The sequence below is a fragment of the Pongo abelii genome, chromosome 9 (assembly GCF_028885655.2).
Source record: "Pongo abelii isolate AG06213 chromosome 9, NHGRI_mPonAbe1-v2.0_pri, whole genome shotgun sequence".
In the NCBI taxonomy this organism is placed as follows: Eukaryota; Metazoa; Chordata; class Mammalia; order Primates; family Hominidae; genus Pongo; species Pongo abelii.
Window position 1 is genome coordinate 42,132,238 of NC_071994.2, and position 1,153,433 is coordinate 43,285,670.

Consider the following 1,153,433-nt stretch of genomic DNA (forward strand, 5'->3'; position numbering starts at 1 on the left):
CATGCAGTAAACACAGGTAAATCACCACAACATAAATCTATACACCACTTACCTGAAATAGGTTAGAATTCCCCTGACCTTCTAAGATCCAACCATGATCTCAAGTTTAATAACCTTTTATATAAAGAGACATCTATTTGTTTCTTTTAGCAGAAGGCTACTCATCCAATTTATCCAAAAGAAGTAGCATACTATTGTATGTTGTTTTTTCCAGAATCTAACCATGAGATGGAGATTGGCTATAGGATGCTATTAGACATTGAATCTACAAATAGTGTGAAAACAGGATCAAACAAGAAGAAGCTGAGTTTTGAAACAGACTAAACCAAGCCTTCAAAAACCACTAAAGGATTTCTGGAGTGAATATTGTCTGTTAAGAGTTGTCCTGAGACAGGCTGAAATGGCAGGGCTTTATACCTCTGCCTCTCTAAATCACTGTCTGCAAGCTCCCCTGAGAAGTACATAACATTGAGGGAAGTGATTATCCCCTGAATAGAATGACCCTGGGGAGCACACACCTATATACTGTCTGCTTAATTCTCTCCCCACCTTTGGACAGCAACTACTTTCTTGAACATAGATATGGTCAGCATAAGAAAGTCTACTCAAATCCACTTTTCTCTATATATTTGAATATCTGATCCTCTAGGGTTTTTGGTCCTCTTCCTGAGAGAAAACATAAAAAAGAAAGGTTATAAAAAGGTGACTAGAGGTTTTCTCAGTGCTTCAATTGACACACACATTTCCCTCTTGTATTCTCCATTTTAGATCCCCCTTAGTCAGCAAACACCTTTTGAAGTTCTTTATCCCCAAGGTATTTGAAGCCCTGTCTACCATACACTTCTCAAGCTGGCATGACTGTACCTCTTCATTTACAGTCATGAATGAATATAAAGGTATAAAGAGACAGCAACGGGAATCATTTGAGTCTCACACACGCATTCCTCCTTGCCCCTACTATGAAATTGCAGCCCTGCTTCCTTCTGATTAATAAAATCCATTACCTTTACTAAGCAGTAGTTTCTTGTCTTGCTTGCTAATCCACTGATGCAAAATGTCCAAGCAGGAGCCATAGATTATAATCCAGATTAACACGTAGCCTCTAGCAAAATCTTTCTTTCATTAGGGAATGGCATTTCTAGTATTACACAACCAGAGTTGCAGGGATGGGAGTACAATGACCCCACATGGTTCACAGCAAATTATGGAGTGTGGGGCATTACTACAAACACCTGGTGGTTCCAGAATCCATATATTTTCTGCACTGGGGAGACAGCACCATATATCTTTCCTTTAATGTGTATATGCATCCTTGTAGTGTCAACCCATCCTTAAAAAGTACTGCCTCTGATATGGTGGTTGAGCTTTGACTTTAGCAGGTTGTTACAATGTTTTATCAGGTCATCTGGTTTTGGTTGACATGTGATATGACCAACAGATCCCATGATCATGGGCTGTCTCACAGACCCCCTTTGCTGTAAAATGCCTCCTTGATCTGGAGCAATATTATATCAGATCTCAAGCAGTGGATCAAAGACTAAATAAATCTTCAGACAGTGGTGCTACCTAGAAGCCCATGAGAAAGAAAGTTATAGTCATATATGGAATACATTTCTATTCCTGAGGAAAAAAAAAACTCTGGATTTATGAGAACTATTAAGAGACCCATATAATCAACTTGAAACCAAGTGGCTGATTAGTCATATCAAAGAGAAGTTCTGTATCAGAGGCTCAGCACTGGTGTCTACTAGCCAGTAGTTGTTAAACATGTGGAAGCAGTGGTAACTAAATTAGCCTTGATAATAGGAATTAATGCTTTTAGGCTCATGTATCTCTTCAGTCTCCACCATTTTGGTCAGTTGGTTCAGTTTCCTATTATGCTATTACTGGAGTGGCCATGGGCACTGTAGCTGATACCACCAGGACAGATCATTCCATCTATTTGGTTATTTAGTGCCTCTATCACAGTAGATGCTCTATTATGGGCATTCATATAGGATACAAAGATTTTTATACTTTGTGCCCAAGCCCGTATATCTATCCATATGCCAATTTCCTGCACCTACTTATTTATAATCTTCAAATACTTTTGTTTAGCCCCCTGACTAGCCAAGCAAGTCATTTTCCATGAATATGAGTGAGCATATATTCTAAATTTGGGTAAGTTTCTCTTTTCACACACGGTTGAAAGACAAATGCAATGTTTGAACCTCTGCCCATTGGAAAGAATTTTCCTTTCCACCATCTTTCAAGGCCATCTTTAGTGTGGATATGTGTTTTTCAGTTTGCACTCATGTATGGAATTGACTTATCTATAAAATCAGTTCAGGCTTATTTCCACCAGGGGGATACTTGAGATTACCTATAAGTTGTAAGTACAGATTGAGGAATGAACATTGGTAGGAGTGGTAAGTCCCATGGGGGTCTGGGTTACCTACTCATATAGTTTGCTGAAACCCTTTGGTCATGTGTGTGCACACAATCTCAGGTGTAATGCCTCCTTCTTACAACAGTTAGTGGCTCAGCCACAAAAGTTTATGAGTGGTTCTGGCCAAATAGCCATTTGGTGTTTCAGGAGTTAAGTCTCTGCCAGCTCTTTATAGCATAACAGGAACTGTTTTGCCAAAAAAAAAAAAAAAAAAAAAAAAAAAAGTATTATTCTTCTCACTCCAGATGGCATGGCTTTGTCTAGAACACCGCATGGGTCAGCATTATAATTTTCTCACGGGCATTTACCACAAACTCCACATGGAATATATTAAATCATATGTCATATGCCAGCTTGTATGGCATAACATTTAGGACTACTTGCATCACAGTCTGGAACTACTGAATATTATTTTATTTTTCCAAGCCACACCCAAAGTTGGAAGCCTTTTATTTCACCCAGTATATGGGCCAGAATAATATCCAAATATGTGGAATATATTTTCCACAAAACCTAAAAAACTCTAACAAGCATTGTGCTTTCTTCTTTGTAGTAGAAGGTATAAAATACTAAAATACAAATAACACAAATACGTGTTATACAAATAACACAAAAATGTCTGTCATTTATATGGGATGTTCTGACATGCCTCTGACCTTTTGGGGCTCCTAAATATATCAGTATGGTTCTCTCCTACACACCTGAGTATTTGAGTCATAACAAGACCTTCAGCTTGTTAGCTATATCTTGCTCATCAGGCCATATTAACATAATATTATCAATGCAATAAGTATGTGTGTTATTTTTCAGAATACCCACACTGTTTAGACTTTTTCAAAGTATACTGCAAAGGAAGGTAGGAGAGTTATCACGGCCAAGAGGAAAAATACTGTTGTCTTTTCTATGAAAGGTCACACTCATTCTGTTCCTCATTATTGATTAGAGTAGAAAATGATGAGTTTGCCATATTAGTGGCCACATGATATATACTTGAAGTCATAGTAATCTGTCCTAGCCATGTTAATATAAGGCTGCTGCAATCAAAGCTACTATTTTGGTGAACTTGAAGTGATCTGCATTCATCTTTTAGTAATACTCTGTTTTCTATACAAGCAGACTCAGGAATTAAGTGGGGACCACCATAGTTATATCTTTAAGAGTAATACCAACTCTGTCATGCTCTGAGAGATAAAATATTGCATTTGATTTGCTATCTTGGTTAGAGGAAGTAGATTCAGAGCCTTTTATTTGCCCTTCCCTGCTATGATAGGTCTTTTTCAAAAGAAAAAGAGAGAAATGTTTGGGTTGCACCACCTACCAAATATGTCAAAACCAATTGTATATTTATGGATGAGGAAAATGGCCAATAGGTGGGTTTACAAACCAAGTAAACCCTTTACAAAGCATACTTGTCTAGGATTCCATTTATTACCTGAATCTCATATGACTCCACTTTCAGAGAGATACCATGTTGACACTTTGAGTTTCTGAGTTTCAAATTCAACTCCATCCTCACGTCCAACATTAATTACGATGTCTAAATATTCCCTCTTCCCCTTTGTGCAATTAGCAGATAAATGATACTAAATTCCTTGGAGAAATAACTGAGGAATTCATTATAATGTATACTTAGTCTAACAAGTTTCTATCTCCTAGGGACATAGACATATTTCCATCATTGATCTTGGGTCCAATACTTACTCAGGATTGAGCTGGTTCTTTAGGCCCAAGATCCAATGACTATATTAAGATCATTCTTATTGAGTTAACTACTATCAAGCTATTGGTTATTAATACTTGATTATTTTTTACTGGCACAATAAGAGGAACACGCTTCATGCTACCAATCTATTTTCCCCTCAGGATGTCGTGTCCATTATATTTCTCTGTAATTCTCTGTGGTCCATGACCTCTTGACTCACACTCTCACCTTCCTGGGAATTGTAATAATTGTATTCACCTGAAGTGTGTGATTAAGTGATGCCCCCTTCCCTCTATTGAGAGGGAGCTTGATTCTATTACCTTCATTGCTCTCAGGGAGCCAATTTATCTAGTATCTAAGACCTTTGTAGGCTAAAAATTAGTCCACCCAATAGTCTTGACCTACAGAAGAGAAACATCAGTGAATTCCTAGTGATGCTTGTACCTTCTCACCGACATATTAAATGGTTTTGGTAAATAATGTATAACCTACGACTTGTCATGGAATACAACATCTATTAATTCTTCCAGAACATGCATGGTACATTTATTCTAATATAAGTAGCTCCATTAGCTTTCTGCTCCACTAATGGATATTCCAAAATTTCATCTTTTCTCAGTGTAAGCCACTTGTTCCATTCTAGAAGTGATCCTAATAATAGATTCACACCATTTTCTAGGTTTCTTGCCAGAGTCTAGGGAATCTTGGGACAGTGCAACCAAATTAATAATCTTCTCATCTAATGTTATGTTCCAACTCCGTTGATCAAGCATTTTGAGAATATATTATCATGTGTATTACAGTGGCTTTTTTGAGGTACAATTTTTAACTTTCCTATCAGAACCAGCCCACTCCATGCCAGGGCCTAATGCTACATAACATTATTTATTGACCTGACTTGTGACCAGGAATGGAGAGGGTATGGGTTCAGTTATTTCTTTGTGGAAGAAAAGGTTCTGTATTGTTAACTAAGAAGGAAAACGTGCTGGCTTTCACTAGAGAAGAATGAAGACTTTTGTAGGTTAAAAATTTAAGGAGTCAAAATTTTCAGGGCTGTTCTCTATATCTCTATGTCATATTCAATAGCCTAGCATTTCCCCGAGAGGGACATAAGTTTGGAATATTAAAGCTGACTTTGTTGGGCATTTAATTTTATTTCATGTTTATTTTTTCAGAATACAAATTCCTGTATTTGATTTTTGGCCTTCTATACTTTTTCTCTGCAGGAGATTAGGTTTCTTCATATGCAACTAAATGATGCTTTTTTTTTACACCTGGCTTTCAATTGCCTGTTTATTGCCCTCATATGTTTCATATCTTCTGTAGAGCATCATTGGTGCTTCACAGTAGCCACTTAATCAGTTAATTTATTGCTATTTTTGTTTATATAACTCTTCAATGCCTGAAGTATTACATTTATCTGAGCATTTTCTCCTACTGGGATAATTTCAATTCATCACAACATTATTTTAACAATTTGACTTCAACTTTGAACTACCTACCACCAGTGGTATGTTCCTTAATGCCATGCTAGTGGTGAATGATTCTACTCTCAAATTTCATCTTGAACTACTTCCTGTACCAACTCTTTTAGGTTTAGAAAGGAGAAGTAGTGTAAGTTATCTATTAGAGACCAATACTTGAGAATGAAATGAAGAGAAAATCAAAAAATGGCCAGGCATATTTAACGTCGCACCTTGATTACCAAATGTGGGCTGCCTTGAGAAGAGTATTGCCTTGGCTAGAGTGGCCCTCTACAAATGAGGACAGTTTTCAAAATACTGATAGCTAATCTTCCCTGCAGGAAGATATGAACAGGACATTTCTGTATCTTCCCAGCTCATAGAAATTTGTTTAAGTGGGAGCATTTTAAAAACAAAAATTCTATATTTACTTTTACTAAAATGATTAAAAAATCTGGAGATTTGGAGATGTGTCTAGTTTAATATTTTATTAAATAGTGCTAACTCATATTAAAAATAAAATAACTTGGTCAAACATTGAGAAGAATGTGTTGCAGATATAATCATGAAAGAAAAAAATCTGTCTTTCTTGCCATGACCTTTGAGCTCTGGTATTGATGGGAGGAAATATGTACTAAAAAGGAAATCAAATAAATGAACAGTTAACATACATTTTGATAATTATAAATGTTGTACACAAACTAGAGGAATTTGAAATGTCTTTGAAAGGGTTTAGTAGATCAAATGGTCAAGAAATGTGTTATTTTAGATGAGAAAGTGTTAGCCATGCAAAATTAGAGCAGAGGCTATTCCAGAAGGAAAAACAAACAAACAAACAAAAACAGGAACAGAGGAACTGAGGTGGGATAAGTCTGGAGGCAGTTTAGTACCAGAAAGTGAGCAATGTGATAGAATACAGTGACCCTGGGAGTACATAACTCAAAATGAGGCTATAGATGGAGGCAGCTGCCAGATCATAGAAAGTGTCACATAACATAAATGTCTACTGTCTTAAAAATATGAGCTAACTCAAAAAAACTGAATCCTTTAGCAATGGGAGTGGTACAAAACGAAGCTAAGAGACTATAAAAAGGTGTATATATAGAGAGAGCTGGTAAGCACAGGAAGGTGAATGTGTAAACATCATTGAGAATAAAACATATAGTGAAAGAGAAGGCATGCAATACAAGGGGGTGATGGCTTCAGCAGTGAGTCCTTAAATCTACTCTGTGTCCTGAAATAACAGTGGTGCCAATTCTGGTTATATGCATTTTTATCAGATAAATATTGGCTTTCCTGATGTAATGTAAATGAATATGTAGACATGTACAGATCTAGTACGGGTGGAAAAACTTCAACATTTAGAAGGCCAGTGCAGTAGGGGTCAGGAAAAAAAATAAAACCTGATAATAGAGATAGAAATAAAACTGGGAGAATGTGTATTATCATGAGATCAAAGAGGAAAAAAAGTTACTTTAAATTTTAAATAAAAAGTAAAATTATAAATATTTAAAGCATTCGAACAAGATGTGGAAAAAAGACTAAAATCACCCAGGGATGGCTTCTGTAGAAGAAGAGATAAAAATGTGATGAAAAATATTAAAGGAGGTGATTTATACCATAGCCAGAAAGCTAAACAGCTTTGGATTTTAATTAGCAAGAAGGGATCACAGATTATTAAAATTTGGTGACAGGAATTTTTAAATATGCATCCTAAAATTAATTTGTTGTCTAGTGTATGAACCAAGTCAGTGGAAGAGAGAGTTTTAAGTATTTAACGGTCATGAACTCTGTGCTAGGCAATCTGTATAGCATAGGGGTTAAAAGCACAGAATATAAAACCAGACGTCCCGTCTTCAAAGCCTAAGTCTCTGAATTAGCCACTGTGTGATCCTGGGCATTTTAAATATTCTCTCAATTTCCTTACTATAAACTGGAGATAAGAGTAATGCTTACCCAAATTAAGAGACTTACCACCATGGAATCATGCAATCTTGGCTGCAGGAAAACTGCTTGACCCTCCCAACCTCTGAAACTGAAATAGAACGCTGCCAGGAGATGGTGGGACAGAACTTCCCCAGGGAGGGAGCTTGTAATGGGCCCTACATCCATTCTGAGACCAGACCAAAACAGGTAAAGCAAAACATCATTTTCAAACCTGGCTATTAGCAAACTACATGCTGTCCTGGGATCCAGTGGCACTGGGACAGGGGCAATACGAAAAGTTGTGCTGTCAATTGTTGAGACAGAAGAACAAGCTTGGAATGAGCTCGGAGCATTCCGTAGCCAGGGCTACGAAGCAAGAGAGGCATGGGCAACACTGGCCAGTGCCAGGAAGCAAGTGCTGCTGGGATTTGAGATGAGGATGTGAGTTGCTGCTGGGACTTGGTTATGAGCTGGGCAGAGACTCCTGCAGCCTGATTTGGTGTAGAAGTTAAGTGCAGGCTACGATCACCATACGAGAGGCTGAAATATAAAGAAAAAATATGTTCCCCACCCATATCTCAGGCTGTGGAAAAGGTGAATGGTCCCACCTTCTCCAGTAATAGGGCTTCTTCATGGCTGCTACTGCCCCTCACCTGAGCCCTCTGCTGGGGCCTGAGAATCACCCATCTCCCGTCCAATGGGGCTGGAACCTACTCTTATCATTAGGGTGCCTGAGGCCTAGTCCACCCAGAGCGGCTTTTCCCTTCCCCGCAAAACAGAGCACATAGCCTGGGGTCCTGGGAATTGCCCAACCAAATCCATAATCATAGGCACATAAGCACTCCTCTGAGGGGCCTGAGGTTAAACCTAAACACCTGGCTGCTGCACCTCAGCTGACAACTACTTGTAAGTAGCAACTGCAGGCCTAAACACATTCCCACCCAGCTCATAGCAGTCATTGCAAATATCAATATACAACATTTGAAACCTATAGAATCATCCCACCACTGCTACTGCCATCACCCATGCCACACTGGGTGAGAAGGGCATGAGAACCCACTGGCCCAGTAGATCTGCTACTTTCACTATAAGCATCCAAGAAAGCCACCAGGAAGCCCAAGAATCAGCCGACTACTAACAGCCAATACCAGTGCCAGTGTATATTGTCCTGTGGCACAAAGATAGGCATACACAGCCCACCTCTGCCATAGCTGAGGCCTGAAGACTGGCCTACCTGACATCCCCATCCCCAGCACAACTTTAAAACAGCCTCCACTATTAAACAGACCCTAGCACACTGAGAAATTCACAGAGACCACTAATGCTATTTACAGCCAACAAAATGATACAGAGATTACACACACACAGAATCAAAGTCAAGTACCCCACCTAACCATCAGCACAGATAAATCTTCAAAGAAAAGTCTTCTTTTGAGAAGTATCTGATCATGTTCTTTGCCCACTTTTTGATGAGGTTGTTTTTGTTTTTTTTCTTATAAATTTGTTTAAGTTCCTTGTAAATTCTGGATATTAGACCAAACACTGCGTGTTCTCACCCATAAGTGGGAGGTGAACAATGAAAACACATAAACATAGGGAGGGGAACAACACACACTGGAGCCTGTCAGGTGGTAAGGGGAGGGAGAGCATCAGGACAAATAGCTAATGCATGTGGGGCTTAATACCTCGGTAACTGGTGATAGGTGAAGCAAACCACCATGGCACATCATGTTTACCTAGGTAACAAACCTGCACATTCTAAAAAAAAAAAAAAAAAGAGAGAGAGAGAAAAAGAAAGAAAAAGAAAAAGTCTTTCCCTATGAGGGAAAATTCAAAAATAAAAAATGACTATTACATCAGATGTGAAGATATCAATGTGAAGGAAGAGAAAACATTAAGAAGCAGAAGATTATGACACTTTCAAAGAAAGAAAATAATTCTCCAGCAATAGATCTTAAACAAAAACACATTTTCAAAATTCAGGATAAAGAATTCAAAATATTTATTTTTAAAAACTCAGTGAGATACAAGATAATTATGAGAAAAAATACAGAAAAATAGAAAACTTAGGATGTGACTGAGAAATCTAATAAAAAGACAGGTAGTTTAAAAAACAACCAGAGGACAGGGTGTGGTGGCTCACACCTGTAATCCCAGCACTTTGAGAGATGAAGGCAGACAGATCACTTGAGCTCATGAGTTCAAGACCAGCCTGACCTATATGGTGAAAACCCTCTCTACTAAAAAATATAAAAATTAGCTGGGTGTGATGGTACACACCTGTAATCACAGCTAATCGGGAAGGTGAGACATGAGAATCGCTTGAACCTGTGAGGCAGAGGTTGTAGTGAGCTGAGATGGCGCCACTGCACTCCACCCTGCATGACAGAGCAAGACTGTCAAAAGAAAAAAAAAAAGAGATTCTGATGAAATAACTCCGAGAACAGTTTTTATATTTTATTTTCACATTGAAAATCAGTTGGATTTGCTTCAGCCTCAAAGAGTATGTTTATGTAAAATTTAATGAGTACTGGTAGTGAGTTGTACTTTTTTTTCTAAATGGGAAAAGGCTTAAAATCTTCAACAATAGGCTGGATTAGATAGAAAAACAAATCTCAGAACTTGAAGACAGATATTCTGAAATAATTCAGTCAGAAAAAAATAAAGAGGCCTGGTGCGATGGCTCATATCTGTAATCCCAGCACTTTGGGAGGCCGAGGGGGGTGGATCACCTGAGCTCAGGAGTTTGAGACCAGCCTGGCCAACGTGGTGAAACCTCATCTCCACTAAAAATACAAAAATTAGCCAGTTATGGTGGCAGGTGCCTGTACTCCTAGCTACTCGGGAAGCTGAGGTAGGAAATCTGGGAGGCGGAGGTTTCAGTAAGCCGAGATTGCACCCTGGCACTCCAGCCTGGGCAACAAGAGTGAAACTCCTTCTAAAAAATAAAAAAAACAAAGAAAGAAAAAGAAAGAAAGAAAAAAGAATAAGCAAAACCTTTATGACATTTGAGATAACATAAAGTGACCAAATTTATCAATTATTGGTATCCTTAAGGAAGTGGAAACAAAGAAGTGATTAGAAAACCTACCTATTCAGTGAAATAATAGATGAGAACTTCCCAAGTCTAGCAAGAGATTTAGACATTCACACACAGAAGGCTCAATGACCCCCAGATAGATACAATGCAAAAATGTCTTCTGCAGAGCACATTATAATAAGACTGTGTAAAGTCAAAGATAAAGAGCAAATCCCAAAATCAACAAAAGAAGGGTGCCTAATTACCTATAAAAGAAATCTTATCAGTCTAACAGCAAATTTCTCAGCAGAAACCTCACAGTCCATAAGAGTGGGATAATATATTCAAAGTCCTAAAATAAAAGAACTATCCCCAATGTATACTATATCCAACGAAATTCTTCTTCATAAACAAAGAAAAAATAAAATAATTCCCAGATGATGAAATGTTGAGGGAATTCATTACCACTAGACTGGCCCTAAAATAAATGTTCAAGAGAGTCCTAAACCTAGCAGCAAAAGATGACATTTATCATCATGAAAACAAGTGTACAAACTACACTATGAAAGCAATCATACAAATGAGGAATAGAAGCTACTCAAATGATACCACTACAGGAATACACCAAACCACAATCATGAAACATTAGAAAAAAAGGATGGGAATAAAGAATATACAAAACAAACAAAACAATTAATAATGTAACAGAAACAAAGTCTTACATATCAATAATAATCTTGAATGTAAACAAGTTAAATTATGGACTTAAAAGATAGGGAATGGCAAAATGGATTAAAAAATGCTCCAACTATATGCTACTTATAAACAAAACAAAAAACCCTCACTTTACCAGTGAAGATACATACAGAGTGAAAGAAAGGGATGGAAGAAGATATTGCATGAAAATGGAAACCAAAAGTGAGCAGGAGTAGCTATCCTTGTATTAGATATATAGATTTTAACTTAAGAATAGGAAAAAAATGTAGTCATTATGTAATGATATTGAAATCAACTAGTAGGGGATTTCACCATCCCATTTTCAGCCTTAGACAGATCATATAGTCAGCAAATTAATAAAAAAATTGGATATAAACTGGACTTTAGATCAAATGGATCTAAGAAACATTATGAAACATTCTATCTAAAAACCACATGCATTCATACATATGCTAGTCCATATTACAGCCCATATGCCTAATACATGGGCTAGCCTGGAGAATGTTTCATGTTCTGATTTAAAGAATGTATATGAACATGAAACATTCTCCAGCATAGCCCATACGTTTGGCCACCAAACAACTCTAAGAGGATTTTTTAAAATTAAAATTTAATCAAGTATCTTCTCAGTCTATAATAAAACAAAAGTAAAAATTAATACTAGTAAAAACTTTGGAAACCATATATATGATTATATATACTATATATATGGTTTTTTATATATAGTTATATATATGTTTTTATATATATATGTTATACAACATGCTCCTGAATGACCATTGTGTCAATGAAAAAGCTGAGATGAAAATAAAAAAAATATTTGAAACAAATGACAATGAAAACACAACATACAAAAACACGTAGGATAAAGCAAAAACAGTGCTAGGAGGGACGTTTATAGCAATAAATGCTTACACAAAAAGGGGAAAGTTTACAAATTAACAATCCAACAAAATGTCTGAAGAGTCTAGAAAAGCAAGAGCAAACTTATCGCAAAATTAACAAAAGAAAAGAAATAATAAAGATCTGAGCATAACTATATAAAATATAAAGTAAATTCAAGACAAAAGATTAATAAAATAAAAAGCTGGTTTTGCAAAAAGATTAAACAAACTGATAAAGCACTCACTAGACTTAGCAAGCAAAGGAGATCCGAATTAAATCCGAAATGAAAGACGAGAAATTACAACTGATACCTCAGAAATGCAAAAGATTATGAGAGACTATTATTAACAATTATACAACTGGAAAATCTAGAAGAAATGGATCCATTCCTGGAACCATAGAACTTACCAAGATTAGATGAAGAATAAATAGAAAATATGAAAAAAACAGTAATGACTAGTGATTTGAAACAGCAATAAAAAGTCTCACAACAAAGAAAAGCCCAGGACCAGATTAATTCACAAATTATACCAAAAATACAACTAAGAATTAATAACAAGCCTCCTGAAATTATTTTCAAAAATAAAAGAGGAGGGAATTCTCCCTCACTTATTTGACAAAGTCAGCATTATCCTAGATACCAAACCCAGATGAGGACACAACAAAAAAGAAAACTACAGGCCAATATCCCTGATCAACAGAAACACAAAAATCCTAAACAAACTATTAGCAAACAAAATAAAACAGCACATCAGAAGATAATACATCATGATCAGGTAGGATTTGTATCATGGACTCAAGGAGAGTTCAACATATACAATCAAAAATATGATATATCACATAAACAGAATAAGGAAAAAATATTATTATCTCAATAGATACAGAAAAACCATTTGATACAATTCAGGCTCATGGAATAGAAAGATTGACATAATATAAAGGACAATGTTGTTCAAGACAATCTAAGGATTCAATTTAATCTTTATCGAAATACCAATGCCATTTTTCACAGAATTAGATAAACCTATTCTAAAATTCATAGGGAACCAAAAAAGATCTTGAACAGCCAAATAAATCCTGAGCAAAAGAACAAAGCTGGTTAGTTGTTTGAGGGTTTTTAACATCAACAGATGTTGAAATTTATCAAAAGGCTTTCTGCATCTACCAAGATAATTATGTGTTGTTTTTAATTCTGTTTATATAATAATCACATTTATTGATTTGTGTAAATGGAAACAACCTTGCATTCCAAGGGTAAATCCACTTGATTTGGTGGATGAGATTTTTGATGGGCATTGAAGGAACATACTTCAAAATAATACGAGACATCTATGAAAAACTCACAGCTAACATCATACAGAATGGGCAAAAGCTGGAAGCATTCCTCTTGAAAAATGGAACAAGACGAGGATGCCTTCTATCACCACTCCTATTCAACACAGTACTAGAAGTCCTGGCCAGAGCAATCAGACAAGAGAAAGAAATAAAAGGCATCCAAATTGGAAGGGAGAAAGTCAGACTATCCTTGTTTGCATATGACATCATCCTATATTTAGAACACCCCATAGTCTGCCTAAAATGTCCGTGATCTGATAAACAGCTAGAGAAAAGTTTCATTAAACAAAATAAAAGTATAAAAATCAGCAGCATTCCTATACACCAACAATGTCTAAGCTCAAAGCCAAATCAGGGATACAATCCCATTCACAACTGCCACAAAAAGTAAAAAAGTATCTAGGAATATAGCTAACCAATGAGGTAAAAGATCTCTACAAGGAGAATTAAAAATACTGCTCAAGGAAATCAGAGATGACAAAAATGGATGGAAAGGTATATCACACTCATGGATAGGAAGAATTAATATTGTTAAAACAAAGCTGGAGGCATCACATTACCTGACTGCAAATTATATTACAAGGATACAGTAACCAAAAGAGCATGTTAATGGTACACAAACAGACACATAGATCTATGGAACAGAATAGAGATCCCAGAAATCTGGGATAACTGGCTGGCTCTACGCAGAAGATTGAAGCTGGACTCCTTCCTTACAATATATACAAAAGACAACTTAAGATGTATTAATGACTTAAATGTAAGTAATAAAACTATAAAAAATGCTGCAAGAAAACCTAGGAAATACCATTCCAGACATAGGACTTGATAAAAGTTTATGACAAAGATGCCAAAAGTAATTGCAACAAAAACAAAAATTGAGAAGTAAAATTCATTTAAATTAAAGAGCTTCTGCACTGCACAAAAAAAACAAAAACTATCAACAGAGGACACAAACAAATGGAAAAACATTCCATGCTCATGGGTAGGAAGAATCAATATGATGAAACTGGCTATACTGCCCAAGGTAATTTATAGATTCAATGCCATCCCCATCAAGCTACCAATGACTTTCTTCACAGAATTGGAAAAAACTACTTTAAAGTTCATATGGAACACAAAACAGCCTGCATTGCCAAGTCAATCCTAAGCCAAAAGAACAAAGCTGGTGGCATCATGCTACCTGACTTCAAACTGTACTACAAGGCTACAGTAACCAAAACAGCATGGTACTGGTACCAAAACAGAGATATAGACCAATGGAATAGAACAGAGCCCTCAGAAATAATGCCGCATGTCTACAACCATCTGATCTTTGACAAACCTGACAAAAACAAGAAATGGGGAAAGGATTCCCTATTCAATAAATGGTGCTGGGAAAACTGGCTAGCCATATGTAGAGAGCTGAAACTGGATCCCTTCCTTACACCTTATACAAAAATTAATTCAAGATGGATTAAAAACTTAAATGTTAGACCTAAAACCGTAAAAACCCTAGAAGAAAACCTAGGCAATACCATTCAGGACATAGGCATGGGCAAGGACTTCATGTCTAAAACACCAAAAGCAATGGCAACAAAAGCCAAAATTGACAAATGGGATCTAATTAAACTAAAGAGCTTCTTCACAGCAAAAGAAACTACCATCAGAGTGAACAGGCAACCTACAGAATGGGAGAAAATTTTTACAATCTACTCATCTGACAAAGGGCTAATATCCAGAATCTACAATGAACTCAAACAAATTTACAAGAAAAAAACAAACAACCTCATCAACAAGCGGGTGAAGGATATGAATAGACACCTCTCAAAAGAAGACATTTATGCAGCCAACAGACACACAAAAAAATGCTCATCATCACTGGCCATCAGAGAAATGCAAATCAAAAGCACAATGAGATACCATCTCACACCAGTTAGAATGGCGATCATTAAAAAGTCAGGAAACAACAGGTGCTGGAGAGGATGTGGAGAAATAGGAACACTTGTACACTGTTGGTGGGACTGTAAACTAGTTCAACCACTGTGGTAGTCAGTGTGGCGATTCCTCAGGGATCTAGAACCAGAAATACCATTTGTCCCATTTGACCCAGCCATCCCATTACTGGGTATATACCCAAAGGATTATAAATCATGCTGCTATAAAGACACATGCACACATATGTTTATTGTGGCACTATTCACAATAGCAAAGACTTGGAACCAACCCAAATGTCCAACAATGATAGACTGGATTAAGAAAATGTCGCACATATACACCATGGAATACTATGCAGCCATAAAAAAGGATGAGTTCATGACCTTTGTAGGGTCATGGACGAAGCTGGAAACCATCATTCTCAGCAAACTATCGCAAGAACAAAAAACCAAACACCACATGTTCTTACTCATAGGTGGGAACTGAACTATGAGAACACATGGACACAGGAAGGGGAACATCACACACCAGGGCCTGTTGTGGGGTGGGGGGAGTGGGGAGGGCTAGCATTTGGAGATATACCTAATGTTAAATGAGGAGTTACTGGGTGCAGCACACCAACATGTATACATATGTAACTAACCTGCACATTGTACACATGTACCCTAAAACTTAAAGTATACTAAAAAAAAAAAACAGAGGCATCATACATCCTGCAGAATAGAAGAAAATGTTTGCAAACTATGCATGTGACAGAGATCTAATATCCAGAAACTACAAGGAGCTTAAACAAATTTACAAGCAGAGAACAAACAATTTCATTTAAAAAATGGGCAAAACCCATGAACAGACACTTTTTAAAAAGACATATATGTGGCCAACAAGTATATGAAAAATGTTTTACATCACTAATCTTTAGAGAAATGCAAATCAAAACCACAATTAGATACAATTTCACACTGGTCAGAATGGCTATTATTATTAAAAAGTCAAAAATAACAGATTCTGGTGAGGTTACACAGAAAAGGGAATGCTTTACACTGTTGGAGTGAGTGTAAATTAGTTCAACCATTATGGAAAGCAGTATGACAGTTCCTCAAATAGCTATAAGCATTACAACTCAGCAATCCCATTACTGGCTATATACCCAGAAGAATATAAATTACCATAAATATACATGCACATGAATATTCCTTGTCACACTATTCACAATAACAAGACATGAAATCATCCTAAATGCCCAGCAATGACAGACTGGATTTTAAAAAGTGGTACCTCTACACCATGGAGTACTACACAGCCATAAAATAGAACTAGATCATGTCCTTTGCAGCAACATGAATGGAGCTGGAGGCCATTATCCTAACCAAACACAAGAACAGAAAGCCAAATGCTACATGTTCTCACTTATGAATGGTAGCTAAACAATGAGCACATATGCACACAAAGAGGAGAACAAGAGACATCAGGGCATACTTGAGGGTGGAGGGTGGCAGGAGCAGAGATTTAAAAAAAATACCTATTAGGTACTGTGCTTATTACCTGAGTGACAAAATAATCTGTACACCAAACCTATATGACATGCGGTTTACCTATATAGCAGCCCTGCACATGTACCCCTGAACTTAAAATAAAAATTATAATAAAAATAGAAGAAAATAAAAATAAATTACACACCCACATAAAAAGAACAAAGCTGGAGGCATCACATTATCTGACTTCAAAATATAAAGCAATGCTATCATTACCACCATAGAATGGCACTGGTGCAAAAATAGACACATAGACCGATAGAACAGAATACAGAACCAAGAAATAAAGCCACAGCCAACTGATCTTCTACAAAGCTCACAAGAACTTACTTTAGAAAAAGAACTCCTTCTTTAATAAATGGTGCTAGGAAAATTGGATAGCCACATGCAGAAGAATGAAACTAAAGCCCTGTCACTCACCATATATAAAAATCAACCCAAAATGGATTAAAGACTTAAATGTATGACCTAAAATTTAAAATACTAGAAGAAAACCTAGGGAAAACTCTCATGGATATTGATGTAGGCAATCAACTTATGACTAAAACCTCAAAAGACAGGTAACAAAAACAAAAACAGACAAATGGGACTGAAACTGAAAAGCCACTGTGGACCAAAGAAATAATCAACAGTAAACAGAAAACCTGTTGAATGGGAGAACATAGTTGCAAACTATATATGCAACAGGGGACTAATATCCAGGATATAAGGAGCTCAAACAACTCAACAGGAAAAAAAAAATAAAGATCTCATTAAAAAGTGGCCAAGGGATGTGAATAGACATTTCTCAAAAGATGACATACAACAGCCATCAGGTATATAAAAAGTGCTCAACATCAGCAATCATAAGAGACATGCAAATCAAAATATCATTTTTGATATTTTGATATCATTTTCCTCCATCAGAATGACTTTAGTTAAAGAGGCCAAAAGTAACAGATGTTGATTATAATGCAGAGAAAGAGAACTTATACACACTGTTGTTGGGAATGTAGGGTATTACAGCCACTGTGGAAAACAGTATGGAGATTTCTCAAAAAACTAAACACAGAATTACTAATAGATCCAGGAGCCCAACACTAGGTATCTTCCCCAAGGAAAAGAAATCAACATATCACAGGGATACCTTCACTTGCATGTTTATTGCAGCACTATTCACAAGAGCAAAGACATGAAATCAGCCTAAGTGTTCATCAATGAATAAATAGATTTAAAAATGTAGTACCTATACACAGTGGAATACTAGTCTGCCATAAAATAGTGGAACAATTTCACTTGCAGCAACATGGATGGAACTGAAGGCCGCTATCTTCAGTGAAATAATTCAGGCATAAAAAAATAAATATTGAACGTTCTCACTTGTATGTGGGAGCCAAATATTTTGAACATGTGGAGGTAGAGAGTGGAAACAGACAACAGAGACTTGGAAGGATGAGTCTTGGGGAGAGAGTAGGATAAAGATAAGTGGGTTAAAGGGCACAAACACACAGAAAGATAGAAAAAAATGAGTTTAATGTTTCATAGCTGTGACGGTTGATACTGAGTATCAACTTGATTGGATTGAAGGGTGCAAAGTATTGATCCTGGGTGTGTCTATAAGGGTGTTGTCAAAGGAGATTAACATTTGGGTCAGTGGACTGGAAAAGCAGACCCACCCTTAATCTGTGTGGGCACAATTGAATCAGCTGCCAGTGCAGCCAGAATAAAAAGCAGGCAGAAGAATGTGAAAAGATTAGACTGGTTTAGCCTCCCAACCTACATCTTTCTCCCATGCTGGATGCTTCCTGCACTCAAACATTTGACTCCATGTCCTTCAGCTTTGACACTTGGACTGGCTTCCTTGCTCCTCAGCTTTTGGGACCTTGTGATCGTGTGAGTTAATATTTCTTAATAAACTTAACATAGGTATACTATTATTTATGTCCCTCTAGAGAACCCTAACACAATAGCAGTGTAGGATAACTATACTTAACAAAAATATATTGTACCTCATGATGGACATCCTAAATCTCCTTACTTAGTATGTGCTATATACATGTTATAAAAATTTTCTCGTACCTAATAAATTTGTACAAATAAAAAGCAAGTAATACTCATCCCATAGAGGTATTGTGAGATTTAAATGTGCTCCCTAAACACTTCAAGGTTGATATAATTTCTATATTATTTAATCTTCGCAGTAAGTATATGAAATGAGGAGTATAATATTGTTGGCATTATACTGATGAAGGAAAAAAGGCTCAGGAAAGTGACTTTTGAAAGGTGTACTACTGGCTTATCATAGAGCAAATATTTAAATCTAAGTCTTATAAAACTTAAGTCTCTCCAGTCTGTCTTGTAGTCTAAGGGAGAAGGACAGGCATTTCTGCAAGCCATACTAATACAGTATGCAATATCATTGATATTCATACATTAACATATTTTTCATATAAGAAAAGCTACTAAGAAATACTTAAAAAAAGCAGTTCCAAACATAACAAAACCAAGATTTCCAAGCAATTGCTATGTGCACAGCTGTATTAGAGTCTTCATGAAGATAATGCAAGCCAATAACTACAATGGGGTTCACACTGATTCAAAGTCAAAGCAAAACTTGGATGGAGAGGAAAATTGTTCTAATAACATTGCTGTGATTTTACTGCAATCTATAGTTTGTCTCACAGTCCTTCAAATTTAGAAATAAAATCTTTCTATCACATTAAGAGTATTTTGGTCCAGGCAGAATTGCTCATGCCTGTAATCCCAGATCTTTGAGATGCTGAGATGAGAGGATCACTTGAGGCCAGGAGTTTAAGAACAGCCTGGGCAACACAGCAAAAACCTGTCTCTACAAAAAGTTAAAACAAGTAAAATTAGCCATGGGTGATTGTACCTGTAATCCTAGCTACTCAAGAGGCTGAGGTGGGAGAATCACTTGAGCCCAGAAGTCTGACACTGCATTGAGCTATAATTATGCCACTGCACTCCAGCCTGACGACAGAGTGACAGCCTGTCTTTGAATGAATGAATCAATTAATGAATAGGATTGGTTCTGGCTTTCAGAGTCAGCGGCACTTGACCAAGGCCTGGAAACACACGTAAAGTATCCTAATTCTCAAGGATTATTTCTCTAAGACAGTAAGTATATTTTACTACACAAAACTATTGCTTCGGAGTTAAACAAAAATAAAGGGGAGAAAATGCTAGTGTTATATTATCTTCCAGCAATTCCCATTTTTTAAGAAAAAGAAATTACTGTCAAGCTTTACTGAAAATTTTCATAACTGGATAGAATGCTTACGTTTTTGTCTTTATTTATATTTTATGTGCCAAAGAGTTTTCAGAGAAACTCTCTTATTTTGAGAGTTGCTGAGCCGTAAGAAATAAAGAAATCCTTGCTTTATTTGGGTTTCAATCTCAGACAATAAAGAACTTGTAGGAAACTCTGTGTTGACTCTGGGTCTCAGTGCCCTCATTTCCAAACAAGAGGGACCATGCATGCAGACTGCCTCTCTGAAACGACAGTTTGAAGATCACTTAAGAATAATTTCCTTTATTAATTCAACAAGATATAAAACCTAAATTATCATTAAGAAATAGCAAAGGAGATGCCACTTTAGTGAAAAGGGAAGTCAAAGCAAAAACAAAAAAGCTTACTGTAGTAATTTTTCTTTCACAAAAGGTTAATGATTTTTTTGCTAAACGTAAAAACCACTTAAACAATTCTAATATGATTTAAAAATTAAGAACCTGGCATTCAAATCTTTCTAAGGAGACTGGCTGTTACTGGCCGGGCAACAAAAAAAAATGTGGCAGACTTTGACATACATTTATGCTTCATCAATTATTATTAAAATCAAACACGTACACACAAACACACACTTTTTTTTTGAAAGTCAGTCCCATTAAAGGATTCTTAACATATACATACATAGGAATTCAGAATTATAATATTATGAATTTAATTTTGAAAGCTAAAAAATCACAATGATGAGAATAAACTACAGCTTCAATTTAATATTTTTTCTGAAGTGCACCAAGAGCTACACTTAAAATGTTTGACTTTGTTTGATTTCCTTTTCTTATACTACTTTTTTTTCTTTTTCTTTTTTAAATTATTATTATACTTTAAGTTTTAGGGTACATGTGCACAATGTGCAGATTTGTTACATATGTATACATGTGCCATGTTGGTGTGCTGCACCCATTAACTCATCATTTAGCATTAGGTATTAGGTAATGCTATCCCTCCCCACTCCCCTCACCCCAGGACAGTCCCCGTTGTGTAATGTTCCCCTTCCTATGTCCATGTGTTCCCATTGTTCAATTCCCACCTATGAGTGAGAACATGTGGTGTTTGGTTTTTGGTCCTTGCGATAGTTTGCTGAGAATGATGGTTTCCAGCTTCATCCATGTCCCTACAAAGGATATGAACTCACCATTTTTTATGGCTGCATAGCATTCCATGGTGTATATGTGCCACATTTTCTTAATCCAGTCTATCATTGTTGGACATTTGGGTTGGTTCCAAGCCTTTGCTACTGTGAATAGTGCCACAATAAACATATGTGTGCATGTGTCTTTATAGCAGCATGATTTATAATCCTTTGGGTATATACCCAGTAATGGGATGGCTGGGTCAAATGGTATTTCTGGTTCTAGATCCCTGAGGAATCGCCACACTGACTTCCACAATGGTTGAACTAGTTTCCAGTCCCACCAACAGCGTAAAAGTGTTCCTATTTCTGCACATCCTCTCCAGCACCTGTTGTTTCCTGACTTTTTAATGATCGCCATTCTAACTGGTGTGAGATGGTATCTCATTGTGCTTTTGATTTGCATTTCTCTGATGGCTAGTGATGATGAGCATTTTTTCATGTGTTTTTTGGCTGCATAAATGTCTTCTTTTGAGAAGTGTCTGTTCATGTCCTTCGCCCACTTTTTGATGGGGTTGTTTGTTTTTTTCTGGTAAATTTGTTGGAGTTTATTGTAGATTCTGGATATTAGCCCTTTGTCAGATGAGTAGGTTGCAAAAATTTTCTCCCATTCTGTAGGTTGCCTGTTCACTCTGATGGTGGTTTCTTTTGCTGTGCAGAAGCTCTTTAGTTTAATTAGATCCCATTTGTCAATTTTGGCTTTTGTTGCCATTGCTTTTGGTGTTTTAGACATGAAGTCCTTGCCCATGCCTATGTCCTGAATGGTATTGCCTAGGTTTTCTTCTAGGGTTTTTATGGTTTTAGGTCTAACACGTAAGTCTTTAATCCATCTTGAATTAATTTTTGTATAAGGTGTAAGGAAGGGATCCAGTTTCAGCTTTCTACATATGGCTAGCCAGTTTTCCCAGCACCATTTATTAAATAGGGAATCCTTTCCTCATTTCTTGTTTTTGTCAGGTTTGTCAAAGATCAGATAGTTGTAGATATGCAGCATTATTTCTGAGGGCTCTGTTCTGTTCCATTGGTCTATATCTCTGTTTTGGTACCAGTACCATGCTGTTTTGATTACTGTAGCCTTGTAGTACAGTTTGAAGTCAGGTAGCATGATGCCACCAGCTTTGTTCTTTTGGCTTAGGATTGACTTGTCAATGTGGGCTCTTTTTTGGTTCCATATGAACTTTAAAGTAGTTTTTTCTAATTCTGTGAAGAAAGTCATTGGTAGCTTGATGGGGATGGCATTGAATCTATAAATTACCTTGGGCAGTATGGCCATTTTCATGATATTGATTCTTCCTATCCATGAGTATGGAATGTTCTTCCATTTGTTTGTATCCTCTTTTATTTCATTGAGCAGTGGTTTGTAGTTCTCCTTGAAGAGGTCCTTCACATCCCTTGTCATGGCCACAGATATTAAAGAGTTATTCAAGCCTAAACATTTGAATGTTAAGTGCATTTTGTATGAAGAGAAATACTTATAAGGGACTGAAATCTACCAAATACTAGGCAAAATTTGGGGTACTTAAAATCTTTTACTTCATTTTTCATATATAGAAATACAATAAGTTCTGTGGAGACAGACTCAAAATCAGACTCTTTCCTTTAGCATGATATTGTGTGAATTTCTGGTGGATATAAACCATAATTTAACATACCACACTGGAAAAAGCATATTTTAATCTGAAATGTCTGTAAACTGTTTTTAGATCTTAACTAAATAATAATTTCCTAGAGAGACCACATTTCTAACAGTGTCCAGAAAAAAAAAAATTGTTAGGTATATAAATAACAAAATTTTTGAAGGCTTATTTTAGATTGCATATAAATAATTATTTTTAGCATTTTCTTTAAATTAAATAGATTTCATAATATGAACATATTTTTTCAAACTACTTTCCTATTTTATTAGTTATCTTATTTGAAAAATATTTTTAATACACAAATGACATGTTTAAATCCTTATTTAAAGACCTGCTTGGCCAGGCGTGGTGGCTCACACTTGGAATCCCAGTACTTTGGGAGGCCGAGGGAGGCAGATCATGAGGTCAGGAGATCGAGACCATCCAGGCTAACAAGGTGAAACCCCGTCTCTACTAAAAATACACAAAATTAGCCGGGGGTGATGGCATGCGCCTGTAGTCCCAGCTATTCAGGAGGCTGAGGCAGGGGAATCACTTGAACCAAGGAGGCAGAGGTTTCAGTGAGCCGAGATTGTGCCACTGCACTCCAGCCTGGGCGACAGAGCGAGACTCTGTCTCAAAAAAAAAAAAAAAAAAAGCAAACAAAAAAACTGCTTATACAGGTGGAGCAAGATGGCAAAAATAGAAGGCCCCACTGATTGTCTCTTCACCACTCATAAAAAGCCACAAATTTAACAACAATCTACAAAGAAGAAACACCTCCATGAGAAACAAAAATCAGGTGAACCCTCATAGTATCTGGTTTTAACAAAGTGTCACTGAAAGAGGAAATGAAAAGATTAAAAAACACTAGTCTTTAATTGGCTACTCAGCCCATGGAGTACCCATTCTTTTATTCCTTTACTTTCTTAAAAAACTTGCTTTCACTTTTAAAAAAAATAGTGTTTAATTGCCAATGCCATCCCCCAGTCACCCCTATCATGGTGTGAAAAGCATCTGTGTGCTAGGGGAAGGAGAACATAGCAATTATGAGACATTGAACTCAATGTTGTCCTGTTAGCAGGAAACAAACAAACAAACAAACAAAAAACAAACAAACAGAGGAAACTCACCTGAGGCTCACCCAAAGAGGGAGCATTTAAACCAGCTACAGCCAAAGGTGAATTGCTAAAACCAGAAGTATGAACTTGAGTTCCTGCAAACCTCACTACCAAGGGCCAATCTGCTTTGGGTCTGGGTCTCTAAGTAAACTTGAAAGACAATCTAGGCCAGAAGGACTGAAAATCTTAGTGGAGTCCATGGTTGAATGGGGCAGAGAAAAAATATACTGGAAGGGGGTGGGGAGTACGGTGCATGTGACCCACTGAGACATCAGCTGGAGAAGCTAAGAAAGTGCTGGTATCACCCCTCTCCTAACCCCAGGTGGCACAGATTGTAGCTCCAAAAGAGACACCTTCTTTCTGCTTGAAGAGAGGAAAGGGAAGATTATGGAGGACTTTGTATTGCATCTTGGATATGAGCTCAGCCACAGGAGGATAGGGTACTGGTCAGAGTTGTGAGGCCTTATTCCAGACTGTAGCTCCCAGGCAACATTCCTAGACATACCCTGGTCCAGAAGAGAACCCACTGTCTTCAATGCCTTCAAAGAAAAGACCCACTCTCCTGGCGGCTTTCATTACCTACTACCTGAAGAACCCTTGATCCCTGAATAACCAACACTGATACCTGAGTACTATGTTGAGGGCCTTGTGTAAGCCTATGTAACTTGTTGGCTCAAGTGTGACTCAGCACATTAACAGTGTGGTGGCTATGGGGTAAAATTCCTTCTGCTTGAGAAAAGCAGAGGGAAAAGTAAAGGGGACATTGTCTTGTCTTCACTTTAGGTACTTTAGGATGTCCACAGGGTGGGGTAGAGCACCAAGCGGCTCTTGGAGTCACTGGTTTTGGGACTTCACTCTTGCGTAGAAACTCTAGACTTGCCTATTACATTGAAGGGTGAGATTTAGGCTAGGCAGCATTCATCACAAGCTAACTTAACAGACCTTGGGCAATGAAAGACGATCAGTGGTAGTCTGTCAGAATTCCATGTGGGTCTGTGGTGATGGTGGTTATGGAGTGAGGCTCCTCTGCCTTTGGAAAAGGGAGGAAAGATTGCGAAGGACTCCATCTTGTAATTTAAGTGCTAGTTCAGCTGCAGTACAACAAAACATCAGGGGTAATTTTAAGGATTTTTACTCTAGTCCCTAGTTCCTGGATGGCACTTAAGGACCCATGCAGGGGTGAGGGATCTCATCACCCTGAAGTGAAGGAAACAGCCTGGCTAGATTTGCCAGCTGCTGATTCTAGAGCCCAGGGAGCTTGAGTGATCATAGGCAGTAGCCAGGGAGTGGTTACAGCAGGCCCTGGGCAAGACCCAGGGCTGTGCTGGCTTTAGGCCTGACCCAATGCTGTCATAGTGGTGGTGGTCACAGGAGTGCTTGTGTCACTCCATCCCCAGATTTAGGTGACTCATAACAGAGAGAGAGACTGTTTTGAGGGGATAAAATAAGAGAAGAAAAAAAGAGTCTCCACTCGGTAATCCAGAGAATTCAACTCAATTTTGTCCAAGACAATCAAGAAGATACCTCTAAGAGTCTGCAACACCTGCAGCATTACTGAGCTTTCTAAAGCAGATACAGTTTACATAACAACCCCCAAATCCTTTCAAATATCTGGAAAGCCTTCCCAAGAAGAACAGGGACAAACAAGCTCAGAAAATAAATACTACAATAAATACTAAAATATTCAATGCCCAGACACTAAAGAACATCAAGTAGCATCAGCACCATCCAGGAAAACATGACCTCACCAAATGAACTAAATAAGAAACAAGGGATAAATCCTGCAGAAACAGTTATGTATCCTTCCAGAGAACTCAAAATAGCTGTGTTGAGGAAACACACACAGAAAATTAAGATAACACAGAGAAGAAATTCACAATTATATCAGATAAATTTGACAAAGAGATTGAAATAAAAAGTATCAAACAGGCATACTGGAGCTGAAAAAATGCAATTGGCAAATTGAAGAATGCATCAGAGTCCTTTAACAGAATTAATAAAGCAGAAGAAAGAATGAGTGGACTTGGACACAGGCTATTGGAAAATATACAGCTAAAGGAGACAAAACATAAAGAATAGAAAACAATGAAGCACACCAGTAGGATCTAGAAAATAGCCTCCAAAAGACAATCTGAGTTGTTGGCCTTAAAGAGGAGGTAGAGAAAAAGTTGAGGTAGAAATTTTATTCGAAAAGATAATAATGGATAACTTTCTAAACTTAGTGAAAGCTATCAATAACCAATACAAGGAGGTTACAGAACACCAAGCAGAGTTAACCCGAAGAAGGCTACTTCAAGGCATTTAATAATAAAACTCTCAAAGGTCAAGAATAAAGAAAAGATCCTAAAAGCAGCAAGAGAAAAGAAACAAATAACATACAATGGAGCTTCAGTACATCTGGCCGCAGACTTTTCAGTGGAAATCTTACAGGCCAGGAGACAGTGGCATGACATACTTAAGATGCCGAAGGAAAAAACTTTTACCCTAGAATAGCATATCTGGACAAAATATCCTTCAAACATGGAGAAAAAAAGACTTTACCAGACAAACAAAAGCCGAGGGATTTCATAAACACCAGACCTGTTCTACAAGATATGCTAAAAGAGAGTACTTCAGTGAGAAAGAAAAGATGTTAATGAGCAATAAGTAATCACACCAAAGGTACAAAACTCACTGGTAATAGTAAGTACACAGAAAAACACAGAATATTATAATACTATAACTGTGGTGTGTAAACTACTCTTATCCTAAGTAAAAAGAGTAATCAATGGACCATCAAAAATAGTAACTACAACAACTTTGCAAGATATACGCAATACAATAATACGTAAATAGAAACAACAAGAAGTAAAAAAGTGAGAGGGTGAAGTTAAGGTGTACAGTTTTCTTAGTTTTCGTTTTGTTTATTTGTTTATTCAGTGTTAAGTTTTTATTGGGTGAAAATAATGGGTTATTTTGCAAATAATAGTATTTGCAAGCCTCATGGTAACTTCAAACCAAAAAACATTACACTAGATAAACAAAAATTTAAAAAGCAAGTAACTAAATTATATCACAGGGTAAAATTACCTTCACTATGGGAAGACAGGAAAAAAAAAATAAAGAGGAGAACACCACAAAACAACAAGAAAACAAGTAACAAAATGGCAGGAGTAAGTCCTTACTTATTAATAACAACATTGAATGTAAGTGGACTAAACTCTCCAATCAAAAGACAGAGTGGCTAAATGAATAAACAAAAGAAGACCCATTGATCTGTCACCTGCAAGAAACACCCTTCACTTCTAAAACACACAGAGACTAAAATTAAAGCAATGGAAAAAGATACTTCATGCCATTGGAAACAAACAAACAAGAAAAAGCAAGAGTCACTGTACTTAGACAAAAGACAAAGACTATAAGAAGAGACAAAGAAGGTCACTATATAATGATAAAGGGGTCAATTTAGTAAAAAAAAATAACAATTTAAAATACAAAATGTTAAAAATCAGGAAAAATTAAAATAATTCCATTTATAATAGCCACACATAAAATTAAATAACTAGGAATTAACCAAAGAAGTGGAAGATCCCTATAATAAAATTATAAAACATTGATGAAAAAATTGAAGAGGACACCAAACAATGTAAAAATACTCTATAGGCATGGATAGGAAGAATCAATATTGTTAAAATGTCCATATTACCCAAAGCAATCTACAGATACAATTTAATCCCTAAAAAAATTCCAATGACATTCTTTACAAAAATAGTAAACAAAATCCTAAAATTTATATGGGACTACAAAAGACACAGAATAGTCAAAGATATCCTAAGCAAGAAGAACAGAACTAGAGGAATCACATTACCTGAGTTCAAATTATACTTCAGAGCTACAGTAACCAAAACAATATGGTACGGGCATAAAAACAGATACAATGCAACAGAATAGAGAACCTGGAAACAAATCTACATACCTATACTAAACTCATTTTCAACAAAGGTGCCAGAAACATATGCTGGGAAAATAAGAATCTCTTCAATAAATGGTGATGGGAAAATGGGATATTCATATGCAGAAGAACGATGAAACTAGACCCCTATCTCTCACCATATACAAAAATCAAATCAAAACTTATTAGAAACTTTAATCTAAGACCTCAGGCTATGAAACTACTACAAGAAAACATTGGGAAAAGTCTCCAGGACATTGATCTGGGCAAAAGTTTCTTGAGCAATACTCTACAAGCACAGGCAACCAAAGAAAAAATGGGAAAATGGGATTACATCAAGTTAAAAAGCTTCTGCACAGCCAAGGAAAACAATCAATGAAGTGAAGAGGCAACCCACAGGATGGGAGGAAATATATGCAAGCCAAACATGTGACAAGGGATTAATAACCAGAATGTATAAGGACCTCAAGCCACTCTATAAGAAAAAAATTAATAATCCGATTAAAAATGGGCAAAAGATTTGAATAGACATTTCTCAAAAGAAGACATACAAATGGCAAAAAGGCATATCAAAAGGTTCCCAACATCACTGATCGTCACATAAATCAGGCATATCAAAACTATAATGAGATACCATCACATCCCAGTTAAAATGGCTTATATCCAAAAGACAAGCAATAACAAAAGCTGGTAAGTTTGTGGAGAAAAATAGAACACTCATGTCCTGTCAGGGGGAATGTTAATTAGTACAAACACTATGGAGAACAGTTTGGTAGTCCCTCTAAAAACTAAAAATATAGCTACCATACGATCCAGCAATTCCACAGCAGTGTATATACCCAAAAGAAAGAAAATCAGTATAGTGAAAAAAATATCTGTACTCTTCTATTTTTTGCAGCACTGTTCACAATAGCTGAGATTTGGAAGCAATCTAAGTGTCCATAAACAGATAAATGAAAAAAGAAAATGTGGTACATACACACAAGGGAATACTATTCAGAAAAAAAAAACAAAAAAAACAAGATGCTGTTATTTGTAACAACATGCATGGAACTGGAGATCATTATGTTAAGTGAAATAAGCCAGGCACAGAAAGACAAACATCGCATGCTCTTACTTATTTGTGGGATCTAAATATCAAAATAATTGAACTCATGGGAATAGAGAGTAGAAGAATGGTTATCAGAGGCTAGGAAGAGTAGTAGGGGAATTAGGGGGAGGTGAGAATGGTTAATGGGTACAAAAAATAGAATGACTAAGACATACTACTTGATTGCACAACAGTGACTACAGTCAATAATAACTTAATTGTACACCTTCAAATAACTAAAATTGTGCTGTACAAAATCATTCAGGACATAGGCACAGGCAAAGATTGTATAATGAACTCACTGAAAGCAATTGCAACAAAAGCAAAAATTGACAAATGGGATCTAATTAAACTAAAGAGCTTTTGCACAGCAAAAGAAACCATCATCGGAGCCAACAGACAACCTACAATGGGAGAAAATTTTTGCAATCTATCCATCTGACAAAGGTCCAATATTTAGAGTGTACAAGGAACTTAAACAAATTTACAAAAAAAAAACCCCAATAAATAGTGGGCTAAAAACATGAACAGATACTTCTCAAAATAAGACACTCATGCAGCCAATAAATATATGAAAACAAGTTCAATGCACTGATCATTACAGAAATGCAAATAAAAACTACATTGAGATATCATATCATGCCAGTCAGAATGGCAATTATTAAAAAGTCAGGAAACAACTGATGCTGGGGAGGTTGTGAAGAAAAAGGAACATTTTTACACTATTGGTGGGAATGTAAATCAGTTCAACCATTGTGGAAGATAGTGTGGCAATTCTTCAAGTATCCAAGAAGCAGAAATACCATTTGGCCCAGGAATCTCGCTACTTGGTATATACCCAAAGGATTACAAATCATTCTATTATAAAAATACATGCACACATATGCTCATTGTAGCACCATTCACAATAGCAAAGATGTGGAATCAACACAAATGCTCATCAATGATAGAATGCCCATCAATGATAAAGAAAATGTGACATATATACTCATGAAATACTATGCAGTCATGAAAAGCAATAAGAGCATGTTTTTTTTTTTTGTTTTTTTTTTTGCAGTGACATGAATGGAACTGGACGCCAATATCCTCAGCAAACTAATGCAGGAGCAGAACACCAAACAATGCATTCTCTCACATGTAAGTGCAAGCTGAGCAGTGAGAAGATATGGACACAGCTGCAGGGAACAACACACATTGGGTCCTGTTTGGGAGGGCTGGGGTAGAGAGAGCATTAGGTACAATAGCTAATGCATGCTGGGCTTCATACCGAGGTGATGGGTTGATCTGTCTAGCAAACCACCATAGCACACGTTTACCTATGTAACAAACCTGCACATCCTGCACATGTACCCTGGAACTTAAAATAAAAGTTGAAGAATAAAAAATGATAACTAAAAGAATTTAATTGGATTGTTTGCTAACAGAAAGAATAAATACTTGAGGGAATGGATACCCAGTTCTTCATGATGTGATTATTTGACATTCCATGCTTATTTCAAAATATCTCAGGTATCCCACAAATCTATACATCTACTATGAACCTACAAAAATTTAAAATTTAAAAAATAAGAAAAAAAACCTGCTTATAAATTATTTTTCTGTTCTTCGAAAACTGATCAAATTAATCACTATCTTTATTTCTTGAATAGACATTGCTCTCTTTGCATCTACAGTGAATCATTCATAAAACATTTTGCAAACCCAGACATCCTCTAAAAAATGCAAAACATTCTACTAGACTGTTAGCCAAATTGATATCATTCTGGATATAACATTTTAAATTTTACTAACATTACATGTGGCTATGTATACCAACTTATCTAATTTATGTGACTCCTTAAAAATGAGTTATTGCTATCTAAATCAAGTGATATCTATTTTTTTCTCCCCTGATTTTGTTGTATAATGGATGACAGTGAGTTACATTTCTTTGGTTTGATGATTAACACTTAGTGGTTTAAAGATGCCCCTCACTTAATATACCACAGAGGATTTTCTTAAATGTCACCAGGACAAGTAGTAGGGCAGTTAATAGGAAAAGTCATTTATCATAGAGAATCATTTCAAAACATAGATAAATAAACATAGACACAGTTGTCTATTTCATATATAGATACATAGGGATCTATTTTAGCGATCTACAGAAGATATATGTATCCATAAATATATAACATTTTAACTTTTAATACACACAGGTACATTTATTTACACTTATTTGGTTTGATTTAGACAAAAGATATTTCAAGTAAGTATACTAACTGATATTTTATATCACAATAAATATACCTTTGAGTTCTTAAATGAATGAATAATTTAACATATTAAGAAAAAATCTGCCTGTACAACAGAAAAGCACAACATTACTAATCATCAGGGAAATGCAACTCAAAACTATAAGGAGATATCTCTTATCCCAGTTAGAATGGCTATTATCACAAAGACAAACAATAATAAATGTTGGTAAGGATGTGGCAAAAAGGAAACTCTTATATACTGTCAGTGAGCATGTAAATTAGTACAGCCATTATGAAAACTAGTATGAAGGTTTCTCAGAGAACTAAAAATAGAACTGCTATATGATCCAGCAATCCTAACAGGCATTTATCTAAAGGAGAGAAAATCAGTTTTATCAGAGGGATATCTGCAGCCCCATCTTTATTATAGCACTAGTCTCAATAGCCAAGATATGGAATCAACCTAAATGTTCATCAATGAATGTATGGATTTTTAAAACTGTTATCTATATACACAATAAAATACCATTCAGACAAAAATGATATAATTTTATCATTTGTAGAAACATGAATGAAACTGGAAGTCATTATGGTAAGTGAAATAAGCCAGGCACAGACAGAAAAATGTTGCATGTTCTCACTCATATGCAGCAGACAAAAATGTTGACATTATGGGGGTAGAAAGAAGAATGGTGGTTGTTCGAGGCTTTAAAGGATTTGGGATGGGATAGGCATGGAGAGAAGCTGGTTAATGGGTACAAACACATAGTTAGAAAGAAGGAATAAGTTCTAGTATTTGATAACCGATTATGGTGAATATAGTTCACAGTAATTTATTTTATATTTCAAAATAGCTAGAAGATTTAAAATGATCCAAACACAAAGAAACAGTAAATATTTAAGATGATGAATTCATAAATACCCTGATTTGATAATTATACAGTGTGTAATTGTATCAAAATATTACATGTATGCTATAAATATGTATACATATTATGGATTTGTACAGAAATCCACACAGAATCTATACAAAATCAAGTAAAATAATAAGTCAAATAATAAAACAAAATAGTCATATTTCTACAGAAAAAAATGTATACTTTCACGATTTTAAAATTATAAAATTGTCTTTTTCACAACTGAACAAAATTATTTTAGCATCTTATTTTTTCATATTATAGTAGAACTTTCTTTTCACAAAGATATTATATTTACATGAATTATATAATTACAATAAAAAACACGAATGGCATATACATTTTTGAAAACAACCAACTTAGTTCATTGGTGCAAAAGTGCAGGAACAGAGTAGCCATGCTAGCATTAGTGGCTCAGTGACCATAATGACTAGGTAACTAGCTTTACATACATAAAGAACTAATTAACTAAAATAATTAATATTTAAATGAATACTAATGTGGGGTGAAGTTGAATAAGGGTTTCTATTATAAAAATGACACCAGTAAGATGACAGAACAAGATGCCTGATACCCTCCACTCCCAATAGAGACACAAACTCTACATTAGTACAAGGACCAATTTTCTTTATACAAAATCCAGAAATCAGTTAAGAAGCTTATGTACCTCAGGTGAACATAAAATCAGCAACATCAGGCTGGGTGTGGTGGCTCATGCCTGTAAGTCTAGCACTTTGGGAGACCAAAGCAGGCAGATCGCTTGAGCCCAGGAGTTCAAGATCAGCCTGGGCAACACGGCAAAACCCCATCTCTATAGAGAAAAAAAATGCAAAGAAAAATAGCCGAGCATGGTGGTGTGTGCCTGTAGTCCCAGCTACTTGGGAGGCTGAGGTGGGAGGATCACCTGAGCTTGGGGATGTCCAGGCTACAGGCAGCTGAGATCACACCACTGCATTCCAGACTGAATGACAAAGTGAGATGCTGTCTCAAAAAACAAGTAAACAAACAAAAAAAATTAGCAACATCGAAGCCTGTAAAAAATCTGTGGCAATCACGTATCATAGTCCCTCCCTCCAAATAAGTGTACTGCAATTAGAGGAAAATTCCTAGCGCATGTCTTTTTCCCAGGAAGGAAAACAGGAGACTAAAATATATTTCCAACATTAAGACTTTTTGAAGCATTTCCCAATAAAATGATTTTTGTCTTGCCTGAATCTAAGCATTAACAGGAAGGGTACCAGGCTGATGGCCACTGAGAACAAAAGCCACAGTGTGGAGCACTCACTTTCCATAGTCCTTCTCTCTGGCTCATCATGAAACAAGTAGGAGATAACCCCCATCTCCTAACTTCTTCCTGGGAAAGGAAAGGGTTGGTCAAGTAATATTCAACATGGGTGCCAAGGCTACACAATAGGTAATAGATAGTTTCTTCAACAAATAATGTTTGGAAAACTAGATATTCACATGCAAAGGAATATAATTAGACCTATATCTTATACCATGCACAAAAATAAACTCAAAGTGAATTAAAGACTTTAATGAAAGATCTTCCTGATTTAAAAAAATGGGTAAAGAACTTGAAGAAATATTTCTCTAATATAAAACATACAAATTGCCAACATGTATATAAAATATTCTCGAAACACTAATCATTAGCAAAATGAAAATCAAAACTGCAACGAAATATCACCTCACATCTGTTAAGATGAACATTATTTTAAAAAAATATTTCTCCATTGCAATTAGGCCCAGGCACTATGGGTCAACAGCACCTCACCAATAGAGATGGTGCCAGAAGAGGGCCTCAAAAACAATAAATGGCCACGAGAGTTTACCTCCAGGTCTGTTCTACCAGTGGGAGGCTGACAAACTGTGGGTAGGTGTCTAAAAGGGCAAATCCCAGATGAGAGTTCAAATTTGTAATCACACAATGGGTTCTTCTTGCCCATTGCACAGGCAAAGCCAATTCACTGAGACCATGGTGTTGCAGTAAAGAAACAATTTAATTGCCGCAAGGCCATTCCACATGGGAGATTGAGTTTTCCCACAAATTAGTCTCCTCTCAACTTTCTAAATATTAAAAAGTTAGTGACATATTATAAAATAAAAAGGTTATGTTAATATAAGATAGACATGGTAGAAATAAGATGCTTAATCCTGATTTTATAACACATACTAGAGTTTTGCCTCTCATAATACCTATAGAAATAATCATACATATATTAGTTTTGGGTACATATCCTTTCATTTTTCCTGGAAGGTTTTGTCCTCCTCAATCTCCCTCTTCAACTGGAAGAGTTTAGCTTTTATTATATTATGTGATAGAATTTCAAGTAAGGTTCACATAAGATTACCTTTAAAGAAGAAAACTTATGTTTATATTTTTGAATGATGGAAACTTACTATATTCTGGTCTCTTTTTTTTTTTTTTTTTTTTAACAGATGAGTGATATAAAGTCCAGAGAGGCTTAGAACTCATTCAAAGTCCCTTAGTTGGCAAATTGAGATTGAACCTCAACTCAGAATCTTCAACTTTTCAAATGTTTTCTATATATGTGATTTCACTTTATCTGTTGAAACAAAGTTGAACAAAACATTTGGAAAAGTATTTATTGTGACCCTAATGTGTAATAGGGGTTATAAGAGGTAGTCAGAATGATAAGTGAGATCTGTACCCGGTCCTCAAAAACTTCCTACCAACATAGTCTAACGGAGTTTTCTTAGTGTTTCCAAAAACATGTGATATTCAAAATTTCTTACAACACAATATGAAATATTTATCCATATAGTTTCTGAAATATATATAAAGTGATCTGGGAATAAATAATCATTTCTGCTATAAAAGAAATATTCAGGGAATTATTTGAAAAAGAAAGGTGACATTTGAGTAGTACACAGATACTTAACAGGAAGATTAGGGAAGAAGACCATTCTGTGCAAAAGAAACATCAATATATGAAGGTGAAGAAAGCTCATAACACAGTGGTGAGAATACACACAGGGTACAAGAAGTGGCTGAAGATGAGGTTAGTTAGGTAAGCTGGGAACACACTGTGATAGGAGGAGCATGCCACTGGGAAGATGTTGAACATTCTTCTGTAAGGTAATAGCATTGTTTGCTTGTTAGTTTCCTTGTGTTTTACTCTGATAAGGATCAACTTATGGAAATAAAGATGCAAGACTTTAGAGAAGCTCCAGTGCAAATAGCTGCTATAACTAAAGATTAATCTTGAGCAACTTCAGCTTAGTTTTCAGACTTTAGACTTTAGAGTAACATAGAAGTAATGCAGATTGCTGGGCACTACACCAGGTTTAGTAAATTCAGTGCTTTAGGATTTATGCCCACAACTGTTGATTTCTTCTTAAAACTCCAGGTGTTTTCCATGGAAATAGAATTCTGAGATTCTCTGTTTAGAGGAGTGGTTTTCAAATATCACTATGCCTAAGGATTGTCTGGAAGATATTGGATGACCTCATTCACAAAGAGTGTGATTCTGTACATCTGAAGGGATGCTGGTAACTTGACTTTCTAGCAAATTTCTTGATGCTGATGCTGCTTGTGCCTGAGTTATTCACTCCCTATCAATACACAACAGATTGGTGCCAGGTTTAAATTTTGTATATGTATCACAATGATGAAAAATAGACCTCCCTAAAAGAAATATAGGACAGAAACAAAATGACCAGGTCTATCAATTTTGTTTTATTATACCATCTATCAAAGAAGAATCTGCAAATAAACTGTCCATTTGTTTAAAAATGAAAAAAGAAAATAGAAAAAAAAAACAGAATTTTTGTCAAGAAAAGACAGAAAGCTTTTTCTCAATAAGGATGAAAATGCAATAATTGGCAGGAATATTTGCTCAGGTCAAACTAGTACTTGACAATGACCTTTAAATTTACAAATTTTCATCATCTTTGAGTTACCTCCTTTCTATCTTCTCTCCCACTACCACACTCATCCTCATTAGCCATGATACTAATAATACTTTTTTCTTCTTTTGATAATTCAGTGATAGGAAAGATAAATATTCTGAACATCTGGCAGAGATGAGAAAATATGAAAATCTCTAACACAATACAAAAATGTACTACAAGATCAGAAACAAAGAAAATGTTATCAACAATTTTGGCTTACTATGTAAAGAGAAGTTTGACACTGCAGTGGTTAACTCTTGTTTCTTGTGCTTGGAAGCTCCCAAATACACAAAAAACCTTTATAAATATAAATACATTCACACAAATGAATTTTCAGACATCCCCATTGCAAGTAATGAATACAATGGATACAATGAATACAATGTTTTGCTTTCACTGTCTCCTCCCTCCCTCCTTTTCCTTCTTGTCATGCCCTTCCCTCCTCCCCTCCCTCCCCTCCCTCCCCTCTATCCCTCCCACTCCTTCCCTCCTTCCTTCCTTCCTTATTTTGCTGCTTTCTTTTTCCCTCCTTTCTTCCTTTCCTCCCTCACCTCTCTCCCTCCCTCCTTCCTTCTTTTCCTTTCTTTTCCTCCTTTCTTCCTTCCCTCCCAACTTCTTCCTCCCTCCCTCCCTTTCTTTCCTTCCTTCCTTTATTCCTGATAATAACAGGTTTATAAATAAATATATCTATACTTACTTATAATAAGTTTATAAATAAATATATCTCTACTTATTTATAAACCTGTTATTAATATCTATCTACTTTTCGGATGGATTATTGTACCAAAACTTTTTCTTATACGTGTTCACTTTTTACTAAATTTTCTAAGATAACGTTGGTGTCCTGGAGATGAACACTGGCAGTATTACTAAAATAATAAGTATTGAACATTCTAGATGGGTATAACCTCTAGCTATTTCTAAAGGAGGGGTTCACTTTCATTGGCTGTCATTTTAGTCTGGAGTTAGCAGAGAAAAAATGAACACAGCCATCGATTTTGCATGATACACAGGGGATTGTTTAAATGCAAGACACCCGAGAAAAGTTTTTTTTTCCTTCTTTCTAATGTAGTTTCTAGATCTACATTCCCATATAAATTAACTACCTGCCCCCACTTTTTTCTTCTTTTGGTTTGTTTTAGCATATGACAGGCAATCTGTTCAGATAAATATCATTGACTATATAGGGAAAGCTAGTGAGCAGAAGTCCTGTCAAAAGCTGTTACATTCATGTCTGCAGATTTTTCCAAGGTTCATTAGTCCTCCAGGTAAGAGCTAGCACTATTTCTCATCACCTTCTAATCATTAACATATGAGCAAAAACAATCAATTCAAATATGACTTCTAGTAAACAGAGAAAGAAGACAAAATCTAACACATTATTTATATAAGTTAGAAAAACTCTAACAACTGTTATAACTATTGGCAATGGTACTATTAAAAAGAAATAAGAAAAAAGAGATTACGAGCTTTGCTTAATAATCTTCAAAAATTTGTTCAATTGGGAATTGTGGACTGAAGAAAAATGTGTTCTAAGTCATATAAGCAGCTATAGTTAGGGTTTACGTGGGATTGGGAACTTCACACATACAAACATCCTATAAAGTAAGTGTTGTTTTTCTCAATCTATAAATGAGCAAACTGAAAAACAGTAAGTGCTGTTTTTCTCAATCTATAAACGAGCTCAGATGGGTTTAAGGAAAAAACAAGTTACACATTCATTCAGCCGGCAAACATTTTTGGCTGCTTGCAGAGTGCCACGGGGCAGTCTAAATTATGGGAATAACATGTGAAAAAACTCACTAGCGTGCATTTGACGGTATGGGGGTGGTGGTGGGGTGCATGCAATAAATGAAGAAAGTAAGTAAAGTTTAGTATTTAGATGAAGTTAAGAGATTTGAATAAATAAATAAATAAGAAGAAAATCGAGTTGGTAAGCATCTGGGTGGTCAGGGCAGCCGTTATTTATAAGACACCTTTCGAGTAAGGAGGATATGAGGGAACGTTAGAAAAATAGAAGAAAGTTAAAAGGTAATGAGGTCAGCTCATGTAGTGTTTTAGGCCTTTATAATGCTTTATATCTCAATTAAATAAGTTAGGTGATTGGAATGCAAGGTTGTTTGTTTGTTTGTTTTAAGTAAATTCAGGGGTCACAAGCCCGCCGCATGTGGTGTTAGGGGGCGAGCCAGAGAGGCGTGCTGAAGATGATAAAGCTCCTACAATCAAAATACTATTAAAAGGAAGAAGCTAACATCATCTGTGAGAAAGTTCAAGTTAAACTCAGCAAGGAATGGTTCATCCTTACAATACATGCATAACTGATCTAAGGACTTCACATTGGGAAAAAGCAATCCAGGAAACAAAAGGTGGTGCAGCCAGTAGAAAATTGGCTGAAGAATGCTACTTCCTTTGGAAATCTACACAATAACAGCATATGACACTAGCAGAAGATGTCAAAGCCATGTTCACTGAACTTTGAAAGGAGGTCCGCCTACTTCTATTAACGAATGGGGACAGACAGACCCAGAAGGAGAAGACTGAGGCTTGTGGCTGTCAGTCCTATTTCGACGCTGTTGTAGGTGGCGAGCAGAGAGAGAGAAGCCAGCACCATCCATGTTTTATTACTGCTGCAATCCTCTCGGAGTACAACCTGGAGATTGAAAGCAAGACTGAAAGCAACAGTCTGAATTGATAAAAATGGAATAGTGCCACTGAATTCCCACCCAGTTCCATGTTATATAGTTTCTTCTGTGCTAGAGTTACCTGCTCTCTTACAAAGTATAGACCAACAGTATCTCCACTTAAAGCACATAAAAGGGCATGATTATGAACGTTAGAGTCAATTTGCAGAGTTTGAACTAAGAAAAGTTAAGGCACTCCACTTACCACGGTCCAATTCTAAGAAAAATTTTATTTATGATTTAATGACAAATATTTTGAAGGTCTTCCCAATCTGATTGCTTTTAAGTTGTAACAACCAACCATTGACTGGTATTTATATCTGAAAATTTAGATTACATTAATACAAGTCAGTAGTATATTCCAGAAAATTTGAGGAAATATATTATTTGTTAGTTTGTGAATGGAGTTTTTACAAATTATTTTATTAATCTTTTAGTATCTTGGCTCCATGATACCAAGCAGGGTCGCTTACACATGGTGGATGCACAAATGTAAGGTTTATCTCCTGGCTTAAAAATAGATATTTATTAAAAATAAATTTTTCTAAAACACACAGATTTATCAGAGCAACTGGATCTGGTTAACATGAAATAAACACTAAGTCACATGCCAATCAAGAAATTTCATGGTGAAATTATTTTGCGTATTTTAGAAACAGAAACCATATTTTTTGCCTTAAAAAAGTAAATTTATATCCAACAAACATACACATGCACACAATGACATAAGAAAGTGAATCAGAATCTTTTTTTTTTTTTTTTTGAGATGGACTCTTGTTTTGTCACCCAGGCTGGAGTGCAGTGGCACAATCTCAGCTCACTGCAACCTCCGCCTCCCGGGTTCAAGTGATTCTCCCGCCTCAACCTCCTGAGTAACTGGAATTACTGGCAGTCCCCATCATGCCCAGCTAATTATTTTTGTACTTTTTGTAAAGACGGGTTTCACCATGTTGGCCAGGCTGGTTTTGAACTCCTGACCTCAGGTGATCCACCAGCCTCGGCCTTCCAAAGTGCTGGGATTACAGGCTTGAGCCACCGTGCCCAGCCCAGAATCTTAATACCTTAGATGTGCATGATAGTGGAGAATTCCATCTATTCTCAAAAGACATTACATCAAATAAATAATATATAACACAAAAATTATTATTTAAATTGAGATGAAATTCTCTAATATGGTAAGTTGATAGGAAAATTGCTTCAGATATGAAAAAAATGTGTGTAGCAATGCATGTTCAACTTTTTAGAGTTATGTTTTGGGCATCCAAGAATTGATGTGACATACATACATTGAATAAAAAGAGGAAAAAATAGAGACATGGCTCGGACAATTACAGACTCAGTATGAGTCCACCGCTTCATGTTATGTCCCCACTCTCTCAAGTATGGTAAATGCAATCTTTAGGCAGAATTAATAGAGAAAATGTGTGCAGAATGTGAGAGACAACAATGCCACTCAATTCTGCTTTCATTACTGGAATACTGCATTTCAAATTGAGAAATTGAGAAATTACACCTGATTCCCAATCATCAGGATGGAGTTTAGATAGAACATCCAACATAGGAGAATAATTACTTTATAAATTGAGGACTGACTAAAGGAATTGGAGGAAGAGAAGGGTAAGAATGTAGAACAAGTTTTGAAGTATGTAATAGACTATTCTGAAAAAGGAATGAAACTCACCTTGATCGGCCCTAGGACAAGAATTTTGTCTAATTGGATGTAAGAAGCAGATTTTTCACTTCTTATGAGGAAGATCATAAACATTGAAGTTATCCAGTATAAAGTAGGTTACCCTTATTAATTACCCAGAAACTGAAGATGTTGGACCTGGATTAGCATTTAGAGGAGATGTTGTTAGGACAGAATTTTCAGACTCCCATGTGTATATGCATCACCTGAAGATCTTGTTTAAATGAAGATTCTGAAAACTAATGTGAGAGTAGGTTTTATCATTTTACTTTTTTTTTTTTTTTTTTTTTTTTTTGAGATGGATCTTGCTCTGTTGCACAGGCTGGAGTGCAGTGGCATGATCTCGGCTCACTGCAACCTCTGCCTGCCGAGTTCAAGCGATTTTCCTGCCTCAGCCTCCTGAGCAGCTGGGATTACAGGTGCATGCCACCAAGTCTGGTTAATTTTCTTTCTTTTTTTTTTTTTTTGTATTTTTAGTAGAGACGGGGTTTCACCATGTTAGCCAGGCTGGTTTTGAACTCCTGACCTCAAGTGATTTACCCATCTCGGCCTCCCAAAATGCTAGGATTACAGGCGTGTGCCACCATGCTCGGCCAATTTTACACTTTTAACAAACTCCTAGATGATGTCCATGCTGCTGGTTCATTGCCCAAAGTTAGAATAGCAAGTTGGTAGAGCTATTTAATATACTTATTTGTATCTTGAATTAAGAAATATAAATTTTCTTTCAGCCCTGATACTGTATTGTCTAATGTAGGTCTAATATTGTCTAATAGCATCTGAGCATGCTATAAATAAAGCTCCTGCATGATTAAAGGATTATCTCACTTCCTTCTCACCCTGATTTTAAAATAAAAATAGAAAAAGAATAGCTTTTAAGGATTCAGCTAGTGAAAATGAATTATCTTGTTTAAAGAGGAGGAAATCTCCATCTCAGTATGTATTAGCACACATCCTACATAATTTCTGTCTTTTATATTGAGGTTTATGACTCCCAAAAAAGGTTAATATAAACCTCTTCCTAGTCATGTAGCAGTATTCTTTTATTTTCCATTAGTCCCTATTAAATTCCTTAATATTGTTGGAAGTGAAACCATGTACCAACAGATTTGCATTAGAGACATGCTGAATTTTCATATGGATTACAGAAAATTGCATGTGACAGCTGAAAGGTTCAATTTTTTTTAACACCCAATGTCTTTCACTGAGATTTTTATTTTTTACTTTTATGATCCAACTATTATAAGGACCAATGAAAGCTTCAAACACTTGGCTATAGATGGCAGCTGACTTGCATAAATCTCCAGGAAAAAATGTCTGGGCACAATATCTCCCTTTAAACATAGAAAATTTTAAACATTATTTAGTTTCATCATAATTACATATTTGAGTTCCCTCAAGAAAATTAATATTTGTTCTTTCCTCAATATGATTGATTTTAGTTGTTTATTTTACCTTTACAGAAGGAACATCAAGGAATAAAAAACAAACACTTAAAATAGTTTTCTAAACCTGACAGAGAATAGACATAACAACCAATTATTTTTTCTTTCTCAGTACTAAGGCTTCAAATAATACTTAATGGAAAAGCTTTTATTTCTATAGTGTAATTTTTGACTGTTGGTGCTAGTATAAAAGTTGACAATTCCAGTTAACTTCAAAGAAAAAATCTCTACCATTATTTCCAGAAAGTTAAAAGGAGAAAAATAATCTAAGAAAGATTTTAATTCTGACAGAAGTTTTCAGCATGTCTACTAATTAATAAGAGAAAAAAGAGAAAGTACATTAATTGGCTTCCTTTCAACTACATACAAATCATGATAAATTGAAGCAAGGAATTAAGCTTTAGGCTCTCTGCTCTAATTAATGAAAATCAATTTCCTACTTTTGATATGATAAAAAGGATATTTGACTTGGGAGAATGTAAGTGACAGACTTGACTCACCCTGTTGGGAGAAGATAAAACCATATTTCCTATAGGTTCAGATGTCAATCAGTGAAAATAGAATCTTAGTAAATAAATAGTGTTGCATAATCTCATCTATTTATTTGCGTGCTTTAGAAGGATACTACCACAAAACCACTTTAGGTCACCAATCAGGGACCAGGCCTGTGAATCAGAAGCACACAATAGTCTCTCAAAAACAGATTCTGAAGCAGAAGAGGTTTAAGACTTAATATAAAGCTTGGGAAAATAATTTTCAAAGAAACAAGTGAAAAAAACAGATATTCTGAAAAATGAATAAGACTACATTTCCATATATACATATGGTAATGTGCCACATAATGACATTTTGGCCAACAACGGACCACATATTCAACAGTGGTCCCATAGTATTATAATCTCCTATTTTTACTGTATCTTTTTCTATGATAGATATGTTTAGATACACAAATACTTACCATTGTGTTACAGTTACTTACAGTAGTCAGTACAGTAACATGCTACTCAAGGATAGCCTAGATGTGTAGTAGGCTATAGAATCAAGGGTTGTGTAAGTACACTCTAATGTTCACAAAATGGCAAAAATACCTCACAATACATTTCTCACAATACATCCCCTTCATTAAGTGATGCATGACTGTGTATGCATGTGTTTATATATATATAAACATGAACACAGACACATACATTCATCCATATATACATGTATACCTACATGTATACACACACAAACACACACACACACACCTGAAATTAAAATATTTGTTTCAAATGTTTACAATGGATAACACCCATCGCACAGCATGCCTGATGTCTGCTTTTATTGCTTAAGATGAACTAAAAGGTAGATACTGCTGTTAAAAAGACACACACACACACATACATGCACACAAATGTGTTTGTGAATAGATAGTAGGGATTATTAACTTGTATTTTTAATTAAAAAGTCAAAAAGCAGAATGTAGAGATTGGGCAAGTGTTGGTACTAGATGCCACTCAAAATATTAAATTATTCAGGGGCAACACAACTTATATTTTTGATCAAAATCCTGTGTTACTTGTGTTTGGATCAAAGACAATAATGACATATTTAAACATCAATTTATTGTTATGTCTCCACTTTATATTTAAAAAGCCTGTTATCTCAAAAATGTTTTAAATTCAGCATTAGTGTGTAATTAATTCATTTTATTCAACATAACATCCATTGCACAGCATGCCTGATCTCTGCTTTTATTGCTTAGGACTAACTAAAAGGTAGAGACTGTTGTTAAAAAGGTGACACTCAGAAGGCAGCATGGCTTATTTAGAACTATACCTAATGCTCAATGCAAATAGCAAAGCCTCCTCTGACCTGGCACTGGGGAACAACTATATATTGGTTGTTATATAACTGGTACCAAATACAAGTTGAATATCTACATTAAATAGCTTGAGAAATATGTAATTTTACATAGGATAAAATATAGGATGATATAAATTTTGTGGCTATTTTTTTCTGTTAGTTATTTACTCTTAAAAATTATAGAACTGAGTTCCTATTTTTACTTCTTCATGGAAACAGCTTGAATTTTGCCTCTTCATCCTTATAAAAAGTAAAAAGATGAACAAAGTAAATAAATCAATATGTTTTATAAAAATCCATAAGATAAGTGATGTCACAGGGCAAACTGGAAGCACAAAAATTTGAGATGCTCACCAGATAGATAACAGAGAATTACCACATAGCAGAGTAGAAACCTCCAGGAGAATCACTACCAGGATAGAAAAGCTTTAACTGTAATTGTCAAATTACTGGAGGAAAGGTTGGACAAGTTTGAGAGTTAAAAACTGTAGGAGGACAGAATCATATTCAAGATCTTGACCAAGTTCTCACAGTAAATATGGGAGAAAAATTCCCATCTCCTTCTAACAAATGGTAGGAGGAAGGAATCATTTTGATACATGCCAGAATTCCAGTTTCCAACAACTTTCTCATACCCATCTGAGACCACCTCAGTCTGTACTTCATTGTCCATATCATTATCAGCATTTTTGTCAAAGCTATTCAACCAGTCTCTAAGAAGTTCCAAACTTTCACCTATTTTTCTTTCTTCTTTGGAGCCCTCCAAACTGTTCCAAACACTCCCTGTTACCTAGTTCCAAAGTCACTTCCACATTTTTGGGTATCTTTACAGCAGCACTCCACTCCAAGTACCAGTTTACTGTATTAGTTCATTCTCATGCTGCTATAAGAACATACCTGAGATTGGGTAATTTATAAAGAAAAAGGTTTAATGGACTCACAGATTCATAAGGCTGGGGAGTCCTCACAATCATGGTGGAAGGCAAAGGAGGAGCAAAGGCATGTCTTACATGGCAGCAGGCAAAAGAATGTGTGCAGGGGAAATGCTCTTTATAAAACCATCAGATCTCATGAGAACTCACTGACTATCACGAGAACAGCATGGAGGTAACCTTCCCCATTATTCAATTACCTACCACCAGGTCTTTCTCCTGACATGTGAGGATTATGGGATCTACAATTCAAGGTAAGACTTCAGTGGGGACACAGCCAAACCAAATAAGCCAAGGATATTGGAAATATCAGACAAATGACTGAAAACAAGTATGATTAATATACTAAGTTCCCTAATAAATAAAAAGTATGAAAAAATAGATGTACAGTGTAAGAAGAGAGGTGGAAATACTAGAATACAATGAAAAGAAATACTAGAAATAAAAAACAAACTGAAAACAAAACCAGAAAATGCTGTAACAGAAATTAAAAATATATATATATTTGATGAGCTTATTAGTAACTGGACAGAGGTACATAAAAGCACTATATTCCACATAACACTATATTTATTATTTTCAAGTGTACAAGGAACATTTTCCAGGATGGACCATATGTTACATTATAAATTAAGTCTCAATAAATGTAAGAATATAGATATTAGGAAAAGTATCTTGTTCAACCACAATGAATAAGGTCAGAAAATAACAACAGAAGTGAAACTGCAAAAATCAATGATATGTGAAAATTAACCCATACACTCTTAAACAATCAATGAATTAAAATAGAAATCAAAGAAAAATGTAAAAGTACTTAGAGATGGCTGAGAACAAAAATACAACATAAAAGTTATGAGATGTAGCAAATCAGTGCTTAGCAGAAATTTATAACCATAAACACCTTAGAAAACAAGACAGATCCCAAATTAACAATTTAAATTTACAACTTAAAGAACTAGAAAAAGAATAACAAACTACACACAAAGCTAGAAGAAGAAATTAATAAAAACCAGAGCAGAGATTAATGAACACTAATGAAAACAAAAGTTGGTTATTTAAAAATACAAACAAAATTGGCAAATTTTTAGCTAGATAAACCAACAAAAAAGAAAAGTTTCAAATTTCTGAAATCAAAAATGAAATTAGTGACTAATCCCAATTCTACAGGGATAAAAAGGAACATACTGAAGTACTATAGAAGATCGTTGGCCAAAAACCTGGTTAACCTACATAAACAGATAAATTTCTAGAAGCAAGAAACCTACTTAGACGCAGTGGCTCACGCATGTAATCCCAGCACTTTGGGAGGCCAAGGCAAGGGAATCACCTCAGGGCAGGAGTTGGAGACGAGCCTGGCCAACATGGCGAAACCTAGTCTCTACTAAAAATACAAAAATTAGCTGAGTGTGGTGGCGTATGTCTGTAATCCCAGCTACTTGGTAGGCTGAGGCAGGAGAACCGCTTGAACTTGGGAGGTGGAGGTTGCAGTGAGCCAAGATCGTGCCATTGCACTCCAGCCTGGGTGACAGGAGTGAGACTCTGTCTCGAAGAAAAAAAATAAAAATAAAAAAGAAACCTACTTAGACTAAATTATGACGACATAAAATATAAGTATAGACCTGTAACTGGAAGGAGACTGATTCAATAACAAAAGATCTCACAATAAAGAAAAGCCCTGAATCTGATTACTTCACTGTTGAATTCTCCCAAACATTTAAAAAATACACATCAATCTTTCTCAAAGCCTTCGAAAAAATTGAAGAAAAAGAGAATTTTTTCAAATTTATTTGTAAGGTTAGTGTTGTCCTGATACCAAAGCCAAATAAAAGCACTACAAGAAAATAAAAACATAGTCCAATGCCCCTGGTTAATATAAATCAAAAATTATCAAAAAAAAACTAGCACTTTGTGCTTTCTACAATGTACGTATAGATAAAAACATCACATTGTACCCCGTAAATATACACAATAACTATTTGCCAATTAAAATAAATAAATAAAATAAAAACAAATTTAAAAATACTAGCAAACCAAATTCAACATCATATTAACAGGAATATACACCATGACAGTGTGAGATTTGTTCTTAGTATGCAAGAATGATTCAAGTTATAAAAATAAATTAATGTAATACACAATATTAACAAGATTTTAAGAAGTCTATTTTAATTAATGCAGAAAATGTACTTGGAAAAAATTGACATTCTTTCATAATCAAAACTCTCATCAAATTAGGAATAGAAGGAAACTACCTGAACAAAATAAAAATAATACATAAAAATCGCATGGTGAATATCGTACATGCTGGTGAATGATTCAAAGCTTTTTCTCTAAGATCAGAGATAAGGCAATAATGCTTATTTTGCTACTTCTATTTAACATAGTATTAGAAGTATTAGCTGAGCAATTTGACAAGAAAAAGAAATAAAAGCCAACCAAATTGAAAAGAATGGAATAAAATTATTTCTGATATTGTATGTAAAAAACTATTGAGTATACATACACACATGCAAAAATTATTATAACTAATAAGTGTATTCAGCAAAGTAGCAGGATTCAGTTGCATTTTATACAGTAACAACCAATAATGTTGAAAAGGAATTTATGATAACACTTCCATTTAAAATAGCATCCAAAAAATAAATTATTTGTAAATTATCTTAACCAATGAACTGAAGACTTGCACAATAAAAGCTATAAAACATTGCTGAAAGAAATTAATGAAGGCATAAATAATTGGAAACACATCCCACGTTCATGGATTGAGTGACAATAATAAGATGGCAATACTACTCAAAGAGATCTACAGTTTCAATGCAATATTTATAAAATTCCCAAAGACATATTCTGCAGAAATGGAAAAGGCATTTCTAAAATTTATGTGGAATCTCAAAGGGCCAAAACTATCTTGAAAAAAAGTAAAGCTGAAAGACTAACACTTCCTGAATTCAAAACTTACTGAAAGCTAGAGTAATCCAAAAAATGTGGTAACTGCATAAAGGCAGACATAGAGATCAATGAAATAGAATAGAAATCTCAAAAATAAAACCTTACATATATGATCAAATGATTTTGACAAGACTGAAAATAGCATTCAATAGAGAAGAAAAAGTATAACCTTTTCAACAAATCGTGCTGGGAAAATGGCATATCCATATGTAAAAGAACAACGTTGGATCCTGCCCTAACATCATATATAAAAATTAAAGTGGATCAAAGACCTAAATATAAGATCTAAAACTATAAAACTCTTAGAAGACAATATATGGCAAAAGCTACAGGACTTTGGATTTGGCAGTGATTTCTTAGATATGACACCACAGGTACAAGCAATGAAAGAAAGAATAGACAGATTGGACTTCTTGAAAATTTTTATAAAACTCGCATCTAAAGATATCAACAAAGTAAAAAGGGAACACAAAGAATGGGTGAAAATATTTTCAAATAATATATCTAGTAAAGGATTGACATCCAGAATATATGGAGAATTGAAACTCAACAGCAAAAAAACAAACAAGCCATATAAAACATTGGGTAAAAGACTTGAATAGACATTTCTTCAAAGAATATACACAAAAGACCAATAAACATGTGAAAAGATGCTCAATATTACCAATCAGTAGAGAAACGCAAATCAAAATTACAATGGTCTATAACCTCTCACTCACTAGGATTGCTAATATAAGAACAACCAAAAAATAACAAGAATTTTTAAGGATGTAGTGAAATTGGAACTTATGCATTGTTGGTGAAAATGTAAAATAGCGTAATTGCCAGAAAAACATGAAAATGTTCCTTAAAATATTAAAAATATAATTTCTATGTGACGCAGCAATTCCAATTCTAAATGTATACCTCTATGAATTGAAAACTGGGTCTTGAAGAGATTTCCATTCACCTGTGTTTATAACTGCATTATTCACAATAGCAAAAACGTGGAAGGAACTCAAGTGTCCATCAACAGATAAATGGATAAGCAAATTGTGATGTGTATGTACAATTAAATAATATTCATCTTTGAAAATGAAAAAAATTTTGACATATGCTACAAAATGAATGAATCTTGAGGACGTTACATTGAGTGAAATAAGCTAGCCAAAGAGGACAATTAATGTTATGATTGCATTTTTATGAGGTAATTAGAGTTGTCAAAATCCTAGAGACAAAAAGTCATATGGTAGTTACCAGGCTCTGGGTGAGAGAAAAATGGTGACCTTACTCTGTGCGATAAAATACACCTTAACACATTTTAAACAATAGAAATTATATGATATGTGCCCTCAGATCTCAGTGGAATTAAACTAGGTAACAACAACAAAAAGGTAATTGAAAAATCCAATGGAAGGCACTATCCTCAGCAAGCTAACACAGAACAGAAAACCAAACAACACATGTTCTCACTTATAAGTGGGAGCTGAACAGTGAGAACATGGACACAGGGAGGCGAACCACACACATGGTTGGGAGTGTGGTGGTGGGGAGGGAGAGCTTCAGGATAAATAGCTAATGCATTCAGAGCTTAATACCTAGGTGATGGGTTGATAGGTGCAGCAAACCACCATGGCACACGTTTACCTATGAAACAAACCTGCACATCCTGCACATGTATACCACAACTTAAAATTAAATTAAAAATAAAATAAAATTATAAGTATTTATATGCACTAAAAATAAAAAAGTCCAAAATATGTGGAGAGTAAACAATATATTTCTAAACAACATATGGAGGTGAAATAAGAAATATGAAGAGAAATGTAAAATATGTTTTAAACAAAATGAAAATGAAAACACAACTTATTAAAATTTGTTCAATGCAGTGAAGGCAATATTTACAAGAAATTTATAGCATCAAATACAGCTATTAAAAATAAGTAACTATGATCAGGAAACAGCTTTCACATTGGGAAATGACAAAAAGAAAAGCAAATTAAATCCAAAGTAATCAGAAGAATAAAAATTAAAGCAGAAATCAATAAAATTGAAAACAGGAAATTAATAAAGAAAATCAACAGAACCAAAAGCTGGTTCTTCAAGAAGATAAATAAATTGATAAAACTCTAGGCATGCTAACTAAGAAAAATCAGTGCAGACACAATTACTAATATTATAAATAAAAGAGGGAGCATCACTGCAGAATCTATGGATATTAAAATGACAATAAAAGAACACTCTAAACAATGCTATGCCTACAAATGTGTTACCTAGATAAAATTGACTAATTCCTTGAAAGACATGATCTGCCAAAACTAACATAAGAAGAAATAGACAATCTGAATAGACCTATGTCTATTAAATGATTAACCTTCCAAAATGGAAAATAGCAGGCCTAGTTGGGTCCACTGGTGAATTTACTAAGTAGTTGTAAGAAAGAAATTATACAAATTCTTTACAAACTTTTTCAGAAGTTAGAATCTGAGACAATACTTTCAGACTCATTCTGTGAGTCTGGCATTGCCTTTATATCGAAATCAGACAAAGACAGTATGTATAAAGAAAACTACAGACCAATATCACTCATGAACATAGATGCAAACCCTCTCAGCAAAATATTAGCAAATTAAATCTAACAATGCATAAAAAGAATTATATGCCATGACACACTGAAATGTACAACAAAGTATTAGTGCAGGTATTGGGAATTTAATATATAGATAGGAAAAATATTTAGAATAGCTAACACAATATTAAAAAGGAAGAACAAAGTTGGAGTACTGACATTACTCAACTTTAAGAATTTCTATAAAACAACAGTAGTCAAGACAGTGTGATATTGGTGAAAGTATAGACATATAGGTGAATAGAAAAGAATAAAGGGTCCATAAATAAACAAACATAAAATCGTCAACTAATTTTTGACAAAAAAAGCAAAGGCGAAAGAACAGAGAAAAGATAATCTTTTCAAAAAATGGCATTGGAACATACAAAAAAAAAAGAGTCTAAACATGGACTTTATATATTTCAATATACACACACACACACACACACACACACACACACACACAATGAACGGCAGACCTAAATTTAAAATGTAAACCTATAAAATACCTAGAAAATAACATAGGAGAAAATTTGATGACCTTGGGTTTGGTGATGACTTTTTGGATATGACACCAAAGACAGAATCCATGGAAGAAATATTTACAAGCTGTATTTCATTTAAATCGAAATTTTCTTCTCTTCAAAAGACAATGTCAAACGAATCAAAGACAAGTCACAAACTAAGAGAAAATATTTACAAAAGATATATAAACAACTGTTATCCAAAATATGAAAAAAAAACTCTAAAATTCAACAAGATAATCTGATTAAAAAATGGGCTGAAATCCTTAAAACACCTCGCCAGAGAAGGTATACAGATGGCAAATAAGCATGCGAAAAGATGTTCCTTGACATATGTCATCAGAGAAATGAAGATTAAAACAATGAGAGACCACTATGCACCATTTAGAAAGGCCGAAATTCAGACCAATGACAATGCCAAATGCTGCTAAGGATGTGGAGTAGCAGGAATTCTTATTTATTACTGGTCAGAATGAAAAGTAGTCCGGCCACTTCGGTAGTTAACTTGATAGTTTCTTACAAAAGTAAACATACTTTTACATATAAACCAGCAGTTATACTCCTTGCTATTTAATCAAAAGAGTTGAAAATATATGTCCACACAAAAATTAGCACATGGATGCTTATAGCAGCTTTATGCATAATTGCCATAACTTGGAATCAACCAACATGTTCTTCAGTTGATGACTGGATAAATGATAGTGTATCTACATCATTATATTATTCAGTGCTAAAAAGAAATGGGCTATGAAGACATAAAAAGACATGGAGATAACTTAAACAGATATTATTAAGTGAAAGAAGACAATATGAAATAGCTACATACTCTATTATTCCAACTATTGACACTCAGGGAAAAGTAAAACTATGGAGACAGTAAAAAGATCCGTGGTTGCCAGAGATTAGGGGGTAGTGAGGGATGAACAGGCAGAGTGCGGTAGATTTCAGGGAAATGAAAATACTGTGTGTGATACTGTAATTGTGGACACATATGATGCATTTGTCCAAATCCGTAGAATACATGACACCAAAACTGAATACTAATAAAATCACAGACTTCGAGTGATATAAAATAGTAAAAAAAAAAAAGAAAACGAAAAATAAAAATGTTGAAAAATATCAAAAAAATCATAAAATTGTAAAAAGGAATAAAATAAAACTCGATCTCTGGGGAAAAAAAACTTTAGATTTGTCAGATACAATTTTAATGAGGTCAGAGTACACAGTTTGTTCACTATATAGACTTTTCCTTTTTTACCCTGTAAATCCATTTATTTTTATTTTATAGGTTTTATATATCTTAGAAATAATCTCTTTGACTCAACTCTACACATTATATTTATAATTTTCAAAATATTTTAATTGATATATTTGATTAATGTACTTTATGTTTGCATGTTTTGATTTAAATAAGTAACTTAATTATAAATTCATTTAATATAATTTTTATTTTCTTGCATCTAGTTCCCATTCATTAGTCTCAGATCAAAGTTTAAATTCCTTTTCTCATCAGCTTCATTTTTCATTTTTAAAAATTATACTATGAGTTCTGGGATACATGTGCAGAACGTGCAGGTTTGTTACATAGGCATACACGTGCCATGGTGGTTTGCTGCACCCATTAACCCATTACCTACATTAGGTATTTCTCCTAATGCTATCCCTCCCCTAGCCCCCCACCCACCGACAGACCCCCAGTGTGGGATATTCCTCTCCTTGTGTCCATGTGTTCTCATTGTTCAACTCACACTTATGAGTTGAGAACATGTGGTGTTTGGTTTTGTGTTCCTGTGTTAGTTTGCTGAGAATGATGGTTTCCAGCTGCATCCATGTCCCTGCAAAGGACATGAACTCATCCTTTTTAATGGCTGCATAGTATTCCATGGTGTATATGTGCCATGTTTCATTCTAATGGTCATTTACATTTTGATTTAGTATTTAGGTTATCTCATGTTTATAGAGATACATACTTTGGAATCTCTAGATTTGGGTGGTGATTTTGTAAGTTTATATTTGTTCCCATCCAGCATCCATTTCCTCTATCCCAGGCCCCCAGTGACAGAATATTTAGTATTTTGATTTTGTATTAATAATCCTTGTTTTCTTATGTAACCCATTATTGCATTCATTTGTGTTGCTTTTCTCAGTGTCTCCAGCCATCCCTTCACTTAGACATAGATGTCTTTCATGTTCTATACAATCAGAATTTTTAACCTAGAAATTTGAATTTTGAATATATTGAAAATCTTGGGTCAGATCAATCCAACTTGTGGCATATTGAACTCATGAGAACTTGTTCTCAGTTATGTCTATCTACATTCCTAAACCTTCTCAGATATCATTCTCTGAGGCCAGAATCTTTCATTTTTCCTTTGCTTTTTTGATTTCCCTCATATACTCACAAGAAAATCCCTTTATTTTTCACAGTGCAATGTACTTGACCACTATATGATCACAACCCTTTATTTTCTAAATAAATTAGAGACGTTTTTCTTGCAACCAAGGTTCTCATAGGCATATAAGGTATGCAAGCTCTTTGTAGATTGGTGACCATACTCTTAGTTCTAATTGTGATTTTTTTCAGAATAAGTATGATTGAGATTTTTGTTCATACTTTAACAACTGTTTACTCTTTCTTTGAAATAGAAATCTGTATAGTTAGCCATATGGCTACATATGTATAGTCATGTGACTAAATTCTAATCAATAGAATGTAAGTATCACTACTATGTACAACAATGAAGAAATTTCCTTAAAGGAAGGTCATATTAGATTGCATTCTTCAAAATGTATACATTGAAGTTCTAACCCCTAGTACCTCAGAATGTAACCATATTTGAACATAGATTTTTAGGAGGTAAAGTTTAAATGAAGTTGCTAAAGTGGGTCGTAAGACAGCTATTGTCCTTATAAGAAAAGGAGATAAGAACAGAGATAAATATGGAGGAAAGAGCATCTGGAGCATCTGATAACAAAAAAAAAAAAAAAAAAAAAAGAAAGAAAAGAAAAGAAAAAGAAAAGGATGGCCAATCTATAAACCAAGGAGAGGTCTCTGATTGAAATAAACACTGTTAACAGCTTTATCCTGAACTTCTAGCCTTCAGCATTAAGCAGCCATGAGCTCATCAATTTAAATGAAAACTTATTAGCAGCATAACATCAATGAATATTTTTTTCTTTATCTTTCTAAATATACCATCACAAGTGAACAAATTTGGTTAATTATTGAGAAGGCAATAAAATGAAAAACAGTGACAATAGGGCACAGAATGGGAACTAGAAGCCTGGGGTTAGTCACAGCTTTCTGATTTGTGTTAAATTAGGTCCAAACTCCAGCCTCAGTTTTTTAATTCTAATGTAATCTCTAAAGCTCCTTCTACTTCTGGAAATTGACTCTAGGACCCATATGGGAGAGGAGTCTTGCAAAAGTGTATTGTGGAAATGAAAAGTGCATCATTGCTTTTAGAGTTTCTAGAAAACAATTGAAATATATAATTCTGAGCTAACCTGTTCTTTCCTTTCGTAACGACTCTCAGACTTTATCATTTCTAGAGGGAAGAGGGCTAAGTACTTAAATGGAGTTATTGACAAAGCCACAATAAAAATATGGGGTTTGTAGAAGCACATAGAAATGTAGAACTACAACAAATAACAAAAGCCTTTTGTTGAGTAAGTCGGTCTAACTTAGAAGTATTTACAGACATACGGCATACCTACATTACTAGCTTATGGGAAAACAGAGTTACGGAAAAATGATTGTGTATCATTGAATTTAGAAGCATCACTGGTTTCTAGACTACAGAGAATTAAAAACAAACTGTCAAATTACTTGAGATATAGTACAGATATTATTTGTACTATAATACAATGTAAATATCAAGCAATGTAAATATTATTTTTCAAGCAATGTAAATATAGTACAGATATTATTTTTCAAGCAAGGTAAATATTTACAAGCAATGTAAATAACTATATTGTCTTGAGTGAATATTTCATTGCTTCTGTTTATTCAGCATACATGTGACTTATATGTAACTACCCAAAGATCATACACTGCTTGAATATAATTCTCCTTTGACACCTACTATGACATGTCTTTGAAATAAACTGCTCTCTATTTTGTCCTTTTTAGGGTTAACTGCTAATCCTTCTACATTTCCCTCTGCTACTTGATAATATCAAAGATTTCAAGCATTATATCAATATAATATTGATAACAAAGAAACATGATCGGTCCAGTAAATAAACTGGAAAATGATTTTTTATATTCTCCTATCTTCAAATACTTTTGTATCAGCATAATTGGGACTTATGATCCAGGAAGGGATTTATGATTTTATCTTTGCAGGAAAATTACTGGCAACCAGCACAAGAAATATAAAAAAGTAGCTTTTGCCCAACTCAAGAAATGCCATCATCTCTTGTGAAATACTGAGCCTGAAACCGCATGTATATACAGTTTTCTACTAATGGTACTATATCAAAATTAATAAATTTATTCCACCAAATATGAAAAATACTCTCATATTGGGGGTACAAGTTTCTATAATTGATAGTAATAATACTATTTAACATATATTAAATATTAAAATATATATTTTATATATTACATATATTAACTCAAGCAATTAAAGCAACCACCCTATCATATTAGTGCTATTATCATCCTCATTTTACATATAAGAGAAATAAGAACCAAAGAGTAGTTGTCTAAGGTTTCATATGTCATAAGGAGGAATTAGGATGTGGACCAAACCCATCTGTCTCTAGAATGGGCTGTTTTAGCTACTACGTTACTTTGACTCAATGACATGGAATATTTTAATCCTTTTTTTTTGGTATTTAACATTTATCACCCATCTTTCTTCACGAATCTATCATACACAGGCAATCCTGGGAAATAGATATTGTTGTCCAACCCACTAGAAAAGAAATAAATTGATGAATTATTTCCTGGTTACTTCCTAGATTGTATTGCTATCTGGAGCAATTCAAATATGGGTCCAATATTAGGACATTTTTAATGTAAATAAATTCAAACTAGGCTTAAGCATATCAGGGGAGTTATTTGAGAAACAAACAAACAAATAAAAACAACAAAAATGGAGTTTTGCATGATGTCATAGCAGAAATAAACCTCAAAAAAGTGAAGTTAAAGAATAAGTGATGAAAAATATTTCTTTTTCTCTGGGCATTGCATCTCACAGCAAATCAGTTTTAGACCTGTTTTTCTCATACTCAGGCTAGATTGATTTATTTTGCTATTCTGGCCCACAGGACAAATCGTGATGTCTAACAGCTCTGGAGTTTTCAATTCACAGGGAAAATGACACATCCTCTCTTGGTCCTAATTGCAATCACCCAGAAGAGAGACTGCCATTGGCCTAACTTGACTAAGGGTACATATCTAATTCAATACGCTATAGTAAGAGAGTTTAAGAAAAAATATGGCTATAGGAGGTGATTTCAATAATCATGAGTTTGTAAAGTATTTTCAGACTAGTGGTATTCGTTTATTAGCCGGTGCCATTAGGGTGGCATAATTCTTCAACACAGAGACTGTGTATTGTCTCCCCCATCATAGCAGGGAGCAGAGAGCTGTGCCATATCAATGATCTTAAAGAAAAACCTGACCTGCTGTTTTTAGCACTGCACTCTCATGATCCTTCCTCAAATTCTATCACTACCATTAATTACTCATCCAAACTCTGGGACAGATATTGTTTCTGATACATTGTTGCTAATCTGAGAAGTATGTAATAAAATTGGGAAGTGTACTGTATTTTACCAATGTCAACTTGCTTAAGTTTGGAATTGTATGTTCCAGAATAACTTCCCTGTAGGTTCTCATTTTGGAGTTGGCCAAAATAGAAGCTACCATAAGATGTGGATGATATGGATAAAGCAGTGGTCATTAATCTCAGGTTTTCACTACCAGATGTCATGACAGTCAGATGCAAAGGGCTCTCACCAGGTCCTAGCCTGTGCTTTCACTTCTGTGCTCGTGTCCAGCTCATCTACCCATTTTTTGGCCTTGTTAATGAACAACGGCCCCAATTCCACAATCAGACATTTACATGCAGATCCACAGAGATGGAGTTAGCCAAAGTCAACAGCTTCTCATACACCTCTTCAAAGTCCACCCTATCCAGTCCCATTTCAGTAGCTGAATGAGCTTAGCTCATTAGATTTCCTGGGAAGTTCTGTCAATCCAAGCCTGTGCTTAAGGAGATCAGGTTAGTTACTCTTTCTCTGAATCTCCAACTTCTCCTACCAGAACTCTTTAAACAATTCTGTAAAAACTAATTCTTATAAATAAATGTGTCATTATGTAACACTCACAGTGACCCTGTGATCCTGGTTCCCTGACTGGAGTCTGACTAAAACAGTTATTATTATAGCAGAAGAAGTGGTCCCTAGAAAATAGAACTTTAATTATTGGAATCTGGAATTGGTTTCTTGATTTAACTAGATTCAAAGACATAATGGATTCTAAGCGTGCTGGATCAGGATTAATATAATCTTAGATCAAACTAAAGTTGTTGATATAATTGCACTAATCAGTGTCTGATTTCAGTGTCTTTGCTCAAGTAGCTGGGTGACCTATAGCGGTTCGCTTGGTTGGCTGCTTAAACACAGAAAAAAATATAATTGATGCCAAATGAAGTTGTGATGCCAGAACTTTCTTACTAACCTATATATCTGTGCTTTTCAATGTGATGGTATTGGATACATGTGGTTATTTGAATTAATTAGAATTAAGTTAAATTCATTTGTTTATTGTATTAGCCATATTATAAGGACTTACAAGTCTTTTCTAACTAGTGGTCACCACAGTAAATAACATAGATATAAAATAACTCCAGCATTGCAAGAAGTTTTTGGACAGTCTCATTTTAAAGGAAAGTATCCACAGGCATATTGAGATTGAGATCCTGAGGTGGATTGATATGGTTTGGCTTTGTGTCCCCCCCAAATCTCACCTTGAATTGTAATTCCCCTAACCCCACGTGTCAAAGGAGGGACAAGTTGGAGGTAATTGAATCATGGGGTGGTTTCCCCCATGCTGTTCTTGTGATAATGAGTGAGTCTCAGGAGATCTAATGGTTTCATAAGTGTCTGTCATTTCCCCTGCTTGCACTCTCCATTTTGCTGCCCTGCTTCTCCTTTGCCTTCCACCATGATTGTAAGTTTCCTGAAGCCTCCGCAGCAAGGCAGAACTGTGAGTCAATTAAACCTCTTTCTGTTATAAATTACCCAGTCTTGGGTACTTCTTTATAGCGGCATGAGAATGGATTAATAGATGAATATATTAGGAAACATCTGTTTACTCAACCCCTAACTTTGTGTCTTGGAGGAGGGCAATCTTTTCACTGAAGCTTTAAAGCATACAGTGGTAAGTGGAGCGCTAGCATTCTTAAAGAACTCCGCAATGGCTGTTCTTTACAGGCCAGGAGTGACAGTAGAAATGCTTGTCATCAAATGAATTCCTGGAGTTGAAGGAGGAAGGTAGCTTGCATTTAACTGCCAAATACAAATTTTGTAATGGTTACTGTAACTGGCAGCATAGAACTGCAGAGATTTTTGGTTCTGGCTAATTTATTATGGTGTCCTTGGGACTGAAATCAGTGGTCAGTCTATTAATTTTTTTTTAACTTGGAAACTCATGGTCTAGTGAACACAGGTCTTATTTTAATGGCCAGAGTAGAGACTTCTGGTCCCTTGATTATTTTCCAGGCTTGAATCAGTTTACACAGTCATACCATTACTTAAAAAGGGAGGATGAGTCCCTTTGAAAAAAGTGCAGGGAAATCCTGCCAAAAATATATTTTATAAATCTTCCTTCTAGTTTTTCTCCAGTGAATCTTCATTATATAGTAGAGTTATTTTGAGTTGGTAAAGGGCAAATAACCAGACTTTCAGAGATTATTTTACATATTGACCTGAACTAACACTAATTCCTGAAAATAAAATTGCCACTGTGGTCCAGCCTCAGTGCAGGGTGTAATGAGAGTTAAGTAATTAATGGAGTTGCCTCAGGTCCATCTCACAGTGGGAACAGTGAAACTCCAAACCCTTAGTATAATTATTTTCTCAATTCTTACATGCATAGTTGAAAGAGACAAACCCAGCAACTGGCAGAAACCCCACACTGGTTATCTGTCAGCAAAATATAAAACTGTATGTCAAAAAAGGACATGTTGTTTTCCTAGAAAGACTAGGAGATTAGTTCCACAATCACAAACTTGAATTATGTAGGGTTAATTATTTCAATCACACCCCAATTCCACTTGCTTATTTTCTTGTGCCAAAGATAAATGGATCTTAGAGAAAGTGGGTTATTGTAAACTTAATCTTGTGGTAACTTCAATTTAAACTGCTGCTCCAGATGTAATTTCTTTGATGGAGCAAATGAGCACACACCCTGGCACCTGATATTCAGGTATTGATCTGGGAATGTGTTGTTTATTTTCTGCATTTTAGTAAGGACACCAGAAACAGTTTGCATGTAGCTAGCAGATCCAGCAATACAGCTTCATTTTCTTACCACAGAGCTGTATCAACTACATCATAATCTATCCCACAGGGAAACTGATCCCTTCTCCATTCCTAATATTATATGTATTCATTAGATTGATCATTTCATATATATTGGAGCTGATAAACAGAAGTAATAACTAGCCTAGATATATTGATAAGACATATGTGTACCGAAGGGTGGAAAATAAATACAGAGAAAATTAATGGTTTTTCCACATTGATAAAATTTCTTAAAAAATATGTCTGTATATATATAATATATAAATATTATACATATATTTTATAGCTATATCATCTAAGGTGAAAAACAGCACCATGCTTAGTGAAACTTTTTGGATTTGAAAGGCTGTATATCCTTTATGGACATGCTATTCAAGCCCATTTACCAAGAGACCCAAAAGACTGTCACATTTAAGCAGGGCTCAAAGCAAGAAAATTCTTAGTAATAGGTCCTGGCTTCTGGGTAAGTTATTCCAATACGTGAACCATATTGACCCAGGAGGCAATAATGGCTTTTGAAGGGTCTATGATTAATAAGGGTGTTGTGTGGAGCCTTTTCCAGGGCTATATTGAGTAATAACAGCACAGGATTTTGGAGAAATTCTACATCATTCTTTACAGATAACTATTCTATGGAGCAGTAGTTTCTGGCTTATTTGGATTTAGACAATGATGGAAAGCTTTCCATGGTCTATTAAGTTACCATGTGACTTCAGATGTCTAATCAGGTGACATCTGATCTATCAAGATGTTATGTTGCACAACACCCAGCAATACTTGATCTAATGAAAGTGGTATAAATGAGATCATGCTTGATCAGGTCCAACATACATTAGCCACTGGCTGCATTTCTATGTTTGCTATTCATGCTGTATCATATATCCTCTTTGCACTTGATGCCTATAACACCTATGTCTCTAATCTGTTTTCAACTGTAGCTACTGCTGGTCTAATCTAGGTTGTCAATCATATCTAAATGATAACTGTGAAGAGAACTTATAGAAAGCTTGTGAGAGCATTATGAAGGAAGCACAAGGTACACACCTTGTTTATTCAACAGACTTAATTATAAATGAAGCATATGAAGAATATACAAATTAACCCATATTCCTTTACACTGAATGATTGTTTCACAATAGCCAATATATATCCTTGTTGTTCCACTTGTGGCAAAATACTCACAGAAATACAGTAGTCTTTTTTTCTTGTAGTATATATGTCACTCATTTTCCCCTCGAATTTTGCAGGTCTATATTTTCTTTTGTAATATGGGTTAGATCCTTATACTGTGGAACTGAGTACACACACACATGCACATGACACTAAATGTCCAAAACATAAGCAAGTTTGAAATACAAAATATGACAGATTACAACACATGACATTAAATAAGTTGTTTAACAAAGCTATTATTATATTCATTTGGTGAAAATACAACATCTAATATTTTTGTTCAAGATGGAGAACCGACAAAGATAAGCACTGTGCACCATCTTGTGGATGAAATTTCTGTTAACTCAGCAGTTTGTACTTTCATTCCCCACGTTTTGAACAATGGTTCAGGATATTGACTGAGAAGTAACCTTTGTCCTGGATTTTATTTCCAATCTCTCTCATCCAAATGTAAACTCACAGGCCCAATTTTCTAGAGTTCTGTGCAGTTATAGATGGAATCAATATGATAAAAGTAAATGGTATAAAGGAAATGGCTCAAGCATTTCTTTCATGGAAATCATGGCTAGGTCAGTAAGATATTGGATGTAGTCCAAACACTGAGAACTCCAAACTCATGCTATAAAGTGAATCAATGCAGGTATAGGTGTGATTACAATTTGGGATTGGAGATTTTGAGACCAGTGTTTAAAGTATGGCTACGGTATCAGAGAAGGTCAAAGTCAGGAAACTAAAGGAAGGGGAAGAATTTAGAAATCATATGAATCACCAAATGAATAAATTGTTATTCAGATAAATATGGAAAGCTCAAATTAGGTGGAAGATTTTAAAAACTTATGCTGCCAGTGATATAAAAATGCCTGAGATTATTACCTACCTCTTTGTATCTAATATTTTCTCATGAAAAGTTAACTAATTTCACCAAACCATCAAAACATGAAGTCTGATGCTATTCTTATTATCAACGCTGTACAAGCAAGGTTATTAAGGCTTAGAAAGTTCATCTAACTTATAAAGACCACAAACCTAATAAGCCTTGGAACCTAGATTCAAATGAAAAATACCAGCTTCATTGTACTTAACCACTCTGAAATTTCATGTTTTGCCACATTTTAGTGATTACTAGGTATGTCAAGTAACTCTTTTTTGTTTCTACTAGGCATTATATGGCTGACACAAGGTCCCTGGAAGATGAAAAAAGTAATAAATGATGTAAAGTAGAAAACTTAGGGGCAAATGAGGGAGATGGATGGGATGGGAGTTCTCCTAAAATCCAACTACAAATTACAGTCATAGTTTATAGAACATATTATCGACCCAATTTCTTAGGAGAATTTTTATGATACAATATATACATAACCTCCATACAGATCTGGGTTGAAGTTTATATATCTTCCAATACTTTGATATCAGGGACAACTAATAATTTTTACACTCTAGTAAAATAAATACAACCTAACAACTCTTGAAAATCATTTTCTTTCATTTTCAAGCTGAGAACAAAACCACCTACCTTGCTTAATTACAATATATATGAAATGTTTCATAAATTTGATTCTTGGAATTAATGATAATTCATTTTCTATTTTGCAAGAACATTTTCATTGAGAAAATTACATAAACAAAGCTAATAAAAAGAGTCTCCATATGAGCTCATATTTTTGTTAACATTCAAAAAAAGATGCTGATACAGACATCAAAAGGAAAATACAAAAAGCTGTTACAAATCTCTCTAAATTCCACTGTTGGAAAGTAAATGGGCTAGTGGATGAAGAACTTTATTCTTGAGCATCAGTTTCAACTGCAGTGAAACAGAGGTAATAATCACTTTGGCTCTGGCAGTCCTGGGAAGATTATTGACTCAAATCCTCTATTCACACAGATGAGGACATTGAATCCCAGCAAGGTTGAAAGAATTGACCAGTGTCTCACAGCTAGTCAGTAACAGAGGCAGGATTTGAATGACAATTCCAGAATGTATCTGATATGATTTTTCCCCAAAATGCTCAGAGTATATAAAGATGAAATAAAAGCTATATTTTAAAAAGTGGAGAACTAACAAAAAATCCTCTAAAAACATAAAGCAGGAACAAAACAAAAACCAACATTCTTCATAATATAGGATTATTTCAAGTGTGGAATTACCTACATAATCCCTATAGGGATTCATTTGTTTCATGGTGCCACAGCTTAATTAAGGTAATTTTTATCCATAAATATATTTCTTATGTGACAAATACTCTATCCTGATTAATAGCAACAACGATAATAATGGAGTTATCTTTAGAACATAAGCCAAATCCTCAGAAAATGTTTGGGGGATGAAATCATGAAATAGAACGATTTTTACTTCGAAATTTAAATAGTGTGAATGTCTCAGATTTTAAATATATTTTTATTCATTTGATTGTTTTTATAGCATTCAGTTTTCTTAGATGAACCAGATACCGCCTGATTAAAATATTTCATAGATGTGAATCCTTTTGGTAGCATAGACCATTTGTGACTGCCACGACATTTGCCATTAGCACTTACAAGTAGAGTTGACCATATTATTTCTTACTTTAGAATCCCCTAATAAATAAAGCAGAAATTCCAGGCCTGCTCATTCATTTTTACCTACCGTGCTTAAAAATCTTAGAATGTATCTATGTTACAGCTTTCCTAAAGATGCATATGCTGAAAAAATAAAGTCCTTTTACCACTTTCTGACAGCATTAAAAAGTTTTCTAATATGTTTTCAGGTGCATTGTCATTGATTGCCACAATAACCCTGTGCAATAGGGAGTATTGCCATTTTACAAAAGGAGACTCGGTCACCCAAAGAATTTAAGTAAGTAAGCTATCCAAAGGCAGTGAATGGTAGAGACGGTTCGTAAATCAACTCTGATTCCAAATTCAGTATTCTTTTCTCTGTATGACACTACCTCTATGTTGGATTGCAAATTGTAAATTTAAACACTATCTAAAAATGTAAATGTAAGTTATATTTCTTTCATGGTTGAGTCAGAAAATTGAAACCAAAATCTTAAATGCCTAGTTTTATTTTATTTCAATCGCCATTTGAAGGTTCAAGGACCTACAATTTATTTGGACACAGAAGGGCTTATTCAAAATTATTTTCAACTTGATGAAAACAATAATAAATTTAGAATACATTAGATGGACTATTGAAAAATATAAAGAGATACAAAAATGGTATCTGATGTGTTAAGGACTACATTACAATGTGTTTTACTAATTGTGTAATTGCAAATTCACTTACAAAATATATATTTTCCATATATTATCTGAAGTGTCTATTAACACTTTTTTTAAAGAATAAATAACCTCTTATGTGCCATTCAGTAAAATCAAAATCTACAGAATTTCATTTTTATTCAGTTATTAATATTTTTCTCTAAGCAAGTTCTTTAAGCTAATATAACCATCAGCAATTTTACGGGGGGAAAAAAAGGATTGTGGAGCAACCAGCAAATTCTCTGAAGGGTTTTGTGCTATTTGAATTTGTAACAAGAATCTGGAGGGTCCCAAAGACGCTCGAACAAGCCATCTCAAGGCCTTCCGGGAACAATTTAAGACGTCATTCAGCCCCGTTTTTCTTAGTCAAGGTAGCCCCCACAGGTTTCAACAAAAGAAAGACTCTTGAGGAGAGATCCCCTTCTTTACAGATAAAAGGGAAAACCTCCTTTTACCAAATATATGCCCGCATATTATCTTCCTTTACACCCTCCCAAGAAAACTCACAATTCACAACTCACACACACATGTGCGTGTGCGCACACACACATACAGCTTCCTTTCCAGTAGAGCGCTTTTAAGAAGAGTATGTTAACCTTCACTATACAAAGATCTATCTGCAGGGTCAATAAAAAACACACTTTATTTTGAGGTCCTTGGACTATACTCAGTTTACGCAGTAGTTGGACATTTCCATTGGCTTTGTCTTGCACCTCAAAATTCTGGCATGGAAAATATGAATACATTAACACTTTTTCCAGTTAATTATATTTTTACCTCTCCAAAGCATAATTAAGACAGCAAACTAAAATGGCCATAGCTAGTACCAGTAATTACTCTGTTTAAGTAAGAAATTAAAAAGGCAAGGAAAGAAAAACAAGCACAGGTGATTCAAACACCCCTATAACCAGAAACTGTCAACGATGCTTGACTGTAAGGAATCTGTGTTATTTCATGTTGAGAGGCGTTCCCTACGTAGTGCTAAGAACAAAGTGTTTCATAAAATAGTATTGTATTACTAGTCATCATTCATTCTAATGTTTGTTCCCACTCCTGTTTGACTCAGAATTTATAAAAAATGTTTTGCATAATTTACTCTGAATCCTTGAATTCAAAACCTTTTCTTCAATATTACTTCTTAAAATTAGAACCAACATGCCTACCTGTCAATGAGAGGAGAACCAGAATTTAGCATGAAAGATGAAGCAATTACAGGAGATCTGGACTCAACACATGATAGTTTACAACAAAGTTGTGATAGTGAATTTAACTCAGGGATTGAGTTGGTATAGGAGTAGGCACAAAGGAATACAAAAGCCGCACATCACTTACTTTTATGTTAAAAGCTTAGTAAAAAGTAGAACTTTACTTGATTGTTCACAGTTTTTTAAACAAGAGGAATTCAAGTGTATTAATGTGTTTGTTTATTTTAATTACTTGTTAGTTACCATCTAAAAGTTGATTATTTTCTCTTCCTGCCCTTCAATAGAATTATAATTTGATTTTCCTCAAGCATTTCAACCTATTATTCTAGATGCCTCAAATAATGTTTAGCCTCACATGTCTCATAAGTAAATAAATACCATAATTCAAAACATTGTTCGCTAAAAAGACATGCTTATGACAAGGAAAAGCATCAGGGAGTTAACTTCTACTCTGCTAATTATCTAGGTCTGAGGGTAGCAGAATAACATCACAAGTAACAGGAAGATCACTTGAAAAATTGATATTAAGGTGATGGTAATGAGTATGGAGGAAATGTGGACAAATACAAGATCTATTTTGTAGGTAGATTTTTTTTTTTCTATTTTGAGGGTGTTCCACTGGCTTTTCCCAGTTACAGACTGGCAATGTTCTTTCAGTGTTCATATTATTTCTACTTTAGGAATGTCTATAAGAGAAAGAAGCTGAAATAATTTGTAACTCCTCAAATAAAACAATGTATGTGATCTTAATGTCACTGTCACACTTCTACCTGTATTACTAGGAGATCCTGTCTCTACAGGACATATAATTTATTGAACTGCAAAAAGATTCACAAAGTCTATACTGACCGTTTGTCTGTTTCTGAAACTCACAAAGTTTCTCTCCACCTCATATTTTCCCCTTGCCTGGAACACTGTCTTCTTCTCTTTTCATATATTAACTATCTTACAGGTTTCATCTTAATTTTTTTTACAAGATAAGCTTTCTTTCATCGTGCAGAAGAGTATTTTGGCTATAAATTCTAAGGTATAAGAAAAAAACTATACAAATATTGTACTTTAGTTGGAAATTTGTTTATCACAGAGATATTGATCTTCAATTCTAAAACTAATATATGCTTATTCTAGAATTGAGCAAATTAAATATCATCAATAATAAAAGCCACATTTCTCACTATTGGAGAAGAGCTACAGATAGGAAAAGCAGGTTAGTAAGCTGTATAGTGTTGAATTTAAATTGGAGGTATCAGTATGAACACATGGTTTAAAATACACATACACATGCTGATATAGAAAAATATGTACATTTGTGTCTGTCTATTCACACGTATGTTCTCCTCTCTTCTGAGAGAGATTCAAAGTAAAGACAGACACAAGTATCAATGAGCAAGCACAGTTAGGACATAGATACTGTTTTCTAAATATCAGTCACACAAAAAAAATACTTTTTAAACAGACGATTTCCTTAAAGAAATTGTTGACCGCAAGACCTGAGAAGGAAAATTAAAAGTTTATCCTAGAAGCTCTTCTAGAACTAGAAATGTAAAAACATGCTTTAAAAAAAAAAAAAAGATATCAAAGGAGCATGTTAGCCAATGGGGAAGAGATCCAAATGCCTATCTGGAATAAACCGAGAAATAAAATTCATGTTAATTATAATAACAAATTATGAAATATAAAAAATAAATATCTACAAGTCCAGAATGATATAAATAAATAAATGAATAATAGATAAATGGGAGAGAAAAGATTGTTTTTCATAGAATTCTAACTAATCAAAGTAGGTGAAATGATCAATATAGAAATTCACAATTTAAAAAACACCTCCTTGAAAGATAGAAAAAAATTATAATATACAGGATAACCACATATTCTTCAAGTATATTCTCATAAAATACTTTTTGATCATAAATAGAAAATTTTTAAGTTTACAATTCAAAATCCTAGAGGCCATCAACTCAACCAAGTAATTGAAGGTGGTTTCCTCTGTAATGAGATATATCAGCACTATGTACCTCCAGATAAGATGCACTAAGAAGGCCTCAAAATATATTTAGTGACATCTTTGCCAAATACACATTTCAACATGAATAACTATCAGAAAAACTCAAACTGAGAGGCATTCTAAGACATGTTAGACCAGCAATTTTCAAAAGTTTCAAGGTTATGATAGATTTAAAATAATTACAAACTTTCCTAGATAGGAGGAAGCTAAAGAGACAAATAACTATACTTAAGGTGTGGGACCCTGAATAAAATCCTGGACCAGAAAAATGACATTAAGCAGGACAATTAGTAAAATTTGAATGAGGCATGTAGATGTGTGAATAGTATTGTGTCAACGTCAGTTATCTCCTTTTGATAATTATTCTATGCTTATGTAAAATGAATATTTAAACTATTTTTTGCACCTTTTTTGTAAGTTTGAATTATTTTAAAATAAAAAAAGTCATTTTGTGGTCTTTGCAGTTTTTAGATGCAAACAATAGTTAACCTAATAGAAACAAAGTCATAATACACAGTGATAAGTTATGAATTCAAACGTTAATTTGATAGATATATGCATGAGTATATTTATAGGTAAAGAAAGATAAAGGCAAAGTAGTACTGATGCATAATATTTAGATAAAATTTAAAAAGTATATTTTCAGAAAGGATTTGAATTTATAATGCATTTTGTACATTAAATTATTATTTGTCTGTCTAAAAAAATCATTAGCATATATATCACAGTAGTGCAAATTTTTGTTATCATCTCTATCTCCTTTTAGCTAAGATCACCTCAAAATGTAACCTCAGAAGTAGTTATATAGAGTTACATCAAATTATTTCTTCCTATTTAAGGCAGTTTCCAGGGATAATGTCATTTTTTGTATTCATTACAAAGTTAGAATAAAATATACCAAGGATCAAGAAAGTCAAACTGGAAATATATTGCTTATTTCAAGAATTCTACCACTAATATATTTATCAGACATATATTGATTAATTTAGATAACAAAAGGAGCCATTTTCTCAAACTTTTGATTAGAAAAAAATGCTATTTTGCAAGCAAGCAAAATCTCTGCTCAATTTTAGATTTGTAAAATACAAATATTGTGCTAGTGATATAATTTTTAATGGTGTGTGATATTTGAGAACTATAAGAGCACTGGGAAAACAGATTTTTCTTGATAAGATTTTCATATTCTTCTAGAACAATTGATGTGTTATAAATTTTATTTAGGAGGAATTACTTGACACCCACAATGGTTTCCTAAGGAATAATAAAATTAATTTAAAAATACTAGTATACCCAACATCCCCTCATGATAAAAACTCTCAGCAGACTGTTCGTCAAAGGAACACACCTCAAAATAAGTAAGAGCCATATGTGACAAACTCAAAACCAACATTATATTGAATGGGCAAAAAGCTTAAACCATTCCCCTTGAGAACTAGGACAACACAAGTGTGCCCACTTTCACCACTCCTATTAAACATAGTATGGGAATTCACAGCTACAGCAATCAGGGAAGAGAAAAAAATAAAAGGCCTCCAAATAGGAAAAAAAAAAAAAGTCAAACTATCGCTCTTTGCTGACAATATGATTCTTTACCTAAAACATCCTGGAGACTCTGCCAAAAGGCTCCTAGAATTGAAAAACAACTTTAGTAAAGTTTCAGGGTACAAAATCAATGTACAAAAATTAGTAGCACTTCTATATACCAACAATGTCCAGGCAGAGAGTAAAATCAAGAACATGATTACACTTACAGTAGCCCCCCAAAAAATGAAGTAGCTAGGAATACAGCTAACCAAGTAGGAGAAAGATCTCTACAACAAAAACTACGAAACACTGCTGATAGAAATCAGATATGACACAAATAAATTGAAAAACATTCAATGCTCCTGTATCAAAAGAATCAGCATTATAAAAATGGCCATATTTCCCAAGCAATTTACAGATTCAATATTATTTTTATCAAACTACTAATAGCATTTATCATAGAATTAGAAAAAAATGATTATAAAATTCATATGGAACCAAAAAAAGAGCCAAACCAAACAAAGCAATCCTAAGCAAAAAGAGCAAAGCTGGAGGCAGCACATTACCTGACCTCAAACTATACTATAAAGCCACAGCAATCAATACAGCTTGGTACTGGTCCAACAGCAGACACATAGACTAATGGAATAGAATAGAAGATTTGGAAATAAAGCCACACCTACAAAACTCTGATCTTTGACAAGGCCGACTCAAAGAAACAATGGGGAAGGGACTCCCGATTCAATAAATTATGCTGGGATTACTGGCTAGCCATATTCAGAAGATTGAAGCTGGACCACTATTTTTCACCATATACAAAAATTAACTCAAAATGGATTACAGATTAAATGTAAGACCTCAAACTTCAAAAGTCCTGGAAGACAACCTAGAAAATACTTTTCTCGACATCAGCCTTGGAAAAGAATGTTTGGCTAAGTCTCCAAAAGCAACAAAAAATAGATAAGTGGGACCTATTTAAACTAAAGAGCTTCTTCACAACCAGAGAAACTATCAACTGAGTAAAAAGTATTTTCTTCTTTAATGTTTATACCAGTATCTTGGGAGAAATATAAAATGGGAGAAGATATTCAAACTATGCATCTGTCAAAGGCCTAATTTCCAGAATCTATAGACAGGTTAAACACATCAAAATGTGGAAAACAGATAATCTCATTAAAAAATGGGAAAAGGACATGAACAGACACTTTTCAAGAGAAGATATACAAGTGTTCAACAAACATGAAAAAATATTCAGCGTTACTCATCATCAGAGAAATGCAAATCAAAACCGCAATGAGATATCATCTCACACCTCTCAGAATGACGATTACTAAAACGTCAGAAAACAGCCGATGCTGGTGAGGCTGTGGAGAAAAGGGAATGCTTATACACTCTTGGTAGAAATGTAAATTAGTCCAGCCACTATATAAAGCAGTCTGGAGATTCTGCAAAGGACTTAAAAATAGAGCTACCATTTGATACAACCATCCCATTACTGGATATCTACCCCAAAGGAAATAAATCATTCTACCAAAAAGACACACACACTTGCATGTTCATCACAGCACTATTCACAATAGCAAAGACATGGAATCAACCCCAGGTGTCCATCAGTGGTAGATTGGTTAAAGAAAATGTAGCACATATATACCGTGAAATATTATGCAGGCATAAAAATAATGAAATCATGTTCTGTGGAAACAGTAGACATTGTGGACTATTAGAGGGTGAAGGGAGAGGAAGGTGGGCTAAAAATCTACCTATCAGGTACTATGCTTACTAACCTGGTGATGGGATCCATATTCCAAACCTTAGTATTACGCAATACTCCTATGTAACAAATCTGCACGTTACCTCCTGTATCTAAAATAAAAGTTAAAATAAAAAAAACTAGTATAAACATTGAATTAGAAAATAATTTCTACTCCAAAGGGAGGCTGAATATGATCTTTATAAGGAAAAATGTTTAGGTCAAGTGCAAAAATTCTAACCTCAAGATATGTTCTAATAAGAATGAATTATTTAGCCAAAGGGTTAGATACTTGTTACTAGCAATAAATTAAACTGTCTTAATAGTCACAGCATTTTAGAGGTGAAAGAAACCTTGTATGTCATCTCAACCACTTTGAATTTACAGAAAAGAAACACACTCAGAAAGGTTTACTAACATACCTAGCTGGACATTAGAAATGTTGGCTTGTCACATCACGCAAAATAATATTTCTATTATAATAATGCTTTTCAAAGATTTTCATTGTGTCTTTTCCTTGTCCAAATTTCATAAGTCAATAGATACTCTCTCTGTCCAGCTTGGTTTAGAACTCATTTTACATCTTCAGAATAACTGATATAAAAGTAGAGATTTTATTTTAGAAACAGCAAGTGTTAAACATGCTGTTTTTGATTATGCAAATTTGAAACGGTCTAAGGCTGAGAGAGATAAATTCCTCTTGTTCATAAAGGAGAACAGTGAGGTTAACTGTCAGCACTGACCTCTTTTTCAATAATTTAATATTTAAAGCATTCTGTGCTATTATGGGAGATACAATTATAAGATTTTGGTTGCTACTCTTTGCCTAAACTGACAAAAATATTTTAGTTTCTCAATATTAAAACACATATTTTTAAGGATTTATTTTTGTGCCAATAAATGTGCTAATTGGTAGAGGTGTAATAGAGAGCAATTTAAACAGACTATCTGCCCGCTTAGAGTGTAAAGTCTAGTAGGGATCATAAAATAACAAAATAATTGGTTACAATGTAATTTAATTTATACTCTGGTACACAAAATATATTGTATTGTGATAGTACATAGGATGGGAACTGAAATTAGTTCACTCTTGCTAAAATAATACTGCATAACAAACCACCACAAAACCCTGTGCCTTAATTTATATTTCTGTCTGTGATGGAACAATTGATATTAGACGCTTAAAAATTGTATTTTAGTATTATTTTCACTTTTAATAGAGGCAGGGTCTCACCATGTTGCCTGAAGGCAAATGTTAATAGCCTGGTCTTGAACTCTTGGTTTCAACAGATCCTCCTGCCTTGGCTTCCCAAAATGCTAGGATTACAGGCATGAGTTACTGTGCTCAGCCTGCAACAGTCGATACTGAAGTAGCCCTCCCATTATAAGTGCTCACAAAACTGTATAAAATATGAGAAATGAGACAAAGATTTTAATAAATTGGACAATAATACCAAGCCCTTAAAAGGTCCAAGGAGAACTACAATTTGCATGTTGAATCTTCCCAAGATAGAGGGCCTTGGATAACAATCTAGGCTTCTAGTAATGTATCTTAACAAAACTTAAAACCAAGTATACACAAGCTCAAGGTGACCAACCAGTAAATGAACTGCATATCATCACAAAACTAACCCTCTTCAGAAGAAAGAAAAAAAATCTAGAGTTTCTCCAATATAAATAAACAAGGTCCTGTGCACAATTTCAAAACATCAATTATGAAGAAATGTCAAATGCAGAACATATACTCCCATCTTAAACAATTGAAATAAACAGGCAAAATATAGAAAATGTCCATTGTTTAGGCATTAGACAACAGAAAGTATTGAATGAAATTAAATTGTGTGATATTTATTATTACTGTCTTTCTGAATGTAGGCATTTTATTATTCAATGGGAGGTACATTAGTTTGGCAGTCTTGCTGAAGTAAGGTGACAAACATTAACATTCAAGGGCACTAGAATTTGTAGAGAAAAATACTAGAGAGGAGGAAGCTTCAGGGAGAAATAACTCCAAATATTTTCATGATATCTCTTGAGTTTTAGCTGAATTACACATTATACACTTACAGATTAAGATTACACAAGGCCAATCAAATATCAACTACTGGATTTCTCTAAAATGAGCAATTCTTAGAATATACAAGGCTAGAAGATGTTCACATCTCATGGAGCTGAAGTGGTGGTCCAAACCCCAGAATGGTCACATCCTGATTATAGGGCTCAACTAGTTCATATCCTTTAAATCATACCATAAATATGCTCAAGAATGCAACTAAATACATGAACATACAAAGAAGAGAAGTGTAATATGCAAAAAGGAAACAAATATAAAAAGAAATTCCTTTAAAAATGCATGTTTTTATTCACTGGATGTTCTTACCAATGAATAGAACTCTGCAGAACAAAGGATTAGTGAATTCAAAGATTAAAAAATTAAAAAAGCATTTGTCAGGTAATATTAGGCCCTATAAAACATATGTAACTGGAGTCACAGTAGGTTATGACTGAGAGCAAGAATAACAAAAAAATTGAAAAAATAACATTCATTTACTTTTTTTTCAAATTTGATAAAAACCGTAAAATCACAAATCTAAAAATATTCAATAAAATTGAAGCAGGGTGATATTGACTCTGTGTCCCCATCCAAATTGCATATTAAATTGTAAACCCCATTGTTGGAGGTGGGGTCTTGTGGGAGGTGATTGAATCAGAGCAGTGGACTTCCCCCTTTCTGTTCTCATGATACTGAGTAAATTATCATGAGATCTGTTTTTTTAAAAGTGTATAGCACTTTCCCCTTACCTGTTCCACCATACGAAGATGTGCCAGTTTCCCCTTCACCTTCCACCATGATTTTAAGTTTCCTGAGGCTTTACCAGCCATGATTCCTGTACAGCCTACATAACTATGAGTCAATTAAACTGTTTTTTGTTTTATAAATTATCCAGTCTCAGGTAGTTATTTATAGCAATGCGAGCAAGAGCTAATACAGAAAATAGTACTGGGAGAGGAGTATTGGTATAAACATACCTAAAAATATGGAAGCACCTTTGGAACTGGGTAATGGGCAGAGGTAGGAACAATTTGGATGGTTCAGAAGACAGCAAGACGAAGGAAAGTTTGAGACTTCCTAGAGACTTGTTAAATTGTTGTAATAACAATGTTGATAGTGATAAGGACAATGAAGCCCAGGCTGAGGTGGTCTCAGATGGAGAAGAGGAACTTATTGGGAACTGGAGTAAAGGTCACTCTTGCTATGCTTTAGCAAAGAGACTGGTGGCATGGTGCCTCTCCTGTAGGATCTGTGGAACTTTGAACTTGAGAGTGATAATTTAGAGTATCTGACGGAAGAAATTTCTATGCAGCAAAGCAGTCAAGAAGTTACCTGGATGCTTCTAACAGCATGTGGTCATATGCATGAGCAAAGATATGCTCTGAAACTGGAACTTAAATTAAAAGAGAAGCAGGGCATAAAAGGGTGGAAAGTTTGCAGCCTGGTCATTGAAGAAAAGAAAAACTCATTTTCAGAGGAGTAATTCATGCCAGCTGTAAAAAATGTGCAAAAGTGCAGAGAAGGCAAATGTTAATAGCCAAGACAGTGGGGAAAATGCCTCAAAGCCATTTCAGAGACCTTCAAGGCAGCCCCTCTCATCACAGGCCCAGTGGCCTAAGGGGAAAAATATTTTTTTTTTGTCTTTTTGCCAGACGCAGGGCCCTGCTGTCCTGTGAAACCTCAGGACACAGCTCCCTGTGTCCCTGCTGTTCCAGCTCCAGCCATGACTAAAAGGGCCCTAAATTCATATCAGGCTGCTGCCTGAGAAGGTGTAAGCCAGAAGTCTGGGCAGCTTTCATGTGGGGTTAAGCCTGCAGGTGTGTAGAGGGCAAGAATTGAGGCTTGGAAAACTCCACCTAGCTTTTAGAGGATGTAAGGAAATGCCTAGATGTCCAGGCAGCAGTCTTCTGCAGGGATGGAGCCCTCATGGAAAATCTCTGCTAGGGCAGTGTGGACAGCAAATGTGGAGTTGGAGCCTCCATGGAGTTCCCACTGGGGCACTTCATAGTGGAGCTTTGAGAAGAGTGCCACCATTCTCCAGACCCCAGAATCATATGTCCATCAATAGCTTGCACTATGCACCTGGAAAAGCCACAAGCACTTTTCCAGTCAGTGTAAGCAGACAAGGGAGCTATACCCTACAGAGCCATGAGGGCAGAGGTGCTCAAGGCCTTGAGGGCCCACCCTTTGCATCAGTGTGGCCTGAATGTGAAACATGGAGTCAAAGGAGATTATTTTGGAGTTTTAAGATTTAATGACTGCCCTGCTGGGTTTTATACTTGTGTGGTGTCTGTAGCCCTTCTGTTTTTGTTGACTTTTCCCTTGTAAAATTGGTGTATTTACCCAATACCTGTACCCCCATGGTATCTTGGAAGTAACTAAGTTATTTTTGACTTTATAGGCTCACAGGTAGGAGGAACTTGCCTTGTCTCAGATGAGACTGATCTTTGGACTTTTGAGTTAATGCTGGAATGAGTTAAGACTTTGGGGGACTGTTGGGAAGGCATGATTGTGTTTCAAAATGTGAAAAGGACATGGGATTTGGGAGGGGCCAGGGACAGAATAACATGGTTTGTCTCTGTGTCCTTCCACAAATTACATGTCAAATTGTAATCCCAAATGTTGGAGAAGGGACCTGGTGGGTGGTGATTGGATCATGGGAGTAAACTTCTCCCTTGCTGTTCTCATGATAGTGAGAGGGTTCTCACAATATCTGGTTGTTTAAAAGTGTGTAGCACTTCCCCCTTCAGAGTCTGTCTCCTGCTGTACAAGGTAAAGATGTGCCTGCTTCTCCTTTGCCTTCTACCATAATTATAAGTTCCCTGAGGCTTTCCTAGCCATGATTCCTATGCAGTCTGTGGAGCTGTAAGTCAATTAAACCAATTTTCTTTATAAATTATCCAGTCTCAGGTAGTTATTTACAGCAATGCAAGAACAGACTAATACATATGGTAAGCACAAAGAACCATACCAAGGCAGTTCATATGCAGTTTGATTGAATCCAATCATAAAAAGAATACCATAAGATCAAAAAAATAAATTATGTGCAAGGGGACAAATGTAAGAATTATTGCTCACATATGTAAAGCAATGCAAGAGGAAATGAAACAAAATTTCTTTAGATTGCTTAAAGAAAAAAAATCAGTATGGAATTTTTCTCCAATTAAAAATAGCATTCACAAATAAAATTGAAAAAATACCAATTCAAACACTGCTGAGGGAATATGTTGCTATTAGATTTGCACATTAACAGATATTAAAGAAAGAATCTCAGACTGAAAAATATAAATCAGTTGGAACCATTGATGTATGTAAAGGAATTAAGAAATTTAATACTGGAAATAAAAACGCATGTAACAATATAAATATATATTTTCTTTCATTAAAAAAGTATTCAAAATATAATGCAACCATTTCAAATTAATATAAAAATATTCGAGAATTTATGTCATACCAAATTTAGAAGTTTGATAAATCTTACTCAATGGATGAAAAGATAAAATAAATTAACTACATTATTAGGTTCTTACATCATATATTCAATGATGTAATGTAGTTTAAAAGTAGACTGTGTTAAGATAAAGGTGAATGTTTTATTTAAATCCTAGAGCAATAGCTGGAAAATAGTGTAAAATTTATAGCTAATAAGCTAATAGCGAGGGTAGAAGAAAGATAAAAATTCTCAATTGATGCAATTAAGTCAAAATTAGAAAAATGTGGAAAAAAGAAATTAGATGAATTTAAAAAACAAATAAAAGGACTAAGATTGAAGCAAAATCTTATCTATATTTATAGTACCTCTGAATTTTCTAAACATAACATATGTTTCTGTGCTGCTATAACAGAATACCTAAGACTGGACAATTTAAAAATAACAGAAATGTGTCTCACAGTTCTGATGCCTGAGAAGTACAAAGTCAAGGTGCCAGCAGATCCAGTTGTCTAGTGAGGGTAGCAATCTTCTTCTTACATGGTGCCTTGATGCTGCATCCTCTGACAAGAGGAACACTGTTTCCTCACATGGAAGAAGGCAGGAGAGCAAAAGAGACTATCTTCTTCAGTTAAGTGTTTTTCAAAGCACACCTAATCCCATTCACGACGGAGTCCTTATGGCTTGATCACTTCTTAAAGGCCTCACTTCTTAATACTACCATATTGTCAACACCTGAATTTTGGAAAGGACACACTAAAAACCTTAGCAACCTGTAACAACAAACTGAATAAAAATGTAACACAACTATATGTTGTCTAAAAGAGAGGCACTTGAATATAAATTCAAAGGTAAGTTAAGAGTAAAAAGAAAAACTATATGTATTATACAAGTAATTCTCATGAGAAAGTTTTAGTGTCTATAAATATCAAAATTAAAATTAAAATTTATGCTCAAAGGCAATATCAAGAAAATGAAAAGATAACCTACAGAACGGGAGAAAATATTGTAAAATGTATGATAGAGCACTTTTGTTCAGAATACATAAAGAATACTTACAACTGAATACTGAAAAGACAACCCAATTTTTAAACAATGGGCCAAGAATCTAAACATACATTTCTCAAAGAAGATATAAAATGAAAAAAAAAAAAAACCAACAACACACAGACACACATGAGAAAAGTTGCTTAACATCATTAGTATGGATAGAAATACAACTCACACCTCAATGAGATACCACTTTACACTCACTAGAGTGAGTGAGTGATAGTAAAACAAAACTAAACAGATTGATAATGATATGGGGCTATTAGAGCCGTTGATCACTGCTGGTGGGAATTCAAAATGCTAGACAGGTTGGAGAAGAGTCTCTCAGTTCCTCGAGCATGATAGAGCTATCATATGACCCAGCAATTCTACTCCTATATACATAGCCAAGGGAAAAGAAAACATTCTTTCACTATCACTTATATATAAAAGTTAAAACTGCATGATACATAAGAGCCAAAGATAGAAACAAATGACATGTCCATCAGCTGATTAATGGATAAATAAAATGTAGTATGGGCCCATACAATAGAATATTATTTGGCCATAAAAAGGAATGAAGTATGGATGCATTCTACAACATGGACAATCCTTGAAAATGTTATTAAGTCAAAGAAAACCAATCACAAAAGATTACATACTGTATGATTACCTTTATATAAAATATCTTCAATAGGAAAATCTAAGGAGACAGAAAATAGGTGTTTGGAGATGAAGTACGAGATGGGGGTGAAGGGGAAATGCTAATAGTTAAAGGAAATAAAGTTCTTTGTTTTGTTTTTTAAGGTGATTAAATGTTTTAAAATTGATGATGATGTTACTGCTACATTTATCTAGGAATATACCAAAAACCATTGAATTACACAGTTTAAATGGTGAATTGCATGTTATGTGAATTATATCTTGGTGAATCTGTTAAAAACACAAAATTTGACATTAGAAATTACTTCAGAAATGCAAACATACACAACTGAACAATAAGAAACACAACAATACTTTTCCTATTAAATCATGAGAGTAAAATGAATTATAGTTCAACCATACATATTATCTGCAATCCATTAATAGTAGATCATTAATTTTTATAAAGATATTAAATATCAACCTTATATCAATTATAATATTGAAAGCAAGGTATCATTTATACATTTAATAAAATATGATAGATTATAACTAGAAAAGAGAGTAAGCACTTTAAAAGTATATCTAGTAAAGAAAGTACCAACAAACAAAAATAACAGAAAAATGACTTTTATATCAACCCTTCTCACCAGTATTTTAAAGGTTTTAAAGAATGCAACAAAAAATAGAATAAAAAATTTATATAACTATTGGAAATGAGATATTGAGGTATAGAATGTATGTTTGCCCTAACTAGTCAAGAAAAACAATTGCAAAACTGTGAAGTTATGAATGCACAGTAAATATCTCAAATAACTATATCCAAAACATAAAAGGAGAATGCCTCAATTCTAAAAAACAAAATTATAAAATGTCTATGAATACTGTTGATAAAATTTGAAAGATCTATATAGAAATACGTCAGTTATATTCTTATTACAGAATGGGAATACTTTACAGTTTATTATTTATTTTATTTATTTTTTGAGATGGAGCTTTGCCATTTGCCAAGGCTGGTCTGGAACTCCTGTGCTCAAGAGATCCCCCTGACTTGGCCTCCAAAAGCACTGGGATTACAGGTGTGAGCTACTATGCCTGGCCTGTTCATTATTTATTTTTAAAATTAATTTGTTATTTTAGAGATAAGTTCTCACTCTGTTGCCCAGGCTGGAGTACATAGCTCACTGTAGCACCTGGGCTCAAGTGATCATTCTGCCTCTGCTTCCCCAGTAGCTAGGACTACAGGCAAGCTCCAGTATGCCTATTAATTTTTTTTTTTTTGGTAGAGATGATGTATCACTATGTTGGCCAGGCTGGTCTAGAACTCCTGGCCTTAAGAAATCCTCCTTCCTGGGCCTCCCAAAGAGCTGAGATTACAGGCATGAGTCACCACAGCCCACCTATGTTTTACGTACATCAGTACATTCCAATTAAAACTATGCGTGAAATGTAGTTGAGTGTCCTAATTCTTATAATTAGTTGTCTTAAGTTTTATTATTACTTTACATAAGTTGTTTCTATACTTTACATGGATGAGCATATTTAAAGATTACAAGAATCAAACTAAATGGCAAATTATATACTCAATGTTCAACAAGAAAGTCTTTAAATCAAAGAAGGAATATGTTTTCAAACTCTTCATGGCAAAAAATGAAAAAAATCACTGAATTATATTACTCACATAGGAGGAAGTATACAAGCAAGAAGCCCAATAAAATTATTTTAAAATTCTTAACTATTATAATTTACATATATAAATTCAAACAATCTAATATTTTTCATGAAATTATCAGTAGTTTTACTGATTCACATCCTGTTGGGATAACAGGACAGAAAATACATAAAATATATGGGAAATATAAATCAGTGCAAACTTATTAGTAGATAATTTGGTAAAATCTTTCAAAATTTTGAAAATATGTATGCTATGATTTGAAATCTCATTTCTAGAAATCTGTACAAAACAAATGAGTAGGCAAGATATGTGTATCGTAAGGTGTATTAGCATTTCAATTTTAGACCAAAAAAATGGAAATTAGAAGCAATCTAAAGCAGGAGTGTTCAATCTTTTGTCTTCCCTGGGCCATATTGGAAGAAGAATTGTCTTGGGCTACACACAAAATACACTAATGCTAATGATAGCTGATGAGCTAAAAAGAAAAAAATCACAAAAATCTCATAATGTTTTAAGAAAGTTTACAAATTTGTATTGGGCTGCATTCAAAGCAGTCCTGGGCGGTGGGTTGGACAAGCCTGATATAAAGTTCACAACAGGTAAACTTTACAATGGCATATTCATCAATCACTAAAGAAAAATAAGTACTAACCTGGAAATTTTCAAATATTTTTAAAACAAATATCAGACCTAAGGCACAAATACATTTTTAAAATATACCTCTGTATGAATGTATAAAATTTATCACACAATTACCAGGTTTCAAACTATATACATATAATTACACACGCACACAGGCTCACTCTTGCCGGCACACACAAACACTATGTTGTTGAAACAACTTATTTAGAGATTTGCAGATTAGAAAGAATGCATGATTGACTAAATTCTACCTGGCAAATCCAATAAACATATTTTACTTATTTTTTCTCACAATATTTTGTAAAAATATATATAATATTTAACATAGTTTTTATTGAATGCTCATTTGTTAACAAAAATTTATCTTACCCACTAATTTGCACTCGTTAGAGTGCATAATATTCAGTTATCTGAAATATTCACTATTTCCTGTTGAATTTAACCCTCATAAATTTACACATGTATTCTATCACTTTAGCAGCTGAAGTCATGTGAGTTTTTGAAACTTGTAAAGCTTTTCAGTATTACAATAACTATATTATTTTTTCCACATATCATAGGCAGCAGCAAAGCACGACCTCAGGAGGCTTTTACTTTTCCACCTCCATCAGGTTTCTTGTCAGTTTATCCTAATTAAAACGACTTAATCAAATGTAGTAAATTTATTCTGTAAAAGATAGACAAAATAATTCTCCTAAATAGATCCATGTCCCTGAGAACATCCCTTCTATAGAGATATTATGGAACTCACAATGATTCAAGGACTTCATAATAAAAATGTTTTTAATGGACATTATAAAACTTAACCACACCTTGCATTATACAGATTTTGGTTGCATCCAGCTTTTGTATAAGAATAATTAATGTCACTTTCCTATCACAATTACATTTTTGTTGGCATAGGTTGAACCTTCTTAATATTTGATCACTCATTGTCAAAGCAAAGAAAGCATAAAGCTACACAAAGAGTAGAATTGTTTTGTTCCTGATATATATTATGTATCTCTGAAAGCTTTAATTTATCAATCAGATTGTGATTTAATTAATATTGGCAGAGATATTGCAAATTGAATTCCCTAACTCATCCATTTAATTATAGCAAGTTCATATTATGAAAAACAGTAGGAAAAAGTGTTTTCTTATTTACATAAACATGGATAGAGCCAAGAAAAACTGCAACAAGTTCTAAGTGTCTACTTTGACAGCCAGGATTAAAAGTAGGTGCTCATATTTGTTTTCTACTAATATACTTCAAAGGGAAAAAAACGAACATACCACACACATGCACACAAACTAATTTGAGTCCTTTAAAGAAATATCCCCCCAAAATTACTCTGCTCCCTTCTTTTGAACGTCTTGTGGAAGCGACATTTTTAAAAATGCACTAGAGTAGTGGAACAGAATTAGAAGTGGATCTGTGCAAGAGGTGAGGAAACTAGGATGTGTTTTCAGTGGTACTGCTGAGAAATATGCCTCTGCATTCATTTAAATCTATTAAGAAATTGGGTGGTAAATGTTTTTGGTTGTATTTGCTGTCATAGAAAGTGTATGTTGTCCTCTAATCTTGGCAAATGTTTCCATTTTCTAGTACAGAATATGTATTTGTATGCGTATCATAAAGAAATATGTATTACACATTTGCTATGTGTTATACACACACACACACACACACATACACATTCTCTATATAAAGACAGAGAGAGAAACTGCCTTTCAAAGGCCCTACCTCTAAACACCATGAAGTTTGGGATTACATTTCAACATATGAATTTTGGAGGGACATAAACATTCAGTCCATAGACATAACTGAGATGTACTTACATTAGAAAGTACATTATTGTGATCAGAATTAATTTTAAGATCAACAACTATCATTATAAAGATATATTTCATATTTCAAGCAAATGTAGCAAAATTATATTCACAAATCTACTTTTTCAATCTTTTAAAATTATTTTCCAAATCGGTCTCTAAGAGATATGGGCACTGGCCAGGCATGGTGGCTCATACTTGTAACATCAGTACTTTGGGAGGCTAAGGAAGGAGGATCTCTTGAGGCCAGGAGTTCAAGACCAGAGTGGTCAACACAGGGAAATCCCATCTCAGCAACAAATATAAAATATTAGAATATTAGCTAAGTGTGGTGGTATACACCTATAGTCCTAGCTACTTTGGAGGCTGAGGTAGGAAGAGCTCCGGAATTTGAGGTTACAGTGAGCTGTGATCACACTATTGCACTCCAGCATGGATGACAAGAGTGAGACTCTGTTTCAGAAAAAAAGAAATATATATATATATATATGTATATATATGTACATATGTATGTATATGGGCTCTGTATTCATTAACTCATAGTAATTCATATTTCCCTATTTTATATTTTATTCAGCTTGATCATATATCTTAATATAGTTGTATCTGGATGACTTCTATTGTTTAAAAATATTCAACATGAACAAGTACACTTCTCAAAAAGTTTTATTATTGATTTTATATAAAGAACATATGCGTGTATACATTATAATATAATATATATATACATTTTTAAAGTAAAGAACAAAAGGTGTTGGCAGGTTTCACTACTGCCTAGATTAAGTTTCACTATAATCTACCACTTAGATTATTACAATAGCCTTCTCAAAAGACCAAATAGATAAATAGGACCAGATCCAACTTTAAAGCTTCTGCACATTGAAGAAAATAACAGAATGAGAAGGCAATCAAAGTAATGATTTTAAATGTGGTTATATCACGCAACTCTTTGCTCAAAAACATCTACAGTTTTCTATTTCACTCAGAATAAAAGACCAAAAGTCATAATAAACAGCCTACATGGCCATGCATTATTGCACTCATCATAACCTTGGACTCTTATCTTTAGGGCTCTCCAACTCACTCATTCTACTGTACCAGATTCCACCCCCATACTTCCTATCTGCATTTCCAACTTCAGTTTCCATATACTGCTTACCATTCTTTGAGCTGCTATTTTTAACTTATGTCTTGTTGACTGTGTGTTCCTCCCTATTTCTTAACATTCACCAAAGATTGTTAACTCCATGAAACCACTGAGATCAAAAGATTGCGACTATTATTTCCATAAGTGTATAGACAGTTAGAAGTGTTTTGTATCACTTGCATCTATCAAGTGTTAGGTAGATGTTGAATTAATCAATGGAAAGTATGTGAATAAATTAATTAACATTTTAAAGTATTTTTGTTGTGCTTCAGTATGCTGAATAATACGCGTATTTTGGCTATATTACATATTGCTATTTGAAATAAGTTAATGGAAAAAAATGAATTAGGTTAACTTGGAATTTAAAATTTTTAAATAACAATTTATAAGGGCAAGTAATAATAAGAACATATCATTTTGTACTATTCTAACCACTTTAGACCTCTGATACATATGCATCTTTATGAGATAGGAATCAGCTGCCTGTTTAATTTTAAAACGGTCTTTGACCAGTGATCCTTGGTGAGGCCTACATATAACATTAGGAAAAATATTTTTAAATTGAATTAAAAATTAGTATCTTAAAAGATATCATGGTATTAAAATATAGTAAGAAGGTGTTGGTACTCTGTGTTGTATAATAATACACTTTTTAAAGACATTGCCATTAAAATTGTGATTTCTTCTACACATTCCTGGTGTTTTATAATTAAGGTACTCACCTGATTCTGTAGCTTGATTTCTATGGGTCCTAGAAACAAGATGTTACATTAAGATTTCATTAGGTGCCAAAACTACTACTTATAAGATGTTCTAAGTTCTGGTTCTGTACCAGTTAAAGAGAAACCCTTGTGAAAAGTGCCTGCTGTCTTACAGAGACTAAATTGTAATTTATTGATATTTCTTTTACCTAGTTAACAATAATTAAAGTGTAAATCACAGAGAGCATGATCCTATCCCTCCTCCGTGACATGCAGGATGTAGCCTATGCTAGGTCACAAGCCAAGATGAACTTCTTATTTTATACTGAATTATTAATGCAGAACACAACAGATACCATTATTTGTATTGCTAAGCACAACATATAAGTTTACTCAAGCCAGTTGGCCAAACTTAAAGGCTATAATTATTCTTAAACCACATCCTATAAGTAATAATGATAGATTTTAATGAACAATTGAACCACTAATAAAATCCTTCACAGCACTCAAATCTACTGTTTCTGTGACAACTAACCAATCATTCAAAATCTGAAGATTAAGAGCTTTTGTTCTTTTTCATGCATAAATTAGATGTGAAGTTAATGGCCTCTGTTTTTAGAGAAATGAACCAATCTACAGATGGGATGAGGCTTGGGAACCTCCTCAGACATATTTCAGAAAAAAAACTTCTGTACAGTTATTGGAAATGAGAAATACTTTTCCACAATTACAGAACTTCTTTGAACCCAGTGTATTATTCCGTTCTCAAGCTGCTATGAAGAAATAACTGAAACTGGGTAATTTATAAAGGAAAGAGGATTAAATGACTCACAGTTCCGCAGGGCTTGGAAAGCCTCAGGAAACTTACAATCATAGTGGAAAAGGAAGCAAATACACCCGTCTTCACACGGTGGCAGAAGAGAGAAGAATGAGAGCTGATTGAAGGAGGAAGGTCCTTATAACACCATCAGATCTCATGAGAACTCACTCCTATCAGCAGAAAACCATTAGGGTAATCTAGCTCCTGATTCAATTATCTCCCACCAGGTCCCTCCCACAACACCTGGGGATTATGTGCAGTACAATTCAAGATTGCGATTTTGGTGGGGACATGGCCAAACCAGATCACCCAGTTTCTGTGACTTTAGAATGAATAACTTAAGGCTTAAATGGGATATACTACAGAACTGCAGATAGAATTATAATTCATATCAAAGTGAAAAAATAACATTAGGTATGTGATATGATTTGGATTTGTGTCCCTGTGCAAATATCATGTTGAGTTGGAGGAGGGGCCTGGTGGGAGGTAATTGGCTCATGGGGGTGGGATACTCCCTTGCTGTTCTCATTATAGTGAGTGAGTTCTCAGGACATCTGATGGTTTAAAAGTGTATGGCACTTCCCTGCTCACTCACTCTCTCTCCTGTTGCCCATAAAGAAGGTTCTTGCTTCCCCTTCACATTCCATCATGATTGTAAGTTTCCTGTAGGCCTTCCAGTCATGATTTCTGTTAAGCCCGTGGAACTGTGAGTCAATTAACCCTCTTATTTTTATAAATTACCCAGTGTCAGGTAGTTCTTTTTTTTTTTTTTTTTTTTTTTTGTATTTACCTAAAACTTTATACACTCAAATTGGCACCAAAACCTGCCCCCTCCCGGGACCCCATCTAGAATGCCCTGGAACAGCTGGAGGTGGCTGACGGATGTGTGACCACCCTCAGCACCCTGGGCCTCAAGCCTGCCAGGCTGTGCCAGGCTGTGCACCAGTGGCCCCCTGACCCTGACCCTAGCCCAGCTGATACCTGCTGCTCCGTCCCCCAGCCACGGGGCAGGTAACTAGTTGGTAGCCAGCCTGGCTGTGCCCAGTAGCGGTCTGGGCCCTGGGGATACCTGAGGTTGAGAGAGTGGCCCCCATCTGTGGCCACACTGCTGAATGCACACACAGAGTGGCGTGAGTGCTCTCATTGCTGCTGTTGAGTTCAGCTTTTACCAGCCTCAATCCGGAGGCTCCATCCCAGCACAGAGGCTGGGGGCTTGGCAGGGGCCCAGCTAGAGCTGGGCCCTGGGTTTCGAGGTAGTTCTTTATAACAGCATGAGAACAGATTAACATAGTATGTCAAAGACAAAAACAAACAAAAAAACCTAAGGGAATTGATTTTACTACGGCTATTGCAATAGGGTGAGGATCCAATGTCCGAAACAGTGTTCCTGGGGGTGGTTTTGCCTTATCCTTTTATAGAAATGAGTGTACAAGTTAAAGGAAGAGTGATTCGCAGGGGAAATTTCAGTCACTAAAGAGAAAACATTTATTGCTGTGTTCAGCTGGTTCAGCTGGCTCTATTTGTCAGATCAGGCAAAAGGAGAGAGGTCTATGTTTTGCCTTGTCACAGGTGGAGTCATTTGTGAATCTTATGAGAGTCATGAGAAAGTGTGTCCACCTATTATACAAATCATCTGGAGAGCTATTTCCTGAAACACAATGGTGGGGGATTTCATAACTATAATTTTTCAGAAGAATAGGGTTCAGGTAATGTTCAATATTGTCAGGTACACAGTGCCGTTATTTCCATTATATGTAAAATTTGGAAAACAATGCACCCCCGTCATGGAGATGTTATGATTGCACTGTGCCAAGTACACAATAGCATTTATATTATTTATTCATTATTATCATTGGGGCTATTTTTATGTCATTACTTTAGGAAATTAGCTGCTGAGCTAGCACTTCTTTTTCCTTCTGTTTGCTGATAGGGCAAGACATAAACTCTTCGCTTATTTTGCCTGTGTGGGCTGAGTAGTGTCTTTCTGATAGATTCACTCACAGAGCTTCTGTGACATGCAGTTGCCTGGTTGATGCTGACCTACCAAATATGAGGCACTAGACAGTTGCCAAAAATCTTTAGTTCTCTGAGTACCCAAAGCTACTGAGTATAAGGGAGTATCTACCCAGAACTTCATTTTATTGATCTGTGGCCTAGAAATTTATCCACATTTATTTCCCTAGGTGATCTGGTCTATGAATTTGAAGTGTGTATGTTATGAGAAATCCCGACTATGTAGAGTCAAGGAAATACATTAATAAGTAAATGAGGCTCACTTTATAAATATAAATCATTATGATTCTGTTTGCCTGCACCCTATTTGCCTATGGTTGTCCAATCCAGAAGTAACATTTTGTTTATAAACACCTATGAAATTCAGGCTGAAATTACTCTGAAGAACAATTTTCTTTTAATAACTTTCTTCCCAAATAATATTCGTCTTTAAAACTTCAATTTAAAAATGGACAATGCAATGTCACACACGTACCGTTTTCTCAGCTGCAATTTTCAAAAGAATGAGTTCCTTAAAAATAATTCTCAGAAAAAGTGACAATAATTTGCAACAAATTAGCTTAAGCATAGTTTTAAAAATACAGTGTTTAATCATTACCTGCCTTTTTATTGGCTCACATGTGAAATGACATTTACAGCATCTCCCACTTATTAGACCTTCAGTTTCAGGACATTCAGGCTACTCTTTGGGGAATTATCATGATTAAAGACCCTCATTCTAACATAACCCTTAATCACAACATAGCAATGTGTATCAGCCCCATGATTCCATACTAAATCATCAAATCACTTTCCAAGTAGAATTTAAGTATTTATTTAAAGTTTTTCTTAAGATATAAAATTTTATTATACAGATGAATTGGAAGAACAGCAGTCAATAATACATACACTGTTAAACTTTGAGTTGCATTAAAACTAAACTGAAAATTGGAATAAGATGTTCCGCATTCAAGTTACTGTCCTGTCATTTACAGGTATTGTGACATTGGACAAGTTAGTTACTCTCTATGCATTTCAAATATTTTTAAGGATATTAATGTTAGAATATAATATGTACAAATAATGTAAATAATAAAACATAATGATAATGTGAATAGTATCAATGATACTTGACCCATAAGAGTTGCTGCATAATAAATTTACCTTTCCATGATGTCAGTAGTCATATAACATATATTAATTCACTCTTTCATCAAGCATATGATTAATGAATATTACATGCCAAACAGTGCCCTTGCCTTCACTGGGTGAATTTATAAAAATATGCTTAAAAAAGAATTATTTCTATAAGCAGCTAATAAAATGTCACATATTCTTACATACCCTTAAAATTCTTAAGCTACTCTTGGGAATAAATATAAGAAAGGGAATTGTGTATTATAAAGACAATATAGAAGATAGGACAGATATATTGGATATGTACAGAGCTGAAAGGAAGTTGAAACAAAAACACTTTGGAATTCAAAGGAAGTTTGAGATGACTATCAGAATGTTAGAGGGTGTAATAAATCTACATTTGTCTAAGAGAAGGCTAATTTTATCAGGTTATAGCATTTTTGTAAGCACTAGTGAGCTCTGGCATGGCATTGCCGTGCAGTCAGGTTAGGTTTGTATCCCTCTGTGTTTTGGAAGGAAATAGGATTTCTAGCTGCTGCTTTTGAACAGGGAGAGAAGCTAATTTATTTGGTCATGGATACTGTGGTACATGTGGCTACAACTATGGATTTATAAATGAATTTGGAGAAAATTGGTATTTTTATTATATTGAGATTTACCATTGAACACAGTATGTTTCTCTGTGTACTTCAATGCTGTTTACTTTCTTTCACTGACATTACATTTTTCGGCATAGAAAACCTATACATACTTTCTTAGATTTTTGCCCAATTTATTTTGGTTTCATTGGAAATGTTTTTTTAAACATTCTATTTCCATTTACATATACAAAAATAAAATTAACTTTTCTGTGTTGACATTGTATTCTATAATTTTCACTTATTATTAGGAGATTTTTTTGTCGTTGTTTCATTTGGTTAGGATTGCCTACATAGACACTTATAATATGTGTAAATAGAGACACTATTATTTTTTCTTTCTAATCTGCTTAACTTTGTTGTTGTTGTTGCTGTTTTGTTTTATTTGACTGTTGAAGATTTCCAGTATAATGTTAAATGAGAGTGGTAAATGTGGACATTCTTCTCTTGCTACCAAATTTAGAATAAACAATTCATTTCCTAATTATTAAGTGTGATGTTCGTTGTAGCATTTTGTAGATGACATCTATAAAATAATTTCCTTGTATTCCTAGTTGCTGAGAGTTTTATCATAAATAGATATTGTATTTTGTGAAATGCCTTTTATGTATCAATTGATATAATTTTTTTTTTTTTTTTATTTTTTAGACGGAGTCTCGCTCTGTCACCCAGGCTGGAGGGCAGTGGCGCGATCTCGGCTCACTGAAAGCTCTGCCTCCCAGGTTCACGCCATTCTCCTGCCTCAGCCTCCCGAGCAGCTGGGACTACAGGCCCCCACTACCATGCCCGGCTAATTTTTTTTTTTTGTATTTTTAGTAGAGACGGGGTTTCACCGTATTAGCCAGGATGGTCTCGATTTCCTGACCTCGTGATCCACCCGCCTCGGCCTTCCAAAGTGCTGGGATTACAGCCGTGAGCCACCGCGCCCGGCCTCTTTTTTTTCTTTTTAAACTTTAGTATACAAGATTAAATTGGCTGCTTTTCTTATAGTCAATCATCACTGTATATCTGAGGTAAACTCCATTTGAACATGGTATGTTCTTGTCTGTATATATTGTTACATTTTATTTGTTCACATATTCTAGGGGGTTTGGGTTATAATAATTTGGGACATTTGTTTGTAGTTGTCTTTTTTGTATTGTTTTCATCTTGTTTTTGAATTAGTGTTGTAATGGCCTCATAAAATGACTTGGAAAATGGTTCTGCCCCTTTTCTGAAATTGTGCAGAATTGATGTTATTTACTTTTAAATATTTGTACCTGATATGCAGCTATTGAGCCAGAAGCCAGATCGTGTATGGCATTGTGAACCTTGGTGAGAAGTTTAGAGACTAAGTGATGGAAAAGTTGAGAATAAAGAGTGAAATATTCTGATTTGCATTTCGCTTCCTTAGTTCCTATCTCCTTATTACAAATTTAAGCTATTATCTTGACTTAGAGATTACTCAGAAAAAATAAATGAAAGTAAATGCTTGAATTCTTGCTGCTTGTTGAGGGATGCAAAATAGCAGCTTCACTGAATCAGGCCAACTTTCCTCTCTGATCTTTGAAAGCATGTAAGGGCCTGAGGCTAACACTATAATATAATCGAGATATGGGTAAGTTCAGGTTCCTTAATGACCTACTCAGGAGCAAACTCATTGAAAATTGTTACTTTATAACCTCTTCTAAAATCATTGATAATAACAAATTTGTTACTTCACATCATTTATTGGACGATGGTGGAGGCAAAGTTCTAGCTCCAATAGTTTCTAGCTCCTTTATCCCTCTTTTCCTAATTATAGCCATAGATTTGTTTCTCTACTAAAAGATGTATGAAGGTTCCAGTCACATCGAAAATCTATCACCAAACTCAAAAGCCGCTTATCCTGATAGGCAGGGAGATAAAATTACAGTTCAAAAGAAATGGAACAATGTCATAAAAATAATGAAACCAATAGCTTCCAAAAGAGGCTATTAGGTTTGGTACAAAAGTAATTGTGTTTTTTGCCATGACTTTTAATGGAAATTAAAATTATGGAGATCCTATTACCGTCAGTCTGCATGACAGTCAATTACATAATTCTTGTTAGAATAACTATTAGTACTATCAGCCATCAATTACCATGTTCATTATATTAATACATCCAGCGGAGAGGGAAGACAAAGCCATTACCTTGCCAATTTGGTGAGAGAGTCTGGTCTGGCATGCTGATTGCTGTATAGGAAGTAGTCAGAAATGGGGAAAAAAGCAACTTTGCTTCACTACAGGCTGAAATCCTTCAGTATTTGGGAGGTGGTAGAAAAATCTGTCATGATATCTCATGTGTACTATAATGAAAAACATTGGAACAGGTCAAATTTGCCTCACAAGGTAGATTTTATGTAAGAGAAAAATTGGACAGCTATAGATGTTAATAGTAGTTATATAAGCAGTAAGTCAGGCATACTTCAGTGCTTTTAAACCTAGTTTGTGTAGGTTCATCTTAATTCTTATAAAAAGTAGACTCCTTTGATCCAGTATGAGAAAATCTGTTTTAGTGATTCTAGGGCATGGCCCAGGAACTCTATTTTTGTTATCCTAACCCTGCTAAGATGAGGTTCAGGGTATACATTAAAAATTAGATGAGTAAGGCTACACTGTCTTCCAAATTTGTATCCCAGTTCTGGTATCATGTACCTTGGATAAGTCACCTAAAGTATTGGGGTGATTGCATTCTTAATCTGGTAAACCAATCTACTGTAAAAATGAATTTATTTTGCTAAAAGTTGCCATATCATTATATATGATATAATGCCACGAAGTAATTTTAAACAAAGTAAAGGCAGAGTGGTGGGGATATGGTACCATTTTAAGTAGAGTAATCAAGAATAATCCTTCTTATGCAGTGACATTTCAGTAGAGAACAGAGAAGGGTAAGCTGCATAAATAAAGAAACAGCATCCCAGTCAGAGAGCAAGTACTAAGACCCTGATATAAGAGCTTTTCAGCAAATGTAAGGGACAGCAAGGAGGCCAGTGTAATTAGAGGAAAATAAACCATTAGGAGAGTGGCGGAAAATTAGGCCAAGAGAGGGAGGCCAAGCACAGTAGGGCCTGGTAGGCCATGATGAGGATTTCATTTTTTTAAGTACAGTTCTCAGTGAGATTAGAAACAATTTGATAATTTTAAACAGTGGATTGTCATGACGTAACTTTTTTTTTTTTTTTTTTTTTTTAAGAATCAGTATGGACATTATGTGGTGAATAGACTGCGGGGGCAAAGGTGTCACAGAATGACAGTTGAGCAGACTATTAGGGTAGTTCAAAAGTGTAAAAACCTTGTATTTAAAAAGTATATTGGTTATATAAATCTCAAACTTTCTAGGAGCTTTCAGTTCCACAAAGACCTTATCTCATTTACACTCTCAAAAAGAATTTCAGGGCATATCAGGAAGGAGTCTTTTTTCACACACTTTTCTTTAATAAAAGAAAAAATGGGAAAGAGGGAAGGCATAAAGAGGTCCACGAAGCTTTGAAGTAGGGATGAAAAAAGATTGAAAAGGAAAATGGATGCTTCTATTTCTCTATTGAGAATCAAAATCTAATTTCAAAAAGTAATGAATGTGTGTAAAATTATTTCCACCATAAAATCTGAAATGAGGCTTGGTCTTCATTAATGTTTTATTGGTGTTTTAAAGGTCCCTGTAAAACTAGTACTAGACCAACACGTGTTTAAAACTTGGAAAGCAAAAAAAAACTAGAATAAATTTTTTTCTATTTAATAAAAATGTCATTGAATCTTATAACTTTTTATTTCTATATCTACTCAATTTCTAGAATGAACTGTTGCAAATCACTTTAGATTATAGCCTATACTACATCTTACTAAAATTATATCATTGCAAATAAGAATGAATCAATTTGTCATTTTTCCACAGATGTTATTTATTATCACTTAAGATTAGATAAGAAAACAAAATCTAGAAAATGATTTACGCCAGAAGGTAAAGGAAATGAAAACATTCTTATAAAATCTTGGGAAAGAAATAAACAGAATTCTGCTCTCCTAATTAGTATTTATGACTCACAACAGGAGACAAAAATTAGATGTTTTTAGAAGAAAAAAAAAGTGTGACAATATTGAGTATATAAATGGAGAGTCACTTCATGCTACTACTCAGGGCTTTTAAAAGGATGATCATCATATCTTAGCTCATTAATCTTAAGAAATATGAGTTCAACATAAGGGTAACTAGATAACTCCAGTCTTTTTCTTTAGATACAATATAGTTTATTTAGAAATAAGACACATCATATCTCCTGCTCACTACATATAGACACCATCCAACACACACCCACCCACCCCCCCACACACATACACACACACAGATTGAACACATATCCAATTCCAAATGCATGATAACTTTCTTATTAGGCATTTGCAAATGCATTTCTCTATGTGTAAATACCCTTAAAACAGAAATAACTATCATTTATTAAATGTTGACTGTGTGTCTTATTCATATAATCTTATTTAATATTTAAATGAAATAGTTATTATTATCTTGAGGTGTGCTATGTTATTATTCCCAATCTACTGATGGAAGCACTGAAACACACAGAGATTAGCTAATTGAGGACACAAACATAAAAAGCTGATTAAAAAATGTAATGCTAACAGGCTACCTCCAAAGCATCTGCTTATAAACATATTTTACCACTTCTACGGGCAGTTATGTGTACACTCCTCAAGGTTCAGACATATGTATGAAGCGAAGTAACCTTTAGAAAATCTGGCCTAAAATAGTGTATTTCAAGACACAAAATTGGGAGCCAAGTCAGGAAGTCTTCTGAGTATTTCATTTAAAAGTCTACCACCACAATGCCCATTCTAGCCTTTGGCTCAAGTAAAGTACTTGCATCAACCTTTAGAAAAAATGACTTGTGAGTTTGCATTGTTTACTCATATTTCATGGAATAGTAGGAGATATTAAATCCTATTATGTGTTGGAAAACAATAATTATGTACCAGGTCACCTGGTAAAGTTGGAGTTGATAGAAACTGGATAATTTGAATCAAACAGACATATCTAACTTCAGTTTATCCGGGAAAATAAAATTACATAAAGCACATCATATCTTAATTAAAAGCCCATTAACCTTAATAATTCTACCATGGATTAATTAGTATTTTATTCTGTACATTATAAACATGGATTTTATTAAGTAATTAACCCAAATTTCAAATAAAACACAGAGAGCAAAGTAACATTTTATTTTTTATAAAGAAAATAAGAGAAAACCTTAGCAATGTATTTCTTCATAAACAGACACTGACTTTCAAAAGTGTATTGATTTCAGGGTAAGCTAGGCCTGGAAACTTCTACAGCAAATACCTGTCATTAGAACATTCTTTTCTTATCAGTTAAGACAAATAAAATACCTCTCTTTCCTGGACTTTATGATTACATTCTTTTTTCTCTATCAGAATACCTTTGTTCCGGTACAGTCACAGTGGCTATTATCTAGTATAAATACTTGCAACATTTTCCTCAAATAAAAAATGTTTTGGTAACAATGAAGATAATCTACAAAATCCATTTGAGGTTCCATTCATGCAGAACCATGCCAAAAGGAATCCCCCGCCTTAGTGCATCCAGCAAATAGTTCCAAATATCACTGTCTGGTCTACGTCTAAATGTAAATGGATGAGAAAACATAAAGAGGTACATGAGCCAAGCCTGTGCACTTGACAACTGAGGATGGCTACCCTATCAAATAACTGAAGTGGTATGCTAATTTGGTGTGTTCACTTGCACAGCATGAATTAGCAGTGTGCTCACTGCAACGGTATTGGACTCTCACTTAACTATAAATATGCAGTTATCATCTACTATGCTCTTAGAATTCCTATGTTAAAATGCTATGAAACATGAAAATGGAATCAGGGTATAAAAAGGTATTCAACTGATATATGTGTCATGTATGTATAATGTAAGTATGTTTTGATGAATTACTATTGATGAACATCATGAAGGCATGTACATCCATGTGGAGAGATGTGAACATATGAGGTTATTCATACGCTAAATTTACCCATCCACAAATTAGAATGTGCACAGATGCCAGAGAGCACAAATGTGTATAGAATCCCTACAATAATGCCTACAATAGGCATATGCAAACAAGAATATGCACAAGCACATACAATGCACATATTTGTCCATAGGAACATACATGAAAAATTATTAGGTTTCAGCTAACAGATGCCATGTCAATGGGTAAAACAAATGCATCATAGGAATATCTAAAACTTATTTGGAGACTCCAAAACCAAAAAGCCTTTAGGGGCAAACTCCCTAAATGAAGTGATAATAAAAGAGGAAATGACAGACTGTTTTTTAATGTTACAGAGAAAGATCTGTCCTAATTCCTCATTCAAAAACCAGTCTATGTATTCATCATGGAAAAAATGAGGGTATCTCAGGGTTTATACCGCCCCAAACCTCAACCACCTTCTTATTCCCTTACTCATATTAAGTTGAATACTTACAAACAGCCTGTTTTTCCTCCAAGGAGAATAAAACATGAGAAGGCGTATTCTTTTTCAAGGGTACTAGAGTTAATTATGTCAACTTGATAATCTAATTTACTTTTTGGACACACCTAGCTGATCTCAAGTTCTGATGATCTGAAGAACATTTATCATCTATCTCACACTTTTTCAAACTTGTAGTTATTAATTGGGCTAATATTCATTAAAGTACCTCCATGGTCAATGAGTAATGACTGGAAACACATCTAGTAAATAATTCATTTTTATTTATAACCCATCTACTTCAGCAAGATCTGTTTCAGGGACTAAAATGCGGAATTTAAAATTTCCTCTTCATTATTTATTCCTCTTCCCAACCCCTTACCCATACTGTTACTACTTATCCTACACTTTCTCAAAATCACCCAGACTTGTCATTCTTAGTGGCTTTTATGTACAGAGTGTCAGCATCACATTTTACTCATGACCCACTACAGCATGCCTTCTCTTGTTCTCATCCTTGATAGAGATGTGGCCCAGGAAAGCAGGCTCATTCAGCAGTTAACAAATATCTAATTGTGCAAATTCAAGTTTGCACTTTCAAATATTGTTAGCTAGTATCTAATACCAGAAAATTTCCTTTTTGAAGGTTTGAACATCTATACAAATATCATATTTTTATTAATCTTAGCTTAGTATCATTTTCTCCATCAAGCCTTTGCACAGCTAAGACTTTCAGATACTCCTGCCTCTACCCTATGGTATGCTATAAAGAGAACCCACATTTGTATTTGTCACAGTAATGCATTTATCTGTATGCTTCCTTCATTAACCATTGTCTCTCTTTTTTTTCAGTGTTTTTCTGAGTCCTATTTTTATTTTTTATTTTATACATATATATATACATATATTTTTTTGAAACCATGATTCTTTTTTTAAACTTTAAGTTCCATCAGGGTAGGGCCCTGGCCTTTGCAGGAGAGGCTGCATGTTGAAGTTGTTAAGTGCATGGATTCCAGTAACTCATTTCCAGGTCCATATCTCACGTCTTCCTCTTACTAGCTGTATGATTTGGGGGTAATTTAATTACTACTTCTCTATCTCAATTTCCTAAACCGTGAAATAATGATAACTGTAATATCGATTTCAACGAATCCTGAGAATATTTAATAAATGTTAAAAAATCACCTAAAAGAATGAATGGTGTAACTGAAACATATTGGTATTCAAAACTATTACTTTTGCTTACATTTGGATCCTCTAACAAGTAGAATGCCAGGCACATATCAGAATCTCAAAGAATATTTATTGAATGATTGAATGGCTGACTGAATGAACAAATGGGAAGGAGGGATCATAGAGATCCTCTTGATCTGTGACTTTCAAATCACTTTAGACTTGGACTCTCTTTCTCCAATAAAAGTATATGCAGATTATATAAGCCCGACAAATAAATTATGTAAAATAATTATTTTAGTTGAAGGGATTACAGAATCCAGAGTCCTGGGCCGGTCGTGTTGGCTCACGCCTGTAATCCCAGCACTTTGGGAGGCCGAGACCGGCGGATCATGAGTTCAGGAGATCGAGACCATCCTGGTTAACACGATGAAACCCCGTCTCTATTAAAAATACAAAAAAAATTAGCCGGGCTTGGTGGTGGGCCCTGTAGTCCCAGCTACTCGGTTGGCTGAGGCAGGAGAATGGCGTGAACCCGGGAGGCGGAGCTTGCCGTGAACGGAGATCTCGCCACTGCACTCCAGCCTGGGCGACAGAGCGAGACTCCGTCTCAAAAAACAAACAAACAAACAAAAAGAATCCAGAGCCTATCCTTTTGATATTCATTTACCTCTCGGTAGCCCTAGAGTTATTTTTACTAAAGGGCTAGGTCTCTTCAGAATGTAGAAGAAAATCTCTGTTTTAAGCCAACTGCTTAAGACCCAATAGATTAGGAAACGAATGCTAAAAGAAGTGACCTGTGCATGTCCAAGTGTGTGTCAGAAGTGGGTATCAGTTAAAGACTCATAAAGTCCACGTGAAATATTTCTATTGCATTGACTTACATTTCAAAATTTACCCAGGAGTGCCTTATCTACTCTGCTTAGAAAATCCCAGCCACAGGCCTATTGTTAAAGCTTTTAGAAAAAAAGAAAGAAAAAGTAAAAAAAAAAAGATAGTCTAAGAACAAAACAAAACAACAAACAAAACAAAATGCTTATTTTTGGTTATGGTTCTCTGTTCTCATGCCAATACATGCTCCCTTGCTGCTCCCCTGCTTGTTCCCTTGCTCCTTCAGCATCTAAATTAATTTATTCAACAAATGTTTGAGCATCTTCTATGAGGCAGCTAGCTCTAAGCACTTGAGATTAATTTGTGAGGTGATGGATATGTTAATTAGCTTGATATAATCATTCCACTACATGTGTGTTCATATATAGAGATAGATCACATTATACCTATTACACATCACAATAATAATTCATAAATTAAAAATAAAAATTTAAATTAAAAAAAGACAAAATCCCTGTCACAGTGGAACTCTATTTTTTTTTTAAAGAAAGCACCTGCAAAATAAAAGATTTTGGGGGCATTGGCAAAGAAAGATTAAAGAAAATTTCAAGATGTTATTTAAGAAAAGTTCTTAGATTGTGATACACGGAGGCAAGTACCATTTTTAATGTTCATATCTGCTTTTTCAATTAGTTTATGTAAGATAGTATACATTGTATTCTTGTAACAATCTTTATTGAACAAAAATAGGCCATCTTTCAGCATTTTTTATTTTTCATCGTTCTACTGTTATTATATAACACAATCCAAATGAACACATAGTTTGGGGAAATTTAGGACTATACACACGACTAAGAAAATGTCTCCTAAGTAAACAGCATGTGTTTTCTTCACTCTCTAGGTCTGGCCAGTTCAACGTACTCTATGGTACTCTATGGTGTCAATAATTATTTCAGTCTCTGCTGCAATTAGTGCTAATTACAATACCTGAGCTATAAAAATAAAAGATTTCATTATAGCAAAGTTCACAAATATCGTTTTAGTTCAGCTATCCACATTGTTCATCTAAAATAGTACATTTTCTTTACATATAACTGTCTTAGACTTGTAATTGAGGATATTTTATGAAACAGATCTGTATCTGAAACAGCACTATGATGCTAAACATTTGCATAATGAATGAAAAAAAGTTAGCCACCTAGTTTTTTCAATATTCACATATTTGAGATTACACAGAAAACCACATCCGGATGAATGACTGAATTATTCACTTTTCTTCTGAGCATTTTGGCATTGGATAGACACAGCATTCATTTAAGTTTAATGCATTTTAGGAATGGGTTCAGTTTACATATTTAATGCACATAAAAGAAAACACAAAGCCAAAAGAAATTTCTAACTTAGAAACATATACATCAAATACATAGCATTGATTACTATTTTAAAATAACTATAGAGAAATACAATTATTGTTGGTTCTGGTTGTACCTCTATTAAAATAAGTTACTCTGTTGGAAAATATCTTTTTTCTTGATAAGAATCAATTCCATATTTTTCAAAATGTAAGTAATCTTTCACTGCTTATCATTACAGGTACATAATAGGATTATACTATCTATAGTCAACATTTAGGTTGATATTTTATTCTATATGAGGATGGTTGGGATTTAAGTGTTAATTCCCTTAAAACAATGTCTGTTTATTTAGTTGTTAATTAAAATATGTAAGAAATGGCCCCTCTCTCGTAGACAAATTCACAAATGTAAGAGAAACATTTTAAACTTATCTGATTCTATTTTAAAGCAAATAAAAATTGAGATAAATAAAATGCATTCATTAAGGTAGTCACAGAACTTACTAAAAAAGAGTCTCAAACTTAGCTATTAAAAAGAACTCCTAAAAATATTTTTAAAGGTCTCCTGCTACAAGTTTCTTTTTTTTTTAAACAAATGATGCAATGAATATAACACAGTAAACCTTGCTGGATGTGTACTGCCATATATATTTACAGGAAAAATATACACCGGCTGGGCACGGTGGCTCACACCTATAATCCCAGCACTTTGGGAGGAGGCTGAGGCAGGTGGATTGCCTGAGGTCAGGAGTTCGAGACCAGCTTGGCCAACATGGTGAAACCCTGTCTCTACTAAAAATATAAAAATTAGCCGGGCATGGTGGCAGGTACCTGTAATCCCAGCTACTTGGGAAGCTTAGGCAGGAGAATCACTTGAACCTGGGAGGCAGAGTTGCAGTGAGCCGAGATTGCGCCATTGTGCTCCAGACTGGGCAACAAGAGCGAGATTTCATCTCAGAAAAAAAATTTAAAAAAATAAAATAAAATAAAATAAAAATCATATGGATCCAAAGCCCACTTGATCAAGCCAGGAATTAATAAAAATAACTTAGAATATACAGAACACAAACAACTTTAAAATGAAGCTTGATAAAAACAGGATAAATATCAACCTGCGCTCTTACCTTTCAACATGTTATCTCTCATAACAATTTCAGAAAGTAACAGCCTGATTCTCCTTTTCTTTTCATTCCAAAGATGCTTCAAAACATGCTGTGCTAGATGACATGGTGAATAACTTTCCATAGGACCTGCAGGTCCTACGAGGGAAGTTGGACCCCAGGGTGGAGGTGGGAGACTGAACATAAATTAAAACTAAATGATCTGCTTCCCTGTCATGAACCTATGGAGATGGTTAGGGCCACTGAGTACAGTGGGAAAATAACAAGGAACAGGACTTGGGAGACTAGCAGTATTCTAGTTTGTATAATTAAATTATTTTTAGAAATATGAGGGAGTGAGCAGAAACCTCAGACCTTGATCTTTTATTTTATCCTGGTCACTTCATCTGAAAGCTCTATAGATCATCCATAAAGCTAATTATCTTTTTTCCTTGGGCAGCCGGTTTTATGAAAAATATAAATGCCCCTTGACTTACAATAGGGTTACATACAGATAAACAAATCAAAAGTTGAAAACATTGTAAGTCTAAAATGCATTTAAGATACCTAACCTATGGAAAATCATAGCCCACCCTAACTTAAACCTGCTTAAATGTGCTCAGAACATATACCTCATCCTACAGTTGGGCAAATTGTCTAACACAAACCCTATTTTATGATAAAATGTTGAATATCTCATGGACCATGTATCACTAGCCCTCCAAAAAATGACAAAATTCAAAATTCAAAGTATGTAGAAATTATGAAGATTTCACAGAATCATCCCAAAATCGTTAAGTTGAACCATTGTGATTGGGATCTGTCTGTGCTAATGAATGACACTTAACTTTTCTGAAAATAGAAGTGCTATATAAATATACTATAATATTACTTTTACAGCTAATGATATTTTCCAATTCTCCAAATCTTTACATTTCTTTAAATATGCCATTTTGATCAGAGGTATGCCATTAAATCTCAGAATTTAAAGTTCATCTATTGATTACAGATTTCCTTTAATATACATTTTTTAACTATCTCCTAAGATACACTGATCCAAATGTATATGTTGTGGCTTGACAGATCCATCCTGTAAAATCAATGGTTTAATATGCTTTCTACAGTTGCAAAAAGGTTCTAAACAAAAGAAATGACTTTTCAGTCCAGACAACTTAACTGTAGTCATTAACTGAGTCTGCAAGTTTGAATACCCTATGGAACCTATTAATCAGAGAATTATTCAAGGGTCAATTCCTCTTACTTGTGAGCTATGTTCCAATTATTCATGAGTGCATTTATTTGATTAGTGATATTCCTATAGAAAATCAGAACTCTTACGGATTAACACTGCCATTGATTTGTTTCAATAACACATTGGTTTTCAAAAAATATGTACCTGGGTTTATTGAATCAACATGGCTGTTGTACTTTCATCAAACCCCTGTTTTGTAATATATATTGCCTGCTTTCATATTTGTATTTTAGAACTCACTCTTCATTCCCTATTCCACTACCCAACTTCATACCAAAAATCCTGCCAAGTATTTCAGAAAACTTGGTTATTAACTTGGAGTAATTCCAGTAGACATACATCGGAGATGTGTCTATAGAATGCCAAAATATTTAACTGTGTCAGAAATTTAGTTATTCATCCAAATATTTTGTCCACATGATGCCAAACATACTTAATGAATTATGTTAGCTGACAAAATTCTTGACAGAATTGTCTTAGCATTATTTAGATGAAATAATTGTTATTAGTTCAAAATAATACCAATAGCAATAAACACCATCAAAGAAACAACGTATTTAGGTTGGCACAAATTCCAACCTTGAGGAAAATGACTTCAGGTTTTTTCCTGAATACTAAAACAACGTATTTAGGTTGGCTCATGTGGACCAAACCCTTACTGACATGGTTGTAATTTGGATTCTAAGAATGCTGAGAACCCACAATATTTTATTATCCTCCAGTTGATTTTGACAACTATATCATAGAAGTACTAGATATCCAAATGAACTGGGAGAATTACATGTTAGATAGCATTTGAGTTAAACCAGACCAATTTATATGGGGCAATTTACTGTTGACAACAAAATATTTCTGACTGTGGGTATTCAATTCAATGAGGTTATTGCTTAAGGATTATAATTGGTCTGGAATCTTTGAAAATGTGTAGGCTACTTTATAAAGTTACATAAAATTGTGAAAAAGTTGCATGCTTTAGAAACTTAGCATTTCCATCAAGCTTGTGGTCTAAAAAGAGTATGAAGACAATAGCAAATGGACATTTTTAACACAGTTTCTTAGTATTTACAATATTTTTTCTTCTCTAGCTGCCATCCCTTCAAAGCTGGTCAATGGTTTTTCTGGGGCTTTTTTCACCTCACATTCAGAGCAAGGAGGCATTTGCAATTTCTGTTAAACAATACAGAAAAGACAATTCGAAGAATCAAAATAAACACATTTTAAGGTAAAAATTGAAAAGTCTAACAGAATAAGAATGGAAATTCATAGATCTCAACAAATATCTTAGAGAAAATGAACACTGGACAGAAATGAAACAAATGTGAAGATGTTAATTATATTTCACAAAAGTACCTAACAATATTTTGTCTATAAACAGCAAAACATTTCAAAAACTATTTTGAAAAAACTTTGCCCAAACCATTCAATTCTGTTTAATCTAATTCAAAGTTTGAAAATAAGTTAAATCTAACTCCACATTTCAGTATTTAGTGAAATAAATATTAAGAATGTCAATGATACAATATTTTTGGTCAAGTATAATACAGTACAAATAAAAATTCAGAATTAAGCTCTTGACTTGTGTTTATTTTGTTTGTTCTTGTAAGCAATATGTACTTCTTTTCACCTCCTCTGCTTCCTCAAATCCTCTTTAGTCTCCTTTGTACAAAAAGAAATACATGCCTGTTTGATCATTCGTGTTTATTTTTGTTTTGTTTCCTGGTCTGTGAGAGGGAGGGTGCAAGTGAGGGAGAACTCCCCTCACCCTTGACCTTCTGAGGGCCTCATATAGTCAAGCCAAAAGCTTAGTAGAAAGCAGAGCAGCCTTGGAAAAGCCCAGGGGCACCATGGCTTTATATATAGTACTAGCAAGTACAACATCCTGCCCCAGCTAGAGCAAGAGAGAAGAGTGTTAAATACCATGGATCCGGCCAGGTGTGGTGGCTCACGCCTGTAATCCAGCGCTTTGGGAGGCTGAGGTGGGAGGATCACGAGGTCAGGAGATCGAGACCATCCTGGCTAACACGGTGAAACCCCGTCTCTACTAAAAATACAAAAAATTTGGGCATGGTGGCGGGCACCTGTAGTCCCAGCTACTCGGGAGGCTGAGGCAGGAGAATGACGTGAGCCCAGGAGGTGGAGTTTGCAGTGAGCCGAGATTGTGCCACTGCACTCCAGCCTGGGAGATAGAGCGAGACTCTGTCTCAAAAAAAAAAATAAAAATTAAAAATAATATAAATAAATAAAAATAAATAAATAAATACAATGGATCCAATAAGTGCTTTTTGACATAATCAAAATAAAACAAACACATACCTGTGGGATAGGCTTGGTTTCTGCAGTGGCATTACTTGGGGGACTTTCTTTGTGCTTGATTGAACAGGTTCTGCCCTCCTACAAAAGCAGCAATTGAAAATACATCAATGAAGTTAAATAAAGAAAGTGGGATGGGGGGGGTGGTTAGAAACACTCTCTTGAATTCTTCCTGTTGAGAAGATTCTATCACTTTGATCCACACTGAAAAGTCAAAAGCTAGGGACAAAAATCACCACCACAGCAGTGGGATTTCAAGGAAAGAGCAAACATTCGTGACTGGTTTGGGGATCACAACGGTGCTTATGGCAGTCAGCTACTACAAAGAAGTACAATTCCAATGGAAAATTATTTTCCTGTAAAACATTTAAAAAGAAATAAAAGATTATAAAACTATCAAGCTAGAAAGCAATGTAATATGACCACCAATCTGTCTTGCATAAAATCCTCAGTATCTTTTTTAAAAGATAATATTTCTGGAACTAAGATCTCAGTCATTTTACTGGCCAGAATATCTGATCTTACTTATAAGCTTCACCAGTTTAAAGGATGATGAAGTGTTAGCAATGGAAAAAAAATAAATTAAAAAAAAAAAAAAAAAAAAAGGATTCCACTTGGACTTCACTTCCATTTTAACCAGGGTTAAAATATTCAATCCTCCTTCCCTCCCTCCTTCTTCCCTCCCTCCCTTCCTTCCTTCCCTCCCTCTTTTTCCCTTCCTCCCTCCCTTCCTTCCTTCCTTCCTTCCCTCTTCTTTCTCTTCCTCCCTCCCTTCCTCCTTCCCTCCATCCCTCCTCTCTTCCTTCCTCCCTTTCTTTTTTTACTTACTGATACTTTTCCTCCTTCCTCTCTTCCTGTCTTTCTTCTTTATTATATACATACTTTTAAATTAACAGCAACATATGTAGTGTAAGAATCTGCATTTGTGTGTGCATTTGTTATATTTCTCATAATCTTTTCCACGTGCAAGACAGAGCCTAAGAGTTGAATAATTTGTGAACATTAGGCCAGGTGAAATGGCTCACACTTGTAATCACAGCACTTTGCAAGGCTGAAGTGGGTGGATTGCTTAAGCCCAGGAGTTTGAGACCAGCCTGGGCAACATGGTGACACATTCTCCTTACAAAAACAAAAACAAAAGCAGCTGGGTGTGGTGGCACATGCCTGTGGTCCCAGCTACCTGGGAGGCTGAAGTGGGAAGATCACCTTCTGAAGTGCCCAGGAGGTTGAGGCTGCAATGAGCTGTGATCATGCCACTGCACTCCAACCTAGGCTACAGAGTGAGATCCTGTCTCAAAAAAGGATATATATAATTATTATATTTATATATAATTATATATAAAATTCATGACCACTGACCCACTGACATCAAAAAAATAAGTTTATTTCCAAATGATGAACCAGGGGATAGAGAGCTAAGTTGACTTTAAACTCCAAAAATTCTGAGTAGAAGATAAATAAACAGGTTTATAGGAGATTAAACCTACTCTAATTCAGCTTTTAAAGGTTATTTTTTATGCTCCCTCTGTTCTCACACCTATTGCTCTTAAATGAACACAAACCATGTATCTGTATATTTCTCCGCCCATGTGTGTGCTACCCCACTTCCTTCACTGCAGGCCCCTGAAAACCAGCTACTCATTTCTGCCATATTTTATCTTTTCTACTACTAGACAGACTCAGTCACCCTTCCCTGCACTAAAGGTAATGCTTATAACAACTTTAACACTTACCATTGTTTTTATATGTGTAATCATGCCTGCCTCCCCAATATATTGTGAATAACTTTAAGACAGGGGCAACATTTATCTCCACTAGATCACAGCTAGATGCCTACCAAAAAGTGGTCAATATATAATCTCTAAATAAATAATAAATAATTTAAAAATATTGGCCATGAAATAGTTCAATACTTTAGAATTTTCATAAATGCCTGCTTTCTTTGTATGGCCACATTTAGGCACAATTTATACACAATTGGTTCTTCTAAATAAGCCTACGGTATACAGAAAAAGAGAGATTGTCACTATAAGACTAAAAATCAATAGCTGAATTCTTAACTACCTAATTCTAAATACTTTTTAAGTATTCTAAATACTAATACTATGTATTCCTTTATATACATAGAGGAATCTTCTACATTGCCTAAGGAAAAATTTCTTGTTGTATGATTTGTAATTGGAACCTCACATTTCTCTGGAAATATTATAATCACTCTGTTTTGCTCTAATAAACCAACTGGCTGTTGTTTTTATTATTCTTGCATTTACCCTTTGAAAAATTAACTAATTGTAAGAAATCAAGCTCAAAAAATGTGGTTCATACAGAAAGTAATTTGCATAGTGTAGGATTTCCCAAAATGCATTTGGTAAGAGTGGAGTTCATGTCATTTAAGTTTAGGGAAAAATTGATTTCAACGTTCAACAGTTGTATTTATTGTAGTTCTTCTCAGAAACCTTATACAATATCTTAAAGTTTTGATCTTGAATGATCTGATCACATAATTACAGGAGGTGACTGCTAAAAAAACACTCCAGGGTGATAATTCTGTCCTATAAATATGGGGTTTGCATTTTTAATCAGCATGCTAGCAATTCAAATGTACCTATGAAATTTGATATTCACTTCATAATGCACAATATGTTATAAATCTCTAAGAAGGAGATATAATGTACAGATATCTTGAATATCTTTGACCTAAAATTCTTTATGTGTAAAGCTTCACTTGAGGTCATTGTCATGAGGAAAACACTATGGGATTTGCTATGCAATATATTTCATTAATGCTAGCACAACCAACTATTTGAGATAAGCCTTTGATCATCTGAATAATGAAAACTTACTACATTTCAACATTAAAGAAAATGTTCTATGGCTAGAAGGCAGCTGTAGCTTTTTCTGATACTTTTATTTTACAATGAATAGTATCTTTAAATTTACTCTTTCTGTGCTTCACAGGCATTGTGGAAATTTCATAAGATGGTTCATAAAATTGTTAGTGAGTCTCAGAGAGGCACCAGAGATAAGGCCACATTACTATACTGAATAGGTTTTGTGCTTGAATAAAGCCTTTTACTAAACTTATAGCCTTTGCTGAAATAGAGCTCAATTTGATGAGACACAAAGGATGGGTTTCTCATAGAGTTCCCTCACTCTGTTGCAAACAGGACACAGACCATCAAAAATTCCAGAGAACTGTTGTGAAGGAAGGCAAGACAAATTTGACCCATTTCCAATACTGTAGTATAAAGGTAGTTTTGACTATTGGTTAAAAGTGCTTTGGAGTGAAATAGACTTTGTTTTATGTTTTAGCTCTGATACTTAGCCATTGATGACCTTGATCAAGTTATTTTTCTCTGGGCTTCGGGTTCTTTGGCTGTAAAATGGGTCTGCTTCTTTATGGAATTAATTTAAGGGTAAAATTAGAAAACATAAACAGTTATTCAGCATAGATTAACAAATAGTGATCATTCCTTTTTTCTTTCTCCTCCTTTGATTATTGTTATTACTATCATTAATGGTTACAAAACAGTATTTATGATCAGTTGACACTGACATTATTTTATGTCACAGAATCAACAGTGATGCAATTACCAAACATAGAAAAATAAGAGGAAAGGTAGAGAGAAGAGAAGGAAAGGAAATGAAGAAAGTGCTGAGTAGAGGGGCTGCAAAAATATTTCTTACTAATGCTCCTTTTTTAACAATAAAGGTAAAACATAACAAAAATTTTAGGCAGGAAATTAAAGAAAGAAAAAAATAAAATTAAAAAGAGAAATAAGCTTTCCTGTATTAGGCAAACTTGTCCCAGAGGCAGCAACGGGCACAGCCCAGACCCAGGGAACATCTTGATAATACTATCTAAGAAGCCAGGAAAACAAAGGAATGTGCTCCGGAGACTCTCCCAGCACTCCCTCCACATACGGAGAAGAAAACCAAATTTTCCTTTGTTTTATAATATGAGTTTATAGATTCTTGTTCTCTGTAACTAGTAACTTCAAGTATTCTGTTTTATCTAAAAAGTACAGTGAAGGTCATAAGAAGCCTGAGCGGGCCTGAACTACAGCTGTCTAGGCACCATAGTGAAGGTTATAAGATAAACCAGTGCAAGGCTCTTTAAAGCAAAACCTAGATAACAGACATCTGGGTTGCTTGGCAATGGTCAAGTGTAATCCTTAGTTATGAACCTGTAACAATTTAATTAATTGTTCTGCCTCTGTACCCTTGTTTTTGCACCACTGTAACTGTAAGCTTGCTTCAAGCTAGCCCACTCCCTTTTTAAAGTGTGTCTAAAAGTCAAGTACTGTCTTTGTTTTGAGCCCAGTGTTTGTATGTTAAGTCCTCTGGGTGTGAGTGAACTCAATAAAGATCCTGCTGTACCCCAAGGTCTCTCTGGTCCTCCTGATTCTGCAACAAATTGTCTATATTCATGTTTTGCTTTGGAAAGAAAAAATACTTGAGAAAATATAGGTTTCAAGATGACACCAAATTGTGTTTATATATTTAAAGATTTATCCAATAAAACATTGGGGTTATAATGGTAATCACTGAATATAGAATTAAACCAATGGGCTTAATTCTAGGGAAGCTCCCTTGGAAACAACATAATTTAATTCTTAAAGAAAACCTCTTCATTTAAAAAAGCTACACTACATTACAGGGTAAGAGGTGGGCTCACTGAGAGAAAACAGGCACTTACTGCAACTATGGCTAAGATCTAAAGAGAGTAACCAATGTTATCTAAAGAGTAAATATAATTTTATAGAAAACTATTGCAATAACTTTTGCTTCTGCAAATGTATTTTTGTTTTTCCCTTTTTGGCCACACAAATGAAATCTAGACAATCTAATAAATTACCTTTTTTATCCTTAAATTGCCTCAACACTAAAAGCCAAATTGTGCTTCAAAAATAGTTCCATACTTTAATCATTCATTTCACAAATATTTACTGATTGTCTATTATGAGCCAGGCACTGACTGAAAATAGAACAATAAAAAAAAGTCAAGGACTTTGATGTCAGTGGAGGTTATATGCTAGTGGAGAAAGCATAAATACATACATAAACAAGAACATATTAAAAAGAGTATCAGAGAGATTTAAGTGTAATGATGGAAAGTGCCTGCAGGTCACATCCAGTGGCAACCTCTGTAAGATGATAGCGCAGGCTTTGAGATCAGGCATATCTATGTTCAAGTCCCAGTTCTTTCACCTACTAATTATCTATCAGGGGAAGTTCCACAATATCCTTGGGCTTTAATTTCATCAACTAAAAATAAGGATATTAATATCCATCACAGACAATTTCTATACATTTTAAAACATAAAATAAATATGCTTACTGTATTTGCATGACATAGTTCAGATGCACAAGAATCATTTGTTTAATTATTTCAGGTGCCTAAAACCAGTTATATTTTTTTCTTTCCATTACTTTTAACTTTATATGCTTTTTCATCATGTGTGATTTAACACATAAAATAGACATATAAATATATGTGAAATAAATTAAGGATGGTAATTCTGTTTCAACTTAATTGCTGTTTACATGTTTATTATAGATTAGAACTGTGTTAAGTGATATCAAGATACAAAGAGGTATGTTTCATAAAACACATTGATCACACCTCAGTAGATTTATAATTTACAAAATTGCATGACATGGCCATTGTTAATTGTGCTGAAAGCGTAAGGTATACACATCTGCTTTACATGAATGGTTTCATGTCAGTTTACATGAATAGGGCTCTGTTTTTCATCTGTGGAATTTTTGGACCCTGCCACAAGAAAAAATTTCAAGGTCACAGCTAAAGGTGATTCAAAGAAGGAAAGCTTTCCAAGATGTGAACTGAAGGGCAATAGGAAAGTTTGAAGGGCAACAGGAAAGTTTTTTCTTTTTTGTTTTGTCATGCAATTTATAATTTTAGCCTTCAGTAACACACACACACACACACACACACACCATACATAGTCATTCACAATGCCATTTTATCAAACTTATATATGAACTTATTATGTATCTGAAGCATATGATCTTTAAATGTTTTAATCTATGGAAAAACAATTATTTTACAACACATATTCTAAAAATTTCAAATGCTAGTTAGGGACTTAACTGGGATATTTTGACAGGCAGGATTCTAAGATGGTCCCCAAGTTTCTCACCTACTGGTGTGCAAACCTTATATAACACCCTCCTCTTGATAGGTTCTCACAGGCAGACCCTATGAATGTGATGGAATATAACTCCTATGATCAGGTAGTTGGTTGGCTTTCAGTTAATAGAAATGGAGATTACCTAGATGGGCCTGGTTTGTCAGTTGAACCTGACAAGATAATAAATATCTTATCTTTGCTTTGCCTTTGCTTTGATTATTAAACTGTAGTCTATTTACTGGCTCCACATTTTTTGAAGGTGGACGCTAGATAATTTGTAAATAAATACAATTCTGGGGGATGGGTAATACTTAAATAATTTTGTGAACATAATATAAAGATAAATTTAGGTGAAAGGATAAGTAAATCTTTTCCCCATTTGTCTTTCTCCTTAACTTCTTTTTGCTATGTATACTGCTGACTCTTTCATTTCTTAAAATTCTGTGTTTCTTAGTGTCCCCAACTTAAGGTTTTATTATCTAATCTCTTTAGTCCTCACTCAGCTCAATCCCTAAATGAGTAGACTCCCATTTGGATGTTTGCATAGGTATGCAAACACATATTACAGGGATGACAGAAAGAAAATAATAGAACTGTTAATGCTCATGTATTTATTTAAATAAATAAGAAGTAAGCAATTAACACAAGATTTGACACCACTGCACTCATTCAGATGGCCACATGTCAAGAAACGTCCTTGATGTTTCACATAAGAGTTCCTAACAACAAATTAAAAAAAAAAAGAAATTCCTGCAAAAAATTATAAATTGAAGAAAAAATTTATAGTATAATCAACTAAAGAACTAATGTTTTATTTCATTCCAAGTATAATTGTTTGCCAGCTATATGATATAATAAGTGAATAAGTTGATAAAAATGAATTGAAACTACTGAATATTGAAATATAGACATGTATATCCTGTCACTTTTTATTTTCCTTTTGTTAATTTTTTTCAGAATATATATTTTCTGCTATTTTATGTATATATTAGTTTATACACCCACACACACATACAGTGTATTACTCACTGGGAAAACATGCTCAAATGATCAAAACTGTTATTATTTCCAGGTGTTGTATGTGTAGCTGGGGTTTGAAAATTGAAAATAAAGAAATGTTAATTTATGAATTAGTACACTATAACTTACCAGGTATCTGTTATGTACCAGATGCTGAAATTGATTTGATGTATATTTCATGTGATTCAATCCTCATAACAATACTCAGATATTTTTATCTTTTTTACAAATGAGGACAACAAGATCAACAGATCTACATAACATCCTCAAGGTCATAAAGTTATTGCTGTTGCAATTGAGGCAAAGTCTCTTGCTGCAAATTTGGGATCATTCAAAGATTTATATTTCTTTCTTCCATTTTATTATTTAACTATATAATATTTTAGATTTTGATAGCACCTCACATGTTGCAGTCTCAGGTAACAACACAATTTGTGACAAAACCAAAAAACGTTTCTCATAATATTAATGCTTTTTGCAATATACTACCAAGATCCCTAAGTAAATGGTTGGTACACATTTGGGCCTGATGAATCAGTGAGCTGTATTATCCAGAAAAGAAGAAGAATATCACTCATGGCTAATTAGGGCAATCGATTTCTTCATGAAGGTTGAACTGAGGTTTGAGCGATGAATAAAGCTTTTTGAGATACAGTCATGAGGACAAAAAAGCAGAAGTAAACATTCTGTAAGTGAGGGGGATGCATCAAAGGTAGCAGTTGTGAGGTAAGCTGAGATGGGAAATACTGAGATGATTAGAGTAGGTACAGTTCAAGAACTCTGAGGTAGCTCAAGCAGAGATGTTTATACTGAATCTGGCAGTTATTAAGTGACAATTACATTGTAAATATCCTGCAGTAACATGTCTACGTTTCTAAGAAGTCAATGCGTTCTCTATGTTGGAATCTAAAGAGATTTATGAACAGCACTCTACAGCGATCATTACATACAATACTTGTTCAAATATGTCATCAGTATGACTCTTCCTCCAGTGAAAGATTTGTAATCTATATGATTTTTATAAGAATCCCTCTCTCACTTCCAGAACTTGTCAAGGCAGCACCATTTTTCTTCTCTCATATGGCTGACAAGAAGTTGAAACTTGGCAACATTTGTTAGAAGTTAGGTTTCAATACTCAAATATTTGGAGTTATAGTTCCAAAGTTTATTTCATGACTCTATTACTAAATTAAATTATAAAACTGAAAGAAAAATACATAAAAGTCCCTTTTTATTTTATTTTATTATATTTTATTTTTTATCATACTTTAACTTCTGGGATACATGTACAGAATGTCCACGTTTGTTACATAGGTATACACGTGCCATTGTGGTTTGCTGCACCCATAAAGTCATCATCTACATTAAGTATTTCTCCTAATGCTATCCCTCCCCACTAGACCCCAGCCCCCAATAGGCCCCCAGTGTGTGATGTTCCCCTCCCTGTGTCCATGTGTTCTCATTGTTCAACTTCCACTTATGAGTGAGAACGTGGTGTTTGACTTTCTGTCCTTGTGATAGTTTGCTGAGAATGATGGTTTCCAGCTTCATCCATGTTCCTGCAAAGGACATGAACTCATCCTTTTTTATGACTGCATAGAATTCCATGGTGTATATGTGCCACATTTCCTTAATCCAGTCTATCATTGATGGACATTTGGGTTGGTTCTAAGACTTTGCTACTGAGAACAGTGCTGCAATAAGCATATGTGTGCATGTGTCTTTATAGCAGAATGATTTATAATCCTTTGGGTACATACTCAGTAATGGGATTACTGGGTCAAATGATATTTCTAGTTCTAGATCCTTGAGGAATCTCCACACTGTCTTTCACAATGGTTGAACTAATTTACACTCCCACCAACAGTGTAAATCTGTTCCTATTTCTCCATATCCTCTCCAGCCTCTGTTGTGTCCTGACTTTTTAAAGATTGCCATTCTAACTGGCATGAGGTGGTATCCCATTGTGGTTTTGATTCGCATTTCTCTAATGACCAATGATGATGAGCATTTTTGACATGTTTCTTGGCCACATAAATGTCTTCTTGGATTAAAAACTTAAATGTAAGACCTAAAACCATAAAAACCCTAGAAGAAAACAAAGGCCATACCATTCAGGACTTAGGCATGGCCAAAGACTTCATGACTAAAACACCAAAAACAATGACAACAAAAGCCAAAATTGACAAATGGGACCTAATGAAACTAAAGAGCTTCTGCACAGCAAAAAAAAACTATCATCAGAGTGAACAGGCAACCTATAGAATGGGAGAAAATTTTTGCAATCTATTCATCTGACAAAGGGCTAATATCCATAATCTAAAAAGAACTTAAACAAATTTACAGAAAAAAACAACTTCATCAAAAAGTGGCCAAAGGATATGAACAAACACTTCTCTAAAGTTCCTTTTTAAAATGCCTCCGTCTCTCTGTGCCTAAAACCTACACTACATGTAATCAGAGTATAATTAACTTCCCATCCCAAAAATATAATTTTATTACTTTAATGATAATGAATCTCAACCCAAGGGCTAATAAACCTTCAGAGTTTTCCCTTTACAGGTACTCACCACAAACAGCAACAAGGACGATACCTTTTGTAGTTTTAATTGCCATATGTAAGTTCAATGTCTCAACTCAGAGGATTTTGAGGATCATGCTATGTCAGCTTTGAAAATGAAACTTGCAGATGACAGAAACAGACAACCTTTTTGTGGGTAAGCTGTAAACAATTTTTCATGAAAACAATTCAGCACGTTATAGTCTTCCTTTCTCTCTCAGAGATAATGGCATTTACCCCTTTATTTCATCTCTGGATTGTTGAATTAAACTTTTAACTCTCTCTAACCTCACCTTTTCCCAACCCAAACAGATCAGCCTCCGGAAATGTCTTCCTAAAATGGATTTTATCATGCTAACTCACTGCATAAAAATCAATCTAAACAAAACAAGAAAATATATCTCCCCCACACAAATATGTGATTTCCCATTGCCTATAGAATAAAGCATGAATTTAGCTAAATAACACTTAAGATCACTCATCATATGGCTACATTTAGAGCCCCTTAGCGAATGTCATTGCCATAGGTTTTTACTTATTCTTCAAACTTGATGAGCAAGTGGACAACTTTAACTCTTTTTGCTCAGGCTTGTTTATGCTCCAAACGATCACAAAACATTATTTTGTAAACGCCCACGTATCATTTAATAAGCAGTTCAAGTTATAAATCTCCAAAGATCATAAATCTTGTGTTGAAAAGCTCTATGCAATCATTTTATACTACCAACTCTCATGCCTCCCCTTTCCACTGAGACCATCACTGGACAATGCCAGAGTGAATGAAAATTTGCCTCATCTTCAAATAGCCCTTTGGTAATGCATAACTAATAGGAAGAGTTGGGAGATTGTTCCAGTCACAAAATAGAAGAAATAAAATCCCCCGAGAAGACAAAATGTTGTTTAACACTCTGAACTAGCTTCCCTAGAAATCCTCCTTCCAACAAATGCTCATTTGGAAATCTGGAAGGTTTTTATGGTTAGCATGAAAAAGATTCTGCCAAATTTTCATTGTTGTTCCTCTTACCATTTGTGTGCTAAGCATGGTAAGTGCAGAGGCAGACAGAGAAGATGGATGAAATTAGAAGGTTGGAGACTGTTTTGTTAAACAAATAAGATGTGTCATAGAACTCAGTCATCAGATTAACTTTGATGAATCATAGTGAAGGTGTATGAGTGAGCATGAAAATAATGAATCTTTGCTGTCACCTTCTCTGACTCATAGATTATCTTTTGATTATGACTGTTAAATACATACACAAACACAAAAAGTTCTGTCACACTGATATATTCTTTACCTGATTCCTCTACCTGGAGTAATTATTGAAATTTCATTCTTTTAATTCTTCCTGGCAAAACCTGAAATGGAATTGTGACTCTTGGAAACGGACAAAAAGTGCTGTTTCACATAAGAGATTTCATGACAAAGAAGAATAAGGTTAAACCCCATAGGTGACAGAATCTATGTTTAGTCAATGTTTAAATTCTTAAATCTACTAGCTTTGTGGCCTTGGATGACTCAATTTTCCTCAATCTCAATTTTCATATTTTTAAAACGAGGAACAAGTTTGCTCATCAATATTTGTAAGGGATAAATAAGGACATATATTTAATGCACTTATTTCAGTGCCACTCAACCCACTGTGTTCTGTATTACATATTGTAGCAGCAATGATAATGATGAACATAAGGATTAATGTTATAGGCAATTATGACAACGGCAGGTAATGTTAATAAGGTTCATTCACTCGGCCCTTAATAAAGATGTACCAGGTGATGACTGTGTGCCAGGTGCTTTGTGGGACCCAGGTACATGGTAGAGGACAACCCAGAGACAATGCATGACCAAAATCATCATTGACAACAAGAACATTTGGCTCTTTCAAGCAGCTTTCCCATAGTTTAAGATGCATATTTTGTTCTCAAATATTTAAGAAAGAATTCACTAAGTGAATTATGTTTTGTAGGATGTCAGAACATGTTTCTCTTTTTTACTATGCCTGTCAATGTTATCTCCAAACAAAGCACTGATTTAGAGATTGGTCTGAGTAGTTGGTTATGATTATGGTTTTAAATGCTAACGTATTAAATCCCAATATCCCGAGATTTTGAGATTTTTATCTTTCAGATGAACATTAGAAATTCACAAAGTCACAAATGTCAACAAATGGAGAATTAAGACGTACTATCAAATGTTTCAAGGGCTATCATGCAGGGAGAAGGGCTAGGCATATTCTGTTCCTTGAGTGATGTGCCTAGGATAAGAGAGAGAGCAGATTGGGACAATGGAAAGAACAACATGTCTTAAATTGAGAGACAGTCCAAAATAAAATGAACTGGAAATGTTGATATTAAGCCAAAACAGCCACAATCTTAGGCTATTTTCATGAAATGGATGGGTTCGGTCACCTCTGAGACCTACACCAAATTTGAAATTCCATGAGATTTTATGAAATAGAGTAGGTACGCCAATTTAGTTTTCAAGTTTCACAAGTTAAGTATATCTTCTAATGCTTGACAATAATGCTTTATTTTTTTAAGTCTACATGAGAAGTTGTTGAAAATTTGAATAGTTAATAAAAGAAGTTTACATGCTGCTCATGTATTTTATGAGTCATCATTAACACATAAAGAAAGAGATAATGAAATTAATCATGCAGGAAATTTATATTTAACAAGCAAATATAAAGCAGTAGATACATAATTTAATATAAACCATCTATTTAAATGTCAACATAATTCTGTAGACTGCATATTAATGGTGTTTTAAATATGAATGCCAATATAGATATTATCAGAAAATAATAATTGTATAATATGTTTCTTTTTCATCAAGGAAATCAGTACAGGTGGAATGATAAGAAACAATAAAATAAACTATATGGTATGTGAATTGAAAATGTATAACCTAGTGGAAAGAATATGTGCTTTGTAAACAGGGAGACATGGGAATATATTTAGGCTACATTTCCTTCATGTTTAAAATGTATAAAGTTGAAGTAATAATGTTTATCTTACAAGATATTTGAAGATAAATTGAGTCCCTAGGCAGTGAGAAGTGCAGGATCTGCATTCAGAAAGTTTAATATTGAGTCTGGTTTTTTCACCTGTTCTGTGTCTGACTGTCCTATTCTTCATGTTTACCATTTATTTAATAGGGAAACTGAATTGTATTCATGGAGTTTTTGTGGGGTTAAATAAAGACAAAGAACCTGGAATAAAGCTCCTGATACACATTACATGTTCAATAAATCAAATGTATTTTTATCATTGTGGACCACTCTCTGAAATTATATATTTAACCAATGGTGGTTGTTTAATGATTAATGTGGTCCATTCAGTTTTGGAAGAAATGTGGTTCTACATTAACTTACTCAGATGCATTTGCATTAATGCTATGCCATCCACATGACACTGAATAAAATGGTATGATCTAATTACACAAAATATAAATAATAATTAAAATGATAAACTATTTTTCTTATAAAACATATCAATAAACAAAAACTATACATTTACTGTTGGCTATAACATGCTGAAGCAGACTCCTCTCTCTTCTCTTTCCCTTTCTCTCTTTTACAATGCTGGTGTGAAAATATATTCACACAGATATTTTGGAAAATATTGTATTAAGATGGATAAATGGCTTTAAATATTTTCACAATTCAGTGTACAGACATCCCTCAATATCAGCTGGAGATTTCTTCCATCATCCCACACAGATACCAAAATCCATGGATGCTCAAGTCCCTTAAATAAAATGATGTTATATTTATATATAATCTACACATGCTCTCCCATATACTTTAAATCATCTCTAGATTAATTATGGAACCTAATATAATAGGAATGTGATGTAAATAGTTGTTACACTAAATTTTGTTTTATTTTCTGTTGTATGTTTTTCCAAATATTTTTGATCCATGGTTGGTTAAATCCACAGATGTAAAACGCAGGGATACAGAAGGCCAATTTTATTTTAATTTGGGATATTTTTTCTCTGAAAAAAAATACAAAATTTAAAACAAAAGTAAATGAACAAACAAAAAAAGAAAAGAAACTGGGCATTAAGAGGTATTCATTATGGTGATTTGTATAACAGAAATAAAACAAGATATTGGTCAAACAAAAATATGCTGATTAACTAAATTATGATAAAATAAAATATTTTGTGGTAATTAAGACATTTTTAGAATGTTTATTAATATAAAAATGCTTAATCTGGTAGCATATAATATGAAATCATATAGATAATATTACACTAATACAAAGCAAGAAATGTATATAAAACTGACAAAAATAAAATATATTAAACTCAGTATTGTCAAATGTCATAGCACAATGATAAAGTTGTAGAGGGACACACAACTTTATTGGTGTGCTTTGACATTTTGTTGGTTTCCTTTCCTTCCTTTCTTTCTTCCTGTCTTTCTTTCTTCCTTTCTTCCTTCCTTCCTTCCTTCCTTCCTTCCTTCCTTCCTTCCTTCCTTCCTTCCTTTCTTTCTTTCTTTTTTTTCTGACAGGGTCTTGCTCTGTCACATAGGCTTGAGTGCACTGGCATGATGATAGCTCACTGTAGCCTCAACCTCCCTGGCTCCAGTGATCCTCCCACCTCAGCCCTTCAAGTATCTGGGAGTACTGGCAAATGCCACCACATGCAGATATTTTTTTCTTTTTTTGTATTCTTTATAGAGGCAGAGTTTCAACATGTTTTTCCAGGCTGTTCTCAAACTCCTGTACTCAAGTGATCTGCCTACCTAGGCCTCCCAGAGTGCTGGGATTACAATTACGAGCCACCGTGCTTGGCCCTGGAGGTTGGTTTCAAAATAACAAAGCCTACCTATCTGTTTGGCCATTGTTGTAACTATCTATTTCCGTCTTTATCATTTCTATATCCATTATTTCTACCTCTCTCTCTCTCTCCCTTCCTCCTCCTCTCCCTTCTTCCCCATCCCTTTTTCCCTTCCTTTCTCCTGTCTCCCTCCTTTTTCTTCTTCTCCCTTCCCTCTGTTTTTCATTTTTTGTTTTTCCTTTCTTCTTTTTCCCTTTTCTTGAGGGGTGTGACTGATACGTCACTTTCCAATGAATATTTCCATCTATATAATAACTGCTTATCTGTGTACAGCTGACATATAGGGCAATATACAGGTTCATAAAAATATAACATTTAAATGTGAAAAGTGCCTAAAAACTTAAGGTCTTCATTCCGTATCAATTTCAAACTCAAATTCTTTTTCTTGAACTAAAGCAAAAGTTCAGATATTATTTCTCTTTATGCATGTATAATTAAAGAATATAATTTTACTTGGGAAAGAATGGATAGAGATATAATAAGTTGCAGTGAATGATGGATTAATTATTCAAAAGAATCATTTTATGTCAAAAAAAGAAAAAATATCAAATATTAGTCTGGAGAATTATTTAAAACAATACAAAGAGTAGTACAAGTCTTCAAAATACCTTCATCATCTCAATTAAGTAAAATTCAACCTAATTAGTAAAGTACCCAAGATCTGGAAATTCATGTAATAAAATATGCAAATTAATCAGGAAAGCATGCACAAATTCAACCGCTTCAATATGCGGTTCACCCATTCAATTATACAGGAGACCTAGGGAGAAACACAGCTGGGTCTGTAAATTATAAAGTGGGATAAGCCACAAATACATCTATTAAAATGATTAAACACTGCCTCTCAGATACACATCTTCACCAACACCTCTAGAATAACCTATTTGTTTCTGTGATTTCTGGCAATAAACTGCCAACTGACACAATATTATCATATGACCACAAAAGCAATCATGGTAACAACGAAAGTATTTAGTTGAGACAAACCTTGGTAATTACATAATCTCTGTGTGTGCAAAAGAACACACAATCACAGCGTAGTGCAGGAGACTCTAATCCTGTGATGTCTCTAGTCATTATTAGGAGTCCCACAGTAAGGCAGGAAGAATAAGCTTTGGAGTCATGTACAAATGAATTTGAGTCCTAACTCTGTTTCCTATTATTTGTGATAATGTGAGTAAGTTCATAAACATTGAAGTTCCTGGCCTTTGATATCTTATTGGAAAATAAAATTAGACACCAATAACAATGAAATTGCCAATGTTAAATTTTGACATTGGAGAAAATAAATCAACAAAAAATAGATGTCTATATTTCAGCAATATTTCAGATAAAAATTTTAATTTGAAAAATAGACAAAGGATCCAATGACAACATAAATTATCCTGAGACAGAGAGAGGGAGAAATAGAAAAAAGAAGAGGAAGAAACGAGAAGAGGAATGGGAAAAAGAGGAGGATGAGGATAAGACAGAAGATAAAAGATTAATGGAAAATCCACTAATATGTTGTTATATGGCTTTTTATTCTATATCACTTTTCTTTTTATTTATACTGTTGAAAACTTAATCACAGAACAGCATTTGCCTATGGCAAAGTGGGAAATACCAATTTAACCTCATTTTATCTCATTTGTTAAATGATGATAATGATATTTACCTTCAAAATGTTTATATCACAGTGAAATGAGATAATAAAGGTAATCACAGCAATGTGAATAAGGAGATAGTCCATCTTAGGTTAGAATTTTGCTTCTATCTGAATATTTATGTCCCCCAAAATTTATACGTTGAAATCCTAACTCACAAGGTAATGGGATAAGGCGTTGTAGCCCTTGGGAGGTGATTAGGTCATGAGGGTAGAGCCTCATGAATGGTACTGGTGCCCTTATAAAAGAGGCTTCAGAGACATTATCTTACCTCTTCTGCCATGTGAAATTACAGTGAGAAGATGACTATCCCTAAGCAAGTGGGCCTCACTGAACGCCAAATCTGTCAGTGCCTTGAACGAGGATTCCCTAGCCTCTAGAACTGTGAAAAATAAATTTTCTGTTGTTTATAAACCACCCAGTCTATGGTATTTTGTTATAGCAACTCTAATGAATGAAGACAAATTCTTTTTACCTTCATTCGTTGTATTAACTTGGAAAGTTAGTTCAACTTACTGAGGTTCTGATTCTTTACCTGTAAGCTAGACAAAATAATACCTACCTCAATCAGATGCCAGAAGAGTTGATCACATTTTTTAAAAACATACAAAGGTTCCTAATAGAATATCTTGCATATATTAGGTGCTCAATTTAGGTTCTATCTTTCACCACCCTTTTTCAGCTTTCCTTTCCTTCAATCAAAATTTCTTTATATTGCCAATAGTTTGATTCCTATCATAATAGAAGCACTGATATTCATTTTAAGTTTACACTTCCGTGGTCAACATAATAATTCTGATCATTACAAAATCTTGACATTGCCATAGAATTTATTGCTGGAGTTTTTCCCCCCAGTTCTTTGTTTCTTTTCCTCTCCTCCTTTTGTGTTTATGATTTAACAGGGAAAGAAAATAGTCTCAGTAATCAAGCATTCATCCTGCCTTGAGTAACTTTTACCTTGAAGGACGCCTTTTATTCTTTTTTCCCCCTCAAGGCAGAAACATCAGATCAATCAGCCCATCTAATCTAACTAAGGCATTCAAATGCTTCAGAAGGTTTTCATTATGATACATGCATGTGTTTGACTTCAGTGCAGATAACCCATTTGGAAATTATTTATGGAAATAAAGTAGTATATTTAGAATGATTTTTTCAAAAGGGCATGATGACTAAATTTATAATCACTGAAATGATTACAAAAAGATAATGTCCTCTTTTGCTTTTTGTTTATTTTTAATTATACTCTATTCCTGCTCTCAGAAATAAAGAATAAAACTTTAAGAATTAAAGCAGATGGAAGAAGTTTTCAGAAATTCCTTGTCAAATTTTCATTTACTTTGTATCGCTGACCTTGCCAATTGCTATGACTTTGTTATTGTTATTAAACACTTCTTTAAACTTCACTGAAGAGATTAGTCATATCTCTTATGATCTTACTCTAAAGGATTAAAATAACTCAGAATAATTAATGCAAATACACAACTGGTAAACCTGAAATTCTACCAACAAAAACTATTTATGACAAATACAAAAATCCAGTTCATTCTGCATATTTAAATAAGAGATGGGACAAGCTATAGGCTAAAAACAAGCAAAATTTTTATAATATTACAAAAGAGAAAAAAAGTAAAATTGAGTACCATGCTACTTAGAACCACCAATACTTTTTGACTGAATTTTTCTGTGATGCCAATTTATGTAGTAAATTGATTTTTCACAGTTATTATAGAACAATGTTTTAGTGCTGGTTTAATATTTATAAGTTAAGAAACTGAAAAGCAAGAAGTTAAAAGATTGAGACTGTAATATTAAATCAAGACAATGACTCCAAATTCAGTTGATGGAGCCAACGGCAGGAGTGGTCGACTGGAAGGGAGGAAAGTTCTGACATCAATGTCCCCCAAGCAGGTTCCTCTGGGCAAGTCACCTTCCCTCTCTGAACCTTAATTTACAATACAAATGTTTTTATAGACTTTGCCCTCAAATTACTTATTATCTAATTCAAAATGAGAACCTTATACAAATAATCAAAATACAAGGTGTACTGTGATAACGGACAAAATACATTCATCCAGCAAGGACAATGGAAACCCAGAGAAGGAAGTCCTTATGTGTCTCACAGGTAAATGGGAGGGGTAAAATAATTATTTATCAGATTATGCTTTGTGTTTGCACGTTATTGTTTGGCCAATGATTTTTATAATAAATATTAACACAGTTACTGGGTTATTTTCATTTACCATGTTAATAGATTAACCATTTTTCTTAAGCTTTCCATACTATTTACGGAAATAAATCAAATTAGGTTAACATGTTTGAATGCTTAAGTTAAGGTGTTATAGAAAAGTAAACATGGAGATTTATATGAATAAAATATAACATTTTTCCAAAGACCATTGGAAACTACTTATCATTCCTACACTATTTGGAGGGATTCCTGCTGCTTCTTGAAAAAAACACCACAGTAGGACAATAAAAAATGCTTCTAATGAAGCCAACCTCTTTAGATGGTCTGATGGAATGTAGCCCAGAATGACAATGCTGTGTGGTCTCTCAGTCCAATTACAGCAGGGCATGACTTGCCTAGAAAATTATGTTAACCAAGCATTGGATCTACCAACAACTCATCCAAACCATCAAATGCCACAAAATGCATGTTAGATATAATAGCAAACTAGATTTCTTATATCTCAGCCAAAATTGTTTTAACATGAAAAAGCTGGCATAATTTTCCACTTGCAGCTCTAGAATTTATTTTCTGCACATTTTCTCTTCTCATTTCCCTAGGCAATATTTTTCTGTTGAATAGACTCCCTTTGGTAAGGGACTTGCAAGCAGATGTAATGGCAGGAAATTGAGCTAGTGCTCCCAGTGCTAAACATAAGCCATTCTTGTTTGTCATTTCCTCAGCACAGTAAGAAAAATTAAATGTTTGCTACTTATAGGAGTCAGAAACATTGCAAAACACATTTACATTGAGTATTAAATCTTAATTCCTAAATGAAAATTAAAATACAATGTTCAATGTCTTTAATTCTTGATATGCTATTAAACAATATGAGGCAGATTTGCAAGCTGCAGGAAAATGGGATGGAGTAGACACATCCTTTGCTTTCTCAATGTGACTCCAGTATCATCTTTTAAACAAAGCAGCTTTTAGAGTAACTTGTACATACCCCAAACTGATAGTCGAATGTGCTGCTAAGAATTTAGTGATCCACTTTAAGTTTCTTAAGTCTTCTTTAAAAAGGAACAAGGAATCCGAGGGCCATTTTCTAAGTGACCCTGCCTGGTTTACATAGGGCATAACACAGGCAGGAAGTGGAACAAAGCAACAAAGATATCTAAAAATAAGCATGTTTTATAATTCCAAGTTTGATTCTTTGGCCATAGACTATTTTGAGACTTTGAGTATTAAAACTTCACAGCTGCTTCTTAAAAGGAATAAGGATATCTATGATATGGTTGAACATGACATATTTAATATCTATATATTTATATAATAATCATAATAAACCTGCAATAAATGAACAACAAAATTTCTCAAAGTGCAGTGGCACGATCTCAGCTGACTGCAACCTCTGCCTCTCAGGTTCAAGTGATTGCCCTGCCTCAGCCTCCCAAGTAGCTGGGATTACAGGCGCCTGCCACCATGCCCAGCTAATTTTTTGTATTTTTAGTAGATACGGGGTTTCACCATGTTAGCCAAGATGGTCTCGATCTCCTGACCTCGTGATCCACCCGCCTTGGCCTCCCAAAGCGCCGGGATTACAGGCATGAGCCATGGCGCCTGGCAATTTCTCAAAGTGTTTAACATGAAATATTGACAGAAGAAAATCTACGTGAGATTATTACAATAATACACATTCCTGGGCTCTTTCCCTGACCAACTGATTAATAATACATGGGAATGGATCTTGAGCATAAGCAGTTTTACCAGTTGACTTGGTGATTCTTAGTATGCTAAAATTTGAAAAATCTTCATCTACCTTATATTAATAAAGGGATCTGAATACACAGTCCCTTCTCAGAGTGACAATGTTAGGAAACAGCAAAGTCAGTATACACATCTAGGTTTTATGTAGTTCCCATGCTTTCTCTTCTGTGTTACTCAGTCTCAGGTATGACCAACAGGAATCAAAATGAATAATCTTTCTTATCTATTTACTGAGAGACTGCATAGGGTCCTATCAGCTGTCAGGGAGGTAAGGTTGCTGATAATTATAGAATCCTGAAATTGAAAGAGATGCTAACGTGATCAGTCTATCCTCCATACGAATGCCTCAATTCCTGACTATGTTCCAGAATGGCTGTTTTTCATTATTCCATTATATATTATAGTACTTCCACCAACTGCTAATTCTAGTTTCAGATACTTTTCATTAAGAGTTCATTTTTATATTTGACTAAAATATTATTCTTCTTATAGCTGTTTCTACTAGCTGCATCTGGTTCTGCTGTGTAAAGTAGCAATGATTAAGGCTACTCACTACAAATACATTACAAATACAATTACAGTATTTAAGGTTGCTTTGCTCATATTTTAAGTTTTTTCATTTGATAAATTAATTAAAGTATATAATTCAAAATACTTATTGAGGTTTTTTTGTGAGAGGCATAGCTTTGCATAAGGGAATGGAAAGTAGTAATTATTGAGAGCTTGCTGTGCTAGTCATATGCTAACTGTTAAGCTGGGCTATCTCACTGGATCCTTTGGATTAGTTATATTAAGCAACAGATATTTATCTCTCTTTTTCAGAGGAGAGAAAACAGTCTTAAAAGGGTTAAATATTCATGATTACACAGCTGGAAACTGGTTGAAACATAAATTAGCATAAACCTTAAATTCTAACTTTTTTCTTCAGTCTTCTACCTCGAGCATTAGAAAATACTTTCCATTCGTCATTGTTGAACCTCAGAGTGTTATTTCTAAAATGAAGCAGAATTTATCAGTCTAGACTGATAAGCAAAATTAGATAAGAGATTTGTCTCCTCTATTCTGGATGTAGCATCATAACTGCTTAAAATCAACATTGCAACTACCTATAGGTGATGTGCAAATCTCATCACAGTTTTACTCAGAGCTCACAGTCACTTAAAACTCCTCAATCTGATAGATCGATATACAAAAATTACTTGCATTTATATATATAGCAATTAACAATCTGGAAATGCAATTAAAATACTACATTTGCAATACTATGAAAAACAGAAAAGTACTTAAGACAAAAGAAATGCATGACTTGTACCCTGAAAAACTATCAAACATTGCTGAAAGAAATTTTGAAAGATTAAAGTAGGCCAGGCACAGTGGCTTACGCCTGTAATCCCAGCACTTTGGAGGCTGAGGGTGGATCACAAGGTCAAGAGATCGAGACCATCCTGGCCAGCATGGTGAAAGCCCGTCTCTACTAAAAATACAAAAATTAGCTGGTCATGGTGGCAGGCACCTGTAGTCCCAGCTACTCAGGAGGCTGAGGCAGGAGAATCGCTTGAACCCAGGAGGCAGAGGTTGCAGTGAGCCGAGATCGCGCCAGGGCACTCCAGCCTGGTGACACAGCGAGACTCCGCCTCAAACAAAAAAGAAAAAAAGATTTAAGAAAATGGAGAGACATTCCATGTTTATGGATTGAAAAAAAAAAACAGTATTATTAAGATAATGTTTTGGTCTTATTATTTGCAAAGAAATGTAAGGGACTCAGAATAGCCAATACAATCTTGAAAAGGAACAACAAAGTCACAGTACTTTAAATTGTAGACTTCAAAACTTATTGTAAAGCTACAGTAACCAAGGATACCTGTATAAAAACATCTCATGTTTTTATCTCATCCCATAAATATACACACCTACTATGGTAACCACTAAAATTAAAAATTAAAATCAAAACAAGAAAATATGGTATTAGCATAAGGATAAATCAATAAAAAAATTGAAAGTTGAGAAATGAACTCATGTTTGTGGTCAGTTATTTTTTGACAAGGATACTAAAGAAGTGCAATTAAAAACAGATATTATTTAAAAATGTGTTATAAAGACTAGGACAACTGAATAACAACATGCAAATAATAAATGCAAAACCTTACCTAACACCATCCACAGACACACACAAAAAATTGAAGAATATTGATCTAAATGTAAGAAATAAAAGCACACACATTATATAAGAAACCATAAGAAAAAAAATTAGCGTGCTTAAACAGGTAAATAATTCTTTAGATATATCAAAAGCATGAAGAATAAAATGATGAGTTCAACTTTATTGAAAATAAAAGCTTGTGTGTTTCAGAAGACACAGATTAGGACTTCAGGTTCTGCTCTGACACATAAAGGTCTTGGAAGACTCCACTTCTACCTTCACAACAAGCAAAAGGCTGAACAGACTGATAATAATTTTTCTTAGATGTATCAAAGAATTAATGTTACAGAAAAACTACCACCCCAAAAACTGGTGAGACCGTGAATACAGAGAACACAGACAAGCTACCTAAGTGAAAGCTGCTGAAGCCAGTAGTTGATGGGAATATTTATGTAATATCTTTAATAAATTTCTGGAGGCCGAATATGGACTACCATGAAATATGAAAACTCCTAGAGGCTTAGTTTAAGGTGAGGTGAGCCCTCTCTACTGAGAATTTTACCTTTCTGAGAACCATGAGGTTTTAATGGTGAAGATGGGAGAATAGAGAAGCACCACTTATGTTTGTTCAAAGGGGGAAAGAATGTACCAATTTTTCAATATAAGCATAAACTTATCATCAAACTCAGCAATTCTACATCTAGGTGTCTACTCAACAGAGATTAAAACATTGCCATACAAAGTGGTTTATGCAAATGTTCATAGCATCATTTTTTCTTAATAGCTACAAATTAAAAATAATCCAAAAGACATCAACTGGTGAATGGATAAAGAAATGTGGTACACCACACAATAAAATGTTTTTCAGCAATAAAAAGGTACAAACAAATACAAAAATAAACCATGTTTGTGGTTGCCTGAGGCTTAGTGTGGGGATGGGGACTCATTGTATTAAAAAAAAAAAGAAAGGCATGTGGGATCAAATTAGGGAAATGAAAATGTTCTGAAACTGGATTACAGTCCTAGACTCGGCAAACGTGATGAATGATTGAAACATACACTTACATGGGTGAATTTTTATGGCATGTAAGTTACATCTCGATAAAGCTATTTTTAAAATTATATATTTCAAAAATAATTAGCTTCATTGTGCCTTTCACCCATTCTAATTTTTAACAGAGTACCAATCTCTTCTGTTCAGAAGTAAATAGAAAAAAGTTAACCAAAAATATCTCCTACTCTAGTTTTCTTTCTTGATAATGATGATGTAATTATTTTAGCCAATAAAACATACATTTGGGGCTCATGTTACACTTCATCTTTATACCTACATCTTCATTTGATCGCAGAATCCTGTGGCTCCCTCTTTGAAACAGACTTTTCATTGTTTGTTCCTAATTGTTCCTGTGATTGCCTAGATTCAGGTTCCTATTTAATCTCACTTTAATTATTTTTAAAATTTGCTAATTCAGTGGTTTTTGGATTTCTGAATTCATTACAACTGAAAATCAAGTTAAAACAAGAAATAGGAATAAAGTTACTATCAATTTTATTAAGTAAGGACGTTAAAAACAAAGTAAAACTACATTATATCCTAGTTTTTGTCCTTGTATAAAACTAAATAGCATTCATTCAATATCTGATTAAAGGAAAGTCATATAAAGGCATAGGTTAAGATTCTAAAACACACCCCAAAATAGACAAAATATAAAGGTAGAAATGTGATAATGAATTTTATTTTTTGATTTAAAAAAATGAAATTAAGTTCTGCCTTCTTATTCAGTTTGGACATTCAATAAAGCAACGCAGATTGGAGCTTAAGTCTCTAGGCTGGTAGAGTCAGTATTTTGATATTGCTACATTAAAATGGAAGCAATACATTTCACAATATTTAACGCAAATCAGAATATTATGGCTAAATTTAGACAAGGCAAAAAAGTCTCTCTAGTTTTATTTATTAAAAATTTCCAGATGAATTGCTCAGAATCTGACTTTCTAAAAGCTCCATAGATGGTTCTTATGAATGGGAAATCTATTATTAGTGAAAAATGACATATATATTTGAATCATCTGGAGAAATCAAAAAATAAACACAACAAATGTCTAGACCTTACCCACTGAGGTGCTGAAGTAATTTTTCTGCAATGGGTTGTGGGCATCAGTATTTTGTAAGTACTCTTCGGCTGACACTATTCTGGAGACAGAGCTAAGAAGTACTAGTCTAGAATTTGAAAACTGATGTTCATGCATGTCCCACTAATTCCTATTACTCACACCTGATTTATGTCACTCATTGTATTACTTTCTTCATTATTATCTATAATTGAATCTGCAGGCTCTGAATACTGAGCACTCTACGTACTAAAAGGTGTAGCTTCTTAGGAGTAGAGACTCCAATACAAAAGTCTAGAGGACAGAAGTCAGGTTAGTGAAATAACATTTATATTTGTTCTGGTGGAGGCAGCTTTTTGAAGAGCCCCAGGTCCAGATTGAGACCAGAACAAGATAGTATCTGCTTCTGGAACTTACTGAGGACAGAAGAGTTATCCCTGACAAAGGAGAACAACAAAAGTAGAAGAGAGAAACAAATAACATATGAATAAATCAATTTATGATTTGAAGGAGGCTTCAATAAGAAAAGTAGACCAGAATGTTGCTTTAAGGAATCCTAGGAAACCACAAATACATTTTCCATTTTGCCTCCAATGAGAAAATGTTTTTATGTAGTTTCAAATATAGATATCAAGAAATAAAAACACCACCCTTAAAATTAACACCATGGTCTTATCACTCGATTGAATACAAACATTTGAAAATCTGAACTAGCTCCCTTGTTCAAATTAAATTTCTTAGCTTGGAAATCCAGGGCCCCTCACTCTCTAGTCTTCAATGATTGTTGTAGGCACATATCCTACCATTTTGTATACTATGTATTTTAGCCATACTGCTGTGATAGCTTCCTGCCTCTGCCAATTTGCTTACTGTCAAAGACCTACCCATGCTTCAAACTATAGTAAAAATCTTCCTTTCTGCCCAAAGTCTTTTTGACTCTCTCCTCCTTTGGAAGTGAATTTCAAGCATTTTATTTATACTTCTTATTAACTTTATGTTCTAAATTGCACAGTTTGGATACATGTTTAAATAAACAAAGAGTTGAAGGCAAAACTGTTGAGTAATTCGTTTTTCTTTTCTTTTTTTTTTTTTTGAGACGGAGTCTCGCTCTGTCGCCCAGGCAGGAGTGCAGTGGCGCGATCTCGGCTCACTGCAAGCTCTGCCTCCTGGGTTCACGCCATTCTCCTGACTCAGCCTCCCGAGTAGCTGGGAGAGTAATTCATTTTTCTAAATCCACTTTGGCAACCAGAAGAGAAAAAAGAGATCACTTGTTTAACTTACTTTTCTATTCCTCCTTATCATTATTATATATTTTGTAGCTGCAGCCTGATTTCCTTTCAGCATAAATAGTTTCATCAGACACTTTTCAAGTTGGATTAAAGCCTAATTTTGAATCTATCCAACACAATTGTTGTCATTTGCTGTTCTCAAATCTAAATGTAATAGATCCATTAGCTTAATTTTGCCAAAGTTCAAAAAAATAAAATTCCATTGCACTTTTAATGAGTGAAAAGACTCATTGAACAAATTCCATATTTCCTATCATTTGAAGGAAATGAATCTCCCTTCCTCTACCATGATGTCTCTGTATGCTGGGTGTATTTGCTTTACATGGAGAAATACATCCTATAAGGTTTTTTGTTGGCTTTTTTTTTTTTACATTTTAACAGCTTTCTATCACGTAGCTGCGGGAATGATCACCTTGCTTAGCCTGTGGTCCTCCACTTACCTGTCTAAAAACTCATATTCATAGTTGTCCTAAGAATCTGGTTGCAATGCTTAATGGAACACTTACCTGATTCACAACAAAAGAACATTTACGGCCAGGCACAGTGGCTCATGCGTGTAATCCCAGCCCTTTGGGAGGCCGAGGCGGGAGGATCACGAGGTCAGGAGATCAAGACCATCCTGGCTAACATGGTGAAACCCTGTCTCTACCAAAAATACAAAAAATTAGCCCGACGTGGTGGCAGGCGCCTGTAGTCCAAGCTACTCGGGAGGCTGAGGCAGGAGAATGGCGTGAACCCGGGAGGTGGAGCTTGCAGTGAGCCGAGATTGCGCCACTGCACTCCAGCCTGGGCGACAAAGCAAGACTCTGCCTCAAAAAGAAAAAAAAAAAAAAAAAGAAAAGAAAGAACATAAAGAACATTTACTTTCTTATATTTAAAAGTACAATCCTTAGATAGTAGATATTACATATAAGTAGTAAGTTTCATGGTGGCATGAATTACAATTGTTAAAACACTTATGCTTTTTTCTCATGTCTAATACTGTAAAAAGCATCTTAAGTTTTTCTTACATCTTGAGAGTCACAGGCAGTGGTACTTGGACTTCCTTCCTTTGTTGACTCAACTTGAGAGCTCTCATTGTTTCCAGAAGCACTTTGTTGAGGCTTAAAAGAGACGAAGAGAGATAGAAAGAAAGAAATCACTAAATACAAGAGAAATAGTTTGAACAAAAAGATCCAAATCGTTATTGTAACACATGATATAATATTATAGCAACATTGCAATCAAAATAAAACAATAAAATGGAAATTTGTATATATCAGAGACCATAAAATATACCTTGAAAAATTCTTAACTTTGAAATTAAATAAATTATATTTAATTTTGCATTAGTGATGTCCATTGGGATTATTTTCTTACTGAAAATATTTATTTCTTCCATGGTAAGATTTTATTTGAAGGATTCTAGTCCCTCACAAAGTATATATCCTGTCCTTTCTTTTTATTTTAACCCCCAGTATATGGAGAAATAATACGTGAATAAGAAAATAACCTGATTTTCTCGATAGAAAGAAAATGATTTGTAACACTTCATAATATACATAGTGGATTATATTAACTCCGATGCTTTACTAACTAATCAAACTCTGCTTTATATTTCCAGAAACCCTAAATATTATTCTAGAATTCATCTCTCTAGAAACACAATTGAAAATAAAAGAAGAGAATAAAAAAAGAAAAGAAAAGAAAAAGCTGCTTCCTAGTTCTGGTCAGAGAAGGATATGCCCTAATTGTTGTATAGAAGTACCACTATAGGTAGGTTTAAGATTATCCATTCAAATGTGTATGTGTTTCTTGGGAAGAGCTGATTTGAATATTGGTGTTACACTCAGCTCCTCAATCCATGAGGGTACTGTTTTAGGGCAACAAAATAAACTAGTAAATGCTAATTTGCCTGAGTCTGAGACTTTGATCACACTGCATCACAGAAGAGGAAGAAATTAGGTTTCTATCCATTAGGGGTCGAGGAAAACTAAGACACGGTCTGGAGAGAGTACTCAAATCTCACCCAGGTTTTTTTTACCTGCACTACTTTCTACACAGCACTCTCCTGGTTTTTCACAGGCAAGTACCTTCTTTAGCAGGAGAACACTTTTACAAAAACAATATCTTTATAAAACTAAAATCCAAGAATAGTTAATAAAGCTGATAGAATATTAAATGTAAACAAGAAAATGAATAAAACAACTAGAATATTAGAAAAACAATAGAAAATAAAGTAACTAAGTTCACTAAAACTGATCCTATATAAAGTCACTCAAATGCCGGGCTCTGGGTATAATAATAAATAAATAAATAAATAGATAGATAAATAAATAAATAAAAAGTAAATACATTCTTCTTAATTTATACCTAAAGAAATTTAACTTCATTGGGTGGAATCCAGAAGGCATTTAGTGTTTTCCACCTCCCATACTCCCTTTTTCTTTCCTGTCTTTCCTTTGTTTAGGAATCCTACGTCTTACCTCCCCTCTAACTTCTCTAGGATTAAAAAATAATTAAACAGGAGAACAAAAGTTCTTCTTTCTAATCCTATTAAATTTATTCAATAAGCTTTGGGGTTGCCCTTTAAATCAAGCCAATGAACAAACCAGTGTTCTGTTTCAGATGCCTTTGGTAAATACAAAGATGACAAAGGTAACATTTGGGTCTTCATAGAGTTCACCTAATCTGATTGTTATTCACATAAGTAACTCTAATATAAAGCTTATTAAGTACAGGGAGGCAGAACAGACTTGTATATATTTTAAAAGAATGATGGTCAATTCCATTTGGGGTAATAAAAGTTCTACTGAAGAGAGTTATTTTTGAAGTAGGTCACTGAATAAATATGGCAAGAATGAGGGAGGCCATCCAGGTGAAGGAAAACATTTAAGCTAAGAAACAGAAGAATGAGACTCAGTTGTTGGCTTGTTGGTCTATAGGGTAGAAGGAGCAATAAGCATGATTAAAAATACTAAAAAGTAGAGAGGAGACCCCAAAATTGAGCTACAAAATTTATGCTTAATTTAGCTGTCAAAGGGGGGCTGGGTGCAGTGCCTCAGGCCTGTATTTCCAGCATGTTGGGAGACAGAGGCAGGAGGATCTCTTGAGGTCAGGAGTGCAAGACCAGCCTAGACAACATCATGAGTCTCCTGTCTCTACAATTTTTTTTTAATGTGGTAGTTTACACCTATAATCCTCGCTAAAGAGGAGGCTGAAACTGGAAGATGGCTTGAGTCCAGAAATTCTAGGCTGCAGTGAGCTGTGATTGTGTCACTGCACTCTTGCCCTGCATAGGCTCTAACTTAAAAAAAAAATACCCAAAGGGGGGGTCCCTTGGATATTTCAAATCAGAGTTATGATATGGCTAGAGCCCCTGTCAGCAAGATATGACAACAGTACATAGGCAAAAATGAAACAGTAGAAAATGAGAGTGGGGAAACTAATACAGAAGCAATTAAAATGACCAGGTATATGGCAACAACAGCTGAACTGAGATGTCAATCCTGGTGGTGGAAGAGATTGAATAGTAATTGTATGTTCTGAACAAGGGTTAAAATTTATGCCATTTGAAGAATTCTACGTAATACAGAATTCTGAAATATAGAAACTGAAGAAAAGCTATGTTTTTAGCAAGAAGGGCAATTTTATATTCCTAACTGAGAGTTTAAAGCACTTGCAACTCCTAATAGGTAAGTATTATTGGATATCAGTGTTAAAAAAATACCATTCTTAACAAGAGTCAAAACAGCTATTTATTCTAGGTAAGATCTACTGAACATCCACCACCTGTCTTCCCACAACCACCAACTTGCAGATGCTTTGAGGAAGCAGGTTAAAAAGAACAAGAGTAATAAATAAACAGTAATACTGGAAGTCTCCCCTGGTAGTCACAGCCAGAACCACAGCTGCAAAATCATGAAGAATGGATTGAATCACACTAACAGGCAAGGGACAATTTCAATGTATTTTGTTTCTAAACAATCAGATGACAGAATAAATAGTCCCAGAATTTCCTTGTAAATTTCTTTTCACATATAGTGGCATTAAAGGAAATTAAAAAATAAAACACATCCATTATTCTAGCAAATCTACTTTTATTTCTGCTACCCTCCCAGTCTTTGTTAATATCCACATGCATGAATATCTTACACAGTCACAATTATTGTATCCATGCCATTTTTATTCTGCTTTTACACATAACATGAAATGATGCTATATCTGGTTTGTATCTATACTTTACAGGTCTAACAAATTATAAGGTTTTTTAAAAATGTATATTATAGTTGATGATTTTTGAAATTTTCAATTTTGGGTTTTATAGATAATATTTTGGTGAACATTAACCTTCTTGGTACCAGTCTGCATAACTCATACCATTCTAATCACTGATCCAAACATCAGGCTATTATAGGCTCGGAGTTCCTTAAAGGAAGATATCATGCATTATTCATTGTTTCATCTTGGAAGCTAGTACATATTTTTCATTCATAATTTTTTGTTTCCTTCTTTTCCCTTTTCACCATTTATTTATGATTTTTTAGGATTAAGAGAAGGTAAAATTAGGGTCAGTACTGCAGCAAGGGTAGTGGACATGTTTACTGCTAGAGAAATCTTCCTAAAATGTAGCAATTTAAATTGTATTTCACAATATGAACAAACAAACATTTATTATGCATCCGCTCTACAACAGTATTATGTTTAGAATCAAATATCTGAAACAGATATGTATCTCAAAGAGCTCCCATTTGCTCCTCAGTAGCTGCTCATCTTTCCTTCTACTTTCCTAATAATCATTGACTCATTTTATTTTTTGGAGGATTACTTTTCTCTCATGGTATGGTATATCCCAAGCATTGTTTTGTGCATTTAATTTCCTGACCAGTTCAAGATATGTGCACATACATAATCCAAGTTAGGTCATTAGAAGCCTTGGAACTTAGCTGACCAGATTCAAGACAGTCTACCAATGGTTAGCTATGTTAATTTCAGCAGGGTGTCTTGTACAAGTTGTTTCTACAATAAAACCATTTTTGTGATTCATGTGTCCCACCCAATCTAATGAAGCAAAGTTTATTTCTGCCTGTGCCCAGGCTTGTTTCTCCCATCTTCTGGCTAATACTATGAGTTATAATGGTCAACCAAGAAATCTCCTTTACTAAAATTGGTAAAGATCAGTATTTTTTGCATGTAACCACAGAGGCCTGGATGATACAGGGAATCAAATCAATAAAGTGAAACTGACAACACAAGTTCTGAGATAGTGTTTTACCGTAAACACTACCAGAAGGAAAACATCAACCAGTTATGAAAGCTCAAAAGAGTAATAACAGGTTCAGCAATGATGGAAATTTGATTTTAGCATAGATATTCAGTAAATTCCTAAAAATAAAACTATGTAGCAGATGGATCCTTTTCATGCTCACTTAATTATGTTTTCTCATGCAAATATTGTGCATTTATTAAAATGTGCCCAGATTTTGAAAGTAAGGCTGAGGCAAAGAATATATTGAAAGTAAATTAATTATCATCTATCCATAATTTATTCTTGTGTGTCTTTGATATTTTAGATGGAAGATAAAAGGGGCTTCCTTCACTATGAAGTTCACACACAGCAAGGAGAAAAGAATGACAGTGTAACTTTCTTTCTTTTTTTTTTTTAGTTATTCTTTACGTCTTATTCTATGAATTAATGAAAGGCTGCCCTTGTGCTCATCTATCAGAACTGGGTTGTCTGGTTTACTACTGGTTTTTTAATCAATACTAATGCTATCCCACTTAATTTTGCTTTAATTCATGTACATATATTAATTACTTTTAACAATAGGAAGAAAATATACATTTCTTCACGAGTGTGAGCACCAAAGCATAAAAGTTAATTTTTTAAATACAAACACATAATATTTAATTAATGAACTGCTTGCTTTCAAAAATAATAAATGTCATCCTTCATACATGCCTTTGCCATCAGTGCGATGGCTCCTTGTGGAAAGAAACCTCATTGAAACTGGTTAATTAACACCAGAATGATAACTGAATTTAGGGAAAGATGATGTATTTTGGAGTGAAAGGAATACAGTCTCAAACTATATATATATATATCAGATATGTATAGACTATATAAATATATAGTCTGAGATCCATTTTATAAAAACGAACAATCAAATGACAGCAACAACAAAAGCAAAAAGCACACTGCAATTTATGTACTTTTTACATAATGTAACATATATATATACACACACTGTATATAATATATAGTCTGATATATATTATATATGTATATATTGTCTGATATATATGATATATATAATATCAAGGATTATGAAATATAATCAAGAGCTAGGAAAATGAGTCTTTAGTACATTAGAAATTACTGGAAGATGGAGTAATTTAATCAAGGATATATATATCCTTGCAGAGCCTCTGTTTTTTGCAGCTCTGTCACATGATGTAAAAAGTACCTAAATTGCAGTGTGCTTTTTGCTTTTGTTGTTGTTGTCATTTGCTTGTTTGTTTTTAGGAAGGGAGAAATTGAATATGAAGTAGTGTCAGGCATCTGTTACACAGCTATCACTTGAAGATGTATGATTGACTTGATTCTTACTCTAGGGAGGTGTGGATTAAAAAGAGATTGACCAGTGTACTGGGCTAAATCGTAGAATGTGGAGGTCCCCAAAAGATATGTCAATGTTCTACTTTATATGACAAAAGATTTGATGATATTAAGGCTATTAAGATGAGTAGATTACCCTGTGTATTAGTCAGCTTGGTCTACAACAGAAAAATCAGAATGAGTGGCTTAAAACAACAGAAATCTATTTTCTCCCAGTTCCAAAAGCTAGAAATCCCAAATCGAGGTCCAGCAGGATCAGTTTCTTATGAAGACTGTCCTCCGAGCTTGCAGCTGGCCATCTTAGAACTATCCCCACAGCACAGAGGAAACAAGTTCACTGGTTTAGTTTCTTACAAGAACACTAATTCTACCAGATCACGCTCCCACCATTATGACTTCATTTAACATTAATTACTTTCACAAAGGCCCTATACCTTTGTGGTGGTTATAGCTTCAACATATTACTTTTGGGAGGACAGATTTCACTCCATAGGATCTGGATTATTATGTTGGCCCTAAATGCTATCACAAGTGTCCTTATAAGGTAGAAGAAGAGGGAGATTTCACACAGAAACATGGAATAGAAGGCAAGGTGGTAATGGGGGCCGATATAGACAGCCACAAGCCCAGGTATCTCCAGACAACCACGAGAAGCTGTGAGAGGCATAGAATGGATTCTCCCCCAGAACCCCTAGATGAAGTATAGTCCTGGCAGATTTCAGATTTCTAGCCTTTAGATTTATGAGAGAAAATATTTATGTTGTTTTAAGTCAGCAAGTTTGTGGTATTTGTTACAATAGCAATAGGAAACAAAAACAACTACTTCTTCCAGTAATTTATAATGTACTAGAGACTCATTTTCCTAGCTCTTGATTATATTTCATATTCCTATGCAAGGCAAAATAATTTAATATTCCCTCATTAGAATACCCAAACTTTCTCTTAGCTTTTCTGATAAAAAGTTTGAAGCCTACATCTTTTAAATGGTACTCAAAATTCATGTTAAACATTATGAAAACTTCAATTAAATTAACTGTTTTGTAAATGGATAGAATAAAAATCCCTAAGAGGATAATTGTAAAATCAAGAATTCCAGAATAAATGAAATATGTTAGTCTTTTTCTTGTGCCATTAAAAAAATAGCAGGCATATTACATAAGTGGCTTTTTTTCTAATTTAACTTGATTTTTTCTATAGTCTGTGCATATTTTTAACATATAACATGAGGAAATTTTTAAAAAATTGATATATGACATTTTTTCCTTAGCAGTGCAAATATACTGAAGTGGTGGTCCCCAACCATTTGGCACCAGGGACTGGTTTTATGGAAGACAATTTTTCCATGAATGGGGAGACAATGATTTTGGGATGAAACTGTTCCACCTCACATCATCAGACATTAGATTTTCATAAACAGCACATAACCCAGATCCCTCACACACACAGTTCACAATAGGGGTTCCCCTCCTGTGAGAATCTAACGCTGCCGCTGATCTGACAGGAGGCAGAGCTCAGGCGGTAATGCTTGCTCACCTGCTGCTCACCTCTTGCTGTGTGGCCGGCTTCCTAACAGGCCACGGAACAGTATCAGTCCATGGCTGGGGACCCCTGCACTGAGGAATACTCAAGGAGAGTAAAAGTGGCTAACATAGAAAAATCCCTTTGATCCTGGACCCACAAGGGTCTTCAAAGTGATAATAAATTGTGTATGTCTGTGTATAAAATAATACATATTACATATATAAGATACATATCACTTTATATACATATATAATCAATTCATATATTTAAGCTGATTGGTGAGCACTTTAAATGCAACATTTTATTTAATTGTCTTAAAACAGAATGAGATGGATTTTATTTCTGACCAAGATGAAGTAACAATAATCACATTTACAGTAATACCCCTTATATATGGTTTCACTTTCTACGATTTCATTTACCTGAGGTCAACCAAGGTTTGAAAATATGATGATATTTTGAGAGAGAGAGAGAGAGAGAAAGAGAAAGACCACATTCACTTAACTTTTATTATGGTATATTGTTTTAATTGTTCTATTTTATTATTAATTATTGTTGTTAATATCTTACTGCGCCTAATTTATAAGTTAAACTTTATCATAAGTATGTATAGAAAAAATACAGCATATAGAGGATTCAATACTATCCAGTTTCAGGCATCCAGTCAAGGTCTTGGAAAATATCCCCTGCAGATAAGGAAAGACTACTGTTCTATGCCACCTGAAACCATGAAGAAAATGAACAAAATATAAACAATGGTATTAAGAAAACTGACAACAGGTAATGAGGGGCAGTGGTTCCAGAGAGAAAGGACACAAATGAAGGGCACATAGCCTGTAGCAACTAGATGCCAGAATGAGGCAGTCAAGAGCTAAAACACTGAGAAATGATGGGTACCAAAGACCAATTTTGGTAGCGATACAATTCTTCCAAACTCCACACGTGCAGTGGACTCTCCAGGAATCAAACCATGGGCTATAGTAAGGATCATGCAGATGAATGAAATGATTGGAATAGTCATTTTGTTTAACCGACTTCATTTAATTTCCTAGAATCCTGACAAAAATGAGATCATCAACTTCTTTAAAGGCAAAGACAATGCTCCTTTCATCTCTACAACTCATCACATTGAGCATTAAGGCTGTCAAAAAGAAGATGGTTAAAACATCACAGAACTCTTGGGATATTGCAACTGAAATCTATGAGACAGATATTATTAGCTCCATATGCTGGGTGAAAAAACAGACTGAGAGGTCCACTGAGTTAGGAGAATCAAATAGCATTTGGATTATACAGCTAATTATTTAACCTATGCTGTCAGATTCCGATCTATTTGTTCTTTGACTTCCACCTTAATAGGTATTGTGATTTTCTACTTGTGTGAAAGTGGTTGACAGAATTTGTTACTGTTCACCTTGAGTTCCCTCTTGAAATCAGATTTATGTAATGACTTCCCCAGGGGTATTCTGTGCTATTGGCAAAAAAAAAAAAAAAAAAAAAAAAATGGAAAGAAAGAAAAGTGGCTCTCTACAGAGAACTATGCATATACAGAGTTTGCTAACATATAAAAATCAAGTTCTGTTTGGAGAATACAAATGCTCATATGCATTTATTGAATTAAGTTTGCCAAATATTTTATTCTTCTATGATTTACTAATTTTGGTCTTCTAGAAATTTCTGTTGGTTTTATATATTTATAGGTTGTTAATAGATAAAATAATGTCATATAGAGGGGGTGTGACTGTGGTCCACCCATGATCCTTCCAAAATCATGCCTTCTTTGACTTTAATTCATGCATATAAAATGAGAAAAAGTGTGATCAGAGAAAGTGTCTGTAGTGATATCTAAAAACAATTTTTCAAAAAAGATGACCTACAGAGTTTGAAAAAAATTTTAAAGGACAATAGTTGTCCTTGCTCTACCTGCCTCTCTATTCTCAGGGAATAGAGATTTGCTACAATAAAAAATTTTAAAAATTACAAAATAAATAATAAACTGTTCCAACTCTGAATGGTGCCTGGGGAAGATACGAGTGAAGGGACTGGGGGACTACTCATCTCACTTTGGACCTCTAGGATCTTAGTTGCAGGACTCTCCATACCCCCATGGACATGTGAGCTGGCAGGGGGATCTCCCCAGGGATTAGACAGAGATGGAGCTGCAGCACACATGGATTTGGGGACCTTTGAGTATGGGTCAGCTCCAGCAGAGCTGGGCCATAAGTGCCCTCCCACCAGAGCTCCTATCTCCCTCTAAGAGGCTTTAGCCCCAGCTAACTGCCAGGGATAAAACAGGGCCTGATTCCCTGTAGGACTGGGGCCCATCAGTCCTACAGGCCTACCTGCCTACCAGGACCACCTAGGGCCTCTGCCTGGCCACCCCAAAGGTGCATGTACACAGCGTAGCCTCAATTGTGCAGCCTGGGTCCTTTGTTCCACCTGAGTGCATTTTGGCAGCCTGAAAGCCCTTTGCATCCCCCAGTGCACCCAAAACCCAACCCCAAGGATCCAGAGAAGGGAGCTGCAAACAGGTCCTAGAATCCCAGGGCTGTGGCCACCAGCTCAGGTCCAATCTCCAAGGGAGTCCCAAGGCCTGAAAGACCTAACAACAACAATAACAAAAATTGCAAGTACATTTCCGGTGACCAGAGATATCTTTCTCAAACCCCAAGACCAAGGAGCAGACCTGGTGAGGGGGTCACCTCTCTCTTATTTATACCACGGAAAACAGCTGCGAATGTGAGGATATGCAAAGACACTGTGCGGCTAAGAGCGTATGAACCACCCATTGCTCTCAAGTATCCTCTATTGGATTACAGTCCACATATAGCACCAAAAAACACTTTACTAATTCTACCCCCTGCAAAACCAAAAGAAAGAATTCAGGAACAATGACTCTGTACAGAGACATATCCCTATGAAAGCTTCCAGAAATAAAGCCAACTGACTATATTCAATTTACACCACAGTTAAAGAAATGCTAGCCCTTCCAGATGAGAAATAGTCAGTGCAAGAACTCTGGAAATTCAAAAAGCCAGTGTCCCCTTACCTACAAATGAGCTCACTAGCTCCACAGCAATGGTTCTTAATTAGTCTGAATTGTCTGAAATGATAGACTGGAATTCAGAATCTGGATGGCAAGGAAGTTCAGTGAGATCCAGGAGAAGGTTGAAACTCAGTTCAAGAAAGCCAACCAATTCAGTACAAAGATTTAAGAATACAAAGATGAAATTGCTATTTTTAGAAAGACCCAAACTGAGCTTCTTGAGCTGAAAGAAAATTGTGTGATTTTGTGATATGTGTGATTTTGCCTCTTTCATCCTGTTGTTGCTGGTTGTTATGTAGACTTGATTTCACAGTTGTTTTACAGTGCCTGTGGGCCATGAGCTTAAGTATATTTTTGTGGTAGCGGGTATGCCTGGTACAGGAATTTCATAATACAACTGTAAGTATTAACAGTAGAATAGACCAAGCTGAGGAAAGCATCTCAAAGCTCTACTAATGGTTCTTCAAATAAATTATGTCAGACAGAAAAAAATTTTAAATAATTTAAAAAATGGATAATACTTCTGAGAAATATGGGATTATGTAAAGGGACAAAATCTATGACTCATTGGCATTCCTGGGAGAGGAGAGAGAAAAAGCAACTTGTACAATATGTTTAATAATATTAATATAAAAATAATAAAATAGAAATCAATACCAAGAATATCTCTCTCAACACATGAAAATTTCCCTAATTTTGCTAGAGAGGTTGACATACATATCCAAGTAATATAGAGAACCTCAGCCAGAGACCATACAAGTTGACTATCCCCAAGGCATGTAGTTATCAGATTTCACCAAGGTGAAGGCAAAAGAAAAAATCTTAAAGGCAGCTAGAGAGAAGGGGCAGGTAACCTACAGAGGAAACTCCATTAGGCTAGCAGCAGACCTCTCAGCAGAAACTTCACAAGCCAGAAAACACTGGTGGCCTATATTCAGCATTCATGGAGAAAAAAAAAATCCAACAAGAATTTTATATCCTACCAAAATAAGCTTAATAGGTAAAGGAGAAAAAAAATCTTTCTCAGAGAAGCATATGATAGGAAATATGTTTTAACTAGAATAGCCTTATCAGAGGTCTTTAAGGGAATGCTAAACATAGATTTAAAAAAACTACACCTGCTACCACAAAAACACACTTAAGCTCACGGCCCCCTGGCACTACAAAGCAACTACACAATCAAATCTACATGACAACCAGCTAACAGCACAATGACAGAATCAAAAGTCACACATATCAGTATTAACTTTGAATGTAAATTGGCTAAACATTCAATTTAAAAGATACAGAGTGTCAGGCTAGATAAAAAGACAAGACCCAATCATTTGTTGTCTTCAGGAGACTCATTTCACGTGTAACAACACTCACAAACTCAAAATCAAAGGGTAGAATAAGAGCTACCAAGCAAATGGGAAACAAAAAAGAGCAGAAATAGCTATTCTTAGATCACATAAAACAGACTTTAAACCAATTAATAATTAACAAGGACAATTAAGGGCATTACATAATGCTAAAGGATACAATCCAACAAGAAGCCTTAACTATCCTAAATATATGCACACCCAACACTGAAGCACACAGATTTAGAAAAGAAATACTTCTTGGCCTAAAAAAAAAATGTAGACAAAACACAATAATCATGAGAGACTTCAACACTCCACTAACAGAGTTAGACAGATCATTGAGGCAGAAAGCTATAAAAGAGATTCTAGTCTAAAACTTGATGCTTGACTAATTAGACCTAATAGACATCTACACAATACTCCACTCAACAACTACAGGATATACATCCTCATCTGTATACAGAACATATTCTAAGAGAGACAACATGTTCAATAATAAAGCAAGCCTTGAAAATTTTTAAAAAAAATGAAATTATACCAAGCACACTCCTGGACCCCAGTGCAATAAAATAGAAATCAATAGCAAGAATATCTCTCTCAATGCATGAAAATTAAACAACTTACTCCTGATTAACACCTGACTGAATACTGATATTAGGGCAGGAAAAAAAAATATTTGAAATTAATGAAAATTGGGACACAACTTGCTCAGATCTCTGGGATGCAGACAAAGTAGTGTTGAGGAAAGTTTAGTCTTAAATGCCTCCATCAAGATGTTAGAAGAATCTCAAATTAACAATCTAACTTTGCACCTAAAGGAATTATGAAAAAAGAACAAACTAACCCCAAAGCTAGAAGAATAAAAGACATAACTAAAACTAGAGAAGAAGTGAATGAAATTTAGATGCAAGAATCCATATAAGAGATTAACGAAACCAAGAGTTGGTTCTTCAAAAAAATGAATATGATTGGTAGACCACTAGCTAGACTAACAAAGAAAAATAAAGAGAACATTGCAATAAGCACAATCAGAAATGTCAAAGGAGATATTACAACACATCCCACAGAAATATAAAACATCCTCAAGGACTATGAAAAGCTCTATACACACAAATTAGAAAATACAGAAGAAATTGATAAATTTCTAGAAGCATGAAATTTCCCAATAATTTAATCAGAAAGATATTGAAACTCTAAATAAATGAATAGCCAATATCAACTTATAAAATTGAATCAGCAATAAAGAATCTATCCGGCAAAAAAGTCCCAGATCAGATGTATTCACAGCTGAATTTTAGCAGACATACAAAGAAGAATGGATACCAATCTTACTGAAACTATTCCAAAAAGTTGGGGAGGAGGGCCTCCATCCTAATTCATCCTATGAAGCCAACATCCATCTGATATCAAAATCTGGCAAAGACACAATGACAACAAAAAATGTAGGCCAATATCCCTCATGAATATAGATGTAAAAAGACTCAACAAAATATTAGCAAACTGAGTGCAGCAGCAGATAAAAAAGTAAATATACCATCATCAAGTAGACTTTATTCCTAGGGTGCAAGGCTGGTTCAACATATGTAAACCAATAAATGTGACTCACCAGTACATCTTTTCCTTCATATTTTAGTATTCTTGACATGAAGATATAAAATTGATGTATATTTTACTGTAATACCCATTCTCCCAGAAATGTCCTTAGATGTTGATAGTTTGATAAGAATAGTGTTTAATCTGTGCATTGTTTTGGGCATTATGGTCAATTTTTGATATTGATTCTTTCAAACAATGAGCATGGAAGGTTTTTCAATTTATTTGTGTCATACCTGATTTTTTTCATCAGTGTTTTGTAGTTCTTCTTGTAGAGATATTTCACCTCCTTAGTTAGCTGTATTCCTTGGTATTTCATTTTCTTTCTGGCTTTTGTAAGTGGGATTGTATTCTTGATTTTACTCTCAGCCTTGACATTGTTGATGTGTAGAAATGCTACTGATTTTCGTACATTGATTTGTATCCTGAAACTTTGCTGAAGTTGTTTATCAGTTACAAAAGCCTTTTGGGAGATTTTTTTAATGATTTTCTAAGTACAGATTCATACTATCAGTAAAGAAAAATAGTTTGACATCTTCTCTTTCTATTTGGATATCTTTCATTTCTTCCTCTTGCCTGATTGCTCTGACTGGGGCTTCCAGTACTATGTTGCATATAAGCAGTGAGAATGAGCATCCTTGCGTTGTTCCAGTTTTCAGGGGCAATGTTTCAAGCTTTTTGATTTTCAGTATGATGATGTTTTGGATTTGTCAAGGATGGCTCCTATTATTTCAAAGTATCTTCCTTTGCTGCCTAAATTGTTGAGGGTTTTTATGATAAAAGAATGTTGGATTTTATCAGAAGCTTTATCTGTGTCGATTGAGATGATCATATGGTTTCTGCTTTTAATTCTATTTATGTAGTGAGCCCACACAGCCAAAGAAATCCTAAGCAAAAAGAACAAGACTGAAGGTAGCATACTACCTGACCTGAAAGTATACTACAAAGGCACAGTAGTCAAACAGCTTAGTATTAGTACAAAAACAGACATGTAGACCAAATAAATGGAATAGAAGGCTCAGAAATAAAGTCAGACACCTACAACCATTTCATCTTTGACAAGGCCAACACAAACTTTCAATGGGGGAAGGACTCCCAATTCAATAAATGAAGCTGGGATAACTGGCTAACCATATGTAGAAGATTGAAGCTGGACCCCTGCCTTTCACAATATACAAAAATTCACAATATACAAAATGGATCAAATATTTAAATGTAAGAACTAAAACTAAAAATCCAGGAACACAACTTGGGAAATACTCTTCTTGACATTGCCCTTGGAAAATAAATTTGGCTAAGTCCCAAAAAGCAATTGCAAAAACAACAAAAAAGACAAGTGAGATCTAATTTAACTAAAGAGCTTCTGCATAGAAAAAGAAACTATCAACAAAACAGACAATCTACAGAATGGAAGAAGATATTTGCAAACTGTGCATCCAATAAAGGCCTAATATCCAGAATCTATAGGGAAATTAAATCAACAGGCAAAATACAAATAACCCTGTTAAAAATGGGAAAAGGACATGAACATACACTTTTCAAAAGAAGATATGCAAGTAATCAACAAACATGTGAAAAAAATGCTCAGCATCATTAATCATCAGAGAAATGCAAATCAAAACTACAAAATTATTTCACACACCAATTAAAATGGCTAATTATTAAAAAGTCAAAAAACAAGAGATGGTGGTGAGGCTGTGAAGAAAAGGGAATCCTTATACACTGTTGGTGGGAATGTAAATTAGTCCAGCCGCTGTGGAAAGGAGTCTGGAGGTTTCTCAAAGAACTTACAATATAGCCACCATTTGACCCAGCAATCCCATTACTGGGGATGGATCCTAAAGGAAGACAAATCATTCTACCAAAAAGACACAGGTACTCCTATGTTCATTGCGGTACCATTCACAATAGCAAAGATCTCAATCGACCCAGGTGCCTGTTTTCCAATGGTGGATGGGATCAAGAAAATGTGTACATGAACACCATGTACACCACACTGCCATAGAAAAAGAAATAAAATTATGTCCTTTGTAGCAACATGGATGGAGTCAGAGGCCATAATTCTAAGTGAATTAACATGGGAACAGAAAACCAAATACTACTTGTTTTCACTTACAAGTAGGAGCTAACCACTGAGCACACATGGACATACAGATGGGAGTTATAGACACTGTGGATACTGGAAGTTGGAAGGAATGTGAGAAGGTTGTGTTCAAAAACTACCTATTGGGTACTGTGCTCTCTACCCAGGTGACAGGAACACTACCCCAAGCCTCAGCATCACACAATATTCCCATGTAACAAACCTACACATGTACATCATGATTCTAAAATAAAGGTTGACTTTTTTTATCCTTTGATTCTAACATGTTTATTTTTATGCATTCAATACAAATATTTAAAAAATCTAAATGCTCACTACTTGTACAACAAAATCCATGCTCTCCTTAGCATACTGGGCACATAGCTGGACTGCGAATAAATATTTCCGAAAAGAAAATCTGGTTAATATACGGTTTTCAAAGCTGAATTAATATCTTCCTATTTCTGTGTTCCTTATTCTGCTAAAGTTCTTCTTATATGTTTCTGGAGAAAACACATGCACCATTTGTCCTTAGTTACTGCTCTATTCCCCAGCCTTATGGTATTTCAGGACTAATGGCTTTAACCTGGAGTAGCTCAAATGTTCCTGGCATTTTGTTTCTTCCCAACTCTCCATCTTCAGAATGTTTGCCAAAGTTAGATGATTGTTAAGAGGGAAAAGCAAATCTTCTTATGGGATTCTGTATAATAAAGTTATTTCTAAATTAGAGCCAACAAATAATTCCCTAAAAGTTGAATAGCTGTCTTGATTCTTAACAAAATCTTGGATTTTTCTCAAATTTTTCTTTGATCTAACTTCAGGATATACAGTGGTATATAGTAAGATAAGCACCATCACAATTATCAAAAATGAATGTATTGTATAAGGCCCCCTTGCAACAAACTATGGAAATTCATTATTTCCTGAATAAACCCTACAGTATCCTTTCTGAGCTTTTATTCAACTTGATATTTCTCTACCAATTTGTTTTCTTTCCTGACTACAATCATGAATTTTATCAATGCTCTTTGCCCAGAGCAATCACCTTTTCCTTCACAAGAACTTCCTGAAGATTAAGGCAGGTATGAGAGCTTCTCCATGATTCTAAGGGCATGAAAATAAAATAAAATAAAAGACTCAACAACATCTACTGATATTGCTGAGTGAGGGAGTATCAGAGTAAAATCAGTATCAGAGTATTAGAGTAAAATTATATCTTCATGTCAATAATACTAAAATATGAATAAACAAGGGTGTATTAGAATCCCCATTTTTGCAGGAAAAAAAAAAAGGAAACTCATAGTGATTAAGTCACTTGTCCAAAATCATGGTGTTGCTAAATTTGGTGTCATACCAGCGTTATTAGTTTCCTACTGCTGCTGCAACTACTTATAACACAACTGTGAAAACACACAGGTGGTTTAAAACAACACAAATTCATTATCCTAAAGTTCTGTTGGTTGGACGTCTTACATGAATCTCAACGGGCTAAAATCAAGGTGGCCCAGAAACTATGTGTGTTTCTGGAGGCACTAGGGAGGAATACACTCCCTGGCCTTTCCAGCTGTTAGAGCCTAGTCACATCCTTTGGCTCATGGCTTCTTTCCTCTATTTGCAGACCCAGCATCATTGTAACTCTCTATGCTGTCCATAGTCATGATGCCCTCCTTTGGCCCTCCCTGTCCAATTTTAAGGTCCCTTGTCATTACTTTGGGTCCATTCAGAAAGTCTAGGGTATTATTTCTACTTTAAAATCAGTTGACTGGTAATTTTAGTTGTTCTTTGTCATATAACCTAAGAAAATCCACCATATATTTGTAAATTTAAAAATGTACTTATAAGTAATTCATACATCCAAGAGGAAATAATAAGGGATTTTAAAAATTTGTAAACTGAATTTCTAATAACAATGGTATATGTTAAATGTTAGGAATGTAGCTAAGGTAACCCTTTGTAGGAAGATGTATAATTTCTAAATGCTTATATCAAAGAAAAACAAAAGGCAAAAGAAATTTAAAAGCTGGGAAAATAACTCATATAAATTAGAAAATGCTGATAGTAAAGAGAGGGAGACAAATTGTGGGAATAGAAAACAAAATTAGAATGAAAAGTATAAACAGAAAAATTAACAATTTGAAAACAATATAATACACATCTTTCAAGCAATATTGATAGGCACAAATAAGCTATTTGGAATGAGAAATTTGGCATAAAATGTTTGCAGCTGAAGTTTAAAAGACGTAAAGACAATACCACAGAAACTTAAAATCCATTGGAAAACACATAAGCAACTGAGAAATTTCCAGAAAAATATAATTTTGCAATATTTACTGAAGAAATATTGGAAACCTATTTATCAAAAGGTATCAAAAATACAGTAGGCTGGGCACGGTGGCTCACACTTGTAATCCCAGCACTTTGGGATGTTGAGGCAGGCAGATCACGAGGTCAGGAGTTCAAGAGCAGCCTGGCCAATATGGTGACACCCCGTTTCTACTAAAAACACAAAAATTAGCCAGGCGTGGTGGCGCGTGCCTGTAGTCCCAGCTACTCAGGAGGCTGAGGCCAAAGAATCGCTTGAACTTGGGAGGTGGAGGTTGCAGTGAGCTGAGATCATACCACTGCACTCCAGCCTGGGTGACAGAGTGAGACTCCATCTCAAAAAAAAAAAAAAAAAATATATATATATATATATATATATATATATATACAGTAACACACATATACACAAACACACACCATATATACAAATTGTGAGTAGTTGTTGGCAAATCAAAAGATTAGTATTCAGAATTTGTAAATAATACTTATAAATCAATAGGTAAATGAAAAAATTTAAATAAGAAAATGGTAAATACATAAATAGTCATATCTCAAAATGAGAAAAACAAATTATGTATTAAATTAGGAAATGACAGCTTCATCTCTTATGTAATTAAGAAAATGCAACTTAAGACCCAGTGAGCTACAATGCTATAGCAGATCAGCAAAATTTAATGCTTAAAATAACAAGTATTGGTGAGTATGTGGAATGGAATAAGAGTGGTCATCCACAATATTTATATAAACAAATTTTAAATAACTATTTTTGGAAAAAAATTGTCAATATTCTTTAATGTTGATAGACACGTGGCCTTTGATCGTACAACTCACTTCTAGTTATATATTCTAGGCTATCGTTGTAGAGATATGAAACAGAATGGTTTTAGCTGCGTTGCTAATAAGAGCAAAAGCTGAATTATCCTTTCTATCAATAGGAGAATAGAGAAATAAATTACAGTATTATCTCATACTTTAATTTGTTAATGAGAATTAATTGAACTACGACACCAGTAACAAAGATATCCTTGAAATAAATATTCAGTGAAAAATGTGAGTTCCAAAAATTAGAGAATATTATTGATTCTATAACATTCAGAATAATCAAAACTAGCCATATTTCTTAAAGACAAATATATGTGGGAGAAAATGCACACAAATATGCAAACACACAAAGTTTGGGAATGATAACCACAAAATTTAGGACAAGCATTTTGCATGAATACCCATCTAATGTCAGTAATCTTGATAATGCCCCAAATCATGTGGTTATGTTGGTTGGTAAATCTATGTGTGCTTGTTTTATTATTATGTTATGTACACACCTTAGATAAAAACAAAAAATAATTAATTACTTGGTAGTTACAAAATATATCTATTGACATGGCAATTGTTTATACTTCTATAAAATAAAACATATCACAAAACAACATATACAATAGTATCCTGTAAAAATGTGTATATGTAAAGCAAATTTTATGAGAGAAAAAATAAAATGTAAGGTACTTTTTTCCTTCTTGAAATAATTATACTTTTTTTTTTTTTTTTAGGCAGAGTCTCTCTCTATCATCCAGGCTGGAGGGCCGTGGCTAAATCTTGGCTCACTGCAACCTCCGCCTCCTGGGTTCAAATGATTCTCCTGCCTCAGCCTCCCAAGTAGCTGGGATTACAGGTGCCCACCACCACGCAAGGCTAATTTTTGTAATTTTAGTAGAGATGGTGTTTCACCATGTTGGCCAGGCTGGTCTTGAGCTACTGATCTCAAGTAATCTGCCTGCCTCGCCTCCCACCGTGCTGGGATTACAGGTGTGAGCCACCGCACCCAGTCGATTATACATTCTTTATTTCTTTTTTTAAGAGTGTTCATATTTGAAGTATTGTTTTTTATTTCTTCTAAATTTAGTTTTAAAAATTGTGTGCGTACCTAGTAGATGTACATATTTATGCAGTACGTGAGACGTTTTGATTCAGGCATGCAGTGTGAACTAAGCACATCATGGAGAATACGGTTCCCATCTCCTCAAGCATTTATCCTTCGAGTAACAAACAATCCTCTTACACCCTTTAAGTTATTTAAAAATGTTGTTATTATTGAGTATAGTCACCCTCTTGTGCTATCAAATAGTAGGTCTTATTTATTCTTTCTATTTTCTTTTTGTATCCATTAACCGTCTCCTCCTAGCCCCCAGGTCCCCACTACCCTTCCCAGCCTCTGGTAACCATTTTTCTACTCTCTATGTCCATGAGTTCAATTGTTTGATTTTTAGATCCCACAAATATGTGAGAACATGTGATGTTTGTCTTTCCGTGCCTGGCTTATTTCACTTAAAGATCTTTTAAGTTCTTTGTTGCCTTTTGTTTAGTTTTTGCCTGATATAGTACAGTTTGTTTCCAAATAAGAAAAATGATTTAAAAAATATAAAATACTGTGCGTAAGAACAAGACTAATTATAGTCAAGAAAAATTTTAGGAATATGACAGAGGAATTGAGGCTAGAAACTAGACCCTAGGACTATCTTATGGATGAACTGGATTTTCTAATGACACAAATCGAACTTAATATAAAATGGAGAGAAAGTAAAAAAAAAAAAAAAAAGTCATGCAAATTAAAAATGGTACATAATTCTACTCTACTGAAATAAAAAATGGTACACGATTCTACTTTCTAATTAAAAATAGTACATAGAGTTCAATTGTTTTAATTTTTAGCTCCCAGAAATAAATGAGAATGTGCAAAGATGGTCTTTCCGCGCTCGGTTTATTTCACTTAATATAATGTTCTTCAGTTCTATGTTGTTACAGATGAAAAAAATCTCATTCTTTTTTATGGCTGAATAATCCTTCATTATTATATACACCACATTTTCTTCATCCATTTGTCTGTTGATGGACACTCAGAATGATGGTTCCCATAAGCTGGGAAGGGTAATGGACATGGGGAGTGGGGATGAGTAATGGGTACAAAAATATAGTTAAATATAATGAATAAGAGCTAGTATTTGATAGCACAACAGGGTGATTACAGTCAACAATAATTTATTGCACATTTAAAAATAAATGAAAGACAATAACTGGAACGTTTATAACACAAAGAAATGATAAATGCTTGAAATGATGAATACTCCATTTACCCTGATGTGACTATTATGCATTGCATGCTTGTATCAAAATGTCTCATATAACCTGTAAGTATACACACCTACTAGTACTCCAAAATTAAAAATTAATTAAAAATAAATAAATTAATTAAATTAGTTAAAACTAGGATATGAATATTCTCCACGTAGAAAGTTCCAACTGAGGGAAAGTATATTATATCAAATTCTAGTTGATAGATTTGACCTCCAAACTGAGGAACTTAGATTTTATCCACTAGCCAGTGGAAAACATTGATGGTATCTAAATCTAAACACTTTTTTATTTTTTTGAGACGGAATTTCGTTCTCTTGCCCAGGCTGGAGTGCAGTGGCGTGATCTCGGCTCACTGCAACCTCTGCCTCCCAGGTTCAAGCAATTCTCTGCCTCAGCCTCCCGAGTTGCTGGGATTACAGGCACCCACCACCATGCCTGGCTAAGTTTTTGTATTTTTAGTGGAGACGGGGTTTCACCATCTTGGCCAGGCTGATCTTGAACTCCTGACTTTGTGATCCACCTGCCTTGGCCTCCCAAAGTGCTGGGATTACAGGCATGAGCCACCGTGCCTGACCTAAATGCTAATTTTTAACATTGCGACAGCTGTAGAAATAATAACTTACAGAGTTCATACTGGTAACTTCAGCAATTGCCAGATGATTCAGGTAAAATTTTATATAGACTAAAAATAAAAACAACGAAGGCAGAGAAAAGAACAATGAAGAACTTTATGGGTGCTTCTAAACTTAATTTTTAACTAACAAAGTTGATAATAAAGTATAAATAATGTAAATGATGACACATATTATTATTCAAGAGGAGAATTATTCTAAATTAATCATAAGAAATAGAACATTAGCACTCCCAAAGTGATTTGAAGATAAATATCACTGTACTAAGCTGTATTATGAATTACCCCATTATTAATAAATGTGTATATTAATATTTCAAAATAACATAAATCCTTGCTTACATTAGAGGAGCTAATTTAGCAATAATTTATTTTCTTTTGCTAATAATTTCTGAGAAATGATCAGTAAATATATTGCTTGTATACAATGGTGTTGTTAAAAAATTTAAGATCCTGTAATAATTCAGGAACCCATTTGATATGATGTTTGTGGATGGTTGTGATCTGTATGCATAGGTGATTATTTGCAAATGGAAGAACACAGGCAAATGTTTAATTAAAATCTGGGACAGTTAATTTAATTTAGGAGAGGGTCAAGATTTTACTGGTTTAAAAAGGTGAAATAGTACAAAAAATCCTCTGAATTACTTTTTCTTCTTTTCTCGGGGGATAGGGTGGATAGCAATGATAGTTGTTATATACAGAACTCTTGTCATGTGTCACAAAAATATAAGTTCATTGTGAACACTGTATCACAGCAACCAATCGTGCTACCTTTTAAAAATGAGGGAACTACAACCCAGAGTTTAAGAAATGTGTCCAAATTTAACAAAGCAAGTAAATAGTAGAGGCCACACAAATAATCACCCCTTAATTAGTCAATGCTAATACTGGACATTTGTAAAAATTAATTAGAAAAAAATAATCACATTTTAAGGCAATAAGCTTAAGTTCTTTTAACCTACATTTCTTACACTCTACTTTCAAAACACAGCATCTCTGAAGCATATTAGAAAGAATAGTATTTACAATCTAATAATTTATCTCTAGAGGATAGTTTGTAAATACCAAATGTTAAGCATTCGATTTTCATATACATTCTAAAATTTTCTGCTATAACTTCAAATGATTGCTTCTAATCTTATTTTATTTTATTTTTATATTTTTTATTATACTTTAAGGTCTAGGGTACATGTGCACACAGTGCAGCTTTGTTACATATGTATACATGTGCCATGTTGGTGTGCCGCACCCATTAACTCATTATTTACATTAAGTATATCTCCTAATGCTATCCTTCCCCCTTCCCCTCACCCCATGACAGGCTCCAGTGTGTCATGTTTCCCATCCTGTGTCCAAGCATTCTCATTCTTCAATTCCCACCTATGACTAAGAACATGCAGTGTTTGGTTTTCCGCCTTTGCAATAGTTTGGTCAGAATGATGGCTTCCAGCTTCATCCATGTCCCTACAAAGGACATGAACTCATCATTTTTTATGGCTGCATAGAATTCCATCGTGTATATGTGCCACATTTTCTTAATGCAGTCTATCATTGTTGGACATTTGGGTTGGTTCCAAGTCTTTGCTATTGTGAATAGTGCTGCAATAAACATATGTGTGCATGTGTCTTTATAGCAGCATGATTTATAATCCTTTCAGTATATGCCCAGTAATGGGATGGTTGGGTCAAATGGTATTTCTAGTTCTAGATCCTTGAGGAATCGCCACACTGACTTCCACAAGGGTTTAACTAGTTTACAGTCCCATCAACAGTGTAAAAGTGTTCCTAGTTCTCCACATCTTCTCCAGCACCTATTGTTTCCTGACTTTTTAATGATTGCCATTCTAACTGGTGTGAGATGATATCTCATTGTGGTTTTGATTTGCATTTCTCTGATGGACAGTGATGAGCATTTTTTCATGTGTCTGTTGGCTGAATAAATTTCTTCTTTTGAGAAGTGTCTGTTCATATCCTTTGCTCAATTTTTGATGGGGTTGTTTGATTTTTTCTTGTAAATTTGTTTAAATTATTTGTAGATTCTGGATATTAGCCCTTTGTCAGATGGGTAGATTGTAAGAATTTTCTCCAATTCTGTAGGTTGCCTGTTCACTCTGATGGTAGTTTCTTTTGCTGTGCAGAAGCTCTTTAGTTTAACTGATCCCATTTGTCAATTTGGGCTTTTGTTGTCATTGCTTTTGGTGTTTTAGTCATGAAGTCCTTGCCTATGCCTATGTCCTGAATGGTATTGCCTAGGTTTTCTTCTAGGGTTTTTATGGTTTTAGGTCTAACATTTAAGTCTTTAATCCATCTTGAATTAATTTTTGTATAAGGTATAAGGAAGGGATCCAATTTCAGCTTTCTACATATGGCTAGCCAGTTTTCCCAGCACCATTTATTAAATAGGGAATCTTTTCCCCATTTTTTGTTTTTATCAGGTTTGTCAAAGATCAGATGGTTGTAGATGTGTGGTATTATTTCTGAGGGCTCTGTTCTGTTCCACTGCTCTATATCTCTGTTTTGGTACCAGTACCATGCTGTTTTGGTTACTGTAGCCTTGTAGTATAGTTTGAAATCAGGTAGCCTGATGCCTCCAGCTTTGTTCTTTTGGCTTAGGATTGACTTGGCAATGCGGGCTATTTTTGGTTCCATATGAACTTTAAAGTAGTTTTTTCCAATTCTGTGAAGAAAGTCATTGGTAGCTTGATGGGGATGGCATTGAATCTATAAATTACCTTGGGCAGTATGGCCATTTTCATGATATTGATTCTTCCTCTCCATGAGCATGGAATGTTCTTCCATTTGTTTGTGTCCTCTTATTTTGTTGAGCAGTGGTTTGTAGTTCTCCTTGAAGAGGTCCTTCACATCCTTTGTAAGTTAGATTCCTAGGTATTTTATTCTCTTTGAAGCAATTGTGAATGGGAGTTCATTCATGATTTGGCTCTCTGTTTGTCTGTTATTGGTGTATAGGAATGCTTGTGATTTTTGCACCTTGATTTAGTATCCTGAGGACTTTGCTGAAGTTGCTTATCAGCTTCAGGGGATTTTGGGCTGAGATGATGGGGTTTTCTAAATATACAATCATGTCATCTGCAAACAGGGACAATTTGACTTCCTCTTTTCCTAATTGAATATGCTTTATTTCTTTCTCTTTCCTGATTGCCCTGGCCAGAACTTCCAACACAATGTTGAATAGGAGTGGTGAGAGATGGCATCCCTGTCTTTTACTAGTTTTCAAAGGGAATGCAGATCAACGAGACAGAAAGTTAACAAGGATATCCAGGAATTGAACTCAGCTCTGCACCAAGCAGACCTAATAGACACCTACAGAACTCTCCACCACAAATCAACAGAATATACATTCTTCTCAGCGCCACATCGCACTTACTCCAAAACTGACCACATAGTTGGAAGTAAAGCACTCTTCAGCAGATGTAAAAGAACAGAAATTATAACAAACTGTCTCTCAGACCACAGTGCAATCAAACTAGAACTCAGGATTAAGAAACTCACTCAAAACAGCTCAACTACATGGAAACTGAACAACCTGCTCCTGAGTGACTACTGGGTACATAACGAAATGAAGGTAGAAATAAAGATATTCTTTGAAACCATTGAGAACAAAGACACAACATACCAGAATCTCTGGGACACATTTAAAGCAGTGTGTAGAGGGAAATTTATAGCAGTAAATGCCCACAAGAGAAAGCAGGAAAGATCTAAAATTGACACCCTAACATCACAATGAAAATAACTAGAGAAGCAAGAGCAAACACATTCAAAAGCTAGCAGAAGGCAAGAAATAACTAAGATCAGAGCAGAACCGAAGGAGATAGAAACACAAAAAACCCTTCAAAAAATCAATCAATCCAGGAGCTGGTTTTTTGAAAAGATCAACAAAATTGATATACCACTAGCAAGATTAATAAAGAAGAAAAGAGAGAAGAAACAAATAGATGCAAAAAAAAATGATAAAGGGGATATTAACACTGATCCCACAGAAATACAAACTACTATTAGAGAATACTATAAATATCTCTATGAAAATAAATTAGAAAATCTAGAAGAAATGGATAAATTCCTGGACACATACACCCTCCCAAGACTAAACCAGGAAGAAGCTGAATCCCTGAATAGACCAATAACAGGCTCTGAAATTGAGGCTATTAATTATTGCCCAAAAAAGTCCGGGCCTAGATGGATTCACAGCCAAATTCTACCAGAGGTACAAAAAGGAGCTGGTACCATTCCTTCTGAAACTATTCCAATCAATAGAAAAAGAAGGAATCCTCCCTAACTCATTTTATGAGGCCAGCATCATTCTGATACCAAAGCTTGGCAGAGATACAACAACAAAAAAGAGAATTTTAGACCAATATTCCTGATGAACATTGATGCAAAAATCCTCAATAAAATGCTGGCAAACCGAATCCAGCAGCACATCAAAAAGCTTATCCACCATGATCAAGTTGGCTTCATCCCTGGGATTCAAGGCTGTTTCAATATATGCAAATCAATAAATGTAATCCATCACATAAACAGAACCAAAGACAAAAATCACATGATTATCTCAATAGATGCAGAAAAGGCCTTCAACAAAATTCAACAGCCTTTCATGCCAGAAACTCTCAATAAACTAGGTATTGATAGGACATATCTCAAAATAATGAGAGCTATTTATGACACACCCACAGCCATTATCATACTGAATAAGCCTCTCATCTTATTTTAATAGAAATATAGAGAATCTGTAAGCCACTGTCCAGAACTATTTATTTAGGAACATACATTTCCTAGATAACTTTTATCTTCCCACACTCTAAGCTTGATTGTATAATTTTCTAATAATAATAGTCTTTAAAATGAGATTTCTTAAACTGATGTTCATTGATACTAAATTATAGATTTTTTTTGGTGAAGAGAGCCCATTGCTTTTATAAAATTATTAGTCTGCAAAATTCCAAATGATGAAGGACAACTGATATAAATCACATTCCCTAATTTCCACAACATAATGCCTTGGTATCTCCACAACCCTAATGCCTTATACATACGCTTCCATTTCAGGCTAGTAATAAATGTTTCATTTATTTGTTTATTTTTTCACAAACTACTTATTGGGTAAGCATGATATGGCCAGAACGTGGCATGTGACAAAACAGACATGGTCCATGTGTTCATGGAATACCCAGTCTGGTGGATGAACTACATGTAAAAGAGGTACTTTCATAAAGCTTTATTTAGATACAATTTGAATAATTATAATGAAAGAAAATTTTACAATACTTTGAGGACACAGCATATTAATACAGTTAGCTGATCTATCTGGGGTCAAGTTTCCCCCAAGCAAAGGCATTAAAAATGAGACCTAATAGATGAGCATTGGTTCCCCAGATAAAGAGTCCAGGGAGAGCGTTCCAGGATGAAAGAGTGCAATAGGTACTGGACTGAGGAGGGGGAAACATTTCTAACCTTAATGAACCAAAAGAAGGCAATATGCCTGGAGAAGGATGAAGAGTGGTGAAAAATACAGTTGGAGTGGAAGACATGAATGTCTCATTAATGCCTGCCTAATCATCTCTCCTCACTTTGAATTTTAGTCCTACCCCAGAGTCATTCACATTAGACAGCAGTAGCTTCATATCTGATCTCCATGGGCTCCAATTCCACCATTCTTCTTTGTCACTGCCCTTCACAGACTCTCTATATTCCCCTATATTGCATTCTTCAAATGCTGAGAACAACATAATAAAAGATACAACTAAAGCTGATCATGATACTCTTCCTATCCTAGCTGCCTTCCACATTCAGTTAACATGAAAATTCCTGGGTCTTGGAACAGAAGCTCCAAAAGACTCCTAGATTTGATCAATGAATTCAGAGAAGTCTCAAGTATCAATGTACACAGATCAGTAGCAATGCCATATACCAACAACCACCAAGCTGAACATCAAATCAAGAAGTCAAGAACTCAATCCCTTTTAAAATAGCTGCAAAAAAAAAAAAAACAAAAACGAAACAAAAACAAAAAAAAACCTACCTAGGGATATACTTAACCAAGAAGGTACAAAATCTCTACAAGAAGAACTACAAAACAATTCTGAAAGAAATTATAGATGACACAAGCAAATGGAAACACATTCAATCCTCATGGATTTGAAGAATCATTATAATGAAGATAAACATACTTTCAAAAACAATTTACGGATGCAGTGCAATTCCTACCAATCTACCACATCATTTTTCACACGATTAGGAAAAACAATCCTAAAATTCACATGGAACAAAAATGAGCCAGAATAGCCAGAGCAGTCCTAAGCAAAACACACACACAACAATAACAACAACAACTAGCAAAATTGGAGGTAACACAATACCTGACTTGAAATATGCGTTAAGGCTATAGTCACCAAAACAGCCTGGTGCTGGTATAAAAGATACATAAATGAAGGAAACAGAAAAGAAAACCCAGAAATAGAGACAAATATGTAAAACCAACTAATCTTCGACACAAAGCATATGAAAACAAACTGGGGAAACCACACCCTATTCAATAAATGGTGCAAAGAAAACTGGATAGCCACATGTAGAAGAATGAAATTGGCTCCCTATCTGTCACCAAATACAAAGTTCAACTCAAGATAAAGACTTAAACCTAAAACCACGAAAACACTAAAAGAAAATCTAGGAAAAACTCTTCTGGACAATTTATGACTAACACTCCAAAGGGAAATGCAACAAAAACAAAAATAAATAAATGGGATATAGGTAAACTAAAAAAGCTTGTTCATAGAAAAATAAATCATCATCAGAGTAAACACAAAACTCACAGAGTGGGAGAAATATTTGCAAAGTATGCCTCAGTCATAGGACTAAAATCCAGAATCTACAAGGAACTTAAATCAGCAAGAAAAAACAAATAATCCCATTGAAAAGTGGGCAAGTGGCATGAATAGATACTTCTCAAAATAAGATATACAAATGGCCAACAAACATATGTAAAAATGCTCAACATCACTGATCATTAGGGAAATGCAAATTAAAACCACAATGAGATACCACCTTACCACAGCCATAATGCCCATTATTAAAAAGTCAAAAAAAAAATGATGTTGGCAAGGATGTGATGAAAAGGGGATGCTTATACATTGCTGGTGGGAATAAAAATTAATATAACCTCTATGAAAAACAGTATGAAGATTTCTCAAAAAACTAAAAGTAGATCTACCATTCAATCCAGTAATCTCACTACTGTATATCTACCCACAGGAAAAAAAGTCATCATATGAAAAAGACACATGCATATGTATGTTTATAGCAGCACAATTTACAATTCCAAAGCTATGGAACCAAACTAAGTGAACACCAACTGATAAGTGGATAAAGAAAATGTGGTACACACACACACACACATATGTAACACGTGTGTTTGTATATATATATACACATACAGCACCATATATAGGTACACCCACACCATGATATGTATGTGTATATATATACATATATATGTATATATACCATGGAATACTACACAGCCTTAAAAAGAATGGAATAATATATTTTGCAGCAACTTGGGTGAAACTGGAGGTCATCACTCTAAGTGAAGTAACCCAGAAATGGAAAATCAAATACCTTAGGTTCTCAATTGTAGCTGAGAGCTAATCTATGAATACACAAAGGCATAGAGAGTGGTACAATGGGCATTAGAGACTCAGAAGGGGGAAGGTTGGAAGAAGGGTGAGGGATAAATAATTATATGTTGGGTAAAATATATACTACTTGGATGACAGGTGCATTAAAATTTCACACTTGACGGCCCGGCACGGTGGCTCACGCCTGTAATCCCAGCACTTTGGAAGGCCCAAGTGGGCAGATCATGAGGTCGGGAGATTGAGACCATCCTGGCTAATACGATGAAACCCCGTCTCTACTAAAAATGCAAAAAATTGGCCAGGCATGGTGGCGGGTGCCTGTAGTCCCAGCTACTCAGGAGGCTGAGGCAGGAGAATGGCGTGAACCCGGGAGGCAGAGCTTGCAGTGAGCAGAGATCGCGCCACTGCACTCCAGCCTGGGTGACAAAGAGAGACTCGGTATCAAAAAAAATAAAAATAAAAAATAAAAAATAAAAAAAAGAAATTCACACTTCACTACTATACAATTCATTCATGTAACCAAAACCCACTCATACTCCTAAAGCTATTGAAGTAAATACATACTAAATGAAAAATAATTGGACAAGAATCATAGTAACTTTGTGAATAAATTTTCAGTAGACACTATTTTAACCAAGAGATGAGGTTTAACAGCTCCATTTAGGAATACATGTAGATATCATGTATTCCTGGTGGGATGTTGGCAAATGTACCACACCTCTGTGGTGTTATTTACAAAAATCTATAACTCCAGTCCAAGCATGAAAATGCATTTGACAGATCTGTATTGGGAATGCTTTATAAAATATCTCACTACTACTGCTCAAATGTATCAGGCCATGAAAAACAAGGAAAAACTGAAAAACTGTCAAAGAACAGAGGGGACTAAGGAGACAGGATGACTTAACACAATGTGGAATCCTGGGTTAGATCCTAAAATAGGAAAAGGATATTGGTAAGAAAAACTGATGAAACCCAAATAGGGTGCGTAGTTTGGTAATAGTATTGTACAAATGCTAACTTCTTTGTTTTGATATAGGTAGCATGATTATATAAGATGTTAACATTAGGGGAAGCTGAGTGAACGTTATGCAGGAATTCTCTGTACTATCGTAACATTTTGTAAGTGTAGAAGTATTCCAAACTAAAAGTTTATTTTTAAAAATTAGGATAATAGTGTTTCTTTTAGTGTTTTGTGATAATTTATATGGCTATAGCATGACTAAATAGATCTCAACTACTCAATAAAATATTAATAACATTTTCTAAAATTATACACGACAAAAATATTTTATAATAAATACAATGCATATCTACAACTATCTGATCTTTGACAAACCTGAGAAAAACAAGCAATGGGGAAAGGATTCCCTATTTAATAAATGGTGCCCGGAAAACTGGCTAGCCATACGTAGAAATCTGAAACTGGATCCCTTCCTTACACCTTATACAAAAATTAATTCAAGATGGATTAAAGACTTACATGTTAGACCTAAAACCATAAAAACCCTAGAAGAAAATCTAGGCAATACCATTCAGGACATAGGCATGGGCAAGGACTTCATGTCTAAAACACCAAAAGCAATGGCAACAAAAGCCAAAATTGACAAATGGGATCTAATTAAACTAAAGAGCTTCTGCACAGCAAAAGAAACTACCATCAGAGTGAACAGGCAACCTACAGAATGGGAGAAAATTTTTGCAATCTACTCATCTGACAAAGGGCTAATATCCAGAATCTACAAAGAGCTCAAACAAATTTACAAGAAAAAAACAAACAACCCCATCAAAATTGGGCAAAGGATATGAACAGACACTTCTCAAAAGAAGACATTTATGCAGCCAACAAACACATGAAAAAATGCTCATCATCACTGGCCATCAGATAAATGCAAATCAAAACCACAATGAGATAGCATCTCACACCAGTTAGAATGGCAATCATTAAAAAGTCAGGAAACAACAGGTGCTGGAGAGGATGTGGAGAAACAGGAACACTTTTACACTGTTGGTGGGACCGTACAGTAGTTCAACCATTGTGGAAGTCAGTGTGGCGATTCCTCAACGATCTAGAACTAGAAATACCATTTGACCCAGCCATCCCATTACTGGGTGTATACCCAAAGGATTATAAATCATGCTGCTATAAAGACACATGCACACGTATGTTTATTGTGGCACTATTCACAATAGCAAAGACTTGGAACCAACCCAAATGTCCAACAATGATAGACTGGATTAAGAAAATGTGGCACATATACACCATGGAATACTATGCAGCCATAAAAAATTATGAGTTCATGTCCTTTGTAGGGACATGGATGAAATTGGAAATCATCATTCTCAGTAAACTATTGCAAGAACAAAAAACCAAACACCGCATATTTTCACTCATAGGTGGGAATTGAACAATGAGAACACATGGACATAGGAAGGGGAATATCACACTCCGGAGACTGTTGTGGGGTGGGGGGAGGGGGGAGGGATAGCTTTAGGAGATATACCTAATGCTAAATGATGAGTTAATGGGTGCAGCACACCAGCATGGCACATGTATACATATGTAACTAACCTGCACATTGTGCACATGTATCTTAAAACTGAAAGTATAATAATAATAAAATAAATTGTAAGGTGTGAATTTTTAGAAGTTGCACAGTGTGGGAAGACAATTACAATGGAAAATCCGAGTTCTAATCTGTGGCATTTTGTGGAAACCCCAGAAGGTTCGTAATTTAATAGAATGTAAGAATTATTCATGAAGCGAAGGCTACATTAGATCCATTCTAGAAAATTTAAAAACATTGCCTTGAGAGTTGAATCTGTTTTACAAGTAGTTAATTGGAGAGAGAGAGAGAAAGATAGAAGAAATATGAAGAGGGAGAGAGAGCGAAATGTATTATTTATTTAATAGAAAACAATGAAATCCAAGTTTAAATAAAATAATGACCAGTCAAAAAACATGTAACATGTCAAGAGAAGAAAAATATGATAGATAACCAGGAGAAATTCACTCAATAAAAAATGACCTGAAAAAAACTCAGATACACAATTTGTAGTTAAATATATTATAATAGATAATATTTTTATAATCAACATGCAGAGGAAACCAATAACAAAGAGAAAATAAAATATATAAAAAAGAATTAGAACCTATAGATAGAATATAACATTAAAAATAAAAATGAATTATAAAAAATTTTACTGGATTTTTAAATAATAAGTAACGTAGAAAAAAAAGATTGGTCATGTAGCACTAACACAGAACTTAGAATGACTTTTTTCTCCCTTATCAGAGTTGGAATTGACTTTCTAGAAAATTCTGGAAACAACTAAAAAGCAAGTGAAAACCAAGCCATTGACCTTTCAATTATGAATTGAATTTAGAGCATGCTGATAACCATTGAAAAAAGAAAACAAAATTTAAAGCATTCAGAGATAAAATACATATTAAATATAAGGCAAAAAGGAAAAGATAATCACATAATTTATTATCTGAGCTATGCCAGCTAGAAGGCAATGGGGTGACATTTTTAATCTACTAAATTTAAAAATCTGTCAACCTAGCTTACTAAATTCAGAAAAAAAAAAACTTTAAAAAGCAAAATGAAATAATTCCAAGTAGAAAAAAATGATTTAACGTGGAAAGTTAAATTTATACTGATGAAAGATGAGTCCAGAAATGATAAATATGAGTCCCTTTAAAAGAGCATTTTTTCTCAATTTCATATACATAAATATATGTTATTAGCTTTTTATTTTTATTTTTTGGGGACAAGGTCTTGTTCTGTCACCCAGTCTGGAGTGTAGTGGTGCAATCTGTGCTCACTGCAATCTCTGCCCTCCTTGATGAAGCCATCCTTCTCCCTGAGCCTCCTGAGTAGCTAGGACTACAGGTCTGTACCACCACACCCAGCTAATTTCTGTATTTTGTGTAGAGATGGGATTGAGCCATGTTGCCCAGGCTGGTCTCATACTATTGAGCTCAAGGACAAGGCTCAACTGCCTCGGCCTCCGAAAGTGTTGAGATTACAGGTGTGAGCCAAAACATCCAGCCTGTAATTCATTTTTCAAAGCAAAACCTATATCAATGTCTTTTGCGGTTATAACAGTTATACAACTGAAATGTATGACAATGAAAATAAAATGTTTTATGGTACTCTCATTTGTGTAATGTATAACAGTATAATATAATTTCAAAGTAGATTGTGCTAAGTCAAAGGTGCTTATTGGGAAATCCTAGAATGACACCTAGAATATAGAATATTACATACAGGACTGACAATGGCAGTGTAGGTGAAATGAAAAGCAATATATTCAATTTATTAAAAATGTGGTAAGAATTGTATTTTATACACTAGCAAGGACATTTTAAAGATTAAATTACCACCGTGAAAATAAGAGAATATTCAAAGATTTAATATTGTTAAGACGATAATAGTCCCTAAGTTATCTAAAGATTCAATGTCATCCCTTTAAAATCTGAGCTTTATTTGTTTTTCTAGAAATTGAGAAGGTAGTTCTCAAACTTATTTCAAAAATGCAATGACCAAGAATAGCCAAAGCAAACTTTAAATTCAAAGAACTAAGCTGGAGGAATCCACTTCCTCATTTTAAAATACACTACAAATCTACCACAGTCACTGCAAATACGGTCAGATAGATAGGCATATAGATTAATGGAACTGAATTGAGAGTCCAGTCCCTTGCATCATGATCAACTGTATTTAGACAGGGCATCGTGCCAATTCAGTGAAACAAAACAAGTCTTTTCAACAAATGATGTTTAAACAGCAAGATGCCACATGCAGACAAATGAAGTTTGATCACTACCAAATACAACATATAGAAGTGAACTCAAATTAAATCATATGCCTAGATGTAAGAGTTAAAATTAAGTCCCTGAATACAAAAATAGGAGATAATCTACGACCTCACACTAGGCAAAGTCTTATTAAACATAGCAATATCACAAGTGCCAAAAAAAAAAAAAAGGGCCAGGTGCAGTGGCTCAAGCCTGTAATCCCAGCACTTTGGGAGGCTGAGGCAGGCAGATTATGAGGTCAGCAGTTCGAGACCAGACTGACTAACATGGTGAAACCCTATATTTACTAAAAATACAAAAATTAGCCGGGCGTGTTGGCATGTGCCTGTAATCCCAGCTACTCAGGAGGCTGGGGCAGGAGAATCGCTTGAACCCAGGAGGCGGAGGCTGCAGTGAGCCAAAATCACTCCACTGTGCTCCAGCCTGGGCAACAGAGCGAGACTATTCCCCCCCACCCCGGCAAAAAAAGAAATGGAAAAATATATTGGACTTCATCAAATTTAAAAACTTGTGTCATCTGTGCTGCAAATGAAATCTTCAATAAAGTGAAAATACAACCCCCAGAATGGAAAAAAACATTTGCACAAAGACACAGCTTAAAAATAAAATATAATAATTTGAAAAGGATGTAGTATTATTGATGTAAAAACTGGTGTGGCTGTCGTAAAATTAGGCAAAATAGATACCAGGACAATAAACATTAAAAGGCACAAAAAAGGCATCGCATAATGGTAAAGGGTGAATTCATTAAGAATATATAATATTTCTAACTGTGTATACGATTAATCATACAGTTTTATCTACCCAATAATAACTGGGAGATACAGAAGCAAATGAGAGTATATTTTACTAAAAGATAAAACAAGACTGGGAATAACTATGATTTCCCTAATATACTTCCCAAGAGGCAGAATACCTAGAGGAAAGATGTAAATAACCCAAATAATGACATTGATAGGGTTTTGGTATTGACTGCTTTTACATTATGACATTTTAAACTTCTCTTTTTTTTATGTAATAGTTGTTAATTTCCTTATAATTGAAAACAAAGTAAAACAGATTTACTGGGATTGATTTTCTCCCATTATATATCACCTAAGTTTTCAGGCCAGATGAGTCAATGTAGTGTGGCATAGAGACAAGAACTGTAGTTTTCCAGACAGATAATGGTAATACCAAATTCTAACTTTACAATTTACCATGTTTCTAATTTTTAGCAAGAGTCCAATTTCTCTGAAAATTCAGATAATTTATATATCAATAGAATATTGAATTCAATTTGTTGTAAACATAAATAAAATATTGTTGTGAAGCAGAGAATTTTCTTTGAAACTTAAAAAGTAATTGTATATTTTGAATCTTTTCGCTTCAGGTAATTTTCAAATTCAAATAGTGAAAAGATTTCTGGATAAAGGAGCAAGAAGCTCCAGAATTGTGAACTGGCATTATGTATACTTAAATTAAATATGCTTAAATTTGTGCTTTACTTCACATAAAATGTAATAACACAGATATACAAGAAATTCAATAGGGAAGTCATCAAATAGATTGTACAACTTGTATGTCACAATGTCTTGGAAGCAATATTATACATCAAAATGAATTATAAATGCAGATGACAGGGAAAATAAATAAATATTTGTATTTCAATTGGAAAATTTTTAGGTATTGGGAGCAATGCCTCCTGGAAGTAACTCTGACATGTCCTTTTAAATAATTCATTTATTCATTCAACAAATATTAATTGAACAGTTTCTGTATATCACATTGTTTTGAAAGTTTGGTATATATTAGTGAGCAAAAGACACTTAGTTGCCTATTTTCATGGAGCTTATGCTTCAGGTAATTCAATTAATCTAATTCCATTAAAACAGCCAGCAGCCAATACCACCTTATTGTATTTTATCATATTTATAGTCCTAAGAAAATCATGGTAAAATGGTTCACACATCCCCCTTCACACATAGACACAGACACATACACAAACAATTATCTTTTCCAAAATAGAGTATAATAAATGTTTGCCTACTGTTTACTGAACTAGTTCACCAATTCTAGTAGTTCAATTTAAGTATTCAATCACACTAAGTGTGATTTTCTTACAGCCTGTTTTTGGAGTACTGATGATGCAATGGAAACTTGTCAATGTATGTATTTATGAGGAGCTCACAGGCTAGCCAGGGAATTTAGGGCAGAGTCTCAAGGTTAAATTTTTCACAAATGCCATATAAATACAATAAAAATGCTTAACCACAATAGATAAGAGCTTTTGCCTCACAAAAGGAACAGTCAGCAGAGTATACAGATAACTAACAAAGAGGGAGATAATCTTCACAATCTATAAATCTGACAAAGGACTAATATCCAGAATCTACAATGAACTCAAACAAATTAGGAAGGAAAAAACAAAGAATCCCATCAAAAAGTGGGCTAAGAACATAAATAGACAATTCTCAAAAGAAAATATACAAATGGCCAACAAATATGAAAAAATGCTCAATATCACTAATGATCAGGGATATGTGAATCAAAACCACAATGCAATACCTCCTTACTTCTGCAAGAATGGCCATAATCATAAAATCAAAAAATAATAGATGTTTGTGTGGTTGCAGTGAACAGGGAACACTACTACACTGCTGGCAGGAATGTAAACTAGTACAACCACTATGGAAAACAGTGTTGAAATTCCTTAAAGAACTAAAAGTATAACTATCACTTGATCCAGCAATTCCATTACTGGCTACCTACACAGAGGAAAAAAGTCATTAAATGAAAAAGATAGTTACACACGCATATTTATAGAAGAACAATTTGCAATTGCAAACTGTGGAACTAACCCAAATTCCCATCAATCAACAAATGGATAAAGAAACTGTGAGAGATATATGTATATATATGATGGAATATATATATATATACACACACACATATATATATATATACACACACACACATATATATATATATATGATGGAATACTACTCAGCCATAAAAAGGAATAAATTAATGGCATTCGCAGCAACCTGGATGAGAACGGAGACTATTATTCTAAGTGAAGTAACTCAGGAATGGAAAACCAAACATCGTATGTTCTCACTCGTAAGTGGGAGTTAAATTATGAGGATGTAAAGGCATACAAATGATACAAAGGACTTTGGGGACTCAGGTGGAAAGGTAGGAAGCAGGTAAAGGATAAAAGACTACAAATAGGGTGCAGTGTATACTGCTCTGTTGATGGGTGCACCAAAATCTCACAAATCACTGCTAAAGAACTTACTGATGTAACCAAACACCACCTGTTCCCCAATAACCTATGGAAATAAAAAATTAAAAAAGGAAAAATAAATAAAAATAAATGCTTAAACACAACAGAAACTCAAGAAAGTAGTCAAAAAGAGTTGACATTTGAGATGAACCCATGAAAGGGGAATAGAAGTTCACCAGCATTATGAGTGATGATTGGGTGGGGGTTAAAAATATACATAGAATAAAAAGGCTAGAATTATGCAAGGATCTGAAAAATATGTATTCTTGACTTTTATTTAGATTGTTTATATTTCTAACTCGAATGAGTCTTTTAAAATCTTGAACTCTCAGGTTGTCTAATAAGATCACCAAATATATGCCAACTGTATTTACTGTCTTTCAGCTTCTATGTTCTCACCAGTTGCTGTTTTAATTGGAAGTTTTGTAATTTTTCCTTAGGATTAACCAAGGAATCCCATATAAATGGTTTTCCAGTCTTCATCTTTGCATTTACCTTTCAATTCATCATTTTGCAGTATATACATTTGAACCATATATTACCAATGGTTAGTCATATATTTTCCCCATCAATAAGACAAGATTATGTTCAAAATCTAAACATTTGTTCTTGACTCAAATTGACCTTTGCTGAAAAACAAAATGGAGTAGTTAAATTTAAATTTTACATATAAAATTCATAAAACATATACAAAAATTATAAAGTTATATGTATATATAAATTTTAAAATACATGTTTGTATGTGTGTGTGCATGTTTAAACAGTTGGAAAACTTCAGGATAACCCATTCAATAGTCTTTTGAGACATGCTAGATATAAGCAACCTGACCTACCTCGGAAAAGGTAGCAAAATTTGAGTGCATTCATTTAGGTTTAGGGGAGATGAACAATCTGTAATTTCGCTAGCATTGTCAGATAATTACAAACTTGCCCAGATTGTAAGTAAGGGGGCATAGAACCCATATATTGATGGACGAATATCAGAGACTATGTGGCAATATTTTAAATGATCCCACCTAAAAGTAGGATTAAATGGAGACAGATGACAATTGCAATTTAGGTGCCCAGTGATTAGGAACTGATAGAAAAATAATGAATCAATTTAGTTTGTATATTTATAAAACTACTATGATTTGTTGAGTGGCTTTGACTAAAATGCTGATAGTGATGTAGACAATAAAATCCAGGCTGAGGTAGTCTCAGATGGGGATGAGAAACTTGTTGGGAAGTGGAGTAAAGGTCACTCTTGCTATGCAAAGAGACTGGTGGCATTTGCCCCTGCCCTAGATTGCTGTGGAAATTTGAACTTGAGAGAGGTGATTTGGGGTATCCGGTGGAGAAAATTTCTAAGCAGCAAAGCATTCAAGAGATGACAGAGCATAAAAGTTTGAAAAATTTGCAGCCTAACAATGCAATGGAAAAGAAAATCTCATTTTCTGGGGAGAAACTCAAGCCAGCTGTAGAAATTTGCATGAATAACAAAGTATCAAATGTTAATCACCAAGACAATAAGGAAAATGTCTCCAGGGCATGTCAGAGACTTTCATGGCAGGTCCTCCCATCACTGGCTTGGAGGTCTAGGAGGGAAAAATGGTTCTGTGGGCCAGGCCTAGTACCCCCTGCTCTATGCACCCTCTGAACATGGTGTCCTGCCTCCCAAATGTTTTAGCTCCAGCTGTGGCTAAAAGGGGCCAACATACATCTCAGGTCATTGCCTCAGATGGTGAAGCCCCAAACTTTGGTGGCTTCCATGTGGTGTTAGGCCTGTGGGTAAACAGAAGTCAAGAATTCAGTTTTGGGAACCTCTACCTAGATTTCAGGGGGTATTTGGAAATGCCTCAATGTCCAGGCAGAAGTTTGTTGCAGGGGTGGGCCCTCATGGAGAACCTCTGCCAGTGCAGTGTGGAAGGAAAATGTGGGTTGGATCTTTCATGCACGTCCGTTGTGAAGAGACCACCAAACAGGCTTTGTGTGAGCAAGGAGGCTGTTTATTTCACCTGGGTGCAGGGAGGCTGAGTCCTAAAAGAGAATCAGCAAAGGGTGGTGGGATTATCATTAGTTCTTATAGGTTTGAAGATAGGTGGTGGAATTAGGAGCAATGTTTTGCGGGCAGGGGGTGGATCTCACAAAGGACATTCTCAAGGGTGGGGAGAATTACAAAGAATCTTCTTAAGGGTGGGGGAGATTACAAAGAACCTTCTTAAGGGTGGGGGAGATTACAAAGTACAATGATCAGTTAGGGTGGGGCAGAAACAAATCACAATGGTGGAATGTCATCAGATAAGGCTATTTTCATTTCTTTTGTGGGTCTTCAGTTGCTTCAGGCCATCTGGATGTATACATGCAGGTCACAGGGGATATGATGGCTTAGCTTGGGCTCAGAGACTTCACAGGATCCCCCACACAGAGTCCCCACTGAGGCACTGCCTAGTAGGGCTGTGAGAAGAGTGCCACCATCCTCCAGACCCCAGAATGTTAGATCCACCGGCAGCTTCCACTATGCACATGGAAAAGTCACAGATGCTCAATGCCAGCTTGTTAAAGCAGCCAGGAGGCTGGCTATACCCTGCAAATCCACAGGGGCAGAGCTGCCCAAGGCCATGGGAGCCCACCTCTTGCATCAGTGTGACCTGAACTTGAGACATGGATTCAAAGGAGATCATTTTGGAGCTTTAAGATTTGACTGCCCTGGTGAATTTTGTACTTGCATGGGGCCTGTATCCCATTCATTTTGGCCAATCTTTCCCATTTGGAATAGGTGTATTTACCAAATGCCTGTACCCCTTTTGTATCTAGAAAGTATCTAACATGCTTTCAATTTTACAGGCATATAGGCGGAAGGGACTTGCTTTGTCTCAGGTGAGACTTTGGACTGTGGACTTTTGAGCTAATGCTGAAATGAGTTAAGACTTTGGGGGACTGTTGGGAAGGCATGATTTGTTTTGAAATGTGAGGATATGAGATTTGGGAGGAGTCAGGGGTGGAATGATATGGTTTGGTGGTGTCCCAAATCTCATCTTGAATTGTAGCTCCCATAATTCCCATGTGTCATGAGAGGGACCTGGTGAGAAGTAACTGAATCATGGGGGCAGGTCTTTCATGTGCTGTTCTGATGATAGTAAGTCTCAGGAGATCTGATGGTTTCATAAAAGGGAGCGCCCCCGCACATGCTCTCTTGCCTGCTGCTGTGTAAGACATCCCTTTGCTTTTCCTTCATCTTCCACCATGAATGTGAGGCCTCCCCAGCCACGTGAAACTGTGAGTCAATTAAACCTCTTTTCTTTATAAATTACCAAGTCTCAAGTATGTCTTTATTAGCAGCATGAGAACAGACTAATACAGAGACCGTTACAATATATTTCTAAGCAATTTTAATTAAGACTGTCACACTTTCTCTCTGTCTGCCTCATTATCTACTACAATTTTTTACTGATATAAAGATGTCAAAGTACATGCACCCCAGGGCAAAAGATAGTTATGTGAGATAAAAACTATGGGAAGAGAAGTCTATGTTCACATAAAAATATGAATATTCAGCAGAATTCTTTGCAGTCATTCATATGTCTCACATTTAAAAAAATACATTAAATTAAATGTATTTTTAATAAAATAGAAAATATTTCAGAATTTTATTAAAATATAAGTAATATATTTTTTCATATATAATAGATAAAATTATTGAAAGGATTTTATATATATATATATATATTATATGATGGATTACATATGATTTGTAACATTTTCTTCCCTTTTTTTTTCCTTGTGTCTTAACACAACGTGAGACCTGATAAATATTGGAAAAAGGGAAGAAAAGTGAAAGTGAGGGAGGAATGGAGAAAAGAAGAACACAATTCTGAAGCCTAACAATTATTCTTCCTTTTTATAAAGAACTGAAAGCCTGCATTTTCTAGAGAGCCAAACTCTTTACATTTTGAAAACATCAGAGTAACTAGGTTGAGTATCACCAAAGATAGTTTTGTATATATCACATATAATTAGCCATACTAGTATAGAAAAAAAAAAAACCTGATTTTAGAACTACCAGACCTTAGTTTAAATCTTGTTTTCTATTAGTTGGATGACATAAGTCAAATATCTTAACCTTACACTGTTTAGCTTAGTGACTTGAACAAATGGGCCAGCATATACTCTTTGAATATAACCCAAATGCTGGACATCTAGAAATTTGATAAGCTCAGTTTCACCACATCCCAGTTGTTCATATAATTCATTTTGCTTTGTTCCTGACTGAAAGATACAGGAAAAAAATGTCAGCATCAGGATGGCTTTCACAGAGTCCATATTTGTCTGTTCTATCTCTACATAGGAAGCAAGCTATACTGTCTGCAGTTAATGCTACACCTTTGAATTGATATCATGAGTGTCAGAGTTTTGCTATTCTGTAAGTCTCCCATAACATTAGCTTCTTTAGATATTAAACAAAATAAATAATGAAGATATCCTAAATTTTAAAGACATTATATTTCCCTGAGATGTAGAAGCCATAGTTTAGCAAGAAACTGACAGTCTTTAGGAATGTGAGATTTGTTCCAGCATAATGAGCAAAATACAGTCCACCAACATGGAACCTCTCAGATTTCCCACTGTGGGGAGCATAATTGACTGAAAGCCCCACTTGCTAAACTGTGACTTCCCCAGCATGTGATGCAACAGGGCTAGTAAGGTAGCCCATTCCCATAAAATATGGGGACTCTTCTGATGGGTGGGTTTTATGCAATGACTTCCCATTGACATTTGCCAAAGTTGTTTTTCTTTTCTTAACTGCACAGGAATCTAAGGCTTTTTATATCTAGATCCTCCTTCTTCCCTCACTGCTCCAGAATAATCAGATCTGCACTGGGGCCTGATGGCTCTTCCGGCCTCCTATGGCTGCCTCCCTATTTTCTCTCACAGGCATTTTTCCAAATAAACCTCTTGCAAATATAATTCTGTTTTGTGTCTTCTTGGAGGACACAACACAATACAAAAAGCCTAGAAGATAACCTTCTAAAACTCCGATATCCAGCTTCTTGAATGTAAAAAAGATATTATCCTTACAGATAGTCACAGTAACTAAAAGAAATATAGCACATATATCCCTAAGCAATGCTTTGTATACTCAAATTACTTAATACATTGTTATTAAATGTATGATTCAGGAAAAACATATTCAAGTTTAAGGTCATACTGATGCTTATCAGGGCTGTTAAGAGAATCTTATAATAAAATGCATAATCGTGTCTTCTTTAACACTATTTCATAAAGGACCACATTACATAGTCATATTTTATATAGTTAATTAAATTACTCTTTGCATATAGTCATGGGTATTTTACATCCATAGATTCTTCTATCATTCAGTAACATGTCTCATAATAAAGTAACAAGAACATTGGCTGTGATGCCTTTAGAAAGTTGTGAGGAAACATGATTTTATCTCTGAACTACAATTTCCTTTGCAGAAACCTAGGGAATAGAGTTTGATTAGGGATATCTAGACATAGACTCTCTTGTTTCCCATTGAAAAAAAATGTTACCTTCTAATGCTATTCATGTTCTTTCTTCCAGAATGGTATTATAAGCTTTGAATATTAAAAGGAGTTTGAAGAGGAAATATTGGCTTTAACGCATACTGTGAGATCTCACCTCCCTCATGCATCCTTTCACATGGAGGATTGTTCAGGGGATGTTGGAGATAACTAAATGGTTAGCGATTGACAGACAGCAGGTGGAAAAACAGAACTGTTTAAAATTGATCACCTCTGTATTATTTGGGAAATCTCTTCTAGAAGCAGAGAAGTAGAGAGATAGGGCAAGCTTACTTCTTAGAGTCCTTTCTCATTTCTAAAATCAGGATCTTACTCATGTTCAACCTTGGCTGTAAATTAGAATCATCTGAGATTTTTGAATAATCTCCAAAACTAGCCTAAACTCCTGCTAAATTGTATCAGAATCGGGAGTATTGACACCCAGGTGTGAGCATTTTTGAAGCCCATAATAATTTGAAGATGCAGCCTAGGCTCAGCACCTTGGCTTATGATGATTCCAGGTGCACTGTTTTGAGGTTTCTTAAAAAACTACTTTGTAACAGATTTTTGGCAGAAAAGAGGAAAAGAAAAATGTACCTTGATCTATCTAAACTTCCAGGCACTAAGAAATATGCAGTTTTCACTTGCATGTCTTTAAGCTCCTAAAGAGAACCACATGCGTTCCAGGGCCTCCTGCCCTGGAATGACTTTGGCATTTACAACACATTTAAACAAACATTAACAAATCATCCTTTTCCAATTAAGTAGATACCACAGTTGTGACCTTCAACAATATAAACTGCAACTAAGGCAGTGAGTCGAAAAGAAAAAGAAAAGAAACAGTAATAGCCTGGGATGGCGTGACATATGGGTTTTCATAGCATGGTTTCATTGCTGTTTATCTGCATTGTTTATCTGAATTGCTTTTCATTTCTAGTGTCTTTAAACACTCTCCTTTCTTTATGACATGTATTATTATGATCCCTGACACTAAATGGATTGTAAGGATTCTGCTATACTTTTATGATAAAAAACTGAAGTTTCACTTATTTGAATTAATGTATTCTAACACTTGAAAAATAATACAATGTAAATAGTGTAGCTTTATTCAAAGTTAAAGTAACATCCTACTAAAAATTTTCTTCAAGTGTTTTCATGTTATCCTGGCTTTAAGAGAGCCTAATACTTGTTTCACATATTTATTGACCGCTTTATGTGCATCAGGCACCACAATATATGCTAATGTTTTATGTGAACTTTCGTATTTGATCTGCTGAACAACTTTCTAAGGTTGGTGCTGTAATTATCTCCATTTAATAGCCATGAAAGATGAATCTCAGAAAAGTTAAGTAATTTGATCAAGGTATTAAAATTAAAAAATAGCAGAAAAGAGATTTTTACTTAGTCTGACTAATGAATCCTACCTCTTAAATGTTCTATTATGCAAATATAAACACTAAACACATTACTGTGTATTAATTCCTATTTTTTAAACTAAAAGTGGTAGAATTCTTGGTGATATGTTTTCTGTTCTTCCTCTTAATTTTTTCCAAATTCTATAAAGCATATATTTTATAAAAAATGAATGTAGTATTGCAATAGATATACAAAATGAGTTTTTCAGAATGCTATTAATTACATAAGCGTTTTTGTTTATTAATTTGCCTTTTCTGAGCACTACTATGCATCTAGCTCTACCACACAGCAGTAGAAAAAATGTTAGTCACTTTTTTTGTATATTATCTAATGCCAAGTAATCCTATTTTAAATGTCACACACACACACACACACACACACACACACACACACACACAGGCATGCTATTCACTAGCTCTGTGGGTTAGGAGGACACTGATTTATAGTGTTAGTCAATTTCTACAGTATAAATGTTACCAATTTCAATCTGCTAACATGATGTCATTGAACACAAATTGCAAAGAGATATGCAGTAGTACACTATTATATAGTATTTCCACTATACAGATCCAAAATATACAATATCCTGAACAGCATAGATTATAGCACTATATAGTAGCTTCGGTATTTACCACATTGCCATTGGTAGAATTTATGTAATTGTAAGTATATATAATATAATATTTAATAATGCCTGTATTTAACAGTTAAATAGTACAAATTCTGTAAATTTAACAGTCAACTTTTGCAAGCACATATGAACCAGCTCCAACAGACCACTGGAGTATTTATCATTCTGAATATACACAATGACATGCACACTGTATTTTTTGCAATAGCAAAATAGGCATAGAAAAGTCGTGGCTCTCAGCTTAAATATACATTAGAGAGTATCTCAGCAAAATAATGGGAATAAATGCACTTTTGTCATAAGCATTCCACCTGTTAGCTTACACACAAAACCATACTCACGTTACTTCTCATGTCTAGTGTCTTTGCAGACCTCATCTCTTTTCACTCCATACCGTCTCTTCAGGTAATTTTATTTATTTCCAATATTGAACCCTATTCATTTTGATGATATCTAATCTAATATCTCCCTCAGTTACAGATTTAAATACATAATCATCTACTGGATATGGGCACTTGGTTCTATGACGGAAACCCAAAACACAACAGGTTAAAAACAAACCAGTTTGGCTTCCCTTTTAAAACCTCCTCTTGCCCTTTACATCATAGTGAATGAATGCAAGGACTTTTATTCTTGATTTCCTCCCTTCATGCTTCCCATTTAGTTACTAGGTAGTGACAATTTTATGACTCAATAACATTTCGAATCCTATTTTCAGTGTTGGTGACATAAAGTAGGTCACCATCCTCTCTTACATAGGTCAGAAGATTGTCATACGGTTTATTTGTTTCTACTTTAGTTGGGGAGTTGGGGTCGTTTTATGCAAAATGCAGATCGGATCCACTGGTTTCTACCTTGGCTTTTTATATATTTGAAAGAATATCATTTTCTACATAACAAATATATAATATCATAACAAAGACATAAAAGATATATCATCTCCTGTGTATTTGTATCCAGGTATCTAGAAAACAAACAAGGAAACAAACAGAAGATGACCTGATCTACTACTAAGAACAAATCCTGCAGTTTTCTTTTTGTCTCTTACAGAAAAATAGGCTGCAATCTCCAAAAGTTGAGGGCTGTGTCACTTGAAGTTTGCTGTCTTAGTTACCAGCCAAGCACTGGTACATAGAAGAAAAACAATGTAGTTGAATACAAAACACTAAACAAACAATAATATATAATTTTCTAAATTCCAAATAAGTAAAATTTAGAAGAATTTATAAGAAAATTTATAAGAAGAAGAAGGGCATACAACAAGTGTCATTTCAAATTTAAAAGAAAATTTTTAAGAAGAAGAAGGGCATACCACAAGTATTTCAAATGAATTTTCTAGAAACATCATTCTGGACACTAAATAACATTAAACAGATCAATGAGCCAAGCACAGTCATGTCTCTGAAGAAGGAAGACATATGCAGACATAACATTCAAGGATGACCAAGGGCCAAGAGTAGTAAACACTCAGCTGTCAAAGCAAATACTGAGGAAAGAAAAAATAATTCTAACTGGAGGGTAAGAAATAATTCACTCAACTTAGAGAGAAACCAGCATCTCGATTTTACAAAGGGTAATGATGAAAGAGTATCTGATGGACTTCATTGAAGACTCTCAGCAGAAACTTAAGCTATAGTTCTAACAGTGAATGTAACAGGCAAGCACCATAATAAAAACAATAAATTTAAATGGTGGGGGTACTAATATATTAATTATTTTTAACCTTTTTCTAGTAAACCCTTGCAATTTTGTACTCCTCCCTTCGTGAACCTGTGGCTTTTAAAATTCACAATTTTATATATATATATATAATTCACATATAAAAACACAGACAATAATATAATATAGTTAAATACATTGTTTTGAATAATTTTTAAAAGCGAAACAATATTACATAAGAATCTCATACAGACTAAATCTTTGTAGTTCATAAATTGACTAGTTACACATAAAAACTACACTAGAAGATTTACTTCATTCTACTTAATTTTGACTCTCCATCCTGAAAATAGCATTTCCCTAATCTACCCACTTTAATTCAAAAACAGGAAATCTCAGAAATAAGCAGTAAGAAAGCCAGATGTAACACATCATTAGGTATTTGTATTAGTGATTCTTAAGTTTTTCTGCACTCAACCCTTGAGATTTGCATTTAGAAGTCAGGCTGGTATCCATAGCACTCATTTTAATAACAAGTGATGCTCAGACAAGTGACCAGAGAACCAGATCTTTCCAACATACTACCCAAAACAGAACTCCTTTCTCCAAAGATTATTTCTGGCTCTCAGGATTTATTTCAATGTATGCAGGGCCTACAAATTGAAGTTTTTGAAGATTGAAACAAAAGCACCATTAAATGTTCTTTGTTTCGTCTAAAGTAGGTTGGTGGAGGGAATTTGGAGGAAGATTTGCTCAAATGAGTTGTCCTTAAACTTGAACGCACCTTAAAATACCCTGGGACTTTGAAAAATTACTGATAACTGCAGTGTAACTCAAAAAAAAAAAAATCTAATTTAATAGGTCTGGGGAAAAAACCCCAGGAGTAAGGCTTTTTTAATGTAAATACACCTAAGCATACTTTTAAAAATATTTACACTAAGATTCTAATGTGCGGCCAGTGTTGAGAGTTGTGGACTTAAGAAAAAAAAAAATGATATACCTTTCTGAAGATACTTACGACCCAGAAGAAAATATTTCCCATATCAAACCTGTGATGTTTATTGCAATGTAATACAAGATATTCTCTTTTAACTTATTCTAACATTATTAGTTTTTGTGTTAAACAATTAGATGATTCTGCCTAAGAATCAGCTAGGTTCTCTACGAAAGAAAAGCTCCCTTCCAACATTCTTCTAGTGACTATGGAGGTTTTACAAGCTGGGTTACTACCCTCCATTTTCATCCTAATCTTTCAGTGGATTTGTTATCATACTTGAATCCACTCTGGTGATTATATACCCTGGGCTTTAAAGACAACACATTACTTGCTGTTACTTTACAAAGAGCAAATGAAAGGTAGGTACCTTGCTTTTGGCCGCTGCATCTGGAAGCTTAGAGGCACTATTCCTGGGTGGGAGTAACATCTGAGTTGGATTTGACGTGATTAAACTCAAAGCGGGAGGAGGCTGATCACGGAAAACGGATGTCAAGCAGAGCTGCACAGTCTCTTTCATTGCTTTCATCTGTGACTCCTACAAAAAAAGAGGCATTAACATATTTACATTTAGCTCTGCTCATCAATTATCTGCTTGCATTCTCCCTTTCCTCCTAGCCTATACTCCCCACAAAAATACATACACTTTTCAAATGTAATTGCCTAATTCATAAATTTCATTATGACACACTTTTTTATCCACACTCAGTCTGTTTCTAGGAGCTAATACATTTCATGATATATTTTGAACACTGAAATACAAAGGTATGTCTTATTACTTTCTCTTGAACTGACATGATTTCCACCATGATAGTTTGTAGGAAAGGAAATATACTCTAGGTTACTCTGATGTAGAAAATATCCTTTTTTGAAAGTTACCATCTTTATTTAACTTTTCTTTTAGGTTTGGGGGTACGTATGAAGGTTTGTTAAATAGGTAAATTTGTGTCATGAGGGTTTGTTGTACAGATTATTTCATCTCCCAGGTCTTAGGCCCAGTACCCAGCAGTTATCCTTTCTACTCCTCTCTACTCTTCTCCCTTCTCCCATCCTCCACCCTCAAGTACACCCCAGTATCTGTTGTTTCCTTCTTTATCTTCTTAAGTTCTCATCATTTAGCTCCCTTGTGGGAGTGGTGGGTATTTAGTTTTCTGTACCTGCATTAGCTTTCTAAAGATAATAGCCTCCAGCTCCATCCATGTTCCTGCAAAAGACATGACCTCATTCTTTTTTATGGCTGGATACTATTCCATGGTGTATATGTATCACATATTATTTATCCAATCTGTCATTGAAGGGCTTTTAGGTTGATTCTATGTCTTTGTTATTGTTAATAGTGCTGCAATGATCACTCACATGCATGTGTCTTTATGGAAGAAAAATGTATATTCCTCTTGGTGTATACCCAGTAACGGGATGGCTGGGTCAAATGATAGTTCTGCTTTTAGCTCTTTGAGGAATCGCCATACTGCTTTCCACAATGTTTGAACTAATTTACACTCCCACTAACTACATAAGTCTTCCCTTTTCTCTGCAACCTCACAACCATCTGTTATTTTTTAACTTTGTAATAACAGCCATTCTGACTGGTGTGAGATGGTATCTCACAGTGATTTTGATTTGCGTTTCTCTAACAATTAGTGATATTGAGCTTTTTTCATATGCTTGTTGGCCACATGTGTGTCTTCTTTTGAAAAGTGTCTGTTCATGTCCTTTGCCTATTTTTTAATGAGGTTGTTTGTTTTTCTCTTATAAATTTAAATTCCTTGTATATGCTGGACATTAGACCTTTGTCAGATGCACACTGCAAATATTTCCACCTGTGCTATAGGTTTTCTGTTTACTCTGTTGATGAAACTTGCCATCTTTCTTTCTGCATCAACTTTCTATATTTAGAATCATTGCCATAGCAATGTAGATTCTTGTGTTTCTCCGATTAGCCTATATCTCTACTCGATTTCCCCACATAATGGTAAAAACAAATTTGTCTCTGATAAAACTCTCATTTCTTCTGGGCCTTGTTAGGTAACAGCGTCAGGGGCGTTTGAACCAGAGCAACTCCATCTTGAATAGGGGCTGGGCTTAGACCTACTGGGCTGCATTCCCAGGGTAGGCATGCAAAATCACAGGGTGAGATAGGAGGTCATCACAAGATATAGGTCATAAAGACCTTGCTGATAAAACAGATTACGCTCAAAAAGCCAGCCAAAACGCCCAAAACCTAGATGGCAATGAGGGTGACTGCTGGTCATCCTCACTGCTCATTATATACTAATTACAATGCATTAGCATGCTAAAAGACACCCCTACCAGTACCATGACATTTTACAAATGCTATGACAAGGTCACAGAGTTACCCTATATGGTCTAAAAATGGAAGAAACCCTCAGGTCCGAATTGCCCACCTCTTATCTAATGCCCATTAAGTTCCTCTAACTTAACAGAGCCTATTACTCATACTACTCAGTTCCATGAGCAAAACCTAGAGGATGATTTTACACCATGATGGCATTACACTTTTATTTACACTGTTAGGTGTCATTGGTTTTCAACTGCAGGCTACTGTTTACTTTGAAGTTTGCTAAAACAAGCTGTCACCTAATGAAATATGATGTAAACCATGTACAGCCAGTCTTGTTTTTGCTCTGTCTTTCCGCTCCCTGCAGCACACCACTTTTCCCACTCGTTTTAAAATGTGATAGTAAAATGCAAGTTCCTTAATGAAAATGCCCTGTTTATCACAATATCCTTTGTGTATAGACCCTCAAGCATCCCAAACTCATTTCCATATTAGAGCCTTTACAAATGCTGCTTCCTCTGCTTGCAGAACCCTTCTTCCAAATACCCATATAGAAATTGCCACTTAAAATGTATGTCTCAGCTCACAAACTATTTTCATGGAAATAGCCCCTATCACCCTTTCCAGGAATGCTTCTTTCCTAAAATTGTTATTATATTTTCTAACTTTATATCTTATTTAGTCCTTACCATCATTTCAAATTATCTTGTTGTTTATATGTTTAATGTTCACTTTTAACAAACTTTTTTGAAGGCTGGTATCCTTTCTGTGGCATCATCAGTTTCTAACACAACACATGCTTGTTATATAAAAAATTAAGCAAACTCTCCAGAGAATATAGGTTAGTGCTTTGTTACAAGAGAAAATAATGAAATATTTATCATTTTATCTTGTATATTAGACAAGAAATTATTTCATATATTAAAAAATACTACCACTTACACTGTATAATATGAAAAGTTTATAAGAAAGTATTTCTCATATGTGATCTTAAGATGGTGGAAGATTTAGGAGGTAGATTTTTTTTGGTGTGTGTTAGTACTTTTCTCAGAAAAAAATGCATTCTGTCTGGGGACAACAAGATATACCTTGCAAAGACAACTGTGCCCCTAATATCTAATCTCTACACAAATGAAACTTTACAAGATGTTTTTCATGTTACCTTAACTCTTTTAAGTGAAGACACCAAGTCCTGAACTGCCAGCTTTGGAAAGACCATGAGAGACTGTGAGGCCAAACACTTTCTCCGTAACTTTATTTCTGCCATGAAATCAGCTCGGAGAGCCAGGGAAAGTCATTCAATATTTTGGGACCTCTGCCCCAGTGATATTCAGGTCCCATGTATGTAGGATGACTAGAATGTTTATTCATTTAGGCTAGGTCTTTATTTTTAATTAAGAAGTACTTATTATATTATATTCCTGCTATGTGCCAGACACTGTGTGGTCGCAAAAAGATTTCTCATTCTGTATTATTCAGTCATTGGAGTCTGTGTAGGTCACCTACCCTACCTATGTCATCTGTAATACGGATGTAATAATGTATGCTTTCCCAGGTGTGAGGGACAGATACTATACAAACATTTTTAGTGTAGAAGTTTGAGAGATTTTTCTTAGCATAAAGCTTCTTTTATATTCCAGTAGCTGAGGCCAACTATATATAATTCATAAGATACTGCCAAATAAATAATTGATTGGTAACTCAAGGCTGATTCTTAGCTCTTGATATTATTATTGTTTACACTGAGATACTAAACTGAGACTTCTTTCATTAAATATGTCATAAGAATCAAGTTGAAGTGTTACGAGTTTTTCGTAATATGTCTGAAGTACTTAAGGTTATTTGAATTCCAGATATTATATTCTTGGGAACTAGATACTCGAAAAGTATTTTAAAAGCCTCATATAAAGATGATGGTGAGAGGTGAAAATCCATTTCATTAAACCGTAGTTTTTATCCATTTTGAAGTCAGCTAGCATTTCTATCTAACTTTATGGCTACAGTTTATGAACCTCATATGTATCTTACATGAGATTTGTTAAAATCAGCCTCCAGTAACATGAAAGGCATTTATAGTTACTAAAAGGTGTGACGAGATCTGAAGGTTAAAGAGGAAATTGTTATCACAGAGAAGCAGTCCGTGATCTCATTCAGTAACAATAATAACTTCTAAGCTTACTTAATGAATGTTTTCCAGGCATTGTACCTAGTACTGTAATTTTTGGCTATGTGTAATTTTCTCATCACCATTATAAATAAAGTTTATTGTTATTTCCAATGAGACATAAAGATTTTGAGGAATTTGAACATGGTCATTCAGTCAAAGAGTCATGATTTGAACACAAGTAGACTATCTCTGGAGACCATTATTTAACCACTGCAACATCAGCCTCTCATCCTGAAATTTAGGGACATAATGACATGGGTTGGGAGGTGGAATTGGGAAGAGAAGAGCATTGAATGGGTAAGCATATGTACAACTAAAGATGGAAGAACAACTCTACACTAACCCTGAGCTCTGTGACTCAGGCCAAATTCCAGTTGCAAAATAGTGTTTTGTGACTATACCGTGCCCTATGACCCACAGGTACTTACAAAATACATATGCATTCTCTGTGCTTCTGTTGCCTCATGTCTCAGCATACAATTATTTCCTAATTGTTAGTGCTAAACAAAATTGTGAGAGATATGGGATCCAATACCTTCTCTCATGTATTTTATATTTTCTCTTATACCTAGCATAGGATGGCCACAAAAAAGGCATTTCAAAGCTATTTAGTCGTTGACTGAGTAAAAGGATTATGTGAAGTCAAATCGGAGAACATTTAATATATCGAAGGATATTCCAAGAGTCAGAGAGGGTAACAACTCAGAGAAGACCAGCCTGCTTCAGAATCATGGGAATCTAATGATTTTCTAGGATTTAAACCATATTGCAGCGATTGTACAGGAATGGCAGAGAAAGGACTAAAACAAAGGTGGCCTACTTGAGCTTTAGGATTATATATGCCTCTGATTCTCTGATTCCATCAATGTTATAATGAGTTATATATATTTTTTAAAAGTAATATGTGGCATAAGTTGGACATGCTCAGAGGTTAGCTTAAATTGGTATAAATTTGTTTTATATAATTTTTTTTAATCTTGTAATGCTGGGACCTTAATAAGACAAATTATATTTGACCTAATTCACAAAATAGGGGGCAAGTTCCCCTCTATTTTATACTAAAACAACTATGGTACAAACTGATGGTTAGAAGGTAAGCTCCTTTCCTTACAAAATTGCTAAATGTATACAGTGTACTATTTCAAAATAAATGAATTATTGCAAAATTAGTTTATACTTGCAATCATCTTACTTGCTTAATTTTCTCAAATAAATGGTTACTAAGCTGTGACCACAAAAATAGAAAGCCCTTGACATCAGAGTATTTTCTTTAATTAAAAAAAAATTAAAAACAATAGAAGCAGATAGAGAGCAACATAATAAATATCAAGTAAATATCTATCTGAATTAAGTGTTAAAAGCAAAATTTTGATAATAAAATACATAGATATCATTTTCTATAATGTTAAACATAGTATATATATACATACATATTATGGGCATATGTGCAACATACATATATTTATTACCTATATCTAATGTATGTATACATACATATGTAAAGCATATACGTAATGGAAGTATACATGTATACATATATAATGCATGTATGTAATGGATAAAATGTACATATATGTGGTATATGAATTAAAGATTGCTTGTATATGTACAATTATTGGAGGATAAAATATTTATGGCACAGTAGAAGTGCTCTTTGTAAACATCCCTGGTGTTATTTTACTGTTATTCCCCAAACACAATTGTATCCATGAATTTTATATGACTGTATCTTTCTATATATACATCAAATTTCTACATACACATTATCTCTTTGCATTGTATGTATTTTTAAAAATGTGTTTTGTGCATTTGAACAATTGTTAAATATTATACACATAATTCTGCTTTTCTCACTGAACATTATATGTTATACGTATATCAATATTGATAAAATACATTTATGTATATTTGTTAATATTATATTTTAATTATTTTTTCCAAATTTGAGTATAGAAATATATAAAAATCAGTGCATTAATTATCTTACAGTAAACAGTTAAATTACTTCCATTTATTATTAATATAAACATTGCTATATTCAGTGTTCTTGTGCATGTTTCCAAGTAAATATAGATAAGTATAAATTATAAGACACACATTCAAAAACTGGTTATAACAATTTGATGCCAATAATTACTTCCTTTTGCTTCATAACTCATTCACCCAGAGTTAATATATAGTGCCTTAGTTGATGCTTTAAAGCATGTTTATTCATGGTATTATGGAATAAATATACCAGTGAGGTGAAAAATGGAGCCATGAACTCACAAGACTGAACCTTCAATCAATTTACTGTAGCAGCAAAAACAAAGAAATAATTGAATTCCAAAGAAGGTATCAAACCTTCCCGAATTCTGTAACTATCTTATATACACAGCATCTGGAAACACATTAATAAATTAAGAAAAGCAATGAGCATACTTTAACTTTTTTTTTTTTTTTTTTGCTAAAACTAAAGTTGTAACAGTTCATGAATGTAGACTTACCCTGTCAAGAGCTGCTTTCTCCAGTTCATTTTTGGCTACAGCTAATTTTTGTTCCAGATCAGTAAGCTGCTGCGCCTGTAAAATAAGAGATAAATCTTTTAGATAAATTCTGCAATTTCCCTCTGTACCTTTAAGCGTCTGTCATATATTGCCAAAGAATTGTAAAAAGAGAGAAAAGAAAAAAAAAACAGTGTCCTGTAAGATTCATTTAGAATTCAGTTTAAAAATACTGTATATCATGATAATTTGATGTGCAGAATATTTAATATTCAGAGAATGGTAGTTCTGGATGAATATGCACTAAATGCTTCACTAGACCAAAACATCTAATTTCAAGGACCCAACTCAAGTCCCTAGGAATACTTGTGATTTAAATCCATCACTTATATTTCTAGTTGGTATAGACTGAATTTTATGCCCCCAAAATTTATACGTTGAAGCCTTAACTCATTATTGTCACTGTATTTGGAGACAGAGCACTTTGGGGGTAATTAAAATTAAATGAAGTCACAAGAGTGAGGCCCTAATTCCACAGGACACATGTTCATGTAAGGAGAGGAAAAAACAACAGAGTTTTTTATTTGTGTTCACAGGTGGATAGGCCAAATGAGGGCAGACAGAGAAGGCATGGTCTACAAGCCAGGAACAGCTTTTGCCAGAAACTAAATATATGGACACCTTACTCTGGGACTTCTAGCATCCAGAACTGAGAGATAATAGATTTTTATTTTTATATTAGTCGATGGTATTTTGTTATGGCAGCTCAAGCAGACAAATGTACTAATATGTACTCTATTTTTGTTGTTGTGTTTTAATCCCATACACTTCTCTATCGTACCATACCTCCATACCATTACAAGTATCATTATTGTGCTATTAGAATAAAAAAGCAGTACCTTCAGATTTGGAATTTATATATTCAAATCCCGCCTCCACCACTTCCCAGCTATGTGATCTTGGGCAAAGCCCTTGACTTTTCTAAACTAGAGATGGCAATACTTATTCTACACCATAATAGCCAGGTTCAAATTAGGAATGTGGAGTTGGAAGTTCCATTATCTGTATACGTATAGCATTTGCACCACTTTGCTTTATTCCCTTATTGTTCCATTTATCCATTCATCCTTTGATTAATCTCTGTGTTCTTCACTATGCCAGGCACTGTGCTGGGCCATGAGAATTGCCAAGATTACTTAAACAACAACCACAACAACAACAGCAACAACAAATACTTTCTCTAAATAATCTACAAACTTATATTCTTAAATTGTTTACATCTTCCAGTTGATTGTGGTATCCACTGAGAGCAAGAATAATAAAATGCATTTAATTTTCTATAGGAAAGCTGCCATTTTATTAGGTATCAACATTTATTCAATAATTTTATAATTCAGCAAATATTACTCATTTTTAATATAAATAAAAAACCAGTCTGTGAACTAATTGTAGAATAATGAAGAAAAAGACATCCTTCTCTTTAAAAAGAGACAGAATAGACATATATAAAATCAGATAGTGACAGTTGCTATCAAGAAAGTGAAGCTAGAAAACAGAACAGAGCATGTGAGAGGTTATATTAATCAACATATTAATATTGTAAATATTTACAATAAACCAAGCTTACAGTCAAACTGCTGGTGGATAAGCAAGCTGGTGGATCTCTAGAGTCATACTTCAGCCCAGCCAAGATCACTGACCCCCAGGCAACTCACATATGCACATTTTCCCTATTTATTCATTGATTTAAAAATATGTTTTACCATAACAAATAATGCACAACGTTATTTTCTCCTTCTCAATCTTTCTTTCCTACCACTTGCCCCTTGCTCAATATGCTTTGGATAAACTGGCCTTATTTTACCTCAAACATGGTAAGTTTATCTATATTGTAAGGTCTTAAAAATTCCAAGCATGATTTTCTTCTTATCTTTTAGATATCTGGTAAAATTTATTTAATCACAACAGTATTCCTGATAAACCATATCTATATGGGTTAATTAGCTTCTCTTGTGAAACAGAAACCCAAACTCACAGGCTGAAAGAAACAAGAATTTATAAATTATATTTAAATCACATGTATTTCATTTTATCAGTAGAAACATTATCCGTCATAAATACATAGAACTATGTATGCAAAAATTCCCTTTTTTAACGTGTATAAGAAAATGCTAGTTTCAGCATCATGACAGAATCAAATTCACATATAATAATATTAATCTTAAATGTAAATGGGCTAAATGCCCCAATTAAAAGAAACAGAATGGCAACGTTGATAAGGAGTCAAGACCCATCCATATGCTGTCTTCAAGAGACCCATCTCATGTGCAAAGACACACATAGGTTCAAAATAAATGGAAGGAGGAAAATTTACCAAGCAAATGAAAAACACAAAAAAGCAGAGGTCACAATCCTAGTTTCTGACAAAACAGACATTAAACCAACAAAGATCAAAAAAGATAAAGAAGGGCATTACATAATGGTAAAGGTTTCAATTCCACAAGAAGAGCTAACTATTCTAAATATACATGCACTTAATACAGGAGCACCCAGATTATTAAAGTAAGTTCTTAGAGACCTACAAAGAGACTTATACTCCCACACAATAATAGTGGGAGACATTAACACCTCACTGACAATATTAGACACATCACCAAGACAGAAAATTAACAAAGATAATTAGGAACTGAACTCAGCTCTGGATCAAGCAGACCTGGTAGATATCTACAGAACTCTCCATTAAAAAACAACAGAATATACATTGTTCTCATTGCTGCATGGCACTTACTCTAAAATTGATCACATAATTGGAAGTAAAATACTCCTCGGCAAATGCAAAAGAACTAAAATCATAACAAACAATCTCCCAGACCACAGCACAATCAAATCAGAACTCAAGACTAAGAAATTCACTCAAAACCACAAAACTACATAGAAATTGAACAACCTGCTGCTGAATGACTTCTGGCTAAATAATGAAATTAAGACAAAAATGAAGAAGTTATTTAAAACTAATGAGAACCATGAGACAATGTACCAAAATCTCTGAGATGCAGCTATAGTAATGTTAAGAAGGAAATTTATAGCACCAAAAGCCCATGTCAAAAAAACTAGAAGAATCTCAGATTAACAACCTAACAACACAACTTAAAGAACTAGAGAACCAAGAGCAAACAAACCCCAAAGCTAGCAAAAGATAAGAAATGACAAGATCAGAGCTGAACTGAAGGAGTTACAGACACAAAATAACCTTCAAAAAATCAATGAACCCAGGAGCTGTTTTTCTGAAAAAAAAAACAAACTAATAAATATATAGAATGATAGCTAGACTAATAAAGAAGAAAAGAGAGAAGACACAATCAGAAATGATCATGGAGATACCATTGCTGACTTCCACAGGAATACAAAAAAAAAAATCAGAGAATTTTTTTTTTTTTTACACCTCTATGCACGTAAACTAGAAAATTTAGAAGAAATGAATAAGTTCCTGGAAACAAACATCCTCCCAAGACTGAACCAGGAAGAAACTGAATCCTAAATGGTCCAATAATGAGTTCTAAAATTGAGGAAGTAATAAATGGCCTACCAACCAAAAATTAAAAAAAAACAAAAACCCAGGACCAGACGGATTTACAGGTGAATTCTACCAGAGGTACAAAGAAGAGCTGGTACCATTTCTACTAAAACTATCACAAACAGTTGAAAAGGAAGGACTCCTCCCCAGTGCATTTTATGAGGTCAGCATCATTCTGACACCAAAACCTGGCAGACATACAACAAAAAAAGAAAACTTCAGACAAATATCTCTGATGAACACCAATGAAAAAAACCCTCAATAAAATACTGGCAAACTGAATCCAGCAGCACATCAAAAAGGTTATCCACCACAATCAAGTTGGCTTTACACCCAGGATCCAAGGCTGGTTCAACATACACAAATCAGCAAATGTAATTCATCACATAAACAGAACTAAAGAAAAAAACCCCACATGATTATCTCAATAGACACAGAAAAAGGCCTTTGATATAACTCAGCATCCCTTCATGTTCAAAACTCTCAATAAATTAGGTATTGAAGGAACATACTTAAAAATAATAAGGACAACATTGTTGTCTTTCACTTTAGAAAGACAGCAAAACAAAGATGGTAGGAGATGAACATTGGAGTTCACATTGAAATTGGAGTACTAGTTTTTACAACTTATTAATTTTCAATACTTAAATATTTAATCTCCCCATGCTTCAGTTTCCTCTTCTTTAAAGATGAATAATAGTACTTAACTTATAGGCTTATTGGGACAATTAAATTAGTCAATATCTGTAAAACACTTAGAGTAGTACCAGTTCAATAGTAATACATGACTATATGGTAAGTAACATAGTTTATATTACTTGTCATAAATTCATCATAAAGGCAATCAATAACAATTCAGGAAGCTTGTATCAGGGCAGGAAGAATAAATTCCAACAAAAATAGCAAATTTGCCTTTCAAAGTTTTATTGCCATTCATGCCCAAGTTGTTGGGTTTTTTTTATTTTTTTATTTTTTGGAGTTGCACTCTGCTGTCACCCAGGCTGGCTGGAGTGCAGTGGCATGATCTCGGCTCACTGCAACTCCACCTCCTGGGTTCAAGTTATTCTTGTGCCTCAGCCTCTCAAGTAGTTGGGATTATAGGTGCATGCCACCACATCCAGCTACTTTTTGTATTGTTTTAGTAAAAACAGGGTCTTGCCATGGTGGCCAGGCTGGTCTAGATCTTCTGACCTCAGATGATCTGCCTGTCTCAGCCTCCCAAAGAGCTGGGATTACAAGCATTAGCCACCTCACATGGCCATGCCCAGGGTTTTAATGATTTACCTTTTCTAGGAACTCATTAAACCTGGTAAAAATCCAGCCAAGAGATCTTGGGAAACCAGACTTGACAAAAAGAAAAAGAAAAAGTAACTAAAGGACTTGTAGATACCATCCCATATTGTAATACTTTGATTCTAGTTTGGAAAGGATTAGGTACTGGATTAAATCATACAGAGTAGCCACAATTTTTTTTTCATAATACATATTTTTTTTAATTTCAACTCTTATTTTAGATACAGGGAGTGCATGTGCAGATTTGTTACATGCGGATATTGCATGATGCTGAGGTTTGCAATATAGAGCCCATCATTCTGATAGTGACTATCGTACCCAGTAGGTAGTTTTTCAACCCAACCTCCTCCCTCCACCCTCTAGTATGGTGGTCCCCAGTCCCTACGCCACAGACCGGTACTGCTCCGTAGTTGGTTAGGAACTGGGCAGCACAGAAGGTGGTAAGCAGCTGACAAGTGAGCAAAGCTGAACTCCACCTCCTGTCAGGTCAGCAGCAACATTAGATTTTCATAGGGGCATGAACCCTACTGTGAACTACGCATGAAAGGGATCTAGGCTGCATGCTCTTTATGAGAATCTAATGACAAATGTAATGCACTTGAATAATCATGAAACCCCTCCCCGACCCCATCTCAGGTACGTGGAAAAATGGTCTTCCATGAAACTGGTCACTGGTGCCACAAAGGTTGAGGATAATTGCTCTAGTAGACAACAGTGTCCATTGTTCCCATAGTTATGTCTATGTGCGCTCCATGCTTATCTCCTACTTATAAGTGAGAACATGTAGCATTTAGTTTTCTGTTCCTGTATTAATGTGCTTAGGATTATGGCCTCCATCTTCATCCATGTTGCTGCAAAGGACATAATTTCATTCTTTTTATGGTTGCTTACTATTCCGTGGTGTATATGTACCACATTCTTAATGTAAATTCTTAATATACTTTATTAACAATTACGAAAATGTAGAACCTCAAATTTTTACAGACCATAAAAAGCTGGAGCTTGGTTTCATTTCTGGCTCAGTTACTCTGAGTGTAGTGCTCCAAGGGGGTGTTACTTGTTATTTTTTCTCAGAATGGACCTTAAGTAGAGCTAGATTCTAAAGAATAGCACCAGTAGTGTGTTCTGTGCACAAACTCTGTTTTCTTCTAGGAAACATGAAGGTATAACTGAGTTGGATGAAGCAGAAAAGAAAAAGGATGTGAGGCTAGATGATTACATTTTATCGAAATTTCAGTGAATCATTTTATAAAATTTTGGCAACTAGCTAAATTTGCGAAGTTCTGACTCATCAGTCATACATTGGATTTGTAATTCAATGATTCTGAAATAACTGTTTGATACAATTTTTAAAAATTCTTCCTTCATCCTTCTCCCTCTAGGTAAAATTATCCAGTTGTCTTTATTTTAATTTCTCTGATAAATTTCACTGAGGTTTATAGAATATAAAACTATAACTTACTTTTCTCTGAAAAGGATGTGAGACAATTTCACATTAAAATAATAAAATCTTAAAGATATATCAGGTTTATGGAAAAAATATATGATAATATGCTGCATGAATGTGATATAAAGGTAGGGTAGGGGATGTAACAGCAGAAAAAAAGCACTGATAGTGGAGCCATAAAACTTATTTGTCTTGGCTGAGCTGAAAATTTTGTTCCAAGACCTCTGGCAGCTGCTTGTAAAAAGTAATGCTGTTGGCTCCAAAATTCTCATTATCAAAGATAGTAAACCTACCAGAGACACAGAAGATGCAGGAGTTTTCCAAGTAGTAGTTTCTAAAATAAAATTCGAACAGATTTTATAATTCAGCTCAGTAAGCCATTTTTAAGGCTCTAAGAACATAAAGTACAAATGCATCGTTCATCTTAATTCCTAAGATAATTCCTAGAATTCCTCAAGAAAGAGAAAGTGTGTGCGTGTGTGTGTGCATGCACACGTGTGTATTCCCACCAAAATGCAGAAAACCAGATGAACAAGTCATAAGATGGACTGGCCTCCTAAAATGTGAGTAATAACTCCACTCTTTCTCATCCATTCTGCCTCACATTCTTTTGTAGCCATACATGCTAGGTGAGATCTCAATGCTCAGTTGCAAAGATGGAGACGTAATTTCTTAAAGCAATCACTCTATCTCAACTCTTAACTCTCTAGTTAAATAATTGAAAATTGATTTAGGCACTTAAATGACTTTATGCAGAAACTAGAAGATATTTACTGATGTTTTCTGGAATAAAAGCTGTCTCTCTTCTTAATCTAAGGGAAGATACAGTATATTATTTCTCTTTGCAGAGTAATATGAAGATGTTTAGGCCTAAACTCAAATATACATTATTGCTGGGATAAAAGAGAACAGCATGAGACTATACTGTCCTATAGAATAAAACAAAACATAAAAAATAAGAAATAAATATACAGCACACTTTAGTGACATGAAAAACTCATTCAAACCATGCCTGAAATCGATGAACCCTGCATTTTCAGTTAATGTAAAGAAATATTTTTTTCTTAAATTCTAGTTAGATATTTATATTTCTTGATATTTAAAGAAGGATTAGGCTATTATCCTTAGCAAACTAACACAGGAACAGAAAACCAAATACTGCATGTTCTCACTTATAAGTGGGAGCTAAATGATAAGAACTTAGGAACACAAAGAAGGAAACAACAGACACTAGAGTCTACTTGAGTGGGGAGGAGGGATAGAAAGGAGGGAGAGAAGCAGAAGAGATAACTATTGGATACTGGGATTAATACCTGGGTGAGAAAATAATATGCACAACAAACCACCAGGACAAGGGTTTACCTATGCAACATACCTTCACATGTACTCTCAAACCTAAAATATAACTTAAAAAAAGGATTCAAATTATCTGCTTCTAGACATGACAGAGATGACAGGGTAATCAATATTGGACTAGCCCTCCTCCTATAAACAACTATGAACCAATTGTGCCAGGCTATGAACCTTGAAATATAGGAAACTGACCAGGTAAGACCCATGACTGCACCAGTTTTCTGCCTGATGGCAATTTCTTAACCAAGGTGCAAAGAACAATGGCCCAAGATGATCACTGTAGCTGCACTGAGCTATTGAGGCAGAAAGCAGAGTTTAGAACAGATTAAATGGCTACAATATGAGGAACAGGGCATCAGAGAAATATGAAGTGAGCAGGGGTGCGGCTCCCAAAAATCAGCTTGGGTAACAGGAGGAGTGTTCCTGTACATCCTTGGCTGAGAGTTGTCTACACATACCAGGGTAATAAATTATACAAGGGCAATAATAGAACAAATTCTACACGGCTGAGAGGAGAAGAGAAAAACTCAAGGTTAAGCACCGTAGAAGGATAGTAGAGCTCCAGAGACACCCATAAACTCTTAACACCACAGGCAATCAAAACAGCAGTCTTTAGATTAATAGCTAAGCACTAAAGAGTTGTTGGCAAACTACAGCCCACAGTCAAAATCTTGCTTACTGACTGATTTTGTATGCAAATTTTATTAAAAGACAACCACCTTTATTTGTTTAAGTATTGTCTAGTTGCTTTTGTGCTACAATGGTGGAATTCAGTAGTTAACCATATGGTCTGCTCAGACTAAAATATTTACTGTGTGTTCACTTACAGCAGATGTTTTTTGATCCCTGCCCTAGAATAAGGCCTATTTCGAACTTACCTTAAAAAAATCTAAAACAAACCTAGACAGAACTTGGGAGGGGTGGGGACACATCTTTGGAGGTTTAGCTCAATTAAATAAGAGGAGCTTGGGTACTACCTTGAAGTTTTTAAGTACTGGCAATAGGCAAAGAATAAAACAAACCATACACAAATCAAGTTGATTACCAGTATTTTAACAGCATTCTAGAACAACAATTAAAAATATTCAGAAGATAAAATCCAGAGTCTCTGTGATATATCAGCCACAATCTCCATCGCAACATAAAATCTCACCAGTTATTAATATATGTATATATGATCCAAAGTCACACTGAAGAGTAGATGATTATAACCAATATCTAGATAGTCTATATGTCAAATATAGCAGAAAAACACTTTAAGGCAGCTATTAAAATAGGATTAAGAACTTATAGGTAATGTGTTCTTGATAAAAGAGGAAATCTTAACATAAAAGTTGCACGATGTTATTTATAAAAGCAAATGAAAATTCTAAAAAGAAAAATGAAATTGGATGCACATTAAAAAATGAAGATGGCAGAAAAAGGGCCAGTAAATATGACATGATACTAATAGAAATGATTCATTCTGAAGAACAGTGAAGAGAAAAAAAGTTTGAAGAAACATCAACAGGGCCTCAAAAATGATTAGAATAATATTAAACACTTCAGCATATGTACATTGGAATACTAGAAAGAAAAGACTATGAAAAAAAGAGAAAAAATGCATTCAGATTTGTTAGGAAAAAATTTAATGAAGAATGTTAAAAACATTTGTATTGAAAATTACAAAACATTACTAAGACTAATAACAAAACTTTTAAATAAACAGAAAGATATACAATGTCTATGAATTAAAATATTTTTGCTATTGAATGAGAGATTTAATATTCTTATGATGTCTGGTCTCCCTAAATTAATGTACAGATAAAATACAAACAGACTGTAATTCCCACAGGATTACTTTGGTAAATTTGACAAGCTATTTTTAAAATGTGTATCCAACATCTTTAGAAAAGCACTAGCTGTAGGACTAATGCTATCTGATTTTAAGACTAACTCTAAAGCTATATTAATGGCAGTGTGTTGTTGGCATAAGCATAGACATATATGACAATGGATCAGGACAGAATCTAGAAATTGACCCAAATATATAGTCAGTTGAAAACATACATAGTTATTTGATTGTTGAGAAAGACAAACTGTAATTCAATGCATTAAAAATACTAAATTTAATAAATAGTGAGAAAGCAATTGGAGATTTTATCATATATTATATATAAAATATATATATTAGACATACTTTACACATGCACACACATTATATATGTATATATCCATTATATAATATAAATATATATTTTTACATTATATAATGGATATATCAATTGATATAATGAATATATTATATCCACTATATATAAAATATATAGTGTAAAATATATATTTTGCACATGCACACACATTATATATGTATATAATATAATACACATATAAAATATACATTTCACAATGTATAAAATATGTTATATAACTTATATATAATATATCATCCATTATATATATAAACATAATGTGTGTGTGCATGTATATAATCAACCTTGATCTTTTCCTCACACTATTCACAAACAAAAATTAGAAATGAATTATAGACCTAAATGTAAAAGCTCAAACATAAATCTTCTAGAAGAAAATTGCTGTGACTTTGAGATAGACAAATGTTTCTTAAATAGACAAAAACCCCAAACATTAGAAAAATGTAAATATAATTTTATTATATATAAAATGTTGTTCTTAAATAGACACTACAGAGAGAATGAAAAGCCAAGTCATAAACAAGAGAAAATGTACATCAGTGGAAGGACTTGAATCCAAAATATACAAATGAAACTTACAGCTCAACAATAAGAAGACAACCATTAAAAAAAGTTAAATAGACTTAGGGAGTAAATAAATTAAAAATACAAACAACCACATTTTTTAAAAATTGGTCAAATAATTGAATAAATGAAAAGTGGTTTATTTATATGTAAAATGGTTATATTCAAGATACAAAAATGCTCATGAGAATATGTTCAACATAATTATTTATCAGATAAAACAAGTAAAACTACAATAAAAAACCACTTCCCCTAGAAGACCTAAGTGTACTATCTTGATTTATCTTTAAGAATATCTAAAAATTACTCCAGGAGAGATTAATGATCCATGAGTCACAGTTATTGCACGATCTTTGCCACTTACTGTTTGATCTCAGATTCCCTGGTGCAACATAAGAATTTTTGAGTAGATGATTTTTAAATGTTCCCTCGATCTAAAGGAATTTATGATTCCTTGGGTGCTTTCTATAGTAATAGACACATCTAGTCAATGTACCAGAGTAGACAAAACAACATGTGATTTTATTTCCTAATATTTATTTTTTAAATGAGCCATTTAATATTCTACATATATTTCACATTGTTCCTTCTTTAAACTCTCTTCCTAAACCTCTCTTCAAAACAGTAGGTGTTAATTAAAAAATTTATATGTAAAATTATCATACTAGTTTATTAATCATTTTAATGACTAGACGGACACTTTCTAAATTTTGTTAACCTATAACTTTTACTCAAAATTGCTTTCAAAGTTTATAATCTCATGTTTTATATTTCACCCAGAGAATGTTTCAAAAACAAATAATTTATTCAGCCTTTTTGTGAGTTATTAAAGCACAAACATATTGATTTCAATGGCTATCAAATTTTGTTGATATTCTTTCTTTGTAGACAGAGATATTCCAGAGAAGCTTTGAATATGAATCAACGCCCTTGGCAGAGAGAGTTTTCTGTGGAGAAAACTGAAGAAATGGAGATTTCAGCAGAAAACTATCTCTTTAAAATTTACTTTTAGGCCAGGTGAATTTCATCAAACATTTAGTATGCAATTCATAAACTTGAATTACATGTCTAGAATTGATAACAAAGAAAAATGGTGAAAATTATGCAGAGAGGAAGAATGACAATTTTCACATGTCCACTCTTTATTATTAGAAATTAGATGATTGCTCTTTGAGAATTATTTGGTTTAGACATCTTCCTATATAGGCTTTTGTTCCTTATATTAATCTTGGGAATCTTAATGGGACTTCTCAGCTACTTTATTGATACTCTACATAGCTTTTAAATCTTAATTAATAGGTTCTAGACTCTGAACTACACATCTAGAAATTGTACTTTCTGAAAATGTCTGAAGCTTTTACTTTATCATTAAAAATAAAATATGTTTGTCTTTATGAAAATGAATATCAGGCATTTCCTTTCATACTGTGCATTGAGAACAAGAAATTTCTGTGATATATATGAACCTGGATTGACTATCTAGGTAAAGAAATACAATAAAAAAAAAGCTTTAAGATATAATCTAGAAGCATCTAATATTTCTTTACTATAGAATTTATTGATTTCATGAGGACAAAATTCTATCAAAAGTTACTATTAATCCATTTTGCCTTTGTCTACTTGAAGTGTTCTAGGAGGTAGTAATTGCTAGGAGGAATACCTCCATAGTATAATATACCCTGTAGTTATTAATTTTAAAGAGATTTCAAAGAAATGAAGATTATCTGATTGTTCCTTACTTAGGCAGATATTATCAGCTCAATACACATATACATCTTTTAAAATCCTGGATGAGATGTGGTCCTGTAAACTACATAGGTAGTTTGCTGATCAATTATGAAAATTAATACTACCTTAACTAATGTTGGGTTGGGTATAAAGTGAAAAAACTTGCTGTTTCTGTATTACTATATTTATGGTTTTCCCACATACATCCTGTTACCTAATAATGCTTTTAACTTGACTTTTATTCTCATTTTCTCTGCCTCTTTTTCTGAGATTATATAAAATAATCACCACCATTATGTAATTATCAGCATGTAGCAGGTAAATGTGCCAGTTACCATGAATTAACATCTAAATATTCTCATTAATCCTAAGAGATAAGTAATTATCCTCATCTAACAGATAACAAACATTGGCAGGAATGTGGTGAAAAGGGAATCCTGGCACACTGTTGGTGGCAGAGTAAATTAGTACAGCCATTGAAGAAAACCGTATGGAGGTTTCTCAAAACACTGAAAATAGAATTCCTGTGTGATCCAGCAATCCTGCTTCTGGGCATTTATCCAAGAGATTTGAAATCAGTATGTCAAACAGATATCTGCATTCCCATGTTTATTGCAGCACTATTTACAATAGTCAATTTAAGAAATCAACCTGTGTTCACCATCAAAGAAAATGTGTTATATATAAACAATGAAATATTATTCAGCCTTTAAAAAGAAATAAATTTTGTCATTTGTAACAACACGGATGGAATTGGAGAGCATTATGCTAAGTGAAATAAGCTGGGTAAGGAAGTCAAATACCACATGTTCTCACTTATATGTAGTCTCTGAAACAAACCCAAAGCAGAGAGTTGGACAGTGGTAAATAGAGGCTGGGACGCATCGAGGGGATGGAAAGATGAAGCCAAAGGGTACAAAGCCTCAGTTAGAAGGAATATAATTTTTTTTCTTGGAGGTCTGTTGCACAATATGATGAATATAGTAAATATTATGATACCTATCAAATTTGCTAAGAGTAATTTCAAATGTTCTCACTATAAAAAATTATAAATATTTAGAGAAATTGACATGTCAACTAACCTGATTTAATTAGTCTACATTGCATTCATAAATACTAACACGACTTTGTATCTCATACATATATACAAGTATAATTTGCCAATTTGCAATTTAAAAAAGAATTAGGATCAAAGAGAATAAGCGAAAGATAACAGCTAGGTTTTGGTACCACATTTATCTGACTCCAAACTTACTGTACTGGGCTACTTTCACTCCAACTGTTTAAAAGCCAAGCTGAACAAGACAACAAGACAGGCCCTTAGTATACCTACAAATTAAACAACTTCAGTCCGTGGCACACTTTTAACATCTTTACATTGTCTCCCATTGTAATGCTACCTTACCCCAAGGAACAATTATTTTTATGACTTCTGTGGAATATTACTTTAGCAAAAATGTTAGTGTTTGTATTCTAATTTTTTTTAATTCCATGAATTGGAAAGCACTTTAAACTAGAGATTCTTCAAATATGGAAAAACCACTGTCCTCACTGTCCTGGAAATTTGTGTAGCATGTGAAATAGCTGATCATCAACTCTTCTGGTAATTTTCCCATTAAGATTTCTCTACCAAATCCCACTTTCTTTCATTTTTCATCCCTGTTCATTTTTTTCTCACTACTTCCCAGCCTTCTCTTATTGTTCTTCCTTCTTGTTTTCTACCCAAACATAAGAAATCACCAAAATCTTTATTTCCTGTTACACCTATGACTCATTTATCAGTGCTATCTGCACGTTTTTCATGAACAGAACTCCATTATGTTTTATTTTTTGAAAAATATTTTCAGTCAGCACATGTTTCTGATTCCTCCAAAGCAGCATGTATAAAATTGAAGTCAGGACCTTCTCTCACTCTTTATATTATTTCCAATAGCAGATTATATTAGTTTCCTATGGCTGCCGTAACAAATCATCAAGCTTAGTGGCTTAAAACATGGAAAACGTGTTGCCTTGAAATTCTAGAAATAAGAAATCCAAAATATGTCTTACTGGACTAAAGTCAAGGTGTCAGCAATCCTGGTTCCTTCTGCAGGTTCCAGGGAAAAATCAATTCCTTGCCTTTCCCAGCCTACAGTGGCTGCCTGCATTCCTTGCTTGTGGCCATATTATCCCACCTCTGCTTGCACTGACCCAATCACATATTCACATGTTCTAGGAATTAGAATGTGGACAGCTCTCAGGGGTCATTCTTGTATGTCCCACACACATGATCTCTGTTCTAATGTCAAAAGTAGTTTTATGCTCATGTCCATTCTGTCATAAATTCCATTTGTTTATTCTTTGCTGTTTTTAAGACTAATAAAGTTAGGTATTTGTTTCCACCCTTGACTAGATTGCTGCAACTATCTCATTGAGTTTTGTGCATTTTCTCTCTCTCACTGTCTCTCCTTTCCCCTTCACAAAGTCATTCTGCATGATCCAACATATTCGTTTTTCATGAAAATTTATTTTAACCCATTTCCTCTTGACAAAACAACTTTAGTGGTTTCTTATTGTCTTTACAATAAAACACAAACTCCCTTATCTTCAGTTTGAGATTTTAAATAGTTTGTCACAATATTATCTTTAGAGGTCATTAAGTTTGTCTACACAATCCACACCACCCAAGGTACGCCAATAATAATGTTGCCTTATATCCCTGGTCATGAAATTAGTTTAGAATGCACCCACATTTTTTATTCAAATCCCCCTGAACAAGCCAACGAGAGGTGAATTATTCCAGGAGGATTGTATAAAGTCACATCACAAGTGTGTGTTGGTACTTTGGAATTTATATATTATCAGGGTTAATTATTTAAGACTATAAATTCTTTTTATTTCTTTATTATATTTTTCATTACATGTAATTTTTATTACATCTTTCTCCTCTCTCATTCAATCTTTTGAAAGGCATTTACTGCAGGCCTAATATATCCCAGCCATTTTATAAATTTACACTCCTCTAAAATAAAAGACCTCCTTCTCTCTCTTTTTCCTTTCCTCCCTCTCTTGGTTCCTTGTTTCCTTCTTTCCTTCTCTCACACCTTCATTTACCAGATATTTTTAACACTCAGTATAAGGTCAGTTACAAATACAACACAACATAAAGCAACATCCCTATCTTTATGAAATTTATAGACAAAAAAGTCTTCAAATTTTTTTTGTATTCCTCACTAAAACTATCAATATGTCTTTTAAATAGTGAGACAACAAAATTATATGGGCGTTCCTTTTGGGAAGTCTCAGAACTCCGTCTTTACGGGTGTAAGTACTAGTGCTTTGCTAGGCTGCCAGGGAGATATTTTGACCCAGTGTACAATATAATTTCTCTTTGGTCTTCTTTATAGTTCATTGAATGAGACATATTCTTACATACCTCACCATCTTCACATGTACCTGACCCTTCTTCCTAAAGTTGTGGAAAACTATTTGGTAACCTTTTCTTTCTGGTCCATTCCTACTCATTCCTCAGATCCTAGTTGAAATGCTAATTCCCACAGAAATTCATTTTGCACTACGAATATAATTTTAGCATCTATGTTATACTATCTTGTAGAATATCATATTTTTCTTCCTAGTACTTTCACTCTTGTGATATTCAAAATATAAAATGATTGGTATGGTGTGTATGTACACCAATAGAATGTTACTCTTCCCTGAATGCTGGAGCAGGGTCCTGTTAGTTTCCTGCTTTGACAGGTTTCAAGCAGTTAAGCAGTCCCCATGCAGCAGCATGGTGGAGGCTCCTAAGCTGACTTGACACAGTCTCATAGATTCAGCCAGAAAGGAGGCAATGAGTCCAAATATATTTGGACAGTTTATTACTCACAGTGATTGTATAAGGAAGATCAGCATGGTGTTGGCAACCCACACTCCCAGTCTCTGGATGACATCAGACCAGGGGTGCCAGATGACAGACAACACAAGTGGTAGGCCTCTCTGCCATTATGGATCAAACTCTAAATTACAGCCAAACAATTTTAGTCTATAGCTGTACCCAAAGAAGGGGAAGAGGTGCACTGTGGAAAGTCTCATGCTTCACTGACACAAGAGACAGATAAAATATTGCTTCATGGCAATCTCCTGCGAGATAGGGAGGTAGAAGAAAAACAGTTTTGTAACATCTCATAACAAAATACCTGTCCTCCTTTTTTTCCCTGGAGGAACACAGAACGCTGTACAAAGACTTGTGTTAAACTATAGGTTACCCTTGCTATTGTCCTATGTGGAGTCCTGCAAGGTTATCAGAGTGTTATGGCAAAGCCATTGTGCTGTAACAGGTGTTTGCCATTTATTACTGAGTGGCAGGGGAAAGTGAAGGGTTCCAGAAAATGGGCCAGGAAGAAAAAAAAAGATGATTATTTACCAGTTTGTACAGTAGTGCTTTAACAGTTGAACCATTTATTTGTATGGTTGTATTAATACACAATGTTTGAATTCCATCCCTACTTATTACAGTTGTCATTTATCCATTTACCTGACTGTTTAATATCTCATTCTCTCACTAGACAATAGGGATTTGCGTCTGTTTTGCTAATCATTGAATAAATAATTACCAGAATAGTGCCAGATATATAGTGGATTCTAAATCAATATTGGATGAACAAATTAGCAAGTGAATGAGTTTGATGTAGGTGCCACATACTGTACAAAGAAAACAGGATTCTTATATTCTTCCAAAGCACTTTAAGTTTTTGTTTCTGTATTTGTACTGAAAAGTCTCTGTATTTACAAGTACTCTATATCTACTTAAATGTTTTGAGGTTTCAAGTCCTCTCTTTTAAGTCCAAGAAGTGTTCCTTTAGGAGCCTTTTCAGTCCATCCTCTAAATCTCCTTTTTCTGACAGTTAATTGACATGGCAGACAATGGCTGCATTTCCTTCCAACAGGCACAGAAATTGGTGGTTTATTAACTTTAATGACAAGTGTGCTGAGGAGACAGTGGATACAATCCAGTATAAAATTTTGTAAATGTCAGGATTAAGTCAGTGGAAATATTTCCCACAGGTATTTTTTTTTTTTTTTCCTGTGTGAATCTGCTTGAATATCATGGTCCCCTTAGGGCCATTTGTGCCAATCTTTCTGCCATTTGAAGGCTGGATTAAGCCAATTGTTTAATTTTGCCACTGCCAAAGTACAGCAGCTGCACTAGATGCTTATTCCAAAAATCAAAGTGAATTTTGTTGAAAGCAGCAGATAGTGAAACATCTACATATCAGCTTGTTAATTCCTTACTACCCTAAATGTGTATTTTTTCTTAAATTTATTTTAATGCATTTTAGTAGAGATTTTTAATACATTTCTGTAGTCTATTTCTCAACAGACTTTTTTGTTATTTTCACTTGAATTCATAAGTGGAGCCAAATGACACAGAATTTGGCAAATTTGCTTACAGGAGAAAACATAACTCTAGGAAATATTGAAGCCCTAGAAATGTGAGGCCCACAGAGATGGGCCAAAGAGCTCTTCAACCCATGACAATATCTCATCTCTCATGCAATTGTACATAACATGAGGTACGTTTCTTAGCACATTTCTATTTTTAACATGCATTAAATAACAATTAGTGTTACACAGCAAGTTCTGATCAATTTATATAAGTCAAACAGTAGGACAAATAGTATTATTTTCCTTACTTTTTAGGTGTGCAAACAAAAGTCAAAGAAACATATATAAAGGCAACTAAAGGAAATAAAAATAAAACTCAGGTACTGATTATTTCAAGACCACATTTTGGAATCTCTCACTTCTCAAACTCCTCACCTCTTTCAATTCTTGACTCCTGTTGCTCATTTAAAGAGGTCCATTCTAGACTCTTAGCACTGTAAACTGCCTCACTTCCCACCTGGAAATCCCAATTACCCATTCCTTTCTACCTTTTCTTTTTCCTAAACATTTAAATTTCTAATATACTGCATATATTATTTTTCTATTTATTGAATATTGCTTATCCCATTCACTTCAATATAAATTCTACCAAAGTAGGGAACTTTTGTTTACTGATAAATCATATAGGCGCCAGCAAAAACACGTGGCAACATTATATTCTCTGAAAAATGTTGATTGAATGCATCTTTTTTATATTATAATATGATTTAGAAACACTTTTAAATGTGATCAAGATACGTAGATGGTGGAAAAATAACGATGGCGATGATAACAACAATAATTTATATTACAATTAAAGAAAGATGTTCTTTTTTTATAATAAAGCTGCTTCCACATTATTTAATATTTGTTCATCTTATTATCAAATCTATGATTCTCCTCAACCTCAGTTGCCAGTAAATACATCTGTTGAATTGTTAGCAAAATAATGACTTGTATTCAAATTAATTCAGGTTAGTTCCAAAAATCTGTATCAATTATCTACCATGTGCCAGTCAATATGCAAATTGTGATAGGGATAATGATACATAAAATAGAGACCTCATCCTCCAAGAATGTATGCTGCATTGGAGAATATAATGAACTAATCATTATTTCCCATTGTAAATAGAATATGTGCTATGATCAAGGATGGTGTAAAGTTTTTGTAAGGGTTTTCAACTTTGACATACTTTTATTACATTTAGAATGGCAAGAAGGATGTAGATCTTCTTCCTCTGCAACAAAAAGCTACCTCCCAAATTGTACAACTGGAAGGGAAAGGCTAATTGAAAACCTACTGATCTCTAGTAGCATAAATCTTTATATATATATGTTTAAATATATTTTACTTGAGCTAATTAGGGTAATGACTAAAGCCACAAGTGAGGATATAATATAGTTGGCTCCTAAGCACAAACATGGAACAATCACATAAACTTTGTTAATTCATTTACACAATCGTAAATGCTTATAATTAATTAAATTCTTATAATTAGGGGCATTAGAAAAATAATCCTAAAATATAACTTAAAAGCATTGTTCTTTTTCTATTTATTAGCTTTAAGCTAATGGTCAAGGCCCTTATTTTCTCAAATCTTCAGGTTTTCAACTGCAACAAAATAGGAATAATAGTATCATTGTAAGTTTATGAAATACTTATCATATGCCAAGAATTGTGCTGACATTTGAGTGTATTATTTGCAGTAATAAATAATATTTTTATAATCATTTAACAAGGAGGGCAAGAGAAACTTGAAAAGGCTAAAGAGCCTGTGTGGCCCAACGTTGCTTTAATAGTATTTGGCAGTTGGTACCCATACACCTGATACCCAGCACTCACTAATTAAGTCTATTCTTGCAAATGTACATAAGATAATGTACATTTTATTCCCAGTTATTATGTTGTTCAGGGCTTCATTGCCTCCCAAATGCGAGTAAACTGAAATGAGACATGAAACTTATATCTTCCCTCTCTTATTGAAGGAAGACAAAAATGGACAATAAAATGTTGAAAGACAAATTGGGGGTTTCCGCTGAGATATTTTATTAAGCTACCACTATAACACAAAAAGAAACTAAAAAACTTTCTTATCAATGTCTTGATTAATGGATCTTTCATGTGACAGATGTATCATCATCTTAGAAACCTTAGAAAGATAATTAACCTAATTCCTCACTGAGATTTCCTTCTCAAAAAAAAGTACTAAAATATTTCACTATGTCAAAGGGTTGTTCTCAAGCTTAAATGAGGCAATAAATGCAAAAGAATAAAAACAAAAGCAAAAAAACTGATGCATTTTTTTTTATTTGGGGTAATTATCGGGAAGTTTGAGCTATAACTTCGGTTTCAGCAAAAAATGGTCTTTATAATGCAATTCATTAGCTGTATTGCTTCTCTAAAGACAAAAAGAACTGCTAAATTTCTGTTGGTCTGTCTCATATGTCACTAGCTTATCCTTACAGTTAGAGAGGTTGCATGCCTTATAATTGTATCTGTCAAAATAGAGATCAAATATTTATTTCACCTGGCTTGGAGCTGTCACTTTGATTTTTCTACCTAGCCCCCACAGGGCTTAGTGGACATTCCTATGATCTAATTATGAAGAATTCACAACTGGATAATTAATAAATTAAATCTCTTCTAAACTACACATTTTTTACTGAACATAGGAAATCATTTTTGGGGGTTAATTTGGTAGATTAAACATTGCAAGAAGGTGTTAACATTTAGTTTTCCTCTTTCCTGTATGTCTTTTATACCTTCATCCATCCATCCATTTATTTGTCTCATCATTCATCAATTTAGCTCCTAGTCAACCCATCCATTCATAATTGATCTGTCTAGCCACTACCCTATATTCTATTATCCATACATTCCTCCACTTACTTACTCATACGTCTATCTACTTATGTAACTTTCCACCCATTCATCTCTCCCTCCATCTACCCATCCATCATGGGTTTCCACCCATTACTGCCCCTCCTAGTAATTTGGCCAAATAGCTTAAAGACTCCATCTAAAAAAAAAAAAAAAATGGGGGGGAACATTTGAGTTACAAAGAAGAGTTACATTAAGCTTATCTCAGGCAAGAAAGAAGAAAAGCCGATTTCTTCTTCGTCAGAGAATTCAAAAAAGTTCATAAACTAATTTCAAAGAGTTCTGATCATTTCTCACCTGTGTGTTCTACACATTTAAATCATTAATTCTTATATCAATGTCATTGTGTATCAAAATATCCACTCTCCAACTCGAACCTTCTGAGGCAGAATCTCAAGTGACTTAGACTGGCTTCAGTGTTTCGAAATATCCATATATAAAATTTCATTCAAATCCAGTATTACAAACCGCTGCCTCTGAGGAAGCACACAGTATAGTTTGTATTGAAGATAATGTTTACTCTGACATGACTCAATAGAACACACACGTTCACTTACGCATAGCAAAGAATACACACTCCATACATTCCAAGAACAAAAGAAACATCAACATCAGTTTACTCAAAATGTTTTACAAATTTTCTTGCTTAAATTACTTGCTTAAATTAAACTAATACAACCAATGGTGTTAGTGAAGAGAATAAAAATATAATTTGAAATTATGTTTGTCATAGAAATCATTTAGGTCTAAATCATTTAGATCATAGATAGATAGATAGATAGATGGGCAGATAGATAGATAGATAATAGATAGAAAGAAAGAAAGAGAGGATTTAGGTAGACATCATCCAATCCATTGAGCCCTAAACAAAACAGAGTGGAAAAGAGGAATTTACCCTTTTTGCATCTTGCCTGCCTTCTGAGCTAAAACATATATCTTTTCCTGACATTTCACTGGGATTTATACCACTAGCTCTCCTAGTTTTCAGATGTTTGGATTCACACTGGAAATACAGCACTGAGATTTCTTTGAGTTTTTTTTTTTTTTTAGTTTTAATTATTTTCATTTTTATGGGTACATAGTAGGTATATATATTTATGGGGTGGAATTACACCACTGGCTTTTATGTAAACATATATTTTCTATCGGCTCTGTTTATATGGTTCTGCTGATATATCTATCTAAATATATCTAGATAGATAGATATATAGATAGATAGATAGATAGATAGATAGAGTTTCAAGAGGAAGCTGCTACTTCATTCTCCAAGAGTCAACAATGTGGAAGAAATACTTCTGGATCTTCTCATCCCTGTTTTTCATTCAGAGAAGAAGAAATTTTATAAGCAGTGGATTCACAAGGTTCTAAAAACCCATAAGTTATACTGCCTATATTCAGCAGGATTAAGAAGTGTTTCTTATTGTCATATCATATACTTTAAAACAACAACAACAACAACAATAACTTTAGCCTGTGAAGAGCATGCTTTAGGGAATTTAGGGCCCAGGGCCTGCCTTTAAGAAACAATTCTGGTGCTAACCCCGCCCTGCTCTTCAGACTCTATACATATTTAAGATATAGATGGCATTGTAGCAGGGCATATAAATTACCTTTGAGAAAGCCCCATGGTGGATATTGCAAATAAATAATTTAAAAGAGTTATTATAAATATGTTCAAAATACTAAAGAAAATAATATTTAAGTAAATAAAAGGAGGTATGATGACAATGTCTTAGCAGATAGAGAACAGCAATAAAGAAGTTGTCATTACTGAAAAGGACAATATGAAAATTTTGGAGTTAAAAGTACAATAAACGAATGAAAAAAAATCACTCATGATGCTCAACACTATATTTGACCTGGAGGAAAAAATAATATGGAAAATTAATAATAGATGAATAGAGATAATACAATTGAGGAAACAGGAAAAAAAAGAATTAAGAAATGCCTCATTTCTTACGCATAGCAAAGAAGATAAGCAATGCCTCAAAGAAATGTGGGACACCATTAAGCACACTAACTTATGAATTACGGAATACCAAAAGAAAGGAGCAGAAAATATTTTAAGAAATAATAGTTGAAAAATTCACACATATCCAACAAGATCAACAATCTTCACATAAGAGAAACACAAAGAATTGATGCTTAGACATATCACAGTCAAAGTGTTGAAAGGCAATCATTAAAAGAACATTTAGAAAGCAGCAAGAGGAAAACAACTTAGCATGGACAAGAGACCACACCAAGAATAACAACAGCTGCTTTCTCATGATAAACAATGGAGAGCAGAAGTAGTGTGTTAAAATATTCAAAGTATTGAAGGATAAAACAGATGTCACCCAATGATTTTATATCCAGAAAATTTTTCAAAAATCAAGGCCAAAGAAAAGGTATACCCAGATGAACAAACACTGAGAATTTGTGGTGAGCAGGTCTGCCTGCTCTATTTTAGTGTTTCAGAAGAAACACTAAGACAATTTATTTAGACTAAACCAAGTGATGAAAGACAATAATTCAAATACACTTGGGGGGAAAAAAGAGCACCAGTGAGAGTAATAAAATAAGTAATATATAAAAGATTATATAGTTAACACTTGAACAACATTGGTTTGAACTTCACAGGTCCACTTCTATGTGGATATTTTTCTAATGTAAGCTATTCAGTGTGTCTGCCTCTACTGCCTCCCTTTCTACCTCTTCCTCCTCTTCCATCTCTGCCTCTCGGAGACAGAAAGACCAACCGCTCCTCATCCTCCACCTCCTTATAGTATTCAATGTGAAGAGGACAAGGAGAAAGACCTTTGTGATGATCCACTTCCACTTAGTGAATAAGGGTAAATATATTTTCTCTTCCCTATGACTTTCTTAATAATATGCTCATTTTTCAAAATTACTTTATTAGAAAAATACAGTCTTTAATACAAGTAATATACAAAATATATGTAAATTGACTGTTCATATTATTGGTAAGGCTTTCAGTCAATAGTAGGTTATTACTAGTAACTACTTAGGGAGTCAAAAGTTATATGTGGATTTTTGGCCATCCATGGGGTTGGTGCCCCTAACTTCCACATTGTTCGAGGGTTAACTGTAATTGTATATCTCTCCTGCTGTCTGCTTTAAAAATAACTGCATCACATTATACATGCCTATGTATGCGTATATGAATATATGGATATATATGTAATTGTGATATATAGAAATCTAGTATATTTGACAATAATAGCACACAGAAGACATGGAAAAATAGCTAAATTGGAGTAACAAAATGACAATAATTTGTAATTTGAATTCACAGGAAGAAATAAGGAGAAGTAGAAATTGTAAATGAGGTCAATACAGCACATTCTAAAATTATGCACTTACTCTACATTCTCTCAGCTTCATTACAAGACAAAAGATAACATACGTGGTCGTGATATGTATAAAATATTAGAAAAAAAGAAGAATTGGGGCAAAGGAGCTATATAGGTATAAGATTTCTATTCTTCACTAGAAATAAATTAGTACAAATCTGAAGTAGAATCTAATAATTTAAGAAGTATATTATAAGCCTTAGAGGAAGCATTAAGAACACAGCTCAAAACATATAATTAAAAAGAATTAAAAATTTTATACTACAAAGCATCACATTGTACAAAAAAGATAGTAAAATAGCATCGGGGGAACAAAATATTCACGAGACATATCAAAAACAAAAAGAAAAATGACACACAAATCTAATTATATCAATAATTGCATCAAATATGAATGGGCTAAACAATCAGGAAGCAGCAGGTATCAGACTGAATAAAACAAAAACCAAATATATTGTCTTGGCACTATTTATATATAAAAAATAGAGGCAACCTAATGTCCATATTCTAACAAACGGATGAACAAGATGTGTACATCCACCCAGTGGAATATTATATGACATTTAAACAAAATGAAGTATTAATATATAACATGAATGAACCTTGAAAATATTACCCTAAGTGAAAGAAGCTAGTCACAAAATACCAATATTGTATGTTTCTACTTATATATGAAAAGTCCAAAATATGAAAGTCATCAGGGCCAAAAATTAGACTATCTTTTCCCTGGGTCTAGGGAAAAAGGGGAACAGGTAGTGACTGCTAATGAATATGAACATCTTTTTGTGATGAAGACAATTTTCTAAAATTGAATTCTAGTGATGGTTGCACAAACCTGCGAATATAATTAAAACATAGAATTGTACATTTTAAATGGATTGATTTTATATTATATAAAGTATATCTCAATAAAACTTTTTTAAAAATTGTAAGAACTAGTAATGTGAAGAACACTTGTAAAGACATGGGAGGAAAAAAACACAAATATTAGGAAACAACAGATATAAGAAATGGAAAACTATGAGAAATGTGACACCTCTATTATCCAGTGTTCAGTGCTGATAAGACTGAAGATATAGATAGAGGTTGTTCATAGAGAACCTTGTAAGCTATACTAAGTAGGTTGAAACTATTTCTATAAAGACTGAAAAGATGATAAAGAAAGATAAAGGTAGGACTGGAAAAAAAAAACAGGCAAATTTGAAATTTAAACAGAAAACCCTTCTTTTGATAGTGTGGAATACAGCTTGGAGGAGAAGACTGAATTCAGGGAGCCCTGTCATGATTCAGAAGAGGTGAAGAGATCCTGAGTTAACACAACGAATGTAAGAATGTAGAAAATATTCAGAAGAAAAATGTTACAATCACTTTTCTGTGTGGTTATAAATAAATGTGCATTCCTGTTGGAAACATCTCTCTGTATCTTATTGTGGGCTTCTGAGTTCCAGAATAAGTAAGATCACCAACTTTATTTTTTTCAGGTTTTGCCATTATGAAAACAGCAGGGAGGAGCAGAGAAAGATGCGGAAAGGATGCATTTTGGCATCCAATTATATTGCTAATCTCTGGAACTGGCAAATAGGAGTCTATTCAGGGAAATGTGCTTCTTGCCAGTGGCATCTGGCAAGTAATGATGAAATGTGGTTTCCAGCTTGCAAAGAACTTACAATTTCGCTGCACAGATTTAAAGAGAATTGGCACTCACTACTCTACCTCAGTGTATTCAAACTCAAAACTATGCATAAATGTACGTATGAGTATATAATGTGCATTGGAGATAAATCTATTCATAATAATCTTTAATTAAATTCACCACAGCTTTTAAAAAATAGCACAGTTTAAAGCCTTTATCCTGCAACAGAAGGCATTCTAATACTTAACTTAGGCATATCTTTCAGCTCTGACTCCAGGTCTCAGCTTTCGCCAGGTCACCACTAGCTCCTTTCATTATTTTTCAAACTGAAACTCCCCATGCTCTCTCATGCCTTGAGTTGTTTGACCATGTTACTCCATCTGCTCCCAAAGAACCTTCCCCAATCCTTGCAACTGCATTGCTACTTCTCTTTCCAAACTTGAGTTCAAATCTCAACTTCTCTTCAAAATATTTCTTAAGTAACCCAACAATAACACCATGTCCCCAAACACCTCCAAAAGTGATATTAGGTTTTCCATTTTTTCTACTCTCTACTGGATACCAATTCTCACACATATTTCCAGTCTCTCTTTCTCTCTGCATATTTTATAAGTATGTTTTATGTGTAACTATATATTTGTGCATACAAAAGTTATATGCATATGTTTAGAATTTTCATTTAATTGAAAGTTTTATAATGTATTGTTTGGGAGCATGGGGTCCTAGAGTCAGAGTGCCTCAACCTCTCAGAGCCATGGTTACCTCATCTGAATACTGAGGTTGGTAATATTACAACTGACCTTAAAGTGGTGGTTCCCAAAATTGTTGCACATTAATTTAACTGAGGAGCTTCAAAAAATATTTATGCCTTTGACTCCTTCTCGGACATTTTTATCTAATGGTCTGGGGTATCGCCTGGGCTTCAAAAATTTTTAAAGATCTTCAGATGATTCTAAAATGCAGACAAATACAGATACCATTGCCTTAAATAGTTATTGTGAGTATTAAAGGTGATCATGTGTGTGTGAGTTAGTTGCACATTGCCTGGCTATGTACGTTTAAAATAATACTTGACATTATTATATGTGGACTTCTTGAAAGCAGAAACCATATCATATCTTACTTATATTTTGTCCACAGCACACAAGTGAGATACTTAATGGACTGTGGCACTTAATGATTTTTTTTTTTTTTTTTTTTGAGATGGAGTCTCCCTCTGTTGCCCAGGCTGGAGTGCAGTGGCCCAATCTCGGCTCGCTGCAACTTCTGCCTCCTGGGTTCAAGCGATTCTCATGCCTCAGCCTCCCAAGTAGCTGGGATTACAGGCATGCACCACGACACCCAACTAATTTTTATATTTTTAGCAGAGACAAGGTTTCACCATGTTGGCCAGGCTGGTCTCGAACTCCTGACCTCAAGTGATCTGTCCACCTTGGCCTCCCAAAGTGCTGGGATTACAGGCATGAGCCACCATGCCCAGCCATGAACATTTTACTGATAAAATAAGTTAGAATAAATTATTATTAGATGGACTTCCCCCAGAATAGCAGCTTATAGTCCTTTAGGAAAAGGTGACTGACACTCAAATAACCACAGTAGATCCCAGCATGGGACACTTCACTCAGAGTGCTATGGCAGTACAGAGGAGAATTAATTGGGCAAATACAGTTTTTTCCTAATTGAACCAAAGAGCTAATGAAGAAAACGAAAGAGAGTGAGAGAAAAAAAAATAAAAATAAAAAACAGACTGTAAAAAGGGCTTACATTTATAAAGCATTTGCTTCTCTGCTAGGTTTGCACAAAACTATGAATTACCCCAGTCTAACAGATGAAGAAGCTGAAACCCTGAAGTTGAAAAATTTGCTCAAAAATTACTCTATTCAGTGGCAAACCCAGAATTAATTTCTGATTTTTTACATGTCATATTCAGAGTGCTTAAATAATGTCCTGAACTGCAAGAACAAAGAATTACCATCCAACTCCAATCAAAGGAGCTTTATATGGACTTCTCATGCAGACATCCATGAAATAAGTGGCATAAGAAGTTGTACACAGTTCAGGGTATTTTACTATACCATCAGTTGGTCTTCTCAGCTCAATTATTACTATGTTAAAAATAAATTATGATGTAACTGACCTCATTAAATAATAAGAAAAATCTGAAACCATCAACTCACATTTTATATAAAATGTAAATTCAGGTAAATCATAGATGTAAACACAATAGCCAACACATATGAAACATCCAAAAGAAAACACAAGGACAAACTTTATGACCTTGTGTTGGAAGAAGACCTTTAAATAGACACAGAAAGTTCTAACATCAAAGAAACAGTTACCATTTTGACTTTATCAAAAATAAAAGTTTTTTTTTCCCTTTGAAAGCTACATTTAAGAAAATGAAAAGCCAAGCCACGTTGGCAAAAAAAGTTTGTGAAATATATACCTGATAAAGAGCCAGTATTTAGAATACATGAAGGATGATTATAACTTAGTTATTAGAAAACAAAAAATCCAATATAAAAATAAAACACATTTTCTCATTACGGAGCAAAACACGTGAACAGCCACTTAAAAAGAATATACAAATGAAAACTAAGCACATGAAAAGTATTCAACAACATCATTCTCAGGGAAATGTAGGTTATAACCATACGCTCGTCACTACTCATGCACTAGAAAGACTGAAACTCAGGACTGACCAAATCAAGTATTGCCAGGAAAGCAGGACATGTGGATTTTTCACACATTGCTGGTGGGAATGCAACGGTACATTCAATTAGAAGATAATTGGCAATTTTTTATACAATTTAAAAAATAACATATGCCCTAACTATTCTACTCCTAATTTTTCCCCAGAACCAAATAAAATTTTGTGTTTGTACAAAGATCTCTGTGTGAGCCCTCATAGCAGCAGTATTTATAATAGTCCCAAACCTAAAGCAAGAAAATGCCAATCAGTTAGCTAACAGGGAGACAAACTGTGCTGTATCTATTTATGAAATGAAATTAGCATTAAAAAGGGAAAAATGACTGACATATCAAACAACATATATGAACTCAAGCATATTATGCTAAGTGTTTTTATTTCATGATGTTCTAGAAGAGGCAAAACAATAGTAAAAGAAAGCAGGGCATGGAGAGGGAATTGACTGCAAATTGTTCCATGGTCATTTTTTTTTTAAATGACGGCACAGTTATATATCTTGATTGTGGTGACAGTAACACACTATATATATATATATATATATATACACACACACATATATGAATCAAAACTCAATAAATTGTCCAACTGAAATGATGGATTTTACTGAACATAAATTATACTTAAATATAGCTGACAATAAATACATTAAATTTTTAAATATGTTAAATTTAAATACATTGAATTTTTTCTTTCTGATGGTGATTCAGAGCATGTGAGGTGTTAGACTATGAAAACATAAAAGTACAAATGATGGTGCTTTGGAGAGTGGAATACCACCCAAACTACTCAAAGTTTCTGCCTATCTACATTAGACTATAAATGCCCTGTAGAAAGTATTGTTATATTTGAATTGCTTCCTGATATATGAATTGCATCCAACACAGTGTCTGACATGCTGAAGTTGCTTCATCTGTTGAATTCATCTGTATTACTTCATTCAGAAGTAATTTCTGCTTGACACAGCTGATAAACTCTAACTTGCAGACTAATTTTGCTTTTTTATATGTGTGTATTTAAAGTTTGTGATTTATATATTTTTCTCTAAATGGACACATTAAAGAGGTGAGACATAAATAAACAATGATGACATGATATATTTTATAAAACTTTCAACAAAACTCTACTAATGTTTTGGAAAAACATACTTAGTATTAAAAATAAGTAAAACCTAACTATGATATGAGTTAAAGTTTGTTAGAGTTATGAAGCACAAGGCATTGGTAGCCAAAACCTTTAGATGTCATAGCACTTTCATATTTACATTCTGAAAAGAAATTGACTTTCCACACTTTCCAGATAATGAGGGGACTCATGATGGCTATGCCCAGTGGGTTACCCTGAGAATTCTATTTACGCCCCTTCTATCTAAACACAACAGTAAATCTCAATTCTATTTCCAGCTTGCCTGAGAGCAAAATGAAAAAGAGGGAAAAATACTTTATTTTTTCTATTTCTGTCTGCATATACTAAACATGCGAAACAAAACAAAACAAAAGTGAAAGAGAAGTTGAAGGCAACTACATTTGCTGAGGGCCTATTAGGCTGTAGATTCACATACCTTATCTCTACACACACCACTTCTGTAGAGTAGTGATGATTTCTATTTTGCAATTGGGAAAATAGCTCAGAGATTATGCAATTCACTCAAGAATAGGAAAAGCTTAGATTGAATTCAAGATTCTATTAGAACCCAAAAGAATTGTTTAGCAATATTAAGATCAAAAGAAAGTAAAATTGTCTCTTTTGTTTGAACAATAATAGCTAATATTATTGTGCAATTAATATGTGCCAGAAGCTATTATAAGTTGATAATTTATTTGTATCAACTCATTAATTCGCAAAATGGCTGTATAACATAGAAGCTATCATTAATTTCATCTTACAGATGAGAAAAAAAGAGAAACATAAGGTTTACTTACCTTGCTCAAATTAATACTGTTATTGACAAAGTATTAAACACAGCAGGCTTGGATCCAGAATCTCTGCTTTTAAATGCTACACCTTCCTGCCTTTTATATGGGTTGAAGATAAAGAGAATGAGCCCACTTGTGAATAAAATACAGGCTTAATGAGTGTCTAAAATATTGAAGACCCATCAAAGTGCTCCTATTTTTTTTTCCTTACTACCCTGAATATATGAGTCTACTTTTCCTTTCACAGCCAAGTAGATAACTTTAAATTAGAAAAGTTTTATACTCCATTAAGCAGCAATATAGTTTCCATTCTCATTAAATTGCTTATTTAAGAGAAATATGAAAGTAGTAGATTTCAATGTGTGTGTTTTTTGTGGGGGCTCTGTTTTCCTGGGTAAAATATTTCTATATAATTATCCTCCCATCTTTTCTCCTTTTTTCCTGTATTCACCATACAGTCAAAAGACACTTAAGGTGGTAACTAGTAAAAGAAAAAAAAAAAAAAATAGAACCAGAACCAGTGGACTTGCTGATCAGTCAGAAGCACCTCCATGATGCCAAGTTGTCACTGGCCAGCCCTCATTGGCTGAAAGGATAAGTCATGCCCAGGAACCACAGGAAGAGAAGGGCAAATCTGAGAAGAAAGGTGATGTCCATATTTACGAGCTAACAGGAGCTTGAACATTTTTTCCTACCAACACAAAGAAGCACTATATATATAAAATTACTGACATTTTTTTCCAAACCTTGTTAATATCACCATCACTGACTCTTATGATTTGACATCAGCCTATCTCCCAAATCTCTTATCTTGCCTGTCTCTATATATACCACATATTTCAGCAAGTTTCTATGACAATTTATTAAATAGTGATTCGTGTCCAAATGGCAGTCCATTTTGTTAGATGATTTTCTTAATAAATACTGCATTCCTCACTTAATCACTGGATTTTTTCTTCCTTTTTTTCTTTCTTCCTTCCTATGAATATTTAGTAAATCCCTACCAAACATTGGTGCAATGCCTTCAAGGTCTAATACAACTCAGTCTTCCATAAAGCTAGTAGGGAGGTACTAATAGGTTTACTGAACTTTGATCCTCCCCTCAGTGATCCCTTCTCCCGAGAGTGGTAGAAATACTTATAAAACTTTTACCATGTTGTATTAAAATTGATTGCAAACTAGACCCTCTCCCTTACTAGACTGAGGATCTGAAAATTTGTCATTCAACTTTGTTTTTCCTGCACCTACCAGAAAATGTCAACTGTGCTGAGTGAACAAAAAAAGTTAAACAAGTATGAGTGCACTGTTCTAGAAGTCCATACACTTCTATATTTCTATTGGAAATACTAGGAAGCTAGTGAAATGAGTAAAAGAGAACAGAGATAATTTGATTTCCAAATGCTGGTTCTTCCTACCACACCAGTGTCTACAGAATTTTAAAATTAAAAAAAAAAGAGAGAGAGAGAGAAAAAAAAAACCTTTCAAATCTGATTAATCAGATTGCCAGGCCTTCGGATTTAAAGTGTGGCTAGACCATTAGACTCAGCACCTTGTTGGGGCTTGTTCGAAGTGTAGAATCTCAAGCCCTCTCCCAGACCTACTAAATCAGCATTTCCTTTCAGCAAGATATACAGGTGCTTTCCTACACGTGTTAAAATTGTCAAATACCAACAAAGCATCTTCATTCCATGTAGCTAAACCTAAGTATTGTTATTGAAACAGCCAGAATTGAACAGGCAACCCGTAAGACTGAGTTTGATTGCTACCGTACTCTTGCAGACTACCATTAAAATCCAAGCCACAAGCAAATAAAAGGGTCCAAATAAGTGAAAATATTAATATGGTATCATCATTTTCCTCAATCCATCTAAATTAAAAACAAATTTAATACATGAAGAAGGAGGAAGTGGTGTAACATTGAGTTAAGATAGTTTCTGCTCAATTAGAAAAAAAAATCCACAGAACTATTTTCAATATTATTTTAGTAGATTTTACATATTTTAATGAATAAATTTTCAGTATATCAGCATATCAAATTTGCCCAAGATAGAACAAAGTATAAAACCAAATTATTATAGCAAAGGTGTCTGATGCATCTAAGATTAAAGAATTTCTGACTATTTTTCCCACAAATGATATATATGTTAAAGGCAGTTGAAAAGGACAATGTACTCTTTCAGATCTCTGTTTCCAGACAAATGGTCAACTGCAATTGTGCTAAAAAAATCATATTTAGCTATTGGTGTCCGCATTTATTTCTTTTCTTTAATTAAAAAATAGATTTAAAAGCTTTATTAGAAAAAATATATATCCCAATAATTCATTTCTGAAAACAATACTATGCCTTTAGTACTTGATTTCCACAAAAATACTAAAACTTAGAACCTGTGTTTTCTCAAGAATGTTATTTGGGTTTTTTTGTTCTTATTAATAAATAAATTAAACAAATATATTTGTCTAAAATAAAAAAGATAAACTGATTCTTCCCTGGCTTCCAAGGTGGCTAGATATCTTGAAGAAGAAAAAAAGGTGTGCAATGTAGTTTTACATATTCCAGACGATGAAAAGTATGAGGTTCTGAGTTAAGAACATAACGACGTATTTCTTTTTTTGTTTGAGAGGGAATCTCGCTCTGTCGCCCAGGCTGGAGTGCAGTGGTGCGATCTCGGCTCACTGCAAGCTCCACCTCCCGGGTTCATGCTATCCTCCTGCCTCAGCCTCCCGTGTGGCTGGAACTACTGGTGCCAGCCACTACGACCGGCTAATTTTTTGTATTTTTAGTAGAGACGGGGTTTCACCGTGTTAGCCAGGATGGTCTCGATCTCCTGACCTCTTGATCCGCCCGCCTCGGCCTCCCAAAGTGCTGGGATTACAGGCGTGAGCCACAGCGCCCGGCCACATATGACGTATTTCTTGAATGAGACTAAGGCCAATAATTGTTTAGACTCTAAAAAAGTAAGCTGGTAATTTCTTGTGAAATAAATTTCCCCGAGGAAAAAATGAAACAATTCATTGATAATTCAGCATGTCTAAAGTATTTTGTACAATGTATTTGCATATACAATCTCATTTGATCCTGCTACCTAACTTGGAAGTGTGTGTTTTTTTCATCTCATTCATATTTTACTGACAGGAGTTGATATCCAACAAGTAAAGTGACTTTACTCAAGCTTAGTTTACAGGTAAGTGAAAGACTTAATAAAGAAATTAGATCCCCTCTTTTCGACTATATTTCATTTTGACCACATCAAGCTACATCTACTAAGCAAGAAGGAATGAACAAAATATTCAGTAGACAATGCTTCTGTTTAATATAAATAACTTTTATATGTCAATTAATCAAAGTTGTAAAATAGTTTTTCTTAGAATTGCTTTTCTTTGTCCCTTGAAGCACGTAATGCAGTCCTAGACCCCAAGGTAAGTGCTTCTTATTTTTACTCGTGTGTGTGTGTGTGTGTGTGTGTGTGTGTGTTTCTCATTGCAGGAGGCACTGACTGAACAAGAGGATTTACCAAAAATACGAAAGCAGTTTTCACACATGACATAATATATATACCATATAGGTATTTGCAACCTTAATGAAGTTTTATACTTCTATTTGTGGAGGAGTAGTAGCAATGATTGAAGCAGGGTGGGAAGATATGCTAATTGTGAGCTTGACAAGAGTCGAGATTGGAATGAAAAATTAAAACTATGTGTTGGTTATTGTGAATTTTGGCCTCTGACTAAACTGCACGAGTTCAGAGTACTGAAATGATTTCATTGCCCACTCAAATCCTGCACCACACAGATAGAAACAAAGACTATAGAAAAAGTGAATACAAGAGGACCATGGGGAAAAACACACATTATTTTATAGAGAGAGGGCTGGCATCTCCATGGGAAGCAGGTAGGTATATAAAACAGCTATGATCAGGAGTGAGAGGGGCTTCTCCAACAGTCATTATTGTATAAGGAAAAAAAAATTGCCTTACTCTTTTGTGAACCTTAAACACTGGATATTTACAATCAGAGGCAATGTTTTTGAGGAGATAAGCCTCTATTAAGTAAGAGACTGAAATTGCAGCTATTTGCTGGCCTTCCAATGTGAAGGTTCTAAGTCCTTGAAACTTTATATAATAAATTAATCTGACTTATTCCTCAAATGGGATTTGTTATGTCCAAATGACAATGGTAGGGGCTAAGGTACCATAAATCTTTTCTTCAAAAAATATGTACAAGTATAATGATTTAATTGGTAGTGTTATCACTAGTAAAAGGCTCCCAGTTTATATCACTTAGGGGTTCAGCCCTTGGTTCCATGAGCTCTACAATTTTTTTCATCAACTATAAAATTTGTGAACTTTTTAAAAAATTGTTCTGAACTGTGTCTATTGTAGCAACTTTCTATTCAATATCATAAAAGGTAAATGTCTTCTTCTCTTTTATTAGATTAACAAAATCCCTGGCAACTCAGGAACAGTAATGAAATAAAGTGAAATAAATCAAATAAATTCACAAATATGCTTTTGAAATGTCTCCATTCATGACAAAAAGAGAACATCTAAACATATTGCCCAAAGAAGAAGTATTCAAAGGAGAATAATAATTTGCTCTTTTCTTCTGAAATTATATTGGCATCACCATTAGGATAAAAGATATAAAAAGGCACTTTTAAAAATTATAAAATTTTATAACTTGGTAACCATTTTACCATTCTTTCCAAATTTTACCATTAATTTATGATTTCAAAAAAAAGTTATGACATGTTATATAACAAAACATTTAATATTATATACATCAGGACTTGTAAGTACATTAGTGAATTACTATTTTTTTCACTAATCATTCTTTTTTATTTTACTTTCTTAATGAAATTTTTTTAGAAGAACAATACTACTGTAACTGTTTTATATTTTAATAGAGATGAGAACTACTTGAAGATGCAGTAGATCTCTGAGAAGTAATTCCAGGGCACTCAAATGCAATTTTACAAAAATCCATAATTTTTAATCCATAATTTTAGAACCTAAAATGTCATCTGATCAGAAACATGTGTTGTACTTCCTATGTGCTCAGAAGAAACAAATGTCTCAAACTGAAAAAGTGATTTTTAAAAAGGTACTTAATATCAAAGCATTTAGTATTTAAAGAAACCAGTTCACTGAAATACCAGTAGCCCAGGCAATTTCACAAACGGAATGATTTTCCCCAAAGTACTCATGATTGTATCACTGTTCTATATTTACTTTAAGCAAGGAAATATGCAGATCAGCTCTACTCAGCATAAAGTTAAGGGCCCCTCTCACTATGAGGACAGCTTGCTAAGCCAAGACATACATACACAACATACGCAACATGATGCACAAGAAAAGAATATGTAAAGAAGGTCAGCAATTCATTGCTCAACACACCCTCTTAGAAACAAGGAGAAATGTTCTAGAATTACTCTTTGTTTTGATTTTCTGCACAAGCATCCTGACTTGTGCCTTATTCTTGTACATTATTTAGCTTACATATACTTCTCTACAAAGCTTTTTTTCAAAAATAACAAACAGTATTCACTGCCATAGTAAGACAATAGTAAACAAATCCTGGTAGAGTAGCTCTCTGGAGGCGGAAGACTGGCCACAGACTAAATATTTAAAAGCTCATTCAGAAGGCAAATAGGTTGTATCTTGAGTACCAACTGTGACAGACTTTTAGGAGCTACTTCAAATATGAGAATGAGAAAGAGTTTGAGGCTAGATACAAACAATGGAGAAGCGCATCATATAACCTATTAGCAAGGTCTGAAATAGGCACAGGGTGTCAGATTGGGGACACACAAATATATTCATAATTTTAAATGTATTTACAAATCCTGACATATAACATTTCAAATGTTTTGTTTTCTTGTGTAATATGTCACAACTTTTTTTTTCAAACCCTGATTTAATGGTAAAATTTGGTGAGAATGGAAAAATTTAAAATAAGAAAGGTAAAATTTAAGTATGTTATTAAAGTTATAAAAATATTTTCTTAAAATTAATACTAAACCACAAGCCTGGCAATTATGGAACACATTCAGTTTTCAAATAAATGAACAGAGTAAGAAAGGGAAATAATAGAAACTTGGAACAAGTGTGTTTTACGCCCAAAGATAGCCAGAGAAACCTCCTTTTATCAATACCTAAACGTGTTTAGAATGACAGAAGGTAAGGGGAAATATGTAAAGCAATGGTTTCTAAATTGTTAAACTTGGGATGTATGTGTCAGGCCTCTGAGCCCAAGCTAAGCCATCATATCCCTTGTGACCTGCACCTATACATCCAGATGGCCTGAAGCAACTGAAGATCCATATCTTCACAAAAGAAGTGAAAATAGCCAGTTCCTGCTTTAACTGATGACATTCCACCATTGTGATTTGTTCCTGCCCCACCCTAACTGATCAGTTGACTTTGTGACAATACACCCTCCCTGCCCTTGTGATAATGTACTTGGTGATAATCCCCCACTCTTGTGAATGTACTTTGTACAACACACCCTCCCCACCCTTGAGAAGGTATATTGTAATATCCTCCCCCCACCCCCTGCCCTTAAGAAGGTACTTTGTAATATTCTCCCTACCCTTGAAAACGTATTTTGTAAGACCCACCCCCTGCCCACAAAAAATTGCTCCTAACTCCACCACCTATCCCAAACCTATAAGAACTAATGATAATCCCACCACCCTTCGATGACTCTCTTTTCGGACTCAACCCCCCCTGCACCCAGGTAATTAAAAAGATTTATTGCTCACACAGACTGTTTGGTGGTCTCTTCACACGGATGCGCATGACAGTATGCAAGCCATTTAAGTATCTGAAACATTTTACAAACTCTTCTCAAAAAAAGGCCTTATGTAAACCTATAATTATTATGAACAAATTCTGCAGAATTAATATCTTCCTGAAATGCATCCATTGACTCTGAAGCCCTTACTAAAGCATGAAGGCATCATGGTCAAATAGAAAAAAACAATTTTCTCAGTGCCTGATAGATAATACATGCACAATAAATGCTTTTGAACAAATGAATAAACCTGAAGTCAGGAGACTTATATTGAAGTTTTGTAGTCATAAATAAGTTACTTTAAAACTCTGAGCTTAGTTTCTTTACCCAAATTCTCTTTAAAATTTCAATACTTTGAGATTCCAGCGAAAATGTTGGATAGGAGGCAGGACTAACTTGCAGCTCCCACTCAGATGAACAGAGCTATGTATGGAGACTCACATCATGAAAATTTCCTCCACAAACTACCACAGGAACTAACAGGAAAGCAAAGAGAATCCCCAGATGCTTCGAACGAAGCAGATCACTCCTGCAGGCTCCAGGAGACAGTCAAAAAACTCTGAGCGTCGAAAGTGTGAAAGTGTGAAAGGGGGATTGTGCACCCCTGAACACACATCCTCACTGGGGAAGCTGAACGTCCAGATCATGGGAGAATGATTTGACCTTACCTGGAGCTGAGACAAATTTAGTGAGCTGAGTGAAATATAGGGGTAGGGGAAGCAGCAGGAAGAGCCCTGTGGGCACACTCAGTCCCCAGGGAAGCCATTTCTGACATGGTCTTACAGGGGTCCTTGGGGAGGGCTGCCAGAGGAATTGGGAAAAGACCATAGGGAGAAGGAAATGTCCATCTGTACTTTGTAACAATTCTGACTGAATGCAGAGTTTCCTGGACAGAACCCGAAAGAGAGGCAAACAGCAAGTGCAGCCACTACACAGAGGCTGCGGCAGGCAGGGAGGCGTGAAACCTGAAAACCCTGATTGCCTTTTCAGTGGGGAGGCCAGTAGCCTGGGGCAAGTTCTCAGTCCTGCTTGCCTGCTGCCTGGATATAAATTTGATGATGTTGAGGGGGCGTGGTGGGAGTGAGAGCAGCCTTTTGAGCTGTGTGCGAGCTGGGTGAGGCCGGTTTCACTGCCAACTTTTCCCCACTTCCCTGGCAGCCTGCATGACAGCAGAGGCAGCTATAATTCTTCTGGGAACATAATTCAATTGGCCTGAGAACCACACCCCTATCCCTCATAGCAGCTGCAGCAAGAATCACCCAAGAAGAGCCAGAGCTCAAACATGCCTAACCCTGCCCCTGACCTGAAGGTCTTTCTCTACCCCCTGTGGTAGCCAAAGACAAAGTACATAACCTCATGGGAGCACTATGGCCCCACCCACTGCCTGAGACACCTGAATATTCTCCAGGAGACCCTAGGGCAAGCTTGTATCCTCCATATACTACTGCAGCTGATGCTCTCTTGAATGTGCCATCTCCTGGTCTCCTGGCTGGCTGCCAACCAACACAAAACCAGTGTAATAAACAAAACTATAACCAAGAACCCTCACAGAATCCACTTCTCTTCACTGCTACCTCCATTGGAGAAGGTGCTGCTATCCATGGCTGAGAGACCTGAAGATGGATCACATCACAGGACTCTTTACAGACACTCCCCAACAGCAGACAGGAGCCCAGTAGCTCTGGTGGGTGGCTAGACCAGAAAAGAAATAACAATCACTGCAGTTCAGCTCTCAGGAAGCCACATCCCTATGGGAAGAGGTGAACACCACATTAATGGAGCACCCCATGGGACAAAATAATCTGAACAGGAACCCCTGAGCCCCAGATCTTCCTTCTGATATAGTATATCCAAATGAAAGAAAAAACAAAAACAAAAACAAACACGAAAACAATTCCAGTGATATGACAAAACAAGGTTCTATAACACCCTCAAAAGACCACACTAGTTCACCAGCAATGGATCCCAACCAAGACAAAAATCTCTGAATTGCTCCAGAAAAAGAATTCAGAAGGTCAATTGTTAAGCTACTCAAGGAAGTACCAGAGAGGTGAATACCAACTTAAAGAAATTTAAAACAAACAAACAAACAAAAATCTAAGGATATGGACAAAGAAATCTCCAGAGAAAAAGATAGCACAAATATAAACAACCATGGCTTCTGCAAGTGAAGGACACACTTAGAGAAATGCAAAAGACACTAGAAAGTCTCAGGAATATGGGTCCTCTGTATGCTGAACGCCGGTCCCCTGGGCCTATTTTTCTTTCTCCATACTTTGTCTGTCTCTTTCTTTTCCAAGTCTCTCGTTCCACCTAACGAGAAACGCCCACAGGTGTGGAGGGGCAACCCATCCCTTCAGGAATAGAATCAAACAACAAGAAGAAAGAACTTCAGAGCTCAAAGTAAAAGCTTTTGAATTAACCCAATCCAACAAAGATAAATAAAAAAGAATTTTTTATTTTATTTTATTTTATTTTGAGACAGAGTCTCACTCTGTCATCAGGCTGTAGTGCAGTGGCATGATCTCGGTTCACTACAACCTCTGCCTCCTGTGTTCAAGCGATTCTCCTGCTTCAGCCTCCCAAGTAGCTGAGATTACAGGTACACACCACCATGCCCAGCTAATTTTTGTAGTTTTAGTAGAGACAGGTTTCACCATGTTGGCCAGGATGGTCTCTATCTTCTGACCTTGTGATCCACCCACCTTGGCTTCCCAAAGTGCTGGGATTACAGGCGTGAGCCACTGTGCCCAGCCATGAATTTCTAAAAAAATGAACAAAGCTTCCAAGAAGTTTGGGATTACATTAAATGACCAAACCTAAGAATAATTAGTGTTTCTGAGGAAGAAAAGAAATCTATAAGTTTAGAAAACATATTTAAGGTAATAATTGAGGAAAATTTCCCCAACCTTACTAGAGATCTAGATATCAAAATACAAGAACCTCAAAGAACACCTGGGAAACTCACTGCAAAAAGATTATCACCTAGGCACATAGTCATCAGGTTATCTAAAGTCGAGATGAAGGAAAGTATTTCAGGAGCTATGAGGCAAAAGCATCAGGTAACCTAGAAAAGAAAACCTATCAGATTAACAACAGATTTCTTAGCAGAAACCCTACAACCTAGAAAGGATTGGGGGTCCTATCTTTAGCCTCCTTAAACAAAACAATTATCAGCCAAGAATTTTGTATCCAGTAAAAACTAAGCTTCATAAATAAAGATGAACCTTTTTCAGACAAACAATACTGAGCGATTTTGCCAATGCCAAGCCAGTGCTATAAGAATTGCTAAAAGAAGCTCCAAACCTTGAAACAAATATTCAAAATACATCAAAATAGAACCTCCTTAAAGCATAAATTTCACAGGACTCATAAAACAATAAGACAATGAAAAAATGGTATTCAGGCAACAAATAGCATGATGACTAGAATAGTACCTCACATCTCAATAGTAACATTGAATGTAAATGGCCTAAATGCTTCACTTAAAAGGCATAGAATGGCAGAATACACAAACATTCACCAACCAAGTATCTACTATCTTCAAGAGACTTGCCCAACACAAAAAGACTCAAATAAACTTAAGGTAAGGGGGTGGAATAAGATATTTCATGCAAATGAACACCAAAAGTGAACAACAGTAGCTATTCTTATATCAGACAAAAAAACTTTAAAGTAGCAGCAATGAAAAAATCAAAGACAGACATTATCTCATGATAACAGGACTTGCCCTACAGGGAAATGTCACAATTCTAAATATATATGCACCTAACACTGGAGCTCCCAAGTTTATAAGATGATAACTACTGATAAGTACTATACCTCAGAAATGATATAGACAGCAGCACAATAATAGTAGAGCACTTCAGTACCCCACTGACAGCACTAGACAGGTCATCAGGAGAGAAAGTCAACAAATAACAAATGGACTTAAACTATACCCTAGAACAAATGGACTTAACAGATATTTACAGAACATTGTACCAAACTATTGCAGAATATATACTCTATTCATCAGCACGTGAGCATTCTCCAAGACAGACCATATGACAGGCCACAAAACAAGTGTCAGTCAATTTAAGAAAATCAAAATTATGTCAAGTACCCTCTCAGACAACAGTGGAATGAAACTGGAAATCAACTCCAGAAGGAACCCTCAATACCATACAATTGCAATGAAATTAAGTAACCTGCTCCTCAATGATCACTGGGTAAACAATGATATCAAGATAGAAATTTAAAAATTCTTTGAACTGAATGATAATAGTGATACAACCAACAAAAACCTCTGGGATACAGCAAAGGCAGTAATAAGAGGAAAGTTCATAGCATTAAATGCCTGCATAAAAAAGTTTGAAAAAGCACAAATAGACAATCTAAGGTCACACCTCAAGGAACTAGAGAAACAAGAACAAATCAAACTTGAACCCAGCAGAAGAAAAGAAATAACAAAGAACAAAACAGATTTAAATGAAATTAAAACAAGCAATACAAAAGATAAATAAAACAAAAAGCTGATTCTTTGAAAAGATAAACAAAATTGATAGACCATTAGCAAGGTTAACCAAGAAGAGAGACAATCCAAATAAGCTTAATTAGAAATGAAAGGGGATATATTATAACTGATACCACAGAAATACAAAAGATCATTCATTCAAGGCTACTATGAACACCTTTACATGCATAAACTGGAAAACCTAGAGGAAATATTTAAATTTCTGGAAATATAAAACCTTCTGAGATTAAACCAGGAAAAAATAGAAACTCTGAAGAGACCAATAACAAGCAGTGAAACGGAAATTGTAATAAAATATTGCAAACAACACAACAAAATCCAGGACCAGACAGATTCACAGCTGAATTCTGTAAGACATTCAAAGAAGAATTGGTACCAATCTTATTTGCACTATTCCAAAAGATTAAGAAAGAGGAAATCCACTCTAAATCATTCTATGAATCCAGTATCACAGTAATACCAAAACCAGAAAAGGACCTAAAATTTAAAAAACTACAGCAAAATCCTTGATGAACACAGATGCAAAAATCCTTAACAAAATACTAGCTAACCAAATCCAACAGCATTTCAAAAAGATAATCCACCATGACAAACTGGGCTTCATACCAGGGATGCAGGGATGGTTTAACATATGCAAGTTAATAAATGTGATACATTACACAGGGAGAATTTTTTTAAAAAATTACATGATCATCTTAGTAGACACAGAAAAAAAGTGACAAAATCCAGCATCCCTTTATGATTATAACCCTAAGCAAAATCAGCCTAGAAGGAACATACCTTAATGTAATAAAAGCCATCTATGACAACAAACACAGTACTACACAAGGAGAAGTAGAAAGCATTCCTCCTGAGAACTGGAACAAAACGAGGATGTCTACTTTCCCCATTTCTATTGAACATAGTACTGGAAGTTCTAGCTAGGGCAATCAGACAAGAGAAAGAAAGAAAGGGCATCCAAATTGGTAAAGAGGAAGTCAAACTGTTGCTGTTTGCTGATGATATGATTTTATAAAAAACCCTAAGGACTCCTGCAAAAAGCTCCTAGAACTGATAATTAAATTCAGCAAAGTTTCAGGATACAAAATCAATGTACACAAATCAGTAGCTCTGCCATACATCAACAGTGATCAAACTGATAAACAAATCAAGAACTCAACTTTTTTTACAGTAGCTGCAAGAAAAATAAAATACTTAGGAATATACCTAACCAAGGAGGTGAAAGGTCTCTACAAAGAAAACTACAAAGCAGTGCTGAAAGAAATCAAGACAAAACAAACAAATGAAAAGACATCCCTTGCTCATGGATGGGTAGAATCAATATTGTGAAAATGACCATACTGCCAAAAGCAACTGACAAATTCAGTGTAATTTCCATCAAAATACCACCATCATTCTTCACAAAAGTAGAAAAAAACATTTCTAAAATGTATATGGAACCAAAAGGAGCCCACATAGCCAAAGCAAGACTAAGCAAAAAGAAGAAATCTGGAGGCACCACATTACCTGACTTCAAACTATACTCTAAGGCCATAGTCACCAAAACAACATGGTACTGGCATAAAAATAGTTATATAGACCAATGGAACAGAATAGAAAACTAAGAAATAAAGCCAAATACTTACAGTCAACTGATCTTCGACAAAGCAAACAAAACATAAAGTGGGGAAAGGACACCCTCATATAAAAATAAGCCACATAATAGAAGAATGAAACTGGATACTCCTCTCACCGTATACAAAAATCAACTCAAGATGGATCAAATAGTTAAATCTAAGACTTGAAGCCATAAAAGTTCTAGAGGATAACATTGGAAAAACCCTTCTAGACATTGGCTTAGGCAAAGACTTCATGACCAAGAAACCAAAAGCAAATGCAACAAAAACAAAGATAAATAGATGGAACTTAATTCAAATAAAAAGCTTCAGCACAGCAAAAGAAACAATCAGCAAACAGATAACCCAAAGAGTAAGAAAATATCTTCACAATCTGTATTTTTGACAAAGGATTAATATCCAGAATCTATGAGGAATTCAAACAAATCAACAAGAAAAAGAAGAAAAAAAGATCCCATCAAAATTTGGCTAAGAACATGAATAGAAAATTCTCAAAAGGAGATACACAAATGGCCAACAAACATATAAGAAACACCGCATGTTCTCACTCATAGGTGGGAATTGAATAATGAGAACACATGGACACAGGAAGGGGAACATCACACTCTGGGGACTGTTGTGGGGTGGGGGGAGGGGGGAGGGATAGCATTAGGAGATATACCTAATGCTAGATGACGAGTTAATGGGTGCAGCACACCAGAATGGCACATGTATACATATGTAACTAACCTGCACATTGTGTACATGTACCCTAAAACTTAAAGTATAATAATAAAATAAAAAAACGAAAAAAAAAAAGAAAATGTGGCACATATACACCATGGAATACTATGCAGCCATAAAAAAGGATGAGTTCATGTCCTTCGTAGGGACATGAATGAAGCTGGAAACCATAATTCTCAGCAAACTATCGCGAGGACAAAAAACCAAACACCGCATGTTCTCACTCACAGGTAGGAATTGAACAATGAGAACACATGGACACAGGAAGGGGAACATTACACACCAGGGACTGTTGTGGGGTTGAGGGAGGGGGGAGGGATAGCATTAGGAGATATACCTAGTGCTAAATGATGAGTTAATGGGTGCAGCACACCAACATGGCACATGTATACATATGTAACAAACCTGCACATTGTGCACATGTACCCTAAAACTTAAAGTATAATAATAATAATAATAATAAAGAAAAAAAATAAAATACTCAACATTTCTAAAAATCAGAGAAACACAAATTAAAACCATAATATGATACTGTGATACTACCTTATTCCTGCAAGAATGGTCATAATCAAAAAATAAAAAAAAATAGTTGTTGGTGTGAATGTGGTGAAAAGGGAACACTTTTTACACTGCTGGTGTGAATGTAAATTACTACAACCACTATGAGAAACAGTGTGGAGATTCCTTAAAGGAACTAAATGTAGATCTACCATTTGATCCAGCAATCCCACCCCTGGGTATCTAACCACAGGAAAAGAAGTCATTATGCAAAAAAAGATACTTGCACACACATGTTTATAGTAGCAACACACACATATATGTGTATATATATATATATACACACATATATATCACATTGTCTTTATGCACTTATTGATTTATGGGCCTTTGGGCTGGTTCCATATGTGTGTATACACACACACACACACACATACACACCATGGGATACTCATCAGCCATAAAAAGGAACAAAATAATGGCATTTGCAGCAATCTGGATGGATTTGGAGAACATTATTCTAAGTGAAGTAACTCAGGAATGGAAACCAAACATCGTATATTCTCACTCATAAGTGGGAGCTAAGCTAGGAGGATGCAAATGCATAAGAATAATACAATGGACTTTGGGGACTCAAAAGAAAAAGTGGGAGGGAGGTGAGGGATAAATGACTACACATTGGGTACAGTGTACTCTGCTTGGGTGATGGGTGCACCAAAAATCTCAGAAATCACCACTAACAAACTAATTCATGTAACCAAACACCACCTGATCCTCAAAATCCTATTGAAATAAAAAAATTAAAATAAAAAAACTAATTTAAATAATTTAAAAAATAAATTTCGATGCTTTTAGTCATTCTATTTGAAGAATTCTCACATTTTGGAGAAAAAAATTCATGTTTATTAGAATTTCACTTGTCATTGTTTCTGATAAGAAATGTGTGATCTTTTAAAATCTGCATCTCCTCTCCATTAGCTAGTGAATAATGAAAAAAAAAAGTGAGGTTAGTAGGCTTTTGTGCTTTAAGCATACAAGGAATAAGCCTACAAAGTTGGGTTGATCTTGACAAGTCAATTTACTTTCTCTTGTTTCTTATGCACAGAATTTCCTTCTAAGCTGTTGGTTCTTTTAAACTGGTAGAGTATAGGAACCAAAAATAAAACTCTAAGCCCACTGACCAATTGAATGGACTTTTCCTTTTGGCCAAGGGCATTCCTAAATTAACCTGAAAAATTAGTTCAGGCCAAGATGAAAAGGTGGGGGTCAGACATGCCTCATTATCCTCTCTTCCTGTTGAAATCCAGGCACAGCTGTCCAGCATTTACCACTAAAATAGAAACCTTAAGAATGGCAAAGCAGACTCTTTGTAGCAATATGAGATACCAACATGATAAATAGTAGGCCCTGAAATAAATTAAAATATTTTACCACGAAATATATTTCTTTGACACATTTTGAAATGGCCATGCAAAGCTGTCTATTGTGGGAAAAAATCTATATTCTGTAAAGAATCCTTTTCCCTTTCCAGATTTTTTTTTCTGAGCCAGGAGAGAATTAACTAAGAGTTTGGCACCATAAGCCTGATAGACTTTTACAATCTATTCTCTCTGAATCCTGCTACATAGAGGCTTCATCTGCATATTAAAAAATTTAGTATCCACAACCCCTTATCTTAACATTGACACTGACTTCTGTTGATTCCAGGTCTTTAGATAAACTCTTTTAACCAATTTCCAAACAGGAAATCTTTAAATCCACCTATAATCTCCCTAGCCTAAGCTTCAAGTTGTTCCACCTTTCTGAACTGAACCAATTAACATCTTACATGTATGTATTATATCTCCCTAAAATGTATAAAACCAAGCTGTAGCCCAACCACCTTGAGCACGCATTCTCAGAATTTTCTGAGGCTGTGTCACAGGTATGTCCTTAACCTTGGCAAAATAAACTTCTAAATTAATTGAAACCAGTCTCATATACTTTTTGATTTACAGGTGGATTTTGCCAAGGTTGAGTAAATGTCCAGGAAAAAGGATCATAAAATCACAGGAACATCTGTGATCTGTGCTTCTTCCAAACAGCATTTGGGAGATTTCAATATTCTAAGGGCAGGAACGCGCAATAAAGAGGAAAGTGAAAAGGGGAGAGTAAATAAAAGGGGCAAGCGGGCTGGGTGCGGTGGCTCACGCCTGTAATCCCAGCACTTTGGGAGGCGGGGGCGGACAGATCACCTGAGGTCAGGAGACCGAGACCATCCTTGCCAACATGGTGAAACCTCATCTCTACTAAAAATACAAAAATCAGCTGGGCGTGGTGGCACGTGCCTGTAGTCCCAGCTACTTGGGAGGCTGAGGCAGGAGAATCACTTGAACGCGGGAGGTGGAGGTTGCAGTGAGCCGAGATCACGCCACTGCACTCCAGCCTGGCGACAAAATGAGACTCCGTCTCAATTAAAAGAAGAAAAAGCCGGGGAGTGGGGGCTGGGGGTGGGGGGCAAGCAGTTGCATTCTTTTGAGGCTTTGATCAGCCCTCACTGAATCCATATTTTACACGAAGAAAAAGACGGTAGAATAACAGTCAACGAGGTATTCACCTCCTTCTTAGTGAATCTGCATTTTTACTTAAGATAAAGTAAACACAGAGTAGAGGAAGCAGCAAAATATGAACTCATCTCAAGTGAGCTGAGAGATGACTCCTAGTCCTATTTTTGTCCCTTACGTGTGAAAATAAGCTGTTCATTTACATTGTCAGGGTGACTTTCAACCATTTTAGGATAAAGACCTTGGGGCCCACAAGGAATTATCTTGTGAGCACATTGAGAGGGAGCACCCTGGGGAAGTTTGTAGCCTGTCTTTTTTTTCTCTTCTGTGCCAGGCTGGAGTGCAGTGGTGCGATCTTGGCTCGCCGAAACCTCCGCCTCCCTGATTCAAGTGATTCTCCTGCCTCAGCCTCCCAAGTAGTTGGGACTACAGGCATGCGCCACCAAGCCCAACTAATTTTTGTATTTTTAATAGAGACGACGTTTCACCGTGTTGACCAGGATGGTCTCAATCTCCTGACCTCAGGTGATCCCCCCACCTCGGCCTCCCAAAGTGCCAGGATTACAGGCGTGAGCCACCGCGCCTGGCCGAAACCTGTCTTTGTAGCTATGGCTTCAAGACAAAATGGGAGGCAGTTTGGAGTGACTCAGTTTTCAAGCTTGACTTTTTCCTTTGGCAAATTGAGTTTGGGGACCGAAGATTTTGATTTTTCTTTCACAGATCTTTGAGTACATTAGAAGAAATGACTTCTAAAAGATATAATCTGTAAATCACCTTAAAATACAAAGTAGAAATTAAGCTAGGAAAAATACGATATCGTGGAATCAAAATACTTCGATTAAGATATAACTGTGCCGGCCGGGCGCAGTGGCTCACGCCTGTCATCCCAGAACTTTGGGAGGCCGAGGCGGGCGGATCACGAGGTCAGGAGATCGAGATCATCCTGGCTAAAACCGTGAAACCCTGTCTCTACCAAAAATACAAAAAATTAGTTGGGTGTGGTGGCGGGCGCCTGTAGTCCCAGCTACTTGGAGGCTGAGGCAGGAGAATGGCATGAACCCGGGAGGTGGAGCTTTCAGTGAGCCGAGATCGCGCCACTGCACTCCAGCCTGGGCAATGGAGCGAGACTCCCTCTTAAAAAAAAAAAAAAAAAAGATACAACTGTGCCACTTGCTAGTCCCATAATTTCAGAAAACTTTTATAACTTCTCTGGGTCTTGGTTTTCTAATCCATAAGATAACAATATTATCTTCCCTGTCTGACTCATATAATTAGTTTGATGCACAAATGAGTGTGATTTGACAAGCTTCTGGAATCATGTAAGAAAATAATATTGTTAACCCCTCACACCTCATTTGTAAGTTGCCTACATTTTGGCACCAAACCTCATTTAACTGGAAATAAATTCACACTTGTTAGAAGTAAATGGAACTGAAAAGCATTTTGCTCATTAAAAATTAGTTTAACATGTGGATGACATAAGTTTAAATTAATGAGACAGATGCACAAAAATTAAATTATTCAAGAGTTTAAAAATTAAGGAAAAACTACTTTACAAAATTCCCTTATAGATATCTGGAATCATCAGGAAATAATCTGACACTCTGTTATACATACACGGAAATTCAGGTTGCAATACCCCTCTCTTCAAGAGCAGATGACAATAGAGGTACTAAGTTAAATACCTCTAGATTTAGAGAAAATAACAATGATGACACATGCCACTGTGGTGTCTGAATTTCAGCAGGAATGAGTGCATCTAGTCTATCATCACACATTCCAGAACAATTAAGACAGCATTTTGATCCAATGATATAAACATATGCTATAGGGATAGTTATCAAAGGACTAACTATAAAACCCTGCAAATGTACTTAATTCATGATTACCAACAGGTCAGCTCTACTTAAAAAAAAATAATTAATAACCATGGCAATAGCTTCACTCTGCTAGTAAAAATGCTTTACGGGTAAACATGTTAGTGGCCACAAATGTCAAATTCCTCTAGACTTCAATTCTTTCACTGTGAAAGAGATCACATAAATTTTCCTGTCTCATAGGGGTTGTGGTGAGGATCAAATGAAGTGACACATTACAGACCTGAGTAAAGTAAAAACGCTAGATATATACAGTACTCCTTTGGTTACACAGGGAATTGATTCCAGGAACTCCACGGACACCAAAATCTGTAGACATTCAAATCTCGTATTTAAAATGACATATTATATACATTTAATATATGCATATCTTCCTGTATATGTTTTAATGTCTAGATTGCATATAATACTAATATAGGAGTTATTAAGAAATAATTTTTAGGGAGAAAGCAACGGTAAAGGTTCTCAGTGGAAATTTTCCTGTAATAAAAAGTAGCCCCCAAACCATTTCTTTTCTGACAAAAAGGCGGTTTAAAAGCCAGGCTGGCAAGCTGGTAATATGCAAATGCCAGTGATCAGAAACTAGGTCCACCCAACATGGAAAACATGGCAATTCCCGCCATCTTCTTGTCGCCACCTGTGCCAAGTGTAATGGCCACCTCCAGATAACACCAGGTGTTCAGAACATCATGGCGACCCTCATTTGCACATGAAAGGACTAAGGTGGGAAGGCCAGGTTGCTGGAAGCTACGTAAATGACACACCTGGTCAAACCCATCCCCTGGGCCCTGTGCAAACAAAACACCGCCTCCTCCAGCATCCCAATATAAGCAGCCACTTTTCTGCCGCACATGTGGTTCCTCTTTGTTCCGAGCCCCCCTCCCTCTGGCTCTGTATGGGGGAGCTGTTTTCTTCTTTCTTGCCTATTAAACTTTTCATTCCTAAAACAACTCCACCTGTGTCTTGTGTCCGTGTCGTTAATCCTATCAGTGGGAGACCAAGAACCCTGGTGTTCCTCCAGTCATCAAAGCCATATCAATACCTAATACAATGTAAGTGCTATGTAAATATTGTATTTTTACTGTATTATTTTTAATGGATATATTATTTTTATGGGTTTTTAAAAATTTTTTTTATTTGTATACATTTAAGGGGTGTAAGTGCAATTTTGTTACATGAATATATTGCATTGTGGTGATGTCTGCGCTTTCAGTGTATCTATCACTCATATAATGTACATGATACACATTAAATAATTTCTCATCTTCCAGTCCCTTCCTTCCCCACAACTCTTCTGAGTATTCATTATCCATCATTCCATACTTTATGTCCATGTGTACACATTATTTAGCTTCCATTTTTAAGTGAGAACATGCAGGGTTTTTTTTTTTTATTTCTGTGTCTGGGTTGTTTCACTTAATTAAGATAATGGCCTCCAGTTCCACCTGTATTGCTGCAAGAGACATGATTTCATTTTTTATAGTTGAATAGCATTCCGTATGTGTACATATGCCACATTTCTTTATCATTATCTGTTGATGAATATTACAATTGATTCTGTATATTTCCTACTGTGAATAGTACTGTGATAAACCTGTGAGTGCAGATAAGTTTTGATTTAATTATTTCTTTTTTGGGGAGTAGATACCCAATAGTGAGATTGCCGAATTAAATTTTGTTCAAATGTTTTTGATTCACAGTTGTATGGACATAGAAACTACCAATACACAGGGCCAAATCTATCACTATAGTATATTTTTAATAACTGGACTACCAATTCCCTGAAGCAGTAATTTAACTAAGCCACCATTTTATTTCAAACATTGAATGACACACGGTATTTTAAAATTGTTTTTATTCAATAAACAACAAACACAATCACAAAACTATCAAAATGTCTGCCATTATCTATCTCAACAGAGAAGTCAATAGATTGAATTTTTTGTGATTTGGGAGTATTGTAAACATTGTTTTTAATTTACCCCTACCTCCCCAAAAAAGTAAGCAAAGAAAATTATTAAAAATTTAAATCTTTAAACCATCCAATAATAAAATTTATAATCAAAATAATCATTTTACTTTATAATCTCTTAAAGCAACACAACTTGTCATGGTTGTGTACCACTTATTCATTCACAAAATTTCTTAGCTAACCAATTATTTATTTTTGTTTCTTCAATAAAACATCCAGTACAAAATACTTCTTAAATTCAACATTTTTCTTGTTATTATTGTACTGATGGGAGAGTAAACTATTATATTTCTTTTGAACATCACCTGTACTAGGTAGCAATAATTAATATTTTAAAATAATTTTCATGAACTACTTGATAGTTAGATACATGTTTCATAAAAACTATAACTCAAGTTAAAAATAAGAAAGTATTTTTCATCATAATGTAAATTTAAATCATTATATATATATATGTATGTGTGTATAAACATACCTACACATAAGTGAAAGGTTAAGTAAGCTTTGGTATATCTATATAAAATTAAAAGCTATCTTTGTGTATTTAAATGACAAATTATGAATATATATAAAGTGTATATATAAAGATATATAGATTATGAATATGTATAAAGAATATATATTATATATAAGTATATGAAATATATATTCTGAATATATATAAAGAACATATATATATATAGATGTATTGCAATGGAGATATATGTGTATATATATCAATCACCAGTCAGATATAATTCATACAAAGGGAACTAGACAGAAATATGAAATATGTCAAAATATTGTTTGCATTTGTTCTGGTGATGGGATTTTAAGTTCAGCTTTATATTTTTTGACACTTTTTTGAAATTTTTCTTCAATGAATAAATAATATTTAGGATTTTTTTTAAAAAGAAGTACATTTGTCAAATCTAAAAAGAGCATGATATTGGCTGTGGGTTTGTCATAAATAGCTCTTATTATTTTGAGATACGTCCCATCAATACATAATTTATTGAGAGTTTTTAGCATGAAGTGATGTTGAATTTTGTCAAAGGCTTTTTCTGCATCTATTGAGATAATCATGTGGCAAACCCACAGCCAATATCATACTGAATGGGCAAAAACTGGAAGCATTCCCTTTGAAAACTGGCACAAGACAGGGATGCCCTCTCTCACCGCTCCTATTCAACATAGTGTTGGAAGTTCTGGCCAGGGCAATTAGGCAGGAGAAAGAAATAAAGGGTATTCAATTAGGAAAAGAGGAAGTCAAATTATCCCTCTTTGCAGATGACATGATTGTATATCTAGAAAACCCCATCGTCTCACCCCAAAATCTCCTTAAGCTGATAAGCAACTTCAGCAAAGTCTCAGGATGCAAAATCAATGTCCAAAAATCACAAGCATTCTTATACACCAATAACGGACAAACAGAGAGACAAATCATGAGTGAACTCCCATTCACAATTGCTTCAAAGGGAATACAATACCTAGGAATCCAACTTACAAGGCATGTGAAGGACCTCTTCAAGGAGAACTACAAACCACTGCTCAACGAAATAAAAGAGGACACAAACAAATGGAAGAAAATTCCATGCTCATGGGTAGGAAGAATCAATATCATGAAAATGGCCATACTGCCCAAGGTAATTTATAGATTCAATGCCATCCCCAGCAAGCTACCAATGACTTTCTTCATAGAATTGGAAAAAACTACTTTAAAGTTCATATGGAACCAAAAAAGAGCCTGCATTGCCAAGACAATCCTAAGCCAAAAGAACAAAGCTGGAGGCATCACACTACCTGACTTCAAATTATACTACAAGGCTACAGTAACCAAAACAGCATGGTACTGGTACCAAAACAGAGATATAGACCAATGGAACAGAACAGAGGCCTCAGAAATAATACCACACATCTACAACCATCTGATCTTTGACAAACCTGACAAAAACAAGAAATGGGGAAAAGATTCCCTATTTAATAAATGGTGCTGGGAAAATTGCCTAGCCATATGTAGGAAGCTAAAACTGGATCCCTTCCTTACACCTTATACAAAAATTAATTCAAGATGGATTAAAGACTTAAGTGTTAGACCTAAAATCATAAAAATCCTAGAAAAAAACCTAGGCAATACCATTCAGGACATAGGCATGGGCAAGGACTTCATATCTAAAACACCAAAAGCATTGGCAACAAAAGTCACAATTGACAAATGGGATCTAATCAAACTAAAAAGCTTCTGCACAGCAAAAGAAACTACCATCAAAGTGAACAGGCAACCTACAGAATGGGAGAAAATTTTTGCAATCTACTCATCTGACAAAGGGCTAATATCCAGAATCTACAAAGAACTCAAACAAATTTACAAGAAAAAAGCAAACAACCCCATCAAAATTGGGCAAAGGATATGAACAGACACTTCTCAAAAGAAGACATTTATGCAGCCAACAGTCACATGAAAAAATGCTCATCATCACTGGCCATCAGAGAAATGCAAATCAAAACCACAATGAGATACCATGTCACACCAGTCAGAATGGCAATCATTAAAAAGTCAGGAAACAACAGGTGCTGAGAGGATGTGGAGAAATAGGAACACTTTAACACTGTTGGTGGGAATGTCAAGTAGTTCCACCATTGTGGAAGACAGTGTGGCGATTCCTCAACGATCTAGAACTAGAAATACCATTTGACCCAGCCATCCCATTACTGGGTATATGCCCAAAGGATCATAAATCATGCTGTTATAAAGACACATGCACACATATGTTTATGGCATCACTATTCACAATAGCAAAGACTTGGAACCAACCCAAATATCCATCGATGATAGACTGGATTAAGAAAATGTGGCACATATACACCATGTAATACTATGCAGCCATATAAAAGGATGAGTTCATGTCCTTTGTAGCGACATGGATGAAGCTTGAAACTATCATTCTCAGCAAACTATCTCAAAGACAAAAAACCAAACACCACATGTTCTCACTCATAGGTGGGAATTGAACAGTGAGAACACGCGGACACAGTAAGGGGAACATCACACACCACAGCCTGTTATGGGGTGGCGGGAGGGGGGAGGGATTGAATTAGGAAATATACCTAATGTAAATGACGAGTTAATGGGTGCAGCACACCAACAAGGCACATGTATACATATGTAACAAACCTGCACATTGTGAACATGTACCCTAGAACTTAAAGTATAATTTAAAAAAAAAAATAATAAATAAATAAAAAGAGCACTAAAATGGAGATTAGGTATTCTAGAGAATATATCAGCTCCAAATGGAATCAAGGAGGATATAAAGTAACTCAAGTCTCTGGGCAACTAACAGTCAGTTAGATCTCACCTCTATCTTTAGTGAAGGATTTGTACTTCAGCTGAAAGCCTCTTCCAAGCTAAAGGCAGCTCTCAAGCATTAATAAGGGCACCTAATTCATCATTATGCCTTGCAAGTGCCAGCATGTGTCATTATTTTTAGGATGAAATGTAAATGCTTTGACAGCAAGCATTACTTCTTCAAAGTCTACGTTTACTAAAAAAAAAAAAAAAAAAAAGAAAAACTAATAAAAAATAAACTAAACTAAAATAAAATGAAATAAAATCTATTCAAAATTGAACATATCCTAAGGGGAAAGTATGTGAAATAGAATCTACTATTCATCTCAAGGTTCACCAGTTTGTAGACTCATTTTCAAAGGTGCATGGCTGAATGTCTGTGGTAATAGATACTTTTGTGCTGTCAGGTTGGTGCAAGAGTAATTGTGGTTTTTGCCATTTTTTTTAATGGCAAGAACCTCAATTACTCTTGCACCAACCTAATATAGTTGAGTTTCTACTGTCTACTTCCTTGACACATCTATCTATCTATCTATCTATCTATCTATCTATCTCTCTATCATCAACATATGTTTATTCAAGACTTAAACTGTGCACTGCTGATATATTAGTAGGTAAGTCAGATAAGTGTGCTGCCATCAGGATGAGTGAATGAATACATTACAGTAGAAACTATTGGCTGCCTCCCACAGCAACTCCCTTTCTATTACTTATCTGTAAAAGAAACAGTCTTTCACAATAGAATCTGAAATTGCTAAAAATGCTGAGGTTTTACCTTTGCATGGATGCATAACCTAGTTTGGAGAATCTTCTCAAAAAACTCTCCTCCTTCATAAAAAATAATGACCTTAAAAGACAAATGCCTCCTTTTTTTGCTTTGATTGTGTACATAGTTTGATGAAGACACAATACGTATATCTTTAGCGACCATCATGATTCTATGAGGAACCAAGGTTTAGAATAAGTCAGTAAGTTGAGGGTTGTTATATGGAGTGATGTGGAGAACAATGAAAAACAAACCTGAGTCTTGTTGACACTGTTGAGCTATGAAATAAATCATAACATTGTCATGCTTCTGGCCCTTTTGTTATTTGAGTTAATAAAAGTCCTACAGTAGAATAGTTTTTGTGGGTATTGTATACATTAAAGGAATTCTAATTCATGCAACTTCACAGTCCCTTTGTATTCAGGTCTCTTGATTTCATAAAATGTAAAATAACATGAAATAACAAGGTTTACATATAATATGTCTCATATTTTGAGTCATAAAAATTTTCAACAAGTCCTGATCTTGGTAATATCTGAAAGTTGATGCATTACTAATCTATATTCAACTGGCATATTACATAGAAGTAAAACACTGAATATTACTGAACTGTCTCATTGTCTTCTAACATTTCTTTCTAAAATTCTGATTTAAAAAATAAATTTAAAAGATTCAAAAGTCCTTGTATGATCTACCTTTGCGTAAGTCTCTCAGCTTAATATCTGCACCTCATGAACTCTGGGGAACCAGGATTTGTTTTATACACTCCTAACCTGCTGGAATGAGGCGTGCTTTTGATTAAGAATGAATGTAGGAAATAATATTTCCACTTATCTCCATTAATTAAGTTGTCAAGAAAATGAAAGTATTTCTAATGCAGTCAAATGCAACTCCAATTCATGAGAAATTCCATAAAATAAATTTAAGTTAAATAATGTTTTTGATATTTTAGGTATTGGGCTAGCAAGTTTCAGGAAAAAGAGAGAAAAGAGACTCACCTTAAATAATAAATCCTTCTTCCCATAACGAAGCTCCTTCAGCTGGGCTTGGATTTTTTTTGACTGTAAGACAAAAACATGGATAAGTTGTGTAACTCATTTATATTTTCAAATTTGAAGATTAAAATACTTTCAGACTTCACAGGAATACATTTTGCAGCCAAGCAAAGCACAGTCCAACTAGTTTAGAAGTAAAACAGAAACGCTTAGCTCTGCTTTGAGAGTCAGACCTCTGGACATCCTAGGCAGAAAGAGAAAAACCAAAGCTTATTTAAAATATGTTATTTAAAGAAAGTTGATTATTGTTCTTCCTCCAATCCACAACTAAACACACAGAATTTCTGTCACCCAGGCATGGCCAACAATCTAATTTTAGACGCTAATTATATCTGTACATATGCATGCCTCGTTTTTTTACTACTTATTTTCAATTACTTTTTTTAATTAAATGGAAATAAATTTGAATTTGACATATGCCCAGGTAGAAGCAAATGTGATCAGAAGCAAGAAAAGCTGCTACAATACTAACACGCTGAGCTGAATGTTGTTTGTATTTTAGAGCAATACACTTTTAAAGAGGGCCATCGCTAATAGGAAAATACTTAAAAAGAAAATCTTTCTCAGCAGTTTGCTTTGACTACCACATTTAATTACGGTCCCTTAAGTCACAGAATTATGATCATGTATTTCGAATTTTTCAGGACAGTCCCAATTACTAACATTAAATATAAGGACTTCAGATTATTGTATTTCTGTACCTAAAATTATAGGTCCTGATTCTTTACTCAGGCAAAAAACAAACAGAAAAAGAAAACCACTACCACCAACAACCAATAACAACACACACACACACACACACGCACAGACAAATAAATAGATTAGCATGATCACATGAAGGAAAAATTGATACTTAAAATGCATTTGAGTGGAATTATAAATTAGTATCATCACTTGGGGAAACTTGCAGTTTCTGATAAAATTAAACATATGTACATTGCATTACACTGCAATATGTCCTAGGTAATTACCCAAGAGGAATTATAACATATACAAAAATGCTTATGGCATCTTTATTCATAATAGCCAAAAGCTAGATAAAGCATATATGTTTAATAAGAAATGAAGAGATAAATTGTAGTATATCCATGACATGGAGTACTAGACTACTGGTGAGCAATGAAAAAGAAATGAAGTACTGAATTATAGAACAACTGGACAAATTTCAAAAGCATTATACCATGTGAAAGAATCCAGTAACTAGAAGCTATATTTTGTACAATTCCATTTGGAAAACATTCTAAAAGGCAAACAAATAGGGACAGAAATCAGTTTAGTAGTTGACATGGGCTGAGGGTGGGGGTGAAGATTCAGTGTAATATAGCAAGAAGACATTTTGGAGGGTAATGAAAAAATTCTATGTTTTGAATCTATACATTGGTCAAATCCATCAGACTGTACACTTAAACTAGATAAATCTCAATAAAATTAAATTTTATCTCAATGAAATTAAATTTTAAAAGCAGCTGGCTACAGTAGGTAATAAACCCATGATCCTTATATCACTATTACATCCTAGTAAACTGTGTTGATATAAAAGCCCTTTTTAATAAAGAATGTCTGCCTGTATTGTAGAAATATAATTTTCCAAGCTTACAATGCATGTATATGTTTTCCACTGAACCAACTGCAAGTTTATTGTGATTCAGTTTTCTATAATATTCAGAATTTTTTTTTTTTTTTGAGATGGAGTCTTGCTCTGTTGCCCAGGCTGGAGTGCAGTGGCACATTCTCAGCTCACTGCAACCTCTGCCTCCTGGGTTCAAGCAATTCTCCTGCCTCAGCCTCCTGAGTAGCTGGGACTACAGGCACACACCAGCATACCAGACTAATTTTTTGTATTTTAGTAGAGACAGGGTTTCACTGTGTTTTCCAGCTTGTCTCGAACTCCTGAGCTCAGGCAATCTCCCACCTCAGCATCCCAAAGTGCTCGGATTACAGACTTGAGCCACCGTGCCCAGCCCCAGAATATTTCTAATTATGCAATGTACTCGATTTGTGAAGTGGGAGCTGTGTTATAATGGCACAATAATTTTTCAATCATTGTTCAATGCTATAAGTATGATTGATTCAAGTGGAAACTTGAATTTGAATTTGTTGTCAATGATACACCACTACAAGGTTCTAATACTGGAAACACAGTTTATTCACAGAAATTTCTATTATAAGTCACCTGCATTTCATGATCTATTGAATCAGGAAGTTAATAAGAAAGAACAAAAAGAAAACAAAATGAAATAAAATTTAAAAAAAGAAAAGGAGACAGGAAGAGAAGGAGAGGGAAAGGGCGAGGTAAAGAGGAAGTGGGAGAGAGGAAAAGAAGGAAGGAGGAGGAAAGAGAGGAAGGAAGAGAGGAAAAAGAGGAAAAAGGAAGGAAAGGAAAGGAAATGAAAGGAAACGAAAGGAAGGGTAAGTTAAGAGGGAGATATGTTAATAATTCTGTATCACTTAACTCTGTACAAAGCAGCAGTAAGAATTTATGGTTTCTCACAGGGTAATTGATTTGTTTCATTTCCATAGAAAGTCATCTTTCTTTTGATATGGATACTGAAGGTGAAATGCATGATGCATAAGAAGAACAAAAAGACACGATTGAGCGTACCTAGTTGCTAATGGCTTTTATGAATGAAAACTCACATTAAATCCTCAGTACCTTGACTTTATTCTTCTACTTCAGAATCACATTTATTACATCACTGTCTGTCCTCACACAGCTTCCCAAGTGACTCAAAATAATATTTCAAGTACAGCATCTATGTCTTATTATGTTAATTTACTCTCTGTATTAGTCTGTTCTCACACTGCTATAAGGACATACCTGAGACTTTGTAACTTATAAAGGAAAGAAGCTTAATTGACTCCGAGTTCTGCATGGCTGGGGAGGCCTCAGGACACTTACAATCATGGTGGAAGGCACCTCTTCACAGGGTGGCAGAAGAGAGAGTGAGTGACAGCAGGGGAAATGCCAGATGCTTATAAAACCATTGGATCTCCTGAGAACTCACTCACTATCAAGCGAACAGCATGGGAGAAACTGCCTCCAAAATTCAATTACTTCCCACCAGGTCCCTCCTATGAAATGTGGAGATTATGGGATTACAAATCAAGGTGAGATTTGGGTAGAAACAAAAAGCCAAACCATATCATTCTGTTCCAGCCCCTCCCAAACCTCATATTTCAAAACAGTCCTTCCAACAGTCCCCCAAAGTCTTAACTCATTCCAGCTTTAACCCAGAAGTCCAAGTCCAACATCTCATCTGAGAACACAATTCCCTTCTGCCTATGAGCCTGTAAAATAAAAGCAAGTTAGTTACTTCCTAGATACAATGGGGGAACAGGCATTGGGTAAATATACCCATTCCAAATGAAGAAATTGGCCAAAACAAAGGGGCCACAGGCTCCATGCAATTCAGAAAGCCAATAGGGCAGTCATTAAACCTTAAAGTTCCAAAATTATCTCCTTTGACTCCATGTCTCACATCCAGGTCATGCTGATGTACGAGGTGGACTTGCATAGCCTTGCGCAGCTGCACTCTGTGGATTTGCAAGGTACAGCCCCCCTCCTGGCTGCTTTCATGGGCTAGCATTGAGTGCCCATGCCTTTTCCAGGTGCACGGTGCAAGTTGTCGGTAGATCTACCATTCTGGAGTCTGGAGGACAGTGGCTCTCTTTTCTCACAGCTCCACTAGGCAGTGATGCGGTGGTGACTCTGTGTGGAGCTCCAAACCCACATTTCCCTTCTGCACTTCCCTAGAAGAGGTTATCCATGTGGCTTCCACCCCTGCAGGAAATTTCTGCCTGGACATCCACACATTTCCATACATCCTCTGAAATGTAGGCGGAGGTTCCCAAACCTCAATTCTTGACTTCTGTGTGCCCACAGGCTCAATACCACATGGAAGGCACCAAGGCTTGGAGCTTGCACCCTCTGAATTAATGGTCTGAGCTGTACCATGGCCCCTTTTAGCCACAGCTGGAGCTGAAGCAGGTGGGATGCAGGGCATCATGTCCAGAGGCTGCACAGAGCAGGGAGCCCCTGGACCCAGCCCATGACACCATTTTTCCCTCCTAGACCTCTGGGCATATGATGCGAAGGGCTGCCATAAGGTTTCCACGTCCCTTGGAGACATTTTCCCCATTGTCTTGGTGATTAACATTGGGCTCCTCATTACTTATGCAAATTTCTGCCTTTGGCTTGAATTGCTCTCCAGAAAATGTTTTCTTTCTTTTTTTTTTTATTGCATTGTCAGTATGCAAATTTTCCAAACTTTCATGCTCCACTTCCTCTTGAAAACTTTGCTGCTTAGGAATTTCTTCCACCAGATACTCTAAAGTATCTCTCACAAGTTCAAAGTTCCACAGAACTCTAGGGCAGGGGCAAAATGCTGACAGTCTCTTTGCTACAGCATAACAACAGTCATCTTTGCTCCAGTTCCCAACTTCTTCATCTCCATCTGAGACCACCTCAGCCTGGACTTCACTGTCCATATCATTATCAGCATTTTGGTCAAATCATTTCTCAAGTCTCTAGGAAGTTCCAAACTACCCCACGTCTTCTTGTTTTTTTCTAAGCTCTCCAAAGTGTTCTAACCTCTGCCTGTTAGCCAGTTCCGAAGTCGCTTCCACATTTTCAGGTATCATTACAGCAGCACCCCATTCCCTCTGGTGCCAATTTACTGTATTAGTCTGATCTCACACTGCTATAGAGAAATACCTGAGACTGCGCAATTTACAAAGGAAAGAGTTTAATTGACTCACAATTCCACATGTCTGGGGAGGCCCTCTAAGATAATTCTGCTTTACATGGTTATCATTATTTCGTGCTGCTGATTTTAGTAAACAATAACTTATTATATCTCTCACAATTTCAAATGCAATTGATTGGCATTTTCTCCCTGCTTTTCCAATCTGCTCTCCAGCACTCGTTTACAACCAGGTTTCTCAGGAAAACAGACTTTCTTCATTTTTTTTTTTTTTCGCCTCAAACTAATGTTGATGAATATCAATGGAGAGTGGGAGGTTACTACCACATATGGTGCACATGATTTGCCAAACTGCATGTCAATTCTTCCACATAATTGATGCTCTGTCTTTCAAGTGTCAGAATGGTTGCCTTTTAACTATTTGAGGTGTTCATTTTTAAAACATAATTAAAGTGCATATTCTGAATGTACAGAATATCATTTAAAATTTTCCACATAACTTGGAATTATTATCAAAACATCAATTATTCAATGATTCATTCAGGAACTACAATAAAACCTTCTGCATTTGATGGCCTTGAATGACTAGATTTTTTGAGTTTTGCTATCATTTTATATATATATATATATTTATATATATATATATATTTTAAAAATGTTTTAGGGGTTTTCCTCACAGTTACTTATCTCTTTGTTTCTAGCACTCTTATAATCTTCAGTTAAAAGCAGAATCCTGGCTGGGTGCGGTGGCTCATGCCTGTAATCCCAGCACTTTGGGAGGACGAGGCAGGTGGATCATGAGGTCAGGAGATCAAGACAATCCTGGCTAACACAGTGAAATCCCGTCTCTACTAAAAATACAAAAAATTAGCTGGGTGTGGTGGCTGGCTAATAGTCCGATAGTCCCAGCTACTCAGGAGGCTGACGCAGAAGAATGGCATGAACCCAGGAGGCGGAGCTTGCAGTGAGCCTAGATCGTGCCACTGCACTCCAGCCTGGGCAACAGAGCGAGACTCAGTCTCACCAAAAACAAACAAACAAACAAACAAACAAACCACAAAAAAGCAACTTCCTGTCTCAGGATTTCAGGAAAGATTATGCAAAAAATAAATGCATTCTGAGGGGGTACATCTCTTTTTTATAATATATATTAATTCAAAACCCAGCTAACACATAGATTGTTTTATTTAACTTGTTAGCAACATTTTGAAAAGCTAAAATTATCAAAAGGACAACCTTCAAACAATTAGTGATTTTAAATACAGTTCCAGATGTTGGTGACTGTGAGTCATAAAGTTTTCATAAGAAGATTTCACAGCAAAATTAAAGTTGCTAATAATGATAACATTGTCTATATAAAAAGACAAGGAAGATGAAAAAGTAGGCAGCCATGATAGGATATTTTAGCTCAACATTTTTATCCCATTCAGTAGATTATGTTTCAGTCTGAGATTTTTGCTTCCTATAATTTCATGTTCAAACAGCATTTCTTTGATAAAATAGGAGTGATGATTTTGGTAGATGGTGCTTATAGTAGCTTTCCTTGTGAATGTTATCCTCTGGCAAATTAAAACAATGGCAATCTTCTGGGTGTCAATGGGATTTAGATATTTTATTCTATGAATACTGACAGTTGAGGGTCACTGATCTAACAGTCAATCTCCATTTTAGCTCCTAACCAAGAAAATGTATTAGTATTTTGTTTTTGGTAGTGACGGTGAATCAAATAATTAAATTTGCCACCATATTGTTTTGAAATTGTTTTGTGACAGACAAAAACCCATGCCTGCCCCATTACCGAGAATGTTAAGCTCTAAATTTATTCCATAAATACATAATGACATACAGCAAATAAATTGCAATGAACCTATTACAATACATTTCAATAGTAGGCATAACAATACATTTCAGTATTAGGCAACACTAATACATGAAGTATCTAACAATTCAGGGATAATATATTCTCAAAGGCATTGAGATGAAGAAAAAATATGAATTATTCTTGAACTGACAGACTAAACAATAAAGGTAAGCCCATTTTTACTTCTGTGCACCACAGATATTTCTCATAGGAGCTTCCTCTCTTTCATATACATGAGTGTCATGTGAACTCTGAACACATATAAATCATATCAGAATATAACTTCAATCTAGATATTTCTTATTCAAAACATCATTCCACCTGGGTACCCTCTTGCGAGTAATACTCACAACCTGCACAAACCACATTTATACTATTTCCAAAACCTAGAAAATATAAACAATGTACAAGTCCATTTGTATTCAAATAGAAAAATACAAAGAAATGAAACACTCCACTAGATCAGATCTACAAACCATTTAGGCTAATTTTTCATCTTATGGAACATTATCTTTTAGTTTTTCTGTATTAAACATTTCTATTCATGCCATATATAATATTATAGGAAAGATATTATAAAATGGATTGTTACATTGCATGTTATTTTGTATTTGTGTTAATGATTTTTTTTTTTTTTTGTATTTGTGTTAATGATTTTTTTCTTGTTTTTCAAGGAGAGTTTTCACCTTCTTTAACAAATCTTAGTTTGGGCTGGACACAGGACCACTGACCTAGTGACATTTTCCAGACTCTCTTCAACTTAGCTCAGCATGTGAGCTAGTTTTAGCAAATAGGGTACAATGAGATAGAAGAGACTATTTCCTGTGTGGACTCCTGAAAAGCAATGCTTGTGCTTCACCAGGTTATCTTCCCTTTCCTTCCTGCTGGAAGAGGATAGTGGCAGAAAAAGATATTTTTGAACCAATGGTCATGCCATAATTTAAAGAAAATAGAGCTGTTTTAGAAACTCTTCACCTTATTTCTAGACCACTCTGAGACAAAGGGTAAACTTGTTTTAACTTGTGTAAGCAACTTTTCTCATTGCAGCTAAACTTCCTTCCTTCCCTCTACTTCTTAGGTATAAGACATTCATCATGATATGAAGCCACTCAAGACTGTCCCTTATCATTCATAAGCTATTTCTTGAATATATTTCTCACACATCTAATATATCTTAGTGTGTGCTTCTTGGAGGATGCAACTAAAACAGTGACTCTTGTCTCCTCTCTTTGAGTCATAAACAATCACTTATCATGACAGTATCATTCCTATTTCATTGCTATTACTAAGGCTTCTATGAGCTAGATTTTCACATTAAGAGTCATAAGAATAGATTTGGAGATGAGAAATATAGAAAAATGATTATTTTAGTTAAATCTATGTTAAGCAGAATGACATATTTCCCCCTGAGAAATATATGAGACAATTTTACTACACAGCAAATAGAACCAACGAATGTATTGATTTTGTGTGGTTTATGGTCAACTCCGGAATCTTCACTCTGACAGTCATTTGCCATTGCAAAACTTTGTAGACATCACATAGAAAGTACAAGAGAGGGAAAAAAAGGAAAATTTTATGGACTTCCAGTAATTTGCTATTAAGGAAGTTCTGATAGTCCAGATAAGGATGAAATCCAGAAAAAAAAAAATCTACAAATGTGACCATTACCTGCCTTTGTTAATTTTTTTTTTTCCTTTTGGCTATTGCAATGTTAAAACACAAAGATACCAAAAGGTTTAAAATATATTATATTTTTCAATTTAAAAACTGGCATTTGTATTAGGAGGAAAAAGAGTTACCAGATGTCTGAGTTGAACAAAAATCTGACAATAATACTGTTTTTATCTGGTTAAAGCTAGAAGAAGCAAAAATTTACTCACCTCTTCTGCGTGAATGCCACAGAGCTTGTTTCCTGACAAGAGTTTGTTTTTCAAGCTTTTATTCTGAGGAAGAAAACATAGTTTTATTGCAAAAAAGAGACAAAATATTAAGAATTTCTTCAACTATGTCAACATTACTGCTATATGTTCTGTTCAAAAATTAGACCTTCATAACGTAAAATGTAATGGATTGGTGTAAAACTGAATCAAATCTGTAATGTAAAAGATGGTTTTTTATTCAATTAAAATTTGGCATATTAGCATTAACACATTCATTTAAAAAGGTAATTTCTAGTTTTATTCTATTGTGGGGAGAAAAGATAATTGATATAATTTCGGTTTTGAAAAAAAATGTTAATTTAATTTTATTTTTTGTGTTTTTGTCCTAAAATACAGTCTATACTGGAGAACTTTCCATGTGTATGCTATAGCTGTTGGGCAAAATGTTCTGTCAATGTCTATGAGGTCCATTTGGTCTAGAGCGCAGTTTAACTCTGATGTTTCTTTTTTATTATTTATTTATTTTGAGCGAAGTCTCACTCCGTTTTCCTGGCTGGAGTGCAATGGTATGATCTCAGCTCCCTGCAACCTCCACCTCCCAGGTTGAAGCTATTCTCCTGCCTCAGCCTCTCAGGTAGCTGGGATTACAGATGTGCACCACCATGCCTGGCTAATTTTTTTTGTATTTTAAGTAGAGATGAGGTTTCACTATGTTGACCAGGCTGGTCTTGAACTCTGACCTCAGGTGATCTGCCTGCCTCGGCCTCCCAAAGTGCTGGGATTACAGGTATCAACCACGGCACCTGTCCTTACTCTGTTGTTTCTTTGTTCATTTTTTGTTTGGATAATACGTCTAGTTCTGAAAGTGGGGTATTAAAGTACCCTACTATTCTTACATCACAATAAATATCTCCATTTAGATCTGTTATTATATATATACATATAAAGGTGCTCCAGTGTAGGATGCATATGTAATTGCAATAGTTACATTCTCCTACTGTAATGACCCTGTTATCGTTATATAATGGACTTATTTGTCATTTTTTAAATCATTTTTTACTGAAAGTCTAATTCTTCTGATGTAAGCATAGCTACTTCTAATCTGTTTTGGTTTCCATTTTCATGGAATATCTTTTTCCATCCCTTCACTTTCAGTCTATGCATGTCTTTATAGGTGAAATAAGTTTCTTATAAGCAGCATATATTTGAGTCTTTTTTTAGTCCATTTAACCACTTTATATACTTTAATTAGATAATTTAGTTTATTTATAGTCAAGGTTATTATTGATGGGTAAGGATTTACTACTTCTGCACAGCAGAAGAAAACAATACAGTGAAGAGACAAGCTGAAGGATGGGAGAAAGTATTTGCAAACTACTCAGCTGACAGAGGTTACTATCTAGAACAAACCAAGAACACAAATCAAAAGCAAAAAGCAAATAATATGATTTATCAAAAATTGGCAAAATAGGTCGGGCGTGGTGGCTCATGCCTGTAATCCCAGCACCTTGGGAGGCCGAGGCGGGTGGATCACGAGGTCAGGAGATCAAGACCATCCTGGCTAACACAGTGAAATCCTGTCTCTACTAAAAATACAAAAAAATTAGCTGGGCGTGGTGGCAGGTGCCTGCAGTCCCAGCTACTCGGGAGGCTGAGGCAGGAGAATGGCGTGAACCCAGGAGGCAGAGCTTGCAGTGAGCCGAGATCACGGCACTGCACTCCAGCCTGGGTGGCAGAGCAAGACTCTGTCTAAAAAAAAAAAAAAAGCAAAATATCTGAATAAACATTTCTCAAAGGAAGACAAACAAATGCCAATAGATATACTAAAAATGTTAAACATTACTAATCATCAGGAAAATGCAATGAAATATTACCACACTCAGGTTAGGATGGTTATTATCAAAAGACAAAAAATACCAAGTACTGATGAGGATGTGGAGAAAGGGGAACTCTTATGCACAGTTGCTGGGAATGTAAATTAGTACAGCCATTATGGAAAACAGTATGGAAGTGTCTCAAAAAATTAAAAATTGATTACTATGTAATCCAGCAACCCCATTACTGGATATATATATAAAAAATAAACAAAATCAGTATGTTGAACTCCTTGATTCTCAGAAGCCCTTTCTTCTTCCAGGCCTGAGAGATATACTCTTTCTGTATGAGAAAGAGGTATACTCTTTCTGAACGAGTATACACAGATCTGTTACCCTTTAAATATCTCATAATTGACCTAGTTCAAAGGCAAATATTTATCCCTCTGACACTTATTAACCATCTGAGTCCAACCCCTCATGGCTACTTAATTATATCTGGCTTATTGCACTCCGGCTTTTCTTTCTTTTACCCCAATAGCTGAAGTACATAGACTGTCTTTAGACGGGCAGGCTAAAGGAGAGCAGATAACTAAAACACACAGGATTCAGACATCATACTGACTCTAGAGGAGTAGACAATGTCCTGGTACAAGTACATATTATACATAATGACTCTAAGGAGGGCCAATTGGATAAGCACCAGGAGCAAAATGAACATTTAACGCAGAGTGAATGAACAGATACATCAAGTTTAAGAGTTCCCCACTTAGAATTCCAAGCTAATTTTGAACAGTGTTTTTTATTTTGTTTTCCTATCATGGAGTGAGGGGGTACAGTTGTCCCAGTCTGAAAGAATACTTGGTTTTTTCCTCTTTAGCTAAAATTTGGAAATCTAAAAAGCTCAGTTAGAATTTCAATACCATGAAATGTTTTACACAAATGGGAGGAAGTTATTCTGATTTGTTCAAGTAACGTATTTTTGCAAATATTTGCACTGATCATACAAGTACAATATTAGGGTTCTTTTTTTAAAGAGAATCCAATATACATTAATTCCATATTTGAAGAGATGTGTATCCCCAATAAAGGGATGTACACTGACACGTTCTGGCTCTGCAATGTTGCTCAGGTTGTAGCAAAATAAAACTCTTCAAAATGGAGACAAAATAGGGGATGTACATTTGATAGGAGTATTTATGTCCTGCCAAAACCACTCACACCTAAGAAACATTATTAGAATTAAGAAATAACTATGAATTAATAAACAGCGTATTTAAAAGTTGGTGTCTGTAGTATATACTATTTCAAATTTGCATCTCCACTTAAAGCTATTTTTTCTTTCTTCTGTTCATTTATGTATCTATGTTTGTATTCATTTATTTCTGTTATTATTATTTGTTCACTTATTAATGCGCTAACACTAAGGGGAAATTTTGAATGTTGATCTGAATGATATAAATTATAGCAAATACTAACTTTTATCCTTCAAAAATGATAGTATTTTATTTTTTTTCTGAGGAGGAAACATAGATGATAATTAATAGACATAACAAAAGACTAATTTTTAGTACACTATTTATTTCATTGACCTGTTTTCTCTGCTTCTCACACTGATTTCCCAGAATAGATTATTCCTTAATTACTTGGAGTAGGCTTTTCAATGATCAGGATTTGTCTGCCAAGTTTATAGAGTAGCAAGCAGTGCTAAACATTCCACACCATTAGTGGAGCTAGAGTTTTGATAAAGATGTTCCATAGAACCATTTAACTTTCTTTAATAATATTTACTCTCCACTCCCCCAAAAAAGATTAATGCTATGATAATATGAGTGGAACAATGTTAAAAAAGATTTATTTTCTCCGGACTTCTCAGAGTCTCTATTAGAATATTGTGCTTCATGGACACAAAGAGGGGAACAACAGACACTGGGGTCTACCTGAGTGTAGAGGGTGGGAGGAGGGAGAGGATCAGAAAAAATCACTATTGGGTACAAGGCTTAGTACCTGGGTGCCAAAATAATCTGTACAACAAACCTCTATGACATGAGTTTACCAGTTTATTTTTATTAAAAACCTGCACATGTACCCCTGAACATGTACTCGTGAACCTAATTACTATTATTAGATGTTTTAATAATAATAAAATTGTGTTTAATATAAATGATTTTCCTAAATTTGATTGACAATAAAACACTTTGGACTAAATAACTTATCTCATTACTAGAATTTGATAAATAAAGCTGCAAGTATTAACCTAAGTTTGATTTATTAAGGGAGACCAAAATATTACACTACTATATTTTACTGAAGTTCTATTTATCATGTTTACTTGTAAAATGATAAGAAAGATTTGATTCAGGACTTTTGAAACAAATGTCAAAGCTATTGAAATAAGGGAGAGAGATGGGGCTCAACTCTAAATATAGCAAAAATATAGCAAAGACAGCTGGGGATTTATAGCCAATGAGCAGAATTATGGAGGTCAATGGATAGAAAATCACTAATAGGAGCTATCATGGGTAGAGGGATTCTTGCTAATCCTTTCTGAAAGCCACTTGATCAGGTTTAGATATCAAGGGTGAGGGGAGTCTCCCTAAACTGACTTAGCTACAACTGGACTAGGCAAGTCTAAGTAAGACAAGACCTGAGGAAAAGGCCCATTTGAAAAGCGAACTCAGAGGAATCTGTCTAAAGTTTGGTCAAGAAGTCTTTGGGAATAGTGCTTTCTGTGCCCTAAGAAATGTTTGCCTACTTCAAAGTCATGAAGAATTTTTTCTCAAATAGTTTTCTTAAAGTTTTATAGTTTTGGGTATACTCTTTTGTATAATCCTCTTCAAGTTACCTTTTTTTTTAATGAAGTGAGGTAAGGGTCAAGGTTCACTTTTAGTTTTCATTGCAAACATCCAGTTACTTGTGCACCAATTGTTGAAGAAATGCTCCTTTGTACATTGAAATATTTAAGAGCCTTTGTCAAAAATCAGTTGAGAAAATAACTCTTTTGGCCAATATGAAGCATCTGGCCTCAGACAAGCCCTCTTGCCATAAACAACTAGATAACTAGACAGAATATAATAAAACAAATGTTTAAGTCAGTAGACAACCACTACTGTCAGACTGTCTTACTAAAGAGAGGAGAAATAGGCAAGAAATCCCTGCAGTTGCTCTTTTTTGTTTGTTTTTGTTTTGTTTTGTTTTTATCTGGAGGCAATTTATGAAGTACCATACAGAAGAAAAACCCAAGCAGAACGCAGAAGTTTTGATTAGTTGAGAAAAAAGAGTTTAACATTAGAGAAAGGTGATCAGGTATAATTTATGTTACAAAACAGCAGAGGCTTCGAAGATGTTAAAAGGAAAATCTTAGACAAATTAAATTTAACAGTTTGAGCAAAGAATGATTTGCAAATCAGGCAGCCCCTTAACCAGACTAAGTTCAGAGACACTCCATTGCAGGTATGCGATCAAAGATTTATGGGCAGAAAAAGCAAAATGACATACAGAAAATGAAAGTGAGGTACAAAAACAGCTGCACTGGTTACAGATCGGTGTTTTCTGTGTTTGAACATGGTTTTAACAGTCGACTTCTCTTGACTGGCAAAAACTCAGTGGCTGGCACAAGTGTAGGATACAGTCTGCTTAACATATCAGTTAGGTTATACTTTACTATGTATAGCGAAACCTTTAGGCCAAACTTAGAATGTGTAAGGAGACAACTTTGGGCTAAACTTAATTTAAGAATGCAATGCAGAAAAAGAGTACAGAGGATTTTCAGGGATGTTTCCTTATGTCTTTAGACGAACGGAAATCTGCATATACATAAACTAACATACTGCAAGGCCAGCTAAAGAACAACCAGAAAAGAACTGCAAGGTGAAAAGTTACTAGAGCTCACCTAGACATTCAATTTCCAACAAGCCAGAATGGAAAGACTTAACCACCAAGATATTTAATAAAACCCTAGAAAGGCCTGTCTTACAAGCAAGGTCAAAACAGTCCTGTAAAGGCTCATTTAGACCAACTTTATAAAGCTTAAAAACAGAACTCAAAATAACCAAGCTAAACAATTATTATCTACTAGAACGTAATACTCTTAGAAGATAACAAAATCCAGGTGCCCAATAATGTAAAGCTACAATTCAGCATTCATTCGAAATCATTAAACACAAGAATCAGGAAAATGAGAGCCTTAAGACAAAGGAGGAGGAAATCAGTCAATAGAAATAGCTATCATTGGCAAAGATGGTGAAGTTCATTTAGAAATAACATTAAATATATATAATAAAAGAGACTTTCATTTTCAGCACTGACATATAAAGAACTTGAAAGTCGTTAGATTTCCAATTTCTACATCTTCTCTGAATTTTCTCTTTGTTCTATTAGCTCGAAAGGAATATTAAAATATCCCAAAGTCATTGTGGATTTGTCTATTCCTTTAAGTCTGTCAGTTATTGCTTCATGAAATTTGAAGCTTTTTTTAGGTGCTTACAAATTTAAGAATTGTTATGTCTTTTAGAATAAAGGATTGCCCCTTTTAACATTATAATATGCCTCTCTTTTTCTCTGGCAATTTATTTTGTCACGGCTAATTTATCTGATATTAGACATGCTAAAGCCTTTTCTCTTGCAGTTTGTATAGCATATATTTTCATATTTTACTTTCATCTTTCTTGTGACTTTGTATATAAAGTGCATTTTTAAATAATTGTCAAGTATAATTTGATTGTATATTTTTATATAGTCTGGCGATATTTTTCTCTCAATTAAAGTATTTACATGTAATTTAATATAATCAATATATAGTCAGGTTTTGTTTACAATCTCACAGTTCGTTTTTTTTTTTACCTTCTTGTTTCTCTAGAGTCTATTTAGTATATTTAGAAGTCTATTTAGAATTGATATTGTACCACTTCAAATTTAGGAAGTGGTACAATATCAACTCAAATATCCTACCTTTGAAACAAAAGATCACACTCTGCCATACATAATTACTATCTAGTTTAGATACAGTGAAAGAAAATTGCCAATATGCGTATATTATTTTCAGAGAAAAATAAGTTAGTAAAACTACCAATCTCTTAAACAGGTAGAAAAGACAATCTTTTGTTTGTTTGTTTGTTTGTATTGTCTCAGGAAATGATGTGATAAATGTCTCTTAACTCAGAGTTTAACATTGGTCCCATCTAATAGAAAACTGTACTATTCTGCCTTCATTTTCCACCTACTCTTTCCAGAATTCCAGTCCATTTCCAGGTACCTCACAAGGGTTTTTGACATTCACCCCAAAAACGCTAGCAAACAAAAATTTGTAGTATTCATATGAGACTAGAAATGTCTTTTAAAAAGCTTAATTTTTACACAAGAAATTGTCACGTTTTATATGTACATGTGCACCAACCACTCTGACCCATCCTAGTTTTAAACTCTTTTTTTTTTTTTTTTCTGAGAGGGAGTCTTGCTCTGTCGCCCAGGCAACAGACGCGATCTGGGCTCACTGCAAGCTCCGCTTCCCAAGTTCACGCCATTCTCCTGCCTCAGGCTCCCGAGTAGCTGGGACTACAAGCGCCCACCACCACGCCCAGCTAATATTTTGTATTTTTAGTAGAGACAGGGTTTCACCGTATTAGTCAGGATGGTCTTGATCTCCTGACCTCGTGATCTGCCCACCTCGGCCCAAAGTACTAGAATTATAGGCGTCAGCCACCGTGCCAAGCCTTAAACTCATTTTTTAAGGATGATGTTACTGCTATTTGGCCAGATTACCTGAAAACAGATATAAGGATCTGACACACCTGATTTTTTTTATAATTCTCACTCATAAGTAAACTGGATGTCTTAGATATGCTTGACTCTTCCAATTTATGTAAGCTCTTACGTTTCTCTTCATGGATATTTTCTCACAGATATACCAAATATAAAAGTGTATGAATAGGAGTTGTACAATTTTGAAAATACATTCCAGTTTTTTTTTTCTCAATAGCAGAATCTCCTAGATCCATTCAACTATATGTTACTAGGCATCTGTTAAAACTGAACATATTTATATATAAATGCATATTATAGAGTGTTATACAAATTTCAATTGTCAATGTATTTTTTTCTGAATTGCAAATTTCACTATGTCATTCTCTTCCAAAAACGGGACAAATCAATGTTAAAGGCAAGGCAAAAGGAAGGGGATAAAGATGAAAATCTGCTTGAGAATCTATAAGAAAAACAATTGAGCAAGCAAAAAATAAGTAACCCCATTAAAAAAAGGACAAAAACATAAACAATTTTCCAAAGAAGTCATACAGGCAACCAACAATTATATTGTGTCCGAAATTGGTGGGTTCTTCGTCTCACTGACTTCAAGAAGAAAGCCACGGTCGCTCACGGTTGAGTGTTACGGTTCTTAAACATGGTGTGTACGGAGTTTCTTCCTTCTGATGTTCGGATGTGGTCAGAGTTTCTTCCTTCTGGTGGGTTCGTGGTCTCGCTGGCTTCACGAGTGAAGCTGCAGACCTTTGCGGTGAGTGTTACAGCTCTTAAGGTGGTGCGTCTGGAGTTGTTTGTTCCTCCCTTCCAGAGTTGTTCATTCCTCCCGGTGGGTTCGTGGTCTCTCTGGCCTCAGGAGTGAAGCTGTGGACCTTCGCAGTGAGTGTTACAGCTCATAAAACCAATGCAGACCCAAAGAGTGAGCAGCAGCAAGATTTATTGCAAAGAGCAAAAGTACAAAGCTTCCACAGGAGCCGGTTGCTGCTACTGACCCAGGCAGCCTGCTTTTATTCCCTTATCTGACCCAACCTGCATCCTGCTGATTGGCCCATTTTACAGAGAGCTGATTGGTCCATTTTGACAGGGTGCTGATTGGTATGTTTACAATCCCTGAGCTAGACACAGAGTGCTGATTGGTGTATTTACAATCCTCTAGCCAGAGGTAAAAGTTCTCCAAGTCCCCACTAGGTTAACTAGACACAGAGCACTGATTGGTGTGTTTACAAACCTTGAGCTAGACACAGGGTGCTGATTGGTGCGTTTACACACCTTCAGCTAGACACAGAGTGCTGATTGGTGCATTTACAAACCTTGAGCTAGACAAAGAGTGCTGATTGGTGTATTTACAATCCTTTATCTAGACATAAAATTTCTCCAAGTCCCCACCAGATTAGCTAGATACAGAGTGTTGAGTGGTGCTTTTACAAACATTGAGCTAGACACAGAGTGCTGATTGGTGCATACACAATCCTCCAGCTAGACATAAAAGTTCTCCAAGTTCCCACCCAACTCAGGAGCCCAGCTGGCTTCCCCTAGTGGATCCCGTTCTGGGGCCACCAGCGGAGCTGGCCGCCAGTCCCGTAGCGTGCACCTGCACTTCTCAACCCTTGGGCGGTTGATGGGACCAGGCACGGCAGAGCAGGGGCAGCGCCTGTCAGGGCTGCTCTGGCCATGCGGTATCCCATGGGGTGGGGGGTGGAGGCAGGGTGGGTAGGCTGGGGCATGGTGGGCTGCAGGTCCCCAGCCCTGCCCCGTGGGGCAGTGGCTGAGGCCTGGCGAGAATTCGAGCGCAGCGTGGGTGGGCCGGTGGTGCTGGGGACCCGGCGCCCCCTCTGCAGCTGCTGGCCCAGGTGCTAAGCCCCTCATTGCCCAGAGCCAGCAGCACCAGCCGGCTGCTCCGAGCGTGGGGCCCGCTGAGGCCCCGCCCACCCAGAACTCGTGCTGGCCCGCAAGTGCAGTGCACAGCTCCGGTTCTGGGGGCGCCTCTCCCTCCACACCTCCCTGCAAGCAGAGGGAGCTGGCTCCAGCCTCGGCCAGCCCACAGAGGGGCCCCCACAGTGCAGTGGCGGACTGAAGGGCTCCTCGAGCATGGTCAGAGTGGACATCTAGGACGAAGAGGCACCGAAGGCCAGCGAGGGCTGCTAGCACGTTGTCATCTCTCAATATGGAGAAAATGTTCAACATCACTAATCTTCAGAGAAATGCAAATCAAAATCACAATGAGATCTCATTTCACACCAGTCAGAATTGCTGTAGTTAAATGGTCAAAAAACAACAGATGCTGATGAGGGTGTGGAGAAAAGGGCACACTCATACAGTATTGGTGGGAATGTAAATTGGTGAAGCCACTGTGGAAAGCAGTTTGAAGATTTCTCAAAGAACTTAAAAGAGAACTACCATTCAACTCAGCAATCCCATTACTGGCCAAAGATCCAAAAAAAAAAAACAAATCTTTCTGCCAAAAGACACATGCACTCACATGTTCATTGCAGCACATTAGCAAAGACATGGCATCATCTTAGGTGCCCAACAATGGTGGATTGAATAAAGAAAAAATGTGGTGCATATACACCATGGAATACTATGCAGCCCTAAAAAGAAGGAAATCTTGTCCTTTGCAGCAAAATAGATGCAACTGGATATTGTTATCCTAAACAAATTAACACAGGAACAGAAAATCAAATACCACATAGTCTCACTTATAAATGGGAGCTAAATATTGGGTACTCATGGATATACAGATGGCAACAATGGAAAATGAGGACTACAAGAGTGGGGAGTGAGGGAGGCAGGCAAGCATTTAAAAACTCTTAGGTACTATACTCAGTACCTGGGTGATAGCATTCATGCTCCAAACCTCAGAATCATGCAGTATATACAGGAAACAAACCTACACATGCATCCCCTGAATCTAAAATAAAAGATGAAAAAAAAGGATAAATTTAAAAAAAAAGTTCTGTTTGTTTTTCTTGCAGTTTATATATATATATATATATATATATATATATATATATATATATATATCCATTCCTAAAGTTTTTATCCTCTTGTTCTTCCTCCAGCTTGGCTCCCACTTGCTGGGTTCTTCGAAGAGCTAATTTTCTAGCTTACTCTAAGGTTCACTGTAACTCAACCTACTTAGCACATTTGTTTCAGAGTAAACTTCCTAAACTTCCTAAAATATGGTGAGAATCTTATGCCACCCCACTGAAAATCTGTCATGGAGTTTTATAAATTACAAACAGACTGACTTTCAAGGGATTAAAAATTTGAGAATCTCTCACCAGTCTTTTGCCTATATAAACACTTTGCTGTAACTAAGTTAGACTGGTTATTTTTTCGTAAGTCCCAAGAACTTGACTTGAACCAGCCATTATCCTAGTTTGTGTTTTCTCCTCCTCATTTTCTGTGTCTAATAACTATTTTGATTGTAGTGACTGTTTGCTTCTGAAAGTTTTTTGTGATCTTCCTATTGATTCTAATAGACATCCCGTTCTCAATTGCCCCCAGTTAACCTCTATCATACATAAAGTCTAGAAGGTATAATTTGTTTTAAATGGAAAGATTCATCCTTTAGAAAGCTCCAAACTGCTTTCCACAGTGGCTAAATGGAACAGGAAATCAAATGTCACATGTTGTCATGTATAAGAGGGAGTTAAACATTGAATACGCATAGACATAAAGATAAGGACAATAGATACCAAGGACTATTAGATAGGGGAGGGAAGGAGTTAGGCATGGGCTGAAAAAAAAAAAAAACTACTGGATACTAGGCTCACCTTCAGCATCACACAATATACCCATATAACAAATCTGCACATGTACCCTTTAATCTATAATAAAAGTTAAAATTATTTGGCTGGGCATGGTGGCTCACGCCTGTAATCCCAACATTTTGGGAGGCCGAGGTGGGTGAATCACTTGAGGTCAAGAATTCGATACCAGGCTGACTAACATGGTGAAACCCCATCTCTACTAAAAATACAAAAATTAGCCGGGCGTGGTGGCAGGCACCTGTAATCCCAGCTACTCGGGAGGCTGAGGCAGGGGAATTGCTTGAACCCGGGAGGCAGAGGTTGTAGTGAGTCAAGACCATGTCATTGCATTCCAGCCTGAGCAACAAGAATGAAACTCCCTCACAAAAAAAAAAAAAAATGAATTATTTTAAAAAAGATTCATTAAAAAGATTCATTTATTCATGCATATTCTATTCACTCATAGATATTCATTGACTTCTCTGTGCTAGGCTCAGTGTTAAATCTTGAGAATACAAATATAAAACAGGAGTTATCTGCTTTCAAAGAACACACCTTCTGAGTTAGAGTGGGCTACAGATAAGAGAATAAACAATTGAAACACAGAATGTACAATCAAAATTATATAGCTACCAAAAATCTCTACTAATTGTAAAGCAGATTTATAATTAGTCTCCTGGATGGATGCTTATATTAAATTGTTCTTAGAGGAAAACAATTTGCAGGGAAATGTCTAAAACTATGACCAAAAGTTTAAAAAGTAATAATCCGTGTGTGTGTGTGTGTGTATTTGTACATGTGTTTGTGTGTCAGCACGAAATTAGATGGAAGTGAAAAAAGTATATGCCAGGCCTTTAAAGAAATATAGTAATATTAACTGAAAATATGCAAAATAAAATGCTTTCCATATTGTGATTCTAAATGTGTAAAGTTTAAATGTGTATATTTAAAACTAGGAGACAAGATAAGCAGATAAAAACCTTCATGCTATTAGGTGATGTATTATGTGTAATCTTCTCCAAGGATCTCTGTTGTTATTTTAATAAAATTTAATATTCCTAAAGAGTTTTCTATACAAAATAGCATAATAAAAGTGGTATTATAGGGGGTGAATGTGTGTGTGTATGTGTGCCTGTGTATATAAATACTCTGCAGAATTTCTGAGTACTGAGTTTTGCTACTTTTGTTTTTTTCGGTGTGTTTTGAATTTTTTTTTTTGCTGTTTGTATTCTGTTCCTTCTTCTTCATCTAAACAAAAAATTGAATCTGTCTGATTTTTCTGTGTGTCCAGTGCTGAAAACATTATTCAACTTTTAGTTATTATTTAATGAATGTGAATGGATAGCACTCATGAACAAATAAATGAATAAATGCCTGATAATGAGTATTATGTTATTGCTGAGGATTAAGCTGGCAATCCATTGTCTCTGTGACATTATTGTGACCTATTGCTTCATTTGACAAAAGCTGAACATCTTAAACATGTATCTTCAAAAATATTTTTTCTACCTCTTGGTCTACATTGTGCTTCTTGGAAACAAAAAGGAAAAACAGCTATACATATGTGACAAAATTAGGTGATGTACATTTTCCTAATGTTTTGGGACTCTTGAAAACCAGTGGAAAGTTTACAAACATCATTCTGTTCAGTATTTGCAAAACATCATTTAATGCCAAGGAATTCTGTGATATTTCATATTGCTCCTTTATGCATTAACCTGTCATCTCTTTGAAGTTTAAAAACTATTATTCTTACGTTGTTATACACTCAGAAATGTCCTCAATTAACAACATAAGATAGATGTTCAAAAATGTTATTTAAAATAATGAATGTAATAGCCCTTGAAAAGATTGTGACCTCAGTCTATAGCTCTTATTTATAAAATAAATGAAATACCAGCTCTTTGGGAGGCTGAAGTGGGCAGATCACAAGGTCAGGAGATCAAGACCACCCTGGCTAACATGGTGAAACCCCATCTCTACCAAAAATACAAAAAATTAGCCGGGCGTGGTGGCGGGCGCCTGTTGTTCCAGCTACTTGGGAGGCTGAGGCAGGAGAATGGTGTGAACCCAGGGAGGCAGAGCTTGCAGTGAGCCGAGATTGCACCACTGCATTCCAGCCTAAGCGAAAGAGCAAGACTCCGTCTAAAAAAAAAAAAAATGAAATATACACATTACTTGTTTCTCAGGATACATCTCGTAGTTGACTACCTAATTCAGCTTCATTCAAGAGATTAGCACTTGACTAGAAATAGCATAGGGCTTGTCTATAAACAGAATGTTTTGGAGAATAGAAATATTAACAAATAGAGTTATATATATGCTTTATTGAAGAGAAATAGGCTATTCTTAATATATTTTAACTTTTTCTGGATGGTATTAACGTTGAATTATAAATTTTAATTTTTATAATAAGTGCTAATTGAGACATCACTGGGTATAACTGAGAGTTGTAAGAAATTTTACTACTCCTGTAAATGGCCCTAAAATGCTTTATATTTTTTCTATATGTGATTTTAGAAATTTCTGTTATCATATTCATATAAATATGTACATATATATTTTCTTATTTGCACAAATTTTCATTGTGCATTATTAAACATGTGAATCTCATCATCTATGAAATAATATATCTCAGGATAAGGATGAATAAATCCAGATTATGTGACTATCTCAAACAACCAGTTCATTTTTTGATGCCAGTAGGTAGAGTTACTAACACATTAGGAATTCATGTATGAGAACTTTTGATGATCCTCTTTAATGCTCCCCCACCTCCTTAACATCAGCTTTCACAGCCGCAAAATTCTTATTCATAAATCAAGCCTACAAGATTGATTATAATCAATGATTGCTAGTCAGTCATCCCAAGCAAATAACTAGTTTTAAATGGTGATTCCACTTGTTTAAGAGATTGCATCTGCATAGCTGAATACTGGTAGAATATCTGAAAACATCTATATTCTAGATTTTTTAAAGGTTCTGCTAGAATTTGCATTAATCATGTTATTATTGTCATGTGCTTCTTCTGTTTGTCATGTAATTAAGTTTAATAAACAGTAGAATAATTATTTTGATGACTACATATAATTGGTTTGTTATCACCTCTGTATTAACAGAATTTGTATCTTTTCTCCCTGTGTATATGCTTGGTTACATTTTTATAATATATTTGCTCATTTATTAATTCACAATTGTATGTTACAGATTATATACTTCTTAGAGGGAGATTCGTATATCATGTAATCTAATCTCCATCTGAATATACTGATTTCCATGGGGGTGGGAGAGAACAACTATTTCTTCATTATAGCAAATAAAATTTCACTTGAATTTCCTTTTGTTTATTCTGTCCAATTCTAAGGTGTTAAAGCAGAGAAATGAACATCATTTTACTTAAAGCATTTATGATATACTTGTACAATGCACCTGGATGAGCATAGGAAAGACTGTCACTCCACAACATAGATATCTTTGTGGCCATCCATAAATGGGCAGTGATTATAATGTGTGTCCATAATTTATTCTGGCAGTTGGTAATTCTGGGCAACTGTGTATAGAAATGTTTCCATAAAGCTAAATGTCATTGCCAGAGTTTAAAAATTAGAACATTTCAGTATTTTGAAATGTATCCAGAATTTGGGGATAATTAATTACAAGCGGCCTCAGCTGAGCCAACTGTGGGGCACAGGGGAAACTCTCCTCAAAGACCATACTGAGATTGTTCTCAGATGGCATGTGCTTCAAAAACATGGTGGCACAGGACACTGAAAAAGGAATTCTGGTCCTCAGACAATTACCAGTTTAACCTTTTCACTTATGATTAATGACCATTCTTTATTTCTGAAACAATTATCATTTGACATTACTTAGGCATTGAAACAGATCACATAGATTATCTGAGAATAGATTTTACTTAGAAAAAAAAGGCCTGAATATGGACAGAAAAATCTGGAACCTGGTAATGATGTTTGCATCACCTCCTCACCTTGATAAAGCCTTGTCTTAGTACTAGTATATCCTAGATTTTTTAGTTACATGCCTCCAGTACATGCTTGATGTCGTGCTTAAATATTTTTGCCCCCCACCCACATGTTACATAATCACATAGTTTTGTCACTTTCTTACGGTTAAGAACAGCAAGGAAGAACATTCAAGTAACCAAATTTATATTTTAGGCTAATGCCATATTTTACCAGGGTGAGTGAGAAAATATCCATCCCCTTTTGGCTTCTGTAAGTGGAAGGTAGACCCTGCATACCACCTATTTAGGGAATACCTCTCAATTGGATGGTGTATTAGTGTGTTTTCATAATGCTATAAAGAACTGTCTGAAACTGGGTAATTTATAAAGGAAAGAGTTTTAACTGACTCACAGTTCAGCATGGCTGGGGAGGCCGCAGGAAACTTACAATCATGGCTGAAGATGAAGGGGAAGCAAGGCACCTTCTTCACAAGGAGGCAGGAAGGAGCAGTGCCGAATGAGGTGGGAAGAGCCCCTTACAAAACCATCAGATCTCCTGAGAACTTACCATCATGAGAACAACATGGGGGGAACCATCCCCCATGATTCAGTTACCTCCACCTGGTGTCTCCCTTGACACATGGAGATTATGGGGATTACAATTCAAGATGAGATTTGTGGGGGGACACAAAGCCTAACAATATCAAATGGTGTTCAGGTGTTGGTTAGCTTAAAAACAAATATTTCTACAACTTCTTGGGAACTCAGCATGCATATGTGTCAGATCTGCCTAAAAATGTCGTCTAATATTTCCCACTGCATGTGTGATAAAACTCGAATTTCAGTCAGAGGATGACAAAATATTTAATATAATTATATCCTCTTAATCTCGTTTCGATTTTTGACCGGAAACTTAAAATATCATATTTGCAATATAGCTTACACATTAGCTCAAATCTAAAAACTTTTGGCTGTAAAACCAAAATGATCATAAATCCAGCATACTTTCATAATCTTACTATATATTAATTGGAATATAATCATACCCAATAATGACAAAATCATGCATAAACAAATTTATTGGAAGGACTTTGTACAGAATAAAGAGAAAGCCTATGAATAAGGCTCAGAAAATAGGCAAGAACCAAGTAGGGGGAGGCATCTGCAGTCATAAGACAGGAATACAGTTCTTGTGACAACTGAATGAAGGCTATAAATCACTGTGTTTAATTATAAAGTGGAATGATAAGGCCTCAATGAATTTTCAAGGTGAAAGTAATGATCTGGGACCATTTAAAATTTCCAAATATAATAAATTATGTAAATGTGTTTAATTACATTTTGTAGACTTAAATAAAATAAACCATTGTGGCCAGGCAGCTGAAAACATGCATTAATTTGTCCAAAGTGCAATTAAATTTAAACCAAGAGAAAATCACCTGCAGCAGTACCCAAAATAAAACCAGAGATCGCTGCATCTCACAGTGGAAAGCATCTACTATTTTAGAACTTCCTAAAACTGGCTGTGCACCACTTTATATGACGGCTTGAGATCCACATTTGTTTCAGTTTAAATGTGCTTTTCAAATGACTAGAAAATACATTTGCCCTTTGAAATATGTCATTTTACAATGGGAAATCTTATATCCTGTACTAAAGAGAGCAATAGGAGTTAGAAGATAGCGAATTTTTATAATTTTATGTTGCCTCTGCATCCATTTTGAATACAAATTTAACTTTCTCATATCAGAACTGGGGCTCAGTTACCTTTGGCACAGTTTCCAGTTGTATACAACACCCAAATGGTTCAAGTCAGTGGCCAGAGATAATAACTTATAGGCACCATTTCTTTCTAGCAGACTGGGCTGCCTTCTTTTCTGATACTTCCTTTAAAGAAATCATTCATTGCCAACAAACTTAAAATAACCCACACTTTATTCACTTACATATACATTAGTACCTGTTGCCACGTGCTTGTATATATATTAGTGCCATGCCATGTGCTTGCTGTCTCTCTGTCTGACCATTCATTCCTGTCTTGACCTAGAAACAGAAGATTGTCCTCCAGATTCATTGCACATCCCTGCCAAGGATATGTAAGTAGAAAACCTTTTGAATTGTTTAGGCTTTGGTGGTGTATTATATTTGTGCCTTCAATCTGAAAACAAAACAAAATCAAAAAAAGTAGGGGCTTCTCAGGCTGGGTTTTCCCCAGGATGCCAGGAAAACACAAGGTCCATAGCGTTCCCAGCAGCACAGTGAAAGAGGTCAGGCAGGCATAAACAGGTCGGACAAGAGCCAACAGGGCACCTGCTAGTATAACCAGCTCCCATGGGAGGAAATCCCTGGTCACAGATCAGGCAAATAGGCATTAGGACATTCACCAGGTAAAAGAAGTTTTCTGTTAAAGAGACACTAAATGCCCACGTTCAGCACCACTTCATTTTCCATTAGTGACCTAATCATCTCTCAAAGTTAGAAAACTAATCACCAGTGTGATGGTATTAGGAGGCAGGGAACTTTGAGAGATGAACACAAACTTTCAGGTTATAGCATCCCTTATTAAAGAAATCTTAGGAAAATGGATGGCATTCTAGACTAGATATAAACCATGTGTGTTTATTTCAGCAATTCTTAGATGCACAATTTTGCACTTTTTAATGTTTCAGGAATCAGGATGTGGTCTCCAGAGTTACATATATTTCCTTTAGTATTTATGGTTTCTTCCCCTTAAGAGGTTTAATAAATCAGACTAATGCATTTTAAAATTGATATCTCCTTACAATTTAAAGAATGTTCTTCTTATAAAATCAAAGGCAAAAAGGTAAAACAATGGAAATAAATTTTTCTCCCAACTAGAAAGGATTGGCAGTAGAGAAACTAGGGGAAAAATGAAAAAACACATATATGGCATTTGTATATTTTCTTAGCTACATGGAAATAAAAAGTAGACTTCCAACATGGAAGGAGCTGAAGTTATTTATAGAATTGTTTTGAGTTAATAATAGAGAAAAAGACCAAACTGAATCAGCCAGCTAGAATACATTCAGAGCTTCTGACAACTGAAATACCTTCGGTCAAAGACTAAACTATATTATCTTTAAAATTATACAAAAACATAATATGCAAGTCATGAGAAAGATAATTAGTTGAAACCAAATATTTTTACTAAAAAGTATTTTTCAAATCATTCCTTTGTTTAAATAAATTGTTTTTAATATACATACAGATTAATTTCTACTTTAATAGTCATATTTTTACAGAAAGATATAGAATTGAACACACATGAATAATAATTTAATTCTATAAATATTAACTAAAGCCGCCACCAGACAGCCATGGCATTATCCTACTGGTGGCAGATGTCCCAGTTGAGTGTAAACCTTGCCAATTTAAATTTTAAATTGGTCGCAGATGTAACAAAAATTTTACAGCTGCTCAAATATTTGTTGAAGTTGTCTCAGATAGGGAATAGAATATGAACTTGGTTCTCTTTTATAGAAAATTTTAAGCATGCTTTACGAAGTTTCTATTCTTCACTTAGAATCAAATCAGCTCAAATATCTAGTGTTAGTTCCTTATCTCCCATAGACACACAGCATCCACGTGTGTGAAAAAATGGAACACGTTTAGATAATCTCTTAGACTACTCGCAGCTTCATGACTATTGCACTACCATTTAGGGGCATGAGAAACATGAGATGATGACTTTTCCTGATGTCAGGTAATATAAAATTGCAACACATTTCAATACACTGAGTAAACTGATTAAATATTCTGTATGTGTTAATTAGCCTCATCTCACCCATACAATATCACTTTCCAAATAGTAGGCATATAATATGGCACAGTGGCTGGCTTCTTGGATCAGGACAACTAGACTTGGGTATGATTTCCTATCATCTCTATGACTTTCAACACATTTTGTAACATCTTGAGCCCTTGTTTTCTCTTTCATAAAATGAGGAAAATATCATGATCAACTTCAAGGGGTGGTTGTATTAAATAAGTAAAGCATGTATATCAGAAGCTGGCACAATGTAAGCACTCAATAAATTTTAGCTCTTATTATTACAATAAAATTCACTTCATTTTGTAAAAATAAAGAAGAGTCATATTTTTTGATGATTAGGACAACTTTCCAAGAAGGTTGAGGGCTTTGACATCACAATTTATAAGGCATTATTATTTTAGTAGACTGCAGGCAAGTTTCTAGTTAATAAGTCCTCTAATTTCTCTTATAGATAAAGAAGAGTTTATCATAAAGGTAATTTCACATGATGATACTTCTGTCTGATTTGCTCTTCCTCTGAAACAGGCACTTCTCTTCGAAAGAGAACCTGCTTCTTCCGTTATTAATAATCCCCCTCCCTTATCAGAGAGTTCTAATTCTGATAGGTTAAAAATGTAGCTAAAGATACAGAATAACAATCACCCTAAAATCAATTTTGTGAGAAAAAACTCATATTCCTGTCAACATTTATAAAGACCTTCTATGTTCTGGGAATGGGGCAAAAACAACCCATTTCTTCAAGGCATTCACAATCTATGAAGGAGCCTGACAGTAAAACTACAAGTCTCTGGAGAGACACCTATTCAGGAAGTGACACTGAGCTGTCTTCAGATGTATAAAGGAGTTGGGCAAATAATAGGAAATGGCAAGAGGGGGAAAAGTTTGTACTAGTTCTAGTAGTTCTAGTTCTTGTAGTTCTACAGGATATTCAGTGAAATCATGCATAAGGGACTGATGAACGATGAGAGATCAAACTCAAAAGGTGCATTGAGGCCAGCCATATAGGACCATAAGATGTGTTATGTAATTCACATGAATTATGAAAAGTTCACTCCAATATAGGGTAAGTGAGTTTAGTTTTAGGCAGTATTTCATAGGGAGAAAAAATGACTAGGTGTTGAATGTATGTCTGTGTTTCAACTAGCATTTACGGAGTGTTTACTTTGTGCCAGGTATTCTACAGTATGCTTTGTATAAGAATTCATTAAATCCTCAGTGCAGTTCCATAAGGTAAATTTCTTAATCAGCTCCATTTTAGAAATGACAGACTTGTAGCTTCCTTTATTTAATCTGTTTATGGTCCAAATTACATACACATAAAATTTGGCTGTGAGTGTCTAATCCCAGATACATGTAACTTTCAACAGCCAGTCCAATCCCACCAGGAACGAAAGTAATTTATGGTTTATAAAATAGCTTTTTCCTTAGAGTTCCAATTGTGTGGAATAAATTTGCTGTAAAATCATTAGGAAAGATCAGTTAATTCACCTGTAATTACTCCTGAAGATATTCTCACCCCAATCTTCCCAGTTAAGGCTTGAACACCTGCCACCCTCTCTTTGCAATTCTACTGGGAATTCTGGCATCAATAAAGCCACTTCATTCTAGAAACACAATTGAGGGACTACAGTAATTAAGAGCAGATCTCCCACTTTTTTCCACTTCGTGACAGAACCAAATTCTACTTACGGAGTTTTACCAACATGTGTGTTAACACTCTTTAGGCACAGGATATAAAGAGTTTTACATATTTCCAAATTCAACTATAAGTTCTACAGGTACATAAGACATAGCAAACTGTCATTTAAGACAAATGCCATTAACTTTAAAAACTGTTTCATTCAATATTTGCTAGTCAGTAAATAAAACATACATAATGACTGAAGGACACAAATGCTTGCTTACAAGAATATATTTAGACCTAATTTATTGTTTATGAATTAATTGAAGCTTGCCAAATATTGACTGTAGTGAGACATGTCTTCTTAAATTATTGCTAATGAAAATTTCATACTGCAGTTCAAGCCAAACAATAAAGTTTAGCTGCTATAAATTTCAAAGAAAGATGATTTATTTAATACTTAGGGGTTATTTTTTATCCCAGCATCATTGGAAAATTCCCATGGAGTGGCAGTAAGAAGAATATGCTCATCATTTGCTTTTTTGTTCCAAGTACAGGTAAGTTATCCCTGCTGATTGTCAGTTTGAGTTGATTGGGGCATTGATAGAATAAACATTTTGTTTTACTATTATCATAAATCTCACTCCACTAATAAGGGGCATGTCTTGTCATAGTGAAAAGAGAACGAATTTGCTTCCTACGCTCTTAGCGTACATTTAGTATGAGATTCTGCACATGTATGTATCCATTAAAAAATGTACTTTAAAAAAAGTTTGCTAACTTTGAATAATGACCTCATTGTTAAATCCATGGGAAATCCTTGGTTCTTGTCTTTCTTGTCTTATCATCAGCATTTGACACAGTTGATCCTCCTTGAGACATTTTCCCACTGGTCTTAGAAGACATATTTTCTCTTTCTTTTCTTTTTTCTCTTTTCTTTTCTTTTATTTTCTTTCCTTCCTTCCTTCTTTCCTTTTTCTTTCTTTTTCCTTCTTTCTTTTTCTTTGTTTCTTTCTCTTTCTTTTTCTTTCTTTTCTCTTTCTTTTCTTTCTTCCTTTTCTCTTTGTTTCTCTCTCTCTCCCTTCTCATTCCCTCCCTCCCTCCCTTCCTCCCTTCTTCCTTTCCTTCCTTTCTTCCTTTCTTCCTTCCTCCCATTGCACTAAAAAGCAATGAGTTACCTAGTCATGAGAAGACATGGATGGATTATAAATGCATATTACTAACTGAAAGAAGCCAATCTGAAAGGGTACATGCTTATTATAATCTAACTATACAACATTTTGAGAAAAGCAAAACTTACCAAAGGTTAAGAGGGAGGAAGGAATCGATATAGCAAGGAATTTTATGTTAGTGAGACTACTCTGTATAATACTACAATGATGGATACATGTCATTATACATTAATCCAATGATAGATACATGTCATTATACACTAATCCAAACACACAGGATGTACAGAATGTAGACCACCAAGAGCATATCCTAATGTAAACTATGGTTTGGGGGTGATAACGACGTTTCATTGTTGGTTTATTGATAGCAGCACGTGTACCTCTCTGGTGTGGGATGTTGAGTGAAGAAGATGTGAGTGTGTGAGAGAAAGGAGCATATCAGAACTCCGTACTTGATTTTTCTGTGAACCTAAAACTTCTCCAAAATTTTTTTAAAAAGATTACTAAAAATAAATATACAAACCTTGTGAACTTTAAAAAATTCTCATCTCAAAACCTACAGAACAATAGACAACATATTCACTATTTAAAGTATGTTGGACCTCTCATGTAAAATATGTATTCATTGAGAAGTGATATCACTATGGCTGAATATAGAGGTGGATATTAATAAAAATATTTTCACAAAATTATAATAAAACTGCCTTTAATTACATGAAGTGACCTCATACCAATGAGAGCTATCTGAAAGCTCCTAAAAGAGCAGATTCATAGCTAAGAATTTAAGATCTAATTAAATAATGAATTGAGTAACAGATAACAAATAAAACTATGAATATTCATTTTGTTGTTTGCTATAATAAAACAAATAAACACATTAAATAAATAGGTTATTAGAAATGATTTTATATGCACATATTTTTACAAGTATACATATTTTTAAAAAGTAAGATTTATAGAATTGTTTGTATTTTTCTTTTTTGGTCTTTATAAAAATTTTATAAAATCTATTCACAGCAATTTTAATATTACGCTTGTAAAAATATTTTGTTTTATTGAAAATATCATGACTATTAGCAAACACTTTATTCCATCTGAATTTGTATTTCTGTTGAAATTTTTGATGGTTATTTTCATTATATGATCCAACATTTGGACTTCTACTCCTAACATTGTGCTCCCAGCCAGAAGTGGTGAGTAAATGTTACTTTTCTCTGAATATTTGAGTAATCAGAATACTTTCAAGTTCCTCTGATTACTCAAGTGGCTCACTTACATCTCAGGTAGACAAAGTCACGAGCCTTAACTTTGAGCATAAAGATCTCATGCAAAGGTATACATCTATGGTCCCCGTTTAGACATGACTCATCCATCCTTGCAGATGCAGAGAAAAACTCAGACCTAACTTCATCTCTATTTCATTATCAAACTTCTCTTGCTAAGATGAATGTTCTGTCTCTTTTTTTTTTGTTGTTGGCAATTACTCAGTCTCTCCTTTTTATTAAAATATCTTTATCAAGCATGACTCTTACTTTCCTTCAGCTAAACCAAAGCTATCTCAGTTGAGTTAAAAATAACGTAATTTCACTTTAAATGCACTGACTTGTTAAAACTTGAAATAACCTCATAAGTTATGATTACTACAAATAATTAAATTCATATAACATAGACAGATTAAGTGAATCTCTTAAGCTTACATGGCAACCAAAAAACAAAGCCAAATTTCAAACCCTGTTCTTGACCCACATCAGATCTTCTGTCTCCAAGGCCCAGGTTCATACAAATTGAATTCTTGTCTTCTTCCCAAAATTGAATGTGTGCAGCAATTATTGCCACGCTATGAGTCCACAAAGTGCTTTCCATAGTACAGATAAATTTGAAAGGACATATTACTGCCTGCAATAGTGCCAGAGAGAAGAAGAAAAGAACAAAATAAATAAACAAGTAAATTTGAAGCAGCTAATAGGTGTCTAGCATCGGGTAAAACATCCGAGTTCCAAAACACAAACACACACGTACACACACACACACACACATTCTTCACCATCTAGGAATTTATAATCTAACACGTGTAGAGAATTGGAGACACCCTACAGCCTTAAGAGATCTCAACCCACAGCAAGTTTGCTTATCTAATAAATTCTACAGAGACTTTCTTCCTGTAAGCCAGTGGATCTCAAAATGTGTTATCTGGGCCAATAGCATGAGTATCACCTCAGTACTCAGAAATGCAAGTTCTAGAAAAGGGACAGAGCAAGATAGCCAAACAGGATGCTCCACCAACTGTCCCCCTAACAAAGATACCAATTTAGGAACTCTCTAGACAAAAATTCACTTTCTTACCAAAAATCAGGTGAGCATTCACAGTACCTAGTTTTAACTTCATATCACTGAAAGTGGCACCGAAAAAGTAGGAAAAACTGTTGAATTACAAATGCCACCCCTCTCCCATGCCCTGGCAGCAGCCTCATGGTGCGGAGAGAGTCTGTAAATTTGGGAGAGGGAGAGCGCAGCAATTGTGAGACAATGCACTGAACTCAGTGCCGCCCTGTCACAGCAGAAAGCAACACTGGGCTGAACTCAGCAGATGTTTACCCATGGGAGGAATATTAAACCAGTCCTAGCCAGAGGGGAATCGCCTATGCCAGCAGTCTAACCTTGAGTTTTGGCAGGCATCCCCACCATGGGCTAAAGTGCTTTGGGGCTCTAAATAAATTGGAAAGGAAGTCTAGGGCACAAGGACTAGAACTCCTAGGCAAGCCCTATTGCTGAGCTGGGCTCAGAGACGGTGGACATGGGGAGCATGTGACATACTGGAGACACCAGCTGGGGTAGCTGTGAAAGTGCTTGTGCCATTCCTCTCTCAACCACAGGTTGCACAGTTCAGGAGCTGAAAAGAGACCCTTCCTTCTGTATGAGGAGAAGAGAGGGTAGATTAAAGAGGACTTTGTCTTGCAACTTGGATACAAGCTCAGCCACAGAATAAGGCACCAGTAAAAATTGTGAGGCTCCCTTTCCAGCCCCATCAAAAAGAGGGCAAAGGATATGAACAGACACTCCTCAAAAGAAAACATATTAATGGCCAACAAACATATGGAAAAAAAGCTCAACATCACTTTTTATTAGAGAAATGCGAATCAAAACCAGAATGAGATATCATCTCAAGCCAGTCAGAATGGCAATTATTAAAAAGTCAGGAAACAGTAGATGCTGGTGAGGCTGTGGAGAAATAGGAATGCTTTTACATGGCTGGTGGGAATGTAAATTAGTTCAACTCTTGTGGAATTCAATGTGGCGATTCCTCAAGGATCCAGAACCAGAAATACCATTTGGCACAGCAATCCTATTATTGAGTATATAGCAAAATGAATATAAATCATTCTACTATAAAGACATATGTACATGCATACTTACTGCAGCACTGTTTACAATAGCAAAGTCATGGAACCAACTAAAATGCCAATTAATGATAGACTGGATAAAGAAAATGTGGTACATATACACCATGGAACACTACACAGCCATAAAAATAAATGAGATTGGCCGGGCATGGTGCCTCACACCTGTAATCCCAGTACTTTGGGAGGCCTAGGTGGGCGGATCACGAGGTCAGGAGATAAAGACCATCCTGGCTAACACAGTGAAACCCTGTCTCTACTAAAAATACAAAAAATTAGCCGGGCGTGGTGGTGGGCACCTGTAGTCCCAGCTAATGGAGTGAACCCAGGAGACAGAGCTTGCAGTGAGCTGAGATTGTGCCACTGTACTCCAGCCTGGGTGACAGAATGAGACTCCATCTCAAAAATAAATAAATAAATAAAAATATAAATAAATAAATTAGATCATGTCTTTTGCAGGGACATGGATGAAGCTGGAAGCTATCATCCTCAGCAAACTACCACAGGAACAGAAAACCAAACACCACACATTCTCACTCAAAATTGGGAGGTGAACAATGAGAACACATGGACAGATGGAGGGGAACAGCATACACCAGGGCCTGTTAGGGTGTGGGGGGCAAAAGGAGGGAACATAGAGGACGGGTCAATAAGTGCAGCAAAGCACCATGGCACAGGTATACCTATGTAACAAACCTGTACTTTCTGCACATGTGTCCCGGAACTGAAACTAAAATAAAACTTAAAAATTAAATAAAATAAAAAATAAAAGGGATAATAACAGAGAACTTCTCAAATTTAGGGAACGATATTAATAGCTAAGTACAAGAAGGTTATAGAACACTAAGTAAAGTTAACCCGAAGAAGACTATCACAATGTATTTAATAGTCAAACTCCCAAAGGTCAAGGAAAACAAAAGGATTCTAAAAGCAGCAAGAGAAAAGAAGCAAATAACATACAAAGGTGCTCCAATACATCTGGCAGCAGATTTTTCAGGGTAAACCTTACAGGATAGGAGAGAATGGTATGACATACTTAAAGAGCTGAGAGAATACAACTTTTTACCCTAGAAAATATACCCAGTGAAAAATATCTTTCAAATATGAAGGGGAAATAAAGACTTTCCCAGACAAATAAAAGCTGAGGGATTTCATCAACACCAGACCTGTCCTACAAGAAATGCTAAAGAGAGTTCTTCAATCTGAAAGAAAAGGGCATTAATGTACAATAATTACCTGAAGGTACAAAACTTACTGGTAATTGTAAGTTCACCAAAAAAACCCCACAGAATATTATAACACTGTAACTATCATGTGTAGGTTACTCTTACCAAGTAGGAAGACTAAAAGATAAATTACAACCTAAGTGTCCATCAACAGATGAAGAGATAACGAAAATGTGGTATATATACATAATGGAGTACTGTTTAGCCATAAAAAATATGAGATCCTGTTATTTGCAGCAACATGGATGGTACTGGAAGTCACTATATTAAGTAAAATAAGCCAGGCACTGAAAGACAAATATCACGTGTTCTCATTTATTTGTGAGAACTAAAAATTAAAACAATTGAACTCATGGAGATTGACAGTAGAAGGATGCTTACCACAGCCTGAGAAGAGTAGTTGGGGGTGGCGGAGTGATGTGAGAGGGAGGTGGGGATGGTTAATGAGTACAAAAATATAGTTAGAAAAATTGAATAAGACTTAGTATTTGATAATACAACAGGGTGAGAATAATCAATAATAAATTAATTGTACATTTTAAAATAACTGAGAGTATAATTGGTTTGTTTGTAACACAAAGGATAAATGTTTGAGGAGGTGGATACCCCATTTTCCATGATGTGATTACTTTACATTGCATGCCTCTGTTAAAACATCTCATGTACCCCACAAATATATATACCTACTATGTACCCATAAAAATTTAAAACATAAAATTAAAAGATACATATTTTTAAAAGAGTCTTAAAGCTTAGAGTTGAAGGTTGATTTTTTTCTCATCCAACTTTCTCTACGTACCTTAGGATATAGTAAGATCTTTATCAGACAGTTAATGACTTACTCTCATGAATAATGATTTATAAAATACTCACTAGTAGTATAAATAAATATAAGGCTGTTTACTTGAAAAGTTGCAGGAATTTTTATCAGACAATTTTCATGCATATTTATCCCTTGTACTTCTCCTAAAAATCTTATGAAAGAAATATTACAATGATCATTTTGCAAGTATGATAGCTAGGGCTCTGCACTTCACATTACAGTATTGCATATTTCTAATCCTGGATGTTTATTTGATGCTTTTATTAGTTAGAATAAATTGGATCTAGCTATGTGAGATAGAAACCCCAAATAGCAGAGTGTTACACTAAATAGGAATTTCTTTCTTTTTCTGAATTTCTGACATAAAAGTCAGGTGTTGTGACTCTGTTACTTGAAGGTGTTAAGAACCAGGCCCCTTCTCATTTGATGTGTTGCTACCTCTATGATGTTGTCCGTTCTTGTTTGGTCAATGATACCCTCATCTCTATGTCCATGTGCTACCATCAGGGAAGGATAGAAGAAAAAGAGGAGTGTAAATAATTTTCCTTTATGGATACAAACTGAAAGGGGCTAGCATCTCCTCTGTTTATATACCAGTAGCCAGAAGTTAGGATCATGGCCCCAGCAAGCTTCAAAGGATGCTGGGAAATATTTATCATGGATGATAATTTGCTCAGACGAAAGTAAAATATCTTTTTAGAATAGAGAGAAGAGCTATTTTGGGAAAAAACTATCAATCTTTGCCACAGTTTATCACTCTTTTCTCATCCCAATTGAGGACCTGGATCTTAACTCTTAAAATAGAAAATGAAAAGGGGTAAATAACACATTTTCAGTAATAACGTTAATTAGCAGAACGCATGAGAAGCATCTTTTTCAGCAGCTAACATTAGTTCAACAAGTGCCCCACACTCCATGAGTCTGCAAGGAATCAGTTAAGAACTCTTGTGTTGTTTCCAAGGCACTTACCCATGTGCTGAGAAAGTACTTGTATCACAGATGAAGGACTTAGTCAATATTTCTTACACTGGGGCTGTTAGGGAAATGGCTGTGCTGCGGTCAAGTATAGGCCGAGGTAAACATCCGGTGCAGCAGGGCACAGTGGGATTGGAGTGCAGGCATACAGTCCCGTGCATTATATAATCAGTTATGTAACCATGTTATGGGTGGGCTCATCACCTGACTCTGAGCCACTATTGCCTGTGAGGTCCATAAATGTATCACCCACACTGTGAGAGGTGGCATATAATAAAGCCATGTTTCACCTGCCTACAGCCCCCTGAGTGTTCTTTCAACTACCCGCCACCCATTTACCAACTCCCCTTGGACCCCAGCTCAGGTTGGAACCTGACAGGGGCCCTCAAATCACCTTCCCAGGAAGCAACTAGGGTACTTGTTAATAAAACAGAATCTTGGTCCCAGGCCATATTGGGCAAATGAGAATCTCTAGCCATGTGGCCCAAAAACCTTCATTTTAGCATTGTTCCCAGGTGAGTCTTATGCACACACAAGCTTTAAAACCACTGTAAAGCTGGAAGAATAAATGGAGAGAAATTAATTATCTCACAGTCTATCTTACCGTATTTCTTCCCATTAATAGTTATTCTACAGTATCTGCAGGTTGGTTGATCTTTTTTTTTCTATGGTTGCTAATCCCTGTCAGGTGTTAGAGCTCAAGAGGAAGATCTACGGAATCACTGAAACCAGTTAAGTTTCACAGTTACTATTTTATACAATTTTCTTAACAGCCCTGCGATAAAGCTAGCAAGATGTAGTTTTTCTATTTAACAAACAAGTTAACTAAACTGACACTCAGAGAAGTCAAGGGACTTGTTCAATGTCACACAGCTTTTCAAAGGCAGAGATACAATGTAGATCATTATCTAAACCCAGGCCCTGGGCTGTTTCTCATCTTCTTGTAATTGTCTCCCAAATAATAAGGAGTGTGAAAGCATGGCCTCAAGTATTCAGTTTAAGCTTGGCCATCTCTGACCATGAGGATGTTTATTTTGACACATCTCTCCTCAGTGCCTGCAATTTATCAGAGAAGGTTCACTAAGCTGTTTTTAATGAATCAAATAATATCTGAAGTCAAAGGGTTATCTGAAGGAAAAAGGGAGGAAAGTCATACTTAGCGAATGGCTGCTCCAAACACTGAGCAAGGCTTTTCATATAATGCCAATGCAACAATTCACACAGACTCCAAAGACCAACATTTTTGTCACCCTACCATTCTGACTTGTGCTGGGCTTATTATGTATAAATGATCTGTGATCCTGAATGTATTTTCTTCTAATTATTTCAAAAATTTGAAAAATATTTACTACATAAGAAATTCATGATAGATGTAGGATTTTGAAATTACTAAATACCATTTCACTTTCAAAATTCTGCAAGACTTACAACTTGCTCAATTTTTGTGACCACATTTGATTCTTCTTGTGTTGCCTGCTGTGATCTGTACTTTTAGACTAGCACTGGGGTTTGAAAGCATTAGAGTCTGTGAATGAATTGTTATCACATCTGTCTTAATTGCATTTCCAGCTGCTCCTGTGGTGTGCACCTGTACATTGCTGATTAGACAAGAACAAGAGAAATTTTTTTTCTAATAGAGTTTCTCCTTACAGTCAAAATCAAGGCATTTTCAATTTTTATTTGATAGAGCGTTATAGAGGGAACAATCTAAAACAGAATTCACAAGATGTATGTTCTAGTCTAAAGTCTCCCATTTACAAGCTGTCACCACGGGCATATCTGTACTGTGACATTTCTAAGCCTTGGTTTCTCCATCTGTAATATATGCTTCTTGACTATGTTGCTGTGGGAATAAGAGGAAACAAAGAATGTGCAAATGCTTTGTAAATAAAAAAAGCAAAATTTCGCATATGCCATATAGTCATCTGTCACTGATACTGGAATTTAAACTAAAACCCACAGGGTGTAGGATTTTCCTAAAATATTAGATTTGCTGTTTGATTAAAAAAAATCCATATGTGCTTCTACTCCTTCCATATGCCTACATTGCTCTCCATTTGTTGAGTTTAAAATGGTGGATGAAAACACACAGGAAGAGGGACTATTGAAGAAGTGATAGGTAAGTAACATTTTAAATACGCTCTTTAATCTTCCAAAATATTTTAATCCCCTTGAATGGTTTAATAGTTACACTACTGAGCTGCTACAACCAGGGCAGGGAACAAAGCTTTTAGATTAGGTAATACAGCTGAGACTGCAGCAAATAGAGCAAGCAAATACAGCGTGAAATCATTCCAGATGGATATAAGTACCCATAATTAGTAGCAAACATTGTGCAGAGCATATTAGAAGAACAAACCTCCTTCAGCACAATACTGAATTAGACTAGCACTGGTATATAAGGTGAATTTGCAGTAATTGTAAGTAAAGACTGAGAAAAATTCACCGATAAGAATAACTACTCTAATATAAGAAATTGATAGCCCAATGTAGAGAGATATTCAGAAGGATGGTGTCTGACACATACAAGGAAATCAGAACCTGGACAATATACATAACATGCAGGGAGAAGTCAGAGGATGGGGATAACAGGTGGTGTCGGGATGAAAATAGAGGGGAATGAGAGACAAGTAAAGGAATATACTTTACATATACAACCAGAGTCAAATGGAACTAATAGTTTACATTAGTTCCTTAGCAAGGTTAGATTACAATTGGAAAGATAATCTTACGCAGACATCATTGTATACTATTATAGTTTGGGGAAATTATTTCCTAAGGTAACTGCATGGCATGTTGTACGTATAGCTCATTCCAAATGTGGGTCAGTCATTCTTAGAGAAATGTTTTTCCATTGATTTTATCAAATTTTGTATTAAATATTTTCTCCAGATGCTAGTAAACATTTTTTTTTTTACTGTAGGTTATAGGGAATACTGGCTCTAAGAAAGATTCATAGAAATAACATCACAAACAATTCTGTGATTAAATACATTTGGAGAACCTTGCTCTTTGCTGAAGGATATCTCAGAATCTGACTTAAAGACAGCCTAAGGAGTCTTCAGAGGCAGACCAGAAGTTGCATAACTTATAATAGAACTCAGGGTCCCTGGAAAAGCCTTTTTCACAATTGAATCAAGACTGAAGTGGCCAGGGGGGATGAATTCAAGTTTACAGCAAAATGTACAGAAGAGTGATTTCTGGAATCAGGTAAACGTGATAACTGGATGATGGTAGCAAGTTGGTAGGAGAGATTACAAAATTACAAAAACTAGGATTGGAAAACCAGATGAAAGAAAACTATGTCAGTGGTTTAAGGTCATTAATTAACCATTTCCATAGAGGAAATTGTGATGGTTGACAACTTTATTAGTGATAAAAGTAATTCAAATTCAAAGAGATATAAATTTATATCAAATTCATTTTTAAAAATTTAAGTAAACATACAGGAAAAGTGATGGAATATTGAAAGAAATTTTTTAAACACTACTAAAAAATTATAAATCTGGATAAACATTTTGGAAAATAACTTTACAATATATTTGAAATATTTGAATATTTTAAATTGCATTCAGATACTTCAGAGATGCCACTTCTTAAGAATGGACCTAAATATAATGTAGAAAGTGAGAATTCCAGGAAAAAAGTTATCAAATATTTTATATTACTATAAAATATGTAAGCAAAAAAATGTTCTACCAAAAAAATGGTTAACTGAATATATAGAAATTCATCCAATGGACATTTTATATCCCCATTGTTCTCCTTACATTTAGCTTATGATCAGGGACATCAGTAGAGAACAACAGCTACTGGACTTCTTACAACGAAATGATCAGGATGAAGATCATAACACAATGAATCTTGTGTTTTCAATAAAATATTTAGCCGAGAGAAACCCCCTTAAGGCTTTTGTATAAGTAATAGTCTGTGGCAGAAATAAAAATAGACCAAATTTCTTCAGTAATTTTCAAGCTAGCAGCATCAAAAGCCCAGAGACTTTAGGATACTTTTGGAGGATTTATTGCAAGTTTCTTTACTCAAGTCCTTACTCTAAAACCTGAGAATTACACATTTAAGAGACAGATTTCTCAGTCACAAGTAATAGAAATAATGCTGTCAGTCTCACAAGAAAGTGTGTGTGTGTGTAGGAACTGGTGTGCTCATAGATTTCAATAGATACAGAATGACTGGAGAACTATGATTGGAAAACAGGTAGGACTCATGGGAACTCAGGAGGCTAAGCAGAGAAACAATACTTAGGATTACACTGAAGCTGCTATTAATGGTTTCTCCAAAACATTTCCTAAGCAGTCAGAATTCTGGCAAAAATTGTATGATTGAAAGGCTTAGGCAATGTGGTTGTGCAAGAGGTGAAAGAGGAGAAATATTGGGACTCTCTCAGCTTTCCTTAATAACCTCATGAACTCACCCCTGATAGGTCAAACTTTTCCTTTACAGTTTCATTATCTTTCTCAGCCTTTACAGAATTGAAGAGAGTTAGGGCCTTGATTTAGAGTAGGCTTTGGCTTAAGGGAATGTTTTGACAGGTTAGATCTTCTATACAGACCACTAAAAATTTCTCCCTATCAGCAATAAGGCTGTTTCACTTTCTTATCATTCATGCTGTAGTAGCACTTTTAATTTTCTGTAAGAGCTTTTCCTTTACATTCACAACTTGGCTACCTATTTAATGCAAGAAGTCTAGCTCTTAGCCTATCTCAGTTTTGTCTTCGTATTTCCCACTAATATGCGTCATGGTACAACAACAATCAATACACTCTAACATGTGTGTAGGTATAAATAATTTACATATTGGTTAAAGAAACTAGTTTCTGAAACAAATGAGTCTAACATGTGTAATGGAACAAATAAGACAGAATACTTTTCTCACTAATTTGGTGTCTCAAATGCATGTTCTTAGTCTGTAACTCATTCTCTTAAAGTTTGTTTATAAATCTCCCAGGAGCCAAGAGTATTTAGGCTAATATTTATGCATAAACCTTATCACTTTGCCACATAAAACACCCTACAATATAGTTTTTCTCCCACCTTCCTTCTTTATTAGTAAATATACGTTACAATAAATATAGATGGTTGTAGTAAATATATGTTTTTATATGTTATAGGCCTACAGATAAGCTTATATCTCTGATGAAATCAGAATTCTTTCTAAATCACTTTTCTTTTAACTACAGCTTTACTGTATTAAAGAGTGTCCTTAGGCTTCAATTTCTTCATGTTCTTTTGCAAAGAAAGTCAGTCCTTTGGGGAGGTGTTTGTGCTCTCTGTTCTATGACTTACTTAGGAAAAATCTATAAGCCATTATTCTGATGCTGAAAATGGAAAAATAACGTATTTCTCTCTATTTGACACCCTTTTATTTTTTATTCCTAGCTTTTGATTTAAAGTAAGAGACTTGCGACTCTTTCTTTCATTGTAGGGCATTACTATAATTAGCCTAATTTCAATATTGTTGTGTCTCTGGTAATAGGGACCCCTGATGAGAGGGAGCGAGATGGGGCAATGGCCATCACAGACAACATTATTTATTGTTTGCTATCTTCTCTGTGTACAATTCATGGCTCCCCAAAACATTTACAATAATATCATCAAAGTTCACTAAGCACAGATCAGTATGACAGATATAACAATAATGGAGCCTGTAATCCCAGCTACTTGGGAGGCTGAGGCAGGAGAATCACTTGAACCCCGAAGGCAGAGGTTACAGTGAGCTGAATTCACACCACTGCACTCCAGCCTCAGCAACACAGTGAGACTCCATCTAAATAATGATAATGATAATAATAATAATGATAATAATAATAATAATAATGGAAAAGTTTGAAATAATATGAGAATTCCCAAAATGTGACACAGGGATATAAAGTGAGCAAATGCTGTTGGAAAAGTGGTGATAAAAGACTTACCAGACAGAAGGTTTCCACAAACCTTCAATTTCTTAAAAATGCAGTATCTGTGAAGCTCAATGAAGCTAAGTGCAATAAAACGAGGCTATGTCTGTACTCTTCTGCTTCAAACACTCTGTCTAATTTATTTGTTCCTGTTCAGCATCAATACCACTTTTCTTTCTGTGATCTAAAATGTCCTCTCATTTGCTTTGATGGTATGTATCAAGCAGAGTGTTTTTAATTGTGTATCTGCTTAAGTCATCCCACTGGCTTTCAAAACTCCTGAAGGAAGACCTTGTCACAGAGTGCAAAATCTCTCCCTTCTTTGCAAAGTCTCTGGTAAGTCCCAAAAATCCCTGGCAAAGATGCAAAAGATACATAGCCAAAATATATTCATTACAATGAGAATATTCTTGGAAGTCTACTTGTTCTCTCTCTACAATTCTATTTTGTTGTTCTTCCATACTATTGGTTACATATAGGAAGAAGCTTTGATTAGGAAGTCCTGATTTTTAATACCTGATTGTCTTTGATATGGATTATGTAAATGTGCTTGAGATGAGTCTTTATATAGCAAGAGTTGGAGGCAGAGATGTTTAAATGTGGCTTGGAACTCCCTGTAGCAAGTAATACTAAAGCATAAAATCCTTTTGGGGGAGATTTTTAATTTATGTTAAAATTGCTACATGTGGCCCAAAGCAGGTACTTATGATGTCACAATATCTTTAGTATTCCACTATAGATTATTTTGTTTTGTTAAATTATGAGAATGGTGTCAGGGAGGAAATATAATTTCTTCTTAGCCCTCATAAGTTTGTAGTTTGGACAGACTCCTGCAACAAAAGACAGATTAGCAAGAGAAAAGCAAGCAAGTTTATTAACACATGCAGTGCACATCACACAGGAGAAAATTTAATGATGGATAACTCAAAAGTAGTGACTTAGGACTCAGGCTTATATAGCATCTTTAACAAAGAACAATATTATTTTAGAGAGGTGACAAGAATATGGAATGCAGTCTTATGCTTCCAGAGTCAGAAAATTGTAGAAAGATAAATACACAGGAATGAACTAATGAGGTAAAGTTTGTTTGTAGATTTCCTTTGTGCCATATCAAAGCTAAGAGTTGTCTCGAGTAAGGAAGAATTTATATCTCTGTCTTTACACAGGAAAGGAAGGAGAGGATAGAAACAGCCCTTCCTCTTCTGCTTCTTAATTGTCTTCACCTTAGCAATATTTACATCAACAAGCCATATTCTGAGGTGAAAAATGCTGGTTTTTTCTTCAGTGGTCTGAGAGGTGTAGGAGGGGTACAATAAGAAATGCTTTGTTCAAGAGATGGCTGAACAAGGTCTAATGAGAACTGTGAAGATGCTGGCCATGGATCAGAACAAGAAAACTTAGATTCTATATATGTATTTCTCAAAATACAACACCTTTAAAAAATCATCCAAGGTTTTTGTTAACACTGATATTCAACTAAATGTTTACATCAGTACTGATAAGTTGTAATATTAGGAAATATTGGACCAAATTTACATTTTAAAAAGAACTCTTAAGTTGATTCATTGGCACCATAGTTCGACAACTACTCATATAGGTAAGTAGAGAAACAAATGATGTCTTTCCTCCCTCTAAGTGTAAGTGTGAAAACAACTTCTGAGTATGAAAACATCAAATTGCCAGGAACTTTCTACTGTGAACTTGTCCCAAGTTCCTTGACAAGCAAACACAAGGAGAATTAGAAACAGTGAGACCCTGTTTCATAGGACATCTGAAAATAACAAAAGCATGTGTAAGTCTCCATGAGAGTTAAACAGTCCAGCCAAAGGAACTCCGAGGAGCTTGCAGCCTGAAGCCACACCTAAAATAAACATCAACGGCAAGGGTAGGTCAACTGCAGCAGTTTCTGAACAAGAAAACCAGAGGCAGAGTGTGATCAATAACAAAATGACTGGGAGAAAGAGAAGGGAGAGAAAGACAGCCAGAGAAACAACTTCAGAGGCAAAATAGACACTAAACCCAATGCCTTTTTGAAATGTTGCAAAAGGAACAACATGGCAAAATTTAAGAATAACTATTAACCCAGACCATCACGCAGGTAAAAATTATGTCTTGTATATCCCTGGGGGGCTCCAAACCTAAAATCCTACTCTGGAGTCTTGTCTTACCATAAGATGAGAATGCAAGAAGTTACTCTGGGATCATAAAAGGAATCCTTCCTCTTTCCTCTGGTGGAAGTACACCCTTTTATTAATTTATCTCTTGAAGAAAAAGACGAAAGACTCTGGTCCATAATTTATACTCTATCACTTGATTGGGTTGCCTGCTAATGCTTCAAAAGGCTTTTTGAAGTCAAGTTGAATTACTCAGCTTTTATCAGTGTCCTGATTTCCTGGGAAACAGCTTTGAAGGCTGGAATGGATGCCATTAGCAGCCCCTGCTTACCTCCACATGGCCTCAGTCTTATCTCCAGACTCATTTCCCACCGAACTCCTGTTATGGTGGCTATCTCATTTTCTGATTAATCTGAATATTTCTCAAGCCTGGTGATTACATTTTTGCCACTTCCTCCCATTCTACACTTCTGCACTAATTAAAATCCTACCACGTCTGCAAAGTCTAGCACAAATGTCACAATTTCTATGAAGTCTTTCTGAATTTTCAAAGTCCCAAACAACTTTCTTAAGTTTATCATGTTACCCACTATGTTGGCAGACAAATCTGCTATATATGTTAAAGAGGGAGAGTAGATTTTTTTGTGTTCTGTTCCTCTCTGCATGTAGCACAGTGCTTTGCACATTGTAATATTTGATCACCTTTTTCTACCACATTTCCTTTTTCAAATAGGATTGCTATTTTACAAAAGAAAGTGTTGTTTTATGTATGTTACTAAATGTGTCAGTAAATTTGCAGATGTCATTTTGTTTCTGAAAGAAACTTGAGCAGTTTCCCCTTAGAAAATCTTAATACAGGCTGGTTGTCATGGCCAATAGCATATTGAGATAGTCACTGTGGATTTCAACAAGAAATATGTCGTTTTCCTCCCTGATGGGATAGTTCTAGAAAATTATGCCCATGAGATTATTCAGTCTTTTTCTGTCAGCCATACTCATAGATACTATGTTGAACTCTTTAGGTATCATTTTATAGAGATATTAGTGGAGATAAGTGGACTAAGGAATGTTCATGAAGATTTGTAAAGAAGAATGTTAGAGACAATTAAAAAGAAATTAAATATATACGTGTGTGTATGTATATATATATGTATATACATGTACATATATATATATATATATGAAATGCAGGCCAGGAAAGGTAGCTCACGCCTGTAATCTCAGCACTTTGGGAGGCTGAGGTGGACGGATCACTCGAGGTCAAGAGTTCGAGACCAACCTGGCAAACATGGTGAAACCCCTCTCTAATAAAAATACAAAAATTAGCTGGGCATGGTGGTGCACATCTGTAGTCCTGGCTACTCCAGAGGCTGAGGCAGGAGAATTGCTTGAACCCGGGAGGGAGAGGTTGCAGTGAGCCAAGATCGTGCCACTGCACTCCAGCCTGGGCAACAGAGTGAGACTCCATCTCAAAAAAATAAAATAAAATAAATTATATATATATATACACACACACACACACATACATGCATATATATATACACATAGAAATATATATATACACACACATATATATATACAAACATATAACATATACACACAACACACACACAAATGTATTTGGTGAAGACATTTAAGGGGAATGCTGTCAAATAACCATCTGAGGGATAAATGAGAGAGGGAGTGAGACAGACACTAGCAGCAGGAGGTGACTTTAGTAATCCCATAATGTTAACCCATGCCACTCCTGCGTATAGCCTGTGCTGGATAGGCAAGGCAGCGATTTTTAAAAGGACTGAAAAGAAGCAGCAAAAAACTTGGCCTCTTTAAATTTCAATCTTAAGAAATCATTTACTAAATCTTTGCCATAGGCAAATTAACCAGGACAAGGATTTATTTATCTGTATGAGACTACTTGAACTTCTCAACAAATATTTAGATTATCTTACTTGTACATAAGAAAACTGAGGCAATAGTATTGACAAAAACAAAAATAGTGGTTAACAGTTACTAAGCACTTTCCAAATTCTACAAATTATGCTAATCATGAAACATCAGTTTTCAGCTGACATTACCGGACAGGGAATAAGCCACATTTTTGAAGCCACAAAAGTGGTACATGGCACAGCTGTTATTCAAACTCAACTTGTTCTGACTCTGAAAATTGACTTTTCCTCTCATGCTATAAACTAACCTTAGTGTGACATTTGCCTCAGCAGTCATCATGACCATATCTACCAGCACCAATACTTCACAGTAATAAACATAGAATAAAAGGAAGTAGACAAGACAGGGGTGAAAAGTTCTGTATTCAAGTTCTTGTTCTACCAATATGCAATTGTGAGATGCCAAACAAACCTACAATTCTGAGAACATCAACTTTTTAAATAAAGGAGAGTAAACATTTGTTGTTTATGGATCCTGTATTCAACTCCCTTTCTTGTGGAAGCAGCTCCAATTTTAGATTGTAATATCATATCTTCATGACTCTTAGTTCTCCCTACCTTGAGGAGTGGGACTTATGAAGCAGCATAAACCAATTCACATACCACATTGCCATGGATAGAATCAAATATTTATGAGCAAACTCATCCTTAGTGTGAATCTCCAGACTTTATTCATAATGGCCTTTGTTCTTTTTCACTAACATGGAATGTAAAAGAATCACCTAATGTATCTGACCAAACAACTTGCCACCATGCGGACGCAGCCTGTCTGAGAATGGAGTCACCACACAGAAAGCCAGGCCCAGCAATGGAAAGAGAGAAACAAGTTCAAATGTAATCATTGAGCTATATGCCTAGATTAACTTAAAAACAAATCTATTGCCTGAAGTTGATTATCACAGCCTTTATTTATTTATTTCTGAGTCTGTTTGAATATTTTGCCACAATTATAAACACTATAAATACTATAATTATAAAGGCACAAAAAATCCCTTATTTCTCTTTGAGCTCAAAATTCTATAATGCCTTTGTCATTGATTATTAATTTGGCTTTTCATTAAATATTGTTCTATGTCAATAATCCTCCTTCTTGATGAAGACATTATAGAGTCTACTTCATAGATACTTCAAACATGTGTATCAGGCTTAGTGTAATAACCAACACATAAGTACACTATAATTACACTTATTATTAGTAGCACTATTACCATTATTGGGGAACAAACATTTGAAAATTATTAGTTTTCTTAATTACAGTATAGAGAAATTAAAGTGAAATCATTATTTTGTGATATACCATTATTTCTTACCTCTAAGTTACCCATTGTACAGTAATTTTGATTATTTTTTCCACTAAAATATACTTTAAAAATTCAGAAAATAATTCTGTTATAATTACAATTTGTTCAATTGTCTTAAAAGAATATTCAACAATTCAGATGTGAGGTATCATTATGAACCTCAATTATGATATCTTAGATAAATAATCTTCAATGGACTCAGTCTTTTATGTGCAAAAAGGACTAGCAATATCAGGCTGCTGAGGTTGAATAAAGAATGAACATGAATGTTTTTCTCCAATTTTTCTGGGGACATGTTTTTTAACAGCTTTATTTAGACGCAATTTATATAATATCAAGTTTAACCATTTAAAGAGTACAATTCAGCAGGTTTTAGTACATTTTCAGTTAAATAATTTTCATCATTATTTACTTTTAGAATTGTTCTATCACCCCTTCCCCCCAAAAAATCTCTGTATTCATTAGCAGTCATTTCCTATTCCCCCTTTTCCCCCAGTATTTGGAAACTTCAAATATACTTTTTGTCTGTATGCATTTGCCTACTCTGGAGATTTCATATGGATGGAGTAATGAAAAATGTGGTCTTATATGAATGGATTCTTTCACTTGGATCATGTTTTCAAGGTTCATCCATATTGTAGCATGTCTACTTTTTTTCTTTTTTATTGTTGAATAGTATTTCATTTTATGGACAAACAACATTTTGCTTGCCTATTTATCAGTTGATGGACGTTTGGTTTGCTTCCACTTTTAGGCTATTTTGAAAAATGCCACCATGAATATTCATGTACACATTTTGGTATGAAAATGGGTTTTTATTTCTTTTGCATATATATTTAGGAATAGAGTTGTTGGGCCTTATGGTTATTCTATATTTAACATTTTGAGGAACAGATGAACTATTCTCCAAATCAGCCTCACCAGTTTAAATTTCCATCAGCAATAAATGAAGGTTCCTATTTCCTCACATCCTTACCTACAGCTAGTGTTGTTTGTCTTTCTAATCTCAGCTCTCCCTGTGAGTATAAAGTGATTTCTCAATGTGGTTTCAAACTGCATTTCTCTATTGAAAATTACATTAGCACCTTTCCTTGTGCTTATTAATTGTTTTCTTAAAAAAAAATCTTATTTGAAGAAATCTTTATTTATTGCCCATAGCTATTTTGGTTATTTGTATTTTTGAATTGGAAGATTTCTTTATATATTCTGAATTCAAGTTCTTTATTAGATACAATTTGAAATAGTTTATTCCACTTGGCAGGTTTTCTTCCTACTTTATGTTTCCTTTAAAGATAAAATGATTTAATTCTGATGAAGTCCAGTTTATTTTTTTCTTTATTACTTAAATTTTCCTCCATCCTATAATTTTGAGCCTATGTGCGTCTTTGCATTAAAGGTGGGTCTCCTGAATACAGCACACCGATGGATCTTGACTCTTTATCCAGTTTGCCAGTCTGTGTCTTTTAACTGGGACTTTTAGCCCATTTATATTTAAGGCTAGTATTGTTATGTGTGAATTTGATCCTTTCATCATAATGCCACACACTAGTTGATGCACTTTCTTCATAGTGTCATTGGTCTTTGTATTTTGGTGTGTTTTTGCAGTGGCTGATACCAGTTTTTTCTTTCCATATTAAGTGCTTCCTTCAGGAGCTCTTGCAGGGCACACCTGGTGATAATGAAATACCTCAGCACTTGCTTGTCTGGGTAGGATTTTATTTCTCCTTTGCTTATGAAGCTTATTTTGTCTGGATATAAAATTCTGGGTTGAAAATTCTTTTCTTTGAGAATGTTGAATTTTGGTGCCCAATCTCTTCTGGTTTGTAGAGTTTCTGCTGAAAGTTCTGCTGTTAGTCTGATGGGCTTCCCTTTGTAGGTGATGTGGCCTTTGTTTCTGGCTGACCTCACAGCTTTTCCTTCATTTTGACCTTGGACAATCTGATGATTATGTGTAGGAGATCAGTCAGAGTGGTGGGAGAAACTATAGGGAAAAGAGCAGGCCTTCTGAAAGGTCAGAAGCCACTGCATAGCTTTGGGGGAGAATAAGCTGAAGGCAGCTGTTCTCTGACCCTGAGGCAGAGGGCAAGGAGTAGGTACAAGGAAGTGTAGGGGAATTTATCATAAACAGGCTTGTTTACTTATGTTGACCAGAAGCTGACCTTTGATCATGGGTCCTGTTCCCTTTCACACCAAACTATGTGAGAACCTCCAACAGGGGTTGTCAGACAGCCTATACAGGAGCGATTCTACTGTGACTGCTCCCTGAAAAGGGAAACAATAATGTTAATTACCTGCAAGCTGTGTTTGCTCCAGGCTTGTGGCATTATGTCTGTACTGAATAAAAGCAAGCAGCTCCAGCTGTTTGGGACTGCTCATTCTTCGGCCACTAGTTGTGGGCAGTCCCCTAGCTGCTCTTACACTGCATACCTGTGTCTGAGTACTCCTTTCATCTGTTGCTCAGCCAGGCTATGTGGGACGGACCTGGCAATTATGTGCCTTGGGGTTGGTCATCTTGTGGAGTACCTTAATGGTGTTCTCTGTATTTTCTGAATTGGCATGTTGACCTGTCTTGCTAGGTTGGGGAAGTTCTCCTGAATAATATCCTGAAGTGTGTTTCCTAGCTTGTTTGCATTCTTACATTTCCTTACATTCTTACATCCTTACATTTCCTAGCTTGTTTACATTCTCCCCATCTTTTTCTGGTACTCTGATCAATTGTAGATTTGGTCCTTTTATGAAGTCCCATATTTCTTGAAGGCTTTGTTCATTCCTTTTCATTCTTTTTTCCCTATTCTTGTCTGCATGTCTTATTTCAGCAAGGTGGTCTTCAAACTCTGATATCCTTTCTTCCACTTGGTTGATTTGTCTGTTGATACTTGTATATGCTTCAAGAAGTTCTCATGCTGTGTTTTTCAGATCCATCAGGTCGTTTACATTCCTCTCTAGTTATTCTAGTTAGCAATTCCTCAAATCTTTTATCGAAGTTCTTAGCTTCTTTGCATTGGGTTAGAACATGCTCCTTTAGCTCAGCATAGTTTTGTTACCATCTTCTGAAGCCTACTTCTGTTAATTCATCCATCTGATCCTCCATCCAGTTCTGCACCCTTGATGGCAAAATGTTGCAATCATTTGGAGGAGAAAAGGCACTCTGGCCTTTTGGGTTTTCAGCATTTTTTAAATTGATTCTGTCTTATCTTTGTGAGTTTGTCCAGCTTCAGTCTTTGAGGCTGCTGACCCTTGGATAGGGTTTTTGGGGGGGCCTTTTGTTGTCGTTGATGCTGTTGTTGTTGTTTTCTGCCTGTTTGTCTTTCTTTCAATAGTCAGGTCCTTCTTTTGTATAGGCTGCTGCAATTTGCTGGGGGTTCACCTCAGGCCCTATTCATCTGATTCACTCCAGTGCCTAGAGAGGTCACTAAAAGAGGCTGGAGAATAGCAAAGATGGGTGTCTTCTCCTTCTTTTGAGACCTCTGATCTTGAGGCCCCATCCTGTGGCCAGTAGGATCACTCCTGTATAGGATGTCTGACAACCCCTGTTGGAGGGTCTCACATAGTTTGGTGCCACAGGGAACAGGACCCATTTAATGAAGCACTTTGTCCTTTGTTGGTGGGACTGTGCTTCACTGGGGGGAAAACCCACACATCTGGGCTGCCCAGATTCCTCAGAACTACCAGTAGAAGAGGCTAAGTCTGCAGGTCTGCAGAGGCTGCAGCCATCCCTCCCACTAGGGGCTCAGACCCAGGGAGATCAGATTCTGTCCCTGAGCCTCTGCCTGGAGTTACTGGAGTTCCTGCAGGGAAGCCCCACCCAGTGAGGAAGGATGGGACAGGGTCTGACCTGATGAGCACTCTGACCACAGATGACAGATGACAGCCAGTGTGTTGGACTGTGGGGACAAGTCTTGGGACTAAGCCTTTATGACTCCCTGGCTCCAGCAGGGGAAAAGCGTAGCCTGGAGCTATAGAGATGGGTGCTGCCCTTCCCCTGCATGGGAAGTTAGGCAGTTGTGAGTCCCAGTGCCGGTTGCTACCCCTCCCCCAGGAGCTTAAATGACTTAGGCAGCAGGTGGCTGCAGCTATTTCTTGTCACCCTTCCCTCTGGGAGTTGAGTAGGCTAAAGCAGTTTCCCGCTGAGAGGCTGTAAGACAGCGTGTTCTGGGGTTGGGACACTAGGCCCCATTGGCTTGGGTTCACGAGTGGGATCTTCCGATCCATGGGTTGCACAGTTCGGTGGAAAAAGCAGTTTCCCCTGCTGGATAGTGGGCTCACTCATTGCTTCCCTTGGCTGGGGGAAGGGGGTTCCCCTGTCCCTTGTGGCTCACAGGTGGGCTGCCGCACCACACTGCTCTTCCTTCTCTCCGTGGGTCATGCCAGCCTTCTAGTCCATTTTGATGACAGAATCTGGATACCTTGATTGCTGGTGAAGGAGTCACACATTTATTATGGTTTTTTCGATGGAAGCCTCCGAGCACCATGCTTCTAGTTGCCATTTTGGTCCCACCCATCCAGTTTGTCTATTTTTCTTTTGTCAACTGTGCTTTTGGTGATGTAACTAAGAAACCGTTGACTCAATAAAAATCACAAATATTTACTCCATTTTTTAAATTGTATAGTTTCATGTCTTACATTTACATCTGTGATTCATTTTGACTTAATATTTGTATATGGTTTAAACTGGGAGAAATGGGGTGGTTCTTTTCAGTGTAGAATGAATGACAAATTTGGGCTTCATGAATAATGATGAGCTACTACAATAAGTCGGGAAAAGCTCAATTTCTTACTCTTTCAATATTATTTTATGCTTAATGAACTTATTAAAATTTAAATTATAATTTGAATTAATAAAATGACGTAATATAAGTTATATGTGACAATATAACTATTGTTATACTATACTATTCTTATATTGTCACATAACTTATATTAAGTCATCTTCTTCTATTAATTTCTCTTTTGTTATGGGTGCCTCAGCCATGAACCTAGTAATGGGTGAGTAAACAAATCTTTCCTGCCCTATACTGGCTAATTTGTGGGCTTGGAGTGGAGGTAGATACAATATATCAATAATGATAACAAACTGCAGAAATGTGATTGAGTTCAGCTGTTATGATTGATTAAATGTGTTATATCTCTGAAGAACACTAGATTTCAAAATGGAGGTGGGATAAACTAAAGAATAATCCCCAAATATAAATATGCAGATTTTGACGGAGCCTATCTTGCAAGATTTTGTTTATATCTTGTATTTGTTGTTGCTGCTGTTGGTTGTTTGCACCCTTTCTTCAAATAGTGCCAGCTCAGCACCACTGAAACTACACCTTGTCCTGCTTTGCATATAAACGTTCTTCTTTACTAAAGAACTACATTGTTCACAGACTTATCATTCAGAAGGCAATGGTTTATATTTTATATTGTATAACTCTTTATGAATCATTAAGTTTCTTTGCATTTGGCAATAGCTCTTTTATTGTCCCAAATGCTCCTGCTGAGAGACTCAACGCCCGTAGAAATACAGAGAAACGTAACATTATTTTACATTCCATTTTCTCTAGGTGTGATGTTAGCAGCTGCTTAGAAACTTTCTCCCCCAGTGAGAAAGAAGAACAACTGTGTCCAAGTAAGTTACTTGGGTTGCCTTGGAAACCACTGTGCTGTTGGAATAGAATAGTTTTACCTTTAAAGAGGGGGAAATAGCATCTCTCAATATAGTGGCTATTAATTTATCAGGAAAGAAGAAGAAAAACAGAAAAATAATTATGTTTTCCATTCTGTGATGAGAACAAGGCTTAGATCACAAAATTCAGTTTCAGGAAGTCAAGAAAAAGATGCTTTATTAAGGAAAAGCTGTTAAAATATGCTCAACAATTACCCCTGAAGAATGAATCCTCAGAGGAGTTGCTGAAACTACTTTAGACACAGCATATGTGAAAGTTTGTGCTTTTTTTTCCCCCCTGGGGACAATTCTAGTCATTGGATGCCAAAGACACCCTAGTAAGTGTGATGATAGCTGTGAGAGTCCTCATCCCAGATTAAAAAATAAAAAAAAGAAAGAAACTGTACAAAAGAATGTGCATATAATTATAGGGGCTGAAGAAAGCACTTGAATTCCATGTGTGAATTCTGGATTCAAAATACATGAACTGGGTGCACCCCAATGAAGATAACTGTAATATTACTGCATCTAAGCAAGGTTACATGGAAACCAGTTAGGTATATTGAAAACCTTAGCTTAAAAAATGTCATACTTATAGCGAAGGGGTAGAAATCGGGGGTGGAGGTGGCTGGAAGCATGCTAAAATGGCTTTAAAAGATAAAAACCTGCCAAATGGAATTAAAGTAAGTTCACCCTCTGACTGCAGATCAAGATGGTGAATAACCATGGCTCACTTTTTCAAGTGTTCACACTGTACCAGGTACTACTCTAAGTGTTTTACATATATTAGCACTGATTTAACATTCACAGCCATCCTAAAAATAAAAAAAAAAAGACCTATTTTGGATATGCACCTGAAAAAGGGCTTTGCTAGGATTCCAAGCAACATAATTTGGGTTAAAGAGACTAAAATATTGTGGCACTGTGAATTTATACAGAATTAAATTAAATAGCAAATTAATGTTACTTGTTTATATAAAAATATTTAATAAATGTCTATAATATATCATACACTATACTCAGTATTTGACATAATTTTGTGAAAAACATATATATTTTATATATATATATGTGTGTGTGTGTGTATGTGTGTATATATATATATCCCCATGAATCTTATATTCTTGTGGGTAGGGGAATGGGGATACATGGACTGTAAACAATTAAGGAATATGAAAATTAATGTACAATCTTGTTACCTCCAATGAAGAAAACAAACAAATTACAGTGGTAACTAATTATGGTTTCAAAATGGGAATCTGCTTAGAATGGATGGTCCTTTTAATTATTCGTATAAACGAAAGAGGTACAAGGGCAGTTTGTTATATGGATATATTGCATAGTGGTGAGGTCTAGCTTTTGTGTAACCATCATCTGAATAACGAATGTTGTAACCACTAAGTAATTTCTCATCCCTCAACCCCTTCTCACCCTCCCACCCTTCTTAGTCTCTACTGATGTTCCACACTCTGTGTCCATGTATATGCTTTATTTAGCTCCCCCTTATAAGTGAGAACATGCAGTATTTGACTTTTTATTTCTGACTTATTTCAGGTAAGATAATGGCCTCTAGTTCCATTAATGTTGCTGCAAAATACATAATTTCGTTATATTTGTGGTTTAAGATAAGACATTAAGTTATGTATTCCATTGTGTGTACATAACACATTTTCTTTATCCAATTATCCATTGATGGACACTTCTATTGACCCATATCTTTGCTATTGTGAATAGTACTGCGATAAACATATGAGTACAAGTATCTTTTTGATATAATGATTTATTCCCTTTGGGTAGATATCCAACAGTTGTGTAGCTGGATCGAATGATAATTCTATTTTTAGTTCTTTGCAAAATATTTTAAGTTTTCTATAGAGTGTATACTAATTTACATTCTCAATAAAAGCATATAAGCATTATCTTTTCTCCACATCCCTGCCAATAACTTTTATTGACTTTTTAATAATAGCCATTCTGACTGGCATGAGATGGTATCTCATTTTGGTTTTAATTCACATTTCTTGATGTTTAGTAATGTTGAACATTTTTTCATATGCTTTTTGTCCATTTGTATGTCTACTTTGAAAAAAGTCTATTCATATCATTTGCTGCCTTTTAAATGGAGTTGTTTGTTGTTGTTAAGTTCCTTGTAAATTCTAGATATTAGTCCTTCTTAGATGCATAGTTTGAAAATATTTTCTTTCATTCTGCAGGTGTGTGTCACTGTTTATTTTTTCTTTTGCTGTGCAGAAGATTTTAGTAAAATTAACTTCCATTTGTCTATTTTTGTTTTACTTACTTGTGCTTTTGAGGTCTTAGTCATGAATTATTTGCCTACACCAATGTCCAAAAGAGTTTTCCTGGATTTCTTTCCTAGGATTTTAATAGTTACAAGTTTTATATTTAAGTCTTTAATCTATCTTGAGTCAATTTTTGTATATGGTAAGATACATAGTTTCATTATTCTGCATATGACAATCCAATTTTCCCAGCACCATTTATTGAAAGGTTGTCCTTTCTGCTGTGTATGATCTAATTGACTTTGTCAAAGATTAGTTTGCTGTAGATATGTAGCTTTATTTCTGAGTTTTCTCTTCTCCATTTTTCTATCTATTTTTACACCAGTACCATACTGTTTTAATTACTGTAGCCTGTGTTATAATTTGAGACCAGGTAATGTGGTGCCTTCCACTTTGTTCTTCTTGTTTAGGATTGCTTTGGTTGTTCCAACTCTTCTTTTTGGTTCCATATAAATGTTAAGATGGTATTTTCTAATTCTGTGAAGAATGATCTTGGTGGTTTGATAAAAATATTATTGAATTTGTAAATTGCTTTGGAAACTATTGCCATTTTAACAATTTGATTCTTCCTGTCCATGAGGTTGAAATACTTTTCCATTAGTTTGCATAATCTACAATTTCTCTCGTTAGAGTTTTAGTAGTTTCCTTACAGAGATATTTCACCTCCTGGGTTAAACATATGCCTAGATATTTTCTGTAGGTATTATAAATGGAATTGCTTTCTTGAGTTGTTTCTCAGCTTGTTTGTTATTGGTGTATAGAAATGTTACTGATTTTTATAGATTTATTTTGTATCCTGAAATTTTACTGAATTCATTGATTGCATCTAGGAGTCTTTTGGAAGAGTCTCTAGAGTTTTCTAGGTCTAATTTCACAGCAAACAGAGATAATTTGACTTCCTCTTTTCTAATTTAGATCCTTTTTCTTTCTTTCTCTTGTCTGATTGCTCTGGCTAGGACTTTCAGTAGTATGTTGAATAAAAGTGGCAAGAACGGAAGATGGCCAACTAGGAACAACTCTGGTCTATAGCTCCAAGCAAGATTAACACAAGAGGTGGGTGATTTCTCCATTTCCAACTGAGGTACCCAGCTCATCTCATTGGGACTGATTAGACAGTGGGTGTGGCTCACAGAGGGCAAGCCAAAGCAGGGTGAAGCGTCAACTCACCTGGGAAGTGAAAGGGGTCAAGAAACTCCCACCCCTAGCCAAGGGAAGCTGTGACGGATTGTGCCATGAGGAACAGTGCATTCCAGCCCAGATGTTACGTTTTTCCCATGGGCTTTGCAACCTGCAGACCTGGAGATTCCCTCGGGTGCCTACACCACCAGGGCACTGGGTTTCAAGCACAAAATGGGGCAGCTGTTTGGGCAGTTGACAAGCTAGCTGCAGGAGTTTTTTTTTTTCATATCTCAGTGATGCCTGGAATGCCAGCGAGGCAGAATCATCCACTGCCCTGGAAAGGGGGCTGAAGCCAGAGAGCCAAGTGGCCTAGCTCAGCGGATCCCACCCCTATGGAGCCCAGCAAGCTAAGATCCACTGGCTTGAAATTCTCACTGCCAGCACAGCAGTCTGAAGACAACCTGGTATGCTCAAGCTTGATGGAAGGGGCGTCCACCATTACCGAGGCTTGAGTAGGTGGTTTTCCCCTCATAGTGTAAACAAAGCTGCTGGGAAGTTTGAACTGGGTGGAGCCCACCGCAGCTCAGCAAAGCTGCTGTAGCCAGACTGCCTCTCTAGATTCCTCCTCTCTGGGCAGGGCATCACTGAAAGAAAGGCAGCAGCCTCAGTCAGGGACTTATAGATAAAACTTCCATTGCCCTGGGACAGAGCACCTGGATGAAGGGATGGCTGTGGGCGCAGCTTCAACAGACTTAAATATTCCTGCCTGTTGGCTCCGAAGAGAGCAGCAGATCTCCCAGCACAGTGCTCAAGCTCTGCTAAGGGACAGACTGCCTCCTCAAATGGGTCCCTGACACCCATGACTCCTGAGTAGGAGACATCTCCCAGCAGGGGTCAACAGACACCTCATACAGGAGAGCTCTGGCTGGCATCTGGCAGGTAGTCCTCTGAGACAAAGCTTCCAGAGGGAGGAACAGGCAGCAATCTTTGCTGTTCTACAGCCTCCACTGGTGATATCCAGGCAAAAAGGATCTGGAGTGTGCCTCCAGCAAACTCCAACAGACCTGTAGCTGAGGGGCCTGTTAGAAGGAAAACTAACAAACAGAAAGGAATAGCATCAACATCAACAAAAAGGATGTCCACACCAAAACCCCATCTGTGGGTCACCAACAGCAAAGACCAAAGGTAGATAAATCCATGAAGATGAGGAAAAAACAGAGTAAAAAGGCTGAAGATTCCAAAAACCAGAAAGCCTCTTCTCCTCCAAAGGATCACAACTCCTTGACAGCATGGGAACAAAACTGGATACATAATGAGTTTGACAAATTGAAAGAAGTAGGCTTCAGAAGGTGGGTAATAACAAACTCCTCCAAGCTAAAGGAGCATGTCCTAACCCAATGCAAGGAAGCTAAGCACTTTAAAAAAAGTTTAGAAGAATTGCAAACTAGAGTAACCAATTTATAGAAGAACATAAATAACCTGATGGAGCTGAAAAACACAGCACAAAAACTTCGTGAAGCATACACAAGTATCAATAGCTGAATCGATCAAGCAGAAGAAAAGATATCAGAGATTGAAGATCAACTTAATGAAGAATTTTATATCCAGCAAAACTAAGCTTCATAAGTGAAGGAGAAACTAAATCCTTTACAGACAAGCAACTGCTGAGAGATTTTGTCACCACTAGGCCCATGTTACAAGAGCTCCTGAAGGAAGCACTAAATATGGAAAGGAAAAACTGGTACCAGCCACTGCAGAAACATACCAAATTGTAAAGACCATCAACACTATGAAGAAACTGTATCAACTAATGGGCAAAATAATCAGCTAGCATCATAATGACAGGATAAAATTCACACATAACAATATCAACCTTCAATGTAAATGGGATAAATGCCCCAATTAAAAGACACAGACTGCCAAATTGGATAAAGAGTCAAGACCAATCGGTGTGCTGTATTCAGGAGACCCATCTCACATGCAAAGACACACATAGGTTCAAAATAAAGGGATGGAGGAATATTGTCCAAGCAAATGGAAAGAAAAAAAAAGTAGGGGTTTGCAATTCTAATATCTGATGAAACAGACTTTAAACCAATAAAGACCAAAAAAGACAAAGAAGGGCATTACATAATTGTAAAGGGATCAATGCAACAAGAGGAGATAACTATCCTAAATATATATATATACACCCAATACAGGAGCACCTAAATTCATAAAGCAAGTTCTTAGAGACCTAAAAAAAGACTTAGACTCCCACACAATAATAGAGAGACCAATAAAACAGAAAACTAACAAAGATATTCAGGACTTGAACTCAGCTCTGGACCAAGAAGACCTAATAGATATCTACAGAATTCTCCACCCCAACTCAACAGAATATACATTCTTCTCAGCACCACATCACTTATTATAAAAGTGACCACATAATTGGAAGTAAAACCCTCCTCAGCAAATGCAAAAGAAGGGAAATCATAACAAACAGTCTCTCAGACCACAGTGCAATAAAATTAGAACTCAAGATTAAGAAACTCACTCAAAACTTCACAAGTACATGGAAACTGAACAACCTGATCCTGAATGCTACTGGGTAAATAACAAAATGAAGGCAGAAATAAGTTATTTGAAACCAATGAGAACAAGGACACAATGTACCAGAATCTCTGGGACACAGCTAAAGCAGTGTTTAGAGGGAAATTTATATCACTAAATGCCCACAGGAGAAAGCGAGAAAGGGCTAAAATTGACACCCTAGCATCACAATGAAAAGAACTAGAGAAGCAAGGGCAAGCAAACTCAAAAGCTAGCAGAAGACAAGAAATAAGTAAGAGCAGTACTGAAGGAGATAGTGACATGAAAAATCTTTAAAAAAATCAATGAATCCAGAAGCTGGTTTTGAAAAGATTAACAAAATAGACATACTGCTAGCCAGACTAATAAGAAAAGAGAAGAATCAAATAGACACAATAAAAAATGATAAAGGAGATATCACCACTGATCCCACAGAAATATAAACTACCATCAGAGAATACTATAAACCCCTGTATGCAAATAAGCTAGAAAATCTAAAAGAAATGGATAAATTCCTGGACACTTACCCCCTCCCAAGACGAAATGAGGAAGAAGTCAAATCCCTGAATAGACCAATAAGAAGTTCTGAAATTGAGGCTGTAATTAATAGCCTACCAACCAAAAAAAAAAGCCCAGGATGAGACAGATTCACAGCCAAATTCTATCAGAGGTACAAAGAGGAGCTGGTACCATTTTTTTCTGAAACTATTCCACACAATAGAAAAAGAGGAACTACTCCCTAAATCATTTTATGAGGCCAGCATCATCCTGATACCAAAACCTATCAGAGTTACAACAACAACAAAAGAAAAACAAAGAAAATTTTAGGCCAGTATCCTTAATGAACATTAATGTGAAAATCCTCAATAAAATACTGGCAAACTGAATCCAGCAGCACATCAAAAAGCTTATCCACTATGATCAAGTCGGCTAAATCCCTGGGATGCAAGGCTGGTTTAATATACACAAATCAATAAATGTAATCCATCACATAAACAGAACCAATGACAGAAACCACATGATTATCTCAATAGATGCAGAAAGGGCCTTCAACAAAATTCAATGCTAAAAACCCTCAATAAACTAGGTATTGATGGAATGTATCTCAAAATAATAAGAGCTATTTATCACAAACCCACAGCCAATACCATAATGAATGGGCAAAAGCTGGAATCATTCCCTTTGAAAATGGACACAAGACATTTGCCTCTCTCACCACTTCTATTCAAGAGAATATTGGAAGTTCTGGGCAGGGCAATTAGGCAAGAGAAAGAAACAAAGGATATTCAAATAGGAGGAGAGGAAGTCAAATTGTCACTGTTTGCAGATGACATGATTGTATATTTAGAAAACCCCATTATCTCAGTCCAAAATGTCCTTAAGTTGATAAGCAACTTCAGCAAAGTCTAAGGATAAAAAGTCAATGTGCAAAAATCACAAGCGTTTCTATACACCAATAATAGAGAGCCAAATCATGAGTGAACTCCCATTCACAATTGCTACAAAGAGATTAAAATACCTAGGAATACAACTTACAAGGGATGTGAAGAACCTCTTCCAGGAGAACTACAAGCCACTGCCCAAGGAAATCAAAGAGGACACAAACAAATGGAAAAATATTCCATGCTCATGAATAGGAAGAATCAATATCATCAAAATGGACATATGACCCAAAGTAATTTATAGATTCAATGCTATCTCCATCAAGCTACCATTGACTTTCTTCACAGAATTAGAAAAAACTACTTTAAATTTCATATGGAATAAAAAAGAGCCCATATCGCCAAGACAATCCTAAGCAAAAAGAACAAAGCTGGAGGCATCACGCTACCTGACTTCTAACTGTACTACAAGCCTACAGTAACCAAAACAGCATGGTAATGGGACCAAAACAGATATATAGACCAATGGAACAGAACAGAGGCCTCAGAAATAATGCCACAAATCTACAACTGTCTGATCTTTGACAAATCTGACAAAAACAAGCAATGGGGAATGGATTTCCTATTTAATGAATAGTGCTGGAAAAACTGGCTAGCCATATGCAGAAAACTGAAACTGGGCCCCTTCCTTACACCTTATACAAAAATTAACTCAAAGTGGAATAAACACTTAAACATAAGACCTAAAACCATAAAACTCCTACTAGAAAACGTAGGCAATACCATTCAGGACATAGGCAAGGGCAACGACTTCATGAATTAAACACCAAAAGCAATGGCAGCAAAAGCCAAAATTGACAAATGGGATCTAATTAAACTAAAGAGCTTCTGCACAGCACAAGAAACTATCATCGAAGTGAACAGGCAACCTACAGAATGAGAGGAAAATTTTGCAATCTATCCATCTAACAAAGGGCTAATATCCAGAATCTACGAAGAACTTAAACAAATTTACAAGAAAAAAACAAAGAACCCCATCAAAAAGTGGGCAAAGCATATAAACAGACACTTTTCAAAAGAAGACACTTATGCAGCCAACAAATATATGAAGAAAACGCTCAGCATCACTGGTCATGAGAGAAATGCAAATGAAAACCACAATGAGATGCCAACTCATGCCAGTTAAAATGGCAGTCATCAAAATGTCAGGAAACAACAGATGCTGGAGAGGATGTGGAGAAATAGGATCGCTTTTATACAGTTGGTGGGAATGTAAATTAGTTCAAACATTGTGGAAGACAGCATGGTGATTCCTCAAGGATCTAGAACAAGAAATACCATTTTACCCAGCAATCCCATTTATAGGTACATACCCAAAGGATGATAAATCATTCTACTATAAAGACACATGCACACGAATGTTTATTGCAGCACTACTCACAATAGCAAAGACTTGGAACCAACCCAAATGCCCATGAATGATAGACTGTATAAAGAAAATGTGGCACATATACACCATGGAATACTATGCAGCCATACAAACAATGAGTTCATGTTCTTTGCAGGGACATGGATTAAGCTGGAAACCATAATTCTCAGCAAACTAACACAGGAACAGAAAACCAAACACCACATGTTTTCACTCATAAGTGAGAGCTGAACAATGAGAATACATGGACACAGGGAGGGGAACATCACACACCAGGGCCTGTTGATAGGTGGAGGGCTAGGGGAGGGATAGCATTAGGAGAAATACCTAATGTATTTGACAGGTTGATGGGTGCAGCAAACCACCATGGCAGGTGTATACCTATGTAATAAAGCTGTACGTTCTGCACGTATACACCAGAACTTAAAGTATAATAATAAAAAAGATATATCAAATGAGTATCCTGTCACAGAAACTAATTTTTAATAATATTTTTTTTTTTTAAAATAAAACTGTTATTTTATTTTTAAAATAAAATAAAACTGTTATTTTATTTTTAAAATAAAATAAAACTGTTATTTTATTTTTAAAATAAAACTGTTATTTTATTTTTAAAATAAAATAAAACTGTTATTTTATTTTTAAAATAAAATAAAACTGTTATTTTATTTTTAAAATAAAATAAAACTGTTATTTTCTTAAATGAAAAAATGCTAAGTAGCAAAAAAAAGTGTGGTGAGAATTGGCATCATTTTCTTGTTCATGTTTGTAGAGAGATGGCTTTATACCTTCCCCACTTAGGCTGTGGGGTTTGCTGTGGGTGTGTCATATATGGCCTTAATTATTTTGAGGTATGCTCTTTCTGTGCCTAGTTTTTGAGGTATGCTCCTATGCTCCTATATTAAATGCTTTTTCTGCACTTATTGAGATGATATTATGGTTTTTGTGTTTATTTCTTATAATTGTACTTTTCTGATTTCTCCTTGTCGAGTTTTGTGGTCAATTATGCTAGTCTCATAAAAAGAATTGAAATGTTTCTGCTTTCATTCATTCCCTTTCCATTGTCAGGGCTAAAATGATGGCAAACTCTAATAGGCAACTATAGGCTACAAGCCAAAGATGGAGAAGTAAGGCTGGATACCAAGAAGGCAGAGGACAAAGATGCAGAGGCTGTGATAGGGCAAAAATGCAGCCAAGCAAAAGAGAAACAGCATAACTAGACTAAGAAGGCAGCAGGGCCAAAGACAAGAAAGGCAGTAGGGCTCAAGGGTAAGTAGCAAACTGGCAGCTAAGAATGTATAGGGGCAAGAAGGCAGGAGTGGAAGGGTGGGAGCTGAAGATATTGAGACAAGAGCAGAGGTAATGAAGTGGCTATCCTGCACAGATAACAGGTCAAATATTAGCAAATTGAGCAAACAAATCAATGTAGTGAAGATAAAGGGAGATAAAATTTTTACTGTTAAGGATAGGATCTATAAATGTGAAAAGTGAAATTGCTAGAAATATCTCTAAGGAGTTGGATTAGATCTGTAGGTTTCAGTGTGAAAGTGTTATGTTTTAATATAGATAGATAAATTGATGGATAAATAAATGGTATATAACTGTAGCAGTAATAACATATCTATCATATCATATCATATCATATCAATCATATATTAGTCCTGTTTGCTGAGAAGGTCTAGAGCTAATGACACCCAGCAGCAATGAGCACTCTGAAACCCAAGATACTCTCTCCTACTGAAATTACCGACTTCAGGCTGAGTCAGATACAGGTCAAAGTGATCTTAAATTTTTCTGTGTACCAGAAATTAAGGGAGTACTCTAAACACAATGGCAACAAGAACAAATAAGACAGCTTAAATGAGTTCCCACTTACCATAACTGAGATAGCCTAAGTTTTGAAATTAATGGTGATAGTAACAAATAAAAATATTTGATTAAATATAAATCCACTAGGTAATAATATAAATAAATGAGGAAGGTAAAGCCCTTTTTATAATACAGTGCCAACTAATCTGTAGACAAAGCGTGATTAAAACAGAAAATCAATATTTGGCAAAAATTGTGGAAGTAGCAGGATCAGACAATATTCATCAATGAATGCTAAGGTTGGTGGATTGGGATACTTGTTTCCCCCTCCACCCTATATTTCTCAATTACAAAGATGAATAGTAAGTTTTTAATGGAGAAGGTAGGCACATACCAATATGAACAGGCAACAATGGTAAAGACCACTAGTGTTGAGAAAAATCTACATCATGTGCCTCCAGTAAAGAGCACAGCATTATTTCTGTGTTTTTCTCCCCAAGAAGGCATGGCCTGAGTATGGACATGATAAAACATTAGACAGATTCAGATGGAGAGGACTACCTCTAGAATGAAACGTCTGTGTACTGTAAATCTATGAAGATCACAAAAGACTGAAAAAACTGAGGAATCACTCAATACTGAAGAAAACTAAAGAGACATGCCAACTATATGCAATGTGTGATCTTAGATTGGATCCTGAAGCAGAAAGGAAAAAAAAAAAAAGATATTATTGGACTAAATAGTGAACTTTAAATGGGACCTATGAATTAAATGAACATATAAAATGTTGATTTCATGATCTGGATGATTACTGTAGCTATGTGTCCCAGTTTTAAGGAAATTCACAGGAATATTTAGAAAATAGCATATTATACCTGTAATGTGTTTTCAAGTAACTGAGAAAAAGAATAATATTAATAATTAGAAATGTATCTATGTATGTGTGTATACATGTATGTATGCATATATATGAAAGTGTTGTACATGTACTATGTATGAGTGTATGTATACATATATGTACATGTGTGCATATATATGTATGTATATATGTATATATGTATGCATACATATATGTACATATGTCTATACATGTATGTATACATATGTACATATGTCTATACATGTATGTATACATATACATACATATGTGTGTATACATGCATACATATATGTACATATGCATATACACGTATGCATACATATATGTATGTGTATACACGTATGCATACATATATGTATGTGTATACACGTATGCATACATATATGTATGTGTATACACGTATGCATACATATATGTATGTGTATACACGTATGCATACATATATGTATGTGTATACACGTATGCATACATATATGTATGTGTATACACGTATGCATACATATATGTATGTGTATACACGTATGTATACATATGTATGTGTATACACGTATGTATACATATGTATGTGTATACACGTATGTATACATATGTATGTGTATATATGTATATATATGGAGAGAGTGTATTAAATACTTCTATATGTATACACACACACATAGAGGGACAGGGAGAGAAAGAGAGAGAGACTAATGTGATGAACTGTTAAATAACAGGATTATTGTAGCTGCAATAGAAATAAAAGGTTATTTGTCTGCCCTTGATAATGTAGTAATTGTTTCATTGTTTTTCTGTTCTCTCATAGACTTTGGGTATGTGTGATGTATTCCCAGAAGCCATGAAAGCCTGGGATTTTGCTTGTAAGGTTTCAATTACAGATTCATTCTCTTTAATAGATACTAGACTTTAAAATATTTTACTTCGTTTTTTTTTCTTTGCGTCTATCAGTTTTGGTCAGCTGTCTTTTGAGAAATTGTTCTGTTTTATTTTAAAAGGTGAATGTATTTGCATATTTTTTCAAAATATTTTATTTAGTGAGGTCTTTTTCATTATTGTTCTTGAGAATTTAAGTTCTTTAATTTTTCTATTGCTCGTTTTCAAAATTTTTTAGTTCTCTGTTTCTTATTTTCTTCTTTTATTTGGCAGATTTGACTTGCTGTATATGTTTAGCTTCTGACAATGGAAACATATTATCAATATTCATGAAAGGCTATACATTTTCCTCTAAGCTTAATTTTAGCTGTATCTTATATTTGATTTTTTCTCTTGTTGGCTTTTGTAAACTGAGTTTTTGTGATCATCATATGATCAACAAAATTATAGTGATTTTTTTTTCTTTTGTATCCTTGGATTAATGTTTCTCTCTGTTCTGGTTAAGCCCTTCAGTTGACTGTTAAATAGAAGTGGTTATAATAGGGATCCTTGCCTGAATTGAATGGATACATCTAATAACTTACCATAAAAATATGATGTCTATTGAAAACTTTTAATAAATATATTATAGCATGTTAAGTAAATTCCTATCTAGTTCTATTTTGTTAATAGCTTTATTTTCCCTCTTTGTATTAGTCTGTTTCCAGACTGCTGATAAAAACATACCTGAGACTGGGAAGAAAAAGAGGCTTCATAGACTTATGGTTCCACATGTCTGGGGAGGACTCACAATCATGGTGAAGGCAAGGAAGAGCAGGTCATGTCTTACATGAATGGCGGCAGGCAAAGAGAGAGAGAGCTTGTGCAGGAAAACTCCTGGTTTTTAAAACCATTGGATTTCATGCATCTCATTCACCATCACAAGAACAGTGTAGGAAAGACCCGCCCCCATAATTCAATCACATCCAACTGAGTTCCTTCCTTGACACATGGGAACTGTGGGAGTTACAATTCAATATGAGATTTGGGTGGGGACACAGCCAAACCACGTCATTCTGCCTCTGGCCCCTCCCAAACCTCATGTCCTTATATTTCAAAACCAATCATGTGTTCCCAATAGTCCCCCAAAGTCTTAGCTCATTTCAGCATTAACTGAAAAGTCTACAGTCCAAAGTCTCATCTGAGACAAAGCAATTCCCTTTCACATATGAGCCAGTAAAATCAAAAGCAGATTAGTTACTTCCAAGATACAATAGGATAAATTGTCCAAGACAAAGAGGCTATAGGCCTCATGCAAGTCTGAAATCCAGCAGGGCAGTCAAATCTTAAAGCTCCAAAATGATCTCCTTTGACTTAATGTCTCATATCCAGATCATGCTGATGCAAGGGATGGGTTCCCATGTTCTTAGGCAGCTCCACACCTCTGCTTCACAGGGTGCAGCCTCCTCCTGGCTGCCTTCACAGGCTGGCATTGAGTGTCTGCTGCTTTTCCAGATGCATGGTGCAAGCTGTCGGTGGATCTACCAATCTGAGGTCTGGAGGATGGTGGCCCTCTTCTCACAGCTCCACTAGGTGGTGCTGCAATAGGGACTTTGTGTGGAGGCTCTGGCCCCACATTCCCCTTCCTCACTGCCCTAGCAGAGGTTCTCCATGAGGGCCCCACCCCTGCAGCAAACTTCTGCCTGGGCATACAGACATTTCCATACATCTGAAATCTAGACAGAGGTTCCCAAACCCCAATTCTTAACTTTTGTGCACTTGCAGGTTCAACATCACATGGAAGCTGCCAAGACTTGGGGCTTGCACCCTCTGAATCCATGGCCCAAGCTCTACAGTGGCCTCTTTCAGCCATGACTGGAGTGGCTGGAACACAGGGCACCAAGTCCCTAGGCTGCACACAGCACAGGGACCCTGGGCCTGGCACACAAAACCATGTTTATCTCCTAAGCCTCCAGGCCTGTGATGGGATGGGCTGCCTTTAAGACCTGTGACATGCCCTGGAGACATTTTTCCTATTGTCTTGGGGATTAACATTTGGTCCCTTTTTACTTATGCAAATTTCTGTGGGAAGCTTGAATTTCTCCTCAGAAAATGGAATTTTCTTTTCTATTGTATTGTCAGGGTGCAAATATTCTGAACTTTTACACTCTGCTTACCTTATAAAACTGATGCCATTAACAGCATCCAAGTCATCCCTTGAATGCTTTGCTGCTTACAAATTTCTTCTGCCAGATACCCTAAATCATCTCTCTCAAGTTCTAAGTTCTACAAATCTCTAGGGCAGGGGCAAAATGCTGCCAGTCTCTTTGTTAAAACATAACAAGAGCCACCTTTGCTCCAGTTCCCAACAAGTTCCTCATCTACATCTGAGACCACCTTAGCCTGGATTTCATTGTCCATATCATTATCTGCATTTTTGGGCAAAGCCATTCAACAAATCTATAGGGAGTTTCAAACTTTCCCACATTTTTCTGTCTTCTTCTGAGCCCTCCAAACTGTTCCAACCTTTGCCTCTTACCCAGTTCCAAAGTCACTTCCACATTTCTGGGTATGTTTTTAGCAATGCCCCACTCTATTGGTACCAATGTACTGTATTAGTTTATTTTCACACTGCTAATAAATACATACCAGAGATTGGGAAGAAAAAGAGACTTACAGTTTCACATGGCTGGGGAGGCCTCACAATCGTGGAGGACATAATGCAGAGCAAGTCACATCTTACATGGATGGTGGCAGGCAAAGAGAGAGAGAGCTTGTGCAGAGAAACTCTCTTTTTTTAAAACCATTAGATCTCTTGAGACTCATTCACTATCATGAGAACAGTGCAGGAAACACCCGACCCCATAATTCAGTCACCTCTCACCAGGCACCTCCCATGACATGTGGGAATTGTGTGAGTTACAATTCAAGATGAGATTTGGGTGGGGACACAGCCAAACCATATCACTCTTCTTTATTGTCCATAGATGTATAAGCTAGCAAATATTATTCTTTATCTTGTTTTACAATTGTGTGTCTACATTTTTAATATGCCACTGTGGTTAATATTATTTTATTTCAACATGCTTGATAGATGTTGTTTATAATCCATTATAACTTTAAAATGTTGCTAGATTTTGCTCACATTATTTTGTTTACAATTTTTACAACATTAATGGGAAAGATTGGCCTATCATTTTCATTTCTATTAGTGTCATATTTTTCATATTAACTTTAGGTTAAAATTGTTGCACCAAAAAATCACCCAATATTTATTTTCTGAGTAATTGTATAAAATTAAGAAAATTTGTTATAATAAGTTTTGGTAAAACATACTTCTAAAATCAAATGGTCCTGTTTTGTTTTGTTTTGTTTTTTATCTTGGGAGCATTCTAACTAATAACTCTGTTTGTTTGATGGCTCTGTTAAATCACTGTATTATTTAGTCAGTTTTGGTAATTATATGAATAGATACATATTTGTATAAATTGTAAGATACATTGCTATACAGTTTTTTCATAGTATTCTCTTGTTTTTTATTTTAAATTTATTTTGGCATTTGTACTTACATCCTCTTTTTCATTAATAATGTTACTTATTTTAGTCATTTTTCTTTTGTTCAGTAGCTTCAGAATATATTTTATTAGGCTTTTAAATTTATTGATATTTATACTCCTTGCTTTCTGTTTCAACAATTAATTTTTTTCTCTATTACTTCTTTGCTTGGGTTTAATTTGCTTTTCTTCCCTAACTTTTGAATTCAGATCTTTGGATCATTAATAATTTAGCTATTCTTTCTAATATAACAATGTAAATTTATTTTTCCACTGAATTGTTATTATAACTACATTATCTATAATAAGATTACATATAATCTTAAAGTAATATTTTCATTATAGTTAAGTTTAGGTAATTAAAATTTTTATTATTATTTCTTCCCTGACCAAAGAGTAATTTAGAAGTATTTGCATCTAGGCCACAAGAAAAAGAAATATTATTGATTTCTAGCTTAAGGGTCAGAGAACATTGTCAGCAGGCTATCAATTTTATTTTGTAGTTTAAAAGAGGGTGTATTGTATAATTGTTGAGTTCAGAGGTCAACATTTGCTTACTGAATTAACCTTATTGGTTGTGTAATTAATATAGTATACATTGCTAAAGACTTTTTTCCCTAACTGACCTGTTAAATACCTAGATTCATGCAATGCCTTTCAAGCTCCAACAGCTGTTCTGCTTCATAAATCTCAAAACTATTTTATTAATTCATATATGTATAGAACTATTACATCACCTTGGGAGGTAATATATTTAATTTACTATACGAATTATTTAATAAATTATATATTAGGTATTATATAACATATTGCTTATAATATAGAACATATTTAAATCATGAACTAATAATATAAATATAACTGAAAATTTTAATATTAAATAATGCACCTCTGTGTTAATAATAATTTTTGTCTTAAATATTATTTTGTCTAATATTAAAATATTGCCACAACTTTTAAAAATAAGTGTCAGTATATCTTTTTTTCTATTTTTACTTTCAATATCTTTGCATATTTATATATTGCTATTTTTAAACTTAATTAACAATACCTTAGATAATTAAAATGGATGTTTTGGTCTGTTTACACTCATTGTGATGTATGTGGGTTTCCTCATACTATGCTAATATTTATATGCTACAAAATCTTAGGGGAGATATTTTTATTATCATCATTATAACATTTGTTGTAATCGAGAGACACTGTAGAGGCAGAAAAAATGTCTTATCTGTCCCTTTGCTCATTGTCAGTCTACACTTGCACTGTGAGTACAGAGCCTTTTGGCAGGGAGTTAAATTTAGCAACTCTAACTTGCTAGGGCCCAAGGCCTAGAATATCTATGTGCCAGTTAATCTTGTATGTGGCATTTGCTCCTAGGATATTTTTGTTTACTTAATAATTTATTTCAATTATTTGTTTGCCCTTTGGAATTGATTTTCTTTCTTGAGAAATTGGAAGGCATTTAAAGTTATATGTGTATAATTTCTGAAAATTTAAATGTATTGAGACAGAAAAATTTTATTGCATATATAATTTGTCACTCAGCAGGAAGTAGAATCCTACCTGCTACCACTTTACCTTTCTTTGAATTCTTACCTACCATATCTGCTACATACAAAGACCCTTACCACCTGAACTAGTTTGGGCTGGTGTAACAAAAATACCATAGACCAGGTGTCGTAAGCAACAAACATTTATTTCTCAATGTTCTGGAGGCTGAAAAGTCCAAGATCAGAGTTCTCACAGATCACTGTCTAGAAAGCACCCATCTTTTTGCTTGTAGGCAGCCACCTTCTAGCTCTATCCTAACATAGCAGACAAAGCAAAAGAGCTTTTTAGTCTCTTTTTCTTCTTATAAGGGCACTAATTCCACCATGGAAGCTTCACTCTCACTACTCCACCTAGACCTAATTACCTCCCAAAGGCCTCACCTCCTAATACCATCCCATTGGACATTAGGGTTTTAACATATGAATTTTGGGGGACAGAAACATATAGTTCATAACACTACTCCAAAGTCATTTCATTACTGCATACTGCATGGTTAACAATGAGAACATACAATAGCATATTAAATTCAATGATTAATTTTAAATAATCCATATACTTCTATTTAATTCAACAATCATATTCAGGTTATATAACGCCTCTTATAAAGTTGGAGAAATGTTGAGCCTTTTTGCTAGCATTGAACATTTTGGATGGTAAATTTGTGGCTCTTCTTAGATAGAATGATGCTGACAACTCAATGCATTAAAAGAACATCAAATGAGGCTTGACCTAAATATCTAGTGCCCTAAATATGGAGACATGCTTTCTGTATTGTCATTTATGTAATACTTTGGTAACCTTGGAATATTACTTACCCCTATCGGTTTAACTTTACCCATTTGAATCACTTGTGGATCTTAAAAAATAATTCTTAAGCCCCATCTCCAGATATTCCAATTCACTTTTTCAGTAGAGCTGTAGATCAGAATCTCCAGGGTAGAGGGCTGAGTATACATATATTTTACAAGCTTCATAGATTATTCTTTTGTCAGACAGGACTGAAAACCACAGATTTAAGAAACTTATTTAGTGCTTTCTCACCTACAAAAGAGGACCATAAGCATGGTATATTAAGATTTTTTTTCCAATCCTTGCAGACGTTTTATAATCTGAACAAAGACAAAATAAGAGATTATCTGATGTCAAAGAACCATCTGGTATGTGTCAAATGTTTCCTATATAGGGCTATGCCTCTTTCTAGTGTATTTCTGTTGCAGAACCTGCTGACATTTGTCTTAGACTGGGATAAATGTTACTATGTTTTAAGCCTAAGAGTGGGAGGTATAGACATAAGAAGAAAGGGTTGAGGAGAGTAAGAAAGAAAGGTATTAATTGAGTTTAAAATAATCAGTAAGCATACAGTCTACAGATCCTGAGCTCTTAGACCTTGATGCTTAAAAATAAGATTGCCATTTAAATACAGAGAATTTTCCCCACACAAGGCGCTGTTAAATGAAATTTAAAAAAAAATTGTATTATGGTATTATTAAAGGGGTGCCACAAACCACTTTTCCTTTTCATGGCAAAATATGACCAGGGCTAGATGCCATGATATTTGAGAGAATAATCAATACAGAAATATTGGGGTGTTACTTATGTGCAGGAATATTCTAATTGCATTACCAGACTGCATATCAATATCAGAGTGAGAGTTAAGCTTTATTTCCACTTATATTCTAACTCACTATCATTTTGATTATTTCCTCTGGATTATGAAAGAGCAGACAAGAATAAACTGAGACAGCTATAATTTAACTTTGACAAATGCACCCCGAGAGTGTTCTGTATCTTAACTATTTTGCTATTTTCATGGTTATCTATATTCTTTGAAAGGAAATGTGTTTTAACAGTAAGATGCCCATAAAGAGATAAGTCATCAGGCTTTCTTCAGGAACATTTGCAATGATCATTTAGCAGTGACAAAGGATTCCATAAAGATAAAAGGCTAGGGATTTTTCTCCTCATCAATATTGAATTGTATTAAAGTACTAAATTCAGTAGCACATGCAATTTTGAATATTAATATGTGATAAATTGACTTGATTATATTTAGCACTATTTTTATGCTATCTCAGTCACTACGATCTAGAAGTTTTAACCTCTATACAAAATGGATTGTTTTCTAACAAAAATGATTTAAAAAATAGAACAAAAAGATTTAACCATTGGCATGGACCTAGTTCTAAAACTAGTATACTATCAGTGAAATCAGACTAATGATTGAAAACCATGCTTGCAATAAAGGAGAGTTTTCCATGGGTAGGGAAATACACATATGGGGTTCCTACAGAATCATTTCTATACTAATTGAGGTCAACTTTTTTAAAAGTTATTTGAAAGAATATGTACAAAACATGAAAAACTATTACAGGTAGAACTCAGATATTGTAATTTTGGGAACAAACGTTTATGAGTATACAACCTACAACTTTATTTCCTCATACATAAATTTGAATTGAAATTATAACCATCTCATATGGCTGTTATTATAATAAAATACCAAGTATAAAGTGCCTAGAATGTAAATGCTAACAGTTAGTGGCAGCAACGGTGATAAGGCTGTGAAAGGAAAGTGGTTCTTAACTTGGGAATGAAACTTGAGCTTCATAGAGAATTCAAAATGCCTGAATTAAGACTTCAAAATACCTGAGTATGTATAAAAAACATTTCTTTACATACATTTTTTTTCAAGGAGAGAGTCCAAATCTTTCATCATGCTCAAAGTGCCAGTGGTCCCAAAACATTAAAAATTCCCTGATATGCTATCTCATGATACTATGAGATATGAATGTAATTGAAAACATAAAATAAATACATACTTAAACTGCTTAATTTCATAACTTGGGGAAAATCTTTTTTAAAAACATCTGAAGGCCAAATAAAACTTAAAATTATTAGACACGAAAATGAACTTAAATGCTCTTAGCTTGTTCCCTAAAGGCAATAGTCAAATGCTACGTTATTACTCCCACAGCATACAATATATGAGGTTTTAGCAAGAAAAACATTAATAATCAATATATGCAGAGAGAAAAGTGCAATGTAAACAACTCTGTGTTTAGAGTCAGACGACATTTTCCATGTACCAGCTAATCTGTAATCATGGACAAGTGACTTATTTGAGTCTAAATGTATCTTTAGAAAACAAAATTAAGATAAACTGAGACACATCTCCTTCACAAGGTTATTAAGTACAGAAAGAGAATGTATATGAATATTTTATTAAAAGACTAGATGCCATAAAACAAATTATTGCTGACTATTAATGGCAAAGTATACCCATTTATTTACAGTAAAGCCAGTAGTGTGTAATATTTCCTTGATTTGTGGGTATCAGATAAAAGTAATTTTATCTTGGCTGTACTACATATCAGAAATGTGATATTGGGAAAATTACTTAAACTTTCTTCTAAGCCTTAGTTGGACCACATATTAAATGAGAAAAAATAGTAACATATAACAAATAGAGTTGTAGAATATGAAGGGCTAACAACAGTGCCTGATATATACATATTTAATACACGTTACCTGTATTAGATTGTCCTTATACAGAATAATCATGCAACCATTTGTGAAATCTAGTTTGTTTATCTGGGAGAAGTCAGGTTTCTATTCACAAGAGTATTGTGAAGATCCAACTCAGTACAGTGGTAACTAGCAAGTACAATACTAAGATGGGGGACAGTAAAGGGAATTATAGTATATCAAGCATGTAGAACTACAAATTCCAAAATGATTCCACACTCTAAGTCTTTTAGCCTTAAAGCAACCCCAAATATATATCCATTTTACAGAGAAGGACACCGTAATGATGACAATTGAAACAACTTCACAAATCGAAGTCTTCATAATTCTGTCTTTCTGTCCTCAAAGCCTGATTCTATCCAATGTGAAAGAAACCACTGTATGTTTTCCAGGTCAACTGGTTTTCCTGAATTCGATATTACTCTTCCACAAGTCATTTTAAAAATGCAGAACTGTTGTCATTCTGATACATTTCATCTATAGCCATAAACACTATCTCATAAAATTGTAGTGTTATCCATATTCTGAATCATTTTAGTTAAAGATCGCAGCATTCTGCAGCTTCTTGAGGGCTCAGACAATCAGTGAAAAGAAAAAAAAAGTTGAAGGCACACATTGGGTTCTATCTGTTCAGAGGTTTTAGACCACATCCTATTCATCTTAAGTAACTACCTCTTGTCCAAGTAAGCCTTGAAATCTGTTTTGTGTTTTTAGACATCAATCTCTTATTTAACGTAGTTTAACAAGTCAATGAATTGGAATTTTATATGTTTATTCCTGTAAAAGGAAAGTATAAAAAATATTGAATATGGCACATAATTACCATATATATTCTAATATATGTCAGAAATGTCAGAGAACTGGGGAAAGGGGGTAGGACACAGAGGAAATTACATGGGATGAACACTGAAGGATGTAAATTCTACCAACCATTCTTGAACAGTTCCAAGGTTGTCAATAGCTTGTGTTTTTTGTTGTTTTTGTTATTACCTACTGAAAGACTTTAAAGGGTAAGGAAAAGTAACAAGTATTAAAATAAATATGTATTTTTCTTGAGCCACTTGAGATTTGTTAACATGCTAACAAGCATCTCCTCAACTTTAATCCAAGCATCAAAATCAAGAAATCAACATTGATACAGTGCTACCAGCTAAACTTGGACCCTATTCAACTTTTCATGTGTCTCAACAATGTTTATTATTGTGAAATATTCCAGACTAGAACTATATTTTGCTTTTGGTTGTCGAGATTATTTAGTCTCCCTCAATCATTCTAGGCCCTTGTGTGTGTGTGGCTTTCATAACCTTGATATTTTTGAAGATTACAAATCAGTTCCTTTGTATAGTAGCTCTTATCTTTGGCTATTGTGATGTATCTTCTTGATAAGGTTCAAGTTATGCAATTTTGAGATAAATACCAGAGAGATCATTCTGTGTTTTTCTCACTGTATGCTATCAAATGGCACATGATTTTGATTTATCCTCTTATTGATTGTTATAAACTAAATGTGTCTCCTCCAATATTTATATGCTGAATTGATATAACCAGCCTCAACCTCCTTCATTTCTACCAAATTTGATATATTTCAATTTCACTAGTTGGAAAATCAGGGTTGTTTTTAATAACTACATTTTCATTCTATTTAATATTCCTTTAAATCCCATTTGGGATAAGCAAATTTTAAAGACTTGATAATTATTTATAATATTAAAAACAGTGATGACTTAATGAGTACTTGCTCTATTCTTGACAAAGAGCTAGACTCTTGCTATGAATTTTTTATCTATGAATTTTTCTCACTCGCTCAAATCAGATATTGTTGCTGTTATTGTTATCACCATCATTACTTTACATGTGCTAATGAGAAAATTCAGGTCAAGAGATTTATGCATGATCATTATAGCCCAAACTTTGAAAGTGAAACAGTCAGAATTTCTTCTGACTTTGACTCCATAGTCTATGCTATTAACCACTGAAATACTGGGTACCACATGGCATCTGCATTTGCATCAGGAAATCAGTATGACTTGATTAAATTTTTTAATCTTCCTTCAGAATTTTGCAGCAAATTTTTTACGAGTAGTTTCTTAATAACTCATGAAAATGCTTGACAAACAGAAAATGGTAAGATTTATGATAGCTTAAAAGAAATAAACATTAACAAATTAAACATTACTTTGTCAGTAAATACGTAAAAATATTATAAGAATTTACATTCTATATTAAGGAATTAAGGAGACTGAGATTGCTAATACCAAATTTCTTAATAATTACAACATTTCTCAGCCCCTTCTGTGCCAAGAATACAATGTGAAATGAAATAGCCATCAGGAAACTTGAAATTTCATCTAGCTCTGTCTATTTTTGTCTCTTACATTATTATACAAGCCATTTTTCCTCTCTAATTCTTAATTATCTTATCTGTAATCTGAAATATTTGAATTAGATTATGAAAGTATACTATAGCTTAAAAAATCCAAATTTTCTGTAGGTTGCCTATTCATTCTGATGCTAGTCTCTTCTGCTGTGCAGAAACTCTTTAATTTAATTGGATCCAATTTGTCAATTTTGGCTTTTGTTGCAATTTCTTTTGGTGTTTTAGTCATAAATTCTTTGCCCATGCCTATGTGCTGAATGGTATTGCCAAGGTTTTCTTTTAGGGTTTTTATGGTTTTGGGTTTTACATTTAAGTCTTTAATCTATCTTGAGTTCGTTTTTGTATAAGGTGTAAGGAAAGGATCCAGTTCCTGTTTTCTGCATATGGCTGGCTAGTTTTCTCAGTACCATTTATTAAATAGGGAATCCTTTCCCCATTCCTTGTTTTTGTCAGGTTTGTGGAAGATCAGATGGTTATAGATGTGTGGTGTTATTTCTGAGGTCTCCGTTCTATTCCATTGGTCTATATATCTGTTTTGGTACCAGTATCATGTTATTTTAGTTACTGTGGCCTTGTAGTATAGAGTGAACAGGCAACCTACAGAATGGGAGAAAATTTTTGCAATCTGACCATCTGACAGGGGTCTAATATCCAGAATCTACAAGGAACTTAGACAAATTTGTAAGAAAATAAACAAACAACCCTGTCAAAAAGTGGGCAAAGGATCTGAAAAGACACTTCTCAAAAGAAGACATTTATGCAGCCAACAAACATATGACAAAAAGTTCATCATCACTGGTCATTAGAGAAATACAAATCAAAACCACAATGAGATACCATCTCACACCAGTCAGAATGGCAATTATGAAAGTCAGAAAACAATAGATGCTGGCAAGGTTGTAGAGAAATAGGAATGCTTTTGCACTGTTGGTGGGAGTGCAAATTAGTTCAACCACTGTGGGAGATAGTATAGCAATTTCTCAAGGATCTAGAACCAGAAATACCATTTGACCCAGCAATCACATTGCTGGGTATATACCCAAAGGATTATAAATCATTCTACTATAAAGACACATGCACATGTATGCTTATTGTACCACTATTTACAATAGCAAAGACTTCGAACCAACACAAATGTGTATCAGTGATAGACTGGATAAAGAAAATGTGGCACATATACACCATGGAATACTATGCAGGCATAAAAAGAATGAGATCATGTCCTTTGCAGGGACACAGATGGAGCTGGAAGCCATCATTCTCATCAAACTAACACAGGAACAGAAAACCAAGCATTGCATGTTCTCACTCATAAGTGGGAATTGAACAATGAGAACACGTGGACACAGGGAAGGCAACAACACACCCTGGGGCTTGTTGGGGGGGGTGGGGGGGCAAGGGGAGAGAGAGCATTAGGACAAATACCTAATGCATGTGGTGCTTCAAACCTAGATGACAGGTTGATAGGTGCAGCAAACCACCATAGCACATGTATACCTATGTAAAAAACCTGCACATTCTGCACATATATACTGGAACTTAAAGAAAAAAAAATACCATATAGAGAAAAACAAAAAAAAATTCCAACTTTCAATAAAATTTAACACTTTAGTAATTATAAAACAGGTGGCACTTTTAAGAACTATAAATGAGCATTATTAATGCAAATAATGAGCTTTCCTTCTTTATGGGATAATAACCCAGACATTTTCCTATGTTTCTCACCACAAGGAAAATGCTAAGGTAGAACACAATAGCTGTCTCCACCTTCCTGTGTTTGGGGAAGGAAGTAAGCTGGGTCAATTTATACCTAAATTCAACCTTTTCCTCTGAATACACTAAATGCTTACATGAGGAGGAGGCAATCAGCTTGCAGGTTTTTCTATTTGTCTGCACAATGGAATCAAGTGTGTGTGTGTGTGTGTGTGTGTGCGTGTGTGGTGGCAGGGGTGGGGGACATGATGTGTATAAAACTATGGTCGTCTGAGCTCCACTACACTGAAATTCTGATTCAATTAATCTGAGTGGAGCTCAAGAATGAGCATTTTTTAATAAAATTTGACCTGATAATTCTGATTGACAGCTAAGGTTGAGAACCCACCTCTGGGATACGGCTAAAGATCTCTCCTTGGGTATGTTCAACTTGTAAACCTGACTGTGAGTCTCAGCCTGAGGGGAATTCTTACAATGTTGCAAAGTCCCAAGAGAGAAAATGCACAAATATTTTTCTCAACAAACAATAACAACACTTATGAGAAACCAATTTATTTCTCAGCAAAATTAATAGCAGTGATATTTTGATTTTAGCAATCTCAGTTGTTTTGGTGAATATTATCTTTCAGAGTTCTACCATTACTGAGTGTTTCCCAGTTCTCCAATTTGAAAAATTGTTACAGAGATAGAAATCAGTTTACAGCAGAGTTCAGTTGTTACCATTCTAGACAGCAGGTCTTTTATTGTTTTTCTATTTTAAGTAACTATAATTTGTTTCAGAGTATTCTATGCCATTGCATTCATTCATCTCTTGCTGACTATGGTTGTAAACACAAAATCAAAGTAGATTTTTACAGAATGTCATTCAGGAAACCCCTTCATCAACTGCTTAATTTTACATCATTTTGAAGTCAGGGAAGCCCAAAAAGATTAGGTGATTAGTTCAAAAGTACCCACAAAGTTTGTCAGACTAAATATGGAATTGAAATCCAGACCTCTGGCCTCTAAGTTACGTAATAAATCATACTCATTATACAGAGGACTAAAGTAAAAAGTATCCATTTTATCTATCTATCCATCCATTTATTATTTATTTAGAATAAAAACATCAAATAAAAGATATATTCCATTAAATGTTGTCTTCCTTCAGCTCTGACATTAATGTTATCGTGAACATTTGGAAAACTTCTCTTTTAGAACTTACAGTAAGGCATTTTTAAAGACACAAAGATATTCTAATTTTTTTATTTCTAACTACATTTATATATATGTATATATATAATTTTGTTAAAGTATGTCTCAAACTTTAGTTACTAAAGATACTATTGATTTTTGCATGATTTGTAATTTTTGCATATTTTCTAAGTTATATTTCATTGTTTCAGAATGACAAAAGAATGGATCATTAACAAGATATTATAGAAAGCTACATTCTGGTATGTAATAATATATTTTATATTTATAAAGCAACTTTTTTTGAAATAAAACGCACCCACTTGGAAAAATAAAACCTGTTATAGTTATAATAATATCTACTTTATTACCTTAAAACCATATCAGTCCCCTGTAAGCAGGTAAGACTATTATTTTATTTTATTTCTTACTTGCTTGATGATCAGGGCTGTTACAGGAGATAATGTAATCATTTAATAAATATAGGCCAAGTCAAGTGATAACATCAAAATTTTCCAGTATGAAATCTCTTCTCATATTTTGTTCTATTCATTTTTCAAGGTCCATTTTCTCAGTAATGGATTTCATTATTTTACAGATAGATTTGATTTCTCTTTTCTTCCATTATAGCAAGTATCCTGCTTTATTATATCCAATTCTATAGAAGTAAAAGTTTTGGGGGATAGGTACTTTCATATTTTACTCATGAATTCATTTATTAATTCTACACATATTTATTTTGTATCTAATATAAATCTGCCACTATTCTAGGTACTAGAGATATATCAAAAGGTATATTGACATGGTCCTCATGGAGACTATCTTCCACTGGAGATCTCTTGGTCTCTTCCTTGAATCCTACAGATCAGAATCACAAAATACACAAACATTTGTATGAGAGATTTATTTATTACAAATAGTCCTTTAGCAGACAGGAAAAAAAAGAAAACAGAAACTGTCTCTTTTACTTTGGCCTTTCCAACATTTTTAAAGATTTTCTCTTCTCACTACTGCTGGTGTGCTTTGCTTTCTTTGTTTAAAAGATAATATTTTAAGTCTACATAAATTAAACACTTTCTGATATTCACTAAATGGCATGCTGCAACGTTCATAGCAATCAAGTTTGTGTTTGACTCCTATTCTTAAGCTCTTCATTATATGTAATTTTAAGAGACAGTTAGTAACTTTGTAAGTTTCTGGAATAGTTAAGCTCATTCATAATATATTTAATACATTTTCTTTTCTTTCTTTTTTAAAGATTATTTGTACTATACTGCCTGTACCTTCTTTCAAAGCTCCTTTGAAAGCATCTCATTCTGATTTTCTAAAAAGAGCTTTTGCTTCCAAAATGTTAATGTCACTTAATACCCTAATCCTTTTCAAGAAGAAGGCCTACAGAAGTGACTACATACTGATTACATGAATTGCCTGTATCTCTCCGTATAAAACTTCCCTGGACAAAGTGTACAGTTGAATATCTCTACCCTTTGACATAAAGAGCTCAAATCATGAGCTAGACATTGTGCTCCAATGGAACAAGAGATATGAAAAAGACGTTGTTCTTGAAAAGTTTCTACTGCTAGAGATTATAAACAAACAAGGTCAACATAATACGATAACTGCTAGATAGTCAGCTGTTTGTGTTTTTCATTTGAGAGATGGTACAACTTAATCGTTAGGAACACTGATCTGGAAGTAGAGTTTGACTCTTAGCCTTGCTTCTTTTTTTTTTTTTTATTTTTATTTTTGAGAGGGAGTCTCGCTCTGTCTCCCAGACTGGAGTGCAGTGGTAGGATCTCGGCTCACTGCAAGCGCCGCCTCCCGGGTTCATGCCATTCTCCTGCCTCAGCCTCCCAAGTAGCTGGGACTACAGGCGCCCACCATCACGCCCGGCTAATTTTTTGTATTTTTAGTAGAGACGGGATTTCACCAGGTTAGCCAGGATGGTCTCAATCTCCTGACCTCATGATCCGCCTGCCTTGGCCTTCCAAAGTGCTGGGATTACAGGCGTGAGCCACCGCGCCCAGCTAGCCTTGCTTCTTACAAGCAGCAAGATTCTAAAAAAATCACTAAACTCCACTTTTTTGTCTCTAAAATTGGGGTAATAATAGTACCTATTTTATAGACTTATTGTATTAAGTAATTTAATATATCTAAATATCTCATAATAATATCTGACATTTAATAGGCTTTCTATCTATATTAGCTATTGCCATTCATTAAATATTTTCTGTGTGTCTTTTGTGTGTCACTCAAAGTGCCACTTTTTGGAGACAGACCAGTGAGGCCTACTTAGCTTTTGGCCTTCAGGCAAGTTGGCATTATAAGCAAATAAACAGCCACTTACAACCTGATATGGCATATTTTATATTAGGAGAATTATATGGACAATAAAGATATAAAAGAAGAAAACTTAGCTCAAAAATGGGGAGGAAAGTTGGCTACCAGGAAATTTTTGAGAAAGAAGTGACAACTGACATGAGACCTGAAGGATGAACCAAAGTGCTTTAAATGTGAAATATAATTTGAAAATTTATGTGATGGTAGTTTCGATACAGATACTAGTTCTGATAGTTTAGATAGTAGTTCAGAAACTAAAGTGATTATGAAGGCTTTAAGCATTTTTTTTCTCTGACAAAATTTGTATTTCAATTATTTAAGTAGTGTCAATAATCCTTGACAAATCAGATTTTCTTCTTTTGTGTTTAAGTTTTTAACTATTTCACTAAGTCTTTAAATCTACTTCACATTAAACATCACTGTTACCCTATCTCTCATGGATGGACCAACACAGACAGCAGGGAGTACTATGATGAAAAATACTTAAAACTAGATATAAATTTCTTTTATCCACAATCATGGTTTGCAAGAAGGCATTGTCAGCTGTTAACCCTCGACTTACCAAATCACAGTCACCTAGAAATCAGGAAATAATCTTTTCAAAGTCAACTTCCCAGTCAAGTAACACACATACTCTCTAGAACCTCACAACATACTCAAGTTTATCTCTGGAAAATTTAAAAAGACAACAATCTAACATTTTTCTTACATTTTATTTGTGCAATTTATCAACAGTTTGTCTTGATAGATACCCATTTATTCCAACACTCTTATCACAGCAATGCAGCAATGGCTGTAGCCAATCAATGTTAAGATTCCAGCTTTAACCCTCTTTTTGCAACAGAGTAACTATATATGTATATATGGGTATATACATATATAATCACATATATTTCTCCCACAATCTTTGAGCACTTGTTACATATCACTACAAGTTGAGCAATTTCAAAATACTAACTTTAAAAATTAAAGTTCTGTGTTTGTGTGTTTGCAGAAAGCTGTGCTTCCTCTTCTTTGTGTGTGTGGGCAGGGGGGGAAGTGTGGGCGCACATGCACTTTCCTACTCTGGAGTTTTTCATTTACTTCTCTTCTGACTTCATTTTGTAATGATCCCTGCCCACACCCAGAACTCTTTATTTTTGGCTAAGGTCTTGCTAAGCATTCTCTCTTCCCTTCATCTGTCTTATTTCAGTCCCCTCTCTCCTTTGTCATTCCTTCATTTCATTTTTGTTTGTTCTCTGAAGCCGGTTATTCAGGCATATCTGCCTCCTCCTGTTTATCTTTTCAGAGGGAATAAAATAGTTGGCAGCAGAGCTTTTCTTCTCTCAGCAGTTGGCTAGTTTTTCCTGAAGGAAACTAACAGGGTTTCATCATGCCAATGCCTCCATTTGAAAAAGGCACAGGAGGACACATCAACATCCTTGTCCTCCCTCTTTGATTTTAAGCTGGAACCCAGGGTTACTCCCTGGTATCTCTTACCTGCAGAGATCTCAGAGTTCCATTTCTCTCCTGCCTGTGGTTCTTTAGAAATCCTAAGTTAAAACTGCACACAGCCAGCTAAGAAGAAGCTAAAAGCAAATTGACTTTTCTTTGTGGCCCTCTTGACCTTGATGCCTGTCTACAGTTTTTCCAGCCCAGCTTGAAGGTCTCTGAGAAGCTGCCACTCCTCCACCTCCAGTTTACAGAATATAAGACTGGGCCAGCACTGAGACATCACAGTTTCGAATTTTGCCTTGTTATTCACCCAGGTTATGACACATCATTCAGAAGTTGATTTAAAAAAATCCACTGAGCAACACAGGTAATATTAGTAGATATGTTTTTTTGTTGTTGTTTTTTTTTTTTTTTTTTTTTTTTTCTGCCACAGGGATAGTAGCTGTGCAAGGTATCTGTAGTGCAGGAGATCAGTAACTGGGGTATCTGTGATTTTTCTCAATCACTAATCAGAATTTTATTATACTTTTTAAATTCTAAATCTCTCTGCACAGGAATTTTTGCACGTTCAATGGGTAGTAAACGTAGTGAATTTTTACAAATGCAATTTAAAATAGATTTAAACTATCTAAAGTAGGCTCTAAGTTGCTTGTGTCTGAACATTAATGAAATCAGTCATTCCAGTAATATTTATGTGTTATGACCCAAATACCCTATCATTGTGAGAGATTAAAAGGAAATGTGACCTCATAGAAAAGCCAAAGTGAAAAAGTGACTGTTTAGATTCTGGCCTTCTGGTAAGTTTTATCCTTTGACGTCTTCAAAAGAAGTCCCCAGAATATTGCTCACTTACCTATCTTTCATTGTTTTTTCTACACTTTTCTTCTTTAATTCATTTTCGTGTGTGTGTGTCTCCTAAAGTTTCTGGAGCTGGGATAAAATCTGTAAGTTGCAGACCTACAGCCAACTCTAAATGTCATTTAGCTTGGTCTAGTCTAATGCATGTATCTCTATGGAAATTTTCTGTTGTCTAGAGTGACATTCATTTCCATCCCTCTCTGGTTGTGCCTTATGATCATGGGTTATCCACAATGAAGCCTGGGCTTCTAAAGACAGTCACTAAGAGTTGTTCACAGGCCAGTGTTCTTGAACATTAATATGGTTAAGAACCACTGGAATGTTTTTATAAATGCAGAGCCCCAGGTCCCATCCTCAGAGATTACTGATTCGAAGACAGAGTTGAAGATATATACCACAAGTTGATAATATATACCACAAGCCCTTGCCTGGTCTGGTTTCCACCTACCTCTTCAGCCTCAACTTCCATCATGCCCCCACACCCCTTCTATTTTAGTCATATTGTCCTGCTATAATTCTTTTCACCTAAGATGTTCCCTCAAGTTTCAAGACCTTTGAATGGGCTGTTCCTTAAGAATAGCACCGTATGCTATTTTTTAGTTAACATCTGATTTCACTGCAAGATTGCAGTGACCTTTCAGGTAGAAATTTTGCCCTCCTCATTGTGTCATCAGTGTTCCATAAATGTTGGTAATAAATTAATAATAAAAAAGAATATTTCTTAAGATTCCTTAGTGATCTTTTGTAGTTTATCTACAAATAAAACTTTGAAAGGATATTGTAAGTTATCTTGGGCCTGAAGAAAGCAGAAATATGTCTTGTTCCTAGGGACAACCCCTGAATTCTGACCCATTCTGGTTTGACAAGTAACTGTAACTCCTAGCAAAGTTACATTAATTGGTAATTAAATGCCACAAATCCAAGGTCCCTCAACTGAATATGCCATACTGCATAGATTTAAAATTGGCCATTCAATCTTATACATAATTGGTTTTAGAAAGTAACATAACCCACACTATGTATTTCTTTTGCATAGCTGTATCCTTATTGGGAATTTGTATCTGTCTTATTTTTTAAATTGAAAACCCAATGCCATTATAATTTTATTGAGAAGGATTCTATGAGATGTTGATAGTTTTTTTTATGTCCGGATGTTTTTAATTGCTCTGTGTTTCATATTATGAACTCCTCATTTAAACACCAGCATGAGAAATCTTGGTGGCCTAGGACTGACAAAATGCAGCTTTCTGTAGTTCTACTTTAAATCATGCTGTAATCTTCTGCCTTTAATTTAAAAATAAACAAGGTAAACTTCTCAGAAAAGATTTTTCATTTACTGCCTTAGAATGATTTTTACTGTTCAATTATTTAAGAGTTGGGTCTATTCACTGCAGTATATCTTCGGTGAAACTCTAGACCTTTCCATTTGTGGGCAGGGACGTGTTTAGAGTGAATCAAAATAGTGAATATTGCAGTGGCAAATTGGTTTGTCTTGCTTTATTATATAAGTTGCTGCTGATATACCAGGCATCTGGTGAGGGTGCTGTTAACACTGTTTTGGAAGGGCAGTGAAATTAGGAAAAAAAAAAAGTGTAATACTCTCTAAGAAGAAAAGCTTTCTAGTGTTCTGTGAATTTACAGCTCTGAGGAAGGCTTGACATAGTGTGTGTCTTCTGTATGACAGTTGATAAAATAGGAGTAGTGTAATCTCCCAATTCACTGACAGTCAATTTGGTTTCATTTTCTTTTAAGCCACCCCTGAGTCTCAGAGACACAACTACCATATCACAGTCAAGATCTATAAGACAATAATTACAGAGCATCAGTTTAGTAACACAAGCAAGATGTAATGAAAGATCCAAACGTCCTAAACTGTTCCCTAAAATTAACTTTTATTATAATTTTTTTTTTTTTTTTTTGAGATGGAGTCTCGCTCTGTCACCCAGGCTGGAGTGCAGTGGCGCGATCTTGGCTCACTGCAAGCTCCGTCTCCCGGGTTCACGCCATTCTCCTGCCTCAGCCTCCCGAGTAGCTGGGACTACAGGCACCTGCCACCACGCCCAGCTAATTTTTTGTATTTTTAGTAGAGACGGGGTTTCACCGTGGTCTCCATCTCCTGACCTCGTGATCCGCCTGCCTTGGCCTCCCAAAGTGCTGGGATTACAGGCGTGAGCCACTGTGCCCGGCCAACTTTTATTATAATTTTTAAAAATTCACTTTACTAATAGTGGAGTTGCAAACTATTTTTCTAATCAATAAGGAAAATGGAATCTATTTGAAAATATGTAGCAGTCTTCCAAAATCTTGATCCCATTCAAGAGGGAGAAAAATCAGGGGGCGATGAGGGAAGCTTATGGGATTTCTGTGAAATAAGTAAGTAAAAAACTATCATATTTTAAAATTCTTGAGCATGGAAAAAGTCCTCACCCAAGACAAATTTATAGTTTTTCTTAAATGTTCTCCTTATTTTTTGAACAAAATAAAAGTCTACCTTCTTTCACCTTGAGACCCTACTCATACTTTATTTGCAATAGTTTTGACTAATGTTATTTCAAGACCAAGAACAGTGTCAAATCTAGTGTGTTTATAAAAAGATCATTGTGTACAAAGACACTGAAGACCAAATTAAATGCAGTTTTCTGAGAGACCAAGTGGGGAAAGCGGAGGAGAGAGGATCAGAAGAGGGGAAAATGGGGAATGGAGGAAAATGGAGTACAAAGTGATTGGGTTTTCAATTTGGGAGAGTTGATACCAATATTGGGATAATCTTGGGAAAGCTATATTGTAACAATAAAAGTTTTCTTACTAAATTGTTTCATTTAATTGAGTAAGAATACAGTAAGAATGTACACTCACACTGTTTTTAACAGTTCATGGAAACATAATTTTTTTAAAAACTGAGTATTTACATTAGAATTAAATAGACTGAAAAACTAGATGTCACCTTAGACTAAATATCTTGGATAAAATTAATAAACACAAACATTCTGCCTTGAAGTGGGTGTGTTTACACATAGTGTACACACATTTGTATACACAAATGTAGATCTGCATATATGTTTGTGTTTATGTTTTCCAAGCATCAGATCTAACATTGTTTCGCTAGATAAAGCTCATGTGAAATATAGAGCCTATAGTTTCATTAACAAATGGATAATATACAGTAAGCAAAAATTTTATTTGGCATAAAAATGTAAAATGGATTGTAATTTATTTTGTCAAAATTTTAGTTAATAATTGATAGTGATTTACTATTCAATAACATGGTACCATGCATGAACACAAAATGAGATTTTTGAAAGCACATAACTCACACATTAAAATATCAGAAAAAGCATATTTTTAATTTCTAAGAAACAGATGATTATATAAAATAAATATTTGTAGGGCTTTATTGGGGGAATTTGTAATTTATTCAATTTTTAACATTATAAGACTTTAGATTTGGAAGCAAATTCTACAACCATGTGAACAAGTTCACATAATGACTCTAAGATCAGTGTAATTTTGTGACTTACTTCTTAGCTCACTGTTTATTAAGATAGAATAAAAACCATAACTAATATCTTCCTAGTTGTCTTGACGGTTCCTTCTCAAATATTACATGTTTTCCCTAAGAAAAGTACCTCCAAGATTTTCCTATCATAGTAAATGGTAACACTATTTTTTTTTTTTTTTTTTTTTTTTTTTTTTTTTAATGAGATGGAGTTTTGCTCTTCTTGCCCAGGCTGGAGTGCAATGGCGTAATCTTGGCTCACCGCAACTTCCACCTCCTGGGTTCAAGCTATTCTCCTGCCTCAGCCTCCCGAGTAGCTGGGATTACAGGCACGTGCCACCATGCCCGACTAATTTTTTTGTATATTTAGTAGAGATGAGATTTCTCCATGTTGGTCAGGTTGGTCTCGAACTCCCGACCTCAGGTGATCCACCTGTCTCGGCCTCCCAAAGTGCTGGGATTACAGGCATGAGCCACCGCACCAAGCCCAGGTACCACTCTTTTTTTAGACAGTGTCTCGCTCTGTCGCCCAGGCTGGAGTGCAGTGGCGTGATCTCTGCTCACTGCAACCTCCGCCTCCTGGGTTCACGCCATTCTCCTGCCTCAGCCTCCCCAGTAGCTGGGACTACAGGTGCCTGCCACCACACCTGGCTAATTTTTTGCATTTTTAGTAGAGACGGGGTTTCACCATGTTAGCCAGGATGGTCTCGATCTCCTGACTTTCTGATCCACCCGTCTCGGCCTCCCAAAGTGCTGGGATTACAGGCGTGAGCCACCATGCCCGGCTGTACCACTCATTTTCTAAGCCTACAAACTTAGTGAAAATCATTAATTTATTTTATATATCCCTTCGATATCTGCTTTGTAACTATGGATTCGATCTCAATAATATTGTCAGTTTTCTTCATCTTCACTATTGCTGGCATAGCCTAAGGCACAGTCTTTCTCACCTGGAATATTGCTGAAGTCACCAACTTGGACCTATTGCTTCCCCTACTGCCCCCTCCATAATCCATTCTTCACAAATGAATAGAATCATTTTGTTCATGTAAATCTGATTATAATACAGGCCTGCTTACAATTCTTGAACATTTTGTATTACACTCAATATAAGTCAAAATTTATTTCTATGCCCTCCAAGGTCTTCTATGGCCCAAATCTGTCTTTTTTTTTTTTTTTCTGAATTCATTTATTTCCTATTCCCTTTTTGTCCACTACTGTTCAGTCACAAAGACATTCCTAAAACAAACCAAGACTTGAAACCTGAGTGCCTTTGGACTTGCTTTTAATTCTTCCTGAAACTCATTCCATAAATTTCAATATGTTTACCTACTTTTCATTATTTGGGATTCAGCTAAAATGTTGCTGCATTTTAGAGAAACCTGCTACAACAGCTGGTCCCACTGACTGTTGTGTATCACATAACTTTACCGTATTAGCTTCATTGTATTTATCAACACCTGAAATTCTTGTTATAATATAAGCCCCATGAGAACAGAGACATTGCCTGGCTAGTTCTTCATTGTATTTCCAGCTCCATAATAGTTCCTGATATGTATTGGAAATACATACAAATATTTGCTGAATATATGAATGATTATTACTACATTTGTGCAACAAATGAGTAATATTTAATTTCAAGTTTTCTTCACTTATAGAAAAAATGAAGAAAATGAATTTTGTGGTGTAAATTTTAAAGCTTGCATATAGGCAAACAATAATTAAGAATGTCATATTAACCACCATTAATGCTACTGAAAACATCATTCACCTAAATATAGGAATTTATTTTTTAAATTATGTTACAGAATTATACCTCAAAATGAATGAAAAGCAATATTGAGAAATACTACCCTAGATGGAAATCCAAACACTAGGTAAACAAGTCAGGGAGGCAGAAATGCTGAGACCCTGGACAAGAAAGGTCATCCACGAATAAACATCATTAAGGAAGTGAAGGGAGCACTGGATTCCTGCAATTTAGGACCCTAAAAGAACAATAACCATCACAAAGAATGAGGAAATGTGTAAATGACATACTTATTAAAAAAAACTAAAAGCTAACACTCTTAAAATGAATGTCATTTAAAGAGGGACTTTCACCTAATGTGCACACACAATGAACACACACCCACACCCACACACTAGTGATGAGAATACGTCACAAAAGGATATATACAAAATACGCAAAGAGGGAAATCTAAGAGTGGTTCACCTATGTATGGGATGTCTGGTGCTCAGAAGGCTAAAAGTAGCAACAAAAACTTCTTAGGATGCATTCAGCTCAGGATGGAAGAGAAAATGACAGTCAGTGATAAATATTAGCAGATCACAGAAATGAAAAATAAAATAAAAAAGACCATCATTTGACTTTAGACTTCTATAGTAGGGGAAATAATCTTTCAGTAGAGAAATATTATCCACTGAAGATTCACTCTATGCTACACTGCACAAGGCATCTGTACATGCTTTTACATTTAATTCTCATGACAATTTCACAAAGAACATATCCTAACCCAATTATTCAAAGGCCAAAAAAAAACCCTGTGTAATATTAAGTAAACTGTCAATAGTAACACAACGAAATCACCATTATACCAGGTTATGAACAGAAGTTAGTTTTACTACAGAATTTGTATTCTATTTTTCTATTATTAATAAATCAGAAGCTTTTAAATATACATATATAAATATTTCTGGCATATAACGTCATTTTTAATGTGTGTCATCCAGTGAAAAAGGTTTGGAAAGACTGCAGTTTACTATACCTTTTATACCTCATCTACAGTTCCCATCATTTTCTTGACTGTTTTTCAATTCTACATTCAAAGTATCTGAAAACATGTTATTTTTTTTAAACCTTTCATCATGCTTTTTAAAATGTGCAAGAAGAAAGTCTGCATTGAAAGTAATTTTACCCCCAAGGAGGCCAGTAACTGATAGAAGACAGAAATCAGCTAGTTCCACATAAAAACTACTCAAAGTTATGTTTACTAACATGAATCTTACTTAACAGCATGAGGCAAGATCTAGGGTCAAGATGGGTTAGAGAATAATGTGATAAGAAGGTAATATAAAGCTCAGTATCGGCTGAAACTATAATGAAGTGGGTAAAATAGTTAATAGATATATATCTTAAATTAATAAGGTGTTAATGTTTAGAACTCAAAACGCTATTGACTAACTGATTTGAAGATAGCATCTGGAGAACTGAATGTACTTATTCATCTATACATGCATCCATTCATTCTACAATTAGTAACTGCATATGCACTCTGTTCTAGGCACTACTTTAATGTTGAAGAATGTGTATTTGTGGGTACCACATATCAGAAAAATGCTAATTAATAGGACAATTAAACTAGCTAAACATTTGGTATATAGCCCCTTATCGCACAAGAAGACAGTTACATAAGGCAAACTATATGCTATCTGTGTTATGTTTGCTTTTTAAATTTTACTAATTTATAAGACTACATATTCTTAAAATATGAGACAGTGATTTTGATAAATCATTTTTCCTAATAACATTCTTGAAAAAGACATTCCAAAATATTCTACACTCCAATTTGTTGCTTTTCAGATCCACTGATTATCTGCAATGTGAAACATGATTCTGACTGTTCACATATGTTGCCCAGGCTCAAATCATCCACTGATGTCACCACTGACTGTTGAACATCAAAAAAGTCTCTCCATCATAGAATAGACTACAGCATCTGGAGAGGAGACTTGTCTAAGTGACTTCCAAGTCTTTTTCCTATATTATGCCTTCCATGTCATCAGGCTGGCTCATCTTAATACACGTCCTATGGTCTTGGATTGTGACATAACATCATAACACCCAAATCCAAAGATTTGAGCAATCTCTGAATCATATTTGCCCCCATTTTTCCATATTTCCTTTTTCAGTGAGTCATTAATCTTGGACATGACTTTCAAGTCCTTATATTTTCCCCTAATCCTACTGTCAGTTATCTACATTTATTATTTTTCAGATCTCGTCCCTAGTTTCTGTTCCCCTTAATCCATCTCCACATGAGTATCAAATTACCCTTTCTAAAACAAATCTGAACAAGGGCATCCTTTATGCTGAACTGTCTGGTGGATTTACATGAACTCTGGCTCAAAATTAACTCCGTGTTCTCATTTCTTATTTCTTTCCTGAGACTCCTTGAACCAGTGTCTTTCCCCACCATACACATCCACACAGATACATCCTCATTGCTTCCTTAAAAGTGACATGGATTTTCACTTGCCCATAGTGTCAACATGCTCTTCTCTGTTGTTTCCTTTCAGGCTCTGAACAATGAGCTCCTGTGAGTGCCTATGACGTGGCACCACTGCCACCTCCCTGATGAAATGGTATCTAAAGTCCACAGATTAAGTGCTCTTTTGTCACTGTATGCGTTCACCTATTACAACAATTTCCACACTTTATTTCAAAGATTTTTTTCTTTTGTCTCACTAGGCTAAAAATTCCTTGAGAGTACATGCAGACTGTTATTTTTCTTGTGTATATAAAACACTCAGTAAATGTCAAAGAGGGAATTAGATTCACTGTCACTCTCAACTGCCACGACTCCTTCATATAGCTTTCCTCTCCAATGAATAAAATGCATAAATAATTGAAATTTAATGCCTATAACATAAAGTAAGGAATTGTCACTTTCATTTTCTGTGCCTAGTGTCTTTTGCTCATAAAATGAAGAGCCTCATTGTGGGAAACATTATTACTATAGAAACATTTAAATGTACACAACTGTAAAACTTAACTCTCCAATGTATACTATTGCTTCCTAAGAAATAACTAGCCTATTATAAGTTATTGTGAGAAAAAAAATCTTTGATCAATGTGTGAATGGGAAATCCAGTCTTCAGGCAGGTGATACAAATTTGATTAACCAATGGAATCACACTGTGTACCATGAATGTTTTATGGTCTGTAAAATGTAAAACGTGAAAACTAATTCAAATTGTGAATTGATAAAGCAGTAAAAAATATATTTCAAAAAACAGAAAAGTTTTAAACTTCAGGCATAATTATAAATGTATATTCCCATAGAGATTTCTGGGCATATATGTCAACAGAAATGTCTAAATCACTAAGTCATCCAAATATCCCAGGAATATAATGTGGATATTTGAGGCTACAAGTAGCTGTTCACTCAAAGGTCTACTACTAGTGTTTTTTCTCATATGGAAATCAAGTCCTATCATTCTCTTGCTTACAATTCCTCAAAATCTTCCCATCAACAAAAACACAAATGAAAATCCCTTAGGTATTATGGAGGGCTTTTCAAAAGCTGGTTCCTACCACTTGTCTAAAATCATTTCCTGGCAAGCTATACCTCACTCTGCTACAGCTTGCAATTTTCCAAACATGCTGTGCTAGATGACTTTCTTTCACTTCCAATTATATTTGCCTCCCTTCCCTTTTCTTCTCAGTAACAAACAAATGTTTTCTCAGAGTCACCAAATCCATGAAGTGCTGATATTCTCAGGCACCCAGATTGTGTCTTCCCTGTATATCTATTATACTTTTAAACAAAATATCATTAACCATAAGATTAATAGTATTTCAAGTTTTTTAAAACTCATTTTCATGGATCCTATTTAATGTATTCAAAAAATATTGAGCTCCTTCTACAAACATTGTAGTTAAAGTAATTAGCAGAACAGATATGGCCTTTGGTCTGTGCACACTTACAGACAATTGGATAAGATGGACATTACGTAAATAATAACAATAAAATGTATGATTAGGAGTTAAAAATATATAAGAATATATGGCAGAGGATCAAGCCAAGTAAGGGGTCATGAAGGCTTCTCTGTGAAAGTGATGTTTAAGTTGAACCTGTATAGATAAGCAGAAGAAATGTCCTTTGCATAACACAGAACATGATATATAATAATCTCACAGTAAATATTTTTTGAATAAACAAATAAATGACAAAGTAAAACTTCCCATAATTTTTCATATAATTTCTGCAAACTTCTGACTTTTTTAAAGAAATTGAAAGTTTAAAGCCTCCTATTTTTGCTTGTAAAGATTCATACGCATGCTTTCAACATAGATAATTTATTAGAATTGCAGCCCCGCCGTGCTTCACATTCCACCTCTAGGACACTGCTTATTAATGTCAGAAGAGTAAGTGACATGTCAAGTTTCCAGGACCATGCCAATTTCTAAAAACCCATTTGTTAGCTATGGTACAGAAACAAAATGTGCCCAGCAGTTTTCAACTGGGCTAATAAATTTAATTAAACATTCTCATAAAAGGAAAGAAAATTTTTCATTTAAACTTTCTTACAGAGGAAACCACGTTTGTTGCCTTCCTTCTTGATGGAAGAAACCTAAACATTATCTGCCTAAAAGACAGATCATCCATCTTGTCATCCATCTGCAAAGATATTTTTTGAAAACATTTCTACTGACAGCTTACTTTATTTTGCCAATCTATTTAAAGAGACAGAGCCAAAGTTGTTTTAAAAAAAATCAAGTTGCTGCAACTCAAAGAGCTTGGAGAATTTTCTAGCCTAGTATCTAAATATTTTATTTGATTATAAGATGCCCCATGCTTGCTATATTTCTAAAGAACTAATTCATAAGCATATGTAATCTTCCAGTAGCAATAAAAATCTAATAAATTTTATTATCTACATACTTGCAAAAATCAGCTGGAAGATATGTTCATAATACACGAAAATACTACACAGTGTATGACAGGCTACCCCTGGGAAAGAGAAAAGTAACTGGTACAAGAAATTGTGATACACTTAGTAATTCCATTTCCTGAACAATTATTTTTACTGCATTTCACTGTGCAATTGGACATGACTGTCATGTCTTGTCTTTGCTGAGGACAGATCTGCATCTTGAACCATAGATTAGAAAAAAATACCAATCCCTCATTTCATTCATCTACTATGAGGAAAGTAAATTCTCACTATCAGAGAATTTGGAAAATTAATTTTGTTTTTCAAGAACTTGTATTCCTCATTTTTGTAGATTATTTGGAAAATATGTGGGCGTTGAAGACCAACAGATCTGTTGAAATTTGGATTTCAGATTCCAACTCTCTCATTCATCAACTGTATAATTTTCATTGGGCTCTTGTACCTCTCTGAGACTGCTCCTCATTTGTAAATTAGGGATGTTATACACCTTTATATAAGATACTTATCCAACTCAACCATGAGCCAACTAGAAATATTATATACTTTTGGTATAAGTTTCAAGAGTATTATACAAATTGGAGTTTTTGCATAAATCTCTCTAGCACCGGGTCTGAAATATCTTAGTTATTATTACACTTTGATGCATCTCTAGACACATACTTGTTGTTATTAATGATAGCATTCATTTATTGCTCATAATAAAGCAGGTGCAATTGGTATATTATTATTTCCATTTTACAGATGATGAAAACGATCCTCAGAGGAGCACTGTTAATAATCAAATTACCAAAGAATGATGCCTACTCTGAATCCAGATGTCTGACTTCACAGGACAAAACCACTGCATTTACTGTTCTCAAATTATTTATTTTAAGAATTTACCCTTCTAAATTTAATCCCTGAGGGTAATGGGTTATGTCTTAAAATATGTCATGGAACATTAAAAAATGAATCCTTTCTTGCTTAGGTTTGGCCAAAATGTAAATAAACTGAATATCAAATACTAAAAAAAGTTTCAAATATACCACCCAGAAAAAGAATGTGAAAATCATTCCAAAAACTGAGTTACCGATATGTCTTATATGTCACTTGTCATCAGCAAAGTGGAAACAATAATAGTACCTACCTCAGTGGCTGTCATGAGAATTAAGTGAAATAACTAATGTTTGTAAATCTATTAACATGGTGCTTATCAGATTACTGAATGACAAAGAAAATCCTGAATCCAGATATCTGACCTTATGGCATCAATTAAAATAAATATTTGGCTGGGTCAATATTATATATTAATATGTTAGTATATATAATTGGTATTATTAAATGAGATCAAAATATTTTTCCAACATTTCAATTCCATAAGTGCCCTAAATTTCACTTGAGCTCTTATCTTGGATAAGCATGACTATATTTTTTCACATCCTAATTGTGCTTTAAGCAGCTTAAAAACACTTTTTAACCACCTAATTTATCATGCATTGCTATAATCTAAACTTTTACTGTTGAGGTGACACTATCAGAGAGATACAGAATATTAAAGCTGAAAAAAAAGGTTTTAGAGATAAGATGGTCCAGTCACCATATTACAGAGGAAGAAAAGCCTCACAGAGGAAAATGACTTGTTCAGCTCATTCTAACTACCACGTGGGGTGTGCTTACTGCAGGCCAGGCATGGGACTAGGAGATTCACAAAATTATTTTTTATCATTATAAAAGCTAAATATAATGTCCTTCTTATATAAAGAAAACTAAGTCTTATAAAGTTTACATAAGTCACCAATCATGCAAAAATAGCAGGGTGATAGAAGTCATTTTTAAAAAAAAAAAAAAAAAAAAAAAAGAAGATAAGAGATGAAAGAGATGCACTAATACAAACCAAACCCACTCCTGAATTGAGACTTCAGCATTGCCACCTGACACATGCTCCATTGCACTTCCTTCAGTGATTAAACAGTTTAAGTACGTCTGAACATCATCCTATGGCTCTGATTGTTGCTCATTCTGGGATGGAGACTGAGATCACTACTCTCTTTTATAAGGGACATTTTGACAAGCTACTTTAATGACACTCAGAGCATTTTATACTTGAAAACCCACGATGAAGAGATATGTCAGCTTTCCAAGGAAGTTGATTCTCTGAGCAAAGTGGAGGCTGAGAGGTCTGGAGGCTGAAAACAAACCCAACCCATCTGTTCCTACTTCAAGAGAGATACTACTGCTTTAAGGGGCTAAAGGCTGGGCAGGAAAAAGCAAGTATCTTCTAGAATCAGTCTACTTTCAACTCTAATTTATATGACACCAGGGGCTTGGAGAGTTATATTATTAAGGTAAATGGTTTTTATTGGTAACTTCTTAAAATTCCTCACTAAAGACAAGTATTAGATATTAAAACATCCAATTCCATGGCCACTTTTCAAAACGCCTAAAGCTAAACTCCTTAAACTTTTGATTATCATCTGAGATATACTTTGTAATTTCTTTCCATATGCATCAAAGTCAATATAAAAACATTTTTAGAAAGAGCGCACATGTACCATAAAACCTAAAGTATAATAATAATAAATAAATAAATTAAAAATAAAAAAAAGAAAGAGTAAGATCAATATTGCATATAAGAATTAACATAGATGATTCATTCACAGTACTGTTATTTAAATTTGTAATAAACTTGCATTTGCAATTACATTACAAAAATAATGATATAGATTCATTTCTAGGAAAATTTGCGTATGAGGGTTTAATTATGAAGAATTGAACACCTTTCTACTTTAAATTAAAACCTATATTTTAACAACACAGATTCAGTTTCCCATTCTCAACCTAGCAAATCAATATAGTATAGGACATTCTACTTAATAGTAATATAATAATCAATTTTGCTTTCATATTGATTCTTTTTTTTTTTTTGGAGACGGAGTCTCACTCTGTCGCCCAGGCTGGAGTGCATTGGCGCGATCTCAGCTCACTGCAAGCTCCACCTCCCGGGTTCATGCCATTCTCCTGCCTCAGCCTCCCGAGTAGCTGGGACTACAGGCGCACACCGCCACGCCTGGCTAATTTTTTGTATTTTTAGTAGAGATGGGGTTTCACCGTGTTAGCTAGGATGGTCTCGATCTCCTGACCACGTGATCCACCCTCCTTGGCCTCCCAAAGTGCTGGGATTATAGGCCTGAGCCACCGCGCCTGGCACATATTAATTCTTTAATAACACTGAGAAACATCGAACACACTAGGATTTAAATATCTTCTTGTGAGCATACTAAGCTGTAACTACCATAAGCCATCTGGAACTTTAGCTCTGTGGGTCAATAAAGAAACCATTTGCAAGAAGGGGAGGACTTTCTCTAGAAGTAAAACTTAAAGACAAAGAGCTGTTCTCCATAGAAAATTCATTTCGCAGCACAAGGAAAAAAGCATTTACGTATATCAGAAGGAAGACTCTTCCATAAAGCCCTCAAGGACCAGACACATAGTCTCTAGGAATAAAGATGAAGACTTCTCTTTTATCTCTCTTTTTTTTAGTGGTAGAAACCACTTGATCTCACTTGTCATTCATCCCTTCAATACTCATTCATCCCTTCGATACATATTCATGAAGTACCTCTTATGTTCTAGGATCTACACAAGAAAAACAAGGATGAAGAAATAATTTTTCACAGTCCAGTGAAAAAGGCAGATACATACACAATTTCTACTATGTGTCAGAATTATTCTCTACAATGGAAAAGATAGGGCAAAGGAGGAAGTTATTAATTCTCCTGAAGATAAGAAGAGAAAGATGGTGGGAGAGTTTCTATAGAAAATAAATAAGAAAGTTTTAACTTACACAATGTATGAATTGGAAATGGGCAAATATAATAATAATAGCTAGCACTACCAATTGCTCCCTGTGTACAAGGCACTGTGTTAAGTGCTTTACAAACATTAATAATCTTACTTAATTCTCATGACAGCCACTGAAGAAGGTGTTTTTATTATTTCCAGTTTGCACATGACAAACTGAGGCACAGGGAAGTTCTGAACTTTGCTCATCATCATGTACTGGAAGGTTAGGATTTGAACGTAAGTTTGTGGGATCATTGACCACTATTCTATCCTGCCTCCAAGGTGGAGAAGAGAGGGGCATCTCAGAGAATAAACATTCAAAAGCTAGAGGTGCATCACCACATTGAGTAATTTAGCATGTCCAAAGCAAAGGCTCTGATACAGTTTGGATATTTGTTCTCACCCAAATCTCCTGTTGAAATGTCATCTCCAATTTTGGAGGTGTGACCTAGTGGGAGATGTTTGGATCATGGGGGTGGATCCCTTATGAATGACTTGGGCCATCCCCTTGTTGACAAGTGAGCTCTTGCTCTGAGTTCACACAAGATCTGGAAGTTTCAAAGTGTGTGGCACCATCCCCGACCCTCTCTCTCTCTCTGTCTCTCTCTCTTGCCCCATTCTTGCCATGTGATGTGCCTGCTCCCACTTTGCCTTCTGCCATGACTGGAAGCTTCTTGAGGCCTCCGCAGAAGCACTATACTTCCTGTATAGAAGTATGCCACTATACTTCCTGTACAGACTGCAGAACCATGAGCCAATTAAACCTCTTTTCTTTATAAATTACTTCATCTTAGGTAGTTCTTTACAGCAATGCAACAACAGCCTAATACAGGCTCTATTTAGGAAGTGGCAGGAATATAACTGAAGAGAAAAGTACCAGACAAGAAGGAATTTGTATTCTGTACATACTGAGGAAAGAATAGGGAATTATAAGACTCTTTCTCAGGAGATCAGATGGGAGACGATCACCTAATTAAACATGACAGAATGGTGTCAGTCTGAAATAAAACAGTATCAATGTGGACAAAAGTAATTATCAAGATTCTTAAGAGGAAGTGTGGATAAAATTTAGAGAAAGACTGAATATGGTGAGTAAAGAGGGAAAAGACTAGAGTGACCCCCATGCATATGGCACCAGTGGTGTGGTATTAAGTGCACCACAAACCAGGGCAAAAATGAAAGTTGTTTTCCAAGGAGCCAGATCCTCAGGTTTTCTGAACTTAATAATTCCATGTGCATCTTTAAGATGTGAATATGCCTAGCAAGCCTGTATGAAAGCATCATCTATTTACTAGAGTTTTCTGTGACAGTGGCTGCCACTTTCCTTAATTCCTTGGTTAGGCAACAATATATCATTTGGTTCTTTTGCAGTCCAAAAAATAAAACAAACAAAAAACACAGAGCAAAACACACATAATATCTCCCTTCATACCTAGTCCACCAAACTCACAGGAAGAATCTATTTTCATCTTTTTCTAAGACATTTAAATAGCTTTATTTATGTTGTCTTACCAATATTTACATTATGGCATGCGCTAAGGAATAATTTAGCCCTATTTTTAAACGGTAAAAAGAGGTTAAGTGGCTCTTCTGGGGAATCTGGAAATAAAAGCTCAGTCTAGAATCAGTTCTTTATGTGTACAACAACTGGCAAATTGTTATTGATATTTCAGGTGGCTTGAGTTGTTAGAATATGTATTTACTAGTAAACAATGAGCTGAGAAGCGGAAGGGGAATTGAAGAAGTTTTTTTTTTTTTTTTTTTTTTACAAGACAGGCCCATGTATCTCTTAATTCACTGTTAGCTTTTCGACTGACCTGTGTTTCCAATAAATAAGGATCTCAAGGTGATGTTGAACATCATTGAGGTATTCATAGAAATATGGATGAAAATGTTTGTTGTGTGAAATGTTATGTTTACATCAAACATCATTCTGCAATGCATCCTCATAACATAAAAAATACATATTTTATACATTTCTAACATCAAATGCCATAGGGAAAGGGTCTAATATACATTATTTTATATCCAGGTGAGAAACTCTGATGAAACACAACAGCCCATATTGTGGATGAAATAATTCTTCAATCACAGGATGAGATGGCAAATGATCACTTTCTCTTCCTTCAACCACCTTTTTTGTTTGTTTGTTTTACATAGTTTCTCAGGTTCCCATACTCACTTGAATTTCTCCCCACCCTCTGGCTATTCCTTCTCAGTTTCCTTGGCCCCATTCGCTGACCTTTGAAAACTAGGGTAGCCCTTGGATTTCTTCTCTGTTTTATCTATACTTACTTCCTACAGATAATCTTATCTAATCTAATCTAGGAATGACATGATACCTTATCTAATCTAGGCAGGACAAGATAGTTTGGGCTAGAGTGAAATGCCTTGGAAGGCTGCATACTGAATACATTTTAAAGGTAGAGCAGTAGAATTTCCAGAAAGATAGAATGTGGGATGTGCCTCAGAGAACCATCAAGATTGAAAAAAACTACCTATTAGATACTATGTTTATTACCTCAGTGACAAAATAATCTATACAGCAAACCTCTGCAACACATAATTTATCTATGTAACAAACCTGCACATGTACACCTGAAACTAAAATAAAAGTAAAAAAAAAGTATTACTCCATAATTTTGGCTGAACAAGAAGGAGGATAAAGTTGACATTAACTATGTCAGATAAGACAGCAACTAGCAAATCTGTGCTAGAAGCAATATCAGAAATTCAGTTTGGATATGTTACATTTCAGAGGCTATTAAGGATGGGGATTGTGTATTCATGTTGAATTTAAAAAGCAAAACCAGTAAAAGTGATATGGAATATGGAATGTATTGTGTGGATTAAGCCTTTCAGGATTCTGAGGGCTAGTGGAGAAATCTACGGAAGTCTATCACTTCTAAATTTGGTGGCTAGCCTCAAATCACAGTAGGGCAGAAGGGCTGGCAGTCAGTAAGAAAAACTGGAAGCAAAACAGAGTGAAGCAAGGATAAGATAGAATCTTCAATAACAACCTGAAGTCTATGAAAACAAACTGGAACACAGGTGGACAAACTGAGGCCCAAGTTTATTTCTTATTTTCTGTAACCTCAACAGTGAGTGTGACCTGCAGAAGACACTGATACTATTCGTCATGAACTCCCAGTTGAGGACTCAGAGAAGTTAAAGAGAAGACCTGATGGGAGCTGTAGGAGCTACAATCTTGCTACTGACCTATCTCCACAGGATAAAGGCAAATCAGTGACACTGAGCATACACAGAAACAGCAACACTTGGTACCTCTTTGGAGTATAATGAGGCTGTTTTTCTACAGATGGTCTCATGGCTTAGCCTTCACTTCCTTTATGACCTAATTATTCTTTTGAGGAATTCCCAGATTATCTTTCAAAATTGTTAACTCTGTTCTTGACAGTAAATCCTTGTTCCCCGCTTTATTTTTGTCCATACCACTTTTATCTTACAACACAGTATACACCTATCTTACTTGTGTATCTTCTATCTCACCCATGAGGAAGTAAGCTTTATGAGACCAGGTACATTAGCTGTGCTGTTAAATACTGTTTCACATGATAGACAATAATATTTGTCAGACTGAATGGACAAATTCTCGTTTTTCAATTAAATAAAATGGCCTAATATTTTAAATTTTATTAACCAGGTTATGTGGAATGCCCTCCAGAAAGAGTGGGTATTATCTTTTTACAGAACCTTGACAACAGATGTGTTTATTTCTTCAATTAGGTTAAGCCATATGTAATTGTTAATCTTTTATTCTTTCTAACCTACAAAAATGGCAATATTCTATGGCTCAACTTATATGCTAAATATGACAGGAAAAATGCACAGTAATCTGGGTAAATATATGTATAAAATTTACCTGCGTGTGCATATATATGTATATGTGTGTGTGTGTACTGATTTCATTTCTTCTTTGACTTCCTCAGGTTTACAACTATAGTTCTCAATTCTGAAATCTACAAATTAAATGGATACCAGTAACTTCAGTAAAACAAACAAAAAGAAGGCTGTTAACTACCTGGAACTCAGTCATTCGGTGGGGAAAACACACCTCTGGACTTCACTATGCTTTTGCAGCATTATGATAAGATAATTACTTAATAGCTATATTTCCCTATTATAAAACTATATAAAGAAAATTCTAGGTAATGTGCCAAGTATTTTTCAGTAGTGAGTAAAATTTTCATTTATACGTTCGTATCATCATAATTCGTTTATATAGTGGTCTCCTAAGCAAATCCAACCACTTCATGATGTAACACACACACACACGAAGGCACAAACACAAACACAAACACACAAATGCATAAAGAAAAAAATCTATTTTATCCTTTATTACAGGTGAAAATAGAGAAATAAATGTTATTTAAAAATATTTTTTAAATTAGGGTTTAAAAACTCCTTCATTTTCAGAAAGTTAATTCTCACACACTTTTCTTCCATTATTCACTCCTTCCCTATATACCTTAAGACTTGGCTATGCCATTCTTATGAAGCCTATTTCTCCATAAACTTAAAGTATGTTCACACTAAGGCAAAGTGAGACTTGCACTTATAGGAGGTATGAAGAAAGAGGAAACATGTCCTTGGAATCTGGGGTGGCAGATTTAGGTGAGATGCTGAAATAGGAATAGAATGGGATGCTGAAGGGGCATGCAGTAAAAAGGAAACTAACTCAATGATCATCTGTGACACTTCAACAAGTTTGTTTCTGCAGGAATTCTGCAAAATCAGGTTATCCCTTCCCACTCCACATGTGAATAACTTGAGATTAATAAAATTACCCAAGCTAATATACAGTTTATTTATTATTTATTCATTTGTTAATTTATACTATTTGTTTTGGCAAAGTGATATGAAACATTTTTAGAATCATACATTTAATCGATTATAGAGCTCACATTGGAATACAGATCTCTTTTGTTATATATTATACATTTCCACATTTCCAGGTGAGCCATGTCATATGTTTTTAATATGAAAATATGACAATGGCCACATATTAATAGCATATTAACAATTTGTGTTTTCCAAATGAACTGACTTCACCTATCTTCCAAAAGAAAATTAAATAACTATAAGTTATTTAAATGTTTAACTCTAATTTAAGCCACAGTAATTCTAAATTGATGTAAACTATTGGTTTTTATATTTTAATAGTATTTGATGAATTGGTTATATTATAGCTATTGTCATTTTATATAATGACTTACCTAATCTTGAAACACACACATGGAATTTAAACTAAAAATATTTTTCCTAATTTTAGAGTTGATAGCTGGGATTTGTTACATGTGACTCCAGTATACCAGGGGTTAAGGACTATAGATATTTAACTACATGTTGAGTAGTGCCGAAGGTGGAGACCAACTTGTACAGTAAGCACAATTAAATTTTACAATTAGCCTATGGGCCAGATAGGTTTATTCCTGCAATGTACACTATAAAATAATTCTATATAAGAACTTTAAATAAATCAAAGTATAAAACATTTAACTTTGATTCTTATAGTTTATCTATACTGGAGAATACAACATTGGGCTTTGGAATATGAAGTTGGAAAAACTGTTTCTTCAATTATACAGATTGGCAGAGAAAAGATTAAATTTTCTCAGCCTCATTTCATCAGATAACATCTACGGGAAAGGTTGTGTAAGTATTGGAATTTGCCAACCTTCAGAATCGAGTTCATCGCAAATCCAGTCAGAAGCTTAAATAAATAAAAGAAAACATGTTAGTGACCTTCACAAAAGCATGAGTTAAACTTTATTAGAATTTACACTGTCTAAAACCCAAAATATTATTGGAAGTTGTTGGGCTTAAGGACATGATGCTAGCACCTATATTGTTGCCATCTGCTTAAATTAATTATTTAAATTAACAACTAACTCAGCAATTTAAAATTGGAAGTAATCTTATAACTGAAAGTGCTGTATAAACTCTAAAATATACATTATTGTTCTTATTTCTATTACTATTATTTACATTTTATTTCCATTGTGATCACTGTTTCACAATTCCCAGCAATTCGACAACGCAGAATGTAAGCCTCCTACAGAATCACACCCCAAAATAATTAAGAAATGACTTGGATTCTATTGGATAGTGATGCTTTTAATTCTCTTTTGATCTCATTTCTATCACTGTACAGAGCACAAGACCCCCAAAATATGTTACTATGGCAACTGAGAAAGCCAAAGAGCAAGACGGTCACCCTGACCTTCCTCCACTTTTTTATGGGAAGCATGGCCATAAAAACATTCTCTGACCTTGCTTGCCTGAAAAGTAGGTCATAAGACGCTCATTCTAGAGGAGTTCTTTCCCTTACTTGGGAAGAATGAATGCTACACAGAGAGGCCAACATGAATCTGAATGAAAATGGGACTTGCTGAATCTCTCCACACACCCCCGATTCATTACCGTAAGCTACACTCTTTTCACTTTTTTGTCCGATCACATCTCTACACAACTATTCATTCTTTGTGGAACCTGAGCACAAAAATACAGCTGTCCCTGGGTCTTTATTTCTGTAGCCTCCTGTGCTATGTATAACTTTGTTAAATAATTTGTTTGACCTCACTTTTTTTTTTTTTGTTGGTGATGGAGTCTTACTCTGTCACCCAGGCTGGAGTGCAGTGGTGCGATCTCAGCTCACTGCAGCCTCAGCCTCCGGGTTCAAGTGATTCTCCTGCCTCAGCCTCCTGAGTAGCTGGGATTACAGGTGCTCACCACTACACCTGGCTAATTTGTATTTTTAGTAGAGACAGTGTTTCACCATGTTAGTCAGGTTGGTTTCAGAAATCCTGACCTCAGGTGATCTGCCCATTGCCCACCTTGCCCTCCCAAAGTGCTGGGATTACAGGCGTGAGCTACTGCACCCGGCCTTAACCTGTCTTTTAAAAATCAGCCGTGATCCATACAATGGTTAAGGAAGAGATATTACTTTTTCCTTCCTTCGTAATGACCTATAACCAGAGGGCACCATAATCTAAAGTACCTAGACCATATCTCTCCTTTTTTTTTTTTTGGTGGATTTTCCTTTAGGGATAGTAAATAAATTGGTTTGCCCGCTGATGTGATTAATAAAAATGTTAATGAACTAGCCCTTTCTACTTCATTTTCTAATTTTTTGATGTTGTTTTTGTTGTCAACCCCTATCCTCCAACCAACTTATATGTGATTCCATAGAAATCGGTAAAAGGAGATTATTTTATCAGAGTTATCCTTCTGAGGAGAGAACTAAGGCTTTTAATAGTTAAAGATTGTCTAAGGTAAACTCTTCTGTGTTCCAAAGTCTTGTTTCAGGAAACAAAAAGAATAAAAACTATTGAGAGAATTGACAGAAATAACAGGAGAACTTTATCAACAGGATTGTAAATAACTGGGAACTACCTATTTGAATCCACATTGCCTTACCTCATTTCACATACAAATTCCAAGTTTACCTTCCCAATCTCCTTTTTCTTTAGAGTGAGAATTTTATGTTTATAAATAAATTACTACCAACATGAACTTAATGCTCCTCACTTGTAAAAATAAGCAATTGGATTTTATTAGTGAATCCCACATACAGCACTGATCCTATACAATGTCTCAGTAACTTAAGGGTTGATGGTGAGTATAGTTTACAAAAATGTGCACAATGTTGGTGATGCACTAATAAACAAACTCTGGCAATAGTGGAGGCTGATTAGTAACACATACCAAATTCCGTGATGTAAATATTACTACGATGCCCAGTTTCAAGCTACCTCAACTTAACAACTGATTCACAAAATTCCTGAATATTTAACAATTAACATTTACCGAGTGGTAAGCTGCAACTTCAGAGCATCACTGTATGTTCCTACCCTGAAGCTACACATTTACCCATGATAAAATAAGAAAAGTCCTGGAGTGTAACCTGGCTTTTTATCCCCAAGATTTTTGACCATTAAATACTTTTTATAGGCTAACATCAATATAATATACTTTTACAAGTAATATTCCTGGTCTCTTTGTATCTTCCAACCCTAGTATTTCAAAGCAAGTCAGGCCAACATCTAGCTCCTGCATTTCTTTGCAACAGGCTTTCTGCCAAGACACACTTTTCTTGCTTATGTTGCAGGACAGAAATGTGGAATTAAAACCCCTGCAATAAGCCTCTAGCCAATATTTAAGAGAAGTCTTACAATGTCATCCAAAAATTTCTGTAGGATGATTAACCTACATCATCCTCAACTGGCTGCCTTCCCTTTCTTGTCTTACTTCTCCATTACTCTGCTGCCATGCATTCCTTTTCCCAAACTACTTAGTTTTTAATTTTTGTCTCAGGGGAAATCCAACCTAAAACGAACAGTTGAGAAAACGATGGGCTAGAAAATCTCAATGGCCACTCAGGGTTCTAATTTTCAAAGATTAACATGCTTCCAGGGATTATTTCTGACATTTTCAGGCTGAAAACCTCCAGTACCATTTATGATGCTTAGCTTATGTAAGTCAACAAGCAGATTTCTGCTGAACAAATCTTTAGGGCAAATCCAAGAGAATGTTGACAAAGGAAAGAGTATGAAGTAAAAGAAGTTGCTTCTGGCCAGGCACAATGGCTGAGGCAGGCAGATCACTTGATGTCAGGAGTTTGAGACCAGCCTGGCCAACATGGTGAAACCCTGTGATATGGTTTTGCTATGTCCCCACCCAAATCTCATATTGAGTTGTAACTCCCACAGTTCCCATTTGTTGTGGGAAGAACCTGGTGGGAGGTAATTGAATCATGGGGCTGGGTCTTTCCTGTGCTGTTCTCATGATAGTCAATAAGTCTCGCCAGATATCATGGCATTTAAAAATTGGAGTTTGCCTGCACAAGCTCTCTCTTTGCCTGCTGCCATCCATGTAAGATGTGACTTGCTCCTCCTTGCCTTCTGCCATGATTGTGAGGCCTCTCCAGTCATGTGGAACTGTAAGTTGATTAAACCTCTTTTTCTTCCCAGTATTGGGTGTGTCTTTATCAGAAGCATGAAAAGTCTAATACATCCTGTCTCTACTAAAAATATATATATATATATAAAAAGTTAGCTGGATGTGGTGGCACATGCCTCTACTTCCAGCTACTCAGGAGGGTAAAACAGGAGAATTGATTGAACCTGGGAGGCAGAGGTTGCAGTGAGCCAAGATTGAACCATTGCACTCCAGCCTGGGCAACAAAGTGAGACTCAATCTCAAAAATAAATAAATAGATAAAGAAGGTTCTTCTCATAAGATTCAGAATATGCTACACCAAAATATGTCACCTTGGCATCTGAAGAGAAAGCAGAAGCAAGAAGGTCCCTCTGACCTTCACCCTCCCTTCTCCCCTGAAGCAGGCTATAAAAGAATTTTCTGACCTTTCTCTAAAACAAGTCATGAGATTCATTTCAGAAGTAGCCCTCTTATACCTGGAGGAAATGAACATCTTTATTCTCTAAGATACAGAGATGCTAAAATGAATCTGAACAACAGGACTAAGTTTACCCCAGTTTGTTACCATTAGATCATCCTCATTTGTCTTCCAATCATACTTCTGCAGGGCTGTCCATACAAGTAAACAAACCTCTCTTTTTCTTTGGTTCTTTGTTTAGGAAGGCTCCTGTGTCAGTAATTATTAAATGAATTGATGTGTTTTTCTCTTGTTAATATGTCTTTTATTATAGGGGTACCTGCTATGAACTTTGGGATGGGTTAGGAAAAGATACGTTTTCTCCCCTAAAATTTCTATAACATTCCTACCTTTGGTGGAATAACTAGAAACATAGGATTTATCTAAATTTCCTAGACGGCTACTGCCTTCTCAATTTGCCAATACTTGGCCTGTCTTTTTGTCTTAGTGATTTTGTGATATAATAAGAAAAATGTATTTGGTCTTTGTGCCTCATTCCTGGCACAGAGCATCTAAGAGATAAATTACTGTGAAAATTGAAATAAATTGTAGACACTTAGTGTCCACAGAAAATTAGAGAATTGCTAGCAGAAAACCCATATATTTGGTTTCAGAAGGGTTAGGAGCAAAGTAACAATTATTCCTAGTTTTCTTTTTTTTTTTTTCCTTTATGGCACTTGCTTGTTTGTACTTCAATGTCTCACTGCCTTATTCTAATCTCCTGATGTTTCCAGTTTGAGCAATATCTAAGAAAAACTCACTTACCATAAGTTCTTCCAATTCATCTTCAACATTAGGCAGAAATACTTTCATATAAATCCAATTATTGTGCCACTTATTGATAAGTTACCATACACTATGCTAGTCTTTTATATATTGTTTAATTTAGTGCATATAAAAAACAGTATGGGATCATACCACATTTGTCTTTTCATAACTGGCTTATTTAACTTAGCATAATGTTCTCAAATTTCATCATGTCATACCATATGTCAGAATTTCTTTTCTTTTTAAGGCTGAATAATATTCCATTGTATGATACACCACATTTTGTTTATCTATTCATCGGTCAATGGACACTTGGGTTGTTTTCCCATTTTAGCTGCTGTGAATAATGCTGCTATAAACGTTGGTGCTATGAATATCTTTTTGAGACTCTGCTTGCAGAAAATTTGGATCATTTGGAAATTCTATTTTTAGAATATTTTCCACAGCAGCTGTACTACTTTAGAGTGTGCAAGGATTCCAATTTCTCCACATCCTGGCTAACGCTTGTTATTTTATGTGTTTTCTGTTGTTGTTTTTTGTTTTTTGGTAGTAGCCATCCTAAGGGATGGCTAATGGGTGTGAAGTAGTATCTCATAATAGTTTCGATTTGCATTCCCATAATGATAAGCATCTTCTCACCAGCTACTTAGCCATTATATATCTTATTTGGGGAAATATCAATTCATGTATTTTGTCCATTTTTATATCAGATTTTAGTTGTTGTTGAGTTTTAGAGAGTTCTTTACATTCTACACATTAATCCCTTGTCAAACATATAATTTGCAAATATTTTCTCCCATTCTGTGGGTTACTGTTTTACCCTGATGATATTGTCTCATATGAGATATGTCTTAGTCTGTTTTTGATGCTATAACAAATACCACAGACTGGGTAATTTATAAATGATAGAAAGTTATTTCTCACAGTTCTAAAAGCTGGGAGGTCTAAGGTAAAGGAGCCAGGAGATTCAGTGTCTGGTAGAAGAAAGAAAAAGGATGAGGATGCTCCCTTCAACCTTTTATATAAGAGAATTAATCCCATTAATGAAGGAGGAGTACTCATGACTTAATCACTGTCCAAAAAGCCCCAACTCTTAAAACTATCATACTGGGTATTAATTTTCAACATGTGAATTTTACAGAGACTCACACATTCAAACCACAGCAAGGTGCACAAAACAGTCAAAATCATAGAGACAAATAAAAGAGTGGTTGTTGCCAGGGCCCTGGGGGAGATGGGGAATGGTGAATAACTGTTCAATAGGCATAGAGTTTCAGTTTTACAAGATGTAAGAAATGATGAAAATGAATGATTGTGATGGGTTCACAACATTATGAATATACTTGATATTTATGAACTGTGCAATTAAAAATGGTATACAAGGTAAATTTTATCTTATGTGTATTTTAGCAAATTTTTTAAATTAAAAAAAAAAAAACAGTGGCAGTGATATCTGTTAAAACCGATGGTGGAAACCCAACATAAATGTGTCTATACAGTCACCAAAACTCATGTAGTAGAATGTTCTTCATGGCAGTATCTTTCATAGTCCCAAACCGGAAGAAGCTACCCAAATACCTATCAACAGAGGAATGGGTAAATATAGTATACACACAGGATAAAACGCTATGCAGCAATGAGAACAAGCAAACTATATCATAGCTAACCATATGGCTGGGTCACACAAATATAAATGCTGAGTGAAAAGAGTCAGATATAAAAGACTGCATATTGTATGAGTCTAATTAAATAAAATTCAAAACAGGCAAAATGAACCTATTCTGTTAGAAGTAAAGACAGTGGTTATCTTTGGTGGGTAATGACTGAAGGGAGGATTAGGGAGACTTCTGATTTTGGTAATGTAGTAATGTTTGGAATACATGCACATTACATGAGCGTCCTCAGTTTCAGAAAATCATTAAACATATGTACATATATGTACTCTTTGTACATACATATTTTATTCAAAAAACTTTAGTTAAAAAGACAATTTGGGATAGATGTTATTAAACCCATTTGCAAATGAGAGAACAAGCTCATAACTGTTCAGTAATTTTTCAAAATTGGGACAGCTATTAAGTGGTAGAGCCAGGTATGTCCCTAAAATCTAGGATGCTGTCATTAGATTATACTATTTCTTATATTAAGAAAAAACAATAAATAAAGTTAGGAAAGATTTGCCTACATCCCATACTAGACTATTATTGTCTAAATGATAATACTATTAGACCATTATTGTCCAAATCCTTAAAAGTTTATTTTAATAAACATTCAAGGTAGCATTTTCCAAATCTCCTTAGTGAAGCAATACGGAGTCGTGATAAGAATTTTCCTAGATCTCTTTTTCATTAACTGTGTTTCCTTGGATCAATATTAAGCCTCATTTATAAAATAATAATCACAATAAAGTAGTGGTAATGTCGTGTATTTCATAATATTATAGTATTCATATAAATAAATATCTTTCAAATGGTTAACACGATTTCCTCCAAACACAATACATCACCAAAATCTGGAAATTATTATTATTAGTGAACGTGTGACCACTGGAAAACCTGAATAAAATGTGTCTTTAATGGAACATTCAGAAAGCTTTGAGAATGAATTGAGGGTTGGGGTTGCAGAGGCAGGCAGATCGATTCCTGGAAAAGGGAGATGATACTCCCTCACCGACAATGATTTTAAAATTTACCCCTGCTGAGAATATTTGTAGAAATTCTTTTATCAGCACCTCTTTAAAGTGATGGGTTATATGTTGATTCAGCAGGATCCGCATTCCCTGATGATACTTGAACACTTAGAGAAAATTGTTTTAAAAATTAAGGTCATCTTAGCAAATTTCCACTTTTGAGCCAAGCACAATTAAGAATGAAACAAAAACAGGCTTCATGATGTAACATGAAATGGAAGAAGTTTAGGGAGGTTAATCTACTCTGCATTTTTGCTACAAATTACGATAGTTTGTTCTGGTGTCAAATGCAAATAGAATTCATAATAGCTTTTGGACACATATTTGCCACAAAAGTGTATAAATAAAATAGGTTACAATGAATAAAAAAAAATGCCATTTGCAGTGTTTTAGAAAAAATTCTAGGGAAAGAAAATGTGAAGGAGGAGTTTGTTATCTTTCTTATGTTTTCTTAACTTTCAACCTGGGCTTATAGTAAAATTTACATGATTTTTCTAGTGTGTTTTAAATAAAGTTCCAGAGAAAAAATTTTGTCCAGCGCTGCTCAGTCTCCCATTAGACACAACAAATTAGAGATGCATGAGGAAGATAAGTGAGGGTATGACCTGGAAAGCAAATCCACTTTCGCCCTCCCTGAGTTGTTTGTTTTTTTTTTTTTTTTTTTTTTTGAGTTAAATGATAGGCATGTAAATGTAATGTGGGAGGTTGACGTGGCATTCACTATGTCTCTGAACATGCTTATATAGAGAATTCAGTAACCTCTGCTCAGACTGTTGTCCTTCCTCTAATCTGTTTTGCAATTCTTGATAGTGACAATGTCATATACCCAGGTGGTTTTGTTGACTCTATCAAGTTGCAAGTGAATGCTAAGCCACATCACAGACACCACAGTCCTACACAATGTGACACACACTCTAGCGTGGCAAGGCAGGAGGAGGGGGCCACGGAGTCTTTCACAAGCATTTCCCAACTAAGTATCACCAAGAATTCTGCAAGAGAGAAAGCTTATCCGTTATCACCTTCAGATATTCACTTCCATGTATGGAGAGTGTGTAGGAGAAGGAAAATGAAATATTCTCTCTTCCCAGCATCAAACCCTAAAAAAAACAAGGGTGGGGGCAGGTGGATAGAAAATTATGGGGAGGAAGACAAAGGACCGAGAGAGCTGCTGAAATGCTCTAAAATGTAATTAAAGAGATCAAATCTACACTTTGCCTTGCTTTACTTCCAATGATGTTTAGGATTGTTTCGTCCTTTAGCTAAAAGAATTAAGCACTTTTATTAAAATTATCGTTTACTGCAGCAATCAATCAGGAAGATATGCTCAATGCCTAAACTTATGGGAACATTAATTGTGATTAATTCTTTCTGATAGAAAAAATACTACTACTACTAAAATATTACTTTTGTATTCTGATAGTAATTTCCACTGCCTGGAACTAAATCATTTCCCCATATTTGATTTAATATCTACAACATTACTAGGAGATAGCTATCATTATTTATCACCTTTTTTGGATGAGGAAACTGAGGCTCAAGATGCTAGGTGAGTTTAGTATAGTTATGAAGTTGGTGTTTAGCAGACCTAATACTTGAACTCACTTTTGCTGGTCCTGGTTTGCATTTTTCTTTTTTTTGTTTTTTGAAACGGAGTCTTGCTCTGTCACCCAGGCTGGAGTGCAATGGTGTGGTCTCGGCTCACTACAACCTCCGCCTCCCAAGTTCAATTCTCCAGCCTCAGCCTCTGAGTAGCTGGGATTACAGGCACCTGCCACCACACCTGGCTAATTTTTGTATTTTTAGTAGGGACGGGGTTTCACCATGTTGGCCAGGCTGGTCTTGAACTCCTGACCTCGTGATCCCCCTGCGTTGGCCTCTCAAAGGGCTAGGATTACTGGTGTGAGCCACCACACCCGGCCCCTTTGAATTTAATAGCTGTAGAAGTTGTACTGGTTTCTTCCTCCTATGTGTTACTCAGTTTTCTCTCTATATCAAGGTAATACTTTCCTACCTGTGGGAATCCTTTGATAACTGAATGAGCTCATGTCTATTCATCAGTACATAATGCATAATGTGCTAGAACATCAAAAGTTTTATTTAGCATTACTTTTTTTCAGATGATGACAATGATGATGGAAGAGCAGAAAGAGAAAATGACAGTGAGACACAGTGCTTCTGGTATAAAACAGCTTTCTCTACAGTGAGTGAAGCTTCCACCACCACAATAAAACTGAGCTTGTAAATTTCGTGTGCCTCAAAAACTCCTTTTCTCTTAGTAGCAATGTTGAACACATAGTAAGGAAGCTCACCCAGCCAAAATAAATCTAACTATGCCGTGAACTCCTTGCACTAGTGGCACTTCTTTGGCCACTACCGCCCACTGTACACAGCATTGTTTCTACAGGAAATATACCTTGAATCCACTCCAAAAGCCAGACCTGCAGCTGCTCCTTTCCCTTATGTCAACTCTCCCACAGGCTCTAGGGAATCCCTTCTCCTCTCTTAATGGCAAGCAGGGAGAAGCAGGAAGTTGAGCATGCAAGATACAGTCCTAGTCTCCCACAGCCTATACCCCCATTCTGCAGAGATAATTCTGCACTCTCCATCTGATATCTCTAGACTAAATGTCCCTTGTGTGCTCTGATTTGGTATTGCACACAAGGCAGATGGGAGCTTAGGGGACTCCTCCCCCTTGTGGCACAAATATATTGTTAGTTTTTCAAATTAAACTAACATAAAAGGATTGCAGTGGCTCACGCCTGTCATCCCAAAGACTTGGGAGGCTGAGGTGGAGGATGGCCTGAGGCCAGGAATTAGAGACCATGCTGAGCAACATAGTGTGCCTCTATCTCTAAAAGCAATAAAATATTAGCTTGGCATGGTAGTGTGTGCTTTTAGTCCCAACTACTTGGGAATGAGGTGGAAGAACCAAGGCTGTAGTGAGCTATGATCTTGCCACTGAACTCCAACCCGGGCAAAAGAGTGAGATTCCATCTTCCAATAGATAAATACATAAATAAAAAAGAAAAAGAAATATAAGATGCCCCTAGCTTCAAAGAAAGAAGCTAATTATATTTCAAATTTTAAATAAATAAATAAGCAAGCAAATAAACAAAACACAGTATTTGTGTATTTTACAGAGCATCAGAAGCAAAAAAAGGACTTCTTTTTAATAATATAAAACAAAAGAAAATTAAAACCAAACTCGATTATTATATATTTGGAAAATTTGCCCTGTTCTCAGCTCTTTTTACTTTGTATTTTTCTTAGTATCATGTCAGACACAGACTCTAATTATTTTTTCTCACAAATAGTGAAGGTTTTTAAATGTCTTGAAAACAGTAAATGAGGAAAAAATTGCAACTTGGTAAAGTGTACTCAACTTTTGTCCATAACCCATATTAGCATCTTGCCAGCAGATTTATAAAAGAACTTTGTCAATAAATAGAACTCCTAAACTATGTCAGCTGTTTCATGGATTTTTCTGCCATGAATCCTAAAAGTTGTTGTTATCTTAGCAATAGGAAATTGAGATGCTAGTGACAAAATACGTTTCCCCTAAGTTATCCTGTATGAATAGATGGGGAGCATCTCTACTGTAGACTGGCAGGTTTATCACCAGGAGGCAAGTTTTCTGTGGTTTGAATCTGGCTTTGATACTCATTTGCTCTCTGACCTTGTACACGATTTTTAAAGTCCTTGAGTTACAGTTTCTTCACATGTGAAATGGGAGGGATAATTATGTCCCTTGCAAAATTGTTTCTAGGAAAAAATGAGATTATTGACATAAAAGCAAATTCATACAGTGTTTGCCAAACATTAGGTATTCAAGAAAAGGTTATTGCCTTCATCATCTTCCTGGCATCACATCAATTGTGGTTTTCAGAATTTCTACGACCCTTGGATAATCAAACCTAATTATAAATCCTGAGTCAAATCACTCTCATTGCAGGATATCATGTGTTTGACTATTCAGAATGCTTCATTATTACATATCATAATGTGATAGTGATAAGGGCTAACAGTTATTCAGTTCTTATTATCTTACATGTTTGATACATATTAATTCATTTAATTCTGGCCACATCCCTACAGATTTAGTACTCTTACTTTCTCCCTGTTATTCATGCAGGATTGAGGCTGGCAGTATTTGAATTACTTGCACAAGGTCACACAGCTAGGGAATGATGAGCCGAAATTTAAACATAGATGTTCTGACTGGAAAGCCTGAACCCCTATCCACCATGCTTTGTTGTCTCCAAACCTAGCCCTCCTTCCTTCATGTAAGGATAGTTCACTGCACAAAATAAAACGTGAATAGGCAGAGAGTTTCTGCTGTTAATGAGGAGGATTTATTTTATCTGTGTATCTATATAATCCATTAAACTAAGCTTTTCTAGATCTGTACTTCAAAACCAAAAAAAAACTTGTGTACTATCTAAATCATGTCAAGTGTGAAGCAATACTTCACTTAAAAACTTATTATATGATCTGCATTTTTATTTTTTAAAGATGTTCGGTCCAATTAGACCACAAGAACACAGAATCTGACCAGAGTTCACCAGCAGTCTTATCACAAGCCAGCCCTGATATAAACCTTCTGAACCTCTTCTCTCACTTTACTTTTTTTTTTCTCTTTGGCTCTTTTTTTCCTCTATCCCTTGCTCTGGCACACACACACACACACACACACACATACACACACACACAGAGATTATTATTACAATACAAAATTATGGTTGTAGTTTATATGACTTTTTTATGAGCAACCTATATAAATTGAAAAAGGCAATTACAAGTTGTTTGTGGTTAATAAAAATGTTACGCCTCTTGCCAACAAAACCAAGAACACACTATAATTGGAAGAGTGGCAGAGAATAGAGTAAAGTAGAACATGCTAAACATAGAAAACTCTAATCGGGTTATTCAAAAAGACTAAACCATGTGATTTCAGAAGAATAGAACTTGCTCTGCATATGCCATTTGCTTAAGGTCTTGAAAGCCCCAGAGCAATTTTACCCCTAAAACGTATACCCCTGCTTGTTCAGAAGGTTATTCACCAAATTGTGCTTCAGATAAATTCTGGCTGGGTCCAAAATTCAAATTTGCACTCAAAAAACAAAGTTGTTTGTTTATTTATTTATTATTAATTTATGCTACATTTGAGAACACTCAAAATAAGTTTATACAGTATCTAAAGGTAAAACTGTCATCTGTGGAAGAGAACGGATCACCTGAGAAGTTCTTGGACAGTAGAGTAGGGAGTTTGGTTCATAACCACTTGCAGTCACTGAATCAAAATCACAGTTATTACACACCAGTGCTCTCTATAGACAGTCAGGATTAGGCAGGCACGTGCATATCTCAGTGAGGTGCATAACACTGAAGTACTTGGAGACAAGAGATTGATAGCAAGTCATATCCTCTTACTATAGACTAGGGTTCTGTGCTGTCCTTTAGCTCTCTAATCTCAAGACTAAACCCAAATTACATAAGCACACTGTAAAAACAGAGGAGAGGAACTGTGGGACACTGACATGCTGACAAAGCAACAGAGGAGAACCTTGTTAAAAGCTCAGGTTTGGGAGTTACATCTGGTTTAGTTGTGAGATTTGTACTAATTTCCATAAATTTTCAAGGACTTTGTTTCTTAATCATGAAATGAGCCCAGTACCTTAATTTTTGCATGGATATTAGGAGAATCATATGTAATAAAACTCTTGAAAATACTCTGTAAAATGCATTCCCTTCACAGTTGTTCATTATTATTGCTATTTTCCTTTTCTTCTTATTTCTCATACTGTTTTAATGCTGTAGGAATCAGATATAGTCAGTGAATAATTAGTGAACTTTCTGAACATAAACATAAATATTGCAATGCTGACCATTTGCCAATCTTTCTCTAGGTGGAGTAAAAAGTAAACAAACAAAAAGGAAAAAAGAGTGTTTCTGAAGATCTAAAATCATTGATATATAATACGAATAATGACAAATTGTACAAAATAAAAAAGGTCATTAATAATAATGTTTTAATCAATAAACCATGTATATTGTCCATATGCTTACTATGTTAGTGGTTATGAAACAAACATAAATAATTATGAGCCATCTTATCAGTAAAGCAGAAACATTTTGGAAAGTGAAATGGGTTAAGAAGTTAGGGAACTATGTTTGAATTCTACTTTGCAAGTGAGTTTTAACAGTATTTAACTTCCATCTGCCCTCTATCTTCAACACAAATAAATAACCAAATTAAGATGTTATTAATGGCCAAATGATCTCAAATTCACTTAAACATGAAAGCTTATAATTCTTAAAATTAACTACCTTGTTAACAAGTTTATTTTGAACGTCAAATTTATTCTTCTATTTGATTGATTATATGGTATCTTATATCTCTTATTTACATTTTTTAATACCACACTTCATTTCAGTCTTGGAAGAAACTTATGAGAAAATAAATTAGAAAATATTATTTGTATTATATTTAAAAGAAAGGCAAAACTGACACAATCAGCAAAAGGACACCTTTCATTTGTCCAATTATGGCACACAAAATCATTTTAATCCATAATCAATTTATACAGTCATAGCTTCTGTCTCATTCTAAAGTGTTAGATATCAAAATATATAAAACATTTAGTGTATGTGTTTTAATAAACTAAATATTTTCAATGGCTTAGGAGTCTGAGGCTGGGGTTTTAATTTTCCTTTTGTTTGCTATATCTCTTGATTCCACTTCAAGGAATGGCAATCACAGCCATTCTGAAAATACACACTATTGGACACCAACAGGATTAGGTGTAAAGATTAGCAGAGACTGCCTACATTCATTCTCCACTATTGGAATACAAACTTTAAACAGTAAGAAACTCATCTCTGTACGTAAAGAGTAGTATGCCATGTCAAAGTATGTAGAATATGTAGAATATCACAGTAGAATATGTGGAGTATTACATTGTGCAATGAACTCTTGGATTTTTGTTTTCTGCTTGGTCAAGGTTTAATGGCAATTCCTTCTAAAATCTGTATAAGTTAGATAAGGAGATCTGACAAGGCTAACAAGGCCAGGCTCGTTAGTTAGATCCTTAATGTTCGATTTAGGATCAGTTGGAGAATTTTACATTTTAAAGGCATTATATTTATATACCTGTTACTTGAAATGAGAAACACAAGGTCAGGTTAGGGAAAATAGATCCTTGCATCTTCTCAGACTCAATATTAGAAAGCTTACTTTTCTGATTTTCTATTAGTAATTGGTTAGTCAGAACATAATAATTAGGTAGTCAGAATATAAAAGATAAAAATGTATACAAATATAACTATTTTGTGAGTAGGTTTGAAAAAGATAAAACCTCTCAAGACAGCTAACAAAAGCATGTTAAAGCATCTGCTGTTGCCTAAGGGCTGTTTAATAGGTGAGACTGAGGGAATGATACAGAAAAAGACTTATGAGTAATTACTAGTCTCTTACAGACAAAGACATTGACCAAGACTGCCTTAATATTTCCCTCATGACTAACAAGCCGCCTATCTTTTGTTTCAGCAGAGTTGAGGTCAACTTTGTTCTGTCCTCTCTCCCTTATCATGGTAGTCTCAGATAAACAGCAGTTTAATTTTGTCTGGTGCAATTTTTCTTTTGCAAGATTTAGTCAGACTTTTCTTTATTCTTTTACAGCTGAGCATGAAGAGGATCCATAAAAGTCTTTTCACTGCAAACCCATCTGTGAGCAGAGTACATCCACAGATGTTTGCAGGTGGTGACATTAACAGAGTGTGTTTATTTGTGAAGGAAAGACCCATAGAATGCAGATTCAGGCCCATGGGATTACCCAGAATTGTTTAGAAATAAGTCACAACAAAAAACTGTACATCAAATAAACATATCATTTATGATGCGCCTACAAAGCTGAATAGTGCCATATTTTAAGACTGAACTTTGCCACAAGGAAAGGTTGGAATAACAAGAATTAGTTCATCAGCAATCATACAGGGAAATTCCAGAAAAGGTAACCTGACCTGTTCCAGCATGGAAATTAGATGAATATGGGACACTAAACTCTCTACTAAACAGCTAAGTACTACGAAGAAACGAATCCACAGTTAATAATTTACTCGGCTAAAATTAAAATGCAGATCTAACAGACATTCACCAGTTATGGTGAAGAGAGACAATGAATCTAGAAAATAAATCAGCTTTCCAGGAAGCTAGAAGATCTTTTGGTGAGAAAATGGGGGAAAAGGAATAAAAAGTACAAGTCATAGAAATTGCCTCAAGGGAAGCTCTCCATTCCAGCCCGTGTACATCTTTGGCTGAATCAGGAACAAATCCCAATCCTGACACCAAGTTCATGCAGGGAGAACCAGGGTGTGGATTGAATTGGAACAACAACAGCAGAGCTTTCATTGTGAATGGGAGGGAAGAAATTCTGGGCATAAGAAAAATTCACAAAAGAAGATTTTTGTTTAGTAGTATATCTGGATTTTAAATCCCAATGAACCTTGCCTCAAATCCAGTCTCTCCTTTTTACTACTTGGGTAAAATTAGGCATACAAACTTCAGTGAACTTCATTACATTTTCCTGTAGGTCAGAGATTATAACATTGCCGTACTAAGTTCTTATAAATATATGTGGTAATGTACGCAAAAAAAACTAACACAGCACTCCACATAGAGTACGTGTCCAATAAATGGTACAAAACAGTTTCATTATATTACATAAAGTTGTATTTCTTTTTGTTGTTGTTGTTGTTGTTGTTGTTTTGAGACAGAGTCTCGCTCTGTCACCAGGCTGGAGTGCAGTGGTGCAATCTTGGCTCATTGCAATCTCCGCCTCCCAGGTTCAAGAGATTCCCCCGCCTCAGCCTCCCAAGCAGCTGGGACTACAGGTGTGCACCACCATGCCCAGCTAATTTTTTTGTGTTTTAGTAGAGACAGGGTTTCACCATGCTGGCAGGATGGTCTCAATTTCCTGACCTCGTGACCCACCCGCCTCCACCTCCCAAAGTGCTGGGATTACAGACATGAGCTGCCGTGCCCGGCCATAAAGTTATATTTCTTTGAAAATAGAAATGCAAAGTAGGTAGGTCACAAGAGCTAAATGCATTTTTCTATACACAGAAGAAATGATTGGATAATTTTAAAATGAAGAATTCCATTTCAAAGCTTTCAAAGTTTAAAAAGAAAAGGAAGAAAGAAGCTGCTATTTGGATTGAATGGAAAAAAAAAAAAAAAAAGAAAAAAAAGACTGTCACTAAGAAAGGGGCCTGAGCAAATGGAGAAAACTCTTGACATTTACAGTATCAGAGTCTGCTCACTGTTTTTACTGCTTTCACTGTTTGAAATTTGGACCACAGAAAGAAAGTTCTAAGCTTCTATTCAAATGTTTCTGATAATTGCAAAACTCTGTAAATAACAGGTATACAATTTGGAAAGATCAAAATGTTGCTTCTTAAATAATTTCATTCTGTACTATAAAATAAAATAACTGGTAAGTTATTTATTCAAAATAATCAAAGAACTAATTTAACCCTTTTTGATAGCCAATAAAAAATTTAGTTTATAATTATATTAATCATACAACATGTTGAAGAGATGAAAATAAAATATACAAGCTGCTTTACATGCAAGTAGTGATATTCAAAAAAAGAAAAAAGCTTTTAAACTCTCACAAACCTTGAATAGAAGTTATATGGATTGAAACAAAACATTTAATATTGTTAACATATATTTATCACCTACTCCTACAAATTATCATGTACATGTACTAAATCCACTCCACTCCATCAGAGCTCCACTCAGAATGTTCTCCTATTCCATAAAAGGTATAACTTTAAAGCTAAATTTATAATGGGAAAAATTGTTGAAAATACGATATTCAAATACATACCTCAGATTTATCTGACTTTGAATAAGATTTGCTCATTCAACTAATATTAACAATAATGAAAATGGTAGATAGCACATAAAATCATCATGATAGCTTGCATCTGTAATATTTTATTATTTCTTTTGTAACATTAAGAAGAATTTCAAATGTGGGGTATGAGAAAAAGAAAGGTGTCAACAATGATTACGAAGTGTTTTGTCTCAGTAACTTCCACATATGAGATAATCAGAGACACTGATGTTGGATGTCATTAGTTTGAGATATCATTTAAACATACGAGTAGATATATTGAGTAAGCATTTGCACATACGTATCTGGAGTGGTCTGAGCAGAATATACACATAGGAAAAGTACACATTGGTCAATGACACTCACAAACTTAAGACAAAAAGGATCACTTTTACAGTATGCATAAATGGAAAAGTGAGAGGTTTGAAGACTGAGGTCTGGAACACTTGAACAACACACAGTTAAAAATTTAAGAAATATCTAACAAAGTCAATGAATAAAAGGATTGGCTGTGTGTGGTGGCTCACGTCTGTAATCCCAGCATTTTGGAAGTCGAGGCAGGTGGATCACCTGAGGTCAGGAGTACCAGACTAACCTAGCCAACATGGTGAAACCTCGACTCTACTAAAACTACAAAAATTAGCTGGGCGTGGTGGTACATGCCTGTAATTCCAGCTACTCAGGAGGCTGAGGCAGGAGAATTGCTTGAACCTCGGAGGCAGAGGTTGCAGTGAGCTGAGATTGTGCCACTGCACTCCAGGCTGGATGACAGAGCAATAATCTGTCTCAGAAAAAAAATAATAATAATAATAATAAAAGAAGAATGATCAGTGAGGTAGACAGAAAAATACCCTAGAAATATGGAGTTATGAAAGACAAGTAAAGCAAGCGTTTAAAAAATGTGAGCATAGCCAACTGTTTCAAATACTGCTAATAATTTAACATGAAAACTGGGAACTATCATTTTGACTTGGCAGTAGGGAATTACTGATCTTAAACAGAAAAAATATCTTTTTTTCAAATTCACATTCAATGCAAATATGAATTTGGAGAATAAAAATATACTGTATTTCAAAGCATTTTACTATAAACAGGAACACAGAAAAAGGCAGTAGCTGTGTGCAATGTAGGCTAGAGTGCTGATATTTCAAAGATGAGTGACACAACAGCATATATTTATGAAAGAGAGAGTGAAATTTATGATACATGAGAGAAGGAATGGTTATTAGATATTCTTGCATATGAGTGGAGTATAAATTCAAAGCACAAGTGGAGAGTGACTTCAGATAAGAGCATGGATAACTCATTCAGCATAAGTTGAGAAAGCAGAGTAAATGGGTAATGCTATGGTTGAAATGTTTATATCCCCTCGAAATTTATATGTTGAAATTCTAACCCCACAATGTCATGGTATTAAAAGGTGCAGCCTTTGAAAGATGATTAGATCCTGAGGATAGAGCCCTCATGAATGGGAATAGTGCCTTTATACAAGAAGCCCAAGGAAGCTCATTTGCTCCTTCCACCATGTGGGGACACAGCAAGAGGTGTCATCTTTGAGCCAGAAAGTGAGTCCTCATCAGACCTCACTGCTGGCATCTTGATCTTGGACTTCCCAGCTTCCGGAACTGTGAGAAATCAATTTCTGTTGTTTAAAAGCCACCCAGTTTATAACATTTTGTTATGGCAGCCTGAATAGACTAAGACAGGTAGCAATGCTGATAGATTGGTAGATGTGGCTAGAAGCATGTGAAAAATTACTTTGTATGATTTAATCAGGACTCCATCAGGAAACAGATGAAGCAATCAAAATAATACCAATTTGAGCAAATTTAATTGAAAAACTATTTGCTAACATGTAGGGAGTAAAGAGAAACTATAAGAGGTAATCCAGTAGCTTGGATTACTTAAGTAATGAAGGGAATAGACATGAATTCAAGAGAAGAAAGTTATACAAAGAGACACACCTTGAGAGAAGCTATGAACTTTGGCTGACAATCCTGGCATCCCTAGTTAACCACATATAGAGGATAAACATATATTGACCTCACTACCAGCCCTCTTCCATCTGTTGCCAAAGATTAGCATTTAGCAAACTCAAATGAAAGCCAAATGACGAAAGAACAAATCGATGTTGTCCATAGAGCGTACTAATTCCTGGGCACACAGCAGAGTAATAATGGGTGAAATGTACACCACCAAGGGTCCATGAACACTATGCAGCATGGAAGCCTTCTGTTTTCTTGATGAAATAAAAAGCAGGGTTTAATGGATAGGTTTATGCATCAATTTGGCTGACCACAGTGCCCAGATGTTTGATCAAACATTATTCTGGATGTTCCTATGAAGGCATTTTTTGACGAGATTTGCATTTGAATTGGTGGCTTGTAAGTAAAGAGATTGCACTTCATAATGCGGGTGGGCCTTGTCCAAGCACTCAAAGGCCTGAATAGAACAAAAGACAGACTTTCCTGGAGCAAGAGCAAGAGCAAGAGGGAATTCAGCAGCAGATGGACTTCAGAGCTGAACTGCAGTATTAGCTTTTCTCTGGGTCTCCAGCTTGCCTGCTTGCCATATAGATTATGGAATTGTCAGCCTCCATAATCAAGGAAGCAATTATTGAAAATAAATAGTATTTATATATATGTTATGAATATTATAATATATTTATATGAATATATATTTCCAGTTGTTTTGGCTTCTCTGGATAATTCTGATTAATACACAGGAATATCAACTGATAGTGTGGCTTTAGAAGGCAAGGCAGAATTTTCAGTTTGAGGACAAAGAAGAAGGTATGAAATAGGCATCTGGGCTGGGCATGGTGGCTCACGCCTGTAATTCCAGCACTTTGGGAGGCCGAGGCGGGTGGATCACGAGGTCAAGAGTTCAAGACTAGACAGGCCAATATGGTGAAACCCTGTCTCTACTAAAAATACAAAAATTAGCTGGGTGTGGTGGTGCACACCTGTAGTCCCAGCTACTCAGGAGGCTGAGGCAGGAGAGTCACTTGAACCTGGGAGGCAGAGGTTGCAGTGAACCGAGATTGTGCTACTGCACTCCAGCTTGGGCGACCGAGTGAGACTCAGTCTCAGAAAAAATAAAAAAATAAAAAAATAAAGAAATAGGCATCTGTTACAGTGAAAGAATTAAGGTACTGTTAAATTTACAAAATTTCAGAATTGCTTAGAAGTAGTAAGGGCCCACTTAAGATTATTGATCATGAATTTAAATAGAGATGGGTCAGCATGTTTATCTGAGTTTCACAAGCCAATGATGTTTTACAAAAAAGTTTATGGGGACAATGCCCCAAAGAAATTAGCAGTTTTCAAATGGAAAACTTGCTTTAAGAAAGGATAAGACAGCAAGGCTTGGTGACACACACCTGTAGTCCCAGTGACTCAAGATGCTGAGGCAGGATTCCTTGAACCCAGAAATTCAAGACTAGCATAGGTCAACATTGTGTAACTGATTTCAAAAAAGAAATAATAATCATGTGTATTGCATTGAGGACCTAGCTTTGTGAATTACAAGAACAACTATTATATATGAACCTGATGCTTCTGTTGGTTTTTAACATACCACAAAGAAAGTTAATGCGGGAGAATAAAAAATCTTGCATAGAAAATAAATAGAGGTGAGTGTTGGAGGTAGAATCATGAAAGTTGTGACTAAATGAAAACAAACATAGCAGAAATAGAAATTGAGTTTAACTCTACAGTCCATCACTGCCTCTGCTGGTTGCTTTACTAGGTATAAATGAAAAACAATCACCTGACAATAGGAAACAATTTTGTCCAGTTTACTATTAATTACCAATGATAATAATTATCATCATTATAGCTAACATTAATGAGATTCTAACATTGTGCCAGTGACTATTCTGACCTCTTAGTTTTCACAATAAATCTTTGTAGTAGATTTTATGATTATGTCTTTGCTATAGCTGAAGGAAATAAGAATATGCTGCCCCAAATTTTTGAACTTATAAAATCAGTCTACAATCAGCTCAATCTTTTTTAACATCATTAGCTTGAGTCATGGCACAACACAACTGATACTTCAATGTTCAGCTTCGGGCTCTAGATGATTTGAAACATTTAAATAAGCTTATTTTAAATTAAAGAAGTTAATTGTCCAGTGTTTCAGAAGGGTACCCAAATGTAGCTGTTGAAATAATAAGGTCTTTTTAAATCATTTCAGGAGATCAAGGAGCAGGGAACAGAGATTTTGTCACTTGACTAAACAGAAACATTCAATTAACTCAAACACTCATTCCTCAATTGAATTGGTAACTGGGCCTGAATTGGGCAAGAAAAGTTGTCAATCCTGCTGTTTTAGTGGCAGTTATTATTTTTCAAGTGTACAATATCTACTAAAGAATGCACAGATAGCATCATTCTATTTACTGATGTAGTACTTTCTTATTGAAAATTTGGCTTCCTATAAAAATGCCTGAAAGAAAACATAGGCAACTATTTAATTCATTCCTGCATAAAGACAGTCTTTCTAATCATTAAAGCAAAGGTGGGAAAATAAAACAACACAAAACAATGGCATATATATATATATATATACACACAAATACATAATATACATATTTATATATTATATATCTATAAGGTATATAATATATAAATGCATATATTATACTTTATTAATATTTAATATAATGCAAATACATATTTTATATATTATATAATTATATACACACGTTTATATATTATATATTTGTATATATACAAATATATACATATTTTGTTCTTCACATTAGGGGAAGGTGTTACAAATAGGCAGTTGTTAATATGATATTTACACAGAACTTTTGGTACCATGAAAAATTGCATATGTATACTAAGTGGAAAGAAAAACATCCCATATTATTTATATAGAAGGGTCAGGAATATATTTATTAGATATGCCCATAAATTCTGACTACCTTTTTCCCACAGTAAAATAATAAAACATACTATTTTCTATGTTCCTGTATTTTATAATTTTTATATCAAACATGCATGCATGCAATCATGGGAAATTAAGTTAGCCTAAAAATAATAAAATTTTTATTATGAGAATAATAAAATGGGAAATTAAGTTAGCCTAAAAATAATAAAATTATAAAATATATAACATGCTTCTTGGTTTTAGGTTTCCCTGAGACATATATTTTACAACGCCTTCGTAACTTTGAGGGATTTGTGAGAGCCTAAATTAAAAATGCAGTCATATACCAGGTGCCAGCCGATGACAAATGTGCCCACCAGCAAAGATGAGTTAATACATTGACGTACTCGGTGCCCCAACCCTGGGTACCACTTGAAGGGTCAAATGTAAAGCTTGTAAGTCCAAACTCAAATAATTACATTTGGTGACTGCTTGTAGGAATTCAGATCTATAGTTCCTGCTAGTTATAACTGGTGCCAATTTGGAACAAAGTATTTTTAGGGAGAAACAGAGCAATTTCCCAGAGTCAGCATAGCCTCTTGAAGCCTGGAACTTTTCATCTGTGAAAGAGAAGTGTGGGCTAAATGCTGTCTGAAATCTCTTCTGTCTCTAACAGTTTATATAATAACACATATGTAGCATCCTAGCCATAATTGTATTGTTTGATATAATGATTTATCTTAACTGAGTTTTCTGTTCTCCTTCATTTTAATCATATTATAATAACATCTTATTATTGAAATTGAATACCAGGGTCATCTTGTCAAGCTCATTAAACTTCCTAATGAAATGTCAGACTCTTCTATAAATATATTATTAATATTCCCAAGTAAATATCAATGTCTTTACAGGTCACAGGCTATTTAAATGACTCAGTTAAACATTTCCAAGCAAGGTCCATGCTTTATTTAATAATTCACATTTTGACACTTGCAATCGAAGATGGCATACCTTTCTAACACACCATTAATCATAAATCCACCTGCTATTTTGTATTTAAGCCTTAGATTGTTAGTTTCTTCTTTCCTCCTCTCCTTTTTCCTCTGAAGAACTTAGAGTGTAGTAATTCCTTAGTGTAGTAGATAAGACAGCCTCATTAGTAAAAACTAGCCAGCAATCTGGTGAAAGCCACAATATAGATATGTGTACTAAATGTGATGGAAGCAGATGATAAAGTCAATCAGCTTATGCATGAGAGGTCTGAAAAGGCATCACAGAAGAGATGTCTTTCAAAGAGGAATAAGCACAAATGGCGTAACTGCAGAGAAGAAGGTATGGATCCACAGAAATGCGGATGGGGCTTCACACTTCCACAGAGCTGTGGAATGAATATTGGGATCAAGTTTAATCAGTTTCCCAAAAGGCTAATCCCAAGTGAATTCTAATATCTGGATACTTATATATGCAAATGTATGTATTTATATGTACAGCATGTGATTAGGCATAGAACATATATGCATAAATGTATATCATACATATTATACGTCTAATCATAGACAATATATGTTCCCATCAATAATAATACATTAGAAAATAGAAGTGACACAAAATTAAACTTTCATGCAGATTCTACCTTGCTATAATTAGCAGCACGTAGGGCAAGAAGTATTCCTTTCATATTGTCACCAATTCACTATTGCCTTGTTTTACTGGAGGACTCACTCTTTGAGTGAACATGAATTGGATTCCATAGCATTTGGGAAAGACACTTCCCTTGCAAAACAAACAAAAATGAAAACAAAACAGATTAGAAATTCTGAGTAATTATTGCTAGACAATGAATACATCTTGTTTTTGAAAAGAAATAGGTAAGTGATTTACCTTTTTGTGACAGAATCAATAAGCAGCTTCCAAAGGATGGAAGAAAAGAGTATTTACAAAAATCTTCTAATAGAACCAACACCATTAAATAAACAGACTGATGACAATATACCCTTATAATTTATTGGGTATTGTCACCATTTTTTTTCAAAAAAAAATTTTAATGATTCTTAATTGTAAAATAAGTGTTGGTAGTATTTTTCAACATTAATGGTAATAAAAAATAATAAGACCTAAGCTTATTAGCTATATATAAAGAAAACAAAGTAGAATGAACAAGATAAATTTTATTTTCATTTAAGGGATTTAACTCTTAAAATGTTTGCCTCTGACATTACTGAAAAAAGGAAGTTCTGTATCTGTTTACATAACAGTTATGCTATAGTCTGTTAATTCACAAGATATTGAACATGAAGTGATGCATCAATAGTCCAAACTCAGTGTCTAGGGGTGTATTTAACGAAGCCACACAAGAAAGGCCCAGAAGCTGCACAAATGGCACTAGTTTCAATTGAAATTCTTAGTAATTCAGGAGGTCTACTTTCTACCCAAATAGGTGTCATCTTTCATTTCCCAACAACAACAACAAAGGTAGACCTTGAGAACTCAGATTAGGTATTCGTTTGGTTACTCAGTAAGAACTTACTATGTATCATGCACTACTGTTTAAAACTTGGAATAAACAGAACAAATAAGTACTCCTTCCCCTCCTCAACAGAGAAATGCATTGCAGTGTGATAACTTTTGTTATAAGAAGGGTAGTGCACTGCTGGAGCAAACAGAAGGATCAGTTCTCCAGCTCTGACAAGGAGTTTTCAGTTGCTACAAGAACAAATCAGAGTCCTCCACAAAAGTTGAAGGTTGCAGATTCATGTATGAAATAAAATAATTTAAAATCCATACCAGAGTAATCATTTTGATATAAAATCTTGTTCCTCTAATTTGGAAAATGTTAGAACCTTACTTGGAAGAAGCAATATTAATTGATAACTGAGATTTAAAAAAACTTTTATCTCTTAAAAATCAAAATAGGTTTATTTTTAAATTATAATTAGCAAATACATTTACCAGGTAAGCTTGAGTTGTGAGCAAATTTATAAAATTGTGTTGTCTTGGTTAGGAAAAAAAAAATGAAGTGTAATTATATTGAAAACCCCTAGTAGCAGTTTTCCGTCCTGTCAGCAAAGGCATAATCTTATCTAGAGAAGAAGAAATGCATGGAAATATGAGAGCTGTAACAACCAACTTAACAAAATGCTTTATAAAGAATACAAAGAGAAGTTTATTTTCTTGCAGCTCTGACAAGAATAGTGAACTTAAACAATGGACATGGGCTTGTGATAGTTACAAAGATTAAAAGAGGCAGTTATTTATGTGGTTGATGTCACATTTATTTCAAAGTCTATAGTTATGGGGGTTGAGAACAGTAGGTAATCAAAAAAGCACCTGAAAAGGAGAGGAAAATTTGAGTGCCTCATTTATTCTCTAGTTTCTTCTGGCCCTTTGCAAGTAAGCAACTTGGAGAGCCCCTAAGATTTCGTTTTCTTTATCTCTTCCTTCCATTTCATTTCAGAATGTGTTCTGACTGATTCACTGAATTGCACAAAGATAACTGAAATTATGTATATAAAAGGATTGTCATTAAGAAGTAAAATTACACAGGTAACATTCTAGGACAAGAGTGGCAGAGGCAGAGCTTTTATTTCCTTTTTGATGAGCTATTTTTATTGTAAAAATACATCAAGCTAGCAATTAGTCAACATGTACTTGCTGAGTACCTACTATTTGATAGGCACCGGGTTCCTCCAGGGTAGTGATAGTGGTGATAGAAAAGGAAAAATAGGGAAAGGAGGAGGAAGAGGAAGAGGAGAAAGTGAGAAAATATTAAAGCAAGACAGTTGTATAGCAGGGGACCAGGAGCTTATGTGTTTCAGAGCAGCACTTACCAATCTGAATTTTTTTTTTCAGATGTTCTATTTTCTGTGGTTATAAAATTAAATCTCTGTTATAGTGTACCACGACCATTGGTTGCTTTGCAATCCATCATTGAGTCCTGGCAGCACCTCCAAATTTAGTACTTCGGAAATTATCTCTTGCTCATAGTACAGAGTTTGGGCACACCATTTAATCAGTGGTTCTGCTCTTCCTTGTCTAATAAATGTGCGTGAGGCCCAATATAGACTGTGCTGTATCTTCACAGCTGCACTCTGACCATACTTCTAATGCTACAAAGGTTATTCTTGAAAACTTCCTTCCCCAGCACTTTAAAGTTATTCAGTCAACAGATTGCCAGGCTTTTCTGTGAACTCTTCAGTTGTATAATAAAATCTCTTTCACCTAAATTTAAGGAATACAGATTGCCACCCTCAAGTCACACCTGATTCTGAATCTCTAAACAGCTATTAGAAATCTACATATTAAAGAAGCTCTCTGAATGACTGTTAGTAGCCAGTCAGCACCTGCCCATTCAGCAGCATTTGACAAGCACTTACTTAGAGTCTTGTTATCCAAACTGTGGCATACGCATTGGTTTTATTGGCATCACTTGGGAACTTGTTAGACTCTCAGGCCCCATCCTTAATCAGAATATTCATTTTTTATAAGAACCCCAGGTGCTTCTCATACATATTAAAGTTTCAAAATCATGGGGGAAGACATCTAATTTTTTTAATGTATTGGGTAAGGAAGATATTATAAGTCAATGTGAAATGCTAAATTTAAATCATGTGGTTTTTAGAGGCAGAAGGGTTCCTAATGTATATTAAAAAAACTTCCCTTCTATAAAATAGCAGCTCGTTTGCAATTTCTTAATATCAGTTTTAGATTTCTAATATTACCATGATGTGTTATGAGGTCTATTTTTTAAAGAAAATGGAAAATGGTAATGGAAATGAAAGTTTCTCTTACCTGTGGCTATAAAAAATCATGAAACACAGGTCTTCATGACTGATGGAGAAAATTACTCCATCTAGTGTTGCCTTCTGCAACCTTCAAACATAAGGTTCCTAAGGTAGGAAAGGACCTAATATTGTTTTGAGGGGCCAATTACTGCAGAGTCAACATATTTCAACAATGGTAAATAGTTCAGTAAGAAATATCTCTGAGGTTAAACCAAAACTATGATTATATTATCATATATCATATTGTCAATTTATTTTGATGATGTCAATATGAATAGATTATTTACAGGAGAGAGGAGGAGGAAAAGGGGGACAAAAGGTGAAATGTTTCAGTTGATGGTTGAAATTACATTTGAAAGAGGTAGAAAGTAAACCACTATGGCACATGTATACCTATGTAACAAACCTGCACATTCTGCACATGTACCCTAGAACTTAAAGTATAATAAAATAAAAATAAAAAGAGGTAGTCAGTTTAAGTCTTCAATTAGGCTTAATGCAAAGTAATAAAGATTGAACATAGTAAGTTGAATCCACTTTCCAAGATTTGGTTAAAAGAGAATATTAGCTCTTGTGTTACACAGTCTGGCGTCACACTCCAACTGTATGATTGACTATATGACTTTTATTTCTCTTTCCTTCTATTTCTTCACATAAAAACTGTGAATGAGGATGCTGAAAAGGGATTTTTGGCAAGGCCTAGCTAGCTCACATTTAAGTTGGTGCCTTTACTAGTGTTCTTAAAAATAACTTTTCAAAAGATTAAAGACTGTGCAAAACCAATATTATATGATGAAGATGTGATATAAACCACAGAATCACAGATAATGACTGATTAAATTCTGTGCACCTGAAGACATTCCATTAAAAATGAACAGATAAACAAAACAGATAAATGAACAGATAAAAAATGTCAAATTGAGTGACATAATGCATGTAAAACTCTTGGTAATACGGAGTCTGAACCTGTCTGGTATCACAGAGTAAATACTGGTAAAGTGTTAGCTGTTGTTATTACGATCATCAACATCTTCAACCATCATTCTCACCTTCATCACGATTGGCATGTTGTTGTTATATATCCCAGTGCTAGCAAATCTCCTGCTCAATAGTTTTTGTGTGAAGTAAATGAATAAGATGCTTGGCTCCTTGTATACATTATACAACTATCATATAAGTTTATTACATGTTTAAGAGGTCTTTTCCACACAAAGCAAAGGTTGAAAACAAGGCGTGGAAGATCGAATTGATTTTATTTCCTCTCTGCTTAACATGGTGCTCAGGACTCAGAAGTAGTGTGATAAATAATGGTTGAAGATAAAACACAAGGGTGCTTTACAGTCATCTATAAATTCTATCCAATGGTCAAAAGGGAATGCTTGCCAGAGTTTCAGTTTAGTTTCAGAATTAATAGCTGGAAATGGAATCCACCATCATGAAACACACTTAAGTAATTAATATTAACGATAACCTGAATACCTGCCCTACTTCTTCCCCACCTGTGTTAGTTTCCTAATTAAATTACCACAAATTGAGTGATGCAAAACAATAGAAATTTATTATTTAATAATATTGAAAGCCAAATGTCAGAAGTAACCAGCCCAGAATCAGGAGCAAGAAGTGTTGAGCTCCCTCCGGAGGCCCTATGGGAGAATATGTCCCTTGCCTTTTCCACTTTCTTGTGGCTGTTGTAATTCCTTGGATTTCCGCCCACATTCACATCCCTCCCGTTATCAAAGTCAGCATCTTCAGATTTCTCTCACCCTGTCTTCATATCAATTCCTCCCCTATGTGTGTGTGTCAAATCTCTCTCTGCGTTTCTCTTATAAAGACAGTTGTGATTACATTTAGGGTCTACTGAAATTATCCAGGTTAATCTCATCACCTCAAGATCCTTAACTGTATCACATATACAAATATATTTTTGCCTTATAAGTTTGCATGGACATGTTTCAGGAATTAGGACATGATCTCTCTGGGCTACTTTTCAGCCTACTACATGTATTTTCCATGTAAGAGCTGATTAAAGAATATGCCACGAGTAATGTTTAACTTGTGGCCAGCCATTAACTAACACTTTACAGTTATTATGAAAAACAAGGAGAGGCACAATGATAGTTATTCTTGTAATTATTATCTCATTTTACCCTCCCAACTTTGGTGATCAGTATTGATGTTTCTATTTCAGTGATAGCATTTAAATATTTCAAATGTTAAGTGTGACATGTATGATGAAAAGCTGGTATAGATACACAGATTTTTGCAAACTATGTCAACTTTCTTACTACCCATGACATTTACTTTTTGTCTTCTAAGCACTGGCATTTTCTTATGTCTGAGGGAGAAAATAGTTGATAACTGCTTAAGTGATTGCTTCAAGAATATTTCCAACACTTTGTGAATGTGCACACTTGCTATAAATAACCCAGAAAATAATGTTTTATTTTCAAAAAATCAACTTCTTTTTTAAAGTTAACATAGTTAACATAAATATAGGTGCAATGATGAAACTTTCTTAAAATAATATTGGTTAATTGTTCGTGGTGTATTTTTCTATGGCATGTACTAGAGAATAGCATAGTTTGACATTTAAAAATACACACACACACACACACTTCTGAAATGCTCAGAAAATCTCTAGGCAAATCCAAACACATTTTAGAGTCACTTGTTTGAAATACTAATGACCACTCAGTTGGAATTTATATTGAGTTTAGTACTCAGGTATTACTGATGTTATCAGTTGGTGTGCTATTTTTTCTACAGACTAAGAATTTATAGTTTTTGAATTGTGAAGCTGAAATTAAAAAATCATGGGGATCATTTTATGCAAACTTCTTATTTTACCAGTGATATTCACAAAAGTTTTGACTTTTCCCAGATGATGCCGCAAATAAGTCTTAAATGCTAGCAAAAAATCTACTCTTCGTTCTCAAGTTTATTTTCTCATCTTTCCTTCCTTTCTTCCTTTTTATGTTCCTTCATTTAGTTTCTTTCTTCTTTATTGGTTGTTTGTTTCTTACATGCTTTTATCCTTTCTTTCAGTGCAGCATGTCACAGTAACCAGGAGTAAAATATCTTGCCTTTCAGCCCCTTATGTAATAATCTAAGAATTCAAGTTTTAGCTGGTTCTAATCAATATGAGATTTTCTAATTTCTATGATTTTTAAGGTTATTATAAATTTTATAAATTTTATTTGTTTGTTTGTTTGTTTATTCATTTTCCAGAAAGGATCTTGCTCTGTTGCCTAGGCTGGAATGCAGTGGTGTGACCACAACTCATTGTGGTCTCATCTCTTAGGCTCAAGAGATCCCTTCACCTCAGCCTCTGAATACCTAGGACTACAGGCATGCATCACGATGCCCAGCTGATTTTTTTTATTTTTATTTTTTTATTTTTATTTTTTTTGCAGAGACAAAGTCTCACTATGTTGCCCAGGCTAGTCTCAAATTCTTGGACTCAAGCATTCCTCTCACCTCAGCCTCCAAAACTGCTGGGATTCCAGGCATGAGCCACTGTGCCCAGCTTATTATACGTTTGATTTAGAAAAAAATTCTCACCATTTTGAGAACTCTCATTTCCATGAGCTATGGATAGTGGTCCATTTTATGATACTTATAGAAATATAACCTATTCAATGAATATTTATCATTCACTCAACAAATATTTATCAAGTGTCTACTACATTACAGAAAACATGGAGAAGATGTAATATTAAAAAAAGACTTTTTTCTTGTAACTTTAAGAAAACAGTGCTTGTATAGTGTATTATATACTTTAAAATGTATTAATGGGAGAGATTTCATGTTGTATACTCATCACCACACCAAAAAAAAAAAATAAAAACCACAGAAGAGAAGAATGAAAATGAACAAGTAAATCAATGAATTATGTACTATAATATCAAAGACTAGTAAGTGCTGTAAAGAAAATAAAATGAAGTGTCCAATTTTTCTATGACACATGGCTTTTAGAATAAGACTATAAGTTGTACAAAAATTGTATTAATTTTATATAGAAGTTAAATAAGAGTATAACTTTTATACTTGGGATTAGTACAAATATGTTTACTATTTTGTCATTGAAACAGTTACCAATTTTGATACATTAGATTTTCATTAGGAATCCACTAGGATAATATATGCATATCTGATTTTTATAGTTTTTATAGTAAGTCTTAAGTATATTATTTGAATTTGTTTCTTCTCTGTCCATCATGAAAGCAGCATTCTTTCTATTTTTCCAACTTGTTTAAATGGATCCCCCCATGAATTTACTTTTCCCGCACCTCTAACAAGTTGTAGCTCCTTACACTTCCCAAATCCAGTCTCTATACTTAAGTAAAGACTACTTACAGGCCGGGCGCGGTGGCTCACGCCTGTAATCCCAGCACTTTGGGAGGCCGAGGCGGGTGGATCACAAGGTCAGGAGATCAAGACCATCCTGGCTAACACAGCGAAACCCCGAATCTACTAAAAATACAAAAAATTACCTGGGCGTGGTGGTGGGTGCCTGTAGTCCCAGCTACTCGGGAGGCTGAGGCAGGAGAATGGCTTGAGCCTGGGAGGTGGAGCTTGCAGTGAGCTGAGATCACACCACTGCACTCCAGCCTGGGCGACAGAGTGAGACTCCGTCTCAAAAAAAAAAAAAGAAAGAAGAAAAAAAGACTACTTACAGTGTCACCAAGGGGATGGAACCCATGTCCTGTTGGGAATGAAGGCTGTATAGGCACATCAGTTCCAGTCATAATGCTGGATACATGAGGCACAAAGGTGGGTGTCAAGTACATACAATGAAATGATGAATCTCTGAGGACTGGAAAGAAAGCAGTTCTTCCATTTCCTTCCAGGTACAGAAATGGAGATGATCATTTACCTACTGTCATATGACTAGAGCTTCTTTAGTGCCATTTTATGGAGTATCTGAATGTAGTAAGTAAATATAAAAGATGAAGAATGAAGATCCTCAATATGTTTGGAGCAATGGTAAAATTATAGCCAAGGGGACATTGCTAACAAATATATGGCAATGTGAATACATCACATATGACTGGGGACCAGAAATGATTACATTATTACTGCATTCTATGATTTGAAGGATATTAAGAAAATAATCGAGGATGGCAGGGAGTAGTAAAAGCATCTGATAGTTTTCTGGATATATTTACCTATCAGTCCAGGTACTCTTCTATAATGAACTCTTCTTTCCTGTGGGAAATCTGTGTTTTGAGTAGGGTAAATTTCATCCAACATAAGAGCAGAAATGTGACTCAGGCTTAGCAATTAAACTGTCCATTTCCCTGAGCATGATGGTTGACTCAGGAATGTGATCAATTCAGTATCTTCTCTGGGATTTTTCTGTTAGTCCGATTTGAAAAGGTTTTCTCCATAGGCTATTGTTTCTAATTAAAATATAAATTGCACAGTTGTTAGTCTTCATGTCTGACATGTGGAAAGAAATGCTTTAAGAGATGAATTGAGACTGTGTAAAAGTGAGAAATAGAGTCCTGTCTTACCTTCGCACTTTTATTGATAAGTTTAACTTATGGTTCTAAGTTATGAACTTGTTGATCGGCTGATTTTTAGAACTTAAGAAGCTTTTGATTGGTTGTTTGATTTTTACAACCATTTCTAAGCAAATATTTATCTGTACGTAACACTGCTTATTGATAAACTAATTTTACCTCAGAACCCAATAACAATAATGGAGGATGATGATAGCTTCCATTTGGTGACAGCTTAATATGTACTAAATGTCTAACATGCATAGTTTTCTCTTGTACTAAATTAACCACATTTTGAGGTACATAAAATAATGTTTACCAAAGGCATAAGAGTAAAGAGCTAAACTTTCTCCTTTACTTGAAGCATGTTCAGGGAACACTAGCTATCTCTCTATCAGAGAACAGAAAAAGTGACCCAGATGCAACCAGGGTATAAGGAGCATGGTTTCAACTGAGTCACGTCTAAGATTGTATGCAATGGTGTTATCCTAGCCAACATTCTGCTGCAGGAAATTACTGAGTGAAATTGATTGATAAAAGCAGTAAATAAAATGAAAATTAAAGTAGGCTGCAAACTTCCATAAGACAGCCATCCTGCCTTACCTCTGGAATACTAAGTAAAAAGTCTACAACACCCTTGAGAAGTAGAAAGTTAGCTGATGTATCAGCCAAGAGAACTTTTCAGGTTTATGTTTCTTTATATTATGCTTTGGCTGTAACAATTTGATTGGCTGTCCCAATGTCTTTTTATAACAGATACTTACAGCATTGATTTGGGAACTGAAAATATTTTCTTCGCAAGTAAGCTGGCCTGAAATTGGATTCCACTACAACGCACTATCAAAATGAACTTTGTGCACATTAATAAACAAGTAATAATTTCTTCACCTACAAGAGGACTTGTGAGGTATCAACATTTTCATATTTACTTTCTTTGTAGTGAGCAAATAGTCATAAATTCAAATTATATTATACTTTTCAAAAGCTACCCCTTAGATGAAGCCTTCAGTAGACATTACACTTTTCTGGGTTATTGTCGTCATCTTCCCCCTTTCCACGTTATATTGTAAAATGCTCATTTCAATGATGTTTACTGTAGTTTTGAGCAATTTTAATAATTATTATTGTGTTTTATATTATATGGCAAATATGTCACCTGTTATGTAATATTCCTAGAGTAGGTAGATAGCCAGAAATGAGCAGCCAAGGGATCCCCCTGGGAAAAGAAGTTCTAGAGATGCTGTATTAGTCACAATTCTCTAGAGGGACAGAACTAAAAGAATATACACATATATATTCTTTGTATATATTCTACATATATATAGAATATATTCTATACATATTCTTTATATATATATTCTCTCTACAGATATATAAAGAATATATTCTTTATATATATATTCTCTCTACAGACATATAAAGAATATATTCTTTATATATATGTATATATATATATATATATATATAGAGAGAGAGAGAGAGAGAGAGAGAGAAGTTTACTAAGTATTAACTCATTAACTCACACAATCACAGGGCCCCATAATAGGCCATCTGCAGGCTGAGGAGCAAAGAGTCCGAGTTCCAGAACTGAAGAATCTGAAGTCTAATGTTCGAGGGCAGGAAGCATTCAGCACAGGAGAAAGATGTAGGTTGAGAGGCTAGGCCAGTCTCTCTTTTCACATTTTTCTACCTGCTTATATTCTGGCTGCACTGGCAGCTGATTAGATTGTGCCCACCCAGATTAAGGGTGGGTCTGCCTTTCCCGGCCCACTGACTCAAATGTTAACCTCCTTTGGCAACACCCTCACAGACACACCCAGGATCAATATTTTGTATCCTTCAATCCAATCTAGTTGACACTCAGTATTAACCATCACAGAGGCTGCCCACTGACAGAAAAAAGGACAATGGCTACATTGGCTACATGTGGCTTTGTGGTTAGGGTCCTCAGGCACTGAAGGGGGCTTAACAGGCCCTAGTGGGAGATAACCATGCTAGAGATTTTCCCTCGTGGCAAGCATGTGCACTCCTCCAAAACTCACTGGAGAGTAGCCTTTTGCTGATTATAATAGTAAAGAACAGACTCCTAGGTGGAGATTTTAACTGCTACTGAGACATGAGACATGTGTAATAGCATGTACAACCACAGAACATGTGCACCCTAAGGGACCTCTCAAGCCATGAATAATTCACACCCCTTTGTGAATAATTATGTAAGATTCCCATAATAAGTCTCACAACACTGGTTGCTGATGGCTCATTCTTTTGAACAGTCCACTCCGTCTCGTCCTTCAGAGTGTACTACCTCTAAGTAAACACTGTTATGACTATTTTTCCAGCTAGACCAGCCTGGAGCTATTTTCCACACCTCTCTAGGAATGTACTTTATCTTCTTCCAATAAACTCTGCTACTTAACGTTTGCTATTCATTGCTTGGCTGAATTCTTCCTTCCAAGTTAGACAAGAACCAAGGATATCTGTACTTCTCGGTAACAATATTAAATGTTCTTTACATTTCTCATGATTAGAGATTGTTTTACTTAATTTGATTTTAATAATACTTGCATGCCTCTGGAATGTAGCACAATGTTGGGACAATATTTGGAATTAAGTAATATTTTCCAGAAATAAATACACAGATAAATATTACATATGCATATAAATAAGCAATTTTAGGATACTTCCATTGATAGATTTATACCTAATAAAATGCTTTCTCCTTGCCTTTCAAAAAAAAAAAAACTACACGTTTATGAGGAATACACAGAATGCCAAAGATGGTGGAGCGGGTTAATAGTATCACCCCAAAATTCATGTCTACCTAGAACTTCAGAATATGAACTTATTTGGAAATAAGTTCTTTGCACATGAAATTGTTAAAACAAGGTCATACTGGATTAGAGTGGCTTCAAAATCTAATAACTGATATTGTTATAAGAAGAGGAGAAGACACACAAAGACATAGAGGCACATGAATAAGAGGCACATAGAGGCATACGAATACTGAAGCAGAGATTGGAGCGATACCACTACAAGCCAAAGAGCGACATGGATTGCCAGGAGACACTAGAAGCCAGGAAGAGGCCCTGTTGACACTGTGGATCCAGACTTGTAGCCTCCAGAATTGAGAGACAGGAAATTCCTGTTGTTTTAAGACACATACTTTTTAATACTTTTTAACAGTAGCCTTAGAACCTTATATGGATAGTTTAAAGGAAGCTTCACATGCTGGATACAAAATTAACCAGAAAAATCAGTTGACCAACATTTCACAGAAATCATCACTTAAGAGAGGCAAATAACCAGGAATAAAGTGAAAAAAAGAAAGTTATAATTAAATAACTTAAAAACCTCTTGGGTGTGTCCTGGACTCAGTAAATATTTGACTCAAACTTTTACACCTATTCATCTGTAGGCAGGCATAAGAACTCATTTTCAGAATGGTGACCCTGAAGCACTCTATCATGTTATGAAATATCCCATCATCTTCACTTCAGTGTGTTTATTGAGGCAAGAAGGTAGAATAATTTATTTTAGAAAGATTTACAGCCACGAGAGTTGAACCAAAGTGAGTTTTCTTCTTAAAATTTAGAGTTTTCTCTAGATCATTGGTTATTGACCTTTATTTTTTTTTTTGTTTTAGTCAAGGACTCCCTCTGAGAATCTAGGCCCTCTTCCTTGAAAAACACGACACATATACTGTTTTTCTGTATCATTTCAGGATGGCTAGTGATTCTCAGATATTAATCTTTATATATTGTAGGGTCTTTAAGCATTCCTATGAAGGAATATTGCTAATTAGGAATTGTATTGTCCTCTTCTCATGCTGCTAATAAAGACATAACAGAGACTGGATAATTTATAAAGGAAAGAGGCTTAATTGACTCACAGTTCCACATGGCTGGTGAGGTCTGTCAATCATGGAGGTAGGTGAATGAGGAGCAAAGTCATGTATTACACGGTGTCAGGTCAGGCAGGAAGAGCTTGTGCAGGGTAACTCTAATTTATAAAACCATCAGATCTCATGAGACTTACTAACTACTCGGAGAAGAGTATGGGGAAAACTGCCCCCATGATTCAATTATCTCCACCTGGCCCCCACGCTTTGACACATGGGGATTGTTACAAATTAAGGTGAGATTTCGGTAGGGACACAGCCAAACCATATCAGTAATTAAGCTTTTATCTCCAAATTTGGAGGTAGTATCTTTTTCTTAATTCATGTAATTCATTAGTACTAGTAAAAACAGACTTGAATGTGGTCTTAATATATTCTCAATATATGCAAATTCCTGGCCCTGTGTTGTCTTTGTGAAAAATGTGAATTATGATGTGCTATGGAAGGTAGGTTTCTAACTTCAAGGCATTTGCATCATGTTAAGAAAATAATTCTGAAAAATGCGAAGTTAAAAATCACATGAATAGATAAGATGCCATGTATATACATAAGACACTATAACATACATGCACACACTACTGAGTACTCCATCATCGGTACTCAGAACTTGTTTCTCACTTATTTGATAGCATTCAAAGATGACCTACTGTATACTAAAGCTGGTTATCATGGACTATAACTCTTTATTAAGAAAAGTTACCTTTAATACACAGGTTACTAACTTACGAGGACTAGGTTCTGCAATGTGAAAGCTTTCTATAGTATCAAATCTATATTTCCCGTGAAAAATTAAGGCAGACAAATAAAAATAAACAAAATCTGAAAATTCATTGCAGCTCTAGGGCAGATATGACTTAGGCTTTACTATTCAGACATGATCTGTGCAATATGTGGATACAGGAATTTGTTACTTGAGAAAATAGGCTAAATGTTATCCATCCTCTGTTGCAGAAGGCCCTGAGTGTGTGGTGCTGGAGCCTGCAGTGGCAGGGCAGCAGGCAGGCTGGCAACTTCCTGATTCAGGCAGAGGTAGTGCTTTCTCAAGAGAGCCAAAACAGTGGTATGTTTGTAGAGATTTTTCTAAGGTACAACCTAGAAGCTGTATTTTTAGCTCTTCCAACAATTTTGTAAGATATCTATAGGAACTAATAAATTCCTTTCTTAAAAGAACAAATTTTGCCATAACCAAGAATAGTAATTGCTTCATTGACCCTAAAAATCATGTTTTATTCATCATATTCCTGGATATGTGTCAATGGCTATCTGGGACTACTTGGGAATCCAGATATTGGCCAGTGATTGAATCGTGCAAGATTTTTCTCCCAGGCACTTAGAGCAATGACCTCAAAACAAAATATAAAAGGACATTAAATTAGTTGATAATAGGAGCTGAAGAAGACATATTAATAAGCCAGAATTGTAGTAAACTATATGGTCCATATAACAAACAGATGAGAAAGATAACTAAGAGACTTGAAAGAGAGGAAAACAGAGACATGAAATAATAAAAGGAAAAGGATGCCACCGAGATAGAGTAGCTGGATTAATTTCTGATTTCCACCACTGAGCAGAATCAAACCCACTTTTATGATTACTGACCTAATTTAAACTAATTAAAGATATTTGTCCCAGTTCCTGATTTGTCTAATAATTCCTAGACATATATTATCCTACTCATTCCCAAGCCTTTCTTATATCTCAGACCATTACAGACAAACTGATTTTATCCTAGAAGTAAAATAATTAAAATTCAAGAAAATTGCAAATGATAGTACTGAAAGGGTGCTTTGAAAGTGAAAGAATAAATTCTGAACTTTGAGAATTTAGAGTCTGGGTGCGGTCACTCATGCCTGTAATCCCAGCACTTTGGGAGCCTGAGGTGGGTAGATCACTTGAAGTCAGGAGTTCGAGACCAGCCTGGCCAATATGGCAAAACCCCATCTCTACTGAAAATACAAAAATTTAGCCGGGCGTGGTGGTGCATGTCTATAGTCCTAGCTACTCAGGAGGCTGAAGCAGGAGAATTGCTTGAACCCGGGAGGTGGAGGTTGCAGTGAGCCACGATGGTGCCACTGCACTCCAGCCTGGGTGACAGAGTGAGACTCTGTCTCAAAAAAAAAAAAAAAAAAAAAAAAGAGGATTTAGTGTGATTCCCTATTTCATCCCTACCTTGAGCTATCGAATGAGTCCCAGGAAACAAATCAATTATAATCAAAAAAAAAAAAAAAAACCCACAGACCACCATAGAAGAAAATAAGGAAAAAAATATCTGCCCCATCTCTTCCATCTTTCCCTTCTCTTCCATGTCTATCTACTGACTAATTCAAGACAGAATGTGTTTTTCATTATTTTATCAAAAATAAGTTTAAATTTTTTAAAGTTATTTTTGTTTTATTAGGTTTTTAATTGACACACAATTGTACATATTTATCAGGTGCAATGTGATGTTCAATACAAATACAGATTGTGTAATTATCAAATCAGAGTAATTAGCATATCTATCACCTCAAACAGTTGTTATTTCCTTGTGGTGAGAACATTCAAAATCCTCTTTTCTAACTATTTTGAAATACATAATACACTGCTGGTGACTACAGTGATCCTACTATTCAATAAGACACAGAACTTATTTCTCCTACCTAACTTTAACTTTGTACCTGTTGACCAATCTTTTTCCATCTCCTTCTGCTCCCTACTTTCTCCAGCTTCTGATAACCACTATTCTCTCTACTTCTTTGAGATCAACTTTTGTAGATTTCTCATATGAATGACATCATGCAGTATTTGTCCTTCTGTGTTTGGCTAATTTCACTTAACACAATGTCTTCTAGGTTCATCCATGTTTGCACAAATGACAGAATTTCATTCTTTTTAATAGCTGAATAGTATTTCATTGTTTATATATACCACATTTTTATCCATTCATCTATAAATACATTGATTCCACATCTTAGCTATCGTGATAGTGCTGCAATAAACATGAGTGTGCAGACATCTCTTCAATATATTGATTTCATTTCCTTCGGATATATACCAAGTAGTTATATTATTGGCTCATATGGTAGTTCTATTTTTAATTTTTTGAGAAACTTTCATATTGTTGTTCATAGTGGCTGTACTAACTGAAGTCCCACCACTAGTGTATAACAGTTCTTTCTCCACATCCTTGCCAGCGTTCCTTATTTCTCTTTTTGATACTAGCCTTTTTAACTGAGGTGAGTTGATATTTTATCACAGCTTCAATTGGCATTTTCCTGATGATTAGTGATGTTGAGCATATTTTTTTTATTTACCTGTTGGGCATTTGTAAATCTTCTTCTGATAAATGTCTATGCAGATATTTTGCCCATTTTATCAGATTATTTATTTGCTACTTAATTGCTTGAGTTTCTTACATATTTTAAATATTAACCCCTTGAACATAGACTGTTTAAATACTAGTGTCCATCAAGTATTTCCAACTATGTAATTCTTTAAAAAGCCCTGAACATTATCCAACTAACACCTTTATTTAAAAATTTTGACAGGGCGCAGTGGCTTATACCTGTAATCCCAGCACTTTGGGAGGCCAAAGCGGGTGGATCACCTGAGGTCAGGAATTCAAGATCAGCCTGGCCAACATGTCAAAACCCTGTCTCCACTAAAAATATAATGCCTGTAGTCCCAGCTACTTGGGAGGCTGAGGCAGGAGAATTGTTTGAACCCAGGAGGTGGAGGTTGCAGTGAGCTGAGATCGCACCACTGCACTCCAGCCAGGGCGACAGAGTGAGACCCTGTCTCAAAAAAAGAAAAAAAAAATTCAACTAATTAAAGATGCTTGTCCCAGTGCCTGATTTGCCTAATATTTCCTAGACTTACATATTATCCTACTCATTTTTGAGCCTGTCTTATATCTCAGACCATTACAGACAAATTGATTTTATCTTAGGGGTAAAATAAATAAAATTCAAAAAAAAATTAAATGATACTGTAGAAAGGGTGTTTTGAAAGTGAAAGTCAGAATAAATTCTGAACTTTGAAGCATGCGAGATTGACTACATGATGAGGCAGTTGCCATATATATGGAAGTTAGAGAAGGGAGGTTTAATTTTTCATTTGTTTCCTTGTTTTGATTTATTTTCTGGTGCAAAATTGTATATTTTTTGCAACCAAACAATATTCAAACACAAAACGCAAAATCAACATTGAAAGCACAAGGATGTGTTAAAGTAAATTAAAATGGAGATAAGCCCTGAAGAATCCTTGAGCAGACAAAACCAGTTGGGCTTTGTAAGCGACCTTATCGTTGCTTGATTTGCAAACATATGAAAAACTTAATGTGGGCCATTGTAAATAAATGCCTATATTAAAGAAAAACAGAACTTGAGTTTAACCACACAGAAGAAACAAACTTGTAATTTTATAACTAGAGATTTTCCAATGGGATAGACCAAATACAGCAACTGTCTAATGGTAACCAAGCAAATATTTTCTTTGCTTCACTTCTATTTCAGTCACGTAAAAACCTTCCACTGTATTTCCTTAGTGAAGCTCCTGAACCACTTCTAGTTCAGAACAGCCCAATTTATGCATTGTTGTTTGCTCAAATAAACTCTTCGAAAATGGCATTATATCTCAGTTAACCTTTTTAACAGAAGGATTACACAAGAGATCAGAACTAGAGACTTAGATTACAAAGTTACTGGAAAACTGGTGATATATGAATTGTGAGTCCAATTTTGCATATAGGAAATCTTATATTCTACAAATTACACACTAAAAATACAAATTTTGGAGGGAAAATGGGATTGGGGAAGACCACTTACTTTGTAACATTGTTACCAGAACATAAAAAATAAAAAATAAAAAAAAAATAACAAACTGGGTGTAGGGGTTCACACCTGTAATTCCAGCACTTTGGGAGGCTGATGTGGGTGTGGGTGGATCACACCTGAGGTCAGGAGTTAGAGACCAGCCTGGCCAACACGGTGATACCCCATCTCTACTAAAAATATAGAAATTAGCTGGGTTTGGTGGCACATGCCTGTAGTCCCAGCTACTCAGGAGGCTGAGCCAGGGGTATCACTTGAACCCGGGAGGTGGAGGTTGCAGTGAGCTGAGATCATGCCACTGCACTGTAGCCTGGGCAACAAAGCGAGACTAAGAAAAACAGTAAAGAAACTAATAAAAGTGTAAATAAAATTTTTTTTAGCATTTATCTCAAACATCATAGTCATTTGATTCTTTGAAGCTTTATATTCAGGATTTAGTGTTCTTCCTTTGGGATGTAGATCTTGGAGGGAATTGACTTCTAACAAAGCACACTAGTATCAAAATTAAAATTTGATGCAGATTTTTCTTAAATCTCTTGTTTCGATGCAGGGGTAAAGTCTTAACAGAAACTTGTGTATTCACATCTTACCCAGCGAAAAGCATAAGAGTTTTAATGCTATCACTACATTTTTAATAACTATCACTACAACCACTAAAAGGAAGCCCTTTCGTACGTTTTCAATCTTTTTCTTATGTCCTTGTATTGATAACAATTTCTTTAAAATTTGAAAAGTCTTCTGCCTGACTGCTTCAAAACTCAACATATTGGAAAGAAAAACAAAATGATTTTTAAAGCTTTGCTAAAATTATTTCACCCCTTGTTAATTGTTAATATGATCATCTGATGCAAGGAAATACACATTGTTGCAGAACAGATTTGACTTGAATGTTTCATAAAAAAGAATATAAAGAGAAAAGCAGAGGGCCCAAAACTGAAACTCAGAGACCACATCAATCACAATAGAGCTTTTGTAAGTCATAAGAGTACAATTCAGGGTTAAAAGTGGCACCCATGAGAAGATATAGGTAACTGGAAATAGATGAAATAAAGGTGCTTGAAATACCCTGATTGGTAGGGCATGGTGGTTTACACCTGTAATCCCAGCATTTTAGGAGGCTGAGGTGAGTGGATTTCTTGAGCCCAAGAATGCAAGACTCACCTGGGCAACATAGAGAAACCCCTTCTCTACAAAAAATGCAAAAATTGGCCGGGTGCGGTGGCTCACGCCTGTAATCCCAGCATTTTGGGAGGCCTAGGCAGGCGGATCACCAGGTCAGGAGATGGAGACAATCCTGGCTAATACAGTGAAACCCTGTCTCTACTAAAAATACAAAAAATTAGCCAGGAGTGGTGGCGGGCATCTGTAGTCCCAGCTACTCAGAGGCTGAGGCCAGAGAATGGCGTGAACCTGGGAGGCGGAGCTTGCAGTGAGCCGAGATCAAGCCACTGCACTCCAGCCTGGGCAACAGAGCGAGACTCCGTCTCAGAAAAAAAAAAAAAAAAGGAAAAAATTATTGTGTTGCTGTCTATCTCATTTGTTAACATATGTGGTCAATAAATGTGGTATATCACATAACCAGAATTAAAAACAAAACCCATATGGTTATCTCAATAGATGCAGAAAAAGCATTTGATAAAATCCACGATCCTTTTATGATAAAAAACCCTCAACAAAATAGGCACAGGATGGACTTAGCCTTCATCTTTTGGGACTTCCCTAATTCCCTCACTCAAAAGTAACCACTTAGTGGATTTCAAACTTCTTCCAGAAATTTATTTGTATCCCTCACCACTGTATTTTGTTTAATCAATTTACCTGTTTTTTTCTTATGCCCGAACTGAAAATATTCCATAAAGTGCCCATATAACTTCACTGTACAGTGTATACACCAGTTATTTCATTAAATAAACCTGCCTTAATATCTACATGTGTACTGATTATTTACTAAAAATTAAATAAATTGATATAAAGGAGTAAAATTGAAAACATTGAATTGCTATTATATGTTCACCATTAGGTTTTATAAAAAGACCAAAACTTTTTTGGTTATCAATTTTCATTTCATAAGTTCTTAATAGTATTAAAGTGAATAGTAGCAAATTTAATTATAAAACTCATATTTAGCAGATCTTATTTCTGTAGGGTTGTATTTCTTTCTGAATTATTCTAGCCTATGTAGTTACCAAAGTACAATTTCACTATAAAAATAACCTCCCAAGACAAAGTATTTTGTTACTTGTTATTAATAATTCATGGTTTTGCATTTATTAATTTATTTGATAGAGATGGAATCTCACTATGTTGCTTAGGCTGACTTGGAACTCTTGGCCTTAAGCAACCCTGCTGCCTTGGCCTCCCAAAGCACTGGGATTACAGGCATGAGCCAGCCTGGTAGGTTTTTGTTGTTGTTCTAATTTTTATTTTTTTTAATTTATTTTTAATAGAGACAGGGTCTTGCTCTGTCACCCAGGCTGAAATGCAGTGACATGATCACTGTTCACTGCAACCTCGACCTCTCAGGCTCAAGCAATCCTCCTGCCTTGGCCTCATAAGAAGCTGGGACTACAAGTGAGCCACCACTCCCAGCTAATTTTTTATTTATTTATTTATTTATTTATTTTTAGAGATGAGGTTTTACCATGTTGTCCAGAATGGTCTCAAACTCCTGGGCTCAAGCGATCCTCCCACCTCAGCCTCCCTAAGTGCTGGGATTATAGTTGTGAGCCACTGTGCCCAGCCTAGTGGTTTTTTGAAAGAACTTTCTCCCTAGTTGAATTCTAGATTTTAAGAAGTTATCTAAGATTAAAAGTGAACTGATGCTACTTATATAAAGATAAAAATAAAGTTGAAATTCTCTTATAATCATACAACTGGGTTCATATTGCTGATTGTGTGTGTATGCACGCACGCACATGTGCATGTGCATATATAAATGTACTCCCTATCCTATTTTAAAACTGACTTTAATCTTGTTTAAAATGTTTTCCTTGTTTTAAATCGTATGTGAGCATTTTTTGATTTGAGTAATCTGGCTTTCTCACTGAGCCCTAAATCACTCCAACAAAATAAATATTATCCATTATACCCAGTATTCTGATAACTCTGGTCTGTTGATATTTTCCATCAATATCGGGATTCAAAATAAAACATAATTAGTGAGATTGATCAAGGAAGACTTATCGTGAATTAGTCATGGCTCAATGGTCTTAATTAATTGCATTTAATTAAAAGGAAATGAAAGGGTAGAAATAGGTAATGGAGAAATTATAAAAAATCAAAGTAGTTGTATAACAAGATAAAGAATCAAAAGAGAAAAATGTATGCAGTATTTAATAGGATGCTTACATTTTAAAGGTTATCATGAAAATGATTACAACTTGTTTATGTTTACATTTACATTATTTTGAGATTATCCTTAAACACATTTTTCATTCTAGATTGGCCCTTTCTAGCACGCAGACAATTTCTAGCTAGCTTTCTTCTTCAGTGCCTGTAATGTCATTTATTAAACAAATAAGTAAATTTATTAAATGAAAATTGATTTTTAATATCATCCTAAGCAAAATATAATTAGAAAGAAAAATGAACTAGAGAAGTTTGGACTAATGAAATTATCAAATATATATAAATGTAAGGATTATCTACTTTTTGAAATTCTTAACCTTACAATTTCTCTACATTAGTTTATAACTGAAAATTAAATATGCATGTGTTTAATACTCCAAACTAGTGGCAAATTTGTATGTGCATTTATGTATATTATTTGATTTATATAAAATGTATCTAAGATGAAATAAATCTTACCTCATTCTGGAGGTCTCGGATCATTTTGCTCTTTCTTTCAACTTCAGTCTTTAAAAAGTTAATCTGAAAATGAATAGACTATTATGTAGACACATTCCAAACTCATTACCATGGCTTTCATTATTTTTTTCATTTATTTGAGAAATAATAAATTATTTATTAACAAATATTGAAAAAGAACAAAGAATTACACTGTTCCTTAATCAAAACCTTCATTACTAAATTCATACATACATTCATTGATTATATTAAAATATCTTTTTTCATTTAACAAACTATTTATTTATTTTTTTTTAATTGAGAAACCCTACACTTTATGACTGTGATTCTCTTACCTGGATAAACTTCATTTGCTTTTAAAAATGTGGTTCTTTAAAAAAAGAAAAAATAGATTCTAGAGTTGAACCTAGGAATCTCTATTTCTAAAACACTCCAGGTAATTATGACCTGTTGTCAAGTGTGAGAGCAATTACATAATAATATCCCTTACCTCAAAACTATGGGACATTAAGAATAGTCTACCAAAGACACCATGATGTTTCCTTCTGAACAAGATATCATCAGGATCTGTCACCTTATGCCACTTATTGGAACCGTATTTCCTAAAAATAGCATTACCTGCCCTGAGTACTTTGTAAAAAAAGGTAGCATAGTAAGTGGTCAAGACTTTTATAGAATTTATAATCTTTATAATCCCTGAGAGTACACTAGTCACTGAGACTTTATAGTCACTGAGAGTTCCCTATACTAAGAAAATAACTATGACAGTGGATGAAGCATTTAATTTATCCAATTTTCAATTTTCTTGTAGTCACATTTTTAATAAAGTAATGACACAGGGTAAATTTAATTTTTATGATACACTTAATTCAATATATTCAAAATATTATTTGGACATGGATTATTCATGACATGATTTACATTCTTTTTGTGTTATATGCCTTTAGATTCCAATGTGTGTTTTACACTTACAGTACATCTCAGTTTGGATTAGTCATATTTCTAATGCTCAGTAGCCTCATGCATTAAACAATGTATTCTTAGAAGTTTCCTGAAATGATAAAAGAGACTCATGATCCAGGTGATCTCTGAAGATTGACTGAGTCATTGGGTTGGAAATTAAATTTAGGAAGAAGGTTAATTTTTACCATATATAGAACTTCAAAAAATATTTAGTTCTGAAACATTTCAAAGATGAAGAAAAGAACAAGAAGTAATACGTGAAATGCCTGTGGGCTAACCCTACACGTTAACCAGATGTGAATGTTTTACCCAATTTTCCTCAGACCCTTTTATAAATAATATATTATTATTTATCATTATTTATTATTAAAGCTTCAGCTAACTTCTATTCCTTTCTTCCCCCACACCCTCCAGGTAACCACTATACTGAACTTACATATTTGTCTCATGCATATTTTTATACATTTTATTTATTGTGTATATGCTTATGAAAAATAAATACTATTACTTTATGTTAAAGTTCACCTAAATTATGAGAAAATCAACTTTATGAGATTTATTCATATGCATTTTATGTAATACCAGTTAATTTATTGTAGCTAGTGAATTTGTTATGGTAGTAACCACAGTTGAAGGTAAACAATTACTAAATTTATCAAGGTGAAGAATAAGTCACTGTAACTGACATATCCCTAAATACGGTGGTTTAAATGAGATAGATTTTTCTCTCATAGAGCAGTATATAGGTGTCTGCAGCCTGGAGCCCAGAGGTGAGTGGCCCACAGCCTGGATACAGTGCTGGCATTAGCAATCATCCTTTGAATGATTTTTCCCATTATCATCATTTCCCAGTTACTGGATGATGTGTCTTGGGTCTGCGTTCCCACCCTAATCTCATGTTGAAATGTAATCCTTAATGCTAGAGCTAGGGCCTAGTGGCAGATGATTGGATCATGGGGGTGGTTTCTAATGGTTTAGCACCATCCTACTGCTGTTTTTGTAAGAGTTATTATGAGATATGATTGTTTAAAAGTATGTAGCATCTCTCCCCCTTCTCTCTCTTCCTCCTGTTCTGCCCATGTGAAGCTGCCTACTCCAGCTTTGCCTTCTGCCATGAGTAAAAGCTCCCTGAGACCTCCCCAGCTATGCTTCCTGTATAGCCTGTGGAACTGTGAGCCAATTAAACCTTTTTTCTTTATAAATTACCCAGTATCAGGTATTTCTTTATAACAATGCAAGAACAGATTAATACACAGGATATGGAAAGTCCAGGGTAAAGAATAAGTATAACTAAATAATTCTGACTCTAAAATAAAATCTGGGCTGTTGGATTTTCCTTGGGAGATTTGAACTGGGAACCTCTAGAGAAAACTGGCTAGTTCTCAGCTGAGATAAGTTAAGGATGTCATAAGATACTATTAAGGCTGTGTTAAGTCAAGTGTTGCATAAGTAATATGCAGAGGAAGTCAATTGTTACAGAAATAGAAACAGTCAATGGAAAGCCAGCTGAGTCATTTATCTAGAGGACTATAAGAATGAAAATCCATGGATTCCTCTTTCTGACATCTTCAAGAGCTGCAATAGTTCCAGTACCACCTAACAGCCTCATCATATCTGACTCCTGGGCTTGGCTTTCCATAAAATCCATCAGAAGTTTTACAACACCTGTTAACACTTTTTTCTTTCAGGCCTGTATAAGTTTCCAGGCATTACCATTTCCTCAGTTGTTGCAGAAAACCCAAACCAAACACTTTTTATGGCAAAAGAACACATAATACAGAAAGAGAAGCTTGAGAATTAACATGTCTACTGTTTTAGCCATATTAATTTTCAAAGTAATCTTGAATTTTGAAAATACTGACAGTAACCCCAAAACACTAGTCCTCATTGTCCATTAGGTAGATAGTTCAAGTTGATAGAAAAACCAAGGTATCACCACTGTAACCCAAAAGTAAAATTCTAAGTCCTCCTAATCAACTGAATGGACTACTCCACTCAGCCAACGACATTCCAAAGTTAACCTGAAACACAAGTTCAGGCCATGACGGGAATTTAACATTAAAACGGAGACCTTAAGATAATTAATCTATTTGATCTAAAGCCTGCTACCTGGAGGCTTTATCGGCATAATAAAAACCTTGGTCTCCATAACAAAACCAGTTATCTTAACCCAGACACTCCCTACTATTGATTCTAACTCTTAGATAACCAATTACCCATCAGAATATCTTTGCCAATTGCCTATCAGAAAATCTTTGAAATCAACTATGACCTGGAAGCTGGATATTCTGCCACGTTACTGGCTCCCCACCACTTCAAGTTGTCCTGCCTTTCTGGACCAAACCAATGTACATCTTACATGTATTCACTGATGTCTTATGTCTCCCTAAAACATATAAAACCAAGCTGTAGCCCAACCACCAGGGGCACGTGTTCTCAGGCCTTCCTGAGGCTATGTCACAGGCATGTCCTTAACCTTGGTGAAATAAGCTTTGAAATTGATTGAGATCTGTCTCAGATACTTTTTGATTTACACCAAATAGAACTTAACCCCATTCAAAATTAAACACGTATGCAGAGTAACAGTGTATCCCACACAAAACAGCTTTTACATTCTTTTCTACACAAGCATTTTATTAGCCCCAGAAAATTTTGCTTTGTACAGATTTGTCTTTAGTTATGTCACGAACTACTTAAAGCCATATTACTTATATTAATAACCTGTTCTTTCACTGATACCATTATTTCCCCCAAATGCCCATATGTGGGTACTACACATGTTCTTCATACTTAACAATTAACTTTAATTAAAGTATAATGAAAATACACTACTATGTCAAGACAATAATTATTAAATGTTAAACAAGGACAGAAAAACTTGAGAATGCAATACTTAAATATTCAAGACATAAAATATATTTTGGACATTTAAAATGTATTAGCATTTTAGGCCATGGGTTTAGAATCCCAACAGAATTTTAACACCCCTGAAAGAATAAGCATTCTTATTGATAGTTATGAAACAATTCTCAGAAACAGAAAATACATTGTATTTACTGTGAATAAGATTGAAAGAACACAGCAATTCTTTATTTTTAATGAGATTCAAAGCTTGAAGCTAAAACTCTTGCTTTAGACTAATTATGTCTCAGGACAAGTTAAGCCATAAAAATTAACAAGAGTAGGGAAATGCATTCAATAATCATTAAAATCTTTAATTATCCTGGTCACACCTGAGAGCTCATTCTTCATTGCTGTCTGTTAGGGTTTTCCATTAGGGTCACAGGTTTGAAATATTTGCCATTTCATTATTTGCTTAGGAATAAACATAAATGTTTGTATTTCCATAAAGAGTGTTTTTAAACAGAATTAGATCAAGAAAGATATACTGTTTTTTAATTTATTTTTTCAGATATACATCTTTTTTCATATTTTTTTAAATTCAATGAAGAAGATCATCTTTTTTCAATCAATGAAAAAAATGATAAATAAATCAACGTTTCAAAGCATTTTACTATACGCTTACCAAATGTTGTGGGCATTTGCACCATATGTGCATAAATAAACAATCTCTTATCTTGATAGAAAAAAATCCATAGTAATTTGATGTTTAATCAAGGACAATACATAAGATTATCTTCTCTTAAATCTAAAATAGCACAACAATATTTCCCTAATCAAATCCAAAATTTGCCCCAATTTGAGAGAGAGCATCAGTGATCTTAATCTCCCTTACTTATCCAAACTTCAATTAAAACTATAGTCTTTCTTTCAGTGAAAATAATTAGTGGATGATTTATATAATCAAAAAGTTATAAATATGTGTTAATTTAATCCTTATTTAACCTAGAATCTTCAAATAGGGAGAAAAATTACAAAGGATTTTATTTGAATCTTTACCAAAATTTGTAAATGTTGACCCCAGTGATATTAATCTTTCCCTAGATTCCACCATCAACCAGATGCACATTATAAAATAAAATATTCATGATATACACACAAACACATGTACACACACATACGCATACACACATACACACACACACACACAAATCATTCCCACATTAGTTAAAGATTCTGTCATCTCTTTATGGTTTCTGAGTTAGACCATATCACTCTTTTAATTCAAAACATAGAACACATTTTCCTGAAGAGATAAGACATATTTGCATTCATTGATCATGATGTATATTTTGTTAATATACTCTTAGCTTCGTTTGTTCAGAATTTTTTCATCTACATTCATTAATGAAATGTCTATAAGTTTATTTAGTCATATTGTTATGAATTGATTTGCAATAATAAATGCATATACCCACATAACGAGATGAGAGTTATTTATTTTCCAGAAAATACTTGCATTTATTAGGAATTAATTGGTCATTGCAAATTAGGTAAAAGTCATCATTAAAATCCTTCTTTGGAATTTGGGGAAATAGATGCCTTTTAGTACAATAAAATTCCAAATGCTTTGGTCTATTCAAGTATTATATTTCTTATTGCAGAAATTTTGGAATTTTATATTAATATGACCTAAGACTTTTGTTTACAACTTAAAATTAATTAGTTGACAGTTGCTGATCATACTTTAAATTGTGAATATGGCCTTTTTCTTATTTGACATTTGACATATTAATATTTGAGTCTTTTATTCTTATTTAATTTTTATCGTAACCTTTTCTCTTTAGCATAATCTTTTCAAAGAACTAAGGATTTAGGGGATTTTTGTTTCTTTCACAGTTTATTGTTTTTTGTCTAGTCTTTATAATTCTCTTTCCTTAGTACATTGAGTTTGAGCTTCTGCTTTTTAACCAACTTCTTGAATTAATGTCATCTATCTTTCATTTACCTGAAAATGCATTTAAAGCTATTCATTATCCACTAAGTATTACTTTGACATGTATGATTTTCATTATTATTAAGTGCCAAGTACGACCATGTGTTTGATCAGTTCTCACTAATCCAATGGTTATTAGAACACATTTTTAAAAAAGAAATTATTTGACCGCTTATAAAAATTATTTTTACTTTTATTAAAATGGAGTTTAATAACATATGTGCTACTAATATTTTTGAATTTATAGAACTTCATTTATATTTCAATACATATTTAATTTTATATCATTTCTGTAAATCTACTGGGTGTGGTAAAGAAATATAGGCAGTTTGTTGGAGATTTCTCACTATATACTAATAGTTTAAAACTATCAATTGTAGAGCTTCATGATATACACACAAACACATGTTCTCAGGCCCTCCTGAGCTAAGCACGTAGATGTTCCTGGTGGGTCACATACCCAGGGATGGCATGGAAGCCCCATGCCCCTTCCCCTATATCTTGTCTTATCTATCTCTTCGTATACTTTTTAATTGCCTTTATAATAAACTAGTAAATGTAGATGTTTCCTCGAGTTCTGTAAGGCACTCCAGAAAACTAATCAAAGCAAAGGAGGTGGTTATGGGAACCTCAACTTGAAGCTGGTGGGTCAGAAGTTCTATAGGCCCCAACTTGAGACTGGTGTCTGAGCAGGGGAAGCAATCTTAGTGACTGAGCCTTCAACCTGTGGGATCTGACACTATCTTCAGCTAGGTAGTGTCAGAATTAAATTGGAGGAGACTCAGCTGGTGTCTGCTACTTCTTAGTGGAACAAATCCCCACACATTTGGTCACTGAAGTCTTCTGCGTTAATTGTTGCGGTATGGGAGCAGAAGAAAAACATGGTTTGACAGTTTTTCCCAAAACAATTGGTGTCAGGGGAATGAGATTTGCTAGCACTGCTTAGGCTCAGGGAAACATACGGTTCGGAAAGAGAAATAATAAAAGAGCAGGGGGTGAAGAACCTTTGATTCCTGGGTGGCCACATGGTCCCCCATGGTATAGAGCTGCAGTTGTGCTTCATTTGGTTACTCAAGGTAAAAGCTATCAGTGGAATTTAGATATGGATGCACAGGGAAATGCAAACTGTTGACGACAAAAGCTAACCTTCGTAAAATATTTGAGAAGATTTATTTGAAGACAGTTGTGAGGACAATGGTTCCTGACACAGTCTCAGGAGATCCTGAGAACGTGTGTGTAAGGTGGTTAGGTTACAGCTTGCTTTTATACATTTTAGGAAGACATATGGAATCAATCAATACATCGATACATGTGAGGTACACATTGGTTCTGTCTGAAAATGTAAGATATCTCAAAGGTGGGAGAAGATGTGGCTTTCAGGTCATAGGTAATTGGTTAAAACAGTTAAGCTTTGCCTACAGTTGAAGCCAGCAGAAAGAAATGCTTGGGGTTAACATAAGGGGGGTGGTGAAAGCCAAGGTTCTTATTATATAGATGAAGCCGCCACAGAAGTTGACTCTACAGAGAATAGACAGCAAATGTCTCTTATTAGGCCTTAAAATGTGTGAGGCTCGAAGTTAATCTCTTCAGAATTGGAGGTCTTGGAAGGGGAAAGATTGAGTTATATTAATAAAGACTCTTTACAGATAAAAAGAGTCATTTTGAAATATGGTAAGAAAACATATTTTGATGTAAAATAATTTGATTTCCTTCTTTATCTGTCATGCGATGTTGCACTAGAGTCAGGTTGGAATATTGCGTCTTAATTGCTACAAAGAGTCTGTTTTGTTGGTCTTAAGATCTCAGTTTTAATGTTAATGGTAGTCAGTTGTGTCTAAAATCCAAAAGAGTGTAATGAGGCATGTTTGTCATCCCCTTCCTGAACTAGTTTTTCAGGTTTCTTTGGAATCCTGTTGGCTGAGAGGGGAGTCCATTCAATCCATTCGGGGGCTTAGAATTTCATTTTTGGTTTATGAAACTAATAAGAGAAAAGCAACATGTTCAAATCCTTGGTTATTTTTATCTATAATAGCTAAAATAGAATTTAAATAGAGTGCTGAGTCAGGCCTTTAGGGTAAACCAAGCTCAGATATGAGTCTGTCTGAGCTCAGGCCACTAGCCTCAAAGCCACCCACAAAGGGGAAAATTACGTCAGGAAAACAGAAAGCACTTCTAAGACCTTTGGTCACCAAAAAGGTGGTCAATGTGGCAGAAGGGCAAAACCAGTAACTACTGAAACTTAGTATACTGTGAAGGAATTGTTCACTGTGTACATTGGTATCATCAGCTCTCTGAGGTACCTTTACTAAAATGAATAGTGAAAGTAAATAATTTGTGAGTAGTGTGCGTGTTTTTTTTGTTGTTGTTTTTGCTTTTGTTTCTATTTTTAGACAGAGTTTTGCCCTTGTCACCCAGACTGGAGTGCAGTGGCGTGATCTTGGCTCACTGCAACCTCCTCCTCCCAGGTTCAAGTGATTCTTCTGCTTCAGTCTCCCGAGTAGCTGGGATTAAAAGCCCCGCCACCTTGCCCAGCTAAATTTTGTATTTGTATTAGAGACGGGGTTTCACCATGTTGGTCAGGCTGGTCTTAAACTCCTGACCTCAGGCGACCCACCCACCTTGCCCCGGCAAAGTGCTGGGATTACAGATGTGAGCCACCAAGCCCAGCCAGTGTCTTTGGTTTTGAATGATGCAGAGTAGAAGAACATGTTTGCATTGATGCAGGACCTACAGCTCACTACTGAATAATTGCAGATGTGTATATATCATAGGAATTTATTCCTGAAGAAATGGCCAGTCTGGTGGGGTGGATAAAAGCCACTGTAAAGTTCTGAAGGGGGACTGTCTGACTCCACCTATAAATGTCAATTGGAGCACCCCAGATGAAGCAGTTGATATGCTTCATATGCAAGCCATATGGGATTGCTTTTATGATGTCAGGGATATTCACTGGCTAAATATGCCTGTTACTCAGGTCATGGTAAGTGCTGTGGTTAGGGGAGCCCCATTTTCATGAACACTCATATAACCCTGTTGATACAAAACAGAGACAGTCAGAGAAGCCTTATCAAATTTGTTGTCTCAACTTCTCCTCATGGGTCACTACAGATGGTAATAAAACATCAGGTAAATTAACCAGAGAACAGTGAAGAGTAGTGAGGAGAGTGAAAGAACTCATCCCAGAAAGTTAAAAAAATTTAAATAATTAACAAATAAGATGAATAAAGAAAACATTGGCAGAGCATGATGGCTCACACCTATAATCCTAGTACTTTGGCCAGCCAAGGTAGAAGGATTGCTTGAGGCCAGGAGTTCAAGACCAGTCTGGGCAACATAAGGAGACCTCATCTCTATGAAAAATTAAAAAAAAAAAACACACACACACTGATGAGGTGAAACCACAAAGAAAAAGAGAAGAGAGAGTCATGGGATTCATCTCACAAGGTGGAAATCCTTAGATGGTTATTAAAATATTGAATGAATAAAATGGAAATTAATGGGTTAAAACAAAAGTCTAAATACAACACGATCAAAGGCTGAGTAGATCAAAGGGAGACTTGGCTGGTCCCCCAACACTAAAGGGCCCCAAACCAGTTTGCTCTATTTTCCCCAGTCTGAATAAATCTAAAAAGTCAGAATATTTTTAAAGATTACAATGAGAAACCCATCCCTGGCATTGTGTGGGGTAATGGCTATACTGATTAATGAAGACAAAGATTGACAGAAAGGCCAGGGTCCCTTGGCTTAATCCCTGGTTGAGGGCCCAAAGTCTTTAGCACAAGAGAGGGTAAAATGGTCTGCAGGAGAAGAAGAGAAGTTCCTGGGACAAGAACTTAAAAATGTAAAAATGGATAGGATTATAAAAGTTGATACATTTGAAACACTTCATGTGAAGCAGTTTGGTCACTTTTATCTGCTTGTATTATGGGAATGAGCATTGTATCTGATTGGCAAATTCATCTACCTAGTACTGTAAAACAGAAGGCGTGTACATCTGCCCCTCAAGCAATTTTAATAACTCATACTAAATGGGACTCTAATCTTTCCCTGCCTTGTTTGTGGGTCATAAAACTCTCATTCTAAAGAGAATCTTGCCATATACCCTGGGGGACATAAAGCTGAAGTAATGAAGCTTCCATAAAAACCTAGGACTGGGTTCCTACATGGATGAACACTGGAAATTACTGGAGGGTGGCATGTCCAGGGAGCGCATGGAAGCTTCTTGCCCCTTCCCCTATTTCTTGCCTTTATCATCTCTTCCTCTGTATCCTTCATTATCTCTTTTATAACAAACTAGTGGATGTAAAATAAAATAAAATTATCAATTGTATTTTTAAGATATTCTATGTATCTGCTTATGTTCATGTTCTATTACATATAGCTTGATGAATACTGAAGCTACATTGTTAGGTATATATTCATTTATAATGGTTTTACTTTATTTTGTTTGCGAGTATATAGTGTCTTCCCTTATTATATCTGTTTCTTAAATTCTATGTGGCAGACATTAATGTTGTGGCCAATTCTTTCCTTTATATTCTTTTTCCTGTATTTTCCTATCTTGCTTATGTTACATATGCAATATTTTCGATTTTTTAACTTAGAATATTTGTATATATTTTCCTATTCTTTTAATTTTAGTTATTCTGTCTCATTTTAAAAATTAAATTATTAAATTTAACCCCTTTTAATTTCTCATGATTTCTAATACATTGGAACTTTGGCCATCTTGAATTTTTTGCCTTTTTTCCTTCCTATTATATGAATTAATTTAATTTTTTCCATCTTATTTTTTTAACGGAGTAAATCAAGTTTTTCTGCATGTGAGTTTCAATATTACACATTCTAATTTTTTTCTCACCATAATTGCTTCTAAGTTAAAATACAGAAAATTTATAATAGTCTTGGTTATTTACTATATGTCCCGTTGTTGCACTGCCTCACCCCAATCATATTTTTCTCTCTTCGGCTCTGTTTTCCAAAGGAAAAACTAAATTTGCCAAGGTATTTGTTCACTATTAGTCCTCACATCACTTGCAGTCTGCTGTTTATTCTGTTTTTGAGTACAGTATTTCCTCCAGGAGATTTTCAAAATGGAGCTTTCTCTGGCAACACTTCCGTGCTTTATATGCTTTAACATTTGAATGCCAGTTTATATGTATAGAACAATGTAGAAGCAGTGTACTAAAACATTGCTTTATTGTCTTCTTAAACTCATTAACACTCTTAAGAAGTCTGATACCTATCTGATTATTGCCCTTTTGTGGGTGATCTATTCTTTCCTTCAGAAAATTTTGTAATTGTATCTTTTATTTTGATATTTTACAATTTCACGATGGCATGATAAAGTTTCTATTTATTTATATGTGTGCTTTTATTTTGTGACTCAGATACTTGGCAATTTTACTCTGATTCTCCATAGCTTTTAATGCATATTTTACATTTTCTGTCTCAGTTTTTTGTCGTTTCCTGATGCTTTCTATAAATTTGTCATTATTACTATTTTCTTTCCTATACTTACACCATTTAGTGTATTCTTTATTTTACCTATTAACTACTGGCTATTGTCTACAGTTAACATTATCAAGTAGCTTTTTTATGATTTTTTGTTTTGTTTTTCTATGTGTTATTACTGTATGGGTTAACTCCTTGGGTATATTTAACATGCTTAACTAAATTGTTAGTTTACCTACTCCAGTAATTCTGCTTCAGAATATGTATGTAGTCCAATGTGTAGTCTTTATTTTTAGTAGCTCTGTACCTCAAATATCTTGTTATTTTAGCCCTTATCTGATTTTTTTTTTAAATTTTTAATTGCTCTGTGTGGCAATGGGTAAAGGAAAAGGGCCAATGATGGCTGCTGTCCTGGGGAGAAAGTGAAAAACCCAGGACAGAAAACTTTGAAAGCACAGAATGCTCTTAGGGGATCTAAGGGAGATGGGGTGGGTACTATGATTCCACCCTTCCTCACTCCCATTACTTCTCATTCTAGCAGGGCTTTTGTACTGCACTGATGTTACCATGACGACAGGAGAGGCCTGAGCTGTTGCTATTGATTTCTGAGGGGAAGGGACAGAAGGTGATACTCTCAAGGAAGAGTGCAGAAAAGGAGAGCAGAATCTATAGATAACCTTCAGCCTACTCTTGCATGCCTCCTACTGCAGCCCCCTGACTCAGCTAATCACAACGACCTCTTCCAAAGACATATATATTCATTTCTGTGAGTCATCTTTCTTTCCAGGAATCACTCATTATTTCGTTTGTTGGGTTTTTCACATGCTTCTTTTTTAATACTTCAGTTCATATTTTCCTTTAATTGCTATGATTTTTTAGAGTTGATTTTGGGGGAATGAGTTAGCAATGGCATCAGTTTCTTATCTTGGTATTAACTATATAAATATGCATTTAATGAATGATTCTGATGATGATAAGTCAAAAAATAAAATGGTTTATTCCATATTTTCTAGTTCTTAGTGAGAATTAATAAGTATTCATGGAATGAATGATAAGCTGTAAGTTTCTGGTAAAATCATAGCATCAGACATGGACACTTTCCATATATTTTGATTATAAAAGTATAGAGAGTAAAGAATATCATTTAAAAATAGATTAGAGGATTAGAGTAGAAAGTATGAATATATATCATGCACAAGATTAGTATATGTCACTTATCTTTTTCTCGGTTGATAGTATACGGAAACATTAATATACTTATATATGTATGTGTATATTGTACTGGATGTGATTAAAATGCATTTCTACAATACATGGTTCTAGTAGGTATGGAAGACTTAAGTAGAGAGAAGAGAAAGTTGAGGGATATTTTTAACTTCTACTCATAAAAAAAGTTGCCAAACAACTGAATATACAGTTTATTTAAATATCCTTCTCAAGGAATGACTCCAAAGTGAGCCTATTTAATATTTTGTCTTCATATTGGTTTTTGAATATGTTATTATAAGTTACCAACTGGTAGAATATTTGAGTAATTATAATGATGATTCTATTTTCTTAATTTGTTTAACATCAGCTGTGTTTTATAATATGAAGATGTACTATGGTCAAAAAACCTTGCTTTTACAACAGATTTTATAAATTGTGTTCATTCTTCTTTCTTTCCCCTATTGGAAGATATAAAGAGGCAAGTATAATACAAATGATGCAGTATTCATAGGGATGCCTGTGTTACTGCACCATATACAAAGGTCCTCCTAGGAAGACACTAAGTCTGTGGAAGTCAAGACGGAGACCCGAGAGATCTCTGTGGCGTCTTTAAGAAAAGTCTCATTAAATGCCCCAGTATTAAGTGAAAGAGTGGATGTTCATCTGGGTAAGAAAGGGATAACAATCTATTTTCTGGTTCTGATGTTCACTTCCCCAGGTTCTGAATAACAGCCAGAGTATTCTGACAAGTCAGATAAAGTTTTTATCAGCCTCTTGGTCTAGAAGACTCCAGGTAGATAATTCTTTTAAGGGACTGTATTAGGGTTCTCCAGAGGGACAGAACTAACAGGATACATGTATATATGAAAGGGAGTTTATTAGGGAGAATTGGCTTACAGGATCACAAGGCAAAGTCCCATGATAGGCCATCTGCAAACTGGGGAAGAGAGAAGCAGTAGCGGCTCAGTCAGAATCCAAAAGCCTCAAAAGCTGGGAAGCTGATAGTGCAGCCTTCAGTCTGTGGCTGATGGCCTGGCAAACCGCTGGTATAAGTCCAAGAGTCCAAAGGCCAAAGAACTTGGAGTCTGATGTCCAAGGGCAGGAGAAATGGGAGGAGGCATCCAGCCCAGGAGGAGATGAAAGTTAGAAGACTCAAGGGTCTGTCTATTCCTATTAACTTCTAAAAATAATTTTGAAATCACTTAACAGTCCATATCTGTGTATGCAGGTATCCGTAAGCCAGCTTATCCTACCTTCTTCTGCCTGCTTTGGTCCAGCTGTGCTGACAGCTCATTTGATGGTGCTGCCTACATTGAGGGTAGGTCTTTCTGTCCCAGTCCACTGACTAAAATGGCAGTCTCCTCTGGCAACACTCTCACAGACACACCCAGAAACAATACTTAAACCAGCTATCTATGTATCCTTCAATCCAGTCAAGTTGACACCTAATATTAGCCATCACAGGGGCCTATAACAAAATAACAAGAAGAGGCTCCTAGTGGGAAAACAAGGCTTTTGACTTCAAAGCTGTTTAAATGTACTCACTTCTGCTCTTCATTCTCCATTCTCTCATCTCCTTTTATCTTCTTATGGCAAAGACCAAAGACTACCAAAGTACTCTCTTCTGATTTGCACTTTGTGCCAGCCCAGGTCTGATTCCCTTTGAAGTTGGTTACTTGGAAATGTTGGCCTCTACTGTAAGCTGTTTCTATAGTAATACATACATTTTCTAACTACATCCTCAGAAGGGGGTATGGCTATGTACATTTGTCAACTTCAAGAAAGGAGTGAGATGTGCCCTCTGGTATTACTTTATATCAACTAACTATATCAAGATTTCCATTTCTAATTGAAGGGTTACAAATTATATGTAATTTAAAAAATGTTTTAGTTTTCTAAAAAGTATAATGGATAAAGAAGACTTTTTTGCTGAAATATATTATTCTTCTTTTCCTCTCTCATTTTCCTCACAAAAAAACACACACAAATATTCCCTTATGTGTGTGTATGTGTGTATATTTATAGATACCTACATATATAAATATATACTGATAAGTGAATTTTAAATTATTTTTAGAAGTCAGCTGGGTACAGTGGCTCATGCCTATAACCCCAGCACTTTGGGAGGCCAAGAGGGACAGGTCACGAGGTCAAGAGATCAAGACCATCTTGGCCAACATGGTGAAACCCCGTCTCTTCTGAAAATACAAAATTAGCTGGGCGTGGTGGCATGCACCAGTAGTCCCAGCTACTAGGGAGGCTGAGGCAGGAGAATTATTTGAACCTGGGAGGTGGAGGTTGCAGGGAGCCGAAATCGAAATCGTGCCACTGCCCTCCAGCCTGACCACAGAGCGAGACTCTGTCTCAAAAACAAACAAACAAACAAAAAAATTGCAGTTAACAAGAATAGACAGACCCTCTGAAGGAAGCAAACTGCTCCTGCAGAACCTAGGAGACACCCCAAATACTTTGAGTACCCAAACTGCAGAAGTGGGAAAGGGAGACCCTTGGCTCCTGAACACACACCCCAACTGGGGAAACTGAAGGAGCAGTTTGCAGGAAAGGTTTCCAACCTTACCTGGAGCTGAGTCAATTTAGAGAGCTGAGCCAAATATAGGGGTAGAGGAAGCAGTGGGAATGGCCCTGGGAGCTCACTGCATCCCCAAGCAGCCCATTCCTGCCTGGCATCACAGAGAACCTTCAGGAGGGGTGTCACGGGGAAACACCGCAGGAAGTCAGAAGTCTCCAGTTGAACTCTGTAATAATTAGAATTGGATAAGAAGCCTCCTGGCCAGAACTCGGGGAAGAGTGCAAATCCTGCTTGCAGACTCCACAGGAAGGGGAAGAACCAAGCCCTTTTCTTTCGAAGCTGGAAGGCAGGTAGCCTGGGGTAAGTTCTTAAGCTCTGCTCGCCTACCACCTGGAAATAGACTTAGGGCTGTTAGAGGGAACATGGTGGGAGTGACACCAGCCCTTCAGATTGTGTGGAAGCTGGGTGAGGCCTGTGACTACAGGCTTTTCTCCACTTCCCCGACAACCTGCATGACTCAGCAGAGGTAGCCATAATCCTCTTAGGTACACAACTCCAGTGACCTGGGAACCTCATCCCCATCCCCCACAGCAGCCACAGCAAGACCCATCCAAGGAGAGTCTGAGCTCAGACATGCCTAGCCCTGCAGCAACCTGATGGTCCTTCCCTATCCACACTGGTAGCCTGGTAGCAGAAGACAAAGGGCATATACTCTTGGGAGTTGTAGGGCCCTGCTCACCATTGGTTCGTCTCCATACTACCACAGCTGATGCTCTCTGGAAAGTGCCACATCCTGGCAGGAGGCCAACCAGTACAAAAATAGAACATGAAACCGCCAGAGCTAAGAACCCTCACAGAGTGCATTTCACCCCCAACTGCCACCTCCACCAGAACAGCTGCTGGTATCCACAGCTGAGAGACCCATAGATGGCTCACATCATAGGACTCTGTGCAGTCAGCCCCCAGTACCGGCCCAGAGCTGGGTAGACTTGCTGGGTGGCTAGACCCAGAAGAGACATCACAATCACTGCAGCTAGGCTCACAGGAATCCACATCCATAGGAAAACAAGAAGAATACCACATCAAGGGAACACCTCATTGGACAAAAGAATCTGAACAATAGCTTTCAGCCCTAGACCTTCTCTATGACAGAGCCTACCAAATGAGAAGGAACCAGAAGACCAACACTAGTAATATGACAAAGCAAGGCTCTTTAACGCCCCCAAAAATTCACACTAGCTCATCAGCAATGGATCCAAGAAGACATCCCTGATTTACCTGAAAAAGAATTCAGGCAGTTAGTTACTAAGCTAATCAGGGAGGCACCAGAGAAAGGCAAAGCTCAATGCAAGGAAATTCAAAAAGTGATACAAGAAGCGAAGGGAGAAATATTCAAGGAAATAGATAGCTTAAAGAAAAAACAATCAAAACTTCAGGAAACACTGGACATACTTATAGAAATGCAAATGCTCTGGAAAGTCTCACAATAGAATTGAACACACAGAAGAAAGAAATCCAGAGTTTGAAGACAAGGTCTTCCAATTAACTCAATCCAACAAAGACAAAGAAAAAAAGAATAAGAAAATATGAACCAAGCCTCCAAGAAGTCTGGGATTATGTTGAACAACCAAACCTAAGAATAATCAGTGTTCCTGTGAAAGAAGATAAATCTAAAAGTTTGGAAAACATATTTGGGGGAATAATTGAAGAAAACTTCCCCAGCCTTGCTAGAGACCTAGACATCCAAATACAAGAAGCACAAAGAACACGTGGGAAATTCATCACAAAAAGATCATTGACTATGCACGTTGTCATCAGGTTATCTAAAGTTAAGATGAAGGAAGGAATCTTAAGAGCTGTGAGACGAAAACACCAGAAAACCTACAAAGGAAAACCTATTACTTTAACAGCAGATTTCTCAGCAGAAACCCTACAAGCTAGAAGGATTGGGGCCCTATCTTCATCCTTCTCAAACAAAACAATTATCAGCTAAGAATTTTGTATCCAGTGAAACTAAGCATCATAAATGAAGGAAAGATACAGTCTTTTTTGGACAAACAAATACTGAGCGAATTCGCCACTACCAAGCCACCACTTCAAGAACTGCTAAAAGGAATGCTAAATCTTGAAACAAATCCTGGAAATGATCAAAACAGAACCTCTTTAAAGCATAAATCACACAGGACCTGTAAAACAAAAATGCAATTTAAAAAGCAAAAACATAAAACAAAAAACACCAAGTACATAATAGCACAACGACTGAAATGGTACCTCACATCTCAGTACGAACATTGATGGTAAATGGCCTAAATGCTCCACTTAAAAGATGCGGAACTGCAGAATGGATAAGAACTGGCCGGGCGTGGTGGCTCATGCCTGTAATCTCAGCACTTTGGGAAGCCAAGGCGGGTGGATCACCTGAGGTCAGGAGTTCAATACCATCCTGGCCAACATGGCGAAAACCTGTCTCTACTAAAAATACAAAAATTAGCCGGGTGTGGTGACATGTGCCTGTAATGCCAGCTACTCAGGAGGCTGAGATAGGAAAATCGCTTGAACCCAGGAGGTGGAGGTTGCAGTGAGCCAAGATTGTGCCACTGCACTTCAGCCTGGGTGACAGAGCAAGACTCCATCTCAAAACAAAACAAAACAAAACAAAACAAATCAAACAACAACAACAAAAAACACTTGCCAACTAACTAACTACCTGCTGCCTTCAGGAGACTCACCTAACACATGAGAACTCATATAAACTTAAAGTGGTAGAAAAAGGCATTTCATGCAAATGGACACGAAAAGCAAGCAAGGGTAGCTATTCTTATATCAGACAAAACAAACTTGAAAGCAACAGTGGTTAAAAGAGACAAAGTGGAACATTATATAATGGTAAAAGGCCTTGTCCAACAAGAAAATATCACAATCGTAAACATATATGCACCTAACACTGGAGTTCCTAAATTTATAAAATAATTACTGATAGACCTAACAAATGAGATAAACAGCAACACAATAATAGTAGAGGACTTCAATACTCCACTGACAGTACCAGAAAGGTCAAGACAGAATGTCAACAAAGAAACAATGAATTTAAACTATACCTTGGAACAAATGGACTTAACAGATATATACAGAACATTTCATCCAACAACCCTAGAATATGCATTCTATTCAACAGCGCATGCAAATTTCTCCAAGATAGACCATATGATAGGCCGTAAAACGAGTCTCAATAAGTTTAAACAAATTGAAATTATATCAAACACTCTCTCAGACCACAGTGGAAAAAAACTGGAAATCGACTCCAAAAGAAACCTTCAAAACCATGCAAATACATGGAAATTAAATAACCTGCTCCTGAAGGAGCATTGGGTCAAAAATGAAATCAAGATGGAAATTTAAAAAATCTTCAAAATGAAAGACAATAACGACACAACCTATCAAAACCTCTGGGATATGGGAAAGGTGGTGCTATGAGGAAAGTTCATAGCCCTAAATGCTTACATCAGAAAGACTGAAAGAGCACAAACTGACACTCTAAGGTCACACCTCAAGGAACTAGAGAAACAAGAACAAACCAAAACCAAACCCAGAAGAAGAAAGGAAATAACCAAGATCAGAGCAGGCTAAGTGAAACTGAAACAAAACACAACCAATACAAAAGATAAATGAAACAAAAAGCTGGTTCTTTGAAAAGATAAATAAAAATGATAGAATATTAGCAAGATTAACCAAGAAAAGAAGAGAGAAAATCCAAACAACCTCACTAAGAAATGAAACAGGAGATATTACAACTGACACCACTGAAATACAAAAGATCCCTCAAGGCTACTATGAACATCTTTATGCACATAAACTAGGAAACCTAGAAGAGATGGATAAATTCCTGGAAACATACAACCCTCCTAGCTTAAATCAGGAAGAACTAGAAACCCCAAACAGACCAATAACAAACAGCAAGATTGAAAACGTAATTAAAAAATTACTAACAAAAAAAGTCTAGGACCAGACGGATTCACAGCAGAATTCCACCAGACATTCAAAGAAGAATTGGTAACAATCCTTTTGGCACTATGCCACAAGATAGAAAAAGAAGGAACCCTCCCTAATTTATTCTATGAAGCCAGCATCACCCTAATAACAAAACCAGGAAAGGACATAGCCAAAAAGAAAACTACAGACCAATATCCTTCATGAACATAGACACTAAAATCCTAAACAAAATATGAACTAACCAAATCCAACATATCAAAAAGATAATCTACCATGATCAAGTGGGTTTTATACCAGGGATACAGGGATGGTTTAACATACACAAGTCAATAAATGGGTTACACCACATAAACAGAATTAAAAACAAAAATCACATGATCATCTCAACAGATGCAGAACAAGCATTCTCCAAAACCCAGCATCCCTTTGTGATAAAACTCTCAGCAAAATCGGCATACAAGGGACATACCTCAATGTAATAAAAGGCATCTATGACAAACCCACAGCCAACATAATACTAAATGGGGAAAAGTTAAAAGCATTCCCTCTAAGAACTGGAACAAGACGAGGATGTCCACTTTCACCACTCCTTTTCAATATAGTGCTGGAAGTCCTAGCCAGGGCAATCAGACAAGAGAAAGAAATAAATGGCATCCAAATTGGTAAAGAGGAAGTCAAACTGTCATTGTTTGCTGATGATATTATCGTTTACCTTGAAAACCCTAAAGATCCTCTGAAAAGCTCCTAGAACTGATAAAAGAATTCAGTAGTTTCTGGATAGAAGGTTACTGTAAACAAATCAGTAGCTCTTCTCTGCACCAACAGCGACCAAGTGGAGAATCAAATCAAGGATTCAACCCCTTTTACAATAGCTGCAAAAAAAGTAAAATACTCAGGAATATACCTAACCAAGGAGGCAAAAGACTTCTACAGGGAAAACTACAAAACACCTCTGAAAGAAATCACAGATGACACAAACAAACGGAAACATATCTCACGCTCCTCGATGGGTAGAATCAATATTGTGAAAATGACCATACTGCCAAAAGCAATCTACAAATTTGACACAATCCCCATTAAAATGCCACCATCATTCTTCTCAGAATTAGAAAAAAACAATTCTAAAATTTATATGGAAACAAAAAAGAGCCCTCATAGCCAAAGCAAGACTGAGCAAAAAGAACAAATCTGGAGGTATCGTACTACCTGATTTCAAACTATAAGCACATAGTCACCAAAACAGCATAGTACTGGTATACAAACAGGCATATAGACCGATGGAAATAATAGTGAACCCAGAAATAAACCCTAATACTTACAGTCAACTGATCTTTGACAAAGCAAACAAAAATATGAAGTGGGGAAAGGACACCCTTTTCAAAAAATGGTGCTGGGATAATTGGCTAGCCACATATAGGAGAATGAAACAATCTTCACCTCTCACCTTATACAAAAATCAACTCAAGATAGATTAAGGACTTAAATCTAAGACTTGAAACTATAAAAATTCTAGTGGATAACACTGGAAAAACCCTTCTTGACATTGGCTTAGGCAAGGCTCTCATGACAAAGAACTGAAAAGTAAATGCAATAAAAACAAAGATAAATAGTTGGGACTTAATTAGATTAAAGAGCTCTTGCACAGCAAAAGGAACAGTCAGCAGAGTAAACACACAACACACAGACTGGAAGAAAATCTTCATAATCTGCACATCTGGCAAAGGACTAATATCCCAAATCTACAACAAACTCAAACAAATCAGTTAAAAAAATCCCATCAAAAAGTGGGCTAAGGACGTAAATAGATAATTCTCAAAAGAAGATATACAAACTGCAAACAAACATATGAAAAAATGCTCAATATCATTAATGATCAGGGAAATGCAAATCAAAATCAAAATGCGATACCACCTTACTCCTGCAGGAATGGCCATAATCAAAAAATCAATAAAGTCTAGATGTTGGCATAAATGCAGTGATCAGGGAACACTTCTACACTGCTGGTGGGAATGTAAGCTAGTACGACACTGTGTAAAACAGCGTGGTGATTCCTTAAATAAGTAAAAGTAGAACTACCATTTGATCCATAATCCCACTACTGGGTATCTACCCAGAGGAAAATTAGTCATTATATGAAAAAGATACTTGTACACTTATATTTATAGTGCAAAATTCGCAATTGCAAAACTGTGGAACCAACCCAAATGCCCATCAATCAACAAGTGGATAAAGAAATGGTGGTATATATATATGAATTAACCATATATATATGAATTTATGAATTAACCATATATATGTAATGGAATACTACTCAGCCACAAAAAGGAATGAATTAACAGCATTTGCAGAGACCTGGATGAGATTGGAGACTATTATTCTAAGTGAAGTAACTCAGGAATGGAAAACCAAACATTGTATGTTCTCACTGATACGTGGGAACTAAGCTATGAGGACGCAAAGGTGTAAGAATGATACAATGGACTTTGGGGACTTGGGGGAAAGTGTGAGTGGGGGGGCAAGGGATAAAAGACTACAAATAGGGTGCAGTGTCTACTGCTTGGCTGATGGGTGCACCAAAATCTCACAAATCACCACTAAAGAATTTGCTCGTGTAACCAAATACCACCTGTACCCTAATGACCTATGGAAAATAAAAAAAGAAATTAACAAGAACACCAAATAAAAAAGAAATAGTCTGCAATTACGAAAATGCAAGCTTTTGGTGAAAAACCTCACCATCTAGTAGTTTTTAATAACAGTAAAAATATCACTGTGTTGCCCCGATCACTGATAGACAGGTAATATGTCTGATTCCCATAAAGACACCATTTGTAAGTCTCTGAGAACCTGAGGTCACTCTCAAACATTTCAATGCCAGCTTTTAAGAATAGCCATTGAAAATCTATGTGGCAGTATGCTGAAATTGCGAAACAAAATTATTTTGGATAGTAATGTAAATAGAGTTGAGGAAATAGAACATCCTAAAGTATGAACAATTGAATATATTATTTTAATATTCCTTTTATTAGGTATGCATTCTGTCATCCCTGATAATTCTTACCACAATATTATCATATAACAAAGGTTTTAAATGGTTAGGAAGAAAAAATACTAATAATGATGATGATCATGTGATACAATTTAGAAGTTGCTTACAATTGATTACATCTTCTGCTCCACAGTGCATGCATCATCTCATATAATCACCAAATAACCTGTTACATTAGTACCATTGACATACTTCTTACAATGAAAAAGCCTCAGAGAAATCAAATGACTTGCTTATATTCATTCAGCTAGCTGATGAAGATGAAATTAAAATGGGAAGTGCAGAAGGAAGGGGAATGACTTTAGTTTAATGTCTACTATCTACTACATGCCAGATATAATTTTAGAGAGATTATGTACATTAATGTAATGTGAGTAACCCCTTAAATGTGATAATGAGGAAAATTGCAGAAGTTAAAAAGCTTGATCAAGTCTGGTAATGAGCTAGTAAATTTACAGAATTAGTACATGGCCTACTAGAAATTTAAATCCCAAACACTCTTACTCTGAAGCACATAGTAAGTTACGAGTTCCTTTAGGAAGTTTCTGGTTTAGTGAAGAATTTTGGGGGAAAAGAGAAACCTTCCCTCAAGATCCAGTGTTCAGCCATTAGGAAGGCACTGCCAGCATGCTGAGATGAAGGCAAAGGTGACTCAGTCTACATTATTTGTCCATGACATTTGTCATACTTGGATATTCTAAATTTGGTTTGTGCTCTTTCAAAAGTTATAACTCTCTTCTTTTTGGATCTCAGACAGTTTGCATAATCTACTGGAATAATTATGAGTTCATGCCTTAGCTTATAGCTGTGCAAATGCAAGCTAGAAACACCTTATTTGAATTACTCTTTTTCAGTAAAGAAACAAACAATGTAGTTTTATTATGAGAACCAGAGAAAATAGTCTGTGTGAGCACTTCTATTCTGCTCTATCATTGTCTGTCATTAGGCTATGAAGAAACCCAGATTAAATATGATTAGTCACGGCAGAAATGTGATTGCAATTAGGACGATTCAGTAAGCTAGGTCCGGTGTTGGGAGGAGGGATCAACAAGCTGATACTAAAAATATGTCTATTCTTTTATGTAACATTTGGTATCCAGTGAGCCAGACTCTAGGCCACATTTCAGGTGAGCAGTGAGAGTTGCCGTGGCATAGCAATGAACCAACATGCCCGTCCTAACAGGTGAACAGAACAGATAACAGTGAATCCTAACATGAAACAGTTCTGTATATTGAAAAGTCAACAATCATTATTAGAAAGGCTGTTGCTGAAATCAGCTGTTGCAGATGACAGACTGGACTGAGTTTCAGAGGCGAAACTCTACATTTTAATCAAGGTTGTTAAAGGAAGTTTTGTAAAAGAAAGGCAGGCCGGCTGTGTTTAGAGAGCCTAGGATTCCAGGTAATTGACCTAAATGGAGATTTAGGCTTCACCACAGTTTTAGCTTTTGTAAATTTGATGCTTTAACACTTGTTCTTCATGGATGTGCTGGATCAGCCTTGCTCTGAACAACCCAATCATATGCTTGAGCCACCCTGCCTTAGTTCTGAACTCTCTCATTGCTGCTCCAACGTCTCAGAGGGGAGAAGTCCTCCTCCCAGAGACACACTTTTCAAATACAAACAACCAATCGAAAAACAACACTCCTAACTGCCCCGCTTTTATTATCCCAGGCCACTGTGGAGTTGCCCTAATCGCCTTAGGGATAGGTTATAAGTCAGGACAGCTGCTATGCCCCAGAGCCAACCAAAAATCACTCAAACTGGCCAATCCCAAGCCCATTTATCCAATCCCGACCCCACTTATCCTGCCTCACTTGTTCATTGCCTCAGAAACCACAATAAAGCCTCTTACCCACAGTTTCCTCCTCTCCCTCTGCCTCATGAACAGCCTGGGTGCCTCTCCGTGTGGCCCCTCTATGGTGTGCAGCTAGAACTGTGAGAAATAAGCTATGTTTTCAGTGGGAGTCTTTTCCTGATCTGTTGACCTTACCATACCTCACATGTTCAATTAACACACTATATTTTAAAACAGACTCAGATCTTGAAAACAAGATATAAGGTCCAATCCCTATACATGGTACGTAAGGTGGCTTTGGGGAATACAGTAGAAACCTAGTTTTCAGCATGGCTGTCAGGAACACCATCCCTCCTGCCTATGGTAAATATTCGTAGTAACAGCTGAAACGGTGGGGTCAAGGGAACATCATTTCGGGTGAGAAAGTTTGTTTCATAGTTTATTTCTCACAGTTCTTGCTGTCAGGAGAGGAGTTTGATTCATCAACTTTGGGGTGCATTAGAATAACCCATGGGATGGATTAAATAGATTCCATGGCCCTGCTCCTGAGAGATCCTTATTCAGTGGATGTGGGGTGCGACTTAACTATCACTTAGCTTAATTTACTTCACAGTCAGTGACATCCCACGATGTGAGAGCCACTGATGAAGCCCTAACACCAGAACTCTTGTCCCATTCTGTCCTTTAGTTTCTCATTCTTAAAAGTAGGCTGGGAATTAGATGACCCCCTAATAATGAAATAAAACATTAACCTTTTCCAGGAATGAGTGCTGACCAAGTACTATTCTGTTCACATTGACTGATGCTTCTTTTATTGTCTTTTCACTTTTATTTTTTATAGGTGTGTTTGTTCCATAGTGATTTTGGAAAAAGGAAGTAACAGTGTCCCAGCCCAAAAGCAAAGGGCACAAAGAAGAAACACACTTACAGTAGCCTGGTGTTTTTCTGCTTTCTCTGATGTCTCCTTAAGCTGATTTTGCAGGGCCTCCTGAAGAGACTTCATTTCTTCTCTATTTTAGTAGAAAACAGAGCATAAGTGAGAAAATAATATAATTCCATTATTTCCTATGTACATTATAAAAGGAAGCTTTGCTGTATACATTTAGGACATAGACACCTAGAACTGCATAAAGCCACAGTTAAGCACACAGGATGTGTCCAGATTCTGGTAATAAAAGGCTTTCTCTCCCATGCAAATACTAAAGCAAGTTGATTTTTTTTAAAATAACCTTACTATTATGCTTTATAAAAATTCCACTGTTTGAATCATCTGTGAGCTACATGATGTGTTAAATCAAAGCAATATATAATTCAAGTTGAAAAGATAATTTCACTAACAGCATACTGGGGTACGAACATGCTGGTTAGAAAAAGTCACCATAGACCTGCTGATAGGATAAAATTACTGTTCCCTTCTGATGCTCTTAATTAGTTAATTCCGAAGTATTGTGCTTTATACATCCTTTGTAAGGCCTGACATCTTTTGTAAAAACATGGAAAAGAAACCTATTTTAACTTAAGGCCTGCTTCATTTAATGAAGATAATTAAAAAATGCATGCCTATGCATATATACTCATTGTGTCTCAAGCTCAGTAGTACATAAGGATCCTGTCTCCCTTTTTAAAAAGAGTGATATTTCCCTAAATTTGCATTTCGCTTAAGGATTTAGGATTTATTTATTTATAACACATCATATTATCTTTCTGTGCCCTGATTTTTTTTTTTTTTTTTTTTTTTTTTTTACTCAAGCTATCACCTCAAATAGATCAGATATTAGATAAAGGCTAGTGTACTTGTTTGTGTTTGTATGTGTGGCAATTCCTGGCTACAGAAATTCTCTCAAGGCAATAGCAACAACAAAATAGAAACCTGTTTGAGTCTTACCAGCACCTAAACTAATTTAAAATTTCCAATCTAGTGCCAAAAGACTAGCTCTGGATATTTGGGCAAGTGACACACCCTCTCATACTCAATTTCTTCATCCCAAAAAAGGGCACAATGGTAGAATTAACTTACAGGTTTGTGCTCATATTAAGATGACAGAATGTAAGCAAAGCACTTAACAGAATGCCTATAAAAGAATTACTTAACAAATGTTAGGTCATGGCAATAACCACTGACACCACTCCACACCCTTATGTTCATTCTCTGACCACGATGTTCTACACAACCACAAGCTGCTCTTTCACCCAGCAGGACTTAATGGGGCTGCCAGATTAATTAGCCTTGAGACTGATGTCCCAGTCCCAATTTCAAGAATGAGAAAGAAAGTATGTCTGTTTTTTGTAATCATTTTGGACTTTGGTTGACAAATCAAAATATAGTGAGAACAAGTTATAGAATAATTACAGTCACTTTGGTTTTCAGATGATTTATGCCTTCCTGGGTGATGCTTTTAATGTGTTTGAAGTGGCTTCTAAGTGACAGCTTCCATCACTATCTCAAACTGGTTTCATTTATCAGACTTACTTCATATATGGACATATAAAATGTGGGCTTCCATTATTATTTCTGATATTTTCCATAGAGTGTTTGTAGTATAATATAATATATACCTACATATATTGTAGGCTTACAATGTGCAAGACACTTTTGTAAACCCCACACCAAACTATGACATCATGTTATGATAGATAACAAATGCACAGAGGGGTAGTGAAATTGTGTTTTAGTGTCTATATGCCCAAACTGTAAAGAGTTACTATACTATCTCTACTGAGAAGGAAGGAAGGAAGGAAGGAAGGAAGGACCTACATGTTATCCCAAACACTCAAATCTTCAACAAGCACTGAGTGAAACACAATAAAATTATATTTCTTACTGAAAATAAAGTTATAATATATCCGCTTTTCTAGGGCTCTGTTTAGTTTCAGAACTAAACTGAAACTTTAATTATAAAAATTCATGGCTTGAGTGACACCTGTGATAGCTCAAATACTGAAATATTTTAGCATAACATTTTGTGTTACAAGGAATTTTAAAGGGCCATTATTTCACACCTCTTTCATCCCAAATTATAGCTATAAAAACACCCTCACTCTAATCACTCTACAGAAAGGCATTTCTTTCTAGTGACTATCAGCTTATATTTTAATAACATCACAGATCGAGAACTTGTCACAATTCCAGGCTTTTTTTTAGTTTTTGAGAACATTATTGTAAACTGCCTTAGTATACTGAGTCCAAAAGTGCCTTCCGGGAACCTACCAACCAACCACCTTAAAGAATAAAAGGTTTTATTCTCTTTTGCTCAAGGACATTTTCAAATTTGCAGACATTTCGGGGGTCCTGTCCTATTCCTTATTCTCCTTGTTGTGGTTATATATTCTCAGTCCTGACATGGTATGGTTTAAAATCTCTCCATCCACCTGGGGACTCTCCTATGAATATTATCAAGGCTGTGTAAATATTCCTGAAACGTGACGCTCAAGCCAACACAACTCTCATTTTCTCACTCTTTCTCTCACATAAGTGCACACACACACACACACACACAAACACACCCCTTTCTCTGTCTGTCTTGCTAGAAAGACACTCTGCTTTCTCTCCACATAGTTGTATGTGGCCACAGCATAGCCCCTGAATTTACTTACATCCTAGCTCCAGCTACACAGAAAGACTTATTAGTTGCCTCTACGTTACAGTTCCAGAGGGAGACACTAATTGATTGGTTTTTGTTTTGGTGGCCACCTCTGAATCATTAGCTATGACCAGTGGTTTCAGGGTCACATAAAAGAAGCATGGCTTCTAGGGATAACTAATCCAGATGAAGCCAGATGACAAGGATCTGAGGACAAACAGAAAACAAGATAATAATTGAGAGCTGGGGATGTGACCAAATGGCAATGGCAAGCACACTGCACTCTTTCAAACTCAGAGAAGATGTTTAAATTTGCAATAAATTAGTATTTTTGATAACCAAAGGTGATATTTTTTCTCTTTTAATGTTTACTAATAAGTCAGATTTTGAAATGAGATACACAGTCTCTTTTACCATAATATACACACAATTTTTATCTCTTTTTAAGTAAACAGCAAAAAACGAATGCATCATATCTTATATCCTTTTGAGAAGTTACCTTTTATTATAATTTATTGAGTTTTCCATTCTAACTTTGATTGTATATATAATACAAGTTATGCATTTTAAACAAGTTTTTAATTTTAGATAAAACTATGATAAGACCAAAATATTCCCCATTTTACCCTTTCTTTGAAAGACTTGTTCTATCATCTGGTAGTTTATATACTTTACCACATGTATACTTGATGATTAAAATTCTTAAACTCCTATTCACATTTTTTTCCTGATTTTTGTGGTGTTTTTGGTGTCATGTGAATCAGCCATAGATATTTTAAGAAAATATCAGCAAACTAAGAGAATAGGTTTTCATTCACATCATGCAGAAGCCTGTCTCCTCATCTGTGTCCCTCCTGTAATAAAGAAAGGCTGACTTTATTTTCTTTTACTCCATTGTCTTAACTCTTGAGATCTCCCTGTCCTTGTCTCTAAGTAGTGTTTTCTCACCCTGGTCTACGTTTTTCTTTCTATCCTGAATGGGTTTGACAGAATAATTTCCCTAAAAGCCAGGAAAAACACAGTATTTCCCCTAAAAGATTTCTTTAATTATATTATTTCTTATGGAGCTACCTAAAAGGGATTCCCTATTTATTATCACTGAAACCCAGTATGTGCCATCCTTTAGCCATTTTTATTTTTGTCTTTACATACAGATTTATTTTCTAATCTTCTCAAACTCACTGTATCTTCCTCACTCTCTCACTGGGTGCTGCACATGTATTGTGCAGAAATCAATTTTTGTTTTTCTATTTTTGTATATTCTCCATTCCTAACCTGAGATACTCTATAAAAATAAAGTAATCATTTTCAGCATCTCTTGGTCTCTTTTGATGGGTTATTTTTTAATTTTATTTTTTTAAAGAATACAGTTTATTATTAACTCTAGTCATCACGTACTAGCTTCATCTAACTTATTTCTCTTATCCAACTGAAATTTAGTATTCATTAGCCAACATCTCACCACCAATACTCTCCCCAGCTACCTCTGACCCTGGTAATTGCCACTCTAGTCTCCAGTTCTTTTACGTCAACTTTTTAAGATTCCAAATAAGAGTGAGATTAGGTGGTATTTGTCCTTCTGTGCCTGGCGTATTTACCTTAAAATAATGTCCTCCAGGTTCATCCATGTTGTCACAAATGACAAGATTTTCTGTTTTCTGACTGAATAATATTCTACTGTTTCTATTCAAAATGTTGCTTATGTCCTCTATCATTACTTCACAGAGCCACAAATACTGGTGTAATATTGAGCATGATTTATTTCAAACCAATGCAATCACTAAAATAATATGGTTTTGGAAACATGTTCAGATTGCTTTTTTCAAGTTTTTCTTAATATTAGACTTTGAAGAGAATTTCACATTAAAGAAATAATAAACATGTCACTACAAATAAGAAGAGTCAATGTAAAACAATTGATTTTATATTTTTAATAGATATCATTGGCTCAATCCAAATGCATGTCAATAATAGAGTTTTGAATTAAGAACCAAGGTCAATGGAGGACATATAGGCTGATGAGAAGGGACTTAGAATCTACTCCACATGCTATCTTGTGTGTAAACTTTAAAACAGTTTTTTGCATTGCGATCAGTGAGCCAAACTGGAAAGGTGGGGCTGTAGGGTAAGACAGAGCAGATTTTAAATCTAAATTCCAATTAACATGATTCTCAGCAATTCCACTAAGCACTCTGAGCAACAATTTGCCATCTACAAAATGGGAATAATAGCCACTTCACAAGGTAGTTGTGAAGATGAAACAAGAAAATATGTACAAATCTACTAGAAGAGCTGCTAGTAAGTGCATAGCAGATGTAAAGTTATTTCTATATTAAAATACTTGTTTTTCTTTTTTGGCTTGGAAAAGCAATTTAAAAATCATATGGCTTTTCATAATTTACACAAGTATATTTCATAATATGCTTCCCTCAAAAATAAGCAAACCAATACTAATAATATTGTACTGATTCTACTTGTATTGTTAAGATAATTCCATTCCTTACCACCACGTCATTATTACCATAATCAAGTTTTGATTGTATTAAACATGGTCCATTTAGGTCAATATTATCAAATCTGTCTATTGATCGGCAGACTTACTAGGGTCCATCTTACTAACTGAGGAAAGTATTATAGCTCCCTAACATTCAAATTGTGATTTGCAGACAAAAAGCATCAGCACCACCATCACCAAAGAGCTTGTTAGAAATGCAGAATCTCAAGCCCACCCCAGTTGTGTAAGAATCTGCATTTGTACAAGATTTCCAAGTGAATCGCATGCACATTTAAGTATAAGTGAAAAGATAAATAGGTTCATGCATTTAGAATAAAACAATTTTGTGAAGCTTCTGAATGTTGCTTGACACTATGGCAGAAATAACTAAGAAAAAAATAAAAGAAAAGTCTTACCTTTGTTTCTGTCCTAATTCCAGAAGTTTCTGAACATCAATTTTGGCAGAATGCTCATCGTTTTTTAAGGACTGATAAGAAAAGTGGAAAAATGAAGTTTTATTCAAGTGAGAAATTGAGGCTCACTTTAACTTTGGTTCTAGAGTGCTAGATAGGACTGCACATATGTCCTGGAACAAGAATCAAAAATGAATCCATGATGGTCCTCACGGCTCTAAGGATGTAAACAGAAATTTATGACACCAGCTACACAGTGGGTGAAACGAATTGGGCAGTCTTGGCTTTTAGAGGTTTGATGGAGGAGAAATTACTTTCCAAATATCTAGGTCTCTTTATAAGTGAATATAAAACATATCTTCTATTCATTCTTTGCAGGTTTACTGTGTTCTCTGCAGGCATGTTAAACTAGGTCTGGCACAGCTTCTACAACTATTAGGGAACACAGCAAACCTCCTGCATAAGCCAGGAAATAGCACAATTCAAGATTAAAATAGTCAAAGGGCATGCACCTGTTAGATTTTGTTGATTTCTTGTTTATGAGTAATGCATTAAGACACACACAAAAAAACAGGGCCATGTAAAATTGTAACTGGTCTCTACAGACAGAATATTAACAATAAATTGTGTATACTACTTCAGTCCTTAGTGTTTATATACTCTGGCAAATTCAGAATTCAGAGACTATGAATTATAGCAGAAAAGTCTCCTGAGCTTTTTCTTGCAAGAGAATCTATCCTACTAAGCCTTCTCTAATAACTTTCTTATTAATATTCAATAAACTAATTAATATGGTAACCTGTCATTCTTGGCATTAAAAGTTGAAACTGAGAGGCAAGAATATTGTTTGCAAAAGAATAGTTGTGACTGGGAGGGAACTGACAATAGCAAAAAGGGCAAACACTTGTTTACTTAATATTTATTTAACAAATATCTATTACAAATCATGCAAAGACCTATGCAAAGTCATGGTACCTGCCTTCACACATTTTTTAATCTAATGTTGAAAATCAACAATTTTAATGTAGTATGATAAGTATTATAATAGGGATGAAGTGGGATGAACTTTACAAGACAAACGTCTTCCCTACTACAACTGGCTGAGGTTATCATTGGGAAGCAACCAATAAACAAGCTTATTTATATGAAACAGTAGCTTCACATAAATACAAGGAAAGCAAAAAGAAGAATTAAAATGTAAAAAAAAAAATCATTCACAGGAGTTAAAGTTCAAAGTGTGTCATGGTCTTATGACCTGGCGCAAGTCACAAAATCAGCCTTGCACAGTGGCAGCCAAAAAAATAAGCAAAAGGCATTTTAAGAACTGCAGTTATGTTTAGTGGTATGATTGTTATCCTTTCAGCAAATGCAGCTCTATAAAATTGTATATGGGCATCAAGCAACTTTCTAGACTGTAATGAGATGTCTTGACTTCGGCTACTGGCATAGAAAGGCTGAGTATTCTGGGAATATTGTAAATACTGATCACATCTGGGCCTTTCACGATATGTTTCAATATTCTCAATGTGTCAAGTGTTCTATGCCTCTGAGAAGGTACAGTTTTCTTTGTATTCTTCCCAGTCTTATTCACTTGGTGAATTTTCACTTAACCACAAATTCAGGCATTGGCTTCACCAGAAATCAATCTGTATTTCTTTTCATCCTTGTGAGTTTTCCCTAATGTTCTGTGCATGCTTCCATCATAACACGATGGTTCCTGCACTGTTATCATTCTGCTTCCATCTCTGTGTCCTACTGGGTTGTGTATAATTTTTTTTTTTTTGCTCTTGTTTCCATCTTCTCCATATGTAACACATCTTCTGGAAGAAGAGCTTAGATATTGACTTTAAATACTAGCTCTGTCCCTTAACTATCTGCATGCCCTTAGTTTATTAACTTTTCTCTAATTCTGTTTTCTCACCTATGAAATGTGACTAATAGTCTTCATGTGAAAATTAAATACAAATTGTAGAAAGAGTATCTAGCACTGGACCTTGACCATGTTCAATAAGCCTCAGTGGTTACTATTACCACCACCACCACCACCACCACCACCACCATCATCATCATCATCATTATCATTATTATCATCTTAATGGGACTAGAAAGCTAAGGAGAAGAGTGTGGACAGAAGCGACTCCACATGGTTTAAAAACATGGTTCAGTTCAGTAACTAATAGTCTCTGGAGCCAGATTGTCCACATGTAAACTCTGGCTTCTTTTGTAACATTCAAAAATAACATATCTTTCCTAAACATTATCTCTCATGTGTAACAAGGGATGTCACAATAGGATCTACCTCATAGATATGTTACAAGAATTAAACCATGTAATACATACAAAGCTTTTAGCATACAGGAGATAATAAATACAATGTTTATGTCAAATATTGCAAATATATTATCAAATATTTATGAAACTATTTTTACCCTATGTAGAATTTTTTAAAGATTTCAGTATGTTAAGATGTTTTTTACAGATGCCACTTGCCTTTTAAAGGCATTTACCTATTTCAGTAATGTGGTTTATTAAAGAATCTTTAGAATTATCCCATGGGGAATTTAAAATTCTCTTCTAGGAGTCATTCCTATATTTATTTAACTCTTGATCATAATTACTTTGTCATTGTATAATATGAAAAACACAGGGGTCAAACTGATCTTAGAAGCTTGAGGAATTGATGGCTCTGCCAAGAATACAATTTTCCCATTTCTGTATTTGTTAAACACAGATTCCTAGACTATATTTCAAATGACATTTCTGTTTAAGGCGCATATAATAGTAAGTAATAACTACCATGGTCAAGCCCAGAAACACATTAAAAACTATTTAAAAATGCATGTCAATCCACTCAGAAAATCAGATGACTGCTCCTCTTTTACTGCTCGGAAAATGAGTTTTCATCTCACCTGAAGATTGACTTTAATTCCATCAAGTTCTCTTGATGTCTTTGTCAGCTGACGAAGAATGGTGCTTCGCTCCTTAAAGACTTCTTTCAGCTGCTTTTCTAGCTCTTCATAGTCCTGTCTAACACAGAAAGAACAGGCATGAGAGCCCCCCAAATGGTTCCACTTGGCATCATTCATAATCACTAACACTCACAGTTTTAGTAAAATCTAGAGAAGTTATAACCTCAATAACTAAAACGGTTTTGTTGTCACGATTTCATATAAAAGGGGAAAATTGAAAACTCCATTTTATAACAAAAGTTTCATTTCCCAATGAGGACTATCTATGCTCCAGATATCTATGACATAGACCTAGACATCTATCTATGTCTTCCCCGCTGCATGTAAGACATGCCTTTCATCTTCTTCCATGATTGGGAGGCCTCCCCAGTCACATGGAACTGTGAATCCACTAAACCTCTTTTTCTATATAAATTACCCAGTCTCAGGTATGCTTTTATCAGCAGCGTGAAATGGACTCATACAGATACTAAAGAAAATAAATGTTGAATTTTTCAAAAAGTGAATAAATTTTAGAAGGTTTGGAGTTCTAACTGGGGAGTAGGAGATTTGCTGCTGAAATGTGAAATGACTACTCATTTCACAAGACTGTTAAGTGATGATTAGGAATTTGGGCATTATTTTGAGAACAAATGAAAGTAAATGAGAGGTTTTAGGCAGTAAATGATAAGATCAGATTTATGTTTTGAAAAATTTTCCCTAGTTGAAAACTCAGGAGTGAATTGGAGGAGGGGAAAAAACAGGAAAACAGGTGACTGTTAAGAAAGTTACCATTGCAATAGTCCAGACAGAAGATTATGCCGGCCTAACTAGAGCAGAAGCAGGGGAAGCAGGGAAACTTGGATTGATTTCAGCAAAACATACAAAATGGAATTAATAGTGTACTGTATCTGTATGTGTAACTGTGTGTGTGTGTGTGTGTGTGTGTGTGTTTGTGTTTAATTCTTTTGCCTGCATGTTGTGGAATAAGGGTGGGAGGGAGCTATTTAGTAATGATGCCAGGTTGCTGGCTTAGGCAATTTTTGCACACAGCCCTTCACTGAGAGGGAAGTCAGGAAGAACAGTGTTTTTAGTGAAAGATGGGTCGACAAGTTCAATTGTAAAATTGTGGGAAAATGGCTCAAATTCTCTCAGCTTTAGCTGAGAATCTGTAAAATGTAACAGTGAACTTACCCATATTTTCATGTGTTAAATAGAGTAATTTGTGTAAAGCATTGAACCCATGATAGGTAATTAATTGAAAATATATACATATATAATTTCTATTACTAAGAAATATGATGAATTTATAGTCATTCTGCAGAAATATAAAGGAACTAGATCTCCTAATGGCCTTACTGATGATTAACACATGCATCTCATCTAGAATAGACTTCTATTACAATTTTTTTCTTTTTCTCATTTGCTAAATGTAGGTCTCTAGCACTCTTCACATTCTTCTCATTAAAAGGAAATTGGAATGGCCCATTGCTAAGAACCACAATATTTCTCGCTGGCCTTGTGAATTTCACTGATGAACAGTAATCAGCCAGTAATCAGACAATTATTAATGCCCCAAATTTCCATTCAGTCTCACTGGCAAAGTTAAATAATAAACAGCAAGGCATGTTTTTATTTTCTTCCAATTTTATAACCTTACTTTATGCCCCAATTTGTTTCTCCTGAAACACATCTCCAAAATCATCTTAAGTGACCAAAATTCATAATAGTAGATTATACGTATTGACAGCTTATTATATATGCTGTCATATTATATATAGGGTTAATAATAGTGTTTTTCTCATGAATTTGTTCTGAAGAGTAAATGAAATGACGTGCATAACACATCCGTACCTATTTTATAGGCACGGAAATTGAATCACAAGAGTAGTAAATAACTTCTAAGGACACGCTATTAAGAAAGTGGTATATCAGTCAGTCTCCAAAGCCTAATATCTTAACCACAATTTTGAAAGAACATACTGATTTGGCTATGAGTTTATCGGTTAAATGTTCACTGCGTCCTTCAAGAACTTACTGTATATTACTTCTTTCTTCTCAATTACACAAATAAATGTTGACTTTATTTACTATAAATTTACTTTTAATTAAATTATAAATAACATTTCCCTTTTATAATATATAACATCATTTCATTTCATCTTCATATTTGATTTTCAAATAATGTTATGAGGAAAACAGAACCAATTTAAATCTCTCTATTTTCTGGTAAATACATTGGGAACCATGAAGAGGACACAAATTATCAGGAAAATGTTGGCAGAATTGTTAATTAACAGTACTACTTTAGATTCAAACATTTAAGGTCCTTACGTAAGAGGAAACCAAATTACACTGCAGAAGTAACCATAATGAAAGTGTCGGCTAACATTTTATTGGATTTTTCTTCCATTTACAAATGAGTGCATGTTCATCTTCTAATAATTTTCTCTTGCTTACATGAAAAGTAAATATGACCCTCCTACACTCAGGTTCTGTAACTGGCTTCATATGTCTTAGAGCACTTTCCATGTCTATATATGTTACTATCCATTTTGGTTGTACTTGAATATATTTTTACCACTGATAATTTATGGTGTTTCCAATTTTTTCTTTCTCTCTTAAAAATTAATAAAGCGTATATATGTGGGCACAAAAGAATTCCCTGAGTACTTCTGTGATATAAGTTTCTAAAAGTGTAAATATTTCTTTAAAAGTCAACATGTTAATTTTTTTTGGGGGGGAGCAGGGTGGGAGGTCTGGCTTCAGTGCCCGTATCTTGTATTTATTTTTTTAAATTTTTAATTTTTGTTGGTATTTAGTAGGTACATGTATTTATGGGGTATATGAGATATTTTGTGTTAGTTTCAATATGTGCTGGTAAATTGCCTATCAGCTATTCTAGCCTATAATTTTCTTAGTATATTCTGATGTTCTTCACACCTTCACCTAAACCAGACATTGTCTTATCTCCCTTTTTCTTAAAAGAAAATTTGCTAATGGCATGAGTGAAAAATGATACCCTCTTTCTGATGTAATTTGTATTTACTTTATTAGATATTGATTATATTTTCATAATATTACCACTTGTATTTCTTTCTCTGTGAATTATCTGTTTATATCTTTTGCCAATTTAAATTTTGAGTTAGTTACTTATTAGTTTTCTAGGGCTTCCATAACAAAGTAACTAAGACTGGATAGCTCAAACAATAGATATTTCGTCTCACAATTCTGGAGGCTAGAAATCCAAAATCAAGTTGTTGGTAGGGCTGTTTCCTGTGAGGGCTGTGAGAGAAGGATCTGTCTTAGGCCTCTCTCATCAGCTTACAAATGGCTGTTTTCTCCTTATGTCTCTTCACAGCATCTTCCTTCCCAGTGTATCTTTGTGTCTAAATTTCCCCTTTACATAAGAACACTAGTCATATTGATTTAGAGTCTGCCTTAAAGACCTTATTTTAACTTTATTACCTCTGCAAAAACTATCTCCAAGTGAAGTTAGATCTAATGTACTAGAGATTAGGATTTCAACACATAAATTTGGGGGCACATATTCCAACCTATTACATTTTCCTGACTTATTTGGAAGATCCTTGTCCACTATGGGTTTTAGTTCATTGTCATTTTATGGGTTTTTTTTCATACCTCTTATTGGTATTTACATTTACCCCTCTCCAATTTCTTTTAAATAATTTATTTAGATAAATCCTTTTTCTTTATGACATCTGGACTATTTTTAGGTTTCTCCAACCCATGTTATTTAAAAGTTTATGTACAGTTATAAAAATGTATCCATTTTTAATTTTTACTCAACTACCCAATTGATTTTTGTATCTACATATAAACATATATACAAATATATATGTATAGTAAGAAGAGGGACTATAATTTAAATATGCATAGCCAGTTGTCCTGACACGATTCGATACAATACTTCCCCTGCTGATTTTAATATGGCACTTTTTGATGTAACAAATTATTTTTTCTAAATGTTTTTAAATTCTGTATTCAGATTCATTTGCTGTCTTCATGACATATCATGATTTAATTATTAAAACTGTGTACAACATTTTGATACTTCTTAGATTCATCCCCCCATTGTTTTCGTTCACAGTTTCATTGGCAAATGTTCTCTTTTGTTTCTTCTGAATGAATTTTAGAATAAGCATGTCAATTTTCTGTAAATTCCTGCAGGGAATTCAATTGAAATTGCATTTGCATGATAATTATATTTAGGGAAATAGATAACAATCACACATCTTTCCATCCAGAAATATACTCTCATTTATTATGCCAGTACATTTTTATAATACGGAAATTCTTTACATTTACTCATTTTTTGTTAGACTTACTGCTACTGTTGTGGATGGGTTTCTCCATTTAATTGTCTAAACAGATATTGCTAGTCATCTTTAAAGTCACTGTCTGTAAGTTTATTTTGTTTCCAGATACCTCATTGAACATCTTTATTAGATGTCATAGTTATTCAGTTTATTCTGTTGACTTTTTAAAGTGGTAGCAATAACTTTTTTGAATTGATCAGTCATATCTTTTTCTAATAGCTATAATTTTATTTCTTTTTGTTTACTAATCATGTTGCCTAAGCCATTCAAAACAATGTCGAATAGAGGAGGTGATAGAATACCTTCTATCTTGTCCTTGACTTCATTTAATTTAATTAATTGATTGATTGATTTTTTGAGACAGGGTCTGGCTCTGCCACCCAGGCTGGAGTACAGTGGCATGATCTCAGCTCACTGCAACCTCTGCTTCTTGGCTCAAACCATCCTCCCACCTCAGCCTCCCAGTTAGCTGGGACAATAGACACACGCCACTACCCCCAGCTAAATTTTTTCTATTCTTAGCAGAGATGGGGTTTTGCCATGTTACCCAGGTTGATCTCGAACTCCTGAGCTCAATCGACCTGCCCTCCTCAGGCTCCCAAAATGCTGGGATTACAGGTGTGAGCCATGACCCCTGGCTTGTCTTTGACTTCAAAATAAAAAGTTATGCTTCATCACTGAGTACCATATTTGTAATTTTCAAGTGATACTCTTTCTTAGTCCATTGTTTTCAAATATAAACTGTATTAAGATACAGCATTCATGTAGAAAAACAAAAATCCCACGGACACACTTGAAGTATTGCAAACTAAACACCTCGGAAATTTAAGAGATAGAAAACTAACCTTAGAAGCTTTTCTTTGATGACACCCATTCATTACCTTTACCCTCCTCCCAACATATAACCAATATTCAGACTTCTGTGACTTAAAATTGTTTGCTTATGTTTGAAATTAATATATATATAAATCATATACATCAAATGTCTTTTGTTTGATTCATTTAATATGATATCAAGTTTGTAAAAATTTTTCACATTTTACCCAAAGTTTAATTTTATTTATTACTTTTTATTTTTCATTTTTCAGAGATAGGGTCTTGCTCTCTCACACAGGCTGGAGTGCAATGGTGTAATCATACCTCACTGCAGCCTCGAACTCCTGATCACAAGTCATCCTCCCACCTCAATCTCCTGAGTAGCTGGAACTATAGGCACACATCACCACACTCAGGGCTAAGTTTTTTAAATTTTTTGTAGAGATGGGGGTCTCATGATGTTTTCCAGCAGGGTCTTGAACTCTGGGCTTCAAATAATTCTCCTGCCTCAGCCTCCCAAAGTGCTGGGATTATAGGCATGGGTCGCCGTGTCCAGTCAGTTTATTAATTTTTAATACTGCATAGTGTAGTGGTGAATAACTGTACAGCAATTTTTTCTAGTGTTGATAGACACTTGTGTCTTTTTCCAGTTTTTGAATATTATGAGTAATGCTGCAATGAATATTTCATATGCTTTGTGGTTAACATATAAACACATTTATGCTGGGTATATATCTAAGAATGGAATTGCTGCATCATAAAGCACGCGTATGTTCTACTTTAGCAAATAACAGCCAAAAAATTTTTCAAATTAGTTTCAGGGTAGGAGAGGTAGAGAATTCCAGTTGCTTCATATTCTTATCCACATTGGTGTCATTAGTACTTGTTTTTAATTCAGTAACTCTAGTAGTGCTGTAATAGTGTCTCATTTTAGCTATAATTTGAATTTCCCTGGTTGGTGACTCATAAAGGGAGGATGTTACTAAAGGTGATTTTTATATATCCTTTATAAAATGCCCGCTCATGACTTTTGCCCTTTTTCCATTAGTTTGCCCATTGCTTGTTATTGATTTGTGGGAGGTATTTATACATTCCACACATAAGCCCTTTTATGATTAAATGTATTAAAATAATTTCCTATTCTGCTGCTTGAATTTTGAATCTCTCTCTCTCTCTTTCTTTTTTTTTTTAATATGAGGTCTCACTCTGTTGCCCAGGTTGTCATGCAGTGGCATGATATCGACTCACTGCAACCTCCACGTCCTGAGTTCAAGCAATTCTCCTGCCTCAGCCTCCCAAGTAGCTGAGATTACAGGCATGCACCCCCACGTCCAGCTAATTTTTGTATTTACAGTAGAGATGGGTTTCACCATGTTGGCCAGGCTGGTCTCGAACTCCTGACCTCAAATGATCCTCCTGCCTTGGCCTCCCAAAGTGCTGGGATTACAAGCATGAATCACTGTGCCTGGCCCTGAATTTTCAATCTCTTAATGGTATCTTTTAATGAAGAGTTGTTGATAATATAAGTATTGATATGGTTTGGCTGTGTCCCCTCCCAAATCTCATCTTGAATTGTAACTCCCATGATTCCTACATGTTGTGGGAGGAACTTGGTGGGATGTGGTTGGATTATGGGGGCAGGTTTTTCCCATGTTGTTCCCATGATAGTGAATGAGTCTCATGAGATCTGATGGATCTCTTTCTTTGCCTGCTGCCATCCATGTAAGATGTGACTTGCTGCCCCTTGCCTTCCACAATGATTGTGAGGCCTCCCCATCCAGTGGAACTGTAAGTTCACTAAACCCTTTTTCCTATATAAATTACCCAGTCTCAGGTATGTCTTTATCAGCAGCATGAAAACAAACTAATACAAATATAGACCAAATTAATATTTATATCAGGATTTGTCCTTTTTAGACCTAGTTTAAGAAATGTAAGCTGGCTTACTATATTTTCTGGAAGCCTGTGTATTAAGTAATTAGTTAATTTACTTATTTCGCTTTTCACATTTTAGACCTGCAAACAACCTGGAATTGTATTTTTCTGTATTGCACGGGTACATATAATTAAATCCCAATATTTTGCAGTGCCATTTTTTATAAATAAATTTTCTCAATAAAAAGATGTCTGTTTCTATATTATTTAATCCATCAAACTGAGATATTCGTTTAACATTTTGTTAGTGTCACTGTTTCTTATTTATTAAAGCTTTATAAAAGTATATAGATACCCAACAGTCTAAAAATTTAAATTTTGTTATTTTCTTCAAGATTGTCTTGCCTATTCACGGTCAAATGCATTTCCATATACATTTTAGAACTGGTTTGTCAGTTTCAACAAGAATAAAACCTTGTTTGGGTTTTGGGTGACTATATTGACATTTTAAAAATGTTGAGTTTTCTGCTCCATAAACATTTCATATACTACAATTTATTTAGAGATCGTAACATTTTATCTTAATAATATTGTATAGTTTTCAGTGCACAATCCTTTTGTGAATAACTTACATTTGTGCATCACTTACATTTAGAATCTTTTGAATTTTCTATACACACAATCATACGTTCTGCAAGAATGATAGTTTCTCTTTTATGTCCTAATTTATTATCAAGAGTTAAAAACCTATTCTACAGTGCTCAATAGAATTGATACTATAAACATCTTTGTCTTATTCCAGATTGTAGGAGAAAGAACTTTCAATATTTCACCCCAAATATGGTATTTCCTATTGGATTTTTGTAGTAAATATTCTTTTTCTTTTACATTATCAGATGTAAAATGTTCCCTTTCTAGTTTCTTAATCATTTAATCATGAATAAAATTTGAATGTTGTAAAACGTTGCTTGCTTCATTATGGCAGGTGTTATTATTTGCTAACAATTCCTTTCTCCCTTCCCACATTTACCATGCTGCAAATATAAGCAGAATAGAAATCCATATGTCATTCATTTGGTCATGTGACACTCCAAAGGCACGCTAGTGGACATGGCTTATCAGTGACATTAAACGTCGTTTATGTTATTTTTCTTAGCTTCTTGTTCTCCTGCTATTGGCCATGTGAAAAAATAACCGTAGGTAACCGCTTCAACTCAGGCTTCTTCAGTAAGAAAATAAAGAGAACAGGTCTGGCTCACGCTTGTAATCTCAGCACTTTGGGAGGCTGAGGCGGGCAGATCACGAGGTCAGGAGATTGAGACCCTCCTGGCTAACACGGTGAAACTCTGTCTCTACTAAAAATACAAAAAATTAGCCGGGCGTGGTGGCGGGCGCCTGTAGTCCCAGCTACTCGGAGAGGCTGAAGCAGGAGAATGGCGTGAACCCGGGAGGCAGAGCTTGTGGTGAGCCGAGATCCCGCCACTGCACTCCAGCCTGGGCGACAAAGACTCTGTCTCAAAACAAAACAAAACAAACAAACAAACAAAAGAGAACAGGTCTGAATTTGATCCATACTCTGAAGCAGAAACACTTGCAGTAAGCTCCCAACATGAGCTTGAAAAATAAGTGCTTGTTTTTGTAAGTCATTAGGCTTTGGAGTAATTTGTAATGTAATATCAGTATAGCAAAAATGTGTCTAATAAATGCATTAGTTCAAGTGATCACATACATTTTTCATTTATACTATTAATGTACTTCATTGCATTGATCCATCTCACATGTATGATTAATGATTACATTAAATTAATCTCACACTATCAAAATAATTTCAGTATACTTCTGCTAGATTCAGTTTCCTAATATTTTGCTTATAATTTTTACATTTATTTTCATAGAAAAAATCATTTGTAAATGTCTCTCTCATATTCTTGTAAAGCTTGGTATCTAAGTTATGCTTATCTCATGAAACAAATTGGATAGTATTTTTTTTTCTATTATCTGAAAGAATTTGTGTGAGACTGGTAACCTTTCTTCCTTGAATGAGGAGAATTCAGAACTAAAATAATGAGGCCTGTAAATCCTTTGTGGGAAATCATTTAGTTAGTCAATGCTTTAATAGATATGTAAATACTCAAATAATCTAATTGTACGCATTTCAATGCCAATAAATTACATAATATTTAATAATTTGTGTATTTTATTATCATTTATTTACTTCATGATTCTGTGTGTTAGTCTGAGCTTAACTGGGCCACTCACTTGGTTGGGCTTATTCTTGTATTTGTGATCTTTTGTTCGTCAGCCAATGACTCTACTTCTATGGTTGAATTGCTGTCAGTTTAGCAGTGAAAGCAACTGGATCTCGCTTTATCAGCAAGCTAGCCTAGAGAAGATCATCTACCAGTTGGTCAGGGATCTAAGAGAATTAGCAGAAGTCAGGGAGTATTTTTCAGGTTTAGGCTGAGATTTAGAATAACATCCTGTCAATCATACAGTATCAGTTACAAAGCAAGTCACAAGTTCAGGCCAGATTCAAGAATCAGGTAAATATACTTCACTTCTTGATGGGAAAAGCTTCAAAGTCATAAAGTAAGTGTATATGGATATAAGGAGAATAGTTATTGGCGTATTTGCAAACAATGAACTACATAGTGCCAAATGCTGTGTTAACTTCTCTATATTTTATTTCTCAGAGATTGGCCATTTGAGTACTTGTTACATCGTGCATTGATGGTTCTCCAATGCCTTAAAAGGAATTATTATTTTGAATTTTGTAAATTTTTTATGTTGCCTTCAGCAGGAAGATTGGTCAGCAGTAAGACTGACAAGTTTGCTCAATTTCACTAAAGATGGATATTTCGGGGCCATGATTTAACTAATTATTTTCTTTAGCTCTCAAAGATAAACATTTGCTCAATCAAATCCCATCTCTTCCCCAATTCTAATTATTTGAACATTTTTATTTGACTCTACCCAATCTTACTATCCTAGTTCAGGTTCTCACTATTTGAATGTTTATGTAATAGCATTATATGAATTTTATTTTTTTGCTTTTCTAATCCATTTAATTCAAATTATACTTTTTAACTTAAAATTCTAACTGGATCAACTTACAGTTCAAAATATCAGTGGCCCCTTCGGCCATGTCAAGGTCAAGGCCATCTTCCCTGGGGCTTGAATCTATCTCTGTTCTCCTTCATTTTCCTTTGTTCAGCTTTCCTCTATTTCCTCTTATATACCCTGTGCTCAGTTAATTAATTATCAAAGAGAATTTCTTGAAAATGTTTAAATGTGTTTTGTCTATTTTAATTCCTGTGAATAAACTAGATCTAAGATAAAAATGAATTCCCTGAGGAATCATTTGTTTAAATTCTTCCTAGTATTTAAGAACTTCCCACACACCGTTGCACACTGTATAGCCTTAACACTTGATTTCACAGCACAAAATCTCCAAATACTTCAAGTCAGTCTCTTCAATCCTTAGTCTTCTGTCAAGGTTTTCTGTATTCTCCATCTCTCTTTAGTATTATAGTATTTTATTATTTATGTATGTGTCTCACCACAAAATTGAATGCTTTGACTGCAGAAATGTTGTTTGATACTAGCACACTCTTTTGTACTTATAATGTTGAACTGTATCTGAGCCCCGTGCTTCCAGAAATCACCAATGGTTAAGAAATTCCCCAAACCTTTTGTCTCCAAAAATGCGATACTGCAAAATGCTGTCCTTGCCATATGAGCCAGATAAGATTCATGCATGACATCCTTATTTACCTGTTATGATGTCACTCACAGACACTCCAAATTCCCACTCTTTGTCTCATAATGATTAGCTAAACTTTTGCTTCACTGATTAATCTGCACAAAAGGACTGCTAGCTTCATTTGACCAGAGTGGTCAAGCTTTTTGGTCTAGCTTCTCGCCTTCTCTGAGGCCTGTGAACTCTGTCTCACCTTGGGTTTCAACAAGCATTATGAACTTAAGGAAGTATTGGAATATGGAACAGCACCTTAACAACCAGTCTGAGATTAGCTTTTACACCATTAATTAATTGGCGTATGGTGTAGAAACATTTGCTGTTCAATTGTTCGGCCACACAACCTGCTCACTCTTTTCCCCACAGCCAGTTTTTGATAGCCCTGTTTCCTTTATCTCTATAAAAGAAAGCCTTTACTCTAGGATGCTTAAAGATTGTATGGTTGAAGTGTTCTTTCTACTGCAATAGCTTTTTGAATAAATTATTTTCTTACTTAATACTACATTATGACAGATTGGATACCGAAAGTGTGGTACAAAAACACCGCAGAATACTATGCGATCATAAAAAAGAATGAGATCATATCTTTTATGGGAACTTGGATGGAGCTGGAGGCTATTATCCTTAGCAAACTAACACAGGAACAGAAAACCAAATATCACATGCTCTCATTTATAAGTGGAAGGTAAATGCGGAGAACTCATGAATACAAAGAAGGGAAAACAGACACTTGGGTCTACTGGAGGGTGAATGGAGGGAGGAGGGAGAGGAGTAGAAAAGATAACTATTGGGGGCCGGGGGCGGTGGCTCACACCTGTAATCTCAGCACTTTCGGAGTCTGGGGCAGGTGGATCACGAGGTCAGGAGATCAAGACCATCCTGGCTAACACGGTGAAACCCTGTCTCTACTAAAAAAAATACAAAAAAAATTAGCCGGGCGTGGTGGCAGGCAACTGTAGTCCCAGCTACTCAGAAGGCTGAGGCAGGAGAATGGCGTGAACTCGGGGGTCGGAGCTTGCAGTGAGCCGAGATGGCACCACTGATCTCCACCTGGGCCACAGGGCTATACTCCGTCTCAAAAAAAAAAAAAAAAAAAAAGACAACTATTGGATTCTAATACCTGGGTAATGAAATAATCTGTACAACAAACCCCCATGGCATGAGTTCACCTATGTAACAAAACTCCACATGTACTGCTGAACCTAAAAGTTTTTTAAAATAAGAAAAAAAAATTAAGACTACGTTGTTTTTATTTGATAGCACATTGTGAGATGCTTAATAAATGTAGGTTAGCTGAATAAATTTTTACCACTAACCTTTGCTTAAATGGTTACATCAGCCTAGAATTTCTTTACCTACTCTGTTTATCAATCTAGTTAGAGAAAGTACTTCATTTCACTTCTTCCATGAAATCTCCTCCTAGAACTATAAAGTTCATGCCTCTTCTTAACATGCATGTCATATATTCACTCCACTTCTTTATTTTATAATTAATCATTAGTTTTTTTTTCAAATGATTGCACAACAGCCTTTATAGAATAATGAGTTTTTGAAAGCATGTACTTCATTTTTTCTAGTAATCATTATTATTTTATATTTAAAAAAATTTTTTTTGAGATGTAGTCTCACTCTGTCACCCAGGCTGGAGTGCAGTGGCACAATGTCAGCTCACTGCAAACTCCGCCTCCTGAATTCAAGAGATTCTCCTGCCTCAGTCTCCCAAGTAGCTGGGATTACAAGTGCCCGCCATCATGCCCAGAACATTTTTGTATTTTTAGTACAGATAGAGTTTCACCATGTTGGCCAGTTGGTCTCGAACTCTTGACCTCAGGTGATCCGTCCGCCTTGGACTCCCAAAGTGCTGGGATTACAGACTTGAGCCACCGCCCCCAGCTTCTAGTAGTTACTATTTAATTTGATGTTTACATTGTCCTTGTTTGGACTAGCAGAAGTGTTGAAAAACAGGATTCTGTATCCTGTGATTTGTCCTCCTCATTCTTAGAACCCTTCCTGACTCTTTTCACTCCTGTGAGGTCTGTCCTGCCATAATTTATATTTCTAACTGTTTATTTTAAATGCAGATACAATAGACTCACTTATCATGGAATAGTCTTTCAACGTTTCAATTTCATTTGAATTGTTTTTGTTTTTTGTCTTTAATGAAAAGATCCTCCAAGAGTATTTTGAACGCCTTCTTTGGATAGAAATTGCATAAAATTCAAAGCTCTGGAGTAGTGCCATGACATCTCAAGATTTGGTTTTCCCAAAGAAATAGAATAAAAACAACAATAATTGTAGAAACACAAACTTCCATTCAGCCTGTCTTCAACATTTCTGCCTAATTTTAAATAATTATTTATTATAGCAAGCATAACTATAGCTTCATTTTATTTTTTATTTTTAAACAATATCTAATATTATATACTAGTATATATCAGACGTGTGGTAGACATTTTACAATATCATTTAATTCTCATAATCATTCAGAAATATAGGTGTAGTGGACATTCTACAAGCAAGAAAGTAGGTTCATAATTTAAGTAATTTTTACAAAGACAGATAGTAAATGATGAAAATAGTCTTCAACCCTAGATATCATTGATGAAAAAATACTAGATTATGCAGCCCCTCTATAAATAACGAAGTGGTATATATTTTATTGGATCCTTCTACATGGAGGGCTCATTGAAAAAAAATATATAAACGTTAGCAATGAATTATCCCTAATCAACTGGCTCAAAATTCTATTTCTGTAATATAGAACAAAGATTGAAATGAGGATAATATATGACAAAATGTGATAAGAGTAAGAAATTAGAAGAAATCACCATCAAGTTAAACAGTCACAGAAAACTTCATGGAAGAAAATATCTTTGTGTTGGGCCTTGAATGATGCATAGGATGATTATATATCATAAAGGGGAAAGAAGTCTAAGCAGAGGTGACAATATAAGTAATGAGCACGTAGATGTGAAAGTGCTGTGTTCATGCAAATTATAAATCAGCAAGCAATATAGTCTAAGTTGCATATAGGATACTCCCTGAGCTCATTTAAGTAAGGTAGAATCTGGAGAAGTTGGTGAGGTTCAAATCATCAAAACTCTTGAAGGACATGGTCAGAAATTTGAATTACTTTCTATAGAATATGGATTTCTCTACAAATTGCTCTTCACCGACCAAGATATATTTAGAAATACGCACACACACACAGACACACACATAGTTGTTCCTTGAATTGGATACCATAATCTGCAGATGCTCAAGTGCCTTATATAAAATGACTAGTATTTGCATATAATTTATGCATATGTCTTTTTTTTCAAACATTTACTTTTATTGATTACACATCATTTTTCATTGTTCATTCTGTCCACGTACGCCCAGATATACCAGCATTGTCAGCAGAGGTAAGTAAATGTCAGTTACCTAAGCAACTCCTCAGGTCCTGCTTGTGTCTCTCAGATGTTTAGAAGATAGGAGATATTCTGTTTCTCAAAAGGCTGATGGGCTGAGACTCTTTAGTTAAAGTGTGCAGAGGGGTCTGTAGACTCTCTAGGCTCTTCTGACAGTGTAAACTGTTGATGCTATGGCAAAGGCACAGCTTTCTGTGTCAGTCTTTCAGGTAGAGATCTAAACTTCATCAGGGCTGTGCACAGAAGGTGATGCCACCAAGGGCACTCCATCTCTAGTAGCCAGGCTATCAAGTTTCTCAGGCTGTCCCCTAGGTTGCATGTTTTTCTCTTAATGTTTGAATAATTGAATCATTTTGGCAGAAAATTGGAGGATTCTTGAGAATGTCAAAATTCTGCTACAAATATTTTAGATAAACTCCATGCACACACTTCTGCTGTTGTAGATGAATGTATGGGTTAGGGGTTGGGGGATGCATGCAGCCCATGCTGATGAAGATTTTTACTATCATTTATCTGAAAGCATTTCAGAAAACAAAGGTTTCTATTTCTAATTATGGGCAGAATAAACAGTTTAATATTACTCCATACCAAATCTTTGTTCTTGGCATACACTTTCCCACCAACCCCAAGCAGATCAATTGATTCAGATGTCTGGAGGTGTATTTTGTTATGTGGCTATGAGGAGGCAATGCAACTCAAAAATTATATATTTCTTCAAATAGAAAGAAAAGCATATTTTCTTTTTGTTTTTCTTTTTTAATTTTACTTTATTTAGTTTAAAATCTGGGATACAGAACATGCAGGTTTGTTACATAGGTATACATGTGCCATGGTGGTTTGCTGCACCCATCAACCCATCACTGAGGTTTTAAGCCCCGCATGCATTAGGTATTTGTCCTAATGCTCTTCCTCCTCTTGCCTCCTACCCCCTGACATATGTCTTATATACTTTAAATCATCATTATAATATAAAATACAATGTGTAAATGCTATGTAAGTAGTTTTTATGCTGTATTGACTTTTGTATTATTTTTATGGTTGTAATTTTTTTCTTCTTTTTTTTAAAAAGACAGATTTGGCCAGGCACGGTGGCTCATGCCTGTAATCCCAGCACTTTGGCAGGCCAAGGTGGGCAGATCACCTAAGGTCAGGAGTTCAAGACTAGCCTAGCCAACATGGTGAAACCCTGTCTCTACAAAAAAAAAAAAAAAAAAAAAAAAAAAAAATTGCCCAGGCATGGTGCTGCACGCCTATAATCCCAGCTACTCAGGAGGCTGAGGAAGGAGAATCGCTTGAACCCAAGAGATGGAGGTTGCAGTGAGCAGAGATCATGCCACTGCACTCCAGCCTGGGTGATAGAGCAAGACTCCATCTCAGAAAAAAAAAAAAAAAAAACCAGATTCTCACTCTGTCATCCAGGATAGAGTGTAGTGGTGTATATTAGTTCATTATAGCTCGAAATCCTGGCCTCAGGTAATCTTGCCACCTTGGCCTCTCAAAGTGCTGGGATTGCAGGGTGAGCCACCGTGTCTGGCCTGTATTAATTTTTATTTTCTATTTTTTGCCGTATTTCTGATCTTTGGATGGTTGGACCCATAGATATGAAGGACTCACTATATAAGCACATTTTCAATCCAAATACAAATCAAAAAGAAAGATTTAAATTGTTCTCCCCCTAGTTGACAAAGGCATTCCAAGGTGTAGATTCCTATTAATTCACAATCAAGGAGACTGAATAAGAGTGACTTCTATTCGGTTTCCCTAGGGTATTAAAATGATGACAGGTAGTTTTTTCCTGGGAAACATTTGCAATACCTGCCCACAAGAAAATCATAAAACTATAAAATTTCTGTGACTTGGAACAAAGCCATAAATAATTTTCTTAAGTGACTTCTGTGCTATCTGAAATCACTCTTTTTCAGACACATTTCTTTGTATCAGAGCCAACACTCAATGTGACCACCAGGACATTTGTATATTTTTCTTTCAAGGTCTGCTAATGCAAATTAAGAGAATCTCCCAGAGACATTGTAGATGTGTGGCAGAATTAGTTGTGTCCCTAGGTAAAGATGTCTAGAAAAGTCTCTTCTGGGGAAGTAAGGTCTCTAACATATGTACAATCAAAGATTATGGCATTAGAGGACTTTTGACAAGATGGTTTCAAGTTAAAAATATAACTCTTTCCCTACCAATCCCATACCTAGGAATCTATCTGTAGAAGCTCTAGCCCTTAATACAATAAGTTTAAAAAGCAGCGTTAATCATAGATAAAAATATTTGGAAAGAAAATAAGAGGTCTGAATAAATTATGTTGAATACATTGACAAAGACTGTCTTCTTGGCCAAATTTTAGTCAGGCTCCTCTAAGCCCCTTTCTCAATTATGCCCCAAATATTGTAATCCGTCCATGGCCTGCATTGCCTAGTCGTAAAAAAAATCTTGCTAAGTCATTAACCAAAATCTCCACCCTCAATATTTGATCACCCTCCATATCTGATCAAATTTCTTATCCCCCACATCACCCAGGGCATATCTAAGTGCCCTGGTAGGTTAGCCAGAATCCCTTTTAACCCTGATACTTTCTCCTAGTAGTTTTGTATCACAGATCCTCATCCTGTTCCTTAGCTGCAAATCCTCACTTGATGATGATGTGTTGGGAATTAATCTCAGTACTTTTTTTTTTTTTTTTTTTTTTTTAGGCAGGATCTCGCTCTGTCACTTAGGCTGAAGTGCAGTAGAGTAATATAGCCGCGACTTTCTGGGCTCAAGCTGTCCTCATGCCTTAGCCTCCTGAGTAGCTGAGTAGCTGAGACCACAGGTGCATGCCACCATGCCTGGCTAATTTTTTGTATTTTTTGTAGAGATGGGGTCTCATCATGTTGTCTAAGCTGGTCTTGAACTCCTGAGCTCAAGCAATCTGCCTGCCTCAGTCTCCCAAAGTGCTGAGATTACAGGTGTGAGCAACTGAGTCCAGCCAAATTAAGCATAGTTTATAACAAGGTCTCTTTCCTCCTATTTCAATAGTTCCTGAATACTATTTGTTTTTACCTTTTTAACTGCTATTCTGCTTTGATTTTCTTTGACAACATGGTATGGTATACTATGGTTAAATAATACATCAATCAGAGTACACGACATGACTTGGAGGAATTTCTATGTGGCACTTTTGAGAGAGAAGAAAAAGAATCAAAAGTTTGATGCATTTATAAAAACTAGTCATAATGAATAAGGTTCTATGAGTATATACGTATGTGTTTGTGCATGTTTATGCCTATATAGAATTATGTTAGTAAGGGGAGAAATTTGAAAGAGAATGATTTAACAGAGGGCAGAGAAGGGCTGTAAATAGACGGAATTTATGAGAGAGAAAGGCAAACAAATAAGGGACAAAACTATGCTGCCTTTATATAAAATTATGTGTTGTATGTGTGATGGTATGTGTATAAAGAAATGAAATTACGATTTTTAAATAGTAACTAAAAAGGGGATTTCTAGATTTTTAAAAGTAAACACGCTCAAGAAGAGATATGTTGAGTGAGACTACTCCATCCGCTTAATCATCTTTCACAGCCAGGCAGTCACTGCATGACTCCCCTGATGTCTATACCTAAAAAAGAAAATCTTTATTTTATTTATTTATTTATTTTGAGATGGAGTCTCACTCTGTCGCCCAGGCTGGAGTGCAGTGGCGCAGTCTCGGCTCACTGCAAGCTCCGCCTCCCGGGTTCATACCATTCTCCTGCCTCAGCTTCCCCAGCAGCTGGGACTACAGGCACACACCGCCACACCTGGCTAACGTTTTGTATTTTTAGTAGAGACGGGGTTTCACCATGTTAGCCAGGATGGTCTCGATCTCCTGACCTTGTGATTCGCCCACTTCGGCCTCCCAAAGTGCTGGGATTACAGGCGTGAGCCACCACGCCAGGCCCAGAAAACCCTTATTAAAGCAATGCTTTCTGTATTAAACATGGGAGAAAGGTGTGCTGATGCATGTTTTAGCATATTAATTAAATAAGATATTTAAAAATCAAAATTTGAGTTACAGATTTTGCCACTAATCAGCTAGTCAGATATCATGAACGTCATTGTAGCTCTCTAGGCCTCAGTTCTACAATCTGTGAACTAATAGATTAAATTTACAAATTGATAAAATTTATGAAAGTAGATTTTTTTTAGTGTAAAGTCAAATAGAAGTTAAAAGTAACAGGTGTCATTTTTTTCTGTTGAAAATAGGGAAGAGACCCTCTTACCTCTTGCTAAAAGTATTTACTTTAGAAAATTTTAAGCTCTTTCTCTGTCTTTTACAAATATATATAAGCTAAGTAAGTCTCTTGCCAACTTTAACACCCAAGAATTTCTTTCTCAGTGACCTTGGATCCATTTTTTAGAGACATAATCATCCTGGGGGATAGCACTCCCATCTCCCTATTTCTGAGGGATAGTAAAATCCTAACTTCAAGTGTACTTCATTTAATTTAACAAAATTGTCTCATCATAAAGACAGGAGAAGTTTATTTTTCCTTTGGATAAAGCCAAAGCTAAATAACAAACACGGTCACACCAAATACCAAATGAATTTATAATAAACTATGGTGTGTAATAAATGGTGCCTTCAAGTCCTCTTACTTGAGGACTAAGTTATTGTTTACATTGAGGAGATGCTGTGATAGATTGTATCTGCTTGGCTATATATATAAGATTTCTTTCTGTCTTTGCAAACTTACACCGGATTGGCTGTGATGCAGGTCACATTTTGGCTTAATATTCATTTAGTAATAAAATTGTCTTCTTACTCTTCCACCTTTGTACAGATATTTTCTGGGTTGAGAGATTTTGTTTTCAATTATATTTCCCCAATAGCGGTCATGTAACTTCTTTTTTTTTTTTGAGATGGAGTCTCATTTTGTCACCCAGGCTACAGTGCAGTGGTGCGATCTTGGCTCACTGCAACCTTCACCTCCCAGGCTCAAGTGATTCTCCTGCCTCAGCCTCCTGAGTAGCTGGGATTACAGGTACCAGCCACCACGCCTGGCTAATTTTTGTATTTTTTTTAGTAGAGACAGGGTTTCACCATGTCGGCCAGGCTGGTCTTGAACTCCTGACCTTGTGGTCTGCCTGCCTCGGCCTCCCAAAGTGCTAGGATTACAGGCATGAGCCACCAAGCCCAGTCATAACTATTTTTTTTAAAGCTATCTCTATTAGACTAATTAAAAGAGGCATTCTATTTGTATGAAAGATTCAGGAAAATTTAAGGGAGCAACTTGCCTAAATTTTGCCTTACGTCCTGACTTTAGAGTTTGAATGCTTCTCTCCACTGCAGTAGTTCACAGGTAGCAATTGTTCAACATTTGGGGGTAACAGCCACTATGATATTCTTATGAAATATAAGAATATATTTCTCTACCCGGAAAAATATCCACATATTTATATACTTAAAATATTTTATATAAAATTTCACAAGGCACAAGAACCCACTGCTGGAAATAGACCTCCTGATGACAATATGGACACTTACTAATAAGCTATAAGTCTCCTTGTAAAGAGCCTCTGCTCTAGAAGGAGAGCGTCATTTAGGATTTTTAGCTACTGTTTGTTTTCCAAGTTATCTTCAGATATAAAATGATTCTTGGAGTTTCTTAGAGTCAGTGATGATTTACCCTAGAAGGAACAAAAATGCTTACACTTGTTTTTTCCATGGTAGATTCAGAAACATAGCTGCGGAGAGTCTAGAAGTCTGTGATGTGCAGGTACAGTGTATCCAAGGAGAAGAGATACTGGTCCCAATTTGACCTAGATTGTTTAAATGCTCACCGAGTAGAAAGGCTGCCCTTGCTGGTGATCTCACTGGAATGTAATGAATGCTACTTAATGACCAAAGTGAAAGAAGTTAACAACTATCTAACTCTTTATTAAGAAAATAAAATACCACCAGTTATGTAAGTACAATTGGAATTCTGGCTTGCCCTTGAAGGATATGGAGCTCTTTTATTGCCAGTTCCCCCTTTAGATGCTAGCATTTCTTCTTCATTAAAGCTGATTAAGCACATCAGTATTTTCTTTTTTCTCCCTCCCTTCTTTCCTTCCTCCCCTCCCCTCCCCTCCCTCCCTCCTTTCCTTCCTTCCTCCCTTCCTTCCTTCCATCCTTCCTTCCTTCTTTCCTTCCTTTCTCTTTCTCTTATTTCTTCTTGCCAGCTTTTGAGCTATGCTTGAATACCAGAAATGACTAAAACATTGTGCCTGACTTCATAAGGTTTTTCATTTAAAGTATAATAGAAACAAATACATAATTGCAAAAAAAAAATGATAAATTTACACTGAAGACATGTATTAAGTTCACTGGTTACAAGATAGGGGTTGTGATATATAATACTCTTAATGGATAATTCAAGTAGTAGAAATTTGTTGTGATTAAAGAAATTCATGCCAGAGAAGTTGTGGCTAGGCTGCTTTCAGAAAGTGGTAGAAAAATTCAGAAGAGCTTGCTATTGTATTGGCACAGAATCTGAGACCATTAATCACAGAGAAAAATAGCCCTGTCAATATACGATCAATGTGTTAGGTTTTTTATTAACTTCATGTATCTATACAGAAACCCATTTCACTAGGAGTACAAGAATCCATGGCTTTGCATTCTGTTTGATGTGTGAAGTGAATCTTCTGCTTGGTGACTGATAGGAGCAATATTGATTTTGCAAGCCTTTTATGCTGAGTGGTTTCAGATTCTGCCATTCTGCAAACTGTATCTAGCCAGAGAAAAACTCTAAAACAAGGGGGAAAAGCTCTAAGACCTACATGATATCTCTGATTCTACAGAGGGCAACTCCAGAGGCACCTTTAGAATAATAAAATCACCACCTCTCATTTATGTCAATTTTTTTCCTTTGAGGATATCACTGTGGTTCAGAAATTCCACCCCACTGATTTTCACTTTCACTAATGAAGACACTGACAAGCCCTTATTAAAATGTTAAGTGGATATGGTTCCAGCAAATGATAATTATAGTTAAGTTGGGGGCAAATAAAAAGGATCTCATCAGAGGAGCACATTTCTATAACTTTCCAAAGTAGGAGGATATAACAGGAGGATTGAATCCTGGTTCATATTTATTTAAATTTCTCATGTTCTAAGGATCTGAAAAACAGCTGAGAAAGGCAGACACCAAAGTAACTTTTTCATCCATGAGCTCCTGTCTACTAACTCACTGCTGGTGAACAGAAAGAACCACCTGATTATATTATCTCTGCAATTCCTGGTTTCTCTTTTTTGATTGCTTTTGAGGCCCCAAATACAAAAACGATGACACTTGCAGAGAGAATAAAGGTGCAATGGAAGGCTATATGCATACCTCTTTATCAGTAGAGTTATGTGCTATATCAAATTATTATTATTTATTGAGATCCCATTAGCAAATAAAGTTTATATCCAAAAAGAGTTCTTCTAATTATTCCTGGAAAATTTGAAATGGAATTCCTCAATGATAGCCTTAAACAATAATTTTGCACTAAATATAGGCATATGATAACTACAAAATGTAAATACAATTGCCAGAAATTGTATTTGCCCTTTCTCTTTAGCTTGTCCTTGACAATTTCCTTCCATATACTCTGCAGTTCTATCAAATCCATGTATTTTAAAAATACCTTTTATTCCATTTCCTGAATACTCTGTACTCTTTTATAACCCCATGTCTTTGTATACACTCTCCTTGAGAATGATGTGTAGGCCCAATTTAAATAAATATATTCTCTTTTTATTTTTCTATAATATTCTGAATATAGTTGGTAACCTAATCATTAGCCTTATTCTTCTCCCTTACTGGTAGAAACTGTACACATTACTATTTGAAAATGCCACATATATAATTTCTCAGCTTCATGTCATGTGATAAATCCAGACCATAAAAGATAGGAAGAAGTCTCCCACATGTTCAGGAATGTTTTATTCTCTATCACAAATAGAGATAAAGATGGAAATATTTTGCTGACCTGAAAATCCTCTTCTTTGCTTAACTCTTTCTATTTCTAGATGTGACAATCATTTCAGAAACATGACACACCAATCCCTAAGATAGGTGACAGCTTGATGGAGCTGGTTAATTTAAAGTATGAAAACAGCTTTGGTAATTAATGATAGAGCTGGGCTGCGGACCAGCTCTAAAAGCTCCAACATGCAGACTTTTTGTTACGTGATCTTATACAGGGTTTTTAATTTTAATTCTCTGTCAGGCTTTTAGGTAATTACATCTGAACTCACCCTAATTATTGCAAAGAACATCCTCTAGGGCAGTGTCATTCATCATGCGTTCTGAGTTCCGGCAGTATCATCATTGTCTGGGAATTTGGCAGAAATATGAATTCTTGAATTATACTTTGGGCTTCTGAATAAGAATCTCTTGTGGTGGTGAAAAACCAAGAAATCCAGGTTTTCATAAGCATTTCAGGTGATTCTTATAGGCCTACAAGAAGTGGGTCGGTGAGAGCGTGTTTTACCTTTGCACTATGCTCGCTGTGCCTAGTATAACCCCAGCACAGACAGTCTGCCAGCATAAGTTGAATTGAACCAAAACTGAAGAGTCTGCTTTTCAGGGCAATATTGGCAATGATGATATACAAGAGGCATTTGTTAAAAATGTGGGGAGAAAAGACTATAAAAATTTTGATAAATGAGGGAATTTAATCAATCCAGATGACTCTTTCTAATGGTTGATTTTGTGTGTTGATTTGACTGAGCTAAGGGATGCCCAGATAGCTGATAAAACATTATCATTGAGTGTGACTATGAGGTTTATTTGTGGAAGAGATTAGTATTTTAATCATTAGGCTGAGTAAAGAATATTCACCCTGTTAGATATGAGTTCCAAATTTCTTTTCAAAGAATTAATGTCAGTATGTTCAATTTCTCGCCTTCTACTTTTAAACTTAACTTCCTCCTAAAGCAACTTTTTCGATTACCTGCTCCATCCTGATGTATTCTGATCACCTGCTCCTCCCTCATTCCAATTACCTGCTACCTGCTCTGCCCTGACTCCCGCCAAAGCACTCACCCTGTCATTCTCTTTAAATTAGCCAATCAGAATTAGTTTAGCCTGTGCGGTCTAACCCTAGCCAATAGGGGAATGACACAGCAGCAGGGGCCATGTGCGTCAGAGATAAGAACCAGTTCCCCTTCCTTGTCCAAGTTTGTACTCACCATTATTCCATCTGTAAGGGTGCACCCTTCTATACAGAAGTACCTTGCCTTGCTGAGAATTAAAAAGACAATTTTATATTCGAGTCCTATTTCTTTTGCGGTACCGAAACTTTATATATAACAACCCTTACCAATGTTGGTGAGTATCATCAAATTCACTGAGGGCTAATAAAACAAAAAGGCAGAAAGGCAAATTCACTCTCTTTTTTTGAGCTCAGAGATCCACCTTCTCCTGCCCTTGGACTCTGGTACTTGTGGTTGTCTTGCCTTTGGACTCAGACTAAATTACACCGCTGGATTTCTTGATTCTCCAGCTTGTACATGGCAGATTGTGAGACTTCTCAGACGCCAGAATCATGTGAGCCAATTCTCATCATATCTAAGAGTTCTAGTGTCTCTGGAGTACATTAATACTCCCTAATTTTTTTTTTTTAGTTGTCCATTTAACAACATTTTACAACTGTTAAGCTTTTCTGTGTTTTTCACACGATATCTTTAAGACTGGTAGTCTTCATGGTGCATTTGGCCTAAAATATTATAAAGACACACACACGCACACACATGCACACACACGCACACACATTCACACACACGCACACACACGCACACACACGCACACACAGAATGAGAGAGAGAGAGAGAAAGAGTGAGCTCTGGCTTTACAGAATAGATTGGAATATAAGCTTTGGAACTTAGTAGCTCTGTGACTTAGGCTGCATAATTAACATCTTAGAGGCTCATTTTTATATTTGAAATTTAGAGATATTTCTAAATTTCAAATATAAAAATCAAAGGACTGTTGTAAATACTTTAGTAAAATGGGACAAGGAAGAAGAATAAGTAAGTAGTTATATATATTTTTTCTTCTCTTTTCTTCATCTCTCTTTTTCTTTTTTTTTTAAGCAAATGCTTTGATTAACTATTTGGATGTGTAAAGATGAACCCCAGATCACAGTGCTATAGAAACAAATGGTGCTTTAATTGATTTACTTATTTCCAGAAATCAAGAAGGAGAAAAGAGAGGTTTCCTGAAGGAGCTATTATGGTGGGGATGAGAGACAAGGGAATAAAAAATAAAGAGATCTGAGGAGGGAAATATATTACTCAGCAAATGGTGAAAAACCAGATATTAATGAAAAGAAACTTGGAACATGGGAAATATCTACCAGTAGATTAAGACTGAAACGTTCAAAAATAAGGCTGGCTCCTAAAGTATTACATTTTAAACGAGATTTCAAGTTGCACCTTCGCGTCCCACCCTCATCATTATCCATCAGTTCCGACAGCCATTTTGTGGTAGTTTAGGCTGCACTTTAATCTGGGCTCTCTACACAGGAGATATTAGACAACTGAGAGAAGGCCGCACAGGGAGAGAATGGAAACAAGGGCAGAATGCAGAATTTGGTTGGAAAAACGAATTTTAACAACGTTATTAGCCGAGATGGAAGACCTTAAGGAATGCGGGTGCTACTAAAAGGAAATAGACACTGGATTTGCTTCTTCCTAGGGAGTGAGATAGAGACTAAAAAAGTTTTAAAAAATACATGTGAAAGACAAGATGTCACTTCCCACATAGCTGGCATTTCTGTTATAACAACATAAGTAACAAGCTCCTGGCATTCAATAAATGTTATACAGTTTTATCATTTTTATCCACCCCACACCTAGCCAATATATGAGAAAAAATGGTAATTATCATCTTCATTATTATCTTCTTCTTAAAAGCACATTATAAAACGGAGGCATCAGCTTCGAGGTAATTTTATGCGCCTTAGAATATGACTATTCCTTCCTTGATATGGGAAAGAAGCATCAAGTAGAAGTCACTGCACAGCTCACAGTGAAAATTTTTTCATCGCCCTCATAGGTAGTCTCAACCTGGGCGTTACAAACCCTAGTTTAAGCTGTCACTCAATGCTTTCTAAATAGGCAGGGAGAAGCTTCAGACACATCTTTTTTTTTTTTTCTTTTTTAGCACTATGAGCACATATTTTCCATTGCTGGAATTTTGAGTAGCCAGTTTGTCATATTTTCAATTTGCATGTCATTTTTATTTGAAATATGGTAATGTGTATCACAGATTATGAGTGATGTTTACATAGATTAAATTAATAGCCAATCTTGAAAATGTAAAATGTCACTTTTTAGCAGTCCAGGCACTGTAGGAAATGTTTATTAATCAAGGTGAGTTGTAGTGGCTGTGGGCAGCATTCCAACTAGCAGAGGTCATTTGCAATATGGTAATTGCAGTTGTTCAACTTCTGTCCCCAACTTTCTGTTCTGAAGCCTGGGAAATTCACATGTCATCTTCTGTCACCAAATTGCTACTTCAAATGGTGGTTTTCAACAGGCACAGCTGCTTTCTTTATTATCAATGTGCATCAATAAATGTACAGAGGAAAGTCTAATTTCAGCAGCATTGAAACCAAATCCCCCATTCTCACATCTTAGAACACTATATACTGTTCTGGAATTTCATAAGTCTTATTACTTGACTGTTAATCTTAAAATTTGGATTGATTTTGTTTTCTACCAAATAATAATGTTGGAGAAAAAATTAAAGGCAAATAAAAGGTGATTTTGAAATGTTTCCCTACACAACTTCTTACTTTCTCCTTCCATTTTTCTCTTTTCACTTCTCTTTCATGATTTCTTTTTAAAGAGGCAAGAACAACCTTTTAGAAATAAAAAATATAAAAAGAACAAAATAGTTGTAGGAAGACAGGTTTTAAAAAACTTTACTATCTTTGGTATTGGAGCTCAAGTGAAGATTTTCTTACTAAATCAACTGTTTTTCAAGACAAAAAGGAATGAAAAAAAAATACCCCAAAAGAGTCTTGGATGTATACTGAGAGCTTTTAGTTTCAAGATTTATTGTTCAAGTAAATGTGTGTATGTGTGTGTGTATGTGTGTGTGTTCATATTTGTAGACAGACATGGCTGCTCATTCTAAAGATGTATGAGCCCAAGGCATTTGTGGTAATCAAATAATGTAAGCAATAAATCTGCCTGAAGATTTTATTTCAAGTTTAATGTATTTGAAGAGAGCCTGGGACTACAGATAAGTCATATCTGTACTATGAGTACTACTTTAGAGTCAGCTTTAACTTTTTGTTTTCAGAAAGTTTACAGAATTAGATGATCCTTATGTCTCTCTATTCAACACAAAATTTGATAGATAGCAATTTTGCAAATATAGCTTTTTGAAATGTTAGTATATATATGAATTTGAACTTATGGTTCTGTAACAACAGTTGTAATATCACGGAGCACTTATTTAAGTTCTCTCATATATATATATTCTTGCATATATGTGTATATACATGAGAGAATTTAAATTCCACTCACTGACATATTCTTGACTCTAAGGTAATGTAAGTGCAAACTAATTAATGCCATGGCACATATACACACAAAAATATGTTGAAGCATGTTACTCCTCCATAATCCTGTTTTGTTTTTTTTTCTGATTTAGTATATTTAAGACCCTTGTCCAGATACACATGGAAATTATAATTTGGATAATGCTTTAATACATAAGAGAAAAAGTAGCTAAGGAAAGAAATATTTTTAATTTGTAGAAAAGAGAAAATTGTTCAATATTGCATTGATTATTAAGCTATTTTTTAGCAAAACATAGTTAACTATAAGTTTAACTCTGTGTTTGTCCAAAAATGACCATATCATGTTTGCTTCCTATGTTGTCCCTTTCTCCTCCAAAGACACTAAAGAAGAGAAATATCCCTGATAATCTAGTGTTCCTGTGTTAATATATGAGAGAGAGAGAGAGAACGAATGTGTATATGTGTGTTGCTGGTGGATTAGACAGACACTTATCTAGATTAAGACTTGTTTTTATTTTATTTTTATTTTGGTTCTAAAATGTCAGTTGGTTTAGAAAATGAAATCACTCTTTTTTCTATAATTCAAATTACATAAGCATACCTTACATCTATGTGGTCATTCCCATGGTTTTAGCTTTATAGTTAGACATGTTAAAATATTCTGTGAGTAATTCTGGGTTTTTTTTTGTTTTTTTTTGTTTTTTTTTTTTTTTTTTTTTAGTTGGAGTCTCACTCTGGCCCAGGCTGGAGTACAAAGGCATGATCTCGGCTCACTGCAACCTCCACCTCCCAGATTCAAGCGATTCTCCTGCCTCAGCCTCCCAAGTAGGTGGGATTACAGGCACACACCACAACACTCAACTAGTTTTTTTGTATTTTTAGTAGAGACAGAGTTTCACTATGTTGGCCAGGCTGGTCTTGAACTCCCGACCTCAGGTGATCCACCTGCCTCGGCCACCCAAAGTGCTGGGATTACAGGCATGAGCCACTGTGCTTGGCCATGTGAATCATACTTTACTCAAGCATAATGAATCCTGAAAACTCCCTGACTGTGTCTATTTTAGTAGTATTTTTCATCCTTGTTCTGAACGAAATCTAAAATCAGGCTATTCAGGCTTGATGTTTCCCTTCCAAACTCCACATCACTTTCTCTCTCATTCTGTATTAAACTGCTACATCTCTGCGAATAACCTTCAGAAGTAAGAGTCTACCCAGACCACCCATAATATATGCACAGACTTTTAAGATGTACTTTGCAACCATTGGTTGTTTTGCTTGGATATTCCCAGGTTAATTGGATACACTACAAGCTTATGAACTGATACAGAGGCCAATAGGAGGAATCTTCCTAGAAATGTGATAAAAAGAAATGATGAACAGTAAGATAATGGCCTGAGGATTGACTACATGAAAATAATGTATTTTGTCTTTTCACTGCCACAATTCTTTGACTTTATAGCAAGGTATCATTCTTCACATTCATAACTTTTTCCGTCTTTCAGTCGCCTCTGTCTTAACTTGCCTCCTTGCCCAACACAGATTCCATGTTTTAGTTTTACCATTATAATTACTTGTGAAGAAAGGATATATATGTACATGCTTTTAACATCCCTCTTAAGTTTTCCCCATTTAACTAGCAAAATCCATCTAGCTGAACAGGCATTACCTTCTCTTTGATTACACTCAAGCAACATAGCAAAATTAGTGATACTGATATAAACCGATTGGCTCTTCACACTTTAAATCTGAAATGACAACACTCACATAGAAAATCCACACTGCTTGGCCATTGGTATGATTTGAATGGTTGTGCCTTCCAAATCTCTTGTTAAAATGTAATCCCCATGTTGGAGGTGGGGCATGATGGGAGGTATTAGTTTGTAGGAGCACCATCCCCGTGGTGATAAGTGAGGCCTCACTCATTTAGTTCCTTCAAAATTTGGTTGTTTCAAAGAGTCTGGGGCCTCCCCCTTCTGTCTCTGGTTCCTGCTCTCACCATATGACAATGTCTGCTCCTGCTTTGCCTTCTGCCATGACTGTAAGCTCACTGAGGCCTCACCAGAAGATGAGCAGATGCCAGTGCCATGTCTCCTCTGCAGCCTGAAGAACCATGAGCTAATTAAACCTCTTTTCTTTTCTTTTCCTTTCCTTTCTTTTTATTTCTTCTTTCACAATTGAGATTTTATTGGTTATGTTGATGGTCAATCCACAGACATTTCAATTTGTACACAATTCTTAACACATATAGCAAAAGTCTAAAAAGCCACAAATTGTAATTATTTTTTAAAGTTATTCCAGTGATTTTCCAGGTTAAAATTTGGAGTCCAACTTTACTTAAGAGACTATCAATTTCCAGCATCTTCACATGTTGATAAGCTGTTACATGACTACCAACAATTCACAACTGAATAGTATATACACCACACAGTCAGATTTTCAATATTTCACAGCACGTTAACAATGTTATTAGGAAAACACAGCTACCAAAACCAAAGATGTTAGAGAGTGTGCGCAATTCTGACGGGGAGAGCCATGGTCAAGCAGTGGTTTTCTTTAGGAAACAATTCAACTGAAAAACAACATGGGAATAGAAATAATTTAAAATGTTCAAGACATTAAATGCAGAACTGTGACTCCATGTTGCCATTTAGTATGCTTTGTATTACAGGTTATAAAAACTAATCCCTTCTATGGAATGTTAAGGTGACACCTAAGACGGTCAAAGCCTCCCATAATTCAATATTCCACAGTATTTTCTGGTTGTACTGAAAAGTAAACAATCGACAAATAATTTCACCTCTTAAAAAAATCACTTGAAGAATGGGATGAGGTACGATTCCCTCCTTCCTAAAAATGACAGCTACTAACAAACTTGTGTTTACAAAATAGTTGATAAAAATATTCTTCTGGACTGTGCAAGAAGGAATACAGGAAACACTGTTGAGACACTATGTATAATATTAATCAGATTTGGTTTCTTTGTCTTGGGCTTCATCAGATGCTGGGTTCTCTGTGGTTTTACTCTCTTCGTTTTCTGCAGGTAAATCTTTTTTAGTTTCTTAGCCATTTTTGCCTATTTTCCCTTTGCTCTTCCCCTTTTCTCCTTTACACTCTTTTGTCTGAAGATTTATCCTTTCCTGCTGCCTTTTTGGCTTCATTTCCACTTTTGCAGGAGTAGATTAAGTGGACAATCATGAAGATCTCCTCTTGAGTTATTTCTTTACTGCCCTTTCAGCTGAACTGACGTTCCTCTTGGGCATCTGGGCAGCAGGGATGGTGACTGGCGGATGCCTGCCTGTCACAGCACACGAAGAGCCTTTGCAAAGCTGGACTGCCTGGTCTCTGCTGCTTCTTCTGCCAACCAAGCTCCTGAGATCCACGGAGGGATGATAACCAGGTGGAATAGGATTTAACCTCTGTTCTTTATAAATTACTCAGCCTTTGGTATTTCTTTGTAACAACACAAAAACAGACTAATACAGCCATACTACCACATTTTCCTTTTAAGTATTATTCACTGGATTGACTGGTAAATCGGATTTTTTTTCTTCTTTTTCTCCACAAACCTAACTCTTGCTTTACTCACACCAAGTTGAAGAGCTCATTGGGGAAATTAAAGATATGAAGAAAATTCCTCATCTTCCTCAAGTCAAATCTACGATCCTTACTTACATTCAGCATATATATATCTTCTAATTTTTATTATAAAGATATTTTCTTACTCCTGTCAAAGTTAGTGCCTCCACTGATTATAATGGCAGAATGAACCCCAACCAAATGATTGCACAGTCATTTCCCCAGCTCCCATTCTTTCATAAAACTATTTTAATATTGTATCAATATCCAATAGTCCAATAAAAGTGCTCCATTCAGCTTCACAAAAAACAAAATTACGGTACGTTGTCAATATATTTAGCACCAATTTTAAGTTTGGGGGATATAGCATTTAAAAAAAATACAATTTCTGCTTTCCTGGGTCATATATTCTTATGGCAGCAGAATATTTTATAAATAACTCAGTAAAATATGTATGTTAGATTTTGCTAAGTGCTAGAAACAGAAAGACATAGGAAGTGTCAGTATTAGGTGTGGTTGATTTGAAATTAAATGGTCTAGGAAAGTATCACTAAGATGCTAATGCTTGAACTATGACCTAAAAAGTTCAGGAAAATAAGCCGGGCATGGTGGCTTATGCCTGTAATCCCAGCACTTTGGGAGGCTAAGGCAGGTAGATCACCTGAGGTCAGGTGTTTGAGACCAGACTGGCCAACATGGTGAAACCCTGTCTCTACTAAAAATACAAAATAATCTGCCGGGAATGGTGGTGTGTGCCTGTAATCCCAGCTACTGGGGAGGCTGAGGCAAGAGACTTGCTTGAATCTGGGAGGCAGAGGTTGCAGCGAGCAGAGATTGCACCACTGCACTCCAGCCTAGGCTACAGAATGGGAGTCCATCTCAAAAAAAAAAAAAAAAAGTTGAGGAAAATAAGCACAGAGTAATCTGAAAAAGAGTTTTCTTGGGAGAGGGAGTGACAAGTACAAATTTGAAAAGTAAAATTTTTCCTGGCTCTATCCTTCCTCACTGACAGGTCCTACTCTCTTCTGTTGTTGTTTGTTGGCTCTTACTCCAAACAGACTCTGTATATTATAATTCCTTTGTGTTCAAAACTCTTCATTTCAACTACGCTTTCTCTCTTGGTGGCATCATACATTCCTATGAAATATCATCTCTATTCTATTAACTCCCAAATTATATATTTATATATGATATATATATATAAATTACATGTATAAATATATATATAGCACCTAAATATATTGTGATATGTATGTGTGTGTATGTGTGTGTGTGTATATATATATATATAGCCAAGGCTATTGTTCTCAGCTCCATGTCTATATATCCATCTACCATCACATTTCCATCTATATCTTAGGCTTACCATGTCCCCCTAAAAACTTCTGTGTGCTTTCCTTGTTTATCTCATCAGTAAAACAACCTTCCTAGTTCTCAAACAAGATACTCATATCTGATATATTCATTTTTCTACCTTTGTTATTCAATGCATCTGTAATTTCTGTCAATTTTAATTCCAAAATGTATTTCAAATATGAAGGAACTTCAAAAAGTTCATGAAAAATATGAATTATGAAAAAAAACTATGCAGGGAATTCAAAAGTTTTTGCACCAAAAATTTGTTGACCTCAGTTTGAAAAGGTCCCCTATCAAAGCAACATGAATTCTAGTAAAATTGAAGCAAGAACAAACATAAAATTTATGGTGAAGCTTGGGTGGAAGAATGGTTAAATCACTGATGCTTTATAGAAATCTTATGGGGACAATGCTTCAAAGAAATCAGCAGTTTGCAAATGAGTAGAGAGAGTTATTGTTTTGTGTGTGTGTGTGTGTATGTGTGTGTGTGTTTCTGTGGTTTGTTTTCATTTATTTATTTTCAGACACTGTCTTTCTCTGCCACCCAGGATAGAGTGCAATGGGGCAATCACTGCTCATTGCAGCCTGACCTCCCAGGCTCAATCGATCCTCTCATCTCAGCCTCTAAAATAACTGGGACTACAGGTGTGCACCACCACAATCAGCTAATTTTCATATTTGTTTTGTAGAGACTGGATCTCCAGTTGTTGCCCAGGCTGGTCTCAAAGTCCTGAGCTCAAGTAATTCACCTGCCTCAGCCTTCCAAAATGAGAGGATTACAGGTGTGAGCCTGGCCTGAATAACTAGTTTTAAGAAGGGATGAGATGATGTTGAGGATGAAGCTGGCAGCAGCAGACCACGGCATCAAGTTGCTAGAGAAAAAAATTCTCTATTTGTGTCCTAATTGAAGAAAATCAACAATTATACAGCAGAAACACTAGCCAACACTAGCTTACACAATTCTGACTAAAAATTTAAAGTTGAGCAAATTTTTATGCAATGGATGCCAAAACCATTGCAGACAAGAGCCAAGCTTTCAATGAACATTTTAAACAAGAGAGATTAAAATCTTGAAGCACTTTTTTGAAGAACTATAAAAGGAGATAAAACATGGCTTTGCCAGTATGATTCTGAAGACAAAGCACAATAATTGCAACGGCTACCAAAATGTTGAAGTGTTCAGGTCAAAGCAAAAGTGCATGAGTTAGGAACAAAGGTCCTGGCAACAGTTTTCTGGGATGCTCAAAGTATTTCATTTAATTAATAACGTAAAAATACTGCATTAATATGGATAAAATTTCAGCACCTTCATTTTTGGAGGGTCGGCTAAATTTCTGGTTTTATTAGTTACAAAAGTGGTTTTACAGCTCAGTGGTTCTTCTTGCCTACTGCACAGTTAAGCCAATACACTGAGACAGCAGTGTTGCACAAAAGAAAGAGTTTAATTATCACAAGACAGCCAAGTGGAAGGACAGGAGATATTTCTCAAATCCACCTCCATCCCCAGCCTTGGAGGCTAGGATTTTTTAAGGACAATTTGGCAGGAAGGGGTCTAGGGAATGAGTGTTCCTGATTGGTTGGAGATTAAATCATAGGAGCATCACAACGGTCTTTGTGCATTGAGTCAGCTTCTGGGTGGGGGGGTCACAGGACCAGCTGAGTCAGTTCCTTAGTATGAGTCACGGATCCAAGTGGTGTCATTCAGTTTATCAGAATGCAAAAGTCTGAAAAATATCTCAAGACCAATCTTAGGCTTTATAATGGTGATGTTATCTGTAGGAAAACCCAGAGAAGCTGCAAATCTTATCACCTCCAGCTACATGACTCTAGAGCAGTACGACAACTAAGAAACAATGGCTGGTTATTGCTTAACTGCATTAGCAGAATTCAGACCCCTCTCAGATTTCTAATCTTGTCATCTTTCGTTAGTTTTACCAAGGCAGTTTTGGTTCCCAAATGAAGAGGGAGGTAGTTTTGGAAAGGAGCTATTATCACCCTTGCTTTAAGATTAAACTACAAACTAAATTTCTTCCATGGTTAGCTTGGCCTAGGCCTAAAAATGGGCAAAGGTAGTTAGCTTGTGAGGTTAGAGGCAAGATAGAGTCTGCTGTGTCAGATTTTTTACACTGTAATAATTTTTTCAAAGGAAGTTTCAGTGTCTTGAACTTCATGGAGTATGTGTTAAAAAATGAAGTTTATACTTCTTATTTTTATCTTGTCATTCCATTTTTCTACAAACTTTGTAAAGCTCCCTCATATACATAGATCTCTTAACTTGCCTATTTACACTGTAATTCACTTTGGATAAAGCCATAACCTCCTAACTGGCTTTTCTGCTTACAATAATGACACTCCCTTCAATCAATTTTTCACAAGTAGCCTGGTTAATTTCTTTCAGAAATGTTAATTGTTAACTTGTTTCCTTTTGTTAATTTGTTAATAGTACATGATGGCATCACAATCCATGGAAAACAAAATCCAAAGTCTTTTCCTTGACTTTAACAGACCTTAATCATTTAGACCTTGCCTAATTTCATATTTAATCCATACATTTCTCCTAGTTTATGTAACTCTAGCCATGCTAATCTTTACCAAACCCAAGGTAACAGGTTTTTCTTTTATTTAAGTTCTTTACTGTTGTTTATATATCTGGAAATGATTTTCTTCATCCATGCACAGCTAGTTCTCTCATGTATTTTAGATAACAGTATGGGAATTATCTCATCAAAGAGATCATCTACAACTTACACAATCTCATGCTTTTTTTTTTCTCAAGATTCTTTTAATGTTGTTTATAAAAATTCTTATAATCTAAACTTTCTATTTTAGTTTTCTGTATTCAGATTGCTCAAAAAACATATCAAACCTGATTTGTTTTTTCATTGTCACATTTCATATCTTCCCAACTGAATTCCAAAATTATACCTTTTTTTTCTTTTTGTCATTTTATTCCAATCCCCTACCAGAGTCTAGAGTTCATAGCAGGTGCACAGTAATTTTTGTTAAATATATAATAGAAAAAATGGATGAGTATGTTATTATGAAGTAATGAGAAATAAAGTTATATGTGAGAGGGATGAAAGATACAATTTTTGAAAGCATTGGAGTTTGATTATGTATAGGTAATTGTGGCAACTCCCAATATTATGCTTTTTCACATTCTATTGTAAAGATAATTGAATTAACATTGCATGATAAGCTATAAAGGAAAAAAATAACAAATAAGCATAAATCTTTGTTTAATGAGTTTACAGTAACCCTTTCTGTTTGTCTGGTGACTCAATAACTTCAGAGACACATCCTTGTCAGAAGATTTTTTAGCAAATTCTAACCACATCTGGTTGAAATAGGTAAAAGGATTTAGTCTTGTCCTTCCCCAAATGGTCAATCTGATTTTCTTTAAACACCATATTTGGCAAGACACTGGCCTATTTAAATACCAAGACCACTGTCCCCATGGCTTTCCTTTAACACAAACTAAAGTATCAAATCCTAAGCCTTGTGTGCAAGGTCTATTACTGTCTTTCCCGGATATAAGCTCTTCACAGTCCTAAAAGAAGTTTCTGTTCCTCTTGAACCCACACATATACCGATCCCAAGTAATCTCTACTTCTGAACATATATTATATTCCAATATATCTTTCTATCTTAAATGCCATTTTCCCATTCTTTCCCCACCTCAAAGGCTTTTTTTTTAGAAAAGTGTATGCGTATTTTAAATTTTCACTCGAATGCTATCTCATCCCAAAGAAATTTGGCTCTCCTCTGAACCTGTCAAAATCACTCATCTTATTATTTATTTTAGCATTTAAAAATCATACATCATTGTATTCTTGTTGAAAATAACTCACACAATGTATAGATTCTCTTTCACATTTAGTTTGCCTCCTTTCCCAAAAGGTAATGACTATATTAATTTGGACCACATTTTTAGAAAGCATAAAGTTGAAAGGAAGATACTCCCATCTCGTCACACAAATTAAGAAAATGTGTAAAAAATTACAGTTAGATAGACAGATAAGTTCTGGTGTACTATAGTGTAGTAAGGTGACTATAGTCCACAGTATTATAGTGCATATTTCAAAATAATTAGAAGAGATATAGTGCATATTTCAAAATAATTAGAAGAGATAATTCTAAATGTTCTCATCACAAAGAAATAACCAATTTTTGAGGTAAATGATATGCTAAGTACCATAATTTTATCATTACACAATGTATACATGTATCAAAACATCACACTGTATCTCCTATATATCTATAATTATTATATGTCAATTAGGAACAAAATTTAAAGATCACATTTTACTAATTCTAAACTTGCTTTAGTCACTTAACTACATGTCTTTGGTATTATTTCATGTGAGAATGTATAAATGTTCCACATTTATTTAAATCTTGCATAATATTTCTTAGAATTGATATAACAATGGCTTGTACTGATAGACATATAGAATGTATCCATATATTTTTTATTGCTAGGCAATGTTGAAATAGAGAAAACTTTTTGGACATAGTTCTTCTTTTTTTAATTTTGGGATACATGTGCTGAACATGCAGATTTGTTACATATTTATACATGTACCATGGTGGTTTGCTGCACTTATCAACCTGTCATCTATGTTTTAATCCCCATATGCATTAGGTATTTGTCCTAATGCTCTCCCTCCCCTTGCCCCTACACCGCCCCCACTGAGAGGCCCCAGTGTGTGATGTTCCCCTCCCTGTGTCCATGTATTCTCATTGTTCAACTCCCACTATGAGTGAGAACCTGCGGTGTTCGGTTTTCTGTTCCTGTGTTAGTTTGCTGAGGATAATGGTTTCCAGCTTCATCCATGTCCCTGAAAAAGACACGAAGTCTTTCTTTTTTATGGCTGCATAGTATTCCATGGTGTATATATGCCACCTTTTCTTTATTCAGTTTATCACTGATGAGGATTTGGGTTGGTTCTAAGTCTTTGCTATTGTGAACAGTGCTGCAATAAACATATGTGCACATGTGTCTTTATGGCAGAATGATTTATAATCTTTTGGGTATATAGCTAGTGATGGGATTGCTGGGTCAAATGGTATTTCTGGTTCTAGATCCTTGAGGAATCACCACACTGTCTTCCAAGTACTTCTATTAATTCAGTAAGTATTTGCTAAAGTAAGCTCTAGACACCTGAGATAAATCATTGAAAACAACAAACACAAAAGACTGACGTTACAGTGTTGAGTAAGGTAGTCAGGTGAGTCTCTTTGAGACAGTAAGATTTAAGCAAAGGCCAAAGGAGGTGAAGAAGTTAGCTGAACAGATAGATATATGGGGAAATAACATTCTAAAGTGAGAAAACAAAATAAATCCTTGAACTGGAACAACGCATAATTTATTGGAAGAATATCAAAGAGATCTACATGGGCCAAGCAGTGAGCAATGGGCAAGTAGGAGGTGAAAATGTCAGAAGGTTTAAGAAGCTTAGAGCTTTTAGAATATTTAAAAACCATTGCCTTTTACTTAGAGTGAAATCTAAAGTTTTGAAAAGAAACAAAAATAATTGAGATTTCCTTATTTTATCGTCACTTTATTTTTTTCCAAATTGCTCTCTGAATTTTGCATTTTATATGTCTACCAATCATATGTATGAAAGCATCTCTTTTTCCTCATCCTAAATATATTTGGGTTATTGTTAATCCTTTTAATTTTTTTCTTTTTTTTCTTCAAATCTGTTTGCTCTACACTGACTTTTTCTGGAAACTGGAGAGGGTAGGCATGATTTCGTACCATTATTGGTCATTGTTATATCTTCTCCATCTGTACACCTCTTTTATATTTTTACTATTCAGCTTTTAAATGTATTCATATATCAACTCCCATTTTATAGGCATAATGTACAGTGATTGTGTCTTTTGTCTCTGCTTTTCTTTGATAAGTTCTATACTCCACTAAAGTCTAAGCTGCTTCTATGCAGTACAGAAAAAAATAAGTCTTTGTTCAAAGGATTAATAAATGAAGTGCATAGTTTCTTTTATGAAAAACAAAGACCTCTAGTTTTCCTTGTTTTATTGTTTAGTTTTAAACTTTCTTTGTGTGAAAATAAAACTTCCTGTTTGTGTCTTTTTAATAAACATAGATTTAATTTCCTTTTATTTGTAGCAATAATTATTTATTTTAATTAAGATAAAATATATGGAGAACAGTCACTCAGTCTCTTAAACCAAATATTGATTCTTCTTAAGTAATCATCTTTAAAACACTCTATCCTATCATTTATGAAGGTTTATTCCTTAGATAGTCCTGTGAAAAAGATCAGCTGCCTCTATGATCTATTATGTTAAATTTCACAGAAAATATTGCCATTCTAGTGGCATAGTAGTACAATAAATCACCCAATGCTGTATGAAAACTACGCTTAAAAACAACAACAACAAAATGATATTATTGAACAAAAATAAAAAATGCAGGAATACAGAAGAATGAAGAAAACCGGAAGAAAAATCAAACTGTAAAAAACAATATACTAAATAAGAGAAAGCCAAGACTGTGAATTCTTAATCAGTTATTTCAATGGTACCTGGTATGGTAGCAAAAATATATTTTTGCTCACTTTTAGTGAAGAACATATAATCTAGGCTCATTTTGTAAAATCTAGGGAGAAACATAAAAAAAAACTTGTCAGTCAAAAATGAGGTAATGTCAAAGAAAAAAATGAAATAGCAGCTGTGAAAATCAAATAGACTCCCATATGCAGTTATTTGAAGGGAAAATGCCATGTGTGTTTTTATCCTTAAATGTATTTTCTTTGTTTTATGAATTTTAAGGTAATTTAATATTCTCCTAAATTAGGAATTAAGAGTAACACTTAGTTTAATTTGTGTCAACTTCTACTTAATTATGTATAGTGTAAGAAAAAAATCATTTTTTTCTCAATACATAGCCAAATGGCACAATATGTGGCTGAAAAAACTTGTTGACTTTTTAGCTATGTACTTTTATGACGAAGAAACTGGGCTGAATGTAAAATAATGCCACTAAATATATTGCAGAGATATCACATTTATTTCAATTTTTTGGTACTACACTTAATGTTACAGTGTAACAAAAAAGTGTCCGCTTTTTTTTTTTTACAGTGAACAGAAAACTCATATTTTGGCTACTTTTCTTTCTTTGAAAACTTGGGTTTGAAAAGCTTAATTTCATGCTAAAAAGACCGTACATTCTTGGAATAGCGTTTACCACTTTCCTTGTTTTTACTTGTATCACCTGCTTGTGACTTATTTGTTTTGCCAGCACTTATTAGTAAGTTACAGGAAGGTAGAACCTGATACGGCCATTTTTCAGCACTTTTTGCTTCTGCATAGGATGAGTTGGGGCCATTTGGGTAAACTGTGAATCTCTGTAACAACAATTACTTCTTCACAACAAAACTCTTTTGATCTCTGTAAAATATTAGATTGCTTTAGAATTCTACCATCCCTGAAGAAGCTGATGCATAAGTGGGTGATAGCAAATATCAAGAAATAAGAGTAGAAAAAAACATAAAATGCCACATAAGCATGAATATAACCTACTCAGAAATAATCTATATGAGATCATTTTATCTGTGAAGTTTGGAAAACATATAATATTTTAGTTACTTTTCCTATATAAAAATAATTGTATAATTATTGCGGTAAGAATATTCCTATTCTGTCATGAATCTACTAAATGAATCTTTGAACTGTTTATTCTTGTGAATGCTGGCCTTATGAATCATGACCCCAAGTCACAAAAAATACATGAGTAAAAGAGTCCCATTTGGTAGCTCACAGGTTGCCACCCATAGAGTTAACATCAAAGAGTGTTCGGGCCAGACATCACACATATAAATATTTTTCCAAAGGTATACAAGTTCCCAAATAACAACTTGTTAAGTCTCCTTCCACCAGTACATCTTTCTAATACAATGGTACTCTTTGCTCTTTTTTCTTATTTGTTCATAACATTGTTCTCATAAAAAAATCTTATTCCATAAAATCCTTACATATTCCAAATTCTAGGCTTTATATACCTGAAGGAGACACTTACTTTACCTTCCTATCTGTATATTTTAGGAGCAAGTCCAGATTTGGTGGGTCTTGAAATACAGGGGTTACATTGAAAAAAAAAAAAAAAACAGAATAGGAGGGAAAAATGGGTATTTATTTGAAAGAGAAAAAAATGATTCACAAGTTTTACAAAACTAACCGCAAGCATTTTCAAATTTATAGAAGTAGATAATATTTTATTAGTAAATTACTTAATATACCACTATTTTTGCTATTAATATTAACTTAGAGATGAATATGTAAATTTTTTTAAGGGAACACTAATTTTGTGAGGTAATTTCTCTGCATTGTAGGTAACTTCTCTACAATTTTGACTGAGATTTCCAGATATCTTCAGGATAAAATGTATCAGGTACTGAACAACATGATCTGAAACAATGGAATGCTTAGAACATTTGGCAATACACATGTTATTTGTTGTATTGTTACAGATTTTTTGCTGTAAAAAACATAGAAATTCTGACAAATTCTAATTCCTGACATTCCCATTTAAAAAATTTAAGAAAATCTATGTTTATAATTATGAAAACTGTATTATTTTTAAACAGAAAACAACATCTATGTTGTTGTTGTTGTTGTTAAACAGAAAACAACATCTAAACATTGATGAAAACTGAATTATCATCTTAAAATTTGTGCTCTTAAATGAAGCAGTTTACAAATTACATTTTCTGGTTCTGTACCTTTCAAAAATTATTTCTCTCCCACTATGAGAAATTTTAGCTGTTGAGCATCTAGAACATGTTCAGTTCCTGGTTAGTCTACTAGCCTTGTACCTTCCAATCATACCCCAGAAGCTGGTACAGTTGGTGATAAGAGTATACTATTCTCACTACAGTTGGTAGAGAGTAACATAGTTGACTGTGAGCTGTATACACATACTCCGATATATAGCCTCAACTCAACTTCTTCTTTTAGATGGATCAACAAAATTCTATTACAAAATAATATTAGACACAAAAGGAAGCAACTTTGAAGGATATCAGAGTGCAAATAAATTGTAATCTTAACCAAATGAAGTTTAAATATTTTACTCTTGCAAATATTACAAAAATCCAAGAACATGTGAACACATTGATAGGATACTTCTCAGGACCATAAAATAAGTTTGTGCAACAGGAGGATCCAGATCTTAGGTCTCATTAATTTCCCTGGAAATCACCTTCTATGAGCTTTTGTAAAAGTGGAATTAAAACAAAATCTAGAAACAAAACAAATTGTTAAACAAACAAATAAACCCTGGTATGCAGAGTCTATTCATTAAAAGCCTTCTTACCTTGAAGACTTGTAGCAAGGCCTTGGAAAAGAGACTTTTTATTTTTTTTCCAAAAGTTTGAGGTATCTGACATTTTAATTAAAAATAATAATGTGATTATTAATTTAATTTAATATGATGATGCACTACAAAACTAAAATCTTATAAAAATTAAACATAGTTATTATAATGAGAGGAATCCTATATCACAGAGATAAGATAATTGATTTCTCATCCAATCTATTTCTCCCATTAGGCCAGTGTCTTAGCATCCTTGCTAAAAATAGAGAAATACATATATAAGAAAATAGCTAAACACCTTTTCCAGACCTTCTTAGATATTCTCTAAGAATCCTCACTACCCTTATTTTTACAGTTTATAAAATTCTGGAAAGAAAATTAGTAAAGGGGTTGAGAAGTAAGAATTGGTCTATGTAGGATACAGAGAGAAATATTTAAAAAAATCAGGTAGCAATGGAAAGCATTATGAAAAAGGAGTGAATGCTTAAGAAAGAACAATTTTGGGTCAGGAACATAACTCAGTTCTAAGTTGTCAAAGATAAAATAATGTATATCTATAGGTATATAACATGGGAGAAATTCAAAATAAAGTTAGATAAAGGTCTGTCAAAGTAGGTAAAATTCAGACATGAGCAAAACAAGAGAGGCCTCCCCCACCCCACCCAGTCTCAGGAATGTCAGGCCACTATCAAGTGATGGTCAAGCAATTGTTAAACTGGCTGTCTAAAATAGAAATTGGTCATAGCTGGTGCCAGGAGAAAACAGTCTCCCAATAGATAGAAAGCACCTGGAGTTGGCGATCAGCCGCTTCCCAATAAGCACTCAGGAGCTGGGTGAGCAGGCTCAAGCATACGCACTAAGAGACAAAATAACAGAGTTTAATGGGTATAGGACCCTTCTCTGAGAATGCTCAGTTGGTAAGAGAAAAGTGCTTCAGGTAAGGATGCATACAACTTCAGTAAATACACTGTGCATGCTTTCCCTTCCAAATGCTTGCAGGCCACTGCACATGTGGACAACCTGCTCCAAGGAAAGAATTAGGGGGAAAAAAAATGCAAACCTTGGAACCATGCCAATGTATGAAAAATTCCCAAGTCAAGAGTTGGACGGGGCTTGGATCTCTCAAGTCACACACTTGGCTCTCTTGCAAGTGTACTTTACTTCCTTTCATTTCTCCTCTAAAACGTTTTAATAAACTGTCACTCCTGCCCTAAAGCTTGCCTCAGTCTCTCCCTCTGCCTTATACCCCTTGGCTGAATTCCTTCTTCCAAGGAGACAAGAATTGAGTTGCTACAGACTCGTACAGATTCACCGCTGGTAGTATGTTGACTATAGTAAGACAATACAGGGAGGGAGGGAGGGCTGAGATCTTTAACTAGATCTTCTAGCTGGGAGATGGGTTAGATTTGAGAATGGGATAGCGGAGCCTACCTCAGATTGTATGAATGGCTACAAAGTGTGGTACCCAAGAGCTGTGATGACACATGAGAGATGAACTCCCAGTAATATAAATGATATTAAGGCTCTCATATGTGGCTACAGATTTCTCAGTAAATGAGCAAAGCAGGAAACCGGGTACTAATTATGTGCAGTGATCTATGAGACCATTGAGTCAATAGTGGTAAAAGTGTCAGCAAGTGGTAGGTTCCAGTTTCTGGGCCTGAAATAAGATTTTAAGACATCCATCAAAAAGTGAATGAAAAGGTCATAACCTGGGAGTTGGATAGTAGCCTCCTTATCATGATACTTATGACGGCGATCTACTTGTCAAAATCAATTATAATGCAAAGACAAAAATCTCAAATGTCTACTTGAACTCCAATTATCAGACTTTCAGGAGAGGCACAGAATAAATAACAGAATGCTATTCTGGACCTTCTCTCAGTAGTTGCCCAGTGCTTCCAAAACACTCTTCCTGAGGGTAAATCCTGACCATACAATTCTCTAGCTACATAGTATTGGGCAAGTGCTTAATTTCTCTGTATTTGTTTCTCTTATTAGTAAAATGACGATCACAATGGTAACTGGGTTCTCGTGAGGACTAAATGAGATTATGTATATAAAGCATTAAGACAGTGTAAGACAGTAGGTGACACTTTGTAAACATCATTGAATGCTTGTTTTTGTTGTTTCTCTTTAGAATGTTTCTCTTGTTATTATCATTATAAGCTTAATTTCCTGAAAAAGAGAGTATACCTGACCTTGACTAGCCCAAGGGGAGAATGACATTGTTTGGCAGAGACAGAGAGAGAGACACAGAGACAGAGAGAGAGAGAAAGAGAGACTTAGTGAAGCCAGGCTCCAAGCAGAAACTTGTCTCCAGGAGGAAAACTAAGTGGGTGCTATGCCCAGGAAGAGAGCTTAGAGAAGTGAGGCTTGGGTAAGCTCTTCTTTTGAAAAAATATGTTAATGCCTACCAGCTTTTTAGTGATTTCTTATCTCAAGCACTAATCTGATTGATTCAAATATATTTAGACCTTCAGACCAGCTCTGGGGAAAAGGCATTCAGATGTTACTGAGTCTCAGTTATGCCTGAGCATGAGTGGAGGAAGTCAATGATGCCGGGAAATAGAGTGGAGTAAATCAAGACTAAACTGGCTCAGTTACTCCAAGTAGGGGTGCCAAGTTTGCAAATAAGTTCTGCCTTTTGTAACATTTGAGCTTAAGAAAGATATCATGATCACAGTTAAACTCTACCAGTTCAAACTCTGTCTCTGCTTCTTAGCAGCTCTGTGACTTAGGACAAGTTATACAACCTCTCTAAACCTTAATGTGTAAAATAGACCTGATAAAGTTACCATTCTCACAGGTTTATTGCAAGGATTAAATTATTTACTCCTCATATTTAAAGCAGCATCCAGCACATAGTAAATTCTATGTAATTCTACCTTATCCATTGTTTCTCAAGAATGATTTTTGCCTATGACAATGATTTCCCTACTTTTGAAATTCAAAGACTGACAAAATTCCCAAAAAGTATATTTAGTCATCGGTGTAAGTTTCAAATTTTTTTTATTTTGTCACACAAGGGCATTTAAAAATCAATGATCATTTTATACATATGCCGTTTTATAGAATAAGGACATTTTAAATCAAAATGTTAGGAACCTAAAACTACAGTAAGAACAGAGATCTCTATATAAAGATTTTTGTTTAAAACAGACCAAATTTAGCTGCATGGACAACTCTGTAGTGTAATGTTTTTCTTTTCTTTCCTAATACTATCTCAGACACTTAAAATCTTAATCATAATTCATTTTATGTGGCACAACAATGCTGGTCGCCTTGAGGCACCAGTGACCAAGTTGTCTTTGGGTGACCAGTGGTCAAATGATTGCTAAAAGTCTGCTGGGAAGTTTCAAATATAAATTTTCATGTTAACAAGCAACTCTCGGGGAAGCTGCATGAGCAGGGTCAAATCTTTAACATAAAATGTTGAAGGGCAGTCATGAGGTGAGAAAGTTAAAGCATAGGTAAGTTAATAAGAATTATATAGTATTCACCTAAAAGTGGCTGAATTTTGGAAATCGCTGTTCTCATTAGCACTGGACAATTTCTACTGCCAACAGAAACAGACGCAAGCATGAGAGAAAACAAACTCCTAAGAATTAGTAGGTATTCCCTTTATAAATAACAAATGTGAAGCTATTTAGGTGGGCTGCATAGAAGAGATTGAATGGTGTGGCAAATGCAGATGAAATTTGAACAGATATACTTACACATTTAGAATAAAAACACAGTAAGAGAGTGATCTTAAAAGATGGATTTGCTGGGATGTTTAAGTGTACGAATGGGGGACAGGGTCTTCTGAGGACATATTTAAAGTGGCTTTTTTATTGTATTCTATTACTGGCATGGAAGTATCCCAAAGATAGCTATGAATTGCTTATGTCATGGCACTGCCTTGTGAGCAATATGCTCCAAGCACTAGTTGTCACTACAGTGACATGGAGAATATGACCTAGAGAAGAAAACGTTAGAAACTGCCACAATACACTACAAATGATAAAGTAAGCAACTTAGCCAAATTTTTTTTTGCAGAGTTCACTTTTTCCTTCAAATTCTATCAAAAGCATGACTACAAATGCGTTATAAGATGTCCATTCACAGTATTTTACTGCATACTGAAAATATACCTTAAGATAGAATTTCCCCATCTCAGTAATTGCCAGCATGTTTGGCTTACTTAGTCCTTCAAGAAAGAAGAGTGAAATGATTTCGTAAATTTGGGAGGAGTGATCACAACACTATATAAGAGTGTCAATCAAGTATGATACTCTTCATTTCTAGTTCAACTAAATATAGGATAATCTAATAATGATTTGATGCTTCTTCAAAAATATCTGGGAGTAGGTAAGGAAGGACAATAGGTGGCCAAGACTCACAATTAAATTTCTTAGGAAACAATTTATTTATTCATTCAACAAGCATATATTATCTCTACCATAAATAACATAAACAATTGTTGTTGTAGCAATAATGACACATTAGTGAACACAGCATAATCTCTGTCCTGAAATATTTCTTAGTTTATGATATTTCATGGGAAAACCATGACAAGAAGTCATTTATCATGATCAATGAAATGAGTGAGGCATAACCCGGATGCTGCAGGAGTGGAATGAGTAGATTCCCAAATAGGCTTTGTTGGGTGGGCAGTTACAGAGATTTCTAGGAGGAGAATGTTTGATATTAGTAACAGTGTGGAAGAGGAGTAAATGTTCACCTTGTCATAGCCAGAAGACATAGCACGTGCAGAGGAACAATGGGAAGAACATGTGGTATCTGCAGGTTTGCAGGGTCATGCTAACATTTCAGTATGCTGTGTGAGGAGGGTGTATGTGGGGTAGAGGTAAGAGATGAGAAGAGATAATAATTAGGCAGGTGCAAGATCATGAAGAGCTAAGGACTTTAACGTTTGTTTTTAGTTGCAGGTAGTCACTTGCCATGCCCCTAGAATTCATCTCAGCATCAATCTGTAATGTGCAAAGTGCTTTTCAAAAGAAAGTCAGAGAAATTTGGTTTTCTCAATGGCAGCTTTGGTAAGAAAGTTGGCTTTGGATGATATGTAAGGTTAAGTTAAGGATAGGCCCTAGAAACTCTGACAAGAGGCCAGGATCCTAGGAGAAAAGGCAGCCAATTAGTGACCCAACAATTAGACAACTGTCTCCCATAGAGAAAACTTGGATAGATATGGAAAACACACACACACACACACACACACACACACACACACAGAGCAAAATACAGTAAGTGGTGACACTTTAAGAGAAGCACATAAGCACATAAGCATCCACTTTAAGAGAAGCACACAAGCATCCTAAATGAGCGAAAACACTCCCGGCTACCAAAATCCAGGAAGGCTGCATGGAGGTGACTTTTAAGAATAACTGTTGCTTTATGTTAGCCCTGATACAGGATCTGATATGAATCATTTGAGTGGTGATCCCATAAATTCCTAGTTGGGGAGCTGGGACGTGAGACAGGAAGAAAAAGGAAACCAATTAAGTTGACTTAAGGAGAAGATTGACATTGTGAGCAAATGGAGAGCAAGACAGCTGGAGACCTCAACTGGGTGGCAAAGCAGGCACTTCAGAGTTGTCCTCCCATAAGGGCAAGAAAACCAGTATACTTTTCCCTCCAATTTCTATCTGTTATTGTTTGAGCACCGTTCCTATGGACTCAGCTCCCTGAAGCTTACAGCAGACCATCAGCGTGCATTTGAATCACGAGTGCTCAGGGCACAGAAGAAACATTATCTGCCACAGCCATAAAAATTGGATTAGGCCTAAGGAAACTGGAGGCAGAAATCTGTAGGACAGAAGGAACACTACAAGCAAATGCACATCCATGAAAGAGCTTGGGAGAAACCAAGGAAATATGCAAATTAGTTGTTGTGAAGGCTAAAGGAAGTAAAGGGAAATTCAGATGAAATAAGATTGAAAAATGATCATCTAGAGGCCTAGGTTAAAAAGTTTATTTTTTTTCCTATGGGCAATTAGGATCAAAAAATAGTTTTGAGCAGTAAAGTGATGCAAACAAATTAAATATTCATAAAGCTCAGATTGATGATCAGGTGATGAATTTAATACAAGGAAAAGGGGTCTGATTGGGAGGCCTATTAGAAGGCTATTGAAAACATTATAAAGAGAAGTTTTGAAGATTGGACTTGAGATTGAAGCAGTAGAAATTGAGGAGAGGAGAATAAAGGAGAGGTATTATACAGGTATATTTCACAAGGTTTGACTAATATTTTGATATAGAACATAAGGCAAAATTAATGATTGCTATGTGAGGCTGTCCCTTGAGATCAAGAGCTCAGTATGGGATCTTACATATTTATTGGAGGTAACAATAAAGGGATGGTGGGTTCTGTTTTGGTTTTCTGTGTTTGCAATGCCAGTTGAACCTTCAGACAAACAGCATGAACTGAGATTTATCATAATAGACCTACCTATTAAAGGAAGTGAGCTGAGTCAGCTTAGGGGCAGTGGTAAGTACAAGAGGCACTTGTGCTGAGTAGGTGATGTGTAGGTGCCATTGAGGAGAAATATAAATTATGTGCATGAGGACAAATAAACCAAATCTCCTTAGTTAAAGGTAAATGTCTCTAATGAATGAATTGATGGATTAATGAGTATCATGATTACATATGCTATGTAAAGTATGGTATGGAAGCTATCATCTAATTTTGAAGACTGATGTAAAAAGAGAAGAAATTATGCAAATTTAAGAATCTATATTAATGACATCTTAAAATTATTACCATTAAAAGAGAGTAGAAATGAATGTTGAAATATAAAGTGAAATTAGATGAACATGTTTTCAGTAAATTGTCAGATTATCAGAGGAGTTTTAGGAAATCAATATTCCTAAATAAACAAGCCCCCTAAATCAGTCAAGCTGAGCTTCTGTACTACCTACTGATGTATGAGAAGAATTGTGTCATTAATTCAACTCCAAAATAATCCTTTAAGTACTCACAGTCTTTAATTTAGTCTGTGCTCAAGAAGTTTAGAAATGACTAAAAAATGTAGTGAAATGAAGCAGCATAAGGTTCAACACTTCTCTTTGTCTAGCCTGCTGGCCTGTCTTCCAATAAGTGAAGACAATTCTGTAAATATTGGTTACAAAACCAAAAAAGGAAAACTGAAAAGCTTGGAAAGATCTTTAATCTGCCATCTCCTGAGTAGTTACGAGCTGGTATGATGTTCAATGAGAGCACATACTTGGCTTTCCCACAATCACTAACATTCTCTTATTTTTTCTTTGAGACAGCCTCACTCGGTCGCCCAAGCTGATCTCGGCTCACTGCAACCTCTGCCTCTTGAGTTCAAGTGATTCTCCTGCCTCAGCCTCCCGAGTAGCGGGAACTAGAGGCACGCACCATCAAGCCCAGCTAATTTTTGTATTTTTAGTAGAGACGGGGTTTCACCATGTTGGCCAGGATGGTCTCGATGTCTTGATCTCGTGATCCACCTGCCTCGGCCTCCCAGCGTGCTGGGATTACAGGCATGAGTCACTGCACCTGGCCACTAACATTCTTATTCTTAGTTCTTAGTCATCATACACCTTCCTTAATATGGATTTTTAAATATATATATATATATATACACACACATACACATATATATGTGTGTATATATATACATACACATATATATACACACACACATATATATATAAATTCAGTAGGGTTCAGTGTATCTATATATACACATACTGAACCCTACTGAATTTGCATTTTTGCTTCTTTTTTTTTTTTTTTTTTTTTTTTTTCCCAAGGTGGAGTCTTGCTCTGTAACCCAGGCTGGAGTGCAGTGGCATGATCTCAGCTCACTGCAACCTTTGCCTCCCAGGTCCAAGCCATTCTCCTGCCTCAGCCTCCCGGGTAGCTAGGATTACAGACACCTGCCACCATACCCAGCTAATTTTCGCATTTTTAGTAGAGACACTGTTTCAGCATGTTGGCCAGGCTGGTCTCACACCCCTGTCCTCAAGTGATTTGCCCACCTAGGTCTCCCAAAGTGCTGGGATTACAGGTGTGAGCCATGGCACCCAGCCTTGCTCTACTCTTTTAACATATAATGTATTAGTTGCACAGTCTTTACCACGTTTACAGTAAAAGTTGTTGGAGGTGGAATATCTTAGAACTATTTTCAATCATCATTAACTCAAGACTGTTTTTCAGATGTGCTGAGATAGACACCTTTGTTTATTCTGAGATAAACTTCTTAAAATGTTATGTAGATAAGGAAAATCAATGGAAATAATTTGTGATAGTACAATAACTCTTCTTTCTGGCTAAAGAAAACCTACAAATGTTTCTGCATGAATGTAGATGTTTTGCATTTTAACCAAAGTACCTGTTAGCTTGGGGTGATTTTTTTTATTTCAAAAATGCAATTTATTCCTGGAAAATGCCATAAAATCTAATTAAATTAGATTTGTGATGCTTGCTGAACTAATGTAAATAGTGTATAGTACAAAATAAATTGAATTTTGAAGAGAGAAAAGTGAAGTTTATAACATTTCATATTAAGCATTAAAAATATCCAGTCTATTAATTCAAGATGTGTTAAAAATGAAGCTAATTATCCTTATTGTAAACTAGATAGCTCATTTCTTTACGATGAAGGAAAGGCATCGATGAATCCAAAATACATTTAAGACTACAATTAGAACAGATATGTTAGATAATTTACCAATATGTTATACTGAAAATCTAGTATCTATTTTGTTCCTACGACTATCTGCTATGCATGAGGAAAGAAAGGTAAGGACATTATAAATAGAAACTACAGGAGCCATAAGACAGTGAGAATTCCTAAGATTTGAAAAGCTCAAAAGAAATATTTCCTCTTACACTTCTAACGTGTAATTATTAACCTCCTACGTCTTTCTTAGAATGTCTCTATGAATGAATGTTTGAGAAGTCTCCCAAGATCACAGAACGTTAGAAACATGGTCTTGGAGAAGTAAGGAAATTAAAGACTCATAAAGAATGTTCAAGTTCAGCTCCTTTATTTTTCATGACAGTTGTTGTTACAGGAGTCCAAAGTTTGAGAAGCATTTTTACAAGTGGGAAATGTATGGACTTTGAAGTCAGGTAGGTTACCCGTTGACCTTGAGCAAGTCAATTGCGTTTAGATTCTGAGCCTTGATTCCCTACGTATAAAATGAAGATAATAATATATTTCATAAGGAATTTGTTAGTAGTATTTGGGATCAGGTGTATGAATTATCTGGCCAGTCATTATAATTGTGTTGAATATTAAGGACTGTTATTACTGGCCCCACACCAAAATTTTTCCAGCTAATGATCTCCAATCACAATGAAGAAATCTAACTTATCTCTGCAGACAGAAAATAGAGGACCTGAAGATCTTTTTCCTATTCCCTGTATGACATTTAGACACCTACCTTCAGTCCATTGATCATTTCTTTCCTCTTGTAGGAAATGAAGTGGTTAAAGGAACGCTGGGACACTGAGAAGTCTGGGTTGGATTAGACACAGCCTTCCCACTGAGGAGGCACATTCAGGGTACTGTTAATCATGCTTTGTGGAGAGGACCTTGGGCAATCTTTTTTAAAAAATGTAAAAACCTTCTGACATGTTTGCCATCTAAGCAAGTCTAGTGCTGCTACAGAAGCAGCCCAGGGAAGCTGGGAGCAACTTTAGAAAGTGTGAAAGTAATGAGCCTTGCTCCTTTTCTGCCAGAAGGACATCAGCAACTCTGTGCCTTTCTTTTTGTATGCCTGAAGGGGATACGCTTCTCCTTTTATTTTCTTTTATAGTTTTTATTTTTTTCTCTCCCTTAGCTTTTGTCCTTTTCTCCTTGCTCCTCCACTACCAGTCAAGTGATATGAATTGATCACCTACTGTTTGTAAATGCCAATGCCTACGAAGAATGTGGATGTTAATTTCGCTTTTCTCCTGTCAGCATCTTCTGGTAGAAGGCAGGGTATCCAAGGAATAGCACTTCATCACTCAGCACAGTGAACAGCAATCCATTCATTCAATAGTTATCCAGTGAGAGTATATTACGAGTATGTAACAGCAAATAAGGCAGACACAATTCCTATAGCTAGGAGTTTATATTCTAGTGACAGATACAACTGAACTAAGGATTGAAGTCTTAGTAGGTAAGGATCATAGTGAGTAATTACAGGTCCCAACAGGAACACATTGGAGAGAAACCTATATTTCGCACTTTTCCTACAAGTCCCATGATTTTCTTAAAGGTAGGGGACAAATACTAACTATTGTATCACTTGAAAAGGAATGAGAATGATAATATTGGAAAAGTTAAATATTAATCTTACCATATCTTTTAAAAATCAAGGATTTTTAAAATAGTTAATTTAAAAAATCTTAAAATGGAAGCAATAGAAAGTAAAGTGTAACTCCAAAAAGGAAAACATTGCTGTGGTTTTATTCAACAATTTGTACCTAGCTTAGTGTCTGTCATACAGTAAGGTCTAGTTAATATTTTTTAAATAAACAATAAATAAAATAAAAAATAATTAAGAAAATATACTGAAATTTTTACATTTTCATATCTCAGTTCTATGGTGTTTTGTGAAATGTAACTTCTTTACATTATTATTGTTTTTGTCACTTGAAGTAACCATTTGTTGAATACCTAACATGACATGAAAAATTTTAACACATTATGAGAAAGGTATGCTCTAATATATGAGTAAATAAAGCAACAAAGATCAGAGCTGAGATATGAGCTCTTATCTACTTGACACTGATGAGGCTCACTGTATTCCTATGACATTAAGTTTCTTTAAGGAACTACCTGAATTCTTTCTACACATATCTTACTTTATGACCCAGTGAAAATAAACCTGCTTAGTAGTGGCTGTCTCCATATAAGCTTACTGACAATGTTATTATAATCAGAAGTTAGAAATGACAAATACCTCTCACAACTCATTTCCTAGCTAGAGGACATAACACTTAGTCTAAATGCCAAGGATTGTTCTCTTGCGGTGCAGGCTTGGATGCCTGGATGCAGCACTATATCTTACTTTGCAGAAAATAACCTTTCAAGGAAGAATAAATGCTTCTCAATGACGATATGAACTCTCATACAAATAAATTCACCTCTCATTTGTCAAGCTTAAATTAACATTGGGCGACGTGCTGTGCTTTCCAGAGGGACTGAAAGTCATGCCTTTGAGACAACCTTGTTCTCTTCTGATACATTCCAAAGTTAATAGGCATGTATTAAAGTGAGAATCTACCTAAGGACCTGCTTTAATGTCAGATACCTGGGATATTTTTCTTAAAAGTAAATTATGTCTAAAATTGAAGGCTGCTATTAAGTAGCTTAGAAGTAGTTGGGAACATAAAACACAAGACACAATCTCAGTTTTTTTTTTTTTTTAATCTTTTTTTCCTTCTTTTCACAGGTGTTTAATTCAGAGTGTCTAATTAAATATTTGATGTAGGACACATATAACAAGCACACTGGGAATACAGCAAAAGGGAGAGACTAAGGAAATGCTATACAAGGATGTGGAAATTCTGCTGGGGTTTGTAGCCCATCCTTGCATAGCAGTAAGGTTTGGATTGAAATTCCCAAGGGTTGATTTATCATCGCTTAATGGTGTAAATCAGATATGCATTCTTTTATTCATTCCTTTCATTCATTCATCCACAGATAATACAAAAAAATGTATTGAATGGTTACTATTGGCCATTGATTGTCCTGGACACTGGATACAGTTTAGTGATTAAAATATCCAGTATGGTCCTTGCCTTTATGGAGTTAGCAATGGTCAAATAAAAAAAGTCAACAACAACAAAAAATAATACACATAGCTACGTAGTAATCACCTCCCCCCCCTTTCTCCTTTCCTCCCTTTTCTCTTTCTTTCTTTTTTTTTGATGGAGTCTCACTCTGTCACCCAGTCTGGAGTGCAGTGGCACTATCTTGGCTCACTGCAAGCTCCACCTCCCAGGTTCACGCCATTCTCTTGCCTCAGCCTCCCGAGTAGCTGGGACTACAGGCACCCGCCACCATGCCCGACTAATTTTTTGTATTTTTAGTAGAGACGGGGTTTCATCATGGTATCGATCTCCTGACCTCGTGATCGGCCTGCCTCGGCCTCCCAAAGTGCTGGGATTACAGGCGCGAGCCACCACACCCCGCCCTCTCTCTTTCTTTCTCTATTTCTCTCTTTAGGTAGAAACAAAGATATACACACATATGTATGAATGCGTGTAACATGTACATGTTTATATATATTTACAAATTGTGATAAATAATCTAAAGAAAATGAATAAAGAACAATGAGAAAAAGATAGATATAGACAGACCTACCTAGAATGGTCAGGGAAGACGTTGCAGAAAAGTGACATAAGGAATCTTAAAGAATATAGAAATGCCTAATTTGCAAAGAGCAGGGGCTTTGGAATTCCTGATAGACAAGAATATGTGAAAAGCTCTGAGATCAGAACAATCTTGAGTGTTCAAGGACATTAAAAGGTCTACCATACCTACAGGAAAAGAGAAGTAGCACAAGATGAGTTGGAAGGTCAGACAAGAACAGGGTCATGCAGGGCTTTATAAGAACAGGAAAATTATTGGTACTTTATTATTGTTTCATAATTATTCTGTTATTATAAGGACAAAAATGTTAATGTAGAGAGAAATTTATGATTTCAAAGATTTTGATGGATTATAAGTGAAGAATAATTCCGAGAAAATAGAGTGGAAGCATGAGGGAGGCTGTTACAATAGTGCCAGGCAGCTACAGGTGGAGATTTTCATAACAATTGTCAAAGTGGAAATAGACAAAAAATGATATATATATTTGATATATACATTAGGAGGCAGAAAAGGTAAAGCTACACATTTTATTAGTCTATTGCTTGTATTCACTGTGAAATTTTTAAATGTTATTATTTAGAATTTTTTGTGGAGTTGTAAGTTCTGCAAAAGCTATGAGAGGCTTGGCTGGGCATGGTGGCTCACACCTGTAATTCTAGAACTTTGGGAGGCCTAGGAGGGCTGATCACCTGAGTTCAGGAGTTTGAAACCAGCCTAGCCAACATGGAGAAACCCCGTCTATACTAAAAATATAAAAACATTAGCCAGACATGATGGTGAGTGACTATAGTCTCAGCTACTTGGGAGGCTGAGGCAGGAGATTCACTTGTACCTGGGAGGAGGAGGCTGTGGTGAGCTGAGATCACACCACTGCACTCCAGCTTGGGTGACAGAGCAAGACTCTGTCTCAAACACAAACAAACAAACAAAAGCAAACAAAAATAAACTATGAGAGGCTTAATCAAGGATATTAGTATATTACATACCACTAAGAAAAGTTTAGTGCCATTTCTGCATTAAGTAAAAATTATCTGATCCTATTTATAACAGCCAGTTTTATTCACTTTTTTCTCACTTTTCTCATTTTAATTTATGTTACAATCTCTGGATTGCTACACTTTAATGATAGTGTTAAACAGCTTTTATTGGAGGCATTTGGATTATATTCTAACTAATGCTTTGAGATTTGGAGAAGAAATTTGTAAAAATACCCGTTGAAGGAGGGTATCTTCAATTAACCCTGTATACATTATTTATTTGATTTTTCAGAAGCTACATCAATGGAGTCATTTGGGCTTTATAGAAAGAATTTCAGCCTATAAAAATTACCTGTCTTTTAAAGCTCTTTCATGATCTAATATTATTTCATGGATTTCTAATCTTCTCTTTCAATTATGCCACATAAGGAAGAGTAAAATCTGAAATTAGCATTGTGTTGATTTTTCTATGCTTTAAGAAATGTGAGGCTGGTCATGGTGGCTCACTCCTGTAATCCCAGCACTTTGGGAGGCTGAGGTGGGCGGATCACTTGAGGTTAGGAGTTCGAGACTAGCCTGACCAACATGGTGAAACTCCGTCTCTACTAAAAATACAAAAATTAGCCAGGTGTCGTGGCACACACCTGTAATCCCAGATGCTCAGGAAGCTGAGGCATGAGAATCACTTCAATACGGGAAGGGGAGATTGCGGTGAGCTGAGATCGCACCACTGTACTCCAGCCTGGGCAACAGAGCAAGAGTCTGTCTCAAAAAAAACAATAATAAATAAATAAAAATAAAAAAATAAGAAATATGAAAAATGATTAGGAGATTTGTAGGGCAGAAATATTAATAGTAATAATAAGGACCAATCAGGTTTTTCTTGAATGTATCATTCAAATAGCGAAATTGTTTTTTCTTATTGTTACCACTGATGTTCACTAGAGAGCATTAATACAGCAATTTTTATTCAAATGTAGAGCTTACTTTATTCAAATGTACAGCAAATTTTATTCAAATATAGAGGTTGAGCAAAGAAATAATATTCCATTTTTAACCATGACAGTTCTATTTTGAAAGTACTCTATGGCAAGCTAATTTTCTGCTGAGCAGTTCTGCACTTACAAACACGCATAATGTGAAACCTCTAAAATTTAACAAATAAGCAAAAATTTGATCATCTAATTTGTACCAATAACCCAACATCATCTATGTTCTCTAAAATTTCCATAAAAATTCTCAAGGAAATTAAGATTTTTCTGTTCCCTTAATAGCAAACAGATTTTTAAAGCATCCTACTACAAAGTTTAGAAATGCCAAATGTGTTTGATTCTGTATGTCTGTTAGGAAAATGGGGTCTAATTTTCCCCTAGATATTGGTCCATGGCTTAAAATTAGTGTTCAAACAACCCAATTCCACTGCAAGGGGTTCATTGATTTATCTCATACCTGAACCCACTCTAATTTTCTAAACTTCAATGTCACATCTACTGTAAAGATAGGACTGTATCACAATTTCTAACTTTAAGGAGGCAGGTTTCAAAAGATTGGCTAACTGCCTAGAAACTAGTTTAAAAATGCAGTCAGGCTGTGATATATGTGCTACAAAACAACATTTCTAGGTAAAAACTGAGTTTAGATTTTTAAGTTAAAATTGCAACATTATAGTTTCCTTGCACATTGGGAAAAAGGGAAGACTATCTAAAATTTCTGAAATTCCTCTTACCCAACTCCATCTGTGGGGAAAAGGCATAAGACGAAATGCCATTTCATATTACATATGGAATTGTTAAATGCGCAGGGAGCAGCCAGGAGAGGAAGAAAAGGGGAAGAAGTAGAAACAAAGATGCAGATAGGAAATCTCACAGATTTTTTTTTCCTCTGTGTCCATGGGCAGTAACATTTTGTTGTTTAGGAATATGGGGGAATAAAGTTTGGGACAAAGGTTGCATATAAGCATGTGACCTTCTTTAAATATGCACTAAATAAGATAATAGAGGGGAAGAAATGTCACTGTCCATATCTTAAATTAGTGGGAAAACAAAGATCATAGCAATCGCCATGACTTCCCATTTACTTTAGAGTTTTTTCCTTCACCTTATTTTTGTGTCGTTGGTTGTTGTTATTCTCCCGGTGATGCCCAGTAAAGTGACAAAATGAAAAGTTGGGACACTTGTCTGGAAAAGCTTCATAGAAGGAGAAAGTCAAGTTACTGTATTTCATCTTGTAACCAGAACATAAAAGTACCCAAAGGATGAAAGAGATGTCGGGGCTAGCAGAAGGTCACAGGCTGTCTCCTGAAAGTGGCAAAAGGAAATGAAAGTGGAACCAGAGAGCATGGACCCATGACAGGCATTTGAACCGAGAAAAGGTCAAGTAGATTTCAAGAGGCCCATGGTAAAATTAGTCTACTAATTCCTACTCTACAGTTATTATAAAGCTTAAAAATATGTAGAAAACAATGTCCAGGACAGTAACCAATACATAGTAAATTAATGATAAATGGCAGTTCTCATCCCTAAATTATCTTATAAACTGTGGCTGTATAAAAAATTTCATTAATTGAAAGATGATTAGCAATGTTAAATACTTCAGAATTCAAAAGACAGAGGCATTCAAGGGATTTATCAGTTCGAAGTTCAATGGCAATGTTGATGAGAAATGTCAGTACTAACATAGTCATAGAAACCAAATTTAGATGGTTTAGGAAATGAATATGTGTTAAGAAAGTGAGAACAATAAAATAATCCTAGATTTCAAGAACCTTTGCTTTAAAAAGAAAGAGCTAATGCCTTGCCCTCAACTGTGGGCAATTTTGCCCTACAGGGGACATTTGGTAATGTCTAAATCATTTTTGATACAGCTGACCATGTGTACATGTCATATATGTTAAACATCCAACAATGCACTGGACAGGCTCCCCCAACAAATAATTATCTGGCCCAATGTCAATATTGCTGAGTTTGGAAACCCTGAGCTAAAACATTCAAGACAGGGTTTCTCAGTCTTAGGAAGAAAAGAAAATGAAGGTGTCTTCTAAATTACAAATACAGAAGAGAGAAAGTTTAGCTGAAGAAATAAATCAAAGTATAAATCTCCTAACACCCATGACCACCCCTGCACCCTGCAAGGACCATCTAGGGCCCTTCTAGAACCAGATGTAAGGACTAAAGCTGGTGTAGAGAAGGGATATGGACTGGTTTCTGAAGCCACATTGGACTTCATGAAATCAAAAATAGGATATATAGTCATGTACCACAAGACATTTTGGTCAACAAGAGACCAGATATAACCAGATATATGACAATGGTTCCATAATATTATAATACTGTATTTCTACTCTACCTTCTCTATGCTTATATTCACAAATACTTATCATCATGTTACAATTGCCTAAAGCGGTGGTCCCCAACCTTTTTGGCACCAGGTATTGATTTCATGGAAGGCAATTTTTCCATGGATGGAGGAAGGGTGGGGGTGGTGTTATGTTGGGAGGATGGTTTTGGTATTAAACTGTATCACCTTAGATCAGCAGGTGTGAGATTCTCATAGGGAGCACACAACTTAGATCCCTTGCATGTGCCATTCACAATAGCGTTCAGGCTCTTATGAGAATCTAATGCCACGGCTGATCTGAAGGAAGACAGAGCTCAGGCAATAATTCTCACTCGCCCACTGATCACCTCCTGCTTTGCAGCCTGGTTCCTAACAGGCCACGGATTGGTACTGGTCTGCGGTCCAGGGATTGGGGACCCCTGGTGTAAAGTATTCAATAAAGCAATGGCTGTACAGGTTTGTAGCCTAGGAGGCATAGGATATACCATATAGCTTAGGTGTGTAGTTGACTATACCTTCTAGGTGTGTGTAAGTACAGTCTATGATTTTTGCACAAGGACAAAATCCCATGACAATGCATTTCTCAGAATATATCCTTGTAGCTAAAGATGCACGACCATATTTCAATGAACGCAGAAAGCAAAGACAGTAGGTTTTTTTTTTAATGGTATCTAGTGGGGTTTTCAATGGAATCTTGGAGAACGTGCTTCATCTTAAGGAGCCTTATCTCAAAAACGTTTTCTGAGCAATTGAATTTACACAGTTAAATACAATGAATTAAATATAATAGCAAATGTTAATGTATACAGTAACTTTGTAATAAATATAAATTATCTTGTCCAAAGATGAAAGTTAATTTATTGTGGCTTTCCCAAAATAATAGCAAATAAACTAATACACAAAAATTACAATTTTAAGTATCTTTTGATGTTTAGTACTATATTGTACTCAGGGAGACTAATTTTACAATACTGGTGAATTTGTAACTACTTCCAAAGAAACTAAATGTTTCAGTAGAAAATTTACTTCAGTAAGCAAACAAAAGTTGAGATCATAGCACAATTCCAAATATATAATAAGTCTTTCCTAGCACTGTGTAAGTGGGTTCAATACTTGTGTAGAACTAAATTGTACAGCATGTAATAAATCATACACTACGAGAGACATCTCTCAGTTACAAATGCAGCTGTTCTGGAATGTAATTTTGCCAAAAAGCCCATTCCTTCACTACATTTATTGTCAGTCTATTAATAAGCTCTATGCATGGCAAATTGAGTGGTTTTTTTTTTCCTACTGAGAGCAAGCAAAAAGAAAAAGGAAATAAATGTCCCTGAATATTACTTTGAAAACTAAATTAAAATATTTATCCCATACTCATTTAGCCTATTGATTACATGGGCTACCTTTATGTTTTACAGTCATTGGTAAGGCCATACTGTTTTGGAAGATTTAGTACACGTTTCAATTAGGTTCATGTAATCTTCAAGGAATGGGACTCTTCATAGATTCTCTTGCATAAAAATGCCATCTCTCTTGTGTGTCTGTTAAAGTTATCCCACTTTGAATAAGACATTCATGAGGGGAACATCAGAGTCTACTTGTAATCAGTATCAAATATCTGAAATATTTGTGAAAGTGTGTGTGTGTGTGTGTGTGACAGAGAGAAAAATAATTAGGTGAAAGATTATTTGGCCAAGAAAGAGAGAGAAATCCTTCAGACTTTAACACCTAGCATTTTGTTATAGCTATTTGAATACCAACTATTTTAAAATCAAGTTTTCATTAGCAAATATGTTCAAGGCAGTGTTACTTACAAGAACAAAATTTAGATGTTAATATATCAATAAAATGGCAGCTATGACAATTAAAAAGTTGTGGGAGGGGAATATTTTCAGTTCAAGGAGAAAAACTTCAGATAAAATTTACAAAAAATTGCTAAAACTGCTGTAAATAAGTAAAACAATAATAAGATCTATAGGAAGAAAAATATCTACACAGATATAGAAGAGTTCTTAATGTATGCAAATACAAATTTTTTCTTGGAATGAGGCTCAAAAATATGTCATTTCTATCAAACCTAAATTAATAATATAAATTGAATTGACATTAATTACCATTTGATAATTCAAAAATTAACAAAATTTTTGAAAATAATTCAAAAAATTATTCTAATGCTCATTAGGATAAAAATATACACAATACTCAGGACATCTTTGAGAAAGAATAATAATGAGAGAGAATTAGCTTTAAAAGAAAATAAAAATGCATTACGAAACTACATTCATTCACATTATTATCGGATTAATTACAGATAGCTACATAGAAACAAATTAAAAATCAGTAGGAGAAATTTGGATTATTTTGTCAGGAATTCTAGAAAAGGTTTCTCTTTTTGAGGAAAATATAAATCTAAATACCAACTTTACATAAACTAAAATGAATACTTAATTGGGTTTTCTGATGAAATAAAAGAAAATCTAAAATTTGGGGATTAAAAATAACATATATGTTAATAGAGTTTCTTGTAAATTAATTAAAAACTCTGGAAGTCAAAACTGGTTAGAAATTTATCAATATAGATATTTAAAAATCTGCCCCGAGACAAATATGTGTGTGTCTATGTGTTTTCAAAAAACAGCCTATTAGAAAGAACTCCAAGGCAATTTGGCAGGTGATATAAATGCAACTAAAAGAACTGCCATTTGATGTGATAAATAAGACAGGTTCAAAACTCACATTCTGAAGTCAACCGGGCCTAAGTTTATATACTTATATAACTAATCTTTAATATTTAACTATTTGAAGCTTTATTTCATCCATAAAATGGGAAATACAACATTATAGGGTTAACTTGTAGCGGCTGTGACTGTTATTACGACCATAATCATCCTTACACAAGAAAAGATAAAATAATTGCCATTTAAAAAAATACTTAATGCTAATGAGAATGAAGTGACTTATCCATGGTCACAGAGCCGTCAATACCAGAGCTTCAACTTGAGTCTTGTTTTCACTCCAAGTTCAGGTGTTGCTTCTATGAACACTATATTTTTAACTAAAAATTAGACTACATTAAGCAGCTTATCTAAGAAGCATTAACTAGACTACATTATACTCCTTCAACGTAAACTTATTACATGGTTTTTACCTGAAGTTATTCATTGGAAATATATTGCCATAGTGAAATATGTTTTAGTTTTTTTTAAATTCAGAACGTAGCCAGATAAACATACAATTTATTGTCATCTCTAAATGCCTAGAGTCCTACCATTAGCTATTTGAAGTGAAATGTTCATAGCCAAAGATAGTTAAAGGAAATTTGATCATAATCAATAGAAATTCTATTTCTCCTCTCTTTGCTTCAGGACAGGATTTTTAAAGATTCATGACCTAAGCCAAAAGAATGCACCTTCGAAAAGTCTAGAAAGAGACCAGGTGCCTATTTTGCGTCACAGTACAAAAGCACAATTCTTCAAATACTGCACGTGAACATCCTATCAAGAAAACCAATAAGGTTTAGCTACTGTAAGTTTCTATAAATTGTGCCTGTGTAAAATAATCCAAACAATGTGCTCTCTTCTCCTGCACAAATCTAAATATGTTTAAATATCTGAGAGTGACCATTTTCACAGCCCAGAACACAAAGAAGAAAAAAAAAATAGAAAAGATTCATTGGCAGTTTCCTCTAATGGTTTAAAATAATTGTAGCATTAATTGTAATCCCCAAAGGTTAGTTCTATAAAAATGCACAACTAATTTAAAAGCAAATCATTAATACCAATTAGGAAAGCATTCAGCAGGCCCAGACAGAATTTATTTTTTATTCCAGGAATAAGATAGAAAAGTACTGGGTGATGAAGTATGCTTGAGTAACACTGAATACAACTAGGCACAAGAATAATAAATAATTAATTTGGAAGACAAAAAATAATTTATTTGTAGGAAGGAACAAACTACTCATTTCACTTCCGGATAAACCTGGGAGCACACACATTGCTTTTGCTAATTTTCTAATTTTACTGATGAGAAAGCTAAAGTAAAAAGAACATTTTTCCAATGTCACAAAGGTAGTTACTGTCAAAGCTGAGTCTTTAACTTGGTTCTTTTGATTTCCTTTTTTGGTGTTGCACCTTGCTGCCTGCCTAGTAGCAGGTTAGTAAGATTTCATTTCACTATGTGCTTAAACCCAAACTTTCTGGTTGAAGGAAAAAGCCGTTTAATGAAAAATATAGAAATTCTAGTGCAAGTTTGACATTTTCCGCAACATTTTCAAACCTATGTTTGGAAAATGGTACGTAAGCAACATTTAAATGTCCAGGAAAATCTAGTACTTACTCAGATTTTACTTGGGTAAAGCCACACTTTGATCCTTGCCTCCATTTTCTTCTAATGTACTTTTTGTACATTTCATTTCTTATGAGAGAAGTTGAGTTTCAGAATTAAATTATTTATAAATAATAGAAAGCGAGAGATGTGCAGTGTAATAGACATTTGTTTTATCTATTCCCCTTCTAGGAAAAAAGCACGTTCCTTTGTTTAGGGAAGTCACTCTTGTATGACTCTTTGCCATGTGGAAAGCTGATCATTTGGAGGATTTCATACTTTTGGCCACAATGATTCATTCCGTGATGGATACATGGTCCCAATTTGCTCATTGTCCCAAAGTTTTTCAAGTGATAGTAGAGTAAAATGGTATTCTCTTTACATGGGTTGCTAGTTTCTGAATATATGTTTCTAGACCTTTCAGCATGTCATTTGTCTCCACAGAGAGAAAACCACTTTGAGAATAAAACTATATGGGGAACTATCATACATAAAGAAACATGTATCAAATTCCAAGGACATTCTTTGACCTCCTGCATCTAGCCATTCCTGAAATGCAGACATTTACCCTGGAATCTTCAATGAAACTCGTAAGTTCCCTTTATGCTTCAGTGTTGGAGATTAGTTTGTTTTATTTCCAAACAAAGATTCCAGATAAGTACCAGCATGTGAAACCAGATTAAAGAAGCAAGAAAACCACACTTTTTCTGTAATAATTCAATCAAACTTTCACAAGCACTATGTAATCACTTTCACTTTGCACTATGCAATAATGCAATCAAACTGGCACTGTGAACTTTTGAGGACAAGATTTTCTTTCCAGTCTGCTATAGTCTTTATTACAGCACTTACCATCCTGTCAATGATATTAGTTACTGCCAGTTTTACTGCTCTATAGTTCTCATTTTTATAAAAGTGAATTAATAAACTCCAAGAGGAAAATATCTATCATGTGAATTACCCTCATTCTTTCAGTTTTTGCATTAGATAATTTATTTCTCTGAAAGGAGTCAGAAGACTTAAGTTTTGGAGGACTCGCGTTGCTGAGGGGTCAATTCTGCCATGGCAATGCAAATAGAAGCATTCTCCAAGTTGTTGCTGAATTCCAAGAGTCCATAAAATTCTGTTTACCCAGATGGTATATTTTATATTTTTGACTAAGCCTATTTATCACTTGCTATATTTGCTCATGTCCTTGGATTTTTGGGAGTTAAATGTTCTTAGAAATCTGAATTCCAAGTCAGAAATCTCAAGAATAAACATCAGCTCTTTGAATGTACAAACTCTGCTTTCTCCTCACTCAGCTCCCGATTACACAGAGTGCATAGTTTAATCCCTTTAACATATTTGCATTCAAATTGCATGTTTAAATCTATACACTTAAGAACATGTGGCCGGACGCGGTAGCTCATGCCTGTAATCCCAGCAGTTTGGGAGGCTGAGAATGGTGGATCACGAGGTCAGGAGTTCGAGACCAGCCTGACCAACATGGTGAAACTCTGTCTGTACTACAAATACAAAAAAAATTAGCCAAGCATGGTGGCACATGTCTGTAGTCCCAGCTACTCAAGAAACTGAGGCAGGAGAATAGCTTCAATCCAGGAGGTGGAGGTTGCAATGATCCGAGATTGTGCCACTGCACTCCAGCCTGGGTGACATAGTGAGACTCTGTCTCAAAAAAATAAAGAAAAAAAAAAGAAAATGTATATTTGGGCTGTTGAAGTACTGTGTATTTTGAATATAAGACGAAAAGTCAGGAGGTTTTCATGGGCAATATTAGTAATGCTTAACAGGTATATATCACTGTACTGTTATTAAGGAATGTTTCTCTAAGTTATTATATTTTCACAAACTATTTCACATGAAAACTGATGATGGGATGAAAGGGTTAGCTGACATATACAATGCAAAAGAATAAGAATAACGGAGAGAGACTAGAAAAATAAAAACAGAATTATAAGTCAGTTGATATATTCTGTCCACCATGCTTTGCTTCTTTTCCAGATTTTTCAGCAAGATCCTGGTTTTTCTTTAGTTTTGGGTTTTGGGCTAAAACAGTCCTTCATCCCCTGTTTGGTAATAACACTAAAAATCATCTTAACTTCCAAACTTTGAAGATAAAAACTTCTTTTAATAATGAACTCTCTTTCTGTGGGTACTGCCCTTCCCATGATTAAACTCTGAATCTATCTCTGGAGGAACCTCTCTTCCAGGTGAGAAAAAAAGATCCAATTATATAACTTTCTCTTAATTTCACAGCTTTTATAGATAATGCTAGAAAATGAAATCGTCTGAGAATAGCTCCTGCATTCATTTTGACTTCACGTTTGAATCTCAGGAGCTATTTTCAATGGAGGTCTCATCTATTTGTTTCTTCCTATCTTTTCCAATGATTAAATGTTTCTTTAGAAACTTTCACTTCTCTAATATAAAGGATATAGTATAATTTTCTCCTCAATGATTGTCTGTATTTTTCAGGTAATTTTCATTTTTTTCCTTATAAAATCAATGACTAAAAGCTGGTGAGAAAGGAGTTAACTACAGGCACCCATGTATTTCTTCTGTGCTCTGTCACTAGTTAAGAGGATTTTCCTTCCCTGCAAATCCCCATCTCTATCTCTAGTTCTCAGCCTTTGATAGTTCCCCTTGATTGATTTTCCTTATTAATAACATATTTCCCCAGCTCCTGAGTTCAGCTTCTACCTCATTTTCTAAGCAGACCTTCCCCCATTTCTAGCTCCTCCTGTTTGTGAACTGTGGAGACTTCATACTTTCTCTGAATGTAAGTTAGTAAAATTCTTCTGGAAAATAATTTTCTGAGTTTCAAATGTTTGATAAATGATCAGACTACTTGCATCTGTAAAATTACACTCAGAGATCTGTCTAAAAATAACTTGAAAAAATATGTATAATGATAATTACACACATGTAGTAGTAAAAAAAAATGGAAGCAAACGAGCTAACAAATGATAAGACTATAATGAATTACTATTGTATTAGTTCACTTTCACACTGCTATAAAGAAATACCTGAGATTAGGTAATTTATAAAGGGAAGAGGTTTAATTGACTCACAGTCCCACATGGTGTCAGGGGAGGTGGTACTCAGCAAATTTACAATCATGGCAGCAGGCGAAGCAATCATGTCCTTCTTCACAAATTGGCAGGAGAGAGAAGAATGAGAGCCAAGCAAAGAGGGAAACTTTGTGTAAAACCATCAGAGTGCATGACAAATTTTTTACTATCATGAGAATAGCATGGGGGGAAATGCCCCCATGATTCAATTACCAGGTCCCTCCCATGACATTTGGGGATTATGAGAACTACAATTCAAGATGAGATTTGGATGGGGACATAGCCAAAGTATATTATTCTGCCCCTGACCCCTCCCAAATCTCATGTCCTCACATTTCAAAATACAATTCTGTCCTTCCAACACTCTCCCAAAGTCTTAACTCATTCCAGCATTAACTCAAAAGTCCAAGTCCAAAGTTTCGTCTGAGACAAGGCAATCCTTTCCACCTATGAGCCTGTAAAATGAAAAGCAAGTTAGTTACTGTCTAGGTACAATGGAGTACATGCAATGGGTAAATACACCCGTTCCAAATTGGAGAAATTGGCCAAAACAAAGGGGCTACAGGCTCCATGCAAGTCCAAAATCCAATAAGGCAGTCATTAAAGTTTCAAAATGATCTCCTTTGACTCCATGTTTCATATCCAGATCATGCTGACGCAAGAAGTGGGCTCTCACTGTCTTGAGCAGCTCTGCCCTGTGGCTTTTCGGGGTACAGCCATGCTCCTGGCTACTTTCTCAGGTTGACGTTGAGTGTCTTTGGCTTTTCCAGGTACACGGTGCAAGCTATCAGTGGATGTACCATTCTGGGGTCTGGAGGATGGAGGACCTCTTTTCATAGCTCCACCAGGCAGTGCCCCCATGGGGACTCTGTGTGAAGTTCCAACCCCATGTTTCCCTTCTGCATTGCCCTAGTAGATGTTCTCCTTGAGGGCTCTGCCCCTGCAGCAAACTCCTGCCTGGACATCCAGGCATTTCCATACATCCTCTGAAATCTAGGTGGAGGTTCCCAAACCTCAATTTTGTACTTCTGTGCACCCACAGGCCCAACACCACATATAAGTGCCAAGGCTTAGGGCTTTTATCATCTGAAGCAATGAGGTAAGCTGGATGTTGGTCCCCGTTTGCATGGCTGGAAATGAAGTAGTTGGGATTCAGGACACCATGTCCAGAGGCTGCACAGAGCAGGGGTCCCTGGGACTGGCCCAGGAAGCCGTTTTGCCCTCCTAGGCCTTAGACCTGTGATGGAGTAGGGGAGGAGGGTGCTGCCATGAAGGTCTCTGACATGCCCTGGAGACATATTCCCCCTTGTCATAGTGATTAACATTTGGCTCCTCAAATTTCTCCAGCTGGCTTGAATTTCTCTCCAGAAAATGGGTTTTTGTTCTTCATCTCATTGTCAGGCTGCAAATTTTCCAAACTTGTATACTCTGTTTCCTCTTGAATGCTTTGCTGCTTAGAAATTTCTTACACATGATACCCTAAATCATCTCTTTCAGATTCAAAGTTCTACAGATCTCTAGGGCAGGGGCAAAGTGCTGCCACTCTCTTTGCTAAAGCCATTTAACAAGTCTCTAGGAAGTTCCAAACTTTCCCACATCTTCCTGTCTTCTGAGTCCTCCAAGTCTCTAGGAAGTTCCAAACTTCCCCACATTTTCCTGTGTTCTTCTGAGTTCTCCAAGCTGTTCCAATCTCTGCCTGTTACTCAGTTCCAAAATCACTTCCACATTTTTTTAGTATCCTTATAGCAACACCGTGCTACCTGATACCAATTTACTGTATTACTTCACTTTTATGTTGCAGTGAAGACGTACCCAAGACTGGGTAATTTATAAAGAAAAGAGGTTTAATATCCTCACAGTTCCACTTGGCTGGGGAAGCCTTTGGGAACTTACAATCATGGTGGAAAGGAAAACAAACATGTCCTTCTTCACAAAGCATCAGGAAAGACAAGAATGAGAGCCGAGTGAAGGGGGGAGCCTCATGTAAAACCATCAGATCTCCTAAGAACTTACTATCAGGAGAATAGCATAGGAGAAACTGCCCCCATATTCAATTACCTCCAACTGGGTCCCTTCCAGGACACATGGGGATTATGGGAACTACAATTTAAGATGAGATTTGGGTGGGGACACGGCCAAATCATATCCACTACATAGCTACTCAGAGAAATGAGAGTTAGATATTACAAAGATTTGAAAGATAAAAGATTTTTAAAAATTGTAAAATGCATTTACTATGGGAAAAAATATAATCTCGAGAAGAAAGTCATATTACGCAATTATTGTATTAGTCATTCTCACACTGCTATAAAGAACTTCCTCAGACTGGGTAATTTATGAAGAAAAAAGGTTTAATTGACTCATAGTTCCACAGGCTATACAGGAAGCATTGTTGGGATGCCTCAGGAAACTTGCAGTCATGGTGGAAAGCAAAAGGGAAGAAAAAATGTCTTACAATGATGGAACAGGAGAAAGAGAGAACAAAGGAGAAGCGCCACAAACTTTTAAACTATCAGATCTCATGAGCACTCACTCACTATCATGAGAACATCAAGGGGAAAATTTGCCCCCATGATCTAATGCCCTCCCACCAGAGCCCTCCTCCAATTTAACATGAGATTTTGGCAGGGACACAGATCCAAACCATATCCATTACCTATAAAATATAATTACTAATATCATAAATATATGCATAGGTAGATGGCTAGATAAAATACATCAAAATGTTAAAAGTGATTATCTTTGGAACGCAAAACTAAAACTTTATTATTTATATTATTATTATTTAGTTAGTTTAGATGATTTTTCCCTTTCCTATTTTTCTAAACAACTTAATCATTTTAATGATTTTTTTGTATTTATTTAAAGGATTATCTGTCCCACACTTGTATCTTGATGTGGATTTAGAATTTCAGGTAAAAATAATTTTTTCTTGCCACTGCATATACTTCAGCATTATCTTCTGCCAAGGATTACCATTTTGACAAATAATTGTAATTAAATATTTTTTCCTGAAGCCACTTTCTTTTTATTTTCCCAGAAATGTTTAAGATTTTGTATAATTTTATTTTTCAGAAATGTTTCCTGTTATCTACAAATGTGTCATAATCATCATCTTGCTTAGCTATGTATGAATTCTTAATTTATGAAGATTAAGGTTTTTCTTCATTATTGGAAATTTTAAAAACATTATTTTTGGAATATTTTATGTCCTCATTATCTGTTTTTCTCTGTTTTTCTTTAGAAAACTTTATAGGATGATGTTTCCATTTCAATATCCATCACTTATCTCAAACATTTTTCATTTTTGTTAATTAATGGGAGAGATATTAGTCAGGACATTATTTTGTAAATTATATTATATTTTAATTCCTTTAGGTATTTAGATGTTTTTATACAGTCTATTTATTTTGAAATCTATACATTTAAGTGTAGGCCTTTTAATATTTCTTTATATATTTTTCAAATAATTATTTAAGAAATTTTCATGGTCTACAATTCTTGATTTTTTTTTCACAGAAAACTGTGTTGTTTTACGGATGTGATGTTTTCTCATGCCTCTGAAGCTAAGAATAGTGCTTGTTTTAAAGTCTCTTATTTGCTTACTAACTGCTTGTTTAAGTATTTATATTTTGGTTTATCATGATGATGCTTCTCATATATTGTTCTAATTTTTATTTTCATTTCCCAGAAATTGTTGGCGATGGTTGGTTTTCTGCTTGCTTTAGGATTTGAAATTCCCTGTTTGCCTGTCGGTGGCATTGTCTCACTTTACTATCAAATGCATCTGGTGATTGTGGAAAATCTGCCTAAATTACTGTGGAGAATTAAAAAGCAGGTATTCCATAAATTAAGGTTTTCTCTTAGAAATAGGCTGCCTCCCCTCTCCTTTGTGGTATATGTCTACTTCAGTCATTACTCTTTCTCTCAAGAGCATTAACATTATTTTTTAATTTATTAACCAACTTCAAAGAAAAGTTAACAGAACAGTATAATGAATCTGCAAATGCCCTCTACCTAGGTTCATGAATAGTTACTATTTCACCATATTTATAAAAGCTTTATTTTAAAATGTTATGGCTAAAACCCAAATCATAGGGAAATCTGAACCTATATTTCATCGACCAAGGAATAGAATATCTAGAATACATTGGATTTCAATACAAAGAAAAACTGAGCTCAGTGGTCCTAGAAACACTCAAATCCAATGTACTGAAAATTACAGCTGTGCTGACAAGCAGACAAGAATGGAGCAGAAAGGTTCATGCTGACTCTGCAGCCCCAGCTGTGCAAGTGCAACATCTGATCCAAGCATCTGTCTGCAGCCCGTTGAACAGATCCCACAGAATCTAATAAAGATGATAATTGTTTTAAAAAGGCAGCAGGTGCTGAGTGCATTTCTAAGTTGGCACAATCCTCACCAAGTTTTGTTCTACCTTGTATGCCAACATTGGATTCATTTTCCAATTAGCAATCACATAGCAATGAGGCAGAAGAGCTCAAGTTGCATTTCTCCTGGTATTTAACATTTTATTATTGAATGTATTAATAGATAGAAAAGAACACTTCTGAAGAAATAAGGTAAGAATACATGTTGTATTTAAGTATTAGAGTATTAGAGCATGAAGTTTCAAAAAAAACGTAAAAAGAACAATGTCAAATATTTCTGGTTTAAAACCCACCTGCATATATGAATTGGTAGCTAAAGTCAATGTTATCTCTAAAGGTCATATACTTCTTTCATAATGATATGGCTTCAATTCTTTTGAGAGAGTAAAATTACTGAGCAATTTACGGCTCTCACCCATGCAGAAAATACATTTCTCCAAGAAACAAGAATATAGATTTTAAGTGTCAATATTTCTGATAAAACTATGACCCACATCTCCCGAACATATGAATTTGCAATTTAAGTCATTATATAAGCAGTATTATTTCATATCTTTTATCATAAGAAGCCCATTGTTTTATGAAAGTGGTCTAAGTAAAAAAACAATAAGGTTTGGAAAAATCACCTAACTGTTTCACTATTTGCATCCAGCAGGCACACTTTTACTGGCTCCTATGTTTACAAGATTGCCATCAAACCAGGTTCCTCTGGATCCTCTTCCAAGTTCATAAGGTATTGGCGCGATTCACCTTCTTGCAGTTGTAGAATGCATGGTCGCTTCCTTCTTTAAGGCTGGCAGGAGAGTGTCTGCTGCTTCCAGTCTCTGAACTTTAGATCCTCTTTCAAAGGGTGTGATTAGACCCGGTCCACCTAGGATCTTTTTGATTACTCAAAGTGAACTGATTATGGACCTAATTACAACTGCAAAACTCCCTCTCACCTTTGCCATCTAATCTAATCTAATGTAATGTAATCTAATCTAATCTAATCACATCACAGGAATGACATTCATCATATTCCATAGATTCTGCTCATATTCAAGGAGAAGAGGTTTATATCAGGGGGCAGTACTCTTGGGACCATGTTACAATCCTTCCTACCATATTATATGAAATACACTAATAAAGAAGCACACATATTACAACATCACAATTTTAAAAATATTTCAATAATTTTATTTCAATAATTTTTTTTCATCTTATGCATATTTTATGTATTTAAAAATATATTGTCAGTTCCATAGGCTTGAATGGGCTGCCAAAATTATGTTTAGAATATGAAAAGATTTAAATCCTAGTTCTTTTTTTTTTTTAATTATACTTTAAGTTTTAGGGTACATGTGCACAACATGCAGGTTAGTTACATATGTATACATGTGCCATGCTGGTGTGCTGCACCTATTAACTTGTCATTTAGCATTAGGTATATCTCCTAATGCTATCCCTCCCCCCTCCCCCCACCCCACAACAGTCCCCACAGTGTGATGTTCCCCTTCCTGTGTCCATGTGTTCTCATTGTTCAATTCCCACCTATGAGTGAGAACATGTGGTGTTTGGTTTTTTGTCCTTGAGACAGCTTTCTGAGAATGATGGTTTCCAGTTTCATCCATGTCCCTACAAAGGATATTAACTCATCATTTTTTATGGCTGCATAGTATTCCATGGTGTATATGTGCCAAATTTTCTTAATCCAGTCTATCATTGATGGACATTTGGGTTGGTTCCAAGGCTTTGCTATTGTGAATAGTGCCACAATAAACATACGTGTGCATGTGTCTTTATAGCAGCATGATTTATAGTCCTTTCGGTATATACCCAGTAATGGGATGGCTGGGTTAAATGGTAATTCTAGTTCTAGATCCCTGAGGAATCGCCACACTGACTTCCACAACGGTTGAACTAGTTTACAGTCCCACCAACAGTGTAAAAGTGTTCCTATTTCTCCACATCCTCTCCAGCACCTGTTGTTTCCTGAAAATTTTAATGATTGCCATTCTAACTGGTGTGAGATGGTATCTCATTGTGGTTTTCATCTGCATTTCTCTGATGGCCAGTGATGATGAGCATTTTTTCATGTGTCTTTTGGCTGCATAAATGTCTTCTTTTGAGAAGTGTCTGTTCATATCGTTCTCTGACTTTTTGATGCGGTTATTTTTTTCCTGTAAATTTGTTTGAGTCCATTGTAGATTCTGGATATTAGCCCTTTGTCAGATGAGTAGATTGCAAAAATTTTCTCCCATTCTGTAGGTTGCCTGTTCACTCTGATGGTAGTTTCTTTTGCTGTGCAGAAGCTCTTTAGTTTAATTAGATCCCATTTGTCAATTTTGGCTTTTGTTGCCATTGCTTTGTGTTTTAGACATGAAGTCCTTGCCCATGCCTATGTCCTGAATGGTATAGCCCAGGTTTTCTTCTAGGGTTTTTATGGTTTCAGGTCTAACATTTAAGTCTTTAATCCATCTTGAATTAATTTTTGTATAAGGTGTAAGGAAGGGATCCAGTTTCAGCTTTCTCCATATGGCTAGCCAGTTTTCCCCGCACCATTTATTAAATAGGGAATCCTTTCCCCATTGTTTGTTTTTGTCAGGTTTGTCAAAGATCAGATAATTGTAGATATGCAGCATTATTTCTGAGGGCTCTGTTCTGTTCCATTGGTCTATATCTCTGTTTTGGTACCAGTACCATGCTGTTTTGGTTACTGTAGGCTTGTAGTATAGTTTGAAGTCAGGTGGCATGATGCCTCCAGCTTTGTTCTTTTGGCTTAGGATTGGCTTGGCAATGTGGGCTCTTTTTTGGTTCCATATGAACTTTACAGTAGTTTTTTTCCAATTCTGTGAAGAAATTCATTGGTAGCTTGATGGAGATGGCATTGAATCTGTAAATTACCTTTGGCAGTATGGCCATTTTCATGATATTGATTCTTCCTACCCATGAGCATGGAATAGTCTTCCATTTGTTTGTGTCCTCTTTTATTTCATTGAGCAGTGGTTTGTAGTTCTCCTTGAAGAGGTCCTTCACATCCCTTGTAAGTTGGATTCCTAGGTATTTTATTCTCTTTGAAGCATTTGTGAATGGGAGTTCACTCATGATTTGGCTCTCTGTTTTTCTGTTATTGGTGTATAAGAATGCTTGTGATTTTTGCACATTGATTTTGTATCCTGAGACTTTGCTGAAGTTTCTTATCAGCTTAAGGAGATTTTGGGCGGAGATGATGGGGTTTTCTAGATATACAATCATGTCATCTGCAAACAGGGACAATTTGACTTCCTGTTTTCCTAACCGAATACCCTTTATTTCCTTCTCCTGCCTGATTGCTCTGGCCAGAACTTCCAACACTATGTTGAATAGGAGTGGTGAGAGAGGGCATCCCTGTCTTGTGCCAGTTTTCAAAGGGAATTCTTCCAGTTTTTGCCCATTCGGTATGATATTGGCTGTGGCTTTGTCATAGCTAGCTCTTATTATTTTGAGATATGTCCCATCAATACTTAATTTATTGAGAGTTTTTAGCATGAAGGGTTGTTGAATCCTAGTTCTAAAAGTACACCATTTACTCAATTTCTCAGTCCAAATTTAGAAGTCATTTGGCCTCTACTTTTTCTGATAATCCACATTTAATATATCAGTTTGTCCTGTCAGTTCTCCCTTCAAAATATGTCTTAAATTCAAGCACTGCTATAACTTCTAACATCTATTCCAAATTATGCCTCCATTATCTCTCAACATGACTATTAGAATAGCCTTGTAAGTAGGTTTCTTGCTTTTATTCTTGTTTTTTCTCCACATATTAATATCTTTCTAAATAATGTAAATCAAGTCAGGTCCCAGGATATCATATCTGAGGAGCAAAGACTTTTATTATCAGAATATTATCTCCATCCTGCCCCCCAGCTCTTAGTTTCCACGCCTTAATCCTCAGACTCTGTGAATAGTTACATGGCAAAAGGGACTTTACAAACACAATAAAGTTACAGACATTAAGATAAAGAGATTATCCTGAATTATCCAGGTGAACTCAATCTAATCATATGAGCATTTACTGGCAGAAAACTTTCTCCGGCTGAGGAGAGATGAGGGAGATATGCAGAGGAGGAGACCAGAGGGGCTCGGAGTGCAAAGAGGACCTGGCCTGCTGTTGCTGGCTTTAAAGTTGGAGAAAAGGAGCCTTAAGCTGAGGAATACAGGTGCCCTTTAAAATGGCACTCAGCCAACTTCCATCAAGGAAACAAGGACCACAGTTCTACAATAGCATAAAACTTAATATACCTAAACCCTAAAGGAGCTTGGAAGAAGATTCTTTCCCAGAGCCTCCTGGAAGGAATAAGGCCCTGCCGACACCTTGATTTTAGCTCAGTGACACATGTGCCAGGCTTCTCACCTACACAACTGTAAGAAAACAAATTTGTGTTCTTTTAAGACACTAAGTTTGTGGTAATTTGTTACAGAAGCAATAGAAAACTGATACAATAATTCATATGGGCTTAGGTAACAAAGCCTCTATCTACCTATCTAAACTGATTACCAACTCATTTATTCCTCACTTACTCTGCTTAGCCACATGGGTCTTTTTTCCTCTTAAGCATATAAATTTGTGATAATTTATTACATAGCAATAGAAAATTGATACAATGGAGATATTTGTTTTGACATTATCTAGTAGCCAATAAATACTTGACAATGTATTTGTCCTAGACAGTTAAGACACTCCTAAGCAGCATTGAGAATCTAATACTAATAGATTTAACTTCATTTTGAGTTACCTATTTCTGTTTCACGAATGATAGAAACTTTTAAACAATTATATTAAGTTCTTAGATATTTGCCTTCATCCCTCAGAGAAATGAACAAAGACTTTGAAGTCCAACAGAACTTTGTTCAAATCTCAATTTTGTAACAGTGGGCAAACCCTTTAATATTCCAGAGTGTCACTAACCTCATTTGTAAAACAAGGATAATCTTTAATGAGGGAAATAGTTAGGGAAAAACAGAGCTATCATACTCATATCTCACTTACCAAATGCCCAACATCTAGGAGGCACTCACAGAGTGTTAGTTTTTCTGTTCTTATCCCAGAGGTTGGTAAGAAACACAGTAAAGGGTTGTAAAAAGTCACAGGATGAAAATATCACTTAGATACAGCAAACTCCAGTGGACAAGCAGGCTGGTCACTAAATTCCAAACACTGACAATTTCCTCCTGCTTTTCAGACCACACATTTGTTTTCTTTTGAGATGTCCTATGTAATCTATGAACTCAACAAGGTATTAATCCACTCTGCATGCATTTCTTTATGATCTGAACTGTACAATATTTTACCTACTATTTTACCAATTTTCATGTTATTACCTTTTATAATACCCTCTTAAATACCTACAATCTAAAGAGATTATGATCTCTAGCCTCTGAATGTTCAAAATCACCATGCAATCAATCCCTCAATTGCAGTTTATTTCCCAAATGATCCAAAATATTCCCTGCACCTCTAGTTATTTTTTAAAAAAAACTCTATTTTTAAAAAGCTGAAATCTTGATATCACTACATCAGGATATAAACAGACAGCTGTTTCTAAACCTTCTGGGTTTTACGGTGCTTGAAGTAATAAAATCGTGTATAATTCTAATTCTAATCATTTTCATATCTTTAACAAATGACCAATTTTTGTCTTGTAACAAAAGTCTCTGTTGGCACAAATAAGCCCAAAGTCTTAATTACACCAGTGTAAAATAGAAACAAAGATGTTTCAATGAAAGCATCTTTTCTTTTGCATGGTTAATTGCCACTTCACAATAAAACAACTAATGTCCAAATGAATCATAAACCTTATTTTTTCTGCAACACACTATGCTTTCAATGCAATAAGATTATGTACGGCCTAGATTTTTAAAATTTATTTTTTTTGGCTCATTTTATGTTTATTATAGGAACTTAGTCTAAGAATCCAAACAAAATGAGAAAAAATAGGGTAAATGCCAAGGAACATCTTTATTTTTTTGGAAAAAATCTTTCCACTAAATTCTCAACTCATATGACATTCAAAAAGTTACGAAAAAAAAGTAGGCCGGGCGCGGTGGCTCATGCCTGTAATCCCAGCACTTTTGGAGGCCGAAGCGGGTGGATCACCTAAGGCCAGGAGCTCAAGACCAGCCTGGCCAAGATGGTGAAACCCCGCCTCTACTAAAAATACAAAAATTAGCCAGGCCTCATGTTGCACGCCTGTAATCCCAGCTACTCAGGGGTGGGTGGGGTTGGGTTGGGGGTGCTGAGGCAGGAGAATGGCTTGAATTCAGGAGGCGGAGGTTGCAGTGAGCCGAGATCGCGCCACTGTGCTCCAGCCTGGGAAACAGAGGCTGAGGCAGGAGAAACACTTGAGCCCAGGGGTGGAAGTTGCAGTGAGCCGAGCGCGCGCAACTGCATTCGAGTTTGGGCAGAGAGTGAGACCCTGTCTGAAAAACAAAATGAACAAACAAACAAAACAAAATAAAAAAGAAAAAAATATTTGTTTAATTAGTTAAATCATCACTTCTAGGAAATTACTAAGGGTGAGGACAAAGTTTCAGCTAACAGAATATTTAACAGAACATTTTATAATAGTGCAAAATATGAAATTATTTATGTAAATAAAATATTAGGGATATTTTATTGACTATTAAGTAGACACTGAAATTAAGGGAATTCTCATAAGTTCTTACCGACTGGCTTCTGTATCTGTATATTGTCATCCTTCCAGTTACGATGTGTGAATTGTCTGGCTTCTATCTTGGCGCTGACCTCTTTGTATGTATATCTTTCTACATTTTGCTCAACGACACATAATTACTAAGTAATAGAGATAAGATTATATCCAGAAATTACTATAATTGTTTAAAAGTCTTTATTCAAACTCCAATTAACATAGTTAAATTTCTATAGTCCAGTAACATTTTTCCTATTCTTTTAGACTTACATAATTTGCACTTTTATCCACACTGCTCTTTTGAAATAAATGTTGTTAAAGTTGCTAGTGAACTCTTGACTACTAAAACCAATGGTCAGTTTTCAGTTTATATCTTACTGTAACCCATGGGCAGTATCCTACACATTTGTAGACTCTCTTCTTGAAACTCTTCACTTGCCTTCTGGGAACCGATCACTTTTGTGCCTCTTTCTGTCTCAGTGTGCTTTCCTTTTGAACCTCTATTGTATTTTCTTCTCACATCCTCAACCCCAGCGGTAGGTGCAGTAGGAATGCCCCAGGTATCAGCTAGAGGAATTCATCCCTATTCTGTTCACTCTTATGCTCTAGACTATCTCAACTAATCTCATGGGCTATAAATGCCATAGCTAAGCTAAAGACATGCAAATTAGTATAAATAGGATCTCTTCACTGAATTCAGACTTACGTAGGGAAGTGCCTACATAACACTGGGATGTACTATAGACATACAAAACATTCATATCCAAAATCAAATCCCTGAATGTTCTGCCTTCCCCCAACCTGCCTGCTTTTCCCTCAACAGTTGTTTTTTTGGGGGTATAATGAAAACTTCTTTTAACTACCCAGACCGAAAGAGAAATCTTATGGTTTCCTGTGACTTATCTGTCTCACTCCCAACATTCAATTCGGTAAAAAATAGTATTAAAGCCACTTAAAAAATATATCCAGAACATGATGACAAATATCCCCTACTACCACCAAGGACCAAGCCAACACCATCTATTCTTGCCTGCCATATTGCTCTAGCCTCCTAACTGGCCTCTGCTCCTTCACTTGTCCCACTGCGAGTCTATTCTCAGATAAGTGCTTATCATCTTAGAGTAAAAACCAGCTCCTTATTTGTCACTAAGTCCCCACATATTTTGTTCCCCACCACTGCTACTACCATTCTGACTTAGCACCTTAATTCTAACCTTTGACACAATTCTAAATTTTCCATATTAAACATTATTTCTATTGTAGCAAAAATAATCCAATAAAAGTTACTTAAATTTTTGATATTTTTGCTCTTTTCCCACCAACTAGCTTGAACCCTATTACTTATTAAAGTTTCTGATACTAGATTATTTGCTACCTATCAAATAATGTAGCAGGCATAAAAACTGTCAAAATGCATACTGCATCATTCAAAACATAAATATTTAATACTATTTATTATATAGGAATAAATGTGAAGGTATTGTTGACATCTGAATTATTTTTCATGAAAAATCAATCACTGCAACTCTTTCTTATGAGATTATTATGAATCTCTTAGTTTAGGTATCAATTAACATTCATCTAGAATACTGAATATTATTCTAGCATTATTTCCTACTTAAGTAAATGTTTTTTCATTTGTCTTTTACTTTGCATGAGGACATATACATAGTTTCTTAAATATTATCTATAGATTTTCACATTTAATCTTTTCTCACTGTTTTCCTACAAATGAAATATTATTTCTCTCTACATATATGTGAACCTAAGCATTCTTCATAGTCCATCTAAGATTGAGGCTTCTCTACTGAACTGAATTCTCCTATTTTGAATAACCTTTCTTCTTATGACCCCTTTGTTAAAATTGATAAGTATTTTAACATGTATCTTCTTAAATTATAGCTGTGTGTAGTCATAGCTCCCACAAAAAAATGAGATGTTTTAAAGGAATCTCTATGACAGAAGGTGTAATTCAAAGAGCTTGAACTTTGGTTTCAAAAAACACTTCAGTTCAAATCTCTTCTTTGCAGGTAAAGAAGAGATTAGCTTTCTCTGGAAGAATAGAACCAACAGGAGATATACATATGCACACACACACACAAACATATACACACATGCACAACATGTGTACACACATATATCTATATATACACTCGTACACACACATATACACAAACACACAGAAAGAGAGAGAGAGAAAGAGAGAGAGAAAGAAAGAGAGAAGAGAAAAATATTAAAGAACTGGCCGAGGAAATTGCAAAGGCTTTGCACATCTAAAATTCACAAGGTAGACTGCAGGCTGAAGACATAGGGAAGAGTTCTCATTCAAGTCCAAAGGCAGTCTGCTGGCAGAATTTCCTCTTCCTCAGGAGACCTCAGTCTTTTTCTATTAAAGCCTTCAACTGATTGGAGGAGGCCTACTCACATTATGGAGAATAATCTGCTTTTTTCAAAGTCTACTGATTTAAATGTTTATCTCAACTAAAAATATCTTTACAGAAACATAGAAAAATGTTTGACCAAATATCTGGCCTAGTCAAGTTGATATTTAAAATTAATCATCACAAATACTATACGACTTTAGTTACCAGCTAATTAAAATTTTTAATTTTCTGCTTCTTCAAATCTTATTTTCCCTTGTTACTGGGAATATTTGAATATGTAGCATATGCAAATTATCCGGCTCAGTAATAGAACAGGCACTCAACAAAAATCACCTGCCCCTTCTCCCTTTAGGCACATGGAATTGAATATAACTAATAAGTATTTTGGTTTCTGTGTGTGTGTATTTGTATTTGTGTCCATATGTGTTTAAGCTCTTTGCTAAATGTTCATCTCTGTGCTGGGCACTTTAGCAGAAGATAAAATTCCTACTGTCAATTAGCTAATGAGCTCTCAAGGAATGAACTAATATGCTGCATATAGAAAGCAATCTATAAAAAGATGCCAGGTTGAACATAAATGCCTATTTTTCAAGAGTATAGTTTATGGTCCCATTGGTTAGTATCAGCTGAGTAATGTTACTGAAGCACAGTTTACAAAATAAATGAAGCAAAATCCACCTGGGTTTATAAACTTGGAATTGTTGGAAAGCAGAACAGGAAAGGAAAATATTAATACAAAGGAAAAAAGCCGAGGCCAAAGCCTGAAGGTGTAATGGCCCTGGTGTATGACAAGAAGAAGCAGGGGAAGGCACTAACAGTTATTAAGTACCTGTAGAAACTGTGCTGGGAACTTCACAAGTTATTTTTATTTTTGTAAGAAATGAAGAAATTGAGACTTAGAAAAGTTCAGAAATTTGCCTAAGGTAATACATTTAAGAAGTCCAGGAACACCTTATGATGCATATTAATGCAAAAGTTTCCAGAACTCCAACTTACAAAGAAACAAGCTCTCACTTTAACAGCCTCCTCAAGAGCAGAGATATGAGTCAAAAATATCAGGTTATTTTACTTCAACAGTTAAACACAAATTTTGTTAGCTCTAAATCTCACGAGATTATGTAGGAATTCCAGCCCTTTACAAAGAAATTTTGAGTATTTCTTAAACCACTAAGAGATAATTGGTGAGTGTTCATTATCATTCTGGGATGCATTGCTTCTGGCCTCATGAATCTGGATTCTGCCACAGCTGGCTTCTGCCATTTCAATTTTGTACCACAGAAGATCTCCCTCCAATTACTGGTATGATGGCTCTTTGGAATCTTTGAAAATGTAAATGAAATAGTTGCCCACTTTACTATGATCAGTTGTCTGTTATTAGTATGTGTGTGTGTCTGTGTGTGTGTGTGCATGTATGTTGGTATAGTGCTAAGACACCCAAAGGTATAAGAAATGTAACTTGATGTTTTAGAAAATCATTAGAATTTTGCTAGTTTTTGATGGGATATGGTTCTAGAGGTAGATTTTAGGTAATTTAAATAAAATAACAATATAGATATTTTTGGATCACCAGATATTTTTGACTCACATTTCTGTTCATGAGGAAGCTGTCTGGGATGGCTAAAAATCTGTGTACAGCATGTATCTGTATATGGAAACATTACCACATCTACAACACTACAATTTGGGGAATAGCAAAGTATTTTGAATGGATGGAATTTCACATTGTTTCAAGAAGGCCTTAATAGCTTGGAACAGATATAGGATGATCAGCAGAAGTAAGAAAACATCAAAATGTTATCTGTGTGTGTGTGTGTGTGTGTGCGTCTGTGTGTATGTGTGTGTCTGTGTCTGTGTCTGTATAAAGCTTAGAGGTGATTTTAATAATTCATTAACTCTATAAATTTCTAAAAATAAATGAACTTAATTCTGAAGAAGGACAGACAGTGGCCCAAGCTTTCAGCAAGCCAGAAATTAATAATAATCCTATTATCCCATCTTGAAAAATCATCAGCAACTTGAGATTATATGTGAGGATGCCCTTTTGCCTATGATAGAAATGGTCTCTTATTGGAATTGCAGTCCCACCACGTCGCCCCCAGAAATTAAACTGCTGACTCAGGTTATAACACCTATCGCTATTACTGAAGGCACAGTACCAAAAGGGAATTGATGGAAATTACCTAAAGCAAAAATATATTAGTGACTCTTTGAACACCAGAAAAGTTCAGACTTCAATGTCATTAATGCTCCTAAATAGTGCTTCAGTGACAACTTTGTTAGAAAGAGAAAATGACTTAAAATTCACACTGGGGGGTCCTACACATCTGACCAATTTAAATTACAAATTTAAAACTCAAGTGGACTTCATTGATTAAAAGCCTCCCTCACTCCCTAACCATTCAGGAGGCTTGTACAGACTGAAAATATGTTCCAAGTTTGAATGAGCAGCATAAATAAAAATCACCCTCTTCAAAGAAGGTGAAAGAGTTACTTCTTTGGGATCCCTGGAAAACCATTACCCACTTAGTTAGGTTCTTCAACATTTATGGGACAAATTCTACTGAGGAGCCTCCCTCCGGCCATCCACCAACACCACTATTTCTCAATAGGGAGGGTAAGGCCCAAAAAATGGAAGTCTATTGCCTTTACTTTTTAAAAAAGGCAAAGTATTAAATTGTGCATGTTTTCTCCATGTTTTGTCTTTCCCTAATTTAAGCAGAAGTTTAGGCTTTATGTTTGTTTTTTGTAGGGAAGATTAGTTACAGGACAGGAAGCACATGCACTAGAATACCCTTATTGGAAAAAGGAAATCCCGATAGGGACTGAAAATTAATTCCTTACTGGCTTGATAGAAAATATTTAGAGGGGTCCATTAAAGAAAATATTAGGTTAGTTCAAAAGTAATTATGGGTTTTGCCATTGCTTTTAATAGCAAAAACCACAATTACTTTTGCACCAATCTAATAAATTGTGGAATATTTCCTGCTCACCTGAGTTTGTAGAGTAGAACAATTTAGTAACATAGTCATTTAAATGTATGCATATAGCCGTTATCGTTTCCTTTCTAGTATCCACACAGTTCTCAAGATCATTGCTCCATTCTGATTCACAGCCTCCACTGTGGACTCCTACTCTTGAATCTGATTCCTTTGCCATGATTCATTCATGTGCAGTGGCTTATGGTTCCACTTGTACTTTGGCTCCTGGAAGAAATCCTCCATCTCAGATTAAGCCTATAAATCAGAATGTGTGTGTTAAATAGCTCATGTATCAGTTTCACAAGATGTTAAATATGTTTACACAACTTATTGGATGGGTAGTAGGAAAAGAGGGCATTGGCTAGACACACCCGAGCAGCTGAATTTTACAACAAATTCCCTAAATACGTAGTATATATTAGAGAGGGTAGACAGGGGTAAGAGATAGGTTAGGGGAAAGGAGAGTAAGAACTAGAAGTCTGAGAAACTAGAAACAATTTGCAGTCAAGGTAGACAGAAGAGATGAGATACTTATAATTACCAGGTTGTATGCATGGATACCTACATGAAGAGATGTGCCGATAGTAGAAATTTAAGAGCCAGGGAGGTCTCTAAGTTTATAAAGATAAGGCAAGACCAGCTTTAGGAATGTCGAAATAAAGACAATGTGCATCTAAACAGCATTTTTTTGCATCAGTGGTGAACATGAATCTAACACTTAGAAAGAGATCAAAATTTTACAGAATTAAAGTCATGCTAAAGGAAAACAGGGCTAGCACAGCAGGTGAAGAAAGAAAGTTCAAAGGTAAGACTACAGTGAGTAATGATAGAAAAGAATACAGGTGGCTTGGTAAAATCATTAGTTTCATCCAGGCACCTTATTTCATTAAAATAATTGGTGGTAGGGATGGTAGGTACTATATAGCTCTTGAATACCAGGGTATTCAAAAAGAGAGAGGGTGATATTAAAATATAATTATTTGATAATATGCTATAATAAAAACAAAAGAATAAAATAACTGAAGCAGGTAAAAATTTTTAAATTGAGTATTTCAGAAATGAAAGGCAATCTTGATAAAGGCTATCAACCTTGAGATAAACTAAACAAATCAAAAAAGAAGCCGATCAATAATTCTATTTGAGAAAGTTAGCTAAGAGTATAAACCATATACCCAAAGTGGTGTTGATTTGTTTCTCTATGTGTGAGTGATTTCCAATTAGTAAAATGTTTCATATATCATTACATTTCACTTTATTTCATCAAGTTGAACAGATTATTTCTCATGAAAGAAAATAATTTCCAGCACTTCCTTGGGATTTTAATTTATTGTCTAGATAAACACTTTTTGAAAAACCAGTGCTATTCATCTTTGTGGTTTGTATTCAGCATGAAGTTTCTTTTCTTTTTCTTTTTTTGTTTTTGTTGTTATTTATTTAAATACTGGCTACATTCACAGTCTTGATAATTTTCTTTCTGTATAACTTTTGTTAATACATTCTGTACCAATTTAAAAAAAAACAGCAATGATTGAAGGTAGAAAAATACAGAAAGGTGTTTTGAATTAAGTAGGTGCTAAATTAATTGAATAATGTAAGAGGATGGAAGGAAACTTCTTAGACTGAAGAAACAGCTTCAAATGCCATGTGATGAGGATGAGCTTGACATATTTGAGAAAGAGAAGTAAAGTCACAATGAGTGTGTGGAAAGAGTGGAACAAAATAAGATGTTGCACAAGAGAAACATCCAAATAAAGACTCATGCAAATCCCAACTTCTTAATAAATAATCCTTCTACTGGAGCTGAATTTAAAATTCAAGGTCTCCAAGCAATGAAAAGTCAATAGTGCTTCTTCCTCATGTGTAATTCAATATTAAAACAATAAATTATACATTATAACATTAGTGTATGGAAGTCTAATAAAATACTTTCATTTCCCATGATGACTGGCATGCACTAAAAGTAGCTCATCTGATGCTCATTCCTTCACACTTCTTTTCTGCTGACACAAACCAGTGACGTGGGAAGCATGTTATCCAGAGAAACATTTGCATTTCAAGTTACCTTGCAGTTTGGAGAAACTACTGGACACAGTTATGGACAATGAGACATCAGCAACAGTCTTTTGGGGAGTTGTGGGAAATAATTTGCTTTCTTGATTAAAGAGGAATGAATGAAAATCATTGATACCTGCCAAACTCAACCAGTCTTTCTTCCTTGAATATGGATATGGAGGTTCCAGCAGAAGCAGTCATCTTGCAATCAAGAGACTATTAATTAGGAAAGCAGGGCAGTAAATTCCAATATGGTAAAGCATTAATATAGGAAACTCTGAGTCTCTGATAGTGTCACTAAGCAACTAAACCAATGTCAATAATAGTATTTCTCCTGACTTCTTGTTTAGGTAAGTAAACTAAACCATATGTGTTAAACTTTGTTGTCTGGAATTTCTTCGATATTAAATTTAAAACTCTCTTATATTTTGAACAATAATATAACTCTTATAAGCATTTGTAGAAAATAAAGAATTTGGTTTTTTGAAAATCAAATATCTAATATCAGTATTACTTTCTCATTTTTACATGCACACTGTGCCTGTGCTCAGTGTACATAAACACAGAAAGCAACATTCATCATTCATTGAGTTCTTATGAGAAGTTAGGCTAAGCCCTTAAATCTGGTCAAATAATCACGTTAGCAACACTTTGAAGCTGGTGTTATCAACATTCAAATTTTATAAAGAATCTGAAATTCAGAACTGTAACCAACCTAAGACCACACAACTCATGAGAGTCAGAGTGAGGTTTGAACAGAGGTTTGCCATCCTCCAGGACCCCTATTTCTGTCATTGTTCAGAAGACTTCAATTCCTAAAATGAATGACCTATTTGATTACACGAGGGTTAATGAAACAAGTGAATGAGATTTTATGTACATTTTATTTTAAGGATACACACACACACACACACACACACACACACACACACACTTAACGTATATGTCCAAGTTAAGTATTTTAGTTTACTTTTTGTAGCTGTGTACATAATAATTACTCACTCAGGATGTAACTATAACACCATAATAACAAGCTAGATATTACTGCAATTGAAACTGAAAATGAACAAGTACGACATATATTTAATTTTTTGTGAAAGCTATTTTAAGAGAAAAATTACTGGCAGATTGTTAACAGCAAACTAGCAGGTACTCTGCTAATTAGATAAATTGGACACAGCATGCTTCTGTTTGTTTTGGATCCAAAATTTGTAGAAACATTTGAACATGAGGATGACAGCTGTCAAGTGCTCTTCTTGAGTTAGAGGTTTCCCCATTGCTATGGTATAATTCTAGTGTCTTTTATATTCAAGAAACTGATGACAATCTATATTTTAAAGGAACATGAGTGGCTATAAGACTGCATGTTCAATACCACATAATTCAATACCATATAATTATGCAAAGCTCTAATTTGATAGAAAAGGGCCTTCAAACAAATGAGTTAGTTGGACTACAATATGTTCAAAATAAAACTCTCTTTCTCTCCCTCTTTCTCTTTTTCTCTTTGTCTTCAATGGAAAGGGAGGTGGGGATTGTTAAAGACCTGACTGTATTGTCTGTGGTCTCTCTCTTTAAAAACATATTTCCTTTCTTTCTCAAATTTGCAATAGGCAAAACAGTCTGATAGTAAACTGATAATTCACGTCATTATTAGACACAATGCCAGAAGGCTGCACAATAACTAATATTTTACACAAACAGGATAGGAATGTAAAAGAAACATTTAAATTAAGTTAGACAAAAAGACACAAAGAAAAATAACAAAAAGGGCATTGGAATCAGGATCTATAAAGTGATTTACATTAGTCACTGCTGAAACTTCAGCCTAGTAAATATGAATACGTGCTGTACTTTTTCCCCACTTGTTTTTTATCTGAAACGCTTGGCCAAAAATTATGGCCTTCAATTTTGTGGTTCTCTTTGTACTTAGTTCTAGCAAAATTCCATTCAAATAACAAACAAATAAAATTAAGAACCCCAGACAAACTAATTTTAAAAATAAAGAAATGTATATGCTAACATAGTTAAGAAGTCCGTTGTCTTCATTTCTGATTGAGTTTCCTGTGATCTGCAACTTGTTAACTTAGCTGCCTCCAACACTGGCATCAGTGTTGATGTTGCATACCCGCCCCTGCTTGAGTCCTCCATTTGATTGCACTTTCATTTGCTTTGTGATCTACATGGAGGGTAAACATGTGCATAAAACAAATGATCCACAGCAAATAAACTTGTTATCATTTTAGGCATCTATTCTAGCTACGGTTGGGTAGCTGCGAAAAAAAAAAAAAGAGAGGTTGGAAAGGAGGAGAGTGTGTGTATCATTCTGCTTGATGCAGCATGAACAGGAGGAAAGCAGATGAGGATGTGCTCTTCATTGCGCAGTTGTAAACAGCATCAGAGTGGGCTGTACTGATTTCTAGGGAAAGCAGACTTTGAAGGACTCTCCCTCATGCTGTTCTTGTAGGCCATTACTGAAAGCTCCAACACAGTAGTGTTCATGCAGATCCAGCTGCCAGCAATTGACATTATAAGAAACATAAGAAAGAGTCAAGCATCATTTCCATTCAAACAGGATAATGAGAGTGCTGGCTAAAGAGTGTGAATTTCTAGAAGTGTGATAGACTGACTGTAGCACGTTCAATGGAAAACAGCAGAGAGAAAAATTAGTCTCCTTAATACTCAGTCCTAGGATGGGGATTATTCAACCTACAGAAGCAATTAATAGTCATGGAGGATAAATGTGAAAACTTCCTGAATATTTGGAAGCGGTATCATGTGAAAGAGAGAATATAATTTGTTCTGTGTGGCTCTCAAGTTTAGGCTGATCTGGCATCAACTGTATTAACATCATTACATTACGAATAAAGGAAGAATACTCTATTAATTAGAATTATCCCAGGATGAAATGCATAGTCATGTAGTCATGGAAAACAGAGAATTTCCCAATACTGGAAGTCTTTATGAAGAAACTCTTATAAAGATAGTGTACAAACTATTTCATATTTGGTGTATCTTTTTTTTCAATAGGCAGTGACTAATTTGTGTATTAAATATGAATTAAAGATGATGCAACTAACCCACCATCTCCTACTAGCCTTACAAAGCAAGTGCTTGGGGTTGTTTGGGATAATGTAACACAACTTATTATTGATTAATCACTGTAATTCAAATTCAATTAAATGATGCGTAGGCCTTATGCAGTTGGCATGAAGCAGGAAGAAGTTTTAAAGGGGAAACAAAATCTGTACCGCACATTGGCAAGGAAATTAACATTTCCCTAACAGTAGTTACATGGGGTAAGTAGCCTTATTTTGTGATCTTCTGGAAAGAATTGACTCCTAGGTCTTGTTCTACAAATAATTCTTATTTTATTTTGCTTTCTCCAGTCTCAATCAGCCATGAAATCATCCTGGTTTAACTTTTGAAGTATTTCTTAATTCTTCCACTCCTTAGTTTCTTCTCTACCCCCCAACCCCCCAGACAGATGCACTACCACGCCCAGCTAATTTTTTTTTTTTTTGTACTTTTAGTACAGACAGGGTTTCACCATGTTGGCCAGGCTGGTCTTGAACTCCTGACCTCAAGTGATCTGCCTCCCTCTGCCTCCTACAGTGCTGGGATTACAAGTATGAGCCGCCACACCCAGCCTTAATCTCGTCTTAATCTCTATTTTCAACTCTGATAATTGAGGCTCTCATCACGTTTTGCCTAGATTTTAACCTTCACAATTTTTTCTGCCTCTTGAAAGAGACCCTCTTCTTCACTCTACTTTATTCAGGCTCCTCTACATCCTTTCTCAAATAGCCTCTCTCTTTAGGTCTTATCTTCCAGGGCAACAATCCTGCTAATTCAGTTTAGCAACAATCTCCCACTCAGATCATCCTGACCTGCCTCCAGCAAGAATCTTGTCAAGTTGATTTATCCAGAATCCTCCCTTACCCCTGATATTTCCTCTTAGTAGTTTTCCATTCAATAACTTCCACCCTGCTACTTGGCAAAAAAATCCCACTTTCTCTTACATGCAGAGTTGAGCCCAGTCTGTCTCCCCTATTGCAAAATTTCATTGCAGTAGTCCCTATAATAAAGTCTTCCTTACATTCTCTTTAATAAATGGCAGAATAATTTTTCTTTGACACTCCCCACTGTGTCAACCAAATAAACTATTTAAATTCAAGTCTGTGCATATTATGCTTTCACATAAAATTATTTAAGTTTCCCCACTTCCCATGATAGTTTCTAAACCTTTCTAGATGTGAAATGAGTTATTCAAATAAAAATGTATTGGGAAGTTTAGTGGGTTGGAGGAGGACTGAACATGTAGAACAAATGATAATTTTGGGGGACATGATATTAAGTATGATACTATAATGGTATACACATGATACAATGAATTTGTCAAAACTCATAGAGTTTTACAATGTAAAGAGTTAACCTTAATACAGACAACTTTAGAAAAAAAAAATCAGGAGATCCCAGGACGAAATGCAGAATGTGACAAAACAGTCTAATTGTTGTGTAACTCTGCTAAAGATGAACGTTTATTAGCTAAAAATCCTATGTCTTAAAATATTAACTTCTGGCTGGACGAGGTAGCTCACACCTGTAATCCCAGTACTTTTGGAGGCCAAGGCTGGTGGATCATGAGGTCAAGAGATCGAGACCATCCTGACCAACATAGTGAAACCCCGTCTCTACTAAAAATACAAAAATCAGCTAGGTGTGATGGCACGCACCTGTAGTCCCAGCTACTCAGGAAGCTGAGGCGGAAGAATCGCTTGAGGGAGGCGGAGGTTACAGTGAGCCAAAATCGTGCCACTGCACTCCAGCATGGTGACCGATTGAAACCCGATCTCAAAAAATTATAATAATAATAATAAACTTCTATTTGATTATAAAACTACTGAATAATTCATTTGAGAACTATTTGATTTTGACATTTTGAAATGTGTTATCCCAGATAACAATTGCAATTTTTTGCCAATTTATTTATTCACTGCATTAGTATGTATCTTCAAGAAAACCCAGATTTTCAAAGATAAATCATTGTGAATGATACTACTTATGGCATTTGTAAGCTAGAAGTAGTAAGATGGCCTTTAATTAGACTAATCCGGAAGTTTGAAAAATATGTCTTTTTATATGTCAATGTTGCTTTACTAGTTTTCTCTAATTAGTAAATATTCAATTTGAAGGGAGTTGAAGAATGAATTCTTCAACCAATTTAGATGAGGTACTTTTCTAAATGTATCTTATCACCTGTTGATGTCCAACAGTAATATTTTAAAAATCTCAGATACTACATTTCTTGTCTTTTTCATAAATTAACACACAATTTTAAAAGTCAAATTGTTCGTTGAGACTACACATTATTTTAATGCCCTTAAGGGATTGTGTGTCCCTATGCAAAGATGGTAACGTTGCAAATTAAGGTGATTCAGATTGTTAAAAATATCAACTGCAAGTGGTTGATATCATATTATATTTTAGAATTATTTAAGTAGTGATTTTTTTCCCTAAGAAAAACATGGTGACATTAGAAAAAAATCTAATTAGAAAATGTTGGCAGGGTAAGGTGGCTCATGTCTGTAATCTTAGCACTGTGGGAGGCTGAGGTGGGAGGATCTCTTGAGGCCAGAAATTTGAGACTAACCTGGGCAAAACAGTAAGATCCTCATCTCCACAAAAAATAAAAAAATTGGCTGGCATGGTGGCACATACCTGTACTCCTAGCTACTTGGGAGGCTGAGGCAAGTGAAATATATATATATATATATATATACACACACACACATATATACACACATATATACATACACATACATACATACATATGTATACATCTATGTATATAAATACATACACATATGTATACATAGATGTATATGTATACATCTATGTATATAAATACATACACATATATGTATACATAGATGTATATGTATACATCTATGTATATAAATACATACACATATGTATACATCTATGTATATAAATACATACACATATGTATACATCTATGTATATAAATACATACACATATATGTATACATCTATGTATATAAATACATACACATATATGTATACATCTATGTATATATACACATACATGTATACATCTATGTATATATACACATACACATATATGTATACATCTATGTATATATACACATACACATATATGTATACATCTATGTATATATACACATACACATATATGTATACATCTATGTATATACACACATACACATATGTATACATCTATGTATATACACACATACACATATGTATACATCTATGTATATACACACATACACATATGTATACATCTATGTATATATACATACACATATGTATACATCTATGTATATATACATACACATATGTATACATCTATGTATATACATACACATACGTGTATACATCTATGTATATATACATACACATACGTGTATACATCTATGTATATATACATACACATACGTGTATACATCTATGTATATATACATACACATACGTGTATACATCTATGTATATATACATACACATACGTGTATACATCTATGTATATATACTTACACATACGTGTATACATCTATGTATATATACATACACATACGTGTATACATCTATGTATATATACATACACATACGTGTATACATATATGTATATATACATACACATACATGCATACATATATGTATATATACATACACATACATGCATACATATATGTATATATACATACACGTATATGTATACATATATGTATATATACATACACATACATACATATATGTATACATATATGTATATATACATACACATACATATACATACATACATACATATATATATTAAAACTTTATAGCACCACCTTTCCTTAGGACAAGCAGTACACTTTTATATAAAAAAGGAAATTCTGTAAACTATGTTTCATTTTGCTAGAAATAAATTTAGGAAAGTCAGCAATTTAAAAACAGTAAAATTCACAATGTGCTATTATTTAATAGTTTATTACAGTCATCTTCATAACTCATAATGCTTATCTACGCAACATCCTATGAATCCTCAAGCAAATTTCAATAAGAATTTTAATATGAACTGGCAATCCTACCATTTTCTAACATGCTTTTACACCACTGATACAAACAACACGATATTTTTCACAATTTAGTTTATGTGCCACACATTTATCTAAATAAATACAAGTATTTTATCTTTTGTATACATGCCATGTTTTTATAGACAGAAAGAAGTCATGTAAATCCTGATTTAACCAGATAAATCTCACAAAAATATAAGGGCTCAAACCAAACCATCAGATTTGTTAGACGCACAACTGCATCTATTTAATGTTTGCTCATTGTCTTTCTCTTGGGACAGAGGTCCTTATATAAATTCACAGCTTCCCATAATTAGCCATCTGCTTGGTACCAGTCATCTCTTGTACTGTATAATATTGCATATTTATTTGTTTACATAGTTAGTAACGACCAGGATGCCCTTAACTTTCCACTCAGCTTGACTAAACATACACAGGAGTCTTTTTGACTCCTTTTAGAACATTTACTTTCGAAAAACGCCAGTTGTAAATTCTTTCTTTAGCTCTTTGAGGTTTACACTTACAACCCAGAGTTGTTTTTCTCAAGGACTTGGGAATTATCTCTTTGAAATACAGATGTCAAAAAGATAACTTTCTTATGCCTCTTCTCTATGGGAGGATAGGAACCTGTCTTCAATAAGCAACATTAGCAAAAACAATGGATAACTTTTTAATAAGACATTTAACAGAATGTCAGAACAAAAAGCAGATCTATTCCTTTAAATAAAGTCTTCACAGAGCTGGAAGTGAACTCTTGCACTCCCTGATTGCATTGAGGTGTAAAAGAAAGGACACACAAGGTAGTGAGGAGAGGAAGGTAGAGAGGATTCAAGAAAGTGGAACTGCAGTGAGAGAGAATGTACACATATCACAGTAGAGGAAAGAGATGGTTTGTGCAGAACCACTCATATAAAACAAAACATTAAGGCCGGGCACAGTGGCTCACTCCTATAATCCCAGCACTTTGAGAGGCTGAGGCGGGCGGATCAGATGAGGTTGTGAGTTGGAGACCAGCCTGACCAACGTGGCGAAACCCTGTCTCTACTAAAAATACAAAATTAGCCAGGTGTGGTGGCGGGCGCCTGTAATTCCATCTACTCAGGAGGCTGAGGCAGGAGAATTGCTTGAACCCAGGAGGCGGAGGTTGTGGTGAGCTGAGATCTCACCACTGCACTACAGCCTGGGCAACAAGAGCGAAACTCCGTCTCAAAACAAACAAACAAAACACAATATAAACAGACAAGTAAAGGGTAAATAAAATATAAGGGAAGACATAAAATAGAGAGAACTACATATCTATGAGCTGAAAAAAATTGAAGCTGGAAAATACACAACACAATAGAAGAATATAATGTATTACAAAATGTTGCTATAAAAATTTAATGAGAAAATCACTATGACCCATCACAGAAATGCAGAGGTAAAAACAGGAAAGAAATATGAAAATGTAGAATGCAAAATTAAGAAAACAAATAGAGAAACAAAATGATTCTACTTTAGTGAAAAATATATATTAACTAAAATAAGCAACTAGTGACATGACTGAAAATTAATTTCTTGCTATAGAGAAAAAGTTTCATATTTCAATAAATGAAGAAATGTCCAAAAAGACTGAAGATTTGTAGAGAAGATAAGAGTCTAGAGCTTTTAGTATAACAGGTCTTTGACAAGTTTTTGAAAATTTTCTCTCTTTTTCCTTGTGGCATTTGGTGTGTTTAGATTTTTAAAATCTTTTTTTAACTATTAAAAATTTTTTTTCTGGGAAAATTATCTGTTTTTCATAAATTTATTAGAATTAATTGTCTTTTCTTTGTTAATATTTATTTGATTCAGTATCTGTGATTGATTTCCCATTCTCATCCCTAATACTATATTAAGATTTGTTTTATCTATTAATTTTATTTTTTAAACAATCAGTTCCTATTTTTAAATTATTTTTAATTATTTCTACTTTATATCTCATTAATTTCCACTTTCGTTATCATAAATTATTTGTTTCTTTTCACAATATGCCCTAATTTCTTAACAAAATGAATAATTTTAAAAAAATTCCAAGTTAATCCTTCTTTTAAGGCTATAAATGATCAACTAAGCCCTGCTTTAGCCATGTAGTAAATACTGTATACTTTGAATTTTTATTTTTTTCTAGCTTGCAATTACAGCTTGGATGATTTTGTCAAACAACTTTTTCCCTATATAGTTTTTTAAATACTTTCTTAATTAAAGTGTCCTAGAATTTGGATTTTTGCATTTTGATTTTTTTTAAAAACTATATTTTTAGTCAATATATAATGTTATTCTTCTGTAGCTAGAAATTTAATTTTTATTAAATTTCTAGTATAATTTCTATTTGGGGAAATTAATTTTTTGTAGCTAAATGTATAATCTATTTTATAACTCTTTTATTGACAATTTTAAAGGAAGTCTATATTTGATTGTAGGTTCCAGAAGTTAATACATTACATATTAGAGATCTATCTTTTAAAATGTTACTTTCATATAGTTTTGTTTTGTCATGGGCTAAGTTAAATAAAATGATTTTATATCAGGGGAACCAGCCCCCAACATTTCAGTGTAGGTTCTTTTCTATTTTCCCTAAGTGTCGGCCAGTTGGAAAAATACAGAGAAAGAGTACAAAGAGAGAAATTTTACAGCTGGGCCTCCAGGGGTGTCATCACATATTGGTAGGACCACGATGGCAACCCTGAGCGGCAACACCAGTAAGTTTTCATTAGGTATTTTAGAAGGGGAGGGGATGTACAAACAGGGAGTAGGTCACAGGGCTCACGTGCTTCAAAGGGCAATAAAAGATCACAAGGCAAAAGGCAAAATTAGAATTATTGATGAGGGTCTGTGTCTCGCTGTGCACTGTCTTGATAAACATCTTCGGGAAACAGGGTGCAAGAGCAGAGAACTGGTCTGACTAGAATTCACCAGGCTGGAATTTCCCAATCCTAGTAAGCCTGAGGGCACTGCAGGAGACCAGGGCATATTTCAGTCCTTATCTCAATCGCCTAAGAAGACACTCCTAGAGCGGCCGTTCATAAACCTCCCCCCAGGAATGCATTCCTTCCCCAGGGTTATTCCTTGATGGGAAAAGAATTCAGCGATATTTCTCCTACTCGCTTTCTGCAAGAAGAAAAATATGGCTCTATTCTGCCCTACCCCACAGGCAGTCAGACCTTATGGTTATCTTTCCTTGTTCTCTGAAAATTGCTGTTATTCTGTTCTTTTTCAGGGTGCACTGATTTCATATTGTTCAACCACACGTTTTATAAACAATTTGTACAGTTAACTCAATCATCACAGGGTCCTGAGGTGACATACATCCTCAGCTTACAAAGATGACAGGATTAAGAGATTAAAGACAGGCATAAGAAATAATAAAAGTATTAATTTTGGGAACTGATAAATGTCCATGAAATCTTCACAATTTATGTTCTTCTTCCTCGGCTCCAGCTGGTCTCTGTTCGGGGTCCCTGACTTCCTGCAACAATTTTATAATACTTTTATATTTCTAACACTCTGCTCATCCTCTACAATTTTGTTTTATAGATTTTTAAGATTTTGCATTTTATACAAAAGATTACATATTAATGTAATATCAAGATTTTCCCTTTTTAAACTATTAATCAATATTTTTAGCTTTCTATTTTATCACCTTAACACTTTGAGAGTTTTTAATATATATTCTATAATTTTTATATTTAAAATTCAATTGAAGCATCTTTTTTTACATGCAAAAATTGGCTTATATCATTTTTATTTGTTGAAATTTCATGTCTGTTTACCCTCCGTTCTTTCATATTACCTCATGTAAAAAATTTTATTTTTAATCTTGCTTTATTTTCTATATTTTCTTATGTCTCTGGTTATGTGTGTGTGAGCTGAGCTCTGATGAATTATTTGAAGGGTGATAGGAAAGAAGTGTAGAGACCATTTTAATAGTTTTTAAAGTATGCCAGGCAAGTGAAGATTGTGGGCTGGATTCATGTTACTTGTGGACAATGTTAGTTGTGCCAATGTAGAAAATATGATATGCATTTACGTGTGTAAATCAACTAAGGATGAATAACACCCTGTGGTGGTCATTGTTTGAAGTACTTAACATATATTATCACATTTTATACTCCCACAATGATATGAGCTAATATTTGCCCCCACTTTATCAATGGGAAAAACTGATGTGCAGAGAAATCACTCATTTTATAACAGAGTGCTCTGGATTTGAGCCCAAGCAGTCTAGGTTCAGAATCCACCCTCTTAACCCCTGTATTATAAGTAGCATGCTATTTATGCCTTAGCTCCAGGTTGATTCTATTTAATTACTTATTGTTTTGAATAGGGAATGTTTTTACCAGTGTAGGTATTTGTTGAAAAGTAGTATTGATAAAGAACTGATAAATATGCTGTGGCTGAAACTGTCTCCAATTTGGGATGATGATATGACTCAGAATGCCATCATACCATAAATGAGGCAGATAATGATCAGTGTTCTCTTACAGTGTGTAGTGCCATTGGACAAATAAAAAAAATCTTCCTGGTTCCCAGACAAACCCTACTTATTTTAGGTTATTTAGTTTTTACAGGTAATTGAGTCAATTTATTTTTTCTCGACTGACAATAATCAGAAGTTCCAGAGTAGATTGCCACCCAGTGTGATTTCTTCAAGCCACCACAACGACAATATGTAAGGATAGCATGTCTCTGCAGTATTTTTCCCCACTTCCACTTTTGCTGTTATTCCGCAGAGTCACCTTGTGCTTAGATCAGCTTGCAAAGTCTACCTGCACCACAGGCCTTGTATTTCAAGTAAAGTATTGCTGTGGGGCCTCTTAAGGCATTGAGATCCACTTTTAGTCAACGCTGTCTGTGGGCCTCAAATGTTTTCCCCTGCACTCTGCGTTGATTTGTTTCAAGTTTCACAGGGTCTGACAGCTTCTTTTCTCTCCAAATTTCATTAAAGATGAGGTTTTAAAATATATAACTTTGTTTTCAGTTGTTTTATAGAAGACAGTGAGATAGAAATGCCTGTATTCTGACATCTTTAACGAAGTTATCATTAGTTTAATTTAATTTAAATTGATTACTTAAGGAGAAACAGCATACTTTGCATAGAAATGTACTGAAAATGACATTTGACTGTCTTTAGTTTGGTGGCAAAATATATTTTAATGTAGATTGAAATGTGTTTATTTCTTATGACTTGTGAATACACACACACACACTCTTTTCTGATTTGAGGTTTAAAATCTTACACGTTTCTTATAACATATTGTTCAAAAATCAATTTTTAATGCCAATTATGTTTATCATTTTAATGTCAAGATAAGATCAAGTGTTTGCATTTTTTTGGTAATGCTCCTATACAAATTATAAATAGTGTCATATTCCTTTTTATTTACAAAAATAAAAAGTGAAATTGGTAGAATTATTTCATTATCTTTTAGAATTTTTTTTTATTTGTATTTATTTAAGGGGTACAAAAGTGCAGTTTTGTTACATGGGTATGTTGACCAGTGGTGAAATCTGGACTTTTAGTGTAACCATCTCATTAATATTGTACATTGTACCCATTAAATAATTTCTCATCCCTCACCCCCATCCCACACTTCCTGGTAAAAGGTAACAAGGATATCTTTAGGTTATGTTTAACGTTATTATTATGACTAACAGAGATCAAATGACAGACTGATTTATTTTGAGCTGAGTAACAAGTGTGTTCATCTCATCTCCAGTAGAGATCATCCATGCTTACTAGGTTCATACTGAGAAGCCTGTATCTGTTCCAAGTCACAGAAAATAAATAAAGCAATTATTCTATTTGATGTTGTGTTTTTAAAAAATGATAACAAAATCCAGTACCGCCTTTAATTTTGTGAATTCAAGCCCTTTCACCTTGCACTTGCAAACTCAAATGCCTTGACCAGGCTCATAATGCAAACGAGTAAACAGAATCAGCTGCGAAACAAACAGCTCTATCGTCAGTTTATTGCTCATTTACTTTTTTTTTTTTGAAGTTATAAATCCCGAAAAAAATTAACTTTAAAAAAGCAGTAATGCAAAACACTAGGAGAACTTGAAGATGATACTTAGTTACAGTATGGGGGAAATAATAGGGAATGAGATCTTGAAAAACCAGAAAGAAAATTCTTGATCTTTCTGTGTTATTGATAGCTGGCATATCTTGGCTTATCTTCTGATATGTAATTATTAGCCACTACATCAATGAAAATAAACTATGTGGACCAATTCTGTGATAGCCAAACAAAGCAAATCTAGATGGGAGCTACCAGTTTAGGACCTCTACCATAATGTTTGTATCTGATTATGGTATACATTACCACCCTTGTAATATGGAATACTACTTCCAGGGTATCTGTGCCACATTTTGAAAATTATGCTGTTTTTATTGCCCTGTTTCATCAATATTTTGCCTTTAAGTTCTTAGATTTATTTTTTCTAAGTCATACATGAACTCATATAATTATCACAAAAATTCATTTACATATAAGATGACTGAAGTAGAGGGTTAAGTAATTTGCCCAAGATCATACTTCTAGTAAGTTTGATTGCTATAGAAAACCCAATAATTCTGTCTCCAGAGTCTGAGCTCTTCATTTATTTGCTTTAATAGTTAAACAGGTTTAGACTTTATTGTCCTTTAATAGACAGACTATACACACACACACACACACGTGTGTTAGAATAAAATAAAAATATATATTTTAATAATTTTTTTCAAATTTGAAGGATGTCAAAAGTGATGATTCCAAAGCATAAGATTGTATTAATGTATATCTTTTATAGAAAGTTAATGATTCATTTTGTGAGCAGAAAATAAATTCATGTAGTTGCTATATATTCGTATAAATATAAGCAGCCACCTCTTGAGATATTAATTCATTCATTTTGAGATAGAAAACATCATACTTAAATATATAAAAGGTCAACATTAACAATATATATTTTCTCTATAAAACTTTTTATAAAAGTAAATTGTGATTATTTTAAATATATTTTATTCTGAATTGTATTACTTGCCTAAAATTTTCAGCTTATATCTTCAAGAATTTCTTTGCAATGATAAAATATACTAAAATACAACTAAGAAGAACACATCATTTTTTCAACTGCTTTTTCTTCTCAATTATTGTAAAGTTTTAAAGATTATGATTGATTTTCATGGAGTAGCTAGGTAACTCACATGAGAACGTGACCTTTTAGAAAATTATTTAAAAATGTTTCAATGGCCTAACTTGTGTATCTTTTGCTAAGAACAAAGTGGCAGCTAAAATCAACCTTTATATATTTGGATTTGGTTCAAAATAACCTATATATCCTCATTTTATTTTTAAATATTTGAAAGCATTGTGGCAGATCTGTTTGTTTCATTGTTTTTGGGTGGAATGGTTTTATGTGTCCTCTACTCCTGAATGCCTTTGCATATGAGTGCAAGATAAGTGTAAATAAATGTGGAAAAATGCCACATACATATGAAGGTAATTTTACATATGGTCATCATCAAGGGAACAAGAAAATCTCCCAGACTAGAAAAGGCAATTCATGTCAAAACAAGATAATCTTTTACTCCTGTTGCTCAGATTTCCTTCCTATATCCTATCATTCTTCAAGGCCCCATCTTTCCTTAACAAACAGAAACTCAACATGTTTTACTCCTTTGAGATCCATTGGTTGCAGTACATATCATTTCTTAATACATTACTTGGTTAAAGGAGTTTGAAATGGTGTTCTCTCAAACAAGATTGGGTGAGTACTAATATCCCCATAATGCCTGCAAGATACATATATCTGACAACTTCAGGCTATCTCATCAGCTTCGTTTATATTCTGTGTGATATTTTGCATTTCCTTATATGTTGGAACAATCCAGTCTCCTTTTGAGATTAAGTTCAGTCCACTGTAATTGTTTATGTTTTTCACATATGCTAGGGAGGACTTGCGATTTTGGAGCACATCTATTTTAAATGTTTGTTGGGGATGCTGTTAGGGTTGCCCTGATGAGCAGACAGGAATTTTCATGTGCTGATTAATGGACATTTACATAAGAAAAATTCTGTGGTTGCCACGTGGGATTCCTAAGGCCATACATTAAAAAGCATACTTGTAATACCTGTGCTGATAATAGAACTCACTTCTTGCAGTGCACCGATTGTAATGATATGGGGGAAGCTAGTTAAAAATTAATAACCTTTTCATCTGTATGCAAACTTTATTAGACTTCTGTTCAATTTTCTAGGTGACATTTGCTCTAGATTATTTCAAATTATTTGTGTAAAAAATACGTATTGGATCAGAAAATAGCAAGCTCTTTCACAATGCTATCAGATGCCTAGGTTTTATGTCCCTCATTATACCCAAATATATGAATAAATATTCTATTTTGAGTTTACACAAGGGCGTCCTGATACCCACACAAGTTCCTCTAATTTTATGTAAAAATTCAGTAGTGAAATGCCTATCTTTCAGGTGTTTAGTGAGTTGGTAAGTATTAACATATTCTCAAATGTGAAATGATGTTACACAGTTATTCTGAAAACTAATATAAAATCCTAAATACCTATAAATGCCCCACTTCCATAGTAAAAAGCAAAAGCCTATCCATCTTACATTTTTATTGCGGGTCACTTCCAATGCCAGAAATTGGCAGCAGCAGCAGGCTGTTTGATCAGGTTTGGTAATTAGTACATTATATTCATATGCCCTCTTTCCGTATTAATTTGCATTCTCCAAATCTGAACAGATCACTAATGACTAGAAGGATTGAATCAGTAATAAAATATCTCTCAAAAAAGAAAAGCCAGGACTAGATAGATTCACAGCTGCATTCTACAAAACATACAAAGAAGAACTAATTCCAAGCATCGTAAAGCTCCCAAAAATCAAGAAAAAGAAAATTATCTCTAGCTTATTCCACGAGGCTAGTACCACCCTGAGACCCAACCAGACAAGGACACACACACACACACAACTACAGACCGATATCCCTGATAAACACAGGTGTGAAAATCCTCAATAAAATACCAGCAAACTGAACTAATAGCACAACAAAAATGTAACATTACAATGAAGGGATACAAGGATATTTCAACATACGTAAATCAATAAATGTTATGTATCACATAAACAGATTAAGGATAAAAACTATCTGATCTCTCTATAGACACAGAAAAAGCATTTGATAAAATTCAGCACCACCTCGTGATACAAAAAGAAAAAAAAAAAACAATAAAAAAACACCTGAACCTACTCGGCATTGAAGGAAAGTACCTCAAAATGATAATGGCCATATACAACAAACCTATAGCCAACATCATAGTAATGGAGAAAAGCTGAAAACACTTTTTCTAAGATCTAGAACAAGACAAGAATGCCCACTTTCACCTCTCATTTTCAACATAGTACTGGAAATCCTAGCCACAACAATCAGGAAAGAGGAAAAAAAAAAAAAGCTTCCAAATCAGAAGAGAAAGTCAAATTATCAATGTTTCCTGATGATGTGACATCATATTTAGAAAAACCTAAAGAGGGCACCAGAAAACTTTTTAGATTTAATAAATGAATTTGATAAAATTGCAGGATATAAAATCAATGTACAAAAATCAGTAGTACTTCTATACACCAACAATGATCTAGCTGAGAATGAAATCAAGAAGGCAATTCCATTTACAATAGCTACAAAAAGATATCTAGACATATATTTAACCAAGTAGAGGAAAGATCTCTGCAAAAGGAAACTTATAAAACACTAATGAAAAAAAATTGTAGGTGACACCAACAAATGAAAAACACCCTATGCTCATAGATCAGAAGAAATAATCTTATTAAAATAACCACACTACTCAAAGCGATCTACAGTTTCAGTGCAACCTCTATCAAAATAACATCATTTTCATGGAATTTTAAAAAATTTTAAAGTTAGTATGGAACAAAAAAATAGTCTGAATAGCCAAAGCCATTATAAGTAAAAAGAACAAAGCTGGAGGCATCATATTACCTGACTTCAAATTATGTTACAAGGCTATAGTAACCTAAACAGTATGATACTGGGCATTAACGGAGACACACAGATTAATAAAACAGAATATAGCACCCAGAAATAAAGCAATATATTTAAAGCCAACTAATCTTTGACAAGGTCCACAAGAACATACATTGTTGAAAAGACATCCTTTATAATAAATGATGCTAGGAAAATTGAAATGCTTTATGCAGAAGAATAAAACTGGACCCTTGTTTCTCACCAAAAACAAAAATCAATTTAAAATGAATTAAAGACAAATGGAAGTCCTGAAAATATAAAAGTCCAAGAAGAAAACATAGGAACAACTTTTCTGGACCTTGGCCTAGGCAAAGAATTAATGACTAAGACCTGAAAACACAAAAAACAAAAATAAAAACAGATACGTGGGACTTAATTCAACTAAAAAGCTTCTGTACAGTAAAAAAATAATTAACAGAGTGAACAGACAACTTACAGGATGCAAGAAAATATTTACAATCTATACCCAACAAGGAACTAATATATGGAATATATAAGAAACTTCAACAACTCAGTAAAAACAAAAAAAGTAATCCCATTAAACAGTTGGCAAAAAAAAAAATAGACATTTTTCAAAAGAAGACATACAAATGACCAACAGGTATATGAAAACATACTTAACATCACTAATCATCAGAGAAATGCAAATTAAAATCACAATGGTACATTACCTTACCCAACTCAGAAAGGTTATTATTAAAAAGACAAAAGATAACAGATGTTAGTGAGGATGTGAAGAAAAGGGAACACTTATATGCTATTTTGGGAAAATAAATTAATACAGCCTCTCTGACAAACAGTATGAAGATTGCTCAAGGAACTAAAAATAGAACTACCATTCAATCCAGCAATCCCACTACTGGGTATGTATCCAAAGGAAAATAAATCATTTTATCAAAAAGACACTTGCACTTTTATGTTTATTGCAGCACTCTTCACAATAGCAAAGATATGGAATCAATCTCAGTGTTCATCAATGGATGATTAGATAAAGAAAATATGGTATATATATATGCAATGGAATATATATATGCAATGGAATACATATATTACATATGGAATATATATATTACATATGGAATATATATATTATATATGGAATACATATGGAATATATATATAATATATGGAATATATATGGAATACATATGGAATATATATACTGTATATGGAATACATATGGAATATATATACTATATATGGAATACATATGGAATATATATACTATATATGGAATACATATGGAATATATATATTATATATGGAATATATATGGAATATATATCTGTATATATATTGTATATGGAATATATATGGAATATATATTATATCTGGAATATTATATATGGAATATATCTTATATATGGAATATTATATATGGAATATATATTATCTATGGAATATATATTATCTATGGAATATATACATAATATATGGAATATATATTATATATGGAATATATATGGAATATATATATTACACATGGAATATATATATTATATATGGAATATATATATTATATATTATATATATGGAATATATATATTATATATAATATATATGGAATATATATATTATATATAATATATGGAATATATATATTATATATATAATATATATGGAATATATATTATATATGGAATATATTCCATATATAATATATATGGAATATATATGGAATATATATGGAATATATATGGAATATATAATATATATGGAATATATATGGAATATATATGGAATATATATGGAATATATATAATATATATAATATATATGGAATATATATGGAATATATATGGAATATATATAATATATATAATATATATGGAATATATATGGAATATATATGGAATATATATAATATATATGGAATATATATGGAATATATATAATATATATGGAATACATATGGAATATATATGGAATATATATGGAATACATATATTATATATGGAATATATATATTATATATGGAATATATATGGAATATATATGTTATATATGGAATATATGTGGAATATATATGTTATATATGGAATATATGTGGAATATATATGTTATGTATGGAATATATGTGGAATATATATGTTATATATGGAATATATATTATATATGGAATATATATGGAATATATATGGAATATATATTATATATGGAATATATATGGAATATATATGGAATATATATTATATATGGAATATATATGGAATATATATGGAATATATATGTATTATATATGGAATATATATGGAATATATATATTATATATGGAATATATATGGAATATATGTATTATATATGGAATATATATGGAATATATGTATTATACATGGAATATATATGGAATATATGTATTATATATGGAATATATATGGAATATATGTATTATATATGGAATATATATATGGAATATATATAATATATCTGGAATAGATATATGGAATATATATAATATATATGGAATAGATATATGGAATATATATAATATATATGGAATAGATATATGGAATATATATAGTATATATGGAATATACATGGAATATATATAGTATATATGGAATATACATGGAATATATATAGTATATATGGAATATACATGGAATATATATAGTATATATGGAATATATATGGAATATATATATGGAATATATATGAATATATATAATATATGGAATATATATGAATATATATATTATATATGGAATATATATGAATATATATATTATATATGGAATATATATGAATATACATATTTTATATGGAATATATATGGAATATATATGGAATACATATATTATATGTGGAATATATATATGGAATACATATATCATATATAGAATATATATATGGAATATATATTATATATGGAATATATATATGGAATATATATTATATACGGAATATATATATGATATATGGAATATATATACGGAATATATATATGATATATGGAATATATATACGGAATATATATGATATATGGAATATATATACGGAATATATATATGATATATGGAATATATATACGGAATATATATATGATATATGGAATATATATATGGAATATATATATGATATATGGAATATATATACGGAATATATATATGATATATGGAATATATATATGATATATGGAATATATATGATATATGGAATATATATATGATATATGGAATATATATACGGAATATATATATGATATATGGAATATATATACGGAATATATATATGATATATGGAATATATATATGGAATATATATACGGAATATATATATGATATATGGAATATATATACGGAATATATAATATGATATATGGAATATATATACGGAATATATATATGATATATGGAATATATATGGAATATATATATGGAATATGTATATGATATATGGAATATATATGGAATATATATATGGAATATGTATATGATATATGGAATATATATATGGAATATATATATGACATATGGAATATATATATGGAATATATATATGACATATGGAATATATGTATGGAATATATATACGGAATATATATATGGAATATATATGATATATGGAATATATATGTGATATATGGAATTATATATGGAATATATATGTGATATATGGAATTATATATGGAATATATATGATATATGGAATATATATATGGAATATATATATATGCAATGGAATATGTATATATACAATGTATAATATATAATGCATATATATATATATATATGCAATGGAATACTGTTTAGCCATAAAAAAGAATAAATGTATTTTACAGCAATATAAATGGTGCTGGAGGCCAGAATTATAAGTGAAACAATTCAGACACAGAAAGACAAATATGGCATGTTCTCATTCATAATTTGGAGCTAAATAATGTGTACATATGAACGTAGAGTATGTAATAATAGACAATAGAAACTCAGAAGTGTAACAAAGTGGTGAAGTGGGCAATAACAAATATTTAATGGGTACACTGTATGTTATTTGTATGATGGATACCGTTAAAGCTCTGACTTGACCACTATAAATCTTTGTATGTAATAAAATTGCACTTGTATCCCATAAATTTATAGAAATAAAAATAACTAATTTGTATTATCAGCTGATAAGATAAATTTATCACAGAAAGTTTACATTAACTACCTTGTTTATTACATTGCTTTTTAATATATATTATACTATATATTATGCACATTTTATAGATATAATCTTTTATGTTAATTCTGCTACATTCATATCTATATGTGTATACGTATGTATTCACACACACAGATTCTCTTATCTTTATTCACCTGTATAAAGGACCAAGCAGGCCGGGCACGAGACCTCATGCCTGTAATCCCAGCATTTTGGGAGGGCAAAATGAGCAGATCACTTGAGGTCAGGAGTTCCAGATCAGCCTGGCCAACACGGTGAAACCCTGACTCTACTAAAAATACAAAAATGAGCTAGGCATGGTGTCATGCAGCTTTAATCCCAGCTACTCAGGGGGCTGAGGCAAAAGAATCGCCTGAACCTGGGAGGCAGAGATTGCAGTGAGCCAAAAGGGCGCCACTGCACTCCAGCCTGGGAGACAGAGTGAGAATCCATCTCAAAAAATAAAAAATAAAAATAAAATAAAGGACCAAGCAGTATGAGGTAATTACTTAGAAAATGCTTTTGAAACTAATAAATCAGGACTCAATTGCACCTAACTTGGGAAAAGAAAAAAAGCACCTTAAGGATTAAAGCTGTGATCTCATTTGAAGTCTTAGATCTGTGAGTGGGCCTCTATAAATAACAGAGAAGGAACAAATTCTCATTTCAATGGCAATCCATAGTACATTGTTACATTTTTGCAATGTTTTGAACAAAGCAAAACAGCATAAATAGTCAAAGACCAGCATGTTTTTTAATGATAAACATCAGCTACAGGCATAGATAGACATGTTTCCCAGGTGTGTGTGTATGTGTCATAATTTTCCAAGAATTATCTGTGTTCCAAAATTTAAAAGCATGCATTTAAAAAAAGTGTGCCATGCAACACTGCTCCTTCCAGAGAATATTTTACTTTATAACCGCTTCATCATGGATGAATTGTCACCAGCTCAACATGGAGTCAAAGACTAAAAATGCCCCAGACAGTAAATATTTCAGGGTCTAATTTGTCTGACTAGTTCTGATTATAATCAGCCTATTTAAAATATGTGATAATAATTAGTAAATGTCAGTTAAATATATGCACACATTGAAGGGGGGGGTGTCATTGTCTGTATTACATTTGGAGAAGAGTAAGCTGGAGAGAATGCTCTGAATAGTGACAAGAAACACTGCCTGTCATCCAATGGGTGTCATATGTGGCATTACCCTGTAAGGCTACCTTATTCTAAAGTCTGTCTCTCAGGCCTGCAGCTTCAAACACTGGAATTGTCAGTACTTCAGAGAGGTTCCATTTTGCAGAGAAAATTCAAGTTGAGAATCCTTTCAGAGGTGGGTTTTGCAAACAGAACACTAGTTATTCACATACTGCAAGCGAATATCTGGATTTCATGTTCTGCCTCTACATGGTAAAGCAAATTGCTATCTGAATGTTCTTGGCCATCCTGGGATCACAGAAAGAAAGTCGGTTATAATAGTTAAATATCTGATTTCTTTAAAAATGAATTTGGATCTCCATTTTTGGTATACCAATAGACTTGCCATTCTGGGGAGACAAGCTAATACTAAAGAAAAAGCCTTGTCCCCCACAACAGTGCCTGAATGAGCACTGACATTTCTGGCCATCAATAAGCTTTCTTCTTATAGCTGAAAAACCTTCTCCTTTTTCTGGGCACATTTTCCCAATATTCAATTATCTGATTATGGTCAAATCTTGTTAGGATATATTTAACAAACCTTTGCCTATGTCTGCTCTGAGGTATTAAATATTAATTCCAAAGTGTATTTCTCATAAAGAAACATCTTACATATTTTTGTACTATAGGAGCATCTCCCTGTGTTATCTGTGTACTCACATCTTGTATTAGAAGAGTTTTAAACAGGCTGATTTATTATTGTCTTTCTACTCAATCAAAAGTGTTTATTAACTTTTTCTCTTTGTTTTAGTTTAATAACATAAAGACCAAAAGCATCCCAAAGCATACAGACTTGCCCTGTCGATTAGAGTTGGCAGATCCCTAATATAATGAACACCAGAACATGTCATTTCAAATGTCACATGGAGTAGCATGGTACTTTCTGTAGTATTTTGTGACATACCATTTTGGACTATGAAGCAAGACTTGATTTTTTTCAGCCATTATAAAGTGAAGCAGATTCTCAATTTCATGATGTCTATTAATTAGTTTAATGTTGATCAGGTTCAGAAAAAAAATACTATCTTCTCAATATTTATTTTAAGTCATTTTGATATTGATTAGCCTTCATCGTTATGTTAGCCCTCAGAGTTGATTCACAATAGTATTTTCCTTACAAATAATTGGCTGAAGTTCAGTAACAGTTAGATGGAGATCATCAAATTGGCTATGTCATTTACAAAGTCTGTGTGTTTCATTGATTTCTGGTCTCCCATCTCATCCTTACAACTGACGGAAAGGCTACCTTGTCATTGATGAAAGTCAACCAGCAGAAGAGGCAATAGGAACTATTGACGGAATATCTAGAGGAGGAAAATGTAATTGTGATTCATTGTGAAATTATACTTGGGAATGTATTTTAAGACTTCACAGTTGAGCAGTTTAATTTATTTCCTCCTGATTGTAAGCAGGTGTTTTAAAGCCTGCTGCTTGCTAAGGATGCTGCAATGATAGTTTCTGCATTTTTGTTTTGCAGGTGATAGGATGGCACAATTGAGACAATATAGGCTCTTCCCTGATACTCCTTGCCTTGGCTGAAACCGGATTCTCCCCCAGGACCATTTTCATTCTCACCTTTTCTCACTGGAAGAAGATAGTTGAGATGGCTGCCATTTGTTGACGAATCACCAGTATTCACTTCTCTGTTTGGCATTTCATGGAAATTGACTCATTTATCAGGAAAATAACCCTCTGAGGTTGACACTTTATACTAGAAAACACGGAGACTCAGAAAACCTTAAGTAAATTATTTAAGGTTAAAAAGTTAGTAAATGGCAGCCCTTACATTACAAATCTCTAGTTGGTAACTATTTATGTTCCTGCTCCCCATACACTCTAAGACCAATGGACTAGAAATATTGATTTTTTCCAAGATGTTTTCTGGAAACATGCTGGACTCCTGCTGGTCCACATTTCCACTGTCCTGTACAAATATATTCTTTGAATATCATGCCATTCAGCTAATCTACTCTCTCTATTTCTTTATCAATGTCTTTTGTGGGTCTAGTTATTCCCTACTTCAATTGAAGGCTGTGATTCTGGTTTCTGGAGTTGGAAAACTTCGATTTTTTTTTCTTTTTTTTTAGATAATACAGTCATTTTTCAAACTAATATTTCTTAAACTTTTCCTCAAGGACTTTCTTCTTCACCTCAGCAAACAGAGAATGCATTTGAACTTTGTAATTTCCTGAAAACATTCCATTTATTAAATATGTTCTAAATTTATTTTTCAGCTTTATTGGAGATATAATTGAAAATAAGTAGAATTATATTTAAGGTGTACAAATTGATTTTTTTATATGTATACATAGTAATAAATCACCACAATGAAGCTAATTAACATATGTTTCACCTTATATAGTTAGCATTTATTTTTCTTTTCTGCTTTTCTTTTTTTCCTTCCTTCCATCCTTCCTCCCTTCCTTCCTTCCTTTCCTTTCCTTTCCCTTCCTTTCCTTTTTTTGAAATGAGAACACATAAAATCTCTCCTCTTATCGAATTTCAAGTATACAATACATACTGAAACTATGGCAACCATTCTGTACATTAGCTCTTCAGAATTTATTCATTTTGCATATGTGACATTTTGTGCCCTTTAACCAACATAATCTCATTTCCCCTTCCCCAACCCACCCCTGGAAATCACTATACTACTCTATTTTCACAAGTTTAATTATTTTAATTTTCATGTATAAGTGAGGTTATGCAGTATTTGTCTTTCTGCGTCTGGCTTAATTCACTTAGCATTACATCATCCAGTTTCATCCATGTCAATGTCATTTGGGAATGACAGGATTTCCTTCTGTGCTCACCATGCATACCAATTGCTCCTTCTCTCTCATTCCTTCTTCATATTTATTCTCTTTCTCCTATCCTATCCTTGATCTTTTCATTTTACTATGGTCTGTCATCTTCCTTATCAATTTTACTTCTCAAATACAGCCTAATAATAACAATAATAAAAATAAGCACAATTATAATAATACTATCCTTTTTGAAAAGCTAGGTATGAGGTACTTCATAAAGCACTTTATATTATCACATATGGAGCTCAGAGAGAAGTTAGCCATCCATGACTACACAACCAATAACATACTAGGATAAAAGTGCAGGTATGCCTTTCCTATTCCAAAAGTCCGGACACGTTTCTTTAACTATACATTTACACCTCCATAACTTAGAACCATATAATCCACACCTATAATAACCTCTCGCCATTACCAAGAGCTTTCTTATCTCCCTATCCTTCCTCATTCCTTACAATCATTTCGGGGAAATAATTATGGAAATCTCAGTTCTTATATATGACTTTATATATGTTTTATACTTCAACTTTCAATTTAATATGCTCTTGAAATAATAGACATAAACAAATGTTTAACCTGCTATTTTTGAATAAGAGTTTTATTTCATTTTGTTGTAATAATGGACTTATTTTTCTGTCTCTGCCTCTAAAATATCAGTTCTGAGGACAAAAAAAAATCATTACTATTTTTATTACCAGCACCAAATACACACGGGACACTCGTAATGCCGGGATTACAAACGTGAGCCACTGTGCCTGGCATGTTTGGCAATTTTCTAAGTGATGGGGACATAGCTGTGATAAAACATTTCCAGCTCACAAGGAGTGGACCATCTACACAAAGTAGATCCTTGTGTTCTTTTCACAAAAGCCTGCAAAATTCCATTCAACTTCTATATGAATCTGTGTCATATCAAAAAAATGACAAAAAGAAAACTTAAAAAAGATAACATACTTTTACTATGAGTAGGTAAGCATACTGACATTCTTCCTCAAGTAATCCTGATTTTATTATTTTAAGCCACCACTGGCTTAAGAGTTTTGCAAGCCTCTTTAAGTCTTGTAAATTTTTTTTTTCCTTTTCCCATGAGTTTTTATGAGTACAGCCTATTCTGAGAATGTGGTTGGACTTTTCATTAATAAAAGGAATAGACTTTATGTTGTTTTTGGGGAGTTCAGTAAATGCCTGCTTCTCTCTCTCAATCTGTGTGTGTGTGTGTGTGTGTGTGTGTGTGTCCTTTTCTCTCTCTCTCTCTCTTTAAAGCACATTTACAGTATGAAGCCTGGACATTCTTTCCTCCATACCATCGGGGTGGAATGGAAATTGATGAAATGTAACATTTGCATCACCAAAACTTTGCAAAACAGTTTTGCTTCTATTTTCTTCTAAAGTGCAATACTGATTTTAAAACAGTTCCACATATATTTAGAAAGTAAAAAAGACAGTTTGCCTAAAAATTATTTGAGGACAGAGATGGGCAGTTTTGTAAAGTGAAAGGTGTGTGTGGAGAGGATAACAACTATTTTCTCAAAAACTTGGTCAAGTAAATTACATATATTTCCAAACCCTGTCTTCAAAATAATCCTAGGAAGTGGGATGTATTATTATTCCTAGTTTTTATTACCAGATGACTAAATGGAGGCTCAGCTGGATAAAATTATTATCCAAAGTTAAACTGTTAATAAGCACTTTAGTCAGATTTTAAACTGAGAACTAAGTTTAGTTAGTTTTTAACTTGGAGCTAAAACCCCGAGATTATCATTGTGATAAGACCATGTTGTTTCCCAACCTAAAAAATCTACCTGACTAAAGTTTGTGAGGAGGCCTGGTGTGGTGTCTCAGGCCTGTAAATCCCGCACTTTGGGAAGCCACGGCCGAGGCAAACAGACTGCTTGAGCTCTGAAATTCGAGATCAGCCTAGGAAACATGGTGATCGCAAGGACAAAAAACCAAACACCGCATGTTCTCACTCATAGGTGGGAATCGAACAATGAGAACACATGGACATAGGAAGGGGAACATCACACACCGGGGACTGTTGTGGGGTCGGGAGAGGGGGGAGGGATAGCATTAGGAGATATACCTAATGTAAATGACATGACGAGTTAATGGGCACAGCACACCAACATGGCACATGTATACATATGTAACAAACCTGCACGTTGTGCACATCTACCCTAAAACTTAAAGTATAGCTTATAATAATAAAATTAAAAAAAAAAGAAATACAAAAATTATCTGGGCCTGGTGGCACATGCCTATAGTCCCAGCTGCTTGGGATGCTGAGGTGGAAGGATGGCTTGAGCCCAGGAAGCAGAGGCTGCAGTGAGCTGAGACTGTGCCTCAGCCTGGGTGACAGAGTGATACTGTGTTTTTTTGTTTGTTTGTTTTTTTAAAAAAAGATGTATGTGGAAAGGAGTGTTTTGCAGTGTTAACAAGAAACTGTATGTAAAGAGAAAAAGAAGAGAAATTATAAAAAATAAGAAAAGGAGACTACAAGGCATACCAGAATGAATTCACATGTATTTTTCTTTTTGCAAACTTAAGCAAGATTGAGGCAGTTAAGAACAAGAGTTTTGAAGACAATGTTCTATTAAGAGGAAGAGAAAGCAGATACCGCATCACTCTATTTGTAATTCTTCTATGAGAATAATGAGAATCATAAAATGTTTGAAATAGTAAAACCTTACGGAAAAATATAATACAGATACAGAAAATAGCTAAAGTGAAGACAGAATCATAAAGCTTTCACAAGTAAGAATCTCAGGCTTTTCAATTAATGACAGAGAGAATTTAGGAATTCAGTGACATTTGAATTTGATTGCTAGGTCCACAAGAGAATCTTTGTTGCTAGTGTTCTCATGGGATGAGCTCTTCAATGGAAAAAACCAAGTCAGAGATTAATAGGACCTGCTCAGTGAGTCATTAAAATTCACTGACTTCATAAAAAGAATAGATTTACCTGTCTCTACAAATGCAATGTGATATTGCTGCAAGCATAGGGCTTTAAAGTCAGACTACAGGCAGTACTGGTATGTGACCTTGGCAGGTTAGTGTCTTTTTCTGAATCTCAAACCTTTTGTCTTCTAAAAACAAGGAATTAACCAAGATAAAATGTTAAGAGTCAAACACAGAAACTGTCATAAATTAAACTTCAATGCACTAATTTTGCTTATGCATTCATTTGTGACACTGTGTAATAAGCTCAAGAGACATTTTCTATTCTAAGGATGATAAAATTTAGAGGGAGAACAAAGCACCAGTATCAGATTAGTAGCTACCTTAGCATGGGAGCAGGCTCATGGAAGCTTCTCATGACATATGTGTTAACCCATGGGAGTTTTAAGGGGAAGAGCTCCAGGGAAGGGGTAAAGGTGCCCAGGGAGGATCAACATGTAGAAGGCTATTTTCAACTGGTAAGGACATTTTTAACATTTAGGAGCATGTATGTTCTCACTGAACATTAAATCTGGATTTATGTGAACTGACTAGTAAATCAAGTCATGACTTAATTGCTTTGACTTACATTGTAGCAATTCAACATCCCCACTCCCACTGTGAGTGTATGTGTGTGAGAGTGTGTGCATATGTCCATTTCGGAGCATGTACTTATGAGCGTTTCTCACAGGACTTACTTTGCAGCTGTCCACAGATAGATCAAATGTTCAAACAGTGTATGTTACCTGATGAAATTAAATGCACAAGAATTTAGTGACTTTGACATTTAGGATTTGAATTTAGGATTTTGACATTTTCCAAGTACTTTTGCAGTATTTGACCTACAGAACGACATTAAAAAGTAAGCCGTGTAGGAAGCTAGTAACTTACTAATTATCTTCAGGTGATTTTCCTCAGGTGCAAATATTACCACTGAGCAAAAAGGAGCAGGTATGAGAATTGCCTCTTCTTTAAATATTAGAAAATTCAGAAGTAGAAAGATATAATACCTTGACAAAACTTAAAATGAGTCTCAATACCCGGTACTGAAAAAAAAAGTTTATTTGAACATAACATTTTAAAATGAAAGATCTTTCATTTGTTGAGTTAAAAATTCTTATTGCAATTTTTATGGCAAAAATCTGTAAAATATTATTCCCTAACAGTGGGAAAGCACACAAATAACGGATGAAATTCTCATCTTAAAAATTTTATTTCAGTTGACTGTTTTCTGTGGAATTACAGATAATTAGATTTTGGCTTTAGACTCACTGACTAAAATATATCTATTTAATTAAGCTTGAAACTGGAATCCACAAAGTACATCTGGCATTAGAGAAAACAATGGCAAGCCTTCCAAATGAGAAACAGAGAAGAATAGAAATAGAAATAATGCTTATGTTAGCATGCACAGATCCAAAACGCTTAAACAATTTTTAAGAATTACTACCTATTTTGAATGTACAGTTGGCCTTCCTTATCTGCAGGTTCTATACCCATGGATACAACTAGAAGAGGATTAAAGAAATACATTTAAAAAAATTGCATCTGTACTGAGCACGTATAGACTTTTTTCTTATCATTATTCCCTAAACAATGCAGTTTAACAAATATTTACACTGTATTAGGTATTAGGTAATCTAGGGATGATTTAAAGTATAGAAGATAATATACACAGATATATGCAAATACTACATGATTTTATATCAGGGACTTGAGCATCCTCTGATATTGGTTTCTGTGGAAGGTACTGGAATCAATCACACATAAATACTGAGGGATAACTGTACTAACTATAATTTTTATACTACTACTTTTTCCTATAATGTGGTCTAAAAAGCACTAGCATTCTTTTCATGAGATTAAATGTCAGGAAGCCCAAATAACTTAGTTATTCAAAAAATGTGCCAGTGTCTTTCAAGTATAAGGCACTGGGATAGGTATTTTAAGGATAAGAAAATTCTGGTCTCCTTTCTAAAGGAGCTGGGAGTCTAGTAGAACAGATGCTACAAATGTATGTAAAAGAAATCTCATTTAAAATGCTAAGTTGGCCTTCGGCAGGGTGACATACACCCATAATCCCAGTATTTTGGGAGGCTGAGGCAGGAGGATTGCATGAAGCCGGGAGTTTGAGACCAGCTTGGGCAACATAGCAAGATACTGTCTCTACAAGAAATAAAAAAAATAATTAGCCAGGCATGGTGGTGCACATCTGTAGTCTCAGCTACTCAGGAAGCTGAGGCAGGGGGATAGCCTGAGCCCAGGAGTTTGAGGTTACAGTGAGCTATGATCATGCCATTGCACTGCAACTTGGGTAAAAAGGCAAGACCTACCTCAAATAATAATAATAATAATAATAATGCTAAGTGGTTAGAATTACAAAAATAAATAAATAAGAATTTTTCAGTAATATAATGAAAACTTCTAGCTGAAGCATTATGGCAAGTTTCACAGAGAAATTTTTATTTTATAAAATGAAAAATTGCTTAAATAACCCAAGGATGCTCAATAATCAATGGTATAAAATTAGATGTATTCCGTTTCCAAAACATTGGAATAGATGTCCTTGTCCCTGTTTCTCCCAGTAAATACAGCTAAAAGCCCTGGCCATTATATATAAAATGAACACAAAACTCTGAAAGGTGAAGGGAGGGAAGCAGACCGACTGATGAATCTAGAATTCAAGGAAGTAAATGCTACGTAATTGTTTAAGCTTTCTTTTTGTCTCATGTGTCTCAGACTTGGAATTGAAGAAGATACAACTTAGAAACTTGTAATATATAGACAAATAGAAGCTCCAACAGAAGCATGTTGTCTCTTATCAAAGGATTAGAAACAGGAGGAAAGCCTAGCAATGTCAAACACATAGGCAACCACCTCTCAATTCTACTCAAGCATAGCAAATAAAAAATGGTGGCTCCACTCCAACTCATGCCAACAAAGGCCCAGTAGACGGTCTGACCTCCACTCTCATGAGGCACCCTAGACTGGAAATATGCTGATATAAGAGAAGGCTAAGTAGGGAGTTGGGACTTTCACCCCATGGGTGCTGATAACCTCTCCTCAAGGTGTTAGTGAAGACCTTCTGGGGAGCCTGGACTTACATCATATCCAGCAGTAATGAAACATTTCTCCTATTCTTGGCGGTGTTGCTTCCATATGTGGCCTAGTGGAGATTCGGGACTTTCATCACTGCCCAGAGGTTAAAAGGCTACATTCCCCCATCCCCTGAGTGGTATCAGTGTAGGCCACATTGATAGTGAAAACCCTCACACATGCCCAGCAATAATGAGGAGTTCTATTTTTCCATAGGGTGTCAATGGAGGTCTGCTGGGAAACTGGTACCTCTTCCACCATCTGGCAGTAGTAATAAGGCATTTTCTCTTACCATGCCAGAGTAGCATCAGAGGAAGGCAGTTAAAACAGATGGTTTAAATAAGACAAGAGTTTCATAACATAATACCCCAAATATCCAGGATCCAGGTGTTTTATTTTATTTATTTATTTATTTATTTATTTATTTATTTATTTATTATTGTTATTATTATTATTTTTTTTTGGAGGCAGAGTCTTACTCTGTCACCCAGGCTGGAGTGCAGTGGCTCAATCTCTGCTCACTGCACTGCAACCTCCACCTCCCAGGTTCAAGAGATTACCCTGCCTCAGCCTCCCAAGTAGCTAGGACTTGGGAGGTGCCCGCCACTATGCCCAGCTAATTTTTTGTATTTTAATAGAGATGAGGTTTCACTGTGTTGCCCAGGCTGGTCTCAAACTCCTGAGCTCAGGCAATCCGCCCGCCTTGGCTTCACAAAATGCTAGGATTACAGGCGTGAGCCATGGCCCCCGGCCCAACTATCCAAGTTTTAATACCAAATCACTATCATACTAAGAATCACTGAAATCTCAACTGAATCAAAAAAAGAATTAATGCCAACATGAAGATAACTGATGTTAGAAATATCTCACAAAGATTTTAAAGAAGTCATCACTAAAATGCTTCAATGAATAATGATGAACACACCCTAAAAAAATGAAAAGAGAGGAGGTAACCGCAAATTAGGATATGGAAAAATTGGATTTTTATAAATAAAAATACAGAAAAAACAAAGTTTAAAACTCAACAAATAGGCTCATGCAGAATAGAAAGTACAGAGGGAAAAAATCAATGAACATGAAGATTGATAGAAATTATCTCAAAGAAAATAGAATGAAAAAATAGCATAGCCTCACCATGAACATCAGGAACACCTGAGCATATGATAAAATATCTACTACCTCTGTTTTAACAAGTGATAGAATTAGTACACAGAAAATTTACAAGAATATAAAATAGTTCAATGCCATTAGCCAACAGGAACTAATCAATATTTATATGACATTTTACCTAACAAAAGCAGAATACATTCTTTTCAAGTGCCCATGGAATATATACCAAGATTTACCATGCTGTTTGCCATAAAACAAACCTCAACCAAAGATTGCAGTTCTCTCCAAATTGATATATAGATTTAGCAAAATTCCTATCAAAATCTTAGGAACATTTTTATAGATGTAGACCTGCATATGGAAAGGCAGGAGATGTAAACCAGAACAAATGATATTGAAAATAAGAATAAGGTCAGAGGTATCAGTCTACCAGATTTCCAGACTTAATATACAGCTATGTAATAAATAATGTGTGGTATTAGTGGAAGTACAGACACATCGATCTGTGTAACACCATAGACAACTCAGAAATAGACACAGACAAATATGTCCAACCGCATTTTGACAAAGGTGAAAGTGAATTTCTATGGTGGAAAGGTAGTCTTTTCAAGAAATGGTGTTGAGGGAATTGAACATCCATGGTCAAAACATTAACATACACATGCACACACACACACACACACACATACACACACCAAATACCACACACACACAATACCACCAAACAACAACAAAAACATTAAAAATTGTTGACTTAAAGCCCATACTTTACTCAAACATTAATTCACAATGGGTCACAGACTTAACTGTAACATGTAAAACAATACAGCTTCTGGGATAAACAATCAAAAACATAGGGAAAAAGTGGGGTGAAATCTTCTGCATCTATGGCTACGCAGAGAATTGGCACCAAAACTATTATCCATAAAAGAAAAAAATGGTAAGTTCTCTTTCATACATATTGAAAATTTTGCCTCTGTGAAAGACCCTGCTAAAGGGGTGAAGACAGGTGAAAACTATATACTGGTATATAGGGGTGAAACTATATACTGGTATAAAATATTTGCCAACCACATATGCCGCAAAGGACTTGTACCAAGAGTATATAAAGAGCTCTCAAAACACCACAATAAAAGAAAAAAAAAAGGCAATCAAACTAGGAAATGCACAGAAGAAAGACCCAAAAAGACACTTCACTAGTGAAGATATACAGATGGCAGTTAAGCACATGACAAAATGTTCATCATTATCCATCAGGGAAATGCAAATTCAAAGCATAATGAGGTATCACTATACATCAGAATGGCTGAATTATATATATAATAAATATATATATATATATGAGACATGTATAAATCCAAAATGGCAAGGATGTGCAGAAGCTGTGTCACAAATACATTGTTGATGGAAAGGTAAAATATTACAACTGCTCTGGAAACTGTTTGAAAATTCTGCTGAAACTGAACATGCTACTACTACTGTACAACCAACAATTACATATTCCTGGGCATCTATCCCAAATAAGTGAAAAATTATATTCACATAGAAACTTGTTCAGAATTATTCAAAGCATTTGTATTGGTAATAACTCCAAAACTGGGTAAGAAAACATATATCTTTCAACAGATGAACAGTTAAACAAACTGGTTTATCCAAATTCTCAGCAATAAAAAGAAAAATCTATGATTCAAGCAACAATTTGGATGAGTCTCCAGAGAATTACACTGGATAAAATAAAAGGCCAAATTCAAAAGCTTACATACTATATTATTGTATTTATAAAGCATTATTTAAATGACCAAAATGTAGGCATTGAGAAGAGATTAGAGATTGCCAGGGATCAAGAACTGGCATGCGTAGGTAAGGTAAGTGGGTATGGCTATAAAAAAGTAAAAAAGGATCATTGTGATGATGAAACTGTTCTGTATCTTGATGGTCTCAGTGTTAACATCCTTGTGATACCACAGTTTTATGAAATGTCATTATTAGAGAAACTGGGTGAAGGTACATGGAATTTCTCTGTATTACTTCTGCATATATGTATATTTACAATTACCTCAAAATTAAAAATAAGATTTAATTAAATAACTAAATCCATAAAATATGTTTTAAAATAAATAACAAAATTACCTGTGATTTCAAAATTGAAATTTCAACCTTTTTTCTTAATGTCAGGCTGTAAATTTTAATTCTTGAACCTGGAAGAGGTTTAACATATAAATCTCTAGTAAGATTATATTCCATAAACACTGTTCTGGATGCTTGTGATAGAAATATGCATGAGGCAGATAAAGTCTATGAGGTTGAGATAGAAATTATAAAGAAGTAATCAAATTAACAAGGTGATTTTAAATAATAATGTGTACAAAGGTAAAGAAAGCAAAAGATAGTAATGGACAGGAACAGGAAGATAATCTACTTTAAGGTGGGTCAGGTAATGGCTTTCTGAAAACACAGAAGATTGAGCTATGTGTCCTTCTCGAGGAAGAGTTTTCCCAAGAGAGGGAAAATGCAGTACAAAGATCTAAATCGGGAATAATTTTTACGCATTTGAGACATAGAAAGGTCACTGTGGCTACAATAGAGAGAACACAGAAGAAATTGGTAAAAGGCAACATCTGAGCGATAAGCCGTACTGAATATGCAGAGCCCTATTTTCCAGATGTAGAAATTTAAATTTTACTACTAGTGATAATAAAAGCCTTTTCAAATTCTTTTTAGGGGGTTAAATGAAATGATATAAATTGAATATTTCAAAATGTATGCAGATTATATGTGGCTCAAGAGTGAAAGTAGGAGCATCAGTTAAAGTAATACAGAAGTTCAGAAAAAGATGGTTATAGTTTGAATCACAGTAGGAGGGAGAGCAGAGATGGAAAGAAGTTGATTAACAATATGTTTTCTAGAACAGAGAAGACTTACCAAAAATGGAATGGACTGGATGGTAGGAAGAATGAGGATTCAAATATAATTCCTTCATTTTTGTTTTTAGACAGCTATATAGTAGCTATTTTTAAAGAAAGGTTTTAAAGGTAGAATCCATTCAAAAATCTATTCACCAAGCATCTATTATGATTTATTAAGTCAATCATATGACAGGTGCTATGGTACTGGACAATGAATGAGTTTAGAGTAGCAAGAGAAACAAGCTCATCAACACAGCTGATGGAAACCTACCACAAATGTAAATAGAACACACACCAAAGAGTTGGCAGTTAACTGTGCCTAGTAGATTAGGATCACCTCTAAATTCACTGATAAAATGTTTTCATTGGATATTTAAGATGCACAGATATTTCGCATATGCAGAGAGGGCATTTTTGAAAGATTTAATAAACAGCTAATTATTCTGGCAGAATAAGAAAGATTTTCTGAATGATAGTCCAGTGACTGAGCATTATCCTCTTTTAATGTCTCTTTCATTCCTTCGTTTTTAAAAAATAATAACTTCATGTTATCTCTCAAATTTGAAGTCACTAATACTTATTGTTCATCATCACATTTTCTATATTTGGATTTTTTTCAAGGAAATGTAGATTCAGCTAATTCCAGGCTTTTGTTGCTTCCTCCCACATACCTTTCCAATTCAACATGCCTAGGTCTTATTTCTTCCAGAAGAATCTGAACTGGGACTTATTAATTACAAAATTTTCCTACATTCCAAGCTGAAATTAAAAAAAAGTTAAATGTAGTGACTTTTAAAATTTAACTACATATGCTCATTATTTTGTTTTACCCTATGTCATTTTTTATTTTATGGTTTTAAAATTACCTATGATAGTTTTAAATAGATTAGGAAAAGAAAGAGAGAAAGAAGTGTGTTTGTGCATGAGAGTGCGTGTGTGCACCCATGCACATTCACACACACCTGTATTCACAAGTACAATCTATGTATGTTTTAACATCCTTTCCTGGTCAAATATAAAAGCATCACCTCTGTGTCAGATAGAATTCACCCCTTTACCAAGTATCTGAAATTTCATTTGTTCTTAGAGTCTGTAGGACAGGAAAACACTACCAACAATGCAAGTAGATTCACTATCCAGTAGCTGTTTTGGTGTTGAGATACAGGAAAGGGTCTCCAGGTAACAAAAGGAAGTTAGAGAGGGAGAAATAGCTACTGAAGAAGATTTTGTCTCTCAATGTTTATTGTGAAGTTCTACATAAGAGGTGGCATGCACATTTGTTTCCTGTGGATTCTTCACAAAGATGCTGTAACTGCTTGTTTGCTAAACATTTGTTAGTACCACTAGGGTTCCCTAAGAGCAGGAAGCAAAGACCAAGTGAAAGAACTTCAAAAATGGGTAGATGTCTATTGGAGAAAGGAAAAGATGCACCTCCCTGAAGAAAATTAAAGAAACATGTCCAATGGACACTTTATCTATCTTTACAAGAATATGACTTAAAATGTCTCCTATAATCTGTCTGCACAGAGAAAATTAGACACAACTAATCATGTAAAGAAAATGGATTAGATTATGAACAATGTTATTATCCACTTTATACCCAGCAGAAAACATATGAATCAAATGTTCATCTACTTATATTCTGCTAATCATGAATTATCTTTAAAAGTAGGGTGAGGCTAGCCCTATTCACAAAATTGTAAGAGTGTGTGAGCTAAGTTGAGATCTAAATCCAAACCATACTTCAGAAAGAAAAAAACTGGTACTTGACAGCTTACTTTCAATATAAACATAATTTTAATAGAAACTAAAGGTAAATCACATTTAATGGGAGCATATCATGGCAAAATGATTCTTCATTCCAAAGAGTATCAATTTATAAAGTCATGATTTGTCCTAATTTTTCAAATAAAGAAACCTTTGGTCAACTCTAGAATTTTGTTTTATTCCTATACCACAAATATTTAAAATGCAACATTTTCAAAACTAAAATTAACTTCCATCAAACCTATTCCTCCACTGCATTTTCTCTCTCTGATAATGACCCCATCACTGATTTGTCCAAGTGTAAAACTGTGTAATCCACATTAATTTCTCTTTCTTTCCCTTTAACCCTGTGCCATCCAAATGATCATTACATCTGTCAATTCTATGCTAAATTTAATTGGAATTTAATTTATTTTTTTCTAGCTTCATAACTACTCACTATTTCAACTCCCTTTCTTCCTTAGAATTTCATAATTTTCTCCTAATTGGTCTCTCTTGCTCACATTTTTTCAGTACATGATCTTTTGAAAACATAAATCCTAAAATGCTTCTTCCTGAAGTTATCAATGACATGTTTAATGACATGTTTTTCAAAGTTTAAGCTTCTTGGCATAACACATATTGTCTGACTTAATACTACATTTATATTATCTCCTGTGATTATTTTAATATTCCAACCACTTCCTAGATATGTCATGCTCCTGTGAGAGTCAGTTTATATAAATTACAGTTATGTCTCTTTGTATCCCTTTTCTTATTTGTATAATGGTGATAAATGAGATAGCTATATCTTGGCTTAGTGTGAGGAGTGAAAGAGTTAATATCTGGCACTTAATAACATGCAGGACATGTGTTAAAGGAGAGCTCAATAAATGCCAGGGATGTTGATGATGATGATGATGATGAACGATTATGATGAAGAGAACCATCTCCATAGTCTCATAAGTTCCATTTTTACTTTCCAGTAACTGCCTCCCTTTCCACCCTAGTTCCATAATTGCCAAACTCTGACTCAATGTATCTTTCACACAATCTAACAAGCCCTATCTGAGATCACCTATATCTATTAGAGTGTATATCACATTGCGACATGAATATTTACGCTTTTATTAGTGTGCAAAATATTTATATCTTATATAGCTGTATGTATGTATATATAATGGGGTAAATGGTACTTATCTCAGTTAATTTTATGAAGATCAAATGAATTAGATATATACATTCCTTTGAATAGTGGACTGTAGAAGCATTTTTGTTATTATTTTGCTCCCCTAAGCTTTGAGTTGCTTGAGGGTGAATATAGGCATCATTACAGTCTTAGTAGCTAGCACAACCTCGGCACAAAGTAAAAGTTGAATATTTTTGAATGAATAATATAAACATTTTAACTTCACAAGATTTAGAAATGTAATATAAATAAAAGTCACTTATATGTTACTGCAGATAGCCAAAACAAAACAAAAACAAAACAAACAAAAAACAAAAAAAACAAAGCTATGTCATGTAAGGGACATTATAACAATTTAAGACCTAAAACATATCATGTAGGTATAACTCTGGTTTAATCATATTAAAAAGGAGTCTTAAATCCCCAAAATATCATTAAAAGTTATTCTTCCTGGCCCAGGCTGGAGTGCAATGGTGCAACTTCGACTCACTGCAACCTTCGCCTCCTGGGTTCAAATGATTCTTGTGCCTCAGTCTCTTGAGTAGATGGGACTACAGGCACCTGCCCCCATGCCCAGCTCATTTTGTGTTTTCAGTAGAGACAGGGTTTCACCTTGTTGGACAGGCTGGTCTGGAACTCCTGGCCTCAAGTGTACTGCCTGCCTTACCTTCCCAAAGTGCTGGGATTATAGACAAAGACCTGAGCCACTGTGGCACGCCCGCAAATTCTTGAAAACTATGAAAATAGAGAAGTTTACTCTTTAAGTGGAACCACTCATAGAGCATAATTAGAACCACTGGATTCTGTGGGGTGTTATTTTCTTGAATATTCTCTTTGAGCCACCATAAACAAGGATCTTGTAGGGCCAAAATGCATGGTTGGATGACTTCATTCACTTGTTCATTCAATCATTCATCAAATGTTTACTTATTCAGCAATGTTTTCTAATCACAGTTTCTTAATGGAAAATGTCTTTGTTTGTTAAATCTGACATCTGGGCCCTCTCAAAAGGCAGTTTCTGCTGCCTACAGTTTTTTTCTGTGTAAGTTACCCTTTTCTGTTTCTTTGCATGTGTCATAATGTTTTGTTCAGTCCTAGATGTTTAAAATAATTTACTATAGCAACTTTGGATACTGATTTTCCCCCACAACCTCCAGAACTGATGAATGTCATTATTTGTGTCTCTATTCGTTTAGCAACTTTGCTGGACTATTCCAGCAAAGTTTATTTTTCCCCACCACGTTCCTCTTCTAACGCCATTCTTCAGTCAGTGCAGACTTGGGTATTTACACAGTTATGTTGGAATGACAGTGAGTTTATTTGAGTGATTGTTTTTTTGACTGTCTCTTGATTTTTCTGTTAAGTTGTCTGCCTCAGTTGTTGTTACTCCCAGGTGTTAGCCTTGGCTAATTGCCAGCTGATTGCATTATATATTTTTAGTTCCCTGGGGCATAAATGGCTCTACAGTCTGATCCAGTGAAATCTGGGCCCCTTTAAAAGGATAATCTTTAATGCCAGTCTTTTTGGTTTGCTGTGACCTCCAGCAGGCTCTTTGCCATGCATTTTCCTTAGTTCGCTGATGAATTTCTAGCTGGTTTACAATTTAACTTGCTGCTCAAATTATGCTACCATCTTTTTTTTTTTTTTTTTTTTTTTTTTTTTTTTGAGATGGAGTCTTGCTCTATCTTCCAGTCTGGAGTGCAGTGGCGTGATCTCAGCTCATTGTAACCTCCGCCCCCAGGGTTAAAGTGATTCTTGTGCCTCAGCCTTCCGAGTAGCTGGGATTACAGGCACGTGCCACCATGTCCCACTAATTGTTTGTATTTTTAGTAGAGACAGGGTTTTTCGGTATGTTGGCCAGGCTGGTCTTGAATTCCTGACCTCAGGTGATCCATCTGCTTCAGCTTCCCAAAGTGCTGGGATTATGGAAGTGAGCCACCACCCCAGCCTTTTATTAATTGCCACAATTTATGTTTCCTAGAACACTCAGTTGTAGCCTTCCTCCTACACTATTCCAAATGAAAGCAGCTGCTTCTTCTCCAATTGTGGAGAGTTTCAGAGTTCTTTGCTTTCACAATCTGTCAACTTGGCAAACACACTACACCACTGCTACAGAGCTAGGATTGGGGTTCATCTCTCAAAATGACTCCTTCTTTACAAGTAGGCACTAGGCTAGTAAGGTAGCACTATTTTTTTTTAAAGCTTGCTTGTATCATACAACTCTGCCTTATGCATTAAGTGAGGCTATGGTGGTCAGTGCCTCGGTAGTCTACTAAGCCTATCACAAATGGGATAGTTTCCAACCTACAAGTCGAGGCTGGGTAGAATGGTAGGGAGCCCTCCTAGATGATGTTATCTGGATATTATGCTACCATTTCAGAAGTCATCTCCACTTTGTATTTTTAATAATCTCTTCTATCACCTATGAAAGTCCTCCATCTATGGCAGCAAATACCACTAGATATCTAAACCCAAAGTATTTGGTTGGAGAACTCCTGTATATATATATATTTGAAAAATGAAAATCTGAAAGAAGTTTGACCACTTTCCCTCCTCAAAATTTTTGCTGTTCTATAATCTAATTATTTGGAAGATAACTGTATCATACTGAAATACTTTTTAAAAAAATTTAAGTCTATAGTTTGTATTAGTTTTATCACTATAATATTTGTTGATCAAGGTTCACAAAAGTATACAAAAAATCAATTTGTGTGCACGTGCATATGTATAAACTAAACATTCTCAATTCAGGTTATTTCTCCTTGACTAAACTTACAATCACAACTCTTTCTTGGAGAAGCAGTTCATGCCCTAACTCTAAAAATCTTAACTTTTTCTTCTTACTTCGCTTATGTCTTTCAAAATGTATTCACAGGATTGTCTACATTTAAAGAGAGTTTGTTATTGTTTTAGTTCCTGTCATTGATTTTTACCAGAAGAAATAAAAGTCTACCCAAAATAATTTTCTAAACCATTACAATTCATGGTTCGTTAAATTATTACTTTAAACATAACAGAAATCAAAAGTTTTATTAAAACCACTATTTCTATGCCATATAATTGTACAGTGTCTGATGACCTTCTGTGTCTGCCTTGTAGAGTTGTACTCACTTTGTGTTAAATTGGTAGTCAATGCTGTGAATTCTCTAAGTGGATGTTGCAGTTGGGTTGGAAGGTGAATACAGGACAGAGATTATTAAACTTTTTCTTTGCTGGCTGTACCTTAATACCTCTATTAAATAAAATAGAGGCCAGGCACAGTGGCTCACGCCTGTAATCCCAGCACTTTGGGAGTCCGAAGTGGGCGGATCATGAGGTCAGGAGATCGAGACCTTCCTGGCTAGCATGGTGAAACCCCGTCTCTACTAAAAATACAAAAAATTAGCTGGGTGTGGTGGCGGGCATCTGTAGTCCCAGCTACTCGGGAGGCTGAGGCAGGAGAATGGCATAAACCCGGGAGGCGGAGCTTGCAGTGAGCCTAGATCGCGCCACTGCACTCCAGCCTGGGTGACAGAGTGAGACTCCGTCTCAAAACAAAAAAAAAACTAAAATAAAAAATGAAAAAAAAATAGAGATAGATGTACCAACAGATGTACCACAATGAATTAAGTATATATATTTTAATTAAAAGAGAAATTTGAAAAAACAGAATCAATGCTATGAAAAAGTCCATACTACCCCGACAGAACCAATGCGATCCTTATCAGGCTCCAATGGTATTTTTCACACATGCACAAAAATCCTAAACTTTGTATGGAATCACAACATACCTGAACCCTTAAAGAAATTTTTAACAAGAATAACAAAGTTGAAGGCATTATACTTTCTGATTTCAAATTATATATAAATGTGATAGAAGTCAAAACAGTATCACACTGGCATAAAAGCAGACACATACATCAATGGAATATTAAAAAAAGTCCAGAGTAAAGCCATGCATATATGTTTAATTTTTGACAAAGGTGCCAGGACTACATAATGGATAAAAGATAGTCTCTTCGATAAATGGTGCTGGAAAAACTATATCCACATGCAAAAAAAAAAAAAAAAAAAAAAGAAATAATATCCCCATCTTATACCACACACAAAATCATCTGAAAATGGATTAAAGGTTGAAACGTAAGACATGGAGCTATAAAATAATTAGAAGAAAACATAGGAGAAAAGCTACTTAACATTGTTTTTGGCAATGTTTTTTTGGATTTGACATCAAAAGCCTAGGCAAGAAAATAAAAAATAAATGATTGGAAGTACATTAAACTAAAATGTTTCTGTACAGTAAAGGAAACATTCAACAAAATAAAATGGAAGCCTATAGAATACAAAAAAATAATTTAACTGGTAAGGGATTAACATCCAAAATATATAAGGAAGTCATACAATTCAGGAGCAAAACAACTACAAAACCAAATAAAGAATGATTAAAGAACCTGAACTCAAATTTTTCGTAGGAAAACATACAAATGGCCAATAGATACACAAAAATCTACTCAATATCAGTCATCATTAGGGAAAAGCAAAACAAAACATCAATGAGCTATTACCTCACATCCCTTAGGTTATTAATAAAAAGTCAAAATATAATGAGTTTTGGCAAGTATGTGGAGAAAAAAGAACCTTTACATTGTTGATGGAAGTATAAACTGGTATAACCAATATGAAAAACAGTATGAAGTTTCCTCAAAAATTTAAAATACAACTATTACATGATGTAGCATCTCCACTTCTGGGCATATATACAAAGGAAATAAAATCACTAACTCAGAGAAATATCAGAGATATCCTCACCCCCACCCATGTTCACTGCAGCACTATTCATAATAGCCAAGATATGAAAACACCTAAGCATCTTTGGAAAGACTGATGAATAAAGAATTGTCACTCATATGATAGTGAGTGTCTGTGTTTGTATAGACACACACACCTATATGTTCCTCAACTTACAATGGGGATAAACCCATCTTAAGCTGAAAATAATCCAAGACAAAAATTCATTTTTACAAAACTTCATAGCTTAGCATAGCCTACTTTAAATGTGCTCAGAACACTTACATTATCCTACAGCTGGGCAAGATCATTTAACCCAAAGACTGTTTTATAGTAATATATAATAATACTATACTGAAGTATAGTTTCTACTGAATGTGCATTGCTTTTGCAGTACCATAAAGTCCAAAAATTGTAAGTTGAACCACTATAAGTCAGGGATCATCTTTATGTGTGTGTGTATGTGTGTGTACCCACATACACATACACATAAACGTGTGGTATATATATGTATACATATGCATATATACATATAAATATATACAAATATACCTATATGTACACAGTAGAGTATTATTCAGCTATAAAAATATGAAGATTCTGTCATTTGTGACAATATAAATGCAACTGGAAGACATTATGCTAAGTGGAATAAGTCAGACATATAAAGACTAATACAGCATGACCTCACTTAATATGTAATCTAAAACACTTGAATTAACAGAAAAAGAGAGTAGAAATGTGGTTATCAGGGGTCAAGGGTGAAAAAAATGGGGAGATGCTGGTCAAAGGGTACACAATTGAAGTTATAAGACAAGTTCTGAGAGCTAACATATTGCATGATAATAAAAATGTAATGTACACTTGAAATTTCCTAAGAGAGTATATCTTAGGTATACAAATGTTTTAATTATCTTGATTGTGGAAATCATTTTACAATGAATTCAAAATTCAAAATTTCACTTTAAATACCTTGAATATAGACAGTAGTATTTTGTCAATTTTATTTCAATAAAGTTGAAAAAAAACTGTAAGAAAACTATCAATGTCTGTTCAATAAAATAATTATTTTTATTTTATGTCATAATTCTTAAGAGAAATAAACATAAGAAAAGAAAATATTGAGATAGCTTCATTGTTTTATATAACTTTATTGTCACTTTTTTAAAAAGGAAACAAATTTGAGGGTTTTTGTTTTGTTTTTAAAGAGCTCAGATTCAAGGCATTGTAATACCCCAAATAACATATCCTCAAAAGTTTTGAGTAATAAAGTTAATATTTTCAGAATCTTTATCATTCTTTTATTTGTATTTAATTTCTTGAGTTTAATTAGAGAACATGTTTACTTTTAAAAAGGAGCTCTTTCTGTAAAATAGCTCAAATTAATATCTCCATCAGAAATCTCTAAAACTCAGCATGGTCCTAAAACCCTGATGCCACTCTGTGAAATATAATTTCAAAGTCACTATTAATAATCAGAACTCATTGGGAAACTTTTACAAAGAAGAGGCCTACTTTCTTCTTTGCAAAGATGACAAATTTAAAGGTTTTGGGGGTGATTAATAATAATAATTATTATTACACATATGATGTTACCTATATCCAGCCATGTTTGGAAGATCTTGATCTTTCTAGCTTGATCATGATGGAATGTCTATAAGCAAACCACTCCCCCCAAAAGAGATAACTATGAATTTTTTTAAATCTTGTAAAATAGTTCTTTTGCATATTAGACATAGCACACCAACTGGGTGCTGCTTCCACCAAATCATAGTGGGTATTTGGAGAAGATCTATCTAAATCTTAGTGCATAGAATTCTTGAAGAAAAAAGTCAAACAAGTGAACATTCTCATGACTGAAAATCTGAGAAGTATGTAAGGTTACTCCTTGTTTGCTTCATTTCATTACTTTGAGATAACTAAAAGACTGTGAATTTAAATACACCAGACAAAGTCAAACAAATGGTAAATGACAGAGCTAAAATTGGAACCCAGTCAATCAGTGTCAGAGACCATACTGTTGTCCCTATGCTTTTACTCTATGCCACCGTTTTTTTTCTAGTGTCTTCACTTTCTCAATAGAATAATAGGTAATTTATATTTTATATTTTCCACAGAAGAAAAAATTACATACTAGGAAAGAAAGCTAAATGGTGTTTTAATATTATTATTAATTTATTTTTGTTTCATTATATCTTGAAGCTCTCAACTCAGGAGTAGAAAGAATGACTTCTGCATTGCTTAACCTTGTATTATTAGCACATATCACAACTTGGATCGTATTATATCTTCAAGAAATATCTGCTGAATGAATACATTTATGCATCTCATAGTAATGTGCTTGCAGGATTATATGCAGTGGGCAATGAAGGATAAAAATATGAATCAAATAATTTATGCTTTTTACTCACATTTCAGTAAAAAAGCAGACTACACTGTTAAGATATGGCAGAAAATACAATAACACAGAATATAGTATGCTGGGGGTTGTCAGAGTGATAGTTGTAATTTTATTTGATCCTAAAAGAGGGAAAGCTAAACTAACATTCAATTATTGCATTGTAATTTACACAGAATTTTGCAAATACAGATCTAAATTTATGCCCACAATTGAATGTGTTGTAGATAATATCTTTTGAATCTTACCCTAAAATTTTTAAAACTCAGGCCTGAAGAGGTTATATAATATAGTAATGTGGATAATATCACAATAATAAAAATAAATGACAATAACAGGATATGACTTTTTTACACGATTATAAACCCTATATTCCTGTATCTTTTTCTTTTACTGCCTCACAAGAAGGTTTTGTACAAATCATGTAAGCTGGACAAGAACATAAATTCTTTACTTAGATATTTGAAGCAATACTTATCCACATGTTCTGCTAATAAATTATTTTGTAAATTAGATCACACCTTCATTTTATTAGGCTAATGTAGACACAGAACAACAATGCATATTTACATACAGGATTGTATACTTATATTTATATGTATCTAGATATTTGAATTTTTCCCTTTTATATCTCTACCATTTTATAAAATATTTTTTTGGAAAAGTACGGTTATGAGAAAAATGGTGTTCTATATTTTCAGAAACATAAAATTTCTCCTGAATTTACTGTTGTCATTTCTGTGTCAAATTTCTGGTTCTCACTTGGATGATATTCAAATATTTCAAAAGAACATTAACATCTGGAAGGCTTACATAAAGATTCCTTTGACATGGAAGTTAATGAATTAAACCTTCTCCTAGAAAATTGTCTTCTCTTCAAAAAATGAGTCAAGCTGAGCCTTTTTGGGTCACTCAGAAATAAGTTTTGAAATAATACATTGTGGAGTCGGATGCAATGGCAGGATGGAAAATCTTACCTCTTGAAAGCTTGATAGCCTCTCCACTTTATCCTCGTCTTGGGGTTTCACATTAATTCTCAGGACATTGTTTATCCTAAAAGAAACTACCTCTCATACCATTTGAAACCAAATATACTGCTTTTTATAGACTGTTGGGACCTGAATGTGCCATAGCCATATAGAAGCTATACGAAAATAGATAATAACTACATTTTACTTTAGAAATTTGGAAATCACAGTAACATGTGTACATTATGAAACTTAGATATTCTGCCAATGTTAAAGATTTTAATATGAACACTTACATTGTTCTACCCTAGATAGTTATTCTTCCATACAATAGTAATTTTCATTCTTTGTGAAATAACAGTAATAGACTTCTACCTTCCCTTAATCTCACTCTACTTCTTCCCTCCAGGAATAAAGAAAAAAGTTATCAAATGGGAAGCCATATTGGTGAGCAAGCTTGAAAACAGAGGAAATGAAAAAGAACCTGATTGTGCCCATACATCCAAGGTTCTTTTCAGTTTGGCATTTTCAATCATAATACTATAATAATAACAGAAATAAGTTGATATTTGCATTTTCTGCTTATATTTTTTACTTGGTTATAGGTTAGGGGAATGAAATTGTCACTCTCAAAATTCAACACATGGTATCTGAAATAAAGCATTTGTGAGACAAAAATTCCCTTTCAAAATTCTGAGTCTAAATCTTCTAATAGGAAAATGCTCACTTAGCATTTTAATTTATTCAGATTAGGTCCAATTTTAACTTTATTAAAGATCACATGTGCCCATAATGCATTTCTTTCTTTTCCCCATATTTATAGGGATGCGTATATATATATATACACTTTAAAAGAAAGAGATTTATACATATATATGTATATGTGTATATATATGTGTGTGTGTATATATATGTGTACATATATATGTGTGTTTGTATATATATATATATATACCTGTTTATTTGTGATAAACTATATCTAAATAGTCTTGTATTGCTGTCATGAATGAGAATTAATATACTTGGTTAAGTCAGAGAAATTCTAAGAGATTCTGAGGTGTTGTGTCTTGGTTGCTGGTAAATGCTAGCAGTAAATGGAATTAATTTAATTTTTTCTCATATTATGCATTGAAACAATTTAAAATTTAAAATAGTGTTTCCATAAAATACATTGGGCAGAGAAAATTCAAATTAATTTGAATAGGCTACCTGATAAAATAATACATGACTTTTCAGATTCAACTTCATTAGAAATGTATTTGTTTAAATCAACTCAAAATGTGGATTTAATCTATTAAGAAAGCTGGTAAAGTAAAAAGAAACCAATACAGAGAATCAGAACTACCATCTTTATTCTATCTTTACATAGTTATATGCGTTAGTTTTCTACTTCTGCCTAAAAAAATTATTAACTCCACCAATTTAGTGGCTTAAAACAACATACATTTGTTATCTACAATTCTATAGATCAGAAATTGAGTACCACGCAGCTGACATTTCTGTATAGGGCCTCAAAATATAAACAATAAGAAATTAATAAGAGTAGTTTGAGAAGGATATATTTCCAAATTCATTCCATTTGTGGGTAGAATTTGGTGTCTCAAATTTGTAGGACTGAGATCTCCATGTCTTTGATATTTGTACCTCTCCATCTTCAAGTCAGGAATGACATATTCACTTTTTCTCCCACTTTAAGTCTTTCTGACTTCCCTTTATGTCTTCACCTAAGGAAAAGCTCTGCTATTCACCAAAGAGAAAGGTTTATTTGATCAGACTGGGTTCAATCGGATCATCTAAATAATATCTTTCTTTTAAAGTGAACTGATTAGTACTCTTAATTACATTTGTGAAGTCTGTTTTGCTATTTTCAGGTAGCATATTCATATGAGTAACACCATGGTGAAAATCCTGCCAACGGCATTGTATAACCACAGTAATTTTACTTTTTGGATTTTTTGTTTTTCATTGAGTCTAGAGTGTCTACCTTCTTTTTAAACAGGTACAATAGGTAATGCAAATGCATACCATGAGCACATCCTTCTCTTTGTTCCTGTGCTTACATTTATACGACCTTTCCTTAGGCCTAGCTAAAGCACTAGGCCTTTAAGACACATAATCTTACTTAATATTAAAAATGGTAGGAAGCAACCATGATCTTTATGAACAGAAGTGAGCTAATTTTTAGTTAGAGTTTGATAATTTGCTGAAAAATACAAATCTTCCAAGTGAAATTACTAGAATTTGCATTAGGGTGTCTCTGAGTTCTGAGCTTTCCTCTCTATGGAATAACCAGAAATGGCAGCGAAACTTCTTTAACCTGTAAATTTCCATGCCCCCTCTGTTAGTTTCCTATTGCTCCATAATAAAGTACAACAAATTAGGTGGCTTAAAACAACAGAAATGTATTCTCTCAAAGTTCTGGAGGCTAGAAATCTGAAATCAAGCTCTCTCTCCTAACTTGTGTTGGTGGCCAGCATTCCTTGGTGTTTCTCATCTTGCAGCTGCATAATCCTGATCTCAGCCTATGCTGCAACAGGGCTTTTTTCCTTCTGTGTGTCTGTGACTTCACATGATGTTACCCCATTGTGTGTGTGTGTGTGTGTGTGTGTGTGTGTGTGTGTGTGTTGTAATCTACATTATATATCCTCTCATTTAATAAAGACACCAGTCATTGGATTAAGAGCCTACTTTACTTCAGTAGAACCCATCTTAATTTACATGAAGACCCTATTTTCAAGTAAGGTCACATTCACAGGTACCAGGTGTTAGAAATTTAACATATCTTTTATGGGAAATATTTTATAGCTGCTGTTTTTAATAATATGAGTTTACTTGAAAACAAAGAAGAGCACTGAAATGTGTTCCCCATCAGCAAAATGTAACCCATGCTTATGTGTGAAAATGAGATGCAAAGAACTTTGAGTCGTGAAAAATTGCAATGTTACACAAGCCTTATGAATGAGGAAAATCTTGTTTTTTTATGTACTTTTCAAATTTAGTAGTTTCACCAAAATAGTAAGAATATATTGACAAATATCTCAGTATATCTCAGCTATTCGATGAGACTCTCAGATGTTTCTGTATTTTAAAGGCAACACAGAAAAAACTGTGAAATATAGTAACTGAGGAGAAAGAAAAGACAATAAACAAAATGGCAACCAAAATACTACAGACATGAATAAGGTCAATTGATCATTAGTTGCTTAGTTTGGACAGGTGTGATTGATTATCTATGCTTGCTATATTTGAATTGAGGAAGATACTGTGGCAGAAAAATGACTAGGAAATAGGTGGAGATGTGGAGGATACATACAAGGGTTGTCAATTGCAAATAAAGTAAGAATTTTCTGACAATTGAATTGGCCCAAATGTGAAGGAATTCTACTTGAGTATGAGTGGAGAGTAAACTATCAAGAATGATGGTCAGATGATCTCGGGGCAGTGATGGTATGGTGGGAATTCACTTATAAATTGAATCAGAACTGGGATGTTGATACATTTCACACTTGAGGATCTATAACTTATATAACAAATCATCTTCCTGGTTTGACTCTAGAAAAGTAGTTTCTCTTTAGAATCTCTTTGTCAGCATCTTTTCTTAAACCCAAGTGCCTCAAGACCTAAAGCGTGACTATCTTCATGTCTTCATCACTTTGTTGATGAAGAAAACATTTTCTAGCTCCAAGGGAGGTTCAGCATTTGACAGTTAAGCACACAGTACATAATCCAATTAGTACAGCACCAAGGAAATTTTGCCCTCTGTTATCTACCTACATTACTGACTTAAAAAAAAGGTTCCCACATGTACTGAATGGCTTAGAGAATGAAAACAACAACAACAACAAAACATTTGGCCATTTGAATAGACCCAGAGATTTCACCATAATTACTACACCAACCTCTCATTTGTCCCTGACTTTCCGGTGTCAGCAGGCTTATAGTGTTGGCAACAAGCCTATCTTTGGAATTGTTTTTCTGGAAGCAAAGACATCCCATTGTGCTGTCAACAGCTGCAGCCTTTCCATTTGCCATAAGGATTTGCTTTAGATAGACACAAAACTAGACTGATTCCTGACTATTGCAAGCCTTTATTTTTGAAAATGGCATAATAATAGGCCTTGGAGTCATCTTTATTAATAATATTTCTTTTCTCTGGATATGATTAGCTTATTTTCAGGGACCATGTGAAAGCATCACTTTTGTTTTTTCTGAACACAGTGAGATATAGATATTTGCACATTAGTCCCTCCTCATCTTCACTTGCACCTAACCTGCTGATGCACTTATATTTTTTAATCCATCTGATTTTGCTTAAAAATCTAAATCATGCAGCAGCTTCTATAGAAGCCCTCTATTACACCTTCTGCCTTTTCTTCCCCTAGTTTTAGGAAACTCTCCTACATTTAGGGAGTTTCAACAGATAAAAGTTTCTGACACAATAAGGCTCTTATTTTTCTTTATATGCTTATTGTACAGAAGCTTGTACAAAAAACATTTTGATTGCTTATATCTTACTAATGAGTCTTATTTATGTAATTGTCTCTCACTTCTTGAGGGAAATAACTCTCACTTTCCTTTTCTCATTTCCAGGGGATGGTCCAACAATTCTGTCATCTACAGGGAACAATCCAACAATTTTGTTATCTACAGGGCACAAAGCAGGTGCTTGAAAAATCTCTCTCTTTTCTTTTTTTTTTTTTTTTTTTTTTTTGTGAGATGGAGTCTCACTATGTCACCCAGGCTGGAGTGCAATGGCGCAATCTCTGCTCACCACAACCTCTGCCTCCCAGGTTCAAGGGATTCTCCTGCCTCAGCCTCTCAAGCAACTGGGATTACAGACGCCTGCCATCACACCTGGCTAATTTTTGTATTTTTAGTAGAGACTGGGTTCACCATGTTGGCAAGGCTGGTATTGAGCTCCTGACCTCAAGTGTTCCACCCGCCTCAGCCTCCAAAAATGCTAGGAGTACAGGCATAAGCCATGGTGGCTGGTGATGAGTATCTTTTATGTGACTAAAGAATAAGTGAGTATAAATCCTTACACTCTAAACTGATTTCTAATATGATACCATATAAGGCCGATGGGAGACAGACGCAGGAGTTTAACAAAAATAACACTGCAAGAAAAATGCACTTTTATTGCTTTATTTATCATAGGATCTAACCATGAGCTACAAGGGCAATCCTATCACTTATCTAGAGTCTGAGGCTTAGCTAATTTTTGTCACAAAAAGTAATTATTATCTTTTGGAAGCATATCATGTCTTATTCTTTTCAAAAATCTGATTACATTTGCATGCACAACTTTATCTGCACTCAACAATCTTTAAAACCACAGCATGCAACATACTTTGGGAAACACTGAACCTTTGAATATATAGGCTATACGCTGACTACGAGTTTGGATTAGAGAAAATTAAAATGTGTTTTATCCCATATGGAACTACTTTGAGGGAAACTTACTGTATAGCAATAGAGTGTATTACCGTGCCGGAGATTCCTGTATGCATTGAAAAATAAAGTCAAATGCACATATGAACAGTTTACTGTATAAACTGTTAAGGCAAATGCTAATAACTAAAATTTTAAAAAGATAGATTTATGTATATGTCTATACACATTCTTGTACATATAGTATACCTATTTAATATTTTTACACTTCACTTTATGTCTGCCCTTAATAACTCCCTGGTAATGTACAAGTGTTGTTTTTGACTCTAACCATTTTATCTTTCTAATAGCACTCATAATGGCACTCTTTTATTGAAATTACTACTTCATCCCTAAAACAAGCTATAAACCATGGTCCCATTTCTCCTTAATCACAGCATAGCATGATCACATAGACCAACTGGACGTAACCTCTTCATATTTTGACATTTTAGCGAAAAACAGAGATTAAAAATTGCTGGAGTTCCACTTATTCAGAAAAGGTGTACCTTAAATGTTTGCAGCATATCATAGCAATCAGTAGCAGATCATTCCTGTAACTGTATATAGTTTTGGTTCCTACATTCCACTCCTTGAAGATCACCTGGTTCTTGATGATTCCTGAGCCAAGAACTGTAGTATTTTTTAGACTCTCTGAGGCACTAAAATCCTACCAAAAAATTCTGTTTTTCATTAACACGGAATTAGAACCTATTGCTTACAGCCACTGTCTTTATGGATTCCTGACTAAATATCTAGATGTCTTTTTAGGCACTCTGTTATAAGGCACCAGTCTACTTTAACCAAACTCCACTAACTTGCTAATAAACCACTTGGTCTCAGTAATAATCAGTATTTTTGTCTATATATTCACTTTATTCTATTATCATTGTTTACAGTGCTGCTGTTCCCTAAACTGGAAATACCCTCCTTAGATCCTATTATTGCATAAAAGTCCTACAAATCTCTCATTAAGTTTAGTTCAAATGAAACACCCTCTATGAATTTTACCTATTCTTCAGGAGCATTTATCTTTTCTTAATTTACTCACAAAACTTGAACGCTGATTTTACATCTTATTCTTTCTTATCTATGAGTATTTGTAGAAACATAGGAGATAGTTTTAAAAGTACTATATTGTTTGATATAGAGAGGAAAAGTAAAGTGCGAGATAGGTGGGAGGTTACTGAATTGACGCTTCGAGAAATATAAAGCTGGTGCCTTGGGATTATATTCCTATGTGTTGTAACATTTGAAGCTGCAACAGATAAAAGGGAGATATTTCCCAGTATCCCATAAGGTTCTACTACTGCAGTTTAAAAATTCTCCATGAGATGGATAAAGCTGAGTCACTTTGGCATGTAGAGGAGGAGGTATGAGTAACACTTCCATATGCACGTGGAACTTGCTGTCCTAGATAAACTGAGATAAACTGAGATAAATATGTTACTAAAAATTTCTCAACATTCTTAACAATCAAACTTCTCAAATTGACTCCATGTCTCAGTCTGGAGCCAGGGTGCCGCAGGAGCAGAGCCTTGTCCTATGTTGACTGTAAGCTTCTTCAAAGCAAAAGCAATAAATACTGACTGGCTTACATTTCAGTGTCAGTCTCACTTGCCATCTCTTCATTGAATAGGCAAAGCAGTAAGCTGTTTTACAGTCCTGCATCATCTCTACAGAGGTCTCTGGAATCTTCTGATCCTAGCTTTATTTATTTATAAATAGCCATGATCTTGCTTTTGTAACTGGCTATGGGGAGGCATAAACTCATTTCCTAAAATGCAATATTTGAACATTGAAGTTAAATATCTCAATGATGAATAACCTCTAATGTAAAAAAGTTGACAGTTGCACTTTGGTTTTGATGTGCACATACCATCCAGAAGAACCCGGACTGCATCCAGTCCTGATTTCTCATAGAGCGCTTTGCCCCTGAAGAAAATGAATTTGAGTTACTACTGACCTGAGACTAAAGTAAACTGCTAACCTAGAAAAGCTTCATGTCCCAATACCAATTAGTTCCCCAGTGCCTGTGCTCCTTTGCTCCTTCTTGGAAGACCTGACATTTTAAAGCAATTAGAGGGTATCCGGATCTGTAAAATATACTTAATGTCGATAGTCAACAGAGCTGAACTTCTGTGCTTTGGCCCATGTAATAAAAACCATCAGAGCTGCTTGCAAACTGTGACCTCCACTTTTTTTTTTTTTCAGAATCTAATAGAGTTGGACTTATATATTGACAAAGATTAAAATTGCCTCTGTGTAAGAATTTGAGAAGCACAGCAATTCTCAGGCCTGAAAAATATCTTCTAAGGATCTGTAAGAGTGGTCAGTGGGCATGGTGGCTCCCGCCTGTAATCCCAGCACTTTGGGAGGCCGAGATGGGCGGATCACATGGTCAGGAGTTCAAGACCAGCCTGACCAATATGGTGAAACCCTGTCTCTACTAAAAATACAAAAAAATTAGCCGGGCATGGTAGCACATGCCTGTAATCCCAGCTACGCAGGAGGCTGAGGAAGGAAAATTGCTTGAACCTGGGAAGCGGAGGTTGCAGTAAGCCAAGATCACACCAGCGTACTCCAGCCTGAGCAACAGAGCAAGACTCCGCCTCAAAAAAAAAGTGTCCAAAACCACTATATTGAATGCCAATTTTCTATGTTAAAATATCAAGGCCTATGTTTCCATATGAATATTTACTTAGGAGATATTAACACATGACATAATTGTGAATCATTGACAACTAAATATTATTTTGTTTATAGAATTTGGCCTTGGATTTATTACAGTTCATTTGGAAAAATAACCTCCAAGGTATGTTAAGTAAGAAAGCCTGTTTATCTACAGGGATGACATGTCTCACTGGGTCATCAAAGTATCGATCCCTGAATAACTTGAGAGTATGCTTTTTCACAGGGCATCAAAAGAGTGAAACAAAATTCTGAAATTCTGAAACAAAAATTGTAGCTCCCTGTTAGTCTAATTTTTATTGATTCCTGTAGTTGTAGATGCATAGATAGTATACTGCCTGAGTTTCTTAAGAGCACTATTAGTTACTGTCCTTCCAAATACTACCTATGATTCTGTCAAAACACTGCCCAAGATCTGAAGTCATTAACAGATTCCAGAATGCTCAGCATTAATCTTGGAATAACAAATATGGATTTTATCTAGGATATTTTCCCTTTAACCTTCTCTCTGTCTTGATTGAAATTTTTCACTTTCAATCACATAAATTAGGCAGTAATCCTTCACAAATCAAGTAAAACGTATTTTTTTAATCCAAGTAAGAAATGATAGCGCGTTTAGGATAATTTTGTTGTCTTTATTTTTTAGCACTTATCCAGTGCTTACTAAGTGCAAGGCACTCTGGCAGGTATATACAACAGCAATGTAATGCTATTTAAATCCTGCCCTCCGGAAGATTATGTAATACATGGTTTGGCAGGCTGTGTCTTCCAAAGGTGGCCGCAACAATATCTCTCATTCCAATTACTCTCCTGAAATGTGACCTTGTCACTCCCTCAAGGTGGACTCTAGTTCTCCTCTTGAGTTGAAGCTGGCCTTAGGAATTTGTCTGACTAATAAAATACAGCAGAAGAGATGTCATGTCATGTCTAAATTTAGGTAATAAAAAGCCTTGGAGCTTCTGTAAGAGCCTCTTGGAACATCCTCACTGTGGGTACTGTTCTAAGGAACTTAAACTCTAAGCTGTGGGAAGCCTAAGCTGCGGGAAGCCTAAGCTGCAGTGGGTGACTAACCAGCAAATTGTGTCCCAAACTGTGAGGGTTGCCAGGACATGTGATTTTGAGTGCTAAATTTGAGATGTTCTGGGCAAGCCAAGACAAATCGGTCACCCCAAAGGAAAAGCCAATTGTAGTACTGCGGACACCAGGCTTAGCTGAGTTCTCAGCCAACTGACAGCTATGTGAGTAAGGTCGAGCTCTCTTGAACAGCCTTCAGTGGACATCTGATAGAAATCTCATGAGAGGCCTTAGAGAAGTACTATGCAGCTTAATCATCAAGAGTAATATTAATAATAAATTATTGTTGGGAAAATGTGCCACTCAGCTAAAGACAACAGGAATAATAATACACAATGACAAAAATTAGTGATCAAAATTTACATTTATAATGTAAGACATTTACAATATATGATAGAGAGTAATAAAATGCCATATCAAAGATGGGAATACAGTGCTAAGGAGTTCGGAGCAGAGGAAAGTTGATTTTTACTTATGGGCCAAAAATGGACTGTCTAAGCTTTCGAGAGAAGTAGCACTCTCCTAAAGGCCTAACGTGTGGAAATTGAGAACAGATAAATAATGTAAACTATTGCAGGTATAGTGTACAGGGAAAGAAAGAATCAAGGTGTCAAAATAAACAAGAACATGGTAGGAATAAGGGAGTTGCAAAATAAGTCTGTAAATTAATTTGAGAATCATACAATGAAAGACCTTGAATGCCCTTATTTAGAAAGCAACTGGGAGGCAGGCAAGTTTTAGAAAGTTTAATCTAACAGCAGTGTATAGTGCAGAAAGTCTTACTGGCAGAGCATCGCCACCGTCTCCCTGACACTTACTGAGTATGAGCTGTCCTTTAGAACTCTGCACAGGCCTGCTGTCCCAAAGAGAATTCCATATCTATTCTATCTTTTCCATTACATTTTGAAACTACGAAAACTAGCCTATTAAAGCAATTGCATATTCATTAAGTCTTACAGGATAAAAGTGGAAGTTTATTTAAGGAATAAACTAAACCATTTTGTGTCTGTTCAGGAGGACATTAAGGAATGATTATTGTTTGACTTATGTGCATCACCAATAGATGTCTGTAATGGATTCTGTTCTTACAGTTATAGAGCACTGTACTTAAAGACTGGTCTTTTTTCTTTGTAATTTTAGTTTTCATTGCCTATCCCTGTTATTATATGGCTATGATTTTAAATAAAATATTTTACTATCTCTCCTAACATTAAGTAATACCTTCATTGCCAATAAATTTATGTCATTTCAATCAAGAGAGTGATGCCCAGACATTCAGACAAGTTTGTTTTTTTTTTTCTTTTCTCCAACACACAACCATTACATCAGTAGGATCACATAGGCTGTGCTGCATAATGGATCTCACGTTAGGGTTCAGCATTCAGAAGACTATTCAGGGAAAATAAATAAGGCTGAGGAAAGTCTTCCAGTTATATATTAGGTCATTCATAATGTAAACAACTATATTGAGACAATGAGAACTGAGGAAAATGTAACTAGAAAAATATCATGTAACAGGCAACTTCCCTTAATCAGCATGGCACATGCTTTTGCTCATATCATTTTTATTCTATCTTTTAAATAAACAATTGCATAAAGTATTACAAATACTTTAATGCTGACAGTACTCCTGCTACCAGGTTGCTGAAAAAATCAAAATCTCAAATCAAATGTGAAATGTTCCTCAAATTCTAATCACCAAGATTCATGAAAAGAGTAGCTGTAATTGAATGAAACATCAAGAAAATTATAGCATGGCATATTAGGAATGCCTGTTGTCAGGCAGATAAATCTAAAGATTCTGGAACAATATCCCAGTTAAGGTAGCTAGTGTTTGCTTAGAGTAAAACCAATACAACTCACAGTGAAAAGTGCTGTCATCTGAAAGGCACCCACACACAGAATGTGCCCTGGTGGGTTTTTCCATTTCCTGCCAACACCCTCACTGCACAGTTCATTTTCCCCAATGGCTCTTTGTTAATCTGCACAAAATATAACAGGTCTATTACAGGAAAGTCATCCTTGGCTGAGATGGACTGTAATAAAACCTGGCTGGCATTTGTTTTTAATTAAAGGACAATATACCTTGGACAATAATTGCTCCAAACATTTTTAGTGAATATCTTAGAAATGCATATTTTAAGAAGTTATTATTACTTTTTATTTTATTGAATGCCGTAACTCTGTTTCCCAGAGCACAGCCTGCCTTGTGGAGGTGACTGTATTCAACTTCATAGAGTGGTGTTCAGATGTTATCTATTATTATCACAGTTTTTCAGATGGCAAAACAGTAGTTCTGCTAGGTTACATGATTTGCTCAAGGTAATAAAACTGATCTGAAACTGTGGCCAGGCTCTAGGTTTTAAAGATTTCACATTTATTCTGCTTCAATAAGCAAATTAACAGGCAAAGTCAGACTTTGAGCAAAGTTGACTCTAAAGGCCATTCTTACTGCCGTTTTCTGCTACCATATTTGTATTTGTCTTTGTCTGCCCAAAGGAATATTTGCATTTGTCTGCCCAAAGGAATACAGAGAAAAAGCAATTATAACTGTGATATCATAACTTCAGAAGTTAGAGAAGTAGAAGGTAATTGAATCCACTGTTATCCAAAACTATGAATACATAATCCTTGACTTCAGGAAGTCTTCTGTGGTGGGATATGGGAAGAACTTGAGCTTTGGTCTTGGGTGGACCAGAGTCTCACTGTAACCTCAACTTCCTGGGCTCAAGTGCTCTCCCACCCAAGGGCATGTCTCTGCCCTTCAACTGGTGTGTGACATTCCTAATGAACTTGCTTTTTACCCACTTGGATGTTTCCACATGAAAATATTGCAACACTGACAATTATGAAGAACTAAGGATATTGTTTTTGTGTTTTAAAAACATTTTATTATTACTATTTTTTAAGGGATTGGTGCTTGCTCTGTCACTCACACTGTAGTGCAGTGGCACAATTATAGCTCACTGTAACCTCAACCTCCTGGGCTCAAGTGATCTCCCTCCTCAGCCTCCAAAGCACTGGGAGTACAGGTGTGAGCCACCTTGCTCGGCCAGGATTTTGTAAAGCTATTTGCTAGTGCAAATAGCATCAGTGTTCAGAAAATAGTTACGTTTAATATTTCTTACATGTCAGATCTGTACATAAATCAAAGGAGGGATGTTACTACAAAACTCCACATGTGCAATCTATGATGAAAATAAGGGAAGGTAGGGACAAGATATTCATGGGGGGAAAAAACACATATATCCTGGTTGATTTTAGAAGGCATGGAAATGATTAATGTACTTCCTATTCTGGATTTGCTACCTTTTTGAAGTGCTGCCTTAATGATAGCTACGTTTAGTATTAAGGCAACACACTTAATTTTTTAACACCATGGATATATTTTAAGTGGCATTTTACAAAGCAAAAGAGGACAAATCTTTACAGATTAGTAAAAAATTATTAGTCATTATACTTTATCTGTATCTCTAAAAGTGATAATAGTGTCATTATTATAAAGTTCAATTAAAACCACTAATAAAAATGAGCAATCCCATTTCTAATTGAGGATATGCAACAAAATTGCTAGCAGAGAGGCTTTTGAATGTTCTCATTGCAGAGAAATGATAAATGTATCAGGTAATAGATAAACTAACTACCCTGATTAGATTATTATACAACACAGATATACACAAAGACATCAAATTGTACTCCATAAACATGTACAACTGTAATGTATAAATTTAAAAAGTAAATAATTTAAAAACACTATACTTGGTGAAGAAATAGAAATGTTTGTATAGGCATTATTTATATTTTCATATTAAGAATGACAAGTCACAATTTAGAAACTGCGACAGTTATGCACCTTTAAGTGTTGATTCGAAGGTGTGAGGAGATGATTCTACTGTAATAATATTATATAAAACATTCACATGTCTTGAAGAAAGGTTGAATACCAAGTACACATACCAGAAGTGTTAAGTTTTTATACTTGCGAATCAAAAGAGAAAATAGAACAATTTTAAATGCACACACATTACACAAAAAATAGTCCATATATATTGAAACCATAACTGTAATATCAGACTGAGGATAAAGCACTCAACTGTTTTTTTCAAACCCCAATTACTTCGGTTGTGAACATAGCTGCTGTCACTTCATGCCTAAGATTCAGTGTTAGAATTGAAAATGTTCCGATTGGGATCAGATGAGCTGAAAAGGTCCTTGTTCAACATCCAATTATAAGCCAAATTGAAGAAAAAGAAATGAGGCAACAGGTCAAGGTCAGAATCAGAAGAGAGAATTTCTCCGTTATATATGATTTCAAGCAGTGGCCTGACTTCTTTAATGCTAACCTATAATTATGTATCTACTGCACATGGCTTGAAGAAAATTAAAAGAATTCCTTAAAAAAATTGTAACCTAAGCACCAGTTTGGGAGTAAGTTAGAATCTTTTCAATTCCTTTGAGTGTATTCTATGCTCCATTCAGTTTATACAACGCCTGCTAGAATCTGCCTTAGCAATAAACTAAGATATTAGAAGTCTGATATCAGAAATAATTTGCACTTAAATTGAAAGTTAATAAATCACAGATAATGAAGTCATGGAGCCACAGGAACTTTAAAGAATATCTAATTCAACCCTCTTTCAGTGAGGAGGAAATTAAGGGTGTTAAATTTCTAAAGCACTTTTATACACATCATTTCACTTATTCTCACAGCCACTTTGTGAGGTGGGAACAAGGTAGCTAGGGAAACCACACAGAAGAGGTATTTTGTGATAGGTCACTGGAGGAAGCAGAAGACCTGGTGCGACTGAGATCTCAAAGACAGGAACAGAAAATGCAGGGGTCTTTGGTGATCAATTAGAGATCTAGGGATGATTAGAAAGCTAGAGAACATTCCCAGAAAGCAGCCAGAGGGGATGTCCAATAGCTATGACATTGTGAGCTCTGAGATTGCTGGGGGTATAAATTCATTCACACGAAGTGGAAGAGCAGAATGAGATGGATAAATTACCAAACTGATAATTGACGTCCAGGTTAGCCTGGAAATACACCCCACCAGCAAGAAGAGAAACAGAGTTGTTTGCTACTTGAACCTTAGCTGAGACCCAAGGTGGCTATGAAACAGTCATTACATGCATTTTGAAGCAAGAATAACATGGAATATGAAGTGAGGATCTTCTTTTTTTTTAAATTATTGAGACTTTAGGAAAGTTAATCTCTCTAGGCCTCAGTTTTTCATCTATAAGAGTAGTCCCCTCACAGAATGGTGAAACTTCAATAAGAAAAGTAAAATTGTTATTAAGGAGGGCCTAGACTCCCATAAATGCTCAACACAAAGAAGCTATTATTCATATTAGTATTACTATTATTATTTTAAAATATAATCTTTTTTTGAAAAAAATTATTCCTTTGTTTCTAAATGAGCCTAAGCTTGGAATTTAGAGATGGGTAATAGGCTGAGTTATTTCCCTGCTGGCTTAAATGTCTTATCCAAGGTCATTAGAGACAGACAAGGAAGTCAGGTTCTTTCTTCCAAACCTGTACTTTTGCCTTTATCTACATTTCTTTGCAATCATTTTTTAATTAAAAAAAATCCATTGCTCTTGACGCTTTCAAAGGGCTAGTTTAATGAAGACACAAGTGACCACTCAGCCCATGCATTGTGGTCAATCTCAGTTTCAGAGAAACTGTCATTGCCCATGGCAAGATTTATAATGCACTGACAACAAGAGCCTCTCATTTACTTCTTTAATGCCTGACTTTCTCTTCTGTGTAAACTGCACGATCTATGAGTCAAGGATGACTCAGAAAACTAAGGGATAAATGTTGAGTCATCTAATAAGGTGATTTTTCTTCCTTCAAGGTAAAGTAAGTGACTAGAATAAAAATATAATTAAGACAAGAAAGAACAAAGATGTAAATAGATTTATTAAAAAATACCAAAATAATAAAATGGCTAAAAATTAAAATAAAAAGATATCCTCTATCCTCCCATATTCAAGTTTTCTCTACATATCAGACCTTGAACTAATAGGGGTGGTCAAGGGTGAACATCTCTACTGGATGATCTCTCCCCATTTTCTAAAAGGAAAATAAAATGAATCTATAATGTCTAGCATCCATGGAACATTTTGAAACCCACCCCTCTCTGACACATCTGTATAATATGCCTTGTTTTTTCCCTCTCTCCCCACAGCTGTTTGCCTTAAACACATATATTTCACTTACTTTTTTAAAAAAACTGTCTAGACTGAAAAACTCTTAAAGGCAGAGATTGTGCCATAGTTGTTTCTATGTCTCCAATATTAATCCCAGTGCTAGGCACCTACTAGGCACTCAAAAAATAGTTATTGAATATGTAGTCATCACAAGATGTTTTAAGTTTTCAAAACAACTCTAAAAAATTTCCAGTAACCTTCATATTGTATTTCACAGCTAGCTTCATGAAACTGAAGGAGACTATCGCCACCAGTGCTAGGATTTATAGATGGAAAAGCCCATGGCATGGGCTGATCACAAACTTTCTCTAAAAATCAGAAGGCTAAGAAGAAAATTTTCCATTCAGACATTGTGCTCATGCCCTCTCGGGCTCCTTGAACCCTCCCCCATCTCTCACTTTGGAAGAGTGATTGTTCCTAGCAAAAATAATAAAAATAATTCCAGATAGGGAATTCTGAATTGAGATATTTGGGTGAAACCATCACTGTATTCTCCTTTGTACAATCCCAAATTAATACCTCCCACTGAATCTCTCTCCAAGGCTTTCTGGGTCCTTTCACTGGGAAAATATTTTGTGCATATTGTTAATGACAGGGCTATGATAAAATACATTTTATTCTGAGTAGAGATCCTGCGTACATCTATGTTTATGCTAATTGGATTACAAGGTACAAATTAAAGAATTAGACTGTATATTTGTTGCCCATTTAGTCAATTTTCTGCAAGGAAAGTAGTCGTAATAAAAATTGTTTGTCTTACATCAGAGGAAAACCTCCCTAGTAATTTTTAAAAAAATTATTTGGGACAGTTAATAAAACTGTGTTCTTATTTCTATTTATACTACCTACCTAAGAGTAGAAACTGCTGATATTACAAACCTAACATATAATTTGCCTTTAAATTAATATAATGAGTTAAATAATGAAGAATCTGTTCTGGCATTAATAATATTCTAGAAAATAAATACAAAAATCATAGACCCCAAAAACATTTTTGTAATTTAGTCTTTCTATGTAGATAATACAGAATTGGGTTTCCTAGTGACGATTAATTATTGTCTGTAAATTTCATGCATTTGAATTTTAACACTAAAGGCATCTTGCTTGTCCCATTCACAGTTTTCCATCTAATTCAAAATGGAGTACTAAACTTAATAATCCAAAATAAGGTCACTTGTATTTTATTAAGCATGGGAAAAATCAACATTCAAGGTTTATTTTATTAAAATGTATGACTTTTTAATGGTCATTACTTCTTTGAAATTTAGGTAACAAAAACTAAGATAATAAGTTGATTGGGAGGTGATCTGAATGCATCTGAAAAAGAGTCTTGTTATTTCTGAGAAAATGATATATTTTTCTTAGAATTTATTTAGAAAATTAAACTCTTCAGGTGTCTTAGTAGAAAGAAAATATGTATGTGAATTTTCTAAAGATAAAAAATACAACTCTAATAAACACAACAAAATGAAAAACTAAACAGAAGCATAATGGCTTCAAGAGCAGATAGCAAAGGTGAGAGAGATGGGGTAATGTGATATGTAATTTTGTGTTTGAAATTGAATAGGAAAAATTTAGATTCTTTGTTTCTACAGACTATGATTGAACATACACGCTTCTGTTGACTTGCTATTCTATTTAAAGTACAGAGAACTGCTTTAAAACTTTGTCTCCTTTCTCACATCAATTCTCTGTGGTTTGGCCTCTCTTTTACATCTCCACAAATGGTAATCGAGAAAGAAAAGTGATTGGAGCTAATATTGTTGGATTGGAGGCATATTTTAAAAAATGAAAGGAAAATTTAGTATACATGGTAAAGGTATAGGTGCATTTATAAATTTCTTGTGGTTCATTTCTCTGCCCCTGAACAAGACTAATTATAAATTGGCTAATTTTTGTCTTCATTAACTATCTAACATGCAGTGTTAGAGTCATCATTCTGAAATCATATTACATTGGTTTAATTTCTTGTAAGAGTAAGACAAAACCTTAAATAAAATAGGCATAGGTTTGTCTGAGAGTGGCTCATTCAGAGTTTTGATCTCCCCTTACCTGTATGTCACTGCTATGTTCATCAGTCTCTTAAGAAATGTTTTTTCTTCAGCAGACCCAGGGAACACAAAAGAACAGAAGTGGTTGTTGTTGTTCTTGTTGTGGGTTGGTTTGTTTTTTAACATTCTAAATTTTAAAGTAGAAAAATATATATCATTTATTTAAAACAGAGTGTGATAAGTAAAACAGCATATGAAGTGCAAACATGAGAGTAAACAAAAAAAAAGCTAAGCTGGAAAAATATTTTCTGTTGGTTTAAGCAAGTCAGTGAAACATAAAGTGATGACTCACAAAACTAAAAGATATAAAATTCACTTCAGACTTGACACTGGCTATTGATTTACAAGCAAGTCTCAGTTCTGAATTCTGGCTGATGGCAGCTGGACAGGTCCAGTCAAATACAGCTTCATTGGATGTATGCTTGAGAACTTTTTCATTAAAAACAATAATGAGGTCCTCTTACTGTGTTTAAAAACATGCAAGTCAGTTAAATAAACACTGAATAGAAGACGAGGTGAGGAAAGAGTCACATATTTTCTCAATTTTTCAGTAAATTTACCTATGTTTATGCTGTCCTTGTAATTTTTTGGCATTGAGGGTACCCAGAGAGAACATCTAAGTGTTCCATGTAGGTGCTGAACACAGAAAGTAGGAGTCATCGACCTCCACACCCAGGCCCTACCACTTCCTGGGCTGTGAGAAAATAATTCCTCATTGATAAACAGGAATGATAGCATCTACTTCACAGAGCTTTCAGAAGAATGAAGTTAGATTATGTAAGTGGAAGGCACACAAGTGCTTAGCTCATTTTAGTTTTCTGTTAGTGGTAGCTATTTTTCTATCTGGAACTCTAAATGTGGTTGCGAAGTTACTGGCCAGTTAGGATCAAGTATTTATGTACTTTCTTGGTCTTCTCAATCATACTTTTGAATTCTCTAAATTTTCCTTAAAAGTTGTACTTGTTTTAAAGCCATTTTCACCTTTGTGTAATTGCAGGCTGGAGGGTAGGTGCCATGGATACTAATGTCACCACCAACCTTGTCATCAAGGAGCTCACATACACACACATGCCAGAGCACAGTAAATTACCAATATAAAGATAGTTTCATTTAGTAACTTATCTTAGGAGATCTAAACAACTGGGAAAAACCCAATACTGCAACAAAACTTTACTGAGAGCTCTCTGATTGTGAGGTATGAAGTCATTTATCTATATTTAACCACTTTGGGAAACAATAGATCAGATATATAATTACAGAATGGAAAGTATCCAGCTGTTTACTTCTTTGGTGAACAGAAATAAATGGTTGACAATTTCAGCACAAGAACTGGTAATTAAATAAAAAGAACAACTTTCAAACATCACAAATACTGGAGGATAATTAGAAGTTATGCCAGAATTTAGGCTACTAAGTGATTGAGGTGGAGTGGAGGTGGGGTTGAAGAGAAGACCACAGAAGACATGAGGTTTATGTGTGGTGGTAGAACAGATACAAAGAAGCTGGCAGGCTTCATTTGGTCAGTCCATACAAGTCCAGAGGTTGGTATCTCGATAAGGCTACCGCAATGATGGCAGGATTTTTGTTTTTTCACTAACTCATCTTTAATTGTTAATGTCTAGAATATGATAGGCATTCTCTCTATACAGATATGTATTTGAATTAATGAAAGAATAAAATAACAAAATTAAAAACAATTTAAAAGCCAGTTAGGTCAGGCGCGGTGGATCACGCCTGTAATCCCAGCACTTTGGGAGGCCAAGACCGGCGGATCACGAGGTCAGGAGATCGAGACCATCCTGGCCAACATGGTGAAACCCCGTCTCTACCAAAAAAAATACAAAAAATTAGCTGGGCGTGGTGGTGGGCTCCTGTAGTCCCAGCTACTCGGGAGGCTGAGGCAGGAGAATGGCGTGAACCCGGGAGGCGGAGTTTGCAGTGAGCCGAGATCGCGCCACTGGGCTCCAGCCTGGGCGACAGAGCGAGACTCCATCTCAAAAAAAAAAAAAAAATAAGCAAGGTATACATCGACTTCCCCTGGTTACTTCACTTAAAATTACAATCTGCTTTATTTTTCTTCTAAACAAGACTGAATATGAGAAAGATGAAAAGTGTCTACTTTCTCTTGTGAGGGAAACAAAATTTAGAATTAGAGTTTGGGTGTGTTGGGCATGGGGTGCCAAATAGTCTGGTTATTTGGAATATTAAAAGTTGCGTTATGACAACAAATGATAGCATTTACTTACTGATAGTTTCCTCACACAACCCAGGTACCTCCCAGTGTCCCTGCTCTTAACCAATATGCTACACTGTCTCTTAAAGTTGACCTTCTTTTCAGAATCCAGATCCCTGTGTAAAAAGAACAGAGCCCATTGGCCTAGCAGAGAATAAAGGGACAGAGTGTAAGTCGGTTCCTGGCAAACTGGCTAAGAAATCACATTGTATGCTGGCTTGTTTGAACACTACAGTAAGTTAAAATAGACCCAGGAGAATGAATGCATATATATGAATATATATATGAACATAATATTCATGTACATTACATATAATGATATGTGATATTATGTGTACATATATATGTTAGAATGATTATATGTAAATCATTACAAAAACCATATGTAATTCATTACTAAAACGCTATGAAAGACCAAGAAAAGGGCTGAATGATAATGAAGAGTTGACTACAAAAAAATCCACGAAAGCACCTTGTTACTATCTAGTCTAAGAAATGGCTGCGTATCGTTTGCTGCATAGAATTTGTCCTATTCTCTCTTCTAGACCCTTGTTCCAAATGTAAATCCACTTGGTGTATCTACCCTAGTTGTGTATATTCCTTTTTATTCTCTCATTATAAGAGACATAATTAGGGTGATTTTCGTACTTATAACTCTTCATACAAGATGAGACACATGTTCAAAAAATTTTTAAATGACCAATTACCAATGTAGCAAAAAAAAAAAAAGAAAAAAAAAAACCTGCCGGAACCAGGCACACATTTCTTCTAGACCTATGTGATGAGTGATAGTTGCACATTTCATAGAAAAAACATAACTCTAACTGTATACACTGCTGCTGGGTACCACTTATAAGGTTTTAAATGAGGGCAGGAGGAAATATTTATTGAGCTCCCATTGTATGAAAAAACTTGAGATATATTCTTAAAGTTATTTCATTTTTACTTTACATAAATACAAAGTTGAGAAAGTAGAAGACATTTTGGTTAGTCTAATTCATTTTTGAAAATCTTAAGTTTAAATTTTATAGTAAAATGTGTGACATACATCCTATGTGCTGTGGCTTTAATAGGTTTTTTATTTCTATTCATCTCTCAAACGTCTCCCTCAGCAAAAAAAAATCAGCTAGGGATTACAGAGAGCCACACTCCTTTTAAAAAATGTGAGAACCGTCTGTCTCAGACACATCTGGAAAAGATTCTTGCAAAAAGAATATTTTTATTACATACAAATAAACTATAACCAAATTATGTTAGATAACCACATAATTCTCACTGTTGTAGTTAGAAGAAATCAGAACTTGCTTATTCTTTATGACCCATTTCACTAACATTAGGTGGTAGAAGAGCACAAAGTTTGTATAGCCCAAAATGAAATGATTCAAAATAGAATCATGGCTGCAGCGCAGAAGGAAGCATGTCCAGCGTGGTTTAGAGCGGGTAGCGGTGCTTAGGAGGACCACCGTGGGCTTTGGAGTCAAGCTGAACAAAGCCCAAGTGTTTGCTCCATCAGTGACCTGATGACTATTAGGGAACGTGAATCAATTCTCTGAGCCTCTGTTTCCTCTTAATGAGGTGATTCGATAGCACATAACTGCTAACTTTGTTGTGAGAGTTAAATAAGAAATGTGCATTAAGCATATAAATAAAATCAAGTATATAATAAATTCTCAATGAAGGTTAGCACATTTATATTTATTATTTATATTTATATTTTAGACAGAGTCTCACTGTCACCCAGGCTGGAGTGCAGTGGCATGTCTTCGGCTCATTGATGCCTCCACCTCCCGAGTTGAAGCGATCCTCTCACCTCAGCCTCCTGAGTATCTGGGATTACAGGACAGCGACACCACACCCGGGTAATTTTTGTATTTTTAGTCGAGATGGGGTTTCACCATGTTGGACAGCCTGATCTCAAACTCCTGACCTCAAGTGATCCTCTTGCCTCGGCCTCCCAAGGTGCTGGGATTACAGGCGTAAGCCACCGCACCCAGCCAGCAAATATTTGCATATTCCCATTGACGTTAGATTATTAGTGTACCTGTTGCCATTTAAATGAAATGTAGAGTCTTGGAGATGCACAAACTAAGATCACTGTTTTTGTTTGTTTTGTTGTTGTTTGTTTGTTCTTTTTATGACAGACTTGTATTCAATAGTAAGTGGGGAGAGTTTTTTTTTTTTTGGCCAGTGAAAGGGTATACATCCAAGGATTGAGAAATTCTTTCTTTACTTTTGAAGAAATATAATGGTGCTAGGCTTTCTATATACAGGGATCTAACTTGCTAGAACTTTAGATTATGCTGTACAAGACTGAGGTGGACTAAAACTGCCTCAGAGCTTTGAGAAATATGTATAACTGGATTCTATGAGATGGTTCAACAAATGCAATCTAGGAAAAAATCCCAAATCATTATAACAAAATAGTTTTTCTTATATTTGGTTCATAATATATATGGCAGTAAAATGAATAATAGAGATAAAACTATTTTTATAGTGGAAGAAATTCTGTTTGTAATGCTAGAACAAAATTTCCTGCTAAATTAAAAAAGAGCTTTCCTTATTAATGACATACAGTATATTGATGAATGCCTTTTGGTAATGAACACTTTTCTATTCATAAACATGGAATAAAATTTATAATGTGGTATGGAAGTCAAATTAGGGAGGCTCATTAAGTCTACAGAATGAACATTAAGTATTGAATAATTCATCAACTGTTTAACACATTTGCAAAAAAATGCAAATTACTTTATTACTGAGCTCATTTTAATTTTTTTTTGTTTTGTGAAAGGATTATACTTTTTTCAATGTGAGACTCCAAAAGTTTAATTGCAAAGTGATTAACATGGAGCTTTTGCTAATTAAATCAGCAGAATATTTAGGTTGACACTATGCTAGGTGCTCAAATTAAGGGACTGTCCCATTGTATTAAATACAGTGCATTTATCACAGATAAACTCTCAGCCTATTTATTTGATATGACAGCAACAGAGAAGGAAAAGGAAGCTTTTCAGTATTGTAGGCAACTGATACACAGCTGTTTTACTTCTAATTGCCTGATCTACAACTTTTGAAACAATTAGAAAGGATTTAAACAATGTTGTCCTTAAACAGCACCAGAATGTAATAAAATCTGAAGTTCCTTTTCAGTAAGTTAACTGGTCCCTGAGAACTAAATTAAAAAAAGACTTGCAGATGTGTGCATAAACATCTGTGGATTACATTGTAACATCATTAAACATCAAGGAACTAGGGATATCTTAATCCTATTAAACAGAAAATAACAGCTAGACTATCCTGTACTTCTTTTAAGAATCATAAAAAAACCTGGATATTTAAATAGTCTTTAACCAATTCATTTTACTAAATTTGTTTACTAATTCATTCACACTTATTTTATCCCTGTTTCATACTGACCACTAAGGTAAATTCCATGAACATAGTATAATTACCATAGTTCTTGCTTAGATATACTTTGCAGCAAATATTTTCAGCAGTTTCTGGGAAAAAGACAGTCTTTATCAGGTTAAAAGACTACTGCCTAGTATAAAATATGTCATCAGTTAGTATTGGACATGAATAAATATAATGTATGATTTGATAATTTTTTAAGGTTTTTAATGTATATATCTTTGTATTCTGTGTAAATTACCAACTCATTTCCAGATGATTCTTAACTACTGCTCAATATACCTAATCAATGTATTATCTGAACCACTTGACTTTGAGACATGGATTAAGAACTACAATTCATATGATCATGATCACAGAATTATTTTATTTCTACTATAAATCAGTAGTCAAGTAAATTGGTTTATAGAATAGGTATTTGTATAGCAAAGAATCGAAAGTCGAAACCATAAGCAATTTGAGTAGTTACAACAATTTTGTCCTTTGCAATTGTGCAGAGGTAGGCTTCTATGCTCTATAAAATTAGAAGAATGGAAATCATCAGAAATAAAAATTGCTATAGTAGTATTTAACATTATTCAAAACCTGAAGTCAACAGTCTCATATCTATAGTGCATATATCTCCTAGTCTTGAAGTTTCAAAATAGGTTCTATTTATAATAAATTGCAATTCACTCAAGAAAAATTAATAACTTTTTAAAACTAATAGTTTAAATTAATTGCAAATACATCGTGGGTTTTAGTTATAAAGGAAAATAAAAATAAAGAAATTAAAATATTCCTATATGCTCTGTGTGCCAACACATTTATATATTTTTTCAAGATTTTTCTAATTCTTATTGATTTAATGAATATGCATCTTTTTCAAACTTATGTAATCAAACATTTAATATAGCATTAATAAAGCACTCTATGGTATTAATTATATTTAAGGTTTTAAATGGTGCTATATACCAAGAAAATGAAAATTTTTTCTATAAAATAGAGATTAAGATTTCTGGACTAGAAATCAGACAAATCAAGTTTCTTTCTTTTTTAAATAATGTCAACTTTTATTTTAGATTCAGGGGTATATGTGCAGGTTTGTTACCTGGGTATATTGCATGATGCTGAGGTTTGAGGTGTGATTGATCCAGTCACCAAAGCACTGAGCATAGTACCCAATAGTTAGTTTTTAAAACTTTGTCCCCCTGCCTCCTTCAGCCTTCTAGTAGTCTATTGTTTCTTTCTCTATGTCAGTGAGTACCCGATATTTAGCTTCCACTTATCAGTGAGAACATACAGTATTTGGTTTTCTGTTTCTGCATTAATTTTTTTTAGGATAAGGCCTCCAGCTGCATCCATGTTGCTGCAAAGGAAAACTTGGATGATTTTCTTTCTTTTTCATGGGTGTGTAGTATTCCATTTTTTTTTAATCCAGCCCACCATCAGTGGGCATCTAGGGTGACTCCATATCTTTGCTATTGTGGATGATGCTGCAATAAATATATGCATGCATGTGGAATTAGACAAACCAAGTTTCAAATCCTACCTTTGCCTCTTAATGACTATGGATAAGATTTCTGGTTATCTGAATAATATGCTTTCACATTTTTCTTTATCATAAAAGTATTATGATACTGTTGCTAATAGCAAATTATGAAAACAAAAAGTATATTATGAACCATATGAAATATTTTTGGACAGTAAGATGTAAAAGGAAGTTATTGCCTAGGATTTCTGAGAAAGCTTCTTAAAATTAAGAAGAAGCTCCTTAATTTTAAGAAGTTTCTTACTCCTCAAGAAATAAGTAATTTTAAAAAGCTTCCTAAAATTAAAAAGTAAGCTGAAAAAGCTTTTTAAAATGAAGGAGTAAAATAACAGCATTCACGTTTGAGTTTTTTCATTTTCTTTCTCCCAGTCTAGAAAGAAAACATTGTATGAAAGATTTTATTCTGAGCATAAAAACACATGCTGAGCGATGGCTGAGCTCTTAGAAACAAAGAAGTACAGAACGCTGATGGCATCATGAAGCCATCATTGTGGGCCTGAAATGACTTTCTCCAGACTTTTCATCATTTGAGCAAAATAAAACCCCATTTGTTAAAGCCATGATTTTTTAAGTTTCTTACTTGTAACTGCAATTTCTGATACACTAACTGTATCATCACAGCACGACCATGAATTAAAATACCTCTGAATTTCAGTTCCATTATCTATAAAGTACGTGTAATAGCAATTACTAGTTCATAAATCTGGGGGGGGGGGGTAAATTAGGATAAACATGTATATACATATAAGTAAATTACTTATTATAATACCTGTCACAGAATTTACATTTATTTTTTCTTATGTGTTACTTAAAAGTGAGGGTCTTTCTTTTCTTTCTTTTTCCTCTTTTTATTTTACATCTGACACAACAAAGTAAACATTCAGATACTTGATAATTTAATTCAAATATAGCATTAATCCTGTATTGTTGCATCTTTCTTCTATTTTTAACTCTAGTAATACAACTAATCATGAAATACAGAATTTACAAGGCATGTTATGCCTCTAGTATATTGGGAGTAACACAGAATGCATTTGCTTGAAAGGACTGTTTTTTCTAGAAATTGCTCTGATTCCACAGCCTTGAAAAACTCCAACTTAACATATCTGTTCATTTTAAAATATATAAAATAATGTTTGCCTTTGAATAAGGTATACTACAGTTTTCATGAAGTCATAATTTTAAAAAATGAGTAATATAAGAATTCGTACTTACAAATGAATAACACTTTAATTTGTATAAAACTCTGAAAAAGAGCAGAAGTGTTATCATTTTAGGCAGCAGCTGATTTTTTTTTTCAGATAAGCAATTAATTATACCATTCACCATAGTAAAATTATTAATGATTTCAAGAGCCAAATTTAAGTAAAAACGACTTAAGCAAATAAATAGCAAAAGCATGGATGCTTAAATGTTCTGTGAAAAGATAAAGCATCTATTCATTGCTTATAGGTTGTTTTTCTTTAACCAGTCCCATCAATTTCTTCTGATTGAATATATGATTCTTTTAAAAAATACTATATTTATTTCAATTATATTTATAAATAGCCATGGAAGTTAAAAATAAGTTTATTGCAATACTCATATCTAATATGTCAAACTGTTTCATATATATAACAAGTAATTTGGTTAAGTGCATTTACCACATTTTCCTTTTATATCAACTGTTCTATCCATTCCTCTATTTTTACATATACACTCTAAAAATTATCTACAATTCATTATAAAAGGAGATTACTATCCTTGGTCTATTTGGACAACTATTTTTTAATTTTCACTTTGTCAATTACCTCCAAAAATAGAATGTTTGGCATTGGCAGTTAGGCACTGTCTGTATGCGTGTTTTTTCTTTAACAAATCTTTATGAAAACCTCAAATTTGTTGATTACTCATTCCCTACCTCTCCTAACTATATAAGTTAACTTTTGTAATATCAACTAAATATTTTAGATTATAGAAAAAAATTGACCTGTGTCAAATATGGCTTGATAAGTTAGACAGTATTTTTTCCTTTTTTTTTTTTTTGAGATGGAGTCTCGCCCTGTCGCCCAGGCTGGAGTGCAATGGCATGATTTCCGTTCACTGCAACCTTCACTTCCTGGGTTCAAGTGATTCTCCTACCTCAGCCTCCTGAGTAGCTGGAGTTACAGGCACGTGCCATCACGCCCAGCTAATTTTTTTGTTATCTTTAGTAGAGATGGGGTTTCACCATGTTGGCCAGGTTGCTCTCGAACTCCTGACTTCGCGATCCACCCGCCTCTGCATCCCAAAGTGCTGGGATTACAGGCGTGAGCCACTGTGCCAGATGTCCATTTTTTAAATTATAAAAATGTAATAGAGGAATTAAACTCCTTTTAGGTTAAGTATAGGTTCGTTTACTTCATTCATTGATTCACTTTGTTACATACATATGTAACAAATTACATATATGACATTGTGCTAAAATAAAGATGAAGATTTTCAATTATTTGAATGCAGGCTATCTGTCCAAATGAACTTTAAATCTCCAACTTCTAGAGTATTACAGGGAAAGAGAAAAAGGTTACAGAGAAAAAAATGGAGGAAAATAGAAGGAAATAAAAAGGGATGCAGCACTGCAGAGAAGAGAGAAAGGCAAAAATGGTGGGAAGCAAAGATGTGGTTGTTGTATCGTGATTAGAAGCATGGAATATGGTTAAAAGAAACCTGATCTGGAATGCAGCCTCTCATGTTAAAAAACTATGTGATCTTTTTATCTCAGTATCTCATTTTCTCATGTGTATGAGTAATAAGAGAATGTGCTTCATTGAAGACTTCAGGGATTAAATAGATTATCAAGCTAAAGTGCTTAATATAGTGTTTGAAAAAGAAAAAACACATAGCAATTGCTAATATTTGGCAGAATATATCATAGGAATCATGAATCTTGATGCACATTCCATTCTAAATCTATGCTGATAACATGAATAAATACATCAAGACCAAGCCAGTGAAATATGGCAATAATGTCACATTAAGTGAGCTTGTTGTTATAAATGCCAGATAATTTCACCTAAAATATGTAGATCAAATAATGTTCTCTAACATGGGAAGCAACCAGGCAAATATAGGGAAAGAAACAACAACTGACCAAAGATATCTAGAAGGAAACACACAGAGTCTTCATGGACAATAAGAAAAACAGAATTAGAAAGGACTAAGAAAACACCCTGAAAATTTACTCTTCCTTCCTTTCTTCTGTCCTTTTTCTTTCTTTCTTTTTAAATATAGCCATCCTTTAATAAAATCTGGTTTCCTATTTGGTCAACTGAATTTTAAAATGAAGTGAAATTTGAAATGGTCAAAGCTTAAAAAGGTAAGAGAGAATAATGGGAAGAAAAGTTTATGAGGAAATGACAGAAATGTTTCAAGTTGTTTTACTTTGCAAAGAGTAATCTATAAAGTAGTGACCAAGACAACCTCAACTCTCCCCTCAAATTGACTAAACATTACATCAGCTTCTTTCTGACTATATTCATTTGATCTCCCTTTTTTCAGAGGATTACTTTACAAACTTGCAATTTTAAATTATTTCTCTTCCCTTTTAAGATATAAATTTTCTATCAGTATCTAGTCAATGTTACAACTCAGCAAGGTCTTTGCCAAAGAATTGGAAGCCGTTGTTTTGAAATGCAATGATCAAGAAAGACAAAATCCCCAACTCCAAGTCTCTGTGAGAGGATAGTATAACTTTAACAAACACATATTATCTAACTACATTGACCAATCTCCCTGCTAACACTCTCCAGTACTTTTTCACTTACTCACCCCAGTGCTTAAGAAATGCCTGTCTTTTGTTTTAGAGGGAGTTCAGTTCAATCTCTCCTCTATTGCAATAGTTTTAATTAAAGTCTCCCTTGCATGTTTAACTTGAATAGTGCAATTTTTCTTTGCATTATTCTTAGCATTATTGATTTTCCTGGATAGCAAAGTGTTTGTTTAGTTTCTAAGTCGCATACATAGTCACACAAATATACTAACAAACACACAAATACATACACACCAGAGAGAGAGAGAGAGAGAGATGAAAGAAGAAAAGAAGGAAGGAAGGAGGGAGGGAGGGAAGGAAGGAAGGAAGGAGGGAAGGGAGGGAGGGAAAAGAAAAAGAAAGAAAGAAAGAAAGAAAGAAAGAAAGAAAGAAAGAAAGAAAGAAAGAAAGAAAGAAAGAAAATTGAAAGAAGGAAGGAGAAAAGGAAGGAAAGAAAGAGAAAGGAAAGGAAGAAGGAAGGGATTAAACAAAGGAGAGAGGAAGGAAAGAAAGGAGAGATAAGCAAAAGAGAGAAGGAAAGAAAAATAAAAGAGCTCAAGCACAAATTAAAACATAGCATTAGGAGATATACCTAATGCTAAACGACGAGTTAATGGGTGCAGCACACCAACATGGCACATGTATACATATGCAACAAACCTGCACGTTGTGCACATGTACCCTAAAACTTAAAGTATAATAATAATAAAATTAAAAAAATAAAAACATTTAAAAAATAAAACCAGAATTCAGTTAGATTTTTAAAAAAGATTCTCTTGTGTAATAAAAGATTGAAACAGGTAATCTGTGTGCTTTTTAAAGTTTCTAGGCCTGGAGAATATGTATCCTTGGGAATATTCATAAGGAAGCAAAAATTATTTTGTCTTAGATGGTTTGTACCATGTGTCTTTTATTTTATGCTGAATTATTTAATGAAAATTCTCAACACTTTCAAATTCCTAATCCTAACAGAGCACACTAATGGGGCACTGCGTATGTAAAGTACCAGAATTTAACTACTCTAAATATGGAGGAAACCTAGAATTCCTATTAGTATAATAATATGCAACTGCCAGATAATAATAATAAAGCTGCTGAGGACCATTTGCAGTATTCTTTCTATAGTAAGTGCTTTAAATGCATTTTTAAAAGGTACTCCTCATGAAAACTTTGAGAAGCCCTGATTATTGTTGACATTTTAAAACTTAAAATAAAAGTTTAGAAATGGGCAAAGAACTAGTAATTTGCAAAGCTGGAATGAAAATCCAGGTGACAGTGATGTACAAGCTCTGAGTTAATATACTGGCTTTGCAATCCTTGTAAGAACCATGAAGAAGCATATTTGAGACTCTTAGGTGCTGGAGGAGTGTGAAAGAATGAGCATTTACAAAACATGAGGTGTTGATTTGAATGCATACCAGTGCTTGTTACTCTGGTATCTTCCTGCTTTAAATGCTATACTTGAAAAAAACGATTTCTCTTTTCTTTACAATAATTTCCTCCATTTATCTGTTTATTTTTTACCCACCTATCATGGTCTCATGCTGTTTTCTGCTTACATATCAGCTGGAAGTCAAATAAAGAATATTACAGCCTTTCATTTGGAATTAACTACTTATGAAAATTGTGCGTGATATCTAAGCTTGAATTTCTCAAGATCAGTTGCATCTCTGGGACTGAATCACTCAGAATCCAGAATGAAAAAACAGATTTTTCTTCTTTTCTCAGAAAAATAAAATAAAATTTTCTTCACATTACAAGTTTCAGAAAAACAATATTTTGTCTTTAGATAATGTAAAATTATTGTGCAGATGAGCAATGAGACCTTTTTAAGAACTACCCAGTCTAAATTATGAATGTTTAGGCACTGAGGATATTATAATCCAAAATCCCTGATGCAGAGAGACATCAAGCTGTCTCACAGTCTCCAGGCTTCACCCCTCAGTTTTGTTTCCAGCTTTTGTACGCCACTATCCTTGCACAGAGTAGTTTTACATATGTGGTGATAAACTGTGAAAAGAAAATTGGCTGTCCATGGTTTGTGCATTGTCACATTAGAAATAGAATTCTCCCTTTCCATTCTACTTTGAGTAGTACTATATTTACACAAAGAATAATGAACTCCATATTTAGACATGGCAAAAACAAACTCTAATGAGTCTTTGGAGTAAAATGTCTTCTGTGTTCAAAAAAAAGTATATAAACTGAATTGCTTGAGACCTGTATTACTATCACAGTTTATATAATATGATTGAAATAGTAAGAAGGTTGGTAAATTCTAAACTAACAAACTGAATCTGCAGATTATATCTTAAATAAATCAATAAGGATAAAATAAATTTTTACAGTGTTCTAAAAACTGAAATAATTCAGTTTATTTAAAATGGTTGGAATTTGACAATAAATCTTACTATATGCTTATTCTAAGCAGAGTAAGCATGATGGCCTGACATCATTACATCACTATTTATTGGGTTTCCATCCCATGTATCTGCTCTTGGTTATGGTTTTTTATTTCATCCAATGATTATTTTACGCTTCACATACACATAAATCTCGAGAATCCAGAGTGAAAATGTACATAATTTTTCCTGCTTATTAACATAAAATTATAAGACAATCTTGCACAATTTCACAGAGAAATATAGAAAGAGTAACACAAATAGAGGACATAGAAGTACATTATCTTACTAGGAAAGTTTGGGGTTATGTAATATTATAGTAATCACAAGCTATAATTTTCCTATATAAGTAAATAGGTGGATAAAGCCAACCTAAACCTGGTAAAAATCAGAAGATACAAATAGACCTAGCAGTAGTTTCTTCTCAAGAAATTAAAAAGAGAATTTTCAACTTCAAAAATCACAAAGTTAAATACATTTCTAAGGCAATTTTAGATATTCTTAAGCGATTAAGTCATTTGACCATGTTGCTTTTTCCACACACCAAATTACCTATTAATTTCTTTATTGATTTACATCAGTGACACTTAATAACTGGATTAAGGGATTTTACTCTTCTTTTTGAACTCAAATGACATATGAGAATTGTTAATAATACAACCTTCAAGGCATCCACTAACTCTAATTTGGAAATGGCATTCGAGTTAAATTTAGTTGCTATGAGAAACACAAGATTTAGGCAGGGAAAATATAAAGATACTAATATTTATATGTACATCCTTTTCCTAGGACATTGTGGGAGGGTAAAATGTATTCACCAGAGGAAAACATGAAAGAACTGTCTGGACAAGGAGCACAAGGACACATTCTAATTTGCTTTTAGCAACATCTTCCACAGCCAGGAAAGCAAAAACTAAAGGAGGTCACTTACTTATACCTAATAAATTACAACCTCTTAGAGCTGGAATGTTCTTAAGAGACACTCCATTTTTCCTTTGATCAAGTGCTTTCATCTCCTCTGCATCACCAGCAACACTGCCTTTCTGGATTTGTTCTCAATATCCCTATAGCTGGAGAAATCGCTGCTTCTTGTGGCAACCCATCTGATCTTCAGGCAGCTTAAGTTGCAAGATTATTTTTATGGAATAGTAGTCTATTTTTCTATAACATTCATCTTCCATCTACATAGTATTGCTGTCTTAGGATATTTCGTTGAATAACTTCTATTACTTTCACATTAACTTTTTCAATATTTGAAAATAGGTATTTGCTTTCCATATTACCCTTCATTTCTCTGCTAGCTGTATGATTTCAGATAAATCATTTCCTCTCTGGCCTTAAGTTTTCTAATTTATGAAAAGAAAAGTTTAAAAGCATTTATTCATAGAATATTTTATATATGAAAAGTAGGTGGAAAATTTAGAACTCCACCTCTTGGTGTCCCCATTAGCTGTCTTAGACACATGACATCTATGGAAGTTAAAGCGCCATAGAAAAGAGACTGCAAATCATAAGAATATGTGAATGCTGCATACTCTTCCATCTGTAAATTTCTGTACTATTTCTTAAATTGAAATATTTATTTATTAAAGCCGTTGCTGAAGATGACTGTAATTCTGCTCACTCTCTTCTGGACATGCCCCAGTGTGTTGAAATGGAGGATTAGTCTTCAATAAATTTCTCAATTTAAAAAGTGAGTCAGCTTCAAAATTGGAATCAAGATGTACAAGCTATTTTACCATGAAGGCCATTTTTCTACTTTTGTTACAGGAAATAAATAAATAAATCTACGATAAATGGTTAATGCCTTAATAATACAGTAAACACTACATGTTAAATTGCCTGAGCCATGACTGATGCAAATATCAGGCCCATCAAAAAATTTGTTTTTGCATATAAAAGATAACTTTTAAGAAAATAACTTCCCCCCTCAAATCTCAGAAAATTCTCTGAAATATCAACACATCTCTTTCTGGATCCTTCAGTGTTATTGAATGAACCATGTACTATCACCGTCTTCTCATCTATGAGTCAATAAGAAAAGTATATACATGGAATTTTGCCCTAGTTTGTTTTTCCTTAGCTGATATGTTTCAAAATATCTGAATAAAGAGTAATTTGGATACAAAAAGAAGTTATGTTCTTCTCATTGTTAAGAAGTGTAGTAGTCTCCAGATAGAGTTGTATCAGGGTGGTAACTTTAGTTATGCTTTAGTAATTTGTCAGTATGTAAATGATGTGAGAAAATTTTGAAACACTGAGTGAAAATTTGTGTAAAATATCATATTTGTGGATAGGGTAAAACATTTATTTTGATGTCTTCCAAAACCATAAAATAATTACTTATAAATATTTCAAATTTGTTTTAAAAAGTCATTATTTATACTGACTCCCTATACTATTCTATTTTTCTTTTTCCAAGTGAAGTAGTTATGTCAGCAGTTTAGATGCTCATTCAGCATCTATTGTTTGTTTATAAGCTACATTCTAATATTTTTTCAACATATGTATGCAATTAATAGTCTGGATATAGAATGTGAAATTAGAAAAAGAAAATAAGTAAACATGTCTATGATCAGCATTACAAACAACTATTTTCTTCTGCTACATTTTATTTAATATACTAGTTTGCATATTTTCCTATTTTCATTGGCATGTAGAGAAGTGAGTTATCTGATGAAAGAGAATTGTATATAAGTTTGCTATTCAACATGTGGTGTCAGAGTAGCAGCATGAACATTACCTAGCGGCTTCCTGAAAACACAGGATCTCAGGCTCCTTCCTAGACCTACTGAATAGAAGTCTACATTTTAAAAGGTATTTGTGTGATTTATATCAACAATAACATTTCAGAAATAACCATTAGATTACTTATCAATTATAAAAAGGATTTAATATATCATTTTTATTTTGAGTTTCTTCTTGAAAATACTATATGCTGAATTAATTTTTGCATTTGTGTTTTGTTTTGTATAACAGGGTATTTATATAGATAGATTAAATGTAGATATAGATACGAATGCAGATTTCCTTTTTGCATTTAACCTTAATCATGCTTTAACAGGCTCCCTTAAAGAAAGCATAAGGTTGAATATTTTAACCCAAAGGTCTTTTCATATGACATTTAACTATTTTATTTTTATTATAATAGTTAATACTTTTATTTCATTTTGTTTATTGATTTTAGAAATTTTAACTTCTGTTTTGTTTTGTCTTTTTAAAACCTCCACTGCTATGCACGTTATATTTGATTTTATTTATTTTTCCCTTAAGGTTTACACATTGCTTTTCATTCTAATTATGGCTGTCATTAAATTTAAAAGAAAACATATGTATTACTATTTCTCTTAGGTCAAAATTTCAAAGAAGCAATGGCTATTTACCATCTCCATCGAATAAAGAAAATTAACAACTTTAAAGTCATCCTACCCCTCCAGCTGAATTTATATAGGTTTAAATTTTGGACACAGAAAATATTACAAATCTCTCTTTTTAATAATTTAAGAAACATTTGCATAATAACTTAGAATAAAACCTATTTGTAAATGCTTGAGTAATACTTTTCATCCTGGTGAAATAATTATATTATAGTAATTTTCCTATTATTATTTTATGCTTATTTTCTTTTGCCCATTAGAGCATATTTCTAAACTGCAAAGTTCTCCCTTCAATTCTGTCAATTTTTACCTCATAAATTTTAGGGCTCTGTTTTTAGGTGCATAAATATTTTTCATTGTTATAGCTGCCTAATAGATTAATTTTTTATCATTATTAAATATTCTTCATCTCATGTTACAGTGATTCTCCTAAAAAAGTCTATTTTGTCTCATGTTAATATAATAATCTAGTCCTTTTTTTTTTTTTTTTTCTGAGACAGAGTCTCACTCTGTCAGCCTAGTGCAGTGGCACAATCTTGACTTACTGCAACCTTCGCCTCCTGGGTTCAAACAATTCTCATGTCTCAGCCTCTCGAGTAGCTGGGATTATAGGCATGCACCGTCACACTCAGCTAATTTTTGTGTTTTTAGTAGAGACGGGGTTTCGCCATCTTGGCCAGGCTTGTCTCGAACTCCTAGTGCTTTTTTGCAATTGCAATTTGCAACATATTCCATCTTTTTAATTCCAAACTATTCGCATTTTGGAATCTAAAATGTCTACTGTAGAAAGCATATAGTTGAATTTTTCAAAATCCAGTCCAACAATCTGTGCCTTTTGATTAGATTGTTTAGACGTTTTATTTTATGCAATTTTATTAAGTTGGTGAGAAGAAAGAAGAAAATATGTAAATATTCAGTCTTTTATATTTACCTTCTTACCAGTGTTCTTTTGTGTTTGTGTGGATTATAATTCCTATATTGTATCACTTCCTTTCATGCTGAGGAACTTCCTTTAGGATCTCTTTTTCAGGCAGATCTGCTAGCAACACATTTTCTCAGTTTTTGTTTATATAAAGTCTCATTTATTTTATCTTCATTTTGGAAATGAAGCTTTGTTGAATACAAGATTCTTATTTGAGAGTACTATATTTTTTCATTCTACAGTTTGAAAGTATTTTCATACTGCTTCCTGGCCACCATTGCTTCTGATAAGAAGTATTCTTCTGTTAATCTTATTGGGGTTACCTTATACATGATGAGTCATTTTTCTCTCTCTGTTTCAATTTCTCTTTAACTTTGGCTTTCAGTATTTTGACTATGGTGTATCTGAGTTTGGATCTATTTGAGTTCATCCTACTTGAAATTCATTGAACTTAGTTAATGTATACACTAATGGTTACATCACATTTGGGAGGTTTCTATTAATTATTAAAAAAATCTGTTCATTTATTTTACTTTTTGGCACTTTCATCATGTGCATGTTGGTGTACTTACTGATGCTCCAAATTTCATTAAGCCTCTGTTTATTTTTCTCTATGTTTTTTTCTTCTCTATTATTAAGATTGTATTATCTCTGTTTATATTTAACTTTTACTTTACTGATTTTTTTTTCAAATCTACTCTTTAGCCTCTCTAATCAATTTTATTTCATTTAGGTAATTGTACCTTTCAACTACAAAATTGCCATTTGTCTTAAAAAATAATTTTTTGGCTGGACATAGTGGCTCACGCCTGTAATCCCAGCACTTTGGGAGACCGAGGCAGGCAGACAGGCAGATCACAAGGTCAAGAGATCAAGACCATCCTGGCCAACATGTTGAAACCCTGTCTCTACTAAAAAAAAAATATATATATATATATATTCATTTATATATACATTATATATGTAAATATGTATATATACATTATATATAAATATGTATATATACATTATATATAACTATGTGTGTGTGTATATATATATATATATATACACACATTACCTAGCGAATTCCTGAAAACACAGGATCTCAGGCTAAAGCCCAGCTAATTTGTGTGTGTGTGTATATATATGTATACACATATATATGTATGTGTATATATATATATGTATACACATATATATGTATGTGTATATATATATATGTATGTGTATATATATATATATGTATATATATACACACACACACACAAATTAGCTGGGCGTGGTGGCATGTGCCTGTAGTCCCAGCTACTAGGGAGGCTGAGGCAGGAAAGTCGCTTGAACCTGGGAGGTGGAGGTTGCAGTAAGCCGGATCACGCCACTGCACTCCAGCCTGGCGACAGAGTGAGACTCCGTCTCAAAAAATAAATAAATAAATAAATAAATAATAAAATGAATAAATAAATAAATAATAAATAAATAATGTTTTCATCTTTATCGCTAGTCATTAGTTAATGAATTATGGTCATCATACTATTCTTTAATTTTTTAATACAGTTACTTTTGGTTATATTAACATATTTCTAATAGCTTTTCATGAAGTCTTTGTCTTCTATGCACAATATTTAGGCCCCTTGAAAAACAGTTTCTGTTGCCTGTTTTATTTTCGTGTGCATGGGCCGCATTTTTTCTATATGTACATGCCTTGTAATTTTTTTATTATTGTTGCTAAAAACTGGATATTTTCTATCGTTTACATTACAATTATTTTGTATTATATTTCTGGATACTGATAGTTGAATTGTACTATTAATACAATTTTTAAAATATTATTGAACAATTTCACTAGCTATAGAATTATTGCTTTAAAAACTCTTTACCTTAAAAACCATAATTTACAAATATTCTGTGTTTTAATGCTATAAAGAAACCACCTAATATTAGATTGTTGCTTTTCAGTTATAAGAAGATAAAGTCTTTACTTTTTTGTTTACTTTTGTTTTGTGATAAAGCACTTTTTAGTATTATCTTGCTGTTGGCATTTTCTTTTCTATGTATTTGTAATCTTGTGTATTCTTGATATTAAAACTTCTTCTAGCTATATTATCAGTTTGGTCATTTAAAAATATTTATGTGGCAAACAGTGAAACCTTTGGAACCACACCTTTAACTCAGTAAAGCTAGATTTTATTACCTATGTGATAATGCTTTGTATTTCCTTTATTTTAATGCTCTCATCAAGAATAAATGGTCATAACAGATGCTTTTTTGGTATTGAACACAAGTGTTCCTTCTAGCCCATCATAAATTTTCTCAGACTAGACTTTGTTTTGTCCCTGCCAGGCAAATATTTACCTTCACGTCCCTTATATGCTCATAGGATGTTGAGTAGAATTTTCTCATTTGCACTCACTGTCTGCAAGGTGTGTTTTGGTTCTCTTTTGGGTCTTATTAAATATAAAGGACAATTCAAAAATAGTTCCTGTCTTGAGGCCATTTCTTCTATTTAATGCACCTGCTTTTCTGGGGGCCAGCATATACAGCAAGCCTTCATTACAGCCAGTCCTAGACACAAAGTTCAGAGGGTGACTACATCCAGCCTTCCTCATGTTCATCTGCCTGGTACATCAGTGACAATCCCAATTTTTTGGTACGAGTGGAATTCCTTGTTATTTAAAGAATTGATCTTACTAATTCACTAGGAATAGAGCACACTACAAACAAAAATAGTATTTTGTGGATACAATGTCCCCATTAATTACTCCATGCCTGTGTCTATCCCAGATCTGGGATCACTGAAGTAGACGGTTTTAGTACAGTTTTTCCAGGGTTCTTTAAGGGATCCATTCCTTTTTGGATTACTCGACCTAATTTATCTCAAATATATACTTTCTCAAACTCGTAAGAATCAACTAACAAGGTTTATCTGTGGTAACAAAAATTTTAAAGTGACTCTTATTTACTCAGTCTCAGAGGATATTATTAGCTGACTAGGTCAAATGTTATTTTTTAAAAAACTGTGAGAGACTTTCTGCTGATTACAAATATAATTGTTGATCTGCTTGTTACCTAAAAGCAAAGCTCTTGTTCCCCTCAAACATTTTATCAACAGTAGCTTCTAGATAAATGAGACTGACCAGCTATGGAAAATTGTCCCCATTTCACTTGGCTTTCTGGCTTGGGGCATGCAAATGTGCTGTTCTTTTTGATGGTTTACATAAAACTATAGTGAAAGGTTTCACATCAAACTGTGCCTGAAAATATCACCTTGAAAAATGAATAATCTGTATGCTCCATTAAGATTATTTTTGCATTATCTTAATAGTTCAAGAGGAACAACATTATTTTTGTGATAGTAATTTGTCTTATTTCTATAAGCCTAAATTAAAATTTCAGTTACATTAAAAACAAATTTAACTATATTAGTGATATATTTTGAGCTTACATCCTAAAACCAGATCACCAGAGGTCATACAATACTGGTTTTACTCTTTAAAAGAGATAGAAGAAAAACTTTCAGAACTGGGATGTTTGTATTTTAAAGCCTTTAGAGGGCATGCAAAGAGTTCACAGCTAGAATACAAAGCTTGGTTTTTACTTGAATACATGTGTTTGAGAAGGAGGATTATATATTCAAACAACATCAAGCCCACACACTTTAAAATCTTGCAGTAAAATCATAGGCGTGTCAAGCAGGTAATGGGGCAGTTCAGTGAACTAAGAGACAAGTGAACTGAAATATTTCTTGGGTTTAACTATAACTCTGATCTTGGGCAGCTAACTTACTTTTCCTAGGCTTTGATTTTCACTTCTAAGAAAAAAGTGGAGTTGACTTGAGACTAAGATATATTTCATTTAATTATTACTCTGCTTCAAAAATCCCTGTAATTACAGTGTAGTTATAAAACACATAATTAATAAAGTGATAAAAATAAAATAAAATGAAGACATAAAGATCAAAATTATATAGCAGGAGCGATTTGTCTTAATTGCTATGCTAGTTTTTTTTAATGTTTCTATGTTCACATACTATATTTTTTTTCCTCATCTTCTCCCAATTTCCTATGCTAAGAAAGATGAATTAGTTTCTCTAAAATTGAGGTTGACATAAAATAGCAACTGGGAATCCATGTTAACATATGACTGCATCGACAATCAAAAGGATAGAAGGGACTGCAAAATAAAGAAAGCATGACGTAACTAAACTATACAAAATTTGACAGAATCGTACTTACTATACCAATAACATAGTAATTTTATTCTTAATTTACAGTGGAAGAAATGAAAACATACTAACATGTAAGATCTATGAAAGCAGGGTCTCTTAAGTTTGCTTTTGTATTAAATTTTGAATTTAAAAACCCTTGCAAATAGTAATAATCAATTAACATATATTTAATAAATTGATTTTACATGAAAATTCTCAATGTCATAAAACATAAGCCAATATTTTGTCCTCTTTCATGGAAAGAAACTGCTTGGTTCTTAATATAAACGTGTTTTATAAATTGTGTTTTGCTAGTCTCCATACATTCTTCACTTACTATTCTGACTTCCTAATGATTTCCAGTTTCAAATAGAAAGAGGAAATTGTCAGACCCATTCTTGTTCATAGCTTCCGAATGCCTTGTCCTCTGCGTGGGTGAAGCTAGTCAATTTGCATATGTAGTTTCATCACATTTCACTTTTCCAAACACAAGTGTTTTATTCAAAGCTGATTCGTCAGCTACAGTCAACATGTCAGCTTTCTTCTGTTCAAGCCATTTTTGCAAGTAATTTGCAGGAATGCAAGAAGCCTAGTTGCTTATCTACTTCCTAGGCCCTACAATCTTAAACTTTCATCATTGCTTATCTCATGATCCAGTTATCAATTATAACCTTTCTTTTTTTTTTGAGAGAGATGGAGTCTGACTCTGTCGCCCAGGCTGGAGTGCAGTGGCGTGATCTCGGCTCAGCTCGCTGTAAGCTCTGCCTCCCAGGTTCACACCATTCTCCTGCCTCAGCCTCCTGAGTAGCTGGGTTTACAGGCACCCGCCACCAAGCCCGGATAATTTTTTTTTTTTTTTGTATTTTTTAGTAGAGATAGGGTTTCACCATTTTAGCCAGGATAGTCTCATTCTCCTGACCTTGTGATCTGCTCACCTCAGCCTCCCAAATTGCTGGGATTACAGACATGAGCCACCACGCCCGGCCTATAACTTTTCTTTATTGCCCCTTTTTAATGGGTCCTTGCCCTGATAGACTTATATCTATCTCAAAATTCTCTTATACCTGGGTTTCTTTTCTTTCTTTTTTTTTTTTTTTTGCCCTGGGACTCATTTTTGGGAACAGAATCTACTATTGAAATAAAAATTAGAGTGAACTATATCCCTTGGGGTGCCTTTCTTATCAAACAAGTAACACTTTCATTCAGAAATTATCATTAAGTTACAGTCTAGAATCTTGACCCATAAGATAAGATGTTATAGTTTCAATTCTCTGGTCTTTACCACATTTTATATTGTGGTATAAGGGAAGCCCTTCCAACTTACATATATAAGGGCAATGACTCTTTGCGTTTCAAAAGGCTTACAAGAAAATATTTATTTTCCATATTTTTAATTTTTTCTGGTACCCACTCTGTTACTCTTTGTGTTTTTAAAACTTTTTCCATTATTCAGTTTCACAAACTAATGTAGATACCTCACATAAAGTCCTCATCGCCTAACATTCCCTTACATCTCCACTCAACATTTTTGAGCATTGTCCCACTTACATTGCTTTCCAGCCACACATAATTCAAATTGTTTCATATAAAAAAATCTACTTTCTTGCATCTTTCTAGGCTGCCTTTCCTGTCTTCATTTGGCAAATTTTATGCATCTTCCAAAACAAAATTAAGACTTCTATTTTTAAGTGCTTTTATCTGCATCTAAGTGCTTTCCTTAGCGTAATTCTTTATTATTATTATTATTGTTATACTTTAAGTTCTGGGGTGCATGTGCAGAACGTGCAGGTTTGTTACGTATCTATACGCGTGCCATGGTGGTTTGCTGCACCCATCAACCCATGATCTACATTAGGCGTTTCTCCTAATGCCATCCCTCCCCTATCCTGCCACCCTCTGACGGCCCCAGTGTGTGATGTTCCTCTCCCTGTGTCCATGTGTTCTCACTGTTCAACTACCACTTACGAGTGAGAACATGAGAACATGCAGTGTTTGGTTTTCTGTTCTTGTGTTAGTTTGCTGAGAATGATGGTTTCCAGCTTTATCCATGTCCCTGCAAAGGACCTGAACTCGTAATTCTTAAGAACAGTGAAAAGAAGCAGAGTTTGAATTCTAGTTCTTGTACTGAGATGCTAGGCTTCATTTTCCTTATTTGTGAAATGAGATTCTAATACCAATTTCCTAAAAATTTTATCAAATAATTAATAAAATATTTCTCATAAGTTATTAGGACACTGTGGAAAACAAAGTAAACTTGTCAACCTGTGGCTGTAATACAGTTTTTAAAATATCTTTGATATGATACCTGCAATTATTATTGTCAATTAACATGACATATTAAAACGACCTAATTAAATGTCTGCTTTCCCAATAATGTTATAAGCTTTTCAAGACAGGGAATGTGTGCTATCCATCTGAATATCTCCAGAGTCTAGCAAAGTACCTGAAATATATAATAGGCTTTCAACAAAAGGTTTTAGAATTTTTCTTTTTTTAATTTTATTTTATTATTATTATACTTTAAGTTTTAGGGTACATGTGCACAATGTGCAGGTAAGTTACATATGTATACATGTGCCATGCTGGTGTGCTGCACCCATTAACTCGCCATTTAGCATTAGGTATATCTCCTAATGCTATCCCTCCCCCCTCCCCCCACCCCACAACAGTCCCCAGAGTGTGATGTTCCCCTGCCTGTGTCCATGTGTTCTCATTGTTCAATTCCCACCTATGAGTGAGAACATGCAGTGTTTGGTTTTTTGTCCTTGCGATAGTTTACTGAGAATGATGATTTCCAGTTTCATCCATGTCCCTACAAAGGACATGAACTCATCATTTTTTATAGCTGCATAGTATTCCATGGTGTATATGTGCCACATTTTCTTAATCCAGTCTATCATTGATGGACATTTGGGTTGGTTCCAAGTCTTTGCTATTGTGAATAGTGCCACAATAAACATACGTGTGCATGTGTCTTTATAGCAGCATGATTTATAGTCCTTTGGGTATATACCCAGTAATGGGATGGCTGGGTCAAATGGTATTTCTAGTTCTAGATCCCTGAGGAATCGCCACACTGACTTCCACAATGGTTGGACTAGTTTACAGTCCCACCAACAGTGTAAAAGTGTTCCTATTTCTCCACATCCTCTCCAACACCTGTTGTTTCCTGACTTTTTAATGATTGCCATTCTAACTGGTGTGAGATGGTATCTCATTGTTGTTTTGATTTGCATTTCTCTGATGGCCAGTGATGGTGAGCATTTTTTCATGTTTTTTTTGGCTGCCTAAATGTCTTCTTTTGATAAGTGTCTGTTCATGTCCTTCTCCCACTTGTTGATGGGGTTGTTTGTTTTTTTCTTGTAAATTTGTTTGAGTTCATTGTAGATTCTGGATATTAGCCGTTTGCCAGATGAGTAGGTTGCAAAAATTTTCTCCCATTTTGTAGGTTGCCTGTTCACTCTGATGGTAGTTTCTTTTGCTGTGCAGAAGCTCTTTAGTTTAATTAGATCCCATTTGTCAATTTTGGCTTTTGTTGCCATTGCTTTTGGTGTTTTAGACATGAAGTCCTTGCCCGTGCCTATGTCCTGAATGGTAATGCCTAGGTTTTCTTCTAGGGTTTTTATGGTTTTAGGTCTAATGTTGAAGTCTTTAATCCATCTTGAATTAATTTTTGTATAAGGTGTAAGGAAGGGATCCAGTTTCAGCTTTCTCCATATGGCTAGCCAGTTTTCCCAGCACCATTTATTAAACAGGGAATCCTTTCCCCATTGCTTGTTTTTCTCAGGTTTGTCAAAGATCAGATAGTTGTAGATACGTGGCGTTATTTCTGAGGGCTCTGTTCTGTTCCATTGATCTATATCTCTGTTTTGGTACCAGTACCATGCTGTTTTGGTTACTGTAGCCTTGTAGTATAGTTGGAAGTCATTGTTTGTCAAATTTGAAGTGAGTGTGTTTCCTTTAGAGCTGTGCAGTTCATTTTTTCCTTTTGAAAAATGTCTCTACTCCAGATAGTTCTAATAAGCTCATAGCCCAACTCTACACTCTTCCTATTTTCTGTGATTCAGGGAATACTCTTGCCAGTTATAGATGTGCCCAAGGTAGCATCCTGGACTCCATTCCTATGCTATCCTCAATAACCAATTAATCTGCAAACTATGTCTTAATGGGTCCTGATCTCTCCAGCTTAACTAGTTATCTTAGTTCAGGGCATCATCAGTTTTTCAACAGGACTGTTGTAATACGCCCTTAAATTAATATTTTTCAGCTGTGGCTATGCTTGAGAAGTGCATGGGAGAGCCTTTAATTATACCTATTCCAGAATCCTACACCAAACTATTTAAAAGAGAACCCTATACCAAATGATTTAAAATAGTCTTTGGGGATGGGGCAAAGAACTCTATATTTTTCAAACTACCTACGTGTTCTTTAGTGTACCTAGAGTTGAAGCTGACTTGTCATGCTGCCTGTTTTTCTTGTCTCTCATGTTTTCTTTACACAACCATAGTGAGTTTTTCATAATATAAAGCTCAACTTGTCACCTTCTTTATTCTTTTAATGGGGTTCTTTGCTCTCAGAATAAATCATGATATGTCACATATTTAATTGTTTGGCCCCAACTTAACCCTTCACATCAAGCGTCATTTGTATTTGCTTTATACAATATGTTTAAAAAGTAGAATCATAATCAGAAATTTTGCTTATTTTATTGGATCACTTCTCTGGACCTCCACACAACCTTTTCATCTATTGTAACTCAACACAGAAACTGTTTCTTGACTAACTGCTTTACCATCCTTCACTGTGGCCTGTCATCCCATACCAGGTTAAGAGTTTCTCTTATGTAGTCCAGCAGGACTGTCTGCATAGCCTTAATCATACCACTCATCACACTGGGGTGCATGTGCAGAACGTGCAGGTTTGTTACACAGGTATACACATGCCATGGTGGTTTGCTGCACCCATCAACTCATGATCTACGTTAGGTATTTCTCTTAATGCTATCCCTCCCCTATCCTGCCACCTCCCGACAGGTACGTGATTTATCTACCTCCCTGAAGAGTCAGCCTAAGGGGTCTACCTCCCTAAAAAAAACACCGGTCTTGGAGACAACTACTGTGTCTCATTCTTCACTGTTTCCCAAGCATTTTGTTGTGACTTACATGGTAAAATCCAAATGTTTATCCCTTCCCATAAGTTTAGAGATATAACATTACTCACACTAAATTCAACTATCATCTAACACACTGTAACTCTGATTTTTTATTTATTCTGCTCTAAGGAGAAAATTTTGACTTTCCATATTCATTTTTCAGAAAAGTCACAAGATAATTGCTTAGTTTCTGTCACTTATTTAAACTTATTTTATGTACTTTAGGTTATCACAGCAGTTTGTCATAAAAAATTTAATCGCTTGTAGGTAACTTGGCATAGAAATATGTGAGAATATATTCTGATTATGCTTCCTGTCTACCTATAATGTCTGTTTATAAACTCGCTCTCTTTATTGGTAGTCATAAAAGGGAGAATATTTATGAGCAAGGTTAATGCTTTCAAAACTCCCTAGATCTACGGTTGTCTTTTAGCAACTGAAGTGGGTAGAAGGTCCAGTCTGATAACTAAATTTATGATAACCATCTTCACTTCACTTTCTATTGTGAATGAACATTATTTTTACCAGTTAGGTTTTAGTTTGAGGTGATTTTTTCCTTCTCTCTCTTTTATTTTTAATATGTTTCCAGGATTTTGTAATTTAACACAAAATTTTTACAAATCTACTTAAGTGTTTTTTATTTTTTATTTTTATTTAGAAAAATATTTTTTCAAAGAAGGTCTGATTAAAGTGTTGTAATACATTTCAATTCTATACATTATGATGCAAATAGTGGTCAAATGTAATCTACAGGAGTGTCCTAATATATGCTCAGCCAGTTATTTACATGCTATAGTTGAACTGCTTGTTCTGAAGTCTACTATTATGACCATGTTCCTTCCAAAATTTATTCCAGATAGAAACTGTCTCAGTCCATTTGTGCTGCTAAAAAATATCAGAGCCTGGGTATTTTATAAACAACAAAAATTTATTTCTTACACTCTGGGGATTGGAAATTCCAAGATCAAGCCATCATCAGATTCAATGTCTGGTGAGGGCTGTTCTCTGATCCAACGGGGTGTCTGCTCTTACATGGCAAAAGGACAAAAGTGACAAACACTGTCCTCATGTGGCAGAAGAATCAGAGCAAAAAAGAGCAAAGCTGCTTCCTCAATTACTTTTGTAAGGACTCTAATGACATCCAGCAGTGCTCTGCTCTCATGACTTAATCACTTCCTAAAGGGCCCACCTCCTAGTACTATTGAACTAGAGACAAAGTTTCAACAAGAATTTTGGGAGAAACAAAATTTTCAAATCCTACCAGTGACTAATTTTCTAATTTGCAAGACTGTCTTGACATTTTTGCCTGTGTTTCAGGATATCAGTAAGCATATCTAATTTAATACTATCTACAAATGTGATGAACATATTTTTTTTCACAAATGTTTAAAAACTGTTTGAGTCAGAGTTCTCCAGAGAGACAGAACCAATAGGCCATGTATAGAGATATATGAAAAAAAAGATTAGGAGAATTGGCTCACTTTATTATAAAGTCCGAAAAATCCCACCTGTAGACTGTCTGCAGGCTGGAGAACCAGGAAAGCCAGTAGCATGGCTCAGCTCAAGTTGAAAGGCCTCAGAACCAAGACAGTTGACAGTGTTAGGCTCAGTCTAAAGCTGAAATCCCTAGAATCCTGGGGACAAGTGGTGTGAGCAACAGAGTCTAAAAGCTGGTGAACCTGGAGTTTTGACATCCAAGAGCAGGAGAAGAAGGATGGCCCTGTTCCAGAAGAGAGAGCAAGAATTCACCCTTCCTCTACTTTTTTGTTCTCGACTCCCAGCTGTTTGAATGTTGCCTGTCCATATTGAGGGCAAATTTTCCCCCACTAAGTTTACCAACTCACACACCAATCTCCTCTGCAAACACCCTCACAGACACACATGGGGCAGCTTAATTATTTGAATGAAATGCCAACCCCCCTGAGTTTTCCTTTCAGCAGAAGAGAAACAGACTCAGCACATACTGAATAATCAAGCATAATAGTGTTTTATTAGCTATCTGAATATCCCTGATCCCATAAGGTTGACATTCAGATTCACCCATTGCACTATCTAAATATGCAGTACAAACTACCATGAAAAATGCAACAGATTTATTTGAAAATTTACTTATAAATGTTAGATGTAACTTAGACATAGACATGATAATTTGATATATCCCCTAATGGAATAAAATAAAGTGACAACCTTGTTTTCTTCTCAGGTTTTGATTTTGACTTTTTCTGATCAAGATTTGGAATTTTATTATGTCTTTGTTGAGTATTTAATACAAAATAACTCTTTCCCTTCCATTTGCATTCCTTACTGATAGTTTGTCCACTCATGTATGCCTTCTATTTGCTTCTATTTCACTGATATTCATAAGAGATCTCTATTCAGTCAAATTCTAAGTATAATCATAACCAAGCAACTGCTTTACATATGGCAATAATTTTACTTAAAACCATAATCATCTTGCTCCTATGCCACTGGTCTTAAATAGGATATTTTTACATTCTATTAATTCATATTTTGGCAAGATGCTGACATCTCTATTACATATTAACTCTTCTATTCATTGATTCAATAATGTATATTATTATTTATTTTTTAGCAACCATAATGCTTAATTCTGGAGGCAAGAGAGATGGGACTCAGGTTGTCACATCACCTGCAGTATGAAGGCAAATAAAGATAAGTCATCAGCTGTAACACAATGGAGTCAATGTGCTATTGTGGAAATTCAGGATAGTATGGAAATACCTGGAAGCTTCATTAGATGTGACATGAGAGAAGGCTTTCTGAGAGAAGTGGTAGCTAGAATAAGACATGGAAAGAGAGGAATTAATTAATAATGGTAGAGTGCATGGCCTGGATGAAATACTGAACATCGCAGGGTGACAGATTAACCAATCGAAAAGCCCAGAGGCCAAAATGATCTTGGAAGATTTAGGGAAGTGAAATTAGTACCATATGGCCAAAGAGCTTATGTGTGTGTCATGTATGCTTGAGTGTTTCTGGGTAAGTTAGTGTTGAGGGTGCAAGAAAGAAAGAGGCAAAAAATAGGGTTGGAGAAAAACCCTTCTGGGCTTTGGAAAATATGTATAGGACAGAGATCATCATGGCCTAAATATTATTGAAGAAATCTGATAATTGCCACTATGCTATTAGTTTTCCAGGCAAATAAATGACCTGTAGTCTACTCAGGGAAGAACATTTGGTGAGAATATCATATACTCTTCTACCTTTCTGGAATGACCTCTCATGCTCTGCCTTACTCTACACATTCCTTGATTTCTTTTCTTCATATATACCACATCCTTCATGAAGTCTTTCTTTTCATCATTAAGTAAATACAGTTTCTCCTTTTTCTAAATCTCTATAATGTTATTTTTCTCTGATATGATATGTCAGAATCTTCCTTGACATACAGATATTTGTAAACCTACCTTCTCTCACTGGACCAGATCTCTGAGGAAAACTATTAGATAATAATTTTCGCATCCTTTATGACACAGTTTCACTAAGTTGTTAAATATAAGAGTATTATATGCCACAATGGGAAATTAAGAAAGTGAATGGTGTGGTTCTTCACAAAACTTTCAACATAATAAAAACATATATACAATGAAGCATTATTTCCCCAATTTTCAATCCTGTGTGAGATGGCAGGGGTGGAAGTATATCCACAAAACTTTTAGTATTTAGCTGATACCACTGAAACTACAATTCAGGTGTTTTTCAGTTGAAAAAGCATCATCAGTCACTCATGCAGAGACTGCAAAACATTATACAAACTGGTAGGTGAATCAACCATAAAAACAGGATCAAAAGGGGGAAAGGAAGCTAATTTCAGATAGCATTTTTTTTTTTTTTTTTTGAGACAGGATCTTGCTCTGTTGCCCATGCTGGAGTGCAGTGGCACGATCATGGCTCACTAAAGTCTTGACCTCCTGTGCTCAAGCAGTCCTCCCAGTTAGCCTCCTGAGTAGCTGGGACTACAGGCGCACACCATTATGCAGAGCTAATTTTTTTATTCTTTATTTGTAGAGACAGGGTCTCACTATGTTGCCCAAGCTGATCTTGAACTCCTGTACTCAACCGATCGTCCCACCTGGCCTCCCAACACGCTGGGATTACAGGCATAAGCCACCACGCCCAGCCTTGGATAGCATTTATTTCTTAGAACAATGATTGAAGCCAGTTATTTGAATGAATATCTTTGGACTCACTGCATTTATTTCATGTAATGTCTCTGAGTTTGATCCTTCTGTGTAATTAGGTGCTAAGAACTAAACTAGTCCGTGACAGATAGTGGAGGTACCAGAGAGAGGTTGAATCCAGTTCTCTAAAACTTCTGCTTATTACTTCATCTGCAATGTGAACACAGCGTATTTGTATAATAAAGATGGCTGATAGGTGTTGCAGAAATTTGCTAGAGATTTTTCCTTCGTGCAGTTGTAAGTTTGTTATAAAAGCACAGAAACAACAAGCATATTTATTGAGGATTTACTCCATGATAACTCTTTAAGTGTTTTATGTCATCATTTTTTCATACAAAAGTCCTGAGTTACGTATCTTTACTATTCCACTTCTACAGATGAGGAAAATCCACTTCTACATACTAGCTTCTAATACTTGTGGCTTTCTTCCATATCACTTCTAAATCTTCCATATTCTAGGCTAAACATGCTCAGCTTTTTCATCAAATATTTCTCGAAATAAGCTGTTTAAAATTGCCTCGTGGTCTTGACTGGGCTCGGTTTTGGGTTATTAGCCTTACAAACAAGCAATCAGATCTACACAGTGCATCAATGATAGTTTGGCCAGGCAAGTAGGAGCTTTATTTCCTTTGACATGAATGCAGTACTTCATGTCTTCATGCCTCAAGACACCATAGTAGCTTTTTGGGGAACCAAATTGTATTGATAGCTTACTACATTTATGACTAAGATTATAAGGATGGTTCCCCTAATCTTCCACTTGCAAAGTTGCATCTTCCCAATTTTCTAATTGGGCTACTGTTCACACCACCATTACAGGACTTGAATGAAATAAATTTTAGCGATAACTTTAGAATTGACCCATTTTCAATATAGTCTGTTGTACACTTTCTAGATTTTTAATGTGGTAGTCCTTACCAAAAAAATAAAAATTAAATAACCAAGGATAAGTCTACTGCCTTATACCACACAAACACATACGTCTTAGTGGGGTTTCACAAAATTAAACAATAATGACTATTCACTCATGAAACATTTTAACAAAAATGCTGAGAATTTTCTCAGTAGATAGAAAGGACATCTAGAGATTATGTATTATTTTCAAAGGATTTTACAAGCTGCATTGAAAGTGGCAAAAAAATAATTTTCTTATAATTATGTTATAAAATGTAAATTGAAGTTTTAAAATTATATGTGCAACTCATAGTATATTTCAGAAAATCATGTTAAATACTAGCATGTATAAATATGAAAACTAATACTTTATTACTTTCATGCTAAATACATTTAATAAAATTACATATTTTATTATGAACATATAAGACAATATTCTCTTTAGTTCAGCAATGTGCCCTACAGGTTTAAAATCATATCATACATGTATTCTTAGAACAATGAGGGAAGAAAGCAGCTCCTTAGAAAATTGGACTGTGTCTACCTAGGAGATTTCAGTTTTCTGAAGTTGCAGTTTTCAAATTATGCTTTTCACATCTTCTCTGTTAGCACCGTAGACGGGATATGGGAGCTAAAACTCAGCCATCAGCTTTTCAGCTTCACATTTACAAAGAAAAGCAAATATCAAACTCCCAGTCTTCTGTGCAGCAGAGAGAAAATGTGCCAGGAGGAAAATCCGTTTCCCAGCCCTCACGTAGGCTGCACAAAGGCATTCATTCTTTCGCGGAACTTTAAGAGAGAAATACTTTCAAAGTCTTTTTAGCCCCAAGAGAGCTCAAGGAAACTCATGAAAATGGCAGTTTTAGTCATCTTTTCTCACAAATAGGAAAGTTGCCTCTAAAAAGATTTTCCTGCCCATGTAAAGCATGTATGAAAATAAACTTTTAATTACAAAAATATAAAGGAGAAACACAGGCCAAAGATAATGTGGGCACAGATACGTACCATAGCTTGGCTCAAGAGTGAGCTTTTTCTCCTCTGTCACTAGTCTATAACAAAACTCACTCTAAGGGAAAATTGAACCCCTAAGAAGGAAGAGAGAAGGGTCCTATTTTAAACATCAGCTTATCATTTGAGAAGTGGCTTTATATGGATTCTTGCTCATAGGTCCTGTGGCTATGATTTATCTGATTTGCCAATGTGTATTATATATGTACCCTTCTATTCTAGACATAAATTTCTAATTGATTTTAAACATTCAAAATACCTTTTTCCATTCTATCAGCTGTCAAATACTCATAATTGCTTTAGCCTTTTTTCAGCTTTTCTTAAAGAAATATTTTACGCCCTTACATTACAAAATATTCCTCTACATTTACTTTTTACCCATTAGTTTTTAATCTATGTAGGTTCTAAATTATTATGCTGTATTAGAAAGGAATTCAGTGTTATTCATCTTCATATAAGCTACTTTTTCTAACAAACTTATAAATAATATCACTTTCACATTGTTTTTGGTCCCTTCTTTCTTGTGTTTTGAATTATTCAACACACACAGAAATGTGTGTGTATATATACACGTATATACATATAATTATATATACAGACATACTGTCTAAATTCTCTATTTTTCCCATTGACTCAATTGTCTTTGCAAAAATAACATAACAGTTATTATTGTGACCTCAAGGTCTACAGTACGTGTATGTCTTAACATCTGGTAAGGCACATTTCTTTAATGTAGCTAGATATCTTAATTAGGTATTTTTCTTTTATATATAATTTAAATTTTTTTCTTCATTTTCATATTTATTTATAATTTAAAATAAAGCATTAATTTTCAAAATCCAATGAAATTTTTATCGGTATTTCATATAATTTATAGATTATTAGTATAAAAGACATTTTTATCTGTCATATTATCTAACAGCATATATATCATTTATAGTCCTTGTCAGGATTTAAATGTTTACCCAGAGGGCTTTGTTTTCTTGTTTTATTTGATTATTTCCTAGATATTATTATTTATGTTGCCATTGAGAGCGGTTTATTATTTCTATTGCATTTTATGTTTGCTGTTATAGAGAATTGCTCTTATATCCAGCTGATCTTGTATCTATCAACTTTGCTGAATACATTTAGTAGGTTTTATAGTTTATTGTTTTAGAATTTGTAGGTAGATGATCTTTTCAGCTGCAAATAATGACAGCTTTACTTCTTCTCTTAAAGTACTGAAAGTCTAGATAATATTGTTTATTTATAGCTTTGGAAGACTGTGTCTTCTAAAACTATATAAAACAGTAGCCATCATGGTGGGCTTATATATTTGCTTATTTAATGTTTGTTATAATGTTTTGACAAAGTTTTATCAAGTTAAGGAAGTGTTCCTCTATTCTTAATTTTGTGAGAATTTTTATCATTAAAACATTTTTGAAATGTATCAAATTATGTTTCTGCAGATGACATATACTTACATGACAAAATAACTTCACATATCTAGGTTAAACACTAATTTGACTGTGATAATTTGACAGTTTTTGTAAGTTTAGCTGATATATTATTTAAGATACTGAATCTACATTTGGAAGAAAAGAGGCCACAGTTTTTCTTTCTTCATGTCTCTATATCATGTTTTGTCCACCATATCACACTAGCCTCATAAATTAAACTGATTAGTTTTTGTGTTTTTTCTATTCTCTGGAGGGGCATATATAAGAATTACTTTTGTACAGTATTATAGAATTTATGTGTAGAGCCAGTTGGGCCTGTTGCCTGAGTTTTGTTTATGTCGTAGTTGTTCTGTTTGTGTGTGTGTTTAATGGGTATAGGGAGGTGACATACGTGATTCCTATTTTTAAAATTATAGATGTATTTATTCAAGACTTTTATTTCTCCTTGAGCTAATTCTAGTATTGCATGTTTTTGTAGGAACTTAGCAATTTTAAAAAATAGCCTATTTTGTTGTTACTATTGCCTACTTTATTCTTCCATACCTTTACTATATTTTAGGTTTGTTTGTTTGATTTTCCTATATATTTCCAATTATGAATTACTAGGACTGTGTCAAATTTTGATATATTTTGCTTTTGTTGCTTTTGTCATTTGGGTTTTTAAAAAGATTTCTGAAATACATTTCACATACCATCATATTCACTCATTTAAAGTATAATGGTATTATTTAGCATAATCAGAATTGCACAATCATTACCATAATCTAATTATATAAAATTTTCAACACCACTAAAAGAAACCCTGTACCCTTAAACAGTTATTCACCATTCTCCTTCCCCCACTGAAGCCACTGCTGCTGAACAAATAATCATTTTATATTTTTATGGACTTGGCTATTGTAGATATTTTCAAAAATGAATAATACAATATATTGTCTTCTATTACTGGCTTCTTTCACTTAGCATAATGCGTTCAAGGTTCATCCATGTTGTAACATATATCAGTACTTTATTCTTTAAACTAACAAATAATATTTTGTGGTGTGTATATATTACATTTGGTCATTTAGTTTTAAAATTTCAAATTTTTATGACTTTTATTTTGTCTAAAAGTTATTTAACATATGTTATAGTTTCAAAACATAGGCTTAAAAAACTATTTTCTTAGGAATAAATGTATACTCGTATGTAATATTTGAGTGTACATGAAGATATTTTTCCTCTCTTCTAAATGTATAAATTTTATTGACCTCCAAATTTAGATACAAGCATACCTGTTATTCTGTAATTAAAGTATAAAAAACATACATTTTTTGTGTGTGTGTGTTTGTTTTTGAGACAGGATCTTGCTCTCTTGCCCAGGATGGAATGCAGTGGCCCCATCTATCATAGCTCACTGCAGCCTTGAACTCCTGGGCTCAAGTGATTCTCCCACCTCGGCCTCCCAAAATGGTGGGATTACAGGTATAAACCACTGTTCCTGGACAAGTATTATGCATTTTTGGTGGAGAGTTAAACCATTTGGAAGGTCAATGTTCCTTTCAATTGCAAACATTTAGACAACAAGAAAAAGAATGTTACACGGAGAATAAGGTACATTCATTCTTGTTCCAAGAGACACAAATAGATCCATTGAGGAAGGACCTCTACAGTGGTGATCTGTTTTAACCCATTAGAAAGATTCAAGTTGCTAATATCTGGAAGTTTTCAATAATGGAATATATTTCCTGCCTCTATAAGTGATTGGGCTGCCTGGCCATCTGGTATACATTCAAATACTTCAAAAAACAGGTAGAAATTTGAACTCCAAGATATTTAATTACTCTTTCAGTTGTAGAATATAATATTTTGTTAAGCAGTTCTAACAACCAATCCAGCTAATAGAATAAGTCTTTCTTTAGTCAAACTTGAATTAATGTGTGTAATTGATTTCTTACCTAAACCATGATACAATGTTAAAAGTAAGACAAAAATGAAACTTCAAAATTATTCTTTAAATTATGCCTTAGTTTTATGTTTTTAATGCATAAATGTGGCAGGTTCTATTTTAAAATATTTCTAACACACTGTCATTTATAGCAATTAGTATCAGAAGAGCTAGCATATTTGAGTCATTATAGTGAGATTGATGTGTTACTGTATACAACAGTAAAACAGATTCATACATGTTCTCAAATCCCAAGCCATGTAAAGATTTCACATAATTGTAGGAATATTTCTAAGAATAGTCACTCACGACATATTTTTAGAATTCCATTTCAGAAGAGGGTGGTGGGTTTTCTCCTGTTTATATGTACTAACAAGGTTTTTCTAGCCTAGGATATGATGGCCGGGTCTTATTCCTGCATTCTAAAGAGCAGTAATTTTCTTTCTTTATATTTTACTGAATCTTCCAATTCATGTCCATAAATGACCATAGAAAGCAACATGAACATTTTGGTGGTTTTAGTTAATGCTGGGGGTATTTAAATTTATACAATTTGTCTCATTCAAAATTATCTATAGTCATTCACAACAAAATGACATTTTAGCCAATAACAGATGGAATATACGATGCCGGTCTCATAAGATTACAATGGAGCTGAATAATTCCTATCATCTAGTGAAAATGTAGCCTTTGTAACTTCATGGTGTAACACATTACTTACACGTTTGTGGTGATGCTGATGTAAACACACCTACTTGCTTCTGCTTGTATAAAAGTATTGCATATACGGTTATGTATAGTATATAACACTTGATAATAAATGACTATGCTACTAGTTTATGTATTTGCTGTATTATACTTGTTAGTGTTATTTTATATTGTACTCCATAGACTTACTTTTAAAAAAAAGTTAAAAGTAAAATGACCTCAGGCAGGCCCTTCAGTAGGTATTCCAGAAGAAGGCAATGTTATCATAGGAGAGGACAGCTCCGTGTGTGCTGATGCCCATGGAGACCTTCCAGTAGGACAAGACATAAAGATGCGAGACAGTGATATTGAGAATCCTCACCCAGTGAGGGCCTAGGCCAATGTTGTGTTAGTGTCTTTGTATTTAATTTAAAAATTTAAAATGTAAATAATACATAATAAACTGAAAAATAGGAAAAGGTTATAAAATAAGGGATATAAAAAATTTCTGTACAGCTGTACAATATACTTGCATTTTAAACTAAATTTTGTAACAAAAGAATCAAAAAATTAAAATTAAAAGTGCGTAGAGTAAAAAAAGTTACAGTAAGCCAAGGTTAATTTCTTATTGAAGAACAAATTTTGTAATAAATTTAACATAGGCTAAGTATACAGTATTTGTAGTCTATAGCAGTATACATTAATGTTTTAGGCCTTTAAAATTGAGAAGAAAATTATTTACCATGAAATATATACAATAAATTAACCAATTAGCAAACATCTACTTCTAGAATATGAAATACCTCTCATATCATTTGATATTTAATTTTGGGCATTTTCCATGTTTCTATAGTTTACAAAATTTTAACAGACATTTTAGTATATTTTAAAAACTCCTTTCATGCTATTTTCTTATTTTTATTTTATTTATTTCTTTGCAACTTTTATTTTTGGTTCAGGGGATAGCTGGGCAAGTTTGTTACATGAATAAATTGTGTGTCGCTGGAGTTTTGCACTAGGATAATTTTGTCACCCAGATAATAAGCATAGTACCTGACAGGTAGTTTTTCAATTCTCATCATCTTCACACCCTCCACCCTCAAGTAGTCACTGGTGTCTATTGTTCCCTTCTTTGTGTTCCTGTGTACTCAATGTTTAGCTCCCACTTATAAGTGAGAACATGTGTTATTTGGTTTTCTCTTCCTGCATTAATTCTCTTCATCCATTAATTCCAGCGCCATCCATGTTGCTGCAAAGGACACGATCTCATTTTTTGTTGCTGGCTGCATAGTATTCCATGGTATGTATGTACCACATTTTCTTTATCCAGCCCACCATTGAGAGGCACTTAGGTTGATTCCATGTATTTGTTATTATGAACAGTACTACAATGAACATATGCATGTGTGTGTCTTTATGGTAGAATGATTTATAATCCTCTGGGGATATACTCAGTAATGAAATTGCTGGGTCAAATGGTAGTTCTATTTTAAGTTCCTTGTGAAATCTCCAGGCTGCTTTTCACAGTAGCTGAACTAATTTACATTTCCACCAGCAGTGTATATGCATTCCCTTTTCTCTGCAACCTTGCCAGCATGTATTATTTTTTGACCTTTTAATAATTGTCCTTCTGACTTGTATGAGATGATATCTCATTGTGGTATTAATGTGCACTTCTCCAATGATCAGTGGTGTTGAGAATCTTTTAATATGCTTATTGGCCACATAGATGTCTTATACTGAGAAGTGTCTGTCTATTTTTTAATGAGGTAGATTCTTTTTTCGGCTTATTGATCTAAGTTACTTTCGATTCTGAATATTAGACCTTTATCAGATGCATAGTTTGCAAATATTTACGCCCACTTTGTAGGTTGTCAGTTTACTCTGTTGATAGTTTCTTTGGCTGTGCAGTGGTCTTTAGTTTAATTAGGCCTCACATGTAAATGTTTGCTTTTGTTGCAATTGCTTTTGAAATTGTCATGAAAGTTTCACCAGGGCCTGTGTCCAGAATGATATTTCCTATGTTTTCTTCTAGGGTTTTTATTAGTTTTAAGTTCTACATTTAAGTCTTTAATTCACCTTAAGTAGATTTTTGTATTACATATGGTAAAAGGAAGTGGTCCTATTTCAATCTTTTGCGTATGACTAACTAGTTATCTCATCATCATTTATTGAATAAATAGTCCTTTACCCATTGCTTGTTATTGTTGGCTTTGTCAAAGATCAGTTGGTTGCAGGTGTGAAGCTTTACTTTTGGGTTCCCTAACCTGTTCAGTTGGTCTATGTGTCTGTTTTTGCACCAGTACCATGCTGATTTAGTTACTGCTGCCTTGTAATACAGTTTGAAGTCAGGTAGTGTAATGCCTCCAGCTTGTTCTTTTTGTTTAGGATTGCTTTGGCAATTTGGACTCTTTTTTAGTTCCACGTGAATTTTAGGATAGTTTTTTCTTTTCTAATTCTGTAAAGAATGTTTTTGGACAGAAATACAAATAGCCATCAGAGAATCTTATGAACACCTTTATGATACACAGTAGGGAATCTAGAATAAACTGATAAATTCCTGGGCACATACACCCTCTGAAGACTGAACAAGAAAGAAAGAAACTGAAGAATCCCTGAACAGAGCAATGATGAGTTCTGGAATTGAATCAGCAATAAATAGCCTACCAACCACCACCACCAACAACAACAACACCAACAATGACAACAACAACAACAACAAAAACACACACAAAAAAAAACCCAAAAAAAACAAACAAAAAAAACAGGACCAGACAGATTCACAGCTGAATCGTATACCAGACGTACAAAGAAGAGCTGGTACCATTCCTACTGAAACTATTTTAAAAAACTGAGGAGGAAGGACTCCTCCCTAACTCATTCTATGAGGCCAGCATCATTCTGATACAAAAACCTGGCAAAGACACAAAAATAAAAGAAAACTTCTGGCCAATATCTTTGATGAACATTGACGCAAAAATCCTCAACAAAATACTGGCAAACTGAATCCAGCAACATGTCGAAAGCTTATTCACCACAGTAAAGTAGGCTTTATCCCTGGGATGCAAAGTTGGTTCAACACAAGCAAATCAATAAATGTGATTCACACCACATAAACAGAATTAAAAACAATACTCACATGATCATGTTAATAGGTGCAAAAAAAAAGCTTTTGATAAAATTCAATTTTTTATGTTAAAAACCCTCAAGAAACTAGTCATCAAAGGAACACATTTCAAAATAATAGGAGCCATTTATGGCAAACCCACAGTCATCCTCATACTAAACAGGGAGGAGCTGGAAGCATTTCCCTTGAAAACTGGCACCAGACAGGGATTCCTTCTCTCACCATTCTTATTCAACATTGTCTTGGAAGTTTTGGCCAGAGCAATCAGGCAGGATAAAGAAATAAAGGGCATCCAAATAGGAAGAAAAGAAGTCAAACTATCCTTATTTGTAGACAATATAATCCTGTATCAAAGAAACCCCATAGTCTTGGCCCAAAAGGTCCTTAAGCTGATAAACAACTTCAAAAAGTATCAACATAAAAAATTAATGTACAAAAATCATAACATTCCTATACACCAACAACAGGCAAGCCAACAGCCAAATCATGAATGCAGTCCCATTTCACAATTGCCAAAAAAAGCATAAAATACCTTGATATACAGCTAACCAGGGATGTGAAAAATCTCTACAAGGAGATCTGCAAAACACTGCTCAAAGAAATCAGAAATAACACAAACAAATAAAAAAGCTATGCTCATGGATAGAAAGAATCAATATTGTTAATATGACCATACTGCCTAAAGCAATTTACAAATTCACTGCTATTCCTATCAAACTACCAATGACATTCTTCATAGAATTAGAAATAACTATTTTAAAATTCATAAGAAACCAAACAAGAGCCCTAATAACAAAGGCAATCCTAAGCAAAAACAACAAAGCTGGAGGCATCACACTACCCAACTTCAAACTGTACTATGGTGCTACAGCAACCAAAACAGCATGGTACTGGTACAAAAACAGACACACAGACCAATGGAACAGAAGAGAGAACCCAGAAATAAGACTGCACACCTATCTGATCTTTCACAAAGCTGTCAAAAAAGAAAAAAAAACAAGCAACAAGGAAAGCACTCCCCATTCAGCAAATAATGCTGGGACTGCTGGCTAGCCATATGCAGAAGATTGAAGCTGGACCCCTTTCTTACACCACATATTATACAAGAATCAACTCAAGATAGATTAAATATTTAAATGTAAAACCAAAAACCATAAAAACCCTGGAAGACAACCTAGGCAATACCATTCTGGAAATAAAAATGAGCAAAGAATTCATGACAAAGTCTTCAAAATTAATTGCAACAAAAGCAAAAATTGACAAATGGTGTCTAATTAAAGAGCTTCTGCAAAGCAAAAGAAACTATCAGGAGAGTAAACAGACAACCTACAAAATGTGAGAAAATATTTGCAAAGTATGCATCTGGCAAAGACCTAATCTAGTATCCAACTTCTCTTAAGAACTTAAATCAGCAACAACAAAAAAAAAAACATTGAAGAGTGGGCAAAGGACATGAACAGACATTTTTCAAAAGAAGACATACATGTGTCCAAAAGTCACATTAAAAAATTCAGCATCACTGATCATTAGAGAAATGCAAATCAAAACCACAATGAGATATCATCTCACACCAGTCAGAATGACTACTATTAAAAAGTCCAAAAATAACAGGTGCTGTTTGGTTTGCAGAGAAAAAGGGATGCGTATACACTGTTAGTGGGAGTATAAATTAGTTCAGCCATTGTGGAAAACAGTGTGGTGATTCCTTAAAGACCTAAAAAGCAGAACTACCACTTGACCTAGCAATCCCATTACTGAGTATATATCCAAAGGAATAGAAATTGTTCTACCACAAAGACACATGCAGGCAAATAGTGCTTATTGCAGCACTATTCACAATAGTAAAGACATGGAATTAACCTTAATGCTTATCAGAGGTAGACAAAATAAAGGAAATATGGTATGTATACACCATCGAATACTACACAGCCATAAAAAATGAGATCGTGTCCTTTGCATGGACATGGATGGAACTGGAGGCCATTTTCCTTAGCAAATTAACATAAGAACAGAAAACCAAATTCCACGTATTCTTACTTATACTAGGGAGCTAAATGATGAGAACTCATGGACACATAGTAGGGTACGACAGATGCTGGGACCTACTGGAAGGTGGAGTGTGGGAGAAGCGAGTGGATCAGGAAAATTAACTAATGGGCACTAGGCTTAATTATATCTGAGTGATGAAATAATCTGTACAACATATCCCCATGACACAAGTTTACCTATATAACAAACCTGCACATGTACCTCTGAACTTAGCATAAAAGGTTTATTTTTATTTAGAATGTTAGCCCACCACTACTAGGCTGAAATCAGGATGACACAAACCGGACCACCGGACAGGCAATTACTGAAGATGATCATCGGAACAAGACACACAGACCTGTACACTCCCGCATCACTCCCAGTTGTTTCTCACACCAAGTTTTCCTTCTTAGATCCCTTCCCTCAGCACCAAAAGTTGGAATGATCTTTTAAAGGCATGAGCCTGGCCATATCTCAACTGCTACCAGTTGAATAAGGCTGCTTTTTTTCCCATCACACCTCACTTCTTGGGTTTTCAGCTTCTGAGCGGCAAGCAGCCAGACTTGAGCCAGTTATACAATGACCGAACTGCTTAATGATGCACTTCTCAGGACATATCTTCATCTTTATGTGAAACACTGTAACAATACCTAAATATAGCTACCTAGAAATATTTCAGTCCCTTGAGCCATCTTTTTTTTTTTTTTTTTTTTTGAGACAGAGTCTTACTCTGTCACCCAGGCTGGAGTGCAATGGTGCAATCTCGGCTCACTGCAAACTTCCACCTCCTTAGTTCAAGAGATTCTCCTGCCTCAGCCTCCTGAGTAGCTGAGATTACAGTCACTCACCACTGTGCCTGGCTAATTTCTGTATTTTTAGTAGAGACGGAATTTCACTATGTTGGCCAGGCTGGCCTTGAATTCCTGACCTCAGGTGATCTGCCTGCCTTGGCCTCCCAAAGTGCTGGGCATTGATTCCATTTGTCTCTATTTCCTCGCTCATAGCAATACAAACTATCTTTATGTCTCAAGGCCATATTTCAAATGGAATGTTGAGAAGCCCTGCATCTTTTGGGAAGCCATCATGAAGTTTTGGGATAATGCACATAGTCTGAGATAGCTTTTTTCAGAGACGTGGTCACATAGACACAATCATACCAATCTGAGAATAAAATAAAATTGCATTCAGTTTTAAAAATGGTACAGTATTCTTTCAAGGGACCTACGTTCTGTAGTTGTTCTCCCATAGAAATATCACAGGGTTGCTAAGTTATCTGGAGTAAGTCAAGGTATACCTTTCGCAGATGTATTATTTATATTTCAAATAAACCAAACACATTTTCTGGTTCTTAAAAAATCAGTTCTCTTATATACAAATTGAAACCACCTACTATAGTTATCTGTCCTACAATTAAACATATGCACATCTGAAAATAAATAAACAAAATCTCCCCCAATATTTAATATAACATTTTCCCCAAAGTGTTATGAACACACCGGTAATAAAGAATCCTTCTTTTATTTATTTTAATTTACTTGTAGTAAACCTTGGTGTTTCACATGTCCTCATTTCACCTTCAATTCCATTCTAAATATTTCTAGTTTTCTTTTTCTGTGTGTGTGTGTGCTGTTCTTTTTGTTCATTATTTCAAGGAAAGAAACCCCATAATACTTTGGAAAACATAGCTACAGATTTATTTTCTGAAGTGTCACTAATAAATAAATGTAGTCTTTTGCATTGATTGTCACCAAAAAAGTGACACAGTCATTCAAAAGCATGAAAGAACATCTATTTTTTTGAATAAAAGTGATTATCATTTATTGTTAAACTAGCAAACTAGCATACTGCCAAAATCATCTGTATAATTATGGCTAGCACTCAAATAAAGACTTTTTCCCCAGTTTTCACCCATATTATTTTGTTTCATTGATTATGAAAATTAAAGATCTATCCCACTGTCTCTTCCCCAATACACTCCTCATAATAGGAAGAAGTAGCTTTTTTTTTCACACACTGGAAAATTCCCCAAATTGATTTAATATTCAGTTATAACTAAGTTGAGTATATGTTATATAAAAAAATAAGAATTCCTGAAGACATACTTTCCCTTTTTCTTGTGTCTTAAGGGCTGATCTTGTCTAAAGAATCAGGTGTGGGTATAACCTCATGACTTCTGAAATCCAGCAGTGACTGTCATACATGTTCTATTCTCTGATGTGTGCTGGGCTCCTCCATGATTCTGAAATTTAACTCAGAACCTTTCTCTTCTACCAAAGAGAACACGTGGTTTGTGTATGGGGGGGGTGGGGATAGTAATACTGTAGTTCCTTTGCTGTATCTCATCTTTAATTTTCTCTGTCCTCACTCTTTCCCTTATTAATTTTATGTTCAGGTTATCTCTTGCTTCCTAGCAGACTCTCTTTCCAATATGCATCACTGTTAGGGAAACATTTTTTGGCATGGACATCTGACATGTTTATGACACTAAGTTCAATAAGAATTAATCTTTTTGATACACCATTAATTCCGTAAAAACATAAATCCATTCTGTCTCAGAATGTGATTATAAATAACAAAACTTCCTATTATGGCAACAAACTAACAGGCATTTGTTTTCTTATATAAATAGAAGTAAACAGTTATGCCGAGGGTGGTAAAGTTGCTTAATTTTAGAATTTTTGGAATTTTAGGCTGTACTTATCTTCATGCTTTGTCTTCCTGAAAGCTTAAGTTCTTATCATTATTCTTGTCAGTGTATTATCAGTAATCACTTGACATCTGAGATTACGTGGCATAAGGCAGCATTTGAATAATAAATGTTTTGCTTTTAGTCTTAATGTTCTTCCTCCAACCTGCATCCAAAGCATACTTTCCATGTCTTCAGTAATCAACATAATCAATTGTTTTGTGAACAAATATACATGCATGTGGAAATCTCAAGCTGAAAATTCGACAAAACATCCATACACATTAAACCTAAAGTTTAGGCTGAAAATGAAGATGGTAAAAGTGAGAAAGTGACTACTTCTTTTTCTCAGCCCCAAGAATGTTCTGGCAGTGGATCTAAATTAAGTTTATAAATAGAATATAGGATGCCAACAGTCACTAGGTAAACTGTCAGGGACACAGTGCCAAATTATGTTTAAGATGTACTTACTTAATATTTCTCCTTCAAGCAGCCAGCAATGATACGATATCTAATCCTTCGGGCTGAAGAAGCTGTAGGTGAATGCCATCACCTCTTTTTTTTTTTTTTTTTTTTTGCTTGAGACAAAGTCTCTCTCTTGTCCCCCAGGCTGGAGTGCAATGGCGCGATCTCGGCTCACTGCAACCTCTGTCTCCCGTGTTTAAGCAATTCTCCTGCCTCAGCCTCCCGAGCAGCTGGGATTACAGGCACCCACCGCCACGCCTGGCTAATTTTTGTATTTTTAGTAGAGACGGGGTTTCACCATATTGGCCAGGCTGGTCTTGAACTCCTGACCTCAGGTGATCCACCCGCCTCGGCCTCCCCAAGTGCTGGGATTACAGAGGTGAACCACTGCGCCCAGCCGGCCATCACCTCATTTCTTAAAGTGTCATGTTTACATCTTTGGAATAGCTAAGCAATTTAAATTATGTTTTGTCTATTTTGTTTCAAATTCTTTTTTGTTTTGTGTTATTTAGGGATATGATTCTATTAAAAGTCTGTCATAACTGCATCCATTATCCATAACAATTATTCCATAAGTATCAGCATATAAAAGATACTGCTGGTGGCTGAATAATTTTAATCTGCAAGTACCTCCTCCCCCATTTTCCATCTTTCCAGAGTTAACTTAGTACCAAGGTAAAAATTATTTTAGGATCCTTCTAAAGGACAGTTGGTATGCTATATTAGTCAGCTTAAGCTACCATAATAAAATACCACACACTGAGTGGTTCAAACAACAGAAATTTATTTTCTCACAATTCTGGATTCTGGGTGGTCCAGGATCAAGCTGCAGGCTGACTTGGTTCCAGGTGAGAGGGCACTTCCTTGTTTGTAGGTGCCTTAGTTTTGGTTCTTGCTGCATCCGCACAGAGAGAGAACAAGCACTGTCTCCAAAGTCTATTCTTATTAGGGTATTAATCCTATCATGAGGGATCCCCTCTAATGACCTTATCTAACCCTAATTGCCTCCCAAAAGCCCCATCTCCAAATACCATCATATTGGAGGGATAGAGTTTCAATAAGTAAATTTGGGAGAGACATAACAAACATTCAATCTATAACACTTCACCCGCCTACTTGTGGGCTTCTAACGTATTTGAAGAGTCGTAATTGTAAAGAGAGACATGGTTTAATTAGTTTTGTGACTTGATATGCTTTTATGTTTCCTTTAAAAATATGAAAATCCAAAATGGTATATTTTTCCCCACAATGCAAGTTTCATATGGTAATATTAATAACACTTTCAAATTTATGGTAGGTTTCTATTAAATTTTTCATGCACATCACCCTAACTTGGGAAATGTTAAGGAATTCATGTAATGAGAATACATATATATATACACACACACACACACGTATGTATGTATATATATATGTTGTCTTTGTACACATATGTATATATACATATCATACTAATGGTGATGAAGATGAGACAATGAAAGAAAATGACAGAAGCTAGTATTTATTGATTCATTTAATATGTGTCAGATACAGCTCTAAACATATTTATATGAATGAACCTGAATTGAGCAATTTTCAGAAGCTAGTTTCTAAATGTTTAGGTATTTAGCTGGTGACTAAGGTAATAATTTCTCCCACAAAATGGTGGCTTAAGTAACAGCTAAAAGGCATTGTAGGCTAATAAATGTATTGACTTGCTTCCTATATATATGTACTTTTGTCACTATTGATTACTTGTTTTTCCCCTTATGTCCATAGATAGCTTAAATAATATTCAATGAGTTTTTGAGAGTGATACAGGAATATTTACTTCCTGGCATATTTTCCTCAAAATTGGTAAGGGGAGGAGGAGAGTATTTACAAAAGCAAAGTGTATGCTTGATTTGATACTGCTTAAACTATCTGATCCTCCTGCCTTACACATCTGTACTTAGAGAAGATCAGACAGGATGTGGATTTTAGTTATTATAATTAGCATTACCATACAATTTATTACCATAACTAAAATAATTTTGAGAGTGGAGAGTTATTCATAATTATAACAGATAGCACACATACATTCAAATTATCTGTGGCAACAAGGACTTATTAGCACCATTAAAGCTCTATTCTATTATCACAAATAATTGGAATACAAGACTTACAGGTAGATATGAATAATCAATTCTAGAACAACAAAGACTTGTGTTCTAACAAAAGAAGAACATTTTTTGTTCCAGATCCAATGTTTTAAATTATACGAAAGCAGATATGTGCAAATTTTAAAAATAAAGGTATAGAACAGATGACATAAAAAGTGAAATATTTTCTCCTCACAAAACCAATACTGTACTGAGATAAACGCCATAAACGGACTACGGCATATACTTCCGGATATTGTGGGTAAATGCGTGTCTATATGTCTACTGTATACATTCATTTTTTAATGAAAAATTATATATAATCTTCAAATTGTTTTCTTTCTTTAATATGTATCATGGACACCATCTAGGTGAGAACCTTTAGAGTTATTGATTTTTTGAAGTTGTTATGTCCTTTGAATGTGAAGAACACAATGTATTTAATCAATTTCCACTAACAAATATTTGATCTATTTATTTTCATTTGCTAAAAGTGCTGTGAAATATTGTACTTATGTGAGTCTGCTTTCTCACAATTATTTTTACAAAATAAATTACCAGAAATGGACTTACTTTTTTGAAAGTTTTATATATATATATATATACACACACACACACACACACATATAAAACACATAAATACACATATATATGTGTGTATTTTGTAGAATAGTTTTGTAGAAATTTTGTAGAATACTTCATTTTAGCCTAACAACTTTATTAAAATAAAATATACATACCAAAAAGTAACATTTTTAAAGTGTACAATTTAGTATATTAATATTTAGAAAATTTTATCACCCCAGGAAGAAAGTATGTGCCCAACAGCCGTCACTCTCACTTATGCTTTTTATGTCCTAAGAAACCAGTACCTAATCCAAGGTCATGAAGATTTATTTCCATGTTTTCTTCTTATAATTTTATAGTTTTATCACTTATATTTATGCCTATTAACATTTGGAGCTAATTTTTAATATAGTGTGACGTAGTCCAAATCCATTCTTTTACAGGTGTATATCTAGTAGTTCATTATTACTATTTTAATTTTCTCATCTTAATAGTTGAAAAATTATGACCTTATTCCTTTCATTTGGGCAATATAGATTGAATAAGTTTATGTATATATTTATAAGTTTAATTTCAGCTTTAATATCTTCATCTATGAATTGCCTATTCACATCTTGCGGTGTGTGCATGTGTGTTTGTGTAATGTTTGAGCTCATGGAGGAAATGTACTAGTTCCTTCTCTTTGAAGAAGTGGCCCTATAAAAACCTCATTGATTATAAGTAATTAGTCTTAAGAAAAACAAGCAACACAAATAGCTCAATACTGTGTCTCTGCCAGCTAACAAAGCTTAGCCTATTTATTTATTTTTTACGAAAGCAAGACGGTAAAATATAGCATATGTACATAAAAAGGTAAAACATTTATTTAAACATAAAGCTCTATTTTTGTTAGTTTTTATCATAGCAAATATCCAGATTCTTGCATTAAAATGTCATGATAATTAATATATGCAAAAGGTATCCGTAAAAAATTGTAAAAGCCTTTTCATTTTAGTTTCACAGACTAGACTGAAACTAATTTCTAAAATTACCTGTACAAAATTTAACACACGTTTTGCTTCAGAAGTGGTAAAAAGCTATAAAAAAGGGGCCTCTATTAGTAGTCCCTGTTCTATAGTTCTACAAAATAAAAGAACCTTTGATTTGAATACGTATGTGTTTTATTTAAATATAGCACATACATTTTAGTATAGAAATCTTGAATTCAGTTCATTATATAGTTTCAAGATTGTTTAGAAAACACTACAAGAATTTCTAAACATTCTTATGTGATTCAAGAGTTTTATTGTATTTAGATCAGTCGGCTTGTATATGTCAACATATTAACTTGTTTGAAGAAGCTTAGTACAAAGTTACCAGTTTTATTCTCAAATACAATAATACCTCATTTTATTTCATTTTGATTTATTGCACTTCACAAGTGTTGCATTTTTAAAAAATTGAAAGTTTGTAGCAACTATGCATCAAGCAAGACTATCAGTGCCATTTTACCAACAGTATATGCTCACTTCTGTTTGTGTCACACTTTGGTTAATTCTCATAATATTTCAAACTTATTCATGATTATTATATCCATTATAGTGATCTGTAGTCAGTGGTCTTTGATGTTACTATTGTAATTATTTTGGGTTGCCGCAAACCACACCATGGAAGACTGAATGCAAAATTAACCAACAAATGTGGGTTTCTGACTGCTCGACCAACTAGCTGTTCCCTTGTGTTTCTCCCCCTCCTTGGGCCTTCCTCTTCCTCAGAAGCAATAATATTGAAATTAGACCAATTAGTAACCCAACAAAGGCATCTAAATATTCAAATGAAAGGAAGTGTCCCATGCGTCTCACTTTAAATTGAAACTTAAAAATAAGCAAGCTTAGTAAGGAAGGCATGTCAAAAGCCTAGTTAGACTGAAAGGCTACTTGTGTCAAAGAGATAGCAAAGTTGTGAATGCAAAAGAAATGTTCTTGAAGGAAATTAAAAATGCTACTCCGGTGAATACACAAATGATAAGAAAGTGAAACAACCTTATTGCTGAAATGGAGAGTTTTAATGATCTGGATAGAAGATCAAACCAGCCACAATGTTCTATTAACATTAAATCAAAATTAACATTAAATCAAATTTAAATTAACATTAAATCAAAATCTAATCCATAGCAAGGCCCTCACTCTCTTCAATACTATGAAGGCTGAGAGAGGTGCTGAAGCTTCAGACGAAAGCTAGCAGAGTTTGGTTCATTAGATTTAAGGAAAGAAGCCATCTCCATATCATAAAAGTGCAAGGTGAAGCAGCAAGTGCTGATTGAGAAGGTGCAGGAAGTTATCCAGAAGATCTAAGCAAGACCATTGATGAATGTGGCTACACTAAACAACAGATTTTCAATACAGATTCTTCTGTTAGAAGAAAATGCTTCTGAGGACTTTCATAGCTAGAGAAGAGAAATCAATGCTTGGCTTCAAAGCTTCAAAAGGCTGGCTGACTCTCCTGTTAGAAATTAAAGCAGCTTGTGACTTTAAGTTGAAGCCAGTGTTCACTGACCATTTCAAAAATCTCATGGCCCTTAAGAGGTATGCTAAATCTACTCTGCCTGCATGTTAAAAATACAAAAATAAAGCCCAAATGACAGCACATCTGTTTACAGAATGGTTTCCTGAATATGTTAAGACTTGTGTAGAGAACTACTGTTCAGAACAAAAGATTTCTTGCAAAATATTACTGCCTGGTCACCCAAGAACTCAGATGGAGATGTACAAGGAGATTAACATTGCTTTTATGTCTGCTAACACAACGTTCATTCTATAGCCCAGGGATCAAGGAGTAATTTTGACTTTTGAGTCTTATTATTTAATAAATACTTTTTATAAGACTATAATTGCCATAGACAGTGATTCCTCTGATAGACATGAGCAAAGGAAATTTTAAACCTTGAAAGGATTCACTATTCTGGATGCCATTAAGAACATTTGTAATTTACAGTGGGGAGGTCAAATTATCAGGAATCCTGTAAACTACAAAATTTACAGGAGTTTGGGAAAAGTTTATTCCAACCCTCATGGATGTCTTTGAAGAATTCAAGACTTTAATGGAGGAAGGTGTGTCAGAGGTGGTGGAAACTGCAAGAAAACTAAAATTAGGAGTGGAATCTAAAGATGCAACTGAATTTGCACCTTTATGATAAAATTTGAATGAATGAATGAAGTTGCTTCTGATACGTAAGCAAAGCAAGTCATTTCTTGAGATGGAATCTACTCCTGGTAAAGATACTATGAATATTGTTGAGATGATGGCAAAGGATTTAGAATATTACATAAACTTGGTTGTTAAAGAAGTGGCAGGGTTTGAGATTGTTAACTCCAATTTTGAAAGAGGTTTTACTATGGGTAAAATGCTATAAAATAGTATTTCATGTTAAAGAGAAGTCTTTTGTTACAGCAATGGTAAACTGACAAAACAAACTTTATTGTTGTTTTATTTTAAGAAATTGCCACAGCTACCCCAACATTGAGGCAAAACTTTCCACTAGCAAAACAGGATTTAGGAATTGCTAAAATCTAGATGATCACTACTTTTTTTTTTTTTAAGCAATGAAGTATTTTTTAATTAAGCCTAGATATTTTAGACATAATGATATTGCACACTTAATAGACTATAGTAGAGCATTAATATAACTTCTATATGTACTGGGAAAGCAAAACGTTCATGTGCTTTACTTTATGTCAATATTCATTTTATTGAAGTGGTCTGGAACCCGACCCACAATATCTCCAAGATAGGCCTCTATGTTTATGGCGGAAAATCTCTAAATGGGCTCTTAGACGTTCAAGTTTTAAAAGTTTCAGCCAAGGACCTGCATTGCCAAGGACCACAAAATAGTCACATTATCGTTATAAATATTTTATTAAGGACATTATGCACGGCATCATTCAAAACAACTAAAGAAGGTCTTATATGACAATTGTTTTTCTAACTAAATGCTGTAGAAAATTCTCTTCCTCTTCAGAAATAATGTGTTTCTCCTTTTGATAAGTCTGCTAAGGAATTTATAGGTGGAATCTCTATTTTTCCTACATGCAAGAAAGTTTAGAAGCATATTCAATACTAAATTATCTTCTTACTGAAGACTATTTACTTTATCCTTTTCAATGTGTTTACTCTCTCTATATATGCTTTCTATATATTTACATACATCTCTCTATATATATGCTTTCTATATATGCTTTCTATATATTTACATACCTACAAAATAGCTTGTGCTCTTTCTAGATAGAGAAATGTATATGTAATATTTCTATATGTAGATATCTTTCCATATGTAGAGAAATGTATGTCATCTTTCTATATGTAAATATATAGAAAGAGCTTGTTGCTTTCTCTATATGGAAATATACACGTATTTATGTGTTCTCTATATATGCACATATATGCATATATATCTCTCTTTATATGCATGTATATGTATACATATTTTAATTTGTTTTTTCTTATCTCAGAAGTGTTCAAGAAAGTGGTGGAATAACAGGAACATATCTATTCTAAACTTCAACTTGATGAAACAACTGAAAACTCCAACATTTGCCTGGCATTAAGACACTGAAAAGATTTGGAGACCTGGATTCAACAAATTGTAAATACAAAGGGAAACAATTTATTTATCATTTCTACAAAGCTTATTTATTTAGACTTAGAGAAGGTTTATTGCTGTATTTTATCTGAATAAGAGCCTATTTTTAAAGGAGACTAAGGAGTGATTACTGTCCTTGTGGCTTTCATAACACAGTGCAGCAGAAAGATACGGGGCTCATGTTAGGGAGATAGAGAAGGGAGCACAGATATGTTAAGTGACTGGGTTATACATCTATTATTTAACATATCCTAATATTCAGCAGAGAAGATACTATGCTGGATTTTCTATATGTGCACACGGAGAATGAGACAAATAATTTAAAATAAACTGTCTCAAATAGCTGGTAAGTAGCAGCACAAGAATTCATACAAAAGCAAATTATTACCTTTTTATAAGGTATTAAAAGAGACTCTTGTAAAGGCCCCTAAGAGAATAAAGGAGAGAAAAGATAAATAGGATATATAACAGAAGTAGCAAGGATAAGTTTTATTTTCACATGCTTTATATCAGGAGAACAAAATATTTTCAATTCCAAGCATATTCTTTTGAAAGTACATCAGAAGAAAAATTTAAGAAAGCAGTTTGAAAGACAAATAAAATGATTTAGGACCTTGGAGGTTTCACGTTTAAGTGAAACCAAGGAAAAGACAACCATGCAAGTATTATTTTGGTAAATAAATACATGAATATGAAAATATCAATTTCACAGCAACATAAAGGAGTTCAATGGGTAGGATATAACTCTTTAGTACAAAGTTAAAAAAAGATCCAATACTTTTAGAATGGCTGATCAATGTCTGAGAAGACAAAAGAAAATGCGTGGAACTTCCCACACGCAGAATTGAATCAAGCTTCTTAAAAGATAATTAACAACCTGGCAAGGCCATAGGGAAAGATCTTGCTTTTGGTGTTTGTGAGGGAGGGGGTATCCAATGGAAATCCACAGACAGGAGAAAATCATTGAGTATACATATTCTACACATACAGGCAATATGAACTCTGGAATTTAAAATGGAAAGCTCTGATTATACAGCACTGTCTTTTCTGTCTGGTGATGTTAGTATTTTTCAAGTTAGATATAAAGAACAAATTGACTATAGAAGATGTAGCCCTCAGGAAATCTAATTTTATTAAGAAAGTAAAATGTCAGCATAATTAAGACTGTATTAAGATTTACATTTATCAAAATTTGTCTGATGTTATTTCTTGATGAAAGGTTTTATTATATAATTTACCTGGTAATATAATTATAGTTAAAAACTCAAAGGCATGACTAAATAATCTGAAGTATTTATGTAATTAGGAAACCTTAATATTTTAACTTCTAGAACAGAGTCAGGTCCTCTATTATTCATCTTGAAACTATAGGAGATCAGTTATTACATTTGAACTGCCTGTTATGCCAGCACCACCCCACCTTAATTGCCTTCTAAGCAATTTATACTATATTACAGAAATTACTATGTAAGCAAAGAAGTTATAATAAAACATTAAGTACAGCAATAGAAGTATATACTAGTTTAGTGAGTTTTTTGTGTTTTGATGAAGGATGGAAGTGGGAGAGAAAAAGTGTTCATGGTGCATATAATTGAGATGGTTCTTAGGATCTTAGCATCTCACTGGCAGTTATTTCTTCAATAATTTATCTTGATGAAAACCTAAGAGCTGTGGTGGAACTCTTACAATTTAAAGAATAAATAACAAATGTCAAATAATTTTAATGTTTAGACTTTGATTTAAATAAATCAATAATCATATTTCTCAGATAATCAAAGAACTTAAACACAGCTCATATATTAAATTATATAAATGATTTATTCTTATTTTTTAAATTTGTAATTGCATTATGCTTTGTTTGAAGTTCTAAAGTGTTAATGAATAGAATCATAGTATGTCTAGTAATCGGTATAAAATATTCCAGTGGAGAAAAAGGGGTGGTACACAAATAATGGTGGAAAAATAAAAAAAATAGTGGCAAAATATTGATAATGATTAAAGTGAACGTGGTTATAATGAAGTTAATTTTACTATGTTCTTTCCTGCTCTGGTTGTTTGATAGTGTTCATAATCAATGTTAAAAACAGAATTCTTCATTTAACAAAATTGCAGCAGCTTGGATTATGGTGGTAGCAGTTGGAATTAAGAGAACTATATGTATTGGAGCGATTTGGGGAAGTTAGGTTAAAGAGATTTACTTATGGATTAAATATAAGGGTAAGGATGAGGCAAAGAGAGTTACCAAGGATGACTTCTAAGTTTCTGTCTTAAGCTCGTGTGTATATGTCACTTTAATTTACTGAAATGGCCACATATTTTGGCCATGATAATTTTGAAATTTCTCTTGGGCATCCAAGTTGAGATGTTAAGAATTTGTGGTATGTTTAAAAAAAAAATAAGCCAGCATAGAAAGATAAATACTACATGTTCTCACTCATATGTGAAAGCTAAAAAAGTTCTGCTCACAGAAGTAGAGAGTAGGATGGTGGTTACTAGAAGTTTGAAAGGAAGGGGAAAGGGAGGTTAGCCAGAGGTGGGCTAATAGATATGCAAGTACAGCTGAATAGGAGAAATGCATTCTCATTTTCTATAGCACTATAGGGTGACTACGATAAACAACAATTTATTATATATCTTCAAAACTAGGAGAATGAATTTTGAATGTTGTCAACACAAAGAAATGATAAATGTTTGACATGATATATTTGCTAATTATCTTGATTTGATATTTACATATTATATTCACATATTGAAATATCACACTGTACTCAAATATGTAGAATGTTTATGTGGCAATTAAAATTATTATAATTAAACATCTTAAAAATTAAAATAAAAGTGACATACTTTTGACCAACTATAAAATTCGACTTCAATTACCGGAATATACATTGTTTAGTCCTCACTACCAGGTTCTCATATTTTAAAACTGTTAATGTTGCCCTTCATTTTAAGGACAGAGAAGCAAAGGTAATGTGAAACATACTGCATTATGAAGTTGCTTTTTTATGGTAATATTAAAGTTAATTCTACTGACAAAAATAATAATAATAATAATAAAAGAGGCTAAGGTAATAAGCCATCTGTGGCTAAGGGAAAGGTTCAGGTAAAATTAAATTTGGAAATAATTAGAACACAGATGTTATAGGGAGCCATGTAATTGGATTCATTGGATTAATTCAACTAAGAAAAATGACGAGACCTGAAAGACCAAACGGAAAAGGAGGAACCAGCAGTGAAACGAGAGAAGCCAGCCATTTAGGGACAAAACCAGGAGAGTATGGAGTCATGAAAGTCAACCCTAAACCCCACCAAAAAAAAAAAAAAAGTAAAAAGAAGGAATCAAATAGGTTAACTGCTGCTGAGATACATGTCAATGTGAAGATCAAAAAATGAAAATAAAAAGGCAAAATGTAAACAACTGACAAACTTGAAAAACTGAAAGTTGTGTATAATGAAATTGAGACAAGCCATATTGGAGTTGGTAGAAAAGAAAGGAGAGAGACAGTTTATAAGATCGAATACAGATTCTTCTTTTTAACAATAATTTTTAGTGCTGTAAAATGGTGACAGTAGCTACACAGAATGTGAGATCAAAGCAGGGTGTTTATGTTTACTATAGAAAATATAACATTTATATTTCATATATGTATGTGTGTATATACATATATATGTGTGTGGGTATATGTATATATGATGATCAGTTTGGAGCTTAGCATATTTCTGATAATTTAATCAAAAATCAAATGTAGACTTAACAACTATTACAGATGTCAAGCAGAAAAACTGTCAAGTCAAATATGCTAATACTGAAAATATGCATTTAACTTTCCCTGAATCCCCAAATTAATGAGAATAGTGTAAATCTCCTCAGTGAATTCATAATCATGTACATTTCATTTAAAATTTTTGGATATTTTAATGTTAGGATCCGAATGCTTTTGAATGAATTAAATAAAGGTTAACTAGTATGTAAATTTGCAATCAGAAAATGGAAAGAAAAAACACAAAAATTAAAGAAGGTTAATACCCAAGTTTTATAGGACATTTCCACCAAAGCTTCCACAATAACTAAAGTCTAATCTAAAAACGAAGTGTTTATTTTCTTTTCAAGGCAAACTTTAAAACCCCAAATTTGTCTTCTCTGCTCTGAATACTTTGGGGATTCCTAATCATAAAATAGAGATATCTATTAACAACCCGTATAACCTATTAGATCAAATATTGTTAATTATTAAAAAGAAGATAAAATTTCCAAAATTTTAAAATGTTTGATAGATTTTGTTTATACAGTTTTTGACAGGATATCTATACTTAGTGATTGACATCTAATTTTGTATTATAGGCTAACTTAATAAAACAATCATATTCTTTTGCTCTATTAAATTGGGGAAATTTCACTGCTTGTAGAGAAATGCTAGAGTGTCACCAATGATCTTAAACAAAATATTTTTATTTACTTATAATTTAATATTAGGTATTTAAATGTCTTATTCTTATTGATTCCTAACCCTGATCATGGACATATTAGCATTTGTTTGAAGAAAGCAATTTATTGTCAGAAATAATGTATCTTCCTAATGATAAATGCTAAATATTTGTATTTATACTCTAATGTGATTCCTTCTCAGAAATCCCTACTTACAGATTTTTTTCTCTATAGCATACACTTTCAGGAGGACCATGATTAGTACTCATGATTAGTACTTATGTTTTCCCCTTGGAAAGCTAATATCTCATGGGTTTGTTGCTACATGGTTGATCTCATGAGTGAAATAACCAGATGAAGACAATATATACATGGATATATGTATTTATTCATTAATTTTCATTATTTGATAGCTACAATGCACCTGTTACTATGCCAGGTTTTTTTGTATAAAGACAAAATGATCAAAACAGACATAGATCCTGTCTTATGCAACTTACTGTCCAGTAGAGGGTGGGGGAAAGCATATCAATAAACAAATACACACTTACAAACTGGAATAAGTTCTATGATGTGGAGGATGACTCTGTTATTATTAAAGGACAGCAAGTGCCTGATTTGCATTGCGAGTTTGAAGGGGTGAGACAGAGGATAGGTTTTGCGCTAAATCCAAGAAGACTGGTTAGGATGTTTTGAAGCTTAATTTGGATTTAACCCAGCATTCTACCATCTGATCACCTACTATGTATATAACACTGAACTCAATAAAGAGAATATTAGTAATATGAGATAACACTTCTATCTTTCAGGATTTTATACCGATAGCAATTATGAATTATTTAATGATTTTCAGCAGCTAGAGAAGCATAACCAGAAAAGATAGTTTGTCAGCATTTAGGAGCTTGAATAAGTGGGTGATGTCCTCAACACATTTTAGTTCATCTCTGTAGAAAGCAGAATCTCCAAGTTGCTTTGTTATGGCCACTCCATAGAAAATGATCAGAGGGTAAAGGCAAATGAATTGGAATATTTTGATGAGGATTAATGAAGAATGAGCATGTCCTCAGACAAGTCACTACCTATGTCCGGCACATGTATATATATGTAACAAACCTGTACCTTGTGCACATGTACCCTAAAACTTAAAGTATAATAATAATAAAATAATAAAAAAGAGATGCTTCTCCTGGTGAGAATCACCATTTTAAAAAGTATGTGCCATCAGCATTTACAACAACACTTTCTAAAATATAATCCAAATAATCCTGCTCCCCTGAGGTGTTCTTTGGTGACTAATTTGGTAATTTCTGTAAATTTATCCACTCTTTAGAGGTTTTTGTACATGAGTATATCCAAGATTATAGAAATTCCTGCAGTAAGGAAACTTGTTTAACTTTTTTTTTTAAAGCCAGTGCTTCTCTCAAGAGGATCATTTTGTTTGTTGATTGCCTATTAATGTCTACTGAAACTAGTAACCCTTGAAACATGCTGAGAAATCTGCTTTTGACTATAAAGAATTATTTACTTCCTTTTATATTTTCAATTATTCATGAAATTTTATAAAAGGGAACGCTTATACTTCATCAAAAAAATGCCTACATCTACTATGAATAGAGGATTGAACCATATTCTCAATAATAGTCATTTAGAAAGACCTCTGCGAAGACATCTAACCAGGAACGGATGTCCAGCTCCGTGAATTTGCAGTTCCCTCCTTGTTAAGATGCTGATGTCTATGGTCACAAAACCAAATGCTTTAGTACTACCAATTATAAATCGCACTCTATTCAGCTCCATTTGTATCCTGAGCTTTGGGTCTGAAAGATTTTTAGGACTCTTCTCTGGGAAATTTTTAAGCTTTAAAGGAGAGTAAAGCATTTGCAAAGAAAATGAGGCGATAGCCCAGAAGCTGACTGTTGAGTGACCCAATTTATAAGACAGAACATGCTCAATGTAAAGTTTGATTTTCTCAAGGCTGGATTAAGTGGGGTTTATGTGTGGGAGGCAGGGGTGGAACTAAAGAATAAAGAAACTGAAAGAACACAAATTTCTAGAAGGTGCCAACAAATAGACTGTGTGTGTGTGTGAGAGAGAGAGATTCTTATTTAACAATACTAAAAGGAGATTCTCACACTTTAGTTAGCATTAACCTACTATGGCCTGAAATATTTAAAAACATATCCAGATGCACAACTACTTGTCAGAGAGAAACTGATTGTATGTCTTTACTCTTGACTCTTAGAACTGCAATATTTTAATAAATAAAATTACTTTCGAACTATTTATAACAAACAAAATCAGTGCCATTTTGACTTCCCTTATAGGAATTCGTTACAATCTGTATATTTATGGAGACAATCAGAAAAGTTCCCACTATTGTCTGTTCTGTTTCATCAAAGTATATCAACATATGTGCCTCTTTTTAGAAGATAAACCATATTGAGAGAGGAACAAAAAAGAAATATCTTCAAAATATGTTGCTAAAAGCCTATCTGAATGGCAATTATGCTAGTTCTTCCCAATGTAAAAGGAAAGAAAGTTGGCTAAGAGAATCCCAAATGTTTTTGAGTTATAATGGAGGGTCACCACTGACTCACTGTTTGGATTGGAATAAAGATAATACAAAGCATCAAAATTGGATTCCTCAGAGTTTAACAATGGGCAAAAATCTCTGGGATTACCTCTCTCTTCTTCAAGTAAGCTAGGATAGTTCATGTTTAAGACCCCTTAGAGCGCCACCTTCAAATAGAGAGTATGAACTCTAAGTATTTTCTGAATATTGCTGCTTTGTGATGAGAACAACGGGACAGAGTAAACTGTAGACTGGTCCGACTCCATCGTGGAAATGAAACTTCTGTATCAATAGGACCAAAAAAAGATCAAAGAAAGGTCTAGCACAGAGAAAAGGAAAAGTATACTTAACTTTGACAGGTTCTTAAATAGAAATAAAACTCAGGTTAATCGTGAGCATTTAATATATTATAGTAACTGTCAAGCACTAGCACATATTACAATAATCTGGCTGAATGCTCTTTAAACATCAGATGTTTTAACAACGTCCCATGGAACATAGTTAAATGAAAAGAAACATAATTTTGTGATCATAGATCCCAACTAAATAAACATTGATAATTATAATTGATATCTCAGTTGCCTTTCCACATTACACTGCATTGTAAAAAAAAAAAAAAAGAGTAGAGTAGGATTAACAATTGCATCCCAAATCCAAAGTTTAATCCTGTACTTTAATCATTAACTGTGCCAAAATCATAACATTTGGTCAATGAATCACAACTGAATAAAATTTGAATGAATTAGGTTTTAGTTAGATATGCTTTGTCAGTACCAGAAGTAATATGCACTCTTGAGCTTTTTATTTTTTGCCCGCTAGTGTCATGAGTTATATAAATGATTAATTGGTGCTAATTGATTTATTAACTTTGGAGCCCCACAGATAGTGGAGCACTTCATAGCAGAATGATTGCTTTAGAAAACAGAAAGAGAAACAGAAAGCTTAGTAACAGACGGATATTTATCTTAAAATGTCATTCATACTCTGCAGAGAGAAAGAATGAATGAACATAGAAAGCAAATTTTAAGTAAAAAATATTGAAATTACCTCAGTATTTGGTAATGTATGCTATTTTGGTCTGGTGTCTTCACTAAAATCATGGATTATAAGAATATCCTATAGATGTATCACAAAAGCAAAATTAAAGAGTAAGTGAGACTGTCTTTCATAGTTTCAAAGCACCTCCCTTACTTGCTTGTATTCTAACCACTTCCTTCCTGTTTAAATCCAAGTTTTTACTTTATACATATTCAACTAACATATGTCACAAAAAAAGATAACATAAATAGGATTTCCGAAAGGCCCTTCTTAAATACATATCTTATGCTTAGGAGGACTGTGTGTGTGTATATCTGTGTGTATATATATATATAGAACATATTAGAGAATTTGCAGATGAAAATCTTATTCTAATTGTGTGAAAATCATAAAAAAGCAGTATATTAAAAATCTATTGTTATTATCTTTCCCTGGTTTTACTAATATCAACCTAAATTCCAATTTCTCTGCCTCACATTAAAGGACCTTTAATCTGATCCTACCTATGACAACATACATTTTCTTCATGTTACAGCAATTTAACTTAACTTTGCTCCCAGACCTGAAAGCCAATATTTTCACAAACTGATTCCTCTCCCTGGAAGTTAGCTCAGAGTTAAAGTCATGGCTGCAAAAAAGCATTATAACAAAACTATTATGAAAATAGAGTTATCAAGTAAGCCTGCTACATACCTTCTAGGATTATGTGAAGCAGGCAATTTCTCTACATTTGTAAACAAAATGTGGCATCATTTTCACATGTGCCTAACGTTCTTCCTCATGAAGGATTTAACCAATTAGCACTATTTAAAAAAATAAATATACGGAAAAATATGTATATGGAAAATGAGTGTTTCAGACAGAGTAGGAAATAATGAGAAATGATAAATAAAGCAAAATGCTCAATATTGGTGAGGAAAAATATTCAACAGGCAGAGCTGGCCCTGAGAGAGGAAAACATCTAAAAAATTGGAGAATCATAGTCCTGAACATCAATGAAAGAGAAATCCATTAGTGGCAAATATGTTTGTTTACTTTCTTTAATGTTTCTCTAATTCTTTTCCCAGTTCCCTCCCTGCATTTCCCACTCCTAGCCTGTCTTAGGTAGTGATTGTGAGAGAGAGGTTGACCAAGTCCCACTGTTCTGTCATTTCATCTGTAGTATATTCCCCTTAAGCCACATTCATAACTTACGGAGAGGAAGTGGAAGTAGTAATGATGGGATTTTGGTCCTATAAATTGATTTGGAATGAATTTAAATAAGGTGACATTCAAGCACAGAACATTCAAATATGCCTCAGTGTCCTAGCACACTACTCTCATTTTTAAAAACTGCTATTCAATATCTCATAATTAAGTGAATCACTTCACCTTGTTAGAACTGTGCTATTGGTTGCTTCTGCCACAGACGCTGTGTCAAGGGATCTAAAAGAGTTAATGGACTAAATTATAAACAACGGTGCTCTTGCTTGGTAAAAATTTCTATGGTTTTCAAAAGACTTCAGGGAAAGGTTTGTCATTACCTAAACTTCCTTTAAGAAATGTGAGCTGTGAATTAGAAGAAAAATAACTTTTACAACTAGATGCCTCAGAGTCAATATAATGGAATCTTTGTAAAGAAGAGCACTTATCTATAAAGGAAAGCTCTTGCAGTCAGCATGTTTTACCAAAACTTGCGTTCTCATGAGGATATGTCATTCCTATAATTAGACTATTCATTTTTACCTTAGTCACATTTTACCAGCTTTAGATGACCAGTGCAAGAGACTAGCAGCTGATTATGTCTTGAATTACAATGTGTAGGCAATAAAAACTGTTTTATTAAAAATATTTTAATACATTATTTTATTATTTTATGTAATGAAATATAACATTTAACATCTTTGTCATCTAACAGAAAGTGATAAAACTGGCCAGCTCAATTTCTGAAACACTTCCAGTATCCACAAAAATTAATTTGAGGACTAGACTCTTATTCCATATCAAGCATCCGTTCAACATCTTTGTTTAAGGTAAATTAAATTCAGACTCATTCAGGAGATAAATGAATGGGAAGATCAATTCAACTTTTCACTGCCCTTAGGCCTCACCTGACCTCAGGTTTTTCAAAGAGGCTGGACACAGAGAGAATATAATAAGAAATCCTTATTTTTTCTTTACTTAAATATAAAAATAACATTTCGCTTTTATCTAAGGTTTCATTGCCCCACTGCCTCTAAGGCCTAAGATTAAAGATATTTTGTTGGGATCAAAATTAATATATTACAACATAATGATGTGGGCTTGTAATAAAAGCCAAGATCATTGAGTCTTTACCTATCCAGAGAGATCAGGTAAGACCTCAATTAAAATAAGATTGTTATCTCCTATGGCTCATTTACCTTTGATTACTGTTACCAGGATCGTGATTTAGAGCTAAATAGTCAATCTAAATGTACTACCTGACAAAATGAGAACCACTACCAATGTATATATTTATCTAATATATATATAATAGAGTCTTATTTGTGAATTAAGAAAATCAACTAAGTATTCTTTTTTGTAAAAAAAGAAGCTTGATATTTTAAGTGAATTAACATGGATTGGTTTATTCACTAAACATAATTAAAAGTCACTATACATGATCTCTGGTATATAAAGAATTTACCAAAAATGATAAAGGTATAATTGAGTTGAGGATTTTTATTTGCATTTTTTTACATTTTCTACATTGCCTATAAATATTTTTCTTTTAACATTAAACTTTAAATAAAAATAAGCTACTTCTTTGTGCCCCAAATTTGAGCCGACTGGGAAAAATTAAGCATCGTATATAAAGACAAAGAATGTGAAGAACATTTAGATTTCTTACACGGAAAAGCAATTAAATGATAGGATATAATAAAAGCACATTCCAGAAGAATTCTCACTGTAGAACCAGATGCTGACAGAAAGCAAGTCAGGGAAGGTTTATCTCGGGATAACTTGTCAAGGATTATTTTTTTGAGACCATGAGATAAAATAATCATTGAAACAACAAATATGAATTCATGGAGAGAAATTTAAGGGAAGATTTTCACATTAATATTACCATATGGGTTAGTGAATGAGGTAAGGCACAGAAGTTTGGGGTAGTTTGTGTTAGAACAGTGTTTTTCTGAATGTAGATATTGGAAGTAGGAAGATTAAACATTTTAAAGGGTCTTTACTGACTACTTCAAATCATAATTATAGAATATATTAACTATGTAAATCTTTTTTATTCATAGTCATTCTGAGTATCATCAATACCCCAAATCGGATTTAAAATAACAAGTTTCTTATTGTCAAAAAGACGATTGTATATTTAATTTCACACCCTTTCCGAGTGGATTATATAAAAGCCAATATAGAGCGCTTTAGGATTGGTAATAAGATTTAAAGGTCACCTCAAATGCAGAAAACCTGACAATTTATCAAACTACATACTGATTCAGCACATGGCCTGAGCTTTGAACAATGAGCTATGCAGGATACTAAGAAGCCTAAGACTCACACCCTGTCCTCAAAGGACTTTCAGACTAACTGAGAAGCCTCTATTGGTTCATACATGCAAGACTTGCTTACAGATGCACTTAGACTCCAAAGCGATATTCCTATCTTTGCATTGCATAATTAGATGAATGAAACAGATTTTGCTTCTTTCAGGAAAATATGCCCAAAAAAGCAAAAAACAAAAAGAAAAAAAAAACAGCAATCTAAGACAGCAACTTAAAAAAGAGGTGGTTTTTAGAATTAGTTTCAGAAATTATGTGACTATTTATGCCAAATGCCTGTCTTCTGACACAAGGTGCTAAATATTGTTATGAATTTAAAGAAAAAGACACAGAGAAGATAAGTCCTACTGTGAAAGCATCAGGGACAACAAGTTGCTTCTATAGCTTTCTACCATAGCACTTTATTTAAGTTTCTCTCCATATGTTCTCTCTCAATATATCCTCCTACGAAAGGTAGCCATTTTTATTTGTAGAGAATCTCCTGGTAAGTTATTGCCAAATGTTAAGCTATTCAAAACAGGTTTCCCTATAGTTTCTAATTCTTTCCACTGATTCGAAAAATATATATATATATATTTCCAGGATTTCACTTGGTGATGGTTACAAATCAGTGGTCAAAGAAAAAAATGCATGCTCGCTATGAAACGTTTCTAACATCATTCCTCCATAAACATGTTTTATGACTTAGAAGTCTTAACTTCTATGTCATAAACATTGCTGGTATTCAATGGATATGCCTTTTTTTCGAAACAGGAAATCTGAATGGAAAAAGAAAGGCACCATCTGTTTTGAATTGCAAAGGAGCTGCCCCTTCACTGTTATCTGCTTCACTGGATCTAGTTATTAAACTTCTAATCCTAAATATATTTCCTCTTAATTAAGCTAAATGTGGTAACTTCTGCGAAAGTTGTCTCATTACCCGGTGAAAAGTAAGGTGAGCAATGACATACTGATTGATGCAGTAGGTATATTACAAGTATACAAAGCTTGTAACCAAGTTTTTCTTCCTTAACTTTTAAATGCTAGGCCTTTAAAATTTTTCTCCGTAAGAAACCTTGCTTTAGGGACAGAGTCCTGCTTCTTTTAATTCCTCTGGGGTCATCAGATACAATTATATTACTCTAAAACAATCTGTTGTCTTCCCCCACCCCACCCACACTTTTTTTTTTTTTTTTTTTGAGATGGAGTCTCGCTCTGTCACCCAGGCTGAAGTGCAATGGCATGATCTCAGCTCACTGCAATCTCCACCTTCCAAGTTCAAGCAATTCTCCTGCTTCAGTCTCCTGAGCAGCTGGGATTACAGGCCCATGCCACCATGACTGGCTAATTTTTGCATTTCTAGTAGAGAAGGGGTTTTACCATGTTGGCCAGGCTGGTCTCGAACTTCTGACCTCAGGTGATCCTCCCACCTTGGCCTCCCAAAGTGCTGGGATTACAGGCATGAGCCACCACGCCCAGCCACATAATCTGTTTTCCTAAAAGATTATACCAAATGGCAACGCCCATTCACAGAAATATTAAAGTACAGAAACACATATCTAGGGAACTAAAAACATGCATTGTCCTATTTCCCTCTGGAGCTAATGATGGTACAGACTGAGGCATCATATCCACTCTCTTGACTTGTCTGCAACCCTGGAAAACCCTTGGTTGAGTTTTTGGTGGTTGGCCTAAGGATGATCTTTGCTATTCCCCAGGCAATGGGAGTACTCTCTTGGGACTGGTAATTAGTAAACCTGCTTTGCACTGACAAAAAATAAGTTTCTACTGTTTCGCTACTATGGCAATTATCTATCTAAATGTACCATTAAGGTTTCCTAAGCCTAGTCTGGCTCTGCTATTGGTTCCTGTATAAGTAGCATTTATGCTGGCCTATGCTTCATTGTACTTCTCCTGCCCCCAAAAAGGATAATTAACATAGTAACACAAACATGTGAATGAAAGACAAGACCACGTTTTGCAATTTCCTTTCCCTTGCTAAAGTTTAATCCAGCAACTTATTGAAATTTAAATTTACATGAGGAGATTCTTCTGTACAAGTGCAATAATTATACAACCTTTTCATTATATGTGTGCTTTCTCCAGACAGAAAAACAGAAATCACATCTGGTTTCTGTGGAAGTGATTCCTTCAAAATGGTGTCCAAATGCAACTACAGACATAAGTATTTATTCCAGTCATTTTTTAAATCCTTCACTTTTTTTCCTGTTGATAACAGTTCCATTTCCAAATACTGCTTTTTGGTCATACACTAGTGCGTTTTAGAGTAGATATTAACTTTTTTGTAAAATGTGTTTTATTCAATTCTGTTGGTAATAATTCCATTGCATCTTCTTGACAGCTGTCTTTCTACCTGACTTCCCCTTTTAAGAGTACACAGGTCAATCTTCAAAATTCTCCCATTCAAAATTCTCCAAAATTAAAGATCTTGTGGATTTTAAGCTTTATTATGCCATTTTAAAAATCACGTAACTATATAGCTTCTGAAATCAGACAAAAACCGAAGGAAATTAATGAAATAAAAGAAATCAGATTATGAAAATAAATAATTTATAATAATAACTCATATCAATATTTGCTGATGTTGTTATATTGAGTTACTAGAGAGGAACGAAGGTACTGTGCTGTCAACAAGTATCTTCATGTCTAAAGATTGTCTGAACTAAAATTAAGAAAATTATGTGTAATCACAAATTAATCATGAACCAAAATTATTTTGAAAAAAGCCTTTTTTAAAAAAGATGCATATTATCATTAGAATGCAACTATATTGACAGGCAATAATTTACTAAAATCTGAAGTGCAATTTTTCGCATCAAAATAGTAAATAAAATAAATTCCAAATTAACCAAGACATGAGAAGACAGCAAATTCCAGTACATGTGTAGAACTGCCTCACTGAAGCTGTATCCTGGATGAAAGGTGAAACTCTTTACCAAGGACTTTTCACTAAGATCGTTTTGGAGGAAGATATAGTAGACCTGCTCTTCTAATGTGTTCACCATACAATTTCATTTCTGGAGATCTCATACTTATTTTCTTCAATTGTTTAATTGACTTAAGCACAAAATATTATAAATATAACTAAACAATAAAATCTCAAGGAATGAATCTTAAATTCAAAACTTTGTCTTTCTCCCTAAAACTACATCCGATTTCCTAGACAGTTCCAGATGGCCTGCTGTATTCTCCATTCAAGTACTGGAGTCTCCAAAGTTCAAGACTCATTCTAGATAAAGCTGGGTTGAGGTGTACTATTAACAGTCCTTATATACAATCCTAATGGTCTGAAGCCAAAGTAGAAAATAAGGTTTGTAGTCAAAATATAAAGAGGATGGTATGACTGTGAGAGCGAACTGGGTAATGAAACTGTAAACGTGAAAGAGCCAATCCCTCAACATGAATCCTGAGTGGATAACAGTGTCTAAGTTTAAAATAGAGCCCAAAGGCCATTTGCTACCTAGAGCTCACACATGTACTCAGTTCTAGAAAACCCACATGTCTACCTAACTTGGGACTTTCATAGCTGACTGTCCTTGTTCACGTCACCTGAACCAACGAATAGAGTAGGATATGCATCAAAATAATCAGAACTCAGCTATGTGAATCAATCAGCACTATGCAAGTTTGAATCCTTCATTTGCATAAATAGACTTGATTGGGAACTTGAATAGAAACTTTCTCTATAAAAGCTGAACTCTCTCTTTGCTCTCTGGAATGCCCCTTTGTTTTATGCAGTCTTCCCAGTTTGCAAACTCTTCACTGGAATAAAGTCTCTTCCCTCCAAATTCTTTTTCAGAGAATTTTTGGTCACAAAGCCATGTTCTGTTTATTGACTAACTTTTAACTAGGCACAGTGAAAAGATCAAGAAGAAAACAACCGTAATAAATGTGCATAAAAACCCACTATCATCTTCTGATATGTCAGTCATCATCTTAACATTCTAAAAACTATTTATAGACTAAGGACACTAAGTAACTATACTATTTAATAATTTTTAACAGTTTCTCTTCCATTTGTTTTAAGAAGGAGAAAGAAATTTCTCATTTAACACTTATAGAAATGATAAAACACCCTCAAATAGCTCGTTATCTTGTTAGCCCAGACTGTAAATATACAATGTTACAAGGGGAAAATAGGCATATCAGATTTTAAAAAAAAATAATCAAAGATCTTTAACAAACATGGCTAAAGTTATAAAAACCTAGATGTTAGATTCATGCAGCTCTGAGCTTAAATTCTGATTTCACCATTGACTCATAGATTAGATGAAGAAAGTCTCTTAACTTGGCTAAGCTTTAAGTAAGTTAAATTATCTCATTTATATAAATTATCTAACTTAATTAAATGAGGTCATACCTAACACATAAGAACTAATTTTTTATTTGTTTGAATTCAATGTTATCTTATTCATTAATAACAGCTGATTAATTATAGGCCTTTTATCCCCTCCCTCTAAAAAAATAATTTCTCCTACATTTCCACTTCATTTTCCACATGAATAGAAACTTAATGGATAGTGTTAGATAAGCATCCAATATTTCAAAAATAATCCCTGGAATATGTCATTTTAAAAACCAAATGATGAAAAAATGTATTATTTTATGGGAGGAAAATTGTTTTCTCAGTGATTAAAAGACAGGAATTTTCTATAATTAAAAAGAGCCTGTTATACACCATAAACACTAGAAACATAAAAGGATTTTTCTTTCTTCAGACACAACATAAAAATAACCATGGGAAGCAAAATGATGTCATTTTTCAATAAGTCAAGATTAAACTCTCATTTAACACTTCAGACTATCTGATAAATTCAACCTTCCAAAAAGGATTTTTAAGAAAGCAAACTATGGATATTGGCTCCACAATTTACCATGATCAGTGATGTGACTGATGCCCTCATTGAAGTGATTAATGTTTTTGGAGTCATTATTTAGATATATGAAAAAAATAAATAGAACATTTTTTAAATATAAAAAACTTACACAAAATTTAATATGTACCAACAATATATATATATATATTTTTTGTGATGGAGTCTCGCTCTGTCGCCCAGGCTGGAGTGCAGTGGCGGGATCTCGGCTCACTGCAACCTCCGCCTCCTGGGTTCACGCCATTCTCCTGCCTCAGCCTCCCGAGTAGCTGGGACTACAGGAGCCTGCCACCACGCTTGGCTAATTTTTTTGTATTTTTAGTAGAGACGGGGTTTCACTGTGTTAGCCAGGATGGTCTCCATCTCCTGACCTCGTGATCCGCCCACCTCGGCCTCCCAAAGTGCTGGTATTACAGGCGTCAGCCACCATGCCCGGCCTGTACCTACAATATTTTTAACCTTTAGTAATAGGTTTTTGGACAGGTGATATAAGATTATCTTATTCATGTTTCAATTAAGATTTCAAATAAGATTTCATGCATATGTTTCAACTTAGAACACAAAGAATATGATAAAGAAAAATCTTTGTATTTTGTATTAGGAAAGATTCAAAGACAAAAATAACAGATGGTAATAAGAAATTATCAAACCTGGAAATAAAGCCACATAGAGAGCTTGGCACATAGATTGTATCACAGAGTTTATTTCTTGAGTATGTAAAAATAAGTAACTCACAATCTAAGCTGTTGAAACTAAATTTTATAGCCTTAAGGGAATGTGATTATGGGACATAAGTCACATAAACAGGCAGCTGTTACCTAGGCAGCTGTAACCTAGGAAGCTGTAATTTTTGTTTCTCTAATTATAGATTTGCCTTCTTCTTTACCTACATTGTTTTGTAAAATATTGCAAATGACTAAACAGCACCAGGAAAGACCTCTTCCCTCTTCAGGGTTGATCTTCATTTTAGATTAACTTCTCTCTTACCTTTCTCACACAAAAACTTCATGCTGTCATATTGTCTTAAGATGGAATGTTAAATATACACTTTTAAATTTTAAAGAAAACCAGCCACACAAAAAAGAAAACAAACTTTAACCAATTAAAATGTTGTCACTCATAAATCAGCCTTGTGTAGAAAATGCTGTAATCCTGTTATATGTCTTTGTTTTCTTCCTGTGTAAGCACAACTTTAACTTTTAGCTTTGGAGCACTTATCCCATTTCTCTGGAGTCCCTGTAACCTGGGTGGCTATTCCCAGATTTTTACTTGAATAAACTCATTAAAACTGGATTCTGATTATTTCAATTATTTCAGATTGACAAGTGCTCATATAATTTCATATTCATGTAAGTCCTACCCAAATTCCATACAAATAATTTTAGGTTTTACATTCATTTCCATAAATTAACAGTAAAGAAAAGTAGCATATATTAATCAAGTATAAGTGTCAGGTCTTTAAAGTCTGTTAAGCTGTTAATCTTCAAAAGAGGACTTCAAGATTGATTATTTTCCCAATTAAACTGAAAAAAAAAATCTACTATGAGAAATTTTCAACAGCCCATCCAAGATCACATAACTAGTCACGTGGAAGAGTGGGATTCAAGTGCAGGTGGATCAGCCTCTGTCTCAGGTCAGTTTTCACAGAAACAGAGCATAATCACGGCCTCCTTTGGAAAGTTGATTTATCAGGGATAAATGAGAACTTTCATAAGAAAGAAAAAAACATGATAGGACAAAAAACTTCAGCAAGGAAGTGGTCCCAGCAGAAGAACAGCTTTACCCGGTCCCTACGGGAGCTCTGGAGCACAGGTTGTACCACAGAGGTAAACCCACCCTGACGCACAGAGCCTGCTGTTTTTACATACATATTAGTCAGTGCTTGTTCACTACTGGGGAGCCTATGATTAGTTCTGTCATTATTATTATTTTATTTTAGCACCTTTCACATTGCTATTCTCTTCCTGGAATTTGTTTTCCCAAGCAAAAATTTTTGGCTAAAAAGTTCCCTCTACGTTTTGAAACCCATAGGAAAGTCATTACTTCTGTGACACCTTACACAGCTATTCCCAGAGCTGGGAAACTTTACTCTTTGCACTTGTTGTCTCCCTCTCCTTCTATGCAGGATATATTTTTTTAATGCATCTGGGCTCCCAATCACTTAACATTATTTCCTGGCATATTCCCTGATAGATATCAAGTTCTTTGTGAATATTAATTGAATTAATTTATGTATCCTTAATTGCTATAAACCAACCAATTGCCAAGTTATCCCTCTTGCTCGTTGTAAAAAGTGTCATTTACAGATGCGGTCTTTCAGCTCAGGAGACTAAACTTCTGTAGAAAAAGAGTAAGTTACAGAGGATGTGTAGTCTCCCTAGAATACCACTTCCCTCCTCTTACCTCACACATGCTAGGCACGGTATATGGTTTTATAATCTGCCTCAGGAAAAAAATAAAAATAACATTCTAGATGAATGTGTAACTCCTACAACAGAGGACTTGGTTAATTTCCAAGAAGTTATTACGAACTTTCCGGTTCTAAACTCTGCCCTGAAATCGGGGAAATGGTAAATAATAGACCTTCTAGCGTCCTTCACTTGCAAGCACTAAGAGCTCAAATCAGCAGAGGTTTTAATGACAACAATTGTTCAGCACACCCTTTGGTCTTACTAACAATAATTCATTTACTCTCCTCTTTAGGACCTCTGACCTAAAGTCATGTAAAAAGTCGCCTACCCTAAAGAGCTTGATCCTGCACCAACCGGCAGTTTTGTGAATTTAGCTTTCCTTGAGCCAGGCCGCTTTTACAGAACAGCCTTCACCTCAAGGACTAAGTCTTACTATATTTCTTTCTTCAACACCAGTGGGGAGAATTCTTTTAACAATTGCCCTGATAAATAGATTCACGTAATCTTATTGCTGTGTTGTCGTAACCTTCTTTTCTCACACTTGGGAATATCAAAAGGAAAAAAAACTAATAAATTAAGAAAATTATGTTAATAAAGTTTATTTACATAAACAAAGAACATACATTCAGTTGGTTCTGTATGACGATGGTACCCTGCAATTCTCCACAAAGTGAAATTTATAATCATTCCATTGACAAGCGGGCTTGATAGAAGGAGAGGCACGATCTTGTTATGTGTTTTCCCTTAATACTACAATATACCTTCTTCCTTCTGTGCTGTAATGCCTCAGGGCTACTCTCCTTCTCAGCTGCTCTGAGATGTGGATACAGTTTATTTGTTCACCGTCACTGAATTGTAAAGCAAATTACTTATTCCGAAACCATTCTTATGCTAGAATGCTCTCAGTTTCACCATGGATGAGGAACCAAAGACTGATCATCACCATCTATTTCTCTCTCTCTCTCTTTTTCTCTGCCACTTTGTCTTGAAATTTTTAGTTGCCAGAAAAGAAAACACACACACACACACACACACACACACACACACACATACAACCAACTAGTTACTCTCTGTATTCAGTGGAGGATTTCTCTCCTACCAATCAAGACTCCTCTTCCACAGCCCCTTGCTGAATGGCAGAGATATGCCACATGCTTCTGTTTGTGGGCACTGTTTAGGCGCACCACTCATCTTTAAAACATTTTAATTTCCAAAGGTCTGCTTGTGTCCCCAGCCAGATCAGCTTCTTATTATAGAACATAGCCAGGTAATCCTAACTATGCTTGCAGAATGCACTACACTTGGACACTTCAAAACATTAAATCTGTTCCATGCTTACGTGGTCCTCCACTTAGCATTCTGTTTGGCAACTCTTATTTTCCCAGCCTGTCAACTTTTCATCACTTCTTTGAGATAAACACTGTCTACACTCAGACTCTGAAAGGTCAAAGAGAGACAAAAGGTGGTGATCTTCCAAAGAGAAATTTATTCATTTCTACCAGCATTTAGTGATTGCTTGGTATTAATGGAATTCATTGACTGATCTTCCATGGCACACCCCAGGCTTTAGAATCAGAGTATAGTGCCCAAAGCATGGCCCTGCAACTTACTGTAGCTATAAGTAATGACAGTCAGAAAGTAGACACAGGAAAAACCATATGAGTCATGTATTATATAGATCCTAAGAATATTCAGAAAGAATATTTACCCTTCTAATTATTTAAAGAGACAGTCAAAACGGCAACACAATTTTAAAGTGGCTATTGATATTTTAATGTTTTCATAATATCTGAAAATAGTTTAAGACATAGTCATTATCCCAGGACAAATCTCATCTATATCATTCTCTTGCTAGGCTGATCATAAAAATGAAATAAAACCTTACCAATGACTGCTAAAGGATGAAGGCTAACCATCATATGACTCTGTAGCTTTTCTTTCAAATATAGATGTTTTTAGCTAAGATATGATCAAGTCTTTTGTGAATCCAAAAACAGGCAAGGAGGACTTAATTTTTAACTATTTTGCATATCAGCAAATACAATTTTAATTATTTTATTTTTAGGAGAAATTTGTGATATTAGCTTGTTTCCATGATTTGAAAGAAAACATGATTAGAAAACATCAATACCATCTATTTTCTTAAAATAATAGTAATGAAAAAACAGAGACTGAAAGTAAAACTATGTCATATAGAAAAAAATCATTTGCTGGGCGCGGTGGCTCACGCCTGTGATCCCAACACTGGGAGGCCGAGGCGGGTGGATCACCTGAGGTCAGGAGTTCGAGACCAGCCTGGGCAACATGGTGAAACCTGGTCTCTAATAAAAGTACAACAACAACAAAATTAGCTGGGCATGGCGGCGTGTGCCTGTAGTCCCAGCTACTTGAGGGGCTGAGGCAGGAGAATTGCTTGTACCCAGGAGGCGGAGGTTGCAGTGAGCTGAGATCGTGCCACTGCACTCCAGCCTGGGCAACAGAGTGAGACTCCGTCTCCAAAAAAAAAAGAAAGAAAAAAATAACCATTAAATTCAGGAATTAAAAGACCTATTTCAACAAGCCAAGCTATATTTAGTATACAAAAAGTAATGTTGAACTTTGTATTAAGTGTTAGAGATCAAATAACAATGTAAAATCATTCCTTTAACATTTAAATTTGTGTTAAGAATGATTTAGATATTTGAAACAAAAAGCACCATAATTATTCATTTGTAATTTTTCCAAAAAACTTTATATACTTAGGTAACCTCATGATTATGATGAAGTTCTCTCAATTTTTATGAAAGACTGATGCTACTTCAGCAATAAAATATGTAACGTATTATTCTATTTGCTTTTTTCCCGTGTCTTACTTGTACTATTAAATATTTGTATCACTTTGATGAGTTATTTGACATCTGTGAGCCTCAATTTATAATAAATGAAGGTTTGGAGTAGATATTAAGGACTCACTGAGATCTGAAATGTTAGAATTCTAATATGGTTCTTAAGGTTTATACTACCGATATTCTACCACCGCCGCTATTTGTTTTTTCAGCCTGTGACCACCACCACATTCTTCAGCACTTTCACTTTTTCCTTTGCCTCCAGCACCATCTTGGTTTCACTTCTTCCCCTGTTCAGCCTAATATACATCATCTAGTAATCACTGTGTTATCGTAATCATGGCATCCCTCTCCCAGTTAGACAAAAGAATACAGAGAAATTCCTTCAACTTTCTTTATTCACTATCCCCCTGACAGATGTTTTCTTCTAAGGAAGAGAATTTTGGAAAATGCTAGTCTCTGAAAATATAAGATCCAAACATAAATATATGTGGATACTAGTGCATATTATCACAGTGTAATTCTGAGGTTAGCCTAAATAAGAGATACACTTCGCTAAGACTTAGCATAATTCACTAAAATTTTTAAAAATCATCTATATCATATTATTTAAGTGTTTTCTTTCCACTCATCAGAAAAAGTTCAAGAAAGAGCAATAAAGCAAAGGAAGGAATTAATCATTTAGTAAATATTTAAGCACATAGTTAAGTACTTCATATGTCTAAACCACAATATAAATCATACAATACATATGAACTTTGCCTTTAAAGTAGTCCCCTCCAGAAAGCATACCCTAAGTTCAACGTTTAACCATTTACTGATATTATTTCATCATTGGCAAATATCTAGTAACATAAAGATTATTACTTATAAATACTCCTATTTTAGTGCTATTCCCTAGTTCTGTCCCTATCTGTCCCTATCTCCTAGCAAACATCCAACTGATGTGAACTTTTACCATCCCTGTAAGCTGAAATAGTGATTCTAATCCAAAAAACTTGCCATTGTACTTTGTTTTTTTATTTTTTAATTAATTAAAAAAATTCTAGTGACAGACACCAGCTTTCACATCACCATAAATTGTCACGTATAACAAAATGATATTTTTTGTCACCAACATCAGAAAGGACTTTGAAGGAAACCTGCTACACATCATTTCACATAAGTTGTGGTTTCCAAAAATCTGTGAATGACATTAAATAAGGACTTACTATACACAAAAAAGACAACTTCCTTTGTAGCAACTGAATCGATTTACATAGCAGCGAATTACATAAACAGTCAGAAGGGAAGGCACAGACACTATGACAGAGCTTCCAATATATTCTTACCTGAATATATGGCAGAGGTAAGAAGGCTACAAGTCCCAGGCTCCCTTTTATATGGGACTAGCTACTCTACTAAGACCAGCAAATGGGGAGTATTCATAAAAGGAAAACAGTGTGTCTTTCCTCCATGCTGCTATTTAGAAGGATGATTTGAGCTCTCGTGGCCACCTTGGATCATGAGGGCAAAGACCTCAACAGAGCAACAAGCTGGCAGGAGCTGGGGTCCTTGCTGACATGGCTAACTTATCCACTTGGCACAGCAGCACAGAGTCAATGGCCAATGGTCCACAATACTTTTTTGGCCCACAAATATTTTAAATTTTTTTTAAAATTAGAATTTTTAAAAATGAATTTTTAGCTTGAAGTGTATAAGTAATATTAATATTTTAATCTTTATATCAACACAGTCACAAAACAATATGTTATATAATATAGATGTGGTATATGTATATATATTTAACACAGTAAGTGTTGATGAAGTTTAAAGTACTTGAAGCCCATGAAAGTTAGAATGCAGCTCTGTTTGCCCACTTGCTGGCCATGGAGAACCAGCCAGCCCTGGATTTCCTACCTGTTATATACCTTGTGTGTGAGAGAAATAAATTTATATCTTGTTTAAGGTATTGTAATTTGGGATTTTCTGACGCATTCCAAAAAACCTGAATCTCAACTGATTAAGGTAGCAAGGGTTACAGGTAGGTACTTACAGGAACTTATGAAATGCACCCAAGCCAATATAGAACCAAAGCCAGTATGGCAAAACATGCCAAACATTGCACAGGCACCATCTTCTTTAGTCCTGCCAGGCTGGTACCTGTGGCTTCATCTTCCAAATATAAAAATGGGTAGCATCACAATTTAAATCCTCAGTACACTCTGCTCTTTCGTTTTCTTTCTTTAAGACATAAGAGCTAGCCATTCGGTAAATCTGCCTCCTTTGCACCCCAACTTTCAAGGTTCCAAAGCAACTTTGGTATTGTGAATGTGGAATTCAGAGCCCTGGGTTTAAGCTACCTGGCTGCCATTACTAAAATTCTCTTCATCTATAAAATGAGGTTATTACGAATTGCTACATAAGATGTTGTGAGGAGTTATGAGCGCGTATAACAATTAAAATTAAAACACTATAAAAATGCCAGGTATTATGTCTCCCTCACATATTGCCCATTACCTGTCAAAGCTGTCTTTGAGAATTGACTTAACGTTACGTCACTTGAGTAAAAGAATATATAGGGGAAATGTATACATTATTAAATTTGTAAGTCTATGCTCCTTCGAGAGAAAGGTAGACATAGAGGAAACGCTGTGGTGATCACTGGAATCAAGCTAATAATAGTGTGTTACCAAATGAGCCTACTTTCAAGGATAAGTATTCAGAAAAATGCAAGGTATCTATGAGTAATATATTTAAAATATTTATTAAAATATGCATATAATATATACTACGGAATATATTTATATATTATGTATATATAACATATAATATATGTTATATATAACCGTATTTTTAAGGATAAGTATTCAGAAAAATGCAAGATGTCTATGAGTGATATATTTATTAAAATATGCATATAATATATGCTACATAATACATATATACATTATATATTACATATATACAATATACACTACATCATATATACTATACCATATATAATATATACCATATATTATATATACTATATATATATCATGTAGTACATATTATATACTGTTTTTAGACACAAATTTCGAGGCAAATGTATCAGTCTATGAATGAGTTAATTCTAGAGCAGTTGTGACTGTACTACACTTCACAGTGCCATCTTCTGATTACCAGTGGAAGAACAGTTCCAGCCAAATGACTTTCTAAGAAAATCTGGCTGCTATTATTATATGGTAAGGCTCTCAAGACAGACCAAATATGAATGTTGAGTTTGTTGCTTTTCACACCTTTAAAACCAAAGGTGATACTATTTCCTACATGGAATGTCTTGAGGGTCAGCATGCAAACAGCGGGCAAGAACCTACCGTGCACTGAACCCTCACTCATCGCACATGTCACGTGTGTATGACACAAGTTCTTTGTCCCATCAGTCTACATGTAGTCCCAACAGCTCCTTAGTTTCTGAGTTACTTCCCAAATGTCTGGCCATCAAAAATTTTATTGCTAACTTTTATTGTCTCAGGATTCTGACCTTGAATTAGAATCCTGAGTCTTATGTCTATTAAATCATGGGCTCAAGTCTCATCTCTACCCCTTTTTAATTTTGTGACCTTAGATGTGTTAACTTCTGTAATCCTTAATGTCTCATTTTGTAAAGCAAGCACTTCATAAGGCACTGAAAAGCATTAAATAAAGTAACCTTAGACAAATTTGTAGTACAATTCTTACACGTAGAAAACAAGCAGTAACCTTTAGCTACTGTTATAAATTATTTTTAAAAATTAAATTATTAGTCCGAGGAATGGAGACAGCTACCTAGAATCACACAAGTAGAAGATACCAAGCTATAATTAGAACACAGGTCAGCCTGATCGTACACATTTGTTCCTAAGCCCCACAATTAACACTTGGAAGACATCTGGAGTCAGGCAGTAGAAAACTGTAGTTCACTGGTATTTTTTAAAAAACAACCTCCACACATAAAGATATTACCATGCTAATATATGATTATTTTTCTTTTACCATAAAAACAAAATAAATATTTTAGTTAGAACTTTAAAGAAAGGATCTTCTGTCACTTTTGTGAGCTTACCTGAGAAAAAGTAACATTTTGCCTTCCTTCTTTAACTGTATATAAAATTTTGGCTACTTATTTATTTGTGGAAGGGCATGCAATTAGAACCCACAAATGAAGCCAACACAAAAATTTAAGGCCATTCCAGAGCTTCACTTTACATCCTAGGAGGCACTGTAGTACAGTGATTAAGAATGTATGTTCTAGTGCCACTTGGCCTTTGAATTTAGACTCCACTGCTTACCAGTTATAATGTTAGTCAAGTAATCTAATCTCATGTGCCTTAGTTTCTACATCTATAAAATTAGGGCAACATCAGCAATCACCTCAAGGTTTATTGTAAAGATTAACCTGGTTGATAGTATTATATAATTGCTAAGTATTATTCATTTATATTATTATAAATATTATATTATTATTTATATTATCTTTTGAGTTTCTTTTTTCACTCTAGGAGAATTAACTAATGATACAGAGGTTAGGCACTAGGGCAATATGACTGGCATAGTTGCACATTCTATTTAATTCACACATTTCTTAGAAAAAAAATGTTTAACATCATGCAAAACCAACCAACATTTAAGGGGAGTAGAGAGATGATCAAAACTTTAATTTTTACCACATAAATATTACTTCTCCTCATTTTGAAAATTCAGATTTCCTGCCCCAAGTAGCCTAGAACAAGCGTTTATATGGCTTCGTGTGTAGGTCTTGGTTTTTTTGCCTCTTTATTATATAACTTGCAGTGATGAAAGCTAGGGAGGGAGAAAAAGTTAAGTTTGAATTCTTTGTAGTTTATCTCAGACATTTCACCTTTTGTCACATATTTTCTAAATACACTACGCCCCCTGATTAATCCATGTAAATATTTTACACAATTTATTTGAGCATTTTCTCAGCCCTTTAAAGAAAGGTATGTGAGGCAGATAATTATTTTCGTTTAAATTGACTGATAAAAGCCGTCTGGTGCACAATGAGATCCTCATTTACTAAATGTATTTATACACATGTGTAAAGGTGTGATTTTTGCCAAAACATCAATATCTTCCCATTCTCCTGACTTCAGCTACAATTTGCATGTTGAGTAAATGGCAAAGAGATGAAAGTATACTAGACTTTATAGTTCTGAAATACTAGAGCTGTGGTTTCTAAGCTTTCATATATATAGGAAGTTCCATATTAAAGTGAAAATTCAATGTCTAGGGTGGGAACTGAAACCTGTCTTTTTAAGGACCATCACAGGTAATTCTCATTCAATTAGAATGAGGAGCATACTTGGAGAAACTCTAAATTGAGAACATGTATTACCTGGCAAACTTTTGTATTTATAATAAAGGCTTTATTTTGCTGGTTTTCAAACTAATTAATATGTTAGCTGATTTATTTTAAGATTATTTTTAATGTACTCTGTCTCGCCTATTGAAAACATGCAGTCCTTTGCCAGTATGGTTTAGCTTCTGCTTTCTTATTTGTAGTACTGATTATTACTTTTCTTCACTGTACATTTATACAGAGATTAGATTCTATATAGGCAGCCCAATAGTTTCATTCATAAAGCCATTCTCAGAATAATGACCTAGGATCTGACCAATTTTTAGCTGGGGGAATATGGGACAGTCATTTAATGAGTGCAAAACTTAGGTGTCCCTAGTGATGAATCATATATGAATATAATGTGTTGTCATAGGTAAGGATTAAGTGACAAAGAGTAAGTAGCTAGCACTTCTAGAGACATGATTAGTCCTCAGAAATCTTGGTCTAACCTGTATGTTATCATTCTATAAAATGGCCAACTGAAATAAAGATATATAGAGAACACACAAAAGGGATTTGATATACTTCAATATCTTTCTAAACTGTCATGTCAGAAAAAGAAAAAATTGCCCCTCACTTTTTTATGTGAACGTACATGCAGAAGGAGCTCACATTTTTTCTCTGTGGCATCTGAAGGAAAAAGCTACAACAATATAAAGCTTCTTCAGCCCATATCTGTGTCTTCCTAAGATGTTACTCCAATTTTTCATGCATTTTCTTGTTTCTTTTATAATTCAGAGACTTTCCCACCCTTTCCTGCCCAATGCTTAGTTTACTTCAAAGGCCGGAAATAAGTGACCACAAGCATTAGAAAACAGAAAATTATATATAAAGAAAAAGCCAGTGATCGGGGCTTTCCCTTCCACTCTTATAGTCTCTTTCCATGCACACTACATTCCAATAGCTCAAGTGTGCTAAGTTTCTCCTTTCCTTCTACCATCCTAGTCCCTCTTCTGGACCATTCTCTGCAGGTCATAACCAAACTTATCCCATTATAGGATTACTTAATTTTAGAAGTCCAGGACCTTCAACTTGTCAATTGTCTTGTTAATGTTATGCTGTCCTTGTTTTATGATTTACACATTTAGTCCTGCCACCTGTAGGTAAACTTGAACAATGAACCCTCTTTAAAATAATATGGAAATATAATTGTAATAATTATTTTATACCTGTATTTAATATTTAACCATATTATAGCAACATAATTTGGAGCTTCAGGCACCAGATAGAAATGAGGTCAGGTAATACTGACTTTCCTTATTTTTTTTCTCTTAAAAGCCTTATAGGTATTTAAATTAGTGTTCCCAACTGGAATTGGCTAAGAAAATAGAGAATTGGCTTCCACATTGGCCCCAAATTATCTGTGTTCTTGAAGGAAAAATACCATTTTATTTGGTTTTTTAGTTTGTAATAAAGGAGGTTAGGCATGAGCTCCACAATCTCTTCATCAACAATTCCAACTTGCCTATGCCCCATGAGCTTTTCTCAATGATCTCTCTTGCTGAAATGCATGTACAATCTGGTAGGGTAAAATTTTAATTAGATAATGTAAGACTGTCGATATAGTGAGCTGTATTTCTCTGTGCTGGATGCTATTCTTTATACATTAGCTTATTCAATCCTCTTGACATATCTATGAGAGAGGCACTGTTAAATATGGCTAAGAGATGTCCATTGACATTTCTAAATTCATATAACAAGTAAGTCTGATTCAGAGTCTCTGTTTGAGCTCACATTCTTTTGGATTTAACCCCATGCAACACGACAAACACCTCTTGTCATCTCCATTCCTCCCCTAAACTCCCCGACTCCATTTATCAGCACTCATGGAGTAAGTGATTCTAGATGGTAGCAGTATGTTTTGAATCAGAATCTGAAGGTCAGAAACCATCATAACCCTCTGGAGGACAGGCAGGAGGAAGTCAGAAGAAGTCACATCCTCCACAGGTGTCATGAGATGAATGTCCCAGAATCTGATTTAGCCCTTACCAATACCTTAACTCAGCTCTGAGAACTAGTTTGGAAGACAGCGAGTCACTGCACACTTTCAGTCTTATTCGTTTTCAAGCAAGAAAGGAAAAAATAAAAAGAGGAAACTGAAGAAGAGATGCCAAATGCTTGTGACTTTCAGTTATTAAATTATCGGCGAGAATTAGAAATTAGAGTAAAGCATTTTCTCTTCAGGTACTCTCTAAAATGCATTCTGTCACAGAAATGGGTAATGTTTCACATCTTCATGAAAGCCATTCATTGGGTTAGTTCCCTACTTGCCCTGGCCCCAAGAGAATCTTATTAGAAAATAAATTATAATTTTATAATTTTGGCTGTACTAGTCTAGAACTATGAAATTAATTTAAGGACTTCATTTATTTTGAATTTAAAAATATTATTAAATTACATGTTGATTGCTTGAGGTGTTCTATATAGAATAAACATATTAAATCGTCATATCTATGTGTAGTAATAATGAGCACGTCTTAGCATTTTCTGAGGGACTACAAGGCACAGCTCTGTGCCCTGAGACACACTTAAATACATTTTATTTAATCTTAATGGCCCTAAATGTTAGATATTGTTATTTTACTTTTTACAGAGGAAAATTAAGTTTCAGAATGGTTAAAGAACATATGCAAAGGCAAAGAGCTTATAACATGTGCAGGTGGAATAATCTACAACCATCTGAACCTAAAAATGTTATATATCTATAACTACATCACCACATAAGCTGTGACGAAAGTGTAGAGAAATGTAAACCAAAGAAGATGTAATGTAATCTTATATTAAAGCCAGGTATGAACATATTTAGGAACACATCTTTGCAAGATAGTTAGCATGCTGCCCATTGGGAAATACCACAATTTCAGCATAGATTTATCAAGTGAGATTTATATGAGCAAATGTCTGAGAACTATAGTTATAGGAAATACTTTCAATAGAAAGATCTCAAAGACACTAAAAATATCACCTTACAATAGAACTTAAAGGTCAGCAGGAACCATTATAGATGTATCTTATGGGAGGTAAATGGTGTGCAATGATGAGAACTCATTAATGACTACGCTTTGAGTTTTGAAAATGACCTAGTATCTTATTTAGGCCACTCATTCTTCAAAAATCTACTGAATACAGAATGTTCAACTTCTTATTACTGTAATTCCCTTTGTCTTATGGCCTGTCGTTCTATGATTATTACATGTGGTGCAATAATTTGTTTTTAAGTTATTTTATACTCCATAATAACTAGAATAGTTCTGGATTCTTCATAGGTACCAACTAGTCACATGTTGCTTAATTACAGAATAGCTATGTCACAGTGAACATTCACATAACAGAACATAATGAATATAGTGGAAAGTTCTGGGTTCTAGTTTGTTTCCCTTTACAACCTTGGGCAAGTCTCAGTCACCCTGGGTTTCAGTTTTCTCACCTCTAAATTGTAGGGCTTTGGACTAGAACACATTCTTGTGTTCACAGTATGTTTCCCAATAGTAGGCTTTTTAAAGTACACTTAAAGAGATTAAAAAACTGGAAAACAACACCAAACAATTCAGACATAATTGCAATGCAATCACTACCTACAGTATAATTATGTCTCCTAGGGTTTATGAAAGAATCCTCAGAGAACACTGTTTACTTGGGTGACCTTCACCTTGTGTCTTCTTACTCATGAAGCAAAGTTCTTAGACGTCTTAGTAAATATTTGCACTTTCTCTGATGCAAGCTTGACATGATCTGTACCTTTCATCTACTCTTAGTGGTAAATTACACCCTTTTCTATGATCCACTCAGTTCATAGATGTCATTGTCAACACATTCACATTCATACAGTAATCTATAGCAAAACAAAGAGAAATATATTTTTCATGTAATAGCAGAATGTTATTACATAACTAGGAAAGTTTATGATAATGTATGTGCAAACTAGTTGACGCTCAACAACCACTAAAGCTATTTAAAAACTGACTTAGTATAAGATCCCTTTCATATGATCATTTTTAAAACTATAATAGTCGGGCTTCCTCTATATCAGTGGTTCTTAATTTGTTCTCCATAGTAGAAAAAAAAAGTCAATACTATCTTTTATTCCTTTAATTTTTCTAAACATTTGTACCTTTTAAATGTTGCTGGTAAATGATGAAATCAATGAAGAAGTAGAAAATAAAGTCATACAAACTTTCAAGTCTACCCTACCTATATAGTTTGAAAACTTCCACTTTTATTCATTGACACTTGTACTCACAGCTTTGATTTCATATCAGAATTTAGAGCAATTACATTTTAATTAGGTATACAAACAGACAAATATTCACTTTTGTGCTAAATCTCATTCTAAGTCATTAAGTTAAATATTCCAGATTTTCATGGTGTTCACCAAAGTGCACACAGCACCATCAAAAACACTTTGGAGGGGCTGGGCATGGTGGCTCATGCCTGTAATCCCAGCACTTTGGGAGGTCGAGGCGGGTGGATCATGAGGTCATGGGTTCAAGACCAGTCTGGCCAAGACAGTGAAACCCCATCTTTACTAAAAATACAAAAAAATAAGCCGGGCATGGTGGCAGGTGCCTGTAATGTCAGCTACTCAGGAGGCTGAGGCACAGAATTGCTTGAACCCAGGAGGTGGAGATGGCAGTGTGCCGAGCTCCAGCCTGGCGACAGAGCAAGACTCCATCTCAAAAACAAACAAACAAACAAAACACTTTGGAAAAAAACTAGCCTAATAACTAAATAACCCCCGTTATACCTCTGACTTCCCCTCTTCTCTACCAATCATTCTTTTCTTTTGGATGATGACTATGCTTCTTGTTAATTTCATGTCACCTAATTGATTTGTATCTATATTTTTTCTTTTTTCTGCTATGACCAAATCAATCACAAAGATTTCATAAAAATAATATTAATAATACCATAATAACTGTACAGGCTAAACTCTGTTGAGTACTTAGGGAATATGCTAAATTCTTTCCATGGATGAACTCATTCAGTCCTTACAATTGAAGGCTGTTACTTTCTCAAGTAGGTGTTATGAGAAGGTCTGTGTTCTACATCAGAAAACTGGATAGAGAGGATAAGAAGTTTACCTAATAACATATAGTAAGTGCGGCAGGATATTGAGGTTGATTACAAAATATTTTTCTTCTCAATATCCTTGGAAAGTAGAAGTTGCCCCAGATACCACTTAATTGGCATTATTAACTCTTTGCTTCATTCACGCTTCCCCCATGAGTACCTTGTCATTCATTTTGATACCCCCAAACCTGCAAAGGCTCGGTATCAAGTAGTAATCTCAAAAACAATTCAAATATACACTAGTCACCATCTTTCTTTACCTTGGGGGATACATTTGAAGACCACCAGTGGATGCCTGAAGCCACAGATAGTTCAGAACATTATACATACTATGTTTCTATGCATACATGCCTATGATAAAGTTTAATTTGTAAATTAGATACAGTAAGAGATTAACAACAGTAACTACTAATGAAATCAAACAATTAATATATTGTAATAAAAGTTATATGAGTGTGGTCAAAAAAAAAAAAAAGAAATGTGTGTAAAATTTTGTTGTTATTTACCCAATTTTGTTTTATATATCATTATTGGTATATATGACTAGATTATGGATATATGTAACTAATCTGTTGTTTTATTGCCCTGATGGTTCATGTAATAACTGACTGATAGCAGGCCCATTCTTAATGCATGATAATGAAACATCAAAGACGTGTCTACAGGGATGAAGACAAGTTCAGAGAGTCTTTTTGGATTTCTCAGAAAAGGAACCATAATTTTAAACAGTACCTGTTTAATCAGGTTACTTAAATGATTTAGCACCATTTGTAAAAGGGATTTTAGCAAATCTTCTAGAAGGCACTGAGAAACAGCCGCACACATAGTTTCTTATAACACACACAACAAAACATTATTTCATTAGAACCACGCATACCTCAGTGGTTTCAGTGATCTTTGCTTCCTGGTTAGAAGGTCAAGTTCTTCCTTTCAATTACATGGAGTTTGGTTAAGGACAACTGTACAGACAAATCAAATATTTGAGATGTCCCTATCATTAATCACAGAGAAAATTTAATCCACAAAGATAATCACCAGTTAAGTCATTTTAAAAACTGCTATTGGAAATAGGTGAGTAAGGTGCAAAACTGCAATTTGAGAAGTCAAAATATTTGTGTGTTAATATCTTTTTAAGAAAGCCATTCCTCTATCTCATTTACATGGAAGGTACAATTTTTATCGCAAATAAAGGAATGTAGGTAGCATCCTGTAAAATGTCATGTGTGGCAGACACTGTGCACAGGACTTAGGAAGAAAACCCATGTTGCCTCAAAATATTTCAGGAGAGTTAAGGTGAGACTGCTTCTTGCATCAAATTTATGTGGGTAAAAATATTTGTTGTGTGTTCTCATTGTGTTTATTGTGATTCTTGTCCTTTATTCTACAAATCAAGTTGATCTTGAGGTTAGTTTAATTCACGTAACAAATAGCCCGGGACATCTTCAATATATAGTATCATCTAAAAATAGATTCCAAAATAAACATGTAGTGTGACTGCTGATCAGAGGGTCCAGGAGAGACCTCTAAGGTGACTCCTGTTGGGAGGACTATAACCGATCATCTGCTCAAAGTTCTTGCTTCATGGAAAACCACCAGAAGTCAGTAGACCTTCACTCCTCCCCTGCCATGTCTCTCTCCTTATTAAGTCATTTAAAAGTTAACAATCCAAAGGCATCAAGAGTATAACCACAGCATAAAGGAACAGAGGTTCAGCAGAATAAAGCACAAGCCTTCTCCAGCACTCCATGGGTCCCTTTTCACCAAGAACTTCTAAAGAATTTTTCACCCTACCATTACTTTCAATACCTATACTGCTTCTTTCTGAAGTGAATTACTGCCTACCTTGGAATAGCAATTTAATACTATACAACAAGGCTATCTTAAAAGTATAGTCATTCTACTCCAAAGCTATTAAACCAACATGTTTGCTTTCTTTGACCACATTTATTTGTGTACAGTTTAAATGAGTTTCTGTATTAGTTACATTATTCATATCATTAACTTGATTTTTTTTTGGTAATTTATATGCATTTTCTATGCAGGAGAGACCATATGCCAGGAAATTAAACAGCTCTTTTTCTTTGTTTGTTTTTTAAAACTCTATGGGGTTCGCCAGTAAAACAGAGAAAAATGCTTGGCTTTTGTGTAAAGTGAACATTTAGCTTTCTTTCAGGACAAATACATTAACTCTGATTGGGGGCCATTGATGTTCGCTGTGATTAAATTATGGGATTTTATGCTTCAGCATCTAAAGTTGCTTCAGAAAAGGTGAAGAGGAGGAACAAACAAAAAGAGAAAGCTATTCAAAAACGTCTATTTAAAAGGCAGGATTGTTTTCTATTCAAAAATTTCGATTTAAAAGACAGGATAGTCGTTGTGGGCTAGATACCATTAGACCTGTTCACAACACAGTCAAAAGACTACCTTTTCACCTGCAGCATTTGTTTCACTGAACAGATTACTTTAAAATACAACTGAACTTCAGAACTATTGGAAATAAAATAGCAAAGTATTAAGGCAATGCACTCAGAGAAAGATATAATGAAACAAATATATATATATATATATATATATATATTTGTATTAAGAGTCTCCGTTCTGCATTCCCTACACTTTGAAAGAGTTTGACAATAAAAGACAGGTGAGATTACCCAAAGGCTATAGGAAAAACTAGCAATTACCACCACCTGCTAATGCATCCCGCGTTATCTAAACATGTGAAATACCATTTGCTTCACGTACAGGACTACTGACTAAGAAACTAAGTTAACAGAAGTCTTTGGCCAGAAAACCCACTGTCACAGGTGGCCATGGCTGAGCCACTCAGCTTTTCCCAGCAGGATAATAAGCTCATCCCTACTAACACAACTGTCCTTGCAAAGCTGCTCAGTTTAGGTTCTAATCTGCACATTAACCATGTGCCTATAAGAACAGATAAATATTATACACGGAATGGCCTTCTATTAGAGATCTTTAAAACACATTCTCTTCTTGGCAAAATGACACTGATAGTACCGCATTCCTTTTCATATTTGTTCAATATCACAGGGTATTCTGGGTATCCAGTAAAATGAATTCCTACAGAGTAATCACATTAATAAGATATGCTACTTATTATGAACATTTCATTTTTTTCAAGCCCAGCATTCTCTTCTGGTAAAATTTAATAACCATAGTTTTCACATACCACAAGCATTGCAGAAGTTTCAAAGCTAAAGTGAACTAGATGATTATTCCAGTTTTTGTTGTAATAAGTGTGTTAACTATTTTTAAAGAAATTTATCCCTATCAAAATCAACACTTTCATGAAAGGAAAAGATAATGGCTTTTGGACCCTGTATTAGATATTGAACATTAAAACTTTCGAAGCTAGAAAATATAGAGCTTTTTCATTCAATTTAATTACAGTATCCTTAAAAAGCAAATGAACTTTTGGAACTCTAGAGATGTTCACAGTCTAAAATCACTGTGGGCTGGATTTCTATTGTTTAAATATTTGCTATTTTATACATATGTTGACTGGCATCTACTTAAGTGTCCAAAGTTAGAAAATTTCCTTTCTCTAGAGGACTAAATCACAACATAAGAGTGAATGGCAAGAATTTAAAGAATAACTGTGATGCATAATTTGTATTGAATGGTTGAGAGCTAACCACAAATATTAAAATGGGCTCTGTATTTAGAGCAACTAATTATAACACTGGGAAGCAAACTGGTTTTCTTTAAAACCATCTGCACTTTATGAGCTGAAGTGACAAGCAAACCTTAGAGAAAATGAAGAATCAAACTCACATTTCATTTTAATCTGGAAAAGTCACCTGGGCTTTGTTTGCAAGGAAAGACTAAATTTATCAATTATTGAGGGTAAATGAAATAGTCTCTACACTAAAAGGAAAGTTTGGTTACACAGGCCTGAAAGGTGTGTAGATTAGGAATGGAATCAAGAATTTTACAGCCTTGATTTGTAAGAGAGAGTAAGTTTTCTTCATCCTTTTCCATTTCAGAATTAGAAACAACCCTATATCCCCACTTTATTTGCCATCAGATGCACAATCAAATAATGTTTCTATTCATGTAGACTTGAAAGGATCTTCATCCTGTGTGGGTCATTTTATTTTATAGTAGCCAAGGGAAAGAGGTTGCTGCCAATATGATGCTAAGGGCATGCAGAATAAAAACTCAGTCCTGGGCAACTAAACAGTCCACCTTTGTGCTGTGCTTGAGGAAGAAAAAAGCAAACCCATCACAACTTTGGGACTTGATCAACAGTGGGGAGTCACAAAACTCTTCTCAATCTCTGCATTTTAAATCTCCACTAAAAATAGCTCCTCTGTAATGGGGCTTAAAGTCCCATCCATGGCCAGTGATGGAGTACAGTACTTAATTGTTTCTGACTAGGGTCTCTGCATCGGCACTCTGAGAGTGTCTTCTAACTTTTAATCGCCTTCTGTGCTCTTTAATTAGACCTGTTCACAAGACAGTCAAAAGAAAACGCCTATCACTAAGCTTATCCAAGACGTTGAAACAGGCCATTTCAGGAGTCCAGGAACTTTTATACAAGTCTTAGCATCTTCCAGGATTAATCTGTTTTCTCTGGTTTCCTCTTCCTTAAATCAGGCACACTTGGGGGAAGGGAGAAGCTCTATGGTTATTAAGACAACTCCAATGTAAAGACACTGCCTGGTGGCAATTCCCTCCTTGTCTATTTCCGTTCTTTATTTTGTTCTTTTGCCGCGTGTTACCTTTTGGATACTAATAGGACCGGAGGGTAAAATGTCTTTTCTCTCCTTCGGAAGAGAAAGCTTTTGATCCCTCACTGAGAGCAATCCTAAGACTTTCTCCAGGGGGCTGGGATAACTAGGAAAGGGCTCTGCTGTCTCAGAAGGATTTCAGAGCCCAAACCATACAGCGTCCCTCTTGCTTAGGCGGGAGATGCAAACAGCTGAAGTGCCTTGGCCCCCACTGGTGACCCACAATAGGACCAGCCTCGCCCCGGCAGCGCCCCTGGGCTCAGGTCACTCACGCTCCTGGACTCACCTGGTGCTGAGGACCAGCGCGGGCAGGAGAGGCAGCAGGTAGTGCGCTGGGCTGAATTTCATGCTGCTGCCTGCCGGGGTCCTCCTTCCCTCGCTGCCTTCTCTCTCTCTCCTCGGGATCCTGTCGCTCCTTGGTGCCCGGCTCTGTCTCCAGCCAGTGATGAGCGCTCTTCGGAGGCGGAAAGGCGGAGACGGGCACACGGACGGACGCCTGGGGAAGGCAGGCGCTGGGAGCGAGGAGTATCTTCAGGAGTGATGTCACCGGCTAGGCGAGCCCTGCCCGGGATTGTTCGGCGCCGCCGCTCCGGAGCCCGGAGGGCGCGCTGTCACTCGCGCTGGAGGCGGCGCGGGGAGAGGGAGGGGGTGCCTCGCGATCGCCCCGCGCGCTTCGGTCACCGGGCTGCGCTCTGGCCAGTCGGGTGAGCACCGGCCAGGGGCGGATCATTTATTCCCGCTGCTCCCCAGGATGGCGCGGGGCGGGGCACGGAGAGTAGAAACCTAATCTGCCAGTAATTGAACTTGCGTACTCGGCAGGAGATGAGACCCAATTCACTGGGAGAGACTTCTAGACGCGTAGGGTCCTAGGCAGGTGTCTCTCGCCTGCTTAAACCGTGTTTGGAAGAACGTCGCTCTGGAGAGAGTGTTTAGAAGATTGTTCTAATTAGAACTGCATAATGATTTGCCTGAAACAGATGGAAGGAAGCGGGAGTAAGCAGCGTCCAGAAATGCAACCTCAACCCGTCATGGCATTGCAAGCTTCTTAACCCGTGAATGTTGACTGCAAAGAACCAAAGAACGTTTCGGGACCGTTAAGACATCTGCTGCTCTGGGTTTTGAAGATTTCTGATCTTCCTCCGATTTCAGTCGTCTGTACCAGCACCTGCCAAAGGGGTTGGACCTAGTGGCTCAAGTTCACACACCTGAAGGAGTCCTTTTCCTCAGGTGAAACTCATCAAGGAGACCGAGCGGACAAAAATCATTAAAACGTTAACAGTAATCAGCTCGGAATGATGGTACTGGAAGGTAGAGGTTTTGTAGGTCATTTTGTTTTCTATATTTTTAAATGTTCTATCATAAACGTCCAATATTTAATAGGCTCTATTTAGAAAATTTAATTAGAAAAATTAAATAGCACAATTCTAATCCAAAACACCATTTTGCAAAAGCAATTCTGAGAAACAGAACAACTATCTCTGCTACTGAGATATTCAATTCTAGGATATTTATAAGATGATATTTCATGTGTGTGTATTTGTGTGTGTGTGTGTGTGTGTGTGAGAGAGAGAGAGAGAGAGAGAGAGAGAGAATGAGAATTCCATCTGGATATTATCCTGGTTATATAACTGTGTATAAAGCACTTCTTCATACAGTATTTAATTTAATCTTCACAAGAGCCATCCTAGTGAAATAGACGTTAATATCACTATTATAGATATGAGCAGACTGAATATCATCAAAATCTGACTATACATATTAAAAAAAAAAAAAACTGGTTCTACTAAGTCCTAAGAAAAATTCCACTGTTGCCTCAAACATCACACCTAGCACTCCTAGCCCAGTGTTTGACACAAAGTTGTGTTCAGTAAAGGGTGAGGTGCACCAAAGTCCCAAAAGATAATGGACAGCTGTGTCCAGGAATTCCTATCTAGAGGTTTCAGTCCATGTTCCAATTATTTCGGGGGCAAGCTCTTTACAGAAAAATTTAGATGATACATCCTCTTCAATCTCATTTTCGAAGACATTTGTAGGAAAAATGCATTTGCTGTAAAGATTTATTTTAAAGAGGATGCAAATCTAAAAGGTTAACCATCTAATTTACTATTTTTTTAAATGGGATTGAAGGTTAAGACATGCATGTAAAACAGATTTGCTTCAAAATCTTGAGCTGCTAAACTAGATGATTAATAAGTTTTGAAAAGTGAATATTAGCCCCTTGGGCAATAATAATAAGATCCACAACATTATCGATCTTGTATATGCCTAATAAGTAGCATATACAAATAAACTAACATGTGAATTGCATATCATTTAAAAGGAAAAAAATGACACCACGCTTTTCTAAAACAGAACTCTGATTCCAAGTAAAATATAAACTCTAGTTTTCTCCTGCCAGGGTTTTCTAACAATAGATTCCCTGCTCACTTTGAAGGAGATTACTTGAGTTGTATACTCAACAAAGACATAAGGCTACTTGGCAATTTTTTTAAATGTGTGCACCAGGAAATAACACTCATATTTGTAGAACACATTTTTTATATAACAACTTTGCATCCATTATCTCATGTCCTAATCATAGAAACCAAATGTGGTAGTTATTTCTATTATTTTTCTCTTTTCCAGTTAAGGTGACAGTTTCAGAGTAGTTAAGTAACTTGCTCAAGGTCACTCAGAGACTTATATAGTGGCGATGGCATTCAAATTCGGTCTGCATTACTTCAAAATGTATGCTTATTTGAGAGAAAAACATTATACACATGTAAGAAAAAACTTTCCCCAACCTAAGTTTTTTTACTTTCTTTTTTTTTTTTATGGGTAAGAAAGTTCTTTGTAACACTTTAATAGGGAAAATGTTGGAAACAAATATACCTTGATATATTTGAAAATCAATTGGGAATAGATACATTCTGGCATATTTATACAGTGGCATAATAAAGAACATTTAAAATGGATTGACGACATCTATGTACATTTACATGGCTAGGTCTCCAAAACATGACGACAGAGAGGGATAAAACAACAATCAAATTATCTAATATCGATGAATAAAAAAATCAGAATGAACTTTCTTTACACTGTATCTATATTGGGTATCTATAAAGGACCACAAAGTTTGTTGGCCTTTGTGCATTTACTGCAAGCCAAAAAGAAAGAAAAAATCTCCCCAAAAGACATCTAACTTGGAAGGGCATGAGAGCAACATAGTAGGGAAGTACATCTTGAAAGGTGTAAGTGAGATTCTGGAAACTCCCACAGATTTAGAGAATTGAAGTATTATTTTGAATTCAAGTACAGATGTGTCTCTCAGCAGAAGTCTTTTCTTCTAGGAAAATTACAAAACCAGGAATCTCCATCACCCATGACATTCTGTCCACATTGTCACATAAAAAATTAAATTCAGAATAAATTTTGTGGCTTTGGAGAATTGGTAAATGAATTTTAAAGATACATTAGTACAGATAGCAATTCACTTATCTTAAACTACTTATCCTATGCTGAGTCCTAACACTGGAGTCAGCAAGCATTGTTTGTGGTAACTGTACCCTACCCAATTCTGATAAAGAACATCAAGAAAACCCAGGCAGTCGTGCTGAGTCTCTATAAAGTGCTAGGATTAGGAGATATAGAAGCTATTTTAAAAACAGCTTTATTGAGATTTAATTCAGGTACTAAGAACTTCGCCATTTTAAAGTGTGTAATTTAGTGCTTTTAAACACATCCACAAGATTATGAAATCATCATCATTATATAATTCCAGAACATTTTCATCATGCCCAGAAGAAACCTTGTACCTCCGAGTAATCACTCACTGGTCCCCACTTTATCCCTTCTCCTGAATCCCCCGAAGACACCAATCTAATTTCTCTCTTTATGGATTGATCCAAATCTTGACACTTCATATAAATTAAATCATACTGTATCTGGTTTCATATGACTACTCTCTTTCACATTCATGTTTTAAAGTTCATCTGTATTATAGCATATATCATTACTTAATTTGTTTTTATTGCTGAATAATATTCCATCGTAAGGGTATACCACATTTTGTTTATCCATCCATCAGTTAATGGATATTATGGTTGTTTTCATACTTTCACTATTATGAAAAACTCTGCTATGATCATTCACATAAAAGTTTCTGTGTGAACATCTGTTTTCAGTTCTCTTGGATATATACCTAGAAGTGGAATTCCTGGATCATATGGTAACTCTACATTTAACATTTTGAGAAACTGCCAAACTCTTGTTCAAGATAGCTGCACCATTTTACATTTTCATTAGTAATATATGAAGGTATCAATTTCTTTACAACCTTAAACTTGTTAGTTGCAATTATTTATCTATCATTTTATTATTGTAGCCATCTTAGCTGATGTGAAGTCTTATCTCATTTTTTATTGGCATTTATCTGATAATCACGATTAACATATTTTCATGTGCGTACTAGCTATTCATACACATTTTTGAAGATACATTTATTAAATTATTTTTTCAATTAATTTTTGAGTTTTATTTTTGCCTAGTAAGAGTTCTGTCTATATAATGGGTACAAATGCCCCTTAGATATGTGATTTGCAAATGTTTCCTAATCCATGGATTGTCTTTTCACTTTCCTGTTAGTGTCATTTGCAGCACAAATATTTTTAATTTTGATAAAGTTCAATTCACCAACTTTGAATCTTATGATTATGCTCCTGAGATCGTATCTAAGACAGCTTTGCCTAACACTAGGTTATGAATATGTATGCTTTTGTTTTCTTCTAAGATTTTTATTGTTTTAGATCTTAAAGATAGGTCTGTGATCCAACTTTTGTGTATTTGTGAAGGAGGGGCTCAGCTCCATTGTTTGCATGTGGATATCAAGTTCTTCTAGCAATATTTGTTAGAAAGGTTATGTTTCCACAATTTAATGGCCCTCTTATTTCATTTCTCACACAGTAATACATTTTTTCTTATTTCTGTTCTCTTTTCTGCCCTCATAGTCTAAACTCCCATGTCCCCTAGTGTTTCATCCTTGATCGTCCTCTTTTAAAATTCTATATTTTCTTCTCAAGTTGAACTTATTATTTTTTATGGTTTTTACAATCTTCACTATGGTATGGATCTTAAAATTTACCCCAGGCTAGACTTCCTCACTGAGACTTTACCTGGGTTCTATATGAGTACCTCAAAGTCAAATTCAATCACATTGAACACTTCCTCATTCTTCCTCTGTCTGACCCTTCTTCGGTATATCTCCTTATACTGCCATCAACTCAGTCACCCAAGTTTAAACCTGAGAGTTGTCTATTACTTTTACCTCCACCTTCTCCCACATATAGTCAATCACCAAGCCCTAGAGATTTCACTTCCTAAGTATTTATTTATAACAATTGTCCCACCTCTATATGACACCTGTCATCTGGGCTTTAATTAGAGGTAACCATCTCTTGATTCGGAGTGTACTTTTTACTTTAAGATGGATTTTCCTCAAAATTATTCCCCTTGTATAATCTATCTAAACTGCAAATATCTTTATAATCTTAAATCTCCTAGAAAATTACTTTCAAATAAGAAAACCGATACATGCCTCCTTTTTTTCTCTGTTTAACTTTCATGTTGCACTGTAAACACATTAATGGAAGTTTCCCTTAATGAGTCTTTATAATTTTTCATGTTATTCCTTCTTTATGAAGTGTTGTCTTACTCAGTGTACTCAGGTATTTACTTTAATCATTTAAGACTCATCAAGGACATCACTTCTTTCTAGAATGATTTCTTGAGTCCATCTGCCACCGCAAACTTGGTGAGATCTTTCTTTTCTGAATTTCATGACCTGTGGTAGATTGCCTTGAGTTACACTGATAATATTATATTGCAAGTAAATTTTTATGTTTTCCACCACTCTATAAATATTTCTTACTTTTCTTTGCACTAAAGATAGTAAGGGTAGTATATAAAATTATACTCTTATTTATATATTTCCTAGGATAATTATTAATTTTATTCAGATACCTGTAGATCTGGGCATTAAAGAATAAGAACAGAAAAAAATGATAATTTACATGGTTTATTAAAAATTTGTTTCCTTTTTTCATATTCACTGTTTGCTCATTGCTAGTTTAAACTATTTACAAGGAAGTTTCTTCTCATAAGGCCAATTATTCATTATTTAAAAGCCAGTTGCCTCCTAAAAGAAAAAAAAAAGAAATATAGGCTAATACTAGTAACTGTGCTTCATACAAAAATAGAAAAAGTTAAACACAATACCTTCCAAGTTTTTAAATTTTTTATTTTTTATTAATACATAATAGCTGTACATATTTATGGGATAAATGTGATATTTTGATATAAGCATGTAATGTGTAGTAATTAAATCAGGATGATTAGGATATCCATCACCTCAAACATTTATCATTTCTTTGTGTTGGGAAGATTCCAGATCTTCTCTTCTAGCTATTTTGAAACATGAAATAAATTATTGTTAACTATAGTTTCTCTATTGTACTGTTGAATACTTCAACTTATCCCTTCCATTTAACTGTATTTTTATATATGTTAATCAACCCCTTTTCCATTCATATCTTCCCAATGAAGGGACATCTGCAACTCCATTTTACTGCGGCACTGTTCACAATAGCCAAGATATGGAATCAAACTAAAGGTCAATCAAAAGATGAATGCATAAAATAAATGTGATACACACATTCAGCAATAAAAATGAATACAATCTTTTCATTTTCTGTAACATAGATGAAACTGGAGAACACTATGTTAAGTAAAATAAGCCAGGCACAGAAGGACAAATATAACATGTTCTTACTCATATATGAAATCTAAAAATGTGATCTCATGGAGGTAGCTAATAACAGGGCAATCACTAATTGTTTTGAGCTCAGCCATCTCCATTGAATGACTTTGACCCATTAAATTCCCTACCACCTTCTTTGTAAGTAATGCTGCTGGTTTACATGATGGTTAGAAGTTTATGTAGGAGCTCTGGAATGGGAATTTTTTAGGAAGAAATATGGGCTAAAGGATCTCTTTTTTTAAATACATATTGCTGGGGAAAGAGTTCCATGTTCTTTCTTTGCTAACATCACCATGTGTCAGGTATCCTGGGACTCGGTCTATTCACTTGGAAAAAGAAAGAGACAAACATAGTAATATCTGTATGGCTTTGCCTTATTCTTGATATTTCACATAAATTGTTCTTTTTATCCAGAGGCAGGAGATACATTGTAAATCTGCTTTCAGAGAACAATCATACTGGGACTCCACCAGGGTATTGAAATTTCAGTGAATCCTTTTATACCTGTGTTTTCAAGCCTTTCTTTTTCCATTTTTAGTATTTTCATATTTTCCAGTATATTTACAAAGGAATCTGATCTGTCCAACTGATTCATTCACTGGATCACTTAAATTCCACCTAACTTCTAAAATTAATAACATCCCTTTTTTTCTGGGATTAAGTGTAGGCTTCCCTTTGCCACATATGTTTGTCTGTATCTCAGTGAATCTCTTGGCACAAAAATTTAAGACCCAATTTAGTCCTTCTTCTATAATTATTTATCATTATAGGACTACAACTAAACCAAAATTTTTAGTGCATAGCTTCTTCTTGCTCACTATACCTGACATTAGATATGATTTTCAAAGACCACCTCTTATCCACCATTATATTCAGTTCCAAATATAATTAATCATATAATTTCTGTTTCTGAGCATGAATAAAAACAATTAGTGCCAGATTTTCCCTCTTTCTATAAACAAAAATTTTGAAAAAAAATGGTGACTTTTCAAATATTGGGGAATAAAAATAACAGGGTCGCGGGGGAAAAAGAAAGAAAAAAAGCTCATGCTCATCCCAGCTTTCTAAAGAGGACCATTATTGACTACCATGGTACTAGAAGGTAAAGTCCAAAGCAAACAATAGTCCTCCTGAGCTGAGGAGGCAGAAGTCTGAAGTTTGAATTGCTAGAGTACCCAGGATTTGTGGGAAAAGGTAACAGAGAAGAAGAAACTTTCCAGAAACCCCACAAACACATGCACGGGGGTTCACTATGAGTCTCTGGCCAAAGACTGCACTGTACAAACAGAGAGAAAGACACTGAAAGGCTTAGTTTGGTCAACCTGTGGTTGCAGTGAGGCTGAGAGTAGAGTAGCGGTACCAGAGTTTTTCCACTACTATGAAATACTGTAATTCTCATTTAGCCAGAGTACAGTAGCCTCAAGAACACTTTGCAAACACCTCAAGCATTTGGCTGAGACTAAAAAGAGATAACACAGGCTTTTAGAATAAGAGCTATGCTTTAGTGTAACAGCCGTATCTTAGAACTAAGCTCACAAATGATATAGACTTACCATAAAAAGATTTATTTTTAAAGTCTGACAACACAAAAAAAGTTTCAGTATTTTAACTGCCTACAGAAGAGAATTTAACATTCATTAAAAGACAGCGGTATATTCAAATCTCCAGAGTGTAGCCAGCACAATGTCAAGCATGCAATCAAAGTATTAGACACATGAAGTATGGATTGTACTCATAATCAACAAAAAAATAGTTAATGACAATAGAACCCAGAGTAACACAGAGTTTTAAATTAGCAGACAAAGACCATTGAGAAATTGAAACTAGAAAAAAAGAAACAAATGAAAATTCTGGAAATGGAGAGTACAATATATGAAATTAAAAATGCACAGCTTGAATACTGAAGAATGAATACTGAAGAATGAAGTTAAAGACACACAAATATAAATAATCCTATCTTAAGGAAAAAGAAAATAATTGAGGAAATATATGGATAGGGATTTAATCAATTATGATATCAACTTGTCTAATAAGCACATGTCTGAATTTCCAGGGGCATAAGAAGAAAAGATTAGGACTTACAAATTATACAAAGAAATATTGACAAAAACACCAAATACGCTTAAAACACATAAATTTTCATTTTCAAGAAGTTTCACCAAACTTAAGCAGGAATGAGCACAACAGATTCAAAGTTAAACGTATCATAATCAAACTGCTGAAAATACAAGATAAAGTGAAAATCTTTTTTTTATTTAATTATTAGGGTACATGTGCACAACATGCAGCTTAGTTACATATGTATACATGTGCCTTTTTGGTGTGCTGCACCCATTAACTCATCATTTAACATGTTAATGCTATCCCTCCCCCCTCCCCCCACCCCACAACAGGTCCCAGTGTGTGATGTTCCCCTTCCTGTGTCCATGTGTTCTCATTGTTCAATTCCCACCTATGAGTGAGAACATGCGGTGTTTGGTTTTTTGTCCTTGCGATAGTTTGCTGAGAATGATGGTTTCCAGCTTCATCCATGTCCTTACAAAGGACATGAACTCATCATTTTTTATGGCTGCATAGTATTCCATGGTGTATATGTGCCACATTTTCTTAATCCAGTCTATCATTGATGGACATTTGGGTTGGTTCCAAGTCTTTGCTATTGTGAATAGTGCCGCAATAAACATACGTGTGCATGTGTCTTTATAGCAGCATGATTTATAATCCTTTGGGTATATACCCAGTAATGGGATTGCTGGGTCAAACAGTATTTCTAGTTCAAGATCCCTAAGGAATCGCCACACTGACTTCCACAATGGTTGAACTAGTTTCCAGTCCCACCAACAGTGTAAAAGTGTTCCTATTTCTCCACATCCTCTCCAGCACCTGTTGTTTCCTGATTTTGTAATGATCACCATTCTAACTGGTGTGAGATGATATCTCATTGTGGATTTGATTTGCATTTCTCTGATGGCCAGTGATGATGAGCATTTTTTTATGTGTCTTTTGGCTGCATAAATGTCTTCTTTTGAGAAGTGTCTGTTCATATCCTTCGCCCACTTTTTGATGGGACTGTTTGTTTTTTTCTTGTGAATTTATTTGAGTTCTTTGTAGATTCTGGATTATTAGCCCTTTGTCAGATGAGTAGATTGCAAAAATTTTCTCCCATTCTGTAGGTTGCCTGTTCACTCTGATGGTAGTTTCTTTTGCTGTGCAGAAGCTCTTTAGTTTAATTAGATCCCATTTGTCAACTTTGGCTTTTGTTGCCATTGCTTTTGGTGTTTTAGACAGGAAGTCCTTGTCCATGCCTATGTCCTGAATGGTATTGCCTAGGTTTTCTTCTAGGGTTTTTATGGTTTTAGGTCTAACATTTAAGTCTTTAATCCATCTTGAATTAATTTTTGTATAAGGTATAAGGAAGGGATCCAGTTTCAGCTTTCTACATATGGCTAGCCAGTTTTCCCAGCACCATTTATTAAAGAGGGAATCGTTTCCCCATTTCTTGTTTTTGTCAGGTTTGTGAAAAATCAGATGGTTGTACGTACGCAGCATTATTTCTGAGGGCTCTGTTCTGTTCCATTGATCTATATTTTCTGTTTTGGTACCAGTACCATGATGTTTTGGTTACCGTAGCCTTGCAGTATAGTTTGAAGTCAGGTAGCGTGATGCCTCCAACTTTGTTCTTTTGGCTTAGGATTGACTTGGCAATGTGGGCTCTTTTTTGGTTCCATATGAACTTTAAAGTAGTTTTTTCCAATTCTGTGAAGAAAGTCATTGGTAGCTTGATGGAGATGGCATTGAATCTATAAATTACCTTGGGCAGTATGGCCATTTTTACAATATTGATTCTTCCTACCCATGAGCATGGAATGGTCTTCCATTTGTTTGTATCCTTTTATTTCATTGAGCAGTGGTTTGTAGTTCTCCTTGAAGAGGTCCTTCACGTCCCTTGTAAATTGGATTCCTAGGTATTTCATCCTCTTTGAAGCAATTGTGAATGCGAGTTCACTCATAATTTGGCTCTCTGTTTTTCTGTTATTGGTGTATAAGAATGCTTGTGATTTTTGCACATTGATTTTGTATCCTGAGACTTTGCTGAAGTTGTCTATCAGCATTCCCTTTGAAAACTGGCACAAGACTGGGATGACCTCTCTCACCACTCCTATTCAACATAGTGTTGGAAGTTCTGGCCAGGGCAATCAGGCAGGAGAAGGACATAAAGGGTATTCAATTAGGAAAAGAGGAAGTCAAATTGTTCCTGTTTGCAGATGACATGATTGTATTTCTAGAAAACCCCATCGTCTCAGGGAAAATCTTAAATAAGGATATTATATACAAGGGACTTGCAATTTTCATGACAACTACATTCTCAACAGAAACAATGAAGTACAAAAGACAATAAAATAGAATCTTTAAAGTAATGTGAAACTGTTAATCCAGAAGTTTATATTGATCAAAAATATTCTCCAAGAACAAGGATAAAATAAAGATATTTTCCAATAAATAAAACCTGAAAGAGTTTATTAACAGCAAAATTTGCCCTTGCACAGATGATAATTAATATTCAGGCTAAAGGTGAGTGATACATGACAATGCAAATTTCTAGAATAAAATAAGGAGTTCAAAAAGTAGTACATATTGGCCATCTTTTTCCTTTTTTTAAAAGACAAAAATAAAAAAGAAACATTATATTATTGGTATTAAATATGTAGAACTAATATAAGACAGCAGTAACACAAAGGATAGGGATAAATTGAATTACACTTGAAAGAATCTTTGTTATGTTACAGTTGTAAAACATGAACCTTAGGCAGAATATGAAAAATGTGAATGTATAATATACTCACTAGAGTAAACACTAAAACAAATTGCAAAAATGTGCAGCAAATATTCCAAAGTAGAGGGAGAAAAAAGAACAACAACAAAAAAAAAAACACATTGATCCAAACTGATAAAAGAGGAACAGCAGAGCAACAGAATAAAGAAAATAGAAGGTGAATGGTAAAATAGTAGATATAAATGAACCCATATCAATAATTAAATTAAATTAACATAAAGAGTGCCAATTAAAAATGAGAGACTGTCAGATTAGATAAATGTGCAACTAAAGTCTATCTACACAAGATATGTTTTACACATGAAAACAAGCAATGCAGCTTTCCATAAGAAAGATTGAATGGATAAATTACAACTGGAAAAAAGATTTCATGACACAATGTTTCTTGTGATAAAAAGGGACATTTATAATGATAAAAATATTAAATTATCAGAAAGCCATACAATCTTAACTGTCTATACACTTAAAAACAAAATTTTAAAAGAAAATCCTCAGAGAATTCAATGAAAAGGAAATCAGTATATCGAAGAGATATCTGCACTCCTATGTTTGTTTCAGCACTGTTTACAAAAGCTAAGATTTGGAAGCCACCTAAGTGTCCATCAACAGACGATGGGATAAAGAAAATGTGGTAGATATACATAATAGAGTTACACTCAGTCATACAAAAGAATATCTAGTCATTTGCAACAGCATGTATGGAACTGGAGATCATTGTGTTAAGTGAAATAAGCCAGCCGGAAAGACAAATACTGCACGTTCTCACTTATTTGTTGTATCTAAAAATCAAAACAATTAAACTCATGGAAATACAGAGTAGAAGGATGGTTATCAGAGACTGGGTAGGGTAGTGGGAAAGTTGGTGGGGAAAGGTGAGAATGATTAATGGGTGAAAAAAGAAAAGGCAGAAAGAATGAATAAGACCTACTATCTGACAGAACAACAAGGTGACTACAGTCAATAATAATTGTACATTTTTAAATAACTTAAAGAGAGTAATTAGATTGTTTGTAACTCAAAGGACAAATGCTTGAGGGGATGGATATCTCATTCTCCATGATGTGCTTATTTCATATTGCATGCCTGTATCAAGACATCTCATGTACCCCGTAAATATATACACCTACTATATACCCACAAAAATTCAAAATACATAATAAATAATTTGGGGCCGTTAAAATAACAAAAACAAATGCAGTTGTAGATGGATATTTCAAAATGCTATTTTCATAATTAATATATAATTATACAAAATATCAGTTAGAATATAGAATATTTGAAAAATACTATTAACTAATCTGATATAATTAACATTTATAGACTAACTCGCCCAAAATTCAGTAAACACATTTTTCTAGGTGCAAGTGGAACATTAACAACAGAAAAAATGTTTATAATATAACTCTCTATGCATTTAAAAAAATTGCAACTTCCAAAATAGTTACTCTGTCCCAAGCAGAATTATATTAAAAACTTAATGTCTTAATTTCCTGATATTTTAAATAACCAATGAATCAAAGAAGAAATCATAATGAAATTGGAAAAGATTTCTAATTGGATGATAATGACAATATAATAGGTAAATAACTATGATGCAATTAGAGTGATGATTAAAAGACAAATGCTTGTATCCGAAATAATAGATATTTAAAAAGAGTTGTCTAATATTTATCATAAGAAGCTGGAAAACAAGAGCAAAATGGACTGAAAGTAATTGCAGGAAAGGAAATAATAAGAGTAAGAGCAAAAATCAATGACATAGAAAATAGAATCAAAGAAAGAAAATAAACACAGCCAAAAATGACTGTTTGGAAAATTTAATAGTATCGATAAATCCATAGCAAGTTTAAGGATACAAAATAGAAAATATGTGATACCAATGTCATGAATAATAGACAGTAATATAGCTCTCACAGATATTAAATACATGGTGGGGTATATTACACTAATATATTTGACAACTTGGATTAAATTGAATAATTCATGAAAAAATAAAAATAAAGCTTACCAAAAACCACCCAAGAGGAACTAGAAAATGCGTATAGTCCTACCAAAGTAATTTAATTAATAATTCAGATAATTTCATTGATTTTCTTTCATTTTAGACACAAGGTCTTGTTCTGTTTTCCATCAATCACTGATGATAAAAGGATTCCAGTGAAGCTATAATTAATGTAAACAGGAAATTACAAAATAATTGTATATTTACTATGAAAGGGTAAGTGAAAGATACTATTCCACTTTTGGATTTAAGGAACTTTCTTGGCGAAAGTAACACATGTATACATCAAATAACACAAGAGGGCGTTTACTAGGCTAAACAGACTGTCAGCGTTGATTCATAGACAAAATAGAGCTCTGGTTCTAGAAACAAATTGCTTCTGTTTGAATAGCACATTTCCTCTCATTAGTTCTAAGACTTTGGGAAGTAACCCGATTTTCTGGAAGATAATAATATCTATACTATTTAATTACTAGTAGGATTAAATATTGTTTTGGTGGTTCATTCTATGACTATTTTCAAGTTCACTGACTTGCCAGGACTCACAGACCTCCACAGTAAATTATGTATTCATGGCTAAGATTTATCACAGCAAAGAACAAAAAGTAAGAGCCACAGGAAAAAGATATTTATTGATGAAAGTTAAAATGGGTAAGGTGAAGGCTTTCAATTCCTTCCCTCTCCAGAGTCTCGTAAGACCCACTTTCTGTCTAGTAGAGAACTACAAAATACAAGTGAGAAATCTCTGCCTATTGAAGGGCCGAGCCTCAAGGGTTAAGGCTTTTATGGTAGACTGGTCATATAGGCACTTTTTCATTATGCAGTCAGCCATGATTACTGAAACTCAGGATCTTAGCATAGATGCCAGATGTACATCATAAGTCTTGCTAAGCACTCCTGACAAGCAGGTACATCGGGTCCCATTGTTACCCAGGCATACAATATAACATCATCAATCACCAACATAAAGAAAATTTGAGGACCACATTCACAGGCATCAACCAAGTGTATATCATGATTCTAGTTTGCCTTCAAAGCAGGCAAGGATTGAGTAACCATAAATGCTGTTTATTCTTCTTCCATCTTAAGACCTTAAACACTAACATGATTCTCTAAAAAATAATAGTACCTGTATCATAGAATTACCATGAGGATTAAATTTCTTCACACAAAAGGACATAGGAAGTGCTCAATAAATATTAGATGTGATAATAATGCAACGATTTTGTCTTTATTATACTATTATAATTCAGAAACTACAACGACCTTATGTTCTAAAGTGAAGAATACTGCAGTAGTGGTTAGAAGGACATGTTTAAGTGGGTGATAGGATGTGAGAAATAAGACTGGAAAGGTAGGAAGAATCAGTATCATAAATGCTTTGATTGTTATAAATTAAACTTGTCTAACTTAAAATTTTTGCAGTGAAAAACCTTCACACAGCATTTTCCCCACTCGGTCTGTTATCAATTTTAATAAAATCGACTATTTTGGATGATTCTGGGGAAAAATATAGTAGTGAAAAACCCAAAGCATTGAAATTGTATGCTATTTTATCTTCCCATTGCTAGGAAGTTCCCAATTTCCCATTTCCCACTTGTCTCAGTCTTTCTTGTTTCTTTTCCATAAGACCCTTTTAGCCGTGCACTTTACCATTGTTTATGGCATTTTTTTCCAAAAAGCTAGACCAAGAAATTTAACAGTTCTCAGTCGTATTGGCTAAATGACATCTTATCAAATGAGACAGACAATAGGCCTCATTATATACTACTGAAATCAAATATGAAATTTCATATTAAAAGCTCACTGGTAGGGTACAGTGGCACGTGTCTCAGCTACTCTGGAGGTAAAGATGGGGAGGATTACTTGAGGCAAGCAGTTTGAGGCTGCAGTGAGCTATGATTGCTATTTTGACTAGCCCCTGCACTCCAGCCTGGGCAACATAGTGACACTTCATCTCAAAACAAAAATTAAAAAACAAAAATTCTGAACTGAACATGATTTTGAGTAGAGTTAATGACCATCAAATATTTGTTGCTCCAATACTTTTTCTGAGTAGGAAATAAGTGACTGTAGATATTACATTCATTAAAGAAAGTATACAATATATACAGTGTACAATACATATATGTTTATATGTAAATTCATATGTAAAGACAAACATAAATCCGTATGTGAAGACACATATGTGTGTATATATATGTGTCTCTATATATGTTTATATATTTATATATATGTTTGTATTATATACTCATATGTAAATCTTGGAATCATTTTCATTCTTAGTGGACATTTGCTGTTTTGCCTGCCTGCTCTACCTCCATTTTCCTACTGCTGTAAATTCACATTGATTTTCCTTTGGAGAAACACCTCGTCTTTTCTCAGTTTTGGTATAAATTGGGCTGATACTAAGTCCTAGTTTGAGAAGTGAGTGTGCACCTCAAGGCTGCTAACTAGCATATTCTTTACTCTGGTCACAATATTGGCTTAAGGATGGGCTACAATGAGTACAAAGAGACCACGTATATAAATGTATAACAGACCAGCCTATTTCAAACATCAGTTTGTTAGTCTTTCCAGATTACATTTTAACGTTGATTTTACTTTATTTTTCTGCCTTCTGTGACATTCAAAAGTAATGGTTATTGCCAATTTTATTGTGCCTCCCCTCTGCTGTTAGCAAATGGTTTGATGCATCTTTTATGGAAGATCTTGTTTACATTCACTTTCAACAGCTCTTCAAATTTATTTCCCATACTGGCTCCCTAAACTTTCACTTATGTTTTCTTGCTTTTTAAGGTTAGAAAAATTGAGATTTCTATGCTACGCATTGCCTCATTGGAATTATCTGAGGCACGTTTTCCTTCACTGTATTTTAGCACTTCAGCTTCTGAAGGGGAAGGTAACTTGTAAAATCCACGTAACATTTAAGGCTGTATTTGGTTCAGGTCTCTCTTTTTTCATTTAATAATTTCTCTTAAGCTCACATCCACTGTACTTCATTCTCCTGTTGCCTATGAAAATCAGGCTGCCCACTAAACAGCTACATGGATTTATGCTGAGATCTCAGCCATTCACTGCAAAATCAATCAGATTCAAATGGAGAATGTACCTTTTTGAAAGGAACTGATCGCATAAGTTTTTGGTTACAATTGTATAAAAATGTAATTGAATAATAAAACTTGGTCGTTGCAGCACTCCGAAACTCTCAAAGCACGTAGGAAATAAAAACAAGTAGTAGTATTATAGTGAATAAAAAAATGAAGCACAGGGAGGTAGGTGACATCCAAGGTCACCCTGGATGCTGATAAGCTATCTGGAACTTTTGATACAGGACATAGAATACCAGTTTATTATTCTAATTTTTATTACCATCCCCCTTTATTTGTAATTGAGAACTAGCTCTGCTAGGCATTTTGTTAGGTAAGGTGAAGAATCCAGGGATTGATAAGATGTAGCATCTCACATGCTAGATGGAGCCTAGAATCTCTTGCTAGTTTTCTTCCTTTGCTAATTTTAATGTGTATTGAGTACCATTTAAAAAAACAGCTGAAAAATAAAGTTGCCTAATTAATTGAAAGATCTCTCATCCTCTATTTCAATTTGAGAAATAGCACATTCTTTTAAGCAATGGATTTCAGAAACTTCTGATAATGACAGAAAAAAATCCTTTTCGCAAAGTGACATTGAAAGTTCTTAATGCAGGATAAGGGGTGGCTACATAATTTGAGTTTATGTTATTTGCTCATACAGGCTAAGATAATTTCAGTTTTATATAGGAGAGAAACAGTAGGAAAGGAAAAATGGCTATTTACTGTTCATAAGCCCTCTTCCAGAATTATATCTCAGGCATGAAAGGTGATCTTGTAGTTTTAGACAACATGAAGTATGCACGAAGTCACTGATTTAATAGAGTATCACTTTTTTGTTTTAAATTGATTGGAGATTTTCATTTTACAATTTTTAGATAGAAAATACTATGTCTTAAGGAGGCACAACTAGAAACAATCTCTTTGAGTTAGACAGGTATAAAAATAAACTGCATTCAATGTGTCAGGCAGTATATAAAATTCTCTATATTTAATGTTGCAGTTAATTTCCTGTATTCTGTCCAACAACCAATTTTAAGATGAGGATACATCTGTAAAGTTTCAGAGAAATTAAGGTACTTGTCAAATTTTACTCATCTTTTGAATAGGAACTTGAGTGTAGGGAGGCAACATACTTCGGTGATTGAGTGCAAGTCACACTTGTGTAGTCATGGGCAAATATTCTCAAATTTATCAATTACAAAATGAGGACAATATTGATATTCACCTCTTAAAGTTTCAACAGCTGAATGGGAGGATACATGTAATGTTCCAAGTGTAGTTCCTGATACAGGGTACATGCCTAATGAATGTTATTGATGGTAATGGACGCTACTGTGCTTTGCTGAGAACCCTTCATCAAGGCCCATGTATTCTCCATCTCTGCTGGAAATATCAGTTGCCATTGTCTAACGATGATTTCTTTCAGGGGAACTCTCCTCTACTGCAGAGAACTGCCTTGTGCAAAGTTATTCCCACTTCTAGGGGTTGTCTTGTTCCAAGAGGCTCATGTGCAGATACAAAGGCTCAACCTTCTTACTTAATTGGAAAACTCTGAAGGGCCATCTCTTAACAACAAAACCCACCAAAATGACCTTCTGAGGTTTCAGCTACAGCTGCATTGCAGGTCACCTTCTCTTCCTGTCCTATCTGTCTTCCTCAATTCTTTCAGATATACCTCCTGAGAGCTCTTTCCAATAAACCTACACACAACACTTTCTCTCAGGGTCTGATTTCAGGAATTCTAAGACACTGATAATGACGATAATAGTGATGTGTGTGTGATGTGGTGATGAAACACACTCTAAAGTTACCTCCACTAATTCCTATCAGGGACCCCAGGTCACACAGCATGGGGATTAAATGCACAGTATTGGAAAATACAGGCTGCCTGTAATTGCAGCAAACTACTAGAGCCACAGTTTCCTGATCTGTAGAATGGGGATACTATTAGTTCCTAATATCTGAATGTTTTTTGCCTTATTTTTATAAATAAAGAGATATAAATTTTAAAAATACCTGTATTAAATACTAAATTAAGCTAGAAATCATTATTTGAAGTCTCAGTACATGTACTTGAAAGATGAGAATAATTATACTACCTTCTAGACTTCTGGGAGATCAGATGATGCAATATAAATGACCAAATTGTGACTAACTACAGCACAATTATAAAGCATTTTTCCTGTTATTACTGTAACACACAGAGAGGTACCAAACTAGGACCTAACTTTTTGTCTTAGGACCTGTTTAAATGAGAGTACAACTCTGGTTCAAGGACAGTAATTGAGAAGGGATCTTGTCTGATTTAAAATCATACAGCAAGAGAACTGAAAATAAATTAACTCAAATCTTTGTGTGTGTGTGTGTGTGTGTGTGTGTGTGTATGATCTATGATGGTCTGGGTCTGCGACCTTGCATAAATCACCTAATACTGCTGAGCTTCAATTATTTGCCATCTACTGCAGTCCCAGATTGTATGATAAAGAGGTGCTGAGATAGTGATATAACACTTGGGGAACTCTTTGAGAGTCTTTGATAAAAGATGTCACATGAACAAAAGGCAGGATCTCACTGTTATTTATTTAAGGAAAAATAGTATAAGGTGACTGTTCAGTCAAAACACCTAACTTTGGAAAATAAAATCAAGGTATTATATTAATTTTCTTGACTTTTCTGTATAGTCAGGTAACACTATCCCTAGCCCTTTCTAAAAGCTCACAGAGCAGTTTTGACTAAGCACCCATGTAAGCTGCAAGTACATAAAGAGAAACTATACTGATCATAAAGACTTTGTATTTGTAGCTTATTTTATAGTTTAAATATAAACATAGAGTTATAGCTAAAAGCTCACAATCTGGTGCCAACTGCTATCAAACTCTGGCTCTAAAATATGTTTGTCATGTAACCTTGAGTAAATTACTCACCCCTTTCTCTTTGCCTTTCTTTCTTTATTGGTAAAATAGGAACAATAATATCATAAACTTTATAAAGTGGTGGGGGTTAAATAAAATAAGTAAAGCTCTTGCACATATAAAAATTACTCACTATAGATTAGCCATTCTTATTACATGTAGCCTCATGGGGTCTGAAAGTTGACAAAGGTCAAACAGCCTTGGACAAATAGCATAATATTTTCAAGACAGAAGAGGGTTGCACAATACAGCAACAGAGTCAAGATTCAGTATTATGAAAGGAAATATCAGTTTCTCTCATTAAGAGCCTGCCCAAATGATTTCTAGAAGTCATAGTCAAAGCAGGGACCCACAATTTAAATACAACTAGTGCAATCAGATGGTTAGGGCACGGTCATGGCTTAGATCTACTGGGCCTTCTCTGTCACCTGAAGCAGTATTTAATGTACCTCATATAATTATGTAAACCTCTGCCAAAAGTGACTTAAAGATACCACTTAGTTTCTCACAAAACTAGGCATTTTTCAAGACGAGATCCATACTCTTTCTGATCTATAACAGCTATCTCTTTCAAAGGAAATAAATAAATTCCACACAGAAAATTGTACTAGAAAACTATGGTGATGCCAGAAGCAAATGAGAACGACTGCCTAAATCCTTCAGCAATTAAGTTCTGTCTCTAGGGGAAGTAATCCTAGTGAGCAATTATCCTAAGCCTTAGCATTAATCTAATTTATCTTAAATCACTCATATATATATATATATATATATATATATAATATTAACACTCAAATACACTAAAAAAGCAAAGATTGCTTGAGTCTATTTATACAGCATTTTCCCTAAGAGCTAACATAATGGCACTGCTAGTTCAGTTCTCCATAGTACATAGGTGAGAACAGCATACTATACTTCATAGGAATTCATTAGATGCCATCAGTGATTGAAAAATCTAAGAGAACCAACATGTCCTTACCCAGTAGGGTGTTAGACACAGATGTCATTCTAGATCCTTAGTGACAGTTTTTTAATAAACTCTTTATTTCTGGCTTTACTTCAGTATCACTTGACTAATTCTTTATTTTTCTTTAGGGCTTAAGCTTCCTAAACTCAAAGTTTGGATTTATATGAGGTACATGCTAAGTTACTGTAGCAAAATGACCACCAAATACAAACGTTGAGACTGAAGTTAGGGTGCAACAGATTGATTAAAAAGTATGTTCAGAATTAAAATTATGAAAGGAAAGGGGGAGAGCACGGTTCAGCAGGGGGAGAAGTAGAGCTGTGATGCAGTTTAATGGAACCCTGTGGGGAGTTCTGAAGATACTGATATGTTTTGAATGTTTTGTCTCCTCCAAATCTCATGTTGAAATATGACCTCTGGTGCTGGGAGTGTGCCTACTGGGAGGTGTTTGGATCATGGGGGTGGATCTCTCATGAATGACTTGGTACAGTCCTCATGGAAGTGAGTAAATTCTCAATCTGTGAGTTCACACTAGATCTGCTGTTTTTTTTTCTGTTTTGTTTGTTTGTTTGTTTGTTTTTGTTTTGAGACAGAGTTTCCCTCTTGATTGCAGTGGTGTGATCCCGGCTCACCACAACCTCCGCCCCCTGGGTTCAGGCAATTCTCCTGCCTCAGCCCCCAGAGTAGCTGGGATTACAGGCATGTACCACCACACCAAGCTAATTTTTGTACTTTTAGTAGAGAGGGGTTTCACCATGTTGGCTAGATTGGTCTCAAACTCCTGACCTCAGGTGGTCTGCCTGCTTTGGCCTGCTAAAATGCTGGGATTACAGGCATAAGCCACCTGCCTGGCCTAGATCTGGTTGTTTAAAAGAGCCTGGCACCTCCTCCCTTGCTCTCTTACTCCCTCTTACAGTGTGACATACCAGCTTCCCTTCACCTTCTGCCATGATTGTAAGCTTCCTGAGGCCCTCACCAGAGGCAGATGCTGGCAGTATGTTTCATGTACAATCTGCATAACTGTGAGCCAAATAAACCTCTTTTTTTTAAATTTTAATAAATTACCCACCCTCAGGTATTTCTTTATAACAACACAAACTAACATAGAAAATTGGTACTAAGGGGTGAAGTGTTGCTATAAAGATATTTGAAAATATGGGAGCAGCTTTGGAACTAGGTAACAGTCAGATGTTGAAAGAACTTGGGGGTCTCAGAAGATGACATCGGAAGATAAGAGAAAGTTTGGAAATTCTTAGAGACTTATAAAGTGGTTGTGACCAAAATACTGATTGAAATATGAATAGTGAAGGACAGGCTGATGAAATCTTAGATGGAAATGATGAATTTATTCAGAACTAGAGTAAATGTCATCCTTATTATGCCCTAGCAAAGAGTTTGGCTGCATTGTGTCCATATCCCAGCACTTTGTGGAACAGTGAACTGAAGAATTATTACTTAGAGTATATGTCAGAGGAAATTTCTAAGCAGCAAACCATTCAAGATATGGCATGGCTGCTTCTAACAACAGCTTATGATCAAATGTGGGCAAAAAGAAATGACTTAAAGTTGGAACTTATATAAACAAGAAAAGCAGAGTGTAAATATCTGAAAAATTTGCAGGCTGGACATGTGGTAGTTCTCTTTCTAGAACTTCTAGAAGTTTTCTTTCTAGAAAAAAACATTTTCAGGAGATAAATTCAAGAGGGATGTGGAGTAATCACTTGCTAGAGAGATTTGTGTGACTAAAAGGAGCCAAGTGCTAACATCCAAGACAACCGGAATAATGCTTCGAAATCATTTCAGAAGTCTTCAGAACAGCACTTCTCATCACATGCCCAGAGGCCTAGGAGGAAGAAATGGTTTGAGGAACAGGCCTTGGGCCTCTCTGCCCTACACAGCATCAAGACACTTCTCCCTGCATCCCTGCTGCTTCAACTCTAACCATGGCTCAAAGGGCCATGGGTACAGCCTGGGCTACTGCTCTTGAGGGTACAAGCTATAAGCTTTGGTGACTTCTATGTGCTGTTAAGTCTGCAGGTGTGCACAATGCAAGAGTAAAGGAGGTTCTTGGCAGCTTTCACCTAGATTTAAGTGGATGTATCAGAAAGCCTGGGCACCCAGGCAGAAACCTGCTACAAGGGTGGCTCCCCTGTGGTGAGATTCTCCTAGGACAGTACCAAGAGGGAATGTGTAATTGGAGCCTCCACACAGAATCCCAACAGGGCACTGCCTAGTGGAGTTGTGGGAATGGGGCCATTGCCCTCCAGATTTGAGAATAGGAGACAGCTTGTACTCTGCACCTGGAAAAGCTGCAGGCACTCAACTTAAACCTGTGAGAGTAGCTATGGTGGCTGTACCCTATAAAGCCACAGTGAAGACCTGCCCAATGCCTTGGAAGCTCACCCCTTGCCCCAGTGTGCCCTGGATATGGGACATGGAGTCAAACGAGATTACTATGGAGCTTTAAAATTTAATGACTTCCCTCCTGGGTTTCGGACTTGTACGAGGTCTGTTGACTCTCTCTTTTGGTTGATTTCTCTATTTGGAAAGGGAATGTCTACCCAGTGCCTCTACTACCACTATATCTTGGAAGTAAATAGCTTGCTTTGATTTCACAGGCTCATGGGTGGAAGAAAATTGCCTTGAATGTCAGATGAGACTTTGGACTTTAGACTTTTGAGTGATGCTGGAATGAGTTAAGACTTTTGGGAAATATTAGGAAAGGATAATTGTATCCTGCAAAGTGAGAAAAGTGTGAGATTTGGGAGGGGGGCAAGGATGAAATAATATGGTTTGGATGTTTTCTTTCCTCCAAATCTCATGTTGAAATTTGACTTCAGTGTTGGAGGTGGACCTAGTAGGAGGTGTTTTTGTCATGGGGTCTAATTCCTTTTGAATGGTTTTGTGCTATCCTGTGATAATAAGTGAGTTCTTACTCTATGAATTCACATGAGATCTAGTTGTTTAAAAGGGCCTGCCACCTCCCCTCTTGCTGTCTTACTCCCTCTCTCACCATGTGACACACTGGCTCCCCTTCAGCTTCTACCGTGATTGTAAGTTTCCTAGGACCCTCACTAGAAGCAGATGCTGTCACTATGCTTTGTGTACAGTTTGCAGAACAATGAGCCAAATAACCCTTTTTTCTTTATAAATTACCAAGCCTCAGGTACTTCTTTATACCAATACAAACAGATGAACACAGATGGTATGACCCTTCATAGGTTTTCAGGGTTTTTTCCAATATTGAGTTAGGAGGGTCCTTTATACTCTACCTATCAATCAGTCTTTGCATGCGGGACACATAGGATAGGAAACTTGACCTTAGCCAAGGTAGCAGCTTACTTCAGAACTAGAAGAAATCCCCAAGGGGGTTGACAACTGAGAGTTGTCAGCCATCAGTGCTCCAAATAGCTGTCATGACCCATCTTCATTCTGGAAGGTGGATCTTGGCAACATATTACATCATTTACCATGTTTTATATTGTACTTCCAAGATGGAGTCTTTGAAATTTTTATGTTCAATTCTAAATGCTATTTCAACTGTGGTTTTTGTTTCTGAATCTACTTGTTCTTTCAAAATCTAGCTCAGTAACTACTTGGCTTTCCCTTCTTCATTCTATCCCCTATACTGTTTTATCATATTATCACCTACATGTCCTCAGCCTGAAATATAAACTTGGAGTTCAGTCTGGCACCTTGTAGGCTTTAAACTGCTAATCTTGTCCTCCTTTATAGCTTCATGACCTGTCCTCTCAGGATGAAACATCTCTCAGGTCTACAGAACTACTTGTGGATCATGAAACAACATGTGTACTCATACTTTTCTGTCTTCACATATTCAGGTTTCTCTGACTGACCACTGCACTTTTTTGTAGCCTAATTAAATCTCATATATTTGTTAAGATTAAGCTCATGTATTACATAATCCATTAAGCCTTTACTGATAAATGCACCCTTTATTCTGCCTCCTTATTATTTTGTATGTATATTTTTATTGTTTATATTAGACTGTATAATAATTGCTAGTTCACTTATTTGGTGCCTCCTCCAGACTGTGAGCTCTTTCTCTATGTTTCAAACATATATCATGATATCTGGTCCCAAAGAGACTTTTAACCACACAATGAATGCATGTTAAATGAATGTTTAAGTATATCTGTCATAATACTGCAAACTGAAAGAGGACAAAAAGGAGGCAGTCTTTCTATGATAAGCTTCGTTTAACTAGATGTAAGTGCTCAATCAAGAAATGAATCTTCAGCAGTATTGATAAAAATAGTAATGGCTTGAAGATTTCCTGGTTCCTACCAGTTATAAAATGCAACAGTTCATTAATTTTATATATTGGTACAGTTACAGAGGAAAACCATTGGAAAACTGGAAAAAAGCCTTGTTCCTCCAAATTTCTATTTTTAATTTTAGTTTGATTTTTCTCTGCATTGCAACTCTAAAACTGGCCTACACTTTAAAACACCAGTGAGTATGGGATGCTTGTAGTTCAAGAACTAGCAGTGCCTTTTTCTGATCCTCGTTATTTTTGTGTGTTTATTTTATGTATGTAGGTCAGCATAAACTCTAACATCTAGATATTTTCTGTAATAATCTTGATAAATTATAACTGCAATACAAATACATATCATGCTTTCCCTTAAAACATGTACATTTAGATCATACTTTGCTCTATTCACTGTCCTCAATGCTAGAATGTTATCAATGAACAAGATATATCTATGTTCCTGGAAACTCAATGAAAGAATCTGACAAGTGAAAGTAAACAAATATATATGTCATATATATTTACCTCATGTATAAAATAATTGATAGTGAGAAAAAGTGAAATATGGCAAGGGGCATTGGACTGAAAGAACTAATGTGCAACTTCATATTTTTGATCACATACAAAATACACCAAGAAATCTAGGTAATAACGATTTTATTAAATTTTACAAAAAAAGTAAATTTTAAAAATATTTTTCTCATATGATCTTTGCAATTCATAAATGTTAAGAAACTGTCTAATCACACAGGAAGTTACTGATGGAGATTGCAGTAAATACTAGATATTCCTAGGCCAAAACCCAAGACCATTGCAAAAACAACAACAACAACAACAAAACCCTTTCACTTCTCCAGTTCGGCTTCTACATGAATTTTTAGTCCATTTTATTATTCCCTGTAAGTACAACTCAGGGGCTCCAATAGCACTAATCAACTGAAACCAAGAGTGTAGATGTAAAGGAAGAGAGATAGAAAACTTTTCAAGAGCAGCGATAAAGTGAGTGTCTAGACAATAGGAAGGCTTGTACAACAAAGTAAAAAGCATGTCTTATGTTTCCACAAGACTTTAGTAGGGCAGCAGGAAATCAAAGAGGCAAATGAAAATAAATAAGTTTAAAAGAAGAACAACATAGCATCAGCTTTTTATTTACATTTTAAAAGTCTTTATTTCCAGGAAAAGTGAACAAATGTTTTGGACCTGTTCTAGGAAACACATGCTCATAAACCAAGTTCTTTAAAAAAAAATAGTATATACGTATAAGGCAAAAAGATAACACTCAAATGTTGTAGTGGTTTTATGAAAGTTAACAGCAAAGCACTAAACATTATCTAAACCTGCCTGTAACTGCTTTGCATTTATATAACACTCACTATATTTGAAAAACATATTTTTACCATCACTGAAGTATGCCACCCTTGCAAACCTTCTCATTTTACAAATTAATAATATCAGAAAGAAGCTTTCTGAATTTTAGATGAAGAAGAGACTTAAAGCTTTTATTCAACTCAATGTTCCTATTTTATGGATAAGACAAGTGGGTTTCTGAGTGGACAGCTGATTCGCTCAAGGTCACAGAACTATTCATTGGCAGAAATTCACCTCATAGCAGTGCCTTTTTATCACTACTCCAGTGCTTTTGTAGCTGCCACTACCATTAGACAAATGCAATACAGACATTAAATATCTGTTGGATTCCAGACTCACAAAAGTCTGGCAAATAAGATGACCTCTAAAAAAAAATGTTGCATGAATCAGTTTCGATCTTTCTTTCTCGTCTCCATATCTCCTTCTTAGTTCCCTCTATGGCTTCAGAAGGGGACAGCTTATATATTAGAATACTTGGAGCTGCACCCTTAAATCCTCTTCCTCATAGTTAACTGCAATGGGGTGGACCCCACCCAAATATATTGTTCACATTGGTTATTCTAAATTTTAACACAGAGAGATAATATTTTATGTTAGACATGGCTGAAAGAGAATGATTGATCAGGATGGGCCACTTATATTTGGTGCCTGGCAAATAGAGCAATAGATATAACTATGGGGAAGGTTAAAAATTTAGCAGAAACCATAATCCCAGCATGTTGGGAGGCTGAAGCAGGAGGCAGAAGGACTGACTGAGGACAGGAGTTTGGGACCAGCCTGTCAACATAGCAAGACCCTGTCTCAAAAAAACAAAAACAAAAAACTAGGCAGAGACATTGAAGCATATTCACAAGTGAATAGTTTATCCAGACAGAAAAGAAAAATTAAAACAGCAGACTTGTAGAATGCCAAAGACCAAATGTACCTAACAGATGTACAGAAAATTTCTTTCAACAGCAGCAGACTCACATTTTTCTCAAGTGCACACAGAACATTCTTCAGAATAAATCACATGTTGGGCCACAAAACAAGTATTAACAAATTTAAGAAAATAGAAATCATCTCAAGTATCTTTTCTGACCATAATGGTATAAAACTAGAAATCAATAACAAGAGGAAGATTGGGAAATTTCCAATTGTGTGGAAATTAAATAGCACACTCTTGAAAAACCTATGGTTAAAAGTTTAAATAGAAAATGAAAAATGTATTTTGAGGCAAACAAACACAACATGCCAAAATTTATGAAATGTAGCAAAGGCTGTTCTAGGAGGGAAGTTTATAGCAATGAATGCTACATTAAAATAAAAAGAAGAAAAAAACAAAAATCTCAAATAAACAACCTAAAATCACATCTCAAGGAACAAAGAAAAGAGAAACAAATTAACCTCAAAGTCAGCAGAATAAAGAAAGTAATGAAGATCAGAAATAAATGAACTAGAAATTAGAAAGATAATGGAAAATATAAAAACAACTCAAAGTTGTTTTTATAAAAATATAATCAAAATGGACAGACAGACCTTTACCTAGACTAATCATGAATAAAAAAGAGAGCATTCAAATAAATAAAATGGGAAAAGAGACATTACAACTAATCCTACAGAAATACAAAGGCTCATTCAAGAATACTATAAAAATTATATGCCAACAAATATTATAATATAAAAGAAATGTATAGAGTCCTAGAAACATACAACTTGAAAGATTACATCACATGAAAGAATCATTTACCATGATCAACTAGGATTTATCCTTGGGATGCAAAAATGTTTCAACAAGCGCAAATCAATAAATAAGATACACAACACAACGTTAACAGAATGAAAGATTTAAATAATATGATCATTTCAATGGATTCAGAAAAGCATTTAATAAAATTCAAACTTTTTTCCTGATAAAAATTCTTAACAAATTACATATAGCATGACTGTATTTCAATATAATAAAAATTATATTTGAAAAGTCCACAGCTGATATCACACTCAACAGTGAAAAGCTGCAACCTTTTTCTCAAAGTTCAAGAACAAAACTAGAGTCTCCACTCTCACCATTTCTACTCTCTCTCTATAGGATTGGAAGTCCTGGCCTGAGTAATTAGACAAGGAAAGAATAAGAAAAGGCATCCAAATTGGAAAGGAAGAATTTAAATTGGCTCTGTTTGCAGATAACATAATCTTGTCTATGGAAAACCCTAAAGACCTCACTAAAAAACTGTTAGAATAAAAAAAAAAAAGATTCAGTAAGCTTGCAGGATACAAAATCAGTATACAGAACTCAGTTTTATTTCTATTTACCGACAACACACTTTCCAAGAGATGAATTAAGAAAGCAATCTAATTTACAATAACAAAAGAATAAAAAATTGGGAATACAGATAGCCAATAAGGTGAAAGATTTGTACACTGAAAGCTGTCAAAAATTGATGAAAAAAGATAAAGAAGAGACATAAATGGAAGGATATCCCATGTTCATAGATTGGAAAATTAATATTGTTAAAATGTCCATATAACACAGAGCAATTCATGGAATCAGTGCAATCCCTATTAAAATTCCAATAATGGTTTCTACTGAAATAATTTTAAAAATAATAAAAGTTGAATGAAACCCAATATCTAAAGCAATCTTAAGAAAGAAAAACAAAGCTAGAGATATTACACTTTCTAATTTCAAAGTATGTTACAAAGTTACAGTAATCAAAACCGTATTGTATTTGCACAAAAATGATACACATTCAATGGAACTGAGTAGAGAGCTAAGAAATATATACACACATATATGGTCAGCTAATCTTTCACAAGGGCACAAACAGTACACACAAGAAAAGGATAATCTTCTCAATAAATGATGCCAGGGAAACTGAATATCCACATGCACAAGAATAAAATTGAATCCTTGTCTAATATTATATACAATAATTAACTTCAAAGACTTAAATATAAGATCTGAAAACATAAAAACTCCTAACAGAAAACAGAGAAAAACACCTTGATATTGGTCTTGGCAATATTTTATTGGATATAACAACAAAAGTACAGGCAACAAAAGCAAAAATATGCAAGTGATACTGCATCAAACTAAAAAACAAACAAACAAACAAAAACTTCTGCACAGCAAATAAACAAAATAAACATTAAACAAAATAACTCAAAAAGTGCTCCAAAGGCCTGAAAAGATATGTTTCCGAAGAAAATATTAAAATGGCCAATAGGTATGTGAAAAGGGCTTAACATCACAAATCATCAGGGAAATGCAAATTAAAACCACAAGGAGATATCACCTCACACTAGTTACAATAGCTATTATCCAAAAGAAAATAGATTGTACATTGTACATTAAACATGATGTATAAACCCTTATACATTGATGTATGAACCTTTGTACATTGAAAAGGTGTTAGTAAAGGTATGGAGAAATGGAACCTTTGTACAATGTTAGTGGAAATGTAAATTGATACAAGCATGATTGAAAATAGTATGGAAGTTCCTCAAAAATTAAAAATAGAACAACCATGCAACCCAGCAACCGCATTTCCAGGTATACATCCAAAGAAAATGAAGTAAGTATCTTGAAGACACATCTGTACTCTCATGTTTATTGCAGCATTATTCACAATAGACAATATACGGAAACATCTAGCTGTCCAAGCATTAAAGAAAATATGGTGAAGTGGTATACTTGTGTGTGTGTGTGTGTGTGTGTGCACAAAAGAATATGATTCAGTGATTAAAAAAGGAAGTCTTGCCCTTTGTGACAATGTAAATGAATGTGGAGGACATTATGCTAAGAGAAATAAGCCAAACACAGAAAGGCAAATACTCTGCATGAAACAGAAATACTATTTAATTAGGAGAATCTGGTTGTGATGCACGGAGTATTGTCTGCTAGCTCATTACCTTAAATCCAACTTCCATGACATAAGACTAAGAATCCAAACTTATTTGTAGATGCAATATTAAAAAGTCAAACTAATAAAAGCAGAGAGTAGAATGGTGGTTACCAGAGGCTGGGGTAATGGAAATGAGGAGACGTAGGTTAAAAGGTGCAAGCATTAGTTACGAGATATGTTCTAGAGATCTAATGTACAGCATGGTGACTTTAGTTAACAGTACTGTATTGTTTGCTTGACATTTGATAAGTGAGATTTTAAGTGTCTTCACCACACACAGACTCACACACAAACACATATGCACAACCAAATAGCAACTGTGAATGGTGATGGTGTGTTAATTAACTTGATTATGGTAGTCATTATACAATGTATATGTATATCACATCGTCACATTGCACACTTTGAAGATATACAATTTTTTTTTGTCAATTATACCTCAAAACCTGAGAGGACTAATGAAACAGAGATAATATTTAATTAGGAGAATCTGGTTGTGATGCACAGAGCATTGTCCGCTAGTTCATTACCTTAAATCCAACTTCCATGACACAAGAGTAAGAATCCAATAAATCACTGGCAAGTTGGAGAATGGTTGAGTCTTATTAATGGCAATCAAAAGAAGTCAGGCATCAGAAAACACAGTAAACAATTATACTGTAAGAATTGGTATGTTGAGATAGTTTTAGGTAAAATACATTCATCTACCTGACCCAGCAGTGTCTATTCACAGAATATTATGTGAAAGCAATTTAAACTGTACCATGTTTGGATGAAATCAAATTTGTTTACTTTGTACACATACACAAAGCTACAAAGGTGATGAAATAGCATTTTTGGATACTTCAATCTATTGTGTAAATAATTAATTAGTATGGGTATAATTGTTCTTAGCCTTTGTTTTTTCCTGAAATTTTTTTCTATGCAATGACTATTTTTAAATGTAGTCTGAATGCATGAGAATCTTTAGTTCTAACAAGTTTAAAAAACAGGTAAAGAAAATTGTTCATTAAAAAAATGCACATTCCATAGATTATCCCTCAATTCTGCTTCTACCACCAACCACACATTCTCCTCTTCCTCCTTGAGCAATAAAATATTTATACCCCATTATACTGCAGCTTCTTTACAAATGTCCATATTGTTAAAGCAATATTATTCCCTATGTAAACTGGTTTTCATTGTGTGTTTGTTATATTATTCTATTTACAAAAGAAGTGTTTGAATTTCTTAGGCTGAGATGTAATGCATCCTATTTCTTGTCAAACGTACTGAAAATAATTTTTCCATTCATTGGAATTTTAATTACAGGCATAGGTTTCAGCAGCAACTGAGAAGGCCTGGAGGAAGAGGCATTAACATGAGGCAAAGAAGGCGCTGTTTGTTTGTTTCTAGGTGAAGGTAATTGTCTAAACAACTGGAGTGAAACAAATGATTGTGAACCCCAGAGAAAAGTTCTGCTATAGATCCTGAGTTGGAAGACAAAGTATCAGCTGTAGATTTTAATCATCAAATATATAGGCTTAAGCTATATATAGGCTTAAGCTATATTTAAGCAAAGCCTATGCTTTGCCACTCTTGATTTCTTTCTTCACATCTGACGAATAGAACTTGGAAATATGCTAGATTAATATTTTCAAATCCCTATTTTCTTCTTCATACTCCTCTACTTAAAAATCTTCAGTAGCTTCCTATGGCTTTACCAGACATGTAAAGACTTCTATAAACCAATCTGAGCCATTTTTCTAGTCATGCCTTTTATTCTTAGTATAATTTCTCTCCAAATCAGATAGATTTTTCCTCCTTCAAAAAGCATACCCTGTTATTTTCACCAACATATATTTGCTTATGTTCTTCTCCCTGCTCACCTCTCCTCCGTCCACTTATCTCTTGAAATTCTACTTCTCCTTCAAAGCTCATTTCAAATTCTCCTTTCTATTATAACATAATCTCTGCTGCCTTTGACTCTTTAATATATAGCTTAAGAATAAGCTATTTGTTAAGCTATATATTAGGAGCTTATTTTGTCTGCCTTTTCTTGTTAGTCCTTTTGACTTACGTTTCTAGTTTGAAGCCCTGATTTAATAGTTTGAAGCCCTGATTTAAATTTTTTATTAAATTTTCTATATCACTCAGCACAGTGCCTTCCACAAACTAGATGATTAATAACATATTTACTAATTGTAAAATTTAAAATAAGTATTAATGAAGAGTTTAGATGTGGAGGTCAGATTCCTACATTTTTGTTATTTAATATGTCCCACTTTTAGCAGAAGATTCAAAAGATTGAAAAGCCTTATTACATCTAGAATTGTTGCTAACACACAGTCAGTGCTTAATTAATATTTGTCAAATGAATGAATGGATGAAAAAGTAAAGTAATTATCTTCAGAATACTTCTGATTTTTTATGCCACTGTCACTCCTCCGCTTAAAAACATCATTTGCACTAGACAGTATTCCCAGTGTATGGAAGTGCCTGCTCTAGATTAAGAAAAATGTAAATCATACAAAGTTTACAATAAGAGAGATAAGAATACTGAGAAGAAATTAACATACCAACAAGTCAAATTCAGCGAAGTAAAGAAGTAGAGCTTTGAAAACAAGAGTTTGGGTAGAATTTGGATTAACTAATTAAGATGAGGAATTCCCATGCTGAGTTATTCATTTGATAGATGTAAACCTAAACATAAGCACAAAGGAGTTGCCATTTATGGTAACCATTGGACACTCTTACTGTAGTGAATAGTTTGTGTTCAGAAAGAGTAGAAGTTTGGAAGACACAATGAATATGTACACTGTGTGTGTTTGTGTGTGTGTAACATAAAATCTGTGTGACATTTATATCAAAAAGATAAATTCCAAACAAAAATCCTCAAGTGTAAATCTGCCAGGATATTCTGAAATTCCTTCCAAGTGCTCCTGTGTCTTTCTGGGTGTAGCCTAATGCACTCAGCCAACTCATTTGTTGCAGATGATGTTTCCAAGTTTTGACATAGTCCAAGAGAATCTTATGGGAGAGGATGGTACCTCCCCACTCTAGAATGCCTTATTAGCCTCTCTGACAGGAGTTCCTAGATAAGAAATAAACAAATGGCTTCGTAATTCTTCTCTAGGAAACTCATTTTCCTTGTTAGCTCATTTGAAGCCACAGATGAGCTATGATTTTGACCCTTATCACATTATTTTTGAAGTGGAAATGTGCATTGGAAAGCAACAAGGCTAAAACCCTCTGACTAAATACCATTTGCCATTTTTAAGTAAATGTGGGGTCCTTGTTAAAGATGATTTCAGGGGTGAAAGTGCAGGAAAAGCCTATGGCTAGAATAAAAGTGTGAATAATTCTGTGCCTACACATATCATAGTAGGCCATCTGTCCCCTTTGGGAAATAGTCTATGATTGCAAAATCTCCAAGTTTCTATTATAATATTTATTACAGCCTAGTTTGCAGTAATTTTATTTGGCCTGCAGAAACAGTACTATGGGCAGTTGTGCCTCACCATCAGTAAAATCTTAATGAGCACAAAATTGATCTCATCAATTTACTGTCACTACTCAGCTCACTATATCCGAAAGCTGCTCTTTAAAAATGTTCTGTCCTGGGAGGACCAATCATGATGCCTGTTTTGCTTGCAGTTTTTGTCAGAGGAAAACTGCCAGGCCATATCCCTAGGTGAGGGAAGAGCATATACACATCTTTTGCCGGCTTACCTCTTAACAACAAATATAACAGCTTGGACCAGTGTAGGACATGTAACACAATGATAACCAAGCTATTATAAAATTTAGCCAGAATGTACAATTTGCCTCCCAATATCTGTTATGTTTCTTCCTTAGTAAATAAATAAATAAATAAATAAACCTCAATTTTTAATTAGGAACCTTGCTACCCCACTAAATGATTACATTTCTTTTGCAGCTTAGCATCACTACTAAGTTCTGGCTAACAAAAAGAAGAAACAAAAATTCATAAAACTTCTAAACATTTTTGTATTTCTTCCTTCTGACGCCTGGAATTTAAACACAATAGCTGAAGTATTATAACCATGATGTGACCCTGGGAAAAGAAGCCACACTGAGAGAAGTATCGCTTCCTTAGAACATCTTCTTGACTGTTTTACCCCCAATGTCTTTAACAGGAAATAAATAAGTTTCTACCTCAAGTCCTCATTTTTTGAGACTCCACTATTCTCAGTCTAAAATTATTCTAACAAGTATTACTGGCTAGTCGCCTGGGAGGCAGAAGTGACAGCAAAGATGGTGAAGTACAAAATGATTCCCTCATTTTCTGATGTAATTTTGGGCCGAGGATCATTGGCTTGCAGTGGCAACTGTAATAAAAGCTGCACCAAGACATGCAATAGCATAATGTCTGTGTCATGTTAAATCAGAGTCCTAAAATGAATATCAACAACCTCCTGATGCATCAGGTCAAGATATTTTGACCTCTTGCACAGCATTGGATCATGAATGTTCCAGTTTTGATAAAACCTGAAAGTATAAAAATCCCTGGAGTCTCGTTAGATGTTAGTTCCTGGGCCGGACAAGGTGGCATACATCTGTAGTCCCAGAATGTTGGGAGGCTGAGGAGGGAGGATCATGTGAGGCCAGGAGGTTAAGAGTAGCTGGGCAACATGGGAAGACTCTGCCTCTAAAAAAAATAAAAATAGAAATAAAAAACAAGTTAGCTGGGTAGTAGAATCACTTGAGCCCAGGAGTTTGAGTTTCTTGTGAGCTGTGATAGCACCACTGCGCTCCAGCCTGATCAAAAAAGATTTGTTAGATTGCAAACTTTCTTATTATCATGTATATTATCATGATAAACCTTCACTTGCAGGAGCAAATCTAAGAACAACAGGTTCTTTACACATATTGTTTTCTTTTCATGGCTTTTTTAGAGTGCTCATGAATGCACCTAGTTACTCCGTCTTCTCCATATAATCATTTGTCAAGACTGAAGACTCTAACGTCTTAGTATTTCTAGAACATATCCCTTTTTACCACTTCTGTTGAGATAAACTCTACTCAGATACTCACTTTCTGCTGCCTAAACATTTGACATTGACTCTTCCTAATACCTTACCCCTCTACATCAATGTCAAGGTCATGCTAGTACATGACATGAAAAGAAATTATTTAGGCAGATAATGAGGGCAAAAGAGTCCTCGGCAGAACTTCCCTTCTGACAAAAATGCGGCCCGAGAAAACATCTCTTTTCTAACAAAGAGCAGCCTGAGAGATTGAGCAGCAAACATAGATAAGGAAGTTGGAAGCTTACACGGGGAGATCCTGGCAGCTGCGCCAATAGAAAATGGCTACCTGGGGGCCAGGCATGTCCACCATGAGGGATTCTCATTCCTTTATTTTTTGTTAGCATGTGTACAGTAAGAAAGAAATAAGCAACATGGAGTAGCTAACTGCCTGCATAATAAAAGATCGGGGTGGGGACTGACAGAGATTTGTGCCCTATGCAGATGGCACTTCTGGTCCTAACCAGTTTTTTGCACCCTATGTAGATCAGACATTGCCTCCCCACTAGCTCATCTATAAAAACCCCTGCATTTCACCTCAGATCAGCAACCCATTTTTCTGGGACCTCTCTCTGCAGCAGAGAGCTATTCTCTTTCTTTCACTTATTAATTCTCTGCTCTTAACCTCACCCTTTGTGTGTCTGCATACTTGATCTCCATGGCCGTGAGAAAAAGAACCTCGTGTGTCACCCCAGACAACAAATCTGCTTTGAGTCTTTATGGGCCTAGAAAATGCTGCATTATTCCCACTTGGTTGAGTCTTGTTTATTCTATAGAAGTGACTCTGTACTTTTTTAATGTTGAGCTACTCCATCTCCAAACTAACAAAACGCCAAAGACATTCCTCAACACTTCCTGAAAAATTATACCCAAAAGCTTCAGTCTCACATTCACCACAGTCTTACTTTACACTAGTCATCGTGTTCACCTGCTCTAGACCTATAGTCAACAATGCCTCATTTTGGAGCCTCTCCTATGTCTCTGTCTTTGCTTGTGTTTATCCCACTGCCAAGAATGTCCTCTATTATCCCATGAACCCTTGTACTTTTGCTAAAACCACAACCATTGTTTTGAACGGAATATTTGTGTCACCCCCAAATTCACACGCTGAAGCCGTTACACACAATATGATGGTATTTGGAAGTGCATCTTTTGAGAGGAAACTAGATTTAGATTAGATCATGAAGACAAGACACTCAAAATGGGTTTGATACCCTTATTAGAGGAGGAAGAGCAATCTCTTTCTTTCTCTTTTTCCATGCACACACACAGAGGAAAGTCCACGTGAGGATACAATGAGAAATTGGCAGTCTACAATTCTAAAAAAAGTCCTTACCCTGGCATCCTAATCTTGGACTTCCAGCCTCCAGAATTGTGAGAAAATAAATGTCTGTAGTTTAAACCACCCAGTATATAGTATTTTGCTACGACAGCTCAAACAGACTAAAACAGTCATTTTTCAAGTCTCACATCAGATATCTCCTAAACGGAGCCTTCTTGCTTCCTCCTCAATCTTCCCACCAGATGTGAGCTTACTCAGATATGAAATCTGGTAGTTTCTTATTTGTAACACTTGGTATAACAGCATGTAATCCCAATTTACTATATGAGTTTTTTCTTGTGGAAGACTAGGCCTGGGTTATATGGTTTGGATCTGTGTCCCCACCAGATCTCATGTCAAACTGTAATACCCAGTGTTGGAGGTGGGACTTGGTGGGAGGCGATTGGATCATGGGGGTGGAGTTCTCATGAATGGTTTAGCACTATCCCCCTTTGTTACTATATAGTAAGCAAGTTCTTATAAGATCTGGTTGTTTAAAAAGAGTAGTACCTCCCTGCTCTCTTCTTCCTCCTGTTCTGGCCATGTAAGAAGTGCCTGCTTTCCCTTCACTTTCCACCATGACTGTGAGTTTCCTGAGGCTTCCGAAGGAGCAGAAGCAGCTATGCTTCCTGTACAGCCTGCAGAACTGTGAGTCAATTGAATCTCTTTTCTTTATAAATTACCCAGTATTAGGTATTTCTTTATAGCAGTGTGAGAACAAATATTATTTGCAAATTTAATATCTGTTCAATTGAATTGAGTGTGTTTCTATTGACTTTGTTAAAATTATTGCCCTGGAACAAGGTGGCAAAACCACACTGTTTAGTTTCCAATCAACTGGACTAACTTCATCACTATATCTTATATAGCCAAGCAAAATACAAGGCTTGTAAAGAATACATCTTTTAAAGCTCAACTTGTTTGATTAAAAATTATAGTTTGGGTGAAGAAGAAGTATATAGATTCAGTTATTTAAATTGCATGGTGGCTTAAATTTTATGGATAAATTCAGCTCCTTATTCTTGATCAACACTTAAGATCAACTATCCTTTGTTGATTCTTCAATTTTTTTTTCTAAAAGGTGATTAGGGAATTTCAGAATACTGGAATTAAAGAGAAACAAAAGAACAAGTGACCCACCTATTAACTCCTAAATCTCTCTTTGTTGAGAATGAAAAATTAAGAATGGGCGGAAAGGGGGAGACACAATATAGCACTTTGATTAATAAAACAGATTTCACAGTTGGATACGAGTTCAGATCCTGATTGTGCTGCTTGCTGAATATGGAACTGGACAAGTCACCAAATCTCTTTCAAACACCTAGATTCTCTGTAAATGAACTGACTAGCACTTTCTACTGGTGTCTGTGGGATTAGGAGATACAAAGAATATGGAGAACTCGTTTTCTGATATGGTCACATAGTTGCCGTTCTATAAATTATTTTTTGATCAGTTATATCTGCTTGTTAACTTAATTATTTAAAATAAACGAGATCTATTACATGTATTGTTGTTAGGATTAAAATTTTAAGTGCCCCTCAATTTTATTTCTAGATAAGGGCATTTTTTCTAATCCTTTTTCAAATATTCTGCCAATCCCACTATACCCTACAGTATAAGTGATTTTCATAAGGAAATCAAATCACAGTAAACAAAGTATAGAGAGCCAATGAAGTTATGTTCCATAAATGTTTTGCCCTAAGTTTTGTGTTATTCTTTTTACCTCTCAGCTTTTATTTTCTGAATGTTTTCAGGGCAGTAATACTATCACTATTGCTTTTAGTAAGTTAGTCATGTAGCTGTAAGTGTTAAGGAGGTGTTAAAAACTGAGAAAAACAATAAAAAGAAGCAGAGATAATTTTCTAAACAGGCTTTAAAAGCACCTCTGGTCAATTAACTTTCTTATTTTAAGAAACAACTTAGGTTCACATTAACTAAGAATCTTATCTTACATAGGACTTCCAGGATCTTGATATCTATATTCTTCCCAAATGTTTTGTCAGAAGAGCAATTTCTCATCTTCCAGAGCCATCACACTTGCAGGAATAAGCACCCTTTCTTGCAAATTCCAAAAGGCACCTTTAACCTCTCTTCTCTGAATGAAGTAAATAATGATAAAAGTCTAAATGTCAAAGTCCTTCAAAAAATATCTGGTGCAGCTATTTAAAATTATGAGTTAGAAACCTTTTTGTGTAAATATTTTATAGCTCTAAAGGATCTACACTATTACTGCACTCTTAAGTGAACAACAAATACTGTTGTCAGACTGAATAAACAGCAATCTTCTTCTATTGCTTTTAAGTAATGGATATCTTTAAATGTACTGTTTTCTGTTAGCCATTCCCAGAGGTGGTCCAGGTTTATAAGTATATTCTGAGTAGAGAGTCAAAGTTGTGGGAAAAATATACTAAAATATTCTCCTTCTAGTACTCCACCTATAACTCTGCTACTCTTCTGTTGTCAGTACAAAGTAAGAGACAAGAGAGAACCAGAAAAAAGATAAGGAGCCACTCTCTTCAGCCTACATGGGAGAATATAGCCACACTCAGTTCTAAATAGCTCTTATTATGCAAGGAGATCAGAACAATCTTTTTACATTTTTTAAATCCCTCTATGTAAATCTTTACCCTCATCCTGTTTACATACCCCTGTCTTTTATTTAAATCTCTCAGGGAGTGGACTTCAAATGGCCCAGCTTGAGTTAGATGTTTACTCATCATTAGACAAACAGTATCTGGCAGCAAAGGTGTGACTGTAGAGCGACACCTTTGTCAACAGTCCTCAAGGGGCAAGGGAAGATCATCAAAACCAATAAGATCTCCACAACCATTAACTCAGGGGCTGTGGAGTAACCATTAGCTTTCAAAAACATACACATATACATAATTTGAAGTACCATTCACATATCCTGAAAAAATTGGTAAAATATACTTTTTTTCCTATTTCTCTAAGTACAACTAAAAATTGCAGAGATTAGATATAAAACAAATATAAGAAGGATCTGAAAAATGGAGAGAGGAAGGCAAACTAAATAGGGACCTGGGGATCCAAGGAACAATGGACTGGTGAGTGCACTGGGTTTTCTTTTTGCCCAGTTTATTCTACACTTGGAGCAGGAGAGGTTGGTAACACACAAATGCCAATAACCACAGGGGGAAGAAGCCTAACAAGACTAGGAAGGGGCAGCCTCACAAGAGAAAAAAGTATTAGACTTTGCTAATATTAAGAGGAACAGTCAGGAAGAAAACTGATCCTCAGAGGAGTCACACTGAGGACTATCTCTCCATACATATATATAATAATTTTCTTAAATATTTTCTATATATACATTTTGAAACATGAAAAGTGATATAATTTTGTTTCACCTGTCAAATATAAATTAGAAAACACAAGAGGAGAAGGGAGTTTATTTTTTTATTCATATTATTGTTTAGCATGTTTTGTTTTGTTGTTCTAAGATTTCAGGACCTTTTCTTTTTTGTTTCCTTTATATTTAAATAACCTATTTTAGTCATCGCACCAGCAAAGGAAATTTTCATTTTTCTTCATTTCAGAATGTCCTTATTTCCTCTTTGATTCTGAAGGATATTTTCTCTAGATACAAGTTTCTGGTTTTGCATTGATATTATTTCAGCCCTTGAAAAATATTGTTCTACTTCTTTCAGGTCCCTATAACTTCTCATGAGAAATTCACTGTCATTTAAATTGTTTTTCCCTTTTAAGTAAAGTGTTTCTCTTTTGTGAATTTCTGGATTTTTTTCTTTGTTTTCCTGTTTTAAATTATATATACGTATAGGTACTTGAGAACTGATGGTTGCACCACAGCACCCGAGTTCAGATCTGAACTACAAAACTAAAATTTACAAAACAGAAATGAAACAAATCGAAGAAGATACAAGTAAATAGAAAGATATATTGTGTTCAGGAACTAGAAGACACAATCTAGTGAAGATGTAAGTTATTTACAAACTAATACCCAAGTTTAACACAATGGCTTTTAGAATCTCAGCAACCTTTCTATAGATATAGAAAAAATTATTATAAAATTTAATTTAAAAAGCAAAGAAACTAGAAGAACTAAAAAGTTTTTGAAAGACAACAACAAAGGGCGGACGGGAACTACCTGATGTCAAATTTCATTATACAGCAATAGTAATAAAGACTGTGTGGTGTTGGTGAAGAGTTAGAGGTATAGCTCAAAAAAGCAGAATGGATTAAACAGACATAGATATATACAAATATGCCCAACTTATTTTTGACAAAATTAAATAATTATTGAAAAGATACCCTTTTCAGCAAATGATGCTGGTGTAATTAGGCATCTATTGACACAAAATAAACCTTGTCAAAGTCTCAAAACTCACAAAAATTAACTAAAAATTGACGACGAACTTCAGTATAAAACATAACCTATGGAAGTTTTTGAAAAAAATAGGAAATCTTTAGGATTTAAGATTAAGCCAAGAGCTCTTCGACTTGAAATCAATAACATCATATATACAAAGAAAAAATGGCTAAGTTGACTTTGTAAAAATTTTGTTCCAAGTTTTGTTTTATGAAATTTTTGTCAAGAAAATGAAAAGACAAGATGCCGACTGCAAGAAAATATTTGCAGACCAAGTACCACAACAAACTAGTATCTAGTATATTTAAAGGACTCTCAAAAGTCAACAATAAAAAAAATTCAATTAGAAAATTGACCAAAGACAGGAAAAAACCTTTGTCCCCTAGAATATATGGATAGCAAATAAGCACATAAAAATGCTCAACATTATTGGCTATTACAGAAATGCAAATGAAAACGTAATGAAATATTACTACATACGTATCAGAATTGCCAAAATTTTTAAGTACAAAAATCTAATCCTAGCAGGATATATTTACTTGTATTTGTAATTTTACTTTAAGGCTAGTCAGATGAAGCAGTGGGAGTGGAGAAAGGCAAAGAAGTCTGTAACTGGTTGTGATCAGTTAGTTGTAAACACCACTGCACTTGGACTACCCCTTAGCAGGATCGAAAGAATATGAATCACTCATGAACTGCTGGTGAAAATGTGAAATGGTATAGCGAGTCTAGAAAACAGTTGTCATGTTGTTAAAAAAACTCAATGTTCAACTACTGTATGGCCCAGAAATTGCATTTATTCTAGACATTTATTCCAGGTAAATGAAGACTTAGGTTCACATAAAAACTTGTGCACAAACTTTTAAGAAAGGGTTTTCTGCTTAATAGACTTAACTGGCAACAACCCAGACATTTTTCAAGAGATAAATGTTTAAACTGTGGAAGATCTACACCATAGAATACTACTCAGTAAAAAAAAAAAAAATAAAAATATTAAAAAAAACTATTCATACACACAATATCTTGAATATCTTGAATAAACCTGCAAAAAAGTACAGAGTGAAAAAAGCAAATTGCAAAAGGTTGTATGATTCCATTTATATAACATCATTGAAATGACAAGATTATCAAAATGGAGAACAGATTTATGGTTGCCAAGGGCTTTCCAGGGGTAACAGGTGGGAGGAAAGTGAGTGTGGCTATCAAAGAGCAATGTGAGGGATTTTTCTGGGGATGGAAATGTTCTGAATCTTCACTGTATTCATACCAATATTTTAGTCTTTATATTGTACTTTTTCATGTTGTAGTTTCTCAAGAAGTTGCCTTTTGGAAGAAACTAGGATAATGGTACACACAATTTCGTTGTATTATTTATTAAAATTTCCTGTGAATGTACAGTAATCTCAAAATAAAAATTTTAATTAAAAACAAATACCATGTAAAAGTACTACAAACAACATAAATAAGAAAGTTATCAAATAAATGAAATAGAAATGCAAAGAATGAATTTATTACCAATTTTGGACAGACATTCTGTCCTTTAGTGATCCACAGAAAGGGGAAATAAAATCTTGAAGAATAAGTCACTTTAATACGAAAAGCAGGGGTGAAATGCATTCCCGGTAGAGGGACACACCTGGCTAACACATGGAAACAGTGATGTGCTTGGCATGTGGGGTGAGGTATTGGGTCACTGTGCAGCAACGACTGGCTTGGAGGAATACATCATAAAATCAAATCATCCAAACTAGAGTATGCACCTTATTTTTCTGCCACGGTTTACCAAATTCGGTCATAAAATTTTGTGCAAAGTATCATTTGCTTTCTAAAGTCTCATCATTCATCCAATAAGAACTTCAGCATCTCATTCACCTTCCAGAATATTCTCAAAATCCCAAATCTTCTCTGAAGGTCTCATTCAGTAACACTTCATCATGACATGTGATCTTAAACATTTTACCTTAAGAATCTCATTAACTAGGCCGGATGTGGTGTGTTCACACCTGTAATCCCAGCTTTTTGGAAGGCTGAGGCGGACGGATCACCCGAGGTCAGGAGTTCAAGACCAGCCTGGCCAACATGGCAAAACCTTATCTCTACGAAAAATATAAAAATCAGCTGGGCATGGTGGCACACGTCTGTAGTCCCAGCTACTGAGGAGGCTGAGGCAGGAGAATTGCTTGAACCCGGAAGGAGGAGGTTGCAGGGAGCCGAGATCACATAACTGCACTCTAGCCTGGGTGACAAGAGCAAGACTCTATCTCAAAAAAAAAAAAGGAATGTCATAGACTAGAAGTATTAGTTCCTGGGAGTTTTAGTGGGTGTAATTGGATCTTCTTTCTGACAAAATGTCTTAACTTCTCCCATCCCACCTCACCCCAAGTACTGTTCAATTAATCTGTCTCTAGACCTCCCCTTATTGTGGCAGCTGGGATTTTTTTTTTTTTTTTTTTATGAAAAGGGTTTTTTTTTTTCTTTTAGCCTAAGTAAAGAATAATTATTCAAAGTTGCATGAATACAAATATAAAAAGAAACATATTAAGAATCTACCATGTGAATAGAAACATTAAAGGGGATGAAGGGCTTGATTATACTCAAAAACCTACTAACACATCTCACTTTGAGGAGACAGATTTTCCTGAGTCCAGCAGAAGTAGCAACAGTTGACTTTCTTTAAGATATACTTACTTCTAGTTACTTTTATTCTTCACCGAGTAGCTATCATCCTGATAACCACTGGCTTATGCAACATAAGTAATTTATATAATAACATTAAAATGTGTTATCAATTGCAAATATAATCAGATAATAGTTGTATGACATTAGGATGCTTTTTTTTAGTTTGTTTTTTTCCAGGCAATAGGTGAGTTATTGTTAACTTTTAAAATGTCGCAATTTTAAAAAATTCAGCCTAATAATCCCCTATTTCTAAATATTAAATATAACTTCTCAGAGTTTTATCATTTATAGTGCTTTATTTCTCCTCCAAACAACAGTTTTACCAGAAAGGAATTAGTCATCACCTTTGGCAGGTTATGAATGGGGGAACTGAGCTAGAAAGAGGATTCCTTTATCTCTAAGGTCTAACAGCCGATGTCAGAATTTCACAGAAAACTACAGTCTTATGAAGAAGACAGGGGAGGAAACAGGCATTTTTTTACTATCTACCATAAGTCAGGCACTATGGTAAATACTAGATCCAAATTTTATCTCATTTTACCAAAGCAAAAGCCCAGGGGGCTAGTGTTGTTATCCATGCTTAGCTCATACATAAAGAATTTGTGACTCAGAGGGACAAATCAGTTTACCAGAAGACATTTTTCATATTTATTTATTTTTTTATTATACTTCAAGTTCTAAGGTACATGTGCACAACATGCAGGTTGTTACATATGTATACATGTGCCATGTTGGTGTGCTGCACCCATTAACTCATCACTTACATTAAGCATATCTCCTAACACTTTCCCTCTCCCTTTCCCCCACCCCACAACAGGCCCCGGTGTGTAATGTTCCCCTTCCTGTGTCCAAGTGTTCTCGTTGTTCAATTCACGCCTGTGAGTGAGAACATGCGGTGTTTGGTTTTTTGTTCTTGCGATAGTTTGCTGAGAATGATGGTCTCCAGCTTCATCCATGTCCCTACAAACGATATGAACTCATCCTTTTTTATGGCTGTATAGTATTCCATGGTGTATATGTGCCACATATTCTTAATCCAGTCTATCATTGTTGGACATTTGGGTTGGTTCCAAGTCTTTGCTATTGTGAATAATGCTGCAATAAACATATGTGTGCATGTGCCTTTATAGCAGCATGATTTATAATCTTTTGGGTATATACCCAGCAATGGGATGGCTGGGTCAAATGGTATTTCTAGTTCTAGATCCTTGAGGAATTGCCACACTGTCTTCCACAATGGTTGAACTAGTTTATAGTCCACCAACAGTGTAAAAGTGTTCCTATTTCTCCACATCCTCTCCAGCACCTGTTGTTTCCTGACTTTTTAATGATTGCCATTCTAACTGGTGTGAGATGGTATCTCATTGTGGTTTTGATTTGCATTTCTCTGATGGCCAGTGATGATGAGCATTTTTTCATGAGTCTGTTTGCTGCATAAATGTCTTCTTTTGAGAAGTGTCTATTCATATACTTTGCCCACTTTTTGATGGGGTTGTTTGTTTCTTTCTTGTAAATTTGTTTGAGTTCTTTGTAGATTCTGAGTATTAGCCCTTTGTCAGATGAGTAGGTTGCAAAAATTTTCTCCCATTCTGTAGGTTGCCTGTTCATCTGATGGTAGTGTCTTTTGCTGTGCAGAAGCTCTTTAGCTTAATTAGATCCCATTTGTCAATTTTGGCTTTTGTTGCCATTGCTTTTGGCGTTTTAGACATGAAGTTCTTGCCCATGCCTATGGCCTGAATGGTATTGCCTAAGTTTTCTTCTAGGGCTTTTATGGTTTTAGGTCTAACATTTAAGTCTCTAATCCATCTTGAATTAATTTTTGTATAAGGTGTAATGAAGGGATCCAGTTTCAGCTTTCTATATATGGCTACCCAGTTTTCCTAGCACCATTTATTAAATAGGGAATCCTTTCCCCATTTCTTGTTTTTGCCAGGTTTGTCAAAGATCAGATGGTTGTAGATGTGTGATATTATTTCTGAGGGCTTTGTTCTGTTCCATTGGTCTATATCTCTGTTTTGGTACCAGTACCATACTGCTTTGGTTACTGTAGCCTTCTGGTATAGATTGAAGTCAGGTAGCATGATGCCTCCAGCTTTCTTTTTTTGGCTTAGGATTATCTTGGCAATGCAGGCTCTTTTTGGTTCCATATGAACTTTAAAGTAGTTTTTTCCAATTCTATGAAGAAAGTCATTGGTAGCTTGATGGGGATGGCATTGAATCTATAAATTATCTTGGACAATATGGCCATTTTCACAAAATTGATTCTTCCTATCCATGAGCATGGAATGTTCTTCCATTTGTTTGTGTCCTTTTTTATTTCGTTGAGCAGTGGTTTGTAGTTCTCCTTGAAGAGGTCCTTCACATCCCTTGTAAGTGTGTAGAAGGAAACTTATAGCATTAAATACCCACAAGAGAAAGCAGAAAAGACCTAAAATTGACACCCTAATATCACAATTAAAAGAACTAGAGAAGCAAGAGCAAACACTTTCAAAAGCTAGCAGAAGGCAAGAAATAACTAAGATCAGAGCAGAACTGAAGGAGATGGAGATACAAAAAACCCTTCAAAAAAATCAATGAATCCCGGATCTGGTTTTTTGAAAAGATCAACAAAATTGATTGACCTCTAGCAAGACTAATAAAGAAGAAAAGAGAGAAGAATCAAATACACACAATAAAAAATGATAAAGGGGATATCACCACCGATCCCACAGAAATACAAACTACCATCAGAGAATACTATAAACACCTCTACACAAATAAACTAGAAAATCTAGAAGAAATGGACAAATTCCTCGACACATACACCCTCCCAAGATTAAACCAGGAAGAAGTTGAATCCTTGAATAGACCAATAACAGGCTCTGAAATTGAGGCAATAATTAATAGACTACCAACCAAAAAAAGTCCAGGACCAGACAGATTCATAGCCGAATTCTACCAGAGGTACAACGAGGAGCTGGTACCATTCCTTCTGAAACTATTCCAATCAATAGAAAAAGAGGGAATCCTCCCTAACTCATTTTATGAGGCCAGCATCATCCTGATACCAAAGCCGGGCAGAGACACAACCAAAAAAGGGAATTTTAGACCAATATCCCTGAAGAACATAGATGCAAAAATCCTCAATAAAATACTGGCAAACCGAATCCAGCAGCACATCAAAAAGCTTATCCACCATGATCAAGTGGGCTTCATCCCTGGGATGCAAGGCTGGTTCAACATACGCAAACCAATAAATGTAATCCAGCATATAAACATAACAAAACAAAAGCCCCATGATTATCTCAATAGATGCAGAAAAGGCCTCTGACAAAATTCAACAGCGCTTCATGCTAAAAACTCTCAGTAAATTAGGTATTGATGGGACATATCTCAAAATAATAAGAGCTATTTATGACAAACCCACAGCCAATATCATACTGAATGGGCAAAAACTGGAAGCATTCCCTTTGAAAACTGGCACAAGACAGGGATGCCCTCTCTCACCACTCCTATTCAACATAGTGTTGGAAGTTCTGGCCAGGGCAATCAAGCAGGAGAAAGAAATAAAGGGCATTCAATTAGGGAAAGAGGAAGTCAAATTGTCCCTGTTTGCAGATGACATGATTGTATATTTAGAAAACCCCATTGTCTCAGTCCAAAATCTCCTTAAGCTGATAAGCAACTTCAGCAGTCTCAGGATACAAATCAATGTGCAAAAATCACAAGCATTCTTATACACCAATAACACACAAACAGAGAGCCAAATCATGAGTGAACTCCCATTCACAATTGCTCCAGAGGACATTTTTCTACCATGAGAGCTGGAATTTAAATTTATACTTTCTGACTACCAGTTCCAAAAACTTGTATTGTTCCCACTGCTAACTGTAAACAATGGCAATATAATATAATATATGTTGAATATTTGATATGTGTCAAGCATTGCTTTAAGGGTGTTTTTTGGCTAATATTTTATTGTTTGTTTTTTTGCAGAAAAATCTTTGCCCTTCTTAAGATAATAAAAAACATATGCCTTCATTCCAATCAGAATACTTTTCCAACATTTTTTAAAATTTCATTTCTTATTGGAGCTGACAGAAAAAACCTTTTCCCTCTCTGATCATGCAGCTATCTATGTCTGGGATTAGGCAGCCAGCTCTCTTACATAATGGAGAATTCTGTCTGATAGAACTAAGACAACTTTCAGAGAAAACAGATTTAGAAAAGGAATTTTTTATTTAAAATTCCTGTTTCAAAGACTCCTGCCATCCCACATCCAGATTTACTGCTGTTGTTCAAACTGTGGTTTTTACATATTCACTAATTGTAAGGCTTCTTACTTGTTTTCCATGTTTTTACAGTTGCCTTATTCTTTTACTTAAATATACCTTTACTGAATGAAGACAACTTTATACACATTGCTTCATTCAATCCTTGAATCAACCATGTTAGATCATTCATTCATCCATTCAATATTATTGGTCTTATACAACATATACTGTCCTACTTGTTGAAGCTACCACAGTGAACAAATCAAACCAAGTGTCCTGCCTTCATCTTTATTATAAGGTGAAGCAATTGAAGCACAAATAATTTAAATGCCTTACATAAGGTTTCAGCATTAGTAAATAGCAAAGGAAAAAACTAAAACAAAGTTGATGCGAAGTTCATATTTCAAATTCTCATTATTTGAGAATCATGTTAATGAGAGCCTGTTTCTCCCTTTCATTTGCTCTCTTAGGAGATCCAGGAAATTGAATTTATGTATTAAGTTTTATTTATGATTGCTTAAGAGATGAATATTACATGGCTTGGGGAAATGTCTAGAGTCAGGAAATTATTTCTTATCAATTGAATGTTTCTTTTGTTTAGTCAACTTATAATTTGCTAAGTTTACTAAGACAGATAGAGTTAAGAGAAAAATTGATCCTCAGAGGAGTCACACCAAGGACACTTTCCATATAAAACCTAACATCTTGTTAAAGGAATTCTTACTCACAGAGTGATATATGTCTAAGAAACCCCTTACTTTTTCTAGAATTTAGAAACTCATGAATCTAGTGAAATGGTTAAAAGCCTTGCTGAGAAATCAAAGAGTTTTGCAGTCAAACTTCTGGATCTTTCACGAATTTATTTAATAAAAACTAATTTATGCAAGAACTATTTTGAATATTTTTCATCCCTGCCATTTTATAATAAAAGCCAGGTGAAAATCTCAAACCCGTCTGCCGTTCTACCACTGTGCGCCCTACATTTCAGCCATCTGAATCTCAGCTGTCGTCTGAATGCTTCTTGTGCTCATGTGTCTCCACATCCTTGCTCATATTTCTCTGCCTAGAGACTTTCCCTTTCTGTCTGTATTTTCCTTTGTTCCATTTCACACATCCCTCTTGCCACTATCAGCTCACATTTTTAACTAAAGAACTTCTTTTCATTATTCAAGGCCTAGCTCAAAGTTTGTCTCTACTAAGCATTCTCTCTTATTTTCCTCTCTTTTCTCAATTTACATAAAACGTTCCCTCCTCTCATTATTGTTCCATTCACATGTTTATTCTAGTGCATTGTGCCACCAATAGTCTTTTTCTATTATGCTTTTGTTTCTAATTTGAGCTCTGTGAAAAACAGAGCTAGATTCTTTTCTACAGTTATTCTTCCAGTGCCTAGTTTAGTGCTTAGTTAATATTAAAAATCAGATAATTATTGAGTTAAAGTTGTTTTGCTCAATAGTAACAGAATTAATGTTTTATTATCAGAAAGATAACAACTAAAAAGATGGATTGATAGATACCTGAAATTCCTGGATTTATATAAGTGGAAATATTATATTAATAGCTTTCACCAGAATTTCTCTTTGGGAATGAGGAAAGGTTAAGAAGACAACTTAGAAGTGTTTTGCGGGTACAAGGTGGGATAAGAAGGCTTGAGTCAGTCAGCATCAGAAAGCATGAAGCCAGTGAAACAACAAGGTGCATCACCAAAGGTAATATAATTAACAAAAGAGAGACCAGAAGAAAGGTATTCTTGAAAACAATGAACAGATAGTACTGGTTGTGAGAATCACTACCAGAGGGGTGGCTGAAAGCTTATTATGCATTGGTAGTACCTAGCAATCCAGTTGAAATGTAGTGCACGCGCTGGACTGTAAATCTCTTTTCAGAGACTTCTATTTCTAGAAGTAAAAGATTGCTCTGTACTATCTTTTAAAACAAAATTCTAAAAATTCTGTTTAATGTAAAGTAAACAGATCTCTAAGTTTATACTTTTGTTTTCAAAATAGTAAGGAAAATTCCCAGGGGATAAAATGTAAAAAATAGACTAAAACTTAGAGCAAAAATGCATTGGGTGGCCTAAATCCATGTCGCAGTCTTAGTGATCAGACGGCTTCAGTTTTACTGGCTAAGCATGTGGATAGAATAAATCATAGCCTTGTAGTTACATAAAGGAAATTTGGAACTGACATTTCCTCATATAGCCTCCTCCTTGAAGGTCTCAATGAAAAGGGTGAACTAATAAAATACTTGCACCTCTATAGAGGGAGAAAAAGATAGATTGTCTGTGCCCTGAGGCTGAGTAGGAAAAAAAAGTCTCCCCTAAGAAATATTTTTAAATACCTCCCCTAATTAGTCATCAAAGTTTAATTTATATTCTGTGTAAATTCAGTAAAAATTGCTGGGGTGGATTTAAAATAGGCCCTAAAATATTGGATATTGCTTCTTTTTAGAAGCTGAAGTTAATTCTCTTCATTTGCTTGTGGTCTAGGCTTAGTGACTCATTCATAATGAATAGGATATATCAGAAGTGCAATGCATGCCTTTTGAGGCTAGGTCACAAAATTCATTTCAGCTTCCTTCTTGTTCTCTCTCTTCTTAGTCATTCATCATGGGGGAATCTCCTGCTATGTTGTGAGGACACATCAAACAGTCCTATGGAAAGGTCCATGTGAAGACAAACTGAAGCATCCTGCCAACAGCTAGCAAGGATTCAAGGTCTTCTCCTTATAGCCATTTGAGGGAAGCAGATCATCCACCCCGACTAAGGCCTTTGGAAGACTACATCTTTGACCAATGGCTTATCCATAACCTCATGAGAGATCCTGAGCCAGAACCACCTAGCTAAGGGGCTCCTAAATTTATGACACACAACCAAGAAACAAACTTCAACATTTATAAATGTTATAATAATAAATTATAATAAATATTTTTTGCTTAGAATTGCTAAGATTGATGGTAATTTGATACAGAGCAAAATATAAAAAATGCAATCTTATATTAATAATTTAATCAGAAATCTAAGACCAGATTGATAGTAACACTTTGAATTCTGACAGAAGCCAGTCCACACCCTGTGTGGAAAGACAAATCCTCAGATAAGACCTTATATTTACAAAATTCTCACAGTGAAAGCTCAGATGAACACTATATTCATCCATTTTCCCATTTCTATAAAAAACTGCCAGAGATTGGGTAATTTATAAAGAAAAGGAGTTTAATTGATTAACAGCTCCACATAGCTGGAGAGTCCTCAGAAATCTTACAATCATGGCAGAAAGCAAAGGGGAAGCAAGGCATGTCTTACCTGGCAGCAGGAGACAGAGAGAGTGAGGTGGGAAGTGCCACACTTTAACACCATCAGATCTCATGAGAACTTACTCACTATTACAAGAACAGCAAGGGGGAAATCTGCTCCCACAATCCAATCACCTCCCATCAGACCCCTCCTAAGACACATGGGGATTATAATTTAAAATGGGATTTGATTGGGCACACACTGCCAAATCATATCATCCTCCCCCTTACCCTTCTCAAATCTCATGTCATTTGAACATTTCAAAATTAATCATGCCTTTCCCACAGTCTCCCAAAGTATTAACTCATTCTAGCATTAACTTAAAAACTCCAACTCCAAAGTCTCATCTGATACAAGACAAGCCCCTTCCATCCATGAAACCTGTAAAATCAAAAAACAAGTTAGTTTCTTCCAAAATACAATGGGAGTACAGGCAGTGGGTAAATATTCCCATTCCAAATGGAATAAATTGGCCAAAACAAAAAGGCTACAGAAACCACGCAAGTCTGAAACCCAACAAGGCAGTCATTAAATCTTAAAGCTCCAAATTAATCTCATTTGACTCCATGTCTCACATCCAGGGAAAGCTGATGCAAGGGGTAACCTCCTACGACCTTGGGCAGCCCTACCACTGTGGCTCTGCAGGGTACAGCCCCTGTGGCTGCTTTCACAGGCTGATGTTGAGTGATTGTGGCTTTTCCAGGTGCATGGTGCAAGCTGTCAGTGGATCTACCATTCTAGAGTTGGGAGGATGCTGGCCCTCTTCTCACACCTCCACTAGGCAGTGTCCCAGTAGGGACTTTGTATGGGTGCTCCAATACCATGTTTTTCCTCTGCTCTGCTCTAACAGAGGTTCTCCATAAGGGCTCCATCCCTGCAGCAGAATTCTGTCTGGACATCCAGGCATTTCCATGCATCTCTGAAATCTAGGCAGAGGTTCCCAAACTCTTGCCTTCTGTGCACCTGAAGGCTCAACACCTCATGGAAGCCACCAAGGCTTGGGGATTGCATTCTATGAAGCAATGGCCTGAGCTGTACCTTGGCCCCTTTTAGCCATGGCTAAAGTTGGAGAACTGGGACACAGGGTGCCATGTCCCAAGGCTGCACAGAGTAGCAGGGTCCTGGGCACAGCCCAGGAAACCACTTTTCCCTCCTAGGTCTCTGGGTCTGTGATGGGAGAGGTTGCTGTGAAGATCTCTGAAATGCCCTAGAGTAATTTTCCCCCATTGCCATGAATATTAACATTTGGCTCCTCTTCACTTATACGAATTTCTGTGACCAGCTTTAATTTCTCCACAGAAAATGGGGTTTTCTTTTCTACCGCATGGTCAGGCTGCAAATTTTCCAAACTTTTATGCTCTGCCTCCCTTTTAAACATAAATTCCAATTTCAGATCATTTCTTTCAAATGCATATGGCTGTACACTGTTAGGAGCAGCCAGGCAATAACTTGAATGCTTTGCTGCTTAGAAATTTCTTCCACCAGATACCCTAAATCATCTCTGTCAAGGTAAACTTCCACAGATCCTAAAAGGAGGTACACAATGTCACCAGTCTTGGCCAAAGCATAGCAACAGTGACCTTTGCTCCAGTTTCCAATAAGTTCCTCATCTCCATCTGAGACTCCATCAGCCTGGACTTCATTGTCAAAACCATTCAACAAGTCTCTAGGAAGTTCCAAACTTTCCCTTATCTTCCTGTCTTCTTCTGATCCCTACAAACTGTTCCAACCTCTGTCCGTTACCCAGTTCCAAAGTTGCTTTCACATTTTCAGGTATCTTTATAGCAGTGCCATACTCCCAGCACCAATATTATGTATTAGTTCATTCTCACACTGCTATAAAGAACTACCTAAGACTGGGTGATTTATGAAGAAAATAAGTTTAAATGATTCAAAGTTCTGCATGACTGGGGAGGCCTCAGGAAACTTACAATCATGGTGAAAGCAAATGGTAAGCAAGGCACATCTTATATGGTGGCAAGAGAGACAGAGAGTGAAGCAGGAAGTGGTACACTTTAAAACCATCAGATTTTGTAAGAATTCACTCACTATCATGAGCACAAGCAAGGGGGAAATCCACCCTCATGATCCAATCACTTCCTACCAGGCCCCTCCTCCGACACATGGGGATTACAATTCCTGATGGGATTCGGGTGGGGACACAGAGACAAACAATAACAAACACAAACTCACAAAGCAAATTTTAAAAACAATCAGCCTTCAGGAGTAACAAATAATAAGGTGTGGAAGACTTAAATAATACCACTATTTGCAAAGCAGAAAATATATAGAAATTCATATCCAAAATATAGAGTACATATTCTTCTCAAGCACATAAGAAATATTTTTAAACAATGAACCAAATATTAGATCAAAAACAAACTTCAGAAGAATTCACACAAGTTGTGTTATAAAGATCTTGTTTTTAAGCATGATTCAACTATGTTTGAATTCAGTAATGTCATACACAAAACTCCCCATATATTTTTGAAATTATAAGCACAAATCTAAATATTGTGAGTTGAAAAAATTATTCACAATAGATATTCAATATATATTAAAATATTAACATTTCAGTTAATTCAAATACTCAATTTTAATACTTTGAGATACATGGATGGTGATTATAGCTAAACTTGTATATATAAATATTTACATTTGAAACAAAGAAAAGCTATATATTAGCAAACCAAAATTCTAAGTTAAACAAGTAATTAAAGCAATAAACCCAACAAATTGTAGAAGAAATAAAATAAAGATAAATTTTATTAAAAATTAATGATAGGCCTGCTGCAGTGGCTCACACCTGTAATCCCAGCACTTTGGGAAACCAATGCAGGTGGATCACAAGGTCAGGAGATTGAGACCATCCTGGCCAACATGGTGAAACCGCATCTCTACTAAAAATACAAAAATTAGCTGCACGTGGTGGCACGTGCCTGTAATCCCAGCTGCTCAGGAGGCTGAGACAGTGAGACAGGAGTATTGCTTGAACCAGGGAGTTGGAGGTTGCAGTGAGCCAAGATCACACCACTACACTCCGGCCTGATGACAGAGCAAGACTCCACCTCAAAAAAAAATTAATAATAATCAAAACGGGTTTATTGAGGTAATAAAAATATATTTTAGCATTAGAAACTCTAGATTAAGGAAGAAAAATCACATGTTCTTTTTAATGTATTTACATAAGTAATTGAATAAAATCCAACATGCCATATCCACTTTCACACAGAATGGAGAGCAGACAACTACAAAAGCCAGATAAAATACTAAACTCTTCTAACAGAATCAGAAAGCTGTTGAATGTCTAAGTTTAAATACTAAGAGCTACAGTCTAGAGAGAGTTGTACCACAGAAATCAACTGATCATCTGAACTCACTTTTCCCCTGGAAGCATTACTTAGGCATAAGGAATCTTCAGTAAATGTCATAACTGGGCGGACGTAGATACTAACTTTTGTGAAAATATGTAGCAATCTTTACTCTCATAGAGAGCTGATGGATGAGTAAGTTGGTGCAAACATTTGGGAAAATTATTTGGCAATATCTACTGAAGCTGAGCATATGCATACTTTATGTTTCAACATTTTCATTCTTAGGACTGTATTGATCATTGGGGCATGGTGGCACTCATCTGTATTCCTGGCTACTTGGGAGGCTGAGGCAGCAGAATCACTTGAGTCCAGGAGGTTGAGGCTAAAGTGAGCCACGATCACACCATTGCACTACAGGCTGGGTTACAACAGCAAGACTCCATCTCAAAACCAAAGAAAAAAAATGAAAAAAGAAATGTGTCCAATGTAAGTGTACACATGTTCTCAACAATATAAGTACATGAATATTCAGAGGAATATTATTCATGATATACAAAATCAGAAAATCACAAACATCCATCAGCACTAGAATGGATAAATTTATAGTATTTAAAACACTGAATATTATTTATCAATGAAATTAGAATAATTACAACTACACATAACAATGTAGCTATCATAAATATATTCTGAGCACTAGATATCTAAAACAAAAGAGTACCTCTGGCATGTGTCTATTTATATATTATATATTAATTAATTATATATTTAATATATTATTAAATATATTTAATAGTAATATTTATATAATAAACATTTACTATATTATTACCATTTATATAAAGATTAAAAACAGGCATTATTGATTTATGATTTTAGAAAATTACAATAGTCATCTTTTATTTTATAGGAGGGAAAGGAAAGATAAAGTGACTGAAAGAGTATGAGGGGTTCTTTTGTGGGTATGGTTAAATGTTCTGTTTCTTGATCTAGGTGATGATTGCATGAATGTGGTTATATGCATTTTGTAATTCAATAAAAAATTAGTAAAATAAATACTTAAAAACTTTAAATCAATTCAGACTGATAATAAATACCTTTAGAAAAAGGAAACTACCTTAACTTGATAAGAATTGTCTTAAAAAAATGCAAACTACAGAGTCAAAACTTTCACTTTTGGATCAGGAACAAAAAGAGAAAGCCCAATATCACCTATTCAATACGACAATGAATCAAAGATGTAACCAGGGTCAGTAATACAAGAAAAGAACCAAAATATCTAAAGACTGGAAAACAAGCAAAACTGTATGTGAAGAAGCTATGATAGCATAGCATAAGAAAATCCATAGAAAAGTGATTAGATTTCATTATTTAGTTTTTAAAGTTTCTATGTGTGAAATTAACATACAGATCAACTACATACTTTATATCAGTAAAAACCAAAAAAAAAAGAAATATAAAATGTATTGTTTATAATAACAATGAAAAATAATGCAATCCTTAGAAATAAATTTAACATATGGGTGAATATTTTGGAGAAATATATAAATATCAATCAGAGGCATTATAGAAGATGCAATTATTGATTTTCCTAGTTCTTGGGGACAGTTTTGAAGAAGGTGAGTCACTTTGGTTTGTCAATATTGAGATTTATTGTAAAGCTACATGAATTGAAAAATTACCATCTCTGAGATGGAGAAATCAATACAACAGGGAGTTCTTAAAAATACTGTTTTAGATATGGGTATACTATATGATATGGCTAGCATTATATACTGTGGAGAAATAATACATATCAAAGGAAAACAAATAAAGTTATTAAAATTTAATAAATAGTTCGAGAAAATCAGTCATAAAAATAATGTAACTCTTATATTTACTATCCACAAATAACAATTCCAGATGGATTAACAACCAACTAACATGGATAAAATGTATTAAGATAATTAAACTGAGAAAATTATTTAAGAAAAGAGCAGACTACAAAAACATACATCATATAATAGTTCATCTGGAAAAAAGATAAATATATAAAGTAATTATATATAACACATTCAGATGAATACACATATAGCAAACTAATAAAGACAAGGTATGGGTAAGAAAGGTATGGGAAAGAAAAGTATGTCATTGTTGAGGAGGGGTGCTGTATTATTCTTGTAATATTTTATGTACACATACATACACACGAGTGGATTTCAAGGAAAATTGGAATGAAAACAATTAAGTAAAATAAATATTTTAAATAAAATAAAAATAATTTTCAACATAATCTCCATAAGATCAAGACACATTTGTAAGTGATGATAACAGCCATTTAGTCTGGCCCTAAAGAGCTGAGGGCCCTGGGAATTTAAACATGTTAATACTATATTTTTTACATTACTAACTGAAGAGAAATGGAAGCCCTTTAAAGACTTTTTTAAGATTAGGAAATGAAAAGGAGTCACAGCCAAATCAGAACTTAAGGCAGAAGCTTAATGATTTCCCATCAAAAATCTCTCCAAGTTGCCTCTGTTTGATGAGAGATTAATGAGTAGGAACATTGTTGTACTGCAGAAAGACTAAAGCTTTCCTGGATGTTTTTCTGCTAAAGCTTTCACTTTCTCAAAAACTCTCATAAACAGATGTTATTGTTCTTTGGCCCTCCAGAAAGTCAATAAGCACAATGCCTTGAGCATTCTCCCAAAACTGTTGCCATTACCTTTGTTCTTGACTCACCTGCTCTTGCTTTTACTGGATTATTTTCATCTCTTGGTAGCCATTGCTTTGACTGTGCTTTGTCTTCAGGATCATACTGTTAAGAGTCATGTTCTATCTCCTATTACATTATTTGAAGAAGTACTTCAGGAGCTTGATCCCACTCACTGAAATTTGCCATTGAAACTTCCCTTGTCTGAAACTGATTTGTGCCATTAGTCATTGGTCCTCTACAATTAGGGCATAAACAAGATTTTTTTGTCCTTGAAAATTGATGTGGATGATCTGATGCTATGGGCTTCATCTTCGACATGGTCTTCTCCCTTCTTAAAATGAGTTATTCATTTGTAAACTGCTGATTTAACTGGGCCATTATCCTTATACGCTTTTTGTAAAGCATCAGTGATTTCACCATTCTTCCATCCAAGCTTCACCATGAATTTTATGCATGCTCTTGCTTCTATTTTAAAGGATTTGTGTGAGCAACACAAACATGTGATATGGTTTTGCTGTGTGTCCCCACCCAAATCTCGTCTTGAAGTGTACCTCCCATAATTCCCATGTGTTGTGGGAGGAACGTGGTGGGAGATAATTGAATAATGACGGCAGTTTCCCCCATACTGTTTTCCTGGTAGTGGATTAATCTCACGAGATCTGATGTTTTTATAAGGGATTTCTGCTTTTAGATCTCTCTGATTCTCTCTTGTCCACCACTTTGTAAGATGTGCCTTTCACCTTGTACCATGATTGTGAGGACTCCCCATGTGGAACTGTGAGTCCATTAAACCTCGTTTTCTTTATAAATTACCCAGTCTCAGGTATGTCTTTATCAGCAGTGCGAAAATGGACTAATACACTCTGATAAAGTCTCTTTTCAAACTAATGTCTAAACCTTCTTTGTGCCTCAAACTAGATCCTCTTCAGATAGAGCAAATTAGTGTGAGTTTATATCAAAGTAAAAAAATTAAAATTCATGCAGTTTTTTCATAAGGCACATATTCCATGAACTTGTTGAAGACCCCTTGTATTGATTTTTGCATGTAGTTCTTGCAAGCAGTTTCTTGCCTGCAACAAGGGCAGTTTCCCACAGCCCTTGTTGCAGTCTTTTGTTATAATATTAAGGTACTTCAGACCTGAGAAGCAGGCCTCAGAAAACAAAATGTTTCTCTCTGACCTTCTCCTGCCTGCCTTTTACCAGTTCCTTTTTGTCCTCAAGGCAGGACTCTTTTTATACCTTTCTGTCTTGGAGCTGGTCATAAACAAATTCCCTGACTGTCTGATTGTATGTCATAAGACTTCCATTGCAGAAGAAGTTCTTTCCCAAACCCTGGAGAATGATATGCTATACCAAGTGGCAAAGAAGTATCTGAACAGACAGCTCTTGCCAGGTTTCCTCCATTCAATCTATTAGTATTACACCATACCCTTTTTGTCCAGTCACATTTCTACATGGTTGTCAATCATACCTCAGTAATAAAACCTTCATATTCCCCCAAAATGACAGGGTGGGGAGAGCTTCCAGATAGCTGAACATGTCTGCGAAGGCTCCTGGAGAGTAGCACACCCAGGGAGGATATGGAAACTCCCCACTATTTTCCATATCCAGTCCCATATATCTCTTTATGTATATCCTTTGTAACATCCTTTGCAATAAACTAGAAAACATAAGTACGTGTTTCCCTGAGTTTCGTGATCTACTCTTGCAAATTAATCAAACCTGAACAGGGGTTCATGTGATTCTAGATTTATATCCAATAGGTCAGAAGCACATATAAACCAACTTGGGACTTGGGATTGGAATCAGAAATGAGTGATGGTCTTGTAGGACAGAGCCCTCAGCCTGTGGGATATGATATTGCCATCTCCAGGTAGATAGTGTCAGAATTGAGTTGAAGGATACCTAGCTGCTGTGTTCACTGCAGAATTGATTGCTTGCTTTTTGATGAGGAGAAACCTTCACATATTTGGTTCCAGAAGTCTTCTGTGTTTATTGCCATTGAGTGAGGAGAGAGAAAAAAGCACTTTTTGAGTATGATTTTTCCACTCAGATTCCTAACTGCTTAGTCTCTCTTCACTAAATGTAGAAACTAGATTATTATTGGACATATATTTTGAAGATTCATAAATTTAGGAAGAATATATATTTTAACGTGCTTATAGAACTTATTATTTGAATTATTCTAATCAATTATTTGATGATACTAAAATGTTGAATATTACGATAAAAAGTTTTATCCCTTAGCAGCTCTTTTTTAGTGTTCTCCCTAACATTGTTGATTGTATTCTCAATAATTACTTTTATTTTTTTCTTGCAAAAAAATACCCAGTTTTTCCTCAAGGAACTCAGGTATAAATCCTGTTAATGTTAAGCTAACCAAAAGATTCTGATTCATCACTGTAGGTACAGACTAAAAAGGAGCGTATGATAGAATTCTAGCCAATGAAAAGTGAGAGGATTTTTTAAAAATTGATGATTAATAGACTCAGTTTGCTGGCATATATTGTTATTTTTGTAAGAAGTACCTGAAAATATAGTTCCAATTTTGCAACCTTGAGGACAAGTGTAAAGCAAATGGCAAAATAGTACATTGGAAATAAGCAGTTTTAAATGGTTTATTGAGCTGCTCAGTTAAACAACCATGAAATGACACTGCCTGGAATATTCTGTTTAAATAATAAAATGTCCTTATAATAAGCCATTTTAACATGTTTTCTATTACTTGCAATCATACATGATACATCATACATGATACAGTATCACAGTAAATATAATATACTAGATGGGGATTAAATAGCCTTAATATTCCCATCAGATTGATTCAACTTTAGTCAGCATTCTTTCTGACTGTAGGCTCCAGATGTTTAGGTTTTTAGAGAATTCAATTTGTTGTTGTTGTTTGAGACAGAGTCTCACTCCGTCACCCAGGCTGGATTACATATTAGATACAATATAGACTATCAAAGTTAAGTAAAATAATTTTCTGCTCTCAAAAAAACTTGTGGCATAATGAAGGTAGAAAAAAAAGGGTTAAGGCAAGCACATACATAACAATAAGAAAAGTGAATCTATTTTAGATCCTGAAGGTTAGATAACAATGGGTTATGGGGATACAGAGCAAGGAAAGATTATATCCTTTTGGTATTAGAGTAGAGCTAGGAAAAATTTCCTTTAAAAGGACGTTTGAAAGCAATGGTGAAAGGGACATGGTGAGCTCTAGGTATAAGGAACTGCATGGCACAGTTACAGAGGAAATTCAAAGGCCTGCACTGCAGTATCAGAAAACAGGATGCAGCAAAACATGGCAGGCTTGTAGAGTCTCAGTTGTTTGACAACGGGCAAGTGCCTTTCTATCTCTCAGCCTCATTTTCTATTTCTTTAAAGCAAAGGGTTTGGATTCAATGATTATCAAGATATCTTTCTGTTCAATAGAAATTACATAAATTGATGCTATTTGCATAGCTTAATCAAGAAACTCTGAGCCAGTATTAACACTTGCTTTTACTTACGTAAACAGTTATTTACAAACATATATTAATCAAATCTTTTAAAAGGAAGACAAATTTGAAAGTCTATTTTTTTCCCTTGTAATATAATAGCAAAGTGGCACCACATTTGGTTTCATGGCTCCGTGGATCTGAATACACTGACATTTTCACTCATTCTGGACTAGCCAATTCTGTTAAAAGCCAATGAAGTGGTCTCCCTTGGTACTGAAATTGGAGCCAAATCGGAGCCAAATGGCTCCTTTCACTTGTGACATTCGAAAAAAAAAATCTTTGTGCTAATGGAAATGAAGAAAAAGAAAATATTATTATAATTCCTACTTATCCCCCTTATTAAAATAAAAATAATGTCATTTTCAGTGCAGGAGGTCCTAGGAGAAATTTATGAGGACTCATTTGCAGGGGTGCTTTCTTGTTTGGGTATGCTACTATAATTTCATTGGCTGAGTAATAATGGGTGCAATTAACCAGTTTGGGTATTAAGTACTTGACCCCTAAATTGAGCCTGTAAACAGCCCTTGAAATTTGGCATCTGAAAACAACTGCAAACAAAAAAATGTTCTCATAAAGACAACATTTTGTGCCCAAACTATTTTGAAACTTAGCTTTTAAAATCAAACTAAGTAAACCTGACTGGCACTGGTATAGCACTTTTCTTTTTAAAAAATTCCCACACTAGCAATGCATTCATTAATGATCTCTGGAATTGTTACATAATTAATCCACTGTTTAACCACACATTAAGTCCATTTAAATTCCAAAAGAAGGCCAATGTTTGCTTTTTATATCTTACTAAATTCACACTGTCTAGGGAAAATAACTTGAGGATCAAAGAATAAATAAACTATGACATGTCACATTAAATATAAATTTGTATCTATTAACTTTCCACAAATATAGTGTCATGCTCTGGAAAGAGTCTTGAGAAAAAGGTATTCAAATACAAAGCTTAATTATATCTGATGTATTCTCGCTATCATTTTGACTGGTCTTGGTGTGCAGAGGTAATATTCATGATAGAACTGTCAGAAAAGAGAACATTTTTCGCAGCTGATGTTTGATTATGAATGCAGCTAAGCACCCTGTTTTCTGACATGTGGGAAAAAGCTCAATAATGCCAATGGAACTGTGGTGTACTCAGAAGAATATCTGCTACGGTGGTCAAAAAGTGCACAGTCTTTAAGTGGTATCATTGTAAACACTTTGGAGCCTCATATTATTATCTGCAGAAAGTTAAATAAAAATTAAAAGAACAAATAATTTATATCCCTCTGGTTATCACACTATAATAGATATCAATAGTGCAAGTACAGGCATTTTAAAATTATTATTTAAGAGATTTTTTGTGGCAATTCCTGAAACTTTCTTGTTTTGGTCTAGTGTAAAATATTTTGAAAGCTCTGTGACAGCTTTATTGGGTTAAAGCTATTGCTATGTCAATGCACCTGTATCAAAGAGAAGGCTAACTTAAGACAGGGAACAAAGTGTTACATGAAGGATAACATCAGTCATTCCTGCTGTCAGTCATCTGCAGAAAGGGCTTTTTTCCTCATATATTAACAAAATTTAGGACTCAAGTTTAAAAACAAAAAAGAACGGAGGTAAAGAATACACTCCATGCAGGTGCTTGTTGCTCCTCTTGAGCCCTGATGAAATGGAAAAAGGTCTGTAACCAAAGCAAACTAGGGAGGGATTATAAACGTTATCTTTCTATATTAAGAGGAGTATGCCTTCCCTGCACTTTGGGAGGCCAAGGTGGGCAGATCACCTGAGGTCAGAAATTCAAGACCAGCCTGGCCAACATGGCAAAACCCCATCTCTACTAAAAATACAAAAATTAACTGGGCTTGGTGGCAGCTGCCTGTAGTTCCAGCTACTACTCGGGAGGCTGAGGCAGGAGAATTGCTTGAACCCGGGAAGCGGAGGTTGAAGTGAGCTGAGATCTCACCACTGCACTCCAGCCTGGGCGACAGCAAGACTCCGTCTCAAAAACAAAACAACCAACAAGAAGAAAAAAAAAAAAGTAAAAAAAAGAATATGCTTACTTGTAATGTTGTGTTCTTTGATATCTTGTAGATATTTCTGACAGACTGAGGCTACGCCAGTTGTGTCATCTATCTCCCAAAGACCAATAAATTATTGGGAAAAAAATTGAAAGAGTACACCAAGGAAAATATGCTTAGGGGGTCAAAGTTAATGCCACGAGTATATTTGCAATGCCAAAATCTTCTTCATTTTCTGTGTAAAAAACTACGAGATTGTAGGTTTGTTTGTTAAAGCAATTATACTCTATTTCTAATTGGGAACTCATTTCTGTAATTTAAACATCTTTGTTAAAAATCATGAATACAATGAATTGGCTGCTTAGATAATTCTAAACTTTTAATTTCAACATCATTAAAACTTTTGTAAAGTCACACTACAAGTAGAATTCTATAGATAAAAATTAGAGGTGAGGTCTATGAATCCTAACTTGTACATTTAAGAAAAAAGCCACAAAAAATTTTAAGTCAAATTCTATGACATATTCAAGAAACAAATAATTCATATTATATATTCCAAAAAATGTAAAAGACAGAACATTCCAAAAAGTATTTTAGGAAATGATTAGAATATTGATATCAAAACCATAAAAGGAAACTATGATAAAGAGACATTATAGAAAATATTTTGATAATAATTACAAAAATTCTAAATAAAATATCCAAGAAATAACTCTCACTATATCAATATATGCATATGTGTTCTGTATATATGAATACATACACACACAAAAAGACTTTGATAAATACTTTTTAGGGACTCTGATAGTGAGAGAAACTGGCATTCTCAAACTTCCTAGGAGTATAAATTGGAGCAATCTTATGGAGGACAGTTTGTCAATATATATCATTATTCCAAATGCATCACCCTTTCAATAAGCATTTTTATTTCTTTTCCAATAAAGACTTATACATGTGTTAATTACATGAAATAAACAAAAAATAAATAAAGCAGGATTATTTATGATAATAAAATATTTAAATAAACTATATGTTCTTCAGCCAAAATCATGGTCAAGAAAATTGTAATACAGCAATCTAATGGAATTCTGAAGAACTAGTAAAATGAATAAGTTAATTTAGATTCACCAATATTTCAAAAATCTCAATATATATTGTTTACTAAAAGGCAAAATGCATTATTATGTACAGTATGCAATTGTGCAAATGAATGTACAGTTACATATATTTAAAAACATATAGATTATTTCTGAAAATAAAATTATTAATTTTTTACCTCTTGAGAACTGTGTGGTTAGAGAACGGAGATAGAATATTAATTGTGCCTTTATATTTTCTGTATTTCTAATGCTTTGTCATGTAGGGTTTTGCAGACTCTGGAAAGACAGCCCCTCCCAAGGCTAGCTAATTCCTAGAGCCAGTAAATAACTTTCCTGTGAGCCCACCTTTCATATGCAAACCAACCAATCCAGAGCCTATACCCCAACTACCTACTTTATCTTAGGGGCTTTTATACTCTTGGCCACTATTCCCCTACCCTAAGTAGTCCAAGGTTAAGTACTAGACAACTCGGGGCAATTTTTATTCACAAAAGTCCCCTGAAATTATTCAAACTAGCCTATCCTAAACCTGCTTACCCCATCTCCTTCCCATGGAAATCACAATAAAGGCTCTTGCCTATGCATTACTCCTGTTCCCTCTGCCTCTTGACCTACCTTGGAGTTTCCCTGTGTGACTTTCTCTGGTGTGGTGTGCCCTCTCCTCTTGAGAACTGTGAGAAACAAACTAGACTTTTAATATCAGTCCTCTCCTGTTCTGTAGACTCACCATAACTGAATAATAATAAAACCAACCTTGTAAAACAGAATCAGAGGAAAACTTATTTTCTATGGCTTGTCTTTAATCAGTTTTATGGCTATTTTACTCTTTGTAAATATTATCTGTTTAAAATAAATACATTATAAAAGAAGAAGCTAAATGCCATGATATAATCTCAGTAATTTCTGACATATACTAATAGAAGCCAAAGTCTCAAAATAAATATGGTTACTGAAAAGTGAAGAACATAATATGTTCTGGAAAAATCCAGAATAAATTGTTGAACTACATGTTATTACATATTCAAGAAGCAAATATATCACTGTCAATAGCAATACAAGAGAACTTTGCGGTGGAAAAATACAAAATATGAGTAGAGAAAATAAAAGATCTGAACAAATGGAAAGATATACAATGTTCATATGTGTGATAACAATGTAGCAAAGAAACTGATTTTCCCCAAATTCATCAATAATTCCATGCAATTCTAATTAAAAATTTTACCTAGTTGCTTCTAGAATTCATAGAAACATTTAAAAGACCAAAAAGCCACACCAGTTTTAATGAAGATTAAAAAAAAAGACTCAGCACTTAACATTAAGAATAATTATAAAACCAGAAGAGTTAAAAGGGTATGAGGGTAGTCACAAAGACAGAGTAATTTAATGATGAAACTGAAGAGGGAGCCTAGAAAAAACCTAGTATATAAGGAATCTTGTATAGGAAAGTGGTAGCCTTACAAATTAGCAGAAGATAATGCACTTTAATAAACAGTGCTAATAAAATTATTTGTCAATAGAAAACATGACAGAAAATTACATCTCTATCACACATCATTCATAAATAAATCCCAGAACTTATATAAGGTAAACATAATAAACAAAACTTCTAAACTTTTACAAGAAAATGTTTTTGAAAATTTTTATCATATTGAGGTGGCACAAAAAAGTAAAGAAAAATAATAATAAAATTCTGGCTTAATAGGCTCCATTTTCACCCATCTCCTTGGACAACTTTCTTCAGGACTTCAGGACTCAAAAGAGGACAATCATTGTAGGAGACAACCTTGATTTAATGCCAAAATCTCTTCTGATTTTTATAAAACTTCCACAAGGGAGGAAGACAGGACAAAATTTTCCTCATTTTATAAGTGAATCACTGAGACATAAAAAGAAGACTGGTATTTGTCCAAGGCCATACATGGCTGAAAATGAATGACTTGAATAATTCAATGATTTTAATTCTTGTAAATGAAATTCATATTAAAAAAATATAAAACATGTCAACCTCTATACATTCTGGTATTGTAAAGTACTACAATTATTATCTAGTCTTCCAAGATCTGTTTGCTGTCATTTTAAAGCATGTACTTATTTCAAAAATCATAATATTTCGCTTCTGAAATCAGCATCATGTAGATTTGGAATAAAATGTGAGTGTTGCAACTTCTCTGAACATCAAATAGTATTTTCAAATTTGTGTTAGCACCAGCAGATGATGCATCGTAACAACATTGGTAAGAACTACATCGCCACATGGGAAATCTTCAAAGCATAATTAGATCGAAATTTTTAAATAATATGGATGAGACTAAGATTCTGCCTGGATATACTGGAGTTATAAACTGTCTTCTATGTTTCTGTACTTTCCCCCTGTTGAATAGAAAATGCAGTCAAAGCTATCACAAATATTTCTCATTAAAGAATATGATGACTGAAGCTTTTATAATGGTTTAAAAGAACAGACTTGCCTTCTTATATTGATTTTTCTTGTAAATAAAACACAGCGCTCAGTACAGGAGTGGTTCAATCACAAATACCCTTCAGCCAGTTGCTTAAGTGCTTTGAAAAGCATTTATATACCAAATTGTCCAATCAGAATTAATCTTTCCATACCAAATGCTTCAATTATTATGAATTAGAGTATTCACACTTACAAATCTAGTTTATAGATTACATTGAGTTCTTTGAGGGAGGAGGTTTTTTGCTACCACTTTTCAAATCGCCCGTTACTGTCTATAGCCTTGATGCATAATAGAAGTTCAAAAAGCATGAAATTTTTATGTGCTAAGGAAACGTAGCTTACGGTATAGATATTGCAAGATCTTTTTTCTTTTTGTCTTTTTCTTAAAAATTTTCTGAATTTTTAGCAAAAAGATACTTTGTTATTTGTATTTATTAATGTAACATTAAAATTTTAACAACTACTTGTGTAAGCACCCAGGATATTCCAGGGTCTGTGTTACAAAATTATTTATAGATGCTATATAATTTTCCTGCTAAAGTTATCATGCAGGTATGATTTTTTTTTTAATTTTTAGGTGAGAAGACAGAAATGCAGGTAGGTTAAGTAGTACATTTCCCTAGTTCACATAGCTAGTAAGAGTTAGTGCTGAGATGCAAACCTTTTCCTTATAATTTAATTTGACAATCATCATGCTAAATAGAAGAGTTCTCAGTTATACAGTTGTTTGCTGATATTTTTAACACCTTTAATTTTTTAAAAAGCCAAAATACTGGATTTTCAAGTTACGAGCTGCTATATACTTGCTATCTTAAGTTTCATACACCATTTTTTCTTGGATTCTTCTTTTTTTTTTTGAAATGCAGTCTCTCTGTCACTCAGGATGGAGTGCAATGGTGCCATCTCTGCTCACTGCAACCTCCGCCTCCTGGGCTCAAGCAATTCTCCTCCTCAGCTTCTGCCTCAGGCACCCAAGCAGCTGAGATTATAGGCGCCTGCCACCATGACCGGCTAATTTTTGTATTTTTAATAGAGACTGGGATTCACCTTGTTGGACAGGCTGGTTTCAAACTCCTGACCTCAAATGATCCGCCAGCCTCGGCCTCCCAGAGTATTTTTTTCTTGGACTCTCAAAGCATGTTTTATTTTTTTCTATCCAGTGGTTCAAGTATCTCAGACATCATCACAGAAAAAAAAAACAACAAACTTTCATATTTGTTAATTAATCAGGCTTCCTGAACTGCCTGTTCTCATCAAGTTTATTCTCAAAGCCGTTGGTAATCAGCGCTGTTGTGAAATTAAAGTTAGAATTCTAATTATGAGAAATGAACATCAGCATGCTTTTAATTCTTGTATATTCAGTGCACTCTTATTTGTTTGGTTGGTTGGTTGAAGGAAAACGTATCTGAATAAGCAAACTAATAAACTGCCTATTCATTCTGAAATATCATGATTTATATGCAGTGTAACTTTTCTTTTAGAAATTGATTTTGTAGCGGAAAAAAAATCTTTTTTTCAATCCTCATATGTTCTAAGTTGTAACAGACCCCTGAAACAAAAGACAGATCAACAAGAGAAAAACAGAAGTTTATTAACATGTTTCTTTCATGCATAAATGGGAAACAGGAAATGAGTAGTTCTCAAAAAGGTGGCTTTGAATTCCAGTTTATATAGTAACAAAGAAAAGTACATTTTTAGAAAAGTGACAAGACAAAGGAAATGGACTTTAAGTCTCTAGGGGCAGCAAGTTGTGGGAAGGTAAATAAATGGCAGATAAATGGGAGTTAGTAAAGACTGTTAAGGTAGATTGCTCTGGTACCATTCCCCAGGCCAATAAGAGTCTAACGGTTGTCTTCAGTGGTTAACCTTTGTTCTCCCTGGTAGAGAGTGAAGGCAGAGTACTTTCTGTCCTTGTAAAAATATGTACAAAAGCCAAAGAGCTTTTCTGCGTCTGCTGCTTCTTCTAAATTGCCTTTAGCTCAACTTCATATTTTGAGGTGGTACATTGTGCTCTCTCACAATTCTAAAAGAGCAGATGAATTAAGATGTATACTTTTTAAAAGATGAGATTAAAGAAATACTTACTAAAGATTGATTAAATCTCTATATATGTATATGGATATACACAAATACAAAACTAAAATATGTTGTATATAACAAATCTATATAACTTATGTATTTATAACTGAAATATATATAACTCATTTGTATTTATGTATATTAACATATAATTTATATATGTTAACTCATATATATGTGTGTATGTATATATATATGTATACACACATACACACACACAGAGTGTATGTGGAAGTAAATCTTACTTCATCTATTTTTAGTAGTATAGTAGTCAGTTAAAGATTATTTAAACTGGTAAAAAATATAAATGGCCGTTGCAATAATGATTTGCCTGTGATCTGAGATAACCATTTTTTTTCTAGGATTTTATTTTTGCACTTTGCAACTTTTAGTCGAGATCTAGATTTAGAAATTAAAGAAAAGTTAGCTAGAAGAACAAAGAGAGTCAATAAAAATACTTAAAACAATAAGTGGACTAATTTTATACAAGTTTCAATACTTTTTTAAAAAAACAACAACTTATTTGTTCTTGATGTGTTTGCCCAGAACTATTTATTTCTAACCAAAAAAAAAAAAAAATACAGAGCTTGCCATAAATTTCTTGAATTTTTGGTGCATCAAGTACTTAAGTAGAAAATCTCTAAAAATTAATTTGATATTTTGTTCTGTTTTATAGCATTTGGCTTTCAAGTACTAAGATTTAAAAGTTTTGTCATTAAAAAGTAAAATCTGTTGAATGAAAATATTTCAATTTTAACAAAATTTGAAGCTGTGTTATAGTGCAAATTATTTTTTAAATGGTATCTTGATACTTAAAACATTTGATACTTAAAAAAATACTTTCAAAAATTGTATGGCGTGTGCCTGTAATTTCTGTAATTCAAGAATTATAGGAGTTAATTCTTGAGCTGAGACAAAAGGATGACTTGAGCCCAGGAGTTTGAAGCCAGAACCTAGGCATCATAGCAAGCCCTATCTCTTAAAGAAAAAAAAAAAAGAAAAAAAGTACTTTTTAATTGGCTAAGGACTTTTGCATGTATTAACTCTTCCAATTCTCATAGCAACTCTATATGGAAGTTAATATGTTCGCATTAAAGATGAGGAAATAGAAGTTGAGTAGTGAGTTTTGCCCATAATGTTACTCACGGGCAAGCCTAGAATTGTCTTTAATTTATAATTAATAATTTATTCATCTAACAAAAAAATTTGCCTAACACCTACTATATGCACTTTGCACATGGTAAACAATTAGTTGTCAATTCATCTACCCATCTTCTTTTTGTAGCAAACATAAGTGGTGGCACTGAACCTATCCCTAGCTCCAGTAATTGCATTGATTGGCCTTTCCAATCAGCAAAATCCCTTACCCCTTTTGATTGTTCGTGCTTTAGGGAAGGGCTTCTAACTCTGGCTCCAGTCAATCAACTGCCATAGTGACTGACTTAAGAGTTGTCACCTACGTTGTCCAATGAGGGTTGGAGTCAGGAATTTTCATTTAATGTTTAAGAAAGAGATTCTTGCAATTTCTCAGAATATGAACAGAGAACAACGTCCTGCCCCAGCTGATGTGAGCCGTCAATGGAAGCAAAGGGGAGAAAGCTGACAATGAAGAAAGCAGAGCAGTAGAAAGAATGAAACTGGGTTCTTGGACGTCACCAGTTCTGGATCATACTGATGCTGCAGTAATCATACTTCTAAATATGCAAGTCACATGGACTAGTTAGTTCCCTCTACTATTTAAGCCTCTTTCGGTTGTGTTTTCTTTTACTCACAACTTAAAGACACAGTTAAATTCTAATATTATGTTACCTTCTCTGCTTAAAAAATTCGCTTTCCTTGTATACAAAGACAAGAAAAACATTGTCTAATTTATAGTCAGAAGGTATTTAATTTATAAAAATGGAGTGTTTTCTATTGTTTTATTGACTTTATTTAACCATGTATCTTGTTACTGATTTTTTTCTTCAGACTCTGCATTGCAAGACATGCTAAGCAGCAGTTTTTCTCAAATAAGATTGTTGCAGATGGTGATGACATTCCCAAGTGCACCTTGTGCTGTGATTAAGGAACAGAGATATGCAAGACTTCAGTTCCTGCCAATCACTCTCATAGATCACAGCTGAAAATACCTTTGTCCCAAGGCAGTTGTCAGCCTGAAAATGATCACCCAAAGCAGAGGACAGTAGTTTGGATTAATGACAAAATGATTGATCGAGGCTAGTGAAATGCATACTTGTTCACATTTAAAAGAAAATACACGAATAAACTTTACTCGGCTGGACAAAATGAGTAAGTGAAGCAGACAGCTAAGGCCATAACCCATCACAAACAGGTTAAAGATAAACAAAAGCAGAAGTGACTTGTGTTTCGAATGGAGCTCTTGGACCTATCAACATAAACTTGGGACCAGAAAATTTCAGAATGTCAGATTACAGGAGAGAAATTTGGATCTTTAAAATTGAAATGTAATAAGCTTTCAATAATCAAGTAAACAGATGTCAAATCTAAGCAGTGATGCACATATGAGTCAGAATGCAATCTGCATATACGAGAAGCATAGTAACTTGAAAAGGCAAGGTTTGAGAAACTTTGGAAGATATATATGTAAGCCTTAGATAACTTTATCATTTAAGAAAGACTTGAATCTCATCCTTCCCAGTTTGTTTCTTATGGCCAATTCTAATACATGGAACCATAATTTCAGTATCTGATACCCAGGTCTATTCATTCTCCTCCTTTGTCATTCTTTACCTAGAGTAGGCATTCCCGCTTTGCCCCTTAAGTTTTAGACTGTGATTGCAATGGATCAGGTAAGGATAGAAGTGATTGAGTGAATGTGGGTTGCAGTATCATGTTATTACCTCCAAAGATACCTACATAGTATTTTTTTCAGTTAAAAAAATTGCATGCAGTATAATTTACTTTTTTTAGTGTATAGTTTTTTGCTTAGAAAAAAAAAAAACACCTATTGGTATCCAAAAACAACCAAAAAGATATTTCATCACCTTCCAAAAACAGTCTCTAATGCTACCCCTTTTTAGTCAACTACTCCCCTCCACATCTAACAAAGCAGCCACTGATTATTTTCTGTTTTTTGATTCTGCCTCTCCACAATTTCATTTTTTTCTCCAAAATTTCATATAAATGAAAGCATATAGCATGCATCCCACTGAATTTGGCTTATTTTACTTAGCAAAATATAATTGAGATCCACCTATGCCATTGCATACATCAATGGTTTATTCTTTTTGATTGCTATGTAATAGATCAAACAGTTCAAATGTATTTTATTTTATTGATATAACTCATTTTGTTTATTCCCTGGTGAGTGACATTTGGCTTATTTCCAGTTTGGGGTAATTTTGAATAGAATATCTATACACATATAAACTTTCATGTCCATGTTTTTGGGTGAACATAACTTTTCAATTCTATTAAGTAAATACCTCTAAATAGGATTGCTTGGAAGTGTGGTAAGCATATGGTTAACTGCATAAGAAACTACCAAACTGTTTTTCAGGATACCTGTATGGTTTTTTAATTCCCCGCATCAACATACATATCCTTGTCAACACTTGTTTATACAGTTTTTTTCTTTTGTTTTGTTTTATTAACCACTCTATTAGGTATGTAGTGATATATATTCACATGCTTATTTGCTATCTGTATGGTCATATGGTCAAATCTTTGGCTCATTTTTACTAGATTGTTTGTTTTCTTGTTGAGCTTTGTGGGTTCCTTATATATTCTGGATACAAATATCTGTTGAGATTTTTGACTTGCCAATATTTTCCAAAGTCTGTTACATGTCTTTGTCTTTTACTTTTCTTAACGGTGTCTCTTAAAAATTAGAAGCTTTTGATTTTGATAAAGTTCAATGTCTCAAATTTTTTTTAATTTAGTGGATTTTGATGTTTTATCTAAGAACTCTTTGCCTAAGTCAAGGTCACAAAGATTTTTTCTATGTATTCTCCCAGGTGTTTTTTAGTTGTTTGTTGTTCACTTATGTCTATGATCTATTTTGAGTTAATATTTCATTATAAGGTACAATATTTATGTTGGGGTTCATTGTTTTTTGAATAAACATATTCAAATGTTTCAACATCATTTAATTGTTGAAAAAATTGTCCTTTATCCATTGAACTGCCTTTGCATCTTTGTCAAAAATTAATTAAATCTATTGTGTTCTTCTATTTGTAGATTCTATAGTGTGTTCCATTTATCTTCCAAATTAGTTTTTTGTTTTTTTCTTTTCGAAGTTGTCTATTGTGACTTTATGGCTCTTCCACAGGGAGTTTTGAATTAGGTTGTTAATGTCTACTTAACATATATACATATAACATAACTTACATGTAATTTTCTTACGGGAATTTGGTTAGATACTGTGAATTTGGCTATTTCTCCATCTAAGTCTATGAATTTTTGTCATCTATTTTGAATCACTGCTGTTAGATGCATTCATATTTAAGATTATAATGTCCTCTGTGAATTGTCTGTTTCATCATTGTATTATGGCCTTCTTTATTCCTTGTAATATTTCTTCTTTTGAAGCTTATTTTGTCTGATGTTAATATAGACACTCCAGCTTTCCTCTGATTAGTAATTGCATGGTATATCATTTTCCTATTCTCTTGCTTTTGATTCATTTATCATTTTTTATTCCTCATGATAACCACAAAGCAAACAATCTACAAGAGATATATAAATGTTAAATAAAAAGAAACAAAAGCAGCAGTATGGAAAATAACAAAATCACAAAGATGAAAAAGAGGAAGAAAGGAATGAAGGATACAAACAAAAAACAGAAATAATTAACAGAATGGCGTTAGTCAATCCTTATATATCAATAGTTACTTGAATGTAAATTAATTACATTAGTTACATAAACAAAATAGGGTGGCTGAATGAAATAAGAAAATACAAAATCCAATTCCATGTTGCCTATAAGACCTTCTGATATTATTTTCCTTTGCTTGAGTAAGTACCTTTAGTATTTCTTTTACAACAGGTCTGGCAATGAAGAATTCTTTTACTTTCCATTCATCAAAAAAAAATTTTTCAGCTTAATTTCTGAAGTATATTTTTGTTACATTTAGAGTTCTGAATTGCAAGTTATATTCTTTAAGTACTTTAAAGATGACATAACACCGTTGTCTGCATCCAACCATCTCTGGTGAGAAATTAACAGTCATTTCAATCATTGCTTTCCTACATGTAATATGTTATTTTCCCTAAATATTTATATGATTTGTTTTCTTTTCCTTCCTTTTTTGTTTTCAGTAGTTTATTATGATGTATCTAGGAATTTTTTTGTGCATTTATCCTATTTGAGACTCCCTGAGCTTCTGGAATTCCTAAGTTTATAGGAATTTACAGATTTGGGGAAATTTTTTTTCTACTTCAAACATTTTTTCTGCACCAATCTCTTTATTCTCTCCATCTGGGATATAGCCATACCACAAATACCAGACCTGTTGATAATGTCTCACTTATCCCGGAGGCTGTCTGTGCACGTTCTTTTCAATCTTTGCTGTTTTCTCTTTATAAGATTGAATAATTTTTATTTATCTATATTTTATTTCATTCTTACTTTTTGATCTTTATTCTGCTATTGAGTACATGCAGTGATTTTTTCCCTAGATATTGTAATTTTATTACTTTTACAGTTACATTTGGTTCTTTCTTATATTTCACTTTTTAACACTTCTATATTTTCACTCATTTAAAGTGTGTTTACTATCTTACTATATTTAATAATAATAATGATTGAATTAAAATAACAATAAATACTTATTTTTAAGTTACCTTATTTTTACATCATAATAGCTGTTTTAAAATTTGGCCTAATAATCTTATCATTCAGATAGTCTAAGGATAGTGATATGTTTATTTCCTATTCCTTAGAGAATTGGTCACAATGTTTAAATGTCTATCAATTTTTAATTTGGTCTTAGACGCATTGTCATGAGACACTGAGTGTTTGAAGTATGCTAATATTTTTGGAATATGCTATGTTTTCTTCTTTGTTCTGCTTGTTCAGCAGGTAACAAAACAGCACATATGTGACTCAGGATTTACTTTGACTCATGGGAAATGTTTTGCATCGACAAGTCCTGGATTACTTGCTATGCTGCTCAGGGACTCTCTGTCCCCTACCCCCGACATAACTAAGGGTAAGCCAGGTTTTTGTGCTGGCTGATACTCAGAACTGAGGGTTTCTTTATTCAGTCTTTTTTCTATTAGAATTTCTCCCACAACCTCCAGCTTTACAGAACTCCTTTTCCTGTCCACTGCTGAGAAAAGCAAGGTTTGTCTTAGAGATTTCACTGCCCACACAGCTGCGCGACTATGAAATTTGGGCCTGCCTTCAGAAAAAGACAGTAAGAAAAGAGGAAGAAAAAATAACCACTGTAACCACTCATGCCTGAGTTCTTTTTTTAAAGTCTTAATCCCTTTAAAATGATTCAAGAGCACTGCATCTTGACTGGGGTTCTGCTCACACCCAAAACTTCCCGATCTCTACCTCTTACATTCTAATACATCATTGGGCTGGTTCTTGGTTGTTTTACTAAAATTCACTGAGGACATCTTTTGATTCATCTTAAAACACAAATATATCTGAGAAATGTAAATTTAAGCTCTTGGATTTATTCACACTTTAGGGTGCAGAGGACTCTGAAGAAAATTGATGCAGAATGGCAAGACAGTAGTGCAGATTAAAAAAAACTGCCTAAATTATCATTTTGCCTTAATTGAAACACGTATTCAATCTGTGTAGATGTAGAGTAATCAGATACACAGCAATTTCAAGTAGGGTACAGACAAGTTCATAGACAATGATCTAGAATGAACTATATTAATAATTCTATAAAGATCTTTCTAGGGACAGACAGTGCAGTAGCTCCCTTCTTATCAGTGGTTTTGTTTTTTGTGGTTTCAGTTACCTCAAGTCAACTATGATTTAAAAAATATTAAATGGAAAATTTCAGATATAGACAATTCATAAGCTGTAAGTTGCATGTTATTCTGAGTAACATGATGAAATCTCACACTGTCCAATCTGTTCTGCTGGCAATGTAATCACCCCTTGGTTCAGCCTATCCACACTATAGATGCTACCTGCCTGTTAGTCATTTAGGAGACCTCTTGGTTATCAGGTTGACAAATCACAAGAAAGGTGAGTAAACTACAATAAGATATTTTGAAATAAAGAGAGGAAGAACACAATCATATAACTTTTTGAGAGAGAGAGGGAATCCATGTTCACCTAACTTTTGTTACAGCATATTGGCACAATTGTTCTGGTTTATTATTAATTTGTATTAATTTCTTGCTGTGTCTAATTTATAAATCAACCTTTATCATAGGTATGTATGCATTGGAGAAGAAATAGTAATTATAGAGTTTGGTATCAACTGGAGATCTTAGAATTTCTTTGAAAAACATTTGAATACAAATACCTGAAGATCAAATAAAAGCCATATTTGCTTCCCGTAAGGTGAATTAATAAATGAAGGAAATATCACATTATGATTTTTGCCAAAACTTTCTTTTAGTAACAGACAAGCTGGTAATAAAATTAAAAATTAAAATGTTTAGAATTGTGACTGCCTATACATGTTTGAGCATTTGTTGGCTTATGAAAGAAATGTCATTAAAAGGAGTTTATTTGTGAGAGTTTTACTGAGCAACTAAAACATAAAATTTCAATATAATCAAAATTTTGAATAATAAAAAATAGACCCAAACATCTTCTATAGCATTGGCTTATGTTTGAACATTTTTCATATTTTGGTTAAAATAATAAATGAGTTAATCTTATTTAGTATTTCGTGTGTTTTGTCACTGATTTGATAAAGTATCCCAAAGTTGAGATATTTTATGTGTGTTATCCTTTCCCTTCAGGCTTTTGTTGTAAATGCTTCTCAACCATAAAAAAATTAGAAGTTTATATATAAAAAATTTAAGACTAAATGAAACATAATCTTTGTTTTCTACTTTTAATATCAGTGTTTGATATGCTAAAATAATTTTTATCTGATTGCTTTAATGACTTGTTTTGGGCAAAACATTATGCTAGACTGTATAATTAACCTCCCCACCCCAACAGAATGTCCATATTTTGACCCCAAATCCTTTCACTATACTAACTTATATGGCAAATTGGAGTTTGCAGATCTGATTCAGTTGAAGACCTTGGCATGGGGGATTCTACTGAGGGAATTAATGTAATCATAAGAGTCTTTTTAAGAGAAAACACGAGGGTCAAAGTAAAAAAGGACGGGAGATGATAGAAGCAGGGGTCATAGTCAGAGAGAGAGCGTCAAAAAGAGAATGGAAGTTGCTACATTTCTGCCTTGTAGTAGGCAGGGAATGTAGGCAACCTCTAGGAGCTGCAAAAGTATGGAAGCAGATTCTTTCTCAAATTCATTGAAAAGGAGGGTGGCTCTCCTGATAACTTAATTTTAGCTCAATGAGATTGATTTTGACTTCTGGCCTTCAGAGCTCTAAAATATGAAACCTTGCATTGTTTTCAGCAATAAGAAACTAACAGAGTCATCCTGATGTAAATTTGCCAAATTATTATTACAAAATTTATTGTTATTTTGTTGAATACAACAGCAGGCTTTATTTTTCTTCTTATATTCAACGAATAGCCCCAAATAGATTAATTTTAAAACACTCTAAGAATAAGAAGTATTAAGATTTATATAATATTTAAAAACTAATGCAGTGGATAGTCATGATGAACTTAGTGAGTAAATGAATGAGTCATGTGGTAGCATTACACTATGGCCCCCAAATTCTTTGAGATTGCTCTTATTGTGAGATGGGTCTATATCTTCTCCCCTAGTACCTTGGCTGTATGATTACTTGATCAATAGAATATGATTAAACTGATTCTAGGGCAGTTTCTGGGCCAAGGTCTTATGAAACTGGTAGTTTCTCTTTCCTGTATTTGGGGACAATCTCTCTTGGAACTTGTCTATAATACTATGAGAAATCCAATCTAGGGTGGTACTTAGATGGAAAGAAATCAACACTCAGCACCAATTTACCAGTCGTGCAAGTAAGTGATCTTAGAACCAGATCTTCTAGGCTAGTTGGGCCACCCCAAATAACATAGCATAGAGCACTGATAAACTATGTCCATTGAATCCAGCTCAAAACTAAGACTCATAAGCAAAACACAAATGATGGTTTATGAAGCCACTACATTTGAGGTAGGTTTTGAATGCAGCAATAGTTAACTAAAATAAATAATCCATACTCCGATCTGATCTCTATATTATAAACATTTGGGGTCTTCGAAGAGTTTCTATTTTCAACAAAACATGCTTAAATGACTAGATTATGAATCGTTACAAAAACATGTCTTGTAAAAATACCATTACTTTTTTAATAACTTAAACACAAAAATATTTCATGACTTTTGGAAGTAATCAGAAGCCAGTATTTAGAAAATGGTGTCACAGCATGTCACAGCATGTGTTAGTTACTTCAGGGAAAGGAAAAGTGCAGGCTGGGAACAAAAATGCATATCCCATCTGCCACATAGCTCAATAAATACCAAACCAAATATGTTGCTCTGTATTATCATAATAAAATATATTCTGATAATATTTCCAGGGTAATATGTAAATAATCAATTCTGTAAATTTGTTATTGCTCTCTACTATCAGTCACAGTCATTGATGTCTCTCAGTTGTCTCCAAAAAATAAGCCCTTCAGACCTATTATATGATGGGATATAAAAGCCATGAACTTAAGATTCTTTTCTCTGTTCTATTAATGAATGCCCAGTGTTTTTACATTGTACACAAGGGAGTCCAAGTTGCTCTGCCCACTCCACACCGTGTCCAACCCTTGCACCTTTAGCCACTGGAGAGGTAACTGTCACAAGACAAATACCACTTTAAAGTGGTAAATAATGTTTTGTATTATCTGAGAAATACACTTCCCGTATGTATTTCAAAACATTAAAGTAGTTACAACTTTTTGTTTAAAATGTTATGAAATAAATATAAAATCATAATGATTATGGGATTTTGATATCTCACGACAACACTCTTTCTAAGCTTACTACAGTCATATATCTTTAACTCTGTGGTAAATCTCCCATCTTAAATAGCTGTCCTATTTCTCCATGAATCCTGAAAGTATCCTAGAAATTCTGTAAGTTTGGAACTCAAAAATACATGTCTTACGCTTTTTATTTTACTCAGAATCAGAATAAAATAAAAATAATCTGATATCACATTATCACCTCTTATTTTGGCATAAGAGATAAATTATTTCTGAAATCAGTAGCTTCAGGCCATTTGCATACAGAAGGCCTTTCTTTCAGTGAAAATTGTCTGAATTTAAAATAAAGAATTAAAAAGTAATCCAACATTTAGCACTTAGTTGGCATCTCATATAAAGTTTAAGTTATACTCAGATTGATGATATTTTGGTGACCATCATAACCCTTATGTTACAAATAATCATATCAACTCTATTACCTCATGTAGGAACATATAATTTTAGAAATATACAAATTAAAGTTTAATTTTTTTCTATAACATTGCACCTATAATCGACATAAAATCAAGAGAATACAGAACTTTACTACACTGTTGTATAAAATCTGTTTGTATAAAAAATGTTATCAAATCTCATGTTTCTTAATAAAAGGCAGATTTCTCAGGACTAACATAAATTGAAATGCTCTAATTATGTGTGCCTTTAGAATTCCCTTGGTCCTTGACTATAAAACTGTCAAAGTGTCAAGACAATCATCTTCGCTAGATGTGGACAGTAAGCTGTTACCCTTTCTCATCTCTTTTCCTTCAAATACTAGGTTCTTGATAGTAACTCCATCCCACTTTGTTTTTGCCACTTTGAGTCATGTTGATACATTCAATGCCTAATGCCAGCACTTTCTTCTCTCAGTAGAGAAGAAATCAGTTGTTGATATGCTGGTGTAGATTCCTGCATATGGTACAATCCTGCCCACATTTGGCATTCAAAATCACTCTTGATGAGCCGTTCTCATCCAATGTTCCTGAAGCAGAACAACCTTGCCAAGGAAATTATGTCTGTAAGGACATAGTTTTGGAATAGACTCTTCCAGCATCAAAATCAGTCCTTCTGATAGCTACCAAGATGGCCATAAATAATCCTTGTCTCCTAGTGTGTTAGTCAATTCTCACACTGCTTGAGACTGGGTAATTTATAAAGAAAAGAGATTTAATTGACTCAAAGTTCCACATAGCTGAAGAGGCCTCAGGAAACTCACAATCATGGCAGAAGGCAAAGAGTTGAAGCAACGACCTCTTCACATGGCAGCAGGAGAGAGACGTGCAAGCAGGGGAAATGCTAGATGTTCACAAAACCATCAGATCTGGTGAAAACTCACTCAGTATCATGAGAACAGCATGGGGGAAACCACCCTCATGATCCAATTGAGAGGTGACAGCGTGCTGGCAGTCCTCACAGCCCTCGCTCGCTCTGGGCGCCTCCTCTGCCTGGGCTCCCACTTTGGCGGCACGTGAGGAGCCCTTCAGCCCACCGCTGCACTGTGGGAGCTCCTTTCTGGACTGTCCAAGGCTGGAGCCCGCTCCCTCAGCTTGCAGGGAGGTGTGGAGGGAGAGGCGCGAGCAAGAACCGGGGCTGCGCGCGGTGCTTGCGGGCCAGCTGGAGTTCCGGGTGGGCGTGGGCTTGGCGGGCCCTGCAGTCGCAGCTGGCAGGCCCTGCACTCGCAGCCGACCGGCCCTGCCGGCCCCGGGCAATGAGGGGCTTAGCACCCAGGCCAGCGGCTGTGGAGGGTGTACTGGGTCCCCCAGCAGTGCCAGCCCGCCAGTGCTGCACTAGATTTCTCGCCAGGCCTTAGCTGCCTTCCTGTGGGACTGGGCTCCGGACCTGCAGCCCGCCATGCCTGAACCTCCCACCCCCTCCGTAGGCTCCTGTGCGGCCCGAACCTCCCTCGATGAACGCCACCCCCTGCTCCACGGAGCCCAGGCCCATCAACCACCCAAGTGCTGAGGAGTGCGGGCACAAGGGCGGTACTGGCAGGCAGCTCCATCTGCAGCCCCAGCGCGGGATCCACTGGGTGAAGCCAGCAGGGCTGCAGAGTCTGGTGGGGAGGTGGAGAACCTTTGTGTCTAGCTCAGGGATTGTAAATACACCAATCGGCACTCTATCTAGCTCAAGGTTTGTAAACACACCAATCGGCACCCTGTGTCTAGCTCAGGGTTTGTGAATGCACCAGTCGACACTCTGTATCTAGCTACTCTGGTGGGGCCTTGGAGAACCTTTACGTCTAGCTCAGGGATTGTAAATACACCAATCGACACTCTGTATCTAGCTACTCTGGTGGGGCCTTGGAGAACCTTTGTGTCCACACTCTGTATCTAGCTAATCTGGTGGGGAGGTGGAGAACTTTTGTGTCTAGCTCAGGGATTGTAAACGCACCAATCAGCGCCCTGTCAAAACAGACCACTCGGCTCTACCAATCAGCAGGATGTGAGTGGGGCCAGATAAGAGAATAAAAGCAGACTGCTGGAGTCAGCAGTGGCAACCCGCTCGGGTCCCTTTCCACAGTGTGGAAGGTTTGTTCTTTCGCTCTTTGCAGTAAATCTTGCTACTGCTCACTCTTCGGGTCCACACTGCTTTTATGAGCTGTAACACTCACTACCAAGGTCTGCAGCTTCACTCCTGAAGCCAGCGAGGCCACGAGCCCACCAGGAGGAAGGAACAACTCCAGACGCGCCGCCCTAAGAGCTGTTAACACTCACTGCGAAGGTCTGCAGCTTCACTCCTGAGCCAGCAAGACCACGTACCCACCAGAAGGAGGAAACTCTGAACACATCCAAACATCAGAAGGAACAGACTCCAGACGTGCCACCTTAAGAGCTGTAACACTCACCACGAGGGTCCGCGGCTTCATTCTTGAAGTCAGTGAGACCAAGAACCCACCAATTCCAGACACACAATCACTTCCGTGCCTCTACACATAGAGATTACAGGTCCCTCCCTTGACACATAGAGATTACAATTTGAGATGAGATTTGGGTGAGGGCTCAGAGTTGAACCATATCACCTAGTATTCAGACTCTCCAACATTAAATCAGAAGCAGCATGTGTTACCATTATAATACAGCAGAAATGATGCTGTGTGACTTCGGAGGCCATAAAACAAATAGCACTTTCTGTCTTGGTCTTTTGGACAGCTTGTTTTGGGAGAAGCTAGCTACTCTTCCATGAGGACGCTTAGCAGCCCTTAAAAGATGATCAAATGGAGAGGAACTGAGAGTCAAGAAGTCTCAAGACAAATATTAAATTAAGGGTGTAACTGTTCAACGGATGTCGGACAGTCTTAAAGCATCCCTCTAATAAATAAAAGAAGGGGAGAGAATTACAAGGCAAAAAGGCAAGGAAAAAAGTAAAAACAAAAAAACAAAATCACTTAGTTGTGTGTAAAGAAAAAATAATAAGTCCATAATAAGAACTCTGGGAACTCACTTAGACAAAACACACTCTTCAGTCCCAAATTTTCTTTAAGCAAGAAAGAGAAGCTGAGAAGATTGCACCGCTTCTCAGGAACAGTTTTTTTATGTTTTTTTTTTTTTTTTTGTATGTCTACTTTATAGGTGGGCAAGGTAGAGAAAGGTGATAGGAAAAACTCCCACAAATATTAGTAAAAGGTCATGGAGGGAAATGAACAAAGAGATTGTAGAATTTTACAATCATGAATTTTACTCACCACAAGAGTAGAAAAGCCTGGCAAATGTCTTTTGAGTAACCTGATTTTCCATTTGTGCTACAGTCCATGTATCAAGTCAATCACTGATAAATATGGGACTTGGATTTAAGTTGTGAGATATTTTATGTTAAACATAAGTAGTATTGTTCAAAGAAATTATTTACTGCAAACTCAAATTGTCTTAAGAATGATTGCATTTAAGAATATTGGTATTTCAATTAATGTAACCACTGATTGCTTTGAAATTCTGGCAGACTGGCAAAATAACATTTTTAAACAATCAATATATTCAAAAATTTAAAGTTTATTTAGTGTGTCTAAAGTAATAGCAAATCAGGATATAGTTTCTCTCATGGTTATGGCAAATCTTGAATAATTAGTCTAGAATAATTCAGTCAGGAGTAAGTTAGTTTAGCAGATCTGCCTTAATTCAAGCCACATTTTTAATTTGAGGATCATTGGGGGTAGGAATAAAAAGGTTGAAAAATAATAATTTCACATTTTACAATTTTTTTGTCATTTCCTTTTTAAATGTCTCAAAAGTGCAATCCTTTAGCTTCACTTTTCCTTTAAAAATAAAAAGCAGAGGTCATGTTTCCCCAAAGCTGTTTTCTCTTTATCTTTAATTTTAAAAGTTGATTTTTAAAGATATCTTTAAAGTCCTTTACCCTCAACATTCATAAGTGATCAACTGGACTTTCCTTTGGAATCTGGAATTGAGTAAGTGCATCATACAGATGAGTTGTAAAAATGGTCATCTTAATGTGTCCATTCACATACAATTCTTCTCATTTGATTCAAAGACTTTTTCAGAGAGCTTGCCTAATATTAGCAGATGATCTCATTTTCTGACCATGGTTTGTAATAAAAAGATAAGAGATTTAATATTTTGTAAAATCAACAAATGCCATGATTTTAAATATTTTATACCATATAAAACCCTCTCTGTAATTCAAGGGATCTTAGGTATTATGATTCCAGCTTATAGAGGTAGAAACTAAGGCCCAAACAAATTAAATGAGTTGCCCAAGGTTACATAAGAATTATATTCCCACTGCTTAAACTTAAAACCTTTGCTCTGTTGCCTATTTCATGCTGCTCCTCTCAATATAAACTTTGATACACAGAGAGATTAATCTGTCAAAGCTATGTGCAATGGCTTCTGATAAAAGACTAAGTTCAGAGCAGACCATTGGAGTGCCCTGATGCCTTTTCATTAAACAGGGGGATTTGTCCATCTACAGGCCTATAGACTGTAGGGTGGATGGGAGTGTCTTTCTTAGATATTGCAGTGCACTCTTGATGTGGGAAACAATAAAATATAATTAAATTTCTATTGTCATGCATTTAACTGTGTATTATTATATCTTTGGATATGATACCCAGAACTTTGTACTACCAGAACTGATTACCTTCTGGAAACTGTTCCCAAAATAGACTGAGGATAGTGTCCATGCTCCTAGTCTACAGTGCACAATATTGACATACAATTGGTGTATCCACTGAAGGCATTGTTACTCTAAAGTCTGCAGATATTTGCAATAGCAACTTCTTTCTGGATCTTTTTGCAACACCTTTCTAGTCTCTTATCTAAAGGGGCTTGGACACAGTGCTTTGACCTTCATACTGATAATTTTCACTATAGTTTCCTGCAAGGGTTGAGACACTTCACAAGCAAAGTTTAAGTCAAGTTTGTTCTTTTTTATCTTATTTTCCCCCAAAGTTTTTTTTTTAAGAGAAAATGTGTTGTGTAAGAAAAATTGGGATTATAAATAAAAGCTAAAAGTAGAGTGGCTAATTTGAGAAACTGAAAAGCTGAACTACTTTAATTTTTCTGGACTTTTTAATCTTGGATTGATAAAATGTGGCTTGCCATGAAGTGAGGGATTGTAACTTTGTTTGAGTTTGTTGCAAATAAAACAGGTATACACCATTACTAAAAAAAAAAAAAAAAAAAAAAAAAAAAAAAAAAAAAAACACACACACAGTAATGGGTAGTATAAAGCATTCTTTTCCTGTGATTTAGGGGTACAGAGTACAATGCAGTAAAGGCTATTGCTAAGCAAAGAAAAGTAACAAATATGTAACAATTACTTTAGTGGTTGTTTATCCAATTCCAGAGAGTTGCTTGATATACTTTGTAAAAATCTTCATGGATAGTGAAAAGTATCTTCCAGCTAATGTGTGGATAATTCAATTTATCATTGTATTTTTGGTCCCCACTTACAGATTACAAAATCTCACTGAGTTAGTACTTTAGTGAATGGCAGACATGGGACACACTGTGATCATATTAAAATATTTGATCCAAAAGCTCTCCAATGTTTACAACTTAGCTGTCTAAACTGATGCTGGCTCCATTTTCTCCCACATAGATTGACAAAATAGAGTCATCTGTCACAAAGAACATTAAAAACATTTCTGCCAAGCCGAGGACTAAAAGAATGATCATGATCTGTCTTTCAGATGGGTGATATTCAGTGTCTTGACATTTATAAGGCAGATGCCACAAGTGACTGCTTTTTCCATAGGCCAAAACAAAAGTTTCTTTTCTCACACTATTAACTAAGTGGAAAAGAATCACTTAGAAGTGTTGGCTTTAGTAATGAGCATAAACCTGTTCACAAACCTGACTAGAGGGACATTACCTGACATAGCACATGTTCATCTGGTATTACTGATGAGTGTCTTAAGATCAAGGGCCATAAATATATCTTATTCATCACTCTTTCCCTTGTTTCTAGTGTCATGGCTAGCATGTAGAAGGTGTTCATTTAAAAAAAGTAATATGTGGAAACTAATGAAAAATAAAGATTATTATCTTAATGAAACTTTAAAATAAATGTAATAGAAAAGTCTTCATGTGGAATAGAAGACCAATATGAGATTTGATTTGCTGGAAGTCAAGCAAGGCCAAGTAGGTATAATAGCATGTACCAAGGAATGAAGGTCTGAAATAATAGTGAATTGTGTCACTACATGCAGTGGAACATGGCTGATGCATAACATGTGAGTTGTAGATGGCCAGGACATGACTTTAGACAGGTGATAGGAATTCGTTTTTTGAAAGGCTTCCTATATCACCTTAAGGAGTTTTCATTTATGTCTGTGTGCTGATGAGTAGGCATTGAGCAGCTATAATCAGGAGAGTGACAGGATCAAATGTTGTGTGAAGAAAAGCATGTTTATAGTTAAGGATGGGCAAGAGTAGCTACTGCCTCTAGCCTCAAATGCCAAACACCATTTACCTGAAGTATGTGGACAGCATAATCAAACCAATTTTATCTCTTTGGTGAAATATATGGATAGAAATGGAGTCACGTAAATTTATAATTTGCCTGGAGTTCCAAATTGTTCCAAACTTTTTTGGAACTTTATCTAGAGTGCTTTATCAATTCACAATTTTATACTACTTTTCACAGTTTAAATGTAAATTTAAGCCTATAAAATTCTAGGGCATATAGTATGTTTCTGTTCATTGATTTGATTAATTTAACTTCATGGAGATAGATAGCTTTTCTTCATATATTTATCACAAAGATTTTGAAAACAAATCTTGTTTTGGATATAATCATACAGTAAGCACTTATTTTTTATTAAGCAACAAGATACGTACAAAAGTAAAGTTTTATTGGTAAACATAGATATTTCTGTGGTGAAAACATTTCCCAAAATAAAATATCTGTTCTGGCTGCCAATATAAAACAAGACAAAGATGGTATGTTAAGAAAATTAAATCATTTACTCTTTGATGTTTGTGATAGCTGTTAAGTTAAAATTCATTTCACATTTAATTCCTTGAAAACAATGTGTAGTTGAAAGAATTCCAGCATCCTTGTGTTAAAATCTAATTCACTCCTGTGACATTTCTTGTCAGATACATACGAGTCTGTCTTCTAAGTATTATAGAGTTACAATGAGAAAAAAACACATTGTATCATTAAAAAAGGCAAAGGAAAAATAGACTATAATTATAATAAACTTGATAACTTTTGTAATAGACAAATGCACAGATTGCCACAAGAATACTTAGTTTAGAAAAAGTCCCTTCAATGTGGAAACATCTGTGCCAAGCTTGAGGCATGAATAGGAGATCATTAGACAGGCCTAAGCAAGCAGAATGGCAATGAAGTTAAGGAGATATAAAAATGAATGACATGTTAAGGGAGGCACAAACTGTGTGTGTTTGTGTATGTGTGCCCATGCACATGTATGCTTGGGTGAGGGTTGTGGGGCTAATTATAGAGTGTCACAATAAAGCATCAAAAGAAGGAACTGAAAAGTTACGTTGGAGCCAGGTTGTGAAGGGTCTTGGGTGCCTTGCTTCAGGTCAATTCTAGAAATACTAATTTAATACTCATGAGAGAAATAAAGGACAGGATTTGAGTTGATTTTGATAATGGATATTTTTTATACATGGGGATAATGGGAGGGAATAGAAGTAAAGACAGTGTCGAGGTCACGCCCAAATTGTTGGTGACATTGTAATTCTGGACCTCAGGTATTATATTTACAAAGCAGATGAGATAGGTTAATAAGACAGATCTTAGAGATAAGTGAGTCCAGACTAACTTTTTCCAGATTCCTTAGTCCATTCTACTGGAAAATTGTTATTGAAGTTGAAAAAGGAGATTTAAATGGAAAACTCCAAGCCTAGAAAACAGATATGGGTAGCTAGACTTAAGTTACACTTTGTAACTAAATGAAAAATATGCAAACCAGCAAATCAGGGTGGAATAAATTTTGGTCAGTCTTTCAAATAGTGTCATGGATAAATGACTGCACAAAATTAGACACAAACAATACAATTTTTGAAGAATTATTAAAATGCACAATGCAAGTACTTTGTTAATATGGACTGTTTGGTGATTCTTATAATTCTATGTGGGACAGAAAATTAAAACAAATCTTTCGTATTTATTAATTAACATTCCCTCTAATATGTGGTCCTTGTAACTGTACATAGTTCACAGTGTTATAAAAATACACAGTATTTGCTCAATAAATATTTGTGAAATAAAAGAATACATGACTGAATGAGTCTAGTGGCCCAGATGTTTTCTGCAAACTGTAGTAAATTCTAAACGTTCTGAAGTGTACAGTTTTTTTAATGCAACTTACAATTATGTTAGCCACTTTAATAACTACATTATCCTTTCAGTTATATTAAACTTGTAATTAATTACAGCACAACATTAATGACTTTAAAATTTCTGTTTAAGGTGTTACTTCCCAATCACTGATCAGCTCCAATCCTAGGTGTTCAAGAATTATGGCACTGAAAGTGTCAACGGAGAGACTGGTGTCTTCGCTGTGTTTCCAGCACTGTCTAATCTGGGCTACAAACTCATAGATTTCAAAGAGGTCATAAGTTCCCTGCTTGCCAAGAATAAAATTCACCTAAATGATGTGACTGCACCTTCAACATAAAAGCTAGAAGCTAGTAGCAATTCTCTCACAGCTGGAGGCCTGGGTTTGTTACAGTCAGACAAGTCTTTGCAGTAATTGGGGAATTGGATGCCATGGTGTGTACAACCTGATAACTTTGATATAAGAGGTTATGAAATGTAGTAGAAATAACATGTAAGCGTGGGCTGCTGAAAACCTGGGTTTGCTTATATCCTGGTTCTGCCACTTACCAGATTATCATTAGATATTCACTTGTTCATTCACTCACCAAATATTTCCTGAAGGCCAACTAAGTGCCAAGCGCCACTCTATTCTCTAGACATGCAGCAACAAACAAAACTGACATACTCTCTGCCTTAAAGGAGCTTATATTCTTATGTAAAAACAATAATGAGCAGTTTAAAAAATAATTTCAGAAAATAATAATTTTAAATATAAATGATAATGTGATAGACATTGATGCATGTGGTAGATGGAAGCAATATATAGAAAATTGGGCAGGCAGTATATGAGGCAATATGATGCAACTGCACATAAAATATGTGTCTTTGAGTAAAGGCAGATTTCTTCTGAGATAATATCTGAATGATGTGAAGTCAGTCCCCTCTCCCCTCTCCCCTCTCCCCTCTCCCCTCTCCCTTCTCCCCTCTGCACTCTCCCCTCTCCCCTGTCCCCTCTCCCCTCTCCCCTCTCCCCTCTCCCCTCTCCCCTCTCCCCTCTCCCCTCTCCTGCTTCTTAATTTGGAATAATATCTACTTTGTGAACTAGTTACATGGATTAGAAAAAAACAGCATGTGGGAGGTGAGCATTGTGGATTGGTACATATTAGGACCTTAAAAAATGCAGGTGGTAAGGTATTGTTTGTAATAGTGGTTGATAATAGCAATAATATTAATCATATTTTTAAATGTTAGCTCTTAAAAATGGTATTTGTTACTTGGAGAAGTAACTCAGGGAGAAGTTTATTTGGAATCTTTTCTCATAACTGCTATCCTCTTTTTTAGAGTTTCTCTGCATGTTTGGAACCTCACAAACACTTTCTGGTCTCAGATGAAACCTGTTTTATTGTTTTCACACCCTGTGCTAATCTAATCAGCTACAGATGTGATGACTTTGTCCTGGCACATTGTGCATTATCCTGGCTCTGAAGAGAATTCATGTTACAGAACCACACTTATTATTGAAGCCTAGATTATTAGTCCCTCAAACCATTTACTGATCTCTTAATAGCAAGCTTTAAATACAGAGTATCTCCATTTTTATCTGCAGTTCATTCTGTTTGTTGTCTGTACCACACTTTTTAGGCTCAAAGTGTACTCTAGGGCAATAGAGATGGCCCATCCTTGCGATTACATGAATGCCCAATAAAAAAGAAAAATAAAGGGACATTATAGACACTCCAAGCGGAAATTGCAAAGTAAAGTATAGTGCAGTAGGTCTAAATGCATGTTTGCCTTGCACAGTGCACTTAATAATAATATTAGGTTGGTGCAAATGTAACTACGGTTTCAGGTTATGAATTTTAAATCATCATAAATAGGCTCAAATATTTATTAATGAAAATAAAAATCATTACAATCATTGCATTTTTGCCAACAAGAAATGTTTGTTTATTCCTGTAGCGTAAAAATCCTTGCTTCGGGACTGGACAAACTCTTGGAAAGCACTCTGCATCCATTGGTTGTGGAAGCGTTTTCTCTGCAAAAAAAAAAAAGTTGCAGAGATACTTGAAGAAGTAGTAGTAGGTTGGTGAGAAGTCAGGTGAATATGGCAATGAGGAAAAACTTCATAGCCCAATTTGTTCAAGTTTTGAAGCACTGGTTGTGCGATGTGCAGTCGGGCACTGTGGTGGAGAATTGGGCCCTTTCTGTTGACCAGTGCCAGCTGCAGGCATTGCAGATTTCGGTGCATCTCATGGATGTGCTGAGCACACTTCTCAGATGTAACGGTTTTGCTGGAATTCAGAAAGCTGTAGTGGATGAGACCAGCAGCTGACCACCAAAAAGTGACCACATTTTTTGGTGTGATTTTGGCTTTGGGAAGTGCTTTGGAGCTTCTTGTCGGTCCAATCGCTGTGCTGGCTGTCGCTGGTTGTTGTATAGAATCCACTTTAAGTCACACAATACAATCTGATAGAGAAATGGTTTGTTGTTGTTGCATAGAATAAGAGAAGTTGACACTTCAAAAGGACAATGTTTTGGATTTTCTCTCAGCTTATGAGCCACCCACTTATTAGGCATTTTCACCTTACCAATTTGCCTCAAATGCTGAATGACCATAGAATTGTCAACGTTGAGTTCTTCGCAGTAAGAGGATCAACTTCCATGATTGCTCTCCATTGTGAAACAGGAAAATTTCCCTTATCCCCCTCACAGCTCATGCAGTGGGGGTGTGTCTTGCTTCTTAGGTACTCTGCTGCTAAAACCTCTAGTGGGAGCATGCAGACAGGCAGGTTGTGGTCATGGGCTCTAACCCCAGGACAGTGTCTAGGGGTGAATGTTTACAGCCCCAGAGGGCGTTTGTTACAGTGTGCTCTTTTACTTTTGCTGTCTGTACGCAGCTTGCATTCATCAGTTCAATTAGACCCTCTCCTTTATAGCAAGGACAAAGGGTTTCCTGTATCCCTGGTTCTTCCACTAGTGTGCTGGAAAATCTGGATAACACGTGGGCTTGGAGAACGAGTGTGAAGTTTTATTGAATGGTGGAAGGAGCTCTCAGCAGATGGATGAAGAGCCAGAGGGGGATGAAGGGGGAAGATGGTTTTTCCCTGGAGTTGGGCCATTCAGTGGCCGGGCTCTTCTCTGACTGTCCTGGCCAGTTCCCCTCGGGCGTCCACATCATTCCGCTGGTAGATGGCCTGCTGGTGTCTGCTGGGGCCTGTCAGTGTGCTCTTCCACTCCTCCATTCCTCTCGATGTCCAGCTGCCTGTATGCTCTTCTGCCGGTGTGTTCCTCTCGACGTCCAGCCCTTTGTGTCTGTACCCTCTAGGGTCTTGGGGTTTTTATAGGCACAGGACAGAGGCATGCAGCTCCAGGGTGGTCTTGGAAAATGCAACATTTGAGCACGATAACAGGAGCACCTGTCCTCACTTAGGTCTGTGGGCACAGGCCCAACGGTGGAGCCTCATCAGGGACCCCACATTTTTCTACCCAGCACTTCCCTGTCTCCCTCCCATATCCGTTGGTCCTTGTCAACTTCCAGTGGCCAGGAAGATGCTCCTCATCTTCAAGGCTCTCATCTCCTTTGCAAAACTTCTTGACTCACCATTGCACTGTATGTTCATTAGCAGTTCCTGAGCCAAATGTGTTGTTGATGTTGCGAATTGACTCCGGTACTTTACGATCCATTTTGAATTTGAATAAGAAAATCACTTCAATTTGCTTTTTGTCTAATATCATTTCCATAGTCTAAAATAAACATAAAATAAACAGCAAAAAGTAATTCCCAAAAACATAAAGCTAGAAATGCCCACTAAAATGAATAACATAACCATATTTATTTAAGAATGTATTCCAATATCAAATGGCAAATTTCAACAATGCATAAACCACAATTAGTTTGAACCAACCTCATACAATGATAATTAAACAAGATGTATAAAGAGGTTTACATTATTAAGAACAGCAAGAGGGCCAGCCTAGTTAATTGAAACTTTTTGAAAAAATAATAAGTTCTTGGCCTTCAATTTTGAAGTCTGAGGTGAATTACTCAGGACAAGAGAAGAGTAGCTTAAGTTCTGCCCACAATGGGATTCCACTGGAGCATATGCCCTCTACCATCCCAACATAGTAGGCCCTTTGCTTATAAACCATATAGACATTTTCAAAAACATAATTTTAAGGAAGGCCAAATTAGTGGCTTGCCTATTAGGCTTATATTTCAAGCTTAAAATCTAACTATAAATTATCCTTTATTAATGTTTAGGTAAACTGAGGATAAAACTTTCTAGTTCCAGTGAAACACAGGTAAGGCAGTATCTCCTTGGTTTTGGGCAATGGCAATTGATGATTCTGTCTTCTTCATCATTGCTTATTCCTTACTCCAATAATGGTGCCTGACACCTAAAAGGCAATCAGAATGTAGTGTGTGTTATTGTGAAGTAGTTACAGTGAAAGTGAGAATGGAATTTAGTTAGTGTACCATCACACAAATAAAAAGTGAAGTTTGTAAATGACTATTCATCCGTAACAATCTCTGAAATGCCTAATTGTTTTCAGGAAAAAACTTTTTTGGATCAATCATTTGGAAATTGCTTCAATTCTTGTCTTCACTTTCTATGCATGTACAGTATGCATGTGATAAAATAAAATTATTCTAATGTTTAGGAGAAATATAATTTCTGACCCAAATCACATGAAACTAAAGAGAACATTTCCAAATTTGGAAAGCATTTACAAAATCTTCTCCCTGGATCTTATCCCTGCTTGCTGCCAGCAGATATACATACTTTTGTGTTTCAATTTCAAATTCTTTCGTATCACTCATCTTTTTTGTTTTGTTGCTGTTATTGTTGTTATTGTTTTCTGGTTACTTATTTTTCAGCTTTATTGAGGCATAACTGACAAATAAATATTGTATATTTCAAAGGTATACATGTGATAATTTGATACATGTGTACATTGTGAAATGATCACTAAAATCAAGTTGATTAACACACCCAGCACTTCACATAGTCCGTGTGTGTGTGTGTGGCGAGAACACTTATGAGCTACTCTCTTAGCAAACTTCAAGTAGGCAATATAGTACTATTTGTTATAATCACCATGCTGCAAGTTAAATCCCTAGAACTCATTCCTCTTACAACTGAATGTTTGTACTCTTTGTTCAATATCACCCCATTTCCTCCACTTCCAGTTCCTGGCAATCATCATTCTACTCTCTGTTTCTTTGAACTGAACTTTTTAAGATTCCTTATATCAGTCAGAGTATACAGTATTTGTCTTTCTGTGTTTGTTTTGTTTCATTTAATATAACATGTTATGTCCTCCAGGCTCATTCATCTTGTCACAAGTGACAGAATTCCCTTTACTATTTAAGACAAAATAATATTTATTTGTGTAAGAATAAGCATTCCTTTCCTTTATTCATTTGTCTGTCAACAGGTGCTTAACATTGTTTTCATATCTTGGGCATTGTAAATAATGCCAGATTGAACAAGGGAGTTCAGACATATCTTGAGATAATGATTTCTTTCTTTGTCTATATACCAAGTAATGGGATTCCTGGATCACACAATAGTTCTATTTTTAGTTTTTTAAAGAAACCTGTCAACTATTTTCCGTAAAGGCTGTAACATTTTACATTCCCACCAAAACATACCAGGGATCTCTCTTCTCCATACCCTCAACAGTATTTGTTATCTGTTATCTTTTTGATAACAGCTATAATAACAGGTGTGAGTGATATCTATGCATGTCATGGTTTTGATTTTCATGTTCCTGATGTTTGGTGATGTTGAGTACCTTTAAATATATCTATTGCCCATTTTAAAGTCTTCTTTGGAAAAATGTCTACTGAGATCCTTTGCTCATTTTTTATTCTGGTTATTGGCTTTGTTTGCTATTAAGTTTTATGAATTCCCTATATATTTGGGATTTAACCCTTTAACAGATATAGAATATATGCTTTGCAAATAGCTTCTCTCATTTCATAGGTAGCCCTTTCATCTTGTTAACTCTTTCCTTTGTGGTATGAAAATTTTTAATTTGATGTAGTCTCACTTTTTTCTGGTTTTGTTTTTAATTTTGTTGTTGTTGTTGTCATTTTTACTTTTCCTGCCCACACATTTGGTGTCATCATAAAAATAATTTTGCCTCTGACAAAGGAATAATATACCAAATCTGCAAAGAACTCAAACAACCCAACAAGAAAAAAAATCCCATTAAAAACCAGACAAAGGACATAAACAGATATTTCTCAAAAGAAGAAATACAAGTGGCCAAGAAGCACATGAAAAATGCTCAACATCACTAATAATCAGATAAATGCATATTAAAGCCACAATGAGATATTGTCTTGCTCCAGTCAGAATGACTATTACTAAAAAGTCAAAAAACAACAGATGCTGGTATGGATATGGAGAAAAGGAAATACTTATACATTGTTGATTGGAATGTAAACTAGTTCAACCTCTATGGAAAAGAGTATGGAAATTTCTCAAAGAACTAAAAATATAACCACCATTTAACTCAGCAACCTTCCTACTAGGTATCTACTCAAAGAAAAAGAAATCATTATATTAAAAAGTCACCTGCAAAAAAAAAAAAAAAAGACACCTGCAATTGTGCATTCATTGCAGCACTACTCACAATAGCAAAGTCATGGAATCGAGTTAAGTGTTCGTGAATATTTGACTGGATAAAAAATATGGTATATATACACCATGAAATACTATACAGCCATAAAAGAGAATGAAATCATGTCTTTTGCAGCAGTATGAATGGAGCTGAGTTAGTTAGTGAACTAACTCAGAAGCAGAAAACCAAATACTGCATATATTTACTTATAAGTGCAAACTAAACAATGAGTAAACATGGACACAAAGATGGAAATAGTAGACACTAGAGACTTTAGCTTCCATAGAGAAAATATTACTCATAAAATGTTTTTCTTCTGGCTGGCAAATATACCATGAGTGTTGCTGTTACCAAGTTACATTTTAGTATCGTGTAACATATCCCTGCAGAGGAATCTTAAAAACATACTGCTGGGTAATGTTGAGTAAAAATGGCAAGGCACAACTACTCATCTATACAATAAAGAACAATTTCTGTACAGACTTAAAAATAAGAAAAAATGATTTTTAATTTTAATGGATATATAGGTATAGTAAATCTGTTTTAAAGAGAAAAAAGATTGATTAAAAAAGTAAAAAGCAAATTCAGGATAATGACTACTTTCTGGATGAAGAAGTCAGTAGGAAAAGATGGGATCAGGGCGCTTATTGGAAGTATATTATTTCTTAAATTAAGTAGTGGCTCACAAATGCCTTTTTAATTATAACATATCAATTATGTATAACTATGCATATTTATATATATAAGTGGCACTGATGCGATTTGTTTTCTTAATATATTGAATATATTATTTTGATAACAATATTTTATAATTAAAGGTAACAAATTATACACATAAAATTAAAACATGATCAAAAATTATCTGTGCATCAATACACACTACAATAATGAAAAGATACGTTAACAATATATACATTTGCTCGAGAAATTTCCAATCTGGAGGCTCAAAAAGTGCATCTAATTTAACCTTTTATTTATCAACATTACTAATGTTTCTGTGTCATAAAATTAAAGAGAAGCTTAATTCCTACATATTGGAGATTTTTGTCCATGTAACAACAAAAAGAGTAAGAAATCACAAAAATGTACTGTACATATGAAAAAACATGCTTCCTTTTTACATTTTTCAGTTTCTACTTCTGAAACAGCTTATCTTTACATTTCTTCTAAAAGCTAAGTTGTAATTTCATTATTAATAGTTAATAAAATGGACAGCAGATTTAAAGACACAGGATTAAGCTTTGAGCTCTGAAAACAGTTTGATTTTAGAAATAACTCAAATTCTCTGACTTTCAGTTATTGTATTTTTAAGAAAAGAAAGTTGGGTAATAAAGCTTTTTCATTTCTAAAGTTTTAAGTTGTATGCTGGAAAAGTCCCCAGTTTGATATTTGGTCTTTCACTCTCTCTGCATGTTTATACAGTGTTTTATGGAAATGTTTATCAATGTTTAAGCCCTGCTTTCCAGAAGGAACCAAATACCATCATTGCACAGCTTCAGGTGACATAATGTTCTCCAATTACATCTCGTACTGATGTAAATGTCTTCTTTAGTTCATTAGCTGGAGAAATTGAATAGCTAGAGAGTGACTAGAACAAAGGTGAGGCTCACAATTCATGTCTATTTTTGTTCTCTTCATCTTCTTAGTCTGGTATTTTCAATAGCATCTTTTTTTTTAACATAGGCCTACTAGTTATTCCTGTACAAAGCAGTGTATTTCAATCATACTTTTCCTTTTGCATAATGTGAGACAACTTACAGCTAGAAAAAGATATCACTGTAGGCATCTCTAACCATGATCATGTCTTTCTTTTTTTTTTCCTTCTTTTTTTCTTTTTCTTTTTTGAGACAGAGTCTTGTTCTGTCCCCCAGGCTGGAGTGCAGTGGCATGATCTCGGCTCACTACAACCTCTGCCTCCCAGGTTCAACTGATTCTCATGACTCAACCTCCCAAGTAGCTGGGATTACAGGCTTGCGCCATCATGCCCAGCCAATTTTTTGTATTTTTAGTAGAGACGGGGTTTCACCATGTTGGCAAGGCTAGTCTCAAACTCCTGACCTCAGGTGACCCACCCACCTCAGCCTCCCAAAGTGCTGGGATTACAGGCATGAGCCACCGAGCCCAGATGATAATTTCATAATGTAGAATTGCATGCCATATTTTACTGGGAGGGATGTATGTGAGTGTATACGCACATGCATGTGCCTGTGTCTCTGTGTATCAGCAGCAATTATGCAGATGGAGAGTAAAAACAATATTATTTCACATTAGAAATTTATATACAAAAATAATTGATATGAGTGATGCAAAATACAACAGAGAGTCTCATAAAATCATAAGGTAATGTTATCATAAGTTTTGAATCTAATACAAATAAGGAAATAAATAGTCCTTAAAGAGAGGCTACTCTCAGGTGCTGCTTGGAACTTCCAAATGTGTGACCGCATTTAATCTTTATAAATCTAAAAAACAATTAATATTATTACCAAGAAAAACAAAGTAAGGCTCTGCAGTGTGAGTACCTTTCCTGAGGTCACAATTGGTAGTGACAACAGATTCTCGAACTCAGGTCTGAAACACAAGTACCTGCTTTCCCACTGACCATAGAAACAGCCAACCAACTTTAATTCACTACACAGGGCCCTGTTCATATTCTCTTTAGTAGTACCTAAGTGAAATTTTAATATTAAAAAGTTTAATGTAAATCCTTAATTAGTATAATAACTTCCATTGAAACTATTTCTTAAATCAGTGCATTATATAGTTCCTTTATACCTAATGTGCATGCACTGCAATTCCAACAAGTTGTCATTTTTTATCTGAAAACTTTGATAATATTCCTATTTGTGCTAAAAAATTATCTGTGACCAGAAGACATATTCTTGGAAGTGTAATGCTTACCTTTATCAACATATCAGACAAGGCTGACTTTCCCATAAAATGTCAATGAAAGATTTTCTTGTGTTTTATTAATACTGCTACAGATATACTCTCTAAAAATCGATTGCTGCTAACATTCCTGGTTCATTTTACATTGACATTTTTAAAATGTATTTATTAAAGATAAAATAAGGTTGGTAACTCAATTTTAAGATTATTTCTTGGAACAGATAATATGCCAGAAGAGTAAAAGATCACAAAGAAGTTTCCACTGGGTAGGAATTTCTTCTGTCCAACCAATCCCATTTGCACAGGTAATTAATTACAAATTATGTTATGGGCATTAGTATTGACTGAGGACTTCCAGCACTGTGGTAAATTCCATTTTAGATGTTATCCTGAAGCCATCTATTTTAGCAGATATCCCAACAAGTCAGTAGCACTTTCCATGTTTCCGTCAGAATAGTTTTCAGCAGAATCCCTCTGTCTTCTTTAACACTTATTACTGTGGGCCACATCTCCACAGGCTCATCAAGGTTTATATTTACCTTTGGCTCATTCGTCTCCACATGTGTGCCCACCCCCTTCACCCGCCATGATCCAAGAGCCTGAAGAAAAATGCACTGGTATGATTCATCTCCTTCATGTGGATGTCTCAGCTCTGCTGCTGCTGTGATAACCCCTGCCTCATATTATGGAATGAATATGATGAAAAGAAGCAGGAACAAACACATTTATCCCAGATGTTAAAGAGCTCTACTTTCAAGATTGAATCATTACAATTTACGTCATTAGTCACAATAAATACAACCTATTTTCTGAAATTTGAATTATGTTCCTAAACTTTTATCATTATTTCTGGCACTGTTTTGGCAAGAATTTGTTTCTCTCAACCTTAAGGAAGTCATGCCACCTATCCAAAAGATAATCAGTACTGTCTTTTTCTTTTCTTTTTTTTTTTTTTAAATCAGCATTGTCTTTCTTGCTAAATGAATACAGATCTCATTTGAGTCCCAAGAGGTCAGTCCCATGGCATTTACTAGTGATTTTTCTAGAGGGGGTAGGACACAAAGTGAGATGAAGGAATGTCTTTTTAAGAGATCTAAGAAAGATTTCCTTTCCTGTTTGCAATGGAGAGTCATACAAAGAGAAGTCCATTTAATCCCTGTTCTCTTATTTCCTATTTGAGATCCTGTCCTTGTGAGTCTGTAATGCCTAGAGATGGGACAGAAATATTGGAAATATGAGAAGAGATATTGCCAACCTTCTTTCCACACTGTGGATAGATATGATGTGATATATCTAGTTTATTCCTGATACTGTTAGTTGAGTGCACAAAGTCTGAAACATTCTGCATACAGATTTCATATTCAATAATATAGCATCTATTTTTCAGGCCTATTTTAGTTGGAGATTGTATTCCTTGCAGCTGAATGCTTTTTACTGCTAAGTATGGGATCTGGTTCCCTCCCTCCTAGTACTTTGCAAAGGAAAGGGGAATTGGCTGTGGATTGATAAGTAGCTTAGTCAGAAAGTGCTGAGTGAGGACTAAGTGAAAATCTAAAGTGCAAAAGTCAGAAAAACATGATTGGAAAGTAAGTGTCATTTTAAATCATAGAAATTTCAAAATTGTAAGCAGAGGGAAAGCTATGTCTTACTTAAAGTGCAAAGGGTACACTTGAGTCTATGAAGAAGAGGCAAACCAAAGAATCTCAGAGAATCTGCTCCTCCCAAAAGAGGAGCAGAACCAGAACAAGGATCAAGAAAGAAGGTTAAACAAATGTCATGAAATGGCTAGGGTGCTCACAGCTAGTGTTTTTAGAATCAATCTGCCTTAAAAGCCCAGATTAAGAGCTATGGGTGGGCTCATTTTTAAAATCCCACAATCCTTTCTTTTCCTTTTTGCCCAAGTTTCATGCTACACACATCATCTTGTGTTAGGAAGGGACTTATAAGCACTGATAGCTCCGAATATGTCATTTTATGACTTATTTTCTAAGATAATCAGCCAAATCAGCCTTATTGTTTTGCAAAATGTGATACCAAGAATATGCCAAGGATATTTTCATATACTCTGTGGTATAATCTGAATGACTGTGTCCCCTCCACAACTGATGTTGAAACTTCATCCCAATTGTGGTACAATTAAGAGGTGGAACCTTTAGGAGGTAATTAAGTCATGAGGGTGAATTGGGTCATAAATGAGATTGGTGCTCTTATAAATGGGGCTTCAGGAAGCCTTTTTGCCTTTGCCACAGAAGGTGCCACCCATGAGGAATGGGCTCTCATCAGACACCCACTATGCTGGGGACTTCATTTTAGACTTCCCAGCCTTCAGAATTATGAGCAATAAAATCCTGTTTTTATACATTACCAAGACTAAAGTATTTTGTTATAACAGCTCAAGCCAACTAATACTCTGAGACCAAAAAATCTCAGGAAATATCCTGAAAGAAGAGGAAATGCCAGAGCAGGAGGCACGAAAGGTGGTTACATAAATTCCATGCAATGGCTAGGATGTTCAGGCCTGGTATTGTTAGAGTAAATCTGCTTTAGATGCACAGATTAAGAGATATGGGTGAATTCATATTCTAAAATCCCACCATCCTTTTAATTCCTCTCAGCTTTAGAGAGTTGAGTTTAAAAAATCTTTCCTAAGACTCTTCTGTGAGCTTGGCCCTAGATTTGTTATTATCTTTAAGGAATAACAATGCCATACTTTATGTTGATTTTTATATAATCCATACGGATGTAAAGCAAAGGACGCTCTTTCCCTTAGGCTCCTTACCCCTTTAAAGATGATTTTGCACATTCAGACTCAGTAGTTATATCTTCTACTTGATATAAAATAAACTATCTTTTTTTTCCAGAGTGTAGTCATCAGTAAAGTTTCGTTGGCCTTTCCAAAGTAGAGCATTAAAGTCTTCTGTCAGAAATATATTAATAATCATCTCTACATTTTTGTCAAGACCCCCTGGAATAGCTGAACATATACATTAACTGCTGCATCAGCCAGGGTTATTAGTTTAAGCAACAGGAAACAAATCTAGCTAACACAAGTAGAACATTTATTCAAAGGGTATCAGGCAGCTCTCAGAATCTCTATGAAGGACTTAGAACCAAGGTAGGAACATATGCAGCAGAGGAACAAAGCTCCAAATTATGGTTCAGTGTGGCCCCATTGTAGACCCCACTATTGTTGCCACTGGGCATGCACACTGGCACTTACTCTACTGATGTAGACCATGATGCCACCTTTGGAATGGTCACAACTTTTGCTTCTGAAACCTGATAAAGCTAGGGCTGCTGATGCCAGGCTCAGCAGAAAAGATTCTGGATAGTTCCTAATTATTTTCATCAACAGCATGTTATTCAAATTTTGAGGTGGATACATGTGGTTGGGAGACCCTGGGTTATGTTAATTGGTCTTATTCTCAGGAATACCAGGAGAGTGAATATCCGATGTTTTATGTTTTAGTAGAGGGCTTTGTGTTAGATGATTTCCTAGATGTCACAAAGAAATTCAAATTCTGGATTGAAACTCAGATTGGATGGCCAAAAGAATGGCAAATATCCACACAGCAGTTGATTATCTTTTCTACTTACTTTTATTGTCATTGTTCCATCACTGTTGATCATTTGTTTCAATTCAAATTTTCTGTCTTTTTTAAGAAAAGTAACATGAATATATAAATTTGATATAACTGAGTATTAATAAGGAAACATATTCAGAGGGTGGTTAATTTATCCAATAAGCAGTAGAATCTTGATTCCAATTGATGGGAGACCTCCAAACTCATGTTATTTCCACATTGCCTTTTACGACATTTGAGATTTAAGAAACACATTTAAGACGACTGATTATGATTATGGATAAGGCCTAGATATAATATACAACAAATGGGCAATGAACCTATATCCTAAGTTTTTTAACCTCACCCTGATAACAGGATGAGAGCTAAGTGGATACTAAATCTAGATTCCTTTCTTCCAGCTAATTTCTCAGCCCTCTTCCAGAAGAACCCCAGCCAGAGATTCACATGCAACTGATAGTAATGGGTTGAGTAGAAGGAATAGCTTATAATTGTAGGGTAGGCAGTGTTTCTCCAGACCAGGGACTGAAGCAGCAATGACATTCAGAATGGGATATTGCAGTAGGATATGGAAATCCATTAAGCCAATCAATGTCAGTGAGAGGTAGAAGACATTATGAGATAGTCCGGAAGACTGCATTTGAGAACCCATATGTAAGAGTAGCCAGGGACTTTCTAAACCAGGGTGTAATAAGAAAGCCTTTCTCACAGTGTTTTTGGTTATAGCATAGTACTCCCTTTCTCTCTTTGCTGATGTAAGAAAAATGCCCTCTCTCTTCTCTCTTCTTTACATTTTACATTAACTCTGTACAGGGTTAGCTACATAACTTGTAGGAGGCAGTGCAAAATGAAAATGCAGGGCTCTGAGTTCGCAAACAAGGAAAATGTGTGGTTAATGATATTAAAATATGGAATGATTTTTCTTTCTCTATCGTCTCTCTTCCCCCTCACTTTTAAATTTCTATTTAGCTGTATTCTAATTAAAGAAAAACTAAATTTTTAAATTATAGTACTGAAATTTACCATTAACTTTTATATTGTACATCAGTTTAAAGTGCCTTACATTTAATTTTAGATTTTTTAATGTTAAAAATTCAAATACTAGTTCTAAATAAGAACAATTACCTTATATGCAGAATCAGTGAAATTACATAACTGATATTTCATAGCTCCTGCATGAATATGTATTTTTTTCTTACCAGAACAGCAGAAATGCACACATTTAAATAAGCTGTTTTTATTTTAATTCTCGATAAAGTCACATTTGCCAATACTGTCTACCTTCAGCTTACTAATGAATAAAGAAGTACTGAAAAGAAAATAAACTACATTTTGCCCAATCTTTCTCTTTTCTTTCTATGTCATCATTTCTCCACCACTAATTGTCTAATGCAGGAGAAGAAGGTAAGTAAGAATAGCTATGACGGGGTTATTTGGTCATTCTTGTTTCTTTGAATGACATTGCTTTCTTCCTGGGTTTGAAGCAAGTTTCCCCACTCCTTACATAAGTATAACATAACACATTTACTTTGAACTGGCTTTGGGTATCGCACAAAGACTTGTGGGTCTTGTATAATTCTGGGCTTATGAGCATCATGAATTACATAGGCAAAGGAAAGCAGCAGGAAAGCGGGGTAGGGGGTCACACATACTGTGCATATCTCCTCTGCGCATGTGCATGTCCTATTGCTTCATCCGACTTCAGGGAAAAAATGCAAATTCAAAGATAATTGTATTAAAAATTTCAAGATGGCAATGATAGAGCAATAAATCAAGTTGCGGGTCCTTCTGAGTGTGGAACATATGCTCTTCTACACAAAGCTGGCTGTGACACCTCTGAAGGAGACTCCCAAGGCAGAAGGTTTTGTGTTCACATTATTGTACTGATATATTAGTAATTTATTTAACGCTCCCTCTCCCTCTGTCTCTCTTCCTCATATAGATCACACTGACATAAGTTCTTGGATGGGAAAAATAGTGGGGAGGAAAATCAGAAAGAACTAGAAAATAGTAAAAACAACAGATTCTCTTGAGTCCACAAAAATCATGCTCTTCTCTCACATCAACTCCAGTTTTGGCCAAAGCTTATATGATATAGAAGATTAAAAGCATATTTTTAAACTCTCAGTATCTCCTTGGTATCTCTTACTAAGAAACTCTCAGGAGACTCAGCCAGCCAGAATTCTAAAAATTCCCTGATATACTGCGAATCTGCAGAAGACAGGGAGCTGTCTTCACTCTGGTTCTCTTGGCTCCCTCCCTCATCAGGCCCACAGTCACAGTCAAGATTATATATGTGTACCATATATATACATATACACAAACACACACACAAAAAAACACACACACAGACACACGCATATATAAAATGACAAATAGATGTGTGCGTATACATATATAAATAACATATATGTGTGTATGTGTATATATATATGTCGTTTACATGGCTACTTGTTCGCCTAGATTTCACTTATCTCATAGACATTTTCTGTACAATTTTCATTACATAAAATAACCAATTTTTCCAAAACACAGAAATTTTTAGACTAGAAGATAACTTTTAATTTATGGGTTTATAGCACATACTAATTTTGGTATCTTGAAAAGACACATATGATGTGTGCTCTGGCAAAGTTCCACACAAAGCAAAAGTTTAAAATCAGGTTTTAATTGAATTCAAGAAATGTGCTCACACCTGTAATCCCAGCACTTTTGGAGGCTGAGGCGGGTGGATCACGAGGTCAGGAGTTCAAGACCAGCCTGGCCAATATGGTGAAATCCCATCTCTACTAAAAATACAAAAATTAGCTGGGCGTGGTGGCAGGTGCCTGTAATCCCAGCTACTCGGGAGGCTGAGGCAGGAGAATTGCTTGAACCCAGGAGGCGGATGTTGCAGTGAGCCGAGATCACAACACTGCACTCCAACCTGGATGATAGAGCAAGACTTTGTCTCAAAAAAAAAAAAAATTCTTTAGTGTATTTCTTTGTAAAGTGATATTGATCATTTTCTAATGCACTCTCCTTGGGCATTTGCAATTTAAATTTATAGAGATTTTTATGTACATAATTTTTAAAATAAGCAAAACATATAATTTATACTATGTGTATCTTTTACTACTCTTTTCATATTTATAATAAAGGCTTGTAGTTACAAGTTGTTGAGTTTTAACAGGTGCCATACACGACATATTGCATAGATTATTAATTAAACACTTTCAATATCTGATGAAGTAGATATTATCTCCAGTTTTGAGATAAAAAACCAAGGCTTACATGGTTTAAGTGATTTTGTAAAGTCACACAAATAAGTGAGTCATCCTACTCAGCTCTCTTAATGCCACACCTAAAGTCTCAGGCTGCACTACATTGATTTGTTGTACTTCTGTAAATAGATCTAATGCATTTTGCATATTATGTACATTGAATGAGTTATTCTGATAGAAAACTGAGCATCATTCATAAGCATTTTTAATATCACACATGTGAATATGATAGAAATAATAGATATATTGTAAAGGAAAATGCTTCTACTGATAAAGTTTTTTCTGATAGATGTAACAGATTTGAAAATGTACGGATAAATTTATTGCATCTATTTCAGAGAATCACTGCAAATTTCTAAAACTATGCATGCATTTGAAAATGGATATTTGAAACCACAACAGAAGACTACAGTTTGCACAGTTCAGAGCTGCCTGATTGAAAGCAAGTCCAGATGCCAGCCTTTGTTCACAAATGACAGTGTTTCTCAGACAGTATCATTCATTTTTTGCTATCGTTTTTTAGGTATATGTAGGCTTATTTGTAAAGCTATTGCTTTTTTTTAAAGTTGGTTTTTCTCACCTTCTCAGTCTAAACAAATATACAGACTTTTATTTTTCATTTTCAGTCCTGCAATTAAAATTTCAAAATTAAGTTTTGAAACTTCACACGTTAGTGACACTTATTTATTTGTATCAAGAAACAGACATTCTAGTTGAAAAGTACAGAGGCAAGTTTTATATTTTCTTAACATGCTTAATGTTGTATTTTAGAATTTATGAGGATTTTGCTGGTATTTATTGTCATATTCCTATTTCAAAATACTTAAAAGATTATTCTATGTTTATTAACAATGCTTTTGAAAGAGATTGGTTCTTAGAGATGAAAAATAGACACCACACACATTAAAACACTTTAAGACCCATAGTTATGAATGGTAACAGTGCTGGTGGTGGTATCAGTAGTAATGGTGGTGGTATTGGGTATGCTTAAAAATATGCATGTTTGTATGTGTGTGTGTGTTTGAGCGGGAGTAAGTATGTACATTTTTAATTCTCAAGATTTATATTATTCAAAATTATCTTCCATTAGATACATAATCTAAAAATATCCAACCAGACCTTTACATAAGCCCTCATATTGCATGAGAAATTCTGTCTTTGTTTTGATTCCAATATGCCACAAGTTGTAAACACAGCACTGATTTATTAACAGGTTTTGCTTTCAGAGAAAATAAACATTACTACACTGAAAACCTCATTTAGATTTTAGAAATATTCAAATGTGGAAAAGAATGGCTATCCTTAAATTCAAAAACATTTAATATGTGTTTATCTCCTCAGTGAGCACCTTGAGGCAAAAAAATGATGATTTTAATTTCCTTTCATTATTTTCAGACAGTGAGAAAGTGGATAAATCATTACTAATGAAAGATATATGCACTGATTTTTTAAAAAGTGATTTTATCTTGGTTTGGTTTCTGGTGGCTTTTAGTTTTGGATTTTACTGAATGGCTGTTTTGGTTCATTATCCCATGAATCTGAAATGTATTGGCTGAATGCATCTAAAGAGTTGCACGCTGTGGACATAGGCCCATCTTGCTGATATATAGCTGTGACGGAACACAGCACTGAGAGGAAAGTGGTTTTAATCTCAAATCTCAATGACCCTTACAGCCTGGGGCAGGCACCTGCATTTATGAAAGCAGCAGATCCCAAGACACGGGACTCAGTTCTAACTACATACTTCAGACATTTCTGCAGCAGTAGAATAGAATCCCTTGGAATATCGTGGTGGCAGCTGTTTCATGCAACCTTTGCTTCTGTCACTAGTCAGGGTCTATGTAGCACAGTGGCTTATTTCGGAAAAAACAAATTCAGGTGGCAGGAGAAGTTTTAGAAACCTGCATAGTAAAGGGGCATATTTGAGTCCTGAGTCAATCAATATTGGTTCTTTTTCGTGAATAAGCACTTATCTTTGGATAATCTAGGGAAAGATGCATTAGGTGAAAGGGCTAATAATGTGGGTGTGAGTTTGAGTGGTTTCAAGTGTTGCACTTCAGAATGTTAAATAGAAGACTGCTATTCACATCCTAAATTATAAGTCAAATGTTTCGGTCTTCATGTATAATGTACTTAATTTTCACCAAAATTTTATATGATGCATAAAGTACTATTAATATATTGCTTTACAGATGATGAAGCTTTAAATTAGAGAAGTTCAGCAACAGGCCCAGCATTATACGCAGAAGTGGTAGCTTTGAACCCAGGTTCATCTGTCTTTAAGATCTGGCCTCTTAACCATCATGTTTTACTGCTACCCAACCATCATTGTTCTTTGTCCTAAGGGACGTGGAGGGAATGTCTCAAATTTGAGTGTTATATTTACTGCCTTTATCTCTCAGTGGTATTTTGGGAGCATTGTCTTGCAAACTTTTACCTTAGATTTCCACAAAGGGGGCATCCTTAGAACTCTCAGGAAGGATCTAATAAAATTAACTCTTAGTGGGAGGAAATCCAAGCTTTTCCATTTAGACCGGTGGTTCCCAAAGGGTATCCCTAGAACCAGCAGCATTGGCATTACCCGAAAACTTGTTTAAAATAAAAATTATTGAGTTGCTCAGCAGATATGCTGAATCAAATCTCTGGAGGTAGAGTCCAGTAATCCAGGTTTTAAGCCTTCCAGGTGATTCTAATGCATAACAAAGTTTTAGAACCAGTGAATTCTTGGTTTTATTACAGTAAATATGTTTCTTTTTAAGTTCAGGAATATTCTATTATTAATAAAAATTCCCACACTGTGAGAGCCACAACCCTAGAATAGATCATTGTCTCAAATTGAGGGCAAAGACTTATTCGTGAATCACAAAATCAACTCAATGGACCCATAGAAATCCTACAGATGAGAATGCCAGAACCCATTACTTTTAGTAAGAGAAAAAGTTTCTTTGTGAAAGTTTGTTTTAAATGGGTCATGAGGTACAATGTATATGGTACTGTGGGCCATGGTCAAAAAGCCATTGCATAGTCTGAAAGCTAGTGAGATATATTCTCAACAACATACAATATCCGCACGGCATTGCTTCAGCTGAGAAGGGTGAGGGGAACATAGAGGGAGTGGTCATCTTAGGACAGCAGTGTAGAAAGAATAAACTTTGTCACGGAAGCCAATACTCTAGTAAGGAGAATACAGTTTTTGGAAAAACAAAACAAAGAATCAAAACTAATAAATATACAAACAAACAAATAACCCTCAGCATTCTGTAAGCTAGCAAGGAATTCTGTGCCAGTCTACTAGAAGATCACTGGTTCTCTTTGACCTTAAGAGAAATATTATTCCCAAACTATTATAACTTGGGGTTACTAAATACATGTCTGGTAGAAAATCTGCCCACTTAAGTATCTCCCTGATGATAAGGTATGGCCTGCATCAGGGCCTCAGATTTTATGGTTATTGAGAAGGAATAATTCCCATTACAGTTAGCAAAAAGTGGAATCCTGGCTTATTTGTTTCTCTGATGAGTTTACCTTGGGGAATTCTACTACTAGAAGATAACGTATTGTATGTAGAGAATAAGAACATCATAGTTCCTGAGCAGGAAAAGTTCATTCAGGTTGTATTTCCCATTAATGAGCTGAGATGCTACTCTTCAGGCTTTTTTTTTTCTCTCTTCCTCAGCACTGACTGTTATTCTGTAAGATCCCCAAACAAAATATTACAAGACAGGCTACATGACACAAGTTTAGACATGCTTTTCAGAAAGAGGCTAAAAGGATCAGGATAAAGGTGGTTTCATACAGATATATATATGTATACATTTCAATAAAAATCATAAGAACACAAGTCAGAGCCATAGAAAAATCATGAAAATCAACTTACAGCTGTCTAATGTTTAGCAGTCCCCTGCCAGCATGGAATAAATTCACCTGATGCTGTCAGATCAACATGCATGGTGATGTCATCTAACAACAAACAAACACCCAGAATGCTTTTCTTCTTATATGTGAAGTCTGTGACATTAAGATACCATATAACTGAATACTGACTCCAATATTGGGTGATTGCAGGATTAAAAAAAAATCACTTCACCTTTTAATTCTCAACTTTTGCTTCTACAAAATGCAGATGGGGAGCAGTTGGGAATAACAATTTATGAATGCAAAGAATTCATGTGACGATTAAGTGAGATCCATGCAAAGACCTAGGACCATGCTTGAAATATAGTAAGTCCTCAGTAGAAGATTTCTACCATTATTATTTCATTCTATAGTAATTACAATGAGAACATAGTCACAGCTGTAAACTCCAATGCTCCGGAACTTTTAAATTCATTTTTTGTTTGCTTATTTATTTTTGTACATCTGTTGTGTGCCAACTCTAGGTATTGGGGTGAAAGTATGAATCAAACAACCTTCCTACCTTTCAGGAGCTCGCTTTCTACCAAAGGAGAAAGACATGCAAATGAATAACTGTAATCAGTGTGACAGAAACTCCCATATGCCATGTAAAACACTGTGCAAACACAGATGGAAAACTTAAAGCTCGAGAGAGCAGCAATATCTTGGTTCCACTTCCACAAGCACACATGGAATTGAAGACATACAATGAAAACCTTGGGCAAACAAGGTGGAAGACCAGAACATAAGGATTATGGTTCTACTTTTACTTTCCTCAACTAGTAACTTCTTAAGTTTTGTTAGAAACCACCCATGATTTCGCAGACAGTAGGAAGCAGCTTGAAGAATCAAATATCTGTTTAGCTTTTATAGCAGGGTTATATTCTTTGGTCAATCAACCCCTGAGAATCTTGCAAGGGGGGTCTCTAAGTTGGTAATATTAAGATATTATTGCCTTTTTCTCCATGCTTATATTTCCACTGATGATATAAAAATAATAATGGGGAAACTGTTGGTGCTTCAGCTTTAGTCACGATAATGGCACCAGATTATACTAATAGTCATGGTATACTTCACTTATGCTTTGCTTAAGAAGCAGTAAAAATATTAATCTTCTTAATTCTTGACTCTTTTATATACACTTGTGTATTAAAACAGAAAGTATGCATAAAACACTTATATTACAAACTGGCTATGATGGAAACACATCCAGGTGGACTAGCCACATTTTCTTGTGAAAAATTCACAACGTTTTTACTTGAAAGAACCATTAACAGATAACTATGGTTATTAAGAATTGAATGTGACTGGGCACGATGGCTCACATCTGTAACCCCAGGACTTTGGAAGGCCGAGGCGGGTGGATCACGAGGTCAGCAGATCGAGACAAGCCTGGCTAACATAGGGAAACCCTGTCTCTACAAAAAATACAAAAACTTAGCAGGGCATGGTGACATGCGCCTGTAGTCTCAGCTACTCGGGAGGCTGAGCCAGGAGAACTGCTTGGACCTAGGAGGCAGATAGTGCAGTGAACCGCAATCACACCACTGCACTCCAGCCTGGGCAACAGAGCAAGACTCCCTCTCAAAAAAAAAGAATTGAATGTTCAGTGGACATTTCTCAAGGTGTTATAAACTGTGTTTGTCATGTCTAATGTGGATAGACTATATTTATAAAGACACATGTATGTGTCAGACAAAGAAGGGAAGTTTGAGGTCAGATTACACAAAACCTTGCTGATCAAATTGAGGAGATTAGGCAGTACTCAGTAGGAAAATGTGAAAAAAAAATATTTTTATCAGGGAAGATAAATAATCCACTAGATGTTTTAAAATAGCAACTTACTGCTGAATATGATAGTATGGAAATGTTGAAGATTGGATTGTGAATTAGAAGGCTACTGCTATTCCAGATGCAGGCTGTGAAAGGACTGAAGGAGACATATGTCAAGTATATGATAGGACAAAAGGGCAATATGATATAGCAGAGCCGAATTTTACCACAAGCAGATATTCATAGTTTGTGTTTAATTTTAGTTTTCTAACTTGAAAAAATATTGCCAATGCTTACATGTTAACAGAACAAAGATAATTGAGACTTGCATTACAAGAGTTATATAACTGATTGCATGCACTGTTATCTTTCTTGCTCTATTGTGTTTGAACTGTTGTTTGTATTTTTATTTTCATTTTTTTCTCTTTGGGACTACTTCTTGTGGTTATGTTAGAACATTTTGATGGGCATAATATAAAGGAAAAGCTATGCACTGTATACACACAGACACACAGATACTCAAAATCTGAATTACTCTGACCTCTATCAGGAAAGAGATGAGACACTCAAAGTAATGTGATTCAAGGTTTACTTTACACAGAAGGAGTTGGGAAAGAAATGCATTAACCTTACTCCTCTTTCTCCTTACAGACTGCATTTTGGGATCCCATTGGTGAAATTCCAAGAAAACCTGAATGCAATTGATACAAATCAGCACAACAGGGCAGAGAGGGAGGTAGCACAAGGTGGAGGCAGATCCAAATCGGCAAGCAGAAGTTACTGGCATGCACACACACACATACACACAGAAACATGTTCAAAACCCACCCAGGCCGAGTTGCAATTCCTTAAATGCAACAAGTACATTTTCTGTCAACAACAAAAAGCTGAATTAGGCAAAGTATTGGTTTATTTGGATTTTAGCTCCATGGCAATGACTACAGTTGTGAGCCAATGAGATATAAAACAAAACAAAATGAAAATCAAAAACAGAAAACTAAGCTAATTTATTTCTGTAATGTTTGGCTCTGAAAAAGACAGTATCAGAAGAGATGTTAGAACAAAAGCCTTAACAAAGTCACTTTCTGTAAAAGCCTGCTTAGAGCCAGCAGTCGCAGGTGCTAAGATACTGAATCGAATGACCAAAATCAAAATATCCTTCTAGAGCAGTTTCTTAACTTCCACACTGTTGATATTTTGGGTAGGTTAGTTCTTGGTTGTTGAAACTTTCCTGCACATTGTGCAATGGGAGCAGAAGCCCTGGCCTCTACCCTTTGGACGTCAGTGGTGCCTCACCCCTGCTCAGTTGTGATGACCAGTGTGTCTCCAGACATCAGCAAATGTCTCCAGTTGTTGGAGGGCTTCATTGTGCCTTATGGAGAACTACGAACTAAACTTTCAGTCTAGGCTTCCAGAGATGCCTGTTTTTTTTTTGTTGTTGTTGTTTTGTTTTGTTTTTTGCTGTTGTTTTTAACATAGGGTATATTCCTTTCAACACATTTACATGAGTATATGCATTAGTCCGTTTTCACACTGCTATAAAGATACTACTGGGGACTGAGTAATTTATAAAGGAAAGAGGTTTAATTGAGTCACGGTTCTGCATGGCTGGGGAGGCCTCAGGAAATTTACAATCGTGGTGGAAGGCAAAGAAGAAGCAAGCATTTTCTTCACAATGCAGCAGAAGAGCAACAGAGTGCGGGGGAAACTGCTGCTTTTAAAATCATCAGACCGCATGATAACTCCCTCACTATCATAAGAACAGCATGGGAATAACCATCCCCATGATCTAATCACATCCCACTGGGTCCCTCACTTGGCATGTGGGGATTACAATTCGAGATGAGATTTGAGTGGGGACACAGAGCCAAACAGTATCAGTATACTAAAATGAGTTTATTTGTATAACAATTGTATTGAATGTTATGCAGAACAATTAGCCTGGTTAATTTCAATATACTTCCAAGCGTGTTCAATTACATAATCCCTATGTCTAAAACAACAATAACGACATTAATTTTATTCTAGATGTCACATAGAGGTGTGTGTGCGTGTGTGTGTGTGTGCATGTGTGTGTGTGTGCATGTGTGTGTGTGCATGTATGTCTGTGTTGTGTATACATGAATATTCATATTTATGTGTATATATGTATGTCTATTTGTTTTGGAGTTGAAAATATAAGGTTTTGGTCAAGGGAGCCATTATATCAAAAGTCATCATTAAAAATAAATTCTAGGCCAGGTGCAGTGGCTCACGCCTATAATCCCAGCACTTTGGGAGGCTGAGGCAGGCAGATCATGTGAGGCCAGGAGTTCGAGACCAGCATGGCAAACATGGTGAAACCCCACCTTTACTAAAAATACAAAAATTAGCCGGGTGTGGTTGTGCATGCCTATCATCCCAGCCACGTGGGAGGCTGAGGTATGAGAATTGCTTTAACCCCAGGAGGTAGAGGCTGCAGTGAGCTGAGATTGTGCCACTGCACTCCAGCCTGGGTGACAGAGTAAGTCTCTGTCTCAAAAATAAAATAAAATAAAATAAAATAAAATAAAACAAAATAAAATAAACTGTCATTGAAGTTTTTGACATTATCAAGTGGATTATTAGAAGAGTCTAATATCCAGTTTTGCACTATATTTGAAGACGTCAGGAACAACATGGTAGTTTGTTTGAAGTGGCTATAGCATGTAGGGTATTGATGCTCCTGAAACCATGCTCCAGGATGCTTTTGAAGGGAGAAATAACTTTCAGCTCTGCCTCCCAGACCAAACTCCAAGCTCCCAGGTAATATGGACATCTCTGCTGATTCTGGTCCTAAGAGAACATGATCCTGCTTTTAAAACCAATAGCACAATACCTAGTCAGAGACAAGAAAGAAATCCTTTGACCACAGATGGACTGATCTTTCAAAAAAGTGCAAAAAGAAGGAAGCAGAGGATTTTTGGGGAGGGCAGAGGGGACCCTACTTAAGCTTTAGCCTGGATCCCATGAACAGTTATGTAGCTTACATCTTCTTTGCTGAATTCTCAGACCACTTTCTTCAGTTCCATATTTCTGCCATATTCCTCTGTGAACCCTTTTGTGGATCTGCAAGACCTGGTCTTTCCTACCTGGTAATGGCCGGGGCGCCTCTGAGGTTGCACCCTTGTGACTCCAGGGAGTTCTAGAATGGCCTAATATGGCCTAATCTAATGTTCCTCAGATTTAGCCATTCTCATGTTAACTTTATAGTTTAAACGTTACAAAATACCACCCAAACTATTATTTACTAACTAGTCCTTGAAATGAATGGTTTTCTATAGCTTAGGCTTAAGCAGTCATATTCATAGCATAATTATTTGATATGTCAGCTATGGTCTTCAACTAAAAGGCACAGAGCAGCAAGTTGGATAAAAAAGCAAAACCATCTTTTTTTATGCCCAGTTATACATCCAACACACCTTAGTAAACATTGGTCTAATCTGCAGCCTCATGTAATCTGCTCTGGTAATAGATTTAGGAAAATCTGTTATTAAAGAAAAGGAAAAAAAGAAATCTACTTACAAGAATGTTCTTTCAGGCAGGGATTTTCTTAAAAGATGCAAAATTAAAACTAGATAGGAGGAGTAAGTTCTGGTGTTCTATACCACCATAGGATGACTACAGTTAGCAATAATAAGATTATATATTTTCAGAGGAGAATATTGTATGTTGCCAACACAAAGAAATGATAAATGTTTGAGATGATGAATATGCTAATTATCCTGATCTAATCACTATACATTATACATATCAAAATATTACTATGTACCCATAAATATGTACGCACAATTATCATATGTCAAATAAAAATAAACAGTAAAAAACATACTAAATTCAGCTGACAGGCTCATTTTTTCCTTTTTTTCCTCTGCTTTCTCCTGTCTGCGTAATATCTGGTCTGGAGGCACAGCAGTCATTTTGTGATTACGAGGTAAAAATCTTGAGAACAAATACCTCCATGATAAAGCTAAAGTCTAGTGTGCTTTTGTTTGCTTCCCTATGTCATGACTGCACTTCTTTACTGGGCTAGAATCCTTACCCTTGATTTTCTCGCAAAGAGAGTTAAACATTTTTTTTTTAATGTTAAGACATTATTTGTTGGATTTTAAAGTATTTGCAGCTGAACACATCCATACTTGATACAGAGAATGACTATCCATAGGATGAACTGATCAAGAGACAGCTAAATATTCAGACCAGTGGTAACTCTGAAAATGTGAACTCATGGAAATTTATAGAAATTCCTCAGCGGTCACTGGACTTTCCAAGAACCAAGCTATGGAAGATAAGTTGATTAAGTTGATGTCTTAAAGTGTAGAGTAAATGTACCTCTTATCTGGATTATACGAATTTGCATTTTATTCCATATTCATTTTATGAAATATACATAATAGAAAAGATATTTATTTCACTGGAATATAGTAGGAGGACAGAAAGGAAAGGAAAATAGCTAACATGTTTTTAGCACTATGTGCCAGAAGTTTTAAGACATACTTTGTAAGCACTATATCATTTAATCTTCACAGAAATTGTTTTAACATATGAATAACTATCTCATATTATGGAGGAGGAAGCTGACATTTATAGAGGTTAAAAAATGTGTCCATGGTTTTAAAATTAGCAAAGAGCTGCTCACACCCACTCTCATCAGATTTTTTTTTTTCCCTAACATTTCACTGGAATTACCGTTGCCGAGATCCCATTGACCTACACACTGCTAAAACCAATAGTTAATTCTCAGTCCCCACGTTGACTTCTCATGAACATTCTATGCACTTGTTCACTTTTGCTCTCTGAGATCCTTCACCAGGCTTGGCAGCACAGTTACCTGTTTCATTAGTCTTAGCTCCTGTGTTGCTGCTTCTTAGTTTACTTTGCCAATTCATTGCTACTTTTACGATATCCAAAAGCTGGAATGACCCACAGCTCAGGTTTTGGATCTCGTTTCTATCTGCACTTACTCCATTTGATGGTTTTCTTCACTGTCCCGGCCTTAAATGCTATTTAAAAGTGGTTACCAATTTATCTGTCGAGCCCAGATTTTATCCCTGCAATCAGATTTGAATGGTTATTTGACATACTCACTTGGATGACATACTCACTTGGAGTATTTGACATATTCACTTCAATGTGCAAGAAGCATGTCCTCCACCTGCTTCTTGCACATTTTCTCCATTTTAATAATTGGCAACAACTTATTTCCCATATCTTACTCAGTGTCATCATTGACCTTCATCTTTCTCATACAGCTAACATGCAATTCATTTGTAAATCATTTTGATCCTTCATTCAAATTACCAGAGAGTATCTACAATTCAATAATTTTGTACCAATTTTTTGTTATTATGTTAAGTCAATCCTTTATTATTTTGTGAATTAATGCAATAACCTCCCAACTTATCTTCCATGTTAATGTCTTTACTTCCTGCACCACTTTCCTGTGGCTGCCGTAGCAAAGTGTCACACGCTTCATGGTTTACACAAACACAAATTTTTAATCCTGCATTTCTGAAGGCCAGAAGTCAAAATAGGTCTAAGTGGGCTAAAAGCATGGCATCAGCAGGGCTCACGCTCTCTCCTGGTGCTTTACGGAAGAATCTTTTTTCTTGCCTTTTGAAACTTCCAAATGTCACCTTCATTTTTTGGCTGTGGCTCCCTCCTCCATTCTCAAAGCCAACAGCATAGCATCTTCAGATCTCTATTTGATTCCTACCCTCCTGCCTCCATCATTCACTTATAAGTACCCTTATGATTACATTGGACACACCTGGGTAATCCAGGATAATCTCCACATCTCCAGATCCTTAACTTCATCGCATCTTTAAAATTCTCTTTGCTATTTAAGGTGACACATGGGGGGACATTATTCTGCTTACACAGTCCCTACAGTTTATTCTTCACACAGCAATCTGAGGTTCCTTTGTATCCTTACCACTTCTTTACCATTTTATTTCTTGAATGTGTCAAACTCCATATTAGCTGTTTTCTCACCTGGGATCTTATTTGCTCTAGGTATTTCTATGACGTTTGTTTCTCTCACCTTCTTCAGGTCTTTGCCAGAATGACAATTTACTAAGATCTCCCTCCCCAGCCTCATCCCCAGCAGTTCCTTTTACATTTCTTTGATTTCTTCTACTCCAGAGCACTCATCGAACTGACATTCTATATATTTTACTTAATTTCTTTAAATCTATTTATATCAATTCACATGTAAGTGACATGAGAGTAGAGATTTTGTTTGGATTTGTTCACTGCTCAACACTTACAAGAGTAGCTGAAACACAATATTTAGGTATTCAATGGGCTCGAATTACAGTTTTACTTAAAGAGTAAACCATTAAATCTAAATTTGTCTGACTTTAAAACCTATGTTCTTTCTATTCTGTGTGTAGTCTTCAAATTGCAGTTTATGATCCAGCTGCATCAGGATCACCAGGGAGTGCTTAAAATGCCAATATCTGTGATCTGCGTAATATATAACACATTTGAAATTTCTTGGGATATAATTTAGAAATCCATATTTTAATAAAAATTCCAGATGATTCCTTTGCGTTCAGAAGTGTGACAAACAATGGACTATGCAGAAATTATGGGTGTCACATTTTTATAACATTTTATTGAGCATTTGTGGACATAACAGATTCAAGAAGGAATAACATATAAAAGTATTTATTCTCACTACTCATGGTCTAACTGCAGTATCAGTAGAACTTGAGGATATGGATTATGTTCTGCTACTAAAGAGTGTTTTATGCTCTGCTTTCTTATGGTGAAAGAAATTTTGGTGGAAGAAATTTTTAAAGAGACCTGAATCATATCTGAATTATAGAACCAGCCTCAAAACATGCTCTCTATGAAGGCCAGATATCCAATACTTTAGGCTTTCAAAGCCATATACAGTCCTGTCCCAGACCCTGTATTGAGTTTCTTCTTTCACAACCTTTTGAAATGTAAAAAATTATTCTTATCTCACATGTTGTTAAAAGAAAAAAAAAAACAAAAACAAACCAGGTCATGAGCTGAACTTAACCTATGATTGTAACTTGCTGACTCCTATAGTAGAGCATTAAACTTTTTGGCAACTATGGGCATGTAGTCTATGTGGATAATTCTATCTAATATTTCATTTTACATTCAATGATTAACTCAGCACTGTTATGTTTTGAAATATCCGTTTTATGCGAGAATGCCTCAAAGATGTACTGGGAATTTATCTATGTGGTTTTCCTTGTACTTCTGTTTATTTGTTGGAGATCTGGCATAGAACTCTCAGAAAGAGCTAATAAAGTTTAAGATGGCCTATTAAATTGTCTGATCCAGTCTTCTTGACAGTCAATCACTGCGAGGGCAGGATAAGGTCAAATTTGTACTTGCTTCAAACCTTATCCTTGTGTCTTTCTCTATATCACTTTCAGAACTTGTCTCCTAGACACTTCAAAATTTAATACCACTAAGTTGGTATCTCAGTGAGTTCTTGTAATTTTATTTATATTTTATTTGTTACTGCCTAAAGAATAGCTGGCTCTTATTCAAAACAAGAAGCAAGTCTGTGGGTGTGTGTGTGCGTGGTTTTTATAAAAGGGTAGGGTAGAGATAGAGAGAGAGAGACAGAAAGAGACAGAGGTTCTGCCCGTGTATACCCTGTGCTAAAACTTCCAATAGTTCCTTTCCTGGCTGGCATGCCCATTCCCCAGCTGCTGTCAGTTTCTGATGGCCCACAGTGTACTTCCTTCTCTAGACGATTGCCCTTCACTGACTAGAGCTTTTTCTAACCCTGGAAGTTACACTGACCTCCTTCCTTTGAATGACCTACAGCCAGTGATTGATTGCTATAGGTACATAAAGGGGACTTCCACGCCTTCAGAGAGAACAATACTGGTGGTTAATTTATTTACAGATATCTCCCCCTGTGAATTAAGACAAAGGTAAGCATTTCCTGACATTGTACTGTTTCTCAGCATTTTTTTCTTTTTTGTTGTTGTTGTTTGTTTGTTTGTTTTACTTTCTTATTTTGTTTTATTCTCTAACTTATGGTTTTGTTTTTCAGTTGTCCCACCCCCGAGGAACCTCTGTTTATAAAGAACTTAAAAAAAAATCTTATCTTTACCTCTGTCTCTAGGAACTTTATTATAAAAGAGTTGATGCCATTTGTGGCCCTATGAAACAGACTCTAAGGATAAGATTAAAGAAGTAAATCATTCAACAAACAGTGGTAATGAGGGTATTATTATTGGTAGTAAATGGAGTTTTGTAAGTCCCTGGAAAGCTGTAGCAATGTATTTGCCAGGATGTTTACCTGTAGTGAGCTTAGATCAGATAAAGTGTAAAGGGAATGCCTGGTTAGCTTATGTCCCTGGAAACTGAAAAGCATGGGAGGATTAGTAACTATCATGTAGTCTGGAATTTAGTGATTTTTAATAAGTGCAATTAATTCACCGAAGAGCAAAATGAGAGTCTCAGCCCTACTGATTCACAATTTAAAGCAAAGTGTGAGAATTGGAGAGCCTCATCCGTAACATTTAAAGACAGACTCATCTTCTGCAGCTTCACATAAGATAGATCTAAAAACCCAGAAACACAACCTAATGGAAGATTGTTAAGGTATCAGAGATGGATTCTTAGTTGGGGCATATACAAAATGGCAAAATCAGAAAAGTAGTAGGGAAATAGTGGGACCTTGAAACTTCAGATGGTAGAGAATGTGTATAGAGAAACTTGAGAATCTTCAACTCTTAGGTAGTTTTATATCCTGTAAGCTACTGCATTATTTGGGGTGTAATTAATGCAATATTCAGCAAGATCAGAATGGCAGCCAAGTATCCTCAGCCACAGAGTTTTCTGGAGATTGTTAATAAAATATGGAGAAAATGATGGATCTAGGAAAAAGATAGGTAGAAAAAAAGGATTTTTGCTCTTGTATGAGACTGTACTTTGATAGAGATGGAGTGCCTGACCTAAGACCTCAAATGACTATGTAGTCTGAATAGGCCATTGTGAGCTGGGTTGTGTTACCACCAACTCATAAGGTCTGATGAGCCCTACTGCAATAGATTGTAAAATAAAAGTGGCACATATGAAATTGAGCTTGAACACGTCTGGAAGTCATAAGGAAGTTCCATGAACAAGTTGCTCCGTTCCCTATGTCACCTATCACCCTGGGGTCAATGTCTCTTCCTCAGCTCATACCTATTTTATAATAAGATGTCTCTTATAATTCTCTTTCAGAAGAAGTAAATCTCAAAGTTGGTTCAGACATGAATTATCTACCATATGCAGGTACAAGCCACAAATGAACTGCTGTATCACAAAACTCTTACTGTGGATGATACTAAAGAAGATAGTAAGGAAAAAGTCTTCCTATAGACGTACTTGGTTACCATAATTTATTGTACATCTCATGTATAAAAAAAGTAGCTAAAATTCATGATATATATGAATTCATGAATGGGAAAGAATGATTTAGTTGATTGTTCTAGAGCCAAAGAGAAGGAAAGTTAGATTAGGGACAAAAAAGTTGGTGAAAGAGGCATGTGAATGGATCTATGAAAGTTGGCCAAAAGGATATGCATCTTTGGATCATAACTCTTCCTAGTAGAGAACATTCATTGTGGCAAAGTTACTACATAATTAAGTGGAAAGGATTACTCCTCCAGTTGACATCAGCCAATTTAGTCTGGGAGATTCTGTAACTGTGAAATGGGATAATGAATGAGGCAGCCCTGGTGGCAAATATGGAAGTGATACATTATCTCAACTGCATGGAACTCTTCTCTTCCAAACTGATCTATCTATTGTCACTGCTGAATGCCCAACTTGTCAGCATCAGCTGTTAATTTTGGCTTTCCTAACTGTATTCTCATCCCATAATGAAGCTTTGGTCCAGTTTAAAACAAAATAAAACAAAAAACAAACAAACAAAATCCAAGCAGGATTTTGTGCCCCTTCAGTGATTGCTGTTTCCCTCTGTTGCAGGGGGATATGTGCTTAGGATTCTTGCCACTCATTTTTCTGTGAGCACGTTTTGGGGAAGAAATATGTATATATTTAATAAAATACATAAATCTCTCCTATATCTTCGGCCCAAGAACTCTGCATTAAACAGCTCACATCTTGTCTTATAGTGATTAATTAACTATGCTAGTTGACTTATTCTCTTTGGTGTCTGGCCACATGTGCTCCAGATAAACAATTACTTCTCATCTCTCCCTGAAGTAATCTCTCTCTCCCTCATTCCCTCATTTAAAAAGATAATTTAAACTGATCTGGTATTAGGATGTCTCACGCCAAAACATAATTAACTAGGAGACAGTGGTTTACTTTTATCTGTGGACTACATTATTTAAGTTCTAGAAATTGTGGTTTTTATGGCTAGTACAACCTCTGGGGATACAAATTTCTAAAATATGTTAAGTACATCCATAGCAATAAACCTTTTTTTAGCAACTGCAGAAATAATACAGGAAGAAACGTTGAGTATGATTAGACATCCAGATAAGATTTTGAGTTTCGCTGAGACTGTAGGGTTTTACTTAACGAGTCTCCAAATACATTCTTCTATTTTAGGGATTTCTTTGTTTTTTTCACAAATGTTAGATAATCTCTGAGCATTATTTTGTGCTTCTGCATACATAAGTGTTGCTTCACAAAGTTTTGTGACAGGATTATAGTTAATCTCTCAATGAGTTTACAGAATGTTAGAGTTTAGGCAAAAGTAGTTAAATAGTACTTTGCTCTTTATTTCTTTGACTGGATAAGATTTCATTCACTATTTTGTTTGGCTATAAAATACACTCTTGACCAGATAATGTTATAGGGTTTTAAAAGATGTTATAATTCTCGTTGATGAGAAAGACTCTATTCATGTTTCTGCCTTTGAAGAAAGAAGAAGAGACAATGAAACAAGGAATGTGGGTAGCTTCTGGAGATTGGAAACAATCTCCAGAAAACAGCCTTCAAGGAAATGAAGACCTTAGTCCTACAACCATGTGGAACTGTTTTCAGCCAACAATTTGAATGAGCTTAAATGCTGATGCTCTCTAGAGATGTCAGTAAGGAAAACAATCCTGTGGTTACCATGCTTTTAAACCAGTGAGACTGGTGTAGAAATTCTGATCTTCAGAACTGGGAAGTAATAAATTTATATTGTTTTAGATGACTTATGTTGTGGTAATGTTTTACAACAGCAATGGAAAACAGACTCACACATGCATATGCATATGCTATTTACATATTTGCAGCCACCTTGTATATTTCTGTTTTATAAAATGAATAAGACTTTCCTCTGTGTCTGCGAAACTGTAATTTTTAATATTGTATTTTTCTTTATTGATACTCCATAATTCACTATGCCATTATCTTATATATTTATGTTGTTTCCTATTAATATGTACAGGTTTATCATTGTTTTGAGTTGAAAAATAAGCTTATAATAAATGTGCAGCACATTTCATATGCATACACAAAAATACAAAATACAGAACCAATAATAATATGTGTCCATATGGCTTAGCTGAGTATTTTCTCATTTTTTTTCTGAAGAGATTATATTAATTTAAATAGTGTCTTTAAAAACGTATATAATGCTGGAGATATCAAGAGCATATAAAAATCATTTTTTTGGTATATGTAATCTTAGACTGTGTGTCACTGTTAGCATATTAGAAAGCTACAGAAATGTTTGTTAAAATTTTGCACTTATATCGTTTCTCTTTTTAGAATTAAATTTACAAATCTCAATCTTTGAACATGGGTTCAAAGCTTTTAGTTTTCCACTTTTTAAATTATATGTAAAACATATATTACAAAAGAACTAGTGAAGGGATTGAATTTAATTTCAAACTCTCAGATAATACGTTAGAACAGTATTCTGGCCACCATTTTGAATTTTTTATGAATATAAAAGTGAAAGTAAAACAATGAATCTCTGACTCCATATATATTTCATAAAGAGAATGAAGGGGTATCTATTTTGTACCACTTGAATTCGAATTCTTTGATCGACTTCTGCAATATTAATGGATTAAGACAGAAGAGAAGGATAGTAGTAAGAGATTTATTTAGAAATCTGCTTTTGTGCTGTAAGTCTCTAAAGAGAAAGAGTCATAAAGGAGCTGCCTTCTGGCCCCAAGTTTAGTGACAATGCTGAAAGGATAAGGAGTTCATACGATCAGATATGTAAAATGTGTTTCCTACAATGAGACTCACAAGAACTGATGACTGACACACATCTGAAAAAAATTAAAACAGGAACTGAGACTACCTTCAACCCTGATAAATCAAGAAGGCAAACATTTTGGTAATAGTTCCTAGAAAGCAAGGCTGTGTTAGGATTACCTGCATTGCCTGAATTAGAGAAGGCAAGGTTCGTCTGCCTCCAGATTTAGCACTCTAAATACTATGCTACCTTGCCTATTTGAAGTGTTGGGTGTGAAACAATGTTTAGATAATGGACGGATTAAACTATAAAAATAAATTATGTAAACTTATAATCAAAACAACGTGTTCTGTCTGTTAAACTGCAGCAGCATATTTGTAACAATTTTAGTAGCAAGAGACATTTGGGGGAATTGACATACATGTACACAGAACTAGATTAAGCTGCAAAATTAACAGTTTAGAGAACAATCAACATGGGAATTTGCAAGACCTTTTTGATAGAGACATTTTACAGTGTTTCCAGCTTTCTTTAGGATCTAATTCCCTTTCTCCCCTCAAAAATTAAATATTATAATTATATACTTACACTAAAGTTTAATTATATCTTTTTTTTAAATAAGCAGACACAATTTTTATCATATCATGAAATTTGCTGTGAATTAAACAGGAAATAAAATCTTTTTAATTTGGCTGCTGGTCATTTACCTCGGCTGTCTCTTTGTTTTTTTGTTTGTTTGTTTTTTTCAAGATTTCAGGTCAATCTAATTGTATCATAGACAATTGAGAGCAGCTGCCCTAGTTATAGAAACACAGTCTCCTCCTGTATAAGTTAAAGTAGTCGGATCTAAGGCTACAATTGTTAATCACTTACTGTCTTCTCCAGGACCTGTGCTAAGTTTGTTGCTTTTATTATTTCGTTACGATCTTGAAACCACTCTTCAAGCATGGTGTCTCATTGTTTAAAGATCCACTCCTTCTACCATCTTTAGAGCATATGATTAAAATGCCTAACTCATCAAAAATTCAAATTATGGTTGGACTTGGCCAGGATGGCTGACCAGAAAGAGCTATGGTCAGAGGCTCCCACTAAGAAGAATGAAAACAGTGAGAGAATCCTGCACTGGCAACTGAGGTATCCAGGTTCTTTCACTGGGACTGGCTAGGCCATTGGTGCGATCCCCAGAGAGAGAGGAAAAGCAGGGTGGCACAAAAGCCCACCCTGGAGCTGGGTGGGGCAAGAGGAGCTCCCACCCAGCCAAGGGAGGCAGTGAGTGATTGTGCTACCCCGCTTGGGAAACCATGCCTTTTCCTTGGATCTGTGCAACCCACAGATCAGGAGATCCCCTCGTGAACCCACGCCACCAAGGCCTTGGGTCCTAAACACAATGCTGTGCAGATTCTCAGTGGATGCTATGCTGGAGACAGCTTAAGACTACTGAGTTCTCAGCGCGAGAGGTGGCTGCCATCACTGCAGCTGCCTGCTGCGTAAGATGACTGAGCTCCCTAGGGAATGGGTGGTAGCCATCACTGTGGCTGCCTGATGCCTAAGACGACTGAGCTCCTGGGGAGAGTACTGGCTGCCATCACTGCAGCTTCAGTCTGCCATTTTCCCCTGCTGGTGCCAGGGAGATTTAGAAGTTTGGACCCAGGAGGAATTCCCCACAGCACAGCACAGCAGCTGTGGCAGATCATGGCCAGACTGCCTCTTTAGGCCAGACCTAGACCCATCTCTACTCACTGCATGGGGCCTCACTACAGGAATTTCAGCAACTCCCTAGAGCTAGGGGTTTATGAACAGAACTCTGATTTCCCCGGGACAGAGCTCCTGCAGGGAGGAACAGCTGTGGTCTCTGCAGATCGGCAGACTTAGTCTTTCCCCCTGCTGGCTCTGAGGAATCTGGACAGTCCTGACCAGTGGCATTCCCCCCCACCCAGCACAGCACACCCCTTCTGTCAAGGAGCAGCCAGAGTGCTTCATTAAGTGGGTCCCTGATCCAGTGCCTCCTGAATGGGTAAGATCCCCAACAGGGGTCTCCAGACGCTTTATACAGGAGCATTCCCACGGGCATCAGGTCGGTGCCCCTTGGGGATAGAGCTCCCAGAGGAAGGGGCAAGCAGCCATATTTACTATTCTGCAGCCTCCAATGGTGACATCCGCAGGTGTGGGAGGGACCAAGGTGAATAGGGTCTTGAGTGGACCCCCAGCAAACTGCAGCAGCTCTACAGAAGAGGGAGTGACTATTAAAAGAGAAACAAACAGAAAGCAACAACAACAGCATCAACAAAAAAGTCCCCATAAAACCCCATTCAAAGTCAACATCCTCAAAGATTAAGGCTAGATAAATTCACAAAAATCAGAAAAAGTCAACGAAAAGATGCTGAAAACTCAAAAAGCCAGAGTGCCTCTTCTCTTCCAAATTATTGCAACACCTCTCTATCAAGGGCACAGAACTGGGCTGAGGCTGAGATGGATGAACTGACAGAAATAGATTTCAAAGTTGGGTAATAATGAACTTCACTGAGCTAAAGGGGCATCTTCTAACCAAATGTAAAGAAACTAAGAACTAAGATAAAACATTACTGGAATTGTTAACCTGAAAATCCAGTTCAGGAACATAAATGAGACAATGGAGATGAAAAACACTACATGAGAACTTTACAATTCAACCACAAGTATCAATAGCTGAATAGACAAAGTAGAGAACAGAATTTGAAAACTTGAAGACTATCGTGCTGAAATTAGACAGGCCAAGAAGATCAGAGGAAAAGAAATGCAAAGGAACAAACAAAACCTCTGAGAACTTGAGATTACGTAAAAAGACTGAACCTATGACTGATTAGGATAACTGAAAGAGATGGGGAAAATGGAATCAAATGGGAAAACATACTTCAGGATATCATCCAGAACTCCCCAACCTAGCAAGACAGGCCAACATTCAAATTCAGAAAATCCAGAGAATGCCAGTAAGATATTCCATAGGAAGATTAACCCCAAGACACATAATCATCAGATTCCCCAAGGTTGAAATGAAGGAAAAAATGTTAAATGCAGCCAAAAAGAAAGGCAGGGTTACCTACAAAGTGAAGCCCATCAGGCTAAGAGTAGACCACTCAGCAGAAACTCTATAAGACAGAAAAGATTGGGGCCAATATTCAACATTCATGAAGAAAATAATTTCCAACCCAGAATTTCATATTCAGCCAAACTAAGATTCATAAGCAAGGGAGAAATAAAATCCTTTTCAGATAAGCAAATGCTAAGGGAATTTATCACCACCAGGTCTTCCTTGAAAGAGCTCCCGAAGGAAGCACTAAATATTAGGAAAAACCATTACCAGCTACTACAGAAACATACTGAAGTATAGAGACCAATGCCAATAGAAAGCAACTACATCAACAAGTCTGCAAAATAGCCAGCTAGCATCATGATGACAGGATTAAATTCACACATAACAATATAACCTTAAAAGTAAATGGGCTAAATGCCCCAATTAAAATACACAGACTCAGAAATTGAATAAAGAGTCAAGATCCACCCGTGTGTGTATTCAAGAGACCCATCTCACATGCAAAGACACACATAGGCTCAAAATAAAGGGATGGAGGAATATTTACCAAGCAAATGAAAAGCAGAAAAAAGGCAGGGGTTACAATCTTAGTTTCTGACAAAACAGACTTTAAACCCACAGAGATCAAAAAAGACAAAGAAGGGCATTACCTAATGGGAAAGGGTTCAATTCAACAAGAAGAGCTAACTCTCCTAAATATATATGCCTCCAATACAGGAAAACACAGATTCATAAAACAAATTCTTAGAGACCTGCAAAGAGACTTAGACTCCCACAGTGTAATGGTGGGAGACTTTAATACCTTACATTAAATATTAGACAGATCATCAAGACAGAAAATTAACAAAGATATATAGGACTTGAACTCAGCTCTGGACCAAGTGGACCTGATCAATATCTACAGAACTCTTCAGTGCCACATGGCACTTATTCCACAATTGATCACATAATTGGAAGTTAAACACTCCTCAGCATTGCAAAGTAACTGAAATTATAACAGTCTCTCAGACCACAGCATAATCAAATTAGAATTCGAGATTAAGAAAATCACTCAAAACAACAAAACTACATGAAAATTGAACAACCTGCTCCTGAATGACTCCTGGGTAAATAATGAAATTAAGGCAGAAATTAAGGCAAAAAACTTCAAAAAAAGAAGTTTTTTGAAACCAATGAGAACAAAGAGACAAAAGAGACAATGTACTAGAATCTCCAGGGTGCAGCTAAAGCAGTGTTAAGAGGGAAATTTGTACCACTGAATGCTCACACCAAAAAGCCAGAAAGATCTGAAACTGACACCCTAACATCACAACTAAAAGAACTAGAAAACCAAGGGCATGCAAATGCCAAAGCTAGCAGAAGACAAGAAATAACTAAGATCAGAGTGGAACTGAAGGAGATAGGCATTAAAAAAATTCAATAAATCCATGAGCTGTTTTTTTCAATTAATAAAGTAGACTGCAAGCTAGACTAATAAAGAAGAAAACAGAGAAGAATCAAATAGATACAAAAAAAATGATAAAGGGGATATCACCACTGACTCCAGAGAAATAAAAACAACCATCAAAGAATACTATTAATACCTTTATGCAAACAAACTAGAAAATCTAGAAGAAATGAATAAATTCCTGGACACTACACCTTTCCTTGACTGAACCAGGAAGAAGTCGAATCCCTGAATAAATGAATAACAAGTTCTGAAATTGAGGCAGTAATAAATAGCCTACCAACTAAAAAAAGCCCAGAACCAGACAAATTTACAGTTGAATTCTACCAGAGTTTCAAGAAACAGCTAGTACCATTTCTTCTAAAACGATTTCAAATGATTGAAACAGAGGTACTCCCCTGTAACTCATTTTATGAAGCCAGCATTATCCTGATACCAAAACTTGGCAGAGATACAACAACAACAACAACAAGAAACTTTAGGCCAATATCTCTGATGAACGTTGATGCAAAATCCTCAATAAAATACTGGCAAACTGAATCCAGCAGCACATCAAAAAGCTTATCCATCACAATCAAGTTGGCTTCATCCCTGGGATGCAAGCCTGGTTCAACATACCCAAATCAATAAATGTAATTAATTGCATAAACAGAACTAAAGACAAAAACCACATGATTATCTCAGTAGAGGCAGAAAACGCCTTCAATAAAATTTAACATCCCTTCATATTAAAAACTCAATAAACTAGGTATTGATGGAACATACCTCAAAATAATAAGAGCCATTTATGACAAACCCATAGCCAATATCACACTGAACAAGCAAAAGCTGGAAGCATTCCCCTTAAAGACCAACACAAGACAAAGATGCCCTCTCCACTCCTATTCAATATAATATTGGAAGTTCTGGCCAGAACAATTAAGCAAGAGAAAGAAATCAGGGGAATTCAACTAGAAGGAGAAGAAGTCAAACTAACTGTTTGCAGATGACATAATTCTACATCTAGAAAACCTCATCATCTTAGCCCAAAAGCTTCTTAAGCTGATAAGCAACTTCAGCAAGGTCTCAGGATACAAAATCAATGTGCAAGAATCAGAAGCATTTCTATACACCAACAATAGACAAGCAGAGAGCCAAATCATAAATAAACTCCCATTCACAATTGCTACAAAGAAAATAAAATATCTAGGAATACAGCTAAAGGGAGAAGCAAAGGACATTTTTAAGGAGAACTATAAACCACTGCTCATAGAAATCAGAGTGGAAACAAACAATTGGAAAAACATTCCATGCTTATGGATAGGAAGAATCAATATCGTGGAAATGGCCATACTTCCCAAAGTAATTTAAATATTCAATGCTATTCCCATTAAGCTACCATTTACGTTCTTCACAGAATTAGAAAAAGACTGTTTCCAGCCTGGCCAACATGGTGTAACCTCATCTCTACTAAAATACAAAAATTAGTTGCTACTAAAATACAAAAATTAGCTGGGCATGGTGGCACACATCTGTAATCCCTGATACTCAGGAGGCTGAGGTGGGAGGATCGCTTGAGCCTGGAGGGCAGAGGTTGCAGTGTGCTGAGAACGCACCACTGCACTACAGCCTGGGTGACAAGAGTGACACCTTGTCTCAAAAACAAACAATAACAACAACAACAACAACAACAAAACTACTTTAAAATCTATGTGAAAGCAAAAAAGAGCCTGTATAGCCAAGACAATCCTAAGCAAAAAGAACAAAGCTGGAGGCATCATGCTACCTGACTTCAAACTATACTACAAGGCTACAGTAAAAAACAGCTTAGTACTGGTACAATAAAAGACACAGATTAACAGAACAGAATAGAAAACTCAGAAATAAGACAGTCCATCTACTACCATCTAATCTTCAATTAACTTGACAAAAACAAGCAATGGGGAAAAGATTCCTTATTTAATACACGGCACTGGGAAAACTGACTAGCTATATGCAGAAAATTGAAACTGTACCCCTTCCTTACACTTTTTACAAAAATTAACTCAAGATGGATTAAAGACTTAAATGTAAAACCCAAAACTGTAAAATTTCTAGAAGAAAATCTAGGCAATACCATTCAGGACATAGACAGAGGATAAGATTTCATAATGAAAACATCAAAAGCAATTCCAACAAAAGTAAAATTGACAAATGGGTTCTAATTAATCTAAAGAGCTTCTGCACAACAAAAGAAACTATCATCCCAGTGAACAGACAACATACAGAATTGGAGAAAATTTTGGCAATCTATCCATCTGACAAAAGTCTAATATCCAGAATCTATAGGGAACTTAAGCAAATTTACAAGAATAAAACAAAGAATCCCATTAAAAATTGTGCAAAGGACAAAAACAGACACTTCTTAAAAGAAGACATTCATGCGGCCAACAAATGTGAAAAAAAAAGCTCATTACTGATTATTAGAGAAATGCAAATCAAAACCACAATGAGGTAACATCTCACATCAGTCAAAATGGTGATAATTAAAAAGTCAAGAGTCAACAGATGCTGGCGAGGCTGTGGAGAAATGGGAACGCTTTTACTGTTGGTAGGAATATAAATTAGTTCAACCATTGTGGAAGACAGTGTGGCAATTCCTCAAAGACCTAGAATCAAAAATACTATTTGACCAAGCAATCCCATTACTGGGTATATCCCAAAGGAATATAAGTTATTCTATTATAAAGATACATGCACACATATGTTCATTGCAGCATTATTCACAATAGCAAAGACATGCAATCAACCCAAATGCCCAACAGTGATAGACTGAATAAAGAAAATGTCATATATATACTCCGTGGAATAATATGCAGCCATAAAAAGGAATGAGATTATTTCCTTTACAGCCACATGGATGGATCTGGAAGCCATTATCCTCAGCAAACTAACACAGAAACAGAAAACCAAACACTGTATGTTCTCTCTTATAAGTGGGAGCTGAATAATGAGAACACATTGACACAGGGAGGGGAACAACACACACTGGAGCCTGTGGGTGAGGGCAGGGTGAGGGAGCATATCAGGATAAACAGCTAATGTATGCTGGGCTTAATACCTATTTGATGGGTTGATATGTGCTGTAAACCATCATGGCACACATTTACTTATGTAACAAACCTGCACATCCTGCACATATGTTCTAGTACTTAAAACAAAATAAAATGATAAAAAATTCAAATGGCTACATACAAAGACTGCTTGCAAATAATCAAATTATGTTCATAGACAGTATTCCTTTTGCCTGGAATGACTTTTGATGCCCAAATAAACCCTTTTCAACATAGCTATTACTTCATTGAGGAGATATGTATATATCTTTTTTTTTTTTTTTTTTTTTTTTTTTTTTTTATCTTTTTTTTATTATTATTATTATTATTATTATACTTTAGGTTTTATGGTACATGTGCGCAATGTGCAGGTAAGTTACATATGTATACATGTGCCATGCTAGTGCGCTGCACCCACCAACTCGTCATCTAGCATTAGGTATATCTCTCAATGCTATCCCTCCCCCCTCCCCCCACCCCACAACAGTCCCCGAAGTGTGATGTTCCCCTTCCTGTGTCCATGTGTTCTCATTGTTCAATTCCCACCTATGAGTGAGAATATGCGGTGTTTGGTTTTTTGTTCTTGCGATAGTTTACTGAGAATGATGATTTCCAATTTCATCCATGTCCCTACAAAGGACATGAACTCATCCTTTTTTATGGCTGCATAGTATTCCATGGTGTATATGTGCCACATTTTCTTAATCCAGTCTATCATTGTTGGACATTTGGGTTGGTTCCAAGTCTTTGCTATTGTGAATAATGCGGCAATAAACATACGTGTGCATGTGTCTTTATAGCAGCATGATTTATAGTCCTTTGGGTATATACCCAGTAATGGGATGGCTGGGTCGAATGGAATTTCTAGTTCTAGATCCCTGAGGAATCGCCACACTGACTTCCACAAGGGTTGAACTAGTTTACAATCCCACCAACAGTGTAAAAGTGTTCCTATTTCTCCACATCCTCTCCAGCACCTGTTGTTTCCTGACTTTTTAATGATTGCCATTCTAACTGGTGTGAGATGGTATCTCATTGTGGTTTTGATTTGCATTTCTCTGATGGCCAGTGATGGTGAGCATTTTTTCATGTGTTTTTTGGCTGCATAAATGTCTTCTTTTGAGAAGTGTCTGTTCATGTCCTTCGCCCACTTTTTGATGGGGTTGTTTGTTTTTTTCTTGTAAATTTGTTTGAGTTCATTGTAGATTCTGGATATTAGCCCTTTGTCAGATGAGTAGGTTGCAAAAATTTTCTCCCATTTTGTAGGTTGCCTGTTCACTCTGATGGTAGTTTCTTTTGCTGTGCAGAAGCTCTTGAGTTTAATTAGATCCCATTTGTCAATTTTGGCTTTTGTTGCCATTGCTTTTGGTGTTTTAGACATGAAGTCCTTGCCCATGCCTATGTCCTGAATGGTAATGCCTAGGTTTTCTTCTAGGGTTTTTATGGTTTCAGGTCTAACATTTAAGTCTTTAATCCATCTTGAATTGATTTTTGTATAAGGTGTAAGGAAGGGATCCAGTTTCAGCTTTCTACATATGGCTAGCCAGTTTTCCCAGCACCATTTATTAAATAGGGAATCCTTTCCCCATTTCTTGTTTTTGTCAGGTTTGTCAAAGATCAGATACTTGTAGATATGTGGCGTTATTTCTGACGGCTCTGTTCTGTTCCATTGATCTATATCTCTGTTTTGGTACCAGTACCATGCTGTTTTGGTTACTGTAGCCTTGTAGTATAGTTTGAAGTCAGGTAGTGTGATGCCTCCAGCTTTGTTCTTTTGGCTTAGGATTGACTTGGCGATGCGGGCTCTTTTTTGGTTCCATATGAACTTTAAAGTAGTTTTTTCCAATTCTGTGAAGAAAGTCATTGGTAGCTTGATGGGGATGGCATTGAATCTGTAAATTACCTTGGGAAGGATGGCCATTTTCATGATATTGATTCTTCCTACCCATGAGCATGGAATGTTCTTCCATTTGTTTGTATCCTCTTTTATTTCCTTGAGCAGTGGTGTGTAGTTCTCCTTGAAGAGGTCTTTCACATCCCTTGTAAGTTGGATTCCTAGGTATTTTATTCTCTTTGAAGCAATTGTGAATGGGAGGTCACTCATGATTTGGCTCTCTGTCTGTCTGTTATTGATGTATAAGAATGCTTGTGATTTTTGCACATTGATTTTGTATCCTGAGACTTTGCTGAAGTTGCTTATCAGCTTAAGGAGATTTTGGGCTGAGACAATGGGGTTTTCTAGATATACTATCATGTCATCTGCAAACAGGGACAATTTGACTTCCTCTTTTCCTAATTGAATACCCTTGATTTCCTTATTTTATATATAAAGATTTAATTATGAGAAATTGGCTCACATAATTAAAAAGGACAAAAAGTCCCACAGTCTGCAATCTGCTAGCTGGAGATGTAGGAAAGCCTGTGGTGTAATTCAGTCTGAGTCTGAAGGCCTGAGAACCAGGTGAGTGAACAGTGTAAATTACAGTCCAAGGGCAGAAAACTGATGTCTCAGCTCAAGCAGGCAGGCAGAAAGAAGAGTCAAATTCCTGCTTTCTTGGCCTTTCAATTCTATTACTGGCCTCCACAGATTGGATGGTGTCTACTCACATTGGGGAAGGCAATCTACTGAATCCACTGATTCCAATGCTGATCTAATTTGGAAACATTCTCACAGACACATGCAGAAATAATACTTAAACTGAGAATCTCATGATGAAATGAAGTTGACACATACAATCAACCACCAGAGGTTCATACACTAGAAAGTGTTTCAAGACCATCACTGTCATCTTAGATGGGCCCTTTTGGTGACCGTAAAGTAGTCTGTATATACACTTATTAGAACTAACTATATTGTAGTTGTTGGTTAATTTCACTGCTCCATTACTGGACTATAAGCTCTGTGAAAAGAGAGAATGGTTTATTGGGGGTTGTGCCCTCTTGTCCATTTTAATGCCTAGAACATAATAGATATTAAACAATTGTAGATAAGGAAATGATTCAATCAATTAATTAAGTGGGGATTTATTACTCCAATAATAAAGACCACACCTGTAAATTGGTGCATAATTATACTACTTGCCTCATATAATATAAAATCTTACAAGGATTTAATAAGTTAATATGTGACAAATTTTGAGAGCAGTATGTTATACAGAATAAACCTTGTATAAATGCTATTTTTGAAAATTAGTATTAAAATTAAGAATATGGAACATTAAGAATTATTGTAGAATATACATTTAGATTTAGAAATTCTGGAACTCGAGGTGAAGATACCATATGATGTAAATTGATGAATTAGAAACATACAGATATGAACAAAATCTGCTTTCCACTTCTGTAACCTTGATACTAAAATCAAACTAACTCAAAACAACTGTTGATCTTATTAGTTGGTACACTTATAAGGGAAACTATGAGAAAATTGTTAACTTTACTGAGTGTGATTATGTAAAATCACTGAAATCCATGGGCCTCGTACAGAGATGACTCTCTAACCCATAATCTGAATTTTTCCTACACAACAGAGTCCATATCTTTTAATGGTGATATCCTGTGCCCCATACTTGTTTCTCTATCAAAACAACATCATTATACAGATAAAATTGTTAATTTCTGGAAAGAAATGTTATGCTATACTTATTGTTTTATCTCAGTAGCCAGCACCGTCAATTCTCATATCCATTTGCATTCACACAGAAAGTTTACCCTGATATCACTTGTTGAATGGTGTAGACATAAATAAGACATTAATATTCATAAATATGCTGTCTAGCAAGAATAGGCCAAAAGGCTAAATAGCCACAGAAAAAAAACAATGTACAGATTCTTTTTTTTCTGTTTTTTTTTATTATTACTTTACTTTAAGTTTTAGAGTACATGTGCACAATGTGCAGGTTAGTTATATATGTATACATGTGCCATGCTGGTGTGCTGCACCCATTAACTCATCATTTAGCATTAGGTATAACTCCTAATGCTATCCCTCTCCCCTCCTCCCACCCCACAACAGTCCCCAGAGACACATGAAAAAATGCTCATCATCACTGGCCGTCAGAGAAATGCAAATCAAAACCACAATGAGATACCATCTCACACCAGTTAGAATGGCAATCATTAAAAAGTCAGGAAACAACAGGTGCTGGAGAGGATGTGGAGAAATAGGAACACTTTTACACTGTTGGTGGGACTGTAAACTAGTTCAGCCATTGTGGAAGTCAGTGTGGCAATTCCTCAGGGATCTAGAACTAGAAATACCATTTGACCCAGCCATCCCATTACTGGATATATACCCAAAGGGCTATAAATCATGCTGCTATAAAGACACATGCACACGTATGTTTATTGCGGCACTATTCACAATAGCAAACACTTGGAACCAACCCAAATGTCCAAAAATGATAGACTGGATTAAGAAAATGTGGCATATATACACCATGGAATACTATGCAGCCATAAAAAAGGATGAGTTCATGTCCTTTGTAGGGACATGGATGAAATTAGAAATCATCATTCTCAGTAAACTATCGCAAGGACAAATGTACAGATTCTTGAAATGTGTTGCTTTGTACATTTATTTCTATTTTTTTTCCATTTTTTCCTTGATAAATTGCTCTTTGAAGCTCGTCTAAATTTCATTCTTATTGCATTTTCTCTCGAGTTAGATTTAGCAAATCCCAATATGGGATCAAAGTTTTGTTTGAAGCTAAAAAAAAAAATCTTTAAATGAATTTTTGACAAAATTATAGAAACAAATTTGATACTGTTAACTATTCTTTTCTCTCCAAGCATATAAATAGACCTTCTAAGTGTTGCCATCAAGGTGTGTTCATGCTACTATGAAGTGTAATATCTCACACTGGAAGAAAAATCTATTTTGACCACTGAAAACAAATGTTTCAAAAATCATCTTTTGATTAGCATTTAGCCACATCAGTTTTGAGGTTGCTGTGATGAGACTAGTCAGTTTCCAAATTTATTCATTCGGTGGGTAATGGTGGTGGTGAAATGTTAGTCATATTGTTACATACAACAAATCAAATATTTGTTGAAATTTTTTACTTTTTAATTGTTTCTTGCATTATTTAATCACAGCTTACACAATAAAACAATGTAAATAAGAAATTCAGAAATTGATGTTAAAATTCTACAACCCTCTGTTTTCCTAAATGTTTCTTTGAATAACCAAATATGGCCCACATAAGTTGTTCTCTTTTGTCTTTTACTTGACATAAAACTGAAACATGCAGATCATCTTCTGTTTGCCTAAACATCCTCATTCTGGGGACTGTATGCACATGCCATGAAGTGATACACTGTGTTTCCCCTTTCCCCTACAGAAATTTATTGTTATTTAGGCAGTTTTGTTGGTTTTCTACTTCTTTTTTTGTTTGCAGTGCCAAATGGCAATAAATATTCATTGCCTGTTTTTGATAAAAAACAGAGAGTTTTTTGAGGAGGTATATCATAAATTAAATATCTTCTGACCTACTGGAAAGGATGAGCTGCAAAGATTGAGATTTAAGAAGACAGGTGTCCTTGTATGTCAGTGCGGTGGTCTCTAACTAGACAGCTGAACTGAACCTTGTAATAGCAACCTGCTGAAAAGCACACTTAAAAGGCACAAAAAGTTGAATTCTAATTAAGCATTCCAGTTTGGCTTCTCCCTATATGATTGGGATGTTTTTAAGAGACTTAGCTAGATATGACAAGTGCTTCCATTTCACTGTTATAAAATAATGATTTTCAAATAAAAAAGCTATCAGAAATCATCACATAGCAAAGCTTTTAATGGAATATAAAAGGCTGCTAATTTTTTTCTGTATTAGCTTTTCCTCTTCCCGTGGCATACAGCTCTCATCTTCTGGTTGGATCTGTAGAGTAGTACGTTGTTTATACTCATGCATGACTAGGATTTTTGAAACTCAATTTTTAAAATGGAAGTATTTTGACTTTTAATTAAAAAATAACTATTTTTGTATTGGAAGTTCTTCTTTTGGTAAGAAATTATGATATTTTATGATTGCATCTTCCTTCTTAGTTTTTCAGGTTAGTCTTAGTATATTTGTTTTCTAGTCTTCATATCTGTCTGCTAACATAGAAACTAATATAATATTGATTTTTTAACACTTATGCTTATTTTGAAGTTGGAAGCATTTTTGGACCAATCGTTATATTATTTCTTCACTGTGAGACATAGTATAAGAGAAATTTCTAACCTGGTGGCATCACTAGAAAAACTTTTGCTTCCTTTTATAAAAATATAATGAAACCCAAAAATATATAGAAGGTATTTCAGAAGGAAAAGTTTCAAAATCAATAATTAAAAACTTCCAAAGAAACTTGTATCAATGCGTTTCCTTACACTTAACAAAAGGTTTGAGACAATGGTAGTAGCTGAAGAAAGGCTGAGAAAGCTGAAGTCGATTACAGTTAGGTGTACTGTTTTTAGATGCACTACCAGCTAAATGACTCAAGGGTTACCTCATTATTTTTTGATCATGAGCTTGCATCTCCATTCTCAGCTTTGAGACTCTCCTGCGTGACATTAACTCATGAAATACCTGTCCAATAGAATATAGTTGAGGGGATAAGGTAAAGCATTTATTTCCTCAACTATATTAACACTAAAATTGGGTGTTCTGTTATTTTCATCCATATACTTTTATACTATATTTATAGAAATAGTATATCATAAGGGATAGGAATGTATTTTTCAAAAATGATGAACCCCCAATGTTTCCAAGTACAGGGCAAGAAAAGACAATAAATAAAATGTTGTCTCCCTTCTACCATGACAAATGTCTTCATAATGACCTGGGTTGTAATTTTGAGTCTTGGAAACCATAGTGTTCTTCCCAGGGACATGGTAAAAAACATAAGACTTGATTGCAGGCCTCTAAGCCATGGCCCATCCATTTCTTCCTAGTTGTCTGGTCCATACTGACCAGGAATGGCCTAAAGAGGACATTTGTAAGTCTTTCAGCTTGCATATCCAACCTCAATTTGCATACCCTCAAAAGCCAGCTTTGGTAATTCCTTGGGCCTAAGGTTTTGCACACTGTAGGTGTGATCAACTTTTGGGAGCTGGGGAAGAGGCTTGAGCAGACTATATAAGCAGGTATGAACCTTGTGTGCAGAACCGTGTAGGTTTGAGTACCGGTGTGGGGGCTCCCGGAGGTTTGGGAACAGCTCGTAGGTGAAATGTGCCCTTTACTCTATGGATTTATTTCTCCATGGAGAAGAATACAACAGAAGCAGGGCCATAAGAGAATCCTGTGAAATTTGGAAGTCAGGACACGGGACTTTCTTGACTGAGTCTGAGGGCAATATTACAAATAGACCTCATATTAATATTTCTTTCTTTTAAATTATTAACTGCTTGTCCTTAGTTAATATCTTAACCACGCTGATACCTACTTTAAAGCCAGGATGACTAGATTTGAATTCTTGCTCCACCACTTAAAATGGTGAAAGCTTGAGCAGATTTTTTTCTCTTTGCTTCAGATTCCATCTGCAAGAAGTGGGTGACAATCATATCTACATAGAAGGTTGCAGTAAGATTAAATTCATATTTATGAAGTGCATAAATAGTGCCTTGTACATGATAGCATTATAACTATTTGTTTTAAAAAATAAAAAGTTTTGTACCTGAACATAATCTTATATTCCTGTTGAGATAGTTGCAAAGATTAAAAGTAAATAAAACATTGTACCCAAAATATACATCATAAGAATAAAAATCATAGGGTTTTTTTTTTTACATTTTTACTGTTGTGTAGCTTAATTGTATATTGATTTATTACTTTAATAGTCAACGATACTGCATTTTACCCTGGGCTTGCTGGTAAGTTACAAGATGTGATACCTTCCTTATACTTAATTTCCATTGTTTTTCATGAACATTAATCTGAGTGAATGGGAAGCCCTTATTAATCTTTTTATTGGAATCTAATCACTTATTCAGTGTGAGCATTTAGCATATACTCAAATTAGTGCAAAGGTATGATGAAGTTTAGAATAGCACAAGTTAAATATATAAGTCAGATTTTTAATTGATTTTAATTATTATTTTTAATGCAAACATAATAATTGTACATATTTTGAGGTATGGTGTGATATATATCAATAAAAAGATATATATTAATAGAGAAATAGTTCTTAGAAACAAGGTTTCATGCTGTTGCCCAGGCTGAGTGCAGTGATGTGATCATAGTTCATTGCAGCCTCGAACTTCTGGGCTCAAGCAATTCTCTCACCTCAGTCTCCCAAGTAGCTGGTACTACAGGCACATGCCAAAGATCCCAGCTATTTTTATTTTTTTTTATATAAATGGGCTTTCTTTATGTTGAACAGTCTGGTCTTGAACTCCTGAGCTCAAGTGATCCTCCTGCCTCAGGCTCCCAATGTGCTGGGATTAAAGGCATGAATCACTGTACCTGGCCTTTCAGTGTGGTATTTTGACTCCTGTACAACATGTAACGATAAAATAAAGGTAATTAGCAAATTCCTCACTTCAAGCATTTATCATTTCTTTGTGTTGGGGACATTCAAGATACTCACTTCTAGCTATTTGAAAATATACAATAAATTGTTAATCATAGTCACCCTACAGTGCTTTGGAACACTAGAACTTATTCCTTCTGTCTAGCTGTAATTTTATTTCCATGAATCAACCTCTTTCTATCCCCTTCCCCATATTTTTCCCAGCCTTTAGTAACCACTATTCTACTCTCTACTTCTATAAGATCAACTGTTTTAACTTCCACATACATATGAGTGAGAACATGTGCTTTTTATATTTCCGTGCCTGGATTATTTCACTTAACATCCTCCAGAATCATTCATGTTTACATGAATGACAGGATTTCATTATTTCCATGGCTAATAGTTTGGTATTATGTATATATGTCACAGTTTCTTTGCCCTCCATCTATTGATGAACATTAGGTTGATTCCATATCTTGGATATTGTGAATAGTGCTACAATAAACATGATAGTGCAAATATCTCTTCAATATACTGATTTCCTTTGGATATGCACTCAGTAGTGGGATTTCTGAATCATATGACAGTTCTATCTTTAGTTTTGTGAGGAACCTGCATACCATAATGACTGTACTGATTTACAGTTCCACTAATGGTGTATAAGAATTCCCCTTTCTCTGCATTCTAACCTGCATTTGTAACTTTCTGTCCTTTTAATAATGGCCATTCTAACTGTGTTAAGATGATATCTCATTGTTATTTTGATTTGCATTTCTCTGATGATTAGTGATGCTGAACATTTTTTCATATAACTGTGGCCATGTCTTCTTTTGAGAGTTGTCTATTCAGAACATGTGTCCATTTTCAATTAGGTTATTTTATTTTTTGCTGTCGAGTTGTTTGAGTTTCTTGTCTATTCAGATGAATGGTTTGGAAATGTTTTCTCCCAGGTTTCAGTCTGTTTCCTTTTTTGTGAAAAGTTGTTTTGGCTGTTCACAGTCTTTTGTAGTTTCAAATACATTTTAGATTCTTTTTGTCTATTCTTGTGAGAAATACCATTGTTACTTTAATAGAGATTGCATTGAATCCATAGATCACTTAGGTTAGCATGGTCATTTTTACAATATTAATTCATCCAATTTATGAACAAGAGATGTCTTTCCATCTTTCTTGTCTGCTTCAATTTATTTCACCAGTGTTTTATAGTTTTCCTTGTAGAGATATTTTATCCTCTTTGTTAAATTTATTCTTAGATATTTTATATTTTTGTAGTCAGTGGAGAAGGAATTGCTGTTCTGATTTCTTTTTCAGCTAGCTCATTATTATTATGACTGAGTTTTGAATGTGATTTTGTATTTTGTAACTTTAGTAAATGTTCCATTTCTATGAGTATTTTTGGGGAGTCTAGGTTTTGTTAATATAAAAATCATGTCATCTGCAAACAGAGAAAATTTCACTTTCTCCTTTTCTATTTGAAGACATTTATTTCTTTTTCTTGCCTAATTGCTCTGGCTACAACATCCAGTATTATGTTGCATAAGAATAATTAGATTAGGCATACTTGTGTTCTTCTAGTTCTTAGTAAAAGATTTTAGCTTTTCCCTACCCAGTATCATGTTAGCTGTGGGTTTGTGATCTATGGTTTTTATTGTGTTGAGGTATGTTTCTTCTATATATGCTTAACCAAAAATTGTATTTATAAAAGGATGTTGAATTTTGTCAAATGCTTTTTCTGCATCTATTGAAATGATCATATATTTTTCCTTCATTCTATTGATATGATGCATCATGTTTATTGCTCTGCATATGTTAAACCATCCTTGTATCCCTGGGATAAATGCCACTTGATTATGGTTTATAATACTTTTGATGTGCTGTTGGAAGTGGTTTGCTAGTATTTTGTTAATTTTTTCACCTATGTTCATCAGCATATTGGCTGTATTTTGTTGTTGTTATTACATCCTTATCTACTGTGGCTATTAGGGCAATGCTGTCCTCATAGAATGAGCTTGGAAGAATCCCTTCACTTTCAATTTTGTGGTAAGGTTTGAGAAGAACTGGTGCTAGTACTTCTTTGAAAGCTGAGTAGAATTTAGCAATGAATTCATCCAGTCTTGTGGATCCAATGGGTCCATCCTGGACTTTTTGTGGGGATTGGGAAGAGACTTTTATTACTGATTCAATCTCATTACTAACTATTGGTCCGTTCAGGTTTTTTATGTCTCCTTGGTTCAATTTTGGTAGATTGTGTATATTCTGTAATTTATTCAGTTTCTTTAGATTTTTCCATTTTTTTGCATAAAGTTGTTCACTGGGCCTTGTATTTTTGTCTGAAGCAACATTCTAGCCAGAGTGACAAATATGTAATGAATTAATGTTATCTTCATAAAATAAGTGTAAGTTATGTTAAAATAATATATTAAAGTACATATCCACTATATTTTTCTGAAAGTTACTTTAGATTAGAACTTGAGAATGAATAAGTTTCTTGTTTTTTATACTTATTTATTGTATTAAAACTGAAGATAAATTATTCCAGATTTAATATTAGATTGGTGTATTAGTCTGTTTTCATGCTGCTGATAAAGACATACATGAGACTGGGCAATTTACAAAGAAAGAGATTTGAGGTTTATTGGACTTACAGTTCCATATGACTGGAAAGCCCTCACAATCATGAAGTAAGGCAAGGAGGAGCAAGTCACATCTTACATGAATGGCAGCAGGCAAAGAGAGAGCTTGTGCAGGGAAACTCCCATTTTTAAAACCATTATATCTTGACAGACTCATTCACCCTCATGAGAACAGCTCAGGAAAGACATGCCCCCATAATTCAATCACCCCCACTGGGTTGTTCCTACAGCAAGTAGGAATTGTGGGAGTTAAAATTCAAGATGAGATTTGGGTGGGGACACAGCCAAACCATATCAGTTGCTGCAAAAGTAATGCAATTGTGGTTTTCACCTTTAAAAGTAAAGACAAAAAACAAAATTATTTTTGCACCAATCTAATGCAACATAAGATGGCAATCAGTCACCTGAAAATTTTTGACATTTTCTGTTTAAAATGAATATTCATAATATAATTTGTAAAGATACATGTGATTTTGGAAATATACTCACATTATTGAAAATCTTAGGATTAAATTATAATAAATAATTTATTTGACAGAGATAGAGGTATTACATTCCCACTTAAAAGCTATTTTTTGACTGGGCATGGTGGCTCATGCCTGTAATCCCAGCACTTTGGGAGGCTGAGGCGGGTGGATCATGAGGTCAGGAGATCGAGACCATCCTGGCTAACCCAGTGAAACACTGTCTCTACTAAAAATACTAAAAAATTAGCTGGGCGTGGTGGCGGGCACCTGTAGTCCCAGCTACTCTGGAGGCTGAGGCAGGAGAATGACGTGAACTCGGGAGGCAGAGCTTGCAGTGAGCCGAGATCGCGCCACTGCACTCCAGCCTGGGTGACAGAGCAAGACTCTGTCTCAAAAAAAAAAAAAAAAAAAAAAGGCTATTTTTTAAACAAAGCATAACCATAAAAATGAATTATGCATATGTCCAATGGTTGCTGATGTGTTTAAATGATTCAGCTCTGTAAATTATTAGTAAGCTTGTTTAAATTATTCATTGGAGATCTATACAGATATGACTGTGCTTTTACACTTAAAGTATTTTCTAACTATTCATAGTCTAGTAGTCTTGATGCCAAATGCTTTCTTAAGACCCTTATAACCTTGTCCCTGATATGAAACCTGTACATAGAGCAAACTCCAGCTTCCTTTGAATGTCATTAGTCAAAAAGCACATGAACAACAATTGAAATATAAAGATCTCTAAAGCGACAAAGATAAATTTGAGACGAAAGATCTGTGTCTGACAAATAAGGATTTGTTTGAATCTCAATATAGTACTTTATAAAAAATTAATCTTCAAGAGTTTCAGGAAAATATTTAAACAATTTCAGGAAAATATTTAAACAATCTTTTTAATTTTCATTTACCTTGAGACTTAAACAGCTTTCTAATTTCTAATTGCATAATGTTTCTAAATATAATTTAATCAATAAAATGTGGTATCGCACAGGTAAGAAAATACGTTGTTTTGCATTTCTCATTGGCAAAATATGACTGCAATATTGTAATATATCTTGTACCAATTAAACATAAAAGTTTAAAACACCCAAACCTAATACATGCCTTAAAAAATGCTAATTCCATCTACTCCTTCTGTTCTGTCCACTTTGTAGTAGAAACCACCTTTTCTCAATGTTTAAGTACTCATATGCTTGTGCTTTCTCTCTCTCTTTCTCTCTTCTCTCTCTTAATGAAAAAAATTTAATTGCATATAGATATATACACATATAAGATCTAGTAAAATATATGCAAAACAAATAGATACCCACATATCATATACATTATATAAAATAATATATGATGCAGAATGTAATATATTACCATATTACATATTCTGCATCATATTATTTTAGATACGTTCTACATATAATATATATCATAAATATTCAGAATACATAATTTATATATGTACACAAACATATGAAATAGAAATAGTTGCCCAATTAAACCTTGATTAGTATAAAACTTGGACGCTATCATTATTTAGGAAATGTCTGCTCATTTTCAAAGAAAGATGCTTGCTTTATTTTCTAATGTAAAATAATAGTTGTCTATTAAGATAATGCCAGTATCTGTAGAAACAACCCTCAGATATATAATAGCTCAAATGTAATGAATGTGTATTTTTTACTCACAGCAAGGAGAAATGATTCTTCAGCTGGCAATTCTCCTCCAATTTGTCATGTTGCCATCTTTAAGTGGCTTGTACTTTCAAAGTGTAAGTTTGTATTGAATCAGTGATTGGGAAGAATATTAAAATTTTAGAAGTTTTCACCAGCCAGGGCTGTAAGTGGCTCAATCAATTTTCTCATAGTCTACTATTTAGAATTCAATCACATTGCCATACCCAACTGCAGAAGAGGATGCATAATGGAATTTAGCTGTGTGTCCAGGAAAAAGAAAGGCATTGAGTTTTATTGGCATTGAAAAAAAAAACCCTCAGGATATTTTATTTTATTTATTTATGCTTATTTTTTGAGATGGAGTTTCACTCTGTCGCCCAAGCAGGAGTGCAATGGCACAATCTCTGCTCACTACAACCTCCACTTCCCAGGCTCAAGCGATTCTTCTGCCTTAGCCTCCCGAGTAGCTGGGATTACAGGCATGCACCACCACACCTAGCTAATTTTATATTTTTAGTAGAGACGAGGTTTCACCATGTTGGCCAGGATGGTTTTGAACTCTTGATCTCAAATGATCTGCCCCCCCTGGCCTCCCAAGAGGATATTTTAAAGTAAAAACCTACTGTTAAATGAAAATGATTGTTAGTGAGCTATATAAAGATGGCCTAATAGTTTTCCTGAGTACAGGTCAATACCTGTAAAAATAAAAATAAAGAGTAATAACAAAGTTATATCCATGATTTAGGGGCAGTGATTTGAAAAGTAATGACATTTTTATAGACAGATAAAAACACATAATAGAAAGATAATCACAGTGATTGGAAAAGACTAATTATAAGATTATAGTGTAAGGGACAATCATTTTTCTGGGGAAGATTCTACTATTGATAGAAATGCAATAGAAATGCAAGTAGATAATTGAGTTGATCACACAAAACTTAAAAAAAAAAAAAAAAGAAAGCTAAGAAAGAAAAACCTTTACATATAGTGTGGTTAAAACAAAGGGCAGAGTTTTGGTTTGTTTCGTTGGTTGGTTGGTTGGTTGTTTTTTTCCAAGATAGTGGATTGGAGACATTGTGAGTATGCCTTTCCCAGTTAGAAGGTCAAAATAGTGTGTACAGATTCATGCTGTGAATATTTTTCTAAGAAGTGACATAGAAAATTAACAGGAAAACCGAAGGCAACCACAGACTTTTTGAAAGAAGTGATAGGCTGAAGCCTACGCTGTGAACCAGACAGAAAACTTTAAGACTCCAGAATGTGAGAAGGGAATAAACTGCCTCCAGGGTATACACTGCCACTGGGGAACCCGGCAATCTAGGCCTTAACCCTACCTAGTGCTGGATCTGATTTAGTTAGCGGTAGGAAGTATATAAGAAGCGGTGTCACTGGGGCATGCTTTGTATGCAAACCCAATTTCCAGCAGGTATAGAAGGAAGTCATTCCTGATCTTACCTCACAGGGGGCTCGCAGAAATCTGCCAACTAACTCAGGCAGTTGTCAAAGGTTGAGAAAAGCTTCCAACTGACATTTGCAATGTAATTTTGAGTAGGGACCACCCCCCTTGGCCAGAATCCAAAGGCAAGTAAGAAGTGTGCTGTAGCCATGGGCACAGGAGCTGGGTGCCCCTGCTTCACTGGTAGACTGAGAGGGGCATGGCCTGAAAGCCATGGTTTCTGTCTCTGAAAGAAAAGCTATGACCTGTGGGAGTTTTGAGTTCTGACTACAGACTTCCTGGAACTTAGCTAGGTGCTGCTAGTGAAACACGGTGGATGTGACACCTGCCTTACCAAGTGTATGGAAGCTGGCTGAGGCTAATTGCCCCCTGCTATTCCCTATTACCCATGCAGACTCTTCTGCTTCAACAGAGGCAGCTCTGCTCCTCTCTGAAACATTACCTCAGTGGGCAGAGAACTGCCCACCCATCCCCACTGGAGCCACTGCTTGTGCCACGCATGAAGAGCCAGAGAAAAGTCTTGCCTGGCTCAGGCCCCACCTGCTCTTGCCCCTCTACTCACCCTGGTAGCTACACACAAAGGACAAAAGCTTTTGGGAACTCTATGGCCCCACTCATTGCCTGAGACACCACAGCACCTTCCTTGGCTAACACAAAGCAAACAGAAATCCCATTACTACCACCACAGCTGGTGCTTTATTGCAAGCATCACCTCCTAGATGGAGGCCAACTGATAAGGTCTATTACATCAGAGATCCCCAACCCCCAGGACATGGACTGGTACAGGTCCCTGGCCTGTTAGGAACCAGACTTCACAGAAGGAGGTGAAGTATTATTGCCTGAGCTCCACCTCCTATTAGATCAGTGGTGGCATTAGATTCTCACAGAAGCACGAACACTATTGTGAGCTGTGCATGTGAGGGATCTAAGTTGCACACTCCTATGAGAATCGAATGCCTCATGATCTGAGGTAGAATAGTTTCATCCTGAAACCATTCACGTCCCCCGGTCTGTGGAAAAATTGTGTTCCACAAAACAGGTCCCTGGTGCCAAAAAAGTTGGGACCACTGCATTACAACATCTTCAGGCAGAATAGCACAGTGCTCAGGAAGGAGAAAACTTTTTCATCATCTCAGCTATCACCATTGCCTGAATCACCCTGCCTAACCAGGAGGTCCTGAGTCTGTCCACATGAATAGTTCATTATTACTATAACTGGCATTTAAGAAAGCCCACACACTAAGGCTGTTTATACCAAGGAATCTCACAGAGTCAATTTCACTCCTCTGCTACCCCCTTCACAGCTGGTGCTGTATCCACTGCTGGGAGTCTTGATGACAGGTCACGTAACTGGACCCCTTAGAGACATTCTTCAGCAGCAGCCTGGAGTGTGGCAGTTCCACTGGCTGGCTAGACATAGAGGAGGAGCAGGATTCACAGTACTCTGTCCCTCAGGGACTCCTACTCCTAAGGGAAGATGGAGTACACCACATCAAAGGAGCACCCTGTGGGACAAAATAATGCAGGTGTGTGGTCTCGAGTCCCAAAACTTTCTGCTTGTGGGAGGTTTCTTTCAGCAGAGGCACAGTGCCAGTGCCAGGCTCAGCAAGGAAAACCTACTGCTCTACTCCAAAAGTCAGGCAACCCTGGTGCTTGTAAAGGGTCTTGGAGATGGGGATTTCTTCTTCCCCTCACCCACCAGTGCAGACAGAGCTGGGACTTCTCCCACAGGAACTTGGCATGGGTGCACCTATAGACAGCCTTACTGGAACACTTCAGTGTGACTGAATCCCCACAGCGGGAGGGCCCTCCTGATTCAGGCTTGTACAAGAGGTAGAGTTTCAATGCTACATTAAACATCAGCATTCCTGCGGAGGAAAAGAGATGCCTGTCTAATCTGAATGGCTGGAAAACTGGGTCAAGAGAGGGACTGGAAGGTGGATCACTTTTCTGCTGGCCTGGCAGGTGAGCTGTGGTGGCTGTCTCCTTTCTCCCTGAAAAGACTTCAGTGTATTTCACTGAGAGCTTCCAAGCCACATCTGTCAGGGATGAGACCCCTGCCTAGCATTTACCTTCCTTTTTTATTTTTGAGATGGAGTCTTGCTCTGTCACCCAGGCTGGAGTGCAGTGGCACGATCTCAGCTCACTGCAACCTCTGCCTCCCGGATTCAAGCAATTCTCCTGCCTCAGCCTACTGAGTAGCTGGAATTATAGGCACCCACAACCATGCCCAGCTAAATATTTTGTAGTTTTAGTAGTGATGGGGTTTCACCATGTTGGCCAGGCTGGTCTCGAACTCTTTACGTCAGGTGATCTGCCTGCTTTGGCCTCCCAAAATTCTGGGATTACAAGCGTGAGCCACTGCATCTGGCCACCTACTTGCTTTAGCTACAGATGGCCTTTACCTACGGACACCTTCCTTACTGGCCTAAAGCCTGAACTGTTCAACCTAGTAAATTAAACACTGGAGGAAAAATGAGTAAATAAAAATGTGCACAGCACTGAGGAATGAGATAAGCTTCAGGACACTTCTGCCACTCAAACTCCACAGGAGACAGTGAACCTGCTCACACACTGAGCACATTGCCACTACAATTATCATCTGAGAAAGCCATCATACAAAGACTGTCTATAACCAAGGAACTCATACAGAGTCTTCACCCATGAAAGTATCCAGAGCCAAATCAGGTACAATAAACAGTAAACATTAAAGTTATATCCTCAAGGGAAAAAAAATGAAAATAAAGAAACACAGTTGAATCACAAATACATTCAAAAATAATTAAAATAGCCTATCCAAACGAGAATAAACCAGAAAATTAATTTGAAAAATATGATAAAACAAGGTTTTGTAACACCCCCCAAAAATCACACCAGCTCTAGAGCAATGGATCCAAATCAAAATGGAGTCTTTGTAATACCACATAAAGAATTTAAAAAGTTGATTAGTAAGATATTCAAAGGATGCAAGAGAAACATCAAAACCAACATTTAAAAAGTTTAAAACCAATTTAGGATATGAATAAAAAATTTTCTAAAGAGACAAATATATTAAAGGAAAACTAATCATAACTCTTGACAGTGGAAGGCACATTTAGAAAGTTACAAAATGCAGTGGAAAGTTTGAGCAACGCACTACACAAAGTAGAAGAAAGAATATCTGAGCTCAAAGACAAGGCTTTTGAATTAACCCACTCAAATAAAAATAAAAAAAGAATTAATTAAAATAAATGAACAATGCCTCCAAGAAACATGGGATTATGTTACATGGCCAAACCAAAGAACCATTGCTGTTCCTAAGAGAAAAAAGTTTGGAAAACTTATTTGAGAGAATAATGGAGGAAAACTTCCCTGGTCTTGCAAGATTTAGACATCCAAATACAATAAGCTCAAAGAAGTCCTGGGAAATTCATTGCAAAAAGACATCTACAAGGACATCACAATATATTATATTGGACTATCTAAAGTCAACCTGAAGAAAATAATTCTAAGAGTAGTGACACAAAAATATCTGGTAACATGTAAAGGAAAACCTATCAGATTAACAGAAGATTTCTCAGTAGAAACCTTACAAACTTTACAACCTCAGAAGGGATTGGGATTCTATCTTTGGCCTTCTTAAGGAGAATAACAGTCAACCAACAATTTTGTATCCAGCAATACTAAGTTTCATAAATGAAGAAAATATAAAGTATTTTTCAGAAAAGCAAATGCTGAAGGTTATTGTTACTACCAGACCAGCATTATAAGAAATGGTTTTAAAAGTCCTAAATCTTAAAATAAAAGGTTGATATGCACAGAATAGAACATCTTGAAATAATAAAACTTACAGGAATTATAAAACTATAACACAATGAAGAAAACAAATTTTTAGGTAACAATCAACGTAACAGCTATAACAGTACCTCACATCTCAATACTAATGTTGAATATAAATGATCTAAACGCTTCAATTAAAAGATACAGATTTACAGAAATGATTAAAACAATCACAAAATTAAATCTGCTGTCTTCAACATACTTACCTAACATTTAGGGATTCGTACAGACTCAAGGTACAGAAGTAGAAAATGATGTCCCGTGCAAATGGATACTAAACGCAAGCAGTAGTAACTATTCTTCTTTATTTTTTTGACAAGAGTCTCGATCTGTCGCCCAGGTTGGAGTGCCGTGGTGCAATCTCGACTCACTGCAACCTCCACCTCCCGGGTTCACTCCATTCTCCTGCCTCAGCCTCCTGAGCAGCTAGGACTACAGGCGCCTGCCACAACGCCCGGCTAATTTTTTGTATTTTTGGTAGAGACAGGGTTTCACCATGTTAGCCAGGATGGTCTCAATCTCCTGACTTCGTGATCCGCCCACCTCGGCCTCCCAAAGTGCTGGGATTACAGGCGTGAGCCACCGTGCCCGGCCATAACTATTCTTATGTCAGATAAACCAGACCTTAAAGCAAGAACATTAAAAAGTAAAAGGACATAGAAGGTCATTATATAATAAAAAGATCAATCCAATAAGAATATATTACAGTCCTAAATATATATGCACCTAACTCTGGAGCTTCCAGATTCAGTAAACAATAAATACTAGTCCTAAGAAAGGAATAGGCGGCAACACAATAATAGTAAGAGACTTCAACACTTTTCACTGATAGCACTAGACAGATCATTGAGGCAGAAAGTCAACAAAAAAACAATGGATATAAACTGCATTCTAGAACAATTTGAACTTAACAGATATTTACAAAATTCCCTACCCAAGAATATACTCTACTACAGAATATACATTCTTCAGATCAGCACATGAAATGTTGTTTAAGATAGGCCATATGATAGGCCACAAAACGAGTCTCAATGCATTTAAAAAAATAAAAATCATATCACATATCTTCTCAGATCATAGTGAAATAAAACTAGAAATCAATTGCAAAAGGAATCATCAAAACTACAGAAATACATGCAAATTAAACAACTTGTTTCTGAAATATTTTTGATTTAACAATAGAATCAATAAATGGTGCTGGGAAAACTGGATAGCCACATGTAGAAAAATGAACCTGGATCCCTACATGTCACCATATGCAAAAATCATCTCAATAAATGAAAGACTTAAATCTATGACATGAAACCATATAAATTCTAGAAGAAAACTTAGGAAAAGCTCTATGGATAATGGTCTAGGCAAAAAATTTATGACTAAGACCCCAAAAGCAATTGCGATGGAAACAAAAATCAATGGGACCTAATTAAACTAAAAAACTCCTGCATAGCAAAAGAAATAATCATCAGCATAAACAAACAAATCACAGAAGAGGAGAAAATATTTGCAAGCTATAAATCTGACACAGAACTAATATCCGGAATCTATAAAAAACTCAAGTCAGCAAGAAAAAAAAAATCCCATTGAAAAGTGGGCAAATGACATGAATAGACGTTTCACAAAGAAGATACACAAATGGCCAACAAACACACGAAAAAATGTTCAACAGCACTCATCATCAGGGAAATGCAAATTAAAACCACAGTGAGATACCACCTTACTCCTGCCAGAATTGTAATTATTAAATAGTCAAAATACAATAGATGTTGGTTTGGATGCGGTGAAAAGAGAATGCTTATACACTGCTGGTGGGAACGTTAATTGGTACAGCCTCTATGTTATGATAGGAAGGAGAACCATTAATTTCAGCCCACCAAATTATCACTTTATCATATATGTATGTATATTAACTCCCACTTATTTAATATGAGATTATATATTGAAAACTTTATATCTTCAAAATTTTTAATAACCTTTGCCAATATTCTTTCTCAAACTTGACTATTATCTTTCCTATTTTTTTACATTAAGTTTTGGTAGTAAAAGGTATCTTGTAGCATGATATTAGAGTAAAATATGGGCTTTAGAGATAGACCGATATGAGCTTCAATCCTGCTACTCCAGATGTATTTCTTATTAAAAAATGGCCCAATTATCCAAACTCTAAAAGCCTGTTTCTTTATCTGTGACAGGGAAATTGTGTGCCTCAAAGAGCTGCTGTAGGTATTAAGTAAAACAATAAATGCAAAATGTTTTCTTTAATGCCATGTAGATGATAGATGTGTAACAGATGTCAGCGTTCTCAATTCTGAATTTCTTTAGGGGAAATGTACCCTCTTTTTATTCAGAACCAAAATAATGGAGTTATTTTCATACTTTTTTATTTTATATTTAGTCACATAACAAAACTAGTGGTATTTTCTTAAACCTATGTATTTTCATAATATCCTATTTTTTCTTTTTTTATTGCTCCCAGCTTGATTAAATTCTTCACACCTGGCGTATCTAACCTTCCTATCTGTATGCCTTGTTTCTCTAAATCCCCATTTTCTTCAACTTATTGTGTTTCTGCTGGGTATTACCATCAATTAATCTTCATTAAACATTGCTTTTATAATTTTACTTCCCTGATCAATGACCCTTAGTAGCACTGTGTTTCCTAATGACTCAATGTCTAGTTATATTATCTGTTAGTAATTATGAATTTGTGGACCTGGATAAAGATATTTCAGTTAATTCACATGTATACTCTTCCCTTGTGGAAGGCAATCCTTTTGTGGAATACTTTTTCCAATGCTAATTCCATTCCCAAATCGTTGTCTGAATTTTCATGGCCCAGAACATCTTTGTAGACTTTCCTGCAGCACACAAGTAACAGAGAAAAGGAGAGAAGCTATGAGACAGCCTTCTTTTGCTCTAGTTACAGTTTCTTACAAATTATCAAGCTTATCCTGGCTTTTGTCTTCACTCAGGCTTCTGTTAATTATAAAATGATCAGAACCTTTTTTTCTTCGCTTCTATCCATCCAAACTCTAACCAAAATCTTAGGCCTTTTCTGGATTCTGATAAAGTTTGAAATTTGTACTATTCAAATTAACATATAACAATGACAAATAATGTCGGTTTAACCACTTTGAATCCTATGTGACTTTTACTTTATCCAACAGTAACCTATTTTGGATGAACAGTCAGTGCTCTTGTTATGTATCTCCTAAGTTCTGCTCTGGGGATCCAACATTCTTACTCATTCCCATAAGGATTATATCTCTAGCAGTGGCTCTGTTCCTTTCGTTTTGGGGACTCCTGAATAGTCCTACTGGCCTTGGTTTTATAAGTTGCATACCCAAACTGCAAACATATTATGGTTGCAAACAATATTCTATGGTGTGATCTTTACTTCTAAAATCTGCCCAAGATGATAAACAGGGATTCTCTTAAACATCAGCTAACACTTTTATCCATTCCTTTAAGAGATAATAATACTATGTGTCAAGTTCTTGGTTCTTTTCAGTGAACAAAATAGACAAAGATTCCTGACCTCCTGTAACTTACACAATAGCTGGGGAGCTGGGGAAGGCAAGGAAGCCAAACAGTAATGTAGTTGAGCTTGCTACTTATATTGATAAAGGTTTGAATTTTCATCCCTACAACAGTTATACTTCCTAAACAGAGGACATGGTAGAAGTTCATACTGCCATAAATGGAGTATTTTTGTCTCTCTGAGCCCTAGAGATCTTCTCTCATCTACTTTGCTCAACAGGAATGCTTGATAGACATTTGTGGACATGGTAGTATTATCTACTTAACATACAAGAGAGGAAACTGATCATGAGACAGTCTATAGAACGTGTCTGAGTTTACATTGTTACTGCTAATAATATGAGGTTCAAACCTAGATTGTCTAACTCTAAGTTATCTCATCTTTCCATTAGAGCCCTTTGCCCTAAAGCACTCTTCATCATCTGTTTATTATTGTTATAAATACACATTTCCCTTTCTAATAATGTTACTTTCTTAGGGTGGGCAATATATATAAAAATATATACATACCATCCATGTATGCTTCAGGTACATTCCTGTGAAATAAGAATATAGTAGATGCTCAATAATACATGTCCTTGGCCATTCTTACTTAGATTTAAATGTAGGGGACATTTTTAGGACATAGAAAATATGCTTAGGTTGCAGTGGAAAGTTTTAAAAGGCTTATTCTGTATTAATTCTGGGAGCTAAATCTTCAATGACAGATGTTACCATTTCTCTGCAATTTTATTTTCCATTAACTAGAACATTTTCTTCTGCAAGCATATGCTCATTGGTACAGAATAGCTACTTGTATGTGCAATTACCAATTCTGAATGCACCAATGGATGCAATGACTTCAACTTATACAAGTTTTAAAATTTGTTTGGCTTTGCTCAACTGTATTTTCCGTAAGTCCTGATTTTAAAACTGTGAACCAAGTAGCTAGAATTGCTTTGAATATCCTCCTAATTGGCCTGCACTGTGAACTATTTGATTAAATGGCAGCTGGATCTTTTGTGCACACTCTGTCTCATAGATACCATTTTACTCCATATGGTACAAAAGAAAACAAAATCACAGCCAGAATAATTTTCATCTGCCTATCTGACCTACTGTGGTATTTTACTCAGGAAACAGAAAGTTATTGTAGAGGAAGAGATGAAGAAATTGCAAAACATTTCTCCAAGTTTTCAAGGTCTCCAACCCTATCCAAAGAGTCTATAGAAACAAACTGGTGTTTTAAACATTTATGGTTAAAACCTCAAGTTTTAATACTAAAACTAACCTTATTTTCAAATTTTTCACTTTAATAATTACAGTAAATATGATAATACAATAATAAACAAAAGGGTGCTCTGGGGAAGAATTAAGACTAAACATTTTGGCTTTAGAAAATATTTGTAGTCCATGTCTTGAATTAACATGTAATTATCAATCTTATGAAATACCTTATATAAAAGCTCATTTCTGAAAAGATAATCACTACAGGCAGTTGCCAGAAAATTATCAAGTACAAAGAAAATTATGAATTTCTATATAATAGAACTCAGATAATTTTTAGAGTAAGTTTTGATATTGATGTGATGTTTTTTTACCTACTTTTCTCATAAAGGTGGATTTGTTAAAAATGTGCTTTTGTGCCAGGATATTTTTTACCTTTTAGAGAGGAAAATAAACATTTGACTTCATGTTTTTCGGTTGAGCTAATTAATTGTGTAACAGCTGTCATTGCAAATTGATTACCTATCAGTGGCCAATTAGTGTAGCCTCTATGTTTTCTGTGAGTATTGAGCTCCTGTTATTTTTTTATTTTGACACAAAACAATATCCTTTCCATGTGGCAATTGAAAATTTCTGGAGAAAAATCTGGTAGAATATGTTGAGCAACACATTCATCTAGCTGCTATAAATGGAGCCAGTGGGAAATATTTCTCTTTATTCTACAGAAAGGTTAATTTTAAGAAAATGAATTCAAATATGGGAATATTGAGTGAAAATGTTCAATTTACAAAACTTTCAATAAAACCTAAAGAAAAGTATTTTTTAAAGTTTCCTTCAACCATTGAGACATATAAACTGAAGAATGAGTATTTCAACATCGTCTTTTTAAAACGAAAAATAATTTACTGATAAAACACAGGTAAAACAGGTTTCTATGTTTGATAGTGATTTCTATAGTTGAAATCGTATATATATATATACACACACATACATATATATATACACATACATATATATATGTGAAAGCTTTCCTAATAGATACAATAAAGGTAAACATAAAATAAATTTTTGTGAAATGATTTCCACATTTAACCTTTAAGTACCAATGTCTTCGGACTTTAAAAAACAGTCTCTTTTGTATTTGCAACAAATTCATCATAGATAAAATTCCCATTTAAATTATCATTTGGATTCCCAAAATTCTGTAGTGAATAACATATGTCATCTATACATTTATATATATATATAGTTATTATATATGGCAAAATTGCCAAAAAAGTGAATTTCAAATGTTCTTACCACAAAAAGATAAGTATTTGACATGATGAATATGCTAATTAACTTGACTTAATAATTCCACACTGTATGCATATATCATAATATCACTTTGTGCCCTCTGTGTGTGTGTGTGTGTGTGGAGAGAGAGAGAGAGAGAGAGAGAATTAGGTTCTTATTTTCCAGCTTTCTCTTCACATATCACAAAATGTAAAGGTTGAAGGTTTTTCCTTGATAAATTCTGGTGGACCAAAGTATAGGAGTTCTATACTCAGTTCTGAAATGACACCTAGATGAGTTCATTTCCTTTGCTTTTACATGCTGTTTCTAGATCATACTTTGTGTTCAAACTTGATTATCTGGGATCAAAATCAGCAATCATAATGTAACTGCATAGTAGATACACTCGTTGAAAATCTTACTCATTGTAAAAGTACCTATTGGTATTTACTGATCCATAAAACTATATGCTTCCTCCTTTCTGAGATTTAAAATCTACACTTTGCTGAAAGCATGACCAAAATATATTACATAATTCCCATGTATCACCAATATTGTTTTACACATTGTAGAATTTTACTTTTCACATATTCATAAAACTAGCATATGTAACAATGCTATGTAGGAAAAGAGTAAGAAAGGACAGCAGAGATTACATTCTAGAAATATGTGCAAACTTCTAGAAATGCTGGATAACTATAACAGTCTCTTTAAATCTAGAGCTGTTTGTACAAAAGGGGAAGGGGCAAAGAATATGACAATAAAGAGACTCAATTGGTCAATAGGCAAATAAGAGAATATTCAACCTGTAACAATAGAAATGTACATTACAGTCACACTGAGATATGATTTTACAGAAAACAGATTGAAAAATATCAATAAGATTGCTAACACTATGTGTTTATGTAAATGTGAAAAATGAAAATCTTTGATATATCTAGGGAGAAACAAAGTTGGTACAACCACTTTTGGCAAACAATGGCAAAATATGAGGGAAAGCTAAGTTGTACCTACTTTCTGGATATTCTCTGCATACTATGAAACAATAGACAACTAGAAAATGTAACTTAAATCTAGTACTATTTTTAATCGCAATTCTTACTAATATGTGAAAGAAGACATGGACAATATGTTCACTACAGAACAGTTCATAATTAAAAAAACTGAAAACCTTCTAATTCTGCCTATATAGGAGAATGAATTAATAAACTGGTTTATTTATGCAACAAAATTATACATTAAAATGCAGAAATTGCATCGACATACATATATTTGTCTATATCTCAAAAGCATAAAGTTAAGGAAAACATATGCAATTGAGAAAAAGCAGAGATATCATGATATTATTCATAAAACATCATAAAACTCACAAAACTTATAGAATATTCTGTGTTTCAACAATATTAAGATATATATTTTTATATCAATATCTGGGTAAATTTTACAATCAATAGCATGTCAAGTTAATTTAGCATAGTTTCTTCCTCATTGATACTTAACTAGAACTAAGTTTAATTAGAAATTAAAATGTCTTAGAATTGATGATGCCTTGGTAAATAGGACCTTGAAACCTGCAGAACTCAGAGTTGCAGAAACAGAAAGCACAAATTCCCTGAGCCACTATGATTAAGGTAAGTGGAGCCATGCCTGCTTCCACTTTTGTTCCTGTACATAGCACTATATAAAAATTATCGATTTAACATTTTTTTCTAAGTTCTTGAGTAGAGCAAAGTATTCTAGCCCACTATTAATCCAAACAGGTGCTTTATCTTTAGCTTCAAAAGGCAGTTCCATAGATTTATGAAGTTGGCTGGCTCTAGGTTGTGGGATTTGTGATATGCCCACTCTTATATATTGTTTGGTATGAAATGTACCTCTTGGTTTTATACGGTGCTTTATGGGCTCTCATGCCAATGGATCAAATACTCTCTAATTCCTCAACTAGTGGTCCTGATTGATACCAAATGGGCAACAAGATTGTGTATCTATTTCTGTAGGAATGAATTGTTGCCTTTTCTTGGGTACGAGGGAGGTCAACTTTCCACCAAGTCACCAGTTGATTTTCTTGAGGGATGGCACAATTTTAGGGACTCAGATTTGATACTGTTGATGACAGTAAGCCAGCATGCAGTAGCTAGAGCCACCTTCCTATGTAGAATTCCATGCAATTTGGCCTATGCCGATCCCCCACACTTGACAACAGAGCTACTTTATTAATGTGCTAATTGTGCCAACGCTGAGTGTTTGACAAGAGAAGGTGATTGACTTCAACTGACCAAGTCATATAGTCTACTTGATTTTTGTGTGCCCTTTCTATAGTGGTTGCTTCTGATTAGACATTACTATATGATATAAAGATCTACACAATTAACATGAACATTTATAGAAAGGTTACCAGAAATGTATAAAAATAACATGCTCACATAAAACTACATAATACAATTCTTTCCTGCATAATGCCATTATTCAAAAGAATAGACAAGTGTAGGAAGAATGAGACTCTCTTCTACGAGATTATATGCTATAGTTTTCTGTGTGCTAATTTTTTCCATAGATGTATCCATTTATATTTTCATGTATGTACAAGTCAAAAGCTTAGCAATGAGCACTAATTTTAATTGATTTGACATTTACTAGGTAGAGTTTGAGTTTTTTCTAACAGTCTTAAATTAATGAGGTTTTATACCTTTGAACAGGATCTGAGGATGTCAGGAGGCCGATAATTTAAAGCTAATAGGATTTAACTTCATCCGTTTTTAAAAAGCTGAAAGCTAGAAAGGTAAATAATAATTGTTGCTACCGTATGAAGAAAAAATGTGTTGTGAAGGTTAAATGCTAAACAATCTAAAAATATTTTGAAATGTCATTTTCACTTGTAAAAATCAATTGAAAATATAATATGTACGCGTGATAAACTTTTCTGTAAGTATTGCTAATATAAGCTGTCATTTTCTGATAGATGTGTTTCGGCAGTCAAATCTTATTTTTTTATAGCATTCAAGGAAAATCTGAATAGCCACTTACTGTTTAAAAAATTTTGTCAATTAAATTACTGAGACAACCAGGTGGGAGGGGGTCCCTGGAGAAACTCCGAGCAACCTGCACATTGGGTTGGAGCCACAGAAGTACGTGCCCTTTTGCAGTGGGCAGGAGCAGGGCTCCTCCTCCTCCTGGGTGAAACCTGGGATTCAAGCTGCAGGAGGGAAGCGCTCTAGCAGGGGATCCTGGCCTAGCGAGAGTCCTTGTTTCCCCTTTTTCTTCCTTTTCACCCGATAAAACCCTATCTTACCGTTCAAATTGTCTGTGAGCCTGAATTTTTGTGGCCGTGGGATAAAGAACCCTGTCTTTAGCTGAACTAAGGAAAAGTCCTGCAACATTATGTTAGAGGCTGTTTTCTACATGTTTTTTACATAGTCTCGAAGTTGTAACAGTTGCTGTTAACTTACATTAAATTGTTACATGAATTAAGGCTATGATTGTAGCACTTTAAAAAAATATTAAATATACTAAAAACCTGGCAAATGACAAATAAAGGGCACAAATAAAAGTTATAATATAATATACTAGTGATTTCACTTCAGATTATATTTAATAGCTCTGGAGTGTTTAATGTGTGTGTGTGTGTGTGTGTGTGTGTGTGTGTGTGTGTGATTGTATTTCACACAGAACAGTAAAACACACAGACTCTGTTCTCTAAAAGGTTATAGTGAAGTGGCAGAGAAAATATATTTTCTTTCTTCATTTCTTTCCTTTCTTCCGTCCCTGTTTCCATTTCTTCTTCTTCCTAATATTTAATGGTTACTGGAGGGTTAAAAAAAAGTTTATATTGAGAAATTACTTTGGATTTGGACAGAGGCCCCCATTTGTCTGGTCAGTGGATCAGTCAGGCCTTTAGCCTGAGGTCTGAGCTCTTTTGTCGTGGCAGCAAAAGCCTGGTATTCATACAGTTCTTGAGCACTCATGGTGGCTTCTTCATTAAAAAGAGATGACACAGAAAGACATGTATTTAGAAAGAGTCAGAAGTGAGAATGCAGTGGTGAGAAAAAGTGAAAAAGACCTAGATAAACAGAAGGATATCCATGTTCATGAATAAGAAATTTCAGTATTTTTAAGATATCAATTTTCTCCAAATTGGTTTTAGGTTTAACATAATCCCATTCAATATATCAGCAGAATTTTTACTAGATAATGATATGTATGGAAATGCAAAATAGCTTGCCTACCTAAGACTATATTATAAGGCAAACATGTAGGGCTTATAATTACTGGTATAAAAGTAGATTATCCTATAATAATTAAGACAGTGTGAGCTGAAGACAGAAAAAAAATATATCAATAAAAAATGAAGCCAACTGACAGCATTTATAGTCAATTATTTTTCAAAGTTATAAATAAGTGTTTTACAGTTTGGGTGGATCCCAAGTCTGCCTTCAGATGTAATAATTTTCTACACGGACCCATAGAAGCTAGCAAAACTGTTATACGCTGGGTTATGGTTTATGACAATGAAAGGACACAGATATAAATCAGCAATGGGAAAAGGTACATAGGGCAGGGTCCAAGAGAGTTCCACGTGGAAGCTTTCAATGGTCTTCTTCCAGTGGAGACATAGAGACTGTGCTTACTTCTATCAGCATGAAGTTTTGTCAAACAGAAAAGCTCAGCCAAGCCTTCATGTCCACAAATTTTATTACAGGTCATTTTACGCATACATGACTGACCATCTGCAGGAGTAATTTTAGTCTTTAACTACTTTAAAGGTCTACATGATACCATATGTCCCAAGGCTTCCACAATAAATCGCATTGTATGGACTATCTGGCATGGTCTAAGTTCATCAGGTAAACAAAGGTAGTATCCCTAGGTAAGCAAAGATACTATCATTGGTACTATGTATCAAGGGCTTAGTGGTTACCCTTGAGTCTTTGGGCAAGACCAAACCTTTTCTCTGATATACTTAATTCTCTACTTACAATGCCAAAGTAATTAAGTGGAAAAAGAAAAGTCTGTTTAACAAATAGTACTAGGATTATTAAATATCCATGTGAATGGAATAAATCTTGACTCATACCATAAAAAAATTCTAAATCTACTGTAAACACAATATAAAGGTAACATTTTACAATTTCTAGAAAAACAACAGAAAAAAATTTGTGACTTTGGGGTAGGCAAACAAAAATCAATAAGCATATAATTAAAATGATCGAGAACTTTATTTATTTATTTATTTATTTATTTATTTAGAGACAGAGTCTCACTCTGTTGCCCAGACTGGAGTGCAGTGGCGCAGTCTCAGCTCACTGCCACCTCCACCTCCCGGGTTCAAGTGATTCTTCTGCCTCAGCCTCTCGAGTAGCTGGGATTACAGGCGCACACCACCAGGGGTGGGCCTGGCTAATTTTTGTATTTTTAGTAGAGATGGGGTTTCACCATATTGGCCAGGCTGGTTTTGACTCCTGACCTCGTGATCCACCTGCCTTGGCCTCCCAAAGTGCTGAGATTACAGGTGTGAGCCACCACACCTAGCCGAGAACTTTTTTTAAAATTTCATCTTCAAAGTAATTGCAAATAAAATGAAAATCACAAAGTGATAAATACTTGCAGCATATATATTTTAAAAGCTATTTGTATCCAGAATACATGTAAAAATTACAACTCAAATAATCTAAGAAGATAAACATACCAATCAAAAACTAAAAATAATTTTAAAAACTTGAACAGGTATTTTTAAAAAGAATATATAAAAATGGATAATAAGACAGTTATTAAGGAAATACAGAATAAAACCACAATTAAGAAGCAACAGGAATGTCTAATAAATTGTTTATCAGAGTTAAAATGGTACGAATACTGTGGATAAAATTTGTTTCTTTTGGATTTAAACATACACTGACCATATGACTTAGTAAGTCTTATTCATCTACAAAAAAAAAAAAAAACATATTTGCATCAAAATATTTCACAAAAATATTTATGGCAGTTTAACTTGTAAAAATCTAATATTAGAAACAAACTACATTATCATCATCAAATGAATAAATACACAAGTTTAAGTACTGTGATGGTTAATATTGAGTGTCAACTTGATTGGATATAAGGATGCAAAGTTTTGTTCCTGGGTGTGTCTGTGAGGGTGTTACAGAAGGAGATTAACATTTGAGTCAGTGGACTGGGAGAGGCAGACTCACCCTCAATCTCGGTGGGCACCATCTAATCAGCTGCCAGCACAGCTAGAATAAAGCAGGCAGAAGAAAGTGGGAGGACTGGACTTGCTGAGTCTTCCAGCCTTCATCTTTCTCCCATGCTGGACGCTTTCTGCCCTTGAACATCAGACTCCAAGTTCTTAAGCTTTTGGACTCTTGGACCTACACCAGTGGTTTTCCAGGGACGCTTGGCTATTTGGCCACAGACTGAAGGCAGCACTGTGGGGATCCCTACTTTTGAGGTTTCGGAACTAGGGCTGGCTTTCCTGCTCCTCAGCTTGCAGATGGCCCATTTTGGGACTTTGCCTTGTGATCATGTGAGTCAATACTCCTTAATAAACTCCCCTTCATATATACATCAATCCTATTAGTTCTGTCCCTTTAGAGAATTCCGACTAATATGGGTACATTCAAAACAATGGAATATGGCATGACAAATAAAAGAATAAGATATTTTAATGCAACAAAATGTTTGCATCTCAAAATATTTTGTTTAATAAAAATAATATTCTGCACCAAGGAAGATGAATTCAAAAAGTATATATTGTATGATATTTTCACATGATATTCTACAACAGGAGATATTAATAATAGAAATAAGGGCAGTCATTTTTTTATTTAGTGGGTGAGGAAAAGCAGCAAAGGGCTATGACAGAACATTTTAGAGTGATGAGAATGTGTTGTATCTTGATTAGTATGATGATTGCTTGAGTGTATTCACCTTTCAAAACTTGCTGAATTCTATACTTTAAATGTGTACATTATATTGAGTCTAACTTTTACTCAAATACATTTTAAAAATAAAGAATGAACAAATGAACAGGTGATGATAAATATGGGACAGATACAAATGAATTTAATAGTTCTATTCTCTTAGGAATTTGTTAAATTCTTCCTCCCTGATATCTGAATCTCTCTCCAGAGTCCCTACTTTTACTGGAGGGTTCTGGTTCCAAAATGTGCAGAGTCCAGAATCAGAATAGGAAATTTTCCACAAAAACTATTATTAAAAAAATTCCCAAATCCAGTTTAATACATAGCAATGCTACTTCCTGTTTCTAATTGTAGGAAAAAAATGAACTTCATAAGGGGATTTTGAGAGCAAATAATTTGATGGATGCCTGAAGAACAAAAGAATTTGAGTATCTGCAGTCAGGAATCTGGCTTTGAGAAGGTTGAGTTTCATGGTGATGATCAGGCATGAACTAGAAAGATAATTTACAAATTGCCAGGAATCAATAATGGCTGTTTTATGAAGTAGTGGGGAAGCTAATCAAGCTTAATGATCTGAGAACAGAAATGATGCTTGATAAATGTTTATAACTTTTCCAAGGTTCCTAACTGATACATGGTGTTCTCAGATGCAGCAGTCATTTGAAGTAAGTAGAACAGATATTCCACAATTACTATTAATAATACATAAAAAATATATAGAGCCAAAACGAAATAAATTGTTTTCAGGATTTAAGTATAATATAGGCAGATAAAAACTGATTAGGAAAACAGATATGCTAACTAATCTCTCTATCCTACCCTATCTGCTACTCTTCTCAGTCTCCAATACCCACAGTTCTGCTCTCTACTTCCATGAACTCCAAACTTTTTTTGAGTTCCCACATAAGAGTGACAATATGTAATATTTATCTTTCTGTGCCTGACTTATTTTGCTGAACATAATGTCCTTAGGCTTGTTCGTGTTGCCATGAATGGCAGGATATCATTCTTTTTTATGGATGAATAGTATTTCAGTGTGTGTTTATGCCATATTTTTTAATCCATTCATTGATTGATGGATATTTAAGTTGATTTCATATCTTCACTATTGTGAATAGTGCTGCACTAAACATGGGGGTGCAGGTATCCTTTTGATATACAGATTTTCTTTCCTTTGCTTAAATACCTATTTGTGGAGTTGCTGGATTGTATGGTAGTTCTACATTTAGTTTTTTCTAAAACCTCCATACTGTCTTCCATAATGACAGTACTAATTGACATTTCCACCAACAGTTACACACATCTCCACATCTTCACCAGCATTTGTTATTCTTTGTCTTTATTTATTTATTTTTATAGGCTAGTGTTACAGGTGCGTCTTTGTTCTTAGGGCTCCCAAGATGGGGCGGGCCTCTCCCAAGATGGGGCGGGCCTCTCCCAAGATGGCGGCAAGCCTTTTGTTCTCTGACCTGGGGTTCTTGGCCTCACGGATTCCAAGGAATGGAATCTTGGGCCATTCAGTGAGTGTTATAGCTCTATTAGAAGCACTGGGTCACGAAAGAGAACCGTGGAACACAGTGACTAGTGTTCAGCGCAATTAGGATGAACCCAGGCACTTAGCTGCGCAGGAACAATGGCGAGCCTCTAGCCCGATCAGGAGCGGCAATGGGTGCCTCCCTGGATTAGGAGCGCAGCGGACACCCTGCTGAATCCATATGGGTGGAAGTCAGCGGCCGGTCTGCAATGGCAGCAATCAGCAGTGGTGGACAGAGCGATAGCTCAGCTCCAGCCAGAACAAACCAGACCAGAAGAGTGTGCGGTTGCAAGATTTAATAGAGTGAAAACAGAGCTCCCATACAATGGGAGGGGACCCAAAGGGGTTTCCACTGCTGGCTCAAATTCCTGGGTTTATATCCCAATCACTGTCCCTCCCCCTGTGCTTTCAGGTAATAGATGATTTGACTATTTCTTTACCACCTGCTTTTAGCCTAATTGGTATTTTAGTGAGCCCTCTTTACTACCTGATCGGTTGGGTGTGAGCTGAGTTACAAGCCCCGTGTTTAAAGGTGGGTGTGGTCACCTTCCCGAGCTAGGCTTAGGAATTCTTAGTCGGCCTAGGAAATCCAGCTAGTCCTGTCTCTCACTAGGATCGGGTGGCTCATGCCTGTAATCCTAGTACTTTAGGAGGCCGAGGCAGGTAGATCACTTCAGGTCTGGAGTTTGAGACCAGCCTTGCCAATATGATGAAACCCCATCTCTCTCCCCACAAAAATACAAAAATTAACTGGGTGTGGTAGTGCATGCCTGTGGTCCCAGCTACTTGGGAGGCTGAGGTGCATGAATTGCTTGGACCCGGGAGGAGGAGGTTGCAGTGAGCTGAGATCGCGCTACTGCACTCCAGCCTGGGTGACAGCTAGACCTTGTCTCACAGAAAAAAGAAAAAAAAAAAAAAAAAAAAAAAGAAGGGCTAGACAGGAAGAATGAAGTCTGGTGTTTTGCAGAACTGTAGGATGAATATGGTTAACTATAATTTATTGTATACTTTCAAAGAGGTAGAAGACAGGATTTTGGGTGTTCACAACACAAAAAAGTGATAAATGTTTGAGGTGATGGTTATACCAATTACGCTAATTTGATCATTATACATTGTATACACGCATTGAAATACCACTCTCTATCCCATAAACATGTGCAATTACTACTGTCACCTAAAAATAAAAGAGCAAGGGAGGTGAGAAGAAAGCATGAATCCTCCACAGATTGTTTTTATGATGTATGAGTGACCACTATAGGCACATTCCTAATTATAGTGAGAAGATATTTCAATAGTAACTATTTCTAGATGAAAATAATCTTTAGCAAATATCTTTCATTTTGGTTATTGGTTCCATCCAGTGTCAACCATTCTTATGTCTATTATCCCCTAATTCATGCAGAAGCTAATTTGGTTAGTGCTGTCACTGGCTCTGAGGTGAGGGACTCCACAGAGGTGGCTTCACTTTGCAAGTAAAATCTAGAAGGAAAATGCCTTTGCCTTGGCACTACTAACCTTGTACTTAACCACTAACCCCCATATTACAAACAAAATTTCTGTATTCATACTAGTTCATTGTCATCTGCTTTCCATTTTACTAAATTTTAGAGTAGGTATTTTGCACATAATATAAACTTTTACAAAACACTACCATTTTATATTATGTTATTTCAGTTTTCTTGAAAGCAAATCATTCTGTGATTTCAGTGTTTTGTTTCCTAAGAAATAATTCGAAAAATTTTAAAAAAAGGAAAAACAGACATGCAATTTGGAGAAATCTGTATATTAATTTTACATTGCCATACTATCTTTTGAACATTCTGTAACTTCTACTGTCATCTGAAGAAGAGAATATACAGACCTACATTACTGACAACAGAAACATTGCTTTCTAAAAATCAGAATTTTTTTTATATCATGGTGATATTTGTGTTGGAGATTCCAACTTTTTATGAAGACTTGTTTTTATTTTTATCTCTGACCAGGTATACCCTTTAAAAACTGTTGATGAAGCGCATACTTAGTTGCATGACTTTAGGAAAAGCAATGTGTGGAATTCTGCCTCAATTAAAAAATAACTTGAAATGATTTGTTTGTTTGTATCTAATACAACAGTAGTAAAAGTGAAATTTTAAAAAATTAATGCAAAAAAGGATGAACTCATAACATATATATGTGAGATACATGCTATTGTGTAATTCTTGTATAAGAGCTTGTATGAGTCTTGAAGAAGGCAAGAAATGCAGGTGTTTTTTGTTTTTGCTTTTTTCTAAAGCAAAAGAAATGCAGGTTGTTGCTTTGTTTTGCTTTTGCTTTTGCTTTTGTATTTTTTCTTGCCAGAGCAAAAGGGAATTGTTATCAATAACTTTAGTGTTAGATAAAGAGGATGACAAATATTCTTGATATTGAAACCTGAGGAATCTTAGTTGTTATTAAAATCATGAATTGTTTTGGAATCTATCCTTAATAAATACAGTAAAGACATTAGTAAATTTCCTAGTTTTTCTTAAGAGAAAACAATTCAGGTGGTTCAGCTAAGTCAATTTTATTATATAAAAGAGCAAAACAATGCATGTTTTAATGTATAACTCTCAGATGGTTTTATTATTTCATAGATAAACTTTAGACCAATGAAAAGTATGTTTCCCAAGGTTGGTTGAAAAAGACACTCAAGAAAATGGTGTGCAAATTTGAAATCTTGTCTTTTAAAATAGCAATTCTTCATTAAAATAAACATCAATATTGATATTATGGAATTATAAGAGTGTTAAAATTAAAGTGTAAAATTATGAGTGTTGAGAGAGAGAAAGAAAGGAGGGAGACAGTGAGAATGACAGGAGAGAGGAAGACAGGAAGGGAGAATGAAAATCAAAATTAATTAAGATACTGGCCAGGCACGGTGGCTCCTCCCTATAATTTTCAGCAATTTGCGAGGCTGAGGCAGGCGGATCACTTGAGTTCAGAAGTTCGAGACCAGCCTGGCCAACATGGTGAATCCCTACTAAAAATACAGAAGTTAGCTGGGGGTGGTGGAACACTCCTGTTATCCCAGCTACTTGAGAAGCTGAGGCAGGAGAAAGGAAGGAAGGAAGGAAAGAGGGAGGGAGGGAGGGAGGGAGGGAGGGAGGGAGGGGGGAAAGAGAAAGAAAGAAAGGAGGGGAGGGGAGGGAAGGGAAGGGACTCCTCCCCAATGCTCCTCATTGCATCATACCTCTTTGGGCTTTATTTATAGACCCACTGAGTACTAATTTACTCTCCTCTCATTCCCTTAATGTTACTTTAGTGAAATGTTTGGAAATTACAACTCTAGAAATGAAATGAGATTCTACAATGGTGCGTGGTAGAACTGGCTCATACTGGCCCACAGGAGGAAATTGTTCAATTTTTAGGGATTTTGTGAGACAATTTTTAAAAACAGGTTATTATTCTTTTACAAAAAAAAGGGATAACTTGAGTTATCCCTTTCTAATTATTTTAATCTATGATTCCATCATATATGCTCTCAAGATTGTTTATGTCTTTTGTATCTGTATCTGAAAACAGCTTAAAATGATGTGCTACTGCATGTTTCTTCCCAAACCCACATTCACTGATGTCACATTGGTAGCTGAAATTAGTCCTGGTTGCTGCATTTATACTACAGGCATTTGTGAGTACTACAAACCAGAATTTGATGATAGTGGTGGTTGCTTCAAAGATGAGTTTTTAATCTCTTTAGAACACATTCTATGTGGCTCCAAAAATTAGGCTCCATGACAACCTACATATCTCTCCTAAAGCCACTACTGACCCCAACATCTGTTCCAATATCAGCAGAGTTCCCATAAACATGATGATAATGAGGCTAGAGATAGGTAAAACAAGTATAAAATAAAACAAAATTCCCTAAACCATTATCTGTAGTGATGAGAAATGTGGCCTCAGATTCCGTAGGAACCAGCATAAACTCCCAAGTCTTCCCCAGTTCATTCATTTGGAAAAACTTACTTCTTCCAGCAACAAATCATGACAACACTTGGTAAATGTTTTGTACTAGGAAATTTCATGGTAGTTGTTTTTAGGCTTGTAGGTACATAGCACTAAAACAGTTGCTCAAGCTCCAGACTCTAATAAGGAAAGAAGATTTTCACCATAAATTGCAAGATATGAACTATTCGGACAAGATTGGTTGCATTCAGTGTGAAATGGCTGTAGAACATATGAACTATTCAGACAAACTAGTACAGAATGTTCAAGATCTTCAGTATGCAAACCACTATTATTACAATATTCCAAGAGCTTAGTTCCAAGTTCCAGCCAAAAGCCAGTCATGAAAACAAGCCCTTCATGAAAATTGAACAACACAGTCCTACTGAGTAACTGTTTCCGACATACACTATCATGTTCAGAGAACATGCTCTGTATGATTTTTATTCTTTTCATTTTGTTAAGGTTTTCTGCTCTATTTTGGTGAATGTTCTGTGAGTGCTTCAAATGCACATGTATTCCATTGTTGTTAGTTGGGAGTGTTCTATAAGTGACAGTTGGCACCTGTTTGTTATTTAATTTTTTTATAACATTGTGGCATTTCTGTCAGGTAGTTCTGTCAATTGCTAAAAGTAATTTTGAAGTAGCCAAATATAAATGTGGATCTATTTCTCCTTTGATTTCTATACATTTGTTGCTTTATTTTGAAGCTGTTGTTTGCTGCATAGACATTTAAAACTAATGAGATTTTTGGTGCATTGATCCTTTTATCATTATGTAATTACCTTTTTGTCTCTTGAAATTTTCTTTGCCTGAAGCCTACATTATATAACATAAATACAGCTTCTCATGATTGTTTTGATAATGTTTGTCATTTTTCTATTTCCTTTTCCTTTCAACCCACCTATATTTTTATGTTTGAATTTAGTTTATGTAGACATGATAGAATTAGGTTCTGTTTTTATCCACTCTATGAAATCTCTACTTTGTAGTTGGTGTTGTTAGACTATTTAATGTAATCATATATTTATATATAATTGTATATAAATATATATCATGTAATCATAAATTACAGATTAAGACTGGCATTTTATTATCTATTTTATCTTTCATTCTCTATTGCTTATTGCACTGTTTATTTTTCTTTGCCTTCTTGTGGATTACTTGAACATTTTTTAGAGTTCCATTTTAATTTATGCATATATCCCTTGTATAAATTTCTTAGTGATTACTCTCTATGTGTGTGTGTACATCGTAAACTATACAGATGTCATAATCTACAGGTATCACTATTTTACTACTTAAAAGTAGTAAAATTACTTACTTAAAATAAATAAAATGTATCCAGCTTATCTTCCTTTTAAGTCTCTTCACTTTCCCAACTTTTAGAGTATACTTGTGTAATATATGATTGTCTATTTCCTCACTCTTGCTTCAGTAAAATGAATAAAAACTTATAGGTAACAATATATTTAGTGAGCTTCTGGATTGAAACTGCATTCCTTTCTTTCTATAAAGTTGAGAATAAATTTATACAATACACCATTTAGAGAGGATTAAATTTTGTATGCATTGTTATGTCAATTAAAAATTAGGTATTAGATGCTTGTATCTTTATATAAGGGACAAACTGATATTTGTGTTAAGGTAATTTTTTAGAGCAGTTTAGTTTCACACCAAAATTTAGAGGAAGGTACATAGATTTTCCATATACTCCCTAATTTCAACACATGCCCAAGAGAACGGCACATTTGTTATAATACAAATGATAAACCTACATTGACACACCATAATCACTCAAAGTCTATAGTTTAATATTTGAGTTCACTGTTGGTGTTGTAGATTCTATTGTCTTGGACAAGTGTATAATGACATGTACCCATTATTATAGTATCATACAGTGTATTTTCACTACACTAAAAATCCTCTGGTTCAGCCTATATATCCCTCCTTTTCTCTCTCATCTACTGGCAACCACTAATTTTTTTTTTTTGTCTCCACAGTTTTGCCTTCTCCAGAGTGCCATATAGTTGGAATCATACAGTATGGCAGCTTTTCAGATTTTTTTTTCATTTAGTAGTACATATTTAAGGTCTCTCCATGTCTTTCCATGACATGGTAGGTAGCTCATTTCTTTCTAGCACTGACTAATATTCCATTATCTAGATGTAATACAGTTTACTTATCCATTCACCTACAATAATACCTTTTTATTTGCTGCATTATTTGTTTCAGTAATGTCATATCTAGTTAAATGTGTAGTTTATCTGTATTGGTCTGTCTCAGCATGCTTATGCTGTAATGGCTGAGTATGAAGGAATAAACTTGTAGATTTTCTAAAGAGAACATACAGCTTTCTAGAATGAATATAGACAACACCTTCTACATTAATGTATTTTTAAACATTACCTTTAGTAGCCATAAAATAAATATTACTTTGTTTAATTTAGATCATATATTATATATATATATATATATATATATATATATATATATATATATATATGTTAACCCCCATGTATTGGTTTCTTTTGTGGTTTATCCCTTGCATTATGATAAGGAATATAAAATATGTTTTTTAAATGCATCAATGTAAGACTCAAATAAGTATAGCAAGAACTTATTTGGCACTGGACTTGGTTCACAGGCTTTAACACTAAACCTTTCCTTGACTCACTGCTTTCCTTTCCCCCTCAATGGATGTTGTTATTTCAATTCTCTGTGTCCTAACAGTTACTAATGCGTACGTGTTTAGTACATAAAGCTGAAATACTTATCAACCTAGGAATGTCAAGCAAGAGTGAGACTGAAATGTTATAAAAGATATCTCAGAAAAAATAAAAGGTAGCTATTTTTATTAATTAACAAGAGGAATAGAGTCTCAAAGGTGAAGATATAGTGCAAGTGGAATCACAAAGGAAGGATCACCTGGGAGAGTGAGAGTGGGAGGACAGGGACAGAAGAAAGCTGGCCCCTTGGTCTGCCGCTCCTCTTTTGCCACACCTAGCTCAGCCTTGCACAATAAAAAACCTGTCACTGACACCTGTGGCCACCCTGGCCCACAAGCCAAATCATACCTCCCTAAAACAGGTGCCCCATAAATATTCCTAAACTGTAGCCCCTTTACCACACAGATTTCTCATCACTTGGGTAAGGATATAACCAGAGGAGAGCTGGAATGATGCCCTCCAAAGCACTAGACCCATGGCCTTATATTCTAATTATAATAATTTGAACATTATCTTGCAAACTAAAATGAGTTATTGAAGAAGTGAATATTATATATGCATTTTTACTTTTCACATCGCCAGAAATTAGGGCAAAACATAAATAGGAATACTTTTTCTTACAAGGAAAACAACGTAATGCTTATATTGTCAACCTTCAAAAGACTTCATTTATTAAAGTACTGTATAATAGAATTGTCAAACAACTAAATAAAGTATACACAACCATTTGTCATGTGTAATACTCCATGTACTTCAAGTACCTGAAATAATTCTGCTAAACTGTGAATTTAATGCTGCTAATGAGACATTTCAAACAATAGGAGTAATAGGCTTCCTTTAAATAAGATTTGCATATCTTTAAGCTAAAGCATACACCACCACTGCTCTGGAAATCCTTTGATCACCACGACATAAAAAGAGCAGGAGGAAGGAAATGGGAAGAGCACTTGAACATGGACCTGGAAGTGGAATGTAGGAAGTCAGGTTTTCAAATAGCATTATCCTTTTGTTTTTCATCTACCCATGAAGAATGCAGGCTGAAACTCCAGAATTTTTTTTTTCTGAACACTTGTTCATTCACACTGTGAATCACAGACTAAATAAACATGAGAATGGTGACAAATGAAGGAATATCTTAAAGAGAATGCCAAACACATTAACATTGTTTTGTCTTAAAACTTCTGTACCTAAGGTTGTGAGGGGGAGGGAAGAGAAACTCATTTAATGAATTAAAAATGAGAGGCCCAAAACTCCAATTTTTCATTAACTTTTCATCCAATAGGAATTATTTTGACCACAAGAAGAATCTTTTTTTTTTTTGAGATGGCGTCTCACTCTGTCACCAGGCTGGAGTGCAGTGACATGATCTTGGCTTACTGCAATCTCTGCCTCCCGGGTTCAAGCGATTCTCCTGCCTCAACCTCCCAAGTAGCTGGGACTACAGACTCGTGCCACCACGCCCAGCTAATTTTTTTTTTTTAATAGAGAAGGAAGAATCTTTATCACAAGGTTCAGGGAGGCTAGCTACCATCAGTGCTAATTGTGTTGATGCCAGTGGTTTTCCTGTCACCCTATGATTCCTGGTCAAGTAGTTGTTGGGTTAGTTGAGTCTTTAAAGTGGAAAGAGTTAAAGAGGTGGTTATACCCAGGTTCTAGAATACTGATTCATATTACAGAGACTATGGGAAAACTTGTTATTTGCAACACAATAGAAATTGAAAGTTCCATTCCTGTGTGAACCATAGGTCTTAGTGAGTACTTTGGGTATGTTTGGAGGATTTCTCTTGACTATACTGGGCATCTTAAGTGGCCTAGTTCAAAAGTAGAACCCCTTAGTCCATTTCCTTCAGAACAGTGGTGATTAATTTTGGTTGTCACTGGCTCTTTGAAAATGTGATAAAAGCCTGAACTCACAACTTAGAAAAGCACATGTAGCCACTCAAAACTTTTCATGCAATTTCAGGGAGTTCCTAACCCACTTTGGGCCTACACATGGGGCCTCTTAAGTGTTCTGGGTCTATTTCCTCCAGAAATCATGGGATCCAAGGTTTCCTAATACAAAATTATCTGCATTTAGTTGGCATTTAGTAAGTACCAATTGATTAAATACTATTGTTTTTGCTTTTTTGGAGATAAAATATTTCCTAAAAACTTGAAAAATTATTTTTCTACAAGGAACTGATTTTCCAGTACAAATGTTCAATATACTTAAATAATTCAATTTAATGAACATATGCTGTGCAACAAATATCTTCATATATACGTGATGTCAACGAACATATTCATGTACATAATAGTATATAAAAATAATAATGTTTAAGAGCATAAGCTCTCATGTCAAATGGACTGGGTTTGAATTGTTAAGACTCCTTGTACTTCAGTTTAATAAAACATAGAACAAATTAACATGTGGTACATATGGTTGTTATTTCAATTAAACAAATTAAAGCATATAAAATGTAGCAAAACATCTGACATAGCAAGTGTAGCTAGTACTTGGTTGTAATTATTATAAGAAAAAAGTTTATTATGCAAGAAAAGCTCTTTCCAGATATACACTTAATAAAAAGCAACTGTTAAGGAAGTTTACATCATATGAAGGGCTAAAATTTACTGTTGTAGCTGAAGTAAACACTTTAAATGGGTTATTTGACAGAAATGTATTGCTTTATGGTTTATCCTTTGAATTATTGTAAAGAACACAGAATAATTTTTTTAACACATCAACATAAAATTGAAGTGCAGCCATATCAGTCCTGTTGATCAGTTCTTCTTTCTCTAGACAATGTAGTCAGAGTAAGAAGAGTATAGGAGAGAGAAACTGTAGGTTGATTGACTTAGGTTAATTTGGGTTGAGTAGCAATTCCATATTTAAATTTTCAGTCCTCAGGGAGAAGATGTTGGACTATTAAAAGAGCCTGCACAGATTCTTTCCCTTTGAGATAGATTACATTTCTGACTTAAGCATACACTTAAAATGAATGGGGAAGGAATATAAAACTTGCTAGTAAAGTTGTGGATGATATGATAAAGTGTTTATAGAATAAATCTCGTGCTGGAACTTACTCTGCTATTTATTTTCCAAAAAAAGTTCTTAATTTTGTTTTGCTTACTACTGGAGAATTATGTTTTGAGAGAACATAGTCACTGTATATTTGAATAGCTAACTATTATTCCTGTTTCAATACAATTGCATTGAATGTACAGACTTACCATAATTCAACCTACCATTTGTGAACAGCTTGAAAATACAGATAAGGGAGTGAATACAGCTCTGGATTTTATTTTATAATCTAGCTAGGCATCCAGGAAGCAAAACATTATTTTTTTTCTACTTCATTATCATGCAAAGTCCCACAAGGGATGTGCAGAATTGTCTCTATGTTGCAGAATGTCCTAGGGGATGAAGATTACAAATCCTGTCCACTACGAAAAAGTGCTAACTTTCACTGCCAACATAGTCCAGGCAGATTTACTAGAGGGAAGCTTGACTTTGTACTTATTTCTTCTGATTCTGTAAATTATAGTGTCTGCAGAATAGATCACCAGGGAAAAGGAATCCTTCTCTTTGTTTCTACTTGTCTTGGAGATAAAAGTTTAACAGATTCTGCTTCCTGTACAACTTTAGTCTAGAAGACAATTTTCTCGTAAACACTGACTACATCCAATAGCCAATTTTTTAATAGTCCCTTGGAATAATGGTACTAGATTCAAAATTTCACATCTTTGCTCACATTCTTGCACACTTGACGTGATTTTTCACTCCCTACATTTACACAAATTCTATTTGTGATTTAAGATGTTAGTAAAACCTCATCTACTCCATAAAGTCTTTCTTGACCACTACATATAAAATGATATCTTGCTCCTTTCTATAGCATATGCTCTCTGTGACTTTCTTTTAAAAAGTATAACTTCCTGCCTGAGCAAATGTACATTTGGCTATTGTATGTAATACTCCCAATGAGCTTGTCAACTCTTCTAAAACAGAATCATATCTTATACATGGAAAGTAGTCATCCCTATTCTTAGATCCAGAGTCCACTAGAAGACCTTGTTCTTGCTTGGGCCTCTGCCAAGTCTTCAAGCTCCAATCACAGGCTAAAACGGGGGCTGGCAAATCACATTTCATGGGCCAAATCTTGTTGAATGCTTCTTTTTTTTTCATAAATAAAGTTTTATTGGAACACAGTCACATCTATCTGTTTACCGATTCTATGGCTGCTTTCTCCCTGGCAGAGTTCAGTTGTTACAACAAAGTACATACATCCACCAAAACAAATTACATTTACTATTTGGTTCTTTATGTGAAAAAAAAAAAAATAGACGAACCCCATGCTAGAGACATACAGTGCTAGAGACCTTCTCTCTCTTTACCCTGATTTTGCAGCTGTGGTAAGGTTAATGAGCTGGCAGCATTATCTTTGTTATAACCTTCCTCATCCAGTCACCTCCTTGCTCCAGTAAAAACCTGCCTTGTTCCATCTCATCAAACTTCTGGATCCTACATTTGAACTCACAGAAAAGGCTTATGTAAGACACTGTTCTACTCCCTGTTTGAAAGCCACTAAACCCAGCATCATGACCCCCTTTTCTACCCTCCCCATGCTCTAGGAGCTCAGGAAATAGAAGAAAAGCAGGGGAGTTCTGGCTTAGCCAAATGGGAATGAGAATCATTCCAAGTGCATTGAAAAGGCTAGAATGGGCTGGGCGTGGTGGCTCACACCTGTAATCCCAGCACTTTGGGAGGCCGAGACAGGTGGATCATGAGGTCCGGAGATCGAGATCATCCTGGCCAACATGGTGAAACCCTGTCTCTACTGAAAATACAAAAATTGGCTGGGCATGGTGGCATGCACCTGTAGTCCCAGCTACTCAGGAGGCTGAGGCAGGAGAATCACTTAAACCCAGGAGGCGGAGGTTGAAGTGAGCCGAGATCACACCACTGCACTCCAGCCTGGGCCACAGAGCGAGATTCCTTCTCAAAGAAAAAAAAAAAATCAGTATACTGAAGAGAATGCTGCACTTCTGTGTTTATTGCAGCACTATTCATAATAGCAAGAATTCATTATAAGATTTGGAAGCAACCTAAGTGTCCATAAACAGATGAATGGATAAAGAAAATGTGGTACACATACACAATGGATTACTATTCAGCAATAAAACAGAATGCAATTCTGTCAATTGCAACAATATGGATGTAACTGGAGACCATTATGTTAAGTGAAATAAGCCAGGTACTGAAACACAAATTTCACATTTTCTCACTTATTTGTGGGAGCTAAAAATTAAAACAATTGAACTCATGGAGTTAGAGAGTAGAATGATGGCTGCCAGAGGCTGTGAAGAGTACTGGGGGGTGAGAGTAGGTATAAGTGGGAGATGGTTAATGGGTATGAAAATATCATTAGATAGATAGAATAAATAAAATCTAGTATTTGATAGCACAACAAGGTGACTACAGTGAGCAATACTTTAATTGTGGATTTAAAAATAACTAAAAGAGCATAATTGAACTGTTTATAACACAAAGAAAGGGTAAATGCTTGAGGTGCTGGATACCTCATTTCCTTTTACGTGATTATTATGCATTTATGCTTGTAAGAAAATGTCTCATAAATATATACACCTACTATGTCCAATAAAAATTAAATATATTTTTTTAGAAAGCCTGAGAATAGCTACTGTTTTTTGTTGCATTCTGTTGTGCAGTGATTGGACAGGTCCCAGGTCACAGGTCATGCTAAAAGATGTCTCAGAGAGGCAGAGCTGCTACCTGTGTGTATTTGTCCTGCTCCGCAACTTTTATCATTGAACACGGAATTTTGAGATTAAATGAGTCACTTGAAGTAATCAGTTCTTTGAAAGGCTTAGTGCCGAGAAAAGAGATGAGTAGAGGGGATTCTAGGAGAAAGGGATAAAATTTAAAGAGCAACAACTCTAAGATGTCAAGGAGTTCAAGAGACTATTGCCTTGCCCCCAAGAAGGTGTTCAGTAAACTTTTACTGAATGTAGATATGAATACTGGATTGTGAGAATGAAACTATAGAGCTCATTTTCCCGAAGGGCTAGAATTCAAATCACTTCATAACTAGGCTGAAATGGAAAGACTATATTTCATATTAATCTTAACAATTCAGGATTCTGCAACTCAGTGATGCACCTGAAACTTGACTTATTCCATGTAGATTGTTTACCTGAGTAAAAGCTATTTGATGCATATATGTCTTTTAAAAAATTGAATCCTGTGATACTCAAGTATTGTTTTTAAACCAGGTAGATCAGATCGCTTAAAAAGTTTATTACCAATACATATGCGTGGAAACTGCACCCTACATATTTGTATTCATCAGATCTGAGTTGAAAGACATATTTATTTGTTAGATGCTTACCAGATAACTCTAATGTATTGCCAGCATTGGAAACCATCTCAGGAACACAATCTGCCAACCCATTCATCATTACAGTGCCTCAGAGAAGTCATTTGCTACTGTGTTTTTGATTTCTTACGATAGGATCTCACTATTTTTTCAACAGATATTTTTACAAAATACTTTAATAGTTCTAGAAAATTGTTTTCAATATAAATTTACAGAGAATAAGAATATCTGTATGTTAAGCAGTGTCATAAATGCTATTAAACATAAAATGCATTGAAACAAAGTGTTTTGGGAGGGTGTTAAATATAAATTTGCATAATTTAGAAAATATCATAGATTGATCAACTAATCTATACTTACTTAAATATAATAACAATAATGAATACTTTAAAATGTGTTTAAAATTAAAAATATTTCATTTTTCAAAAACATTAATGTTTTTTAAAATTCAAGTTTATGCTCCTTATTCTCGTATTATATACTATCATTTTGGAAGGATCAGATCAAATTAACTTCAGATAAGTATGTCCAATTGTGGACAGACAGGTTTCCTTTGGAAATTTTTTGGGTACACTGGATAAAAGTATCCTATTAACAAATATTTGGCTGAGTGCTGTGGCTCACGCCTATAATCCCAGCACACTGGGAGGACGAAGGGGGTGGATCACCTGAGGTCAGAAGTCCGAGAACAGCCTGGTCAACGTGGCCCAATCCCATCCGTACTAAAATTACAAAAATTATCCAGGCATAGTGGTGGGCGCCTGTAGTGCCAGCTACTCGCTAGGCGACTCCCAGCTACTCAAGTAATCCCAGCTACTCCAGTAGGTAGCTACTCGGTAGGTCAGGATAATCACTTGAACACAGGAGGTGGAGATTGTAGTGAGCCAAGATCGTGCCACTGCACTCTAGCCTAGGCAACAGAGTAAGACTTTGTCTCAAAAAAAAACCCTATGGAATCTAAGAAGTAAATTACCTTTCAAAATTACTATACAGTCTTAGCCCATTTTCAGAAGTCATTTAATATTGTGTTATCCTGGGAATAGAACATAGGACTTCTTTATATTTCTTAAATGAGATTTTCTTTCCCAGTAGTAACTTAATTGTTTTCAAAAATAATTTCACAGTATATTTCTTAGAATCATCAACATCCCTGTTCTAATCATTGGAAATCTCAGTCTTAATGGATATAGAGAAATAGAAGGAAACAAAATATATTTTGGTTCAATTCATAATTTCTAGATAGGCTGACATCTCGAAGTGTGGCTCTTGCCTTAATATACATTTTTGGTTATTTAATACTACTTATCATTTTCATAACCCCATAACCCCATTAAAAAAAGCATTTCAAGAAAATAATAGATGTGATCAATGAATAAATTCCCAAGTCAGACATATTCACTGATTTCCTTATGTCTAGGATGGTATTTATATTTTGGGCTTATATGATTAAATGAATTCTAGTTGTCTAGGTACTTGGATATATAAAGGAGAGTCTAATAGGGTATGTTCTTTCCCCATCCCCATCGGTCTTATGCTGGGAATAGAACATGTTTTTCTTAAGCTTTAAATAAATGATATTTTCTAAATTGCTATTTTCTAATATGAAGATAGAGCAATTTTAGATGTTTACCTCCATGACTCCAATATTTTAAAGTTCCTATACCCATGGAACAATTTATTTCTCACATCTCTTTACTTGTAAATTAGTTCCATTAACTGTCAGAGCTTATTTGCCAGAACAACTTTTATCAGCTCCTTTAGAAGTAAACTTACTGTTCCTTTGAAGTATATAGAAGTAATTAGATGTCTACCTTTTTTCACGTTCCAGACCTGGTTTTTACCCCCAAAAGGTAAGGAGAAAATAATAGAAAGCTTCACAACATTAAGTGCATCACATTAAAGAGAGAAAAGGATCTACTGAATTGGATTTTCCTACACAAAGCATATTATTTTATAAAAGCTCTTTCAAAGTTAAAAATGAATCAGAATAACCTTTGCTAGAAATGGGTTAAAAACACATCCCTTAGAATAAAGATAATAATAGTAACAACTAATAATATAATAGCAGATAACAAATGCTTTAAGTAAATAATGAAACCTGGGAACTGCCTATTAGTACCATCAAAAGTCCTGTCTCACTTAAGAAATAGCTAGAAGAAAAACATTTACTTCAATGAAATTAATATATCATGTTCTATTATTTGAAAATGACTTTTTGAAGATTTGGGGGGGAAATGTGACAGTTCTTCACTTTGTCTATCCTGGTACAAATGTCTTTTATTGAGACGTTATATAAATAATTTGATAAGGCCTTAGTTAATTGTATCCTACTCCTTGAATGAATGTTTTATCATATGAGCTGGGCAAGTGTTGGTAGATAATTGAAAATAAGGAAGCAAGTATGAGAAGGAAAATGGCAGGAGATAGTGATGTTAAAACACAATTTTTTTCTTCTTTTTTTCAATGTAGCCGTTATAGAGGTGACATAAATTCAAAGAAAAGTACAATTGCCACCTCTTGGAGGACAGAACTGTTGAGGAATTGATGGAGAGTCTAGAAAGTAGTTAGGTTTTGTGGTCCTGGTATGAAGTCATGGTGGGTGGTGTTACATTTATATAATTTTGTCTAGTGTGGAGAGAGATTAAGTCCCACCTCAGAATGCATTAAGGAAGTATTTCTCAGTTGATAAAGCCCACTGAATAAATAAAAATATTGTTAAACGTTTCTTTCTCTAGACTTGAAGCTTCTTCTTATAAGTGGCAACTAACACACTATATTTTGCCACTTTTCTTGTCTTCTATATCAGTCAGAGTACAATCAGGAAAACAAAAGCCTTCTAGTATGTTTAAACTATGAGAGATTTCACACAGGAAATGAGCTACTTGCAAAACAACTGAAAATGCTGGAGGAGTGATCAAGGTATCTCACTACTAGCTCAGACTTGGTAATAGAATCAGGAAGTTGCTTCTGTTATAGGTCAGGAGGCTGTCTACAATGATCATAGTGATCTGAAACACTCAGAAAGTGAAATTCACATGGAAGGCCCAGCAGCTGGTACACAATCACATCCTTGATACAGCCCATGGCTGCCTGCTGTTGCTAAAGGAAATACTTCCGCCTCCCACGTTTCCTTGTGAAACAGCCTATCATTGGTGCACTCTAACTTGAAACTCCGCTGCAGAGAGATTTTGAAAACTATAGTTCTTAGACTTCCAGACTCTGTGATAGAATGGAGAAAACTAAAGGGGATGGAATTGATTCTGAGTATAGATAATCTGACAGAGTTTATTTTCCTTAGTTGTCATTAAGGACATAAATTCTTATGCACCTTTGTGACAATTATCTCTTCTCTAGAATTTCTTAAAAAAAAGCATTTATTCTGGAGTTAGCACATACAATGTACTGTACAATACATGGCAGAATAACATATGATTAATTAATAGCCACTGTTCTCTGCTGAGTATGCAAATTATTGGCTGTGATATGAAGAAGATTTTAGTAGGGCAGAGTTTGAATAGCAAATGGTTATTAATAACATGATATTTTCAACTGTGGCACAATCCCATGGGGGAATCCAGGACCTTTAGAAATACAAATTTGAATTATAGATCCATCACTTATTAATTTGCATAAAGTGCACTTAGCATTTTCTGAGCTTCAGTTTTCTCCTACATCTAAAAATGGGGATTTATAACACACTTTCAAAACTGCATGAACATTAAATAAAAATATAAATAAGAACATATCTTTATAATACCTGTCACATAGTATATGCCAACTAATTAAAGGAAAGTGGCAACAGAGCTAGGACAAGGCTTAAATATTAATCAATTGATAAAAAAGAAATGGGAGAGGAAGAAAATAGACTCCAAGCCACTTTAGTTTAAAATTTGAGTTAAAAGATAGATTAGTTTCTACTCTCTTAACCAAGGTGTAGAGGCTTAAGAAGCATCTTGCTATATGAAAAATTGATTGCATTAATTTATTTTAGAAATTTAGTGTTATTTTTCTTTAGCAAGAATCTCAGTTGTGAAGAAATGCAAGTTTTGAACAGTAAATTAAGAACATAATATCATAATTTATGTTCCTGATTTATGATTAAATACAGCTGATTAAATCTAGGTTTCTTTCCTTAGTAACAGTCTGACTGCGGAGAAATTTGCACACATGCCAGGAAGTAATAATAGAACTCAGTTCTATTATTGAATTCTATTATTGAATTATAATTGAATCACAGTTCCACATGGCTGCAGAGGCCTCAGGAAACTTACAATCATGGCGGAAGATGAAGGGGAGGCAAACAACTTCTTCACAATGGGCCAAGAGAGACAGACAGTGCAGGGGAAACTGCCACTTTTAAAACCATCAGATCTCCTGAGCTCTCCCTCACTATCACCAGAACAGCATGGGGGAAACTGCTCCCATGATCCAATGACCTCCCTCCTGGTCCTTCCCTTGACACATGGGGAATAAAATGTAAGATGAGATTTGGGTGGGAACACAGACAAAACCATATCATTCTGTCCCTTGCCCCTCCAAAATCTCATGTCCTTTTTCCACTTCAAAACCAATCATGCCTTCTCAACAGTCCCCCAGTGTCTTTACTCATTCCAGTATTAACCCAAAAGTCCAAGTCCCAAGCATCATCTGAGACAAGGCAAGTTTCTTCTGCCTATGAGTCTGAAGAATCAAAACCAAATGAGTTACTTCCAATATACAATTGGTGTATAGGTATTAGGTAAATGTTCCCATTCCAAATGGGATAAATTGGCCAAAGCAAAGGGGCTACAGGCCCCACGCAAGTCTGAAATCTGGCTGGGCAGTCATTAAAATTTCAAGCTCCCAAATTTGCTTTGACTCCCTGTTTTACAGGTCATGCTGTTGCAAGTGGTGGGCTCCCATGGCCTTGGGCAGCTTTGCTTCTGTGGCTCTGCAGGGTACAGCCCCTGAGGCTGCTTTCAAGGGCTGGTGTTGAGTGCCTGTGGCTTTTCTAGGTATATGTTGCAAGCTGTCAGTGGGTCTACCTTTCTGCAGTCTGGAGGGTGGTGGCCCTCTTCTCACAGCTCCACCAGGCAGTGCCCCAGTGGGGACTCTGTGTGTGGGTTTCAACTGCACATTTCCTCTCTGCACTGCACTAGCAGAGGTTGTCCATGAGGGCCCCACCCCTGCAACTGACTTCTGCCTGGACATCCAGGTGTTTCCATATGTCCTCTGAAATCTGGGTGGAGTTTCCAAAAGCTCAACTCTCATCTTCTGCGCACCCACAGAACCAATACCACATAGAAACCACCAAAGCTTGGGGCTTGCATCCTCTAAAGCAATGGCCCAAGCTGTACCTTGACCCCTTTTAGCTGTGGCTGGAGCAGCTAGGATGCAGGACACCATGTCCTAGGGGTGCACAGAGCAGTGAGGTCCTGGGCCCTCCTCACAAAGCCATTTTTTCTCCTAGACCTCTGGGCCTGTGATGGGAGGAGCTGCTACAAATATCACAGATATTTGCAAATATCGCAAATTTCCCCATTGTCTTGGCTATTAACATCCAGCTCCTCATTACTTATGCAAATTTCTGTAGGCTGCTTGAATTCCTCCCCAGAAAATAGGGTTTTCTTTTCTACCACATGACCAGGCTGCAAATTTTCCAAACTTCTGTGCTCTGCTTCCCTTTCAAACCTAAGTTCTGATTTTAAACCATATATTTGTGTATGTATATATCCGAATGTCTTCAGAAAAATCAACTTACTCTTGAATGCTTGGTTGCTTGGAAATTTTTTTCTGCCAGATATCCTAAATCATCTCTCTCAAGTTCAAAGTTCCACAGATTTTTAGGCCAGTGGCAAAATGCCATCAGTCTCTTTGCTAAAGCATAGCAAGAGTGACCTTTGCTCCAGTGCCCAATAAGCTCCCTCATTTCCATCTGAGGCCACCTCAGCCTGGACTTCATTGTCCATATCACCATCAGAATTTTGTTCAAAACCATTTAGCAAAACTCTAGGAAGTTCCAAACTTTCTCACATCTTTCTATGCTCTTATAAGCCCTCCAAACTGTTCCAACCTCTGCCTGTTACCCAGTTCCAAAATTGATTCCATATTTTTGGTTTGTCTTCATAGCAGTACCTTACTCCAGCTACCAATTCTCTGTATTAGTTCATTTTCACACTGCTATAAAGATACTACCTGGGACCGGATAATTTATAACAAAGGAGGCTTAATTGACTCACAGAACTACATGGCTGGAGAGAAGGAAACTTACAATCATCGCAAAAGGTGAAGGAGGAGCAAGCACCTTCTTCACAAGGTGCCAGGAGGAAGAGTGCACAGGATAAACTGCCACTTTTAAAACCATCAGATGTTGTGAGAATTCCCTCACTACCACAAGAACAGCATGAGGGAAACCACCCTTATGATGCAATCACCTGCCTCCAGGTCCTTCGCTTGACATGTGGGGATTAGAATTAAAGAGTGGAGTGCAGTGGCAAGGTCATAGCTCACTGCAGCTTCAAACTTCTGAGCTCATGTGATCCTCTACATTAGCCTTCCAAGAAGCTGGGGCTACAGGTATATACCACTATGCCTGGTTAATATTTTAATTATTTTTTTGTAAAGTCAAGGTCTTGTTATGTTGCCCAAGCTGGTCCAGATGGAACTCATGGTCTCAATGTGATCCTCCTGCCTCAGCCTTCCAAAGTGCTGGGATTATAGGTGTGAGCCACTGCGCTCAGCAATTATCATCCCTTTGGATGATTAAACAATAGCATGAATTTTAACAAGTTTATAGAATAATAACACAGATGAGAGTATAGAGTGTTTTGGTGACTATATGTGAATTCTGGCTAGAATAAGTTGGAGACAGAATAGAAAGAGCCTTCAAAATAATTATTGAAAAAGATATTATAGGAATCACAGGAAACTAAAGTACTGTGTCTATATGTCTTGATTCAATAGTTCTTGACTAACGACAATGGAGCAAGAAAAGTAAAAAAATTTCAAATTTACATCCTTGAATGTTTTTGAAAATTATATACTATTTAGCTTATCAGTATTATGAACACTCAGAAGATTAAAAATATATTTTACAATATATTTTTACATCTTGTCAAATGTATTTTACAAGAAAAATACATTTAAAGGGACTTCCTAAGACTATTGACAACTGGTTGGGAAATCATTTGAATTTCATTTCTATTAGTTTTTAAATATTAGATATAGGAAACCATTTTATTTTTCCAAATATATTTGCCCAGAAAACAAAATGAAAAGAGCACAAATCCCGTCTCTGAAAACATTATTTAGAAAAGACAATAGATAAATATTGGCCTTATAAATTTTCATTTTGAATATTATGAATAATGTTTTACATTATCTTCCAGTGCTTTGGATTTATGGACTTATTTAATGTAAACATTATTTCTTGAAGTTTAATTAGAAATGTAGTCGGTTCTGATGTGCCTGGGCTAAAAATCAAAAGTGGGTATATGGATTTTTTCCCATAATGCCTGTTGCATTTCTTACTTTACCTGAAAAATCCCTAATTCTATACCTTTATATGAGGTACTTTGAAAAAAAAAAGATGAAAAAAGCACTTGTGATACATGAAAAAAAAAACAACAACAACAAAACAAAAAACAATAAGCATTCTTCTTAGTACCACTAAGGTACTGTAGCACTGTCAGTCATTCTGCTCAGAAATGCACAGACACACACACTTTATGTAATTGTCACATAAACCCCAAGAGGTAGATCTTATTTTTACTTTGTAGGTAAGAAAACCATGGTTCAAAATGGTGAAGGGACACATTTAATGTCACACAACCAATAAATTACAGAACTGTGATTTGTTCTTCCTGGTACCATCTCCTATCTTTCTTTTTATACCAGACTTGGCCCAGAATATACATGATGAATTGGAGGCACCTCAAGAGGTAACAAAAGAGGGAGTATGCTGCTTAGAGAGGCTCACAGTTTCTTTCTGTGTACCAGCAATACAAGAACAGATATCTGGGAACTAAAAAAAAAAATACAATAAGATAAAATAAATGTAGTCCTCAACTTTCTTATTGCCAGATTTGTTCTCTGTGTTATTAGGGACTAAAGAATAAATAGGTATATTCACAATAGCTAAAGAGAACCAGTAAGTACTAAGTCAATTGTATATTCCGGAGGAATAGAACATAGAACCTCTGGTTGCAGTCTTTAAAATACTTGGGGTATTTATAACAAGAATGGGCTATTGCAAGAAGAATAAAACAAATGTGGAAAGATTCTCCTCATCATCAAATTTTTAATCATGGTATTCACTGTGAAAGATGACTATATGGCCATAAACGGAAGTAATTTGCCAGCTTAATCTAGTAATCACTAAATTAATGTAATGAAATAATGATTTTATACCACGTGAAACATTTGACTCTATGCAAAGGATACTCTAAAATATTCTAAATGGATGAACATTACATGTTACATATATTTTTGAGTGGAGTGGTACATTTAAATTATCCAAGAATAGTCCCCTAAAGATTGGCTTCCCAGAAAAAAAAAGAAATTGGCTTATTAAAAAAGTTAATTAAAAAAGGCTCCATGCCTAAGGCAATCAATTTTGGTCAAACACAAGGCTTGGTTTTCTGTCTCCTAATTATTCCAGAGAGAATCTGACTCTGTTTTCAATTGTAAATGCTGAGGTAACAGCTAAGGCTGTAGCCAATATTCTGTCATGTTACATTGCTGTCTTATCATAGCTATTATCACATCATGGCACATGCTGGTGCTTCCCCAATTACGTTCTACAAATAGAGAGTCAGGGCCCCTCTCTGGTCTGTCTCTACCAATCACTACACACTGCTCCCAAATGATGGGTCAATGGGGAAAACACCTGAATTTTCTCCAACAAACAGGGCTCCATGGGGCCAATATACATGCTTCCTGGTATGCATATTGTTCTATGCAACACAGACAATTCATCTATCACAGGAAAATAGTCATAGAACTTAATGTCAACACTCAATATCAGGCATTAGTCAAAATTATGGTAATATTTGTGTTACTAAATAATGAAGAAAATCAGAATTACGAGCTTCAGATAGTACATCAAGGTTCTAGAAGAAGAAAAGTCTTTCCTAATTTTTTCCTGAAGTTTTCAACTAGGAATGTTGTTTTAATAACTCAAGTGTATTTATCATAATTTTGACTTGGAAATACTAAATGAAACAGTTATTTATCAAATATAATTTATATTCTCAAATAATTATATTTTCAGTTTTAGGTAATGAATAAATAATTATAAAATGCTTGGATTGTAGATTGAAAGACAGATATTTATTGATAATTTATATCTTGGATAGATCTAGGATATGGTATACACACTCGCATAACAAGATGATCTATCTGCATAACTGTAGAACTTGAGAAATATATGAAGAATACAAAACAACTAATGCAGAAAAATATGATATTCATAGGTTTCTTGATGAGATTTTTAATTAATTAGGAAGAAGTTTAATAGATATATAATATGAAAATATTTTATTATAAATATTTTTGGTAATGCTGCAATTTGTTCAGATATACTACTAAATATAATATATAATATATATAATAAGGCAATATAGAAAAACATTTGTAAGTCCTAGATATATCCATTTTTAGCCTAATGAATCTCAACAAATTAACTTAGAGTTTTACGCAGAAACTGAGAATTACAAGCTAATTTTATCTACTATCAAATATCTAATTTTATATATAATATATAAACATATACAACACATAAACATGTTATATCTGTATATTACATATATAACATAAATTATATATTATATATGTTTATATATTAATATATGCTATATAAAAATTTATATTTGATATAAAATTTATACATTGATATAATTCGATAAATATATAGATACAATCATATTTATAATTATATAAAAATTATATATAATATTAGATATACAAATATATAGGCATTGAATATACATATAAATATTAGTTATAGATACATTATATAATTTATGTTATATTTGTATATGATATAATTTATATAATTTTATATAATTATATATTGTATTTTAGTTATATATTTTGTATATAATTTATCTATGTATGTATTATTGGCAAACTTTTTGTTATTTACCTGCTAGTATAGGCAAGTTCTAATACTTTCCATAATCCACATTATTTGACACATATAATTTAAAACCATGTCTCCCTCGACTCTAAGAACCCCTCCCACCCGCAGCCAACACAAAATATATTTTAAAAGTTTTTATCTCTGCAAAGTCCGGTGCTCCATCACATTCTCTTTCTCTCTGTGTGTGTGTGTGTGTGTGTGTGTGTGTGTGTGTGTGTGTAGTGGCTATATTCTGGGGAGAGGGAATTATGATGTATAATTGCATTTAATATACAATAGCCTTATTAGTATTACATAATCAGAAATAGCTTCTATTCATCTACGTATTTCTTAGGCTGAAATGCTTTCCTGTATTAAAAAAAAATCCACTGTTATTCCTAGTGTTTTGGCAAGTACGTGTTTTCAAGCAAATAACTAACCCATGTAACTTCTCAGAACATCAATCCTCTCCGTGTTCTTTGGGTAAGAGTACATGTTTTCCTCTTCATGTGTGCCTTTTTTAAAAATTAAATTTCTAGCCTGCTATGCACACAGTCTGGCTTCTTTTTGAGAGTTCTCTTGTGAACAGATTCAGAGTGTATATTTTCATATTGATGATCTACAGATACCACGGTCCCTGAGGCAAATGTTAATGTAAACACTTTGATTTCCAGTATGAAAGATTCATATTTATCACTGCCTACTCCTCTAAACCAATAATTGCATGTACACAGGCATATTGTTTAATAATGAGTATGCATTAAATCAATATTTACAGTCCACTGTTATTTTCAGTTCAGCTCTTGTAATGAGCAGGCCACATTTCTCTGGATCATTTTCTCCTGCTGATATTTGTGGCTTTTCTGAGACATGCAATAATTGGGTGCATGATTCCTGGTGAAGAATCACAATATGTGTTTCTGAAGAGGCAATAAGAGTTTGAGTTTTGCAATCTCTTTTGTCAATATATTTGTACGTCTGTGGCTTAATGGAGGTCATCTGCCATCTCATATGCCTTATCACCACTTATTTAACTCCACTTCCTCTTTCACCTTGTATGTGTAAATTTTAAATTTATATTTTCAATGTGTAAGATTATGTTTTCATGCAGATCTTTTCTCCAAGGATTGCTTCTGGCAGGTTTGGTTTCATCTTTATGTTATAGAATTCCTCAAAAATTGTAGGCTCTGCTTATTTATTAAATCATTTTTCTTTATTCTTTCTACCCATGATAAAAATTAAAAGAAACAAAAACATAACAGGCATTGTAAACTTGGACATTTAATCACTACGTATTGTGTATATGATTTTGTCTTCTCATGTAACTTTTTATCAGAATTTTAAGGGGTTTTAAGATTATGTTGTGGAACTAATGCCTTTGTGCAGAGAGACACAGGTATTATTGGAAAAATCAGTCCTAGGGATTAACATAAAATCTTCCTTGGTAAATTAATTAATCCCTCCTTACAACTAAACAAATGCAATTGTTTGCTTTAAATGGCAGCAACAATATGGGTGGAATAGAGGTTACACTTGAAATATTGAAATAAATGATACAAAAGTAATGTAATAAGGCAATTAAATTATGTGTGGTTTATTTTAAAAATAACTAACGTATTGAGCTATACACACACACATGCCTCTGAAGTAATTTTTAGCTTCATTAGCCATTGAGATTTCAATCTCTACTCTTAATAATATAAAACATAGAGGATGCTGTTATTGCAATAAAAGCACATATCTGGGAAAACACAGAATATATATTTATTAAAATTTAAATAGTAATGTATAAAGCCAAGAAACAACATTGAAAATAGCATATTGAACAGTTAACCAAAATGCATAACAAGAAAGAAAAAAACAGGGCTTTAACTAAGGTAAAAACTTACAGGGATCAACAGCCACTTGCCAGGCAACACCCTCCCCATCTGCCCAGGGCTATTATGACAATTTGACCACCAGAAGCTCCCCATAAGCCCCACTTCAGGATATGGTTCCTAGATACGGTCAGCCAGAGAAAACTTTCTGCCTTTACCAATGAACATGACTTTTCTTTGGAAATGTTTCCAAACTTGTCACTTCCCCTGTTGATGCCAACCAAGGACTTCCAATGTAACTGAACACCAAGTAGAAGGTCTCCCACTTCCAAAATTCCCCCTTAATAGAAGTGCTTATTAATCAGAGACTTTCAGTCTTTCTCTTTTTTACTCTGAAAAACTTATTCTTTTCTATATCACTTTTGAAACCCTACTAAAATAAAGGTGATGGCAGATGGAACTCTTTGCCATGATTTACACATAAACAGTCTGTATTAGTTAGTTCTCACACTGCTATAAAGAAATATCTGAGATTAGGTAATTTATAAAGAAAAGAGATTATTTATATATGTATTTATTTATTCTTTTTGAGATGGAGTTTCGCTCTTGTTGCCCAAGCTGGAGTGCAATAGCATGATCTTGGCTTACTGCAACCTCCGCCTCCCAGGTTCAAGCGATTCTCCTGCCTCAGCCCTCCAAGTAGCTGGGATTACAGGCATGTGCCACCACGGCTGGCTAATTTTGTATTTTTAGTAGAGATGGAGTTTCTCCATGTTGGTCAGGCTGGTCTCCAACTCCCCACCTCAGGTGATTCTCCCCCTCGGCCTCAGAAAGTGCTGGGATTACACGCGTGAACCACCGCACCCAGCCAGGAAAAGAGTTTTAATTGGCTCATGGTTCCATAGACTGTACAGTAGTGGTTCCCAACCTTTTTGGCATCAGGGACCAGTTTTATGGAAGACAATTTTTCCACAAACGCGGGGCCTGCGGGGAAGGCAGAGATGCAGGGGCAGATGGTTTCAGGATGAAACTGTTTCACCTCAGATCATTAAGCATTAATTAGATTCTCATAGGGAGTGTGCAACCTAGATCCCTCGCATGCACAGTTCACAATAGGGTTCCTACTCCTATGAGATTCTAATGCTACTACTCAAATTACCACAGGCGGAGCTCAGGTGGCAATGCTCACTCAGGTGGCAGCTCACCTCCTGCTGTGCTGCTCAATTACTAATAGGCCATGGACTAGAACCTGTCTGTAGCCTGGGGCTTTGGTACCCCTGCCCTACAGGAAGCATGATGCTGGCCATCTGCTTGACCTCTGAGGAGGCCTCAGGAAACTTGCAATCACAGCCGAAGACTAAGGGAAAGCAAGCTCATCTTATGAGGTCAGAGCAGGAGGAAGGAAGACAGGGAGGCACCACGCTCTTTCAAACAACCAGATCTCTCAATAACTCACTCACTGTCATGAGAAAAGCACCCAGGGGGATGGTGTTAAACCATTAGAAACCATCCTCATGATCCAATCATCTCCCACCATGCTCCACCTCCAACATTGAGGATTACAATTGAACATGAGACTTGAGTGGGGTTACAGATCTAAACTATATCACAGTCTTTGTTAATTTTGTTTTGGAATTGGTTTTTTTCTTCAGCAAAAATATTGGGGAACATAATCATTTAAGCTGACTGCTTAATGCTGTCCATGACAAACAATGTTGGATTACATTAAGTTATAAATATTATATATTTCAGTACATGTTATTATAATTTATATTTTGAGTTTGTAAAAACAAAATATCTGATTAATTTTAAATAGTCATCAAGATCCTGTAGAAACTCTGCATCTGTAGGTTTGTTGCTTATTATGTGTAGCTATAACATGCCATTGAATAACCTACTTATCCCATTTCACAAGTCTTTTTGAATAAAATATACCAGAAAATAAAAAAAAATAAAAAAAAAAGAATGAAACTTCTTTGAACAGTTATCTGTCCTGGTAGAAGCAGTCTGATCATTTTTGATACTTATGCCTTAAAAATACAATTTTTTAATTGCAATTTTTAAATGACTGTATAATTTTAGAATTTTTATTTTTTTCTTAAAATGATCTGGTAATAAAAGAAAAAAATCAAATGATTCCTTAGATACACTAACTTTAAAAATAATTTTGTTAAAGGATAATTTTCACACACACAAAATCATGACTAATGCAGATATAAAATAAATTTGTATTAAAAATATATTTAAGTCATAAATCGAGACAACTTGCAAATGTTAGAAATAATTCAAAGTAAAATCCAAACAACAGGCATATTTATAGATAAATATAAATATTTATCTTTAAATATTAAATTTATTTTAATATTAAAATGAATTTGCAAATGGGCATGTAACTGGCTTTTTCTTGGGTTGGGGTATCAAAAAACTTCTAATGGGCAGAATTTAAATGTCTATCTATAGAAGAGAATTTGTTTGCTTTACTTTCAGTTTTATTCAGTTATAATTTCTAGAGCATTGTAAAATAACCTAAGGCAACAATACACATACATTTCATGTTATTTGTTAATTTTGAAGGTTATATATTCAATCTGCAAACCTCGCTCTAGTATTCCAGTGTAGAGATATTCAAAATATCTTTTACTTATTCCAAAGTCTTAAAATTTTTCTTACAGTCTTCAAAAGGAATAAAAGCACCCAGGAAAAATATATAAATATAAAATGCCAATAATTAGGTAGTAGTTAACCTATTTCCATGTAATACACAAATGTGTTTAATTGTTAACATTGCTAAAGTAATCATGATGGAGTTGGCAAGAATTCACAAGAAAGGAAAAGGGCATTTTAGGGAGAAACACTTGACTTAGAAATGTAGTAGAAGAAATAAAAGTCATCTCAGGTAGTCTGTGTTAACAATTTGATGTGTATTTTTTGACATTGCACACCTCTTAATGGAGACAAAGACATTAGTAATGCACCTTTAATGGTCAAAATTAAACAGATAAAATTACAAAAGGCAAATAATAATAGGTAACACTAATAAAACATTTACATTGTATATGAGGATCTATTCTAAATGACTCACATATTTTTATTCGTATAAGCCTCTCAAGAGTACTGTAAGATTCCCCCATTATACAGATTAGAAAATGTATGAAGTAAAATTGATAAAATCTGTATTACAAAAGTAATTTGTTCCTGAATCAAGCCTGCCCTTCAGGTCAGAGTCAGATCTGCCCCTCTTCCTTTACATTGGAAAAATATTTATAATTCATGTAAATATGAGTGAAAGGAATACTGTTTTGAGTTTAGTACTCACATTGCTCTTCCTTGAAGAAACTCTTCACTTTTCTGTGATAGTGAAGTTTACTATGTTACTACGAAATTACAAAAAATCTTTCCTTTTTTGGTTTTCTCAGCTGTCCCATGATACTTAATAGAAAGATCTCAGAATGATAATAATTATCATCATTGTACACTTACGAAGCATAAAATTGTTTAATGCACATTTTTGATAATGTGATATGCTAGTCATTAGATATGTATTTTAACAGCTGAAAAGGAAGATAATATCTAAATATAGATACAGATATATAGATTGAGAACAGTATCTCGCAAAGCTTTGACAATACTTCTCATGGAGAGAGAAAAGAAAACTGTAAGGTCAAAAGTTAGCTGCAAATTGGAAGTAAAAAAGTTTCATTTAATGTGGATCTTTTTTATTATTATTATTATTATACTTTAAGTTTTAGGGTACATGTGCACAATGTGCAGGTTAGTTACATATTTATACATGTGCCATGCTGGTGTGCTGCACCCATTAACTCGCCATTTAGCATTAGGTATATCTCCTAATGCTATCCCTCCCCCCTCCCCCCACCCCACAACAGTCCCCAGAGTGTGATGTTCCCCTTCCTGTGTCCATGTGTTCTCATTGTTCAATTCCCATCTATGAGTGAGAACATGTGGTGTTTGGTTTTTTGTCCTTGCGATAGTTTACTGAGAATGATGATTTCCAATTTCATCCATGTCCCTACAAAGGACATGAACTCATCATTTTTTATGGCTGCATAGTATTCCATGGTGTATATGTGCCACATTTTCTTAATCCAGTCTACCATTGTTGGACATTTGGGTTTGTTCCAAGTCTTTGCTATTGTGAATAGTGCCGCAATAAACATACATGTTCATGTGTCTTTATAGCAGCATTATTTATATTCCTTTGGGTATATACCCAGTAATGGGATGGCTGGGTCAAATGGTATTTCTAGTTCTAGATCCCTGAGGAATCGCCACACTGACTTTCACAATGGTTGAACTAGTTGACAGTCCCACCAACAGTATAAAAGTGTTCCTATTTCTCCACATCCTCTCCAGCACCTGTTGTTTCCTGACTTTTTAATGATCGCCATTCTAACTGGTGTGAGATGGTATCTCATTTTGGTTTTGATTTGCATTTCTCTGATGGCCAGTGATGATGAGCATTTTTTCATGTGTCTTTTGGCTGCATAAATGTCTTCTTTTGAGAAGTGTCTGTTCATATCCTTTGCCTACTTTTTGATTGGGATGTTTGTTTTTTTCTTGTAAATTTGTTGGAGTTCATTGTAGATTCTGGATATTAGCCCTTTGTCGGATGAGTAGGTTGCAAAAATTTTTTTGGGAGTCCAGGACCAGATGGATTCACAGCCGAATTCTACCAGAGGTACAAGGAGGAGCTGGTACCATTCCTTCTGAAACTATTCCAATCAATAGAAAAAGAGGAAATCCTCCCTAACTCATTTTATGAGGCCAGCATCATCCTGATACCAAAGCCGGACAGAGACACAACCAAAAAAGAGAATTTTAGACCAATATCCTTGATGAACATTGAGGCAAAAATCCTCAATAAAATACTGGCAAACTGAATCCAGCAGCACATTAAAAAGCTTATCCAGCATGATCAAGTGGGCTTCATCCCTGGGATGCAAGGCTGGTTCAATATACGCAAATCAATAAATGTAATCCAGCATATAAACAGAACCAAAGACAAAAACCACATGATGATCTCAATAGATGCAGAAAAGGCCTTTGACAAAATTCAACAACCCTTCATGCTGAAAACTCTCAATAAATTAGGTATTGATGGCACATAACTCAAAATAATAAGCGCTATCTATGACAAACCCACAGCCAATATCATACTGAATGGGCAAAAACTGGAAGCATTCCCTTTGAAAAGTGGCACAAGACAGGGATGCCCTCTCTCACCACTCCTATTCAACATGGTGTTGAAAGTTCTGGCCAGGGCAATTAGGCAGGAGAAGGAAATAAAGGGTATTCAATTAGGAAAAGAGGAAGTCAAATTGTCCCTGTTTGCAGATGACATGATTGTATATCTAGAAAACCCCACTGTCTCAGCCCAAAATCTCCTTAAGCTGATAATGTGGATCTTTCAAAGTAAAGGCTTGATTGGGATTGATTCAGAATTATGATACAACAGTCCAGGAATAATGGAAACCACAAAGTAAGGATCTTGAGGCAATTCAAAGAACTGTGGAAAACAAACTGTTTATTAATGTTTTCCATTGAAGAGATGGCAGCCCTTTCATGAAGTTCCCATAATAAACCACCAAACTACTTGCTTTACCAGGACAGTCCAGAAAGAGCAAAGACATGTCAGTGGAGATGGTGGCATAGCAAGGTCATGTTAATGTACAGTATGGTGTGGTTTTGGTTCTCAGTATCCAGAGTGTAGAGGTAGGTAGATTTTGGCTTTCACTACTTTAGAATCATGTAGAAGAGACAGTTACAGGAATAAATAATTCCAATAAATAATAGTGGACAGTGCTGCATAGTTCAGGAGAAAACTTCCTAGAAAGTAGATTATGGAAGGTAAGAATGTAGATTATAGATCATCTAGGTAAAATGCCCTTAAGAATGTAATATGTTGAATCTCCATCTGAAGTTTCAACTGATTGTGTAGTCTTCTTACTGACTTATATTAGAATGTAATATGTTGAATCTCCATCTGAAGTTTCAACTGATTGTGTAGTCTTCTTACTGACTTATTTTAGAATGTATTTATAGCTAAGGGTCCTACGAATATATCTATCAGAATTATTTGTTTCTTAAGAATTTCTGAGGACTTGCTATACTACCCCAACTTTAAGTTCAATTTTTTTTTTTTTTTTTTGAGATGGAGTTTTGCTATTGTTGCCCAGGCTGGAGTGCAATGGTGCCATCTCGACTCACCGCAACCTCCACCTCCTGGGTTCAGGCGATTCTCCTGCCTCAGCCTCCCAAGTAGCTGAGATTACAGGCATGTGCCACCACGTCCAGCTAATTTTTTTGGTATTTGTAGTAGAGACGGGGTTTCTCCATGTTGGTCAGGCTGGTCTCGAACTCCTGACCTCAGGTGATCAGCCCTCTTCAGCCTCCCAAAGTGCTAGGATTACAGGTGTGAGCCACCGCGCCTGGCCAAGTTCAACTTTTAAAATTAACTGATGTGGAATTCTGTGAGTCATGTCACCTTTGGCTTTGCAGAGGAAATAAAACAGTCTTGTCAACAGACACACACAGACACACACACACACACACACACACACACACACAAAACCTCTCTGTACCAATATAGAAGAGAGAAAGAACAAAAACTATTATCAAGTAAGCATTAACAGATTTATATGCATGTAAGTTAGCATGAGAAACTGATAATGAAATTCAGACAAAACTGGACATGTTTTATAAAGCAAAGCACAAGAAGGAACAACTTTTCTTATCTTCTTCAGACAAAGAACTGCACCTTGTTCACAGTCACCTGTATATCTCATGAGTTAATTCCAGAGGTTCATTTTTACATTTTTAGAAGTCATCTGGCCTGGACCTTGGTGATATCTCTACATTGTAAAAACTGATGATGGACCTAATCCCTAGAGAGGTGTATCTCTATTCCAAATGTTAAAATATGGGCTCGGATTCATTATGCCTCCAAGAAAACCCTTGTGAGAGGAGAGAAGAGAAAATGGTCTCCTTGCCTTCTGTAAACATAGAATGCCATTTTAATTTAACTTTTTACATATGATTCATTTATAAGTAACTCTCAGATATCAACACAAGCTTGCAAAAGCTTTTAAGTATAGTTATGAAAATGTGACTAGATACATGGGCTTTGTACACAGAAGAGCAATCAGAATAAATTTAACATGCTTTGTGTTTTTTCCCTGTGTCTTGCTTGCTTTGTTATGGATTTCCCATATATATGCTCTAGGTAGAAATTATTTTTGATAGGGGAGCAAGATAAAGAGGAAATGATAGAATAATAAATTGGAAGAATGAATAGCAAGCATGGGGCTATTCAGAGCAAATCCCTGCTGGGAAGAGATTTGATGATTTGATGACTTAACAATTTTGAGCAATTCTTTGCCAGGCTAATTTAATTTTCAGTTTGTCAGCAATGTATGGCTGTACAGTGATTTGATTATGTTGTGCTCCTTTAAGTCCTAGCTGAAATTTCTCAACAGTTGACAAATAATTTGAGCTGTTTACAAATGCTTATGTCACTCTTATGCTTATATAAAAGCATGCATCATTGAAATGATCAATTTATGTTACTGTGCTAGCCAACGACCAGTAGGATTTATTTGTCTTTTGTTTAAATTTATCTCAGCACAGTGGGTGGCAATTGCTAGGCTTTCCAGAATTGCACCTATTTATCAGTATCTGCATTTCACACCTCTGAAATCTAGATACTCTTTGTCAGGTGTATGATTTCTGAACCCCAAAATAATAGCAAAACTTAAGTATAGTGCCTTTAGAGATACTTAAAATTCAAGGCCTGCTCTCCATTGATGGTAATGCTTAAATTGCCGGGCTACACTTACATTTTAAGAAATTATGATAAGTAGAAATTCAAGTTATATATTTCAAATAACTCAAATAAAATTTAATACATTTCCCCTTTGCTTTATTAAAGCAAAAGCAAATAGGCCACATGTAGAATATAATTTCTTCAAAATCAAATAGGCCACATATCATCAATTATTCAACTTGGGGATCCAGAGCATGATGGATACCAGCTGTGGGCTGTGGGGATCCAGGAAAATATATGCTGCCTTTTCAATTTTCTATTACACAAAACAATATTAGCAAGAAAATAATCACTTGACAGTAAAAAGAAGGTTGATATATGTCGTGGAAAGAATTTGTCCCAAATATGTAGGACTGAAAAAATCAGAATATCTTAAGAAGCAAACGTTTCTAAAAGAAGGGAATTATTCTAGTTCTGATAAAATATTTTGAATTTTAAAATATTAAGAAGTATCTAGAATTTTACAGAGGGTAGTAAAATATTTTGTTATATTTCTTAATTTTATAAATTGAACAATAGAAATTTATGTATTGATCATAACATCTTTCTTTTCCATTTTCCCTGTTTCTCCTTTATCTACCTGCCTTTCCCTCTTTATTGTATCATTTATCTATTTTTTTCTCCTTTCTTTCAAGTAAAAGTAAGCACTGGCTGAATAAAAAAGTCCAATGTACTACTCTCCAAAGTAATTGGGGAGGATAGGATAAAAAAACAAATTTTATCATAAAATAAAGCATAGAAACACCATATTATAAATATAGAAAACATAAAATATATGTGCTATAGCATATGTATATAAATATGGAATCTAACATATTTTTAAAATGCCACATCACACATTAAACAGTTAATATCAATCCATACATTATAGTTAACTGCAATGCATTGTTAATAAATTTGAATAAACAAGACTTCATTAAAACGGAATAATAATAACCACATATTCATACCAAAAGACCATAAGCAACCAAAAGAGAAATAAAGTTTCAGAGGATAAAAATGAAAACTAAAAAATAAGAATTTTAATAAATGACTTTCCCTCATGCCAAAGCCTAATCCAGAGTAAGGCCCTAACTCTCTTCAATTCTATGAAGACTGAAAGAGGCAAGGAAGCTGCAGATGTTTGAAGGTGGCAATGAAAAACAAGTTGAAAATTGGGTCAAATAAGTTAGTCAATTCCTCACCTTTCAAATTCTCTGGTTTTAGTGATATATGTACTGCTGCTATTATTCAGGATTGGTTTGACTGAGTGTATTTACAGGGGATGGGAAAATATTGTTTCATCCTGATTTCATGTAATAGATATTAGGCTCTAAATTAGTTATATTAGTTAATGGTACTAATAACATTTATTCTATAGAGCTTTTTAAATATATTATTTTAATTGGAAGATATATATTTTTAGAAGTCTTGGGAAAATCATTTAATGCCTTTCCCTAAGCATGACACTTTTCTAAACAATTAAACTAAAATAATTTGTTTGGCACTATCAATAACATCCTTGCCCAAAACATTTGTCGTAATGTTTCAAGGCCAGGAAAATATGTGTTTAAAAAACAATTAAACAGTTGACAAAATTTGGGCTTCACTGAGTGAGTCAAAGTAACCTCTTGATGATTCTCCCTTAGTTATATTGCCTCTACTGAGTTTAATATAATAAGCCCACTGCTTGCTCTGGGCAAAAATGTCAAGTTTAGATCATCAGTCTGTCACTCAAAGTCCTTTACATTTTGTTCTTCCCTTTTCTTTCCATTCTTGTCCTGCATATATTCATCAAGCACCTTGGCTTTTGTTTTCTTTTGATTTGTTTTTAGCCTTATTGACTTACAAGCAGTCCTCCAAAATCACAGATTCCTCTTTCTTGCCCCTAGTCCATGGCATAAGTTGTTCAATTTCCCTTGCCCTTGTATAAACCTAAAGAAAAATCAGGATTTTCAGGGTCATTTCAAATTCCACATTAAAATACTAATGTTTGGGTTACATAGTCTCCTCTGTACTTCTTTTCTTTAATAATACTTTCTTTTTCATATTCTACTATTTCCAATACTATCACAAAAGAGTAGGAAAATAAATATGTAAAAATAATTATAAAGTATAGGTGTTTACCTGAGCTATAGTCCCTGAAGATAGCCATACACAGTTATCTTCTTCTCTACATGTAATCACTGCCCCTTTCATTGAGTTGAAAAGTTCATTTTCCCTTCCATGGGATCTGGACTGGCTTTGCCTGCAGTCCAGACTGACCTTGTGACACGGTTCTTCCAATAGACACTTCAGGTCCGTGCTCAGCTCTTACAAGGACTGGCAGCTTTCACTTTCAGTCTTTTTTTGAAACCAGCTGCCACATAAGAACTTCAACTTTCCTGAGACCTTCAGGCTGTAAAGAAGCAAGCGCCCATGTGGAAAGACCTGGTGGAATAGCTCTGTAAGTGAAGCCTTCTTGGACCTTTCAGTCTAGTCCAGCTATCACCTTAATGCAGCTGAATTAACAACTCCATCTGATGAAGCAAGGAACTGAGAACCACTCAGCTATCCACAGTCACTGCACCAAATCATGAGAAAGTATTGTTTTATGCCATTAAGTTTTGGAAGGTCTGTTATTCAGCAGTAGATACTGAAACAGTGTCTTAAACTGCTTAGCAGAAAAATAAATATGCAGTGAGGAGATTAGAAATAGAACATAAACCATTTGAGAATCTTCTTTAGATTTTTCTATGCTGTTTATTATTATTATTATTTTCAATTTTATTAACTGGAAGATTAAACATTCTGCCTTCTCTACTTGTTAGCTGTAGGAAGTTGGCCACATTAATTTCTATGTACCTTCATATCATTATCATTAAAGTGAAAATAATATACTTGTCCCTTGAGGTAAGTAAAGAGTTTATAATATATGTGAAGTGCATAGAACAATATCAGACATCAAGTAGGATTCATAAGTGTTGCAATTATGATTATTGTCCTGATTTCCAAGGGATATTAATTCCAAAAGAGTAATAAGAAAAGGAAAATTTCAAGAAAATTGTAACTCATTAAGTACCAAATAGAAATATTTATTTTACATCTAAGTACTATAATATAAAGTTCACTTTGGTTAGTCTAAAGAACTAATTTTTTTTTCAAGCTTCTTTTTTTATTAAGAAACTTCAAAATTAAATTTATGTTTAGTAATTGCAAATGTTTATAATATTCAATATAATATTAAAACATCTATTTCTTCTAACTTTTCTTCAAATATTAATTTATATTTTCAGTAGTCATAATATTTTAATTCTTATTTTGTGTTTATTTTAAGTATTTATTATAATTTATTCATCAAATATACTGATTGCTAGTATATTCAGTGTTTGTACTAAGTACTAGAGATGTAAAGAAATTAAAATGGCCCGGCGCAGTGGCTCACTCCTGTAATCCCAGGACTTTGGGAGGCTGAGTTGGGCAGAACACCTGAGGTCAGGAATTTGAGATCAGCCTGGCCAACATGGTGAAAACCTGTCTGTACCAAAAATACAAAAATTAGCTGGGTGTGGTGGTGCACGCCTGTAGTCCCATCTACTCAGGAGGTTGTAGCATGAGAATCGCTTGAACCCAAGAAGGGGAGGTTGCAGTGAGCTGAGATCACACCACTGCACTCCAGCCTGGATGACAGAGTGAGACTTTGTCTCAAAAAAAATAATAATAATAAAATAAATAAATAAATAAAACAAAAAGCAAAAAAAGAAGTTAAATATAAAACTAAAAGAAAAAGATTCCTGGATTTGTGAAAATTACAGTTTAATCAAGAAGGCTGACAATGACAAAAACCACAAGTTAATGTAACATTACATTAATAATAAGTAATAATAATTGCAATACTCTGATGCTTGGTGCTCTGGGGGACATTTAACTAGATAAGATCTTATTTAGAAAAATGAAACAAAAGATCCCTTGATATGTAACAAAAAGCTCAATTCTTTAAGAAGACAAAGTGAGACCAAGTGAAGTGTGTGTAGGCATGTGTATGTCTGTATGTGTGTGTAACTCAAAGTGTACAAAGGTGTATAGGAGTCAATGAGGCTTCAGAGGTAGGTAGAGGTAAAACACACAGGGCTTGTGTTTCTCTGTGTAAGATTTTTGGGGGTCAGAGGTTGAGTTCAGGTAGATATAATTGAATTCAGGTTTGAAAAAAATCACAATGTAGAAAATAAGTAGAAAAACATGAAGATGTAGAAAATAAGTAGAAAAACATGAAGGTGTGTCAATAATAAAAAACCTGAATAAATTCCTGCTCACTTAACCCAGGAAATGTTTTGTAGTCATGGAGAATAACGAGTTAGAGATGTATGAATTATTTGTAGCAATACTTACATGTTATTTAGGAAACTGCAAAAATGTAAAAAATAATTAAATATGGCAAATTTTAAAAGAACACTAAAATTAAATATAAATACTTATAAAGTATGCATGAATGTTTATGTGTATAGATATTTAGAGAACAATATGGAAGGGTACAATATGTACTAGTTTTTTAACACAGGCTACATGAGTAGAGTGGAATGATGTGGGTTTAGATGGAATAAGAAAGGGAGTATGGAGAAAAGCAAAAAAGAAAGAAAAATAGACTGTCAAACAAATCATATGGTATAATTACACATTTAAATAAAATTACATATATGTTCACACATTTTTTTAAAACAGCATTTATTAAGTGAAAAGAAAAAAATTGCTGGCAATGCTGTGGAGACTGTGGTGATTAGGCTGTAGAGTAAACGAGCGAGACTTTTTTAATATGATAGTACCATGATCCAGGTGAGAGGTGACAAGTTCTTGGATTAAAGTAGTGGAGTATTCTGTGAAGTCAGTAAGGCTGATGAAAAAAATGAAAAAAATAATGAAGTAGTGGAGTAAAAATTCAGATAGATGTTTAATAATTAAAGTATCTAATACTTTATGGTACATTAGATATGGAGATTTCAAAGTTGACTCCTGGCTTTTTAATTTGTACAGTGGCATTGAGTCATACAGAAAACAGTGAAAGAGAACCAGGTTTTCAGGGAGGTGGTTTAGTTAAACAACATTTCATTTATATGCCTTTGAAGTGGAAATATTTGATGCTGGAGTGGAAATATCAATAGAATGGTTGGATGGTTGGTTTTGGAACTCAGAGGTAAATTCTGGAAATCAAATTTATGAGCAATTAGTATATAGATGACAATCAAAGCCACAAAAAAGGTTGAGATTACCACTGAGTTAGGAAATAAAATGAACACTCTTTCTGCCTGTGAAAAGGAGAGAGATCGAGCAGAAACCAGATTCAACAGAAAGATTTCTGTGCCTGCATTTGCATATATATGGGGTATGTTTAATTTAGTAGAGATTTTAGTATATTTAAATGTTTAATGGATGAAATTTTGGGTTAAAAAAATGAGTTCATGTCCTTTGTAAGGGACATGGATGAAACTGGAAATCATCATTCTCGGTAAACTATCGCAAGGACAAAAAAACAAACACCGCATGTTCTCACTCATAGATAGGAATTGAACAATGAGAACACATGGACACAGGAAGGGAAACATCACACTCTGGGGACTGCTGTGGGGTGGGGAGAGGAGGGAGGGATAGCATTAGGAGATATACCTAATGCTAAATGGCAAGTTAATGGGTGCAGCACACCAGCATGGCACATGTATACATATGTAACTAACCCGCACATTGTGCACATGTACCCTAAAACTTAAAGTATAATAATAATAATAAAATGAATCTCAATATTGTGCCAGAAGATACAAAAGCAAATGAAATTCTAGATTCCCAAATCATTTTGACCCACAATGCAGATGAGAAATTCATTCATAAATTACCTAGCTCTACCTAAACTTTCAATGATAATGTGTTTCTATTCCAGAAATGATTCCAATTTATATAATTCAACTGTTGTTTATTTTTCTTCGTTGAATGAGACATTTACAATGCTATTGTAAATTTTAGTTTTTCATTCATGTGCAAGTAAAAGGAAGTAGTGTGCATGCCATAATTAAAGGCTATTTTTAATTTGATTGGTTAGGAATTTGTTCAGTTTATGTCTTTTGCATACCACGTGCAAATACAAAGTAAGATTTCAAGTTTGTTTGCATACCACATGCAAATAAAGGTTATTAGTTTTTTTGATCACATAAATTGGCATAGAGAAATATTCTACAAGATTTTCTTATTAAAACACTGTTGACAATTATGTACCTAAAAGCTTCTATAAATATGTTTTTACTATGTTAAATATAGCTCTTTGAATATATGTGAGGCACCTTTGCAATAAAGTTGTATATAAAGGCAGTAGTGTTATTATTAGCCAAACATTATTAATTTCTTAAACAGTCATATTCAACTCCAGTATTTTACTCATTTTATTTTATGAATGTTAGATGGCTATTCCTATGATAGCAACTTTCTCCAAAGCTTTTGTTCTTCCAAACGTAGTATATTATTCAAAAGGAAAGGCCTCACCTGAAGTCATGGATTTCAGTTTCTTTCTTGCCATGCCCCTAATTCACTGTTGCATCTTGGATATATCACTTACTGTTTCTGAACTTCTGTTTTTTCATATACAATATAAGAGGAGAAACGGTTGTATACTAAATGCTTTCTAAACTCTCTTCAGTCCTATTAGTCAATGCATAATTTTTTCTAAGTCTGTAGTCCTCATTGTTAGTGTCTTGGCAAGTATTAAGGAAATAATCTCCAGAGTTAATGCTGACCATTAGTAAGAATGTTAGTGCCATTTGTTTTCAAAAGTAAAAGTATGTGTATGCTCCTTTAGTTAATCCATTTTGTGGAGATTGCTTAAAGTTTTCTACAGTGAAAATTTTGTTGCATAATTTGTTCTACTTTCTTGCATTAATATGCAAAAATCACAAGCATTCCTATACACCAATAACAGACAAACAGAGAGCCAAATCATGAGTGAACACACATTCACAATTGCTTCAAAGAGAATAAAATATCTAGGAATCCAACTTACAAGGGATGTGAAGGATCTCTTCAAGGAGAACTACAAACCACTGCTCAACAAAATAAAAGAGGACACAAACAAATGGAAGAACATTGCATGCTCATGGATAGGAAGAATCAAGATCGTGAAAATGGCCATACTGCCCAAGGTAATTTATAGATTCAATGCCATCCCCATCAAGCTACCAATGACTTTCTTCACAGAATTGGAAAAAACTACTTCAAAGTTCATATGGAACCAAAAAAGAGGCCCCATTGCCAAGACAATCCTAAGCCAAAAGAACAAAGCTGGAGGCATCACGCTACCTGACTTCAAACTATACTACAAAGCTACAGTAACCAAAATAGCATAGTACTGGTACCAATACAGAGATATAGACCAATGGAACAGAACAGAGCCCTCAGAAATAATACCACACATCTACAACCATCTGATCTTTGACAAACCTGACAAAAACAAGAAATGGGGAAAGGATTCCCTATTTGATAAATGGTGCTGGGAAAACTGGCTAGTCATATGTAGAAAGCTGAAACTAGATCCTTTCCTTACACCTTGAACAAAAAATAATTCAAGATGGATTAAAGACTTAAATGTTAGGGACTAAGTCTGAAAGAAAGTTGTAACAGGATTATGCTCTCCCTGAAGGTTCCAGGCATTCTCTGTAGAGTATGCTTTAACATCTTTTGTAATGTGGATAGGCTGGTGATTTTTCAAATCATCAAATTCTTGTTTCTTTTTATTTAATAAGGTATTCCTCAATTTAACTCCTTCTGCTCACATTTTACTAATAGCAGCAAAGAGATAACAGAACATATTTTTTACAGATTGGTTGGAAATCTTGTCAACTAAATATCCAATTTTAATTTTTACCCAATGCTGGATATTAATTCCACCAAGTTTTCTGAAAGTTTTTTTTAACAAGGATTGCCTCTTCTCCAATGTCCGATAACATGCTACTCATTTCTTTCTGAGAACTCACCAGAAGCACCCTTAATGTTTGTATTTCTACAAACATACTGTTCATGATGATGTATGTAGTCCCCAAGAAAATAGGAGCTTTCCCTACTATCTTCAGTTCCAACTGAGGCCTCACCAAAATTTCTGGTTATATTATTCATATAAATTATATTATTCATACATATATTATTCATATAAATTAATGGCTGTATTTCTGACAATAATTTCTTCAAGGCAATATATACTTTTTCCAGCATGCATCTCAAAATTCTTTCAGTCTTTGCCAATACCAAATGCCAGAACCAATTAAGCATCTTTAGGTATTTGTTACAATAGTACCCATGACTGATACCAAAATCTGTATTTGTTTCTTGGGGCTTCCATAACAAAGTACCACAAAGTAGGTGGTTTAAGACAATAAAAGTGTATTCTGTCACATTAGGGTAGACTAGAAGTCTTAAGTCAAGGTGTCAGCATGGGCAGGCTCCTTCTGTAAGTCCTGTAAGTCCTATGGAAGAATCCTCTGTTTCCTCTTCAGCTACTCATGGCTCTTAGCAGTCTTTGGCTTTTCATAATTTCAAGATTTAAAAACTTCATGGTGACAGTTCAGTTGAATTTACTTTGTTTATATTTCTGTATTAAAATATCATCTTATTTACATGAATGAACTTGGATATAAACTTACAAAAATAAAGCCGTAATGCAGAAGTTTCTTCACTTAGACTTTCTGAAATAAATCAAAACTAAGAATAGCATTCCCACATTCCATAGTGAAAACTTTACCATTTACTACCCATGTTTTTGTGTTATGATACACAGGAAATATGCAATTTATTTTGAAGACAGTTTTGAAACACATTCACTAAAAACAAAACAATGAACAAACTGATAAGCCTTAAACTGTGTGATTAAAAGAATAATATCTGGTTGATGCTTCATCTCTTCCTTGAATAAAATTTGCACTTTTTTGGTTATCTTTTTGTTATTATATTTTCTTCTAGTCTTAGGAACCTTCTTCTTAATTGTAGGATATTCTCAGTTTTTGCTTATGTATTTGCTTCTAGTGAAAGCTTTTAAGAGCCCAGTCCCTTTCTACAGGGGACTTTTCTCCTCTGCTAGTTGTTACTGTCTGATTTGCTTGTTAATAAGGTTGAATTAATATTACTAGCACATTTCCTTCCTTCTTTCCCTCAATTCTAGTTCTGAGATAGTACTCTTAGTATAAGTCCTTCTACTGGACCTAGCAATTGGGTGTCCCACTGATTCTGGGGATAGACTGCACACTTGCTTTAATATTCCTTTTGTTTAAACAGTGAGAAGAGACTCGATCTTCTGTTGAGGAGCACTGAGAACCTGTGTTGCCTTATAGGTGATAAGATTCATTGTTTTTCAACTTGTTTGTTCTCATTCTTGTCTCAGATGCTAGGTCTTTTTTTTTCTACCCCAATATTGCTGAGTAAAATTACATTGCCTGTTGCCAAAGTCCTAAATATAATAACTGATTATCTGAATTATTCCGTATAATTCTTTCTTATGCAAGAGAATACTTGAGACAGTTTTTTTAACCTGCTGTGAATACAATACGTTGGAATTTTGGTCTGCATCATTAGCAGATTTTATGAATTAAATAACTTTTCTTTCCCCAAGCATAATCTCACTCCAATCCATGGTTCCTGTATGCATTTTGAATTTTCAATGTATTGCTTCAATATACAGGATGTTAACTATTAAAATGTAACAAAGAAAACTTGGGTTTTCTTTGCTGAGAAGTAAGACAAAGCCAGAAAGAAGTCCCAGCTTTTTTCTTTTGCACCAGACAAATGCTATTAAAGCAGTCTCATCTCAGCAGAATTTATGCATTTTACTAAACTAACATTCACACTCATTGAACTATTCAATATTTTGCTGAGGTCAAGCTCCACAGAAACTTTTTGTACAAAAAGAGTTTATTTTAGCACATATATTTAAGTCTCAACCTCAAGCTATCATAAGAAGTTACCAAATGAATTTTTTTTATAATCATTTCTCATAATATGGTCTCTGGATCTGCAGTATATGCAATTTGTTAAAAATGCAAATCCCAAGGCCCACCTCCAGACTTGCTAAATCAGGAACACTTCAGAGTGGAGCCCAGAAATGTGTGTTTTGACAAGCTGTGTTGGCCAAGGAAATGTTCCACTCGGATCTCCTGCTGCAGGAGCAAGGTTAAATGATGGCCTCAACTGTTCTGCTTTTGCATCTGGACTCACTTTTGCATGAAGACTACTCCTACCCAATGACTGAGTAGAGCAGGTGTACTAAAGGAGGCAGATTTCTGCAAGATGCAAGACCTTTAACAGGCAATTTTGGCCCACTGTAATACTTTTGCAAAAGCATTTTTAGAACTGTGCTGCAATCTGAGACTCTTTATATCAAATACTTCCTCACCTCTCCCCCTCACTGGGGTCACTCTTACATCTTAGTCTGAATGCTTCCTATCCCTCTTTGACTCTCTGTTCTTAATCTGTACAGCCATTTCCTTCAATGTCTATCTTGTACGTATACCTATAATTTCATTTTAACATCAGTTCACTAGAAGACCCTAACTAACCCAAGTAATGCCAGGAATGGTGCAAGAAAACAGGAGGTATGGATGGATATGCTGGAGAACTAAAACTAACATTCAATCTTCTTAGGCACTCTGATATACATTAAAGTCTCAAAACCAGTGCTACAGGTCTTTTCCATTTTCACTATAGCTATCAGTATTTAGCAGACCACAGTTCTTAGATAGAGGAAATTATCAAGTGCTTTATCCTTGTGTGTATCACTTCTTAGACGCTAGCTGAATTCAGGGGAAAATTGGCAAAAACGATATTTAACTATCTCAATGAAATTTCTAATGAAACTTAAGAACAAAGAAAACTGAAACTATTATCCAGCAAAAAGACACATACTGCTGCAGAAACTTGTAGGTGGCAAACAGAATAAACGAAGATAGAAAATATCTCATTGAGAATAAATAAATTCTGTGGAATGATGAAAACAAGTGTATTCTTGTTTTAGTTTTTTAGTTGAACCATTTTAACTATACTTTCATATGATCCTCCAAAATTTTATTATTCTGGATCTTTATTTAGTATATTACTCAAGTTATTGCATCCACTATAAGGCAACTGCCATAATTATGTAACATTCTAAGTGTGAACACATTCTATTGACAAGCCCCAGAACAATTGATCATTGACTAAAAGTGAACACTTGGAATGGGTAGATTGTGTGATGCTGAGGAGTGAGCACAGTACCAGATGGGAAGGTTTTAAGCCCTTGTCCTCTCCCTCTCTCCCTACTCTAGTGCTCTCTCGTGGCTATTGTTAACATCTTCAAGTCCACAAGAACCCAGTGTTCAGCTCCCACTTGTAAGTGAGCATATGTGGTATTTGGTTTTCTGCTCCTGTGTTAATACACTTAGGATAATGGCCTGCAGCTGCATCCATGTTGCTGCAAAGAACATGATTTCATTCTCTTTATGGCTGCATAGTGTTCCATGGTGTTATGAAACACATTTTCTTCATTGAATCCACCATTGATGCATACCAAAGTTGTTTATATGTCTTTGCTATTGTGAATAGAGCTGTAAGAGACATATGGGTGCAGGTGTCCTTTTGGTAGAATAATTTATTTTCTTTTATATATATACTCAATAATGGGATTGTTGGTTTCAATGGTAGCTCTATAAGAATCTCCAAATTGCTTTCCACAGTGGCTAATTTATGTTCTCATCAGAAATTTATCAGCATTTAATTTCTTCTGTAGCCTTGCCAGAATCTGGTGTTTTTTGACTTCTTGGTCGTTCTGATGGGTATGAGATGCTATTTCTTTGTGGTTTTGATTTGCATTTCTCTAGTGATTAGTGATGTGGAGAATTTCTTCATATGTTTGTTAGTCACTTGTATGTCTTCTTTTGAAAAGTGTCTGCTGCTGTCTTTTGCCCACAAATTAATGAGATTAATTTTTTTCTTATTTAATTAAGTTCGTTATAAATTCTGGATATTAGACATTTGTCATATGCATAGTTTGTGAATATTTTCTCCCATTGTATAAATTGTCTATTTGCTCTATTTATTCTGATGTGCAGAAGCTCTTTAGTTTAACTAGGTTTCACTGGTCAATTCTTGTTTTGTAGCAGTTGCTTTTAAAGACTTAGCCATAAATTATTTCCCAAGGCCAATACCCAGAATGGTGTTTCCTAGGTTTTCTTCTAGGATTCTTATAGTTTAAGATCTTACATTTAAATCTTTACTCCATCTTGAGTTATTTTTTGTATATGGTAAAATGTAAGGATCCAGCTTCATTTTTCTGCATACAGCTGGGCCAGCTCTCCCAGTATCATTTTTTGAATAGAAAATTCTTTCCCCATAGATTATTTTTGTTGACTTTCTGGAAGATCAGATAGCTGTAGGTGTGCAACTTGATTTCTAGATTCTCTATTTTATTTCATTGGTTGATGTGTTTTTGGACCGGTACCATGCTGTTTTGGATATTATAGCCTGATAGTACTAGTTTGGGTTCCAGTAATGTGATGCCTCCAGTTTTGTTCGTTTTGCTTGGGCTTTGGTTATTCGATCTCTTTTTGATTCCACATACAGTTTAGAAGAGTTTTTTTTTCTAATTCTATAAAAATGACATTGGTAATTTTATATGAATAGCGTTGAATCTGTAGATTGCTTTGGGAAGTGTGACCATTTTAATGATATTGATTCTCCCAATCCATGAACATGAAATCTTTTTCCATTTATTTGTGTAATTTATGAACTCTTTCAGCAGTGTTTTGTAGCTCTTCTTGTAGATCCTTGGTTAGATGTATTTCTAGGTTGTGTGTGTGTGTGTGTGTGTGTGGCTTTCTTTATTTGACTCCTAGCTTGAAAGTTATTGCTGTAGAGAACTGGTTTTTTTGCATTGATTTTTGTATCCAGAAACTTTACTGAAGTCTTTTATCAGTTCCAGGAGCCTTTGGTGGAGATTGTAGGGTTTTCCATGTATAAAATCATATCATCAGTGAAGAACATGGTTTGAATTCTTTTCATATTTGGTTGCCTTTTATTTCTTTCTCTTGACTGATTGCTGTGGCTAGGACTTCTAGTAGTACGTTGAATAGAAGTGGTGAAGATGAGCATACTTGTCTTGTTCCAGTGAATGAGGGGAACGCTTCCAGGTATTGCCCATTCAGTATGATATTGGCTATGGGTTTGTCATAAATGGCTTTTATTATTTTGGAGTATTTCCTTCAATGCCTAGTTTGTTGAGGGTTTTTAACATGAAGAAATGTTGGATTCAATCAAAAGCTTTTTCCACATGTATTGAGATGATAATATGGTTCGTGTTTTTAATTCTGTTTATGTGGTGAGTCATATTTATTGATTTGAGTATGTTGAACTAAGCTTACATCCCAGGAATAAAGTCTATTTGTTATAAAATAATTTTTGATGTGCTACTGGATTTGATTTGGTAGTATTTTGTTGAGGACTTTTGTGTCCATGTTCATCAGAGATATTGACCTGTAGTTTTTTTCTTTTTTTGTTATTTCTCTTCAGGTTTTCATGTCAGAGTGATGCTGGTTTCATAGAACGAGTTTGGTAGGAATCCCTCCTCCTTAATTTTTTGAAATAGTTTCACTAGAATTGGTACCAGCTCTTTTTTTGTATATCTTGTAAAATTTGGATGCGAATCCATCTTAGAAATTTATTTCCTATTCTCTAGATTTTCTAGTTTGTGTAAATAGAGGTGTTGTTAATAGTATATGAAGATCTTTTATATTTCTGTGGGATTGGTTGTAATGTCACCTTTGTTGTTCCTGATTGTGCTTATTTGGATCTTCTTTATTTTATTTGTTAATATAGCTAATGATCTATCAATTTATCCTTTTCAAAAAAGAAATTTTTGATTTCATTGATACTTTTTATGGATTTTTTGGTCTCAATTACATTATCTTATTCTCTAATTTTAGTTTTTTATTTCCTTTGCTAACGTTGGGGTTGGTTTCTTTTTGATTTTTAGTTTCTCTACATAACAATCTTAGATAAGAACATCTTTTTTTCTGCCTTCTTTTCACTACGTACCCAATAGTCCTTCAGGAACAGGTTGTTCAGTTTCCATGTAGTTGAGCAGTTTTGAGTGAGTTTCTTAATCCTGAATTCTAGCTTGATTGCACTGTGGTCTGAGACACAGTTTGTTATAGTTTCTGTTCTTTTACCTTTGCTGAGGAGTGCTTTACTTCCAACCATGTGGTCAATTTTGGAATAAGTGCAATGTGGTGCTGAGAAGAATGTATATTCTGTTGATTTGAAGTGGAGAGTTCTGTAGATGTCTATTAGGTCTGCTTGGTGCAGAGCTGAGTTCAATTCCTCGATATCCTTGTTAACTTTTTGTCTCATTGATCTGTCTAATGTTGACAGTGGGGTGTTAAAGTCTCCCATTATTATTGTGTGGGAGTCTAAGTCTCTTTGTAGGTCTCTAAGGACTTGCTTTATGAATCTGGGTGCTCCTGTATTGGGTGCATATATATTTAGGATAGTTAGCTTTTCTTGTTGAACTGATCTCTTTACCATTATGTAATGGCCTTCTTTGTCTTTTTTGATCTTTGTTGGTTTAAAGACTGCTTTATCAGAGACTAGGATTGCAACCCCTGCTTTTTTTTTGTTTTGTTTTCCATTTGCTTGGTAGATCTTCTTCCATCCTTTTATTTTGAGCCTATGTGTGTCTCTGCACGTGAGATGGGTCTCCTGATTACAGCACACTGATGGGTCTTGACTCTTTATCCAATTTTCCAGTCTATGTCTTTTAATTGGAGCATTAGCCCATTTACATTTCAGGTTAATATTGTTATGTGTGAATTTGATCCTGTCATTATGATGTTAGCTGGTTATTTTGCCCAGTAGTTGATGCATTTTCTTCCTACCATCAATGGTCTTTACAATTTGGCATATTTTTGCAGTGGCTGGTACCGGTTGTTCCTTTCCATGTTTAGTGCTTCCTTCAGGAGCTCTTGTAGGGCAGGCCTGGTGGTGACAAAATCTCTCACATTTGCTTGTCTGTAAAGTATTTTATTTCTCCTTCACTTATGAAGCTTAGTTTGGCTGGATATGAATTCTGGGTTGAAAATTCTTTTCTTTAAGAATGTTGAATATTGACCCCCACTCTCTTCTGGCTTGTAGAGTTTCTGCTGAGAGATCCGCTGTTAGTCTGATGGGTTTCCCTCTGTGGGTAACTCAACCTTCCTCTCTCGCTGCCCTTAACATTTTTTTCTTCATTTCAACTTTGGTGAATCTGATAATTATGTGTCTTGGAGTTGCTCTTCTTGAGGATATCTTTGTGGTGTTCTCCATATTTCCTGAATTTGAATGTTGGCCTGAGTTGCTAGGTTGGGGAATTTCTTCTGGATAATATCCTTCAGAGTGTATTCCAACTTGGTTCCATTCTCCCCGTCACTTTCAGGTACACCAATCAGATATAGATTTGGTCTTGTCACTTAGTCCTATGTTTCTTGGAGGCTTTGTTCACTTCATTTTACTCTTTTTTTCTCTAAACTTCTCTTCTCACTTCATTTCATTCATTTGATCTTCAATCACTGATATCCGTTCTTCCAGTTGATCAAATCACCTACTGAAGCTTGTGCATTCATTACGTAGTACTCGTGCCATGGTATTCAGCTCCATTGTTCATTTAAGGTCATATTAACTGGAATAACTACACTAGTTATTCTAGTTAGCCATTCATCTAATCTTTTTTCAAGGTTTTTAGCTTCTTTGTGATGGGTTCAAACTTCCTCCTTTAGCTCAGAGAAGTTTGATCATCTGAAACCTTCTTCTCTCAACTCGTCAGAGTCATTCTCTGTCCAACTTTGTTCCGTTGCTGGTGAGGAGCTGTGCTTATTGCAGCGGGAGAGGCCCTCTGATTTTTAGAATTTTCAGGTTTTCTGCTCTGCTTTTCCCCATCTTTATGAGAACAAAGACACAACATACTAGAATCTCTGGGACACATTTAAAGCAGTGTGTAGAGAGAAATTTATAGCACTAAATGCCTACAAGAGAAAGCAGGAAAGATCTAAAATTGACACCCTAACATCACAATTAAAAGAAGTGAGAAGCAAGAGCAAATACATTCAAAAGCTAGCAGAAGGCAAGAAATAACTAAGATCAGAGCAGAACTGAAGAAGACAGAGACACAAAGAATCCTTCAAAAAATCAATGAATCCAGGAGGTGTTTTTTTGAAAAGATTAAGAAAATTGATAGACTGCTAGCAAGATTAATAAAGAAGAAAAGAGAGAAGAATCAAACAGACACAATAAAAAAGATAAAGGGGATATCACCACTGATTCCACAGAAATACAAACTACCATCAGAGAATACTATAAACACCTCTATGCAAATAAACTAGAAAATCTAGAAGAAATGGATAAATTCCTGGACACATACACCCTCTCAAGACTAAACCAGGAAGAAGTTGAATCTCCGAATAGACCAATAACAGGCTCTGAAATTCAGGAAATAATTAATAGCTTACCAAACAAAAAAAGTCCAGGACCAGACGGATTCACAGCTGAATTCTACCAGAGGTACAAAGAGGAGCAGGTACCATTCCTTCTGAAACTATTCCAATCAATAGAAAAAGAGGGAATCCTCCCTAACTCATTTTATGAGGCCAGCATCATCCTGATACCAAAGCCTGGCAGAAACACAACAAAAAAAGAGAATTTTAGACCAATATCCCTGATGAACATCGATGCAAAAATCCTCAATAAAATACTGGCAAACTGAATCCAGCAGCACATCAAAAAGCTTATCCACCATGATCAAGTGGGCTTCAACCCTGGGATGCAAGGCTGGTTCAACATATGTGAATCAATAAACATAATCCAGCATATAAACAGAACCAATGACAAAAACCACATGATTATCTCAATAGATGCAGAAAAGGCCTTTGACAAAACTCAACAACATTCATGCTAAAAACTCTCAATAAATTAGGTATTGATGGGATATATCTCAAAATAATAAGAGCTATTTATGACAAATCCACAGCCAATATCATACTGAGTGGGCAAAAACTGGAAGCATTCCCTTTGAAAACTGGCACAAGACAGGGATGCCCTCTCTCACCACTCCTATTCAACGTAGTGTTGGAAGTTCTGGCTAGGGCAATCAGGCAGGAAAAAGAAATAAAGAGTATTCAATTAGGAAAAGAGGAAGTCAAATTGTCCTGTTTGCAGATGACATGATTGTATATTTAGAAAACCCCATCGTCTCAGCCCAAAATCTCCTTAAGCTGATAAGCAACTTCAGCAAAGTCTCAGGATATAAAATCAATATGCAAAAATCACAAGCATTCTTTTACACCAATAACAGACAGAGAGCCAAATTATGAGTGAACACACATTCACAGTTGCTTCAAAGAGAATAAAATACCTAGGAATCCAACTTACAAGGGATGTGAAGGACCTCTTCAAGGAGAACTACAAACCACTGCTCAAGGAAATAAAAGAGGACACAAACAAATGGAAGAACATTCCATGCTCATGGATAGGAAGAATCAATATCATGAAAATGGCCATACTGCCCAAGGTAACTTATAGATTCAATGCCAACCTTATCAAGCTACCAATGACTTTCTTCATAGAATTGGGGAAAACTACTGTAAAGTTCATACGGAACCAAAAAAGAGCCCGCATTGCCAAGTCAATCCTAGGCCAAAAGAACAAAGCTGGAGGCATCACGCTACCTGATTTCAAAGTATACTACAAGGCTACAGTAACCAAAACAGCATGGTACTTGTACCAAAACAGAGATATAGATCAATGGAACAGAACAGAGCCCTCAGAGATAATACCACGCATCTACAACCATCTGATCTTTGGCAAACCTGAGAAAAACAAGATATGGGGAAATGATTCCCTGTTTAATAAATGCTGCCGTGAACACTGGCTAGCCATATGTAGAAAGCTGAAACTGGATCCCTTCCTTACACCTTATACAAAAATTAATTCAAGATGGATTAAAGACTTAAATGTCAGACCTAAAACCATAAAAACCCGAGAAGAAAACCTAGGCAATACCATTCAGGACATAGGCATGGGCAAGGACTTCATGTCTAAAACTCCAAAAGCAATGGCAACAGAAGCCAAAATTGACAAATGGGATCTAATTAAACTAAAGAGCTTCTGCACAGCAAAAGAAACTACCATCAGAGTGAACAGGCAACCTACAGAATGGGAGAAAATTTTTGCTATCTGTTCATCTGACAAAGAGCTCATATCCAGAATCTACAATGAACTCAATCAAATTTACAAGAAAAAAACAACCCCATCAAGAAGTGGGTGAAGGATATGAACAGACACTTCTCAAAAGAAGACATTTATGCAGCCAAAAGGCATATGAAAAAATGCTTATCATCACTGGCCATCAGAGAAATGCAAATCAAAACCACAATGAGATACCATCTCACACCAGTTAGAATGGCGATCATTACAAAGTCAGGAAACAACAGGTGTTGGAGAGGATGTGGAGAAATAGGAACACTTTTTATTTATTTATTTATTTATTTTATTTTACACTATTGGTGGGACTGTAAACTAGTTCAACCACTGTGGAAGTCAGTGTGGTGATTCCTCAAAGATCTAGAACTAGAAATACCATTTGATCCAGCCATCCAATTACTGCATATATACCCAAAGGATTATAAATCATGCTGCTCTAAAGACACATGCACACGTATGTTTACTGCAGCACTGTTCACAATAGCAAAGACTTGGAACCAACCCAAATGTCTGTCAATGATAGACTGGATTAAGAGAATGTGGCACATATACACCATGGAATACTATGCAGCCATAAAAAAAGGATGAGTTCATGTCCTTTGTAGCAACATGGATGAAGCTGGAAACAATCATTCTCAGCAAACTATTGCAGGGACAAAAAACCAAACACCGCATGTTCTCACTCATAGGTGGGAATTGAAAAATGAGAACACTTGGACACAAGAAGGGGAACATCACACACCAGGACCTGTTGTGGGGTGGAGGAGAGGGGAGGGATAGCATTAGGAGATATACCTAATGTAAACGACTAGTTAATGGGTACAGCACACCAACATGGCACATGTACGCGTATGTAACAAACCTGCACTTTGTGCACATGTACCCTGGAACTTAAATTATAATAAAACAAACAAACAAACAATCTTAGATAATTAATTTGAGATCTATTTTTTTTGTGACAGATATTTAGTACTATAAACTTTCTTCTTAACACTGCTATGATTACTACCCAGAGATGTTGGTATGTTGTTTCTCTGTTTTCATTAATTTCAAAATCTTTTTCATTTCTTCCTTACTTGTGTTGTTTACCCAAAAGTCACTCTGGAGCAAGTTGCTTAATTTTCATATAATTGTGTGATTTTGAGACATCTTCTTGGCATTGATTTCTAGTTAAATTCCATTATGGTCTTTGAGTAAAGTGGTATAATTTCAATTTTTTTAAAATTTATTGAGATTCATTTTATGTTCCATGTGGTCGACCTTGGAGTATGTTCCATGTGCAGATGAGATATATATTCTGCAATTGACGGGTTAAGTATTGTGTAGATGTTTATTACGTGCAATTGGCCATGTGTCAAGTTTAAGTCTAGAATTTCTTCATTAGTTTTCCTCCTCAGTAATATGTTTTACACTACCAGTGTATTGAAATCCCTCACTATTATTGTGTGGCTTTGTAAGTTTTTTGGGGTCTAGAAGTACTTGTTTTATGAATCTAGGTGCTCCAGTTTTTGGTAAGTATATATTTAATATAGTTAAGTCTTCCTGTTTAATTGAATATTTTATTATTATGTAATACCTTTCTCTGTCCCTTTTTACTATTGTTGGTTTAAAGTTTGCATCATCCGATATATGCCTTTAAACTTTTTTCTTCAATGTTGATCTTGGACAGTCTGGTGACAATATTCCTTGGTGATGTTCATTATATATAATATCTCAAAGGTGTTCTCTAGATTTTTTTTTTTTGTATATGGATGTATGGTTTTGTAACAAGATCAGGGAAATTTTCTTGAATTATTCCCTCAAATATGTTTTCTAAATTGTTTACTTTTTCCTCCTTCTGTCAAAAATGCCAATAATACATAGATTTGTCATTTTACATAATCCCATATTTCTCAATGACTTTGTTAATTTTTTAAAATTCATTTTTCTTTATGTTTGCCTAACTAGATGAGTTTGAAAGATTAATCTTTAAGCTCTGCAATTCTTTCCTCTGCCTGTTCTAGTCTATTGATAAAGCTTTAATTTGTATTTTGAAATTTCTTAAGTGAGTTTAGAAAACTCTGACTTTTTAATTCCAGAAGCTCATCTTTTCTGTTAAGATATTTATTTCTTCTGTCATTTCCTGAATTGCTTTAGAAATCTCTTTGTGTTGATTTTTAACCTTTTGTTGGATCTCTTTGTGCTTCCCTGCAACAATTCTGGTGGATTCCCTTTTTTCTTTTCACAGAAATGATCTTTATGCACTATCTTGCTATTTCCAAGTGGCTGATGCAAGCTAAAGCCCTCTTATTCATCATCTTGGAATTAAAAAAATTTATTTTTTTCCACATAGAATTTATTGCATCATCTTAGTTAACCGTTACCATTTTTGTCTTAACAGCTTTATATTTACACTTTTTAAATTTTTAAATTAATTTCTTATTTAAAAATTTTACTGAATAACTCACTTAACAAGTAACTTTTTTTTTTATAAAGCCGGGTTTACTTTATTAAACATATTTGAATAAATGTTAGGTTTTCAAAATATATTTAATAGAATTGGCCAGTTTTATCCTATATCTCAATCCTGACCTCCCTTGAATAGATAAAGTTATCAGATCAATTTTAAAAAGGAATAAAGCATAGGAACTAAGAGTTAAGGATCTAACTTTATATTTACATCCTCACTATCACTTATTGCAAATGCTGTCAGACTTTTTAAGTGATTTTTTTCTCATACATATTAATGGAATAATGTTAGTATATAGACTGAAAACTTTCTCATTTTAATACTATCACTGCAGAAAGTTTGTGGGTTAATGAAAAATCATCTAAGTGAGAAATAATTTTTTAAACTGACATAGATGTCTGAAATAAAATATATTAACTTAAAATAGATAAATATGTGTTCCAATATCAGTAAATGGCACTTGAACTAGGTTCTAATAAATGATGTTCTGAGATTATCATTTAATAAACCATAGACATAATGTTTTCTCTGCTGGAAATAAAGGCTTTCTGACGCAATATGAAGAATAATTTTTCTAGAGTATGACTTTCTACCAATCATTTACACTTGCTTCTCCTCTGTTTGCTTGATAAATTTTTATGCATCTCTTATTTATTGAGTCTGCTGAATGCATTGAGAAAAGTTTTCATATTGAAAATTTATACTTTTAAAAATTTATTTATTACTTCAAATTACTTTCTTTCTTTCTTTTCCTTTCTTTTTTTTCCTTTTCTTTTCTTTTTTTTGACAGGGTCTGGCTCTGTCACCCAGTATGAAGTTCAGTGGCATGATTTCAGCTCACTGCAAAACACCACCGTCAGGGATAAGTCATCCTCCCCCTTCAGTCTCCTGAGTATCTGGGACTACAGGCATGTGCCACCATACCTGGCTATTTTTCTTTTTTTTATTGTTGGAGACACAGTTTTTCCATATTGCTGAGGCTGATCTTGAACTCCTAGGCACAAGGTATCTGCCTGTCATGGCCTCCCAAAGTGCTGGGATTGCAGACGTGAACCCCTGTGCCTGGCTGACTTATTTCTAAATAACTTCTGAAAATGCACAAAGCTTAATTATGTAGCTTGGTATATTTTTACAAATGTACACACTTCTGTAACTATTACCCAACTCAAAATAAAAAAAAAAACATTTCCTTCACTTCTGAAGTCTCCCTTATATTTCTTATCATTTCCATTTTAGGCCTTGTCCCAAAGAAGTAACCACTCTTCTGACTTCTATCAGTACAGGTTAGTATTTTTAGCTTTGAACTTTATATAAATGGAATTATATGGCATATACTCTTTGTGTTTAGTGTATTATCCCACCGGACATAAATCACCAAAAATCTATTTTTGCACTCTTTTTATTAATTATTGACAATTTAACTTATATAGTTATAATAACAATGACCAGTAACAAAAATAGTTATATCATTAAGTGCAGACGAAATTGGGCAAGCACACATGACTTAGATTTATTTAGTTAATGAGATTTGGAACATTTTGAGTTGACGATATTTAGGTGAGATTTTGGAATTAGCTAAAAAATTAGGGATGTTAGGATTAGAATAAATTTGGCACATAAGCAGATATAAATTTTGGGAGAGACATAGGGACAACTACAGTAGGTTGAATAGCAAACTCCTCCCAATATTATGTCCACCCAGAACTTTAGACTATAACCATATGTAGAAATAAGGTTTTTGCAGATGTAATCAAGTTAAGATTGAGTTGTACTGGACTAAATTAGGCTCTACATCCAATATGTTAAGTGTTCTTACAAAAAAAGAGAAGAGACACAGACATAATAAACCCAGGGGAGAAGGCCATGTGAAGACTGACACAGAGATTGGAGTAATGCCAATGGGTGCCAGGTATTGCTGTGAACCAGCATAAGTGAGAACGAAACAGGGAAGAATTCATCCCCAGAACCTTCATTGGGAGCATGGTCCATGGACACCTTTATTTCAGACAGCTAGCTTCCAACACTGTGAGAGAATAGATTTCTGTTGTTTTTAGCCACTATTTGTGGCAATTTGCTAGGGTAATCCTAATAACTAATACATTTTTTTTAACGCTGTTTTTAATTTTTGTTGCCTTTACTACTCATGATGCTTTATATCCCAATACAATTTAAACACTGTCAGAAAAGTTAGTGTCTTTCTAAAACACCTGTTTTGAGAATAACTTTATCTAGCTTAAAAGCATTTCATTTCTTAAAGCAAAGTTCATTGTTCTGGAGCAAAGTCTTTTAAAATCAGGAATCGATCTACTGTGTTATTCTCATTCCATCATTTACTTACTTCTCACTATATCTATGTCTTTCGCTCACCTGCTCTCTCTTTCCTCATTGCTACCTGTGCACATGCTGATTATCTGCCCTGCTACCCATCCTACTTTTCTATACCAAGGCCCAGCTTCAAAGCATCTATACCATAAAAGTTTCTCTATCACCTGCAATTGGTTTTAATCTCTTTGGTATTTCTGTTGTGATTTACGCATGTTATTTCAGCAGCTGCTATATCGCATTTTAATTCTTTATGTAGCAAATTAGGCTTCTTTATCCTTTATTTGTGCCAGACATGGTATCTGCTGAGATTAAAGCAACCTAGCAGGCTTTGTTATTTAACTAAATACACACTCTCTCTCTCTGCTTTTTAAAAATCATATGAACTTTCAATTTACTAGCTATGCTAGTAGTGAGAGGTGACAGCGTGCTGGCAGCCCTCGCAGCCTTTGCTCGTTCTCCTGGCGCTTCCTCGGCTTTGGCACCCACTCTGGCCACGCTTGAGGAGCCCTTCAGCCCGCTGCTGCACTGTGGGAGCACCTGTCTGGGCTGGCCAAGGCCGGAGCCGGCTCCCTCAGCTTGCAGGGAGGTGTGGAGGGAGAGGCGCCGGTGGGAACGGGAGCTGCGCGTGGCGCTTGAGGGCCAGCGCAAATTCTGGGTGGGCATGGGGTCTGCGGCCCCACACTCAGAGCAGCCGGCCAGCCCGCAAGCCCTGGGCAGTGAGGGGCTTAGCACCTGGGCCAGCAGCTGCTGTGCTCCACTTCTTGCTGGGCCTTAGCTGCCTCCCCGTGGGGCAGGGCTCTGGACCTGCAGCCCGCCATGCCTGAGCTTCCCCCACCCACCGTGGGCTCCTGCGTGGCTGGAGCCTCCCCGCCGAGCACCACCCCCTGCTGCAGGGCTCCCAGTCCCATCAGACCACCCAAGGGCTGAGGAGTGTGGGCGCAGGGCAAGGGACTGGCAGGCAGCTCCACCGGCAGCCTGGTGTGGGATTCACTGGGTGAAGCCAGCTGGGCCCCTGAGTCTGGTGGGGACTTGGAGAATCTGTATGTCTAGCTAAGGGATTATAAATACACCAATCAGCACTCTGTATCTGGCTCAAGGTTTGTAAACACAGCAATCAGCACCCTGTGTCTACCTCAGTGTTTGTGAATGCACCAATTGGCACTCTGTATCTAGTTAGTCTGGTGGGGACTTGGAGAATCTTTATGTCTAGCTAAGGGATTGTGAATGCACCAATCGACACTCTGTATCTAGCTAATCTAGTGGGGACATGGAGAACTTTTGTGTCTAGCTCAGGGATTGTAAACGCACCAATCAGCACCCTGTCAAAGTGGACCAGTCAGCTCTCTGTAAAACAGACCAATCGGCTCTCTGTAAAATGGACCAATCCACAGGATGTCGGTGGGGGCCAGATAAGAGAATAAAAGCAGGCTGCTGAGCCCCAGTGGCAACCCGGGTCCCCTTCCACACTGTGGAAGCTTTGTTCTTTTGCTCTTTGCAATAAATCTTGCTACTGCTCACTCTTTGGGTCCGCACTGCCTTTATGAGCTGTAACACTCATGGCAAAGGTCTGCAGCTTCACTCCTGAAGCCAGCGACACCACGAACCCACCAGGAGGAACGAACAACTCCAGACGCACCGCCTTGAGAGCTGTAACACTCATCACGAAGGTCTGCAGCTTCATTCCTGAGCCAGGGAGACCACTGAACCCACCAGAAGGAAGAAACTCCGAACACATCTGAACATCAGAAGGAACAAACTCTGGACACGCTGCCTTTAAGAACTGTAACACTCACTGCGAGGGTCCACGGCTTCATTCTTGAAGTCAGTGAGACAAAGAACCCACCAATTCCGGACACAGTAGGAGCAAAAGTTCTGGGTTAATTTTTATATAGCTTCCCCCAAGCAAGCCCACTGGCGTCACACAACCTTCCTTCAAGCTGTACATCTGAAAGATTGTTCTGCTTTCCTTTCTCCCCCATCCCTACCCAAGATCAGAATATGACTATCACCTTCACTTCCCATTCTCCTACATTTTTATATGTGCATTATTCAGCATCCCCAGACTCTCCCTCAGAACTGTAAACAACATAGAAATATTTTCATAACTATCAGTTATTCTACCAATGACGTTCTCATGAAGACCTCACCCAGGCTTCTGGCCTACTCCCAACTGGAAGAGTGGCTGACAATAACCTCCTCAGAGCTGATGTTCTCGGATTTTCTTCCTACATCATCCTAGAATTTATCCTTCATGTCTCCCTGTCTTGAATTCCCTGTTTCTTGGGCCTCTGCACATCCTAGGAGCTTATTAAGTTCCTGGACAAAAACTTTTTGTGTATTTTTCTCATTTAATTCACACAGTGCAATCTTATGTAGTAAACTGTCCTATTATCACAATTTTACAGATGAAGAAAATAAGGTTCATGGAATCTTAATACTTTGCCCAACGCCAAACAGCTGGTACACTTGGAGTTAAATATACATCCATTTCACTTCAATGTAATGCTCTTAGTCACTATAATGGTATCAACAATAAAAACACTCTCTAGAAAGATTTTTGTTTGTCTAATTTTTAAAATTCATATTGTCATTGCAACTTAGTGAACTATGCCAAAAAATGGTTCAGGTACAAAGAAATAATGATCTAGACTCAAACATATCATGAATATAGCTTCAGTTCTTTTCTAGAAGATCTATTGCAGAATGCTTATAAGAATATGAAAATAATGAGAAGTTGCTAATTTTATAGCAGTTTTGACAGCAAAAAATGAAGAGAATACATTTTTTATAATTTGCTAAAATTTTTTGAATGTTTATTTTTATGTTAAAAATATTAATGTTAAAATACCATTTCTAAAGCATTAAATTACTTGAAAGCTTGAGTAATAAGTAAAACATATTTAAGATTGAATTTACTGCTGACATTGTCTAAAAATTTGAAACATTTTGCTTATATGAAGCAACGTTATTTTTACTAATACAAAAATCCATTTTTGTTTTAAATTGTAGGACTAAAATTTGTTCAGGTTGATATGTAAAAATAAAAAATAATGCATATGAAATATATTTTTTTCTAAACAATGATAGGTCTTGTATAGTAAGCCAATTAATTGATGCTTTAACTGGAAAATGCAGAGAAAAGGAAATATTAACCTATACAAATTACTCCACTCATTAGAAACATGCCTTTTTATTATTTACCTTTCTATTTTTATTTGCATAGAATGGGAAACCATTAGAAGACTGTATGTGCTATTGTCTCAACATTACAGACAGCTGCATTTCCATCCCAGCTGTGTATTTATCAGCTGTGTAAGCTTCGTCATTTCAACTCTTTGCATAGGCTTTTTATTTGTCAAATAAATGATAACTACTTTTGTCAGGGAAGATAAGTTTAGACTGCAGTAAAACAATAACGAAATTAACAGAGATCATGCATGCAGAAATTTATTTTTCTCATTTACAAATTTCTAGAGGTATGTCATCAGATATTATAGCAGCTCTGCTCTATGATTCCTGGTGTGTGACTCCAATTCTCATAGTCCAAAAAGGCGGCCCCCACATCTTATAACTAGTTGTGAAGACTTCATGAGTAATAGCACTTAAAGCATATATTACATTTAAATAAGTGTCAATAAATGTTAGATTTTTATACTACATGTTAAGATTCCAACTTGCAATAATCTACTTATTAATGTGAATTGTTAAACACAGTGAATAATTTTTCTTCTATAAAATAACCAACTGTGTGTAACATTTTTAAAATATTTTGTTTTGCAAAAGGTCGGTGAAAACATCTGTGATCCTCCATTGACCCATTGGCCTTTGGAAGCCACCAAAATAGAACAATGGACCCCTGATGATGTCCACAGATGAATTTTATTTAATTTTTATTCACTATAAAATGTACTGTTAATTCTGTATTTTTATTTGTATAATGATCTATAGAGAGAATAATTATATACTAGAATTTTGTAAATATATCCAATAATAGGGAATGTGGGCATTTTACATTCATGATTACATTCATATTAAGATATATCATGATTTAAGTGATGGTTAATTTTAGGTGTCAGTGACTGTATTAAGGTACCCCCAAGTAGTTGGCAAAGCGTTATATCTGGATATGTCTCTGAGGGTCTTTCCAAAAGAGATTGTCATTTGAACCAGCAAACTGAGTAGAAGACCGACCTTCAGCCTATGTGGGTGGGCACCATCCAATCAGCTCAGAGCTGTGATACAATGAAAAGACTGAATAAAACAAAAAAGGCAGCAGAAAGGCTAATTCTCCATCTGTCTCTGGAGCTGGGACTCTCTTCTTCCCTGCTGTTGAGAATTAGAACTCCAGGTTCTCTGGCCTTTGGTATCCACAGCTTGTACCAGTGGCCTGCAGAGTTCTCAGGCCTTCGGCCTCAAACTGAAAGTTCGATCATCACCTTCCTGGTTCTGAAGCATTCAGACTTGGACTTAGCCACACTACTGGCTTTCCTGGTTCTCCGGCTCGCAGACGACCTATCAATGGATTTCTCAGTTTTCATAATTTTATGAGAGAATTCCCTCAATAAATCCCTTCTTATCTATCTATCATCTATTTCTCTATCTATCCTCTATATATTCTATTGGTTCTGTCTCTTTGGAGATCCCTAACCAATACAATTGGCAATGACTTTACAACAGTTGAGCTAGATACCACAAAGGTGTATGTATACCCAATTAAACAAAACAAAACTATCTGGTTCTATAGCACTCAAGACAAATACAGGCTTTGAGATCTTGTACAAGTTATATAATTTTTATATGCCTCAGTTTCATCCAAAATAAGGATAATAATATCTACCACATGAATTTGTAAAGCAAAGAGAACAATTTGATATGTTAAATGTATAAAAAGATGCAGATTTTTTCTACATATTTAAAAATTTGCTTTAGGCCATCAATTGTATAGATCGTGATAACAATGCAGACATTTATTTATTATTGGTTCTCAATGGACAATTACATATGTTGCAATGCTAACCTTCTCATCATAGAAAAAGACAGTTTTAGAGTGTTACCAAGATTTGTCTAATTTATACAAGCATTCGCAACTGCTCTCTGGGAGATTTTAAAGTACGAGCTATCACTTCCTAAAATATAATTATTAGAAACCTTATTCTCTGCATCATGTTGAAGTCATAATAGAAAAATAAGTTATCTATATAATAGCATCAGAGACTTTATTGTTTATATATTAAAGCAAAGCAAAATTGTTTATCATATTAAAATATCAGTATGAAGCTTATTGCCTGCTAATTTTGCTAGTACTTCTCTCTTATACTGATTTTTTTCTACAAATTGTATAATAAAGTAAAATATTAAGGAAATCATACTGTAGTAAATTTTCTACTCCCAGAAACATATTTACAAGCCTTAACTCTCAATACCTGTGAATGTAACCTTATTTTGAAATAGAGTCATTGCAGATATAATTAAGGATCTTGATATGTGATCATCTCGGATTTAGGGTGTACTGTAAATCTAAAGAACAGAATCCTAATAAAAGAAAGAATAAAGATATTTGAGACACATCAGGACACAAATTAGAAAGCTATGTGAAGATGCAGGTAAAGATTGGAGTGATATATCTACGAGACAAGGACCCAGGAATAGTAAAAGCCATTAGCAATTAGAAAGGGGTAAAATGCATTCTCTGTTAAAGCCTTTAGAAGAAACTAACAAGGTCAATACATTGATTTTAGACTTCCAACCTCAAAACTGTGAAAAAATAAATATATGTTATTTTTAAGCCACCAAGTATATAATAATTTATTATGGCAACCCTAGTGAGCTATTACATATATCTAATATGTATTAATATTTATTTATTTTTGTGGTTATAATAATACAAATTAACACTGAACATTTTGATAATTTGTTTTATGATCTTTAAATGGAGACCATCTTTCAGTTTGAGAACTACTGGTATGAGAAAAAAAGTACTTCTGGAAAATGTAAAATGAGAAATTATAGTAGGCTAGAAGAGTGGAAAATGGCTGGAAGGAACCTGGAGAACATCTCTTCCAAACTTCTTGTTTTATAGATAAAACAAGACTTGGGATATGATTCAGACTTTGGATATGATTGGTTTTTAGTTTACTGTCACTTGATGTGCATGGTCCCCTGCTTAATAGCACCAGAGAGGTTAAAAAATTTAAGAAGCAAAGGAATAGAGTGGCTGTTTAATCCATAGACTAGTTTCTTCCTTAATATATCATTTTAAACCGTATTAATGATCACAGAAATCATTTCTGCAAAGTTTCTACAACATACAAGACTGCATTTTAAAAGAAGCAAAACAAAACCCAAATATCTTCTTTGTCACACCAGAGGTTGCCAGATGCAATACAAAAAGATCACCGATTTTCCTTATAGCCCAACAATGCTTGTGACTTTTGTAATTGATAAAGTTTTCTTTATTGAGATCTTTACTTCAAACTATACTACAAGGCTACAGTAACCAAAACAGCATGGTACTGGTACCAAAACAGAGATACAGACCAATGGAGTAGAACAGAGCCCTCAGAAATAATGCCACATATCTACAACTATCTGATCTTTGACAAATCTGACAACAACAAGAAATTGGGAAAGGATTCCCTATTTAATAAATGGTGCTGGGAAAACTGGCTAGCCATATGGAGAAAGCTGAAACTGGATCCCTTCTTTATACCTTATACAAAAATTAATTCAAGATGGATTAAAGACTTAAATGTTAAACCTAAAGCCATAAAAACCCTAGAAGAAAACCTAGGCAATACCATTCAGGACATAGGCATGGGCAAGGACTTCATGTCTAAAACACCAAAAGCAATGGCAACAAAAGCCAAAATTGACAAATAGGATCTAATTAAACTAAAGAGCTTCTGCACAGCAAAAGAAACTACCATCAGAGTGAACAGGTAACCTACAGAATGGGAAAAAAATTTTGCAATCTATTCATCTGACAAAGGGCTAATATCCAGAATCTACAATGAATTCCAACAAATTTACAAGAAAAAAACAAACAACCCCATCAAAAAGTGGGCAAAGGATATGAAGAGACACTTCTCAAAAGAAGACATTTATGCAGCCAAAAGACACATGAAAAAATGCTCATCATCACTGGCCATCAGAGAAATGCAAATCAAAACCAAAATGAGATACCATGTCACACCAGTTAGAATGGTGATCATTACAAAGTCAGGAAACAACAGGTGCTAGAGAGGATGTGGAGAAATAGGAACACTTTTACACTGTTGGTGGGACTGTACAGTGGTTCAACCATTGTGGAAGTCAGTGTGGCGATTCCTCAGGGATCTAGAACTAGAAATACCATTTGACCCAGCCATCCCATTACTGGGTGTATACCCAAAGGACTATAAATCATGCTGCTATAAAGACACATGCACATGTATGTTTATTGCGGCACTATTCACAATAGCAAAGACTTGGAACCAACCCAAATGTCCAACAATGATAGACTGGATTAAGAAAATGTGGCACATATACACCACGGAATACTATGCAGCCATAAAAAATGATGAGTTCATGTCCTTTGTAGGGACATGGATGAAGGTGGAAACCATCATTCTCGGCAAACTATCATAAGGACAAAAAACCAAACACCGCATGTTTTCACTCATAGGTGGGAATTGAACAATGAAACACATGGACACAGGAAGGGGAACATCACACACTGGGGCCTGTTGTGGGGTGGGTGGAGTGGGGAGGGATAGCACTAGGAGATATACCTAATCTTAAATGGGTGCAGCACACAAACATGGCACATGTATACATATGTAACAAACCTGCACGTTGTGCACATGTACCCTAAAACTTAAAGTATAATAAAAAAATAAATAAATAAAATAAAATAAAAATAAAAATACCTTCCAAAAAAAGAAAAGATATAAGGAGAGGTATTTTACAGTTTTTCTCTGTAACATCCAAATGCTCTTTTACTCCATGGGGTACTTCACCTACATTTTCATTTGTTGCCTTCATTTTTTGTCTTTGTAATTGTTCTGCAGGCTAGTTGATCTTGACACTAATGCATTCAGAAGGCTCCACTGTGGAGTAGGGGGTTGGTTGCTTGGCAACCTCACAAAACAGCAACATTGCTGGGCCTCTTACCTATAAGAGTCTTGTTTGGGGAGAATCTAAGGCATTATGCTACTTCTAACTCTTCTCCTTAGGCCTCAAAAAAACAGAGATTTGAATGAATACTGAAGGTATTTAAAAAGGATTATCGTGATTTTTTTTTCAACTCAGAATATTAATGTCTTATTCTCAGGCTTTAGGTGGTATCTTTAAAAACTTCCTTTGGCAGTTTTTAAATATCAGATTAGTGTTCTATTAAGGTCTTAAAATATGAGCCAAGTCAAGAGACTAACACATTTATTTCTCCTATTTTTGGGTTTCACTAACTGACTATTCTAAACCACATCTTCATAATTGTTTATAATTGTTTATAATTCATAATTGTTGTGTTGTACATTCAAAGCCCATTGTGAATATTAAGAAATATTACAAGGCTATTGTAGCATTCGATAATTCAATTTTGTCACTATTTCTATTAGGTAGATATTGATTATGATCTAGTCATAGGGGAGAGAGGAAAGCTAACTTTCGCTGTTAGATTTGGTTCATCGTGGAGTTAGTAAACTTTACTCTCAATTAGAGGAAATCATCTCATCAAATAGGAGATAATCCCTCTAGGAACACATGGACACGATTTTATTTTTTTAAAAAAACTATTGTGCATTTCCTCCTCTTCTGGTGTCATCTCAACACAAGAGAGAGTTGATTTGCTAGGAAATATAAAACAGCTTTTTAAAATGTGGTCTGCACTATTAGAACAATTCTCTTCATTTGTGTGTGTCTGTGTGTTTTCCTTGAATCCAAGGAGATGATGAAGAAACATTCACTTTTTACTAGTAATAGTAAATGATTTACTAGTAATAGTAAAAAGTACTATTTACGAGTAGCAGTAAAGGTCAAACAATGGTACATATGTGATTCTTCCAGGGCTTTCCCCAGAATGATGTGTTTAGATAACAGACAGACACAATTTTGTCTATTTATATAGCATGTATATTTTTTCTTGTGCTCATACGTATTTTCATATGCTGTTAAACTTCTGTATCATTTTTATTATGTACATATTTGAGAGTAGCCTTAAAATCTAGGTTATTTATTAATATTTGTAATGGAAAGGTAATATGGGCACTTAGTAGGGAAATTTGTCATGGGGAAAATACCAAACTAATTATTTAATTAGAAAAAAATTCTTAAGTTTTCTTTTTTATACTTTTTTTTTTCATTTGGTAGATGAGATCTATTCACTGAAGCTGTTTACATAACTAAGGCAAGTGGAAGGAATATGGAATGACTACCCAAACAACACCAGCCTTCCTTTCTGAATATATCATCCATCACTTTCTTAATTAAACTCCCCAAAGAGGGTCCATGATAAACACGGTAATCATGATTTCCTTAAAATATAGTAAATTATACTATATTTTAAATTAATATCATTTACGAACACTGTTATGGGGCATGTTCTGCCCTCTTAGAACTATTTTATTTTTATTCACAGTAAGCAGGTAGCTTACTTTCTTCAATATGTTATTTCAAAGAACTCTTTGAAAATAGGGTTGTCATGAATTAAAATTAGAAAAGTAGCAATTTTCTTTCAAAACTGCTTTGAAACCTAACACACAAACATAGTCATATACACATGAATAAATTTATTTTAGACAGAAAAGTACATGATGTCCCTCTTAATATAAATCTTGAACTTTATACTGTAAAGGAACAAAGCTGGGCTGTATCAAAGTGTTAGTTATGCTCTGAGGCTTAGGACTGTTGTTGTTGACAATACATATTATGAGAAAATAAATTATTTTAAGAGCTGGAAATCTTTTTTATTTCCTAACCATTAAGAGAGGTATAGAACACTCAACGGAAATAAAGAGGTATAACAAAGCACAGAAGAAACTGTGTCTGAAAACTATGGTTTAATAACATTGCATTTACTGTTTGGTTATCTTTCCTATGTATATTAATTCAAATCTCCAGAAACAAAACTTCAGCAAACTTGTCTTTGCAACCTGAATGATCCAAACGAATCCCATCCATTAATAGGGCTTTACTTGATCACCAGACTGTTACCTAAATTTGTTAAAGTCCCTGGGTTTTAAATTATAAGCAAGATGATGCAACATTTCATGGTTCAACCGTTCAACTTTAGTTTCACAGATTAAGCATATTATATGGTTTTAGTGATATAATGAGGAAAGAATAGGCAGTCATTTGTGCATCGGAAGCTGAACCCATAAATGCCTGGTCACCTTTGATACAAAACAGTTAGCAAGTCTATTGCAGTTTTGCAGGAAAAAAAAAATCTCAAAATAAGTTAGAAGAGGTGGGTGTGGAGAAATGCACATGTGTTAAATATTTAAGTGAAGAAAATCTGTAAGGATTAATGATACACTTGGTGGAGAATAAGAAAGAAGGAGCTATAAATGATGCCTTTTAAGTCTCTGGGTTAAGAATCTTTGACATCTTAAATAAGGAATTTATTATGTACACACACAAATATATTTGACATGAGATCTGTCTTCTTAATTCATGTATTCTGTTTATTATGCTTGTTTCTGCATTTTTGTTTTATCCTCTGCCATTTCTAGTTTAATTATGGTTGTTCTTTCAAATTTCTATTTCCATTTGTATTTTCATTTTGTGGATGATCAACTTCATATTTTTAACAAACCCTTTTAAATTAGTTTTTCTTTGATTACTTCTCCATTTAACACATTTTACCTACACAGCCTCCCTTCCTGAAATTCCAAATCTGTTGAAATCTAGAGTTTTTATTCCAGATTTGAATTTTTAAAAACAGCTTCCTTTTCAAAATCTTTTCTTGAAAATTCAATGAGTATTTATGATGTAGTAATTGAAAATATTTTACCATAATTTGATGTTTTATCTACACTACACAATTCTTTTTTCATATAAAGTTGTACATCTCCTCTCCTTGTTATTTTGACTAGAGTGATTCCTTGAGTAGTTGTGTATTTTTATTCAACTAGAAATGGCAAGATTCTATAAGATGGAATCTTTGTTGTGATCACAATAGTGTTAAATATGACAAGCCCAATAATTGGTACATAGACATGTCAAACTTGCTTAAATTTGTGAAATAAAGTATATTTTTATGTTATCATATATTGAAAGAAATCTGTTGTTCAAAATATTTACCTTTCAGATATATCTAAATCTGGTTTTTATTTATTTTTATAATCATCTTAGATTAGATATGTAATGGGAGAGAGTTTAATTTACCTTCTGAAATACTTGGTTTTAAAATATAGATGCTTGACACATTTTCTTTTAATCCTATTTTAATTCTAATTATCTTAATCAGAATACATTCAAATATGCATAAAAGTATTTTTTAAGTAAGATGGACTATAACTTGATAAGATTTTTAAGCTTATTAAGCTTGTTAAACTTTTAAAAATCTTACATCTTCCTTCAGGTAAGGAAATTACCTCCTAATGTTTTTCTGAGTACTTGCTTCAAATAGATGCTTGAGCTCTCTCAATAACAATAGAATCAGTAGAATATCTGAGTTGTAGTCAAGGTATCTATCTATCATCTATCAATCTATCCATCCATCCACACACACATACATACTAGCTACAAGTTGCTTCTTCTGTCCCAAAAGGTTTGTGAGTCATTGTAGTTAATATCAAGTTAAATTAGGCATACTTTTTTACTAAAAATATCACTTGGGTTTTATAGAATGGAATGAGAATTATGGAGATGTCAATAACTGGTGGTGAACAAATTAGAAGTTAGATGTAAGACATATAATATCGAGATTCTGCTCAGTGTTGAACTATTTCAACTTTTGCTTCCAAATGGGTACACTGGTGTTATAATGCATTTCACTTTGAAATTCTATTCTCAGTAGCATTTCCTTTGAAATCTCAATAAGCGTGCTGGATAGAAGAGCCTTATGTATATGTATTTATAGGCAAATAGAGTTCTACTTGTATTTATAAATATGAATGGTAAAATATATAGGTATGCCTAAACAGAGAAAGACAGTACTTACTATAGACACAAACACACACACACAAATATAAATATACATGGCTTCCCTGTTGACATAAAATTTGAGCATGTTGTTCGATACAATTTTACTATTCATATCATGGTCAGTCTACCATCAAAGGTTATTGCATGCCTCATAGCTCCCCTTAAAACAATAAATAAGCAAATAGATGTTAACCTAATTATAAGTGGCCTACATGCTTTTCACATGTTTAGCTGTAGAATTCAGAAACACATAGTCTTCTGTGAATTTGCGTATCTTTTCTTTTAACTCAGAACTACCCAAATGAAATATTTTTTAAAAAACTGAGCCAAAGTGTTTATTTTGAAACTAGAGCTGTTACTTGATTGCATTCCTCTAGAACTAAACTTGAAAAATTTAATTTGGCAAAGCAATTCAGATTTCTGCAAAGAGGTTTACTCGAACCAGATAAAAATCCTTCCAGGGAAGTGAATAAAAAATTATGTTATGATGGATTTTCCAAACATAACATCTGGAATTATTCTCCCTTAACTCTATGGATTTGTTGATAATATCTTAAGATGAGGTATATTTTTTATAAATTCTGTACTAACTACAAGGCTTTATACAGTTTGGGTTTTCAATACATTTTAATTGTTATGAATGTTTTCAGTGAGCAGATATACATCCCTTGAAACTCTCGTCTTTTAATATGTGTTGTATATATATACATATGCATCATGTAACTCCCCTAGCATCAGAAAAGCACATTTACTGATAATCTTTGAGTTTGTTTCTACTTATGAAAACTAGTTTTATAGAACATTTGTGCTGAAAGTGTATTGCTACTGTCTGAATGTTTGTGTTTCTCCAAAATTTATATGTTGAAAACTAATCTCCTAACGTGTTGGTATTAAGAGGTGGGGTCTTTGGAAGGTTATTAGGTCATAAAGGTGGAGCCCTTGTGAATGGGATTGATGCCCTTATAAAAGAGGACTGGGGGAGTTTGTTGCCACCTTTTGCGATGTGAGAACGCACATTGAAGGCAGCATCTTTACAAAATGATCCCTCACTAAACACTGAATCTACTGGAGACTTGATCTTGGAATTTCCAGATTTGTGAATTTGTGAGCGGTAAATTTCTGTTGTTTATTAATTACTCAGTGTCAAGTATTTTGTTAAGGTAGTTTGAATAGACTAAGACAGTGGTTCTAATCATACTTTAAGTTCTCCACTTCATTGTATTATTTTAGTCATTGAAAAAAATATGTATTCACAAGATGTCAGGAATTGAAATGCCAAGAATATGCCACTAAAACTATACAGAATTTAGTAGAAAGAAAACATGAAGGAAATAAGACCAAATGCTGTGAAGTGAATTGCTCATTGCCTTGTGATGTCAGAACAGTGGTATGTTTTATTTAGTACTGTATCTCAGTGTCCAGGCTGGAGCTTTTGTTGAATAAATAAATAAATGGTAAAATAACTGCAAAGCTAGAGTTAGAACCTAGACCCAGACCCAGTCTATTACACTTCCAACTGCCTTGTGATTGCCTTGCAGATTAAAGTATAACCGATATGAATAAAGAAGTCAATGACTGTTTAGAAGACAAAACAAAACTCTCTGAACCCCATGGAAATATCCAGACACTTAGAATTATTAACCCTTTACTACAAATTAAAGATGCTCACTAATGTTATCTTGTTGTCAATCTGATTTATACTGCTAAATTGAAATAACATACATAAATTATATACACATATATTCAATAGCTAGATATAAAAATCTGCTAGTGCTTACAGAATACGTTTCTCTTATGTAATATAGTGGTTTCCAGACTGAGCGTGTGCATGATGATCCCTTAAGATGCTTGATGAATATTTTATTTATATTTATTTTTATCTACATTATATAAAATTAAACATATCTAATAATATTTATATAGAGACTGGCACTCTCATACACGCATGTTTTCTGTAGACAGCTTTATTTTTGTTAATTTTATTCCTTTAATGCAAACTATACCTACCCTTGCCCCCCTTCGTCTAGGTTATGAAAGTATTTAATAATTCTGCATTGTGAGCCCAGGCTGAGCCATAACACACATATTGTTGTGACAATGGGCATGCTTATGGCTCTCTTTCATGTCCCTGAAGAAAAACACTGCTGAAAAATATGTTTTTTGTCTTTTCCTTCTTATTTCAAAGATGTTATAGTAGGCTTTAGATGCATTTTTGATTCTCTGTCACAATATAGGCTGTTGAGAGTCTGGGTGAAATGACTGATCCTGAAGTAGGACACCATCAGTTAGCTTGTCATATGTGATATTTATCTTCAGAGCTGAAAATTCACAGGGATGACTATATAACTATTCTGAGATACAACAGAATATTCAAATATTCAATGAAGTAATTTTCCTAAAAGAAGCACCTGGGAATAGAGGGATATTTACAAAAGTTTTATGTGTTTGTTCGGTAGCCATATAAAATTATTCAAAATGTATGTCAAGCTACCAAACTTTGAAATTTTACTTGAGAAACGTTGCCCTAAAACTATTCATTCTATGCTCTCAAAACACTAGGATTTGCTAAAATTTAACTTGCATTTATAAAAGTATACTTTTTAAAATAACATTATTGTTATTCCTTATAAAATCATAGCTATCTAGAGTGAGATATGAAATCCCACACTTGTGTACATCTTTGTCATACTAGGACTGCTAGTACTTTGACTTTCTTTGACTTTTAAAAAACATTTTCTTTCTATATCAGGTATATTATTAATTTTTTTATGATAGTTTTTTCCTTTAATTGTATGCCAATGTGCAATAGGGATTCTCTCAGGTTTAAGTATATGGCTAGCTACATTTTAAAAGTATTAAGATTATTAGATCATGTGGCATATTTAACACATTTAATACACGTAGAGAAACTTACCTCATTATAACATTTATCACTAGATTTACTTGTTATGGTTACAACTGAAAATTTGTTAAAATCCCACAGAGTCTTTGCAAAAAAAAGAGATTTAAATAAAATGGATAAAATGTAAATTAGGTCCTATTGCTCTATTTCTCTTGGAGAAAAAGTACCAATATTGAATTTGTTCCTTATTAGTACAAGGTGCTTTCAGCATTCTTTCTTATTTCTGTATTTTGTCTGAATTTTCCATGTTTTAAAAATAGGCATTTCACAATCCAAAAACAGTAATGCCTTTTGAAGAAATACAACTCCCAGTAATAGCACAGAGTCTGCTAGACTGTCCCGTCACAGTCAGTGGGGTAAGTGCTTTCTAAAGAGTTTCTAGAAGAGATTGTGTGCTTGTGCTACACAATAAACAGCACTGGCTTCCAATAGAACTTTATGGGCAGGCTGGATGATTCCTGTCCTTTCCTGTGGAGACGTTAAGCATCTTTATTGTAGTCACTCTGGTGCCCACTACACAGAGCTGCTGAATAAGAAGCAACATGACTTCAAAATTGATCCCTGAAAATCCAAATAATTAGTTCCTGTGATAATTATTTGACATTCTTAGTTGGAACCATTTTTGTTTTATTTATGACATATTAATGCTAGGTCAGGTCTCCTGGAGTAAGCAATTTCATGGCTCTTTCTTATTTGTCTCTCTCTTTCAAGGTTGCCTAGATTGATTATGGCATGTTCCTTTGACAAGCACCTAAGGCCCCTGGATTTCTCCAGGCACTCATTAGTGTGACTGCTAATCCCTCTCAAGGCCCTGAAGATACTTCTTTAGAGATCCAGAGTAATTTTCTGGTATTCCATCTAATCTATATTCTAAGCCAAACCATTCTAAATACACTCAGAGTTAATAAAAATCCATCTTGTCCTTTTTATGTGATATAATAATGGACAAACAGAAATACTTGTTTGTTATCTGACTTGATTTATATAAAAAAGGATTTATATACAGACAGAACTGATATGCTTTTATTTAGGTTAGGAATCGCAGAATATCTTCTAAATAATGAAAGTACTTTACTCAAAGGAAGTATGTCTAGTAGATAAAATTATACTTTCTTTATAAGCTTGAAGTCTTAATAATATGACAATGGTTTGGGAAGTGAACACCTTTCATAAAAATATCCCAAATTATAAACATGTTCACTCTTACTTCTGGTATTTGCTGTTTTCTGCATAGTATCATCTTCTCTCACCAGTTATTCTTTCTTTCAATTGTGCATCTACTCTTCCCTTGGGGTGATCTGCATATTTAATCTGTGGATAAGAACAGTCTGGTAAACAAATTATGGGGAATATGAGTATTAAACACACAGGCTCAAGAATTATAAGCAAACCTGTTTACTTCACATTTGGCCTGAGTTTTAAACTAAGATTGACTTAAAATCTTCCTTCAGGGACTTATTTTATTGTAAGCACATTTAGCGTGTGGAGAGTGCTATTAGTTCAAAAGTATGCTCTGTTCAACTGACCGGAGGAGGGAGGGTATGAATCTTTTAACATGAGTGTTCCTTTCATCTTCATTGAGTCTGGAAATAGAAAACATGAATACTAAATAGAAGAGAATAATTCTAAGAAAATATATACCATGCGATTTGTTTATTTCGAATCACCTTTCAAACTAAAATTTTCATAGGTGAGAAACCTGTTGCTTCAAAGTAGTCCTTTGTAAAATGTTCTCAAATCACCTGAGTATATTTTGCATGCATATTTCCTAGTAATGCCATGGAAAATATTTGAAAGGAATAAATTATAGGAAGGCACTGCACAGCTCATAGTTTCATATACTCAGGTCGTTGATAAAAAAAATGAAGAAAAATATTAATAGAGAGTCAATATAGCTTATTCATAGAATGTTACATTGCCTGTATTCAAATCACAGCACCACTGCTATCTGTGTGTCTCTGGCAGGATATTCAAGCTCTCTTTGTTCCTGCATCTGAAGAATGGATTAAGAATAGCACCTACCTTAGGACTTCTTTGAGAATAAAGTATTTAATGTACAGCCCTCAGAAGTGTGCCTGCCTTAGAGTAAGAACAGGTCTATCACTTTGCACAATGGGGAACCATTTGGGTTGAATTCTTTGTGATTTGTGCCTGTTGGAACACAGCATATTGTGTGACTGGTGTCTTGACGTTCTACTACAAAACAGTCTTGTATACCATGATGTAAATTAACTGTTATTATTATTTTGATTTATGCTGGGGTGACCTTATTTCTTGGTTTGGTCAGGACAGTCTTGGTTTATTTCTATCTTCCTGATAAAATTGTTAACAACCTCTTTCATTCTCTGAATCCATTTATTCAAGCTTGTTTGAAAGAAATTTGCTAGCCCATTTGTTTAGAACTTTAATATAGAGTATTTTACTTTTATTTAAATCTCAATATATTTAGATTCAGACTCCAAGTCTGCATGGCCTATTACACGGCAACTTTCTACAAAGATATTCACTTGGCTTGGGACAAGTGAATGTTTGTTTATTTCCATTTGGTTTTGCCAAAAGATTCAGATTCTTATTTTATAAGGCTTTACAAAAGTATTTTGACATAATTTCTTCATTGCTAATCAATCTAGTATCCCATATATAATTATTATTTCTAGACAATTGAGAAACAGTATACACTGTTTCAGCATTACTCAAAAGTTTTCACATCATTACCCCTATGAAAAGTAATATTTACACAGAAGACTTAACTGAAATAAAAGGAATTTGGAGGCATTAATAAGAAAGCCAATAACACAACTTATCACATTTTCTTAAAATTGATACCATTATAAGAAAAATAAATACTAAAAAAGACATTAAATATTGAATTATATAAAACTTCCAAAAAATATTTTTATTTTTGAAAGGAAAAACTGGGGCTTGTTTATATGAACATAATTTTATACAGATTTTATTTTTGTAATGGTTAAATGTAGTTCTGATCAAAGTTGTTTAATCTTTTCACTTTATTTCCAGTTGTCATCAGTGATAAATTTGACACTAGTATGTAGCAAAAATAGCAAAAAGAAAAACAAATTATTTATCATCAGGGATATCCTTACCATTAATCAAAATGTGGTTAAGTTTATTTCTTTAAATTATGTGTCAGGTTATAATTTTTCTTTATATGTAATATTTCATTAAAAATCTTATGTTAAAATTTTTTATGAAGATGGATTTCAAAATCAATTGAACTTCTTCACATCAATAATTTGAAAGTAATTATGGTTTCTCTAAAGCATACACAGTTGTTCTACTAGTCTGTTTTATTTTAAGATAATTTCAAAGTCCCTTCTTCAAAGTTAGATTTCCCCCACATCTGAATTCATAAATTTCATTGGCATATGTTAGTCTATTCTCATGGTCTTGTTCATTTCTATTAAGTTCATGCATGCATTCAAATATGTCACTTTCGTAAACTATTTTTCTTTGTTTTTTTTGTTTGTTTTGTTTTTTTGTTTTTTGTTTTTGTTTTTGTTTTTGAGAGAGAGTCTCATTCTGTCACCCAGGCTGGAGTGCAATGGAGCTATCTTGGCTCACTGCAAGCTCCACTCCCTGGTTCAAGCGATTCTCTTGCCTCAGCCTCCTGAATAGCTGGAATTACAGGCACACCCCACCACTCCTGGCTAATTTTTGTATTTTTGGTAGAGACAGGGTTTCACAATGTTGGTCAGGCTGGTCTTCAACTCCTGACCTCGGGTGATTCACCCGCCTTGACCTCCCAAAGTGCTGGGATTACAGGTGTCAGCCACTGCACCAGGCCAAAAATAGCTTTATTGATGTATAATTAATATACAATAACTACACATATTTAATGTATATAATTTTATGAGATTGGGCATGTGCATATATTCCTAAAGCTATCACCACAGTAAAGTTAATAAACATATTCATCACCTCCAAAAGTTTCTTCATGCCCTTTTGTTTTTATTTGTTTATGGTAAAAACAATTAACATAAAAATCTACCCTTTTAACAAATTTTTAAGTTTGCAATACAGTACTGTTACCTATAGGCATTATGTTGTATAGAAGAACCCTAGAATTTATTCACTTTGCATAATAAAACTTTATAAAATTGAAAACAACTCATTTTCCCCTTTCTCCAACTTCTCGTAACCACTACTCCATCTGACTGTTTGAATCAGAATCTTGTAGAGATAGCTGCACAACACCATGTTTACTGTGACATTATTCAGAAGAGTTAAGATGTGAAAGTAGCCTAAATGTCCATTTATAAATGAATAGATAGAGCACATAACTCTTGAGTATCTTTCTTCTGGAAACCAGCACTTTGCATGAAGCAGTAGAATGCCCATTTTGAGCTTATTTTCTGACATCAAAGCTGAAAAGAGGCAAGTCTAGCACTCTGGGTTTTATAGATTAATCAGTTTGCTATATTTATTTAATTATTCATATCTACAAGGTTATATACATATGAGAGATTCTCTGTGACTAAAATCATGTTTTATTTGCAACTCCATGTTTTCTGAATAAAACTATAAAGACATATCGCCCTCCTCTCATTGCAGCAACACTGTCATTACACACACACACCCAGATTTTCATAACAACTCAATTTTAAAGGATTTATTTACTGCTTTAAAATTTTTGACATATTTCTTTAGAACAAACACACTGATTTTAAATATCTCTTTTCTGGGATTCTAGCTAGTAGTATTAACTGTACTTAGGAACTAAGAGCTGTGGATTCACCAACATGCAATGTAAGCTTTTTAAATCTCATAATCATCTAGATTTGTGTTGTCTTTATATAATTTGGCCATGTTGGTGCTCCATGTTATAAGAATTTGTTTCAACAATAAATGTTGTATTTCTTTGCTAAATTTGTGCACGGTGGCTCATGCCTGTAATCCCAGCACTTAGGGAGGCTGAGGTGAGCAGATCATGAGGTCTTTTTTATTGACTTATAATAAAAATATATCTCTAATTTAAAAAATTTTGTATTACAGTTCTTACTTTCAAAATAATGATTATCACAGTTACAACTACTATTATCATTTTTATTATTCTTTTTTAACTTATCAAGTTACATAATCATTTATACCTCCCTTTCTTTTTGCATTGCTTTTTATTACCCTACTGCTTTCTAACCATAGTTTAAATACAGTCTTCCAGTAGTAAAATCAAAAAATTCAGAAGTTGCAAATTCATAAGTCCCATATTTTTAAAAGAGGACTTATATGCATCATAAAAGATTTCACAGGTTGTGTTGAAATACAATAATATGTTTGTGTTTACTAGTGAAAGAAATTGAAGGAACACAAAACCAAAATCTAGAAGTAGAAAACAAAATCAAAAAGGAAGATGGTACTTATATGGACATTGATAACTTTATTTCTTGTGGTTTTTCTCAAGTTTTGAGCTTTAACTTATCCAGAACAAAGGCTTTTAGTAAAGATTCTAAATGGAAGAATGTTTCTGAGGATGGGCAATACTTTCTAATTTTTGTTTAAGAGGGGTCATTAGGTTATCCTGACATTCTAGCAAATAGAATTGCTGCAGCATTTCAAAAATAAACAAAAAGGAGAATTTTTCTAACAGTTTTCCAAAAAAGGAAGTTTGAAAATCCCAACATAAGGTTGTGTTTTTCAATGGCAATACTTTTTTTCCAGAAGTATTTTGTCAGTTATTTTGTGCTATACACAGATGGCCAATTATTCAGAGAACTTGATAAAGCAATAGATTGTGTAATGTAAAAATAAAGACAAAAAAAGCAAGTGTCTAAATGTCTATGTTATAAATTTTTAGGTTGTATTGGCAGATAGCAGAAATCAAAAGAAAATTCAAAAAAAAAAAAAAGTAAGAGAAAGCCTCATTCTGGTTACAAGGAGTAGGACATAAAATTACATGAAGGTGATTACGAATACAGGTAACATAACAAGGTTTATTACAGTAAAGATTTCTGTCTAGTTTCTTCATTGTCATATTGCTTGTACTCAGAACATAGAACACACAATATTTATTGAATGAATAAATAAATAAATAAATAGATAATGAATAGCCGCCGAGCCTGCCTGATATGAGCCAGAAGATAAAACTAAAAAGAATCAAGGAAATACAAAAATAGGAGACAAAGGTGAACCGAGGTAACAATGATTCCAAGATATCTAAAGTGAACTGAACAAAACTAGGCCACGAAAGAGGAGCAGCTCTGTGGACTCTGAATATCATTATCAGATGATTTTAGTTACTTTATCTCATGAACATTCAAGTTCAGTTGTGCCTAACTCAAGATCAATTTTAGTTTACCTGTAACTCCTAAAATAGTTTTAGGTATAGATCATATGGAGGGAAGAGTAGACATAGTGAGAAAATATTCACTTTCAAAGACTAAGTATAATGACCCAGATTGACTATTTCCATTTATAGCTCCAGGGAAATCAAAACCATTCACTGTTTTTTTAACCTAATGAAATGTCGCATTTGAGGCATCTCACATGCACTGGAAAAAGCTCAGCTTTACTTAAAGGCTCACACATCTTCCGTGGCATTTCTGGAGTTGAGTAGGTTAAGCAAATACCGTACTACCTACCTGCCATCTTAACCTTTCTGAGATAAAACCTTTGTTTCTGCTACAGAAAGATTACAGAAGCCTTTGAGTCATAGTTCTCTTAAGGGGGCAAAAAAGCTCCAGCAACACACAACAGTAGTTACTCTCAGGTCACAAAGAACAGCCCCAAAGGGCAAGCTTGAAAAACACACTCCAGCCACTGTGACATGTGGGGAATGACATTTGAGAGCTTTCCCTAAACAGAAAGCAACTCAGTGATTGCTTCTTCCTTCTATTCTGCACTCTGCTTTTCTGTAGGTCAGTGTTAAACTATTTCAGTGTTTGCAGCTATTGAGAAGGAAACAGTATGCTAAGTCATAATACTTTGAAATCTTTAGCAATCATTATTCCATTCTTTGGAATCATTTCTTAGTCCTCTGCAGTGGATGCTGGCCGGGTCCAGTATAGGCCCAATGAATAAGAAATAGAACGTGGATTCTTACAATTTTGGCACAGCTAAGGATTTCTTCAACTATAATGCAAGTTCCCTATGGGTGAGACTTGTTCATTCACTCGTGTAGCCCTTATTTTTAAAACAATGACACATACTATACATCAAGAAGCATCTGTTGAAGAAAGGAAATAGGTAGACCCTTGTGTACTCACAGGACCTTAACTCACAATAAGGCAGTGAGCTTGTTTCTACTTCATGCTTCATGTCTTACAGTTCCTTACTGTACATCATTGTCCCTCCCTATCTATTTTGTTCTTAGATAGGCAAACACATTTGCATTTCCTCTAACTGGACACTTATAATTGTGATGTTGAACATCTACTTGCTAAGAAAAGAAGCTCATTGCATCCCAAATGCCTACCATAGTGCCTAACAGAGATGGTGCTCACAAACATTTGTTGAGAGAATAATCAAATGTGTATTGTATATATCTAAGATGTATTATTAATGGCAATTCACAAATTTGGCCAGTATTAGTTGAAAACCCAGTGTTTGCAAAGAACTGCATGTGCCATAAGCCAAAGACAGTACATTAAAATGCGGGAAATGATCAAAATCCTCCAGTGACAGCATGAGTGGGGAACTAGATATAGTTAAGACAAATAGGTAAGTAAAAATATGAGGCTTTTTATGCAAACACTTCAGAATGAGAAGAACACAGAAACATTGTTAGAAAAATTTAAACACGGACTGATCATGTTGGGCCAAAGAAGACAGAGATAGCTGATTGAAAGTGAAATAATTTAAACTCAGCTTCAGCGATTGTGTGCATTTGCATGCAGAGGGAGAGAAGGGAATTGCATAATAACAGGATACATTAGTGCCATGCTTTCTCTAGTTCAGCATACCCCAGGAAAACTTTTCTTTTTTCAGATATTCAAATAAACCAAGTTTTGTTTTACTTACCTGAGGGCCTTTGTGGCATGCAATTTTTTTTTTTTTTTTTTTTGACCTGGAGTATACATTGCTTCTCTCCTTTCTCTGCAATTCAACTGATTTACTTTCAGTTCTCAGCTGAAATTTTATTTCTTTATGAAAAACTTCCCTCTTTTACCTCTCCCCCTTTACTCCAATCACTGCCATCACACGCATTAGGCCAGCTTCTTCTGTAACACATCTTTGTAGCATTTCATAAATCTTCATGTGAGATTTGCCATTACTGTAATTAAATAAATCAATTAATTTTTAATTTGCTGTTTACGGTCTTAATTATTTTATCACTGGACTGTTAGTTCCACCCTTGAAAATATTTTATCACTCAAATCGGCAACTAGAATAAAAATATTGACATAGAGGGGACTCATTAAATTCTTATTAAGTTACTAAATGAGCATGAGCTTTTCTTAAATATAAGTCCAAAGATGTCAGCATCCTAAAAATGTTTGACTGATTTGAGTTCCATAACATCTGGGGTAAAATTTGACAGTCCACTATGGAAAGCCTTGAGCCTTGTGGCCCCTGTGATGGCCATAACAACGAACATTGAAAATGCAAGAAACTAAATTATTCTTCCTGCTAACAAATTATGAAAAGGGATTGTTGCTGTTGTTTTAGAAGATGCTCAAACAATTCAACATCATTAATGTTGAATATAGAGCAAAGACTTCTGTCTACTTAATTCTCCAGGTCACTATTTCCACATGGGCCGTCAACATAATTCAGAGTTTAGGGAACTCAGTCCCACCTCATCTTAACTCTGCTATCCCTGTTCACCAAGAAAATGCACTTCTCTCTGGCCAAATCCTATGCGTTCTTATAGCTACCACAACTTGGTTCTTCTTTGTAACACTCCCACCTTCCTCAAGCATCTGCTGTAGTCCTCAGCACATTTTAACTTTTGCATTAATCCTGTTTCCATGTTCTCTTCTTTTCCCAGTGTAATCTCTACCTGTTTGCCTCAATGGCAACTATCATACGTCCCTCTTAAATTATAGCAACTTCCTCTCCCATATCTCAGAGATTTAACAGTCCAGAGGCATTGTCTGCAGTCTTCAGAGTCCTTATCATTAACTTCAAGAAATTACTTTTTCACTTGCTTAAGACAAATAAGCAAAATTAACACACAAAAACCTACTTCACTGAAGGTTTTAATCTCTCATTTTGCTACTGTTGACTCAAACCTTCTGTGTTGTGGTTATTTACAAAGCCTCTGTTACCCATTTCCACTCACTGAAGATTTCTATAATTGAGTCCTAGTCTTCTTATACCCTGATGTCTACCATCATCAGGGTGGTTGATTGTTCAAACAGGTGAACCATATAATAACCAAGCTTCAATGGTTTGTTCTTCCTTCAAATCAAAAACTTGATCTCTTTCCTTTTCAACTCTTTCTATGCCTACTTCTTAATTTCATTTTCTCCACTTCATAATCTATCTCCCATTGCCACACAGTGGAACAATTCAATTACTATGTTGTGATACAACATACACTAATAATACAATAATAATCTTATACTGAAGATAATTTTACAAATAGAATTTGAACTGAATCTAGAATAAAATCTTTAAATCTACCATATTTGCCTTGGTGTCAATTGAAGCTCTCCAAAGCAGGGTGGTTTAAGAGATCAGATACCTATTCATACCAGTGTCTTTTCTCCTTTGAGAACAGGCCTTTAACTTCACTCTGTCACATATGAGCAAATGCTAGTGAAGGCCTGACGTGTGCTTGAATGAAACCAAGCCAAAAAGTCTCTGAGGAAGAAAAAGTGCAGTACAATGGAACAAACCAATTTACTTCACCAGAAACAATTTTATTTTCCTCATTTCCCCTAGAGCAATGCCTGGACACTTGTTTGCTTTACATATAAAATACCTCAAGGTTTCATACAAAGGGTTACCTAAGTCAAAGAAATGTTGATTCCTTCATCAAAGAGGAGAAGTCTCCACCTCTAGTAAAGCAGACTATTACAACTTGAAAATAACATTTTACTTGCTTAATTCATCAAAGTTTTTTTTAATAGAAAAATAAACAGAGAGGAACAGAGAAAGTCAAAGTAAATAAAAAGGAAAAACACACGTTTATACTTACATTTGAAAAGACTCCAGCAACTAACTAGGAAAGTGAAAGGAGGAGGCAGGAGCCCGTGTCGGTCCAGCTGTGTATGCTTCAATCCTACTTCCTGCCTTATCCCTGCACCTGCTACACACTAGACCAGATGTAGGATAGACATTTTTGTGTTGATGAAAATCTTCTATAATCTGTACTCTTCAATGCAACAAACCCTAGTAACATGTGTCTAACGGCACTTGAAAGTTGTCTAATATGAAACAATTGAATTTTAAATGTTATTTTAGTTTAATTTATTTGAATTTAAATTTATATACTCACCTGTGGTTGGTGGCCACCATATTAAATAGCATAACCAGAAACTTTTTCTTTAGGTTTCAATGCTTTCCACTCCCACTCTACTATTTACACTAATGAAATTTGAACTTTTCTTTTTTATTACCTCACCCCTACATTATGTCATTTCCTTTTGTATCTCCAATATTTACTGTAGAGTATGAAAAAATATTAAATGCTGAAAAATATTTATCAGGTAAGTGCTGGAGTAGACAAACTAGAAATTACAACTTCTCCAATTTTTAAATATATTTTACTTTACTTAAAAGTGTCATTGAGAAAATAGAATGATCATGTTAAGGCAATAGAAATCTTATTGCCTATTCAAAAACAAAAGGTATAATTTTGTTTGTAGCTGTTGTTTTAAGGATTATTCTGAAAATATTCGTAAAATCCCCTTAATGTGATAAAATTAGACATTAAGATAACACATATCATTTTAGAGTAAAAAATAAATTTTAAAAGATATCATAGTGCTTACTTATTTAGATTGAGAGCATCTATATATTTATTCATCTGTCAAATAATATTTTATGGATCATGGATGCACCAAATTGGATAAATTGTAATCCTTCACCTAGTTGAATCCTTCAATCCAGTTGAATTACTGGATAACTGTAATTCCATCTCTAGGTATCTATCCTAAGGAAATCATAAGAGAAAAGACAAAAATCATAGCCTACTTGATACTGTAGTGCTTTTTAACTAATAAATAATTATAGGTTGCATTTAGATAATGGTGAAATAAATTATTCTAACACTATGTTGAAAGATCAGTCAGCCATTATATTTATAACCTAAGGTAATAGTTAACCTTATGAATCAACTTGACTGGGCTAAGGGATGCCCAGATAATAATAATAAAACATTTCTGGGAGTGTCTGTAAGAGTGTTTCTGAAAGCCTTTGAATCAGTATACTAAGCAAAAAAGGTCCACCCTCATCATTGTGGGCAGGCACCATACAATCCATTGAGAGTTATTGAATAGAATAAAAAGATGAAGGAAGGGTGAGTTCTCACTCTTCTAAACTTTCAAATATTTGAGCTCCTGGTTCTTGGGCTTTTAGACTTGAGGTTTGGGGATTTACCCCAGTTTCTCCTCATCCCACTGCCTTCTTGGGCCTGGGAGTTATATCATGGGCCCCAATGGCAATCAAGCCTTTGGACTCAGACTGAATTGCATCAGTGGCTTACATGGTTATCTGAGTTGCAAAGGGCATATTGTGAGATGTTTTGACCTACTTGCATGACCCAATTCCCATAATAAATCTCCTCTTACATATCTCTTGTTTCTGTTTTTTTAAATAACTCTGACTAATATACATAATGTCAACAAAATATGAAATAATATGTATAAAGAAATAAAAGAAATAGAAAGTTAAACCATTGCCAACATTATGTCTTGTGAAAATACGTTTCTCTTTTTTGAGAAAAGCCTGGAAGATAATATGTTGAAAAGAAACACGTGTTGTTATGTTAAGAGTACAACATTTGGAAGGAGAGTTATTTTTCCTTTTATGTGTTTGATATGTTTGTAAAAAAAATTTATATTATAAAATAAGTCAAAGAAAAATAGCATGCTGAAAAATAAAAAGGGCAATAAAATCAAATTTGTGTCAGAAATCTTATGCAAGACGGATAGTAATAACATGTTTAATATAAAAATTATAAGTATCATATTTCACTCAGCCGATTTTTTTAGTGAGATGTTCTTCTTTCTTCTGTCATACATATTTTTGCAAAAATCTAAATTATTAGCTTTTGGGTCATTTTTAGAGGTAGTGTTATTTAAAGTGTGTTTATACTAAAAATTGAAATATAACCAATCAACAGATGTACAGTAATTGCTGTCACCTCAAGCTCACTCTAGCCTCTTATAATATTGTTGCGAACCTTTTCTCTCTGGCTGAAAACCACTAAATTTTAATATTTCTTATTCAGAAAAGGTTACCATATGTCTGTATTTATACTTCTGGATTAGGTGCCTTAAAGGCACCCTACCTCGTCTAAAATGAGCTACACAGATATAAAGCTTATTTTTTTCTTCTTTTGAAAGAGGAAATTTTATATTTACTGGTAAAAATGTATTTGAATTATCATAAAATAGAATAGGCTTTTTTTAATCATGAAAAATTATCCAGGGTATCTTGATTACATTATCAGGGAGAAAGAGACAAAGGCAGAAAGAGGTAATATAAAAATACATGAGATAGTATTAGTACATAGTAGAAATTTAGTTTTATTTGCCCTAATTCTTTAAAAATCATGTTTTTATAACAAATAGATTATCTTTTATAATCATTTATGAAAACACAGCTATGTTTTTAAAAAAAAAATAAATTGAGAAGGCAGAGCCCTTCAGAGCTTTCATTTATTTCCAAGGAGAAATAAAAAATGATACAATGAGATTTAAGTTAAAAGAATATTTAAAGGGTATGGATTATTTGTAACTACATATATTTAATATAATGTTCATTCTCTGTGTTTTCCAATAAGTGACAGCAGAAAAAAAGGTAAAGGTAAAAATGAAAATGAAACACCTACATATGCTCAGGGAGAAAAGTCAGGAAAATAGTGCTAAATGATACTAAGCCATGCCACAGTAACAAATGAATAATAACATATAAGTGATTTAAATTCATCATCCAAATTAGTGTAAGAATGTAATTTTCCTGGCTAGCCTATTTGAAGTGATGACTAAGGGACTCTTGCAAATGTTTCTAGGAAATAGAATAAGTGCAGCACCAAGCACAGCCTTTTTGTCTTATTGTCAGAACAGCTAGCCAACAAATGTCTCATCAGAGATGGCTTCTGATTTTCTCTTAAATTCTATGTTTTGTTTTTCATAGGCTCTAAGAAGATATCAATGAACATTTACTTAAATAAAATTACATAGAAAAAGAGAGTAAGAAAATAAATCAAAACTCTACAAATTACTACTATATTCTTTTAGTCTTCTATTAGGTGTTCATTTATTTCTTAATGCTAACTTTTGTTCTTTTAAGTGGCTTATGTTGCCTGTGCCCTTTTTATTCTCAAACATTCTGTGGCCAAAATTCAGGCCAAGTGACCACCACGTACAAGGCCCTGTGTTCATTTATTTAGCCTTTCCCAACTTTAAAATGTATTTATTTTAAATTGGATTTTGGTTTCTAATTTTAGAACAAAAATTTTGTAAAACATAGTATTAATTTTCTGTCTTAAGTATAATTTGTTTTTTGTATCTGTGTAAAAGACATTTTATTATATTTTTCTCAAGAGGAACACAAGAACATTTCCAACCTCCTATTGCACCATTTTCTTCCATTCCCACATCATTCTAGCCACAGTGGTTTCCTTAATCACACCAGGCATGTTCAACGCCAGTGCCTAGCACATGCTATTTCCCTATCTGGAATGCTCTAGCCCCAAATATCCACCTGGCATTTCCCTTAGCAGCTTCAGACTTTACATAAATGAAAACCTCTTAGTGATACCTTCCTGGACCAGTCTCTTTAAAATTGCACCTGGTATACTTCACATCCTACGTAATATATTCTATTCCTCATTCTGTTTTTGTTTTTTGGGGTTTCCTTTTTTGCAATTTTCACCATGTTTTTTTATGAACTGCATTCCTTTATTGGAAAATAAGTTTTATAAATGCAAGAATTTCTATTTGATTTATTTCTTCTGTTTAGAAGAATGCCTGAAGGTGTTCAATGAAACATATTTAAATTAATGAACAAACTTTACTGTGAAATATGGCAATGGAAACAGTTGTGATTTAATGTAACAATCACCTGAAATCAGATGAAGATTCACATCATTCATATGCCATTGACTATTTTTAAGACCAGACAATTAATCTATACTTTTCATTTTTTTTCTGCTATAAAATTCTCAGTTTCCACCCAGAATTGTGGATATAATTTAGTTTATTTTAGGTTAAAAATACATAGCCCAGATATTAATTTCTAAATACATTCTAAAGGGTCATTAATTATTTTGAAAAATGATTAATTTCAAGGCTAACACAAGGAAAATACAAGATGAATATCTTGTCATGTTAGAAATTAAAGGAGTTCTAAAAATTATTAAAAGAGTACTAAAAATTAAAGGAGTACTAAAAAAAAAAGGCATAGACATGATGACCCAGAATTTTCAGTGGCCAAATCTGAGACAATATGACCTTAAGAATTAGTAAGCCTACTAACCTGTTAAGTAAAATAAAAGCACATAGGTTTACACTGCAAGGTGGAAGGAAGGGAGGGAGGGAGGGAGGGAGGGAGGATGGAAGGAAGGAAGGAAGGAGAAAAAAGAGAGAGAAAGGAAGAGAGGAAGAAGGAGAGAGAGAGAAAGAAAGAAAGAAAGAAGGAAAGAAAGAAAGAGAAAGAATAAAAGAAAGAAGAAAGAAAGGGAAAGACAAAGAAAGAAAGAGAAAGAGAAAGAAAGAAAGAAAAAGAAAGAGAAAGAAGAAAGAAGAAAGAAAGGGAAAGAAAAAGAAAAGAGAAAGAGAAAGAAAGGGAAAGAGAAAGAAAGAGAGAGAGAGAAGGAGAGGGGAGGGGAGGGAAGGGGAAAAAGAAGATGTAATTTTAAAAATTTGTCCCTCTCTTGTTCAATTACTGGTCATTAATTAACCTTATTATGGGCCATGAACTTTCAAAAAGATGTGACTTCTATCCTCAAGTAGATGGGTGTTGATTTGGAGTGAAAATAATTTCCAAATAATGTGTTCATATTATAGAAAATACATAGTAACAAAAAGGAGTGCATTTGCTGATTCCTCTGAAAAATTGACTTCAAGGTATACCAAAAAACATTGGCTTTCCTAATAATATCTCCATTTATAAACAGAACAATTGAAAAGTACAATAATAGCAGTTTTAAGTTTTCAATCCATTTCAAAATGCTCAGTAATACAAGCAGTGCTTTGAAATAACAAGGTCAATAAAAATTGATGTGCCAAAATTTTAATGTTAAAGTGAGTCATTATAAACATGGTTGATATGGTTTGACTGTGTCCCCACCCAAATCTCATCTCAAATTGTAGTTTCCATAATCCCCATGTGTCATGGGAGGGATCTAGTGGGAGCTAATTGAATTATGAAGGAGGGTTTTTCCCATGCTGTTCTCTGGATAGTGAATAAGTCACACAAGATCTAATAGCTTTATAAGAGGTCAGTTCCCCTGCACACACTCTCTTGTCTGCCACCATGTAAGATGTGCCTTTGCTCTTCCTTCGCCTTCCACCATGATTGTGAGGCCTCCCCAGTCATGTAAAATTGAGTCCATTAAACCTCTTTTTCCTGGTAAATACCCAGCCTTGGGTATTTCTTCATAGCAATATGAAAATGGACTAATACAATAGTATAGCAAATGTCTCACTAGCCTCTATAGACATCAATATAGCTAAAATATCTTGAATAGTTTGAAATACATTTTTAAAGTAAAGTTTTTAACAACTTATTCCTTATTCACTGATATATAGATTTAGTTGAACTCACCAATTAGTCATCAATAATTATAAAATATTTTAAGGCCTTTAAGCAACAAATTCTTTTAAACTTTTCTTAGTTTTAATACTGAAAAATATTAAGTTTAGATAAGTCACAAAAAATTCAATGCTATAATATTTAATTTAATTATGTCATCATTAATTTATCCAACACTTAAGTTTCATAAGTGCATTTATGGAAACCTTAGCTTTGGATTCTTAATCACATAAATTACAGTTAAAATGTCACTTCCCTTACACATAGGTGTTTTAAGCAAGCAGTTTATCAAATTAGTTTGACAGAAAGTTATCAGAAGGAAATACAGGAAAGAAAAAACAGTAATCTGGGAATTGAGAGGCCTAAATTTTATCTTTGGCGCATTTGCATGATGTTGGAAAGTTCAAATTTTCTCTACTTCAAAGTTTAAAGGGAATTAAATTAAAATTGTCAAATACCCAGCAGGTATCTAGTTATTTCTATTTACTATATATATACGGTTTTGCTATACAACTATACTATAGTTTTTCCTCCATTGAAGTCAGTATCAGCTTTAAAATCATTTTTAACATAGAATTTCACCTGGTCTCTAACAGTGAAGTAGATTTGTCACTTGAGATAAAATGTATTTGGCATCAAATACTGAAATATCTCCAAGATCTTTCTTAATCCTAAAATTTAGTGTTCTCTATTGTTCAGATTGTATAGTTTTGAGAAAACATCTAAAACAATTGTTTGCATTCTTTCAACTAAACTTCGAGCTTTCTGACTGATGTGAACAGAAGTCACTTTATAAGCTCAAATGCCATGTTCTTTTTTAATGATACTTAGGAAACTGTATTCCATAGTTGTATTAATTATGTTTCCTCTCAATGGATTAACCACAAAAGTCAAGAGTATCTTCCACGTCCTTGATTTAAATGATATTGCTTTAATGTTGGATCTGGAGACTCAATAAATGTTCACAATTTGTTAAAGTCAATACAGAGGTAGAGATAATTCAATACTTTTTATAAAAACAGTTAAAGAGTTCTGTAAGAGTTAAAGTTACGTGCTTTTGTGACTAACGCTAACCTGAAAATACTAAAACCAGATAATTTAATAAAATATATTATGTGTAAAAAGTAGAATAACTAAATATTTCTTAATACTGTGAAGACTTGCTAAGAGTCTCTGTTTTGCTTTTCCATTTGAAATTGTATAGATACTAGCATAGTGCTATTCCAGGATGAGTCCTGGGCAAATGGAAACTGAACACATTAAAGATCCTTTATTCTATGTATTTAACCTTCAGAAAGGAATAGGCTTTTATAATAAGGCTAATTAGGTAAAAATTCAATAAGGAGGAAGAGAAGATGCTATAATTTGAGCATCATATTTGTTTCTGAGGTTCCTTGAAAGGCAATATGAATAATGAAAATATTAAAGCTGACATACCTCTGTTTATAAAAATGGAGGAACTGTACAGGTTACTTAAGGAAATGCAATAATTTACCTTGTATTAATCTTAGAAAAAGTATCATACATATTTAATATAATGTCTTCCTGCTTGTGCTATATTTTTAATATAATGATAAGTACATTTGAACTAAGTAAGTCATTAGAGACTAAGAATTTTTTCAATAAAATATTAAAAGAAATTTCATTAAAATATTAATGATTATTTTTCCATAGTGAATTATGGTGATTTCATTTAATTCAGTGTGTTACATTTATAATCAGTAAAAGAATATTACATTTTAAATTAAATATAAACTTAAGAAGTAGCTAAGATTTTAATTTAATAGACATCAGTAAAGTAATGAGAGGAAGTGAATTAAAATTAAAATGAGTCATTACTTTTTGAGTTCAAAGTTAGGAATGTTAGTTATGATGAAGATTTACTTGGAATATTTTTATCTAAATAACTTTAATTCAGTATTGAACTGACTCATACAGAGAAAAAAATAAAAAAATTGTAGCAACAACCAAAAAAGGACAAACTGAGTCTTCCAACACCATTTATCCTCATTAATATGTAATCATTTATTCAGTCAGCACATATTTATTGAATGTTATTTATTGTTAGGTATTGCCTTAGGTGCAAGAGTTTAAATACCTAAATCAGATTTTTTATCTTAAACTGTTGACAGTAGAAGATTGGTTGAAAGAACAGTCTCAAAAATTAAAGTGATTGAGTGCTATAGGAAGTGCTCTCAGAGCCCAGAATGAATAATAGATGAAAAATTTTACTCACAACTTCTCTTTCATGCATATCCTCTGGGATGCCACTTCATACAGTTCAAGCCCTATTTCTGGCCATTTCCCAAAGAAACTTTTTGCTTTGACTGTTCCCTCCCATTGGAATGCCTGTTCACTCTTTTCTTCGTCATTCAATCCCATCCCTTTTTACATTAAGTCCCATTTCCAGTGCATGAAATATTCTGTAGACTTCATTTCCTTCCAAACTATTGCTTCCCCACAGATCTATCATCAAATAATTCCTACTTCTCTAAACTGGCATTTCATTTCATCTGTACCCCCCTTAGGGTTCTTCACTGTGTAGTTGAAACTTTATTTGCATAAATTACTTCCTCTGTGTGATGGCCATGAAAATGTGTCACTCAGATCTTCTACGGCAGGGAGAATATTTGAAGGCTCCACCTGCTGCCCTCCTAGATTTATCAATGTGCCCATGCAATGACTATGCTTCCCACCTTTTGCTCCCAACCATTGACTGGGCAGAGCTAAGAGACGTTTGTTCCTGAAAGATGGGGAACTGTTCTGATAGGAAACAAGCTGGAGAACTACATTCTGCCCTCCTCTGAAACTTTCTCAGAACTGTGCTGCAGACTGAGATTCTTCCTACACAATCCTCCTTCACCTCACCTTTTCTTCAAAGCTATCAGCACTGCATTAAGGTGTAAAGGTTTTCCCCTCCTTCTCATGCTTGCTCCCCTTTATTTATTCTTCGTGAGCCTTTTTCTCAATATAGTTCTTGCCTGTACAATTTTATCTTATCATTGGCTTTTCAGAGGACCCGAAGTAAAATGAGGGGAGCCAAGAGTGACACAGGAAGATAGGCAACAAGATGGGTTTTGGTGACTTGCTCACATACCAACCCCCATGCAAAGAGGGCACCATCCTGAGTCATATAGCCCCTGAAACAAAGCGACAGAGCAATTGCAGTTACTGCTGGTGATGTGGAGAAGAATGACATACATTTGATGAATCCTACAGTTAAAATATATGAAGAGAGCAATACAGACAAAGGCAAAAGAATTATCTGGTTACTGCTAAATTGTTTTGATAGGAGACTGAAGTCTTTAAAAAGAAGTCAAGACCGAAATGCGAGAGCCAGAGGAGCACTTTAACAGCTTAAAATAATTCTTTATTTCCCAAAGTAGAAAAGCCAGAACAGGTGAGCAGCAGATCAAGGATCTAATAGAGTCACAGAGCTCTAGAGATGTATAAATGTTCAGCCAGGGTAGATCTTTTATTATAAGTTCAGGACTCTGTTTGGGAAAACCAGGGACCCTGAAACATACAAATATCTGGCTGGAACCCCGATGATGCTATCTCAGCAGATCTCCTTGACATCTCAGCTTGGAGAGGCTGGCAACCCTTCCCTAATAATCAGTAGTGCCACTCTCTCCTGAGAGACCTCTCTGCAGAAATCTCTCCTCTGATAAGTAACAGATGTCTCTCTCAGAAGCTGCCCAGATCTCCCCACCCTCTGCAACCAGGATGATCTGGGCAAAGTCCCAGCATACCCTGGCCAGGAGCAGGCTGGCTGTAATTAGAGAAGAAATACAATATACAACAAAGGAACTGAAGAAATTAGTTTGCATGCTTTGGCAGAACCAGGAAAGTATCCTAGGTTTGGATTTTGTGGGTGTTTAATTAAGTGGGCCAGAAGTAGCCAGAATCCATTGACTTTTGTGCATCTCTCAGCATACAGGATTTAAACATCCTGGCAAAACCTCAAGGAATAGAGAAATATTTTTCCTTGAGTGGATCTTAAAAGCCTGGAGAACTGGCCAACAATGAGTGAAGCAGTGCCTGAATCACCCTGGTATACTCTAGAAGGAGAAATGAAGAGGCTGAGTGACCATGCTGGAATGAGTACATTATGCAAGAAGAGAAGATGCACCAGAGTAGTATACTCCATTGAAGAGTTCAAAGAACACACGCTTCACTGAAGCCATCAGGAATGCTCTGTTGAAAGGAGGATCAGCATCAAAAAAAAAAAAAAAAAAAAAGAATGTTTAGTGGTAACTCTCAAGTGTAGACCAGTGCTCACAGCAGGAGAGGTGGCTCAGAGTTGGGCTCATTTATATCCAAAGAAATTGTGGGACCCCATGTAATAGAGGTCACATGGAAGTGCTTAAAGGCCAGAAGCCTGGAGGCCTCAATTATCAGCAATGTTAAGAAGAAGCTCAGGGACCTTGATTTGCAAGAAATTGTGGAAATGATTAATAGAACATGTCCTCCCTAGGGGCAAAATAAATGAGCAGCCAGCTAAGGTCATACTTAATATCTACAACTAGAGAAAGAGAAGAATGATAAAACAGGAGGCTTTGAGGATGATAGCTCCAGTACACAATTATGGGCTTTTTCCAATTTTTAGATCTAGAATCCATTGATTGCAGAGAATGAGAATAATTTGTACCTTGAGAGCAATAGCAGTGATGAAAGCTTTTTGCCCTGTTACTTTCTCCTCTCCCTTTTCCAAGTTTCCCCCTAAGAGGCCAACAGAAATCATCTGGGAGCTTTGCGCTTCAATATATGGAGATAATCTATGTAGTTCAAGGGATAAAAACAGTGGTCATGAAAATGCACTCTTTAGATCTACTTGAGTAGTTTCATTGACTGAGAGCTCCAAAAGATTCCCATGTAAATTCAGAATGGCATTTGTGCCAGGATCATCCTTCAAGGACTAAGCATGTTAGCGATACCAATTCTGGACATTCCTGCAAATGTAGGATACTTTTGACACATAACTCTGACTCAAGAACTATCCATTTGCCTGGCCAAACTTTCTTAGAACTGTGGAGCAGACTATGATCCTTTCTATTCAATTTTTCTTCCTTCTCTTTCTTCTTCAAAATTGTCAGATATATACGATGGTCTGAAGGCTCCTCTTGTGCTTTCGAGGTTTCTTCCCTTATCTTCAAAAATATTTTCCCCAATATATCTTTTGCATATATAATTTTGTCTTGGTTTCTCCTTAGCAGAATACTTTGCAGCATAAACTGTGTCTTAAATCTCTTTAAATTGAACTGAATATTATGTACAAAATTTAATAAATTAACTCAAATAAAAACATGGATATAAAGTTAGTTAAAATATGTGTAATTATTGTAATGTGTGTAATTATTATTTTTTTTAATTTTTTTATTTATTATTATACTTTAGGTTTTATGGTACATGTGCACAATGTGCAGGTAAGTTACATATGTATACATGTGCCATGCTGGTGCGCTGCACCCACCAACTCGTCATCTAGCATTAGGTATATCTCCCAATGCTATCCCTCCCCCTCCCCCCACCCCGCAACAGTCCCCGAAGTGTGATGTTCCCCTTCCTGTGTCCATGTGTTCTCATTGTTCAATTCCCACCTATGAGTGAGAATATGCGGTGTTTGGTTTTTTGTTCTTGCGATAGTTTACTGAGAATGATGATTTCCAATTTCATCCATGTCCCTACAAAGGACATGAACTCATCATTTTTTATGGCTGCATAGTATTCCATGGTGTATATGTGCCACATTTTCTTAATCCAGTCTATCATTGTTGGACATTTGGGTTGGTTCCAAGTCTTTGCTATTGTGAATAATGCGGCAATAAACATACGTGTGCATGTGTCTTTATAGCAGCATGATTTATAGTCCTTTGGGTATATACCCAGTAATGGGATGGCTGGGTCGAATGGAATTTCTAGTTCTAGATCCCTGAGGAATCACCACACTGACTTCCACAAGGGTTGAACTAGTTTACAGTCCCACCAACAGTGTAAAAGTGTTCCTATTTCTCCACATCCTCTCCAGCACCTGTTGTTTCCTGACTTTTTAATGATTGCCATTCTAACTGGTGTGAGATGGTATCTCATTGTGGTTTTGATTTGCATTTCTCTGATGGCCAGTGATGGTGAGCATTTTTTCATGTGTTTTTTGGCTGCATAAATGTCTTCTTTTGAGAAGTATCTGTTCATGTAATTATTTCTATTATCATTATAAATTGTGAGGTGACACAGGAGAACAGTAAACCGAAAAGTTATAAGGTGAATGAATTAATTAAATATTGACAGAGTTCTCGCATTTAAACTATTGGAAGAAGTTAGGAGAAAATTCAGAAATTATTACTTTAAAAGTAGTGAATAGTTTAGAAGGTAATCAGTGCTACTTAAAAAAATTATAAAAATCAAGAATTGACTTTCTTACACTGAGGAAAATTATGTTTTTAAAACGTAGATCTCCTAGAGACATAAGACGTTATACATGGAGTTATTTAGACAAAGTCTAAAAGGATGTCAGTATGATAACTAAACATCCAAAAATATTTCTACCTATGGTGTCACGAATTTATTAGCAAATGTTTCTTCAACCTAAAAGATTCTGAAAATGAAGGAAAAAAATTAATTATTAGTGAAATGACATGCTCAGCAGCTCTTTATAGCAGAGGTTTTAATGCTGCAAAATCTGTACTGTCATAGCTACAGGGTACTGTCAGGCAGAATGTTGAAAAATTGCCTTTAGCAATTAAGAAGTATTTATTAACTTTAGCAACCCTAGTATGATAATTATAATTGCATAGATATTAAGGGTACAGCAAATTTAATAGTATTATTTCAGTGTAACACACTATATTTATATAATACAATTTTTTATTGTTAGACTATTATTTAGGAAGGTGCTTGAGAGATTTTTGTTTTGTGTTTATGTGTGATACAGTAAACCATTTGAGCAGAGTATTACTCTTTCTACTAATAACATGAAGTTTAATTCTAAATAGATTAGACCTTGATAATGCCAAGTAATGACATATCTTATCATTTCAAAGTAGACACTTCCAAAATATTTTTGATATTACAAAAATAATTTGGCTGAATTGAAAATAAAAAATCTCATTGACTGAGAGTTAAACAAGTTTTTTTTAATATAAATTACATATAAGGAATTACATCCACTTAAGGTATATGACATGATGAATTTTGACATTTGTATATACTCATGAAACTACCACCACAATCAAGATACACTACAATTGCATCATCTACAAAAGATTCCTCATTCCACTTTGAAATCCAGTTGTTTCCCCATTCCAGCCTCAAGAAACCACTAATCTGCATTTTGTCACCATAAATTATAATATTTTTCATTTTTTTAAATTTATATAAGTGAAAATGTATAGTATATATTCTTTTAGGTGTGACTTCTTTCATATTGCATCATTATTTTGAGGTTCATCTGTGTTTTTGTATCAGTATTGTCTTCCCATTCTATTGTTGAGTAGTAGACAATTGTATGAACAAACCAAGTTGAATTTACCATTCACCTTTTGATGGACATCTGAGTAATTTCCAGCTTTGGGCTATTGTAAATAAAACTGTAAAGAATATTAATACATGTCTTTATATATATATAGACGGATAGACAGATAGATAGATAGATAGATGATAGATAGATAGATAGATAGATAGATAGGTGGATATGTTCTCATTTCTCTTGGTGAATAGCTAAGAATAGCTAGAAAGCCTAGATTGTGGTGTAGATATATCTTAAAATTTTAAGAAGCTAATGTGATATTATCTTATATTCTGACCAATGATGTATGATAATTGCAGTTGCTCCAAGTTTTGATAAACACTGGATATTTTCAGTCAGTTTAAATTTGCATTTTTCTGATAACTACTGATTTAGAATATGTGCTTATATGCTAACTGTTCATTCATATATCCTAATTTGCAGAGGGTCTGTTCACATAGTTTGCATATTTTTAATTTGGTTGTTTGTCTATGTTTGATTGTTTTTCATATGTTTGGCATGCCTTACTGAGTGGTAAAACATATATATATATATATATATATATATGTATATATATGTACACACACATACACACACACATACATATATATGTTTAATATGTGTGTGTGTGTGTATATATATATACACATATATATACATGCAGATATTCTGTATAGAAAATCCATGTCGGATATATATTTTGTAAATATTCTCTTCTAAACTGAATTGTCATTTTTGTTTCCTCACAGTGTTTCTGTAAGAGTTTTTTATTTTAATAAGGCAGGATTTATGCATTTTTTTTGTTTTCAGTTTATGATCCCTGTGTCTGTGGCCCCATCTAAGAAGTCTTTGCTTTCGTCAATGCCATAAAAATTTTCTATTTTTTTCCTCTAGACATTTTACAGTTCTAATTTTTGCCATTAAGACTACTATTTCAACATAATTTGTGAAAAAGATGTTCTGTTTCCCATTAAGTTACCTAGATACCTTTGTTGGAAATTATTTGACCATGTATATGTGAGTCTAGGTTTGGAGTCTATTTTTTTCTCTATAGATTGATAGGTCTATCTTTATACCATTAACAGAGCCTTGATTTTTGTGTGTTTTTATTAAATCTTGAAATCAGGTGCCAGTTCTTCAATTTTGCTCTTTTTCACTGTTTCAGGTCTTCTGGAAAATCTGTATGCACATATAAAATTTAGAATTGGTGCCTGAATCCTACAGCCAGTTCTTGGCTCCAGACAGCACTTGGAGAAGGGGTGAGTGAAGGGTTTGGGGGACTGCTTACTCTCACTGCAGGGCCTCTGGGATCCTAGCTGCAGGGGGCCTCATAGTCCCATGGATGTATGAGCTGGCAGAGGGAATTCCCAAGAGATTAGACAGAGGTGGAGCTGCAGCAGGCACAGAGCCAGGGACCTTTGAGTGCAGGTCAGCTCTAGTGAAACACAGCTGTAAGTGTCCACACCCCAGTACTTCTCCTCTCATTCTGAGAGGCTCTGGGCCCAGGTAACCACAGGAAAAAAGCTACCCTGTTTCCCCATGGGACTGGGGCATCTGTCCTGCAGGCCTGCCTGCCCACCAGCCCCTCTTAGGGATCCTGCCTGGCCTCCCCTTAGAAGCATGTACACAGTACATCATTGGCTCTCTCATTGCAGCCCTTCTTAGGGATCCTGCCTTACGAGCATGTACACAGTATATCCACCCCTTAGGAGCATTTACACACTACAGCCTCTGCTTCCCAGCCTGGGTGCTTTGCTACACCTCAATGCATTTGGATCTCCCACTGCTTGGGGAACCCAACTCTGTGCAGCTGAAGGAGGAACCCCAGGGCTGTGGCCTGTGGCTCAGGAGTGCTGAGCTAGGATCTGGCTCCTCACTGAAATGGATGAGGATCTCACACTCAGACAACTGAAAAGCCTGAATTGCACAGCTTCACAGGCTGGTATGGGATCCTGGCATGCCTCCCTTCATGGGGTTAGTCTAGTAAGATTGTGGCCTATCTCCCTACCAGACCTCTTCCCGCATGGCCCAAAAGACCTAACAACGACAATAAATCGTGGGAACAGTGCCAGTGATCTCAGGAGGCTTCCACAAGGTCCATGAACAAACCTACTTAACAGGTCACCTATCTCCCATTGTACCACAGAACACAGCTGCAAAGGGGAAGATAAACAAAAGAACCTCTTGGCTACCAGTCTAGCTATAGCCCATTGCTCTCAATCACCATCCACTGGATCGCAGTCCAAATTACACACAAAAAAAGCAGGGCTAATTTGCCCCTCTGAGAAACCAGGAGCAAGAATTCAACAACAAAGACGCTGAACAGAGCCTTTGCTCTCTGAAAACTTCCAGAAATGAAGCCAACTGACTATAATCAATTTATACCACAATCAAAGGTATACAAGCCATCCCAGATAAGAAAGAATCAGCACAAAAACTCTGGCAACTCAAAAAGCCAGAATGTCCCTTTACCTCCAACAGAGTTCAGTAGCTCCCCAACCAATGCTTTTTTAACCAGTCTGAATTGTCTGAAATGACAGACATGGAATTCAGAATCTGAATGGCAAAAAGCCCATTGACATGAAGGAGAAAGTTGAAACTCAATCTAAGGAAGCCAAGCAATTCTGTACAGTTATTCAAAGCTGAAAAACAAAACACTCATTTTAAGAGAGACTCAAATTGAACTTTTGAGGTAAAATATTCACTACAAAAATTTCATAATGCAATCAGAAATATTAACAACAGAATAGAACAAGCTGAGAAAAGAATCTCAGAGCTCAAAGACCAATTTTTCAATGCAACATAGACAAAAATAAAAAAAAAAAGAATTAAGAAAAATTAGCAAAACCTCCAAGAAATATGGGATTACATAAAGAAACCAAATTTATGACTCATCACCATTCCTGAGAGTAATGAAAAGAGAATAAGCAACTTGAAAAATATACTTGAAAATATAGTTCATGAAAATTACCCCAATCTTGCTAGAGAGGTAAACATGCAAATTAAAGAAATACAAAGAATCCCAGCCAAATGCTATACAAAATGACCCCAAGGCACATAGTCATCAGTTTCATCAAAGTCAATGCAAAAAAAGAATATTAAAGGCAGCTAGAGAGAAGGGGGCAGGTCACATACAGAGAGAACCCTATCAGGCTAGCAGAAGACCTCCCAGCAGATACCTTACAAGGCAGGAGTGATCAGGGGCCTATTTTTAGTGTTCTTCAAAAAGAAATTCCAACTAAAAATTTTATAACCTGCCAAACTAAGCTTCATAAGTAAAGGAGAAATAAAATCCTTCTCAGACAAGGCAATGCTGAGGGAATACATTTCAACTAGACCAGCCTTACATGAGGTCCTTAATGGAGTGCTATATGTGGATTTGAAAGAATGACACCTCTGACCACAAAGGCACACTTAAGCACATACCCCACAGGCACTATAAAGCAATTACACAATCATGTCTATGTAACAACCAGCTAACAACATGATGACTGGAATAAAACTGCACATATCAACAGTAACTTTTAAAATAAATGGGCTAAATTCCCCACTTAAAAGCCATCGAGTAGCAGGCTAGATAAAAAGACATGACCAAACCATCTGTTACCTTCAAGAGACCCATCTCATATGGAATGACATGCACAAGCTCCAAGTAAATGGATGGAGTAAAATCTATTATGCAAATGAAAAACAAAAATGTGCAGGGTAACTATTCCTATATCAGATAAAACAGACTAAAAACTAATGAAAATTTTAAAAACACAATGAAGCTTAGTACATAATGATAAAGGCTTCCTGTTGCAAGCCCAACAGGAAGCCTTAACTATACTAAATATATATGCACCCAACATTAGAGCAGCCACATTGCTAAAGCAACTTCTTCTTGGCCTATGAAAAGACTCAGACAACTACAAAATAATGGTGAGAGACTTTAACATTCCACTGACAGTGTTAGGCACATCACTGAGGTAAAAACTAACAAAGAAACTCTGGACTTAAACTCAACACGTAACAAATTGAACCTAATAATCATTCTACATAACATTCCACCAAACACCTACAGTATATACATTCTTCTCATAAGCACATGGAACATGTTCTAAGATTGACCATGTGTTTGGTCATAAAGCAAGAATCAATAAATTCAAAAGAATTAAAATTATACCAAGCACATTCTTAGACCACAGTGTAATAAAAATAGAAATCAATACCAAGAAGATCTCTCAGAACTACACAAATATATGGAAATTAAACAACTTACTATCGAATAATTCCTTGGCGAATATCAAAGTAAAGGTACAAATAAAAAATTATTTGAAAGTAATGAAAATAGCAACACAACCATCAAAATCTCTGGGATGCAGCTAAAGTAAGTGTTAGGAGGAAAGTTTATGGCCCTAAATTACTTCATCTTGAAGCTAGAAAGATGTCAAATTAACAATCTAACTTTGCATCTAAAGAAACTTGGATAAAAGAACAAATCAATCCCAAAGCAAGTAGAAGAAAAAAAACTAAAATTAGATGATAACTTAATGAAATTGAGATACAAAAATACATTAAATGGACCAATGAAAGACTTTGTTCTTCAAAAAAGTAAATAAGATTGATAGACCCCTAACGAGATTAACAAAGAGAAAATTCAAATAAGCAGAAACGACAAAGGCGATATTACAGCTAATTCCACAGAAACATAAAAGATCCTTAGAGAATACTATGAACAACTCTATGCCCCCAAATCAAAACATTTGCATTAAATAGATAAATTACTGGAAGCACATCATCTCCCAAAATTGAATCGGGGAAGAGATTGAAACACTGACTAGATCAACATCAACTTCCACAATTAAATCAGTAATAAAGAACCAACCACAAAAAGCTCAGAATCAGATAGATTCACAGTCAAATTCTACAAGAACTGATGCCCATCTTATTTTACAATTCCAAAAAAACTGAGGAGGAGGGGCTTCTCTTTAATTCATTTAATGAAGCCAGCATCAGTGTGATATCAAAATCTAACAGACATAACAAAAAAAGAAAACTTCAGACCAATATCCCTCATGAACACAGATGAAAAATCCTCAACAGAATACTAGCAAATTGAATACAGCAGCACATTAAACAGTTAATACACTATGATCAAGTGGGCTGTATTCCAGGCATGCAAGTGATGTAATTGACTTTTTAATATTGAAAATTCAAACTTGCGAAATTTACTTATTAGTTGTAGTAATCATTTTAATATGTGTTTATGTTATAAACAATCATAATATCTTCAAATGAAGCTAGTATTACTTTATTTTTTCTAAACTTTATACTATATATTTATTTATTTGCTTTATTCACCGACTAGAACTTCCATTAAATGATTAAATGGAAGAGATAATAGTGGACATCTTACCTTGTTCCTAATATCAGGAGAAAAGCATCCCACATTTTATCATTGGTTTATTAGTTGTAGAAAGAAGTGTTTTCCAGGTAAAGTAATTAATATATTCAGAGGTTCGAGGTAAGAGAGAATACACTATGCTGGTGAATCTTCAAAAGGTTTAATAAAGTCAGAGCAGAGAGTGTAAAGCAGGGATTGGAGAGATGTGAGGTCAAACAATATTTCCAGACATCAGGGGACTGCTTCAGCATCTGTTCCCCATCCAGTCTCTCTACTCACTTACTTGAATTGTCTCTATTGTTAGTCCCTGCCTTAATTGCTGAACATAACTTACTTCAATTACTGAACTTACTTCTGGTTCACTAGTTCTTACAAATTCTCCCTTTGTTGATGAACCTTGTCTTCACCTATGATCTTTTTTGTATATCTTAGTCCTACCTTGTCAGTTTGGCTTAACCACACAGCTGTTTTTAACTTCTGATCAGAGTCTTATCTTCCATTTGTCTCCATGATGCAGATGTAGCCTATGGCGAAACAAAAGAAGTATTAATAAAAAGGAGAAGTAATTTGCTTCAAACATATTCTATATGTTGTATTTTATGCTTTGGCTGATTTTCTAGGCACACCTTTTTCTGGTCTCCCGTTAGGCAAAATGTTCAATGGTAGGCCCACATAGCTTGCAGTGTGATTCTATAGTGTAGACAGGGCCAGAGTAATTAATCAACTCCAAATAATCTGCAATGAGTCCCAATGTGAAAACCATTCTGTCACAACTGGGTAGAACTACAGCTGCTGCCACACTGAATTAAAGAATCTGAATATACTATTTGACAGCTCCCATGGTGCATTAAATGCATAGACTTTAAAATCATTCACACCTGAGTTTAATAACTCAACTTTTCCACTTACCAACTTTGTGAATTTAGAAAATATGCCTAGGATTTCTCAATCTGTTTTCCTTACCCTTATAAGACAAGCATAAATAATATAGAATACCTGTAGAGCTGCTGTGAGGACAAATGAGATAGTGCTTATTATCATAAATGATTCTGCCAATAACCCGTATATCTTTGTGGCCACACCCTTTCTGTTCAGGTCACTCAACTTCTATCTGCCAGCAGTTTTGCCTCTTTGCTGGCGGTGTTCATCTTGCCACTAGAGCCTGCTTTGCCTATAGATGTGGAAGGTTAAAAGACCTGGAGAATTATTCTTGGGAGTTATTGGGGTGATCAGACCCAACACCAGGGGTGATCAGACCCAACACCAGGTCGTGGGCGTGACGAAGTCCGGAGGAGTCAAAGGATTGAGAAAAAGACAGTTTGAGAAGTGGGATCGGAGGCCATCGCTAGTGTATGGAGGCTGCAAAGGCCCGGAGCTCTGGGAGCCCACGCTATTTATTGGTAATCCAACAGAGAAACAGGTGGTGAGAATGTGGAGGTCGAAAGGGCATGTTGCGTTAAGCACATGATTTACAGCTGTGATGGTTTAGCATTTGCTCTACTACTTGAGATTATGGAGAGCAGGTTCTTTTAAATCAAGACACAATCAATCCTGGGAGAGCAAGGAGCAAGGAGCCAGCAAGTCTAGACCCATTCCAGAGCCACGAGCCCTGGATTTTATCCAAGCCATGAGGGATTTTATGCCCTGTGCTTAGATGATGGTACATCAGGGGAGCCTTCCACCCTTTAGCACAAATCTTGGTGTTCCAAAGGCCACAAGGGGTTTTAGATCCTGGACCCCGGACATGTTCCAAGACTTTTACATTATGTCAGACATGCAAGCCCTGCCTCAGCTTCTCCCAACATTCAGCTTTTTCCCAACATGCTCCCCCCACTTCTCTTTTTTGTAAAAGAGAAGATATCATTATTACTAGCATAAAAGGTGGCCTTTTGACTAAGCAAGGTGATTGCAGGCTGTGCAGCCCTTCATTACTGATTGGTGTTCCAGCTTCATTTTTCTTAGCCCTTATTCAAACTGGAGTTGCTCTGATTTGAATACTTCCCACATATTTCCCCTTTCCCTTTTACAAGAGGACCCTTAATCCTAGGGGTTGCAGAAGGATGAAGGTCCGTCTTCTGTAACTTCTTCATGCTGAATAGGGGCTGTGATATTCCTGCCTAACTATTAGGGTCTCTTGTATTCAGGGTAGAGAGGAGCTGAGTCAGAAAGCACTGGTCCATTAAGCATCGTGACTCTGGTCGGTCTTCGTTCCATCCTTGCATTCAGATTCAACTGGCTCATGGCTTGTACTGGGGGAACCCGGTCCATGGTTGGGATCCATGGGTCCCTCCAGTCTCTCATTCCATGGTCATACATATCTTGAGGGCATCCACACAGTTCATTTATCTCCTGCAGAAACACAAGCATACCCTCACCCCCATGTTAGTAAATCTACTGAAACAGAAGCAAAAACGTTTGTGGCTGTAGCCGGGAGGCCACTGATGAGAAACAGGCCCCTTCTAACAGAAGGCACAGGGAAAGCAAATTGAGGCTTTTCAAACCTTCAATTTGCACTGTACAGGTGGGTCCACTAGATGCTGTGGCTCATGATAGATCTACAGATGTTTGGTGGGCACTCACACAGGCATCTGATCATCACCTGGAAAGACACAAGCAAATCCTTGTCCCCATATAATTATCTTTCCTTTTTCCCAGCTCTTTGTATGTGACCATATCTTTTTCTAAGGCCTGTGGCATTACGATGAGTTAAAGAATGGAATGCTTGTGCATCAGCAAAAGCTGCAGACACCAGTGCATCCGTCCTTTGATTAAGTTTAAAGGACCGAAAGGTCCTGTTGGAGAGAAAAGAAAGAGCATTTTTATCCTTACCTCCCTCCCCTCTATTCCTTTTATATTTGCCCTTTGAGCCATAGCTAATTTCCATAATTCAGAATGTTCTGTCTGTCCCTGCAAATCTCTGCTAGTCTTTGCTAGTCTCTACTTTTTTACCTCTTTAGGGCACTGACCTTATATTGCTAGTCTTCATCTATCCCTATATGTTCCTGTCTTTTCCTACCTATCTCTGTTTATCTCTAGCTCTACTTACTTACTTAGCTCTACTCTACTTACTTACATAGCTCTAGCTCTACTTATTGCCTAATGGAGCTGTGAGAAGAGGGCCACCATCCTCCAGACCCCAGAATGGTAGATCCACTGACAGCTTGCATTGTGCACCTGAAAAAACTGCAGACACTCAATACCAGCCATGAAAGCAGCTGAGAGGGGAGCTGAACCCTGCAAAGCCACAGGGGTGAAGCTGCCCAGGGCCATGGGAGCCCACCTCTTGAATCACTGTGACCCAGATGTGAGACATGGAGTCAAAGGAGATTGTTTGGAACTTTAAGGTTTAATGACTGCACTATTGAGTTTCAGACTTGCGTGAGGCCTGTAGCCCTTTTGTTTTGGCTAATTTATCCCATTTGGAACAGGTGTATATACCCAATGCCTGTACCTCCATTGTGTCAAGCTAGCTTTTGATTTTACAGGCTTATAGGCAGAAGGGACTTGCCTTGTCTCAGATGAGACTTTGGAGTTCCATTTGTGGGTTAATACTGGAATGAGTTAAGATTTGGGGGACTGTTGGAAGGGCATGATTGTGGTTTGAAATGTGAGGACACGAGATTTGGGAGGGGCGAGGTGTCAAATGCTATTGTTTGGTTCTGTGTACTCACCTAAATCTCACCTTGAATTGTAATAATCCCCATGTGTCAATGGTGGGACCAGGTGGAGGTAATTGAAACATGGCGTGGTTTCCCCCAGCTGTTCTTGTGAAGTGATTGAGTTCTCATGAGATCCGATGGTTTTATAAGGGGCTTCCGCCTCCAGTGGTTACTAATTCTCTCTCCCGCCACGGTGGAGTGGCATGGTGGAGTGTCTTCCACCATGATTGTAAGCTTCCTGAGGCCTCCCAGCCATGCAGAACTGTGAGTCAATTAAAACTTTTTTCTTCATAAATTACCCAGTCTCAAGCATTTCTTCATAGCAGTGTGAGAATGAACTAATACACTGCCTTTCTTTCCTTCTGTCTCATGAATTAGGGTGTCATTAAGAAGGTAAGACCACTTCGAGTCTTATCTTCTCATATGAAATAAGAGATTTATTATTTTAAAATTTGCAACCTCGTGAGAACTGGTTGAAAAGTCTATGGAACACTATTGCTTTTGCATTGTGTGATGGGCCTGAAGTTGTCCTAGTTCAGCAGGTCTGGAAGTCAGGAAAAGAAACCTGATAGGAAGTGAGAGAAAAGAGGATGATTGGAACCCGTGAATATAGACAGAAACCCACATTTGTCTCTCATTGTCTCTGTCCCCAATGCCACAGATTATCTTTAGAAAGATTGGAACTATTTGCCACAGAAGTGTACGTGTGCTCATCCAGGAAAGAACTGGCTGCTTTCACACACTGGCAAAGTGAGTCAAAAGATTAATGAAATGTGCTTGAGCAACATAAATCTCTGGCATTCTAACCTGACCCATAAGCATTAAAGCTGCTATTTCACTTCTGCCTTCACCATCTTGTAAATATTTACCTTGTGGCCAACTTTAACCTGGAAACACACAGAGAAGATCATTATGGCAAGTGTTGTTGACATGGTACAAAATAACCACACTTTGTTTACCCTGGCTAGTATTTCTTTCACTGTCAAAATAAGTTATTTGTGCTTAAATCTTTGTTTCTGAGTGTAGAGCCTGCTTCTTAAATAACAGTACTTAGTGTGTAGTAAAAATGAAAAAAAATTAATACTCATAGAGCAATCTTTCTTGATGATTGTGAAAATAAATATGTGGTCCTTTATCTTCCAAACACTAATCTTTCTGAAACTGCAATGGATGTAGTTTAGGACACATACAAAAATTTTAATGAATGTATTATATATATATATATATGTGTGTGTGTGTATATACGTATATACACGGGTATATATATACACACACATATATACACACACATATATACATATATATAAACATACATATATTAAGGTTTTTAACATCCCTTATATTGAGAATATAATTCAGGAAGTGCTTTGAGGTGTAGAACATCTGAATGTTAAATAAACAAACTAGATGGTTCTGATGAAGATGATTCAGGTGTTACATTTTGAGAATACCTAATCTAGCATACACATCTTATGTTCTCTGTAGGCCTTTTAACTTTTATTATATATAATACAATAAATGTTCGAAATGTATGGTCTTGGATGAGATATCATCTTTTTTATTTCAACCTAATTCAAATGATAAGGTAGAAGAAATGAAAATAGGAAAGAAACTTTCATATTTTTCTTGCCAACAAACACTGGCATGAATTATCTCAACGGACAAACAAATGCAAACTTATCATTTTTAAGTGTTTCACAGTGTTATTTTAAAATACTTACATGCAACAATATTTAAGAGGAAACCTGGTGTCTAACAGGAGAATATTTGAAACTCTTTAGCCAGATATTTCAAAATATGCACACAAACATAAATATAGCAAAGGCACTATAACTTTCTGCATTTTAGAAAATATTTTAATTGCTTGGCATTGACAATATTATTGGCAAGTTTAAAAAGAACCCATAAAGCTCTGCAAATTTTGGCAGACTTCCGTTTATCCCTCCTCATACTATACAAATCACCATTACAATCTGTAGGAGACCAGTTCCTGGAAGGAGGCTATAATTAAAATGGATCATTGCCCCTCTCTAAGAGACTTTAAGGGTGAATTTATTCTGCCTTATATCCGTGCTAATCATAGTAGCCACAGAAAATTCCTTGCTTGTAGTTCATGCCTCATTCATCTTTAAAAACTTTTTGTTTTCCTGTCCCATCTCCTGATGACCCAAACTTTTCCTATGTTACCCCTGGAACTCATAATAGGGCTTCATCAAAGTTATCTGTGTCCTAATGTCTTTTCTGGATCTTTCCTTAACTTTCTCACTCTAACAGGAGTCTAGCTGTTCTATGAAAATACTGCATTGCATAATGGTACAACTTGATAATCTTTCACTGCAAGGAAAGTGCCATATATGTCCTTATTTACGTTTGCATAGTACCATTATTTCTCCTCCCTAACATCTCCATTTAAAGCTCATTCTGTCAGGGAATATCTCCTGCTATCCCACCTTCTTGCTGGATAGCTACCACTTTGGATTCTTTTTGATTTCTGAATATTTCTCTCCTTCTATTTCCAATTCTCTGGCCTTTTAGGTCTTTAGGCTTTCCACCTCTTATATACTTTACTCGCCTCTCCTCAAACTACCATAGCTTTATTTTTTATTTCTGGTTATTTTATAACTTCCAAAATATTAAGTTATCTTGTTTTCCATCAACTGCTTATCATCTTTTTATTTTACTCATTGCCTTAATCCATTCAGGTTGTTAAAAAAAAAAATACCACAGACTGTATGGCTTATAAACAATAGAAATTTATTTCTCATAGTTCTGGAGACCAAGAAGTGTAAGATCAAGATATCAGCAGACTCAGTGTTGGTGAGAGTCTGTTTTCATTGTTTGTTTGTTTTTTCCAATCTATTTTTTATTGTTTTTTATTGTATTTTTTATTCTAAGTTCTGGGGTACATATACAGGATGTGCAGATTTGCTGCATAGGTAATTGTGTGCCATGGTCGTTTGTCACCTAGGTATCAATTCCAGCATGCATTAGCTATTTTTCCTAATGCTCTCCCTCCCCCAACCCCACCACCCTACAGGCCCCAGTGTGTGCTGTTCCCCTCCCTATGTCCATGTGTTCTCATTGTTCAGCTCCCACTTAGAAAGGAGAATATGCAGTGTTTGTTTTTTCATTTATGCATTAGTTTACTGAGGTAATGGCCTTCAGCTCCGTCCATATCCATGCAACAGACATGATATTGTTGCTTTTAACATCTGCATAGTATTCTATGGTATATATGTACCCCATTTTCTTTATCCAGTCTATCATTGATGGGCATTTGGGTTGACTGCATGTCTTTGCTATTGTGAATAGTGCTGCAATGAGCATATGTGTGCATGTATCTTTGTAATAAAATGATTTATATTCCTTTGGGTATATACTCATAATGAGATTTCTGAGTCAAATGGGTATTTCTGGTTCTAGATCTTTGAGGAATCACCACACCATCATCCACCATGGTTGAATTAGTTTACATTGCCACCAAATGTGCAAAAGTGTTCCTATGTCTCTGCAACTTCTTCAGCATCTGTTGTTTCTTGATTTATTAGTAATCACCATTAGACTGGCATGAGATGGTATCTCATTGTGGTTTTGATTTGCATTTTTCTAATGATCAGGATGTTGAGATTTTTTTCATATGTTTGTTGGCTGCATGAACGTCTTTGAGAAGTGTCTGTTCATTCTTTGCCCACTTTTTAATGGAGTTGTTTGCTTTATTAACTATAAATTTGTTTACGTTCCTCATAGATTCTGGATATTAGGCCTTTGTCAGATAACTACATTGCAAAAATTTTGTCTGAATCTGTAGGTTGCCTGTTTGTTCTGATAATAGGTTCTTTTGCTGTGCAGAAGCTCTTTAGCTTAATTAGACCCTGTTTGTCAATTTTTGCTTTTATTGAAATTTCTTTCGGTGATTTTGTCATGAAATCTTTGCCTGTACCTATGTCCTGAATGGTATTACATAGATTTTCTTCTAGAGTTTCAATTGTTTTGAATTTTACACTTAACTCTTTAATCCATTTTGAGTTAATTTTTGTATAAGGCATAAGAAAGGGGTCCAGTTTCAATTTTCTGCATATGACTAGCCAGTTCTCCAAGCATTATTAAATAGGGAATACTTTCCCCATTGTTTTATTTGTCAGGTTTGTCAAAGCTCAGATGTTTGTGCAGTCTTATTCCTGAGTTCTCTGTTCTGTTATATTGTTCTGTATGTCTGTTTTTGAACCAGTACCATGTGGTATTGGTTATTGTAGCCTTGTAGTATAGTTTGAAGTTAGATAATGTGATGCCTACAGATTTGTTCTTTACTTTTTTTTGAAAACAGAAAATACATTTTTTACTTTCCACATTTCTACACAATTGAATTTTCATCATTAGCCCATATTACTTGTTTTTCTTTTTTTTTTAATTACACTTAAAGTTCTAGGGTACATATGCAAAACGTGCATGTTTGTTACATATGTATACATGTGCCAGGTTGGTGTGCTGCACCCACTAACTCATCACTTACATTAGGTATATCTCCTAAAGCTATCCCTTCCCCTCCTCCCACCCCACAACTGGCCCCGGTGTGTGATGTTCCCCTTCCTGTGTCCAAGTGTTCTCATTGTTCAATTCCCACCTATGAGTGAGAACATGCAGCGTTTGATTTTTTTGTCCTTGCAATAACTTGCTGAGAATGATGGTTTCCAGCTTCATCCATGTCCCTACAAAGGACATAAACTCATCCTTTTTTCTGGCTGCATAGTATTCCATGGTGTATATGTGCCACATTTCCTTAATCCAGTCTGTCATTGTTGAACATTTGGGTTAGTTCCAAGTCTTGCTGTTGTGAATAGTGCCACAATAAACATGTGTGCATGTGTCTTTATAGCAGCATGATTTATAATCCTTTGGGTATATACCCAGTAATGGGATGGCTGGGTCAAATGGTATTTCTAGTTCTAGATCCCTGAGGAATTGCCACACTGCTTTCCACAATGGTTGAACCAGTTTATAGTCCCACCAACAGGGTAAAAGTGTTCCTATTTCTCCACATCCTCTCCAGCACCTGTTGTTTCCTGACTTTTTAATGATCACCATTCTAACTGGTGTTAGATGGTATCTCATTGTGGTTTTGATTTGCATTTCTCTGATGTCCAGTGATGATGAGCATTTATTCATGAGTCTGTTGGCTGCATAAATGTCTTCTTTTGAGAAGTGTCTGTTCATATCCTTCATCCACTTTTTGATGGGGTTGTTGTTTTTCTTTCTTGTAAATTTGTTTGAGTTCATTGTAGATTCTGGATATTAGCCCTTTGTCAGATGAGTAGATTGCAAAAATTTTCTCCCATTCTGTAGGTTGCCTGTTGACTCTGATGGTAGTTTCTTTTGCTGTGCAGAAGCTCCTTAATTTAATTAGATCCCATTTGTCAGTTTTGGCTTTTGTTGCCATTGCTTTTGGTGTTTTAGACATGAAGTCTTTGCTCACGCCTATGTCGTGAATGGTATTGCCTAGGTTTTCTTCTAGAGTTTCTATGGTTCTAGGTCTAACATTTAAGTCTTTAATCCATCTTGAATTAATTTTTGTATAAGGTGTAAGGAAGGGATCCAGTTTCAGCTTTCTACATATGGCTAGCCAGTCTTACAAGCACCATTTATTAAATAGGGAATCCTTTCCCCATTGCTTGTTTTTGTCAGGTTTGTCAAAGATCAGATGGTTGTAGATGTGTGGCATTATTTCTGAGGGCTCTGTTCTGTTCCATTGGTCTATATCTCTGTTTTGGTACCAGTACCATGCTGTTTTGGTTACTGCAGCCTTGTAGTATAGTTTGAAGTCAGGTAGCCTGATGCCTCCAGCTTTGTTCTTTTGGCTTAGGATTGACTTGGCAATGCGGGCTCTTTTTTGGTTCCATATGAACTTTAAAGTAGTTTTTTCCAATTCTGTGAAGAAAGTCATTGGTAGCTTGATGGGGATGGCATTGAATCTATAAATTACCTTGGGCAGTATGGCCTTTTCATGATATTGATTCTTCCTATCCATGAGCATGGAATGTTCTTCCATTTGTTTGTATCCTCTTTTATTTCATTGAGCAGTGGTTTGTAGTTCTCCTTGAAGAGGTCCTTCACATCCCTTGTAAGTTGGATTACTAGCTATTTTATTTTCTTTGAAGCAATTGTGAATGGGAGTTCCCTCATGATTTGGCTGTTTGTCTGTTATTGGTGTAGAGGAATGCTTGTGAGTTTTGCACATTGATTTTGTATCCTGAGACTTTGCTGAAGTTGCTTATCAGCTTAAGGAGATTTTGGGCTGAGACAATGGGGTTTTCTAGATATACAATCATGTCATCTGCAAACAGGGACAATTTGACTTCCTCTTTTTCTTATTGAATACTCTTTATTTCTTTCTCCTGCCTAATTGCCCTGGGCAGAACTTTCAACACTATGTTGAATAGGAGTGATGAGAGAGGGCATCCCTGTTTTGTGCCAGTTTTCAAAGGGAATGCTTCCAGTTTTTGCCCATTCAGTGTGATATTGGCTATGGGTTTTTCATAAATACCTCTTATTATTTTGAGATACGTCCCACTGATACCTAATTTATTGAGAGTTTTTAGCATGAAGGACTGTTGAATTTTGTCAAAGGCCTTTCCTGCGTCTATTGAGATAATCATGTGGTTTTTGTCTTTGGTTCTGTTTATATGTCGGATTACATTTATTATTGATTTGCATATGTTGAAACAGCCTTGCATCCCAGGGATGAAGCCAACTTGATCTTTGTGGATAAGCTTTATGATGTGCTCTTGGATTTGGTTTGCCAGTATTTTATTGAAGATTTTTTTGTCGATGTTCATCACGGATATTGGTCTAAAATTCTCTTTTTTTGTTGTGTCTCTGCCAGGCTTTGGTATCAGGATGACGCTGGCCTCATAAAATGAGTTAGGGAGGATTCCCACTTTTTTCTATTTATTGGAATAGTTTCAGAAGGAATGGTACCAGCTCCTCCTTGTACCTCTGGTAGAATTCGACTGTGAATCCATCTGGTCCAGGACTTTTTTTGGTTGGTAAGCTATTAATTATTGCCTCAATTTCAGAGCCTGTTATTGGTCTATTCACAGATTCAAGTTCTTCCTGGTTTAGTCTTGGGAGGGTGTATGTGTTGAGGAACTTGTCCATTTCTTCTAGATTTTCTAGTTTATTTGTGTAGAGGTATTTCTAATAATCTCTGATGGTAGTTTGTATTTCTGTGGGATTGGTGGTGATATCCTCTTTATCATTTTTATTTTTTTCTTTTTGATTCTTCTCTTCTTTATTAGTCTTGCTAGTGGTCTATCAGTTTTGTTGATCTTTTCAAAAAACCAGCTCCTGGATTCACTGATTTTTTTTTTTTTTTTGAAGGGTTTTTTGTGTCTCTATCTCCTTCAGTTCTGCTCTGATCTTAGTTATTTCTTGCCTTCTGCTAGCTTTTGAATGTGTTTGCTCTTGCTTCTCTAGTTCTTTCAATTGTGATGTTAGGGTGTCAATTTTAGATCTTTCCTGCTTTCTCTTGTAGGCATTTACTGCTATACAGTTCCCTCTACACACTGCTTTAAATGTGTCCCAGAGATTCTTGTATGTTGTGTCTTTGTTCTCATTGGTTTCAAAGAAAATCTTTATTTCTGCCTTCATTTCATTATGTACCCAGTAATCATTCAGGAACATGTTGCTCAGTTTCCATGTAGTTGAGCGGTTTTGAGTGAGTTTCTTAATCCTGAGTTCTAGTTTGATTGCACTGTGGTCTGAGAGACAGTTTGTTATAATTTCTGCTCTTTTACGTCTGCTGAGGAGTTCTTTACTTCCAACTATGTAGTCAATTTTTGAATAGGTGTAGTGCTGAGAAGAATGTATATTCTGTTGATTTGGGGTGGAGAGTTCTGTAGATGTCTATGAGGTCTGCTTGGTGCAGAGCTGAGTTCAATTCCTGGACATCCTTGTTAACTTTCTGTCTTGTTGATCTGTCTAATGTTGACAGTGGGGTGTTAAAGTCTCCCATTATTATTGTGTGGGAGTCTAAGTCTCTTTGTAGGTCTCTAAGGACTTGCTTTATGAAGCTGGGTGCTCCTGTTTTGGGTGCATATATATTTAGGATAGTTAGTTCTTCTTGTTGAATTGATCCCTTTACCATTATGTAATGGCCTTCTTTGTCTCTTTTGATCTTTGTTGGTTTAAAGCCTGTTTTATCAGAGACTAGGATTGCAACCCTTGCCTTTTTTTGTTTTCCATTTGCTTGGTGTATCTTCCTCCATCCCTTTATTTTGAGCCTATGTGTGTCTCTGCACATGAGATTGATTTCCTGAATACAGCACACTGATGGGTCTTGACTCTTTATCCAGTTTGCCAGTCTGTGTCTTTTAATTGGGACATTTAGCCCATTTACATTTAAGGTTAATATTGTTATGTGTGAATTTGATCCTGTCATTATAATGTTAGCTGGTTATTTTGCCCATTAGTTGATGCAGTTTCTTCCTAGCATCAATGGTCTTTACAATTTGGCATGTTTTTGCAGTGGCTGGTACTGGTTGTTCCTTTTCATGTTTAGTGCTTCCTTCAGGAGCTCTTGTAGGGCAGGCCTGGTGGTGACAAAATCTCTCAGCATTTGCTTGTCTGTAAAGTATTTTATTTCTCCTTCACTTATGAAGCTTAGTTTGGCTGGATTTGAAATTCTGGGTTGAAAATTCTTTTCTTTAAGAATGTTGAATATTGGCCCCCAATCTCTTCTGTCTTCTAGAGTTTCTGCCGAGAGATCTGCTGTTAGTCTGATGGGCTTCCCTTTGTGGGTAACCCGACCTTTCTCTCTGGCTGCCCTTAACATTTTTTCCTTCATTTTAACTTTGGTGAATCTGACAATTATGTGTCTTGGAGTTGCTCTTCTTGAGGGGTGTCTTTGTGGCATTCTCCTTATTTCCTGAATTTGAATGTTGGCCTGCCTTGCTAGGTTGGGGACGTTCTCCTGGATGATATCCATCAGAGTGTTTTCCAACTTGGTTCCATTCTCCCTATCACTTTCAGGTACACCAATTAGACATAGATTTGGTCTTTTCACATAGTCCTATATTTCCTGGAGGCTTTGTTTGTTTCTTTTTACTCTTTTTTATCTAAACTTCTCGCTTCATTTCATTCATTTAATCTTCTATCACTGATACCCTTTCTTTCCAGTTGATCGAATTGGCTACTGAGGCTGTGCATTTGTCACGTGGCTCTCATGCCATGGTTTTCAGCTCCATCCAGTCATTTAAGGACTTCTCTACACTGGTTATTCTAGTTAGCTATTCGTCTAATCTTTTTTCAAGTTTTTAGCTTCTTTGCAATGGGTTCAAACTTCCTCCTTTAGCTCGGAGAAGTTTGATCATCTGAAGCCTTCTCTCAACTCCTCAAAGTCATTCTCTGTTCAGCTTTGTTCTGTCGCTGGCAAGGAGCTGTGTTCCTTTGGAGGGGGAGAGGCACTCTGATTTTTAGAATTTTCAGCTTTTCTGCTGTTTTTCCTCCATCTTTGTGGTTTTATCTACCTTTGGTCTTTGATGATGGTGACATACAGATGGGGTTTTGGTGTGGATGTCCTTTCTGTTTGTTAGTTTTCCTTCTAACAATCAGGACCCTCAGCTGCAGGTCTGTTGGAGTTTGCTGGAGATCCACTGCAGGCCCTATTTCCATGAGTATCAGCAGCGGAGGCTGCAGAACAGCGAATATTGCTGAACAGCAAATGTTGCTGCCTGATCATTCCTCTGGAAGCTTTGTCTCAGAAGGGTACCCAGCCATGTGTGGTGTCAGTCTGCTCCTACTCGGGGGTGCCTCCCACTTAGGCTACTTAGGTGTCAGGAACCCACTTGAGGAGGCAATCTGTCCATTCTCAGATCTCATACTCCCTGCTGGAAGAACCACTACTCTCTTCAAAGCTGTCAGACAGGGACATTTAAGTCTGCAGCGGTTTCTGCTTCCTTTTGTTCAGCTATGCCCTGACCCCAGAGGTGGAGTCTACAGAGGCAGGCAGGCCTCCTTGAGCTGTGGTGGGCTCCACCCAGTTCAAGCTTCCTGGCCACTTTGTTTACCTACTCAAGCCTCAGCAATGGTAGGTGCCACCCCCCCACCGACCCCCAGCTTCACTGCTGCCTTGCAGTTCAACCTCAGACTGCTGTGTTAGCAATGAGCGAGGCTCCGTGGGCATGGGATGCTCTGAGCCAGGCACAGGATATAGTCTCCTGGTGTGCCATTTGCTAAGACCATTGGAAAAGCACAGTATTAGGGTGGGACTGACCCGATTTTCCAGGTGCCATCTGTCACAGCTTCCCTTGGCTAGGAAAGGGAATTCCCTGACCCCTAGCACTTCCCAGGTGAGGCAATGCCTTGCCCTGCTTTGGCTCACACTCAGTGGGCTGCACCCACTGTCCTGCACCCATTGTCTGACAGGTCCCAGTGAGATGAACCCGGTACCTCGGTTGGAAATGCAGAAATCACCTGTTTTCTGTGTTGCTCAAGCTGGGAGCTATAGACTGGAGCTGTTCCTATTCAGCCATCTTGGAACCACCACTAGCTTAGTTCTTTTTGCTTGTCTTGACTATATGAGTTCTTTTTTTTTTTTTTTTTTGGTTCCATATGAATTTTAAAGTAGTTCTTTTAACTCTGAAAAATGTCAATGGTAGTTTAATGGGAATAGTGCTGAATCTATAAATTACTTTGGGCAGTATGGCCATTTTCACATTGATTCTTCCTATCCATGAACATGGAATGTTATTTCATTTGTGTCCTCTCTTATTTCCTTGAGCAGTGGTTTGAAATTCTCCTTGAAAAGGTCCTTCAGTTCCCTTGTTAGCTGAAGTCCTATGTGTTTTATTCTTTTTGTAGCCATTGTAAATGGGAACTCATTCATTATTTGGCTCTCTGCTTGCCTGTTGTTTGCGTATAGGAATGCTTTTGACTTTTGCACATTAACTTTGTATCCTCAGAATTTGTTGAATTTGCTTATCAGTTTAAGAAGCTTTTGGGCTGAGACAATGGGGATTTCTAGATATAAGATCATGTCATCTGCAATCAAAGACAATTTGGCTTCCTCTCTTCCTGTTTGAATACCGTTTATTTCGTTCTCTTGCCAGATTGCCTTGGCCAAAACTTCCACTACTATGTTGAATAGGAGTGCTGACAGAGGACATCCTTGTCTTTTGCCAGTTTTCAAGGGGAATGCTTCCAGCTGCCCATTCAATGTGATACTTTCTGTGGGTTTGTCATAAATGGCTCCTATTATATTGATTTATGTTCTTCCAATGCTTAGTTTATTGATAGTTTTTAATGTGAAGGGATGTTAAATTTTATCAAAGGTCTTTTCTGTGTCTATTGAGATAATCGTGGTTTTTGTCTTTAGATGTGTTTATGTGATAAATTTCATTTTTTTACTTGCATATGTTGAACCTGTCTTGCATTCTGGCTATTAAAGCCAACTAGCTTGTGGCGGATAAGCTTTTTGATGTGCTGCCATATTTGATCTGCCAGTATTTTATTGCGAATTTTTGCCACAATCTTCATCATGGATATTAGCCTGAAGATTTTGTTGTTGTTGTTGTTGTTGTTGTTGTTGTTGTATCTCTGCCAGGTTTTGGTATCAGGATAATTCTGACTTCATAGGATGAGTTATGGAGGAGGTCTCTCCTTTTCAATTGCTTGGAATAGTTTCAGAAGAAAAGGTAACGTCTCCTCTTTATATTTCTGGTAGAATTCAACTGTATATCCATCCAGTCCTGGGCTTTTTTTCATTCACAGGTTATTTATTACTGCCTCAATTTCAGAACTTGTTATTAGTCTATTCACAGATTCAACTTATTCCTGGTTCGGTCTTGGGAATTAATGTATGTGTCCAGGAATTTATCCATTTTTTCTAGATTTTTTAGTTTAATTGCATAGAGGTGTTTATAGTATTTTCTAATGGTAGTTTGTATTTCTGTGGGGTCAGTGGTGACATCTCCTTTACCATTTACTATTGTGTCTATTTGATTCTTCTCTCTTTTCTTCTTTATTAGTCTAGCTAGCTGTCTATCTTTTTTTCCCTCACAAAATCAGCTTCTGGATTGTTTTTTGTTTTTTTTTTTTTTTTAAGGATTTTTCATGCCTATATCTCCTCAGTTCTGCTCTATTCTTGGTTATTTCTTGTCTTCTGCTAGCTTTAGGGTTTGCTCTTGGTTCTCTAGTTCTTTTAGTTGTGATGGTAGGGTGTCAATTTGAGATCTGTCTAGCTTTTTGATGTGGGTATTTAGTGCTATAATTTTCTGTCTTAACACTGCTTTATCTATTTTATTTTATTAATTTTATTATTTACTCAGGAGTCATTCAGGGGTAGATTGTTCAGTTTTCATGTAGTTGTGTGGTTTTGTGTGAGATTTTAAGTCTTGAGTTCTAATTTCATTGTACTGTGGTCTGAGAGACTGTTTCTAATTTTAGTTGTTTTTCATTTGCTGAGAGGCGATTCATTTCCAATTATGTGATCAATTTTAGAGTAAGTGCCATGTGGCACTGAGAAGAATATATGTTCTGTTGTTTTGGAGTGGAGGGTTCTATAGATATCAATCACATTCACTTGATTTAAAGCTGAGGTCAAGTCCTAAGTATCTTTGTTAATTTTCTTGAATATCTTTGTTAATTTTCCTGAGTATCTTTGTTATTTTCTTGAACATCTTTGACAATTTCCTGAATATCTTTGTCAATTTCTTGAATATCTTTGTTAATTTCTATATATACATACACACACACAACTATCCATATATATAACATATACGTAAATAAACACACACACACACACACACACACACACACACACATACACACACACACATGTTAGCTTTCATTATTGAATTGGCCCCTTTACCATTATGTAATGCCCTTGTCTTTTTTATCTTTGTTGGTCCAAAGTCTGTTTTGTCCGAAACTAGGATTGGAACCCCTGCTTCTTTCTGTTTTCCAATTGCTTGGTAAATTTTCTTCTGTCCTTTTATTTTGAGTCTATGTGTGTTGTTAGATGAGCCTCTTGAATACAGAACACTGGTGGATCTTGACTATTTATCCAGCTTGCCATTCTGTGTCTTTTAATTGGGGCATTTAGCCCATTTACATTTAAGGTTAATATTGTTATATGTTAATTTGGTCCTCTCATGATGCTAGCTGGTTATTTTACAGACTTGTTGATGCTTATGAAGGTTAGTTTAGCCAGATATAAAATTCTCAGTTGGAAATTCTTTCAAGAATGATAAAGATTGGCCCCTGATCTCTTCTGGCTTGTAGGGTTTCCACTGAGAGGTCAGTTGTTTGTCTCATGGGCTTTCCTTTATAGGTGACCTGGCCTTTCTCTCTGGCTGCCTTTAAAATTTTTTCCTTCATTTTGACCTTAGATAATCTGAAGATTATGTGTCTTGGGGTTGATCTACTCATGGAGTATCTTACTGGGGTTTTCTGGATTTCCTGAATCTGAACGTTGGCCTTGCTAGGTTGGGGAAGTTCTCCTGGATGATATCTTGAAGTGCGTTTTCACACTTGGTTCCATTCTCCCCATCTCTTTCAGGTACTCCTATCAGTCATAGGTTCGGTCTTTTAACATAATCCCATAGTTCTCAAAGGTTTCGTTGTTCCTTTTTATCCTTTTATCTCTGATCTTGTCTGCCTGCCTTATTTCAGCAAGATAGTCTTCAAGTTCTGATTTCCTTTCTTCCATTTGGTCTATTTGTCTATTGATGCTTGTGGTTGCATTGTAAAGTTCTCATGTTGTGCTTTTTAGCTTCATCAGGATATTTATGTTCCTCTCTAAACTTGATATTCTGGTTAACAGATCTTGTAATTTTTTATCATGCTTCTTAGCTTCTTTGCAATAAAGTAGAACATAATCCTTTAGCTCAGCAAAGTTCATTATTACCCATCTTCTGGAGACTACTTTTGTTAATTCATCCATCTCAACCTCAGTCCAGTTCTCTTCCCTTGCTGGAGACATGTTGTGATCATTCAGAGGAGAAAAGGCACTCTGGCTTTTTGAGTTTTCAGCATTTTTGCATTGATTGTTTCTCATCTTCATGGGTTTACCTACCTTTGATTATTGAGGCTGCTAAACTTCAAATGCAGTTTATGTGGGGTATTTTGCATTGATTTTGTTGTTATTGTTTTCTGTTTTTCTTTAGCAGTCAGAACCTTCTTCTGTAGGTTTTTTTAAGTTCTGGAGTACATGTGCAGGATGTGCAAGTTGGCTACATAGCTAAATGTGCGCCATGGTGGTTTGCTGCACCTATCAACCCATCACCTAGGTATTAAGCCTAGGTGCTGCAATTTGCTTGGGGTCAACTCCATGGTCTATTCACCTGGGTCCCTCCCTTCCCTGGAGCCTATCACCAGTGGAGGTTGCAGACCAGCAAGGTGGTACCCTACTCCTTCCTCTGGGAGCTCTGTCCCAGAGGGGCACTGATCTGATGCTCACTAGACTGCTTCTGTATGAGGTATCTGGAGACTCCTGTTGGGAGGTTTCACCCAGTCAGGAGAAGCAAGGCCAGAGACCCATTTCAATAAGTAATCTGGCTGTCCCTTGGTGAGCAGGTGTGCTGCATCCTTGCCTGGGATACATTACTGCAGCTGCCCCTCCTAGAGGACTCCCCTCAGTGATATCAGAGTTCTGTCCATAGACCCCTGGCTGAGGATGCTGAAATTCCCACAAGTGGGGCCTGCTTGGTGAGGAGGGATGGGTCACGTCCCATTTAAAGAAGCAGTCTGGCCACAAATGGGCCCAGCTTCTGTGCTGCACTTAGAGGAATTGCTCCTGATTGAGAACACCCAGTCTCACTGGCACCAGCTGCAAGGGAAAATGCTGACTGGAGCTGCAGTGATGGTGGCTGCCCCTACCACCAATGAGAACTCGGTCTTCTTAGGCAGTCACCAGCCTGCTGCACTGGCCAGTGGGGATTCCAAGCCAGTCTGTTTTAGCTTGTGGAGTTCTGTGGGAGCGAGACCACTTGGCTCCCTGGCTTCAGTTCTCTTCCCATGGGAGTGGACGAATCTCCTGCTTCACGGAAGTTCCCAGAGCCAGAGGATGCAAGTACTCCTGTGTCTCAGAGCCTGCCCAAACAGCCACCCACCCACACAGCTGCTAAGAGTCTTCCCAGCTCTGTGCTTGAGACCCAAGGCCCAGATGGCATGGGCTTACGAGGGGACTTCCTGATCCACTGGTTGCAAGGATCCATGGGAAAAGTGTGGTTTTCATGGAGCGGTAGTACAATCCCAGTAAGGGTCTGTTTTCTAGTTCACAGGCAGATGTCATTTCATTGTAACCTCACATAGTAGAATGGGAAGAAAGCTCTCTGGAGCTTCTTTTATGAAGGCATGAATTCCATTCATGAGGCCTCTACCCTCACCTCTCAAAGGCCCCATCTACTAATATTAATTATAACATTGGGGGCTAGTCTTCCACATATTAATTTTGGGGGTACAGAAACATTCAGTTCATTGCACTCACTTTAATAACCCAGCTCTAAAAAAGTTTCTTGATTGGCACTTTCTAGTTACTGATTTTTCTACTGCCTATTATCTTCCTCATAATCTTATTTTATTTTTATTGTGGTTTACATTCAATGATCCTTTAATGAAATGAATTATATTCACCTATTTTCCTAACTCCACTGCCTCCCTCTGTCTGAAAATTCACCTAACAAACCTCCAATCTCAGTTCAGTAGTGGTACTCTCTTTTTTTTCTGTGGACTTAGAAAAATACACAGTCCTACCAACTGATTTGAATTTAAGCTTATGACCATATAAGCCATCAGAGGAGCCCATAAATTCTGCTATAATTAATCTGGTCCTCTTGACTATTCAAGGTCTTTACACTAACAGTTATTCTACTTTCTCTTTATCATTGGTTTTTACTTGTTTACTAATTAACATTACTCTATACAAACACTATAATTGTTACAAAACCCTTCTGTGAATGCGCACCTCTGCCTACCTCCTACCTTCTGTCATAACCACACATGCCCACTGATTCCCTCACAAATACTACAAACTAAACAATCTGTCTTTTCCCACAAATAGCTAATTAGTGATGAGTACTTGAAATCAGGTATGTGGTAAAAATAGAGGGAAGGGTCTTCATTCACAAGTTTTATGACTGCTAAGATATTAATGTTGACAGGTCAAGAATAACCCTATAGCTTTTTATGTGCTTGCTTGTTTTTCCTGTTTTTAATATTATTTATAATAACAGTAAAATAAATATTAGAGTGCACAAAGTGTGGGAATTTTGTACTGTACAAATTACATTTCCCACAATTACCTTCCCTGTATGTTTCCAGGTTAAATTTGGCCACATGGTAAATATTAACCAGACTGTGAAGGCAGAAGGGAAGCAGCAGCTTTACTTTTAATTTGTAAGATAGTGGATAGTGACACCATTAATTGAGGCTGGAAATCATGAAATTGGAGTTGGGAATGAAAAAGGAGTTTGTTTGTGGAATTGTTAATTCTTACATATCTGTGTAGCATCCAGATAAAGATACCAAACATTACTTACCAAGATAAAAAGTACGTTTTATTTTTAGGATAAACAACTCTTAATTTTCCAGAGACTGTCCCATTGTAGCACTGAAAGTTCAGCATCTCAGGAAGCTCCTTAGTCTTGGGCAGATGAAGAGATGGTCATCCTAGTTTTCATTTTTAACAAATATCCTCTTACAGGAGAGGTCACATTGCCTAACTGGTGTCCCAAAAGTATTTTATTGAACAGAAAGTTCTAGAACAGTGCTGCTATTCAGTCAGATAAAATGTGAGCCATAAATGCAAGCCAGACATGCAAATTTACATTTTCTCATAGCCTCATTTTTTAAAAAGTTTAAAAATCCAATTAGTTTTAATCATATATTTAATATAACCTTGAATATTCACAATATAACTATTTTGACATATAATTAATATAAAATTATTGTAATATAGATATTAATGAGATATTTTCATAAGTCTTTGAAATCCAATGTGTATTTCACATTTATATGTCATCTCAATTCTGATTAGCCACATTTCAAGTGCTTAATAGTCACATGTAGCTAGTGGCTATTAGCATAAATAACATCATCTTTCTGGAGAAACCTATGACTGAACAGATGTGTTCAATATGAACTAATTGGCCTATTTTGGGCACTGAGGTAGAGTACGTAAGAGAATGGGGTATAAAATTAGACAAATATGCTTAAGTTCTTCTTTACTATTTACTGGCTGGAAGATTTCAGATGAAAATTTTAAATTTTTCCAAGTTTCAGATTGTATATGTTATGGTATATACTGTGCCTAGCACTATAAAACATATCATTAATAGCACATGTTAGATTATCATATTATTTTTGCTATTTTAAAAATTGTTTCTGGAAGCAGGAAGTAAAAGAAAGAAAATCTGGTTGATCATGGGTTGGCCAACATTAAAGCCAATACTTCTGATGATGGGACAATAGTGGGCCTTTATTACTAAGACTTATTTCCAATGATTATGTGAATTAACTAGGCAGTAAGAAAAATATAAAACACATTGTACTCATATTGGAAATTTAATTTAAATCTTTGGGTTATAGTAGAATTCATTTTGAACTTCTCTCATTTTATCTCTCCAAAAATGTGAGAGTTGTTATTACTTAAAACTTTTAGATATCCATTAAACAGTGTACATACTGGGTAGCAGCAACAATCATCACACAATTGCCAATTAATTTATAATTTATATTAGTATAAAATGTATAGTATAAAGCAGTTAATAGATTATTTTAGTGATAAATACATATGTATACAGACTTCAGTCCTATATTTGTAGAATTTCAAGGGTGTATAAAGTGGTTGTTTATTCAGCTTTAATTTACTGCATTTTTGAGGCTATCAACTATATTACAGTTCTGTGTGGATGTAAAATTGAAAAGCATTTTTGGATAACTTATTGTTTTTGTTTTACTTTTTATGGGGTGTATGTGCTATTTTTTTACATGCAATGATTCCATAGTGGTCAAGTAAGGGTTTTTAGGGCATCCATCTCCCAAATAACATTCATTGTACTGATTAACCATTTTCTTTTCATCCTCCCCTCCTCCAAGCCCCTACCCTCACTTTTCCAAGTCTTCGTTATCTGTCATTCTACTCTCTACATCCATCTGAACACGTTATTTGAGCATCCATTTATGAGTGAGAACATGAGATATTTGTCTGTCTGTGCTTGGCTTGCTTTATTTAAGATGATGACCTTCAGTTCCATCCATGTTCCTGCAAAAGACATGATTTCATTCTTTCATTGACTGAACAGTATTCTCTTGTGTATATATACCACATTTTCTTTATTCATTCACCTGTTGATGGATGTTTAGGTTGATTCCATATCTTTGCTAGTGTGAATGGTACCCGAGATAAACATATGAGTTCAGGTATCTTTTTAATATGTTGATTTCTTTTACTTTGTGTAGATAAGCAGTAGTGAGATGGCTGGGAAAAATGATAGCTCTAAACTTACTCTTGAATGCAAGCTAAAATATATGTATTTAATCAAATTTAGAACATCTTATAGAGTGCATTCTTATCAAAATTTATTAAATGGTTCCTATTTTCTCTGCATTTTGTTATATTCTAGAGCTACACAGATGAATAGGGATTGAACTTGATCAAGGATGTCATAGACAAGTAAAGGAAGAAACATCCATAAAACACAGTCACATACACACACATCTCCAAAACCTTAAAACCTATAATATCAGATTATAGATGCTTAATTAGAAAAGCTATGTGAAGCACAATGGACAGAAGTATTAATGTTTGCAGGAGGTATCTGGGAAATTCACATAGGGGATATAATTTATCTATAACTAGAGTGGTTACCATTATGCATGAAGCACCAAAAAAGAGAGTGGGGTAGTGAAAAGAGCATTTCATACCAAGGGAGTATCCTCAACAAAGCTCAGAAGCTAGAGAGTGCATGATTTTTTCCTGAGCAGTGAGTAGTCTTATATGGTTAAAAATATAAATTTTATCATCTGTAGCAATTTGAAATGAGGATAGAAATTTCATCTTGGTTCATTTAGTAATGTGGCTGAATGTAGAGGCATCTCTATAGTTTCACTTTCAAAAATATAGGTTGTTTCTTCTCACCTAGTTCATACATTTTCACTGTCTTTTTCATAAAGTGCTAAACTCTGTAGCAATTTAGGGCCCCCTTTTTCATGATATTTAAGCGTAATTTTTACTAAAGTAATATTAGTTATGAGTATATATATAAAAAAATACATTAGACAACATATATTATGAATACATTATGTTTATAAAGATACACAGAAATGAAGGCATTCAAACTATACATTTTTTTCTTTTTTTGAGATAGTCTCACTCTGTTGCCCAGGCTGGAGTTGTTGTAGTGTGGTCTTGGCTCACTGCTGCAACCTCTACCTCCCAAGTTCAAACGATTCTTGTGCCTCAGCCTCCCAAGTAGCTGGGATTACAGGCATGTACCACCATGCTCGGCTATTTTTATTATTTTTTTATATATTTTTTTGTATTTAGTAGAGATGGGGTTTCACCATGTTAGTCAGGCTGATCTCAAACTCCTGACTTCAGGTGATCCACCCACCTCAGCCTCCCAAAGCTCTGGGATTACAGGCATGCACCACCATGCCCAGCCCAAGGCTTTATATTTTATTCTAAGAACACAAAAGATTAAAGAGGTGATGGTGCTGCACTGTAATTTCCAGTGTACTTTACTAAAGGAATATGGATTTCATAAGAGCTGGTCAAAGGAAGTAGGTCCTGACCTAAAGCAAAGAGTCTTGGATCTCCAACCAGTTTATTCTTTATTTGCAAGTTCTTCCCCTTCTGCACAGATTTCAAGAAATCGTATTCCAAAGATAGCCCTGCTAAGGGTTAGTGTCCTTAATCTTTTAAGATTAACAATCTTTCTCATTTTCTTGTTCATATAGTGTGCCATCAGCCATTTTACTTTCGAAGAATTCCAAGACATGTTGCATTATTTACTTCTGAGCCTAGTATGTGTTTTTATGTCCCCAATTATTTTTGCACAAATTTTAATATGGATAACTTCTCCACCTGTGTCAAGAAAGGAAGTACCTGGCTTTTAAATTTTTTTTCTAAAAAATAATTTATTAATTTTTAATTTTTATGGGTACATAGTAGGTGTACATATTTTTGAGGTACATGAGATATTTTTATAGAGGCATGCATTGCATAATAATCACATCATGGACAATGGGGTATCCATCTGCTTAAGCATTTATCCTTTGTGTTATAAACCATCCGATTATGCTCTTTTAGTTATTTTAAAGTGTACAACTAAATTATCTTGACTATGGTCACCCTGTTGCAATATCAAATACTAGGTAGGTATTATTCTTTCACTTGGCCGTTTTTATTGGCTTGCCAGATGTGAGCAAAGAGAGAAAGGAGAGGAACGGGTCTTAAAACTGTTACTTCTCAGACATTAAAAATAGAATCAGACTTTTATTACTGATTCATCTCAGAGTGATTTTGCAGAAAATTGTTATTAATTACCTAAAACAAAGATTTATTGTGAGTATAACACCATATAGCCAATACTATAATGTAGCTGCATATATTTTCATCATGTTAACATTAGAACAATGTACACATTACAAAAAATAGCCAAAGCAGATTCTCTTTCCGTTTGGAAAAGTTCTTGTGTTATTTTTCAGTTTTTTTCTATGTACTTCAGGGGACTACCATAGAGAAAAGAAGGAAAAAAAATATTTAGCTGAGGTCAAAAAACTAGCAATTTGAGTATGTAGGAGCTTGAGACTAGTTCCACCCAACCTCAGAGTTCATGCTCTACTGCTGATACAATGCTATGGTTTTTATTTGACAATACTGGATATTGTTTTAATCACTGGGTTTCACTCTACTGACCTGAGGGGGGACCATTCATAAAAAATCTTGTAGAGGAGCAATATACATTTTGATTTGTTTGCTCTTTATTAATTGTCTTTGTTTTGTGTTTTTTCTGTATTCTGTTTGTTTGCCTCTCTCTTTTTCATCGTAAGCATGATAAACTGGTTTAAACCAGCAGGACTAATCCTTTTCATTATAGTATAAGAATATCCAGCCAGGTTACGATCAATTATGTCTTTTTTGACAGTAGGAGTTTCAAAAATTAAGCAGAGAGTTTTGAGGCAGCGCAGCATTACATTCAAAAAGTGCTGTCTTATTTTCTCCCAGTGATATTTTCATTTACGAGGAGGTGTAAATCATCCTGTAAGATCTCCATGCTGTCACGGGTATTGTTGTCATACTCTGACTTCTACCCTATTCCCATTCATCTCCATATACACTTTGGGGTCAAACAAAAAAGATTCACTGGAAATAACACTGGTTAAATTGTCAAGAGATACAGCTTGAAGCTAATTCTGCTAAGTATTGTTTGTGAGACCTTAAAATCACTTTCCCTCATTAAGTTGGGGTGATCTCATCTGTAATAGATAAAGATTAATAATAGCGATTTCACATGGTTATTCTGAGAATCACATGAAAAACTGGCTTTGACAACATTTTGTAAGTTAAAAAGTGCTATGGGAATTCATTATAATGTGGGATTTTATTTTAAATTAAGTGGTATTTTCCCTACCTCATTAAGGTTCTGTGATTTATATACACTCACATGCTGTTTCTAATAATGTTTGTACACTTACATCATCTAGGAGAAAAATAATTTTAAACTCCCCAAAAAGTAACCACTTAATTCCTCCTGAAGATCTTCAAAAAAAAACTATGGTAAAATATTTATCCATCTTTTAAGTGTCCCTTACATTAGGGATTGGGCATTATACTTGTAATTCATTAAATTTGAGGATAATTTTGGATATTCCCATATTCCACAAACTAGCTTGTGTTCCTCTGAACTTCACTTTTATCATTCGTAAAATGGCAGAAAATAGATGGCAAATGTAAATGTAACCAGTGCCAGTTTCACAAGTTAAATGGATATTTAGCAGAAATAATGTCATGTAAAACTATAAAATGTGGCAAATTTTCACAACTTAAAGATTCTAGGAGGCATCTTGTATTCAGAACTGTAGATTAATGCTATGTTCTTTCAACCTGGGTCGTCTGTGTTTTCTTATATCATATTTCATATGTTTTAGCTTTTCACATTTGGCTTTTAAAAATGCACATGATAGGGAGAACATTAGGAATACTCTAAACTTGAACACTAAATACCTTCTTGTTTATTCCTCTCTACTTCTCTACAATGAAGATCCTAATACATGTTAGCAACTTTTATACTGGTATAAACTGAAACAGTAATTCATATCTATGATTAGAGGCAACCTTCCTCAAATCATAGGTTTCAAATCCTAGTTCTACCATAAAGATACAAGCAGAATACTCACTCAAGAAGAAATTGATAAACTGAATAATCCTGTATCTATATATCTATCATCTAGCTATCTAAATAATATGAAAGTATAATTTAAAAATCTCCCTGAAAAGAAAATTTCAGGACCAGGTGATTTTACCAGGAAGTGCCACCAAACACTTGTGCAAGAATAATAGCAATTCAACAAAAATTATTCCCATAATTTGAAGAAAAGTAAATAATTTCAAATTTATCTGAGGACAACATTATTCTAATACCAAACCCAAACCAAAAAAAACTACAATAAAATTAGAGTAATATTCACCCTGAATGTAAATACAAAAATTATTTACAAGTTATTAGAAAATAGAATTCAGCAATATATAAATAATGTATATAACACATTATGACCAAATGGGGAGTACCCTAGTAGTTTTTTTCTGAGATACAGCCAACACGACCTTTTCCAAAGTAGTTTAGAAGATTCTGGACAAGATAGATGCTCACTCAAACGTTTTAGCTTGTATTTTATTATTCAGATACTCTTCCACTACTACTGTTTCCATTACAACTTCTTAGATTTCTAATAGTTTATTTTCTTGTTTCGATGCTATGCTGTTTGTTGCACACATTTCTCTTGGCATGTCAATATTCAATGTAGAGTTTTCCCCTTTGTCAAAAATAAGCGACCCTCTTATCATTACTTAATGGTTTCCACATTACATGCTACTCTGATTAGAATATTGTAAATTAAATATTATATTATAAATAAAATATTATAAATCACTTCCATCTTTTAACAAATATTTCTATGGTATATCCTTGAATTGTCTTTTTTAAACACTTATGCAGTTAAGTTTAATACACTCCAACAAAAAATTGAATTAGCATATTTACTAAGATATTTTTAAACTGGAAATATAAAGCTAGAATTCAATGGTGAATTAGAAATATTATTGTTCAGAAGGCTACATCTTATTAAATCCTTCCAGATATAAGTTATGAAGAGCAAAGCCTTGTAGGCAGTGATTGCTCCATCTCACTTATGCCCAAATGGTGAGTTTAATTTTGTAATTTAGTAATATGAAGTCTGTTATTATCACACTCTAAACCATACCCTCCAACCTAAAACAAATCTGTAAGACAACTGATACCACATTTTACTGACCTTAATACATTTATATATTTTCACATTTTAACAACTCTTAGGTGATTGCATTTTACCACCCAAGAATCTTATAATTCTCACACAGGTGGTAGTTGTTAAGTAGTTGTTATTGCCTGCACATGTGTGAAATTGGTTTGAAAAATTTCCATTGGCATCTTCTGGTAAAATAAAGTAGCAGCATCAAAATTTGCCAGAGCTTGGAAAGTAATCCTGGAGATGACAGTGGAACACTACTTCAGGAAGCAGGGTATATGCATATTCGTGACCACACAAAGGATGATATTGTGTGAAAGGGTGGACATCAATAGTACTGAGTCAGAAAAAAACTAGAAAAGTTGAACTCTGAATATGAAGAAATATCAGAATATTAAACAATTTTATTTCATACACACATGAGCAAATGTGCCATCCTTTACTGTCCTGCTTTCCTACCAAATTAGATTTACTATCTGCCGTTTTCTACCCTTCTTCATGCTCAGGAATGCTGACTTCTGTGATTGCATCACCTGAGCTCCCTTACTTGGTATCTGTATCAGCCTGTTCTCAAGCTGCTGATAAAGACAAAGACATACCCACAACTGGATAATTTATAAAGAAAAGGGGGTTTAATGGATTCACACTTCCACATGGCTGTGGAGGCCACACAATCATGACAGAAGGCAAAGCTGGAGCATGTCTTATATGGCCACATGCAAGAGAGAAGTGCCCAGCAAAAGGGGGAAAAATCCCTTATAAAACCAGCAGCTCTTGTAAGAACTCATTCACTATCATGAGAACAGCTTGAGGGTAACCGCCTCCATGATTAAATTACCTCCCATGACACGTGGGGATTATGGGAACTACAATTCAAGATTAGATTTGGGTAGGCACACAGCCAGACCATATCAGTACCTTTTGATTGTATTTGTCCAAAGCTTTCAGATGCCATCAGTAAATCACTCCTATCTATCTCATCGTGGACATACCTCCCTCCAGGGCTATAGCTTTCTTTGGCCTCTTTCATCATTATTTCTTTCTCTTTTTTTTTTTTCACCCCTATGGGTAGAAATACTCTCTAGCTTCTACTGTCTTTCGTATCACTTCATTTCTTGTTTGTACCTTTAACTATCTCCATAGGTTATTACCAAATCTCTTCATTGGAATAATTGGAGGTAAAATGAGTGTTCTGCCAGAATTCTGATTGATACTAAAATATATATTAAACATATGTTAAGCAATTCTTTCAAAGTTTATCTAGTTTTTTCAATAAGAGAAAAAGTACCATAAAATCTAACTGCTACACTGTATCATAATTTGCCATTGCTTTTTTAATACAAAATATAATGCTGTATCTTATAATTTATGACACTTTATATTTGAGGAAATATACTATTTTGATTCCCAAATACTTGACTTTGTTTATCTCTCAAATATTTTGCAATTTGGGGTCATAAAAGGGCATGTGTATAATTTATTGGCTCTACTTAATACCTAAAGGAAATTAAACCTTGTAATGAAAGACACATAATCCTGCCTGGATTTTGCCTACCTGATCTTTTTAATAAAACCACGTAAACTTGTTCCAATTATCCAGCTATATTTTAACATCATTTTCAATTTTTTTAAAGCAACTTGTTTTTAATGCAGTACTTTCCATCCGAAACATTTTTCAGTATAGCAAAATCCAGTCAAGTCAATTTATTTGGTCTTTTTTGTACTCACCTTATCCATATTGTAAGCCTACTTTTTAGTACTTCTAAAAAAGTACTAAAAGTACTTCTAAAAAAGATGAAGATTAATCTTAATAAGTGTTGTATGTACTGGTTTAATAATTCCTGCTAACTAATTAGTAAAATTCATGTGCTGTTCCCTTTAATATGGGCTCCTTTGTTGACAGAAAGAAAAGAAATGCAGTTCTCAACTAGGTCTAGAAATGAAAATTAATAAGCATGGTTTTGAATTTTAACAGACTGATGTTTACAACAAAGTTCCAACATTTATAAGCTTGATATTTTTGCTAAGTTATTTTACAGCAATAAATCTCTCTCTAATCTATGAAACAAAAATAACTTTTACAGATAAATTTCTCTTTTATAAGAGGGCTCAGCATTAAATAGTATATGCTCAATAAATTTTAACCTTTAATAGTTGTACAGTTGTGAATTTGAATTTTCTACTTACATATTGCAAATCCCATCTCAGCAGCAATTATTATAGGAACTTATTATGTAAAACTTGCAACCAGCTAACCCTTTGTTTCCTGAAGGCTGATAACTATTTCTTAAATTGGAAATACATATATTCAGTTTACTTAAAACTTCAAATATATTCTTCAAATTTGTCAGTTATTTAAGTCAAGTAACATTTCCTTTGATGCTCAAAACATGCATGTAATTAAATAAAAAAGAATATTAAACAGATGATTTATATCTTTATTTAGTGATTTTTAAAATATTAATTTCTTCTACCTATAGCCAAAGGAGAAGACAAAATTTTGAGTTTCTTAAGACTTGGCACAATCCATTTAATCTTTTTTTTTTTTTTTTGAGACTGAGTTTCTCTTGTGGCCCAGGCTGGTGTGCAGTGGTGCGATCTCGGCTCACTGCAACCTCCGACTCCCGGGTTCAAGAGATTCTCCTGCCTCAGCCTCCCAAGTAGCTGGGATTACAGGCGCCCACCGCCAAGCCTGGCAAATTTTTTATATTTTTAGTAGAGACGGAGTTTCATCATCTTGGCCAGCTGGCCAGCCTGGTCCCAAACTCCTGACCTCAGGTGATACGCCGGCCTCGGTCTCCCAAACAGTGCCGGGATTACAGGCATGAGCCACCGTGCCTGGCCCCATTTAATCTTTTAGGCCACCTTGTTTAATGTATGCCAGAGTTGGAAGGGACTATTGTTTTATTCATTTCTCGTTTAGTCTGATAACCTTTGCCTTATGTCGTAACCCATTTTTAAAACCTATCTCCTTATCTGTGATCTACGTTTTCTCCGAATAACTTAACTGTAAGGAAAATGAAACTTGTTTATATATTTTTTTAAAACCTCCTTTATAAGGGGCTTATTATCCGTAGAAAATCCAGAATTTTCTATTGTATATTATTCAATCTTTGAAAAAACTTTATTGTTCACTTCAAAGCTATTTATTAATTTCTTTTTAATATTTTAATATAATCTAACTGAATCTAATTTTAAATTTACTAATTACATTTTTAAACCTATACTCTTCAAATACTCAGGGTCAGCCTTAATGTACAATGTAGACTTTAAGTATTTCAAGTTAAGATGCATATGTATTGAATTAAAAATGGTATACAACCTGTGATTATGGCTATGCAGAATTGTAGATACATATATAAAAAGACTGGATGAAACAAAAGCAAAAAAAAAGTTTATTTGCAATGAGATAAAATATCTACTGTTTTTTTTTTTTACTTTTACTGTTGCTATGATGTCCCTAGAATATTTTTGAAATTAAACTCCATAAATGTAAGTACCCATAATATATAATACTGTTTTTATACTCCCTAGGGCTTGTCTAATAGGAGATTGTACTAGGCTTAGGATGGAGAATTAAATGGTAAAATCAGCAGGAAACTCATAAGCAATCAGGAAATGATTTTTGAAAACTGCTCACTGGGCTAGGCATAGTGGGGAATATACAATAGTGAAAAAACCATTTCCTTGACTTAGCAAGCCTAACTCTTTAAGAAATTACAGACTTTATTACTTTAATGCATTTGCTGAATTTTTTTTGAAAATATTTAAGCTCATATGCCACCTATATTTTGATTTCCACTGAAACATAAGAAGGATTAATCATACATACAGCATTGTAAAGCTGGTAGACATGGCAGAAACTGTTTTTAGTTTATCTCAGATACAATTCCCAAACCAAAAATAGCTCAATCTTCTAGTTTTAACACAGTTGCCCCAAAGATAATTTAATAAAATTTTTATTTTTGAATTATCCAAATTCACTGAATAGCAAGTTTTTCATTTCTTGGTTTTGAACAGGACACCTTCTACCACAGAGTATGGCTTGAGGCAAAATTTAGTGTCCTTTTATCATTTGTAGTCTTGGATTTGTCTATTTAACACTTCTGTTACTCTATATTTTTGTCTGGATTAATTACAATATAGTACATTAACAAGTTAAATAGAACTGCATAGCTATCTAAGAGAGCTTAGATGTTAATGGTGACACTTAAATTTGTGATTTCCAGGAATAGCAGGTTTTATTTTATTCCTGTCATGATCTTTCAAATACAGAACAATATGTCCATAACAGTGTCTGAAGGAAAAGAAAATGCACATTGTTAATTTAACTTTCTAGCTTAGTTTACTACATAGCTGGAAAGCTTCCTGACATTATAGATATCATTCTTCCTCATGTCAGATTGCCTTTTCATACCAGGACAGAGACTGATATCATTCTTTTTAACAGTTTCATAATATTCCATTGTATAGATTTAATGTAATTGATTTCAGTGGTCATCCACTGATAAATCGTTGAGTTGTTTCTAGCCATTTGTTGTTATAAATTATGCTGTATACTTTTTTATGTGATTTCATGCACTTTCACAATTTTTATCCATAAAATAAATTTCAAGAAGTAGATGTGTATGTGCATTTTAAAATTTAAAAGATATTATTTGTACTCTAAAATGTTGAAGTAATATATGATTGTACATGTTTTTCCATTCCTTTATTAATAGCAGGCAATATCAAGCACTGTGCTTTCTGTCAATTTGACAGCTGGAAAGATTGGTCTTGAGATATATTTTATTAAATAGTTGTGAACTTTGTTTGAAGACTAAGAGCCCTGTATTCACATTTACTTTTGTTGCAGTCTCTCAAGTTGGCTATTGTTAGCAGAGAATTTGGCAACTTAGTGTGCAATAATATACTTTCATATTACTGTAGGGATCTCATGAATATCACCCGTTGTTCCCTTAATAAAAATTCTACAAGAAATCAAACTATACAGTATTTGTAGCTTCTGTAAAATCTATCACATTCCAAGGAAAAGTTGTCTTCAGTGCTGACAATAGACCTGCTGCTGGCTTCTGGGATATAAATTCTAAATGCTTAGAATATCCTGCCTGATAAGAAAATCTGCTGCATTTAAAATGAATTTGTGGTTCTATATAACTGAAGCCATAAGCCATGATGCACCAGTTTGACCAAATAAGTTTATCTGAACAGTGACATATATGGTGAACACATGTTTTTACTGGGATGGGAGTGGTTGCAGAGGAAGGCTGGAGTCGGAGTGGCTGAGTCATGCAGCATTGCAAGCCTACATGACTGACCCCCAATAGAAACCAGCCATCAAGGCTTAGAAGAGCTCTTCTGTTTGGCAACACTTAGCATGTATTTTTACACATCGTTTTTAGGAGAACCGACCATGTCCATTTGTGACTCCACTGTGAGGAGACACCTGGAAGCTTAAGCCTAGTTCCTCCTGGACTTTGCTCCATGAGTCTTTTCACTTTGCCAATTTTAATCTGTATTTTTTTGTTGTAAAAAATCATAACCATAAGTAAAACCACTGCTCTGAGTCCTAGGAGGCTAAGGAATTAAATTTGGAGGTGACTTTGGGACACTAAGACAAAGGGTCCAAATGGAGATATTTGGTGGTTACTAACATTCTGTTTCTTAATCTTCAGGTTAATAAAATGATAGACATTCACTTTGTAAAAAAAAAAAAAAAAAAATCATCCTGCAGTACACTTAAGTTTTGTATACATTTCTGTGTGAATTATATGCTTTGACAAAAAATTTTTTTCTCTAAAAATTTTTTTGTTGATTGCATGAATGTCTTTTTTGAGTGGTATCTATTCATTCATGTATACAGCCAACAAACATGAAAAAAAGCTCAACATCACTGATAATTGGAGAAATGCAAATCAAAACCACAACGAGATACTATCTCATGCCAGTCAGAATGGCGATTATTAAAAAGTCAAGAAACGATAGATGCTGGCGAGATGCAGGGAAATAGGAATGCTTTCACACTGATGGTGGCAATGTAAACTAGTTCAACCATTGTGGAAGACAATGTTGTGATTCCTCAAAAATCTAGAACCAGAAATATCATTTGACCCAGGAATCCTATTACTCAGTATATACCCAAATGAATATAAATCATTCTATTACAAAGATACGTGTGTGTATGTATATTACAGCACTATTCACAATAGTAAAGAAATGGAATCAACCCAAATGTCCATCAATGATAGACTGGATAATGAAAATGTGGTACATATATCCCATGGAATACAATGCAGCCATAAAAAGCAATGAGATCATGTCCTTTGCAGGAACATGGATGGAGCTGGGAGCCATTATCCTCAGCAAACTAATGCAGGAACAGAAAACCAAACACTGCATGTTCTCCCTTATAAGTGGGAACTGAACAATGAAAACACATGGACACAGGGAGAGGAACAACACACACTGGGACCTGTCAAGGGGTAGAGTAGGGGGAGAAAGAGCATTAGGAATGATAGCTAATACATGCTGGGCTTAATAGGTGATGGGTTGATAGGTGCAGCAAACCACCATGGCACATATTTACCTATGTAGCAAACCTGTACATCCTGCACATTTATCTAGAACTTAAAATAAAAATTAATAAAAATGTTTTAAAAATTGTGTATTTTAAATTATGTATGGGGTATCTATTTGTGTCAAGAAACATACTTGATCTAGGGAAAAATAAGACATAATCACTTTGTTTACATTACTCACAGTGTAAGAGTAAAAGGAAATAAGGTGGGCAACAGAAATTATTATTCTTTAGCTAAGTTGTAACATTGTAGTCTTTAAGGCTTAAAATACGTGCTGCATCATTATATGAATACTGTAGCTCAGATATGATGCTGAAGGTCTAAATTTTGGCAGTTTGGCAGGTAAAATCAGTAATCTTGACTGGTTGATTGATTGATGAAGGAGAGTAAAGTGTCAACAATGTCTATGAAGTTGAAAGCCTGATAAATGGTGGTTATGCTAACAAGAGAGTAAACTCAGTCCAAAGAAGAAAATAATTATTTCTATCTTGAACATGTTGAAGACACCTACCTCTGTGCCATTCAAATGGAAATGTCCAGATAAAAAATGAATGTATGGCTATGAAGCTCGGAGAATATGTCCAAACTTGAGATCTCTATTTGGGCCTCATCAATATCCCTATGGTTACTGTCTAGAGAATGAGGGAGGGATCCCCACAGAACATGTATGATGAAAAAAGCAGTTAACTGAGTATAGAAGCCAAAAAAATAGAAAAACAAAAGGAGCTAAAAAATGACACAACAACCAAAGATAAATAAGGTGATCAAGAGTGTTTTTAAAGTCAAAATAAGTGCAGAGTTTCAAGAAGGTCAGGATTGTCAACAGTGCTAAATTCAGCTGAGAGTTGCAGAGAGACAAAGTCTGAGTAGTGTCCATTGAATTTTGTAATTGGAATGTTATTGGTGACATGGAACACTAGAAAAGGAAGAAACATTACTTTGAGCTCATGACTGACTGTGGGAGGGCACACTGTTTTTGAGCAGTGTGGATTAGAAGTGGTAAAGAGAGAATGAATGAAAGAAAGCCCAGGGGAGTTTGGAAAGCAGAGATAACACAGAGAATGAAGATACAGTGTAGGTGTTAAACATTAAATGAAAGTATATAAATTACATAATAAAGACTAAGAAACCCTAGGAAAAATTATTAGAGAACATGGAAATGCAAAGAGAATTCAAAATTAGAGATGACAACAGAAAAAAAATAAAGGCAGTAAGGTCTGATAATAATAATATGAAGGCCTGATGTTACTAGCAATGGAAATAGCATTCATAATCTTTCAGACAATGGATTTCTAGAAGAAGAAAAAAATATTCAAGCAGTACATTCCTTAAGTTCACCATGGACTTGTTTAGAAAAACATGCATGAAGAAAGGTGAAGAAAGTGACTCAGTCACAGAGCTATCCCATCTAAAATATTATGAACTATTTTGAGAGAATGGTAAAAATAAAATGGTAATAATAACCCCTATTTGTTTTTTGAGATAGTGGCGATTATTTTTAACTATTTGCCTAGTGTATTTCGTAACATAATGATTTTCCTCCTAAATGTATGTGTAATTTAACTCCAACAATTATAAATTTCATGGCATACATCTAGACTCATGTAGCATAATGTAGATAATATTCCTTTATTAGGTATACAACTACAGTTATTTCAGACTCTTGTGCCTCAGCTTTCTCATCTATAAAATGGTGAAAATAATACTTTACCTTTCTACCACAGAAGGCTGTTGTGAGAATCAACTGATGCAAAGATATGCAAAAGTATTCTATAAATTGTTTTGAATACTCTTATTAGTTTGATAATTATTACTATTTTTATAAACTGGGATATTGGAACAAGAAATCTTGCCTTTGCCATCTTTCATAACAAAGTGGACTTTTAAACTACAACAAAATTATATATTCTGCAATTCACTTATTTATGTGTTAGGTTTTCCCAGTGTGAAGTAGCTGGGAATAATTACAATATAACAGTGTTAGATCTTGTAGAAGAATCCGCCATTATCATTATCTGAATGATTAAAATTTTCTTTCTGTCCTAAATGTGAAACCCTAAATGATAACACAATCATTCAGTCCAGTTCTTTCCTTATAGGTAAAGTGCTACAATTCCTATATGTACTAAAAAAAAAAAAGTATTGAATGATTGAAACAAACATACAAGAAAAACTATACCATATAATTTTTTTATGTAACAGGAAGTAATAAAATTTGTAGTTGGAAAACTAGAAGACTTATTTATTTATTTATTTTTTGAGAAAGGGTCTCATTCTCTTACCCAGGCTGAAGTCACTGCAGCCTCGACCTCCCGGGCTTAAGCCATCCTCCAACCTCAGCATCCCAAGTAGCTGGGACCACAGGGATGCACCACCAAGCCCAGCTAATATTTGTTGTTGTTGTTGAGACAGGGTTTCACCACGGTGCATGGGCTGGTCTCAACTCCTGGGCTCAAGTGACCCATCCTCCTTGGCCTTCCAAAGTGCTGGGATTATAGCTATTAGCCACCATGCCCAGTCTCCTTTTTTTAATGAGCAGTTTTAAAACAGCATGTATACAATGTAATTTCATCAAACATCTTGAAATACATTTTGACACTTAAAGTGCATTGCTTTGAGTAATATCTTCTTTATTTATGGTGTTTCTGACTCAGGCTATTAAACACACTAATGTGTAAAATAATCTTCATCTCATTACCTATGTGGGTTTTCAAAATTTTTTTGTCTCCCTAAGCTCATCCAATAGAAAATTCCCCACATCAATAAATTCCCAGGAAAAATAATGGTTAGTTTTACTTATTGCTTTGAGGCAACTCTGATTTATTACACAACCACTTAAATGTTCATTGTCCTATCAGAATAATTGTGCTTCATTGAAATATGTTAGTATGTGTATAACATTCTGATATTCATATAGACATATTTGGTCCCATATTTTCTTATATTTGTATATATTCATATTTCTTATATATTCATCAGAGGCTTAAAAATATATTTTTGCCTTTGCCTTTATATTTTCTTTTGAGAATTACAATACAATCATGTGCTACTGAACAACAGGGATATATTCTCAGAAGTGCATAATTGCTAGGCAATTTTGTCATTGTGGAATATCATAGAAGTACACTTACACAAACCTAGATATTATAGATTACTATATAACTAGGCTAGGTGGTGTAACCTATTGCTTCTAGGCTACAAATCTGTGCAGCATGTTACACTTCTAAAGACAATAGGCAATTGTAACACAATGGTGCGTTTATGTATTTAAAATGCCTTAACATAGAAAAGGTTCAGTAAAAATGTAGGATTGTAATCTGTTGGAACCACCATTATATAAAACATTGTGTTTTGCATCACAGACTGTATACATTAAATTATTTGGGTTGTAATAAAATGGGATAAGAAAAGAAGAAATAAACTTATTTTGCATAAAGATTGAAATATTTTATTTAAAGGCCAAGAAATTACATAGCCTGGTTCATATTTATATGGTTAAACTAATTTGAACACAACAATTAAATGTAAAATTTGTAAGTTTAAATATGTATAAATTAGTATGTATACTATTTATATTGGAGAAAATTTGGCTCCTTTATCCCCCTATGACAAAATCGTTCTTATGGTCTATTTCTTTCACTGTTTGGGAATGCCTAAATTATCCATTTTTGTTTGAACTGTGGTATGTTGTGTCTGGCCTCTTTTACTTAGCATGTTTTCAAGACTCATAAAAGTATTGGTATTCTAGAAAAATGTGAGTTGCATAAAAAATGAAAAATCAGTAATCATCAGAGAAATAAAAATTAGAAATATGATGAGATACTATCTTACATCAGTCAAAATGGCTATTGCTAAGATGTCAAAAAACAACAGATGTTTGTGTGAATTCAGAGAAAACACATTGTTGGTAGGCATATAAATTAGTTCAACCTCTGTGAAAAACAGTATGACAATTGCTCATGAAACTAAAAATAGAACTACCATTTGACCCATAAATCCCACTACTGGCTATCTACACAAAAGAAATCATTAGATATTAAAAAGACACCATTACTCATATTTACTGAAGCAATATCCACAATAGCAGAGTCATAGAATCAACCCAAGTGTCCATCAAAGGTTGACTGAATATGGAAAATGTGTCTCTATCTATCGATCTACAAACATTCATACACACACTGAAATAGCATGCAGCCATAAAAAGAATGAAATCATGTCCTTTGCAGAAACATGGACGGAGCTGGAGGCCATTATTGTAAATAAACCAATGCAGAAACAACACAACAAAACAAATACTATTTATAAGTGGAAGCTAAACAATGGGTACACATGGACATAGAGATTAAAATAGACTCTAGGGACTGCAAAAGTGAGTAGGGTGGGAGGGAAGTGAGAGTTGAAAAATTAACTATTGAGTATCATATTCATTATTTGGATAATGAGTAAACAAGAAGCCTAATTCCCAACAGTATGAAATATACCGATGTAACAAACAAATGCATGTACCCTCTGAATCTAATTTTTTAAAATAAAACTCTATAAAGAAAAATATTGACAACAACAAAGTAAAACAGTATCAGAGTTGATTTTAACTAGGTTATTTGGGTATTAATTAGACAATTAGTTTCTGCTTCAGAATTCTGGGGACAAAAAACAAGTTGAAACATTAAGTAAGCAATAAGTAAGCAAGCTTGTTATCCCCCAATATTTGTAAATAAAAGGTTTTATATTTTATATATGAACCTTTGAGCTAATGTTACTTTGTAAATGTTATAGAAGGTTAAAAACAGTCTGTATTAGGAAGCATTCTCTTCCTAGATCTGATAAAGATAAATGAAAATAAAGTTTTAAAATGTAAATGGGGTAGGTGTAGTGGTGGCTGTCACCAAACTCCTCATATTTTCTCTTTAATGAATTATCCTAGGACACTGGGTCATGTTTTAGAATAGATTCAGTAAGAACATGTGTAAATTGAACATAGCCAATTTCACTATTCCTTAACCCACTGATATGTTTTGGCTCAGTATTCCCATCCAAATCTCACCTTGAACTGTAGTAATTGTCATGTGTCACGAGAGGGACTCCGTGGGAGGTAATTTAATCATGAGGAAGGTTTTTCCCATGCTGTTCTCATGATAGTGAATAAGTCTCACAACATCTGATGTTTTCATAAAGGGAAGTTTCCCCACACATGCCCTCTTACCTGACACCATGTAAGACATGACTTTGCTCCCCCTTTGCCTTCTGCCATAATTGTGAGGCCTCCCCAGCCATGGGGAACTGTAAGCCATTAAACCTCTTTCCTTTTTAAGTCACTCAATCCCAGGTATGTGTTTATTAGCAGCATGAGAACAGACTAATACAGTAAATTGATACCAGAAGGGGGATGCTGTTCTACAGATATTTAGAAATGTGGAAGTCACTTTGAAACTGGGTAACAGGCAGAGGTTGGAACAGTTTGGAGGGCTCATAAGAAGACAAAGATGTGGGAAAGTTTGGAACTTCTTAGATACTGGGAGGGCTCAGAAGACAAGAAGATGTGGAAATGTTTGGAACTTCCTAGAGACTTGTGGAATGCCTTTGACCAAAATGCTGATAATGATGTTGACAATGAAATCCAGGCTGAGGTGGTCTCTGATGGAGATGAGGTACTTGAAGGAAACTGAAGCAAAGGTACCTTTTGTACTTTAGCAAAGAGACTGGCAGCATTTTGCCCCTGCCCTAGAGATAAATGGAATATTCAACTGAAGAGAGATGATTTAGGGCATCTGGCAGAAGAAATTTCTAAGCATTAAAACGTTCAAGACATGTCTTGGGTGCTGTTAAAGCATTCAGTTTTATGCATTAACAAAGATACGGTTTGAAATTGAAACTTATGTGTAAAAGGGAAGCAGAGCATAAAAGTTTGGAAAATTTACAATCTGACCATGAGGTGAAAAAGAAAATCCCATTTTCTGGGGAGAAATTTGAGCCAGCTGCATAAAGTTGCGTGAGTAATGAGGAGCCAAATGTTAATTTCCAAGATAATGAGGAAAATGTCTTTAGGGCATGTCACAGACCTTCATAACAGCCCCTCCCATCAAAGGCCTAGATACCTATGTGGGAAAAATGGTTTTGTGGGGTGGGCCCAGGACCCTCCGCTCTTTGTGCAGCCTCCAGAGATGGTGCCCTGCATCCTAGCTGCTTCAGCTCTATCCATGGCTAAAAGTGGCCAACGTAGAACTCAGGATGTTTCTCCAGAGGGTGCAAGCCCCAAGCCCCTCTGGAGCTTACATGTGATGTTGATCACATGCATGGATCACATGCAAGGGCAGCTTACATGTGATGTTGAGCCTGTGGTTGCACAGTAGTAAAAATTGAGGTTTGGAAACTTCTGCCTAGATTTCAGAGGATATACGGAAACAGCTGGATGTCCAGGCAGAAGTTTGCTGCAGGGGTGGAGACCTCATGGAGAAACTATCTGGGCAGTGCAGAAGGAAATATGGGGTCTGCGGCCCAAACAGTGTCGCCACTAGGGCACCACCTAGTGGAGCTGTAAGAAGAGGGCCACCATCTTCCAGACCCTACAATGGTAGATCCCCCAACAGTTTGCCCTGTGCACCTGGAAAAGCCACAGACACTCAATACCAGCCCACAAAAGTAGCTGGGAGGGGGGATGTACCCTGCAAAACCACAGGGGCAGAGCTGCCCAAATCAGTAGGAGCCTACCTCTTACATCATCGTAAATGCTATGTGACACACAGAGTCAAAGGAGATTATTTCAGAGCTTTGAGATTTTTCTGCCCTGCTGAACTTTGGACTTGCGTGGAGACTGTAGTTCCTTTGATTTGACCAGTTTCTCCCATTTGGAGTAGATGTATTTACACAATGCTTGCACCCACATCGTATCTAAGAAGTAACTAACTGGCTTTTGATTTTACAGGTTCATAGGTGGAAAGGACTTGCCTTGTCTCAGATGAGACTTTGCACTTGGACTTTTGGGTGAATGCTGGAATGAGTTAAGACTTTGGGGACTGTAGGAAGGCATGAATGGTTTTGAAATGTGAGGACATGAGATTTGGGAGAGGCCATGGGCAGAATGATATAATTTGGTTCAGTGTCTCCACCCAGATCTCATCTTGAATCGTAATAATCCCCACGTGTTGTGGGAGACACCTGATGGGAGATAATTGAATCATGGGGGCAGGTTTTTCCTTTGCTGTTCTCTTGATAGTGCTGTTCCCATGATAGTGCATAAGTCTTATGAGACCTGATGGTTTTATAAAGGGCAGTTCCCCTGCACATGCCCTCTTGCCTCCCACCATATAAGATGTGACTTTGCTCCTTGTTTCCCTTCTGCCATGATTGTGAGGCCTCCCCAGTCATTTGGAACTGTGAGTCAATTAAATCTCTTTCCTTTATAAATTACTCATTCTCAGGCATGTCTTTATTAGCAATGTGAGACTAGACTAATCCACTCACATTATGTTTTGATGGGACACTTTTTGTCCGTTACTTAAAAGAAGAAAAGGGGTCCAATATATTAGGAGTTGTGAAAAAAAGAAAAAAGTGGAATTGACTCCACCAATCTATTTTCCCACACCTGAGTTTTAGCATAACTTGCAGGGAAGGAATTTGTTCTCTGTAATATTTGCAAGTGAGAATGGATTTGACAGTAATATTTCCTCATGGATAAAGATTCAAAAGCATTGATATCTGCAAAACATCTATTCAGTGGGCAGTCAGAGGTGTAAGCTTCAGTGGTATTTTGATAATTCCTCTCTCTTCTCTTTCCCCAACTCCTGGCAGCTCTTGTTTCTTCCTCCACATTACTCTAACATATGTGTAGGTTTGAGTGGCTGAGGTGAGAAGGAAAGTAATTTCTCATATTGTCTTATTTTATTCTATAACTATTATAAGATGCAGTTTTAATTAGTTTTGATAAACTACTTTGTTCTAGAGAAAAAAGTTTAATAATTAAAATCATATTTATAACTTATCAACTACTAAAAAGTATCTGTATTCATGAAAGACTTAAAGTTGAAATAGTCTCTGAATCCTATCTGCATATGCTAAAAGTCTTACTTTTCAAACTGAAGAAGGAAAACTTTCATAATGATATTCTTCTAATATTTTATTAAGTTTCAGGAGAGATTTTTTGATGCAGGAACAAAAATTGTTTTGATTGCAGATTGGACAACTTTAAGTTCTCAATTATGGGCTGAAATGACTGAATAATATAATCTCTGTCCCTACTTAGTGCCTCACTAAATCTGTATTTCAATGTCTTTTTTTAGTTATCAAATTAAACTATGAAGGACTTCTTTTAGAATGTTGTATTTCAGAACTGGAATGAACTTTACAGATTATGCAGTTCAAATATCTGTTCAGTGTTTGATTTCCTGATGTGCTTTTTTCTCCAAGTGGCTGTCCAACTTACTAATACCCCAGCAGAGTTGAAATTCTCATTCTTACAATGCAGTGCATTAGCTTGATGGATAACTGTAATTATTAGAATAGTCCTCTTTACATTTTCCCCATGGCTCCCACCAAATGGTCTAAGTTCTACGCTTTGCACACAAAACAAGGCTCATTTCTCTTTCATAGAGCAAATTCTGTACATTGGAAAATAAACATTTCTCCTCTGTATATTTTCTGCAGGCTAAATATTTCCAGTTGCTTCAGTCCTTTTTTTACAACATAATTTTGTCAAACTTAACTGTGCTTAAATTCCAATTACTTTTCTTAGAGAAAGATACTAGAATTAGATGCAAACAAATTCAGCTGACAGAGTGTGAAAATTTGGATACCAGGGCTCTATCCCTTGATCTGGCACTATGTCGCTAACTTTCTCCATTGCCTAGGCAAAGATCAATACCCAAAATTGAAAATTTACAGTTCTTCATAGTAAGATTAACTTTTTACTTTAAAATGAAGACTAAAATTCTGAGTAGGTGATAATATATACTATGTTTTACTAAAATATGTTTTAGTCTTAAAGCTGCAGATATTGTTCCACTTTATTCTACACTAAAGAAACGTGGAATTTTCTGCTGTACAGTATCACTTGTCTTTATTGTGTTCTTTAAATATTTGTCTCTTCAGGTCTGGAAATTTTCCCATTAACACCTGGGATGTGCAGAAAAACAAAAAGCCATGTGAGGGCATAGCAAGAAAGGGACCATCAGCAAGACAAGTATAGAGGCCTCTGAAGAACACTGACACATTGACCTTGAACTTCCAGCCTCCAGAATGGTAAGAAAATATTTTTTTTGTTTTTGAAGCCAGCCAGTTTGGGTCATTTTTTAATAGTAGCCCTAGAAGACTAATTTGGCACCTCAGGACCTTCTTTTCAGTTCATGACCACAAGATACCATCCTTGGCGAGTATTCTTCTCCCTATTCACCTACCAACCTATCCCAGTTCTAAACTAATAATGCCAAGTAATGCATATTTCTTAAATGAGACAAGGTAAAGTTTTTTGATGCTAGAATATGCTCATCTGTTACTTCTTAGAAAAGGGAGTTTGGAACGTTATGATTTGAGCAATAAAATTATATAAAGTGTCTCCAAAGTGTCCAGTATTCTGTCCAGTTATGTTCTGTTTTTAACTCCCCAGTTAGGATTGATACAAGCAAATTAAAACATAGAGGAGAAAAAATAGAATGGTGTGAGGAACACGTCTTAAGACAAAAGACTAGAAGGAAGATCGATTTTAATGGGCCAAAAGAAACTTCCCATGTGAAATGTTGCCACTCTGAAGAGATGTTAGCCTTTATGACTCTGGTGCTCAAAGAGTAGATATAGAACTAATTGGGTAAAAAACATGATGACAGATATTTATTTCCTGTATCCCACATATATTTCAATCTTAAAAATCCAAACTGAGCTTCAATTTTCTTCTTGATCAATAAAGTAATTTCCTAAGAATGTCAACCCTTGTCTTTGTAAATGGAATCAACAAACATTCTTTTGCTCAAGTCAAAAACCTAAGAGCAAACTGCTTATGTCTTTCTTTTCCTTCCACATGCAATCTATGAGCAAACCCTTTGAGCTTTACTTCCAAAACATGTTTTGAATCATTGACATATCATCGCCACTGCTGCAAATTTTGTCCAATAACACCATCTAACTTCAACAGCCTCCTAACCAGTTTCTCTGTTCTCTTCTGGCCTGTAAATGGCTCACGACTCTACAACCAGGGTGGTTTCTTAAAAATAAAAATCCGTTAATCTTACTACCTTGTTTAAAACCATCTACTCTTGGAAAGAAACCCTACCTCTTCAACAAGATGTCAAAAGCCCCACGTGCCCTGGCCCAGCCCTCACCCAGCTCATATGGCTCCCTGACAGTCTCCTTTCTTCAGAAACACATACCCGTTTTCCTTTCCTACAATAGCTCATGCTTGTTTCCTGCCTTAGGAAATCTGCATGAGTTGCTTTTGGGCTTTTGTTTGTCTGTTTTCCCACTGAATGGAATATTTTTCTTATTATCTTCATATACTAAGAATTTCCATATAATTCTGATTTAGCATAAACCTTCTTAGAAAGGCCTCTAACCAGCCAATTTAAAATAGAACCACACTCAGTCTTTATTACATTATTTTTTAGATTCTTCAAAGCCATTAGAGACATTTAGTATATTGTTTAGTTACATGTTTTTCATTAGTATGAAAGTTCCATGAGAATGGCAACCTGACCTTTCCTGTTTGTCATTGAAACTTCTGGGCTGGAACTTTTTCTGGCTCTAATAGTAATGTCCCTCCCAGTTGGAGTTAAGATGCTCAGAGGTGGAAAGTGCTATAGATGGAACATCTGTCCTTGGAAATATTCATCCATACTTTTAAGGGTATATGTTATGGGATAAAATTCAAGCATGTATTTTGTAGCATTTCGTCAGGTAAACATTAAGTTCACTTTTAAGTATGTGAGTCTATGATTTTATGTATCAACAATAAAGGATATTTTTCATGTAATGCTTTTTGTCAGGTGAATTCATTCTAATGGTGAATACAGGCTTTGTAGATATAATGACCAGTGTTCTAGCACTCATTAACTGTGTGATCTTGGAATAGCTAACTTAATATATCTATATCCAAGAATCTTCATCAATAAAATGTGATAATAATAGTATGTATCTTTTAGAATTTTGGGTGCATTAAGATAATAAATACAATAAAGTAAAATTACTACTACAATGTCTGACATGTAGTTAGGTCTCAAGAAATGTATTGATTTTCTTATTGAATTGAAAAGCAGGTTTATAAGACCAGAGGAATTCCAAAAAAATATTTCTGTCATCATACGGTTATATGATTCTTGTGATGTTGAATATAATTACTTGTAGCAATATTATTTCAAATGAATATTCCTGTATTTGTCCTCCACATTTTTTTCTTACTTTAATCAAGTTGTATGTAATGTAGAGCTTAAGGTATGTATGAAAAAATAAAATTTTTACTTTTATAGTAAAAATTTATGTTTTCCAACTATTTATAATGTTAAAAATACTGAGATTACTTTTATGTAGTCTGGATATAGTTTAAAATATTTCTAATGAACACTAGCCAATAGGAAAATGAATAATAATTTGTATGTCATTTTTTTAAGAGACATGGTCTCACTTTTTTGGCTTAGCTGGAGGGCTCACTTCAGCCTCAAACTCCTGGGCTCAAGCTATCATTCTGCCTCAGCCTCCCAAGTAGCTAGGACTACAAGTGTATGTCACTACATAGACTAGCTCGCCCTTCCTTCCTTCCTTCCTTTCCTTCCTTCCCTCCCTTCCTTCCCTCCCTTCCTTCCCTCCCTTCCTTCCCTCCCTTCCTTCCTTCCCTTTTCTTTTTTCTCTTCCTGTTTCTATCTCTTTCTTTTCTTTCCTTCCCTCCCTCCTTCCCTCCCTCCTTCCCTCCCTCCTTCCCTCCCTCCTTCCTTCTTTCCTTCCTTCCATCCTCCCTCCCTTTTTTTCCTCCTTTTCTTTTGTTTTCTTTCTCTTTCTTCATTTCTTTCTTCATTTCTTTCTTTCTCTCTGTTTTTCTCTTTCTTGCTTTCCTCTCTTTCTTTCTTTCCTCTCTTTCTTTCTTTCAATAAAGACAAGGTCTCACTATGTTGCCCAGGTGGGTCTCAAACTCCTGGTCTCAATTGATCTTTCTACTTGAGCCTCCCAAAGTGGTGGGGTTATAGGCATGAGTCACCATGCCCAGCCCTAAGTCATTTTTTTAAATAATGAGTTGTAGAAACCAACTTACAGATGAAGAGAATCATTATATTCATAAGCTGTATTCAAAGAAACTTTTATTTTTAATGTCTTCATTGTTTTCTTCATGAGCTGATGGCTGTACTGTGGAGGAAAAGGTTCTAAGCATATTCTCTGAGCACATACTACTCTCAATAAATATTTCTATCAGAAAAATTGTTTCAATGAAAAGAAGACATTAAAATTTACTCTGAAATTAATATGCATAACCTCTAGGTGGTTTTTTGCTTAGTCTTCCCAAAATTGATTATTTGAGAAAAGCAAACAATGTACAAAGTTTAGAAAAATTAAGTATGATATCTTTTTAAATTGCTCTTGTTAGTAGGAACTGTGGTAAAACATTCAAATACATTTTAATCAGCCTTAAAGATAGGTGTTTAATGCAGGTAATACATACTAATATAATTTAATGTATTTAAGTCTTTAGCTACCAACGTATTCTGGCGTGTTTGAGTTCTACAAAGGAAAAATAGTTTTGCTAAATTATGTTGAAAATTAGTTCATTTTAGTGATAATAAAATCGATAGCTTACAAAATTTAAAATATATGAGTAAAAGCAAAAATATTCTTCATGTGCACTCAAATGCCTTGCTTAATTAAGCAAATAAAAATGTAAGTGAAATGTATTTTAAAATATAAATTATGTTACTAACATGAACTTTAAAGATCTAAAATTGTTGCTTCTATTCTTTGGAAATAGTATTATTTTTTCACTCAACATAATTCTAGGCCCTAAAAATGTATATATGAATAATAGTTGCTTCGAGTTTGTTGGTTTTTACTCCTTCAAAAACTATTAGGTTGGTGCAAAAGTAACTGTGGTTTTTGCCATTACTTTTAAATGGCAAAAATCACAATAACTTTTTTTACTAACCATAAAAGGGCACCACTAATGATTTAGTAGTTTAGTATAAGTCCAAGTGTAACTGACTCAAGTGCAGTTGTCTTGTTGCTTGGAAGCCACAACACAAGAGATGTGCGGTGAAAGAAAAGCAACTTTATTCAAATGTTAGCTGTTGAGAAATGGCCAGGCTCATGTCAGTAAGAGACCATTCCAAACATTAGGCTGGGAAGACAGACTTAAAAAAGGGAACTTGAAATGGGAGGCGTGCAGGAGTAGTAGTGCTGGGTACAGGGTCTGTGTGTCTTCTTCCAGTGGCTATCTTGACTCACGGTCCATCCAGAGCATGGGCTGGCATCATCTTAACAATGACCAGGTTGTAAACTAACTGCTTTGAGGTAATCCCTTGAATTTTGCAGCTGGGTCTCCATGTCTGGTTTGTTTCAAAATTAGCCCCTTGAATTTCTAAGCAAGCCCATAATTAGATAAGCAAGCAGAGTGCACAGGAGCTCCTGGTGGGAAAGGAGGCAAACAAAGGGCTTTTAAGAATGTTTCACTGGTGAAAGCAAGAAAGGGAAAAAAAGTTTCAAAATGAATTTTGAATCTAAGCTACTTTGTTACACAGGGACTATCATACATTAGTTTCAATATGTAGGGAAACAAAGTGACAGAATAATGAGGTACTGTGGAGATCACATAAACTCTAAATACTTATAAAAATGTAATTGATTATTAAGAACTAATGCTCTGGTAGGAGTTTGAAGACACTAACAGGAAGTGATTTGAAATGATTTTATTTCTCAATTAAATATATATTTTATAGGTTCTCCTAACAATAAAATGCTAGAAAGCTTAAATTATAAAGTGGCATTGTGATTAAACAAAGCCTGACAAAATTATACTGCTGTCTTAACTTTTGAAAAATGTTTTTAGTATGTTAATACAGTCATAGATCAGTTAATGACAAGTTTACATTCTGTGAAATGCATTTTTAGGCAATTTCATAATTATGCAAACATCATAGAGTTATATTTGCACAATCCTCAGTATTAAAGCCTACTACACATCTAGGCTATATGGTATAGCCTATTGCTCCTAGGCTACAAACCTATACAGCATATTACTGTATTGAATACTGTAGGAAATTATAACAAAATAATATTTGTGTATTTAAACATATCTCAACATAGAAAAGGTACAGTTAAAATATGACATAATAAGACAAAAAAATGGTACACCTGTATAGCTTATCATGAATGGAGCTTGCAAAAGTAAAAGTTGCTTTGGGTGAGTCAGTGAGTAACAAGTGAATATAAAGGCCTAGAGTATTACTGGACAGTAGTAGATTTTATAAATTCTGTATACTTAGGCTGCATTACATTTGTTTAACAATTTTTTCTTTAACAATAAATTAATATTAGCTTACTGTAACTTTTTTACTTTTTAAACTATTTCATTGGCTTTAACTTTTTGGCTCTTTTATAATAATGTGTACCTTAATACACAAATACCTTGCACACCTGCACAAAAATATTTTCTTTATATTCTTAGTCTATGTATTTTTTCTATTTCTAATTGTTTTTACATTAATTTTGTTGTTGTTGTTAAAAACTAAGACATGGGCTGGGCGCGTTGGCTCACGCCTGTAATCCTAGCACTTTGGGAGGCCGAGGCGGGTGGATCACGAGGTCAGGAGATCGAGATCATCCTGGCTAACATGGTGAAACCCCGTCTCTACTAAAAAACATACAAAAAAATTAGCCGGGCGTGGTGGCAGGTGCCTGTAGTCCCAGCTACTCGGGAGGCTGAGGCAGGAGAATGGCGTGAACCCAGGAGGCGGAGCTTGCAGTGATCGCGCCACTGCCCTCCAGCCTGGGTGACAGAGAGGCTCTGTCTCAAAAAAAAAAAAAAAAAAAAAACACACAACACATACGTAAGCCTAGACCTCCACAGGATCCTAATAATCAAAATCACTGTCTTCTGCCTCCACATCCTGCCTTACTGGAGGTCTTCAGGGGCAATAACATACGTGGAGCTGTCACTGCCTATGGTAATAACAACTTTATCTGTAATGCCTCCTGAAGGACCTGATGCTGTTTTACAGTTACTCCTTTTTTTGTAATAAGTTGAAAAAGTGCACTCTAAAATAACAAAAGCTATACTATAGTAAATAAACCAGTGGCATAATCATTTATTACCATTATCAAGTATTATGTACTATATATAATTGTATGTGTTATACTTTTATATAACTAGTTAGGTTTGTTAAACCAGTATCACCACAAATATATTAATAATGCCTGGTGCTATGACATTATGATGGCTACAATATCACTAGGCAATAGGAGTTTTTTAGCTCCATTATAACTTTTTGAGGCTATCGTCATATATGCAGTCCCTCATTGACAAACGTTTTCATGTGAAGTTTGACTATATTATTATTTTAAGATAAATCATACTGAGAGGTGACATCAATGAGGTGGCAGTGTAGAAGATGCTCTGTCATAACTCCCCCTCCCACCACAAAAATAAACTAGCAATTATTTAGAGATAAGAATCCAACCCTGAATCCCTCAGAACTCAGAGGAGAAGCAAAAACTCCCCTGGACCCACAAAAACAAGCCATGACCAATAAGAGAAACTGTCACTTTGGACCATGCTACCCTTCTCCTAAGCCAGCATAATCCCACTCACTAAGAATTTCCCTAGACCGATGGTTTCAGAGGTGAGAAGGGGAAATTGTGGATGAACATTCAACTATTCCACCAGTATGGAGATCTTTGTAGGAAACACGCTCTAGTCCTGTCCCACGGGAAACACTGGAATTGCCAGAAGGGCTGAACCATCTGGAGTGAATTGGAGATAAAGAGTTGGTGTGCTGATGGCAGTAATTGTTGAATGGATCTTGGCAGCTGTTCTGGTTCCAAATCATTGTAATGCCACACAGAGGACACTGGCACACACCACAGTGCTGCAGGGGGCACAACCTGTGAGAAGGACCAGATCCCTGGCTTGAGTTTCCACAAATCCCAGGTGTTTGCATGGAGCCTTCTCCTGACCTGGAAGCAATTAAAAAGTTGATGATTAAGTTCTGATGCCTACTTAGTTTTCTCCAGGCCCTAGAATGATCTCAAGTCTGTATTTCATTTCCTGTGCAACACCTAAGTTCCAGTGCTTGCAGTGAGTCTTCTCCAGACTAGGAAACAAGACCAAGGTAGCAAGTTAGTTCCAGTGCAGTGCTTTAGTTCTGGTGCTCACTGTAAGTCCTCCTCACAATGAGTAGCATTAGTGGGTCAGAAGTTAAGTTTCAATTTTAAGTAGTAAATGTCTAATACCACTGAAGAACACCTGCAAAAGCTGAAAATGGTAGCTGTCTTCTCAAATGCACAGGCATCAATGTAAAGATACAAGGATTGTGACATATGACACCATCACAAAAAATAAAAAAAACAACCAATATCCAACAAAAGACCCAGAAGAATTAAGACTTGTGAAATGTCTGAAAAAGAATTTAGAAAAATCATTTTAAAGAGGTATAGGTTACCAACACAAAAGCCAGATAGAAAAATCAAATAAAATTTGGAAAACAATTTAGGAATCAAATGAGGAATTTGACAAATAAATAGAAACAATTTTCAAGGAAAAAATACTGTATAGAAATCTTATAAATAAAGAATACAATAACTGAACTGAAACATTCATTAGTACACTTCAACAGCAGATTTGAACAGATGGAGGAAAGAATCAGCAAGCTCCTAAATACAAAACATATGAAATTATCCAATCAAAGAAGAAAAAAAAGACTAGAGAAGTCCTAGATTCAGAGATTATGGAATACCATCAGGCAAGCCAGCATCCTCATAATAGAACTGTTCACAGGAGACAAGAGAGAAAAAGGTCTGTAAAGCATCCAGGTACCAAAAGATCCATAGGTCGCCAAAAATCCAATCCAAAGAGAAATTCACCAAGGCACATCGTTATCAAATTATCAGAAGTCAATGATGAAAAAATACTGAAAGCAGCAAGATAAAAGCAACATGTAGCATTCATTGTAGCTTTAATACATCTTTCAGTGGATTTTCTGCCAGAAATCCTACAGCTAGGAGGGAGTGAAATAATATATTGAAAGTGCTGAAGAAAAAATTAAAATGCCAGCCAACAATACTGTACCCAGCAAAACTGTCGTTCAAACAAAAAGAAAGATAAAGACTTTCCCACATAAACAAAAGCCGAGGAAATTCATAAACACCAGACCTGTCTTCTGTGAAATGCTACAAGGAAGTTCTCCAATCTGAAATAAAAGGATCGTATCCTGTAACAAGAAAACATCTGAAGTTATAAACCCCACTGGTAAACGTAAATATACAAAAAATTCAAAATACTCATAGTATAGTGGTGTGTGTAACCACCTGTATCTTTAGTATGAAGACTAAAAGACCAAACTACTAAAGAAAATAACTACAACAGTTGATCAAGAGGCAATATAAATGTACACTGAGACTTCAAAAAGTCAAAATGTGTGGGAAAATGTGTTAAAGCGTATTATGATTTTCATTAAAGAACTGAGCTAGCTTTGTAACTAAAATTAATAAGCCACTTTCTTCAATTTTTGTGAGAAATCAGATGAGATTTCAATAAAGGAAAGTATTACACAAATAAGTGATTCATCTTATTTACACAATGGTTTACTGGCACTAAAATTAAAGATTTATGTGACTTTTATTGAATTAAATTAATTATACAGTATAAAATTCTGTAACTAAATTTCCCCTTAGATTCGCTGTATATGTTTAATGCACACAAGAGAAATATCTGAAAACATAAGCATTTGTATAGATTCTATTGAAATTTGTGCTGTCTGCTTAATTAAAGAAAAGCTCAACTATATGAAGGCAAACAAATTAACAGCATATGCCTCAGCTTCTCCTGGGAACACAGAAATAGTTATTATCTCTGTCACTTTGTAAGTGCTATAATTAAAAGTTTTTTCACTGCACATGTATTTATTGGAAAAAATTGACTTTTCAAAGGTTATCTTCTTCAGTAGAATGGAGAAAACCTGACCATAAATACTGCTAAATGTTTCTGATCATAAAACATTGCAAAATAAGGAGAATAGCAAATGAATTGCAACATTGCACTCTTGTAAAGGGTTGTCAAATTTTTATAAATTGGTAATATGGAAAAATCCTAGTGTTCCCATTTTTGTGGATCATGTAAAAATATGGCATGGTGATTATCGTTAATAATAATTTATTGTGTATTTAAAATTTGCTAAAAAAAAACTTGTTTTCAACCAACAAAAAAATATAAGTATGTGAGGTGACAGATGTGTAAATTAGCTTGATTTAACCATTTCACAGTGTATACACATGTCAAAACATCACATAATTTTTATTTTTAACTTTAATATAAAAATATATAATGTAAAAAATTGGAGATGATCTGTGACATGATTTCACCTATTTACTTTGTCTAATAAATGAGTTAACTGAGGCTCCTCTCTACTAATGAAACCTGCAAGTTAAAGGAATTATAGCAATAAACCCCAAATTATTTCCCATTGAACATTCTATTATGCCATGTAGCCTACTTTCTGAAAATGTTTATTACATTTTAAGGTACATCTAAAATATGTGCTGTTCTATTTCATTGAAATGTAATGATATATTGTTTTAGATTATTTGGGTTTGTTCAAATCAGAAATAAATTCAATTAAATATAAACGTAATTAACACAAAAAAAATGCCAAATATTTTTATCATGCCATTCTTTCCTAAAACTGTCAAATCTCTTTGAAAATCGTATCAGTAAGATTAACAAAAATAGACATAATATAGAGAGTTTTAAAAGATATGATTGGCTGGGCGCGGTGGCTCATGCCTGAAATCCCAGCACTTTGGGAGGCCAAGGCGGGCAGATCACGAGGTCCAGAGATTGAGACCAAACTGGCTAACACGGTGAAACCCCGTCTCTACTAAAAATAACAATTCGCTGGGCATGGTGGCGGGCACCTGTAGTCCCAGCTACTCGGGAGGCTGAGGCAGGAGAATGGCGTGAACCCGGGAGGAGGAGCTTGCAGTGAGCCCGAGATCGCGCCACTGCACTTCAGCTTGGGCGACAGAGCAAGACTCCATCTCAAAAAAAAAAAAAAAAAGATATGATTAACCTGATTGTAATGAGTGAAAAACATTCAAAGCAGATCAAGGAAACTGGCATTCTTGCCAACACTTGGAGTTGTCAGTCTACTTTTCCCTCATGACTAATATACAAAACGTTTTAAATGTGATTTAGCTTTCTCTTGATTTAAACCCTCAATAATTAAAAAACAGTATTTAGCTTTTATCTTTAATGACAAATAAAATTCAAGTAGATACATGTCTATAGATTTTCTTCTTAGCCAGTATGTCAAATTCTTATAAAAGTGGTGTGGACACATAGGTAATCCTTTAATTCTACCATAAAAACAATGTTTATGGCAGAAAACTTCAACACTTTGTAAAATAAAAGTTGATATTTATGTAGATGTTACCACATAAATTAATTTTAGCCTCAAAATCACATATGTTGGATACATTTCACAATGCCAAACAGTTATATAAGTTCATTGCTATGTATTTATTGTCTGAAAAACAAATGATTGTCATTGAAATAAAATTCTCATCCTGAGTAAAAGAACTAGGTAGTTCACTAGATCACAGGTTTATAATATAATCTATATCAGAAAGATGTATTTATGTTTACTATGTGTTTCGCAGTGAAAATCCTGCTATATAATTTCTTAAGATTATTGATATAAATAAGTAACTTTATAGTAATGTAGTATAATAACATAATGAAACATTGTCTGTGGGTGTCTATGTGTATGTATTATATATAATATTTATTATATACAATAACTGGCAATGATGGTTAAATGTTTATTGAGTACTTATAGTATGTCTTATAGGTTCAGCAATTATGTAATATTTGCTAGGAAAAATATATTACTTACATGGCTTATGTTATGCTATGTTAAATCATTATAAGCAATCTTTTCAAAAATTTAAACAACTTTTATAAGACAAATACATTTCTTTAAAAAGTTAATTTACCTAAATTAACACAGTAATTAATATAAAATATAAATAAAACCATATTTATTAAATAAATTAAGTTCATAATAAAATGTCTTTCCATAAATAAAATTCTAGGCCCAAATAACTGCCTCAGTTAATTCTACCAAATATTTAAATAATAAATAATAATATTCTTTCCAAATTCTTTCAGAAAATTGACAAGAGAGAATAACCCCCCATTGTATTTATGCAGCTGTATAACCCTGATATTGAAATCTGACACATATCATATTTAAAAAATTAAACCAATCATAAGAATGGATGCCATTGTGGAAGTCAGTGTGGCGATTCCTCAGGGATCTAGAACTAGAAATACCATTTGACCCAGCCATCCCATTACTGGGTATATACCCAAAGGACTATAAATCATGCTGCTATAAAGACACATGCACACATATGTTTATTGCGGCACTATTCACAATAGCAAAGACTAGGAACCAACCCAAATGTCCAACAATGATAGACTGGATTAAGAAAATGTGGCACATATACACCATGGAATACTATGCAGCCGTAAAAAATGATGAGTTCATGTCCTTTGTAGGGACATGGATGAAATTGGAAATCATCATTCTCAGTAAACTATCGCAAGAACAAAAAACCAAACACCGCATATTCTCACTCATAGGTGGGAATTGAACAATGAAAACACATGGACACAGGAAGGGGAACATCACACTCTGGGGACTGTTGTGGGGTGGGGGGAGGGGGGAGGGATAGCATTGGTAGATATACCTAATGCTAGATGATGAGTTAGTGGGTGCAGCGCACCAGCATGGCACGCGTATACATATGTAACCTGCACATTGCGCACATGTACCCTAAAACCTAAAGTGTAATAATAATAAACAAAAAAGAATGGATGCAAACTGACTATAACATCTATAGGATAAACAGAATATCATAACCAAGTAGGCTTTTTAAAATCAGGAATGAATGACTTAATTAACATTCAAAAACAATTATAACAAACCTGACATTAATACAAAAAATAGAAATCCAAACCATTTCAATAAGAATTTGACAAAATTTATTACCATTTCATAATTAAATTTATGAACAGCAGAGAATTTCTTCAAACTGATAAAGGACAGCTTGCAAAAAAAACAAAAACAAAAACAATACAGAAACTTAACAATTAATATGAAGTATAGATTCAACAGAGTGTCGGTATTCCAAGAGGATAATTTGAAGAAATAGAAAATTCCAAAGTTTATTTGAATATGCAAAGGATCTAATATAACCAAAGTAATCCTGCAAGAGAAGTATAAAATTGGAGAGTTTATACTACCTGGTATCATGACACACTCTAGTGCTACAGTTACCAGCAAAAAGGTGGTACTGGAGTAAAGACAGAAAAATATATCAATGATACAGCATAGAGAGTCCACAAATAGACTCACGTGCTTCATTTTCAGCAATTTGCCAAGTCACTTTGATAGAGACAGGAGATAGCCAAGGTTTCCCGGTGAATCCCAGCTTTCAAGCCTGAAAGAGCCTGAAGGTTGAAAAACTGAACTGATGGTCAGGGATGAAACCCACCCTTTCCCAGCTAATTCTCTCTGAACATTTCCCACCTGCAGACTGGGAGGACGAGGTGGAGCGTTGCGGAGTTTGCACCATTTGCAGCGGTGAGGATCCTGGCCTCTTTGGTTCCTGGGTGGTGACCTATCTTTGAGGTGGGAAGCCTGCTAGCAGGATTCTTTCTTGCTTTGTTGAGAGTTATTTTTTCTTTTTCCTTTTTGCCCAGTAAATTCAATTTTCCTCACCCTTCTATGTGTCCATGAGCCTAATCTTTCCTGGTTGTGTGACAAGACCCCAGTTTCAGCTGAACTAAGGAGAAAGTTCTGCAACAACTTCAAGGGCTATGGGAAAACTTTTAAAAAAGATACATATTGCTAGAATGACCTGAAAATGTTGTAGGAGGAAGAAGTAAGCTTTTAGTTGTACCTTACAATATACACATAAATGCATTAGAGAACAATAATGGACCTAAACATAAATCAAGTTTCTGGAATATATATGTTTTTTTACATATTAGATACACAGGCATTTTTGTCAGACACAAAAAGCACAAAACCTAAAATAAAAGTAGTGATTAATAGGATTTCTTGAAAATTAAAATTTATGTGTGTAAAATACACACTAGATCCTGAAAGAGAATATTTGCAGTATTTAAATATAACTTGTATATAGAAAATATAAATAGCATAAAATGAAAGGACAAAAATTTAAAATGGGCAATGTTTAAATAGATACTTTATAAAAGTAGGCATACATATGACTTATATGAACTTTAAAGCTGCTTAACATCATTGGTCACTAGGGAAATGCAAATGAAACCATTAATAAGTAAGTACTTTATAACTACTAGAATAGCTAAAATTTTAAAAATTAAAATCTGGTATCATATACATTGGCAAAGATATCAAAGCAATTAGAACTTTTATCAGTTGCTGTTGGTAGTATAAAAACTGCTTTGGAGACTGGCAGTTTTTTATAATGTTAAACAGACATTTGATCTTAACAGTAGTTCTACTAGTTTTTAACCCAAGATTTAAAAATAGCATATACCCTCAAAAAACACAAAAATAAATATTTATAGTAGTCCTATTTATAAAAGCACAAACTTGGAACCAATCTAAATGTCTTTCAAGGGGAAAACGGGTAGAGAAATAGTGGTGTGTGCATTTAATAGCATACTTTTCAGTAATTATTAAAAAACAAATCTCAAAAGAGTATATTAAGGAAAAGATGTCAATCATAAAATAGTAATACTTACAGTACATTTATGTGGCTCCTATCTACAGCCAAATTAATCTAAAACAAGACAAATCAGGATGGTTGGAAGGGTAACCAACTGCAAAGGGACATGAGAATCTCTCCTGATGAGCTGAAAGTAGATTTTGTTTTATTATGGGTGACAGCTACAGAAGTGAATGCAATTATCAAAAGTAAATGAACTAAACACTTAAAAGCTATAATGTTATTAAATATATATTACATATATCTATTTTTAAATATATTTGTTAGATAAAAAGGACTCTCTAAACCATTGTATCTCTTTTTGAAAGGTAACAAAATATATATATTGAAAATAAAAACAATTACACAAGGTAAATTTATATGGACAATTATATGGTTTTTCAGAAGGACAGATGCTATAGATATCAAAATTTAAAAAGGCAAATATTAAACATCTCACCTCATTTTTGACACTGGTTTACTATGTACTATTTCTAGTTTACAATTAGACCCAAGTGACTCAGCTAGTGTGAAATAGCTCTTTGGTAATAAGAATTAAGCTATGTGCTATTTTGCTGATATTCAAATTTGAGCCAAATGCACCATGAAGCTTATGTGCAAAAGCCACTAAGTTAGTGGAGTGGTTCTTTACTGCAAATATGTCTTCATTTTGTCTTTGACCATTGCACTTCTCTTAACTACTATGGCATATTGAAAATTGTGATCTCTTTTGGCAAATATCTTCAAAAAAGAAGGAAACTTATAGGCAGAAGTTGAAGAGATAGAACTTAACAACGTAATGCTCAATTTGTCTGGGTGGTCTTAATATCTATCAGTAGACCAGTTTATCTTTTATATACTGTCATAGCATTGTATGTCTTTTTAAAATTACTTAACACAGTTTTAAATTACAGTTTTTCAGGCTGTGTTTTTGATTAACCATTTTGAAAGCATGACTACCTCTTTTTCCTTCATCATTAGTATCCTAATCACTGAACATAGTATCTGGCACATAATGAGAAAATAGGAATGTTTTCAAATAATTTTTAATGAATGAAAAGTAATGCTTCTTAGGGAGCAGTAGGGATGGAAATGTCTCCCACTCCTCCCAGCTTCATATGTTGAACTCCTAACCTCAGTAATACTATATTTTGATTTAGAGCCTTAAAAATTAATTAAGGTTAAATAAGATTTTAAGGGTAGGGCCCTAATCCAATAGAATTCGTGTTCTTATAAGAACAGAAAGATTCTGGGTGTGCACATCCACGGAGGAAAGGCCACATGAGGACACCGTGAGAGGGTGACCATCTGCAAGCCAGAAAGAGACGCCTCACTAGAAACTATCTAGCACCACCCTTATTTCAGAATTCCAGCCTCCAGGAGTGTGAAAAAAAATTATTCAGTTTAGGTCACTCAGCCTGTTGTATGCTGTTACGGCAGCTCTAGCCAACTAATAGAAGGAGAAAACATATGATTAATTTACAAAATAGATGCTGATTTTATCTGAGAATTTTGAGAGTAGCGAATATCTTATGGTATTTATTCCTCAAACATCAAGTATATTGATTTTGCATTAGGAGCTAACATCACTTTTCTGTAAACGTTTGTTACATGTAGAGTTCAGACAAAATTCTGTCCCTTTAATTGTTTTCTTCCTTGATTAGTATCAGATTGAGCTATGTAAATGGGAGAAAATTGCACTATTAACAAGAGTAAAATTACTGTTCTCACCATACATGTTTCAGAAGGCAAAGGTATAAGACAAATAGCTTGTTACTTCTCATAGAGAAATGCAGAGATTTATATGTGTGTGAATAAATGAAAGTATTTCAGTAATCATTTGTTTACCATCTGTCTTTAAACAGTGATTTGTAAACACTGATCGTTCAGTGCAGCAATAAGAGTTTTCTACCACTTTAGAATAATAAATAGCAAAAAGATACCTCTACAGTTATTGAAGATACAGAATGATAAAGAAGGCCTTGAGTCTATTTTGCATCTGAGAGGACAAAAAGCATCCTAGTGCCTATTCCTTCTTCCTATTTGTATATGGGCATTTTATAAATAAAATATTCATGTTACCAATATCTGTTTATGTGTTTTAGATGAAGATCAAGGTTTTAGACAAAAACAAATCATTGTTTTCCTCCAATAATAATTGAATTTTAAAATCTACATCTTCTATAAGTGAAAAAGAGAACTGCAGGTAAACACATAAAATATTTGTATTCAATTGCTAAATGTTTATTTCACCTGATTTGAAAATATTTCTAATACACATGAAAGTTTAATTGCTCTCCTAATGCCTTAAAAACAATGATGTTCTCACAAAACAAGGATCACTTTTAAAATGATTTTTGAGTCACCTTCTCTAGTATTTACATCTAAAGAAATATTAGATAATGCATGATGTACAATTTAACGTGATAGAGTATTTGTTATTTGGAATTATTTGAGTAGATATAAAAGGTTTGTATCTAGATCCATTTTGTGCAAAGTTAACATATTCATTTCAATCTTGTGTGCATATTTCTGAGATTATTTTGAAGCTTTCAATTTTCATACCAACATAAAAATAATTTTTACATTGTGATGAAGATAAATTGTAGGATTAACTTGATGCTCTTGAATTCTATCTAAATGGAAATTTACTAATGTATTTTAAATTTGTTTCCAGAAAATACACTTATAAGAAGATAATTTAGGCACTTTGTACTTCTGAGAATTACGAATATTGGTATGCTTTATACACGCTTTGCTTTGGTAGAATTGAATTGAATGACTTGATAAAAATAATTATATATAATGACCTCTTGAAATGTGTTATTGTCATTTACCTAGGGAGTTCATTTTGACAGTGTTCATTTTAGCACATTTTACTATGATATTTCGATTTTTATTTTGTTTTATTGTTTCGTTGTTTAGTTCATTTTTTTCTCTTGTATTTTAGAGTAGATATTTTATAAGTAGTAAATGTAAATTATTTTGACTTGTATAGTTTTTTACATGCTCTACAGGAATCCATCCTGTCAAAAAAATAGAGCATTTAGAAAAATATGGAGAAACAATTTTTAATCTGTATGAGATGCTGAGGTAACCAGAAATGGGGGACTAAGAACTGGAAACAACCCTAACAGTTATTCTAACAAATTTTGCATGAACTCTACATTTAAAGTAATAAAAGAAGACCATTTCACTCAATTTTTCCCACAAAACATCTCTGGATGTAATACATGAAGAAATGATTAAATGACTCTGAAAGATGCAGAGAAGAAGGTAGTCTGTCTAGGGACTCTGGGATTTGAGGAATGACCCTGTCAAGTTCTTGTATGTTGTTTGGTTTCTTTTTGGTTTGGGGTATTTTTGCATCTAACATATCCAAGAATAAACTGAGTCAGCAAGTAACATATTAAATCACATAAGTTGCAATATCCCCTATTTATAATTTATCAAAAATTTTATAAAATAATGAGTTATTCACTAGAAAAAACTGATTATACAGACACTTTTGAATATGCTTTAACTTGCTAGCCATCAGGAAAATGCAAATCAAATCATCATGTGATGCCACTCTACCATCTACAGAACAAAATAAGATGCGAAGCATTGTCAAAGATGTGAAGCAATTTGCCCTCTCATAGATTTCTTATAGAAGTGGTACAACCGGAGTGGAGCCAAGATGGCCGAATAGGAACAGCTCCAGTCTACAGCTCCCAGCGTGAGCGACGCAGAAGATGGGTGATTTCTGCATTTCCATCTGAGGTAGCGGGTTCATCTCACTAGGGAGTGCCAGACAGTGGGTGCAGGTCAGTGGGTGCGTGCACCGTGCACAAGCCGAAGAAGGGTGAGGCATTGCCTCACTCAGGAAGTGCAAGGGGTCAGGGAGTTCCCTTTCCTAGTCAAAGAAAGGGGTGACAGATGGCACCTGGAAAATCGGGTCACTCCCACATGAATACTGCGCTTTTCCGACGGGCTAAAAAACGGCACACCAGGAGATTATATCCCACACCTGGTTCAGAGGGTCCTACACCCAGGGAGTCTCGCTGATTGCTAGCACAGCAGTCTGAAATCAAACTGCAAGGTGGCAGTGAGGCTGGGGGAGGGGCGCCCGCCATTGCCCAGGCTCCCTTAGGTAAACAAAGCAGCCAGGAAGCTCGAACTGGGTGGAGCCCACCACAGCTCAAGGAGGCCTTGAGCTGTAGGCTCCATCTCTGGGGGCAGGGCACAGACAAACAAAAAGACAGCAGTAACCTCTGCAGACTTAAATGTCCCTGTATGACAGCTTTGAAGAGAGCAGTGGTTCTCCCAGCATGCACCTGGAGATCTGAGAACAGGCAGACTGCCTCCTCAAGTGGGTCCCTGACCCCTGACCCCCGAGCAGCCTAACTGGGAGGCACCACTCAGCAGGGGCAGACTAACACCTCACATGGCCGGGTACTCCAACAGACCTGCAGCTGAGGGTCCTGTCTGTCAGAAGGAAAACTAACAAACAGAAAAGACCTCCACACCAAAAACCCATCTGTACATCACCATCATCAAAGACCAAAAGTAGATAAAACCACAAAGATGGGGAAAAAACAGAGCACAAAAACTGGAAACTCTAAAAAGCAGAGCGCCTCTCCTCCTCCAAAGGAATGCAGTTCCTCACCAGGAACGGAACAAAGCTGGACGGAGAATGACTTTGATGAGCTGAGAGAAGAAGGCTTCAGATGATCAAATTACTCCAAGCTACGGGAGGATATTCATACCAAAGGCAAAGAAGTTGAAAACTTTGAATAAAATTTAGAAGAATGTATAACTAGAATAACCAATACAGAGAAGTGCTTAAAGGAGCTGATGGAGCTGAAAACCAAGGCTGGAGAACTACGTGAAGAATGCAGAAGCCTTAGGAGCCGATGCGATCAACTGGAAGAAAGGGTATCAGTGATGGAAGATGAAATGAATGAAATGAAGCGAGAAGGGAAGTTTAGAGAAAAAAGAATAAAAAGAAACGAGCAAAGCCTCCAAGAAATATGGGACTATGTGAAAAGACCAAATCTACATCTGATTGGTGTACCTGAAAGTGACGGGGAGAATGGAACCAAGTTGGAAAACACTCTGCAGGATATTATCAAGGAGAACTTCCCCAATCTAGCAAGGCAGGCCAACATTCAGATTCAGGAAATACAGAGAACGCCACAAAGATACTCCTCAAGAAGAGCAACTCCAAGACACATAATTGTCAGATTCACCAAAGTTGAAATGAAGGAAAAAATATTAAGGGCAGCCAGAGAGAAAGGTCGGGTTACCCTCAAAGGGAAGCCCATCAGACTAACAGCGGATTTCTCAGCAGAAACTCTACAAGCCAGAAGAGAGTGGGGGCCAATATTCAACATTCTTAAAGAAAAGAATTTTCAACCCAGAATTTCATATCCAGCCAACCTAAGCTTCATAAGTGAAGGAGAAATAAAATACTTTACAGACAAGCAAATGTGAGAGATTTTGTCACCACCAGGCCTGCCCTAAAAGAACTCCTGAAGGAAGCGCTACACATGGAAAGGAACAACCGGTACCAACTGCTGCAAAATCATGCCAAAATGTAAAGACCATCAAGACTAGGAAGAGACTGCATCAACTAACGAGCAAAACAACCAGCTAACATCATAATGACAGGATCAAATTCACACATAACAATATTAACTTTAAATGTAAATGGACTAAATGCTCCAATTAAAAGACACAGACTGGCAAATTGGATAAAGAGTCAAGACTCATCAGTGTGCTATATTCAGGAAACCCATCTCACGTGCAGAGACACACATAGGCTCAAAATAAAAGGATGGAGGAAGATCTACCAAGCAAATGGAAAACAAAAAAAGGCAGGGGTTGCAATCCTAGTCTCTGATAAAACAGACTTTAAACCAACAAAGATCAAAAGAGACAAAGAAGGCCATTACATAATGGTAAAGGGATCAATTCAACAAGAAGAGCTAACTATCCTAAATATATATGCACCCAATACAGGAGCACCCAGATTCATAAAGCAAGTCCTGAGTGACCTACAAAGAGACTTAGACTCCCACACATTAATAATGGGAGACTTTAACACCCCACTATCAACATTAGACAGATCAACGAGACAGAAAGTCAACAAGGATACCCAGGAATTGAACTCAGCTCTGCACCAAGCAGACCTAATAGACATCTACAGAACTCTCCACCCCAAATCAACAGAATATACATTCTTTTCAGCACCACACCACACCTATTCCAAAATTGACCACATACTTGGAAGTAAAGCTCTCCTCAGCAAATGTAAAAGAACAGAAATTATAACAAACTATCTCTCAGATCACAGTGCAATCAAGCTAGAACTCAGGATTATGAATCTCACTCAAAACCACTCAACTACATGGAAACTGAACAACCTGCTCCTGAATGACTACTGGGTACATAACGAAATGAAGGCAGAAATAAAGATGTTCTTTGAAACCAACGAGAATCAAGACACAACATACCAGAATCTCTGGGATGCATTCAAAGCAGTGTGTAGAGAGAAATTTATAGCACTAAATGCCCACAAGAGAAAGCAGGAAACATCCTAAATTGACACCCTAACATCACAATTAAAAGAACTAGAAAAGCAAGAGCAAACACATTCAAAAGCTAGCAGAAGGCAAGAAATAACTAAAATCAGAGCAGAACTGAAGGAAATGGAGACAGAAAAAACCATTCAAAAAATTAATGAATCCAGGAGCTGGTTTTTTGAAAGGATCAGCCAAATTGATAGACCGCTAGCAAGACTAATAAAGAAAAAAAGAGAGAAGAATCAAATAGATGCAATAAAAAATGATGAAGGGGATATCACCACCAATCCCACAGAAATACAAACTACCATCAGAGAATACTGCAAACACCTCTACGCAAATAAACTAGAAAATCTAGAAGAAATGGATAAATTCCTCGACACATACACTCTCCCAAGACTAAACCAGGAAGAAGTTGAATCTCTGAATAGACCAATAACAGGATTTGAAACTGTGGCAATAATCAACAGCTTACCAACCAAAAAGAGTCCAGGACCAGATGGGTTCACAGCCGAATTCTACCAGAGGTACAAGGAAGAACTGGTACCATTCCTTTTGAAACTATTCCAATCAATAGAAAAAGAGGGAATCCTCCCTAAGTCATTCTATGAAGCCAGCATTATCCTGATACCAAAGCCGGGAGAGACACAACCAAAAAAGGGAATTTTAGACCAATATCCTTGATGAACATTGATGCAAAAATCCTCAATAAAATACTGGCAAACCAAATCCAGCAGCACATCAAAAAGCTTATCCACCATGATCAAGTGGGCTTCATCCCTGGGATGCAAGGCTGGTTCAATATATGCAAATCCATAAATGTAATCCAGCATATAAACAGAACCAAAGACCAAAACCACATGATTATCTCAATAGATGCAGAAAAGACCTTTGAGAAAATTCAACAACCCTTCATGCTAAAAACTCTCAATAAATTAGGTATTGATGGGACGTATCTCAAAATAATAAGAGCTATCTATGACAAACCCACAGCCAATATCATGCCAAATGGGCAAAAACTGGAAGCATTCCCTTTGAAAACTGTCACAAGAGAGGGATGCCCTCTCTCACCACTCCTATTCGACATAGTGTTGGAAGTTCTGGCCAGGGCAATTAGGCAGGAGAAGGAAATAATGAGTATTCAATTAGGAAAAGAGGAAGTCAAATTGTCCCTGTTGGCAGACAACATGATTGTATATCTAGAAAACTCCATTGTCTCAGCCCAAAATCTCCTTAAGCTGATAAGCAACTTCAGCAAAGTCTCAGGATACAAAATCAATGTACAAAAATCACAGGCATTCTTATACACCAATAACAGACAAACAGAGAGCCAAATCATGAGTGAACTCCCATTCACAATTGCTTCAAAGAGAATAAAATACCTAGGAATCCAACTTACAAGGGATGTGAAGGACCTCTTCAAGGAGAACTACAAACCACTGCTCAAGGAAATAAAAGAGGATACAAACAAATGGAAGAACATTCCATGCTCATGGGTAGGAAGAATCAATATCGTGAAAATGGCCATACTGCCATTTCAGTATACATACCATTCAGGACATAGGCATGGGCAAGGACTTCATGTTGAAAACACCAAAAGCAATGGCAACAAAAGCCAAAATTGACAAATGGGATCTAATTAAACTAAAGAGCTTCTGCACAACAAAAGAAACTACCATCAGAGTGAACAGGCAACCTACAAAATGGGAGAAAATTTTCGCAACCTACTCATCTGACAAAGGGCTAATATCCAGAATCTACAATGAACTCCAACAAATTTACAAGAAAAAAACAACCCCATCAAAAAGTGGGCGAAGGACATGAACAGACACTTCTCAAAAGAAGACATTTATGCAGCCAAAAAACACATGAAAAAATGCTCACCATCACTGGCCATCAGAGAAATGCAAATCAAAACCACAATGAGATAGCATCTCATACCAGTTAGAATGGCAATCATTAAAAAGACAGGAAACAACAGGTGCTGGAGAGGATGTGGAGAAATAGGAACACTTTTACACTGTTGGTGGGACTGTCAACTAGTTCAACCATTGTGGAAGTCAGTGTGGTGATTCCTCAGGGATCTAGAACTAGAAATACCATTTGACCCAGTCATCCCATTACTGGGTATATACCCAAAGGATTATAAATCATGCTGCTATAAAGACACATGCACACATATCTTTATTGCGGCATTATTCACAATAGCAAAGACTTGGAACCAACCCAAATGTCCAACAATGATAGACTGGATTAAGAAAATGTGGCACATATACACCATGGAATACTATGCAGCCATAAAAAATGATGAGTTCATGTCCTTTGTAGGGACATGGATGAAATTGGAAATCATCATTCTCAGTAAACTATCGCAAGAACAAAAAGCCAAACACCGCATATTCTCACTCATAGGTGGGAATTTAACAGTGAGAACACATGGACACAGGAAGGGGAACATCACACTCTGGGGACTGTTGTGGGGTGGGGGAGGGGGGAGGGATAGCATTGGGAGATATACCTAATGCTAGATGGCAAGTTAGTGGGTGCAGCACACCAGCATGGCACATGTATACGTATGTAACTAACCTGCACATTGTGCACATGTGCCATAAATCCTAACGTATAATAATAATAAAATTTGCTGCAAAATTACAATAATCAAGATGGTGTGATACTGGCATAGAGGTAAACATGTGAAATAAAATGGAGAATTCATTAAAAAAAGAAGTGGTACAACCTCTACGGGAAAGTATATGATAATATCTACTAAAACTGAGTGTACACATTAGGCAGAGCCCTGGAACTCTGTATACCTAAAGGGTACATATCCAACAAAAATGAATATGTATGTTCATTGAAACACATACCTTTGAATAACAGCACTACATGTAATGGCCTCAAACTGGAAACAAAATGCTCTTCAACAGTTTATGAATAATTACATTGTCATATACTTATATAATACTGTACAGCAATTAGAATGGATGAATGCACTACCACTACCTGAAATAACATGACTAGGTATCGCAAGCATAATGTTGGGTGAAGAAAGCTTCACACAATATCAATGTTCTGTCATTTCAATTAAAGAAATATCAAGAAAAGCTAATATCATTCTATGATATTACAATTCAGAAGAGTAGTTAGTAGTTTTTTTGTTGTTGTTTTTTGTTTTGTTTTGTTTTGTTTTTTTGTGAGACGGAGTCTCTGTCGCCCAGGCTGGAGGGCAGTGGCGCGATCTCGGCTCACTGCAACTCTGCCTCCCAGGTTCAAGCAATTCTCCTGCCTCAGCTTCCTGAGTAGCTGGGATTAGAGGCACATGCCACCACACCCAGCTATTTTTTGTAATTTTAGTAGAGACGGGGTTTCACCATGTTGGCCAGGCTAGTCTTGAACTGCCAACCTCAGGTAATCCACCTTCCTCGGCCTCCAAAAGTTCTGGGATTACAGGCGTGAGCCACTGCATCCGGCCAGTATTAATTCTTGAAAGCTTCCTGAATGCTGGTAATAATTATTTTCTTGATATGCTTTCTGGTTACACGAATGTTCATTTGGGGAAGTTTATTGAGTTGCATAATTATGATTTGTTCATGTTTTAATTAAGTAAAAGCTATATTTTAAAATTTATTTAAGTTTTGAGTCTCCACAACCAGTATACAGTGTTGTCATTAGCAGAAATATTGAAATAATAGTAGTTTGAAAATCAGCAGAGTGTCTCTCATTCTCAGTGAACAAACTACAGTGGCCATTTTAAAGGTAGCCAGCTAGGTATAAGTATTTAGTGAGTAGTGTTTATTAATTGGTATGTGTTTCTGAGTATATTAACATTGGTTTATTAGCAAAGTCAGGGATGAGGGATTCTATTTAATATAGTATAGTTGTAATAACTCTCATTTTGATTTCCAGTTTTGGTATACTGAATAGACTCGGTTTATGTATTTTTTCACACAAAATTTAAACTGGGTCAAATCATGCATCTTGATTCTGATTTTAAATGATCAATTGATTTTAAATGTTGGATTTAAGGAGCTGAAATTTTTCTTTTTTTTTTTTTTTTTTTTTTTTTTTTTTTTTTTCTAAGGCTATGTCAAGGGGACAAGATTTCTTTTTTTTTTTTCTTTTTTTTTTTTTTTTTTACATTTTTTTCTTTTATTATTATTATTATTATTATTATACTTTAGGTTTTATGGTACATGTGCACAATGTGCAGGTAAGTTACATATGTATACATGTGCCATGCTGGTGCGCTGCACCCACCAACTCGTCATCTAGCATTAGGTATATCTCCCAATGCTATCCCTCCCCCTCCCCCCACCCCACAACAGTCCCTGAAGTGTGATGTTCCCCTTCCTGTGTCCATGTGTTCTCATTGTTCAATTCCCACCTATGAGTGAGAATATGCGGTGTTTGGTTTTTTGTTCTTGCGATAGTTTACTGAGAATGATGATTTCCAATTTCATCCATGTCCCTACAAAGGACGTGAACTCATCATTTTTTATGGCTGCATAGTATTCCATGGTGTATATGTGCCACATTTTCTTAATCCAGTCTATCATTGTTGGACATTTGGGTTGGTTCCAAGTCTTTGCTATTGTGAATAATGCCGCAATAAACATACGTGTGCATGTGTCTTTATAGCAGCATGATTTATAGTCCTTTGGGTATATACCCAGTAATGGGATGGCTGGGTCGAATGGAATTTCTAGTTCTAGATCCCTGAGGAATCGCCACACTGACTTCCACAATGGTTGAACTAGTTTACAGTCCCACCAACAGTGTAAAAGTGTTCCTATTTCTCCACATCCTCTCCAGCACCTGTTGTTTCCTGACTTTTTAATGATTGCCATTCTAACTGGTGTGAGATGGTATCTCATTGTGGTTTTGATTTGCATTTCTCTGATAGCCAGTGATGGTGAGCATTTTTTCATGTGTTTTTTGGCTGCATAAATGTCTTCTTTTGAGAAGTGTCTGTTCATGTCCTTTGCCCACTTTTTGATGGGGTTGTTTGTTTTTTTCTTGTAAATTTGTTGGAGTTCATTGTAGATTCTGGATATTAGCCCTTTGTCAGATGAGTAGGTTGCGAAAATTTTCTCCCATTTTGTAGGTTGCCTGTTCACTCTGATGGTAGTTTCTTTTGCTGTGCAGAAGCTCTTGAGTTTAATTAGATCCCATTTGTCAATTTTGGCTTTTGTTGCCATTGCTTTTGGTGTTTTAGACATGAAGTCCTTGCCCATGCCTATGTCCTGAATGGTAATGCCTAGGTTTTCTTCTAGGGTTTTTATGGTTTTAGGTCTAACATTTAAGTCTTTAATCCATCTTGAATTGATTTTTGTATAAGGTGTAAGGAAGGGATCCAGTTTCAGCTTTCTACATATGGCTAGCCAGTTTTCCCAGCACCATTTATTAAATAGGGAATCCTTTCCCCATTTCTTGTTTTTGTCAGGTTTGTCAAAGATCAGATACTTGTAGATATGTGGCATTATTTCTGACGGCTCTGTTCTGTTCCATTGATCTATATCTCTGTTTTGGTACCAGTACCATGCTGTTTTGGTTACTGTAGCCTTGTAGTATAGTTTGAAGTCAGGTAGTGTGATGCCTCCAGCTTTGTTCTTTTGGCTTAGGATTGACTTGGTGATGCGGGCTCTTTTTTGGTTCCATATGAACTTTAAAGTAGTTTTTTCCAATTCTGTGAAGAAAGTCATTGGTAGTTTGATGGGGATGGCATTGAATCTGTAAATTACCTTGGGCAGTATGGCCATTTTCATGATATTGATTCTTCCTACCCATGAGCATGGAATGTTCTTCCATTTGTTTGTATCCTCTTTTATTTCCTTGAGCAGTGGTTTGTAGTTCTCCTTGAAGAGGTCTTTCACATCCCTTGTAAGTTGGATTCCTAGGTATTTTATTCTCTTTGAAGCAATTGTGAATGGGAGTTCACTCATGATTTGGCTCTCTGTTTGTCTGTTATTGATGTATAAGAATGCTTGTTATTTTTGCACATTGATTTTGTATCCTGAGACTTTGCTGAAGTTGCTTATCAGCTTAAGGAGATTTTGGGCTGAGACAATGGGGTTTTCTAGATATACTATCATGTCATCTGCAAACAGGGACAATTTGACTTCCTCTTTTCCTAATTGAATACCCTTGATTTCCTTCTCCTGCCTAATTGCCCTGGCCAGAACTTCCAACACTATGTTGAATAGAAGTGGTGAGAGAGGGCATCCCTGTCTTGTGCCAGTTTTCAAAGGGAATGCTTCCAGTTTTTGCCCATTCAGTATGATATTGGCTGTGGGTTTGTCATAAATAGCTCTTATTATTTTGAGATACGTCCCATCAATTCCTAATTTATTGAGAGTTTTTAGCATGAAGGGTTGTTGAATTTTGTCAAAGGCCTTTTCTGCATCTATTGAGATAATCATGTGGTTTTTGTCTTTGGTTCTGTTTATATGCTGGATTACATTTATTGATTTGCGTATATTGAACCAGCCTTGCATCCCAGGGATGAAGCCCACTTGATCATGGTGGATAAGCTTTTTGATGTGCTGCTGGATTCGATTTGCCAGTATTTTATTGAGGATTTTTGCATCAATGTTCATCAAGGATATTGGTCTAAAATTCTCTTTTTTTGTTGTGTCTCTGCCAGGCTTTGGTATCAGGATGATGCTGGCCTCATAAAATGAGTTAGGGAGGATTCCCTCTTTTTCTATTGATTGGAATAGTTTCAGAAGGAATGGTACCAGCTCCTCCTTGTACCTCTGGTAGAATTCGGCTGTGAATCCATCTGGACCTGGACTTTTTTTGGTTGGTAAGCTATTGATTATTGCCACAATTTCAGCTCCTGTTATTGGTCTATTCAGAGATTCAACTTCTTCCTGGTTTAGTCTTGGGAGGGTGTATGTGTTGAGGAATTTATCCATTTCTTCTAGATTTTCTAGTTTATTTGCATAGAAATAAACTATTTGTAATATTCTCTGATGGTTGTTTGTATTTCTGTGGGATCGGTGGTGATATCCCCTTTATCATTTTTTATTGCATCTATTTGATTCTTCTCTCTTTTTTTCTTTATTAATCTTGCTAGCGGTCTATCAATTTTGTTGATCCTTTCAAAAAACCAGCTCCTGGATTCATTTATTTTTTGAAGGGTTTTTTGTGTCTCTATTTCCTTCAGTTCTGCTCTGATTTTAGTTATTTCTTGCCTTCTGCTAGCTTTTGAATGTGTTTGCTCTTGCTTTTCTAGTTCTTTTAATTGTGATGTTAGGGTGTCAATTTTGGATCTTTCCTGCTTTCTCTTGTGGGCATTTAGTGCTATAAATTTCCCTCTACACACTGCTTTGAATGCATCCCAGAGATTCTGGTATGTTGTGTCTTGGTTCTCATTGGTTTCAAAGAACATCTTTATTTCTGCCTTCATTTCGTTATGTACCCAGTAGTCATTCAGGAGCAGGTTGTTCAGTTTCCACGTAGTTGAGCGGTTTTGAGTGAGATTCTTAATCCTGAGTTCTAGCTTGATTGCACTGTGATCTGAGAGACAGTTTGTTACAATTTCTGTTCTTTTACATTTATTGAGGAGAGCTTTACTTCCAAGTATATGGTCAATTTTGGAATAGGTGTGGTGTGGTGCTGAAAAAAATGTATATTCTGTTGATTTGGGGTGGAGAGTTCTGTAGATGTCTATTAGGTCTGCTTGGTGCAGAGCTGAGTTCAATTCCTGGGTATCCTTGTTGACTTTCTGTCTCGTTGATCTGTCTAATGTTGATAGTGGGGTGTTAAAGTCTCCCATTATTAATGTGTGGGAGTCTAAGTCTCTTTGTAGGTCACTCAGGACTTGCTTTATGAATCTGGGTGCTCCTGTATTGGGTGCATATATATTTAGGATAGTTAGCTCCTCTTGTTGAATTAATCCCTTTACCATTATGTAATGGCCTTCTTTGTCTCTTTTGATCTTTGTTGGTTTAAAGTCTGTTTTATCAGAGACTAGGATTGCAACCCCTGCCTTTTTTTGTTTTCCATTTGCTTGGTAGATCTTCCTCCATCCTTTTATTTTGAGCCTATGTGTGTCTCTGCACGTGAGATGGGTTTCCTGAATACAGCACACTGATGGGTCTTGAGTCTTTATCCAGTTTGCCAGTCTGTGTCTTTTAATTGGAGCATTTAGTCCATTTACATTTAAAGTTAATATTGTTATGTGTGAATTTGATCCTGTCATTATGATGTTAGCTGGATATTTTGCTCGTTAGTTGATGCAGTCTCTTCCTAGTCTCGATGTTCTTTACATTTCGGTATGATTTTGCAGTGGCTGGTACCGGTTGTGCCTTTCCATGTTTAGCGCTTCCTTCAGGAGCTCTTTTAGGGCAGGCCTGGTGGTGACAAAATCTCTCAGCATTTGCTTGTCTGTAAAGTATTTTATTTCTCCTTCACTTATGAAGCTTAGTTTGGCAGGATATGAAATTCTGGGTTGAAAATTCTTTTCTTTAAGAATGTTGAATATTGGCCCCCACTCTCTTCTGGCTTGTAGGGTTTCTGCCGAGAGATCCGCTGTTAGTCTGATGGGCTTCCCTTTGATGGTAACCCGACCTTTCTCTCTGGCTGCCCTTAACATTTTTTCCTTCATTTCAACTTTGGTGAATCTGACAATTATGTGTCTTGGAGTTGCTCTTCTCGAGGAGTATCTTTGTGGCGTTCTCTGTATTTCCTGAATCTGAATGTTGGCCTGCCTTGCTAGATTGGGGAAGTTCTCCTGGATAATATCCTGCAGAGTGTTTTCCAACTTGGTTCCATTCTCCCCGTCACTTTCAGGTACACCAATCAGACGTAGATTTGGTCTTTTCACATAGTCCCACATTTCTTGGAGGCTTTGCTCGTTTCTTTTTATTCTTTTTTCTCTAAACTTCCCTTCTCGCTTCATTTCATTCATTTCATCTTCCAGGGCTGATACCCTTTCTTCCATTTGATCGCATCGGCTCCTGAGGCTTCTGCATTCTTCACGTAGTTCTCGAGCCTTGGTTTTCAGCTCCATCAGCTCCTTTAAGCACTTCTCTGTATTGGTTATTCTAGTTATACACTCTTCTAAATTTTTTTCAAAGTTTTCAACTTCTTTGCCTTTGGTTTGAATATCCTCCCGTAGCTCGGAGTAATTTGATCGTCTGAAGCCTTCTTCTCTCAGCTCGTCAAAGTCATTCTCCGTCCAGCTTTGTTCCGTTGCTGGTGAGGAACTGCGTTCCTTTGGAGGAGGAGAGGTACTCTGGTTTTTAGAGTTTCCAGTTTTTCTGCTCTGTTTTTTCCCCATCTTTGTGGTTTTATCTACTTTTGGTCTTTGATGATGGTGATGTACAGATGGGTTTTTGGTGTGGATGTCCTTTCTGTTAGTTTTCCTTCTAACAGACAGAACCCTCAGCTGCAGGTCTGTTGGAGTACCTGTCCGGCCGTGTGAGGTGTCAGTCTGCCCCTGCTGGGGGGTGCCTCCCAGTTAGGCTGCTCGGGGGTCAGGGGTCAGGGACCCACTTGAGGAGGCAGTCAGCCCGTTCTCAGATCTCCAGCTGCGTGCTGGGAGAACCACTGCTCTCCTCAAAGCTGTCAGACAGGGACATTTAAGTCTGCAGAGGTTACTGCTGTCTTTTTGTTTGTCTGTGTCCTGCCCCCAGAGGTGGAGCCTACAGAGGCAGGCAGGCCTCCTTGAGCTGTGGTGGGCTCCACCCAGTTCAAGCTTCCAGGCTGCTTTGTTTACCTAAGGGAGCCTGGGCAATGGCGGGCGCCCCTCCCCCAGCCTCGCTGCTGACTTGCTGTTTGATCTCAGACTGCTGTGCTAGCAATCAGCGAGACTCCGTGGGCGTAGGACCCTCTGAGCCAGGTGCGGGCTATACTCTCCTGGGGCACCGTTTCCTAAGCCCGTCGGAAAAGCACAGTATTCGGGTGGGAGTGGCCCGATTTTCCAGGTGCCATCTGTCACCCCTGGAAGGGGAACTCCCTGACCCCTTGTGCTTCCCGAGTGAGGCAATGCCTCGCCCCTGCTTCGGCTGGCGCACGGTGCACTCACCCACTGACCTGCGCCCACTGTCTGGCACTCCCTAGTGAGATGAACACGGTACCTCAGATGGAAATGCAGAAATCACCCGTCTTCTGCGTCGCTCGCGCTGGGAGCTGTAGACCAGAGCTGTTCCTATTCGGCCATCTTGGCTCCTCCCCCTGAAATTTTTCTTGATTTCTCCATCAAGTATTTATTGATGATTCTTGGGTGTTTCTCGGAGAGGGGGATATGGGAGGGTCATAGGATGATAGTGGAGAGAAGGTCAGGAGATAAACACATGAACAAAGGTCTCTGGTTTTCCTAGGCAGAGGACCCTGCGGCCTTCTGCAGTGTTTGTGCCCCTGGGTACTTGAGATTAGGGAGTGGTGATGACTCTTAAAGAGCATGCTGCCTTCAAGCACCTGTTTAACAAAGCACATCTTGCACCGCCCTTAATCCATTTAACCCTGAGTTGACACAGCACATGTTTCAGAGAGCACGGGGTTGGGGGAAAGGCCGGAGATCAACAGCATCCCAAGGCAGAAGAACTTCTCCTAGTCAGAACAAAATGGAGTCTCCTATGCCCACCCCTTTCTACACAGACACAGCAACAATCTGATCTCTCCTTCCTTTCCCCACACTTCCTCCCCTTCTCTTCAACAAAACCGCCATCATCCTCATGGCCCGCTCCCGATGGTCGCTGTCTCTTCGGAGCTGTCGGGTACACCTCCCAGACAGGGCAGCCGGGCAGAGGCGCTCCTCTCCTCCCAGACGGGGCGGCCGGGCAGAGGCGCTCCTCACTTCCCCGACGGAGCCGCCCGGGCAGAGGCGCTCCTCGCTTCCCAGATGGGGCCGCCCGGGCAGAGGCGCTCCTCGTTTCCCAGATGGGGCCGCCCGGGCAGAGGCGCTCCTCACTTCCCAGACGGGGCGGCCGGGCAGAGACGCTCCTCACTTCCTCCCAGACGGGGTGGCGACCAGGCAGAGGCGCTCCTCACCTCCCAGACAGGGCGGCCGGGCAGAGGCACTCCTCACTTCCCAGACTGGGCGGCCGGGCAGAGGCGCTCCTCACTTCCCAGACTGGGCGGCCGGGCAGAGGCGCTCCTCACTTCCCAGACAGGGCGGCCGGGCAGAGGCACTCCTCACTTCCCAGACTGGGCGGCCGGGCAGAGGCGCTCCTCACGTCCTAGACGGGGTGGCCAGGCAGAGGCGCTCCTCACTTCCCATACGGTGTGGCGGCTGGGCAGAGGCGCTCCTCACTTCCCAGATGGGGCAGCCAGGCAGAGGCGCTCCTCACTTCCTCCCAGACGGGGTGGCGGCCAGGCAGAGGCGCTCCTCACTTCCTCCCAGACGGGGCGGCCGGGCAGAGGTGCTCCTCACTTCCACCCAGACGGGGTGGCGGCCGGGCAGAGGCGCTCCTCACCTCCCAGACGGGGCGGCCGGGCAGAGGCGCTCCTCCCTTCCCAGACGGAGTGGCCAGGCAGAGGCGCTCCTCACCTCCCAGAGTGGGCGGCCGGGCAGAGGCGCTCCTCACTTCCCAGATGGGGCAGCCAGGCAGAGGCGCTCCTCACTTCCCATATGGGGCAGCCAGGCAGAGGCGCTCCTCACTTCCTCCCAGACGGGGTGGCGGCCAGGCAGAGGTGCTCCTCACCTCCCAGACGGGGCGGCCGGGCAGAGGTGCTCCTCACTTCCTCCCAGATGGGGTGGCGGCCGGGCAGAGGCGCTCCTCACCTCCCAGACGGGGCGGCCGGGCAGAGGCGCTCCTCCCTTCCCAGACGGAGTGGCCAGGCAGAGGCCCTCCTCACCTCCCAGAGTGGGCGGCCAGGCAGAGGCGCTCCTCACTTCCCAGAGTGGGCGGCCGGGCAGAGGCGCCCCTCACTTCCCAGAGTGGGCGGCTGGGCAGAGGCGCTCCTCACTTCCCATAGTGGGTGGCAGCCGGGCAGAGGCGCTCCTCACTTCCCAGACGGAGTGGCCAGGCAGAGGCCCTCCCCACCTCCCAGAGTGGGCGGCCGGGCAGAGGCGCTCCTCACTTCCCAGAGTGGGCGGCCGGGCAGAGGCGCCCCTCACTTCCCAGAGTGGGCGGCTGGGCAGAGGTGCTCCTCACTTCCCATAGTGGGTGGCAGCCGGGCAGAGGCGCTCCTCACTTCCCAGATGGGGCAGCTGGGCAGAGGTGCTCCTCACTTCCTCCCAGACGGGGCGGCCAGGCAGAGGCGCTCCTCACTTCCCAGATGGGGCAGCCGGGCAGAGGCGCTCCTCACTTCCTCCCAGACGGGGTGGCGGCCAGGCAGAGGCGCTCCTCACTTCCCAGACGGGGCGGCCGGGCAGAGGCGCTCCTCACTTACTCCCAGATGGGGTGGCGGCCGGGCAGAGGCGCTCCTCACCTCCCAGACGGGGTGGCCGGGCAGAGGCGCTCCTCCCTTCCCAGACGGGGCGGCCGGGCAGAGGCACTCCTCACCTCCCAGAGTGGGCGGCCGGGCAGAGGCGCTCCTCACTTCCCAGAGTGGGCGGCTGGGCAGAGGCGCTCCTCACTTCCCATAGTGGGTGGCAGCCGGGCAGAGGCGCTCCTCACTTCCCAGATGGGGCAGCTGGGCAGAGGTGCTCCTCACTTCCTCCCAGACGGGGTGGCGGCCAGGCAGAGGCGCTCCTCACCTCCCAGACGGGGCGGCCGGGCAGAGGCACTCCTCACCTCCCAGACGGGGCAGCTGGGCAGAGGCGCTCCTCACCTCCCAGAAGGGGCGGCTGGGCAGAGGCGCTCCTCACTTCCCATAGTGGGTGGCAGCCGGGCAGAGGCGCTCCTCACTTCTCAGATGGGGTGGCGGCCAGGCAGAGGCGCTCCTCACTTCCCAGATGGGGCAACCGGGCAGAGGCACTCCTCACTTCCTCCCAGACGGGGTGGCGGCCAGGCAGAGGCGCTCCTCACCTCCCATACGGGGCGGCCGGGCAGAGGTGCTCCTCATCTCCCAGACGGGGCAGCCGGGCAGAGGCGCTCCTCACTTCCTCCCAGACGGGGTGGCAGCCGGGCAGAGGCGCTCCTCACATCCCAGATGATGGGCGGCCGGGCAGAGGCGCTCCTCACTTCCCAGATAGGGCGGCCGGGCAGAGGGGCTCCTCACATCCCAGACGATGGGCGGCCAGGCAGAGATGCTCCTCACTTCCTAGACGGGGTGGCGGCGGGGCAGAGGCTGTAATCTTAGCACTTTAAGAGGCCAAGGCAGGAGGCTGGTAGGTGGAGGTTGCAGCGAGCCGAGATCACACCACTGCACTCCAGCCTGAGCACCATTGAGCATTGAGTTAGCGAGACTCCGTCTGCAATCCCAGCACCTCGGGAGGCCGAGGCAGGCAGATCACTCGAGGCCAGGAGCTGGAGACCAGCCCGGTCAACACGGCGAAACCCCGTCTCCACCAAAAATACAAAAACCATTCAGGCGTGGCGGCGCGCGCCTGCAATCCCAGGCACTCGGCAGGCCGAGGCAGGAGAGTCACAGGAGCCCGAGGCAGGGAGGTTGCAGCAAGCCGAGATCATGGCAGTACAGTCCAGCTTCGATAATAGTGGGAGACCGAAAAAAGAAGGAGAGGGAGACTGAAGAAAGGGGAGAGGGAGAGGGAGAGGGAGAGGGAGAGGGAGAGGGAGAGGGAGAGGGAGAGGGAGAGGGAGAGGGAGAGGGAGAGGGAGAGGGAGAGGGAGAGGGAGAGGGAGAGGGAGAGGGAGAGGGAGAGGGAGAGGGAGAGGGAGAGGGAGAGGGAGAGGGAGAGGGAGAGGGAGAGGGAGAGGGAGAGGGAGAGAATCAAATGATCAATTGATTTTAAATGTTGGATTTAAGGAGCTGAAATTTTTCTTGATTTGAATCAAACAAACTGGTTCAGCTTCATGATACATTTAGTGAGAACATACTGAGTGTTTACTTTATGCTTAGCAAAAAGAGACCGTCATTCATGAAACAATTTAGAAATAAGTAATGCTATGCTTTTCTTAGGCACACATTTTAAAATTATAGATAGAGAAGCATGGCTTGGTATGGTAAAAGATAAATGCTTCCTGGTAAAGATAGGAAATGAGGGGATGACCAAAAGATATTTACAGAGCAAAGTAAACTAGAGATGAAGAACATTCTTATGTGTTTTTGTGTTCCTTCATTTATTTTTTAATAATGTGATAAAGGGTAGGCAATATAAATCATCTTCAGATTCTTTAGTTACAAAATGGGAATAAAAATAGTATCTATTCCATTTCGAATTATGACCGTTAAATAAGATAAACAGAAGAAAGGCATTTCACATAGGACCTGCAATTAGTAACCTTTAAGGAAGTTAACCTAGTAAAGTCATTTTCTCATTATAACATAGAGATGCACATATATATCTGAAGACTAGTAGTAAATTTAGTTGGAAGAAGATCTCATAGTGGTGAGAAGAGTTATATTATAAAGCGACAAGCTATTCTCTTGCTTTAAGTGAATAAATGTTTAGAAAAGGGGAGGGAAGCATTTCAATAAAAAGGTATTAATTCCATCAGATTCTCTGATAACAAAACATTTATGTAGTTAGTGCATTTTTTTTTTGCCCAGAGTCCAATCTCCCAATATCATAAGAATTTCTTTTATTTAATAGTAAATGATGTCTACATGAGATGAATAATATTAATCTTTCTAATATGTATTCAAATAAATTGAGAGGAAAACAATCACAATATTTATGGCATAATAGGTATACAAACATAACAGCATACTAATAATGGTATGCTCTAAACTCTTTGTGTAAACATCTATTTTACTCACATCCACTTAGTAAGTAGAAAGATTAGAAGCACTTTTAGTAGGACCAGGAAATGATGTTTTGGCTAAACTTTTAAGAGAATTTCACGGAAACATTGGACAAATCAATGATGTTTGAAAAAAATATTTTTTCTGTTATTTAAATTAATTGTACATTTTTCTATGCTAAAAGATGCTGGAGGTTAGGTTGTTATTATTTTTTATTTTGAAAGTAACACACCTCAAGCAAAATACATTAAAATAGTCCCACAACCAACAAAATTACTTATAAAATTTTCTCTTCTATTTTCCTGTTATCTCATCCTCATAAAAGTATCAGCTTGTCCACATTTGCAATGATAACACCTTTGAAATAAAGGATCCAACCTTCACTTACAACAATTTTCTAACCCTTTATTTCCTGCACTATTACTTGACGAAAGAGAAAGAAAAAGAGAGAGAGAGAGGAGAGAAAAAGAAAGGAAAGGAAGGAAAGAAAGGAAGGAAGGAAAGAAAGGGAAAAGGAAGGAAGGGAGGGAGGGAGGGGAAGAAAGAAAAGAAAACATGCATCAAAAGCTTTTCTATGAATAACGGCTAAACTCAAAGTCATAGAGCACTGACTTTGATCTTGAATCCATAAAATCTTACCAATTCAACCCCAAGTCCTACATTCTGTCTTAGATTATAGCAACATGAATTACTCCTATTTCTCCAAACACTACTTTTTCTAATTAGTCATATTTAAAGAATTAAACTTCACACTTGCACACAAACACACATTCTCAAATTCAGAAATTCCAAAGAGTAGACACAACAAGGCAAAATTAAGCAGGAGGCTAATATTCCTTTGGTTGCTGGTTATCACCTTAAAAATGGGAACAGTATAATTTTCCATCGCAATATTAGAGCTGTGTGTATTTGGTGAGTACTTAGAGTGGGGCCAGATTGCAGAGGGCTTTGAATGTCAAGCTAAAGTGTTTATGAAGTGTTATGCATTTTTTTGTTGGCAATGGGGAGATTTGAAATATTTTGATGAAGAGAAGGAAGGAAAAAAATAAATTTACTCTTTTAACCAACGGAAGAACTCACTACTAACCAAAGCCTGTGCTTGGTTGCAAGGAATAAAAATAAGACTCATTCTCTGTCACTAACAACTCATTCTATTTTGGTACTAAAAGATATGCATTGATAAATTTGGAAATGATATTGTAAGTGCTATAATTGTTGATTAACAACTATAACACACTACATGATTCAATTAATCATAGTTTTCAAAAGGTATTCCTTAAGATTAATTTATATGCGATAGAACAGATGGATTTAAAGAAAAATAAAATGAATAGCTAATTGTAATAACACAAATGTGAATTAATAGCTGTATGGATTTGTGATATTACAATTATAATTTGGCAAAAGATATAAAATATTTTATTACTATTACAATCTTATTTTTATTTACAAATGAAAGTTACCGTTCTTGTTTTTTTATCATATAAAGTGCATTTCTATTAAGACATCTTCAGTTTAAGCTTGGTAATTATTTAAAAACAGGGAGTTGTCCATAGAGGATACTATGCTTTGGCCGCAACATTCTATTTCTTGTGACTCATTTACTCCAGGGTTAGAATCACAGGTTATTGGGTTATGACCTAACTCGTTATTCAGATTCCATCACCGAAGAGCAATGTCTCATGACCACACTTGCATAGTTTGCCACATCTTTCACATGAATCAGGCAACACTTGTACATCTCATTCATTATCTGATTTTTTCCCAGAGTCTACTATGTGCCAGATATTCTGCTAAAGTTATAGAGAAGCAAAATATAGTTTTTGCTTTCAATTAATTATATTTTATTAGAAAAGAGAAAAATTAAAACAATGAAATCACAAATCCTACTATAAAAGATGCATACAGAAATCTTAGATCATTATTTTGGGTGTGAAGATGGTATTAGATGGATGCTTAGGACGGGACATGTAAACAATGTGAGTAAAAAGAACACAAATATTTCAGGAAAAGCAAGAAAGATCAGACAAAAATTTTCTCTTTAAAGAATGAAAAAGAGTCCCCCGTAGTTGAAGAAGGGCAAGAAGATGAGGATGTGGTAAAGGTTTAAAGATATAAGCACAGACCAGCTCAGGCCAACTCTTATAAGTAGATTGATTTTATGATCCATTGTGTCATGAAGACTGCAAGGTCATGGCTAGTTTACTGGCATAATTATAAACCGTGCCTCTTTTTAGTCTCAAGGGTACCCTAATTTGGATTAAAAAAATATGGTCGCACATTGTGCACATGAACCCTAGAACTTAAAGTATAATTTAAAAAATAGAAAAAAAAATGGTCACTTGACATATAGGACACAATAAGACATTTGAAATGTATTTGATATAGAGCAAGAACCTATTGAAGGTTTCAACATATCTTTTAAGCAGATTGCTCTAGGAATTATGTTTAGATAGTTAAAAGGGGAGGACAATCAAGATGGGAAGACAATTTGGAAAGAGTTTGTTGTCAGATAATGGTCTGAATCAGGAAAATATCAGTTAATATAAAAAAGATAATTGGACTTTTTTAAATTTTAATTTTGTTAATTTGATTTTAATTTTAGATGCAGAAAGTATATGTGCAGATTTATTACACTGGTATATTGCAGGTGAGCAGTAAGCATTGCATAAAACAATGGAGTTTTTCATCTCACACACCCCTCGCTCCCTCCGCCCAAAAGCAGTCCAGAGTGTCTGTTGTTCCCATGTTTACATCCATGTGTGATCAATGCTGAACTCCTATTTATAAGTGAGAACATGTGGTATTTAGTTTTCTGTGCCTGTGTTAATTTCCTTAGGATTATGGCCTCCAGCCCCATACATATTGCTGAAAAGGACATAATTATATTCTTTTATGGCTATCTAGTATTTTATGGTGTATACGTACCTCATTTTCTTTATCCAATCTACCATTGAGGGCACCTAGGTTGATTTCATGTTTTTACTATTGTAAATAGTGCAGAAATGAACATTATGAGTGCATGTGTCTTTACGATATAAGGATTTATTTTCCTGTAAGTGTATACCCAGTTAACAAAATTGCTGGGTTGAATGGTAGTTCTATCTTAAGTTCTTTTAGAAATTTCTACACTGTTGGCTGGGCGCGGAGCCTCACGCCTGTAATCTCAGCACTTTGGGAGGCCAAGGCAGGTGGATCACGACGTCAGGAGTTGGAGACCAGCCTGGCCAACATGGTGAAACCCTGTCTCTACCAAAAAATACAAAAATTAGCTGGGCGTGGTAGAAGGTGCCTCTAATCCCAGCTACTCCAGAGGCTGAGCCAGTGTATCGCTTGAAAACAGAATGTGGAGTTTGCAGGAAGCGGAGATCGGGCCATTGCACTCCAGCCTGGGCAAAAGAGCAAAACTCTGTCTCAATAAATTAATTAATTAACTAATTAATTAAATTAAAAAATTCTACACTGTTTTTAACAGTGGTTGAACTAATTTACATTCCTACCAGCTCTGTATAAGTGTTCCCTTTTCTCTGCATCTTCACAAGATGATAGTTTTTGACTTTTTGATGATAGCCACTTTGACTTGTGTGTGATATCTCACTGTAGTTTTTATTTGCTTTTCTCAGATGATTAGTAATGTTGAGCAGTTTTCTATGTTTCTTGGCTGCTCAAATCTCTTCCTTTGAGAAGTGTCTGTTCATGTCATTGGCTCATTTTTAATGAGGTTATTAGCTTTTTGCATGTTGACTTGTTTAATTTCATTACAAATTCTGGATGTTAGACTTTTGTCACATGCATAGTTTGCAAATATTTTCTCCGATTCTGGAAGATGCCTGTTTACTCTGTTGATAATTTCTTCAGCTTTGCAGAAACTTTTTAATTAGATGGTCCCACTTGTCAATTTTGTTTTTGTTACAATTGCTTTGGGGACTTAGCTAGAATCTTTTAGTTAAGGCTGATGTCAGGAAGGGTAGTTCCTAGGATTTATTCTAGGATTTTTATAGTTTGAGGTCTTACATTTAAATATTTAATTGATCTTAAGTTAATTTTTTATATGCTTAAAGTTAAGGATCCAGTTTCATTCTATTTTATATGGCTAGCCAGTTATTCCAGCATAGTTTATTGAATAGGGAGTCCTTTCCCTGTTACTTGTTTTGTCAGTTTTGCTGAAGATCAGATGGTTGTAAGTGTGTGGCTTTATTTCTGAGTTTTGTAACCTGTTCCATTGGTCTATGAGTCTGTTTTTGTGCCGGTACCATGTTGTTTTGGTTACTATAGCTTTATAGTAGCTTGAAGTTGGATAGTGTGATGCCTCTGGCTTTGTTCTTTTTCTTAGAATTGCTTTGGCTATTCAGGCTCTTTTTTGTGTTCTATATTGTATTAGTCAGGGTTACCCAGAGGGACAGAAGTAACAGGATATATGTTTATATAAAAGGGAGTTTATTAAGGATAATTGGCTCACACAATCATGGGGCGAAGTCCCATAACAGGCTGTGTGCAAGCTGAGGAAGAAAGAAGGCAGTAGTGGCTTAGTCCGAGTCCAAAAGCCTCAAAAGCAGGGAAGTTGACAGTATAGTTTTCAGTCTATGGCTGAAGGCCTTAGAGTCCCTGGCAAAGCACTGGTGAAAGTCCAAGATTCCAAAGGCCAAAAACCCTGGAGTCTGATGTCCAACGGTGGTAAGAATGGACTGAAGCATCCAGTAAGGAAGAAAGATGAACCCAGAAGACTGAGCAAGCCAGCTCATCCCACCTTCTTCCACCTGCTTTCTTCTAGCCACACTTTCAGCCAGTTGAATGGTGCCCACCCACATTGAGGGTGGATCTTCCTTTCCCAACCCACTGACTCAAATGTCAGTCTCATCTGGTAACACCCTCACAGACACATCCAGAAACAATACTTTATCAGTTATCCAGGCATCTTTCAATCTTGTCAAGTTGGCACTTAATATTAAGCAACACACACATGAATGTTAGAATAGATTTTTCTAATTCTGTGAAGAATGACATTGGCAGTTTGATAGAAATAGTGTTGAATCTATAAATTGCTTTGGGCGATGTGACCATTTAACAGTATTTATTATTCCAATACATGAGTACAGAATATTTTTTCCATTTATTTGTGTTGTGTCTGATTTCTTTCAGCAATGTCTGTATTTATCATTGTGGAGACATTTCACCTCTTTGGTTAGCTATATTCCCAGGTATTTCATATTCTTTGTGGCTATTGTAAATGGTTTTGTGTTCTTGATTTGACTCTCAGCCTGGACTTTATTAATGTATACAAATGCTATTGATTTTTGTACATTGATTTTGTATCCTGAAACCTTACTAAAACCATTTTTCAGTTCTAGTAGCCATTTGGCAGAGTATTTGGGATTATTTTCTACATATAGAATCATATTGTTAGGGAAGTGAGATAGTTTGACATATTTTTTTTTTATTTGTGTGCTGTCTTTTTCTTTCTCTTGCCTGAATTTTCTGGCTAGGACCTTCAGTGCTATTTTAAATAGGAGTAGTCAGAGTGGACATCCTTGTCTTTTTCTAGTCCTCAAAGGGAATGCTTCCAGCTTTTGCCCATTTGTTATAAAGTTGGCTGTAGGTTTGTGATAGATGGCTCATTATTTTGAGGTATGTTCCTTCAATGCCTACACTGTTGAGGGTTTTTATTGTGAAGGGATGGTGGATTTTATCAAAACCTTTTTTCTGTATCTATTGAGATGATCGTATGATTTTTGTTTTTGATTCTGTTTATGCAGTGAATTACATTTATTGATCTGTTAAGTCAACATATCCTTGTATCCCAGGAATAACGCTTACTTGATTGTGTTTATGATGTAATTTTGTATTCGGTTAGCTAATATTTTATTGGGGAATTTTGCATTTAGGTTAATCAGGGGTATTGACCTGAAGTTCTCCTTTTTTTGCTCTGTCTCTACCAGATTTGGGTATTAGACTGATGTTGGCTTCGTAGAATGAGCTAGGGAGGAGTATCTCCTCAATTTTTTGGAATAGTTTCAGTAGGAATTTAGTACAACTTGTAGAATTCAGCTGTGCATCCATCTGGACCAGAGCTTTTTTTGTTTGGTAGCAATATGTGTCTATATATATATATTACTGATTCAATTTTAGGGCTCAATGTTGGTCTATTCAGTGTCTCAATCTCTTCTTGATTCAATCTTAGAAGATGTGTGTTTCCAGAAATGTGTCTATTTCCACTAGATTTTCCAATTTGTGTGCATAGAAAATTTCATAGTTTTTTCTAAGAATCTTTTGCCTTTTGTGGGATTAGTTGTAATGTCATAAGTGTCATTTCTGATTGTACTTATTTGGATTTTTTAAAATCTGGCTAGCAGTCTATTAACCTTATTTATTTTGAATCAACTTTTGATTTAATTGATATTTTGTTGAGATTTTTGCATCTAAATTTTATTCATTCTCAAAATTTAGTTATTTCTTTTCTTCTACTAGCTATGGGGTTGGTTTTTTCTTTCCCCCTTAGTTCTTTTAGGTCCAAATTGAGATTGTTAATTGAGATTTTTCTAACTTCTTGATGACAGCATTTGGTGGTATAAACGTTCCCGTTAACACTGGCTTTAGCTGCATCTCAGAGATTTTGGTAAGTTGTGTTCTTATTTTCATCAATTTCAAAGAAATTTTTTATTTTTATCTTAATTTTTATGTTTACCAGGGAGTCATTCAGGAATAAGATGTTTGATGTACATGAATTTGGGTAGTATTGAGAGAGGTTATTCATACAGATTTCCGTTTTTATTTCAGAATAGTCTAAGAGTGTGCTTGAATGATTTTAATTTTTTTTAATTTATTCAGACTTGTTTTATGACCGAGCATGTGGTTGATTTTAGAATATGTTGTGTGTGCAGGTGAGAAGAATACATATTCTGTGTTTGTTGGGTGGAGCTTTCTGTAGATGTCTATTAGGTCCAATTGGCCAAGTGCCTAGTTTACGTCCACAATTATGTTAGTTCTCTACCTTGATGGATCTGTCTAATGCTGTCAATGAGATGATGAAGTCTCCCACTGTTATTGTGTGGTTCTCTGTGTCTTTTTGTAGGCCCAGAAGAACTTGTTTTATGAATCTGGAAACTCAAATGTCGAGTGTGTATATATTTAGAATAGTTAAGTCTCCTTGTTGAGTTGAACTCTATTATTAAGTAATGTCCTTCTTCATATTTATTGGTTTAAAGTGTGTTTTATCTGATATAAGAATAGCAATTCCTGCTCTTTGTTGTTTTTTATTTGCATGGTAGATTTTCCTCTATCCCTGTACTTTCAGCTCATCTGTTTCATTCCAAGTGAGATGGGTCTTTTTAAGATAACACATGGTTGAGCCTTGTCTTTTTATCCTGCTAACCATTCTAAGCCTTTTAAGTGGGCTGTTTAGTCCATTTACATTCAGGGTTAGAATTGCTATGTGAGATTTTGTCTTCATATTGTTAGCTGGTTGTTATGTAGAATTGACTGCACAGTGGCTTTCTATTTCCTTTGGGAAATGTGCTTAAGTGTGCTTTTGTGTTAGCAGTTGGTGTTCTTTCAGTTCCATGTTTAGCACTCCCTTAAGTACCTCTTGTAAGACTGGTCTAATTGAAATGAATTTCCTCTGCATTTTCTTGTCCGAGAAAGATTTTAATTCTCCATCATTAATGAAGTTTAGTTTGGCAGGATATGAAATTCTTGGCTAGAATTTTTCTTTAAATATGATGAAAATATACTCCCAATCTCTGATGGTTTATAAAGTTTCTGCTGAAAGGTCTGCTGCTAGCCTGATGGCGTTCCCTCTGTACATGACTCGACGCTTCTCTGTAGCTGCCTTTAACTTTATTCTTTTATTTTTTATGTTTTTGCATTGTCCTTGGTGAATGTGATGACTACATGCATTGGAATTATCATCTTGCATGGTATCTAGCCAGGGTTCTGTCTATTGCTTAGGCTTGTATGTCAATCACTGTAGCAAGATTGGAGAAATTTTTATGGACTATATTTTCAAACATAATTTCAATATTGTTTATTCTCAGGAATGCCAATGAGTCCTAGATTTGAACTCTTTACATAGTCCCATATTTCTCAGAGGTTTTATTCACATTTCTTAATTCTTTATTCTTGATTTTTGTCTGATTGAGGTAATTCAAAGCACTTGTCTTCAAGCTCATAGTTTCCTTCTTTGTTTTGGTATATTCTGCTGTTAGTAGTTCTAATTGTATCATGAAATTATTTTAGTATATTTTTTAACTCTAGAAGATCAGTTTGGCTCTTCTTAAAATAGCTATTTTTTTCTTTCAGCTCTTGGTGTTTTACTGGATATCTTGAATTGGGTTTCAACTTTTTCTTGAATCTCAATGAACTTCCTTAACATCCCAATTCTCAATTTAATGTCTGTCACTTCAGTCACTTCTGCCTGATTAAGAACCATTGCTAGGGAGCTAGTTAACTCATTTGGAGATAAAAGAACATTTTTTTTTTTATTGCCAGAGTTCTTGTGCTGATTCTTTCTCATCTGAGAGAACTTGTGCTTTTTTACCATGGTGTAACTTCAGTATAGTCACTTGGCTTTGTTTCTGGATTTTTCAGAGAGCCAAGGCTTTGTGCACGGTCTTTATTTGTGTCTGAATCCTTGCCAGTGGTTGCACAGGGGAGAATATTAGCAAAGTGGCTTTGGGGTTGTAGTTTGTATCTCTTAGACGACACTTAAGAATAATGGGCAGTAGATAGGTTCTTAGCCACGTAGCTCCTTTGTATCTCTGGTGTTTGCAGGTGTGCTCTGGAGTGCAGCAGGGAGAGTGGTGACATGCCTCACCATGTTCCCTTTTGGGCCTTAAAGGAGCCCCCTCCAATCACTGGCACTGCACTTGTGTGTCCTTTGTTAGGTGTTCCAGGCTATGGAGCTCCCTCAACAGAAGCCACCGCAGGGAGACAAGCCATACCTTTTCTGGGCCAGTCCTGTAGAGGGAGGCATTCTGGGCTCCTGGAGCAGCCTGTGGACCCACGAGCCTCATCCACCTCAGTGGACTGAGAGTGTGGGCTCCTCCCCCGTTTGAATGTTTGAGTGCTGGCCACAGATGTCAGCGCTGCAGCCCTGGGACGAGCTCAGGCTTTTTGTTCTCCCCTCACCCCAAAGTTTGAGGCAACAGGGCAGTGACCTCAGCAGTGGCAATGGCAGTGTGCCTATGAGTTTTCTCTGGGAGCTCTGCTCCACAGAAACAGACTCATGGCTGATCAAAGTGATCAGCTGGGATACGACAAGTACACTGCAGGCCTAAGCCATGGGGCCTTGCCTGGTGAAGAACAAGGGGTCTGGTAGCTCATGGGGAGAACAGTCTGTCCTTCTCTCCTTAGGACAGTTAAAGCACACTATAGGAGCACAAAAACAATCAGGGTGTTTGTTTCCTCTCTAGCTGGGGGAAGCAACAATGAGTACCATCGTGGCAGCAATGACAGAAGACATTTCAGTTGTCTTTGGGAGCTTCATCCCAGAGAAATGCAGGCTGCTACTGATTTAAGTAATCAAGTGTGGTGAGGCAGCTGTACTGGCGGCCCAGGCATGGAGGCCCTGCCTGGAGAGGTATAGAGGAGAAGCAAACTGTAGTCCATCTGCTTCTCAGCACCATAGATATAGCCCCTATCCAGAGGTGCACATGAGAGCCTGGGTGCCCTTGTTGGCAGGGCTATTGCTGTTGGCAACAAGATATTTACAGATCCAAATTCTGTGGGTCTCCATGGAGGCTTGAGCAGTGGCTCTGTCCAGACTCCAGGCAGCTCTCCATGTGGTTCTGGAGACCAGAGGGTTCATGAGGGATCTTCTGTGCCAAGGATTGCAAAGTTCCTTGGCAGAAGTGTGAGTCCCCATGGATACTCACTCACTTACCCCTTCCCCACAGCAGGGAGCCCCCCCTCCCCCAGACTCTGTGCCAATACCTGTGGTTGGTTCTCCTGCCTTTCTCTTTTCTGTTCTCTGTGGGTCAATATTGCTTCCTTGATGAATTCCAACACAGCCTCCTGGGCGATCCACTTGAAAAGTTAGTGCTTATTTGTCATTCTGTCTCTTCTCTATGAGAACGGCATGCACTAGCTTCTTCTAATCAACCACCTTGGCATTTCTCTTCACTGGATATATTTGAAATATTATTTAACAGGCAGAACTATAGGCCTCGTTTTTGGATTTAATATATAAATCATAAATGTTATATAACATATATAACTCATATAAATCATAAATAATAAACTCATAAATGTTTAATGTAATTTTCTTCACTCTCATGACATTCTTTGAAATGCATATTTCATTATCAGGTCATGAGAATAAATACCAGAAGAAAAATTTATGGTTTTAAGTGTCATATCAATGTACGCAAGACAGGAAAGTACAATCCAGCATGGATTTTTCAAAGCTGAATAATAGTCCTTCTTCAAAAGGCATGTTTTTCTTTTTAACATCCGAAGAATGAGCTTGGCCTAAATCACCAGTGTGGAACTCCAGAGAATAATTTAAATATAAAAAAAATTTGATTAAACAAAAAGATTTTGTGTTTATTTCATAACAGGTAGAGGGAAACATTTTAATTAAGCTGCTTATTTTCACTTTGCACTTTCTTCTCTAGTCATCAAATAATTTTACTGATGATTCATCTGCTCTGTTTATTTGATTTTTTCCCACGCATGGTAAAGCAGCTGTTTATACTTTCTTAGTCCCAATTTTTTTCAGATGACTGGATTCACAAGGAATACATTTGTTTTTGCTGTGCCCGAGGCCCTGTTTTCTTACATGCAGTTTGATAAGTCTTGGTTAATGCCTACGAGACGCTTGATTATATAGTATCTTCCTTTTTTATATGGCTTTCTTATTTGTGAAATGATTTTTATTAAAAATGCATATGCAAGACAAATAGTTTATTGTCCTGAATAATATTGAGACCCTGCATTTCATAAGTCTGAGAAAAGTCATTTTTAAACAAAGGCAGGTCACAAAATAAGAATTCAGAAGGCATTTTTTGAACCAGTAATACACGTCACTCTGATACTCAAGTTTTTGGGGCTAAATAGAGAAAACAAGAACACCATTCCTTACCTTAAAGACCTGATTGACAATTAAATAATGTGATATGAATAATATGAAAGGGCACTTCAAACTGTATTTTACAGGTGCATCCAAATATGTAGTGTCCTTATGGGGTCCTTGGAAGTGTTATAGCACACTAAGATATATGAAGCAACAGTTCCACATTTATTGAAGAATCTACATAATAGTAAGCAGAATTAAAAGTAAGTTACTAAGCTACATTTTCACAAGAATTGTTTTATTGCACTCTGCAGGAAGTATTATGGCACCTAGCTTAGCTTCACACTTCTAACAGAATGGGGCTTTTTATTCAATTCTATATCCCTTTTTCTTATCAAGTAGAAAAAAGCTGACACTTTAAGCACAAGGGCTGTTCAAGCAGTTATCATGCACAGAGTTTTGTGCTTAGAGCAGCACTTTTCAATCAGGAATGAATATCAGAGTTACCTAGGAAACTTCTCAGGCTGCACATACCATGGACTCATCCCAAAGAATATAGTGAAAAAGCGGATAGTTTAATTATTAATAATATGTTTTCTCAAATGAGCTCACCTAGTTTGAATCCTGGCTTTCTCATGATTGACCTGCTACTTATGATATCTTGATTACTTAATGCAAAATGAATATGATCATGGCATCTATAGTGCTAGATTAGCTGTTTTATTTCATTCCAGCTATAAATAAAGATGTATTTCAATGAAACTTTTTTTTTTAAATAAAGTCATTCTGGGGACATTGCTTAGAAGAAAAAAGGTATATTGATTCCTTGTATTAGTATTCATTTGTTATTGTGACAAATATCACAAAGCTAAGCAACACAAATTGTATTCATATGTTGTAGATCAGAGTATGACAAAGGTCTTAAGGGGCTAATATCAAGGTATTTTCAGGGCTGTGTTTCTTTCTGGGTGCTGTAAACAAATTTTGTTTCCTTGCCTTTTCAAGCTTCTAAAGGTCCAGTTCTTTCATCTCCAAAGCCAGTAAGATTGCCTCTTTCTGTTCTTTTTTTTCATACTCCCATCTCTCTCTGATTTTCTTTCACTTTAAGGCACTTTGTGATTGCACTGCCTTCACCTAGGTAATCCAGGATCATCTTTTTCCCTATTTTTAAATCTGCTGATTAGCAACCTAATTCTAACTGCAACCAGACTCCCCCTTTGCCATGTAAAACATCATATTCATCAACTCTGAATATCAGCATGTGAGCATTTTGGAAGAACCATTATTTTGCCTACTTGCCTACTTTATTTTATTTATTTATTTTTTTTTTTGGAAGGAGTCTCGCTCTGTTATGCAGGCTGGAGTGCAGTGGCGCAATCTCGGCTCACTGCAAGCTCTGCCTCCCAGGTTCACGCCATTCTCCTGCCTCAGCCTCCTGAGTAGCTGGGACTACAGGCGCCCGCCACCACGCCCAGCTAATTTTTTGTATTTTTAGTAGAGACGGGATTTCACCGTATTAGCCAGGATGGTCTCGATCTTCTGACCTCGTGATCTGCCCGCCTCGGCCTCCCATAGTGCTGGGATTACAGGCGTGAGCCACTGTGCCCGGCCACCTACTTCATTTTTTAAGAAATGGCAGGTCCTGGCATCCCAGGCAAACTCTCAACATTTAGAGGGCATTGTGAATTCCTTTGACAGATTACACTATTGCAAAAACTGGCATTTTGTGGGAATTTGTGTGTTCATCACAGCTATCCAAAGTAATCCTCACTCAGAGTATGGCTAAGACTCCTGCAGAGGTTACACTATATGAAAGATTTCGTCATAATTGTCTTATCAGCCAGGTGCAGTGGCTCACGCCTGTAATCCTAGCACTTTGGGAGGCCGAGGCGGGCCGATCACCTGAGGTCAGGAGTTTGAGACCATCCTGCCCAACTGACCAACATGGTGAGACCTGTCTCTACTAAAAATGCAAAAATTAGCCGGGCATGGTAGTGGGTGCCTGTAATCCCAACTACTCAGGAGGCTGAGGTAGGAGAATCACTTGACCCAGGAGGCAGATGTTGCAGTGAGCCGAGATTGTGCCACTGCACTCCAGCCTGAATGAGAGAGCAAGACTAAGCAAAAAAAAAAAAAAAAAAAGTCTGTGTGCTTCAGAAAGATTCTTACAATGTGTACACAGTAACTTCAGAATATGTTGCTCTTAAGTATGCATAGTAAATTGCATGAAATTCTCATCACAAGATTCTTGTATTTTGTTCATCTCATACAATTAGAATTTAAATCATGTTTCAGGGTATTGGAAGATAGATAGATAGATAGATAGATAGATAGATAGACAGACAGACAGATAGTCTGTAGGTATAATGTTAATTCCTGATCACAAAACAAGTTCCAGTATCAAGCTTAGAAAAAAACATGTATTCATCAATTTTAGTAGAATTTTAAAGAGGCAGTATATGATAATTAACATACACAGTAATCAGAACTGCATGATAAATATGACAACCAGAAGAAAATCATAAAGGGATTGAGATATTGACTTCATTATTAACTAAAAAAGCAAATGAATTTACTCCTTACAGAAAATGAGACTGTGAATCCCAGTTAGATATTCCTCTCCCTTCCACCTCCCACTGTTATCTTGATTAATTTTAATATAATGATTCATTCCATTGTTTAGTTTTACATGTGTTTGCTCTGAACTTCAATGATTTTCACTTTGACCTCACTTCAGTAAATGACTACTATAGCCATACTTAAAATGCGTAGCTCACAATATATCAAAAAGTTACCTCGAAATGAATTAAAACCTAAATGTAAGAGTTAACACTATAAGAATCTTTGAAGAAAACAAAAGTGTTAATAACATATTTTAATTGAACATTTTTGTAATTATAGTAAATAAAAATAGAATAAATGCTTCTGTTCATTTAAGTGATACTGTAGATGTTATTTTTGTCCCTACAATGTTGAAACCCTAACCCCCAATGTGACTATTTGGAGACAGGACTTTTAGCGGTAAATTAAGATTAAATGGAGGGAAGGAGCCAAGATGGCCAATTTAACACAGCCAAGAAGAGCTTCACCCACTGAGACAACAGATCATTAAGAAGACAGGCACACTCTGAACAGATCTTTGGAAAGAAGACATTGAGAGTGGACAGAAGGGAGGACGCAGCCCCTGGGCTGAAAGAGAAGGAAGCTGGAAACCCTGCACAGGATTGCCAACTAGAAGGAACAGCTGCTGTTGATCAGGCCATGGGTGCCCATACCCTAAGGCTTGCCATACTACTCTAGGAAACTTTAGGGTTTGTTGATGGCCAGACCTGGACAGAGTAGGGCTATCCAACCTGTTAGATGGGGCAAGTCTGATCTGAGCAATCACTGCCTTCTGTTCTATCTCTGGGTCCCTGCCTGACCATATTCACTTGCAGTGAAACCTCAGCTGTCTCGGAGAGGAGCTTGCTGGTAGTCACCCTCATACCTCTTTTGCCCGCAGACCCTGCTTAACAGTCTGAGAGCTTTTGCAGGCGGGTGTCTGCTAGTGGGCACTTGCCCTCAGCTGGTCCCTGCTGCTTTGCTGGTGCACACACACACTAAACCCATTGCTGTCCTACCACTGAAGTGCAAGCACACCTGGGATGAACCATCACCCCACTGGTGGTGCACACATGCAGAGGGACCCATGCCACTCTGCCAGTGCTGCGCTGAGGCACTTTTGCTAACAGCCTCCCATCATAGTGTTGTTGTCAGTGGTCTGGGAACACCTCAACCCCTCCAGCACAGCATGAGTTTAACCTTGAGGGGCCAGGGAAAAAAGCTGCAGGCCTGGTCACAGCCTCTTACAGATAGATCAGGAAGCCAAGGAATGCTGAGCTGAGCTTTGGTCCCTGAAATCGCTCAGAAACAAAGCCAGTTGAAAACCCAACTTTTACCATAGTCAAACTCTCAAACGCATCAAAGAATATAAAAGTGAAAAGATCCCTTCATAGGACAGCAACTTCAAACTTTAAAGGAACATCAGCCCACACACATGAGAAAGGATCAGAACTCTGGCAACTGAGGCAAGAACTCTGGCAACTCAAAATAGCCAGAGTGTCTTCTTACCTACAAATGACCACACTAGCTCCTCAGAAATGGTCCTTAACCAAACCGAAATGGTTGAAATAACAGACATAAAATTCAGAATCTGGATGTCCATGAATATCATTGAGATACAGGAGAAAGCTAAAACCCAATCTAAGGAGTATAAGCAATCCAATAAAATAAGAGCAGAAAACTGAAATAGCCACTTTAAGAAAGAACCAAACTGATTTCTTAGAACTGAATAGCCCACTACAAAAATTAATTAATATAATTGTAAATTTTAACAGAAGAATAGACCAAGCAGAAAAAGAACCTCAAAGCTCAAAGACTGGTTCTTCAAAACGACTTATTCAGACAAAAATTTTTAAAAAGCATCTGAAAAGTGAACAACACCTCCTCGAAATATCTGACTATGTAAAGAGACCAAACCTACAACTCACTGCACCCCAGAAAGAGAGAGAAAGAGAGCAAGTAACTTGGAAAACATATTTGAAAATTTATCCACAAAAATTTCCTCAACCTCACCAGAGAGATCAACATGCAAATTCAGAAAATTCAGAGAACTCTTGCAAGATACTATACAAAATGATCATCCCCATGACACATCGTCATCATATTCTCCAAAGTCAACACACACAAAAAATATTAATGGCAGCTAGACAGAAATGGAAGGTTACTTATAAAGGGAACTCCTTCAAGCTAATAACTGGCCTTTCAGAAAAAAACCTTACAAGCCAGAAGAGTTTGGGGGCACATATTCATCATTGTTTAAGAAAAGAAATTCCAGGCTGGGCGCGGTGGCTCACGCCTGTAATCCCAGTACACGAGGTCAGGAGATCAAGACCATCCTGGTTAACATGGTGAAACCCGTTTCTACTAAAAATACAAAAAATTAGCCGGGTGTGGTGGCGGGCACCTGTAGTCCCAGCTACTTGGGAGGCTGAGGCAGAAGAATGGTGTGAACCCAGGAGGCGGAGCTTGCAGTGAGCAGAGATCGCGCCACTGTACTCCAGCCTGGGCGACAGAGCAAGATTCTGTCTCAAAAATAAATAAATAAATAAATAAATAAATAAATAAATAAATAAATGGAAAGAAATTCCAACCCAGAATTTCATATCCAGCCAAACTAAGCTTCATTAGTGAAGGAGAATACAATCCTTTTCAGAAAAGTAAAAGTTAAGGTAATTTATTACCACCACACCTGTGTGTGGTCATAATAAAAGACCTGCCACCACAAAAACACACTTAAGTACATAGCCCTCTGACACTATAAAGCAAATATACAATCATGCTTACATAACAATCAGCTAACAACATGACGACAGTAACAAATCATCCCATATCAATATTAACTTTGAATGAACCAGGCTAAATTCCCCACTTAAAAGGCATAGAGTGGCAAGTTGAATAAAACAGCAAGATCCAATTGTATACTGCCTCCAAACACCCATTTCACATGCATTGACACACGTAGGCTAAAAGTAAAGGGATGGAGATAGATCTATCAAGCAAATGGAAAATGTAAAAGAGCAGAGGTTGCTATTTTTATTTCAGACAAAAATATTTTAAATCAACAGCAATTAAAAGACAAGGGTATTACATAATGATAAAGGATTTACTTCAACAAGACTTAACTATCTTAGGTATATATGAATCCAACACTGGAAAACCCAGATTCATAAAACAAATTCTTAGAAACATATGAAAAAGACTTATGTAATCACACAAGTATAGTAGGAATCTTCAAAACCACACCAACAGTATCAGATACATCATTAAGGCAGAACACTAACAAAGACATTTGGCACCTAAACTTCACACTTTATCAAATGGACCTAACAGACTTCTACTAAACAAGCCTGTATTAGTCCATTCTCACAGCCCTACAAAGAAATATTCTGAGACTGGGTCATTTGTAAAGAAAAGGTTTAATTGCCTCATAGTTCTGCAGGCTGTACAGGAAGCATGGCAGTATCTGCTTCTGGGGAGGCTTCAGGGAGCTTTTACTCATGGTGGAAGGCAAAGCAGGAGCAGGTGTCTTACATGGCAGGAGTCGGACTGAGAGAGAGAAAGACTACACACTTTTGAACAACCAAATATCATAATTCACTCACTATCATGAGAACAGCACCAAGGGGATGCTGCCAACCCATTTATGAGAAACCACCCCCATGATCCAATCACCACCCACAGGGCCCCACCTCCCACACTGGGGATTGCAATTCGATATGAGACTTAGATGGAGACACAGTGTCAAATCATATCAATGCCACACAACAACATTCTTCTCATCTGCACATGGCATATACCCTAAGATTGACCACACATGCAATCATAAAGCAATTTTCAACAAATTCAAACAAACTGTAATCATATCAGCCATAGTCCCAGAACACAGCACAATAAAAATAGAAATCAAAACTAAGAAGATCTCTCAAAAACATAGAATTACATGAAAATTAAACAACCTGCCCCTGAATCACTTTTGGGCAAAGAATGAAATTAAAGAAGTCAAAAAATATTTTGAAAAAAATGAAAATAAAGATATAGCATACTAGAAACTCTAGGACATGGCTAAAGCAGTGTTAAGAGGAAGTTTATAATGCTAAATGCCTATATCAAGAAGTTAGAAATGTTGCAAATTAACAACCCAACATCATACCTAGACAAACTAGAAAACCAAGAGTAGATCAACCCCAAAACTAATAGAACAAAAGAAGTAATCAAAATCAGAGCTGAACTGAGTGAAATAGAGACAAGAAAATCCATAGAAAAGATCACTGAAACTCTAAGTTCATGTTTTGAAATAAGAAATGAGATATATAGACTGCTATTCAGGCTAATAAAGAAAGAAGATTCAAATAAACACATCAAGAAATGACAAAGATAACATTACCACTGACCTCACAGAAATACAAAACACCCACAAAAGCTATTAGGAAAACCCCTTGGTCTCTTTCCAAAGGCTCCTAGACCTGATAAACGACTTCAATAAAATGTCAGAATATAAAATCGATGTGCACAAATCAGTAGCATTTCTAAATACCAGTAACATCTGAGCTGAGAGCCAAGTCAAGAACACAATCCCATAGGCAATAGCCACAAAAAGAAGAAAATACATAGGAATACACCTAACCAAGGATTTGAAAGATCTCTGGAATAAGAATTACAAACACTGCTGAAAGAAATCAAGATGATACAGCAAGATGGAAAAACATCCCATGCTCATGCTTAGGAAGAACGAATATTGTTAAAAAAAAAAATGGTCACACAACTCAAAGCAATTTATAGATTCAGTACCATTCCTATTATCAATGTCATTTTTCAAAGAATTAGAAAATCACATTCTCAAATTCATATGGAACCTGAATCTTAGGGTTCCTCAAAACAGCCTGAGTACCCAAAGCAATCCTAAGCAAAGAGAATTAAACTGAAAGTATCCCATTACCCAAATTCAAACTATACTATGAGGCTATAGTCTCCAAAACAGCATGGTACTGCTATAAAAACAGACACATAGACAGTTTAGAGAAACCAGAAATAAAGCCACGTGCTTCTAATTATCTGATCATTGATAAAATTGACAATATCAAGCAATGGAGAAAAGATTTCCTATTCAATAAATGGTACTGGAATAACTGGCTAGACATATGCAGAAAACTGAAGCTGGATCCCTTCCTTTCACTATATGCAAAAATCAACACATGATGAATTTAAGATTAAATGTAAAATCTAAAACTGTAAAAACCCTAGAAGAAACCATAGGAAATTCCATTCTGGTCATTGACCTTGGCAAAGATTTCATGATGACTCCAAAAGCAATTACAACAAAAACAAAAATAGACAAGTAGTATCTCATAAAAGTGAAGAGCTTCTGCACAGCCAAAGAAACTATCAACAGAGTAAACAGACAACCTACAGAGAGGGAGAAAATATTTGTAAACTATACATCCAACAAATTATAATAACCACTATATATAAGAAACTTCAATCACCAAGGGAAAAACCAAAAAAGAAAAAAAAAACACGTAAAAATGGGCTTGAAAAGACACTTCTTAAAAGAACATACAAGCAGCCAACAAGCACATGGAAAAAAAAAAAACAACATCACTAATTATTAGAGAAATGTAAATCAAAACTACAATGTGATACCATGTCACACCAGTCAGAATGGCTATTATTAAAAAGTCAAAAAATAGTAGAGCAGATGTTGGTAAGGATGCAGAGACAAGGGTATGCTTACATGCTACTGTTTGGAATGAAAATTTGTTCAGCCATTGTGAAAAGTATTTTGAAAATTTCTCAAAGAACATAAACAGAACTAACAATCTTATTGTAATGACCCAGCAATCTCATTACTGGGTATTTACCCAAAGGAATATAAATTGTTCTATCATTGATGTATTATAAAATTTTCTGAATTTATCTATCACAACAAATAAGAGAATAAGACATTAAAAATACAAAAAGTAAATCTACGTGTATAAATATAGAAGCTTTCAAATCATATTTTAAATAAAAAGATGCATATGAGAATAATTTCTGTTTAAAATAGAGATATGTATACATACATATATTTGTATTTATAAGTGTAATATATTTCTTTATAAAATTCATATTTCAAAAATATGAAGGCAAAACCAAAGTAAAGCAACTACACACAGGCAAACTTGTGTTTTCAATTATTTCACTTCTTGTTACGGCTTCTGTGGCTTGATTTTGGTTCCTCATTATCTCCTACCTGCATTATTATATACTTTATCATGTAACATGTTATAACAATATTATTCTAACCATCTCACTAAATCTAACTTTACTCTTCCCATATTTATGACACTGCTAACACTTGACATATCAACAAAAACAGTAAGAAGAATAACTCATACTTTTATTAGCTTTACTATATGACAGATTTTAAGTGATTTCGATATATTAACTAATTCAATTCTCACAACTCAATTATATAGGCACCATTTTATTCACCATTTATAGACATTAAAATTGATGCACAAAAATTTATATAGACTAAGGTCTGATAATTTGTTATTGACAAACATGGTTTCCAAATCCTGGCAGTGTGTATTCAGAGCCCATATTTTTCATCACTACATCATGGGTCATACCACCAAACTGCTGAAAATCCTATTATGGTTTCCAATATTCACAATATAATATTCTTAAGCATGGAATACAATATTTTTCACATCATGGCCCATGCCTATCCCATAGAGCTAATTTCCCATCAAAGCATAAAACACTTCCCTCACTTCAGTTGCGTTTCAATGATAATACACAGATTCTTTATCACTCCAGATTCTCCTTTTAACTGTGCCTTTACAAACAAGGCACATTCTATAAAGAATATCCAGGCTAAAGTATTCTCCTGAAATAATATTTCCCGTGTCAAATACTGTTAATCAGTCTTTTAAAATGCTATTTTGGTATCTTTTACATTAGTGTTTCATTATTCTGTCATTAGGTATTATGATTTGTTTGTTTGCATAATAATTTCAATTAACAAATTAAAAGGTTTATTTCTTTTTAATTTGTTTCTGTATCTTGATTGTTTAATATGAAGCCATGCATATAGTAGGCATATCATAAATGCTTTATTGTACTAAAAATAAGCACACCAGGAATTTTTAGAATTGCATTATTATCCTCAATATTAAGGTACTGCTTTAATATTTGTATCTGATTAAATGTGGATTGCTCTATAGGAAAATAGGCTGATTGCTAGAATAAATTCATTGTATTGAATCCCTTATTTATTCATACTTTTATAATATTTATGAAATATTTACATTGTTCAACCTAAAGTGGCACAGAATTTAAAAATTTTAGAATAAATTCAAATAATTATAACAGAAAACAATGTAGGCTCTAAGAAATATTGAGTTTAAATTTTATGAAGTTTCAAATAAGAGAGTGTTTTTATTTAGCAAGTAAAAATGAGATAGCTTCTTAAGTATGGTTTATTCTACAAAATGTTCTAAAAGTCCGTAAGTTATTTAGAGATGTAGTTATCTGGAACAACATTTCATTCAAAGAGAGAAAAACATTAAAATAAAACCCTTCAGATGCAAAACTATTCACGTATGAATGGAAAACAAAGGTTTATTTATTGTAAGTGTGCATATAATGGGAGTAGGGTGGGATAGATAATGCGATGAGTGACAACAGGCAAAATACAAAAGGAAGGGAATATACCTAGAACAGCTTCTGATTTTCTGTTAATTTATGTAAGTGAGAAAAAGTCTAATTTCCAATCCTTGCCTTGCTTATAATATTTTGCATCACTGTTTTCCCATCACACTCTAAAATTTTGAGAATTAATAAGCTTTAAGGGCTTCCCCTATCCCAGTTGTTTAATTTCCTTTAAAGATGCTTAACAGTCATATCAGGGACATGAATAAATACCTTCAGGCTCAAACACACACATGTGCACAACATGCACATACACACACACACCCCCATATATTGTAGCACTAAAATGTCTTATTTAAAAAAAAATAGCAAAAGAGACATTAAAATCTTGGCCACTTTTGCACTCAAATATTACTATTTGTGATCTCTAAATAAGATTTTAAGAAGAGTTTTGGTCCTCAAGCCATGGTATATGCATTGTTGCATTTGTCTCCTCTTACATCCAAAATATGAAGACCACAGAGCTTTGCTAAGGAAGAGCATTGGAAGAGTTTTTATTTTTGGCATGTGACATGACAGGACAGCAAGGGAACTTGTGACATCAGGAAGCCATAGGAGATTCTGAGAGCCTGTCTCATCTGTGACCTCCTGTGAGTTTTGAAAATGCTGGAGCAAAAATTCCTGGCAATGAGCATTAACCTGGCCCCTTGTCCTTGGGGATGCTGTCAGTTCTGCTAGTTCTTTAGGTTTGCTGGCTGACTTCTTCAGCCTCACTCCTGAAGGTCTTTTAGACTTCTTTTAGAACTTGAGTTATTGTCAAGATGTTTTCTGAAATTACTGGTGGCATATTAATAGTGCTACTCTAAATGTAATGACTGTAGCTATTGGAGTTAAAGAACCGCTGCAGGGAAAGTTCACAGAAATTCTCTCTTAGCTGCCTTATATAAATTATTTGAATAACAGTACATGGCTTATATATAGCTATCATGTACTGAACAAGTTTAAAAGGAGCCAGATGCTGTACTGAGTCACTTACTAATCATGAAACTGCTGAAACATTGCTATTATGGACCCTTTACTAATTGAAGGAAATGAGGCTTAGAAAGGTTAAGTAACTTGTTCAAGTTCACTCAATTAAAATGAAAAAAAAAAAAAAACAACCCTGAGACTATTATGGAAAATTCATTGTGTAGGGGTAATGTTATCACAATAATACCATTTTTATGATATTTATATAATTATTATTTTCCTCCAAGATTTTATCAGCCTTATGATCATTGCTTCAGTAATGAGATTTGGTAGAAAGTAAATAAATATAGGAGTCTTTCCGTCTTTGGTTTTGAAGTCCTGAAGCCTCAAGAAATTCTAGGTAAGAGAGAGATTTGGGAGAAACATAAGAAGTGAAACTAGGCCTCCTCCTCCTGCTAATGCCCCACTTCCTTAAAATAAAAGACTGCACAGAGCTACAGAGAGAGAAAAAGACATGAAAAGAGAAAAGTCCTATCTGTTGTTTCCTAGGTAGGGCCCAAGGAGGCAGCAACACGTTGTGATGGAATGACTGACACGAAAACTGTGTAGACATAGACGGTTTTGAACAGCCTCACAGATATTATATTCATCATTTTGGGTAGCAAATTAGACTTTCAGTAATGATGGTACCAAAATCACTGGTGCCTTGTTGAGGGAGTCCACGTTTGAAACTGTGTTTGGATTACATTCCTGCCAGCTGGCTGTTTTGCTCATGAGATAATTAAGTCCTCTGCTGAGTGGAGAAGAACATTCACAAGTATATGAAGATTGGGTTAGCTTGTCCACTGGGTTAGTAAGAACACTTTTATCATGGGAAATGATCTTGTGTTCATTCAGAAAATGTATCAAAAAAGAAAACCTAACTTAAACATGTAAAATATTTTAATACTCGTTGCAAAAGAGGTTTCCAAATTAGTGATAAATATATGAAAAAGTGTTCAATTTCATTAATCACCAGAGACTGCAAATTAAAATCAAACTGCTATACATATACCAATACAATCACACAAAAATGACTAAATGAAAATTCCTACTATGAACATCAGAGTTGAACAGGTGAAATGTTCAGAATTTTCATACGTGTTTTGTGGGAATTTAAATTAGTATAACCAATTTATAAAATAGATTTGTCAAAACTACTCAAATACTCCCTACCATGGAATTGATTAATGGTATACTCATACAAGGAAATACTATAATATACCGAGAGAGAATAATTTATAATATATACAACAATCTTGCTAAACCTCACAAACATAACATGTAGTGAAAGGAGACATACTCAAAACAGTATATATTATATAGTTACATTGATTAAAAATAAAAATGGGCAAAACTATTATAAATTATAACTAATTATAAGTTATTAGTGAGAAAATCACTTAAGACAGGGAGGGAGAAATAATTGGAGGGGAGCATAAAGGGAGCTCCTGAGGTCCAGTTAATACAAGATTTTTTATAAAATTATGTTCTGGTTGTTATAATTTATTGATGTATATACTTGGTTTCATACTTATCATTTCCTATATATTATAATTCTCCATAAATTTTTTAAAAAAACTAATTCAGAGAGTATTATTCCAGACAATGATGTTATAAATTCTTTTTTAGTTCTAAATGGGACAATTGTTAGGTAGACTTAGTTGAGAATTTTATCTCTAGTCCTCCTATAATTTCTTTCATGGATCCGTCTGGACCAGTATTCCATGTTCTCTGGACTTAATATGGAAATGGATTAAGTACTCAATAGTTCTACATAGCTGTGGGTTTTAATCTTTCTCCAGAACAGAAATACCCACCTTCAGTCAAGTTGTTCTGGGTATTACAGGTAATGGTGGTACCAAACCCTCTAGCGTAGTGACTTATGTCATAGGTATGCTATGTTAGTCATATATTCTTATTAGTTTGCCTATTGACTTTATCATTTGGAATAACTAATTCAATAAGCTAAAACCTGACTCTTCAATGTAATAAAACAATCTTAGATATCTGATTCTTCTGCTAACAATGATAAGTACCATTACCACTTTCCTTTTGGTGGAAAATTGTAGCCACCTCTGCTTGGCAATCCTTAGTCCCTTCAGTACAATTGAAAATGGGGAGCCCATGTTTTAATTGAAGATCTCCCCACCAGCATACACAGTATGGTAAAACTGCATAGGACTATTAAGATTGTGGCACACAAATAATTCCTCCAAATTAGAATGAAGTTCAAGTCTTTCAAATCTCTCTCTCTCTCTTTTTAAATTAGTCATTTTTAGGGGGAGCATAAGCACATGATGAATCCAAAACATTTCCATCTCCCAAGTTTTTAAAGTAGCTTTTACTATATTATGTAAACACGTTTCTGTCCTACAATATCTATAGTACAGCTTTAGATCTAGGTTTGCTTTAGCTAAGCCAGAAAGTAAAACTGCAGCTGTCTACCAGAGCCAGAATGCTGCATGCATAACATTGTGTTAGGACATCTGTATCAATATATTCTGACTGAAGCAAAATTAAACTCAATCTTTCTTGGTCCAGCACATTCAGATACTATTTGCAAGATTGTAGATACTGCAGATGAGCCAGTGCCTTTGGGGTATAATCTTTCTCTTATCTACTATAATTTTCTTTTTAATACCCAGACTATGTTGGGCTCAAAGTCCAGTAATTGTGTGAGCAACAAGAGGTTATAGAAATTGAAAAAAAAAATGCATATTGAATTTCTATTCTTCATTCATATGTACTTTTTAATACTATAATTTTATTTATATTTCTCTCTGCAGGGGTATGATAGGCAAAGGGCTATTCTTTTATCCATGGGAAGAGAATCTTCAGGCTCATGGTGGCTCCCAGGTGCAAGGTAAGCTGGAAAAAAAATGACTTTATCAAAGGATTTAAAGCAATCATGATTATTTTTCTAGGCCTGGAGACATGGCAGTTCTGAGTTGAAACTGGGCTTTTCTGCAAAGTGGGAGAAAAAGCGTAGGATAGTATTATAGGCAAACAATAATCAATGTGTGCAACATCATGGCATTTATATTTATCATGTTCATACAAGAAAGGGAGAAGGCAATATTGAGAAATCTTGTATCGAATTTATTATTCACTTATGTATTTAATTTCCCATCAATCATAACCTTCATTTCTTCATTTGGTATAATGGATTTAAGTGAGTGAGTTTTTTGTCTTTTGTTTTTTTTTTTGGAGACAGAGTCTCACTCTGTTGCCAGGCTGGAGTGCAGTGGCATGATCTCAGCTCACTGCTACCTCGGCCTCCCAGGTTCAAGAAATTCTCCTGCCTCAGCCTCCTGGATAGCTGTGACTACAGGCACAAGCCACCATGCCCAGCTAACTTTTGTATTTTTAGTAGAGACGGGGTTTCACCATGTTGGCCAGGATGGTCTTGAACTCTTGACCCTGTGATCTGCCCACCTTGGCCTCCAAAAGTACTGGGATTACAGGCATGAGCCACTGTGCCCGGTCTAGTGAGTATTCTTAAAATCTTTTCCATCTTCTTTGAAACTACTATCCATGTACATGTTGCCAAAATTATAATAACTGGATATTATTTTTCTGTCCTTTTTAACTGCAAGTTGAGTGTGAAGTTTGAGGATTGCATGAGGTGAATTGACAGATTCACTGATGGAGAATGCAGTGGTCTGTGGAATCTGGGCTCTGTAATGTCCCTGATTTTTGAAATGCCATGTACTAGGACTAACTTCACAAATCTGATGATGGAGTTCACCCATTCTCCACTTCAGTGCTATTCCCTAAAAGATGGAAAGCTTAGTGGCCTTTTTTTATGCTTGATGAGGTACAATGTAGGTATGCAGAAAGTTCTCAAAGGTTTGCCCTTGACTTATGTACTAGTTCCTATGTTGATAGGGGGAGGTGTGCTGATTTTGTTGACTTACCTTCTTCCCCAGTTTCCGCTTGTTTGAAACCACAGCTTTTCTATATAAGGTTAACATACACTAGCATTTTTCAGCTTATTTCCTTGGCAAGAAATTTAGGCATAGGTTTATAAATATTTCTTAGTACATAATATTCTTGCTCTTATAATTTTATTATTATTATTTTGGTTAGTTTTAGTTAATTTTTTATTACATTAAATATTTGGGGAAAGAAATGCTGTCAACCTGCTATATACAACACCATCTTTGCAAAAATGTCTTCTGATCAAATCATTTTTCTGTGTATTTTAAGTAATAATATATTAAACAAAGTTGCAAATTTTTTATTAAAATACTTTGAAATTCATCTCCTTGTAATTCATCTCCTTGTATTCCTACTGACAACATTCTAGAAGACCCTTTAACTCAAAACAAGATATGAGCAATGACTTTCTGAGAGTGCTGCATGCTTTAAGTTTTTTTCCATTATTCCTCAAGATCTGTAATAATTTTATTGCTCATCAGCTTAATTTTTAGCCTGGAATTTATGGACTTCAATAGAACTTGTCTTCTTTTGTTTTATCTCCTGTTGTTTTTTCCTCCCAAGGAAGGCAAGCATATAGTAATTTGCGTGTGAACTCAGCACACTTGATAAGGGTACATTAAGATTAAGTGCTGTGGTAAATCAGAACCTAGGTCATACCAAGGACTAGCAATAATGAGCACTGAAATACAGTTATAACAAATTCTACTGAAGCACTAAGGGGATATATGGATGCTGCCACACTTTTCGCTACTGTTTGTATCTTAATTGAAAATGGTCTTTCTCTCTAATAAGTACTGCCTTTCATCCAAAGGTCTACTTGAGTTATTTCACTCATGAAACCTATTTGAATTGTTACAAATTCTGAACCACTTTCTGAACTCCTGTAAACATTATGTGTCTAAGCCACTTATTTGATATTTATCACATGTTCTCTTTTATGAATATATATTGTATAAATATATGTTTATAAGTATATATAATTATGAATATATATGTGAGCTCTTTTTCTTAACATGTGCTGTGGTTTTTTTTTTGTTTTATTGCGGTGCTATGTGTCTTATAGCTCTGTGGTATATTCAGGTTCTAACACTAGACACTACACAGTTGGCGTTCAGCCAGTATTTACTGATGGTGAAGATAATATATAGTTTTATTTTTCTTCTGAAGGAGAAATATGAGTATGTCCATAAATAAAAGCAAAATGTCTCTAAAAACATATATAATATTCACATTAATAAAAAGGACCTGAGTGGGAACATTAAACTCTCAAATTCGTATTTTTTATCACTTTAACTTTTGGGACTTCCTTGTTCCTAAGGTACTCTAGAGCTAAGGGGTAGTGGTTTACTGGATTAGTTGTATAACAACGGCAGAAAGCTTTATGCTTATCATAAGTGGCAAGAAATGTCATTTTTTTCCTATGTTGGTAAAATCACAGATCTGATGACATTGCAAACTCAAAAATAGCATAAGAATTTTCTCATGAAACTTTTATGAAGTATTACTTAAACACACTAAAATATGCCTTCAAAGGGGTTGAAGTAGTGATGAGCAAAATGCTCCCCACCACCAAATAAAAAAAAAAAAAAGAAAGAAAGAAAGATGAGAGATGTGGATTTAAGGAAGGATTCAGCTATATCACAAATCCAATATGGAGAGAATAATAGAAACTAACGAGTGACTAAAACCAGAAAATAAATGATTTAGAAATGTGGTTAATCTTTCTATTTGCATAAGCAAAGCTACCAGGCATCATAGCGCATGTCTGTAATCCCAGCTACTTGGAAGGCTGAAGCAGGAGAATCACCTGAACCTGGGAGGCAAAGATTGCAGTGAGCTGAGATCATGCCACTGCTCTCCAGCCTGGGCGACAGAGTGAGACTCTGTCTCAAAAAAAAAAAAAAAAAAAAAAAAAAGTGCCTTCTTTTCCTTATCTCTTTCTTATTGTCACTCTTATTTGCAACTCTCTCTTCTGTTGTTGTTATTTCTCCATATCCTCAATTGAAATATTAGAAATATTACCTTTTAATAATTGTTCTATGAAGGGAAAAGAACACAATACACCTCTTATAAAACAAATTTTCTTTAAAACAATTTCTTCCTTAATATTAAACCAATGCATTTCTGTTAAAGGGGAATAATCCTAAGAAGAGATGCAACTAATGTACTTTTAGAGTTTAGAGAATGAGAGGCGTCATTTATTTGGTTGGTGGGGAAAGAAATGGGGGGATCAGAAAAATTGTATAAAAGGGCATTATTAGTGGTTTTCCTTGAAGTATAATAAAATTGAAATATGCAGAAATAGATTGCTACATAGAAGGAAGGTCATTCCAAATAGAGCCATCAGTCTAAAAAAGGCAAAATAAAGAAAAAGTTCATGTCACACACAAGAAAGTATTCCATTAGGCTCGGTTATATGTTGAATTATGTCTCCCAAAAAAGCCTTACACTGAAATCTTAACCACCAATAACTCAGAATGTGACCATGTTTGAAAATAGGGTCTTTACAGTGGTAATTAAGTTAAAACAAGGCCATTATTGTGGGACCTAATCCAATATGACTTGTGTCCCTAAGAGGGTATTTGGACACACACATGAACAGAAGGAAGAGGAACTTCAGGGAAAAGATGGCCATTTACAAGTCAACAGGAGAGGCTGGAAACAAATACTTTCTTCGCAGCCCTCAGAACAAGCTAACCCTAGCAACAATTTGGTCTCAGGATTCTAACCTCCAGAATTGTAAGAAAATAAATTTATGATGATTAAACCACACAGTCAATAGTACTTTGTTGAGACAGCCCTAGCAAATTAATGAAGGCACCTTATGAGATGATTTTAAGTGGTACATGGCTGTCCATTTTTAACTCAAGTTTATGTGTTTATTAAAATGTATACTAAAAATCAATGAATAAGTGTGATTTCTAACCTAATCTAAATTAGAATATTATTAATGCTATTAATTTTAACAAGGCAATAGTAAATAAAAGTAGATGAAGGAGGGATTTATCTAAAATCGTTATAAATACAAATATATAAACTATAAAAAATATGTTACATAAATAGTAAACAAAGCTTTTGAGGATGGTAATGCTAAAAAAATGCTTAAAATTCTGGACACAGTTAAAAATATTAAGGGTAACTCAGTCTATACTCAGCATTCTTAGAATTAATTATTTTAATTTTTGTATTTTAAAATAGCACTAAACATCTACCACAGGTAGGGATTTGTAATTTGTTAATGTATGAATCTGAATCACATGTACTATGAAGCTAGTAGGTACAAATAAGATAATAAACTAAAGAAAAAATATAACAAGCTGACAGGATTGGCATATAAGAGCTGTTATAATACTGTTTAAGCCTTCTCTTTAAGAGTTACAAGGTCATGTAAATTTGTATGTATGCTTGAATTAATTAGATGACATCAGCATATTTGTCAATTTAGAAATTTAATGAGTCCTTTGTTTTTTCTATATTCCACTGCTTAGCACAATGCATAGCTTCATTCTTTTGTCTTAACTGAATTGAAGAAATATACCTAATTGATATGAGCATCTACTATTTTGATTTATAGGATTAGATACTGTTATTGAGAATAGCTTATAATGATGTTGAAATTATGGACTAGGAAGTTTGGAGTTTAATATTTTTTCAATAAACTGGTTGAAGTTTCTTTTCAGTGAAGGAAGCACATATTCTCAGCTAATGCAGAAACTCTGATGCAATATGACCTGTGATGCAATATGTCAAAGATCACAGGGAAGAAACTAAGTCAGATGATAAAAGTGCTGTTGAATAGCATAGGCTAGACAAAGAGTTTGAAATCATTATGTTCTGATGAAAACATTGGCAAGGAAGTTTGGAGAGTGTCTTGAAATATATCCTGGTACTCTTCTGGGGTGGATGACAACAGAGTGTAATAAAAGACCTATGTCTGTGAGCTTGGAGAAGGAATGGACAAGGAAAGAGAGCTAAGAAAGAGCAAAGGGAGAGTAGAGGTGCACTGTAGTTCAGAAAAATTTGTCTTTTGATTGGAGCTGCTTTGAAACCTAACTGTAGACTGATAGGAAAATAAAACATGGTTTATACACTTTAATACAAACTTAAAATACTTTTACCTCTGTGGATTCAATTTTATCAAACTCAACAAGGAAAAAGGAACCTCCAATAGAAAATTTACCCTCATTTTCTTTTCCTCTCAGATTGAGCAGGTGGTTCAGAGGAAAAATGCTGCAAAAAGTTACTTGGCATATTTAATTACCTCAATCCTTCTATGTGGGTGGTCACTATGACTATCATTATGACATTATCTATTATACAATTAATTTGAAATATAACCTAAGCTGTTATTAAGTTCAAAATCTCATTTACAATTGAAGTGGGGTTGGGGGGGAGCCAAGATGGCCGAATAGGAACAGCTCCAGTCTACAGCTCCCAGCATGAGCAACGCAGAAGACGGGTGATTTCTGCATTTCCATCTAAGGTACCGTGTTCATCTCACTAGGGAGTGCCAGACAGTGGGCGCAGGTCAGTAGGTGAGTGCACCATGCACCAGCCGAAGCAGGGGCAAGGCATTGCCTCACTCGGGAAGCGCAAGGGGTCAGGGAGTTCCCTTTCCAGGGATGACAGACTGCACCTGGAAAATCGGGCCACTCCCACCCGAATACTGTGCTTTTCCGATGGGCTTAGGAAACTGCACACCAGATTATAGCCCACACCTGGCTCAGAGGGTCCTATGCCCATGGAGTCTCACTGATTGCTAGCACAGCAGTTTGAGATCAAACAGCAAGGTGGCAGCAAGGCTGGAGGAGGGGCACCCGCCATGGCCCAGGCTCGCTTAGGTAAACAAAGCAGCCAGGAAGCTCGAACTGGGTGGAGCCCACCACAGCTCAAGGAGGCTTGCCTGCCTCTGTAGGCTCCACCTCTGGGGGCAGGGCACAGACAAACAAAAAGACAGCAGTAACCTCTGCAGACTTAAATGTCCCTCTCTGACAGCTTTGAGGACAGCAGTGGTTCTCCCAGCATGCACCTGGAGATCTGAGAACAGCCAGACTGCCTCCTCAAGTGGGTCCCTGACCCCTGACCCCCGAGCAGCCTAACTGGGAGGCACCCCCCAGCAGGGGCAGACTAACACCTCACACGGCCGGCCAGGTACTCCAACGGACCTGCAGCTGAGGGTCCTGTCTGTTAGAAGGAAAACTAACAAACAGGACATCCACACCAAAAACCCATCTGTACATCACCATCATCAAAGACCAAAAGTAGATAAAACCACAAAGATGGGGAAAAAACAGAGCACAAAAACTGGAAACTCTAAAAAGCAGAGCACCTCTCCTCCTCCAAAGGAATGCAGTTCCTCACCAGCAATGGAACAAAGCTGGATGGAGAATGACTTTGACGAGCTGAGAGAAGAAGGCTTCAGATGATCAAATTACTCTGAGCTACAGGAGGATATTCAAACCAAAGGCAAAGAAGTTGAAAACTTTGAAAAAAATTTAGAAGAATGTATAACTAGAATAACCAATACAGAGAAGTGCTTAAAGGAGCTGATGGAGCTGAAAACCAAGGCTCGAGAACTACATGAAGAATGCAGAAGCCTTAGGAGCCGATGCGATCAACTGGAATAAAGAGTATCAGTGATGGAAGATGAAATGAATGAAATGAAGTGAGAAGGGAAGTTTAGAGAAAAAAGAATAAAAAGAAATGAGCAAAGCCTCCAAGAAATATGGGACTATGTGAAAAGACCAAATCTATGTCTGATTGGTGTACCTGAAAGTGATGGGGAGAATGGAACCAAGTTGGAAAACACTCTGCAGGATATTATCCAGGAGAACTTCCCCAATCTAGCAAGGCAGGCCAACATTCAGATTCAGGAAATACAGAGAACGCCACAAAGATACTCCTCGAGAAGAGCAACTCCAAGACACATAATTGTCAGATTCACCAAAGTTGAAATGAAGGAAAAAATATTAAGAGCAGCCAGAGAAAAAGGTCGGCTTACCCTCAAAGGGAAGCCCATCAGACTAACAGCGGATCTCTCAACAGAAACGCTACAAGCCAGAAGAGAGTGGGGGCCAATATTCAACATTCTTAAAGAAAAGAATTTTCAACCCAGAATTTCATATCCAGCCAAACTAAGCTTCATAAGTGAAGGAGAAATAAAATACTTTACAGACAAGCAAATGCTGAGAGGTTTTGTCACCACCAGGCCTGCCCTAAAAGAACTCCTGAAGGAAGTGCTAAACATGGAAAGGAACAACCGGTACCAACCGCTGCAAAATCATGCCAAAATGTAAAGACCATCAAGACTAGGAAGAGACTGCATCAACTAAAGAGCAAAACAACCAGCTAACATCATAATGACAGGATCAAATTCACACATAACAATATTAACTTTAAATGTAAATGGACTAAATGCTCCAATTAAAAGACACAGACTGGCAAATTGGATAAAGAGTCAAGACCCATCAGTGTGCTGTATTCAGGAAACCCATCTCACGTGCAGAGACACACATAGGCTCAAAATAAAAGGATGGAGGAAGATCTACCAAGCAAATGGAAAGCAAAAAAAGGCAAGGGTTGCAATCCTAGTCTCTGATAAAACAGACTTTAAACCAACAAAGATCAAAAGAGACAAAGAAGGCCAATACATAATGGTAAAGGGATCAATTCAACAAGAAGAGCTAACTATCCTAAATATATATGCACCAAATACAGGAGCACCCAGATTCATAAAGCAAGTCCTGAGTGACCTACAAAGAGACTTAGACTCCCACACATTAATAATGGGAGACTTTAACACCCCACTGTCAACATTAGACAGATCAATGAGACAGAAAGTCAACAAGGATACCCAGGAATTGAACTCAGCTCTGCACCAAGCGGACCTAATAGACATCTACAGAACTCTCCACCCAAAATCAACAGAATATACATTTTTTTCAGCACCACACCACACCTATTCCAAAATTGACCACATACTTGGAAGTAAAGCTCTCCTCAGCAAATGTAAAAGAACAGAAATTATAACAAACTATCTCTCAGATCACAGTGCAATCAAGCTAGAACTCAGGACTAAAAATCTAACTCAAAACCACTCAACTACATGGAAACTGAACAACCTGCTCCTGAATGACTACTGGGTACATAACGAAATGAAGGCAGAAATAAAGATGTTCTTTGAAACCAATGAGAATCAAGACACAACATACCAGAATCTCTGGGATGCATTCAAAGCAGTGTGTAGAGAGAAATTTATAGCACTAAATGCCCACAAGAGAAAGCAGGAAACATCCTAAATTGACACCCTAACATCACAATTAAAAGAACTAGAAAAGCAAGCGCAAACACATTCAAAAGTTAGCAGAAGGCAAGAAATAACTAAAATCAGAGCAGAACTGAAGGAAATGGAGACACAAAAAACCCTTCAAAAAATTAATGAATCCAGGAGCTGGTTTTTTGAAAGAATCAACAAAATTGATAGACCGCTAGCAAGACTAATAAAAAAAGAGAGAAGAATCAAATAGATGCAATAAAAAATGATAAAGGGGATATCACCACCAATCCCACAGAAATGCAAACTACCATCAGAGAATACTACAAACACCTCTACGCAAATAAACTAGAAAATCTAGAAGAAATGGATAAATTCCTCGACACATACACCCTCCCAAGACTAAACCAGGAAGAAGTTGAATCTCTGAATAGACCAATAACAGGATCTGAAACTGTGGCAATAATCAATAGCTTACCAACCAAAAAGAGTCCAGGACCAGATGGATTCACAGCCGAATTCTACCAGAGGTACAAGGAAGAACTGGTACCATTCCTTCTGAAACTATTCCAATCAATAGAAAAAGAGGGAATCCTCCCTAACTCATTTTATGAAGCCAGCATTATCCTGATACCAAAGCCGGGAGAGACACAACCAAAAAAGGGAATTTTAGGCCAATATCCTTGATGAACATTGATGCAAAAATCCTTAATAAAATACTGGCAAACCAAATCCAGCAGCACATCAAAAAGCTTATCCACCATGATCAAGTGGGCTTCATCCCTGGGATGCAAGGCTGGTTCAATATACGCCAATCAATAAATGTAATCCAGCATATAAACAGAACCAAAGACAAAAACCACATGATTATCTCAATAGATGCAGAAAAGGCCTTTGACAAAATTCAACAATCCTTCATGCTAAAAACTCTCAATAAATTAGGTATTGATGGGAGGTATCTCAAAATAATAAGAGCTATCTATGACAAACCCACAGCCAATATCATACTGAATGGGCAAAAACTGGAAGCATTCCCTTTGAAAACTGTCACAAGACAGGGATGCCCTCTCTCACCACTCCTATTTGACATAGTGTTGGAAGTTCTGGCCAGGGCAATTAGGCAGGAGAAGGAAATAATGAGTATTCAATTAGGAAAAGAGGAAGTCAAATAGTCCCTGTTGGCAGACGACATGATTGTATATCTAGAAAACTCCATTGTCTCAGCCCAAAATCTCCTTAAGCTGATAAGCAACTTCAGCAAAGTCTCAGGATATAAAATCAATGTACAAAAATCACAGGCATTCTTATACACCAACAAAAGACAAACAGAGAGCCAAATCATGAGTGAACTCCCATTCACAATTGCTTCAAAGAGAATAAAATACTAGGAATCCAACTTACAAGGGACATGAAGGACCTCTTCAAGGAGAACTACAAACCACTGCTCAAGGAAATAAAAGAGGATACAAACAAATGGAAGAACATTCCATGCACATGGGTAGGAAGAATCAATATCGTGAAAATGGCCATACTGCCCAAGGTAATTTACAGATTCAATGCCATCCCCATCAAGCTACCAATGACTTTCTTCACAGAATTGGAAAAAACTACTTTAAAGTTCATATGGAACCAAAAAGGAGCCCGCATTGCCAAGTCAATCCTAAGCCAAAAGAACAAAGCTGGAGGCATCACGCTACCTGACTTCAAACTATACTACAAGTCTACAGTAACCAAAACAGCATGTTACTGGTACCAAAACAGAGATATAGATCAGTGGAACAGAACAGAGCCCTCAGAAATAACGCCACATATCTACAACTATCTGATGTTTGACAAACCTGAGAAAAACAAGCAATGGGGAAACAATTCCCTGTTTAATAAATGCTGCTGGGAAAACTGGCTAGCCATATGGAGAAAGCTGAAACTGGATCCCTTCCTTACACCTTATACAAAAATCAATTCAAGATGGATTAAAGACTTCAGCGTTAGACCTAAAACCATAAAAACCCTAGAAGAAAACCTAGGCATTACCATTCAGGACATAGGCATGGGCAAGGACTTCATGTCGAAAACACCAAAAGCAATGGCAACAGAAGCCAAAATTGACAAATAGGATCTAATTAAACTAAAGAGCTTCTGCACAGCAAAAGAAACTACCATCAGAGTGAACAGGCAACCTACAAAATGGGAGAAAATTTTCGCAACCTACTCATCTGACAAAGGGCTAATATCCAGAATCTACAATGAACTCCAACAAATTTACAAGAAAAAAACAAACAACCCCATCAAAAAGTGGGCAAAGGACATGAACAGACACTTCTCAAAAGAAGACATTTATGCAGCCAAAAAACACATGAAAAAATGCTCACCATCACTGGCCATCAGAGAAATGCAAATCAAAACCACAATGAGATACCATCTCACACCAGTTAGAATGGCAATCATTAAAAAGTCAGGAAACAACAGGTGCTGGAGAGGATGTGGAGAAATAGGAACACTTTTACACTGTTGGTGGGACTGTCAACTAGTTCAACCCTTGTGGAAGTCAGTGTGGCGATTCCTCAGGGATCTAGAACTAGAAATTCCATTTGACCCAGCCATCCCGTTACTGGGTATATACCCAAAGGACTATAAATCATGCTGCTATAAAGACACATGCACACGTATGTTTATTGTGGCATTATTCACAATAGCAAAGACTTGGAACCAACCCAAATGTCCAACAATGATAGACTGGATTAAGAAAATGTGGCACATATACACCATGGAATACTATGCAGCCATAAAAAATGAGTTCATGTCCTTTGTAGGGACATGGATGAAATTGGAAATCATCATTCTCAGTAAACTATCGCAAGAACAAAAAACCAAACACCGCATATTCTCACTCATAGGTGGGAATTGAACAATGAGAACACATGGACACAGGAAGGGGAACATCACACTTTGGGGACTGTTGTGGGGTGGGGGGAGGGGGGAGGGATAGCATTGGGAGATATACCTAATGCTAGATGATGAGTTAGTGGGTTCAGGGCACCAGCATGGCACATGTATACATATGTAACTAACTTGCACATTGCGCATATGTACCCTAAAACCTAAAGTATAATAATAATAAATAAAAAATAAAACCAAAAAAAAAAAACAATTGAAGTGGAATATTTAACATTTATTTAACAGGTTACTTACAATCTCTCTCAAGAGTATCATGGAGAAATAGAATGATAATATAGTTATTAGAATTCAAACTTAAAGTTTTATCATTAAATATTACCTGATGATAAAAACTAATACTTTAAAGTGCTACACATTTGCATCACATTTATAATACATATTTTCATAGTCCTCACTTCCATTTAATTTGTAGGAAAACAAAAGTTCATGGAGATGTTGCACGGCCAAGGTAACACACCTACTAAGTGGCCAACAAGATTGAAATCCCTGCCTGCTTATTCCATAGAAGCTCCAACATCCCTACAGCGATAATATAGACACATTACTGCTGCAATAATTTTAAATTTTAAATTTAAATTTAAACACACATGCAAATTTTGAAATACTTTTTTTTGGGGGATTACACTGTTTCCATTTCTGTTTTCTATAAAGAATTTTCTATTTTTTCCATGATTCATGTTCCTTTAATCTAACAAAGATGTATGCATTCCTATCCAAAACTTTCTAAAGTAACATAAAAATAATATTGGAACTGATAGCCACCTTTAACTGGCTGCAAAATTGATAGAGTTGAGGAATAGCTGTGACAGATTTGTGCTTTCCATCCTTGCTCACACTGATTTTTCAACGCCAAACATAAAAGCTTTTGGCCGTTAATAGTATTATAAAAATATTTTGTTCAAATGGCTTTCCATGAACTTTCTTCTCTCTATTTCTTCATATACATATGCTACATAAATAGTAACACACTAATTAAGATTGCATTTGCATAGTTAGGTCACTAAATCTAACTAACTTTATTTTAGTTAGTTACTAAAAGAGTAAAAAACAGAAGCCCAAAATAAGCTAACCAGATACTCAAATACAAAAACATATATTTGGAGTTGACTTCTGGGAAAACAACGTAATTAAATCAGAAACCAAAAAAAAAGTTTGACCAAATGAAAATAGAGACACAACCTACCAAAATATTTGGAATACAGCAAAAGCTGTGATAAGAGGAAAGATTATAGCATGAAATCCTGAATAAAAAAGTTGGAAAGATCTCAAATTAAAAACCCCATGTCATACATGAAGAATCTAGATAAAGAAGGACAAACAAGACACAAAGCTAGCAGAAGAAAAGAAACAATGAAGATCAAAGTAGAGCTAAATGAAATTGAGACCAAAAAATGTACAAAGAATCAATGAAAGGAAAATTGACCCTTTGAAAGGCTAAACAAAATTGATGATGCACTAAATCAACCAATAAAAAAGGAGAGAAGATTCAAATAAGCACAATCAGAAATGGCAAAGGAAACATTGCCACTCACACCACAAAATTAAAAAAAGATATCAGAGACTGCTATGAACATATCTATGAGCACAAATTAGAAAGCCTAGAGCAAATGGGTAATTTCCTGGAAACATACAATCCCTGAAGATTGAATCAGGAAGAAATTGAAATCCTCAACAAACCAATTGCGAGTAAATAAAATTTAATCAGTAAATTAAAATATACCAACAAATAAAAGCCAAGCACCGGAAAGATTCACAGCCAAATTTTATGAGATACACAGTGAATAGCCTTTACCAGTCTTACTGAAACTATTCCAAAATGTTGAGCAGGAGAAATTCCTCCCTAATTCTTTTTTTTTTTTTTTTTTGACTTTTATTTTCAGAAACTAAGTCTTGCTTTGTCACCCGATCTGGAGTGCAGTGATGCAATCATAGCTCACTGTAACCTTGAAGTCCTGGCCTCAAGCCATTCTTCCCTCTTAACTCCTGAGTAGCTAGGACTACAGGTATACACTAGCATGCCCAGCTCCCCGAAGGGTTTTTTTAAATTTCAATAGTTTTTGAGGTACAAGTGGTTTAGGTTACATGAATAAGTTCTTTAGTGACTCCCTAACTAATTCTTTAAAACCAGTATAATACTGATACCAAAATCTAGTAAGGGCACAAAAAAAACTCAAAACTACAGGCCAATATTTCTTATGAACATAGATACAAAAGTTCTTAAGGAAATGCTAGCCAACTATACAAAAGTTCTTAAGGAAATATGAGCCAACTAACTTCAATAGCACATCAAAAAGATAATCCATCATAACAACATGGATTTTATCCACTTGATCCATTTTCAAATGGGATGCAAGGATGGTTCAACATATGTAAATCAATATATGTAATTCACCACATGAACAGAATTAAAAACAAAAACTCTATGATGATCTCTTTAGATACCGAAAAGCATTTGATAAAATCCAGCATCCCTTTGTGTCCAGAATTGGTTCCTTCTAGTGGGTTCTTGGTCTCGCTGACTTCAAGAATGAAGCCATGGACCCTCGCAGTCAGTGTTACAGCTCTTAAAGATGGTGTGTCCGGAGTTTGTTCCTTCAGATGTTTGGATGTGTCTGGAGTTTCTTCCTTCTGGTGGGTTTGCGGTCTTGCTGACTTCAGGAGTGAAGCCGCAGACCTTCGCAGTGAGTGTTACAGCTCTTCAAGGTGGCGCATCTGGAGTTGTTTGTTCCTCCCGGTAGGTTCGTGGTCTCGCTGATTTCAGGATTGAAACTGCAGATCTTCGCAGTGAGTGTTACAGCTCTTAAAGGTGGCATGGGCCCAAAGAGTGAGCAGCAGCAAGATTTATTGTGAAGAGCGAAAGAACAAAGCTTCCACAGAGTGGAAGGGGACCTGTGTGGGTTGCCCTTGCTGGCTCAGGTGGCCAGCTTTTATTCCTTTATTTGTCCCTGCCCACATCCTGCTGATTGGTCCATTTTATGGAGTGCTGATTGGTCTGTTTTTACAGAGTGCTAATTGAAGCGTTTACAAACCTTTAGCTAGACACAGAGCAATGATTGGTGCGTTTTTGCTGAGTGCTGATTGGTGCAATTACAAACCTTTAGCTAGACACAGAGCACTGATTGGTGCACTTTTACAGAGTGCTGACTGGTGCATTTACAAACCTTTAGCTAGACAGAAAAGTTCTCCAAGTCACTGGACCCAGGAAGTCCAGCTGGCTTCACCTCTCACCTTCATAATAAAAACCTCAAACCCTAGACATAGAAGGAACACTTATTAAAATAATAAGAGCTGTCTATGACAAACTGACAACCAACATTATATGGAACTGGAAAGGTTGAAAGCATCTCACTAAGAACCGGAACAAGACAAGGATACCCACTCTCACCACTCCAATTCAACAAAGTACTGGAAGTTCCAACCAGAGCAATCAGGCAAAAGAAAAGAAAGAAAAAGCATCCAAGTTGGAAGAGAGGATGTTAAATGATCTTTTGTTTTGCTGGTAATATGATATTAGAAAACACTAAAGATTTCTCCAAAAAATGCTAGATTTGATAAACAACTTCAGTAAAGTTTTACAATAGCAAATTAACATATAGTAATAACTTGCATTTCTAAACACCAACAGCACTCAAGCTGAGAACCAAATCCATAACTCAATACCATTTGCAAGGGTCAAAAAAAAAAACCTAAGAATACCTGTAACCAAGGAGGTAAAAAATCTGTACGAAGAGAATTACAAACACTGATGAAAGAAATTGGAGATTACACAAACAAGAAAAAAAAATACATTATCATGAATTAAAAGAATCAATATCATTACAACAATCACACTGCCAAAGCAACCTACAGATTCAATGCAATTCCTACCAATTATCAAGGTCACTTCTCAAAGAATTAGAAGAAACAATTCTAGAATTTATATGGAACCAAAAAGGAGCCCAAATAGCCAAAGTAATCCTAACATAAAAGAACAAAGCCAGAGGCATCACATATCCAACTCCCAACTATTCTACAAGGCAATAGTAACAAACTCAGCATGGTACTGGTACAAAAACAATCATATAGATCAATGGAGCAGAATAAAGAATCTGTAAATAAAGCCATGTAACTACAATCAACTAATCTTAGACAAAGTGGACAAGAATAAACAATGAGCAAAGGACACCCTTATTCAAAAAATTGTGCTGGATAAATTGGCTAGCCATATGCAGAAGAACAAAACTGGCCACTATCTTTACCATATACAAAAATTAACTGAAAATGGATTAATGATTTAAATATAAAGACTGAAACTGTAAAAATCCTTGAGGAAAACTTAGGAAAATATTTTCTGGATATTGGCATAGGCAAAGAATTTACGATTAAGACCTCAAGAGCAAATGCAACAAAAACAAAAATTGACAAGTGGGACCAAATGAAACTAAAGAGCTTCTGCGGAGTAAAATAAATTATCAAGAGAGTAAACAGACAATCCCTCCAGTATGGAAGAAAATATTCACAAACTATGCATCCAATAAAACTCTAATATCCAGAATTCATAAGGAAATTAAGGCAACAAAATAGTAGGTACTAGGCTTAATACCTGGGTGATGAAATGATCTGTAAAACAAACTCCCATGACACAAGTTTACCTATGAAACAAACCTGTACTTGTACCCCTGAACTTAAAATAAAAGTTAAAAAAAAAACTCCATAAATGACCCCATTAAAAAGTGGGCAAAAGACATGAACAGACGCCTCTCAAAAGAGGACATTTACGTGGCCAATAAATATATGAAACATTTCTCAACATCACTAATCATCAGAGAAATGAAAACTAAAACCACAATGAGATTTCATCTCATACCAAGCAGAATGGCTATTATTAAAAAGCCAGAAAACAACAGATGTTAGCGAGGAAGCAGAGAAAAAGAGAAAAAAAAATGACAGATGTTGGCAAAGATACACTGTTGGTGGGAATGTAAATTAGTATAACCTCTATGGAAAACAGTGTGGGGATTTCCTAAAGAACTATAATTAGAACTACAAATCCTTTCTGCAATCCCACTATAGGTATCTGCTCAAAGAAAAAAAAAATGGTATTTTAAAAAGACTCCTGCACTTGTACATTTATCAGAGCCCTATTCACAATAGCAAAGTCAGAGAATCCATCTAGGTGTCCATCAGTGGTTGATTGCACAAAGAAAATGTGTTATATATATGCCATTGAATACTATCGAGCCATGAAAAAAACAATGAAATTATGTTATTTGCAGCAACATGGATGGAACTGGAGGCCATTTTCATAAGTAAAATAACTCAGAAAGAGAGCATCAAACACTGCATAGTCGTACTAAGTGGAAGCTAAAGAGTGGGTACACATTGACATAAAGACAAAAATAATTGACTACAAATAGGAGGATACAGGGAGGGCAGTGAGGGTTGAAAAATTATCTGTTGGGTACAATGTTAACTATTTGTGTGATGGGTTCAATAGAAGCCCAAATCTCACCATTATGCAATACATCCACGTAACAAACCTGCACAGGTAACCCCCCAATTCAAAATAATAATAATAAAAAACTTCCATGCTAAAGAATTTCTTCTCACAATAATGACACTAATCTATTCATGAAGGCACATCTGTCATTACCTAAACAGTTCTTACAGATCCCACGTTTCAACGCATTCACCTTGGGGATCATGCTTTGAAAACAGGATCTTTGGAGGACACATTCAAACCATAGCAGGGACCTTGAGAGTTCAAGATGAGATCTGATGTAAGTTCAGTGATTAACTTCTAGTTCTAGGTGTCAGCTTCATATATTTTACAGGAATTGAGAGTACAGTTTGATTGATTTTTCTAAAATGGTAATTCATTTTGCAATTTTCATATCTCTGAAGTAATGTGTAGCTGATTCCACAGAAGCGTGGGGAATCTTTATAGAAGTAGTTTTGATAAAAATTGTCTTCGAATATTTTTATTACACTTACTTGTCGCTTTTAATTAGATTTATAGCTAACAAGAACTGTTTTAGATATGCAACAGGTCACAATTTGAATCTCATTCAGAAAATTTTTAGGCATTTTTCTCATGCAGCTGTATTAAACAACAAAAACTCAGCAGATACATCTTCACCATAAATTAAAGACAAATCAACAGTTATCTGCCTCTAATTATTACACAGGTGATTATGCTGATTATGCTAAAGTTTTATTGTTTTGGTGATTTTTTTTTACAGGTGGGGTATTATGCATGTGTAAAATTTCTTTTCCTACTTTATTGTCAGATGTCCAACCTAAGGAATCTACTAGGTAAATGCAGCCCATTTCTAAATTGCTCAATGTGCTACAATGCACCTCCCATTATAAGTCCAAAAGCATTATGTTAAAACATTTATATTGTGAAATTATTGAAAACACTTGTATATCTTTATTCCACAATTATTTATTGAGCATTTATAAGCACTACACTGGACTGTAGAGATATAATGTGGAAAAAATCCAGCCAGAAATAGTTCTTGCCTTCATAAAATTCACAGACTAGTGGAGAGTAACACATTAAGTAAATACTTACAAAATAAAGTATAATTACAAATTTATATAACTGCAGTGATAGGAAACTTCAAGAATTAAGTTAAATTGAGAAATAATGGGAGACAAAAGACAGGAAGACTTCTTTCCCTAAGTGACAAAGGAACTATGTGTGTTTAGTAGAAGAGTGATGGGTAAAATATTTCAGTTAAAGAGACTAGCGCATGCAAAGATCTAGAAGTTTAAAATTCTTAACATTTTGAAGAAAACGGAAAAAGTTTAGCCTAGGCTGATGTCTACTAAGAGGTGTGGAAGGCACTGCAAAATGAGGATGGTGAACAGGCAGGTTACTGTAAAATACATGAAGAAATTTTGATTATATCTTAAGCTAACATTAATAATTTTTAGATAGGAAATGTATGATCTTATTTCCTGGCTTTGGGCAGAATGGAGAAGAGCCATTTATGTCATTAGGAGATAGATATTCTAGGCAGGAAACAATAGCTACCTATAATGGAGTAATAATGTGAGAATTAAGATATATGTGGATTTGAGGTTCATTGAGGATGATTCCTAGATTTTATGGTATGGACAGGCAAATCTTGGTGAAATTTATTAAGAAGAAAGACTTTAGCACATCTCTTGTAATCTCATACAGAACAAATACATATCAGATAAAACTCTGAACTTTGATAATAAAAGATTTATCTTGCTTTCGAAGTCCTTTGGCTATGCATAAAAATGGACTGCACTGTAGGCCATGTACTAAACCCCAATGAATTCCCTAAAAGAAAAATTTTAAAAAAAATTGTTCTCCACATGTAAAGCGTACAACTAAAAACAATTATAGAAGTAAAAAGATCTCATGAAGTTTTTTTTAAAAAGGACATATTATTGAAAATGTATAAAAATTAAATTTCAAAATTTATGTAAAAAGTTATAATGAAAATAAAATATATCATAATCATGGGGTAAAGATAAAGCAGTATCAAAGAAAAACATAGCGTTAAAGTAATTGGGTCAATAAAATGAGGTATTAATAAGTGCTCAATTCACAACCTTCCAATTAAAAACAACAAACTAAAAAACCACAAAACAAATGGTATAAAAAATTAAAATCAGAAGTATAACATCAAATAATTGTTAAATGTTAAATATCAACAAAGATAATTCAGGAACAATTGAGAAATTATACATCATGACCAAGTGAAATTAATTGTAGAATACAAGGGTACTGTGAGGTGAATATATTATAATTAATAAACTTCTTCATTGTAATAGAACAAAAAAATTGATTATAGAACTACAAAAGATACTTGGCAAAATTCAGCATCCACTCGAGTAAAAGACAGTTAAAATAGAAGCTAATAATTTTTTAACAAGAAAACTATCTTTTAACACATAATATGCCTCTGCTGAAAAGGCAATATCTTACTTAAAGAAGAAACATTAAATAATTTTCACCAAATACAGGAAGAAGAAAAGGAAACCCATTATTTCCATGGCCTTTTAACATTGTTTTAGAAGAAATTGCCAGACATCTAAAACAAATAATAATGTAAAAACCTAGAAGAAAAACAAAAAGTAAAAATAACTTTAGTTACAGATGATACAATTAGATATTTGGAAACTCCAGAATAATCTAAGGAAAAGCTAATCCTTTTCACAATAAGAAAATGTAGCAAAGTAGAAGGTAATAAAATTAGCATAAAAATCAATAGCCATTGTATATTCAAATGAAAATCAGGAGACATAATGGAAGAGAAAGTTTCATTTATGATAGAAAGGAAATAAAACACATGGATAGCAAGAAATGTTCAAAACATATATGAGAATAAAATATAAAAGACTCTGAAGGACTCAAAAAAGTTTATCAAATGGAAAAATATATCACACTTATGAGTAGGGGAAGGAAATGGCATAACATTGCCATTATTTTCTAGGTGGTATTACAGTTAAATCAATTCTAATAAAAACCTACATTATATGATACTAAGATGAACATCTATGTTATATAGTAGCCTGCAAATTATTTTACTTTTAATGATTAAACTTGAGATTTCAAAGAAAATCTGTTAGAGATGTGTTACTCCTGGCTCTGCCCAGGGACTAATAGGAGGGTACATCTCCACTCATCTCTGCTATTAGCAATACTTCAAGGGGGAAAATATGGAAAGCACTGCCTTCAGTGCTTATTTTATTTCCTTCATCTTTCTGCTCCCTCATTTCCATTTCAAAGTAGACCCTTTGAGTTTTTCTTTCCCTGACCTGTGGGAGAAGGGATTTGTTTCCTCAGTGGATGAATTGCAGAGAAGCCTGAGACTATTAATTAAATTAGTTAAGAGCAGGCATGAGCAGAGTGTTGTAACTAATACAGGAGATACTCAGGCAGCAAATAATGAGAAAAATGAAGACCCTGAAAGATTAAACCGAGGGAAATTTCTATTACAGAGAGTTTACTTCTGGGTAGAGAGACAATAATCCCTTATGGACTAATTTAGCTTTACATATCATCTGTGCATTTAAAGCTTACAGTGGCTTTATGTTTTTCCATTGTCCCCTCTAAGTGCATTTTTTCAAGTGTTCTGTGAATCACAGGACAGGGGAAGTGTAGATACCCCCAAGTCACATCAGAGTCTCTGGATGATGAGAATTTCCAGCCACAGGAGTCATACAACAACATGAGTGGTGTGGTTCCTGGTGGTTTGTTTTAAATATAGCAAAAGAAATATTTTCATGAAATCAATCAATCAATCAATAGCTACCAAAATCAAGTGAAGTTTTCTGTATATTTAATAAAGTAAAATTCTGGAGTGTACCATCTGGAGGGAGATTTACATCTGGGTAGGAATGGATCCCATCTGATTTCACCACTTCGGTGTATAAAAATTCCTGCCAATTCCTTCTGAATCCAATTTTTGCCTTCTACTGAAAGTAGTTAGGGAACACCGCCGCCCTCCTCATATTGTTGATTAATGGGAAAGAGATTTAGAGTACTGCTGAGCATTGGAGAATGGTCAATGCAGCTGGAACTTGTTAAGTGAAGTGGAAAGTGAAGGAATACATATGGGTTGTGGTTCAATCATGGCTGGAGAGAAGAAGCTGCCCTGGGCAGGTATACAAAAAATGTAATGTGTACTTATGCTTTCATTTGATATATTTGTTAAATGTGGTCCTAAGCATAGATACCTATACCAAGGTATTTTAACTGTATAATATTTATTCAAGAAATGGGAATATAGGTGATTCACAAGAGCATGGTCCTATTTCATGTATTTTAAGAATGAGGAAGTAATTCATTTCTAAAATCCTACATTTCTTTCTTACATGTAATTCTTAACTTTCTAGGAGATAATGTATACATTTATATAGTATAGAGATCCAAAGGCTAAATTTTATTTTGACTCTAAATCATTTAGTTGGACTCTGCGCTCTTTCATTATCATTGTATTAATTTAAATATTTAAAATGTCATTGTTTATACAGTTTTCCTTTAAGAGGTCTTACATTATTGTTGTATTAACTGTTTTTTATCTCTCCAACTATCTTTAAAAGTTGTAGGCTGGGTGCGGTGGCTCATGCCTGTAATCCCAGCAATTTGGGAGGCTGAGATTGGGAGGTGGGTCACCTGAGGTCAGGAGTTTGAGACCAGCCTGGCCAACATAGTAAAACTCCCTCTCTACTAAAATTAGCCGAGCACGGTGGTGGTCGCCTGTAATCCCAGCTAGTCGGGAGGCTGAGGCAGGATAATCGCTTGAACTCAGAAGGCAGAAGTTACAGTGAGTCGAGATCCCTCCATTGCACTCCAGTCTGGGCGACAGAGTGAGACTCCATCCCCCGCCCAAAAAAATTAAAATAAATAAATAAATAACATTTAAAAAGTGGCAGAGAAACACTGTTTAATAAATGTTGAATAAATACATGATTTATGGAAAGATGAGTGACTACATGAAGAACAGACAAAAGAATGGAAGGGCAAGTGCTCTGCAATTGCCAGGTGCATTCTGTTTCCTTTGTTCTCATTACATATTTTATCTAAATATTGTCAGTGAGAATTTTGCAATGGTTTTGTTCCTTCTATACTGATATTTTATTTTAAAGCAAAGACATGGTGCAAAGATATAGTAATCTTCCAAGTTGGATTCACCATTCAAAACTAGTTGCTATTGAGCTATTAAATCATAGAAAATAATAGATGCAGTATAACCCACTGTAATTTTCTTTATTCATTCAATGAATATTTAAGTGCTTACTGTGTCCCCGGTCCTGTCATGGTTATGCAAAGTGAAAAGACTAACTTACTCTTCTTACTTTATGGAATATCATAGAAAACAATGCAAAACAAGCAGCTTCAAAATAACGGAGCTAGGGTGAGAGTGAGGCATAGAATTGGACGCTTCTAAAAGTAGTCAAATGATTTAAAGTCTCAGGTTAAATATTAAAATTAGGGCAGACAAATTTTAAGGAACGTGTTTCTAAAGACATTTACACTGGAAGAACTCTCTCTTCTCTCATCTCTATCTCAATTTCTGTTATCTCTATTTCCATCTATCTTCAAGTGTTTCTTCTCTACCTAAAATTATCATCACTTCTGTTTATATCAACTGAGATGTCATGAACAAAAAGTTACTGCTTCACCAAGGCATCATCTGTGGTGTCAGATAAGTGAATAAGGAACAAGAAGACGTTTTTTCATACAAAACTGAGAACAATGAACCAATGGATGATGGGATAGTGTCAATGAAGTATGTATGCAGAAAAGCCAGTCCTAGGGGGGTTCTCCTCCAGGACAACTGTTAGTCTCGGAATAAAGAGGTGGCACCAGTTCACTGTCAATAGTGCATGTAGAATATTTTAATATTAAAAACAAAAAAAATTTGCATTTTCAGCACTTGTTTACCAACACTGATATTTTAAATTAGCTACTCATTAAACTGAATGAAAATTCACTTATTCTTTAGGTTTGGTTAATTTCATTGTGTATGTTTCTATCCAGTTATCAAGCCAAGCGTAAAAAATTCCTAATTATATTTTAGAACATTCATCAGCTCTATTACTTAATTTTGACAATAAAATAATTTACAAAAGTTGAAAGGAAAGAAATGTTTCCTTAACACATTTCATTTGTATTAAGGACTAAATCTAACATACCTTTAAATTTTTTATAATACAATTATCAAAAATAAACCTATTTCAAATAAATTGTATATGTGTTACAATAGAAATTTTGCACACTCTCATGTTCTCTAGATAGATACAGACACAGATACACATATCTCTCACCCTCACATACATGAACAGATGTGGAAGAAAGAGTGGACAGGAGAGGAAAGGGGATTCAGAGAGAAAAAGGAGGAGAGAGAAGTAAAGGTAAAAGATGGAAACAGAGTAGAGGAATAATAATGCAAAATAGGAGAACTTGGATACTAGAAGGACTTGAGGATTTTTTTGGTCAAGCACCATCTCTCATTTTACAAGGAAGGAAAATGAGGCTCTGGAAGACTAAGTGGGTTATCAGAGGACACGCAGTGAAGTACTGGCGGAGCCAGAGAAAGAAAGCTTTCTTATTTTTAGCTGAGTGTCCGGAATTCTTGGAAACCAGAGATGCATTTTTGTTATTCTGGCAGTCTACTATGTAATTATTCCCTACTCAATTTATATTTTTTTTATTTTTCATAAGTCATTCAAAGTACTGTGAATTTTTGTCATTATTCAACCGAGTTTGACAATCCAACAGCTGTAGGAGACAGTCTTATTCAAATTGATAAAAACCTATTACTTCATTTTGTCAACATTTAAAAAGACTTACTATTTTCACCATATGTGGGTGATAATTTTTTTAAATGTACAATAAACAAGTTTGTCCTTTTAAAAATGGTTCATTAAGAATATTCACTAAACCTTTAAATAATTCTTACTTTTAAAAAGTAAAAATTATTCATCCATATCTCTCTTTATTTACATTTTATTTCAAAGAATGTAATTAGATCTGAATAATTCTATCCTGACTAATAACCCTCACAACAAAATACTTCCAACTTTTGTTGTTGTTTTTAACACGTTTGGTTGGATTTGCTTGGCTTATCTTTATGTAACTTTATCTCCCAGGGATAAATATTAAGGAATAGTAGAGAAAAGTAATGTATTTGGCACCTGGCTACCATAATCTTTCCAATTTAAGGTGACATTTTCTCTTTCAAGTTTGAATTATGAGATGAGCACAGGGACAGTAAGCCAATAAGTGCATTTTTTCTGTTTTTATTGTCCTAAAAATCTCAATGAACTCATAGATACTTTAATTGGAAATTCTTGTAGCAAGATCTGATACTGGAAGTGATCTGTTCAGTTATCAAAAATATTGCATTAGTATATCCTGTATCAGCAACCGTTTAACTCTTTGCTGACAGGTCTACAGCATCTTGAGAGTTTGCTTTAAAAATATATACCTGGCCAGGTGCAGTGGCTCAGATCTGTAATCCCAGCACTTTGGGAGATAGAGGTAGGTGGATCACCTGAGGTCAGGAGTTTGAGACCAGCCTAGTCAGCATGGCGAAACCCTGTCTCTACTAAAAAAACAAAAATTATCTGAGCGTCTGTGGCACGGGAATTCTGGAGGCTGAAGCACAAGAATCGCTTGAGCCTGGGAGGTGGAGGTTGCAGTGAGTCCAGATCACACCATTGCACTCCAGCCTGGGTGAACAAGTGAAACTCTCAAAAAAAAAAAAAAAAAAAAAAAAGAGAGAGAGAGAGAAATATATGCATACATGCCTATAAATTGGGAGAAATGCCACAGTTGCTATTAAGTTGTTATTTATGTTGAAACCTCATGTTGTTCTAAGGATAGATTTTATAAACTGGTATATAAAACAGATATGAAGGAAGAAATATGCCCGTTCTATTTCATAGTGATTAATAAAATCAGGTCTTCTATATGTGACTGGTAAGACACAAAGCAGCTTTGTAGGCAGGCAAGAGAAACAACTTGCACAGTCATTAAATCACATTTTATTTACATTTCTGTTGATCATCATGATAGTTTTGTAGCTTCTATATAATTATATTCCACACATTTAAATGCCAGTATAAAAAATCAGATAACTTCTGGAGCAATATTAGGGGAGCTAAATTTTACACTGAAGTATGTGTAATGTCAGAAATACTTAAGGCCCTGAATATATATTTCCTTTCAAATTTTCTAAATGCAATTTATTTTAAATGCAGCAAAACATGTGATCGCCTGGGACAGCAGAGGTGTGAAAGGCTGCTAGCCCAGTACCAAGTATGCCTCTGTGCTCTACAAGAACTGGCTGATATGCTGAAATGATCAACTCAATAATTACTCGTTTTTGTTCTCTAATATTGTTCATGTCTTGTGCACAATCATTAAAAAATGGTTTTAGGACACATTCAGAAACAACACTTTTCTTTATGCTAGTTTCTTGATGTTTCTTTTCACACTATTTATAATCTTTATAATGTCCTTTGACTTCAACAGATATTGTTTAAAACTGGGAAAAAATGTTCATATACTGGGATTATTCTGAGAATTGTGTTATGTCGGTCTCAACGTAGGTTATTTAGCTAGTGGTGAAGTTATTTTTTCTAGTTTTCCTCATATATCTCAAATGTCCATGTTCTCTAAATAATGGTCAGAGAGAAATCAATTTTGTGTGTTTATTCATCTTTAGGGGATAACATTTTCAGAACACATGTCATTTAAAATTTTCTGTGAAAAATAAATGAAAATTTATACTAGGGATTTTCTGTAAAATATTCCCATGACAATAAATTATTATACAATCTTAAAAGCTTGGTTTTACTATGAATTACACGTACAACAGTAGATGCCAATAGAATCATTTGTGTTTTCTTTGATAAAATTATATATTTGTTACTAAAATATAAATGTTAGAAAGCTATTATAGAAATCATTAAATTATGAACAGGCAAAATATCAGTTGATGGATTATATAGTCCAAATGAGATATGGCATAAGGTATAAAATTCTAAATACTGCCTCAAATTGTTTTATATTTTCTTTCTCAGTATTGACCTTTCCCCAGATAATGCAAAATTATCTCCTCTTTTAAAGCACTTTTTAATTTATAGAAGAGTCTTAGGAGTCAGGTGTATGCTTGGGTTCAAATCCCAGATCACTTTCTAATAGCTGTGTGATCTTCTCAAATGTTTCCATTCTCCCCAGGCCCACATTTCCATATGTGGATAAAATAAACATTTTATTGTTTACTTCAAAGAAATAAGATGTGCAAATTAAATAGCAAGATGTTTGATACATAGTAGGTGCTTAATCAGTGTTAGTCCCATTTCCTTTCTAATGTACAATTATAGTTTCACTTGTAAATGTAAGTTCATGATTATTTATTCATCCCTTCTTTGCATTTTAATAGCTCTTTGATCCTATTACCCATTCTTAACAGTGATTGTATATATAAAATCCCAAATCATTTAGTCATTTCAGAAAATTACTCAGATGTCTTTGTTTGCAGCATGCTGATCAACAATTAACTAAATTTGATGGTATACTTTTGGTACCAAAAGAACCAGATTCTAAAATGAGGGCAAAGGTTCACAAATAACATTACGTTGATCCCTAGACCTGTTGGATATTGAATCACTGATAGACTGACCTATAGGTAAATTTTGCATCCAGTTCTAAAATTGCTGTTCAAATTGTTGCACTAATGGCAATTCCTCACCTGTAGTCTGATGGAGAGATAGTGAGAAATAAGGCTGAATTAATTAGGAATCAGAACTTGAAGTTTCTTGTAAGTATGTCCTAGTGAAGGTGATTAAGTTATGGGTTAAATTAATTCTGCTTTCCTCAGTTGGCCTAATTCTCTGAACAGTGTTCTAATCCCACTGTATCTTTCTGTCATAGAGTAATCTACAAAACCTATTGCCAGGCATGGGAAGCTGGAAGCTGGAAAAGGGAAGTGAGAGTTCATTTTGTACTCTGGATGTAAGTACTCTGTCATACATACAATTTGAAATATTTCCTCCCAGTCTGTAGCCTTCCTTTTTATTTTATTTACAGTGATATTTTAGTAGCAGAAATTTTAAGTTTTAATGAAGCCAAGTTTATTTTCTTTAAATATATTACCTTTTCATGTCCTGTTTAACGAATCCTTTCCTGAAGACATTGTAAAATTTTTTCTATGTTTATTTCTGGACACTATCATTTTAATCTTACATTAGATCTCACTGATTTTGAGTTAATTTTTGTTTTTGTTGTACTTATATTTGATCAAAGATCACTTTTTTTTGCATGTTCATGTCCACTTTTTTCATAGAAAATATCTTCCTTTCTTGTCAACCTTGACATCTTTGTCGAAAATCAATTCACTGTATAGGTGAGATTTCATTTTTTGAGTCAATTTTGTTCCATGGATCTGTGCCTCCATTTTTTGCTATATTTTAATTAAAATTTTTGTTTTTAATTATTATGGGTTCATAATAATTAGGCATATATATTTATGGGGTACATGTGATGTTTTGATACAAGTATATAATGTGTCATTATCAACTCCATTTTTTGCTATTTTTTAATTAAATTTTTTGTTTTTAATTATGGGTTCATAATAATTAGGTATATATATTTATGGTGTACATGTGATGTTTTCATACAAACATATAATGTATCATTATCAAATCCAGGTAATTGGGTATCTATTACATCTAGATACCATTTCTCATTTCTTTGTGTTAGGAACATTCCAGTTCCACTCTTTAAATTATTGTAAAATATACAATAAATTATTATTGACTATAAGGCCTAGTATTTTATAACTTTTTTTTACTACTATCACACTTGATTATTCTTGAAATAAAGTAGTATGTGTTCTCCAACTTTATTCTTTTTGAAAAGTTTAGAAAATTTGAGTTCCTTCGTTTCACATATAAACAATAGAATCAGCTTACTTTTTAACATAAATTTTATTGTGTATATTTGAGGTTTACAACATGATGTTATGAAATACATGTAGATAGAAAAATAGTTACTACAGGTTTAGCATCCCAAATCTGAAAATCCAAAATCTGAAATGTTCCCAAATTTGAAACTTTTTCCTTTCTCTCTTTTTTTTAAAGCCTATTTTTGTTTTTTTGTTTTTTTAAACTTTATTTTTGGGATCTCACTATACTGATCTGGTTGGTCTCAAACTCCTGGTCTCATATTATCCTCCCATCTCAGCCACCCAAAGTACTGGGATTACAGGCATGAGCCACTGAGCCTGGCTTTTTTCTCTCTTTTTAGGAATACGGTCTTGCTATATCGTCCAGGCTGTAGTGCAGTGGCTACTGACAGGCACGATCATAGCTCACTACATTCCTGAACTCTTGGGCTCAAGTGATCTTCTTGCTTCAGCTTCCTGAGTGCCTGGGACTACAGACTCATGCCACTGCACCTGGTTACATCTGAAACTTTTTTAGTGTTAACACGACACTCAGAGGAAATTCTCATTTTGAGCATTTCCTATTTCAGATGATCAGATATAGGATGCTTAACCAGTATGTGTAATGCAAATATTCCAAAAAGCCAAAAAAATCAAAATCTGAAATATTTCTGGTTACAAGAATTTTGGGTCCTCAACCTGTATAGTAAAGCAGATTAACATGTCTGTCATCTTATATTTATTTTTATTATTTTGACAAGAGCAGCTAAAATCTAGTTATTTAACAAAAATCCCTAAAACAATGGTTTTATAAATTTCAGTCCTCGTGTTGTACATTAGATCTCTACAATTGTGCATCTTACATACCTATTTTTTTATCCTTTGACCTACATTTCCAAATTTCCTCCTACTACCCACAGTAACCTCTACGCATGGTAACCATTGTTTCATTCTCTATCTCTGTGTATTTGAGCTCTCTCTCTCTCTCTCTTTAATTCCACATATAAGTGAAATCATGCAATAATTTTCTCCTCTTTTTGGCTTATTGCGTTTAGCACAATGTCCTCCAGTTTCACACATGCTGTGTCAAATGGCAAGATCTTCTTTTCTGAGGCTAAATAATGTTCATTTTCTATATATACCATGTGTTATTATCTATTTTTCCATCAATAAGCATTCAGGTTTTCATATCTTGACTATTTTGAAGAATGTTGCAATGAACATGGGAGTGTTGATATATTTATAGGATGGTGGTTTCATCTGTTTCAGGATAAACCCAGAAGACAGATTGCTGGGTCATATGGTAATTCTATTGTAAATTTCCTTAGGAACCTCCATACTGTTTTCCATAATGGATATACTAGTATAAATTTCTGTCAACAGTGTACTACAATTTCCTTTTTTCTACGCTTTTGCCAACATTTATCTCTTGTCCCTTTGATAATAGCCAACAGGTGTGAAGTGATATCTTACAATTCTACTGAAATTTCAATTTGTGTGCATTATATTTACAGGACAAATTGGAGGTAATTCGCATATTAGTCATGTGAAATATTTTGATCTATCAACAGAGCATGTCTCTCCATTCATATAAGCTTGATGGAGTCTATAGTATTACTCAGGTTACTGACTTGGGCATTCTGGTTTTTTTGTTTGTTTGTTTTTGTTTTTCTACTGAGTATCCTTGTATTCCTTTTTTTACTTATATAACCTATATTTTGTTTTAGATAGTAGTTAGCTCAACTATAGTCTTCATTTCTAAGACTCCAGTGTAAGTAGGTATAGCCAATTTCCCTAGTTTTTACCAAAGATATATATTAGATGTCTAGATGTAGTTTCAGGAAAAATTCTGGACTTCCTGAATTTTTTTTTAAATAAAAGTAGTCATCAAGGCTCTTTTACTTTGCCTTATATGCCTGCTCCCCTTCTTTGGGTGGGAATAATGAATGCTTGGTAAACACCAATCAGTATGTGACTTTGGAGAATAAGTCATTTTACTAAAAATCAAAAGGGGGAAAATAAGAGGAATATGGGTTCCTTATAAAATGATTGATTGTCTCAACCTAACTGACTTCTTTCTAATTCTTGTTAAATGAAGCCACCTAAACCAATTGTCAAAGCCACTATGGAATATTTTCTGTTACAAGTAGCTAAAATCACCTTGGATACAATCTAGAGAATCATTGAAATCATTCATTAATATGTGAAAGAAAGAATCAGAAATAAATGACTAACATCATTCTATTATTCCATACCAAAGTAGGAATAAATGCCTTATTTATGGAAGTGTAATTTAGAATAATGGAGTCTATTGCTGCAGGTTTAACATTAGAGACCGAAATTGGAGTTCTGTTATTATACATAAAGCTTCACACATTTTGATTTTTGCTAGATATATATTTATCAAAGAAGAAAATTATTTCAGAAAGCATACATTACATTTTTAATACAACAAAATTCTATCTTAATTTGTTATTTTGGGGTGAATCACTTTCATGTATAGGTCTTATCTTCCTTGGAAGAGGAAATTATACACCTACCATATATTTGTTTTCTGCATATCATTGAGTTCTGTGAATTATAGAGCTCATTGTGAATCATTAATGTCTGTGCCTTAAGAATCAGTCACTTACACTATTTTTCATTGCATTTAAATTTCACCATCACAATTTTGGAATGTATCATTTCAAAAGGACATATTTGTACATTTTCCTGTCTATAACTTCATACTTTCAAAGTATTACCTAACTCCTTATAAAATATGGGTTCTAAATATATCAGTTTACTTTTGCAATCTTGAATGTAATAATATTTTTGATAGAGAAAGGTAAGGAGTGACAATTATAGAACTAGTAATAGAATGACATAAATAGAAAATCACATGAAGCAATATCAAATAATTTCCATGAATTCTATGTGGAAAACATGGGAAATAAATGCAACCACCATCTAAATCTCCAATTAAGTAAAAGTAAGGCTACCATAATATAATTCATGCTTAATATCAGGACAAAATAAGATATAGTGCCATTGTATTTACTTTCTAAATTACTTAGTTTGACTTTGATTATAAACATAATAATTTCAGTATAGAATGATGTCTCAGTTATTCTTAGAAGTGCTGATGTCTCAGTACCTTAGAAGTGCTTCTCATTCTTTAATGCTAAGCTGCAATAATGTAAAAATATCACCAGACTCCAAGTCATAACCACTTGCTTTTTCTCCTATAGTATTTTGGCTATATTTTCTTGCCATCCTCTTATTGCATTTTTCCTTGTGCAATACTTAGTTGAGTGTAAGTGTTTCTTATTATGGAGTATGTTACTTCAAGGTAAGATGATGACCTCCTTCTCTTTCTTCCTTTTGTTTATACTGTCTTTTTTTCTTATTAAATACTTTGGCTGAGAGCATTTGACAGATTGTATTTTCTACAAATCTACCATTATGGAAGGTGCAAATTATAATAATATGTATACAACTATGTGAACTGCTTAAAACTGTCATAAGCATGATTATTTTGAAATTGTTTTCTTCATAGAGTAGAATAAAGCAAGTATGAAATTATGTTAATGGTTTTTAGAATCAATAACTTCCATTGCTAGAGAGGACATAATTACTGTTAAAGAAATTGAGGTAAAAACTGTAGTATCCAAATTGAATTACAAATCACACTTTGGACTCCACACTTTAAAACATGTATTTCTTATACTTTTTTCCTCTGAGATGTCTTCGAAGCAATGTCGTTTCAGCAGTAGTGAGCACCCCAACCTAACTATTTTCTTTGCTAATTCCTTCCACTAAAAGAAACCAGAATTGCCTAAGAGAAATGTCTAATTCTAGATGTGACTCTTCTATCAGCGCTATTTCAAAGGGTATGCCCTGGTCTACTTGTTCATCTTGGTCTTCCTCAGGCTCCAAGTCTAAGTGGATTCTCTTGTTGTTAATGTTTTGTTTTGTTTTGCCTGCCTCTGGTGGTGTTTCCTCAACTCTAGAGCTAAAGCTGGTATTGAAGTACTTAAATAAACAAACCGTTTATTGTCCACTTACGCATAGAGACAGAGGGAGCTTCTCTAATCTCAGATTTTCAGGTAAAAGCACCTGTCTCTTTTCCAACATTCATGTTTGAAAACGCTTTATTGCACAAATCCCATACCACCTTCACATGAGGGAGGTATGAGGAAGAGAAAATAGAAAATTCTTCTCTAGACTATACTCTGGTCACAGGCACACACAGAGTTTTTCAGAAGAAACTCACAGGCTTCTGTAAGACAAGCCATCATCATAAATACATAAAATGTGAATCTTCATCTGAGATCTGAGGTAAAGCAAAGTCCTCTTTCTACTACTATTGTATGGCTTTCTGTAAATCTGAAGAAAAATACAATTTCATTTTTGTTCTCACATTGGCAACCTGATCACCCAAAACTAATTGTAAACTCTTGATGGACTCATTTAGTTTATCTTAGCAATGTGCCTATCCCTATGTTTAATCCCTCCCCTTTGTGGTATTATTACAAAAGTGAAATTGGCTGGGAGACAGAAACATAAATTCAATCCAAGATTTTTCAAGAATTCTTCAGATACTCGTTCAAAACTTTTAGCTTTTTTTCTCACATTAAATATGACATATATCTCTGACTACATTTCATAAATTGTTCACTTTTTATATCATTGATCATTCTCCTATAGCATAATGGCAAAAGCCCATGTGTATGCACCCTCCCTTGAGTGTCAGCCACAAGTAAACCCAAAGGAAAAAAGAGAGTTGCTGTCTGGATTTTCAAATTAACTCTCTTTACCTGCCTTTAATGTCTAGTAGACAATTTCCTGAAGCATTAGAGAAGTGAAATGGAGATAAATCAGTCATGGCTAAAGAAGTAATGTTAGTTAAAACTAATGAGAAAGCTAATTGCAGTCATTTATCTTTATGTCAGGTACATTAATATACTATGGCTCTTCTTTGTGTTAAAGTGGTCAAAGTGTCTATGTGAATAAACAATTTATCAGGTTTTTGTACTGTTCAAATAAGGATGTTAAAACAGAACTCACACATTGTTAAGAGGATCCTCAACTCCATAGAAAATTAAATGCATAACTCCTCTTAATTTTTCATGTTTTAAGGTAAAACTTCATATTTCTAAACACTCTCCATTAGATATGTAATTGATCTACTTGGGTTATGTGACTTTGTGAAGCAAATTCTGTTTCAGGCTGTTCAAGTCATTTTACTCAGATACATTATTTCTCTCCTGTTGAGGTCTTTCATTTAGCATTTGAATGGGCATTGTGAGATAAAATTTAAGCTTTTAGCATATTATATATTTTGTTTCATGCCTTTATGATACAGCAAAATCACATGCTTTAAAACATTTAATTTTTTAAAAACCTCATTTCTTTGAATATTGAATCACAATTCCTTTACAAATAAAATATCCCCCGTTAGTATTTGACTCAGCTGATTGAAAAATAAATTGAGTTTCATTACAGATCATATAATACAATAGTTCTCAATCTTAGCTGTGCTTTCAAATAAATTAACCTGAAAAATTTTTATTTTTAATTGGAAAACAGGTGCACAGAATGGATTAGCGGTAATCACTGGTACTAGATACAGGGTCATGTTTGGCCTACATTTATTTGTTCACTTTGTTAATATAATGAACATTTGTGAACTCTTTACCCCTATATTATATATATGCATATACATATACCTTTGTTATACTAATTCTGTTTCCTCGCCACAAAACCACTCCTCTGGGCAGTATGTATTTTTCACGCATGTATACATATATATGCCTAAAAATGCATGTTTTTGTTTTATTTGCTTTTGAACTTTATAAAAAGATAGTTATACCCACATTTCCTTACTTCTTATTAGATTATTAGATGGTATTAATGTTATTCAGGTAGCTGTAACTCATTTATGGTTACTAACAGAAACTATTCTATTGCATAAATATAGTTAAATAAATATACCACATTATTTCCTCACATATGGACATTTTCAATATCTTTTTGTCATTACTTTTTCCTTTTTCTTTTCTCTTATTTTTTCACCTTTTCTTACTTTTTTTCTTCCTTTTTATTATTGAGTAACGCCACTACTCATTTTTCAATATATCTCTTTTTTACAACTTTCATTTGGGGCCATGCTTAGGAATTGAAATGCTTCTCATCAGAAAAACTTCTTTTATCATAGAAGAACTAGTGTAGAGTGAGGGGAATCAATGAGGGTTGACAGAAGAGGAACCTAACCAATATCAGTTATCATCTCAGGATAAACTACCGTAGCTAGATATAGCTGATCATTCTAAATGTTGTATTGAAAATTATTCTGCAGAAATTTTAAGTGATCACCACCTTGAGAAAACTCTAACAGGACAGAGTGAAGTTAATATAATAGGGGAATGGATCACAGAAGTGCAGAGTTAACTATAGAAGACTCACACTTGTGACTATCTTCGAAGGTCTGCTTTTCAGCTGTTCTAGTCACATTTATTATACTTATTATACATGCAGAGATACAGAATTGTCTGAGTTTGTACTAATCTAGAGAAGTCCTTAGCCAAGAGTGTCTTGGATTTGGGGCTAAATCTAAAACAAAATTTACAGCCAGAAGTTCCCAGCATGATGAAGCTGAGGGTAAGATTTTGCTGAAAATAAAATCTGTTTAGATTTCTTTCCTCTCTCCTGCTTTCTTCACTCCTTAAATAGTTTCTTATGGGAGCACTTCCTTCATGAATTACTTGATTCAAGTCCTCATTCTACTGTCAGCTTTTGAGAAACTCAACTTAGAGAAGCATCAAAAAAAGAGGATCCAAAAATGTCATAAACTACATTTTTCAAGTTTAGAATATATTGGTAAAATATTAATTCTGCTTCTTTATTCAATGCCCCTAAATGCAGAGTAACCTTCACCAAAATTCATGAACAGGGACTGAGAGTGGGTAGAAAAATGCATTGATAATGAAAGCTGTAGTGAACAGAAGTGAAAAGTCAACATTTCTCTTTAAAAGTTAAATTTGGCATATTCAAAATCGAAAGTTAGCTTTGTTTACAAATATGCTTATGGTCCGTGATAGTTTTGTTAGTGGCCTTTCCCAAACATTTTCTAAACCTGTAAAATATTTTTGTTAAATGACTCACATTTAACCCCCTTCTAGTTCCAATATTATTAGTTTCTCATGTTTAAATTGTTTTCATTATTGTACTTGAATTCTTATTTGTTTTCTGTCTCCAGGCTTTTCTCCCCCACAATACAATCTTCACCCAGCTCTGATCTTTTTATGTACCTTATAAAATTTAACATTTAAACCAGAAATATTTAGATTTAGTAAATTATTGTACCGTAGTGGCTTGAATGGTGCCTCCTGCCTCCACTCCAAGCAGGTAAGTCGACCAAGAACCTGGAAATATAACCTTATTTGGAAAAGGTGTTTTTAGATATATAAGTATGTTAAGGATGAGACCATCTTGAGTTAGGGTGGGCCGTAAATGTAGTGGGAAGTGTCCTTTTAAGAGAAGAGTAGCAGAGAAATATGGAGAAGAAGACCATGGGAAAACCTTTGTGAAGGTGAAGGAAGAAATAGGAACTATGCTTCTACAAGCCAAGGAATACAAAAAGGCAAGAAAGGATATTTTCTTAGAGATTTCATAGGAAATGTACCACTCTCAGCACCTTGATTTCAGACTTCTGACCTCCTTAAGTGCAAGAATGAATTTCTGTTGTTTTAAGCCACGAAGTTTGTAATAATTTGTTATGGCTGCCCCAGGAAACTAATTCGAGTAGCTTAACATAAGGAAATACAATACGATTCTTAAACTATTTTGAAGAACATAAAAATATTATGGAATAATATTAAAGAGTACTAAAGGGATACAAATTAATTGATTTACCATATAACTATGATCATGCATGTGGAGCATAAAAAACCCACTTGTGTTACTATTTGTATTTGCTATGTAGTTAATTATAATGCAACATAACCTAGCATATCCTAATTAATACAACCTCCAATAACACAGAACAATAAAAAAATTTATAATTTAAAAAAAAGAAAGCTATTTTATATGATTAAATAGAATAAATAGAAACTATGAGTTCTGAGATTTCAAATATATAGACAATGTATGCAGATTAATTTTCTGGTATGTTACTTTAAAAGTCAACTAATTTTTCTTATTTTATGCTGTCTGTGAATCCATGTTGACTATCTCCAAGGACATTTATTTGCCTGTCTGTTAGTCCTTCTATATTTACCAGAATCACACTATTATGTAAACGTAATTTATTATAATGCTATTTCTATAATTTATTGATTTGTTTATATATTCATTATTTCATTGAATTTTTCACCAAACAATGAATTATTGCAGTTCTAGCACATGTCAGGCACTGCTTTGGGCACTCAGGAAACAATAATAGCAAAGCTAATGATAACACTAATTATTAGTTGCTAAGGGCCTTCATTGTGTCAAGAAATAATCAAAGTACTTTATATGATTTAATAGTCATAAGAAATGAGATAAGTCTGATTATTTTCATTTTCAGATAAGAAAACAGACTCTGAGAGGTGGTAAGTATATTGAATGAGATCACTTATAAGAGGTAGTATAAGAATTCAAACTGGGATAAATCCAAAGTACACTCTGATTTTGATTTTTTTGTATTTTTTTATCATTTCAACTTCTATTTTAAATGCAGGGGCCACATCTGCCAGTTTGTTACATGGGTATATTGTGTAATGCTGAGGTTTGGGATATGAATGATCCTGTCACCTAGGTAGTGAACGTTGTATTCAATACCTAGGTTTTCAACATTTAGCCCGCTACCTCCCAGCCTGCGCTCCTCTAGTAGTTCCCAGTGTCTATTGTTGCCATCTTTACGTCCATGAGCACCCAATGTTTAGCTCCCACTTATAAGTGATAACGTGCAGTATGTGACTGTCAGTTCCAGCATTAATTCAGTTAAGATAATGGCTTCCAGTTCTTTGTACAATCTACTGTTGATGGGCAGCTGAGTTGATTCCACGGCTTCGTTATTGTGAATAGTGCTGTGCTGTGATTTATTTCCTTTCGGATATTTACCCAGTAGTTCTGTTTTAACATCTTGGAGAAATCTCTGAACTGCTTTGCACAGTGGCTGAACTAATTTGTCTTCTCCTTAATAGTGTATTAGCCTTCTCTTTTCTCCATAGCCTTGGCAGGATCTGTTGTTTTCTGACTTTTTAATAGCCATTCTGACTGGTGCGAGATGGTATCTCATTGAGTTTTTGATTTCCATTTTTCTAATGATTAATGATCTTGAACGTTCTTTTCATGTGTGTTGCCTGCATAAATGTCTTCTTTTGAGAGATTCTGTTCACATCTTTTGCCCACTTTTAAATGCGCTATTTGCTTTTTGCTTGTTGACGAAGTTCATTACGGACATTAGATATTTGACCTTTGTTGGATGCAGACTTTATGAATATTTTCTCCCATTCTGTAAGTTGTCTGTTTTCTCTGTTGATGGTTTCTTTTGCTGTGCAGAAACTCTTTAGTTTCATTAGGTCCCACTTGTCAATTTTGGTTTTGTTGCAATTGCTTCTGAGGACTTAGGCATAAATTTTTTTCCCAAGGACAATTTCCAGAATGGTGTTTCCTAGGTTTTCTAGGATTCTTATAATTTGAGGTTTTACATTTAAATCTTTAATCCATCCTGAGCTAATTTGTGTGTATGACGAAATGTCAGAGCCTAGTTTCCTTTTTCTGCATATGGCTATCCAGCTAGTCTAGCACCAGGTATCGTATTGAATAGGGAGTCTTTTCCCCATTGCTAATTTTTGTCAATTTTGTCAAAGATCAGATGGCTGTAGGTTTGTGGCTTTTGTATCTGGATTGTCTATTATGTTCCATGGACATATGTCTCTTTTTTTGGTCCCAGTACCATACTGTTTTGGTTACTGTCACCTATAGTATAATTTAAAGTCAATATTGTGATGTATATTAGTCCATTCTCACACTGCTATGAAGAATACTACCTGAGACTGGGTAATTATAAAGGAAAGAGGTTTAATTGACTCACAGTTTTGCAGCCTTAATAGGAAGCATGTCTAGGATGCCTTAGGAAACTTACAATCATGGCTGAAGGCAAGGGGAAGCAGACACTTTCCTGACAAGGTGATAGGAGACAGTGTGTGCTAGAACAAGAAAGTGACAACTTTAAAACCATCAACTCTCATTAGAACTCACTCCCTATGAGGAAAACAGCATGGGGACAACTGCCCCCATGATCCAATCACCTCCCACCTGGTCTTTCCCTTGTGACATGGAGATTACAATTAAAGATGAGATTTGGGTGGGGACACAGCCAAACCATGTTATTCTGCTCCTGGCCCCTCCTAAATCTCATGTGCTCATATTTAAAAACACTAATATGCCTTCCCAACAGTCCCTCAAATTTTTAACTCCTTTCAGCATTAACTCAAAAGTCCATAGTCCAAAGTCTCATGTGAAACAAGACAAGTCTCTTCTGCCTATAAGCCTGAAAAATCAAAAGCAAGTTAGTTACTTCTTAGATACAATGGGGGTACAGGCATTGGGCAAATGTTCCCATTACAAATGGAAGAAATTGGACATAACAAAGGGACTGTAGGCCCCATGAAAGTCTGAAATCCAGAAAGGCAGTCATTAAGTGTCAAAGCTCCTGAGCAATCTTATTTGACTCCAGGTCTCACATCCTGCTCATGCTTATACAAGAGGTGGGCTACCATAGTCTTGGGCAGCATCACCCCTGTGGCTTTGCAGGCTACAGCCCCACTCCTCGCTGCTATTACAGGCTGGGATTGAGTGTCTGCAGCTTTTCCAGGCACATGGTGCAAGCTGTCAGTGGGTCTACCATTCTAGGGTCTGGAAGGCAGCGTCCTTCTCACAGATTTCCTAGGCAGTGCTTCATTAGGGACTCCATCTGGGGGCTTCAACCCCACAATCCCCTTCTGCACTGCCCTGGCAGAAGTTCTCCATGAGGGCTCTGCTCCTGCATCCACTGAAATCTAAGCGGAGGTTCCCAAACCTCAATTCTTGTCTTCTGTGCACCCACACACCTAACACTACATTGAAGCCACCAAGGCTTGGGGCTTGCACACTCTGAAGCAGTGGCCCAAGCTGTACCTTGGCCCCTTCTAGCCACAGCTGGAGCTGAAGCAGCTGGGACACAGGGCACCAAGTCCCAAGGCTTCACAGAGCAGGGGGGCCCTGGGCCTGGCAGATAAAACAATTTTTTCCTTCCTAGGTCTCCAGGCCTGTAATTGGAGAGGCTGCTGCCAAAATCTCTGACATGCCCTGGAAACATTTTCCTCGTTGTCTTAGTTATTAATATTTGGCACCTTGTTACATAAAATGTTCTGCAGCTGGCTTGAATTTTTCCTCAGAAAATAAATTTTTCTTTTCTATCACATCATCAGGCTGCCCTTATCCTCTGATTCTCTTTTAAACATAAGTTCCAATTCCAAATCATCTCTCTCAAGTTTCAAGTTTTACAAATCTCTAGGACAGGGGCAAAATGCTGCAGTCACTTTGCTAAAGCATAGTAAGAGTGACCTTTGCTCCAGCTCCCAAGAAATCCCTCATGTCTATCTGAGACCATCTGAGACAATGAAGCTGTACTTCATTGTCCACATCATTATCCATATTTTGGTCAAAACCATTCAATTAGTCTCTAGGAAGTTCCAAACTTTCCTACATCTTTCTGTCTTCTTCTGAGCCCTCCAAACTGTTCCAACCTCTACCAATTACAAAGTTCCAAAGTTTCTTCCACATTTACAAGTATCTTGATATCAGTACCCCATTCCTGGTACCAATTTACTATATTAGTCCATTCTCACACTTCAATAAAGAATACTACCTGAGAGTGGGTAATTATAAAAGAAAAAGGCCTAATTGACTCACTGTTCCACAGGCTTAACAGGAATCTTGGATAGGAAGCCTCATGAAACTTACAATCATGGCAGAAGTCAAAGGAGAAGCAGGTACCCTCTTCACAAGGCAGCAGGAGAGAGTTTGTGTGAGCCTGAGGAAATGCCATAATTTAAAACCATCAGTTCTTGTGAGAACTCACTCACTATCAGGAGAATAGTATGGAGGAACCACCCCCATGATCCAATTGCCTCCCACCTGGTCCCTCCCCTAACACATGGGGATTACAATTTGAGATGAGATTTGAGTGGGGACACAGAGCCAAACCATATCGTGATGTCTGGCATTTTCCTTTTTGATTAGGATTGCTTTGGCTATTGGGGCTCTTTTTGGTTCCATATGAAATTTGTAATCATTTTTTCTAATTCTATGAAGAATTACATTATTAGTTTTAAAGGAACAATGTTGAATATTGACTCAATTCATGAGCTTAGAGTGTTTTTCCATTTGTTATTGTCATCTGATTTTTTTCAGCCATGTTTCGTAGTTCTCCTTGTAGAAATATTTCACATTCTGAGTTAGATGTATTCCTCGATAATTCATTTTTTGTTTGTGGTTATTGTAAATGGGATTGAATTCTTGATTTGGCTCTCAGATTGAATAGTATTTGTGCATGGAAATGGTACTAATTTTTGTACACCAATTTTGCATCATGAAACCTTACCAAAATTCTTTATAATTTCCAGGAGCTTTTTGTTAGATTCTGTTGGGAATTTCAGGAAATGATATGAAATTTAGGAAATTTAGTATCATTCATATTGAGAGATAGTTTGACTTTTTCTTTTCCTATTTGGATGTCTTTTATTTCTTTCTCTTGCCTGAATGTTCCGGCCATCCCTTCTAGTACTATGTTGAAAATGAGTGAGGAGAGTGGGCATCCTTGTCTTGTTCCAGTTCTCAGTGGGAATGCTTCCATCTTTTGCCATTCAGTATAATGTTGGCTGTGGGTTTGTCAGAGATGAGTCTTATTATTTTATGTGTGTTCCTTCTATGCCTAATTTGTGAAAGTTTTTATATCATTTTTATATCATTTTATATATCATTTTATAATATAAAATGATATATCATTTTATATAATATTTTATATATATCATTATATAAAATGATATTATATCATTTTATATAATATCATTTATTATAGCACAATTCCATAATTATGCCATAATGGAATTATGGATATGCATAATTATGGATAGCATAATTCCGGTGTCTACGGCTGAAGAACTTTCTACAATTCTGGCTGTGGAGGCCCCAGCCCTGATCTAAATCAAGTGCCCCAATCTTTGCCGCAAGACAGAAATGTATGATCACACTGCCAAGTCGCCACACTAAGAATGACTGATTTTGTATACACTTGTATTAAAAATGGCATCCTGGCTTCAGTCCTGGGTCTGAGAAAATGCCTGCAGCATTTCCTGGTATCTTTCCATCTCAGTCTCTCCAAGCTTCTGCCCGAGTTAGCTCCAGGGCTTGGGAGAAACAAAGTGCTCTTCCTTGGCCTAGGGTACTCGGATCTCCATGGAAAAGTGAGTCACAGGAGGGGGCTCTCTGCCTCTCTCATGTACTGGCTCTTCACTCACTTTTATCAGCCAGATACCATCATAGGGGCAATTTTTCCATGTTCTTCTTTCTGGGATCTGGGGTATCCTTCAGGACTCCAGTGGATTCACATTTTCTTTCTTGAATTAAAGCTCACAGAGTTTCTCTTTTTGTACTATCTTGCTATTTCCAACAACTGAGGCATGCTAAAAACCTCTAATCTGCCATCTTGGAAAAAATATGTCCTCTGCCCAGAATTATTTTGATGTATACCCTTTGTCATATTTTAATTACCACTAATACCCCTTTCCTCTCAAATGTGCTCTGATTTCTGAAGATATTTTAAGCTGTCACCCTAATATTGCTACATCGTGACTCATGGTCTTTGCTCAGAATGAAAAAAGGAACAGTACCAATATGTGCAAAGATATCTTTAGGTGATCAATGTGAAAATTAAATTGTATGTCCAATAGAGTTTCCTTTTTTTAGTCTTTATGGAAGACCAAATTTTAAAATAAAAAAGAGCTTTAGAAAATTATACTGTAGTTAGTAAGAAAAAAAATTACCTGTATGAAAGTTATAGGACAATAAATATCTGAAAGGCAAAAATCAATATTGTTTAGAATGCACACTATTGTATTTCACACTGTTAATCACTTAAATCTTGTTTTTCCTTTCCATGAATATATTATGTAGTGGTTCCCACATAGTTGAGATCAGCTGGTAATAGGAAATACAGATACTGACTGCAGAGGACTGTCCTTTGTAAATAACACTAATCAGTCTCTTTAAAACACTAGGTGGTTCTGTGTAAATATATTTTGTGGCCCAGATGTTAGAGTGTTTATTTCCTTCAGAATATAAGTCAATTCTGTAGTAATTGACTAAAATGAATAGGTATTTCAGAAAATATTATGAGATTTACATGAATGTGATATTTGGCTATTGGAATCTATTTTAAAGTAAATTTAACAGCTATTATATGCTCTTTAAAGATCAAGATGAAAGTCCAACTCTAAGAAAGAAAACTGAACTTGAAGAGTTGTAATGAAGGAATCAGACATAAAGAGACTAAACTATTCTTGAACCTAATTTTGATGGTAAGTTCCTAGGCCTCTAGACTGGGCCTGGTGCTATAATACATGAGAATTTGAGAGGTTTCCTGGGGAGAAAGTATGAGTGCATTTTGCATGATCAAGGAAAATAAACTGTTTTGATTAGAGGGCAATCTGGCTAATTCTATTTCCCAATGATGGTCTCAACCATTTATTTTATCCTCCATACACTTCTTCAAATGTAATATTGATGCTTTTTTACTGATATATGAGGTATCTCTTCTTTACATCTAAATATGGGTAGGCCTATGACTGCAATGAATTGAACACTATATAACTGTTGAGGTTAAGTATAAAAAAAAAGTGGCAAAATTTACTCCTAGTCCTCCTGAGATGTTTCATGAGGAATCCAGCTACCACGCTGTTGGGAAGCCAAGTAGGCACATCACAAAACCACTTTTAAGTGTTTCTTTTATAGTCCCAGCTAAAGTCCTAGTCCACAACCAGCATGAGTGGCCAGACATATGAGTGACCAAGCCTTCAGGTTGAGCTGTCTCTATTGAGACTTGCCCAGATTGCAGATTTGTGAGCAAAATACATATTGTTATTGTTTTAAGCCACTAGATTTCAGATTGGTGTTTTATGCAGCAATATATAAATTGAAAAAATCATATAACCAAAACCATCTGGGCAATAAAGTAAATGATATGCCAGGAATTAAAAAAAGATATTGATGTGATCAGTTTATCTATATGAAAATGTCTTTGGGGAATGGTAAATTTGTAGTCTTTGCTTTAAATACAGAATAAGTTTCTAAAGTGTTTTAATAATAAAAGCTCCCTTTCCTACAAGAAAACTACAATCACTAATATAAACTATTGGTCTTTAACTGTTTATTAGTAATAATCATGACCAATGTTTTAAATATATTATCTGCTAAGTGTTATAATTAACATATTACACAAGTGAGTAAACATTTGAAAGTACATGATGACTTCCAAATCCAATCATTTGATCATTATGTGTAATAGACAATACAGCTAATTGTTTGGCTAAATAGTGGAGAATATATTGGAGGACCCTATGGAAGATACTGATTAAAGAAAAAAAAACTAATAAAGAAGCTATTTTTGAATGCTGAAGGATGTAAATAATAAAGAAGCAATAGATGTATTTCCAAGGGCAAGCTATGATAGTTTTTCAAGAGCATAGTACGTGAATACACAGTGATATCATCACATAATAGAGTTCCTGAGCCAAGATGTAACTTGCTTAACCTTTTCTAATGTATGTGCTTCCCAGAAAGTGATATCTAATTACCAAGCCAGATTGAATGATCCTAGCCAATGGTCTATAATAACCTTGATTTTAGCTTGAGGATATTTACCAATACATCTCTCTTCAGTGTGCATTCCTCCATAAACCAGAAGGCTCTTCTTCATCAACAATGAAAAATAGTCTCATTATTAAGAGGTCCTTTGGGTTTCAGGTTGAGTACCCCACCTGTGAGTTGTAATCTCAGAGTCACAATTTGAATAGTATCCCTGAATTGAATTTGTGCTTTACCTGTCCAGGGACTAAAATGCTCAGCCAGAGATATGTGCAGTGAACTGTATGAGATATGTCTCTCTATACTAATGAAAGTGTAATGAAATCATTTTTCACATGTCACTAATAAAACAGGTTTTGTTGCTCACAGCAAACCTGCTACAGTATATATAGTGTGTATATATATATGTGTGTATATATATATATGTATATATATGTCGTGCATCTTATAAAGTTGATTGAATTAGCAGAATTATAAGATAAAAACAAACACAAAATAATAAAGAGACATTTAAGCAGATTTTTTGTTTGATAAATACGAAATAACAACTACAAAAGAAAAGAAGGAAAAAGAAAAGGAGGGAGGTAAGGAGAAGGAGGTAAGGAGAGAGGAAGGGTGGAAGGAAATCAGGAAAACTGTAGCTTAATTATCTGTATTTTGGTAGGAGAAAGATTAACAATGACTTGGGAGTTATCAAGCTGGGTTTCTGTGCTAATTAAATTTTTATACTAAGCTGTGTCATCTTTGTAAAGCTTTTATCGTCTTTGCAATTCAGTTTTTTTTTTTGAGAAAATTATCTATCATGAGTACTTTATTTGTATGGTGGTAGGAGAAGAAAAATAAATGTCAACAGGCTTTGAAATGGTAATACTAACATGTAGAATGGTAATAGCTAAGTTACTTTGCCTTACTGTTTGAACTAAAATAAACATATTAACAAACTGGGAATAGGGTTTCAATCACATGTGTCATTATTACAAATATTAGCAAAATTATCTCAGTTGGTAATTATTTTACATTATATTCCTTTCAGTAGGTATTTTATTTTTTCATCTTTTTATCTGCTTTGTTTATTCATCTCTCCCTCTTCTCTGCCTCTATATAAAGATTAATGATGAGAGAAAAGTTAATAAAAGAACAACTCACAAAATTGTGACTGCTTTTAACACCCAAAAGCAAATCATTATACAAACCTAGTAAATATGGTGAATAATAAGTCTAGGAAATGTGATTTTAGATAAAAATCAAAATAACATAACGAAATACTTAGACTGATTTTGCATTTGTTTGGATCACAGTCTAAACCTGCACATCACAAAATAACATTGCAACATGGTCTTAATAAAATTATTCAAAAAGTTGCTGTTATTATAAGTCAATGACTCTGTCAAAGGGAATACTTAGAGTGATAACTTTCTCACTGATTTACTTAAGTAAAACATTACTGAGTAATTACATCTTCATTTTTTAAAAATATATACCACTTTCTTCCTCTTCCTTTTTACCTCTATCTCAAATGCAGTTCCTCCAAATGTTTCATGACAGTATGCTTCTTGGTAGACATTCTTTCAGCAGCCTTCTTCTCCTGAGTGAATGCCCTTACCCCTATCCTCATCTTTGCTGAGCAGTGGTTCTTTCTCAAGGACGTAAAATTTGCTATAAGGCTCTCCACAGAGAGTGGGGTTTGAATGGGGGGAGAGGTCTTAATTGCCATTCTCTAGATAGCACTTCTGTGATTTTTAATTTAAAATATAAAAAGCAGAGCTGGAGAAAGACCTGTTCAAGTCTTTTGCCCATTTTTAAATAGGATTACTTTGGTTTTTGCTATTGAGTTGTATGAGTTCCTTATACGTAGTGAATATTAAATTCTAATCTGATATATGGTTTGAAATATTTTCTACCATTTCATAGGTTGCTGTTTCATTTTAACCTTTCCTTTCCTGTGCAGAAGGCTTTTAGTTTTATGCTGTCCCACTTGTCCTTTTTAGCTTTTGTTGCCTGCTAAGACACACAAATGATCAACAGGTGCTCAATATCACCAATTATCAGGACAATGCAAATGAAAACCACAATGAGATATCCTGCCATACTTATTAGAGTGGCTATTATTTAAAAAAACCTAAAGATAACAAGTGCTGGTGAGGATGTGGAGAAATTGGGACTCTTGTAAATTGTTTTTGGGAATATAAAATGATGCAGCCATTATGAAAAAATGATAGAGAAGTTCTTCAAACATTTTAAAAATGGAGATACCATGAGATCTAGCAATCCCATTTCTGGGTATGTAACCAAAGGAAATAAAATCAGTATCTGTAAGAGATACCTCATTCCCATGCCATTACAGCATTATCCTCAATAGCAAAGATGTGGAAACAACTCATTTGTCCACAGATAGATGAATGGATAAAGAAAATGTTGTGTATATAGACACATACATACAAACACATTCACATACACATGCACACATACACTATATGGGATATTATTCAGCCTTAAAAAGAATAGAATCTCTATCATATGGTACAACATATAAAATCCTGGAGGTTACTATGCTAGATGACATCAGAAAGTCACAGAAAGACAAATACTACATGATCTAACTTACATGAGGTATCTAAAATTGTCAACATTATAGACTCAGACAGTAGAATGTGGTTGTCAGGAGTTGGGGAAAGGAGAAAATGGAGAGTTGTTATTCGGTGAGTATAAAGTTTTGGTTTTGCCAATTGAATAAGTTCTAGTAATCTGCCATACATAGTGCTTATAGTATTGTACGATATGTATTACGAACTTCAAAATTTGTTAAGATGATATATCTGATGTTCTCGCCACAGTTTAAATAAAAGGAGAATAATGATAGAAAAATGCACACCAATATATACTACCTGAGATTCCTTGAATTATTGAAAAAACAATGTCAAATACAATTTATGTTTCTTAAAAAGCAGAACTGAGATGTGAGTTCAGAGCTATCTCATTCTTCAGTCCACTTTCTTAATTAATGGGAAGGTCTTCCCTTTAGATGATACAGTCAAATAGTAAACTGGTGGTGATAACACACAACACACTATTTCCCACTTCAATGGATTTTTTCCATGCTCTTCTCAGGCTGGAATGCCTTTGCAAATCCATTGTAACCCAATAGTTCTCAGTCATACTCTGAAATTTAGTATATAAACCATTCCCTCCAGGAAATTTTTCCTGCCCCTCAATCTAATTGGAAGAAGTTTCCAACATTGTGTTTTCAAGGCTGCTTATGCATGCCCAAATCACTGTTCACCACAGGCTATGGTATACTACAAAAAGTGTACCTTTGTGTTTTTGTTACCTACAAGTGCACTGTATTATAAGTTAGAAACTGTAGCTTGTTTTTCTTTGTTCGCACAATAAACAATACATGTTACTAAACTGGTATAAACTATTTACCCTCCTGTAGACCAGAGTCTTATTTCTTTCAAAGGTCTAGATGATGTCTTGTCTTATAAAGTTCCATAAGATAATGAAAATAAGATTATAAAACAGCTTTTCCATATGACTAGAAGTTTTAATGGAGTGTTTGTACACATGTCTGTCTTGTTATTATTCTTCTACATCAGGTCGACTTGTTTCTTAGGGACTTCATTGTTGTTTGCAAGTTTTCCCCAACTTTTTAAATAAATCATTGTGCATTTCTTTATATGTAAGTTTCCTTTTTGCAAATCTGAATTATCGTTAGTTTTTGCATGTGCACAATTGTTGCATTTCATCAGCCATTTTAGAAATTTTTTCCAAAATTTAACAACACAGTTCAATTGCATATTAAACCATAAGCATAGAATATTTGTTTTCATCATTTCTTTCATTATTAAAATACATTTTGCAAATAAAGTATGCAACTTTTTTTTAAGCTTTTAAGGTAGGCACAGGATCAGACAACTCTCTTCAAATCATCCTTAGTGGTACTAAAACATTCGATAAATTAAATTAATGGATAATATTCAATTATCTTCCATTTCTTGACTTAATCTTCTTGTTTAGAAGAAACTTCTTTCATTTATTCTACATAAGAATCAAAATGGTTCAGTTGCTAATCCCTCAAATCCAGTATAACTTTCCTTATTCCTGCCTTTCTTGCTGGGTCCACTTCTGTCCAAAGCATCCTGTCGCAATTTTTGCCTATTAAAATCATTTTCTTTCTTTGAGGCTGAAATTTTCTTCATGTGAATTGTTTCCATCAACCAAACCTGATATGAACTGTTCCTCTCCCAAACTGTGGTAATTTCTGTTTTATTTGCTCATTATATTGTTCCATGTAATTTCTACAGATGCCTTGCCTTTACATGAAATAAAATACGTGTTTCCCCTAAACCACTTAATTTTCTAGCAAATTTCGTTTTGTTAGAAATGTTTTTTTTTTAAAGGAGGGAGGTGCTATTTTAATTCATACAAAGCTAGAGTTATTAGATATTCCTTCATGAAAAGTAACCTTAAAGGATTTTAGAAATAATATCATTTAAACATCAAAATATAGAATCTTACAAGCAATAAACAAAAATATTCCAGGTAGAGGGAATGGGACACAGAGAAAGTTAAGTTGTGGCACTCGTTTATGGAATATTGAGTGCTATGGTTTTGCTGGGGAGAGCCTATGTTTGTGAGTCTACTTCAGTGTTCTGATTACTTGGCAATGTTTAAACTTAATCATTATTCCCTCAGAATTGCCTGAGGATCTCCCTGCCACGTGCATACAGCGTATGCAGAGCACTCGTAATTGCCGAAAGGACAAACGCATGATTGCCTGGCCTGCGGAGCCAAGTTGCTTCTCAGAGATTCCCTTGGAGCCTTTCCCTTTGCCTAACTGTTATTCCTGCGGTGTCTGCATCTGCCTCTGATCCCATTTTGTTTGAGATTATTTAATTGTTCCACATGCTGGAAGTGTTTATTTATTCACCCACCAGACACCTGCACTTCTTTGATGCTGTCTTTTTGATTCTTTTATAAACAGGGAAAAGAAAATCACATTGTGGGTGAAACACATTTGATGTCCAGTGAAAATATTTAGCAATCACAGTAGACAACACATTGTTTTAATTTCACAGTCCATTGGAAACATTAGCTCATTAACAAACTAATTACGGGAGAGGAAAAATGGTGATTTAGGATAGAGGATATAGTTCACTCTAGTCAGCATGCAGTAACAGAACCGGAAGATCTTTAACTGTTAAGCACAAGACAGATCTCTGCCTAACCTCCCTCAATGCCTGACCCTCTTAGATTAGTACTTCCCTCTTTCACTTTTGTGTCACAGGAAATAAAATAGTTTCCCTGATTAAAGGTGACAGGGTCAGTTTTATATTTCAGGTTAGTTTTGTGTCTTGAAAATTGAGGGGAATGATGCAGACAAAATAAATTCACTTTTTTTCCCTCTTGCTCACCTTCCTTAAATATTTCCTAAGTGTTTACAAGGTGTGAGACTTGAGGGAGAGTAGCCTCTGACTCTCATTTTGCTCTAGAAAGCAGATTTCTAAAGAAATGATTTACAGTGAAGTGCAATCATTGTAATGACAGTTCTGGACGATACAAAGAAGTGGGAAGACAAGAAGACAGTGAGGAAAGGCTTCCTGCAAAAGGTGATTATTTAAGTTACCCTCTTCATTTTGCTTTTTATATACAACATAAAATTATGAAAGAAATCGTATGTTTTTCTGTGACCGTAACCCTATGAAAGGGAGTTTAAAAATAATAAAAATAATAACACATGTAGCTAATATTAATAGATTTTTTCTTATGTGCCTGGCACTGTTCTGTGGGTCTTGTGTGAATTAACTTATTTAATCCTCACAATAGCGCTATGCAGCAAGTACTATTTCTATCATTTTTATTTTGCAATTGAAGAATTAGAAGCCCAGAGAGGTTATTTTCTCAAACATTTTCTCAAAATTAAGTAGCAGAATCAAAATTCAAACTCAGGCAATCTAATTCCCATGCCTTTGTTTTTAATTTATGTGAAATGGAAGTGAGCTCTGTTAAAAAAAAAAAAAAAAAAGGATATAGACTTTTGCAATGGAATATATTTGTTCAGGGTCCAATTAGGAGACAGATAACAGCATTTTGAATAGAGAAATTTTACATAAATAATTATCTATAAAGAGGGGTTAACTTAGTAAGAGGATTAAGGAGAACTCTAAAGAATATAGGAATGAATGACAGATGCAGGGAGCAGTGAATTCTAAATGTAGAATTTAGAATCTACATTTCCTTATATCATCAACGAGATAATCTAAGGAAAAACAAAGAGAACCTCTGCTCACACCAAACCTAATAGATTTACCTTATTGGAGACATTGTGTCTGAAGTCCACTAGATAGTAGAGAATTTCTCTGAGATGCCATAAATGAGCTGGTAAATAAACTACCTTCCAGGATGCAAGCAAAACTCACTGAGACGGCACCTGTTTTGTGCTGCAGGTAAAATCTACTGAGATTATGGACTATGGATTTTCCCATGCACCACTAGCCAGGAAGCTGTAAGAAAAGATCCGGATCAGTTAGAAAAATCCATTCTTTCAGTGGTCCTTTAAGAGCGTAACTCTATGTCAGTTAGCAAAACTGAAATGTTTACAGTATCTAGCTACAGTACCATGAAAGCAGGGCAAAAATGGATGGATTTGTAGCCAAGCGGCAATAAACTGATAACTGATATATAGCAACTGAAGATTTTATAAGCCCTAACCATATAATAATATAATGCCCAACCATATGCTATTCAACATAGCATGATACTTTATATAATACTTTATATAAAGCATGATACTTTATGTATAAGCAAGACAACGATACTTTATATAAAAACTTAATGACAAATAACAATGTTTTGGTTTTCCCCTAGTGCCTAGACGGATATATTTACAAGTATACACCCAGGAGCACGCACACACACACACACACACACACATATCAAGTATCAAATTATTTCAAACAATTCTTTTGTGCTCCTATTTACGTGACATAAGCATGTACTTTGTTTTTCGTTGGGGAATCTAGCAACGAAAGCATCTCTTCTCCAATTTCAAGATTTAGAATATAGATAAGCAATGCAATTCCTTATAAAACATCTCTCCATTTACCTTTTCTTTCTTTCTTTTTTCTTTTATCTGTTTTCGTATCTAGGGGCATTTTCTATTATCAATCTTAATGCTTGGACTCAATTTAAATTGTTGCCTCCCCTATATCATAATCCAGTTGTTTTAAAACAAAATTCTGAAACTGAAGCATTATATTATATTTGTGTAAATGTTGTCTTCTTTCACTCTTTTATGAGTAAGGACCATGGGTTGTTCCTCTTTTTTTTCCCCCCAGAGCAAATTCAGACAGGCTATAAAAAAGTTTACTTTTAAAAGCATATGGTTGACTTGTTCTTATCTACTCCATAGAACATCAATATCTCCCAACAATAATCCCCAGACTCTAAAAGAACAAGTAACTCACAAAAGGATAGAAACACAAAAGTACAGAAACCCAGTTTATTTTCTGTCTTGTAGTTGATAACTTAGTCTTTAATTAGGATGTTTGGTCTTTCAAATTAGAAAAGCCTTCAAGTTTCTTGGTCATTCTGAAGGATATCATTATTTTTTTTATCTTCAATTTATGGAAATGAACTATACCAGAAAAGAGTACTATGCCAGCAAGTCTGAGGATGAGAGAGAAAACATAATTACAATTATTATGGTCTGTATTTATTACAAGAAGACTAGAATAAGTATGAATTTGTTCGAAGAATATACGTTAATATGTTTTAATTTTTCTGGAGGGGTTTTAACATTTTAAAAGAAGGAATAATTTGAATTAATCACTGCTAAGTTTCTTCTAGCTCAATTACTATGATTCTGTGACTGAACAATGGGATAACTCATTTTTTAATGAGCTAATAACACAAACTAGATATTGATGTTTCAGTTACTCAATAACATATAAAAAGTCTTAGGATACTGGAAAACCATATCCATGAGGTTGAGTTTAATATACTTCTGATTATACACAGAGATATTAAAAAATAGTGTAAAATGTTTTTTGTTTTGGAAATTGAAGAATATAGCTTTTATTTCCAAATAGCAAAATTCCACATTCTATAGAACCAAATTTATACTTTAATGTTCAACAACCTTCCTCATGTTTTACAAATTTAGTCTACTAAGTAGATTATAGAGTTCTCAAAATGTTTTTTACCAATGCATAATCCCATGATTTAAATGCAATGTGTTATTACAAAGAGCATACATTATATTTTACAGAAGAAGGAATTGAAGTTTAGAGAGATTAAATGATTTGCCTAAGTTTATTTAGATGGTAAATGGTTGTTAATAATCAAACCTAGAATAAGTGAATCCATATTTTATAGTTTTCCCATCACATCAAACTGTCTCTCATTGCTTGCTTTTTTTTTTTCAATTCTTAAAGTTGCAATACACAAAGGCAAAATAAAACTTTTCAGTCTATAGGTCTCAAATCCCTAAGAAGTAGATTATTGATTTATTAAAGAGCATATAAAGATATGTTGTAAGAGACTAAAGTATTTCCAGGAATTCTTTAATGTTTATATAATGCAAATAACAGTTGTTATTGCAAAGGACAAACTGTTTCCAATAAGAGACACCCCAACAAGCACCATATTAAGACACTTAATCTTTACTCCTTATTATTTCTTGAGTATTTCTAGGCTGAAAGTTTACTTTACACTAAGAGTGAGAATTCTTAATGCTTAGTAATCTGTAAACAATCAGCTTGTTTAATTGTAATTAATTAATTCTTGAGCTGCCTCAAAAATATTTTTATATTGTCACTTAGGATATTTTATAAAAATCAAATCAGACATTGGATTCTAGAATAAAAAAGAACTGTTTATTTGAGAAAGATTGTATTTTCTATTTAATTACCTGTGTTACATCTGGAAAAGATTTATCATTAAATTCATCCAGCATTGGAGAGAAAAACAGGCCTCCATCTGAGCAAGATTATTTTGAGAGAAAAAAGTTAAAAAGATCTTAAGAAAAAGCGCAGAGCCACTGCTCTAAAATGTAAATAGCCAAAAGGATAGAACGCTTTTCAACCATTTTTGTAGCAGAGTGAAAACCTACCTTCGACAAGTACCTGGCTTCAAGCTGCTAAACTACCTCCTGTTACAAAGATGTGAAAAGTTTTTTTGTCAATAAATATAAGGAATTAGCATGCACAGATAGCCTTTTCAATCTCCATGTGAATTCAGGATGAACTATGTATGACGTGGTGCTGTAAATTGTTCCTCTTGTGGACTAATTTTGGTGACCATCTTTCTGTCTCTGCAGTCTCTTAAGCAGATTGACTGTGATGCATGTCAGATTCAAGTTTAATTGTGTGATAAAACAGTTTTCTTTCTGTTCTAAAAAAAAAAAATATATCACCCAGCATTTTGATGGGCATAATTTCTGGCTTTGGAAGTCTTAGTTTGGTAAAGGGTCATAAAATTTCAGTTTAATGTACCGAAATTCCATTATTTATTTATTCAGGGCATGCCATGATCCTCACCTAGTAAGGGTCTTATATCAAATTCACACTAAGCAGATGTCATGTAAATGCAACTGTGTAATTAAAATTGGGAGATATCCCTGAAAAAGAATAGAACTCAAAGACTATTTGAAGGAGCTGCTTAATTCCAAGAATGACATGAATATTTCTCTAGGCTGTTCTTGAAAAGTAAAAATAAATGCATACTCTTAGAGATAATTTTCTGTAGGACTTAAAAGACCATATGGGATTATTTTTTCCTAGCAAGAGTTCTCATCCCATTCGACATAAAGCTTTTCTAGGATTTATAAGATATCATTCTTACAGATATCTTTTTCTTTGGTTTGAATTTGATGTATATCACAAAGTTTAACTCTTTTGATCTCTCTGTTCTAGATTTGGAACTAGTGCATTATAGTTTAATAATAATTTTCCCATAGAGGTTCTAAAACACCACTTATGTTTTAATGGAAAAATTATCTACCTAAAAATAATTAACAATAGTTCATTCAGGACTTAGAAAATGCAAAATAAATAGTATATTGGTTGTAAATAGTAATAAAATTTTAGACAGCTGTTTTAGAATTCTACGTCTAGAGTGCAGAAATATTTCAAAATAAAAATCACATTATAAATATGAAAGACATTAGTGTTAACAAATAATTTCTTAGCAGTTTAAAATTATTAAAGAAATGTGTGATTTATAACCAGATGAAAGTGCACTAATCTGCTACTGAAATTTTGAGAAAAACATATAAGAAACTCAAAATATCTAAACAAACGATATATGCAAAACTGAATCATAAAATATCAGAGAATTTATCTAAAATATGACAAAATTAAAGTGTGATTCTTGCATTTATTAAGATAAATTTCATTTTAGTCTGCATGACTCATACCTATTTTTTGTTAATCTTCAATATACAGCTTGATGAATTGTCACAAAGTGGAACCCATCTGCTCAAGTCACGAAGTAAATTTCTACCGGCATCCTCACACCTCCTCAAATAACTACCCTCCTTCATCTCCCACAAAGTAACTACTATTCTGATTTCTAATAGCATAGTTTTGTCTTTTCGTATTGTTTGTATAAATTGAATCCCACACGGAAAATATTCTGTATCTTTTTTACTTGACATTATGTGAGACCCATCCATATGCTGCTTCTCACTTTCACAACTGTGTGAATATACTATGCATTGTATCCTACTTATCAGTGCTATCTAACAAAACTCCAAAAAACTCAGTAGGACAAAGCAATAATTTAATTACTTCTGATTCTGTGTGGTAGAGGAATAGGGACAGGTCGCATTGAGGATAGTTTGTTTCTGCTGCACAGATGTCTAGGGCCTCAGCAGGGAATACTTGAAGGTCAAGGGTGCCTGCATACCTGGGGCTGGAGCCCTTTGGGGGATTCTTCACCCATGTGCTTAACAGTTGATGCAGGTAGTCAGCTTGAACTCACATTGGGAAGTTGTCTGAAACACTATATGTGGTCTTTGGGCAGGCTACTTTGGGTTTCCACATGGCAGGGTGACTGTTTTCCATGAGTGATTTCCTGAGAAATCAAGTTGAATCCATGGCATCTTTATGATCTAGCCTCAGAAGTCACACAGCATCACTTGCTCTGTACTTTATTTTCAAACACAGCAACAAAAGAACAACCAGATTTTAAGAGAAGGATTTACAGAAAGCAACATTAGATTGGAGGTGTGTCAAGATCATGTTGTAAGAAGGGCATGTGTGATAGAAGATGCTTTTGCAGCTGTCTTTTGGAAATACAATCTGCCACATCCTGTATTCGAATGGACTATTATGAGTAATGCTGTTATGAAGATTCTTATACATATCATTTGCTGTACAGTGTATACATTTTTTGGTAAGGATAGCCTAGAAATGGAATTTCTGGTTCATAGCATATTTCAGATTGTGTTCTGAAAAACAGAGACTGGAACAAATATTCAAATATATTTTATTTAAGTAGGGAGTGCATTTTAAAAACTCTTACCAGGTAGTGAGGGAAGCAGAACAGGGGGGAGTAAAAGCCAAACTAGAATGTCATCACAAATTAAGTCATGCCTTGGACTCATGCACAGGAGGGTCTGAAGTATACATTGCATTGCAGAGTTGTCTGCCCCTCAAGTCAAGGGAGGCAGAATTTTGTAATATATAAGTTGATCACCTTCTGTGAGTTGTCCACTGCATGGAGTGTGGTGAGGGGACTGGCGGCAAGAAAGACCCTTTCTGCAGAGGTGTCTACTCTCAGGTAATGGCAACTCTCTAAATAAAGAAGTGATTGAGAACCAATAGGGAGCAATACTCACACTATCTGGAGGGGGAGGAGGGGGAGGGCATTTACAGTCCCCACAGGGAGATCTAGGAGGAAGCACTAATTTTGTGTACCACGGAGCACTCTCTCCACTTGAATGTCACATTAAATATATTTTATTCACCACAGAATCTGGATTCTAGTTTGTCACACTTTCTAAAAAAATTAACGAGAGGAGCATGAGTGGTATGGACTACCAGGTCCTGCTGTGCAGTTGCTTCCAAGGCTCTGGCTATTGCTTATCTTCTCCTTCCTCCCCTACCCACTCTCAACCCCTTTTCCCCACTCCCTTGGCTAGAACTTCTAGTTTCCCTGGTTTGCCTGGTGTAGTCACCCGGGTGCTCATCTCTGAAGTGTCAAGGACCCCCATTATCATACACTTTACATTATGTTGCTACATTCACCAATTTTCACTTGAAACTGATGATGGGGGTAAAAAGAGGTGTCTCTGTTGATAATGGTGGCAAACATATTCCTCCCTGCCTACATTATGCAGCTGAAGCCTTATCTCCTCCTGAGTGTCACGGCTAATTACCCTTGTCAGTGTGGTAATTCCTTCATTTTTTTAATCTGCTGCTCTACTGACTCAAGTTGAGTGACCAGGCAATAACCAAAATTTTATGTTCAGTGGACTTCTTACTATTTTCCCTGGTGGAAGCACTCTCTTGAAAGCCAAGATTTTCTGGCCAAATGATAAAAGTATAAATTCCCTGAGTCACTGGAAGTGATGGTAAGCCATGCCACTATTACTTACAGTCGTTTTTACCTACACTTATGCAATCTACCTACTAAGTCAAAAGTTTCATTTAATGGCCACTGGTTAGGGAGTATAGCTGTATCCAGAAGAAGAGTGTCTTATTTTTTATGGTGTCATTGTCAAGCTGATGCCTCAGCTTCATCTTTATAAGGCTATTCCACTACTGTAATAGGCCAGCATCTACTGGTAGTGTGGTATGTTGACGAACCAGTGCATTTTATGGTTATTGTTGGCATATTTTATGCTATAAGGTATACTTTGTTCTGACATGATGCTATGTAGAATTCCATGTAAGTGAACCAGGTACTCAGAAAGCCCACAGATAGTGGTTCTACATGAAATGCAAATTAACACTTGAAGTATGTGTCAATTCTGGTCAGAATTGATGGCTAATCAAACTTTGCAGGATGGAAGGATTCTGATGAAACCAACTTGACAGTAGGTTACTGGTAATCTTCTAAGGTATGAATCCAGACCTGGAGCTCAGCATTCATCACCACTGTTGACTTGCCAGACATTCAGCAGGGGCAGTTGCCAAATTATCTTTGATGAGAGGGATTCCATGTAGTTGGGCTCAATATGTAACCTTCAACTCTGACATCATGGGTACTCCATTCACTATGCTCACTGTGCGTAGGTGAAATGGGAGTCTGGACCACCTGTTCATGTGATTTAGTTGTCATGTTCTGGAAAAGCCCTGGCTGGGTTTCAGATGTACTATTTCTGTCACTGCCTGAGTAAAGATCATGTGAGTGGGTGGGACAAAAAGTGTGTGTATGTTCAGATTTGGTAGATAATGCTTAGACCAATGTATAATCCAATTACAAGAGCATACGAGTCCTATATACTCCACCAAAATTCATCAAAAAGTCACCATACCTGGTTAGCCTTCTAATTTTAGTTACTGTGATGGGTGTTTAAAGATATTGCTTTTTGTTTTTATTATAGTTCTCTGTGGTTGAGCATATTCTCTTTGGCCTTTTAAATAATCTGTTTTGTAATGGCCTGTTCATATCTCTTGACTATTTTTCTAATTGTATTCACTATCCCTTTTCACTGTTTTGTAAGTGTTCTTGATATATTCTGAATACAAGTCCTTTGTCATTTAATTGTGTTGCGAAAATCTTCTACCAATATGTAGCTTGCCTTTTCGCTCTCTTAAAAATGCCTTTTAGTGAACAGCAGTTCTCAATTTTAATTTAGTGCAACTTGTCAGTTCTTTTACATACAGTTATTGTACTTTATCTTGTGCTTAGGAAACGTTTGTCTACTCAAAATCATAAAGATAATCTCCTTTACTTTTATTGTTTCTGTGGGCAAATTTCTACGCAAATACTTGATTGTTTTATTTTTCATATTCAGACCTACAGTCCACACAATTTCATCTATCTTAGAGAGCTTTAAGTAGAGGCCACAAATCAACGAATTTGATGAGTAATATATTTAATATGCTCTTATTAATAAAATATTCCTCATTCTTTTTTAACAGATATTAGTGGCAATGTAATTCAGCAATTTGTAAGCTAATTTGAATTGGTTGTGATTTGTTGTGGCTACTTTCTGATAATATGTATTAAGGAAATCTGTTTGAGTAAGTTAGAAACCATCATTTCACAATAGGATAGTCTTTCGGTAATAATAGGCAATTCATGCATCATGTAATATCGATTTTCTTATATCTCATCCTACGTTCTCACTTTCAGGTAGTGCTTTTTAGTTTATAGTATTGTAGGACTCTGTGTTGACTATACTCATTTTTTAGACAAAACAGAAACAAAAAACACTAAAATAAACAAAATTAAAACCTTGGCTTTCTTATTTTATAAATAAATGGGTACTCTTGTTAGAAAATCTTCTTAGGTTATCAAAACCAATAATATTTTTAACATATCTCGACAATTCAAAAATTTTTGTTAATTTGTTAACTAATGAAAACATGCAACATGGTATTATAAACATTTGGAATTTATTACTTTCAGAACTTTGTTTTAAATGTCACTGCTTTAGATGCTATTGCTTTTGTCAATTAAATACAGAAGGTTTATTAACAGTAGGATTATATGATTTCTTAACACTGAGGTTATGTATTTCTTATGATTGTTATGATTCCACAATTGTTAGTGGTAAGTACTGCACTCTCAAAGCAGCATGTTACAAAGACACTGTGTTGACTCTATGAGAATGAAGCAGGGACATCCTAAAATAGTGTCAGGGTAAAGAGGGCTGTTTCTAAGAAATAAATGTCTTAAACTATTCCAGTCCTTTATCCTCTGTGCCATCTACCTGTGCATTCCTTTTTGCCTTCATACCATATAGAACGACCTAGTCACTCTTACCTCCTCATATTTTACATTTTTCATAGCATAATCCTAGTCTTTAATGAAAAATTACGATATGTACAAATCCTCTCTGATAGCTTGAACCCAATGCTGGCATATGCCTTCCTAGCATTGTGAATGGCATTTTTATCCCTGATTTTAGTTCTAATCTTCTAGTTCTATGTTAAAAGAATTCCCTACCACAACACAATTCTGATAAATTATGACAGGATATTTGTGAGCTCTTCAGGCTTCTGTAGGGCTAATGCCCATTCCACTCACATAAGTACATGAGGAGTTTATTGCTCAGTAACATTTCTTGATCTAAAGTACCTGTCACTACTTGTGACATTGCATTTCAGACTAAAGATCAGCCTGGAGCCTTGACTCAAATGGACCTTGAGCTTCCTGAAAATGGTTCTGTTTCACGCAGCTGCACTTCAGGCTTGTCTGTTCCAGGTTAGGGCTCTCCTGCCTCTTAGACTGCACTGCTCCAGGCAAGGCTGTCATTATAGTTGTTTCGGCTAAGTGAAGGAAAGGAGGCCTCAACAGGCAGTTTTTTCAAAGCATGTAATTATAGACCCATTTTGAAAGTTAACTCTATTATTGGTTCTCTGCTTTACCCATTTTTATGTCAGACTTTGAAAGCATACTTATCAAATGTTCAGATTGCAGTATCCATCTGATATTATCAGACTCTAAAATTAATGTGATTAAAGACTAAATAAAAGAATGGTTAAATATGACAAAACTACAAAAATAATATTTCATAAAACTCAGGATCCAAGTGGCTACACTTTTAGATAGTAGAAAGCTATATGATAACATAATGTGCTACAAAAATAGTTCCACATTTTGATGTGTTTTTCATGTCAGTTCATATATAGATTATTTATTTTCTTGCCAGCAAACCATAAATAGAATGTGCCTAGTCAAGGACATGTCTAGGGCAGATGAAGGCCCTGGAAGCCATAAAGTGTGAGAAACAGTCAAAAGAAATGATGTTAAGATGAGATCATCCAGAGTGTATAATTTTGAATGGCTATCTTAGCTGTTTTTAAACACTTAAAATATTTTTACATGCAATAAACAAAAGTGAATCAGTTGGCAGTGTTGCCAAGTAGTTAGATTTCATTATAAACACTAAAATCATGTATAAATGGGAGATAAAGAGTTACGTTTGAAAAGTGGTTAAGAACTAGTTCATTGAGTACTATTAGAGAGAAACAGACCTTGAATAGTCAAAATACAACTTAAATTTTTGGTATGTAAGGGCTCTTTTAAATCTAAGATTCAAGCTACAATAAGACTTTTGAAATTTTAATTGGCAAGTTCTAGGTAAATGTAATGTCCTAAAACTATGTATATGCTTCTGATTCCAAATCTCACTAAAATTATAATAAGGGAAAATTTTTTAGAGACAAATCCACCAAGAAAGAAAGGATTAAAAAAATGACAACAGAAACAAAATATTGGAGTACAAAGTAATATCAAATGATAGAAAGAAAAAAAGATAAGATAACTAGAAATCCATTTTTGGAGACATAGTATCTAAATAATAGGTGTTCAAGGGAGGGGGACAAAAAAAAATCAGAAATCATTAGTACAGTAATTTTAAAGATAATTGCAGACAGAAGAACTTCAGTTTCTAACCTAAAATGCCCTAAAACAGGTCCAGAAACATATATATTTGATACCTGAAATATATACAACAAAAAATTTTTTAAAGGATTGGTTTGTATTTCTAGTTCTTTTTAAAGAGTTGCGAGGTGTTTACAGATACTCTTGTATTTCTGCTATCACTAAACTAAGAAAATTCCCCAGTTATCCTGCTAATCCAAGAAAAATGAGGAAAATGTGGAACAGATATGAACCTAATTTGCAGCATATTGAAAACTATATTTTTCAGGTACTTTCAGAAAAGTATTTGTAGTGGGATATTCCATTTATTATTTGAGAAATTAGATGTTTCAATCATAAGATTGGTTAAAATCCTGTCTCAACTTCAGACAAGCAGGATGACTTTTCCTAATACTGGGTACATCAAAAGTATTCAGTAAGATCACTGTGATTCTTCATTGTATATTCTGGATAAATCACTTTCCATACATTCACTATCTCGTTCTCATCAGCATTTTAATGTTCTCCATAGTCACACCTCCTATGTTTGGGGAAAACTAACCAACTTCTACTTCTAAGCCACTTGCCAGGGAAGGCACTGTTTTATTAATGAGGCTTTAATTAAAGAGACTCCCTACTATGCATACTTCTGAGCAGTTGTAAGGCACACAGGATTTGGGAATTTGATATGTTATTTATGCACTACTAAAGGGAAGAGGGGACAGGCGGTTCTGGCAAGAATTTTCAAGAACAGTTTTGAATTATTGATTTCTGATTATGAGTGAAGTAAGAAGAAACAGGTGTCAAAGGGGATGGACCTCAGACCCAGAAATCTGGAAAGTCTAGGTTGCAGGTTTCCTCTGGATGCATATGAAAGTCATATTTACCTTGACTCTCTGAGGTTGCTACAAAGATATTATTTCTGTCCAATTCTATAAATACTTTTATATGTCTCCTGGGAGCTATAGTGTACTGGTCTTCCTTGCAACCACAAGATAGTGAATATTAGAGTTTGATTTTGTCATGGAGTTAGTTTCTTAATACTTTTATAGTCTTAACTTTAGCCCTGTTTTTCCTCTGTGTTTTGTGTATTCACAGAAGTTTTCTTAGGCATATCTAAGTTTTGGTATAACACATCTTAAGTTGAGGCTTTATTTTTCCATATAAAATATATCATGAATTAATTCGCTTCTCCATGGAGTCCCTATATGAGAAAAGTTTTAGATCTTATAAATTGCTTTGTCAGTTTCAGGAAAGGATACAATATACCATTTTTATTTTCTTATTTCTTTATCAATTTTTCTTTAGTTTTCATCCTCCCTTTGTCACAGTATAATACTCTTTTATGCTGATATTTTGTGGAAATTTCTTCTTTATTTTCAATAATACTGTTTTCTGTATACCTTGCTTTCTCTATATCCACTTTCTAATTTATTTCCATTTCCTCCCTATTTTACTTTCCATTTAAATGAAGTGACATATGGAAAGGGGAAGAAAGACTTATCACTTTGAGGAACCTGCTATATGCCACACCTTACTGTGTAGTAGACATTATTCTACTGCACAATAATAGAATTTTTTTAATGAACAGACTCAGGTGAAGTAGCACCTAACTGCTAGGCAGTGATGGATAAGCATCACCTAAATAAGGGTGAGGTACAGATCTAGTGAATGATAGCAAAAGTGAAGCAGACAACCCAGAAGATACTGCCCTTTCTCTTTGGATTTCAGGGAGATTTTAAAGTTTCAAGATTTTTTAAATTAAGATGGTGATGGTTCTATAAAGAAACAGACAGATGTTTTTCCCTGACAAAAGATTATTGCATTCAGATGGAATTTCTAATGGATGAAGTATGAGGAAAGCATCAGCTAGTTGGGAGGATACTAAGCAGAGCTGCCCCAGAGATCATGGGTGCTTGTCAAGAGGAATCATCTTTGAGCTCCCTTTGGTGATTATGAGTGACTGTCTGGTGGTTCATGAACTCTTTAAACAGGTAGACTCATTCTGTGTCACAAAATCATGTAGAAAAGACATTCAGCTTCTTGCCATAATTTGTCTTCTATTCTGTCATCAATCCATGGTCTTTCTGACAACTGATCTTGTAACTTTTCTTCCCATTCTTTTTTTCTTACTTTTCAGATTTTATACTCAGTCATACATCTTCAACTAAGATTTTTCCATTCGTACCTCAATCATGCGTATGTTCTCTTTTGTAACTGCTCAAGTCAGGATGCATGATGCTCAGAAGTCAAAGCATGGAAAGTGAGGTGTGGTAAAAGGAAAGCAGCTTTTTCTGGTCAAATGCCTGCAGGTGGGAGAATGGCCAGGATCAAGCCTCAAAGGAACCATGAGAAAAATGTGTGGGAAAAATTTAGTAGTGAAAAGGAGGTGCAGATCTGCGTGTTGTGTTACGATGGTCATCTCACATAATTGCTTATCCAGAGGTCCAATTTGCACCATTCTGACTTCAGCCCAGTAGGGGAGGAGGGGGGCTAACTGTAACTCCCCTTGAGCTGGAGGATCCACAGCTGGGTCTCTCTGCTTGGCATGTTTTGAAATTGGCCTTTATAATTTCTTTTCTTTTCTTTTCTTTTTCTTTCTTTTTTTTTTTTTTTTTTTTTTTTTTTTTTTTTTTTTTTTTTTTTGACAGTGTCTTGCTCTGTAACCCAGGCTGGAGTGCAGTGGCACAATCTCAGCTCAGTACAACCCCCACCTCCTGGGTTCAAGCTATTCTCCTGCCTCATCCCCCCAACTAGCTGGGATTACAGATGCGTGTCACCATGCCCAGCTAATTTTTGTATTTTTTTAGTAAAGACGGGATTTCACCTTGTTGGCCAGGCTGGTCTCGAACTCCTCACCTCAAGTGATCCACCTGCCTCGGCCTCTCAAAGTGCTGGAATTACAGGTGTGAGCCACTGCACCTGGCTGCCCTTGTAATTTCTAAGCAAGCACATAATTAGCTAAGTAAGCACTATGCATGGATGTGCATAGTGTGCACAGAGTCTCACAGTACAAGGCCACATTTGAGATTAGGAAGGAAAGGAAAAAAATAAAGTTTCAAAATGCAATTCAAAGATGAAATATTTGGTTATACTCTGAGCCCATACTGGTTGATTCCGGCCCAGAATCATGAAATAGATGTTCAGTGAAAGCTCAGTGAATAATTCTCCTTAATGTGTTTGCTCTGGACTCAGAAGTATCAACAAAATATAGAGATAAACCTCAGGCATTATGGGACTTCTAGTATCATGCAGAGGTTGAAAAGCTAATAAGTGATGCTGATATTTCCTGTTAAACACTTTGCACAACATTGCAAGAAAAGTTTGTGGAAACAGTGTTGAAAAGTTAAAATATTCAAGAAGTAACATTTTCTTATTACATTGGACGGGGCTACAGCCCTTAACAAGTGATATGAACTTTTTTGGGAAAGTGTACAGTACTAGGAAACCAAAGATTACTTAGCTATTAGTAAATGATTGAAAATATATTTTGAGCTTTCCATGACAAGGTCATATGGACACACATTTCACCAAAAGGTCAAACTTGTAAATGTTTCCAGACTGAATGTTCTGTGACTATGTATCTAAAAACTGTAACCTTTCCACAGTGTTTATTCAGCTAAAGCAAAATAGACTCTTAAGGAATTAGGCTGTTATCATTCTGCTAGATTTCTGAGCTCGTCTACTGGTGTCTGCCCTGTGCATATGCCGTTTGTTGAAAGACGCTAGTAAGAATTTTTTTTTCCACAGTGTTTGTATGAATACACACATCCATAATTCATCAAAACAGCCATTTGGAAAATGAATAAAACATACCAACCACGCTTCTGAATCACAGAGTTTCAGGATTGCTTATTAAAATAACAGTTCCTTCTTTCAAACAGGTGTGGATTGCAGTTCTAGTATATGAATTATTTTGGAAATATCTTTCTATATTTCTCATTTAAAGCTTACATTTCTTTTCTAATGAGATACACATCTAGAAGTCTTTTCAAAGAATAACACTTCTTGACCAAACTGATCATTTATAGCTAAATATATTTCAATGTATTAAAGGACACATCTACCATGGAAAAAGAAATGTACTGTGAATTAAATACAGAAACATTTTGAATAATATTATTTTACAAGTCTGTGGAATAATTTATAAAAGTGACTATGTTATAGACAAGGAAAATCGAAAGTTTTTAGAAACAACACACAGAAGGGGAAGGTTCATTGTAGTTGTGGAACAGTCAATAAGTTTAAAGAGAAAAACTCAAATAACGGAGACTGTAATAAGATTCAAAGGAGACTGTGAGTGTGTGTGTGGTGCATATATACACATGTATATGATAGTGATACACCAGAATTTATCTGGAAAGGGAAAATGTTATTTTCCAAATATTATGACTAAAGCAGTTAGAAAAAAAACACATGAAAGATTGTGGTATATTAAAAAAAAAATTGCTGGGCGCAGTGGCTCATGCCTGTAATCCCACAACTTTGGGAGGCCGAGGCGTATGGATCACGAGGTCAGGAAATCGAGACCATCCTGGCTAACATGGTGAAACCCCGTCTCTACTAAAAGTACAAAAAAATTTAGCCAGGCATGGTGGCACGTGCCTGTAGTCCCAGCTATTAGGGAGGCTGAGGCAGGAGAATCTCTTGAACCCGGGAGTGGAGGTTGCAGTGAGCCGAGATCGTGCCACTGCACTCCAGCCTGGGCGACAGAATGAGACTCTGTCTCAAAAAAAAAAAAAAAAAAAAAAATCTTTTTCATGGGGGCAGTCCCTGAATTTCCATGTGCCCTTGGACCTTAGACAACTCATTTTGCTTTTCATCAACACAAAATTGTTTGCATAATAGGATAATTGTGTTTCTATCAGTTCAATAAGTGCATTTTTCTTATATATACACATTAAGAAATATGATAACTTAGATACTCAGAGCATTGATAATGTAGTAGCTAATGGAAACCATCCAAGACGGGCTACGCTTGAAAGTTGGGTTTCTCTTTTCTCTATGGGCAAATATTCCCTCAGAGAGTTCAATAGAGGAAACACCCCGAAAATCTCTACACTTGCATTGTTTGGTTCAGTTTCATAGAAAAGGCCGACTCAGAATAAGAGTTTACGCTCGTAGAAACTTATTGTGACCTTTGTTTTTCACTGGAGGATGATACTTAGAGAGGCCCATTGTATCTCAGGTTTTATAGAATCAGTCGTCAATTGAGTATCCTGTAGTAAAGCCCCTAGTAGCCCGATACATTAATAATTTTGACAAAACATCACTCTTTGTCGTAAGATTGCTGAACAATTTAATCCTGCTTATAAAATGACAAAATCTTCAACACATTTTAATTTCTGTTAATTTCTGACAATTGACGATATACACATGTGCATTTGTGGATATATATGTAGATATGACTATCTGTGAAAATATTAACAAGTTGAATGAGGATAGAAAACTGCAGAATGTGAGGCAGGAGAATAGGGCCTGGAGCCAAGGAACCTAAAGACCTCCTAGACCTAAATCAAATGGAAATACTTCAGCTATGACAGGAAATATCCTCTTCATTTAGATAGGGCATAACCTAGTAGATGACTTTGTAACTTTACTTCATTCTCTTCATTTATATAGGATGTACATCAAGTAACTAATGGAAACCTTTAAACCCCAGAAAATTCTGTAACTGGGCCCTTGAGCAGCTTGCCTGGGCCCGCTCCCACCCTGTGGAATATTCTTTCATTTTCAATAAGTCTCTGCTTTTGTTGCTTCATTCTTTCCTTGCTTTGTTTTTGCGTTTTCTCCAAAGCTTTGCTCAAAACGCCAAGAATCTGGACATCCTCCACCGGTAACAAATATAGTTAACCTAAGAAGTCTAGTAAGAAAACACATCTTTTGAAGTTCTTGATATTATGCCTCTTTTCTCAGGCTGTATCAATCACAGAGAAAAGAAGCTCTTATACATTTAAGTTATATACCTTATGTTAACAAGCATACAGTAATACATCCTACAAAAATGAAATTATTCAATGTTTTATGAAGACTTCTGTTGTCAAAGCACAGAAATTCAGCGTTGGAAAGGGTTTCAGAGTTTCTTCTAGTCCTCTCCTTACCTAGTCCACTGTGGTGTAGGACGTAGAACTCTATTGGGAGCCATCAGTTGTGCCCATGAATTGTTGTTTTTAGATTCATTATAACCCTTACCTGGCTGTGCTCTTTATCCCAGGGAAACAAATTTTCATCACCCGGATAGCCAATTTTAGGTATTAATTTTTTTCTCTGCAAATTCCAAGAATACTTCTATTTCTCTACTTGAAGCCTTACTGTACAATCATTTAATCTCTTTGAATATGAATAATAGGGCAGCTCTTTGTTTTAACTTAATTTTACCCTTGAAGGAGTTATAGTTAATCTCTTTCATTTGTATAATCGGTTAGCATGGTTTATGAGAATTTTAATGAGTTAAGTAATTAGGCACTTTGTGTTTTGTATTTACATGTTAGGAAAAGCCTCCTAAATCTAATTTTACTGCATATTATCCCTGTCACGTTTCCCACTAATGTTATTTACAAATAGTTGTATTTGTAGATGTGTAGAAAAGCTCCAGCTAGTTGGAGTTATGCATGTGAAATTGCATTCTCATTTCATTGTAGATTTTAAAAATTATACTTTAATTGTTGTAGCCTCCTAAAATGTCATAACAATTTATTTATTTGTAATATGTGTATTACATATATTACATAAGGAGTATGCTTTAAGCATATGGAGTATGCTTTAAGCATATGGAGTATGCTTTAAGCATATTCCTTATTTCAGATCCATCTCTATAATTAAAAACCATACAATTATTATTTAGAAATAATTTAATTATTGGAGGAATGACTACTAATATTGCTCTTTAATGATTAAATTATTTGTTTCCAAATGAGAAAATAGATTTCAGATCATCATACTGGACTATTTTAGCTCTAACTGCACTTGTAGTTTAATGTTTGAAATCTCAGTGCAACTGTAGATGGAAAAGAATAATTCTATGTTCCACACTGAAGATGACACGGTAAGACTATAAAGAGCAAAGTTTCATTAATCACGATAATATTAGCGGATATCACACATAAACTTGAAATCTCAGTGGCATATTTGTAGGCTGTCTTACAATATATATTTAATAAGTAAATAATAATTTAACTTACATGATGTCAACACATCTTTCACATTTCAGCTGGCCTCATGTAATTTCTGGTCAGTCAGAAACTATAGACAACTATGTCATTCAGAGTCCACTAACACTTATTGCAACTCCTCAATATAATTTAAATCCTTGACTTCAAACAGGCAGTCATGAGAAGAATATCCTCATCTTTTTCACTTGTGTCTTTACTATTATTGCTAATCATTCCATTATCCTTGTTTAAATCATTTTCCCTGACATTATTCATGTTTTCATTCACATTCAGTCAACTTAATTTATAGTCCTTTTGTGTTTCTTTGAACATCGTAAATGAAATTGTATATATTTAAGGAGTACAATGTGATGCCCTGATATACATATACATACTGAACTAATTAATACAGTCAAGCTAGTTAACATATTCCTCTCTTCACTGCCTTTGAAGCTTTTCCTTGGCAGTGATTTCTTCTCCCTCATTTTTTGCTGACTTATGGAGTCCTTTTTAATGTGTTTTTTTTTTTTTTTTCCCCATGACCCAGTATCCTTGCATGTTCATGATAGGAGATGTTCCTGGTTGTCCAAAGTCATCATGACCACCATTCCTAATTACCTTTCTTTGAAAACTTTTTTTTTTATATATACTTTAAGTTCTAGGGACATGTGCACAACGTGCAGGTTTGTTACGTATGTATACATGTGACATGTTGGTGTGCTGCATGCGATAACTCATCATTTACATTAGGTATATCTTCTAATGCTTTCACTCCCCCCTCCCCCTACCCCACAACAGGCACCAGTGTGTGATGTTCTTCCTGTGTCCAAGTGTTCTCATTGTTCAATTCCCACCTATGAGTGAGAACATGCAGTGTTTGGTTTTTTGTCCCTGCAATAGTTTGCTGAGAATGATGGCTTCCAGCTTCAACCATGTCCCTACAAAGGACATGAACTTATCCTGTTTTATGGCTGCATAGTATTCCATAGTGTATATGTGCAACATTTTCTTAATCCAGTCTATCACTGTTGGACATTTGGTTTGGTTCCAAGTCTTTGCTATTGTGAATAGTGCTGCAGTAAACATATGTGTGCATGTGCCTTTATAGCAGCATGATTTATAATCCTTTGGGTATATACCCAGTAATGGGAAGGCTGGGTCAAATGGTATTTCTAGTTTTAGATCCTTGAGGAATCACCACACCGTCTTCCACAATGGTTGAACTAGTTTACTGTCCCACCAACAGTGTAAAAGTGTTCCTATTTCGTCATATCCTCTCCAGCACCTGTTGTTTCTTGACTTTTTAATGATTGCCATTCTAACTGGTGTGAGATGGTATCTCATTGTGGTTTTGATTTGCATTTCTCTGATGGCCAGTGATGATGAGCATTTTTTCATGTGTCTGTTGGCTGCATAAATGTCTTCTTTTGAGAAGTGTCTGTTCATATCCTTTGCCCACTTTTTGATGGGGTTGTTTGTTTTTTTTCTTGTAAATTTGTTTGAGTTCTTTGTAGATTCTGGATATTTCTCCTTTGTCAGATGGGTAGATTGCAAAAATTTTCTCCCATTCTGTAGGTTGCCTGTTCACTCTGATGGTAGTTTCTTTTGCTGTGCAGAAGCTCTTTAGTTTAATTAGATCCCAGTTGTCAATTTTGGCTTTTGTTGCCATTGCTTTTGGTGTTTTAGACATGAAGTCCTTGCCCATGCCTATGTCCTGAATGGTATTGCCTAGGTTTTCTTCTAGGGTTTTTATGGTTTTAGTTCTAACATTTAAGTCTTTAATCCATCTTGAATTAATTTTTGTATAAGGTGTAAGGAAGGGATCCAGTTTCAGCTTTCTCCATATGGCTAGCCAGTTTTCCCAGCACCATTTATCAAATAGGGAATCCTTTCCCCATTGCTTGTTTTTGTCAGGTTTGTCAAAGATCAGATGGTTGTAGATGTGTGGTATTATTTCTGAGGGCTCTGTTCTATTCCATTGGTCTATATCTCTGTTTTGGTACCAGTACTATACTGTTTTGATTACTGTAGCCTTGTAGTATAGTTTGAAGTCAGGTAGCGTGATGCCTCCAGCTTTGTTCTTTTGGCTTAGGATTGACTTGGCGATGCGGGCTCTTTTTTGGTTTCACATGAACTTTAAAGTAGTTTTTTCCAATTCTGTGAAGAAAGTCATTGGTAGCTTGATGGGGATGGCATTGAATCTATAAATTACCTTAGGCAGTATGGCCATTTTCATGATATTGATTCTTCCTACCCATGAGCATGGAATGTTCTTCCATTTGTTTGTGTCCTCTTATTTTCTTGAGCAGTGGTTTGTAGTTCTCCTTGAAGAGGTCCTTCACATCCCTTGTAAGTTGGATTCCTAGGTATTTTATTCTCTTTGAAGCAATTGTGAATGTGTGTTCACTCATGATTTGGCTCTTTGTTTGTCTGTTATTGGTAATAAGAATGCTTGTGATTTTTGCACACTGACTTTGTATACTGAGACTTTGCCGAAGTTACTTATTAGCTTAAGGAGATTTTGGGCTGAGACAGTGGGGTTTTCTAGATTTACAATCATGTCATCTGCAAACAGGGACAATTTGACTTCCTCTTTTCCTAATTGAATACCCTTTATTTCTTTCTCTTGCCTGATTGCCGTGGCCAGAACTTCCAACATTATGTTGAATAGGAGTGGTGAGAGAGGGCATCCCTGTCTTGTGCTAGTTTTCAAAGGGAAAGCTTCCAGTTTTTGCCCATTCAGTATGATACTGGCTGTGGGTTTGTCATAAATAGCTCTTATTATTTTGAGATACTTCCCATCAATACCTAATTTACTGAGAGTTTTTAGCATGAAGAGCTGTTGAATTTTGTCAAAGGCCTTTTCTGCATCTATTGAGATAATCATGTGGTTTTTGTCTTTGGTTCTGTTTATATGCTGGATTACATTTATTGATTTGCGTATATTGAACCAGCCTTGCATCCCAGGGATGAAGCCCACTTGAGCATGGTGGATAAGCTTTTTGATGTGCTGCTGGATTCGGTTTGCCAGTATTTTATTGAGGATTTTTGCATCAGTGTTCATCAGGGATATTGTTCTAAAATTCTCCTTTTTTGTTGTGTCTCTGCCAGGCTTTGGTATCAGGATGATGCTGGCCTCATAAAATGAGTTAGGGAGGATTCCCTCTTTTTCTATTGATTGGAATAGTTTCAGAAGGAATGGTACCAGCTCCCCCTTCTACCTCTGATAGAATTCGACTGTGAATCAGTCTGGTGCAGGACTTTTTTGGTTGGTAAGCTATTAATTATTGCCTCAATTTCAGAAGCTGTTATTGGTCTATTCAGAGATTCAACTTCTTCTTGGTTTCAGGAAAAATCTAAAATTGACACCCAAACGTCATAGTTAAAAGAACTAGAGAAGCAAGAGCAAACACATTCAAAAGCTAGCAGAAGGCAAGAAATAACTAAGATCAGAGCAGAACTGAAGGAGATAGAGACACAAAAAATCCTTCAAAAAATCAATGAATCCAGGAGCTGGTTTTTTGAAAAGATCAACAAAATGGATAGACCGCTAGCAAGACTAATAAAGAAGAAAAGAGAGAAGAATCAAATAGACCCAATAAAAATTGATAAAGGGGATATCACCACCAATCCCACAGAAATACAAACTACCATCAGAGAATAGTATAAACACCTCTACGCAAATAAACTAGAAAATCTAGAAGAAATGGATAAATTCCTGGACACATACACCCTCCCAAGAAAACATTTTTATGTAGGGACTGCCAAGACAGGGGTGTCTTCTTTCATCACTCATGCTGTGTGAAAACTCCTTGCATATTGATTATGTTTTTCTTTCCTGCCATTCTAGCCATAGACCAGAAAATCACAGTTAAATGAAAACTGAAAAGAGCATTTATGCCTTATACATTCTATAGTAACATGATTCATATTGAGCTTTCAGTACTAGTATTGTGTGAGACAAACTATTTACATACACATGAGGTTATTATTGACCAGCCTAGATGTTTGAGCAGCTCTATGTTATCCCCCATTCTACTGAGTTGGAGAGTAAAAACTTTTCATATGTATTTAGGAGTAAACTGAACAGATGGTACAAATTCATTTGAATAAAAATGAGGGGCCTTGTGTATACAAGTGAAGTACTAATTAGGTTCATAAAAAGGAATCAGCTCCAAGAATGATGAGCTCCACAGCTTGATACTTGACCTTCTTTAATTCTACTAGTTGCATTAGTTAATTTTGTCAACACCATTTCCTTTTCATTCCTACTCCTTGGCTATCTGGAGCCAATAAACACCACTTATTAGGGATGTTAAAGATTTACCTTGGCAGTAATTTCTTCCCCCTCCTTTTTTGCTGCCTTACCAATGCAGTTCATGCTCTAAATGGTAAACATGTTTTCATTAAGAGAGTATTCTTCTTTAAATACATTAAATACTTTCATGTACTTATATTCTTAAAAGGATACGAAAATCAGAACCTTTCTGAGATGTATTAAAATGAACATTAGTATATTGGTAAAAATCAATTTGAGACCATAATTTACCTGTTAAGTCAGTTGTCATATGGAATGATTGTTTAAGCAAAAAGGGGAATTGTTTTTATAGTTGAGTAATTTGAAAATTCACTATTATAGATATCTATATAGCAAAAGGTGATGTAAGGAATAAAATGCTATATAAAAACATGCTGGCCGGGTGCGGTGGCTCACGTAATCCCAACACTTTGGGAGGCCGAGGCAGGCCCGTCACGAGGTCAGGAGATCAAGACCATCCTGGCTAATACGGTGAAACCCTGTCTTTACTAAAAATACAAAAAATTAGTCAGGCATGGTGGCGGGCGCTTGTAGTCCCAGCTACTCGGGAGGCTGAGACAGGAGAATGGCCTGAACCCGAGAGGTGGAGCTTGCAGTGAGCTGAGATCTTGCCACTGCACTCCAGCCTGGGTGACAGAGTGAGACTGTGTCTCAAAATAAATAAATAAATAAAATAAAATAATAAAAAAAATTTTTTAAAAATGCTTAGGCTTCTCAACTAAAAAAAGAAAAAGAAACAAGGGAAAAAAAGCTACAGTTTCAGGGGCATGATATTTGACTATTTGTTTTTCCCAAAACTCTGGAGAATAGAATCAGAAAGTTTGAACTGCCCTCAAGAAAACCTACTTCATCTAAAATATGTTAAAATTTCAACAGTAGCAGAAACCTCTATTTTTGAAAGTGTTCTTATGTTTTGACCATTGTCCACAAGATTAGGTGAACTAGGAAGCCCTGATAGAACCAGACTAGAGGATTTTCTGGAAAGCAGTCCTAAGTAAATAGCACATTTCACAATATTTTAAGAGAAAAAGACTTCATGGGGCAGCATATTAACAGCCTTGTACAATAATCCAAAAATCCCTTCTCTCAATAATACTCTCAGAAGAATCAATAAGAACAATGTGGATTTGGGAGATATAACGATGAACCTTCATCATTTTATTTAACATTCCCAGAGAAAAAGTATCAGGCATTATTCTGCTTCCTCTGTGGGTTAGCTAAGTACCAAGGCATTCAGAAAAAATATCTCACTGTGCTTCCAATCGGAATTGAAAGGAAGTAGATGACTCAATTAAAACTCAATTTTTAAAAGTAACATGAAATTATAATTGTAATTAAAGTGACAGTTTTTATATATTTTAAATTTTTATTTGAATAATGTAACAACTGATATGGCTTAAATTTCTTTTTACTATCTAGTATTAGAGAATAATTTGGAAGATGGAGATGCGCAAAATGAAACAGAAAATATTTAAGTTCAAGTATAATTAATAGTGGCTCATTTTAAAAAATTAGAATAACCAAATTATCATTTGTGGTAATAAAGTAAAGTGTACACAGATCCATGTTTTTAATTCAATGAACATTTAATAACCACTTATTGTATGTCAGGCACTGATATTTTCAGCTATCATAAAAACATAATGTTCAATATAATAAGATGGGTACTATCATGGAGTTGTACATGTTTATTACTCAGTATATGGTTTGTGAGCCAGCATCAACTATTATCACCTGATGTCTACGAAATATGCAGAATCTAAGATAACACCTGAAATCTACTGAATCAGAATACATAAGATCCCCAGGTGACACATATGCACATTAAAGTTTGAAAATAATTGAAATAAAAGCTAATGAGGAATTTTACCCCCTTATTTACTTTTTGGTAGTTGTTGTTTGAATTTTGTAATTCAGTAACTAAACTCCCTTTAGATGTCACCTGCATAAACTACAACCTGACCAACAGGTATTTCATAGGGACCCAGGTTAAGGTGAGAGTTCAATGGGTGATTTAATATCAATTTGCGTGTTGGCTCTGCATTTGGCCTAGACCCTGGATAGAAGCCATGTTATTATACTTTCCAGTCTAGTGCCCATAAACAATTTGGAAAACATGTCCTGGACTGTTAAATTATGAGCTGCTGGAGAGGAGGCACTGTATCCTTTTTTTTTTTTTTTCCCAATCCAGAGAGTCCAGATTTTTATTTGGCTTAGAGTAGAAGTGCAATGAAAATGTATTAGATAAACCCACATATGCTTTCAGAGCCAGGTACAAATGGAGTTTTGAGACTGACAATGGTTTATTTATCATAAAGCTCTCCCTAAGGATTGCTTCTTTCATCTCTTTATCTCTAAAGTGTCTTATGATTCTATCTGAGATGAGCGAATAGGTACTATATTTTTCTCCTTGGTAGGCATCTAAATTTCAAACATTTGTCAAATAATTAGTTAGCCTGAAGGAATTGCAGCCAATCCTTTTCACTCATTTTATAATGATTATTTTTGGAAAATATTAAAATCTGCTTTAGTGACTTTTTAATAATTCCTCAGATTATTTAAGGGAAGATCAAGTTTGGTACAGAAGCATGGCATTACAATCACAAACTGGGCTTGGCATTACAGAACTGGATATAATGTGAGGTTGTTTTCTTCGTTAATTTTTCCAGATGTCAATACATTATTTCAATACATGATTTTACAATCATATATTTTGTAAATACATGATTTTTAAAAAGTCTCTAGTGTCTCCTTTATAAATTTACTGTAAATACCTCTCTGTAATTTGCCCATAAATGCTTTTTAAAAGGGTTCTACATAGATTTCTATCTTGCTTTAAAGACATGATGATCAATAAATTGCTTCTTGAAGAAGCAGGTTTAAACCATTTAGTTGTTTTGCTGTAAAACTAAGATAGGAGGTGGGACCCTACTTCAGAGGTGGAGTTCAAACACTGGACCAATTAGAGGATTAGCTAAAACAAGTCTGGATTGAAAGCAGCTTTCCACAAGACACACCCACTATTGTGCCATGTCAGTTTACCATTGCCATGAGAACACCTGGAAGTTACTACACGCATCTTATAAATTAATGCACAAACCACCCCTTAATGTGAATATAATTAAAAATGGATGTAAGTGCAGAACTGCTTCTCAGTGACTATTCTGGGCACACTGCCTATAGGGTAGCCCTGTTCTGTAGTACTTCTGTTGCTGCCGTACATGTCCATTTCAGTAATTCCACTGGTTCATGCTTGAATTCTTTCCTGGATGAAACCAAGAAACTTCATGGGCTAAACTCCAATTTGGGGACTTGCCTATCCTGTACCAATACTATTAAAATATTCCATTTTTAGTTTTAATATTTATGTGAAATACACACATTTTTTAAATTCCATAGAGGGGGAAAGCATGCATTTATATATGCATAATATTTACATGCATGAACGTATAACAAATATATATTATAAAATATACTATAACACTCTACCTTAATGTGTTATTATTAACAGAAGGAATAATAATCAGAAGGCTACTAAAATTGTGCAGATAAGAGGTGGTGACAGCCATTATGAGGACAAGCATGGTAGAAATAAAAGAAGAGTTAGATTTGAGAACAAATTATAGCCTCTCTCCAGTATAATCAACTTCGTATTAGCTGGGCCACATTTTATTTCTACTGATACGGTGCCTTCTGAGTGCTGATATTCTTTTTGTTTTGTGTTTCAACGTGTGAAAAACAAAATTATAAAATATTTTCTGAAGAAAATTATTGTGGAACTGACATTATAAAATGTTCTTAGGAAAAAAAATTATTCATTATTTTTCTTCTGACATCTTTGATCAGGTCCTAGAAATTGTGACCAGTTATTCTTTTTTTCTTTTTTGAGACAGAGCCTCCCTCTGTCACCCAGCCTGGAGTGCAGTGGCACAATCTCGGCTCACTTCAACCTCCACCTCCAGGTTTCAAGCAATTCTCATACCTCAGCCCCCCACGTACCTGGGATTATAGGCCTGTGCCACCATGCTCAGCTAATTTTTTGTATTTTTAGTAGAGGCGGGTTTCACTATGTTAGCCATGCTGGTCTGAAACTCCTGGCCTCAAGTGATCTGCCCGCCTCAGCCTCTAGTTATTCTATTTTTATTACAAAAGTATTTGTTATTTAAAGAGTTAAACAACAACAACAAAAAAAACCCTCCAAACACATATATAACCCCAGACATGACAAAATCCTGGTATTTTAAACAATTCAAAATTTCTAAAATCTATAAGGACATTAGGCCAGAAATAATCTTTCTTCTCACTAAGGCCAAAAGAAGAAATGCCTTTTCATGAGCGAAAATGTCATTTTCTACTTTCTTCACAGGCACCAATCAGTAATATAAATTATCTTGAGTTTCAAAGCAGAATATAATCAGTTGCGCACAGGCTCAGAAAGCAAAGTATCAACCAAGCAACAACAAAATCAATAGTAATAGCCTCATTCAAAGCTCGAATAATCTCATGGCAGGAAACATGTCCTTAAAAAGGAGAAGAAAGATATGGCTTTATAACAGAACTTTTCAATTTTTGAGTTGGAATCATTAGAGTCAGGAGGTCTTCTGGTCTATTACTGTTTGTATCGTTTGAACGTGTCGTGCGGCCTGGATGCTTATGAATTGATATACTTATTATTCAAAGCTACATCTTTAAGCATACCTCCACGTTCAGGAACCATACACATTAACTATCCTAATGCTCTTTGAGAGCCACTTCCTCCTACACAAAATGTTCATATGTCTGTAAATGCACATGTTGTTCTCAGATCCCCTTATTTAGAGGAAAAAGCAATTCTTTAAGTGTCTATGAATGTGAAAAATTTTGAGAAATTATGCATTAATGAAGTAAGCAATGAATAAGTATATGCCATGAAAATATTACTTACTAATTTCATGATATAAAATTCTGATATTGAACTGTTTTATACATCCCAGACAATTTTATATTGTTTTATCTAATGTAATATTTTATGTTAGCAATAAGCCAATATTATTAATACCATATGGCATTTTTATTTCAACTTAAATTCAAATCCATTTCTTTTTTGTGAATTGAGAGACTATTTGCAAATAAACTTATTTAGTTCTCTTTAAGATAAAATCATTTGAAAGACTGGTATAAAATAAATGTCTACCTTTCCAGTTTTACTTTCCACCACTCCGGCTTTATTCCCTTCTGTAAGCATATCCGGGAAAAGGAAGTCTATGATTTTACTCATTTACTTTCTCGGTCTCTGGTGTCTTTCCTATAAATGTACTGCAAGAGGTGGGAGACAGCCACCTAGAATTTTATCTCATTTATGAAGCTTTCTTAGAATTTTTCACTCAGAACTGATTACTCCATGCTTTGTGCTTTCACACTAAAAATTAGTTTAACTGTGATTGGATATACCTTATCTGCACCATTGCAGGGCAAGTTCCCTGAGGTGAAACGATCATGTCAATTCATTTGTTTATAACTTGCACAGTCAGTATATTGGCTGTATGAATGTACAAAAAAAATGCTCATTGAATTGAATATTGCTACTGAACCACAGTGATGCAGTGCATTCCAAACCATAGCATCACTGTAGCACATCTTCTAAAGACAGCTTCTTATATTAGAAAATTTCAGTTATCTCCTAGTGTTTTTTGATTGCCCTACCACAGTTTTCCTACTGGTTTACCGGGCCTCCTGCTGAGATTGTACAGGCAGGAGCTATACAACTTTCCAATTTGTGTCAGAAAAATGTTGAAATGTTGCCTTTTCTTTGGTGAACTAAAAAGCAGGGGCTCTGAATAGTTACTCTGGTAACAGGGGTGTAAAAAGCTAAAAGAGTCTGACAAATTTGATTAGAGAGGTAAGACGGCTGAGTCTCACTCACGGGTGAACTGATACATCCCCCAGGGCCAAATGCTTTCCTCTTCTAGCTTAGAAACTTAAGGCTTTTTGTGAGGAGAAAGCTGTATCCTAACTCAGCCTGAAAGTATAATTACAACCACTCTAGCTGAATCAATCCATGCTGACTTAGTAAATGATGTGGCTTCTTCCTAGACATTCTTTCTGATGCTCCCCTTGCATCCGAAGAGACAGAAAAATTTTAATCATTCAAAGCTTACCCTGAGAAAAGCTTACTTTCTCAACAACTGCTGCTAGCTGCTTTCAATTGCTCTTGCGTTCACAAGCAATTCAAGTCCACAAGGTGACAAGATTTGAATTTTACATTTCGCAGGAATTTGAATTATAAAACTTCCAAGATCAATAACAATTCAGTCTTGTAGAGCTGGGTTGGAATTGTCTTTCCAGAATGTCTAGAGAGTTGTGGAGAGAGGCAGGACATTATTAGATCCTTGAGAAAGTGCTGTAGAAACTTAATCTTGACAGTATATAAAACAGACTGGGCAATTACATGATCTTTCTGTGAGAACTTCTTGCTTTACAAGATCAAATATGAAAATACTCACCTTCTTGCTAATTTCCAACTATCATTTGGTAATTAAATTTTATATAAGAACTCCTCTATTTTAGGTTTTGTGAACTATAGTTACTTCCAAAGGTGTGGTGACTTTGTGATAATTTATTGATCTATACCTCTAAGATGATAAGTGCAGTTTTGTGTACTTATGAATCCGTAAGAATTTTAAACGTGATATATCTCCTTTACATATAGATATGGGTACATACATACACCACTTATAGTGACAAGGGATATATGTGATCTACAATAAATGAGAAACAAGTTGTAGAATAAGTATACAATTATCCCATTCTGGAAAATTCTATCTATCTCTCTATCTCTCTATCTATTTACCTACCATGAAATGTTTAACAACCACTTCTTGGAGTGGTAATAAAGACAATTTAGGAGGAGAGGGTTTTTCTCTATGTATCAAACAAATGAATTTGATAAAGGGTGGATTTGGAATTATTCCAAAATAAGCCTAACTTACCTTTTATAAATGCACAATATTCGAAACAAAATTCTAAAAAAAAAAAAAGAAAGAAAATGCCTTGTTGATCTTCTCCATTCTGTTTCTTTCTTTCATTAGTTTCTGTTTTAAATTAGAACATACATATCATTATCTCCGTTATCATTGTGTATTTAGTTTGCTTCTTTTTTTTAACTATTTAAATGGTCTTTTAGATCATACATTTCTCATTCTTTTTCCCTAAAAATTGCATTTATAAGCTATATAAATTTCACTCTATGGATGTCATTGCCTGTATCCCACAAATTTCTTATTTTATAAATTTTACTTAAGTTTATATACTAAAAACTACAAAAATCATAATAGTAGGCCTCAATTAACTTTGTCATAGAAAACACAACCATGTAACTGGTACCAAGACGAAAAATCAAAGGTACAAAGATACCTTGGTATCTCTCCAAAAGCCCCTGGATCTTCTCTCAGTAACTTCCACTCACACCCAAGGGAGCAATACTATTCAAATTTTAAACTCTTTACATCAATTTTACATGATTTAAATTATATACAAATGGAATCATACAGCATGTCCTTGTAGAAGGAAAATAAGAACTTGGGACTCCAATTCGCTATGCCAGAAGAAAAACAATAAGCTGAAAGCTAAGTCATCGAGAAGGTGTCTTTCCTTTTCTACCTAAGCAGATAGCTACAGATACAAAGTTAAATATCTCCATAGGTAGCTACTCTGTGTTCCCTTTACCTTATGTAAGGTGCTGATTTATTGAGGATTCGTTGCGCGCAAGAGGTTTACATAATTGACTATTTCCCTGCCTGCTCCTTTTCTCTTTCAACTTTTCCCCTTTATTTAAATATTTAAATATTGAATATTTAAATATTGAAGGCCTCAAAATCATATTTATAAAAAAGCACAGATCTGAGACTTTCTATGATTCTATGTTTCTTTCTTCCAGGCATGTTCTTAACTTTGGCAAAATAAACTTCTAAATTGATTGAGACTTGTCTCAGATACATTTCAGTTTACATCTTATTTGTGCCTGGCTACTTTGGCTTAATGTTATACTTGTGAGAGTCTTTGATATTATTCTGTATAGTTTAAGTTCATTTATTCTTGTTGATATGTACTATGGGAATGTATTAATATACTGCAATATTATGTTCATTCTGCTTTAGATGAGCATTACAGTATTTCCAGTTTGGGATATAAAAATAATTCTCCTGTGAGCATGTGTATATGTGTCTGTGCATGACCAAAAGTAGAGATATATTTTCTATATATACTCAGAAATGGATCATATATTCAACTTTTTTAGATACTGGGAAATAGTATTCAAAAATGTTTACACCAATCTATACTTCCACAATCAATTTAGGAGAGCTGCAGTTGTTCTGTGTCCTGATACGTGGGTAGTATTTTCAATTTTCAAGTTAGCCACTATGGTTTTAAATTACATTTTCCTGAAGGCTAATAAGATGGAGCAATTTTTTTCTATTTGTATTACCTATTTGCATAATCTATTTTTTGAATCACCTATTCATTTTTTGAACACTTTTCTATTGTCTGTAATTTTCTTTTTGGTTTGTAGGTATTTTTTATATATTTTGGATATAAATCCTTTGTTTAATATATTCATTGCAAATATATTGTTTTATGCTACAGCTTAATTATCATCTGCTTGATTATGCCTTAAATATATTTAGTATAAAAGAAAAAATAATTGAAAATAAAAATTTAAACTTTTATCTCAGAAGTTAATACAAATCAGCCAATAAAAATAAATTAGAAAGCACAGAATAATAAATATTAATAATCAATGAAATATTAAATAAAAACTGTTCTGTATATGTATGGATAGATTGCTTGATAAGCACAACTGGATTGCTTGATAAGCCTAACTTTACAAAGGTGACAATAGAAAAATAGAAAAAATAGAAAATCTGAATTATCTGATTTCAATTAAAAAAGTAATTCAGTCTTTTTTTTTTTTTTTTTTTTTTTTGAGATGGAGTCTCACTCTTTTGCCCAGGCTGCAGCGAAAATGGCACGATCTCAGCTCACTGCAACCTCCGTCTCCCAGGTTCAAGTGATTCTTCTGCCTCAGCCTCCCGAGTAGCTTGGATTACAGGCACCTGCCATCATGCCCAGCTAATTTTTGTACTTCTGTAGAGACGGGGTTTCACTGTTTTGGCCAGGCTGGTCTCGAACTCCTGACCTCAGGTGATCCACCCACCTCGGCCTCCCAAAGTAGCAATTCATTCTTTAAAACCTTCCCAAAATGGAAGATCAGATGATTTATTAGTAATTTATTAAATATTTTAAGAGAAAATGAAATAAGTCTTTCAGAAACTATTCTAGGAAATACAAAAGAGGTAAACTTTCCAAGTTATTTTTATGATGACAAGAACAAAGTTGCTCTTAAAACTTGAAAAAGATAGAAGAAGTAAAAAAAAAAAAATTGGGACAAATTTTTTTCTTAAATGCAGATGCAAAATTTCTGAATAAAATATTAGCAAATCAAATATAATAATATATTCTTGACTAAGAGGGCTTATTTCAGGTATGCAAAGACAATTTATCATTACATTATAATGTAATTTGTCACAACAGTAAATTAATATGATTATTTTAATAAATGTAGACAGCATGTAAAACAATTAACAATTCTTATAAGCAAGTTAAGCAAAATTGAAATTCAGGGAATTTTTTTAAACCATGCACACACACACACACACACATACACACACACACACACATATGAACAAATCAAACCAAACTAAACAAAAACCTAACTAAAGATTCAATGAACTTAATGGGCAAGCATTGAATATGCCTCCCTGGTAAGGAATATTTGGCATCCTAAAAACTTAGTAGTCATAAATGTTTTTATTTAAAAAAATGCTGGGGTGGGTGCGGTGGCTCACACCTGTAATCCCAGCACTTTGAGAGGCTGAAGCAGGTGGATCACCTGAGGTCAGGAGTTCAAGACCAGCCTGGTCAACATGGTGAAACCCCATATCTACTAAAAATACAAAAAGTAGGTCATGGTGGTGGGTGCCTATAATCCCAGCTACTCAGGAAGCTGAGGCAGGAGAATCGCTTGAACCTGTGGCGGAGGTTACAGTGAGCCAAGATCGTGCCATTGCATTCCGGCCTGGGCAACAAGAGCGAAACTCCATCTCAAAAAAAAAAAAAAAAAAAAAAAATGCTGACTAGCTCAATAATTTAGAGTATGTATGGTGGTCTACTGTTGAAGAAATATAAGACTTTGAAGGCAGGGCTTTTATTCTTAAGTCTAAGATGCTCTATAAAATACCATAATCAAATAATCAAAGATCAATTCTTGAGTACCTTGTATTAGTATTCTGTGCTATGTAACAATTTACCACACACTGAGAAGCTTAAAACAGCATACTTTTTAAATTCAGTTTTGTGAATGAGGATTCCAGGTGTGAATTAGCAGAATTCTTTTATCAGCATCTCACAAGGCTTAAATATAAGCGTCCACCAGGCGGAATTTATTTCTGCATCTCTGAGTCCTCCTCCAAGCTCATATGGTTATTTGCAGAATTCAGGTTCACGTGGGTGTAGCACTGAGGTCTTCACTTTCTTGTTGGCTGTCACCCAGAGGCTGATTTCAGCTCCTAAGAATCCCAGAGTTGCTTGCAGGTAGCCCTCTAATAAACACTTTCACAATATTGTAGCTTATTTTTTTCAAAGTAAGCAAAAGGATCTCAGTTCTCTATGGTCCTTTTGAGTAGGCACCCAGTCCAACTTTTAAGGGCTTGTACCTATTTAAGTCAAGGTTACCCAGGATAATCTCCTTTTTGATTAATTCAAAATCAACATATTTGAGACCTTAGTTTTATTTTCAAAATCTCTTCACTGTTGTCATATAACATAAGCTAGTCAGGGAAGTAAAATCCCCTATTTCTAGGTCCTGAACACAGTCAATGAGAGGGAAATATACACCAAGGGGGCAAGAGTCTTGGAGGCCACCTTAGAAGTCTGCCCACCACAAAACCCAGAGCAATAGTTTCTCAGTTCCAATCTGTTCGCCAGTAACTGTCGATAAATGTGAATCACCTGGATAAATGGGGTAAAATATATATTCTTGGTCTCATTCATGTATTCATCCTGTTCATCCTATTCATTTATTCAACCTGTTTATTTATTTTTCTAAGTGAAAGAAATCAAGATAGGCAAAATTCTCAATATTCTTGCTTTTAGTAGAGGAAAGAGATAATATACCAGCAAATAAATAAGATACCATTATATATTGCTAAGTATATGACATAAACAACCATCTACAGAGCTATTGTTTTAGAAGACCTGAGATAGAGTTTTGGAATCACATTTGATAAAATAACAACAACCAAAAGAAAACCTGAACTGATAGCATTTAACAACGTGATCTGATTGGCATTTAGATTAAATGTCAGATAAAACGTGATCTGATTGGAATTTAGATTAAGAAAATATTATATTAGGATGCTGTTTCGTGTACTGGGGAAAAAAGTAAACTACACCCTTGAAATGCAGAAATTTAACAAGCTTTGTGATAGTTGTTGGTAAAAGTAGAAATCATTGTGAATTTCTTTCTATCTTTATTAAGAACCTTGAACTTTGCTGTCACAAAACACCGCCAAGCCATTTTGTTACTATTGCTATTGACACGTGGGCTTTCTGAAGTTCTGTCAAATAACCAAGGGATAAAAGTAGTGTAGGTGTGATTGGGTACCAATTCATTATTAAATATATAAACTACGATAAATCATTAGCTGCTTTTCTGTGTTTATAATGAGTTAATGAATGTAAAATGTTTTTATGCATAGCAGATGGTAAGCACTAGGTGAAACCAGATGGATTTACAACCACCTGTAATTTATATAAGCTTTTGTTGTTGTTGTTGCTCTTGTTGTGGTGGTTGTTGTTTTGTTTTGATAGGGTCTTGCTCTGTCACCCAGCCTGGAGTGCAGTGGCAGGATCTGGGTTCACTGCAACCTCTGCCTCCCAGGTTCAAGCAGTTCTCCTGCCTCAGCTTCCTGAGTAGCGAGGATTATAGGCACCTGCCACCATGCCCCAGCAACTTTTGTATTTTCAGCAGAGACAGGGTTTCACCGTGTTCGCCAGGCTGGTCTTGAACTCCTGACCTCAAGTGATCTTCCTGCCTCAGTCTCCCAAAGTGTTATGATTACAGGTGTGAGCCACCTCACCTGGCCAATTTATGTAAACTTGAGCAAATTATGTAATCTCCCTAAGCCTTGGTTTCCTCACCAGAAACATAAGATAATAAAAAAAAAGCATGATCCTTTGAGAAATAACAATTCACTATTGTCAGTATTCAGAAAGAGGGAGAGGAAATGATTTATATTACGAAGGGAATGTATTTTGAAAAGGCATTACTACATACATGTGCATGAACATACATATTCATTGAGAAATTATAGCTCGTGGCCATTTGCTCTCAACCATTGATGAAATATGTGTTCATTTGGCTAGTTTACAATATTGACTAATATGAATAATATTGATGTTGTATATACCTAGAAGTGGAAGTACTGTGTAATAGTCATAATTCTATATTACTACTAGATGAACTAACTCAAAATTCAATTAGCAATGTGGGAATGTTCTGTGGTATCTCATTGGAATTTTAAAGATTCTCTTGGTAACTAAATATACTGAAATATTTTCATAATATGTGTTTTCATATTCAGATGTTTTCATCTATTGGGATGGCATTTATGCTTCACCTTTTTTCAATATTTTATTATTAATGTTTTCAAATGTAAGCAAAGGTTAACAGATTTTGACAGTGATATCAAAGATAGTCATTACTTAGATATGATCATGAATATTTTACTGTATTTTGCTTTATCATATTACGTCTCTGTCCTTTCACCCCATAACTATTAATCTATTATTTTTATTTTTTGTATTGAAAACTAAATAAGACATCAGTATCTATTCACTTTTCAAGATTATTTTTGATGATTATAAAGTTTTACACTTAAAGTTTATTCATCATTTGAACAATACTTTGTTTCTCTTTTTGTTTGTTTTTGTTTTTTTTTTTGAGACAGATTCTCCCTCTGTCACCCAGGCTACATCATGTTTTTATCAATCACTTACCCATCTTATTTTGCTACATTTAAGGCAATATTTTTTTAACTGCCTTGAAAATTTTCTCTTTGGGTTTTTATTTTCAGCATGTTTATTATAATGGATCTGAATATTGATTTCTTTGAATTCACACTGCTTGATTATATTGTTGATTTATGAATACCTGGCTTGAAGTATTTCATATGTTTTGGAAAATTATTGTTATATACCTCTTCACATAATGCTGCTACCTCATTTTCCTTTTTGTTCTTTTTAGGCACTGTAACTACACTTGATGGAGCCCTTTGTCTGTAAGATCACTGTTCCTTTTTGATTTTTTTCGGTCTTTTTTGCCCAATATATATTTTAACCTGGCTGTGTTCCAATGACTTATTTGGTAGCTCACTGCTCCTCTGCTTCTTTGTCTCTAGTTTGCTTTTAAACTTATCTTTGTTAAATCTTTAATTTCAACTGTCACATTTTTTTCAATTTTATGTCTTCAGTTATTTTTGAAAATAACTTCTCTTCTTTGAGGGAAATTTCTCAACTGTGCTTTATATTTTCTTAACCTATTTAACTATAGATGTTTTAATGTTTATTTCTTAAAACTGTAGTAACTAGCTCATCTGTGTACATGTTTCGTTTGTCTTTTTTCTTAATTCAGTTTGTTTTTGTTGCATTTAGAAATTTATAATGGGAAAGAAGATATCATTTATAAAAATTGTGGAGGTCTGAAGTGGGTCAAGAATGAGGTCAGGTCACATAATCCAATAAGAAAAAAAACAAAACAAGTTGTAAAAGTTGTAGCTGGTGACAGTCATTATAGAGTCAATAACTACCTCCTGTTTGTACTCTCCAACTGCAGACCTGCTGTATCTGCTAGAAACTCTCATTCTTGGTGGGCCTTCAATTTCACTTTTACAGTACTAAAATCCACTGCTAAAGTCTACTCTGTCTTTTACCAGCCTTTTACCTGTGTCTTGGTCTCTGGTGCAGCTTAAGACTTCAGCAAGTTTCTCAAATGGAAGATGTAGTCCTGAGCTGACTTATTTATACTTTCTTTCTCTGGGAATCTTGGAAATCCCAGCTATCTTGGTAGCCCCAAACTCTTTTTATTCTTTATCCAGGCTGTAAGATGGCCAAAAGCTATGCTAGCTTCTCTGCTTCCTAGCTGAAATTTTCTCCCTAAAATCCTGCCAGCATCTCTCCCTTTTCTGATACTTGGCCAAATCCCCAAGCTTTCAAAATGCCATTTTCCATTACTGCAGTTGCCTTTTCTCAGGGCTCTTCCATCCACAGGCTCTGATTGTGTTGAAAGCTTCCTGTGATCTTAAAACATTACATATACATAATATTTGGTACCATATTCAGCTTCTTTTTTCTTCTTAAAATGTTGATTTTCTGCAGGTAAATTTATTATAATTAAAATTGGAAAACCAGGGATTTAATTTATATAAAAAATAAAAGTTTAAGGCCGGGCACAGCGGTACACGCATGTAATCCCAGCACTTTGGGAGGCGGAGGCATGTGGCTCACCTGAGGTTAGGAGTTCGAGACCAGACTCGCAAACATGGCGAAACCCCGTCTCTACTAAAAATACAAAAATTAGCTGGACGTGGTTGCGCATGCCTGTGATCCCAGCTACTTGGGAGGCTGAGGCAGGAGAATCACTTGAACCCGTGATTTATGTTAGATAGTTCCTTTTCTTTCTGCTCCATGAGCTCCTAACTATACAGATAGGATGGAAGCCAAAAGCTGAATGAGATATTTTCACTCAGTTTTTGGCAAGTGACAAAATGCAGGAGTTAGAAAAGAATGGTGGTTATGTGATCCTGGCACTGTAGGATCTCAGTGGAATACAACTTGACTTTTGCTATCAATCCCTGTTTTTGGTGGTGGCAGTCATAGTAGCTTTTTGTTTTATGTTTTGATTGAGTAGTACTGGGGACCAGAACCCTTAGCAATGGCATTAGGGCTGTTGTGCAAGTTATGAGTAGCACTCAGAATTCAAGTGGCTTTTTAGACAGAAGGCACCGAAGAGAGCTCCTGACAACAAATTTATAATGAGGATGTTGATGAGCACTTGTAAGATACAATTTGGGACTCCAGCAGGCTAGCTGGGAGATGTAATGGCATAAGAGGCAGCAATGCAATGGCGTAATAGGTAGCAAGTTTTGGTGAAATTTGCTAATATGAAGAGATATTCAGTTTAAACATTTTTAATTTTAACTTTTTCACATTCTGACTTAAAAAATCTGTTTCATTCAAGCAGTATATTTCTCAAAAGACCTTGATGACTTTTTATCACAACCTTATCCCCATTGAATATCATAGAATTTGTTTCATACGTTTCTCAGATTGTAATTTCTGACTACCTGACTAGTCTACACAATTTGGGGGATACAGTTTATACTATTTCCCTATTGTTGCTATAGTAAATTACCAATAAACTTATTTAAAACAACACAAATATATTATCTTAAGTTCTATAGATCAGATGTATCATTCGGTTAAAATCAAGGTGTCAGTAGGACTGTCCCTTTTGTAGGCTTTAAATGGATATGAGATTCCTTATCTTTTCCAGCTTTCAGATGCTACCTTTTTTATTCTTTGGCCCATGGCCATGCATAATCTTACCTCTGCTCATATCACATATCACATTTCTTTCTGTGACTCTGATCTTTAATAATTTGGATAGTAAAGATTTTTTTATCTCCAAGTATTAATCACATCTACAACATATCTTTTTTTCATATATAGTTGCTTATTCACATATATTAGCCATTAGGACAATATTGGGAGGTCATCATTTTACCTACAATAGTGAGTATATATTTTATGTTCCTCCTGAATAAACTAATATACAATTCTGAAAAGAATAAAATGTACAGAAAATAGTTGTTTTATTAAAATAATCTTTAAAGCTTAGTAGATAATTGAAAAATTCTTGGAAAACATTCACTGAAATAGACTAACGGTTGACATGTCATAAGCACTGAATCCCAGAAAAAATATGAGTAGTCACCAATGACCATTTAACATAAAAATGTGTGGGTTATATTTGACATACTGAGAAATAATATCTCTAAGAGGGTCTGTAAAATGAGCACATAAAATATGTTCAAAGAACGAAGATTTCCAGTTGAGAATAGTAAGATTTTATTACTTGTCCATATAGATCTTTATATATTCTGCACTAAATGATATACTTCTAGCAGGATGATCTATATAATCAGGATGATCCTTATCATATTTCTTTATTGATCCATTCTGTATAATTTTCAGCTAGAAGTAGTGTAAAATCTCTTGAACATGTTCAATCATATAAATATATACATTTATAAAATATTCATTCCAATCCTATGTTTAAATACACTTTATGCTTTTTAAGTTAAATTACTTTTTCCACTCATCATCTGGCTTCTTAAAAGAGGTAATTTACAGCAAAGAGCCAGCACTATTTTTCAAAAAGAGAACATATTTTACTCACCTAGTTACCTCCTAAGACTGGGACCATTAATTTAACAGCACATTTACATGGATTTTTTGTTGTTGTTTAACAAATTAGACTATTAACACTGGAACTACAAACGTTGCAAACAGCAGATGGTGATATAGAAAATCCTTATTTCCCTTAACAATTTTAAGATTTGGTATTCAATATCTCCCAGTGTCAAAAATATAATAATAAAGAAAATAATAATTATTTATTAAAACAGATTTCATTTGAATGGGAACACATACCTGTATATAAATGTGAAAAGAATGTTTACGATGTCAGATTTTTATATGCTTGTCCAAATCAGATTTTAATGTTATTGAAGCCAATAAATTTTTTTTTTCAGAACAGAGCCTCCACTGTTTCAGTAATTAACTAGTATGGTGATAATAGTGGTATTGCTTATTGCCAGAACACCTGGTTAATATTTTTTTCATTTTCCTTTAAAATACTTATTGAGTCAGCTTTTCAGAGTGGTAGATTGACATTGTATAGAGGAATTAAATTGTGCTATGGAGGAAAAGTAATGCCAGTGATAAAACTAACAGCTCTTGTATTGATTGAAAAATAATCTTCCAGCCTGTGAAGTGTTTGCCTACACCATTTAATTAAAACCTCATGACAAATCAAATGAATCAAATAGTAAAATCTCCATTTCAGAGATAAGCATGCTGAGGTAAAGGGAGGTTATCTGTCCAAAATGATCCTGTTTTTGTATTGTTTTGTTTAAATTTTAAAATAGATTTATAAATTATAAACAAAAGATGATCTTAGCATTTCCCTCAGCTTGACTAAACTTTGGACAACCTTTTTCATGACTGTATGCCCCTGACTTCCTTTTTTCTTAGAGCATTTACTTTATAAAACCTGCGATTGTACATTATTTCTCTGCCCTGTAAAATGTAATGTTTCTAAAAGCCTTTTTCCAGTTTTACAATTTAGGACTATCTTTCTCAAGGAAGTCATTCTTTTGAAACGTAATAACTAGGGATGACAGTACCCCTATCTCCCACTCTCTGAAGGATGGTAGGAGCCTATGTTTGGTGGGTGACTTCATCCGTGATGTACAACTATCACCTGCAATGAGGATACAAGAAAGTTTAATTTTCCTTTCGGTGAGGCCAATTAGCAAACAATGCAGTGGGCCTACAGTTCTCCCTGCCCAGCTCTCAGAAACCCTTCTGCTCTTTGTTTCAGTGGAGTTGAGTTCAGACTGTGTGTGGTCTCTCCTCCCATTGCAATACTCTTAAATAAAGTGTTCGTTTCCTGTTTAACTTTGCCTAGTGCAGTTTTTGCATTGATATTGTTAAGGCTCAGTTTATTAATCAAAAAGCCCATACAACCTTTCCAGTATGATTATATTATAGAAAAATTATCTTCCTTCAAAAAAATTAAGACATCTGTATATCTCACTGTTTTAAAGGTAAACATCAAAAATATTTTGGATTGGGTCATAGAATTAGATGTCTTCTTCCCCATAAATTATAGAAAAATATTTTCTCAAAGCTGTGTATTTCTCTATATAATGATGTGTGTGCGTGTTTGTGTGTGTGTGTGTTTCAATCCCCAAATGCATTGTAAAATTTTATTAACATTAGTGACGTCCTTGCTTCTATTCAACAACCTAATGCCTTTCTTTTAGTGTGTCTGTACGTACACACACACAAATCAAATAACTTTGCAGATATAGGTTTGGCATAGATACTAAAATTACAACAGAGATAAAATAGAGAATAATGCATGTTCTTACCATGTGACAAGCAATTTTAACAACTATTTTTAAAATTCATTTATTTTTCCCAACAAACCAATTACTAACAATTTAAAGATTAACCTACATTGTGCATTATGGATGAAGAAATTGAGGCACAGGGAATTTTCTAATCCATTTAGAAAGTGGTTAAACCAAAGCAAATAAATATTAGTAAATTCCCTAAGTTTAAAAAATCAATAAGTGATGCAACTAGAATTTGAAATCCCAGTCAGTTCACCGTCAGGATCTGTCACGCTGTCACCTCTCTTTATATACACAACACTTTCACCAAGAACAGTGCAGAGAGGAAAAACCTTACTGAGAAGTGCACACATCTTATTCTTGAATTTGTATGCTTATGCAACAATAATACTCCATGATTATCTTACAAGATCAAATAATGCAAAATAAATTGCAGACAACTCTGAAAAATAAATTCTAAACTGAATTTACCTACAGAGAGAATTAAACTCCTAGTAAGAAAGCAAGAACATAATGAAAGATTTGCAGGAGTTCAGCTACTCCCTTGTGAAGCAGATACTGAAATGTAGCTGGGGCTCAGCTAAGTTGTTTCAGAAAAAGAATTCTAAATTGGGTTTTATAATATTGTTGCCCAGAGGTCACAGTGAAAACAACTGAAATTGCATAAAACATTTCTTAATTAGGATTATCTCGGTGGATTATATTTCATGGCCTCTTGAGCCCATAGATAATTTAACAACAACAAAAATTAACAATATGGGTAATTTTCACTGGAGTAGTCAGAAATACAATTTCTGTCATCAATTGCGTCAAGTAAAGTGAATGATGAAAGACAGGATTCCTCATTCAATCTAAGTGATGCATAACTGTAGGGTGCAGGAGACAGGACTCAAATGTTTCACATTAGGAAGTGAAAACACTGAGTTTCAGGGGCAGTATATGAAATATGTCTCAATGGTGATATGCCACACCCACCTATCTTTGAGATAGCAAATGGCATCATAGTTAAAAATGCTATGTAAAATAGTGTCTTAAGAATTTCTGGCTGCTATAACAGAATACCATAGATTGGGTGGCTTAAACAACATTTGTTCCACATGGTTCTGGAGGCTGGGAAGTCCAAGTCAAGGTGCCAGCAAATCCTGCATCTGTGAGAGAACTCTTCCTGGTTTGCACACAGCTGTCTTCTCATTGTATCTTCACGTGACTGAAAAAGAACTCATATATCTTGTGTTTCTTCTTATGTTTCAGTGATCCCATTGATGAGGTCTCCACCTTTATAACCTAATCACCTTCCAAAGGCCTCCTTTTCTAATACCATTACCTTGATGGTTAGGATTCTAACATACGAATTTTGGGAAGGCACAGTTGCTCCATAACAAATAAGTACCAGTCTACTCTGTAGCAGTTGTCAGAATATCCTTAAGATGATACAATCATTAGAGAGAACTACTCTCTAAGAACTATATAGATAAAACAGAAATTATTGAAAGGAAACTGGCTATGTGTGTCAAAACTGTTTAAGGACAAAATTGAAAAAACGGGGATAAAATACAGCCTGGGAAAGAAGATTTGCACAAGAAGGTCTAACATTCTCTACGGCCTAAGTCATGATCTGGTTATAGTTGTTGGAAGCTCTAGGGAAATATATATTTTTACAATTAGAGCTATTGGTGGAATGGACTACCCCAAGAGATAAATAATTTGTCCCGCAAGGTAGCCAAGCCTCACTTTACAACTTAAAGATATCATATATGGCTGAAAATTTAGGTGGAACTGTATGACTCATTTGTAATATTACACCCATGCCTTGGATTCTAGGAGGGTGAGATAAGTGTAACTGCTGTAGGTAGAGAGTTTCTTACTTTTATGCCTTGAAAGGAAAATGATGCAGGGTAAATTTATAAATCCAATTACCTTCCAGTATTTTTCTTTTCATTTAAAATTCAGTAATGACATATCAAGGACAACAATATGATGGGCACATAGGGTTACACAGAAGAGCTCACTGGTTAGCATGGGAGGAGAAATGCTTAAATATAAGCTCTTTCCTGGCCATTACAGTAGTATATAAACACAGAGAAGAGGAAGTAACCATAACAAGGTGAGTAGAGGGCATGGCAAAGAAAACTTCTAGAAAGAGAAACAATCTTTTGAGCTGAGGCTTAAAATGCAGGGATAGAATCAGAGAAGGGTGACTTTGGCAGAGGTGGAAGCAAATTTGAAGGCACAATGAAAGTGTATAGCATGCTTAGAAAATAATTTGAATTGAAAACTTCTTAAAATATAACATTTGGTATTTTTAAATCCAATCTAATTTAATGCCATAGATGGTTCACTTGTAATAGTATGTGTACTTCACATTTCTGATCAGAAAGGGAAGAATGAGGCAGACCCAGGGAACATATGGCAGAGAAACAATATTTGGAGCTATTTCCATAATGTTTTTCAGAAGCCCTTAATTGAGTTTAATGTCAAAGATTAGAGGGTAGGGCAAGGTCCTCTAGCCCAGGGTATTTCTTTTTCTGTTGGTTTCCTCTTGTTGGAGAGCAACAGAATTAGAGAATCTCTTCCCCAGGAGCAAACCTTAGGTGTCTCAAATAATTTGTCTGATGTGGCAATTAACTTCATTCTTGATTGTTTTAATTTTGCTACGTTTAGAATCAACAATTGGATGTTTACAGTTTGCTTATATTAAGTATTCTCTATTTGTACTCAGATCTCAGCTTTGCCATTCATTAAAAATTTTGCCAGGTCACTAAGCACTAGTTTCTTCAGAAAAAAAAAAAATGGGAATATGGGAATACAATAAGTCATCTATTCTGAGACATCTCTGACTATAGGACATTATATCCTTAATGTACATCTAAGGAAAAAAAAAGTCACCTAACTTTATCCTTAACAAATTTCTTATTTTGTACTTATTGAAAGAGTTCCTTTAATCCATATTAGATAGAAGTTTTATTACTATAACACACTTGTTTATACATAAAAAGGAAAATGCAAGCAAAATATTGACTAAATATCCTGAAATATTTTCATATTCAGAGTCTGGTGCTTCCGTGCAATTTTCAGTTCATTAAATGAGGGCTTAGACATTAACTGGAGAAAGGATTATAATACAAGGTCATACAAGAGATTCAGAAGACAGTAAAAAGATGGTTGATAAAGGCCTATTGACAGAGAAGAGAGGACTCTGAGTCTGAACAGAAACTTTGGTGGCTGAATTAAAGGAAATTCATATGATAGAGTTATACTCAACAGCATAAGGCTAAAAAAGAAACACACAATAACAAAAACAAACAAGATGAAACTCATCTGCTTAGGAATTGTTCATCTGCTACAAGCCATCTAAATCTGCTTAAATCTGCCTGGACACTTTCCGGTGGATCCCAAATACCAAATGTGTCATTGGAGAAGACTTTTGATCCTCTTCTTTCATTTTCTTTCTCCTTTTCTTCTCTCCTCCCCAGTAATAGAGAAGTAGGTGGAAAGATGAGGGTAAAATTGTAACTAAAGTTGAAAATTTTCTCTTTTTTTCTTTTCTTCCTTAGAAAACCACAAAGTTAGTTTATACGGGGTAGGGAGGGCAAAGAAGAGTTTAATTCTTAGGAAATTTTAGTTAAAATTAGGAATCACCTATAATATTTGGCTTTACAAGGTTAGAGATAGGGTCTGACAATTAATGATCACTTACCCTGTGTCATACATTCTTCTATGTGAACAATTTTATGGCATTAGTACTACTATAGTTATCCTCTTTGAAAGATTAGCAGACTTAAATAAAAATTGATTAAGTGTTTTGCCCAAGACCTTCTAGCTACTAAATTATTAACCAAGATGCTAATCTAAGCAGCATGATTCCATGTACTAAGTGACTCATCCCATTTACAAAATGATTTCAATGGTATAAATAGGACACAATGTACTACTAACATAGGAAAATGGAGCTTTGTATAATTGTTAAATGTTCAAATAAATAAAAAATATGCCCTTTTGAGCTGTAAATGTTACAGTTCTAACACTACATGTGTATGCCAAGAAACTTCCAAATTTACCATCAAAAATAATTCCCATAATACCTATGGTTGAAAGCTTATTTTGTTTTTATGTAACTAGTTACTATTTAGAATCACACCAGACATGGTTTGGCTCTGTGTATGCTCTCAAATCTCATGTCAAATTGCAATCCTCAATGTTGGAGGAGGGACCTGGTGGGAGGTGACTGGATCGTGGGGGCAGACATCCTCCTTGATCTTCTCATGATAATGAGTGAGTTCTCAGGAGATCTGCTTGCTTAAAAATGTGTAGTACTTTCCCCTTCACTCTCTCACTCACACTCTACCATGTGAAGATGTGCCTGCTTCTCCTTTGCCTTCCACAATAATTGTAAGTTTCCTGAGGCCTCCGCAGCCATGCTTCTTGTACAGCCTGTGGAACTGTGAGTCAATTAAACCTCTTTTCTTCATAAATTATCCAGTTTCAGGTAGTTCCTTATAGGAATAAGATAAAAGACTACCACAACACCCTTCCTGGAAAATTAGATATGGTATAACAGTAACCTTTGTGGGAATAGGTAGAAAGTCGTGAAATTTAATAGATTTCATGATAGGCTTCACTCTAGTGTTTTGTTTGTTTGTTTGTTTGTTTTTTCTAAGTTCAGAAACATTGTTAGTCAATATTTTGTAACCCAGAACTGCCTTCTCATTGTCTATGTTGCTAGGCTTTTAATAATGATTTAAGGCCATTATGATGTCTTGCAAGTTATCAAATAAAGTTTTAGGACAGGAATTAACTTTTATCTTGAGGATCATATTTTTGCTGTATCTTCACACAATGGAAGAGGTGAAAGAGCTGTCTCAGGCCACTTTTATTATGTCACTATTCCCATTCATCAGGGCTCCATTTTCATGACCTAATTATCTCCCAAAGGCCACCTCCTAACACAGTAAATTACCTTTGGGGTTAATTTTTCAACTTCTGAATTTGGGGGAAGGTGGAACAAATGTTCTACCATAGCACTTGGGGATTATATTTAACATACTACAGCTATAACACACTAATTTGAAGTTATACCAGTTTAACTTTAATAATATACAAAAACTCTATTCCTTTAACAATTGTACCGCCACCCCTTTTGTTGTTGTTGGCACAACATTATACCTTTATATATTGTGTGCTCAAAAACTTAAACTAATAATTCTTTGATATCCATTAGTTTCTTAAGTTATATTGGAAATATGGAATTTCAAACCAATTCTAATAATACTAAGTTTTAGACTAATAATTTTCTTTTTAAAATGTAATAGTCTCCTACATCATGCAGAAAACTAAAAGTGCAATTAGAAACCATAATACTAGCCTTTATAATTACCCATGTATTTACACGTACTGAATTTTCTTTATTATTATTTTTTTTTTTGTAAAACTTCAAGTTACTATCTATTCTTCTTTTATTTCATTCTCCAGGACTCCTTTGAGATTTTCATACAGGAAAGGTTTAGTGGCAATAAACTCTCTTAGCTTTTGTTTACCTGGGAACGTCTTAAGTTTTTCTCTGAGTTTTGAAGGATAGTTTTGCTGAGTATGTAATTCCTGATTGACAATCTTTTTATGTTAGCATTTTGGGTATATTGGCATACTGCCTTCCGGCCTACACAATTGTCAATAACACATTTGCTGATAATGTTATCTACAATTCCTTGTATGTGAATTGTTTCTCTCTCACTGTTTTCAAGATTCTTTGTCTTTGGGAAATTTGATTATAATGTGTTTCAGTGTGAGTCTCTGAGTCCATTTTACTTGGATTTCATTGATTTTCTTGAATGTTTATGTTTAGGCCTTTCATCCAATTTGGGATGTCTACAGCCCTTATTTCTTCAATATTTTCTCTACCCCCTTCCTCCTCTCTTTTTCTTGTAGGATATGCACAATGTGTATGTTGGTCTGCTTAATGTTGTCTCACAGGTCCCTTAGGCTCTGTTCATTTCCTTCATACTTTTTAGGATTTTTGTTCCTCAGACTCAATAATTCACATTATCTTATTTTCAAGTTCATCTTCTTCTGTCTACTTAAAATTGCCTTTGAATCTCTCTGTTATGAACGCCATTTCAGTTATTATACTATTCGCTTCTAAAATTTTGGGGGTTTTTTTAGGTTTTCTATCTCTTCATTGATGTCCATTTAGTTCATATATCATTTTCCTGACTTTCCCCTCATCTTTCTTTAGTTCTTTGAGCATCTTTAAGATAGTTGTTTTAAAATCTTTGTCTGGTAGATCTGTCATCATGTCCTTTTCAAGGATAGTTTTGGTTCATTTATATTTATTCCTTGAATGAGTTATAGTTTCCAGTTCCTTTGTATCACTTGTGATTATTTGTTAAAAACTAGACATTTAAATCTAATTATTTGCTAACTCTGGAAATTAGATTCCCACCCCTTCCCTCCTAGAGTTTGTGAGAGTTTGCTTTTTTTTTTTTTTTTAATTGTTGTAATATGTTTCTGTGCCAAAGATCAGCATGGGGTATAAACTTAAAGTCTTTTCAGGTTTTTTTAAAGGCTGCATCATTCTCTGGGAATGTGGACTTACTTTGTAATTTTCTGAATTAAAGACTAGTTGCCGTACTCTTTAAGGTCTCAAACCCAAAGGGCAGAAAAGAGGGAAATGAAGGGGTGAAAAAAAAGGGTGATGGCCCTTTAAATCGCCTGCAAGTCAATACATCTGAAAGGAAGTGGGGGGGAGCTGCAATAATACCAGGAAGTGTAAAAACAATGGCCATGTGCTTCTTTGTCTGCACCTCTGTGATCAGACACAGCAATCAGAGATCCAGGCACAGATCCCTGATATTTGGAGGAGAGATTCCTTTTTTTGTCCCCACTCTGGCTCCTGCAAACTGTGTGCAAGCTATTACATGGACACATGTTCAGCTGCCTACCATAGGGCTAGAGGTGGGTAATGGGTAGCTACCACTGTTCTGAATTGAGATTGACAAAAATCAGCAGCAACTTACCTTCCAAGCCTTTGCCTCTTGAGTTCCAAATATTTACATCAGAAATATTTTGCCAGTACAATTGTTGTCTAGGTGGGTAAACAAATCCTGGTGCTTCTGATGCTGCCGTCTTCCCCAAATACCCTCCTCCACATACTTCTTAAGCAAATCTAAAAGCAAAACCAAATTTATTTTATATACATTTTTTAAAATTTAGTACACTTTTTTTTTGCTTTTTGCTTTGATATGCTCACTTCTGCTCATTAGAATTATTAATTTTAAGAGGATAAATTCTACATTTTTAAAAATATTTCATAAATACAAGAAACAGGGAAAAGATCTCGTGTCTAAACCTCTTGCATTTATAACACTACACCATGAATAATCAAAAGGATTAGTACCTTATCCAGAAGTGCTGTGAATCTCTATTGTCATCTAGCACCACCAATTGAATTGTCAGGATGAAGCTTTGTTCAAATGGTGATATTATCGCCTATAAGCTCCTGAAGTTATCTGTGGCAAGGTTGTAAAAAATCAATTACCTGGGAATTACAATTTTTATAAACACTTTCTTCTTCCAAGATGAGGCAAGAAGCTCTCCTAAGAAATTATTACAGCACAAAATTGATGAAAATACGCCATACTCTGAGGAAATTGTTACGTCGTCTTTCCCTCAAATCCCAAGTAACCTTTCAAAACAATTATTTTAGCATGTTTTAACTTCTGTTTATTTTTGTACAAATCTTTTCTTACAAACAGAACATGACCTCTTTGATATTAAGACCAAATCTAACTTATAAAAATACCTGTTGAAAAAAATAAAATGTTTCTTGCAAGGATACTGAATTAAACTTTGTAGATAATAAACTTCAAAAGCAGCATTTTTTTATATAACAATATGAAGTTCTAAGGCAAACTTTAAGCTTCCAATATCATTAACATAATTTCTGTATAAAAGATATAGTTAATTTTAAAAAGTAGATTAAATGAATGGTCATTTATTAACTTATTAAAGGAGTACTAGAGTCTCATATGTTAAACACATTGTGCTAACCCTAGGTCCATTAAAACTAAAATGAACAATATTCTTGCTGTGAGTACAAAAGATATGAGAAAAATATATACCCTCACCAAAATAAATTGGAGAAGAAATGTCTGTAATCCTTTTATTTGAAAATTACTATCAAGTGTCCTCTATATGTTGGCATGTGGAACAGAAAATGTAGCCTCTTCCAAGTAGAAGAGAGTCTCATTAATGATTTTAGTTGGCATGAGCAATATTCTGTCTTTGCCAGTTTGTAATTTTCCAGGTTCTCAAGAAATAGTTCAAATAGTTACAGGAGGCAACGATGGCATTAAGAAAAGGTATGCTATAAATTAGCACAGAAATTCTAAGCAAATTCTTCTTATCAATTGGGAATTGGTCTTGGAAATTTACATATGAACTAATCATAGTCTGTATATAGAAATTTTACCACAACCAAAACAAACTTACAGGGGTGAGGATAAATTGCTTATCTTTTCCTTTTTCTTCTTTACAAATAACAAAGTTAAACAAACCCACTAACATTAAGTCTGAAGGGTGCCATTTCCTTGTATGCCAATCTCTCCTTTCTTGGATCAAAAACTAAAGAGAATTAAAATACAGTGGAAAATTGTTATGGAAAATGAAATACAGATGTTCACTGACAGACACAGAGATTAACAGAAGCAAATCTATAAATATAAATTGAGTTACTTCTAAAAAAAAAAGAAATAAACATTAATCTAAAGTAGAAGATAAACTATTTTAAAACTTCAAAAAATAAGTATATAGAGAGTGATATTACAAAGGTAAAACTAAACAGTAAGAAATTAAAATTTTGAAAAATGACAACAATATTGTGATAAATCTGTTTAAATATATATAATGGTAAATTTTATGAAGAAAGAGGGAAGAAGAAATACTATTAGGAATAATTTAAAAATTTTAAACAGAAATGTATCTAATATTTCTAGAAAAATAAATTACCAAATGAAGAAATAATGTGCTATGGAGGAAATACAATATGGAATTATTTTAAAACTTATCAAGAATTATCCAGTAATGGCCAACTATAAGCCTACAAGATTTTAATGCTGAATGCTGCCAAACTTTTAAAGTGAATATAATCTTTATGCTGTATAGACTATTAAAAAGGTATGGAAAAACTACCTCAATACGCTGTAACAGTGCAGTTGTATTCCCAGCATACCTAACTTTATGCAAAAATATATTATTAAATACAACTATTTCAGTGAGAAAGTATGGGGCTCTGGGCTTGACAATTCAGATTTTATTCTATAAAAGCAATATTTTCCTGCAGACATTTTAGTAAAAAGTTGAATTTTTGTAGTAGTTTTCTGTGTATAACAACAAAGTTAAGGCATCCTTCGCTGAATTTATACGTGATTTCTTTACATTTTACCCAAGTAACAGACTTTCTTTTTTTATCATAAGCTCTTTTATCTTCAGCATTGCCCTTCTTAAACACTGTCCACATTTATACCAACTTTCAACCTGTATTGCTAACTGCTATGGTGAACAAAACTTAAAGCCCATCAGACAAAACAATAGAAATGGAATTAGTACATAACTAATCCCCTTATGTCTGTTTTTTAAATTTCCAAAGGTTAGAACCTCCCTGTTTTATGTATAATGCATAATAGTCTACTTAATGGATTAAAAAATTGTCTTTAATTCCAGCATTTTGGGAGGCCAAGATTGGTGGATCACTTGAGGTCAGGAATTCAAGAACAGCCTGGACAACATGGTGAAACCCTGTCTCTACTAAAAATACAAAAATTAGCCGGGTGTAATGTATGCCCCTATAATCTCAGCTACTCAGGAGGCTGAGGTGGGAGATCACTTGAGCCCAGGAGGCAGAGGTTGCAGTGAGCTGAGATCATTCCACTACACTCCAACCTGGGCAACAGAGTGAGACTCCATCTAAAAAAAAACAAAACAAAACAAAAAATTGTTACCTAAATTTTTAGTTATGTATTAGCTATTCAAGTTATGTAAAATAATGTTGTAAGTTTAGAGAGATCTTCTAATACTGATAGAAACCTGAAAACCACAACAAAATCTAATTTTTAATGTGCAATTCAAATAAGAGCACATTTTTTTTTTTTTACCAAATACCTAACATTTCTTATTAGCAAATGACCCAGATTGTTTTGTGTTTCTAAAAATATGAATCTAGCTGACTAGCTGCTGAGAGCACAGTGGCCTGGAAGAGACATGACCGATATCAGAAAGATATCAGTTTCGCTTGGCTTAGAGAATGGTAAGACTAGAGAAGAAAACAAGCTGACAGGTTATGGACATATTTTAAAGATCCATGTACTAAACTTCTACTGAATAACGGAGACGACGATGGGAGGAAATAAGAATGGCTTCTAGGTTTCTCATTTCTGACTGGTGTCATTTTCTAACATTGGAAACATGAAGAGAACTAGATTGTATAAATTGTATTTTCTTTGTTTTCCATGTCTTTACAGTGAACATAAGTGATTTTCAAATCATAAATAATAATAATAATCTAAAGAGTTTGCCTGCTTATTTTATCTGTTTATACTGAATATAATTTTTATAAATACCAGTCATTTATGATTTCTGTTATGCATAATTCAAATATAAGCTTGGTATGGTTAGGCTTTCTGTCCCCACCCAAATGTCATTTTGAATTGTAATCCCCGGGTATTGAGAGAGAGACCTGGTGGGAGGTGATTGGATCCTGGGGACAGTTTCTCCATGCTGTTCTCATGACGTGAGTGAATTCTCATGAGATCTGATGCTTTTATGAGGCAGTTTTCCCTGCTGTCTCTTGCACGGTCACTCATCTGTCTGTCTCCACTGCTGCCCTGTGAAGAAGGTGACTACTTCCCCTTCTGCCATGATTGTAAGTTTCCTGAGGCCTCCTAGCCATGTGGAACTATGAGTCAATTAAACCTTCTTTATAAATTACCCAGTCTCAGTACTTTAGGTTTTCTCATATGGAGAATATCATGAATTTGGTCTCAGATCATGGCTTTGTGTGGGTAACATAAGTTAAAATCTCAATATCCTCACCTATAAAGCAGATTGATAATGCCTAGCTCACTAAATTAATATAATAATTAAAATTTTAAACATATCATACATACATCATAGATTATCATTATGTATATAACAGAATGCTCAAAAATCTTAGTTCCTTTTCTTCCTCCCCAATACCTGACACAGAATCGAAATTCTGCTAGTATAGATGTATTTCTTTTGGTTAAATTGTGCCCTCTTTAAAAATTCAAGAATGCGTTAGAAAATTATTAACATTCTTTACAGTTAAGAAAGAAATATATATTTGTTTTATTGGTATATAGGAGAAATATATAGGACATACTAGAGCCCAGAGTAGCTGAGAAACTAGACAAAAACAATAAAACACTTTTTGAAATATAAGGTACATGAGACAGATATTCAAAGAAAACCTTCCTAGCTTGGTAGTCTAAATTATCCTCTCTACCTTTTCTATTATTGCTATATACTCACTAAACTAATTACCTGTTTACTTAATATATTGCATGTCAACTGCTTCATTGTCATAGAGTTTGATTTTGGGTAAATTACTGTCTTAAAATATCCATTAAGTCAGTCATTACACATTGGCTACAGCTTTTAGAATTCAATTTTTAAAATTAATCATGAAAATTAATTAAATTGATTATCCTAAAATGTCTAATATATAAAAAGTCTATTACAATTGATATTCTATTTAATGGACATCACACCTTTAAGAACCATATGTAATTATAAGAACTGCAAGTTATACTTTTCTTACATTGATATTAGTTATCGCAAATTAGCATAATTATTTGTTCGTGAAGAGAAGTTTTAAAATGTGAATGTATTTTAATACTAATTTTTATTTCATTTGGGCCTGTATCTATTCTGTGCCTCTCTGATCATCCAGTGTTGAATGTTCTTCCCAGATTTATATTTCTTGTTGTAAAATTTATATGGCATTTTTTAGAATAGTATGAGTTTTAAGACTTTGTTTCTTTTTTAGAATACTGAAAAGTTGCAAAGGATTCTGTACTGGAGACCAGCGTTCTAATTTCTTCTCTATACATAATTCAATATTTATACGGTTTGGATTTTTGTCCCTGCCCAAATCTCATGTCGAATTATAATTTCCAGTGTTGCAGATGGGGCCTGGTAGGAGGTGATAGGATCATGGGGGTGGACTCCCCTCTTGGTGCTTTTCTCGTGATAGTGAGTGAATTCTCCTGAGATCTGGTTGCTTAAAAGTGTGTGGCATCTCCACCCTCTCTCTCTTGCTCCTGCTGTGGCCATATAAAATGTGCCTGCTTTCATTTAGCCTTCCACCATGATTGTAAATTTCCTGTGTCTTCCCCAGAAGAAGAAGCTGCTATGCTTCACTGAGCCAATTAAATCTCTTTTCTTTATAAATTACCTAGTGATATGGTTGGGCTGTGTCCCCACCCTAATCTCATCTTTAACTTTAGTTCTCATAATCCCCTCATGTAATGAGAGGGACCTGGTGGTAGGTAATTGAATCATGGGGGTGGTTACCCCCATGCTGCTGATCTCCTGATAGGGAGTAAGTTCTTATGAGATGTGATAGTTTTATAAAATGCTTTTCCCCTTTTGCTCATTCTTCGTCCTGCTGCCATGTGAGGAAGGAAGTGTTTGCTTCCCCTTCCACCATGATTGTAAGTTTCCTGAGGCCTCACTAGCCATGCAGAACTGTGAGTCAGTTGTCTCGGGTATGTCTTTATTAGCAGTGTGAGAATAAACTAATACACCCAGTCTCAGGTATTTCTTTATAGTAGTGGCAGAACAGACTAATATAGATATGAAACACTATTGCATTAGTCCATTTTCATGTTGCTGATAAAGACATACCTGAGACTGGGCAATTTACAAAATAAAGAGGTTTAATGGATATATTAGAATTCTCTAGAGGAACAGAACTAACAGGATAGATATGTGTATACAAAGGGGAGTTTATTAAGGAGTATTAACTCACATGATCACAAGGTCACACAATGGGCCATCTGCAAGCTGAGAAGCAAGGAAGCCAGTCTGAGTCCCAAAGCTGAAGTACCTGGAGTCCGATCTTCCAGGGCAGGAAGCATCCAGCACAGAAGAAAGATGTAGGCTGGGAGGCTAAGCCAGTCTAGTCTTTACACATTCTTCTGCTTGCTTTTATCCTAGCCACACTGGCAGCTGATTAGATTGTGCCCACCCAGATTAAGGGTGGGCCTTCCTCATCCAGCCTACTGACTCAAAGGTTAATCTCCTTTGGCAGCACCCTCACAGACACACCCAGGACCAATACTTTGCATCCTTTAATCCAATCAATATGACAATCATATTAACCATCACAATGAACTTTCAGTTCCACATGGCTGGGAAGGCCTCACAATCATGGCAGAAGGCAAGGAGGACCAAGTCACATCTTACATGGATGGCAGTAGGCAAAGAGAGAAAACTTGTGCAGGGAAATTTCCCTTTTTAAGACCATCAGAGCTCACGAGACTTATTCACTATCATGAGAACAGCACGAAAATGACCCATCCTCATGATTCAATTACCTCCCACTGGGTCCCTCCCACAACATGTAGGAATTGTGGGAGTTACGATTCAAGATGAGACTTGGGTAGGGGCACAGCCAAACCATATCATTCCACCCCCACCCCTATCAAATTTCATGTCCTCACATTTCAAAACTAATCATGCCTTCTCAACATTCCCCCAAAGTCTTAACTCACTTTAGCATTAACACAAAAGTCAACAGTCCAAAGTCTCATCTGAGACAAGCAAGTCTCTTCCACCTATGAGCCTGTAAAATTGAAAGCAAGTTAGTTACTTCCTAGATACAATGGGGGTACAGGCATTGAGTAAATACAGCCATTCCAAATGGGTTGGCCAATTTCTATTGGCCAAAACAAAGGGGCTACAGGCCCCTTGCATGTCCAACATTCTGCGTGGCAGGCAAATCTTAAAGCCCCCAAATGATCTTCTTTGACTCCATATCTCACATCCAGGTCACACTGATGCAAGTGGTGGGTTCCATGGTCTTAGGCAGCTTCAGCCTTGTGGCTTTGCAGGGTACAACCTCCCTCCCAGCTTTTCTCACAGGCTGACACTGATTGTCTGCAGCTTTTCCAGGCACAAGGTGCAAGCTGTTAGTGGATCTGCCATTCTGGGGTCTGGAGGACAGTGGCCCTCTTCTCACAACTCCACTAGGTGGTGCCCCAGTGGGGATTCTATGTGGGGACTTCAAACCCACATTTCTTTTCTGCACTGCCCTAGCTGAGGTTTTCCATGATCACCTTGCCTCTGCAGCAAACTTCTGTCTGGACATCCAGGCATTTTCATTCATCTTCTGAAATCTAGGTGGAGGTTCCCAAACCTCAATTCTTGACTTCTGTATATTCATAGGCTCAACAGCACATGAAAGCTGCCAAGGCTTGGGACTTGCACCCTCAGAAGCCATGGTCCAAGCTCTATATTGGCCCTTTTAGCCATGGCTAGAGCCCCTGGGATGCAGGGCACCAAGTTTTTAGGCTGCACACGACCCACAAAACCATTTTTTCCTCCTAGGCCTCTGGGCATATGATGGCAGGGGCTGCTGTGAAGACCTCTGACATGCCCTGGAGACATTTTTCCCATTTTCTTGGGGATTAACATTTGGCTCCTTGTTACTTCTGCAAATTTCTGCAGCCAGCTTGAATTTCTCCTCAGAAAAGTGTTTTTCTTCTTTATAGCATCATCAGGCTGCAAATTATCCAAACTTTTATGTTCTGCTTTCCTTATAAAACTGAATGCTTTTAACAGCACCCAAGTCACCTCTTGAATGCTTTGCTGCTTAGAAATTTCTCCCACCTTATACCCTAAATCATCTTCCTTAAGTTCAAAATTCCAAAACCTCTAGGCCAGAGGCAAAATGCCACCAGTCTCTTTGCAAAAACATAACAAGAGTTAACTTTGCTCCAGTTCCTAACAAGTTCCTCATCTCCATCTGAGACCGTCTCAGCCTGGATATCATTGTCCATGTCATTATCAGCATTTTGGCCAAAACCATTTAACAAGTTTCTAGAAAGTTCCAAACTTTCCCACATTTTCTTGTCTTCTTCTGAACCCTCCAAACTGTTCCAACCTCTGCCTGTTACCCAGCTCCAAAGTTGCTTCCACATTTTTGGTATCTTTTCAGCACTGCCCCACTCTAGTAGTACCAATTTCCCATATTAATTCATTTTCACACTGCTGTTAAAGACATACCCAAGACTGGGAACCAGACTGCTTCTTTAAGTGGGTCCCTGATCCCATTCCTCCTGACTGGGTGAGACCTTCCAACAGGTGTCTTCAGATACCTTCTACAGGAGTGTTTGAACAGATATCAGGTTGGTGTCCCCCTGAGATAGAGCTCCCAGAGGAAGGAGCAGGCTGTCAATTTTGCTGTTTTACAGCCTTCACAGGTGATTTTAAAAATCAACAAAATTGTCTTATAATGTTTTGAGAAAGTTAGTGAATTTGTATTGGGCTGCATTAAAAGCCATCCTGGATATATTTGTCCAGGAGGGAGTGGGGAAAGATGGTCAATTAGAAGCAAATGGTCAATTAGAATGAAATGGTGAATGAATTCTTCACTTTCAACTGAGGTATCCAGGTTATCACATTGGGACTGATGAGGTAGACAGTTCAACCCACAAAGAATGAGGAGGAGTGGGGGTGGGGGTGGAGGGGTGATGACAGGAGGGACCCAGGTGACTAGTGTCTGAAGTAGACTCCCAGGAAATTGCAGCCCTATGAAAGAGTGGCCTGTTAAAAGAAAAACAAACAGAAAGTGATGACAACATCAATGAAAAAGATTCCATTCAAAGGTCAACAATCTCAAAGTTCAAAGGTAGATAAATCCACAAAGATGAGAAAAAAATCAAATCAAAAGCATTGAAAAATCAAAATGTCAAACTGCCTCTTCTCTACCAAATGACCACAACACCTCTCCAGCAAGGGCACAGAACCGGGCTAAGACTCAGGTGGCTGAATTGACAAAAGTGGGCTTCAGAATGTGGGTAGTAACAAACTTTGCTGTGCTAAAGGAGCATGTTCTAACCCAGTGCAAAGAAGCTAAGATTTATAGTAATACAGTGCAGCAGCTGATAACCAGAATAGCCAGTTTTGAGAGGAACATAACTGACCTGCTGGAGCTAAAAGTCACAGCACGAGAACTTCAGAGTACAATCACAAGTATCAATAGCACAATAGACCAAACAAAAGAAAAAGTCAGCATGAAGACTATCTTTCTCAAATAAGACAGGCAGACAAGAATAGACAATAAATAATGAAATGAATAAACAAAGCCTCTGAGAAATATGGGATTATGTAAAAAGAATAAAGCTGTAGTTGATTGGCATACCTGAAAGAGATGAGAAGGAGAGAATCAAGTTGGACAATATATTTCAGGATATCATCCAGGACTACTTCCCAAACCCAGTAAGACAGGCCAACATTCAAATTCAGGAAATGCAGATAACCCCAGTAAGATACTCCATGAGAAGATCTACACCAAGACACATAATCATCAGCTTCTCTAAGGTCAATATAGAAGAAAAAAATGCTAAGAGCAGCCAGAGATAAAGGCCAGTTCACCTACAAAGGGAAGCCCATTAGACTAACAGTGGACCTCCCAGCAGAAACCCTACAAGCCAGAAGAGATTGGGGGCCAATATTCAACATTAAAGAAGAGAATTTCCAACCCAGACTTTTATATCCAGCCAAACTAAGCTTCAAAGCAAAGGAGAAATAAGATCATTTACAGACAAGCAAATGCTGAGGGAATTCATCACCACCAGGCCTGCCTTGCAAGAGCTGCTGAAGGAAGCACTAAATGTGGAAAGGAAAAACCAGTATCAGCCACTGCAAAAACACACTGAAGTATACAGACCAGTGACTCTATGAAGCAACCATATAAACAATTCTACAAAATAACCAGCTAGCATCATGATGACAGAATTAAATTCACACAAAACAATACTAACCTAAATGTAAATGTGCTAAATGCCTCGATTAAAAGACGCAGAATGTCAAACTGGATAAAGAACAAGACCCATTGATATGCTGTCTTTAAAAGACCTATCTCATGTGTAAAGACACACAAAGGCTCAAAATAAAGGGATGGAGGAAACTTTACCAAGCAAATAGAAAACAGAATAAAGCAGGGGTAAGCAGCAATCCTAGTTTCTGACAAAACACACTTTAAACCAACAAAAATTTAAAAAGACACAGAAGGCCATTATATAATATAAAGGGTTCCATTCAACAAAAATATCTAATTATCATAAATACATATGCACCCAATACAGGAGCACCCAGATTCATAAACCAAATTCTTAGAAACTACAAAGACACTTAAGGTCAAACACGATAATAGTGAGAGACTTTAACACCCCTCTGACAATATTAGACAGATTACTGAGAGAAAAATAACAGATATTCAGGACCTGAACTCAGCTCTGCATTCAGTGTACTGGATAGACATCTGTGGAACTCTTCACCCCAAACCAACAGAATATACATTCTTCTTATCTCCACATGGCACTTATTCTATATTGATCACATAGTAGGAAGTAAAACACTCTTCAGCAAGTGCAAAAGAACTGGAATCATAATAGTCAAGTGTCTCAGACCACAGTGCAATCAAATTGGTACTCAAGATTAAGAAACTCACTCAAAACCACACAACTACATGGAAATTGAACAACCTGCTCTTGAATGACTCCTGAGTAAATAATGAAATTAAAACAGAAATGAATAAGTTCTTTGAAACCAATGAGAACAAAGAGACAATGCACCAGAATCTCTGGGATACAGCTATAGCAGTGTTAAGAGGGAAATTTAGCACTAAATGCTCACATCAGAAAGCTAGAAAGATCTCCAACTGACACACTAACATCACAATTAAAGGAGCTAGAGAGGCAAGAGCAAACTAATGCAAAAGCTCACAAAACACAAGGAATAACTAAGATCAGAGAAGAATTGAAGGAGATAGAGACACAAAAAACCCACCAAAAAATCAACAAATCCAGGAGGTGGTTTTTTGAAAAAATTAACATACCTCAAAATAATAAGAGACACATATGAAAAATCCACAGACAATATCGTGCTGAATGGACAAAAACTGGAAACATTCACCTTGAAAACCAGCACAAGACAAAGATGCCCTCTTTCACCACTCCTATTCAACATACTGTTGGAAGTTCTGGCTGGGAAATCAGGCAAGAGAAAGAAATAAAATGTATTCAAATAGGATGAGAGGATATCAAATTATCTTTGTTTGCGGATGTCATGATCCTATATCTAGAAAACCTGATCATCTCAGCCCAAAAGCTTCTTAACCTGGTAAGCTACTTCAGCAGTCTCAGGATAAAAAAATCAATGTGCAAAAATTGCTAGCATTTCTATACATCAACGACAGGCAAACACAGAACCAAATCATGAATGAGCTCCTATTCACAATTGCTATAAAGAGAATAAAATACCTCGGAATACAGCTAACAAGGGAAGAGAAGGACCTCTTCAAGGAGAACTACAAACCACTGTTCAAGGAAATCAGAGAGGATACAAACAAATGGAAAAACAGTCCATGCTCATCTATGTTCACTATTGTGAACATGGCTGTACTGCCCAAAGTAATTTATAGATTTTATGCTATTCCCATTAAACTACCATTGATGTTCTTCACGGTATTAGAAAAACTATTTCAAACTTCATATGAAGCCAAAAAAAAAAAAGAGCCCAAATAGCCAAGACAATCCTAAGCAAAAGGAACAAAGCTGGAGGCATCATGCTACTATACTTCAAACTGTATAACAAGGCTACAGTAACCAAAACAGCATGATACTGATACTGGTACAAAAATAGGCAAATAGACCAATGGAACAGAATAGAAAACTCAGAAATAAGACCATCCACCTACAACCATCTGATCTTCAACAGACATTGCAAAACATGCAATGGGGAAAGAACTGCCTATTTAATAAATCATGCTGGGTGAACCGGCTGTTCATATGCAAAAAAAAAAAAAATGAAAACTGGACCCATTCCTTACACCTTATACAAACTTTAACTTGAAATGGATTAAAGATTTAGATGAATAACTCAATATAATAAAAATCCTAGAAGAAAATCTAGACAATAGTACCCAGGTCATGGGCATGGGTAAAAATTTCATCATGAAAACATTAAAAACAATTGCAACAAAAGCAAAAATTGACAATTGGGATCTAATTAAACAAAAGAGCTTTTGCACAGCAAAAGAAACTATCATCAAAGTGAACAGACAACCTGCAGAATAAGAGAAAATGTTGGCAATCTATCCATCTGACAAAGGTCTAATATCCAGAGTCTACAAGGAACTTAAACACATTTACAAGAAAAAAAAAAAAGAGACAACCTCATTAACAAGTGGGCAAAGGACACCAACAGACACATCTCAAAAGAAGACATTTATGCTGTCAACAAACATATGAAGAAAAGCTCAACATTACGGTTCATTAGAGAAATGCAAATCTAAACCATGGTGAGATAGCATCTCACAACAGTCAGAATGGTGATAATTAAAAAGTCATGAAACAACAGACATAGATGAGGTTGCAGAGAAAAAGGAACACTTTTACACCATTGCTGAGAGTGTAAGTTCAAACGTTGTGCAAGACAGTGTGGTAATTTCTCAAAGACCTAGAGGCAGAAATGCCATTCAATCCAGCAATCGTATTACTGGGTATATATCCAAGGGAATATAAATTGTTCTATTATAAAGATATTTGCACACTTATGTTAATTCCAGCACTATTCACAATGGTAAAGACATAGAATCAACCCAAATGCCCATCCATGATAGACTGGATAAAGAAAATGTGGTACAATACACCATGGAATTCTATGCAGCCATAAAATGGAACAAGATCATGTCCTTTGCAGGGACATGGATGGAGCTAGAAGTCATTATCGTCAGCAAACTAATGCAGAAACAGAAAACCAAGCCCCAAAAGTTCTCACTTGTAAGTGGGAGCTTGTTGAGGAGAACTTATGTCCTAGCACTCAGAAGGATAAATTGATATTATCTACAATACTTTTTTTGACAATACCAGCTCCCCTAGTCTCAATCAGTGGCAGGAGAATGATCCCTGAATCAATGTCTCAATTTTCACATGCTAGTTTTCTTTTGTCAACTGTCTTGGTTATATCCACAGGGGCTTTGCACATTCTGATCTCTGCCAAGGATTCTCTTTTTTTCTCCTTTTCAACTATCTGCAATAAATACCTCTATATTTTAGCTGTAGCATCACGTTCTTTTTACAAACATTCCCCTATCCCTACAAATAAATCAAATTCCCTGTAACCCAGAGCACTATATATCATACCTTTTTGAAACAATCATAGTTCTAATTGATAATTCAAGTGTGGTTATTTGTTTGAAGTTTAGCTCTCTCTTTAGATTATAAATTCCATGTGTAGAAGAGAACATCTGTTTTGTTCCTTCTACCATGGGCATGGCTAAAATATAGCCACCCAAATAGTTCTTAAATAGCATGAATGAATCATCTGTAAATGTAGCATAATAGCTAACCTAGGTGTGCTGAATGTCGTATCATTACAAATGATTTTATCCCATGTAGATTCATTGTCTCTGTTTTTTTTTTTTTTGGTATAAAGAAAAATAGAACGGCTAAATAAACAGACTGAACGCCCACTTGTAAGCTTATTATGGTTCTTTCCCTTGTAACATTTGGATTCTATCAACCTGAAATCTATTTTATCCTTAGAATTTTGCAAAATTAATCATCTACAAATGGCCTAAATACATGTGTAAGCTTCTGTATACTCCAGGGACACTCTATATTTTCCTTTTATTACAAAACCCAGCATATAAAGAAATGATGACTCAAAACTACTGAGCAATGACATTGACTAATCTTTTTTTTTTTCCCAATAACCTCTCTAAAATTTTTTCTAAGGATATTTTTGCTCAAAATAAATGTGCAAAGACATTAGCAGGAACTGGACATGATATAATAAATGTGCTAGGACATAAGGAATAGCTAATGTGCAGAGGAAGCAGGAGTATGTGGGTAAATGTCCCTGCTCTCCAGCCCATGATGAAGATTAGATCACGTGAACACAGCCCTCACCTGCTAAGGGCAGGCCTCAGCCATCCTACTCCACCATAATCGTTAGCATTTTCCTTGGTTCAGTCAGGAAGATCCATGGATTTGGAATCACAAAAGCCAAAAAAAAGTCAAGTCACATTTTTTCCCTTTCGTCTACTCATCAAGCTGTGCCAATTGCTGCTGCCTCTGCTGTAAGTGTCTTGTAGAAATATTGCTCTACAGAGTACAGCCATCCTGAAATGACAGAACAGTTTATAGTGAGTCTCAGAAACAGTTTTGTTGGTTTATCATCTTTAGGTTCCAGTTATGATATTCCTTTTCTAATGTGCTTCAAAGTAATCTTTTTTTTTATTTTTTTATTTTTATTTTTTTTGAGACAGAGTTTCACTCTGGTTGCCCAGCCTGGAGTTCAGTAGTGCAATCATCTCGGCTCACTGCAACCTCCACCTCCCTGGTTCAAGCCATTATCCTGCCTCAGCCTCCTGAGTAGCTGGGATTACAGGTGCCCGCCATCATACCAAGCTAATTTTTTGTATTTTTAATAGAGATGGAGTTTCACTATATTGGCCAGGCTGGTCTCGAACTCATGACCTCAAGTGATCCACCCGCCTCAGCCTCCCAAAGTGTTGGGATTACAGGTGTGAGCCACTGCACCCGGCTGTCTTCAAAGTAATCCTTCAGGCTAGGTAGAAAAAATATTGCCTTACCTTTTGTCTTTCTCTTTATTATTTCTCATTGTGTTGATGTAGGGATTGCCAACTTCTTTCTCCTTTATCCTCCAAATCCCAAGTCTATCATGCTATACATTTTTTGAAATATAATTATAGTGGGTACAGCTACGCAACCAGAACTTGTATATTAGATTGGGCTCTGCTTGACATCTCTCAGAAATTCAGAGTTAGTGACGAAGAAAACAACCTGTGAGCTAAAGCAAAGAGACATAAATCATAATATTAGTTACATAGGAGGTCTATGAATTTAGGTGGTAGGTTTCATCTAATTACTTAACTTTAGAGACTGAGAAATAAAGAGGCAGGAACCACAATAAAGGTGTGAGCAATAATTGATGATAATCAAGTCTAACAGTGTGGCAACAAAAATAGGGTGTCATCAGTATCCTAGTCTGACTTTCTGAGATCTTGTGTCCAAACATGTTTAATTGAAACTACTAGTTGTTACATTAAATATATTATTGACTTTCTAAGTTTTTAGATATTGAAAATCTGCAGCTGCTGTGATCTGAATGTTTGCGTCTGCTAAAAATTTATATCTTGAAACCTAATCATGAAATCACCAAGGTGATGGTATTAGGAGGTGGAGCCTTTGATACTTGTTCCTTTATAAAAGAGCCCAGAAGTCTCCCTTGTCCCTTCTACCATGTGAAGATACAGCAAAAGGGTACACTCTGTGAACCAGAAAGTGGACCCTACCAGACACAGAATCTTCTGGCTCCTTGATTTTGGACTTCCTAGCCTTCAAAACTGTGAGAAATTTTTACTGTTTATAAGCTACCCAGTTTATGGCACTATATTATAGCATATCCAACAAACTGAGACAGTAGCTATGACATATTTATTTAATTCAAATACATTTAGTTAAATTTAATTTGGTACAACAATAATAAAATAGTGTACTAGATAACAAAGGTTAGAAACAACACGAGCTACTGGAAACAGAAATAAAAAGCCAGGTTATTTTTGCATGCGGACGTCTACCACAGATAAACACAATAATTAGCATAGCATAGCATACATCTCATCTAGTGGGTGCATAATTAGAAATGAATCATCAAATTAGTGAATGAGTATTAGACCATGTGTTTTGCTTTGGTAGATTTGCATCAAAACTAGCTAGTTTCACTAGCTGTGACACTTCTATCTTATTTTGTATTAGTTTTGTGAAGACACAATAATTTGCAGCTCGGTTGAAAGGGTGTTATTTATGAATTCATTAGTAAATTAAGAGCTATAATTTCAAAGGGAAAAAGTTAACATTCTGATTGTGGCATACATAAAATATATTTTTTTTGTAAGTATAAGATTTTTGTACTCACACTTCTTCTGAATTGGTTTATTATAGTGACTTGAAGCTGAGGAATGAACATGTAGACAGAGGATTTTTGTGTCATATTCTATATTAAGTATCTCATAGAGATATAATAAGCTGCTAATTAGAAAGTAAAATCATCAAATAAGAGTAACATTTTAAGTTATTTTGAGAAACCTCCATACTCTTGCCCGTAGTGGCTGTAGAAACACACACTCACCAACAGTGTGAGCATTTTCCTTTCTCTGCATCCTCGCCAGCATCCATTATTTTTTATCTGTTTGACATAAGCCATTTTAGTAGTGATGAGATGATACCTCATTGTGATTATGATTTGCATTTTTCTGATGATTAGTGATGTTGAGCATTTTTCACATACCTGTTGGCCATATCTTCTTTTGAGAAATGTTCATTCAGATCATTTACCCATTTTTCAATGCGGATTTTTTGGGTTTTCTTGCTATTGGGTTATTAGAGTTCCTTATGTACTCTGGTTATTAATCGCTTGTCAGTTGAACACTTTGCATTCTCCCATTTTTTTGGATTGTCCACTCACTTTGTTAAGTTTTACCTTTCTTGAACAGAAGCTTTTTTGCTTGATTTGATCCCATTTCTCCATTTTTGCTTTGATTGCCTGTACTTTTGAGGTCCTATCAAGAAAACTTTGCCCAATGTCCTGGAGCATTTTGTCAATATTTTTATCTAGCAGTTTCATTGTTTTACATTTTATATTTACTTCTTTAATCCGTTTTGATTTAATATTGTATATTGTGAGATATAGGGATCTAGTTTTATTTTTCTGCATATGAATATGTGGTTTTCCATAGGATCCAGCAGTTCCACTGATGGATATATATTCACAAGAAAGAAAATCAGTATAATGAAGAGCTGTGTGCTCTCTCATGTTTATTGCCGCACTGTTCACAATAGCTAAAAATATGGAATCAACCTTGCAGCAGGATAATTAAGGAATCAGAGAGACAAAGGGGTTGAGGAGGAATTATTTAATTATTTAGGTGTGCCGACCTAGTCGGATTAACATCCAAAGAACTGAGCCCCGAACAAAGAGTCAAGCTACCTTTTAAGCTTTTTGTGGGGCAGGGGGAGATTTGTGCAGGGGAAAGCGTATTACAGAAGTGAGAAACAAAGACAGTTATTCAATTAAGACATGCATTACATTATCTCTTACTTTTCAAGGAACAACATGTTTTATGACTTGAGATTATCTGTTTAGTGACCTTGTAGCTGCACAGCTAGAGAAACAGAGTCTTCACAGTGCCTGGGAAAGGGAGAGATAAGGCTCACTAGCCACAGAAAAACAGAAAGTCAATTTTTAAAGGACTTCAGCTCTTTCTCTTCCTGGGGGAATTGGCTTTTCTTACACACAAGTTTTTGCTTACACATTTTTAAGTTTCTTTTAATTCCTGTTCCAACCTGTGTCCATAAATTGATGAATTAATAAAGAAAAGTTGGTACATATACACAGTGAAATATTATCCAGCCTTAAAAAATGAAATCCTGTTATTTGCAACAACATGAATGAGACTGGAAGACATTATATTAGGTGAAATAAACCAGGCACAGAAAGACAAATATTGCCTGTTTTCCCTCATATGTGGGAGATAAAAACTTAATTTTATGGAGGTAGAGAGAATTATGGTTACCAGAACCTGGAAATATAGCTGGGTGGGATACAGAGGAGTTGGCTAATGGATACAAAAAGTATAGTTAGATAGAAGGAATGAGATTTAGTGTTTGGTAGCAAAATAGAGCAACTATACTTGACAATAATTTGTTGTATATTTCAAAATTACTAGAAGAGTAGAACTGAAATGTTCCCAACACAAATAAATGATAAATATTTGAGGTGACAGAAATACTAATTACCCATATTTGGTCATTATAAATTGTATACTTGTATCAAAATATCACATGCACCCCATAAATATGTATAACTATGTATCCATAAAAATTAAATATTTAAAGTTTAAAAAAACAAAAAACTATGTTGAATAGGAGCGGTGAGAGAGGGCATCTTTGTCTTATGCCAGTTTACAAGGGGAATGCTTCTCCTTGAAGGGGAGTCCTTCGAGCTTTTGCCCATTCAGTATGATATTGGCTGTGAGTTTGTTGTATATAGCTCATACTATTTTGAGGTATGTTCCTTCAATAACTAGTTTATTGAGAGTTTTAAACATGAAGCAATGCTGAATTTTATCAAAGGTCTTTTCTGCAACTACTGAGATAATCATGTGGTTTTCATCTTTAGTTCTGTTTATGTGATGGATTATATTTATTGATTTGCATATGTTGAACAAACCTTGCGTCCCAGGGATGAAGCCAATTTGATGATGGTGGATACATTTTTTAATATGCTGCTGGATTTGGTTTGCCAGTACTTTTTTGAGGACTTTTGCATCGATGTTCATTAGGGATGTTGGCCTGAAGTTTTCTATTTTGTTGTATCTCCGAAGGTTTTGGTATCAGGATGATGCTGGCCTCATAAAATGAGTAAGGGAGGAGTCCCTCCTTTACAGTTGTGTGGAATAGTTTCAGTAGAAGTGGTACCAGCTCTTCTTTGTAGCACTGGTAAAATTTAGCTGTAAATTGGTCTTGTCCTGGGCTTATTTTGGTTGGTAGGTAATTTATTATTGCCTCAGTTTCAGAACATATTATTGATCTCTTCAGGTATTCAATTTTTTCCTGGTTCAGCCTTGGGAGGGTATATATTTGTCCAGGCAATTGTCCATTTCTTCTATATTTTCTACTTTATGTGCACAGAGGTGTTTATAGTATTCTATGATGGTTGTTTTTATTTCCATGGGGTCAGTGATTATATCCCCCTTATCATTTCTGATTGTGTCTATTTGATACTTCTCTGTTTTCTTCTTTACTTGTCTAGCCAGCAATCTAGCAATCTATTTTATCATTTTTTTTTTTTTTTCGAAAAGCCAACTCCTGGATTTGTTGATTTTTGGAAGGTTTTTTTTTTTCTGTTTCCTTCAGCTTGGCTCTGATCTTGGTTATTTCTTGTCTTCTGCTAGCTTTAGGGTTTGTTTGCTTTTGTTTCTCTTGTTCTTTTAGTTGAGACACTAGGCTGGTAAATTGAGTTCTTTCCAGCTTTTTGATGTGGGGACTTAGTGCTATAAATTTCCCTCTTAACACTGTTTTAGCCATGTCCCAGAGAGTCTGGTATGTTGTCCCTTTGTTTACATTTGTTTCAAAGAACTTCTTGATTTCTGCCTTAATTTCATAATTACCCAAGAGTCATTCAGGAGTAAGTTGTTAAACTTCCATGTAGTTGTGTGGTTTTGAGTCAATTTCTTAAACTTGAGATCTAATTTGATTGTGCTGTGGTCTGAGAGCTGTTTTTTATGATTTCAGTTCATTTGCATTTGCTGAGGAGTGTTTTATTTCCTATTATGTTATCAATTTTAGAGTAAGTGTTGTGTGGTGACGAGAAGAATGTATATTCTGTTATTTTTGAGTGAAGAGTTCTGTAGATCTATCCAGTCCACTTGATCCAGAGCTGAGTTCAGGTCCTGAATAGCTTCGCTAATTCTCAGTCTCAATGATCTGTGTAATATTGTCTAAGGGGTGCTAAGGTCTCCCACTATTATTGTGTGGGAGTCTAAATCTCTTTGTATGTGTCTAAGAACTTCCTTTATAAATCTAGATGCTCTGGTATTAGATACATATATATTTAGAATAGTTAGCACTTTTTTTCTTTTTTTTTTTTTTTTGTTTTTTTTGAGACAGAGTCTCACTCTGTCGCCCCGGCTGGAGTGCAGTGGTGCAATCTCGGCTCACTGCAAGCTCCGCCTCCTGGGTTCACACCATTCTCCTGCCTCAGCCTCCCAAGTAGCTGGGACTACAGGTGTCTGCCACCATGCCCGGCTAATTTTTTTGCATTTTTTAGTAGAGACGGAGTTTCACCTTGTTAGCCAGGATGGTCTCAATCTCTTGACCTTGTGATCCACCCATCTTGGCCTCCCAAAGTAATGGGATTACAGGTGTGAGCCACCATGTCTGGCCAGCACTTCTTAATGAATTGAACCATTTACTATTATGTAATGCCCTTCTTTATCATTTTTTATCTTTGTTGGTTTAAAGTGTGTGTTGTCAGAAACTAGGATTGCTACCCCTGCCTGCTTTATTCCGTTTTCCATTTGCGTGGTAAATTTTCCTCCATCCCTTTATTTTGAGCCTATGTGTGTCTTTGCATGTGAGATGGTTCTCTTGAAGACAGCATACCAATGGGGCTTGAGTCTTTATCCAGCTTGCCATTCTGTGTCTTTTAATTGGGGCATTTAGCCCATTTACATTTAAGGTAAGTAGTGCTATTTGTGAATTTGATCCTGCCATCATGATGCTAGCTGGAAATCCTGACCAGGGCAATCTTGCAAGAGGAAGGTTAAATGGTATTGAAATAAGAAGAGAGGAAGTCAAATTATCTTTGTATGCAGATGATATGATCTTATATCTAGAAAACCCCATCATCTCAGCCTAAAAACTTCTTAAGCTGATAAGCAACTTCATCAAAATCTCAAGATATAAACTCAATTTGCCAAAATAACTAGCATTCCTTCCTATTCATCAACAACAGGCATGCAGAGAGCCAAATCATGAATGAACTCCCATTCACAATGGCTACAAAAAAATAAAATACATGGGAATACAGCTAACAAGGAAAGTGAAGGGCCTCTTTAAGGAGAACTACAAACCACTGCTGAAGGAAATTAGAGAGGATGCAAACAAATGGAGACACATTCCATGTTCATGGATAGGAAGAATCAACATTGTGAAAGTGGCCATACTGACCAAAGTAATTTATAGATTCAATACTATTCCCATTAAGCTACCACTTACATTCTTCACAGAATTAGAAAAAAAAAACTGTTTAAAAATTCATATGGAGGAAAAAAAAAAAAGACTGAATAGCAAAGTCAGTCCTAAGCAAAAAGAACAAAGTTAGAGCCATCACACTACCCAACTTCATACCAAGGGTAAAATAATCAAAACAGGATGGTACTGTTACAAAAACAGACACATAACAGAATAGATAACCCAGAAATAAGACCTCACACCTATGGCCATCTGATCTTTGACAAACCTGACAAAAGCAAGCAATGGGGAAAGGATTCTCTATTTAATAAATGCTGCTGGGAGAACAAGCTATCCACATGCAGAAAATTGAAGCTGGAATACTTCCTTACACCATATACAAAAATCAACTCAAGACAGGTTAAAAACTTAAATGTAAAACCCCAAACGATAAAAACCCTAGAAGAAAACCTAGGCAGTACAATTAAGGATATAGGCATGGGCAAGGCAAAGATTTCATGACAAAAATGCCAAAGCAATTGCAACAAAAGCAAAAATTGACATTTGGGATCTAATTAAATGAAAGAGCTTCTGCACAGTGAAATAATTGTTAATCAGAATAAACAGACAACCTAGAGAATGGGAGAAAATTTTTGCAATCTATTTATCTGACATTGGTCAAATATCCAGACTCGGTAAGGAACTTAAACAAATTTACAAGAAAAACAAACAACCTCATTAATAAGTGGGCAAAGAACATGAACAGACACTTCTCAGAAGAAGACATACATGCAGCCAACAAATATATTTAAAAAATCTCAACATCACTGATCATCAGGGAAATGCAAATCAAACCCAAAATGAGATACCATCTCACACCGATCAGAGTGACTATTATTAAAAAGTCAAAAAACAACAGATACTGGTGAGGTTGTGGAGAAAAAAAATAACACTTTAACACTGTTGTTGAGAGTGTAAATTAGTTCAATCATTGCAGAAGACAATGTGGTGATTCCTCAAAGACCTAGAGGCAGAACTATCATTTGACTCAGAAATCCTGTTACTGGGTATATACTCAAAGGAATATAAATCATTCTATTATAAAGATAAATGCATGTATATGCATATATACTCAAAGGAATATAAATCATTCTATTATAAAGATACATGCATGTGTATGTTCATTGCAGCACTATTTACGATAGCAAAGTCATGGGATCAACCCAAGTGCCCATCAATGATAGATTGGATAAAGAAAATGTGATACATATATATCATGGAATACTACGAAGCCATAAAAAGGAATAAGATCATGTCCTTTGCACTGACATGGGTGGAGTTGGAAGCCATTATTCTTAACAAACTAACACAGTAACAGGAAAACAAATACCACATGTTCTCACTTACAAGTGGGAGCTGATTGATGAGAATACATGGACAAGTGGGGGTAAACAACACACACTGAGCACCTGTCAGAAGGCATCAGGAGAGGGAAAATATCAGGAAGTATAGCTAATGGATGCTGGGCTTAATACCTGGTGATGGGATGGTCTGCACAGTAAACCACCATGGCACATCTTTACCTATGTAAGAAACCTATACATGCTGCACATTTGCCACTGAACTTAAAAGTTGAAAGAAGAAAAAATTAAAAACCACAAAAGCATTTTTATAACATTCTAACTCTTACTTAAATACGTTCTATTAACTTTTTCTTAAATTTACTATTTTATTAGTTATTTATCTTGTTGTTAGTAAGTTCATCCTAAACTGGCAGAGAGAAAGATATTGTTCTGGAAAATGTTTGATGAGGGCTGACAGCAACAAATTGCAGCTGTTCGTGTTAATTCATGTGTGTCTGAAGGATACTGTTCTCCACATGAGAAAAATGATTATGATTGATCTTAGAAATTGTCATCAGCACCAAAAGTCTTATCTCTTAGGTCAAACAGAGCTGAACCTAGATTTTGAACACTATTATCCAAAAAGGCAGGGCATTCAGCATGATTGGAATCTATACATTTCTCACTAAGACTTGATGGTTATTTTAGTTTCACTTATATTGAACAAAAATACAAGAAATTCTAGATTTTAAAGTTATCACTATGACAGCATTGTTTTCATTTTTAAATATGTATTTATTGTAAAAATAATTTATTTTCCACTGTAAACAGCTGAAGCAATACAGAAGTGTGCCCTACTAACTCTGTACATTACTTTCTTGAGTCACCATTACCATTGTAGTTAATGTTTTTCCAGACATTTTCCAGTGCACACATGCACACACAAACCATCACATATACTCTTGCTATTTTTAAAGCACATATTATATATATATATATTCTTATGCAAAATGTATTTTTCTTTTAAATGTTTCAAGTACTTGTATGTCGGACCACATAAATCTATTACATTTATTTTAATAGGATCTTGATGGGTTTGAAAATCCCATCTGTGTTCTTATCCTGTGACCTACTGGATGACAGTAGGTCATCCTATGCCTATAGGAGGCAGAAATTCAGAATTCATACCACTACTTTAACTAGGTAACCCACGCCTATAGCTTTTTTTTTTCTTTTTTTGGTGCAATAGAAAGTTTCATATAATTGTATTTAAGTCAAGAGTTTTATTTCTAGCAGCTGATGTGAACCTTGACTTACTAGAACAAAATTACTTTCAGAAAAATAATATGTGGAGAAATACAATAAGTTTAGATTTGGGGGGTATATATGTTTGAATTAAGGCCTTCTCTCATTATTTTTATAGGCTTTTTTTTAAGACAGAAATTTACTTTACAGAAATAGGGAGGAAGTGTTCTTTGGAGACCCAATTCATTTATTTTCCTATGTGAAAATTGATGCTAAAATTACACTTCGATACTTTTTACACTTAAGTTGTATCTTCTGGGAATGATATATGAAAAATGAAAACATAAATATGAAAGTCTTGATAAAATAGGGGTCTGCTAATTTTAGCTCCCTTATATGAGGATTTTCATCAATCAGCAATTTTCTTTTTATTTTAAAATCAGGTCATTTTCTGTGTCTCAGGAGAACAAATTATTTAATAACTATAGTGTCATTAGCTGGATCCCATGGATAATGTTGACAGATTTATAATAGATAATCTATTTAACCCTGTCATCTCTCAACATCCTGGGGGCATCTTTTCTCCACTTTTTCACAAGCATTGTTTCCTCTTTTGCAGCCAATTTTCTGCCTTTCCACTTTCACTTCTGTTGCTTCCATGGTGCTGTTAATATTTTTAGGTCAACTGGACACTTTGACTGGATCAATTGTAATTGGACATTTTGACTATGATCCTGAATATTGGCCAGGCTTTCTTTTTCTTCACTTTTGTGTTCAATTTTATTAAGAAAATTTTACAATTATTCTCAGAGCTGAAGTAAAGGGATTTATGTGTGATGAAACCCTCCTTCACTTCTAAGCAATGTTCCTCCTGACCATGGATAATCCTAGGTCTTACATACGGGCCCTCACCCTTGGCTTCTTCATTTATGGGAATAGGTAATTAACCTTCTGTGTCTATGTCTTCCTATCTCTTTCCTCCAGCAATCCCAGGACATCATTTGTCTGCCATCTTTGCTCAGAAAAGTCCATCTCAATGTTTCAGTTTCCTAACTTTCAGCCCTTATGTCCTCATCACTATTTCACTAGCTGGCCTGGCAAAGAGTGTGGTAAGTGGGAAGACCAAGAACTGCACTTTCAATGTGTGTATATTTTTCAATTTTATTTATAAAATAACTTTAGGAAGATAACAAAACACACGTATATTACAATAATATAAAAATAGATGTGAATATCTGGGCAAATGGTAAAATAGAACCAGAGTAATAATAATGTCTGAATTGTTACTTAAACACATAAAAGCACGTAATAAAATTTTACTCAACATGTATGTGTGTGCATATGTGTGTGCACATGTGTGTATAATATATGTGTGTGATATATGAACCCATGATTTTTATTTACAATGAGACAGAAGTAGATAGCTCCGTTATGTACATCCTACAGAGAAATCATGGAATAAGGGCTTCTGCCTAGTAGATGTGTGGAAATGATACACATGCTGAGAACAACATATAAATTACCAACACCTGGGAAATATGTCTTTCTTGGTAAGGCCGAAGCCTAGTGGCATAGGGTGCAAGGTAATTCATAACCTTATCTCATAACTGGACTACCTAACCTGCTTTAGTTCTTGTCACTTTTCCTTTTGCTGCCTACATTACTCCCTTATTATTCCCATCCAATGTATGTTTATGTGCTCTATATACACTATCATAATGCATTTCATTTATCTAGATTTCTCTAAGTTGCTAGACCAGCTTATGACTTACTTAATGGTTAGGACTTTATCTTATTCATTTTTGTACATGCAAGGTCTAGCACAAAGTAAGAATTCAGTAACTATTTTAAATATAAGAGACATACCACTGTGATTTACTCTGTACCTCCCTAACATTGTTCTTATAATAATATATTTACTGGAAATGTACACTGCAATATGTATTCCTTAAATTTGGCACATTGGTTTTCTAGTCTTTGATAATATTATCTTGTAGCAGGCTAAAGAAAAGTGAGAGAAATGCTGAAGTAGTGCTCTACTAAATTATAATGTTTAAAATGCCTATGTCATGGTGCTTTATAAGTTGCTGAGGATAAACTTGGATTTGATCCTTATGTAGGCTCAGAATACAAGCTTAATGCCAAGTGAATAATGTAGAAAATAAAAAGGTATAAACAGTAATGTGCTTGCAGTTACATTTTCCAAGGTAATCATGCATAAAGACCATTATCAATTTCCCAGTGAGAGCTCATCTAAATTGCCACGAAAAAATGCTGCATTTAGGCATGACAGTTTTTATCACTTTATTTCCCCTTATATAGGGGTATTATAACTTATATCATTGCCATTTCCTGGGGAATATCTCAGAAATATTGTCTTTCCTCTTTTTTTTTTTTTTCTTTTTTGAGTCAGGTTCTCTCTGTCACCGAGACTGGAGTGCAGTGGCGCATTTACTGCTTTCTGCAGCCTTGACCTCCTGGGCTCAAGGGATCCTCCCACCTCAGCCTCCTGAATAGCTGAGGCTACAGACACATGCCACCATGCCCAGCTAATTTTTAAATCTTTTTTGTAGAGACAAGGTCTCGCTATTCTCATGCTGTTCTCAAACTCCTGAGCTCAAGCAATCCTCCCGTCTTGGCCTCCCAAAGTGCTAAATTGCAGGCGTGAACCACCACACTCAGCCTATTTTCGTAATTTTCTATGCTTCTGTAACATATTAACACAAACTTATTGGCTAAAAACAACATGAATTTTTAATCTTACTGTTTTTCAGGTCGAAAGTCTGACAAAAGTTTCATGAAGTAAAATCATGTTGTCAGCATGGCTGAGTTCCTTTTTGGACAGTGTAACACAAAACCCATTTACTTACCTTTTCCAGCTTCCAGAAGATGCCCACATTTGTCAGCTAGCAGTCCCCTTCCTACATCTCAAAGCCAGAAACATTGCATCTTTCTGCTTCTTATTCCTAGAAGTTTATTCTAGAAATAAGAGGTATGTTTTACATCTAAAGCTTAATTAATATAACACATGATATTAATAGAATAAAATAAACCACATGATAATCTCAATCGGCACTGAATATTAAAAAATCCATTATTTTCCCAACAGATTCTTTCATACATGCTATGTTCTAATCCAAGAATTTCCATTGTATGTAAAAGTTTCTCTCACCTTTTAAATGAGTCTATGTCACAATAAGATATTTTTATTAAAAGAAAAGCCAGACACAAATGGGCAAATCTTTAACCCCTAATACAGTTTTCCCAAGAAAATGATGTTTCCATAACTTCTAACATACAGTAATTTAGAATTACGTTACTATGTTTTGAATATCAAATATTGTATGTATGCTTGATGTATGTGAGAGTAGAACATATTCAGCAAAATCATAAGGCTAGAAATAGAATTCTTTAGATAATCCTAGACAAGATATCAGATGATAAGCCTTTGATACATTTTAGAATACCAACTTTTTGTAATTTTAACTTATGAAACTAAATAGAAAATTTTGAATGAGAAATTGATTGTTGTGCCATACGTTTACTGTATTTAGGTAAACAATCCAATTATTCAGAGAGCCTCCTTTGACAAAATAGTACTTGAGACAATCTTGTTTTCCTCAAATTCTAAAAATTGCTATGCTCAAACCCACACTCATATTTTATTGAAATCCCCATTTTTATGTACATTAATTTTTACTTGCCTCTTTCAAAATTAATATTCTCTATAGTAGTACTAGAGTAATATAATGAACATTAAATATTTAAATTATGCAAAAGAGCTTATGAAAACTTCTGCCCTACTTCTTACCACCACATCCCTTTCTATTTCAATGGCCTCCACCTTTGTGCAGATTATAGCTATTTCTTTCATAGAATTATGATAATGTTATTTCTTAAATTATTTGTGTTGGAGCTTTAGATATTGTATGTTGACTGCCTGGCATGATATATAAGGATTTATCTCTCTTGGGTGAGCAGCCCACCTACTCTACTCAAAAGAGATAGGTAGTACTTATCTTTTATTTTTTTAACTTAGATTTTCGTTTTGCTTAGGATTTCTACTTTTAAAATGTTTTTATTCTAATTATGGAATGCTGTACATATCAAAAAATGTAAATTAAACATTTATAAAATGTTTAAAGAATCTGCATCCTTCAACAAGCTTAACAAATTGATACCGTCAGAGTTTAATTTTTTATTTGACATTTAAAAAATCTTTATTGACATATAATTAACATAGCAAAAAAACCACTTATTTAAAGTACACAATTCAATAGTTTCTAGTATATTCACACATCATCACCACAATCAGTTTTAGGTCACTTTAATCTCAGCAAAGAGAAACCCTTAGCTGTGATTCCCCAGTTTCTCCCATAACCACTCTGCTACCAGCCCTGGGATACCATGAACCTTCTTTGTCTCTATAAATTTGCCTGTTTTGGACAACTAATATAAATGGAATCATATAACCTGTGGTTTCTTTCATTTAGCATGTTTTCAAGGTTTATCTGTCATAGCATGTGTCAGCACTTCATTCTGTTGTACTGCAAAATCATATTAAATTGTAAGGATACACTACATTTTATTTATGCATTCATCAGTTGATGGAGATGTGTATTTTTTGACTTTTGGGCTCATATAAATAACATTGCTATAGAAATTTTTGTCCAAGTATGTTTGTGGACATAGTATTTCCTTATTCTTGGCTATATACCTAACAGTGGAATGGCTGGGTCATATGGGAGCTCTATCTTTAACAATTTAAAGAACCTCTGAATTATTTTCCTAAAAGACTGCACTGTTTTACATTCCAGACAGGAATGAATAAGGCTTTCAGTTTCTCCACATCTTTGGCAACACTTGTTCTTTTCTTTTCTGTTATAGTTATTCTACTGAGTGTGATGTGGTATTGCATTTCCCAAATGGATAATGATAATACGTATCATTTCATGTGCATATTGGTCATTTTTATACCTTCTTAGAAGAGATTTCTGTAAATATGCCTTGTTCATATGTTAAATTGGGTTACTGATCTAACTTACTTGGAATAGTTTTTCATATACCTGAGGTACAAATATCTATTTTGATATATGATTGGCAAACAGTTTGTCCTATTCTTTGGGCAATCTTTTTGCTCTTTGACAATGTTCTTTGATGCACAAAAGTCTGTTATTTTAATGAAATGAAACTTATCTATATTTTAATTTTGCCACTTGAGCTTCAGTGTTGAATAAAGTGCTTAGCCCGGTGTTGAATAAAGTGTTAGTTTTTACATTTAGATCAATAGTTCTTTTTTTTTTAAGTTTCATTTTGTTTTTAATTGACACATAATAACTTTACATATTCGCGGGGTATACTGTGATGTTTTGATACATGTGTATACATTGTATAATCAAATCAGAGTAATTAGCTCATCCATTACTTCAAATATTTGTCATTTCTTTGTGATGAGAATACTCAAAATCCTCTCTTCTAGCTGTTTTGAAATATCTACTACATTATTGTAAACTATAGTCATCCTGCTGTTAATAGGACACCAGAACTTATTCCTTCTAATCTAGCTGTAATTTTGTACTGGTTGACTATAGACTAAGCTATCCCCAACCCCCAGTGCCCCTTACCTTCCCCAGCCTGTGGTAACCAATATTCAACTCTCTAATGAGATGCACGCTTTTAGATTTTACATTAGTGAGTTCATGCTGTAGGTGTCTGGATTAGGTCATTCTTGCTTTGCTATAAGGGAATACCTGAGACTGGGTAATTTATAGAGAAAAGAGTTTTAATTGGCTCATGGGTCTTTAGGCTGTACAAGCATGGTGCTGGCATCTGCTCAGCTTTGGGGGAGGTCTCAGGGAGCTTTTACTCATGGGAGAATGTGAAGTGGGGACAGGCACATGGGCAAAAGCAGAGAAAAGTGAGAATAGGGGAAGTGCCATACACTTTGAACAACCAGATTGTGTGAGAGCTCACTATTGGGAGGATAGCACCAAGACATGAGGGATTTCCCTCCATGACTCAAACACCTCCTACCAGGCCTCACCTTGAACACTGGAGATTACAATTCAACATGAGATTTGGTTGGTGACAAATATATGAACTATATCATTTTGCTCCTGCCCCTCCCAAGCCTCATATCCCTCTCACATTGCCTTCCCAATAGTCCTCCAAAATCTTAACTAATTTCAGCATTAACTCAAATGTCCCAGGTCTAAGTCCAAAGTCTCATCTGAGGATGAGTTCCTTCCAGCTATGAGCCTGTAAAATCAAAAACAAGTTATCCACTTCCAAGATACAATGGGAATATAGGCAAGGTGAACATTCCCATTATAAAAGGGAGAAATGAGTGAAAAGAAAGAGGCTACACAGGCCCCATGTAAGTTCAAAACCCAGCAGGGCAGTCATTAAATCTCAAAGCTCCAAAATAATCCTTGACTCCATGTCTGGCATCCTGGTATGAGGGATGGGCTTTCAAGGCCTTGGGCAGCCCCGATTCTGTGGCTTTTGGAGGCACAGCCCATGTAGCTGCTGTTTCATGGGTTGAAGTTGAGCGCCTGAGACTTTTTCAGGCACAAGATGCAAGCTGTTTGTGGATCTACCATTCTGGGGTCTGGAGGACAGCAGGCCCTTCCCACAGCTCCACTAGGAAGTGCCTCAGTGAAGACTCCATGTGGGGCCTCCTACTCCATATTTCCTTTTGGAACTGCCCTAGTAGAGATTCTCTGTGAGGGCTCCACCACTGTGGCAAGCTTCTGCCTGAGCACCCAGACTTTCTCATATCTACATCCTCTCAATTCTAGGTGAAAGCTGCCAAGCCTCCTTCGCTCTTCCACCTTGCATGCATGCAAGGCTTAACACCATGTCGAAGCCACCAAGGTTTATGGCTTGTGCCCTCTGCAGCAGTAGCCCAAGCTGTAACTGGGCTGCTCTGAGCCATGGCTGGAGTTGGAGCAGTGGGGAAGCTGGGAACAACCTCCTGAGGTGGTGCAGGATTTTGGCATTCTGGATCTGGCCCATAAAACCATTTTTTTTTTCTCATAGGCCTCTGGAACTGAAATGAGAGGAGCAGATTAGAAGACTTCTGAAATTCTTTTCAGACCTTTCGCCCATTGTCTTGGATATTAGCAATCAGCTCCCTTTTAGTTATGCAATTTTCTCTAGCAAGTGGTTGTCCTACAGCTCACCTGAATTCCTCTTCCCCCCAAAATCTTTTTGTTTCTCTGCCACATGGCCAGGCTACAAATTTTCTAAACCTGTATGCTCTGCTTCCTGCTTAAATATAAATTCCAAATTTAAGTCATTCCTTTTCTCCCATATCTGAGCGTAGGTTGTCAGAAGCAGCAGCAGTTAGAAATTTCTTCTGCCAGATACCTAAACCATCATTCTGAAGTTCAAACTGCCACAGATCCCTAGAGCAGGGGCACAATGCAGCCAAGTTCTGTGCTAAGGTATAACATGCATGACCTTTGCCCCAGTTCCCAATAAGCTCCTGAATTTTATTTGAGACTACATCAGCCAGGACTTCACTGTCCATATTACTATCAGCATTTTGGTCATAACCACTTAACACGTCTCTAAGGAGTTCCAAATGTTCCCTCCTCATTCTGTCTTCTTCTGAGCCCTCCAAATTTTTCCAGCCTCTTCCTGTTACCCAGTTCCAAAGCTGCTTCCACATTTTCAAGTATCTTCATGTAAATACTCCACTCCCAGGACAAATTTTCTGTATTTGGCCATTCTCGCATTGCTATACAGGAATACCTGAGACTGGGTAATTTATAAAGAAAAGAGGCTTAATTGGCTTATTGGTCTTTAGGCTTTAGGCCTCATAGTTCTGTAGGCTTTATAAACATGGCTCTGACATCTTTTCAGCTTCTAGAGAGGCCTCAGGGGACTTTTACTCATGGCATAAGGTAAAGTAGTGACAGCCATATCACATGGTGAAAGCAGGAGCAAGAGAGAGTGGGGGAGATGCCACACATGTTAAACAACTAGATCTTGTGAGAAGTCACTATTGAGAGCATGGCACTAATTCATGAAGAATCCATTCCCATAACCCAAAAACCTCCCACCAGGCCCTACCTTCAACACTGGAGATTACATTTCAGCATGAGATTTGGGTAAGGACAAATATCCAAACTTTATTAGTATCCCTCTCTGCTTGATTTATTTCACTTATCATAGTGTCCTCAAGATTCATTCATGCTGTCACAAGTGATAGAATTTTATTATTTCATCCTAAATATATTCTGTCTTTTCAAATCCATTTATTTGTTAAGGAACATGGGTTGATTTCATATCTTTGCTATTATAAATAGTGCTGCAATGAAGATGAGAGTGCAGATATCTCTTCAACATACTGATTTCATTTCCTCTCGCTATATACCTGCTGTTGTATGTAGGGGCTATCTGCAGGGTGAAAATAAGTTATTTTTTGTGCACTGGTCTTTAGATCACTTAGCAAAAGGAACAAAGCTGGAGACATGACATTACGTGACTTCAAAATATGCTACATAGCAGTTGTAACCGGAAGAGCATAATATTGGCATAAAAACAGACACATAATAGAACAGTCATAACAAGTATAGACCATTCTACTCAAAATAGAAAAAAGAAAAGCAGTACTAGAACTCACTCATGTATAGTAATTTCAAATGCATCATTTAAACATTTTCTTAATTAGAGCTCAGACTCATACTTGGGAATGATTTGTAATGGTTCTTGGCTTCACTCTCTGGATTCCGTGTTCTTCTCGCTGAGCCATCCTTTCTTTTCCACAAAAAATAGCAAGAGTATGAACAAGAATATGAAGCTGAGTCAGTTCTTGCCAAAAATAAACCTAGGGTTCAAAAGTTTTTTCTGACTTTTATACTTCCTCTGTCATTTTTTGTTCTACTTGTTGCTGTTTTGCCAATACAGTTTTTTAAAAAAAGGTGATTCCCATGAATATTGTGATTCTCTCAATTAGACATCCACTAATCTCTTCAAAGTAAGCCTTTTCAGTCTTAGGTTTTATATAAAGTTGCTATAAATGTCCTTAAGACTTGTACATTTCTATGGTTTTAAGAGAGAATATTTGCAAGACATGCCCATAAGATCCTGAGATGGAGACGTGTCTGTTTGTGCCACTCGTTTAAATCTTTATGAGATATTAACAAAAGATTATATAGTTGTACACTTGTCCCACACCATATTTAAACCATTTTTGTTTTTTTGGTTTTTTTTAGAGACGGAGTCTTGCTCTGTCGCCCAGGCTGGAGTACAGTGGCGCCATCTTGGCTCACTGCAAGCTCCGCCTCCCGGGTTCACGCCATTTTCCTGTCTCAGCCTCCCAGAGCCCTCCACCACACCCGGCTAATTTTTTTTTTTTTTTTTTTTTTTTTTTTGTATTTTCAGTAGAAATATTGAATTTTGTATTTTTGTGTTTTTTTGGTTTTTTTTTTTTTTTTGTATTTTCAGTAGAGACGGGGTTTCACCATGTTAGCCAGGATGGTCTGGATCTCCTGACCTTGTGATCTGCCTGCCTTGGCCTCCCAAAGTGCTGGGATTACAGGCGTGAGCCACCGCGCCCAGCCTAAACCATTTCTCTTGACAACACTCTGGATTTTATTTCTGGCCAGATACCATTTATCAATTTTACCATCAAGAATAAGATAATCAAAATAATAATCAGTTTTATATTAGATTTATGAAGATTCTTGCACCTTTGAAATTAGCAGCTATCTCACTAGTTTATTTCTCCTCTCTCATATTTTATTATAGACATACAAGAAGACAACCAACACCATCAACAGTCTGTCTGAGCATCTCTTTAGCTAGACCACTTAGGTTAATAGGTACATTTCTATTCTATTTTCCGTGTCACTGCAGGTAA

At 35.2% G+C, this 1,153,433-nt stretch overlaps 1 protein-coding gene, 1 long non-coding RNA gene and 1 pseudogene across 5 annotated transcripts; 2 read left to right on the forward strand and 1 right to left on the reverse strand.

Annotated features, from left to right (window-relative positions):
- Nucleotides 1-7,579: 7,579 nt before the first annotated feature.
- Nucleotides 7,580-39,003, forward strand: LOC100456165 (N-acylneuraminate-9-phosphatase-like; annotated as a pseudogene).
- Nucleotides 39,004-97,195: 58,192 nt separating this feature from the next.
- On the reverse strand, nt 97,196-659,709 carry LUZP2 (leucine zipper protein 2). Of its 2 annotated transcripts, none has more exons than XM_054523770.2 (12): nt 658,697-659,709; nt 421,343-421,456; nt 418,437-418,507; nt 412,874-412,955; nt 388,116-388,178; nt 247,576-247,638; nt 239,072-239,134; nt 183,396-183,470; nt 176,814-176,981; nt 129,212-129,304; nt 102,497-102,574; nt 97,196-101,350 (listed from the first exon to the last, which is right to left on the reverse strand). In XM_054523770.2, exons 4-12 carry the CDS (start codon nt 412,946-412,948, stop codon nt 101,246-101,248), a joined length of 783 nt encoding a protein of 260 aa, XP_054379745.1. In that variant the 5' UTR covers nt 412,949-412,955; nt 418,437-418,507; nt 421,343-421,456; nt 658,697-659,709; the 3' UTR covers nt 97,196-101,245.
- Nucleotides 659,710-884,186: 224,477 nt separating this feature from the next.
- Nucleotides 884,187-893,176, forward strand: LOC129048661 (uncharacterized). Of its 3 annotated transcripts, none has more exons than XR_008511184.1 (4): nt 884,187-884,324; nt 885,424-885,573; nt 891,364-891,459; nt 891,815-892,059. It is a non-coding gene; the product is annotated as an uncharacterized LOC129048661 (long non-coding RNA). The 3 variants fall into 3 exon arrangements; XR_008511186.2 differs by lacking the exons at nt 884,187-884,324; nt 885,424-885,573 and adding exons at nt 889,185-889,312; nt 893,069-893,176 and having other exon boundaries at nt 891,815-891,952; XR_008511185.1 differs by lacking the exons at nt 884,187-884,324; nt 885,424-885,573 and adding an exon at nt 889,172-889,312.
- Nucleotides 893,177-1,153,433: the final 260,257 nt, after the last annotated feature.

Excerpts from the sequence above, each read along its gene's own strand:
- LUZP2 (XM_054523770.2), bottom strand. The coding sequence starts at position 412,948 with ATGAAGTCTCTTCAGGAGGCCCTGCAAAATCAGCTTAAGGAGACATCA. Across the intron at positions 388,179-412,873 it reads CAGAAAAACACCAGGCTACT|ATTAACTTTTTAAAGACTGA; the intron begins GTAAGTGTGTTT and ends ATTCATTTTCAG. Across the intron at positions 102,575-129,211 it reads CTGCCTGTGACTCTCAAGAT|GAGGGCAGAACCTGTTCAAT; the intron begins GTAAGAAAAACT and ends CTGCTTTTGTAG.